Source organism: Podospora bellae-mahoneyi, chromosome 2 (genome assembly GCF_035222275.1).
Source record: "Podospora bellae-mahoneyi strain CBS 112042 chromosome 2, whole genome shotgun sequence".
Classification (NCBI taxonomy): domain Eukaryota; kingdom Fungi; phylum Ascomycota; class Sordariomycetes; order Sordariales; family Podosporaceae; genus Podospora; species Podospora bellae-mahoneyi.
In genome coordinates this window covers 2,133,215-3,139,869 of record NC_085881.1, presented here as the reverse complement: position 1 = coordinate 3,139,869, position 1,006,655 = coordinate 2,133,215, and the positions used below count along the sequence as shown (strand labels likewise).

Sequence of the window (1,006,655 nt, the reverse complement as noted above, 5' to 3'; positions counted from 1 at the left end):
AAGCTAAAACAGACTAGGGGGCGGTATTATCGGATGCACGACGGCCTACTTCCTAACACGCCATCCCAAGTTCAATCCGAACCTTCACACGATCACTCTACTCGAAGCAACGGCGATTGCTGCTGGCGCATCCGGAAAAGCTGGTGGGCTTCTGGCGCTATGGGCCTACCCGCAATCTCTGGTTCCATTATCATACCGACTACACAAAGCGTTGGCAGAGGAGCATAATGGCGCCGAGCGCTGGGGATATAGACGAGTAGGATGTGGGTCTATCACAGCGACTGTTACTCGAGACGACCTCCTCGCTAGAACCAAGACGAACCTAACACCCTCGTCACCTGTGAAAGGAGAGCAAAATGGAAATGGGGTGGCTACAAACAGTCAAAACAATGATGCTCTTCCGATACAGAGCTCAGTGGCCGGTGACCCTGCCCAGGGCGACAAAGAATCAGACTGGCAAAAGCTCCCGAAGCAAGACGAAGATGCCACTACCCTGCTCAAGCCTTCTGTTCTACCACAAGATCTCGACTGGTTCGACTCTACAGTCGTTCAACACTATCAAGAGATGGGTCAACCTGGAGCAACCGAAACAGCACAAGTTCATCCTTTTCATTTCACTACCTCAATTGCCGCCCTCGCTGAACAAAAGGGAGTTGATTTCCGAATAGGCGCAAAGGTCACTCGTCTCAAGTACAACAGCGAGAAAACACAGGTTATCGGGCTACAGTACGAAGACAGAAACAGCGGCGAAATTGTTGATCTGGACAATGTGACAGATGTAGTTGTTTCTGCCGGGCCATGGACAGGCAAGATCCTGCCTAGAACCAAGATTGAAGGATTGAGGGCGCATAGTGTGGTTTATGAGGTAGATGTGACGCCGTATGCTGTCTTTACCGACATTATGCTGCCAACAGATTTTGTGCCTGAGCATCGGGCGAGAAAGGGGCAGAAGAGGAAGCATAAGCGGAATGTTGATCCGGAGGTGTATGCTAGACCTTTTGGTGAGGTATATGCTTGTGGTAGGTTTCTTGAGTCGAGTTTCTGTCATTTATTCTAGTCACGTTTCCACAAAGATGAAGCTAACATGACTGAACCAAAAAGGCGAACCAGATCCTTCGATCCCTCTTCCAGAAACTGCAGACTTGGTGCAGTGCGACGAAGACCAATGTGATGACTTGACTGCATATATGGGAACCGTTTCGCCTATCTTGGGGAGTGCTCCCATCAAAGCGAAACAGGCATGCTATCTGCCAAGGCATATGAGGTTTGGCACGGAGCGTGACCCAGTCATTGGGCAGTCTTACGTGAAGGGGTTGTGGATCGCTTCCGGGCATACATGTTGGGGGATTCAGAACGGTCCCGGTACTGGGTGTTTGATGGCTGAACTGATCCTGGATGGTGAAGCAAGGAGCGCTGACATTACAGAGCTCGAACCGAAGAAGTATAAGGTCTAGATCTCGGATTACCTTCATTTCTGTACCCAGAATCTTGACAAATATTTGACATTACGCTCGCACTTAGCCGCTGTCAAGTTTGTGGCCGCATCCTTGGCGAGATGTTTGAGGCGAGGCATACATGGGCGCCTATTTGGCTCCCTCCATCTCTCCCTTTTGTACAACATATAGTGATTTTTGTTCTGTAAGAAGTATCTGGCTGCCCAATCTCATAGCCACGATCATGGAGGTTGCTGGTGCCATTGTTGGGGTTATTTCTCTGGGCATTCAAGTTACCCAATGCCTCGTCAAGTATTACACAACAGTGAAGGACCAGAAGACCGACACTTTGCGTACCATCAGCAAGCTGAATTCCCTTCTTTTGATTCTCAACTCTTTAGACTCAAATTTTAGAAACCGTAAGTTCCAACCTATTGAGCTAGCACTTCTCAAGACTACACAACATTCGATTCAAGAGTGTGAGGAATACATATACGAATTGAGCAATGAGTCCAAGATACTCACAGAAGCTCCTACTCCAAACCGACTCACGAGGACTGCTTCGTCCAATATCGAGGCTTTCGCACGGATTGCTGCTCGCCGGGCCACCTACCATTTCCACCGTAAGTAGAAGTTAAGCCTGCACGATTTCCCACTAACTAACCGTATATGTGTATGTAATAATAGAGGGTACGCTTCAGAAGCTTGACGAAACCATTGACGACATCCGCGCCGGCCTAAGGTTGGCTCTTCAAGTGGTCCAACAAAAGGACACAAAGACCATTCAGGATGATATACAAGACACCAAACTTGCGGTTCATCTCATCAGAGGTAGTCAAATTACTATTCAAGGTGGTATAAAAGACACAAAAGCCACTGTTAGTCTCATGAGGGACAGCCAAATGAAGATTGAGGATGATGTAGAGGATACGAAAGCGGTACTCAACCACATCCGAAACACTCAAGTATCCCATGAACTTCGATCCTGGTCCCGCTTAAAAGCGCCAGATGTGTCAGTCAACTACAAGGAGGCCTGTAAGAAGCGTCATCCAGGAACTGGTCACTGGTTTGTGAAAGGAACTGACTTCAACACTTGGCTATCCACGCCAAATTTCTTCCTCTGGTTGAATGGGTTTGCCGGCTGTGGTAAGTCGGTCCTGTCTTCAACAGCTACCCAGTTGGCATAGAGACACCGGCAGCAGCAGTCCCGCCCCGGAAAAGTCACCAGTGGCTTGGCTTACTTCTACTTCACTTTCAACGACGAATCGAAGCAAGATGCTACCGCTATGCTTCGATCAGCAATCCTTCAGCTCGCTGGTCAGATTAAGACAGGGGAAGAGCACCTCAAACGCCTCGAGGATAGTTTTGTTGACGCCACGCCACCCGATGACGAACTCTTGGAGACTCTAAACGCCATAATCCGGGAGTTCGAGGACGTCTACATCATTGTAGACGCCTTAGATGAGAGCCCAAAAGACAGACACCGAGATGATTTGCTCGATGCGGTACAAGTAATACGAGAGTGGTCAGAACCTCGGTTACATCTTTTGGTCACCAGCCGTGACGAACAAGATATTCGGGAGTGTCTATCACCATTTGAAGACGGAGACATCAAAATGAAAAACGCTTCTATTGACTTGGATATCGTGTCCTTCATTGCTGCTCGTTTACAAACGAATCGTCGCCTCCGAGGGTGGAAAAACTATCGACAGAAAATTCAGGATGCTCTAGCATCTCGTGCTAATGGCGTGTGAGTTTTTTCAGGTTATTTGGTGGTCATGAGACGCTTCGATGTCAACAAAAACATGTGGATGTGTACTGATACATCACAGCTTTCGATGGGTGGAATGCCAGTTCAAAGCCCTCCAATCTTGTCCAACAAGCAAGACCCATCTCAACAGCTTGCTCGCCTCGCTCCCTCGGAACCTGGAAGACACCTACGAACGAATACTCCGGAATATCGACAAAGCCTTAGCCGAAGATTCCAGGAGAGTCTTGACACTGCTCTGTACCGCTGCATGGCCGCTTACAACCCTCGAGCTCATCCATGCAACGGCAGTGGAGCTCGGAGATAATCCTCAGTTCAACAAAGACAGGATACTGGAGGGTGATGACGAAATCCTCAAAATCTGTCCTGGCCTCCTCGCGTTCGACCAAAACAGCAACGTGAGGATTGCTCACTATTCGGTCCAGGAATATCTCGAGTCAGATAGGATAACAGGCTCACTGGCATCACAGTTTCACGTCGAGAGATGAGCTGCCAATACAGAGGTTGCTCGCACCTGCTTGACATATATGACGGATCAAGAAGCCTCCGAGTTGGTCGAGCAGTTTGTTATTAGCCCGAAAGACAAACAACAGGGCGAGCTCATAGTCGCCACTTTTCCACTCGTGCAGTATGCTTCCAGCAACTGGAGGGGCCATTATAGGTTGGCAGACATGAGCCACCCGCACCTCCACAGCCTTGTTCTGCAGCTACATTACAACTCAAAGAATGTGTCCGATCCTTTGCTGTTTTTCCGATGGGGCCCTGGGGAGGCTCCCATTTTTAGATCAGTTAGAGACCCCATAAACGCAGTCGCAGTCAAGGGTTTAGAGTTGGTACGTTCAAGCCACGGTGGTGAGGTTGGCTATCGGATACTCTGACTAACACCCAACTACCTCAGATCCTCCGCGCCCTCTTTGAGGCCTGTCCTGAAGTCGACCGAACCAATTTTCCTGCGGCAAGCTACCATCAGAGACCAATATGGAGCTCTACATGAGCCGTTGACACATGGCGTTGATCCCGATGTCGAGCTTCAAGCCGAGTTTGGCACTACAGCGCTATTCTGGGCTTTGTACTGGTCGCATAATGACTCGGCCCGGATCCTTTTACAGTATGGCGCCTGACCCAAATCACATATTCCAGACGCCCCAGGATGGTATCGGGTTTCCCGTACGTGATTGGTTCATAGGAGATGGGTTTGATGTGGAGGTTGTGACACCTTTTGCTTGTCGCTGTATGGGCTGATAATGAGAGGGGAGTGGAATTACTTCTTGATAACGGTGCCAGATCCTACCGTTGGGCGTCTTTTAGAGGCAGCAGCACACTAAAACGACGAGAAGGGTTTACAGCCGCTCCATAAGAGGGGTATACGGGGCAGCCAGGTGTTGGCTTGATGGGGAGACACATGCAGTTATTCTTCATTGGTATGGTTTTGGGTAACGGAGGAAGAAATTGAGGAACTCAGGATATAGACTCCTGCCTCCAAATTGGGTATCACAAAATATATCGGTACAGATTCTCTCACACCTTTAACCCTTGAAATGCACCTCATGAAGCCTCCCATTTCCTCTCCAAATCCATCAACGCAGCCAACAGCCCAGCACCTCCCTTCTCCTCCAGGATCCCTCTAGCATGCCTTGGGATCTTGCTCAGCACATAATCCGAAACCGACGCCCTCTCCCTCTCCACCGGCCTCCCAATCCCGATCGAAACCCTAGCCCACTTCCCGTCTGGATCAGCCTTCAACGAGGCGTTCACGCTCTTAATGCCGTTATGCCCCCTATGACTCCGCGCCCAATCCCTAATCTTTACTACACCCAGCTCCTCCTCCAGGTCATCATGCACCAGTACAACTCCCAACTCAGCTGGACTGAGCCCATTGTCAATAAGGTGCTCCCTGTAAGCCCTTGCGAACCATGTCCCAGTCACATTCATAACACAGGGGCTTTGCAAAAACGAATATTTTGGCCCGATGGAGGCTTCTGTGCTCTTCTTTCCGTGCCGCGCTACCTTGAAGGAAGGCTGCGTATCAGCCATCTGGTTTCGTAGAGCGTTGAGGACGATGTTGCCGGCTGAGTGGTAGGTGTTGCGGTAGGCTTCGCCGGGGTTGCCGAGGCCGACGACGAGGATGCGCCGAACAGACATTTCTGGTGTTTGTGACTCGATGGATGCTGCTGGTACTGTTTCTGGATCCTGAACGGGTTTTTGTTTGGACCGGTGGGACTTTTGTTTGGTCGTTATGCTGGTTGGCTGCCTCTGGCAGACTTTGGTGTTGTTTCTAAGCGTCTTTGCTGTGGGTGGAAACTTTTTAAATGGGCTTTGAGCAGCCGGCTGGGGAATTGCTTGTTGGGTGTGTGGTCTTTGGATAGAATGCAAAAATCAGTGAATGAAGGAAAGGGGCAACATGAGAGTCTATTGCGAGATCTTATAAATAAACGTATGGTCTACATTTTTGACATGAACCGTAAGCCTCCTCGCCGCGGCGAGTGACTCAATGGCATTCTAACTTTGGAACACAAAGCCGTTGTTCTGAGTGAGTGAGATGGCTTGAAGTGAGATGAGGATGGAAGGCTTGGTTTGTCAGCTGGCAAACAGACGGCAGCCCAGAAGCTCGGAGATGGCCCACTTGGCGGGGGATCTGTGCCGGGATTGTGGCTGTTCCTGGGCTCTGACGTCGTCGGGGCGGGACGAACGGCACGCACGCGGGTTTGGTAGGCAGTCAAGCGGGGCTCAGCCACAGTCCAACATTCGTCACCTCTCTCCATCTCAGCGGTTCAGATTCAAACCGGCCACAACGAGCATCCTAGCCAGCCTTGAACCACGACACTACCTGCGGCTGACAGTCAATCAGCTTTGCCTTGAATATCGCTTCATTCAACAACGACGACCAATACAACCGACGACTGTGCATTGCCCTATTCGAACAGGGGACGAACGAGCGACGCCCTGGAAACCCCTGAATTTCGAGCCGTAATAGACCAGGAATCAACCAGTCAACAACCAGTTGCCCATCATGTCTTGGGCGGGTACGTGGACCGCACCGTAACTTGAGGATGTACCAGAGACATTTTGCGCTGACCTTTTTGTTGTACTGCAGGCTTCAAGAAGAATGTCAACCGCGCTACGACGCAGGTGATGATGAAGACTGGTTCGTCCGTTTCGTTAATGCACTGAGAGCACCAACATCAGCGCCACACCACTTCCATGGCCTCGCCCCCAACGATGCCAACCACTACACTATACTCTACCGCCCCGAAGACGAAATCTCTTCTGCTTCCAAAATGCTGACTGTTCTTGGTTTGATCAGGCCATGTCGAGAAGACAAATGACAGGGATTATGAAGTTGAAGAAAGGTACGGATATGGCGCCACGCATGCGCTGGTTGAAAGAGGCTGGAACAGGAAACTGATATTTTGGATAGACGTTTCAGAACCATGGAGGCGGCATCGCTGCGGTTACAGAAGGAGGCAAAGGGATATCTAGATTCTCTGCGAGGTATGAGGACACACGGTGCCAGAAGGAACAGGTCGAAGCGGTAATGTACTAACAGACAACAGCGATGACGGCCTCACAAATGCGTATTGCCGAGACAATCGATGCCTTCTACGGCGAAGCCGGCGCTAAGGACGGCGTGAGCAGGAGCTACAAGCAAGCAGTAGAGGATTTGGATGCCGAAACGATCAAGGCGCTCGACGGGCCATATCGGACGACAGTGCTAGAGCCCATCTCGAGATTTTGCGCCTACTTTCCTGATGTGAATGAGTGTATGTTCCTACTCCCTGCCCCCGGATCCGAGGCCTTCTAACACGGGTAATTTAGGTATCAAGAAGCGCAGCCACAAACTCCTCGACTACGACGCACTACGTGCCAAGGTTAAGAAGCTGGTCGAAAAGCCCGACAAGGATGTTACCAAGCTCCCAAGAGCGGAGAAGGAGATGGATATGGCCAAGGCAGCATACGAACAGCTCAACGAACAATTGTGCACGGAGCTGCCACAGCTCATCGATCTACGCGTTCCTTACCTTGATCCATCATTCGAGGCACTTGTCAAGATCCAATTGCGGTTTTGCGCAGAGGCTTACAGCAGAATGGCTCAGGTGCAGCAGTACCTAGATGCGGACACTAGAGATCAGTACGCCGAGGGCCACTTGGATACCAGAGTCGAACAGGTGCTACAGGAGATAAGAGAACTGAGCATCAGTGGGACTGTGTAAAGGGGGTTGAGAGGGTGATTACTGGAAACTTGGATGGGACTGGAAATTCTTATGTTGTTGTAATTGGCGTTTTGAGATGGGACATTGGCCGGTTGGAACAGAGCCTGTATGCATTCTTACATACCCTATGCATGCTATTTAGCCTTCTTTTGGTGTGAGGTCTTCTTTTAGAAGTTTGACCTGGCAGGTTTGCTGTATTGCCCTTGCTGATTAGAACACAGGAACAAGCAGGCGGTTCTTCTTATTGGACATTTTTAATCCTATGCATGCTTACATCGCCATCATAGTCATGTTCACCCATGTTACATACCTGGGCCTGCAGCATGTGGGGGCTATCTGGAAGTTATCAAAGTTCACATCACGGCCTTGAAATTACTCCCAATTTTACCACTTGTTTTGCCATGTGGTAGCTGGGAAGTATTGGAGGTCATAACCGAATGTAGAGTACACCGATGGCTTCTTTCATGTAGCTCGCCAGCATTTTTTGCCCTGGGAAATAGCGCCCGAGTGAGCGATGTTCTCTAGGCGCTGTCGACCAACTCATGTGGTGTATTTGAGAGCAGTCAGCGATGGATGAAGATGACCCCTTAAACGTCAATGGCTAGGCCAGGTATGGAAAGGGGGGTATTATATTTTGGTTTAAGGGGCCTCGCCATTGTTTACATCAGTATCACTGGGCACTGGGCATATATGACGGGTACTCCGAACCGCTCTGCTCGGCATCCGAAAAGTATGTACGGAGTCGGAGAGGAGGGTCACATGGTTACGGGGTTGACACTTTGGGACGGGAAACGGAGGCGGAGAGGCGGAGACGTCTTGGCTTTTCCGTTCCCACTGTTTTTCAAAGACACCAAGTGCATTGAAACGTCACCATGTATTTTGTGGAGTTGTCGCATTGAAGACAGATGACCCATCGGTTTGGATGAGAATGTGAGATCGACGGAAGCGAAATGGGAAGGGGAGGTTTGAATGGCTTGTGTTTGGCGCCAAGTGTGGGTTGTTTTGAAGTTGGGAAACTGGGAAAATGTTGGACTTCAAAAGAGGGAAAGTGAAGCAAAGAGCATTGGTGGAGGACAAATCCGAACTGCAGTCGCATGTCCAATGACTCCATCACTGAGCATTTGGTTTTCTCTAGCTTCCATGACTGTCCAAGCACGGTGACGGTGTTTTGCAGCGTCATTGTCATAGATGGTGTCATTTGGTCCAACAATAAACCCTGTTAGTCAACCACAGGTCAATCGAAACCCGCCGAGTAGTTGGTTGGCTTCTGATCGTCAGGGCGTCAAAGGGATCAAAGACAGCTTCAATTGGCTCTCAGAGACTGAGACTTCAAACTGAATGCATGAAAGTCGATTGGAGATTGACAAGGCAAGGCTGAAACAGCGCTGAAGAGACGGGGGGGGACCTTGCAACTGGCTTTCAAGTGCTGTTTCGGATCTGGCCAGGCGCTCTGAGGATTTTGGTAACAGCGGCTGGCGGATCTCTCCGGCGTTTAGTTTTTGGCGCTACGATTGCCCCGGATCTGCCATTCTGCTGGCCAATGGTTCCGATCGTGAAAGGATTCTTTTTCTGGAAGAAGACGATGATCACCTGCAAACACCCCGTCGCGGCGGCAGTCGGAAGGCGTAGAGAAACAACAGCAAGAGCATGAGCGACATGTTATCAGCACCACACCAATACGCCCGAGCTCGGGCCGACCATCCACCATGTTGGAATGTAGTGAGGGCCTAGACTTGATTGTGATGGTGGGTGGTCGCTGAATAGCATGCTGTAACGATTTCAGGCTATTCTGGCCCAAGCAGGTGGTTTTTGTGTCGGATGCAGGAAGAGCTTCCTCTCAATATCGACCTACAGGTTGCATGCTGGTGTGGGTGGCACCAGAACTAGCGTGTTGGCGGAAATGGTACCGGATCATCATCTCAAGTATATTCACTGGGTCCGGCTCTTATTCGGTGCGAATAGCTCGTATCTGGATGTGCTTGTGAACAGCACTCGACTCATTGATGGCCGGTAGATGGGGGAAGCAAGAAGAGTTGAACGCGACACACAAACTGCTGCGCCTCAACAAGTGGGTTGGTCGATTGGGAGCCAGACGCCCAGAAAGCAACGGGGACCTTGTCAATCGTGCAGATGTCTTCGGAGACATCCCAAGACATCCAGATCCAACAAGTGACAGGTCTCCATTCAAGGTGCCCACAGTCCACAGTCCCACAGCAGCAACAGCTGGTCAGGGGAATGGGCCTCTTGTGTGCTACCATAGCAAGCGTGCCAGCAAGCGTTTCGACGGGGCGAATCAGTCTAGGGAACGGGTGCCTTGATATTTTAGGACAGAAGCCTTTCTCACCAGTCGCGCGTCTAGATGCTGGTTCCATTTTACATGTGAGAATTGAAGGACGGTGAGGTAAGTGGAAGGTGTCTGGTGATTCCTGCTGTCGACGGTCCGCAAAGCCATTGCAGCTTCCATATCGAGGCGGCATGAGAGTGATTTCACGCTGCAGCTTCCACTTTCATCCGATATTGCGTCGACAAAGCTGTCCGAGATGTGGCCGTGTCTGGGCAACCAGCAGAATGGGAAACATCGATCATTCATGATTGAGAGATTCCGCACCCGCTGATAACAGACTGATACCCCAGGTCCGCAGGTCAGCTGTTGGTGGGCATGGATGATGGGCCCCCCCTGTAGTTGCATGTTTAGCGCTCTGCAGCCACCGCCCAGGGTGTGAGTGGCCCCTGGCCCGCTTGGGTTTGGCGGACCCCTGTTCCTAGCGACCAGCTACAGGATTCCAATTCACCCGTTTTGACGAGTTTCGCAATCAAGAGGGACGGTACGGTGCAAATCTTCTCGTGGCCATTGAATACATATCAGAGCCCTTACTCTCTTTTCCCAGACTCTACCTCTGGCCTCTCTTTTATTCGCCTTCCTCGACTGCATATGACCCTGCTCCCGTCCCGAAGCAGTGCTTCCCAACCTTTTGCCTTTCTTAATCGACTGCCGTCATTGTAACACGGAGGAACGTCACTCATTACGGATACCACACCCCAACCCAACCACCACGACTAATTCAAGAGGTTGGAGCAGCCGAGCTGTGCGCTGGCAATTTCCACCGGGAGACACCCATAAGGACACTATCCGCCATCTGTCCCACTGCTGATAGGACATTTCTCCTCTTTTTCCTCATCTGCACATACTCACCTATACCGCCATCTGCATCGTACACACCAGACCCTCATCATGAATATTGGCAAGAAGTTCGACCGCGCCTTCCAATGGGCCGGCGAGAAGATGGGCAGTGAAGCAAAGACTACCATGTCTGATGACTTCAAGCAGCTCGAAATGGAGATGGCTCTTCGTTTTGAGGGTGAGGTTTCCCATCACACTCCGAAGAGAGGTTCTCGTACTAACAGGACACAGGCATGGAACGCCTCCAAAGGTCAATGAATCAATACGTCAAATGGGTTGGCCGCCGTGTCGAGGCTGCGGAAGACAGAGAGAAGGGCCTCCCAGCTGCCTATCTGGGCCGCACAATGGTTGCACACGGCGAGGAGTTCCAACCAGACTCCGACTTTGGCAACTGCCTCATAACGATGGGTCGGGCCAACGAGAGGGTTTCCGCAATCCAGGAGGCTTATGTTGGGGAGGCCACAACAACCTGGCTGGAGTCGCTGGAGAGGTCGCTGGCTATGATGAAGGAGTATCAGGTTCGTACACAACTACCGCTTGCTTCCCCATGAACCTGTGTCTAACCAATTGTTTTTGCACAGGCTGCCCGCAAGAAGCTCGAGAACCGCCGCCTTGCGTATGACGCCAGCATCTCCAAGTCCCAGAAGGCCAAGCGAGATGACTTCAGAATCGACGACGAGCTTCGCGCCGCCAAGGCCAAATACGAGGAATCTTCCGAGGACGTTGGGCGCCGTATGCAGGACATTCGGGATGCTGAAGCTGACAGCGTACGGGATTTGACGCAGTTCTTGGACGCCGAGCTCGACTACCATGAGCGGTGTGCCGAGGAACTCAGACGTGTTCGCCAAAACTGGCCAGGAGCACCGGCACCCGGAGGCATGAGCACATATGGCAGTATCGAACGGCGCCCAACAACTGGCCGTGCCAGATCGAATACGGCGCAGAGCTTCTCTGAGCGTGCTCCTCGGGTGAGCAGCCAGAAGATCTACGAGTCCGACGAGACCGAATCGAGCGCACCACCTGTCCGCATGCCTGCGTCTCGTACTGGACGTATCGGCCTTGCAGTTCAACCTCAAAATCAGCAAGACGGTACGGTTCGCCCCACCATCAGCAAAGCTAGTACTTTCCAGGGCGGTGCGAGTCTGGAGCGGGAGCGTATCGGCGGAGGTCGGATATCCGGCGCCAGCACTCCAAGCTCGGTGTACGGCGTCAACCAAAACATCCCCAACGTCAGCAACTTGCGTGGCCAGTTGCGCCCTGTTAACAAGATCGTGACCACCAAGGACGATGTGTTTGGCGACCGGGATGACGACACGAGCGATACGGGAAGCCCGGATTGGGGCCGTAGCTCAAGTCCCGCCACCAGTGTAGGGAGCGCGAGTCTTACACGCACGTCTAGTTATCCTGCCGTGAAGAAGGCTCCACCGCCGCCTCCTCCGAGCAGATCCAAGAAGCCTGCTCCTCCAGTACCAGCGAGACGGGAGGTTGGTTACTAGATGTTCCGGGTAGGGTGACGCGACATGATGCGTGTGGTTATGAGGCGGTGAAAATGGGCTCTCTCAGCCCCGGGAACTTAATGATGCATTGTGGGATACGTGCTATGTGGATTTTATAGCGGCAGGAAATATCGGTCAAGGAACGAGTCTGGTTGGCGTCTGGTGTCGCATTCTTCTTGGTTGGTTTTTCGTGGGCTGGATCCGCAAAGTTGAGAAGGCGTTATCAGTTTAGGGATCCTAAAAGCTATTGTAGAAAGGCAGGCTCGGTACAATCCTGAAGGGCCTTCAGAGTATAGTTAGAGAGCTATAAAATGACATTGATGACACTGATGACATGGGTGATTGTGTTGTTGTTTTTGGGTGATGAAATCGGAGAGGTTGGAGTGAGGTTGGGGATGGACAGGGGTAACGGCCAGACCCGCCACAGCGTTGCGTTGGCCCCTGTACAGCCAAGATCTGATGTGGGGCATGTTCACCGAGGTGAGCGCCCCGCCAGAGCATTTGACCTCACCTTGATTTTTGCCAGCAGCAGGAACACCTGGACGTCAACGACAACGTTCGCGCCTTTGTGTCGTGGCAGCGGTCTCCCACGTTTCGCGAGTTTGTAAATGGGGCTCTACTAAGCAATCAGAGAGCTTCAACTTCCCACCTGAAAATCCCGAATCGAGCGATCGACCAACCAAACACTAAAACAGTCGAACATATCCACGAGCTTGCGATTGCGATCCGTCAAGACGGCTCTGACTGCCCATCATGGCAACCGAAGACGCGCGCTACCGCGACTCCTCGCAATACCGTCTCTGGTCCTTCTCCCCAACCCAGCTCAGCGCCCTCCGCGAAAAGACCAACGCCGCCGCGCGCGCGAGGATTTCCGAGCGTTTACTTTCCCACCCACTCCCCGTCTCGACATCAAAGCAGGACCTCTCGGCCCCAACCTCCAACGCCAACACCCCCGACCCAGACGGAAACAGCCCACCGGCCCTACCGGAGTTTTTGACTCCAGCAGAGGAGCTCACGCTGGTGGGGTACTACACCTCGGAAATCCTCCGCGCGTCGGAAGCCCTCCACTACGCGGACGAGATCAAAGCCACGGCCGCCATGTTCCTAAAGAGGTTCTACATCACAAACAGCATCATGACGTACCCGCCGGCGGAAATGTTTTTTGTCGCGCTGTTTTTTGCGTGCAAGGTCGACACGGGACATGTCAACCTGGCGGAGTATACGAAAATCTTCAATAAATCCGCCGAGGAGATCCTGGCGGGGGAGTTTCTTCTGTGTCAGGGGTTGAGGTTCGCGTTTGATGTTAAGCACCCTTATCGTGCGCTTCGGGGGGCGATGATGGAATTGGCGAGTCTGCCGGATATGCAGAAGGACTTGAAGAGGTTGGATGAGGCGGAGGCGAAGGCGAGGAAGGTGCTGCAGTTTAGTCCGTTGATGACGGATGCGTACTTTCATTACACGCCGAGCCAGATTATGCTTGCTGCGTTGAGTTTGGCGGATAGGGGGTTGGCGGAGAGGTTGATTCAGGAGACGTTTCATTTTGTGGCGGCGGAGGGGAATGATACCCCCGGGGGGGGAGGGGGTGATAACAACAAGGGAAATGAGGAAAAGGCGAGGGTGATTGGGAGTCAGATTAGGGATAAGGTGCTGGGGGCTATTGAGGGGTGTAGGGATATGTTGAGTAGGGAGTTGCCTGAGAGGAAGGATTACTGGCTTAATGTTTGTTTCTTTTTTCTTCTTTTCTTCCTTCTGTTGTGAAGGGAATGCTAACATTGTGTGATAGAAACAAGTCATCAAGACTCAGATCACGCCCCTGCGGAAGAAGCTTCTCAAGTGCAAGGACCCGGAACGGTGGAATTTGGTGGAGCTGCAGAGGGTGAGGAGGGAACAGGCGGCGAAGAAGATGGACTCGGATGATGAAGATGATCTTGGGGGTGGGAAGAAGGTGAAGAAGGAGGAGGATGGGGATATTTTTGGGGGTGATTTGGGGCATAGTGCCAAGAAGAGGAAGATGACGGTGAAGAAGGAGGAGGATCCGTTTGGGGGACCGATGGTGAAAAAGGAGGAGCCCTTTGGAGGGACGAAGGTGAAGAAGGAGGAGGATTTGTCCTTTGGAAGGTTTGGTGGGGCGTTGTGATCTGAGGCATGGTTATATTTAGGAGTTTGGTGCTGGGCATTGGAATGAGGAAAGGGATTTTGCATGGGCATTGGCGTTGGGCTATGACTTATGCACACAAGAGTAAAAGGGTTGCGGATCGGTGTGGGTTTGTAGATATGGGATCTCTAGACCAACACATTTTTGGGATATACACCACTAAAACGAGCATGACAGTGAATACTGGAGATGACTTTCTGGGATCGAGTTTTGAACTAGGTGGTGGTAATCTCTAATTCGACTGCTGCCCTCTTGCCTTTCAGGCCTCCTGCTGACTGAGAACACAGTCTTACCAACTCCCGGGGTTTTGAGAGCCAGGTTATTGCACCAGGGGGATGGCAAAGCGGGGAGGAGCGTCTTGAAGATGCAATTTAACTTCCTCTCGTGACATTGTGAAGCTTATAAGAACATCTCGTCAAAGAAAAGGAATGGCGTCTTCCTTGGAAGCAAGTTTCTGCCTGCTTGGTTGTCATGCTTGGTGGTGAGATTGACGACGATGGAGGCATGGCGGCAGCACCGTGGGCTGAAAAGCCTTGCTTGGTTCAAGGCACCATGTAAAATCCATACGATCTACGACGAACAATCTAGACAAGTGGAACAAGATGTCACTGACACTAGTATGCAGTCAGCAGAATAATGTGTCTCTGTCAGCCATTTCATCTGTCATCTCAATGCAAGTGTTCCGCATAAGATTGCTGCAGGTATAACGATCAAATACTACGTTCGATAAGTGAGAGCATCCCCAGACTCCACATAAACCTCTCGTGCTCAGTGGTTTCGTTGTAATCTGAACCAATAAGAACCTCACAGACCACAAAAACGTCAAAAAAGCTCACCAGTCAACTCACGACCCTCCTAACCCGGAGGGCTTAGACCCCAACCCGGTCTCATACCGGAAGACTGCGAGAGACTGTGGGAGGCCTCACACTGGGGGAAAGCCTCCACCAGGAGGAAGCGGAGGTGATTCTGGCTACGAAAAGCCCCTCAAAGGGGCTTCTTTACTTCGAGGGATCGAACACACAGTCTCTCGGTGGCATCAGAAATCTCGGATTTGGCTCCCTGACTGGCAACCGTGAAAGCTAGTGTAGCCTATAAACAATTAGTCACATATTGAGGCGATAATTCTGTGCTACTTGAGCTCTTTCCTGCTTCTAAAGATCATCACGTCATATGGGACGTCCTGAATACCCAAGAAGGTTTGTCCTTATCGTAAAAGGAGGCTCGTACTGGTGTTACATATTAAATCTCCCAATGGTAATAAGCAGTCAGTGGGCGACCCATGACCTGAATTTCCCAGGCAGGCACTGGTTCAAGTCAGAGGAAGGAGCGGTCCACTCACAATGAGGGAAGGAGCAGTCAACTGTGAAGGAACGAGCAGTCAACCTACTGGGAAGGAAGGAGCAACAGTGCCTTGGACCTATGTGCTGTCACTCCACCCCCAGTCCTTGGCTCTTCTCAATATTCCCTCGTATAACACGCTGTTTCTTCTGGTCCCAGTATTTTTACCCTATGAAGATGGAATTGGAAGACCCAAAATAAACTACCAATACCGAATACGACTTGGCTCAAGCGGCCCATTTACGAAAACCTCCACCACGTCGTCATCACCAGCCCCGTGCCAAGCACCTTACCTTTTACCATACTCCTCAACTATGGCCCCAGCTGGTGCACAAGCATCTTTGAGGATGCTTGAGGAGCTGAACGGAACCATGGGATGCTGCCACGGATTCCTTCAAATTTTATTTGAACCCGTTACTGTTACTTCGTTGAGGAGAGCCAAGGTTAGGGTCGCATTCACACCATGTCTCTCCTTACACTTGGCCCCTGCATGTGTGCATAGCCACACACTTGGAGAAAACAGTGACGGGTTGACTCGTATACAAAAGAACCAATTTCCTTGAGCGCCATGTCAATTTGCATCACCATCATTCACACATCTTCACTTCGATTGACGATCATTCACCTCCAAAATGTATCTCACCAAAGCTCTTCCCCTCGTCGGTGCCATCGCCTTCGCCCTGGCCCAGGACACCACTGAACCCATCACCACAACCGACACTCCAACACCCATCAGGACTCCCCTCCCCAGCAGCGTAGTCGACTCCACCACAGCCATCACCGCCAGCACCTGGGTTCCCTCCGACTTCTCTGACGCCCCCTGGGGCGACGCCTGCATCGACGAAGTCAAATCTATCCTCAACGCCCAACCCACCCCTCCCTACGGCCAGCCCCTGAGAGACTACTTTGAATCCTCCTTCTCCGTCTGGGTCACCGCCAACCTAGCCACATCCTCCCCCGCCGCGGGGCACACCCCCATCAACTCGGCCGACATCGTCACCCTCTGCTCGCAATGGCAGACATCCCGCTGGGTCGGACAGACAGTCCCTGCCTCTGTGACCGCTGATCACGAAGCGTACAAGCTGAACTGGTCCTCGTGGGCTCGACATGCGGGCAGTGCGTTGGAGTCCGCGGTGGAGGAGTGCAAGACTGTCGTTTACAACGGGGTGATGGGGCAGGCGGTTTTGGCTGTGGCTACCAATCAGCGACAGTGCAGTGAGGGGTTGTCGTTGATGCATAGTTTGAAGACTGCGCCTTCGGGGGCGGAGGTTACTAGTCTGGGACTTGGGGCTGTTCAGACTGGTGGTGGTGATGGTGGTGATGATGGTGTTACTAGCACGACGGTTTCTACTGCTGGTGCTGCCAGGGAGACTGGGTATGTCGTTGCTGTTGTGGTTGCTGCTGCTGGGGTTGCTGCTGCTCTCTAAAGGAGGTTGAAACATATGGTAGAATCATTCTACTAGAAGGTGCAATGAGGGGGGGAAGCTGTTCATATATCTGGGCATGTACATGAAAGCCGGCGTTTTGAAAAAAAAATCAATCGGGAGAGACTTGGTTGGAGGTGTACAGAAATCTAAGGTCTTCCTTACTGAATCGGCCTGTCAAAGGGCAGGCATTGTTAGTTATATCTCTTTCAAGATGGAGCTTGTTGTTCATCTGGACCATAGAGAAAGCCATATTTTCCTCCTGGAGATATTATGCACAAAGAGAAAGTCAAGCCGCGCTGCATGGTGATATGTATCGGGTATATTTCTCAAAGATTATAAACTTGGTATCTCCTTCGCTCGCTGAGTATATTCAAAAGAAAGAGGTATCATATTTCGGACAGTTTCCCACCAACAAACCAAGATACATCCCATATTTCACATCATCCTCATCATCATTCCTTCCATCACATCCCTCGCCCATCCCCTATGAAATTACAGGCCCCTCTTCCCATTGAGCCGCCACCTCACCACTATACACCCCCTTGTTGCACGATCCAGTCATGCCAATGTCTATTGAATTTGTCGCACTTGATTTTGATCACAAAAACGCTTAAGCCTTTTCGGTAGGGGCCTCGTTCGACTCCTTGACACTGCCCGCGGCACTGCCACCAACAAGAACGTCGTTGACGTGTCTGCTGAGCTCAACATAATCATACGCGAACTCGCCGAGCTCAGCATCGTCAAGACCGATCTCCTCAACCTCGGGGCTGACACGGAGAGACAGGCCAGGGATGAGGTTCAGGACGAAGCAGATGAGGCAGGTCATGACAAAGGAGTAGGCAAAACCAGCGACAGAATCGGCGAGTTGGTAGCCGAGCTGGATGTAGTTCTGGTTGACCCAGCCACCGTCAATGGCGGTGGCGCCGTCAAGAGCGGCGATGTAGTCACTGGAGGGGGGCGTTAGTTTATGTTGAAAATGAGGAGCGGGGGAAGGGACTTACGCGGCGAAGATACCAGTGAGGAGGTTGCCAACAATACCACCAACACCGTGCTCAGCGAACACATCAAGGGGCTCGTCAATACCGATCAGGAACTTGAGCTTGGTGGCAAAGTTGCAGATGATACCGCCGCAGACACCGAAGATGACAGCCGACCAGGGGGGAACATAACCAGCAGCGGGGGTGATGGCGACGAGACCGGCAATGACGCCAGAGCAGAAACCAACGGTTGACCACTTCTTCTCGAGGCGGTAATCAAGCAAGCACCAGGTGAAGCCACCAACGCAGGCAGAGATCTGAGTGACGAGGCAGGCCATAACAGCGCGGGTATTGGCAGCGAGGGCGGAACCACCGTTGAAGCCGAACCAGCCAACCCAGAGGAAAACTGTGCCGAGAACAACGTGGGTGACGTTGTGGGGGCGGTAAGGGAGGCCGTTGACCTTGTTGTAACCGGTACGCTTTCCGAGCATCAAAGAGTAGGCGAGAGCGGCAGCGCCGGAGCTGATGTGCACGGGGGTACCACCGGCGAAATCGAGACCGCCCATGACAAAGGACCAGCCGTTAGGGTTCCAGGTCCAATAGGCAATCGGGTCGTAGACGATGGTGGCCCAGATAAAGATGAAGACGATGGCCGGGAGCATGCGGCCACGGTCAGCAGCGGCACCGATAGCGAGGGCCGGACTGGAAACCAAGTTAGCAAGATCTGGACCTGGAGGATGACCAGGAAGGATACGAACGTGATAGCTGCGAACATGCCCTGGTAGAGGCAGAACAGGACATCGGGGATCTTGGAGCTGCCAACACTGGGCTGACCGAGGACCTTCATAAGACCAAAGTTGGAAAGATCGCCAATGAAGGGGCTGGCGTCGGTGTTGTGGGTGAAGGTCAGGGAGTAACCCCAGAAGAACCATTGGAATCCCACAACGGCGATGGACATCAAAGACAGCCAAATCAAAGCCAGAGCAGACTTGCGGCGGGCAAGACCACTGTAGAAAAAACCAACACCGGGGACCATGAGCAGCACAAGACCAGCGCAGGTCATGATCCAGGCGAAATCACCGGCCGAATAGGGGGCATTGATGTCTTCCAGGAGGGGGTTGACGCCCTCGTGGGCCATCTCCGTTGGGCCGGCGTACTCGGAAACTTTGTAGGACGACATGGTGAAAGACTTGTCGAGGAGTCGAAGTAGAGAGTCTGTCCCTCTGAGGCCAGGACCGGTGCTCCTGGTCTTTGTTGAAAGGCAGGCTGCAGAGTGAAGAGGAAAGATTCAGTCCTGGATCATGCGGGATGGCTAGGGTAATAAAATACCCTGCGACTCTCGAGTCGTAGGCACCACCCATCCATCACAGCCAAGCCGAGCTGGGGTTCCCGACTCAAAGAAGCCTTGCACGTCCCGCGATAAGACCATCCTCGTCATTATCACCCTCAGAAATGCCTCCATTCCCTTCCTGGAGGACTGCTCTGCTCGCCAAGGTGCTGCATGCTCAATGGATTGGTGGGTCTCACTGATAAGGAGCTGGGCGTTCTCAGCGGTTTGGTGGGGGGTCTGTCTTGTCCTCTGCATCCCTGCCGCTCCCGAGTCCCGTGTTGATCCGGGCGAGCAGTACGCTTCCCGCTGGGTAGGGCCTTGGCATCGTGTCTTTCACCCCCCCAAACCGTCAGGCCGGATCTGTCAAGTGGAGGAGTCGGGACGAAGGTGGAGAGACCGAGGATAAACTAGTATACCTTATCGATCATGATGGCATGAATCCAAGTGGTTGGGCTAGATTCGTCTCTTCGGCTCATGAAAGTGAAGGTGTTTACCGCATCGCGAGGTCGGACACTGGCAGGTTTGCCGGAAAGGTTGATGGAGGGGAAGAAGGAGGTTGCCAAATCGAGTGGGGCTGGGACACACGGGCCAATGATGTCTTCTCACTCCATTATTGTGGGTTTCACAGCGTCAACCTCACCTGATGAAACTCGGTGTGAGCCTGTCGTTTTGCAGCTGATCTTTACCATGATGATTTTTTGGCCTCTCTTGGGAAGGTGTATGAAGCTGAAAGAGAGGCGTCTACAAATTTCCATTTTGATATTGGATTACACACTTTTGGACGCCAGGCAGTCCTTGGGACCCTGTTGATCGTTGGTCGCTTCCCCAGGTTGTGCCTCTCGTTCCCGCCTGCAGTCACTCATGTCACTGCAAGGCATGGATCCGATGCAGGGTTGCATGCAGTGACTGGCTGGCTCTGCGTGTTTCCCTGTATATTCGACCGTGGAGGTGACATTTCTCGCCAACTCGATCGACTGAGTGGCTCGATCGTGTAGGCCAATTTTCGTGTGCATGGACTGGTACCAGACACATATTCTACCGTGAACCTCACCCAAGTCAGCCCAACGGAGAGCGCAGTCCGTGATGTATGTGCCTTCCTGGGGCAACGGGTAAGGGCAGAGGCTAAACTGGACGCCACAAACGCCCGAAACCGCCATTCCGACATCATTTGTACCGGCCTCTAGAACAAATCGAGAATAGAGAATGGATCGATGCGCTGTCTCTACCTCATTTGTTTGTTGTTTTGCAAGAAACCCATTCCAGAGATAAGATGCTAAACTATTGGCCTTTGAACTCATCCCGTAGAGCGGTGTATCTTGACCGTGTTGATATGGATTACAAAAGAATTTTCACACGACTAGAAAGAGAAACAGAAATTAGCCATCTCTTTGCTTATCCTTATCAGCTCCACCAGGAACCAAGCGCTATGATCAACCATGCGTCCACCTTTCTTTGGCTCCCTCGTGGCGCCCCGCAGGCGGATTCTCTCTTGATATTCTGCCCGTCTGGCAGACAAACAAGAAAGAGACAGAACCAAGACCTGCAGCCTTTCAATAGAAGCAGTGCCTGGGAGCCGAGGATCCGTGGCGACAAGTCATTCATGTGTTTTATTCTGGATGAAAACCCAACCGATGCAACCACTCTGAGGTCTGGTTTAGCGAGCAAGATGGGTTGGAGCAAGCAAGCCCGTGATTACACGGGGAAACGGTGTTGTGTGATTGGCCAGTTTCTTATCTCTTGGCAAATGTCCTGCTTCAAAGGCCCGCCTTGGCTGAGAAGATGGTAACCGCCCTATCGGGTTTGGCGCATCTCCTTCCTGAGATAGCATGCCCTGATCTGACAGGTTGCTTTGTGGACTTTGAAGTGCCTGGAGAGATGCGTTTCGAATGCTGGACGACTTTTGGCAACAGGTCCACCAGCAGATGGAAAACTGCGGTAAGACGGGATCACGAACAGCCTGCTTGTGTAACCTGCCAGGGCAATTGTTGCCCCGCTTGGCCAGTGTGTCTCTCAGTTGAGCGGCAACTTCATGAGCAGCACACTCCAGGCTCGATGATGGTCTTCATATGCAAGTTGAATCCTTCTTTTTATAACCACCACCCAGAACAGAATTTCTTATCTTGCCGGATACCCTTCCCTGCTTTGTTCAGTCTCGGCTTTCTCTGGGCAAGAAGAGATCACACTCGAGGCCCCCACAGGGCTGTTCCCAGCAAAGCCTAGCGCCCTCCACTCTGTCCGCCTTGGCAGAAGCTTATTTTCTGGGGCTCCAGACACGACAACTTGAACTGATAGCAATTTTCCCAACCTGATCAGCCATCCACCAGCCATATGGGATCATGTGCTTTGACTCTTCACCTCCGCTGCTGTGCCATTTCCTCCCGTAGCCTTAGCCTTCAACCATAGAGTCGGGACTATTCTTCAGCATGCACCGTGTCAAAATTTAATCTATCGTCCCCCAAGTTGCATACGAAGACGCCCCCAAAGAGGAAGGTGGTTCCAACACTGCGGTTCTCAGGGACCAGGACCTGAGGCTGTCTTGAAAAGGAAAAAGGCTTAAGACAGGCATATTCCCAAATACATATAGATCGTTTCGTTCCTGCGGCCTTGTGTCTCATCGCGCAATGCAATACCTCCTCAGGTTTGAGTTAGAACCAACACAGTGTGAGAGGGTGTGATGATGTGACTTCTTCATATGCCTGCGGTGCCACATCCCACATCTGATGTCTCTCACCCCGGCAAAGATTCAACCCCTCACAACATTATCTTGTCTCATATCCAAGAGACTCTTTTCATCACCAACTCAGATGAGAACCACCGCCCTTTAACTCCGCTCATCCACACCGTACAATAACCAGCCCTAGCTCCCCCGTGCCGATCCCCAGCTCCTGTTCCCGCACTGATAAACCCGAGTAATTCGATGCCGCAGGACATGAAATTCGATACCTCAACAATACCCTCATCATGATCTCCATATTGTATGAAAATCACCCCCTTATTCAAACTACCATCCACCTCCTGAAATACATTCAGAGCGCAGTTTCCTAGCAGCAGTAGCCCACAGCGGCAAACAACATCGTGATCTCTGTCGTCTTTTAGTTGCAGTAGTCTTCCTTGCCAACATCATGCGCATCGCACCATGAATGCAACATCCCCCAAAACATGAGTTTCACCACCTCCAACTCATGAGAACCCTTCTAGAAACCCACCACCCATGCAACACCACCCTCATCACCAGCGGCACCTAACCGCCTACACCCTCACAACAATTAATTGGCACAGCAAGACTACCAGGTAAGTTAGCCCCTTATTACATGGGGAACCATGCCACGAAAGAAAGTCAGTAGGCCTTGCAAATATCTTTAAAGGCCCATCAACTATCTTTAAAAGACTAGTGATTACCATCTGAAGACTATCGACTATTTATCTTGATGCGTAATTTGCCTGCTTTCACAGTGCCAGTTATCCTGTTCAGAACGTGCCACCCGCACCAAACCTTCCCCCAAGCTAACCCCCATGCCCGCCTTACCATACCCCTTATCTCGGACATAATTATACCTACCCTAGCCGCTCCATGCTAGGGTGGAACAACAACGCTTGGTTCCCTGACACGCAGCAATGCTACACCACTACTGTAGGTACCGCACCGTTCAAATCTCCTTGTTATGCAGGGCGACGGAGTCTCATCTCTGCGTCAGACTTGCATCTAAACCAACTCTTAACTGCATTGGTGTGCATCAACACAAATTGGCCCAGCTGAGAAATTTGAATGAAAGAATGTGTTTCCCCTGATTTTTGAAGCTACTGCACCTATAGATTCCACAACTACTGCTTATGTAACAATCACCTCCTTTTCTTTTCAATACCGTAATCCGCAACACACTCCTTACTATTCATGCGTTAGCACAAATCGACATTTGCTCGATACAAAACTTCACTCACCACTTCAACCCACCTCGCCATCCATTTTTCCACAGTAGCCTTTGCCTCGTCGACAAGCCCCAACTCTGTCACAAAATTAGTCAACTGTCGCCGCCATCTCTTCCTCAATATCAACTTACCCAGTAGAAGCTGAACACTCCCTCGAATACCCGACTCAAGAGCCGATGCAATCCAAGCATGTGTATAGCTGGTGTGCTCCCCAATGAAGATCATCTGTTCCTTCTCATCAGTATACGGCCATCAACATGCCTCATACTAGAATCTCACATTGTTGTGTGTCTTGAAATACTCAGGCAAGTAAAGCTGATGTTGCCCAACAGTAGGATCCGCCCAGCTGGCACCCTCAAGGGGGTCCAAAGCTTGACAAACCCGACTGGATCTGCCAGTGTATTGCTTTTGGGCAACACTGCCGTGAATTCCAACCATGGCATCCAGAACATACTGAACATGCTCGTTTTCATTCATCGCCATCCACTTCTCAGTCCATTCTGGATTCGAAATATAGGACCCGAGGAGGGCGCCTGGGCCAGTGCCGTTGATATTGTAGGATGGATAACAGACGGACCCGATGCCGGGGTAATCTGGTCCAGCAATATAGCATGACCCGTAGATCGGCTGGTCGAGGTGTTCCCAAAACCGAGTTTCAAACTCCAGCGCCACCTTGCATGCGGATGTGTATGGAAGATTCGAGATGGCTTCCATCATGATTTCGCTGAGCTCCGAGATCTCCTAGTGCCTCATGGCCGAAAAAGGAACCGCAAAGAGAACGTAGTCATGTGTCGTGCTGTCAATGTCTCCGGTGCCATTGTTTTTGGACTGCAAGGTAACCGTGCGCTGGGCCACAGATGGTTGTACCCGGTCGATCCGCCGATTCATGGTGATTGCGCCTTCAACAAGAGGCCCGAAAGATTGTGGAAGTCGTGATATGCCTGCAAGTGCCCAATATATCAGCGTTGGACTCAGAACCTCTGCAATCACCAGAGTCCGTACCTCCATCGATGGTCTTCCAAGTCGTTGAATTCAAATACAAATCCTCGCAAAGCTGCAACCAGGTCAGCAGGCTAATCAGGCTACAAAGATTTTGACCGGTATACCTTGTCCCAGAACGACGAAGCCCCTTTACCCCAGTATCCGAAATGAGTATTATTGATATTGTTGTTGAGGTACTCAGCTGTGAAGGCAAACTCGCTCCATTGGTTTCCGGCAAGGTCAAAAAGTCCCTTTTCTGCAACGTTGATTAATACAATAGCCACGGAAATGAAAAAGACGAGACATACCGAGCCACTTGCGATGAGCAGTAAACATGTTGTTGGCCATTTCCACACAAAAGTCCTCGCACGGCAAAGCTTTGTTGACCTTGTCAAAGATTTCCTCCACAGACATCCCCAGCTGGCCCACAGCACCTTGGTTGTCGGGTCTCCCTTGTTGCCCATCAACCTCACCCACACGGTTTGATCCACCATCACGAGGAAGTGTACGGCTACCAGCCTCGAGCCAGTCGATAAGGTCAATATGAAGGTCGTCGTCGTTGTCTTTATTGAGCATATTCATCTCCTCTACCAGCTGGAAAACGAGTTGGTGGTCCGACATGTTGTACGTCTGGTTGGCAACAGTAAGCGTCATGGGAACTCGCATGGGACCCATCTCTTGGTAACTGTAATCGAAAGGGCCACCGCTCAGGTACACCGTTTGAACCCGACCACCGAGACGATCCCCACCCTCAATAAGGCTGACACTGGTAAGTCCCTGTTGGGTCAAGCAAAGGTACGCCATCAGACCAGACATGCCAGCGCCGACAATGGCAATGCTTTTCTGCTTGGCTGCAGCTGAATCGATAGCGCTGCATTCGGCATTCTTGAGCACCTCAACACCATCAAACCATGGTCCCCAAACATTGACACCTGTAGAATTGTCCATCAAAATGCTGTTGGGGTCATTGCTGCGGCGGGCAAGGCGGGCATGTCGTCTTCGGGCCATCGTGTGAAGATCCAGGTGTTGCACCTCGCTTCTGCCCAGCAAGACATTTGTGGTGGTGCTCCATGCCGAAATGCATCCGCCGGAAAAGATGTCCTCGGGTAGCGTCCAAACGAGTCGGTCCTGGGAGGCATCTGTGCTGGTCGCGATAAAGTGGTGGGAGTCGTGTGGGGTTAGCTGCTGGCAGGAGCCATAGCTGAAGTCGACAGCACCTTTGACAGGCTGCACGTGTTCGACGTATACATTGCAGAGCCTTGAGTTTAAGGGAACTCGAGTTTCAATTCGTATGGAGGGGCTTGTGATATTCTGGGCTGCTGCGAGAGCCGATGGTGCGAGAACTGCGAGCCACCGCTTCATGGCCGGGCCGAAAGAAAATGTGTGCGCTGTGTACGGGTCTGTTGAGGTAGTGCTGCTTTGTACAAACAAAAGTATGATACTGGTGATGGTGTGTTCCAGGTTCTTTGGGGGGATGTACTCATCCTCTCGAGTGTTGGCATTGTTCCTTCTATGTTGGATGGCTGCTCTTTCATAAAATGCCGCCATTGGCTTGCTGTCCTGACCCGCTCAGGCCAACAAGGCACCTTCATTAATCGGTTGGTCAATGAGGTGGAACGGAAGTCAAGTCACGGGCAGGTGCTGCCTGTCGGTTGGCCCGGGCTCCGACAGCCACAGCTGGGAGCTTTGATAGGTGCAGTCACACAGGTTGCCTACCCATAGGAAGCCAACGGCTCTTCGGGCAAACTGCGGGCAGTGCAAAGCGGGCAGGTCAGATGCTGCACCCAGGACCTCGACGTCGCCGTCATCTGAGCTCACTATTTGCAACTTTGGTGTTTGCTTCCTCTGGATTTGGGGGCTATTGTCGACTTCCCCGGCGGCAGCGTCGCAACAAGTGATTAAAATCTGCTCTCCAGAGGGAATAAAAACAAGCTATTGTGATAGCAGCTATCTCACATTCATTCACTGACACCCGACAAACGCCCAAAACGCCTCAATATACTCACCCCAAGCCCTCAAGATTTGGATGCCCCACAATCCGTCAACACGGGTTTCACATTCCCTTGGATTAGCTTCTTTACGGAGCAACTCGCAAGCCATTAAATTCACCATCTGCCTGTCTGGGTGGATTTGAGCTTGCTGCTTACTGGATATCATCACAGTCACTTAAGCAGGCAACAAAAGAGAACAAGGTCACACTGGCAGAAACGAAATCATCAGTCTAGAGCGCCGTCGAACTTCTTTTTTAGATTTCGTTTGCGTTCTCCCCAAAGCACCGCCGGATCCCACTTCAACGCCTGACATTTGACTTCACCCTTTGTTGGGTACTGGATACCTAGGTAGCCCAGATCCCCACACTCGCGACACTGCGTTTCCACACGCGGGCAGCTCTCAACCATCTGCCATGCCGCCTTTTAAGGAGAGACTGGGAATGAGGATGCAGAAGGTTCAGAGCATTTTCCGGCCATCAAAAAGACGCATCGCAGAAGATGATGCATCAAGCCAACCCCCGAAGCAGCTCCGGACAATGCTAGGACCCACCCAAAAAGCCGTACAGTATCCCCCCTCTCTGTCAGCGCCGTCGACGTCACCAGCGGGCTCTTCGAAAGCAAACGAGCTTCCTAGCATATCTCCCAATGGGGTCAGCAATACTCTCGCCTACCCAACCATGCGTAAGTCAAACCTGCTTTCTCCGCCATGAATATCCCATCAGAACCACTTTGTAATGCACCCCCCTGCAATATCACTGGCATTATCATGAATGTCTTGATTGTTACGTTATCGCAAACATTGTGGTTTGTGCTAAGGGGGCGTTTGGAACGGATCCGGGATTCAAGATATCTTCGACCATTCTGGTTACTGACCGGGTTAACAGCTTTCATCATGTCGGCCGATCCACCAGGATCAAGGAGGGGCAATCCGATCGACCTGGACGCACCTCCATTGCAGTTTTCACGCAACAATTCCTCGAGCCAGTCAGACAGCAGCTCTAGAAGCCTGATATACGACGATGACGACCAGCGTCAAGTCTTGAACGACGAGGCCATAGCCCGCATTCTTCAAGAGGCGGAACACGAATACAAAAACCAGCCAGAGTCGAGCCCCCAGATCTTCTCGCCTGTGACAGAGGAAGAGACGCAGAGCCATCTGGCCGAGTTCAGGGAGAAATATCACAGGTGGAAGTGCTGCCAATGTGGCAAGAGCAATGAGATGACAGCAGACGTCCTTGTTCAGAAGACAAAGTCCATGCTCAAAGCAGGCAAGTCGTTTCGTCACTCAAGACTTTGACGCTTCAAATGCGGTACACTGACGATTCTAGTAGGGATGATCCACTCTTTTACAAAATGCAGATACTGTGGCTGTGAAGGTTGTTCGGCCTGTGGTACTCGAGGTACATCGTTGGCCCGACAGAGGGCCAACGCCGTCCGAGTAACTGATGCCATAGGAGCGTCCTGGTGTTGCCCCGAGGGGCGCGCCTTTATGATTTTCTCTTTACTATGCGGTTACGAGAGACCTACAGCCACGAAGATTTCTACGCCTGCATCGAAAGAACAGCCAAAGCAACAACAAAAGCTACAGCCGCCTCAACAACCCCCACAACAGCAGACAGCTTTTGCAAGGGGCACTGGCTATGCACACGACTCGTACAGTTTCAATCCTTTCAAAGGGCAGCCTCAGCAGTTCCACAATTCCAAGCCAACGCCAGAGTCCGCAGATGCAGTTTCATATTTCTTGACACTTGCAGAAGTGCTTCCATCCGTGGATAAGAAAGAGTTTGAGTCCACACCTGGCCTACGGGTCATGCTCCATACATCTCCCATGATGCGACTGGCTTGCGAGATTTTGCGATCAGCTGCTATTGGCGAGATGGATGCGAGGGCTGGCATTATCAAGGCAGCCCTTCTCTTTGTTCACAGGTTGGCGCGAAACTGGGACGCCGCCTCGTGCATATTCCACGAGCAGATCCACTTCCCACCCTCGCAACAGTTACTAATGGCTTCAATGGCTTCAAAGCCTCCCTCCAGGCAGGCTATATCAAGCAACCAAATTAAACCCGAAACTGCACAATCTGTTTATACGGTAGTGGAGAAACTATCTGTAGTTTGCCGAGTCTTCATGGATGGCTCCAAGAGCTTTGGGTCTGCGGATGACGGTGACGAAGCAATCTGCATTGCGCGACAAGTCTGCGACCTGCAAGACGTTCTTCATTATCTGAAACCCACAACGGAAGACGACAAGGCTCGCCCGGGTCCCTGTGCGTCTGCTTCTACAACGAGCACTGTCGTCACGCGGTCCAAAAACAAGGAACTCGAATCGATGGCAGCAGCGGCTAAGATGACCGACTACCACAAGTTACATGGTGTGATGGAAATCAAGGATGATCTTTTGTTGGCCAACTTTTACACGGGTTTTCAAAACCAAGTAGTGAACTCCAATGGCCAGCGGATGAGAAAGCTGTTTGCGCAGATCTCATCGCTACACGCGGACCTTCCCGACGGCATCTATGTCCGCTACGGCGAGTCACGACCAGACATGCTCAAAGTGCTCATCATCGGGCCTAAGAACACGCCTTATGAGCATGGCATCTTCCTCTTTGACATTCTTTGTGGCTCGGACTTTCCCACGGCGCCACCAAAGGTGCAGTTTCTGACGACAGGCGGTGGCAAGGTCAGATTCAACCCAAACTTGTATGCAAACGGAAAAGGTATGTTTTAGCCACGCGCTTTACAGCCAGTAAGTTGCTAACGTTTTCTGTGATCGATTAGTTTGCCTGTCACTGATCGGGACATGGAATGGACAGGGGTGGGTGCCAAACGTTTCGACAATCCTACAGGTTTTGGTTTCTATACAGTGTATGTAATTCCGCTCAACCTAGACAACCAAGCTCCAACTAACCACTCATTCTACCAGCCATGATCTTTGTCGAGCGGCCATACTATAACGAACCTGGTTATGAAATCGTACCCAACCACGCCGGCAGCGAAGCGTACGATCGCAACATAGAATGCAATACGGTCTATCATGCCATCATGCCTTGGCTCCAGGCTCTGGGCAATTCCCCTTCTACATCCCAATACTCTAATACTGCCAGCCCGGCCGATTGCCAAATCTGGGGTGACGTTGCCCTGAAGCACTTGCAGCTCCAGAAACCAGCAATACTGGCAAAGGTGAGGGAGTGGAGTAGGAAGAGCAGCTCAAAAGTGTCGGGTTCCATGGTGAGCATGCTTGAGAAAGCCCTCAGTGGTTCCCTGGCTGTCCCCGAAGTTCCAGCTGTCGTTAAGCATGCTGGTAATCCAGCTAAGACTGGACAAACTGGTACGGCACCGAATCAACTGGCCAAGTAAGGACGAATCACCAAGAAGGCCCTCTGCAGCGAACAGGGTGTTGGGAAGCCGGAGATTGGTGAGCTTTGCTGGCGGTGTCGCCTGGACAGGCGGAAGCCATTACTCGACTATTTTCGTTTCCTAGTTACCTGCGTCTTTCCCTTTTCTTTTTTTCGAGACATGCCGGAGGGTGAGGGTTGGGTCTTTGGGGGGTTGGATTACTTGGTCTTGCCTTTAGAGAGGAATGATTGCAATGGGAATGGTGGGTCAATGTGCTATCTGCTTTGGGGTCAGGGTGGTGCCAAAGCTAGTAGGTTATGGTTTCCTTGAATCTGATTTTATTTTCGGGTCAGTGTATCGCCAGGGTTTTTCGACCATGATTTTGATGTTTTGTGTAACTTTTTTGTTTGAAAGGGGAAAGGGTGGATTGGTTTTCTTCAGCTAGGTGTCAATGCAGTTCTAGAGACGTGATGGTGCCATGGTTGATGAAAGAATGGCTGTGTCTTTTTGAGTATGATCAGAGATAATTTGCTTATGAAGTTGGTTTTTTTCCTCCGTTGCAATCTTGTCATGTGCATAGGATCTACGGGAAGGGTTTGGTTGTTTTGAGAGAGGAGGCTCGGCGGATAAATACCAGGCCGATGATTATGGTGGTGAGTCGGTTCGCATTTTAGCGCAGGGTTGGAATGCTGGGGCTTGGGGGCCAATGAGTTTACGATTACTCGTAAAGTTAGGCCTTCTCTGGCCTTTTATTATTGTCACGTCGGTACCAAGCTGGTGTTGGGGGTGTTGCATTGGAGGATGGTCCTTGTTTTGGTTGGAGTTTGTTTTGTTTGAAACGCCGAGGGTGTAAGGGCTGGGGAATAAGGTGGTTTAATCTAGCCGCGATGACATGTTTGCTTGTGCATTATTGGGGTGTGGGTTGCTGAGCCACGATGTCAAAGGTTCTGGTAAGACAAGATCTTGGATCGGCAGGCGTTGGTCCGGGGAAATGGGGCGAGGACCCCAGATCTTACTTCTATTAATGGGGGTCGGCTGGCGCAGCCTTATGCAAGGGGTGAGCTAGATACAAGTCTTTGGGTGATGGGAGAGGGGACTGGAATGTCGGGTTCAGCTTGGTGGTGTGTTTTAGGAAGAGGAATTACGGCATCGGAATTCCACCGTTGACCGAGGAGATGGTGGATTGGCCGGTAGGATGATTTAGTATGGGAGGCGATTACAGGAAGGGGAGTAAGAACGGGGAGAAGAAGCCGAGGGGAGGGGAGTGATGAAGTTGAGAGCAGGTTGAACGTCAGGAGGAATGAGGTTCTATAAAGGATCAGGTTGGCCTCGAGTATCTGAGTCTTTTCTTTCCTCATCCTCACCCTCAGCAGCCACATCATCATCACACTACTACACTTCTCTATCACCAAAGACAAGAACAATCACTTTCCATACCAAACATCCACCACAATGAAGCTCTCCACCCTCATCCTCGCCCCCCTTTCCCTCGCTTCTGCCTGGAAACTCGAGCTCTTTGCTTCCGACGGCCGCAAGATGACCGCCTCTGGCCGTGATCCCAACTCGGGCTGCAAGAATATTGCTTTTACCCCTGTCCTGAACGTCAACAGGGCAAGGTTCAACAAGGATACTTCGTTGCTCCCTGATCCCAACACCTTTGAGCTGTTTGTCAACAAGAACTGCGATGGGTTGAGCTATCGCAATGGGAACGGAGACCACCGGTTGACTCCGGCGAGGAAGATTAGGAGCTATCGTGTTAAGAGGTAGATGGGGTGGAGTAGACTTGGAAATGGAGAAAAGGGAAAGGGGGAAGGAAATAGGGGTATGGAAGGTTAGGGTTGGATAAGGGAAGGTTTCCGGGATGGGGTGGAGCATTGAGCTTGTTTCTTTCTTCATTGTCGTTCTTTTAGGAGGTGATGTTGCACTGTTTTAGATTCTGACTTTCGTTATGCAAATGAAGTGTATTTTTCCAGTTGCCTTTGCTCCTTAGGTGTTCTGTGACTCCTTGCTTGCTTGCGGACTATGTCGGGTCACATAGAGAGTTTCCAAAGTGTAGACCATGCACAGCAAAGAAATAAAAATTACTCTTAACCTTTTAGGGTGTAGCAGGCAAACAAAACACCTTTGCTGTGGCAAGTGGCAGCAAAAGTAAGTGGGAACTGTGAGGCTCGAACTCACGACCTCAGGATAACTCTGGTGTTAGACATCCAGATCATACATTTGTATGAGACCTGCGCTCTTCCAACTGAGCCAAGCTCCCTGTCATGTGACTGCGATGTTGCAGGCAAAAATGACACTTATAATAAATTGAGCAGGGCTCTCAAATGCAATTCAGGGGCAAAAGGGACGAAAGTAAGTAATATACTTTGACAAAGGCGGGAGTCGGATTCATTATCATAGTGTATAAAAACAACCTGTTAGGACACTTGGAGGCAGGGTCCCGGCACGGCACTGGCAAGCAGGCATATATATAGCTCTCCTTTCGCACTAGATCTTCCACCAGAATTTATCATCATTGCACCCATTTTTCTGGACACCCACAGTGACCGCACCTATCACAACCCCTTAATATTTTACTTATATTATATGAAAATTATTACTTTTTCAATCATTCAACCTTGTTCTTTTAGTAATCTAAGCTTTTTGTGTCTCTTATCCAAGCTTCCTAGTATTTTACCCTACGCTTTTCATCAACTTGATCCAAACCCTTCTTACCTTCAATCTGAGCTTTAAAACTAAGGTACTCTATTTTGACACAGGTTTCAGAACATCGCCAGACCACTTCTTAATCCATCAAGATGATTCACTTCACTGCGATAGAACAGCCAACTTCACATACTCCTTGAATTGACCTAGCTTACTGAGAGTGTTTCGTTACATCATAAATAGAAATATGAATATGAAAGCTGCGAAAATGGTTCGAGTAAAGTTACCTACCGTCTGTAGCGCAGCAGAAACCAAGCCGACCGTTCATTCATTCATGACAAGAAAATCCCAAAACCGGCGCTGGTATTTCCCAGCTCAATCGCGCGAAGTATCCGAGTCAGATTCTAGAACCTTGTCGTCATCCTCGGAGCTGAGAGTGCCGATGCTCTGTTCCGACTCGCTGTCATTGTCATCATCAGAGACAAGTATGTTTCTGCGAACCTTCTTCTTTGACTCTCTGGGCGGGGATGTGTGAACGACAGTCCCGATTGGTCTAAGCGGGGGACCATGAACTCGTCCCCCCATTCCTGAAGGCACAGCCGGGCCACTACGTGGCCAGGCTATGCCGGCGGGAGGTGGCGGCGGTGGAGGCGGCCCACCGCCACCAGGAAGAGCAGTATCTCCCCTGAGCTTGACAATCATATCAAGGCTGATGGGTCGATGTAGCGACCTGTACCATGCCGCAGAGACATCAAGGAGGTTCTTGATGGCATAACCGTTCGTTGGATGAGCTGCCAACTGCTCAAGTTCACTTGAGGTCAGTTTCCCAACGTCGTTAGGGAGCTGGTCATTGAAGAGTTCCCAGAGACGCTTTCGCTCGAAGAAACTGGGATAGCGAAGGTCGATATGAAGCTGCGCACGGGAGGCTATGGCGGGGGATACAAATTGCTTGTCTGGCGATGTTACAATGACAATACCTACAAAATTGAAATCGTCATGTTAGATCTGACGAGCTTCCAAGCCTGGGGTGCTGGGTAAACTTACCATTAAAATTTTCGAGCTCTTTGACGAAGGCTTGAAGTTCCGGTCAAATCCATCAGTTTTTCGATTTTCCATGAGAAGCGCGTTGGGTAATGCGATGGGAGACGAAGGCTGCTTACCATTTGCATCAAACTGAGTTCGCCAAGGGCCCAATGATGGCTTCTCAACTAAGATACAGCCATCCCAATCTCTTGCCTCCTCAAATGTATCTCTCATGATGTCCCAGTGTTTCAAGAGTGGCTGCCCAGTAAACGCCGCCACTAGCCCCGGAGGTCTGGTTAGATCGATTGAAGAGAACTCAGCTCTGGGGGTACATACCAGATTCAGCCAGCAGAGTCTTGCCTGACCCGCTAGGTCCGGAAATCGAGATTACGAGGGCCCGGTTGCCTTCATTTTGCCCCTCGTGTTAGCCGCAAATCAAGGACTTATGAGGTGATTGTGGCTTACGACCATCCTGATTCTGGGCCGTCAGCTTCTGGTTCTCAACCAGAGTTTTGAGAATGGCCTTCTTGGTATCGTCGAATATAACCTTCTCCATCGCATTCCGGTCGCGTTCAATCGGCTTGAGCGCATCGAGCTCGAAGTCGGCTAGGGATGTTAGAAACCTCATGGCGGTGAACGGTTAGGAGCTGGTTCAACGTACCACAGGTTCTCTTGGAAAGAGAAAAGCCTGAAACATAAGGAGACATGATCAGAAAGTTGTCAGCAGACTTCATCACCACGCGTCTGCTGTGGTCCATCTCTTCAGGTGTTGCTCTGCGGAACTCTTTGGCTCCCATGCGAGTCCCGGTATTGTACCCAGGAAGAAGTTCATGGGCGGAGCGGTAGGGGACCCGCTTCCGCAGCAGGAAAAAGTCAACAACAACCTTTTCCTTCTCCTGCATTGTAAAAGCATAATTAGCAAAAGAGAAGAGTTGTGCCAGCATAACAATTGACGTACCAGTTTGTGGTCTGATCCCTTCCAAACCCACGGGCTAGCGACTGCATCGTCACGGCAAGCCTCCGGGTCATACTCCATGTACCTCGGGACCTGGAAGTCCAATGCCTTCCTTCCACGCTGAATCAGCCTATCACACAACCCCTTATTGCATTCCAGGTCGATATACGGTATGATTGGTATCTGAAGTCGGTCAATCTCGCCATCGAACCTCTCGATACCGACGTCCCAAAAGTATCGTCGGAAAGAGTAACCGCTGAACATGATTGTTTCGCATTTGATCTCTACCTTGTCCTTGGTAAGAGTGATCTTGTTGACCTTGTAGGCACGGGGGACTTCATCGGCAAGCTGGGTGCCGAAGATGCTCCCTTCTGGGTAGAGAGTCCACAAGAGTTCGAAAGTGATCTTCTCCTCCCTGTTGAGAGTCTCAATCTCTTCGAACTTGTCCTTGAAGATTTCCTGGATGATGCCGCTAAGCAAAGAGCAATGGGCGCGGGTCTCGTCGTCTTTGGACATCTTTGCAAGCTCGGCAACGTGATGGCGCACAAAGAAGAGGGCGCGATGCGGGGCGAGGGATTCAACCATGACACTGTCATCACGGTATACCAACCCATATCGCTCAAGAAGGCCTTTCAAGGCTTTCTTAAGCTGTGGGCTTTGCAGACGGACTTTGTGGATGTAGAGGTTGTCGCCCTGGTGACGCTTGTAAACCTGAACTGCGGCATCTTGCCACACCTTCTTCGGTTTGAACACGCGAGACAGAAAGGAGGGGGAACGAGCATTGTGTTCAACGTAGTCGGAGGAATCCGAATAAAAATCAGAAGTGTCGGGCTCGTAATGGAAGACTTGGACTCTGTTCGAGCCGTCAGCCTTCGATCGGCCACGAGAAGGTGCACACCTGGCCATCGTGATGGTTTCCCGGGCTTGTGTTTCTGGATGACCGAACCCAGGTGGAATCAGGTGCTTTTACAAGTCAACAGTGAGGGGTAGCTACCAACTTTATGTGCGGTCAGAATTCACGCAATGGAGTAACCTGAGCTCTTTCTGCCTGGTCTTGTCCCTCTCAGAGCCGCAGTTGGCCAATATCGCGGCGTCCAACCTGCATAAGCCCGCTTCGTGTGCAGCATTAGCATGGACTGGATTGGCCACATCGGGAGATCATTCTTGTCATTGACTCACCGTCTTCTCATTTCTGCTGCATGAAGCAGGCATATGTGACACCACAACATCAAGGCTTGGAGTTCGTCGGTCACAAGTCAAGGGTAAAGTACTTCTGACATGGGATCTCCATCTAAAAGAATTGTGTCTCGTCCCTATGAAGAGACACCGACATTGATGTCGTCAGAAAGTTTACACCGTAATCTTCAATCATTGACGCGCGGTAGAACCAAACAGGAACCAAAACACCTCTAGCTTCCCGGTTCTCAAGCAGGCGCAACCACAGATGACGAGGTGCCCGCATTGGAATGTCCTGGGGAACCCGTACCTCCATCAATGCTAGTATCCGAGTCAAAGCTGACATCAACCCCTTCCTCCCGCGGTAGCAGGTTATGGTAAGCAAAAGCCGGAATGGCAAGAACAAACGCTTCCGTGAGATCGCGTGCAATTCCGAGCCCTTATAAAAGTCAGTATAAAAAGTGAATCTGAACATTCAACGCGAACACACCTGCCAACAACTGCTTTGAGCTTTTTAACCCCACCGACACGGATGGCACTGACGATGATAGTCATGATTCCCAGAGGACCCATGGCAAGAAGGAAATTATCAGCCCACCCCAGACTCAGGCTGAGGAGCTGTTTTGTGACCTGCTCGCCAAAGAGGGTACGCAGGGGTGTGAGATCACTGAAGAGGTTGTTTGAGAACTCATCGCCGGCAAAATCGTCCGCAGGTGTGGTGAAGTTCATGATGACTCCGATCAGGTACCAAAAAACATCAAGGTTTGCATATTGGTCTCAGGAAGGGTTAATGGTTACTAGTGGGACGGATTTGGTAAATTGGTGAGCTCCAGGTCGCATCGTACAGGCCCAATCTCTGATCAGGCTTGTGTAATGGTCTGCAGGCAGAATAGATAGATACCTACCTGAGCTATGTTGAGCCGGTGGCTTGCAGGTTGCCAAGCCACACAGGGCAATACGCAAATGTGTTTATTCCCTTACATAGGTAGTCTGCAAAAAACTGTGATCAACATGGGAGCAATGCGCTGTTATAGGCGTCATTATATCCTGGTAAGAACTCTATGTGATTATGCAGAACACAATGCAGTGCACGTGCATAAGTGGCATATTGATATGCACAACCTCAACTGAAAGTCATTAATCCTTCAAACAACCAGCAATTCCATTCGCCAGAACCTCGAGGGCATGATTGGTGAAAGGACCGCAATGCCCCGGCAGGCACAAACACTGTCGGGTCAAAAGGTCCCGTGGCCCGCTGCTTAACACGGAATCAGGATGCTGAGATCTCTAAGTCTTGCAGTACTTGCTAGAAAAATGGTTTCTCTGAGCGGCTGGTCCTTCACGGCATTTCCGCCATTCCCCGCCACCTTCCTTCCCAACTATGCTGTTTGGAATGCCACCAATGAATCCAAAAACCTAACCTATCAGATTGGCGTGTCCTGGCCTTTTGAATGGCAGTCGCGGGATGTCACCAACAAGACTGCTCTCACCATGTACGTCACCGACGGGAATGCCCATGGCCTCACTGCAGCTGAGAACTTCAAGCGGCGCAAAGGAGTCGATTCAGCCCAGCCAGACAGCATCGTCGTGACCATTGGTTACCCGCTCAGCAACCACGTCTACGATCTCACCCGGCGTTTTGTCGACCTGCGTCCGCCACTACCTGACGACCCCGCGAGCGATCCGCCGTTGTCGGGTGCTGACGATTTCATCGCCTTCATCAACGGGACCCTCCGGCCGTGGGTGCAGCACACCATCTTCCCATCTGTCACATTTACACGCGACGCTCTCTACGGTCATTCCTTTGGCGGCATATTTGTCGTGTATGCACTGATTGCCTACCCGGGCTTGTTCGACACGTATATTGCCGCGACGCCGACGATGAGCTGGAACAATGGATTGTTGCTCGACGAAGTCACACGGCGCTGGGGAACAGGATGTGTCCAACAACCGGTGCTGTTGCCATGCGCGAACGAAACCGAGGCCATAGAAAAGAAGCCAGCTGTGTTTATCACCTATGGGTCGGCCGAACAGTTCCCCCCACGGCGGCGCACTGAGACGGAGGAAGCATTCCAGGGGAGGAAGACCCTCTGGCAATCGTTCAAGCAGACAGAGGTGACGCAGGAGTTGTTTTACCGCATTCAGGCCAGCCGAAGAGTGAGGGATGTGACCCTCAAGGAGTATATAGGCCAGGATCACGCAGGGGTGGCCTCGAGTACGATTGGGGACGGCATCGGATATTTTGTGGACTGGTGACCAAGGGATGCAGCTGGCTGCGTTGGGCAACTGGGTGGCAACACGATCGCCTTGCCGCTATTCTCGACGTCCAGTCCTCCGATAGTAGGCTTCCCATGATCATGAAAATGTTTCAAGTATGTCCATACCTAAAACAATAGGGCGTTACTTTGTGCGTCACAATATCAGATATACAGCCAAACCGCCCTTCAACTCATCATGATTCTGTTTCAATGGATCTCTGAGCTCATCGTCTCTATCCACCAGCCCCCGAGCCCCGCCTTCGTCAAGCTGTATCACTTGAAGTTCGACGACGTTCTGGAACCTGTGTCAAGATACTTCAGCTACGATCATGAAAAGTACCTCTGCGGCAGTTTAGTGGACCAGCAAAGTGTCTCGAGGCGTGGCCCAGATGTGGCATGTGAGAACCGTCCTGTTCCTTTCTGGATACCTATAAATTGCAGGAAGAGCCCAACATTCGTCAGGAAACTCTTACCACCCAACTACCTTACTCACGCCCTACCATCATCACACCCCTGGCCACCTCGCACAGCCCATCATCCTCCATTTATCTGCTCTCCACTTTGCAATCAGCATGTCTGGATATCTCGGTCAAGGGAGTTCGAGTCGCTACGATGACGAAGACTTCACGCGTGCGGAACTAAGTAACAGTTATGACGACGACTATAACCCTTAGCTACGGATCAGGCTCTTTCAGCACCGAACGTTACAACGAGCATCCTTATCTCACCCCGGGGAACAGCTCCAGGCGACAGAGACACTATGCTACGCCTGTCAGATTAACACAGCGAGTCCAGCAGATGTCCCCGCAAAGCTATGGCACCTCATTATCAAAGCCACAGCCGGCCTTGCAGGCGCCCGAGAGGATTGGGGATACCTCATCAGTACAACCAGTCCAGGAGGCGCCCAAGCAAACCTGGGAGACTTTCACAATGGGAGCGCCGATGATGACAGGAGGAAGAACTGAATGCCCCGTCCACTCAACTGTGGAACAAATATGCCACATATTACAAATTCAACACGGCGAATGACCAAACTTAGGACGTGGACTCTACAGGACAGAGGATACCGCCAAAGAGGGAACATATTGGATATAAGAAAGACAAATATCGCGCGAACACAACCTCACATATGACCGACTGGGCTCTCCCCTGGCCCACTCTACCGTCGGGATCGGCATTGTTATGGAGATCGCCACAGAACTGTCCCCTCCCAGCCGGAGTGGTATTACAGTGAAGACCCTTCTTCTGACAAGGGCAAGGGCAAAGCCAGAGCCGACACTCAGCCAGCGGGGGGTTCCTCCTCTGGCTCTCGATCACATGGAAAAAAGACCGCGGATTCGATGTACGGCACAACACCTGTGTCCACCGATGTCCGCGATCACTCTCGAGGCTGGGGCTGGTCGGTACCTCCGTCACACCGACCTCTCCAATATCGCCACAAGGGCCACGCACAGCCTGCATCGACCGAGAAGCAAACCAAGCTCAACCCCTACACTGACGCTAATGGAACGACCTGGTAACCTGCCCCTGATGGGACCGTCTATGATTCTGGTGGGAACCGGTACTACATCGCTGATGGGAACTTCTACCCGTGCAATCTGTCGCAACCTGCCGGTGGGAACAACATCGACTTGCAGCAGGCGCCAAATCATGGGCCTGGGGACTGGGACCAAAGCGTTGCAGGCTCCCAGCAGTATCGGTATTGGACCCGCGGATATGCTCAGTGATGGACTGAGGTGAACTTTGGGGTCCAAATAACATCGAGGCGGAAGTGAGTCCATGGCTACTACCATTGGCTTAGCAGTTCCATCTCTCAAGCTTCACCGTGGTCAAGCTGGCTTACCATGACGGGATCGCCTTTCTATTTTGGGTTTTGTTTTGGGTATATGGTTCTGGTGGCACCTATCAGATTTCTGCTTTCCTTACTTGATGTTTGGCTTTGTTGACCAAGGTCTGCCTTTTGCTTTCTTCTCTTTCCCCATTATCCAGACACAAAGGTTACAGAAGGGAAAACCAACGACAAACAACAAACTAACAAAACAAAAGAAAGATGTTCGATTCTGTTTTGTTGAGCGAGTATGAAGAATGACGAGAACCATTTGTTATAGGTCTTTTTGGCTAATCGTTAACATCAACTTGCTGGACAAGTGTACAACACACAGGCATCATCTTTCGCTAGGTAGCTTCATAACTTCATAGTGCAGGACGTTTGTTATCTCGATGCGGATGACCATATTCCGGCAACTCGTGTATCTCAACCCTATCACTACCCCCAGAAACAAGCACCACTCTCCTACAGACCTACTTCCCACCCCCCAGAACACCCCCCAATACTGGACTCAAAATCCCTCCCACCCCCTTTCCAACCTCCCCAACTGTCTCCCCCAACCCACCAACCAAACCCCCAACCACACCTCCCAAGTCTCCTCTCCCCAAAGCACCAGTAGTATTCCCAACCGTATTTCCCAATCCCCTCGTAACACCCCCAACCGTATCCCCCACCCCCCTCGTAACCCCCCCAACAGCACCCCCAACCCCTTTCGTCAACCCACCAACAGGTCCCCCGATCGCATTCCCTAGCCCGTCCGTAGTCTGATTGACAGTATCCCCCAACCCTCTCGTAACTCCCCCGACAGCACCACCAAGGTTCTTGGTAGTGTTCCCGACAGTATTCCCGACACCGCCTGCAACTCCCCCGACAGTGCCATAGAGATCACCCCGACCGAGCGAGTTGGTAGTGCGGTTCAGGGTGTCAAGTGCATCAGTGGTCAGGCCAGACGCTGTCTGCCCAACTCCTTGCGTGACTCCCCCGACAGTTCTCCCCACGCCTTGACCCACGCCGCCGACGGTTCTCCCTACACCCTGAGCCACACCTCCAACGGTGTTGGAGAGCTGTTTGGTGAAGTTTGAGGTTGGGATGTGAGCTTCAGGGGCGTACTTCTTCTTTCGGGGCGTGGGATTCTGGGTTTGAGTAACGGCAGGAGGTTGAGGAGAGGCCTTGACTGGAGCAGCAGAAACAGCAGGCTTTGTCTTGGTCTGGGAAGTCGCAGTCTTTGGCATGACTGGGGAGGCGGCTGGGACTCGCGCAGCAGTGGGAGCAGGCCGGGCAGGGACAGGAGATCGAACAGCGGCAGTGGTCTTGACCTGTCCGATGGGCACCGACTTATTGACGCTGGACGGGCTGGACACCCCAAGAGCCTTCTTCGTATGAGCTGTCATGGTGACTGGTCTGAAGTTAGGCTTTGGGGAGGACTGTGTTGCCGGCGTGGATGCGACAGCCGGTGCCAGCTTCTTAGCTGCGGACCTCGCCTGGGCTGGGCTTTTGCTGGTGGCATAAGAGGTCACATCTTTAGGCTTGGTTGACGATTTTGCGGTAGGCTTGGTGGACGATGTTGTGGTAGGCTTTGAAGACGACGATGTCGTTGTCTTGACAGCCTTGGAGACAGACGCAGCCGGTACCTTCTTCGACGTCGATGCTGATGTGAGATGAACGAATAAGTTTCCCCTTTCAGCAAATGTGGATCCAGTTCAGGGGCCACTTACACGCCACCGCAACCGGCTGTTGCTTAACCTTGGCTTGGGTAGTGCTCGGCATTGTGCCTTGATGGATGATTGTCAATTTCCCTGTCGATATTAAGTCTGATAAACTATCCAAAGAATGAAATATGGCTGAGACAAACGTTGAAATACTCAAGCAAGAGACGAGCGAGTGTTGGGATGACGCCCATGCATTGACAGAAATCCAGATTCCCTCGTACGACCCGTGACGTCAAGCCACAGTTCTCCGCACCGTTTCTCCGATGTGTCGCGTAAAGGTGTGGTTGTGAGCGACTATGAGTGGCTTGCCACAATAGGTGAAAAATGGACATCCTGGATCAAGACATCTGATTCGTTGGACAACTGCCCACAACGATGTCAGTGACCCCCTCGTTCGGACAGGTTGCCATCAGAGATTTGACATATCTCGACTTTGGCATGTGGCTAGAAGATTGTCAAAGTCACCGGTTTTGTAATGTTTTGCCTTTCTATCAGATGTAGACAAAAGGTCGATGCTGCCCCATGAATATAAGCAAGCATTGACGACCTATAAGTAGCAAAAAGCGGGAGGGTAAAAAAACAGCTCAGAATCAAACACCATGGTATCTTGACGAGAGAATGGAGATGCGGAAAAGCTGCAAAAGATTAGTCCCCTCGACCGGAATCGAGCCGGTGACCTTTCGGTATCAATAAATTCCTTTACAGCCGAACGTGATAGCCAACTACACCACAAGGGGTTTTGATTGGTGGAGATACTTTTGAGAAGTGGAGTACATAAGTATCTCCTTTTTAGCTGTTACCTTGCCCCTGAATCGCATGTGCGCTGCATCCATTATGAGGAAAAAGAGGGCTGATATTATAGCTAGTTACTGTCATTCTATGCCGAGCCTTCTAACCTTTGTTCTGAACCATTCAACCTGTCAGTCCTAGCTAAAGATAGACAGCATAAGTTTGGATAATACTCTATTCTGAGCCTTCTGGCATCTTAATCTAAGCATAAAGAATCCAACAAAAGCTAAGATTTGTTGATGAAAGAGATAGAAAAAGCTCGGATTAATAGAATTTATTTTGAATACCTCCTGCCACATCCGTTTTAAACACCCATCTTCGTCCACAAAACATGCACGCTTTAAACAATCAGACGGCTGCTTTGAAGGATGGGTTGAATGCGGCGATATTGTATGACAAAAGAGGCCTGTGAAAGCAACGGACCATGCCCATGTAAATACAAGAAGTAATCATTGAATATAACCCCATCCATCTGCTCAAGTTAGCCCTACCTTCCTTGATACCATCCCATTCACGAACCCTTAAGACCCGCCATCCAAAGCAACCAAGTCCAAAATATACTTCTTCCCCCAAGCAATCGCCACATCCAGCGCACTCCTCCCCTTCACATCCTCCTTCAATGGATCCGCCCCCATCTTCAAAAACGCTTCAAAAAGCTGTTTATCATGCGGCATGTGCTTCACATCCGACGGTCTCCCAGAATGTGTCGCCAGGAGTCTATCCCATCGTCTTCCCACACAGTGACCAGCAATTCTATGCAAGACCGTCTCCCCCTCCCGATTGGAAGCCCATATATCAACACCACTGTCTGCCGGGAAAAGCTGCTTGTACCGCTTCAAATGGCACGCCACAGGATCATACTCATCCTCATCCCCTGGGTATTTACGCGGTGTCCATGCGTCTGGAGACACTACAAAAACGTGCAACGGTGTGTTTCCATCTCGGTCGGTTGCGTTGATTGACGCTCCTTCCTTCAGACACCTTTTCCAGAGCGTCAGGTAATCATCAAAGTAGGTTGTTGAATGGGAGATTGGGTTCCAGTCCCATGCTCCATCCGTTGGGTCGGCAAATGATCGAGCCGTCTGAACACACTGTGCCGCAATGTGGTGAAGAGTAAAAGAACCACTCGGGTCCGGTTCAAAAATGTCGGCTCCTTTGTCGCAAAGAAACTCGCACACTCTCGGCCGGAGCAGCTTGAGGGCATAATGAAGAGGCGAAAACCCATCGTTATCCTTGGTCAAGAGAGTAGAAGCAACACCCTCGTCCCTCATAAAATGAAGAATCTCGTCCTCCGTGCTCACTTTATTTTGTAAAAGATGATGAAGAGACGTCTGGCCAGCATTGTCGACAGCGGTAGCATCAGGTTTGATCCCCAAGTTCAATCTCAGGGTTTGCAACGGTAGCCAAGCCGGCTTTGATCCATTCTTCAAGTCATGAGGCCTCCATTCGATAGCTCGTCTGCAGGCCGCCATCAAGATCGTTTGACCAGACTGACCGGGACGATTGAAGTCAATCCGTGAGACACAGGGTTCCTGCAACAATGCCTCCACAATCTCCCGTTTTGCGAACTCGAAGAGATAATGACACACCATCTCTTCGTCGTTTAAAGGGAGGTACAGATCCGCCCCATGTTCGACCATAATGCGCACCATTGACAAGGTTGCAGGTGACCTAGCAAGAGGCCAACGGGAAACGATGGCCATGAACCAAAGCAGACAACGTCGTCGAGGCTTTGTCTCATCAATCGGGTCGCCATTTTGGGGGAATATGATCGGTCCTTCATCATAGACCGTATTGACGTCAAGTCCATGCTCCAGCAATACTTCGAAGGCTGGAACGTTGTGGTACCGTACGGCTTCAAACAGAGGGCTTCTGACGCCAACCAGGGCACTTGCCCCCTTGGAAAGAAGCTCTTGGATAATGTCGCGACTTGTTGATTGATCGAAGTGCATGCATGCCTTATGAATCGCGGCAAGGCCCTTTTCATCCAAGAGATCAGGATCAGCTCCATGATCGAGAAGGATTCGGACAGCGTTGAGACTCCGGTTATCACTGAACCGGTCTGGCCCGTGCCGATGATAATCCTTAACTCCACCGCAGGCAGCAACGTGAAGAGGTGACTCGCCAGTCTCGTTAAGCGCATTGATGTCGGCACCGGTGGCGAGCAGGTAGCGGGTAGCATCCAGCTTCCACCGGAAGTCTACAACAGCAAGTCGATGAAGTGCTGTACCACCAGAAATTAACTTTCCCTTTTTCCGGTCAACCATGATGCACCGTGTGTTGGCATCCACCTGAAGCGTTCCCAGCAAGTATCTTAACAACACCATGCTAGGACGCTGTGCTTCACAGATGATCTGTAAAGGGGTAAGGGCTCGCGTGCCAAAGTAACGTCCCACCCAGGTCCACATCCAGGAATTTGTCGTTGACTGGGCTCGCACCGTTTGAAGATAAAGCCTGAGATTGTCAGGAGAGCTGTAATAATGAATCAGCCCGGACACCTGCCTTGCCAACAGTAGATACTCGGAAGATTGCATCATCTCCAGGAGCACCTGGTAATATCTGCCATCATGCCGGTTATTGCTGAATCCGTGGTTGATCAGACTTGCTGCATCGTCGGGTGTAAGAAGCCGCAAGTATCGGCTGGGATTGTCCAAAAGCAATTCGAGCACAGGCTTCCCTGATCCATCCAGATATTTGTCGAGACGCTGATTTAACAGTGCGGAGGCCACATCAGCTCTGGCAGTTTCGCTGCTGAGGCCATCGCTTGACAGAGTCCTCCCTGACTTGACCGACATGTCCTGCTGGGCATAGAATGCGTCAATGAACTCGGTACAGCCTATGTCAATAGCCATCTGCAAAGGGGTTGCTGTCTCACGTGAAGCACAACCTTTAGCGTCTGCACCAGCATCCAAAAGCATCTTGACAATGATGTTCATGGCTGGTAAATAGAAATCATCGACACCACCAAGATCAGGATCTCTTTTGTATCCAGACAAGTCCCAGAGCGCTGGTTCTGTCCTGAATTGAGCGCACAAATGCAGTGGCGTATGACCATGCAAATCTTCCACATTGACGTTGGCTCCAGATCTCAGAAGAATATCCACAGTTTCAACTTCTCCGCTAACGCAAGCATAATGTAAGGGGGCCCTCCCTCCGTTATCCTGTTTGTTGATCATGTTGAAAACACCATCCGTGTTGCTGCTCTCATCCCCAAGCAGCCCAAGTACACGGCTCACGACATCGGCCTTCCTGGCTCGGCATGCAAGGTGTAGGGCATTCTGCCCATCAGCAGTACGCGAAAATAAGCTTGCTCCAGCAGCGAGCAGTATGGCCAGGTCGCTTTCTGATTTTGTACAAGCCAAGTGAAGAGCATTGAAGCCATTCTTATCAGGAATTTCCAGATTGACCGAACCCACCGCGTCAAAAAAGAAAGAATTTGTGTGGATGAAGAGGTGGCCATCCTGCTGTCGATTTTTACCATGCTGTAGATGCACATGAAGAGGAGTCTGTCCAGAGGTATTGGTAGCATCCGCGGATATTCCGAGGCTAATCAGCCATTGTACAAGGTCAGGCTGGTCTCCCCAACCTCCGTACCACGTAGCGACAAGATGAAGCAAAGTATCACCCTCCAGAGTGGTAGCAAGAGGGTTGGCACCGCGTGCAATAAAGTGTTCCAGCTGAGACCGTTCCACCCAGCCAAGTTTGCACAAAAGATGCAAAATATTGTTTCCATTGGCATCCACCACGCTGGCCTTGGCTCCTGCCAGCTCAAGAGCTTGAAGCAAGTCATTGTACCTGTAAAAGTGTAGGTATAATGGCTGGCCACCTTCCGGTGTGATGTTCGGGTCCATGCCTTGCGCGACCATGATCTTGAGATACTGAATGCAGCTCTCCCTACTGGGCCATTTGCCTGCTAAAGCGAACCAACATCGCTGCTTAAGTGACTCGTCCTTGCAGAGGGAGAACAAGGTCTGGAACAGTCCGGGATTTTGATACATTGCCGCCTCCAACATAGTTTTGCCTTTGTAGAATTCGTAACCAGGATCAAGACCGCCTTGGACAAAGTACTCTATGAACCTGCACGATAGAGCTTCGCTGTCAGCCGAGTCGGACGACCCTACCTTGCCGAGACGGTGGAGTGAGTCCAGAGACCGCCTTTCTTGTTGGCCTTCTTCATGTTCCAAAAGAACTCTCATAGCCTCTAGGCTTTCTTGGTCTTGTCCCAAGGCATAATGCAATGCTTTGTTTCCGTTAGGGCAGGTTGCCTTGACATTTGCTCCCGAGGCCAGTAAAGCCCTCAAAGCAGGCACGCACGGTACTATCGATGAACTGAATGGAAAGCGACACGAGAATGACGCTGCCAAAAGTAACGCAGTTACTCCATCGTCGTTTAGCTGTTCCATATCAGCGCCGGCATCCAAAAGAATTCGAAGGATGACCTGACAAGCTGCATCATTGTTGTAGTTCCAACTTTGGACCAAGCGATGCAAAGGAGCTTGATTCGCATCCGGACACCAGCAGGACTCGAATACAAATTCCGTTCCTTCATCCATTTCTTCATAGCTGAGCTCTACCGCCGGCCCGCCGTAGCTTGCTGCAAGTGATGCCAATACTGATAGGGCCTTGGAATCGGCACCATGATCAATAAGGGCTTGGACCAAGTCGGTATTGGTATTCCCACACGCAAAGTAGAGTGCAGTTGCTCCACTGTATGAAGCATCCACTGGAATAGACAAGTGTGCCAAGACTGCAGCCGCAGCATCAGTACGATCGAAACGACAACATTCGCAGAGCATCTTCTCCAACGCAGACGGCGCGCAATAGGGAATCAGCGCCTCCAGTGTCTCCAGATGGCCATATCGACTTGCATAATAGATTGCACATTCGCCTGGCCTGTTTTCTCGCAAATCTCTTCCAGCGTCATAGTAGCCGGGGTTTTCATCATCCTCGTTCGTTGTTGGTGTGTCAGGCTCAACCCCGGCTTGAAGCAAAGTCGAGACCACATTAGAGTGGTTATAACGTGCTGCCAGGTGAATAGGCTTCAATCCGTATATATCTACGGGGTTCGGATCGCTGCTGTATTGGATTAGGAGTGAGGCAACCTTGCCGTGACCTTTTTCTGCCGCCCTGTGCAAGGGTGTTCGATGGTCGCTGGCGATTGACGAAGCAGACATCCTTTGTTCGTTTATGAGCCAAAGGCAAAACTCGTACATCCCAGCGTGTGCTGCGACATGTAAAGCAGTGGGAATCCCTTCAGAGGGGTTGCCGGTGTCCCAATACCACGGAGGCCCTGTCCACTGCCAAAAGGCCAGGTTATCGGGCGCCAGAAAGCACAAAATGGTGTGAAAAAAGCCGTGGTCTCTCGCATTATATCGGCTCGCGTGATACACCCAATTCTCCATAGCATAATCGAAGAATGGATGGAGTAAACAGACATTTCGGCGATCGTCAGATTGCTCGCGGTATGACCTGCGTTGTTTTACGGTCGGGAGTGGAAGCGATTGAACATACACCAAGCATCGAGAAGCCACGTTCTTGTGGGCAATTGTTGAGTTAATGACTGGAAAGCCCGAAGAAGGCTCAGTTCCACTTGGGCTATTTCGGCCGTCACCTCTCAGAAACTCGGTGAAGGAGTGGTGGATAACTTGGAGAGTCTCGCTTTCCAACACCTGAATAAGTGGCCCACAGCAGGTACTAATGAGATGTTTCCAGTGTGTCAAAGGTTCATTAATGGTGCTCAGACATCCGGCGAGGCTGGCGAGCTCAGTTAGTCGCAATGGACGGGACGCATGGGTGATAGTTTCCAAGAGAAAAACCTGGAACTCGAGGTCGACCTGGCTCTCCTGACGATGTTTCTGCAACAAGTTGGCGTATGTTTCCTCCAATCCAGTGGGGAGTGATGCTTCCAGAGCACAAATGTCGACTCGGTCCTGCCTAGACAAAGCCTCTTCCTGCTTGCACGTCAGTAAACTAGGTAGCAAGGTAATAATCGCCCTAGAAATGACTCACCATCTGGTCCATGGTCAACTTGGCATAAAGAAACAATCCTCCCGACCTTTTAGCCACCAAGTCAACAAGCTGGTTCTTTTCCACAGCATTGTTCAATGTGGAGAGCTTTTCAAGCCGACAATTGAGATATGAAACGATGTCAACATCCACCAGATGCCGTTGCAGACTAATGTGCACAATCGAGGTGTCTCGCAACGCGCTCTGGAGATACTGTTTAGGTCTACTGGTCAGGAGAAGCTTCAAGGAGCCTGGGCGGTGCGTGGCGAGGCGGTTGAACTTGTCGAGGAATGGTCTGCTGTCCGTGTTCATCTCATCCAGGGCATCAGCAACACAATAGAGTCTTGGGACACAGGATATTCCGCTGAGGAAATGGTCAAAAAGGTCATTGTTGGAGATGATTGCCAGGTCAGTATTCAGCTGTGATTGGAGTGCGAGCTGGAGCTTGGGAGAGAAGGGCAAAAGTTGCGCAAGCCAATCTTGGAGAAGAGCGCGAGGAGAATAGTTGGCAGCAACAATGTTTCGGAAAAAGAAGAAGAGTACCGGGCAGTTCTCTGTCGTCTCTAGATGCCCGATGATGCTCGCTGCCATGACAGATTTCCCTGCTCCCGGAACGCCCTTGATCCATAAGCTGCCATGATCTGGTGAGCCGTGCCATTTTTTATACTCGTCTGTTTGGCAAAGCCACAGGCCTGTGCCGGGTGCTTGAGACGACAGGTGACGATAATATTCGCCCGATTCGGCTGTGTAGTCGGTTGGCTGGAGCCAGTCGCGTATCCGAGCCACGACTTCAGGGCCCAATGCTGTGTCGCTGTGCTCGATAACATCGTAGTCCTCCATGTCGATTGTCAACGGCGTTCTGTGTTTGACGGAGGCGTCAAGTGTTGTCGGTGGGAAGCCCGAAGATTTTGCTGACCTCCACTGATGAGTCAAGGATGGCGAAAAGCGGTGCTATTAACTCCAGTACACGAATCATGTTGGTTGGGCGGTGGTGACCGAGGCGATGTAACAATTGACCAGGGTCTGAGGATAACAAATCTACGGGACGCGATGGTGTGGAAGGAAAATAGATCGCCATCATGAAAGCTCATGGCCGGCAAGGTGAAATTGTCCAAGAATTCTTAAAAGGGGCTGTAGAACCATCTTCCTAAGCAGGTGAGTAGGTACAGGACAGCCTCAGTGAGCGGCACATGGAACCTCTAGAGCTTCTGTGGTGCTACCAGTGGGGCAAGGGTCTCGATGTCCGGCACCCCGCCCGCCAGAGTCACTACACGATCTCATTACCTTGACACTTCCCGTCATCAAAGTTGACACCCTCCGTTGTCGCCATTTTGTATGCAATGCAATCGGCATTTGCTCGTCAATTCAGTCCAATCAAAATGCCATCGCTTGCGCCACCGATCTTGGTTGACTTTGGCGCCGCTCCAAATCGTCACAGACACCACAGTGGCCATGACGCAGGTGATTCAGCCACGACCAACATCTCAACAACTCCTTTTATCTTGCATGTTTTGAGACGAGATTTGCTCTTTTATAACGCTGACACAGGCGCCGTTGATGCCTTTTCAGAAAGTTCGTGATAGCTGCTGTCCGTTGCCATGTCCAAAGGCCCGAAAAAGAAGAGAGTCCTGGTTGTTGGGGCTGGTGCTGCAGGTACAGTAACACCAATCGAATCGACATGTTGTTTTGTTCTCCTTGATTTGACAACTTCTTAGGCATGTCCTGTGCCCATCACCTCGCCCAACACCCAGACAAGTTCGACGTTACTTTGATCGAAGCAACCAACTACTGCGGCGGCCAGGCCTTCTCGATCCCCATTGACAAAGACAAGCACGGTGCCTCATGGCTGAACCAAGGCGTTCAAGGTGGCTCTTACATCTTCCATCACACCATGACAATGTTTGCCCGCCAGGGTCATGTTGCCAATCCTGTCAAGCTGCAAGTGTCTTTCGGGAAAGGAGATCGGTTCTGGACCAATGTCTACCCCACCAAGCTGCTCGAGAAACACCAGAACGAGATTCGTCGTTTTGTCCAGATGCTTACTCTGACTCGTTGGTTTGAGATATTCTTTGCCCTGCTCCCCATCAAATATCTCATGAAGCTCTTCATGTTCAGCTACGAGTTCGCCAATGCCGTTGCTCTTCCCATGGTTGCCCTATTCCTCGGAACTGGAAACTACACACCCGAAGTGCCGACCATCATTCTCGAACGGCTGTGCACCAGCCCAACCTACGGCATGTGGTATCCTCCGGACAAGGAAAGTATAGCGAGCAACCTTCCTCCGATGGTCGTCTTTCCCAACTTCAGTCAATTCTACGAAGACTGGAGAAAAGACCTCATCAAGAATGGTGTGAAGGTCCGTCTGTCGACAGAGCTCACCGAGACCCTCTATCGGGACAAGAACGGCGTTGTGGTAAAGCTCATCAAGCGAAATCCAGCTCCTGACAACCGCAACCCATCCGGTGCTTGGACACCGGAGGATTACACTGCCAACGCCGACCCCAGTGCCGAGGAAACCAACGAGCACTACGATGAGGTCGTCTTCTGTTGCCTGTAAGCTCAACCTCCCCTCGCCATCCTCATCCTGTCACTAACATGTCTTCCCCTCCTCCAGCGCCGACACTGCAAACCGCCTCCTCTCCAAATCCCGCACCAAACGGGAACGCCTTATCCTTCCCCGCGCTATCTGGTCCAACGATCTAACCATCACCCACTCCGACACGTCCTACATGATCAAGCACTACGAAAACTTTTTCACCCCCGACCAAGCCGTCACCACTCTTTCCGGAACAGACCACTCCACTCGCGTGGCCATCGCCCGCGGTGACTACGGGGAAATGAACAGCTTCAAACCAATGTACTACATCAAGCCCTACCCTTCTGACATGTCCAAGCTGGAAATGTCGTTTGACTGCACCAACTACCAGGCTCAGTTCCCGTCCTCTGTCCCGTTCGAAAACCACGTCTTCCAGACCATTTTCCTCAACAAGGAACGTGATGGGCATCTCTGGACTGATAATGAGATTGACCAGACGAAAATTATCCGCAAGGACTGGTGGCATCAGCTGTGCCATTCGTGGACTCATTACCTGCTTGTTGTGCCGTGGTTGTGGTCGTTGCAGGGGAGAAGGCATGTCAGGTTTGCGGGTAGCTGGACGTTGATCAATGCGCATGAGGTTGCGGTGATGAGCGGGATAGCGGCTGCGGTTGATCTGGGGGCGGAGTACCCGAGGGATTTGGAGAGGGATGGATGGGCGTTGTTGTGTTTTAGGCTGTATTACTTGTTGGTGTATGGACGGTGGTATAGGAGGAGAAATAAGAGTATGACGTCGACTGGGGAGGGGAGTGGTTGGGCTGGGGGGTTGTATGGGAGTGTTTATAAGGGGCCGGGGGTGGTGGATGAGGAGAGGCAGATGTGGAGGAGGGAGAAGGAGGGGGAGGGGATGAATGGGGGGAAGTGATGGGGAAGGTTACGGGGGGATATGATATGTCGGATGAGAATGAGAGATTGTGAGATTGACATGTGTAAAAAGAAAGGATAATGCAGTTATGGGATCCTTTGTCTGTACCTAGTATGTAACAGACGAATGACGTATAAGGTTTTGGTGAACAGGATATCGTTGATGGGAAGAGCTCCCAGCCAAAAAGGTCTTGCTGAAAAATAATAATAGAAGCTACATATTACACACGAGCAACTGGTGCCCTTGTTTACACATCGAGCCATGATTAAGTCCATGTGAAGCTGGGATAAAATCTCTTTCATGCTAGAACGAAGTACGCCTTACGTTGGGATGAAGTCCATCGTAACCTCAGACAACAGGACAAAAATAAAAGCCAGAAGATGGTTTATGCTAATCAGGCGACATGATGAGACCAAAACCATGAAAAAAGAAATCGAACCACTACAAATGGTTCCAACTCAATCTCCTCCGGGAAGGCTCGAACTTCCAACCTCCTGATTAACAGTCAGACGCGCTAGCCAATTGCGCCACAGAGGATATTCCTGCTCGTTGTTTTCCCCATTCTAATTTTGCGCTTTTATCCGGGTGCTTGTGGAGTTTGTGGACATGTGTCTTTTTCTTTGTACTCCGCGGGCTCCACTTTTGACGGTTGCTCCCGACTACGTATCCACAATAGGGGTTTCAGGGGGAACAGCAACGAGGCACAAGTTGGAGAGGAAAAAGGTAGGTGGGTAGGTAGGTAGGTAAGGTGTGTTTTATGTACATGATTCCCCAGTTTGTTGTGGGTGCTTTATTCAATGGGAACCGGAGTCAAAATCGGCCCTCCTCGCAGCGGTGCCCAGGTAAGCCAGACGTACTTGCCCGTCTCCCTGTATGTGACAAAGTGAATCTCTTGGGGGCCTTCCTCTTTGAGAGGGGGGTTGTTGCCAAAGGTTGCCATGAGGCCGTACTGGCCTGCGCGGAGGGAGTCCACTCCGGGAATGGAGTTGGGCCAGGGCCAGAGCTGTGGATGGTGTCAGTTTATGCATCGGGGGTACGGAGCTTGGTGGTTGGTAGTATAGAGACTTACACCAAAGAGAAAGGGAGTCGCGTTCTTGTCGCAGTAGAATTTCGCACCGTAGATGGAGCAGGGTCCAGCCGAAGTGAATAGTTGGAATGTCTTCACGCTGTAGTCAGTTGTGAGCTCCTTGGAGACAAACGTGCCGCATTGGCTTTCGTTCGTTGTCCAGAGGCCGGTGTTGGTCAGGCACCCAAGGTTGGAGTGGTCACCCTGGTTCCAGAGAGTGCGGACCTGACCGGCTCCAAAGAATCCTTGGCCAGCCGGTGCAATTCCGAACTTTGGGGCTTCTGCTTCTGGAACAGGGGCCGCGGTGGCAAGACCTGCCAGGGAGAGGACGGTGGAGATGCGCATATTTAGTAGCAGTCGATCAGCCAGGCAAGGTAGTAGGCACCGGTAGTAGTGTTGCTAGCGAGCGGAGCAAGAGAAGTGACAGGTTGTGGAGCATGATGTCAGTCTCCGGGGCATGGGGCAAGCGTGATTTATATCTCTCGGACGAGCCTGCAAGATAAGTGACGCATCATTTACCCCGGACTTGGGTTGGTGAAAAGAATTGCGATGCCGTGATGCCGTCTGAACCCCGGACTGGACGTGCATTACCGGGAATTGACAGCTGTCTCCCTTCCTGGTTCATGGAACTCCAGGGTAACTCCTCATCTCTTGACTTCCTGCTCGTTGTAGCCGTCATGCATGGCAAGGCGGTGCCCAGATGGGTTGACGATCCATTCTGCCGTGCCGTCTCTTGGTACTGCGACGTTGAACCTGCCAGACTTTTTTCCGAGAGGCTTACCTACAGATTAGGTTATTGCGGAAGATGCGTCCCTTCGACTTAACCGACCGAATGGACTAGTACGCCGCATATATGTCAACTTTGGGTCATGCTACCCCGCCCGTTAGCACCACCATCCGCAATTGGGGAAGTGCCGGCGCTTTGATGAGAGGAATTCTGGTCAGAAGGGTCGCAGTAACGCGTGGCACTTTCTGAAATCTTGTTAACTTTGAAAATGACGCGCTTCAAGGACTCGTTTGTAAGAATTTGCAATCGTTCTTCTGTGGCTGCCAAGAACAAGGTGATAAAAGTTTTCCGTGGATCGCCTTCCTCTTCGGCCCAACCGTGCCTTAGCGAAGAGGTCCGCAACGTCGTACTCCGTTCCTGATCTTGCATAGTCGGTTTGTAAGGGTAGCGTAATCCATCACGAACTGGGTTTGCGCTTTCCTAACCTGACAACGACGTCTTGAACTTGAGGTTGTCTTTGCTGTCGTTTATGTTTCCGATGGCCGACTATCTGGATTCGGAAAGAAAACCCGCAACAGCAGAAACCGGTCGAAGCGAACGGCTATCTGGCTCCGCCATCATCGGACGAATTCCCGGTTCACCCTGGCGTGGCGCTCTGAGCCCAAAAGCCTCATGAAAATGAAGATCGTACCATGCCAACGAAACTCGATCTGCCTTGGGGAAGAACTGAAAGCTCCAGTTCAAAGAGAGGTCGTCCTAAAAACTCGACGGTCCGTATCCTGCATCGCACCTTTATTCGAGGGCTGTCGTGTTCGGCTCGGATGTCTGGCTTGGTGGCCAGCAAAGATACCCATGTCCACGAATACGTCGCATAAAGAAACTCGGCGGTAGTCCGCAAACGCAAATTTTCCAGATCAAAAAGCTCTAACTCCTTGCCATGTGCAGCTCTGACAACTTTGGCCCAGTCCATGATTGCAATAAAAGGCTCAGGAGATCGATCCTCAAGTTCAGGAGCACATGACTTTCCCCATGACAAGGCAACTGCACCCATGCCTTCAAAGTGAAGAAGAACAGTGCCGAAGAGCGCTAGGTAGTTCGTCATAGGTTTTTGATTGTCCAGAAACCGCTTGGGCCAACTATCGAGCGTGATAGATGGGGCGTAAACCCGATTCTTCGTGACCTGTAACATATGAGGATAGGCACCAGAAGAAAATCTCATTGTGTCTGGCATTTCAAGCTTGATCCTCATTCCTGGAGTAGAGAGAGAGCTTGAAGCTGGCTGTCCAACACCATACGAGATGCTAGACAGGATTTGAGGAGGCTCCAAGTAAAGACGGATCGTCTCGAAGTAGACTTTGTTGAGATCATAGCGCAATCGGTTTGACACTAGGCACTTTCTTGATAAGCTTTGTGGTTTCAAGGCCGTAGAAAAAAGTGCTTACCTCCATCAACAGCAGTTGACCATTCTATCAAACCTTGGTCGTTAATGGGAGTGATTCGGTGTAGCCCGGATTTGGGTGTTCGGTAAAATGTGCGGGACTTGCTGTCAATCTTGCGGAGGATTATGGCCGGATGGCTGGTGAAGTCGGACCGATAGATGCAGTTCAAGATCGCCAAGTAGCGCGTAGTGTCTTCCTTGCCCTGCCTGATCAGTGGGCAAAGAAGCAACCCGGCCTCGACGGCCTTTGGAGAAGGCGATAATTCGAAAAACGGAGTTGCGCCTGATAGGAGGGGACCATTGTTCAAACTCTGTATAATTTCCGACGAGGCATAGCATCGAGGCGAATCTGCTAGTAGCGAACTGCTATCCGAGTAAAACTGTCGTTCAAAGGCAAGGATAGACTGATCGTTGGACGTCTTTAGTATTTCCTGCTGAAGCCGGTGGAAGGCACTGCGCCCTTCTCCGTACAACATTGGCATGTTGACCCCAAAGAGACCCAGAAGAGAGTATGCTTCGTCCTCTTTTCTTGTGGTGAATCGGTAAGCAGCCCAAGACATGATTTGTCCTACGCTACAGGCCCTCAAAAGCTTGTCTAGGGCGTGTGTTGGTTCGTATTTGTCGAGCCCTGCCCTTTTACTCCGCCGTCTCACCAGTGGTGAGTCTGGCTTTGGTGAGAACCAACGAAGAATTTCGGCGGGAATTCCCGTTACCTTGCTGATTGTGTCGGCCAAATCTGTGAGCTCAGAGATGTCTGCGATGGGGGTGCCGCGAAGGAGCTGTCTGCTTCCCAAGAAACACCATTGGCTATCATAAAAGCGCACGTCTCGCGGCGCAATCAGCTCTTGAAGCGTCCAGCCCCGAGTAAACCAGCGGCTGTTCTCAAATTCCACCGATGGTTCTCCTGGAACATTGATGTCGGAGAGGTAGGCATAGCATCTGTCTGCCCTGTGATACCATCGGAACATGGAGTTGATTGCTTCCGAGAGCTCGGCACTACTGGTCTTATCGATGCAGCAGGTATCAATCCACATGTAGTTGTAGCCATCTTGGCGAGCACGCTCACAGCTCTGGCTGAACTTGCGAAATCCCTTCTTGTGGACAGGAAGCAGCTGTTGTGGGTCGCAGATATCGGCGAAGAGGACCTCATCCTCCCCCCAAGTGTGTGACAAAATAGCGTAAATGGGCGTGGACCATGGCGATTCCAGTCTCAGCGTCGTGGTGTTTATTAAACGCATTGTGGTCAAAACCTAACTCGGAATGCTGTCGTGGTCCTGTCGCCGTCGTTGGGTCGACCGTTGGGCACCTGGCTGATGTCAGTAAACGATCCGTCAACTGCCCGGTCGGCCATAATCTCTTGGCAGCCGAAGTGGCCGAGAAACGCGAAGAAGTGGGTCCATTTAACCCTGTTGTAGACTGCATAGGCTTTGTGATTGGTCGCTTCACAGACCTTCGGACTTTAACAAACATGCGGGTCTTTGACCAACAACTTCGCAAGTTCGTCTCATCCTCACACCAGCAGGACTCCAATTCATATTCGAATAGCGAATTTGACACAAGTAATCAAAATGTCGCGCTCTCTACCGCAAATACCGAGTCTCAATACGGGGTTAAGCGCCTCTCAACACCAAGAGGATCTTTCCTCACTCTTGGGCGACCTGTCCCAACCAGCACGTGTGAGAAGTTGCGTGACATGTCGGGCGAGGTACTGTTCAAATACTTTGCTGAATTCCTGAACTCTAATGTCCTTTTTGACAAAGCTAACTGCCGCCAGAAAAGTAAAGTGCGACAAAATGTCTCCATGTTCGAATTGCAAGCGTTATGGCATTGCTTGTGTTCTGGCTCCGTACCGCCCACCTCGATGGGCCCGGCGGGCCGCTCCTGGTGCCAGTAGCTGTATCACTAGTCCACCAAGCACAGCACCACCCCAGACACCAGTCATGAGTAGCCTACCAAACAAAAGTTCACAAAAGGCAGATGCAACTCATGTCATGCAACGGTTAGAAAAGCTCGAACAGCTCGTTAAAGACCTGGGTGGTGAAGCCGCTATTCGCAACGCCAACAACCTGTCCAAGTCACCTGTTGAGATGACACAGCAGTTATCATTGGATGATACAAACCAACAGGACCACGTGAGAAGTGGCATATTTTTGAGAATCTATGACGAGGTGAGATTGAGAGACCAGCTACGTCGAGACAAAGAATGCTGATAGCACCAGCTTGACCTCCTACGGTCTCAAACCGGAGCATTGCACCAAGAAGACCCAAATAGCTCCGACTCAGATCCCGAAGATGCATTTCGAAATGCCAATACTGCTGCTACTCAAGTCTCATCGCCGAGGCACACTGTTTTTCTAGGACAAAGTCTCGGGTCTAGCGGAGCATCCATCTATCACTTGTATCCAGCTCCAGCGCAGGTACCTTTTTTGCTTGGGGTATTTGGTGAGAATGTCAACAGCTTGATGCAAACTGTTCATATGCCTGCCGTCAAACAGCTTCTATTACCGAAGCATGATGGAGCCCCACCAGTACTTGGACCGGCGCAGGAAACCTTGATGTTTGCCATTTACTTTGCGGCTGTCACGTCAATGGAAGAATCAGATGTGAGCATGACCCTCTTTGATATTTTGAAAATATTTATGTTGATGCTTTTTACAGGTAGCAGGGAATCTCGGGTCTACCAAAGATGAGCTCACACGAAAGTTTCGTTCCGGTTTTGAGCATGCTCTTGCAAAAACGAACTTTCTCGGCTCGCCCAGCCTCATTGTGGTCCAGGCGCTTCTCATATTTCTTTTGTTGGTCCGCTGCAACGACAGCCCCAGGTTTGTCTGGATGATGACTGGAATTGTGATCCGGATGGCCCAATCTCTTGGCCTCAACCGGGATGACGCTAAGATGAAAGGCCTTTCACCGTACGAAGCTGAGATTCGTCGCCGAGTTTGGTGGGGTGTTTGTTTCCTTGATGCCAGGACATCGGAAGATCAAGGCACCGAGGTCACAATATCCCATGGTACTTTCGACACAAAGCTTCCCCTGAATGTGAACGACTCAGATATCAGCCCGGATATGACGGAACTTCCCGCGGAACGGGAGGGCATGACAGACATGAGCAATGCTCTGTACTGCTATGAGGTGTCTAACATGATGCGCCGAATGATGAATCCAACAGCCGATGGCATCCGAGATATGGACCGGATTCTGGACGAGCTCTACTCAAAATTCGACCAGCGTTATATCCGACATCATCAAGCTGGGGAGCCTGATATCAAGTACTGGATTGGAATTACCGTTGCACGTCTTGTTGTCGCAAAGGTCCGGCTCATACTTCACTTTCCCGCACTCCTCTCCTCGCCAAACAAGCAAGATATGCCCATGGAGGTCCGCGACAGGCTCCTGCTGTCAGCGATCGAAATCACGGAGCAGAATCATGCTATCAATACCCAGACAGAAATCAAGGGATGGAGCTGGGTATCGCATTCTTATACACATTGGCATGCTATCATCTTCATTCTTCTTGAAATCACGCAAAGGCCTTGGTCGCCGACCGTTGAGCGCGCATGGTTGGCTCTTCACAGCGAATATCTGGTCCCCAGCAAGTCGAGCCTAGAAAGGGGCCCGAGGTTTTGGACACCACTACGCCGGCTAATAGCCCAAGCACGAAAACATCGGGAAGCAGAGCTTGAACGTCTGCGGAAGGATCCGGTCAGAGCAAGGTTACTAGAAGAAGAAGATGCACGACGAACGCCCTTCGCAAGTGATGGGCCGTTTCCAGACTCACTGAGTGCCCAATTATTTCGGGAACGATGGCAAGGACTTGTGGCGGCCAAGCCCGTTGGTATGTCCTACAGCAGACCTGGAACATCTGGCATCGAGACCTCGTTCGGCGGAGCGAATTTGGGGGGATTTGGTCACACCAATAACAACCAAGCTCCAAGCGGCTTCAACTTTGGCTACCAGGGGATTGCATCAACACCGAGCCCTCTTACCAACCCATCAAATACTCCCAGTGTTTCCACAGCAGCCTTCGCTAATATACCGTCGTTCCCAATGCCGAACATGGCTATTGATCCTCAACCTTGGATGGGGGTCAGTCCAACCTTGGCAGGAGATATAACTGGCGAATTTCAGCCAGGCATGGATATTGATGACAACGTGGACTGGTGGGAATGGCTTGGAAAAGCCGGTGTCATGGACCCCCATGGAGATCCCGGCGGAGACGGGATATGACGCAGCTGAAAGGTTCATATGTGAATGTAACCACACAGCCGATAAGCCTATGTATGGCATCTAAACCGTTAAAGCCACAATATAAGGTACCATTGGTCATCTACGATATCCAACTTCTGAGGTGAGAGACAACGACCCATCCCTGAGCTCTTTGGGCTCATCAAAGTTGCGGCTCCCGAGGTCCTGTCAACTGGACCCCCACCTAATTCGTCATCAATGTATGTCATAGTGGAAACTCCCCAACATCCTCCACCACGGCTCGGCTCGCATAGCACGTTTTTAGCGACCTTCTGGGACCCCGCACCCCCAACTTGTTGGTGACAACACCACTGTTTCACAGCGTGGTGGAAGACATGTATTGCTGGCTCTCTTTCTGCAACTACGGCCGCCCGACCCGACAGCTTTGATGATCATCAGCTGTTTTCTCACGCCAGGAGTTCCTTGTGAACACGGCACAGAGGGCAAAATGCGGAGAGAATCGCCGACTGTCTGCTGAGAAACAGTGTTTCTGTGGTGGTCCGGGCCGTCGGCTAGAGGACAGGATGGACGATCCTATTGTCACCATCTGATCGGATGTCATCCGAACTAACGCTCACCTAACGCTCCCGGAATTTCCGGGTTTGGCACTCACTGTCAGGCTTATCGCAACAGAGCTAGCCGGGATTCCTGCATTGCCGCGCTGGCCCCCTTTTGCCAGCGTTGCACCATTGGTATTGCGAGCGCAAAGTAAAAGGTGTTGGGGGTCTGACTGCAGGATGAACTTGCCCAGTTCTTTTTCTCTCGTCAAACACCAAAAATTGGGCTGTGGTGCGGTGAACGAGCGGTCGAGACATCTTGTGTCGACAATGGCAGAGCCTACAAACACTCCCATGCCGGCAAGCACTCCGGTACCGGCATCAACCCCGCGGTCAAGCTCCCCGCTGCAACAGTACTCAATCCCTAGCTTGACACCCAATGCGACGACGGCCACGATCCCTCTCTGGCCGTCAACTACCTCCTCACCAGATACTGCGACTCGAAAACCACAACGACCGATAGTCCTCCACATTGGCGACCCGATCAAGTACAACCCGGACACCTACGCCGAGTTCAACGCTGCCTTTGAGATTATCCGGCCCCCCACCCCCGAGCGCGAAAGAAACGAGCTCATCCGCGCCCTGAAAGAGAAAAGATGGGGTCACTTCAGCGCCATATTCCGTCCATTCTGGGGCACAGGAGGAGAGATGGGACGGTGGGATGCTGAGCTCATTGACCTGTTGCCTTCGTCGGTCAAAGTTTTTGCGAGCGCGGGCGCCGGGTTCGACTGGGCGGATACCAAACTCCTGGGAGAAAGAGGTGCGCTTTCTGTTGGTGGGTAGAACTTTCCTAACCGCAAGCTGACTGGAAGAAAACAGGGATAATCTACTGCAACTCGGGCCTCGCCGCGGCAGAAGCAGTAGCGGACTTTGCCGTCGCCATGATCATCTCGACCTTTCGACACCTTCCGTGGTGCATGAACGCCGCTACGTTTCCCTACCTAACGTCCTCGAGCGATGCCAGGAGTACCTTTCGGGAATGCCACGCGAGAGCCACGGCTGCTAGTCACAACCCACGAGGGCATACGTTGGGGTTGATCGGGTTTGGGAATATAGGGCAGCAGATAGCTGCTAAGATGGGGAATCCGGCCTTTGGGATGAAGATTGCTTACTATGACGTTGAGAGGAAACCTGCTGCTGTCGAGTCTGAGCTCAGAGCTACATTCTACGAGAAGTTGGAAGGCCTGATGAAGGTATCGGACTGTGTGGTGTTATGCACGCCTGCTTCTGCGGACGGGAGACCGATCATCACTGCGGAGACGTTGGGCTACCTACGGCCAGGGACGAGGTTTGTGAATATTGCACGGGGGTCGCTTGTGGATGAGGAGGCGTTGGCGGATGCGTTGGACAGTGGAGTGGTAGGGGCTGCGGCGTTGGATGTTCACATGGATGAGCCCAGTGTGAACGAGAGACTGGTGAGGATGGTGACTGGCTTAGGGTTTGATGACAGAGGCCAGCATCCGGGGAGGGTAATGTTGACGTGTCACAACGCTGGCGGGACGGTGGAGACGCATGTTGGATTTGAGGAGTTGAGTATGAGGAATATCTTGAGGGTGGTGAGGGATGGTGGAGAGGCGGTCACGCCGGTTAATTTGCATTGGTTGAGGGAGAAGAAGGGGGTGTAAAGGCTGGTGGTCATCATGCGAAGTCAAGCAAGAAACAATGTAATCCCCTTATCTTATCTTGCCGTTTTTTTCAGGCGTGAGCTTGGCTACCTACTCTTGGCTCTGGTATGATGGGCGTCTCAGCTGGATTTGCACTCTGTCTCTCTGCGTCACACTCCTCCGGCATCTCAGCCCTGTTTCTGTTCTGCTGCTCCACGCAACTGCCCATCATCTCGGCTGGATTACCGCTCTGGCCTTTTGCTGCGTCATCACTGTCTAACTCGGAGAGCTGGGGCTGTTCTTGCTGCGGGGGGGTGTAGAGTTGGTAGGGCTCCTGCCCCTGAGCAGGACGGGTGGTATACTGCGATTCAAAATGGGAGTTCTGCGCGTTGGGGGTGCCGTGGGGGTACAACCCCACACCAGCATCACTGCTACCGGGTCCGTAGAAAAAGTAGCCTTGCTGCTGCTGCTGTGTTTCGGGTGGTTGTTGTTTGGAAGGGTCGTATTGGTGGGAAAAGTATGGGTCGCCGTCGGTTGGGGGGCTGATGTTGGAGAGGTAGGGGGTCGAGGAGGGGAGAGTTGAGCTACCTGGGAGGGAGAGGAAGTCTGGTCGTCGGGGGGGGGAGTAGGGTTGTTGATTGGGAGTAGGGTTGTTGTTGGGTGGGACGGGGGTGTAATTTTGGTTGGTGGGAGGAGGAGGGCTGGGAGGGGACTTTTTCTTACGGCGCTGGTGAAGGAAGAAGATCGCTGCTGCGATAAGGGACAGGAAGGCTACCCCGCCTATGACACCGCCGGTTATGGCGTCGGTGTTGGTTGCTGATGGCTCGGGAGGCGGGGGCGTGGGGTCAGGGGGAGGTGAGGTCGTAGTTGAAGGTGGCTCGGTTGAGGTGCTGCTGGTGGAGGCGTCGAGTACATTTCGCGGGACGTCCAGCATGGTGATGATTGTTGAGCTTGGATGGCAGAAGAACATGCTTTTGGGTTGGGGGCCTGGCCAGAGGTACATGACACATGCAGGGTTTGTTGACGATGCGCTGGTGTTCAAGAAGCGTTAGCTGCTGCTCTTCATTCGTGACGTAAAGGCGTCCGACTTACCAACACCCAGTTTCGGGGTTTTCTGCGCTCCTATCGTTGCATAGACCCTGCTTGTAGGCTGAGTAGTCGAAACAGACGCTGAAGAATGGCCCTGTCTCGCCTGAGGAAAGGCACGCAACGACGTTGTTGGTGTTGGTGGTGCATGTTTCTGAGTTGGGGCATACCCAGGGGTCAACTGAAATAGGGGCTTTGTTAGGGAGGCTCGGGGTGAAGGGTAGACAGAGGACAACTTGCATTCGTCTGAGAGAAAATAGCCGCACGTCTTCGAGTTCAGATACTGAGTTGTCTGCCGCTTGGCCTTTATCCAATGTTCGCTTCTTCTCATCAACTCGATGAAGCTGATGTCTGGTCCATGGTTCGGGAGGGGTGGCTCGGTTGGGTTTGGCGACCAACCTTTGGTGTCGTCTGGTGATGATGTTGCTGTGGCCTCGGGCAGGCCATAGTTGTTGTGGGGACCATCGGGCTTTTGGCCAAGCCAGTGAGCATATGCCAAACGGAAGAAAGTTATTTGGATGCAAAACAGGGCCTTCATGGCCATCATAATGGTGTTGGGGTGCCGCTTGTTGTCGTCGAAAGACCGTTGCGCCGAAGGGAAAATGGAGTTGGTGATCCAAGCCGCTAGCTGGCGGTCTGGCCCGTCTTCGGTGACAGTTATTAGAGACAAGAGGCAAAGGAATCTTTCCCAGGAAAGCAGCAGGGTTACAATAATGGGGGCGGAGAGCCGCAGAACATGACCTCCTTCGATGCATGGCCAAGCTGGGGCATTCCCAGAATGCTGGCGGCAAGCTGCGGATGATGTGTTGTACTCAGGTCTCCAGCTACAAGGGGGAAGCATGGCATCGGAAGCAGGTTGGCCTTGCACAAGTAGGTCGATCAGTTCGAGTTCTGGGTTTTAGAATCTGCCTCCCCGGGGGACACAAGTCATCAAGGGCTCACAGGTACAACCTGTCGACTGATGGGCAGTGGCCGTTGCCTCCGTGACCTGCTCTCGCCCGGTGGCACGGATGCAAGCAAATATTTCAAGACGGTTTAATTAGCATGGCACTTTAAAGCCCCACAAACCCTTGGTTGCTCTCCGAGCCCTTCCTTCCATTGGTATAACCATAACCACAGCCGTCCTGTTTTTCTGCGCCTCGTGCTTTAGCTCCCCCATGCACTCAACCTCGTAACAGCAGCAGGTTATGTAGTGAGATACTCAGCCCCATGTGTAATAAGAAGCCATTAAACCCTCGCGGCGACGGATGTTGAGCTCGACATTTGGGTTTAAGGATGAAAAGCTCCCGGTCACACTTCCACATCTCATCGTCCGCTGCCTGTCTGGAACCGCGTTTCTCAGGCTTCTCCAATGGTCGTTTGGAAACAAGTGTTAAAGATGGAAAGAGACAAGTTAGCAAATTATTGACTTCTTCGCGGACCAATGTCAGAAACATGGTGCTCTTAGGAAATGCATTCCCCCCATCTTCATCAATGTCGAGGTCGTCAAATGCCGAGTAGGGTCAGAGACAGGATCCACTGCCAAGATTCCTCAGCATCTGAAACACAGAGCACAGACATCATACGATTGGCCAGTTTGGAACAGTTCCAGCTGTTTGGGGACCACACGCACGTGATAGATCGTTGGTGGAACTGAATCGTTCATCCGTTGTTGATGCAGGAGTTGGGAACGACGTCATTGTTTCTTCTAACCATCAAATGCTCAAAATATTAATGGCAAAAGCACATTTTAGCATTGCCAAAGAAGAGAGGAAGAGTCTCGATTCTTGCCGAGGAAACTGAACATAATATTCAGCAATTTAGTTACAGCTTCCCTCCAACAAATCGAAGTGAAGTCATAATTCCCCTCTTTTTCCATCTCAGCTCAAAAACAAGATCTGGCGCCATGCATTGGGTGCACCTGCAGCAACACCAGCGTCAACATCAGCTCTCTACCACAACAACGAACGATGGCCAAAACCCCATACCCTTCCCCACCCCTCACAACATTGCCAGCTGAAAAATCGCAGCAACAAAACCAGGCGATATCCCCTTGATCAGCAACATCCATTTTTGTTCAACTATCAAGCAATCCAGTTGCCAAGATGCCCAACTCACTCAAAGTCTCACTCGTTAACAACGCCCCCCCGGGCACTACCGTCTACGCTTACATCACCGGCCTCGCGATCCAACACTCCTCCCGCCGTGTTTTTGTCAAGCAGGACAGCTCCCTTTACTTCCCTTCTAATCCCAGCCAGATTCTGCAGCCTCTTGAAGAGGACTGCGCCATTGTTCTCGGCAGCCACTCGAGTGTGGTGACGATCCCTCAAATAGCGGGCGGTAGAATCTGGTACAGCTATGACACGCCGTTGACCTTCTTGCGCAACCAAGGCGGGCCTGGCGGTGGAGCGGCGCTTGTTGAGCCCTCTGTTTTGAACCCGACTGATTTGAATAACCAAGTCAACTTTGGGTTCTGTGAGTTCACGCTTGATCCAGCGCAGCTGTTTGCCAATATCAGTTATGTGGATTTTGTGAGTGGGATTCCGGCTGGGTTGACGCTCAAGGAGAGGGGTGGGAAGGTGCAGCATGTCAGTGGGATGGCTGAGGATGGGTTGGAGAGAGTTTGTCAGGGGTTGAGGGAGCAGACGAAGAAGGATGGGTGGCCTTGGGAGAGGCTGATTGTTATGAAGAAGGGAGGCGGTGGTCAAGTGCTGAGGGTGCTGAGTCCGACTCATGCTGGGGCTGTGGGGGTGAAATTCGACGGGTTTTTTGAGCCGTTGGTGGAAAGAGCTTGGAGGAAGTATGCTCAGGGGGTGGAGGGGGGCCATACAAATGGGCATACGGAGGAGATCAAGGCTGAGAAAGATGGGAAGCGGAATAGGCTGTCGGCTCTGTTCATGGGGTTCAAAAATAAGGGTCAGAGTCAAAGTCAGCAAAGCCATGGGGCCGAAACAGGGTGTGAGATGCATGTCGACACGCAAACGCCAATGGGGGTTTTGAGTGGGTGCATTCCAAAGGGCAAGAACGAGCTCATCATAGGAGGAGAGGCGTTTTCGAAGCCTACCACGGCAGATATTCTGGGATGCAACAGTGGGCCGTTTACCACGGGCCCATCACCAAAACGAAACGCCATTATTCCAAGACTTGCGGCTGCGTTCCAGAGGAGCTGTATTGCGGATATCATGGAGCACCCTTCTTCGCCGGAGACGTTTTACTGCTGCGAGCCTACGAACCATTATTGCCGAATTGTACACGAGTGCAATCTTGATGGCAAGGGATATGCGTTCGCATATGACGATGTTCAGCCGGATGGGGGGGCTGACCAGAGCGGGAAGGTCAACGCAGGAGATCCGGAGGAGTTTATTGTTTTGATCGGCGGGCGTGGGGCATATGTGGGAGATAGGATGCCATGAGTATGGCAACCTTAACCTCAGCAGAACAGTTTATGTGTGGTTCATGGATGAATCTTGATCTTGGTACATTTATTATCGTCGCGCACGCACGAAGTCATTTTCATCCCATGTCTCCCATTCGTCGTCTCTTGTCTCCATGACCATCTCCATCAAATCATTCACGACCCAGAAGCACTCTTCCCTGCGGAAATTGTCTGGCCACCCATGCTCGCGATAGAGCTGCTTGATATAAGCCTTATCAAGATCTGTCCCCCACCCCTCGTTAGGATCCTGTCCCAAAAACTCTTCCTCTGTTACTGGCTCTTGTCTCTCTTTCATTTCACAAAACTCCCCCAATATCCTCCCGTCGCAGGGGACCCGCTCGAGGTTCCTGAACTTGCATCTCATCATGTCGAAGTACTCTTGTGCATCATACATCTTATTGTCGCATCTCAACTCCTCTTCGATGATTTTCCCTCTTTGAACGTCTAGGATCAAGACGATGCCGCCACTTTCCCATCCGACGGTCAAAGGGATGAGGGAGTCTCCTCGCGGCGGTTTTTGGCCCACAGGAAGATCGTAAGGCCACGCATGTTCCCACCAGTCATCCTTGGGATAATTTCCCAGGCCGTTTGGTTGGAACCACATGGATGTTCTGGGGTTTAGGGTGCTGTAGTCTATCATGATGGACTTGTACTCGTAGTGATGGTTGCCCCCGAGGTAGGGGAGGTGTCTCATGACTTCGACGGCGAAATCAGTCTTGTAATATCTGGGCATGCCGGCTTCACGGGTGAGATTAGGCCAGCCTTGAGGGGATGGAATCTTGAGGTCTGACGGGGAGTAGTGGAGGGTTGTGAGGAATTTGTAGTAGGAGAGGAACATGGCGGTGTATTCTTGGGTCGTGTAGGGGTACCATGTTGAGGGGCAGTCTTGGTTGGTGCAGCCGCCTGGACATTGGAAGCCGGTGCAGGGTTGGGGTGGTGAAGACATGATGTGAGATTAAACATATGGCAGATAAAAGGTTCGAGGATTGGAAGTGAAGAGAGATTTATTATCAGTGGTATTCGAGGACTGTGTAGTGATGTGATGATAGGCAGCAGTGGAGGGCCGGTGGATCAAGGAACTTGGCATTGGATGGGAGAAACAAGGGACTCCTAAAATACGGAACCCGATATAAATACAATCTTGACGTCAGGTTCATGGTAGTAACCTGAAGACTATAGATTACCCCTGACAACTGTATAAGACAATTAGACCTCAACTCATGATTTCATATCTGAGTGGTTTGTCAACTGAGCATCGAGAAGCTTGGTATCCAGTTTATTACCCCGGCTTGGAGTCTAATATGCTCCAAGATCCAAACAGTTATTCACAACTCTCTGTATACATTTCAATGGTCTGCGTGAAGACGTGATGTCTACACAGAGGACGGGACGCTAGACAAGCACCCCCGCAAGGGGGCGTCTACTGCCTAAACCGCCCCACTTATTCGCGCATTGCCCTTGCTCGCCCGGCACGTGGTTGGCAACGACAACCGACACTTATATTAATCAACCCTTTTTCCCAATGAACCGAAGACCGACCACACACTTCCATAGGTATACCTTCGATCATGGGCGCCATTAATCCTCAAGAGGACTCTTATCTTGCGCAGGTCCCTGTCGAGTTGCTCTTGCGCATCACTCGCTGGATCAGGACCAGTGACCTCGCCAACGTCCGATTGAGTTGCAAGTGTCTCGAGAGGAACCTCTTCAATTTCTTTGCACATGAGTTTTTCCGCAAGAGACAGTTCATGGTCTCTGTCCAAAGCTTGCAGACCCTCGTATCTATCTCCAAGCACAGCACACTTGCTCCCTTTCTCAAGCAGTAAGCACATGCGTACTAGAGAACACATCGACGCGAATACTTTACTCACAATTTCGGGATAGTGTCATCATTTGCACGGATCGGGTTGGAAACAGCTGGGAAGCAAGCAAACTCCCAGCTGAGAAGCATCGCATTTGGCTACGCGCAAAGGCGGAGCAAAATAATTTGTTCGCTACGGGCCTACTGCGAGAAATGCTTGCTGAAGCTTTTGCGGCGCTCCCACATCTCGGAACCGTTGACTTAAGGGACTTCAATTCCGAGACTCGGAATCGAGACAACGGATCTTGGCGGAGTTACGGTGCAGTAACCTTGGAAAAGTCAATAGGCCTGAGGCTGGAGACCGGTGTAGACAACGGGCAACTGATGTCAGACACATACCCCACAATGGTTTTCACCGCCATTATCTCTGCACTGGGAGCTTCTGGTGCTCAGCCTAATACTATCGAGGTCAACCTAAGGGACAAAAAGTGGGGCCTCCATGACAGCGCCTTTGCCATACCTCCGCCCTTGGAACCAAAGCTGGCGCCCATCCTCGCCAACCTCAAGACTCTTCATCTATGTTTCTGCATCAAGGACCATTTTTTCATGATCCACGACTTTTTGACCATGGCAAGAAATGTCACATGGCTCCGACTCAACTTCAATCATCAATCATCACCGCATGATCGGACAGAGCTGGGGCCCGTGTTGTTCAAATGGCTTGAGCAGCCAGAATCAGACACTCCTCTCAATGATATCGACAGAAAGCCGGTCTCCTTCCCGAATCTAGAAAGACTTGACATCGGATGGATAAGCGTGGCCCCTCAACCCCTCCTCACGCTTATCACCAAGTTCAGCCCAACACTCAAACACCTCTGCCTGCGGCGTGTGTCCCTTTGCCACTCAGAGCGTGACTCGCAAACCGAGACGAATCCGTGGATCGCCTTTTTCAATAGCTTGAAGAAAGTTCGAGGGATTAAGCTAAGGGTGCTGGAGCTGAGTGACATCTATCATGGGAAACCGAGAATTGCGCACTGGCAAGATCTCATCACATTCGAGGCTGATCAGGATGGTACCAAGAAACCCCTATGGGCCCGCAAGAACTGGAGAGGAACAACAGACCGAGTGAGTCTCGCGGCGATGATCAAATCTGTCAACAACAGCATGGTCTGCCCTTGGGAACATCGATACAGCGGTTCGGACGTGGATATGGATGGTGACTCGGAAGACGATGAGGATGATATCTCGGAAGACGATGGGTAGGATGAGATGGATGAGATGGAGGAGTAGGATCGGGATGATTATGAATCGTAAGATGGCTTTCAGGCTTTTCCAGATGCCAGATGTATGTTATGCTTTAGATGAAAATAGGTGGCGGGTTTGTTCTCTTGAGTGGGTTAATCTGACAGGTACCTTATGTCGAGGTGGAAGCCAAGTTTGCACTCGAAATGGTTTTGCCCAAGGGGAAGAGAAGAGAGAGACAGTTATGCAAGAGAACCTATTTGCCCAAATCTGGCCGTAAATTTATCACCTAGCTCAAGCCCATTGATCTGAATCCAGGGCCGAGATTTTCAAAACCCATGCTCGACGTGACAGTGAAGTGAGGTTGGCTCTGGGCGATTCCCTGCTTGAATCACCTCGCTTTCATGCGTTTCTCGGCACACAAAAGGCTACTAGTTTGTGATGGCAAATTTTTCTCAAAGAGCGTTCTGCCAAATAAAAAGTTTAACACTTGAGTCAACTCTGGTGAAGGGCAATGTCGCAAGCAAACAACCCCAATCCTCAACCGGGGCGCATTCTCTTCCCAAATATCGCCCCTCGAAATTTGCTCGAAGCAACCTGCACCCCCAAACCCCAAACACCCAACAACCTCACCACCTCCAAGGAACACCATTGGAAAACGTCTCTTTGCTCAACACCAGCATTAATACTTCCATCACTTGGAATTATGTCTTGATCCTGGGACATGAAGAGGCGTGGTAAAAGCATGGGATGTCTGGGCAGAATCAACGGCTCGAGCCTGTCGTCTTTTATTGTGTCTTGTTCTTCTTGTCCAAGATCTCACCTGCCACCTTGGCAGCGGCCTCAACGATCAGCTCATGCTCGTGAGAATGTATCCTCTGCTCCAGCTGCTCCAACTCCTCGCCCTCGCGGCACTCAATCTCCTTCACCAGAATAGGAGCCCCCCTGTCAACTTGGGCAATGACATAATGCACCATGATACCCGTCTTGTTGTCCTCCAATTTGCCGGCCTTAAAGTCCTCAAACGCCCGCCCAATAGCATTGGTGCCATCATACTTGCCTTTTGTTGTTACAAAAAAAAATAACCTGTCTTAGCCAAACTCTTTGTCACATGGAAACAAACAATAACCCTTACCTGGCAGCGCAGGATGCAAGTTAATAATCTTGATCCCCTCCGCCTCAAGCGGATCCAAGAAAGCCTTTCCAAAGACATACATCCACCCGGCCAAAATCACCAGGTCGGGCTTGTAATCCCCCTTGAGCACCTTCTCCGCGAGGGCGGCATCGTACTTGTCTCTTGACTCTTGGAGCTTGGCCGGGTCGGTCTCGCCCTTTTGGCGGAAGCCGTGGGAGATGAGGTTGAAGTACTCCCAGGGGATACCGGCGTTGTCAGCGCGGGTGGTGGCGTAGGCTTTGCTCTTGTTTACGATGAGGCGGATGATCTTGGAGTTGGGGATGGCGCCCGAGGAGACGGCGTCGATGAGGGCTTGGAAGTTGGAGCCGTTGCCTGAGGCGAAGACGAGGATTTTGCAGGGGTCTGACATTTTGGTGTGTGTGTGTGCGTGTGTGTGTGTGTGTGTGTGTGTGGTGATGTGAGTGAGTGCGGGGGAGGGGTTGATGGCGGGGTTGAGGGTGAGATTTCTTGAAGGTTTGCGCCTCCGAGTTCAGTGGTTTCTGACTGCAGACTTTGGTTCAACGGTGATACTGAGACAATCGGATGAGTGTTTACAGAGTATGGAGTCTGATCTCGTCAGGGGTCGTCATCATTCGTCAATTTGTGTATGTCGACATGAAGGTAAAAGTTTTAAACGGCGCACCTCCTGCAGGTGTGGATCAAGGCTCACTGACCAATCACAGGCGGCTCTTTTGGTTCTTGAAGGTAGCATCAGGGCAATCTGATGCATGATTTGACATGCAAAATGATCGGGATCTCGGATAGGTATACTTGTCTAGATCCAGCGTGGTATCGATATGTTCAAGAAACAGCTTAGTGAGGAATTTTATCGGTACAAGAACTAAATATCATGGACATGCGCTAGGGTTAGGGTCAAAAGTGATCTTCCGAAGTCGGCGCCGAAAGGTCGGGTGATGCCGCGGCAAAACAACGAGATTTTGAGATGATGGATGTAACTGAAGCATTTCTGGTTAGATTCGTCCTGAAGGAGTCAGAAATTGGGACATAGCAGCCGGCGGCGATCTATGGAAGATCCGCTTATACCTTATGGTTTATGGAAGTCGAGGCCCTTGAAGACCCGGTGGCGGAAACTTGCCAATTATGACCAAAAGGGAAGGAGCAAGACACAGACAGGTCTTGTGGAGTACTGAGTACATTTGGCACCTCCTGAGCTTTTTGGCTTGGGATTTTCTTGATTCCCAATTTGCTTGGAGTCGGCAATCCTCGGTTTCTTAGTGATCGAAGAGCATATCGAGCCACCAATTTCGCTTCCCCATGTTGGCCCCCGGGCTTTGGCGTCCCCAGTCCCTGATCCCCGGGTCCAGCACCGCGACATTCAGCAAATCAGCGCCGTGCCAGCGGAGGCTCTTACCTGTCAAGCATTTGCCAAGCTCGAATTGTTCCCGTCATGATTGTGCCGATCGTCAAGCATGGACCGGGGAGCCAGAAAAAGAAATGTCAGGACCAGTTCACCGGTTGTTCAAATTGCGAACAGCCCCGCCTCTGGACCTCAACTTGATTGGCGCAATTTCATCGACCAGAAAGCACGGTTGTTTGATCATCTATCCCATCTTCCTTCTCCAATTGCTCCTGGGTCTGTTTTCGCATTTGTTCTCATTTCATCCTACCATGGTGTAAACGCAACCACCGCAATCGAATCCAGCGCCTCAACGACCTCGATGGCACCCACCATCACCGAGAGGGCAGCGTTTTTGGCCCGCCTTTACTTCGGAGTCACCGTCCCACTCCTGGCACTTGCTTTGGTTCCCTTTTGTGCAAGAATATATGTGCGAATATGGCCGGTCTGGAGACTGGGATGGGATGATGCCTTCATTATCGCTGGGGTGGTGGGTTTAATCCTGCCGAACTCGAGCTTGCCTTTTCTATCCTGTCTGACTCGTTAATTCCAGGCCTGCTCCATTATCGACTGGGGCCTCCTCATCCCAGAGATGCATATACACCCGGGAGACATCAGCATGGACGAAGTTCGAGAAGCTGTCTTTGTGGCATATTTTGCCATTCCGATTTGGGCTATCAGCATGACTTTGATAAAGACGTCCATTGTCTTGACTTTGTTGCGATTACCTCTGAAAAAGCCATGGAGGATAGGCCTATACGTGATCGCTGCCGTTCAAGTCACCTACTGCGTGGCCGACATGCAGTATCTCTTCTTCAAATGTCGACCATTCCATGCTGCCTGGGATATCATGGTCCCTCTGCGCGAGCGAAAATGCCCCAGCCTCCATACAGACATTGTAGTCTCCAGCATCGGCTCCGCAATCAACATTACCACCGACCTGTTGCTTTCTGTTGCCCCGATGTTCATCCTTTGGAACCTACGCCGTCCGCTGAGGGAGAGGGTCGTGATATGCATCCTGACAGGGATGGGCTTATTCGCCAGCGTCGCGTCGATCATGAAGGCCGTGGTCGTTGCTGATTGGAGGAACGTGGATGATCAGTGGGAGATGGCCATGTCGATTGCTACCTGGACCATTCTCGAGCAGCTCATCTCGCTTTTTGCTGCATGCTGCCCTTCGCTGAAAGGCCCGATCCAGGCCTTGCTGAGCAAATGCGGTGTCAGTCTGACCAGACAGAATACAAATGTGTCTTTTGTGCACATTCCATCGAGGATGAGAGAGAACCAGCTGAGGAGGGAGGCCAGAGAGTGGTTGGGTGAGGAAGACTTACAACCTTCACGTCAAGGCCCATCTGAACTTATCGCTGTCGTCGACGAAGAAAGCGAACGGTCAAAGAACAACTCTTCGTTGGTGTTGCCTCCTCTTCCGGGTTCAAAGACCCTGATACCTCAGTTTTTGTTGCGCCGCCAGAAGCATGGAGCCTGAACAGATAGGAGATGATGAGAAATTCCGCGCTTATCTCGATGGGGGCTGAAAACCAGTATGCAGCAGCCAGACCTCGTGGGGGTTGGGAGGGTGGTCATCAACTCAGCCGTTCGGAGAACAGCAAGTGGCGTCGTACTATTACCAGCCTGCAGCATTGCGGCCAAGCGCACATCGCATCATGATGTCTTGATATTCTATGGATAACAAGCGTCACCAGAACCTCGTTCATGTCGAGCTTTCTTTCCAGCACCATCACCTGTGGCCATGTCAACAACATCATATCGCACTGCTACCGCGGGTAGTCAATGGCCGCCCTCCTACAACTCTACAACGGCCGCAATCGGGGCTAATACTGACCGATCAATTGGGCAACCGCCGGACTTTGACCCTCCGACACCTCCTACAAGTCGTCCTTGGAGTCCACCAGTTCCACGATCCGAGATCTCTACACAGCCATGGCCGTTCAGTGACGGAGGCGGGACTACTATTGTTGACCGAACTGTCAAGAAGAGATCATCGGCGACAAAGTGGTTCCTGGCTGGGATAGTCGTGGTGCTTCTTATCATCATTGCCATCCTTGGTGGTGTGTTTGGAAGTCGCTTGGCAACGCAAAACTCTTCTAGGTACTTGTTCCCAACCTTGTTTGTCTTGGTACCAGATGCTCACCCATCCGAGTAGCTCGAATGGCTCTTCTGCGGGTGACTCAGGTAATGAACCCGGAGGAACCGTCAGCCAGGGAAAACCAACTGCCTTTCCCGACCCTTCAGGCGGCCGTGGCAATTCAGGCGGAAACGCAACGCCTACTTCCCCAACCGGTAGCCCCCTTTCTTTCTCCCCAGCTTCACGGACCAGCACTGACCCTCGCCCATCAGACTCCTCGCCAACCTTCGAATCCAATTCCGTCTGTCAAGGCAATATCTGCCCCTCTGTCCTCTCCGTTGCGCAGTACGCTTCGCCTCCCACCGCCTTCCTCTTCGGCCTCGGGCAAGACAACGCGGTATGGTACCGCACCACCAACGGCGAGAAGTGGCTCTCTGACTGGGAGTCACTGGGCGGTGACATGATTTCCCAGCCTTCCGCCGCTTCGTTGGATAACAACCTGGTAGATGTGTTTGTTTATGCAAAGAATAACACTATCCAAACGAAAAGGTTTTACAACGGGAAATGGAACGACACTTGGACTGAGCTCGGGAAGGCAATTACCAGTCCGCCCTATGCAGTAGCGTGTGGTGACTCACAAATGGACGTGGCGATCAGAGGGACGGATGGGGGCTTGTATAGGATCTACTACAAGCCGTATGCTGGGTGGTCAGGATGGGAGAGTCATGGTGGTGGGCTGTCATCGTACCCGGTTATTGGATGTGGACCGGGACCGTGGAGAATGGCGGTACTTGGGTTTCGAGGCACATCCCAGCCGTTATTTACCACCACTTGGCTCGGTGCTTGGACAGGATGGGTGGAGGCAGGGGGGGACTTCAGGGGGCAGCTGGCCATCGCTTCGAGAACAGTCGAAGAGAGTTTTGTGTTTGGGATAACGGTAAACAGAACTATGAAATACTACAACTGGACCAAGACTGGGGATGCGGAAACGAACAACCTGGTGGATTTGGGAGGGAGTTTCCAGTCCACTCCGGTGGTGTATGTTAGTGGGCCGGATAGGTTGGATGTGTTGGCTGTGGGGAGGGATGATAGGTTGAAGCATAAGGCGTTGATTGGGCAGAAGTGGGCGGAAGAGTGGCAGGATTTGGGGGGCGCGTTTAATAGTACACCGGCTGTGGTGTCGTTGGTAAGGGGGAAGGTGTCGGTTTATGGGTTGGGGGTAAATGGCATGTTGTTTCATGGGACGTGGAAGGTTGGGAAGGAGTTTGAGTGGAGTGGGGGGCCGGAGTGGTTGGCTGACGGGGGGGAGTTGTCGTTGACGGGGATGAAGTTTAGTGGGGTTTAAGTGTTTACTAGGAGATACCTTAGGTACCTAGTTTTAGCCGATTCATGGTCCTTGGATTCAGATGGCAGCGACAAAGACCGGGGTGTCGTGTCGGCGGTTTGCCCTTCATACAATCCGAGGTTATTCCACATGTGTTCATATTTGTATTGTTGTGTAGAGGGAAATATTTTGCCGTTTTCGGACTCGCTTGCAGGGTGTGTGGTTAATGAGCCGCTGTGAAGTCATCGTGGGAATTGGCTCGTATGATAAAGAAGAAATACGACCAGCGCGTGCTGAAAGATCATGCAAATGATATCAACATCAACTTACGCAGAGCTTTACGAGAGGGCAGAATTTCTCAGCAAAATTACAGGTTCTGGAAGAAAAAGGTTATGATTGCTGTCTGGGAACAAGACCGTATGTTTACCTAATTTGCTGAAATATAAGTATATCTACTCACCGCCATTACGATCCGCACTTCTCGAAATCAAGTCTTATTTGTGCTGAGATTAGGTATCCAGAGGGTGTTGGACGCTGACTTAGTCCCTAAAGAGGAAGCTCGATGGATATTTATTGTTTGTTCTAGTTTGAATGGTATAACGTATATTATAAGCGAGCGACCAATATAAGCGAGCGACCACCTTTTTCACGCGACGCGTAACCTCAACCTCAACATCTCATTTTCTCAACATTCCAAAATGCCATCTACTTCAAAGGAAGCCCATATAATCTTAGCCCTTGAGGCTCTTCGAAATAATAAAAATCTAAGTGTATTAGCTGCAGCCAAGATGTATAACGTCGATCGCAGTACGCTTAGACACCGACGCGCCGGCCGGCCTGCACGACGCGATACTACGCCCAGATCGAAGAAGCTTACTCAATCCGAAGAGGAGGCTATTGTTCACTATATTATTGAGCTATCTACCCGAGCTTTTCCACCAAGGTTACGTGGTGTGGAAGATATGGCCAACTATTTGCTCAACGAACGCGGTGCGCCTCCTGGCAAGCTCTGGGCCCACAACTTGGTCAAACGCCAGCCAGATTTTCGCACGCGTTATACGCGTAGATACGACTACCAGAGGGCCAAATGCGAGGATCCGAGGGTTATTGGGCCATGGTTTGCACTTGTGTGGAATACTATGGCCAAGTATGGCATTGTGGTAGGTGATGTCTACAATTTCGATGAGGTTGGGTTTATAATGGGCATTATCTTTGCAGGTATGGTTGTAACAACCTCGGATGACCGTGGCAAGGCAAAACTGGCTCAGCCTGGTAACCGCGAGTGGGCAACGGTAATCCAGGGAGTTAATGCCCTGGGATGGGTCAACCCTCCATTCATCATCTTAGCCGCGCAGTACCACCTCGCCAACTGATACACTGAGTGCAACCTCCCGGCCGACTAGCGCATCACAACTACCGATAATGGCTGGACTACCAATGCAGTAGGCCTAGATTGGATCAAGCACTTCGACTACTATACAGTGTCCCGTACAAAAGGGCAAGTACCCGTTTTTGATCCTCGACGGCCACGAAAGCCACCACATCTTGCAGCTCACTCAAGCTGGAATGCATCGCACTGCACCACACCGCCCTCCATCCCGTCAAATCCTCAACACCACATCCATCCCATTGCTTAGAACAACGCAGTGCAAGGAAGTATAGGGCCTTCTTATTTCCCTGGAAATGTCAGCCTAGCTGTTTTGTTATATCTTTCTCGGAGCGGTCGTTTACGGAAATGACGATCGTCGTTGCATCGGCTCCATATCGCTTGCTCGTCGATTGTATGATATCGGTGATCTTGGGTGCCAACTCCTCATTCCAAAAGTCACTTGGAGCCACCACGAGGTTATCTTCGGTTGCTTCGCAGTTGTTCTCTTATTTAACGTCAACTTCCATTCCATAATGTAGTGCATGTAAAAGGGCAGATGTTCTTCGTATGGCTGGCCTGGAATCCAGTCAGCAAACGACACAAAGGGAAGCGTCTTTCAGGCAGGCCGCAACTGGCCCCGTTGCAGCACTGTAATCCGGCGGACGGGCCGACTCTCTAGACTCTGTCGCGGCAGGGCAGACCACTGCACCACCCACACTGCAATGATTGCTATCAAAAGCTCCAAGTGATCCAAGCTTACAGGCTTGGATCAACCCAGTGGTATATATATGGTGACGTGCATGCCAGTGCCGTAACAAATATATATAAAATAGTCTTACAATCCCTTATAGATGTTGCTGCCTCCATTTGGTGCAGATAACATTGTTAGCGGTGATAGAGTTGGCAATCCCGCCTAGGTTCAAGGAATCAGCGCATTTTTGATCCTGACATCCAGAGGCCGCCACGGTGAGACGCTAATTGAAGACAGCTTTCGACGCCACCTACAATGCTACTCTCAATTCACCGAACTATTGGTCGAGTCAGCTGTATCTGCCCAACCGGCTACCTCCGAAATTATACCCCGCAAAACCCTAACCTCGATCTTCCAACATCCTCTTTCCAACAACCTTCCTCCAGAGCGCTGTCTCATCAGCCCGCGTAACCCACTCGCTCACGCCTGACATCCGGACTATTTATTTAATCAATTTACCCTATCCCGGATTATAACATCATGGACGGAGTAAGCGCAGCAGCAAGCATCATCGCTGTGATCGAGCTGTCAGCGAAAGTCGCATGTCTTTGCGTCCAATACTCCTCCGATGTCAAGAATGCCAAAGCTGATATTGAGCGACTGCAAAGAGAGCTTCAAGGGCTGGGAACAACTCTACAAGGCGCGCGGGAGCTTCTTGAGAGTCCAAACGGCAAGAGCCTTAAAACGTCTCAGGGCTTGGTAGACGGGCTCACCAACTGCTCTTCCCAGCTGACACAGCTACAACTAAGGCTGGAGAAGAAACTTCATCATGGGCCTGCGCGTAAGGCCATGCGCCGGCTCGGATTTCGCGCTCTTAAGTGGCCCTTCGATAGCAAAGAGATCGATACTATCATTAAGAACTTAGAGCGGTATCGAGGCATACTATCTCTGGGTCTCGCCGTCGACCAAGTGTAAGCTACAACTTTTCTCTCGTTCAATATCATTAATGCTTACATAGATACAGTACTCAGATCTTTGATGTCGACCAGAGAGTCCTAGGTGTCGACCAGAAAGTCCTTGATGTCGGCCAGAAATTTGTCCTTTCCCAACTTCCGATTGCGAACGATGCAGCCTTCGACTCTCACGCAGACGAGCACGACGCGCGATGTCACCCCGAAACCCGGACCGACCTCCTCAAGGATATAAAAGAATGGGCTGGAAGTCCAAAAGGCGAAGGCATCTTCTGGCTAAACGGTATGGCTGGAACCGGGAAGTCCACCATATCACGAACGGTTGCACAATCTTTTGCAGACCAAGGACTTCTCGGTGCCAGCTTCTTCTTTAAGAGAGGCGAGCGAGACCGGAGCAACGCAGCTCGGCTATTTACAACCATTGCAACTCAGCTTACTGTCAAAGAACCTGGTTTGGCAGCGCACATTAGGGCTGCTATTGAGGCTGACCCTTCCATCATACGCAAGGTGTTAAAGGAGCAGTTTAAGCAGCTGATCCTGAAGCCATTGGAAAACTTAGGGGGTAATTTGGACGGCACCAAAACAATTGTCCTGGTGATTGATGCCCTTGATGAGTGCGAACGGGATGATGATATTAAGGTTATCATTTCCCTGTTGTCACAAGCAAAGAGTCTGGGTTCAATACGGCTAAAAGCTTTCCTCACAAGCCGGCCTGAGTTGCCAATCCGACTTGGCTTCAAAGAGATCAAGGACAAATACCAGGATCTGGTCCTGCATGAAATCCCAAAGCCAATTATCGAGCACGACATCGCTACATATCTGAACTTCGAGCTTGCAAAAATCCGTAACGACTATAATGCTCTGTCTCCTGGTGGGCGGCAGCTCCCGCACGATTGGCCTGGTTCCCAGATTATTAAGGATTTAGTCCAGATGGCTGTTCCGCTTTTTATCTTTGCAGCGACTGCCTGTCGTTTTATACGTGACCGGAAATACGGCGGACCGGATCGACAACTGGCAAAACTCCTTGCCTACCAGACAAGTCAGCAATCAAAACTCGACGCTACCTACCTCCCAGTTCTAGAACCCCTTTTTGTCGACCTTACCGATTTAGAGCACGACTTTTTGAACGAATTTCAACAGATTGTCGGCACGATTGTACTTCTAGCCGAGCCACTTTCAACAACGTCTCTCTCAAAGTTTATCCAGATCGATAGAGATATCGTTATCGACCGGTTAGATTCTCTCCACTCTGTACTCAACGTACCTACCTCCGCCGAATCTCCCGTCAGGATCTTCCACCTGTCATTCCGTGACTTTCTTGTCGATCCCGCTAAGGCCAAAGAGCAAAAGACGTATCCATTTTGGGTCGATGAGAAAGCGACGCATAGGAGGATTGCAACTAGATGCCTGGATCTCCTTTCCGATTACTTAAAAAAGGACATCTGCGATCTGAGAATGCCTGGAACAGCTCGTGCCGACATTGAGTCGTCAGTCATTGACTTACATTTGCCATCGGATGTCCGGTATGCGTGCCTATATTGGGTCTATCACGTCCAGCAAAGCAGCTCTCGTATAAGCGATGATCATCAAGTATACACCTTCCTCGAACGTCATTTCCTCCACTGGCTGGAAGCGTTAAGTCTCCTTGGGAAAATATCTGTAACTATTGGAATGATTAGGGATTTACAGGGTCTCCTCACTGTAAGATATACTAAAGCAGATTTATAAATATTCGCTAACACGAAACACATATAGCCCGGTATTAGTTCTACAGTCTCCGCTTTTTTACACGATGCAGCACGATTTATTCTTAGCTTCCACCAGATTATCGATCTTTATCCCCTTCAGACTTATACTTCTGCAATTATTTTTGCGCCAATGAAAAGCATAATTAGGGGAGTATTCCGTGGTTATATTTCTGAATAGATCCCACTATTGCCAAAGGTTGATTTAGAGTGGAACGCGTGTCTGCAGATCCTCGAGGGGCATGGCCTCTCGGTTACAGCGGTAGCGTTCTCGCCGGACGGTACCACACTGGCGTCAGCTTCAGACGATAAAACGGTACGGCTTTGGGATGTGGCGACCGGCGAGCACCAGCGGACCCTCGAGGGGCATGGCCTCTCGGTTAGAGCGGTAGCGTTCTCGCCGGATGGTACCACACTGGCGTCAGCTTCATACGATCAAACGGTACGGCTTTGGGATGTGGCGACCGGCGAGCACCAGCGGACCCTCGAGGGGCATGGCGACTGGGTTACAGCGGTAGCGTTCTCGCCGGACGGTACCACACTGGCGTCAGCTTCAGAAGATCAAACGGTACGGCTTTGGGATGTGGCGACCGGCGAGCACCAGCGGACCCTCGAGGGGGATGGCCACTTGGTTACAGCGGTAGCGTTCTCGCCGGATGGTACCACACTGGCGTCAGCTTCACGCGATCAAACGGTACGGCTTTGGGATGTGGCGACCGGCGAGCACCAGCGGACCCTCGAGGGGCATGGCCACTGGGTTACAGCGGTAGCGTTCTCGCCGGACGGTACCACACTGGCGTCAGCTTCATACGATCAAACGGTACGGCTTTGGGATGTGGCGACTGGTGAGCACCAGCGGACCCTCAAGGGGCATGGCCTCTCGGTTAGAGCGGTAGCATTCTCGCCGGACGGTACCACACTGGCGTCAACTTCACACGATAAAACGGTACGGCTTTGGGATGTGGCGACCGGCGAGCACCAGCGGACCCTCAAAGGGCATGGCGACTGGGTTAGAGCGGTAGCGTTCTCGCCGGACGGTACCACACTGGCGTCAGCTTCAGAAGATCAAACGGTACGGCTTTGGGATGTGGCGACCGGCGAGCACCAGCGGACCCTCGAGGGGCATGGCCTCTCGGTTACAGCGGTAGCGTTCTCGCCGGACGGTACCACGCTGGCGTCAGCTTCAAACGATCAAACGGTACGGCTTTGGGATGTGGCGACCGGCGAGCACCAGCGGACCCTCGAGGGGCATGGCCTCTCGGTTACAGCGGTAGCGTTCTCGCCGGACGGTACCACGCTGGCGTCAGCTTCAAACGATAAAACGGTACGGCTTTGGGATGTGGCAACCGGCGAGCACCAGCGGACCCTCGAGGGGCATGGCCTCTCGGTTAGAGAGGTAGCGTTCTCGCCGGACGGTACCACGCTGGCGTCAGCTTCAAACGATCAAACGGTACGGCTTTGGGATGTGGCGACCGGCGAGCACCGGCGGACCCTCAAAGGGCATGGCGACTGGGTTACAGCGGTAGCATTCTCGCCGGACGGTACCACGCTGGCGTCAGCTTCAGACGATAAAACGGTACGGCTTTGGGATGTGGCGACCGGCGAGCACCAGCGGACCCTCGAGGGGCATGGCCTCTCGGTTACAGCGGTAGCGTTCTCGCCGGACGGTACCACGCTGGCGTCAGCTTCACACGATAAAACGGTACGGCTTTGGGATGTGGCGACCGGCGAGCACCAGCGGACCCTCGAGGGGCATGGCCTCTCGGTTACAGCGGTAGCGTTCTCGCCGGACGGTACCACGCTGGCGTCAGCTTCAAACGATAAAACGGTACGGCTTTGGGATGTGGCGACCGGCGAGCACCGGCGGATCCTCGAAGTACAGGTCACTCCTAGACGTCTATCGTTTTTGGATAGTGACTGTCTTGAAACAGATCGAGGATTGCTGAGGATAGCCCCGAGTCCAGCAAATAACTTTACCGACCAAAAACCGGGCAGCTGTCTTCTCTTTGCCCGTGATAAGTGGATCACACAAGATGGGAAGGACCTTATCTGGCTTCCTCCTAACTATCGGCCAACAGATACAGCAGTATACAATTGTACCATCGCCTTAGGACATGATTCTGGCCAGGTTTCGCTCTTTCGATTTGCTTTCAATGGGAAGGGTGGACGTCATCATGTATAACAACATTATATGTTTCAGCGCTGTCAACAAGTCAAGTCAAGTCAAGTCTGGGGCTAGACTTGACTTGACTTGACGGATTTGAGCCAGACTTGACTTGACTCCCCCCCTCCCCGCCTTGACTTGACTTGATAGACTTGCCAAAAAAGCTCGGCCGAGGTTATTCCGAACCCGAGATAGATAAGTTACAATATAGGACTCCAAGACTGTCATGAGGCCACAACGCTCCCAAATAGTTCCCTACGCGTCCAATTTCGTACACATTGAAGCTCTGATAGAGTATTGTCGCCAAGGGAGTGTCGTTGTGACCCTATCGCGAGTTTTGCGAGGCTGAATGTCCGCTCACATTCCGTTGCGCAGGGAGGTATTGAAAGTATCTCGAGCGCCATTCTCGCGAGGCATGGGTATTCGTCTTTCCGGGCCAACCAGCATTGGATTGGGTCGTCAACGGGGTGCACAGGACCCCGTAAGTACTCCCAGCCTCATCCACAATACCGCCGGCAATCGGGGCATCGTAGAAGCTATCCCCAAAGCCAGGGACTTGCTCCGGGGTGCATCGGCGTGTCGGGAGGTCGACTGCTAGGTGGTACGTATCAAAGTAAGCCACAAACCGCCGCTGGATGTCTCATATCCTCTGGTCGTTGCCCTCGTAGAATAGCCTCACCCACTTCATCCTGCGGCCCGGGTGCAGAATAAGAGCTGCCCAATAAGCAGGGGTCTCGTCTATTATCTTAAGATACTTCTCGAGCTTGTCAATGGCGTATTGAAGGCTAGATTGAAGGATCGAGAAGGAAGGCACCCCGAGATCATCGTGAAGAGGATTCCCAAGCCCGATACAGAGGTCCTGCTGCCTAGGGACAGGAACTGGGCGGCGGAGCCCGATCCAGAGGAGATCGACTTCGTGCTCCTAGAAGCTTGCCATCCTTCGTAATACCGTGCTTTTGTCGGAGGTGTTTGGCTGGGGAAGTTGTTACCTCCGCGTCAAAGATGTCGTAGCACTCGTGGCAAGCCCAGAATTTACCGTCTGTAGAGCTCGAGTCACTTTCCGTGAGCAGTAGGAGCAGTGTGTTGTGGGCGTTTACCCAAGAAGGTCCATCCTTCAGCTTGAAGTGCGCGCGGAGATGGTAAAACCGTTTGTCGGGACCCTGGATCTTTGGGTATAGCTTCGGATCGAGGGGGAGGTCGATGATAGCTTTAGCATCGCGAATTTGCTCTTTAAGGCTCTTCTTAGTGGCCCCGGCACGGCCGAGCGCGTTGAACGCGTTCGACGCATTGGGAGGCGAGGGGATATCGTAATCGATATTCGGTGCAATGGAAATATCGTCAGAATTGGGAGCTGCGTGGGCGGTATTGTCGGTGACGGAGAAAGCCATTTCAGGAGGTGCAGGCGGGAAGAGTAGATTTCGAGCGTTGTAGCAGCGTAGAATTCCGTTAATTGGGTATGATGGTCTGTTGACTATGTAACAGAATAAATCCTGCAGAAAGGTCTATAAAAGAGAGCAGGAACAGAAAGAAAAACAAGCAATACAAGCACACAGTTGCAACCCCCATAATATTGACCCTCATAGAGTGCATCGTGTTATCTGACAAGACTTGACTTGGTGGACTTGACTTGTTGACAGCGCTGAGCACGTACTTAAGCAGGGGCTGGTCGGTACCTTCACTTGTCATTGCGCTGTGGGAAACATCACGTAAGCGCCGGGCTACCTTAGTTAGCATCTAGAATATGCTCCACTTACACCTCAGCTTCTCAGCCCCCTACCACCAGTATCCCAAAAGCCACCCAGATCTTACAGGATTATAGGATATCGCCTCGATATCAAAGATTCCAAGACCTGGGATTTGTAGCTGGGCTAGAGGGAGGAAACAACTATATACCTAAGGTGAGGGCCTGGGCTGTGCTGCAATAGTGAGCAAGTCCAGCGCAAACGCGCACCGACGTCCAAGCGTGATCCAGTCGTTCAGCTGAGTCCTCAGCCAAACGCATTCCTTGCGATGGCACAGATAATCATGATTTCGGCTTCAAAGATCGGAGTGGTAAGTGTCCAGATATGTAAAGAGCTATGCTTCATGATAATTCCGCCTGAGAGCCTGAAAATACGAGCTCGATGTACCGAAGTACCTATATTTTTTACCGCCCGTTTTAATTTCGATTTTTATTTTCTGTCGGCGCCTGTATGCTTCAGGTTCATTCAGATGAACAGCAAACTTTACTACGGCACTGCTAGTCTTTCCCGTGGCGTAAATGTAGTTCTGGGACACACTCAAACCCCACCACAGATAGGTCGATTTAATTCACTTGATCAAGCCCATTTTAACTGGGGTAACTTTCTCTTTTTAACGCAGATAATGGATTTTATAGGTGCTTGCTCTATGTGCATTATTAAATTCTATTTGTGTGTCTATTAGAACCATGTAGCGTTGTGTCAGGCAGGTGTGGCTTGCTGTCTGCATCCGATATTGTTCAGACTGAGCACATCACTCTTGTCTGACTTCGGCTTTTTTTTTAATTTGCCTTGAAAAGGGATGTTTCCCGAAGATCTGTTGTGCTAAAACTGGGTCATTGCATACTCCCTGAATTGGGTTTTCTAGAATACAAACGAGACCTGGAAGGTAGCTATAAGGTGTTGGAACATACGGACAACAGATATTCACAAAATGATGCTGACAGGCCCTTTCATTCATCCAAAATCATAAATCATACACATTGAAGTACATTTCCTCCCCGGGCACCTAACCCACCACCCTCAGCCAGCTTAAGCCTGAGCAGGAATCAACCCATCCGCCTCCGCCTGAGCAACCAGCGCGTTGTAAATCGCCAACTTCTCCTCATACTCCTTCACCAGCTCATCATGAGTCTCCCGCTTGCCCGGCGTAGCATCACCGCCACCGAAAGCCCTTACAGCAGCATAATACACATCCGCAAGACTCCTGCAAACGCCAGATAAAGACACAGTGCTGCACTGGTAGTACAAGCTAAACACGAACTCATTAGCAACATGTCCTACAAATTCAGTCTGCAAGGGCTCAACATACTCAGTCTTGAAGTTGTTGTCAATCCTGAGCTTGCCGCTCTCCGTGAAGCGGTTCTGAGCGCGGTAGTTGTGGTAGCCAAAGTCGTGTCTGTGGCAGGCGGGGACGAAGGGGAAGTTGAGCGGGTTGTCAGGGGAGGAAGTGCAGCCGTCAGAGGTCCAGTCCAGGGTAGGGGGGTTGCGGGCGTTGCGGCGGGCGGTGAACGCGGGGAGGCTGATGCCGTACATGAGCTCGTCGGTGACTTGGACCGCGGACTGTCTCTGCTCGAGGACGCCGGTGCTGGCTGGGAGGGCCAGAGCTGACCCCGCGAGGGCGAGGAGGGTGAAGGCCTTCATTTTGACGATTTATCAAGAGTGAAGAGACAACGGCGGCGACACGAGCAACTGAAGCGGAGGGGGTGGGTTGATGTAGAGTGACTGTTATGTTTCCAGACTCCAATCCTCGACTGGCTGAGACAATGAAAACACCAAGTAAGGGGGCCGTACCAGGTATTTTATACTCAAGACATCACCCTGTCCTTTCCGTCTGAGTAAAAGGAATCGGAGTAATTGTCGGTGCACCACATCGTCGTCCAACCCGCCATGCAAACCGCCCCAATGCTGCCGCATCATTGCTTCACCCAATCATCCAGGCACGCTGTTTCGGCGATACCACTCTTCAAGTTTGCGAAACCGTCCTAAACCCAGATTCGGCGGGTTCTTTCCACCACCATACTACACCAATAGCCGCCAAGGAGCCATTACACCAGCAAGATCTCCGGTCACGTAGTCAAACTGCCGGGCAAAAGGGCTCAGCAGCGGTACTCGCTCCGATGCAACCTTCCAGAACCGGAAGCCGATCCCGGGGAATGTGGGGAAGGGAAACTGGGAACGCGGGGCACAAGAAGAAGGTCTGACTTTCGGATGATCGTCAATGGCGGTCCAGGAAAGGCAATGATGGGAGCGAACGTGGTGTTGATTCGCTGCTTGAAGGAGTATCAAAAGAGCAAGGATGTGCAAGCTAGAAACAAGCGGCTCAGACCGCGTGGGAATTTTGTGAACCTCCTGCAAGTCAGATTGGTGATTGTGTAAGCTGAGTGGAGGAAAGCCTCAAAGCGCGCATGTGGTTAGCAAATGCCAAGAGGGTGGTGTGGGATTGGAGGAATGGCCACCTACTGTCAGTGACTGTCTGGCATGCTCACCTCCAAGATGCAAGTAAGACGGCCAGAATAAAGTGAGTGCCATGCAGGAACCCAAACTCGGGCATTCTGCCAGTCAGCATTCGTCCTCGCCTTGATTCGGCTGGTGTGCCTTGCCGTCGATCGTTGCTACGGGGGGGAAGAGAAGGCATCCAAAGCAGGTCTATCAATCGCCAAGACGGCATGTCCTGGGTCGCTGAGCTTGAGTGATTGAGAGGTATGTACGGCTGAAAAGATTTTCGGTCAGTGGACAGGTAGGTAGGAAGAGCCCAAGTATGTCTGTGGAAGAGTCGCTGGTGCGTCGGAAGGGTCGGTAGCGATTGGTGAGTTTACATCACACAAGGTCTGCCTGTGAGGCGAAGCACCGATTTGAGAGCACAACAGGGTCCGGAAATAGGTAGTCTGCAGCCTAGTGGTATGCCTGGAGAAAATCGTCAATGTTTCAACGGTCGAGTCAACGGTAGTATATGATGATGCATTTATTAGGAACGGCCCATATTGTAATGTGGTGCATGTGGTGGATGTTGATGTTGAACCTTCTTTAATTCAGTGTCATCCGTGAACCGCTCAATATGGCGAGCGCAAGCGTCTTCTCAAGTGGACAAACATCTTGGCTGGAATTTCCGGTAGAACCTTCTCAGGAACACCAATTCTCGAAGCAGGAGACCAGCACCAGAGTGAGGTTAGAGTGCTATACGAGAACCAGTGATGGGGAGGAGCCAGGGACGAAGGTAATCTCTTCGATCCAGTTGAGAAGATGGTTACCGGAAATACTGGCCCAGCTGGGCGGAATGCTGTGTCTTATCGGTAGGTAAAGAGACTCAGAATCTGTGTCAAGACTTCCATATCAGCTAACACTCGAGCAGCTATATTCGTCCTTTTGTGGCGTGCTGACAACCGACCCTCCGAGGAGATGTATCTGGGCGTCACTCTAAACACCATCCTAGCCTTCTTGACTTCCCTAGCCAAAGTGGCTTTTCTGGTGCCCATCGCGGAGGGTTTGGCACAACTGAAATGGATTTGGTTTCTGTCTCCTGTCGGTCGGCCAGCTAAACACCGACCGCTACTTGATTTCCAAGTGTTCGATGATGCGATGAGGGGTGGAATCGGCGGCGTGCGGCTGCTAGTCGGATTCAAGGGGTGAGTCATCCCCGTGATGAAAATCGTTCAGACTGCATGCTGATGTCAGAGAACATGCAGGATACTTGCTTCATTTGGTGCCTTGATTATGCTTAGCGGGCTCTTCACATCGACACTTACCCAGCAAGCCATAACGTACGATGTACGGAAAGCTCTGTCACTTCAGGCCAACGATACCGCCGCCGTGGACAGAGCGACCACGTTTTCAACCTATGATGGAAACATGTTGGCTCTGAGTAAGTTCAGAGCAAGCCGTAGCAACTAAAAGTGAACATGGGCTAACGAAAGGTGAACCTTGTAGCACCGTACGACACTCTGCGAGAGCAGCGAGCCATCTTCGAGGGGTTCTTTACCCCTTCCACCGAGAGAGTGACGGAACTGAGAGCTAATTGCTCATCCGGTGACTGCATCTGGCCAGCCTACGGCAGTCTTGCCGTTTGTGGTGGTGTGGCAAACCTGTCAACAGTCAACAACCCTGCGCTCCACGACCGTCTCAGAAAGACAACTGAAAAGCGTCTTCAACTCCTTCTTCAGACCAGCAACATCACAGCGGGCTCAGCCGGTTACGGGAACTTTTACACCGCCATCGACAAGGTGTTTCCCGTCATTATTGGATTGTTGGATGAGCCCACCAGGGCATTCAACCAATCGGTAACTGATTTGATCGTCAGCGACAGTTTCATTGCTTATACAGAAGAGATGGTTAGCACTTCCTCTGACGCTGACGCATTGACTGAGATGATGTCAAAGGTCAAGTACTTGGAATTGGCGTTCTGGTGGTGTACCAAAACATATGAGACAGAAGTCACCCAGGGTCAGTCTGTGACAAGAGAAGTTTCGACCTTATCGCAGGTCACCAGTGAACTAAACAACACACTGAATGTGGCATGGGACCCCAAGTTCTATCCTTGCTATTCCACGGGCCAGTGTAACGACACTTATGGGGGGGCCGAATTCACCTTGGAAAGGCCACCGAATGCGGAGGATTCTGTCGACTTTACGATAAATGTTTGGACTTCATTAACGGCGTCCATGTTACTAGCGTCGACAATGCTGGACTCGTTGCTGATGGATAGAACTCGAGGGGTGGTTGCTTCGAACGGTGGAGGGTCAGCTAAGGCATTTGCCTTTTCTCTGCTGGGAGACTTCTTGACGACCGAGTTACCTCCTCCCGAAAAGCGACTCGCCGATATCCAGACTGTGATGACCAATGCGGCGCGCTCGATGACAAACCTGTGAGTAACGTTATCTGCCCATAACTATGTTCGATATTCGCTAACCAAATACGCAGTGTGAGAGCGGGTACGACTCGACTGTCCAGGCCTGAAAGCGTTGTCCAGGGCAGTGTATACGCCCCTCAGGCGTTTGTCAGAATTCGATGGGAGTGGATGGGCATGCTTACTACGCAACTGGTGTTGACAACCCTGTTTCTCATTCTGACTGTCGCAGCGACGTACATGTCGCGTGTGCAGGTGATCAAGAGCTCAAGTCTGGCGACGCTTTGCGCACTGGATGACGAGACGCGACAGGATATCGGAGGTATCGGGGATGGCGTGGACAAGTTGGAGCAAAAGGCGAAGAAAGTGTCAGTGCGACTCGAAAGGAGCAGACATGGTGACATCGAGGATTCAGCAGGTAGACCTGGTCTTTGGCTGGGGACACCAAAGCAAGAGCGTTTTGAATCAAGGACTTGATGGTTGCTTTAAAACAGCAGAAGCGACCGAGCCAGCAGGTGTTGCCCCGCAGGACGGGCCCAACAGCAGCACCATGCACCTGCCTTGCAGAAAGCATAATGCACAGCTCTCTGTACAGCCTTCCAATCGAGCATAACTATTTATCTGCTGTTGACGATCAAAGATTTTGTCGTGCGTTTCCGTGCTTATTTGTCCTGCTAATTTTCTGCCGCCTCTAAACGGTCCTTCTCTGCTATCTCCATCTCTTCGGAGTTCATATTGCTACAGGCCAACCTAGTCTCAGATGAAACCAAGCCACCCTCAGTATCCCCGGGATCCCGCCCAAGTTGCATCTCTTCACGCAAAACGTCATGACAAATTAGAGTACAGTGAGTTCTCATATCTTCATAGACGCTGCAAGTTATTAGTAAGGCAACATAATCATAAAAACGACGGGAAAGTTCCAGACACTCACACTTGTCTCTGACTTGATTCAGGAACATAGATGACATTGCCTAGGTTGTACGGCAGTGAATACAGTTGGTTTCGAGCATCCCAATCCTCGACTAAACAATAGAAGTTAGCACAGGATGATCACCATGTTAGATGGTACCTACCTGGCTCTGAAACTGGAAAGTGGAGCTCGTAATTCTCAATGTGTGCTTTACCACTCAGATTATGCCGAGGGGCTCGCCAGTTGCCCGTATAGTGCTCATTGTGTCGGTGAAATGAGCATGCATCAAAAATGAAAGCCTCTCCCGACTTCCTGTCCACCGCGGTATTACCATCCCAGCAGTCCCCGTGAACCAGGCTGGGTTTCTGCACTCTACCGTCTGATTGAAGTGGCAGTAGAAGACGAGGAACCACTTTGCCGAGAACCACACGGGAAACAATGTCGAACTCGGGCCATTGAAAGACGGGCGATGCCAAGCTGGTAATGTGTCCTAGGTGACGGCGGAAAACGACACACCATGAATCATCCCACACGTCGATGACTTGAATGATTTTGGTGTGGCAGGTGGCAATATGAAAGCCGAATTTTCCAGTGGGTGAGACACAACGCAGGTGCATGTCAGCCAGGTGACTGGCCAACTTTGTCGGTTCAGCGGGCTTGAACAGGATCGCTTGTTAGCACAACTTGAAATCATCAACTCCACGAGCTAGTTGTAAGTAATACAGCAATATTACTTACCTGCCGCGCTATGTGGCGGAACTCCACAAGAAGAAAGTAACTCCCTTCTTTATTCGCAATCTTCCCCAGGCATATGGTTTTGGGACAAACCCAGGTGACGCACTATAGATCGCCTTCGGGGATTCAAACTCCTCGTGACACATCTGCTTTCCGATAGAGTCAAGGTTTGGTACCACCTAAACGTAGATTTCACGGCAATTAGTTCAACTATCAGAAGAAAGGTCCACGAGCAGGACAGAAAATTACCTTGAGAAAGTAGTCCTTCAATGTCGCATCAGGGAGCTTCACAGTCAGTTTGCCTGTTTTCTCCCAAAGAGACTTGCCGAACTGCTGAGATTCAACAAGGGCCGATCCGGAAATTGGGTGTGCTGCATTGAGATCAGTATTAACAAATGCTGCGAGCATGTTGTCGTTGCGAACAAACCTCTGAGGGCTTTTTCGTCGACTTCAGAGTTACCCTGAGCCATCGGGAGAGGAATAGTGTCAGGGGAAGTCTGCCCCATCATGGATCGAGTAACTTCAATCTTGATACTGGGAGTGCAATATACCAGCATCTCCGTCGATATATCGAGTAAGCGCTGATATCTTTCCGCCCTGCGAACTTCAATTGCTTGGAATGTTGTTGGCGGGGTAAGCTTTCACTGAACCTGAACTATGCCAGTTTGTTGGCCCAGATTGAGCCAAAAGAGAAAGAGCGCCCTTTGGTTCCCAGCTACTTAGGATATGGGGCGAAGGACTTAGCCGCACAGTCCACACCAAGATGATCCAGGGGCAAAGTAAACAGTTGCCATGGGCAATTCAGCATGTGGATCTCCAGCGGAGCAGGAGTTAAAAACATACAACACCAGGGATTCCCCAGTGGTCACCCACCTGAGTACTAGTCTGGCCGTCAGTTGTTTGACTAGGGGAGAGCGGACGGGATCCCGTATTTTCAACTGCGTATGGTCGTATGTGAAAGCAGGTCATGGAGATTACTATTATATTGCTCGCAAGTATTAAGACCAATATTTTGCACTTTAAGAGTATGGTGGGAAAGCAATGCATCGATTCCGGACCTAACAAAAGTCTCCCAGGGATGCCTATCTGCATGCCTGTTTTTTCATTCCGGGAATGAGCTTCGAGAACTAGAGCAGGAAGACACATCGGCCCCTCACACGTGGTCCACCTCCAATACACAAATTAACCCACGCTTCAGGATAAAGCATTTCCTGCAGCAGGACGTCGCGGAGGCCAGCCGGGCGTTGCGCATGCTTGTGCGACGTGGGTTTTCTTCCTACCCGATGTTGGTCAGACATAGACCTTTCCGTTTGGTCATCAATTGAACTGCCGACGTCGCCGCCTAAATACAATTAATCTACAAACAAAGTAACAACGTTGATCAAGATTACAGTTCCTTATCAGCAATAGGCCTTGGCCATGTGGGAAAGATATTGGCAGCATGAGGGGACAAAACATGTCCTCGTCAATAAAGCCCACATGCACCCGCATTCTCCGACACGTCTGAGAGGGCGAAGTGGTTCGAACTTTAAACTTTCCACCCTCTTTGACGACTCGGTTTTGTTTACATCACCTCTTCATCGACAAAGATGCTTCTTAGAGCAATCGCCCTGACCCTGGGCGCGACCCTAACGGGTCACCTCGCCTCCGCCCAGCCCCCCGGTATCGTCATCCCCCCCATGATGCGCTTCGCCTGCTCCCAGCTCGTCGTCGACCGAATCGACCCCCTTGTCAACCCCGGCTCTGTCCCCTCCCCCCATCTCCACCAAATTGTTGGTGGCAACTCCTTCCGCCCAGATATGACCCACCCTAACCACGATCTGGTCTCAAATTCAACCTGCACAAGCTGCACCTTCACCGAGGATCTCTCCAACTACTGGACTGCAGTGCTGTTCTTCCGTGCCCGAAACGGCACCTACAAACGTGTGCCACAACACCAAGAAGAAGGGCTCCGTGGCAATGGCGGTATTACAGTCTACTATATCCCGTCAACTACCATCACCACTCCGGGCACGGTCAAGGCTTTCAAGCCCGGCTTCAGAATGCTAGTGGGCGATGCCGCTAAGAAGGAGGGTCCAGACGCAGGGCCGGCGCCGGTCAAGGTGTGCCATAGGTGTATGCCCGAGTCTGGGGACAACAGAAACCTCAACTGCGCGTCGCCAGATACGGAGAAGCTTCCCAGCAAGCCCTGTGTGGGAGGGATCCGATCGGTGATTACTTTCCCAACATGCTGGGATGGCGTCAATCTCGATAGCCCGGATCATATGAGTCATGTTGCTTATGCAAAGGGTGCTGGGGCGTACGATGTTGGTCCGACTGGCAATTGTCCTGACACACATCCGGTGGTGATTCCTCAGGTTATGTATGAGGTTAGGTGGAGGGTATGTGTTCGATCCGGAATGCGGCATTTTCTGAATTACTGATTTGTTGCTTGCAGACCGACCTCTTCAGCGATCCTGACCTCTGGCCGGAGGACGGATCCCAGCCGTTTGTCTGGTCCACCGGAGACGAAAAGGGTTTCTCCCAGCATGGTGACTACGTGTTTGGATGGAAAGAAGACGCTTTACAGCGTGCTATGGATGCCCGATGTACCATGGATGTGTGTGACGTTTTGGAGACGCAGACTCCAGAGGAGGCGGTCAAGTGCACCGTGCCGCCGCGTGTTGATGAGGACTATGAGGGGTGTAAGTTTTCACCTGATCCAAGAGTTAGATTTGGTGACAAGTTGTGCTGACACAGAAATGTAGGGTTGACGAGTTTACCTGGGGAGGTGTTGTAGCAATGATGTTTTGGTCATCCGGAGAGCCACCTAGCAAGGTATCTGCAAGGTAGTTAGTAGCAAGTAGAAGTTGGTTCGAAATCATAATCGTCTCCTTAGTTGGATATATACTCAGATACCTATCTAAGCAGGTCCATATGTGATGACCAAGGTTTTCCAATGTAGCTAATCGGAATGACGGCACGTGTTTGGTGGATGAGCAACCGCTACGCCCGAGTAAAGTACCCTCCTTTTGAAGGCTGGTGAGATCAGAACACATGGAGAACCTAAAGATGCTGACCGAGGTTCACAGTCTAGGTACTTGCTTGTGAAAGACAAACTGAACTATCGGAGTGAAGATCGACAACGAGAAGAGGGCCTAGACCGCTGGCTGCATTACAGGCCAACAGTGGTGGCCTCCCAAACTGCTCCAACTATCATAGTAGAGTCGCCATAGGAGGCAGCTGTTAGAGCGTTATGCCCTTGAGCGTTAAATGACCCTCTACAGCCCAGCCTACTTTAAGCACTGCGCTACCATTTACAACCCTGTCCTGGGATCATGACTTTCTCCTCTCCCTGCCCTAGAGCCCAGAGTATACGCAACCGCAAGTTACCTATATAGTACTTCAAAGCGATAAAGAGGTCTCGATGTGATTCTTTACATGGAGAACCATCGTACACCTTGTGGAGTATCTGCGACTGAACACTGCTGTCTGCTTCTGCATTTTAATGCCAGTATTGCAAAGGTCTAATGCACAAATCTGTCAAAACAAGGAACAGGGTCGTATCACACACCCTCTCGTGGTCTAAAAAGGTAGTCTGAACCTGGCAAGTTAAGAAATAGGCATCATTATCGTTGGCACCTAAACAACCCTCGGGAATACCACCGACAGCATGTGATGAGACATCAGATCATGTACACCGCAACAAAACAAATAAGAGACTTACTTCATAAGAATTCTCCTGCAATTTGGAATGCTTTGTCTTCAAAGCTAGATATTTCTTTTTGGTTAGTTGAAAGGATAGGTAATGTTGCAATTTGACCAGGTGATTTTGTCATCAAGATATCAATGTCTAACCGGGTCCATGATGAGAACATAACAGAGGGAGAGCCGCTACAATAGCCCCCCAATAAACCTGCCTAATAGATGGATAGACTCCAGCTCTTGCTCTAATACCAAAAGTACTGCATTTGTTTGCGGGGGTTGTTACATCGTCATCTCTCTCCTCGTTTGCCAAGCTACAGACATGCATTGCATGTGTTATAGCAGGCTGTCATTAACCCGCCACAATGCTCTCTCATGGCCGAAAGGTTGGCTGATGAAGCACCCGGAGGCTTGGTCTGCGTGTTAAAGTTTCTCGAGTCACAATCACATAAAAAAGTGAGAACACATGTGTAGCACCCTACCAAGGTTGTCACTACTCTCCGCATTCACATGAAGACATCGCCAGATCAAATGAAAGCTTCGCCGTTGCATGCCTCGGCGGACATCTCTTCCTTTGACAAACGAGCTGTCGCGTATGGACCTCTCAATGTATTATCCCGGTGTCTGTCTGAGCCCCTGATTTGCTCAGCGTCAACTGCCCCGACCCGGATGTAACCCCTTCAACAGACATTCATGCGCGGCGCCACTTACAAACAGTTGGAAGCAGACCTGACCCCGGTTTGCTCTAGTTTCCCCGCAAAACGCTAGGGAAGCTTTGCGGGGAGGATCGTCACCTCGAAGGAAATCCGGGGTAAAGCACGCTGATCTGGGGACTGGTCCGTTAGATGCAACCATGCCTGATGGGTGTAGATCGAGCAACACCCGAAGCTAACAGGCGCATCTGAGTGAATGCAACGGACACAGCCGGCTTGCAGTAGTAATTCCTTGCCATCCGTCTCAACAGGGTAAGATGCGTCCAGCTAGTGTTCCTTGATTGGTGGCAGGGTCTTCATCGGTAGAATATGCGAGGCCTCATAGTCATCCCCGTGTACCGCCGAGCTCACTTTGAGAGAGAGATGAGGTACATGAAGGGTGGAAAACGGGAAGAATAGTCTAAAAGCAACATGGAAATGAAAACCAGAGAAGTATAAATAACAGCCTCTTCCCCTTGCTCTGGACAGACTTCTCTCTCATCATGAGCATCAGCCACTCAAGCATCCAACTCCACCTTCTCAAGAAATAAAACCACACAACCACTTCCAAACCACCAATCAACCGCCAAAATGCAGTTCTCCACACTCCTCGTCTATACCCTCGCCGCTGTTGCCACCGCAAGCCCATCCCTCCGCCGCCGCCAGGCTGACTGCCCCGAGGTCGACGCCGTCCCCGCCTGTGGTGTATGTTCTCACCCCAATATCCCTTTTCTCTCACCTCATAGCTAACAGCCCCTCCAGCTCCCATGCATCTACACCGCCGCCGCTGACCTCGGCTGCCCCGACAACACCGACTACGCCTGCATGTGTGGCCAGTGGGACGCCCTCCGCTCCAACGCCGCCGGCTGCGTCATCTCCAGCTGCGGTCTCCTCAACGCCATGACTGTCCTCAACGCCGTCCAGGCTGTCTGCGATGCCTGTGTTGCTTAGGTAATGGCAGTGATACCTGGTGGCTGATGACTGAGAAAGTCCAACGGGCGGGAACTGGGTGACGATCAATACTTTCAACAAGATGATGGGGTCACGGAGGATTTGGGATCAAGAAAGTTGTACATAGGGAATTCCAAGTTCTGCCAGTTCTGAGAGGTTGTTTGCCTTGAATGATGTTGTGATTTGTGATTGATGATGGTGATTAGTGGACCGTGCACTCACGGGGTCGAGATAGGGGTTTTCTCTTTGTTCTTGTCTACCTATCGATAACTCCTTTACCTCTGCCCAGACGCTCTAATTTCTTAGCACGGCATGTAAACGCCACCATAAGATCCTCCCTCCAAACAATCGTCGACCTCACACTCCCCCATCTCTTTGCAGTCTTGTCCATCATTCGCATGTCATACTTGCTGATCATCTGCGACATGACAACCTTCGCAGCAGCGGCAGCACAGAATCTTTCTGGGTTGTTCAAATCTATCAGCAAGGTATTTCTCTTCCACCAACAATAGGAGAAGGTCTTACCAAGCCTGCTTCCCGGTCCTAAATATAAGCCACTTGTGGTCTGTATCCACCAGCCTCGACGGAGTATCCTGTTTTGCTAGCCCTTCTTGGTCCATCTTCGAAAGGGACTCTAATACCTCTAGAGGAGCAAATCTGAAACCGCTGAATGGCTCTGGGTTGGGTAGTACTCTGGGATCTTGTTGATAGCGATCAGGGGTGTGCAAGCCCAGTCGCCGCGGTTGAGATGGGTGCCGTCTGAGAAGGTGTGAGATTGGACGGCGTAGCGGCGGGTACTTACTGTTTGGCGCGTAATGTTAGTTAGTCTTGTCACAAAAAGAACAAAAGAGAAATGGTAGCATACAGGCTTCAGTGGGGGTCAGACGGGCTGATTCCTTTATAAAGCTGTCTAGCAGTGGGAGTCCTTGGGCAGTGTGCTCAAAGTCGAGGTGGTGGTTGTCAATGTCCTGGCGGAGAGGCTCTAGATATTTCGGATGGAGGCAGAGATCTTGAGGGCGATTGTGGTGGCCTGGTCATGGACATCAGTTAAGATACTGCGGCGTGTGAGGTGAAAGGAAGAGAACCTACTCCGGCAACTGCATGAATGGAGCCGAACCAGATTGCCATAGTCTCGTGGACAAGCCGCTGCGGAGTGAGAACTCTCCCCTGAGGGAGGGATTCCATGATCCATTGCATGCAATCAGCCTATGGTGATGGTTAGCGTAAAGACTTTGCGATGTGAAAAAGGGCTTGGGGAGTCGATTAACATGTTGTGGTACAGGTATCCCTTTTTTGGCCAGCTCCTGCAGACGCTGTGCTGCGATTGGTGTCTAGATGTCGTAGACAACATGTTGAGCATTGAGCCAAGGACGAAGCGCTCTGCTTGCAAGTCTAGCCATGCAGGTTAGCGGGTATCTATATGGCTTGAAATAGAAGGTGTTCACCTACGGAGCCATCCATCCAGGCAAACGACGAATGAGTTCGGGAGTATGGTGTTGTGGCTATACAAGCACTTACCATGGTGAATCCATCTTGGATGATATCCCTTCCTCTCACCAGAAACCTCCATGCCTTCAGTCGCTTGTGGATAACCTTTCCAAGAGTGGTGAACACTCGTATGAAGAGACCAACCGCGATGATGGCTGGTATCAGCCTCTTTGTGGAATAAGCAAGGTTGTATTGGGATTCCCAGGATTCCGGTTGAGGTTTAGCGACGAGGCTAAGAAGAGAGACCTCGAACAAGGAGTCTTTGGCGACCATAGTGCAAATAAAGACAAAATGCAACTCCAAAGAAGTTCGAGATGACAAGCGAAGTGAAGTACCTCCCTTGGAGAAGGACAAGTTAAAAGGAGAGGATTGGAAAGGGTATCCGCTGGTGTTTCGCCTGTGAGGGCAAACCTTTTTTACCTTGGGAAGCTGAATCTGACGAGCTGCTGGGCTACGTATCTCTTGGCGCACTGCGCAGTCCTGCTAGGGCCAGAAACCTGATCTCGAAAAGGATAACTTCAATGATGCTAGCACTGCTACATCCCCTCAGATGTCACGCCATGCTGTGATTGATGCTTGAATCTGCTGGTGGCTACCGGGTGGGAAACCATGGTAGACCCACTGCCAGTCAATCTCGAGTACAGGCCTTTAGCTATTCATAGTGTGGACCCAGAGGTCGATAGTGCAATCTTCGAGGTAAGAAGCCTTCCAGTTGACAGCTTCCGGATACACGGATGTGCACGCCGTCGCAAGATTATGTAATACATGCCAAGCCGGCCCCCACCTTTCCTTGGCAGCGAGGTGCCTACCTAAAGTGGAGTTTGTCATATTTTGTAGCCGTAACAGATAGTTTTACTCTGGACACAAGGCTTATTTGGCTTTTGTCATGATACGTGATCAGCTGATAAATGGGCCTCATACGGTCCTGAGCTATTCTTGTCGTTCTTCGTGATGATGGGAGGTGCTTTGCGATGGTATGGAGCTGGACATTTCACATTCCATAAGAGAACTGGAACACGGCTCAAAGTATATTGCGACAGGCTTGCTGACTACATACACCCTTACCAACAAAGCCTGAACATGTCGCGCGAGCTACCTACTGGGATGCCGTTATTTTACCTGTTTCCAAGTAGAACAATCACATACGACCATATGCAGCTGAAAATACGGGATCCCGTCCGCTCTCCCCTAGTCAAGCAGCTGACAGCCAGACTAGTACTCAGGTGGGTGACCACTGGGGAATCCCTGGTGTTGTATGTTTTTGGACTCTGTTTTGCACCATAAGGCTGCGCTGAGCCCCTGAACCCTTTTTGTAGCTACAACCAGACTCTGCTTGCCAGAGAGACGCATCATAGGCCTGCATCTTTGGCCAGCCTGAGGCTTACAGGTGGCTTCGATAGAAGAAAGCCTAGTAAATTGAATGCTAAATTGGTAGTTTAGTTGTGGTGTAGTAACTCGAAGACTTGCAAAGCTCTGTACGAACCTGTCAACACGTTGCACATTGTGCTTCTGCGGCGGTTGTCCGGTGCCAAGGGTGGTCAGGGTTGGCCCCCATATAGCTATAACAGCTCCTACCATTCTGACACGCTCATTTACGAATCACTGGGTGAAGGCTACATTATGACCTTGTTGGTCTTGACGTTTCAGTCAGACTCGGCAGAAATGGGCTGTAGTGGTCCATTGGTCAGATCGGACTAACCCAACAAGACCAAGCAAAATGTTACACACACAGCCCCCGTCTGCGCCTTCAGAATGCATGAACAACTATTTTTGTGTTTGTACTTCCAAACTGTCGATTAAGCACATGTTGTGCCTGTAAATGGTGATCAAGAATCATTTTGTATTCGAATACTTTTCACCATTCTGACAAGCTTCTTTATCACACAAAACTGCCTAGTAACGTAATCTTTTGCCCTACTCATTACTTCACATCATGACTGCTATCTCCAGCTCCTGCAGGTCAGGATTAGTTCGAGCCGCCCTCCTCGGACTTGGAGTTTTTCAACTTCACGGCTTGGTAGAGGGCCAAGAAATATCCGACTCACCTCCACCAGACAAGTTTGTGCGCCGAGGATTTGCAAGAGGTGTGTGTTCCTTCATGCTTCATAACGCCCTTCGAATCCATACAGGAGCTCGCTAACGCTAAACAGTGGCACTCATCGGGGATTACCTCTACATTGAGGGCGGAGAAGTCTCCCAGCAGGTCGGTGACCAAAACCAGCAGGGATCCCGATCAAACTACATGAACTCAACCCTTTCCATCGACATGTCCAAGTCATGGGATGCCAAAACCGTTCCAATAAGGATCATTGATAACAAAATTTCCGGAAAACCTCCGGCCAGATCGCGGCCTGCATTCTGGACCAACCAACAGGATGGATCATTTTATGTCTGGGGTGGTATGGTCTCCTACAGAAAAGACCGCGTCATGCCAAAGTTTCCCGAGCTCTACAAGTTCGTGACAGATGGCTCCGGGGGAGGAAAATGGTCAATCGAGACACCGTCAAACCCAGACTTTCTCCGGACGGTGTGCCTGACAGAATTGGCAGCTTCTGCCGCGACGGATGAAACAGCTTTTATATTCGGCGGCCTGGCAGGCGAGTGGACCGACCTGACTGTCGGGGGGGGCAGGACAGAAATCGCCACAGGCGCCCTGGCGTTCAACATGAAGACCAAAACTTTTGAAAAACTTGGATACGAAGAAACATTGGTGGGCGCGGTAGCCGAGCACATCCCACAGTTCAACCTTGGCACCAAGAAGCAGGGTGTCATCTTGATCATGGGAGGGTACATTCCCGAGAAGCGGGTAGATGGAAACGGTGCAATTGATTACAGCTCGGTCTCGAGCCACTTGTTTGATAACATTACTATTTTCGATCCAGAGACAAGACAGATGCACTATCAGACCACCACAGGTCCTACACCCCCAGGTCCCAGGCGGGAGTTTTGCCTGGCAGGCTTTGCTACCAAAGAAGGTGGTTACGACATGTAAGTGACACTACACCACCAACACAAGAAGTCTTTCCTGACAAAACAACCTACATGTTAGTCTTCTCTTCGGAGGAGAAAGCAAAAGGGAGCCAGGACTCGACTTCCGTTACGAAGACGCATGGATCCTCAGCCTGCCAGGCTTCGTCTGGACCAAGGCCCCCAACATGCCCACCCAGCGAAGAGCAGACCATCACTGCACCCCAGCGGGAAAACGTCAAGTCATCAGTGTAGGCGGGACAGCCCCGGGGTGGCGAGAGCCAGATCCGGCCCCGCAAGGTCTCATGGTATTCGACATGCCGAGCATGACGTGGCGGTTCAATTACGATGCCGACGCGGGCGATTATGAGTCCCCTCAAGTCATCAAGGACTGGTACAAGAATGGGTTAGCTTTCCTCTTTCAGTCCGGCAACAAGGACGTATACTAATCCAGACCCAGATCCCTAAGCAACGTCAAGTGGTCCACTCCAATACTCCAACAAGTCTTCGCCCCAGGCTCCTTCGGCATCCCTAACCCAGACTCACCTGACCCCAACAGCCAATCTTCAGGACAAGGTCACTCTATCGGTGCCATAGTAGGGGGCGTACTAGGGGGACTCGCAGGCCTATTAGCTCTAATTGCCGTAGGCCTCTGGTACTTCTTCTATCGACCTCTGAAGCAAAAGCAAAAGCCGCCCCAGACAGGCTCACAAGAGGCTCTCGCCGCAGGCGACAAGTATCTGTACACCAGGACGCCTGTGAACATACCTCTCCAAGAGGCAGAGGCTGGGTGGAAACCAGCTGAGGTCGCTTCCAATCATGGGTATGCCGAGTTGTCAGTATTTTCGCCCGGCTTCGGACCTTCACCGAGCGTGAGCCCAGGTCCACCGCAATACAGCTTTCGACCGGCAGGGCCACAGTCGCCTATGGAGATGGATGGGTATAGTGAGAGACGGTGATTGTCCTGTTGCACAGTAATACCGGATGGAAGATTCTGAGCATAGACACACCAAGATAATGAAGAAGAGTTAGATGGATGGCTGGACTTTTGTCAGGCGCATATAACCCTTTTGGTGATCAGTGACAATTGCTCGATTCCTCTCTGTCCATCTCATGTCTATCATACAAGCGTCTTGCACCTCTCACACCACCCCAACTTAAGCACACTCCTTCCAGTCAACAAGAGCATCCTCTCCAACCTTCTCCTTGATAATCCTCTCCGACAAATCGAACAATGCAGTCCCCAACTTCTCATCCGAAGCCTGCGCCGACTCCTTCCCTGGCGTATCAGGATCATTAAAGTACCACCCATTCATATTCTCCTCCTCAATCTTAGGACTCGTCAACGCCCACAACGCACTATAAGAACCCTGCTCCACATCCCTCCCAAACGCCAACATCGCCCACGTCAGCAACTTGCCTGTAATCCCCGGATATGCATCCTTCCACTGCTGCTGCATCGAAGTATTGACCGCCCCAGGATGCACCGAAACAGCAATTATCCCATCTCCATTCTCCTTAATCACCTTCCCGGCAAGCCCATACTTTGCAAACAAAATCATGGCAAGCTTCGTCCTCGCATACAACTCCGTCGGCCCCAACTTCTCATCATTGATCTCCTCCAAACTGGCAAAATGCACATTCTTCGGCGCCCCCCTATGCATCTCGCTCGCCTCAAACACCACCCTCGGCTTTCCCCCAAGCACCTTGTCCGTCTTGCGCAGCAAAGGCCAAAGCTGATTCACCGCGTAAAAGTGCCCCAGAAAGTTCACCCCAAAGTGCCTGTCAATCCCATCGGCATCAAGCCCATACTGATTAGTGTTGATCCCCGCCGACAAAACCAAGTAATCCAACCGATCGAGCGAGTTTCGAAGGTCGGAGAAGACCTCTCTGACTTCCTTGAGCGAGCCGAGGTCGCAGCCCTTCCACTCGACTTGTGCATTCGGCGACTCCGACTTGATGGTGGAGATGGCGTCGTCGCCTTGCTCTTCTTTGCGGTTGACCATAATCACTCTGCAGCCGGCGTTGGCGAGGGCGCGGGAGACTTCGAAGCCGATTCCGAGGGCGCCGCCAGTGACGATGGCGACTTTGCCGTCCAGGTTGGAGGGGTGGACGGGGGTTGGGCCGAGGCCGGTGGTGGATTGGAGGAAGGATTGCATTTTTGTCTTTGTTTCTGTTTTCTGTTATTATGTCGTAGAGGTGATTGCTGTGGGGTGTTGTAAGATGTGTGATGTCGTTAGGGTCAACAAGGACAAGTGGTGTTGATGGTTAAGTTGAGATGAGATGAGATGAAAATGCAAGGAACCAAAACCGTTCAAGGAAGTCCCATATATCTCCTTCAGGCACCACCTCCACCAAAAAACCATTATCATCGTGACGTTATCAAGTCGTTCAAACAGTCAATTACGTTGGAGAGTTTGCCCCGGTCATGACATCACCACTTCCCGAAAAGGCAAGAGCCGTTGAACGTCAGATGTGGGGCCGGGAGTGGATATCGCCGTGCCGCTCCGCTCCGGGCCATGGTCCGGCTTACTTCCGTTGTTTCACTCCGGCTTCCGATGGCACTCGTTGTGTTCCAGTGAGAAGCGTGCATGGCTGCAAAACAAAAAATCAATTCACAACGCATCTATCACCAAAATCTATTCTTCGGCTTCTGCTCCTCAACCTCCTCCTCCTGCTGTGTCTCCCCCTCTGTCACAGCAGATTCACCCTCCTGTGCCTCTCCTTCTGCGGTCTGTCCCAACGTCAGCACACACCACTATCATCACATCGAGAAAACAAAAAAACCAACATACCTCACCCAGCTTCGTCTCCCCCTCGCTCGCAGTCTTATCCTCCTCCTCCTTCACGTCGGACTTAGCATCGGAGACGGCGGCATATTCGGGCTGCTCAACGGTCTCGGAACCGACTGGCTCCTGGGAGGCAGGTTCAGAAGATGCCATCTTGTCGAAGGTCTCGGCGTATTGTTGTTGCTCCGTGAAATCTGTCTTGCGAGTCTACCTGGCGGTGATAGTGGTTGTGATGGATTCGAGCTGGGATTGCTGGCGCCGAGGGGGCTATTTGAAGTTGAGGAATTTGTAGTTGCACCAGGAGGAGGGCCTCTCGATTGTGGCGCCGCCGCCGGTTGCGATGGTGCAGGTGCATGTTTCTCTGGAGTCGTCCAGTGGTGCAACATGTCGACGTGGTGCATTTTGAGCCTGTGTTTATCGTCGAACGTCAAGAATTATGGACGAGTTTCGGGTACCTGAGTTGTGGTAAGACGTCTGTCCTTCTCAAACACCATACTTGTGGATTATGGACATTCGTGTTCTTTTAAAGATGCACAGTGGAACGGCGAAGGCTTGGATGAAATCATGGCGGTCGATCTAGCTTCCCTCTCCCAACCGTTTCTCCAAGCCTTCTGGAGGATTGACGTTAAAAGCGGGGCACAACACAACCACATCGAACCATTCATCGATACGATTACTCGCCGTCGGAACCGAGCGATTACAGGTTTTTTTGTCCTATCTAGTGTGGCTGACCATTACCTTCCTCCTGTTGGCCGCGCGTTATTTCCATTCTGGTACCAATCTGTTCAACTCCAGGGGCCGCGTATCTCGTTACCCGATGTGACAGCCATGCACCCAACACAGCATAAGGCGTTTATGATCACACAAAGTTGGCGGCTGTCACTCTACTGACTCCCCTAGTTCCTGCAACTTCTTGCGATCCCGATCTTTGGCCTTTTCCGAGACATGAGGATTTGTAAGTGCCGCTTTGAGGCCCCGAACACTTCGTGATATCAGTGGCCAGCGTGCATCAAGCAGACGATGGGACTTACACGTTACCCCTGTCCTTGCCGTCGATGCTACTGTCATCAACCGTCGATGACATGCTGGCCGAAGGACCGCTGGTTTCAAGATCACCGCTGGACGAACTTCGTGTTTTCCTGCTGCCGTATGTTTGGGATGCTCGAAATGTCCTCGATGATGTGTCCGGATTTGATTCCTCGCTAGAGGCCTTCTTTTTGCCACTTGTTGTTGCGGAAGTTGGATCAGTTTCGAACGATTCACCAAATTCCTGTTCCAAGATCTCTCGGTCCCGTTGTTTGGCCCTCTCTGACACACGGGGATTGCTGATAGCAGCCCGAAGGCCGCGCTCACGGTTCCCAGGGTCAGTCATAATATTGGTGTTTGTGGTATGTTGGGACTCGAAACTGTTGGCAGAAGGTCTGCGTCAAATCCCTCCTCTTGCAATTTTATATGTGTACATGAGTGCTAGCTCATAATGACATCGTGTTGAGGACAAGCTTGCGCACGGACAACCAGATGACGTACGCCTCCTGCCGTGCAGCCCACGCCAAAACGCCAGTTTGCCCATGCATTCTTTGTCATCCAAACTTACAAACCGAATGGCCAGGTCTCATCAAATTCGACTGTCGTATGGGGCTGGTGCACCTCGAGTGCCCCGACATGCTTGGTCTCATCGAACCAGATAAAACCATCGAACTGTTCAGGCAAAACAGCATGGGAGTAATGCGACTGCCTCTCAGTGCCAGGAGCGTAAATGACTCCAACAAACCTCTCCAACCGTTTTTCCATGAGCGCCTTTATCAGCTCCTCGTTGCAATGACCAACTCGCAGGTCCAGAACAAAGTTCTTGACAGCTGTGGCGTGCATTAACTGTTCGTAGCTGTTTGGCAGACCAGGTCGTACCTTCATGACTTGCATGTCTCCATCCCACTTACGAGCAGCAGCGACTGTTCCGGTGTTGGTCAAACAACCTATGGTAAGGGCTTGATCTCCGTAGGCCTCTTTGCAGAGTTGCCCGATATTGAGTTCATCGTTCGACCAGCCCATACTGGTGGCACGCGCATCGCCAATGTGGCTGTTATGCGCCCAGACAATGGCCCTGGACGGCGTGCTCCTCGATCGGTGCTTGATGATTCGGTTCAACGTTTCAAACATGTGTTTATCTCTCAGATTCCATGACTCGTCGCGGCCGTAGAACATCGCTTTGTAATATTGTTCCGCATCTAATACTCCAGTTAGTTTCAGCGTGGCAGTCGTCTTGACGTTCCTCATACCTTTGACCAACCTCGCATTCTGCTCCCCAGAATGAAACTCCTCCCCATCCCAAATCATGCTCTCGTACTCAACCCTCTTCCTCAGCAAGCTATCCAAAATCTTCATCACATCCTTCTCACATCCCTTAAACCCAGCCGCAAGCGCCTCCAGCCCATACTCGTGCGGCTCCTCCGCCCACATCATCATTCTCTCGTACCTTTTTTGTGCCACCTTTGCCATCTCGGGATCAATTTTGTTAAGGTAATCCACCACAGCTTGCATTGACTTGCCCAGTGAATACAAATCCAACCCGTAAAACCCCACTGCCTCAGTCTTGCTGTCCTTCCCTTCATTCCACTCCTTCAACCATTTGGTAAAGTTCTGAAACTCGACGTTCCGCCACATCCAAGTGGGAAAGCGCTGAAAGGGCTTCTCGCTGTCTTGGGTGAGGGAGGGAGCGGATGGGGAGCGAGGGCGGACACGTTTGTCGATGGCTTCGGCGTCGGGCCAGTCGGCTTCTACGGCGACGATGTTGAAGCCGTGGTGTTGGATAAAGTACTTTGTGAGTTCGGCGCGGGCTTGGTAGAATTCCGAGGTGCCGTGGGTGGAGTCACCGATTAGGATTATTTTGGTATCGTTGTGGGCAAAGGGGGCGAAGAAGTTGGTGAGGGTTGAAGAGGATTGTGAGATGGGTGGGACGGGTGTGAGGTGCCGGCGGAGAAGCTCTACGGTGTGATTTTCAGGGGGGGGGGGGCGGGGTTGTGGCTTGGTGGTCATTTTGGACGAGTGTCTCGTGAAACGGGTTTGAGGAAACAGGTTACGAGCTTGAATACTCGCATACGAAGTAGAAGGCCTCAACATACAAGGTCCTCTGGACAACGGTTTCATGGTGCAGGATTGATGTTATTCAATTCGCAGTCCTCGGCATATTTCTTTTTATAACCCACATCGCCACCGAAGTGCTCACCGTGAAGCTCCCAATGAAATTAGCCATATTTCTTCCGTGAGCACATGATGACGGAGGGCAACAAGAGAGCAGGTGCAGATTACAGCACGAGGGTTAGGGTTGGCCTCTGATAGAAGTGACTTTACCTTTATGAAACGAGACCAATGAGATTTCAACTTTTCCCTTCAGGCGCACGTCCAAACACACCATACTTTGCTCAGTCTTGGTGGGGGCCATCCTTAAATCTGGACTCAGCTTCTCCTCAACTTCAACTTTTCTTCTCCTTGACCAACAACAGTAACCCATCAACGGTTCAAGTTATCAACACAAGTCACTTTTCGCCAATTCGCTTCTTATCACAAGTTCACTTTTCGCCATTCCAGTCGTTACAACCGACTGAGTTGGTGTCGGAATAGAACTATATAGATTGCATCAAGATGTTAGAGAATGTTTCTATAGCAAAAGCGTACTTTGCTTACCACAGTGAGTGGCCCGAACACCACGCTGGAAGAACTTGCTCATCATTGCGGCTGGGATTATTGAAGATGGGAAGAGGAGTTTGTAAACGACCGACACGGCTGTTCCCGTGCGAACTCTCCACTGTAACGCCTGCTCCTTTCGAAACCAAATTCCGTGCTGCTCATCTCATCGGCGTTTACAGTCGTGCAACAGCTAGTATAGCTAGCACGTACTTTGGTTTTTATGCATTTTTGGCCGATGCTGCTTGGAAGGAGACTTTGTCAGTGGATTGGAACGATTAGAAGATGTCCACCATCATATGGCGGTCACAGTTGGACATATCACTCCAGTCTAAACCGAACCCGGTCACCATTGTTTCCTTATTTTTAGCACTCCTCTACAAGGTCAGATTCGCCCTTTTTCCACCAATATTCAGTCTTGCATTAGCGTTATCTGAATGAAGGAGGCTGGCCTGCAGATTGTTTGAGCATGGGCTGGGGGGATGATCGGGGAGGATATTGCTATTAGCCTCATTCATGGTTTCAGGGAATGATGCTTAGGGAGTTTCTATGATTAGATATAGCGAAATACACAGCGCGGTGGCGGCTTGTCCATGATGCGGACATTGGCATTGTGTGCCTTGCTGTATGTGGTGCAAAATGGAAGGAGGATCACTGCACACCGCTAGGAAAGGCGGCCATCAGGTGTGACCTGGCGAAATGTCTCGCCCAAAAGTGGAGAAGGCAGTCAAAAGTCGAGTCTGAAGGTCGCCAACACCTACCCAATACCATGTGCCCAGCCTGACACTTAGACACGCACGAATTGCTTTTCCGGCCCACGCCAGCCGCCTTCCGAGCCCATGTCGCTGCTGCACGAAGGGGACGCCACCTTCGAACCCGTCGACGGTGCGTCGAGCCCCTCTGCCCTGCCAGTGGTCAGCCGGAAGCCCTAATCAATCCCGGCGGGGTTGAAGATGACGCTGGCTGCATGTTCAAGCAATAGGAGGCGTCGAAGGCGTGTGTGGGCGAGTGGGTGGCCATGAAATTTGCAATTATTTTGTTGCAAAAAGTCTTGGGAGGGGGGCGGATGTCTTCTCCATACGATTCTCGTTTCTCGGCCCCAGCCAGGTTTCCCCGCGTTTTAATCCTGCGTGGTCGTAGCTCGCGGTGTGTGTCTTCCCTCAGGAGATCTACCATGGCAGGTTTCTCCGTCTGACAAAAAACTTTATCGACTGTTGCCTTTTGTTTTACTCCATACTGACAAGTTCCAAGAATCTCTAAACCCCTAAACCCCGTTGATGTCCGCGGAGTCCACCGCTCTAGACATAAGCTGCCTAGCGACGTGCCCTAGACAGCCCCACTCCCAAGCACAAAACGCGCGATCCGACGGCCTTTGGTCAGTGATCCAAACAGCCACTCTCCGGAGATGGCCCCGCCACCGACGACCTACCAACCCATCCAGCCCGCTTCTGCCAAACGAGAGAGGGACGGAGTTTTCCCCGGCCCACGTTCAGGGCCGTCATCGATCTTCAGCGGGGGGAGCCGCCAGCAGACGAAACGCCTCAAGGCCGTCACCCAGGCCTGCCACACGTGTCGGCGTTTCAAAGCTAGAGTAAGCAACCTCCGTTATCACCGGGTACTTGAACAGCAGTGATCTGACCTTTGCTTCTTCTGCTGGCTCCAGTGTGATGGCGCGCGTCCGAGATGCGGAGGATGCGCTTCCAAGGACAAACCTTGCGGCTACGAGGGAGAGGAGGGCCAGTCCCTTCAGGCGGCTAAGCAAGCGCGCCTCGAAGCGCTTGAAAAGCTGATGAGCGCGCTGCAGTACAAGTCCAGCGAGGAGGCCGAAGAGCTACTACAGCGCATCCGTACCGGAGATGATCCCGCCGTCGTCCTCGGCGGTACCGATAGCGGCGGCGAATCTCAAAGCCCTCCGGCAGCCGTCGCTCCAAGCGTGACGGAATCCGGCTCTCGGACAGGTTCCGTGGATTCACGGGCGCCGACATCTTCCTCCTCGACGTTGGTGGCTTTATCCGTGTCAGCAAGGCTACACGACCCGGTGAACTTGTATCTCGCTGCCCTCCCCAGTGCAAAAACAATGTGGGCTGGTGTCCAGAGCTTCTACAGCTCTAGCGGCAAACTGTTTCATGTCTTCACAGTCGAACAGGTCAATCAGCATCATAGGGCAGTGTTCGGTTTGGACAACCGGCCCAAGCTTGACGAACGGGTCTCTATTGGCTGCCTCGCCATCGTCGCAGCCATCGGTGTCCAATACAACCCCAATGAGTTCGAAAAAGGGACAGATGAACTTCTCTATTCTGCTGCTCGCCTGTTGTACACGGATGTCCTCGAGTTTGGGCCCCTGCTGGCCATCAAAGTCTGCACCTTGCTTGCCATGTACAATATCAACAACAAGGGGACTGTTGCTCTGGCATACATCGAGACAGGACTTACCATGTGCCACCGACAAAGCGACACTGCTGGAGTCTGCAACGCCGACCAGTTGACCGAGCAGGAATGGGTCGAGTTCCGAAAAACTTGGAGGACTTTGATGTTCTTCAACAGCTGGCTTGCCTCTACCCTTGGCTACATCTCCGGCGCTGATGACTCGGCTTTTGAAAAGGTGGTGCCAGTAAGACCATGGTCCCGGTCCCCTATTTGCCGAATTCGCCATGCTGATGTAAAAAACAGCTTGCAGAGAACGAAGTCGACATTTACACAAAGGAACTTGGAGAGAGTAGGTCATCTATGCTTCCCACGACCATGATCCTGCCGCTTTACTGACAAGCCTCAGGGATTCAAACCGAAATGACCAAGATATCCTTACTCAAGGCAGGAATCTTGAAGAATCGTCTGGCTTACAAAGACATCACCACCGGCGGTATGGATGGTATCATCAAGCAGCTTGAGGACTGGCACGGAAAGCTCCCATCCGATATGCAACTGACAAACCTGGGAAACTTCAACGTCTCACCGCATGCCCGTTGGTCCATTTACCACATTCATCTACTCTACCTTGGTGCTTTCATACTGGTCTATCGCAGGCTAGCTGCCCAGACGATCCGGTCTATCAAGGCAGGGGATGAGAGTCTCCTAGACACCAATAATTCCACTGTTATCAAGCTGGTCAAATTGGGTGTGGAGGCAGGTAGGGACTCCGCTCGGATCCTTGGGCTCCTCTACGCTGATAGAGGCATCTTCAAGCGCTGCTGGCTGGTCATGTAAGTCATTAGCTGGTCGGCAATTATTTTCCTGCTTGTCATCATGCTGACCACCTGTCCGCACAGCTTCCAAACCCACACATCATGTGTCGTTATCCTGCACTCGGCCGCTCAGAAGATGCTTCATAAGCATCCCGAGTCATCGTGGACTGAGGACATGAACAGGGCCCGAGGCTGCCTCGATGTCCTTCGCTACTGCGGAACCATTGATCCCGTCGCCCTGCGCTTCCTTATCAGATTGTCTAGTATTTACGAAAAGCTCCTGGAATTCGGTGAAACATGCCGATCTAACAGACAACGGATTGAGGACTGGGTTCCTCCGCCACCCGACCTTGTGGAGGACCCGGCAGCCACCCCGGAGCCGGAGGTGTCTAGCAATACCTCTGAACACCCCAGCGCCCCGTCGGAAAAGTGGGAGTATCTGCTCCGCATCCCCAAGGACGCCGACCCTGAACTGGCCAAGCTATCCGTCTCACTTCTCTATGCGCTTTGCCGGCCCTGGGGAGACCCTAACGCGCGCGGTACCACCGAGCCCACCACCGTCACGCAGCCGTGCAAATCCGAGATGCTCGAGCGAGGTTTACCTTCGGAGAAACCCAATTTCTTCTCTAGCGATGTTGACTGGAGCCGCGAGGGGGCATCGCCTCCCTTCCGATGGGACACAAGAAGCATGGGTATTTGCGGCATCAGCAACAAGGTCACGTCCAAGATTGTTCCGCCCAAGATGGGGCCAGAGGTGATGTTTTTGGGAAGCGAGGAGCCGAACGGGTGGTCACCGGCACATGATGTGGAGATTTATGAGGATGAATGAGAGAGAAAGAAAGAGAGCATTCACAGCGCGCATTCTTTTTTTTTTTTTTTTGCATAACCAGGGGAGTTGGAGCAGACTTATTAGGGAAAAGCTTTGTTACAGACGAAGGGTTGCATGGTTTTGGAGCTCAGGAGTTTCATTTATCATTCCTCTAGTTTATGGCTGATTTTCGAACATGCGTAGACGACATCTGCGTTTTATTCAATTCATCATCAATAACACCCATTTTTGGTATCACTCATCAATCATCCACTGGCCTCTCCGAAGGCGTCACCCCAGCTTTGATGTTGAACCTCCTCCCTCCTGGGAACCTCCCGGCCTTTTGTCTGATATCCCTCAACATCTCGGCTTGTTTGTCGTAGGAACAAAACCCGGCGACGATCCAGCAGAATATTTTCCACCTCCATTCGCCGTACCAGCCCCATTCTGGCGGGTACTCGAGGTTTCTCATGCCGGCATATTCAAAGTATCGGGGGTAAAAGCCGCTTTCGTCCCAGTCCACCAGCCACAGTTTTGACGTCCCTGACTCGACGATGATGTTCCTCGGGGCGAGGTCGTGGTGTGTAAACACCAACTCCTGCCTTCTCGCGTCCTGCTCCACCATCTCACAACTCTCTCTGTGCTCAGCCAGTGTTTTTTTCCTCTCCCGGCCATAACTCTGAAACCCGCACCAGAAGTTGACGATTTGTCCCACCACCGCGGCAGAGGCATGCGATGGCACGCCGTAAAACTCCTCAAGCCAGAAACTCCTGCATATCCCTGTCCCCAACGAGCCAGCCGTTGGTCGGGTTATCCTTCTCATTCTTTGGACTATTGTTCGCAGTTGGATGGCTAGTCGGATGGTGGTGAAGAGGGATAAGTCCGGCCAGCAACTTTCTAATGTCACGCCTTGTATCCGTGTCATTATGCACTCATAGGTGCCATCCTTTGCTTTGATGACGCGCTTCAACTCCGGGGCTCGGATGCCCAGCGCCTGGGCTTGTAATATCGCTACTTCGACATCTTTCGCGTGTGATAGCGTGGTGTAGAACTTAGTGATGTATCGGGAAGTGAGAAGCAGTGTGTTATTCTCTATCGTGTCCGACTCGCGATGTTGGCGGGCTTTGGCGATGTATCGTGCCAGGTCCCTGTCGGACAAGATATCCACCGGGTCGTTTGAGTCGCATTCTTGTTCCGTTTCTGGTGGTGATGGCATCATTTTGTGTCTAATGCTGGTACGCAGGGGGTGTTGCTGACGTGGAGGAGGTAGCTAGGGTGGATTGTGGGCGGGTAGGGCGGATCGGATGAAAAAGGGAGAAACAGACGGTGAGGTTGGATTTGTGAGATTGAGTGAGTTTACTACCTACCTACAACGCAAGCGAGACGCTGTGAGCGTGGGATATGGACGATGGACCAGTGAGGTGTGAGTGTCACCACACCAAAAACCACCCACACCAACGATGCAGGGAGTGCTTTAATTGGACCCACATTGGTGGACTTGGCCAATCAAAGGGGGAAAGCTTGCTGCGGTTGAGAGGCTTGGCTTTGGGCTGCTGCGGGTTTGGGTGAGGTTTAGGACCTTCGCACGGGATTTATATGTGTATGAGGGGATGATGGTGATCATAGCCATACTGCTCCACATCACAGACAATTCCGGTTGGCTTTTGTAAGCGTCCTACAACATGGCGTTAACCTCATTACTTGCTCTCTCTCCCACCCATGATTGAATGCCACTCGCATTCTCGTTCTTATCACCGATATCAACGTCAATGCATCATACCTGATATGGGCTCGGTCCTATGTGGGAATTCAAGCTGTAATGAAGGATCGAATCGACTGATAGAGAGAAAATGAAAACAAGTCCGTTGGGTGGGAGCGGACTCCCCTAAATACACGTGGAAAGGGAAACCTTTACGGACAACCAGCCTCTGGAAAGGCCTCCGGGACAGCCACATCCCTAGACCCTTCGTATTACCCATGTCCATCAAACCTTCAAACTACCCAAGCCATAGGCCTATAACAATACCCAACTTGCCAACCTCACAACAATGTGTCTTGCGGTGAGGATTACGACTTGGGCGAATGTGTGTCACGAGGATGGAATGCGGCCAAGAGTACTTACCACTCTCTGTTCTGGAGAGCATGGTTACCGGCAGCTTTCAAGCTTTTTCTGAGCTTTCTGTGGCCCCAGGCTCGCCGTGACGACAACTCATAAACAGCCATTCTCAGGTCGTTGATTGCGAGCCCTACTGCGTGCGTGACTTGCAGGAAGTGGACCTACTGGACCAAGTCTCGAACTGAATCTTCGCACTGGGAAACTCTGTCACCTGGGGAACCTGTATAAAGAGATCACATACACCAGGTGCTGAAAGCTCTCTCCCCTCTTAGTCTTGCTCCCCGCCATCACCAACAAAACCAGTCCGCATCTAGGTATCATTCTTGATCTCCATTCCACCCTCCTCCCCCACCGTTCACAATGGAGACTCTCACTCCCGACAACTCCCTCAGTCAATCTGGCAAGCCTTCATTCTCTAAAAGCAGCTCTTTGCATACCTCTAACATCACCCTAGAAACAAACGAAAGTGACAGCCAGGTAGGAAGTCTCCAGAGAAACATTCTGTCAACTCAGCCTACTCGCCAAAACTTGGAATAAAAACACAACCCGGGGGCCGGGTTCGTCCATCACATCGGACAAACCGTCAACGAAGAAAGCAACTGGCCCACACCATGGATCCTCGAAACAAATGAACCAGAGCCCCAAGTTGGCCCACAATATGGGTGTCACCCAACAACTACCCACCCCGCCACCCCATCTTCCACCAGCGCCAATTGGCCATATCCAGGTCCTCTCATCCATTCCCTGGAGGAGGATGGAGACAGATTAATATCAGCGCCGAGTAGCCCTGGTGCTACGAGCAGGTCATCTAATGGAACAGCAGCGGCACCTAGCAGGCAACATGGTGCTGGAAGTCAAAGATATGATAGCTATGGAGCGGGAAACGAACCGGGTGCGCAAGGAAGGGAAACGCAAGGAGGGGGGACGCGGGGCGAAACACGCTCCTCAACGCACGAAGCATATGCACTTCTTGCCCAAACACTTGCCTCTCAGGCCTTCGGGACCACTGGGATGGCGACAATGATTGTGATCTTAAGCATCAATGGCCAGGATGACCCGATGGTATGGCTGGGAGGTCGTCAAGAAATGCTGAGGATTTGGAGGATTATGGGATACGTTGCCAGCTGCGGTCGCAAACAGGATAGGCAATGGGGAGGTCACTGACAGGAAAGGCATTTTCGGGGGACTGGTAGCTAAATTGATGGGTTGGGAAGTTACGCCGCTGGTGGGTTTGGGATCCCGACAGCTAGTTGAGGTGACGCCAGTATGCTATGTCCTCTCTCCAGACAGGGCCAAGTTTCTCGACCCCTTGGCCCCCGACAGAGCATCGAGGTACTTCCCAGCGACATCCTCAAACGTCGACCCACCGATAGTTTTGCCAATAATAGTTCCGATCAACTCAGCTTGCGTGACAACACCGAGCCGGACGGAATCGTGCAGGAGGCCGAAAAAGTTGTGTTGAGTGACGCCACGACGGATGCGTTCTCGGAACGAGTTAGCTTGTGGCAACAATGACGCCTGGGCTCTTACTCCGCATGACTACATCTCTCCCCTTTCTCAACTTGATGTCATACTTCTTGAGCGAAGAAGCGGGGTATTGGGTCGTAAGACCAACAGGATGCCCGAGGGTCGTGATGTTGTAGTCGAGGCCGCCCTTCTCACTGACGAATTTGAAGTACGTCGGTTCCTCTGAGGCTCAACAAGATTAGTCATGAGAAGTATCGATGGTAAGGATGGGCGATAATGACCGACCATTGTTCTCCTTGACTCGCTTGGGATTCAGCACCTCAAGTTCAAGACTCTCTGCGATGACATTGGCGGACTTCAACGTGTTTCGTATAATCTCGTCATCCTCTGGCCAGGTAAGTATCCTGTCACATACATGGGGTGTTGTTGGAGCTGACTGTAGATCAATAGACCATGCTCGAAGCGGGACACGCCCGAGTAACAGATCAGGAAGAACGAGTCCACGAAACCTATCAGCCGGACCTTTCCTGACCATCGTTCGCTATTGATGAGGATGTCCCAAGGGTGAATGTCGCTATGGTCTTGGTTAGTAAGTGTGTGGAAGACATGGAGAGACCTCACTAATCGCATTCGAGGGACTTCTGATCGATTGAGCGACCGAAGACCTCCAGGACACGGTGGTAAGAGGCCATTTTGGAAGACGGGCGTTGGCCGTGTTGCTCCAGCAGCGGCTGGCTTCAGGGCATCTGTTCCAATAAATCTGTCCCAGGCCCTCAGAACAACCCCTCACATTGGAGAGACTGAATGGAATCTATCATTGGCTTGGGAACACGCTTTGGGCAACAAGCCGCCCGTCCCAAGGTGCCCGATATGAAGAAGATACGACAAATGTGGCTGTCCGGACTGAGCTGAAAACGACGGAGCACCAACCAGACTAGAATGATCGCCAAAACTGCATTAGAGATAGGTGCCCGAACCCCGCAGAAAGCGCTGAGAAATGCTAAGGAACTGGGAGAAGCTCATCGTGGATTTGCTGCACGGCTGCCTTGGCACCCCAATCATAACTGAGGCAGGAGCACCTCTTAGGATGCCTTTGCAACTGCCCTCCAGCTAGGATACCCCTCTCTTTCTTTAGTGCAAGTCGGCCCGATGTGGGACAGATGATGCCCGACAGATTTATGGGGATGATGGGCTTCTTTCTTCATTTGTGGCCTGAGTTAAGGCGTTGAAGTGGCTCCACGACCACGAGAGCAGGCAATTCTGTCATTGCTGTGACAAGCTTGGAATACACACGTTGCCCAACCCACCGTTCTACACGCTTCATCGTCGCTGGAAACGAATCCAACCCGTCAAAAATGGCATCGACAACCACCTCCGCCGCCTTGGATGTCATCAGGGGGGCGATGCTGGATGCGGTCAAAGCAACCGACTTCACGCCGGAGGACCTCCAGAGAATTTTCAAGGAGCTGGGCGCCAGTCAAGAGAAGCTTAGAGCCATAATGAATGTGTGGTTCGGACCCAACGGCGGCTTCAGGCCTACCTTTGTTGAAGAAAAAGGTCACGCATTCTCTGGGCTTCAAGACGTGGAAATACTGACCACCTCGGACCCCCCTTCGGTTCAAACACCTGACCGCATGTTTGACCTTGAAACCGGCAATCTGGTCCATCGTCCAGCAATTGGGGAGCGAGGCCAGTACTGCATGCTCTCCCATCGGTGGAAGGGAGCAGAAGTCTCGCTCGGCGACATTACGCGGGCGCGTGGAAAGTACCTGGAGCGTGCTAAGGCCGGGCTACAAGCGATGGGAACCGCATCTCAGAGGAGTGACGTGCAGATGTTGCTAGAGCAGTGCCATCTCGACATCTCCGCGCAAGAGGCAGCAGTGAAGGAGCTGTATCTCGCCACACAGTCGTCGGGCACTTTAGAGACCTTCAGTCTGGCCAATCTGCTGGACCGGCGACTCAAGGGGAAAAGTGCCGAAAGCTACCTGAACTGGGCTAAGGGTGAGGAGCAAAAGAAAAGGGCCGAACTCAGGTTTGCCGAGATGGAGAGCAAGATCTTCAGCAACCTCATCAGCAGCACTCGCAGGGCCATAGATGATGCGGGCGGTGAACGCTTGCAGATGCCTCCTGTGGTTCAGGAGAAAAAACAAGCTTTCGACAAGGCAAAGAAGCAGGTGGAGATTGCCGAGAAGCATTACACGGCCGCTGTTGGGGAGATCGACTACTTTAAGAACCATTTCATGCTCCGAGATGCTGTTGACGGGATTGTACCGCTTTTAGAGAAGTGGAAATCCGCCATCAAGATTGACCGGAGTGTCAAGAAGGCAGGCGAAATCTTCAAGACAAAGCTCTTTCGGCGACGCGAGAAGTGCTACTTGTGGAACGACACCTGTTGCATCAACAAGATGGATTTTGGCGAGCTGTCGCAGTCGCTTTCTCTCATGGGCGATTGGTACGCAGATGCCGAATTTACTCTTGTCCAGCTGGATAACAAAGTGCTAGAGGATGACGAGTGGGATGCTTCAGGCACTGATGCTGCACAGGACTGGCGTGAGTTCCAGAAGGAGCATGGTGAAGAGCCAGAGCCGTATCTTAAGGATCTGCCCCTCCGGGAAAGGAGCACAGTTCAAGGATTCGAGCACATTGTGGATTGGAAACCAGAATGGTCAACCAGAGCATGGACTCTCCAAGAGCTGGTCATGAGCAAGACCACTTTCTACGTGAATGCAGACTGGGCCACTATCAGCCGCCCAGTTGAGAGCCTCGGTTACCTCTATCATCTCATTCCTTTCATTGCTCTATACACGCAACGAGACAAGCAGAACTTCTTCGCCTTTGGCGACGGCACTCTAACCGCTGAAGTTCTTCGAGACCTGCTGGCCGGCTACGTTCCTGATGAGATGAAGTACATTCATGAGTGCACCGAGAAAGAGCACACAAGTCCGCCGAACCGGGAAACGGGGGGTGCTGGTGACGTGATGAGCAAGGCAAAGATAGAGACTGCTCAGATCGAGAGGGCGCATCTCCTGATAATGCTGCTTCACAACCTGGGCGTCCAATTTCCAGGAGATCTGGCGATGGAGACAGCCACTTCACAGCTGGCGCATGTGGTATACAATGCAGCCGTGGACCTCGTCGAGGGCGGCGAGGATGATCCAAAAACTATCCTTCTCGCCCGTCTTACGCATCATGTGGTGAAGAAAAAGGTGGAGATTGGAGAAGAAGACGCTCTTAACGCCATCAACTTCGTGCTTCGATGTTTGGTTGACGAGACCCTACAGCTCGTCCTGGACGACAGGAAATACGTGGCCAAGTTCAGCAAACTTGAGAAGCTGGGCGACTGGCAGGACGGGAAGAAGAGGTGTGGCTTTTCTGCAGAAAACGTACTTGAGGCCTCTGGATGTCGAAGGGCAACAGTCGCCATTGACCGCGCTTATGCTCTGATGGGCGTCCTGGGCGTGCGGTTTCCTACCTTTCCTGCAGAAGGCTATGCCACGGCACTGGCACGGCTGCTGGATCAGGTTATCATCACCCACAATGATGTCTCAGTTTTCAACTGGACTGGAATGGCCGCGGGGAGTCCCGTCCGCGGTCGTTCTTTATACCCATCTTCACAACAAGCTTATGGCAACCAAAAGGACCATGGCAAACATTACAACCTCCAGCTCTCTCAGGTTACTCAGGGCAAGATGGAAGAGATCATGAAGACTTATGGCGAAACCATCTCCGTGCTGCGACGAGCTATTGATGCAGTCAAAGACAAGGATCAAAAGGACATTCCGTTTGACTGGATTGTTGGAGTTATTGGCGTGGTGCGGGGGTCCGACTTTCACCAGCTGAAGGAGCGTTTCATCAGTGTTGGAAAGGTCGTGGCTTATATTCTCCAGCATTGCGTGAAGAAGGTTTCTGAGAAGGGAGCGGTACCTGGAGAAGCCCCGGCCAGTGGCGGTGATGGTACCGTCCTTGAGCGCAGGGGCACAGGGCTAACAGGAGGGCTCACCAAAGGCTTCTCATTTTCATCTCTTCCTAGCCCAACAATGTCGCTGCCGAGCCCATCGCTGTCGCTCCCGAGTCCGTCGCTGTCGATGTCGGGATTCAAGATCGGCATAGGAGGTTCAAAAAAGGAGGGGCCGGTTGTGGAGTCGCCCAAGAAAGCCTCCAGGCTCTCTTCGTTCACGAAGAAGTCTTCTTCTTTTGGTATCGGCAGAGCGACACCGGACCCGGCTGCTGAGTCTGCCCCATCGCCAATTGTTGAAGCCCCTCCACCGGTACCACCAACACTTCAGGCCCTCACAAACGAGAATGTCTTGTCAGATGGCCCGTCAAGGCCAGAGTGGGTGCCCTATGACTCTGAGGTCAAGGGGCACCTCGAGTATCTCTCTGCGTCAGTGGAAGACATACAAGGACGAAATCTTCAACCAAAGGAATTGCCGAAGACCATTCTCGATGTTGACCACAAGTCAGTCCTTGCCCAGCTGGATCAGCACTCGAAGAAGGCCGATGTCAAGACTCGCCTGGGCTTCGGTTTCGACTTTGACGAGAGTAGCACGATTTGCCCGAACCCCATCATCGTCAACAACTCCGGAATACAAAGTCTATTCGATATTCAACGAGTCATTGTCACCTTCTTGGATTGCGATCGGCTGCGAGCCCGGATTGCCAAGGCTGTGACACCGAAGGACAGGATTTCGGGTTGGTGCTCGATCAGTACCGGATTTGCCAGAGTGATTTCGAGCTTCTCGTGTGAGAAGAGGCTGTTGGAGCAGGAGCTGAATGCAGTGGAGGGGATTGAAAGTCGGGTGTTGAAGGAGCAACACAAGAGCAAGGCGGAGAAGAGGTCGGCTCAGATAGGAGCTGAGGTGGTGGCATCTCCAATCAGCCCCGCAAATGGCGGGGAGACGTTGGAAAGGGGACAAGAGGAAAAGAAGGGCGACAGTTTCGTTGATATTGACAAGGAAACGGACGAGGAACGGTTGGTCAGTAGAATGATCGAGTTCATTCAGGAGCCGCAACTGGAGTTGGTGGCAGGAGAATGGTAAGTCACCCTACAAGGGGCCAACACAAGAAAAGCTAACAAATATGTCAGGGTGCTCGCTCGCTTCTCAGGAGTGCCGGGTGCCAAGTGGTTTCTTTGCCATCTCGAGCTGGGCTCCGCTCGCGGCAAATTCTATGGGCACCGCATCCCCACCGGTGAGATTGATTTTACCAACTCTACGCCAGAGCCCGGTTTAGTGAAAGCGTGGCAAGTCTACATGGAGCGCAAGAAGAGCAAGATGTGCCACCTTCTTGAGCGCTATCTTAAGAGCCGCGAGAACGCAAAACATGGAGAGGCCAAGCTCAAGCAGGCGAAGAAGACTCTCGCCGACGTAGCTGCTGGGGTTATGCCAGAGGGACACAGTATGGACGACGACGACGAAGAAGGGACTCTCGTTGACAAAGACAGCGAGTCTGAAGATGAGGAATCAACTCTCTTCGATGCTGATGAAAAGGACGAGGAAGGTGATTCGTCATGGAGAAAGTTCAAGGAACAGAGCAAGGAGGCCGCCAGGGAGCTGGGAGAGTTCACAGTGTTTTTGGCGCAAGAGAAGTTTTGGTTGTGGAGGGCAGAGAGGCTTGAGCGAAAATTGAGCACGGCGGTGTTGAAGAGAACACCGGCAATCCTAAGAACGGCTGTGGAGAATGTGAGTGACAACAAGGGGTTGTTGCCGGGGATGTATCATTCCGCTGTGGGGGTGCATATGTTTTAGTAGGGAATCAGGTCAAGGTGAAGAGGCAGGATTTTCTCTTGGATACTTGTCTAGCTTTATCTGGTGTACATTTCCTTTCAATTGTTTGGCAGAGCTACGAACAAATACACGTCCATAAGAAATACTTCTTCACCATTGCATCCTCCCACCACGCCAGCCTTTACGGATTCAGCCACCTTCTTCAACTGTCACTATACGGATCAAACTTCTCATTGTTCTTCGCATCAGCCGGCATAGCCTTGTTCAGAGCATCGCCAAACCGGTCCCTCTTCAAATCCATATGAGCACTCCCCCAATTATGATTCAGCAGCCTCCTATTGAACTCGCACGGCATCTTCTCGAGCGCAATCAGCGGCGCCTGCGACCACTTCTTGGTCTCATTTTCAGGAGGGTCATCCTTCTTCTCTGCCCTCCTCCACGAATGCGTAGTCCACGCACGGTGAGAAACAAACTTGGGGTGAGTCCCGTCAAACAGCACCCCCGATCGGTGAGCAGTAGTGTAGTTTCCATGGGCTGACCAGGACACAAAGAAGATTTCGTTGTGGAGAGCCCACACGATAATGTGCTCCCAGTCGTGCGTGTGTGAACCGCCGAGGAAGCCTTCGTCCTTTTCGAAGTAGTACCCGTAGAGGTAGGCGCACCAGTAGTGGTTGCAGCGGGTGCGGACGTAGGTTTGGGAGCGGGCGAGGCGGCCTTCGCGGCAGTTGCCATTCTTGAAGGGGACGAGGCCTTCGTTGAGGGTGTAGCCGTCTCTGTCGATGGCGGCGGTGGGGTCGCAGGCGTCGGTGTCGGCGTCGACGTAGGGTTGGAAGTCGATGGCGCGCTGGTCCGCGTTGGGTGGTAGGGGGTTGAGGAGGTTTGCGCCTGCGAGGGCGAAAGCTCCGAACAGGAGGCCGATGATGGAGGGCTTCATGTTGAGAGGATGTGTCTGAAGTTACAGAGACAATGAGAGGTGTGACGAGAAGGATACTAAGATTTGTGTGAGTGAAACTGATATCTTTTATACATCAGCTGGCTTTCACATGATTGTATACAATTTGCTGAGCTACCTTATCTTCGCATATCCCTTTCCCGTCGCCTATGTCCGTGTCAACATGCCATCTTGCATAGTGGAACCGATGCTTCAGCTGCTTAGCCACCCGAAGGATTTGCCCGACGATAACCGTGGGTGGTCGAGATCATAACTCAGAGCTCGCTTGTACTCAGCGCTGCAGTGTTGTCAGTTCATGATTGTTGCAGCAGCGAATGGGGGATTAGGGGCTGGGTTGACTTGCTGACATCGCCGAAAGCACGCATGCTTACCTCTGTTTACTCTGGACCTTCGTTGTCTTTTTGACAGCAGATATCGTCAAAAGAGATGTTTACACCCGAGAAAGAATAAGGCATGAGATATACCTATTCATACAGGCTGAAGGTGTATATATCAGGAACACCTCTTTCCGCTCAACAGCGTCAAGATAGTTGCGAGCCAACAAGTTTCCACACTCTTCCTACGACTCAACCCCAACAAGAACCTAGGACTCTCATCTACCCCATCACGCTTATTTCAAATCAAACACATTCACACAATCACAATGCACCTCACCCAAACCACCCTCCTCCTTCTCTCCCTCCCCCTGGCCCTTACCCAGCGCACCCCCGAAGAAAACCTCATCCTTGCCGACTGCGGCATCGGCCTGGGCCACAACGGCGGCTCCACCTCCCGAGAGATGATCTACTACTCCGGCCCCGTCTGGACCGGCAACGGACTCGAGACCTATCGCCCAAAGATGATGGTCAACGTCCCCTGGACCGGGGCCTACCCCTGGGGTCAAAAGGGAGGCGTCTCCGCCACCATGCCCAACGGGGATGTCTTCACAGTGCACATCAACCCCAACATCAAGGACCCAAATGCCGCGGGTGATGCGTGGCATAAATACGAGCTGGAAAAGCCCTTGAAGTGCTACTCGTATCACTATGACAAGGTTTATCGGCTGGATGATGGGAAATGGTGCTCAAGTGCGTATGTTTGTAATCATTTGGGGAGGCCGTATGTGCCTCCCAAGTGTGATGCGCTGTGAAGGGGGATTACTAAACTTATTTGGTGTGGAAAGGGCGTTGTTGTAAGGACAGTACCGAAGTACTTTGAGGAGAATGATAAACAAATAACAATTCTTTTTATTTCTTCGCAATACCGCTGCTGATCATACGTACGCTGCTGATCGTTACCTACGCAATTGAATATCTCACCTCTATCTCCTTCCTACATGAGGGTAATGCCACCTCAGAAAACGAGGTGATTCCTCCATCTCAGGCTCCTCTTCCTCCTTTCACACAGGTGGTGCATCTGCCATTTCCACCTCCGAGTCCTCCATTCCCACCTCTGGGTTCCCCCGCTTCACATTCCCCTCCTTCCTTTTCGCATCCCCTTCCTCCTTTTTCACAGGCTCTTCCGGTTCAGGAGAAAGGTTGCACAGGCTCTCCCAACCTGGTTCTAACAACTGTTTTGCCTCATGCGGGTCGTCTTTCGCGTCACGCAGGTCGTCTTTAGGCTTCACTTTGAGATTCCCACGCCGCTCCTCAAAACGTGCGACTGCATGCCATCCTTCCTCCTCTGAGTCCTCTCTCACATTCTTGTTGCCATACTGCTTCTCTAGACGACGGTTGAAAGCTCTGAACCTGCCCCTTGTATCCGCAATTATCTGCTCTTGTAGCGTTGGAACTCCGGCTGTAGGTGCGATCGCGTTGTTCTGTTGCGCTTGTGGTTGCGGTAGGGCTACCGGTCTGTGTTTGCACCTCTTCTCGTGATCATGTCGATATGAATCGGTGAAGAAGACTCCTGGACGAGTGGAATATTCGCAACCGCGCCAGCGGCAGGAAAAACGTTCACACATGTGCTCGTCAAGCGTGCGAGGTCCAATATGTTTGCTATAACGTGACAACTGCGATGAGTGGTACAGTAAGTTTGATGAAAGAGAGAGGTCCGTTTCGCATAAAAAGATGTACACAGATCTTTTGATGTAATGCTGCAAAACAAGCGATGAGACTATTGATAAGAAACTGCCATATGAATCCTCGACAAATCCCCAGAGTCGCAAGAAGAGAGGGTTGATGAAAACGGCATGTGCAAAGTCACGAGAAGGAAGGTGCTGCTAACAAGGCCTCCTGGACTTTCCCAGATTTTAACCAGAATCATATTTGGCGATGGGCTTCCCGGTTTCCCATGTGCAGCTGTGTGGAAATGAGGCCTCTCAAATAGGCCATACCACCACCTACACTTGGAGTTCTTGGGATTCGCAAGGCTGTCCCTGCCTGTGCACCAAACCGCCCACAGGGCCAATCCCCAGTCAACAGGTCAGGTAGTGTCAAACTCCAAACAAGTCGAACCTTCCTTCAACTATTCATCATCCAACTCCCGAACCCGACACTCGAACTCCTCCCACCTTGCTCTTTCCTCCCGACACTCCCTCTCCCTCTCTTCAAGAGCTGCCAGCCGCCTCCTGTGCTCTTCCTTCCAATCCTCCACTTTTGCCTTCTGCTTCGAAACGCTGCGGCTGACCACCTCACTTGAGCCTCCACGTGATATCAATGCTCCAAGTGACGCAGAAGAGGCACCTGACTTACTAGATGAGGCCCTTGCGGGGTGAAGCTTGCAGTTGAGAAGATGCCGTTCAAGCCCATCTTTACGATCAAATGCTGATTTTTTACCCACGCGCTTGCAATTTTGGTATGGGCACTCGAAACTCTTTGCTGTGGGAGAAGGCTTGTGTCTGTTTTCCATGTGCCTCTTCAGAGTCGACCGCCGAGTGAAGAGTTTGTTGGCTTGGGGGCACCCTGGGACAGGACACACGAGACTCTGTTCTTCGGTAGATCTAAAGTAACATGGTTAATGACGCGTTGATGGACGGTATATGGTAACTTACAATGTAGGTGCATTTGAAAGGATCTCGTTGCCTGCTCCAGTAGAAGCCAAGGTTGCAGGATGGGTCTTCCCTTAACTCTTCGATCTGGGACAACACAGACAACCAGGCCCTCGTGGCCTTCAAGCTGATCCGCTCCTGAAGGGTCAATACTTTGTGGAACGCTTCCTTGTGCAATTGCAGACATATTGGAGGGCTGCCTCTCGGAAAATACATGTTGAAAACCGAAGTTCTCTGTAATCCAGTCTATCGAGGGACTGACTCCAGAAGGTTGGACAGACATATTCATTATCTGCGTTTGTAGTGGATGAAGGCTGGGTTGCGCTTCGCAGCCACGACCAGGCTGTGATTCCCCCAAAAATTTGATAATGTCGAGTTCGTTTGAATCAAGTACTGTTGAGAATCATGATCAGCGTACCTTCGAGTTTGGGGTAATGATTACCCAGGTACTCACGCGAGCCATGATAGCACTCAGCCGAACACTGCGCATTGTAGTTGTTGTAGCCAAAGGGGTCGTCCAGCAACGGGGAGTAGATGAACATTCAGCATACCCCTCATAATACCACCAATGCTGGCCAAATTGTCCACGGCATTGTTGTGCAGAGATGTTGTATGCCTCTTGGAAAACTCAGAAACCCGAAAGGAATGTATCAAAATTACCACCCAGTTTTTTGCGAACCTTCCTCGAAGTCGATGAAGTTTTGCTTTCGCTCGTAACATCCATTTCCTCAATATCTCGCAGTCGTCCGCCCCTAACACAGGACCCGCAAACCTCGCTGTTTTTGATATCAAAGGATTGATCTCGGGATCTCGGTCGGTGGTGTGGAGTACATGTATCTTCCTTCCTAAGGGCCCTTTCGAGAGATTTGCTTGAGAGACCACCATCGGCATGCTGAGACAGGAGTGTCTCAAGTTCAACCACGCACTTTTCTAAGGCCAGTACTTGGGCTTCCAGTCGGTCTGCCTTGGTGCCTGTTGAGATAGAGAAATAGATCACCCGGTGTACCCTGTGGGTAGGATGTCCTTTTGGTTCCACATCTGTGTCATGTACACTCTCCAACACAGAGTCGTCCATGATTAAAAAGTGGTATAGTCGTGTTTCGCTGTTTCTGCGGGATGGTTGCTTCTTCAATGTCTGCTTAACTTAAACTTGTTGGGAGAAGTGAGGGGCTGAAAAGATGGTGAAGATTACCTAGGTACCTGGTATGAAGAAACGGGTCAGTCTGACGTGCAATTTGTACTGTTATTTGGGCGTAGCGCTGGGGTGCACGCACGTTTTGGGGTGCGCGTAGGTTTTGGGGCGCCCATCACGGGCTGACTGTCCACACCCTCTGCCAATAGTTGAGAGACTGAGCCACCAGGTTACGCAAAAAATAACTGTCATCGGCAACCGAAACTGGAAATTAGAAATTGAAGCACAACGCAATTTCACCACATCTGCTAGAACTGCTGAAAGATGTGGCTATGTAGGATGGATCGATGATTTGACTAGGTACCGTAGGTACCTTACCGGCGGGGTGGTAAGGGGTTAAGAGACACAAACAGGGTGGTGCGTAAATAAACATAAGCTTAATGACCTGCTGACAGGACTGATGACCTCTAAGATGGAGGTACCAGCACCTCGCTGTGATGCACCATGCATCGATTCTCCGCCAAAAGCCCTTCGTAGGTTTAACCTTGCAGACATAGGGACAACCTGCCTATCATTCATTGTAGATATTCTGGAGTGACAGGAAAGAGAGGGTCAGGCCGACGGAGGATAGGCTTATGGTGATGGGGTGCAGAATATCATTCAACTATCAAACATGAAGCTTGGGACATCGATAGGTACCATAGTGGTTGGTAAAACATTTAAAACACTGCGTCCTGCCAGAGAAGGAGTATTTCACAAATGTCGGTCATGAGAGCTTATTAGCAGTACCTATCTCTTTGGGTGTCTGTATGCCTGTACCATTGACCATTGATTGAACACATAGAAAGCTTTTACAGCATCGGCCACGATCAACGTCGACTTGAGCCCTTTAGTTACTGCGTAACTCAACGGTTCGGCCGACAAGTGCGTCATGCTCCAGGAGATGTGTTACCCGTTCAGTCAACTAAAACAAACAACCCCATAGTAGTACCAAAAGCCCACACAAGCCTAAGAGGCAAAGCGGGATGATGTCAGCGTTCATCTACGACACGCCAGGCCTGCCGGACCGTCTGATGCAGCTCGGATACAACTCTACGGCAGCGTCCCGAGAACAGGCTGACAGGGAGCCTGAAGCCAAGGGAAAACTTAATTCAACAAATGGTAGTTACAAGGGGCCAATTTTGATGTCGAGAAGAGATAGCGCAGAAGGTACCTTGAGAAATAAGAAGAAGGATACCTACCTTATAGCACACAATATTCATGCTCAAATTCAAATTATGAACTGTACAGTGCCTACTACTATAGAAGGACCCAGACAAAACCTACCCAGAATGCGCTCTGAGTTACGTAGTGGAAAGGGGGAGAGAGATCCTTGATGTAGTGCTATTCGCGATGAAGAGTGCGCTTGAGACATTCTGAAAAGCCTCCGAATATGGAGATAAATGAAGGAGATGCCTGAAGTTCATCCGCCTTTCATATCGTGACTGTCGTGAAGATGGCGAGTCGTCCCGCTCCTGTAAAACGGCTTATCTAACTCTAAGTAAGGTAGGTTAGGATGACACACGTTGGCGCAATTGATTTAGCAACATTTCCAGTTTGCTTCGAGATCAACACAATTTGCAAGTTTGTCTCTTCGGGACCACTTGCTCGCAAGAACAGGATTGGAGGGGCTCTTGCAGTCGTGCCTTGTGGGAAATGTGGCAGGATATATCAAACTGACGAAGAGTGAAGCATGTGGAAGGCTGAGAGAACTGATAAACTGCTGGGCAGTTCCGCTTCTGTGGTGCTGATGAGTTGTGTGGACACACAGCCCCTGTAACTGTGGACGGCGATGCTGATGATAGAAGGAGCGCTTCTGTTGCTGCGTGGGAGTTAGCTCATCACTTCTTCGGTATCTTGCGTGCTCTGACTTATGTGATTTAGTCAGCGCTCCGGTGCTAGATCTGCACGCCCCTTACATACTACCTACCTAATCTATACTGCAGGATTCGACCACCGGCACGCTTTTCATGATGATCGTGCCATTAACATGCACTGCGCCGCATAACAGGCGCGATACATGTAGGCCGTTGAAACTAGACTCGGTTTTCGCCATGTTTTTGGAGATGCAACGGAACGAAATGGTCATCAAGAAGTCGTTGTGGGTGTTGATTGCTTGAGGAGCAATGCCTTGATATGGGATCCCATCCCGCTCTGGTTCGGGAAGGAGGTGTGGTTTCTTGCAGGGACTTATCCCTTATTCGCTGCCAAAGTCAGCTTACCTACACCGGCTATTTGTTTCAAAGATACTTTCGAGATATGCGGGGTGTCTGTCAGCTGAGGACTTTAATGGCCCTCTGTAACCCCCGTCGGCCTTTCTGCCCCACAGAACCACAATCGTTGGACAGCCGGTAAGCTAGTTCCATCCGGCAACGGCTTCCTGCGATCCAACAAAAATGCTTGTTGCAACTTCGTCATGTGCGTTGGCGGCCTGTGCTCTGGGTGATGTGGGCTGTCGGAGAATGTCGCCCGGGCTACGGAACATGATTTACCCCTCCTCACTTGCCACCTGTATTTTCGACCTGCACACAATGTACAAAGTTTGGACCGCATATGTTACACAAATGGGCGCAAGATGGACGCCAACCAGTTTTCCACTTCAGCAGGAGGATTTTGTTTCCCTCTTCCACCCCTTCTCCGAGGGCAGAGGCATGACGTCGGCCTCGTTATTACTGGCTTTTCGTTTGGCCTGTAGCCCCGCTTGCGTGTTTCTGAGTCTGCATTAAACTGTAGCAACGTAGCGAGGCTGCAGATGACAAAGATCAGGGTATTATGCCCCACGTATATGAGTCCTGTAATCACGCCGGCTTATGTCCTCGCCACCCCACCCTGTCCCCCACAAGACTCTTCTTAAAAGACAACCCCCAGCGCAACCCACCCATCAACACCTCGCCAAGAAATCTATCGCGCAGCCACAGCCCTAAGACGGACGACAGTTATATCTCAAGTTTTGCTGCTGCTCTGTCTGTTTTCTTACTTCGGTCTGGCCTGCCATGTTCATCACGCTACGAAGTTCGGGCGGCGGCCAGGCAGAGGGAGGGGGGATGGAAGTTGTGCGACGCAACTCAGGGCCCGGCGTGGTCAAAGATCGCACTCGTCCTATGCGACGACCTGCCTGTGTTGCCTGCCAGACCAAAAAGGTACGTTCAATATCGGGGTAACTTCCTACTCAAGTAATCTGACAATGTTCTCACCCGTCTGGTAGCTGCGTTGCACTGGTAGTAACCCTCGCAATTGTGACCGATGCCGGGCCAGAATGGTCGAATGCGTCGTGCCGACAAGTAACGGCCGGGAGAAGCCTCGCACGAATTCGTCGCAATCGCCGCAACCCAACAACCCACCAGGGCGCCCATGGCAGGACAATGGCGATGCGTCTTCTCAACCGGGCGATCAACAAGGCGAGGGCTTGAACGGCGCAGGTTTGGGACCATCCAAGCCGTCGCAGCAGGCGGCCACCACAGCACCAAGAGTTCAGGTTGGTGGGGATCCGCTGTTAGATAACGACTTCTTTGACTGCGAGTTCGCATTGGTAGACTCGGCAGATCAGCCGTGGGCAGCGGGGCTGACGACTGCCGGTAACACGTCAGTGGATCTTATCGACGGGCTGGATATGGATATGGACTTTGGCCGGCACAGTGCCTCTGGGGAGGTTCGATCCAGCATAAGCAGCTCTACCAACAGTGGGAGCAATGACGCTCGGCAGTCCAATAAGCCACACCAGGACCCCTACAACAACCTTGATTTCTTCTTATCCAGCGAAGGCCCCATCTCGCAGCCCCAGCCCCAGCCCCGGCCAATTCCTCATACCACCACTCAAGAATTACCAAGCATGCTCGCACTGGATACGGCGCCGTTGTCTCCAGGCCAATCTTGGGCCCTCTCGGGCGTTCAGAACCCGCCAAACCCAAACCGACCCGGTTCACCGCCGTGCTCGTGTCTTACTGACCTCGTCCGTGTCGTGCAGCAACTCGACGACGACGAGTTTCACATCACGACCATGTCTCTCGACCAAGTCTTACGGCTTCAAAAATGGCTCGTCTTTCAATGCTGCAAACCTTTTGACTGCCCCAAGTGTCTGGACCTTTCCACTATTCACACCATGCGCCTCATTCTCTGCGATCGTCTCACCGAGATGTTTGAGTGCATTCATCTCCGCATCAAGCGGGCAGGCGCCATCCTGAGCAACAACGGCAGCGAGACTAGTAGCCAGGCAACGCCATCTTCGTTGACCGACTCCAGTTCTGCGCAGTCACATTCTTCTCTCGGTGGATCACAGCCACAGTTGACAGCTGCTGTCGGTTCAGGGCCTTTGCCAGCCCAACTGTTCTGCAGCTCATCGGGACGCGCGGCCAACACTGCCGCTTGCAACCCCTTGATGTTTTCGGACGAGTTCAGGAGTCAGTATTCAGACGAGGAGCAGGTTCACATGATTCGGGTGCTTTTGAGACTGCAGAGTCGCAATTTCCAGATGCTGCTCTCGCGAGTTGAGCGGACCAGCCAGGTTGCAGCTAGCTCGGCACGTCAGACCAAGGTGAAGTCCATGATGGTGCGTCTTGGAAAGGCGTCGGCTGATATTGAGGGGGCTTTGAGGGTTGTTTTTCAGGGGTTGTCGATTTGATGAGACAGTCATGCTGCATCTACATTTATCTACTTCAACATCACCATTACATTCATCAGGCATTTGGTTGGATACAAAAGAATAAGAATGTCGTCATATTTCCGCAAGCATACACCAACTGCCACCCACCCTGAATCCTGAGTCCACACAACTTGCGCGCGCAAGAGTAACCCCCTAGTTCTTCCTCGGCTTGAAAACCGCCTCAATATTACTCTGCGCCGTAAACCAAGTCCCGTTGACAGTCCACTCCTTGTCACTGGCCAAAGTTATGTCAAAGTGGCGGTACAGCTCAAACACGACCTTCCACATCTCCAGGATGGAGATATTCTTGCCAATGCAGCTTCTGGGGCCGTAGCCAAACTGTTTTGTCACGCCAGTATTAGCATCAAATGATGACTCCCATAGCACCAACAGGCAGGACTCACAGTAAACAAATTCCTCTTCATCTCCTTAATCTTCCCCTCATCCCCGTCCACCCACCTTTCCGGCCGGAAAGAGTGGACATCCTCCCCGAAAATATCCTTGTTTCGGTGTAGAACCCATGAGTTCACGCCCACGACTGTCCCGGCGGGGAGGTAGACCCCGTGAAGTGTCACGCCTCCCTTGGGGACAATGCGTTCAAGAATGAACCCTGTGGCGGGGTGGATCCTCATCGCTTCGTTGATAACAGCTGTAAGGTAGGGGAGTTTGACAGCTTCCGCATAGGTGATGATACCGTCTAGCTTTGCGGCTACGGAGTCAATCTCCTCGATGAGCCTAGCTTTGGCGGCGGGGTACTTGTGCAGATGGTAGATAACCGAGGACAACGAAACAGCGGTGGTGTCCGACCCGGCGATGACATTGGTCGTGGTAATAGCGACGATTTCCTCAAAAGACAAGGCGGACGGGTCGTTGCGATGGGTGTCGAGGAGTTGGGTGAGGATATCCTTCCTCGGAACGGGGTTCTTCTGCCGCTCTTGGATCTGCTGCAGCGAAAACTGGAGGACTTGGTTTGTCTTCTCCACGGCGGGTATCTTGGCGAGAAGGGGGTTGCCCAGCAGGAACTTGTGCACCTGCGGCACCTGTCCTATCAACGAGACGTAACCTAGAATCTGGCCAATGGCGGCAATGATGCCGTCTTTGTCGGCGCCAGCTTCGAGGAAACCGAGGTCTTTGGAGAAGTTGATCTCGCCTAAGACGTCGAAGGCGAAGTACTGCATCCAGGCTACGGGGTCGAGGGGCTTCTTGCCGTTGTGGGAGACGTCGCGGACGCGCTGGAGGAGGACGGAAATGCACTTGTTTACGTACTCTTCGAGGCCTATCACGACGTCCATGGAGAAGGCGCGGGCGGAGCCGCGTTTGAGCTTGGCGTGGTAGTCGTTGCTGGTGGTGGTGAAGAGGGTGGGGAGGAATTTTCCTTTGTAGACTGCTTCTGCTAGGGGGTAGAATCCGCTCTGTAGGCTGGTGTTAGCTAATAGACGCTGGGCGGCTATGGAGTCTGCGCATATACCTTGGGAAAGACATTCTTGACCCCGTAAATCGTCTGCATGCTCTCAGCATCTGACACCGAGACATGGTTAGGCCCAATCCGCACGATAGGCCCATAGTCTTCGTGCACTCGCACGTTTTCCCGGTGCATGTTCTGATTCCATGTTGCCCGTAGCTTCCACAAGTTGGAGAAGCTCGCCAGAAAGGGGCCCGGTATCTGTCGCAATCCGCTGCGGTATCTCGTCCAGACGAGGTTGGTGAGCAGCAGAATGAGTACTGTCGTCCAGGGGCGAAGCTGCACCCAGCTCCAACTCAACGCGAGAAGTCGTTGGTGCTCGTCGAGATGGGTATTGCTGACGGTGGCGTTATGCATTGTAAAGAGTTGTGATGTTGGTGTTGGTTCTGCTTAGCTACCTATGTTGATACCCTTTTTCGTCATGTAAGACATGAAGGCATAATCAATATTGATCAGCATGTCTTCGTTGCCATATGCAGCTGTATTTCTACCATCTCCAACATTGGGCCTTCCCGGCGTGCTACACCAGCTCTGTAGCATGTCGATAGCCGTGTCAGCCCCCAAGCCTTTCTTGCGATAGTCCGAGAAAGGGTCTCCCCGTGTTCTACTCGAGAGGCACTCGCCAGCCAAACGCACGGCTACCGCATGTAGTAGTCCTCGTAGCTGTACTTTGGAGTACAAGGCTTGTCAGGTGGCAGCACCTCGGCAGTTCACCACCAAGGGTCCAAGGCTCGTCGGACATAATTTGCACAAACCGGAGATAGAAAAATCGGTAAGGGCAGGATGGAATGGATCAGCCATAACGTGCTTGGGATTGGTAGGGTTCGGCCCGTGTCACGAGCGCAGGATGCGGCAAGCCTTGCCGAGCACGAGGCCGAATTAGGAAGTTAACCGTTGCACTGATGTAGTAAGCAGAAGAGTGGGGCTCCTGCAAATGATCTAAATAGTGGGGTTTCTTAAAAAGGCATTTTTGTCGGAGTTCCGATTGCGGGTTAGCGCATCGGTTCGTTTGAAATCATCGGATTGGTCACCTTCTGGTCTTCCAAAGAGGCAATTTTCTCGGGGGGCATCTCTGCAAAGGGCAGCGCTGGGATCGATCATCGGAGATAATGCATGATTTTGGATGAGGAAAAATGAAGGGTCTAAAAAGAGTTGTGGCAGGATTCCACATAGACCACACTACCCTACAGGGCGTATTGCATCGTACGGCACACTTGGGACACCGGGGCACGCCGCATGGTGTCATACTCGGAGTAGTTGTAGGACTTGTAGAACTGAGAACCAAGGTGACGGATACATAATGGTACAAAGTTTGTGCAGTAGAAGCCTCACGGTGCAAGGTGAACCATCAAATCAATCTGCCTATCATGTCTGCCCCTAGCAAGACTCAGAACTGCCTTGTCCCCTATGTTGATCTTCAAACCGCCCCTCCGGAGGTGGCAGCGGCGATAACCCATCTCCCGTATCGCCGCAACATCTTTCACCTCCTGGGACACTCACATGGATCTTTCCCAAGGCTCATGGGAGTCTACGCCAATTTCTTCGACGGCAACCGGCGCATTCTGCCGCTTCTCGACTGGCAGCTCGTTGTCCTGCGCATCTCGGCTGTGCTGGACGCAGAGTACGAGTGGGACGTCAACGCTCCAGTGGCACGCATCAACGGCATGCCTGAAGAGAAATTCGAGGCCCTCAAGCGCACCGCCGGCAAGGGTGTCGATGCATTGGCAAAAGAGACCGTCTTCACTGAGCGTGACCGGGCCATTTTGCAACTCGTGGACGAGCAGCTTGCCACATACAACAACACCGAGGAGACGGTTGAGAAGGCGAAGAAGCTGCTGACTGTGGAGGAGCTGGTCGAAGTCTACGTCGTGCTTGGTGTCTATGTCCTCATTGCGCGCATCACCAAGGGTTTGCGCATCGACCTGGATGGTGAGATTCCTGGATTGGAGGAGCACTTGAAGAAAGTTGTCACGGGAAAATGAGAGTGCTTGTCAGGCAGAGAATAGTTGTGGTAGAAAATGGAGCCTGTGTCTGATTACATGATACGCTGAGGGTGACATGAGACAATTTCCTCTTTGGGCAGTGTGGACCCCTGTTTTGAATGGGAGAGCAACTGCGACTTGCCGTCCCTCTTGCTCCCTTTCTTTTTGTTTGCTGCCAAACATGTGTCCAAAGACCCATTTCTAATCACTGGATTTGCAAAAGATTTGCATTCCTTGATTAGCGGATTTAATTTGGTGTTCATTTTTGTGTCGGCCCAATATCGACCGCGCTCCTTTTTATCGTCGACCCCCCCCGGCCACATGCAGCGCTCGCGAATCTGAAATCCGATATCTTGCATCTTTTAATCCAGACCAAGCTCTCTTCCTCTCAACAACTTTTCATCACATCATCAATCGTCCTGCTACAATCCCCAAGGTCGAACCTGATACCCACCAAGACCCCCGGGTCGCCTGTCCATAACATGTCTTCTGGAGCGACCTCCCTCAAGGAGAAGCCGCTTGATCCCGCCGTTGAGTTGCCGGCGGACAACGGCCACAGCTCCGATTCACAGCTCGAAGCCGGTGCACCGACTGCCGCGCCAGCAGAACCTGATCAGAATGCATCACCAAGAAACATTCACGGTGTTATTGTAAGGACTCATTGCCGGTTGAGATATGGTGTGATAAGAGGGATTCACTAACATTTCTTGCCTCCTACAGTGGGCCTTGGTTGTCGTTGCCATTCTATCCAGCATTTTCCTCTACTCCCTCGACAACACAGTCGTCGCCGACATCACACCGGCCGTGGTCAACAATTTTGGGGATGCGCTCAAGCTACCATGGCTGTCTGTTGGGTATGCTTACATCGACCTCCTTCTGCAAGAGTACAGTCTCTGACCATGGTTTGTGTCTAGTTTCCTCCTCGGTGGAGCAGCAGTCGTCCTCCCCTTCGGCCGCCTGTACGGCCTCTTCGACGCTAAATGGCTGTACATCCTCTCCTCCATCCTCTTCAACGTCGGCTCTGCCCTTTGCGGTGCAGCTCCCAACATGGACGCCCTCATCATCGGCCGTGTCCTTGCCGGCATGGGCGGCAATGGCATGTACCTCGGTGTCATGACCCTTCTCTCCGTCAATACCTCCGACCGCGAGCGCCCCGGGTATCTTAGTTTCGTCGGTCTGGTCTGGGGTATCGGCACGGTTTTGGGACCCGTGGTAGGCGGTGCGTTTGTTGAGTCACCGGCGACGTGGAGGTGGGCGTTTTACATCAACCTCTGTGTCGCTGGTCTATTCGCCCCGGTCTACCTCCTTTGGATCCCGAACTTCAAACCTCGTGCCGGGACCAAGACCTTGACGCTTGCCAAGGAGTTTGACTGGGTCGGAACTGTGCTTAGCATGGGAGCCATCACGGCCTTGATCATGGCTACCAACCTCGGTGGCGCGCTTTATGCTTGGGACAGCGGGCAGATCATCGCACTCTTTGTCGTGGCGTTCTCGCTCTTTATCCTTTTTGGGATCCAACAAACCTACACCATCCTGACCAACCTGACCTCGAGGATCTTTCCCATCCAGTTCATGAGGAACTGGAACGCGGTGCTGCTTTTCTGCTGCGCTGCGGCGGTGAACACGGCTGGCTTCGTGCCGATTTACTATGTCCCGCTGTATTTCCAGTTCACAAGGGGCGATAGTGCTATCACGGCGGCGGTGAGGTTGTTGCCGCTTATTTTTGTGCTGAGCGCTGCTATTCTTGCGAATGGACATTTGATGGCGAGGTTTAGTTACTTCCAGCCGTGGTATGTTTTTGGGAGTGTTTTGACATTGATTGGCGGGGTTTTGATGTGTAAGTCTTTGTCTTGTTCTGTTGCCAATGGAAGGGGAACTAACCGTGTCACAGCTCGCATCACGACCGAGACGCCTGAGGGTCAGATCTACGGCTTCGAGATTCTGCTTGGTATTGGTACCGGTTGCTTTATCCAGGCCGGGTATGCTGTTATCCAAGCTGTCACCCCGCCGGCGGACATGGCGTATGCGATCTCGTTCATGATGCTGGGTCAGTTGGGTGGTATCGCGTTGGGTCTTGCGATTGCTGGTGCCATCTTTGTCAATGACGCCATCAAGAATCTGATGGTTGTCCTGCCTGATGCGACACGGGAGCAGCTTCAGATGGCCATCTCGGGGACCAGTGGCGAGTTCTTCAGCTCTTTGGCCCCTGGGGTGCGTGCTGCGGCCACGGATGCGATTGTTGTCGCGCTGAGGCAGGTGTTTATTCCTGTTTATGTTGCGGCTGCTTTTAGTTTGGTGCTGTCGGTGTGCTTTACTGTGAGTATTCTTTCTCTCCTGATTGACTGTGAGGATGTGACTGACGGCTTTGTTAGCAACGGAAGATGTTTGGTAATATTCAGGCCATTGCGGCGTAAGAGTTTGATGGTTCGGGAATTGGATTGGAGGTGTTGGAAACAGTGACAGATTGGTGATCGCCTTTTGAATGTGGTATCTGGGCCATGTAATGTACATGTGATAAAGTTGGAATCATTCGCGTTTGGGCACACAGGGAAGTTGGTAAAATCAAAATGGACTGGATGTCGGCGGACTTTTTTTCAGTTCTCTGTGAATTCGAGCAAACTTGGGCGGTTTGGGAGAAACACCCACAGAGCTTTTTATTCTTATACTTGCGCTAATTGGAAATTCTACACCTCTAGGTAATCTGGTATCCAGTGCTCACTATGTCTTCAGTTCAAGTCAATTTCCAAACAGTCTTGACGTGTCCTGCCTCCCCCTTGGCAAGCTCAACCGCCTCTTCCAGCGCTTTTTCAACCTCACCCTCACCAGCGGTGGTCCAGTCCACAACCTTGACCCTGGGCCTTTTCAACGTCCCATCCACAAACATTCTCGCAATCTCACCGATCAAGCTTTCCGTCTGCTCGTCCCCCATTCTCTTGAGGTGTTCCGACCCCCTAAAGGGCAGGAAACTGAGCTGCCGGTTGAACAAATGCTGAGTCGTGAGCTGCATGCTCGCCTTTGGGCCAGCTAACAAGCCGACAAGCACGAACTTGCCGCCTGGTGCGAGGGAAGCTGCGAGGAGCTCGCCGATTTTGCCAAAGACGCTGTCGAGGGCGAGGATGATGGGCTGTTTGGGGAGAAGGAGTCCGGCCTCTACCTCGGACTCTGTCAGGACAGCTTCTGCACCGAGAGCAAGGAGCTCGGCCTTGACCGGTTCTGGATTGGGACGGTCGCGGATGACGAGGATGGGTTTTATGCCGCGGTGTTTGGCCAGTTGGATGAGGAACTGAGAGACTGTGCTTGTTCCTGCTGAGATGATGATGTGGTCGCCTGCTTTGAGGGGGGTGGAGGGGTTGGTGAGCAGGAGGTGGGCGATTAGGGCTCCGGAGCGGATGAGGGATGCGTCGATGGGGGAGATGGTGCTGACGCTGGGGGGGAGTTTGAGGAGGGAGGAGGCGGGGAGGATGGCGTGGGTGCGCCAGGTTCCGAGGCCGAGGTCACGAGGGAGTGTGAGGTCGCCGGGGGAAAAGAGGGGGGAGGTGGAGGATTCAACGAGGGCGATGCCGTCGAAGCCGGGGATGGGGGTGTTGGTGGTAGGGGAGGTGTATTTTGGTTTGAGGGGGTATTGGTTGTTTAGGACCATGAGGTCGACGCGATTGACCGGGGAGGCGAGGAAGCGGACGAGGACGGAGTCGGGGGGGGATTGGGCGGGCAGGGAGGGGATGGGGTGGGTGGTGAGTTGGCAGGTGGTGCCGGTTTGAGCGAGGGATTGCGCCATTGTGCTTTTGGGGGGGATATTCTGTACGAAGGAGTAGGGTAGGTGCTACAAGATGGGGTTGGAGAAGGCTGCGAGATCTACACGTCAATTAGATAGGTAGCTACTACCTGCCCCATCAGACTCATCCTGATATATAGCACATCTTTACATAAGTCAATCCACGTTACATGCACATCTATCCCCACAGGAAGAAGGAACTGCCATGGACTGATGGCTGCATATCTACCTTTCTGGAAGAAAGCCAAAGGGGACATAGATGTAACATACCAAATCTGGTCTTCCCCGAGAAGGATGCGGAAATTGTTCCGCCCATGCTCATCATTGGCAGCTTCGAGAAGGTCCCAACAAGGTGATACAGCAGAAATAACAGTTCGCTTATTCTTTATGCTTATCTTTGGTTGGATGGTTCAATCTGGCATTTTTTGTCTCTGATCAAGATCTGCAATCTGCAACGTGGCTGAACCCCCACGTGGTCTTGGCTCAACCTTCTCTTCACCACGCTCGGCTGTATCGTTCGGCACATGGCACGTCGTGGCAAAAAAATGATACCTGGGACACATCACAACTTGAAGGCAATAATCATCAAAGGATCAAGAGGTACGATGGGGGATGTTGTATGTATTGTGTCAAGAGCAAACTAATCAACATGAACCGAGCAACCGTGATGTTTTATGGCCCCAATAGGTGGCGGCATCAAGCCCGCTGAGCCCCGTCCTTCCACCGAATCTGAGTAACACCATCAAAGACGGGGAGAAGCAAGACATCGATGCGGGGGTCCTCCATGAGACCGGTGCTGAACTTGTCCAATGCCTGTCCGCAGCCATTCCAGTAAGGGCGGACGTGGTCGTTGAGCCAAGGTGCGCAGTCGGGGCCGATGGTGAGGCCACGGGCAAAGACTGTTTCAAATCAGCATTCGCTTTCGAGAATAACGTGAGGAAGGGCTTACCGTTGTCGCAGAGAATGATGCCGTTGGCAGAGAGCAGACCCTGATCCAGGATCGTCTTGACATATCCAGCATAGCCGTCCTTGTTGGCATCGACAAAAATAAGGTCAAACTCGCCCTCCAGGGTCTTGAGAGTGTTCTCGGCGGGACCCTCAATCAGCTTCACGCGGTCACCGACCCCGTACTTCTTGAAGGCCTCGCGAGAGGCGGCAATCATTTTGGGGCTGTATTCAAGCGTGACAATCTCGGCCTTGGTGTCACGGGTACCTTCGTACCAGGCCAAGGCACTGTAGCCAGAGTAGCAACCAATCTCGAGGACTAAAGCACCAGAGTTAGCTCTGGACTATGTGTGGGTGATGGATAATGATTGCTTACTTCTCTTGGGCTTGCGGTCACGAGCAGTGAAGATCATCCAGGAGCCCTGAAGACGACTAGACATCTTGTCGGCATCGGGGAAGCGAGTGCGAGTCCACTCCCAGTGCTCAACCAGGGCGTCAGGGATGCCATGAGAGTTCTTCTCACAGTAGGCGCTGACGCGATCCGCCGTCTCCTCGTTGAATGGAAGAATACTGCCCAACATCTTGACTAAAGTATGATGTGTCGAGGTGATTCAAAACTCGTAAGTGTGCTGATGAAATGTACTGTGAAAGTTGTGCGAACTGATGATATGATGATCTTGATAGAAAGGGAACGGGGTTTATATCCTTCTGTGAAACCGTCCTGATGCCAAACGTGTAGAGACATAAGGGGTTAACATTGCAGCTGCCATAGATTGTCGCCGGTTAGGCCACCTGCCCCTTGTGCGTTAGAAAAATGCAGCACATTGTGATGCAGAAGTCAAGATGCGCAAAGATTGAGTTAGGACGTTCCCTTCAGTCGTGCTCTAATTTCCGTTTAGGGACATTGAAGACACTATTCAGGCGATCAGATGAAGTGGACACCGCTCGGCCGAAGCTGACCACAGACTGTGAGGTCCAACTGCATTGCATGAACCGTGTGGCCAGTATACGCGGTGTACTGACGACATTAGGCGGAATACCCAATCCGGATCAAACTCCGGGGAAAAGACTGTGAGGCTCCCCGCAACTCCGCGAGATCCAAGATGGGTGTATGCAGTGTCACTCTTGTGGTTGGGGCTGCGCCACAGGGCAGCAGATTCCCCGTTGTAGTAAGTCAGCAAAACCCGGATCCCCGATGTGGTATGCAATATGTGCATGGACACGTAACCTCACGATACCAGGGCCGGAAAATTCGCCGGGAGGCTTGAAAAGACGAATCGGGAGTCTATGGGCAAGTAGATAGGTACTGTGAACTAAAGATACCTCCCTAACTCCATTCGGGTTGTTTCGGGCCGTACCTAGAGGATGACGGGTGATGCCGGTTTTTCCAAGATTCGATACTGGAAGCATGCTCGTCGCTTCACAGCGTACAGAAGAGCTTGATAGCTGTTCTTGCAGGTAGATTCGAGGCTAGAATACGTCTAAATGATGGATCTTAATTGTATGTCGACACAATGTGGTATCTGTGGGTTGCCAGATATCATTGTAGTCCGGTCGTACATGTCTGAATCCGAGTCTTATCCAGTTGAAATGTGTGGTAATAAGATTCGTTTTGGGTTCCTCAAAAGATACGGTGATTAGTTGGCCCTACGGGAAGAGTCTGAGGGATCTGTTCCTCGGTAAGGGGACCTGGGGCACCTGTAAGTCTCCAGGAGTATGGAAGGTGGCTAGCCCTAGATGAGAAATAAAATGCATATAAGCATATAAACTCAAGCATCTGGACTCTCATACCTCTTTTTGTTCCGCATCCACACCCAACCGTTCTTCTTTCTCCTGACTTCTTTCCATGGAGCTCATGTGATAACTCGCCCTGTTCAATCAGTATGCGCCATCACCGAGGAGAAACTCAACTTTCTTTTCAGGAGACCCCACCCTCGTCGACAACACCGTCCACCATGGGCGTGATCGATACTTCAGTCGAACATGGCTGGCTGGACATCCACAAACAGCCTCATGTGACGGCCAAGTCGATCAACCGAACCATGTCGCTCCACGTCACATACAAGCAAGTCGCCAGAGCTCTTTCCACTTTGCGTGGCATCGGTGCCGACAGTCAAGCTGGTGGTCACTGGGCGCCCGACAACGAGATTGAATCCGAGATCCCTTGCACTCCTGTTCAACAAGGACTGCTGCTGAAGGATCCGGAAGCGGCAAAGAGGGCTTCCATCATCCGTCTGGACCTCCCCACCGACATCGTCAAGAGCTTCGACCAGCTCCACGAGGCATGGCATGCGCTCGCCTTGCAGCACCACATGCTGCGGGCAACGATTGCGGAAGACAAGACCGGTGACGGCTTCGTGCTGCGCATCTTCAAGCAGCCGAGGAACATTCAGGGCTCCTCCGATGCCAACCTCCAACATATCCACTCCTTCGGTCTCCAAGGGCCCGCGATGCCGGTCGTCGAATGGGCCAGTGCCGGACCCTATGTCTCTCTCTGCCTGCCGCAACTGGTCGCTGATAGCACATCACTGGGACACCTCTGGAGAGATTTCTTATGCTTCTTGTCTGGTGGGGTCCCAGCACCCAGGCTGCTCTTTCCACATTATCTAAGGCTTGTCAGGGGAAGAGCAAGCCAAAAGTCGGCCGAGTTCTGGGCCGACACTCTCCAGTCCCTTCCCGACCTGGTCCTCCACTCCTTCCCCCTGGAGCGATCCGGCACCTTCCAGAACACTGCCGCGGCAAGCTCCGTTGCCATCAGCGGGTCGTCGCTCCGAAGATGTGCGAAACAACTGGGTGTTTCGGAACACGCCGTCGTGTATGCTGCTCTGGGTTTGGTGCTGGAGCGACATTGTAACCTGGGCAGCGAGGTTCACGATATTGCTTTTGTTGCCGAGGGGAGAGACAGAACTATCGAGGGCCATGGCTCTGTTATTGGGTATGCCGATCAGGAATATCCATTGAAGCTCCATGTGAAGCCTGAGCTCACTGCAGCTGCATTGATCAAGGAGGCCGACCGTCTCAACACGTTGTCGGCAACACATGCCTTCTTCGCCACTCCCGAACTCATGGATGCCGTTTCTGCAAGCAGTTTCAAGGTGTCTGTTGTTGTTGGAGATGACGAAGTCTTGACGCCCTACTCTGGCAACAGCCACCACCTTGTGACCATCGCGGTACAAATTAGCCATGCCGTATCCATTTCTGCACAACACGACGCATCCATCCCGCCAGAGAAGATGACGGTGGTTCTTGACCATCTCGTGATGGCTCTGTCAGAAATGGTCAGGCATCCCAACTTCAGCCTTGGTGAGATCGACATCATATCTCCAGAAGAACTGGATCTCATGCTTGAGATGGGCAAGCCCCTTACTCGGCCCGTATACGACAACGTCCACAAGCTCTTCGAACGGCAGGTGCGCCTGACACCAAATGCCCCAGCTCTCCAATTCGAAGGCGACCGTCCTCTGTCCTATGATGAGCTGAATCGCATCAGCAATCGGGTCGCCAGACAGCTGCCTGTGGGCAGGGGCTCCTTTGTTCCAGTTTGTCTGCAGAGATCAGCAAGCCTCATCATTTCCCTCGTGGCCATTCTCAAGACAGGAGCGGCCTATGTGACCATGGATCCTGACACACCTCAGGACAGGAATAACTTCATTGTGGAAGATGTCGGTGCCCAGGTTGTCATTGTTGACAGAAACACAGCTGGCCGGTTCCCAGGTCGTGAGGTAATAATCGATCAACTCATCGCGGAGTCGGCCCAAGCTGACGATACAAACCTGGACCGTGGTTGCGAACCTGACGACCCAGTTTACGTTATCTACACATCTGGGTCGACAGGGAAGCCAAAGGGCGTTCTTCATATTCATTCTTCAGCAACTTCCGGCCTTGCAGCCTTCCCAACACTGCCTGATCTTCGCCAACTCCTGTTCCACAACCCTGTCTTCTCGGCGGCCCAGCGTTCGGTATGGTCTACTCTGAAGCAGGGCGGCTGCCTGTGTCTGGCTAGCAAGGACAACCTCACCGTCCACATTGGGCGCACCATCAACCAGATGCAGATCAATGTGATAGATGTAACGCCTTCAACTGCCCTCCTCCTCACCCCCGGCACCGTCCCGTGTCTCAAGCGCATGACAGTTGCTGGCGAACTGATCAATCCGGCACTGATTCCAACTTGGGTTCACGAACTCGAGCTACTGAACGCTTATGGTCTGAGTGAAAATACCCAGGTGAACTGGAGGCGAGAGATGGTCCTTGGCCAAAACCCTCAAAATATCGGCCGGCCAAGCGATACCACCACCTCGTTCGTACTCGTCCCCGGCACAACACGCCTTAGCCCGCTCCTCGTCCCGGGAGAGCTCTGTCTAGGTGGCCACCAACTTGCACTTTACTATATCAACCGCCCAGAAAAGACGGCTGAGGCTTTCATCGACAATCCCTTTGGTCCCGGTCGTCTGTACCGGACAGGGGACATGGTAGTCGCCCACGAGGACGGGTCGATCGAGATGGTCGGCAGAATTGACTTTCAGGTGAAAATCAACGGACAGCGTGTCGAGCCTGGGGATTCCAACACAATCTTACAGACCCACCCGGATGTCACGAACTCCAGCGTGGTCGCCGCCGAGGTCGGCGGCCGCAAAGCACTCGTGGCTGCCATTGTTGCGAAGAGGCCAGCTTTGGAATGGCCGCGCTTGCGAACCGAACTCAAGGAGCTCCTGGCTCAGCATATTCCCAGTTACATGATGCCAACCTACTGGCTGTTGAGGCAGGAGCTCCCCCTCAACGTGAATGGAAAGGTCGACATCCCGCAGCTCACCAAGGACGTCCAGCGTCTTGAAAGGGCCACTCTTCTACGTTCCTCTACAGATCATCATCTGGACCATCACCATGACTCGAACGGCGCCCCTCCAGAAGACGAAACCCTTAGCCACCTCCCACCCCATACCCGCCGGCTTTGCGACATTTTTGCCGATATTCTGAAGCTTCCTGCATCACGCATCGCCAACAGTAACAACACCTTCCAAGAACTTGGAGGCTCATCTCTGGATGCTATCCATGTTTCAACCAAGGCCTATCATGACGACATCCAAATCTCAGTCGGCGACATACTTCGACTTCCTCTGCATGCGCTGCTCAACCACGCGAAGCAATCACACAACAACTCCCACTCGGACGTCCCGCGACTGTCACTGCTGCCACGAAACACCAGGATAAGCAAGATGGACGACGTAGAAGATGCTTACCCGACTACCTCGTTACAGGATACCTTCTTGGCCGACACACTGCAGGGCAAATCAACCTATGTTTATCGCCGTTACTATCGTCTGCAGGGCATATCGGTCCAGCAGGTCCGACTGACCTTGGAGGGTCTCATTCCACGCCTGCCTTTGCTCAGGACAACGTTTGTACCGCACAAGACATCCTTCCTCCAAGTCATCAGAAAGATGGCCGTCCCTTTATCGTGGGAAGACCTTCCTCTCACAACGGCCCATGAGTATTCAGAGCTCCAGAAGAAATCCATGCAACTGGGTGGCAACTTTGTGCAGTTCGCCAGCCTGAAGGATGACATCTTGGCTGTCACCATGCACCACGCCCTGTTTGATCACTGGTCCAACAACTTTCTGATCGACGACTTGTCAGCCGCGCTCAGTGGAAAGCAGCTTCCACAACGGCCAGGTTATGCCAACTTTGTGCGTGAGGTCTTGAAGCTGCAGCAAGAGGAGCACCAACAGCTCGCGGCGTTTTGGCAGAAGAGGCTGGATGGCGTTCCATCAACAATTCTCGGGCAGACGACCGGCCAGGCAGTCGCGGTAAACACAGTCATCGCCCATGATGTTCAGGCCACTGCAGCATCACACAAAGTGTCTGTTGGCTCCCTCATCTACGCGGCATGGGCTGTTGTGCTCTCCATGCACTCGTCAAAGAACGACATACTTTTTGGCGTCACGCTGTCAGGCCGTGACATGCCCGTAGAGGGAATTCTCGACATACCTGGGCCTACGATTGCGACAGTCCCCTTCCGTGTCCAGCTAGACTCCGAGACGTCTCTGATCGATCTCGCCAGGGCCATACAAGACGACATCTGGGACACCGCGCCAAAGGCTCAGTTCGGCTTGCGCAACATCCTGAGAGAGGCAAATCTAAGCTCCGATCACTACGATACCCTGGTTAATGTGCTTATCAAGGACAGCGAGGTCGCAGAGTCCTCGAGCCAAGACGGTCCCATTGTGCGCTCTGAGCCCTACGAGCCAAACTTTGTCGGCGACACGACGATGCTCGAAGCAGAGGCAACGACGGGCGGTCACCTGAGATTGCGTCTTCTTTCCCATTTGCCGGGCAACAAAGCCTCCTTCTTACTTGGCAATGTTGCCGAGACGATCAAGGCCTTTCTTGAACAGCCTCAAGTCCTTATCGGTCATATCATCGCCACCTCAACAGAAGAAGTCGAGTTCCTGGACTCTCTGTCTAGGGTCCGTCCCACAGAGCCTGGCCTAACCGCCTTGACTTTGGTCAATCGAATGATCGCGCAGTATCCTGAAAAGATGGCTCTGCAGGGCTTGTCTTCCGACCTGAAGTACAAGACGGCGATGTCCTACAGACAGTTCGACAACGCCGTGGTCAACTTGGCGCGGCATCTTGTAGCCAAAGGCGTCAGGACCGGCGATATTATTCCCATATGCATGCGCAAGTCTATCAACACTCTTGTTGCCGTTTTCGGTGTCCTCAAAGCCGGTGCTGCCTTCACCCCACTCGATCCCAAGAACCCCCGAGACAGAAATGAGTTCATTGCGCGGGACGTTGGTGCTACCATCGCCATCACCGATAGCGTGCACGCTGAGGTGTTTGACTCGTTTGCTGGCGACGTGATCAACCTTGACACAGTGGACACAACCCGCCATGTGAACAGGCCATCTGATCTGCCCGAGCCTTCTATGAACGATCTGGCCTATGTCATCTACACAAGCGGCTCGACTGGCCTGCCTAAGGGTGTGCAGGTGCACCACGGCGCCGTCGGGGCATCGACTGAAGGCATGATTGAGGCTTGTGGTATCGACAGCCGCTGGCATGTTCTCTGGTTCCTCAACTATGTTTTCGACGCATCCTACTTCGATGTCTTCACCGTCCTCGGTTCTGGCGGTATCATCTCCATTACGGACCAGGACACATTGATGCAGGATCTTGCAGCTTGTGTCAATGCTGTTGGGGCTGAGCAGTTGATGATCACGCCCACCATCTCCAAGCTTATCTCCCCTGAACGGGTGCCAACTCTGACGACATTGCTTGTTTGTGGTGAGCCCATCACACCCGAGATTGCGAGTGTCTGGGCGACTCGGATGGATGTGTACAATGGCTATGGTATGTTGCTTTCTCTTCACCACTGCAGGTAGCTCTTTATTCTAACAGCAAGTAGGCCCAACCGAAGCTACGATACTCATGACTGTTTCCAAAGTTTTGCCCAACGGCAATCTGAAGAGCATCGGTCGCCCGTTGAAAGCTGTGCACGCGTCTATCCTGCACCCAGAGTTGCTAGTTCCCGTCCCGCATGGGACTGTTGGTGAACTTTGCGTCAGCGGAGACCAGGTTGCAATTGGGTATCTGAACCGCCCCGACATCACGGCCAAGTCCTTTTTGACTGCAGAGGATGGTTCGGTTCTCTACCGCACCGGCGACTACGCTCGCTGGCTACCGAATGGGGAGATTGAGTGCTTGGGCCGGAGAGACAACCAAGTCAAGCTGAACGGCTTTCGCATCGAGCTCGGCGAGATCGAAAACACCATCTTGAGCCAGGCTGCCGATGTGGTGCAGCTGTGTGTTGTTGGAGTGGCGGAAGTTCAGCGCAAGAAGCAGATCGTGGTGTACTTTGTGCCCGTTGAGAAGCCAGACAAGGAAGCCGAGAGCAGTGGCATCTATTCGACTGCCGTCGTCGATCCCGCCGTGATCCTTGATCGACTCCAGTCTCTGGCTCACTACATGATGCCCAAGGTCTTGCTCCCCTTCAAGGGTTTCCCTCTCCTCCCGTCAGGCAAGATCAACAGAAAGCTGCTTGCTCAGCTTGCTGAAGGTTTGGACCCCAAGGCACTAGCCGGTTACTCGACGACAATGCCCACGACGAATGGGCAACTCATTGACGACTCAGAGTTGACCGAACAAGAGAAGACGCTCCGTGATGCTTGGGCGGAGTTATTCGACGTCGAACCAGAGAGTATCAGCCTGAGTGCACTCTTTTACAACTACGGTGGTGATTCCATCGCTGCTATCAATCTCGCCAGCATGCTCCGTCAGCAAGGCTTCTCTCTGTCCGTCAACGATGTTGTCACCTATCCTTCTCTTCAGGAGCAAGCTCAGCGCGTTAAGCCAATCATGGCGGACTTGGCACTCGATCAGGGGGTGGAGCTTGAGGTGAAGCAAGTGGTTCGAGACAGGCTGCGAGCTTCTGGCCTGTCGGATGATGATGTGGAAGACATCTACCACTGCGGCCCGGGTCAGGTGGAGTTCCTGACACAGGGTCACAGCGAAGAGCAGTTTTGGATGTTGATGACAGTGCGGCGTCTTCCAGTTGGTTTCAACCTTGAGCGGTGGATCAACCTGACAGAAAAGCTCACGCAAGCTAACCAGATTTTGCGCGCCATGTACATGAAGCAAGACGAATCAGACCCTCTCAGTTGGGTGCAGATTATCTTGAGGAAGCCCATCTTGGACTTGGAAGTGGTTGACTGTCCTACCCCTGATGGCGAGGAGAAGGAGAGACTCGTTCGCAGACACTGGGACCAACGATTCTCCGTCGGCCGCCCGTTTGTGCGCTACCTTGTACTCCGATACCCTGACGGCACGATGGACCTAGTCACCAAACTCGACCACGCCATGTATGACGGGACTTTGCTCCGCATCTTCGACGACCAATTCGCCGCCTTACGCGATGGTCATCCCATGCCCGTCTCGCCTACTTCGTTCAAGACATTTGTGGAGTATACCAACCTGCCGAGCCTTCGGGAGCCAATGCTCAACTTTTGGAAGTCGACCCTGTCCGGCAATAGGTTCTCCTTCCCCGCGCACATTTCCGACCCCAAGGTTAGTGGTGTCGTTGTCGCCAAGACCGGTCTCCCTGTCAATGCCTACGCGCAGTCTGCCGGCGTGACGGCCAGCATTGTCTTCCAGGCTGCTTACACTCTCCTCCTTGCTCGCCTCTCCAAGTCCTCCTCCCCAGATGTGACGTACGACTATCTCTTGACCGGTCGAAACGTTGACCTTGACGACCCCCAGCTTATCCCGGGGACATGCGCCAACTTTTTGCCCTTCCGCGCGCAGATGGACAACTCAACAGGCGTGCAAACACTGCTGAAGGAGACGCAATCTGGGTTCTGGGCCATGACGGAGAACGGGTCTGTTTCACTGGGGGACATCTACAAGCATGCCGAGGCGGAGCGAGCCAAGACGCTGTTTTTGTTCCAGCCGTTTGAACCCGCGCCGGGAGAGCAGGATCACATGAGGTGGATCGTCATGGCTATGAGCAAGGTGACGATGTATGTGAATTATGCGATCATGTTTGAGGTTTTTAGGGATGGGAATGGGGGGCATAGGCTCAAGATGGGGTATGATGGACGGTTGTTTGGGAAGGAAGAGGCGGAGCGGGTGCTGGAGGCGTATTTGGGGATTGTGGGGGATATCATTGAGGGGGGCAAGGGGGTGGTGGGGGAGTTTCTTGGTTAAGGATTAGGATGTTTTGCTGGTTGTAAGTTGGATTTGTATATCGTAGGTTTGGTTGGTCCTTGGATATTGATTTCGGTTTTCTGCTTTTACCTGTTGCAATGAATAGTGCATTCTTTTACGACGATCTTTTCTTGTTTGGCTGGTGGTGTGTGAAGTGTTGGCAGTCCGTCTTCAATGCAGACATATTTGATCTGCGATTGTGTCCTAGTTGTCGAGTGTGAAATCGCAGGAGAGCCCCGATGATCCTACCTCTAATGCGGAAGGCCAACTGACCGCTGATTGTTGAGCAATGCTGCGCCGGCTCGAGGAGTATCCCACCACAACCAACGACGTTAACAAAGAAGGAAGTTTTGAGAATCGCACCATACCGCCCCATTCTGATGCCAGTGGCAGAATACCTAATAGTGCCTGCTCTACTGTCAACGATCAATTCATGACAAAGAGTGATGCCGTCATGGTGCTGAACCAAGAGATACATTCTCCATATCCAGCTCTTTATCCCCTGAACCTCTTGTTATACATGTTAGAGAGAGGGGTTTCGTGGGGGTTTGTCCGAGACCGGCTGCGAGTCATTAATATTTACATGAGGTATGATCTCGATGAACACCCACACATTAAATGTAGGTAGCATCCAAATGCAGTTAGAATGCAGGTAACCCCCGGCGTGACTCAACTCAGCAGAAAGGGAGGTTGTTGTAATCGCTTTATCGCATGTATGCATATACCGAGACAACTCACCATACCCTTGCTCGCACACCATCGCCATGCTGCGTTTGAAAATCTTGGCTTCTCTTTGCTCTTTTTCATGATCACGGCGCCAGAATATTTTCTCTCCAAGGCGACAGAATTGTTCAGTCTCAGAAGCTGCTTCCCTCTTGACATCACGACAGCGAGAATGACGTCGTCAGATATAGAGAGGCACGACACGGACGACCATGAGCTCCTCCACAGCATCAGAGACGACCAACCCCTCCTTCGTGCCCCAGACGAGGAAACATGGTCGCCCCCTCGGGGGTTCCTCTGGATACAAGTCGCCATCATGTCGAATGTTTTCCTGTACGGATTCGACGGCACCATCACCGCAGCGACCTACGCCATCATCAGCTCCGAATTTGATGCGGCGAACAATGCCTCCTGGCTTACCACGTCGTATCTCCTGACCAGCACTGCGTTCCAGCCGTTGTACGGAAGGGTTTCTGACATCTTTGGCCGCCGCGTGTGCTTCTTCATCTCGACTGTGACTTTTGCATTGGGATGTCTTGGTTGTGGGGTTGCTGGGAATGTGGTGCTGCTTAATTGTATGAGGGCTTTGACTGGGTTTGGGGGTGGTGGGTTGATGACTATGGGTACGTGTGGATAATGTTGAGGGACGGAAGAAGTTGGACTGACGTGTAGAAAAGCCACCATTGTCAACTCGGATATGATCCCGTTCCGCAAACGGGGTATGTACCAGGCTCTTCAGAACGGCATGTTTGGATTTGGAGCTATTTGTGGTGCTTCTTTTGGTGGAACTATTGCCGACGGTATTGGTTGGAGATGGTGCTTCTTGCTGCAAGTGCCCATCTCTGCTTTTGCTCTTGTTGTTGGTGCCTTGGTAATCAAGAACCCCGAAGGAGGGTTTGACTTGGGTCAGGGGTTTCGAGATATCTGGACCAAGGTGGACTTTTCAGGCGCACTGCTGCTGGTTTTGGCCATCTCTATTCAGCTTGTTGGTCTGAGTCTTGGGGGGAATGAGCTGCCATGGGGGAGTCCGTGGGTCATTGCCTCCTTGGTGGGTAGTGCCGTTTTGTTCGTCTTGTTTCTGGTGGTGGAATCGAGGACTCAGGCCATACCCATCATTCCGCTGCGTCTGATCAAGGGCAAATTCCCTTTGCTGGTGGAATTTGCCAATATCTGTGTTGGGTTGTCAGCCTACGCGGTACGTTGATGACCACGAGACACACCTAGACCTAACGTTTTGCTAACATCGTCATCAACAGTACCTCTTCAACCTTCCACTATTCTTTCAAGTTGTGTTGCTGGACTCGGCTACGGCTGCCGGTGCTCGGCTCGCCATCCCATCCCTCGCCACGCCTATTGGCGGCTTGATAGCCGGCGTTGTCATGTCAAAATGGGGCAAGCTCCTCACTCTGGTACGCACTGGAGCGTTCCTCATGGTTATAGGAAACGCCTTGGTGACCTCACTCGGTTTTGAGGATTCAGCTTGGAAGTACTACGTGTACATCTTCCCGGCAAATTTGGGTCAAGGCATTGTTTACCCAGGCATTCTGTTTACCTCTTTAGCTACCTTCGATCATGCCGGTAAGTGTCGCCTCGCTGAAAGCTGTGAATTGGGTTACTTACTGCCAAATCACAGACCATGCCGTTTCAGCCTCGACGGTGTACTTGATCCGATCGCTAGGAACAGTCTATGGAGTGGCAGTGACATCTGCAATCCTCCAAACCACGCTCAGCATTCGATTACCCGATGCTTTGGGCGAGATACCAGATAAATGGAGAGTACTTTGCCCCTGTTTTGCGACCTTGAGGAGAGAAGGACTGTGGGGAATATTCAGAGAGCTGACATGTGATATTGCTAGATTGTCGAAGAGATCCGTCATTCGGTGTCGGCCATCCGAGACCTGCCGCCCGACATCCAACTCAAGGCACGACATGTCTACTTTGAAGGCCTTCGATACTCGTTTGCGACATCTACTGCGGTGGCAGTCGCGGCTGTGTGCGTTGCCCTCCTGGCCAAGGGATCGAATCTTAGGAGCACGACATAAGCAGCTTTGTTCGACGAGTTGGGGGCCGAAGTGGTGGTGGGGTGGTGAGCTTGGATGTTGTGTGCATGGCTACCATTTCCAGTCACAGAACGTTGCAGCTGCTGCAGTGCAGTGCATTATCCAATCAATCTTTTCGGAGCTGTTTGTGTGTGTGTAGCAGGAAAGAGCCAGGCAGTGCTCGTGAAGGTAGATTTGAACATGTGACATCACCATTCTTTCCCCACAACCATGTCCCGCCAGCATCGAGCTTCTCCAGAGCCTCACCTCGGTGCATCTAATGTCTGTCATTTGATCTTCATGCGCGCGTTGCAAGCCTCGACTTTTCGCGCGTCATTTAGCGTCATGTATTCCTTTACTCCTCTTGGGGGGCTCGGCTTGACACGTCGACAGCTCGACGTTCAATAAACGACCTGAAACACATCAACAGCGCTTCCCGACGGTTTGAATGGTGCTTGGGCTGACAGGTGCCTGCTTCAGGAGGTGTGCATCACCCACTGAGGTTCAACTGGTTGGTCAGGATGGTGCGGCGCAGCTCATGTTCCTGGCGGCTAATGCGCGTAGGGGAAGCACCGCAGCCAACCAAATATCACCACTGCCGCTCCACCTGGGACACGTCAATCGTCCGCTTGCATGGCACATTCCCTGGTGCTGCATATCGAACAGCTTCATTCCACACTGCCGGGTCGAACCGAAGCTCTCGGCATGTCGCGAGCCTCGTGGTTGGCTTGTCGGACACCATGGACGAACCCATACATAGCTATGCGCGTGCCACCGCCGGCTCTCATGCCCGCCTGCTTTTGGTCTCTCGTTCAATTTAACATGTCCAAACTGCTCACACCTCCAATACTAGCTGGCACCTGCCGTAGAAATGGCCGGTAGTGAGAACAAACAGGCAACTCAGCTCCTCCAGGCTCAGCGAGCCCAGATCCGTGACGAACAAACATTCGGCTGGCTCCGAAACCGATTTTCATCTCAGGCCGGCACAGAGTTCAGCCACCGCGAGATCAACAAGGTCTTGACCGAGGTGGTAGAGTCAGATGGGTCGCTAGGGGTTGTCAAGGCTTTACTCTCCCTTGGTGCCGACGTCAACTTTGTCCGCCGCCGAAACTCAACCACATGGACTAAGATTGCTCAACGACATCAGAACAATGAGCGGAGTGATATCCTTCTCCGCGCCACCATCAAATGCCGACCGGAAACAGTCCATGTTCTCGCAGCCCATGCCGACCAGCAGAATCTCGACAGTGTCCTCCATCACGCGATAGCCAGGGGCAACTTGGCAATTATCCGTACATTGTTGGATCACGGAGCAAGCCCTGTTTACCTACACGATGATTTTCAGGGCGCCGTTTTCCGCGACAACGTGGATCTCATCGAGGTTCTCCTCTCGGGACATCATCTGCCGTGCCTGGCCTGCCGGTCGACTGGACTTCGACTGGCGGTAGCAAATGGCTCGGTCGATGTCATACGTCTCTTGCTGAACCACTGGGCAGACGTCAACTATGGCGATGGTATCGCACTTATCCGCGCTGTGGAGGATTCTCGACCAGATCTCGTGGCGGCATTGATCTCTGGACCGGTGAAGGCCTCGCCACGAACTCTAGACACAGCTGTCAATAAGGCAACCAACAATCTCGACACCTTTGGCTATGAGATGGTAGGAATGTGCTTGGCAGCTGGTGCGGCTGGTCCAGCGACGACACACCTGATCACGGACGGCTTAATCGAGACCATAAGACGGCGGGATGTTCAGCTCCTGGAAACCATCATCCGACACAGACGAATCCCCGAAGAGTACGAAGGTTTTGCGTTGGTGGAAACAATCCGGACTGGTCAAGTGGACGTTTTGGCCATGCTTCTTGGGCTGGACCCCTCCTCGCAGAGTCTTACGATTGCGGTTTCGCAGGCCATGAAAGTCAACGACAACGATGAGCGATACGGGATTATTGAACGTCTGATCGATGGGGGAGCCCAAGGTCTCTGTGTGGCAGAAGCACTGATCAGCATTGTCCATTGTCTGGTTTCTGACTCTAAGCGTGGCGATAGCGCTGCGAGGGACAGGGACCTGTGTCTATTCAATCTGATCCTGTATGACGGAAAGGCCGATGTTAACCATCGAAAGGGCGAGGCTTTGCAAGTCGCTGTACGATCCTCGTGTGAGGACATCGCAGAACAAATTGTGGACCGAGAGCCATCACCGGAGGCACTTGGTGCCGCGCTTGGCTGGGCGATGGGTACTGAGGACAAGGATCAGAAACGCCGTCTGGTTGAACTACTGGTTCGCCACCCTATCGACGAAGTTGCCAGTGGGAAAGCATTGGTGGAAGTGTTCAAGAACGACTGTGGCAATACGTAAGTTGTGACAGCAGTTCCCTGTTGATGAAGCGTGACTAACATCAGCCCAGGGAATTGATACAACTACTTCTCACACGTGCATCGGTAAATTACAACAATGGAGAGGTCTTTATTTACGCAATCCGAAGCTTTCGCCCCGAGACCTTTCACTTGGTTCTAGGTCAAGGTATCAGTTACAAGGCCTTGTTCACGCTACTCATGGAGGCACTCCGCGCCCCAAGAACGGATAGGAGGGCGTTGTTGGGTGAGGTCATGAGTCGGCTTCAGCTTGATCATCTCAATATGGCGCTCAAACATGTGGTTTTGGAACCAAAACCGGATTTGGCACTCGCTAAAACGCTACTTGACTCTGGGGCAGAGCCAACTCATGAAAATGGCGTGTGTATCAAGAACGCGGCTTGTAATCTTGAACGTGACCTGTTGCATCTATTGGCAGGGTACGCTGGGAAGGTTCCGGAGCTTTTTACACAGGCATTTGCCGCTATTCTCAGCAGAGGCAAGCAGTGGATTGCGTTTGAACATGTCGACACTATCAGAATTATTTTGAAACATGGCGCTTCCCCCCAGATTGCCAGCAGGGCGATGATGGACGTGGTGGACCAGCTCGCTTGTAACAATGATCAAGCTACTTTGTCAAGGGCCTTTCTGGACAGTCTCTTTGCCGCGGGAGCCGACGTAAACTGCGAAAACGGAAAGGCTGTTGGCACGGCGGCATCAAGGGGCGACCCTCTCCTCCTCGATTACTTGTTGAAGCAAAAAGCCGATGCCAGTTCCGCAACACTGGCTCTTTCTGCCGCCATCATGGCTCACCACTCTGAGTCTGTTCTTCTCCAAATTCTCAACGTCATGGCTCAACCAGGTTTGCCTACCGACTTCAATCATTCCCTTCCCGGCATGCCGCACCCGCCGATCATTCTCATTCTCAAGTCTTATGGAGACTCGGTTGCGATTGTCCATCGTCTGGTGAGGGCTGGATGTCGTCTGGAGTCTACTGTTTGGGCCGTTTGTGACACAGAAAAGGATGCTCAGGCCGAGGTTGAGCCTGTCACTGTGCTGATGTGGGCACTGTTGCAAAAGGATGAGATGATTAGCAAAGATGTTATTGAAGCTCTCATCTGCCATGGATGTAAGTATCTCGCCTCTTGTGACAACAAAACATTCTAACGGAATTAGCCGATCTTTCATATACCACCCCGGTCTCGAAAACCACGCCCTTTCTCGTGGCTGTCAAATCTGGGAGAGTTGATGTTGTGGAGATGCTCCTCAGCTATGGGGCCAAGGTCAGCGTGAAGGATAACCTTGGTCGGTCGCCGCTCTTCTTCGCGTCTCGCGCAGGGGACATGGATATGATGAAGACGCTGCTTCAACATAACCCCTCTGTTAATGACGGCAGTCTCCATGAGGCGGCTCGCAACTTTCACCCTGAAGCGATGAAGTTGCTTCTCGATGCTGGTCACGACGCCAATTATCGTTCCACGAAGCATGGCGGCCGAACTGCACTGGGCGAGGTTGCTCTCAAGGCAACAATGCCGCATGACATTGCCCTTGCGGATGAAAGTCTCGACATTCTCGCCTCTGTCGATGCCAGCCCTCTACTCAAGGTGCGCGGCAAAACTGTCATATTCCTTGCCCTGGATAATCAGAACAACGAGGCCATCACGCGAGTTCTTCTCGATCGACTGCTTTACAAGACCCTCAATAGTCACGAGAATACTTTCCAGGAGGGCATCTATCACTATTCTCCGACGATGTACATCATGAAAGGGATCCTCCTTGGCCCGCGCTCGCCGGCCTTGGTACAAATGCTTCAGGACCACGGTGTTGAGGACAGGTTCTATGCCACCATCGAAGAGACGCAGCCAGCTGATGCTGTTGGCCTCCCAGAAGAGATTCGCGACTATGAGCGGGAGCGACGAGCCTGGGAGCAGCGCAATCGTCGTGTGGAGGAAAGTCACGGTAATGAGCTGAGACGGGTGACGGAAAAGGCGACGGTGCACGCCCAGATTGAGGAGCAAAAGCACAACCGCAGCGTGCGATACAAGGAGGAACACTCCCAACAGGGGCGCAAGGAACGCCGCTTGAACCACCAGCAGGCAACTTTCCTTAAGGCAGATCGACATCAGAACGACTCGCAGATCAAGATCAGTGAGGCGAATGTTCAATCGCGGGTCCGATGGCAGAAACATAACGATAATCTCGCCATGGCGGACCAGAAACGGAGTGCGTCTTTGGCTCATCGCCAACGGGCCCATGTGCAGCATATTGAAGAGCGCAGACAGAAGAACACTGTCGCGCTAGAGCACAAGGAGTTGAGACATGCAAAGAGTTTGACGCAGATGCAGGATTTGCATAGGCAGAGGTGGGAGGAGAAGGAAAACTTTAACTATCAACAGTTGCAGTTTCAGAGTCAGAGGAAGTTGCAGGAGGCGGAGTTTAGTCAGAGGCAGAGGGAGGCGGACTTGAATGCGTATGCGGTGAGGAATCATATTGATGGGGAGGGGGCCAGGGGGAGGCATGAGTTGAAGATGACTGAGTTGAGGACACAGAGGGGGAATATTATTGGGCAGGTTAACTTGGAGGAGTTGAGGAGGTGGAAGCAGGAGGGGGGGATGGCTGGGCAGGGACAGGGACAGGCACAGAGGTTGTTGGCGTAGTCTCCTGAAAGGATTATTGTCGCTGTTTATGGGAGCGTCTTATGATCTTGTGTTTTGCGGGCGCAAAGGGTACAGTCAGAAGGTGGAATGGGTCTTACGATTGTAACGTAGCGTTTGCATTTTATGATTATGAATTACGAATATATAGTTTAGTACAATTTTGAGAAAAGAATTGTTCATCTTTTTGAAATACCAATATTTATTACCACCAAACATCCCAAGTTTTGTGTTCTAACTACATATCCAATTTCGCTGGCCCTAACCTGATGTCCCACCAATATCTCCTCACCAAGTGACGGTGAATGTCCGCGTGAAGACCATTGTCCCCTCTGGCTTCGCCGTGACGGTTTTTGTGCCACAAGCAGAGGTAGTAGGTACCGCTAAGAAGATTTCGAAAGAGTGTTAGTCAATGTCTTAAACAGAGGAAAAGAAAAGATTACCCGATCAAAGCTTACATATGAAAGAGGGAAGAAAGCGTCAAAGCCATAAAGACTGAAGGAAAAGAGACTATGATAGACATCCCGGAGTTCTTGTTGAACCACTCTGGGAAATCCCTCCCTGGCTTCCAGTCGCCGATGGAGGGAACGTAGCTTGAGTCTGGATCATCTAGAAAGAAAAGAGAATAAGAAAGGGAGAGTTGGCTTCAACTCTTTTGACGGTAGGAAACAGAATCGGGGGGTGAAGAGAGATGTTGACTTACCTCCTGAGTTGGGCTGAGATGGCCTAGTCGGATCAGTTGTGCTAGAGCCAGGCGAATCCCCTGCTGGCGGCGAGTCTGGGTTCTGGTTAGCACCTCCGTTTCCACTATCGGTACCGCCGCGCCCTGGGTATTACCACTGCCTTCTCCCGCACCTGAGTCCGCCCCCCGGTTCACCGTCCCACAATCCCCCGCCGGGCTCGCAAAATTCCCTTCCCCACCCCTAGCAACATCATCCCCCGGGTTGGGAAACTCGACGTCGAATCTCTCGACCGTGGCACACCCGTTCCCAATATTTGCCTTGAACACCTCTGGCTTCTTGGCCCATCCGCCTTTTCCGCCTGACCCGGGTGTGATGTCGACAACGGCGCAGTTCATGTACATCTCCCTATTCCCAATCTGGTTGAACCAGGTCCACGCAAAGACCGCTTTCTTTGTTGCCGGAACGTCAGCTGGGATGCTGAACTGGTAGTTCCTTTTGAGTGGGCAGCCGCCTTCGTAGCTGCGAAGGACTTTGAACGATTTGCCACCGTCGATGGAGAGGGAGGCCTGGCAGGAACCGCCGTTGTGGGAGGCGCCGCCGTCCACAGTGAAGGATTGGCTGGAACCAGCCGCCCAAATTGCGACGGGGTTGCCTTGTGGGGAGAGGGAGTAGAGGTCGAAATTTGGGCCGCAGGGGTAGGTTAGGCCGGATGGGGAGAGGGGGTCCTTCAGGTTATAATCGATATCGGAAGAGCGGAGGTTAGGGTTGCTTAATGAGCCGAGGGGTGGTGGTGAGGAGATCATCATGTGGGCTGAGATCTGAAGGGCAAAGAGGAGGAAGAGGAGGCTGGTGAGGCCTGGGTAGAGGAGCTGGGGCATCATGGTGTTTGATGGTGAGGGTGGATGTTTGTTGGTGAAAGTGTGGAGAGGTGGGTTTGAGTATCTCCAGAGAATGTTTGTGAGTAGATTGCTGGTTAGGTTCGAAGTCGAGTCGTTAATATTGCTCGTATATCGACACTGGTAAGAGGAAGAGGAAGAGAAAAGGCCGTTGAAGATGAGAAATCGTTTATATAGTTGTGGCAGACAAACAGAGCCAAATTGTTGGAGTGAATCGGGATGTTGGTGGAACTGGAAATTCACTGCAAAGTTGCCGACACCCAAGAGACACAAACAACGTGAACGCTAGTGCTATTTACTGAAGTCGGTGTTACGGGGTGAATATATTCAGTTCAACGGAAGGTTCGATCGCATACAAGACTGGGTTGCCTTTATGCTCTGTCCTTTCACTCCAGTCGAAACAGAATGACAGCAATGCATATCACGGGAACCAACACGGTGACTGAAAGCTTGACTCCAGGTCTGTATTTGAAATTATTTGATTTTCGCCATCCTGCCAACTGGCATGTCCAAGTGAGGAGGCTGAGTTGAAGGAATGGCATGAAAGGGGTAAAGGGGGCAGGTTGCTCGGCAACACCTGGAATGCTCGTTCACACTGCTTGGTCTAGACTCTACCAGCTTTGTCAAGCAGGCAAGAAGTGAGTAGATCAAGATTCTCGTAAAAAGATCAAAAGACGATCCAGATGGTGAAGACAGCTGAGACATGAAAAACCTACTTGGACAGTACCTGAACAGCTGCCTGCTTGAATGGTCGATTGGTGCCAGAGTGTGGCTTTGCATGATCCAAAACAGCTGGTCATTTCAGTCACCCTTTTCATGGAGTACCTGACATTAGCTCAAAGAGCCAAATATGATACAGGCTCTGAGTTCGCTCCCATGAGACAAGTGAAAGCTGAAGAATCGCAACGTCGTGAGCTGAGCAAAAGTAAGCAGTGACGTATTTCGTCACGTGAGGCTAAGCTCCCGTTGCTCATCCATACCGCCAAACCCCTTACAGTTAGCTCAGTTGCACCGATGATCCCTGTCGGCCCGCTCCCCAGGTGGATCCTCAATCAGCTCCCGTACCTAGCCGCTCATCCATGCCTGCTCTCACCCACAACCACTTCACTCATCGCGACCGCTTCAATCATTCACATCATCTCAATTAGTCAGGGCTGGACTTGTTCAGCAACCCATACACCAATATCACACATGAGGTAGCACACCCAACAAACACAATGTCAGGCCTGGAGACGACAACAGGGAGCGGTGGCACCGCGGGGGTGACAGATGGCTCATCAGGGGGAGGGGGAATTCCAAAAACACAAACTCAGCTCAAAAAAGTCAAGAAGCAAAAGGTCCTCCTCATGGGCAAAAGCGGCTCCGGAAAATCCAGTATGAGAAGCATCATCTTCTCCAATTACCTCGCCCGCGATACCCGCCGATTGTATGTTCTCTTCCCCCCTGTCACTCTCACCCAAGACATGAATTACTGACCCAAAAATAGAGGCGCAACAATAGACATCGACCTCTCCCACGTCAAATTCCTCGGCAACCTCACCCTCAACCTCTGGGACTGCGGCGGACAAGAAGCCTTTATGGAAAACTACCTTTCCCAGCAGCGCGCCCACGTCTTCTCCAACGTCGGCGTCCTCATCTACATCTTCGACATTGAATCCCGAGACGTAGAGCGCGACCTCGCAACCTACGTCAACATCATCTCGGCACTGGTCCAATACTCCCGCGAAGCCCAAATCTTTGTCCTAATCCACAAAATGGACCTCATCCCCCCCCAAATGAGAGAAGAAGTCTTCGTCCAACGAGCCGCCCTCGTCCGGAAAAAAACCTCCGAGGCGGTCGCGATAATCAGAAAAGGCTCCCTCGCCCAACACTCCCCCTCCCCAACCGCCCTCACCCCTACCCACCCAGCCGACGACCTCGAACCAGAAATGCAGCTCTTTGCAACCTCCATCTGGGACCAGTCCCTCTACAAGGCCTGGGCGTCCATCATCCACGACCTCGTCCCGAACCTGGCCGTCATCGAAGCCCAGCTCGCCTCCCTCGGCGTCGCCATCGAAGCCGACGAGATCCTCCTGTTCGAGCGGACTTCGTTTCTTGTCGTGTCAAAGTGGGCCTCCCACGAGGGGGATAAGAACCCCTACGGCGACCGCTTCGAGCGCATGTCGAATATCCTCAAGTCGTGGAAGCACACCTGCAGCAAGTTCACGGGCACGCCGCGCAACGCCGAGCAGTTCTCCGAGTTTGAGTACAAGATGGGGTGCCACTTTAGCATGTTTGTCACCAAGTTTACCGCCAACACGTACATCTTGGTGTGCATGCCGCCGGGGGAGGCGAGGTTCAACAGCGCAAAGTTGAATGTGACGGCAGCAAGGTCGTGGTTCAGGTTTTTGGATGGGCCAAGCCCGGGGGCGGCTGTTCCCGCTGCTGCTGCTCCCGTTGCTGCTGTTCCAGACGAGGGGCCGGTACAACAGAGTCCGTATAGGGCTGTTGCGGGGAGTTATTACCCAGGAGCGTGAGAGCATGGGATGGGTCATCCAAACAGTTGAAGAAAAGGCATTTTAAGTGATGGAAAAACTATTTAGTGTTTTCTTTTTTTTTTTTTTTTTTGTGTTGCATTTCTGGTGGTGGAAAAAGAGAAAGCCCGTGCAAATATCACGGGTTGGGATAGTACCACAGCAGCGGCGTCAAAGGTGTTCAAAATGGTTGGGCAAATAAGCACAAGGCAGCATGTAATTATGAGCAGATTTTACTTTTTATTTCATCTTTCCCCTGCTGAAAAGACCAGCCGGTCTCAAAACTGGACACAGCTCTCGGGACGAAAAACCGACAGATACACTGTTGTCCATCGCTTGGTCTAGTGCCGCCATACCATCAAAACGCCGATACTATGAAGCCAAATTGTTCCTGGCGCTTGTCATCAATGCTGAAATAGGCTTATTTCCACTTGACGACAGCAGCACCACCCTTCTTAAACTCGGGCATGTCTCCCAACACCAAGCCCTTGTCTTCGTGGTCCTTGTTGGGGAATGTGGTGGAGAGAACCCACGGACGGGCTGAAAGCGAGGAAGACGAGCGTCCAATGAAGTTGTAGACATCGCCGACTGTCTGCGTGGGGTTAAATCGGGCTGGCATGCGGGTTCCGTCGGGAAGCTGAATGCGCAGCATCAAGGTCGGCTGCGACTCATCCACTCCGGTGCTCAGGGCCTGGCTGGCCTGAGGCTGTGTTGTAGTTGCGGCCGGAGGGGAGAGGGTTGGTGTTACCTCACCGGGCACAGGGCTACCCAATCGACGGCCCTCACCGCCGAAGGGTCGGTAGATCTTGGGCAGAGGGCGGTAGTTCTCGTCGTGTTGTTGGAGCTTGACATCGACCCGTTGGTCCATGCGGACATTCATGAGATGGATTGGCGCCCGTCCATTGCGGATCATATCCAAGTCGCTCCTGTTCTGAGGGTCGTCAAAACGACGAAGCTCCCCATCATCGATGCTAAAGCCGTCACGCCAGATATGGAGAATCCGCTCCTGCGCAGGCCCCTCGGGAACGGCCCCAGCAGCTCTGGAGCTAGGAATAGTGCGACTCTCTACGCCATCTCCGCCCAATGTCTGACCGGAGCCACTGAAGCGACTCGATGAAGGGCCTGCAGCGGGGGAAGATGCGGGATTACTCTCGGTGGCATTGCTGTTTGAGAAAGAAGTTAGCAATTAGATCTGGCGACCCAACGACAGAGAGTGGCAACACTTACGCTCTGGCTTTGGCAACGATATCGTTGATCAATTTTCTCGGATCGCTGGACCGCTGAGCAGGATCTTGAACTGCAAGTCCTGACTTCTCGCCGCCTGCGAATAAATCCCTGGGTCCCCGGCGGTTGTCGTCATCGCTCTCGTCATCGTCGTCATCGTCGTCTTCTTGATTGCGACCGCCGCCTATGGAGCTCAGAGTCGCGAGGCCGCGACGCTTGACGGGCTTCTTTGAAGTCGAAGAGGATGTACCAGCATACTCAGGTGCCGGTCGGCCATCCAATGTTCGTGGACCGGTGTACTCGGCGTCGGTAGTGGTGGCAGTGGCGGTGCCGGTGGAAGAGGGGCCTTGCTCGTTTTCGTCAAGATCGCCGTAGAAGGCGGCGGCGGCGGTGTTGACATCCCAATTGGTCGCTGTCAAGTATTCTGTGGCCTAGAAATCGTTGAACATTAGGATCTTGCTACGAGGTATGCCGTGTTGAGAATATCACATACTTGGTCGGCCGAGGCGCCTGTCAAGTCGCAGAAGTTGCTGATCAGCGTGTCATGGTCTTGATCCGCCATGATGAACGTGATTTGGTTGAATGCGTGATATGAATGAATTGAAATAAGCAGACAGCTATCGTCCCTTGGAAAGTCGGAGTCGATGGAATCAGAAGTTGTTGTGTCGTTGATACAGCTCGGAAAGCTTATTAGTTTGACAGTCTGGGGAAGTTGGAGAGTGGATGGCCATCAGGCAGCTCAAGGCCGACGTGACGAACGACGCACGGCCAGGCGTCTGATTGCCCCGCCATCCGCCATCCAGTTTGCTTGACCCCGCCGACGTCCAAGGTAGGTACTCAGCTGTCAACCACAGTGGCCTAGCTCCATGATGAAAAATGGGCCCTTAAACCGACCAAATGTCTGGTATAGAAGCGATTTACTTGCTTTATATTGCTTCTATAAGAAACTGTTTTCAAACTGAGCATCTTGCACTCGAGAAAGAAAGCTTGAACACCTACGGTCAACACCTCATACATCAGCCAAGCCGGATTATCTGGCCCCCGACCACCGATTCCCTAACCAAACGCAGCTAGCTCCGGCAGGCACTCCAGGCTCCCCTGTCGGCTGCCCGAGCGTTTTGCGACGTCCAGTGCTTCGCTGCATCTCCGGACGTCGGCATAGTGTTCCTGTCCCATCGTCACCGGCAACCCAAATCTCAGCCGGATTCACTCAACCCCAAATCCACACCAACATGGCTTCTGAAGAACCCCCAAACCCCATGGCCGAGTCCGGTGTCACGATCCGCTCCGACAGCGAGCAGTATTCCTCCCCAGAGGAGCTGTCTACGTCACCACCCTCGTCGTCGTCCCCCGCCGTCATCCTCTACCAGCCCCCCACCTTCTGGTCTATCCTCCGCGGTGCTGCCATTAACCTGTTTCTTCCTTTCGTTAATGGCATGATGCTTGGGTTTGGCGAGCTGTTTGCTCATGAGGCGGCTTTCAGGTTGGGATGGAGCAACACAAGGGTATGCTACATTTAAGCCTGATCCTGTGCTTGTTGGAAAGATATTGCTGACATGGTATTTTTTTTGATAGATATTTCCTCTTACTAGAAGACAAGCGCATCCGATTGGGCCAGGTATCGAAGCGGTCGAAAAGCCGAGGCGGAGGGAACTTGACGACCTGACGAGCTTGGAGTGATGTTGAGGGTTGTCGATTTGCTAGCAATAAAGTCATGATACACCAACACACGACAGAAATAGGTTACTATCAGCTTAGAGCGCCCACTGCCTCGGTGGATCTGATGGGCATGAACACTGGTGCTGGACAGCGTGAGAGATCCAAACTGGAATTATATGGTGACCAAACAACATATCACTCTCGACTCAGGGCAAAAGGCGAGGAGGGTGCGACCATTGAGCATTTTAAATACAGACATACGGGGACAGTCACTATAGCAGCTAGTCCAAAAATTCAACAATGAAGAGTCTCAGAATCCCCATCCAACATTTCTGGCTTGTTCCCTGGAAGGTTTGATGCCTTCCAGCTTCTGCAGGCTTTCTCTTAGGACATGCTCTGGCCTTGGCAGTGCGCCGTCTGGTGTTGATCAATTGTGGGGTCAGTGCGACCAGGGGGGGCACCAACCGAACCTTTGCCGCGTGCGCCAGCGAAACGTACCAAAAAAAAAAGTTACAGCGACTTTTAGAAGGCGATTCTGGAGTCTGCCTCGTTGCGGAAACCACCGAGACAAAATGCTCCCAAGTAGAGGTTTACTGAGGTCAAGCCCCTCGCTGGGCCTTGCCAGAAAGGTATGCATTTTTCCAATTTCTTTTTCCTTGTTTCTTAGCGACCTCTCGACTCAATTGAGCCGTTTCCGTTTTCCTCCTCCCATATCCAACGCTAACATTTGAAGCTTCCCCAGTCGTCGTCCTCCCGAATCTCAACACGACAGTTCGGCACCACTCTGCGCAGCAATGGATCCCTTCCTCAGACTCCTCGCACCGTCCTCTCTGGGAGCAGGATAGGTGGTCCCGCTGCCTTCACAGCCGTGCGGTATGCCTCGACTCAACCGGCCGTCGCCCCAACTCCCGCCCCCGCCGCTGCCGCTGCTCCAGTGGTAGATCCGATCGCGAGCCCTTCTGTCCTGTCGGATATCGACACCACCCCCGTATCCCTCTCCGGAAGCGACCTCCTCAACATGCCTGAGCAAATCGGCTTTCTCAAGAACTTGGGTCTAGACTACGGCTTCGGCCCGACAGCCCTCATGGAATGGATCCTCGAGCACACGTACATCTACACGGGCCTCCCGTGGTGGGCGTCGATCGGTCTTGTCTCGCTTGCTATCAGGGCGGTTCTTGTCAAGCCTATGTTTACGGCTGCGGAAATGGCGCAGAAGCTGCAGGATCTGAAGAGGGATCCCAAGTATGAGCAGCTGGAGAAGGAGGTCATGTCGGCTTTTCAGGGGGGCCAGGCGGATCAGTATGCCATGTTGGATAAGAGGAATAAGATGAAGGCGATGAGACGGGCGGTGGGGTACAAGATGCTGCCTGCGAGTATTCCGGCCTTGGTGCAGATTCCCGTGGGCTTTGGGATGTTTAGGTTGATCAGGGGAATGGCTGATTTGCCGGTGCCGTCGATGGAGACGGGGGGAGCGTTGTGGTTTAATGATTTGACCGTGTCGGATCCGTTGTTTATTTTGCCGATTGTGGGTGCTGGGTTGATGATTGCTAGTATGAGGGTATGTTGTTCCCACAGCTCTGGTTTTTTTTTTTTTTGGTCAGATGATATTGAGCTAATTGTTGTGATCTATCTAGGTACCACTCCCGTACATGGCCTCCTCGCAGCAAGGAACCATGAAGATCATGACCATGGTCGCAGCGCCAATCACCCTCGGTGTGAGCATTTTCTTGCCCGCCGGTCTCCAACTCTACTTTGCGATCTCTACTTTCCTGCAGTTTGGGCAGCAGTGGCTCACGTATCAGAACTGGTTCCGCAAGATGATCGGTTTGAGACCAGTGGTCTTTGGGGGCCACCATAGGACCCCTATTGGCGGAGCGTACCAGGCCCCGAGAACTCTGGATACCAAGGGGACCGTGGTGCCACAAAAGGAGACCCTTTTTGAGAGCTTGAAGTCGACCAAGGCGGCTGCGCAGCAGAAGCTTGAGCAATGGCAGGATAACTCTACTAACAAGGCTACGTTTGCCAAGGCGCAGGAGTATGAGGCGAAGAGGGCTCTGGAGGAGAAGGAAAGGCTGTTGGCGAGGAGGAATAGGAAAAGGGCGAGGGGCCAGGAGGAATGAGTCCTTCATTCTGACACGGTAACTTGTTAATACCTTTGTAAATATATCCAACGACAGCTTGTACTTTTATTGCGCCCTATCTATTGTATACTAACGGTGATATTGCTAACCTAACCAGAGGTGGGGGAAAGGGTATATGCAAAGCGCCGATCATCTTGATGGCGAGAGGTTGTGGCTGCTTGATGCAATGATCTACCAGGTGTTTCTGCACGAGTGATTGGGACGGAACCATGAGGAATCTCAAACATCGTGGGATTTGATCGATGGATTTGGGGGGTGCTGAGCACGTCATGGGGGTGATAGCTCCGCTGACACATGGCGGACAAAATAATGAACCAAGCTACACAAGATGAAGGCCTTTCACTATCTCATCAAGGCTCTTCTTTTATGTTTTGGCCTCCATTTATTTGTAGACGACATGGCTGACCTTGCCAGAAACAGCTCCAACTCCCACTTGGCGGAGGTGCCAAGGCTGCTTCAGCTTTGTCTTGGCGGGGATTCTCGCTTGAAGGGAGGTTGATGAGATGAGGGGGGAACTGTGTGACTTGAGATGTTATAATTTTGGTAGTTTCCCCGGTTTATTATTCCTGATCTGATGATTTGACACAAGTTCGCCGCCGCCATACAGCGAGGAAGGATTTCATAACCGTATTTTTGTTGTTGTTGGTGGTTTTAATCGACAGTGTGTTTTTGTTCGTCCGTGCCTAAATCCGGGATTGCCTTGGTATGTTATTTTTTCGAGTCAAGTATATAAGGGGGAGGGGAGAGAGTGCTGCTATTATTTCTAGTTTTTTTTCTTTTTCATTCTCTATCATATTGCAACGAGTAGTTTTTACTCTAGTTATTGTTGCTGTTGTGGTTTTGTCTTGATATTTTTGGTTTTCCAAGCCTGAGTTTGCTCACCTCGCTTCTTCCCACCTACAGATCTTTTCCCACCACAGATAGCGACCATGTCCGCCATCCAAAAGAACGTCGAGCAGACCTCCGAGTCGTACTCTGCCTCCTTTACCCAAGGGCACTTGGCTCTGCCCCCGGCGAAAAAATATCTTGTCTTGACTTGCATGGACGCGAGAATTGACCCTGCGAGGGCGTTTGGGATTGAGCTTGGTGATGCGCATGTTATCCGCAATGTGAGTTCACTCCCTCTTTGAGACTGAACATCAGACTAAGAAAATGAAAAGGCCGGCGCCAGCGCGGTCGACGCCCTCCGCTCCATCGTCATCTCGGAGCAGCTCCTCGGCACGAACGAGATCGTCCTTGTCAAGCACACTGGCTGTGGGATGCTGACATTCAAGAATGAGGATGCTTATGGGATTGTTGAGAAGAATCTTGGGTAGGTCTACGGATTTTAGGTGGCTGTGAGAGAGGCTAACATGTAAAACAGTGAGGAAGCCGTGGCTGAACTCAAGGCCAAGAACCTTGACTTTTTGCCTTTCCCCGAGCTGGAGAAGGCGGTTGAGGACGATGTGGCTTTTCTGAAGGCGAGCAAGCTTGTGCCTGATAGCGTGACGATTAGTGGGTGGGTTTATGAGGTTGAGAGTGGGAAGACGAGGAGGGTTGTTTAAACGGCGTTCTGTCGTGGGTGGTTGACGTTTGGAGTTGAGGCTTGGTAGGAATTTCGTGAGGGGTGGGAGTGAAAGCAAGTTCTGTTTGCGTTTGAATTTTATTTGAATTCTGTGTGAAGCGCCTGACTGTGGCTGCACCCAGCCACAGTCACCTACCTATCAACTAACACCGGGCAGGTCGTTTGAATCTAAGATAGGGTAAAGACTGACGAGAGTACTTTTAAACGGTGCAGATTCTTTGGGATTCCACCTTCAGCTTTGACCAGTATGCGATGCAGAACTTCCAGTGAAGGAAATTTGACGACAACAAGCGTGTCATCATGAGGATGGCAAGTCACCAAGTCCACCATATCTTTTACCATCCACTTACAGCATGTGTCACCACGAAGTAGAGCGTTATGCGTCCCTGTACGAGGACTGCCGGAAAATGCGGGTAGATAGCAGCATTCCAGGGGCTGACTTTAACCCAATCGCTGCGCCTGACCCATGGGAATCACTTAACCGGACATGGAATTTGATCTGCCTCAATCCGATGGTGGCCGCGTTGTGGAAAGAAGTCCGCTTTGTTCTGCGCTTTCTCCGTTTTGAGTCCCATCATACATGCGGGCTAGCCACCATCGTCACCCGGTTCAGTGGCTCCCAGAGGCAGTCAGTACGAAGAACATGCGCAGACAGCTAAGGGCTGATCCAAATACTCGGGAACGGCCAGTCCGTTTCCTGCGCGTTCGACTCGAGTCTGGTAACGGGGGGCCAATTCAGGAGCTTCTGGATTAGATGCCTGATTGCAAGGCCAGTGCCCCAGGTGGACCCCCTACCTCGGGTTCTCTGATCAAATTTCAGACCCTTATGGAAGATGCGCACAAGACGAGAGTTGCGCTGGAAGTGCAATGGGTGGTTCTTTGTGCTGCAGCACTGTGTGGTGCTGAGCGTGAAGTCTACAGGCCCTTTGAGAACATCGAGTGCTGCGCGCCGTCCTCTGAGGGGGAGGACAAGAAGAAGGATGAGATGGAGGACGACAAAGGTTGGGACGAAGATTCGGAAGATATCTATCTGTATGATTAGGACGATTCGGATTAGGTTCATAACGATGCTAAGGAAGATTATGGCGAGGGACATTCTGAGGGTCATGAAGAGGGATACCGTACGGGATGCGAAGATGGCAAGCGGGAGGCTGTCGACAAGCATCAAGATTAAGAACATGATCAGGAGTGCCAGAAACCAGCTGAGAACACTGGCAACGAGCACGAATGTTCTGGTCAGGGAGGGCTCACTGATGAGGAATACGACGGTTGCAGTGATTGTTGGATACCTGTCCTACCTTTGTGGTTCACCATCGACAAATTTGGTGTCATCTCACATTAGTTGGGTACCTTAAACTGGACAATACAGCTGGTATGTTTTTGTTTCCGTAGTCATTTCTGACACTACCCAGCCGCTGACAATCCTTGAGCATCGTTTCTCACATGTCCCACACTATCAAGCCCTTGCATCTTGGTCTCAGTTTTGAGATACTCCCCAAGACTCCCAAATTGTGCATCCCCATCCACTTCTACCCCCAATCAAAAAGAACTACCGCCATCTGTATCCCAAAACCATTAGAAACCCCCTCTGACATTTCAAACCAACTCAATAGGTAGTGGAACTCACCAATAACAATCGTCGACCCATTAGCATAATCCGCCCTCACAGCATAAAGATACGCCTCCGCAACATCTTCCGGACTAGCAACAAACCCCACACTCAACCTCCCGGCCGCCTGCTCATAAATCTCCCTCTGCTGCTCCTCACTATTCCCCAACTTCCCCAAAAGCGGTGTCTTGACTAACCCCGGGACAACAGTATTCACCCTGATCCTCTTCCCCGCAAGCTCATCAGCAAGAGAAATAGTAGCGGTAATCAACCCCCCATTCAGCGCCCCGCCAATCGTCGCTCCCTTCTTAGGACGTAGAGCAGCAGCGCCAGAGGTGAGGGTGAGTGAGCCGCCAGGGAGGATGATGTCGTGTTTTGCGATGGCTTCACCTCGATCAGCACATGGTTCATCTAGAAGAGGAAAAAGGTAGGTCAGCTCACCCTTTGCGACAACAAAGCTCCCCCAAAACTTCACCCCGAACAACCCCGCCGCGTCGGAGAGGTTAGCTTCGGCCAGGCTACCACGGATGATTTTATCGACGCTGGAGAAGATGACATGATCCAGGGGAGCAAGGGAGAGAAGCAGTTCAGTGAAGGCGGCTTCGTCGCGGACGTTGCCGACTCTGCCTTGGACGTTGCCCCCAGCGGTAGATGATAGTTGGGAAACGGCACGGTCGACTTTTTCTTGGGTGGAGGATATGATGGTTATGTGGGCGCCGGCGGAGAGGAGGATCTCTGCTGCTCCGTAGCCGATGCTGGTTGGGGGATTTGTTAGTGAGGGTAGACAAAGGGGGTGTGGTGAGAGGTAGGTAGGTACCTACCCGGATGAACCACCGATGACGGCAATCTTCTTGCCGGCGAGTTTGTCTGCTCTGGTCATGGTTAATCGTGATGTATCGGAATTATATCAGGCGTTTCACACAGGATACTCAGAACAGAAAAGGATTATTTGAAATTGTATATGTTCTTGTGGCCATCACTAGTCACTTATAAGTTGTCTGGCCACCCCCCAAATGGCGTTTTCGGCATGCACGATGGCGACTACCCAGCATCTTCGGTTGCGACTCGGCCAAGTCAACCACCATCATCAGCACCGAACAAAACTGTCCAAATGGCGAATAAATTGCGACTTTGCTTGGGAGAGTTGATGCCAATCGGAGATACCGGGCATTCGGCAACGAGTAGTCATCAGAGTCAAAGTTGTGAAGGCACTCACTCACTCACTCACTTACTCACTCAATCACCTACTCCCCAACACCCCGCAACGGCCCATCAAAAATTTGAACTTGAACATTTATTTCATGTCATCATATACTATTCACATTTCCCCCCTTTCAATAATCGTACACTCCCCCTTTCTTACCCCCCACCCCTTAAGCCAAAGGCGTGAACCCCTTCCTAAGCTTCAACGCAACCTCCAACCCCAGCGGCTTCCTCAAAAACCCCTCCTTCGTCTCCATCACCTCCTGCCTCAGCTCAACCTCATACCTCCTCGCCCAAGTAGCCACAATCAACTTCATCTCCATCTCGGCCACATTCCTCCCCACACACGCCCTCGGCCCATGACTAAAAGGAATAAAAGCATTCTTCTGCCGTTGTGTCAAGCTAAACCACCTATCCGGGTTGAACTGATCGGCGTCCTCGCCCCAAATCTCCTTTGAATGGTGAACCGAATACGTCGGCACCGACAAAACAGTGCCACCGGGGAAGAAGTGCCCGTTGAGGTGAATGCCAGGGGAGTCAAGCGGGATTTGACGAGGGAGGCCAATCCCAGAGGTCGAGTTATGCCTGAGGGTCTCGTTGACAACAGCGGAGAGGTAAGGCAGGTCGCGGACCATGTCAAACGTGGGGACGTCGATCGAGTGGGGGATAGCGGCGTCGAGCTCAGCTTGGAGCTTGGGGATCACGCCCGGGGTGCGGACGGCGTGGTACAGAAGCGCGCAGGAGGAGTTGGAGGTGGTGTCCGACCCGGCGATGAGCTGAGTCAAGGCCTCGGCGGTGAGTTCCTCCCTTCCAAGCGGTTCACCCTTTTCGTCTCTGGCATCGACAAGTCTCTGGAGGAGGTCCTTGCGGCCCTCGGGGGGTGGGTTCTCAAGTCTCATCTTCACACGGGCGATAGCGATACCAGCCAGGCTCTCCACCGCGGCGAGACCCTGGGTGAAGAACGGGTCGGGGAAGTACTTTGCGTAAGGCTTCAGGGATGGGAGGATACCCAGAGCGGCGGAGACCTCACCCCGGCGGTTGAGGATCTCGATGGCGGAGGCGTAGATCGGGGGGCTGTCTGGGGAAGAGCGGACTTCGGCCATGTCGGCGCCGGAGCTGAGCATGCCGAAGGGGGCACCAAAGGCGAGATCACCGATGACGTCAAAGGCGAGGTAGTTGAACCAGTTGAGGCAGTCGAGAACGGCAGTCTTCATCGGGGAGCGGGTGACGAGATTGTCGAGTTGCTTGACAAAGAGCTCGAGGTTGGAGTGAATGTAGGGCTCGAACTGGGCGACCGACTTGACCGAGAAGGTGTGGGAGACGATCTTGCGCTTGCGGGTGTGCTCGTGACGGTCGCGGGTGTTGAAGAGACCCCGGCGAATGGAGACGAAGGCGTCATAGAAGTCGCTGTGTGATAGATGTCAGTGATGTTCGGTCTCTGTGAGTGCAAGCAAGAGGACAAAAGACTTACGACTTGAGGAAACCATTGCCGTGACCGTAGATGATGTTGATGGCGGCGTCATCGTTGATGCTGACGTGGTTGGGTTGGATGCGGACAACAGTGCCGTGCTTCTTGTGAAGTTGATCAACGGTCAAGTACCGGTCGCCACGACGGGCAACAAGAAGTAACCACCAGTTGGTGAACTGGGCCGGGAATGGTGCTGGGATACGTCTGAGGTGACGGTATGTGAAGAAGTATGGGTAGAGATAATAGATGAAAAAGAAGGCAACCAGGCCTACTGGCGCCCAAGGCGACATGAGGAGGGTGACCACAGCCATCTCTCTTGTGTGTGTATGACAGGTGAGATGAAGACTGAGTTCTCTGCCCAAACAATCACCGAAAAGACTTCGCAATCATGGCTTATATCACTTTGAAAACCCAACATCTCGGAAACGCGAGCGATATCCAAGTTGAGCTAGCGGTTTGATATCTCCACTACATTCCCACGGCCTAGTCCCAGCTGTCAACCAAGAGCCGGCGCAGAGGGGCCGCAGAGCCTCCAGTCGGGCTTTCGGTGCCAAAGACCCAACATCCATGATGGCATCGATATCCTGGGGTCCTACCACATGCGAAGGGCGAGCCCCCAGGTGGGTGTGACCGGGTATCAGCTTCGGCTTTGGAAATCTTCAGGTTCTGATACGTAGCAGCCCCAGATGGCTAAAAGTCTGGGGTAGTGCTTGGCCGTCTTGGCTGACGGGGATCAACCACCCAAGAGTGCGGGGAGACGCCACTGCGTCCCCTGTAACGGGTGAACAGTGGTGGGGGGACCTGGGGGTGCTGGGGGGGGAGCAAGGCGGGGGAGAGGAGCTTGAAGAAGCCAAGTTGACCAACAGCCGGGGTTGTTCGCGCACTTCTCGCGACTCCGAACGCATTCTGGTAGGCTGGCCCTCTTCCAGCCAAGGGAACAGATTTCCGAGGGTGGATATCCATGCAAAAGATGCATGAAAAAGGGCGAATACGCGACGCTACCGCACAATAGGAAACTGCGATATTTCTCTGAGGAAAAGTATTCTAGCGCTTAGGATAGCAACTGCCCTGGTAAAAGTCATGAGCATGTGAAGATCAAGGATTTGAATTGCTATCAAAAACTCCATGCTCAGTATATATACTCCTGTCATCTCACCGGCCGGAAAATACCAGCTATTTCCGGGTGTTTTGCGCAGAATCCAAAACGCCAAAACCATGCATTATACTCATGAACAGAACCAGCCACGGTTGGCTTGATGCCTAGGTACATACATACATTATGATTTGCAAAGGAGTGCCGTCTTCTCGATGTATCATCGCAACATGTATGACAGGTCGGGGAGGTTTGCGATGATCTGTTTAGCCACCTCATCGTCACTCGTAGTCAGATCGTGGATGGGATCCTGGATGGGAGGAACAGGATCTGGTGGCACGGACATGTGCTCTGACAGCCGCGATGGCACTGATGGTGTAAAAGGTCGTGCGCTGAGAAGTACCTTTGGTGGAGGTGGTGAAGTTTGTGTTGGTGGCGTGAATGTCGGTGAAGGTGTGGGCGTTTCTGAAAGAGACAGCGGAAATGTCACAACTATGGGAGAGAAGGCGAGAGGTGTATCTGAAAGCGTCGGTAGAGCGGCTGGCACTTTGGACTGAGACAAAGCCGGAGCTGGAGCGTCAAACATCGAAAAGTCCATTGTTGACCATGGCTCGCTCGCAGAAGGTCTAGTTTCAGCAGCCGCTTCAGGGTCTGACAGTGTAGATGCTGAGGTAGTAGGAGCAATTGGGGCCGCAAAGGCATCATCCAAGCTCTGGAACCCAGCCGGCTTTGACTCAACTGGTGAAGAGACCATTTCACCCCAGTCTTCATCATCGTCTTCATCGTCATGGTTTGCTTCGGCTATTGGCGCAGGTGAAAATGCTCTTGGAGCACCGAACACTGCCGGCTGCGAGGCGGTTCGTGAATGACCTGCTGTTGATGGTAAGGCTGAGGGCGCGCTCCCGCCTGTTGATGGTCGTGGGGGTGGTGCAAGGGTTGTAGTTGGCGTGGGAGCACATGCAGGGCTCTCACTCCACCCGAAGGAAGCAACCGGCGGGCTTTGTACAGCTGGTGGGGGTGATGCGACACTGTGGGCTGATCTAGACGTCGTAGAAGTTGGTGGTTCAAGAAAAGACGCCAGGGAATCTGAGATCTGGATCGGCTGGGGTGGAGCTGCCCTAGATTCCTGTTTTCGCTTGCCAAAGACAGCATCCAGACCAACAGGCTCGGCAGAGGAATCCCAGCCGAACATATTCTTCTGAGTCTTGGATATGCCTCCGCCAAGAGCCACTCGGCCAGCAATGGAGTCTTCTTCCATCCACCGGCGGACGATTGTAATGACTTCCTGACGAACTGTGGACGTCGGCCAAGTGATCCGTCTGTAGCTGTCTTCATCTGCAGCATCGTGTCTCCTCGCCGATCCCAACCGAGACAAACGGTACCACAGCTTTCGTTCAGATATCTCGTTGAAGCTGTCGGTGATGACACGCTCCGGAATCTCACCATCAATACTAATGATGGGCAGTTTAACAGGAACTTTCATCGACTCGAAAAGTTCACCAACTTGGTCCAAATTGACTTCAAAGGTCGGACGGACGATTTTCGGTCTGATAGGAACTTCGGGGGAAGCAACGGCACTGGACTTTACCTGGGGAGATCGCTTTGTGGGAGTTTCGTCTTCACATTTTGACTTTGATGAAGGAGGAGTGAGTGGTGACTTTACGTCTTGCGATGAGGGAGGTGTGACAGGTCGTTCCGCGTCTTCCGAACTCTGAGGTGCCACGGGTTGTTCCACGGGATCTGGGGGTGGGTGGGATTTGACGTCCTCTGTATCCTCGAAGTCACCAAAATCACCATTGTCACTCGAGGCATCCCGTTTGCCCACACTGCCACTGCCGCTGCTCTTCGGCCGAGGGACACGCAAGCTCTCCTGGCTCTTAGCCTTGGCAAGACCGTCGAACTTGACGACCAGCTCCTGGACCTTACCAGCAGGCCGGGCCGGTTCTCGTTGACGGCCTCTGTGGTCTTCGTCAATGGACGTTATGGGTGAGTCTTGATGATCATCGTCGTGATCTGTTCCTTCGTTCGACGGAGTGTACGAGCGAAACTCGCCATTGTGCCGCGGAAGCTGTGCCGGATCCTCTGCTCGCTTTTCTTCATGATTCTGGGGATCCGTGACCTCCGTTGGTCCTTCTCTGTTCTCTTCCACCGAGGCACTATCCCATCCAGCATCCAGGCCAATCGCCCCCAAACCGGTTGTGGCTTTCAGCGTCTCAAAGTGCATCGCTCGAGGAGAGGCAAGATCGACGATTACTTGGGGTGCGTCGATTTCCGTTGGCGGTTTGTCGACCGACGACTCAGCTGCCCAGGGATCGGGCGAGGGTTGTCGAAAGGCGGAGCCGTTTGCTGGCTTTGGCGTCGCAATGTTGCCAGGCCACGCGATTGGGCTTAACCTGCCGGAATCATCGTCTCGTCGAACGGCCGCAAGATTCGGACTCGTTGCCCACCCACCGCCCCATCCCGAATGAACCGACGAGGCATCGGCCGCTGGTGTCGAAGCGCCGGCCCAGTCCCCGAGGCCATCCCCGTCATCGCCCCATGGCGAAGATTCGACTGCCGCCGAGAGTCGTGGAGAGCTGGTGCCCGAGAGAAGCGCGCGCGGTGGAGGAGCGAGGTCGGATTTGGAGAGAGAGGGAGAGGGAAGCTTGTGGTCTTTGTCGGGGTCGACGTCGGTCGCAGTCCATGGTGAGCGCCATGGATCGTCCATGCTGATTGGCGGCCACTGTCATGATCAGTCTGACATTCTGAGAACCGTTGATGGCCCAATTGTGAAGATACTGCAACAAGAATGCTCGAGGATAAACACTGGGAAAGAATGACACGTTATCTGACCCAGAAACCAGGTTCGCTTTGGGGTCGACCAAATGCGGCGCCGTCAAGTTTCTTGGGACAGCCCGGATCATGTTGGCACGTCGACACGGACCCTCCCTTGGGAGTGGGCCGCCCCCTGGCTTATACTTTTATAGTGGGGCCCCCTTAATCGTCACCACATTTACTGAGCATCACCACAGCATAGCAGACAAAGACAGAAGAACAATCCAGTAACCAGTGCCCATGTATTATCAGCCACATCCTCAACCTCAGACCACCTGCTCCAGCATCGTGAATCCCAACCAACCCATTCAGCAACTACTGACACTTCCGACAACCTCAACATGCCAGTTACTTCGTGAAGTACACCTTGCCCTTCACAGTCACCTCAGAAGTATCCCTGCATGTGCCGATGAGGAACAAAGCGGCATCGGCAATCTGAGGCCATTCGACTGCCTTGACGCGGTTCGTCTATGATAAACTCATATCAGCAACAGATCTCAACAACGTCAACCTGGCCATTCGCGACATGAACCTATATCATCATTGCAGAAAAAGATGGCCGACCCCCACTCGCAGCTGACGTGGTCGCAGTGTCTGCCCTCGCCAATCCTCGCTAGGCTGGGCTGCAGGTCATAGAGGTATTTGAGTCCGTGGCCAATCTTGTTGATCGGGGCTCCGTTGCCCTCCATTTTGCATGTATAATATCTGGAGCTCTTGGGATAGATATCCTTATTGCCAAAAGTCGGAGCCGATCTGTTGTATAAGGAAGTGCTGTTGTGGAGCGAGGTGATGTCGTGGAAAGATGGGACGCTGTAGGTCACGGCCAGCATGCTGGTGATAAGGGTGAGAACAGCCAATATGGTGTAAGCTGTGTGTCGGAAGCAACTGTAAGTCGGTTGGGTTGGGTGGCGTGTAGAGAAGGAGAACAGTTCGCCAACTTACCTGTGATTTAGGTATATATACAGAATACAAGGGTCAAGGTAGACAGTTGCTATCATTCACTGCCCTCCGTCAACTTCTGGCCCCACTTCTTGTGCTGTTCATGCTCTATACTGTCGTTGTGATTGCTCTTCCAAGGTGATAGACAACTGATCGTTTTCACTTGCATGATTTATGGCCGACTCCTAGATGTGGTATCTCACAGAGACCGTGTTCAAGTGAACCAAGGAAAGATGATGACCTGCTCCATGAGAAGACCTGAAGTGGGGGCCTGGCTTTGGAGATTATTTCGGGCGAAACTTCGACATTTTCTTCTACAATCGAGAGAAATTTATAGAAGGTGACGAGAAAGTTGAGCTAGTAACCCGACGTCTGTCACTCCATGAGCAGATAGCCGGATACTGGAATATATCCGGAGTCAGTATGAAACGCCGATTACGCCCGCTGCTCCCTGGACACCAGGCAAGTTGGTAATACTCGATGGGGAAGAAACCACGACACGAAATGGACAATCACAGTTCTTGTAATAAAATAAAACTCTGAAGAAACCGTGCTAAACCAGCGCATATGCATTCAGTCGCGGCTCCGCGCGAAACTACAACTCTATGCTCGTCCCTGTGTTGCTTAACACCCAACTACTTCACCCAGCCTCCCTTAGCAAGCTTCACCCTGAACCTCAGTATGCCAGTTAGGCCTGTCGAACACCCTGCCCTTCACCACGCTCTGATCACCACACTTGTCAAGAAGCAGTGAGGTGAATTCGGCGAGCCTCTCCCACTCGACCTCCTTCTCGTTATCATCCTTTCACAATCAGCGTCAGTTTTGAAGAGAAGCAATAAACCGAAAACAGCAGGATCACCCACGTCGTTGCAGTAGAAAATGGCCGAGTTATACGAGCAGCTGACGCGGTCGCAGTGCTTGCCTCCGGCGATTTTGGCCTTGCCCGGGAGCCCGTTTAGATAATCGCGGCCGATCTGGATGTTCTTGATTTCGGCCCACTTCAGGTTGGATGGGTTACACTCGTAGTATACAGTGTAGTCTGAGACCGTGGCGGTGCCATTGGAGGTGGCGAGTTCAGCGGGGGCGCTGTAGGCCACGCTTGAGAAGGCCAGCGCGCTGGCGACGATGGTGAGGATGGATATCATTGTGCAAATGGTGAGTGTGTGTTTGATGGTTTGGAAAAGAGGGGAAGGACCGAGAGCTGGGGGAAACCATGGATATAGATACTGGTTAGGGGCACGGCTGGCAGGAGCAGCCCGCTGCTGCCACCTTGGACAACTGCCGCTGATGAACCGCGGAGAAGACATCGGGCGGAAATCTTGTTGCTCCTTGACGTACAAACGTTCGATAAGCATGGGCCCTTCGGCCGAGAGAAGCAAGATATCAAAGCAAATGAAGACTACATCATTGTTCACGGAAGAGCAACAACTTGAACACAAATGTTGCGGCCGAGTTTCGGAGACAATAGCCGGAGGACGGGTTATTTTGGTTTGGGCCACAGCAACAGTAGAAAGGGCACTTTATTGCTCATCTCTCTTTACAACTACACGGCCGACATCTATATCACATCATTTGTTTGCCATACTCAAGAACGCAGCCCGGCAACCAGTACGGGTATATTGAGTCGCAAATTTACGACAAACCTTCTATCCTCCCTCGCTACGACTGACTTCAACAACCCGCCATCAACAGTCGTTGACCCAAACTTTCACAAACCAGTTTGTGCTATAACACGCCACTCCATTCACCCCGCGACCGTCGTTGTAAGAGCACTTGGTGAGCAGACTCTCGGCACCTGCGGCAATGTGCTCCCACGTAGTCTCGATTCCAGTGTTGAAGTTCTGTGGTGGTTGGATGTCAGTAGAATGTAGAAGGTCCCCGAGGATGACTCTCTGGCGGTTTGAACCTACCTCGTTACACCAAGTAATAGCGCTTCTCCAAGAGCAGCTTACGCGACCACAACCTTTGGCGTCGTCCGTGGTCTGGGTGTCTCTGGCAACGAACGTAGGTAATCAATTCCGTCCCGGATGGAGTTTTGGTGGGCTGGCGAGGTATCATGATTGCAGGTCCATTCCAGGATATACTCCGAGTCGTCATAAGCAGCGAGGAATGAGGTGTTGTGAAGGGAGAGTGAGTTGTCGACAACCGCGGGGGTGCTGTACACGGTGCTGATCAGTGCCAGCATGCTGACGAGGTAGGTGGCGATAGGCAACATTTTGTGAGTTTAGATTTGAATCTCCGCTGCAAAGTTCCTGGAGAGGAGCCAACCCAGCTTTGGGGGGTAGTGCACGACTATATACTTGTTCCAGAGGACTATGGACAGGGGCATGTTGGCACCATATTCCGCTGTGCTTCACGCTTGTGATAGTTATCGCACATGATCGAGGAGGATATCAGACGGAGATCCAGACCGCTTGTGTCATGAGTTTGTCTGAACAGCAGGAGCTCTTTACGCATGCAGCGGAGCGAGGGTTTGGCCACGAGGGAGAATGGTGGTGTCATGGCTATATGGCTCAGAGTCACAAACGACTCATCTCGAAGGGCTTTGGTTTACGTGCGAGGTATTTACTTGCACCCAGAAACCATACGTTTGTCGAGCGTGAGATAGATGCATGTATCCAGTGTCGTTGGAGCTTGCCGCCGGGCCGTGAGCACGGACCAGTCTCAGCGAATCTTGGGTCTAAGCTGGGTAAGGTGAGTTACCGTACGCCATGGCCGAGCCAAATGGTAGGTTTTTACATTGACGCGCATTCCAATCAAGAGAATTCTTACTCACCATGCCTGCAATACATATAAGTTAGAAGGATTGCCTTAAGCAAAGTCATTGAGCAGCTCATCCGTTGTGAGCAACTGACATGGGGGTAGCTGGCTGCTGATAAAGCAAGCGCCGATACAGGCCGCAAATCGGTGGGTGGAGGGGGCACCTCGATTTTTGGGAGGCAAACTAACCATTTCCCAAGAAGCCTTTCGACTTTCAAGATGGCGCTCTTTCAACCACCCTGACGGAGACTCATTTGGTCAAACTCTCAGTAAGCACTGGACCTCAATAACAAAGTTCGACTTTCGCACATATATCGAATGTCGCTATCCAAGATAAAACACATCGTCCTTGTCCGTTTGCCCCACCTTGGCACTCTGCCCCGCCATCGTCATGGCCATCATGACCAAACTCATGCTAACGAATCTGCAGGTCCTCTCGGGCAAGGGCGGTGTCGGAAAGTCATCCGTGACTACCCAGCTCGCATTGTCGCTCTCATTAGCTGGCCACTCGGTCGGTGTTCTCGATGTTGACCTCACGGGGCCATCGATACCGCGCATGTTTGCCATCGAGGATGCCAAAGTGACACAGGCACCCGGGGGCTGGCTACCCATCACTGTCCATGAAGCCGATCCAACTTCTGGACTTGGTTCGCTTCGGGTCATGAGTCTGGGGTTTTTACTCCCTGGGCGAGGCGATGCTGTGGTATGGCGCGGGCCGAAAAAGACAGCCATGGTGCGTCAGTTCTTGTCAGATGTCTTCTGGGAGGAGCTCGACTACCTTCTCATCGATACACCACCTGGCACGAGTGATGAGCACATCTCTCTTGCCGAGACACTGCTCCAAAAGGCACGGCCAGATCAGGTCGCCGGGGCGGTAATTGTGACGACCCCTCAGGCAGTGGCTACTGCCGACGTGAGGAAAGAACTCAACTTCTGCACCAAGACGGGGATCCGTATATTGGGCGTTGTCGAGAACATGTGCGGCTTTGTTTGCCCGAATTGCAGCGAGTGCACCAACATTTTTGGCAGCGGAGGAGGTGAAGTCATGGCCGATGACTTCAATGTCAAGTTCTTGGGGCGTGTTCCCATCGACCAGCAGTTTATTGTCTTAGTCGAGACGGGAAAGAGGCCGCGATATCCAGAGGGAACAGTTATTAATGGGCAAGATATCTCGGCAGCTGCCAAGGAGGCGGAGGCTGAGGAGGCTAAGAGAGATACCGCGCAACTGGTACTAAAGTACAAGGACTGCTCGTTGGCGCCGATATTCAAGACGATTACTGCTGATGTTGTTTCGGCAGTTGAGCAAGGGGGCGCGTGATATAGGAGGGTTAGACTCATAGGGGTCGTAGGTGATCAATTCATAACCCACCATGCCATCGCGATAACTTCAATGGCTTATCAGGGTTCACGTGTTGTAAGCTGTCAGGGCAATGAAGTAACGGGACTTTTTCAATGAAACGGTCTTATCGGCCCGTGGTCGAGAAAGCCAAAAATTCTCATCGTGGATGAAGCATTGTTAGGGTTGTGCTCAGGGTTGATAGAGGGACGAGTGTGGTCTACTAACAGTGGGACCGGCACACCCCCCTGAGCTTCCACGACCTGGGGAGCATTGGGCAACGGCTGACAGGGGTGAGCAAACCCCGCCATCCATGGAAAAAAAAACGCAGAGAAGAATCACATCCCACTTGAAGAACCAAATGCCAAAATTCTCTCAGCAACCGGATATTTTTATTTTTTTTTCCCTGTGCCATTGGCTCACAGCCAGGTAGACCTACTTGCTTACAAACAAAACAAGAAAACCACTGCCACTTGTTGCCGATCTTCCGACCGATTCGATTTTGTCGTGCCAAGGGGCAGCTTCGAGAGCATCCCACCACAGCTTTTGCACCTATCGCATTGCCGCGCAAACTTTCAACACCACCGACGACCATCCCATCTTGAGATGCGCACAGCCATTGGAAGGTCCTGGTATGCTAATCGTCCCTCCCGTTTCAACACACAATTTTCTTCACCATGACAAGCTTTGTTTAAATGCTTCTTCCAGCGCGACCTACATATACCCTGATTCCCAGCACCAGTCTAACTCTTCGAATCTAGATCCCGACGATATAGCTTCACTATCACCCCTTCCTTGGTCTACTCCACCATCATCTCCGATACTCGCGCCCAGGTATCGGTTTACCTGCAATACCAGCCTGTTTTAAGCGCAAGCCCAACATTCCGCTCTCAAAGCGCTATCGCGTCACCCTCCGTGCCCGCCCCCCCTAACGTCCGCTTGCGAGACGTTCAGATACCACCTCCCGAACACCTGCTGCTGGCGTCGCCAGCCTCTAAAGCGAGACCCCATTCCTGTGGGCCTACTCTCTCAAGCGACCTAAAGGTTCGTTTGAGCGGCAGCTAGTGTCCCGCGGACGTTTTCACCAGAGAACATAGCCGACACACCCCAAACCTCGCCAAACATGACTTCCACCAACGTCACCAACAGCGCCGCCGCTGAGGAGACCCAGCTCACCATCAACCACGAGATTACCGCTGACTTGGACTCCACCAACGCCTTTGAGGGACCCGAGAAACTTCTCGAGGTCTGGTTTGCGCCGAGTGCCAAGACTCTTCCTCCTGGGGTCAAAGAGAATGGCCTGAAGTCGGTCAGCCCCTCCATCTGGGAGGGCATGTTGGATATGGTCAACTGCAAGGTCCTGTCCATCGTCAACTCTGATCATGTGGACGCCTACCTCCTTTCCGAGTCTAGCATGTTTGTGTTCCCCCACAAGCTTATCCTCAAGACCTGCGGCACCACCACCCTGTTGCTCGGCCTGCGCCGTCTTCTTCGCATCGCTGCTATCAATGCCGGATTCCCTTTCCACAACGTCAAGACCCTGGAGGATGAACGCGTTGCCGCCACACCTCACCGTGTCTTTTACAGCCGCAAGAACTTCCTCTTCCCTGATCGCCAGCAGGGCCCCCACTCCAGCTGGAAGGAAGAGGTCAAGTTTCTGGACGAACTGTTCGAGAATGGTAGCGCCTATCTGGTCGGTCGCATGAATGCGGATCATTGGTATTTGTACATGACCTCACCTACCACTTCCACCTTGACCCCGCCTAGAACCCCTAGCTCTAGCACCGGCGGAAGCCCTACCCGCTCCGCCAAGATCCCCACAGGCATTGTGGCGCCTAGTGTGGGATCCCTCGACGACAACGATGACGAGACGCTCGAGATTTTGATGATGGATCTCGACCAGGACCTTGCCAAGCAGTGGTACCTGGAGGACTCTGACAAATCTGGTGAGGGCCATGCTCTCGGCACTGTCATTTCCAACAAGTGTGGTCTGGCTGAAGTTTATCCCACCTCGGTCTACCCCGAGGCTCGCATCGACTCCTATCTTTTCACCCCTTGCGGATATTCCGCCAACGGTGTCATTCCTGCACCCACCAAGTCCAGCGATGATGCTGCCAGTAGAGCTGCGCACTACTTCACTGTCCATGTCACCCCGGAGCCCATTTGCTCATACGCTTCGTTCGAGACCAACGTGCCGAGTGGCCAGAATGGACGCCAGACTTCCGAGGTCATTGACCACGTGATCAACATCTTCCGACCTGGTCGCTTCACTGTCACCCTATTCCAGACCAAGAATAAGCCCGCGACCCCTAGTGATGGCGCCGATGTCGAGGACAACCAGAGAAGCTTGGTCAAGCAGACGGTGGACCGGATTGATGGATACCGCCGCATCGATCGCATCATTCACGAGTTTGAGGATTATGACCTGGTTTTCCGCTACTACGAGCGCGATGGTTGGACTGGCACCAAGAAGGCCATGGTTGGCGAAGACTTTTAACTTTGCTCTATGCAGAAGATTGTGGACGCAAGGGGACAATGAATAACGACATATTTCTACAACATCCCTGCCTTTTTGTTTCTCTTTGTGATACTCCTTCTGTTTTCCTGGAGTAAAAATAGCCAGCTCAATTCAGGTCAGACTTACATTCCAGCTGTGGCTCCTCTGGATGTGTTTCTTGGTTAGGGCTTGTGGGAGCCCATCTGTTTTCCAGCTTCCAAATCCGTCGCATTCCAGCCAGATATCCAGCTCGAGGGGCGCCAGCCTCTTTGGCATACTCCTCCGCCGTCATCGAGAATGTGCTCTTTTTTTGGTGGCAGCTCTGGTGGCGGGGCATTCTTTTTGGTGGAAGGATTTGTAGGATGATTGATCACACTTTTTGCATGCTATCCCTCTCATCGTTCTAGTTCCTGTTTTCTTTCGCACCCCCAGCAAATACTTCATCTTTTTACATGCTCTCATTACTCTAACGGGCATTTTTTCTTCTTTTTTCCGCAGGGACTGGATCCCCTTCCGACGCCTGGCATCAGCGCAACCTTGCCGTCGACGCATCATCGCCGTATCATCGACCCAAAGTTTCACACTTTGTTCTAGGCAGCGAGAAGCTCACAAAGTCAAAGTAGACAGGCGTCAAAGCGAGGAAAGGATGCCGGCGTTATTGCCAGGAGGCGGGGCATCCTACACCGAGAGCCACAGCTACCACTCGAGAACAAAGGCGGAGACATGGCTCCCTCGGCTGATGCTAGGGGCGCTGGTGGCCATGGGAATAGGGAGTACCATCGGGGCGTCGCTATCAGGGGTTGTATTTGGGAGCGCGGGGGATCTGAAGAGGGAAGGGGTGGGTATTGCGCAGAGTTTTGTGCTGTTTGCTGTGAGTATTTCTTGACACTCTCCAGGAGACTGTAGCTGACAAGGTGGGACAAACAGTCGATATTATCCTTCTTTTACATCATCCTCCATTTCCTTGCCGCCAAGAAGGGCGACAGCCTCTACCTCAACTTTGACCCTCCCATCCCGAGCTTCAAGCACCAGCTTCATGCCTGGGCTGGGGTGGTGATACGGTTGGCGGTGGTGATGTGGAGCAGTGCTATTATTGCCGTTGCGGTGGGGATATACCATGGGGGAGGGGGGCATAGGACGGTGAGGTTGAACCTGGATATGTTTGCGTGTTCGTTGGGGGTGGTTTTTGGGAGTGTGGTTATGGTTGTGGTGCATGTGGCTAGTAGGCCGTTTGATATCCCGGGGATGTCGTCGAGGAATGAGGAGATTGACAGTGAGGAGGAGTACGATGAGAAGCAGGCGAGGGGATCATACAGCACTTCTGGTGATGGGAGGGATGGCATAACGGATGAAAGCACTATACGGGCGACGCCCCCGGGATTCAAGAGCCATCGGCCGAAAATGCCGTCAAAGTCTGCGTCTAATATCAGTGGGTCGAGCTTGCCAAGCAGGATGAGGTCTGGAAAGATGGGAAGGGTGAGGAGGTATATCCTTCAGGCACCTGCTCCGGCTGTTCTGGCGCTGGTGAAGAGTCCTGAGCTGAGTCGTCCGGGTCGTGTGCCGACACCGGAGAGTCCTATTGGGCCGCCGCAGAGGGATAGTCAGAGGTTGGAGGAGTTGTTGGTTCCGAGGGCGTCGGCTTCTGATTCATATTTTACGGCGAGCTCGCCTACTTTGATGCAGAGGGCGGATCCGATGCAGGAGATGCCTGGGGGGAAGGGCGAGAGGCCGGTTTCGCCGGACACGGTGATTTATGCTCCGAGGCCTGCGACGACGGTTAGGTTGAATCGGAGGAAGAATAACCTAAGCGCGGCAGAAGGGAGTGAGCTGCCTTTTCCGACTACACCATCTCCACCACCTCCGCCGCCCCCACCAGCGCCGGCGACGACAGCACCACCGCGTCCGAGTGTGCATACCATTCCAGGCTCGTGGGAAATACATCATGAACCTTGATGGGCATGGTGGACATGGCAACTTCATTTGATACAGGTTGCTTATTTCAGGCCTACCTAGCATTTCACCAAGCACACATATGATCAATTTTCATGACGACTTAGTATTCATCATTGATGCACAATGATACCTTCATTTCGCTCCCTCCCTTTTGCTGCCAAGATTCGGCCGCTCGCCAAGAAACAAGCACTAAGTTGATGGAGTTGCAATCCGATTCATTTGGGTTTCGGCATTTTTATCTGACGTTTTGTGGGGTTCTTTTATCTGTGGTGGTACCTTTTTCGTCCGAAAGTTTTTCAGGGCTGTCACCTGAACTATGATATATCGTTCATCTGATCATCACTGACAGACAACAACATTGAGCTACTTGCACTATGTGCGGTGTTCATCGAGGACCGTGTTTCAGCCCACGCATTTGTGTGTGGCAGTCGAGCTGACTCACAATGCCCTTTAAGGTTTTTAATCGATATTCCACAGCTATTTACTTATAGGCATCTTTGCTGTCTGTGAATGCCTTTGTCCAACGTAGCAGTCACCATTCTTCGGTCCACAACGTGCCCAGCAGCACTTTGGTTTAGGTTTTGAACATATATTCAAGGTATATAGTGGCGTTCAGTTTGTTAAGATCTTGTTTAAGAAGAGCCGCTTATGTCTAGTAGCTATAATGGCCTTCGGCAATGGCTTTGGCCTCTAGATATATCCCTTGTTCACCCAATTGCGAGTGCCATCTTATTGAATACCCCGAGCAATACTCACTCGACGTACTATTGTCTTTACTGACACTATGAAATTTGACGGACACTATTATCAAAGTCCTAAAACACCACAATCCGAATTCCCTTCATCAGCATGCTCCATCAATTAATTGAATGCCTCAATCCGAATTGTATTTATAATCCACAGGCTGCTCCCACAGTGAGCATGGGCGACTTCATCGGAAGTTTGATCTGATTCCTACAGGTGGAACGTATTATTGTTGACGCGTTGAATGAGAGCAAGTTGCTCTTGAGTTCGGACTGGGTCAGAGACTGAGGTATTCAACACCAAGGTGAATATCACAACCAGGACCCACTTTGGGAGTGAACATCTTCGAGTGGCACCGACAGATCTCGAGCTTCTAGGATATATATTTGATCACTAACTTGAATTCTATCTCCTCTTCTTCTTGAGAAATAGACTTCCAAACAGCCAGCGAGGTTTCTGACAGCAAAGCTTCGTCTGTTCACACCTTCACACCCAGTCTCTCAACACTACATAACCCATCTCATCTTCCACATCTCTTTCACACCCTCTCTCCGTCACATCATCCCTATCACATCGTCTCCTTCACGGCATCTCGTTCACATCTTGACGGCTCACTACCCATCCAACAGCTTCATTTAGGCTGCAGCCATAACACTGCACCTCCACAATATCGTTCAAGCAAAACCGAAAAGCCTTCAACATGATGAGCGGTCAAGGAAATCCGACCCGGCACATTCCGGTAGATTAATACACAAGTCTCATGGGACGCCATCCTCTTGTCAACTAACATCTTTATAGATACCCAGGTCAAGACTAACACCACTTGGGCAAGGAGAGAGTTCCTACAATGCTCAAGCTGCCAGTGGAAGGGCTGAAGCTCGCCAAACAGAGCAGAGGGCTGCCCAGTCCAGCAACTGGAGAGAGAGATACTTGTCTAGAAGCATCATGGCCCAAGTGTTGGATCAGAAAACCCTAGGCCCCCTCCCAATTCTAGTCCTCCCTATACGCTGATGTCACCAGCTTCCTCGGATGGTAGCGGTTTTGGAGGCGCCACGCCCCATGCGGTGATTCTGTCTTCGACCATCCCATCTCCAACCCTCACGAACCCCTAGAGCGAGATGTCACACCATTTTTCAACCGCCGAGCAGTCTTTCGTTTAGCAATTCTATCAGCACGACCAGCCCTTGGCCGATTATTTTTACCAGGCTTCACATCTTCCCAGCTACCAGCCTGACGAGCAGTCTCCCGGTTATGAATCCCACCTGTCGGCTCAGATCGCCGGTCTTCAACCTTACCAAGGCGCTAGGATTACCACAGGGCAGTCTATCGGTCATCAGTACTACCAGCCAGACTTGCTGGCCAACCCTCGGTCTTACCAGGCTGAACAGACCACCCCTTACCAACCAGCCGAGCCGAGATTGCCTTCGGTGAACTACCAAGGTGACTTCAGCAACCCCCATAACCACTCCGCCACGGATCGATCCGAATGAGTCTTCATCCCTATACTTGACCCATCTCCCGCCAGACATCACCGTGACCACTCTCCTCGATACCATCTGCCTCAGTGTTCCCGAGCTCGACGACCGCATCTTTACATGCAGTATTCGACCCCCTTCTCCGACTCAGGGGTATCACCACGCGGCCGCAACAATCATACACCTTTTTCCCGAGCCGGTGCCGAACGGCTTTGCGATCGCATCAACAACCCGCCATTCCGTAGCATCAAACGGAATCAGATACAATTGTATCTGGAACCGCACAGTCGCCGATCCGCCCGAGATGAGGGTTCCTGATCATCATTCCAGGGTGTTGCTCATCAGTCTCCGATCGGCCGATTTTGCTGGCTTTGTCAACAGGTTGGGTTCCCCTGTTGCAGAGGCAGCATGGTGTCTCTCCATTCAAAATCATGTTCCCTCTCCTTGACGTGTGATGCAATTGTAGTATAAATTGATCGCTTAGATACCTACGCAAATTAGTCATCTTTTCATTCTCCATTCTCTCATGAGAAAGAGTCCCTTCGAAGTCATAACGATGCGTCGTTTATAATACCTACCCCTCTTCTCATTGCCAACCAAGTCAACCGCCACTCACGCAACCAGCGCCTACAATTATCAAAGGACATATAATCCCACGATCCAACCACCTCTACCACATACGACCATAGATAGCTGAAAGCTCGGGATCCCGTCCGCTCTCCCCTAGATAAACAGCTAATCGCCAGATCAGTACTCAGGTGGGTGACCACTGGGGAATCCCTGGTGTTGTATGTTTTTGGCGATTACTTTTTTCCGTGATCCACTCTCAACTCCACCACGCTAGATATCTTGGCACCTCCTGAATAAATGTTTGTTTACTTACCCCTGAATACCACAATGATAACCTTCCACTGCACGTGCGTGATGAAAATGTCCAGTTCGCAACTCACCGTCCGTCTATCTGGATTTACAGGGGATGAGAACGGGAGAAATCGCAATCATCTTTTTCCAAGTCACAATACATACCTCAAATAGTCACCATCGCGCAAAGATACTAAATGCATTTTCCCCGCTAAACCCTATCAAAATACTAAACAAAAGAAACTGCGGCAAACACAAGAAAAAGTCCGAATAGCCCCAACCGGTTTTTTTCCCAAAAGACAAAATATCCAAACAAGCTAAACCAACAATCAATATCCTGCCATGTTTCCTTAAAGCTCCTCCGACTCAGAAGACCCCCCTTCCACAGTAGGCTTCGTCCTCTTGGGATTCTCCCTCCCCCCTTGATCCACCACCTCCCCAGTCTCATCGATCGACCTCTTCCTCCCCGCAATCTGCTGCGGCGCTGGAGCATCCTCCTCCTTCTCCTCCTCGTCACTAAACCTCTCGTATACCGGCGTGCTCGGGTCATCATCATACTCCATGACCGTCACCCCAGTCGCAAAATGGACCGTCCTATCCGGTGTGAGCCCCGACCGTCGCTCTTCCTGAACCATCCCCCCTATCCTCGGGCGAGGTTGGAAGGAGAGGTGCCGTAGAGACCCCGGCTGCGGCGGCATTGAGGGCGTGGTGGTGCCGACGGACTGCTGCGTCGTATCGATCTTGTTCCCCTCTTCCTCTTCCGAGACTTCGGTTGAGGAGCTCTGACCTGGGACGGCAGGTTTTACTCTTGGTGCCGTCGGGGTGAAACCCGCAAAAGGGTGAGGTGGCGTCGGGGCTTTTGTCGTGGCTGTGCCGACAGGTCGTCTTTGAGTAGGGCCCGGAGGGGTTACTGTAGGCTGGCGTACCGCTATGCGCCCGCCCACGGACCGCCCTTGAGGAGTGACTGTAGGTCGTCTTCCTGCCGTTATACGCCCGCCGACAGAGGGCCCTGGAGGAGTTACTGTAGGCTGTCGCCCTCCCGTTACACGTCCACCGACTTGTGGCCCTTGAGGAGTCACTGTAGCCTGTTGTCTCCCTCCCTGAGAAGGAGTAACTATGGTCCGTCGTCCTCCTCCCAGTGAAGTAGTCGCTGTGGCATGTGGTCCTCCCCCATGAGGAGGGGTCCTACTGCCCAGTCGACGACCCGCCGCAGTCTTGCCTAGCAGTGAATCGGTGTTATTGACTGACCCGCGCCGTGCCTTATCGCCCGAGACCCGGAACAAACCCTTGAACCTCTCATGGTACTCCGAGACGTAGGCCTTCAAGTTACCTTTGGTCTCCATGTCCAAGAGATCAAGGTAAAGATCCTCATCAACCTCATCCGGGAACCAGTCCGGTCTTTCGCCCACGCCGATGGGCGTACTCCTAAAGAGACTAGCTTGTCTTTCTCCTTCGAGCAAGGCATCGGATTTGTGCTTCCAACCGATCCAGCACATCTCCATATCTGCGCAATCTTCCTTTCTATCTCTCGCCCACGCAGCGCCTTTGTCATCGCCCTTTTCCGTGTCTTTCGCCTCCATTTCGCCATAAAACGTCCGAAGCGACTTTAATCGGCGGGCTCGCCAGTTGAGTTCGTAGTCGGCATCCATAACTTGCCCTAGCGGACGACCGCCCCTCAGCCGAGCACCTCCCCTCAGAACGGCACCTCCCCTTAGCAGCCACTCTTCAAAGTCTAAGATTTCGGCACGCTTTGCGCCACCCCCAGCCGTTGACGATCGTCGACCTTGCATTCTCAGCTGAGCTGCTGTCGTTGGGCTTTCATCGGCAGGGCCGGAAGAACTCTCCTCAATTGTCGGTAGACCTGGCCTCATGTTGGACCCGGGAATGGTGCGGGAGGTTATTGCTGTTGTTGGACGACTCGCTGTGCTAGTCGCTGCCGTCGCTCTATCAGTGGCATAATATGAGCCAGGTGGTGGCTTTTGGGGTTTGCTTTCCGGTTTGGCCGTTGGCTGGGCTCCGAATACATCCTCATCAGCAGCATTCGGTTGTTCTGCCTTGGTGACCTCGGCCCGGAACCTGCGCAGGGACGCCTTCAATTTATCATCGTCCAAGGCCAATAGCTTGTCCAGCACATCACCAAAGCCTTGCTCGAACAACAGGATGTACTCTTCGCCATTTTTCTTGGCTTTTCGGTTATCGGGACGGCCAAACTCCCTATCTCTCCACAGCTCAAAGGGCGTGACCTACTCTACCGCCTTTTTCCTCGTCTTCTTCAATATCTCCTTTTCCCAATCGGTCGCCCAGCCTGCATCCAGGACGTTTATATTCTCAGTCTCAAGCGCTACTTGCAGGACAACGACCTCTTTCTTCAACGCGTCGTTGATCACGTCCAATCGAGCGATCTCCTCCTCGTCAGCTGCGATCATTTGCAGAAGCCTGACATTTTCGGCCCGGAGCTTTGCGTTTTCCAGTTCAGACTCGGGTAGTGTCGTCATATTATCCTTTGAGCCATCAAACTGGCTCATCGCCACGGCATCCACCTCTTCCGCCCCCGATCTCGGCTGATTCCCATCCGGACCATGGCCCTCTCCTTCCCCAATCTCCCGAACAAGCGTGGCCGCTGTGTCTGTGGTCTTTTTGCGCTTCAGGTGTCTGGGATTCTGACCACGGTCTTTATACTGCGGTCGGTCTGGCTTTTTGGTTGAAGCAGTGGGCGGCCGTAGAAGGGCAATGGCATTGTCTCTCTCGTTTCTGCCGTCCCAGCGCTGGGTCGGATAGTAGGGGTGGGCAACAAAATCAAATCTCGGTTGAGTTGGCGACTTGTAGTTTCTGGTGGTATCAATGCCTTCGCTCATTTGGAGACCGACAAGGTTGTGGAGGGCCCTGATTTGACGGCGGCGGAGGGCGATACTGGTATGCTCCGGGTAGACTTGTAAGGGCAGCCCCTGCCAGCCATAACAGCGGTAGTGTACCCGACTGACCACGTTGAGGAGCGCGAAGAGGCCGCTGTCCCAGTGGCTCTCGGAAGCAGAAGGTCGAGTTTTGACAAGGTTAGGCCGGAGGCTCTTGCCGAACGCAATCCCGTTATGACTGAGCCACGCTTTCATGGCCTCATCGGCTTCCTCCAGCCGCGTCGAGAGCCGGTCGCCTTGAAATGTAACATCAGAGTCGTAGAGGGCATGTCCATGTACAGGATGTCGAAACATGACGGCCCAGTGCTTGGTCTTTTCCCAGTAAACAAAATGGATTGTTGATTCCGCCTTTTTGAATCTCGCCTCGTGTTCAGCACGGGAATAATAGAATCCGTCATTTCGATCTCTGGACTCTCCCAACCGTACCAAAGGGGGGGCGACCTTCCCAGGCTCGGGGACGACCAGCACATACGGGGTGGGAAGCACGAACCAAAGCCCTCGAGAGTAACTTTGGAGTCCGGTTCGCACATGGGCCTGCAGAGAAGCCAGCTGCCTCAGAGCCAACGGCACAATCCCTTCTTTTTGGACGGCCTGACCATTCCTTATATCTCTCAGCGCCTGCTCGTAATGTCGAAAGGCATTGAATGTGTCTTTTGTCATCCGTTCGTTCCCCGGATAGGTATGGGGGGGGAACTTGCTATGGATTTCGGTGGGAAACATTGCAACCTCAGGCAGGTCGAGAAGCCGATCGAAGAGTCTGTATATGCCATCTGAGCCCGGCGCCGTTGCAGGCACATCCTTGTCCACGACCAATACAGGCTGACGGGCGTCTCTCAGTTGCTTGATGATTCTGTCCCCTCCCAGATTCAGATAGTCAGTATTGTTGGGTCCCTGGTACTTGTGTTCCCTGCGCTTCCGTTTAGGCGCATCTCTCCGGCCACTTCCACCACTTCGTCCACCGCCTCCACCGCCTGGACTGTCCGAGTTGTCGTCTGAACTGTCTGGATTGTCCGAAGTCCAGCTCTCTCTGTTTGCATTCTCGGCCTTCTGCTTCTCGGCCACCTGCCTCTCGGCTGCCTGCTTCTCAGTTGCCTGCTTCTCAGTTGCCTGCTTCTCGGCCTCTTTCCTTGCGGCTTCCTTCCTTTTGGCATCCTTCCTCTTAACTTCCTCAGTTTCATTGCTATTACTTGTTACCGTCGTCTCGTTCCACTTTGCTCCCCACGCTTTTAACTTGTTCGGCCACTCGGCTACGACCTGGTTAGCCGGCGCTCTTTTCCTCTCGTCGGTTTCCGTCCGTAAAGTACTCTGCGCCTCATCGTATATACGCGTCATGTCATCCCACTCCTTCTTCTTCTGCTCCTCTTTGTCTCTCTCCGCTTGCTCCCCCCTCTTCCGCTCATCTTCCTTCTTCCTTTTTTCCTTCTCTGCCCTTTGCTTACACTCTTCATCTTCAGGGTCTACTCGGTTCAACAGGACCGGTGTCTGACGATAAGTTTTGCCTTTAGTGTTCTCGGTGTTGTAATCCGCTAAGTTGTTCTTGTGGACTTTGAGTGCCATAATGTTGTGGAGAATTTTCATCATAGTTTGTACCATCTCGCTGTTCGATTTACCTCTCAGATGCGGTATCATGTCCCAACCCCAACACCCATATCGGATAAAAGCCAAGATATTCAAGATACACTGGAGGGAACAGCTCCAGTTATCGCTTTGTGTCGAAATGTCCCTGTCGAGGAATATCAGGGCAGGGCCAGGAGATTTGGGCTTCTCTCCGTCATATGACACGTTTTTAACCCGCTGTGTGTCTTGTGGGCAGTTGATCTCGAGCCACTTCACAAACGCTTTTTTGGCATATTTTTGTCCTGGCTCCTGTAAATTCAAAGGTAGTGGTGACGAATCGAAGAAAAATGCGGTCCAGTTCTTCGTCGCATCTATTGGCTTGTGGAGGATGAAGGCCATCCAATGAGCCTTGTTTCGGTTGGCGAAGTGGGCTGTAAATTTGGCCTGTTTGAACCTCTCCACCACATCCTCATATTGGAAGCGCAAATCTGCGTCTATCAGCCTGTTCAAGTAGGGCTGCGCCTCGTCTATAGCCTGTTGAGCCTGAGCCTCTGAATGATCCACTGGGCTCGGAACCATCACACTCGCCTCATTGGGGCAAATATACCATGCTGCGGGTTTGCGGCTTGTCGGCTTCCCCGTTCCTGGACCTAGGCGGGCGTTTCTATCCCTCTGCGCCAAGTGCAACAGCCTGACTGTCAATGCATACAAGTGTTCGCCATGCAGATATTCTCCCCTTCGTCCCAGAACAAGACCGTCGTGGCACTTTTTTAGAATATCGGCGGTGAACAGTTCGTCCACATCATGGTAGAGGTCTCTGTTTGCTGCCGGAATTTCGTCGAGATCTGGGTCAAAAACGGTCCTGTATGCGTCAAACATGACATTGATGACGGCGGCGTCTTCGTTGCCATTGTTGGCGAAGATGTCATCGCTTTGCTCGTTGTAGACGCCTTGTGTTGCTTCGCGCAATTGCAAATTCGCATACGGATAATCCCGCCACTTCTTCGAGTCACCCGGCACCGGGTCCCCGAAATCGTCGAGGATATGCCGGGGAAGCTCCTTTGCTGCCATTTTGAACGCGACGCAGACGCAATATCGGCGCTGCAGCAACGAATGATGGACGACTGCTCAAGACTGGTCATCCACCTTGTACCTCGTCGCGGTGTTGCTTCTTTTTTTCCATGTTGGCCTTCTTTGCTCGAGGTCCAACACAAAGGGCGTTGTATCCTTTGTCTGTGGCCGTATCCCCTATTCCAGAACAGTTGTGTTCTTTGTCCTGGATGGCATGCCACTGGAGCTGCCGCATGCGGAACTGGCCATTCTCGCTCGCGGCGAGGGGGGGCTAAACAATGGCATCGAATCAGCATGGTGTTTTTTTGGGTGCAGACGGTTGCCATGACCTCATGTCGCGGCCCCCGTGTGCGGAAGAAGTGCGTGAAGGTGGTGGGGGGTTTTTTGGGGGGAACAGTCGGCACTTTGTCTGGCCAATCAAGCATGGCCGGTCGCGAGCCAGGCAATCAAGCTCCGAATTAGCCCACCTCCCTGGAGACAGTCCAGACTCCCGTCAGAGGCAGAGGTCGAGATAAGGTTGAAGCATGGGGGGATGGAGGGGGAGGACGGGATAAGCGGAGAAGTCTGGGTTGGGGTCTAGAACAGGGGACGGCACGTACCTGGGGCGCGGGAAGGATTTCCCTCCCGGCCGTAAGGCAGGCCAAGGCAGGCCAAGGCAGGGAGCACATCGCACATCATCACAACGGCGTCTATGCCAATTGGTTAGAACTGCATTGGCGGCGATCTGTGGACTGATGGTCTGTGTGGCCTGTGGACATGGCGGGGAACGGTGACAGCCGAAAGGCTTGTTCAAGGAGTGACAGGGCGCTACCGAAGCTTAGCTTGGACACTGGAGAATTTAGAATGGAGATTACGGATGGCCACAGTTTAGGGGGCACGGAGGATCTACTATCTCAACCGGCGCTCGCAAGAGAAAGGAGAAATGGGCAACGGCGGCAGCAATATCGGACGACCGGTTAATTTAGAGTTTGTCGCCATCCATGCCCCGACCGTGATACCGCAGAAATATGGCAGAGATACGGCAGAGATACGTATCTCTACGTCTCTACGCCGAGGAGATAGAGAAAGAGATTACGCGACCATATGAGTGAGTTTCCATTCCCCTATAGGTCCCTCTCGTCCCTTCTGTCTCCGACATTCTTCAGGTTCCAGGCGACAACTTGCTCTTGCTCTCCCTTGCTCCTGCCACAAGCACCTTCTTCCCCTGCTCTCTTCCTTCCTTCCTTCCTTCCCATCTTAGGTTGCGTTCTTGCTTCCTTCCGCGGCGCTCACGAGGTCTCTCTGGCCGACTCCGGTTACGGAACCCTCTCCTCATCCTCTCTCTGGCTCTCCACTCTCCCCTCTCCCTCTCCCCTCTAAGCTCCTTACCTCACTCATTCCCGTCAGTTCCACCTTTTCACCTCACCTCTACACGCCATCACAACCTACCCCGGCCCCCGTACCGACGACGGTTGTGCCTCGTCTCCTTCGACTACTCCTCCGTCCTAGACATCCTTACCTAGCCTCATCTTCTCGTCTTTGCCTGGTCCACCAATCTACTCAGCGTCGGGTATCTGCCTGCCATGACGGCCGCCAACGACATGTCCGAGGCCAAGGAGCCTGTCAGTTTCGCTACCACTGTTGAGGGCGAAAAGATCAAGCTCTCCGACACCAACTCTTCCGAACAGCTTCCCGCGAGCCTGAAGGAGACGGGGCGCGAGTTTGATGTGACCGAGTCAGATCTCCTTGAGGCTAAGCACCTGGCTGCCACCTTCACGCTGGACAAGACTATCGCTGTAAGTCGCAAGTCGCACGCCCACTCTCCAGTTCACGCCGTGGCTTGTACTGACCGCGTGCTCTCAGATGATGAAAAAGGTGCACAAGCAACACGCCAGCGACCCCAATTTCCCCATCGAGATCATCAACCACATTGACGAGTTCCTTGGTTCGTGACGGCCCCTTTCCTTACCTTACCTGGCCTGCCACTCAGCCACTGACCCCGGGACAGGGCACGAGGCCGACTTGGTCGCCAACCCCCAAAAGTATGAGCATCTGATTGAAGAGATGAAGATTGAGGCTGCTCTCATGACCAACAATTCACCCTATACCGAAGTGCGAGCAGTCGTGGACAACCATGATGACCCATCGCTACCCGTATCAACCATCCGTGCCTGGGGCATAGGTGTCTTGTTTGCTATCTGCATCTCCTCCATCAACTCCTTCTTCGACATTCGTCTCCCGGCTGTTAGTATCAGCGGAACCGTCGTCCAGCTGCTGGCCTACCCCTTTGGCACCTTCTTGGCACGCGTGCTCCCCGACAAGGGAATCACCCTCTTCGGCGTTCGTCACAGCCTGAATCCAGGACCTTTCAACAAGAAGGAGCACATGCTTATCACCATCATGGCCAGCGTCGCCAAGAGCGTTCCTTATACCAACTACATTGCTTGGATTCAGGTTCTCCCCCAATACTTCGGACAGGAATGGGCCCGCAGCATTGCCTACCAGCTCCTCATTGGCCTCTCGACCAACTTCATCGGGTACGGGCTGGCCGGAATCTGCCGCCGTTTTCTGGTCTACCCTGCTTTCTGCGTCTGGCCAACATCTTTGGTGACCATCGCGCTCAACTCTGCGTTCCACGACAAGGAGTTGGAGAAGACAACCATCGAGGGCCCGTTCAAGACTCGCTGGACCGTGTCCCGAATGAAGTATTTCTGTTGGCTTTGCGGGGCCATGTTTGCCTACTTCTGGCTTCCCAACTACCTTTGCGGCGCCCTGACTTACTTCAGCTGGATGACCTGGATCTCGCCACAAAACGTTCATCTGGCCAGCATCACGGGTGGCCAGACAGGCCTCGGGCTGAACCCGCTGCCAAGCTTGGACTGGAACGTCTTTGCGCTTGATCCTTTGATGGTGCCCTTCTTCTCTACCTTCAATTACTTCTTCGGGGCATTCCTGTCCATGTTCGTCATCATTGGCCTTTACTACACCAACACCTACTACACGGCCTACCTCCCCATCAACTCAAACCGGCCTTTCGACCACTTCGGCCACATTTACAAAGTCAGATCTATCGTGGATGACAATGGACTCTTTGACGCCAAGAAGTATGAAGCATACTCGCCTCCTTACCTGGCTGCAAGCAACGTGGTCGTGTACACGTTCTTTTTCGCCTTGTACGCTGCGACGGTGACTTATGCCGCTCTCTACCACCGCCTGGAGATAAAGCTCGGCCTGAATGAGTTGTGGCAAAGAGCCAAGTTCACCATGCGAAGGTTGAGGTCCAAAAATGCACGCGGCGAAGAGTCGACCGAAGAGGATGTGGACCTTCTTGATGTCCATAATCGGCTCATGCGCGCCTACCCCGAAGTCCCACAATGGTGGTATATGACGTGCTTGGCCTTTGCCATCGCCGTCGGTATGGTTGGCGTCTCCTTGTGGCCGACGAACACGACACCGTTTGTGGTGTTGTACGGCATCGCCCTATGTCTCGTCTTCGTCGTCCCTATTGGTATCATTGCGGGCATGACTGGTGTGGAGGTCACGCTGAACGTCATTGCGGAATTCATCGGTGGTGTCTGGATGGAGGGCAACGCGATTGGCATGTGCTTTTTCAAGTCGTACGGATATGTCACCTGCGCCCACGCTATAGCGTTCAGCAGTGATCTGAAGCTTGCCCACTACGTCAAGATTCCACCCCGGTTTACCTTTTGTGCCCAGATGGTCCCTACGCTGGTTTCGACTTTGATCAGCGTCGCGATTATGCAATACCAAACCCGCATCGAGAATGTGTGCACTCCGGATGCACCATTCCGTTTCCTCTGCCCAGGCGTCAACACGTTCTTCACGGCAGCTGTCTTCTGGGGCACGGTCGGTCCACGAAAGATTTGGGGTGTCGGTGGCCAGTATTCGATGACGTTGTTGGGATTCCCGTTTGGCTTCCTTGCGGTCATGTTGTTTTGGTACTTGAACAAGAAGTGGCCCAAGAGCGTCATACTCCGCAATGTCCACCCAGTGGTCATGATGAGCGGTGCCCTGAACTGGGCGCCGCTCAACTTGGCCTACATGTGGCCTGCTGTCCCGGTGGGTGCATTTTCGTGGTTGTTTGTGAAGAAGCGTTACTTGGCCTTCTGGTCAAAGGTATGTTGCCAAGAGCCCAAGGTATATTGAAAGTTGCAGGGTCGCTGACACTGAAGCGTGAACAGTACAATTATGTGACTTCTGCTGCGTTTGGGTGCGGCATTGCTATCAGCGGTGTCGTAACCTTCTTCGCAGTGCAGCTGTGGGGCTTCCAGGTGAACTGGTGGGGAAACGATGTGTTGAATACCGGTTGCGACGCCGAAGGGACTTGTACTCTGCTGAATTTGACCGACGGCGAGTACTTTGGTCCAAGATTGGGCGAGTTCAGCTGAGAGTCGAGAGAGCCAGATGCCGACAGGACGGGGCGGATTCGCCTCTCTCTTTTTGTTTTGTTCATGAACGCAATGCAATGGCTTACGGTTACAACAAGGCGGGACCTTTGAATTCTCTGGGTGCATATTTGCGGGTTGCGCGAAGCGGACATTCGAGTTGATGGCGAGCAGGGCAGTGTATGATGAGATGAACCCAAATCAAATAGCTTTTATCATATTCCTATCAGACTCATGTGGAGAAATGGACAAGGAAGCTTACGACATGCATGATGGGTGCAAAACTTGGCTTATTTACTGACGTGTGCCATCGTGTGGCAGTTGTTGTTTGCAATAAGAATTGAGGCGACACTGTGTCTGAGTAGTACAGCAACAGCTAATCTTGATGTCTAGACTACAAGTAACAAGACAAGCTTCACGACTGGGCACCACGCCTGGGCCGTTTCCTGCTCGGCTCCTCGGCGTTGGCACCCGTGCTCTCTCTCGGCCCCCTCCTGTTGCCGTCCAGCCTGCTCCCATTATTGCCTCCACTCGCCCCTTGCGGCCTGGGATCAGCCACCTTGCCCCTCTGCATCCTCCCCGGGCCACCCTGGGCCCTCCCCCCTCCCGTCCTTCCGCTCGGCACCGGAGCAGCTCTGCTCACTCCCCCCTTGCCCATGATCCTCAACCCGGGCACGCCCTTGAGCCCCATCTTGCCCACCATCTTGGCCTCCACCTCTGGGATCTCCTCGTACCCCATCGCATAGGCAAACTCGTTGGCCAAACCAACAATCTCTGGCGGCTGGAGGCCCAGCTGTCTCGCCACGGTGATGTTGAAGCCGAGGAAGGCGGTATAAGCTTGGAATTTCGTCAACTCCGGCACCTTGGCGAGAGCTTCCTCAATCTTGGTAACCGATTTTGGCAGGTCGGGGTGGTTGCTTTGAAGAAGTGTTTAGTAAAGAAAAAGGGGAAAGGGGAGATGGGGGCGAGAAACATACAATGGCTCAGTAACCTTGATGGGAAAGTCCTTATTCGCTCTCACAAACCTCATCTCCTGGGGCGTCAAAATCATGGTTGCTTCCCCCGACTTGCCTGCTCTTCCCGTTCTCCCAACACGATGGACGTATTGTGCTTTTTCGGGAGGGAAGCCCATCTGGATGACTAGGTCAATGTCAGGGAAGTCCATGCCACGTCCAATGACATCAGATGCAAACATGAGGCCTGATTCGGCGTTCTTGAACTCTTCGATTGTTCGTGTACGTGCTGGTTGGGAAAGACGGGAGTGCATCTGGAAGCAGGAGAGGCCTTTGGGGGCGGCGCCGCCGGTGGGACCAAAGATGTGGTAGAGCAAAGCGGCGTGGCGGGCGGTGCCGCAGAAGATGACGGCTTTGAGCTGGGGGTTGGTTTTCTTTTGTGTCATGAGGTAGGAGTGCAAGACGGGAAGGGCGTCGGCGATGGAGGGGATAGGGATGGCGGATTGGGGGATTCTGTCGACGGTAGGGGTCTCATTGGGGTCGATGGTGGAAATGCGGTCGTGCTTCTTGTCGAGGACCAAGGGCAGGAACTGCTGAATCTCGTCTGGGACGGTAGCAGAGAAGCACATGCCTTGCCAGCCAGCAGTTTGCTTCTTGGGGATTTGTTGCAAGATTCTCTTGATGGAGGGGGCAAACCCCTGGTCGAGCATGCGGTCTGCCTCGTCAAGGACCACGCAGCGGAGCTTGGTGAGTTTGTGTCTGGTTTCTTCTTCGGAGAGGTAGTCGATGAGGCGGCCGGGGGTGGCGACGAGGATGGTGGGTTTGCCATTGAGGAACCTCCGAAGGAGCGAGTTCTTGGAGGTGCCGCCTACGGCAATGTGGCACTCGAAAGACTTCCCGGTGAGCTTGTCACACTCATCGGCAATCTGCTGGGCCAGCTCGCGGGTGGGAGCGAGGACGAGGATTGCAACGAACTCGCGCTGCAGGTCTGGGGCGGTCATGATGTTTTGGAGGGCGGGGAGCAGGAAAGCGATCGTCTTGCCGGTTCCGGTCTTGGCTTGTACGAGGCAGTCGTTCTTGAGGCTGGACATCTGCAGGACCTTTTCTTGCACTGGGGACATGTGTGTGAGGCCCATCTTCTCGATATTTTGGAGGAGCTGGGGCGCAATGCGACCCTTGAGCTGTGAGAAAGGGACGCGCTCGCTGCCGGCAGTCACGGTGGGAATCTGGATCGAAGCCATCTCGGCGGATGCGGTCGCGGATGCGGTCGCGGATGCGGTGCGCAAGGGGGAGAATGTAGAGAACGAGACTCTAATACGACCAATATGTGTGGCGAAGGAAGAGAGTAGTATATTTTGCTGAGCAGTCTGGCGGAGCGTGAGGTTAAGAAGCCTGGGCAGCGCGTGTTGTGAGAGACGAGCTGTGGGAAAGAACATTTGCGGCTGGGAAGCACACAATGAGAAGCGACCGTTGGGTAGGTGGCTTTGTGGTGGTGGGTATGTGTGAAAGAAGGTAAACACACCAAACAATGGTAGGTGCAAGCGCAGTGAAGGACGGTGCTGCAAGAGACTGCCCTCAAATGCGACGGCCCAAACTTTCCACTTTCTTATCGGGCGTTTGGTTCGTCTGATTGGCTTTGGAGCACTGATGGTGGATCTCTTGGTAGCGATAAGAGTAAGGGTCCAGTGACGTCGAAACGACAGGGGTAATGGCTGACACTAACAGTTCTGCCTTTGACTTGGCGCAACCTCTGTTAGCGCCTTGGTCCAGGGACCGTTTGGCGTCTCCACCGGTCCCTGACACATGCAACATGGGATTTTCTTTTTTTTTTGTAAATCTCGATGCCTTCAAAATCCATTTTTGCCGAGACATGTCTTGGCCAAGGTCCACACACAGGATTACGTCTGCAAACATCATCGCCACTCAGTGCCTGTCACGATATTGATGAGGATTCTGGCAAAGCTTTTGACATTGTCAATATAATCCAGCCAGCTGAGGCACGTTCAGCTCCAGAGCCCGGACCCGTCCTAGGGCAGCGGCGGCTACCGTGGTTTCCGTCCCCCCGCCGTCAAGTATTGCCGTGTAAGTGTCAACGCTCTCCGTGATCAAAATAGCTCCTTGATCACCTAGAAGTAGTATCATGTCTCGCTGTCCAGCTAAGCAATTTTGGTTATTTGAATCCTTCCATGCTGTCGCAAACTGCAAACTATCATGTTTGAGTGCTCTCACCAAGGCTACATTGCAACAGCAGTCATCGTGTTATTAGAAGGTACGGTATAATATGGTGTATAGAAGTGTATAGATGACAACATGTTCCCTTCTTACCACCTCTATCTCCAGATCTACCACCATTGCAAAAGCTCGCTTTCTACACGGACCCCAAATTCGCCCCGCCACTCCCTTCGACGTATCCGCTTGTGGCACCAATTCTTCCCCCCCCCAAACAAACAAAGCCCATAAACCCCTATCCTCCCGCCCCCCGCCCCCTCGTTCATGCAAAAAGAACAACTCCATGATCGTCGCGCTCGGCAGCGCCTCCGCAGGACTGATTGCCACCCCTTGCACAAACCGTGCAAGCAATAAACTCTCAAAGATCGGACTTAACGCGCACCAGACACATGTCAGGAGAAAAATGAGGGAGCCAGCTAGGTAAACGGGACGTTTCCCGTAGAGTATCGCCGTGGGGGAGGCGAGGAGACAGCCGATACCGAGGCCGGTAGTGAGGGAGATGCGGTGGAGGGGGATGGAGAAGATTTGGGAGATGTTGGTGAAGCCTGCTGCGAGGAGGGGGGTTGTTCCGCCGCTGAGGAGCGAGTAGAGGCCTATTATGAGGAGGGCGAGGTTGCGGCGCCAGGGGGGCCAGCTGAGGAGGTCATGGGGGAGGGGTTGAGGGGCTAGGAGGATGCCAGTGGGGGTGGTATTTGGGGGTTCATCGTCACGTGGAGGAGAGGAGGTTTGGTTGGGTTTTTCGGGAGGGGAGGGGAGATTAAGGCCATCCGAGTGAGTGTCGGGTTTGGTTGGGGAGAGAGGCCGACGAGAAGGAGGACGGTGCCTAGATGGACGGTAGAGGGCGTCAGCATGCAACTGAGTAGACAAGAAGGATATCAAACCTGAAACGTCGACTGTGTCCTTTGGGTTGAGCACACCAAGGCTCTATCGTGGTATTCTTTCATTGCTTTCCGGTTCGGTTCTCTAGATCGCTTCCATGCATCGTTGAGTGGTGTAGTAGCGCTGCACCTAGTTGTCGCCTACGTCGAAAGGTCAAGAAAACCACTGTAACTATCCTTTGGGCAGGGTGGTGGTATGAATGACCTTGCTATTCCAAACATCACTCTCAGGTCAGTCTGAGCGCCGTGTTCCCGACCGAAGACGTAACAACACAACAGCCCAGGCAAAGACGCAAGCTTGGATCGATGGGCGTAGCGGCGCAGGGCGGGCGGTTATCAGTCATACGGTCGCATTAGTCCAACTGCAGAGGAACAGTCGGCATGTCAGTCGGTTCCATTTTCTCTTTTTCACATGGAAGGAACAGTGGTTCAATGGTGACGGTTGCTGGTGCAGCTACTACTGGCGTGCCTTCCTTCTGCGGCGAACCTGATTTGTGACGAAAGACGATGACAGGCTCACACCATGCCAATGACATCGACCTTTTAGTCACGGCGATTTCACGGAAACATTGCTTCAATGACACTATGGGTATCTCCAATTCTATCTATACAGTCCCTCTCCGACGTCCACTCAAGCCCAAGCATTGGCCACCACACCCAGCTCTTGCCTCGCAGGATGAATCGCCGTCCCCAAGCTCGCCGCATGGAGAGGCAGATGCGACTCGGAATCAGTCAACGCATGCGTGGCCTTGGTCTGAATAGTTGTCGTGATGCGAATCTGCGACTCCGGGCACGACTTCTTCCCACTCCGGTCGGGAGACCCAGACAGCGAAATATGCTCCGTCCTCCTAATACTGCTCGTCATAAACCAACCCGTCTGCCTGAACAAGTTGCTGAATAGTAGTCTTATACCCGGTAAGCAAGCACAGATAATCCCCACGTTGATCTCCAACGACGCCCACATCGACACCTGGGCAAAGGTAAACATTGGGTTGGGCTCCTCCACTGTGATGGCACCAGACCAGAACTTGAGGATGCTGAAGATGAGGATGCTCAGACCGGTGGCGAGCATGACCGAGATGCCGAATCGCTTCCTCACCGACAACTGCAGTTTGGCCACGTAGGGCAGTGGCAGGATGAGTGTCCAGGCGTCCAGTAACATGGTGAAGACGGAGGTGATCCATAGGGTCTGGAGGTTGTTCAGGCACTTGCCCTCCTGCGTCGAGTCCCATCGCGTCCAGAAGAAACTGACGGGCATGCACTGGAGCGCCATGATGAGACCGATGGCGGTGGAGAGGACAGCATTTGCTATCATGGTTCCTTTGATCATTGGCCTCGAGTTGCCCACCACGAAGATGCGAAGGAAGAAGAGGATTTGCGAGTGGCGCAGCAGCATGCGAGCTGCGTGGAAGACGAGCATGCTCGCGTATACGCCCTGTTAACCCTGGTAAGTGGAAGTAGTCGACGGCGATGTTTGGCAAGAATACTCACAGCGATAATATAGTTTATCTCCTCTGGCGACAGAGACCAAAACTCTCGTCCGAAACCGTGACCTATCGCCTCGTAATGAATCGAAGCGTAGGCAAAGGAGCCAGCCTTGAGCACAGTCAGTTACCTCATTTCTCTTGACAGCCTCTCCATAACATACCATCGACAACGACAAAAAGATATCGTCCCACCAATACGTCTTGGTCGTGTAAAGCCGGTTGGCCACCCGCAGCACGACGGCAATGAAGGCAAGGATCATAAACGTCGTCATCACAGGCAGCCACTGCCTCTCCATCCTAGGTTCAACACCGCAGGCTCGCAAGGTCGCATTCTGAGTAAAGAGTGCTTCTGGAGTTGAGCAGTTGCTTTTCATGCAACCCATCACCCAGTTGGTGGTCTCTAGAGGTTGAGGTGCGCAAAGATCAACATCTGTCGAGCCCTGGCCGGTGCTGGGTGCTCCCATCATGCAATCCATCTTGAGCAAGGTTATTAGCAAGGGACCAGTGAAGGATTGGATGTTGATGTATCATCATACAGCGCATTTCGGTAGCATTTCGAGCACCGCCAATGACTGCTCTGTGGTGAGGGAGACCATCTTGGCGGGCGTCGCTCAGCAAGAGCTGAGTGGCACGACAAAAGAAGTCGTTATCGTCAATGTCTTGGAAGGGTAGTGTAAACGTCGACTTTCTAGAATGTCGTCCTTTTCATCGTCCAGTTCCAAATATATCGCTCGGAATCTCAGTTGTCGCTATCCAGAAAGTAAGACAAGGCAAAAAACCCCGTTCTTTCTTTGGATTCTAAGTCTTTTTCTCCCCCAGAACTGGAACACCATGAAAATGTGGGCGCCAAAGGGGTTTTGGACTTGTGAAGGATTGCTTCGCCATCTCGACGCATACCGGATGGTCAGCAACAACCAACAGCGTCAAGTCTTCCAGCTTGATGTGTTTATGCAGTGTTCCAATGCGGCGTGGTTACTAATGCTCAGGTAGGTGTGGTGGGGCCTTTGCTATACGCCCATAAACCTGGCTAACCCCTTTTTGTATTTTTTGGCACATGATGATTGGATAAATCTCATGAGTTGCCTGGGGGTGTAGGAGTGCGGCACGGGCGGTATACCCGGACGTGGCGCGCCATAGGGGGATAAGGGGATAAGATGCTCAGCCCAGTGTGTGGGTTTGGGTGCGTGGCACAGCGTGGAGAGAGAATCTTTACCTTTTTGTTGAAAAGTGGTTCGCCTAAGGGGGTGAGATTTGGGAAAGCGGGTTGGATTTGGGTGGTGCTGTGCCACTTCAGCCGAAACTTGACCTTGGATGCCAAGTCAGATGGGAGGATGCGTTGGGGGGCGGTATGGGTGTTGATGGGCCGTTCCGGGGGCCGAAAAATGGAAGTTTGTTAGGTTTCGCCAAGCTGGTGGAGATGGGAAATGATCTTTGCTGTGGAGATATGATTCTAGCGTCACAAAGGTACATTTCATCTCCGGCAGTTCGGCCACCAAAACTGTCTTGAAGATGCAATAAACTTTTGGAGTAGGCGATCGCGCTCAGATATAGGGCTCATCCCAAGTTTCATGTTTTCCAATTCCCAGTCTGTAACAGCAGAACACATCACGAGTATCGGACCTCGAGCAGCCAAACCCAACACAACAGCTTCACGCTACGCTACAGGCAGGTCCATAGTGATATTCGCTGCAGAAAAGAGGCATATTCAGCACGTTGGTGCCTGCGCACGGCAAAGACAGGCTTCTGGATGATCCTTGCAGCGCGCGGCATCTGCCGTTCTGAAGACCTAGCTAGCTCCCTTTGTTGCTGTGCCTCAATCACGTTCTCTGCGTCCTGAACCACAGCCCATGCTTAACCCTCCGTTGGTGAGTTTCGATGCTGACACACACACACACACACACACACATACACCTGCCGATCGCAAAAATCAGGGACACAACCTCATTCGCCAAAGCAAAAAGTCTGAACATGGACACAAGAGCAAAGAATACATGCATTGGAAAGGCACCGGGTCATTACAGGGAAAGGACCAACAGATGCCTGTTGGTAAATGGATATGTTCAGTTGCAGACGGAATAGGTTCTGAACACTGCAACGTATCTACCCAAGACCACGAATTTGAACGGTAATGACTATCTAGCGTTGAACGATGGGCATCAGGCGCTGAAAAGATTCTCCTTAGCCCTCAGAATGTATTGAATAAGTGTTCAAAGTAGTAAAGAGCACCTTAAGGATAGCTGATAGGCCCATTGACTTGCTCTGGGGGCCCATGACCCAAGGATTATGCATACCGATATGCATCAGGCATTTCACAAATAGTTTCAAGGAGCCGTTGCTCTGGAAACAATACCCTCTTGGACTCCACAAAAGGGGCCTCCACGTACCACATGACCTAGAAGAATCACACAGCAGCAAGCTTCCCTATTCTTTTGGTGAAAACGTATGTACCATTCTATTATTATTTTATATCAAAAGACTCGCTCAGACAGAAAAGAAAAAAGACTACAACTTGACACACAACCTAGTGCCCGTCTCAATCTGCTCCCACCTCTCGGTGCCAGGAGTGGAGACAGCATAGAAGACTCCCTCGGGGTCGTACTTACGTCTGATCTGGAGCAGGCGCTGATAGTTGGTACCCCAGAAAGCGTTCTGCCAGTCGGGCTGGAAGGGATCGGCCTGTGTGGTGAGTATGTTAGCATATGCCTGCTTGGTTGGAGACCGAAAATCAATACATACCTCGTTGATGTAGGAAGCGCCGTTGGGGGCAGCGGCACGGAGAGAGCCGTCGACAACGTTGGTCAAGCGGTTCTGGGCCTCGGCCTTGGCGGCGAGAGGGGCATCGCCAGAGACAGGAACGATGGTGATAAGCTTGTCAACAACGTTGCGGAAGCGGGGGTTGATGGCAGACTTGGCCCACTCGCTCTGAGGGAGGCCATGGCCAGCAGACCACATGTGGCCGACGATGAAAGAGCCAGCGTTCATAACGGTCTGGAAAGCGTCAATGATGGCGGTGTGGTTGTTGATAACATCCTGGCGACCAATGGTCCAACCACCGGTGAGGGCAGAGTTGCCAGCCATTTCAATCTCAAACATGGCGTTGTACAAGTCGTAAAAGGTGCCGTAAGTCTCGCTGGAGGTGGTATACCCAACACCGAGGGCATCAAGGTCATCAAAGAGGGGCTGGACAACAGCCTGCAGCTGGGCGAGGGTCTTGTTGACGCCCACAATAGGATGCACGTGGAGAGTGTTGGGGACGGGGCCGATTTCGTAGTAAACATAAAGGCCGTTGTCAACAAAATGGGTGCTGTAGCTGTGGAACTTGCGGACGGCCTCCCAGTAAAGAGCGGGATCGGAGTTGGTGGCGGGGTTGATATCGAGGTTGATGCCGGCGCTTGGGGTGTCGGCAAAGGTCTTGTAGGTAGCCTCGGTGATGACAGCAAAGGCGGCGGGACCACCTCCCTTGAGGGCCCAGAACAGGTCCGAGTTGGTGTTGGCATTGGCAGTTTGGATCTTGCCATCGGCCGTGATGACCTTGAACTGAACAGCCGTGTCGGCAAGGAATCCGTAGAAGTTGGTCAAGGGTCCATGGCCACCGCCCTGCACAAGGCCTCCGGCGACACCAACAGTCTAATGATACCGGTTAGTCCATGAACATCAAACGCTAAGAATTGGTAGTTCTTACAGCGCACTCGCCCGTCACCATAATTCGAGGAGGGGAAAGCGAGTTCAGGCGGGCAAGAGCCTCAAAGGCTTGCACACCCGCTCCCACAGTGATGGCGGGGCCGTTGTAGCCAGGGCCATTCCACTTGTTGGTGGTGCTGATGCTCTTGAAGCTGTGAGTGTTGATAACAAGCGAGCCCCAGCCAACGCTGCGTCCAAGGAAGTCGTGTCCAGTGTTGCGAATGACGAGGCGCAAGTTGTTGTTTCTGGCGAAGTTGATACCTGCTTGGATGTGGGCAACGGTCTTGGCTGTGATGTACAGGACAGGATAGTAGCCCAGCGTGCAGCTGCCTGTGGGATCAGCGGTAGGGCGGCAGGTGTCATTGGTGAAGTAGGTCCAGAGGCCAGCGGTAGGCAGCTCGATTCTGTCACAGATGGTCAGTCAACATGCTCTCCTCATGCTTGGTGTGCAGAGATGACTTACTGGAACTGTTCATTGGGGAACCCGGCGGTCACGGCAGCACACTTGGCGGCATCGTACGTGTTGACGGTTCCGAGAGGGCCTTGGAAGGTGTTGTAGCAAGGAGCTCCTGGGGGCAGGTTGACGCGAAGGTTGCCGCCAACGGTGCGGTTGAGGTTATCCCAGTGGTTTTGCTTGGGCCAGCAGTAGTCGCCAGGATGACATTTGCAGGCGTAGTTGTTTCCCTCCCAGGTTCTGGCCACCCACTTGTTTGGCTTGAAGCCAGGTACCTTTGTGATGGCGTCCGAGTTGGGGGCGCATGCAGCCTCAACGGCAAGGAGGAGCGCGCTGCAAAGCACGCCAACGATCCCGCCCTTCATGGTGGTGGTGGTGGTGATCTGGGGATACGGAAGCTGGAACCAGAGACTTGTTCGCTCGGGAAACGAGCCATGTGGAGGGAGAAACGAGGGCCGCTAGAATGTTTTATAACTTCTCGTGCATTTTGCCAAGGGGCCATCTTGTGTGAATGTGACTGCAGGTCGTGGCTATAATGCGATGCATATTGGGGATATTACCGCAGCAAGCAAGGTAACTTGGCATTTCCGGGGCACCGGGGCTGTTACCTTCTCGCAAGCCCATCCCGGGCAGGGCTCCTAGCGCCGACCTATTTTGGCCTCCATCGCCGAACTCGTCGAAGCGCCTTGTCCGGATGGCAAGCCGGCGGTTGTGTCAGCCCATCGGCTCCACCACCCGGAAACTCTGGCGCAACAGGCGATGGTGCCGAGCGTTTCTCGATGAGATCCGGGTGGGTCTGGGGGATTTCCTTGACAAGTCCGACGGTGTTCTGTCTTTGCTGCTCTTTTTTGACCTAGAAAATTGGTGTGGGAAGATTCTCGAGATTGAAGCGTGGAATTAATGGTGCGTTAGCTGCGTGGGCTGCATGGCACCCTCGCTTGGCTGGCACGGCATTCGAGCCCCAACCAGGGGTTGTCGCATCACAGGCAGGCAAGCAGGCAGGGTGTATCGGGATCGGAGTGTTGTGGTTGGCGAATCGGCAACCGTTGGGGGAAGGAGGAAGGAGGATAGAACAGTCTGTGCGGGGTAGATTCCCACGCTCCGGCTCGCCCACCTTTCTCTCCTGCATTGTTCCTGGCATTCATCTCGGAGAAGCTGGCTGGTCGTGTACGCCGCCGTACTTTATGTGTAGATTGATCATTTGGAATGTCCAAACTGCCGGGTTCGCCTTCTTCCAATAGCCATTACTCCCCGGGCCGCTGTGCCGCTGCGCCACATGCCTCTCTCGTGGCAGCACGACTTGTGCTCTTTTGGTACCCTCATTTCGGCCGAGTCGACCTCGCAGTTCTTAGCTCTGCACTCCAATTTCACAACCAACACGAGTGTCGCTTTGGCACCTTGTTCGCCAAAAGGTAGCATCGTCCACCGTGTGGGGACAAAGGATCACAGTCCAACATCACACTAGTGGAAATATTCAACAACAGGGCAACTAGTTCCTGCTTGGCTGACCATCTCGTCATTGTATGGTTATGGGTGAAATGGGATGGCTGCTTGTGAGATATAGGCTGATGAATATTGCAGCAACGCGAGGCTATTCAACATCTTGAAGCTATTCGCATGTCTCTACACTGTATAGGATGCACATAATTCTGCATTTGTTGAGGGAGGGTTGGATTGGTTATCAGGATAGTCAACCACAACTCAGCCAGACACGGAAAACCAGTATGACCGGCCCGTCCCTTTGAGACTCTATCTTCGGCAGCATGCAACCTCGGTAGGGAAGGACAATGTCATACCAAAAACCTGGAGTCTGCTTGCAATGCCGGGCGCTTGCTGGTGTCATGGTACCATAAAAAGCAGGGAGTTCTGCTCCCCTCCCAATTCTCTGAGGCCAGCCATTTCCGTCTCTTCTCACCGGATAGTTCTCATCAACCTTGGGCTCCTTCGATTCTCACCATGGCAAAGGATACCACCGAACCAGTCCCAACATTTTCGAAGTCGACCAACTCCATGGCAGAGGTCATCATAGACCAGGAAACACTCGCACAGCAGCTTCTGGCTGAGCTTCAGCGACTCAATGAGATACTTGGAAACCAACAGCTATCGAGCGTGGCGAGTTTTCCCCAACACCCACCAGAACCAATACCATCAACACTCCGGCTACCGAGTCGCACTTGCTTGATATACATGTGCCGAGTAGTACCCAACTATCTCAGCTCATAGTTTCTTTGCGACAGTGGACGGCAATTCTCACCAGTAAACCAAGTGAGGAACATCTCGCCGCTATTAGGTCTGACCTGGGAAGTGCCACCCTCGAGGACTATCTACAGCTTTCCGCCCCAAACCACCCACCTTTTATCCCGTGCGCAACAAGCGGGCCCCTAGTATTTGGTTCGCCTTTCGCTCCTCTTTCAGGCATGCATTGGGCGTTTGACGATGCTTCATTCGTTCTGCCTGTCAAGGGCAGCACAACAGCTTCGCAGCAAAGAATGAGCTTCGGCCGAAATCTCGACCCTTCGATGGGGGGCATGGTCAGGAAATTGTTACACGAAGAGTGCCCAACAAGTGTGATGCTGGCAGCCTGGAGGCAAGAGCCAGGACGGTGACGAGAATCATTGCCGGAACAAACCATGTTCTGGCGTCTTGTTCACCCTGGCCTTGATCTTCGCTACGTGGTAACACATTTTGAGCTCAATGAGGCGTACTTCCTGTATCTTTGGCCGTGTGGCGACAAGCTTTCTCTTCAACCGGCCAGGTGGTCTGTAGGCAACATGGGGTTTCCAACATGGTCCTCCTGCCCCCAAATATTAGGTTCCGACCAACCGTACTCCAACCCGAGTTTGCAGAGCCAACTGATATCAATATTGGTCAAATCTGGTATGTTGCATTTTGTTCTAGCCTTGAAAATCGAGACTGCTGTGATGATTAATGAAAAGCAATCAGGACAGGTTTGTTACCACCTCAAGACGTCCAACTCTCATCCTCAACGCAGTTGCATTCATTTTCTCTTTGCTATCGCGACAACATTTCTCTAACCCATCGTCCGAGGAAGATAAGCGCGATATGTATCGGGATTCTTTATTTGTCGCCAGGTTTCTTGGGCAGTGGCCACGGCATCCTTTTACCTCCTCGCACCGTCTTGACACCTCCAGCCATTCGTGTAAAACCTCATTTCATAAATGGTGGCTCCAGGTATCGCCGTTTCATCCGGAAAATGGGCTCTGGCCCCCGGGCTTTCCTCCTTGAACGAGAGCGTGGGAAGCTGCCCCGCAAGCTTCCACACTCAACTGGGGGTGTTGAGGAAGCGCGAGCTGCTGTGAAATGGGTGTCAACCGTTGAGGGGGCTTCTTTGTTCTGCATTGTTGTTATTGAAGACCACGTCTTCACTTCGCGGCGCGAATATCAAGGTGTAAGGCTACGATCAAAAAGGATTGAGATGATTGCTCAAAGAGCTAGCATTTGTCATTTACAAATTGTGTTGGACAACGTCTTGGAAACAAGGTGGTATGGAGGGTGGGACCGTCTGTCGGATGCAATTGACAGATCTGTCACCGTTCAGGTAGGTGTATCTCTTCTTCACCATATGTCTTGTCACTGACTACATGAACTGTCTATAGGCAGAGGACATCTTCAATGAACGCAAGGCCCAGAAGATCATACTCGACGACTCCTTCAGTCAATCACGAATGTGCTTTTAGCTTCTCCATCTCCTACGAATTGCTCCTGAATGGATGAAAGAGACTCAAGAGGGCCTGCAAGACTTTTATAGAATCTTTGGAATTCATCTTCTACGGGGTTGGCATGAATCCACTTCCGAGACAGCCAAATTTGACAGGATAGTTGAAGAGAACTGGGACAGGGTCATGGCACAGTTTGACAGTCTCCAAGCTAAGCTCAAGAGACGCATCGAGGTCAAGGCAGACGAGATACGTGGGCTTCAAGATGGGGTATGTCTATGCGTGTTCACTGAAAGCTTTTGCGAACAGTCTTACTAGATCTTGAGCGCCACAAATCTACTGTAAGCCTCCACGTCAATATCGATGAATCGCCATATCATTATTTTTACTGTTGTCACTATATTCTACCTTCCACTCAGCTATGTGACTGTACGTACCCTTACTCAGTGCTGAACCATGGACTCCAACGCCTCACGCTGATCCATCTTCATCCACAAGCAGGCTGTTTACAGCATGTCCCTCATCCAGGAGACGAAGACCTGTCCCACCTCAAGTGGCCTCATGTCGGATCCAGGGTTGTAGTAGCATGTCTAACATACATGATGTCCGTTGCCGTCGTCTTCGTTGTCGACCGCAAGAAGATTATACCATTGGGTCCTTCGACGAGTCCCCGCCGGTATCAAAGACAAGCCGTGGTTCTGGAGTGCCTGTAACAAAATAGGCATCAAACCGCCTGGCGTCCACCCCCCACGTCCTGCCACGCCGACACTCAAACCAAAAGTCGGACCTAAAGAGAAACCACCTACGGCACCGAACGGGTGGAGAAACTTTTGGACAAAGGGAGGCTTGGATTTGCGTCTGCGGAAACATGTTGGCGACGCGGCTCCTGTGGAAGTGGTGTAAAAGTCGGCTAGTGGTCTGCGTCAAGTCCCGCCACGGCTGCTGTTTCGTCTGTTGAACCTGAGCTTGAGAGCAAGAAGTCCTTCATGTATCGCATTTTAACGTTTTTTATTACAGTTCGGTTGTTAGTGGGAACAGCAAGAATGTGTGTTCTCAAAGCAACAAATCCGTCTTTGTGCGGGCGGTTCAACCGTGGCCATAACCCAGTCGAAACAGGCGGGATATGTGTTCAGCATATATGGGAAGAGGCTCCTGTTGTCAATCGTCTGAAGGGGCAAGAGCAACAGACTCCGTTTGCGCACGCTGATCTCATGGCTTGAGTGGGGATTTACGGCCGCTTCCCACATTTCCATCAGCTGCTCTCAACCTCTTCGTGACTTATTAATACATCTCCTGGCCCTCTTAGCCTCCTCCCGAACTCTTTCTCCATCGCCAAGAGGCTTCAAGTACCAAAATCTCATCGCCAAGACTCTGCAAGCGACATCATCATGTGGTCCAGTACCATCTTCGCTGCCACCACCCTGGCCACCTTTCTGAAGGTATGGCCTCCTACCCACGTCAAAGACCGAGAAGAAGAAGCATCAACAGCTTACCAATGAAACAGGGTGTCTCCAGCGCTCCCTCCCCCTCCACCGACGAAGCCCCGAACGGAATTGCCGGCTACAACATAGTCGACGTTTCCTGGGACCTCCCCGTCAAGCTTGACGACCCCACCAGCGAGATCGTCACCGTGACCGGCACGATCGAGGAGGCCATTGCCCAAATGGAAGCCGCCTACCCCGGCTGGAACGAGACCTTCCAAGCCGGAATCCCTACCGATCCCATGCCCACCGGTGATGACAAGAGCTTCGTCTCCGCCGGCACCGCTGATGAACAGCCCGAGTCCATCAACTGCAAGGTGGACTACGACGGCGCGAGAACGAGCAAAATCTGGGACGGGATTTGTTACTTGAGGCGTTTGAACACTGACTCACCCAAGAACGGGCCGGGGCCGGGGAATTGTGGACGAGTTAGCTGTTCGTGGAAATCGGCTATCTATTGGTGCAACGATGTGAGTTCGCCTTGGCTTTGGGTGGGGAGTGAGTGAAGGAAAGTCGACTGACGATGAGATATATAGAACTTGGAAGAGAAGGAGCTCACGTGGAAGCAAATTGGCGATGGCGCGAATTCTGTGCTGCATGGTGGATGCATCACTGGTAGATCGACCTATCAAAGGGTCAAGGGCCAGGCGTTCTTCAAGGACAATTGGAATGTCCTTGTTCGTGGGGATGATTGCTGAGGCGAGAGGGCGGCCGTCGACGGAGCAAAGTAGGGAGGGAGGCGAGAGTTGGTTCGCGTCGTTAGTCTGTGACTAATGATACCTAAACTAATTGCAAGGTCAAGACTGCTTATTGAACAAATGAGTGATGCTTGGTCCGCCCTGCAACCGCCTGATATCTAGGGCTGAGGCGAAAGCTGCAGCGGCTGAATTGTCGTTCTGCTGGGTTCACTCTGTCTCCTTGGTTGCAGTTACACGTTCGGATGTAGTTACTTGCATACCGGCTGAACACCCTACATAATCTGGCATCCTACCTCTTATTGACCCTACCGATTGCAACGTTGCAGGACTCGGGAAAGCTTGATTTGACCTTGGGTATATTATCCTGTACCATCTCTTTACGTACTAACGTTGTCTTTATTCTCTCCAACGATTTGTCTCCACTAGCCCTTGGTATCCACTACCCCTGAATTTGTCATCGCAAAGTCAACAAACCCACCGACCACCTCGATGTTCTCCCTTTTTGGCCTTGCATTTATTTTTATTGTTGGGACAGGGGTTGGTGCGGTAAGAGAAAAAGAGTATGGCTACTGGAACTTGACGATTGTGGGAGGAGCGTCGGCCACCGGGTGGCGGTATCAGGACACGACGTCTGTGTTTTTTGGGAGGGGGGACCAGGAGGGGGGTGGGAGGGGGGAGGTCCAGTGTCATTGGGTTTATAACCCTGAGACGAGAGGGGAGACGATGGAGTGTACTGAGGGGGGATTTGGGTATCAGTGGGGGGATGAGGGTAGAACGGGTGAGTTGATTTCTGCTTTGATGACCAGGTGGATGGGAGATTGGGGGAAGGGTGTGTGTGGGTGAGATGGGTAACGGTGAAGAGAAAAAAAGGGCGGGAAAGGGTTAGGTATTCGGGAGAAAAGTATATATGGGGATGTGGGAATGTCGAAATGTGGAAATGTAGTAAAGGGGACGGCAAGGGTACAAAAGCGTGGGCATATAAAGCTGACAGAACCTTTCCGACAGATATCACTGTGCAACAGACCCTGGAGAACATCGATGGTGAAGTAGGAAGCATCACACTAGGTGGAACGGCCAACGTGACTTTGAGATATGGAACTTCAGCGAACGGGCGAGGATTCGAGGGCAGGGTCATCGTGTCTGCTAAGAGATGCTGTTTGGGCAGGATGAATGGGTAGTTGAATCTAACACACATGGAGAGAACAGAGAAATGTCAGCTACTTGCCCGTGACCCCCAGCAACAAGGAGGCAATGTGCTCCTGCTCCACATGCACCTGTCCTGATCCAGACTGGCTGCGATGCTGAACCGTCAAAGTATACCCATCAATCCAACTCCCATCCCCATCAAAGCACCGACGGCAGCAGCTCCAGTCTCTCTAGGTCCACCCGCTGTACTCGTCGTTGATGCCGGACCACCCACGCCATTCGACCCATCAGTCGGCCCAAGACCAACTGCAGCAGCCGTGAGGCATGCGTCAACATCGGTAGCCACCATCAGAAGCGCGTTCCCAGCAACACCCGTCGCTCCCTCGCCGGAGCAGCTCGTGGCAAAGGCCTTGACCAACTCCTTGCTTGCATCGACCCACGAGCTCACATTCTTTTGCCAGATGGCAAACTCTTGCAGTATACTCGTGGACCTTTGTGGAATGGCACCGGCTATCTTGGTCGGGAAGGCGACGACGGCCGAGCAGACGACTCTCCTGTCAGAGTGAGCGTTTGTTGGTTGGAGTTTGGGATCGCCTGTCACGAAGACGTGGTCATGGCCAAGCGAGTTGGAACTGACGATCTCGGCGATGGCGGCTGGTTGGGTGGGATACGAGGTATGTAATAGGTAAAAGTTCTCCACGCAAAGGTCGCTCGGTGCCAAAGTTGGCAGGCCTGTCAGTGTTGGGAGGGCGGTGGTGTCCTGGGCAACAGCAAAGGTTGACAGGAGTATGAACCACAAGGTGGTGGTGGAATCAGGGGCTCGCATGATGGTGGAGGTTGTCAAGATGGCGATTCTGGACTGTTGAAAGGGGCAAAGTCGTAAGTCGAGAGACAGAGAAAGAAATCCCCGAACGGGCTTGCAGTCCAGCTGTATGTATTTGTCTCCTCCTTGAATTCTTGCGCGGTGATGATCCGGTTAGGACTAGACGCCTTGACCCCTGCATACACTATGACCTAGCCAGGCATTGCCAAGCTCGTAGCGCAACGGGTCAGAATCTTCGATGGCGGGCGGGGAACAAGTTTCATCTAGTTTGGTGTTCAAAGTTGGGGATGTTGACATCGCGATGGGAAGTGCTTGGGAGACATCAACCGGCAACATCGCCACCACCACAGTTATGCTGCAACCACTGCATCGATGTGCCTCATGTACCCCCAGCTTGGCTGTAGTATGCCACCTTGTGGCCCTCTTGGCAACCCCCCGACCCCTGTTCAGCCTGCAGCTCGTCTATCGGCGCGGATTTCCCGATTATTCTCAAACCCCGGTCTGCTCGCATCCTTCCAGGAAGCCTGTGGAGCTATGCCCAGGCGGGTATACGAATCGTGCTGGCCTCTTGGTTGCTCGGTTGCTTCTCACTTTCGACAGGAACCACTGAACAACAGTTTCCCTTATCTGTGTCGGGTGGTTGTTGAGAAGATACTGATTCAGATGAGCATTGATGGCAAGTATAAAACCCGCATTGGGACTATTCCTTGTCGTCCCTTCCTTTTCACTTGCTCAAATCTGTCAGTCGAGTTTCGGTTGGGAAGTTGCAAAGAGCGTCCATGCCGGCGGCTCCTTCCGCCGAACATCTGCAATGCACTTTCTCATCGCGGAATCTGCAGTTGTGCCTTCCACTTTCAAGCTTAGATATGAGGTGAACCTGGAAGGTGCAACTGTATTACAGGCAGGTGGCGCACCCCCCACTCCTCATACATCTCCAATTGCACAAAACGTGCGGGTGCACAAAGTCCCGGCAGCATACGGTAGTTCATCAAGGCCATACCATCTTTTTCCACGCCGAGCTGTAAAAAGACGATCGCCCAGTCATTTACGAAAACACCCATGGGCTTATTTCCACCGCCATAGGTGATGTTGCTATGAAAGTTGTCTCTACACCAAACAAAAAAGGCTGCTGATGGTGATAGTCACATAAGGTTGATAAGAGTCTTGGAAGTTTTTGAGACTCGATACTAATGGTGGCCATCTGGCTTAACTGTTTCGGGATCACACCTGCCACCGATCGCCCAGGGCTGGTTGTAGGTGATAACTCGCTATCAGCTCTCCATTGATGTATCTTCCTACCCATGTGGGATACAAATCCTGCTCTATCTACCCGCCTTGGCTGACATTTCATTGTTGTCACCCTCCAAGTATGAAAGAAAGACAACTTTGGCTATGGCCCTTTGTTGTGGAGGGTGTTCAGACAAAGATTCCAAAGTACATGTAATGCTGCAGACAATGTAAACAGGAATACTACCAAAACTATACTAGATAGTTTTCTATATAAGGTTTGAACGATCTTTCGGACCAACCGTTTGATATTAATCTTCTTCGACCATCTTCCTGATGCATGCCGCACATTCATTACGCACCAGGTTGGCAGGTATTCGCTGAAGCAATATTCCGAGATAGTATCTCGGTGGACCACATGCAGGTCCCAACGGATGTGGTAACTGCCGCCAGTAAATTCCGGTGAGAGAACAAAGGCGGCTCTGTCTGGTAGCACAATGGAATGGTTCTGGCTCCATATACTTAGAAGACAAGGCGAATATTCGAATAAACATAGGTAGCTATCAGTTGGACAGCATGATTTAACTCACTTCAACTATATTGTAAATGAATCAGAGATTACAGCAAAGAAGACTATTAAAGCACGACCGCTCGTCTCTGCCATCATCATTCATCTTCATCGAACCATTCAGTTGACTCCAACGCAACAACTACCTTAACTTATTCTTCAGCTAGGTAACGTCTCAACTCAGACTACTACCCAACTAACGTCTTTTTCCAGAAACCCGATTTAGCATCAAAATGGCCTCTCAAAGAGCAGAGCTTCAGTACTGGCCTACACTCAAGGCTTGGATTCAGGAAAACCGTCTCGGAAACTACCCCGGTGCCACCACAACGCCTGTTGTGCACTGTGTCATCTGCCTCGACAAGGACGAGATCCTCACCCCTGCCACTCCTCCACAAAATATTGCCAATGCCCACCCGGGAGTAGCTCTTTTCTGCGGGCACATGATGTGCAAGGCTTGCTACGGGCGCTGGGAAAAACATCTGACAGAAGCCGGTAAGGCCGTCACTTGCCCCACCTGCCGACACAAATTGGTGTATACTACGAGCCAGGTTGCTTCCAACGGCTGCACACACCCTGCCTATGCCTGGGACCTCCCAGTGGAGACCTACTCCCCCATCAACATCCCCCCTACCAAAGACGATGAGGGGTCTATCCCCAACTTCTGCCACAACTGTCGGGTCGACAGAATGAACTACATTGCCCGACATATCACTGAGCTTCGGCAAGAGGGCTATGATGACTTTCAGGTCAGGAATATCTTGCTTCATTCCGCTGGCGGTGCTCTCGAGCTGACCGATTTTGAGCAGCGAGCGGCCTTCCCACCTAATGCTAATGGTACATATTTTGCACCCTGGGTTGCGCCCCCTCGTAATAATGAGCAGAATTATCTCCTCGACCAGCTTCGTCAGCAGCTCGTCAGGGAGGGGCACTCATGGCGTGGCCGTGTCCCGCAACCTCCTCCTGTTGGTTTCTTCGGTCTACAGTAGACACTGGCAAGGTAGGTTTTAGTTGCCAAAAATACCACTCCTGGAGATAATGAAGAGCTGGCCTCTAAAAATAGAATGTGAGCCTGAATCTGATCAATGATCTTAATCGTATTTTTTAAACAAATTATTGAACTTGTCCCAAAATCTTGAACTTTTGATCTGTGGTTATCCGCGAAACTTCCATAGTCTGTTGTATGCTTGGTGTTGTTTATTACCTACCTCTCACTCGCCCCTGAACCCCTGAATTCAGGTCGCATTTCCCCTCAATAACCCCTGCTAAACCGCCAATCGATCGACCGTTGGGCGCATATGCTTGGGCCTTATCGATAGGGACGATTGTTCGCAGCACACCGTGATTAGACGCTGCTATCGTCACGATCTCCGGGTCGTTTGAAGGCCGCTCCTCAAGAGCCGAATGGGAAGCTTCTTGATTGCTTGTTTATGAGATCAGCAAAAATCAGTAACACGCAGCAAACGAGTCTCTCCATTTTTTGTTGAGCCGTCCACCGGGGGTGGCCTGGCGGCGGCCTCCGCAAACAACGAACATCCCCACTCCTGACTCAGCTGGGAATACCCTCACTTTTCCGAATTCGGCATACTCCACCTTCAGCTCTTTTGCTCTTGCACTGCCCGACTTCCCCAGCTGCAACGTCAGCGTGCCTCCAAGCCCAACATTCCTACCTGAAACCATGAGACAAGATGACCGGATCTTGGCCCTTGTGCTTGTTTTGGCCTCAATGATTTGTTGAAATCAGTCCAAACAGAAAAAACCACTCGTCACCGTATGCATGGCAAGAGTTTGACGTCACTCGTATCACCCCACCGCCAAGCGATTGCTATCGAAAGTCCACAACTGATCGGATGCCAAGGCAGCGGGACCCAGGACCCCGCAGCCCCTCCTCCTGCTCCCTCTTCGCGTTGCTGTGCACAGCCAGACCCGGTTTGGGTATATATGATACGTTTGCCCAACTCGTTGCTGTGTTTCTGCCATATTTTAACTTCTTCACAGTTGACTCTGCTAGTTGCGGCCTATTCCCTAGTTACGGTCCCCTAGTCTCACACACATCACACACCATGGCGTCCCTAGTAGAGACTCTCACTGCCTCTGGCGGTCCCGAGTCAGCGGGTATGTCATGTTCCACCCACAAACAAGACTCGGGATTCAACTGACAAACATACAGGTTTCCTGAACGACCTCGTTGGTCACCTATGGCCCAACATCTGTGTTGCCGGTGGCGCCATGATCAAGCAGATTGCTGAGCCCATGTTCGCGCAGATGCTTCCTGCTCCCCTGAACACACTTCACTTCGCCAAGATTGACTTGGGCGTTCAGCCCATGACCTTCTCCAACGTGGATGTGCACAAGGTTGACAACGGTGGTATCAAGCTGGACTTGGATGTCAACTGGGATGGCAACTGCGATATCGAGATGGACGGGAAGATGATTCCTAAGGTGGGCGTTGAGCACGTCAAGCTCAGTGGCAGACTATCTATCCTGCTCTGCCCAATCACCAATGTGATCCCTCTTGTAAGTTGACCGAGGTTCTTTGGCGCAAGTCTAGGCATGCCTTACTAACAGACTCGCAGATTGGCGCCGCCCAAGTCTCCTTCATCAACCCCCCTTACCTCAAGTTTACCTACACAGATGGCGCCAACATTGCCAATCTTGGCTTCATCGACTCTTGCGTCCGCAAGGTCGTCCAGTCCATCATTGCCGGCATGGCCGTCCTTCCTAACCGCTTCCTCGTGAAGCTTGACCCATTCAACGATTACTTCAAGACCTACCAGCTCCCAGTCGGTGTCGTCCGTCTCACCATCGAGTCAGGAAGCAACTTTGGCGAGGAGCTCAAGTCCAAGAACATTTTCAAGAAGCTCGTCCACGATGTCCCAGACTGCTACGTCACCACCTCCCTCTCAGGCGAGACTCCCGGCTGGAAGACAGCCACGGTCAAGGACAACCACCACCCCGAGTGGAACGAGACCAGAGACTTTATCGTCTCCGATCACGATCAGTTGCTGGCGTTGGATGTCAAGGACTCAGACACCGCTTCCGACGATGACATTGGCCTCGCCACCATCACTGTCAGGAACCTCCTCCTGGCTCATGGTCAGAAGCAGGATCTTACCCTCATGCACAAGGGCGAGGAGACCGCGGGCAAGCTTACTGTCAGCGGCAAATACTACCAATTCATCCCCGATGCCACCAGCATCATCGGCGATGAGAACCCCGCAGAGATCAAGGGCTTGCTCGCCGTCCTTGTTGCTGCTGTCAAGAACCTCAAGGGTGCTCGCGAGCAGCTCAAGCCCAGCGTCGCCATCACCTGGGGCGCGCACAAGTTCCAGACCGTCGTCAAGTGTGATGTTCCGGGAGGCGCTGAGGATATCCAGAACCCTCACTTTGACAATACTTTCCGCATTCCTCTCTCTGGCAGCATCGAAGGTGCTGCTCCTGTAAGAATTGCCCTGATGGATGGCGAAAACGAGATTGGCGCTGTTGAGGTGCCTCTTGAGGAGGTCCTTGCGTCGGAGAACTTGGCTTTGCTCAAGGAGTTTGATGTTGGTAACGGCCAGATTGTCAAGGCTGGTGTTGTCATCAGGGGTACCAAGCTTGTTGAGTAAGGGAAGGATAAAATGAGGGATGGGGTAACAAAACCATAGCATTAGCGTTCATTATCAGAATTATAAAAAATAATTAATGACTTGATAGAAAGTCAAAAGTAAAATAAAAATGGTAAAAGAATGTGCCCAATAACAGGATTGAACTGTTGACCTTCGCATGACTTGATATGCCTCAAATATATGAGAGGAATATTAGTACGACGCTCTAACCAGCTGAGCTAATCGGGCTTCTGATTGGACGTATATAGTATCGTGACTACCATTTAAGAAGAGATGAATTGGCAACTCCAAGACAGAGTTGATCAGCAGAGGGATTTATGCGATGAATGGCATGCAAAATGCAAGAGAAACCAGAATTTGAAGAGCCAGGTGCAAATTAGGAAGAGGGTCTTCGACATGAGAGGTAGGAGGGATGATGAGTGAGACTGTGAGAGAAGTGGGATGTCGAAAGTACTCACTTCAACCAAGCAGCGAAATCATTGACGTCACAAAAGGACACCACCCACCACAGGCCCCCTATCCCACAAGCCACGCGACTTTGATCTCTCCAGCCATCAACAATCATCCATTTCTTTTCTTTCCCAGGAATTGGCAACTCATCAATGCGCACCTGCATCCTCTCCCCCCTTCGAATCAAGTCCACACTAGTCACCACTACCACCACCACTTACACCCCACGCTTACTACTCTTACCGACCACCACCACCACCACCACCACCAAGATTACCACTCACCACCCCATCAACTTCTACCCTCAAGCACGCACAATGTCCTCCTCTCACTCCAAGACCCAACTCAAAGGAGGCTGCACCTGCAAAACCGTCCAGTACACCCTCACCCTCAACTCGGTGGAAGATGCTCGGACAACACTTTGTCACTGCAAGTCCTGCAAGCGAGCCTTTGGGACAAATTACGGACTCACAGCCAAGGTTGCCTTGGATGCTTTCTCGTACAATGAAGGGACAGAGACGCTCAAGAAGTACACGCAGCAAAACGGAGTGACGAGGGAGTTTTGCGGGGAGTGTGGGGTTTTTATTTGCGAGTATGGTGTAAGTACCTTCTCGCCCTCTTGATTGCATCCCGTATTTGGGGGAGTGATGGGACAGCCAACTTGACTGTCAGGACTTCAGAGATGGTTTTTTGGATCACGATGTTTTGCGGGAGATATGATACTGAAGGATGGCTTTACGTACACAATGGACTAATCGAGAAATGGCAGAAAGAAGCAGCCGACAAGTTTCGGTATGTCATGTGGGGGTCTCTTGATGAGCCAGAAAATATCCCGCCAAAGGGGGAGTTCTTTTGCAAAGAGAGGGCTTCTTGGATGCCTGAGATCAATGGTAGGTGTGCTTTTTTTTCTTGCCAGGGGAATTTCGTCCGAGTGAGATTGGGAAGTTGTCACGAAGGATTCGATAGTGTGGAGGATTGTTGGTGGGAGAAGGTTTTGGGGTTTGTCAGGAAGGGAAATCCGAATGTTGGGTGCTTGGACTTTTGATTCCTGTTTGATGCTCATCAAGAATCCAGCTTTTGCTCAAGTTGCTGATTTCGTTCTTTTGCAGGTGTCTTTCACAAACGCGAGATCAAGGAGTAATCGGTCGATTTCGGTCTGGACCTCTGCACTCGACGTCCATTGCCGCCAGCTCAATGATATTTTAATGTCAGTTGCTGCTGCTGTTGCACACTGTTTGAGGCGGCAAGCGGAGGTCTCGGAAAGAAGGGTCTCGGATTGTCCACATGAGAAGCATGCGGGGATGTTTTTTTTGGGTATTATCTCTTAAAAGTGTACGCAAACAGATGAAGACTCTCGGCTTGCAGATAGGATGCTAATGAGGGTGTAGAATCCTCACTTCCTCCTGGCTTTGTTGGGTGTCGAAGGGTTCAGACTTCTTCACCTCCAAGCCCGAAATAACCGAGTTCATACACCAACTTCCTCTTGGTATGAAAGCCACATGTCCCAAGAACAAGAATAGGGATCGCGCCAAGAATGTGTGTCGTCCAATGTTTTATAGAACTCGATGGAAATTTTGTAGGGCCTGGCGAGACTGGGACTGGCAAGCGCTGAGCCGGAAGCTGGTTGGTGGTGAGTGACGGGACCTCGACTACTGATTTTGGCTGGCCTCACTTCCAGAAAAGAAGCAGCCTTCTGCAACACACCGCCGCTGCATGGATGAGGGCCCTCAACGTGCTTGCTTGTTTGTTGGTGCGGCGGCAAATTGCCGTGCTTCCGGCTTTTATCGTCGAATTCTGCCATATTTTGCTGACGAGGCCTAGAGCGGTTTTATGATGTATCTATTGGTGTAACTTGTATCTGATGGGCCATGATGGCGGCTGATCCCGACGGATTACCACCCCCCATGGGCCACGCTGCCGGCCGACTTCCTTCATCTGTTCGTGCCGAAGCGAGCCATTCTGTGCAAGCTGCCGCCGACCCCAGCCGAAGTGTCATTGTTTTCTTTTGCCCTGTCAGGCACCCCCCTATTCACAAGGTGGTTGCTCACCGAGTGTCTTGTTCCCTGCTATGCTGTCTATCACTACCAGATAGGGACAGTATATGCGTGAAGATAGATGGCCTTAACGAATCTGTAGGATTTTCTCAGAATTCTATTGGAAGTCAAGTTCAGGAAGTTGTCCTTGACAAAGATGCGTCCTGCAGGAGGGGTTGCTTTCGTCCACCACACAGTGTTGTCGACTTGCCGCTGTCGATAGTCCAGTTGAGGACCGCCTTGTGATTGTGCAGGCCTTGGAAACGAAGGCACCTCATGATGCGAGGTGGGGTTCAGAACCCCCTTGAGATGTGCGTTCCGACATCAACTCCAAAGGATGGTGGTAGTCGAAGAGAGCTGAACCAATGACCGAAGTCACGTTGCGCTCTGCTCCGTATCCGACTTCACCTCCATGGGAGGACAGGATCCGATGAGGGAGACCGATGATGGGAGACCGGAAAATACTATAAAAGAGCGCACGCCATCCCTGAACAACACGTCAACTCTTTTCTTTCCATCAAGCACTCAAGCCTTCAATTGTCTTTACCACCTTTCCAACAACATCATTACTAACAGTACCTACATCCTCTCAGTATCTATTACCACCGGCCTTGCTGCCCCCGCCCAGACGGACACTGCCCCCGTCCTTGTAGACCACCAGGTCATCCTTACTCCAGTGGACGTCAACACCTGCGTCAACAGCCTCGTCGGCATCCCTCTCTTCCAGGCTCTTTGCCTGCTTGGTGCCATTCCAACTTTGAGCCTCAGCAATATCGCAGCCTGCCTTGGCGGTGTCACCAACATCGCTCCTGTACGTGAAGCCCTTTCTTCGTTGGCCGATATTTAGCTCTTTTGTCTCTAACATTCAACAGCTTTGCGGCTGCGTCGAATCACTCCCTGCTCTGGGACCCGTTTTGGGCAGCTTTTGCTAAATGCTCCTCAAACCAAACGGGCCAAGGCTCCGAGCACTGAAGCGCACAAGCCACTGGGAGAACTGTGCATAAGGGGAACTGTGCATAAGGGGAACTGTGAATAAGGGGAACTGTGAATAGGGAATGTATGGGTTGATGATCACATCTTGAGACGAGCCTGAGACCGCTGGTTGGGATGGATGGATGGATATAGGATATGTCAGATTTACGGACACTCCTTCTTGAAATCTTCTTTATTTCATTTTGTCAGGATGATCATCACGAGCCACTCATTACATATCATTATCACATATAATAATTTTTGGAACAAACCTTGTTCCTATTGATATAGTGTGACGATGAACTACATCAACACTACAAAGAAAACCAGGGGTATCGCAAGAAACGTGGGAAAGACTCCGAAACTAACAAATAACCCTGCCAAACCACATGGTGTGTTGTATTGCTGAGGCTGAGCAGTTATATAAACCGAAGCACCACTGCACTAAGCCCAACTCCATCAACCCAAACCATCTCATCCAACCTCCACATCTAGACCAACTCGTACCATCCAACAATGAAGCCTGTCCAACAACCAAACCCCAGAATCCGCAAGTCACACCCTAACCGTCCACGCAATCTCACGCTAGCCTTGCCCTTTGGCAAAAACCTTTCCTCCACATTCTTCTTCCAGTCCCACCCACAGCTCAACGTCGAGCCTCAGGCTCAACCGGCGCGCAAACCGGCGCCACTAACAGCCTCAAACACAGAAACGTTCACCAGCTGGAACTTACACTACAACCGTGAGACTCCAAGCTTCCAAGGTTTCTCCTGGCCCTCGGGTGTTGATACAACCGAATCCCGCTCGCTGTCGACAGATCTCTTCTCTCCTCGCACTATCCCCCTGGACACCTCACTCGGGCGTGCCATTCAGTAAATACGCCGCCAGCTGTCCGCACATCCACTCATCCCACTCTACCGTCTCCTTATCCGGTTCTCCGCCAGGCGGGGTGGCAGGGGGGCGAGCATACTGGTGGTATCCCTGCCGGTCAGCAACAGCCTGCTGAGGCATAGGAGAGGGGTTGATCACACACCGACATTGCCGCTGCAGCTGGTAATTACCATTCCCCTCCGCCATTGGCGTCCCTCTGCCCTCCTAAGACAAAGACCCATCCCGACTAGCACGCGGTGTCTGCTCCCCCCCCATCGCCCCCACCTCCTTTTCCTCTTCCCTCCTCGCCATCCGCCACCTCCCGGCCCTCTCCGACCTCCCCCTCTGCTCCTCCCTGATCTCCGCCTCCGTGACGAAACTCTCCTCCTTCTGCCTTTTATACCTCTCCAGAATCGCCCCGAAACTGTAATCTGGCATGGCATACTCTGGATCGTAAGTCGGGGGGACAACCCTTTCTGGTGTTTTCGGACAGGGGGGTTCACCCATGATGTTGCGCCTTGCGCTTTCGGCTTTTATCTCTTCTTCCATGATGTAGGAATCTTGGGTTTGGCGGTAGAATTCGAGGAGGGAATCCCAGGTACATTCGGGTAGGTCGTACCTAAGGTCGGAGATGGGGTGTTTGTAACCCTGGGGGATGACGCCTGTAGCGGGGGTGCCTGAGAGGCGGGAGGTTATTGTGGCTGAATGTTGTTTTGGGGTGAGGTGGGAGAGGAGGGGGGTTGGGCGGCGGAGGGCGGGAGTGAGGGGTGGGTTGGTGGACTTGGTCGGCTTGGTGACGCGGTTGGGGTTGGGTTTGGGCATTGTTACGGTGGTGGAACAACGCAATATACCGGGATAGAATAGGTAGTGATGAATTGATTGCTGTTCTTCGAACGAATGTTGTCTTGACACTTGATGTTGTCGGTTGACGAACGTTACGGATGTTCTGCCGAGGTTGGTGATGGGATGGACGCTGCTTCCGACGAAGAAAAAAAGGAAGGAATCTCTTTTTTTTTTTTTTTTTAATGCGAGACATTTTTTTCTGGTGGCTGATGTAAAGTTTTCAGTGGCATGAATGAAGATAAGCCTTCCGAATCTACGGTTTCCAGACTTTGGATTGCTTAGATCCAGAAGCGCTGCCCGCCATGGCGCCTGTGGAAGAAATGGCCAAGATTGAATGAACAGGTCTCCACAGGTGAAAAGCCTCAGCCATTTTCACCTATTGCATTGGCTTTGACCATGATATGTGGCCTGTTATATGCCCCTGCGTGAAATAATAGATGGAAAGAAGCTGGGGGTATTCTAACCCGTCTGTGAAGGGATTTTGGAAGTGAGAGTCACTGCAAGCTAAATGGACCGAAAATCCAGAGAAGGATCTTTCATGATAGGCAGTGAGAAGACCTCCTAGGGTAGTCAACCTACTAGGGTAGTCAAGAAAGCTTCATGAACATCCCCTCTGCCCCCATCCCAACATACCAAATTACGCACCCCAAGATCAAAGCCGTGATACGGTCCAAAGTCCATAGACCTACACACGACATGCCAAACACCCCGGGACCATTTACCTCCGTGGCCTCCGGCGACAGAAATTGGATAGAGGCATCGAGACAAATGCATGACCTGGGAACTCGCCGCCGCCGCCTATAAGATGGCCAGCCAGAGGAGAATGAACTTCATTCACAGGGGTGACAGTCACTTGAACCAAGAAACTTTGTATTTAAAAGAGTCTACCCAGCCAGGGTTGCCTCGGACTGTTTACCCTCATCCAATACCTGCCTGACCTGATTTTGCCCTACCAAACCACGGCGTCATACACATAGCCTTCCCATACCAATTGATGATACATGCATGTTCCATATCCAATGCTTGTGCATCCACTTGTTAGTGACAATATTCCACATGTTCAACCGAGGGCGACGTACCATCATCTCAAATCATGTCGACATCATAAAGGGGTATACGCACTTCCTCCCCAGGGATTCCAGCCCTTACCCAACACACATCTTCTCCAATCCTCTTCACGGACCAGACGCCCCAACAGAAGCCAACATCTCCTTACAAATCTTCAACCGATCATGCGCCTCATGCAACAACTCCGAGTACGCCTCCGCAAAAATCGAATGCAGCGCCTCCAACAAATCCGACAAGCCATCCACCAACGTCCCCGCCGTAGCCTCCGTCAACTCGTTCATATTCGCAACATTCGACAAATAAGCCGACACTCTCCGATAATTAACCGGCAACACCTTCGGCGGCCGAAACGGCGAAGTAGGATGGCTGCTCATGTCGTGAACCGAGTCATGCTTGCTGATAGCACGCACAAACGACCAGATACACAGGGCAGCGTAGTACATGACCCATGGCCGGTGAGGGTCGGGCTCGCTGCGGCAGGAATAAGACTGGACCTCGATGGGGGGCAGGTGAACACCCCCGAGACCGATGCGGTCACGGTCGCTGCTGCTGATGCTCCCGCTGCTTCTCCGTGGGTCGACCAGCACACGGTGAAGAAGCTTGAAGGAATGAAGCACCGCGTGGCGGGTGGTAGGCAACGTTGCCCAGTGCTTCATGCGAGCAACAACGTTGGTGTAGTCCCGAACCGAAACCTTCCTACCCAAAAGACGCCTGGCTCCAGCATACACCTGACAGTCGACAATATCGACGTGCAAGCTCAGCTGAGCAAGATGGTATAGGACAGCGGCGCTGTGGATGGGGCCGTTGGCACCAGAGGGCTGGGAAACAGGAGTGGCAACTCCAGGACTCCCCGTCGTGCCCTGCGCCACGTCGAAACTGTACTTCCAGTCGTCGTATGCCTTGAGAAGAATCTTCTTCCATCCGTCCTGGGTCTCGCTCGGCGGGTTGGTGAAGTCCAGCCATTTGAGGTGTGTTTCCCTGTGGCTGAGATGCCAACCAACACTGAGAAGACCACACATGATGATCATCCGGCCGAACGAATGAGTCTTGACCTCCTTGCCATGAAGGGCACGCTTCAGGCCGTCCAGAAACGAAATGGTCTTTACACCATACATCCGGAGATTCTGATCGAGCTGCCGTACAGTATCCGGGTTCGAGGCGGTCCAGAGATTATCGTCACAGGGGAGTGGCAGCCGTATCTCATGCGGAGCCATCTGTGCAGCGTGGCCAAACATTGCTGCATGTATGATGTCCATCATGAAGGCTGCAAATACCACCCGGTGCATCGCTTCCGTTTCCGCCCATCGACACCACCACGTATGGGAGTCAAGGCTCACCCCGTGTGGATGATCGGCTGAGGTCACCTCCGGCGGGGACTCGCTTCCCGAACGCCCAATCAAGGGGCTTCCTCGACGGAGGAGTGTCAGTGCCACCGAATGGTAAATATGCGCCCGTTCGTGGAGCTTCCGAGAAGAATACATCTTCTCGTAAAACTCCAGCAAGAGCAAGGCCTGGGCGACCCAGAGCGCCACGGGTGGGGAGGCTTCCTCCGCCGTTACAATCTCCCATCTCACGCCGGTGATCATGACATCGGCAAAGCCACCATAATCTGGCAGGTTTCCATTTGTGTCCCGTCCACGCAGAGAAATAGCACCGAGCGATATCATGACCATGAGGAGGAATATTGAACAGCGGTTGCTCAAGAAGGTGGGCTGATGCACGATGGGTAATCGAGGAGATACATGATCCCAGTATTCCTGCAGACAATCGCGCATCATCTCCACACTCAGTGCAGGCATGTCACCGCTGCTGTTCTGCTGCGCCAGACTGGCAATCAGAGGCTCCGCCTTGGGCTGCTTCTGCCGGAAAGAATGGAACCAGCGCAATACTTCCTGTCTTCTGAACTCGGACAAAAGCTCGTCGTTCTCGAAGCGGGGAGGGGTTTCGAGCTGTGACCGGCCACCACTGGTCAGTGACTCGTAGTCGTAGTGAATGTTGTTGTTCAGAGTTGACTCGAGCCCACCATCCATGAACGGGAGGTGAGACACACTGAAGTCGCCATAAGGGGCGTGTGGATCGAACAGCCAGACAGCAAAATTCTCGTGGGAAATATCGTCGTGGGGAAACTCGACGTCGACGCCGCGGTACGACACGGGGTTCTGCGGCTGTGGCGGCCTCTCCTCACGAGGGTAATACCCTGGCTTAGGCCTGATTATGTTACACTCCATATCGGGCATTTGGGGATGCCAACCAGGCTGATGGGTAGATAGTCTCGGCGCGGGAGGATTTGGAAGTGTAGGAGGCTGGCGCGGTCTCGGCTCGGGGGCTAGCAAGATGGCGGCATCGTGAGGGGCATTCGGAACCGACGGTCGACTTTCGGCGCCAGGAGTAGGTGACAGAACGGCGCTCCCAGATGCGGCGGATGACTCGTCCTTGACGGCACTGAAGCTGGGCATTCGGTTTCGGGGTACGTACGACGACGAATGCCTCTTCCTGTGCCTAGCGAGAAGGTCGGCTCGTACAAACTTTTGTTCGCACTGTTGTTCCACAGCATCGTCAGTGTCCTGTGTGTCTTGCATCAATGGGTCAAACGTACACCCGATACATCGCAACGAAAGATCTCCTTGGGCTGATCTGAGGTCTTGGTCAGCTACAGGTGATGGCGCACACGCGCAGGAAATAGCAGATCGCACGGTTCAACTGGTGACGCTGGAGATGCTCGGCTCTCGAGTAGAGCTTGTCACAGCCCGGGTAGGGGCAGCTGAAGCGACGGGGCGCTCCCTTGCGGCTCGCGCGTTTGTATGTGGTCGTGGGAGTGCCGGCGCCATTTTCGATGCCATTTTGAGGCTGCTGCGGGGGAGAAGGTTGTTGGGTCGCCATCGTTGTCGTCTAGCTAGTACTGGAGACGGGGGCTCATTCTTGGGGTCGTGAAATTCGTGGACAAGGCCGCAGCGCGCGCCTCTCTCTATCTGCAGCGAAAGAAGGACATCTGAACGAGCTTTGCAAGAAAACTAAATGGCAGGCTCGAAGGTTTCGAGAGAACGATAAAGCATCGAATTCCATCAACAGGGGCCGATCTGGGCAGCTCCCAGCTCTGGGCCTGGGCGCCTCTGCGGCGCGGGGCAGTTTACCCCAGACTTTGGCGCACCCCCACGCCCAATCTCCACCGGCCCCCGTTCGAATTACCCCCTCCACGTGGAGGTACAAGTGGTACTATTACTTTTACATTTGACGACGATATCTGTAACCGAGGAGTCTCTGTTTCTTTTTTTCTCTTTCGTTGAGTTTGACAGCGAAAACTTCCCTTGACAGAGTCTTTTTTTCAGGAGTCATCTTGGGCGCTAACGGCGTGCAACCCCTTAGGTATCCAATGCCGCATAGGTGGTGGACCACGGGCGGGAGCTTGGGCACCCAATGCACTGAGGTGGGCAGCTTGGGCGACAGCTCGACGTGGGGGTTTGAGGGGGGTCCCCCCAACAGAAAGCCAAGCAGCATTTCACAAAAAAAAGGCTCTGACGAGAAAACTTTGACGAAGATCTCCCGGCCCGAGATAAGCGATGCCAAACTCTTTGTCTAGTGAATCTAGCTCAGCCCTGGAGCTCCGCGGAGCTAGTTTCAGACCAATACATTTCTTCCCCTGGAACAGTGGGTCCTAAGAGTTGAGTTAGAGGTTCTCACAGAACAATTGGAATTGCTGTGAAGATGGCAACAGTCGAAATATCTCAGTGTCCTCCATTGCCAGATAGCCGCGAATACCATCATCGGCATTTAGCAGTTTTCCCAGTCCTCCTTGACAGTGACACTGAACTTCTCCTTGAATGTCACCGTGCCCTTGGCATGGTAAACTCCCTTGTCATCTTGCTTCTCGCAGTTCCTACAAACGTCATATGCTCCATCAGCAATGGCGTTCCACTCGACCTCCTTGTCGACCGTATCCTGATCTACAGTTAGTAAACAGACATCAAAGCTTACAGCACAGGGTGACCAAAACGTACCGCATTGCACCAGTAGATGGCAGTGTGATAGGAGCAGCTGACACGTCCACACTTGCCCGGATTGTTGCTCGCTCTGCCCGACAAGCCACGCAAGTACGAGACCCCCTGGCCAATACGGTACTCGCTCTGCGCCTCCCCGGGAATATTGCAGTCAGTAGATACCACGTTGCCCAACTCCGGGTCGTCGTCCGCCCTAAAGCCGAAGCGCGAGGGCAGCTGGACGGCGGGCAGCTGAGCCACAAAAGATTCGTTCCAACCAGGGAAGTGGGCTTCCATCCTGGCGACTGCCTCTTCGATGGTACCGGTGACAGCAACCTTCTTGCCATTGGGGTCGTTAATGTTGATGGGGAGGTTCCACTGGACCGGAACAATCTCGCGGCCCTCCAAGCCAATGGAGACAGTGGCCTGGTCAGGGGAAGCGGGGGCACTGTGAACAGCCTGTGGCACGAATTAGCGACTTGTTCCGGAAGACTAGCTGACGATGTTCATACGCCAAAGAGAGCCAGAAAGCCGACGAGGCGGGTGATGGTGGGCACCATATTGATAGACTTGTTGGTCCTTGGTTGAGTTGTTGGTGTTGGTTCTGATCGAGTTGGTGAAGAAAGAGAGAAGCTTTTAGGCAACAAAGAGAGCAGCAGTTTGTTCAGAAGAGACGCTCAATATATACTAGCTCAGGAACAATAGCACGGCTCCGTCAGAGATCAATCGCTCCTGCCCAAGATACCGCCCGTAACTGAGAGACCCGCAGTGAATTTCGGCAGCAAGTGACTCGTAAGCGTCCTGCTTTGTTGAAAAACCAGGTTCCAGGATTGTCTTCGGCTTTCGTCCGTACAATCCACCGCCTTCCAGAGTATTTCGCCCTGTTACCTGTTATGATAGAGCGTCAAACCGTCCTTATCCGCTATTTGTTTGGTTGCACTCACAGGCAGTTGCTCTTGCGCGATTTGGCTCGGGTGAACGGTCATGGATCAGGAGGCTGATACAATACAGTATCTCCAGATCTGCTGGAGGCCTACTCACTAGAGTGAATAGACCGATCGAGTTGTCATAGCGCGATATCCTGCGCAAGAAATCTCTCCATTTTGTGCTGGTCCTTCATGCTTTCGATTCTCTGTTTCAGTTCCTGATATCGAACAACGAGCATCGTGTCGTACTAAGAGCTACGACGACGAGAGGGTGGCTGGAGATTGGACTTCAAATATATTAAGAAGTTGAGCATATAGGTCAATTGATAGTACGCTAACTCTTTGTTACCGAAGTTGCATTTCTGGCTGTCATAATTGAATGCGGAATTCTTCTAGTAATCTTGCCCGCGTGTCAGCTCCAGCTGGCAAACATTCGAGATTTTCTGTATATCTAATGGGGGCTGGACTGACCTTCCGCATGCTGAAATCTGGCTGGTGACATGCCCATGGCAATGTTGGCCATATCACGCACAAACAAAATCAGGATCACAAGACAAAACAAGTCACAACGAGTCCACCCCCAACGGCGACAACCTCCCAGCATCAACATCCCTTCCTAACCCTCCTTCTTTAGGCTCCTCCCTAGCCTCACCAAAATCCCCAATCCTCTCATTATAGGCCTCCTCCTCCTCCCCGGTCGAAACCCTCCCCATAATCACATTTAACCATGGATACCGACCAAACCGCGCAACAACAGGCTTTTGCCCATTCTATCGGACACGTCCCCTCGCCAAGAAGGCAAGCGTTGCGAGGAAGATCAGAAAGAAACAAGCTTTCCGGATTTTTCCGGAAATATGGCATATTGCAATGGAGGCTGAAGTTGGAGGTTTGGGAACAAATGAAGGTTGCACTTGCATATCTCGTGAGGTAGCAACTACCTTCCTTTCTTGGCAGCATAATTCGAGAAACGGGAAAGCACTGGACTTCGGACTGCAGCAGGAACCCCGCGTCCACCATATTGAACCGCGATATTGAGGCGCCTTTGCCGACACCGCCCTTCGAGTATTCTCTGTAGAGATTGCTCGAAACATGCTCTTGATCGGGAACCCACCTGAGGATATCATCATTCAGCATGGACTTCACAACCTGTACCGACGACGCGTCGTTTGGACCATCGGTCCAGGGCTGCCGAGGGGATTTCGACTTCACACTCAAATTTGAAAAGATATTTCTCGCCATTATTCCAGCTGCCATTTTCATTGCACTTTCTCTACCAAGAATCGTCCAGCTATACCGCAAGCCAGGTATTGTTGGAGGTGCTATTTTGCGTTACTCGAAGCTGGTGAGAAATCCGGCTGCCAAGTGTGCCCCTGTTTGATCATGGGCTGACAGTTCTTTCTTTGAACAGATATCTATAGCCATCTACGGCATCTTTGTGTTCTGCCAGCTAGTCTTGAGCATTGCAAAATCACGGAAATTGGGCATATACTTCATCCCTGCCGACGCCTTGGCTCTCGCATCTAGTATCTGTATGCTTCTACTCTCTTCCCTCGAACACACCAAATCACCACGTCCATCCATCTTCTTGAACGCCTATCTCTTTATCGCCACTCTCCTGGATATCTCGCAGACTAGAACCATATGGCTGGCATCCTCGAATCATGACGAGCTCAACTACGCTAGCATCTTCACTGTTGGCGTAGCTATCAGGGCTCTTCTTATTGTGCTCGAATCCCAATCCAAGTCAAGATGGATTCTACAATGGGAAAAAGGTGCCCACAGTCCCGAGGAAACAGCAGGTCTCTACGGTCTTGGTGCATACTTCTGGCTCAACAAGCTATTTTTGAAGGGATATCGAGGTGTCCTCACCATTGATGATCTCTTCCCCTTAGACCATAATATCGCTTCTGCCAAGCTATACGCTGAAGCTGGTCATAATCTCGAGGCTACAAAGCTGGGAAAGCGGCAGCACGGACTGGCAAAGGCAGTCATGAAAGCTTTGGCTGTGTCCTTTTTGTTGCCCGTCGGACCTCGTATTGCGTTCGGGGCCTTCCAGTTTTGCCAACCTTTCCTCATCGAAACACTCCTGGGATACCTTGAACAGCCCGTCGAAAAGAGTCCGAAGAACATTGGATACGGATTGATCGGCGCGGGACTCCTTATCTATGTCGGTATGGCAGTGTCATCAGCCTTTTACTGGTACTTTCAAGAACGCGCCATGTACATGACCCGCGGCCTACTTGCCGCTGCCGTGTACAGAAAGACAACCGAAGCCAGAATCTCAGCTGCCGACGATTCGGCCGCCCTCACCTTGATGAGTGCCGATATCGAACGCGTTCTGGTCGGATGCTTGGAGATGCACGAGTTTTGGGCCAACATGGTCGAGGTGGTCTTTGCCTGCTGGTTACTGTCCAGGAAAATCGGGGTTGCCTTCACCGCCCCTGTCATTATCGTGGGCGTTTGTGTTGTCTGCTCCTTCTTCCTTGCCAAGCTTACTGGCCCTAGGCAAAAGGCTTGGATGGAGAGGATACAAAAGCGAGTAGGACTCACCACGAACATGATCACACAAATGAAGCACCTCAAGATATCTGGCCTCTCGGCTCCAGTTGAGGAGTCGATTCAGGCCATGAGGGTGGACGAGCTCGGGGCTGGGGCAAGATTCCGGATCGTCCAGGTTTATGCAGCGGCAGTGGGTTACACTCCGTTGTGCCTTTCCCCTGTTGTAACCTTTGCCTTCGCCTCCAGGACATTAGATGTGACTACGATCTTCACGTCCATTTCCTACATTCTGCTGTTGGCCAACCCTCTGGGATCACTGTTCCAGCATATCCCAAGTTTCCTGGCGGCCTTGACGTGTCTGAATCGCATTCAGGCTTTTCTGGCACAAGATTATCGCACCGACTTTCGCGAGTCCGAGATCCTTATGGATCGCACTGCCAGCTCACCCACGTCAAAGCTGAGTTTGGAAAGTGTTGAGGTTCACGCCGACCCCGGCCTTGAGATCACAGATGGCAAGTTTGGTTGGGACAACGACAAGACTGCTCTTCATGATATCGATATCCGCATCCCACACTCCAGTTTGACCATCGTCATTGGGCCCGTAGCTTCTGGCAAGTCGACGCTCTGCAAAGCTTTACTGGGCGAAGTGCCTGTATTTGGAGGTAAACTTCATGTGGCAAGCCGCTTCCGCAAAATTGGGTATTGCGACCAGACCCCTTACCTCTCGAACGCAACAATCAGGGAGAACATCATTGGCTTCGACGCCTTCAATCAAGAACGATTTGACGAAGTCGTTGAAGCTACCGTGCTTCGCCAAGACCTCGAACTTCTGCCTCAAGGTGACGAGACCAATGTTGGAAGCAACGGGATATCCCTGAGTGGAGGACAGAAGCAAAGGGTGTCGATGGCCAGAGCTTTGTATACGGACTCGAAGTTGTTTGTTTTTGACGACATTCTCAGCGGCCTGGACGCGGACACGGAGGAACAAGTGTTTCGCCGTGTCTTCTCCCCGGATGGCTTGTTACGTCGGAGAGGTGCTACAGTTGTCCTTTGCACCCACTCCATCCGACACCTACCATCGGCAGACCACATCGTCGCACTGGGTTCAAATGGCAGGATTGTCGAGCAGGGGACCTTTCAGGAGCTGATGAAGAATGACATGTACGTCAACAGCTTGGGTGTCCAGGAGTGCGATGCCGCAAGCTCGAAGGAGGATTTGGCAGTACAGGAAAAACCAGGTCTGAGCACAGCTCTGAAGATGACCCCGAACAAGGTCACGGCCTTCAGCCCAGAAGCGGACAAGACGAGGGCAACGGGCGACTTCACGATATACCGGTATTATCTCGCTCGCCTCAACCTCTTTGGCGTTATTGTCTTGATCATGGCAGGCTTCGGCTGGGGTTTCTGCATCAACTTCTCCACAATCTGGCTGAAGTTCTGGTCAGAAGATGTCGCATCGCCTCAGCCACAGCGGTCCAATGCGTTCTACAATGTATTATACGCGCTGTTCCAGTTGGGTGCACTGATGTCTCTGTTCCTTTCGGCTTTGGTGGTCTTTACCTCCATGATCACAATATCAGGGGCTAGACTCCATCTCGAAACGCTCCGAACGGTCATCAACGCGCCTCTCAAGTTCTTTACGACAACCGATACTGGTATCGTGACCAACTTGTTCTCACAGGATATGACTTTGGTCGACGGGCAGCTTCCCATGGCGCTTGTCAATCTCATACTGTACATCTTCAACTGCCTCGGAATGGCGGCAGTGGTTGCTACGGCGTCCCCTTATCTGGCCGTTGCTTACCCGTTCCTGGCGGTGGTCTTGTACGGGATTCAAAAGTTTTATCTGCGGACGTCGAGACAGATCCGATTGCTGGATTTGGAGGCCAAGAGCCCGCTCTAGTAAGTACCCCCTCCTCCCCCCCACCGCGCGCGCGTTGAGGATGAAACCAATCTTGACTATGAATAACTGACATTGATGTTTAATAAGCTCCCACTTTATCGACACAATCAAAGGTCTCGCTACATACCGCGCCTTTGGCTGGGTGCCTGAGGCTGTCAAGAAGAATGACATCCTCCTCGACACTTCTCAGAGACCGGCGTATCTCCTAGCCATGATCCAGCGCTGGCTGGCTTTTACGCTGCAGATTGTTGTTGCTGTGCTGGCAGTGGCGGTGATCGCCCTGTCGACGCAGATGCGCTCGAATACTGCGTTTACTGGAGCCAGTTTGGTGACGCTGATGATCTTTGGGGAGGCGTTTTCGTACATTATCCGGTTTTACACCATGTTGGAAACGTCGATTGGTGCTGTCAGTCGGTTGAAGGCGTTTGGGGAGACGGTTAGGAGTGAGAATAGTGAGGGAGAGGATTTGCTGCCGGGGGAGGAGTGGCCGGCGAAGGGGGAGATTAAGATGACGGGGGTGTCGGCTTCGTATGGGTATGTCTTTTTGCGCCCCCGCCCCCACCCCCCCCTGACGCTTTTTTCCAGATCCAGCCTTGACAGTTGTTGTTACAGCGGGGACGAGGATGGCAAGCCGGGAGTAGAAGGCCAGAACTTCGCCCTCAAAGATCTGAACATTGATATCCTTCCAGGTCAGAAGGTGGCCATCTGCGGTAGAAGCGGCAGGTTCGTCCCCCTTCCCCCCTCTACTCGTCTCCAGTCTTGAAAATGAGCTAACATCACCAGCGGCAAATCCTCCCTCCTCCTCCTCCTCCTCCGCCTCCTCGACCCTATTTCTTCCCCCGCCTCCACCATAGAAATCGACTCCCTCCCCCTCACCAAAACCCACCGCTCCACCCTCCGCCAGCGCATCATCGCCGTCCCCCAAGACCCAGTCTTCCTCCCAGACGGAACCTCCTTCCAAGCCAACCTCGACCCGTTTGGGCTCGCCTCCGAAGAAGAATGTCGCTCCGTGTTGGGGATTGTCTCCCTCTGGCAGTCCTTTGTTTCGGAACGAGGCGGCCTGCAAGCGCCCATGTCATCAGACACGTTGTCTCAGGGACAAAAACAGCTTTTTAGCTTGGCGAGGGCAATTCTCAGAGGACGGATCCGTGCTAGAGGCAAGGGGAAGCAAAAAGAGGGAGGGGTGCTGCTTCTTGATGAGGTTAGTTCCAGTGTGGATAAGGATACTGACGAGGCGATGCAGAGGATGATTTTGGATGAGTTTGCTGGGTATACCATTGTGATGGTCAGCCATCGGCTGGGTATGGTGATGAATTTTGACAGGGTGGTTGTTATGGATGAGGGGAGGATTGTGGAGGATGGTAAGCCGAGAGAGCTTGTTGACCAGGAGGGTTCGAGGTTTAGGGATTTGTGGATGGTGGGGAGGAGGAAGAGGAATTGACGTTCTTGAGGCAAGGCAAACATGTGTGAAGGCGGGCACCAAAAGAGATACAAGATGATGAAACGAGCTTCAGATTTGGGACCCGAGGTCCATGCATAACTACTGCCTGCCTTTTTCCCATGCCATTCCGTGCTGCCATTTTGTTGTACAGAATCTAACCGGAAAATACCAACGCCGTCCCAATGCATTTATAGGTTATACAAAAAAAGATCATCATCTGTTGCGGTTGACGGAAAATCTCCTGACCATAACCTCCCGTATCTTGTACTTCTTGAGAGCAGCAGCAATGCCACCCTCCTTCATCGCCTCATCGAAAACAGGAGGAGGCGGCACGTCGACGTAAACAAGCACCAGACTCTTCAAGACGTGTGACAGCACACGGTTGACACCCATCAGCCAAGACCACGACTTCTTCGGCTTTTGATGTTCGTATTCCTCCCACCGAGCATCCGAGAAAGCAGGCATGACCATCAGGCCAAACTCACTGTGGTCAAACACCGGACCACGTTGGTACAAAATCCAATCGACACCAAACTTGATGCCATGACGTGGCACCCAGCCGAGGGAGCGGAAGTGATGATAAACGGCGTAGTGTACGAGAAACGGGTCGTCAGGGCGAAGACCAGCCGAGGGGGGGAAGTAGGAATAGGAGCGGAAAAGACTGAGCAGTCGCTCGTTGGAGATTGGTTCTTTGGTCTTGGGGTCGATGACCTTGAGAGCGCCAAGTGAGAAGGCGAGAAAGAAGGCTTCTTCGGGCGCAAGCTGGAAGTGTTCCTTATCCTGAATCTCCAGAGCGGTAGCAGGGACAGCAAAGCTATTCGACTTGGCAGCTGGCTCGGCTGGTGACACGAGACCGGGACTGGGCGGATCACCACGGTTGAAGGTGGTGGACTCGACTTGGGGAGAGAAACGGACGCTCTTTTGACGTTTGGCAACGGGCTGCGAGGGTTCTTCTTTATCCTGGACGGAAGAGCCGGTTGCTGACCGTTTGGTAGGGGTGCAGCAAGGTGTGGGTAGCAAGTCCTCGGGGAAGATGGGCTTGTGTGTTTCCTGAGCGTCACCTACCTTGTGAGCAAAGGCACTCGCCTTTCCTGTATGACCATTGAGGCCATCAATCGGGCTGACACCATTCACCTGTTCGCCAGAGACATTCACAGTGGATGCCAAGCCCGACTTCGTGACAAGGTCTGCTGCTGAGTTGGGCAGGGCCAGCAACTCTGCTGGGCCAGTGGGTGGTCTCAGCTCTGTAAGCATCATGTTGTTCAAGGTGCCATTGATCTTCGCCAACGAGTTAGGCAACGCAAGAATCTCTGCAGGTCCGACAGGGGGCTTTCCGTGCGCTACATGACCGTTGGACACTCCATTCTCCAGAGGCGGCGAGGGTAGTCCAGTAGGGACTGGGTTCTTCAGTTTCGGCACCGAGAAGGACTTGACCACAGGCTTAGGGAACTTCAACGGGGGGAGCTTGGCAGACACGGCCTCTTCCTCAGGGGCACTCTTGGTCTCAGGTCGGGGTTCGGTTGTTACCGGTGATGGCGTTTGGAGGGCAGCCTCGGCAAGCCTCTGGCGTTCAATAGCCTCCAGCTCTGCCTTTGCTCTTTCCCATTTGGCAAGGCGGCGTTCCTCACGACGCGACTCTGTGCGAACCTCGCTCACCGTCTTTCCTTCGGGCGAACCTCGCCGAGCGAGCTCCCTCTTCAGCCAATTAGGCTCACTACGACTCAGACTTCCTTTGCCAAAGAATCCCTGCTCCCAGAGAGCCCGGATGGACGCTGGGTCTGGAACATGAACAGAACATGTATCTGGATCCCATACTCCAATATGGATGACAGACGGTTCTTTGGATGGCGGGGACAGAACCTGTCTCAACCAGGCGTACACCAAGTGAAAAAGAGAAATTGGGTTGTTTGGATAGAACGCAGGTAAAGGAAAGGTCCGAATGGGTGCGGGCAGCGCATAGATTTGATTCAATGGCGTCCTCGGCGACCCAGCTGGGGCCCTTGTGGTTACTGTTTCGCTCGACTGGCCGGGAGGCGCAGTCACGGGACTGACTGTAGGTTCAACCGTCGCCATTGTCACTCATATCGACCTGAGCTAGGAAACGTCAGTATGCAGTCAAGATGGCAGCTGTGCATGATCCCCCCAAAAATTGTTTGACTCGACATTGCTCAGATACCGTTGTAGTCTAATACATGGGCATACATTGAGCATCCACTGAAGGATATTTGCTCTAAGCTCCAAAGTAGTCATCACCGCAATGTGTGCGATACCAATTGGCCTCACTCGAGGGCAATGGTATCGGTAGAAGTCGAAGAAAAGGGAATGATGTGGACTCACTCTTGCGAGGTACAAACAGATTGTGGCCCAATCAGCGGTCCAAAAGATATCTGCTGACAGCAAACAAAGATATCAAGTTGACATATCGCACACGGGGTGTTTTGTCACATGTGGTGGAAAGAATCGTTGCGATTGTGCGACTTGTTGTTGGAATGGAAGTGGAAAGTGGGATGCAGCTGACAAGAGCTTGTGGGAAGCTTTTGAAGCTCCCGAAATTTTCTGCACTTGGCCTGACTTGTCAGGCGAAAAGGCACTCACCATGCCCTGGAAGTGTGGGTCACTCCAAGGTTGCCGGCCGGCAGTTTATCGGAACATCTGGAACAAGCTTCCAGGTGCCCCCCGGCCGTTGCGCCAAAACCTAACGGGGCTCTCACTGGAGCTCTGAAGAAGCTCCGCCGAGCATCGTCATCAGAAATCCAACGGCCCAGCCGGAATCTTTGTTTTCGAACTTGTCATCTACCAGAAAATGTCTCCGGCGCCTCCGGAGATGCGCAAAATACCCTCATCCTACCGCGCCCATGCCTGCAATGACTGATCACATCGCGTGTCGTGCTTACTCTTCGCGGTGCGAGGGTCGATCAGAGAGGGCAGCGACGCCCCACATGGGGACTTAGCTTCTGACATGCGACTTGTTGCCAGCCAGCCATGCGCCTCTGTTTTTATTATATCCTGTGTTACCGAAATCTCCCGTCAGCAAAGCTGCTGATCACAGTCACGATCACGATCACGATCCTTTCCTTTTCTCCTAAGTTTCTGCGCGCGTTGCTATTCTATCTCGATGCCTGCTCACAATGACCAAATGCCGATGATCGTCCAGGGCGCGGCCTTGGTCAGCTTCGTTTGGACCTGCATCATCGTTTCCGTTCAAGGAATTGGTATCTGCAAAATGTACGACCTTGACGTCCCACCATGGTACTGTCTTCGGTGTTTACTAACGACCACCTCTTTGTGTCTTTAGCCTCCGAAACAACTCAGCTCCTCACCCAAAACCTTTCTCCCCAACCATCGAGAAAGATGAAGTACCGCACATCACCGTCATTCGACCGGTAAAGGGCGCCGAGGCTGGCCTCTACGAATGTCTCGCGTCAACCTTCCAGCTTGCCTACCCCAAGTCGAAGCTCACCGTCTACCTATGCGTTGATTCGACAAGAGATCCCGCCTACCCGGTTCTACAGAAAGTCGTCGCTGCCTATCCTGACTTTGACGCCAAGGTGTTCGTTGAGGAGCAAGATCCTGTTTTGCATGGCGATGGCGGGCACATTGACAAGCTTGGGCCAAATCCCAAAATCCGCAACATCAGCCGCGCATACCGAGAGGCTAAGGGCGATATTATTTGGATAGCAGACTGTAATGTTTGGCTTGGGGCCAACTCGGCAGGAAGAATGGTGGACAAGCTGGACGGTTTCTTGCCCGATGGAACTCGCACCAAGCCCTACAAGTTTGTCCACCAACTACCTCTCGTTATTGATCTCGAGACGCCAAAGACAGCGACAGAAGAGGAACAGGCACTTCTGTCGGGGCCTATCAACACCAGCGCGCCAAAGAGCCTCCTTGACTATGGCGGCAGGCTCGAAGAGATGTTCATGGCAACCACCCACGCAAAATTCTACAGCGCCATCAATACAGTTGGTATCGCCCCCTGTGTCGTTGGCAAGAGCAACATGTTTCGCAAGTCTCACTTGGAACGCCTGACCGACCCCGCTCGAAACCCCCTCATCCCCCCCGCCGATGCTGCTCGTGGGCGGGGTGTCGACTATTTCTCGTCCTACATCTGCGAGGACCACCTGATTGGCGATCTGATTTTCAAGTCGAAGATCCCAGGCTTCAAGAACCATGGGCTCGTCTACGGCGAGGTAGCTATTCAGCCCATGTCGGGCATGACTGTTGCCGCTTACATTGCTCGCCGTGTACGATGGCTTCGAGTACGGAAGTGGACCGTGTTAACGGCCACGCTTGTGGAGCCAGGTGTGGAATCTCTGATCGGGTGCCTCCACATGGCCTTTGCCTTCACGACATTGCCTTGGTTCCGCTCCTTTTTTGGAATACCTCCCACTTGGAAAGCGTTTGGTACCATTTGGATCTCGGCCGTCACTGTCTGGATGGTCGTGGACAGATTGCTGAGTGCCAAGCTGCATAAGCTGCAGAGTGTTGATGTGGATGAAAACACGCCGGCTTTTGCCCTGGGCTCGACGCGAACAGGAGGAATCAAGAAGAAGCCGTTTTTGACTTGGTTTGCCGCTTGGCTGGGGAGAGAGTTTCTGGCATTTCCCATCTGGACTTGGGCTGTCCTTCTTGGAGCCACGGTGAATTGGAGGGGTCAGACTTTCAGGGTACGTCCGGATATGAGCGTCACCCGGCTGGATGATGTGGAGGGGACAAGTTTGCGGCCGTCGACGCCGGTCGCGGCTGAGAGCACAAACAGCTGCCGATCGACAAGTAAGGATCGCGTTGATTAGACCATGAGCATGATGTATGAGCGGGCGAATACTTGATTATACCCCCTTTTTTTAGAACATAGAATTGTAATTAGCCTACCTAGATGATGAATATCTCACGACACGCCCAGGTTTGTTTCTTCTTGCAAAAGACTGAGCTCACTTGGTAAGATGGTGTCGAAGATATACCCAGATCTTGGTATCTTGGGACATTGTTCAAGTGTTCTACGCCTTCTCAACGTGCAACATCCCCCAATGAGCTACCCTCGAGGCCTATAAGTGGCCTCTTGACGCTCTTACCAAATCCAAGAGCCATCCTTCCTGTTGGGAATACCCCTCAAATGTATAAATATCCTGGTTCACATTCCAAAGAGCGTCCAAGACCGACTTGTCTCATTTCTGAACCGTCCCTTCACATCGCACGATCAAAGTAAAAATATTCCTCATTACTACCGGCCCAGTTTGCTTCGCTTTTGTAAACACTCCAACGCCAGCGCCTAACACAACGCCATCATCCCCTATCCACCACTCTAATAAAGCATGATACAAAAGTTCACGTCGCTATCACTGCCATTAACCATGCAACCGGTCCCACTTCTCAAGAGAATAAATCCCAACCTCGGGACCACCTTCAACTATTCCACTTCTTGACCTCGACACCCTCAGGCGGCACCGTCTCCACCTTCCTCCCCTTCACATCGCTCCAGTCCGTGCTGAGAGCTGTCCCATTACTCTCAGTAAAACTCTTCATCATGGCGCGTTGCTGCTCAGGGGAGGCGTCCTTGTAAAGCTTCTTGAAGAAGGCATTGACATCGCTCTCAGTGTCCTCGACCCCTTCCAGCTCCTCCAGCTTGTCCCAGTTCTTAGGTCCGGTCCGGCTGCTGGTGGGGTAGGCTGGAGCAGCGGCAGGCTTGACAGCAGGAGCCGAAGCCTGGTTGGATGAAGAAGGGGTGACCTCTTCAATATCCTCTTCTTGATCCGCATTCTCTACGATGCCGATTTCCTCCTTGCCCCACGAGCCCCACTTCCCTGGCGTAGCTTTCTGCAAAACGAGCTCAATCTTCGATGGGGTGGCGGTCCAACGAGAACCAGCGGGATTGATCTCGCCGCTCAGGTGCAAGGTCGAGGAAGCCTCGCGGTCGCCAGGCTTTACGTATGGGGCCGCGGCGCGAGCAATTGGTGATATTTGAACCTACAGCCCGTTAGTAGCCGATCAGCATGTGCCAAAGTTCGGATTGGCATACCTGGTGCTTCGAGAACTTGACGTTAAGCTCTTCCTTCTTCGTACCCTTGACAAACAGTGAAACTGTTACATTTTGGTTGGACTGGTAAAAGTCGGTACGAAGCTTGAGCTTCTCATCGGGTACACTTCCCGGCGCAGGCTCGCTGGGCTTCGCAACCGGCTTTTCATCCTCGCTGTCCAGCTCCACAACCAGAGGCTCGGCCTTCTTCTCGACCTTCTTCAGCTCTGGCTTTGGTGGTATCTTGGAAACATGGACTTTGCGCCCTGGGTCATTTTTCGGCAGCCTCTTCAGGATTCCCAAAACGACAGTTCTCCACGTATACGCTCGTTTCCACTGTGACTCAAACCCAGTCTTGATCGTCTTTGCATTTGGGTCTTTCACGCCTGGATCTTTCAAGCTCTCCCTCATAGAGTAATCCGGCTGGTTCGCGTTATCGGCAACCGCATCCTCGTATGTAACCGTGTAGTACCCGTCGGCATCAACGTTCTTCTCAACCCCGTCATCCTCACGAGCTGGGCGACCCTCTGCCAAGAGCATGCTCCATTTGGCACAGCAGTCCGAGTCGGCATACTGCTTGAGTCTGTGATAAATGGTAGCACGGCGATACTGGGCGTCGATCATTTGCTTTCTCCCAGATCCCCTCTCGGCAGCAACGTGGTACGCAAGTTCGGCATCGCGGAGGGCATCTTCATAGTTCTTAAGTTCGAGGTGGGCGTGCGAGCGGGCCAACAGCCAAAGAGGGGAGTTTGAACCCTCCAGCGCCTTGTCGAGAAGGGGAACGGCAGCGGCCCAATCTTTCTTTTCGACGGCCTCGAGGCCACGGTAGGCGTACGATGTAGCCGCCATCCTGGTGAGAAGTTGCCGGGAGGTCGGAACGGGTCGATCGGGTAGGTACCTATCTAGTTCGTCTTGGCGATGATGGCAGCTGGAGAGAAGGTGATGGATGGATGGGAAGATATCAACGGAGGCGGAGATAGGTTGTTATAGACAAGTAGTTGAAGGGATCTTTGTAAGTGACAGAAAAAGTGAAGCTGGAACTTCTGAATGAGAAGTGTAAAGCTGGTTGGCCCAAAGATACTTGTCGAATTGTAAAGAAGCAGCCCAAGAGAGCTGCTGACCAGGGGAAGCTTTGGCGGGGTACCACACCAACAAGCTTGGGACAGCCTGCAGCCAACCTAATTCTGCCACCTGCGGATGCCTGCAGAAGTGGGGGTCCATGACGAGCAATGGTTTCACCGCCTTCCTCAACAGTAACATCACTAAGTGGTGGCACTGAAAGGGGGAAATGAAATTGTATGAAGACTGAAAGGGGATTAAATGAATTAAGTATTACGTATAAAGTATTACCGAATGTCTCCAAACCATCATCATATGCTTTTGCCATCTTGCCTCATGTCATCATCTTTTTCTTTCTCTGACCCATCGTCCTCAAACCACAGTTTCGTTCGGGTACTTGCGAGCAAACATGCCCAGAGCCTTCAGGGTGAAGGTAAACTTGTAGTTGGGGTACGAAATCATGCAGCTCTTATTGAAGACACCCTCAATGGCTTCTTGAAGCCACTCGCCATTGCTTTGTTGGCGGTCCATGATCAGCTTGATACCTTTCTTGATGTGTTCAAGATTGGGGTAGTCTGCCTTCATGAGAGCAATTACCGCCCAGGCAGTCATGACAACTTGCGATCCTGAAGGATGCTCAATGTACTCGCCCGTCTCACATGCCTGCATCATGTTAGCATCCTGCAATTGTGACTAAATGTAAAAGCAGAACATACCCTGTAATGTTCAGACCAACCACCGTCCTCTCTCTGTTTGGAGATCAAAAAGTCACAGCCCCTTTTGGCATAATCGCTGTTCTTATATGTCTCACCAATGCTGGCCAAACTCTCAAGGGCAAACATGGTGGCATAAGTAAAGCAAATACCCCAGCTCCCATACCACCCACCATGTGGCTTCTGGGCAGTCTTGATCCACTTTACGGCGCGCTCGATGAAGCGCTCGATCTCTTTGGTTCTGTATTCCGGCCAGTGCTTGCGGAAGAGGGACAAAGCCGTGACCACCGCAGTTGTGCACTCGGGATACTCATACTCGACCATGATGTTGCCAAACACTTCAGCAGCGTTCAATACCTCCATCCAAGTACCCGCGCGAGGGGGCTCATATGACGAGCATCCGCCAGAAGGATTCTGGTATGTCAGAAGAGTGTCAATGGCGTCAAAGATTCTCCGATCATCAATGAGGGTTGGGAAACCTGGAGTCTTCTGGAGAATAATGACAGACTTGAGAGCTTCCGAAACACAGTCGCTGACAGCATAGCCTTGATCCTTGTTGCTAAAGGCCCATCCGCCTTTGCGTTGCTGGCGATAGCATTTGTCCTGGTCCTTGACATTTTCGCGAATCTGTTGATCATCCAAGAACTCGAGCGCCTTCATCAGCATTGGCCGCCAACGGGGATCCTCGGTTAGACCAGCATCCATCACAGCCTGAATGGCAAAGGCAGTATCCCAACACTGAACACCGTTGGTGCCATTGGCAAGCAAACCCTCGTCCTTCATCCAGAGGAACTCGTGGGCTCTCTCGCGATGCCTGCGCACAGCATAGGAATCGGGTCCCTCTTTGACATAAAGGCACACCGTGTTCATGGGCCCTGACACCGTGGCCAAATCAGCATGGTCGGTGTTCTCATTCTCCATCTCGATGAGCTTCATAGCCCACTCCTCGCCCTTCTTAGCAATCGCCTGTGTCCGCAAAACTGGGTTCCAGATATTGACAAGACACCAGTTTACCGTGTTGAGCACCCACGTCTTGGGATGGTAGTTGTCCCTGGGGTTGATGGTGTTGCGGTGCGAGGCCCAATTGATCTTGGCCCAGTCCTCCACAAACAACTCTTGCCGAAGGGAGCGGATCAGTTCCGTTTCCTCAGCCTGCCACCTCTTGGACCACAGATAACTCATGGGCAGAAACACTTGGCGAATGTGGATCCACCATCTCCAAGGGGCAATAGGGACCCAGTCTGGGAGAAGCCACAACTCGGGGGGTGTTGGGTTAACGATATCCCACTGGGCAACTCCCATCACGGCCAACCACCACTTGGCCCAGTGGGGAGCATGTGTCGCTCCTCCCATCTTGTGCAGAGTGGCGCGAGCCTTGACCATCACCGGGTGGTCCGCATCAACACCTACAATCCGCAGGACAGTGTAGTTGAGCGATGTTCCAAAGACTGATGTCTCGCCCTCGATATGCAGACCCCAGCCACCGTCTTCGGGATTGGCGCGCGCAAACAAATAATTCTTGATCTCGGTCGCGTAATACCAGGGAATTGGCGTCTTGGTGACATACCAAGCAATAACGATGCACGGTAGCAGGAACATGGGACCGCCATATTCGCAACCCCAGTGACCGCTGGGTAGCTGGAGCTTTTCGAAGAATTCGAGACCGTTTCGGACCGCATCGAGAGGGTTCGTCGGCTTTGGGAGATCGGGGGCATTCTTTAGGACATTGTTAGTAGTGTTTCGAGCTGTGTTTCGACCATGGTAAAACCCTGAAAAGCCTATAAGAACGTACCACAGGAAGGCCAAGAAAGTACTTGTCAGCAAAGCTCTGGGGCCAATCTTGAAGAGCTTGGTCGTCCTCGAGATACACCCATGATTGGCGTCCTTTGTCGTCGCGCATGCGCCATCGTGTATGGTCAGTTCGCTCTTCGATTCTCTGGCGTTTTGCGACATGATCGGTGAGGTCGAAGCTCAGGCGCTTCTTGGTGGAGGACTTCTCGAGGAGAGGTTGAGTGTCCGAGGACACTCCCGCAGCATCCTTCTTTCCCATCGTGACGAGCTATACGAAATTATGGTGCCGTACCACGAAAGAGCGGAGGAACAGTTGGTTTTAAGAGCCAGCAAACATTTTGGCCGTGGACTGAGCTGTCTTGGATTCGCCAATCGGGCCACAGCGATCACCCGTCGTCCGTTGAATTTCAGGGGTTGCAGCAACGGGATCCACCCGTCAACCTGGCAGTGACGCACGGGCCCACCAAAGTGCATGTGAGAGAGACCTCATCCATGTCGGAATCTTTCCGATGACATTGGGAAGGAGCACTGCCAGATCAGTGTGTGATCAGGTCAACTCGACGAGGAAGGAACACTGGGCTGGCAACAATTGCAGTACTACTGTAATTGCAAGTAAAAATGGGAAGGAGCTGGAAAGCCTGGGTATTTCCCCAGTGCAGAAGCAAGCGACTTGTGCATCATCTGTCAGATGTTGGTGCAAGTCGGCGCCAACCCGATCACCATGGACGAAATATCGACAAATTCAACTGAGGGGTATTCTCAAGGCACTGGTACTCACAGCCAAGATTCATCTGGTGCCTCTTCTGTCAACTACGACGCGGTCAATGTCGTCGCTGTCGCTGGCAATGGTGCCCTCGACCGAATCGAGTCGCTTCTCGAAGCAATTGTCGATGCTGTCACGACCGGAAACGAAATCCTTATTCCCTACAGAACTGTCCGAGCATCACGCCCTGGGCGCTCACAAGGCCCGCCAGCGGCGCGCCAAGCTGGTGTGGTGAGATTCCCAGGTCGTACCATCCAGGAAGCGAAGAAATTTGGTTAGTCAACCGGGGCGTATCGAGCGATTTCATCTAACTGGTTCTGTGGATAGAAGCCTTACTATGCATCATTGAGCTTTCCCATGAGGCTTTACTGTCGGGAATGTTGATCACCAAGAGGTCTGTTTGTGAGGACTTACCTCCAAGACTGGGATGTTGGCTCACTCACCTGAGTAATCAGAAACATATACTACCAAAGTCCAGATCTTTTCGGCTCACAAGCTGCAGTTGATGTCATGGTGGACAATCTTGCTTTCACCCTTGGTGTCGGCCGAGGCGATTTGAACATTGTAAATAGGCATCTGTTACTTCTCATGGAGTCAAATTTCTGACTGGAACGATCATAGGTTGCGACAGCCAAAGGCCTTATTTCAGGCCCCATCATGTTGATCAGTCGAGACGGTTCCGTCATTGACTGTGGGCTCTCTCATAGTACCGTGAGACATTACCTGAGACGATCAAACACAAGGGTTGTATGCTGATGGTCGTAGGGTATTCTTTTGCCATCCACAAGCGAGATCCGGAGCATTGGCTTTCATGAGGTCCAGTGGATTTTGGTGATTGAGAAAGAGGTCAGCTGAGACTATTGCGCTTAAATGGCCCCGGCTGACATGGGATCAAGGCAACTTTCCGAACTCTTGCTGCAGCTCAATATGCAAAGAACTCCCGAGCAGGTCACGGAATCCTCATCACGGTATGGCTTCAATGTTACAGATGATGTGTTCATAACTAAGTTCTCTGTCTGCCAGGCCAAAGGATTCCCTGACTTGGCCACCCGAAGGTTCTTGTCTGTTGTACATTCCATGCGGCCGAGTCTAGTGATTTTTGGTCTCGCAGACTTTGACCCTGACGGTATTTCCATTGTCCGAACATACCAGAATGGTAGTAGACGTCTAGAGCATGAGAACGAGGCAACTGTCCCCTCGCTCTGCTGGCTTGGAATTAAGAGTCGCGATCTCCTCTCTTCATGGCAAAGTCCAGCAGTTGACGATGAGGAGGACCAAGAATTACATGGAACCACAGGCGGGGAATCTCCTCAATTGGTGGAAAGTGAGCAGGTCCCCTTCTTTCTGTTTCGTGACAGTTATTAACCTACTTCTCGCGCCAGACTCCGATTACCAGCGGCCAGCCAAAAGACCCAGGCTGTCAGATTTTCGAAATCCAAGCGACAAAGTGTCCTCTCTCACTTTGAGGGACCGAAAGAAAGCTGGCGATATCCTGAGGGCCATTTCCTCTGTCGAGCTGCCCTCCGGCGGCGGGTTGGAACATGCACAGGAACTACAGCGCATGCTGATGTTGAACCTCAAAGCTGAGATACAGGCCGTGGACAGTTATGGGGATCTGAGTACCTGGCTGGATGACAATCTCTGCGCGAGAATGCACGCGGACTAGTGATACGGGAATCTGCAGCTGGCTTTCGCTGCCTCAAGTGCAAGTAGTGTTGTTGGTGTCTCTTGGAGATAAGTCAGTCAAGGGTGGTTGGTCCCCACATAGGTGCCACTTTGGCCTTCCCCATCAACAACCAGGAAACCCCTTGTGGTGTAGTTGGCTATCACGTTCGGCTGTAAAGGAATTTATTGATACCGAAAGGTCACCGGCTCGATTCCGGTCGAGGGGAATATCTTTTGCCCTTTTTGAACCGCGTGGTTGTGGTTTACCCAGCTTCATTTTTGACTTTCGGGGTGAATCACTTTGAGGCCATAGCCAAAGCCAAAGGAGTACGAGTCTAGCCAGTTTATGAGAGAAGAAATACCAAGGTCAGCAGGTTCAAATGACGACCAACAAACCTTGAATAACAGCGGCAAGCCACCGGAAAAGATTTCCGAACCATTCACTACCATTGCGTGTCTCTAATGTTTCTTATATTCCATGTCCTTCTCTTCTTTTTGTGCCCGATTCTTATTGTTCCTGACATCCAATGTTTGTACCCTAACCCTCTCTCCCCGAGTCTTTTCGTTCACTAGGCACGTGACACCGTACAAATTACGCGTAATATTTCACATTTGCCGTCTCATCGATGTAATTTTCATCACCACCTGCCCAACTGAAACTGCATCAGAGTAAACTTTTGACAACGACAACAAAAGTCTGAGAGACCCACCCTCATTATCTCTCAGTATCTCACGCTACTATTCAGGTACTCAGCAGAACTTTTAATAGATCAGGTTTGCTTCTTTTCGTCACCTCTTCTCGAACAGCTCGGACCCACCAAGATGTCGAATCAGGACCAACAACCAGCAGACGCCCTCATCAACACCACCGACGGCCTCGCCTATTGGGAGTCTATTGCCCCAGATGTGAACGGCATGTTGGGCGGGTTTCCCCACATCAGCAAAGTCGACATCCAAGGCTCAAAAAATTTCTTGGCTAAGCTTGGTGTTGGCGCGAAGAAGAGGAAGGTGGAAAGGGCGTTGGAGGGGGGCGCTGGGTTTGTTTTCACCTTGTCTCCCATCAATTCATACTCACTGACAACAGCCCGATAGAATAGGCCGTGTGACGACGGGGTTGCTCCTCGATGGCATCGCCCAGCAAGTCGACGTCATTGAGCCGATTCAGAAATTCACCGATGAGCTCAAGGGGAAGACGGGGGTGGGTAAAGTGTGGAATATGGGGTTGGAGCAGTGGGAGATGCAAGATGGAGGGGAGAGGTATGACTTGATATGGATCCAGTGGTGCGTGGGGCATTTGACAGATCACCAGCTGGTGAGCTTTCTGGAGCGGTGCAAAGCTGCGTTGGATGTGGAAAAGGGGGGGTTTATTGTTGTGAAGGAGAATAATAGTACAAGTGGGAAGGATGATTTTGATGAGGTGGATAGTAGTGTTACGAGGTATGTTTGTTTGTTTGTGTGTGTTTTTTTAAGGGGGGAGGGGGATGGATGTTGCTGCTAACAGAAGAACACCCCAGGGAGGACGCGACATTTAGACGCATCTTCAAGGAGGCCAAGTTGAAGCTCGTGCAGGTTGAGCTGCAGAAGGGGTTTCAGAGTAGTGGGTTGTTGCCAGTTAGGATGTATGCTCTGAAGCCAGAGTAAGACGGGTACATCACAACAATAACAAAACAAATCAAAGAGCAGTTCTCAGTTCATGTCATTTTTTTCTTCTTTTGGTATCATTCGTCGTTCCTCTCAACTTGACTCCTTCTCCTTTCCTTTCGAAGAGCCCTCATTCTCCTCACCGCCTTCTACCTTTACATCCGCCACAGCTTCCCCAAGACCCTCCTTTGCATTCTCAGCCTCCATCTCACGCACCTCCTTGAGGAAGTAATCCACCACATCGATCTTCTCGCTGAAGCTCGCCAGGTCAAGAGGGATGTAGTTCTTGTCATTTGCCAACGCAACAGACGCACCATTTTCAACGAGGAGCTTCACGATTGGGAGGTGGCCGTTGAGAGCTGCCCAGTGGAGGGCTGTGTTGCCGAACTCATTTGTGGCGTCGAGGAAGGCTTGTTTTTGATCTTTGTCGGCGGTTGGAAACTGGGAGAGGATGTACTCGACGATTTCTGACAAAAATTATTTTAGTTTCATGTAAGAAAATAGTGGATAGGATGAGAGAATTCAACTCACCAACATGACCGTTGGCGCTGGCCATGTGCAGGGTTGTATTCTTGCTGCTCTCGTCTACCGCCTGGGCGAGAACGTCGGCGGGAGTGGGTATCCTGTCGGTGGTCTGGCGGGCAATGATTTCTGAGAGGAGAGTGGAGAGCTCGTCTTTGTCACCGACGCGAGCGAGGTAGATGAGGTCGTCGATTTCTTCTTCTTGAAATTGGATCGAGGCCATTTTCGGTGTTCGAGGGGGCCTCAGAAGTGACGTAAAATCGAACCGAAAATGAGGGAAAATCACGAGATTGATTCTCACGACAATAGATAGGCAGCAGACTGGAATATGAGGGTTGAGATTGAATGTGAAAGTGAGAGCTGGGGTGTGTGTGACTTCATCACTGCGGGCAGCCAAAAGTTGTGAATTTTTTCTGGAGCGTTGTGGCCCAAACAGTGCGGGCACTGTGTGGCCTGAGTGGCCATACTGTGCACCCCTTATTCACCCCTTTTCAAAGGACAAATGTTCAAGGCATCTTCCTCGACTGAAAGAGTAGAGTACAAGTAGAGCTGCTATTAAATGAATTCCAAGTGATTTTCATATATCATGTCTCTTAGCGCTCGATCTCAATGTGACACAAGGAGATGCTACCATCTGTGTCCCAGACATGCAGAACTTCAACATTTTACCACTCCCCAATAACCAAGAAAAACGGGTCAGCAGAGCTAAGTCAACGTCAGTAGCTTGTACATAATTCTACGTTTACGCTCAACCAAACATGGAGGGCAACTCACTACACCCCAAGTAGATAATTCGGCTTAAGATCGATCTGGTCAGCGCGACAACCGATTGTCTTTTGCGAATAAATCTGACCGGGCTTCCAGTCACCGGTGACTGAAGATGCCCCAGTACACTGCGAGTATTCCAGTTCTACAAGGCCTCTTGCGCTGTATTGTATGCTGAACACACTTTGTGTCAACACCTTGTGGTATCCATGTCATCGTCAAATCAAAAGGAAAGGATGTACTCACTCGCCATTGCTTCTCTGCCCTGGCTCATTACACCTCCACCCATCATTAAGCAACAGCGTCTTCTCATGAAACCTCAGCTGAATCCGTGGACCACGGGCCCCAAGCAGCCCAGCCGTCCCAGCGTCGACTGAAAGCCACTTGTCGCACCAGAATACATGGGCCGCGTTTGGTATCGGCCCGGACATGGTGGTGTTGCAGCGAGCTAGGCCCCCGATGGCGGGGTTGGTGAGGTTGAAGCTGAAGTAAGTCGACTCGATGCTGGGCTTCTGTTCTTGTTCTTCCGTGGGTGACATGAATGTGGAAGAGGTGGTGTATTGGAGGCCTTTGATGGACCAGCGGAACTTGACATCGACAGTCTTGTTGCTGCAGGAGCTGATGAAGGGTTTGGTCCAGCCGAAGTCGTAGTGGTAAGGACCTTGGCCGAGTTCTGTTGAGTCGACGGTGGTTGTGGTGGGTGCCGCCCTGGAAAGGGTTGACATGGCGGAAAGAAGGGTTGTCACGAGCATGTTGGAAACCGCAATTCGACCTATATTTACTTTTGCATAGGGAGGATTCAAACGAGGTGGTTTAGAACTGGAGAGGCAGCGGTGGGACTAGCCGTCGCTTTATGAGTCCGTAAGAACATGAAGCTTGAGTACGGTCGGAAGCGATGATCTGCAATGTAACATGTGCTTGTGGTAGCATGTAGTAAGCTTCTCAAAGTGGAATTCTCGGCCTGGGATAACATGCAATACCGCTTGTATTAATATAAGGCTAATAACGATAGAGTAATATACTACATGAAATAGAAGAGGTCATAATATGTATCTATTTTTAAATCAGATTTCTTGGGCACCAGGCTGTGGATTATGTCTTGGCAAATAAGCAGTACAGGACAAGTGATGATACTAAGTTATGTCGCAGCGATTCTAGCATCTCCAATCACTGCCTCCTCACCCCGTGATTTCTCAACAAGGTCCGGGAAGTTATCCCACGATCCTTCCACACCGCACCAACGCACCCACCGCACCATTACCCTAACAATCTCCTCATCTTGTCGCATTTCTTCTGCCACAGTCTTTTTGATCTTATCAGGGACTTTGTACTGTCCTGGCTCCAGCATCCTCTCCACAGAGTCCAAAGCCAGATGCGCAATCTTGAAGAAATCCTTCTTCGCCAGGGGGAATCCTTCCACCGGCTCGGGTAGCTCCTGGGTGTTTAGCATAGCCCGGATGACCTTGGAAATGTGTCCATCGTCACCATAGACATTCGCCCGGTAACAGAGTTCTGGCCAGCCGTCCTGGGGGCGCTTAGGGGTGTACCCAGTAACCCTCTCAGGGTACAGCTTGGGACATCCGCACCCGGCATACATCACCGCGTCTCCCCAAGCCTTCCACTGCAGCATCCGCTTCTTGTTTTCGTTGGAGATCCAATCTTGTGCCATAAAGGTCGGGTAGAAGATTCCCAGCGTGGACATGTGAAGCATGACAAAGTCGATGGCTTCCACCTTGCCGGGATGCTGGGCTGCCCCGAGAATGTACGCGCAGGTGTGTATCATGGCGGTGGTCTTTTGTTGGAGGTCCTCTGGTGTTGCATCGACTTGGTATGAGGCCAGATATGGCACCAGCTCTTTGGCCACCTTTTTCAAGAGGCCGTCAGATATTTTGTTGAGGGGGTCGTCAGGTGTCACGGCGTTAGCAATGACGGGGTCGTTTTGAAGACCAGTGACGATTTCCAGCAGCGATTTTGACGGGACATCCGGGTTCGACTTGAGATATTCCTCCACTGGGAAGATGAACCACTCTGGCCATTCGTCATGAACACACCCCGCTGCGAGAGCCTCGGCGACGAGACAGGGTTGGCTAAACTCCAGGCCACAGCCGAGGTGGATCATGGGATGAAGAAAGCCAGAATGCATGCGCGCAAAAATATCGTCGGATAACTCATCCCCCTTGAACAGGTACTCGTTCACGACAGCCGGGACCCCCCTCACGGCAATCTCGTCTTGGAAAAACCGGACATAGTCCTGGTAGTAGTCCAGGTTTCCAATGCACTGCTTGAAGAATGCAGGTTCTTTCAGTTTAACCGCAGCTACTGACGCTGGATGGTATTGGATAAGGGCCTGGTACGGCTTGTTGAGATCGTACATGGCCTGCACCTCTGATGGAGTGGCGCCCAGCGCCCAAAGTGTGAGAAGATGGTGCACGGTGTGGTCTACAGAGCCATGTCAGAAGCCGTTTCATACAGTTTACAGTACAATGCGTTTGCGAACTTACTGTGGAAGCCCACGGCATCAAAGAGAGTGTGGTAGCGTACATGATTTACCATCAGCAGCTCAGAGACCTTGTCTGCGCTTTCTTGGGTCAAAACCTTGACGTGGGTATTGCCTGGAGTGTCTTCAGGCGAAAGTTGAATGTTATACGGGGAGATCTCTTTGGGGATGCATCTTTCTCTTGGGAAAGCCATTGCGGTTGTGAATTGGAAGCGGAAACTTGAGAGAGCACCTCACCTACTCGTTGATGCTGAGGAAAGAGTGTTAACTTGTACGCCAATCAGGTACTGTACCAGCCATGACAGCTGCATCGGGGAGGGGTATCGGTCACCGAGAACGCCTCGGACTTGGCGTTGCTGACAGGAACAGCCCTCCCAGCCAAGGTACTTAGGCATGTGTGATAATCGATTTTCCCTCATCTCATTCCACAAAGCGTTTGCCGTGCTGGCTCGGGATAGCTATCAACGATGCCTTCTTATGCAGTGCTTGGTGCCACAGGCAACACGGGCAAAGCTCTGATGCAAATCCTCCTGCAATCACCCGTCAACCGGGTCAACGCCTATTGTCGGTCCAAAGAGAAGCTCTTCCGTGTCTGCCCCGAAGCCGCCAAAAACAAGCAGGTGAAGGTGTTTGAAGGTCATCTCGACGATATCTCGCTCATTGCCGACTGCATCCGCGGTACCCGGGCCGTGTTCCTCGCGGTTGCAATAGTGGACAATATGCCAGGTTGCACCGTGGCTCGGGACACGGCATCGGTTGTCATCTCGGCTCTCGATCGGATTCGGCATGAGGCCGACCAGCACAACTCCCACCCACGGCTTCCGAGACTCATCCAGCTCTCCTCAGCCTCACTCGAGGAGTCCTTCTGCGGAGACGTTCCTGCCTTTGTTCACTCGATCCTCAGCACTGCCGTGTCATATCTCTACAAGGACCTCGCTGAAGCCGAGAAGTTCCTGCGAGCGCAGCAGGGCTGGGTGACTTCCGTCTTTGTCAAGCCCGGAGGGTTGGTTCATGACCAGCAGAGGGGCCACGAGATCAGCACGGAGACAGCCAAGACGCCGCTCTCCTTCTTGGACCTGGCGGCGGGAATGGTGGAGATAGCGGCCAGTGAGGAGGGAAAGTACAGTATGCGGAATGTCAGCGTGCTGCCAACGTCGGACCATGTCAAATTTCCGTGGGATGGCATTTACTTTGCCTTGACGGGGCTGTTGTATCATTACATGCCCTGGACATATCGCTATCTGGGTGAATACCCGCTTCCATAGATGTTCACAATCCGAATTGTGTTTTACCGATATCTCGGAGTAAATCAGTACACCCATCCCTTTCCCGGTTTAGACCCATACTACTTGAGGACATCTCTCGCAGCCCAAAGTTGTCAAACAGAATACCACGGTATTGCCTTCCACCACGCACTAGGTACTGTTTCACTACATACTGTCAATATGGAGTCCATCTTCAATCAGATCAAAGAGCTCTACACCAAGGCAGAGGATGCCGGGAAAAGAGAGATCCAGGGCTACATCCGTGAGCTGCAAGTTGGCTTCTATTCAGATTGGGATGTTGTTATGAGACTCACCAGCGGGGTATGTTTTCCTTTACGGCATCCACCTAGTCAGATATAGGGGGCTAACAGTGCTTGAAGCCTCTTCAACTGGCTCTGGCCAAGATTGGCATCGACCTCGACATTTTCACGACCCTCACAGAGAGTGATATTCCTATCACGCTGAGCCAGCTGACTGAGCAAACTGGGGCCTCGGCACAACTTTTGGGTACGGATCATGGATTCACGTTCAGCAACAGATGCTCGGAATACTGATACATAGCAGCGCGCCTCCTTCGTACCATGGCAGCATTTGGCCTCGTGAAAGAGACCGGGAAGTACGAATACACCGCCAGCGCCTTCACCAAAGTCTTTTCGAACCCCAATGCGGCGGGTGCTATTTGCCAACTGTCAGTCTCCCTCTCAACGACTCCAGAACGGCAGAAGCTAACTATTTCTGTAGCTTCGATATTCCCGGCCCGTGTACCCAGGCCATGCCCGACTTTCTCGCCGAGACCAAGTACCAAAACATCACCTCCAACAAGCAGACCGTCTTCCAGAAAGCCTTCAACACTGACCTGACGCTCTTTGAGTGGATGCCTCAACACCCAAAGCACATGAAGAGCCTAGGCCACCTGATGGCACTGGAACGCCCAGTTCATTGGGTAGACAAGTACCCCGTCGAGGAGAGGCTCGGTTCCCTTGCCACCAAGCCCGACGAGGCCGTCTTGGTAGACATAGGCGGCGGGTTTGGCCAGCAGGCCATCGCATTCAAGGCAAAGTTTCCCAACCTCCCCGGCCGCGTTATTGTCCAAGACATCCCGCAAACTCTGGCGGGTGCCAGGCCGGTTCCGGGCATTGAGTTTGTCGAGCACGACTTCTTCGGCCCACAGACTGTCAAGGGGGCCAAGCTGTATTATCTCCGTCATGTGCTCCACGACTGGCCCGACAAGGAATCTTTGCAGATCTTGAAGAACATCATTCCTGCCATGGGCCCGGACTCGCGTTTGATCATCGACGACGTGGTGCTTCCTGAAATGGGCGTGCCTTGGCAGTCGGCGTACATGGATTTGATTATGATGAACAGCTTGGGAGGCGTGGAGCGAACCAAGCCTGAGTGGGAGGCGCTGTTGAGCGAGGCTGAGTTGAAGATTGTGGAGATTCATCAGTATGACTCCAAGATGCAGTCTATTATTGTCACGGTTCCAAAGTAAGGGATTGGATGTACGCGTTGGTACTATTAGGTAGCATGGTACACGAATGCAGACCAAGGTGAATAGGAACGGGCGAATGCGACTTCTGCTACCCTTAACTTCTTGCATGGCTTCAAGGTTGTCTTGATGAACGATGACTCCTAATACATGTCCATAACGTCATTTGTGTTGACACCAAAGCAAAAAGTTGCTTAGTTGAGTCAGGTTAGCGACACAATTGTGCGGTACGACGAGCACTTGCCAACGAATTCGCTCCCCGAAATATCGTACACCGATATTGCAGTAGCTTCATCAACCAACAGCAAGCCAGATCGCCACCCATCACTCACCTACCTATTCCACGCATACATGTAGGCATCAGTACACCCGTGGTGAAAGAGACTGACTATCCATAGGTAAACGCCACCAAAAGAAGCTCACCCATCATCAACATGTCCACCTACGCCCTCCTCGGAGCTACCGGCGCAACCGGCACCAGCGTCCTCCGCCACCTCCTCCAAAACCCCCCTCAAGACCTAATCCAACTCAACATCCTCGTCCGCTCCAAACCCAAACTCCTCCAAACCTTCCCAACCCTCCTCTCATCCCGCCCTCCCCCCCCTTTCAAAATCCACATCTTCGAAGGCACCTCCACCTCTCCACACTCCCTAACCCCCTGCCTAACCTCAGCAACCACAATCCTCAACTGCGTCGGCACCAACGCCAGCAACCCCGGCACAACCCTCCACTCCACCACCGCATCAGCCATCATCTCCTCCCTCACCACCATCTCGCTCACCAACAAGAGCCACTACCAACCCCCCACAATCCTCCAACTCCGCACCGCAAGCCTCAACCCCGCCCTCTCCTCCCAAGTGCCCAAGCTAGTCCACTCCATTGTCAGTTTCTGTCTGCACAACAGCTACTCCGACCTAGAACAGGCGTGCAACCTCTACATTCCAGCTTCCAGAAACGGGTTGTTAAATTACATACTCATCGACCCGCCCACGCTTCACGAGTCCCCCCCGACGGGATATTCTCTCATCACCCGAGCAGACGAAAAGCAAGACGTCGCGCTTAGTTACGCCGATCTTGGGGCGGCGATGTGCGAGCTTGCCACGACGAAGGAACGGCTTCACGGAAAGGCAGTGGGCGTCTCGGCGAGGGGGAAGGTGAGAGAAAGATGGATGCCATTGATGGGGTTCCTAGCCAAGGGGGCGATGGGGAGAGTGGGGGAACGGTTGAGAGAGGGGGTGACATTTATGTATGGCCCAATGGCGCCTTTTTTCGCGATTGGTATGTATGCTGAGGCTCCCGGGTTGCCTGCTTATGCGACCGTGACGGTGAGAAGTAGTTAGTATATGAGCATGGGCTTATTTGTAGTTTGTGACTCTAGGGATAATGATGATGATGATGATGATGATAATTGTTTTGGTGGCGCGGGCAGTGGCATGCTGGTTTTGGAGTGGTTAGCGGAGGAGTGGGGGCGGGTGTAATCTTAGGGGCCGGGTGGGTTGATGTTGTACGTCCGCAGAGATGTGTAATAGTTGATGATATTCTTAGATACTCAAACAAACAGCTCCAGAGAGTAAAAACCTTTTCCTATCCTCTCACCAGTAAGTGGGCCTCAGGCCGAAGCCCTGGAGCAACCTGCTTGACCAATCCGCCGGGAGTAATACCTCCCACAGTTGAGGAATGAACAGTGGTGATGGGAGTGGAGCGAGCAATAAGACATGTAGGGGTTACGCCCATTAACGTGAATCGAATGAACCATTTCTCCAGAACGAACGAGGTGGCAATACGAAGGACAAGGGATTAGCAATAAACCCCAACTGGTCATAAGAGATCAGAGATACAAGTTCAAGCCTGACCATCCAGAAAACGCCAACGAACTCAAAATATCCCAACTCGCCTAGATGCAGTGAATAGAACTCATAACTTCGTCACAGTCGTAACCCTTCCCCCATATCTTCTCACCCAGTATAACTACTCATAACACGGTCAATCAGATCGCTGATCAACCCGACATGCTCCTTGCTCTGTTCTGTTCGTTAGCCAACATCCCATCTTCACATTCCTCACAACAAATCAGTCCACTCACCATAAGCGTAAAATGATTCGCCCCCTCCGCCTTCACAATATCAAACTCGGCCCCAGGCAGCACCCCATCCCACCCATCCGGTCCAAAATCAACCCTCTTCTTGACCATAAAATGCATCCCCTTCATCTTCGGCGCCTCGCTCTCTTTCAACACAGTCTCCGCAGCCCAAATCAGGCCCACCTTGGGCATCCTACCACTGATGGCTTTAAGCGGAGCAACCTTGTAATCCAACATGACATCTACCACCGCCTGAAAATGCGGAATCAAATACCCCGGCGGCTCAGCACTACCCCCCTGCCCCCCAGGTTGATTCGCAAACAACCCCACACTATTACAATGCTTGTAAAAGCTATCCGGCAACTTCTCCATCACCTGTGGCACCGGCGCGTCGATGATGATTATACTCCCGACCTCCTCCCCGGAATTCACCAGCGCCTCCGCCACGACGTAGGCGAACGCCCCACCCGAGGACCACCCGCCTAGGTGATATGGTCCGTGGGGTTGGCGGCGCCGGATTTCGGCACAAAAAGACTCGATCATGGCTGTGTGGGTGCAGTTCATGTTTTCGGGGTCGCGCGCGTAGGGGCAGTTGAGGCCGACGACGGCGACGTCGGATTTGAGGCGGGGGAGGGGGACGTAGGAGGATGCGGAGCCGCCGCCGTCGGGGAGGAGAAAGAGGGTTCTTTTTGCGACGCGGGGAAGGCTTTGGAGGATGACGGACGTGCAGGGACGGCAGTGTGGCACGCGCTTGATGGATGGGGGGGTATCGTTGTCGTCATCCTCGGGTTCGCTGGCGCTGCTGCTGCTGCTTTCGTGGATAGAGGAGCTATGGTCTAGGTCTGAGGTGGTGGAAGAGATGGAGGCGACTTCTTCCGGAGCAAGATTGCTGCTGCTGTTGTTGTTGTTGTTGTTGAGGAACGCGGAGAGTTTGGCCACGGTGGGGACGTCGTCGAAGAGGGAGAAGGCTGAGTTGAGGCCTAGGCCGAGTTCCTCTTTGAAACGACTGGAGATGACCATGGAGCTGAGGGAGTCTATGCCAATGTCGGAAAAGATTGTCTCGGTGGTGAGTTCTTCAATCGCGACGCCGCTTTCCTCAGAGATGATCTTCAGTGCGGCAGGAAACTGGCTGCTGTCGAAGGCTGCGCCAGACTCCGTGGTGGGTATTGCCAATACATCGGAAGCTCGGGTTGTAACATGTGCAAGGTATGGGTCTGGTGTCTGTTGACTTGCAACCGGCTCGGCGTCATGGTATTCGTCATCTTCATCATCTTCTACTTCTGCTGCGGTAGAAGAAGCACCCAAGTAGTTTCTCAAGGCACCAACAGTTGGGCAGTCAATGAAGAGGGAGAATTCCGAAGCCATGTCCATGCCCAAGTCTTCCCTCATTCTACTGCCAATTACCATGGAGCTCAGTGAGTCAATGCCCATGTCGACAAAGTTGCTCTCATCTGTGAGCTCCTCGAGAGCAACACCGCTCTCCTCGGAAACAACCCGGAGGACCGCGTGGAACTTCTCATCATTGGGTGTCTCGCAAGTCTTTGCCTTGGGTTTAGGGGCTGTCCTTTTCTTCACCAGGTCTGAGGTTGGCGCTGGCTGGTTTGCTTGCTTCGTCGTCATCGGAGCAGGCGTTGGTTTGACGTCAACAAATGATGGCTTGGACTTTGCAGGAGCTGTCGGGTTTCCGCCGCGTTGACGGATTCCTTTGTCAAGTGCTGACTTGAGCACAACATGCAATGCCTTTCGTGGCACAATACGCAGCTGTATCATCGAGTATCAGCATCTTACCCTTCATCAAACACACTAAAAAAAAAATAGACGTCACGACAACTTACCGACAGATTCCCAAAGAACGCCACCACTCTGTCCCCATGCAGAACAACTACATCACCGTGAGCAAGATCACCCCCCTTATCCCTGCTGAACTTGGTGTAAACCTCATACTCCTTCCCCTTCACTAGCGGCTCATAGATCTGCAATGACCCCCAGCCATGGTTGACATACACCTCCTTGGCAATATCCGTCTCGTCACTGGCGTTCATGGCAAACCCAGCCACCTGGGTGATGGCATCCACATACGCTGGATGGGCAGCAAAGTCCCCTTCGCTCTTGGCATCGGAAAAGTTCATCTTACAAGTTGCTTCATTTTCTGCCTCTTTGAGAATCAGATTGTCGAGGAGCTTGTAATCAGGGTGGAAAGTAGCCATGCTGCTCATGAGCTTGTACCCGCTCTTGCGGGTGTATCGGAGGCATCTTCCCTTCGCCATGCCATCGTGGAGCTGGTGGATCTTGGTCTTGTAGTCGGGTACTTTCTTTTGGAGGGACTTGTGCTGGGCATCTGTCGTGAAGCGGACTGTGCAGGTGGCGTGCTCCGTGTCAAGCTTTCCGTCGGGGAGATATGTTGCGAACTTGACGGTGGCTTTCCGGGTGGTGGCGGCAGCCTTGGGAGGCCAGCTCATTGTCAAAGTAGTGCGGAGGAGCTGGGGACCTTGTCCATGGGGAATAAGGGCTTTGTCGACAACAAGATCACACACGTCAACGAAGCCGTCCAGGGCTCCTGGGTGTCCGGCTCGGAGTCGGGCCATGGAGTATCTGCCGACTTGGAGGGCAATGTCGGCGTAGAATGAAGGCGTGGCGAGGGGGATGCCATCGACGAGGTGGCCTTGTGCGATAGGGTTGACATCGGCACGGGACATGTCTGTTTCGACGATAAAGGTGGCTCCCAACGGCTCTGTCTTCTCTTCGACCACACGGTGGACAGTGGTTGTAGTCTTGATTTCAGGGTAGGCTTCTTTCGTGGCATCCAGCTTTGATGGCTTGCGAAGGGGCGACTCGGTGGGCACCTGGTAGGCAGAAGTGTACACCTCTTTGCCGGCATCAGCGCAGTCGCATTTGATCTCGTGGCGGTGCAGGCACCAGTCGCCTTCGTAAGGGATGTAGTACTCCTTCAAGTCCCAGCCATAGTCGGGCAGAGGGATCACTTTCTTGGCCGAGTCAAAAGGAGCGTGATAGGCGACCCAGTTGACGTCGAGACCAGCAGTGTAGATGGTCGACAGGATGGTGGTGAGATTAGGCCAGACGTCTGTGTTCTGATGCAGAGTGGATAGCGTGGTCATGTTGTTTCCGAGTGTCATCTTCACCATGCCGCTGAGCAACGGTTTTGGCCCAAGCTCGACGATGATGGTCTTATCGTTGATGAGGCCCTTATCTCTGGCTGTCTCGAGAGCTTTGACCATATCGACCGCCTCGCGGCAATGTTTGGCAAGATAGTTGGCATCGATGGCACCTTCCTCGTTAATGATATTACCCAATAGTGGCGACAAGACAGGCACAACCGGTTTTGAGAAAGACACCCCACCTGCCAGTTTCTCAAGGTCTTCCAGAATCGGCTGCACCTGAGCCGAATGAAAGGCAAACGGAAGCTTCAATACTGTCGCCTTGATCCCCTTTCCAGCGAGGACACGTTGCGCCTCGGTGATATCCTCGATCGAGCCGCTCACGACAGTATCATGCGGGCCATTGATACACGCAACATCACAGCCCAACCCTTCCAACATCTCGGTAAGAGAGGCAGCTGAAGCTCTAGCGGCTAGCATAGAATGGGTACCGCGCTGACAGCGTTCCTGAAGAAGCTCGGCTCGCTTCCCGACGACATAAATCGCGTCAGACGCTGAAAGGACACCGGCCACATACAGCGCCGCGTACTCTCCAAGACTGTGTCCCACGACAACGCTAGGCCTGAGCCCAAAGGATCGGAGGAGGTCACCGAGGGCCATTTCAAGGCATGCCAGACCGACCTGCACCACTACGGGGAGCATGGCATCCATGTCGCCCTCAGCAGAGGTGATGATGTGCAGAAAAGAAGGGAAGCCATGGCTCTGCGCGAGACGGTCGAAGCGATCAACGGCGTCACGGAATTTCGGATATGCCTCGTACAACTGTCGACCCATACCAAGGTACTGTGAGCCTTGACCTGTGAAGGCAAAAACGACGTTGGGCTTGGTCTTGGGACGGTTGATACCGTCTCCATTGGCGATGGCCGTTATCAAGCTGCGCTCCACCTCGGTGATGGTGGACCCGGTGATGCTCACGCGGTGAAGGTGATGCCAGCGGCGAGCTGTGGTGGTATACGACAGCTGAGAGATCGAGAGATTCGGAGTACTCTGAATGTACTCGAGGAGTCGTTCCAGGTTGGTCTTGAGCGACTTTCCCACATGGCCAGAAGCGGTGACAATGTGGTTGGTTCTCGGGTCTGGTGCAGACAAGTCCTGGCGCTCGGGTGCATCTTCCACCAGCAGTGCCGTGTTGCCACCGGCGGCGCTGAAGTTGTTGATGAGAACGCGGCGAGGCCCGTTAGACCGAGGCCACGGCTTGGGCTCCAGGGCAATGTGGACGTTGCGCGCTCCAAGGTCAGGGTAATGTCGGTTGATCTTGCTTCCAGGCTTGATCCCGCAGTGAGGCACAATGGTGTTGTGCTGCATCATCAAGAGCACCTTGACAAGGCTGGTCACGCCCGAGACACCTTCACCATGGCCAACATTGGCTTTCGCAGAACCAACGTACAATGGGCGATTCTTGGGACGAGCCTCCTCGTCAGGGGCAAAGACGGAGAGCACAGACTCCATTTCGACCGCGTCCCCGACCTGGGTGCCGGTCCCGTGCATCTCGATGTAGCTCAGCTCGTTGGGCCCAACACAGGCACTACTAAGCACAGCAGTCATGTTCTCGATTTGAGCGCCGACGTGTGGTCTCGTCATCGAGTCTGACATGGCAGAGTGGTTCGTCTTGGCGTCGAGGATGGTGGCGAGGATGGGATCATTATCAGCCAAGGCATCCTCCAATCGCTTGATGAAAACAGTGCCAACACCCTCAGCACGGCAGTATCCATCCGCAGCGTCGTCAAACGGCTTGCAGTTTCCAGTGCGAGACAAAAAGAAGCCTTTGTCAAGACCGGTGTGGCCATCGGGCGTGAAGATCATGTTGGTACCACCAGCAACAGCCGTATCACAGTCACCGCGCCAGAGCGAGTTGCAGGCCAGGTGGATCGCTGCCAAACTGGACGAGCAAGCAGTGTCATTGCTGTAGCTTGGGCCCGAAAACTCGAAGCAAAAGTTGATACGGCCGGGGATGAAGCCTCTGTTGCCTCCCGTAATAAAGTGCGTGTCGATGTTCTGGGCGGTGTTGGTCTCCATCCAATCATTGCTAGTGACACCATGGAACACCCCAATACGGTTGCGCTGCGTGGATGGAGTTGTATCGGGGACGATGCCGGCACGCTCCATGGCCTCGTACGTCGACATCAACGACATTCGCTGGGCCGGATCCATCTGAGGCGCCTCCTTGGGCGAAATGCTAAAGAACCGCGGGTCAAACTCAGCTGTAAAGTCCAGCCAGCAGCCCCATCGTGTGGCGCCTTTGTTGCGAGCCTTGCCGGTGTCGTCTACATGGGTTCTGACGTCCCATCGTCGACGTGGCACCTCTTTGCACGTGTCGACGCCTTTGTAAAGGAGATCCCAGAAGGCATCAGTACTCTGAGCCTCGGGAAATCTTCCCGACATGGAAACAATGGCAAGCTTGCACCTGTTGCTTCCGGGGCGATGGGAAAACCTGTTGGTCCCACCGGTCACGGTCCCAATTTCATTGGCGATACCGCCTGTTGCTAGAGCTGACGATAGGCTCTTTTGAGCGGATGACCCCACGGGAGTGATGACAGCGCTGCTAACACCGCGAGACTTGAGTAGACGAGGCACTTCGGTCTCAACCTTGTCCCATCCGATGGGTACCAGGAGACACTGAGACAGTGCCAGCTCGATAAGAACTCTGAAGTTTGCCACCCACACTAACTTGCCGGACGCGCTTGACAGGAAAGGGATCTTGGCTGAGTAGCCCGACCATGGCGCAACAGCAGTAGTCTCCAAGATGAAATCGATGTCTTTGGACGTGAAGAGATGGTCGCCGTGCGATGGCACAAAGACTGGAATCTCAGTTGTTTTGTACCCGTTGAATGACTTGGCAGCAAGCAGCTGGTCCAGAACACGGGGGCTTCCAGTGATAGTTGTTGACTTGGCGGCAGTAGCTGTGATCCAGGGATATCGAGTCTTGGGCAGGGCATTCCCATCACAGAACTCCTTCACGAGTGCCTCGGCGACTTGTGGCATAAGACCTGAGACGACAGCAGACCATGAACGTGCACGATCGGGAGCCGATGTCTCGAGACGGTCTCGCATTTCGAGCGCACAGAGGCCAAGACGGAATGCTATCAAGGCTGTTTGGACGGCTATGGGTAGCAGTTCTGAGAGAGAGCTGCTGCAGCTGATGGCAGCGGCGGCAAGCGAGCCGGTACATACACCCAAAACGTAGCTATCATTGGCACGCGGGTAAGGCTTTGTGCTGTCTTCTTCGTATGTCCTTCGGATATGGTCAGTATGTCCGGTCATCTTATAAGAGATTGAGATGAGACTCACCGCATAAAGCTGCCCAGCTGGGATATACACGACAAGGCAGTCTGAAATGCTGGGTTTAACTTCCCGTCGGCATACTTTTGCAACATCTCAGCCAGGTTGGCCGTCCTGGAGAGTTTGTGCTCTTGCGGCGGCAGCGATCGGATCATCTGTGCCCGGACAACATAGTGAGCCTGGCCCAGGAAGGCTGCCAGGAGAGGACAGTCCTGAACAGTCAAGAGCTCGCGCAGCTTTGGCACAAAGTCAAATGTTTGGTCTCCGAAGAGAAATATGCTTGTATTGTTGGCCATGGCTGGTGTGTGAAAGGTGGTCAAAGGAGTATGATGATGGGAGGAAGGAGACCACATGGTTATAGGTACGGGGAAGCAAGAAAGAGAAAAAAAAGGCTCATCTATAATGCGGTGAAGAAAGGAGATACAAGGGATTATTACTCAAGTTTCTCAATGAGAATAGAAGCACAGCATCAGCTGGCACAAGCTCAAGCCGATGCCGAGGGGTGACGATAGGTAACGCTAGTCTATCGCTTTCCGTTTCAATATTGCTCCGCAGCGGTCATAGTCAGTAGGGGACCGATATCAAGCCTCTCGGGCTTGCAATTTCGCTTGGATGATGGTACATGGCACGAATCGGGTACCTGTAAGGAGAATAGGCTGAGCCGGCCGACGCGGAGTGAAGCCTCGTTATACAGATTTTACCAGTGGACTGGTTGGTGCTTTGTCGTCAGATACATGGTCTCTCCCAGAGCCAGAGGTACCCAATTTACAGGTAACACGCTGGGATTGTAAGTATATGAGTACATGTTTATTTATTAAAGTGCTTCAGGTATGAAGGTGATATACCCAGACTGGTAATGTCTGATCGACCTAGGCTTTCTCGGAGCCATTTGTGTTGGCTCAGACTCGAAAAGTAAACGATAGCCTACCTATCAAGCTACACAACTTGAAGTTCAGAAATTCATCTGGGATGTCAGAACTCTTCCAACAGCTGGTGGGATATTACAGCAATCTCATTACCGGACTGATTTCTACAGGTAATATCACGGCCCAGATCATGAAGGGTAGGTAGGTACTGATCTTTCCAACCATTTTGTGTAACATATGCACTACAAATAATGATATCCAGAATGTAAAATGGCTGACGGAGTGACGGTGACCTCCGTGCGTGTATCCGGGGTAAGCTAAATAGATGGAATATCATTCGGTGGCCGAGGCCTTGGCTGAGATCCATGGCGAACAATCTCGTCCTGATGGCAGAAACTCACAATTTTTGGGGTCCGTGTTACCTTAGCTAGGTATCGTACCATCAAAGGGCCAGTCTGTCAATTTTGCTCCGTCGCTCGGCTTGTGACGATTATTGGTATCTCTCCCTCTATTAATGAATTTTGTGCCCAGTTTGGGCCACTCACGGGGACCACAACAAAAACCTTCCGTTAAAGCACTACTCCTCTCCATTTAATGTCGAATACCCCAAGCAACTTGTGTCGCCTTTATGACAGCCCATCTGATGCATCATCAGCAGTTCCAAACTGTTCACAAACCTTTCCTGAGAGACTGCCGCATCAAACATGACGATTTACCAGTCGATCCTCGACGCCACAACAGGCGCGCCCCTTCCCTTTGTGGGTATTCTACTCGTACTAGCCTTTGTCACTGTCCAAGCCATCACCGTAAGTTTTTCTTTCATAATGCCACCATCCCTCGTCATACCTTTGCCCTATGTTCTCCTAACATCGAAATCACTCCCAGATAATCCACACAGCCTTCCTCTCCCCCCTCGGCAAAATCCCCGGCCCCTTCCACGCCCGCTTCACCTCCCTCCGGCTGACCTACTCCGTCTTCTCCAACAACCGAATCCACTACGTCCACTCCCTCCACCGCCGCTACGGCCCCATCGTCCGCATCAGCCCCCGCGAAATCGACATCGCCGAGCCCACCACCGCCCGCGAAATCCACAAGATGGGCTCCGGTTTCACAAAAGCCCCCTTTTACGCCCTCCTCTCCCCCGGGCCCGTGGATAACATTTTCAATTTTCGGGACCCCAAGCTACACTCTGCCCGGCGTCGGCTCTACGCAAAGGGGTTTACCCTTTCCAGCCTCCGCAGAGAATGGGAGCCCACCATCCGCGAGACTGTTGCCCTCGCGGTGGCGAAAATCAAGGCTGATGCACTGAGAGGAGAAAAGGGGGCGGAGGTGATGGGGTGGTTCACCCTCATGGCCAACGAGATCGTCTGTCGGCTCACGTTTGGTGGTGGGGAGGACACGGTGAAAAAGGGGGTGAAGGACCCGTTTGTGGTTATGCTGGAAAGGAGGATGGGGGATTTGGCGCATTTGCTCAAGTATTTTGTTCCGCCGGTTTATTACCTCGGGAGGATGCTTGCTTTGGTGGTGAGGCCGCTAAGGGATGTGTTTTACTCGCAGGAGAGGATGTTTGCTGCTGGGAATAGGGTTGTGGCGCAGGCAAGGAGGGGGGAGAAGGTTGTGGATGGTGGGGGGAGGAGGAATCTGTTTGCCAATGCGCTGGCGGAGGAAGAGCAAGGGGGGCCGCCTGGGTTGAGTGATACGGATATTGTCACCGATGCTGGTGCTTTGTTGCTTGCTGGGTCGGATCCGACGGCTATTTCGTTGACGTTTTTGCTTTGGTGCGTGCTCAGCCGGCCGGAGGTGCAGAGGGAGGTTGAGGCGGAGGTGGCGGGGATGGGGAGTGGGGAGATTACTGATGAGGTGTGCGAAGGGTTGCCGGTTTTGAATGCGGTTATTGACGAGAGCCTGCGGCTGTATGGCGCAGCGCCGGGGTCGATGCCGAGGAGTGTGCCGAAGGGGGGAGCCACGCTTGGTGGGTACTATGTCCCGGATGATACGGTGGTGGTTACGCAGAACTGGAGCCTGCACCGCGATCCGGTCGCGTGGGAGAATCCGGATGTGTTTGACCATACCCGCTGGCTGCCGGGTAAGCAGCTGTCGGAGCGGGCCAAGATGTCATTCAACCCGTTCGGGTACGGTGCCCGGCAGTGCTTGGGGGTGCATCTCGGCCGAATCGAAATGAGGCTGGCTGCGGCCATGTTTTTCCGGGAATGTGCGGGAGCCAAGCTTGCCGCTTCTGCTACGCCGGAGAGCATGGTGGTGGTGGATAGTTTTATTGCTGGTGTTCCGAAGTCTCGGAGGCTAGAAATCACAATGAAGGGGTAACAGACCGGACATAGTTGGGCAATGAGAGTAATTTGCGAGTCCTTTGTAATGTATTAAAGTAGATATATGGTACAGTCAAAAGGGAAACTAATGTGTCATGAACATGGTGTGTTGTTACAAGCTGTTAGATACCAAGGTAGCTGCGCCGTCTCTTGCAGTTTCCTTTACCCTTGCCCTTGCCCAAGCACTCATCGACGGGAAGTTTCTCAGGAGTGATCAAAGCCAGCTCCAAAACTTCGCTCGCGAGACTGAAGCCGCTGAGCTCATTGGTAGGGGGCCTCCAGCCCTCCTTGTAGGGAAGACGCTCTTGCTCTGAAGATGACATGTTAGCAGGGTGGGCTGAGAGACATGCATGGGGCTGACAGGCGGCAACTTACCAAAAAGGATCTTGATCCAGTCAACCGGGCACTTCCCTGTAGAGGGCTCGACAATGGTACGGAGGTACTTGATGGTTTCGCCGTAGCTGGTGATGCGGTGCGTGACATCGTAGGTGAAGTCGGGGTTTCTCTTGCGCGAGTCCTGGACCATGGCATAGCGGGCCTTAGCAGCGGCCTCGAAGGAGATGTACTTTTCTCCCTTGAAGTGATCCATGAACTTTTGGAACTGTCCTTTATGAAGAACAGACTGGTCACCGCCGAACTTGGCATCTTCGCGAGACAGGGAAGCATCGTGCTCAAAGACGTTGTGACGATCCGTGAGGTCTTGAAGAGTAAAGACACCTTTGGATGGGTCAAGGGCCGTAAAGAGGCCCAGCTGAGACACGGTGAAGGCGAGCTCGTGACTGAGATGGAAGACCTCCTTGAGGACAGGGGTGAGGCCCTCGACGGTGATATTCTTGCCATCACGCTGGATGAAGCCGTGGTTGGCAAGACTGTTCATGGCCGGACAGGGAGCGCGGAGCTCGCCGGGCTGGCGAGTCTTCCACTTGGAGAAGTCGAGTTCTGCGAGGGCTGAGCCAGTGAAGGCCAGCAGAGATACCAGGCGAATGCCCAACATTTTGAATAGGGGCAAGACCACTAGCTAGGTATCTGGGAAACAAACGTTCGGCTTAAGCATCCAGGAAGTGGCGGATCTTGCCAATGTAAAAACCTGAAGCTGTTGGTGATGGTGATGGTGATGGTGATGGTGATGGTGATGGTGATGGTGATGGTGATGGTGATGGTGATGGTGATGGTGATGGTGATGGTGATGGTGATGGGGGAGAATCGCTTGAGCTCCAGGCACCTTTAAATACTCGAGTCCGTCTCATCCCCTTCTCTAGTTGAGTCTTTGCCTCAAGTCCAAGCCATCGTGATCCATCCAAGCCATCGTGATCCATCCAAGTCATCGTGATCCAGGCCTGCTCCCATTGCTGGAATGTTCCCTCTTCGCCTCGAGGACGACGCCATCCTCCGTTAGTTCGGCCGCGCCTCATGGCAGGCTTATGCTCGGGGCAACCGAGTATGGTCTTGGATGGATGGGGGCCGTCATGCAGCGCCTCATGAACACAGAAAGCGATATTACACCACGTGGAGGCTGAAGGATTGCTGCTCTGTTGATTGGTTTGCCCCTGAGCGAAGGAGGGTGCCCCTGACAGAGGAAGCCTGATAGAAGACTCCCTACCGTTGCCTCGGGTCCTCAGCTGCGTGGTATATGCACAAGTGGTAATCTCCCGTCTTACTTTGCGTCATGCGAGATCTGGCCGTCTGTGTCTATGAAATATCCCCATCCGGATACAAAGGTTTATCCGTGTCACGATATGGTTTCCTGATATGGCAGGAAACGCCTGATGGCGGTTCAGAATGTCGTATATTTAGCTGTCATGGAGAGAGAAGTATTGAGACATGGTACTGCCTTGGACGGTGCTGAATTACTCCTTATGTGTGCCGTCCGCAGTCAGACACTACGCAGCAGTAGGTAGGCAATTAGCGCCGGCGGCTGGTGATACGCCCAGCAGGCGTTTGACAGGTAGGTGGCTTCCTAGACAAGCAGCCTTTGTCCCAAAATAGATGACAGTGACAGCTGTGTGCCAGCTCAGGCGTTCGCCAGAGCGCTACCCTCTGAGAGGCTGTGTGGCACAGAAATATGACCGGTCACCGAGTACCAGTGAGGGAGCTCGGGGTTGGGATTTTTCGCTGACCGATGAGTGTTGTTAAGACCCAGCACGTGAGTGCAGAGGCGGGCGCAGGAAGGGTAGCATGGTGCGGGAATCACCGATGGTGCCCGGATGCCCAAGGGTTAGGGCTGAAATGCTCACCACCAGACAAAGAGCCTGCTGTAAGAGGGTGGTTACACTGGCAGGCAGACGCTGCACCTTGCCGCTAAGGACGGGAAGTGAGTTTGCATGCCTTCCCAAAACGGCATTGGAGCTTTGTTGCTGCCTCCAAACTTTCAGCTGTAGCACTCTCCAACTGTATCCCCGCTTCTTCCTTTTCTCCCCCAAAACCTTCCTTCCATCTCGCACTGAGCACAGCAGCCCGAGTCATCACAAGAGTCACACCATCACACGTACGTAACTTGGGCAGAGAAGTTAAAAATGTCACTGGCAGGCATTTGCTAACCCGCAATCGCAGTCAAATCACAAGACGAACAATTGACAATGGCCCCTTCTCAGCTTTCCGCTCTGCAGTATGCTGCCCACGCCTTTGCCACCATCTTCACCGGCTTTGGCATCAACGCTATCCTCCGCCCGCAACATGCCCTCACCTTCTTCGAGTTCGCTCCCCCAGCGTCCGCTGCCGATGCCAAGATGGTGGACAGCTTGATGGCCGTGTATGGTGCGCGCGACATTTTTATGGGAGTGGCCATCTACGCTGCTGCCCTCTTCGGCACAAAGAAGTCGCTTGGCTGGACCCTCGTTGCCGCTAGTGGTGTTGCCGTGGTTGACGGCATTGTGTGCTGGAGTCACGGGCAGGGAGAGTGGAACCACTGGGGGTATGCGCCCATGATCACCGCCGTTGGTGCCGTACTACTGGGTATTTTGGACGGTGCCCCCGCGCCGAAGCGGAACTAAGCCATCGGTGCCTTTTGAGAGCAGGACATCAATGATATGAAAGAACATGTAATTAGATATTCACCTTTTGTCGTTCTTTGGCATACGCAACAAAATGAAACGTCCTGTTTCTCAAAATGCATAGCCCCGCATGTTGCGATGACAGATGCCAGTTGCCGGATGTAGTCCGGGGGAAGCTTGGTCGGATGCCGATGCTGTGGATTCGGGAATGAACTATCACCCGCGTTGGCTGTACAAAAACCTCCCAAGCATTTGGATACTCGGGTCAGACTTGAACGTAGACTTGCCAAGGGGGGCAGACAAACATGATGGCCGCCATCATGAACGGCATCAACGGCAAAGGAAGCTACAAACAGACCTATCTGATAACTGGCGCCAGCAGAGGTACTGCTGCTTCCCATTTTGGTTCATTTTGCATCTCTAATGATAACACAACCACAGGCATCGGCAGAGGCCTCGTAGCCGCCTACCTCCTCCGCCCCGACAGCATCGTCATCGCCTGCGTGCGTGATGTCGCGACTCAGTCAGCCGCCCTGGAGTCTCTCCCAAAGGCAGACACCTCGTCCCTCGTAGTCGTCAAGCTGGACTGCGCCTCGGAAAGCGACGCCTCGGCCGCCGCCTCACAGCTCCAGACCAATCACAGCATCACCCACCTGGACGTGGTCATCGCCAACGCCGCCATTGCGACAAACTACGGCCCCGCCTCGACGATGCAGCTCGAGCACCTGCAAAATCACATGATGGTCAACACGTACTCAGTGCTGCTCCTGTTCCAGGCCACGCGCCTCCTGCTCCAGGCGGCAAAGGCGGGAAACGCAAAGTTTGTGCTCGTCGGGGCACCGCTGAGCACCATCACGGGGATGGAAGAGTATGCGCGCGTCCCGCTGAGTGCGTACTGCGTGTCCAAGCTGGCGGCGAACTGGTTGGTGAGAAAGTTTCACTTTGAGAACAAGTGGCTGGTGGCTTTTATTGTGGATCCCGGGTAAGATATTTTTCCATGATGGCGTTTAACTTTTCCGAAGGCTGAACTGATCGGTTTGGGTAGCCATGTTCAAACCGACATGGGAGATCAGGGGGCGCGTCTCATGGGCCGAAGCAAAGCGCCTACCACGATCGAGGAGAGCATAACGGGAATTTCCGCGCGGGTATGTAACTATTTTCTTTGTATGGTGGGCAAAGGAAAAACACTTGCTGACGTGCCGGGCCTCTCTTGCGCGACAGATTGACGAAGCGACCAAGGAGAAGACGTCTGGCCAGTTTGTGCTGCATGAGGATGGATCAAAGTTGGCTTGGTAGAGGGGTTAGCATGCTGCAGGGTCCCCGATGTTACACATATGCATGAGAGAGCGAAAGCAGAAACGAGGCTGAAGATAGTAGCACACCCCGTAAGCAACGGTCGTAATAGCACGCCTAGAGCGGGCCAATTGTGAGAAATATGGAAGCGAGTACGCAGAGATCCTGCCAGGATGAGTACAATGCATACGAGCTGGTGGTGGTGGCCCTGGTGGGTGGTCAGCCTGCACGAAGAGGGTAGCATACAATAAGCGAGTGTGCTACAAATAATATTCTGCTCCTGAATCCTGGGTTCCTGGGTATGAGACAGGATCGCAAATGCAGGGATACTGACACTGGCTGCTTTGCCACACCGGTCTGTGACAATTTGAGCTGGACTGAAGTGACTGATCATGATCATGAGTGTCGTACAAATAAGATTTAGTGCCTACTAGCGCATCGTTACGACCCCACAGGAATCGACCCCAATTCCTTCTTGATTTAGCGTTGCGGGGGTCCCAAGGAACCGCGGTTACAAACAATTGCCAAGAGATCGTGCCATGGTTCAGGAATGGAAAAACAGTTCGGGGGCTAACAGGTTAGGCTTGGCATGGGACCTCTGGAAGTCGCACGACTTGAGGACTCGCACCCAAAAAGTCATTGATGAGACAATGACGATGATTTCTGCTGGTATTTATTATATCTTATCAGAGAACAACACTGAAACGGCGAGTTTGGAACAAAGACATCATAGGCCCCTGAAAACTCGCCAACGCCAACGCCAACGCCAAGTCATAACTCGTGACACCTGCAGTCGATAGGGAATAGAACCTCTAGGCGCGACGAAGGACGTTGATCGTTTCCGACGACAACACCCGGAATCGCTTTCTCAGGTCATCCTCAAGCTGGGTGAAGGTTGGAACTGAGAGGGGCCCGGCACGAGCACCGCCTAGTGGCTGCTCGCTTACATCGCCCACATTGCTCGACCCAGAGCTAGCCCCGGAACCGCCGTCCTGAGCTGCACGCAGGCGGATGCTTTCTAACCGCGATGACAGTCCGTTTACAATTTTCTGCACTCGGTGGAGCTCGCTCAGGACGAGCTGAGCTGCCATGCGATCCTGGTGCTGGCCAGCGACGCAGTAGTTGCCGACAATGGTAGGTAGCCGCAACACCTGCTCACCGAGGGAGCCCGAAGCCACAGAGCCCGACGAGACAGATGATCTGGAGCGGGACGAAGATTGGGAGCCCGGCCACTCAAAGGCGGCAGGGTGCGCCGAGGCAGCGTCGTCGGCCGCAGCAGCATACCAACCCATGACCTTGAGCGCAATGAGCGTCATGAGCGATATGAGGTACTGGTCTGTCGAGCAATCGCAATCCAGGAGCCTGGTGAGGGACTCTATGGTTTGCTTGTTCTCCGAGATGACCGATTCGATGGTGCGTGCCTTGGGTGTGTCAACCTGGCTCGCTGGTGGATGCTTGCACCCAGCTGGTGCCGGCGGAAACAGGCGGCTGAGGATGTCGATGGCGATGGAGAAGCAACACTGTGGTTTCTGAACCACGGACCAGTCGAACTCGGACGTCAGATGGTGAGAGGCAAAGACATCGCGATCGGTGACCGAGGCGTTGATCCTGCTGGTTAGATCCGATACCGGCCGGCCTTCACCGTCGCCTGCGTGGTCTGCCACCGGGTAATCGATAACCATGGGGGAATGAAAGTCCAAGTCGAACAGACTCCCGACATCGGTGCCGATGCTTGTCAAGGGGGGTGAGAGGCTGGCCGGGTCACACGTGATCAAGCCGCTGGGTGACATGATGGAACTCCACAGCTCGGGGTCGATAGCATCCAATTCGGGCCCGGGGCCTGGGGTGCTGTGGCGGGTCTGCTGGTCCCCGGCGGCGGAGGTGTTTGTTGTCGTCATTGTCATCGTCGTGGACTGTGTATTCAAGGGCGTTCCCACGCGCAGTACTGGCCTCGATGGTTCAATCCTTTCATTCCGGGCCGAGCCTGTGCCGCTGTTGACATCGATGGTAGCGCCGTTCGCATTGTTTTCGGCAGCAATTTTGGACGCGTTGGACGAGGTTCGTCCTGTCCTTCTTGACGCCATGTAGGTGCACTTGGCCCCCCGACGAACACACCGTGAGCATGTGGGTTTCTCCTTGCCGCACTTGACCTTGGAGCTCGCACACTCGGTGCAGCTATCCCGCAACTTCCGGGCATTCTGAGCGCTGGGTGGGCCGGCTGACGATGGACTCGGAGCTGTTTTGTCGAGCATTACCGCGAAAAAAGGTGCGTAAAATAAGATTTCACAGACCTGACGTCGAGCTTGTTATGCCACTCACGAAGGTGAGAGTGTCTGTCTATATAGAACGGCTTCACCAGTGAGGTACCTGTAGTTCTCAGATAAGCGAGCTCGAGCTTCAAGTCCATTACACATCTGTCTATGGTACATAATAACCCCGCTCTCACAAAGCCAACTGCAGACGCAATGCTACTTGGCCGTGCATCTGGTCTACAGCAGATACTCGGAGGCTTATGAGACATGCTGCTTGCATAATGCGGAGTGTGACACCATACCCTATGAGCAGCTGTCACAGTCTGTCAGACGGGCTTTTACAGCAGGTAGGTATCGGGACCCTTCATATCAGAGACCAACTGAGGGACTGGAAGGTCGAAATCCTCGACGGAGGGAAGTAGGTCCGACAGATTACTTAGTCTCTCACACTCGATTTGAATCACAACCCCCACCACCCCAACTTCCTCTACGTACCCTTTGCGTTTTCACCACCTTCCTGTTCCGGCCTAGTGAGCGCCACTGGGTCGAGCCGCTTTACACTGAACCATCGCTGTAAGTACCCCTTCGTTTGGTAAATGAACTGCACAGGATCGTGAAAAAACAATAATCGCAAGAACCGAGTTGACCAGCGAGCACAGAGCCCAGCCATGCGACTGACGGGTCCAGACCACTGATATCACCCATAGTAGCGGCCGGAAGATCCCTTCTCGTTCCTCTTAGGGGAAACTCCCTCCGATTAGTCCTCCACCAATTCCATTCCTTGATCCCCAGCTTCCTTCGGAAACCATATGTTTCACGTTTACCTAACCCGCACACGACTTCACCAGATCGACTTGAGACCCCACGGCTGTTCAGTCTAATGGCTTGTCAAACAACCGTTCTCTCTCCTCGTTGTTAGCCTCCCGAGGTCGCTGTCAGTGCGGAGCGGAATCCTACCTTCCTTCAATACCTACCTACCTAATTACTTTGCCGAGCACCTGATATCCTAAGAATTTGGTGCCACTGGCCCCCATACTTATCTCAAGACTTCCCAGTCACGGTCTGGGAACTCATTATCTCTGACCATCACCAAGCCTGTTGGAAACAGGTGATGCAGCGACAACCTAGGGATTTCCTTCGGGGCCTAGCCCTTCACGTGCGTATCGTTCTTTCCCTATCTCCCCGGTTTCGGCTTTTTTCTACCCGCTTGTCCCTCTAGTCCTACCCGTGCCGACTTTTTACCATGCCCGTGTTTCCTCAGATTCCTGTTACGAGCCTTGGAAGCCTAGGTATTTCGGAAAGCTGAGACTTCTCCTTGTTGGCAGACTCAACTGGTTGCCTGTCTCCAATGGCTGTGCGAATTCCAGGTGTTGGCATGTATCCCGCTCGACGATGCTGTTCCTTTCAAGGACGTGGCCGATATCTGTGGCGTGCCAGAGGGTCAGCTATTCCGAGTCAGCCGCCTGATGATCACTTCGGGATTCCTTCAGGAGCCCCAGCAGGGTCATGTCGCCCACAGCCCTTTATCGGCGCAGTTTGTGACCGAGCCGGCACTTCTCGACGCGGTCATGTTTCTTTCGGGCACCGCTGCCCCAGCCTCGTTGAAGATGGCAACTGCCACCAGGCAGTATGGAGCTTCAGATCGCACCGATCAGTCTGCCTACACAGTTGCCTTTGATACCGGCGTTCCTCTTGCCAGTGTCTTTGAGCTACAACCCAGACTCCAGCGCCAGTTTGGCACTTATCTCGAATCCGTTACAAACGGCGACCAAGCCGGCACCCGCGATGTGCTGATGCGGGTGGACTGGGGCAGCTTGGGAAATGCCACGGTGGTGGACGTAAGTTACCTTACCCCTGCTACACTCCTACACCCACCTAGCTGGTCACTCGAGATCTCCAACTAGCGAAACTACAATAACTCTGACCACCAATCGCAGGTTGGCGCTCACTCGTCCGCTACAGCGGCTGGCCTGGTGGCTTTGTTTCCGACACTCCAGTTCATCGTACAAATGTATGAAGCTCCTTCAACCACCACACCTTCCTCTTCTGATTTACCCCGTCTCCCCCACCTCCCTGCTGCCCTCCCACCGGTCCCCGGAATCGGGTTCTCGGATCACAATGCCAAGGTCACCCTTCAGAAACGGTTTCTAGGAACCTCGCAACCGGTACGGAACGCCGCCATCTACATTCTACACCTCCCGTCTCCAACCCCATCCCTCAAGTGGAGCGCTATCGCCATCCACGCCACTGCAGAGCTTACCGCACACATCGATGTGCTGCGGGCCAATCCAGGGTCCCGACTCATTCTGACGGCCCTGGTTCTCCCGCCTCCAGGTACGGTGGACGTTGAGGTTGAGGCGACGGCACGGCTGCGGGATATTTCCCTGCTGCAGCTCTCCAACGGCCGCCACGCGGAAAAGGTAGAGGTGGTGGACCTCCTAAACGGTATCCGCGACAGCTCGGGAGGGTTTGTGGTCACGGATGAGATCCGATGCGCAAGCAGCCCCTTTGTGGCGCTGGAGATTCGATATCAGTCCTATGATGATCTTAGGCGCTGATTCTCCAGTGGCCAATCTATATTTTTGATAGCATTGTATCAAATGGTGATGGTGAATCAGAACTCTACGCAGCATTAGAGGCATACTGGAAACCTACTGTATCGTCTGATCCTCATGCCAGCGGGCAAAACTGTGCTCGCTGACAGCAGGTCTAGAGTGCGGGGTATCACACCATGACATAACTGTAACGTCAACTCCAGGCCAATCATAACATCATTTTCCAATTGAACGAGCTGCGGATCGCTATCGTTTGAAGAAACAATAGCGCCTGTCGTACCACGCTCAGCTGAGTAAGTGGGCCACATACAACAAGACTTTATCCTTTGCCATCCTTAAATCCTTCCAGCTGCAGCATCACGGCACAGCACGGTGTATCTCCTCCTACCAGCAGCAGACGACTTACACCAAAAAAGCGGTGAAGGATATGAAGATGGTCGATTGGGTGGTAGGCCCTCACCAGGGATGCCTAACCGGTGGGTGGTAGATGGTGGCTCACTCATCCCATTGGCCGCTCAACTTTGCGAACGCCTCTCACCTGCATACCTATCTTGGAACAGGAAGGGACAGCAATCACATACCTAGATCTCATACCGAGGTAATCTTGTGGGACCATCAAACCAGCCAGCTGGACCACGTACTATGTAGATACCTCATGTATGTACGACAACCACTCTGCAGCACGACTGCTACGTTCCAAGCCTTAACCAGTCGATGGGGATTGACGTGATATTGCAAAGGGTAGTCATTACGCTACAAGCCCCGACAAGGGAATTCCTTGCAGGGAATCCCTTGCACTGACACGCATGGGCCTATCGATCCTACAAGACCCTCACAATTCACCCTCTGCTTTCTGAATAGGGGCTCAGGTGGGGGGGGGGTGCGGGAGTGGGCACTATCACATTACTACTGCACTACCACTCACACACTGAATCCTCCGCGGCACGCTCAAACAAGTCAGGAACGCGGCCTGGGACGCACCGTCACCCAGAGCGGTGGCTTATCCCACAGGATCCAAACCCCCTGGCCCCCCATCCAATCGCGGTCCTGCATCTTGGCGCAATCAAGCTCCAAGTCAAAGTGCCACAAGATCTTGGCCAGGATGAGCCGCATCTCGGCGTAGGCGAGCTGGCGGCCGATACAGTTGCGGGGACCGATGCTGAACGGCTGGGATACCTCACGCCGGTCATCGGCAAAGGCACCCCCGTCCTTTCCCCCGAGCCAGCGCTCAGGGAGAAATTCATTCGGCCGGTGGAAGTTACTGCTGGATCTACATGCCGCGTAGAGCTGGAGTGCCACTGAGGTCTTGTCTCAGGTCCTCTCAAATTAGCCTACCAGTTGCTTTGTCATGATTCCTTTGGGGAACAGGAACAAACTTACCCCTTCAGGAACCCATCCACCCGCAATGGAACCCCCCCCTTTGCCAGTCACCACGCGGTTACTCTGCATAGGAACAGGCGGGTACAGCCTCAGAGCCTCATCCAGCACAGCGAGCATGTAATCTAGCTTCCCCACACTAATCAGGTCAATCTCCGACTCATCCCCAAACGACCCCCGTACATGCTCCGTCAGTCTCCGCAGCACCTCGGGGTTCCGCAGCAGCAGCCACGTGCACCCGCTCAGCAGCGTGGCCGAGGTCTCGCTCCCCGCAAGGACAATGGCGCTGGCGTTGCTGATCATCTCGTCCCGAGACATGCCCGCCATCACACCATCCCACAAGTCACCCCGTGGCGTCGCTGTCCCGAGCCCTCTCCGGGCGTCCACCCTGTCCTCGGTGAACTTTGCGTTGCGAGCCCGCATGGCGAGGAGTTTCCTGGGGGCGATCAAAGGGATGATCCAGTCCAGCCTCAGCCGGCGGATGGCGTTGATGACGGGGATGGCCTTGACGTTTCCCTGGATGGACGCGATCCACTCGTGCGTGGCCGCGTTGGAGAGGCAGCCAAAGGATTCGCCAAAGGCGAGGTCGCCGATGATATCAAAGGTTGTCCAGTTGTACCATTGGCACATGTCTACCGAGTTGTTGTTGTTGTTGGTGGTGTTGTTGTCTTGTGACGCCGCCTGTTTGAGTTGTGAGACTAGCAGGTCGACGTGATGCTGGATCATGTTTTGCTGGGCGCGCATTCCCCGGTCGGAGAAGGCTCCCGAGAGGAGGCGGCGGTAGCGCCGGTGGTTTTGGTGGTTTGCAGCGAGGATGCCTGGTGTTCCGTTGTGAAAGGGGGGGAGGTGCATGGGGTCCTTTGGGAATTCCGGGTTGGACTGGTAGATTGGCTTTGCTGCGGCGGGGATGGTGTATGATAGCTCGTTGGGTGCTACTCGAACTACGGGGCCGTATTGTTCATGGAAGGCTTTGAGGTCCTGGATAATGGTGCCTTTGACTGTGCTGTAGAGCCAGGGGAGACGTGAGACGGCCCACAATCGTGGTCCTGGGTGGTTCCGGAGTGGGTGGAAGTATAGGCGATGGAATCCTATCGTCATGGGGATTAGGAGAAGGAGCCGTGGGTTGGTCAGTATCTGTTTGGCTCTTCATCTTTCACAAAGCGTGACTTACAGTAAGGATATACTGTGTGACGAGCTCCATCATGAAGGGCTTTTGTCCTTTCACAGTGAGAGGGGCAGACAAGAGATGGTAGAGGGCCCGATACTCGAGGTTGCCAGAGTTCAGTTTTGTCCCTCCGAACCTGTATCAACCCTCCTCCGGGCCCCGAGCTTCTACCAACCAGAAGAAGGCCGTCCCACGTGTTTGCATAGATTGCATGATCAAGGCACCGCTAGTTCTTACGAAAAGAATAACTTGAAGTCAACCAAACCTCATACGAACAAACCCCATCATCCCACCCACCACCACGCCCCCCAGCCTTTCCCGTCGAAATGGACCCCATCTCCACCACCGTCAACCTCTCCACCCTCCGCGGTAAATCAGCCCTCATCACCGGCGGCGCCTCCGGCCTCGGCCTCGCCACCGCCCTCGCCTGGGCATCCGCCGGAGCCCACGTCACAATCGCCGACATCCAACCCCCCCCTGACTCCCTACCTAACAACATCAAGTACGTCCAGTGCGACGTCACAAACTGGGACTCGCAAGTGCAAGCCTTCAAAACAGCAATCACCTCCTCCCCAACCCAAGCGCTCGACATCGTCGCCACCTTCGCCGGCACAGCCTTCATGCCAGGCAACCAAGTCGACCACGTCCTCGCCGCCGGCCAGCCCAGCCTCGACGCCGACCCTGCAAGGCCAAACATTAGGAATATAGAGGTGAATCTGATTGGGGTCTATTACAGCTCCTGGCTGGCGCTGTATTACCTCCGATTGTTGCCTCCTGCTGGTGGTTCGGAAGGTGCAAAGCCGGACAAGTCACTTATCCTGGTCGCCTCAATCGGTGCGTACATGGACAGTCCCAAGGCATCGACCTACCCTGCCAGCAAATTCGGCGTCCGGGGTTTGTTCAGGAGCACGCGCGCCCGGACGCTGGATATCGGCGTCAGGTGCAATTTGCTGGCGCCGTGGTTTGTGGACACGCCGCTTGTTGCGCCGATTAAGAATGCGATGGCGGCTAGGGGGGTTGATATGGCGAGGGTGTTGGATTTTGTGAGCGTGGAGGCTTGTGTGGAGGCTGCGAGTTATTGTGCGGTTGATGGTGGTGTGCATGGTATGTGTTTTGATTTCAAATCTGAGGGGAACTATGCTGACTTGGAAATGCAGGACGGGCACTGGCTATTCAGCCTGAGGGGACGTTTGATCTCAAGGATGACTATGAGGATGGGTGGGCGGGGGATCAACTGAGGCCGATTATGAAGAGGAGGAGGGAGGCTGGGTTTGATGCGTGACTTTAGCCACCTGGGCTGACACTGACGTGAGAGTTTGAAATATCATCGGATGTGCCTTATCTCTTTTCACACATATTGATTGGTTTCAACTCCGGTAGGTAGGTATGACACAGAGTGGTTTCACTGCACCTAGGTAGTCTCAATGTGTAGCGTCCCACTGGCAAGCAGCAAGTTCTCAAAACTAAAACTCAATGTCATATCCAATAGTGCTACCCATCTCACAAACATCTTTGTACAGTTCATTGACCCTGATTGACAGCTGGAATTAGAGGAGCCCTTTCTTGAAAAAAATACCTGATTATCAATGGAGTGGACACAAGAACAACTCACTCCTCATGACTGGGATGGGTAAAAAAGGTCGCCAGACTCTCGACGTAATCCAGGTGCACCACCACGCCCATGTCAAAGCCCTTTGCCATGGGTGCCGTCAAGGCAATGGGTGCGCCTGCCTGAAGACCTATAAGGCCTGGAAGACCTGTTAGCAATCCACCTCGGTGAGATGCATGGAGTGCTGGTGCTACCAGGTACTTGTCCGACCATTCCCTCAGCCAGTGCTTGCCACTGCTTCACCTTGTTGGGGTCAGCCTCTGGTTTGAGTTTGAAAAGAGCAACGTGGTAAACAGGCATCGTTGGTTGCTTGGCTGGCTTGCTGACAAGATTGCTTCGTAATCGTGTATTGACCTGCTAGGTGTGAAGGGTTGACTTTGGGAGAGGGCAATGAACATCTTGACCCGAATAACTGACATGTATAAAACCACGGTGGCCGAAGGTTGCTGGAGTTATTGACACCAAAAGACGCCGTACGCTATCCGCGCTTGGATGAACCCGTCGGCCACCGACCATAAAAGCACTTATTCCACTCAAAGTTGATCCTGGGTCATACAAGGCTGCCCCTTTTTCCTCACTCTGTCCCACTGTCTACCACCCGCTCTGCCCAAGATGAACGCCGAATCCCGCTTGGAAAAACCCTATCGCGAGGTAAGACTCACCCTTACAATGATCGGGAAAAGGCCCCCCATATTCACCCCCAATCCCGCCAGTTCATCGCCGACCTCGGCCAGGCACCCCATCTAACCGGCTCCACAGACGAAACCAAGCAGCAATGGAACATCCTCATCAGCAAAATGATGCAACGATACGGCTTCCCTCCCCTCGACCCGACCGTAATCACCGAGACAGTCCATCTCGGCGACTTCTCGGTCCGGACTTACAACCCCAACGACGCCGGTGACGCCAACCTCCCTCTCGGGATCTACTTCCACGGAGGCGGCTTCGTCATGGGCAGCGTCGAGCAAGAAGATGGCTTCGCCCGCGCCCTAAGCAAGAATGCCCAGATGAGGATCGTCAGCGTCGGGTATCGACTCGCGCCCGAGTTCAAGTTCCCGACTGGGTTGAACGACGGGGTGGCTGCTGCCGTTTGGGCCCTCGACCACTTTGGTGCTGACGAGATTACCTTGATGGGGACTTCTAGCGGTGGCAATCTTGCGTTTGGGGTCGGGCTGAAGCTCATTGAGATGATGGGTATGCGGGATAGGGTCAAGGGAGTGGTGGCGTTGGCTCCGGTGACGGTTCACCCTGATGCTGTGCCGCTGGACAAGAGGGAGGGTTATACCTCGTATGACGAGAATGACGACTACACGGTCAACAGCAAGTCGGCGATGCTATCCTGGTTGGACACGTATGGTGGCGCGCCGGAGGATCCATATCTGTCTGTTCTTCTTCACCCCCGCCTTGGGGATCTGAAGAAGGTATACGTGACCGAGTCTGGGGCGGATACGCTGCGAGATGACGCAAGGCTCATGAAGGATAGTCTTGAGGAAGCTGGCGTTGCGGTTCTGTACGATGCTTATCCTGGCTATCCGCACTACTCGTGGTTGTTCCCTTGCAAGAGTCTTGCGGAGCATCAAAAGATATTCTGGAGAAACATGTTCAAGGGAATTCATTGGGTGGCCAGTGACTAAACAGTTGGGTTAGAAGAATGGCAATCATCATTGAAGCAGAACCAATGCGTGAACAATTAAAGCTGGGTACCGATAATACGAAACTGGTGACAACTACTAAGAGACAGTGGCAAACTGGTACGCTCCCGTGATATCATTCTGCCCAACCCTCAACGACCGGTCCAAGTAGATACGGGACGCATCTCTTTTGGCATACAGAGGCTCCGTCTTCACCTTCACAACCTGATTTTCCATGACCGCTTTTGCAAACGCCCTATCAGCCTTTGCCTGCCTTGCTTTGGTCTTGCCGCAATATTCTGCAAAGCTGCTGGCAGGCAACGAGCCAAAGAAGAAGCGCGGTGCTACACCAACAACCTGCCCGCTTTTCTGTCCAAACCCAAATGACGTGAGCAGAAAGGCCTTGGGCCCTTCACCAGCCATCCTGACAGTCCTAGTGGGAAAACACAGATGGTGGTATGCCTTTAGGGCAGGATCGATGTTGTCGGCGTTGCGGTTTCCCGGAACAAGACCACTGTTGAGGACCTGCAGGCATCCGTTCATCATCCACGCGGCAGCAGGCGCTTTTGGGTGACCAGTGATGGACTTTTGGCAGATAGCCCAGAGGGGTCCACCCTCGGTGCGGCCCAGGTGGGTCATTTGCTTGTGTATCACCTCAGGCTCGTTGAGGTCGTTGGCTTTGGTAGAGGTGCCATGTAACGAGGCCACGTCGAGGTCATTGATCGTGAGGCCCCAAGCCCCCAAAGCCGCCCCTATGGAAGAAGATGTTGCTTTTGAGCCAGCCTTTTCGCTCACAGGGGTCCATAGCTCCGGCTCAGAAGATGAGCCAGAGGAAAAGCTATCGTTTCTGATGGACAGCTGAGTGTATAGTGGCATGTGCTGCTCTGCCTGGCCAGCAAAGGTCAGGATACCTTGGCCAGGTGCGGGCACCGAGCGACCAATGCCGTCGGCAGCCGTGGCCGATCCGGCAATGACACCGTAGATGGGGAGTCCCATTTCCAGTGCAACATCGGCACGACAGAGCAGCTGAACGCCACAACCGTGGGACTCGACAAACCCAGCCCGACTTTCTGCAGTCGGCCGTGACATCTCTGAGGGCAGGCGGCCCCGTGCCAGCTCCGCGGCCACATCGACTGTGGCTTTCACCTTGGCGAATCCGAGTGACTCCTCTTCTCCGAAATCGTCGTAGCCTCCCACAAGACACATCTTGGTTTTGCCTGCCATTATGGAGTCCATGGCGGAATCGATAGACTCTAGGCCAGTGGCACAGGCCCCCACTGGGGTCTTGATGGGTCCAGCTGCCCCCAGCAACAACATGTTGATCCAAGCGGGCGTGGTGTTCAGATACGTGTCTTGGAGCGTGTCTGCCTGAATATCTTGGTCCAGATAGGCGTCGCGGTAGAGATGACGGGTCTTGAGGACACCGCCCATGGATGAACCGATGAAGTTTCCCAGTTCGGATAGATGAATGTGCTGAAACACCTCGGTTGGATCTGGGACTCCGGCACTGTAAAAGGCCTCTGCGACACAGCACAAAGTGTACAACGTCACCGGGTCCACCTGCTGGATGATGTCTTTTGGAATGCCGTACCTGGCAGCATCCCATCCACTCGGCAGCAAGCCTGCCACTGAACCCCAAGGGAACGGAACGGCTTTGGGGACAAGGATGGTAGCACCGCGTTTGATCTGAACTTGATAACTATCAGAGTTCCCTTGCAGGCGCAATATGACTACTTTGTCTCCATGCTTCAGTCGCAGGGCCTCAGCCGTAGAGAGCGAAGTCTCAAAGGGAGGGAGGTCTTCCTCCACGGCGACCTCTTGTAAGAGCTCTTTGAAGGCTGGGTCATAGCCTGTAATCGTATCTGGCTCGACAAATCTGATCCCGGTGTGCGCCTTGATGAACTCGCCGTATTTGTGCCGCACGTCGTTGTCGTCGACCGGTTCCCCTGTTTTGGCATCGACCCACCCAACATAATGACCACCCTTGCAAGGTTCATTAACGTGTCGTATCAACCCCATCAGCCAAGCCATTTCGACGTACCCGTCAGGACTTAGCTGGCCAAAAGTTTCCATCTCCCAGCGTAGCCGGGCATTGCCCCATGGGCCCAGTTCCGAGAAGCCAACAACAACCACGGTGTTTGCGGGGTCCACCAAACGACCAATGTCATGGTCTGGTAACGTATCTGGGAGTTTCGGAAAGCCCACTCGAAGCATTGTCTTTTGCTTGAAAGGTCTCTTAATACTGGACTTGGTGCCCTTTAGGAGCGCTTGCTCGCGTTCATCCTCGGTCTTGACAGCTCGCGCAACATCAGCGGCAAGCCGAAATTCTTCTCGAGCCTTGGACAGAATGGCGTGACAACTACCCAGGGTCGAGAGGCCGCCGCCAAAATCAGCATAGATAGGCCCATCATCACAGAGATCGACAAATTTCGACGTCAATAACACGGCAATATTCAGCGCCATCTCCTGCGCCGAGAAGGTCAACACCCCATGATTCTCGATCGTCTCAGCGAGAACGTCATTAGCCGTCATCAGGCCCGTCGATCGAGTCCAACCAATCTCCACGCCGCATATCGACAGCTGGTCAGACCAAGACTCAGAGCGGGCTCGGTTGACCAGGCTTTCCAAGCCCAGTTTCGATTCGGAATAGAGACCATCACCGCCGAAGATACCATGGTTCGGTGACAATGGGAGCACAACCTGAGTGGGGTGACACGCGATTTCCAAACGACGCTTGTTCTTGACTATGCGGCCCAGAAGACGAAAGACATTGGTGAGCATCAATCGGTGTGCCAGCTCGTTGGTCGGGGATAGGGCATCCATCTCTGCACCTCCTTCGGGGGCTGCGGCAAAGGGAAGGATGGCGTCTAGGTCCCAGGATTGGCTGTACAGGTGGTCTATCAGCCTCTCGCAGTCCTGTGAACTGGCTTGATTGAACTGAAGCAGGTGAAGCTCCGAGCCCTTGGCACCGTGGTCCCTGTATATGGACTGAAAGTAACCAGCTACGGTGCTGGGCTCCCTGCTGGTGGTGACGATAACACGGGCGCCACCTGCGAGTAGAATGCGAATGACCTCGCTGCCAATTGAACCCTGACCTGCACCGGTGACGAGCATGGACTTTTCTGAGAATGAGACGCCGGTTGTGAGAGCGTCACATATTCCTTGGATGAACAGCTTGGTCCAATCTAATTCCCCATGACCGGCGTGAGCAGCGTTGACGCGAATAATAGGGGGATCGCCGGTCTCCCGAGGTTGAGCAAGTCGGTGAGAGAGGTAGTCTCCGTAGGCCGCAGGTCCAGAGAAGCCTGGACGAGGAATCTCTACATAGCTGATATCTCCGTCCTCGGTCACAATCGTTCGTGGCCCAGCTGTTGGCCACATGGGCCGAGCAACAGGAGGCTTTTTGACTCCTGCATTACCTGCACGCACTACCCGCTGAAATAGCTCTCGTAAGACCTCCGAGGGACATTCTTCTGCAAGATGAGATACGAGAATGGAAAGTTGTCCATTAGCTCGGCTTGCGAGACGGTTGATGAGGGTTTCCATTGTCATCTTGTCGTGAGGTTGACCACTGTGGTACAGTGTAAGCACTTCCTCCCGGGCGTAGTTCCACCAGGATGTGTACTGTCGCGCCTTTCCAGCATCAAAGGCGGGTGCAATTCCAGACAAGAACTCGTCAGAAAATTCCGCTGACCAGGTATCAAGCTGAAGCTGCAGGTCTGTGACGAGTTTCTTATCAGAGCTTGAAGGGTCCGAAGAACTGAAAAGTAGATACTCGGCAAGGGCGTGGTATTGCTTCGTGGCTAACCGCTTGTGAGCTTCCGAGGCTTGGTTGAACGCTGATGAGTCAACAAGAACTGTCCTGGCGCTGGCGGCGTCATTGGATGCTTGTTGATGTTGTTGGCTTCGAGGTTGGAGGTTGATGCCACAGAACGCACCATAGTCCTGTGCAATCTGATCCCAGTATCTCTCGGCTGCTTGGTTGTCTGGCAGTCGTGATGTTGGTTCAGCAGCGACAGCCCACAAGGTCACGGCGGTCTGTCGCTTAGGGCTGAGCCCCAACCTCTGCTCGAGGTAGTTGTGGATCGAGGCAATACCGAAACCGCCAGGCATTTTGGATGCTATTAGTCTGGCGACAAGGGCTGATGAAACCTTTCCCAGTGGCCGGCTTGGGTCAAGGACGATGCCAAGGTCCTTCAAGGGAATGTCTTCTGGTCTGTCCGGGAGAAGGCCAAATTCAGCATGAAGATCTCCTACTAGCTCATTTTGCAGTGTTGACTTTCCTTCAATGATGTCAGTACTGAAGTAACATGACTTGGTAGCACAACATACCACCACATAGATCCTTGATGGATTTGGAAGTTGGTACTTCCTCCATTGACTTCATGAGCTTCCGTGCGATCAAAATACGCACAACTTCGAGCCCTGACAAAGCGCAATCCTTGACAGGCGCCGTCCCTGGTGCTGGCTGGACTGGGAGTTGTGGGGTGAGCTGTGGGGGCTTGGGCGGTCGTGGTGATGATGGTGGTGGTGGTGGTAGTTTAGCTGGTGAGGGCTGTAGTGGAGGGTCATATTGGTACAGAAGCTCCCTCTGGTCATGGGCACTAGCCAAGAACTGATAAGAACGGCCGGCCGGTGCTTCTCCGGAATCGATCTTGCGTAGCATCGTCTTCTGTCCCATGTTCACCAACACCCTCGACGGTCCGAGCTCGACTAATCGAACGACGGCATCGTTACCAGATAGCAAGTTGTCCTGCGTGTCTGTCCTGTATACTGATATGAGTTTCCTAGGTGTTCACTGCCCTGGATTGATAGAGAAGGCATGAGCTTACCATCTTACCGGAAAGGCAAATTGGTGGCTGGGGATAAACATTAGTTGTTGCAATGAGGAGAAGGAGAGAAAGGAGGCTGTCTTACACTAGGAGCTCAACAAGCAGCTGGTGAGCAATGTCTCTGTCGTCCAATGCTTTTTGTTTCGTTGTTTCAAGTGTCATGGTGCAGATGCGGAAGTGGCGTGTGCCGCCCCAATGACAAGTTGAATCGAGGCAGTCGCGACTTATCTGGTAGGCACCTGCCTGACCACGGTGGCCGAGCAAGCATGAGCACAATGTTCGCACTCCGATTACGGCCGAATCAACAATGGAGTGAAAGACATGCACATTTCAGCTCGTTCCCCTGCATTGGATGTGCCTAAACCATTCGACACGATTACTTGCTGCCTCAATCTCTTTTGTTGATTGATTATTGTTGGCGTCGTCATGACTGCAATCTTGGCCCACGAAACCGACCCTTCCCCAGAGGGCGCAGCGAACTCGTCTGCTCTCCTCAAAACTGCAGAAACCGGCAAGGCTCGAATATGTGCCATCTTTGGTGGCCAGGGCCACAATAATCTGACTGCATTGAGTGACCTCAGGGACTTGGTCGAGCGTCATGGACCGAACCTCAGGACTCTAACGGAAAATGCATCGTCAACATTGTCCCAGCTGTCATCACAACCACACAAGAGCGACTTTCACAAGGAGTTAGGTTTCCATCTCCAAGACTGGCTCGACAATTCAGAGTTGGCACCCTCCGAAGATCGCCTTGCTCTTTCTCCCATCAGCTTCCCTCTCAACACCCTACTCAGTCTGGCACAATACTGCATCACATGCCAGGCTCTCGGCAAGCGTCCTGGCCAACTCAGGGATCTGCTTCATGCTGTAACCGGTCACTCACAAGGGCTTCTGGCAGCCGTGGTCGTTGCCAAAGCAAATAGTTGGTCGTCATTCTATCAAGCCTCCGATGAAGCTCTCCGCATCTCCTTTTGGATTGGTTTGGAGTCCCACTACGCTACTCCTCCTTGCGCCCTCCCTGCTGCGGCTATTGCAGATTGCGTCGAACATGAAGAGGGCTATCCGTCGGCCATGCTGGCCGTCTCAGGTCTGAGTCAAGACCAGCTCACACTACGTTTGGAAAGGACCAACAGAGGGCTCGGCAATGGCAACTCAGTACATATTGCTCTGGTAAACTCAAAGGAGAAGTTCGTTCTCGCAGGTCCACCTGGGTCACTTCGTAGCCTGTGCGTCCAACTTCGACAGATCAAGGCTCGCGACGGATTGGACCAGACCAGAGTTTTGTACTGTAGGCGCAAACCGACCATTGGCGTACAGTTCCTCCCGATATCCAGCCCCTATCACAGCCCATATCTGATTGATGTGGACGCCAGCGTGCGGTCCCATCTGCTGGAGTTGGCCCTCACCCGCGGTGACTTCGCTATACCGGTTTACCATACACATACGGCGCAGAATCTCCAGGAATCTCAGTCGGACGACTTACTCCGCACCATCATTCGTACCATAACGGTGGACACGGTCGACTGGGTCCAGGTCACGCACACTCTCAGCTCGACCGGCACCACACACGTGCTAGACTTTGGACCGGGCCAGATTGGCAGTCTGATAAACGAGCAAAGTGAAGGCACTGGCCTGCGAGTGATCCAAGTGTCAGACAGGTCTGTCTCGGGTGGACCGAGCGGCCGCGACGAGTTATTATCTCTAACATTGCCATGGGCGCCTCTCAGCTGGAAGGATCAGTTTGCCCCGAGTCTGGTTGTGGATGAGGACGGTGTGACCCGGCTAGAGACAAGAATGACCAAACTCTTTGGCGCCCCTCCTGTCATGGTCGCTGGTATGACACCAACGACCGTCGCCTGGGACTTTGTGGCCACGGTGATCAACTCCGGCTACCATATCGAGCTCGCTGGCGGTGGCTACCGGGACGAACAGGGGTTCGAACATGCCCTCCGTACCCTTGCTGCTGCCATTTCTCCGCAACGAGGTATCACTTGCAACCTGCTCTACGCCAATCCCAAAACAATTTCCTGGCAGATATCCGTATTGCGCAACTTAGCGGGTGATGGAGTTGCCATCAACGGTATCACCATTGGCGCAGGCATACCCTCAGCAGAGGTGGTCAAAGAATACATCGAATCCATCCCAGGCTTGCGGCATATTTCATTCAAGCCCGGCTCCGTCGGGGCAATTAAGGAGGTGATTGCTATTTCACAGCAGTACCCAGAGTTCTGTATCGGGTTGCAATGGACCGGTGGTCGAGCTGGCGGCCACCACTCTTGGGAGGACTTCCACCAACCACTCCTGACCATGTACGGCCAGATAAGGAGATCTCCTAACATTGTCTTAATAGTTGGCAGCGGTCTCGGCTGCGGCAATGACACATTGCCGCTGTTGACCGGCGAATGGGCTCACAAGTTTGGGCACCCGCCCATGCCAGTGGATGGCGTTCTCCTCGGCAGCCGCATGATGGTGGCCAAGGAAGCCCACACTTCGCCCCAAGCCAAAGAGCTAATAATTAGGGCGCGAGGAGTCGAAGACGATGAGTGGCACAAGTCTTTCGACAAACCTACGGGCGGCGTGATAACCGTCGAGTCGGAAATGGGCCAGCCCATTCATGTTCTCGCCACGCGTGGGATGATGCTGTGGAAGGAATTTGATCAGAGCATCTTTTCCATCAAGGACAAGACCAAGCGCCTTGAGTATCTCCGCCACCACAAGGATGAGATTGCGGATCGTCTGAACCAAGACTACTTCCGCCCATGGTTCGCTGTCGATTGCAGTGGCAAGAGCATTGAATTGGGAGATATGACCTATTCGAGCGTTTTACGTCGGCTGTGTCAGCTCATGTATGTTCACCACCAGGATCGATGGATTGATGAGTCTTATCGGGTTCTGGTACAAGAATTCATCCTTCTGGCACACGAAAGGTTTGGGCATGATTCGGATGTGGGTTCTACTGATTCACGGCCGGATGATATTGTTCAACTATTTGAGCAGACACTGGGAACTGGTGCCTCCGAAACACTGTATCCCGAGGACGTCTCTCTACTTCTGGCACTCTTTCGTCGCCGAGGCCAGAAGCCGGTGCCTTTTATCCCGGTGCTCGACGAACACTTTATCACTTGGTTCAAGAAGGATTCCCTGTGGCAGTCCGAGGACATTGATGCCGTCGTTGGCCAAGAGGCCGAGCGCGTCTGCGTGATTCAAGGGCCAGTTGCCGTTCGACACTGCACCGTCTTGGATGAGTCCGCCAAAGACATACTCGACTCCATTTGCCAGGCGCATGTTTGGATGATGCTGGAAAGGGGATACAAGCCCACACCCATGAGCTTGGTTACAAAAACTACAGCACCGATGACGCCTAACCTGCCCGTGATTGCTGGAGTCCTGTCGACAACTCATGGCGTAACATATCGGGTGGAACTGACTAAGGATTTCAAAATTTTGGAGACCGAGAGACTCATCAAGCACATAGTCAATGTTGCTGGGTCATGGGCAGAAAAGTGCCTGGAAGACGACTGGATTTTCAGGGGTACTTCTCGTTGCCAAAATCCGATCAAGACAGCATTCCTCCCCGTTGCTCGTGATACGATTGAGATGAGACGGGCGACTGAGGACTCATGTTTTAACGAGATTGTTCTCAGTCCGGGTTCTTCAACAGCGAACAACCCACGTACCAGTCTCAAAATTACCCACAACCGCATCGGAGATATCGTCGTCACACTCATCCTTTCTCCCTCTGCCGCCACGAAACGGGTGACCGAAGTAAAGTTCCCGCTCAAGGTTCACCAGGGGCTCAAGGGCTGCAGGCTCTACGAGAATGCTTCGACACACACCGCGACGGTAAAGTCTTTATACCACCGGCTGTGGATTCACGATGTTTTTCCAGGTCCTCCTCAAGTTGCGGGATTGAGCTCCGAGTTCACCGGAAACGAAATGATTCTCTGTGAGCAGAGTATCTATGATTACATCAATGTCATCCGAAGAAGCAGCGGAGCACAGCTTCGTTCGTGGAACCCCAGTGGTCTTCTTATTCCTCTCGACTACTGCATCGTTGTGGCGTGGACTGCTCTCACCAAGCCCCTTCTGATCCCAGGTTTGAACTGCAATCTACTGCGGCTTCTTCACCGGTCGATATCCTTTCGTTACGCTCCATCCGCCAGGCCGCTGCAGGTTGGGGATACGGTACAGGCATTTTCGCGCATCACGGCGGTGGTCACGACAGCGACGGGAAAGTTGGTCAAAATCTCTGCAGATATCCGAAGGCAAGGTGAGCGGGTGGTCACCATCGAGACAGAATTCTTCTTGCGGGGTGAACAAGGAGGCGCCGAGGAACAGTTCACCTCAGTGAGAGAGCCGGAGGCGGTGGTACATGTTGACTCGCCCGTCAAGAATGCCCTTCTGATAAGCCGGAAATGGTTGATATTTGACGAACAGCCGCCCGACCTGATTGGACAGCGACTCAGGTTCAAACTCACCACTCACACCATACACGACAACGAGAATGGGAATGCCTTGCTGCAGGTGTCCGGCGTCGTGACTCTGGCAGAGCCGAGCGACACTTCAGCCCCTATCCAACTCGGCCGAGTGTATTTTGAACAAGACTCTTGCCTCGGTAATCCAGTCATGGATTTTCTCCGCCGACATGGATCACCTCTCACTGCTCGACAACAGCTGGAGAATCCAGGATGGACGGGTGTCCCACCAATTCTTGTACATGCACCCGCCGAAAGCGCCCCTTACGCAGCTGTTTCGCATGACACAAACCCAATACACGTGTGCCCCTTGTTTGCTCGATATGCTGGTCTTCATGGGACAGTGGTTCATGGGATGCACACGTCAGCGATTGTCCGTCGAGCAGTCGAATGGGCTATAGGAGATACGGACCGGACCCGGTTCAAAGGCTGGCAGGCAAGCTTTGAGGCCATGGTACGACCAAAGGACAGGTTGAGAGTCGAGATACAACATGTTGCTGTGGAGGATGGCAGGATGATTCTCAATATACAGACCTTCAACGACGAAACGGGGGAAAGGGTGCTCGCTGCCGAAGCAGATGTTGAGCAGCCTGGCACCGCATATGTTTTTTGCGGCCAAGGAGGTCAGGAAAAAGGCATGGGCATGTCACTTTACGCCACGAGGCCCGAGGCAAAAGCGCTGTGGGATCGAGCAGAGGATCATCTGAGAATGCACTACGGGTTCTCGCTCAGGCATATCGTTCAAGACAATCCCAAGACGCTCACCGTCTACTTTGGAGGCAGCCGTGGACGACACATTCGAAATATGTATCTCGGAATGACCCGACGAGTTTTGACAGCTGGCGGGGACAGCAGAGAGGAGCCAATTCTGCGCGGCCTGACAATACGGTCGAAGTCGTACACATTCTCCCACTCGACTGGTCTTCTCATGTCAACACAGTTCGCACAACCAGCATTAGTTGTCATGGAGATGGCAGAATATGTACATTTGCGGACCAGAGGCGTTGTTCAGACAGGCGCACGCTTTGCAGGACATTCACTTGGCGAATATGCCGCTCTGGGGGCTTGCACGTCGTTCATGCAATTTGAGAGCCTGCTATCGCTCATATACTACCGCGGGTTGAAGATGCAGAATGCCTTGCCCCGTGAGGCAGGTGACAGGACGGATTACAGCATGGTTGCTGTTGATCCTTCACGAATCAGCCCAGGTATCTTGTCCCATTTCCCCAATTTGCAGCCTTGAATGAGTTCTCACTCGCCTTGCTTTGCCTAGTCTTCGGGGAGGATCACCTGCAAGCCCTGGTGCAAGTGATCGCAGAGGAAACAGGCCTCTTGTTAGAAACAGTAAACTACAACATTCGCTCCCAGCAGTATGTCTGCGCCGGTCATGTCAGTTCTTCTCATCTCTTCACCCTCCTCGCCATCACTTCTTGCTCATATACCCCTAGTTCCAACCGCTTTGGATCCTCGGCAAAGCCTGTGATGACCTCTCGACAAAACCTGAACCGGAAAGGCTTGACATAACCACACTCAGGGGCTTGGTGCGCGGTCTTATTCCCCGTGCTCAACTTTTCTCCAGCTCAGACGCTCTTAGACGTGGAAAGGCCACTATCCCTCTGACGGGTATCGACATCCCTTTCCACTCAAGGGCTCTACGGCCGCAGATTGATGACTATCGGGACTATTTGTCGCAGAGCATTCATGTTGCGGACATCAGGCCGGAGGAGTTGGTGGGCCGGTGGATCCCGAATGTGGTGGGTAGGCCTTTTTCGGTGGAGAGGGAGTATATCGAGATGGTTCAGAGGGTTACTGGGAGTGGGGTGCTGTTGAGGTTGTTGAAGCAGATGAAGGAATAGGTGCACCTAGCCTGCTGATCACTTTGAAGACGTCATCTCATTTCTTTTGTTTGGTGAAGTTCTACCTGGGACTATTTCTGTCAAGTTATCAATTCCTGACATATTTTTCAACAACAGGTTGCTTCAGCTTTGTTTGAGCCTCTTGTATTTAAAACCACAGAGTTCGCAATGATATAAGGGGTTCATGGTTGATTATCATTCAAGTTACTACCGCCCTAATCATGTCCACCAGTCCATCAGTCCTTGCGAGAGTACAGCTTGACATACAGCTCCCTCTTCGCCCAGATGGACCAGATCTTCTGGTCCAGAAAGTCTCCAGTCTTGGCCTCGTCCAGCACAAGGTCAAAATGCCACAGCAACTTGGCCAGTGTCAAGCGCAGCTCGGCGTAGGCAAGGTTGCGCCCGATGCAGTTGCGCACCCCGACAGACCACGGCTGGTAAGCGGCGTAATTGTCGTTGGCAAACATCGGATCATCCTTGTTGATGAAGCGTTCGGGGATGAATTCGTAAGGCTTGGTGAAGTTGTAGTCGGCGTAATACGTGCCGATGTGGCTTATACCGACGCGCATCTTTATGCCGCATAGTCACATCAGTTGATTGTGTTTCTGAGGTAGGTAGGTGGGCAGAGAGAAAGGAAGTACTTACGCCCTGAGGGATGAATTTGCCACAAACCATGGCTCCTCCCGCGGGCACGACGCGCGGTGGTTGGCCCGGAACGGCGGGGTACATGCGAAGGGTCTCGTCAATGACAGCAGTGAGGTAAGGCAGAGGGGAGACAGTCAACAGGGTGATATCCTCCGACCTCTTGAACGCCGAGCGGACCTCGTGCGCTGCCTTGTGGAACTTGACGTATTTGCACATGAGAAATGTGGCGCCGCAGAGGACGGAGGATGTCGTCTCTGACCCGGCAACGACCATCACGGCGGCATTGTTGAGCATCTCCCCCTGGCTCATCCCCTGGCCGGACTCGTTCCCGTCGCTGCTCTTGACGATAACGCGATCCCAAAAGTCACCCTGGTCGCCCGTCTTTTGGAGCCGGCGGTTGACCTTTTCGATGGCGTACTTGTAATTCTCGGCGCGCTTCCCCCGCAGTTCTTCGGGGAGGACGTAAGGGGTGAGGAACTCGACTCCCATGCTCCGCAAGACGTGCGAGATGGCCACGCTCTTGAGGTTTTTGTGGATCGCGTCGACCCAGGGGTGGAGGGTTCGATCGGCCAGGCTGTTGAAGGACTCGCCAAAGGAGAGGGCGCCGATCGAGTCGAAAATGCCCATGTTGTAGTACCGCACCATTTCGATGGCTGAGTCCGTGTCGGCGACTTCCCGGAGGACATCGACCAGGAGGTCGGCATAGCGGATGATGTTTGCCTCTTGGACGCGCAGGCCTTTGTCGCTGAAAGCGTGGCCGAACAAGCTGCGGAAGCGGGCGTGGTTTCTGGTGTCGGAGACGAGGATGCTCATGATGCCGTTGGGTGCCAGGGGGAGGCGAACGGGGTCTTTGAGAAATTCCGGACGGCCTGGGACGTGTGCGTGGATGTCTTTCCAGGCTTGGGCGTTTGCGTAGCTGATTTCATCGGGCTTGAGGCGGACGGTGTCGCCGTACTTTTGATGGAATCGCATCAGATCGTGATGCATGGTCCCGCGGAGGAGTGTGAGCTTCCACGGGAAGGAGCTTGCCCGCCAGAGAAGGGGGCCGGGGTAGGAGGCCAAGGGGTGGAAGAAGAGATTGTAGATGACATGGTAAAGGGGGTAAAGGAACACCAGTCCAACCAAGAGCAGCAGTGGACCCATGCTGTTCCACGTTATTACAAGATGTTCGATTTTAGCGTTTACGTGTAGAATGTTGACGGGACGCAACGAGGTATTGGAACCATCTTGTGTACCCTATATCTAGCCGTGGTGGACTACACAACGGCCCAAGATGCACATCGGGGAGCGAAACGGGGAGCCAAGAGGCCGGGTCTCTTGCTGGACAACGACCAATGCCAACAGAACAGCACGGTCTGGGGGCGGCACAAGCTGACCACATGCATTTCCTTATCGCGGGGTTACACCATATTCTCAGTTCTGATACCTGACACTCCTGCTAGGTACTCTAAAATGACAACACCTGGCAAGTGCCCAAAAGTCCAATGATCCCCCCGGCGAGAGGAATCAACGCCCGAATAGCATTAAGCCGGCCCCATCGAAGCACCAACGTCTCGGCATCGGCCCACGAGGGCTCAACTCCCTTGCCAGTCAGAGCATCGGCACGGAAAAGCGCATTGTTGATCCCTTGCATAAAAGTCAAGGTGTAAGGCACGATGGAAACCGTCGTCGCTCCGGCGAGGGCAAAAACACGCCACGGCTCGCCGGCTGCGTATTTGCTCCAGGCCGCATAGACGTAGACAAGACCCGTAGTGGTTGCTATGGCCGGTCCTTTGACGTGACCGCTGAGATACACACGTCTCCATTGGTTGACCAACTTCGTCGGCTCCTTTGTCGTTGCGATGAGCACCGGAATTGTGATCAGGAAGACGCTCATGATGGCTCCTGCGCGCGCAGATGCTTAGTTTGTCGCCTTGTAGCTTCAGGACGGGGTTGATCCTTACCCGAGAGGAAGCATCCTGTCACGACTGCGATTGCCTCGACTCCAATACCGGCCATGGTGTGCGATTATTCGTGTGAAGGTGTTTTGAGCAAGACGTCGTTGACCGAACGACATTGGGAGCGACATTGGGTTCAACTTTATACAGAGCTGCAAACGGCCACCGCGAAAGTCGGCACCATCGGTATGCGGCTCGCTCTGTCTCCGGAAAGCGAACCCTACTAGGGTATACACCCTCAAAGCTGGAGACCGATAGACGGAGGCACAATACGGTCCGACATATAGCAATTGAACAGATTGGAATCCGAGATGGGTAGGTACCTACATAGCCAAAAGAGACTCTCTTGGCTATATAGATTTACTTGATCTCACTAGTAGTGTTCAACTATATTCCAGCTTTGCCGAACTGTTAACATTACCTACCCACTTGACGCTCAAAATGAGATCCCTACCACTCTACCTCGTCGCCCTGTCGCGGACAATCAGCGTTGGCATTGCCACTGCAACACAGCAGCCGCTGTATCTCTCTGCCTTCAATGCTATTCCTCGAGTCTCGTCCCTGTTCACCACGACAAAAAACCATGATGAAGCTCGCATGGATGGTCGTATCCAGGCAAAAGACTTGCTTAGCTCGCACTTCGGGCCCTACGGTTGGCCAGGGCAATCATTCGACTACGTGATTGTTGGCGGCGGCACTGCTGGCTTAGCGATGGCCAAGCGACTTTCCGAAGACAACGCCAACTCGGTGGCTGTGATCGAAGCAGGCGGTTTCTACGAGATTGAGGGGGGAAATATGACCGAGGTGCCCATGTATCTGTTCAACTACTTCTTCGATAATGGCCACGTGAAGAACCCCTTATTTGACTGGTATCAGTACACTGTGCCACAGCCAGTATGTATACCCTCTCTATGGACACTCAGAGGAACAGGAGAGCTAACGCATCATTGTAGGGTCTCGCCAAAAGAGCCATGTTTTACATGCAGGGAAAGACACTAGGTGGCAGCACAGCCCGCGGCGCGATGCTCTATCACCGCGGCTCGAAAGGGGCCTACAAGAAATGGGCCGAGCAGGTCGGTGACGATGCATACACCTGGGACAACTGGCTGCCGTACTTCCAGAAAAGCGTAACGTTTTCCGGCCCCAACACAAACCCAAGACCTGCCAATGCCACTGCCGTCAACAACCTTTCTGCATTCTCCGAGTCCGGCGGGCCAGTCCACGTCGCCTACCCCTACTGGACTAACGCCATCTCGTCCTGGGTGGACAAGGCACTCGCCAAACTGGGCTTTCCCGAAGTGCAAGGCTTCTCCGACGGCAACCTGCTCGGCCGGTCCTACATCACGCACACCATCAACCCTTACACCCGGCGCCGCGAGACAGCATCCACCTCCTACCTCCACGACGCCCTCCTCGAGAGCAACAACCTCAACTTCTACACTCGCACCCTCGTCAAGAAGATCTTATTCGACGACAAGAAAAAGGCAACCGGCGTCAAGGTGAGCACCGACGGCTTCGAGTGGACCATTGGCGCCAAAAAAGAAGTCATCCTCTCCGCCGGCGTGATGCGCTCCCCCCAGCTCCTGATGGTCTCGGGCATCGGACCCCGGGACACCCTCGAGAAGCTCGACATCCCCGTCCTCTCCGACCGCCCCGGCGTCGGCAAGAACATGCAAGACACCATCATCCTCGGCCCGACCAGCCCGGTAAAAGTAGAAAGCCACAGCCAGCTGATGGGCAGCAAGGAGACCCTCCCCCGGTCCATCTACGAGTACAACAACTTCCGCACCGGGCTGCTGACCAACCCCGGGCAGGACTACTTTGCCTTTGAGAAGCACCAGCCCGGCATGCTCAAGGACTCGACGGCGGCAGATATCGAAAAAGAATTCCCTGAGGACTGGCCGACTTTTTCCTACATTGCCTTGGACGACACGTTTGTCCCGCAGTATGATGGGAAGAATTACTTTAGCATGTCGGCGGCGCTGATGACGACGTTCAGTCGGGGGTCGGTGACGATTAATAGTACTGATACGGCGCAGAATCCAATTGTTGATCCCCGTTGGTTGGACGATCCGAGGGATAAGGAGATGGCTGTTGCTGCGTTTCGCCGGTGCAGGGCTATTGTGGCGTCGGAGACGATGCAAGAGGTGATTGATGGGCCGGAGATTCTGCCTGGGGAGAGGTATCAGACTGATGAGGAGATTTACAATTATATTGCTGAGACGTCGGATGCGTATTACGCTGGTGTGGGGACTTGCGCTATGGGGAAGAGGGATGATCCGAATGCGGTGGTGGACTCGAATGCGAGGGTTTTGGGGGTGGATGGTGTTCGGGTGGTGGATGCGTCGGCGTTCCCGTTTGCGATTGATGGGCAGCCTATGGGGACGGTGTACGCATTGGCGGAGAAGATTGCTGCTGATATTTTGGCTGGAAAGTGAGGTAATGGCGCCTGTGTAATGTGTCGACCGGCTTTGATTGAGGAGGCTGGTGATCTTGTGGATAGTGGATCCTGGATTCAGGGGGTTAGCCAAGGGTTAGCCAGGGGCTGCTCAGGGGCAGTAGGTCATGGTAAGAAATAAACACGTTCATGGGCATTTGTCACCTGTTCGTTCCAAGTGAGAGGGAATAAGAAAGATGATTTGGTATTTCTGAATATATCGAGTGTTGACATGGGAAAGCTGAAGAATGGTGCATTACCCCTGAACGTCACCCTCTCTTACCATCCATGTCGCGAAGCATAACCCGACAAGGAAATCCATCAGCAGGATGCGCACCACCACCACCCTTCTCTGCCTGATAGGCCCTATTTCCATTCACCACCTTGACACCCGGCCTCGGATGCATCCTATCCCAATCCTCGTACGCCGGAGTGATATCAAACTCGGAGAGTGTCATCACCAGCGCAACTCGAAGTTCCATCAGCGCCAACGTCTGCCCAATGCAAGCCCTAGGGCCAAGCTCAAACGCCCTCCACGCCCCCTTGACGGGGTACATGGGATCCTCAGGTCCCACCAACCACCGCTCTGGCACAAAGGACTCGGCCTGCTTCCAATAAACGGCATTGTGATGCAGCGCCACTGTCAGCGTCCACACGTTGCATCCCTCGGTGGGATACCGCCTTCCTTTCTCATCCACAAGATCGACTCCAGCGCGGCCTTCGCGTAGAGACGCAGAGGGAGGAAACAGCCGAAGCGCTTCCTTGATCACCGCTGTCGTGTACGGCAGTTGGTTGAGCCGTTGAGGTTCCTTTGCAATGGCCTGATGGGCTTTTGACGCGTTCAGCCTGTCGCCAAAGACTTCACCGTGCTCGCTGCGGAGTCTTTTGAGCGCTTCGGGATGCGTAGCCAAGAGGTGAAAACAATAGAGAAGGGTGCTACTCGTCGTGTCTCGGCCAGCAAACAGGAATCCGCGCAGTTGGGGCGCAACTAGTTTCTTGAACTCGGATAGAGGGGGCGGGGCGCCTTTGACTTGGGCTTCTTCTAGGAACTGAGCCAGCACGAGCGACATGACGGATTTGGAGCGCCTTTCACCTGAGCCTTGATCCTGCAGATGCTCAGTGTATCTCTTGTCGATTTCCTGGCCAATGAGCCGATCCATGATGCGGTTGTTGTACCACAGCACCAAGGGGCGGATGGTGAGGTGGCGTTTGAATGGGTTAAAGGTGGTCCCGAATGATGTCCATTCGATTTGCCGCTGAAGTGCCAGAGCAAGTTGGCTATCCTTTGTCTGATGGTGTAGCCTTGTGTCTCTGTAGGGGGCACGCATGGCCGTTAGCAGACATTCGACGATCTGGTAATAACCTTTGCTAGACTCACAGAGCAACGGCTCCAATCGTGTCAACTGTTAGGCGTAATGTCAGATCTTCCAACTTTAGCACCTCCGCGTTCTTGTTCCCAGCCTGTTCCCTCAACAAACGGCAAAATACAGCCACTTCCTCCGCAATCATCGGAGCCAGCCCCACGAGATAGCTGGGGCTAAATCCTGGGTTGAATAGACTACGCCATTTCTTATGCGTCTCTCCATTCATGGTGATCAGGCTTGGCCCACCGCCGATGGTTTCCAGTGGTTTCGTGAGAATCAATGGCTTGATAAGATTCAAAGTTTGACATTGTGAAGCTCCCGAGGGCGTCGTCACCACAAGCCACGTGCCGCTAAAAGGCCACATGTTGATGTAGAACATTCCGGAGGGAAACTTCTTTGACAGTTGCATCATGACCGTGTGCAGGGTTGCGTTTTTCGGAAGAGTCTTGACAGTCTCCTTCAAAGCCAGGAAGTGACCAGACGTGAGCTTGAACTCTGGCATTGGCTGCCAAAACAGATTAGCTTACTGGGCAGGGCATGGTGTCAGGCCAGAACTCACGAGATTGGCGCTCTTCAGCTTCCATACTTGCTTGCGAGCGGCATAGAATCTCGTTACGAAGAGAAGTAGGGCACTTATGGCACCAAGCACAAAAACCTGTGATGCATACATCGTGATTACTATTGTTTGTGGGATGGTCGTTTCACCGGACAAATCAGGGAAGATTTCCCAGCCTATCGTGAAAAGTGATGCCCTCGCGATCTAGACGTTTCACCTTAGGTAGAACAAATGTAATCTCTGGGTGGTACAGGGTGGCTACCATTCGGTTCAAAGTCCGACTGCTGTGCGCATGTGGCGCAGGTCGGCTTCCGAAGACGTGCAGGCACTTACCTAGACTTCGGGACAAAACCAAGGAGACTGCGTTTTTTCTTCAACCAATTTTTATCTCCGCATCAGGCCCTTGAGCCCTAATCGCTTTCCACAGCCGCCGCCATGTCTTTCAGCTCGAAGCCATATACAATCATCATCTTCGTTACCCGCAAGTCAGACATATCACCCGAGCAGTTCAAGGACCACTGGGAAAATGTTCATGTCCCTCTGCTCCAGTCTCTCGCCGGCCCCCGATTTCCCTTGTCTCACACCCGTCACTATCTTGCTCGGGATTCGGCGAGCCCTACGTACCCCTTGAACATGTTGGTCGGAAAGCCAGAAAATATCAACTTTGATGGCTTCGCCATTATAAACTTTGCGAGCGAAGAGGCATTTAGAGATTTCGTACCCATTATGTCGCTGCCGGAGGTTGCTGAGGATGAGGATATATTCACGGACCGGGAGAGCTTGAGGGCCGTGGTTATGGGATGTCGGAACGAGACAGTCGGCATCTGATCCAGTCGGGGACCACTGCATCTACCGAGAGATATAGGAACAAGAATGTGCCCAGGCTACCTAGCTTAGCTATCAATCTCATACTTGATATCAAGTCTTGCTTAGGCATCCTCCGCAGCTAAGCCATTCACCCCGGAAGCGGTCTTGCCAGCACCTGACTTGCTAGCATTTCCAACCACACTTCTCCATCATGGCCTTCGGTATCCTGTACACGCGCCCTGTATGATGGTTCATCTCTTGCAATACCTTCAAACCACAACGCTGACACAGACCACAGTTCAACCCCCGTTCAACAGCCATCCTGGCAGTTGCCAAAGCTTCCAACCTCCCACTGGACCTCGTGACAATCACCTCATCCCAACAGGCGCCAGAAGAATACCTAAAGCTAAACCCCCTCGGCAAAATCCCCACATTCGTCGGCGCAAACGGTTTCATCCTGTCCGAGTGCATCGCAATTGCCATCTACAGTACATTCTCCCACCCAATCTATCTTCTCTCTCTCTCTCGCGTTACTAACCCTCATATGCAGTCACATCCCAAGACAAAACCACCCCCCTCCTCGGCTCCGGCAACACCGAAAACCACGCCAGCATCCTCCGCTGGATGTCCTTCGCCAACTCGGAGATCCTCCCCTCCCTCGGCGGGTGGTTCAACCCCTTGATCGGTCGCTCACCCTTTGTGCAGGAAGAAGTCGAGCTCAACAGGCAAGCAACACTCAAGAGACTTCAGATCATCGAGGACCACCTCGCTGCGAAGACGACTTCTTATCTCGTTGGGGAAACACTCTCCCTTGCTGATCTGTTTGTGGCGGGGATTATTGCTGGGGCATTTAGGTTCTTTTTGGACGGGGAGTGGCGGGGTGCACACCCGGCGTGTACGAAGTGGTTTTTACATGTTTATGAGCAGCCAATTTTTTCTGATGTGGCAGGGAGGCCGGTGTTGGCGGAGGAGGCTATGGCGAATGTTCCTCCTGGGAAGAGGGGGGAATAGGGGTTCAAGAGTGTTTCAGGGGGTTTAAGGTGGCTTGTGACATCATCCCCATGTGGAGATAAATGGCAAAGTATTGCGCCGCCTGTTTTTGGTAGGATTGATTATCTATAATGATCAAGCCGCTTTGTGAATAGTCTTGTCCAACGGCGGGTTTAGGGCACATTTGGGTCATAATCCGGTGCCGCTTTGTACGCATGTCATTGTAACCGATTTCTTGGATATTTCGAGCATATAGGTGCAGAAATGCAACATAACGAAGTTCCCGTTCTGAAAGTAAAAGGGAGAACACATTAAAAATGCGGGCACGAATGGTGTTCAAGCTTGGTGTGATCCCTGCTACTCGGGGATCATACGACCCTTCGGTGACCGAAATGCGCGCAGCACCCTTACTAATCTCTGAATCCGCGACCAACGATCGACTCGGTTACCTAAACGCACCACCATCAATGCCGATGATCTTGCCATTGACCCATTCGGCAGCGTCCGAGGCTAGAAAGCACACCGCGCGGGCAACATCGTCAGGCAGTCCCACCCGCTGAAGGGGCGACAGCCAAGCTGCACACTGTTTTGAGAGAGAAGAAATGGGATTAGTACAACTCAAGTTACAGAGAGCGAAAGGAATATCATACCTCATCAACCTGCTCGTCGGTAAAGTTCTCCCCACCAGGGATGTACTCGCGAGCCACAGCAGCATACATGTCCGTCTTGATCGCCCCAGGCGCGACAGCATTGACGGTGATCTTTTTGTCTCCGCAGTCGATGGCCTTGACAGACCCAGTTGTTAACATCATCTTTTTCCCATCCTTCTCCGTGAATTGTAATTTTTTTTTAAAAAAAAACAAAAAAAAAAAAAAAAACATACCAAACACCTCACAAAAGTCTCCACCGCCCCCTTAGAACCACTATAAACAGCATGCCTCGGCACCCCCTTCACACTCGCTGTATTCGAGCTAGTCAGTATAATCCGTCCCCCCACCTCCAAATGTCTATACGCCTCCCTCGCAACAAAAAACTGCCCCCTCGTGTTCACGCCAAAAACCCTGTCAAACTCCTCAGGGGTGACATCCTTCAAATGACCAAAGGACACAACACCGCTGTTGGAGGCGACGATGTCGAGCTTGCCAAAATGGGCGACGGCCTGGGACATGAGCGCCGTGATTTGGTCCACGTCAGAGACGTCGGCTTTGATGGCGATGGCGTCGGAGCCGGGGCCGAGGGCTTTGATTTCGGAGACGAGGGCTTCGGCTGGCGCGGATGAGTGCGCGTAGTTGATGATGAGCTTTGCGCCGCGGTGGGCGAGGGCGAGGGCTATTCCTGCGCCTATGCCGCGGCCGGAGCCGGTTACTAGGGCTACTTTGCCGTCGAGGCGGAAGGGGTCTTTTGGTGATGATGGTGGGGAGGAGGGGGTGGTGGTTGGGGTGGTTTGCGTCATTGTGGCGTGGTTGTGGTGGGAAAATATAAAGTGGCAGATAGAGTGATGAGTAAAGTGATAGGTGAGTGTACCAGGCAAGTTGATTAGAAGAAGTCAGAGAGTTATAGCCTTGCCTGAGTTACGACCCACAGCGTACATCCTCGGGCACCGGTGCCGGGAACCTGTGTGCCTTGGTGACCGGGCTGATTCATGACGACGGGGCTTTCGAGAGTTCCCTGGCTCAAGAAACCGCTCGGGGTGCTTCAGAGCCAAAGCCGACATCAGGATCTCGCTTGCAATCGACTTTTGTTGTCAGGCCCATCGTGCATGCAAGCCTATTATTTCTATAGACAGTCCGGACATGGAACTTGTTCATGAATTTACTCATGTCACAACTGCCACAACATGGCTTTGAGTGGACGTCACACTGCTCGCACCTAGTTTGCGTTCAGCTGGGAAGGAATACCATATTGCGTTTTCAATCATCGAAGTATCTAGGATCTGTGCTCCATCCTGTCCACGTTTCCCAATCCAAGTCTACAAATCAAACTGTTTCATCCCCTGCTTAGGTTCAATGGGCTATATCAACAGTCAGTAACTTCTCTTTAGTCGGCTGAGGAACGACATGAATAACTCACTCTTGGCTTTGAAACTGTCTCCAACCTGGTGTTGCATGTCAACTGCCAAATATGCCTCGCAGACATATCCAAACGGTATCTCTGCGCTGGGGTCTCGAACAAAAAGTTCAGCGGATAGCCAGGATCAAACGGCTCAGAGTTATCAATCTCTTGGATTTCCTCAGCGGTCAGCTCGATGCTAAGGGCCTCAATGTTGCTCTTGAGATGCTCAACCTTCCGACCACCAAGGACGGGGAAAACGTAGGGCACCTTGTGCATCACGTAAGCGAGGGCAATGCTAGTCGGAACCGTGTTCTTTCTCTCAGCAAGCTCGCTCAGCTTCGCAGTCATGCGGCGATGCGTCTCGTCCTGGGGGCCCATCTTGCGGCCCTCGCGAGCATACTCCTCGGATGACCTGAACTGCCCGCGACCGAGAACACCCCATGGCATGATGCCGAGACCTTCGGACTCGCACATGGGGATAATCTCGCGCTCCATATCGCGGAAGCTGCAGGACCAATGGCCTTGATAGACACTGAACCTTGTCAAGCCATGGTGGCGGGCATCTTTTCCATCTTGTTTAGCTCGGAGCTTGGCGTAGACCTTTGTGTCAGAGAAAGGAGGACCTACATTCGTTGCACTTCACCACAACCCACGCTGGAGCGCCACTGATTCCGAGATAAAACACCTTGCCGCTCGAAACAAGGTGATGCAGCCCCTGCATCATCTCCTCGACGCTGGTGGTGTAATCCCATATATGCACCAGCAGCACGTCGACGTAGTCAGTCTTGAGCTTCTTCAAGCTTGCCTCCAGAGACAGTCGCATGCTCTTGACCTGGTTGCCTTGGAAGTTGGACTTGATCTTCTCATGGCCGCGAAGGCGGTAGGGCATGGTGTACTTTGTGGCGATGACGAGCTCGTCGCGGTTCTGACGAGCCTCGATCCACTCTCCGAGCCACTTCTCGCTGTCCTCATCCTGGTAAAAGTTGGCCGTGTCGATAAAGTTGCCGCCGGCGTTGTAGAAGCAATCGAGGATCTCAAAGGCTGTGTCCTTGGTGCACTCGCCCAGACGGCCTTTCCACGCTTCGCCAAAGCTCATGGTGCCCAGGCAAAGCGGGGAGACGCGGACGCCGGCCAAGGGGGAGAGGATGCGGTGGTAGCCTAGGAGGCTGGGGGGCTTGGGAGCTGGGGGCACGGCCATGGTTGCTGATTGCGATGTTGAACGAGTAAGGTAGCGGTTAGATGTGTTGTGAAGTGAATAGTGGGCATGAGAATCCCTTGTTGCAAAGCCCCTCTTGTTGAATGCGCCAGCTACCTTATGTCAGCCGAAGCGGAGGCGCGGCGTTGCCATCTTTGTGTGACTACACCAAGATGCAGCCGAAGGTTCGGTGACCGGCTGATAGCTGAACTTTGCCCGTGGGCCGACACGGGCTGGCCCGCTTTCCGTTAGCAAGTGCGAGAAGGCAGGATCTCAAAATGTTAACAAAGCAGCTTGCCGGCCCAAGATGAACGCAACAATGCCCTTATACAGATTCGTCAAGAGACTTTTCGATGGCCCCTTACCTGAAAGAAGAAACCCCCGAGGGTCAACAGCCGAACCACTCGCCAGCGCCAGCAGCAGAGGCGCCGGTGTACAACATCCCCCAACACCTGACATGGAACGACCCTCAGAACCGGAAACTGCGAGTCTTGACTATTGGCGCCGGTATTTCTGGTATTTTGATGGCATATCGTATCCGGAAAGACTGCCAGAACGTGGAACATGTCATCTATGAGAAGAACCGAGACATTGGAGGTCAGACTCAGCTTCTCTACCCTATCCGGCCTCGGAACTAACCGATGTCCAGGAACATGGCTCACCAACAAGTACCCACGTGCCGGCTGTGATGTTCCAAGTCATGCGTATACGTACCAATTTGCATTGGTGAGAGGGTCCTTGCTTCCAAGCCCGTCTTGGTTGAAACTGACAACGTGGGTGCCTGCTTATAGTACCCGGACTGGCCGCGATATTTTGCCTTTTCCGATGATCTGTGGAAATATCTCGACATGGTCTGCAAGACTTTTGATCTCCGTAAATACATGTCTTTTTACACCGAGGTCGTAGGCTGCTACTGGCGTGAGGAGGAGGGAATCTGGACCGTCAAGCTACGGCAGCAGATACCGGGGCAAGAACCTCGTGAGTTTGAGGATCATTGCCATGTATTGTTGCATGCGACAGGTGTCTTGAGCACTCCAAAGGTAGGACAGCTCCATCTCTGTTACGTCGGGTTAGAGAGGAAATTAACCAAGTAGGAATGCAGTGGCCCGGTGTCCCCGGTCTGACAGACACGTTCAAAGGACGAGTAGTCCACACCGCACAGTGGCCCGAGGACTACCAGCAGGACAAATGGGCAAATGAACGCGTTGCTGTCATCGGCTCCGGCGCATCATCGGTTCAAACAGTTCCTGGGATGCAGCCTTACACAAAGCACCTCGACGTTTTTGTCCGGACGGGTATCTGGTTTGGAGTTCTGGCCGGCAACTCAGGCACGCCATCCAAGATCTACACGCAGCAGGAGCGTGACGAGTTCAGACGGAACCCCGGCCATCTTGTTGCCCATGCTAAGGCTATCGAGAGCGAAGTGAATGGCACCTGGGGCGCTTTCTACAGTGGTTCCATGGCGCAGAAGGGGGCGTCTGGCTTTTTTCGCAAGCGTATGGGGGAAATTATCAAGGATCAACGTTTGCTGCAGGGTTTCACCCCCACGTTTGGCTTTGGGTGCCGAAGGATCACGCCTGGTGATCCTTACATGGAAGCCATCCAGAAAGATAATGTCCATGTACACTTTACCGCTGTGGTCAGCTGCACAGAAGACGGTGTGGTGGGGGCCGATGGCGTTGAGCGCAAGGTTGACACGGTTGTCTGTGCCACTGGGTACGACAATACATATCGTCCTCTGTTCCCGGTTGTAGGCAAGAATGGCGTTGACCTGAAGGACAAGTGGGCAACTGCTCCCGAATCCTATCTTGGGCTGGCGGTACCCGACATGCCCAACTTCATGACCTTCATCGGACCAACTTGGCCTATCCAAAACGGGAGCGTCATGGCGCCATTGCATTCCGTGTCAGACTACGCGATCAGGCTGATCAAGAAGACGCAGAATGAGAACCTTCGCAGCTGGGTACCGAGGCAAGATATCACTGACAGCTTTAACGAGCATGTTCAGGAGTGGGTGAAACACACCGTGTGGGCGGATGAATGTCGCAGCTGTGAGTTTTCTTGGACATCTATACTCAATTAGTTACGGTACTGACAGTTCGTCACACGGCAGGGTACAAGAACAACGAAACTGGCCGTGTCAACGCCATCTGGCCCGGATCTTCGCTCCATTACCAGCAAGTCATTGAGCAACCTCGCTATGAGGACTTTGAGTTCCAGTACATGGACAAGAACCCCTGGGCACACCTGGGTATGGGCTGGACGATCCAGGACAGACAGGGACCGAAGAACGGTGCAGACGTCGCTCCGCATTTGAGCCTCGAGAATATCGATCCGGAATGGTTGGAGGCCAATAAAATCGGCAACAGCTCAGAGGCGGTTCAGCCGGAGGAGAAAAGTCAGGGGAGCCCCATGAGTTGGAGTTTGTTGAGCAGCTTTCGAGGTATCCATAGTGTGTAGCTAACTGATAGTGTGTGTCGAAGCACCTCGGTGGGGCTGGCTGAACAGTACCTTCCTTCCCAAAGACATCGAGATGCGGGGTTAAGCAAGTTGTCTGCCTAATATGTCGTTCCACTCGCAGAGCAATATTGATTCCTTCACCTTTGTTGGTTCACATTCGGGTAGCGCCAGTAGCCTCGGAGATCGCGGTTACCGTTACCCCTCCTTCACGTCGCGCAGGTATTTAACTGGCAAGCCCAAGGCTGTCGATAGATATCTCAGGAATTCACACAACACGCTTTCCTCCAACTATGACCATGCCGCTGACGAGTGATATCACCATCGACGCCTCCAAGTTCTCCTTGGAGAATGTGAGCGAGGAGACAATCGGCGTTAACAACTTCATAGAGAGGGCGACTTCTAGTGGCCCAACATGGCAAGAAGTCGGTCCTGTGAAGTGCCGTGAGATGCGTGAAAATGGCAAGACCGGATTCGCTGCCCCGGTTTACCTCCCGGCGGCGAAGGACGTGGTTGTCTCATCACGAGATGCAGGTCGAGATATCGCCTTACGCGTATACACCCCCGATAATGGCCAGCCCAGCAAGGGACTCTTCCTCCATATCCATGGCGGGGGCTTCGTACTGGGCACACACCAACAGTGAGCCTTTTCCACTTCCTCGCTACCATCCACACTTAACTAACACCGCGCAGCCAAGATGGAAAACTCAGAGAATACGCCAACACCTTCCAGCTTACAGCGCTTTCTGTCGACTACCGACTCGCTCCCGAAAACCCCTGGCCTGCCCAGGTCCATGATTGCATCGACGTAGCCGAATATCTTGTAGACAAGGGTGAACATATTTTTGGTGCCAGGCTCCTCTTCATCAGTGGCGAGTCGGCTGGAGGTAATCTGGCTGCAACAACCGCCTTTCACCTTTTACGCGCCCGCCCGAACCACAAGATTGCCGGCCTCATCCTTCCTTATGGTTGGTTTGATGTTACCCAAAACTTACCCATGGTGACCACCTTCGAACGACAGCTGCTTGTCAACAACGCAAAGATGTTGGGGTTCGCAATGGCTTACGCCCCGAACACGACGATTGAAGAGCGACGAAACCCACAGATATCGCCCATCTACGACGACATGAGGGGCTTGGCAAAGGGTGCACCGGGAGGCAAGCTCCCGCCGGCATTGTTCCTGTGCGGGACCGAGGACCCATTGCTGGATGATACTCTGCTGATGGCTATGAAATGGATGATAACTGGGAGCGAAGCTATCGTCAAGATCTACCCCGGTGCTTGCCATGCCTTCACGGCAGTGCCTGGATTCAAGGCGGCCGAGGAGGCTTGGGAGGCTACCGTGGAGTTTATGCGGGAGAAGATGAAGGGTATCTAGATTGAATTATGCAACATGATTGCACCCAACAAAGTTTGCTTTGGACTCGGGAGTTGGGCATTCTCTGGAATGTTATTTCCGTCCCCACGGCCAACTGCGGTGATAGCACAAGTTCTGTGCCGTAGCGGTGCCGTGGAGACGTCTTTGTAATGGTGTGCACCGGGCCCTGGATTACCAATGGAACTTGTCGTACAATCCTTATCCACCTTGACCCGCTGTAATCCTCGACAGAATTTGTAATCTCGATAGTTCCAAGGCCATATAGAATTTGTAATCTCGATAGTTCCGAGGCCATATAAATATTCCCAAGGTTCATCTCTCAACTTTTGAATGCAGCATCAACAACTTCACACTCCTCACTCTCGGTCCACTAAACTAGATCCCACTTGATCATCATCAATTGGGGCTCAACATTCCAAGCACACCATGTCACCACCCACCAACTTCCTCATCACTGGCGGCAACCGTGGTCTTGGTCTCGGCCTCGTCAAGAAATACCTCCAGCTCCCGAACCATGTACGCATTTCCCTCTTTATTTGTCTGCAGTCAGCCACTAACAACGACAACAGAATGTCATCGCCTTCGTCCGCAATCCCTCCTCCCCCAGCTCCCAAGCCTTGAAGACCCTGAAAAGGGACTCGTCCACCAACGTCATTCTCATCCCATACGACGCCTCGGTGTGGGACTCCGCCGCCGAGGCAGTCAAAATTCTCGTCAACGACCACAAAATAACCTACCTCAACACCGTCATCGCCAACGCCGGCATCGCGAAGATCTACCCCCTCATCAAGGACGTCAACCCCGCCGACATCAGGGAGCACTTTGAGGTTAACGTTCTCGGCCCTGTCTCCCTGTTCCAAGCCACTCGGGAGTTGCTCCTCGCTGCTAAGGAAACAACCCCGGAGAAGAAACCGATCTATGCGTTCATGGGGTCAGGAGCAGGGTTGTTGGAGGGTGGATTGGCTGTCCCGAGCGCGGCGTATGCGCCGACGAAGACGATGTTGAACTGGTACGGGATGAAACTTCATCAGGAGGAGGAGTGGTTGGTTACTTTTATTATTGACCCGGGGTGGGTAAGGACTGATATGGGGAATTTTGGTGCGCGTTCTTTTGGGCTGGAGCAGGCGAATTTGGAGATTGAGGAGTCGGTTGATGGGGTTTTTGGGGTGGTGAATGGGGCGACGAGGGAGAGGGAGGGGGGTAGGTTGGTGGAGTATACGGGGAGGATTGAGGGGTGGTAAAGGGAGAGGATATATTGATGGAATTGTCTCTATGAATGTCAAACTCATGACCCCATCACATGCTTGGTTTTCTTCTTTGTGCTGCTGAATGATTTGACCAAGCCATTGACGTGTTTCACCGCTCGGTGTCTGGATTGACGAGGTCCTGGAGTTATTGCGCCCTTTAAGTCGTCGGATTGGATGTCAGACTGGATGTCCGTAGTCGGCTGAGTCTTGGGAATGGTATCGGTTGGCAGCGAGTGGCTCTTTCTCTAACACTGATTCCACTCTCGTCTGGCCGGCCTCCTCTGCCTTTCGCGACTGCTCTTCTTTGCTGGCCTGTTCAGCCTTCTTGTTCTTTTCTTCTTAGACTCCGGTGCCCTCTCTGCCTCCATCTCGATGATCAGCGCTGAATGCTGAGGGGCGGAAAGAGCGTGTTTGGGTTCAGGACATGGTGACAAAAGCTATCAGAAAGGAGGATGGGACTTGGTTGGCGGGGGTGGGGGGTGGCGCGTACATGGCCAGAAAGGGGGCCGGAGGTCGTGGGGAGAGGATTCTGAGCAGTTCATCAACTAGGGATGTCGTGGACAGGATTCATGGTGCTGCAAGTCAGTTATAGGCATGATAAATATTAACTTATGTCATTTGGAAAAGCCAATAGGCATCTTCACTCTCTTTTCAGGGCCCCTAACTATGCTTTCAAACCTACCTACTATCTGAGGCCTTTCGGTTGTTGTTTGAGGCCGATTTAGGATTTTTGAGGCCTGCGAATTATTTTTTAAGGCCTGTTAATTATCTTTCGAGGTATACTTCATACTTTCTGGACTGCCAGTTACTCAGTTCACAGCTTGTTAGGTAAGATTCCAGTATTTGAACAGAGGATTGTCTTGGTCTGGGAAGTTTGTGGTTGGTATTGCACATTCGATAGCTCTGACCACACAGTTATGAAGCCAAGCGTTTGAATACCTACGTAATACCAGTATCTGTGGTCTGATAACCAGTTATTTCCACTATGGAGGTAAGAAACCTGTAAATCAAGAAACAGCAACCAATATCAGAAACAAAAAAGAACGAAAAGTCCCCATCAAAAAATCAAAAATCAAACAACAATCAACAGACGATCATCCCCTTCCAAGTCTTTCAACCTCTTCGAAAAAGCAGAAAAGCAACGACAGCCTAAACAGTCCTTCAAGCCTCCCACTTCTGCACCTTCCGACCCTTCACCCCCTCCGCCTCCTTCAAAGTAAACGGAACACTCCTCTTGGTACCCCAAGCAGCCTTGATCTGCGCAGCCGTAAACTCGGTCAAGCACCTAAACTTGCGCGTACCAGTAAACCCGCCAAGGAAAGGATCGCCGCACTCGTACTCAAACCCAGGAAAGGGGAAGCAGTTCCCATAGACATTCCCATCAAGACCGTACATGTCATAGTTGCGATCCTTGTAAATAGCTACCATCGTCATGTAAGCCTCTGTTTTTTATCACCGCTGCTACCTATGGGGCGAAGGGCCACACTTACTCCAGTGGTACACAGGGGGGTCACTGTGGAAGTTCATCTCGAGAACGTCAATGCCGTCAGCGGGGTAGTGCTGGACAGCGCAGTTGAAGGGATCGGAGGAAGATTCGCAGCGGACGCCGACTTTGTTGCCAGAGACGTCGTCGCTGCCGAGGTAGTTGGGGTTATCGGCAAGGTCGTCGCAGGTGGGATCGGTGTCGAAGATGTGCCACATCGGCCAGACCTGGGGCCCCCCGACGGTGGTCTTTTCTTCGGCCATGTAGATGTCGAAGTTGGCGGTGACGAGGGGGGTGAGGGTGGCGAGGGTGATGGCGCAGAGGGATTGGAGCTTCATGGCGAAGAGATGAATTGCTGAGATTGCAGACTTAGAGAAGAAGTGTTGTTAACGATGCGACGATGCTTTGCAGTGATAGAAAGTCTTGTTTGATGGTGAAGATGAAGATGGTTGATGGCGGGATGGTCTACTGATCTTTATACTTGACCAACGTGGGTTCGAGTCTCTTCACCGATGAAGAAGCCAAGAAGCTCTAGTCCATTTTGATGTATCAATGTGAGGCTATGACGATGATATCAGTGACCGTGATGCTCAGGCAGCCTCACCGACGTCTCTGGGGAAGCTGAGCATAGGGGAACAGCTTTCAGTTCCTGGTTGAACCAAAATCCTTCGAAAGTGCTAGTCTGGTTGTCTTGATGGTAGGCCACTTAGACGCTGTGTGAATACAACTCTGTTCACTTGGCGTTAGGCTTCACCTGCAAAACTGGGTTAGTTTTTTCTGCTTGCCTTGTTTTCTAACCCGAGCCCTCGGACTACACCACGACACCCATGCGATTTACACTTTCGGATCACGCATGCCGGCTTCAGCTTCGCAATCCATCGGGAAATTGCCAAACCAACAACATTCAGCAATGTTCGTTGTAGGGAGATTCAGATAACAACTCTATAGGTACCCAAAGCACTACTCCTCAATCTTGATAACAATCTTGCTAAAATGCTTCTGCTCCTCCATCCTCTTGTATGCCTCCTTAACGTCTTCTAACCCGAACACGACATCATCCATCACCGGCACAACCGCCTTCTCCTCCACAAACCGGACCAAATTCCTGTACTGCTTCCTGCTACCCAACAGCACACCCCGGACGATACAAGGCCTCCAGAGCGCAGACATCATCGGGATTGTACCAGCATCGAACTTGCCAAGCAATCCAACCAAGCAAATAATCCCATCTGTCCTCACAGCCGCCAGCGACTGCACCAAAGAAGAGTTTCCAGCAACATCCACCACCATATCCACGCCCTTCTCACCAGGAGTGTACTTCTTGGCCGCCTCACCCCAGTCTTCCGTCTCCTTATAGTTGATGACATGCCTCGCCCCCAACTCCTTCAGCCTCTCCGCCTTCTCTTCAGAAGAAGTAGTAGCGATGACATTCGCTCCAACAGCAACAGCAAACTGCAAAGCGGCGATGCTAACACCGCCAGTCCCCTGAACAAGAACCCAGTCACCCTTTTTGATCTCTCTCCCAGAGACTCCAAAGAGGGCGTTCCAGGCTGTCAAACCGCTGCAGGTCAGTGTAGCGGCTTGGACGGGCGTCAGGTTGGAAGGGCCCTTGATGACGCCATGCTGGGTGATGAGCATCTGGTTGGCGAGGGTACCGTCCACCCTCTGCCCAAGACCAGCGACAATTTCGGCGGCGCCTGGGAGAGCGGTTTCATCTGATGGTGGGACGGTTGGGGCGAGGTAAGTGATGACTCTGTCGCCTGGGCTGAGACCAGTCACGGAGGACCCAACGGCGACGACCATGCCCGCGCCGTCAGAGCCAGGGACGACGTTAGGGGTGATGGAGCCGGCTACTCCGCCCTGTCAAAAGTTAGTGTTGACCTTTACGCGGTGGTGTTTGGGAGCGAAAACCAACATCGCTTTTGGCAATGACCAAATCACGATAGTTGAGACTGGCAGCTTGAAGCTGGACTAGCACGTCATCCGGTCCCAGCTGGTCGGTCGAAATGTCCGAGTCGACCAGTTGAAGGGAGGTATCATAACCTTCCTGGCCTGTGAGAATCCATTTCTTGCCGGCAGTCATTTTGAACGATATTCTCTAATATTTCAAGCAGAACGCTGTTGATAAGTTGTTGTATGCAAATTTCCCAGTTGATGATATCAACAAACGTCACATCAACAGTACTGGAAAGAAGAAGAAAAGCGGGGGGAGCCAAGTATGTAGAACCGAGCAAGCGGGTGGATTCAGGTTCGATTGTGACAAATCAAAATCTCACGGCATCCTCATCGGCGTTAGAACATTTCGAGTGGAGTTAAAAAGAACTTTTCGACATCCAAAGACTGTAAACTTCTTTTTTGACAATTTGACAACGGCGAACGGAATAGTAGAGACAGACATCTCAAGACGAGCCTGACGTCATGTCATGGCTTGATGGCCCCACTTTTCAACCCCTGAAGCCACCCCCTGAATCCACGAAGAAAAAAGTCCTTCTCAATCCGAGCATTCTCTGATCGAATAACTCTTCCAAGATCTGCCCTGTTCGGCAGGAACGCAAACCCTCGGCCCGGGAATCGCAACGACGGCTTCACTGGCAAGATCGCAGTCCTTGCTGGAATACAGTGTTACTAAAAACCACATTAGCTACGGTACCTAGTGCGGCACCTTTCGCAGGTTGGAGATGCGAGCGACAGAAGAGAATAAAAATACCTTTGCAGTTCTCCACAACCTGACGCTCCACTTGAATGGCCGTCGCGTAGCCTCCCATTGGCTCAGATACATTCTGGCAGCCGCCAGTATGCTCCAGCAGAGCCTCGTACTGAGCGCCAGTAGGTAAAGTAGTAGTATGTGCCTGTATGGCTGCACGATGGGTTCTGGTAGAAGCCAAGCTGGACCACTGTTGGTGGAGAGGGGACTTGACCTGTTGGCGTTGGTGCCCGTGGCAGAGCTGGTGTTGCTATCGCGAGGGCTGCAAAGCCAGTGATTGCGAGGAGACACTTCATACTGAATGAGATGAATAACTTTGCGATTTGTGAATGCTGCCTGATTGTGAATATCATGGTATGGAAGGGGCAGAATTCTCTATTTATGATCGGCGCTTCCTCTGGTCATTGTTAGCATGGACATTGTGCAAAAACGCCGACGGGATGTTTGTGAGGGGCTTATGTTAAACATAGACAGCTCTCAGGATACTAGCTACAACACACTCCTCCATTTTAGGCTCTCCCTCCGTTACGGAATTGGTCATCAGCCATTTAGGGTAGTTGGGTGACATGGAGATGCTACCTACCTACATATCAGATTCAAGCTTCGTTCAGGTTAGAACGTGCTTGGGTCCCCTTGAAGGATTCAACCGGAAGAAAGTCTGGGCGAAACGAGTCGGTTAAAGGTTACATTCGCGGTCCGTATGTAGACCGAAAGCAGGACTTGTCTGCATCCATCAGTGGTGAATCATGAAGACCTGTGCGACTACGTTGGGGTCCTGGAACTTGTTTTCAATGTCGTTCTTGCCTATTCGACATCAGTTGTAATGCAGTTTCATACACTGTCTGTGTATAAACATTCTCTGAAGGCCGCCCTGGTAACCAAGCCACATGCTCCTCAATCCAAACAGCCTCTGATAGCGAAACTCTTCCAAGTCTTTTCCGGCTCGGGGGGAACACAAGTCTCCTCTGGAATAGGGATCCCGCTTCCGCTGGCAGGATTGCAATCGGGGTTGGTATACACCGTTACTGAAAACCGGGCATGTAAGCTACCTCTGTGCCGCACTTGAGATGACAGAGGCCGTAAATAGCGGCTTACCTTTGCACTTCCTATCTTGACGCTCCACTTTGATGACTCTCACATCGCCCCATACGTCCGGCACATTCTGGCAGCCTTCCGTCTCGTCCATTACGGCTAGGAACGTGCCGAGCCTGGTGGTCATGTACCAGTAAGGGTCTTCATGGCTGCATTCGGGATGTTGGTAGAAGCCCAGGATAGTCATCAAGTCTCCCCAGGGGTCCTTGATGCGGCCAGTTGGTGTGGAAGGCGAGGTTGGTGTTGCGGTGGAAAGGCCTGCGAGGCCGGTGATCGTGAGGAGGAGCTTCATGATGATCATCGAGGAAGGCTAACTGGCTAGCGAAATGTCAAGAGCAAGCTGTAGACCAATTTATGGAATCAACGGGATGATAGCGTCTCTTTATCGACAGCATTGTTTGGGGAGGCGTAGCAGACACATTCTGCTATTGCCGAACCTCGTGGCGGCTATATTAAATAATTGATTAATCCAACATACACTACAACGCAGCTTGACTCTGTGTCACTGCTGAGACAGCAATCACCGGTCATATTTCATCCTTGTGTAACATAGAAATCATCGTTGGAACCTTGTCCGTTCTAGAATTGCGTTAGGTCCACCTAAAGGATTGACCCGGAATCTGCTCTGAGTAACACGAGCTACCTAGGTAGGCGTTGCATTACGGGCCCATAAGCGTTTGTGGAACAGCGACAGTGACCTATGACCCCAATACAAGAGGAATATCAGAGAGTTCAAGAACAGATCTGAGGTCGATACGCTTACTGTACATGATTCTCTCAAATAATTCCTAAAGTAAAGAAAACAGTGGCTTTTTAACAACCTATGCACATTTCCAGCCCTCCAATCTATCCGTCAACCACCCGCTAGTCCTCTTTAACGCCGTCTTCCTCTCCGTCATAGCCGGCGCATACCCCTGCCCCATCATCAACTTATTATCCATCTTACACAAATCCTCCACCCAGCTCCACTGAACACAATCCCTCCACGACTTGCAAGCCTCCTCACAATCCCCCACCGACTCCCAAGCCTTCTTCCACTTCCCCTCATCATACCCCTTCCCCTCCGGCCCAGGAGGATCATTCTTATTCCCCGAACTAACCTGCCACATCCCCGACATATTGTCCCACCACTCCGCCCTATTATTCCGTGCCCTCAACTCAGGAAGGATGACCCGTTCCGCAAAGTCCCCATGCCTGATCGGCCCGTCTTTCTCAAAATCCCACTCCTGTTCCAACTGGTGATATCTCGCCACATCTCTTGAATGGACTTTATGCCAGCTCAGCAACGACTCGCACCAATTCCACTTCTCAAATCCAAATCGCCAGTGCACAACAGGGTTGAAGCCCCAGGTGAACCTTTCGTCTCCATTATTCTCCCCGAATTTGACCCCGTATTTGTTGAGCGCGTGACCGAGGACTTGATCACCGCAGCAGTGGGCGGCCGTGTATTCTTCGTAATCCGCGGCCATCTTGTCGTTTTGCCCAAAGGACCTCTCCCACGCTCCGCGGGAGATGACAAAGCCCGCACCGCCATGGGCGAAAATCACGTCCGACTTCCCGGCGAAGCTGCCCAGGTAATGCGACTTCCTCCAGTCATACTTGGACAGGTAGGCAAGGATGTTAGTGAGGAAGAGATAAGTGTCGTCTTCCATGTAGATATACCACTTCGCGTTGGGGTAGTTCCTCCCAGCGTGTTGCATCAACGGGACGAACTTGTACTTGTCGATGATCCAACCACCCGCGGGGCCAAAGTTGTCGCCTTCTATACCCGCTGCTTCGACGTAGGCGTTGTGGCTGTCGTAGAGCGGTTGTTGGCGATAGATTTCGAAGTCGGGATGGTTTGATTTGAGGGTGTGAGTGGTGTTTTCTAGGGCGTCTATGATGTTGAAGGTGCCGATGGTGGAGGGGGCGTCGGAGTAGATGGCCGAGTTGGATTGGGGGATGCGGTCTGGGGAGAGGGAGGTGGTGAGGTGGATTAGAAGACGTTTCCAAAGAGACGTGTAGCCCGTTTTCATGATCAAGAGGACGTCTTCTGGTGCCAGGGTACTGTCTTTGGGCTTGCCATTTGGGCTCTTTGTCGGTTCAGGGGTTTGAACTGCTGGTGGTGGTGGTGACCATGCCGTGGTGGTTGGATGTGAATGGGGATCAAGGTCGACATCATGACCGACTTGTGATGGTGGCGTTCTCCAGTCTGGAAGTATGACGGTATGATAGCTTTCGTTTGGAATTTTGACATCGACAAGATGATAGATACCCCAAAGGCACGCTGATATCACGATAGCTGGCACCAGCTGGTTATTCCTGTATGTCACAACCATGATACTGGTTCAGTAACGTAGGTTTGGATGTTGAAATTGGACAAACAGAAAAAACTGGGTTCTCATTAAAAGCCTCTAGGCGGTGAACTCAAGATCAGTCGAGGTAATATTTAGCTAAAGTCTTTGGACCAGGTCCAACCAAGGCATCCATGGCGCTCCCAAGCAGCTTCGAGTGAGCTGAATGTCCCCATACACCGACCTTTCTGTGGGGGCTGTGACCCCGATACGACGTGTTGCACAAAGACTCGAAGCGAACAGGCGGCGAGCGACTCTTGGCCGGGATTCCGAGGATCATGTTGAAATTGACTCTACGGCGCAGCCCGCATAAAGGCTCAGGACATGATCCGAATACAACCTTGAGATCTGATGATGGTTAGCTTGCCATATAAGCATAAAATTGAGACAAAGTTCTGACTCACCAGGATTCAAGATCAAGATCCCAACCGAATGACCGTGCTCATGGGCTGTTGGTTCTACAAGTTGAGTGCGCCGAGGGTTCGGCGTGCAACTGCGGCTAAATGTGCTGTGCTCCCCAATGTAACATGCCCTAAATGCCCTATGGGCTGAGCCGGGAGCACTGAGAGGTCGTCCTCGGTCCCACAATAATTGTGTGGCGCAAACTGGAACGCTCTTTTCCACCGGACACTGTCACGATGCTCTTCTGGAAAAATAGACCGCCATTCCACAATACTCTATTTGCCTCTTTGTTCAATGTCTCAATACCCGACAATTGGATACCGAGCAACCTTTGGACAGACTCCCACTCGTGCCCACAGCCTCCACAACGTACGAGACATACAGTAAAAGCTGTAGGTGCACAAAGCAGCCAGCTCTTGGATTCGTCGATTCCAAGAAGGGCTGGAAGCACACTCTTCGGAGGGCGGCTCATTGGAATAAGGCGCAGCAAAAGGCCTTACCGATAGGTTGATGGATACGACGCAAACCAGCCGCGTGAAGCCACATAGGAAATCTTGGCTGAATGGGACGTTGCAGCCTCCAGAGCCGCTACTTGCTCACACACCGGACAAGTCCTAATTTGACGACACGATGGCTTCCCGGGTCACCAGCTACGGGGTCTGTACAGATTCTGTCATCTGAAGAGGGGAAGCCGAAGTCAGATTCCAGGCAGGCATACGAGCTGGCCTCTACGGTGTGACACGGTAAGTCACAGCTTAGATGTGGACACATGCCTATGCTCTCTCCCTTTTGTACTGCTATCCCCTCCGTCTTCTGACCAGCCTGGTCTGTTCACGATACACACCTTCTTTCAGGAGTTCTTGTTGGCCAGCATCACTCGCTTTGACGATCCAATGATGTCACCAAAGGAGAAGAACGACGACTTCCGGGAGCCAGTGGTGCAAGGCCATCCCCCTTCAGCCTCTCGTTTACTTCTGAATTTTTTGGGTTGCCTATTATCCCTACCCATCTACTACTTCTCAACAGTCCACAGTCGCTACCCCGTAACGCTAGACATCGTCATCACTATCGCTCTCACAGAACTCAACCGTTATATCGTTGAAGGACGTCGACAACACTTTGCTCGTTCCCTACATACACCGAGCTTCGACCAACACTTGGACGAAAAGAAAGAATGGAGCGGTCTTCACTTGGAAGCTCAACCATGCCTCCCCAACGCGGACTGTATGGCGGCAGTTGTTGGCTGGCGAGAGGATCCATCGCTCTATGCCCGGGCACTTCAAAGCTACAAGTCAGCCAAGACATGTACCTTCTTCCTTGCAGGCATCGACGGCGACGAGGCAGAAGACCAAGACATGGTCAACGTCTTCTGCCGAGTCTTTCCCGAGAACTCCACCGTCATCCAGATCCCAGAGCCCTTGGGTGAGGTTGCTGAACGCATCCGCGCCAAAACCATGGCTCTCCAGCGTCAAAACGGAATTCCTGTCAACGAAGACGAAGCAAATGCCATTTCCATGCAAGCTTGTCTCGACCTAGCCCGATCGATCCTTCGACAACATGACCTGACCATTGGCGGTCCCAAGGGTATCAAACATCTCTGTCTGAAGCAACGCCATATGCACAAAAAGGGAATAATGTTCACAGCCTACGTCTTTGCACTTGTCATCTCAGACATCCTCGGCATCGAGTACCTCTGGTCCTCCGACTCAGACACCATCGTCTTTCCAGATTCCTTAGAGAAAACAATCAACACCATCGCTTCCGACCTCAAAGCAGGCGGTGCCTCCTCCGGGCTTGTCGTCCACAACAACAGAGAAACCGCAGTCACAAACCTCGCCTCAGCGGTCTACTGGGGCGAGCTCTACCTCACCCGCTCAACACCAGCTTGCACCGGCACAAGTGACTGCCAGTCTGGTCCCAGCACCGCATTTCGTCTGTCTGCCCTTCCGGCGATCCTGGTGCCGTGGTATACGCAAATCGCCTTTGGCAAGCGGATGATTGTCAACGAAGACAGACATCTCACCACTAATTTACTACTCAGAGGATGGAACGTCATCTTTGCCTCCGATGTCCTGGCTGCAACAGACACCCCTACCACAATGTCTCGATGGTTGAGACAACAAGTCCGCTGGGCGAGGGCAACACATATCGAGTCGCTTCTCAGGCCAAAGGTCTATCTCGTCAGTCATCCGCTTCTGTTCTACGGGATGGTGAAGCGGGAGTTTGGACCGGCGCTCGGAGCGTTGGCGGTGATGTGGTTCTTTTTCACTGGGCACCAGTTGATTGAGATATCGGTTATGGACTTTGTCTTTCGGATCTTGATTAGCACCATGTATAATTTTGTGAGGAACACGCACCGGTTGAGGCTCGGAGATGTGAGGTGGATCGTGCCGGGGGTGTTCTTTTACTACGTCCCGTTGCCGGCGGTGCAGATATACAGCATGCTGACCATGGCAGCTGATGGCTGGGGGACGTCGATGAGGGCGAGTGGGGATATGGAACGGGCAAAGAGGGAGGGCATGAGGAAGGCGTGGTTTGATCTTGGGTTCTTTGTTGTTTGGATGGGGATTGTGGCTGGGGTTGTGGCGAAGGTGTTGGCTATCCACTGGGGATTGGTGTGGTATGAGAAGATGGCGTGTATAATGGTGAGCATGGGGATGGCGATGTGGGGTGGTTGGAGGGTGACGATTGGTGCTTCTGGATGAGGGGACTGTGTAATTGTAGATGGATGTATATAACTACCTAGATTTTAGATATATATTTACAACGCATTTCAGTGTGATTAGAAGTAGGGATATGTATTGATCACATGCCTTGCAAGGGACTTTACACAAGTGAAGCATCTTCCTGGGCTTCATGAAGGGTCTTGAGTGTGATGTCGACAACCGTGTAGAAACTGATCTGCCCAATCCCAGGTCACAGAACCATGGTACAAGACGACGATATACCGAGGCAACGTCCGTATCTGGTTAATGGGCACAGGAATATCGTCCACGTAAAAGAAGATGATGACATGTTTTGCCATAACTGATACAAGACGAGCAATTTTGGGTCTGGTTGTAGGAGAATAAGCAATCATTTTCTTCTACGTTGACAATACACATTCACCAGCACGAAGCTGTGGAAGAATGTTGTGGTTGGCAGGCACGGTAATGCTGTTGTGTGAGAGTTGGTATTCTGTGAGGAATTCGAGGACTGATATCGAGCACATGCTGACATTTATATCCCGCCCTCATGCGGGTCCTTCGCCGTCTGGGCCGCCAGCCCCGAAGTCGCGTTTCTTGACTCACGGCTAGTCCGGGGGCGCTGGGACGTTGACGCGTTGGAAGCTCAAGCGTCTGAGCTCGATCAGAAGCCGCTCAGACACACGTTGGTCTACTTGGCTTCCCAGATCCCCGATCTTGACCAACCCTCAGATGTTCGAGTCGGGGAAGGGAAGAGGTTGAAAAATGGCTCGGACCCGCGACAGCCCATCGGTGATAACGGTGGTCTGTCATCCACCAAAAGCTTCGGCCCGCGATAATGGCCCTGATAAGAAACTCCAAAAGTTAATACTCCGAACATGTCTCATATCTTAAATGCGAGCCGTTCAACTACCGCACTGGCAAGGGCAACAAGGTTGCATATCAACGCGCCCCCTCTTGCGTGATCCCGCAGACCTCATCAAGGGCCATAGCTCCCCTGTGCCTCAAGCCCACCAGCAATCCCTTGAGATCCCTAGCCCTATCTAGGATCTTCCACCCCAACCCAGAACAACCTTTGTGGCTGAACTACAAAATCGCACAGTCGAAACCGTTTCATATCCATCGCTGGGTCTTGTGGGTACAGCACGCCAGCGGCGCAGCACCTTTATCTCTGCGTTGACATCCCGCAAAACGAAACAACCAAGAAAAGGGGCGCGGACGCAACAGATTACGCCACCCGCGACAGGGCCCTAATTTTAGCGGTGCTCTTCCTCCTCCTCTTTGCTTGGGAAACAGGTGAATGGGTCGTTGGCCGGTACTCCGATCCGCCAACAACAACACCACCACCACCACCACCACCACCACACTCACCACTTAAGACTCGACGACCTCCTCGTCTCTTGTCTTGGCGACCACCTCTGATCATGTCGATCATCAACTTTCAAAACTGAGAGCCAAAAAGTGGTCCAGCAGGAGCTGCCATATCCCCTCCTCTTCCTCATCTCTCCGGTGGAGACTCCATACCTCGCTGGCCGACCTATTCCTTTCAACCATATCTACAACAAAACCACCATGATGCAAGCCGTCCCCCTCAAGCGGAGCCTCTCCCGCTCTTTCATCAGAGTCATCCAGCGAGCGCTCCCCCTCGTCAAAAGCAGGAGAAGATCATGGACGACGAACGCCAAGATCAGGATGCCGATCGACTTGTGAGGATGAACGACAACCACCAGATAGACCGAAGATTATCTGAAGCTACCGCTGGAACGCTTGTGCTGGGGGTTGGTTCGGGAGATGAAGCGTGGCGGCCCAGTCAGATCAGCAGGGCCCAAACTGTCGGGCCGGACCCCCCACGATCGGTCCCAAAAGCTTCGACTTGTTAACAGCATCCTCCAAAAAATCATCTCAGTGGCGCAATGCCATTGTGGTGGACTTTTCCGGCGTTTTTTAAAATGGGGACTGCACGAGACTTACAGGGGGGGGCGTTTCGGGAGACGATCTTTTTTATGTCTTTGCATTTCCAACAAAAAACGGGGATGTTTGTCATGTCCGGGATGACTTAAATGCGAATCAGTATTAGGGAACGGCGTTTATCGGTTGTCTGCTTTTCAAGTTTGCATTGCAGCGCATTTTGATGTCGGAAATCGGGGCGGGAGGATCGAAGATGTGGTGACTTTTTGCATACATACCCCATCGTCCGGCGTGACGGCAGAGGCTCTCGAGTCTGATGGGCACACTCGCTCAGCATTGAACAAAACATAAACTTCTATCCGTCTAAACAGCTGACATCTGAACTGTGATGCTGAAGTATCCTTCTATCCGTATTCTTGGGTATCGTTTGTCTCTCCTATTCTTACACCAGTCCTACACATCAAGTCTCCACCAGACCAGTTCCTTACAAGGCACCTCCCACAAGCCGCACGATCAACATCGCAATGCGCACCTTGAGACCGACGCGGCGCTCAGTCTTGGCATAGTCCTCTCGGGTGACCACCGTGGTATTTTCTTGCAGCCAATTTTGCTCGTTGGCCAGTTGTTTCTTCAGACTCTCATTCTCCGTCACGATGAGAGCGTTGGCTTCCAGGTCCAGCGAGTAGCTTCTCTTAGTGTAGTTGGAGCTACCGATCAGACTTATGGATGGACCATTGTTGTCTGGTAGAGTCACCCACAAACCCTTTGCGTGGTACGTCCAAGCTCCAGGCTCGCCAACCGTGCCCTTCCTCCACTCTTTCATTACCGTAGATGAGTCCAGCTTCTTCTCATGAACTGCGCGCACAAAGCGCCGGGCAAGCAGTGTGTACGCATCTGGTAGCAGTCCTGAGACCCCGGGAGACTTGTAGAAGCCGTTGGCATACGGTGAAGCTGTAATAACAGTATTATTTTGCGATGCGGTTGACAGAAGGAGCTTGGTCAGCGATGGGGCAGGGTTAAAGTATCCTGCGGTAAATGTCCAAGATGACCTGGAGTATTGTGGGGCGGCAAGGGTGTTCAAAATATGCGTGATGGCCGGGAGTTCTGTCGATGTGTCTGGCGACAGTAATTGCGAGAACTGGGCGAGCATGTAAACAGATGTATCCCGCTTTTCCAATGGCGTGGAGTCATTGGCGGTCAGCGGCGCAGTCTTGGGTGAGATGAGACCTGCCAGCAATCCTGTTGATTCTCTGACAAACTGCTTGTGATCTTCCAGAGGGGATGGGGCGGCGTTGTTCTTGGGCCACACCATGTTGAAGCCGGAAGGGGCGTCGGATGGGTCGATGCGAAAGCTGAGTGACGATACGGCATCATGCAAATTGGAAAAGTATTCCGTGATGTCCCTGGACGAAAACAGGTGATAGCGATCTTGCCTGTCGGTGAAGTAGTCGTTGGACAGGTTGGCGCCGGTCATCATGATCTCGTCGTCAAAGCCGTACAGCTTCATGTGTTGTAGACCCCATCCTTCGTTTATTCTCTTCGGGATGTGCTTCTTTCTGAATCCTGTGAGATTCGGTGTGTGGTACATGCGGATCTCAACACGATCTGGGCCGAATTCCTCGACCAATGGGGCCAGAAGTGATGCGCATGATGGATCAGGGGCTTCGCGTGTGCCTCTCAGGGCGTCGGTAAGGATGCTGAGTTTGAGGTTCGGCTTGGAGCGCAGCGCCTCTTGGAGTGTAGTGATCTTGGACTTGTCAGATACTGACAGGGCAAAGCTCGATCCAAGCTACAAAGACATACCAGTTCCTTCTCAGACTTCCCAATGTACAGTGTCGACAGGAAGATGCGTCTTTCCGCATTGCGAATCTTGTCCTGTTTCCGAGTCAGAGCCCAACGACTGCTAGAGGGCGGCGGGGCTAGACAACCTTGAGGGTTTCGTAGAACTCGGTTGGCGATTGGAGAACCCGAATTTGCGATCCGTTGATCCTGAATGATGGGGCAATCTTATCAAGCTCGCTGACAAACGGGGACAGCATTCCGGCACTGGAAGTGGCAGCGGACTGCGCGCCGGGAGTGGCGTTTGCTGTGGGCATCGAGAATCGCCGGCATTGTGGTGGTTGTTTAGCAACCCGGAGGGATGGTTGTCGGAGGGCAGCCCGAAGCTTAGTCGAACATCGTGAGGCAGTCCTGGTCAGCATAGCCGAGAAGCGCTGGGGACTGGAGAGAAGAAAGGTGGTGATATCGGCGGCGGTTCGGAAGAGGGTGAAGATCAAAGAGCTGATAGCTTGGTAGTCCATAGGTTCATAGGGTGCAACCTGGAACCGTTGACAATCTCGAAAAAGAGCGCTGATGCAGGGAACGCGGGGCTTGGCGGCAGGGGTAATTGGAGCTCTCCCATTGGCTCGGGAGTCGCCGGTCCACAATCCCGCCCACTGGCGTCAGTTCGGCAGCGAGCTCCCATCTTGCCTGGGCTTGGCCGCAACGACCGCAATCCTCAACTGATACCATCACCACATCCAGCCACGGTCAATTGGCCCGCGCTCGCCTTTGCCCACCATGTCGTACCTCTCCAGAACCCTCGGCAATCTGCGCAAGATTGGCTTCAAGGTTTGTTCCTCCAATACCCGTGAGACACCTGAATACAGTAGCTAACCTCAGGCGCAACTCTAGGAATACTGGCATCAACTCAACGTTCGTCCCCTCCTCGAGTCCCCCGCCTACTCAGCCACAGCTAACATAGCCTCGACCCCCGACGAATAGTACATCGGTACGCCTCGAAGCACATGGACGAGGGAGGGCGGAAGATGGGAGAAGACTGACGTAGTCTGCAGGTGACACCAAGGCCGGTACTCTTGTGGGTGTCGACAAGTTCGGCAACAAGTTCTACGAGAACATGGATGAACTTCCCCGTATGTTCTAGGCTTCTATCTCCGGCTTATACATTGGTTGAAGTGCTGATCAAATTGAGCAGTCCGCTCCAGATGGGTTGACTATGCCAAGCACGACTACGATGCGTAGGTTTCGCTAATGGTCCCATCGCAACATCAGTCTAACTTGCTCTGCGACAGTGGCCAGATTGAGCCCTTGTGGCACGCCTGGATCTCCTACTCCGTCGACACTCCTCCCAACAAGGACCCCATCACCACCGCCACCGGCATTGCCAACCGCCCTTGGGCCAACACCGAGCACATCCCTAACAGGACCTTTACTAGAGCTGCGTTCAAGACATATAGCACGTAAGGAGCTTTCTTTGTTCATTATCATTTCCATTATATCGCAGAAAACTGATATTATCTCAGAACAAAGCCCAAGATTCAGTCATGGCAGCCCGTGGCCGCCCCTAGGTAAAGCAAGGCTGGCTGGGAGAAAGAGTCGCCACGAGCGCATGATAAATGTACATACAACTGTTTCCCTGGTGAATAGACCCCTGTCTAGGTTTGATATGCTCGACACCCTGTTTGTTCTTATGGTTCTACTCTGTTTGGGTATAGTCGATTCTTTGCTCCCAATTGGAAATTGTTCGGTGTGGGGCCTTTCTCCATCTCTTGCTTTGGTATCTGCCCCATTCTTTCTTTCTAGGCTATGCTCGTCACCTTGCTTGAAAGGGAGGATAGAGGGAAAGGGAAAGGAAGTGGTGCGGGAAAAGGAAAATGTCGTGAAAGAGCACAAAGTTTGGTTTCCTAATCGCATAATAATGCAAAAGGTAATTGAGAGCACATGGCATGCACAGTTGGGCAAATCAAGGGGCAGTAGGGATGCATTTTCTTAGATCAAGGCCTCTGAGAATTTCACACATTGATATTAAAAACCCGGACAATTGATGTGAAGCATGTATCTACACCACAAGCCTTTTGACCAATTAAAGAGCCCTCAAATGGGGCATCCCATAACCACTAACACACCCAAAGAGCACATAATTCAGCTTCCACCCTACCCAGCCTACCATAGGCCTGCTACTAACTTGACCAATATGCAGTCATTAAACAACGCCCTTGGTAGTCTGCTCAAGAAATACTACATCAATCCCTCGTTCCATAGTATACCTACTTTGATCCATCGCCGTAACCATCCATTCATGGCTGTTATGGAACAATATCCGGATCCAGGCTTGGTAGATCGATTATGATGCCATCTCATCACGGAGACGCTTAAAGACTGGAAAGTGTAATGTGTGACAGGAAGTCGAAAAGATTACTCCAGACGTCGAATTGGTGGAATGGCCCTCGACAGCATCCTGCTCCTCCTCAGTGCGCTTTCTCTTGGGCGGCATCGTGTCGTCAGTGGGTCTCGGTAAAATGGGGACATAGTGGTGAGGGAAAGGGAAAGTCAGGCAGAGAGAGAGAGAAACTGCGATGCCTTTTCAAAAGCCTGGCGGCTGAAGGGTCGATGAGCATGCTGCTAGCCGAAGAGTAAGAGAAGAAGAAAAAGCCTAAGCTGCTGACTTTGTAGTCGTTATTTTCTGTACTCCCGCTGGTTATTCCAGTGGGGGCACATCCTTGTCTCCGAGACCGAGTACTCCTTTCCTCCACAAGACCGACTGCTCCTTCCCCAACAAAGTCCTTTACACCCAGGTTGTGGTAGTCACGCAGCCTACCCAACTTATTGGGTCTAAGTCGCGCCTGGGAGGCACTTGTCCCCAGCCTTGTTTGTTTCTCTTTCAAATGTCGCATATCGAGCCATTCTGCTTTGTCAAAATAGCATTGATTAAAAAATCAGGTACGGACGTCTTCCTTGTCATCTCCTCTACTTCAGTCTCTCGCATACATGTCTAACAGACCAACGCATATGCATGCCAATGCAATACCTCAAAGAGATCGACAGCTCTCTTGCTCTGTCAGCAAAGCAAAATTCCCAATTCTGAAGACAAGGCAAAGGTGATAAGGAAAAAGGGCTGTTGCAGGACGTATATACGGGCAATGAAGGCGTATCTTTTCAGGCAAGAAAAAGTCAAAAGCAGCGCAGAAAACGACCTTCTTTCTTTCCCTCCTTTTATTTGAAGCGAGTTTCGATAGCTGCCTTGATGGCTAGATGTAGCAAGATTTTGTCAGCGATGGAATTATGGAGCAATAAGAGAGGGTCGTACCTTCAGTAGTCACACGAGCATCGCCAAACAGCATTCTCGTACCGGGCATGTAGAACATCGGGTTCGGGACATCAGCTAACAATGGTCAGTTATCGGGCCCAGCCACAGAAGAATCCCATCAAACTCACCGTATCCACTAGCCAACCCTCTCTTCATGACAATCACCTGCTTGCTCTTCCACGCATGCAAGACGGGCATTCCAGCAATCGGACTACCAGGCTCCAAGGCAATCGGGTTGACTGTATCATTGGCACCAATAACAAGGGTTACATCCGTCTCTCCAAAGTCGTCATTGATCTCATCCATTTCCAGCACGATATCGTACGGAACGCTGGCTTCAGCAAGCAAGACGTTGCACTGGCCCGGCATGCGACCAGCAACGGGGTGAATGGCGAAGCGGACCTTGATGCCCTTGGACCGAAGCATTTGGGTGATATCCGAGATAGCATATTGCGCCTTGGCAACAGCCATGCCATACCCAACAACAATGATGACGGACTCGGCATTGGTGAGGGCGTCAGCTGTCTCTTCGACATTGGTCTGTGTCACACTCCCTTCAATCTTGTAGTCGCTGGTGGTGGGCGCCGAGATTCCTCCGAACAGAACGTTGACAAGTGAACGGTTCATAGCAACACACATGACATAAGAAAGAATGGAACCGGAGACGCCAATGAGTGCTCCAACTGTAGTCAAGAGAGGGTTGTTCAGCATGAAGCCCTCGGCGACCAGCGCAAAGCCGCTGTATGCGTTGAGGACGGTAATGACCACAGGCATATCGGCACCACCAATGGCTGCAGTTGTGGTGTAACCCTTGATGAACGAGAGTACGGTGTTGGCAGCAAGGGCACCGGCGGCAATCAGAGGGGCGCCAGGAGCCATGGTGACAAACGTGCCCATGGTGACCACATTCGCACTGAGTAGACCGGCGTTGACGGCATGACGACCTGGCAGCCGAAGCGGCTTAGAGGACATCTTACCGGCAAGCTTCATGAAGGCAACAATCGATCCGGTGAAGGTGATACCGCCGATGAGGACGCCAAGATAGCCAGTTACCATGTGAAGCATCGAGAGGTCAGTGACATCAGCCATAACGCTTCCGATACTGGTCAAGACGGCAGCAAGGCCGACCACGGAATGCAGGGCAGCGACAGTCTGAGGAAGATCGGTAGGGGTGATGCGCTTGCCGATGAGGAAGCCCAAGATTGTTCCGATCGTAGCAAGACCACCAAACTGAGTGAGAACTTCAGGGGTGAAGCCGACTGCCAACAAGGAAGCGAGAACACCGGACACGACTCCCAAAATACCCAGCATATTTCCCATACGGGCAGTTGCTTGCGATGCAAGACCCGAAATAGAGGTGATGCAAAGGATCGAGCTCACAAGATAGCCAGCTTGAACAAGGCCTGCAGCTCCGCTCGAGGCCGCAGCGATGAAGCCACCTCCAAACACGAGGGCCGGGATTCCATAAAGCCACGGGTACTCGGGAGGATCAGTAGCACGGCGGAACATGTCGAGCATGCGCTTTGTGATGACGAACCCACCACCAATGTTGACGAAAGCGAGCAGGACAGAGGCGGCACCAAAGACTTGAGGGATCGTTTCAGGCAAGTATCCTCCACCGAGAATGAACAAACCACCAACACCGACCATTCCAGAGATGGCGTTGGTCACACTCATGAGAGGTGAATGCAAGGCAGGAGCGACGTTCCAGACAACACGGTATCCGATGAGAGAGGCCAAAGCAAAGGTAAAGGCGTTGCCCATAAACAAGGGAGTAGTGAACTTGCCCAATGCGACAGCCGAGCCCATACCACCAGTGATCAGAGAAACCTCACGAGTTGCCTTTTGCCATGGTGTAAGTGCTACGACTTCGGCTTCTTTTGCGGCAGTCGAGGCAGCGGCGGGAGCAGGGGGAGGTGCTGGTCGGGGTGCTGGCGGGAGAATATGGCCTTCTTGTGTCACAATAGCGCCGCGTACGACTTCGTCTTTCAGATCGATGCCAAATTCCTTATCCTTCGGTGCCATGGACAGGAAGAATTTGGTGATATTGTTCGAGTACAGAGTTGAAGATTGGGTCGGTAGCCTAGAGGGGAAGTCGGTGTAACCTGTCTTACTTTAGTCACGAGCAACCTCGGGTACTGCTCCCGTGCCACGACTTACCAATGATCTTGACATCCTTGTAGGTAATCAGCTTTCCGGGTTCGGTCTTTTCGCAGTTTCCACCAGCCTCAGCAGCAAGATCGACAATAACAGATCCAGGCTTCATGATCTCAATCATGGCTTTGGTGATGAGTTTGGGCGCAGGTCTTCCAGGAATCAGGGCGGTGGTGATGATGATGTCCACTTCACGGGCTTGTTCGGTAAAAAGCTTCATCTCGGCCTCGATGAACTCTTTCGACATCTCTTTGGCGTAACCGCCTGCACCAGAGCCATCTTCTTCGATCTCAACTTCGATGAACTCGGCGCCAAGCGACTGAACCTGTTCTCTTGCAGCAGGCCGAGTGTCGAATCCACGAACGATTGCACCGAGTCTCCTTGCAGTTGCAATTGCGCTCAAGCCAGCAACACCGGCACCAATGACGAGAACCTTACAGGGCGGGATTTTACCAGCAGCAGTGACCTGACCAGTTAAGAAACGACCAAAGTTGTTGGATGCTTCGAGCACCGCCTTGTACCCAGCAATGTTGGCCATGCTGCTGAGGGCGTCAAAGACCTGAGCTCGAGAAATACGGGGAATAAGATCCATAGCGAATGAGGTGGCTTTGCGAGCCGCGAGTTTCTCCACGAGTGCCTTGTTCTGGGCCGGTTGAAGGAAGCTGATAAGGGTCTGGTCTTCTCGTGTCAGATCCACCTCCTCCGCACTTGGCCCTCGGACCTTGAGCACAACGTCTGAACCTTTCCAGACAGCAGAAGCATCGTCAACCAAGGTAGCACCGGCGGCGGCATAGGCATCGTCCGGGAAATCTGCTTCGGCACCAGCACCTTTCTCAACAAGAACCTGGGAGAAGCCCTTCTTGAGCAGGAGAGCAACATTCTGAGGGGTGAGAGCCACACGGCGCTCGTTTGGGTATATTTCGCGGGGCACTCCCACAGTCAGCTTGGAGTACGGGGTGGTCGGCGGCAGAACTGCCGTTGCCTCGGTGGAGTACGCTGCCATTGGGCTCCTTGCCGACGGCTTAGCCGGGATGCCGGACAAAACGGAGGCATGGCGGACGAGCTGGAGCGGTTGAGCCTTCGGGAGAGCAAGACTCAACGAGGCCGAACTCGGCCGATCACTTCCGGCAGTTCTCGTGCTGTGCCACGCCTTTTGTGAGATCACGGCGGTGCTGCCATTGCCAGCGCGGACTGGGGCGAAGTCTGTCAGGTCGAATTAGATTCAATGGCTCACAAAAATGAAAAGGAACAAACTTCAACGGTTGGGCGTGGGGGTCTAGCGTGGCGGCTCACCGAAAACACGAGCTACTGCTGTCAATGGCGGCCTAGAGGCGCGTTCAACGGGGCGCGAGCGTTGGTAGGGACGAGGCATGCAAGACGCGGTGTTGCAAGCCAGCGCCGGCTGGAGCAAGGACCTCGACATTATGTCTGCGCGCGACCCGTTACGCTATCGAGGCAGATCGAGGATCTTTGGGTCATTTGTTCACATTCAGGGCAGGTTGGCTTCTGACAACAATGACACTAAAGGTAGGTAGCGAGGTCGGCGGAGCAGGCGCAACGAGGGGAGGACGACGTGGACGACTGGGTGTGGGACGGAGGCTTTGTTGGAGGAGTCTCACGGTCCTGTCTGTCGTGCTTGCGCAACATCAGCAGCACTTGGTCGTCTGCTGTCAAAACAATGAACTGAGCGGAAGGAAAAAGATTTCTCTTGTCCCACAGGGCAGTGGAGGGCAGGCAGAGGGGTCATTGGTATTAAACATCCCTTTCAGTTCCTCTCCACTCCATCTGTCCCTGCTTCCTGCACTGCACGGTGCCCCTTAGGGGGGGCGTGTGCTACCCCGCCCTTGATGAGGGGTCGAGTTGATGTCCCGATGCGTGTTCCGTGATTGCCATCAACCGTCTTATGGCTGGCAGAATACCCGGCGGCATCTCATGCTTCATCCTCGGGTCGGATGCGACGGGTTTACGAGGTGGGTTGCCGTGGGGTTCACTCCATCCATCCCGAGGAAGGATCACGGATGAGTCTCCATCACGAGCTCCATGTTGAAGATGCTTTGTGCGAGCTTGGCTGCATGTCGACGCCGCCCTCTGTTTGGTTCAAGACGAAAGATTGCGGGGATGGGGAAGGTGGAGACATGGCCCCACAGCACGTCAAGTGTGGATCAATGTGTCCGCCAACTTGAAGTCTTGGCGCCGTGCATCTTCAGCGTTCCACGAACCATCCACGCGCCAGTCTGGCATCAAGCCGGCCCGTTTTCCAATCTTCGAGAAGTTGAGAGGGGGGTGAAGGTGCATGTTTGGTACTTTTTTTTCGGGCCAACGACGAGTACCTATATGCGCGATTTGTAGCCATCATCTGGCGTAGCACAAGCTCGGGTTGACATCTCATGACAAGTTTGAACGCTGACCGGCGATTATAGTAGACGGTACAACGGCTTGCTAGCTCATTGTGTGTTTCATTATGGCCTTGACGGATTGTTGAAGACCTTGAGATGATGATATCACAAAGACTGATGGTTTTGACCGAAAGTGGTCTCAGCTAACGACCACCGTCCCGGCGTTCAATTTCATCAGCGTGCCAGGACAAGATATCTTCATCAGGATAACAATATTGCTCGGTGACTTCTTTTCTGAGTTTCGATATCGGTGGTCCTCTTATGACCAGAGCACCTCTTGACTACACATACCGCTCACCACCACATTCTTGCCAAGCGTATCATGGTATGGCCAAGGCCGCCACCAAGGGTGTGGCGGTTGCGGCTGGTGAAGGGAACGAGGCTACCCGGTATTCAAGAAATCCCTCCAATGACGGCCACCCAAGCGCCGCGTCCCAACATGTCAGGTGCTGGCCGTGAGCCGTTCAGACTCCTTGTCGGTGATTAACACAGCGTTGACGACCGCGGACAGAGCTACTCCGTTAGGAAGTGACTTGGCCAATCAACTCTCGCGAACTGTCTCAAAATATGGACTTGACCTGTTTTGATCTGTGATTGACACTGGGAATGACAGCAATACCTGGACATGGATCAACTTGGACTGAGGAAGATCCAAGTATAAGGAGGGCTGTCTCTCGATCAAGTTCTTCTGCTGAGGTTTTTCCTTGCTCAAGTTGAAGGACATCCCAGGTCTTGACGTTAACATCACAAAAATGACACCTCTTTCAACTGTGGCCCTGGTCGTTGGCCTTGCAAGCCTTGTATCAGGACATGGCTTCCTGAAGAGCATCACCGTGGACGGAAAGAACTATCTCGCGTGGCAGGTTGGACAGGACAACTACGTGAACCCTCCTCCTGTCCGCTATGCACGACAACTTGCCAACAATGGACCGGTGCCTGATTTTACGACGAATGATATCACGTATGTCCAAGCCATCTCCCACTTCTGACTTTGACTTTTAAGCCGCTGATGATACGCCAGGTGTGGTGCTGGTGGAAACATTCCAGCTCAGGGCATCATCGAGCTCAAGGCTGGTGACAAAGTGTAAGTGCTAATGTATTTCTTGTCTATTGTCAAAGTCCATCCCAACTTACCACAACTGTCTCAGAACTTTCAACTGGGATCAATGGGGATCTTCCCACAGTGGCCCCGTATTCACGTAAGCTTCCCCATTCCAACACTGATCCCATCTTCGCCTAACGGCTGTTTTCCCAGTTACCTCGCCAAATGTGCCAACAACGATTGCAAGACTTTCAAAGGCGACACCGGCAACGTCTGGGTCAAGATCGAGCAGCTCTCCTACAACCCGCAAGGTCATCCGCCCTGGGCCTCTGACCTCCTTCGCGAACAAGGCGCCAAGTGGTCCGTCACTATCCCACCGAAGCTAGCTCCGGGTGAATATCTTCTTCGTCACGAGATTCTGGGCCTGCACGTTGCAGGGACGAGGATGGGCGCGCAGTTCTATCCAAGCTGCACTCAGATTCGGGTGACGCAAGGTGGGACGACGCAATTGCCTGCAGGAATTGCTCTGCCGGGTGCTTACAAGCCTGAGGACCCTGGTGTAAGTTTATTGAGGACGATGTATGCTGGTGGCGGATTTGAGGCTGACAGGTATTCTAATAGATCTTGGCTGAGCTGTGGAGGATTCAGCAGGGGCAGACACAATATGTGGCTCCTGGTGGGCCGGTTTGGAGTGAGGCTGCGCCGAATGCCAATCGGGCTGGGCCTTGAAGTCTGTCGAAAGATCGGGTCTGGGTCTCTGCGAAAGGTCTGAGGCGCAATGCAGCTGTGGGAGATTGAAAGTCGACGACTGGGTTCAGTGTAGCCAGGTTCATAGAGATAAAACACAAAGGCAGTCAGGATCTTTGCCCGCAGCAACCTGCAATGAAAGCTGACCAGCGTTTGTGTTGCGAGTGGCGTGGAGGACATACGAGGGCGCAACAGTGTCTGACGGTATATGTATCAGTGCCCGCAACCTGGAAGTAGCTTTCAGCAATCACCTACGCACTCATCTGGTAACTGGAATGGTCAGATGGCTCAGCGGGTAAGACATAGGTGGCCCGGATTAGGCAACTAACAATGCCCGGTATGAAAGCACTGCTCCGTGAACGCCTAAGTTCGACTCCTGAGCGATGCCCTGTCTTTAAGATGGCCTTCAAGGAATCTGACCCCCCTTCGACCGCCCCCCCCATTATGAAAACCCTACCGAGGGTTTCGTAGCCGTCCACCTCTACGGAGTTGGCCGGTGAGCTTTTGTTATTTTTTTGTCCTGATTGACTCTATGTCTGGTGGTGGTGATGATGGTGACGATGATGTTTTCTGCCACTCTTTTCACGCGTCAACGGCAACGGCAGCAGATTTACCCACACCCGTAAAGGCTCCCTCCGCCCTCACGACTGCCCGCTTCATATTTCTCCGAGGGCAGAAGCCAAAATTGCCATTCCCAACTCGCCGTTATCACCACATCCTTGCCAAGCTTGCATTCCCATTGATTGTCCTCTGAAGATCACATCAATAAGCGGGCGTCCATTCGACAAGAACAGCCGCAATATGCCCCGAGTAGATGGGAGATCGGGGATCGACTTCGGCTCGCGGTCAAGCTTTCCAGAAAATAAATTGCACCCGCTCGTTCATCCCGCTTCGTTGCGGCTACTATTAAAATTATATGGTCGTGTGGCAAGCACGGTTGAAAATGTTTGAAAGTCGGACACCTTCCTCACTGATTGCTTCCTTCCCGGGACTCGTCAGTTTTCGGCAACAAGACATCTTTCTTGGTACTGATTGAAAATGAAGTTCTCGCCAACGTTTGCAGCACTTGCTGCTTTGCCAGCAACATCCGCAATGATCTACTCATTCCCAGCGAATACCCCGAACTGCCTAAGCATTCTTGTTGAGAGTTCAACTACAGCCACATTAGGTCCTGACACCGCTGCCGCCCCCGCCCCCCTGGTGATTGTTGTCACCATTACCATCCCTGTTGCCGCCGTGACCTCCCTTGCGCTTGTTGCCACCATTGCCGTCGTTATAACCAGGAAATTTCCAGGCCTCCTTATTGGTGGGGTCCGGAAGAGCGGTTTTCTTTCGATGAGTAGGGATGGCAGGCGCGTAACCGCCAGAGCTGCCGCCGCCCTGGCTGCCCTTGTAGGTATAGTTGTCGCCGCCGGAAGACATTGCTGCTTTAGTGATGGTGAAATTGCTGGTTGCGTTTGGTGAATCTCCTTGGAGAAAAAGTTGGTTTGATGTGAGTGTGGGTGTGAAGATGAGGAATGCTCTTGATATGAACTGTGTCGAGGCTCTGGGTATGTGCTTGTGTGGATGTGAATACTGTTGGAACGAGGAGAGTTCTAGCTGTAAGGGGTTGACTGGGAGAGTCTATATACTCACTCAAGAAGCTTGCCGACTTCATCGCTGGCCTGTGATGCCATGCTCACAAGGGGCCGGATGATTTGTGAGGGCGTCATTCATGGTGGCACGAGTTCTCTCACTAAGTCATGATGCCATTTTTAGTGGGGAGGCTTGTCAATCGTGAGAGCTCATGCCTCGAGATAATAAACAGATGAAGAGAGAGTGATATGAATCTGGGTCATTTTCTGTGTGGGGATCCTCGTTGGGCCCACAAGGCCGATTGCCGACAGACGAAATAGTATCCATCTCAAGCACAAACTCAACAGTGTAACGTGCTTAACTGAAGGTGCTGAGGAGGTTTCGGACCGTTTGCTTACCCATTTATAGTCAATACGCTGATAAGTCACGCGAACTGTACCAAGATGCCTTATCCATCATTGAGAACGCCTCACAAGGCCATTTGACCTTCAGACCACTGTCTTGCGAGTGTCATCTGCCTTGAGCTGCAGTACATATTGTGGTCAGTAAGTTCGCAATGCCCCTATTCCCGGTCACTCTAACAAACAGACCAACAGAGTGATGCTATGCCTCGCGTCTCTTGATAGCCACGTGAAAGAAGTATCCTCCAACCAAAGAACAGAGCCTGACATGCGGGACCCTAAAGACTTTGATATCTCGAAAGCCATGGATTCGGATGAGGGTGAGAACAGGATAGTGATAGTGAAATATTGGCGTATCAATGCCATGATGCCCGCCCATTAGAGTCAACACCTGGTTCAGCATGGTGGATTGACCACAGCCTTCGTCCGAACATGTTGGTGCGAGTCGGCTCCGGGATGTCACTCCGCTGGGATCTCCCGGGCTGTCTCTTGTTGGATAAAGATCTTAAAATAGCTAAACGACATCCACTAGACGAACTAGCAAACCTCTTGTCTTGTCGGTCCACCAAGTATCAGACTTGTGGCTAGTGTATGTTGAGCTGGGGAGAAGTGTTCGTGGTCGTTGAAGACAGTTGTCACCGGCTGCAGGACAGCTGCCAGACAGGAGGTGAGGGATCTGTAGCGTTCCTGAAACATTGCCCTCACACCTTCTGGAACAGATCGACAAAGAGGCGACAACTGGCGTGTAGCGCGAGGGTAACATATTGGAATTGCCCAAAATATCCTCTCTTGATGGATTGTTTTCCTCATCCCGTGGAAGAAACAGAGAATTTGATCTGCGCTGTCTTTTTTTGCCGTCCACAACGAAGAACGGATCTTGAGTTCGCCGGGCCGCTTGCAGCTGCGATGTAGCCAGGCAGCTCCAAGACTTCAGTGGCCCGTGCACCTCCCGCATCTTTGCATCTCCCACCTGCCCATCAACCTTGACCACGCATCTCAGTCTTGACTTCAACAACACCACCAAAGATTGACGACATGTCAAAAAGCGCTATTGTTTTCACCGAAACATGCCAAAGAATCGATATTTCATGATGCCGCCGAGAATCCCGCAGAAACACACCGGAACAAGGGCAAACAATGACCTCCAATTGGCGGGCTGACTTTTGGAGGGTCTTGCGGCGTGCGCCGGAACACTGAGCATCCGGGACGAAACACGGCCTACCCCCGAGGCCCAGGGACCTTTTCTTTTTGATCTCCTAGGCACGACACTGGGTGTTCCCGCCCTGCGTAACGCCCACTTTCCGTTTTCTCTCTCTTTCTGCCCATTTTAGGCCGCTATCCGCATCTCCCTCATGTTCCTCATGGCGTGCGGGCAGCAGGCTGTTGGTCGCCAGTTGTCGTCCACTATCGCTGTTAGCCTTCGGCAACGCTGATTTCCGCGCCTCCAAGTGTGTTGGTGCTCCCATCCAATTCGCTGTGCCAGTCGCCAGTCCCGTGGGCCATCTGAATGTTCCCAAACTGCCATTCTCGGGAGCGCACGTGGACAGGGGGGCACCCCAAGGGCACTTTGGAGATCTGGTCTTGGCCCACGCACTCCCGTCAGGGAAGAGCTGGTCTCGCATCCACCCCCTTCCGAAACGGATGTACTGGCCCGTCCGAAATGTCAAGGTTGGAGGCATGTAACAGATCCCGGATGGAGCTTGTCTTGCTTCCCCCGGGCCCAGCGCCCATCCGCCCAGGGGCAATGGGAGGGACAGGACAATGAAGTGCACTTCACTCAAAAGGTCTGGGTGACCGCATCTCATGAACCTACCCTCCTTTGGGTCTTCTTCTTTTCCTCTTGTTATGTCACTTGCGGTTGATTTTTGATATTGCTCTTTTTTCTACTCAACTTTGGTTGAGCTCTGTGTGGTGGTAAGCGGGTTCTGTCTGGATTCGCTACGTCCCCCCTCATACTTCCCTTGCACAGCCCTTGGAAATCATCGGCAAAGCAGCATTGATCGAACATGGCGTTCCCATTTTCTATCCTGCCAATCTCGGCCGCCTTTGTTCTGGTACTATCATCACTCTTCCTCAGCCTTGGGAAGTCAGCTCCGGCAAATGGCGGCGTATGCTATTCGCAAGACCTCCCAAACATACTCGCCGAATCATTTCCAAACAGTGCAACCGGAGTTCTCAATGCCACGCTGGCCATCATTCCTATCTCCCTCGAGTCAGCTCGCCGCCTGATCCCACCACAGTACCGGATCCTCGAGGGGGCTTATCGATCTTTGTTGCCAGACTTTCCAGAGGGCATGTACCCTGTCATGCTGCAAGCCGCCCACGATCACGATGTTCAGTTCAGGGCATATGGCATCACGATAGAGGACTTTTCGGTGTGTTTGTTTCAAATACAAAGACGATTGGTCCGGGTTAGCTAACTATTCTTAGCGTGTTGGGTTCGAGTTTCCGTTCCTCGACTTTATGGGTGATGGATATTCCTCCTTCAGATGGGCACCAGCGCAGCTTATCAGTTCTACCAACGACATTGCTTTGGATGGATCACGAGCCTATGGTACCATTGTCTCTCCAGCCGAGTACGAGCCTCTCTGCGACGCCTACGAGACACTACCCAACGGCGCCACACACTTTAAAGGCTCAAGCGTGAACTCGGCCGAGTTTATCGAGTTGGAAATGAAGCGCCTTCCGTTGAACCTCAGCCCGTACCCGATGGAGTTGTTCAAGAACATCACCAACCAGCCGACTTTTGCCAATGGTACGACATGCGACAACATGATCAGATTGTTCAACACGACCATGTCGAATGGGGAATATGCACCTAGGGCTGTGCTGGGTAGTGTCAAGGCGAGGACGAATGCCTTGTTCCAAGGAGCAGATAAGGAGTGGACAGAGATCTACGGGGTGCAAATCGCCACTCCGTTTATCGAGAACAACTATCTTGACTGCAAGACGATGCAGGGCTACGAGGGGACTGGTGGGCCAGGGGACTCGTTCGTCCCAGGGGGCGATAATGATGATGATGAGCTATGACGGCGTTCATTTGTTCAGTTCAGGGGAAATATTACACTTAACTAATGATACCCGGCGGACGCTGCACACCAGACTGGACTCGGTGCAGAGCGCCATACTCTTTTTTGTACATATATTGGGTATCTCTCGGGCTTGGGATCCGGTAAATATGGAGCGTTACTGTCGATACAACGAGCTAAAATACTTTTTAATACTTGGGTCACGTCCACGAGCACCATCTTCACGATAACCCAACTAACTAACGATCTTCCCCCTCCTCTTCATCCAACTTTTTAACAGCCTCATCCAACAACTCTTTCATCTTGTCCGACCTCGGCCTAAACGAAGCCCTAAACGGCATTACAATCCTGTTTCCTGTCAGCAATCATTCCACCTTTTCACATCAGGAAATACGTACGCCTGCCCCCTAAAACTCCACTCCTCACCCACCTCCCCCGTTTCCGGCTCGCCAATCTCCATCGTCGCGAGTATCGTGGCCAAAACAATCATCAGACTATTCTCCGCCAGATGCCGTCCTATACAGACCCTCCTCCCAAAACCGAAATTTCCCTGGGGCAGGGGCTCACCTCGGCCGCCTTGGTCAACGGGGAGGTACCGTTCGGGAATGAAATCGTCGGGGTCGGAGTAGATGGAGGGGTTGTGGTTCATGGCCCAGATGTTTTGGTAGATGATTGTGTTGGGTGGGATGTACATTCCTTTGTAGGTGTCCGGGTGGAGGGAGGAGTGGGGTATTCCGAGGGGGGAGAGGGGGTTCAGGCGGTAGGTTTCTTGGAGTAAGAGGTGGGTGAAGGGGAGGGAGGGGAGGGAGGAAAAAGTGGGGAGATTATGGGGGAGGGAGGAGATTTCGGAATGGGCGAGGGATTGGACGTGAGGGTTTTTGAGGAGGTATAATACCAGGAGCATCAATGTGGCGGCGGTCTGGAAAGGTTAGAATAGGGGGTGGGAAAAGAACGGGAGGGGAAAAGAACGGGAGGGGAAAATACCGTGTCGTTGCCTGCTATGACTATCGTTGCGGCGGCGCCTTTGATGTCTTCGATGGTGAAGTCGTTTGGGATAGACCGTTCGAGATTGGAGTTGTGGATGGCCATGCGGTGGTGGACAAAGCTTTTGGTGGGGGAGGTGGGCGAGGACATGGCTGCTTCGAAGGGGAGGCGGGTGATGTCTTCTATTGCGTGGCGCCAGGTTCGGGCGTAGCGGAGGCGTTCCATGAAGGGTAGCCATGTTGGTAGGTATCTTGCTGGAAATTTGATGAGTAGGTATCAACGGTCAACATGCCAGTGAAGGAAAAAAGCATACTGAGAGGAAATCGATCCATGATCGAACTTGCCGGTGGCCCCGATTTACCTATCGCTTCGGCTGACTCTTCCGCCAGTTTAATCCACTGGCTGTCCGGGCTATCGACGTTGAGCCCGTAGGATATCTTCAACACGATGGCCACTGCGAACCGTCTAACGGCTATAACCCAGTTTTCCGGGTCGTCGAGCATGCTTTTGCAGCATATCAGCGCCTCCCGTAGCTGGTAGTCTTGATACTGCCCTACTTTGGACTTGGCAAAAGGGGGCTGTAAGACTTTGCGGTGAAGGTGGTATTTTGGCCCCCAGCGAAGCCATGTGAGAGTTGGTGACCAGCCCATTCTGTGTGTTGGCCTCCATCAGTTGAAAGCTCGATTACCGATGTTGATTCTGTAAACCCTATTCGATCCAAGTATCCGCGCTTCTATATCAAGGTGGGTGTTGAAAAGGGGTACTCAGGGGTGGTTAGTTTTCAGAACTTACTCCTCAAACATCACAAATCGCGGACGATCCGCATAGTTTGATCCTCTCTTCTCAAGCAGCTCTGTTGCCGATTCCAAGCTGTTCAATACTATCCACTTCGTCCCAAAGCTCTCGAAAAAGAGCACATCGCTGTCTGCATACTGTCAGAAACCCCAACCGGGTATTGATCCCTTTGTGAGGGGTTGTAACGTAAAGTGGCAACGTACTATACTCTTTTGACCATTCTGCATACTTTTTGAAAGCGGCATCTTCAGGGACTAGCCGGTAGTGTCCAAGAAGAAACTCACCAGGCGGACTGGTTGGGAGTGGTGGTCTGTTTCTTGCTTGCAGAAAGTGTACAACTTGGTAGGTTGATATGCCGAGAAGTAGGAGAAGGATGGTGCTCTGTATGGTTAGGTAGTCTAAGAGCTGGTACGTGAAGTGTTGTTTGAAAGATAGCAGTAGCGTCATACTGGTGGGGTCAGGGTCAGTACCTGTCAAGCAAGGTAGATACAAGGGAAAAGGAAGACTGGTGAGAATAATGGTTTAATTGTGGGATATCCATAGGCATTTCAACTTGGAGAGCTCTATGATCTATCATAGAACAGCCACTTGTTGGCAACACGGTGAGCATGCAAATGCCCGCATACCGCGGGTGTTTGCGGGATACTTGTCCCCATTTCAGGGATGTGCTACCAACAATAGACATGGTCCTTCGTGTTAGCTATTGCGATTACCAATACCATGCCTGGGCGGAGGAAGTAGCCGATGGCGGAAGGTAAGCAGCGGGGCCGATGGTGCGGATTTCAGATCTAAATTGACACCGAGATCTCTTTCAGGCCGCATGCATTGTGGCTCTGGCAATGGAGCGCTTCATGATTTGACATATGTTCTTAGTGCGACCAGGGGATATCTGTCCGTCACTTGTGTAAGTCCACACTCCCGCACATCATCCAGAGATGACTGGCCAGGAAGCCCACGCTAATGTAGGACAGGGCTCCGCTTCCAGGTTTGGCATATCGATCCAGCAAGGTGTAGCTTGTAGCGGAGCTGTTGTGACCACCACCTTTACTATGAAGCACTCCAATCATCCCCGACTGAGACGGCACTGTCCAACTAAGACGTAAAGTTTGCCTCCTATTCGTGACCAAGAAGGTGCATTGTGAGCAATGATGCGTCCAACTTGCATGTTTCGAGCACACTCTAACTTGATGAGCGACTGGCGGTCTGTTGATCCCCGATATCTTGCAGAAGTCCAAGATCGTTGCTCCGCCTCAGGTCCCCGAGTCCAATAGACCAGGTATCGAGTCCATGCTATTTGAGAACAAAGCAGGCGGTCTGTCCTCTAAGCTCATAGTGTAAGTGTAGGTTACGCTACTGAAATCCCACTTGTTAGTGTAGTTTGCTGTTGGGTAAAGTAGCACCAAAATGGGCCGACGTTGTGCTGGTGCTTCCATGTGGTGTAGGCAGCGGAAGACCATGGAGGTTGCGTGTAGACGCTAACCGACAGCCCCGCCGCTAACAAATGCAGGTCATCCTCGCCAGACCATCGTGCCGATAAAAGATCGCATTGGCCTGCCTATCAACATCGAATTTGTTGAGCAGCTTTCCAGGTTCTGGGAACATCAACTGATCCAACGGATGCTAAAAAGGTCATGTACCTGATCGCCATCTTCAACTGTTCCATGGTCAGCGTCGGTATTGCAATAAACTCCCTTCATTAACGTCTTCAAACCGCTCTTCCCAAACACAGACACCATTGAGGGCTGACGCCTGAAGTAGGTAGGGAGAGCGATGGTTACGAAACGTCCCCGAGACGGGCGAGAGTCGGTCGCAGTCAACCAGAGAAAGAAGCACTCACTGGACGGCTCGTGAAGATAGATAATGTTCAGAGGGGGTGTTGGGGGTGGCGGCGATGAGAGAGCGTCACAAGATATGTTTCGAATGATGCGATGACGAACTGAATGGCACGTTCCATGCAGGTGGTTCAGGGGCACCACCTCATCGTTTGCCGTTCCTGGAGCACGGGCCCGCGTTCCACTGCCAGGGCGCTGGGATCCTGTGACGCTAGCGCACAGTGTCGCTATCAAAAAGCCCGCCAAAAAGCCCACTGAGTCCCTGCCAGAGTCTGCGGGGGGATCCACCGTCCTGAATTGGCGAATTGGCGTTGCAGCTGGCGCGTCTTGTCCCAATTTCTGGTCATTTTACGCTTCGGGACCATCCAAATTCAACCCTCGCCATGCCATGATGCTCTTCGTGAGCTCCCTTCGTTGTTGATATTCCCCTCTGCCTTTTTCTGTTACTTGTTTTTCCTTTTGGGCCTATCGCGCTCTATCCGCTCTTTATACCGCCTCATTCACTAATACGACAAACCACGTACATACTTCAAGATGCCGACACACGCGCGCACCGGATCGCGCTCGTCTATTGACCGAGTCTTCGAGCTGTTGGGCGATCTCGAAGAAGCCGACCTCTCGCTCTTGCTCGACGACCTCAACCATACCACTGAAAGCAACGTCCCCGTCTCCCAAGCTATTGCCTTGTTCGAGCAGGGGCCCAGCAGACCGAACAAGAAATATGAGCGCGCTTCGTCTCCTGTCAGAAACTTGCAGGCCGAGTTGGAGCGTCGACACAGCAAGAGGCTCTCCATGGCACCACAACCCAGGCCGCAGTCCATAATATCATCACCACTCAAAGACAAACCAGAACCGCTGGACTTCTCGTTCCCGTCCACTTCGCTCGATCTTTCTCTCGACTTTTCTTCTCCGACCAGTCCCTCGCTCTCTCCTCCCGCTCTTTCTCCTTCCAGTTCACCGAGTAGTCTCCCTTCGCTCGACGAGTCCCCTCGGCCTTCCTCCAGACCCGAGCTCCCATCTTTGATCACGCTTTCCTTACCCGAAAACGAAACGGCCACCCGGCCCCTCTCGGTCCATTCGGCACGTTCGGGAACCGGCTCCGCACTGGGGTCCCGACCTCGTTCCTACAAGCGAATCGACCGGCCAACAATTCTCTCCCCAACTGCGACGGCCGAGCTTCATGCTCTTCTACTGGCATACCTCAACGACTCGTCATCGTCCGAAACCTCAACGGCGACGCCCTCGCCCACAACACCCCTCCCCAGCTTGTCGAGCTCGATCTTTTCTTTCCGTCATCCAGACGACGAGCCGGAACCGATGATGCCAGGCCTGGACCTTCTCGAACCATCACCGACCAGAACACCGTACATGGGCTTTGGGTCTTTGTCAGGAGGTAACATGGGTATGGGCATGGGCATGGGTGGAAGCCTGAAACCCAAGGCTAGCATGTCGAGCATTTTCGAGATTATGGGTTCGCACTAAACCGCAATATCGGCAGCATTTCGAGCGTTTGCATTTTGCGTTTGCTGGCCTGAATTTGGGGGCTGGCTGGTCTGTTTGTTTTGTGTTCGAGGTCTTTTCTGTTTACCTTTTTTTTTAATACTGTACAATTGGGCTACTTACACACAGAATGATATCCGAGGTTGCGAAGCCTCTCTTTTCTTTAGCTGTCACTTGGCGTGCATGACTTTTTGTTCAAGGGCCACCCTTGTGTCCCTCGAGGAATGCCTCCACAAGGCAGAAACGCGGGGGCGTGAAGTTGTGTTGCAAGGCAAGGATGGGGTTTGCTTTTGGTGTGAAGGTCATTTTTCCGTTTGTACTACTCACTGCTACTCTTGAACCAGTCCATTCTCTGCCGCTTTTCTACATTTCCATGGTGACACAAATGCCCGGTTCCCCCACTCTTTTGGCACCGGACATTGCGCTTAAGTTTCCTGGGATCAGGCCCTGGAGTTGCACAACACCCAACGCAACTCGAACGTTCTCTTTTGGCTACCAACAGAAGCAACAATGGCATGGACAATCCAAGTTTTCCCACCTCAAACAGCTCTCAACGGCCCAGCGACGCATGCTCAGGCAGCACAGTATTACCGTCCGTGTTGGCGCTGCGGGGTCAAACAGCTCGGCCGAAATCGTGGGATATCGGCCCATCAAGTGGCGGGAGTTTTCTTTGATGACTGCAGTAGTGTAGTTCTCCAGTTGAGGTTCTTTCATATATGGACCACCGTTGATTGGCCCGGGGAGGAGGAATTCATGGCACCTTTGCACTATCGACACTGAACACCCTTCTGAGAGTTCGAAACCACTGACTTGATGTGATGCTGCAGAAGGGCCTTGCCAGTTCTGGTCTCTCGGATGGCAAGCGGACGATTGTGGTTGGGCGGAGGACTGGTGTGGCACAGCCCGGCAGTCTTACGCGGTTACACAAGGCTCAATGATAACCACCAACAACACCAAGTAGAACTGTATCCCGTCCTTGGCTTGTCGATGATTGAGCGATTTCAGACCAACCGCTCGTGTGCAGTGTCGAGCATCACGCAATATTGACTCCCGGTTGACCGTGAGGAGACACCAACTCGTCCAGCTGGCTGGCGATTATGTCGATGAAGATCAGCTTCCATTTCGACATGTGAGCTCTCATTGGGTTGCAACCCTCCGAACCTGACCAAGATTTTCTGCAGACGCGGGCCAAGACCTTTACAGGAGAGGGGAAAGATACCTGCAGGCGGAAGGTGGAGCGATAGACTGGTGATAGGGCCCTGCAGGATGCCCTCCGAACTGGGGGGTGTGTAAGATGGTTAGGGTTTGATCTTGGCGAGAGTGATGCCCGCTCATCAGTCCTCTTAACAAGAGGTTGAGCCCGCTGTTTTGGACGAGGCAGATGGGGCAAAGTTCCAGTTCTTCTGTTGATAATCTGACTTTGCTCGGAACACACTGACGGCAGTAATGGCAGTCATGTTGATATTACTAGGTGGTCTGGTCACCTGGTTCGTTGGGTGGATCATCTACTGTCGATGGTTACATCCCTACTCCAAATACCCGGGTCCTTTTCTCGCCTCTTTCTCGAGACTGTGGATCATCAAGGAGCTGTACTCGGGTCACTTAGAGGTCACGTTGAAAAAGTGGCACGCAAAACATGGTGAGTTGAGTGCCTTGTCCTTTGATTTGTTGATGTCAAGACACGGTATTAGCTAACAACTCAGGTCCCATCATTCGCATCGCCGAGAACGAGGTGTCTGTCTCAGACTCAACCGTTATCAAGGCCATCTATGGAGCCGGGACAACTTTTACCAAGGTGCGTTTGCCATACCTTTCAACCTGGAATGCTAGGGGTAAGAGGATTTTGCTAACAATAATGATTAGACTGAGTTTTACTCGGCTTTCTCAATGCCATGGTGTATGTAACAGAAATATCATGACAAACCGGCCAACGCTAACACTAAACAGCCCGATTCCCGGAGCACTTCTGTAACATAGACCCCAAGTCCCACGGCGAGCGCCGCAAGCTGGTCAACCATGTCTACACCATGACCAACGTCGGCCGCTACGAGCCAGCCATCGAAGAGTGTATCGAACTTCTTTATCAACGTGTCAAGGACGCCAGCGAGTCTGGCAGGCCAACTGACATGGCTCTTTGGCTTCGCTACTACGCCTTTGACGTGATTGGTATCCTTTTCTTCAGCCGTCCGTTTGGTTTTCTGGAGACCAAAAAGGATTACAGGGGCTGGATCAACGCGACCGACGTGCTGATCCTATTCATGGCAGCCTCTGCGTTTGTGCCCCGTTGGATGCGCAGTCTTGTTTTGATGACCTCTATTGTCGTTCCCGGTGCGATGGCAGCTGTCAAGGCGATGGACACGATGTCAGATGCGGGGTTTGAGGCTGTTGAGAAACGACAGAAGGAGCTGGAGGAGAGCGGTGGCGTGATGGAGAAGGATGATATGCTGGCTAGCTTCTTCCGAGTGATGGAGGAGCACGGGGATTTGGATAACTTTGGTCCGCCGGAGATTAGAGGGGAGATTTACACCGCTATGTGAGTTGATTTCGCTTTTGACTTGCGGTAATATACTGACATTTGTACAACAGCATCGCAGGATCCGACACCACGGCTAGTGCCATCACCTCAGTTCTTTATCACCTCACGAAAAACCCTAGAACCTACTGGAAGCTCAGAGACGAGATTGATACGGCCGTTGCCGAGGGTCGGATCAGCTCGTCTGGGAGAGTTAGGTATGCTAATGCAGTCAAGCTGCCTTATTTTGACGCCTGCTGCAAGGAGGGCATGAGGGTCCACGCCAGTCTTGGTCTGTCGTTCCCGCGGTACACCCCCAAGGAAGGGGTTGAGCTCCTGGGAGAGTTCTTCCCTCCTGGGGTGAAAGTCGGATGCAACCCTCAGATTGTACAGCGTGATAAAGGTGTGTTTGGAGAGGATGCAGATGAGTTTGTGCCGGAGAGGTGGTTAGGTCGTAATGCTGCTGATTTGGAGAGACACATGCTAAATGTGAGTCTTTGACCCAACTTACTCTTTATTAGCTCCTGTTACTGACTTTGTTGCAAATAGTTTGGTGGTGGACCCCATATGTGCTTGGGCAAGAATGTGAGCATACACCTCTTTTCCCACTGGGGCACAGTTGGCTAATGTAAACTACAGATCTCAATGATGGAAATTTACAAGGCCCTTCCAGAACTAATCCGCGATTACGATTTCGAGTTGGTGGACCCGAAGAAGGAATGGACTCTGATCAACCGGTGGTTCCATCAGCCCAAGAATGTTCAGACAATTGTTACCAAGAGGAAGAAATGAATATGAGAAAGCTGTGAAGGGTTCTGGCCAGGAAGTAAGTTCGGCATTGGGTTTGAGTTTGCAATACTATACACGGCACGAACTTAATTCCATACCTTAAGTCCGCATGCATTTGAAGTACCAACAAACTCGAGTGTGGATGGATTCGGGATATTTACCCCTGACATGCCACCATAATGCTCATGGTCTCGGTTCCGTTGTTCTTCCCCGTCAAGGGAATGTATTGCCGCTTTTGGACTTGGGTGGGGTGTTTAGTTAGGAGCAGCACTGCCTCTTCCTCCCTACCCCCCTGTCAATTTCAGCTTGGAAAACATGTGTTTGATTTCAAAAGGTCCAAATTAACCAGGTTAAGTTCGAAAACCAAATTTGCAAATCAAGGTAAAGACCTAGTTGAATCGTCATATAAACCAACATACCACTTGTCTTAACTATAGTTCCGTTCATATTTACATACCTGTCGCGGCCCTGGCTCATAACATATGGGTTTGTAGCGCAGGGGCCACGTGAGAGTCACGTGGGTACTTTCACAGGTCCAAGCTTGGCCATGTCTAGAGCCCTGCTTGCAGCCAGACTTTGTTTACTTTCCATTGTTCCCGCTTTAGCTTACTATTTAATTAAATTGGTCAGACTTATTGTAGCTTACCTCGACTATCTACCTCTCCCGTGATACTCAGATTATCGCTTAGCTGAAAACTACTGTTATTAACCTATCAACCTATCAACTAGTCCTATCCGTGACACTTTTAACTGCATAGCAAGTATAATTTCCCGAGGTTAAGGGCTATTTATTACCAGTTTAAGCGATATCCATTTCCGGCTCCAAAGCTGTCAAAATATCACGGACACCTGGCACGTCAAGCCAACTAACCCGATCTCGAGTTGTTCGGGTAGGCCCTAACTTTATGACGTCTCTACCAAGTGTTCTGGAGCCACCTGTCTTCATGACGAAACAGAGTACTCGAACTGATGAAAAAGGAGGGATCTAGAAGGATCTAGAGTATTGCAACGGGGTATAAATTAATGGAGACCCCCAGCCCCTCCTGTGTCACGCTATGATAGAAAAAAGAGAGAGAAAAAGAATGAAAGATCAGCTTAGCTGTCTGTGGTGAACGTCATAGTTAGGACGCGCCCCGAAGAACAGCCAAGAGCAACCGTTGATGCCGCTACAGCAGAACGGTATGGCTTATATTCCAGAGGCAGCCACAGCCAGTTTTCTGAGCCCCTCGTAATCCACCTATCGTTCAAGCTCATTCCATAGCTTTGGTAATGTGGAGGGTTGGCATCGTCAGATCCGGATGTAATCAGATTCGGGTTAAGGGAAGACGCTACCGATTTCACAGAATCGCGATGTCCCTCGAGCGCCTGCGTACATAACCCCGTAGCCGCCTCCCAGATCTTAATGGTGGTGTCGTCTGATCCTGACGCAACCCACTTCGAATCGGGCGAGAACGCTACCGAGTAGACGCAAGAGCCATGCCCCTCGAGCGTCTGCGTACATGACCCCGTAGCCGCCTCCCAGATCTTGATGGTGGTGTCGTCTGATGCTGACGCAACCCACTTCGAATCGGGCGAGAACGCTACCGAGTAGACGCAAGAGCCATGCCCCTCGAGCGTCTGCGTATATGACCCCGTAGCCGCCTCCCAGATCTTGATGGTGGTGTCGTCTGATGCTGACGCAACCCACTTCGAATCGGGCGAGAACGCTACCGACAAGACGGAACCGCCATGCCCCTCGAGCGTTTGCCGGCACGCATTCCAATTATCCTCTACAATTGGCCCCGAAGTAATCCACTTCCGTTCTTCCTGCGTAAACAGGCCTCTTGTTATACTTCGGGCGGGGCTGAACACAAGTGCTGAAGCGTATACCTGAAGAGGATAATTCTCAATAACCCATTTCGAGTATAAAACGAATCGGCGCATATCAGCGACAAGGCTTGGTAATTGAGGCGTAATCGACCTGTGCTAAATTCCTGTTAGAACCGCTTAATAATTGAATATTATTACTGGGTAGTGCCTACCTGAAGAATGCTTTCAAGCGTCGCCATTGACGTTATCCCCTGTGGTATGCTCCTGCAAAGCGAAAGAGCTTCGAGCCAGTGAAGATAGTGCTTCCTCAGAAAGTCATCGATGTCACCGCCATCTTGGAAAACATTTGTGTGCTTGATATTGTCGCTTGACTGCCAGGCATAGAGATGATCAACCCAGTAAACGCACGAGTACCGCACTGGCGCAAGAGGGTCCGGGTCCGGCACTCGAACTTGGTCGATAGAAAATCCCGGTGTACGTAAGCCGTACACATCGCGTTGTAACTTGCCTGAGAGAAGCTTTAATGACCGATCCGATATATCACGTTGAGTCATAGCCACACCACTGGGGAAAAGGAATGGGGAGGCTTGGTCGCCTAAGTAGTCCTTAGCTGATTGATGAACGAGGTAGATCTGGTTATCTCGAACCGTGAGAAAGGATCCGCACTTGGCCACGATCTTCTTAACATTCTCCGTCGACTTGACAATCTGTTTCGGTAATCCAGATAAGCCGCCTATTTCGTCCAAGTGAAGTGGGCGGTATGCTACCGTCACCACCGAGAGAATGCGCCGACAAGATTCCGAGTCCCGTTCATTCCGTTTGATCTCATCCAGCATGCGACCGTACATCCTATCCAGGCCCGGTGGTACTTCTTCGACAATCTGCAGAACATGCCAGTTCTCCACCTCATCCTTGCTGAGTTCCTGTACGACGAGGGCGACCCAGAGGAACGTGCCGTTTGCCTTCTTGCGTAATATATCTCGTACTTGATCCTTTAGAAGGGCGTCGTCCTGAAGTGCTTCCAAACCAGATAGCCTATCGTCGATGTATAAATCGACGGCATGAGACACCTCTATCGCATTTTCCTTCAGCTCAAGACTAAGCCTTGTTCGCGCATTGTTAGATTTCAATTTCTTCTCGATAATCGTGTCTTTCCGGCTTGTTAAGAGCCATTTTATCCGATCAGATGAGATGCAGACGATAAAGTCTAAAAGCTTCGGTAGGTCGACAACACATTCGTCTAAGGCATCGACGACGAGGTAGGTTCGCTTTAAGTTCGGATCTCCTAGCATCCCCTTTAAAATATCCGAGAGGGCGAACCACGCATTTGCATCAGAGAGCGATTTACCTGCGTCCGTGGAATTGCGTATGTGAGAGATAAGACGTGGCTGCTGGTTGACAAGAAGGTAGATCAAGCCACGGAGTACATTAGTGGCGTTGTTGATGCGCGAGTCGGTAGCCTGGCAGAAGAAATAGGCCAAATTACGACGATGCCCGCCTGCAACAATAGCTTTCTGTAGCTCGTCGATAATGCCGCAGAGCAACATGGTCTTGCCCTTGCCGGGATCTCCTTTAATCCAGAGAAGGCGGCTTTCTAACTGGTCATGCCAACGGCGGAAGTCAGGGGTGTTGAAAACCCAGCGGTAAGCGCCATCAAGCAACCCACCCTTCGCCTCCTCGATGCGTTTCTTATCAAGGCGCGGGTCGGTAGAATGCAGACTGGACAGATCGCGATCTTGCTTACGAATTTTCTTCCGCAGCCGCTCAAATGCTTTATCTTCTCCTTCGCCATACCGAAGCGTCATTGTCACATCAAGGATGCCGAATAGCGAGTACGCCTTATCTTCTTTTCGTTTTGTGTTACGCTTTCCGACCCACGACATACGCTCTTCGATGCTGAAGTCGGACAATGTACTGCCTTGGAGAGCTCGGAGGGGAATCTTGGTTACATCGTGGATTTGTTGTTCTAAAGAGTTCTTATCTCCTAGACTCTCGCACTCTTTAGAGAAGAATTCCACAATTGCTGGGGCAATGAGCTCTTGGAGGGTCCATCCACGAGTAAACCACCTAGATTTTCGAAAGGTCAATTCCCAACCGGGGTAGCCGTCGGCGTTCTGCTGGTAGGTTGAGACGTCTGTGAGATAGACATAGCATTTGGCTGCATTGCGGTACCACTGAAACATGGAGTTAAGGGCGTGTTGAAGTTCGGCGCTGTCGGATTTGTCGATGCAACATGTGTCGACCCAGAAGAATTTCAGCCCATCGCGCCCGGCTTGATCTCCGCAAAACCTAATCTTAGCGTAGCCTGCTTTACTTTTGTATGTGCCGTCGATTATATCCCTGAAGAGAACCTCTTCGTCGCCCCATGTGTGCGAAAGTATCGCATACGGTGGGACCTGGTCGTCGGGAATTTCATCCGTCAAACTGAAATCACCGGTATCATTGCGTTCCAGGAGGCGCATTGTTGAAAAACCGCGGAGCTCGGCTCTCGTAGCTACTCGTATGACTGTGGGCGAAACTAGTAGGCTCAACAAATTAATAGCTGAAACCAGTATAAGCTCTCATACATAGATAAGAATTACCTACCGCGAGTAATTCTTTAGATATGTAGCGCGAATCTCGGTGGGTTCGATTGGTGCAGGTCAAAGGTGGTTGTTGTTGCTGTCTCCAAGGGTCGAGGTGCTGTCCTGCCCAGATCGCCAACCCCGCACATCAGGCATTTTGCTGGTGTTGGTGCCCAAGCGGTTGGCGTCAACTGCGCTTACTGGAAGCCTCGTCATTGGCGGTGTTTCGCTGGCATGCATGAAGATGCCCCATTGCGGCGATGTCAGTCGCCCTTCTTTCCGCAGGGCCGTCGTTTTGGCGCGTCCGTATACGTCCATGAAGCCATCGTTTCGTTCTCTTACACCTCAGCTTCTCAGCCCCCTGCCGTCGGTATCCCAAAAGCCGTCCAGATATTACAGGATTATAGCATACCGCCCCGATATCAAAGATCCCAGGACCCGAGTTTGTGGCTAGGCCAGCACAAACGCGCACGGACATCCAAGCGTAATCGTAATCCAGTTGTTCTTCCCGCTTCCCCACAGATTTTCCACGATACAGAAAGGCCAACACAGCAGATCACCCGCATCACCCAAGCCCGCCACGGTATTCCCGCTGGGTAAATAACCACGATCTCAGCCCACTTACGCAGCCCGCACGAGGATCTGTTGAGCCCCGTACTACTCTGCCTCGTGGTTAAATTAGATAGCTTCTCCTTAGCACCGACAATTAAACCTCGGGGATTCATCATCCGCCGGCGGGACCAGCGGTCTGTATAAGAGCTTCAAAATGCTCATTTCAACAATCACCAGGTCTTGGAGGGACGAGTGTTCTTGGCTTCGACTAAATTAATAACTCAAGTGGTCACCATGCTTTCTTCGTGGGCGAGAATTGCCTCTTCGCTGCTGCTGGTGTCAGCACGATGGGCTACTGCTATTCCAACCGCCGAGTTGGACGAGAGAGAACTCAACTCTCGTCAGGAGGATAATCACTGGGTGGCAACATGGACTTCCATGCCTCAGCTGGTTGAGCCTAACAATATGCCACCTTCGCAATTCGTATGTTTCTCTTCAGTGTCGCAATCCGGCCCAAACTAACACAATCATTTCACAGACCAACGGAGGCGTCTTCCGCGATGCCACCATCAGACAAACCCTCCACCTCTCCATCGGCGCCGAGAGACTCCGCATCCAAATCAGCAACACCTTCGGCGGCAGCGACCTCCCCATCACCGCCGCCTCCATCGCCCTCGCCGCCGGAAACAAAGCCGGAGTAGCCGGCATCGACGCCGCAACACTCAAACCCCTCACCTTCCGCAACGGCTCCTCCTCCATCGTCGTCCCCCGCGGCCAGGTAGCGTACACGGACCCAATCGAGTTTTCCGTCGGCCCCCAGACCAACATCGCCGTCTCCCTCTACTCCCAGCAAGGCCAGTCAGGCAGCAGCATCACCGGCCACCCCGGCAGCCGCACAACCTCGCACATGCAGTCCGGCAACCGCGTCAGCACCGCCACCCTGTCCGGGGGAGCCAACACCAAGCACTGGTACTTCCTGTCCGCAGTCGAAGCCTGGAAGCCAAAGGATCACTCCGCGTTTGTGATCCTGGGGGATAGCATCACCGACGGGAGAGGCAGCACCGACGACGGAAACAACCGCTGGCCTGACCTGCTCATCGCGCGTATGCAGAAAGAGGGAATCAGCCACATCGGCGTCAACAACCAGGCTGCGGGGGGTAACACCGTTCTCTCTGGCGGTCTGGGACCGACCCTCCTCACCCGGTACAAACGCGACGCTTTGCAAGTAGCGGGCGTGAAATATGTCATGATCTTCATTGGGGTGAATGACATCGGCGGCGGTGGCACCGACTCTGGTTCTCAAAACTCCATTGCGACAAGGTTGCAAAGCGCGTTTCAGCAGATTGTTAGGGAGTGCAAAGCAGCGGGGATCAAGACGATAGGGGGGACGATTACTCAGTTTACCGGGAGCGGGCAGAGCTATAGCAACCCGACAAGGGAGCAGACGAGGGTCAAGGTGAATGAGTGGATTTTGAACAGCGGGGCGTTTGACGCAACTGTGGATTTTGCAAAGATTATTGGGGATCCGGGAAATCGGGCGCAGCTGGCGAGGCAGTTTGATGGGGGGGATCATTTGCATCCTAACGTGGCCGGGTTTCAGGCTATGGCGGATGGGTTTCCGCTGGGGTTTTTCAGAGCTTTTAATGGGACTTTGTGAGTGGTGGGGAGGGGGGGTAATAAAGTTGTTTGTCATGGAGCCAGGCACCGCCCAGTTTTTCTCTATCAACGGCATTGACCGCTCTTCTGGAGACTCTTCTGTTTGTGTCAGTCAATTCTGCCCCCAATTTCTAGATGAACGGGAACACTTTTCTTTGTGATAACCCTAGAAGAGGTACCGGTCAAAGCGGTTGATTGCTTACTTGCTCAGGTACATAAAGCACTATGTGATTTTGAAGTCATGTTAACGGTAACAACGCTCAGGAAGCAAAATTCACGTGGTGCGGCAATTCGATACAGCTGTCAACATTGACAAGCGGTCAAACACAGCGAAGATATTGTCAGTCTTGCCACGCCGTCAGAGGATGAACTTCAATCCATGGGGCGCAGCGAACGCCAGTGGTGGATCACCAGCATCAAATACGACAGAGTGGTTTGCCGAGAAAGGATGAGATTCATTGGCGGCAAGGGCACCTTGCTGCGCTGTGAAGCCTGTTTGCTGGTAAGGTTTTGCATGGACTATCTACAAGGACACACGTACTAACTATTTGTGCAACTCAGAGGGTAGTTGGGACGTACTACGCGTGCTATACTTGCAAAGACTATTGCATTTGCTTCAGTGCCATCACTCCGCACTCAATGGGCGCATACACCGGTATCCCACGCATGAATTGGATGTAGCGCTCGAAGATGAGGGAAACAATGAATCGACTGCATCTGGGGTAGATAATGATAATGACGACGACAACGACGACGAGGAAAGTGTTGAGAGAAGAATCTGTGAAGTTCACAGCTACCAAGATGCCACAAAGGACGAGTATCAAGAGGACAAGAGCAAAGAAGAGGACACAGGGACCGATGGTGATCAGTCATGGTCCTGCCAAATCAGACGGTTAGATGCTGGCATCTAACCCGCCATTCAGCCATGGGAAACTTTTATGGTTTCCATTGATGTAAACTACCTAACTATCAATAAATGATGTACTAATGGAACAAGTCAGGCAACTTCAGAACGAATCAGATGATGGTTGACAGTGTTGGATAGTCGCGAGATCAGGAGAAAAGCAAAGGGGATTCTTGTTGATTGTCCCTTTCGCCATAGAAATCCAAACGTGAACAGTCTGTAACCAGTGAAGACATTGTGTCAATTGGCGAAGAGTTATATACAAAAGTTGATTGACATGAATCAAAGCGGGCGAAATGCTACCATGGCTCAAGTCAAAGCAATGAAACCAAGGTATGTACCCAAAATTGTCTTCCACTAATCATCCTCATCCCGTGGACCTCATCAAACCGCTTAAGCAGAGAAGTCACGAGCCTTCTTGGAGGCACCGCGCCACACCGGAGGACCGGGGACAACATAGGTCTGGGGAATGTTGCGGTTGTTGATGGGGACCTATCATACTCATATTAGCCATTATCCCATTTCAACTTCCCTCGCAGACAACAACTTACCCTAATGTTAGAGTCACCATCCTTGCAGTACCCAGGAATAGCAGCCTTGTAAGAGCTATCCGGCTGAGCCGAGCCAGACCCGCCAACCACGAGCTGAGCGCACTCGGGGTAGAACTGAGGAGCATTGGCCTGGTGAAGGGCAATCAACTCGTGGCGAATGAGATAGTTTCCAGGAGCAAGCCCCGAAGGAATAGTGCTAGTCCACTGTTTGTTGCCACCGACAAGCTTGGCAATCTCCCACCCAGACGGGTTCTCCGAGTCGAGGAACACGCCGTTGCTAGCCTTGAAGCCACCCTCATCAATCTTGAACCAGCCGGAGCCAGACCCGTCGCAGGAGCTGAAGGCGCCCGGGCACTTGTACATCCAGACGATGACGGGGCCCTGGGAGTGGGTCCACTGCTGCCAGACGGCGCTGACCTTGGAGCCGGGCTGGACGGGGGCGGACTCGGTGGCCGAGGTGCCGCCGTTGCAGCGGAGCTGGGAGGCGCTGCAAGAGGTGATGGGGTTGTAGTCGGGCCATTGGCGCTGGATCACATTCTTGCTGTTGGCCGGGGAGAAGCCCTGGTAGCCGGGGTAGGTCTTGCCGTCGATGATGTAGCTGGTGACGGCACCGTGGGCGTTGACGCCGGCGGCGAGAAGGCCGAGGGTGCTGATGAGGGAGGTCAACATTTTGAATTTGGTTTTGGCTGGCTGGTGGCACAAGAGCAAAAAATGTGATGAGACAGGAAAAGAGAAGAGTGAGGGTGTGGAAGATGAGCCTGAGTCTTTAAAAGGTAGAGATAGTCGTGAGAAGGCTACATCGGTTGCCGTTTAGGGACGTTCCATTTACATGGTTGCGGCTTGCTCTGCCGTTGCATGGCGGGGCGGTTGGGATACACAAGCCGACATTCCCCCAGATTCTCCAGTTCATTTGTGATTGCCCCAGGTTTTCCAGTCTAGGCCCGCTGCTGGGTTCCCGCTCGACTGTCAGTGGTTGTGTGGTGTTGCCGCTCGCTTTGCGATTTGCCGGCTAATATGGGGTTGGGTCCCTGTCAAGACGGAGCTTGTAGTTGCGCTCTTTTGTGACTGAACCCACACATGATAAGCGGATCCTGCACCAACGACTGGTGGGAAGTGGTCGAATTAATATAAAAGGAGACCCGCGCGCAATATCAACAGCGGGAAGAATGGCCGAAGTGGACTGGGGCGCTTCCCTAGTTCATGGCAGGAAAAGGCAGTGAGCTATTATGAAGCCAGGCAGTCGTGACACGGGACAGCCGGCCGTCGAATGACGTATTGTACCGTGTGACTTGATTACTTACATGTCTAGAAGGAAGGTCGACCATCGCGGTAACGGATCGTGATATGCCGAAGCCACAACCGAGATTCAAGTCCACGGGACGGTTAGTCTGCGATTTACATCTTCACACACACGGCTTGACGCTCGGTGCTTTTCTGCTTTTGGACAGCCACGCAAACCAGGATGCTTGGGCAGATCTCGGAATCCCGTACCGAAAGATGCGCCACTGCTGACCACTCGACCAATCTGGCATGGATGATGAGTTGCATCGCCGTCCATTTGTATGCTTGACTATGAGTAGTGTTCGGTTGCTGGGGCGGCTCACCATGTTTCATGCCTCTCCAAGGCGGGATGAATCGTGATGACCATTGAGGAATGATGATGATGGATGCGGTGCAATCTAGCACTGCCATGCTGCAATGCGGCCTGACTGCTTGGCCAGAAAGAAAATAAATTGAGGGTGTGTGATGCAGACGGGAAGGAGGTGCTTACCTGGAAAGTGCCAACTCCATCAGGATTAATTATGGATTATGGTGGAACTTGATGGTGATAGAAGGATGGAATGCGACACGCTATTCCACGCAATGTCGGGGTGTCGGGGCGCTATCGCTGAAGCATGTCCCTCTCGTCAACACACAGAGCACGCGCAGAGTCGCCAGTCAGAGAAAGAAAGTTGAAATCTTTGTTGTGTTCCAATAGTTCTATCGCATTATCCCGTCCCATGCCCAAACGATGTTGAAAGTCCGTACCCCAGCCAATAATATAATGCTATGCCGTTGAAAGTAAACCCTGCGCCATATATATGCAAAGACAGTCCTTATCTCATGTCCCATTCATCGTCTCATTCATAATTCGTAAACGCTCATGTCCTCACGCCATCGTCACAGCGAACCATAACCGCTATGGAGACTGGCATTTCCGTCCCACAGGAGCGGTTGCGCCGTCGCCTCCCTGGGACCTGTTGTTGGAACCTTGTGATATCTCATCACTTCTTCGCCCGTCTCATCAATAACCATCTCCGCCACAATAGTGTAGCCACCAAGCTTTGGTAAAAGCTTGGTCCACACCCCCCAATACACCACGCCCAGCAGCAAAATGGCAATTCCCACGAGAGGGAATGCGTAGTATGGATAGCCATCGGCGTTCCAGTCGCTGTTTGGTGGGATGAAGGGTGTGATGGCAAGGAAAATGTTGAGTAGGAGGTACACAATGGTGACCGGAAGCCACGTGCGCCACGGCGACGACCAGTTCTCGGACTTTTTGAACTGCAGGTAAATAAGCCCACCAGCAACCATGGTGTTGATCCATGCTCCTGGGTATGTGTACAGATTGACAATGAAGTTGTAGGCCGGGCCGGGAGGGGGTGCAACGAGCACAATAACGGTGACGATCCAATGCAAAAACAGCTGTACAGGTGGTCAGTAAAGTTCGAGTGATATCAGTCAGAATAGTCAGACTTGGAAAGAACATACCGCTGCAGCAGGGGTCCGGAAGGGCTTGGTAGAAGCCCAAAAGTTGCTCCATGGTAGGATTCCCTCCTTTGCCAACTCCTGGTTGACACGGGAGTGGGCGAAGCTGACGGCGAGAACATTCCCGATATTGCTTAGGGCGACGAAAGCCGGCAAGCTCCTGGCGGCGACGCTCTCTCCAAACATGTTGCGGAAGAAGAGGCCAGCAACAATAACCTCGGACTTTGCCAGCTCGGCCTTTGGAATAGCCGCAAAATAAGCCACATTCGCCAACACATACAGGATGGTAACGCCAATGACCGCGAGAGGCGCCGCAATTTTCAGTGTTCTCTGGGGATTCTTGAGTTCTCCCATGACATAATTGGCGTTTTCCCACCCCTTGTAGCTGTAAACAACCTGCAGGAGAGCGGTAGCATACGCATAGGCCCCGCCACCGCCATACCCATCCCCCTTTTCGATGGCCCAAAAGTTGTCGAAGTTGTGAGGGTCCGGGATCAAGCGGTATCCTGCCAATGCCGCAAATCCAGCGAAGACAATGAGCAACAAAACCAGCACCTTGAAGACCCCGAGTGCGTTGGTAAGTCGCAGGCCCCATGTGGGTTTGATTGCGTGGAGGAGCACGACGAATGTCATACAGGCGACGGCGATTATCCGTGGAACCAAGCCATCAGGCATAGGGTGACCGCATGCTAGCAGCACATATCGACCGAATGCAAGAGAGTTGCCAGCAGAAAACCCGAGCAAGATCATCTGGACAGCAAAGACGCTTGTGATGAGAAATGGCGGTTTCCGGAATACACGTTCCAGGTAGTTCTTCTCGCCTCCAGAGCGTGGAATAGCAAGGCCAAATTCGAGGTAGACACTGAGACCGGACAGAGTGAGAAGTCCTGCTGTGCTTTGTTAGCAAACATGAGCTGAGTCACTCGGAACCGATCAACTCACCGACTGCCCACAAGAGAATACTGATGCCAACCGAACCGGTCGAAGCGAAAATACTGGACGGTGTGGAGAATATGCCGGTGCCGATCATCTTGTTGAGGATCAAGAAGACAGCACCTGTGACACCAATTTTTCTCGAGTCTGGGACTCCATATCCAAGGCTGCTCCCCGTCTTTCCGCTGAGTAGAGAACCGTTCTCATCGTAGACCTCGCTGGCGGCTTCACTGTCGACATGGTCGGAATACGTGTCGTTGTCGACGGGCGGCTTCTTGTAACTTGTGGCGTCCGCCATGGTGGAAGGCTCTGAGTGAGAATGGAGTTCCTCGGATGAAGGAACCCTAATGTGTTGTGCAGAGGCGGCGCTCCTGCAAGTTTGGTGAACCGGTGTCGACGTAACGATTAACGCAGGGTCCGGTGCACAAACCGCTTCAAAGCCAAAAACGCGCGGAGTGGGAGAGGTAGAAGAAAAGCGCCAGGTGCGAAAGGCAGATAGCCCAATATATTGGGTCTACAATACTGAGATATCGCCATTTTCGGAAGTCGTGATCTGAAGCCTCTTCAGAGTCATCTGTCTGCCATGCATCCTTAGTCGATTGCGTGCTTGTGAGACCTGATGGCGGTCATGTCATTGGTCTCCACCATTCCCAGCGCCGGGCTCGGATATCGGGCGGGTGTCGGTGCGCACGCGATTCGACGTTGAACTAACCAATCAAAATTGTCAACGGCGACCCCAGTAGCTTCTTCCAACGTCAACTCATCCACCTCAGCCCAGAGCATCGGTTTCTCAACCGTTTCTGATGTTCTTGCGGCGTGCTCCTGTTTCGCGATTTTCGGCGATTTGAGAAACTAGGCTTCACGCTGTCTCGTTTTCTTGGCTTTTTATCAGCATATCCAAACCTACCAACTACATCAACAGCCGGGCTGTGACTCGAGAATCAAACTTTCAAACATATCGGTGTCATCTTCAGATGTGACCTAGTCTCAAACTGCACTGCCAACATGGGTGCACTCTCGCTTTAATACTTCCTGTCTTCTCAAGCCCTTATCAACACCTATTCCTCCGTGGTACCCTCGCCCAAGATGAGTGCCCCACCTGACGACACCACGGGCAACACAACAAATGGTTCTCCAGAAGCAGGAGACAGTACGGTAGCGGACCCTTCAACTTCAATCGCATTCACGCCTCTTCAAAAACTTCCACTCGAACTTCGGTTCATGATTTACCGCCACACATGGGAGCCAAAAACCATCACAATTTCAAGCCCTGGCGTTGGCAGAATCCATGACTACCGCGAGCTGCCTGTAACCCTGCGCATCAACAGCGAAACCCGACAGGAGACATTGAGGCACTACTATGAGTGTAATGTCTGGTCAAGATATGTCAACCATACCACCAATGAGTTCGGCGAGAGATGCAGAAAGGCATATATCAATCCATCTTTGGATACGCTATACCTAGATCACTTCCCAACTATCACCAGGATCGATATCCCCATCCCCCCGGTCAAGAAGCCGTGCCTACGGATCATTTTAAGCGCATACATCGACCAGCCGGGTGCTCTTGAGCTATTGCACGCCAAATCGGGTCTCGGGCCGCTCATTCTTGAGATGGAGATCGAGCAACAAATCACAAGAAGGGAAGTAGGTCAAGTTCAGTGACAGCTGAATCTGACTAATTGACGGGCGTATCATTGTGAAAACTGAAGATCAGGGCGCTGACAATATTCAGGGTTATGGGGTGGCATTGTTACTGAGCGTGGAGGAAGATATACCTATTGCTTTGGCCCGTGCCCAAGGACGTCGTTTAACTTTTGGTTCGACCAAAGAATCAGAACAAGGAGAAGGGGGCTAAGCTTAGCTTGGTCCTATGCATCAGCAGAATAGATTGATTGCCGGGCATGTCAAAGGCCAAGGCGCTGACGATCTTCGACATTCGGGATCAGGAATGGGAGGGTTCAAGTGTGTGGATGTGCAGACTTTTAATAGGACAGAGGCCGTCGTTTTACTGACCTCTGATTTGTGAAAGAGATGAATTAGTAGTCATTGCTCATGTTGATTCAAGCAATGTAATTCAATATGTTGATGAATGCAAATGTTGTCGTGACGGTCTTGATGCGAGAGCCTCCACAAGAACTACTCGTTGGGCTTACAGAAGCTGGGTGGTCTCTGCCAAAGCGATGTTCATGCTCAGCAGATATCAATCTCAAAAGCTTGGCTCATTCAAGACTTCATCCATACTTGATGATTATCATCCAGGTGCCAAATAAAATCACAAGTATGCAGCGAACACGTTCTATCAAACGAACAGCAACGGCCCGTCAAGTATTAGAGCCAAGCGTTGAGGTGACCATGGTGTACCCATCACTCCACACATTGGCAACATGACAGCGACTGCCAAGCGATGACCAAAAGCGCCAAGCCAAACACAAACGTAAACACACCAACAAAAGAATGACATGTAGATCTCTTTTTGAAACAGCAACCAGACTGAGGAAACTGGAGACTGAGATTAACGACGGATCTCTTTCTTCTCTGGGCACCCGTAGACACCAAAGCGTCTGAGGTTACCACTATATTGCATCACCGACTCGCAAAACAGTGACGCTGTGGTTGAGCTCCCATACTATCTGAAGAAGAAAAAGAGGAAAAGGCAAGCAAAATTTTGGCGCGCAGATTTGCATTTTGATGTCGCAAAGTGGGGCCGGGCGTTGCAGCGTCACGTGCTCCCTATCAAAAAAGCCAAAAGAGAGCTGCACGGTCCACCTCATCCCGCATTCGAATCATCTGCTTTGTGATTGGTCGCATCAAGCCGAGGTGCCGACACCTGCCGGGTTCGAGGCGTCGGATTCCCGACTGCTTCTCAATTGCCAACCTCGCGACAGCATCATTGACCTTCTCTCTGCTCAAAACACATTGGGGTACCTGCTTCTGCCGCCAGTTCACTTTCACACACACAAACCACACAAAATGATTGCCCAACGGACAGGCACGACGGCTCTCCGCAGAGGTACGCAGCCCACTATCCTGCTGGACAAAGCGTTTTCTTTTTTGGATCGATATACACGGACAACCGGGAACTTGGGAGGAGAAGATATCGCATGGACATGAAAGGACGTCATCACCACCAAACCGATCGCTAACATCATCTCTCCGCAACCTTCACAGTCGCCGCCAACCCCAATGCCGTCTTCACATCCACCTTTGCCAAGGCTGCCATGTCCCAAATGCAAACGAGGTACTTCCCCTCCCCCTCCAACCCACGATGATACGAACCAACCAACCTAACCCCTCCGGAATCCAGACAAGCCACCACCCAGAAAATCTCCGCCACCGAAGCCCGCTCCATCCTAGACGCTCAACGCCTCAACCGCCCCGTCTCCCCCCACCTCGATATCTACGACAAGCAGCAGACCTTCTTCGGCGGCTCCATTTGGCAGCGCTTCACCGGCTCCGGCCTCTCGGGCGGCCTCTACGTCTTCGGCGCCGCCTACCTCGCCGCCCCCCTCCTCGGCTGGCACCTTGAGTCCGCCTCCCTCGTCTCCGCGTTCGGTGCCCTCCCCTTTGCCGTCAAGTCCGGCGTCAAGTTCCTCGTCGCCTGGCCTTTTGCCTTCCACGCCTTCAACGGCGTCCGCCACCTCGCCCTCGACCTGGGCATGTTCATGAAGAGGCAGCAGATTGTCAAGGGGGGGTGGTACATCTGGGGCGCTTCGTTTGTCAGCGGGCTGTACTTGGCTTTCTTCCTTTAAAATGTGTGTGAATAGCGGGCAAAAGTTCTATTTGGAAGGGAGGTCAAATCATGAAAACTGGGGGGGGGAGTGAAGTGGGGGAAGAGACCAGGAAAATACCAAGGGAAGGATAGGGGGTGAGTGTGTGAGTAGGAGAAGGCAGAGCGGGGGAGTCAAGTTGCAGAATGTGTAACACTGGCAAGGAGAGGGGGGAAGATTATAGACGGCCGAAGCCAGGACACCATTTGTATAGCCACAACAGAGCATTTTTTTTGTCGCTGTTTGTTTATTATGCAAAGATTACTTGTACTTGCATTGATCGCTATTTTTACAGAAACCAGGGCTTGGAGATGATTCAATGTTGGCCCCTTCTTCATGGATAGAAAGTTTCGTTGTGAATCGGCTCTTTTTGACCACCCCAAAAACACACCCGCAGAATCAAATATCAACGGTTTAGCAACCTTTCTTCTTTTTGCCGAAACCTCCATAAACACCAAACGCCGCGCTGTCCAAGCCAGAGAAGAACCCCTTCCCGAATGTGATGATGATTATGATGATCATGATGGAGTCAAAGCCAACCAAACAACCCCTCCTACTCCAAGTGCCGTACCTCCAAGATCGCCTTGTTGAGCGTGTGGTCCGCCAGCGCGAGCACCCTTCTCCCGATGGTCTCCCCCAGGAAATCGACAATCTGCTGCGCTTCCCGCTCGAGATCCACGCCGTTAACGCCATTGGCATTAGGCTTGACGCCACCCCCGACAGCACCCTTGATCGCCTTCATGATACCGCCTACCAACATCTCGTACTCGAGTTTATGGGCCTCACCCTTGTCGTGGAGGGGTTGGAGGACGGCCTGGTCGAAGCTCTTGACGTTGGGAAGCATAAGGATCCGGACTGCTTCCGGCCCTCCGGCGGCAGCGACCCCACTTATGGCGCCGAACAGCACGGCCGGGGGACGGTTGGGTTCCATAAAGTACTTGAGGCATGTCCTGGTGAGCTTGGGGCGGAGTTGGCGGTTGCTCTTGTTATACTTGGTTGCAAGAACACCAAGGAGACTGGCGGCTAACTCGCGGAGGCTGTACTGATCTTTGACTGTGTCGGTTCCGTGTTCGATACCGCCTAGTTTGTTGGACATGAGGCAGGTGAGGATCGGGGCGGCGAGGGAGCTGGCGTAAGGGTCGAGGAAGAAGTTGGGGTTTTGGATGATGGCTTCGGTGAGTTCCATCATTTGGCGCAGGACAAAGAGATCATCGAGGCGGAGCGTGACTTGATTCGCAATGAAGTTGACAAAGTAGGGGAGGAGCTGGTGGAGGCCTGGGTCGGAGCGGACGGACTCCAGGGCGGCCATGCGCAATCGGGTCTTTTCTTCATCGGGGTCATCGTCGAGGACGGCGGATTGGATCTTGTCGAAGTAGAGGATAAGCTCTTTGCTGATGACGTGCTTAACGGCTGGTCGGAAGGAGACATTGTCATTGCCGGCGAGGGCAGCCAGGGCCGGGTTGGCGCCTGGGCCCTTCGGTAGGAGGTCCTTTGAGGATGTTTCGGCGGTGGTTGGGTTCTGGGGGATTGAGGGTTGGACGCCTTCGAGGGCAAGCCAGTGTGCTAAAGCAAACAAAGGTCAGTTTTCTTGTGAATCACACAAGTCGCATACGATACTAACAGGTGAAACTTGTATCCCGAGGGACCTTCGGTAGCGGCGCGTTAATCAGCTTCTCGAAATCCACCTCCTCGTCTTCGATGTAGAACAGCGGCTGGCCGGGTCCCAGGCTCGCCTCTCCATAGCGCAAGGGTCGGGTTGATTCATAACCGTACAATGGTTCGACTTGTAGTACACGCATGGCATTGGAGACATCTTGGACAGTCAGGGTGGTGCGATTGGAGGCCTTCATGAAGCGAAGCGACTCGATGATGACCTGGCCGATCCGGTATTCAACATCCTGGGCCAGCACTCGCAGCGGTTCGTCACCAAGGGAAATTCCTATTGAATCGGCCACGTCTCTGACATTTTCTGGATTCCAGAGCAATTTTGGATTGGAATCGTTTGCAGCCATGTTTGCGACGCGGTGATGTTTGAATGTGGTGATCTGCCGCCGTTGGAAGTCTTGCGGTTGCAGCTTGCGGTGGCTCTGGGTCGCTGTGGTGAGCAAAAGCGGCCGCGGTGAAGGCGCGCTAGGCAAGGTGGGGCTGCTCTCGGTGGGTCGTTGATGTGGTCCGAGCACGAATTTTTGGCAGTTGGGAGCCTGCAGGTGGCACGTGATGGTGCTGGCAGTTACGGAGTATGCACGAACCAGAGCTCCACGACTTTATCGATACTTGGGAATCGAGATCTGCATGACCAGCCTGCGAAACACCACCAAGCCAGATCGAGAAAAATTAACAATAATTTACACGTGCGGTTCCTGCATGCCATCTACCGTTTTGCAACATGTTCGAAGAACTACGCTTCTTAACGCGTAGGGCGTAGGGTCAGTGAGCTAGCGGATGAGGCTTGGACTACCGTAACTCGCACCACTCCAGGTTCTTCCGATGCCAAATCAAACTCCTCCGGATAAGCGTTGTCACAACCTTCCTAACAACCAGCCAGAAGACTCGAGCGAATGGCCTTCGCATCCGTGTTCTGTGCACTGTTTTCTCTGCAGCGAGCTGTCAGATATGCATATTCATCTCGCTTGTCATTATGTTCGTCGTGACACAGCATGCTACTTCATGCTCCTGAGGCACTCCAATACCAAGCCGGTAGGAAATCGGGTGGCTAGCGGTCTTGGTCTGGCTTCTGCTATCAAACTAGGCGCAGTTGACCGGGATTCCTGCAGGTGCCGGTGGCAACTGCAGAGCATACTACCCAGGAACAGACACGTCGCTGGCCTTGATATCCACTGCTCCAGATCACACCAGTCAATGACGACTCATGCTGCACCAAGGTCAACAGAGCTGACATTCACGCTGAGAATGTCGGTAAATCTAACACCTGGGCTCGAGGATGTTGGTATCTGTGCACACCTTGACGGGAAGCCAAGCCGCTCTGTCGGCCGCCTTACAGCGAAGAGATTACATCGGCCCTCCGCGATGCGTCAAGACCTCATTTCATGTTCAATTAACCAATCAAGTTCCCGGAAGCCACCGAGAAACCAGCCTCATCATTAACCATGCCTATCAATGTATTGTCTCAGAGACACTGGCGCCTGTGGAGTAGTGGCAAAGGACAGAGCCTCAACCGGCGTACATTGTGTTGAGGCCGGGGGCCAAGAAGGATGGCAGTCATCCCCCATAGTGACAGCTCGAGAGAGCGGACGTCTTTCTTGTTCTTCCTATTTCTGCATCATTCTCTGCCCTCCATCAATCCATTGCTTGTACGCCAAAACCACTTATTAGCCCCGATATTTACGCCCTGAGATTTGCGCCCATCTACCACAGTTTCGACATTAAGCCAGTCATTCCCGCTCGAACGTGTTTTTTGGCTCTTCGTCGATGCCATCCTGGCCTAACATGGTCTCACTACCAGTTGACCAGACACCTTCACATCGAAGAACACCAGAACCTTCTCAAAATCCTACAAGCTGCCATGACGCGCCTTCCATTACTCAGAACTGCCGACATTCATGCCCCGATACTAGCACGAACGACAACATCAAGCGGCTTGATTTCTCAGTCGCTTTGGCCGGGGACTGGAAGGATAGGATTCCTCGTCGACTCCCAGAAACGCCATCATATGCAAAGACCAAGAGTCACGATTCAAAGCCCGTGGACGCCAATCAAAACTATCTGACATGCCTGTCATCGAAGATTTCCGCGTTAACTCTCAACCCTGACTCTTCACACCCGCCAGGCCATCGATCCGATATTGAGCTCTCAATTGCTATGGCCGTTCATGAGAAGGCATGCTTCACGACAGATCAGCTAGGCGACGCGGGTGGCACCGTAGACTCCTCACGTGCAGAACACGATAATCAGCCGTCGAACTCGATGACCAAGTCGGCCATCACAACACGAGCCACGAAGAGAATGAAACGCAAGCGTAACTCTACAGCCGATGATGACCAAGAAGAGGACGAAGAAGGTGACGGCGACGATCCGCGTCGCAGCGACGGGAAAGAAACGCCCCCATCAAACCGTCCGATGGCTTGTCCTTATCGTAAATGGGATAAAAGGAAATTCAACTACCACGAGTATCCCAAATGCACAAAGAGCTTCCGCAACCTCACCGATGTCAAGTACGTTACACTTTTCTGTTTTTGTTGCAAGTTTTCACTGACAGGATTGTGCAGGGAACATATCAAGAAGGAGCACGTTCTGGCTCCATCTGAACTACCAAGTCATCGTCGCCAGGGCTTTGAGAACGGTATCAATCAGTATGCGGTAGACCAACTCAGGGACAGAAAAGGTCCCACGAAGATACACGAATGGCCGAGGCTGTGGGTCTTTCTTTTCAGCGATGATACCAACATTCCCAGTTCTGGTAGGTAGTACTACGTTCTGCTTTTTGTTGTCCATGCTAATGTCTCTTTCATTCAGACTACGAACCTTGCCAGGTGTTCGAGTCAAACGAGGTGACGGATATGATGAATCAGCTTGCCGGCCACTTCGGACCCCCTAACCTAGGCACCGACACTGCCATAAGAAACATTCAGTCCGCATACCTTACAAATCGAAACACAGTAACCCATGTGACTGGAGCTCCGAAACGGAAGAAGGACGGGAAACAAAAGGCCAGACATCTCAACACAGGCGCGCAAGGAACTCAACAGGCCACCAGCCTCGCCAACGGCAGGTATCAGAAACTTGCATCCAGAGCCGCTGATGACAACACTCCTGCGCGCTCCGAGGACTTCACAACGGCCGAGGAGGATGGCTCACTACCTCCAACCTCAGCATGCATCCATGCTTTTCCCGACGAGCCACCCACAAATGGTGGTAGTTCCTTCATCATGAGCTCCCATGCCAGCCCAGTTAGACGCTCAGCTCGGCTTACTTCCCAGCCGGCTCACAGTGTCTACCCCCCCGTTCCTGAACTGTGGAATAGTCTTCAGCACTTCCCCGGATATGGCGCGGACTTTGGCTGGACATCCAACGCTCGTAGCATTGACCAAGACATGACCGAAAACGGTAACCAGGTCTAGATGTGTCCATTTGTGCTGGCATTGCTGCTCGCTCTTATGCATCAGGTCGCTGCTCAGAATCTCAACATTACTGATAAAACAAATTCCAATTTGTTCTTCTTGTGTTGCTCATCATGCATTTATTTATCACTTACACTCCAATTTTTGGTTTACCTGTTCTAATGTCTACTACCAGTACATAGATACTGAAAATGGTGTCGTGGTCGATTCAACATCGGCGTATCTAGTTAGAATCATGTACTTATCGTCTTTCCAGCAAAAATCTCCCCTTTTCCCCTGTTTTTTACAGATCTCAAAGGCCCTTCTCGTGGTTGCCAGTTGCCAAGGATGTTTGACCCCACCAACAATGAAGCCCCTGAGCCCCTGAATTGGGGTAAATAAAGAGTTGCAGATGTGCGAGGTCATGTGGCAGTCTCCCGCAAGCACATCGTAAGGGACAAAATTGCGAATGCTTACAGTGCCAAAATCGAGCAGTTTTGTTGCGTTAAGGGTAGGATTAGATGTTTGCACTCATACAAGGTTGAAGGTTGAAAGAACCTTGAAGAATACAGTGTTTGCGGCCGTTTGGTTGGCCATCCACACTATGAATGGCAGCCCACTGGGAAAAGTCGTCAGTCTGCCACAAAACAAACGCCGACTTGAGTTAAACCTCGGTGCATTGGTGGCTTGATCAAGGCAAAACGCCTCTTGAATGTTAAACACTCTTAAAAACATTAAAATTTGCTGTAGCCACCAAACAGTAAGAGCTTTTAGCGGAAACCTTGCGATGTCCTCGTACTGGAAGGTTTTGAGCACAAAATCAAGATTTTAATTGAAAGGTTATCACTTTTCACTTTTCCGCATACCTTATAAAACCGGACGCAACCTTTGGATTATTCTTCTCTCACCTCTTCCGTTTTTTTCCCCACTAAGAGTCTTCAATTGAATCTATCCAGTCAGATTACGAGCGAGCCCAACCACAACACAAACAACATTGGACAACATCAACCGCATTTCTTTGCGTGCTACCTTACTTATCAAAGCCCAAATTCCAAGACCATGTCGGTTTCACTACAACCATATGGGCCGGCCTTTCAGCGCCTTCAACAGCGACTGGCCCGCGCAGCAGCCTTGCTACAGGAAGTATCAGTACCCCCGCCATCCCTCGACCGTCAATCAAACGCGTCGACGCAAGATGACTCGGATAGAGCCTGGATGCGACCTGGTGACATGTACGATGACAATGACGACAACGACGACGACAGCGACGGCCCCAACCACATTCAGGAATATTACGATGGCTTCGATCAGTACCCTCCAGAGACAAGGTCCATGCTACAAGTTGCCATCAGCATCAAGCGCACACGCGCCGGCGATATCTTTCACATGCTTGTCACCGCCGGCCCTCTCATGGGTCTTCGACTCTTCGTCATCAACCGACCATCATGTGTCGGACCGACTCTTGGCATGCTGATGACAAAGTTCGCCGATCAACACGTCGGCTCAAGTACCCCGGATTGCCCAGAGAGATTTCTCACCTCGCCTTTCTATGCACCGGTCATCTCCCCCCGCATCGAAGCGCTCCATACCCAAACGACTCCACCATTCACTAGGGATCCAACCCGTCGGTACGGGCTGACCCAACCAACCATTTACACGGCCCTCGGTGGAAACAAAAATTTCATGACTTGGCAACACGCCATGCTGTACTACATCCTCTATCAAAACGTCGACCATCACCTCGACGGGTTGATCCCCAGCCCTACCGACATCCCTCAAGAGCAGATACCGGAAAACATGATGCAGATGGATGCGTACCTTGCCGGAAGACATTACATCCCGCCGTCGGACATTCCAGAAGCAATCACCAACGCCCTGGACACCAGAGAGATCAACCCCGAGGAAGAAGGAGTGTCTTGCATTATCTGCATGGAGAATGTCGAGGAAGGCGAGGAGGGAGCACAGATCAGAATCTGCTCTCACGATTCCTTCCACAAGGGCTGTCTCACCACCTGGTTGAGGATGAGGAACACGTGTCCCTATTGCAGAGCGAGGGTTTATAAGAGATCTGATTTGGTTGACAGTATGGCATGGCTGGGAAGAGCTCCCGCACGGTTGGGGTTTATTGATTGGCAGCGGTTCCACCCTGGAGAGATTCCTTGGTTTGCTTCCCCCGCGCCACCCGAGGCTCCTGCTCCATCAGGTGAAGAAGGAGTCAGGCTTGGAGAACCATTGTAAGAAGCTTCATAGTGGGAATTTATCGTTATGGGATGATATCCGGGTTAGGGTTGTTTGGTGGTTGCCGTGGCTTGCGATTGACTTGGGAGGCAGGAGGTTGAAGGAGATACGACGAGGTTCGGACAGTTTTGGTGGATATTTCGCACGCTTTGCAGGGGAATTCCGGAGGGTTTGGAAGGCATATGCAGGGTGGTCAACAAGTCAAGCTGCCAGGGCAAGTCAAGCTGGCCGGATTTTTGCGCAAGTCAAATCAAATCCAGGGTAGGCTTAACCTACCGGTTTGCCAAGGCCCGAAAAAGTCTTTTTTGAAATTATATATATTAATAACAGCTAGGTTTATAGTGGTAAATGTATTAAGTTGGCCCCTGTATTTTTGCCAAAAATCGGGGCCGGGAAGACTACCGGAAGGCTTACAAGTCGGCAAGTCAAATCAAGCCGGTGAGGACCTCAAGTCAAGTCAAGTCAGCCTTCGACTTTACTTGACTTGACTTGTTGACCGCCCTGGGTATATAAGGACGTCGTGGGCAGTGTATTTCATTTTTCTTTTCTTTTCTTCCTCATCCGACAATTCAATCTTTTATCTGTGACCTATACCCAGCCGTGGGCCCTAAGCATTTATTTGGGGTTTTGTCAGAGCAACAGCGATGGCAAGATGGCATTGAAGTTATGGCTCAGTGTTGTGGTGTGAAATACATAAATGGTCTCTATTCAGTCTTTGTCGGCTTTATCCTGTAGAAAACGTCGGAGATGGGGAGCTATCATGTGAGCAGAGAATAGAGACTTGTGATGAAACACTAGGATTAAATGATCGCTATCTTGTTCTAAGACTCAAGGCATAATTACTAGTTACTCTAAATGCCTGTCAACTATTTATAAAGACCCATCAACAATCCTTCGAAGAATCCCATCCTGAGTGGCAACCTCGGATTTATTTTGCATTGCGTTGCGAAGCCTCCACGAAGGCACCCCCAACAACCGCCAAAGACCATTCCTTTATGCCCACCACCATTTTGGCCCTAGTTCCATGCCCTGCAGCCACGCCCTCGCCAGAGTCAATGTGTCAAACCACTTGTTATAGAAGCTCCGCACCAGCTTTGGTTGTTGGCCTCCCGGATCTTGCCATCTGCTCGTCGGTGATGACCAGCTGCTTGAGATTCTTGAGTTCCTTGAGCACCGGAATGAAGTCCTGGACTGTGCATGCTCTTTGCTCGATATGTTGGACTTGGCCCTCTTCAGGTTCCTCCCACACCATATGGTCGGGTGTCTCCCCTGGCCCATGCCATGTCCACTTCACATCCCGGTTGCCATAAATCGATAGTTTTGAGATGTCGGAAAAGAGGGAATGAATAGCTGATAAGGGCCTGTGTGTTAGCGTCGCCGCACTTTTCACAATTGAACACATACCTGTCTTCCCGATTCCAGGAGTTTTTTGCTGGAAAAAGAGAAAAAACCTTGGTTTGGTCGTTCCACACTTGAAAGACCATATGTCAGGCCTTACCTTTTGATGTCGCTAGGGCTCCAGCCGCTCCTGCATCTCTTCACATGCAGCTTACTACATTGGAAGAATCCAAACCGGAACAATTCAAGAGCCTCAGCAGTGTTCGAGTTTTGGGAGACTGACAAGGTCTGGACTGATGACATCGTTGGCAAGTGGCGACTCAAGCCAGGAAAAGGAACAATGGGGCGTGAGCCGAAGGTGTATGCCCACGCGGGATTCGACATATAACCGTCCACCCTGAGTGTCGAAAGTTCAGGCACGTCGCTCAGTACACGCATTGCCAGCCAAGGATCGACAGCAGGTGGAGCATCGAGACGGGGCCTCCCATCTTTTTCCCCTTTCCGTTTTGGAGGGTGATACTTGACACGCCAAATACGATAATCAATCCACGTGCTATACAACAATGCTCGACTACTTGCCTGTGAGGTTCTGAAGGCACTTTCCAGAGTTTTATGGCAAACTTGCGTAATACCTCGAGATAGTTGTTTGTTCTTTCCTGCAAGATCAACCATCCATTCGCGGCCGGGTTCTTCTTCGCCGACGCCCAGGACCAATGTGTGAAAAATGTAGGACCTCAGAATTGTATGAAAGAGCTTGCAAACCAGTGAGACCATTTTGTAATCGTCGAAGGAGAGTGGTCCGGACTAAAAAACAAGGCGCAATATTTCGACTGGGAGCGTGTTCAGTGGTATGGATGGTTTGTCAGCGAGGCTGCTATCGTCGAACTTGCATTTCACTGCCTTTTTGCGCGTTCGAGGCTGCGCTGTCGCCTCGGCCTCTTCGCGCGTTTGCGACTGGGTTGTCACCATGGTAGTGGAAGGATGGGTATGAAAAGATTGGTCCGGAAAAGTTCTGCGACGTCGGAATGAATGTTAAGTGCAAGACAAGTAAGGGGCCAATATTCAGTTGATTGGGAGAATAAGTACTGGAGGTGCATGTGCCATGGTCTGCACGCTCTACCAAATAATAGAGACTGCAGGGTCTGATCGTACCTCTTTATTTTGGCCAAAGGACCAAAGTTGGGTGGGTTCAACATTGAAAGCAAAATATTAAAATTAGCCATATACTAAGCCTAGTAATTGCGAATATTTTCTTCGCCCCATTGCACTCAGTATTGGCTATGTGGTAAATGTTGCAAAAACTGGGAATAGCTTCAAGTGAGTGGGCTCCACAGCAAAGCCTCGGCCAAAAGTGGTGCATTTCCAAGCCAAAAAATTCCATTGAGAAAAGGGCATATTACCAAGGGTGCGGTCAGGCCTTGATACAGAAAGACGGATGTAACTGACGCCCTGCTACTGTAAGGTAGACGACTTGTCTACTCCCCAACTTCCTTCCCAGAGAAAAACTTCACAACCCAAACCAGTCAATCCAACATCCAAACAAGAAACCCCCTGTCCCCGACCCGCCAATCACACAAAAGTTATGTTTCCAACCAATAAACCAGCCTCCCAATCTCAAACCAACCCCCTTACTTCTCACTCAACCCCTTAGTCTGCACCGTCTCCAACTCACTAGTCTCCCCCTTCCCCTCATCATTACTCGCCGACCCAGACTCAAGATCATTCACCCTTGTCCCCTCCTGCATAATATTCATCCCCGCCGGCAACACCTTCTCGAACTCCCTCCCGCGCTTCTCCGGCCCAACCGCAACCCACGTCGCGATCCCAAAAGCGATAATCGCCGTCGCGATGCCCATCACGGGACCATACGCCTCCACCATCTTCCCAGAAGCACTCACAACAAACGTGCTCTCGGCTATAGCATTGACGATCTGCGCTGATGGGGAGGAGATCATATTGCCGAGTTGGTAGGTGATACCTGGGAAGGATGAGCGGAAGGCAGGTGGCGAGAGCTCATTCAAATGGATGGGAATCACGCCCCAGGCACCCTGGACAAAGAATTGCATGAAGAAGCCGCTTGCTGAAAGACCGCCTTCATCTGTGGGGAGAATCCACGCAGGGATGAGCGCCATGCTGATGAGCGACGCGACGATGATTGTTCTGCGGCGGCCGAACCACTGGGAGATGTACCCGATGATGGTCCCTCCGACGCAAGCGCCGGCCTTCATGATGATACTTGCCCGACTGGCTCCAGCGTTCTCGAGCTCCTTCTGCGTCAGCATAAAGGTCGTGTAGCTGTCTTGGGAGGTGTGGCTGTAGTCTATCAGGGCATGTGTCAGTACCAACCCAGCCAACGACTTGGGAAATAAAGCGTACAGTTGAACCACGTCATCAGAATAATGCAATAAACGCACATCTTCCACTCTTGCGCAAGCATCACCCGTGTTTCCTTCCAGAACGCAGAGGGGTTTGCCTGCGCCTTGCCAGCAGCGCGAGCTTCGATGAACTGCCTAGACTCGGGGAAGAGACAACGCACGAGGCCAACAAAGATCGAAATAGCGGCGGCAATCCAAAAGACTGTCTTCCAGCTCTCCGTCGCGCCACCAACACCCAGATTGGCACAAGCAGCGCACACATATCCGAGCGAGTATCCTTGCTGGAGGATTCCAGACATGAGACCGCGGGCGTCGACTGGGCTGTTCTCTAGGGCCATGGCGATAGCATTGCCGTAGCTATTACACGGTGGTCAGCACATGGTCAAAGTTTCGGGCAACGAGAGAAGAACCTACACTCCGCCCATGAACAAGCCAAACAGGGCTCTGACAGCCAAAAACTGCTGGAACGTGCTGCTGTAGATTGTGGCAATCTGCAACACACCCAATACAATCATGTTGAACACCATGGGCCATTTCCGTCCCCACTTGTCACCAGCGAGGCCGAACATCGCCGCGCCTATTGATCGAAGCAGCAGTGTGAGCGTGATGGCGGTAGATATTTCGGTCTTTGTCGTGCCATAGTAATCAGCCAGTTTCTTTTGCTGAATCGAAAGAGCGTGGAAGTCAAAGGCATCGGCTGTCCAGGCTGCGAAGCCGACGATGAAGAAGAGCCAATCGCGCGCTGATAACTGGGCTAACAGGCTGATGGGGTTCTTGAGAGGGATCGGACGCGCCCATTCTGTCCTTGTATGACCAAGGTGATCTGTGACGACGATTCGTTGCTTGAAGTTGAATAAATCCCTTATGCCTTGCTTTGCTGTAGGAACAATTCCCTTGGCGATGGGATCAGCTGGCTGATGCGTTGACTCCATGGATGTGGTTTATTCCCGTCAAGTAGCGGGGTGCGGTTAGGGAAGCGAAGAGAGAAATATGTGGGGGAAGGGAAAAAGACAGGACTATCGGACTGAGACCGACCGGTGTCCGTCTTATCTGGAATTCAGGGGACCGGGGAAGAGACCTGCATTCTTTTGTAGGGCGGTAGGTCAGACATGATTAGGGTAAGCGTGTTGCCGCTCACGCGGTGCCTGATGAAATCACGATTCTCGTAAACCATGAATGCCTCCCCCCTCCCCCCTCCCCCCCCCCCCCTTACTTGCCGACCGCACAATGGGTGGGCGCGTCGAGTGTGACCATGAGGAGGGGTCAAATGTGGGGAGTCCACAAAATCCGGCGAGAAGGCTGCATGTAGGGCGTGGAGGATCAACGGCGCCGGACTTTTTGACGGCGGCGCGAATGCTGTTGAAGTGTTGATGACAGGACGTCATGTGGAATTGGCTTGGCTGCCAAAAGAAGTTTGAGCCTGCCAAGCACGCCATTGTGGCTTGCCAGGCGCCTTGGCATATGCTTGATTGACGATGCCAAGTTCGACAAGACAGTTGACTGCCGGCTCCCGTCTCTTGAGCCAATGGGCGAAGATGCTGTCTCAGATGTCGGCGGAATGCGCGAGCCCATTGCGATTGTGAGCTTTCACCTCCATGGTCCCGTTGTCTACTTTGGCGTCTTCAAACGGATGTGAGCCATCAGCCATGGTCAACCATACGAGCCCATGGATCAACAGGGCGGAGGGGAGCAGGGCAGAGTCTACGCGAATAAGCTTTGCGGGGAAGTCATTCCCGGATGGTCAGCAGGGGACGACGGGCGACTCAGACTCCTCAACGGGGCTACCTAAGGATCTATTGTCCGGACATGTGGAAGTCGGAGCACCGATTATTTGGCCGAGAGAATGGGGTCGAGCCGGTGAAGTGTGCGGTATAGCGTGCTGAGACCAGTTAGTTTGACCTGCGGCTTTCCTCTTCCTCACATCCCACCTTCCTAATTTGCAGTTCACCGCTGATCCATCATTCGATCGCCACGATTCTGTGTTCTATCAGCGGTGGAACATTGTTCCAATGCGACTTGGAGAGAAATGTTTATCCTGTTGTGGTACGTGACATGCCTTTTGAACGAGGATATCAACAGCCAGCTGCCACCTTATCATATGATTGGAATCCTACCGGCGTTGTGCTGATGGGGAAAGAATTGAAGCTATCATCTGTCATCTTTGACCAAGCAAGCTGCAGCGTCAAGCCGAGGACTGAGCTGTGCAGAGGCTTGGGCTTGGTTTTTGCCAAATCCTGAGGGCGAAGAAACCTCAAATTCTTAACAGTGACGATGATATCATCATTGCCTTGGTATCTTACCACATTGGTCAAGATAAGCGCGGCATTGAGCCAACTGCCAAGATAATAGCCGCGTAGGACTCTGAGGACATGCCTCGTGTTTGGGCCACTCTCCCTACTTACTTCCACGAGTACCTCATTCCCACCCCCTTGATGAGGAAGTTCGCTGTCCAGCTCATACTCGTACTTCATTTTGCCCACGCAAGCAGTGTCACTTATACTGACTGGTAAGCCTCAGTTCAGTGATTAACAATTAATGAACACACCAAATTTTAACCCTCAAAAATCTACTAGATATCAGACAACCCAACATCATGATCAAATTCCAAGATATATCCCTCATCAAGTCTGAATTCCCCATCGACCACCCAACCCCAACACAAAACCGAACCAAGGCAAAATACACTCCGATCCTAAACCGTTCCGTAGTAGGATACTACACCACCGTCGACCCCAGAAGCGACCCAACGCTTATTCTCTGAATAGATACCACCTGTTGGGTATCATAAGCTCAGAGACCACCTAGCGAAAATTTTAAACCATTTTGGATGTTTTTCTAAAGAACTGCTTGCTCAAGGAGATGCCGAGACCGTGAATAGCATATTCGAAGGAGAGGGACGAATCAAGGGGGTCAAATCGACAGGTGTGCCACCATTAGAGCACGAAAATGGTGGTGCGGACTGCGGCGGAATGAGATAAATCTATTCCTTGATTTCCTGGGATGCATGATGAAAATCAGCCCGGCGGATCGTATGCCGGCTGTGAGCTTGTCCAGCATCCGTGGATGACCAAGAACATGGATCGGTAGGACGAGGGCCGTTTATATTATGCAGTTAAGTTGCTTTCTGCAGAATATCGATTTATGTGAGGATACTCGATGGTATCTGTGATGCTGGGCCCTAAGCCGGGCTGGCACGCATGTCATCGGATGTTTTGTCGAGCCGGATCATCGCTGGGATTTTCAATGCCAAACACGCACGGCTATCACGACTTTCATGCGGTAAAGGCTTCTTGTTTTCCGGCCTCAAAAGAGATAGACTACAGGGTGCTAGACTCGTTGCATCTGATTGCTGATCAAAATTGGGATACGGAGGTAAGGTCGCATTGGTGTCGAAAGTCGGCCATATCATGCTTCAAGCCGGAGAAATACTTGGCCAGCAACCAACTTGAGTGAAAGGACATGGAAACCAAAGTTGGCTGGAAATAACTCGAAAAAAGATCAGGAGAAAAGCTGCAAAAAGAAGTCACGAGATTGATCATTTCCCCCAGAGCAACAACCCTCCGCGGCCTCGTTACTCTGAGAACATAGTGGACTACGCCGCCAGAAAATCTTTTGTTGCAAAAGAGAGAGCGCCCACCTTGGGAGTTGAACCCGCAGTATTGCCCACCAAGTGATGGTTTCGTGTTGAAGGAGACCGCTGATCACTTGACCGACCATAGTACAATGTGACTGTTCTTGATGAAAGCAGGAGCGAACTTGTTGCTTATGAAGGGCAGGCGTGGCCGAGTGGTCGCTCTTTGCCCCTTTGCAACGGACGCGGCTGGCCCCGCATCCCACCAGCTCAGCGGGATCAAACCACACCCAGAGATCGACGGAACAATCAATACCGGGATGGTGCTCAAGCATTGATCTCCATATTCAACACATACGTGACACAAGCCATGGGCGATTACAACCAAAAGCTGAGCTCAGCCATCTTCTTGCTCATAACCACCCCCGTGTCTCGTCACAACCTGAACTCATCGTGTCAAGTGTTTCTCAGCCAAGAACAAACAGCCCGCCATTCTAGGAAGAGAATGTTCAACCATACCTGTTTTGAGATCATCAACAAACAGAGTCCAGACCAGACTTGAGGAATGTCTTCTCCCAGCAATATCACCTTTCCAAATCTCACCTCCAACCCCGATGAGTCTTACCAGGTCAACATCATCGCCTGTGCCGTGATCACATGGGTTATTGGAGCAACATTTGTAGGACTGCGGTTCTACACCCGAGGGATCTTACTTCACAACATCCTCGGAGCAGAAGACTGGCTTATACTACTGGCATTGGTCTTTGCGGCAGCAACATGTGCAGGCCTGATTGAGCGTAGGCATACCCCTTAGACACCCCAGCTAACTGATTGCTAACCAAATCGAGATCCAGAAGCGGTTTACGGCCTAGGAAAACACACACTAGATATCAACCCCGACCTCATCATCCCAATGGCGAGGGTGAGCACTCTCCGAACCCCATACCCACTCCCACTGCCCCTATTAGCCCCAGAGTTCAACCCACTAACACCCCCCCTTGCAGGCAGGCTGGTACACAATCCTCTATTACCTCCTAACCCTCCTCCTAACCAAACTCTCCCTCCTCCTCCTCTACCTCCGCCTCCTAACCTACCACCACGCCCGCTACTACGTCCACCTAATCCTCCTCATCGTCATCCTCACCAACGGCCTCTGGACCCTCACCACCGTTCTAACCGCCTGCCTCCCCCTCCCCGCCTTCTGGGACAAAGCAACTTACCCAAACGCCTACTGCCACCCACGCCCCTTCTGGCTAGGGAACACGGGCCTCCACATCGGCACCGATATCCTTTTATACATCCTCCCCCTCCCCGTAATCGCCAACCTGCAAATGAAGCCAAAACAAAAGGCCATGCTATACGGTGTTTTCGCTTTGGGTTTCTTGTACGCCACTTCCCCCTTTACCTAACACTGTGATTTGGCTAATGGGCATGTAGTGTCTGCACAATATCGGCAGTCCGCCTATGGGACTTGGTCGAGCAATACTCCCGCTCCGACTTCACCTTTGACAACGTCAGCATCGCCTACCTAACCTGCATCGAGATCAACGCCGCCATCGCCTGCGCGTGCTGCATGACGCTCAAGCCGTTGGTCAGCAAGCTGTTCCCGAGGTTCTTTTCCGGGTCCAATAGCGACAGCTTGGAAACGCTAGGGGATGAAGCTGGGCCTGATGACGCTGGCAGAGTCGCGGAGCAAAAGGGAAGGAATCCGCCTACTATTGGGTCGAAGCCTTCACGGAGGGTGGGCGAGCAGGATAGGGAGACGTGGATTTCAATGTACCAGAGTCAGAGGGATAGTGACAGTTTAGAGTTGCAGGGGAGGGACATCGTGGAGGCTGAGAAGGGGGCGTCGCAAGCAATAGCAGAGAAATAAGGGCACAGAGTTCTTGATGCACAATGTAATCGCTGACATTGGCCTGATAATGGACCGCCATCCCTTTTCACAAGAGTAACCACTGCGGTTTGACAGGTACATATCCAATATCCCAGTGCATCACCCCTTTCCGGAGTAAATAATTTGACACTATTGGTAGCGCTGTGGTATAATGATACGTAAATTTGCATTCTCGCATAGCTTAGATTCCGGCCGAGTCAGCCATGCCGTCGGAAAAAATAATGGCGAAAGGGAAGAGGTACGTTACCTTCATATTCTGAGGCCCCTTTCCTCCCAACCTTTTTTACCGGACCCTGTGTCGCGGGGCAAGCCAGCCCTTCCCTGACTTGCCGAAATGGTCTACTGTTGACAGTAGAAGTACATGGAAAACCGACCCATTCTTGACCATAATCAAGCAATGAGGTCGGCCACGTTCATGGGCATTTCGTCGATCTGAGTGGAGTAATACACTAGACACAGTTAGCTGACTGCGCCCCAAATGGGAATTGAAAAATACTCACACTCGATATCGCGGAGGATGCGCACATCCTCCGTCGTCACGAAGTTGATAGCGACACCCTTACGCCCGAATCTGCCCGAACGACCGATGCGGTGGATGTAGTTCTCACGATTGCTGGGAAGGTCGTAGTTGATGACCAGACTGACTTGTTGAACGTCGATACCACGAGCCCACACATCGGTCGAGATCAACACTCTGCTGTTGCCCTGTCTGAAATCCTGCATAATGCTGTCACGCTCCTTTTGTGGCATGTCACCGTGCATACTGCTGACAGTGAAGTTGGCCTCCCTCATCTTGTCTGTCAACCAGTCGACCTTTCTCCTTGTGTTGCAGAAAATTACGGCTTGGGTAATGGTAAGGGTATCGTAGAGATCGCACAGGGTGTCAAACTTCCAGTCCTCCTTTTCGACGGCAATGAAGTATTGCTTGAGGCCTTCGAGCGTCAACTCGTCACGCTTGACGAGAATACGAACCGGATCGGTCATGAACTTGGTCGTCATGGTAAGGACATCGTGGGGAAGAGTAGCGGACACAACCACAACCTGAGTGGCGGGTGGCAGGTAGCGGTACACATCGTAGATCTGCTCCCGGAAACCCTGGTTGAGCAGTTCGTCGGCTTCATCCAGAACCAACATCTTGATATGGCGGGTGCGCAAGTGGCGACGTCTGATCATGTCGGCAACACGGCCAGGGGTGCCGGATACGATGTGCTGGCCGTAGTCGAGCTTGCGAATATCCTCGCCCACGTTTGTTCCACCAATGCAGGCATGGCACTGCACGTTCATGTAATCACCCAACGCCATGACAACGCTCTGAATCTGTGTCGCAAGTTCGCGGGTTGGTGAAAGGACAAGAGCCTGGGTCTCGCGCACAGCGGTATCGATGACTTGGAGCATACTAATGGAGAAAGTTGCCGTTTTACCAGTACCGGATTGGGCTTGGGCAATGGTATCGCGACCTTTGCAAATCTGAACGATAGCTCTGGACTGGACGGCGGACGGCGACTCGTAGCCGTAGGCATAGATACCACGAAGGAGACTCTCTGTAAAGAAACAGTAGTCAGTCTTGACGATCAATGTAGCCTCGCAAGCTTGGAGATCCTACCCTTCAATGACATGGACTCGAAAGTTGGGTGGACCGTGACCTCCTTCGAGGTCGAGAACGTGAGCTTCTCATCGGCCTTGCGATCAATACCACCTTCAGCCATCTTGATTTTCGAGTTGGCGCAAACGGTGAGAGATGGGGTGCTGTGTATGGTTGATGGACGTATGTGGTTGAGGTGGGTTGAAGCAAGCTCAAACAAATGTTCCAGTGGAATGCGCTGCTGAAAGTTGAGGCGGCGCGACAACTTGGACTGTGGGGCGGCGCAAGAACAGCACGACCCACCCAAACTTTTTCCCCGGCCAAACTCCGGCAGAAAGTGAACAAGCTCGCGTGGACGCGCGCGTGCGTCCGTGCATCCGTGCTTTCATATGAATTGGCTGCGAATTGGTGGCGCCGAAAAGATATCGATAACAACCAACTTCGAGCTTTGGAGCTTTCGATATTCTGCAATCCATTTTCAGTGTTGCTCTATCTGACCATATAAAACCCCAGCGAGACACATATTGACGACCAAAATGTTGTTGGAGGAGCAAAGATACATCCATGAGGACCTGGAGCGCCTCGAGCAGGGAATTGCAGATCGCATGGGCGATGAACCAAAACAGGTATGTCGGGATGGCCTCCATCCAGCACCGTTGACCGCCTCACACTTGATACTAACATCTTTACAGATCCGCGATCGCTTGAACCGTGACCATGAAGTCTCCCAATTGCTCGACCAGATCCAAAAACAGTCGGCCATCCTCCTATCCCTCTACGAAGATAAAGCCGGCGAACGATCAAAAGAAATCTTGGACATCAGCTCCGGTGATCCATTCAAAGAGTTCAACGCCCAGTACAACAAGATCAAAGAGCACCACGGGAACTACCCCAGCGAGCAGGCCGAGAATTCAGAACAATGGTACAAGCCGCGGAAGGGGCCCGATCAGCCATACATTGTGGAGAGCATGTTCTCGGGCGAGGAAGCATATGGACGATATTTCGATTTGCACACCTGCCACGAGGCGTACCTGAACTTGCCAAACGCGAAGCGCTTGGCCTATCTGCAGTACCTCGAGGTGTTTGACGACTTTCAGCCAGGGAAGGGCGGAATCAAGCGGGCAGATAAGTTGACGGACGACTACTTCAAGTACCTGGGTGACCTTGCTTCATACTTGGAGTCTTTTATGCGACGGACTCGCCCACTAGAGAACCTCGACAAGGTGTATGAGGGCTGGGAGAAGGAGTTTGAGACGGCATGGGAGAAGGACGAGGTGCCGGGGTGGCAAAAGGAAGCAGCGGCAGCCAAGAAGAACGCGATGTCGCGCAACCTTTCGACATCTGAGGCGGTGTGGTGTGAGGCCTGCGAGAAGGAGTTCAAGAATGAGAACGTCTACAAGGGGCACTTGAATGGGCGGAAACATATCAAGGCCGCCGAGATCTTGGCCAAGTGGGAGGAAACAGCTGCTGTTGGAGACAGCCATGCGCCTGTTGCGCTGGCGCATCGTCTGAGGGAACGCGCTGTTGCCGAGAGAGAGTTTAGGGTCAGGAAGCTCACTAGTGCCATGAGTACCGAAAAGGACGATACTCGTGTGAACGTGGAGCGACGGCAGGGTATGACAGAGCGCGAACGCGCCCAAGAGTTGGAGAACTTTTACAACATGTCAAACACCCCACAGAATCAAGCGCCCGAAGAGGAGGAGAACAACGACGATGACGACAAGATCTACAACCCCCTCAAACTTCCGCTGGCCTGGGACGGTAAGCCGATCCCCTTCTGGCTGTACCGTCTCCACGGCTTGGGCCAGGAATTTCCCTGCGAGATTTGTGGCAACTTCGTGTACAGAGGCCGTCGCGCGTTCGACAAGCACTTCAACGAGACGAATCACATCACGAACTTGAAGCGTCTCGGCATCACGAATACCTATCTGTTTCGAGACATCACCTCGATTGCGGAGGCCATGAGGCTCTGGGAAAAGATCCAAAGGGAGGAGAAGAAGCATCATGTGGATGACGGGTCAGTTGTGCAGATGGAGGATGCTGAGGGCAATGTCATGCCTGAGAAGGTTTACCTTGATCTTCAGAAGCAGGGTCTGTTGTAGTCGCACGGCAGAGGGGTTGGGAAAATTGTTCACCGGAGTTTTTATCGCATGCAAGGTTTCAGGATTATGTAGACTTAGCTAATACCCAGCATTTCGCAATTGCTTGATTATCTTGTACTTTGTTTTGCCTGGCGAAGGGGTCTCTCCATGTTGAAGTCTGAACAGCTCTTGGCGCTGATATTCCGGGAATTGGACCCCTGTCAGTTTGAGACCCACTTCGGAGGGGCAAAATGGCCCTGCACGGAGCGACGTCACCCCAGGGACCGACGTCTGCCGGTGACCAAAGGTAAACAAAGGAATTCGAGATTGCGCTTCTCGAACAATTCCATCAACGACAATCTGTGATTTCTGCATCTCGTCTTATTATTATTATCCAGGGGTGGGAACTCTTAAGCCTGTTGATGAAATTTTCGCATTCCTTTCTTACACCTGCCCGGCGAGGTTGAGTTTGGCGCAAAACACATCCTTACTACCAGAATGCACTGATACCGCGCGGCATCATCAAACCATCAAAAATGACCCCCCAACCCAGACCGATCCCCGCTCTCTACTGCGTCTACATCCTCCGCTCCACCGTCCGCCACTCCTCCCTCTACATCGGCTCAACACCCAACCCACCCCGCCGCCTGAGCCAGCACAACGGGGTCGTCAAAGGCGGAGCAGTGCGCACATCACGAAGCTCCCTCCGGCCATGGGAGATGGTCGCTTTGGTCTCTGGTTTTGCCAGCTCAACTGCCGCTTTGAAGTTTGAGTAAGCTTTCCCCACGTAATCCCTTGGGTAAAGATACTGATTTTGTTTTTTTTGTATTGTAGATGGGCTCTAACAAACCCACACACATCATTGCACATACCCTCTGAATCTCGCCTTGCGTTTTCTACCCAGCGGAAGAGGAATGGGCAGCCGAAGAGACCGCCGAAGAGTTTGAGTTCGATTCTGTCAAACTTGCACTTGTTGTTGTCGGTGCCGAGTTTTGCGAGGTGGCCGTTGAGGGTACATTTTTTTAAGAGGGATGTGCATGCTGCGTGGGGGAGGTGGTGTGGGAAGGTGGAGAGGGAATTGAGAGGGAGTTTACCGGTTGTGACGGATTTTGGGGAGGATGAGGGGGCTGTGGTGGCGAGGGCGTCGGCTTCGGAACCGTTGGGTGTGGTAGGGGAGGGGTTGGATGGGGATGGGGGAGGGGAGGAGGTGCCGACTTGGGGGATATATGGCTTGCCGTTGGATTATACGCCGCTTAAGGAGTATGTGGCGAAGGGGCAGGATATCTTTGAGTTTGAGAGGCAGGGGAGTTGCGTGGTGTGCAAGGAGGAGATTGATCCTGAGGAGGGGGGACTATATGCTGTTTGCTCGAATGAGGGGTGTGAAGGGGTGGGACATTTGAGGTGTTGGGGAAGGTATTTGCTGAAAAGCGAGGAGGGAGGTGGAGAGGGGGCAATATTGCCGGTGGGAGGGAGGTGTCCGAGGTGTAAGGGTGAGGTACATTGGGGGACGATGATGAAGGAGTTGACGTTGAGGGTTAGGGGGCAGAAGGAGGTGGAAAATTTGCTGAAGGTGAAGAGAAAAAGGGCACCAAGGAAAAAGACGGCGAAGACGAAGGAAACTGGTGAAGAGGATGGTTGAAGAGGTCGGAGCATACAACTATTTACATGCCTGTTGGACATGGGGATGGCGTTTGGATGAGGGCAAGGCAGCACCTGACAATGAAATGATACCCGGATCTTGTATATATGGCTTGGATTTACACGGATGAATTCTTCACTAGGAATTAGCAGTTTGGCGTCGGATAGCAATGGGTTTGAAGACGGGATGTTTTAATAAGAGATCATGCACTTGAGTTCACACAGAGCGGACGATTACATAAATCCGGTGGCACCTGACGGCCCCCGTCTCCCAAGCGTGTGCCACCCCAGATGTCTTGGCACCTCTTGCTTGAACGTCAAGCCTTCGTTCATTGGCCAGCCATAGGATAGGATTGCTTTGGATCCGGTGCGATATCAGATCTCTGCCCACCTCTTCTTGTTTCTGTCCATCTTCATAAGACCGTCGCATTGCCGAGTACGGGACTGCTTCCAACAGCATGTCGACTTGCATACCCCGCCCTCTTCATCAGGGCTCGCGACCCTCCGAGTCTAGTGTACCTGCACTGCTTTTGTGATTCTGCAGCGTTTTGCTCGTTTTTATCAGCGGTTACTAGCCCCTCCAGCTAACTGTTTTTGACTGCCAAATATTGGGGGGCATAATGTATGATTCATGTGCCCACTTCAGCCATTGAAATGCTGACCACCTACCTACCACATGCGATCATGACTGTCAGTACCGTGGTGGCACACAAACTGTGGGTTGGATGCTGGAGAGAGCTCGGATATCGATATTTATTTCTCTGCGCCCGCTCAGACCGATATTTCAGGAGTTGCCGCCTTCCTGGTGTGATTTTATCCCATGTTGGAGACTGGTCTGTACGACCTTACCTGACCCTACCAGATTGTGGCCGCATGCATCGCAGCCACACTGTGCCAGCTTTTCTTTGTGCGCGCCCCCCCTATCACTGCAGTTTAGGACCCCGGATTAGGATTTGCAAAGCATATCAAGCTTGGAAATATGACAGCTGATCTCTTACTTGTTGTGCGAAGAGATGCGATTCAATTTTTGCAGGTCATTCAAATTGTGGCTTTTGTCAAAGTGGGACATGCAGCTTGGTGGGATGTTTGATCCTCCCGTTTTTTGGTGGAGCTGCAAGATGAGAACTGAGATCATTTTGGGATTTCGATGCCTCAGCCTCAACCTCACCTGGGTGCACTGGCTGTAGGGCATGAGAATTGCGTAGGGTGATGATTCTAGAAGAGCGTGCCACATGCAGATTCTTTTCTCGAGGCACGTATTCCGTAGATAGTTATGCATGGAGTCGAAGTGAGGCCCAGGATGACCAGTTGTGGGAAGGGACCCACTTGAAGGTTTGCGCCTGGGCGCCTCCCCAGCCAAAATCGTCCCGACAGCTGCCGCCCTACCTCGCCTTTTTGGAACGTCTCCCGTCCGCCGTCGTCCCCATCCATGCCCCATGTTCCCTCCACCACCCGCTTGTCCCCCGTCTCCGCCAGCTCTTTCCTTCCTCACATCACAGCCGGCTATCTTCAATATCCCTTCACCTCGTTGCCGCCTCCGCGTGTCGGCCCCAATTCCTCACCACAACCTGGAAACTGTCTGATTCACACGACCTCTCATTTCTTCCCGGCGCACGCTGCTCAAGCTCCCAGCACCTGTTGCGAAATACCTTGAAACAGATCATAGCCTCCACTGCTGGGCGAGAGTCGCTGGCATGATTGCAGCTGTTGCACGCAATTTTGAACCGACAAAACAGAGCAACAGCGCGTGTAGTTCTTACCATAACTTCACTTCCGGCGCCCCATGGTACGTGAGAGAAAGTTTATATAATCAAGCTGGCCTTCAAAAGCTTTGGGCCTTCCCTGCTCAAGCCATCCTCTCTTGCCTTGCAAGTCGGCGCGTGATGGTTTAACCTTTTGTCGCAACTCTCCAGATCCACGCCATACGATGCGTCGAAGCTACGACTCTGTTTGACTCACCAGTTCTAATACACAATCCCGCCACGATTAAATATACTTTCACATCCTTTCGCTCGATACAGCCCTCCGGCCTCGTTGGCATTTACACGCTCCACGACGGCGAATATCAAAGCAACCCACAGCGAGCATGGTATCGGTCCCCTCCGCCAGCGTGTCGAACGGATCCATCACCACGATCAGCACCAATGCACATGCCAAAGATTCTCCCGCCATGACCACGCCTTCAGCTTCCATCGCAAACGGGGCCAAGTCAAAAGCGGCGCAGGTCAACGGGAATGGCTATCACCCGCCAAAACCTCAAGTGCCGCTGAGCTCCATGAAGAGCGCGCCTCTCGACCTGTCGTCAGTTGAGCGCCGCGGGCAACCTACCATGTGCAAGGAGCCCCTCAAGAAGAAGAACAGGCCACACGGGCTGCAGGAAGCGCCGACGTACCAGCCAACGGAGGAGGAATGGAAAGAACCTTTCGAGTACATCAGGAAAATCTCAAAAGAGGCGAGAGAATACGGTCTCTGCAAAATAATTCCACCAGACTCTTGGAACCCCGAATTCGCCATCAATACAGAGGTGAGTGACCTTGTGAAGCGGTATCGCGATTTTTTGCTGGTTCGTGCCAGTTTTAGATCCTGCCTGCCACAACTTCGCCAGATAGCTTTTCCTCTGTAAACCCGCTAACACGACTGCCTCACTCAGAAATTTCATTTTCGAACGCGGAAACAGGAGCTCAATTCTGTTGAAGGCAGTAAGGCTCCCCATCTCAAGTTAAATCCCCCTTCTTCATTGGAGCGTCATACTGAGGGTGACTCGTCAGGTACCCGTGCGAATCTCACCTACCTGGACGCGCTCCAGAAATTCCACAAACAACAAGGTAACACGAACTTGACGAGATGGCCGTACGTCGACAAGAAACCACTGGACCTGTACCGGCTCAAAAAAGCCGTCGAGGCCCGCGGTGGGTTCGAGAAGGTGTGCAAGCTGAAGAAGTGGGCAGAGATTGGTCGTGACCTGGGGTACAGTGGCAAAATAATGTCGTCTCTGTCCACCTCACTCAAGAACTCGTATCAGAAGTGGCTCTGCCCCTATGAGGAATACTTACGGACCGCCAAACCTGGCGTCTACCAGCAGCTAGAGCTGGAGTATGGCGGCCCTCTAACTCCCAGCCCAGCCCAGAGCCCGATGAAGCGGTCAAATGTCAACACGCCCTTAAGTCTCCGTGCCGAGTCACCGGCCAGACATGCGACAGACGCGCTACAGGCGACCATGAACGGCCACAAGGAGACTGACCAAGACGTCCAAATGTCCGACACGCCCGCAGCTAGTACACCACAGGTCTCATCAGGCTTCACGGCGACCAACTCGGGAGGCTTCACTGCCATCAATTCCGGCTTTACGAGTATCAACCGACCCCAAAACGTGGCTTCGGAGAACAAGAGTCTCTCCACACCAAAACAGTACAGCACGCCGCTCGCGTCCTCGAAAAACACACCAGAATACCGACCTTCATCCCTTGGCCCTGCTGGATTCAAGCGACAACTTAGTTGCGACGATGTGGAGAAGGACTCGCCCTGTGACAAGGACGATGTTGATGGCAGCCGAAGAAGCAGCAAGCGGCTGAAGAAGGGTAAGTCATCTTTGATATTCAGCCTCACTCTTTTGCTTTTGAACAACCCCGACAACTTTGACGCTGGCCGCTTGCCAGACATGGTCGCTTGAAGACAGTCGAGGGGGTTACCCAGCCCATATGCAGTCGTCCGCCATCGTACCTCATTCGCTCCGTTCTTTTCTCGCCGCCCCACTCGGAAGCTGTTTCGCGGTGACTGGTCCGTGCTAACCTCGAATGACTCGCAGGTAATGTTCCCACTGTAGCGGGTTCGCACATGTCACTCTTTCGTCCATCGGCTCCTAGAATACCCCGAGATGAGGCTCTGGGCTCGGGTGAGGTATGTCAAGCACCGCGTAACCCCTTGTTTCGATGTCGACACAAGGCACTGACTCCCTCTTAGCGATGCGAGACCTGCGGCAAAGGTCAGGAGACTGACGGCTTCCTGCTCGTTTGCGAGTCCTGCGAGCATGCTTACCATGGCGCTTGCCTTGACCCGGCAGTTAAAGTCAAGCCGGAGACAGAGTGGAACTGCCCCCGCTGTCTTGTTGGCGATGGCCAGTTTGGCTTCGAGGAAGGTGGACTGTACTCGCTAAAACAGTTCCAAGAGAAGGCGGCCAACTTTAAGCAAGGTTACTTCGAGAAGAAGATGCCCTTTGACCCTGTCCTCAACTGCCATCGACCAGTTACCGAAGACGACGTCGAGCAGGAGTTCTGGCGCCTAGTTGCCGACTTGGAGGAGACGGTGGAAGTCGAATATGGTGCTGATATCCATTGCACAACCCACGGCTCTGGATTTCCGACCATCGAGAAGAACCCCACCGACCCCTATTCGACCGATCCCTGGAACCTGAACCTTTTACCCCTGCATCCAGAAAGTCTCTTCCGCCATATCAAGTCTGACATCTCCGGCATGACAGTTCCGTGGGTTTACGTCGGCATGATTTTCTCCACTTTCTGTTGGCATAACGAGGACCATTACGCGTATTCGGCCAACTATCAGCACTTCGGAGCCACCAAGACTTGGTACGGGATCCCCGGAGATGATGCCGAGAAGTTTGAGAATGCAATGAGGGAGGCCGTCCCGGAGCTTTTCGAGACGCAGCCAGACCTTCTGTTCCAGCTTGTTACTCTTTTGACCCCGGATCAGCTGAAGAAGGCCGGTGTTCGAGTCTATGCGCTTGATCAACGCGCAGGACAGCTGGTCATCACCTTCCCGCAAGCCTACCACGCCGGCTTCAACCATGGATTCAACTTCAATGAGGCTGTGAACTTTGCTCCCAGCGACTGGGAGCCCTATGGGCTAGCAGGTGTCGAAAGGTTGCAGGCCTTCCGTCGGCAACCGTGTTTCTCGCATGATGAGCTCCTGTGGACCGCGGCGGAAGGTATCACCAACGGGGGACTGACGATCCAGACCGCCAAGTGGCTGGCTCCTGCGTTGGCTAGAATACACGAACGGGAACTCGACCAAAGACAGGTATTCACAGGCAAGCATGAGTTCATCGCCAAACGGCTCGAATCAAAGCACCCGGTTGAGCATCATCGCTGTGTCTTCAAGGGAGAGAAGGACCCTGAATGCCCGCTGATCTTCAAGATCGAGGACGTTGATGTTCCCGAGGAAGAGTCCTCGTGCTTTTATTGCAAGGCTTTCACGTACTTGTCGAGATTTGTTTGCCAGAAAACCGGCAAGGTTTTGTGTCTCTTGCATGCTGGCAGCCACCCATGTTGCGATTACAGCGACTCTGAGCGCTACCTCGGCAAGGACCATGTCTTGTACTACCGCAAGACGGACGAACTCATGGCCGCGACGTACAAGAAGGTGGCCGACCGCGCCAATGTCCCAGAAGCATGGGAGGAGAAGTACGAGAAACTCCTGGACGAGGAAGCCAAACCTTCTTTGAAGTCTCTGCGGGCTGTGCTCAGCGAAGGTGAGAAGATCCCATACGAACTGCCTTCACTCCCAACCCTCCGAGCCTTTGTTGAGCGGTGCAATACTTGGGTTGAGGAGGCAACCAACTACACAGTTCGGAAGCAACAGAACCGGCGCAAGAATGAGAAGGCCTGGCAAATCGGGACAAGGAAGTCAATCGGCAGTTCTTACCAGGACTCGAAAGAGCGAGAGATGCGCAATGTTGCCAACATCTACCGTCTCCTAGACGAGGCTGAAAGGATTGGCTTCGACTGTCCGGAGATACTCCAATTGCAAGAACGCGCTGATGCGATCAAGACTTTCCAGCATGACGCAGTCCGTCTCCTCGAGTTTACCACAGACCATGATATTGAGCGGGTCGAGAAACTTCTTGAAGAGGGGCAGAGCTTTAACGTGGACATTCCCGAGGTGGAGAAGCTGTCGCGTCTTTTGGAGCGAGAGCAATGGAATGCCAGAGCCCGGGACAGCATTGGAACCAGCATGACACTGAACGATGTTCGTCTTCTTCTTGAGGAAGGTCAACGCCTTGAAATCCCGCCATATAACGACCAACTGAACCACTTTTCGGAGAAGCTTGCCGCCGGTCACCTGTGGGAGAAGACGGCACAGGACCTCATCAACGCCGAGGTGGTTCACTATCCCCAACTGCAAGCCCTTGCGGATCAAGTCCGTGAAAACGCCTTGCCCGTCACACCGGAGACCCTGGCTGCCGTGGAACAGAAGCTTCACAAGCAGCGCGAGGCTGCAAGACAGATAGAGGATCTGAACAGGCGCCTCAACAGCCCCGACTATCGACAACGACCAAAGTATGGCGAGATGGCTGACGTGATGAAGAAGATAGAGGAACTTCAAGCCAAGCCATCTGGCATCCATGAGCTCGAGAAGGAACAGAAGCGGCACGAGGACTGGATGAGAAAAGGCAAGAAGCTGTTTGGGAAGACTAACGCTCCTTTGCACATTCTCAAGTCGCACATGGAGTACGTTCTTGACCGTAACGTGGACTGTTTCGACTTTGTTCACGACAAGCCCCGTGTCCCCGCTGAGCCCCAATCGAGAGAGCCAAGTCCGTCAGAAAGGGAGAAGACAAATCGGTGGGACGATCCCAAATTCCGGGAGGTCTTTTGCATCTGCCGCCGTACCGAGGCTGGCATGATGATTGAATGCGAGCTCTGCCATGAATGGTATCACGGCAAGTGTCTCAAGATCGCTCGTGGCAAGGTCAAGGAAGATGACAAGTACACTTGTCCAATTTGCGACTGGCGTGTCAAGATTCCACGCGATGCCGCTCGTCCCAAACTTGAAGATTTGGTTCAGTGGTATGAGGAGATTATTAGCCTCCCATTCCGGCCAGACGAGGAAGAGGTCTTGAAGAAGATCATCGACAACGCCCAGAACTTCCGCAACCACATCGCTGGCTTTTGCAGCCCCGTGGTCTCGACAGCGTCCGAGGCAGAGACACAGCGCTTTTACCTACGCAAAATTGAGGGTGCCGAGATCCTCCTGGCGTACGAGACCAACTTCTTCCGACAAGAACTTCACAAGTGGTGCCCTGTTGCCCCGGAGCCTCCCCCGGTACTTGAGTCTTCTAAGAGCACACGCAAGCCCAGGCCAACCAAACTGATGAAACTTCTCCTTCAATACGGAGTGGATGATGCAGACGATTTACCCGAGAGCGTGAAAGGCAAGGCCAACAGCCTCAAGCGCAAGGCCCAGAATGCCGAAGCTGCTGCGGCTGCTGCCGCCGGCGGAGGTGCTTTGGCCGCAAGTCCCAGTTACAGAGCGCCTGGCCACCCATTCTATTCTCGCAACTCGTCCGCTCAACCGTCAACCCCTGGTCTCTCGATGCCGCCCAACCACCATCCTTCATCATCCCACAGCGCCGGCCTGGACTCGTCCTCTCATCCGAATCAGTCTTCCTACTTTCTCCCAACAGGGCCCCACCTCCTGTTGAGCGACAGCTCCACGCAGCACTTTGAGCAGCGTCTGATCGAGGGCAAGGTCGATGACCGGGAACTGAACGAGCATCTCTCCACCGATGAGGGGAGAACAAGGATTATGGAGATCTTGTCTCGGACGGAGACCGGCAAGCAACGTGCCAAGGACCTGTTTGGTCCCAAAATCTGGGGTCCTACGGCTGCTGCCAACGCTGGCTCGTCAGGTCCTCGGGATAACGATCCCCTTGGCATCGGCATGGGAGGAGACGGCGATGGGGACGACAGCATGTTTGTTGACCTGGTCAATGAGGATGACGACGAGGATAAGAAAGCCGCCATCGATCATGCCCACCATGATGCGGATATTCACATGGAGGACGACCATGGAGGCGAGGCTGCTTCACTCATAGAACTGGGGCAGTAGTGATCACCTAGTTCGGTGACGAGATTTGTTTTGCTTCTATTTTCCTGCTTTCTTTGGCCAGCGGAGAATCATGTACACACCAAAAAGGCTGTAGGAGTTTACTTTTTGGGTGGTGCATTGGTGACCTGAGCGGAGCGGGCTCAAATGGTGGCGTTGGTGGTGGTAGTGTTATTACATCTTGTCTTGTCCCTTTTACATTGTTCCCATCGGTTTTTATCTTGCTTTCAACTTGGTCTGCTCGGCTTGGAGCAAGCCTATTTTGCTTTTCCGGCTGATTTTTATGTACATATGTACTTGTACAGCATTACATGACTACCCTGGAGTGGGAAAAGGTGGGTGGCTTATACGTATGGAGGGAGCTAGATCTGGGCTTTAGCTATGGTATTGGTAAGGGGAGTTGTTGGGATGCGGGCGATGTGGTATACATAGATGATGGGGCGATGGGTAATGGGATCTTTAATTCATGTTGCTGTTGTGATTGCAGTGGTTTCCGTGTTTTCCTGGTCGACTGGATCGGTCACCCCTGGGAGATGGGCCATGTTCAACAAACCAGTAGATATTAAACTCGCCACCTTCGCAGAGCCTCCTTTGGGCCCCCAAACCCAACGTAGGTTTCCAGATACGGCCTGTACGTCGGAATAAATTGCTAATACAATTGGCAGATAATTCTCGTGCATTTTGCTTTGCCATCAGCCACCAGCCTGTGAGAGAAGCTGGGGAGCGCCTACAGAGCCTCGTATTCCCCCCCCTTTCTCCCGTGCAAAAAAAACTGTAGTAAGTAAGGTCCATCGACGCCCCAAACCCCCAAAAAACTCAGACTTTTGTACAGCCTACTTCATTCACTAGCTGGAACCAAGATCACAGAAACTAAAAGAAGACCCAGATGGATCCGCGGAAATACGGCCCTTTGCACACGATTGAGGAGACAAACCCAGAAAGTCGCCGCAATCGCCACGACATGTACCACCACCACAGCATCAAGAAATCGAGATGGGCAAAGCTCTCTCAGACGTGGATTTTCGAGTTCCTCGGGTTCTTGGCCTCTCTCTTATGTATAGGGGCCACTGCCACCCTTCTTCGTTGATACGATAACCAGCTGGCGCCCGACTGGCCGGTCACGCTCAACTTCGTGCTATCACTCCTCGGAAATGTGGGTTTTGCTGGAACCATCTTCGGCGTCCAGGCGACCATTGCACAGCTCAAGTGGATATGGTTTGCGAAGCGACCGCGGCCTTTGGCAGATCTCGTCGGTTTCCAGAAGGCGAGAGGAGGTGCGATAGGGGTTGCCCAACTTCTCTGGACTGCGGGCGCTGAGTAGGTTACCCCCTTGATGATGACAAGCTCAACACCCTGCCACTGATACCCAGATCCTGGTATCAGCGGAAAAGATTCGTCGTTATCACTGCGTCGCTAGCTCTCTTGTTCGGAATGTTCTGGGGTCCTTTAACACAGAATCTCGTTCGGTATGAGGCGGGCGATATCGCGGCGGACGGCGCGGTCGCCCTGCTCAGTCATAGCATCGTCTATGACGCCCACGGCCTGCGCCGCAACTATTCAAGTAAGTTCTCGCCCGGAGGCACATCGTGGGTACGAGCAAAAGATACGGTGCTAATACCAGAGACAACATTTCCAGCAAACTACCCCGACCCAGATCTGGAACTTAACATCATGCTGGCGCTGACCTCAGGTCTGACCCAAGACACAAACTCGCCTCAATTCCTTTGCAGCACAGGCAAATTGCACTTGGCCCCCGACAGCTACGCTGGGCTTCTGTTCACGGTATACCGATATCACGTGGAAGACCAATCTGACGTGCAAAGACGCCGGTGGAGGACAAGGCATCCCGAAGGGGGTATACTGTAGCGCCAAGTTATTTGATGGCTCAGCCACTCTACGTCAAGTTGGCAACCTCACGACCGTCGAAGACTTTATGACCATCACCTTCGTTGGCGGCAAAGATGGGCTGATGTACCATAGTATTCGATTACTCCCTCCATACGTCCTCAGCAGTGCCTACAGGCCTTCTGTCGACTTCTCGAACTTCAGTGTCACCGAGTGCTCGCTGCAACAGTGTGTGTTGAGCTTCGAGACGTCTGTCCAAAACGGTGTATATAAGGAGACCTTGCTAGACACATTCACGGAGCTACCCCCCAATGGTGCAGACTGGTTAGCCCACAAGCTGCGGCCGCCATGGGGTCTCGACCGCGGCATTGATCCCGCTGCTAACTTATCTTTCGGCTTGAGTGAGTCCTTACAGCGAGACTGGGCATGGCCTGATCCCCAGTTTCTGGTGACCGACGTCATTCCCGGCTCTGCTGCAACCAGCGACGGCCACACAGCCATTGAATTCTGTTCTGGATTCGCGAACGGCTCCTGTAAGCAGTCCAAGATGATGAATTATATCTTCAACGCGAATTATACCGCCAACGAATGCGGCAGCGTCAACGCCGATACCTTTTCCTGCGTCATGGACGGGATTGCCGCTGCCATGATGAAAACCATACGCAACTCGGGTGTTGTCGCCAACGGCACAGAAATTGGAGAAGCCTTTTTGGTCAAGGGCCAAGCAAGTACCGTCGCTACTTTCGTTAGAGTCCGGTGGTATTGGATTGCTCTCCCTGCCGCAGTCTGGACCCTTGGCTTTGTGGCGTGGGTTGTGGCGGTCATACGGACGAAGCGTCTACAACTGCCGACTTGGCGAGAGGACGTACTGCCGCTTTTGTTTCTATATGACAGATACGCTCAAGATTACCTTCATTCTTCTCTTCAAGGCGGTAGGAACGGGGGAGGCTACCGGGACTCGGTGTCAAGCGGTGCAATCAGCGCGTGAGAGCAGGATGAGTTCTTCAGAGCTGGCGAATACTCGAGTTGGTCCTACGAGACCGTGGCAGAGAACATTACTGTTCAACTCCGGAAGCCCTCGCTGGAAGGTGACGTTGATGAGGCGGCTGCAATGCGTTTGATCCAGGTGTGAGAGCAGACCCCCTCCTCCTTTGCATCGGTCTCGCTCTCTCCGCCTCGCTCCCTCTCCTCCCTCAACGGGAAGAACCAAGCAAAACTGGTCGAGGTCATGAATTTTAGTTGACTACTTGTGCTATGAAACGACCAAACGAGAGCAATAACAAGAGTCAAGATAACATCAACAACAATAATCACCAAGTAGCCACCGCTGTGTCCGTTCGTTGTCACACATCACTTGAGAATCTCACTCATATTCAACCCAACAGCAGCCAAACTCCCATCAACAACCCGATGTCCCACCGCCGAATAACCCGGCACCAACAGCTCCCCAAACGGCTGCATCCAAGTATCTACCGCCATGGAAGTTAGCACATTGTCCCACCCACTTACCGAAAAACAACAAGAAGGGAAGGCAAACTCACTATAAGTGCTCTCCGGCTTGTATTTACAATACCAAGCCACAAAAGCAAACACATTTCCCCTCCCCCCCTCCTCCAACGTCGGCCTGGGAAACTCCTGCAACACCCTCTCCCTCTCCTCAGCCGTCACCCCCTTCCTCTCGCCCCCTGGCCTCTCCCACGAGAATTCCAATTCATTACCCCAATATATCGCAAAAACATCCGCCTCTTTATACAACGCCAACCCGGGCTCGGCATGCAACGCAATCCCATCCCACACCCTCTGAACCCGCCACTCAGGCCATTTTTCCCCGTCGGGGTGTGAACGGATGAAATCTGCTGCTGCAATGGCAGAATCAACTTCGAAGCGCCGGTTGGGGGTGACGAAGGGGGCGGAGAGGGAGTGGTTGGTTGCCAGGTCGTGGAGGATCAGGCCGAGGGCGTGGACTTCGAGGTCGATTTTGGAGGCGAGGGCGGGGTCGTGGGAGAGGTGGAGGAGGCCGAGGAGCCAGGAGCGCATGATGTGGTTGTAGGTCGAGTCGGAGCAGTAGCGTCGGGCGTAGGCTTGGGCGTCGCGGACGATGGGGGTGTCGATCATGGTGATGCCGGCTAGGGTGCGGTTGGGATAGGGGGGGCGTGGTGTTGTTGCGGTCGCGGAGATAGGGAAGGAAAGGAGCAGAAGAAAGGAGGGGGAGATGAGATTCCGGATGTGCATGGTGATGGGTGTTTTCAGGTGTGGACTTTTCGATTGGGTTGGGGAAGAAAGTGTCTTGGTTGGATGCTGGAGACATGATCTTCCAGAATATCTTGCACGGAGTTTTCCTGGAGTATTTATCTTTGTAAATCGTCATGATGATGATGATGATGATGAGCGTGTATCAGATTGAGCATAGAAAACTACAGTTACACAAAAAGGGGGTGTAGAAAAGATGTAGTCGCACAAAAGCAAGTATGAGCAAGTTTGAGAGCTAAAGAGTGAGGCTCGCATCATGAAGCTGCGGGCGTGGAGGGAGTGCGAGATGATAAGTTCCGAGAGGGCAACGGAGCTTACTTGGACGTCGAGCACTGCGTCCAATGATGAGGAAACAACCAGATCTCACATTTATGTTTACAAGGACGGAATCCTACCCTCAGAAGGCATCAGGCCAGACCGGACGTCTGTGGCCCGACGTGAATCGGATTTCAGTATATCTGTGATACAATCGAACTCGTCATTTGAGCTCATTTTGAGTGCTTTGACAACCAGGTCTTGATAACATTATTGGCGATGACATGTGGGAAAATGTGGAGAGCAAGCTGTCAAGGTTGGTATCGTGGGACAAGATCGATGTCTTCCCACCAACGAAGCCTCTGAAGCTCTCCATCAATCGAACTATCCTCTCAGACCGGAGGCTATAGATGCCCAAAAGGCAAAGTAGTGCAGGAAAGGCACTTCGTATCGGCACCTTCAAGCCACACCGAACCCATGGCTTCATGATAGAGAGAACAACACTGTCTTTCTACTTCTCAACCACTAGAAAGATCCCAAATCTTCTTGATAAAAGCACATACGACCATAAGCAGTAGAAAACTCGGGATCCCGTCCGCTCTCCCCTAGATAAGCTACTGACTGCCAGACTAGTACTCAGGTGGGTGACCACTGGGGAATCCCTGGTGTTGTATGTTTTGTTGTTCTCTACACATCCCACAACTTTCTGTGAGTTAGATGGTTCCTGTCAGAGGCATGCTATGGGGTGCTGCAGCACGCATGAGTTTGTTCAACAATACTGAGCTCAACGCGGATTTGAAAATATATTTTGGGGACATCAACAAGCCCTTGCCCTTTGACTTCACAATGGGAAAGAGCTGCAAGCATTTCTTTAGCTCAACTCTCTAGCTCAGCGTGGAAGTGGTACATTCACTGAGCCTCCGTATGTCACAGCATAAACAACACTGACAGGCAGTGAAAAGGCAACTACAGCGTTCTGGATTGTGATGATCACAAAGCCAGGGTGAAGAAGCAGTACGATTGTCCATCATCTCAGATCTGCTGGATCTTGATAAGGGATGCCGACCTTCCTGCTTCTGGCCCGCTGACTACTGAAAATGGGAGAAAAAAAAAGAAAAGTTGATGTTGTCCTTATCTTGTGTGATCTCGATCAAAGGAAATGAGCATCTAGAAATGTGGGGAACTACTCCTCATGAAGGTAAGCCTGAAGAATCTTGTCAAGGGCAATATCGTCGGAGAGACTTGATGCCTTCTTCTGTTCCAACAAATCGGCGTAGGGATTGAGACAATCAACGAAGTCCGTGGACCTCTCATCAACCAATCGAGCTCTACCCTCAGACCGGAGGCTATGGAGGCTATGGATGCCCAACAGGGAAGTGAGAGCGAAGACCCAAACTGATAATCTAGGTGGAGCAGCTGAGCCCTGCGTCATCAAACTAATAACAATGATGCCATTGGGTACCGGGGTGAGAAAAAAACGTGGTGCCTCGTCAAGTGCCGACGAGGGAAAAAAAAAAAAGGTTTCAGGGGACAGTGAAGCCGTTTGAACACAAACACTTGTTTGAGCCTTCCTTTTTTGGGCAACAACGGGCAAGCAAAGATGCCCTATCAAGGACGCCAGTGTTGACATACGGCGCTAGAAAAAGCCCATTTGTTCGCGGACCGATTAGAAAGGACATCGTCGTTCGGGATTTCATAAAAAGAGGACCGTCAGAGGAAGGGGAGGCATCCACCACGACATCCACTGTCTAATGATTCCTCACAGCCTGCCGGAACGGTGCCGGGGCCCCGGCAACGGCGTCGGTCGGAACCACGTGTGGGAGATGCCGAGAGCCACGAGGCTTTGCACATCTTCGATGTGGAACCCAATCTCCGCACCAGGCACGCGCCAACGCCGGGAGCCTCGAGCGATATTTTGCACCTCGTGGCAGTGGCGGGGATGCTGGAGGCCCGACAGCGTGTTAGCGAGGACCCGACAAACACTGGGCTGGCTTGGCGAGAGGCCTGTAATGGAAAATCTGGGTGGTCTAAAGAATTTTGGGTAGCTGGTCCTTGAGAAGTGGAGGGGAGAATTGTGACTGTGACGGTGATGAGGTGGACGATGTGTCCGTTCCATCGAGAGGAGATTGGCAAGGAGTTTATTCTAGCCGAGGGGGCCGGTGGTGATGACCACGAGAGCGTCTGAGTTGGGCAGTTGACATGATATCGATCTGTCGAAATCTAGAGGACGGTTGAGGGTGAGAGACACAACTTGTGTATATCGATGAGACTGAGACACTGGTTCCAAGGAAGTAACTGACCATCAGTAGCAGTTGCAGTTGAAGTTGGTGATAGTGATCGGGTCCTGTGAGACCCTCGCAGTCTGCTCGTGACTGTACGCTTTTCTTGACAACCGAGGAACAAGAATGGCCCATTCCAATTTCTTTGGCCCCTCTTGGCTGGTCAACGAAGTCTTCCTTGATTGTTCTTCAGTGGTTCTTGTGCGTCTAAGCTAAAAGGCCCAGGGCCAGCGACAAGGAGCAACCAGACTGATGGGTCTGTTCTATTGTTCTCTTCGTTCGCCCGCTTGGTTGTGATTTTAGAGTTATGACAGAACTAGGTGATAGACGGCGCCAGCGGATGCCTTGTATTGAGTCGCCCCGGACTTGGTATTGCTTATTAGTTATCTCGTACGGTGGTTGGCTGCGGATGGTATATGTATGTTGATGGAGCTGCCAGTTGACTGGAGGGTGAGGGTGAGGGTGGGGGATCTGCTTCTGGTCCAGCTCGAGAGCTGCGAAGCTGCAGCTCATGCAACTTTCATGAAGCAGTGAAACCAGCAGGAGTCTAAGCCGGGGTTGGAAGTGATGTGCATGCATAGGTTTCGTCCATCAAGTACAATTGAGAGCTATCTCGATCCACGAAAAGAACCAAGACATGCTTGACGGGATTTCTCTCCGTCACGTCCGAACTGGCCAAATGAGATGTGGCCCAATATTGTCAATATTGTCCCGTTTCAGGAATTGGAAGCTGTGCCTCTCTGCCAGTTCTTGTTATCTTGCAGGCAATCCTTTCAACCAGCCGGTGGGAGATGCAGCCAAAGCGGGAAGCTGACCGTTGACATGGTGACATTTGTGGGCGGGTTGACGCTGTGCTCATCCGGGAGACCTTCGTCGCCGGTACCTTGCATTGGCAGCAGGGGGTCTGATCTTCCAGGGCCCACAGGTGGCAGCGCCATTTTTCGGAGAGCCCAACAGGAAGACGTCCCGGGGATGGTGAGTGGGTGGGACAGGGGAATCGCTAAATTGACCAGCGCCGTGGATGCAGTGGGGGCACAAGCTGGTCTCGAACATGGTGAAATCATTCGCGCCGTCGCTAATCGCCAGCTAACGAAAGCTAGCGGCAGCACGGGTCGGGTAGCCATGGCGAGATGGCTGCTGGTGGTGGTAGTGATGGAGGGCTCGGACGAGGTGACAACCTGCAGGAACAGCATGACGCTTGTTGAGAGACATGATGCTGCTGTCACTTGCTGCAGAATGTGCCTTTAAAGACCCGTCCCCTTGGAGCGGGCAGAACGCTCTGGTATTGCTGTTCTTTGGTGGTTTTTTCTTCTTTTTTTTTCTTTTTTTTTTTTTATAAAAAAAAAGGGTCGACTTGTCCCAAGCTCCCCTGACTCGGCACCCCTGCCTCGTCAATTGCACGTCCCGGCAGCTGTTTTTTTTCGATCAGCTCATCGCTCGTTCGATTGATGAAAAGTTCTTCTGCAGCATAGGCACCTTCTTTTGGCTGGGATTATTTTCAGCGAAATCTACATCTTTGGAGCCAGCAATCGTCGGCTGAGGTATCGGGTGCAGCAATATCCGGAAGCCAGGACCAAGAGAATAAAAAAGTCAGAATCACACTCTGGGCGGGTTCGGTACGGGTGATTTTCCCTTTCCTCCGTTGTTGGTTTTGAGAATCCCCCCTCCAATTTCCCGTGCAGTTGATGGTTTTTTGATGGATGCAAACCCCTCACTCGCTATCGGCAACCCCACAAAATGGCTGCAGCATGGCGGGATGGGTCTCACACGGAGCCCACCGCACGGGCTCTGGCGCTGCAGACGGCGGTCTCCCAGTCCCCTCGCAGGCTCTGAGCAACAGCCATCCATCACATGTTGGGGGGGGAGCTCTGGGATGGGAAGGGTCCTGGCCGCAATGCCATGAAAGTGCCTAGAATTTACTGACCCTAGCTGCAGAAGGCTATTGAGGTCCGCAATCCGTGTTCCCCCCGGCGAACAACAAAACAACGCCCCTCCCCGACTCCTGCTTCTTCAGAACCCAGTTGCTGTCTCTCTCACCGATAGTCATCGACCTGAAGAGATTCTGCACTGCTGACGATTACGGCCCTCCGACCCAATCACAACCACCAACAGCTGTCAGTAGGTTGCTGCGTGTCTCTGCCCCACTCCGTCACGAGCACAGCACACAGCTTCCCCGAGCCCCTCCATCGAATCGCGAATCAGGTCGTTCAGCAGACCGCCCCGTCACTGGCCGATTGCGCAACCCAACCGACCACTTAGAGGACGGCTACGTAAACAACAAAAGAGATGGGCCTGTTTTCAAGAAGAGACAAGGCGCCGAGGGCGGCCGCCGACGATCAGCCAGCGCTAGCCAGCTCCCAGTCTAAAACCTCCCTCACCTCGGCTTCCTCGAGCATTGTCACACCGATCAACACCAGCTCCCGCATCATCAACCGCACATCAGCTGGAACGACGAGCACCGCCGGCCCAGGAACCCCTTTGACCCCTTTTTCCCCAACAGGCATGAATCCCACAATTCCCAAAGTCGACATGCCGAGACCACCAGACCCCCAGCTCGACCCTGCCGGGTATCTTCGCAGCTTAAGCGCTGTGCGGGAGCGTTGCCAAATCTTGTGGTCCAAGGCCCTGAAGAACGACCTGCGACACTTTGATGTCGACATGCGCAAGTTTCCCGATGTAGTCTCTTTTGTAGCCAACATCATCAAGGTACGTTGTGGCTGTACTGGCTTGACGCCCGATGCGGGGTGGCTTTCTTACCATGTTGAACTTGCAGCTAACAGCAAGTAAACACAGAGAGATTACGATGCCCCTTTTACCACTATCCCACCACATGGCCGATACCAGCATTTTGGCGTTGGTGGCCGTGACAGAATTGCCCATCTTTTGGCGACTTGGCCCGAGGATATGGTGGACAACACGGAGAAATGCAAACGCATGATTGACCTTTTCCTCGTGAGCGTTCTGCTTGATGCAGGCGCTGGAACCAAGTGGAGCTACAAGAGCGTCGAGAATGGCCGGGTATACAGACGATCAGAGGGCATTGCTGTGGCGACCTTGGACATGTTCAAGACGGTATGTCGATTCCAAAGACGAAATCGCGGCGTTTTGCTAACTCATATCACAGGGCCTGTTCTCTGGCAGCCCAGCAAACAAGTACCAAGTGGATAAGGAGGGCCTCCGACAACTGACCGTCGAGAAGCTGGCTCAGGGACTTCAGTCGACGCCCGGCAACGAAATGGCTGGTCTTGAGGGCAGAGCCCAACTCCTTATTCGCCTGAGTGAGGCTCTTAACAACACGGAGTACTTTGGCGAGGATGGCCGGCCAGGCAACATGCTTGGTATGTTTTATGCGGTTGTTCCTGGACCCAAGTTGTGTGCTAACCATATGACCAGATCACATCCTCTCGCACCCGTCAACACAAGCATCTAGCGTGATCATTGTGCCTCTTACGGTGCTCTGGAACGTCCTGATGGATGGTTTGGCGCCAATTTGGCCGCCATCACGGACGGCTATCAATGGTGTTTCGCTCGGCGATGCTTGGCCATGCAGCTCTATGCCCCAACCGGCCCAATCTCCAACCAGCCCCACCTTTTCTCCTTTCCCCAACACCACGGGCCAGTCGAATGGCATTGCACCCTGGGAGAGCATCCTACCCTTCCACAAGCTCACCCAATGGCTTACGTATTCGCTCATGCAACCCATGCACAGCATTATGAAGATTCAGTTTGCTGGTCAGGAGCTCCTGACTGGGTTGCCAGAGTACCGAAACGGTGGGCTATTTATCGACATGGGTGTTATGACACTCAAGCCTGAGGACCAAGAGCGGGGTCTGCAACACTACGCCGAATACTGCCAGCGCACAGGCACCAAGGCCGTCGAGGTTGCGCCCATGTTTGAGCCTAGCGATGATGTTATCGTCGAATGGAGGGGTGTCACAGTGGGCTTCCTCGATATGCTGGCTTTGGAGGTTAACCGAGTCTTGAAGGCGGAGTTGGCTGGCGGGGAGTTGAGTCTCGCACAAGTTCTGGAAGCTGGTAGCTGGAAGGGTGGCCGGGAGATTGCCGAAGTCAGCAGGCCAAACACCAAAGAGCCACCGATCTTGATTGACAGTGATGGGACAGTATTCTAGGAACATGGTGTCCGCGGCTGGAGGGGTCGGTTCTAAGATGGCATTTGCTATTTTCTTCAGGTCGCTTCGGAGTCAGAGTCCCCGAGGCTGTAAAAGTTCCTTCGTCTTAGAGGTTATCATCGCCTCGAATTTGTTCATTATGTAGGCATGTGAAGCTCCAAGCTTCACTGTAGCATTGTTATGAGATATCCATGGTTGCTTGCCGTGCAAAAGAGTTCAGTCAAACCTTTCACCACTTGAATGCTTATTATATTGGTGCAATTCCCTGTAATGAAGAGCATGTGAACACCTGAATGTGAGTACATTGTCCGGATACCTTCTATGCCGGCAAGGATGATGCTGTCAATTCACTCACAGCAAAAAGAACATTGACTCCACCACACACGGGAGCAAAAGTGAATGACTAGAGTGAGATTCGAACTCACGCCCCTTACGAGACCACGGAACTCTTGGTGGAGTTGGAATCAAGGATCAATACCTTAACGTGGCGCCTTAGACCGCTCGGCCATCTAGCCTTGGATATCTTGTAGGATGTTGTGGTGTTGCTGAAGCGAGGATGAGATTTTACTTGCAGTGTGCACAGGCCCTGAGTGTAAGATAAATGTTAGATGAGGTTTCTACAATTTGCTTGGTGTGAACTTGAAGCTTGCCTTGCTGTGTCAAGGTGTGTTTCAATAACAGAGGCTCCTATCCGCGAGATGCAACGGCTTTGTTAGTACTCTGTGAATAACCTCACATTTTGGGCCGTCACATATATGCCATAAACCACCAAACATTCTCACTCAAATTGCCAGCGCCGTAGCATAGGAAGTCCTCACATGTGTACATATCCAGCTCCCAAATCACAACCTCGCATACGTAATTGCCCTTGCATTCATTCATCCTAATTTGAGGCACAAAGATAGAGCTAGACAGTGTGGCCTACTTCAACTGTCAATTAGGGATTCTGAATTTTGTCAACTCCTGACTAGATTTTACCTTCCAACCCACTTGTTTCAACTTCGTCTTTACCGGGAAGGCGCCTATGCATGCTGACAGGCGCTTCCTCCTTCCCCGTTCTTTACACATCTGATTCCGCTACCCCTCGTGGGTTCTATGTCATCCATTGGCCAATACCGCGAGCCGAAAGCTTTTCCCTTGAAAAACCTTTTCAGCTTGACCCAGAAGTCTTCAAAAAGCAAAGGAAAAGATCCAAGCTGGTTTCTTTCACTTGCAACCTGACCCAGTTCAATTCTCTTCCATCTGTTGCCCAGACTCTTCTCTCTTCCTCGGCAACAAACGATCGCAACCAGCGGTAGACGACACTCGAAAACCCTCCTTCGCTTACCCAAACCCGAAGAAAAAAAAATGGCTCGCGGAAACACCCCTGGCCCTCGCGGCGGCAGCTCTCGTGGTGGTCGCGGTGGCTCTCGTGGCCGTGGTGGTGGACGTGGCGGAAGCCGTGGCCGTGGCCGATACGTCGGCGCCGGATACGCCGCCTCCCTCACCGCCATCCGCGAGAACCCCAGAGGTGTCCTTTCGGACATCAACAATGTTTCGTCCTCACCTGCCTCTGGCGGGTTTAACCTCCGCCGCGACCCGCCCAGCTATCGTGCTGGTAGCAACTGGTTCGGGCCCGTCAGCGTCAGTGACCAGCCAGCTCCCTTGTCGCCACCTCCTTTCCTGTAGCTCAGCTAACGAGTTGGTTGTAGGGTTCGGTGTTGCTGAGATACTTCAAGTGCTCACCCGACTCCCCGGAGTCTTACCAGTTTCAGACCATTAACAGCGGCGAGGGCAACCCAGATGGTATTGCTTTTGCCATCGTCCATGAAGATGATCAGCCTTTGTGGAAGAGCCACGGCATTGTCTACACCAATTCCAGGCATTATTTGCTCCCCGGGTACGATGAGAAGAAAGCTGCCCTTCTTGCCCAGCATCAGGAGGCTACGGAGGAGGAAAAGGTCCATCGCAGTATTAATGCCACCACAGAGAACATAAAGTTTCGTCGCTATGGCCTTGAGGATGGTCCCGACATGGAAATCTTTGGCCTGCATGGGAATATCTCTCGCATTGTTGTCCCTGGCGAATGGTAAGTCGGTCTGATCTCTACACTACAACAGTCAATAACCATATATCAGGCAGAAGAAGAAACACGAGAACCCCATCCTCGTCGGTTGCAATAACACCCCCAGTGTTAAGCACACCCCTGGCCTCCACTCCCCCATCGCTGTATTCGAGACCCTTCCCGATGACGACCGCGTCCAGTACATCTCGTGGTTCCGGATTGAGGAGATTGAGTTGTTTGCCGCCAACTCTGCTGCGCTGGCGAAGAACTTGCACCAAGTCGGGATGAACGCTGGTGTGGATACCGAGTGGGCGACTTTGAAGTTGTCCAAAATTTTGCCGGGTGACGCCCAGTATAGGCGTTATCCGAGCTGCGGAAAGACTGAGAAGAGGCAGTTCAAGCTCGGACAAGAGATTGAGCACTTGCGAGCGGTGGAGAACAAGGGCTCGGACGAGGAAGGTCTCGTGGGGGAGCGCGAGATCAACGTGGCCGGGCAGCCGGTCGCGGACGAGCAAGTGCTCGTGAGCGAGGAGACTGGCGCGGTGGTCCCTGCTGAGACAAAGGAGGAGGAGGAGGATTTGGTGGAGTTGGTCCGTGTGCTTTCTGAGGACGAGCGGATGCAGGCCTTGGTCAAACAGGCCGAGGAGGTTTTGACGGCTCGTGAGAAGGAGCGTGTGGTGGAGGATGTGGTGGAGGAAAAGTAGGAGTAAATGTTTGGTATTGTATGATAGTTTTGTATGTTGACTTGATAATTGGTGTGCAAAGTCGCGTTGTGTTGTCTTCAATATGTGGCTTGTGGATTTGGTGATCGCTTCTTCTTGTTTATTGTTGACTCTATTATGGTTGTTCTTGTGCAAAGATGGCAGACCTAATCGCCAGCACTTGTAGCCAGGAAGATGCAAACACAAGTAGCCAGCAAGCGACATTTACACAAGTAGCCAACAGGAGACACATACAAGTAGCCAGAAAGGGGCATACACAAGCAGCCAGCAAAATGCCACAAGCGAAATGCCAAACAGCCCTGAAACTGGCTCTCGTGCTGCGGTCATATGGCCCCTGATCGCCGAGATCAAATACTACAAAATTACAGAGACATAAGAGTTGCGGCAAAAGAACTTGAACAGATCCTCGAACTGGCTCACCCGAGAACAGCGAGAAATCTCACACACGACGTGAATGGCTGAGATTGAGCAACTGCAGAACACTGCGGTTGCGGTGGAGGCTGCGTTGACGGGTGAGCTGGAGAGTTTGAAGAGGCGGCACCAGCGGGACAAGAGGGGAGCAGAGTCAGGAGAGGGAGGCGAGGCATCAGAGTGCGGAGAGGGAGTTGAACAAGATTTTTGGGGTGGATGGTCAGGGGGGCGGGGATGGGTGAGGCTGGGTTGGGTGGTGTTTGATTTTTGTCTCATTTCTGTGATCTCAACTCCCCACAACATTCGTTAGACATGGTTGTTTTGGAGCACCTATGCAGCTACACTGATATAACTCGCCCTCACTGGCGCGGCTGTCAACCCAACAGTGTCGACGAATGTGGTCAAGTTGAAGCCGAATGTCTGTCCTACTTGCTGCCTTGTCACGGTGAAGCCTTCTGGAGTCTCGTACAACAGGCTGACGTATTTGTGGGCGTAAGGGGGGTTTTCTGCCGGAGGAGAAGGACCGACGTAGGTGATGGGGCCGGTGGAGGAGGATGTCAGGGTGTAGATTGGGTTGCTGACGCCGGCAACAGAGACAGTCTGCCCGGAGAATTTGAAGCCCGTGATGAGGGCGTGGAGGTTGGTGCGGCGGGGGCCGGAGGAGGGGTTTTGGAAGTTGGAGGGGCTGTTGGGGGATCAGTAGGAGTCTGGGAGGGTGAAGGATGTTGGCCTTACACGTCAAGGTCTGGGAGAGGTCAGTATTGTCATGTACAAGGGAAATGGACACATACCAATGAGAAGCCAGACATATGTGCCGTTCAGCGCGACATCGCTGGTGCCAATGGTGGGTTGTCGTGCAGTCTCTGTTTTGGTGAATCTTGTTCCTGGTTCGATGGTCGCTTTTGTGCCGTATATGACTTCCAATTTGGCTTCCACAGCTGGAGTAAAGCCCACAGGGGTCTGGGCAGACACCAGACCCGCAAACAGGGTGGCTGCAAGGGCGAATGCGGTGGTGAAAAGCATGGTCAGTTTCCAAGTTTGTGTCAGTGGTGAAGGTGAGCCAGTGAAGGGGAATAAGGTGAGACTACTGGGTGTAATTATACATCAACACAAATGATGTTGAGATATCACGACAGTTTCACTGTAAATTGCTTTGCATCCAGGTACCCATCCGGGAGCCGGAATGGTTGGTGGTTAAATTGGTTGATGGAAAGCATCCGAAATGCCCAGCCAACGGGAGTGAGGTGATGCAGGAGAGTGATATTCAAAAGCAATCTATCTCTAAATCTTCCCCGCAGTAACCTCCGGCAGACAAGCAATGGAAGTGTACAGAATAGACCCATCACGGATGATCTCGGTCTCCAGTCAGGTTACGACATTGGTAAATGTAAACAAAATAGCAAAATATCAAGCCGACAAGAAGGATGAAGTGTCTGGCAGCGTTTCTCAATCATTGTCACGACCCATTGCTGGGACGTGTGGTCGAAAAAAAAGTATATGTGGTGGTTGAAGACCGATAAAAAGAGAAAATGTCAAAAAGTACTGGGCCTCGAACTCGCAGCTTCAGAGGGAGGTGGTTGGACTTACGCTCGACCCACGTTTGGTGGTGACTCTTCAGAAGGAGCCAGCCACCCATCGCGGTTAACCACTGCGCCACAGAGCTTTCTTACTGTGCAGGTTGTTTGTTTGATGAGAGTGATGGCGAGCGTGGGGTATATATAAGGTGCTGCTGGTCCAGTGTGGAAGGTGCGAAGTGGGTTGCTCCTGCCTGTGAACATGGGCTTGATTGACCACAGGGGATTTAGCATGGTGGGCGTCGAGAGTTTGCTCCAATTCCTGTTCCCTTTGAGCCTCAAGCAGGAGATAGTCCAAATACAGGGATGTAATGATGTGGTGGCACTTACTTCTTGTCCCTTAAGAGTCTCAATACTAAGTCAGTTGCCGGTGACATAGATTTGGCTTTGTGAGTAGTCGCACTGGAGAAAGCTTATGCATGTATAAATCTGTACTAAAGGCCCATACAATGTCGGGTAGCTTGCCGAAACTCGAAGGTCAATGGAAAGAAGAATAGCACCTGCACGCCAAGCAATATTCCCCAACGGCCTTGCATAATACGAGAACTGGGTTTTCGTGTTCTCCAACTTCTACAAGGTTTATTGACATCATCCTCCAGCCATCTGTAAGACGGAGAAACCGACTCCAGAATGGGTATCCAGTCCGATGCCACCTCTGGTGAGTCCCGAGACCGGAATTTGCCCTTTTCAGATGGCCAACTGCATGCTCTCTCGGAGACAACCGAAACCTGGAAGCGTTGAGCAAAAGGCACTGCCACCACCTTGAGCTCATCTGCATATTCGTGCGAGATGGCCCAAGATTGGGCGGGATCAGAGTTCGCAATTGCCATGCTGGTAAGAAATAGAGTTGCGCCGCCAACAGTCGTTAGCATGACTAAAAGGACTCTACAAAAGTATCCAAAGTGTTCTAATTCTGGCTCAGAAGCAGTGTCACCTGTCACCCCGCACTATTGTGTTACTCTGGATCGGAATCAGGGCTTGGTAACATGGAATATTGGTGTCACTTGACGCCCTGCTCACACCTGAGAGTCAACGACCGCCATGGGTAGCCTTCGATGGCTTGGAAATATGGGCCGCTACAGCTCGTATTCTACAAGGTTACCAAGAACGCCAATATCACTTACACAATAGGAACATGACTGGAATATCTGAGCACTTGTCAGTAGACTTGAGCATGGAAACACGAAAATAAAAACATCAAACTATTGAGTTGGCATCTGTTCACGAAGTCAACGCATCGCCATGAGAAGATCGCCAGGCCGGCTATAAAACCCCAGCACCCACTTATCCTCTCATCCCATCATCACCTCCCACCATCTTAGATCCCATTCTCTCAAATTTCAACAACCCAACCACCAAAATGCTCCTCACCAACCTCATCACCCCCCTTGCCTTCCTGGCAGCCACCGTCTCAGCCATCGGCTCAGCTCGGGTAAACAACAAGTGCACCTCCAACGTCTACGTTTGGCCCGGTACCTATCCCCCATCCCCCTCTCTCCTCCACGTTTTTCAACCAGCTAATTCCCCCCTCAGTCGGAACCAACATCACCGGGCCCTACGGCCTTTCCGGCACAGTAGGCTACTACGCCGAGTCCTTTCACGTAGACCCCAACACGGGCGGCCGCGCCCTCAAGATCTCCTCCCACCCCGACGGCCTCTACACCCCCGGCACACCCCAAACCATCTTTGCCTACAATCTCGACGTGGCCGCCAACCAAGTCTGGTTTGATCTGAGCAACGTCTTTGGCAACAACCCCGCCTTTGTAGGCAAGAAGATCACCGTCAAGAGCGCTGACCCGGCTTGCACGCAGGAGATTGTTTGGCCTGCTGGTGTGCCGCCCGCGGGCAGCCAGGTCAGGGTTTGCAGCGCCAGCAGCAATGTTGTGTTGACTCTTTGCGCCTGAGACTGGGATGTAGTCGGAGGAATGTTTAGAGCTGTGGGATTCTGGGGTGTCGAGAATGTCTGTTTCCTTTACAGGCTGTGAACTTGTGATTAGCCAAGGCTGTTTCAAAAGATGGCTGTACGCTTGATCTGAATCAACCATCAAAATCGTCACATTCTTAATCTAGTCGTACGAGTCTATCATATACCGGGTTCAGTACACCGTCACCTCATTCTGTTGAACCATGTCCATGTCCATAGTCCGCTTTCCAACCACCAGGTAGTTCGTCAAGCCCTGTTCAACGTTAGTGTCAATCAACAGCAATGGCTAAGGAACTTACACCCATCGATATCCTCATCCACCATACTAGGCTGTGTACACGCATTCATTTGCTCAATCGTCTGCAACGGGCTGTTCTGTATTCCCACATCATCAGTATCTCTTTCGTCTCCACAAAAGGGCTTCAGCTACCACCCCCAATACCAATCGACACTTACACTCTCCTTCGCACAGTTCGTGTTGAACCAACACGGCGCATCCAAAATCCTCTGCAACGCATCCCCCTTCCACCCAAACAAATAATCCCCATGCGTCCCGAAACCCGTCGCGTCCCCAAAACTCCACACAAACGGGCTGCTCCCATCCTCAGGCCACTCCTCATTGTTGAAAATCTTGGTATCCCAAACCACCTCGTAGAAAACCTGCGGCATTCTCACAGGGTGGCTCGCTGGGCAGGGACCACCGCTCTCGAAAGTTCCATACTCAGGGTAAGACATGTGCGCCATGTGATCGGGGGAGTCCAGATTCTTGCCATCCCAGCAAGTAGGAAATCGGACGGAGGTCATGATGCCTTCTGGGCATTTTCTTGTCGGGAAGGCCATCGTTTCTGGGGCGCGCGAGGTCCAAGTATCCATGCAGACGTATGTGAGTTGACGGAAGCGGGCAGCTTCCTCGATTGTCCGGGCATTGAGGTCACCGACGAACATGCGAAAGCCCTGTTTCACTGGTGATTAGCACAATTCAAGGCAGGCAGAAGAGATATTAACTGACTGGTTGGAAGGCCTGAACATTGCTCTTCTGATTCCTGTCATAGATGGCATCCTGCATGTAGTAGATGGTCAACCCTCCCTTGGCCTTTTCAAACTGGTTGTTCCCTAGTTGTGGCACCCTCTTGTATGTTCCATTTTTGGCCTTGAAGTAGAGCACGGCTGTCCAGTAGTTCGAAAAGTCCTCGGCAAACTGACAAGATGTGCAGGTGGATAGTTCGGGAAGGTCGAGCGAGGGATCCATGCTGGCGTTAAAGGCATCGCCGCCCACTATTTGATGGACGTGTGTTGAAGGTATCATCCCAGGGTTGACGAGAGGATCCAAGCGCTGTACTGTAAGCGCACTGCAATGAAAGCGAACGATTGCGTGGGCTCCTGTCGATAGCCACCCCAGGATGGGGAGCAACAACGAGAATGACGCACGCATTCTTGCCAGTTGGATGTAGAAGCTTTGAGTTATGATATGTTTGAGCGAAAACCTTTAACCCATAGGCCAGAAAAAACGGGGAACAAAACGAAGTGTCAAAGAAGTATGGGGCCTTTGTCGATGCCCGGGACCCAGGTATACATGCCGTCACTTTGAACCCGGTAACTGAGAGGGGATATTGATTACCGAAGCGCAATCTATCAACATCCTACATTAGCCGCAAGAAAACCATATCCTGCGCTGCAGGAGTGTTGATACATGTCTTGTCGGGGGTAATGGACGGGCGACATGAGGCTCTGATTGGTTGCCGTATTGACAGTACATATTGCTTCCATGCCGTGTAGATTGATGATGATTATCCTCTCTTGAGGGGTGGCAGTTCGCCAGTAGATTGAAGCAAAAAAAAAAAAAAACCTGATCCAATCTTCAGTGGCATGAAGCCTGCGGGGTAATTATAAAGAAGGCAGGTGCTGGTCTCGTTGAAGTTTGGGCTGCTTGGAGCTCAATGGTCACTCTTTCCGCCACTCAACATGCATTTCCTCACAATGCGGTGTTTAGCAATTCTTTTCTTCAGCACAATGGTGTCTGCTCAAGCGTCAAACACGCAGTGTCCCGACTCCGAATTAGCTTGTCATGATGTGATGAATTCCTCGCAGTGTATAGCGGCTTTGATACTCGACAATCCTCAACGGGCGACGAAAAATGCTTTGATCGAGTGTGTGGAACATGAGGGGACAGCGAGCAGTCTACCAGGAGCCCAGAAAGTGAGTGACATGAGGCGACATGACATTGATCAGTGAGACTGACTGGTACATCCTAAATGCAGTACTGTCGTTGTCTGGGTTGTCATGTCGCCGCCATTAATGCCAAGCTTGCTGAGCTATTCTGTTCATAAAACGAGTGATGGCTGGCTGGCAAGGAGGTTGGAATAAGGTTTTGACATGGAGACTGAACAGCTTCCCGGTTGCAGCTGGCGGCAAAGATTCGGTGGCTTTGAAACGCCACCCAGAAGATTGGCTCACATGAGTTTCTCGGTGTGAAACACGGCGTGAGCACTAGACTAGGATAATTTGGGCGTGCACTTGACCCAGTCAGATGTCACCTCAGACACACGGTGCTTAATGTGTGTGACTAAGGGCACGTGCATCTCACTCAGATCCCAAAACATGATCTCGCGAGGATTAAATCAAATCGTACTCCTTTAAAAGACTCGGACCTGTTCTGATCCTTTTGCTGATACAATTCCGAGCCCATCCATCCAACATCTTTTGTACCAAGTATCCAGCTACCCCCACCAACAGCAACCCTCACCAACAGCAACCCCTCCCGGCCTCCTAAGCAACCATCACTTCCCCAGTCATCATCACCCAAAGCCAAAATGTCGCTCGCCTTCAAAGTCATCACATCCTTCTCCTCCATATTCACCGCAACCTACAGCACGATCGAGTCCCTCATAACTTCCCCCAACCAGGTCACCAACCACCAACAGGACCATGCCTTCCAAGCCCCCTCCGCCACCGATAAACGCAGCCCATGTCCGATGGTCAACGCTCTCGCAAACCACGCCTACCTTCCCCGAGATGGGTCCAACGTCTCCCTCCTCAAGCTCATCCAAGCCGCCAAAGAGGGCATCAACCTCGCCCCCGACGCAACCCTCATCGTCGGCCTCAAAGCCCTCCAAACCTCCACCACTGGCAGCTGGTTAACCTTCAACCTGGACGACCTGAACAAACACGGCGGTGAGCTCCACCCCTGCCACCCCCATGAGTAAGCAGCGCTGACACATGTCCCCCACTTCTCCCTCAGTCATCGAACACGACGCCTCCCTCAGCAGAAAAGACGTCTTTTTCGGCGACAACCACTCCTTTTCCCCCGAGACGTGGGAAACAGTATTTAAACACTTTCGAGGACTGGAGAAAATCCCCCTCCAAGTTGCCGCAGCGGCCAGGAAGGAAAGAGTGGAGAGTGCAAGGGCTTCCAACCCGGAGTTTAGCCTGACCGAGGATCAGAACAGGTTCTCCATTTTGGAGACCAGTCTGTATCTCATGGTCTTTGGGGAGGGAACGCAGGGGAATGCGCGGACTGACTGGGTCAAGGTGCTGTTTGGTATGTTCTTTTTTATCGTATCAACAAAATGATGATTGGGCTTGCTGACATGAAGTGACAGAAGAGGAGAGGCTGCCGTTTCAGGAGGGGTTTACGCGGTCGCCTACGATGCTGACTCTTGGTCAGATTTTAGAGTTGCACAAGAAGGTGGAGGCCGTTTAAGCACCGGGCTGAGGGTCATGTAGGGGAGCTGAAGGTCATGTAGGGGGGCTGAAGGAAGAGGAGTAGCAACCCATATTTTGGCTTCAATGATACCTAATCATTTTGAATACTTCCAGATTTGCCCCATCATTTTGGCAATTTTGTAGAGCTTGGATCGGGCCATGAGATCCAGTGAGGCAACCAAATCGTCAACATGATGTGAATGTCTCGCCTTGAGATAGGGATCGCCGGCACCAAAGAGCTAGTTTCAACCACAGCAGAAGCTGCAAACATGCCTGCTGAATTGGCGCAAGAATCCAAGCCATACTTCCAAGAATGAAGGAAAAGTAAATTCCCTCAGCTGGTTTGGCACAGACTCGTTATGTCATCACCTTTTTGACTTGCACCCTCTTCTACCTAGACCCGTTATGGAAAAAATACTAAATATGCTGCCAACTGTGCAGGCAGGAAGGGAAGTGCAAACAAAGTTGTTATGCACTCAGGACCGTGACTCACCACGTTCAACTGGTTCTTTCCCGAAAATGCCACTGTTCCACCCGCTCTTCAATCTCATGCGCCGCCTTCTTCATGGGAGTGACGCTATCCCCGTGAGGATCTACCCAAAACCCGGCGTGTTCCAACGATCTCACCACCGCTCCAAGGCTATTCGGTTGCTTTATATGATTTTCAATCTTGGCAAGAGCCTTTCCAATTGCCTGCAGCCCGTACGTCGCCTTATCCAATGTCCTCTCGTTCTTCTCTGCAACTGGTGACCATGGGTTCAATTTGCTTAGGTTTCAACTTTTTGAATGACTCCCTGCCACTTGAGACTGTCACCGCAGGCGTACTCCATAGTTTCCATAGCCGGTCAAATTCATGCCGCGACATGTTTAATGTCGGAGGATGGATAAATCGTCCTCCGATTCGTGGTCGATAGTCAGCTTTTCCAAACAAAAAACAAAGTGCTGGCACTGTGGGCGTGGTTGTTGGTGAAGGTGGTAAGTAAGGGGGCCATGCTGGACTGTAAGAAGAACATCTTGCAAAGGATAGCCTGCCCATCGTCTTGGTTTAGAGTTGGGTGAATCGATAATGATGTATTCATGCTCTTCAGGCCTGGGATGGAACAAGATTCTGTTCGAGGCCTCATGGCCTAGCTTCCGCAAACCCTCCATGACTTGAAAGAGTAGAAGACTGTGAAAGCGTGCGGTACGAAAGATTCATTGTGCCTTAAATATGCAGCCGAGAGCTGTTGTGAGCCGTTCACTCTGCCTTACCCTGCAACACGTGGTCGCTCATTGGACATTATCGGCTTGGCTGGTCTCTCACAACCTTGCCATAACTTTACACATGAGAACAAATATGAACACAAAATAATCATTCTGATCAGCATCAATTATCCTAAACATATCCATGAACAAGAATTAGGTGTATACCACTATCATACACAACCACCACCACCACACCTCCCGCGCTCCAAGTCCCGCCCAGAGCCCGCACCACGTCTAAGCGCCCCAAAGCTGCACGCTCAAACCACATTCCCCTCCTTATCAACATACTCCCCGCTCCCACTCTCCTCCCTAGGCTTCGCCAAAAACGGCACCACCGCGGCAAATGAAAACCCAAACCCAAACGCGATCCACTGGAAAACCTGAATCGTCGTCCCAGTCTTGATCAAAACCGAAGCATTCTCCATCACCGCGCTCGTAATCTGGAGCGCACCCGCGCTTTGGCTCGTGGCAAGCGCAGAGGCAAATGTCATGGCAGCCGAGAGGAAAAGCGCACCATAAGTCCCGCGCTTGACAATCTTGCTCCACTTTCCTTGCTCATACCACTCAGTGGCATTCTTCTTCCTGTCTTGCTTGAAGAAAAAGAGCGCGACAAGGCCAACGATGAAGAGGACTGCAGCGCCGGCGAGGATGGAGATGAAGATCTCAGTCTGGAGGTCCTGAGCGGTGGTGATGAGATCGGTGATTTCGTTCTTGAGGAGGGTGTTGTTTGATGCGGTCGCGGCGGGGAACAGAGTCGAGGAGAGGTCCTCGACGGAGCGGCCCGAGACGGTGCCGCAGAGGGTGCCGTGCTCTTCGCTGATGCCGCACATGCCAAAGTAGCCGATCCGGACTTGGACGTCGAGGTCGGTGTTGTTTGTGTTTGCGAGCTCGGCGGAGCGGAGGGAGACAACATAGATGTTGGGGATGCCCGGGGAGGTGCTCACGCAGCCGGTCAAGGCGAGGGTGTGGAAGACGAGGACGGGGATGATGAAGAGGTAGGGGATATAACGGATGAGTCCGGTGCCCTTGGCTAAAAGGTCGTTAGCAAAAATGTCATGTCAAGGGGTGAAAGAGAAGGGGGACTTACGCAGGAGGAACATCTTTGCGAGCTTCAAGACGACCATTTTGATAGATGTCAAGGAAAATACTTTCGTGGAAATAAAGATAACGTATCGTGAATTGTCGAAAAGGAAAAAAAGACGTCAAGGAAAAGATCGTTGTCTCAGACACACGTTGCTGTACGCCGTTCGTTTGGTGATGTTGGTGGTTGTTCCGAGTCGAAGAAAAAATGACAGTTATATCCAGTTGATGAACAACAAAGGAGACAAGTGAAACAATAACCCTTGTGAACAACGCCTTTGATTCACCCGTTCCAACAATAGGAAAAAGAGAGAGAAAATAGGAGCACCTGACTGAATAGGAAAAATAGAAACAGAAAAGAAAGAAAACGGGGCAGCTTTTGTGAGTCTATCACAAAATAGAACAATGAAACTCATGTTGGATTGTCTGAGAGCCGTCACTTATATTCCATTTTTGCAGGACCAAGAATTGCAAGGTTTGTTTTGGATCATCACCATCCATACAGTGACATGCGACCGATCGATTCCGTGTTTCTGTGCTGGGGTATTCGCGTGTAACCGTTTGCCGCGACAGAGTCAACCGATTTGACGAGACGCCACCAAGATTGAGATTGGTAGTTTGAGCAGCCGCCGAAACATCCTAGGCGCGCCATGGTCCCGTTGTCAACACAGTGAATAGGGTGAAACTGCGAAAGACTGGATGTCAGTGAACGGGTCACTCTTCCCCACCAGAGCGCTAACAAAGGCTCCACCAGATCGCTCCAGAGGCCTATTTTTGAGGCGGGCTAGCCATTTTGTCAAACTTTCCTATCCGTAGTGGCGCTAACTATGTTCGGCAAATAGGTTCAAAATTGACCGAAGAGTAGCTATGCCCATGAAATTCGCCGTTTTGTATAGGAAAATAGTCGTTTTCAATGTCAGTCAGCTCTTCCTATTGCCAGCGCAAAGAGCCATTACACCGGGTGCGCAATTGAGAGTTCAAGTGATGGTTCAATTCAAGGCCTTCGAGCCAGGCGCACATGCCCAGGCGGCTCGAACCAGCTATTTTGAATGGAATTGCAGGTTGGCAATTGAGCCTGTGTCAGTTGAGGCTTTGAAAATTGAGCCTTTACAAAATGAGCCTTTCCTTGGAGCCTTTGGCAGTGGGAATAGTGGCATTACAGGTTGTTTAAACGTGGTTGTGGCAGCTGCGTTGAAAGAATTGCTGCATAGCTTGGCACGAAATGGGGGGTTGGTTTTGCCCTGGAAATAGGTTTTTTCATGCAGCGTTGTGTAAATTCCCAAGGCAGTTAGCGCCACTACGGATAGGGAAGTTAGACAATATGGCTAGCCCGCCTCCTATTTTTGGTGCAATGCACTTGCGCCAGTCAATCTTGGCAGGCCTCCTCAGTAGCCAATCGACGTCGAGGAAGGACGACAAGCCCATCAAGCACGAAACAACGCATTGGTCATAGGTAATGAAAGATATTTTGAGATGAGATCTATCTAGGAAAGAACAAAGATAATTTCGTAGTACAAAAGAGACGCATCCCGCCCCTCCCACAAAGCTTCGAAGGATGCTCAACTTCGAGCTGGCCCGATGATGGTACCTTGAAGTACCTCGCCAAGCTTCAACACCCCTGAGTCTCTCATGATGGTGAAATGGTCGCCCTCAACTACTTTGCACTGAATCTCAGCACCAGGGAGCAATATCTCCCACCCGTTCGGCCCAAAGTCTGATTTTGTGTCCAACATCCAGTCTCTTGCAGCATTCTTTTTGCCCAGTGCCTTAATATGCCTTGCTTTGACTTCCGGCCCAACCGTGTCCCAAACGCCATCTCGTGCCCACACCACTGTGACAGACTTAATCAGTGGAGTTGAACTATTTTGCATTGCAGCAGGCTTGTATCTTTCCAGTGCTTTAACCGATCCAGCAAAGTGAGCATGGACAGTTTCCCTCATGTATGTCTTGCCCGCCTTCTTCTTGTTCTTGAAACTGTCAAACGCTCCAATTTTGTCGAGTAATGAGATCGTTTCGATAGGCAGTGGCGGGAGGGAAGCCGGACATGGTGCATCAATGAGTGTCAGAGACTCAACCACCTCTCCATGGCTTAACAATTGTAGTGCAACCTCATATGCGTAGGTTCCTCCAATGGACCACCCGGCCAGTCGGTACGGTCCGTGAGCCTGTTTGTTTCGAATCTCTGCAGCAAATGAGGAAGCCAGTTCTTCCAGCGGAATGGTGAATGCCTCAGGATTGTTAAGAAATGGGCTGTCAAGTCCCCACACAGGGCCAGATAGTTTCAGGTTTGGCAGTCCAACATAGCTGCTGGCACTCCCAGAGCCATCAGGGAGCAGAAATAGGGCAGGTTCTCGTGAAGATGACGATCCCTGCAGCAAGACAGCTTCAGACTGTGGAATGCTCTTGTTGTTTTGCACCTTTTCCAGGGCTTTGAACAGCTGTTGGGCTGGCAGTGTTCGGCGAGGGCCGAGAGCAGCCTCGATTGCTGCTAAACTTGGATATTCCATCAAAAAGCTGGATGGGAATATCTGACCTGTCTGTGCTTTGATAGCAGCCATGATCGACAAAGATAGTAGACTGTCAACACCAAGGTCCGCCAAAGGTACGTCATTGTCGATTTCCTCGATGCTCATTCCCAACTCAGCGGCAATGATCTTTCTGATAGCTCCAGCTCGATCTTCTACTGGAGTGCCGATGGAAAGCCCTGTGTTGGTAAACGGAGTGTATGCCTGACTCTGAGGCTGGCTGAAAATGTCATTTCCACAAGTGCTTCCGCCATAGCTCGAGGCACGGTCGTCGTCGTCAGAATTATCAATGTTTTCAAGGTGATACCGGCGCAGTTCTGCAACAGTCAGAATCTCGGTGAAAAGACCCGCCGGTATGGCTTGGCCCCATAGTTGACCAAGCTTGGCGGTGATAGTGATGGACAGCAAACTATCAACGCCCAGATCTGCAAATACTGTGTCGTCTGCCAGGTCTTCAACGTCAACACCGACCTCGGAAGCTACCAATTGAAGGACCTGGTCAAAATCCGAAGACACGATATCATCGTCCACCAACTCAACCTTGATCGTCGGAATGTGCGAGTTCAAAGATTGCCTCTTGGCAGCGAGGCTCGGCATGGGTTGCGAAAGGGTGGAGGGCTTGTTTGGCGGTGGGAGGAGGTGGTCGAGAATCGAGCGTTGGATGCGCTGAAATCGCAGACCCTGACAAACAGCCACCACCACATCGCCTTCAAAGAGATACACATCGCCCTCCATTACTCCGCGTCTGCTTGTATCTTGCATGCGGACATAGCTCTGATACTCTTTACCAGCAGACAACTGACCAACAATCTTCATACTATCCCAACCATGGGAAATGTAAACAACATCGGCAGGGGTCCTCTCTCCGCCATTAAGCACAAAGCCTGAAAGATGGGAGAAACCATCGATCCAGTATGGACTATGGTTGAATGTGCCATCACTGTCAGAGGTGTTGAATTTCACATTGGCCGCTGCTTCAAACAGGTTGCTGTCCAAGAAGACCTCTTGCAACCCCTGGTATCGAGTGTCGTAATCCACCAATGCTGCAAACAACTTGTACACCATTGACCGGAGAATTCTGTGCGTTTGGCCTTTGTTGGAGGACTCTTTTAGACTTTCGATGCGTGCCTTGATTAGATATGCCGTCTTGGACCAGTCGTGTTGCCAACATTCTCCTCGTCCGCATACAACACTACACGTGGCGTGGTGTTCGTTTCTGCTTCCATCCTGAGAGGCAAATGTTACTTCGATTTGGTCGGAACCAATCTTTTTCGTTGCAAACACTCGAATAATTTGATTCGTATCCCCTGGTTGAATAACAAGCGGTTTGTCGACTTGCATGTCCCGGACATCCAAGGACATATTGAGCCCTGCGTCGCCCAGGATATACGATGCAGCAGTGAATGCCATGTCTGCGTAGATAGAACTAGGGCAGAGCCCTGCGCCATTGACGAGATGACCGCGGAGAGCGGTGTTCAACTTCGGCTCGGAAGCATCTGATGCGAAAATGACGGAGATACCAGCCTTGTCACGGACCTCGGACTCGATACGATGGAGGGTAGTTGACGGGAATTTTGTGAGGCGGTCTTCTGCCGCAGGAGACCTAGGGAGGCCATCTGCGTCGCCTTTACGCAGAGCCCAATCACCCTCATATTGAATCCAGTAGTTCTTGAGATCGAAAGCGTAATGAGGTAACGCAGCTAGACGCAGAGACAACTCATAGGGTCGATGGAATTCACGCCAATCGATGTTGAGCCCCGCAGAGAAAGCTTTGGCCACTGATGTGGTCAGCATCTTCCAGTCGTCCTCGCCCTTCTTCATTGAGGGAAGGAGCTGATCAGCAGCTGCTTCCATGGCCATGGACCTCACCATTCCGACACAAACCGGGCTTGGCCCAGTCTCAATCCAAACTGTTTGCTGATTTGGGGAGTTTTGCAGACTTTTAACCGCTTCGACCGCGTCCATGAACTGCACAGGGCCACGAGTACCCCGGAGCAGATATTCGGCACTGATGATTCCTGCACCTTCGACGATCGATCCCAGAACTGTCGACGCAACAGGGATGGTTGGTGCTGCGAAATTGACTCGACTTGCAACCGACGAGAAGTCTTCCAGAATGGCATCCATTTGAGAAGAGTGGAAAGCATACTGTACCTCGAGCACTGTTGTCTTCAGGCCCCTGGTAAGAGCCTTCTCCTGCAACTCCCGTATCTGATCCAATCCTCCACTGACGACGATTGACGTAGGCCCATTTCGACATGCAATCTCGATACCGGAATCGTCATCGACACTCTTCAGAAGTGCTTCCGTGTCACCTTGGTCTGCTTGAACAGCCAGCATCGAGTGCGTACCAGGCGAGCAATTGGATACCATTAAATCTGCCCTTTTCCCAACAAGATACAGGCAGTCGCTGAGAGAGAGGACACCAGCGACGCACAGTGCAGGATACTCCCCAAGGCTGTGACCAACAACGGCAGCCGGCATTACCCCAAGAGATTTCCAATATTCTGCCATGGCTAGCTCTATGGACACAATTGCCAACTGCACCTGAACCGGCGAGGCCATCGTCATATCGAAGTTCTTGTCCTCTACAAGGGGCAGGAAAGATCTGAAGCCATGAGAGACGCATATATCGTCATTGCCTTGAAGAAGCTCGCGGAACGGTGCGCTGGTCTTGAACAAGTTTGATGCCATGCCGCTATACGCAGAACCCTGGCCAGTGAAGAGGAACACGACTTGAGGAGGCGCGGCCGGGACCTTTGTCCACGTCTCTCTTGTGATGGCTTGCTGCAGACTGTCCCGAAGAGTCTTGATCGAAGAAGCAACATGGGCCTTGCGCAGATTATGATGCATCCGGCGTGCCGTGGTGGTGTAGGCAATGTCCTCTAGGCGAGCGTCAGGATTTTGGTCTAAGTGCTCAAGAAGACGCTTGCTGTTCCCCATGATGGAGTTTGGCGTCTTGCCAGACACGGCAATGGCATGATGATTGCGGGGATCCACACCCTCTTTTGGTAACATGGGAGGATCTTCGATGACCATGCTGGTATTTCCGCCGGCAGCGTCGAAGTTGTTGATGAGGATCTTTCTCTTTCCATCACCGCCAGGACGGGGCCGGAATGGAGTTTTACCGAATGATATCCGGGTGTTCATGTCAGCCAGCGGTGGTAGCTTCTCGTTGATCCGGCCTTTTATTCCAATATGGGGCGGAATCATGTTCTTACTCAACATCAAGATGGCTTTGATGAGAGAGGTGACACCGCTGGCGGCCTCACCGTGGCCGAGATTGGGCTTAACTGTGCCGATGAACAGGGGTTTGTCGGCCGGGCGGTTACGGGAAAGAACATTGGTCACAGATCGGCTCTCGGTTGCATCACCTGCTTGGGTACCAGTGCCGTGGAGCTCTGCGTAATCGATCTCGATAGGGTTGATGCCGGCTTTGCTTAGGACTGAATCGAACAGTCGCTCTTGTGTCTCGGCGTGAGGATGAGTGATGGAGGATGCTTCAGCGGAGTGGTTGGTTGCTGTTGCCCGAAGGACCGCGAGGATGTTGTCTCTGTCGGCCAATGCGTCGTCCAACCTCTTCAGAACGACGACACCTACTGCGTCTGCGCGAACATAGCCGTCCGCATCATGATCAAAGGTTTTGCAACCTCCAGTCTTTGACAAGAAGCTCCCCCGACTTAGCCCAGCAAACAAACCGGATGCAGTGAGCAGGTTAGCACCACCACCCACAGCCATGTCCACCTCGCTACTCAGCAGCGCAGAGCAGGCCAATTGGATACTAGCTGCGCTGGATGAACACGCTGTGTCAACGGAATAGCTCGGCCCTTCCCAACCGAAATGATAGTTCAGTCTACCTGGACCGAAGGCGCGAATGTTGCCAGTGATGAAGTACGTGTCGACGTTCTGACTCGCGTTTACCTCACGATAGTCGTCACCTGTTTGGCCCATGAAGGAGCCGATCCTTTTGGTATTGGTAGACGGCGTTGCATTGGGGGTGTACCCAGCCATCTCGAGAGCCTCGTACGTGGTCAGAAGGAGAAGTCGTTGCTGAGGGTCTGTTTGAGCAGCCTCACGGGGAGACATATTGAACAGTCTCGTATCGAAGTATCCAGGTCGATCGATGAACACACCATATGGTGTCAAGCTAGTGTTCTTGGCCTTGCCAGAAGGATCAACATGGGTGTTGATGTCGAAACGATCAGGACGAATCTTTTCGTAGAGATTGCGGCCGTCCTCAAGCACTTGCCAGAAATCTTCTAGGGTCTCACTTCCTGGAAGCCGGACTGACATGCCGATGATGGCTATGGCGTTGGGTATCAATGAAGTGTTGTTCAGCGTCGTTGCAGTACTGGGAGTCTCCAATTTGATACCATGGCCATGCAGAGCTTGCTGAATTGCCTTTTCACAGCTCACTGGTCCAAAGACCAGAAGGTTCGGTTGGGATGAGAGAATTTTGGCAAGCCCTTGAGTACATGCGTCGAACAATATAGGATGCCGGAAGATGTCACCCATAACCTCCACCAAAACATTACCGAATGATGACACTTGATAAGGTAAGCCTGAATGAGGAGACAGAAGAAAGGGATGTTGTACAGGTTTCGAGTGTAGAGAAGGGTTCATATTCTGGAGAAGCACAGTGGGCTGAATGGGCTGAAGATTATCGGCGTGAAAGGCCGCTGCAATGGGAAGTGGAATTCGTTTGCATTTTCCGAAGATTGAGGTGGAGCTGAAGAAAGCTTCGGTAGCGGAAGGCGGGCCGCTAATTGTCACTGAGTTTTGGCTCTCAGCACTGATGTATACCTGGTGTCTGGGCATCGAGTTGCGGTTGAAGATGCCAATGGCTTCCCTAGCGACAGAAATATCGACCTGGGAGACCAGAGTAGCCCAGCTGCCAGTGGATGGATCTACCTCGTGGGACCTTTTTGATGCCGCAAGACCGACTTGGAAAGCAAGATGAACAGTTTCATCTGCAAGTGCAATCACTTCGGTGAGGTTTCTGGAGCACGAGACAACCGCGGCGGGGAGAAGGCCAGTACATAACCCGACAATGGCAAGCCTGTCTTTAGAAGCCTCTAGGAGCCCTGGGTTGTTTTCGAGATATCTGAGCTGTCAGCATTCAGGAGTTGGGATTGTTTGACAGGACATCTTACACGATGACATCGCCAATTTGCGCGATACACAGAAGTGCGGCATATAAGGCAGGGGATGCGTGATCTTGTTTCGACACGGCGGCGGCGAGCTCGGAGAGAGAGGTGAAATTTGGAAAGGAGCGTCGATAGTGAGCAGGGGCTTGAAGTACTGCACTTCTGAGTCTATCTGTGGCCTTCCTCAGAAACGTTGCCAAGGTCTGATTTGATGAAGCATTTCTGGAGAGAGATTGTATTGAAGGTAGGACCTCCCCTGTCTGGTCCCCAAAGAGAAGCAAAGTGTTGGCTGTCATTTTCTTGGTGGTGGTTCAAAGACAGGCAATAGTCACAAATGAAAGGAAGCCGCAGTACAAGCGGTATTTGTTTGACAGAGATCTTGGTAAAGTGCACTGGTATCACGGCTCTTATACAATCACCACAACACTTACTGACGTTGGCCCTAGCTTTCCTCCCTGCTCCACATTTTTACTTTAACATCAACTACGGAAATAGCCATCAAAGCTGTCAAAGATGGGCTCGTATCAATGTCAGAACCTGCCTTCTGCCAGTGTCTGAACCAAAACATCAGTCATTGACATCGTCACCGCTCGGTAGGACCGGACATTTCCAGAAGGATTCCTATTCCGAGTCTAGATCCCACGCAATGTTTACTCGTTACCCCATCGGTGTGTCCAGCACCGGTAGCCTGGATTGCGCTAACGAATGACCCGTGGTTTTAACGGTGCGGCGGCGTGGCTTGGTGCATGTTGGCAGTTGTCATTGCCACTCCCGTGCACTATGTTTAAAGGTGACATGGGACTGGCACAGTCACTCATAGCTACTCAGCTCCGGGTCTTATTTTCCCAGAGAGGAAAGAAGCTAGCATTTTGTCGGTCTGACCGCAGAACAATCCCCCCCACGAAACGCCAAGACTCGAGTCCCGACAAGAAATATAGCATCAACGGAGCACCAGTACGCGGCATGCTTTAATATTGATCAACCGAGCATGGTCTTCAAGCACACGGCAGTCCTGATAACGCAGGTTTTCGTTTTGTGATACATTCAACATTTTGTTTCATATAAACGCCATGATCCTTCAACTTGCTGCATTGGTCTTTGGGGCGATATATGTGGTGGTGTTGACATATCGATCCTGGGCAAGACATCGGAAAGTTCCTGGACCCTTCTTCGCATCTATATCGAATCTCCCCAGGCTCAGATGGGCATGGTCTGGCGAAGCACATCATGTTCATATGCGGCTGCACGAACAATTTGGTAGACTTGTACGCCTCGGGCCGAACTGCATCAGTATTGCCGACCCAGAAGAGGTCCTAAAGATTTATGGTACTGGTGTCAATCTCAAAAAGGTAGGTAGCTCCGACGCTGTAACACAGAAGAGACGGCAGATCTGACAGATGTGTTTCACTAGTCCGATTTTTACAAGGTTATGCAGCCCATGTCATGCGGCAGGGTGATCCAAGGGCTGTTCAACACCCAGGATGACGCCCTCCACCGGGCTATGAAGAGACCGATTGCTAGTATATACTCGATGTCGAATCTAGTCGAGTTTGAGCCACATGTTGACACCACTATTCGTTTCTTTCTGACAAAGTTGGATGAAATTTCGGCCAAAGATGGGCAAACAGTGGATCTTGGGACATGGCTTCAGTGGTTTGCCTTTGACGTGATGGGCGAGATCACGTTCAGCAAACGTCTTGGTTTTCTTGATGAAGCAAAGGATGTCGACGGGATCATGGGCAGTATTCAGAAGGTCTTCAAGTACGCCTCGTGGGTAAGTGATATCCGGAACTTGGACCCTCCTCCCTGAACGCTAACGGTGTAAAAGGTTGGCCAGATCCCTTGGCTTGACAACCTCTTGGCGAAGAACCCTCTCGCGCGCTTCCTTCCCGAAGGCAGCTCCCCCATTGTTGCGTTTGCTCTCGCCAGAGCGCATGAAAGATCAAACATCAGCGAAGTAGAGAAAACAACCACGTACCATAATACCAAGGACTTCATGTCTCGCTTTCTGGAGGCCAAGGAGAAGGACCCGGATATCCTGGACTGGTTCCTCACTGCTTGGGCGACATCGAATGTCTTGGCTGGGAGCGATACGACTGCCATCATGATGAGAGCCGTCATTTACTTTCTGATCAAACATCCGGACTGTCTTGGTAAGCTGATGGAGGAACTTTCACAGGCGAATAGCGAGGGCCGACTATCGGATAATGTCACATGGAAGGAGTCTCAAAGTCTCCCGTACTTGGATGCGTGCGTTAAGGAGGCGGGCAGGTTACATCCTGTCATTGGGCTGCCGCTTGAGAGGGTGGTGGGTAAAGGCGGCGTGGAGCTTTGCGGCGTGCACTTTGAAGGGGGGACGGTTGTGGGAATGAATCCTTGGGTTGTTCACCGCAGCAAGGAGGTCTTTGGGGAAGATGCAGACAAGTTCAGGCCGGAGAGGTGGTTGTGTGAGAGGGAGAGAAGGGTCAAGATGGAGAGGTGTCTGTTGACGTTTGGAGCTGGACGGAGGACGTGCTTGGGGAAGAATATCTCATATTTGGAGATTTACAAGCTGATTCCAACTTTGTTTTGGCGGTATCGGGTAAGTCTACTCCCAAAAATTACATCAAACCGCATGCTAACATTGCTGATAGATGACGCTTGAGGGCGACTGGAAGGTGCAAAACCATTGGATGGTTGCTCAGACTGGGCTCAATGTCCGGATGACTCCAAGATGCGGTGGCAAGAAGGAGGTTTTGGTTTGATCCGATAGACACGACTTGTTAATCTTTGTACAGCATCAAACATAAACCGTAGATTTCTTTTGTCTTTCCTTGCATGTTGGGTGTTTGCGACATGGCAATGTTGAGGGTTAGGGTTCATGAGATGGCACTGTTTGTAGCACCACTCCATATATGACGATATTTAACAATACCATGGCACGTTACTTTTGCATTTTCTTCAAGTCAGCTGTCTACAGACCTTTCTGCACTGCCTCATCTTTGCCGGTTGACGTGCTTTGCTCTAGAATGCTCAATGCCAATGGAAATCCGATGAGTATTCCGTCGTTCGCCGACGTCGACGTCGGAGCAGCAGTCGCAATATCGACTGGCTTCTTGACCGCCCTTGAAGAGCTGCAGCTTCACTGAGGCTCAGCCCTACATGTGCATGCGAAGTTACGCATGGAAGGTCACGTGAGGGGGCCTTTCCGGACCAGGTCAGACCCCGCACTTTGCCGTGGGAAGTTGGGAAAAGCAGGGAAAAAGCTTAATCTGATCGATCCAATCGCAAGCTTTTGAGGGGAGGTGGTGTCAGGGGCTGTGTTTATGCAGTGGAACAAAAGGAAAGCTTCGTTGCATTTCTGCCCGAGGAGATGCAGAGAGGAATGTCGTGTTCCCAAGGGCGCTTGGGATGGCTACTGTTGAAAGAGCCGACACCAATGTATGGGCCGTGATTAATAATGCTGGTATTGCACTAGAAATCCCCCCAGCCACCTGAAGATGTCTTGATGCTTCTGCATGGTCTGCAATGCATGCAGGCCTCTGGTGGTGGTGGTAGTGGTGGTGGCGCGGGGTTACTTTCCGGCCATCTCTCGTGTCACTCCTTCTCCCAATGCAATCATGCAGGCACCGCCTCCTGCAAAAGGACTCGAGGTATTGACACTATTGACCGATGTCAACCCGGCGCTACATTCCCTTCCCGCCATTGGCTTCCATCCGGCTTCTGCCGGCCTTCTCGATGTCACTGCCTCAACTCTCTTCCGCTCCCGATTTCGTTCGGCATGGGTCCTGCCCGAGTGACTAATGACGCATCCCGGAGCTTGGATTTATCTTCACTTCTGTCCTCCTTCTTCGTAGGATCAAGATCTCGATCTCTCCTCCCTGAGGTTTCAATTTTGGGAAAGTCCAAGAACATATTTTGCTCGCAGGTTCCGACTGTTGGCACTTCGACATGACTCTAACATTCAGCCACATGAGCGCTGACTCGTTCATTGAGCAACAGCTGAAAGGAAGGAAACGACCCAGAGTTCGGGAAGCTGTGTCTTGCTGGCAGGTAAGATGAGTCCCCACTGAGACTGAAGCTGGATCACATTGGATGTTGACATGGGGAAGTGCCGGACGCGTAAAACACGATGCGATCGCGAATCTCCCTGTGGCCAATGCAAACATCGTGGTGTCGCCACCGAGTGTATTTACAGCACTCCCAAAGACCGCCAGGACGTTCCAAGATCGCGATCAAGACTGCGTGTTCCTTCATCGTCCTCAGCTCCCTCACCATCAGCACAACTATCCCCTGAGGGCCCGACACAAACACACACGCCACCAGACAGCTGCTCATCAAGAGGGGAAACACCAGAGTCCACACCAACAACGCCATCACCAGCCGAAAAGCAGAATGTTGCTCGGGCACCGAGAGGCAATGCCTACAAGGGCACTGCGTTCAAGACTCGCGTGATGGGTCTGAGCCATTGGTTGGCTCCATGTAACGAGATGACAGTGTTGAAGGCAATGTTGGATCACTCGCCTGAATTTCACACTAGTCGCAAGGCATTTGCCGAGCTCAAAGCTCAGCTAAGGACATACAACAATGTCTCCGAACCGTCAGTGGGAAGAGACAGCGCCAGCCTTCGATCGCTATTACCCGAACGACAGGAATGCGAGGCGTGGATCGCGAAATACTTCCAGACATATGGGCGCCTGTACGGAATCCTCGACCAGCCAGCTTTTAACAGGGATTTGGAACGCATTTATTCAGGTTCCCTCGATCATCCGGTGCACATATGCAAAATCCTGCTAGCCGTCAGCATCGCCATGCAGAGCAGCGAACAAGAGAGGCACCGTGGGAGGAGATTGGCGAGGGCTGTCGAGAATTGCATATATACACCAAAGTTCCAAAAGCCATGTTGTGGTGTGGTACAGGTTTTGCTGCTATTAGCAGTCATGAAGAGCATTTTGGCGTCAGAGACGGACAAGATGTACGATTTGCTTCCGCTTCATGGGCTGATCAGGGATATCACAACCAGCATGGGTCTTCATCGCGACCCAGCACTCTTCGTGGAGGTCACGCCGTATTTTGCCGAGCTCAGAAAGCGCCTCTGGTGGTGCTTCGTGCGGTTGAATTTGGAGTACTCGATACGAAGTGGAACACAGTTCAGTTTGCGCTTGGAGGAAAGCGACTGCCCATTACCACTGCCGATCAGTCTCCGTACGTTAGACCGGGAATCCGACGGAACGACAGACTCGGATCTTGAAAGGACAGCCGAAAATGACATCAAGTTTTCGGTCGCTGCAGCAAAGCTGGCCCAAGTCATTGGACCTTTACACCAAGCGCTTTATTCACCCCAACCTCCTTCTACCAACGAAATTCAGGCGCGTCTTCGAGCGGGATTCGGGAAGTTCCTGACAGAACTACCACCTGCACTGAGATCTGGCGCCAAACCCACAGACCCAATCGAGGAGCTTCAGCAATCTCTGATCTCGATCCCAATGACCAGCTTCCTCTCTATTACTGGACTGGGCAGCACATTAGGCACATCTCCAGATGCTTCGCAACGCAGTCAGCTGTTGGAACTATGGGACAATGCCGCTTCTATTTTGCACCAGTTCCGCAGTTTATGTCAGATTAGCTCTGACATGAGCAACACAGCCTGCCAGCTATTCTGGACCGATGCTGCTCGTTCGGCGATGGCATCTTGCTGGATTCTTGGCCGACTACGCCAGCTAGACAACATCCGCATTCTTTTCCACCCACAAAGGACAGGGTGTGTCTTCCGCGAGCTGTTGATCAAATCTCTGGTTTTTCTGCAAGATCTATGGCAGACGAGGTATCACCTAGGAGTGGTGGCAGCCAAGTTCAATTTGTTGCTAGCGGTCAGCATCAACGTCACATCAAACCTGTACGCCGATGACGTCAACACAGACACATCCAGGCAAAGACTCTTTGATGGGGCAGCAACGGCAGCACAAGGGCTGATTGCGAGTATGCTGCATGGCGTGCAGCTACGGCAGCAACAACAGTTCTCTGTGCCACTCATTACGCTCGATCCTCCAACTCTTATGTCTGCTTCTGTGGAATATCCCACGTGGGAGGTATCGGATACTGGCATAGAGCTGTTGGGTGTTCCGGACCCCTTGTCTCGGGCCAGCACACCTTTGCTGGGGCCTGATTTTCTGCCTTTCGATTATCCCACGAATGTGGACTTTGCTGGTGTTATGTACACGAACAACGACTTTGACTTTGCCATGGAGACTGGGGGGATGTTTCAGGATAATATGACGATGGGGTTGCCGCCGTTTGTGGAGCAACAGGGAATGGTGCCTTTGTGGTAGATTTATTGGGGGTGGAGTTTGGGGCAGGGAAATAGTTATTGATACCAAAAATGAATATGGAAATGTCTCCTTCCAGTCTTACACTCCACCCCTCCCCAAGAAAGAGCTTTACAGACCATTGAAGATAAACAGCTACTCATGCTTCATGCCAGATGCTTCAGGGCAACCATGTTTGAGAAACCAGTGCGCATGCCCTAGCCTTTATGCTTTCTTTCACTCTGTATTTCACCCAACATCCTTTAAGAATTTCGCAACCGCAAGTCAACCTCGCAACTTGCCTCTTTTATTTAGGCACAGTTGGTGGGCTGATTGAGATTCACGTAGGTGTGTAGTTGCCCCTTGAACCCCCCCTTGTCTGAGTGTCAGGGTTAGGGTCAATACATAGCGCAGCAAAGGTACGAGCAATGTACCGCGTACAAATAATCCGGTGTCTGGGAAAAGGAATGGCCTGTTTTGGAGATAGAGGTTGAAAGAGAAGAAGAAGGCAGTGCCTGCAAGACTAATCTGTGTTACGGGGTACAGCAGAAAAAAAGCCGGACTTTATCTCCTGTTTTTGGGTGTTTTGCGATTGGAGCGGATTCAGGGGGGAGTGGGGGTGCATAAAGGGGGCTGTGTTGCATGGCAACGGAATGGGCCGACCCTAACCCTGGGAGTTAAATTTCTTTTTTGGGGTTCTCCTTGGAGATGTTAGAGTGGGTGTTTGTTCGGAAGGGGTTGATGGCGAGAGGAGTTATTGGTACCAATAGAAGAGGGACAGCTGGTGGTGCGGCTGAAGAGCTAGTTGGATTGAGGAATACGGTGAGGATTGGGTTAGCATGGGCTCAGCTGGGTTGGGGTTGTAGGCTTGAAATCTTGGGCTCTGTGGTTTCCGTGAGAAGATAGTTGTGACGCTTTTGTCCATCATCGATCGGAAAATGGCTCCGGTATCCATCACTACTGCGCTTTTAGATCTTGTCGCCGTCGTCGGGGAAACGGCAGCGGCGGTTGCTACGTTTTGTCGGCGTTCCCGAGATGCAAGGTCTGACCTTTTGGCAGTGACGGGCGAGTTGGCGCAGCTTCAGCTCGTGCTCGAGTTGCTGAGAGAGGATACGGCTGTCATTGATGACGGAGCCATACCCGAGGATGTTCACAACCGAGCTCTTTCGACGATCGGGAACTGCTCGAATGTCACTGAGGAGATCAACAAAACCCTTGGCAGCTGCGAGCGCCCCAATCGGGGCCTGCAGTGGACGTTTGCGATTAAGGCTGAGGTTAATGGTCAGCGGGAATTGTTGAAGGCTCACCGAGATACACTGCACATGGCGCTGGATGCCGTTGCTCTTTTGGCTGTTAAAGGTCTTAAGAGTGCTAAAAGTCAGGCTTCGGTGACTGTGCACGACGTCGGTTCGGATTCGGAAGAGTTGATAGATGTCTGCACCGCGGTCACCATCCCCTCAACCACTGGAGATCAGGATCTGGGAAGAATTCAGAACACCGGAGTTGTCACAACATACACCGAGGAACCACCACATGATCTTAGATCCCAGTGGGATGACATCTTCGAAACTTTGGACCAGGACAGCAATGGGATTATAAACGGAGACGAAGCGGTGCCCTTCTTTCAACAGTTCAACCTACCAAGCCAAACCCTTGCTGAAATTTGGGACCAGGCAGACGAAGGCAGCCGAGGATATTTGACCAAAGGACAGTTCGCTCATGCAATGGAGCTCATTCAGCGCGCCCGCCACGACCAGCTCTTTAACGAGCTTGACACAGGAGGGAAAGGATACCTCCTTGGCACGGAAGCAAGCCCCTTTTTTGAACAGTCCTGTCTACCAGTCGAGACGCTGGGGAGGATCTGGCAGCAGGTGGATAAAGACAACAAGGGGTTCCTCAGCAGAGAGGAGTTTGGGATGGTGTTAGATCGTATTAGGGAGGAAAAATTGGTCGAGCCGGAGGATAAGGCGCGGTTTGATGAGGTCTTTGCAAGGCTTGATGTGGATGGGAAGGGTATGATCAGAGGGGAGGAAGCGTGTGTTTTCTTGAATAATTCCAAACTGCCGGATCTGGTGTTGGGACAGATATGGGAGCTGGCAGATGTGGATACGGATGGGTATCTTACCAAGGATGAGTTTGCCGTGGCGATGTATATGATAAAGCAGCAGAGGATGGGAGTTACGAGACTGCCGAAGGTTGTGATTAGGGGCGTGAGGTTCTTTGATTCATAGGCATCAGATAGTCTGATCATCAAGTAGGTAAATTACTGGGACTGCGACTGGCGGGACGGTCTAGGCACATCGCTCCGATACCTCAACTGTGAAGAAAGTTTATCATCATCCTGATCAAACCGCAGTCTCAAGGCTCCGGCTAACAGACCGGAAAGGCGCCTTTTCCACACAAGATGTGGTATGACGGCTGTACCTGCCTGCTCGGTTTGAGCAGGTGCATCCGCTGGCCATCTGTCTGAGTGAGGTCGCTCCGCTGGGTGCTCTGGCCAATCTGGGCATGTTTGTTTTCTAGCTCTTAACTTCTCGCAGTTGGCTTTCCATAGCTTTGAATTCAACTCTTACATTCCATCAAAAATGTCCATCACAATCCGCCCCGCCGTAAAAGGCGACCTCGACACCATCGTCAAAATCGCCCAACTCGTGGCGCCATACGCGGAAAACATACCCTACCTCTACCCAGAAGAATACCGTCAAGATCACTTGAAGAGACTCCGCAAAGGATACCGCTTTTGCCTCTTCTCTCCAGATTTTATCTTGATGGTTGCAAAAGTCCCCGACTCAGGAACACCAGGCGACATCGACATGCAGGGCAGCAAATCCATCACCGCCTGCGCCATCTGGACCAAAGTTCCCAAAGACGGCCTGAATGACGAGCCAGTGGATATCACCCAACACCACCTACGAGGAGCTCGCCAAGGAGCCGGAACAACCGCTAGAAAAGCCGTCCGACAAGCAGCCCCCCGATACGAGCGAAGAAAACATCAGCCAGTGCCGTATGAAGGCCTTCAACGCTGCCGTCGCGCGGGATTGGGAGTATTACCAGAATAGACTTGATTAGAGACGCATGGAATTGGCCGAGCTCTCTACCTCGCCAGGGTATCGACGCCGTGGTGCGGTAACAAAGTTGTTGGAGTGGGGGAAGGAGGACGCAAGGAAAAAAAGAAAAGGCTATTAATGTCATTTCGACACCAATGGGGGAGGCCTTGTATGTCAAGCATGGGTTCAAGGAACTAAGGAGAATGATTGTGCAGGTCAAGGGGGATGATCAGAGTTTAGCCTTTGCGTCCATGGTGTGGAATAAAAAAAAGGAGATGAATTAGGGGGGAAAGGCATGATTCAAAATATGGAGGTCGTTTGACGACTCAATAGTCATTGTTGGCCAGTCAATGATACTTTGTTTCATGTATTTTTCCAAGGCTTTTGTCCTGTCGTTTGACCCTGAACTGCACAATGGCACATGGTTGAGATCAAAGCTTCCCTGGAAAAGTGATTGCAATATGCAAAAGATGGAAAGGTTCGGCTTAGGGCTGAAGGTCCCGTTCCTTGCCCTGTGAGAACTCCCCCGGCTCTCTCTACCCATATCTTACCGCCCAAAGTTTGGCTTGAAGTTGCATGGTAATTGTCATAATCTTCTACAAGTCTTAGGCAGACACAATCTGTGAGCGGATATATCCCTTGCGTCGGCCTTTGGCTAAGGACGTCCTTTTGGTACGATACAATCACGAGGGGCCTTCATGAATCATGGATCCCATGACATGTCCAATACGGGACTTGGTCCTGTGTAGAATTTACAACATAATAAAAAGTTGAATTAACTACTAGGGAAAAGAAAAGATAATTGGCCCGCTAGGTAAGAGCGGACTCCCCTAAATATACGTGGAAAAGGTTACTTTGCCGCACTCCCTTCGGCCTTTCATAAAGCCTATTGGCAAGCTACCCTTATATTGCCCTGTCCTTCTAACCTTTTAATTCACCAAGGCCCTTGGCCCTATAACAATGTCTACGTAGGGGTTTTCTACACCGAGGTAAAGCGAGTCTGCTGACGATAAATAGAACCGCCAGGCTTGAGACAGAAAGCCTACGCGAAAGGTTCCCATGTCGCCATTGACTTGTGAGCCGTATTTATACCTAATGTGACTCACCGTCATCTGTGCCAGGTGAATGGTTTCCTCGTGGCCTTGAGGTCACCAATCTATTACGAAACCACGTGAAAAGCAGAAAGAAGTGCCGCATGAAGTTGTCACTCGTGCCAGCTCATGCAACCTACTGCTTAAGTCGGCTATCAACCGGCACGCAGAGCCCTCTGAGTGACATGAGCTTCTGCGGAAAAAAAGGAGCTGACAAGTTATCGTACCAAAAGGACGTCCTTGACCAAAGGCCGAGGTAATGTGTATATCCATTCACACAAGTCATGATATCAGTCCCTCCAAACCAGAGCTGCCCGCACAGGTGGCCTCTTGGCCAATCCAAAGCATCATCGTTGTTGTCTGTGGTCAGTTGTTCCTTGCCATATCCCGTAGATACACAGCTCTTGAACAAGATCCTCATCAGGACTGGACTCCTCGAGCCCGCCTAGCTGAGTGAATGGAGAGGGGCGCGCTTCCAAAGCCTCTATTCCCCCCTTGCCTTTCCTGCTTTCATCCCAGCTCCCCTCTGCCAAGAAAATACCAGACACACGAATTTTCTCCTCCAAGAAAATTTTCCAACCGTATCTAAGCCGCAACGACGCCGAGCAGAGCCGCAATGACGCGCGCAGAGCCGCACTCGGCCGGCCCAAACGGCATCACTGGCCGAGATTCTGTGACTTCCGATTTCCATCTGATCTTGTCACTTGTTCCCAAGTGGAGACCAAGCAGGCAACGAGATTATTGTTTACTCTTCTGTTCGCTCAAGATAACCAGATTTGCGAGCAGATAGCAAAATTCGCAAGGCCCCGCGCGTAGAGCGTGGGTCACAAATTCCCAGTATATATAGAGCACTTCCCATCCTCTTCTGCCCTCCCAATTCTCTTCTCTCCCGGGCTCAACAGGATCATCTTCTTCTTCTCTTGTTCTCAAGCATCCAACCTGCCCCACCACCCATTCGCCACTCCTTTACCTTTGCCCAAGCCTCTCATTACCGCCAAAATGGTCTCTGTTTCCTTCTTTGCCACTATCCTCTCCATGGGGCTTGCTGTCCTTGCAGCCCCGGCCAACTTCAACATTTCGGTGGTCGAGGCCCGCGACAGCTGTGACTCCACGAAGTCTTTCTGTCCCAAGGGTGACCGCGGTCAGTGCAACCCGGGAGTTGACGGGTGCATGCATATCTATTATTGCGAGCACATCTGGTCTCAGGGCGACTGTGCTCACAGTTACTCTTGGACCGGCGAGTGTCGTAAGTATTCCGATCCGCTTTTTCATATTTTTACTCTTGCTGACACCCCATTCTCAGGTAACATTCCCGCCAAATTTGACAATGCCATCAGCTCTATTGCCAACGAGAATGTCGACCAATCCGACTGCCACTGGTTTGAGTAAGTGCGCCCTCTTCGCTTCATGACATGGCCAGTGTGCTAACCATCATCAACTAAAATAGTGGTGCGGATTGCACCGGCGCCCAGTATTCGAACGAGAACGACCAAAACCTTGCCGATGGCAATGGTTGGTGGAACGACCGTATCAGCTCCTACCGCTGCGACTACCATGGCCCGGCTTCTTAAGCCCGCGGCATCAGCTTCCTTTCTCTCAATTCTTAGCTGGTTTTCCCCGCATCAATCGACATCTGTAAATGGGTCGGAATGGGTTGGGCGTATGGAAAAGGAAATGAGTAGACAAAGGGTTGGGTGAATGTTTCTCTGAATAACAAGGCGTTCCGGTTTCAGGGGATCTTTCTAGACTGACCAATCTACAATGAGGTTCATGGCAAAGCTTTTTCTTGCGACTGCCTTTTGTCAGTGACTTGTGGCTGACATTGTGCTAAGGGTTTTGGAAAGGTGACCAAGTGCCCCGCATGAGAATGCCACCTCGCTCGAGGCTTAGCACTCCCAGAGAGCATTGCGAGCTCCAAGGACAAAATCGCTTCCGCGGTCTAGTGTTGAAGTAGCTAGAGCTATCACCAATCACCACCCTCGCAGCCAGCATGACCCGCCAAGAATGAGTTGACATTGGCATCGATTTCTTTGACGGCAGCTCCTCGTTTTCTCCCGACAAAAACCACTCAGCCCAAACAACCACCAGCGTCAAGATGACCACATTATGGCTCTTCCTAGCCACCACACTGGCAGTTTACGTCGCCCATTGCTACAATTCCTACTCCCGCCTCCGTCACATCCCCGGCCCCACACTCGCAAGGTTCTCATCCGCCTGGATGATCGAAATGCTCACCAGCGGCAAGGTGCCGAAAGGTGGTGATAGTATTTGCGGGTTCCATGTTCCGGAGGGCACCCAAGTCTCCCATAACTACTCGGGAATAATGCGATTGAAGGAGGTATTTAGGAAGGGTGCTGACGTGTTTCGACCGGAGCGCTGGCTAGAGGAGGAGGCCGACGCAGAGCGGCTGAAGTTGATGAACTCTGTTGGAGCTTGCGTTCGGGAATGGAAAGTACCAGTGTCTGGGAAGCGAATCGCACTGATGGAGTTGAACAAGATCTTTTTTGAGGTAGGTGTTCTGTTGATGTGTCAGTTGAAGAATCTATACCTGTGCTGCTCAAAAAAAAATCCACAGCTATTGCAGCGGTATGATATGGCGTTGGTTGATCCTCAAAAACCGATCAGATCAAGCAGCGGGGTATTTTGGATTGGAAGCGATTTGATGTTGAGATTAACAAAGAGGTCGTAAATTTTGTCTAATGCAATAGACGAAGCGAGAGTGCCTTCCGACTCCAACAAGTTGCATGAGATGTGCTGGTGTACCGGGGGCCCCTCTTTTCTATTTTCTGCCCAACAGCCTGCCAACAGTGCCAACCCCGCACATCACCTTTCTGCAGCTTTGAAAAATGGCGAATGTCGATGACGATCTCAACGACATCAATGATATACTCGACAGCCTTCGTTCAAGACCACCAAGTCCGAATGAAATCTCCTCATGCCCCTCTTGTTCCAGGATTAGAGACAAATCCCTGCCAGGATACCGTTGCCTTCGGGTTGGGAGCTCACGAGGAATCTACCCAAGTACTTGCGCTCGCTGCGTGTTTACGTCCGCGGTTGGAGAAGCCTGTGTGGAGCAAGGGATTCTAAAATGTGCGGATGTTGACACAGACAACAAACCCCATCACTATATTGTTTGGCAAGCCGAGAACGACGGTTCACTCGTACTTCCGAGATGGTCTAACCTATTATCGTCTGCCGGAGGTTCCGCAAACTCCCTTCGGAAAGCCATATCATTTGAGATATTGACCGCTCCCGGGAAGCCATCTCCATTTCCGGACATACCTATATGGAGCCCAAGATTGGCCTGCCCTAGCAAGGATGATGGCGTGAGCTTTGACAAGATTCAGGCTTGGTTGAAGGTTTGCGAGGAAAGACACTCAATGTGTGGTAGGGTGTCTGGAGCTCCAAATTTACCGGCAAGGGTTCTTGATGTTCGCCAACTACCCGTCAAGTTGTATGAGCCACGTCCCGGTGAGTCGAAGCCATATCTGTGTCTTTCGCACTGCTGGGGTGGTTCGAGACCGAAATGCATGACTACATCATGGACACTCGAGACCAATCGCCAGGAGATTGTTTGGAACGATCTCCCCGCAACATTTCAACATGCCATTGATGTTACAAGGCGTCTAGGATTTGACTATCTGTGGATCGACTCTCTGTGCATTATACAAGACTCGGAAACGGACTGGCAGCACCAGTCGGCTGAAATGATCTTCATTTACGAGAATAGCCATCTTACTTTGGTTTGTTCCCTTTCCCTTTCTCTCTGGGGTCCTCACTGACAGCATCTCTTCTTCCACTATAGTGTGCCACTGCATCAGAGGATGACAATGGTGGATTCTATGGAGACGTACCTACCGAAAGAAGGCCAAAAGAAATTACAGTCAAAGGACCAGACGGAACAGATTACGAGCTGCTGATCAGAACGGACCTGTCGAATCGACATCTTCCATTGCCCTGGGGAGTTGACCACCACGGAAACCGAAGGAAGTATTTGCCGCTCCTGACACGAGCCTGGGTTTTTCAAGAGCGCCTTTTATCTCGCCGATTACTGCACTTCACCAAGGAAGAACTTCTCTTCGAATGCGCAGAACTCATAGCGTGCGAATGTCACCCTGGGGTTGGGCGATACGATTACCGGCCAAAGCACAGTGAGCCACTCGACAAACGTGTATTTTCTCTCTCCGAGGCTGCTTTGAAGGCACCCAAGAAGAAGCCAGAGAGTCTTGAAGAAGCCGCCAACCTCGAGGTTAATGCGACGCCCTGGGGAAGAGCAGTAGAGTGCTACACAGCGCTAAGTCTTTCATATCCACGAGACAAGCTACCAGCATTGTCAGGAGTGGCAAAACAAATCCAGAGACGTTTGCGGCCGGATGACGAATATCTTGCGGGACTATGGAGGAGCACGCTGCTACCTGATTTATGCTGGTGGTCTGTCGGCTATAAGCAGGCACCACAGCGGTGGCGTGGGCCAAGCTGGTCATGGGTATCAATCGACGGACCCATCGCCATGAACAAATTCCGACAACGGGCTAAGAACGATGCTTGCAGCGTTGTGGATGCAAGCGTACTCCTAGCTGGTCCAGACGTAATGGGAGAAGTCGAATCGGGGCACGTTATTTTGTCAGGAACTATTTGCGCCGGACGAATGAAAGAGGGATCTCATGTCGATCCCAAGATACTGCGCTACCCCAAATCTGCATCTGTTTACGACCTTCTACTGGCAGTCAATGGGGACGAGAGGCTGATGTTTGTAGACTGCTGGTATTACCTCTACGATGGCACGGTGACAGTTGGCCAAGAGGTATTTTGTCTCCGCATGGGCCTGTACAATGACGCTGACGAGTTCTGCTTGATCTTGAAACGGGCTGGCAAGGTGGAGACGTCAACTATCAATGAACCAGGATGCTATGAGAGAATTGGATACATGATGGGCTACTTTGGTGATCTCGATAGGTGGTGCGAAGGGAAAGCCAGGTCACTGATAAAGATTATCTAACATTACATCCAAATCATTGTTATGTGCCACTCTTTCAAGGCCATTACTTGGGTCTTCCCGATTACCAGCTGATTGTGCCAATGAACACCGCAAGTAGAGTCCCGACACTCATCATCGAGACAGAAGCATACGCGAGACCGGAAGCACCAGCAGTAACAGGCTCCTGAACACCCGCAGGTTAGCGATGAGGCACCAAGGCTTTCAGGGGAAGGCAACAACATACACTGGTGGAGGCCGAGGCGGGCGCGGTCGTCTCAGCTCCTGTCTGAAGAGGTTCGGTGATGGAGGCTTCAGCGGCGTCAGAGGTAGAAGACGAATCAGCATCCTCAGTGACAGTAGCCGGGGCCTCTGAGGTGACAAAAGAGCCGACGGGAGTGACTGTTGTGGTGGCCGCTGGCTCCTCTCCTCCGCCCGAGGATGAGGGGACAGCAGACAAGCCGCAAGCTTCAGCAGCGGCTGTCAAACCATTGCCGTAATGGCGCCAGATGTTGAACTGATTGGCACATTCGAGACAGTCCTCGAAGAGCTCGACCCAAGTGGAGTTGTCGCAATGTCTACCGGATCGCGAGCCACCAAGGGCACTTCCTGTAAGGGCAGGTGTTAGCTATTGTTAGAGGTGCCGGTGTGGGTGAGATATTGGTTGAGGTTGGTCAACGTACCACAGTCAGAATGGCACTCAAACTGGGGAGTGCCAGGGGCCTGGCGGGCTAAGAGGGCACCGACATCGACATTGTCTTGAGGAGAAACAGCGGCTTGAACAGCAGTCCCAGTGAAGGCGGAGAGCAGGACGAAAAACTGAAGACCACGCATTTTGAAGATGTTGCGAGAAATAACGACGAGGGCAAGAGATGGGGCCTGCACTGGGAGGGAAGGATGGGGTCAAATGAAGTTGGTAAATACGGGGAGGTTGTTGGATTGGCTACGAGAAAGGTAGAGGTGGGTGTATCTCAATATATCTGAATGTACCCTTGTCGAATGAGGATGGTCCTTGACCCCCTCGAGCGTCAACCCAATGTCGGGTCCGACGGTTCGGGGTGGCCAGGGAAGAGTGGGATGCATGGCGGCAGAGGGTGGATATTCCCTAACGAACTTGGCAGTTCAAAGTCGGCTGAAGGATTCAATCAAAAATTCCGGGTATCTTTTCACGACAAACTGGATTTGTGAGGCACATTCTGGCATTCTGCGATGTCGGCTCTTCATTTCTGTGGAATATCCTGGCTTACAGAAGTGGACCCAAGCACGCCGGATCTGACAACCACCAATCAGCTTCCGGCGATGCATCTGATAAGATGGGTGCCCACTGCGCCGAGCAAAGTTATCTGATCAAATTTATCTGATCATCTGATTGCCAAGTCTGCCAGATCCCATCACGACAAATCGGAGGGCTCGCAGGAGGGTACCATTGAATGCCACTGTTGGTCAATCCTGCTGGTGACTGAAAAGAATCAGATCATTAACTGCCTAAATGAGGGGCTCGGTGCGGTTCGCTGAAAACTCAGAGTCACTGGACTGACAGCCCAGCCTGGTCGACACTCTTCACTGTCATCACACCGCTGTCATGCCAAGTTATCGTTCGGCTTCAGGCGTCGTTATCTCACGCAGAACCCGGATTCCTGTCTTTGTCGAGACCCATACCTGTAGCATATCTTGGCTAGAGCGGAGCAGCCAGGAACAATTCTCACCCACCTCGCGGGGAAAGCAGAAAAAGAACGCAAGTTTTGGGCAAGTTGTTACTATGCCAAGGATACGATACCATACGGCATTGGTAACAACACGTGTCGGAGTCTTGGAGAGTGTGATGTGTGGTGGGGGTGGTGGTTGGGCAGGACTGACGAAAAGATAAAAGAGGAGGGGGACGGAACCAAAGTGGCCACTGGCATGTTCCTGTCTTTTCCTTCTCTGCACAAGTGGCATCCTCTATCTTAGCCGAATAGTGGTCACTCCCCCGCTTCTCATCCAGCTTGACACCATTGCACCCTTCTCAATCTTTCCTGGGATACCATCTTCAATCTTCTTTGCATAACTTCGTTGTTATCAGGTCACCCTATCCAAACAACACAATGGTTCGACGATTTCAGCAGGCTGTGGCCCTCGTTGCAGCCACTGCCACTGGTGTTTTGGCAGCCTCGGAGAACATGGGCCCTGCCTCGTTCATGTGGCCACCTGACAGAGCCTGGTCTGAGCACACTGACAACGAGGGGCCTTGTGGTTCTATCCACAGGGTTCTTGAACGGACGAAGTTTCCTTTGAGTATGTTTGACATCATTAGGTCTACATTCTAATGAGGAAACACTTGCTGATTGCTTGTAGGTGGCGGAAGAATAGCCTTGACAGCCCAAGATGACTCCTACCACGCCCAGATGAGCATCTCATTCCATAATGGTCCGTGCATCTTTGCATCCTTGCTCATTTCCTTTCATATCGACGCCTATACCAAAGTTCAAACTTCGGCTACTCCCATCGCCAAAGAGAGATGCTAATCATTAGGGCCGTTCATCAGACCCCCAAGAGCAAAAGGACTTTGGCTTCGTCCTAAACACAACGCCCATCACAGAGATCGATCCAGGGCACACCTGCCTGACCATTCCTGACCCTCCATCGACCATTGCCCCCGGAACCAATGCGACCATCCAGCTCATGTATATTGCCGACTTTGACCGGCCAGAGAATCAAACCTTCTATGCCTGTGCCGACATCCAGTGAGTCCTTCTTTCCATTTTACCATCACAGGTGTCTGTACTAACACCAAATCAAGGTATGTCCGCGCTGCCGACTTCCCACAAGACACAATCCCGTGCTTCAACGCAACCGACTCTGAGAACGACGTCCCGGCACCCACTGCCACTGGTCTCCCGACCAACCTCCCGGGTCACGGCGACAATGGGCCTCCTCTCAACACCGCTGACCCAGAGCCATCGAGCAGCTCTGTCCCATCGAACAACAACGGCAACAACAGCAGCAACAACAACAACAACACCCCCATCGAGTCTGTCAAGACCGGTCTCTCCAAGGGTGCTATCGCCGGTGCGGTGATCGGTTCCGTTCTTGGTGTCGCTGCCATCATTGGCTTGGCTTTCCTGTTTTATCGTGAGCGCCAGAGAAAGAACAGACTTATTGCCCAGCGTGATTCTGGGAGGGGTGTCCCTTGGGTTGAGGACCCTCCCAAGAAGTCGAATATTTCTGCTGATAGTGTAGTTTTGGGGACGAGGTTGTAGAGACATGGTGGGATGGAGAAGAGATGTGGTAATGACTGATATGACATGATGACACTCATTTGGAACATGGAGCAGAATCATAGTGTCTTGAACTCGCAATCCCGTGAAGACAAGCACATACGACCATAGGCAGTTGAATACACGGGATCCCGTCCGCTCTCCCCTAGTTAAGCAATTGACCGCCAGACCAGTACTCAGGTGGGTGACCACTGGGGAATCCCTGGTGTTGTATGTTTTTGGTGGTTTTGGCTTTTTGGAATTTGGCTTCTGGTATACCCCGAGGTAGATACTCTCTTTAATGCAGATGAAGAAATGAAGGTTCATTGTTACTATTGCTGAATGAATTGACCATCTATGCCACGACTAACCGCTCAAGGTTGATGCCTATTTTGTCGTAACTGCTCTAACGCTATTTAGAACTCGAACCCTCTTGAGATCACCACAGTTGCCATGAAGTTGAAAATGCTTGGAACGCCTTCAGGTTTACGAAGCCAAACGAACTCAGTATAGTTTCGCGGACATCATCACCTTTGAGAGGATTTGAGGGTCCCTCCTATCTCATAAGGACGGTGATCATGATGAGTGAATGAAGCAGGACAGTTCATAATGCCAAGACGCCTTGAAGTCCAAAGTGGGCCCAAGGTCTTGTGGGTCTTATTCCTGACCGCCTTTCGGCTCGTGTGGAATGGATTTTGGGAACGGAAATTCTGCCAGTTCAACCCCACATGAATTTTTGGGAAATTCATGCATCACAAGCCCAGGACGACCACGATATTGAGCGCCCCGGCCTAACGATCGAATCGCTAACATCTTTGGACTCCTCGATATTCTGTTCGACATCTTCAGGATCCAGCCAATCGAAAACATGGAACAACAACCAGAGCCCAGCGCTCAAGCGCCCAAGATCGAGGACCCCGCCCCCACCGAAGTCGTCGAGAATGCGCCCGTCGCAGAACAGCCAGCCCAGACCTCAACCAAGCAGGTCCACTCCTTGGTGATTGATGCCAACGCTATTATCAGAAACGATCCAACAGTATCAACGCTTCTTTCTCAGGCGGAGGAGCTGTACACCATTCCAGCGGTTGTGTCCGAGAGTGTGTGGCCCTGGGAATATTGACATCTTGGGACTGCCTCACTAAAACTTTTGTGTCTTTCAGTTCGCGATGAGGCCACCCGATCACGATACCAGACGACGCTTGCGCCATTCATCAAGCTTAGGACACCCAAGCCCGAGTCGATGGCGTTTGTTACTGGCTTTGCGCGGAGGACGGGTGATCTGCAGGTGTTGTCGAAGCCCGATTTGCAGCTCCTTGCCTTGACGTATGAGTTGGAGGTTGAGAGGAATGGTGGTGATGTACGGCGCCTTTCATGCGGCTTGGGATATTCGGGAAGGCTAATGGGTTTAACAGTGGCGCTTGAGGAAAGACCCAACGCAAAAGACCGTGAACGGAAAGCCACCGGCCAAGCAGGAGGAGACCAAAACTGAAGAGCAGGATGCTGCACCAGAAACAGTGACTGAAGCGGATGCGCCATTGACTGAGACAACACCAGAGGGGGTAGCGCAAGAATTGGAGAAGGTTGACCTGAACCAGACGCCAGTTAAGGCTGAGGTTGAACAGGCTGAGGCGGAGGAAGATGATGACGAGGAAGGGTGGATCAGTATGTGGCTTCATGAATTACCCTGAGAAGTTCTTGTTCACTAATACATACACCCGCAGCTCCCAGCAACATCAAGAAGTACCAAGCCAAGGAGAAGGGCGGCGCCGGAAAGCAACAAACCCAGCGGTTTCTTCAAGCAGCTCTTATTACGGCGGATATGGCCATGCGAAACGTTGCGCTCAGAATCAACTTGAAGTGAGTGACCTTCGCGCGAGAGCTCAAATGAGCAATAAGCTAACAATATCACAGCCTGCTTGACACCAGCCTTACCAAAATCACCTTCCTCAAGACCTGGGTTCTAAGATGCCACGGCTGCTGGAAGGTCTGCAAGGACACCACGAAGCAGTTCTGCCCGTCTTGCGGACAGGCTACCCTCACCCGTGTGTCATGCAGCACGGACGCGTCTGGCAACTTCACATTGCACCTCAAGAAGAACTTTCAGTTCAACAACCGTGGCAACGTCTACAGCATTCCCAAGCCAACACACGGCTCTTCCAACACCAAGCGCATTGTTGGAGGCGGCAAAAACGGCTGGGGCAATGAGCTAATCCTGGCTGAGGACCAAAAGGAGTACGTCAGGAAGACGGATGAGGAGCGCCGCACAAAGTACAAAGATCTGATGGATGAGGATTATCTTCCCAGTATTCTCACCGGGTCAAGGGGCCCTGGGAACGGGAGGATCAAGGTGGGTGCTGGTCGCAATATCAACGCCAAGAAGAAGAGGTAAACAGCACGTATAGACAAACAAAATAAAGTGTACATCCTGCGATGGTGCCACAAAAATGCAGATGTGGGTTTGTGTGTGTGTATTGTTCCTGAATGTCAATGACAACCTAGGGGATAATTCCACAAAGTATGAACTCCCTGAACACCTAGAGAAAAACAGAGCCCTTTTCCATTTTCCCCGTATGATTATGCGCTGGTAGCACAGTTTCGCTGCTATCGGCATTTATTGTCCACTCCTCCGCCTCCAATTCATGTTCTGCTCCAGTTTAACTGGCAACAAGTAGTGAGACCACTTGTCTTCCTTCCTCCTCTCAATCCTGCCAAAATGTCTTAATTGTGTTGATGGATAGAAAATGGAGCGCTGAATTGACCTTGAAATAGCGCTGTTGGGTATCTCCTTCTGTCGACCTATTTCCTACACTTCTCCTTCCTGCTCGGCGCTGTTTTATTTGCTGCTTTCGGTATCGTACTGGATGATGCGATCGCGAAGTCAATGTTTATTTTACTCTGTTACGCGCGCGCGGGTTAGCTTCTTTTTCGACAAAAACGTGACGGAACGCGGCATACTCTTCTCGGCGGCATCCAACAAGGCAGCATATCTCTTGCGCATCGCGAGCCGGTGGCGGGACCACTTGTCGTCGGGGGAGAAGCGCGCCGGGTGGGCAGAGCGGGTGACCTTGCCGTCGAGGACCTTTTTGAGGGTGTACTGGCGGCCGAGGCCGTCGGCGGTGGGGATGTACATGAGATGCATTTTTTTTTTTGGTTGGTTCGGTGGTGGAGGAGGTGGTGTTGTGGTTGCTGTTGGGTGATTTGGTGGTGGTGACGGGAAAGGCCGAGATTTCGAAAAGCAGCGGCGAAATCTTTGGGATTTTTTTTTTGCCAGCTTCGATGCTGGCCAAGGATTGATCGGGCGGTGAGCTAGCTGTCTGTCGTGTCGGCTGTTGCAAGTGAAATGTCGATATCACGTGCTTTATTGCGATGCTACTGGTTAATGGCACGGGCCACGTTTGGAGTTTTCGTTTGCAAATGAACGTGGTGTGGGTTCTGTGGGGCGACTGGTGGGGTGTTTTGGAACGCCAATGGCTGGTAAACCAGGCACCTTTTTGATGCGAAAGTGAGATGTGAACGTGAAACTTTCTCTTCATTTATTTTCACCTTCTTTTTATGCGCAGTGTGGCTTTCGGTACTTAAAGCATCAGGGTACTTTCCTTACAAAACAACAACAAACAGACAAGAAATGCGCCTGAAGGAACCATCAAATCCCACCAGTTTCCAGTCCCTCCTATCAACCATGACGACCAACCATGATGACAGCTACTTAGTAGTCCAGACCCTAAAATAGACCAACAAAACCGTCAAGGTACATATGAAAGAGCAAAGCCATATCATCGCATCATTATCGTAGCATGAGGCACCGATTCACCATGTCCACCTATACCTAGAAGCGCAACCGCTATTCCTCAGGCTTTAGGGCCGCCTTCCCTTCCTCAAGCTGTGGAACCTGACCATCATCACCATCTCGAGCCGAACGTGCATCCTCATCTGAAACCTCGGTCGAAGTAACACTAATCTCATCGGCATCCTGTACTCTGGCGGGCCTATATGGCCGACGTACCGGAGAGGAAGACCTAGACGACAATGATGACGAGGATGATGAAGATGAAGGCAGCGGCGGTAGCGAAGGGGGATCAAAGTCGTCCTTCAAGAACGAGTCAAAATCAAAATCGGACATAGCATCGCGAGCAATTTCTGTTCTACAATCGGAGCGAGGGAACTCTGATGTCCTCATCACCAGGTCCTGTCTTTGAGGTGGTGGTGGGGTTGCCATGAGCGCAGACGTACCGCACATCTCGCCAAGTTCGCTAGGTGGTACGATAGGTCTCGGTGGTGGCCACATACCCGGAGGTGGAGGGGGAGGCGGGCCCATTGGCATTGGGCCAGGGTAGTAAGATGGCATCGGAGGGGGAGGCGGGCCCATTGGCATTGGGCGAGGGTAGTAAGTTGGCATCGGAGGGGGAGGCGGAGGAGGGGCAAAAGACGGGCTCATGCCACCAAAGCAAAAGACGCAAGGCGGATGGGTAGGGATGTTGTTCACTGTGTTGATCAGTTGCCGATGGCATTGGTATCGGTGGGAGTTGGAGAAGTGCATGCATGGCGCAAGGGTTTGGCATGCTTTGCACGGCAACATTGACATTGGCGGAGGGGGTGGCGGAGGTGGCAGGTAACGAGGAATCATGGGAGGACCAAGAGGGAATTGTGTTGGCAAAGGAGGGGGGATCACAGATGGTCTGCTGTATACTGAGATTGCCGGCGGCGGTGTATATGTCTCTGGGGGTGTTGGAGCTCCATACGGATCGCGGCCGAACGGCGATGGCCAGCTATCTGACATGCTGTCCTCTGAGCGGTCACGCCTTTGGACGCGATGTCTGACCTGTTCTGACGAAAGGCTACGGCCGCGAGATCGATCTGGACGACTTGTGTATGAGGGCGGGGATGCGAAGCTCCGTCGCTCTCTGTGTGGTGATACCGAAGTCGATCGATATGATGGTGGCGATTCGGTGCGTTTGGGCCGCGATGCTTCCACTCTGAGACGTCTTTGACGGTGTCTCTCACGGGCCATTTCGCTCGTTTCGGCCTCGTCAGCACGCCCCCAGGGGTTGGAATCTTGGTGGCATCCCTCGAGGCCATCAGCCGTCTTGCTGACCCCGGTCTCCCCACCTCGAATAACAAGAGAGATCCTCAAGGCCTGGTTTCCAATGGCGGCTTTCTTCTTCCACCATCGACGACGAGGTTGTGGGACGTCCGCGTGATCCGCGCCGGAGAATCGCAGAAAGCTCTGTACACGGAGAGTTACAAGCGTCCAGGTTCGAGTGCGGTAACTGGTCGATGTCGCTCTCCCTCTGTCAAGAAGCAAATCTGTGATGGCGTGTTGGACTTCGTTTGGAAGGCTGCCACAGATCGTGTCAAGGTGTTCTTCATATGTCTTTTGCTTCCCACGGAGGATCCTGCCAGCCCATCCACGGCGATGCTTGTCTTGATACTGTTTGACGGCGTCGTAGAACATGTTGGCAAGGACGGACTGTTCGGATGGTTGAGCAACTGTTGACACCCTGGCTTCGGTTTGTTGGTATTCATGCACACCCACCCCGAGAGCCTTAAAACCACCCAATACCTCCCGTTGGCCGGGAAGATAGGTGATGTTCCAAGCCTCGTATACCTGCTTGCCCGCCTCGTTCTTCTCTACTTGACTAGGTGCTCAAATATTAGCACATGCCCTCCGGCAAACGAGACTGGGCACACTTACTGGAGAGGGCAATGTTCCTGGCTTATCCAATATCTGTCACTGTATACAGAGGAGACGACACTAGAGTCGTCGCTGCATATTGTCGACTCATCATCGCCATATGCGGCAGCATTGACAGGCGCTGAGTTTCTTCCTCTCTCAAGGAATGGGGATTGAGGAGAGTAGGGTACTGGACACATGACTGTGGTTGTGGAGGTGGGGTGAGCTGTATAACACGAACACCAGAGAGCAATGCTCTTGCTGCAAAGGTTCAAGGGGAAAGTGAGGGCGGGGTTCCGGGCTGATAGCTCTTATAAGCTGGGGGAGGATTGAGACCATGGAAGTGGGAGGGATCTGAGGCACAGGCGGCCGGGACGCCTTGGACTGGCTACTGCAGGAGAACACTTGCAGACAGCTGCCGTAGTTGCATGGACAGGACGACATCTCATAGGCTGGCTGACTGAGGATGTGAGAAATCGGGGCGTCTGCCTGCGCGCTGGCCCCTCTTGCTCCCCTCCAACTCTCAACTGAATGCCCGCTGATTGGCAAATTCCATTATCCAGGGCGGCCGCCAGTGGATGGGCAAAGACAATTGGATCAAATCAACATGCAGCTGCGCATTATCTGCGCCCCAACCCCTGGACGAAGGCTGTGCGGAGAGTTGTCTTGGCATATTTGATACAAAATAATGGAGAACCGAGATTGATTTTGACGCATGTCAATGGGCCAGGCCTAACAATTGACAACATTCTATGTCTGCATTGTCAAAAAAGACAGAAGTCCGAGTCTTTTTGTATGATGTGCTTGCGCAGGCTCCCAAGGCCTCCTTCTCACCCGCGACCTGAGTGCGGCTTATGTTTACCCCGCAGTGTTTCTACCCAGCGATAACAAAGAAAGAAGCTGACAAGCAGGCCTCACAATACAAACCCCAGCAGCAGCTGCGGGTTAGCATCGATCTCACCCAGGTTTCTGGTCAGTATCGCGTCCACATCATGCCGAACAATGGTCGATGGACGTGCCGCTGACCGTAGCCTTGCAACACCCCAATTGGAAAAGTGAAGCCCCCCCATTCTGCTGTTATCGTCCGAGTATCGGAGGCTGCTCGTACTTCGTGTGAGATGCTAACTGTCACCTGGTGTCCATTACTCAACCACGAGCTTATATAAGGGATCTATCATGAAATCGTGTTGAACTGGGTGATAGTGATATCCCCGATATCACCGTCCACTTCAACAGGTCATCTAGACACGAGCTTTGTATGGAATTAGTACACATAAGCTCTTCTATCATTGGCGTCTCAGACACTGAATCATCTGGCGGGCGAGAACTTTCCCTTTCTGCTTATCGCCTGGAAAGTGTGACTTGCCTCGCCTGATGCTGAGGAAAGGATATTCTTCCTTTCTTGCCTGCTCTGGCTTAGTGCATTGCCGTTGCCGGTCAAGATGGGCCAATCAACTGGCCCAATCTCTCCGGGTCTATTGTGATTTGCTCAAGCTTCATGGAGCGGGGTAAATCAACGTCGATGGATGCCATCGGGGAAACCATCTTTGAGTTGATCTTTAGGGCATCCTGTCATTTCATTGACATGCTCTCTACTTTTGAGGTCGACCTTGCCTAGCCCAACTGAACATCTGGCTCGCCCAAATGAGCGGTGCCTATCTGTTATCCAATGGCTTTCGTCGGTAACTACGCTCTCTCGAGCACCCCCTCCAGGCTCGGCTTGCCCAGCCTGCCTGAATTCCATGGCGTCGATCTAATATCGGCCGGAGCAATCACAAGGCCACTGAGCCACATACTCACTGCTGTTGTCTCTGCTGTTTCCTTGCAAACCTCAAATTCCTCACAAAATATGGGGGCCGCGGCGTATGGGGGCCCTTTTTCCATCCCAGACGAAGGCCATTTCGGCGGCCATGTCTTGGCTCGAAGAGGAGGCAAAGAAGGTGCTATATCTAGCCATCTTTCCTCTTCACTTTCGGAAGCATCCCTTCCTGACTCTCTGCCATGTTCCCATGTCCGGTCTTCAGATGCTGTCATCAGCCCGCCTTGATATTGGGATTACGTCCCACAAGAATGCCTTGGAGCCTCGCCCAGCCCCCTGCACCTATTCCACATGGCAACCCTCCGCAAAGTCTCTCTGCACGGGTAACAAACCGCGTATTAACGTCAGTATGGAGCCCCAAACCCTCAGACGCTATTATATTCTATCTTTAACATATGTTTCTCTGTCAGATACCTTGATCCTTCAAGACCTACAAGCCGCCTTTTTTCTCTCAGCTCCTTTCCATCCACATGTCGATATCGGACCTGCAAGATGTAGCCCTCTAGGTCTTGCTACGTTAGCGCCATGCTTGCTCCGGAATTCTTCGAAGGGACTGAGTGTTGATATCTGGATTCTGCCTCCTGCATGTGGTTAAAGGCAACCAATCTCAGTTGCCTCGGGCCAAGTCTGCGGTGCAGGTCCAAGTTGGTACAGGGGGTCGAATGGAACTTCACGTACAAATCCATTTGCCTCTTTTGGATTTCCAACGGCAGGATCCCTTACCCATCCGGTCCCCGGTTTAGTTCCCCAGACGGCACGCATATCGCAACCGATCTAGTTCCAATGGTCTGCCATACTCGCCTCCCTAGTGGTCTATAGTTATCAAGTACGGAAATTGGCCATCCTCTACTGGCCATGCTGAGGCCATCGATGCGGCATGCAGGAAGCCTGTCGTGGAATTACCTCCAGGACGTCCAAACTCTTGCTGCAAGTTCCGAAGCCAATTAACGACGAAGGGCCATGTCGTCTTCCGGACTGAAAGAAGAGTCGCTGCTGAAAGACAATTAATAAATGGCGAACTTCCCTGTCTTTGGCACCTTTACATTCTGCGGTCTGATATCATCTGTTCGCTCTACCAAGCACCTCACTACGCCAAAACTTAACACAATCATTCCGCATTCTCAGTTATCATGGAGTCTCCCAGCTCTGTCATTAGTGGCATATCTGAGCTACCATCTTCCGACACCATCTCACCTCAAACCTCGTCGCCACCAAGCCTGTCACCACGAAGCCCATCATCAAAACATATCCATGCAGGTTATAGGTTCGTCAGACGCCATCTCTTAGATGTTGTCTAGCTGACTGAGAAGTTACAGTTCAAAGGAAGAGAAGGATGTGGACTTCGAGTGCCGCATTCAAGTATTGGAGAGTACCGTGAAGCAACAGCAGAGTGTTCTGAAGAAACAGGAAGAGCAGATGAAAGCGTTTGAGGAACGACTGCAATTCCTTCGTCATAGGAGGTCATTCAAGAAGGCCCTAGCAGACTTGTTTCTTGGGTCCTCTTCCAGCTCCTCTCAGAAAAGCCGATCTCGGTCTCGAAGCTCTGTGGAGACGGACTCCGAAGAGGGTCAGCCCATCAACAATTGGAAAGATGCCCAAGTTTCACCGAGGTCTGATGGGAATCAGAAAACACACTCGCAGGGTTTACCATCTTCACCTGATCAACACGTTGTGGAGATCTACTCACATCCCACCAAACACAACACCTCGCCGCCAGAGCTCATGAACACTAAGGTGTCACCGGTGGAGATGATGGACACTGCTAGTCCAGTGGAGATGAGTGCTGAACGGAGGCGGACCTTGGCTCACCGGCCTCCTCTTGAGAAAATGCCAGAGCTTAGGTTTAGACCTCAAAGTCCCGTTATCGACGCCCGCCCACAATTTCTAGCCACCTCAAGCGTGTCCCCGAGCACCAGCTCTGGGTTCATCAACTCTCCTTTTGGGAGCAACAGCCACATCTCGCCAACATCAAGCTGCACTCCATTGGCCATTGTCCCTACCTGGTCATCCATGTGTGATAGTCTTCATCATTCCACCAGACAAGGAGCCTGTGAGTCTCCAGGAGACGGCGCGTGGCCCAGATCACAACCATCGCAAACCATCAATGCCAAAAACTTTTCTCCAGCTTTACCCCAGTATATTGAGCTCGATTCTTCACACATGGTCTCTTCTGGAGGACCGGCATCACAATCGACTTCGTACTTTGCCGCCTCGTCACCCAACTCTCAACAAGTGACTGCCCCCGAGTCTGCTCTCATGGTCCACTGCTCCTTTTCCGGTGCATATGGAAACAGTAACATTTGGCAAGAATCACCCATCTTGGGAGCCATGCCTTTCTTGAACCAGGGCGAACATATGTGGAACTCGCCTACAACTCATGGAGAGGCCAACACTATGAACTCATTTCCTGCAGTTTTCACTGATGCAGGAGGGGGTTATTCGACAGAGGAGAGCCGTAGCACCGACGGATCCCCCGTCGAAACTGTATATGGTCAGTCACCTGTGCTTAGCTGCGAACCATGCGGCTTTTATCCCATTGCTGGCCCAGACCAGCGTAAAAAAATGGAGAAGCACAAGAAGACCATCAAGCACAGCAGAAAAACTGGAAAGGGAATTGTGGACACGTTCCCCTGCGATCATTGTGCCGCCACATACACCAGGCGAGACAATCTCGTTCAGCACCAAAAGTCTCATTTCCAAGGCACACAGGCAGAGGTTGACTTTGCCTCTGCAACTGCATTTAATGAGGAGATGATTAATCTTGGGCATGGAATGGAATCTATGCCCTTAGGAGTGGAGAGGCCAAAGAAACGGAGACGGCGGTCATCGCTGATGAGCCCGAGGAGTGGAGAGTAGACCTGGGGCTTGCAGGGCTTCCGGCCTGCAATAAGGTATCAGAATGATGCAGCTTACACAGACGACGGAGGAAGTTTATTCCACACCCAACTTGGAGTTTTTTCTTTATTCTTTGAGGTCTTTGCTTGCTGGGTCTTCAGGTTTCCCATTTATACGACGGCTCTGTTTGATGAGCTGATGATATCATGTCCCATTGCTACGATAGCACGATTTATGAGATCACGAACTTCCTTGCCTCTCGCAGGTTTTTATCTCACCATTCGTGAAACCTCGGCGATATCGCCAGTAAGAGATGAGTGACCATGGCTTCCGCTGAGCAAACTTGTCAACGAAGCCGTGTTGACCGAGGTCGTAGCAGCCACCAAGTTCAATCTTTGCGGTTGGGCAGCATTGCAGCAACAACAAGTGTCCACGAGGCCCAAGTCTAGCCATGTATTGTACTTCTCGACACCATCAGACAGAGGACACAGAGGTGGTTATGGTTCGCGCACCACTGCAACTCCAGCTTCTCTTCACCGAACGCGGGTATTACCCCACGTTGTCTCACAGGTTGCCATGAAATACGACATCAATTCACACGTCGGCGTAAGGGACTGCATTTGACACTTATCAGTATGCTTGGAATCTAATACACATGACGGGATAAAGTGCAGGACGGACAAGTGGCATTGCTTTTGAACCGATGAGAAGCCATTGCCAGTTCACGGAACAACCAGAGAAACACCATCATGCATGAAGTGTACGCCAGCGTCAATTTCGGCGGCCAGCTGGATCGAACTTAAGATGGAACGTCCCATGGGAACCCAAGAGGTCCAGGTTCCATCCTCCCGCTTCACCCACATGCAGCGTCACGGTCCAGATGTAAAGCGGTCGCTAAATTGATGCGCGTGACAAGGTCCAGAAATAACTGTGCAGATCAAGTTCCCAATATCACAATGCATGGCATCGCGACACAGCAGAAGATAAGCTGGACCTCGGGCAGGATTGCGAACACCTGAAGGGTGATAGGCGAAACCGGGGTTATTCCTCCTGTATTGCTCCAATCCCACCTGCCCACGGGGAACGAGCGCGAGCAGAGCCTCATCAATGGCGGGGTTGCAATCACCTGACGCATGATGTCTCACTTCATGTGGTTGGGTTCGTCAGGATCTTTGGACGGCACCTTGTGGCCGCTTTAGCGAGGGAAAAGGAGGGTTAGGGTTGGTGATATCAACGAAGTTCGTCAGGGGTTAAGGGGCTCAGGGGTAACTGAAGGTCCGATTCGTCAATGGCTGGTCGTACCATTCACTCAATCACAGCATCGGATGACGGCACTAGCGCGCCAATGTACCTAACCAATTATTTTCCATTCTACCCTCGGGGAAGGTCGAGCTTTACTCTGCAGCGATGCAATGTGCCTGGTTCGTTACACCACAAGAACTAGTTGTCTTACACAAATGGACCTTTTCCAACGAATGATGCGCCCTGCCAATGATTTTCTTAATGTGCCAACAAACGCGTTCATGCTATGAAAATTACGAAAAATTACAGAATATACACCCGTTTTCCTGCCCAACCATTACCCATCCACAACCAAGCCATATTCCATCCTTTACCAGAAAATTAACGCCAACACGGCAGTCACTCTAAGCCTTCGTGACAACCAGTCCCTTGTGCGCCCATGGAATGCTCCCATCAATCCCATTCTTCTCCTCCAACCACTCCAACACCTGCTGCTTCGCCATCAACGGCCCCATCACCTTGCTACCATACAGCTTGTCCAACCCCAAGACCGGGTTAATCCACCGATCAAGCAAGTACTTCATGAATCCCGTATGTGTAACCGTTCTGATGACCCCTCTGGCCGCATCATCCACTTTTTCTGAAAACTCCTTCCTCTCAGCCTGATACTCCTTGAACAGTTTTCCCACCTTCTCCTCGGTGATCTCCTCCCCACTCTCATTCAACTTTTTGAGCAAGTTCCCAAGCACAATCACGTCCAAGACCCCGTTATTGTACCCCAACCCAACATTCGGCGTGATCTTATCGCACGCATCACCCACCAACCCAATCCGTTTCCAACTCCTATTCTTGACAGCACCTTCCTGAAGCTGTGTCAACCCAGCCTTGTTGACATTTTTGAAAACATCCCCAAAAGTCAGTGTATTTGTCACATGCATGTCCTTGACATCTTCCGCGAACTGTTTGATGTCCTCATCCGTGTAATCGATTCTTTCCCTCGTAGGACCGCCAGGGAGAGGTCGGTAGATGATAAACCAGCCTCTGTCCCTCCCGACGAAGAACTGGGAAGACACACCGCCGGAATGGCACTCCCAGTCGTGGCCTGGCTCGATTTCCGAGCCGGGGAGGGATAGCCGGGGGAAGTTACCGAAGAGGCCTTGAAAGGTTGTTTCAAAGGGGAGGGTTTCGGACTCTGGGGCGTTGGAGAGGGAGTTCATTATCTTGCGGGTTTTGGAGTGGACGCCGTCTGCGCCGATGACGAGGGTGCCGTTGTAGGAAGTGCCATCGGCGCAGGTGACAGTTACGCCTTCAGGGGTGAGGGTGATGTCGGAGAGGGATTTGTTGACGTGGATTTTGGCTTTGGCGGAATTCGGGAGGGTGCTGAATAAAGTGGTGACGAGGTCGAGACGGTGAAGGAAGGCCATTGCGCGGCCGTGGCAGGCGCGGAGGTGGAATTCGTACGAGTTGTAGACTTTGCCGTCGCGTTGGAGGACGTGCTTGTGGGGGATGGGGGTGGAGATGGCTTCCATTTGGGGAAGGAGGCCGAGCTGGTCGTAGAGGCGGAAGGAGGTGGGTCCGATGGCGATGCCGGCGCCTTCTTCGGGGGTGACGGTGGAGCGGCGTTCGAGGATGGTGAAGTCGACACCGGCGGAGGTGAGGATTTGGGCGAGGGTGAGGCCGATGGGGCCGCCGCCGATTATTATTACTTTTAGGGGGGTTGTGGCTGTCATGATGGATGGGAGTTGGAGAGGTAACGACTGGATGGTGGGTGTGAAGGGGTGGCGATGTGGGAGTGAAGCTGAAAATGAGCGTGATATTTTCACCACGAGGATAAGAGAGTTGTGAAAAACAAAAACAAGGATAAGGCTAGAAACATCTCTGTCTGACGAGGGATAACGCTGTCATTAAATATGTTCGAGGCTGAATCAGATTGGCGGGTGTCACAACCTTAACCTAACGGGTTGGTGCAGGGATAGACAGACGACCCATGCTTTTGTCCAGGAAATGCCCTGATAGGACTCAAGATGGCGTTGTCGAGCCGTCAGGCAGTCACAAAATGTGGTAGGTCAGCATTGCTTCTTGGGTCCCATCGCGTGTGTGGAGTCTTATCGTTGGCAGCATGTTGACAAGGACCATGCAGCATCGAGGCACCCTTGCGGATCAGCCCTGTCAGATTTGACCCTGATTTTGACAATGCAACACCGAACCATCTTTGACATGTGCCAGCGCAGGGGCCAGGCATGGTCCTACAGGAGCTAATAGGACCCCTGATGAGGCTCTGCTTTTCTCTAGCTACCGACAAATGCAGCTGTGCCACACTCTCTCATCAATCGGGCTCGAATGGAGATAAATTTGAGAAAAAAAGGAGAGGACGAAGGGTTAGGGTACAGGGTCTACAATGGAGCCCCTGATCTCCACTATGTTTTATCTTTTATGCCAAGCCAACAGCCAAGTGGATTTAACAGCGAAAAAAAACGTTGAGAAACAACGGCTTGAACCTCGGCTTCTTTTTGCCTTCTGTAAGATTCCCAACAGACTCTATCGCATGTTTTAGAATTGGAGTAACATCGTTCCATTCAATTATTGCGATTGGCTTAAGCGAAGCTGTGATGTTAGACTTGGACGGCCGACAGTCGGATGCAACGGAAAGACCGACCGATCGCGTCTGCAAGAGCCCCACTTGCCGGCTCCCGCTCCGGCGTCGCCAGTCCTTGATTTGACGGCATCCGGGTCCACTTCTTCACCACATCTCACATCTCCCATCTCAAATCGGACACGGCGAATGCTACACTCTTTCCATTTCGGGGTACTTGCTCGTCTCTAGTGCTCGACCAAACATGAATACTTGCTTCCGCGCCCAAGCACAAACCGCTCCCACTCATTCTCGTCCTTATCGGCGGCAGCGATGTCCCCACTGATCTTATCCTCGCGTTTGCACTCCTCAAAATGCTCCTGAATGGCCAGGGCAATCCGCTCAGCACCCGTCCGCGCTCCACCAAGATTTGGACCAGCAGCTCCCAGCCTCAGCGAAGCCAGTCTTCCTGTCACAAAAAGTGGCACGTCATCTTTCCACTTCAGTTGCTCAGTCAAGCACGGCAGCCCTCCCATCTCATCAATGGGGTGCGTTTCCCTCATCGTCTGCAGATACGGTAGCGCAGCAACGTCTGTCTCAATTCCCGTCGCAAAATATATGAAGTCGAATGACGGTATACCCTCAATCGCCGGCTCAGTTTCGACCTTCCACCGACCACCCGCCTCAGTGGTCACAAACTGCGCATTCACCAACTTTGTCTCCGTCCGCAACTCCAGCCTGCCACGAGAGATGTGATCCTTTAACTTTTTGTGGTATCTCGGTGGAATGCTCCCACCTCCCCTGGCAGCTCTCACCATCTGCAATCTCTCCTCGTCCGTGTCGGCAGAGTAAAAGTAGGCCTGTTCGAGGTTGCGGTATTTGCTCATCCAGCTGAGCTCGACGTCGAAGGTCTTGATGGCAATTGGACTGCGCATCAGGTGCCAAACTTTGGTGACGCCTTTGCGGATGGCGAGGTCAGAAAGTTGGGCTGAGGTGAGACCGCCGCCGATAACGAGGACCTTGGTTCTCTGGCCGTTGGTCATCCTGGTGCGAACGACGGTGTCGGGGAAGGTTTCGATTTGGGTGCTGTGGCAGACTTGAGGGAGGGATTCTGTTGCCGAGAAGGCTTTGAAGGCGTGACGTGGGATGGAAGGTTGATTTGCTGGTCCGACAGAGAGGACGACGGTTCGGGCATACTGAGGGCCCCGGTCTGTGGTGACTGTGAAGAGGGGTTCGTCGTTGACAGAGATGCCTTGGACCACGTCGAAGCTGATGTCTTGGACGGACTCTTTCTTGACGACACCATCGCAGAGATGGTACCTGCTAGCGACTGCACGGCAATGATCAGAGAAGAGGGCCTGAGAAGGGTTGAAGTAGTCGATGCGGTCCCGTTCGTTGATCTCAACTCTGGCGTTGCAAGCACTGTGGGCTGAGCACTTCTGCGTCCGGGTCCTCTTCCGCATGTGCTTGCTGACTTCTTTTCCGACACAGTGGTGAATCTCGAGCAACTCATTCTCTCGGTTCTGCGAATAGGCGTACCCAAGGAGAGCATCGCGGTCAACTGGGCTAACGTGCCAGAACATGGGACTTCGGAGATGTTCGATGTCGTAGCACTTGAACAGCTTGTTCCAGCGGCCACACCAGTCGTCATGGGTGGCATCGAGCACCGTGATATCGAGATCTTGTGTATCGCTTGCCGTTGGGCGGCCGCAGCATGTGACCCGACCGTTTCTCACTTGCTTCAGCGGCATGGATCGTCCATAGCGATGCAAAAACCGGTGTCTCCTGTGCTCTTCGTCTGTGAAAATAGCACCTGGAGCCTTTTCGCGGAGTCGTGCTGCTACTGCTAGACCACAAGGCCCGGCACCAATGATGATCACATCATGGACGTGTGGCAAAGTTTGACGAGAGGTGTCGGGCATTGTGAGGAGTATTGTCGGGTGAGATGATAGGCAGCTGGATTCTCAATCGCTTCGTCAGGATGAAAGGACTCGGATGGCTTTTCATTCACAGCAACAAAGCATCAAAAGGAGAACAAATGGTCTGTTGTCAATTGGGATGTCATATTGGATGACGTTGCAGAAGGACCTTGATATCTGGTATTGAGAACCTTGATGGCTGCCATCACTTCAGGGGTGGGACATCAAGGTCCTCAACGCACACTCCCACAACATCCTTTATTGAGCATTAACTATACAATCGATGGTCCGCAGATTCCCCCAGGCTATTACATCATCCCAAATACAAACGGTACCCCTGCAGCTAATACTAAAAAGTGACTCCCGACTCTGGTCTTGCCGTCTGCACCAGCCGTAACGACAGGCGCGTCGGATGCTGTGCGAGTGAATGAGGCCGATGCTGTCACTGAGCTGAACGGTGTCGGCGTAGGAGTTATGACGGGTGGGGGCGTCGTTGGCTCTGGCACGCCATCAGGACAATGCAAATGATCACCGTGCGCTTCGCACTCGTCCGAGCCAGGGGTGATGGGGACAGGAGTTGATGATGGAGCTGGGGGGGTAGTGGGCTCTGTAACTCCTGGAGGGCAGTGCCAGTGGTCATTGTGAGCCTCACACTCCCCGGAGCTAGGAGCCGAGTGAGTAGTATGGGGCTCCGGGGAAGGAGGCGTAATTGGCTCTGATACTCCTGGGGGACAGTGCCAGTGATCACCATGCGGCTCGCATTCGCCAACCGCCGAGCTGGTCGCTGTGGGAGCGCATGACACAGACAACTGGGTGCTGGTTGTGATGGTGTATCCCGCGCTGCGCAAGGCATTGATGTCGTACGTGTAGTAGCCTGTGAAGCTGCCACCGTCGAATGTTTCAAGAGACGTGTAGACAATCACACGTTCTGTCCCTGAGAACGAAACTCCTGAGGTCGACCAATGCTGGTCCATTGACGAGACGAATTCGGGGTAATTGGTGATGGTCGCGCCAATTCCAAGCTGGCTACGGGTTCTCGTCCTGAACGTCGTGTTGGTTTTCTGGAATCTCGAAAGCGGAAGGATGGCACTTACGAGCATGCTTGGCCAGTGGGGGCTGGGGTGACAGCCTGGGGCAAGGCCGCCACCAACTCGACAACGAATCCAAGAGCGAAGAGTGATTTCATCATTTTGATCACCAGTCTGTCTCATACAGGAAGGGTGTTAGACACCGAGATTCATCAATTCTTGAGACGCTTCTTGTCTTTAATACTAATCGACGAGAGCCGTTCGCGGCATGACCATCTTGACTTGATCTACTAATTTCTTTCTTCTCAGCCAACCTTCCGCCATGGCCGCCAGCTATCTTCCTGCAAATACGACTCTCTATCCAAAATTGGGACCTTGCAGTTACATCCCACTTCTGTGGCCTCAATATCACCCTCGGTTACCAATATCAAGCGACTCCAACAAGCTTTTGGATGATCTCCGTCATCCCGCGCGGGTTCTTTACGTGATGGAACGTACCACACCATGCTCATGAACCTCCATGGACAAAGGCAAGCCACAATAGGTTCAATATTCCATGGCTGCCACATGCCAAGCATCCTAGCTGATGTACCCATCAAGGTGCTCAAGGAGTGGATACGCAGCCAACCACAGATAAAACCTCCACGCCAAGACCCTCTGTTCATCAAGGTACATGGCTGCCCTCCAACGACTCGGACCGCTGGTGAAGCCGTCTCGGTGTCTACACTCATAGATGGTAGAGAACAGAGATGCTCTAGTAGGCACTTTAGAGCTTCGGAGCAGTCGACTCTCACGCGGCGGCAGGCACTTCATGTGGACAGAGTTGCAATGCATATCGAAAGAACTGGAGGGCTACTCGAAGTAAGCAGAGGTAAAGTCCGGATCAAGTAGGACAGTTCATGTATAAAGAGGACGAGATGTCGTGCGTTCATCCAGAAAATGCCATCATCAACCACCTCGCACTCGAGTCTCTTGATCAACGCTCTCCAAGCCCTCTACTACCTCATCAAAAGCCTTCCGCCAACAACCACTATCAAGATGGTCTCTTTCAAGCTCCTCATTGCGGCCTTTCATCTCGCGTCTGTGGCCTATGCTGCTCCCGAATTCAAGAGCGAACTTCTTGCTCGCGATTGCTTCCCCCCTACCGGGTGCACGCTCGTTGGAGCCTGCGAGTACTGCTGTGCCACCAATCCCGGAGGTGCTTGCCATCAGACCCATGGCACCACAACTTGCCCTGTCGCTGGCCAGAAGAGATATCACTGCGATGACCATTAGACCAGTTGCTCTCGGCGTTATCCCCGCCTAAGCTGGCCGCCAGCCCTCCGTCTTCACACCCCTATCGACGATCAAAAATCGACCGAGCTCTGCTACCTAGGAAGTATGGCTAGAGGAAGGACTTGGTGAAGGACGAAGGATGAAAATAGAACTGTGGATACTGCATGGAAAACGTCAAAAGTTCCGGAGGGTTGGACATATGTTCATGTACATAGTTTTCAGCAATCTGTGCAAATTCAACACTTCAATGTCAGCCCTGCTGAAATAAAAAGAAGCTTCTATTCACTTAAGTACACCGCGGCGTTGGCCCCAACCAGAAAATGGTGGCAAGGGATCCCACGTGTGGAAGCGAGACACGTCTTGGCTGAGAACCTTGATGGTCTCCATCACACCTAGCATGTTGGTTTCCTGCGAGAAACTTTCAGCTCACCCCCACGAACATCATCGAGGTGCAGAAAAAAACAAGATTACCCATGAAAACATCCTCGGATGACAGGAGAGGAAGTCGACTTTACCAAGGATGTAACCTGCTTCAGATGCAGGTACAGGAAGCGTGGAACTACTATTGACATGGGGCACATGGAGGGTCCCGCTCATCATCTATAAAAGGCCTTTCATCCCATGTTTTGCATATTGTGCTTGCCTCACTAGCTCAGTTCGATCGTCACACATTTCTTCTCTATATTGCACCCGGTGTCTCTCGCTTGTTCACGGCAATATGAAGACACCCTCTGCCGCCATCATCCTCGCCCTCAGCGCCTTTGCGGCAGCCCAGGAGTTGGCACCTTCGCCTACCGAGTCTGTCGGGTGTGAGCCTCATGGTGATCACTGGTGAGCACTTTCCCATTTCGTAAAAACATCTGAATAGTCATTGACTTTACCTTCCCAAAGGCATTGCGATGGACCCCGCGAGACCGCCCCCGCAACGACTGCGACTCCGGTGATCATCACCGCTTCCGAGGTCGTTGCTGTTCCTGCCACCACCACGGCTGCCGCCCATGATGACGACCATGACCACGAACAGGACCATGATCATGATGAAGAGGATCATGATCATGAGGACGAAGAGGGCCACGACCATGACGACCACAGCGCCGGTGTCCTGCCCCCCAGCCCAACCGCTTCCATCGGGTGCGAACCTCATGGCGACCACTGGCACTGCGATGGACCTGCTCCCACCACTATCGCTACCGTCACGACCAGCGGTGTCGCTTCTGGAACTGGCGCTCCTGTCATCACAAGCACTGGTCCTGTTGTCACTGCCGGTGCTGCGGCTGTTCATGGGGGTGTCGGCGCCGTTGCTGGCGTGTTGGGCTTGGTTGGCTTTATGATAGCTGGGATTTGATGTGTTTCACTTGGACTTCTTGCTTGAATATCAGGCAGCTCTGGCTGTCAACTTCATGTTTCCATCTCGGGAAAACAGATCTAATAGCGTTTGGCATTGATAATATCTATTGTTTTTCACCGAGCTTCATCATCACATTTCAAGAACACTACCTGCCAATGACCAGAAGTTGTAAAGTGTACCTAGACTAGTTGGAATGCATAACCATCGTACCTCCTCCCACCCCCCCACCCCCCCTTCTAACCCCAACCCTGCCAAGCAACAACAAATTGACCCCCAACTCGGGGGCTCAGAGGCATCATCCTCTTAGAAAAAGGCATTCGCACCCACATCATTCTGCGCCAAGTTCCCCAACCCCCAATTCACCTCCACCGTCTTCAGCACACTATAATGTCCATACGCCGTCCCATTCGTGGTCCCCCTCTTGTTCGTCGGGACAGCACTCCCCAACAAGACAGCATAAACCTGGTTATTTCTGCTGTACGACCCGTCATCAAAAGTCAACATGGCCAACGTCCGCGGGATGTTAAACTTGCTATCAGCCAGCAAAGGGGTGATGAAATTCCGTGCCCATCTCCCGGCGTAGGCAACAGAGGTGTCATGGCCAGAGTTGTCCATGTTGGGCGTGAGGAACATCCACTGGGGGAGCTTGTTGGATGCGAGATCTTTTTCGAACATTGTGAAGTTTCTTGCACTTGGCTGAGCGGCAAATGGAGCCGGTGACGGAGTCAAAACTGGCGAGGGGGTTTTGTTTGCGGACGTAGGAGCCCGAGGCGTAGGAGGGGGCCTTGGAAGCCGGAGTCTGGGGGGAGGTGTTAGTCCCAGTTCAAGGCGGAAAGGGAGGAATTGAACACACAAGGCATGTCTTCCTGGTAGATGGACCAGGAGATGCCGCCGGGTTCGAGGAAGTCAACAACAGACTTTGATGGAGGCGTCAAAGGCGGTGGACGTTGTTGTCGGAGATGCTGTGGCGGGTGTCGGCTGCGACGGCGATATAGTCCGGTTGAGAGGGGTGGGTGCGGGCGATGTAGTTTATTAGAGATATACTTTGGGTAGCGAGGTAAACGTGGTTAGCTGGGGGGAGGGAGGTTAGTGACTGGATAAGGGGGGAGGTTGGTAAAGGGGTACTTGCGGTTAGCGATAGCGTCGATATAATCGACATTTTCGAGCCAGATTTAGACGAATCGATCAAATATTCTTCCGGTAACGTTGCTAGTTAGGGAGAGGGTTATAGCCGTAGTACACGTAGTAGCTATCGCGGTAATATATATACTAGTGTACTGTATTTAAGTAGCAGCACTACCTAGGAGGCTAAAAGCAGCGACGGTGAAGGGGAGGTTAATTATTCTGGTGTGTGGTAAGAGCTTCTGTTCTCAGAGGTGTAATGATGTCCGAAATGCTATTACAATTTTCGACCAGCTCTGGAAGAGGTCATCGTAAATATAGATAAGATTTCGATAATGGTTTAACTATATGCCTAAAGCACATAGTAAAGTGGGTTCCCAGACTTTACTTCACTAGATAGTTATCTAAACTAGGAAGGAAGTATGAAGCCTGTTCTGAGCCTCCGAGCCACAGGTGGAGGGGTACCTGCAGGTCTAGGACGCTCCGTAGCTCACATATACAAAGCCTCGGTCTGGGACGCTCCTTTGAGAGCTCCCCAGCACTCTTTACCATAACACACGGATCGTATGCTTTGTGTTGGGTGTTCATCAATTTCTTTTCTTCATTTCGTATTTAATGAGGACTCTCAGTTAGAGGCCTCACCCTTGAGCTTCCAGCATCGTCGCCGGAAGCCACGACTCGGAGCTCGCCGAGGCCCTCTCAACGGGACATTCCTCTGGGAACTGTCATTGGGCCTCATGGAGCCTCCAAGGGGAGTCTCCCTGGGAGCCTCCCATCAGGGCCCTCCTACCGGAAGGTCACATCAACGATACTATTTGCAATTATCATACCTGTTCCACCGTTATCCAAAAGAGTAGTAACTTTGGCACGATACTAGCGTGCATGTCCTGCGGCTACATTTTTTGTTATACCTACTATCTTCTTCCTCACATATGTCGTTAGCAAACAATACATAAGGGAGAATAGGTGCGCGTCTATAGCACCGATTACCACGTCTATTTCGATAGAAGTATAACTGGGACAGAGAGGCTTACGTCAAAATATAGCAAGTGGCTTTCGAATAGATACCCTGTATTTCGTCAACGTACCTACATAAATAACAACGCCAATCGAAGGTCATGGGATGTGTGAAAACTGCCATGAAAGGTGGGTGAGGCATGAGGCAACCGGTGTCCAAATTGCAGCAAACAACGGATAATACAGCTTGTCAAAATTATTCTTTCTTTTAGAGGAGAAGAAGTTCTAGATCGAATACATCTTCGGAGTTTTATTTGGAATGCAATAAGGATGCAGTGGAAGCATACCTTTTCGAGAGGAACCCAGAGGAGGGAGACATCACGATACGAAGGGGTCCCGAAGGGCACCCGGCAGCCAGGATACGAGAATCACAAAGGGGCCCGGGGACGGCGAGAGTGCAGTACCTAGCGCCTTGACCAAATCAGGGAGGATTAATAGGGTAGTGAAGGCTCCATGGTTTGACGACGGCAAGGTTGTAGATAGCTTCATTTTTAGGAGGTTTTAGCAGCGTGGCAAGCCTGTTCTTTTTTTTTTTTGGGGGGGGGGAGAGGCGTAGACCTGCGCCCACTGCCTAGAGCTCTTCTTGCAAGCTGTCCAGGACCGACTGGGCGTTTGACACCCTATTATATGGTAGAGATGGGATTTGCAGTTCAACCTCCATTCGGACCGAGTGCGAATAAGGCCTCTCTAGCGGTCCGTGACTGTCATGACCTCAGGCATCTGCCAAGCTGGATGATCTTGTCAGACAGGAAGGAGTTCTGGTCAACCAAGCTGAATGGAGCTCAGGGGAGCTGAACTGACGTAACCATTTCAGCTGGATATGGTACCATTTGCCGCCAACTTTATCGCCATGTATAGATATAATGGAGGTTCTTCTCGTTTTGAAGGACAAGGAGGACAAGCAATACAATAACACAGTAGCAAACCCCATCATATTCACCTTCACAGAGTAGCATCCTACTTCTGAGAGATCCCGTCTAAATATGCATGAGCCATTAACACAGCTGTCTATGACGCCTGTGGGTTATTTGCTCGCTTCTCTTTCCGACTACTGACTCAGGACTTGCAGTTCGCTGCGTGGTTAATCGTTGACGTGTAACAGCCGCAACCCGCTCCGTTAGGACAGCTTCGCGCCAACAACTGGCTGACTTGTGGAACCTCGCGGCATCGTGGAAGTGGCGTTACGGCTCGTCGCCACTGGGCCAATTCTTTGCAGAATTGTCTGACTCGATTCGGAAGGGCGCTGAGGAATCCGATATGTGCGAGTAGCGATTCCAATCTACTGTGGAAAAGGTGAGTCATAGAGGACAGTTGCCCTCTTCCCGAAGCAATCACGTACTGAGATACCTGATTCCACGCTGTCGCGGAACCGAGCAGAGCTGAGCAGGACTAAAATGTTACCATCAATTTGCCTCTTGAAGGAACTAATATTAGCCTCATTGGATATGCTAGAATTCCGAAAATATCTATAAATTGACCCATCCTCCCAGGCCCTTCTCTTGTCAAGCTAGAGAAATGAATTAAAGAGAACGAAGGGAGAGAATTTGAAAATGTATTATTTGTCTCTTGAAAAGCCAATAGTAAAAACTCGCCCTGATGAACAACCAATAGCTACTATCCGCCCCTGGATTGCAGTGCAGGTTGGGCGGTATTCAGGTGGTAACCATAGCACATTCTGGCCGTTATAGATGACCCAGGTCGTGTCTGGCCGCAACACATACCCATGCGCCCCCTGATTATCCGCCGAAAAGACGACTGAGGAAACCCTGCCCCTATGGCCTTCGAGCGTCTGGAGGCATTGTCCCGAGGAGGGATCCCAGATCTTGACGGTACCGTCGTTTGCACCGGATGCGAGCCGCTGGCCATCCGCCGAAAAGGCGACCGAGGAAACCCTGCCCCTATGGCCTTCGATCGTCTGGAGGCATTGTCCCGAGGAGGGATCCCAGATCTTGACGGTACCGTCGTTTGCACCGGATGCGAGCTGCTGGCCATCCGCCGAAAAGGCAACTGAGGAAATCCTGCCCCTATGGCCTTCGAGCGTCTGGAGGCATTGTCCCGAAGGGGGATCCCAGATCTTGACGGTACCATCGACTGCACCGGATGCGAGCCGCTGGCCATCCGCCGAAAAGGTGACCGAGGAAACCGAGCCCCTATGGCCTTCGAGCGTCTGGAGGCATTGTCCCGAGGCGGGATCCCATATCCTGACGGTACCGTCAACTGCACCGGATGCGAGCTGCTGGCCATCCGCCGAAAAGGCAACTGAAAAAACCAAGCCCCTATGGCCTTCGAGCGTCTGGAGGCATTGTCCCGAGGCGGGATCCCAGATCTTGACGGTACCGTCGACTGCACCGGATGCGAGCCGCTGGCCATCCGCCGAAAAGGCGACCAAGGAAACCAAGCCCCTATGGCCTTCGAGCGTCTGGAGGCATTGTCCCGGGGCGGGATCCCAGATCTTGACGGTACCGTCGTCTGCACCGGATGCGAGCCGCTGGCCATCCGCCGAAAAGGCAACCGAGGAAACCGAGCCCCTATGGCCTTCGAGCGTCTGGAGGCATTGTCCCGGGGCGGGATCCCATATCTTGACGGTACCGTCGTCTGCACCGGATGCGAGCTGCTGCCCATCCGCCGAAAAGGCGACCGAGGAAACCGAGCCCCTATGGCCTTCGATCGTCTGGAGGCATTGTCCCGAGGAGGGATCCCAGATCTTGATGGTACCGTCGTTTGCACCGGATGCGAGCCGCTGGCCATCCGCCGAAAAGGCAACTGAGGAAACCCTGCCCCAATGGCCTTCGAGCGTCTGGAGGCATTGTCCCGAGGCGGGATCCCAGATCTTGACGGTACCGTCGTCTGCACCGGATGCAAGCCGCTGGCCATCCGCCGAAAAGGCAACTGAGGAAACCCTCCCCCAATGGCCTTCGAGCGTCTGGAGGCATTGTCCCGAGGCGGGATTCCAGATCTTGACGGTACCGTCGTCTGCACCGGATGCGAGCTGCTGGCCATCCGCCGAAAAGGCGACTGAGGTAACCCAGGCCCTATGGCCTTCGAGCGTCTGGAGGCATTGTCCCGAGGCGGGATCCCAGATCTTGACGGTACGGTCGTCTGCACCGGATGCGAGCCGCTGGCCATCCGCTGAAAAGGCAACTGAGGAAACCGAGCCCCAATGGCCTTCGAGCGTCTGGAGGCATTGTCCCGAGGAGGGATCCCAGATCTTGACGGTACCGTCGTTCGCACCGGATGCGAGCCGCTGGCCATCCGCTGAAAAGGCAACCGAGGAAACCGAGCCCCTATGGCCTTCGAGTGTCTGGAGGCATGCATTCCAGTCCGCTTCTACTACTGGCTTTGTACTGATCCAGCTAGGTTCTTCCGTCCTAAATCTCTTCTTTACTAGACTGCCAACCGGTGCAAATACGAGGGCTGATGTATACGCCTGAAGAGGGGCTTGCTCGATTATCCATCTGTAGGAGAGAACGAACCGGTGCGCATCCCGAATAAAGGTTGTTAGCTGCCTTTGATGAGTTCGCCCCTATATTTCTGTTAGTATGGCTGTCTCGTCTTAGTAAGCTATTCCTACCAGTAAGCCCTCAAGCTTTCTTATGGCAATGACACCCTCCGATATAGCTCGGAGTAGACTAAGAGCTTCGAGCCAGTAAAGATACTTCTGTTCAAGGAATGTCTGAACCGCATCCAGTGTGTTGCGTTGTGGCGTGTCTTTATCAGAAATCGAATCGCGGAGGTGGTCAACCCAGAAGACGCACGAATACCGTACTGTCGCAAGAGGGTCCGGTTCTGGCGTGCGGGCCTGGTCGATAGGAAATCCCGGGCTAACTAAGCCGTACATGTCGCGTCTTAACTTCTGAAACATAAGCTCTAGCGATCGAGTGCATATATACCGGTGGGCAATTGGTGCCCCATGGGGGAAGATCAAGGCGGATGCGCTTAAGTAGTCCTTGGCTGACTGATGGATAAGGTAGATCTTGTCTTCTCGGATGGTGAGAAACGATCCGCACTTAGCCACGACTTTCCTAATATTCTCTGTCAATCCCACAATTTGCTCCGGTAATTCAGATAAGCTGCCTATTTCGTCCAAGTAGAGTGGGCGATATGCAACCGTGGCCACCAAGAGTATGCGCCGGCAAAATTCCGAGTCCCTTTTGTGCCGACTGATTTCATTCAACATGCGATCATACATCCTATCTAGGCCTGGCGGCACTTCTTCGACGATTTGAAGAGCATGCCAGCTCTCAACATCATCCTCACTGAGCTCTTGTATAACGAGAGCAACCCAGAGGAACGTGCCGTTTGCCTTTTGGTGCAAAATATCCCGCACTTGATTTTTCAACGGCGTGTCGTCTTGAAGTGATGCGAGACCTGATAGCTTGCCGTCGATATACGCATCGATGGCGTGAGACACTTGCATCGCATTCGCTTTCAACTCGAGACTAAGTCTCGTCCGCCCAACATCTGGTTTCAGCTTCTCCTCAATAAGAACCTCGTTCCGACTTGATAAGAGCCACTTGACGCGTCCTGGTGAAATGACGACGAAATCCAAAAGTTTGGGTAGGTCGATAACGCATTCGTCAAGGGCATCAATGACCAGGTAGGTTTCCTTCAAGTCTGGATCTTCTAGCATACGCCGTAAAACCTTCGATAGAACGACCCATGCCATTGCGTCGTCGGAAGCGTACGTATTCTCGGGCAGATAAGAGAGAAGACGCGGTTGTCGGCGAGCAAGGAGGTAAATCAACCCCCGTAGCACGGCAATTGCGCTATTGATGCGCGAGTCGGTAGCTTGACAAAAGAAATACGCCAAGTTGCCACCACTAGCAGTGATGGGTTGCTCTAGCTCGTCGATGATGCCGCAGAGCAACATGGTCTTGCCTTTGCCAGGGTCGCCCTTGATCCAGAGAAGTCGACTCTCTGAGTTATGGCGCCATTGCAGAAATTCGGGGTTGTCAAGGACCCAGCGGTAAGCATCAGCCAGCAGACCACCCTTTGCTAGCTCGATGCGCTCCTTCTCGTGGTGCGGGTCTCGCGGGTCAGCGGACCACAGCTTTCCTAAACAGAGAAAATCCTCGCGGATCTTGTCTCGCAGCCGCTTCAATGCCTTCTGTTTTCCTTCGCCGTAAATAACCGGTATGTGCACGTCAAAGATACCGAATAGCGAGTAAACCTTATCTTCCTCAAGTTTTGTATCGCGCTTCTCTATCCACGCCATTCGTTCGGCAATACTGAAATCGGATAGAGGTCTTCCCTGAAGAGCTTTTAGAGGAATTCCGGTTATATCATGGATTTCTTGTTCCAAAGACTTTTTATCCCCCAAACGCTCGCACTCCTTAGAGAAGAATTCAACGATCGTTGGAGCAATAAGCTCCTGCAGAGTCCATCCTCGGGTAAACCATCTGCATGTCCGAAAAGCCAGTTCCCAACTAGAGTTGCCGTCGGCATCCTGCTTGCTGATTGAGACGTCTGTGAGATAGACATAGCATTTGATGGCGTTACGATACCACTGGAACATGGAGTTGAGAGCGTGCTGGAGCTCGACAGCGTCTGACTTGTCGATGCAGCATGTGTCGATCCAGAAGTATTTCAGCCCATCGCGCCAGGCTTGATCTCCGCAAAACTGAACCTTAGCATAGCCTGCATTTTTCCTGCCCGTACCATCCACCAGATCTTTGAAGAGGACCTCTTCATCGCCCCATGTGTGTGAGAGTATGGCGTAAGGCGGAATCGCGTTGCTGGGCAAGTCCTTCAGGTGGAAGTCGCCGGTATCGTCACGTTCAAGGAGCCGCATTACACAGGCAGCCAGGTTCAGCTCTCTCGGCAGCGATTCATACGAATTAAATGTTCGGCGGTGCGGCAACCAGTCGCGCGAGCGGCCGGCTAATGTTCGCGGGACTGGAGTCACAGTAAATCAGCAGGTGAAATGGGGTAGCTGCTAGACAGGCGAGAACTATCTACCGTAAGTAGCTGTCGAGTTCGTAGCGTGAATACCGGTCGGTCTGATTGAGGAGGTTGAAGGTGGTTATTGTAGTCGCCATTGTCAAGGTGTTGCGTTTGCATGGGTCACTCGCTGTGCATTTTGTCGCCTGGAGGGCAGGCCGCCACCGCGCATAATTCGAAGCATCGTGATTGGCGGCGTTCCCGTTGGTGTGTGTCAAATCGTATATGGGATCCAAAAAGGTGTCAATTCTGGTGTTGTCGAACCCAGTGGCTCAGGTCCCACTGCCAAGATATTAATTCCTTAACAGTGGGCCCAATTGACAGAGTGCATCCGATCATGTCCTGTAGCGTGTAGCCGCACAGCACTCAGAAACTACGGTAAGTGACAATGAGATTCACGCCTACAGTTCCTTGCGCTCGCTTATTCGGCAGCGGAGGCATTCGCTTTACTAGGTGTTGGTATAAAAGTGTTGATTGATATTAACTATGGAAAGGCAAACCGAGAAATCTTGCAGACCCAAACAAACCAGCCCAGGTTGGCCCAAGCTCCTTATGGAGCCAGTTGTGGCTACCCACACAACACTAGGTTTGTAGTTTCAGTTGACATCGAAAATAATCAGTACTTGACTCGCTGCCTATTTAGGTTGGATTTAAAATCGGTTTATAGCATTTAACTCTACGTAAGGGTCGGTAAGTACAAAACGCCCGCAGTTACCTCCATTCTGTCGCCGCACCAGACCAACCTTGAGGGATAGCGGCTTAGTCATACAGCAGAGCAGGTCTCTAGTTCGGAGAGCTTCGCTCCTCTCTCTCTCTCCTTCGTGCAATAACAAGAGACCTTACCTAGTCCTTGGTTGGCACTGTGACACATTCATTCCCGCTTTGCTTATCCACTCTACTCTCATTCAACTACCGGTACCTGTATCTCTATAGCTTCATACTTTACCCAGTTCTTGAGCGTCAGCTGCCGCTCTCGCGGGCTTAGCCACCGCGGTAAAGTCATCATGGGAGCTGCCTCATATGATAAAGAAGAAGCATAACTGTTGTGACCCTCCGAGCCACAGGTGGATGATCACACTGGGTCCCGGGACCCTCGATTCCGTAGTGTAAAAGGCCTTGCCTTGGGACGCTCTCACCATAGCTCCCCATCTATCTTTAATCTTTGAACACAAGTCATATCATTCTTTTGGCTTGCCTGTTCATTTCAGTGTCATTTCTTTCCTTCATTTCCTTATTTCCACGGCACCGGGGCATGTTGCGTGACCCTTCGAAGCTGCTTTTCCCATAAGAAAAACCGGTCATTTCGAGTCACTCCGCATCCTCCGTTGCCAGAGACTCTCACCAAGAGTCTCACTCCCGTGTGCCTCCGGTGTCTGCGCCGTTCGCCACGCTTGGAGCCTTCAGGTGAGCCTCCGGAAGAGCTTCCTGAAAGCCTCCTCCGGGACCCTCCTCACCGAGCATCCCCAGGAGCCTCTCCGGAAGCCTCCCAACTGGACCCTCCTACTGGAAGGTCACAACAATGACTTTACTGCAGTGATCAGGCCCGTAATGGTAGTGGCTAATGCAAAGGAATTGGGTAAGTACGAAGCCATTGAGAAAACGAATATACAATGGGAGTCTGGGAGTATAGTAGATGAAGCAAACGGATTAAATGGATATAGTTTAGAGCTTTTATAGCAACCCTCTCCCGATATTTCAGCACGGACGACAAATGACATTCCCAGCTTCGACGCACGTGTGAGGAGATCTTCTACTTCGACGCCATCTTTGAAGGCCTCGGGCCTAGTCTGAATACAACTATCTACACATTCGCAAGAACTTCCTATGCGGTGTTGATAGCACTCATTGTTGTATTTACGATGCGCCTCTCTCATCGCGCCATAACTCAATACCAATCATGTGGGCACCTGACAAAGGGCCTGTCATTCACCAGACCCACACCTGGGTTGCTTTTAAGGCCGGATTTCCTGTTTGTTTACTTTTAGACAGAACAACCAACAACCAATATTGTAATACCTATTTGGTCAACCAATCTCTGGCCTTTTGGCCTCTCTTTTCGCGGCCAGTGACTTTCCTAGGTGACTAGCCCAACAAATCTAGATCAACCAACTGATATCAATCACACTTTTACTACCAGCCTACCCCACACATAAAAACATATTCCTTATCATTTACAACGCCTGAACAAGCTTTTATTCCCCTCAAGCCCGTCTCTCGGTCATTGCTTTGGGGATAGACTAGGAACGCATCATAGAGAATCCGGCCAACGTGTGTATTATAAATGCCCGAAATCCTCACTGAATCCTACTATACGATTTCCTAGTGTACCAACAATAGCACTCTACACGTGTGTAGCTGCTGTCTTGACACTGGACTTGATGGCTTGAAGTTGCAGCGGCCCGTGGCGCTAGTAATGTTGTCTTGCTGCACATGGACGTGGGGGATGGCTGAACCGATGGCATTACATGCATTTTTAATGCCTTTGCAGGACAGCCGCGGATGAGATGGTAGTAGTTGGATGTCATGGCTTGGTGTCAGAGTCTTCTGATGGACAGGAAATGCTTCCAGCTACAGATGTGCTCTGGACAAGAGATTAGAAAGATGACGGGCTTCCCTCATTCCTCACCTCATCAGCCGTCCCTTGATACTTCCCGAATTTCACTCTTCCACACTGATATAAAACTTTCCTCCCCAACAACATGTCACAACCACAAGTATCCTTGTCCCAAAAGCTCAGCAGCATCATCAGAGGTGACTCTCCGCCCACCTCTGAGAACAGCATCCCAATCTACGAATCAATCCCCATCTCCTCCTCTTTCCACAAAAGATCCCTCTCCACGGAGCGGTTTTCAGACTCTTCCTCTTCCCAAATACAGTAACCCACCTCCCCGAGCTCATCACCTCCCCCTCAACCTTTACCATGCCCACCATAACACTCGCTTCCTTCCTCTCAAACTTCGCCTTCGGCTTCGCACATGGCCTCATCGTTCCCTTGCCCTCACAGCAGGCCTATCCTCACTGGGAATACCCGCACAGTAATCTACGCCGGCATGGCGGAGATCTGTGCAGATAGCATCAGCATGGGAATTGGCGGCTGTCTAGCTGCTCGCCCTTCTTCTACCTCTGTCAGGTCTTCGTCACCATTAGCGGAGGAGGCGGAAGAGGGAGAGAAAGAGGAGGTATCAAGCAGCGATGGGTTGCTTCCTTCTCGTCGCCGGTGTCAAGACTCCGAGGAGAAGGCCGCTGAGGAGGTGAAGGAGAGTCCCATTGTGGCAGGGGTTGGCTGTGTCTTTTGGTTATTTACTTGGGGGGATACTGCTCCTGTTTCCGTACTTCTTTTTCGGTATGGAGAATATACATGTGGGATTCGCGTGGAGCTTTGGGGTTTGTGTGGTCGCTTTGTTTCTCTTTGGCTTTTTGAAGGACTTTATTCTGACAAGGAATGACAAGGCCGTTGGTGAGGAAGACGTTGGCAACAGAAGGGTTGAGAAGAGCTGTGTGGGAGAGTGTGCAAATGGCTTTGCTGGGGAGTGTTGCTGCTGTGGGGGCGGTATTGTGTGTCAAGGCTTTTGAAGGGTCGGTATGAGACAACGGATCTTCAAGTGGAAGGCCAAAGAACATAGAATCTCTGTTGTAAGTGAGCATTATTACATTAAATCTATATTAAGTCTTCATAAGCCTCATCGTCATCTCACATACATGCATATCCCCATGTCCCATAATAATAGTTTCCGAGCTGAAGTATCGCTGTCGTGACTCACTCCACATACTTCTTGCTTCCAGGCAGTTAGCTCTTTACTTTGCCTGAAAGCTGGACCGAGTCTGGTAATTGCCTACCAACCCATCACACTCTGCGCTTAGGTGCAGTTAGTGCACGTCTGGCACCTCCAATAGGTCGCCTCACGCCCAGCAATATATTCTCCATTGTCCGTCAGAAGATCCGCCTGACCAGGGTGATATAAGATCGAGAGACCGGAGCCTGTGCAATCTGGCCGATCGGCGGCGAAAAGACGGCAGATGGCACCACGGTCTGGCTTGAATGACCCCACGTTGTTCTTGAACGGCTCCGGAATAGGCAGGCATTCGCCAGGATATTCGATATTAAACTGAACGGTTTGGCATTCTCCCATGTAATTTTCGCCAGTACAGACTAAGACGTTGCCGGGTACGTCGACTGCGGACGCTGTCGCGGGGATAGCTGTGGGCATGGCAAGGGCGAGCAGAGGCATGAGCGCCATGGTGAGAAGAGAGATAGGAGCCATGATAAAGATTTGTTGGAATAGGTAGGTATGTAGGTAGCTGGTAGTTGTTGAAGTGAGATGCTCAAGAGCGTTGTGGTGCGGAGTTAATTGCGAGTCACAGTGACTGTGATGACATTTTTATATTCGGCAGGCCCCCATAGTCTACACGCTTCATGATGTCAGCTAAGCCCCGAACAGGGTCTCTTGTTGTGCAGCGTCAAATCTAGGGACTTCCAACAAACAAATTTAGCAACACGATCAGCCACGCGGTGCTCCCGAATACGGAAAATTGTGAGGTGACCGAACTGTCGTGGAACTTGAAGTTCGTAAAGTGAAAGCTTGTTTCGGTCTCTCGCGGATGAGCGGCCGTAGAGTTTAGTGGGTGTAACATGATCAGTACGTCTGACAACAGTACAGAAGGAGTAAAGTGGAATGTGACTCTCAACTCCGCAGGATCTCGTATATCGATGAATATGCTGAGTAACACCGCTGAGCTTCTATTTTTCCTCTCATTTGATCTCGTGTAAAGTGCCTAGATTGGCGTGCGTTAAGTGGAGCTACAAACGAACGCAGCTGCAGAGTAACATCGGTTGATTACATGCACTATCCGGCCAACAAAGCCCGGGCATCATCCTTCGAAATATCACGAGGTTCATCTTTAACTAGAATACGATCTTCACATCTTGGCACTTGGTAGTCGTGCCTAACCGCAGCAAAGATACGCGCACATGAGTCTCAAATGCTTGAGATATACCAAGGCAGAGGAGGAATGAATGATTGATATTATCAAAGAGATAAGTTCATCTTTCTCCATCGCTAAACTATAAAAACAAAATAAAACGTAGCAATAAAACTATCTCCAATCCGCACAATACATCTTGATTCAATTTTCAAACAGTCAACAGTGATGATGAGCTTAGATACCTTCAGTTGAAGATAGCTACTCGACGTCATAGCTCACAACAGTCGATCTCCGGGCGGCCGTTACACGAAGTTCCATGCAGCCCGCTGCATCGACTTATTCCCGGAGCAACCTCGTATACAATATCCAAGGCCAACAACTCTTACAGTGCATAAGTCCTATGACAAGCTGTGGGGCGGTGGCCAAGGATAGTCACTGCCTGCGAAGATAAGGGCAAAAGTTATTACAGTAAGCTGTTAGTTGTTCAGTTCAAAAGTAAACAAATAGGAAAATCCACCTTAAGAGCAAATAGGTCTGGGTCTGGTGAAACCCTGGCCCTTTGTCAGGTGCCCCACACAAGCTTCTTATGCATACACCTCGAAGGCAACCGTGCTGAATACTTTGTCCCCAGGTCTCCACTTTTGCTTTCAGGGGTTCAGGGGCTATTTGGGCTGGGGTCCCCGTTGTCATGACAACCAATCTTGAAGGTTCATGAAGATGTCTTGAAGTTACATACCTATAGATAGTGAAATTATACTAGCGCATCCCCCCTCTGGCTATTTGAGCTTCGCTCCGCTGCAGCATTCCGCTGTTGTGCCCCCATCCATTTCTACCTCCCCTCCTTAATTAGACCCTTGGTGTCTCCAGACTAAAAGTTTTAATATGTCCCGTAGTTGATATCTTTGGGCTTCTATGCCCAATGCTCTTATCCCCCCACACCAAGTTCACCTGTGACTCTGCGGCAGAAGCAAAAGGTTTGGCGAGAAGGTGGCTGCGGGGTGATTGAAAGGTTCTTTTGAGAGTGGACAAGGCTTTCCGAAGATCCAACTATTTTTCTGTGTATGATGGGGCTCTATAGCAAAAGGAATCCAAAACAACGCCAACCACCAGAGTGCCTGCTTTAAAAGTCGGTAAAAATACCCCAAGTGCCATATGTGGCTCAAGTGAACAAGATGGAGGCGGCTTACCCATAAAAAGCACTGCCAGGGACGCGGTCATCTTCCCCGCTCCTGACCTTTCTGTCTCCGGGGATACCAGTCCCCACGCTCTAGGAGGATTTCTTTTCGAGAGCGACTGGTGGGTGTGCTCACTGGGTGCCCTTTCATCGATGAGCTTCAGCAACGTGCTCTTGTTGGGCGCATCGCTGCAGCGATCCATTCCCGCAAAGACCATTTTGCTCCTCTGTTAACTGGCAGATAACCCTGGCGACCCTCAACAACAGCGTGTACACACGCAGTCTCCTTCTGATTAGATATCGTCTCTAGCTGCACAACACGATCGGTGGGGTACTCTGGCGTCTCATCAAGAGAAGTTATCCAGCACAGAGAAGGGGCGCCTGCCAACAGAAATGCCTGCAAGATTTGCCCGAACTCCACGCTGTGTTATTCAGACCAGGTTGGAAAGCTTAGCACTTTAATGGCATGCAGCTCAAGAGAATAAATACTGTTGCCAAATGGTTGTCTTGTCCCGTGACCAAAAGTCACCGTACATCGTAGTCGGCCGAAACTGGGTCTTTGTGTCAATGTATTCCCATTTGGCTTTCAAGATTGTCGCAAAAGTTTCGACTGTGCCTGGAACGAACTGGCTGCCAGATCATATTCCATAGATTAATGCCCACACCATTGTTATGGCAATCAGTTCTGCATCGAGTTTGGATCCGAAACTGTGGTCAACATCATTCAATACTAAATCAGCCCGTGCAGGACTCGGGCACAACGCCAGTGCAGAGGCGGGCTACCGCTCAAATCAATACGTACATCCGCAAGTGGACCACGGGAGCTATTCAGACGTCCAATGAGTTCATAACCCCCGAAGACATCTGTGAAGATCCATTTTTGGTTGTCGGCTGCCAGTATAGTCAGAATTCTCAACAGAGGAAGCTCGAAGAAAGTCTGGAAACGCTTCAAGAACCTCTACGGGGCTTTGTCCGTCTCAGGCTCAGTGCGTAGTTTGATTAAGGGCGCAAACCATTGGGAACTCGAGTAATCTGGTATCGATCGATGGACACTGCCATTGACAGGGAATTCGGTCAGAAGAGTCTCGGAGATGGCTTCGATTAGCTGAGACCTTCCCACAACACTGAACAACCGCTGGTTTATCAGGGCTCGTTGAAGTAATCCAAGATGGATCGGTGAAAAAAACCTCAACCAACTGATTGGTGTAGCTCCAAATTGGCGCTCGCCAAAGCTATTGTGAAAAGATGACATTTGTACCAGTCCTTTGCGCCAACCATATAACTGCGCAGCTGCTCGTTCCATTCTCTCCCGGATACACGACTGGAGTCTCTCGTCTTCCGTCTCGATTTCGCGCCAGTCTGTAACAGCCATGGTGTAGGCAAATGACGGGTCCCGACAATAATCATCCAGGAACGAAGATTGAAGAGACGTAAACGTCATGTCGAGGTCCATCATGAGGGAAGCATCAGGAATGTTAGATAGGACCGTTGCGATACCGTTCAGGGATGGTCGCTACAGTGCGGTCCAGTAGAGGGCGTAGACCTTCCGGGAATCTGTCTAGAATTTCGACATTGACGTCGTGTGTGACCTCCCAATCTCTCGAAGAACAATCTGATGTGTCCACAAAAAGATTCCTTGTGCCTTTTCTGGGATATCTTTAGACAGCTGGTTCCGAACAACTTCATCGAGCTTTGACAATCTGCTACCAACAAAGCGTTGCGTATCGTACTGTGTAAGGTCATGGAGGTATAATGTACTTTCAACCGAGAACCTGTTCTGAAATACGTGTTCGGGCTGACTAGCAACGCATATTTGATGTCATCTTATCATAATGGAATGCCTCTACAATCCTGGCATGAGCATAGCCCGTAGCTTCTCATCTTGGATACTGATGAAGTTACTGGTTATCCTTTGAACCGATTCATCCAGTCAATCGGGCTCTATCTTGCGCATTTCTAGCTCGGATTTCAAGACCTCGAGGTAGCCTCGAAGTTGTTCAAGGGTGACATTACTCTTTTCTGTGACTTCAGCCACATTCTCAAGCATTAACCTTGCTTGCAGTTAGTCATATCAGGTACCTGAGTGTATTAACCGCGGACAAACGAACCTTGAAGACCAAGTGAGAACTGTGATCAAGTGAGTCTGGCAGCTGCTCAGTCTGGCCTCCAATTCTGCTTTTTCTTTTGCGGAAACAATGCTGTTCCACCATGTAGCCAAAGCCTTCCATTTGGCCCTCAACCCCTTCGAATCTGAGTGTTTCATGGATCGTAGCAGACGGATAAGTTCTGACGATATTTTGCGGCATTCATCAGCGAGGGTGCAAAGAGTTCTTTCTTCATCTAACAGGTTCTGTTGCATCGAAGTGGTCTGTTGTAAGTTGGCGTGGAAGAAGTGCATCCTGTCCATGACATCTTCAAGTTCTGCATGCTCGGTTAAACTTCCTTGTCGGTAGATCTCCACGCCGCCCTTTACGATCTTGGATGCAGAAGTACCAAAAGACAGAATGCAGGAAACAACTCCAATCGCCGTCGCGGGGTCCATGGCTGGCATCCAACTCTACGCAAATTCGATATTGAGGAGGAAGGCACCCTTCCCCTCATTAGTATCTGTGGTTCAAGGTGTCATTGGATCATGGATGCCTGTTTTCGGCACGGAAGGAGCCAATCATAAAGACGATGCTGACACCAACCTGGAATTTCTACACCTCCACTATCTGTACCAGCTAGTGATAGCCCATACAGCGGTACTGCCTCCTACTGATAACGGGAAGAGACAACATTGGCCTCTCTTCAATACCGCAAGACACCGACATTAGATGTTTTCCGACTTCTTTACAAGATTTGGACAGGTAGATAGATGATCCAAACTTCGAGTGTGGTGGCACTGTGCCGTATCTGCCAGAGCTTTTGCGGCCCAAACAGCGACGACCAACTGAGGGCCCTATCAGGCCGCAGACCACAGTGGACATAGCTTTGCAACAGCTTTCCGGTTGCAACATAGGCCGCCAAAACGGTCTGCGGACCCATAGAACCCAGAGGCCAACCCAACCTCAAAAAAAACTCTTTAATATTGACATGGCCTTGCAGTGGTCGACCAAGCGGTGAAACCACGCTCGCGGGTCAATCACAACATCTTCCAGCTTGTACTGCAACGATTACTCTTAGTAACGAGAGCACTTTCACATGTACCCCTGTCTCACTTTCATGACAGCGAAGTCTTATAAGTCCGGCAGTCTTCAATTCGAGATCCACTCGTCTGTCTATCTATAGAACTTCATCCGAACTTGCCTTCTCGACACAGTGAAGTGACATTCAAACGTTAGTATCGGAGCTCATCATTCCTGTTTACATCATCCGTTACATGAGCATCTTCATGTCAATCTCATCACCTCAGTGAGGTCCCCACCAAAATGTTCACCACCAAAACACACAAAACCACCAAACCACAACCCCAACCTCAACCACAGCAAGTCGCAATCCAAGATGGACAAGTAATCGGCACGTCTCCCCCTTCCCCTTTCCCTCCCTTTAAGCCCCCTACTAACCTCTCCCAAGGCGTCCTCATCCGCCGAACCTCCACCTGGAAAAAACTCAAAACTACCACCACCAAAGCCGTCAAAGTCGTCACCCCCAACAAACGCACCGCCGCTCCCCCTCCAGGCCGCGAGTCCCTCCGTCGCGCCAAACCCACAGGCGAAAACCAATCCTTCTACCGATCCTCCTACCTCGCCCTCAACCCCCAACGCCAATGGGACCTCTACATCGCCGGCCTCGCCCCGCAAGGCGTCCCCGCTCCCCGTGGTCCACCACCTCCCCAAAAGGGGGTGACGCCGAGACAGTTCAAAACAGTAAATGTGATGTACTTGACCAAACCCAGCCCTAGCGGGGTGCAAGCAGGCACGATAAGCTACCTACCTGACGCGTTTGAGGTTGCAAAGGGCAAGAAAAAGATCGTCAAGAATCCGAACCCGGATGCCTTGCCTGCTTTTCCCACGCCGGGGCAGGGGAAGGTTGTTGTGAAGCCTGTTAAACAGGGTCAGGGGCAGCAACAACAGCAGAAGGTGAGGGTTAGTACTCAGGCGCAGGGCAGGCCGGTGCAGCAGGCTGTTAGGGTTCAGCAACAGCCTCAGCTGCGGGTGAGGGTGCAGGTGCAGCAGCAGCAGCAGCAGTACGTCCAAGTTGCGGTGCCAGTTACCCACGTTCAGAGGCCGCAGACACAGCAGTTCGTTGCTGTGCCGGTTGGTCAAGTACAGCAGCAGGTTGTGAGGCCGGTTAGCCAGGTTGTTCAACGGCCTGTTCAGCAGCAGCAGAGGCAGCAGAGGCCGCAGACACAGTTTGTTACTGTGCCTGTTCAGCATGTGCAGAGGCCACAACAGCAGCAGCAGCAGTTTGTTGTTTTACAGACTGTAGCTCAGCCGCAGCCTCAACAGCAGGTTGTGATGATTCCGGCTGTTAATACTCAGCCGGTGAGACAGCAGGTGAGGACTGGTGGAATGAGAGTGCCTGGGCAGAGTGTAGTTACTGTGAGGGCTTGAGCTTGCTCAGGCGAGGTGAGGTGCTGGTTAGACGCTGGGCCTTATGATGTCTATGAAATTATGATTGACGTTTTCTTTGTCTTACTGGTCAGGATTTCTTTGCCAATAGTTCAAGACTAGAATTACATACAGCGATTGATTGCCAAATCTCAATCTTGTTGATCACCGGAGAAGTAACCATCATCTCACACACTGCGGTCAAGTTCAATCTGGCCCCCACTTTCATCAGGTCGATTCCTGATGGGTAAATTCGCTTTTCCCTCGCTCTGAGAGAGTGCCTCGCGCCCCAGTTGAAACATTCTTGTAGCTAAAATCGGGTTAGCCAGACAGATTACAATGAGAGGGGGATGGCACCTTCACCATTATTGTCATGAAACCTGAGCATTCGAAATCCCTTCGGGTAGTAAAATACCTGTTGATTTCCATCACTTTTCATCTGAACAAGCCATGTTGGGGCGCTGAAATTGGGACTTTTCCGAACCGCGGTGAAGCAATCATCAGGTACTGTAAAACCATGATTGTGAGACTCCAAACCCACGTAAGTTTGGACATTAAACAAACTTACGGGCTTGGTTGAGTATTGTGCACTTGTTCTCGCTGACAATAATCAGCCTTTGTTTTCTCTCTCCGTCTCGGGTGATCAAGAGCTCTGCGTTCTGTACCAAGACCACTTCAGTCTGAACCTGCGCAACTTGGCTGGGAAGAAACAAGAGTCAGTGCATCAACTCGGTAATAAGACACCGGATCCACTCACAGCCGTAGTGCTACAATCTCGTCTCGCCTAGGGGAGCTTAGAGACTGGATAAATAGTTCCCTTCTCATGTCTTCGATATTCTGGTAGAGTGCTTTGGCAGCTGTGTTTCGATTAGAACGCGTGCTCCGCTGTTTGCGTTTGCCTACATACCTTCGAAGGAAATCATTTGGAATGAAACCTCTGCTCTGGTCAGCTTGTTGACCTGGTTGTCATCAACAAAGCCATAGCAGTCAATTTCGTCCAACACAATCCTTGCATCTCCTTCGATCAATTTCATTACCGTGTCATGACGTACTATGTCTCGTTAGCAAAGTTAGATGCGATTCTGGCACCTCGAACTCTTACTTTTGAGAATGCTTTTCGTGATATCTTCACTTTTGTTGTAGTAGACCAGCAGCTCTGCATATTCCTCCCCTTGGCCTTCGTTGCTTTGACCAAGGCTTCGATATTGCAAGAGCGAAACCCCACTGATCCCATTCTTGACCAAGGATCTGTGGCCGACGCCAAAGGTAATATCGGCCATCAGTTTATAGAGATTCTTTGTATCACTAATAAGCTTAGGGCGTTAGCAAACAATATCTACTCTGGTGGCATGAATGACTTGAACTAACCTTTGCGTGTACAAAGTCCGAATCCCTGTGTTATCAGGTACTGGGTGAGCAAGCATATTGCTCATGCCTTGCTGCAGCATTGATCTCGCAGTGGCTTCAGCAAGACGATCGATGAATGATTCTTGAAACTCGTGGATATCTATCTCCGGGTTAGCGATAATGGCAATGAGTAAGCTTGGATTTTGCCGATTCACGTTCAACTGCAACATTACTGATATTTACAGATACCAGACGGTTCGTCGACCTTTCCAAAACTTTGTAGAGCACCCATGACCTATTCTTTCCACCATGTTTAAAGGGGAAAGTTATGGGTGACAGTCCAATGTCTCTGAGCTTGGGGTGGTCGGCAGCCTTATCACAGCCACACAATAACAGTTGAGATGTCCAATGGTTCATGTCCTCCTGGTAATATGATCGAGGACAGATGAGCTGTTGTGCGTTATCCACAGTAAGCGATACCTGAAATTTAATTGAGCCTATGGTCTTTGCTGAACTGTTCGATAGGGACTGGCTCTCAGCGGTAGAAGTGGTGGCATCTTTGAGATTTTGGGTCCACCAAGAATGAATTTCTGTGAGCATTTGTGTGTTTGTTGCGAGACTTCCCTCAATTCTGGAAGTACGGGAGCTATGATTGATTATGTTAGAACGAAATCTTTCATGAAATTGTGACATTGAAGATTCACTGACTTTACGATGGTCCCCAAAACCAAGTGCAAGCTGTTGGTATGGACCAAGAGCTGACTTCGTAGGGTTGCAATGTCGCCGGCCTCGGTTGTCCAAGCAATTTTCTTGTAGTTTCTGAGCAAGGTGTCACTCCATCGTCGAAAGCGTGGCTCTGGATTGTCCCGACCTGAGCCGGTTGCAAGAGCACTGTACTTGTCGATGAGCTTCTCGAGATGCCTCAGCGTCTCATTGCAGCTGCTCAGCAGCCAATCCACACTCTGCAGACCTTCGTGTTGTTCTTTGTCTTGAAATCGGTTGGGAAGTGATGAAGACTCGATGGAGACTGCAGCGATGTCATCGCCACATGCATCTTTGAAAGCTGATAGGGCCGAGCTGAGGGAGTAGAGCTGGTTCTCAACCTCGCGAAATTCGATGGGCGCAGACTTGCGTCCGCTGGTGAAGGCTTGGGCAATCTTCCAAGAGATCTTGGACATGGCGATGATATCGCCAATTGAAACTGGCGACCCCATCCTGTCTGGTGCCTAGCCTAAGAAGTGGAAGGAGATGAGCGGTAGCTAGACACGATGAGCTTGGATGTTATATGGGGTTAATAGAAGTAGATGATGACCTGCATGCACAGCCCGAGAGTGTTATGCCAATCATCTCCGGTGGGGGCCGGTGTTAAATTGTCTCTGCATAAGACGGGGGTAATCATGGCGCAGGTGAGAGGGTTAAACATGGCGCAGGTGAGGGGGTTAAACATGGCGCAGGTGAGGTGGTCTTACTGCGCCCCATAAGGCTCCGATGGATGCCTTGGGACAGACTGATAAAGTGAAGGCAACCCCTCTGGGCTCATGGTTTTTTCTCGTTGGGGTCTTATCATCAGAAAGTTCTGAACATGTTTGGATATCGACCAAATCGATTTGCGGGTATTGTCTCGAGATACGACCCTCGAGAGCCTCTTCCAGCAGAATTGAAAAATGCGTTTCACAGGTCAAATGTCCTGCAGACCAATTTGCACATGCCATATCCAAGACAGGCTTTTCACACACACCCCGCCTGTGCGCCACCATTGCTACATTCAAATATCCCAACCTACACAATTCAAGAACCATCTCTTGGTCGGAATGTGCTCCCGCCAGTCTCCATCTCGATTGAAGCCTCCGTCATTCAAGACACGGCCAGCATCACAGTTACGCAGCTCTTCTGGAACGACTCGGACAGCATCATCAAAGAGGCCGCCTACACGTTTCCTCTTTCATCTGGCTGCACCGTGACAGGCTTCCATTGTCGCATCGGTCATGGCAAAGTCTTGGCTGGCAATGTCAAGCCAAAGGAAGAAGCCCGCGCGGAATTCCAGCAGCATGTCCGCAACCGTACCACAGGAGCGGCGTTGCTCGAGCAAGATACCGAGGAGATATTCACCACCAGCCTTGGAAATCTCCCAGCAAGAACCAAGATCAGGGTCACTGTCACCTACATCACCCTTCTCAAACATCACTTTGCCCATCGTAAGGGGATCACGACACTGACGATTCCAACTTGCATCGCAAGCCGCTACGGTGACAAACCCCAAGACTACAACAATGCTGCCTCCACCTCCATTCCAGAAGGCCTCACGATACAGATTGAAGTAGTTGAAGCCGGCAAGATTGCCTCAATTGTCAGCCCAACACACAAGGTCACTGTCGAAAACCGGTTGGGAACACGTGCGGCCAGTTCCTTTGCCGACCTTGTTGGTGAAGACACCCGAAGTAGTGTCGAAACAGCCCTGGTGAAACTAGAAACAGGCTCTGCTTTTCTCGATCGCGACTTTGTCCTTGATATCACAACAGGAGGCCCGAATGATGAAACCGAAGCACCACAAGCATGGATCGAAAAGCATCCCACCCTACCCAATCAACAGGCACTCATGGTGACAATTCCGCCTGGCTTTACCACGCGCACATCCAATCCTACCGATCAGACCGAGATACTTCTCTTGGCGGATCTGTCAGGGTCCATGATCGACAAGTTAACCTCGCTCAGAGCTGCCATGCAATTCTTCCTGAAGGGTATTCCCAATGGCCGCAAGTTCAATGTGTGGTGTTTTGGCTCAAGTTACAAGTCGTGGCAGCCTCATTCGGTGGATTATGGCGAAGCATCGTATCAGTCCGCTTCTTCATGGGTTGACACCAACTTCCATGCCAACATGGGGGGTACTGAACTGCTTCCCGCAGTCCAGGCCATCCTGACTGCGCGTGACAAAAGACTGCCTACAGACATCATCATTTTGACTGACGGAGAGACATGGCGCCTGGACGAAACCCTCGAGTACATTCGGAAACAGAGGGACTTGACTGAAGGGGGTATACGGTTCTTTGCTTTAGGTATTGGTCCAGCAGTCTCCCATGCCTTGGTGGAGGGCATCGCCAAGGTTGGTGGAGGATATGCCGAAGTGGTTCGAGAGGTGGGCGAAGGGGATTGGGAGGATAGGATTGTCAGCATGGCAGAGGCAGCACTGATGACCGATCACTTGGGGCCTATGCATTTGGAGGTCAATATCATGAGGGGCGATGGCAGTAAGCAAGGTATTTACATAGCAGCTCGTCTCTCAGATACTTTGCACCATTTTACTGACCTTCCAACAGCTTCCAGTATCCTCAACGCCGAGCAATCTCCAGCAGACATATCCACGCTCAGCCCGTTCAACAGAAGCCGGATCTTTTTCCTCTTTGATTCCTTCAAATCATCCGAGAGTATCACCGACGTTACACTCAAAGCCGATACTGCCCACGGGACCAAGACCTTCCATGTTCCTGTGACGCTTCTCGAGAAGCCAAGCATAACAATTCATCGGCTTGCCGCCCGCTCACTGCTCAATGATCTGGAGCGAGGTCAGAGCCATATTCACCTGGGCTCTACTCGCCCCTATCCTGGTTCTTGGGACGAGAGAAATAGAGTACGAAAAGAGGCGGAGAAGATTGGCTGCAAATGGTCACTTGTTTCCAAATGGACGAGCTTCTTTCTGAAAGAGGAGCTCTGTCCTGCTGAGCCGGATGATATTTGGTGCGCAGAAGGCGGTGCTGAGGCTGTTGATGAGCCTGGAGATGACTTGTTGCAATCACACGGGCCAATTGCTGGGGTTACTATGGTCGATAGTGGCAAAACATCGGTGCCTGCCTCTGGCTTGCTTCTAGTAGGGGAGCTTGTCTCTACACCCAGGAACTCAGACGACTTGTCCGGAATTCCAGTCGGGCGACACTTGCAAAGGCCTGTGCCTCCTAGCTCTTCTGTACAGAGCAACCCTATGAGACCTCCAGGGCTGCAACTTCCAAGACGTCCTTCCTCGAACAGGAGAGAATTCCTACTGGTTGAAGACACAAACTGTTGCGCTTTACCTGGCAACCTAATCTTCCCCAAGATGCGGAAGTCCACTGGCGTTGCAGACCCTGAAGTTAATACTCTCAAGAAACAGAGCGATATTGCGCGAGGGGCGGGCGCTTCAAATGAGAGCCCCATCCTGGGATCTCTTTCTGGAGATCCTCCGAGGGATCCTGGCTCTATTTTCGAGTTCGACGACACCGATGCAGATGATTCAGAGACGAACAATACCAGTGTTCCTGACAACGGATCAGAAAGTAAATTTAAACGGAGAATGCCTTACGTCTCAGGTGACGTCTCAGGTGTAGTACCGCGGCACAGAACGGCCATACCCAGTGAAGATGAATGGGTGTTCGACCAAGTACTTGATCCGAAAAGTCAAGAGCACGAAAGTATACAAACTCAATCACAATGCTACTCGATTGCCGCTGAAGCCTTCTGCTGGAAGCCGGAAGAGGATGACGCGATCGAATTCCCGGCGTCTCTTCCTCCGTGGGCCCCTTCTTCTGATTTACCTCCGATGGACGCCATGCTCGAGAAGTTGAGATGTGGGCCGGCATCACCCCAGACAAGCAGTCCAACTTACGCACTTGTGAATATTGAAGAGATCCCAAATATACTAGCTAAACCGGCGCCCGGTCCGGATTATAACTTGGAGTCCGAAGACGATCAGGCGATCGATTTGTATACCGATGTCTATCTCTGCAAACCTTCTCCTGGTCCACTTCCAACGGACCCAATGTACGCGCGTGGGGCGTACGAGGAGGCTAAAGCGAAGATTGAGGAGAGCCCAGAAGAGAGCCCAGAGGAGACGGAGAAGCGGCCGAAGCGTCGCAGGGTGAGAGACGAGCACGAAAGAGTTACACAACCCAAGAGTGGCGACAATAAGCCATGGACAGACAACCGCATCATTTCTGAACTTCTCAGGTTTCAATCCGCCGAGGGGTATTTTGCCAGAGGGTACTCAGTCCAAACCGGCCAAATCAATGATCTTCACCCTTCTATCATCACCATTCCAGGGGAAGAAGAGGGCCAACACGGTGAACACGTCATTCTTCTGCGGGATTTCCTCGAGGAAGAAACCACCAAGGGCCCAGGCAATCTCTTGACTAAACACAACAAAGGCCAACACAACGAAGTTGTCGTCCTCCTCCGTGATTTACTGGGGAAAGAAATTACCAAGAGGCTACGTACTCTCCGGGATAAACACGACAAAGACCACATGTTTGGTAAGGACATGGCCCTGAAAGAAAGGATCCTCTTCACTATTGCCGTTTGGGTGCTTCTCGAGCGGGACTTTGCCTCCAAGCGGCGTCTGTGGGTTTTGATGATTAGGAAGGCAAAGTCGTATCTAGGGGGGCGTATCGATCGGCGGTATGACGCGTTTGACGAGATGAAGGCTGCTCTGGAAGGTGCCAAGATTCATGGGTATAAATCACGGCAGGATAGTCTGGCAGCTCCTCTCTATGTGAATGCGCGCAGTTTTGAGGTTCAATTTGCGGTGTCGAAGACCGTAGACACTGCGGCTAGGATGACTGCGGAGTCTGAAGTTCTTGAGGGAGAGCAAGATCGGGATGAGGTGGGTGTGGAGCTCGAGGTTGGCACAGGCGAGGCTCAAGGCAACAGTCAAGCGGCAGGAAAGGGCTCGGTCGTTTAATTGGGTGTACAAATGTTTGTAACAGAGGTAGCTTCTGATGATATTTGACTATGCTTCCTTATTCGATCCTTTTGCATATGTGGTTATGGCAACTGCATGCCCGCATCCACGTCGTGGATCGTAGAATCGGGATTGGGTCTGATTAAAGCAAAGAATCGAGAAGATAGATGACACTAAACTACCTATTGATCACATCTTGTTTAGCCTTGACTATATATCACAGTCTGTATAAGAGCGCCATATGACCAAATTCAATTTCAGACTTTTATAGGCAAACAATCTCGGTTTCATATCCGTGAGCTATTGAATCCCACATCCCTAACACCACAACGTAGTCCTCATAGGCCACGACACTCTCAGGCTTCACGGGCGCTAGGATTCGAGTTCAAATGGCCAGGACGTTCTGCCGTTTTGGATATAACCCGCGTTACAAACGTAGTGGTTGTGATCTGGGCTGGCTCTTTTGGGGCTTTCCTAAGTTAGCTGGGCTATCCGTTTAACAGGTTTCAAGTTCCTGAAAACGAGGCCACTTTTTCTTTGAAGGCTTCTCCTTTTGACAGTGACAAAGATGACAAGGTGTTGGATCTCTTGATTGATATCTCAACCGACCCCCACCTCCCCCACCCACTTCCTACGTATTTCGGCCCTGAATTTATAGCGGCAGAAAAGCAGGAAAAGAGGCTGCTGGAACGGAGGAAGAACTAGTCAAAGCTGGAGTGAGAAGAAGCAGTATCAGACCCATGCTGTGCGGGAAACAAGGCGGTTGGAATATGCCTCGGGCATGTACAGCTGGGACTATCCTCTGTTGGTTGGACAAGGCATCATAGAACAGCAGTGAACGTCAATCGACTTATTACCATTACTTTCTAGCAACACTTTCACACTAGCACTATCACCACCACCCCCTTCCATTCTGGTTGCTCTTCCCTTACGATATAACACTAGACTCCCTGCTCCTTTGCCCAAACGTTTCCACGTCCGCTCAAGCGTGAATAGCCTGCTGTACCTCAGGGTAAACCGCCACCATCCTGTGATACAAATCCGGATGATCCCGGATCATGACCTCGGGGTCCCAAGCGCTAGCCACGAAGATGGTGTCGATACCGCTGCTGAGCGGGGTGGTGAACACATTGCAGATCTGCAACCCGATCAAGAAGGCAAACGCAACCACCACCGGCGTGAAGCCCCCGCCAGAGTTGTACGAGGGGTTGGTGAAGACCATGTAGCAATAGGCCATCAGCGCGGTGGCGTACCCGACAAACATGGCACCCATGCCGAGGACAGGGCCGATGAGGCATTCATTGACGAGGGCGTCGATACCGCGGTCCTTGATCATCCTGTTTCATGGTCGTTAGTAAACTCCACAGAAGACAAAAGGGGCAAAGAGTGTACATACTTCCAGGTATCCTTCGCCGCCGGCACATACGCCTTCCCATAAAGCGCAATGTGCGCAAAAGCGTACCGATTCAAGAACTGAACCGCCCAGTCCAACAACCCAATAAGACACCCCACAATACACCACAAGATCATCCCCAAAATATCCCCATCCGATGACGCCTGAGCCCTCGCCACAGACGCCAACTGCCTCAGGAAATTGATAATAGCCACCACCAAGCTCCCCAAGCTGATACTCCCAAAGCTATACGTCAAGCACCTCTTCAACGCCCCCCTCGTCACCCCCGTTGGAAAGTTTCTCGAGTTGAAATACCACGACCCATAAACCCCCGCAATAGTAGTATGAATCGTGTTCTTCAACCACTCCGAAATCCAATACGCCGCAAAAGTAATAAACGCAATCAGCCCAATCACCTTTCCACTCGAACATCCCCCCGCGCCCTGCCTACAAGCCGGGTTATTCGGATCCGGCTGATACTTGACATAGACACTAACCAGCGTCACCGAAAACCACGCCGCAAACAACGTAGCCAACAGCCCGCCAATCGCGCTGACAAGATAAACATGCCCAAAATTCTTGGCCACATCAATGGCCGTCTGCAGCATCAACACGCTGAACGGAATCCGGGACCGCCAGCTGATAAAGCAGATCAGCTGAAAAATGGCAAATATCAAAAACACGATCCCGCCAGAGTAGTACTTTCTCGACAGCATGTACAAGGCCGTCGCAAAACCAAGCACAACGTTGAGAATCCCCGTAATCCAGATGAACTGCTTCGTAAACTTCCTCGCAACCCACATGTACCCGTAGCTGAGCACAATAGCCGTTATGAGCACCCAGCCAAACAGCCAAATCGTATGCGTCGTCAATCCGAATCTGTTCCGCTGCCCATTGAGGCCGCCCGAGTTGATATTACGAGTCGCAGCTACACCCCCAAAATGTCAGCCATAAAACCCCCAATCATCCATTATACCAATACATACCATATCCCTGAATCGAAATAGCACTAACAGCCACAAACCCAGCACAAGTCGCCAAAAACAACACCCCCGCCCACAAATCATTCCACTTTGGCTTCTGCACCGCAAAAACCTCGTCATAACTCGGGGGAGGTCCCATCTTCCCATCTGGTCCAGTCGGCGGCGGTGGAGGCGGTGGCGCCCCATACCCATTGTGATACCCCCCATCGTTCATCGGCACGTTACTATACCCCCCACCCCCAGCAGGAGGAGGAGGAGGCGGCGGCGGAGGTCGGTTGTAGTATCCATTCTGCGGTTGCTGCATTTCGTACGAGTTGTTCGGAGGGGGATACTGCGGCCCACCACCACCGCCATGAGGTGGGCTGTAGTAATTAGCGGCTTCACCGCCCTGATAGGCCATTTTGCGTTGCCAGTTTGGCGAGAGGTTTGTTGTGCTTGCTGTTGTTCCAATCAAGGTACCTTAGCTTCTAATAGCCATCAATAGCTAAGAGCTGGTTCGACCTGCGAGCGCAGTATGAGAGAGGCAGCCGTTGAGTCCTCGTTGAAGTTGCGGGAAGAAAAAGAAGACAGGAAGAAGTTGGAGAAATGGATAAAACTCCCAAGGTCGTGCAGATAAAATTGGGCTTGTTTGACAGCGTGACAGGGCTGCGGCCAGCCGTAGACTTGGTGGCATGTCTTGGATGTGGAGGATGACGTAAAGAGTGATTGGCGGGGCCAGGTGCCAAGCACTAACCTTGATCGACGATGGAGCATCGAGCTCTCGCTAATCTGGTGTAGTCGGGTGGATCCGAGATTTTCTCCAGCTATTTGCTCTAACAAAGCTCCCGAGCTCCCAAAGCTTCAAGGTCCAGGTGCAATGTCAAACCAGCTCAACAAGGACTTCAAGACAGTTTGTGAGAATTCGATGGATCAGACCTGGGTCAAACATGAGTTGCACCACCTTGCCCAAGACGAGTCTGAAAAAAACGGATGGCGTATCGCATTTTCGCCTACGAATCTGCCAAGTTGCCAAGACGGCCTTCGGCACACCAAGACGGTTTTCGGCACAGGGCGCATGCATCAAGCTCCAGCCCCTATCCGTTGCCCTGTCAGTTGTTTATTTTGCTCTCCAAAGTGATACTATTCACCACCACTTCAGCAGTTGCATCTTGACGCCAACACACAGGACAACCAAGTCTTGTAGGACACATCTAGTATTCTATCAAACTTTCCCATCACAAACCGACAGCAGAACATACCACCTTACTTGGATCCAGTCTTACCAGTCGGGATGTTGAAGAGGACAAGCCTCTTCTCCTCACCCTCCTTCCAGTCATCGAGACCCTTGTCCACACGGTAGTAACCACGCCTCTCCAGCTGGATGATGTCGTTCTTCTTGAGCTGGGCCGTAGCTTCATCACAGAACGCCTCCTCCATAGTAGAGGTGGTGGGGTTCAGGAAGTCCTCCATGTTGTCTTCCTCCTGCAGCGTGTCCTTGGTGATAAGGTAGTCAAAGTCCCAAAGCTCGGCAGGCACAAGAGTCTGGCTAGAAGCGAGCCAGGTAACCTTCTTCTCCGTCGTCTTGACATCGCCCTTCGCCACGTTGAGCTCGCACGTCAACGAGGTGATGGGGTCACCCTCAGCAATGTTGCGAACAAAGGCATTGCCCCAAGCCATGAGAGTGATCTCCTCGCCTTCCTTGAAGCTCTTGGCATCGGCTTGATCAAGCAGAATCTCGGGACCAAACGCCACCTTCTTGGTACCGATATCCTTGTTCTTGGGATGCTTGGGTCTGTCCTCCTGGAAGGGCTGAGCAGGAGCCTCGGCGCCTGTGACGGGCACCTTGACAACATCCTTCTTCAGGAGAGCAGTGTGGCGGGGAGCGATAGGATCAATGTGTTTCTTGTTGGTAGCCCAGAACTTGGTCCAGTCCATGGTAACAACGTTGCGGCTAGGTCCCTGTTTTGCTGTTAATTTTTGCGACGGCGGAGATAAAAGGCCAGAGAAATACCTGAGCAATAATGAATTCGCGCAGAGCCTCGATGCCCATTCCTCTTCTCCTGACACCACGAATGGTGGGCATGCGGGGGTCATCCCATCCCCAAACCTTTCCAGTATCGACGAGCTTGGCAAGCTTGCGCTTGGAGAGGAAAGTCTTGACGAAGTTCATGCGCGCAAAATCCCACATATGGACCTTGCGGATCTGCAGGGTCTTCTGGAACCAGGCGTACTGAGGGTTGCGGTCGGTGTACTCTGTGGACCTCAAGGCGTGGGTGACGCCCTCGTAGCTGTCGACAACTGCAGGTGCTGTCAATATCACGTCTTTCTCATCTCAACGGCCCCAACGACGAAAGGGAAGGTCAGAAGAGGTCAACAGAAAAATGACAAAACTCACCAGGGCAAGCGAAATCGTACATGGGGTACATCTTCCATTTGGTGCCGGTGCGGTGATGAGGCGTGTCCACATTGCAACGGTAGATCACAGGATCTCTCATGGCCTTGTTGGGGTTGTCGACCGAGAGCTTTGCGCGAAGGCAGTAGCGGACGCCTTCCTCGGAACCCTTCTTCATCTCCTCGAAGATGCGCAAGTTCTCTTCCACTGGCGTGTCGCGGCGCTTGGAAGCGATGCCGTTCCATCTCTCGTTGCGCATAGTTTCCTGGTCGGTATCATCGGCATAGGCATGTCCCTCCTTGATCATCTTGATCGCCATATCGTAAAGATAATCAAAGTAGTCACTGGTGTAGGTGAGGGTATCGCACTTGATGCCCATCATGGCAAGATCCTCGATGATGGCATCCTGGTATTCCTCCTTCTCTTTGTCGGGGTTTGTGTCATCGAGACGGAGGCGAAGCTGGCCCTTGTACTGCTGGGCAAAGTACCAGGAGAGGAGAGCTGCCTTGGCATGTCCAATATGGAGGTATCCCGAAGGCTCGGGCAAGAATCTGGTAACAACGCCCTGGTCTGTTCATGTCTGTTAGTACATTGAGTCGAATGCGCATTTGACAGTCTATATCAATCTACCTGTATTCTGCAGATTAAGAGCATAAGAACCACCGGCCTTGCTGGCAGCAGCGACCTTCGCCTTGGCAGCAGCATCCTTGGCCTTGATCTCGTCCTGGATCTCAGGGTGCATCACCTCGATGAACTCAAACCAGCGAGCGAGGTTGACAAGACTACCGCGCTTAATAAAGGAGAAAGCGGCGCGGTTGCCGCGGAGGGCCTGCCAGACCTTGGTGTCCAGCTCGCTAAGAGTGTAGCCATGGAGGTAGGTGCGGAGGATGAGATGTTTATCGAGGGACTGAAGACGAGGCTCGATTGAGCGGAAATCGGCCGTGAGGAGGGCCTCAATGGGATGGAGCTCTTCCAGCTTCATGGTGGACGGTGGGTAAGGGTGGTGAGTATAGGAATAGGGGACGTGATGAGAAAACAGTCACCGATGATAGTCTTGGTACCTGGGATTTTGGAGGGGCAGCAAAAAAGCCCCACATTCACCCGTCCCAGCGCGGGGTTTCTGCCGCGAGCGCCAACGGTTTTGGTAAGGCGGTGAAAACCGAAGCTCTCAGGACCTTGTCTGAACATTTGGTTTGAGCCTAACATTCAAGGCAACGAACCTCAACGGGCCGGGGTCCAACTTTTTTCTGAAGCAGCGCAACCGACAGCGACAGAGAGAGGCGGAGGCTCACGACGTCGCCGTTTGTGTCCTACAGCTCGCAATGGCTTCCACACATCATTGCCTTGCCTCTCTGGCAAGGCTCAGCCTGTCCACACCAGCCAGGCCAACGGTCGCCTCGACAATACCCAAATTCCTCGTGCCATCGGTTGCGATACCACAGGTCCGGCATGCGTCTGGTGGCGGTGGTGGAGGCATGCGCAAGAAGCCCGTGAAGAAGAAGAAGACCTATAAGACATTCCGCAGCTATGATCTCTCACCAATGGAGCAGTTCACACTCTGCGATGCCATGAGGTAAGCTTCCTTCCCAGTGTCACCCCATGCCGGCGTATTGTCGCTTACTGTCCATAAAGGTACCTCCGCGCTGCCGAAGTTGGACGTCCACCTACCACCGTCAAGTATGACCTCGCCGTCAAAGTCAAGACCCAGAAGAGCGGTCCCGTCCTCCGAAGTGCCATTCGTCTGCCCTTCCCAGTCAAGACCGATACCCGTATCGGTGTCATCTGCCCCGAAGGCAGCGCCCTAGCGACCGAGGCTCAACAACTTGGTGCCGTGGCGGTGGGTGAGGAGAGCTTATTCGAGGCCATCCGACGAGGAGAGATCGCCTTCAACAAATTGATCTGCCACACCGACAGCCAAGAAGCCCTGAAGAAAGCCCAGGTCGCCAGAATTCTCGGTCCCAAGAATCTGATGCCCAACCCAAAACGTGGAACCATTACCAGCGACATCAAGGAGACGATGCAGGAGTTGATTGGCGCGGATGAGTACAGAGAAAGAAGCGGTGTTGTGAGAATGGCCGTGGGCCAGCTCGGTTTCTCCCCCAAAATGCTTGCCGACAACATCAAGGCGTTCATGTCCAAGCTCAAAGACAACATCAACCAACTGGACGACAACATTCCCAAGGCTATTGATGAGGTTGTTTTGAGCACAACGCATGGCCCAGGGATCAGTTTGAACGGTAACTTTGCCCCAACAGACGACAAGGTCAAGCCAGAACACCTGGCTACTGTCATGTAGTTTTGTTGTTTTTCAATGTATATTAGATGTATGCCATGTATCATAATCCTTGTATGAAGTTAAAAAAAAATCCTGGAAAATTGGGTATCTTGATGCCAGTCGCTCTGCGCCTTTTATGCCCCCCTGGATTTTGAACTGAGACCATCATTTCTCTCTCAGGACCTTTACAGCCTCCGCCTGCGCATCCAAGGCCCCGTAAATCGCCAACAGTTTGATAACACGCCCCTGACCTTTGACTCCAGCTTTCCGTGCTTCTCTTACGGCTGTGCTCAAGTCGAGCAGTATCGTGTTCCGACACCGAAAAATCCTCTCGTCAGTCTTCTTCACAAACGGAAGATCCCTACCAATGGCCTCGGCCAGTCCATCCACATATACACACTCCCTCGCCAAAGCAGCTAGCTTCGCCGGCCTGCTACTGACAAACTCCACACCGTCTTCGTCCTGAGTCTGCTCATCATCGCTCCCAAAAATCTCGTCGTCATCATCCCAATTCTCCTCATCACTGCTATCTCCATCCCTTTTCTGCTGCTGCTGCTGCTGCCCCGTCCCTCCTACCGCCAATCGCTTCTCCAATCCGCTCACCCTCTCATCCAACTCGAGCATCTTCCTGCCCATCTCCACCGCCCCCTTGACATCCCTCAACTCCTGATTCAGCCCCCCTACTTCCACCCTCCGCTCCCTAACCCTAGACTGAACCTCCTCTACCGCTCTTCGGAAACCTAAGAGTGCTACTCTCACATCCTCGACGCGCTCCTCCCCGCCCTTGAGCTCATCCCCTAGCCCGAGAAAGGCCGTGTAATTCGAATTGACCAGTTCAAGCAGTTCGGCGCTGATAGCAGAGCTTCGATCGCGGAGTTCAGAGCGCAGGTCCTCGAGGGTTTGATGCCGAGAGGCTGGGCCACCGGTGTGAAGGGTGGAGAGGTAGCTTGCGGGGTCGAAGTCGGGAGCGAGAAAGTCGCGACGGGAGAGGGCGGCGGGGAAGGGAAGGGAGGAGGAGTTTTCTAAGTCGTCGGTGGCCGAGGAGGAGAGGGAGGAGCGGCGGCTGGGGAGTTGGGATTTGGGGGACGGGGGGGAGTAGAGGTTGAGGTTGGTTGAGTAGGAGGATGTTGGGCGGGAGTTTGGGGGGAGGCCAAGTTGGGCCATTTTTGTTGGTGTTATTGTTTGTGGTCGACGGTGGGAGTTGGCTGATTTTGGTTGCCAGAATGTTGATGGTACTTCGGACCGCGATGCTGGGCTTCTGGACATGTTCCATGTCTTGGCGGACGCTGGGCCCGTGCGTTGCAACTCTGGATGACGGCTTGGAGTTAACGGTCAGTCATATTGTGAATATGAGGATAATACCAGATGGCACGATGAGACACTCATGTTGGTAGCTAATACAGCTTTCTTTCAGTTGTGGTGGCAGCATTGACCCAAGCTCCTTTCTCTTACACAGATACGCAGAATTCGAGTTGACCTCAGTCAGGCACGCCTTCTTGAGGCCCGCCTGAATCACCTGGGCAAAGCTTGCTCCAAGAGCCCCCACATGATTTACGGGCAGCAATTAGCTCGAGGAGTGTCCTCTTCAGCCTTTCCTTCCGGGCGAGCCAGAACTTCAGGGCGATAGTTGCTGATGGTCTTCTAAAGACGTCGCAGTATGTCCGATATCGCTCGCCTACTGAACGGCTCGACAAATCGCCAAGGAAAATTACCATGTTGAATAGAAACTTCAGCAGAGAACCACAGAATCATCAAGCGATAGACCGAGCGGATTCCGGTGGTGACCGAAGTGATGACTGTGTGATTATCCGTGTTCCGGTTGGGATCTGCTGTCGAAGCGGTAACCCTCACTCGGCTTTCGACCATGGGGTTCCTTGACGCAAGCATGGCACCACCACCCCTCGCTAGGCCGCTTTGGATCTAGCGCAATCCTATAATCTTATCAATCAAATCAGTGGGCCGACTGACATCTCCATCTCTCAACCTTTACCGAATCAAAGCCCTCAGACTCCTTGGCCTGGGCGAAAACTCCGGCCTCGCTAGCCCACACTGAGCCCGGGCGTCTTCGGTTGACGCAAAAGAAGACCCTTTCCTCCGTCTGCTTCAATTTTTCAGCATCAAGACCCTCAAAATCCTCTTCCCACAACATCGGCGTCATCGTCATCGTCATCTCGATATTTGACCCTGTGCCGGCACACCGATTGAACAGTATCACGTGTCACTCACAACCTCCTTCTCAAACAAGACGCCGCCATCTAAAGTGATCCTGCGAACAACTTTGGAGTCACTCGTGTTAAAATTCTCCTTGACTGCGGAGCGACTCGTTACATACCAAAAGCGGCATTTACAGACAACCCATTCTCGCAGTTCGACACCATCAAACTTGGACTTCCTCATTGAATGCCATCCCCCTGCCTTTCGGATACCAAGGAGAACTTCCTAAACTGTCGGCCCTAGCCCGTTTTACTGGTGACATAAAATTCGGCTGCAACCTGCAGTCAGTTGCCACTAGTTCGGTACAGTCCTCGACCTCTGCACCACCAACCCTCGTGGTCCGTCAAATCATTCCGTTGCCAGTAATCATGGCTGCCGCTGCCGCTGCTTCCCCAGTCGGGCTTGGGAACACCGACAAAAGAACTCTTTCCATCACGACGACACTCGGCAGAGATTCCTCCAGCCCTGCCTCCACCCCCGCATCTGCGGCCTCTCCATCCAACGTCTCCACTCCCACATCGTCAACCTCCGTGTCAGCGCCTCCCATCGCCATCCGCCCAAACGCACCCAACAAGCCACCCTCCATCAAAGCCTCAACCCCTTTGAACATGGCGTCGCCTGGAGTTATGTCACCGGGCCCAGGGCAACAACCTATGGCCATGAGCATGACCAGCAAGGAGTGGGTCATTCCTCCCAGACCCAAGCCAGGTCGAAAACCTGCCACCGACACTCCACCAACCAAACGCAAAGCTCAAAACAGAGCTGCACAGAGGGCCTTTCGTGAGCGTAGGGCTGCTCGGGTTGGGGAGCTGGAGGAGCAATTGGATGAGCAGAAGGAAGAGCATGACCGGGTCGTCCAGGAATTTCAGGAGCGTATCAATCACCTGGAGACCGAGAGACAGACACTCCGATCTCGTTGCCAGTGGTTGCAGTCACAGCTTGACAAGGAGAGACAAGAACGCAACTCAATGTTATCAGCATGGGATTCTCAGTCACCTTCGTCCACTGGAAATCATGGACGTCTTCCGGCACCAATACAGCCTCAAACGAATCCGCTTGCCAATATCTCACAGCCCAGACGACCTTTGCAGCCTGCTCCGCCGAAGAGCTCGGGGCCAAGTGCTGTGCCCATTGCGGAACCCCGACCAACCACTCAACCATTTTCCATCTCCAACATCATCTCCCCTCCCGACGAAATGATGGCGCCTCTAGGGTGTGGTGGCTGTCAAGTATCTGGGTCATGTGCATGTGCTGAAGCTGTGCTTCAAGACACCGACACAGCGATGGGATGTGGAAAATGCACACTTGGGTCAAGCTGCGAATGTTTGGAGGAAGCCCTCAGAATGTCCGACCTCAAACGACCGCACTCACCAAGCTCACCACCCTCGGCACCCGAGGAGAAGCGGCATCGTTCGGATGCTGGAATACCTATGGAAACAGACTTTACCGCCATGTTTGCTAAGGACAACAGAATGTCACTTCCAATGGTCACCCAACCACCACCACAGTCTTTACAGCCCATGATGTCGCTTGAAGCTAGGGACTCGTGCGGCTTCTGCAAGGATGGAACATACTGCATGTGTGCTGAGGCTCTCATGAACCCCATGTCCTTCCAACAACCACTACCATCAGTTGCCGAGCAAACACAGACTCACACACCACCACCATCAGAGGACGATGTCGTCCCTATACCTATGGAAGTGACCGCCACTGGTGCTATCAAGCTTCCTGGTCCACGGGCAAACCAGAACCGCTCTTCTACCAACTCCAACGCCACCCAAGCTAAGCCCTCGGGGAATCGGTGCGGCCCCAACGGCCCGGGTACCTGCGCTCAGTGTCTTTCCGATCCCAAGTCAGGCCTCTTTTGTAGGTCCCTAGCAGCCAACTTTGAGAAGAACAACCCGGGAGCCAGCGGTGGTGGTGGATGCTGCGGTGGTGCTGGACCAGGAGGTGGATGTTGCAAGTCTGGCAACAGCGACGCTTCTCAATCTGCCGCACCGCAGCCGCTTCCTCCTATGCAGACTTCTGCGTCAGAGTCAGGTTTCCCTTTGGCGCTGTCTTGTGCTGAGGCGTATAAGACGCTGGCTAGTCACAGGCACTTTGATCAGGCGGCGGATGAGATTGGGACTTGGCTGCCCAAGTTGAAGGCGCTGCCGGTTCCCAGGCCGGGGAGCGGCGGACAAGGTGGGGGGGGGAATGGTGGGGGGCAGAGGTTGGCGCCTATTGAGGTTGAGGCGGCGAGTATTATGAGTGTTTTGAAGGATTTTGATATCAGGTTTGGGAGGGGGGATTAAGGGGGTTAGGTGTGGATGTAGGAAGAGATTTTGAGAAATGGAATGGATTTGCGTGTGTAGTATCATCTGGAAGGCGTTCTGGAGGGCTGGTGCATAGTTGTAAAGTCATCTTGATTTCATTTTGGGGTGTTTTGATGAGGTGTGATGTGCTGGTGGAGGGAGGATGAGGTAACAGAGACGGCATTGGGGACGGAGGGTTCCAGGAGCCGGTGCATGGCTGTGAACCTGAAGTCATATGGCTTGTTTTTTTTTCCTTTGTGAGATGGGATAATTCTTGGGCCAGCTCTGAAGGGTGAAGTGAGATATGGAGGGGGTGGGGTAGGGAAATGGAAATGGGTGGCAGATGGGACAATTGCTCATGCGGCCGGATATGCGACCTGCGCTGGCGGATATGGGGCGGGGGTGCGGGTGTCGAACCATGTGTGTGAGCTGGCGGGTTTTGTTTTCTTCTTGTTGACTTGACATGCTTTTTTGGGTTTATGTGTAGGTGAAAACGAATGAGATTTCACTTGCATGATGTATAATGTATGCCAGCGTTTAGTTGCTCCAGAGCGGCCACGTCTGGGGGGTGTTTTTTTGTGGGTGATTTTAACTGAGGGCGGTTGGCTGGTGGTTGTGGGTGGGGAAGGGGGTGGTGGAAAAGATCCATGGGTGCTTTGTACCTGAGTTATGTACTGTATGTATGTCATGTAGAGATATTCTCCTTCAGGGGGGATTTGATTGGGGTTTTTATTGGAAGAGTAGATGGTTCTGCGAAGTGTGCTGGGATATCGATAATTGCGACCCTGTTCTGGTGTGGTTGTCATATTGACCGGGTTTTGTGGAACTTGCTCAAGGACACGCATGTATCAGCTTCAGAAATATCTCGTTCTGAGAACGTGGGTAGGCAGCTTAATGAATGTCATAGTATTATATACCGACAGCTCACTTGTTCTGGAGAGATATCATCATGCAGCTCTGGCAGTCCTGCCATCTGATACACTCCCACAATCAAGATGTATTGGTGCAGAGGCTCCTCGCTTACACCAACTGGACAAAACACCGTCATGGAAAATTCCCCATCTCAAGCCTTACACTTGTACCCAGCTGATATCCTCGCACTGCACACTCATGGTCCAAAGTACCTATCACAGAGATACTCAACTCACATACACAGACACGACACTACACACACACACCGGCGACCCCTTTCTTTCTTGTTTCCTGTTGTGACGCTCTAGAAAAGACCAAACTGGGCGAGGTGCATGTCCAGCGCATCGGATACCTCGCATTTTTCTTCTTGTAAAGCTGTCTACGTTGCTGGCCGTGATGTCGAGGGATTCCTCGTCCTACGTTAAACCACCCACCCATCACCCGTCTGACGACCTCGTGGCCTGTTGTCTTACACATCCACAAGGGAACAAGCAGCAGTGATACCGGAATTACAGGTTCAGATGAAAATAAAACGACCAGAACAAATTCATGGGAAAGCTGAAAGGGGGTGTCGTTGTGACGCTTTGTGAGAATATGCACGACATAACAAGAGCTACAGTTGTGTCATTTACCACAGCCGCCCGAGAAAAGAAGACAAATCTGTCCACACAGGGCGATACGAGCTAAGATCCAGCTCAACCCAGTTGAAATGGTTGGATATGAAGCGATTTGAAACCCCTGATAGTCGGCAGCCGGCAGACCAATGGCGAGCTGCATCTTCTTAGAAAAGAAAACCAGCAGCCACTCGGCCTAGAGATGCAGAAAGACAATAAATGGATTGCTTTGCTTCCGGAAGCCGACAGAGGTGTGTGGTTATCTTACTTGGTACCTAGCATCAGGGACCTGCCTTAGATGGTGCGTTAAAGTATGAGGCCCCGCTGTGTTTTGCGCGGTGGGTTGGGGAACAACAGATCGTCCAGGTACGCGTGGTAAGTTGTCTCGCCCTAGGCCACTAGTTCATCTCATCGCCTTGTTGAGGTGATGTGGTTCCTGTGATCAGACCTCACCGTTCTCGCGCCTAGGGTTGGGTCCCTATCAGGGTAGGGGTTGGGCCATGGCTACGCATCCAAGAGATGGTCCAAGATGGGCACCTGAATGATCTCGTGACACCAGAAAAGCGAAGCCAATGGATGGGACTGGTCAGCCTGTCAAACCAGACCCTCAGGGGGTGGGCGGTTCTCGCCGTAGCAGTAGGTAGCATGTGCCGTATGTACAGCATGCGGCAGAGAGAGAGAGGGTTGATCTGGATCGCCCCTGAATCGCGGGATCCCAAGGAAACAGGTGGACGCATGCTTGAAATAGTGGCGGGGAATGATTGGTGATGTGACGATGGGAAGCTGAGTTGGCATCTTGAAGCAGACCAGGCGAATGCTGGGCTCACAATGCAGGCAGGTTCCGTCCGGGTGGTTTTTGGGTCGTGGAGGGCGGAGATTGGACGTTTGAACTGCGCCGGCCGCCAAAAATGGGTCCCTGAACAAAAGGGAAGGCGGGGCAAGCTGCAAGGCCAGCGCACCAGGCTGTGGCCATGGGAGTTGATGACTGACTGACTGACCTACCCTACTCCGTACCCCTCCTCCTGCATCAAGTGAAAAATCGAAGCAGGAAAAAAATTGCAACAGGACGGGAGGTGGGAGGCGTCAGCGAAGGGAGACAATAATAATTTCCCGCATAATATGTTTCGGGGAGGCGGCAACTGAGGTATACTTCGTATGGGTATGGTCAGGTCTCCATCGCCACCACTACGACGGGACTGTGAACGCGCGGTGGGATGGGGTTCCGCTCGTGAGCGCGTCTACTCTTTGCTGGCGGGTGTGTTGGCACTCACGATGACCGCTTTCGGCGAGAGTCGGTATGAGACGGTGAGAGGTGAGGTGGAGGCCCTCTTGAGCTTTCTTGAGTCTTATGACGCAGAAGGAAGAAGACGCGCAGGCGGCAGGCGGGAAAGCAGAGCTGAAGTAAGGGCCACGAGTCGGGCAGCAGCAGCAGCACCAGCAAGACCAAGAGGCCAGTGTCGCGGGGACGGGTGCAGTTGGAGATGCAGAGTGGATGGCGCAGTTGACCAGCCAGCTCACAGGGTATGGTTGACACAGGTCAAGTGGAGACAGCAAGTGATGGGGCAGATGGGCTGCGTAACCCAATTGGGCCAGCCCGCTACCCCACGCTTCGACGTCCACTGCATCGACATGTACACACCTGGAAGAAGGGCAGGGAAGCTGCATGGAGATGGGAGCGAAGCTCTCCTCTCGCTCTCTCTCTCATGAGACAGGACAGCCACAGACACACTCTCTCTCCCGACACCTACCTCCTACTTCGTCCCCTACCTAGCAGCGCCTCATCGCAACGTCACCCGTTCCATAGAGCTTCCCCAACGCTTCCACCACCTTTCCCGTCATCGTCGAGATCGCCCGCCAACACGCGCCCCTCCTTTAATTTGTTGACTGACGAGACCATGTTCTCGCGGCACTCTTGAAAGAGGCCACCCCGTTCCCAGTCGCAAGTCGACCGAGGCTCGAACTACCTATACATACATAACTGTCCTCGCAGCGGCTCTCGTCGTCGCCGTTGCTGCTGCTGTTGTTACCCACTATTTGTTACTGCCGATTGATTGATATTTTGTATTCGTCCAGCCTCGGCCCCTCCCCCGCCTGCTCTCTGTGTATACAACCTCCAGCCCAACCCGGCGCCCGATTTGTCCATAAACACCACGAGACCGCACTCCACCCGCCCTCGCGTTTCTTCCGAGTCGAGCGGTCCTTCCCACAGCTATCAGCACTCGGCTGGTAGTACATGGGCGATCGCAACCCTCGACTCGAGCCCCCTCATGGGCCCATTATGATATCCATGCAGCGTTCTCTTGAGTCGCCCGTCGCTATTCGCCCGACACCGTGTATGTTGGAAATGGGACTGGTCACCGGTCAAGAACAAGACAAGAGGAGGCCCACATGCTAACTGCCATGTCTGGGAATCCAGCTCGGTCGAATACTGCAACGCCTGCTTCACGCTCACCCACCCCGACCCCGTCCGACAACCATGTCGAGATCTCCCATTCGAGGCGCAATAGGTCCAGAAGCCCGTCCCGTTTGGCAAGAGATACCATGACGTCCTCTGTGCGGCGCTCCGATGACCTGTCCAGGCGCTCGTCTGTTCAGAAGCCCATCATCGACCAGGCCACCGCACCTGTGCCGATGCAGCCGCCCCACGACTCCTCCGACAGCTTCGACTCCGGACCGGACGACAAGCTTGGGAAGATGAACTTTTTACGGCCCTTGCTGAAGGATACATCTCTCTATACCACCCCCTCTCTGGCCCCGGTGGAGGACAGGACCACTTTGGAGGAGCTAGCTCACCTGGTGCGCCTATCCAAGTACCAAGAGCGCAAGCGCGCAAACACTCGCATCCGTCTTCAGAGAAGCTTGATTTCCACCGGCTTGTCTGCTCGTCTGATGAGATGTGGCGAGGCGGCCCACAGAACCTTGGTGGACAGCTTCCGCGGGGACGACAAGAAGGGCTTTGCTGCTCTTTTCAATGCCATCATCGATGTTCGGAAAAGCTGCGACGAAACCCGCCGCTATGCATTATTGGAGCCAGAGATGGAGCTTCTGCAGTCCCCTGGCTTGACTTCATCTGACAGCTTGGACACTCCTACAGGATCGGTCTCTGGTGCTAAACCTGCCTCTGGAACCTCCAGTCCGTTTTTGAGCGAGCTCTCTGCGTCCGCTAGAGAGACGTTTTTGACTTTCTTGAACCAGATCAGGACGAACCCCGACTACCTTGCAACGCGCATCTCATCGTTGAATAGCTCGGAGCTCACTGCGCTTACTAGCTTTCACCAAACCCTGGAGCCGATCGAATCCGTCCTCCCGTATCACGGCAGCCGCACGTCCACCCGTGTTGCCTCGGGTGGCTCAGGTACTCTGTCAGGTTCGGGATTTGGAGCATCCAACGGCCTGGGCAAGGAGCGCAGTGCCATAGAACGACTTCTTTCCTTCCAGCGACACGACCCCATCTCAGCTCTGATTTACACCTGTTTTGCTAATTCCGCAGGACCAGACAGCGCCGAAGACAAACGCCGAACCGAAACATGGGCCACCACGTGCGCTCGATTGATCTCAGGCCAGAAGACGGGGAGTGAACAGACCGTCACTGCCGTGCTCAATGTTTGGATCTCTTTGCGTGACTGGGCCGGAAAATCCAACATGGAATGGTACCTTATGAAAATCCTCGAGGATGGAGCCTTTTTGCTCGACCGCGCCGAAGACCAGCACGGAACCCGGTTCAACATCTCGGATTGGTCTTCCAAAGACCAGATTGCGGCCGAGGAATTCTATGCCAGAGCTGTCGAGGAGCTTTTCGAGGTTATTGATGACGAGGATACGACCGGCATTCCGGAGGGCCTGATCGAGCTCGGCACAGAAATGCTGAAGCGTCTGGACAAGAAGTATGTCGAAAGCACCCGCCGCTGGTTGATTACGAAATATCTCTTTACGAACTGGTTGCTCGGGGTCATTATTCACCCCGAAGCCTATGGCATGATGGCCGAATATCACATTACTGAATATGGCCGGCAAAAGATCTTGAAAACCGTGGCTATGCACGCCCAGAAGTTTGTCGTGGACATGCTGACGAGCAAAACCCCTGTTTCAACACCACCAAAAATTAAAAAACATATCGAAAACATTTACCTCCGGTTCAAGGACTCCTCCAAGTTCAAGAAGAAGCCACGCCTTTTGCCTGCCAGGTCCATCACCTCTCTAAGAGAGACAGCCGAAGTTCACCCCCATTTGGTTGTTAGTCCAGCTGACCTTACGACATTGATCAACGCCCTCTTCCCCGAACGCAGACCGCGGTCAGCGCATTCCGGTAGCTTGCGCTCAGGGGCACCTTCGGTCTCGGGCTTCTCAGCCATCTCACAGCCAATGTCGGTCAGGACGGCGCCAAGCACTAACTTTGACACCATGTCTGTCATCAGCACAAGTGCCGAGTCCTTCATCAGCGATGCCACGACTTCTCGAGAACCCCTTCTAGAAGATGGCAGCCCACCGCGCTATTCGCCCCCGATTCCAGATCTAGGCACCCCAAAGCAGCAGCCGCAGAACAGCAACTATGAAGAAGACGGATATCGGCTTCGCTTGGCCATACATGAGATGACCCAAGCCTTGGGCCAAGATGTTGTGTATGGCCTCTGCCACCCTTGCGCCGAACGGTGGGCGGTGCTGTTCATCTCAGGCGACGGAACACAGCTTTCTACCCAAATGACGTTTGATCCAGATGACGACCCGGAGGACGAGAACTCCTCAGAGACTAGCGACACCGAGGGTGAAGACACCGAAGATGACCGGCCAGAACTTGACAAGGACTATCACCAGCTCCGAGATTCGATTCTGAAGCTTGTACAGGAATATGAGATTCCTCAAAATCTTGAGAATGACGGTGCCAAGAAGCAAACATTCAGCAACCGTGCCTCATCCACTTTGAAGAAGTACCGGTCCAAGAACCGGGTCATCACAACAATGGGCAGCCGAAACCCCTATCGCCAGCGAGCAGCAAGTATCGCCAGTAGTGTCGCAGACAGCCCGCCGGAGAACAACAAAGGGAAAGGACTCGAAGACTCAGCTGATTCCTCGCCGCTCATTGCCATGTTGACAGCAGCCTGCTCGCAATCTCGCGCCCAGTCGGATTTCGTTTCTGCACACCTTTACTGGAGGACTTTGCAGCAACTCAACGCGCTGGGCTCCGACTCACTTCGTAAAGATGGATTTGCCACCTTGTTGAACATCTTTTCGAGGGGTCCTCGTGATTCAATCCGTCGGTCAGCGGCGGCAATCGAGATATATGACGCCTGGCTTGTATGGCTCAAGCAGAGCCAGGAGCGTGCAGAAGGTCTCATTGAGAGTATGATGCGCCGCTTGCGTGCTCTCCGGGATAAGATGTGGTACGTTACAGACGTGCGCAACTCGGCTCCGTACGAGGACTCACGGAACGTTGCCGTGGCGTTGAAAACGATGGGCGTGCCTCGCAGGTGGAACTCCTTCCAGCGCATCAAGAGTCTAATGCAACGCGGCCCTGCGTCCAACTACATCTTCCGCACCGAGTCGCAGATCCTCGACCTGCTGGCGGCACCAGAGGACCAAGGCGGCCCCAACAAGCTTCGCGATGAGCAAGCTGAGAAAACAAGCCGCTGGCTGCAGCAGTGTGGGGTGGAGAATTTCTGCCAGGGCGAGGAGCGTATACACCGCTTCACCTGCGAAGTGGATAACTGTGTGAGCAAGCTTGTCGGGGATAGCATCATCGATGGACCCGTTCTGTGGTCTAGCGAGCTCTACGCCCGAGATCGCCGTACCCACGAGACAAGCAAACCTGGTAGGGATCGGGATCGGGACAACATGTCAGTCTGGGATGATTCGGTCAGTGTCATCAGCGACCCGGAGAACAGGTTCCGATCCGCCAGCAGGCCTCCTTCCCTTTCTGACAGGGGATTACGAGCCGTGTCAGGTCAGAACATGAGCGTCTTATCCTTTGACACGTCCAGCCGTTTCAGCTTCTCGCGGGCTAGCACTGCCATGTCTGAGGTTCTAGACGGCCCGGAGTATTTTGGTGCTTCATCACCAGTTCACCAGATTGACCCCAACGCTACCTACTGGTCCCCATTCCAGCACCGTGCCACCTCTCCCAGCGCTGTGTCAAGAGCCCACTCGCCTACTACTAGCGTTACCAACCTGTCCGCTACGTTCCATCCACCAAACCATCAGCCGCTCCCTTCTCATCACTCAGCGGGTCGTCCAGGGACTTCCATTTCATCCAATGAGACAGTGTACCAACAGCGACTCTCTGAAGAAAAGTCCCGCTTCCTCACAGAGTTGAAGCAGACGTTGACCAGTCTCTTGCTTTCCGATTTGGGTAACCTTGTCTTTGCCCGTGGTTCAGAAACGGACGCGTGGTTTGAAGGCTTGGGGCAGGAGTGTATTGACAGGCGTGAAGCAATCCAGCGCCGTGCCCGCAAGGCGCAGGTCAAGGAAAAGAGGAGGTCGGCCAGATCTGGACTGGAACGCCGGGTGCTTGAAAGGAAGAGAAGTACAGGAGATCTTAGCGAGAAGGCCTTATCCGATACCCAGAGCGTTGGCAGCCATCACGGAAGTCATCATGGCGGTTCTCATCGTGGGAGCGTACACGGCGGCAGTGTCCACGGCAACGAGAGCTCAGCAACTAACGAGACCATTCGATCCCACCGAGAATCAAAGAAGGATTCCATGCCCGAGTTTCCCTTTACCAAGGCCTACAGGCGGCTCCTGAATATGTTTTGTGTTCATCCAAACCCGATGGTCAAGCTCAACGCGCTCTATGAGCTAGAACACCTCATCATCGCCTCCTTGAATTCAGGATCTCGACGTGCACGCCTGGCGTGGGCTCGATCAGACATGGGCTCAGCCTCCTCGGCGACCGACGAGCACGGCACCGGAGGCCGTCCCCAGCCATTAGAAGAGACACTTGACAATGTCAAAGAGCGTCGCTCCCACACCATGATGCAGGCGCCACCGTTTGACAGCGCACCAAGAGGACGAACCCCAGGTGGAGGGGGCAACATGGAAACGCGATCCATCGCCTCGGTCCACCCAGCCAACGAAAATGCGATTGCCAACATCCTCCAGATGCTCTTCCGTGACGCCAACATCCGACCCAAGACCCTCTTCCGCGACCTGCAGTTCATCGCTGCTTTTGTCCCGTCGTCCATCTTGGACAAGACAGAGCGTGGGAAGGCCTTTTGGGATGCCAGTATCGCGGCACTGAACCTCAAGCAAGATGTCTGCCGGACCATGGTGGAAGTGGCGGATGATATAGTCAAGAATTATACGCAGTCAAGGGGGGGTGGGTTGGGTGCTCCCTCCCGTCCTGGACCAGGCAGTACCGCGTCGGACAACTCTGGGATTTTGTCTGCCGGCGGGGAGCCACTTTCGCCACCGTCACCGCCCCCGAGCCCGCTGCCGCTGTCGACGCATTCGCTTGCTGATGCAGCGAGGATGTGGACTATTACTGCCAAGGAGGGCATCCCGACTGCGCAGAGAGAGCTTGCCATCTTTTACCTGTCCAATCCGGAGTTGGTAGAGAGGACGACGCTGCCGCTTAGCAAGCCTAGAGAGGTGTTCAAGCAGGCGGTTATTGAGAAGTATGGTGGCAGGTCTGGGGGTGGTGGCTCGGGGAGATATCACCCTGGGATTGCCCAGGCAAGGATGCAAGGCATGGGCGGTGTTGCGGGTGCAAACAAGGAAGAGGTGCCGGGAGCTGGTTCTGGCGGCGGCGGCGGGGTGGGGGATGTTAGGAGTGATCCGGCGCTGATGTGCCTGGCTATTCACTGGATGGAGGCGGCCGAGAGAGGAGGGGATGAGCTGGCGAGGACGTTTATGGCGCAGAATGAGATGGGGTTGATGGGCTGAGTCTTTTTTTTGGAGAGAATGGTATGTGGAGTGACTTGTTTTCTCCTCTTGGGTGATGGATGTTGTTCCTCTTATAACTTTTGTTTTTGTTATTTATTCCCCACCCCTTCAGTTGCAGTGCAGCTATTTTTTTTTTGTTTCTTTCCTTCTTCATTTTGGGATATCAAAGAAAGACATATTGCATACTGGGGCGAAAGTTCTATTGCATTTGTTTTAGAAGGAAAGCCTTTTGTTTCTTCCATCATTGCGTTCTCAACAGCGCGTGCGCCGGCGGGATGGACTGTTTCGAGTCGATGGATGTTATCTTGGGCTGGTTTGGTCGGTCGGTCGGTCGCTTTTGTTTCGAAAGCCATGGATGGATGGGCTTTATAGAGATGGGATATTTGTCTTGGTGAAGAATTGGGGATGGATGGTTTCTGCATTCTTCTTGTTGTTTTCTTAATTCTAAGTGGATTTTTGTTTTTCTTAAATCTGCGACAAGAGATACCATTACTTTTTCTTTTTCTGTTCTTTCGCTTTTTGCGGTTTTAGTTTTTTTGCGACCATATACCACGGTAGGAAGCAGATGTTATATAGAGAAGAGAGACTTTGACACAGGAGTGAGTGTTGTGTCTTGTGGTTGTGCTACGATACGATAGCTTGTTTGTTGACATGCAAGTTGCGACTTCAACGTCACGATGACATGATGTGATTGGGACATTTGAACGAGCGGCCTTCCAACACCCGAACCCATAACAGTTCCAGCTTTCCACATAAAAAAAACATCAAGACACTGATGACAATGCGAATGGGAATGAAATTTTCTTCCTCATGGCTCGACAGAATCAAGCGCACAATGAAAAAAAAGGTGTGGAAAACATCAAAAATTACAGCCATGACGATCCCGTAGGACAATCAATGACGAAGAACTCCTCGATGTGCAATGAAGGCTCTTCGCCATACCTCTAGGAATTCTTGATCTCCCGGAGGCCAGCCAAGGTAAGTATGAAGAAAAAAAAGAAGAAAAAGCAATCGAAAATATGAGAGGGGAGCGGGCAATATATACTGGAGGGTGGAGGGTCTGTGCACGCTTGCAAATTTGAGAGCAGGTGCAAATTGTCTGTGCGCTGTCGGTGGGGCACAGAAGGAGCGCGGTGAGTGGAAGGTGACCAAGGTGAGTGGGGGAACAACCCCTCCATCAGAAATTAAGCGGTGACGCCCGGCAGTAAACCCGTCCCGCATTTTGAGTCATCCCAGCCAAGTGCGGCCCCTCCAGGCCGGACTGGGGGCGTTGGATGAGTCGAGTTAGGCCTGTGTTGTCTGAATGTTCACGAACCTAGCCGCCTTGGAGTTTTAGAAAGACAACCGTTCCGGCGCAGAAGGCTTTTTACGTCGTTTCCAATTCCGCTCCGCTTGATCGGTTCGACGACAGAAAGGAAAAAGAAATTGATTGGCATTTTCTCCAATATGCCTACCATCAACGTCGACAAGTACCGGCTCTTTGAAGAGCTCGGCGAGCAGTAAGATTGCGCACTGCTTACCCCACCATGACCAGGAGGAGATTGACCGATTGTTGTTCTTGGGAAACAGGTTCACCGAGGAGAGCTTCCAGCAGCTTTGTTTCGACTTTGGCATTGAGCTCGACAAGGACACCGAGAATGACCCCTCGCGCCCCAAGGATCAGAAGCCCGAGTTGGCGATCGAGATTCCCGCCAACCGTTATGATATGTTGTGCTTCGAGGGTATGACGCCCCCCTTTTTGGTTGGAGGCTTAGGGAGGAGATTTGGAAAAGGGGAAAAGACATGCTGAGAGGAACTATTCAGGAATTGCGATGCACTTAAACATCTTCCGCGGGAAACACGGGACACCAAACTGGAAGCTGGCCGACATCCCAGAGGACAAGATGCAGACCCTCACCATCACCAAGGAAACAGAGCAGGTCCGCCCCTATGCTGCCGGCGCGATCCTTCGCAACATCAAGTTCACCCAGGACTCCTACGACTCCTTCATCAGCCTGCAGGACAAGCTCCACCAAAACCTTGCGAGACAACGAACACTGGTTGCGTACGTGTGGTGGCTCCGACTTCGGCATCGAGGCTGGCTTTGCGCAGAAGGAATAGAATGCTGACGGTTGGGATGTAGCATCGGTACCCACGATCTCGACACAATCCAGGGCCCCTTCACCTACGAGGCCCTCCCACCCAAGGACATCAACTTTGTCCCCCTGAACCAGACCAAGAAGATCAACGGTGAGGAGCTCATGAGCTTCTACGAGACCGACAGACATCTCGGTCGTTACCTCCACATCCTTCGCGACAAGCCCGTCTACCCGGTTATCCTTGACGCGAACAGAGAGATCTGCTCTCTTCCCCCCATCATCAACAGCGAGCGCTCCAAGATTACCCTCGATACCAAGAATGTCTTCATCGACATGACTGCAACCGATCAGACCAAGCTGGATATTGTCTGCAACATCATGGTCGCCATGTTCTCTCAGTACTGCGCCGAGCCCTTCACAATCGAGCCTGTCAAGGTGATTTCCGAGCACAACGGCACCACCCGGGTAACGCCAAGCTTGGCTGCCCGCACTATGGATGTCGAGGTTGACTACCTGAACCAGGTTACTGGCCTGAGCGAGTCCCCCGCGTCTATCTGCAAGTTGTTGAGCAAGATGGCGTACAAGGCTGAACCATCTTCGGATCCCAAGTTTGTGAAGGTTACTGTGCCACCAACCCGTGCCGATGTTTTGCACCCCTGCGATGTGGTAAGCTGTTCTCGTTTTCTCAAGGTTCGGTATGGGATATTGACAATTTGGTGTAGATGGAAGATGTTGCCATCGCCTACGGTTTCAACAGCCTCCCCCGCTCATCACCAAACAGGTCTGTAACCATCGGCAAGCCTCTCATGATCAACAAGCTCAGCGATATCGTCCGTACCGAATGCGCCATGGCCGGCTGGGTTGAGGTCATGCCTCTCATTCTCTGCTCGCACGAGGAGAACTTCGAGTGGCTTAACCGTGTCGATGATGGCAAAACCGCCGTCAAGCTCGCCAACCCAAGAACCGTCGAGTATCAAGTCGCGCGGACATCCCTCCTCCCAGGTCTCCTCAAGACGCTCAGCGAAAACAAAGCGATGAAGCTGCCTCTCCAGATCATCGAGTCGGCGGATGTCGTCTTCAAGGATGAGTCCCTTGAGCGCAAGGCGAGAAACGAGAGGCGGTGGGCGGCTGCTTACTATGGCAAGACGAGCGGTTTCGAAATCGTACACGGCTTGCTGGACCGCGTCATGACGATGCTGAAGGTTGCCTTTGTAACGCATGAGGAGGGCCTAGAGGGCAAGAGCATCGACTATGCGGTCAAGGAGAACCCAAGCAAGGCCGATGGGTATTTCATCCAGGAGATTGACGAGCCAACCTTCTTCAAGGGGAGGGCGGCTGCGATTTATGTGAGGTTGGGCGGTGAGCTGAAGAGGATTGGCGAGTTGGGTGTGTTGCACCCGACGGTGTTGGAGAAGTTTGATCTGAGATACCCGGTGAGCACTTTGGAGATTAACCTTGAGGTGTTCCTTTGAGGATGAGAGGGAGGGGGTATAAGGTTTAGAGATCAAAGGTCTGTCGATCTATTGTGGGCAAAAATAAAATCAAGTAGGGAATAGAAGAAATCCATTGAATTCTGGGAGTAGCCGCCATGAGCCTTGTATCCTCCTCACATGCAATTATTATAGTTTGAAGTTCGAGAGGTTTGCTCTTGCCATTGTTGTCTCAGGGGCTCCTTCCTTCAAGGGGGGTTGGTGATATGGTCCGAGCGTCTGCACTCAAGCAACACCACCCCTGCAGCAAAATCCAAGTCGCGACTGCTCAGCAGTGCCAAGGCGCAATGCGCGTTGCCTGAACTTGAGCTCTCTCACTTTTATTTTTGGGAGAATTGACCATCATCATCCAACATTAATTTCTTTTTTCTCGGTTGGACAAGGCAAGCAAGGCATTGAGCATACCTTTGTTGATTGTTATCTTTCCGCTTGCTTGGGGTTTTTTTTTTATCTCTTTCATTTGAGGTTTCTTCTTATGATGGGTATGGGGTTATGAAAGTACAGTGTTTAATTGCTTTTTTCATGAGAGGCTTCTTCATTCCACTGGATTTGTGTTCGGTCTCCGAGTCAACCAGCCGCAAGCAGAGAGAGGGGAGGTTTTCACCATGACACTGTCTGACTTTGTCCGTGGACTATTCGGTGGTATGTCCCCCCCATTCCCCTTTTTATCGTGTGGACTAACACACCTCTTTAGAACCCCCAATCGCCTCACCATCACATCCTCCACAATCCCATCCCCAAACCGCCAACCCCTACGCCAACATCGCCCAGGGCTCTGGGTGGACCCCCCGTCGTCGACGATCAACAAGGAGGTTCCTCCCCAGGCCCCTGAGGAGAGCGATCCGCTTCCTCAAGTCAAACTGGCTGTCTTTTCCCCTTTTTGCCATTGTCTGCTTTTTGCTCGGGGCGGCGGTGCTGCCGTATGATTCCACGCTGAGGTTGGGGGTGAGGTGGAACTGGAAGAGACTGGTGACCGGGGGAAGGCCAAGTGAGGAGTGGGTTTTGAGGGAGAGGCCAGAGTACGAGGTTGATTGGGGGAGGGATGTGGGGGTTGTGTTGAAGACGGGGTATGGGACTCGGGGGAGGGTTCCGGCTTGGTTTGAGAGTGTTAGGGGGTGGGGGGAGGTGGTTGTGATTGCCGATTATGAGGGGGAGATGGTTTTGGGTGATGGGGGGGAGAGGGTGGTCAAGGTGTATGATATGGTGGAGAGGGGGTTGGAGAATCCGATTTTGGGGGGTTTGTTGGGGCATAAGAGGGTGGGGAAGTATGAGAGGTTGACTGCTGCTGTTGGGGCGAAGGATGAGGAGCTGGCGGGGGGGTTGTCAAAGGAGTTTGGGTGGGAGTTGGACGCGTTGAAGTTTATACCTGGGCTGGAGTTTGCGTATCAGAGGTGGCCGGACAAGAAGTGGTATTTGCTGGTGGATGATGATACTTTTCTGGTGGAGACGAGTGTGAAGAGGTTTTTGGGACATTTTGATCCGGAGGAGAAGCACTATCTTGGTAATGCCGTGGGTGACTTTCGGGCGAGGTTTGCGCATGGGGGGTCGGCGGTTATCTTGTCGCAGGCGGCGATGAGGGCGTTGGTGAAGGAGAATCCGAAGGCGCTCAAGACGAGTTATTTGGAGAGCTTGGATGAGGTTTGGGGGGATCGGTTGTTGGCGAAGGCGCTGATTAGGGTGGGAATTTATTTGGATGAGAGGTATGCGTATTTGTTCAATGGGGAGCCGCCGAGGAGGAGTAAAATCAGAGGGGACAGGATGTGTTCTCCTATCTTAAGCTTTCACACGTTGCCTCAGCCGGAGATGATGAGGGACGTTGGGGAGCATTTTAGGAATGTGACGGAGCCGGTGTTTTGGTTGGATTTGTGGAAGATTTATGGGGTTCCTGCTCCTTGGAGGTGGGATCCTGAAATGACGAAGAAGACGATCAAGGATCCGAAGCAGAGGGAGGAGATGTCGAGGATTGTGCTGCGGGATGTCAAGAGTGAGTGGGAGTGCTTGGCCGAGTACAACCGGCGGTTTCGCGCTAGTACCGGGACCGGTTGGGCTTGGGGGAAGCCAGAGCCGGATGTGTGTGTTATTTTCCGGTCTGCGCCGCCGTTTGAGTCAGAGGTGGATGCTTGGACTTTAGACTGGGATTATGTTGGGCCGGTGGATGAGGCTGTTTACACGCATGAGAATGTTGCGTCGGCGCAGGATTGCATGGAGAAGTGCACGGAAAAGGCTTTCAAGAAGTGTATCGCTTGGACGTGGGAGTCATCCACGGGGAGGTGTCATGTCAGTCCGTGGATGATAGTGGGGGAAGAAGTGAAGGAGCAGGATAAGGTGTCGGGGTTTAATATTAGAAGGGTGAGGAAGCTGGAGAGGGAGTGTCCTACGTTTGATGGGTATGAAAGTAGGAGGGATTGATCACCAAACGAAGGATTACGAAAGCATAGAGTGGATGTGGAGTTGGAGTTGAGCTCAAGTGCTAGGCATAGCGATATTAAGTTGAGGCTGTATTGATAAGGTGAGATTGGACTCATTGGCCGCTGTTAGTTGGATGATGCTGACTGGTGTACAGCGATAGGGGCTGGTGGCATCACAGCCAGCGATTATACATCGTCAAATTAGACACTGAGACAGCAACACGGGAAGGATGCTCAGTGAGGCTTAAACCACCGGAGGGATTTGGGGAACTTTTCGGATAGATTAGAACATGACCATAGAGCTAATAATTGCAATAGCAGTCACCGCAACCTGTCAATTCTTTGTCCGGGCTAATGCCAAGACAAGCCCGGACACATGTCTGTCATTTGTCATTCTCAGGGCCGATCGTGATTCAGCGCCAGCCGAAGGGTGCTGCTGTGCTGCTCGTACAGTGCGCAAGCGCGCGTGGTGCAGGTTGCACAAACGATGTCCCCCATGTGTGTGGAAGGGGAGGAGGTACATGCGGTGCGAGCAATACACAGCCGCAGCCACGCAAACGGTCTTGCGTTTTTGTTCGTGGATCTGGGTGCCTGCCTTGAAAGTGTTGGAAGTTCGGGTTCGGGAATCCCGGGTGCTTCCAGCCCTCCCTTATCGGTAATAAGGGAGGTGCATGTCTCGGGAGCGGCAGGAACTCGGGAAGGGAGAGAGGCTGAACTTTAAACTTGGCCTGGGCTCGGGGGTTCTGTCTCTCCCTTTTTACTTTGACGTCGGATTTTGGGCGGGAAATTTAGGGCGGGGGTTTGCCTGGGAAGTTTTTGGGACTGACATCACTTTTTGTTTCGCTGCCTTTTTCTCCTTTTGGCAACATTGTTTTTGTTGTTGATGCAGAGAGAGCCATTTTGGATGTGACGCATTGATTTCGTGTGGGTATCTGCTTTTGGTGTTTGCTGCTTGCTATCCTTACATATATTACTTTTTTGCCCCCCCCGCGACGAGCCAGCCGACCGACCGAGCACAGTGGACGGGGAAAGACAAAAGATGCGAATCTCGATCAAGATATCCGTCATCCTTTGGGCGGTGGTGTTGTTGACTGGAACGGTGTACATTCTCGCGCGGTTGGTGGCGTTTGTGGGCCTCTTTTTCCAGCATGCCGGGATTCAGCTACGGCAGGCGGATGCGCTTGAGGCGTATAACCAGGATGGACATGGGTTGTTGGGGGGGGGAGGGAAGAGGGTTCAGCATATTCCAAAGATCGTGCATCAGGTTTTTCACAATTGGAAGGAACCGGGGAATGATAGTTTACCGGGGGATTGGGAGGGGGTTAGGGGAGGCTGTGTGGAGAGGCATCCGGGGTGGGAGTTTAAGGTAGGTTTGTGTGGTGGTACAGGTGGGGGTTGTGTAAATGACGGGGATGGGAATGCTGACTTTGGGTGGTGATGATAGTTGTGGACCGAACGAACCTCGAGAGAATTTATCGAAAGGGAATACCCTTGGTTTTTGAGGACGTATGATGGGTATCGGTACAAGGTGCAGAGGGTGGATGCCGTGAGGTACTTTTTGCTGTATCATCATGGGGGAATATACATGGATCTGGACAATGTCAGTGGTTTTCCCCATCCTTCAGCTGGACAAGATACTTATAATACTCTGCAACAGGGCTGCAAAACGGACTTGACACCTCTACTATACTATCCGTTTTGGATCACCGACGGCGGCCGCGGAGCTCTCTCGAACAACATCCTTGCGTCGAAGCCTCGTCACCCGTTCTGGAACCTCGTTACAATGTCACTGATGGAGTACGACTGGAATTATCTCTTTCCTTACATCACCATCAGTTTTGCGAGTGGGCAGTGGTTCGAAACGGCTGTGTGGGAAAAGTACCACTCGTTGCTGCCGAAGCCTGGGGCAGATCCCGAGATGGAACACAGAGGTTACCGGTTGATCATGGACGACAGGCCGGAGGCGGACGAGTGGATCTTTTTTACCCAGGAAAGAGGTGGGACTTGGGTGAACTGGGATAACAAGATGTTCTTGGCTATTGGTGAGCATCTGTTCTTGCTGTTTGCGTCCCTCGTGGGGTTAGCAGCGGCGGTGTTTTGGGGAGGCTCGAGATGTTTGAGGAGATACAACAGAGCTGGATATACGAGACTGAAGAACAGGAATGTCGTCGGGAGCTCTGTTTGAGTTGTGGAGTCGAGATTGCCGGCATGGTGGGGGCGGGATCGACCGTTGGCAGCAAGGGTGCGGATGAAGCAACCGGTTCTGATTCGAGCCCCGAGTCTGGGGATGCGGCACTGATCTGTGCCAAGACCTTGGACCAGTTGGACACCATGATGCGATTTGAGGGAACATATTGTACACACTTTGGTAGGGCGTTTGGAGTTGGGATGGTGTTTTTGCTGAGACTGGGGCTTCTGGGTCGGTAGGTTGATGAGATTAGCATTGATTCTACCAAATGCATTCTGTCGTCACCATGATACTTCTGTCAGGGTACTATCCTAGCCTGCAGCCAGACTCCTGAGCGTGACACGTACGATGGCGTAGCTTCGAGGTTGCTTATCTTGCTCCAGAAGCCGACCCTCAGGCGCCAATCTTCCTTGGAAAGTCTGCATGCTCTGTCAACCGACAGGGGAGAAACAGTCGGAAGTCTGAGGTATTGCTGCTCCACAACTACGTTTAGAGACCCGGTGATTCATTTGTAAGAAGATATACTGGCTATTTGGAAGGCCTGTTAGTAATTATAATGCCTGTTAATCATTCTTGCAGACATACATGGTTACTTTCTGTGAGAACGGCGGCCGCCCATCCCTGTGTCCAAGACGTCCCCTCTCTCACCGTCTTCCATAGGTCTGGTGACATTCTTCCCATTCCGGCCATCAGACCCCGGTGATAATGGCACGCTGCCAAACGCCCCCACAGACAATTGTGGAAAGTGTCCTTGAAGATTCTCTTCTCGCAACTTGTTTCTCTGCTCCCGTCGCTTGCTCACCCACCTCTGAAAAGACCCCTATCAAGCTAAAGTAGCGGCTCTCGACCCCAACTACAGTCGCTTGCTCCCAAACGAAATACAATGTTGGGACGAGTCTCTTGGTCGATTATGGCCCATTTTGCGTTTTAGGCCTGCTTTCCAGCAAAGATACGTGAACAGGTCTTGCTGGGCGGTTCCTTGCATTCGATATCAATGAGATCTTGGACATTGTCATGGTGATTTGTTTGACCGATGCCGACGCCTGATCTACGATGTTGGTTTTGATGATGTGGCTGATGTCACGAGAAAGACAGGGAGGCAGCGAGGTGTTTGAATTCGAAACCTGAGGACCTCAACCTCATAATGGTTGATATTCTATTCTTGAAATCCCCAACAAGAAAACCGGCCTGGGAAGAGATGACAGCGCAGTTTTTCGAGTTAGTCGGGTGCTAGCTGAATTAGCTTCAAGATAGGGTGATTTTGGCTTCTCATTGCAGCCCAGTTTCTCTCTCGCGATAGGAGTAGCATCATCACCACCAGCATGCATTTTACACCGGGCACGCATTCCACCAATGATAATTATGTCTCTCCACTTGAACGCGCACATATCCAACGCTCCATGAAGCGCTGTCGGATGTTTTACTTGCAAGCTAGAGATGATGGCCAGTTTTGTTTTGGACAACGAAGCCGAAACGGGGCAGTGGTGGGTAGACCTGCGTCCGAGAGGGTGTGCTGCTCGGGCAAACATGGCGCGATTCCACAGCTCTCACAATGGGAACTCCTTCAAAACTCAGAGTCACACATGAACCTCAGGGCCGGCCCTTCCAACTTCTCAAGTCGCCCACAGTGAGGGCATCATATCAACATCATCGCCATAGTCAACAACAACATCGACATGAATGAAAATCTTGAAAAGAAAGAGACTGTCAGCAGGACAAGAAAAATCAAAAACTAGAAGATTCGAGACAATAGAGGAGAATCGTTGTAGTCGATGTGGGCCTCTGTGGTGGATAGTAGCATCGGAGTGACGGGACGGTGGCGGTCGTGGAGGAGCCCGCGCCGGGAAGCCGCGCGTGAACTTGGCCATCTGATCTGAAATTCCTGCTGCCGAGCCTCTCGCGAGATGTGAAGCTCGAGCCTTTGCAAGCCAAGTGCAAGTTAAGCTGGAACAGATGATGGCGTTATGCACTACCAGAGTGAAGCCTTCTTGCCCCCTTTTTCAGACGAAGTCTTGGCTAAAGCGTTTAAGCGGCCGAGAACAGTGGCGGCAGGCACTATCGGCGACGATCTCCATGCGAACCGCAGAAGCTGGGGGAAGCTGTTTCGCCTTGTTCGTCCTCCAATTTGGTTGGAAGCAGGCCATCTTATACTTTTCCCATTGCCTTCCCCACGCCGTCAATGCAAAATGCCGTCCACCACGTTGTCTGCTGGGAGCGCTACTCTTTAGCCGAAACTGTCAACCACGAGCTCTCCCGTTCCCGTGCTGCGACTCGGTATTGAGCCCGTCGAACTAAAGCGACCTCGATATTGCGAGAACCTTGGAGTCGGGTTCAGCGCAGGCTGAGGGCATCCCCGACCTGTCTCTGGCGAGGTCGCTTGTGTCGACCTGGATTATCCGCTCCACTGCCAGGCTTGCCAACTTTTTGCCTGAATTCAGACTGCAACTCTACACCTCTCGGATGTCACCGAATTCATCCGTCCATGACCGTCCAATACCACCTCCCTACGGCGCGCTAAGTTGAAACGCCGTTACATTTTCCCCACAAACCAAGTGGGACCACCCCCCTGTTCCCCTGGATCGCTCGTCTTTCCCAAGACGGCACGGAAGAGCCTCTCCACGATCCAAGTAATCCTAATCCGGTTTGGTGCCTCAGAGCGTTGAACTCTCTGCCAGGAACCAGCATCGAGCTCTTGTCAGCCTTCGCCAATCACATCGTTTCTTGATCCCTCTTGAGGCTCTCTTCCCCGGGCTCCAAGGCGGGAAGGCAGTCCGATATCTCCTTCAGTCGACCTCGGATTCCAAGCAGCTTTGTCTTGTCACCGGCCTCCCTGCCGCCGTCTCCCCCATTTTGGTGGCGTCAACATGTGCAAACAGGGCACCCCAAATTGGACCAGACTCTTGGGAAGCTCGCTACCTGACCGCATGCTCCCCAGGTTGGGGTGCATGGTGCCTTGAGCCTCCATCACCACGGCCTCGCCTACCCCACACTGCCCTTGGTTGGTCGCCCCTTGTCATTCAACATCATTGCCGATGATCGATTCGGCCCCGGGATGCCCTCCTTCATGCTCCGCTAGCACCGCGCCCAGACCTCCTCCATGAACACCCAGAACGCCTTTGGTCCACCTCACTGGACGTGATATGTCGTGAATGCTGCGGTAACATGGACCGAGATGCCCAAAGCCATCGAGTATAAAGATCGCCGTTGCTGTCACCCTTGGTTCTGGTTCTTCATCCGTCGATCAGCACTCCCAGCCATCACCAGCCCACGGTCAAACATCCTCACCTATTCATTTCAGAGTGAGACTCAGCACACACATCTCTTCACCATGTCTAACAAGGCCGCTACCCTTCTCGCCGCCCTCTCGGGTGCTGCCCTCGTTGCCGCCCACGGCCACGTCTCCCACATCATCGTGAACGGTGTCTACTACCAGAACTATGACCCGACAACCCACTTCTACCAGCCCAACCCCCCTACCGTGATCGGCTGGTCTGCTCTTCAGCAGGACAACGGCTTCGTCGAGCCCAACAACTTCGGCACCACCGACATCATCTGCCACAAGTCTGCTGCTCCTGGCGGCGGCTCTGCCACTGTCAACGCCGGTGACAAGATCTCCATCGTCTGGACCCCCGAGTGGCCCGAGTCCCACGTCGGCCCCGTCATCGACTACCTCGCCAACTGCAACGGCCCCTGCGAGACCGTCGACAAGACCTCCCTCCGCTGGTTCAAGATCGGCGGTGCCGGCTACAACCCCAACACCCGCACGTGGGCCGCCGACGACCTCCGTGCCAACGGCAACAGCTGGCTCGTCCAGATCCCCGCCGACCTCAAGGCCGGCAACTACGTCCTCCGCCACGAGATCATCGCCCTCCACGGCGGCTCTTCCCCCAACGGCGCCCAGGCCTATCCCCAGTGCCTGAACCTCCGCATCGTCGGCAACGGCAACAACTCCCCCGCCGGTGTCGCTGGCACCTCCCTCTACCGCGCTAACGACGCCGGCATCCTCTTCAACCCCTTCGTCGCCAGCCCCAACTACCCCGTCCCCGGCCCTGCCCTCATCGCCGGCGCCGTCAGCTCCATCCCCCAGAGCAAGTCCACCGCCACCCGCACCGCCTCTGCCACCCTCCCCGGCGCTCCCGTCGTCACCCCCACCGCCGCCCCCGTCGTCACCACCTCCTCCGCCCCTGTCGTCCAGCCCCCCACCACTACCCTCGTCACTGTCACCTCCGCCCCTGCCACCTCTGCCGCTCCCGCTCCTACCGGCGGTGCTGGTGTTGCTCCCAAGTGGGGACAGTGCGGTGGCAACGGCTGGACTGGCCCTACCGTCTGCGCTTCCGGCTCTACTTGCACTGTTCTCAACCCTTACTACAGCCAGTGCATCTGAGTTTCTCTCTTTGAGAATTCTTGGAAGGGGGGGAGATGTAAGAAAAATTTGGGAGGAAAAGAAGGGTTTTTTTTTCTTTTTTTTTGGCATGGCATAGCATAGCATTGCGTTTTGGGGGGTGGGGGGGGGGGGGATAAATCATCAGCATCAGTTTGGATGGGATGGGATTTGAGGAGGATTCAGTTGTATATACTTTTTGTTTTAGAGTTTTGGCTCTACCTTATTCCGGGAAAGAATGGAAATGTGTTTATAAACCTACTTACAAAGGGATTGGTGGTTGTGATTTGTGAATTGTCCACTGCTGCTATTGTTAAAGGTTTTAAATTCTCCTTTGGCGGCGGAAGTATATGTTTTTTTCCCGTTAGTCATCCAAAGTCCTGGAGAGACGAGGGTTGTTAGATAGGTAAAGATGAGACAGGCATGCCAGGTACTTTGTGGACTCTGAATGACTACAGCCACACCCTGCAGGTGAGGAGGTGTACGAATCTATCTTCACGAGAACAAAATACCCGAACAATGACCCAAGATCTGCCCGAATCCCGTTCTAGTGAAAAGGTATACTAGCGGTACAGGAACATCTCCTTCCCTTCCGCCCATCAAGATATATGATAACATCAACAGGGCTGAGTCCCCCGCCTCCCTGGGTATCTACCAACATCTCCACCATGCAGGTCATCTGTCGGGGAACGTAACACAAGTCAACCATCATCCCTGCGAAGCTTCAAATTCGCTGCTTTACACCGTCCGGCCGTGCACAGAAAAGCAGAGACAGTGATGAAAGCATCCAGAGGCGCAAAAGATGGTCAACAGACCCCTCTGTTAATCCCCTGAGGCTTTCTCGGCGATCCCGTAATATATATCCAAAGCCGTCCTACTATACTCACTGGTCTGTGGGCTCTCTTGTCAGGACTACCAGTCTCTTCTTCAGGGTCCTCATCATCCCAAGTGGAAGGTCTTGCTTCCTTGTTCGTTAATAGGCCCCGGTCAAGCCGATATCGACCGACCCCCGTGACTGAACAACATGTGCGGGTGGGGGGAAAGGATCCTGGCATGATGCAGTTACCTGTCATCTATAAGGTGAACTTGATAGGTAGCTTCGCCCCATCCATCCCAGCGTTAAAATACCCTCCACCCTGTTAAGGGTCCGGTAAAGTTGCATTGTTGAGCTTCGTTGTGTCAGCCAGGGCGGTGGGAGTGCGTCAGTAATTGTCGGTAAGACGAGGTAGGTTAGTAAGTGACTGGTCAGATAAAATCATCAAGAATTCCCGGTTGGGCAGCAGCCAAGTTGGTTGAACCACATCCAGCAGGACCCCTTCTTACAGGTTGGCTGGCGGGAGAGGTAGGCATGCGGTCAGCAAAGCCCTCCATCTTCTGACCAGCATATCCGAAGCCCGACCCGGGAGTAATCGGAGTTACTTCCGCTTCTGATGACATATCAAAATAAGGCAGACTTCCCAAAGAATACAGCGCCTGCAGCAGATGGTGATCCAGACTGGCAGCTGAGTTCCCTTTTCGTTGTTATTGTTGGGGGGGGGGGGCGTTGTAAGAATAGTGTTGCATCTGGGTGATCCTATACAGTGACCCAACATCTCATGTGTACACAAAAGCAAACGACAGGATCATTGGAAAAAATACTTCAAATGTGATTCAGCCCTCCCGCTAACTTCACACCAACCCACCATGCTGCCCATCCCATGTCCAACACAAAAAAAAACCAAAAAGAAATAAAATATCGTCAAAGTCGTAAGAGTAGAGTTTTTACACACAAATCATGGACCAGTATGGAAACAAAAGCCCAATGATACCAACAAAGGTATCAACATTGCCAGCATGATCAACAAACAAAACAAATAAAAAGGTATCTAGACCACCTCCCAACTTTCCCCTAGGCTTCCCCCGGTCTTGGAGATAATAAGCCATGTATATGTAAAATTCCGCCATATATCAAGGTAAAAAGACAGCTAAACCAAAAAGATTATTTTGTCTTATCCACCAAAAATATTCCCCGCGAGCTCCATCCTTGTATCCCAAGAAAAAAGATCACCATTCTACCTGGGGGCCCATCCCAAAAGCGCCAAAAGATGAGCCTCCTGCCCCGCCATTTATCTGGTTCCCAAACATATCCCAGTCCAATGCACTAGCATCCAGGTACCCCAGGAATGAATCCAGATTGTTGTCCGGGATGCCTGTGTGTGCCCCCACTGCCAACGCCGCCGGTGTGTAAGGATCTGGTGGTGTAGGCTCCGATTTGTAGTCATCGTTTGGCATCGATGTCCTTAGCCTGTCCACGTAGAACGGTGTCTCTGGCCTGTGGCCTGTCCTTTGCGTGAGTGTTTCTTCTCTCTTCCTCCACGCCTTCAAGATAAACACTGCAAGCGCGGCATGGAGTTTGTTGTTGGTGTCGAATAGCTCAGGGTGGAACGTGTAAACCACCTCGACCTGTCTCCAAGCCCGTTCGACTAGTACACCTTCTGTGCGGTGGCAGAGTTGGCCGGCCATGTACATGAAGATATCGATCTGGAAGTGTGCGAGGGAAAACCACATAAAGCCTTTGTCCTTGGTGGAGATGTAGTTTGCTTCGTTGTGCTCTAATGTGCCGATGGCGATTTTGAAGGTGTTGTCTTTGAGTGTGCGGACCTCTCCGCCCCATTCTGGCTGGTGTTTGGCTGGGGTGATGAGTTCCATGATCTTATCGATGATGTGCGTCCGCATGTTGACGGCCATTTGGTGAACTGGGCCGGCGAGAGGATCGCAATACTTGTCGAGAATGCTGAGGAGGTTGTTGCCCAAGGTTTCTACCGTCCGCCGGTACTCGATCATTTCTTGTTCAGGAGGGCCTCCTCCATCACGTTCGGATACAAAGTCGCTTTGTGAGGTTAGCAAGAACATAGTATCGAAGCCCGGAGTTTCCACCAGGAATTTAGCAAAGGCGTATATTAGTAAGCAGAAAATCATCTCTGTTGGCCCTTCGCGGTCCTGGAATGGCTCTGTCGCTGATGGGAAGATGTCGGCGTCGTTGAGATTCTTGGGCGGTTTTGTGTCCCAGTTTCGTGGAAGGAGCGAATGGCTGAGGCCGGAGAAGATGGCATATTTGGAATCGACCATGATGATCTGCCACCATAACCGACGGCGCATTTCAGATTCGAATGGGGGGAGACCAAGAGTTTCGCCATCACGATGCATTCCCATTTTTTGGGCGATACGAATAACTACGCCGTTGAGAATCCACGCGGCATGGCGATTGTATCGACCTTGTAGAGAGATCTGTGCGCCGTGTTAGCAGCCGGAGCGCCTTCAAGACGATGCTGATGGACATACCAGGTAGATCACAAGGGCCTGCAAAATGGTCAAATCGTGGGTCTTAAGGAAGCCCAGCCTGAGCAAGGCCAACCGCACACCCGACGAGAACCTTTGAAGCGCTTCCTCTCTCGAGTAACCCAGCAGATTCTGACATTCATCTGCGTCTAGCGCGACAACAGCCATGAGAAAAATAGAGAAGAGAAGCGCTTCGACATTCTTCGGCAATGACTGCGACCCGCCGACCGCCTCGGCCAAGTACGGTTGCAAAGTCGGGACGTGTATAATCTTTGTCAGTGGGTTGACCCTGTCGAGATATATCTGCCACAGACGTATCACATGGGCGGCATCTGGCCAGAGTGTCTCGATTTTAATGTTGGGGGAGCCATCGCCAAGGAGGAGATCTGAGTTCTCATCAGGCGCAGTATCAGACGTGCTATCATCGTGGTCATCCGAGTCGACTATTTGCCTCATTGCTCGAAGCTGTATGGGACGCATCCTATGTGAGTGCATGTTTCTTCAACTGCGATACACAGGCGACAAGAATAACCCACCTCATCATAAACAGAGCTCAGCATTGGGTTGTCTATGAACCGCATGCTCCCTTCATCCCTAACCAGCTGGCCGGCTGGCTGCCATTTGAGATAGCTCTCATCGAAGGCAGGCTGTTGCGATGCTCTTGGCGTCGTCACACTGCCCTCGGGCTTCTCGGTCGCATACTCTTTGAGCAACTCTTCACAGCGAGCCAGCCTCTCCTGGAGGTCCTGGTTTGGTCGTCTTCGCTTGCGCGCAGGGGCGGGAGTGGATGGTGTACACTTGACATTGGCCTTGGTGCAGTTGGAGCATGGAAAATTTCTATCGCATTTGATCTTTCGGTGTTGGCATAGAACGCAGGCAAGAATGCGCGTGGGCTTGTTCGAGGGTGGCGGCGCGACGGAGGGGTTCGATACGGGGGCCGAAGTGGTTGAGCTTGGGGTGGATGAGGATGCCATGGCGACGGAAGAAAACAAGCCGTGGCACAACCTTTGCCTTTGCGCGCGTCGGAGAGAGCAGGAGAAACAAGACCAACAACGAAAGAGTCAGAAGAGGCGAATTGGGACTAATCAGCTAGCATGATGCTACGCTGAGTCTATTTTTCTCGAATCCGTATTCTTTCGAACCTAGTAGCTACCGCAAGGAGTGAGTAACATGGAACCTCGTCGGAACCTCAAGAACAAGGTCGAGGGCGAGGGCGTGTGGCGGGCGTTAAGAATAGAGGGGCAAAAGAGGTATGGGTATGGTGGGGGTTTAGTAGGTGCTGTACCGTGGGCGCGGTGTGTAGATGGCGGGAGAGATCTTCAACTCCACTCCCAGACCGTTTTCGTTTTCGAAAGAAGCTCTCCCTGAATAATAACACCCTGGATGCCTAAGCTCAGTCAGCGACACTGTGTGTGACCTGTGCCACCCACCTCGGCGTATAAGTACCCACGGTTAAAGTTTGAAGTGACGCTGCAGGAGCGGGGATATCTGATGTTTATTGGGAGATGCTCGTAAGTATCGAGTGAGGTGAGTTGAATCAGGCAGAGTCATCCAAAGTTTCTTCATAGAGGATGCCCAAAGAGCTCCTTGTGTACCGCCGGAATCTTTCCTGCCCTCGCTTTGGTCGACAGGGGCCAGGGGGACAGCCAGCACTCCGAGTGGAGATATCTTCAATTGGATTTTTCAGGACTGTGTCGATTTGGTCTTCTCTGGTCCACTGGCACCTCGCAAACACTGCGAAATGTGGCCGGGAAAGTGTGCGTGCCGGCTACGTAATGCAACTGGTGGAGTCTGGGCGACTTCTGTGCATCTCTTTGTTTGTCGGACATCGGTGTTGGTGTGTCCCCGATAGGAAATAGGACGGCTTTGTCAGCCTCTTATTAGCGCATAGCCGCTGTGATTGGGCCACGAATTCCCCGATTGGGCTGATTGGAGCGCTGCTAACCTTGTCCCCTTGATCGATAAGATTCTGAATACGCGGATCTTGGGACGGGAGCTCAAGATGCGAGGAATGCGAACACGAGCACGCCCGGGGTGGCCTAAATAAGCTCCCATAACCGTATCTACCAAGCATCTGCATCTTCCCTAAGCTCTGTGTTTCCTTCGGCTGTAACCGCAAGTTTGTTTACTTTAACCTCAACTTCGTGAGGCTCAACAAGTCTGCACACATGGAGATCACAGGCCACCCACAGTGTTGGATATGGAACTGTCAAGTTGGCCCCTTTTCCAGCTCTTACCTTACCAGCGCCTCTTGCCGTAACTCGAAACAATCATTCGACGACGACGGAAAACTCGGAAATTATCTACACATACCGCATACATATACCATAGTCGCCGCCTCACAGCTCATTTCTGGAGGCCTCTGGCGATACACAGGTCTGCGGAAGGTGTGCGATGTTGCCGGTACGGTTCCGTCGCATGTCCGGGCAGGATTTGCTCCGACATACAAACTGTCCGGAGCCCGCACTCCCCGTCCTGCGAATAAGAAGTACGGAGCACGGCACAGTATCCCGGGATCACATGCTTTTGAAGTTATGAAAGGTCCCGGCTGTGGGCTGGTTTATTGTGCGAATTGTGGCTTATAATGAAACCATGTACATCAATATGGCTCACCAGGGGTATCGACGCCCAAATTCCTCAGTGTTTTAGATGGTGCTGAGGTCATAGACGAGGTGGGTTCGGTATCATGGCACCGCGTTACTCCGTAAAGATGCCAAGGGCACGGTGAGCCCTCTGCCGGCGGGCACGTGAGCAGTCCGGTGAACGGTGAGGGCGAACGGCAATCTGGGGTTCAAACAACAGGGGTCTTTTGCCGGCCGGTGGCCACTCCCCACTAAAATTTCATGTCGCCCACCCACTCGAATTGGAGACATTTGCAATCGTCCCCTCCGATCCCGCAATCCACTCTCCATTTGTCTTGATATCGTGGTGTGTTTTTTGGAATTGGCGAGATTGTTGCTCTCTCAAGACAATCATGTTTGCGCCTGTGGTATGTCGCAATAAAAAACACCTCGTTTGGGACTCAATGGCTAACCATCCACCAGAGAAGAAGTCTAGCTCTGGCCGCAAGCCGGGGTGGCCGTCAGGTCCTCCTGTCAGCGAGGAGTCAGAGACCATTGTCGATTCCTCGAGTGCGCACCGCCGCCTATTCCACAACACCACGCCTTCATCAAGAAGCCTTCCACTCCCAGCTCGAGAACGCTGCCCCTCTTCCCTCCGCCAAGTCTGCCACCCAAACACCACAAACATTGACCGAAAAGATCGTCCAGAGATACTCGGTGGGCCTTGCGCCAGGCAAGACGGTCAAGTCTGGCGACTATGTGACCCTCGCACCACACCACTGCATGACGCACGACAACTCATGGCCAGTCGCCATGAAGTTCATGTCCATCGGCGCCTCCAAGATTCATGACAACAGGCAGGTCGTTATGACGCTGGATCACGACGTCCAGAACAAGAGCGAGGCCAACTTGAAAAAGTATCGTCAGATCGAGGAGTTTGCTGGCAAGCACGGCGTTGACTTTTACCCTGCTGGTCGGGGTATTGGTCACCAGATCATGGTGGAGGAGGGCTATGCGTGGCCAGGAACCGTCACTGTTGCCTCAGACTCCCACAGCAACATGTATGGTGGTGTGGGCTGCCTGGGTACACCCATGGTGCGCACCGATGCTGCCAGCATCTGGGCTACAGGGCGAACCTGGTGGCAGATTCCCCCAATTGCCAAGGTTACCCTCACTGGCATTCTCCCACCTGGAGTAACTGGCAAGGATGTGATCGTCGCTCTTTGCGGTCTGTTCAACAATGACGACGTTCTCAACCACGCCATCGAGTTTACCGGCTCTGAGGAGACCATGCGTAGCCTTTCCATCGATGACCGTCTGGCTATCGCCAACATGACCACCGAGTGGGGTGCTCTCAGTGGACTGTTCCCTATCGACTCTGTCTTGCAGCAATGGCTCAGAGCCAAGGCGACGACGGCGGCCATGTTCAACCCCGAGGCCGCCAAGGGCAAGTTCACACACGAGAAGATTGACGATTTGATCAACAACCAGCTTAGAGCCGACCCTGGTGCCACCTATGCCAAGTCACTCTATCTCAACCTGTCTACTCTCTCGCCATTTGTTGCTGGCCCCAACTCCGTCAAGGTTGCTACCCCACTTAAGGACCTCGAGGCCCAGGATATCAAGCTGAACAAGGCCTACCTTGTTTCTTGCACCAACTCCCGTGCCTCTGATATCGCCGCCGCCGCTAATGTGTTCAGGGAAGTCGCCAAGGACGGCGTTATTCCCAAGGTTGCTGAGGGTGTCAAGTTCTACATTGCTGCTGCTTCTACGCTGGAGCAAGCGGCTGCTGAGGAGGCGGGTGACTGGCAGGTGCTCCTTGCCGCTGGTGCCGAGCCCCTCCCCTCTGGCTGTGGCCCTTGTATTGGTCTCGGAACTGGTCTGCTCGAGCCCGGTGAGGTCGGTATCAGCGCCAGCAACCGCAACTTCAAGGGCAGAATGGGTTCCACCGATGCCAAGGCCTATCTTGCCAGCCCCGAAGTCGTTGCTGCCAGCGCCCTCAAGGGCAAGATTGCTGGTCCAGGCTGGTACCAGAAGCCAGAGGGTGTCGAGAAGGTCATCATTGGCGAGGGTAACGGAGATGTGGTGCAGGACAAGGCCATGAGCATTGAGGAGGCTCTCGACAAGCTGATCGCTCAGGCCGACAGCATGATTGCCAGTGCTGAGAAGGAGTTCTCTGGTGACGAGGCTGCTGCTGCTGAGTCCGCTGCCGAGGACGAGACCCTCACCGAGATCCTCCCTGGCTTCCCTGAGAAGATCGAGGGCGAGATTGTCTTTTGCGACGCCGACAACATCAACACTGATGGTATCTACCCCGGCAAGTACACCTATCAAGACAACGTCACCACCGAAAAGATGGCCGAGGTCTGCATGGAGAACTACGACAAGGAGTTTGGCCAGGTGGCCAAGGAGGGTGATATCCTTGTTTCTGGTTTCAACTTTGGTTGTGGTAGCTCGCGTGAGCAGGCTGCTACTGCTATCCTGGCCAAGAAGATTCCGCTTGTGGTCTCAGGCAGCTTTGGTAACATTTTTAGCAGGAACAGCATCAACAATGCGCTGATGGGCGTTGAGGTACCGAGGCTGGTGCAGAGGTTGAGGGAGACTTTCAAGGCTGATGGTGAGGGTAACAAGGTGCTTACCCGGAGGACGGGCTGGAAGTTGGTGTGGGATGTGAGGAGGAGCAAGGTCACTGTCACCGAGGGTGAGGGTGGCCAGCAGTGGAGCCAGAAGGTGGGTGAGCTCCCACCAAATGTGCAGGAGATCATTGCGAGGGGAGGGTTGGAGAAGTGGGTTAAGAGCCAGATTGAGGCTTGAGATACCTGGTCTTGTAAAGAAGACTGGGTTTGGTTTTTGGTTGTATATAGCATGCATGTATGGCCCTCTTCTTTGCAGGTGATACCATTGTTTCTGCGTTGGTGGGTGGGCTTTTGGAGGATTTTTCTTTTGCTTGGTTACACAAAATTTATGGTATATGAAAATTGGGGGTTCATGAGCAGACAGACGATGGAATGGAAAACTGAGATTTTTGATGAACAATATGTTTGAGTTTTTATTGTAAGCAGGGCCGTTGCCCTCTGTGTTTTGTCTTTTTTTTAACTCTCTTTATACTGTCACTATTACTGTTTTGAACTTCCCTCTCTTTTTTCTTCCTCTTCTTCCTGGCGGTAGTTGTCAAGGTCGAATGGCTTGGGGCCGATGACGGTTTTGGTGATGGTGAATGGGATGGTGTCGAGGGGCATGGGGGTGGTTTTGACGGGGCGGTTATCCAGTACGAAATCCAATATCTGATCCCGGCAGCCGGGAAAGTTGTTGAAGCCGTTGTATTTGTTATAGACCTTTTTGGGCTCACCGTAGAAGCAGGCGTCTATGGTGCCGAAAGGGCAGGGTAGGACATGAGTGTGGAGGTGGAGGGTGGTGCCGGGGTTGTAAGGGTGAGGTTGTGGGTTGGAGGTGATCATGGTTGCTGAGTTTACCTATTTAGATTGAGAGAGAGGAAAGAAGTCGAGAAGTCAAAGGTGAATTGGTTGCAAAAGCCTGAAATTAAGTTTGGTTGTGTAGCCCGCATCTAATTCTGCGGCATGGGTTCGAGGCCCGGATGTGTGGTAGATGGTTCATTTTTATTTGCCTTCCAAATTTTGTTCTTGTAGATTTTCGTCCTCGATCTTCTGTGTTTTTGTCTCTGGCTCCAAATTGCTATCATCATCATCAACCTTCGTAAGCGCCCTTGATGGAACGCGGTCGGCGGGTATCAACGCCCTCTTCCTCTTTGCTCTTACCACCTTGCTGTGTTTCGTGCTCTTGATGTGCTGTTGCCATAGTTCCTCGGTCAGCAAAGTCTTTTCGCACACCTCACAGTATTTTCGACATGGTGTATCCTTTCGGTTACTCCTCTCAAGCGCCTCGGCCAGCACCTCACGAGCGGCCTCTGAGATTGAGATAGGAGCAGGGAGCGACTCCTTGCTGGTAAGAAACTTCTCAGCGATGTAAACGCCCTTGTCCAAGACTTCCTGGTGCCAGGTGTCGAGATTGGAGCTATCAAGGAGATAGAGCTTGTCCATCAGGTTCTCTTCCTGGAGAGAAGTGAGGGTCTTGGTAGACATCCACCTTAGCTGGTACTTAGCATACTGGCGGGTCGCTGTCTTGGTATCCTCTATCCCGGCAGCCATCAACTTTGCTAGATTGGCCTCATCATCCGGGTTTTCCTTCCGGGCTTGGAGATAAGGCTCGAACTGGCGAAATCCGATAGACTGCCAGATTCCCTTGGAACGATCGACTGTTTCACCGGTGGCTAGACGAGATTGGAGGTACTCGTAGACTTCAGAAGTTTCATCTACCAGACCGTTCTTGACCATTTTGTCCACTCGTTTGTCGAGACGAGTGTTGAGGGGGTCGCGATGGGCATAGAGCCAAAAGATGAGAACATCACCAAGACTTGGGTCCTGATATGGCGATCTGGCTCGTTTCTTGGTTTTCTGTTCTGCATAGATTTCTGATGCTGTGCGGCCCGTAGCAAAGTAGATTTCAAGCGAGGTTCGAATCTTGCGGACGTCATTCGGGTGCCATTTGTCGGCCATGGCAGGATCTACTTCGCGAAGTTTTGCCCACATAGCTTCACCTGAGCTGTTGAGGATGGGATGCTGCGCTGCCAGTTCTTCGCGGTTTGAGGTCCAGCCCTCTTCGGAGGTCTTTTGGTTCTCCACAAGTCTCTGGTCAAATAGGAGGCCATCGATGTAGTAGGAGCTGCCACCAACTAGGATGGGAAGTTTGTCTCGGGAACGGATCTCAGAGATGATACGAGTGGCTTCCTGCTTGAAGCGGGTCACAAACCAGGGATCTTCGCCCAGCTCGATGTTACCAAGTAAGTGATGAGGAATCCCCTTCTGCTCTTTGAGGGTGATCTTGTTGGTGATGATGGGCAGGCCTTTATACATTTGCATGGCATCGGCGTTGATGACCTCGCCGTTGAAGCGGGTGGCCAGCTCAACGGCGAGCTATTATGGGACAGTGGTCAACAACGGACGCCAAGGCTAGATGAGATGCACTTACATCTGACTTGCCGGTGCCGGTTGACCCATAGATGATAATGAGAGGCTTCATTCTCTTGATAATGGGGATTTGTGGTGCTTTTGATACTGGTATCTGCACGCGGGATGCTGTGGAGAAGAGTCGCAGAGTTTGCAGAAAGAACTTCATGTGGGAGGTAGGAAGGGATGTTGTTGTGTGCGGCCAGCCAACTATGGATAGGTAAGCCAGCTCATAATTTTGATGAGATTCTCTTCTTTTTCCAGCTCCAAATTCACTTTGAAGTGAATGTGAGGCTCCCCATGTCTCTCCAACGGCCAATTGGAGAAGGGGACCCTTGGTGTTTGGCAAAAAGCTTGGTCTGGTCGGAGCTGGCCGCAGGCTGGTCGCTGCACAGGGAAAGGGGGACGTGCGCAGCGTTTTGGGTGGTCAGGGGTCACGTGTGGATCCATTCGAAATTGGACACATCACAGAATAACTTTTGAAGCCAGATCTCTACGCAGCCGCCTCCTCTGCTCCATATCCAGAGCTGAGCATCACCTTCTTCCTTTTTTTCTTCCCCCAATTGCGCCGACGACACTCGCCATCCCCAAGAGTCGTTGTCGCTCACTGACGCCCTTCCTTTTCTTCTGGATGGTTTACTAATTTATTTTTTTCTCTTTCCACATCCCACTGCCCACCATGAGTTCTTGTAAGTACCTGACCTGGCCTGACCTGTCTGCCCACTTCCCTGGCGCGTCATGACGACAGCTTCGCGCTGGCCATCAACCTCGCCCAACAACAGCTGTCCCGCCTCTTTTGAGCTTTGCGCCTTTGCAATTGGCATCTCCTTTTGCCGGTTCCGCCCTCTAGCATCGCCAGCTCCCACCTGAGAAGCTCCCGTTTGCGACAGTTGCGCTGACCAGTCTTCGCCATGCAGTACGATTTCTCGACCTGGTCAAGCCCTTTGTGCCGTTCCTCCCCGAGGTTCAGCAGCCAGAGACCAAGATTCCCTTCAACCAAAAGTTGATGTGGACTGGCTTGACACTGCTCATCTTCTTGGTGATGAGCCAGATGCCCCTCTACGGCATTGTCTCGTCAGACACATCCGATCCTCTATACTGGCTGCGCATGATGATGGCGAGTAACCGTGGTACACTGATGGAATTGGGTATCACTCCCATTATCTCGTCTGGCATGGTCTTCCAGCTTCTTGCCGGCACCCACATGATCGATGTCAACCTCGACCTCAAGTCCGACCGTGAGCTCTACCAAACCGCCCAGAAGCTCTTCGCCCTCATTCTCTCCGTTGGTACCGCCACTGTCTACGTCTTCACCGGTCTCTACGGCCCTCCCAGCGATCTCGGTGCCGGTATTGTCTTCCTCCTGATCCTTCAGCTGGTTCTTGCTGGCATGATCGTCATTCTCCTCGATGAGCTCCTCCAGAAGGGCTATGGTCTGGGCAGCGGTATCTCGCTCTTCATTGCCACCAACATCTGCGAGTCTATCATGTGGAAGGCTTTCTCCCCCACCTCGATCAACACCGGCCGTGGCCCCGAGTACGAGGGTGCCGTTATCGCTCTCTTCCACCTCCTCATGACCTGGCCCAACAAGCAGAGAGCTCTCCAGGAGGCTTTCTACAGACAAAACCTGCCCAACATCATGAACCTCCTCGCCACCCTCCTCGTCTTCGCCGCTGTCATCTACCTCCAGGGCTTCCGCGTCGAGATCCCTGTCAAGTCGTCCCGCCAGCGTGGTGCTCGTGGCTCGTACCCCATCCGCCTGTTTTACACCTCAAACATGCCCATCATGCTTCAGTCCGCCCTCTCCTCCAACATCTTCCTGATCAGCCAGATGCTCTACTCTCGCTTCTCCGAGAACCTTCTGGTCCGTCTTTTCGGTGTCTGGGAGGCCAAGGACGGCTCTTCGCAGCTCTCTGCCATCTCCGGTCTCGTCTACTACATGTCTCCTCCCCTCAACTTCAAGGACGCCATGCTTGACCCCATCCACACCTTCGTCTACATTGCCTACATGCTCACCGCCTGCGCGGTCTTCTCCAAGACCTGGATTGAGGTTTCTGGCTCCAGCCCCCGCGATGTTGCCAAGCAACTCAAGGACCAGGGTCTCGTTATGGCTGGCCACCGTGAGCAGAGCATGTACAAGGAGCTCAAGCGCATTATCCCCACTGCCGCTGCCTTCGGTGGCGCCTGCATTGGTGCTCTCTCTGTTGCCAGCGACCTCATGGGTGCGCTCGGCTCCGGTACCGGAACTCTTCTTGCTGTTACGTAAGTTTACCCACATCTCCACTCTTCAAGTTGTACATCATGCTAACCTGTGTATCCAGCATCATCTATGGGTACTTCGAGATCGCTGCCAAGGAGGGTGATCTGTCCGGCATGAAGGGGATGATCATGGGTTAAAAATAGCGGATAGCACGCTTGTGCTTCTGTTTTTTCCCATATAAATGAAGTTAGGTAGCCACGATGTCATGATCTCAGCGAGGTCGTCGATACGAAAGGACTACCGGAACATATACCATATACACATTTTTTGATTTATTGTTGTTTGTAATGGCCTGGGGGAGTTGATCATGGGCCGCCGTGTACTGTATTAAAAGCAAATGTCATAAAGGGAGGCTTCCTAAAAGTGGGCGGGGGGGCGTATTGCATCAGGAGGTTATTACCCAGGAAGTCAATTTGTTAGATGCTTGATAGCGTGGAATGGTCAGGGGCTCAGGCGCTCGGGATTGTTCTCCAGAAACAGGTTACGAATGGGTGACGATTTCCGATGAGGGTGCGATAGTGTACATTAACGTCTGGATGTTTGGGTAGCCTGTATATACGAAGCGGATATGGGTTCGGCAAGCTCAAAGGGCAGGTGACACGGCAACGTTTGTGTGCTGATGGATGGTGCAAGATGGACCAATCCTATATGCAGGACAGCGTGTACATGCAGCCAGAGGTGGCTCCCATGTGGGAGAGGCAGGATTTGTGTCTTCTAGTACCTTCACCGCAGTCGGATGTTGTGTAAGAGTTACTTGAGATAACGGTCGGTGTGCTGACCGTTTTTGTCGGCCGTTTTGAACTCAAAATCAGCTGTCTTGAAACAAATGTTATTGTGGGAGTTCCCTCTGATGTTCAGTTGAAAAAAAGATTCACACTCACTCGATGGTCAAGCAGTTTCTCAGGTCCTTGGCATGTGGTCATGGACAAAATAATAGACTGCAACTTGAAGCAAGGGCCCAAAGATAATAGGAACATCTTAGTTCAAAGCCCTTAACCAAAAGAGCAGCCTCCATTTCTTTTTTCTCTGATGTGGTTGGTTGGCTGAAGGTTGTTTAAAGCTTAAAATCTTAGCTCCTACCGAAAGCTACTTCAAAATCAATCAACCTTATTTAATTGTCCACTCCAACAGGAACTGCTATCCTCTGGTCCCTCTTCTTGCTGGCTCAGACTCGGGTTATTACTCAATTCTCGCAGGGCTCACCAAGCAAATTCAAGTCAATGTCCAGCAACATTCAGTCCGCGCATAGGTGTCTCGATCCCCATTTTTTTATTCAGCCAATCTCAGACAACAATGGAGATGCACCCATACAGGGAGGGTAACGTCCTTTCTATCAGAACACACGAACCTCCGCAGCCATTTGGATTCCAGCACGGGTTCTTCTACGGGGAGTCGCCCCGGGAATGGAACAACTACCAAGGCGATGATGGTTTTCCTTCTCACCTCGACGCTTAAATATCGTATGTCTTTGACAACCCCCCAGTTGAAACTGTTCCGCTAGGCTCTGGGGCTTTTGAGTTCACGATTACAAAAAACTGTCACTAGCCCCAAACAACAGTCTTTCGACGATCGCCATCACCACCCCCCAGCGCTTTTATACGAAGAAAGTGATGGCCGTCTCAAATATTACCCAGACTACGTCATCCGGGGGCCGTTACTGCCCTGAGGAACTCCCCGAGCTTAGGGGAAAGGATCGACATCTGCCACTAGGTGACGAGCCGTACAACGGTGCGGTTGTGGTTGTCGGAAAGGTTCAACTTCGTGGTGATCAAGCACCACGAGAGTATGTTGCCAGGATTTATGATGAGGCTTACTACCCGGTTAGCCTTGAGGCTGAAGTTTGGAGAGCGGTAAGATACCCAGATGATGGAGTCGCTCCAGACTGCGCAACTCGGACCGATTTCGACTATGCCGCTGAGGCCGCGGCATACCAACTGATTCGGAAGTCGCCACAGCTAGGACCGGCCGAGCTACGCTTGGGTTCCATGGCTCATGGACCTTTGCTCAACCTGGACCAGCGGGGCATCAATGGGTCCAAATGGTCCTGTTGGAGAAAGCGGACGCCAAACCCATGTCAAAGCTTCTCCGGGAGGCGAAACAGCACAAGGCAGGCCTTCCTCTACTTCCCGAATTCGACAGGCTCAACACCCTCAAGAGTCTGACCGACGCAAATGAGGAACTTTGGTGGTGGTGTGAGATCAATTGCTATGAGTTGCGCCCATACGATGTGTTGGTATGCAAGGACGGCACTGCTAAAATCATTAAGCTCAACCGAGCAATTCTCCATTCGTTCATTGGAGATATGAAATTTCTTCGGCATCCTCATACGGTGCACCCCGACATTTCAGAAGACGAGCTCAAAGCCATGGGCGAGCACACATCACCTGTGTGGCGGTATTGGCCCTTTGAAGCTGATTCCTACGGCGTACCATTGTGGAAGCTTGTGGAGGCAGAACATCCCGAGGATACGGAAACAGGTCCATGGGAGGAGTGGGTTCCGGAGTCCTGGTTGGAAAATCCAGAGGAGACAGGGATCTGGTTGTTGGGAACCTACCAGAATGACTCCCGGTTCAGCCCTTTGGACGAATCATTCCTTGGCAATGAACACCATAAGGAACTGGCTTCACAACTACTGCAACTGCTTGAGCAGTTAGGCCGTAAGTCAGAGGTGGAGCTTGAGGCTCTTCGACTCGCTGGGGAATTGGATAGTAAGTGTGTTAGCTTGAACACTTATTAATACGGTGAACAAAGAGAGAAAAATGATGAAGAGAATTTTGGTAACCGAGAGACTCATGTATACCCGAGACTTCCCGGCAAGACCCAATAGAACTTTGTTTTCTTCCGGCTTTCTTTCCGACCGTCAAGCTATCATCTTAGGACGCCGCATCTGAAAGGCGTTGAAAAAAGGCCGAGTCGGGATGCCGTTCGCAAGGAGCGGGAGGCGTTGCCCTTTTACTTAACCGAAACTTTCATTCTAGGGAAGCCTCCGTTTGAATTAAGTTTCAAACCCCGATTTTAAATTTTCACCAGACACTTTGGTTTGCTTGCGCTGCTGCCTCGCTTGCTCACGAAGATCAGTTCCATGTGTCGATGCCACACCTCGTACACATGGGCCCCTCGAACCAGTGACCTTCACAAGGCTACTCGGCAGCCTGGTTATCGAAGCATGTCGTCACGGTCTTGACTCATTCTAAGCTCCGGCTGCTCGCGCGACTACCACGAATGCATTTGCCCTCGATTACGCTGTGTGATGGGTAAGTAAAACTGCGGAGTCCAGTCGAAGCCACTCTGCAGCCATACGCCATCAAAGATTCCAGAGGGGATTTGAATGGAGGTTTAGAGTTTTGAGGTGCTCGTGGCTTCAGCCAGGTACCTGCAGCTGTGATTTTTCCTTTGCTCCCTGCTGCGTACATCCCAGCTTTGTTCCCCTTAATTCTATCAACATCTGAGCCTTTACAAGAAATTCAACATGGAGCAAAAGCAGGATCCAGAAGAACACCCTTACACCAAACGGCACGACTTTCGCATCAATTCACATGTACTTCCAAGTCCGTTTGGAGAGACGTATGGGTATGCCTACTGTGGAAAATGGGCCAGGGAGGTGAACAACTACGGTCGCCACTTTCCTCACACGAGAGGGGCTCAACTACAATTTGCTGCGGAAATCCCCCACTCGAGACGTGTCCTCCTGGTAGCGAGGAGTTGGTGTTCACGATTACCAAGACGATTCTGGGTCCAAGGACTGGCCTTACGATAAGGACTACGAAGAGGACTACTCTTATGCAGACCTTCCCAGTCTTCAACGCCGAAATCCCCATCTTCCCCTCGACGATGATGAGTATAATGGGCCCATCGTAGTTGCCGGCAGCGTCCAGCTTTCGGGCGAGGAAACGCCCCAAGAATATATCGCCAAGATCTCTGATAGTGCGTACTATCCAGTCAGTTGGGATATGGAGTGCCGAAAGCGGATGATGGTATAGAACCGGACTGCGTGATAGACGCATACAACGAGCTCTGGTAGTGGTGTCAAATCGACCATCGTGAACTTCAGCCTCACGGCGTTCCCATCAAAAAGGACGGCACTGCCGTTGTAATCAATTTTCAGGAAGCCATATTTCGAACGTATGACCGATGGTGCCGTGGTCATGGCTGGAGAATCCGGAGGGGGCGGGATTGTGGTTGCTTGAGAACTATTACAACGACTACCGGTGCCGTCCTCTTTCGAGGCATTTTGTTGACCTCGAGGATCACACGAACAGAAGCGAAGAAATTTTGTGGCTTCTTGAAAAGCTAGATCGAAAGTCTGTGGTTGAGCAGGAGGCCGGTCAGTTGCTTGAGCTGAATGACGTAGGGAGCTCTGATGAGGAGGGTGAATCATGCTTAGATCGTGACGGCAGGTAGGATGAAGCCATGGGTAGTGGGGATAAATGGGGGGGGATTTCTGGCAGCATACATAGCCTGAGAAACACCACAATCTTTTTCTCCTCAGTTTGTGACCCTATTTTGAACACAACAATGTGGAAAGAACCCACCGTGACGGCTGGCAATAGATACGTCGTGGATAAAATAATAGAGATTACAAATTGGAATCACGGCTTCAAAACAGAATTAATATGCCTTGAAAGATAGTGAATATGCCTCCGAATGGTATATGAAAACCTTGAAATATATACTATGTGTTGAAAAGATAGTCGAGAGGTATTGAAAGAAAGTCGAGAGGCGTAGTAATTATCTTTCAAAACCTTAACAGATGATTTATAGGTCTTGAAGGATAGTAGGTACCTACTCTATAGGCCTTTCAAAAGTTTTGAGAGGCCTGTGATCAGAGTGACGACGTCGTGAAAGTATGTCAATACGCCTTCTAGAACGGTCGAGAGGTGTTTCAGTGCAGTTGAAAGACTTTTCAAGATAGTAAGTAGGCACATTTAGCATAAGCTACAGTCCGGAGGGGTGTTGTGTGATTACGCCATGGTCTGCCTTAGTGTGTTTCAGCGTGGCGTCTCGTATTGAGGCTCTGAAAAGAGCTTCGAACATGACCTTCAACTGTTTTTAAAGTTTTTCAGGAAGGAAGGTTTAAATAGTTGTTCCTCGCACATATTCAAGGCACTCTTCGCTCTCACTTTCTCAATCACTTTCCATATCTTCTCACTTTCTCAACCTGAAATTCGAACTTGTTGAATTTCGAAGCAACGGACATCCACCACCCAGTCTCGAGCTCCCATCTGCAGCCATTTCTGTCGTCGGTTGCTGGTATTATCTATCCCTCTCCTTGTGGCTAGCTATCCAACAAGTACCCAAGCAAGTCACGTCAATAGCATGGGAGCGAGCAAGATGCAGCATGAGGCTCACCCATACATGGAAGGGTTCACACCTTCTCCATCCGAACACACGAACCCCCTGGAACATTTGGAGTGGTAAATTACCACCACTATGGAGAGGGAGAGCGAGAATACCACAATTATGGAGAGTTCGGCTGTGAGCCTCGGGTGCGAGCAGACCGGGTGGAATATGCCCTTGACAACCCGCCCATTAGCGGAAAGATTGGCGACGATACGTTTGAATTTACTATCAGAAAGGCTGTCATTAGTCCAAAGCCCATATATTATGACGAGGATTCGGGGCACGAGGACGATGATGACAAGAAGGACAACAAAGAAGACAACACGGAAGATGACGAATACGACCCCGACTATTACATCCCTGGCTGGAAGTGTAATTATCCGAACGAGACCCGTGCCAGCCTTGCACTGAAGGACCCCAAGCTCCCTCTTGATGATGACCGATACAACGGCCCAATCGCCGTGACGGAAAGAGTTCAACTACCTGGAGAAAGGGAACAAGCCCCCCGGGAATGTGTTGCCAAGATCTACGATGCAGCTTATTACCTCATCTCCTTGGACGATACCTTTGTCTGCAACCCAGCGGGGGATGGCCTGCCTCCGTCCGGATTGCGCCACCCCGGGCTGATATGGACTACGCGCTTGAATCAGAGGCCTACTCCTTGGTTCGCGAAGCAGCCCAAGAGCATCCAGATCTCACCAGAGGCACACTCAAATTCTACGGCTCGTGGACCATAGACCACCCTTGCCCCGAGTCCAAGGAAGGCTACCAACCAGTTCGCATGATGCTCCTCTAAAAGCTCGACGACGCCCAGCCCATGTCGAAACTCATCCGCAAATCTAAGAGAAAGACTGGCAAGCCCTTGCCTTCAGAACTTTTAAACATCTTATGGATGCCGACAACGAGCCTTTGGTGGTGGTGTGATATTATACACAGTAAGGTCAAGCCACACGACAATTCTAGTCAGAAAGGACGGGACCGTCGCGATCATCAACCTCCAACAAGCAATTCTGACAGCTCATGACAAATTTGGCGGAGACCGCTACTCCTCTATTCTTCGTCACTGGCCCTTGAAAGCTTGTATATATGGATATTCCTGGAACTTCATAGAAAATGACAGAAGGAGGGCATACTGCAATGAAACTTCCTGGAGAGAGTGGGTTCCCAAGGCGTGGTTAGACAAATCCTGACCTCGCTGCCCTCTGGCTGTTGCGGACATATTACGGCGATTTAAATTATGCTCCTCTCTCACAGCACTGGCTCGATGATAAAGACCTCGAGAAGCAAAGCAAAGAAATCCTGACTGTGCTGGAGGGCTGTGGCCGCAAGACATGAGAGCAGGTTGATGAAGAGCTGAGGGTAGTGAGAAGAAGGGAAAAGGTACGTAAGATGAAGAGCTTAGGAAAAGTGATGGCCTTGAGGAGGATTACTATGAGAAAAAGAAGTACGGCGGTGAGAAGGATCATGTCGGCGAACGAGATCCGTTTGAAAAAGAGGATGAGGTTGGTGAGAAGGATCATGATGAGATCGTTGAGGGGCTCATATGCAAGTACCTCGCGGTCAATTGGATGAGTATTCTTTTTGCACGGACGGGAGACGATGTTGCATGTACATTTGTTCGCATGATACCTCTGCACTGAGAAGCAAGAGTGACAGTACCGAGATAGTTTGATGTTATAGCTCATATATTATGTATCAGACCTTTCTCGAGTCTTGTGTGTAACGGAGGCTCTGGCAAAGTGCAAAACGCTGGCTGAACGGACGAAAAATCGGGCTTCTCGACGTTTGCGGCCCCACCAGCGGATGCAGGTGGCCTTCCTAGCGCAAAGCTTCGTGCTGCGACCACCAGGGGTTGCTGGTTGGCGGACGGAGTCGCATTAGGCAGGGTGTAAGCACCAAGCATCTATGTGCATGTATAAGCAGCTCCTAGGCCGAACAGTCATGTCACCGCCTAGCTAGTCGTATCTAGATGTTCAGACTCACAGAGCAGAGCACGAGATGTAGCACCAATGGTCGCACAATACTTTGTGTAATCCTAAAATTCTACGGCAAAGAAAAAAGACAAGGGCCTTGACTCGGCTCGGCGGGATACTCTGCTGGGTTGCAGGGAACATCTGACATCATCGATGGCCCTCATTTGGTAAGCTCCCCACCTGGCTCAGCTTCTGGACCATCGAAGAAGGCTGCAAGTGCGACAGAGAACGGTCTTAGACGCCACAGACCACCATGATATTGCTATCCTATTTATCGGCAGTCAGAGGGCACGGTGTGTTTTTTCTTTTGCTGAAACCCGTCGGGACTGTTGCTCGGGACCCCTCTCTCATCACTCAGTAGGTGGGCGTATAGATCTCCCGCCCATGAAATACATTCCCGGCCCGGCTACGAACCTATGACCCCTCCCGCCGTGGTGGATGGCTCAAGTTCCTTTGCGTGCTCCCGTGCGTCGTCGGCATATCTCTTCAAGATATAGCTATACTCGCGGAAGCGGACAGATACAGTACATGCGCTGTGTGTGGGAGATAGTGGAAGATAGGTAGTTTTGCTTACCATTGCAGCTGCCTTTTTCCAGGACCACCCTAGACCAACCCCACCAGACTAGTGCCAAATGACAACGAAGTTCCAGTTCCAGTTCCAGCGTTTAAACCGCCGCTGGACCCGTCCAGGATTCTCACTTTTCCCCATTGCTGGCGATCTCAGAGGGAAGCATTTCCCATTTTCTTGTTTTCTTCCCGTCCACCACCAATCAACGACGTTTTCCCAGACGTCTTCCCCCGCGCAACACCGACGTCTGGTTCCAATTGACGAACGACAGACACACGTATCCGAGACAGTCACCAACATTACGATTTCGTGGTTGCGCCACGACAACGCGGCCGAAATGGCTTTCGCCGCGTGCTCGTGGCCCATATGGCGGACCGACGATTTTACACAATGCTTCAAGCAGGAGTAGGTCCCTACTGTTGCACTCCGTCAAAAAAGAATAATCGCTGACAGTCTTGCTCGCTTCAACCTGTAGCTATCTTAGTGTCTTGCTGCCCTTAATCGTAATAGGAATCTCGTTTCTCCAGCTCGCTCTGCACAACACTTTCCGCGCCGTCAGGTTAAAACGAAGCCGAGGATACGACCCTCTCACCAATGGCATCACTCCGATTTCGCCTCCGAACCACACAGACCTCCCGGTCGATGAAGAGCCAACACTCGAAAGCGACGACGATGAGGGTCTGGTCATCAATGGCGGCCGGCTTGCGCTGGTCAAAACCACAACCAAGGGATCCATCGTGCAAGCTGATACACCACCCGGGCAGACTCTCTCTGTGGTCGTGGAGGAGCTTGCTATTGCAGGCCTGGTCGCTGTCAATGTGATCGGATTGTTGTACGACGTCGAGGTCAAGAACGGCCTGGCTGGTATTGCTGGCCTGACTGTCTGGGTCTATGTCCTGCTCCTTGCAACTCTCCGACTTTTCCTGGGAAATACCCAATGGCGGGTCCCGAGGTTGTGGAATCACACGGCCGCCATCTACAGCTGCCAGTGGCTCTTCGCCCTGGTTCTCTTCCGATCAGTCTTGATTCACACGGTCTCTCAGATGACGCAGGTTCTGGTGATGACCGAGTTTGCCTTGACCTCTGTTCTTTTTGGTATGGCTATCAGCACCCGGAAGGGCAACAAAACGGTGCTTCTGGAGTGGGAAGATGGCATTCCGCCCGGTCGTGAAAACCTGGCTTCGCTGTTCTCGCACTACACCTTCTCCTGGGTCGACTCGATCGTGTGGGATGGCTGGAGAGAACCACTAGAGCTCAAACGAGTCTGGAATCTGCTTCCTAGGGACAAGGCCGCTACTATTCTCGCTGCTTATCGCCAAGCCAAGAAGACCACCTCGCTGGCCTTCCATTTGGTCAAGTTCTTCAAGGGGATGCTTTTTGCCCAGGCTGCCTGGGCCATCGTGTCTGGTGTCTTCACGTTTGCGCCCACTCTCCTTCTCAAGGCCATTTTGGAATACGTCGAGAATCCAACCGAAGCACCCAGGAACGTCCTGTGGCTCTATGTTATTTTACTTCCTGTCACGGACATCATCCGGTCTGTTGGAGATGCGCAGGCCTTGTGGATTGGCCGCAAGATTTGCATCAACATTCGAGCTATCCTGGTCGGCGAGATTTATGCCAAGGCATTGCGGAGAAAGGCAGCTGCGGGCAAAGACTCCGCGCTTGGGGCTGACAAGAAGAAGGACGAGACCCCAAAGAAGGACGGCATCATCTCCAAGGCCAAGAGGCTGTTGGGGCTCGGGAAGAAGGAAAGCCAGGCTACCGCAAACGAGGAGGCTGATGCTTCCAAGAAGGACGCCAAGGCTGCCGACGCTGACGAGCAGGCCAACAACGGCACCATCATCAACTTGATGTCGGTTGACAGTTTCAAGGTGTCTGAGGTCACGGCCTACTTGCACTTCCTGGTCGCGTCTGCTCCTACTCAGCTGATCGTGTCCATTCTTCTTCTCTACCAGGTCATGGGTCTAAGTGCCATCCCGGGCTTCATTGTCATGGCTCTGCTTCTCCCAGTCAACATTGCCTTCGGCAAGGGCTTCAACAAGACCCAGAAGAAGATTATGAGCGCCACCGACAAGCGTATCCATACGACCAACGAGGTCCTACAAAATATCCGCATCATCAAGTACTTTGCCTGGGAGCATCGTTTCGCCAAGATCGTTGACGAGAAGAGGAAAGCTGAGCTACAGGCTTTGCGCAAGAGGTTCATGCTTTGGGCTGCTGCGGTGGCCGTCTGGAACACCGTTCCCATCTTGATCACTTTCTTCTCGTTCTTTGTCTACACCGTCATTGAGAAGAAGCCTTTGTATCCCTCCGTCGCCTTTACCGCCATTTCTCTGTTCATGCTTCTCCGGTACCCCCTCGATCAGCTTGGTGACATGATCGCCCACGTTCAGGAGTCCAAAGTCTCTATTGATCGTATTGAGGAGTTTCTCTCCGAGGAGGAGACTGAGAAGTTTGAGCAGCTGGGTGAAGACAACATTGACGAGAACGGAGAGAGAGCCATCGGCTTCAGAAACGCCACTTTCATCTGGGGTAGCAAGTCCACTGTACAAGACGATGGATCTATGGCGTTCCGCCTGCTCGACCTCGATGTTGACTTTAAGATTGGCAAGCTCAATGTCATCACCGGGCCTACGGGCTGTGGCAAGACTTCGCTGTTGATGGCCTTGCTTGGCGAGATGACCATCATGAATGGCCGTGTTCTTCTTCCCGGTGGTCGCAGCCGTGAAGACGTTCGTCCGGATCCCGAAACCGGTCTTGCTGAGACATGCGCCTACGTCGCCCAGCAGGCTTGGCTTGTGAACGCTAGCATCAAGGAGAACATTCTCTTCTCTGCCCCATTCGATGAGGAGAGATATCGCGACGTTATTGTGGCCTGTGCCTTGGAACACGACCTGGAGATCCTCGACAACGGCGATGAGACTTTGGTGGGCGAGAAGGGCATCACCCTTTCGGGCGGTCAGAAACAGCGTATCTCGCTTGCCCGTGCCGTCTACTCGAACTCGAAGCACCTGCTTTTGGATGACTGTCTGAGCGCTGTTGATTCTCATACTGCCCAGTGGATCTTTACCAACTGCATCATGGGACCTCTGATGGCACATCGCACCTGCATTCTTGTCTCACACAACATCCCTCTCTGCGTCCCGCCTGCCGACTTTGTCTTGACCATGAGCAACGGCCGTGTCACAGGCCAGGGTACCCCCAAGGAGCTGATCGAAGCGGGCAAGCTGGGAGAAGATGCTATTCCCAAGTCTACCGCAGGATCTGCCCACGTGTCTCGTGTTCCCTCTCGTGTCCCATCCAGTGTCGGAGAGGAGAGTGGCGATACCCTGCTTAACGAAGCTGACAGAAGCTCACAAAAGAGCAAGCCAAAGTCGCCCAAGAAGGAGCCCAAGAAGCAGGATGCCCTGGAAGAGACCAAGGCTGTTGGTGCGGTCAAGTGGCCTGTGATGAAGCTGTACCTTGGTTCCATGGGTGGCTGGGGTTTCTGGCTCTTGGCTGGCCTTGTCTTCTCGGCACAACAACTTTCCGGTGTTGCTTCCAACCTGTGGATCAAGGAATGGGCTAACCAGTACACCCTCAACGAGACCGCTTCCGCTAGGTTCAGCATGAACTCTTACAGCTACTCAGCCCAGACCTTGTCGCCGACGTATTTTGCTTCGATTGCTAACTACGTCAAGGGCGATAGCACGACGTTCTCGGCTACCGACAATAAGGATGTTAATGTCCTTTACTACTTAACTGTGCTGGCACTGATTGGAGGTGCTGGTGCTTGTGCGGCGCTTGTGAGGGATCTTTGGATCTTCTTTGGCTCTCTGACTGCCTCCTGGAAGCTTCATGATCGTTTGATGAAGGCGGTGACCGGAGCAAGGTTCAAGTTCTTTGATGTTACCCCTCTGGGTCAGATCATGAACCGATTCAGCAAGGATCTGGAAGCTGTGGATCAGGAAGTGGCTCCTATCGCTATTGGCGTCATGGCTTGTCTTCTCGGTATTACTGTCACTGTTGTTTTGATTGCCTACATCACCCCAGCGTTCTTGATTCCGGGAGTGTTTATCACGGCTGCCTACGTTTTCCTCGGCCAGTTCTACCTCCACTCATCGCGGGACCTGAAGCGTTTGGAATCCGTCGAAAGAAGCCCGCTGTTCCAGCAGTTTGGAGAGACACTGAGCGGTGTCACAACTATTCGGGCCTACGGTGACGAGCGCCGCTTCATCAGAGACAACCTTGCCAGAATCAACAAGCAGTTGCGTCCATTCATCTATCTTTGGGCCGCTAACAGATGGCTCGCCTTCAGAACTGATCTGTTGGGCGACTTTGTTGCATTCTTCGCCGGTGTATTTGTTATCATCAGCCTTGGCAAGGTCGATCCAGGGTCTGCTGGTATCTCGCTGAGCTATGCTATTGGTTTTGCTGACAATATCCTTTGGCTGGTGCGTCTTTATGCTATGAACGAGCAAAACATGAACTCAGTCGAGCGTATCAAGGAGTACCTGGATGTGGAGCAGGAAGCCGAGGCCATCGTGGAGAAGAACCGCCCAGACAAGAACTGGCCCGCTCAGGGGTCCGTCGAGTTCATCAACTATTCCACTCGGTACCGCAAGGAGCTGGATCCCGTTCTGCGCAACCTCACGTTCAAGATCGAAGCGCGTGAGAAGATTGGCATTGTCGGAAGAACCGGAGCTGGCAAGAGTTCACTCACACTGGCCATCTTCCGCGCCTTGGAAGCCGATGAGGGTAAAATCTTGATTGACGGTGTGGACATTGGTCAGGTTGGTTTGCGCGATCTGCGTGAGGGTATCACCATTGTGCCCCAGGAGCCCACACTCTTTATGGGAACCATTCGAACCAACTTGGATCCGTTTGACTCGTACACTGATACCGAGATCTTTGCTGCCCTCCGCCGTGTACAGCTCATCGGCCCTGACGAAATGGCTCTTGGTTCTGCACCTATCCCTCCCGCCACGACCGCCGTCGAGTCTATCGCTGCTTCTGAGGAGCCATCACGGCCGCCCACGGCCACGAACAAGAACATCTTCCTGGATCTCTCCTCTCCTGTCACCGAGTCGGGCAACAATCTTTCTCAGGGCCAGCGTCAGCTTCTCTGCCTGGCACGGGCGCTGCTCAAGAACCCCAGCGTGTTGGTCATGGACGAGGCCACTGCCTCGATCGACTATGCCACTGACGCCGCCATCCAAGGCACGATTCGTGAGCTTACCAGCACCATCATTACGATTGCCCATCGCCTGCAAACAATCGTTGATTATGACAAGGTCTTGGTTCTTGACAAGGGTCAGATCGTCGAATACGACCATCCATACAAGCTCCTGAAGAAGGCCAACGGTACCTTTAGGAGCATGTGTGAGATGAGCGGTGATTTCACCTCGCTGCAGGCTGCTGCCAAGAAGGCATTTAAGACCACCCAGCTGGTAGATGTCGATGATGATGAGGAGGAGGTTGTGGCATCATCGTCAGGATCCCAGGCCGGAAGCGGAACCACTGCTACGGCCAACTCAGAGCAACCGGGTGGGTCAACTGCCTAGAAAGCTACTCTGAGGATGATATATGAGGAAGGAAGAATAATTGGGGCGCAAAAGAGGAGGAACACGGCGTGAAAGGTTGGAAGCACAATAAAAGAAGGGTGTTGGTAACCATTATTGGACTGGGATTGTGTGCATGCTGTGGTTTTTGCTTTTTTTTCGGATTTAAGGGTACAAGGAACGTGAGGTGTCTGGAACTCTTGTACATAAAAGGGGATAATTGGTATTGTCTTGTCGAGCATCTGTGGACATGACTAGTCCAGAACAGCGGCAGCATAACGTTGCATGATAGGATTGGAGGGGGAAGGGATGGATGGTATTGGTATGGCTTTTTGCTTGCTGGCTGGTCTTGGGGTTGAGACTGTAGGACTAGAGCATAGCGAGCATGATAGATGTGTATTTTGCTGTTACAGTCAAGAGATGCCAGTTACGGTTTGTGCTTGTCCGTCTGTTCGAGTTGCTGAAGGTATCACGTCTCACTTTGATTCCACCAAGAGGCAGCAAAATATGCGAATGTCTGTGTGTTTGATATTCTTTCCGAACACTTGAAGAAATATTCTCATTGAACTGAGGAATTATACTACGTAAATACTATTCGTTGTCGTCTTTTTGTTTTGAGATCTTACATTGTATGAGCGGGCAGTGAGATGAGAATGGGCTTCCTACCCCGCCATTGTTGGGGCGAGCTCTCAGCTTGCCCCACCATGAGCCAAAGCTCCCTTTTGCAACTGCCACTCTCACTCACTCAGTAATCACCACTCACTCGCTCACTCGCTATTCTCATCACGGCTCAAATTGTTCTTACTCCAAGCATCATAGAGAAAACAGTTTGGTCTATACGCCGGCAAAATGAGCGCCCCAAACGAAAAGACCACCGCGAAGAAAGCCGGCAAGGAAATCCCACACCCTAGACGGATCCTCGCCGTGTCGTTGGCGCAGTCAGCTGGGGAGTTGAGTGCTGTTATCAAAGGTTAGTTCATTTTACATTTCCTTACTTTCTCAACCACATAGTTGCGGGGTGCTTTGGTGATATCTTTCCAATCCATGCTTTCCTGTTTATCAGATCTCACCCCCTCCTCCCTTCTCACTCCTCAATACAGTTAATAACATTTTATAGAACTCACCGGCTCCCACCCCCTCCCATCAGACTCAACCGATGATGAAAACACCCCCTCCCTCGCGGGAACAACCCACCTTTTACCCCTTTCCACACAATATTACACCGCCTCTGTCCCCATCTGGCTTGATCTTGTCTCTTCTCCGCAGGAATGGTCAAGCTCGTTTTTGTCGGAGGAGGCAAAGGAGGTGTTGCTGGTTTTGGGGGGGGTTATTATTGTTGTCGAGCTCTCTCCTTCTTTGTCTTCCAGCATATCAACATCAACGGTAACAGAGCATCAAAGATTGGTTAAAGAGGTTGGGAAGGTGGTCAGGGAAGGGTTGGGGGGGTGGGAGTGGGATGGTGTCGGGCTTGTTATTGGTGTTAGCCAGCAGGCCATAATGGGGGATGACGACGTGTTGGATGAGTGGGAGGATGTTGCTGCCGAGGCGGGGTTGGAGTTTGTGGTTTATGCCAAGGGCAGAGAGCAGGAGGAAGGGAAGAGGAATAAGTTTGGGGAGAGGATGGGGATTGCGAGGGTGAGGGAGGCGTTGGAGGCTAATGATTGGTCTGGGGGAGGGGCACCAGGGGAGGAAGGGGATGGTTTGGGTTTTGGGGAGGGGGATGAGGATGACGATAAAGAGTTCGACCCCAAGGGGTTGGGGTATGGCTATGACAGGGAGGATTTTGAGGGGTTGAAGAGGGCGATTTGGGAGCAGATTGGGGAGGAGATTGACACCACGGGGGAGGGGAAAGGGAAGGAGGAGGAAGGGGAGGAAGAGATTGGGGATGATGATATCAGGAGCCTGGAGCAGATGATGGTCAAGTTGCGGGCTGTGAGGGATATGAGTGCTGGTTTGCCGGAGCAGCAGAGGAAGAGGATGGCTAAGCAGGCTGTGGAGGAGGTTATGAGGGAGCTGTGAGCTGTGGTGGTGGATAGAGCTGCCTTGGGTTGGGTAGTAGAGGGTTGAACCTCGACCCTACTTCAGGACTGATAGCGACCCGGAATCTATACTGGACTTTGCTGAGGTCATACCGGTACCGGGATAATGTCTTTTCCAAAGAATATCCACACCTAAAGAAACACAGTATGATACTGTATACATCACCACTTATGATATATAAATCCCCATACATTGTCAGAGATATCCCCCGCCAAGACACATAAACATCCAACTGACCTTCCGATCCCAGGTAGGACCTCCCGTTACAGATTGATGGGGCAGACAACCCTGTGTAGAAGGCCAAGCCGAGACGGTGAACAATGCCACTCTCCTTCTGCTCGCCAGAAAGGCATTATTGCAGCATGTTCCCTTTTGTGGGGAAGAACGCTCTTCGGTTATGTCAGAGAGTTCCAAAAAATGGCAGGTCAAGGTAGCAATCAAATGGCAGTGTAGATCGGTGCATATCCGCCTTTTTGGTTACCTATGCTGTGGTTCTGTTACAGACTTATTTTTATCCTGCCGCTTGCATGATTCTGATGTTGACGTGGCAGGTGTTGAAGGGGTTGTAGGGTTCGGGAAGAGGATGGTGGCTTCAACCAGGTTGAAGTGACCCGGTGTTTTTTTTTTTTTTTTTTAATAATACATCGATCCAAAACAGCATCGAAGGGGAGCGTTATCTGGGGTAGGTCCATACATACACAACCTGTTCCCGATATTGACAGGGTAGGTAGGGTGGGTCGTCCAGTAGTTTACTTCAGATTCCGGAGTCAACCGCGATTTCAATGGGCGGTCCAAGCCGCCTTTCGGCACAGCCTGCCGTGCTGAGCAGGAAGTAGTCGTCGAAGAGGCTTGAATTCGGTGAACCAAGCGCCGGCTTCACAACCATGTTTGACTTACAAGTGGTCACCATCAACAGGGAAGAAGCTCTCACCGTCGGCAATGTACACCATCTCAACACCTTACCGGATTTCTGTAAGCGTCGTCTCTTGGCGTCCAATGACGGCGCAGAATCAGAGTGCTGTTCAACCTCAGGGCTGACACCGAGCGCCACTGTCTTGGACAACTCCAGCTCCCCCATGGCCGATTGGACTGCGGGGTTTCCAGAACTTTTTTCAGGTGATGCCTCCCCCCCCTTTTGGCTTCCTTCCTTGACTTTCAACGGCCAATACAAGGTGGTATCTTGTAGATGTTCTTCAAAGATCGGTACTTTTGGAAGCCTTGAAGGAAGAAACTGACTGACTTTGTCCAGTCATTTTTTTTGGGGGGGCCGCCATGCCTTTCTCACCACCTATGCATGAACAACACGTCGACCCTCTTCCAATCAGGCTGCCTCCGGTTCCAGCGCATGAACCTGTGCCTGCAGCCCCACGACTGCCCACCGATCTTGTTGTCAAGCGCGTTGCCGCGTGTGTTGAGCAAGAGATCCTGAGTTAGAAAAGCATGTCAACATGATGAAGAGCATGATATCTGTGTGTACATAGACATAAGTTGTGAGTTGACCACCCCGAAGAGCCCATGCTCCAGAGTTGCCGAGAAACCCCTCCGCAAAAACCGAAACGATGCTACCTACCATTGCCCTGTTCTCCTCGCCAAGCCCAAAGCCGGCAGCAGGTCTGGCGGCTTGGCTTGGGATAACGTTCTTTTCTCCCTCACGGGTAAAATCGCCACAACTGCTGAGAGAAGCATAAAAGGGGAAAGGCGCCGGCCTGGTTCTTGGACGCGCCGACCAATTGCGCGACCTTCGTCCGATGGGGGGAGGGAGGAGGACCTGACCCACACGTGTGTTCTGTCGGGAACCCTGGCCAGAGATCCTTGGTCATCTTCAGGGGTAAAGTGGGGCGAACCACACCGTCTGACTTGAGAGAAAAGGAGTGTGACAGTGTGAGCACAGTGCACTACCGTAGCGTAGGGATCTGCTTTGCTGCTGTCTGTGTGTCGCTGTCCAGATCTCCAAAGTCTCGGATCCAACAGCTATTCCCCAAGGCCGAGAATTGACGGGTAGATGATGTATATACGTATGTTGTTGTACACATGCCCCTGACTATCTATGCTGGTTGGAGCAAGAGGCTTGAAATGGTGTGGTGGGCGAATGCCGGAGTCGACAGGAATGGGGTTCCCTCTTTTCTTTTCTATTTCTGGGTCACTTCCTTGATCCTCCACAGGCAGCCCTGCGCAGCATGCATTCCGACAGCCAGCTGCTAACGCCGTTCCCCTCTTGAAAACCCCTCTTTGGGAGGGGAACTACTGTACCTACCTGTCATCCGTCGGATAAGACGCCAGACTGTCAGAATCTCAGACCTAGTACGCCGGTGGTTTGAGACGATTTGGTCAGATGTCCGTACCTACAGGTCGGTCCATAACTCGTGAGGCAGGTCGAACGGGACCGTCAGTACGGCTTGAGGGTGTTCTGCTGTGCGTTGTTTCTCAATGGTCCACACAATCCGATGCATCGCGACCGAAGGGAGACGCAAACCACACTCCTGCCGAATCGAGCGTCTACCTACTCGTGGGATTCTCCGTCCTACTGCACACAAAAAGGAGTGCTGCTGCTGACGCCGGCGCCGCAGGAACAGCAACACTAACGCAGGAACACGGCAGGTTGGCACACAGTGTCGAGGGAAACACTGCGCTTCTGCAGGAACAGCAGATGCATTGTGCCACAGGCGGTGGCGATGCTCTGCAAACATCAGGAAAAAAGCACCACCGGCCGAACCAAGTGGGGGGCAGTCGAAGTATGAAGCACAGGAGACTCTTGTACACGGCTGTTGCCATGGACTATCCGTCGAGCTCCTCCATAGATATTCGTATCAGAACTGTACCTAGTGGAGGTTATCAGATCCTTGTTTCCGTGGTTCTGATATGATCACCACCGGGGACTTTGGCCGTCCTTTCTAGGGCCAGTGCCGGATGGCCGGTCAGGCCCCGAAAAGCTCCACGATGCGCTGCTGCTCGCTGCCCGACAGACGCACTGTGTACGGGATCGCGACTTGGCGTGGTGCTGGTCACTGTTTCCCCTTTTCCTAACCCCCAACTGCAAGTGTGGAACAGAAAGGTTGTGATTGGTCCACCTGTTGCGCCGAACCTCTTGAAGTGAACACCGACAGATTTCCAGCAGGTTGTCTTGAAATGGGTCTCTCGGTCGGGAATGATGTTTCTGGGACCTCAAGAAGATATCGGCAACCAACAACGGCCCTGAGCCCGGTATTCCAGCGAAAGTTGTGTTTGTTCATTGAGTCGTGAACTCTTTGTCGGGTTGAGACCAAAGAGGACAAGCGTGGTGAGAGGTGGTCAGAGTGCGCCGTTGAGAAATGCTCTGGCCACGCACCAACACCCGCAGGACCCGCCAAACTGTGGGCAGCAGCAAGGGACTGGCGGGGTTGTGGTTCACGAGCTTCACATCGGGTTGCAGTGTTTGGTGACTCGAGTCGTGTCTGCGGATCGCTGTGTGACGAACGGCAGCAAGCACACACAGCTCTCGATGTGTCCCTTACGTGGGAGGCAGAGGTAGCTCATCGTAAATGTCCCGGCAGAGCGGCGATGTGCCTGGAGCGGCCCAGAGTGTAGAATATCGGAATCGAGGCTCGGGTTGCTGGGCACCTGGGGGGCAGAACGACCCCTATCAAGACCAGGCCACCATGCTGGCCATGCCTACTTGGGCACGTTGGGGTGCCAGAACGCCCTTTGCAGAGCCCAGACCAGGAAACCAGTGAGAATTGAGTGTGGTGAAAGGGGCTGATAAACGGAACCCTAGACACTGAGGCAAACACTCGGAGCTGGTCAGCTGTCGAGGCATCCGTAGTGCCTGGTGGGTGCCGCTGGCTTCGCGTCAGGTACGGATGGGGGGATGCGGAGAAGCTGGTCCAAGTCGTGTCGCACTTGTTTCACTGCTCTGCATACATACAACAGTAAAGGCCCTGGCACCGAGAAGCGAGCAGGCTTTTTCTTGCTGTGGACTGAACAGTTATCTTGGATTCAGAGAAACGAAAATAACGAAACATACCGGACCTAAGAAGTAGTACACTAGAATGCCCTGGCACTTGGATGCGGCGTGGGTGGGTGTTGTAGGTGTGGTCACCCTCATCAGGTCCGATGATGGGTGTGAGTGAGCTCTTGGTTTGTGGTGCGGTGGGTGCACAGTTGGCGCGCGCACTGTACGGCTGCAGCTGGTGTCCCGCGATTGGCTGGACAGTCGCTCTGGGGAGCGCTTGACGGGCGATGGGCCGCCAGACCCGCCCAGTGCGTGGGAGTGGGACGCTGGGCCTCTCTCTCTTCCCTCGCTTTTTTTGCTTTTCCTTCTTGAAGCCCCATGTCCCCGTGCTGCTGTTTTTTCCCCCAGTCTCTCTTTTTGTCAACCTCAATCGTCCACATCACCACGTCGCTCGCTCGGCAGCCCATCCTTTCCTCCTTCCCTCCTTCCCCCCCCACTTCTTGCTTTGCTTCTCACCACAGTCACTCTCTTTAGAATAAACTAATTCAATTGTATTGCGACCCGTTCACTCCTTCCGGGTCCCATTTTTGCCTACGCAGCCCCAACACCATAGCCCTAGCCCTCGCCCTCGCCCTCGCCGACGACGATCTCGATCATCGCCGCCGACTGACTAGTACTACTACTACCTACGACCTAACGCGATCGCATATTATTATTACCACCTTCTCCTGCTCCAGCTTCTTGGTTCGGGACCGACGCTCCTTTGCAAACTGCTTTTTTCCCATCATAGTTTTCCAGCATTTATTTGTCGAGTCGCGACAACAATCTACACTTACCTCCCTACCAGACAACCGAGCTACGATTTGAAAAACATCGCACCCATCTCGACACATCCGCCTAGGCGGAGTGATATCTGCGCAACAATCTAGGTGGAATTGAATCTGGACGACATCACCGCGACCGTTGCCTAATCGCGACATTTTATTTACCCTTATTAATTGGTGATACCCCTTGGACGATAAAACAACACAAAAAGAAGAATTCAGCAAGATCACCGGGCCCGAAATGGCTACCGACGTGGTCAAGCAAGAGGAGGGCCTGACCCTCCACACTCCTCAGCTCTCGACTTCGCCATGCTCCACCAAATCCTCATTGCCAGCATCTAATGCCACCACTCCCACCAAGGACATGAAGATGGAGACGAAGCCCGGGCAAAGCGCTTCGCGGCGCCCGCCCCGCAAGAGCACTCTCACCCAGCAGCAGAAGAACCAAAAACGACAGCGTGCCACTCAAGATCAATTAACCACGCTCGAGATTGAGTTCAACAAGAATCCCACACCCACAGCTACCGTTCGTGAGAGGATAGCGGAGGAAATCAACATGACCGAGAGGTCTGTTCAGATCTGGTTCCAGAACCGGTAAGTTTTGTGTGTGTTTTGTCGATAGTTCGAATCTTCGCTAACCACTCACAAAGACGTGCCAAAATCAAGATGCTCGCAAAGAAGAGCCTCGAAAGCGGCGAGGAGTTGGATACCATGATTCCTGAATCTATGCGCCAATATCTTGCCATGCAAGCCATGGAATCCGGAAAGAGCATCCCTGGCTTCTTCGGTCGCCCGGGTCCGTTCCCCTATGGACACCAGGGCATGATGGGCGCCGAGCAGGGTGGCCAGGGCAAAGTTTGTAAGTTGTTTTTCTAATTCGGCATAGCCAAGTACGTGAGCTGACTGATTGCTTTCAGTGATTCATCATCTCAACTGCCGCTCGCTCACCATCGGAAGATGGACCCGTGTTGGGCAGAATGCGATGGATCTCATCGTTTTCTACTCCCCTGACAAGTGCACCATGACCTACTACATCAACAACGAGCAGGCTGGCTACAAGATCGAGTACCCATTCTCCTACATCAAGAACATCTACCTCAACAACTCGGATGATCACCACGCTGGAATCACGATTGAGCTGCTCGAGGCTCCCTTCTTCTACATGGATTCGGCGACCACCTCGACCTTCATCCAGGTGAATGACTTCACTGAAGACCTGCAAGCTTCTCGCTGCATGACCCACCACCTCGGTGGTAACCCCAAGGCTTTGAGCGGTCAATTGGCCAAATTGGTCAGCCTGGAGTCGTTCATGCACCGTCATACCGCGCCGCCTCCTCCTCCCCCGATGTTTGACCAGCTCCACACGCTCTCCATGTCTGCCCCCGTGTCACCCCAAGCCAGACCCTCTTCTCAGCCAAACTTTGCTCAGCCGCATGTGGGCATGTTCCAGGAAACCCAGTGGGGAATTGCTGCTCAACATCACACCATGATGATGCGTGGGCCAGGCCACAAGAGACAGCGTAGTCGCAGTGTGCCAGGTCCCATCGACTTCCAGACCATGCAGCTTTTGCAAAACCCCCCGAGCTTCCACATCACTCAGCCAGAGGGCCAGCCACACACGCAGAATCCACACATCTTCAGCCCAATTCCCCAGCAGCCCAACATGCTTGGTCCGATCGGGCCAAATCTGCGGATCGACACCCGTGCTGGTTTCGGCAGTCTGGACATGCGCCAGTATCCTCTCTCCGCGACAACAGCCCCCTCGCCATCAGAGTTCTCGAGCCCCAACTACTTTGCCTCGCAAGCTCCAGAGCCCAACGGTCTTCCTGCTGGCAGCTTCACGCCATATAGCGGTACTTTCTCGCCCATGGTGAATCCTGCCAGCCTGGGTGTTCCTCCGCCTTCCATCTCGCCGCTCTCATTCAACCATCCCGACCCGGCCATTGTCGGCGAATCTCCTCCCATGTCGATGCCGCCAATGTGCGATGGTTCGGCCATTTCCGATGACGGCAGTATGAATGACATGTACCCAGGCAACAAGCACACCATGACGTTGCCGCTTCACCCACATTCGCCCTTCATGGAGCAGAGCCAGAGCGAGATAGAGCTGAACCAGTACATGGATCTCAAACATTACGACGTGGATCCGGCTTCTCTGTCGCCAGAAAGCGTCCAGGCCCAATAGGAAACGGTTTTCGGTTCGGCTTTTTCTGCGGCGTTTTGAGAGGATTTTCGTTGTACATACCAGGGAGCTTTCGTGGTTATCTTACCTAGCTTCCAACACACCAAAAGTTCACGACATATTTCACTCATCTCCGATCTACACTGCCAAACTCGACCCCCCACCATCGAAATCTATTTGAATTTCATTCTTGTCCCATTTCATCATTTAGCCACGACTTTGCATGACGATACCCACTCTTCGTGCTCGTCTGGCACAGCGGTTCCGGACTTTTTCACATTTCGTTTGGCATCCCACTTCGTTGCGTTTTCGTCATGTTGATTTGCGGATTATTTTCTTCGTCCATCAAATTTCGATACTCCGAGGACTTTTGCGTCTTGCGGCGGTCCTGGGAAAGGCTTTAATAACTATTCCCTTTTTCGTTATTTATTCCGATATTTTTCTTGTTTTCTTTGAGCTCGTGGTCTGCCAGGAAAACAACCTGGTGGGCTCCGAGAAAAGCGATGAATGGCGAGGCCCAGGAGGCTGATTTATCTGGTACCGAGGTTCTAATACTGGGGCTTTTTCTTGCGCTGCGTATAACTGGGAAGGCGGATTCGGGAACAGGGAGTTGATTTGGGAAGGCGCCGATAGCAAAATGGCGGGATCAAGAGAGGAAAAGAGACAGAGCAGGACCAGAGGCCGGGCCGGGGACTGAAGGGGAGAGGAGAGAAGGGGTGAAAGAAGTCTCGATGGATGGAGTAAGAGAGAGAATTTCCGGAGTGGTGTGCATACATATAGGAATGGACTCGCCACTTTGTTGCTATTCAGCTGCTATTTTGGTGCTGTGGGGTGTTAGGTTATGACTTCATGGCAGGATCCTAATTGAAAACACAATACCACTGACTTTGTGCTCTTTCCATGTGAATGGATCATAGGTCTAACAAGATCTCACGATTACAAGGTAGATAGGAACGGCATTACGTGATGAAGGCTACGCTTTGACAGCAGTGGATAGGGCTGATAAGTGTGGGGTTAGGTTGGGGAGGAGGGTAAGCTTCGTGAAGGCCCTACCACGGAAGCTCCCATCCCTCGAGTCCAAGCAGTGCTCGGAGGAGACGGGATGAGATGCAGATGACCTGCAGCGAGCCGCTCGGATGAGTTGCGCATGCGCTGGCTCTGGAACAACGGGAGAGGATGGAGGGGCCAAGAAATAAAATCGCGCCGTTGCATTCGCGTGTCGCCAGCCAGCTGGTGATGTCTTTTTGCCTGGTGGAAAGGCAGAGGGAAAGGGAAAAGATGGTGGTGATGAGTAAGGCTGGACAAGCTTTCTCGGGTTGCATAATTTGGGGCACAGCAGAGCTGTTGGAGCCCGGATGGAAAGGGGAGGGGAGACACAGTGCCCCCCTTTGCATGAAGTGAGAGATCTGATGTAAGGTCATTTTTTAGTTGTTTTTTGCCTGCCGCTGCTATGTAGGTAAGGTACTATATAGGGTTGGGTTCTAGGCCAGTCTCTGACAGGTTTGATGGATGTCAGGTTGGATTTAGCAACGGGTGCTAGATTGGGAGTGAATGCACAGCCGGGAGGTTTAAACTTGTTACTGTCAAACCTGTCCAAACTGTCATCTTTAAGGTTCCAGAGCCATGGACACGATTGCATGTCGTTGATATGACAGGTGGTGCCTGTCACTCGCTGCAGCTTCAGACTTGGAAAATAAGGATAGGGGTCCACACTACACACACCACACACCGCAATCCAAGATGTGGTGTGGCGTTGTTGGGGTCAGGTGGTGGTTTTATACGGGAGCTCAAACAGGCAACTCGAATGCGGTGAATGGATACCGGGGTTGGGGGTGGCATGGGGGGTGCCACTTTGTGTTGTGTGTACGGATCAGCCAAGAGGTTTAACCGGAGGTGTATTCCCAGAATGAGCGGTGGGAGTTGGAACCGTGTCGTAGACTTTCTTTGCATATGCTGGGTAGGAGAGACGGGGTTTTAGAAAAGGCCGGACGGGGTGGAACAGAGGAGAGCGATTGATAACAGAACGGGGCCGGACGATGATGGCGAGCTGGCCGGATGGTGGATATGAGTGTTGCGCGGACGATGATCTAGTGGGGTTTCTTGTTGCGGTGCGGACTTGGAAGAGGAGCTCGGCGGTGTCTGGACTTGCCAACTTTTTATTTTCTTGATTTGATGAATGGTGGTGTGTCGAGGACTTGTTTCCGGCCGGTTGCATTCCTATCCAATCACTTGCACAGGCCACCTGTTCTTGTAGACAGTGTTTTGCAACACTTTCTCAACATTATCACTACGACAGACGGCGAGAACGTCAGGCTGTGGATTCTAGGATCGGGCTTTGTCTTGTTCTGGGTTGACTTCTGGACCCATCTGATTATCACAGCCACAACACACAACTCGGCGCAGGGGGGGGTTGCGACAAACGTGGGACCGACAGAAGCAGCCGGGATCCTTGCATATCGGACTTCAAGCATTTCAGCCGCCAAGCATACATCGAGGTGTTCCCAGCTTTCTACCGAGCGTCACACTTGCTCTCTTTTCTCTTTTTGGCCTCACTGCTTGCAACACGTTTTTCCTTGCCATACCACAGCATCCTCCCACCTCCCTTTGTCCTAGACAAGCAAGGACACCACCAATCGGGTCATGCCAGCCGCACCTTGACACGCCGCCATCCCACCCACCTCATCCTCCCCCAATCCCTTTGTTCCACCGAGCCCTTTGTCTTTTGCGCGCGCAGGTCGTTCGTCAGCTCTAGCACTATTTCGGTGGCATGGCGCCAGGGAGCCACCATGACGCCGCAGAGGCGCTCAGGACGAGGCTTGAGCAAATCGAGTTACAGACCTCGCAACCCACGCCTACTTCGCCCAGTGTCCCGCAAATCTCCCTGCCTGAGCCTCGCGAGCCGTCTTCTCGCAGCGGTACAAACACGCCCACGAGACCATCCCTGAGCTCCCCCCCAACTCTCGCCAGTGGTCTTCCTCGAGCTCGTCACTCCTTGGACAGCAGCAGTTCACGACGACCGCCACCAGCGCTTAGAGTCAGAACAGGACTGTACAAAATCGAATCATCGCAACAACTCGGCCCGTCACCAACACAGCTCGCGCAGGAAAACAGCACCCTCTCCCCTCCGCTACCACCAGGGCGAATCTCCACCAGCTCTCAAAGTGCCTACCGAGCCCCTACCGTCTCGCGCATAGAAGAGTCAAGGATCTCCCTCACCCGCCCCCGCCAAACATTTGACGAAAGGCGCAACACCGACGTCCGGCAGCTGGCCTTGGACAACAGCAACAACAACGACAACAACAACAATAACACCTCGAACAATATGGCTCCCGCAACCTCAGCCACACCTGACGACGACGACGACGACGACGGAGAACCCCGAACAAGCTACACTTCCGTCCCTTTAAACTGGCTCTCCCGCCAAAAAGCCCGTCACCGACAAACAACCCGTAAACAATGGCACTCGTTAAAAAAGTTCGCAGCCCCTTATTACAAGAAATACGTCCTCGAAACCCTCCTCCGCCAGAAACCTATCCCTCCGAGCAAAGACGGTCGCCACATTTTGCTGTCCCCGGGAAGAGCAAGGAGGAAACCGTTCAAGGATGAGAGAACGGGGAAGCCATATGTGTCCAACGCGATTAGATCGAGCAGGTACACCATCTGGAGCTTCTTGCCGAAACAGTTGTTTTTCCAGTTTAAGAAGCTGGCGAACTTTTACTTTTTGGTGATTGGTATTCTGCAGATGGTGCCGGGTCTGTCGACGACGGGGACGTACACGACTATTGGGCCGTTGTTGGCTTTTGTCGCTTTGAGCATGGCGAAGGAAGGGTGGGATGATTATAGGAGGTACAAGCTTGACGTGAGGGAGAATAGGAGCGGGGCTTGGGTCTTGGATCCCGAGGCGGCGGCTGGGGGAGGACAAGGGAGGAAGGGGAGATTACCGGGCCGTTTGGTTAGGGGGGGCAAGAAGACGGAGGGGAAGGAGGGGGAGACGACTGTGCTTGAGCTGAAGGGGACGGAGAGTGAAGGGGGGGTGGTGGAGGAGAAGCCGAGTCAGTGGGTGAGGACGGAGTGGCAGGATATTAGGGTGGGAGATGTGATTCGGTTGGAGAGGGATGATGCGGTGCCGGCGGATATTGTGCTTTTGCATGCGACGAACGAGAACGGGATTGCGTATATTGAGACCATGGCGTTGGATGGGGAGACGAACTTGAAGAGCAAGCAGGCGAGCCCGTTGCTGGCGAAGCATTGCGCTTCGGTGGCGGGGATGGGCGCGGTGGAGGCCGAGGTCGTGTCGGAAGATCCGAACATTGATCTTTATAATTATGAGGGGAGGGTGACGGTGGGTGGGGAGACGAGGCCGTTGACGTTGAATGAGGTTGTGTATAGGGGTTCGACGCTCAGGAATACCAAGGAGGCGACGGGGCTGGTGATTAATACCGGGGAGGAGTGCAAGATTAGGATGAACGCCAACAAGAATGTTAGGGCGAAGGCGCCAAAGATGCAGCGGTCGTTGAATCGGATTGTGCTGCTTTTGGTGGTCTTTGTTTTTGTTCTTGCGGGCGGTCTGACGGCTGGGTATACCATGTGGAGGAGGGATGAGGAGTGGCGGGCTTTCTATCTCTCCGGAGAGACAGTTCAGCTGAGCCACGTCTTCATCTCAATGCTGATTGCGCTCAACACGTTGATTCCGCTGTCGATGTACGTCTCGCTGGAGTTGGTGAAGCTGGGTCAGCTTCTGCTGCTTCATGATGTTGAGATGTACGACGAGGTCAACGACACACCCGCGAAATTCAACACCACGACCATTTTGGAAGATCTGGGGTGTGTGGGCTATGTCTTTTCCGACAAGACGGGCACTCTGACTGAGAATCTGATGCAGTTCCGCAAGATGAGTGTGGCGGGCACAGCATGGCTGCACGACATGGACGTGTCCTATGTTGCTCCTGAAGGCGGCCGCCCTTCCATATCTGGACGACCCTCCATGTCCCAGCGGCCTTCCTTTTCTGGTTGGAAGTCGTCTGTTCGCCCGACAAATGCTCAGCCTGAGCTGAGGACGGACGAGATGATTGACTACATTCAGAAGAAGCCCAACACGCCCTTTTCCCAGCAGGCCCGGCAGTTCATCCTTTGTTTGGCTCTTTGCCACACTTGTCTTCCCGAGGAGGACGAGAACGGCAAGATCGATTATCAGGCTGCGTCTCCCGATGAGTTGGCTTTGGTGAGGGCTGCTGCACAGCTTGGATACATTGTCGTCAAAAGAACCACGGAATCTGTCACTGTTAGAATGGAGCACGGGACTGGCGCGGACACTGAACAGACTTGCCAGATCTTGGACGTGATTGAGTTCAGCAGCAAGCGGAAGCGCATGTCGATTGTTCTTCGCATGCCGGATGGCAGGATTTGTGTCTTTACCAAGGGTGCCGACAGTGTGATCCTGCCTCGGCTGAAGCAGAGGACTCTTGCTATGCAGACTGCTACTGCTGTTGAGCGCAGGGCCAGCATGCGCAAGAGTGTCGAGCAAGAGAAGGCTTTTCAGCGACGTGCTAGTTTGCAGACCCCGGTGGCGGCACAGCGTCGCAGCATGGATCTCATGCGGAGATCGCTTGCCTTGGACAGGAAGAGCAGTTGGCGGAAGTCGATGGTTTCTGAAGGTCTTGACAACTGGCTTGCTCGGCGTGAAGCTGATGGCTTGGATGCGCCGGGTAATGAAGAGGCCTATCAGACTCCGCGCCAGTCCATGGCGCGAAACAGGTCTTTGGAGCTTGCTCGGTTAGCTGCGTTTGATCCTTTGGATGGGATGGTCGACGAGCAACTTGCTGTGAACGAGGGTGCCGTTTTTGAGCGGTGCTTTCAGCATGTTGATGACTTTGCTACCGAAGGCCTGCGGACCCTGATGTACTCTTACCGCTACTTGGAAGAGGATGAGTACAAGGCGTGGAAAGAGATCTATCTCGAGGCTACCACCAGTCTTGTCAATCGCCAGGAACAGATCGAGAATGCCGCCGAGATTATCGAGCAGGATTACGAGCTGGCCGGTGCGACCGCGATTGAAGACAAGCTCCAGCAGGGTGTCCCCGAGACTATCGACAAGCTCCGCCGAGCCAACATCAAAGTCTGGATGTTGACTGGTGACAAGCGCGAGACTGCCATCAACATCGCCCACTCGGCCAGAATTTGCAAGCCCTTCTCTGAGGTTTACATTCTCGACGTCAGCCATGGCGATCTGCAGGACCGTATTAATGCTACTTTGACTGATGTCAGTCGAGGCATGGCTCCTCATTCAGTGGTGGTCATTGATGGACAGACCTTGACCATAGTCGACGACGACCCCCAACTTCGTCTGCTCTTCTTCGACCTTGTTGCCCGCGTCGACTCGGTCATCTGCTGCCGCGCCTCACCCTCTCAGAAAGCTAACCTGGTCAAATGCATTCGCCGCCAAGTTCCCTCAGCAGTGACCCTCGCCATCGGAGACGGCGCCAATGACGTGGCCATGCTTCAATGCGCCCATCTCGGCATCGGCATCAACGGCCGCGAAGGCACCCAAGCCGCCCGCATCTCTGACTACTCGATTGGCCAATTCCGCTTCTTGTCACGCCTGCTGTTTGTCCACGGCCGCTGGTGCTACGCCCGCACGGGAAAGTACATTTTGGCCACCTTTTGGAAAGAAATCGTCTTTTACCTCATCCAGGCTCAATACCAGCACTACAACGGCTATACCGGCACCTCCATCTTCGAGTCCACCTCCCTCGCCGTCTTCAACACACTGTTCACCTCTCTCTGCGTCATCCTCCCCGGCATTCTCGAAACGGACCTCTCGGCTGAAACCCTGTTGGCCGTTCCAGAACTCTACTCCTTTGGTCAGAAATCTCAGGGTTTTAATTTCAAGCTCTGGCTGTACTGGATGGTGTTGGGAATAACGGAATCAGTCATCATCTTCAACTGCGTTTACTACCTTTATACTCTCGCGCCCTACCCAGTCGAGACAGACCTCTACTCGGTCGGCACGCTGGCTTTCTCCCTGGCGGTGGTGTTTATCAACCTCAAGCTCTTTTTGCGAGTGAGGAACAGGAACGTAATCATCTTTGTCGGGTTGTTTCTCTCCATCTTTGGGTGGTGGCTGTGGAACATCTTGTTGGCGGTCATCTTTAAGCCGTCGCTCGGTCCTTACATTGTCGGTGATAACTTCTTGACGGGGTACGGAAAGGAGGGGTACTGGTGGATTGTTCACTTTCTTGCTCTGTCTGCGCTATGCGTTTTTGAGCTAGGGGTTGCGGCGGTGAAGAGGACATTTTGGCCGACGGATCAGGATCTGGCGCAGGAGATGGAGGCGATGGAGGGTGTGATGGAGGTGTTGGGGATGCACGCTAATCGGTTGGAGAAGGGGGAGAGTTGCACGGTTGTGGTTGGGGGGAACGCGGAGGAGGGGGATGATGAGAGGGGAGGGAGGAAGCCTGGGTTTGGGGATGTGGCGAGCTTGAAGACTGTGACGAGCGCGAGTTCGCCTGGGCCGGGGTTGGAGAGCGGTGGTGGTGGTGGGGGGGGGTTGACGCCTGGTTGGAGGGGGGGTAATGGGCAGCAGAGGCCGCCGGGGGTGAGGAAGATGGCTTCGGCGGAGTTTGGGAGGGCGAGCATGAGCCGGTTGAGTAGGCAGTTTACGCCGCCGGTGGAGGAGAGGGAGAATCCGATTGATGAGTTTATGAGTAAGCAGGAGCGGCAACAGGGGGTGAAGAAGTGAAAGGGGGAAATGATGAGTGATGAGGGGTGAGGGTGTATATATGGGGTATGAAAAGTAATGTTTGGTTGGTGTGTTGGGGGGCGGGGTGGTTGGTTAGAAAAATTCCCAACTGGGTCGTTTCTTTTTTTCTTTTTGTGGTGCTGCATTCTCAAGGGAAACATTTGGGTGTTTTTGGGCGTTCTATACCACCATTTTGATGCATGTTGGAAGCGCAAGCTTTTGTTCTTTTGGCAGAGACGTATAGAGAAGGAGGACATATTGCTGTATTTAAGGGGCCCCAAGGATGGGAGGCAAAAACTGGTGTAGTGTCGCATGTACACACACACTTTGCAACCGAATAAGCATCATTGTTATTATCAGATGTCAAGGCCTCTCATGCAGTTCCCGCACCAGCCGCAGTCCTTGTCGCAAGCACCGTACTCCATGTCTGACTCTGGAAACTGGAATCTGTAGCTCGATGTCTGTGGTGCGGCCCAGACTCGATCGCCGCTTCTTCTCTTTCTTGGAGCTTTCTTTGGGCTTCCACCGTGATGGTTTGGCGAGTCTGCTTGGTGTTGGAGCACGTCTTTTTTGGTCTTGAATTTTTTACCGCAGCATTGGAAGTTGGGCTTTTCAGTCTTGGCTTCAGTCAGAGGTTTGGGCTCGGCAGGGACTGTGGTGGTTTCTGCTAGGATGTTTGGGGTACTCTGAACAGAGGTCTTGTTGTTGTTGTTGTTGTTGTTGTTGTGTGGGCTCTGAGTTGTGCTTTGAGGATGGTCTTTCTGTGTGTGTAGCGGGGAATCTCGGAGGTGTTGATCGCGGGCTTCGGGTGTGACGAAGCGAGCACCGCATTCGCACGAAGTTGTGTTGTGTCTTGGGGAGTCGAGTTTGTGTTGTTTGAGGGCTTGGGCGTTGGCTACGCGCTTGCCGCAGTCACACAGGATGGTGTTCATGATGCTGGGTGGTGTGTAACTGAGGATAGTCTGTCTCAATACTTTATTCAAGAGGAGGGACGCGGTGAAGATGGAAGAATTCTGGAAAAAAGAAGCGTCGTGACATGAGAATAGAGGTTGTGTTGGAGAAGAGACATCGGGTACTGATGGCCTCGTTTGCAGCCTCGCAGAGGGGTGAGGGGGCCAATCACGATGCCGGTATCTGTTAATTGGTACCCAGGTAGCCAACAGGCCTCCCAGGATGGTAAGTAGGCCTCCAAAGATGGTCAACAGACCATGTGATATATACAAGAGACCCATTTCCCCTTTAAAGACATGTAGGTTTATGGCTCTGACACGTTTTACTGATTTAAAGTAGATATTATTTTGTCTACGACCTAGCCAGGTAGATACCTATCAGGGGCATATCTCAGCATGCGCTGAGGCCTACAGAACGGTTTGCAACTACATTCAAGGACCCGGAGTACTGCATCTATCTCACCTGACATCAAGTTTTGCACAGTCAAAATGAGGGAAGGGTTTGTTCATCACCATTATCCAGGTATGTCCTCCAAGAGCAGGGTATTTCAAGTATTTCCACTACACAAACTTACACACATCTTACACCACCACCCAACTCACTCCTCCCCCTCTCCCACCCTAATGACCACCTTCCCAGCCGCATGCCCCCCCATCAGCACATCAAACCCCTCCTTCACCTCCCCCCACCCCCAAACACTATCCCTCACCACCCTCACCCTCCCATCCCCAAGCATCCCCGCCAACAACTCCATCATCTCCAACCCCGGATCACCCAAACTACAAATCTTGAAACTCCTCCCCGTCCCCCCCAACCACTGCGCCCTCGGCCAGAGTATATTCAACCCAATCGTCACCACCGACCCCAACAAATCCCACAACCTATATGAAGCGTAGTGTATACTAGCCGCATCATAAACCCCCCCCTCCTTCAAAAACCCAGCACAAGATTTATACAACTCCTGATTCCCATACCCATCAATAACATGATCAAACCGCCTCCCCTCCCCACCAAACCTCTCTGTTAAATACCCAGGTAGGTCCTTGTGAAGCGTATAATCCACCACCTCATCCGCCCCCAGCGACCTAACCAACCCCTCATTCCGACCAGAGCAAACACCAGCGATATACCCCCCCAGCCCAACAACATCACGAACAATCTGCACCGCCGCGCTCCCGACCCCACCGCTAGCCCCAACAACAAGGATTCTATCCCCCTTTTTTACCCCCGCCTGACGGACTTGAAGCAAGGCGGTGCAACCGGCAAGCATCAACCCCGCCCCGTCGATGAGTTTCTTTCCATGGGGGAGTCTGACGCAGTATTTTGCCGGGATGGGGACAATCTTCTGGAGACCGCCGATTCCTGTCTTGAGCATGTGGGGGAGGGGTGGGAAGCAGATTACATTGTCCCCCGGGGAGAATTTTGCCTGGTTGTGGGACTGGAGGACGGTGCCGCAAAAGTCAAAGGCTGGGACGGCGGAGGGGGTGGAGTGCAGGAAGAAAGGCATGGCGGTTAGGCTGACTATGTCGCCTGGGTTGAGGGCTGCGTGGGAGACGGAGATGAGGAGGGTTTCTTCTGATGAGTTGGAGGGAGGGAAGGTGAGAGGGTGGGAGGTGGTGAGGGTGAGGGCTGTGCGGGGGGTTGAGGGGGAGGTGTAAGTCCAGGCTTCGGTTGTTTTTGGGGGTGATGTTGACATTGTGATGGCTGAGCTTTGGGATTTGAAGGGTGCTTATTTGAGTAGCGAATCCGGCCGCTGTGGCTTTCAAGCGTCGGCTGGTGGTCGAAGAATGTACGTAAATCGATGAGAGGCTGGTGTTGGCCATTGAGGGTATGCTGATGAATGACCACCGAGACGGGCTACACTGCCGATATATAGGTGAATAAAGTGTCGTCTTTGGTCTTATCTTTTCGAAAGTACTGACCAGATGGAAACCATGCAGACCAGTTGTGCTGTTGTATGTCTCCGAAGCCATGCGCTGCCAGCCGCGTAATCCTCCCGCTGCCCGCTAACCAGGCTCGTTTAACTGACCAATGCTGCCAACCAAACAAAGAATGTGGCGCCTTGCTCAGAGTCACCGAGCTGGACACCGGTATCAAAACATGTGAAAGGCCAAAAGAAGCATTAGACTACGTAAGGGTATTAAACTGCAGCTCCAGGAAGACACAAGAAGGGCTATACACGTGCTCTGACACCGCGCACCTAGTTTGCGGGCACAGCCGGGGCAGCTTCCGATGCTGTGATCTCGGCCGTCTTGCCCTCAACCGCAGGTGCAGTGGCAGTCTTTTCTGTCGCAGAGCCAACTGCAGCCGCAGTCGCACCAGCCAGGTAGTCCTCCGACTCGCCAATTTGCTTCCCACCAGCAACCCACTGTTGCCACCTAGCCTCCCGTCTTCTGTTGCAAAGTTCCTGCAGAGCTGGCCAGTATTGACTGTGATCGTACTCGAAAGCGAGCTTGCCGCTGCTGAACTCGGACCACATCTGCTCCGTCGGTACGTACTTGCTCATGTCTTCATTGAACGCGAGCTTCTCGCGTGTGTGAGGGTCGATGAACGGTGTGATGAGCTTGAAAAAGGCAGTCACTACCCAGGGCATGTTGATGATAAGCGCCTTGCCCAGTCTTTCGGGGTAGTGATTCTGAAGAATGTCGAGGACCTCGCGTGCCAGACCGATACCAGGTGATGTGTTGGACCGGGATTTGCTCTGCTTGAAGTTGATCAAGAGCGCCAAGGTTTCTTGCCCGGGTGGCATGATGTCGATAACGCGCTCCACCATAAAGACGAGATGTTGGACCTGACGAGGGGAGGCCTCGGTGTTCTGACGGCCTGGGTTGAGGTAGTGGCAGGGACGGCCTTCCTTGTCGTAGCCCAAGAGGATCTGCTTGCCGGTCTCGTTTTCGGGGGAAATATGGTCGGCCGTCAAGTCCTCCACTCCATACTCTCTCCTCCAGGTGAGGGTCTTGAGCAGACGCTTCTCGGCTTCCTGCTGATTCCACTTGGTAGCCCTCAGATAGCGAAGCAGGCATTCTTTAGTCAGCCAGAACTTCTCGTTATCGGTGGGAGGGCCAGCCTTGCTAGTGGAGGGGATCTCTGTCCAGCCCTTCACTCGCTCGAGAAGCCAGTCATACTTCTTTTGCTGCTCGGCGTCCAAGGAAGGGCGTGGTTTGGGCTGGCTGCCAGCAATGGGGAAGGGCAATGGTAGTTTGAGAACCTCAGCCATGTTGATGTCTTAGAAGGGTTGTTGAGATGATGCCCAAAGTCTCTGAAAAGAGGTTAGCAAGAGGTATAAGTAGTTGGCAAGGGGTGGGGCCCCAATTTAACAGACAATTACCTATCGGTCAACCAGGACGCCGTTACTCCGTGTGCCTCGTATGGGCAGCAAAGTTGGCAGGATAGGTCTATAAAGAGACAGACGAGATTGCAATAACTGGAGCTGCAGAAGAAAAGCCAGGCAAGTTCTGAAGAGCAAAGGAAAAGAAACAAGAGAGAGGGCAACGAAACAGTTGGTTGATAGGGAAACCCAGCCAGAAATCAATGTCCACCGCTCCCAAGACCCCGGTTCCAACAGTCTCAATTGCATCTCGGGCACCGTTTGAACGCTGCCATTGGCTCGGGAGCACCCAACAGCGGGTCGCAATTTTCAGCGCCGAGATCAGCACAACCCCTGTTCAATCTGCCCAGTTAAGGCGGCCTAGAATGCCCCGCAGCGCGTTAAGTGGTCCTGGACGCGTCGAACGCGTCCCACTTTGACATCTCCAACCAAATAATTATTGATCAAGTAACTGCCCTCGGTCGAGATAACCAAAAGCAAGCAACGTCGCCAGCACAGCGCCGACACCACATTATAACAAATCGAATCCACGGAATTGGAACTGTCGAAAAGATTACAACATGTCGGAAACAGAAATAGTCGCAGAGCTGAACGAGCAGTTCGGTTCAGGGAACAAGGAGCTCGAAGCCGATGTCGTCGCCGAACTGCGGTCCATCATGCGCCTCCATCAGCTGTCAGTCGAGGACCTGTTCTTCAAATGGGAGTCATATTGCATCAAGATGGACATAGACGCAGCACAAACAGCTCTCGAGACACTGCGACACTTCAAGCAAGACTTGCATGACACCCTCGAAAGAAACAGTCGGTCGCATGTAAAGATCAAGACCGAGAAGGGCATCTCATCAACACCACGGGCCCCCAGAGTCAGCGGCGGCGATGTTTTTGGAATGTTGGATAGCCTCACTACACCAGGCCCTTCCAGGGCCTCCAAGGTTGCCCCAAAGAGGACGCCAGCAGTCAGCCGTGTCAAGGCTGAGCCAGCCAGTTCGCCAGTCAAGTTGGCCGACCAGCTCGACGCTACGGGTGCTATTCCGTGAGCTTCAATTCCAACATGTGTGCGGGACTACGCAGGAGCTGACTGTGATAGACCATCATTCTTCAACGACCGAGCCAATGCCGGCGAGACAGTCGAGATCCTCAACGACCAGCTCCCAGCGCCTGAGCCCCCTATCGCCCCCTTCAGCGAATCCCGAATCAAGCTCACCGCAGCCTCTGACCAGAAGAAATTGGCCTACAAACCCCTTGCCCTGAAGGTATCCGAGTCCTCCGAAATCCTCGACGACCGGATAGACGACTTTGTCTCCCTCGTTATGCAACACCACAAGCTCGAAGAGTCCGCCTTTGGCAGCGCCGCCAGCCAAAGCACGTCCGAGATCGTTGCCGTTGGCCGGATCGCCTCCGACTCCTCAGAAGGCAAACTCAACGCCGCTTCCCTACTCCTCGAAACCTCGCGCCGAATGGGTGGCGGTCTCCGCGTCCCTCTCAACGTCTCCAGGCTCAGAGGATACCAATTCTTCCCTGGCCAAATCGTCGCTCTGAAAGGCGTAAACAGCAACGGACACGAATTCACCGTCCACCAAATCCTCGACCTCCCCCTCCTCCCCAATGCCGCCTCCACCCCCGACACCCTCGGCGCTCATATCCAGCGTCTCCGCGGCGGCCCGGACGCAATGGACTCCGACTCCGACCCCGCCCCTCTGAACGTAATCTTCGCCTCTGGCCCGTACACAGCAGACGACAACCTCGATTTCGAACCCCTCAAAGCCCTCTGCAACGAAGCAGCCGACATCTACGTCGACGCGCTCGTTCTCACCGGCCCCTTCATCGACATGGAACACCCTCTCATTGCGTCAGGAGACTTTGACCTCCCAGAAGAATACCTCTCGTCCATCGACCCCGACACAGCAACAATGTCCACCGTGTTCAAATACCTCATCTCCCCCTCCCTCAATCGCCTCGCTTCCGCCAACCCGAGTATCACCATCCTCCTCATCCCTTCGGTGCGTGACGTACTAGATAAACACGTGTCCTGGCCTCAAGACGCCTTCCCCCGCAAAGAACTCGGTTTGCCAAAAGCGGCAAAGGTAATAGGCAACCCCATGACGCTGAGCATGAACGAGATTGTCCTTGGTATTAGCAGCCAGGATGTCCTCTTTGAGCTCAGACACGAGGAGTTGATTGGGGGGAGACCGCAGGAGCCGAGGTTGTTGGAACGGGCGTGCAGGTATCTGGTTGAGCAGAGACATTACTTCCCGCTGTTCCCGCCGACGGATAGGAAGAAGCTGCCCAAGACGGGGAGGGGGGATGGGGTTGGGCCCGGGGCGGTGTTGGATGTGGGGTATTTGAAGTTGGGGGAGATGGTGAATGTGAGGCCGGATGTGTTGGTGGTGCCGAGTAGTTTGCCGCCTTTTGCAAAGGTATGTTATGTTGTAAGCCCTGAACTTTTTGACAAGGTGGAGTGTGCTGACAGATGATGAATAGGTTGTTGAGAGTGTGCTGGTTATCAACCCGGGGTATCTTTCCAAGAGGAGAGGAGCGGGGACGTATGCAAAGATGACGGTTTACCCTCCTGATCTGGCGAAGCAAGAGCAGATGGGAGGGATGTTGGCGCACAAGATCTTTGAAAGGGCGAGGGTGGAGATTACGAGGATTTGAGGAGGGCTTGGGTTAGAGAGCAGTTGAACAAGAGTAATGTTGGCCCTCAAAAATGCCCTGAACATGTGAAAAGATCTGGCCTTGTTTGTCATGTCATGTACTGCTTCCTATAAACAACTTAAGCGATGCTTCTACCGGCCATCTATCTTCCTCCGCTTGTCACTATCATACCGATCCCTCCCCCGTTCCCGTGAAGGCGAGCGTTTCCGTCTCGGAGATCGTGACCGTGACCTCGACCGCCTCCGATCACGACTGTCATCCCGCCTCCGATGCCTCTCCCGATCATCATCATCATCATTCCCCCTCCTATCCCTGTCCCGATCTCTGTACCTGTCCTCATCCCTCGCTCTCTCCCTCCTCTCCCCCAACGGAACAGCATTCGACCCCCTGGGCCCCTCCCCCCCTCCCTCCCTCTCCCTCCACCCCCCCCGACCATCACTCTGAAACCTCTCATCCAACCCCCTATCATCCAACCTCCCAGGTCCCCCCCTCCTCTCCCCACTAATCCCCCCCCAAGACCCCGTATCCTCACTCCTCATATCCCTATACTTCGTCGCCCCCTTCTTCCCGACCTTAGTCATATCCCTCATCTGCAAAGCCTTAGGCAACAACTCCCGATTCCTAACCTCATCCGCAAACCTCGCCCCCATCACATCCCTCCCCACCAACCCCGCCTCAGCCCCCTGATCGTTATAAAACGCCCCCTTATGGAAATACTTTTGCATAAACCCCACCTTCCCCTTACCCTCCCTTTCCTCTTTCTGTTTCCGCAAGTGCTCCTCATCCTCCTTTTTCCTCTCCTCTTCAGTCAACCCCCTCCTCCTCTCCACCTCAGCCAGCTCCCTCTCCTTTGCCTCAATCGCCTCCCTCTCCCGTTTCAGTCTTTTTAACTCCCTCAGCTTCCAAGCAGCATACTCCGCCTCGGGATCAAGATCGTCAGTGTCGTCCACCTCGAGTTTATTCTCTTCATCGTCGTCGTCGTCCCAGGCTTTTTTTCCTGATTTCCGAGCCAGGAGGTCCTTGGCGATTTGTTCTTCTACCAAAGCGTCAGCGGCGGCTTTGCGCGCGGCTTCCTCGGCGGCGGCCAGAGCCGATTCTTGCTCTTGGGCGAGCTGGGCGGGCGTCTTGTTGCGTTGGGATTTGGGGATGAATTTTGGGCGGGCCATTAGGGGTCTGCGTGGGGCCGAGTCTTCGCTGCTGCTGGAGGATTCCGACCCGGAGCCGGATTCGGAGCCGGACTCGGAGGGGGAAGGGGCGCGTCGGGGCGGGAGGCCCATTTTTGGTTGTTTTGTTGGTGGTTGTGATGGTGGTGGTGGTGTTGTCGCAAAAGGTCGAGAATTTGGCAAGCTTTGGGAGACGCGACTTTGCGACTTGACTGCGGCGGGTTTTGGAGAAGTGGAGCAGAACTTAAATTGATGGCGCTAACCGGATTGGGTATATCAGACGTCAGAAATTTGGGCTGATCAATTCTTGATATGACGGACAGGAGGGTGGATGCGCAGATTTAGAGAAAATTGATGCTGAGAATATTTTGAAGCAACTTTTGGGTATCTGATCTGTCCAACAGAGAGGCGGCAATGCCAAGTTGTGGGCTTTCTGGGGTAGCTCCACCACCGCTGCCAGGGTTAGGGTAGAGCCTTGAACCCTCCCTCGCATCATCACGCTGCGTATCCAAGCAATATCATGTATCATAACAAGCCAACATCACTTCGGGCCCCCCATTCCAAGCTTCCCAAAAGCCCTATCCAGCTCCTCCCCCTCATCTGGCACCGCCATCTCACTCGCCCCTCCCGGCCCATGCCCTTGCTGCTGTTGACTAGTATTTTCCTCCCCATGACCCCCTTCCCCAAGACTCAACTGCCCAAAGCCCTCTATACCAGACCCATCAGGCGCAACACTCTTTCTCTCCGGTTGAAGAACCCTTACATCACTATCCAGCCAACCAGGTGCTAGCCTCCTCTTCTCAGCCAGCTCAGCAGCCTTTATCCTCTCATCTATCGCTTTGATCTCCGCCTCGGCATCAGCCGTGAGTTTGGCAATGTGATCTCGCAGTGCTCGACAAGAGGCGATAATATCGTTTGGATGCGCCGCGTGCCCAGACGGTGAGACGACATATTTCGGTTCTGGGCCCCCAGCAGCCGAGTCTGATGTGATGCCCGAGGCTGATGGGGGAAGGGCGGAAGGCATGGGCTTGTATGTGTATGGGAGCGTGGTTGCCGTAGGGAGGTTGACAAAGGGGGAGACGGTGAGGGGGACTTGTTGGAGGAAGGGGTGGGAGCCTTGGATGATGGTGTTAGTCAGCGCGTTTCCGTAGAGTTGAGGACGGAGGACGACGTACGGTTGTCGTGCATGGTGATGATTCGCCGCGTTTATTTGATCATTTGATGGCAATTTCTGTTTGCTGTTTACAAAAACTCGAGGTGATCAATTGACACGATTCTCGTATGAAGTGCCACGCGTTTGCTCCAAAGTTTCTGTTGGCCACGCGAGAACCCTCCTGGCCACACAAGCCGCATGACGAAAGAGGGACGTCTCGATAAGGTTATCGATAACGCAAGCTTGACCCCACCAAAATTTGACAGCTCCAGCAGCTTAAACCAGCTAGCTCCCCACCTTGCCAGCGGGCGTTCCCCAAAGTCAACATTCGCGACTTTGACCAGCGCAAACCAAACAACACCAAAACCACCCCTCACCAATACCACGACGACAACCGCCAAAATGTCCCTCACTACCATCCGCTCCCCCCCCTCCCTATCCGACTACACCCCCCTCCCAGACCACCAATCCCACACCCCAACCTCCTTCTTCTCGCCAACCAAACCCATCCTCCACCACCACTCCCCCTCCACCAAAGCCTGGCTCACCTCCCCCACCCAACTCGGCAAACTCCCCTTCTTCCCCCTCGACCTCACCACCCGACCAACCCCCCCCGAATCCCTCGCCCTCTCCCCCGAATCCCTCCCAACAACCTATGAACAAGCGCTCGACGTCTTCGTCACATCCCAAAACCTCGTCCTCTTCTCTCCACAGGCAGAAGTCGGACTGACAATCCCCTACCACCAAATCAGCATCCACGCCGTGCAGAAAATAGGCGAGTTCAGCAGTGTCTACCTCCAGCTTGAGCTCGCAGAGGGCGGGTCGGGGGATGATGAGTGGGATGCGGTCGAGCTGACGCTTATTCCCGCTTCCCAGAAACGGGAGGAAGAAGTGACGGTTGGGGGGAGGAGGCCAAAGACGGAGACGGAGAGGTTGTTTGAGGCTATTTCCGACTGTTCTAACCTTAACCCTGACCCCAAGGGGGAAGGGGATGAGGATGAGGAGGAGGAGGAAGATGGGGCGCGGATTATTTTCGAGGGGGAGGCGGTGGAGGGGTTTAGCGGGGTTTTTGCCGGTGCGAGGGATGGGGGGTTGCCGGCTGCTATGCCGGGGAGTTCGGGGTGGATTACGGCGGAGAATGTGCACGAGTTTTTTGATGAGGAGGGGAACTGGATTGGTGGAGGGGAGGGGGATGGTGATGCTGGGGGGGAGGGTGGTGGGTGGGTGTTGAGTGAGTCGATGTTGGGTGGTGGGGCGGGGACGGTTCATAGGATGGATGAGGATGGGGCTGGGGAGGGGGATAGTAAGAGGCCGAAGAAGGAGTAGGCTTTTGGCGTAAAGAAAGATAAGAAGTTTTCTAGGAGGGCAAGTTGTTTGTGGAATGGTGGGGGAATGGGTAGAGAAAAGTTGGTGTTGTCGGTCATGTTAGCAGCGTGGCGTTGGGGATGGGAGAGGATTCAGTCCTCATTGTTGATATTGTCAGTGTAGCAGAAAGTCCAAAAGATTGGGAATTTACACAATAACTTCACTTTGCAACTCGAAACAAAGAATATTACTTACCTTGGATCAAATAACTTAACAATAATTATAGGGGATAGGCAACTGGGCCGCGAACATGGCCGATATTTACCACTCTCCGGTTTCATTAGTGTTCGATATTCACGAGCCGACATGGGTCGATCTACATCAGACCATTAGAACTCCCCGTCGGTAAATTTCTTTTTGACGTACAAACATTTGGTCATAGTTGAAGAAAAACGTAGTAGTGAGGCGATGCTAAGTCAAGACTGACCCCTCTATGTGGCCTACTACTGCCGGGATTTACATTCAGATCTAGACGACCACAACTAGTGCATTATGCACCTAGGAGGCAAACATGGATGACTTGAGACTTTTACCATAGACCTTGAATTCTCCTGTCAACTGCATGATGAATCGCGTCAAATGTTTGCCGTTGATTTTCCCGTCTGGCCAGTTTTGACTCCCAAGACAGACAAAGTAACCATCGGGAAGGTTGAATTCCGGAACTGTTGCCTACTGTCATGTAGAAAAGATTTCGAGCGATCATTGTATTTGAAAATGTATATAAGGCTATGTTCCAACAAGTGAAGTGTCAATATCAAACTGAACAGCATCTTCATCCGACCAATCAAACACTCTACACAAAAACTTCACTACTTCAGGCCGGCCTGAGATTCCAATCCCTATTACCTGCTATCCATTGTCTGATCTACTTCCACTTGATCTTTCAACCCTCCGAAAACATGAAGCTCACCATCTCCAACTGCATCCTCCTCCTCGCCGCGCTCGACGTCCACGCTGCCCAGGCACGAGCCCTACCGGCAGAGCCTGGCCTGGCTCCCACCCAGCTTTCTGAGAGAGCCTACCGTGGTGGCAACGGTATTCCAAGCCAGAACGGCGTCTCTCGCGGTAGATTCGGCGCTAGTCCTGCGAAGAGGGATGACTCGCCCTTGGACACTAGGACCTACCGTGTAGGTGGTGGTACAATCCCCGGACCGAATGATGTGTCTCGTGGGAGATTCGATTCCAGCCCTGCCAAAAGACAAACATATGAGTTGGGAGACCTCATCGACATTATCGACGGCCTCCAACAGCGCCAAGTTGAACGTCGTCAGGCTGAGAGCACCGCCTTTCCCGTCGACGAGGCGCCTCAGCCTGTTGATACCGCCATTCCCATTCCCGAAGCGCCCCCAGTGCCAATTAGCACCGCTATCCTCGATGCTCCTCCAGCACCAGTTCCTACCGCTATCTTCGATGCTCCTCCGGCACCAATCAGTACCGCTATTCCCGACGCTCCTCCGGCACCGATCGATACCGCCATTCCGAATGTCCCCTCTGTGGTAATTGGTACCCAGATTCCGGTTACTCCGGTTTCGGCGCCGGTTATGACCGAGGTGCCTCTTTTCCAGGTAGCTGATGGGTTTATCACTGCTATTCGGGCGAGACAGAACACGGCCGTGAACGGTGACAATGTTGTAAAAGTCGAACAGGCGACTGCCGTTGTTGGGGAGCCGACTGCTGTTGTTGGGCAGGCGACTGCTGTTGTTGGTGAGCCGAGTCGGCCGATCAGGACTGAGTTCGCCATTGTGGCTAATGTGATCTATGAGTGAGGTGTGGGTGGTGGGGGGTGGATGGTTTCTGATAAGAGCTTAGTCAGTGAAATTATTCGGGTGGAAGAGACTTGATGAGTGGAAGAACACAAAGCTGGGATGGAATAGAGTGATCGATGGGTGCACGTAATTTGGTTAGATTGAATTTATTGTGTTTGATTTCCACCTCAGATTTTCGACACGCTCATGTGGGTTCTCTTCAGAAGAAGACGTGTGATCAATTATCAGTTGACATCTTGAGATGAACATGAAGACCAGTTTTGTAAGGAGTTGACTGCAGCGGTGTGAATGCCGATATTCGGGTTGATGGTGAGATGCTGGATAAGATGGATGAAAATAGGAACACTTGAACATGAAGGAAACTGATGAAAGAAAAGTTGCATGAGGGGTTCCTCATTGATCACATGAGCTGAGTAATTAGTACAAGTAGCTAGGTTGCAGAGATGGAAGGTGCATGTCTTTGAATAGGAAAGGGAAGGTGCAGGTCTCTATCTTCCAGGCAAATGCATCCACCTTCTAATGTTGCCACAAATATTTTCAAGAAAGTATGTGTGGCCTCGGCAACGCCGCAGCGCATCACCAATCCGAACCGGTGAGAATGTTGCAGCAAAAGACAACAACACCAATTGCAAGGTGAGATACTCTGCACTTTCTTGTGGTGTCTGGGTTATACTCGCACTAAAATAGCGGTGTTCTGCAGACAAACCGCACCCCGATTTAATGTCCGGCGCCTACTCCTGCACCAGGGTTGAGTCCCTGATGAAACCCGACCCGAATACATCTCGTCATCGGCTGCGAAATCTTCCAAGTAGAGATGAAGCAGGTAGCTGCTGGTATGCGCATCGAAAATGCACCTCTCGGCAGATGTGGTGCGCGTTTCTGCACCTGGGAACCATCCTCTCTTCGCGCGGCACTGTAGCCGCAGTGGACGAGGTAATCCCTGAGATGTTGCCGCCGAGAACGCCTTCCCGGAGAATCGCTGCCACGGAATCGGTGTCTTGCATGTACATGCAGTGTGGATTCCCATCTTGGACATCATGAACATAAAGGATTCCCAAGCCCTTTCGTCTTACCACTCGGTATTCGCCATCACTTGCTCCTCGCCAAGTCTTGTCACCTTGCCTTGTCTTTCGCTCTCTCCTAGCCACCTGTGGTGAATTGTCCAGTCTTTTAGGAATCCTCCCCTCATTTTGGCTGTCTGTCGCTCGTTCAAACACCACTATGGCACCTTATAGTGCCTACACACACGCACATGGGCCACTGGCATCGCAAAACTCGACATCATCCCTCTTCGATCTCGAAACTCCAGCTACCCCAAGAAATCGCTATCACGCTTACCTCAGCAGTGGTTCCACACCAAACTCATCCACCAACCTGGGACGTCTGTCAGAGAAATACAGGAGCCGAGGAAAATCATTACATGTGCCGCCAACAGAGTATCCAACAGGATGGACGTTTGCTTGTATCATCATCGCCTTGGTTCTCAGCGTCTTTCTGGTTTCTCTCGACATGGTCAGTTTTCGATCCACACACTGTGCCTTTCTCAGTGATGCTAACTCGTCAAACAGACAATAGTAGCAACCGCCATTCCAAAGATCACCGACGAGTTTAACGGCCTCGAAGACGTAGCCTGGTACGGCGCAGCTTTCTTCATGACTGTCGGCGGTTTCCAATCCTCGTGGGGCAAGGTGTTCAAGTATTTTCCGCTCAAGATCTCTTACCTCATCTCCATCTTCATCTTTGAGCTTGGGTCATTGATCTGTGGCGTGGCACCCAATTCACCTACTCTGATCATTGGCCGTGCTGTTGCCGGGGTGGGAGCGGCTGGTATCGGCTCCGGAGCATACACCCTCATCGCCTTTTCCGCCGAGCCGAAAAAGCGACCAGTCTTCACCGGCATTATTGGCACGGCCTATGGTGTTGCTGCCGTTGTTGGACCGCTGATTGGAGGCGCATTTGCGGATAGGGTGACGTGGAGATGGTGCTTCTACATCAACTTGCCCATTGGCGGACTGTCGGCGCTGATCATCATCTTCTTGTTCCGGACCCCAGAGGGATGCAAGCCGGCGGAGGCGACTCTCAAGGAGAAGCTTTTGCAGATGGACCCCGTTGGCACGGCACTCATCATGGCCGGTGTCATCACATACATTCTTGCGCTGCAATATGGCGGGCAGACACTTGCATGGCATCACCGGAAGGTCGTTGGACTGTTGGTTGGATTCGTCATGATTTCCATCGCGTTTGGTGTCTGGGAGTGGTATAATGGGGAGAGGTCCATGATCGTACCAAGGCTATTCGTGCAGAGGCAGGTGTGGGTTTGCAGCATGTTTTCGTTACTGTTTGCCGGGAGTTATTTCATCATCATTTATTACCTGCCGATTTACTTCCAAAGTATCGGCAATGCTACACCGACGGAATCAGGGGTGAAAAACCTGCCGCTGATTCTGTCGGTCACAGTAGCGACGATCGTGGGAGGAGGGGTGGTTTCGGCGACGGGCTATGCTACACCTTTAGCGGTGGGAGGGGCAGCGCTGGCTACCGTGGCGGCTGGTCTGTTGTACACACTTGACATTAGGTCATCGGCGAGCATGTGGATTGGATATCAAATCCTGGGAGGTATTGCGTGGGGCAGTGCGTTCCAAATTCCCATCATCGTCAGCCAGGCGACGGCCGAGATTGACGATTTGAGCAGTGTCACTGCTATCGTTCTTTGTGAATATACCCCTTTTTGTCTCTGTTTCTCACGCTAACACTTTTGGTGCAGTCTTCCAAACAGTTGGTGGTGCCTTCTGGGTCTCGGCTGGTCAATCCGCCTTTGTCAACGAGCTCATGAAGGAACTGGCCATCTCAGCGCCTGATGTCAACGCACTTGCAGTCTTGGGCACAGGCGCCACCGCGATCACGACCGTTTTCCCCGCGGAGCAAGTACCGGGGATTTTGATCGCCTACATGGCAGGAATCAAAACAGCGTTAGCGATTGCCATTGGAGCCGTTGGACTTTCCTTTGTTTTGAGTTTTTTCTTCAGCTGGAAAAGACTAAACCCAGAGACCTTGAGGGCTGCTGGGGCGGTGGCATAGGGGTGAGGATGATTTTCCTTATTTACGATTTCGATTTTTGATTTTCAGATATGCCAGAACAGTCGGGCTGGCGTTTTACTTCGGATTAATTGGGCTATCGGACACGAGGTTTTAGAAAGGTGTTTTAATCAGGGTGGATAATGGGTGGGCTTTACGATTCGAAAAGGGGGTTTCATGTGTGTGCTTTGGCAAATAATTGGTGATCATGATACGACATTCTTAGCAAAATGATAGAACAATCAATGAATTCAAACAACAAAAAGAAGAAGGATAATTTGTTTTTATATGGGAATCTCAAGGGATTCAGGGGTAAAGCGTTGCCACGGCAACAGCTCTCAGGGCCAAATATCTGGGCAAAGAATTCTATCTCGAAGGATAACTTCTATGACGACAGTCTTGGAATAAAATTCTAGATAACCAAATCCTGATGTCGCGAAACCTCATCTACGGGAATAAACCGATCCAGAGCACCGGAGGCTCCTGCCCGCTGTGCCGCATATTTGCTTATGCTGTCGTTGCTGACCGACCAGTAGGATGCCAACCACCCAGGGGGTTGATTACGAATGCTGAAGACACCGCCGTTTTGGACCGCCGACACGGCGGAAGAAAATTACCAACTGCTCTTTTACACCTCCGCCGTTGCGGTCTTCTTGCACTTGCACACTTGAGAACGCCGACCACCACGGTTCCTGCACCTCCTTCCAGCACAACCACATCCCATTACAACACCCATAGAGCTCTCAGCTCGAAAGTGCGAGAAGATGGAAACCGAAACGGCTCGCTCACCTGTCGGCGCCCTGATGCCACAGACCATATACACACAGAAAGCACTCAAACTGCAGGCCCGCAGAATTCGGAAAGGGACACACAGCTGCTGGGAATGCAAGCGGAGAAAGATCCGATGCACCTTTGCTGCTCCGGGTGATGCTATCTGCATCGGATGTTATCGTAGGGGCACCGACTGCAGAAGCCAGGATCTTCCTGAGGAACTTTCAACCCCAGCGGATCGAACACGTCAGATGGGAGACCGAATCATTCGGGTTGAGACGTTGATTGAGCAGCTGGTCAAGAAGGTTGGAGGTGATCCATCCGCTGTGCAGGCACTGTTGAAACCCGCGGAGGCTTCTGTGGTAGTCAAAGATGATGGATCAACTGGCTCGGAATCAAGTCACCAGTTTGGTATTCTTGATGCTCCTCAGGTATGGCGCATCATGCAACTGACTGGCATGACAAGCTATTGATACCCTTCTACAGGAAGGGCTGGATGATCTCGAAGATGAGAGTCTCGGTGTTCAACGCCCAAATCCTGCCGAGTGTCTCGTCAAGCTACGACCTGACGATGGCAAGCACGGCCGACTCTCCGAAGCACTGCATTCGGCGTACCCATCTCGACAGGACCTTGATACTATCTACGAGCTCGGCGGAAACAAAGCTGGCTTGTTTGCCTTGGCATTGACCAGCGCCGACCCTGCGTCAGGCCTCGGCGGTAACAGTGACCCAAAAGTCGTGTTTGGAATTCCGCCCCGAGATCTCCATCCGGTCCTGGTAGCTCGACACATGCTTGTTCTTTGCCTGTCTCTACAGTACACCCACAGGAATGCATACACAGATCTCCCACCTGACTGCGAAACTCCACGGACCATCATGCGGAGGCTCGCGGACACGGCAATCCGGCTCGTTACCACCAACGATGAAATGCTTAGTTCCATTGAGTCGTTGCATTGTATCCTGCTAGAGGGCCTATTTCAGATGAACTGCGGGAACCTACGCCGAGCCTGGTTGGCCTTCCGCCGCGCTATAACGGTCGGCCAGTTGATGGGTATTCATCGAAGCTACCAGCACCGGCCTCTGAGAATTCTCGACGCTTCGATGCCAGTGGCTCCCCAACACCTCTTTCATCGTCTTGTATGTGCAGATGCTGTTGTGTCCCTCATGCTTGGCCTTCCGCAAGGCGCAATGGAAGCAGCAGTGGCTTCACGTGTCCACCTGCCGGGTGACGACGCCCCCGTCAATAAACTCGAACGTCTTCAGATGGGTGTCGCAGCTCGGATTCTGGAGCGGAATGAATCTGATCCAAGCTTCCACGAGTATGCATCCACCAAAGCCCTTGATCTGGAGTTGCAGAAGATGGCAGGGGAACTGCCGGGAAGATGGTGGTTGCCGCCCAGTCTCATTGGTGCCGGCAATGACGTGAGGGAGATGCTCGGGAGAATGTGGCAACTGATGAGGCAAGTATTCCACTACAACCTTTTGAACCAGCTTCATCTTCCATACATGTTGCTGCGATCCAGTAAGCAGTCTCTCGACCCGAGCAACTCTTCTTACAGCCGCGATGTCTGCGTCACCGCCTCGAGAGAGCTACTCACCCGCTTTGTCCTCTTCCGGGCCCAAGACAACGTCGCCTTCTGCTGCCGCGCTGTGGACTTCTACGCCCTCATGGCTGCCATGACGCTCCTTTTGGCACACCTGCAAGGTCATTGCCCACCCACAGATCACAGCATTCTCGCCCACCAAAGGCTTGGAGATTTAGGCTTGGTGGAGGGGTATCTCGAGAACATGGACGCGTTCAACAAAGTCAATGCGGATGCGCTAAGCGAGAAGAGCGCCGGTCTGATACGCAGGCTCATGGCCATCGAGGCTGACGCAGCCAACGGGCGGCGAAAGTACGACACCCAGGCCGTTCACCGGTCTAGCTCCGAGTCCGTCACCACGCCGAGCCGTCAAAACGTCCTCCGTGTGTTTATTCCGTACTATGGGGTGGTCAAGATTGTGGCTACCGATGAAGTCATTTCCAAGGAGGCGGTCACATCTGACGCCGCTGGTTCCGCCACCGCGGTGACTGGACCTGACGCTCCGTCGTCTGCGACGTTGGTGCCGCAGTCAGCGTTCGAGCGGCAACCCTCTCAGACACCTAACCAGGAGCAACAATTGTACGGCAACATGGTGCAAAGTCAACAAAGTTCTCAGAATCTTTTTGTTGGAGGTCCTGACTTTTCTTCACTCCCAGCCCGACATGGTTCTGGCCACTTGCAGCCTGAACACGACTCGTATCTTTACCCTGCTCTCACGGCAGGAGCGGACGACTGGGCCTTTCAAGGGGTTGACATGGCCTTCTTTGACTCTTTGATGAGGAGTAGGGACAATACGGGAGCTGGATTGGGGCCGGGGTATATCAGGGATCCGCCGGCTGGGTACTGTGACTGGGAGACGCAATGAGGATACCATTGGAGCTCTCATTGCAGCTGCGCCGAAGTCCAACGAAAAATGCTACACTTCCTCACCGGCGAGGGGTCGTGATCGCTGAACAGGTCAGAGGAAACTGAGCAACCGTCGGGCGTATTGATCGAGAAGCCAAGCAGCTCGAGCGAGGAAAGGATGTTGGCTTCTTGCAAGAAGCCTGGGACCCTCGGAAGGCCGACAAGAACGAAATCAAGAAGCTATATGTACAAGCCGGGGATGACGGGGTGGTCGACAGGCGACAATCCAGTGCGAATACGCACCCTGTTGCAGCTGCTGTCTTCTAGGCCACCATAATGTCACTGGTCCACGTCGCAGCGCATATCAGGTAGGTCAACACAAACAGGCCTGCAGGTCACCAAAAGTGGCAAGGCAGATTGGCGATGATAGGTTATGGATGGCAGGGAACTGTTGCCACAGCGGTTGCAAGCGTTTCGATCTTGGAAATATTGGCTCAATCGGCTGGCCTAGAAATATTATCAAGCAACCTGCATTTCTCACCGGTTGATGGGATTTAAAGGATAGGCACACACAACAGCAAAGGACAGTGCACAACAGTAGGAAAAGCCCAGATTTTGTCGCTGGTATATATATATATATATATATCTGAACTCACCTCGCCATACTCTCGCAACAGGTTGTTCGTTACGCTCTGCCTTACCCTTAATCTGCGCGAATCACACCACCGGCGACAATGGATGCCGATAATGACGAATGTTTGCTATTTGTGGACGATTCCAACGTGTGGATCGAGGCTCAGAAGTTCGCCGCCTCGGGCAATTCACATATGCCCAAGCTCACAGACGGTGATCAGGACCCACGTCTCCGGATCAATATAGGAAGGTTAGTCAACACACTCTGCGATGGCCGAATTCAGCGCCAATCTTACATCCACGGCTCTCGGCCACCGCCTAATGATTTGGTATGGGACCAATACAAGAAGTGCAGCTTCAAAACCAAGATATACGATCGCGGCGCCAATGGGAGGGAGAAGGAGGTGGACAACTCCATGTCGGCAGATATGACCGAGGAGGCTGTTGATCTTAGGGCCGTGGCGAAATTTGATCAAGCCGTCGAAGAGCGGAAAAAAAGAACAGTCTTTATCGTTATCACGGGAGATCGCGATATGCTCCCCGCGATCAGAAAGGTGTTGGGATGTGGCATCCGAGTGGAACTCTGGGGGTGGAACTCCGGGATGGCCAGGGAATACTTGAGGGAAAGAAATACCAATGGCCGACTATCGGTCAAGTTCTTGGACAACATATTCAACCAAGTGTCGTTCACCAACTTCCGCTCCACCCGAAACACCAGGGTCGTTCCCGCCTACACGATTGTGATTTTGGAGCCAGAGGATCTCGCTGAGGAAACATGGAACGACTCTTACGTGGCGAAAGTCCTCCTCGAGTTGGGACGTTTGTTCTACACCACGCGTTCAAAGAATGGATCAGAAATATTCGTCGAGTTCCCCACGGTGAAGAACATCGAGGGCCATCATCGTAAAAGCACGGGAACTGTTTGGCGAGAAGACCACCATCATGTCATGGCCCGTCTATGCCAGTAGGTTCAACAAGGATGTGTCGGAGATTGTCGAGACGAGCAACATGTTTTTACCGCTGGAAAATGACAACCGAGCCTCCAGCTCCCCTCTCAGTACGAAGCACGACGCGCAAAGCTCCCTGGAAAACAGTGTTGATCTTGGAAGTGGCCCACCCGAAACCGGGGACGAAAAGGCAGAAGTCCACGAGGCCAAGGCTGAGGGGGGCGGAGATCCCGATGATGAGGAGGGCTGGGAGCAGGTGAAGTCTCGATCTCGGCCAGGGAGAGCTCACGGACGTGCTCAGCGTGGGACTCAAGGGTGTCCCAAAGGCCAGCATTGCGGGGATAGGGGTGAATGTGGTTATAAGCATACAAGCAAGGAAATGGCTCGCTTTCGGGAAAATCCGACCAAGGACTTTAGGTTGTGGAAAACAAAGAGATGCACGGCTGTTGGGTGTCGCGGGGGCGAACGCTGTGCATTTGCTCACTCGACGGAGGAGACGTGGTGTCTTTCGTGCAATGACTACGGTCAGGGAAGGAAAAGACACTTCTGGTAATCTGTCGTTCTCTCAGGGTCGGAAATCTTTTGATATATGTTTTCAAAAACATCCCAGCACATCTCACCCTTTGAAAAAAAGAAGCAGTTTTATTCGCCTCGTTACTAGTGACCTGGTGATTCAGTACACAGCTCCCATCCCAAATTCTAGCGTCCTCGTCAGCACTGTCGCCCCCAGGAACATGAATAAACTTCCACCATGGCCCGGGCCTTGCACAAGCGCCTTCGCGTCCCTGCTTCTCTCCATAAGCCCAACCCTCCCAGCATATTCTCGGACGGGGGTTTCATCTTTATTTCGGGTCCTCGGGAACCAACTAAACACCACACACCTCGCATAAGACTTTGCCCTTCCCTAACCATGTTATCGCCCAAAAATGCTCTCTGCTCGTCGAAAGCCGTTGCCCCCTCGTCGCTCGTTTCCCCCTTTCCCCCCTCCTCCCCCTTTCTTACCATCTCATCACTTGCCACCTTTTCATCCCCACCACACAGGTTGAGATAGGATGCCCGGCTGGAAATATGCCTTCTCCCTCAGCAGAGAAGCCGTCAAGGCCGCCACACCCCCGGGAACGGTCCGGCTGATCGAGCCCATAACCGCGGTCGTCATCCCAGAGGGAGGCGTGACAACAACGGATCGGTTCTCGAAGTACCCCCTCCCAACCCCAGACCCGGCAGACCCCCTGAACTGGGCCCCGTGGAGGAAGCTGGCGTGCATTAGCACCGTCTCGCTGTACGCCTTTGTGAGCAATTTCATCTCGGCTTGCATCGCGCCTGCGTTGCCGGTATGGAATCTGGAGTTTCCCGAGGATCAAAGGAAGATTGAGGAGTTGATGCAGTTTGTTGCGGTAAGCCCTTTCCCTCATAAAAAGGGTGAAGGGTAATGATCGAGCTGACAGAAAAGATAGTACAACATTCTCCTGTTGGGGTTTGGAAATGTATTTCTCGTGCCGGTGGCGAATATCTTTGGGAGGAGGGCCATTGTCCTTATTTCGGCGCTCATTCTGTTCATCTCCACGGCTGTCGGCGCGACAACCTCCAACTTTGTTGGCATCTTGGTTGTGAGATGCTTTCAGGGGTTTGGGAGTAGTGCGTCCGAGACGGTGGTGCCGGCGGTGGTGGGGGAGATGTATTTTGTGCATGAGAGGGGGAGGTGGATGGTATGTTTCTCTCGTTCTTCTCCAACATCGAACTCTCGCTGACGCGGCTGCTCAGGCGTTTTACACAGCAGCCCTAGCAAGCGGCTCCGTCGTGGGCGGTATATCAGGCGGCTACATCGCTGTCAGGCTGGGTTGGTTCCAAGTCTTTTGGGTCAGCGCTGTTCTGGCGGGCATCACGTTCTTGTGTTCGGTCTTATTTGTCCCGGAAACGATATACGAACGTGGAGCCCACTGCTTGCCAATCCAGAGGAATCTTCCCCGACCATCGAGGTACTGGCCCCGGACACCTGCGCCGTACCTCAGTCTGGTTACTTTGCCATCGATGAGGATGACGCTGCCGTCGAGGTTTCGGTATACGGGGGAGTTGGACCCGACGTATACATGGTATCAGCCGTCATCTTCTGGGGACCTCAGCAGCTCCACTGCCATGACACCCACTAGATTGTCAAAGCAGGTCAGGTCGTCGAGAGCAACGGGCCCGGGGAACTTCTCCTACCACCCTTATACCTTTTCTGATTCGCTCAAGTTTGGGATGTACAGAGGTAGAATCAAGTACCAGTTTATGAAGCCGTGGTATACCCTCCGGCTGCCAGCCACGTGGATTGCCATGCTGCAGTATGGTGGCTTGGTCGGTGCTGTGGCCGTCATCTCCACCATCGGACCTCAGCTGCTCATTCTTCCGCCCTATGACTGGGGCGCGGACACGGGGCTTTTGTTCATAGGCGCGTTGATTGGTATAGTCTTTGGCGCTATCACCACTGTCCTCCTAGCAGACCGCCGGTTGAAGGCTTTTGCGAAGAAGCAAGACCACGGTTATGCCGAGCCGGAGACGAGACTGCCGATTATGTTGCCTGCTCTGGCGTTGGGGACGGGTGGGCTGTTGGTGTTTGGGTTCTGCGCGCAGTATCCGGGGGAGTACCAGTGGATTGGGCTTCAGGTGGCGTACGGGATGGTGGCTTTTGCGTTGACGCAGGTGCCAAGTTTGTGGTTCAGTTATGTGAGTGACCCCCACACACCTTCCATGATATCAATGAGATTGAAGTTAACTGGTCATTTTCCAGCTCATTGACGCGTACAACCAGCTCGCCAGTGACTGCTTTGCCATGATCTGTATCTTGAGAGGAATGGTGCCATTCATTTGGTTGCTGTTTGTTATTCAGTGGATTGAGAGGGACGGGTATTTGGTTCCGTTTGGAGGTTTTACGGTGATTATGGGGGTATTTTCGTTGTTGATTGTGCCGATATTGTGGGCGGGGAAGAGGATGAGGATTGCTACGGCGAGGTATGTGGTTGGGAATCAGTGAGTGGGAGGTGGGGTTTGGATATTGTGATACCATTTATGCGTAATACTCTCTTTGTGTTTTTGGCCTTGATAGAGGAGGTTGACCAGTGATGCCCCATCCATTACATCTTCTCTGCATCGTGCCTGCCCTTTTCATCATTTCTCGGAGGCTTGTGTCCGGCGAACCGGACCAGGCAGGTTGGTGTTCCTTCCATCAATCCGGGCAGGAAGGTACTCTTGAAACGAGTTGATTCAGGGTAAGAATTGCCTTGACTGCAGACGCATTGCTCCCATTGTCCAAGATTTAATGAGAAGTTTACCTCACAACCCGTGTCTTCCATTATCACCATCCAGCATCAGTATACCCCCGCCCAACCACCTCCAGGACACCAAAATCATCGTCTATCTGCTTCCGACAAGCACTTACGCCCGTCAACACAACAACCTCACGCCCAGCATCACACCACCGCCCACCCAGCCTCAACCGCCAACCAAACCCCATCCACAGCCCAGCATGTCTAACCCCGCCCCCACCACAGTCCCCATCCCCATCGACATCACCATCGTCGAAGACGCCGTCACAAAGCCAGCATGTCTCATCAAAGTATTCCCCTCCCCTTTCCCTTCCCCTTCCCCTTCCCATTTCCCTCCCCTTTGCTAACCCCCTATGCAATAGATGACCTGGAACTGGAACACCATAGACTCCTGCTTTCTCTCAGAGACGTAGCAAGTCAGAAGCGACGGCCACATGGCAGCAGCCTGCATCGCCGTCCTCCTCCTCGCCCTTATGCTAGAAGGTCTCCGGCGCCTGACTCGGGAATACGACCGCCACCTCCTCCGTCATCACGCCCACAAATGCCCCCATCACCAACATCACGGCCATCCCGGTGAGATAATCTTGATAGATACGGAACCTGTCCCTCCGCATCCTGTAGGAAGGAGGATGACACCCTCGTCGTCTCTGAGGCCTCTGACGGCGGAGCAGTCGAGGGTGGCAAGTGCGGTTAATCTGAATGCGGCACATGGGGAGGGGATAGGACAAGTGGACGGGCAGTGTGCGAGCAGGCCGCGGCGGCAGAAGGAGGAGAGTCATCATACTGGGGGTGAACACGAGAGAAAGGAAGGGTGCGAGTGTTATAGGCCGGGGTTTTGTGAGCAGTTTTTGAGGGCGATGTTGCATTTGGTTAATTTTGTGGTGGCTTATTTGTTGATGCTGTGAGTACATTTCAGGGTGGGGAGGGGGTTGAAGGGATACTGACGAGATTATAGGATGGGGATGTACTATAATGGGTTTGTGCTGTTCTCGATTTTCTTTGGGGTGTTTTTGGGGTATTTGTTGTTTCACTGGACGAGGGTGGGGAAGTAAGTGTTTCTGGAAAAAGAAGGGAAGAAAGATGAAGCTGACGTGTGTGTTGACGAGACAGACATGACAGTAAACGGTGTGGCGAGTTGGAGGATGTGACTGTTTGTTGTGGGTGATGGCGAGGTCGAGGTAGGAAAAGACTGTCGAGTGTTGGGCATGGGCGATTCTCTCCTAGGTAATTGGTAATACGCTGTAGAGCAGGGTTTGAGGGAGCAGGAGTTAATGAATATCCGTTGGGATAGCTACTTTTTCTGCCTGTCCATGACGTGTGTAATGCTGTAGCCATGACATGATTGGGCAATGCCCTTGCTGTGATATTAACACATTAAATCATGAATTGTGAAGAATGGGACTGAATTCTTTTCGATGCCCACTGTTGCCGCACAAGGTGTTTCTTGGAACTGTGAAGGCTCAAAATAAGCCCACATCAACATAACCTCCATCGTAATTACATCATCCATCATATACACACTGGGTATCATCATATCCCATATCACACTCCCATACACACATCTTCAAGCACCCAACCCCATAACTACCGTCACCACAGTCACCAAAGTGATGATAATACTCCCTGACCGTCCCATTTGCTCAGCAGCACCAGCTGTCGAGCTGGTAGACACCACCTCCTCCCCCTTCCCTCCCTCACCATCACCATTATCACCACCATTGTCTCCAGTAGACGACGACCCATCAGAAGTACTCGTCGAAGTCGTCGTCGTTGGCGGGCTCCAAGTCTTGTACGTATTTGGCACGACATCCCTGAAGGACTTGTAAAAGTACTCGTCGCAGTTGGTGTAGCACGTGTACTGATCGCGAAAGACAGTGTAGCTGAGATGAATCGCCTGTGCATACAGGGTATTATCCATGTTCCACGCATCGGTGATGGTAGCTTCCGCGTCGTGGTTAGCCTGTCGCTCCCCCAAGTCTCGCTTCTTGTCGTAGACTGCTGTGTTGTACCACTCCTTCATTGCTATCCCCTTCCCCGAGAGAGCCGAGACGCGGGTGGCGATGCAGGAGGGCATGATGTAGAGGGAGACGGTCTCGCGCCTGCCGTTGTGGGAGGTGATGGAGGTTTCGACGCGGCGGTACTCGAAGTGGTATTTACCCGAGGGGCAGCAGGCTAGGCCCGTGGAGGTTACGTCGTAGGTTTTGGTGGGGGAGGGCTCGCTGAAGACGTAGGTTGGGAGGTCGAAGCGGCCCGAGGTGAAGGTTTTTGCGACGGAGTAGCCTACCGGGCATTCCGAGTACCAGGTTTGGATGTCGGGGTTCTCGGCGGATTGGGGAGCTACGGTGGCGGAGGGGAAGCATTCTGGGTGGAGGTAGGTGTTTGGTTCGCCGAAGCCGGTGTGGGTGCAGCGTAGCCAGTCGGGGGAGGGGTTGGGCCAGGACATCCAGCAGTAGGTTGAGACTTGCCAGAAGTTGGACTCGGCGAGGCAGGACGGGTCGGGGGTGAATTGGGTTGCTGGGAAGGGGGGAGGGGGTGTGTAGGTGAAGGTGGAGGGAGGGGGGGTTTTCTCGGGGGGTTGTGGGAAGGGGTTGCTTGGGTTGCAAGCAATGCCATAGCATGTTGATGTCGTCTCAGCACCGGGGTAGATGTATTTCCAGATGGCTAGCAAAGGGTCAGCATAACGGATGTAAGAGGGAGCATCAGCACAAGCTCAACACTCACTCGCTGCTTGGGCAAAAATCTTGTCTTGGTCATAGTCGTATGCCGCGGTCGTGGTCGTGGCACGAATGGTGATGGTGGATCTCCCAGACGTCTCTACCCGATATGTATCCTGGTTCAGAGTGAGCGTTTGACCCGAAAGCCGCTCAATCGACTCGGCAATGCAATTAGCTCGCAAGGTCCCTGAGCCTGGCCATGAGGTGGTTGAGACAGAAAAGTCAAAACCGGTCGGGCAGCAGTAGCTGGTGGCGAGGGAAACATCTTGCAACTCTGTTCCAGTGAACGACCAGGCTGGGGTCATGCCAACCGGGCAGTCACTGAAAGCAATTCTTTCATCAAAGCCGGTGGCGCCAGCAGCCCTCATGGAGCAGCCCTCGCCCATGCCTAGATTGTAACGAGTGCATCGTCCATCACCATAAGCGGGACGTGTGCAAAGTTCATCCACCCATAGGTTGGTCGTCGCGAGACAGGATGGGTTGAGGGTAAGGACACCCGTTGTGGTGGGCGCAAGAGTTTCCATTCTGACTGGTATCAGAAGATTGCGCGCTCATAGATTGAGCAGAAGGCTGTTGTGATGAGACACGGGATGTGGAGGAGTATTTGAACTGCCATTTTAAACGCGCTTGACTGGATGTCTCCGTAAACTAAACTAAGCCAATAGTTCCTCAAAGAGTCAGGCTTACCACCTTGGCACAGGGCTGTTTTGGTGTTGATGGACCCATATCTAGAAGGCAACCGGTCAGCACGGCAACATCACCTCCAGGAAGGATCAGAAACCTAGTTGAGATACCGGCGACCGGGCCGCGGGTTACGACAAACACAATGGCATTTGGGTGGGCCTGTTGTTGCGTGAGAAGTCATCTGCTTGGACAAGGTGAACGCCATGTTGTGAGACCAGTGTACAATGGAAGAAACTGGCAATTGCTGGGATAATTATACTGCTCCAATTAAAAGAGGTGAGAAGATCTAAAATAAACATCTATACAGTTGGTAGTCATGTAGATTGAGTTTTCCTAGATGCCAGACGAAGCTTCACATGCCCACCTTGAGCGCCACAAAATGAAGCTTGAAAGCTCGAGTGGAGCAAGAAGCTTGGGGCATCAGCTCCACTCTTCACCAGCGGGGCACATTCCTGCCGCTATTCACCGCCAAAAATTTCTGGGGAACTCGCTCGAACAACGAGTGCGCTGGACTGACTGTCAATCATCCGCATCAACTCCAGACTCATCACAAGTCTTTGCAGCAATTGACTTGCAACAGCACCCCACACCATGGCAGGATCATCATTAAAGAAGCGCTCCTTCAGCGACGGCCCCAAGGGCAAGGCACAAAGACCAACCAAGAAGCAGAGACAAGTCGCCGCATACCACAGCAGCTCCGAGGAAGAAGACTCCGAGAATGACGAAGGCGGTGCCATTCCCTCCAACCTGCTCGATTCGGACGAAGAGGATCTAGACAACCTCGAGGCCGACGACGGCGCCTCCACCGAAGCCGAAGACTCAGATTCCCAGTCCGACAGCGATTCGGCGCCAAATTCCAAGTCCAAATCCCAACAACCAAAATCAGAGACAAAACAGAAGAAATTTGTCGCCAAAGATGCGCCAGCTTCAGATAACTCCTCCGGCGACGAGGATGGCGATGGCGATGACGGATCTTCAGACGAGGACGACGACGCCCACAGCGGCAGCGACGATGGGCTTGGCACAGGCGCGAACCGCATGAAGTCGAAGCGCAACGACCCAGAAGCCTTCGCGACGTCCATCTCCAAGATGCTTTCCAGTAAACTCCCTACCTCCAAGCGCGCCGATCCAATTGTAGCGCGCAGCGCGGTAGCGGCGGAGAATGCGAAGCAGCTGGTGGACACTGCGCTCGAGGCCAAGGCACGCAAGAGATTGCGCGAGCAGAAGCGGTTGGCGATGGAGAAGGGCCGCGTGAGAGATGTGTTGGTACCTAGCACCAAGCGCACACTGAACCTGCAAACGGGTGAGATTGAGGAGGAACTTGAGGATGGTGCTGAGACAACTGGCCAGCTTTTGGCGACGGAGAGGAGGTTGAGAAAGGTTGCGCAACGTGGTGTGGTCAAACTTTTCAATGCCGTGCGCGCAGCTCAGGTCAAGGCTTCGGAGGCGGAAAGGGTGGTCAGAAAGGAGGGTATGGTGGGTGTTAAGAGGAAGGAGGAGAAGATTACCGAGATGAGCAGGAAAGGCTTCCTGGACCTCATTGCGAATGGGGGTGGAGGGTTGAAGAAGGGTGGCTTGGAGGAGGCATAGAGTGATCTCTACATTACAGATGTTGGGGAGACAGAGGGGTGTTCTACTGCTTATAGAGCAGAGGTTACATCTTATTTACACATGGCCCCAGTATAGGATGCCTTACTACTATTTTACATGTACACATGCTCGATCAGAGCAAGAGATTCCCAGACCATCCCGGAGCCGCAAGATTTGTCATCAGTTACATCGTGAGCTATTGCGCGGAAAACGCACTAGCCAACCCCCTATGCTTTTGGTATCTATCTTTAACAACTATGCCCGTGTATCGCTGCCGCAACGCCGACCAAGAAACGATAATCCGGAGAATGCAATATATATTGGCAGGCCTTAGTTGAAGTCGCTCGACTGAAGGTTCCTTGTCATGGAGGGGAGCTTGACCCGGAGGCCATCCAGCTCGGGAGTCATGATGACCTGGCAGCCCAGCCGACTGGTCTCAGTAAGACCGAACGCAAGATCGAGCATGTCGTTCTCATCATCATCCGGCTCGGGCATCTTGTCGTAGTAGTCAGGGTCCTCAACAATGACGTGGCATGTCGAGCAGGCGCAGGAACCGCCACAGGCACCCTCCATCTCCAAATCATGAGCCTGGGCAATATCCAAGAGGTTGTCGCCCTTGCAAACGGCAATCTTAGTCTCAACACCCTCCTTGTCGATGAAGGTTACCCAAAGCCTTTGATGTGTTAGTTCAGGGATGTCGAAAAGGGGGGTTTTTGCACATACTCTTCACCTGGCTTTGGGGTGTCGACATGACCATGGAAAAGTGAGGCTGAGGTGGACAAGGTGCGAGGTTGAGTGGAGGATGTGGCCGGTACACATACACGGCGAGGGTCGGAGGCAGCGGCGGAGGAGAGCACCGAGGACCGGGCCGGACCGGAAGGTCTCAAGGTGGCGGTCGGCCTGCTGTAGCACCGGAGCTGTTGTGCCTGTTGTGCAAGGGAAGTTGTCGCATTCTTGCTGGAGGCAACCCTTAGTCTCGGGAGGACGCTGGTAAAAACTCTTTGGGTCGACATCTTGACTGTTTGGCGTGTGCTTATATCTCCAGGAAGACTTGAGAGGGAAACAAGCGTGGGAAGCCGGAGAGAAAAAGCAAACAGCCTAGAAGGCTCCGAAACCCGGGGAAAGCTGCGAGTGACAAACAACCTAATGGCCGAGAAACCCCTCCCGAGAGGTACAATATATACAATACGCAAACTGAGGGCTCCTCTGTGTCTATTCACTGCCTCATGCAAAAAGGGCACACGGTGGAGCAGGTATGGTTATTTGAGACGAGGGAGGCAACTGAATAATGAATTATCATTATCTGATCTAACATTCGTCCATTCAACATCCCGATAAACGATATGAAAATTTACCCGCAAAAGATGACAGTAGCCAAGCATTGAGGTGAGCGGGCGGCGCTTATCGGCGGCCCCGATAATGCAATATGGGGATGGCGCTTGGGCTCTTTTGGGGTAGCTCTTGCATGCTTAGCTTATCGCCAAATGATTTCACCACACCTCATTGTGTCCCAGCACATGCGAAATATCAGCGGGGCAATTCGCCAGAGAGCCCAGCCCAAAATTCACCACCATAACATGCTCCTGCGCCTACAGAAGTACCAGTAACCAGCATGGCTCACCACAGTGACAACGGGGTCAATCCCCTGAGACCCTACTACATTCCCCCTTCGATCGGCGAACCTCCCGAGTCCCTCCCCACACCACCCGGCCCAAAAGCCTTCGCCCAAGCCGGCAACTCAACCGGCCAGTATGCTACTAAGGCACGCGACCTCTTTTCCGACATCGACTACAAGAACTACATAGCCGAGCCTTCGCCATCAGTTGTACAGACAGTCAAGGAGGTGCTGGACGAGCTGCTATGGAAGTACTCGTCGGTGCTGATGGCCCAACCCTTCGATGTGGCCAAGACCATCATGCAAGTCAGGAAACAGGATGATTTGGGAGGACTAGCAGCTGCCGCTGAGGAAGCGGAGGAGGCAAGGCGACAGCAAGCACAAGCAGCGGTTGCTGCTGCTGCGAATCCGTGGAATACTCAGTTTGACGACGAGGTATGCTGCCGTTGAGTATCGTGGGCAACACCATCGAACCACGCCCCACTTCCATACCCAAGCAGACGACTAACACGCAACTTACAGGAACAAGCCAACGATTCAGACTCGGATGCCGATGAAATGGCATATTTCACCTCAAACCAACCACGAACTCCCTCTCCAACAGCTACCCGCGGGAGACCGAACCCGATGACCCCACTTGATACCCCACGAACGCCTGGAAAGCCAGCCCCTGTACCGGCACATCAACTGGCCATTCGAACCCCCGACTCTGTGTTGGAAGTTATCGCACAGCTATGGCAGAAGGAAGGTGCGTGGGGTGTTTGGAAGGGTTCAAACGTGACCTTTATCTACTCGGTACTCCACTCGTTACTGGAGAACTGGTCCAGGAGTCTACTCAGCGCCCTTCTCAACGTACCAGACCTCGGCGTCAAGAACGATGCGGACCGGTTGATTGATATCGCCGCACCATATCCATGGGCCTCTCTTTGTGTGGCTGCCGCCGCGGCGGTTGTTACTGGCCTGATCCTCTCTCCCCTGGATCTGATCCGCACACGGTATGCCTCCTTGAAGCTGTCTAATTCTACCATGTACTAAAAACGTTTAGCATGATTATCACATCCACCTCTCGCGCTTCCAGGCGCACCTTGACCGCCCTCCGCAGCCTTCCCTCTTACTTCTGCCCCTCCGCCGTCTTTTTCCCAACGGTCCTCCACTCCCTCGTCCACCCTCTCCTTACCCTTTCAACACCCCTTGTTCTCCGAACACAATTCATGATCGACAGGGAGATTGCTCCCGCGAGCTTCTCCATCGCCAAATTCTGCTCCTCGGCTGTAGCGCTGTGCATCAAGCTCCCACTCGAGACGGTCCTCCGCAGAGGTCAGGTCGCGGTCCTCAACACACCAGAGTACCTCCAAGCTCTCGAGGCGCCTCCTCCTGTCAAGGGCAAGAAGAGTGCTGTGGCACCACCAGAAACTCTGGAGACTATTGTCCCTGTTGGGAAATACAATGGTGTGTTCGGGACGATGTACAGTATTGTCAATGAGGAGGGGTCGCATGCTGTTGTTAAGCCTTCGAAGGTGGTGGAGACAGTGAGGGGAAGGAAGAAGGGGGGAAAGCAGGCAAAGGAGCAGCAGTCGATTTCGGAGACGGTGTATAGACGGGGTCAGGGGTTGAATGGTTTGGCGAGGGGTTGGAATGTGAATTGGTGGGGGCTGGTTGGGCTTTGGGTTGCGGGGGGTGATGGGGGCTGGTGGGGATGGGGAGTTTTAAGGGGGAAGTTGGGGGGGCGGTTGGATATGAGGTGGGGAAAAAAAAGACGTATATACACGTCTTTTGGTCAGGATGGGTGGTATGATATGGGAAAAGAAGAGTGTGAAAGGGGTTTTATTTTCTAGAAGATGACTTTTATGAAAGAGGCAGGCGTTTTTTTTTGTGGCTTTTCTTTTTGTTTTGTTCAAAGAGATGGATGGGTTGGGTTGGGTTGGGAGGAGGGGTTTGGTATTTTTGTGACTTTATTATGAGGTTTTTGAGAAAGAGGATATATATGATTCCCCGCTCATGAAAAGAAAACGGAGAGAATGTTGATAGACATTTGGTTGGGATTTGTGTCTGGTTGTTGTGAGATGTGCTAGGTATTAGAGCCTGGGTGTTGATCGTGGAGGTCTGTAGGGAGGTACTTTGTTGCTGGGTAGTGTGCATCTTCTTTATGGTCACAATTGCTGAGTCATGTGTGTGTTGTAGGTGATTTCGGTGTTCACCTATTTGAGCACGTTGTAGACGGAGGCCTTTTTTTTCTCTCTTGTTGTGTGTGTTTTGCGCAGGTGAATATAGGTGCTTAGTATGTTCGTAGTTCAAGTTTTCGGGTTTTTATTTTTCATAAGTGTGGCAGGTGACGAAGGTGACATTGTCCTTGGCCAACCCCTTCATGTGTATTTTGACTTTTTGAAAGGCTAAAAATGAAAAAGGGTTCTCAGGAGGAAAGACGAAATATTTATCTGGACCAACGGTTCAATAAAAATTGAATGAGTTCTCGAGAGGTTGTATATCTCATGTTGATCAGCAGTACGCTGACGACGTAGATACTTGCGACGGTCATCTGCAGTGTAACAAGAATGGTGGCCCGGTCGATACTTCGCATGAAACATCTGGGTGAAGACGGAAGAATGGCAGTAATGTGTCGTCAGATGAAAGAGTACAAGAACAATCGGCTGTAAATTGTCACGCCTCACACTTTTCATTCAAAGGATTGGACGTCCAAGCAACACGGTGAAAAATCAAGACTCACTTGACGGTGTGGATTAATGACCACGGTGAGGTCCCAAAAAGTTCCTTTGGTGAGACGAAAGCTCAGCCTACTAACCACTATTTGAGCTATGTTAAACCCGTCCAAGCCTACCTTCAGTGTGGGCAATGAGCTGAGCCAGACTTGACTTGGCTCAGTTGAGCTGAGCTGAGCCAAGTCAAGTCATCCCTATATTGGCCTGAGCCAAGTCAAATCTTCCTATTATCTCAGCTCAGAAGATCAGTGATCTCTCTAGCCCCACAAAAAGTGGTGATACCCGGTATAGTAGTGAGGTGGCCGGCAGGGCACCCTCTGAACCTACCCACCGGTGCCCTTCGCGGAACTAGTGCTCCGGCCCACCCGGCCCGGAAAAACCACTGCCGGTAGATTTAATAATCTTCCTAAGCCAAGTTAAGTTATAATACCTTCAAGTTAAGTTTGATGTGGCCGGCCTGACCCAAATCAAGTCAAGGGCCTGCTCAGCTCAGATCAGCTCATTGCCCACACTGCCTGCCTTTCAGTACCCGCCATGACATCAATCAGAGAATGCTTGGCTCTCATTCTGGTTGAACACTTGGCTCTCGCTCTTGTTGAACACTTGGCTCTCGCTCTTGTTGAACACTTGGCTCTTGCTCTTGTTAAACACGAGATATGGCGGGTAATCCCACGGATCCGCCGGGTCTTTTAACCATTCAGGAAAGGTCCATCTAACAGCGGGAAAGAACTCTTTGGGTAGGAACCATGCCAGTACGCCCCTGTTCTTGAAGTCCAGATACAGCCCCGTATTATTCTTTTGCCAACCTCCATACCAACCGTTAGAGACGCAAGGGTCAATGATTTGATGCTGGACTTGGTCGGCAACGTCGGTCAGGCTCAGGTATGCAGTATAATCGTCATTGTTATACATCACAAACTGGCAAGTGGAGCTGTCGTTGGAAAAGCTAAGAAAACCAGACTCCCATGTCATGTTTTCGTGATTCGGAAAGAAGGCTTTGGTTCCAGTAGTCCATACTGGTGATCAGTTAGTGTCTGCTATATCTAGGCATTGTTTTGGCGGGCCTGGGTAGGCTCGGAAAGTCAGAGGGGAACACTAACAATCAAACGATGCCTGACAGTCTGCCTGGACGAGTGGTGGAAATTCTGTCATGTTGAAACAAGTTGCGTCGGGGTCGACAGAATTGGCAGATGTATTGGCCCCGTTTTGGTCATCGGTGGAATACTTCAGGATCTTGACGTATGCTATTTTTGATTCGCTATTCGACTGGTTTTCCGAGATGTTGAATGTCGCCTCCCAGTCATTTTTGATATTCGGTTGGTAGTAAAGATATTTCGCTAGGCTGGGCAAGATCTGCTTCAAGCTAATGTACGTGTACCAGGGCTCGATATCGAGTTGGCTGAGTATGATGCTGCAGCCTTTGTAGAGCATTTCTTTGGGCTCTTCATACTTCGTCTCGATGACTTGATTTGCATCAGCGCTTTCTATGTAAGGCAGTCGTAGTTAGCAAGAGGATAGACAGCCTTGTAGTAGAGAGAGGCTATACATGGCGACTTACCGTTGAATTGATCCAAGACGTGGTAGCAATCCAGTTCATTCATCATACTGTCGAAAATCCAGCCGTGTTTTGCAGGATCAGCCTGCCCCTCAAGAGCGAGTCCGGCGAGCCAAAGCACAGAGAGGATTGTAAAGCCCAGCATCGTGCTGATCGGGTGTTGGGCCGCTGGGTGTGGAGGTGTGTGTCTGAGACTGAGATCGTGGATCTGTGACAACTTTGGGCAGGGTGTTCTATACTTGAATATCAATCAAGGAAGGAACATTGTGACAGAGAAGCCCGCCACTTTCCCTCTGACGTCCACTGACTTGTGACAGTATGGCGGGGTAACCATCAAGGGAGTTTTGTGCAGAGAGAGATTTGATCTTGACCGCAACGCATAACACTTCTTTGATTTCAGAAAACACTTATTTTCGACCTGTGCACCAAAATATTTCTACATTCTATGTAGATGATTACTGAGCGGTGCATCCGGACGACTTCTCAGAACATCATACAATTAGTATCCTCCTCTCATCACGATCAAAGTTCTTCCAAGATAATCCCCCCCAGCCGCTTACTCTATGAGATACGACCGTCAACGTCCCCTACATACCGGCCAATTTCCCCGGATTATCCTGCCACAGCTGCTCAAGGCTGTGAGATACTACCATCCACCTCGGCTGGTATGTTTCCTCCCAGAAACTGTCTTACATCTTCGATTCTGATCTTGTTGTGCCATGGGATTGTGGGTGGCGTTGGTATGATAGGCATGTGCACCAATCCAACCTCATACCATACGTTGGCCCACTGGCCATACTGGTCGTTTCAAACGCAAGGGTCGTAGACATAGGCAGTCATTTCGATGGCGGCGATGGGTAGGTTGAGTTGATACGGTAAGTTTGTTGTAGTTGCAAACGAAGCCAGCACAACTGTTGACACCGATGGTCACGCACATTCGAGGATCGAGGTCCAGTTTTCCTGTTCCGGATGATGCTTTTCATTTTATGTTCAGAGAAATGCAGGTGGAGAGGTAGACAGTGTGTTGATTTTAGAGAATTCCAGCTTACTGCCTATATTGTTGATTACGCTGTGGCAATCATTGACAACAGGATGTGCGCTGAGGGTGGTGAGGCGCCAAGGGGCGAGCTTTTCTGTTGTTGTGTGGAGGCGGGCTCAACCGGGCCGGCTACGGCTAGCTGAATGACCATGGAGAGGAAGACCAACTTCATAGAGGCGATCATTCTACTTTGGAGCTTTGTAGTTTCTGGGTAGGTCTGAGGATTCTGCTATTGTTCGAAGAAGCAGGACCATTTCACCACTGAGGAAGAAGATCTAGGGCTTTTTATAGAAGTCCTACTAACACCACGACCTATATTCCTGTCTAGTGACAGTCGAGCAAACGGCCGCTGACCACAGCACTGTCTGTTTTATCTCAACTTTTCAAATGGGACGCGTGTCCTATTCACCAGGCGGAGAATGTGGAAGATAGGATGGGAAGGATGGTGATGGCCCCGCGATACCCATCTGATCTTTGGGAGCGACGAAGCGTCACATTATCAACCGCGCGCGTAGCTGCCATATTGACCGTCTTGCTCCCAGTTCTGTAATACCACTGGTAGGACCTGTCCTGTGGGGAGGGCAATTGGCCAACAAAGTGAAGTGTAGAGCTTTCAAAGTGAATAAACAATATGATACACGAAAAGCACGGTTGCATGGGAAGTTACTCCTCTGCCGAGTATAAATTCCCAGTAATTTTGAGATCGTACCTGCATTTGACCCTCAAACATTGAGGAGCCTCTTCGTTCGATCACCTTGCGTCTGGTGGCCCATCACCTACCTACCTACCTGCCTGCCTAGCCAACTATCTGTTTACTGTCAAACAAAACAATCACAATGGCTAAGAAGTGGACAAACAAGAAGGTGGCTGACAAGAGGATGACAAACAAGAGACCCTCAGCCGAAGCCTTTAAGGACTCGGATTCCGGAGGTATGGACTTTCCTTCAACCCCTTAGAGCTCTTTGTTTACATCAGACCATACACTGACCTACTTCTCTCCAGATAAACTAAACACTCTAATAATCCCTGTTTCCCTCATCAAGAAACAGTACTCGAACAGGTCACATGGTATGTTCTTTTATTCTCACCTTGCTCTTCCCGATTCTTGATCCCAAATCTTCCAAGATCACCTTGCTAACTTGTTTCACCTACCCCAGGACATGCCACGTCTGCGGCACCAGCGGCAACAAAGCGCCGTTCCCTTGCGAACCCTAGGATGGGGTTGGGGGACACTGATTTCTTTTGAGCACCGGGCTCACTTGCAACGAAAGACGCCAAGGGAATGGTGTTCTTGCGACTAAAGACGCCGAGAGGAAAATAGGGGAATGATAATTTGGGATGGGAGGACTTTGAGAATTTTGGGGTATTTGCCTCCAGCAGGTGGCTGATAGCTAGAGCCTTGGTTCCAAATCCCACGTTTCGTTGTTTTCACTTGTGGAAATTACTATTTTGTGGCTTTCCCGTAGTTTGATTATTTTCGTCTGAATTATTATCGAGATCAACAAAAATCTGCATCTTCCAGCGGAATTTCAAGAAAAAGAAGAACTAGGCTGGTTACACAAATCTCACGAACGCCACGGCCACGCGCGCGGGCTTTTTCTTCATGAACGCTCCCACACGCGCCCTCAGGCGTAATCTCGACGTTTACACTCGCACGCCCTCAACGCCGAATTAGCCACCCGGACCAATTCACTTGCTCGGCTCGCGTTTACGGTCTAGCGGAAGAATGGAACGAGGAAGGTGTGTGTGATTTGTCGGTTACCCTAGCCTTATGGCCCCCGGTTTTGCATGCGATGGGATGGAGGTTGTAAGTATACTGCATATTGAATTGGTCGAAATAGTTTTATCTATAGTTAACATAACAGTGATGGGCGCTAAAAGTATAAGAGAGAATGGTATTACTATCCATCACTCCTCAGAAAAGAGAGTCTCATTATTGGCCAACAAGCCCTTTCCTCTGGGGTTAGATTGCTATTATCACAAAATCACCACCAAAACCCTCCTGTTCCCAACAAGTATGATATACGCGCTAACCTCCATCAGAGTCACAAAGCCATTGTGATGTAGGATCCAGGCCCGGTTGTAACGAACGCTGTTGTTGTTGTTGCGCAGCGTTGCTTGGGCTTATTGCGCCATCTCATGAGGTAGATTCTCCACAGGATAATGAACAATGGTGGAGGACCTGCTTTGACACCGTCAATCATCCGTCCCATCACTGTCAATCATCTCATATAGCGGGAGGTTGGCTACGCGCCAATGCGAGCACTTTTGAGCTTGATGCCTGTGCTGTGCCTTGCATGCTGACAATGCATGAGATGAAGCTCACTTGATGCAAGAGCAAGCAATCATCCGAGCTTTTCTTCAATGATGGCTCCGAGCATGTGATGAAAGCAAGGGAGTGTATACCTCCCGACTGTTTTGAGAGAGTCACCTTCTCAGGGGTATTTAACCATGCTAAAAAGACTTCTTTACAACTACAATCAATGAGCTGTGCAACTTTTCAGGTAGCAGCCCCCATCTTTTTGTCCACAACATGCGTGGCGTGTGTAACAAGGCTCATCAACTACGTTACGCGTATCCCCTGGACCTTACCTGTGTATCCACGAACCGCATGTTCTCGTATTCTAGAAAAGTAGCTCATCAAAGACAAAAAGGCAATCAATTTTGAGGCGGAGTCGGAGGTCAAAGTTTCAGTCCGCGTATTGTGAGACTGCAAGTGTCGGGTTCAAGGTTTAGGACGTAATAGCAGATAAGGGGTAAATACGGGCTTTTGATATCGGATTTTCGTGTGGGCAGTGCAGTTTGATGACTCGCGTAGACTTGACAAACAAATATCCTTTCCCGCCACTTGTGAGAATGAGAGAAACGTAGCAAAGACTTCGGATGAAGAAGACTAGAGAAAACTCACGACCATAAAGAAGTAAACAACAAGTGAGGTTTGTATCCGCGGAAACCATCGCTCTGGAATGAAGGCTGTTTGGTCTGTATCTTCTCGGTGTCTTCAATGGACAGGCAACTCGTTCTACCCTCCCCACCCACACCTTCTCATGGTCTGGAACCCCAAACCGTTGCCCACGAGATCCATCCAGATCCCCAGATCCCAGATCTCCTACTCCAAAATTCCACACAGATTTTCGGAGTTCCAGAACAGCAGCCAACGAATCAATGGTGAATGCACTCAGCCCAACCGAACCGCCGCTTGTGGTTTTCCACACAGGTGCCCCGCCCGCTCCAACAGAGAGAAGGAGCAAGGATTCCAACTCTGACAGGGTTCTAGGCTTGAACGGGAAAACGACCCCGCAGTGTCACATTCAAAACTCCTGAGGCCACACGCTAGTCCCAGAATAGCATAATGGGCAGCGACCCAATTTTTAAGATCAGGGAAGATGCAACATTCTGGATGATGGCCCAAAAGCTGCTTGTGCCGCACGCACTAGCGGAAAGTCAAAAAGCCAAAAAGGAGAACAGCCAGTCCAGCTGTCTCCTTTTTTTTGACAGTGGGCTTGCATCCGGTGTTGAAGCAGGAAAGGTCGATTCCTCGCGCCGCAAGCCCACACAACACGTTTATGTGCTGTATGTATAGCGGGTGGGGGGGTTGGAAGAAGCAATATTGGAAAAGGAATTGTGTAAAAGTAGGAAAAAGAACGTGCTTTTCCCCCTCACCTTCTTCAACTGCCCAGTCCAGCTAGAGGACAGGGAAGACACGTGCGTTGGATATTAACTTAACTCCTCTACCTAGTCCCCTAGTGTGTTGACGGCATCAATAGCCCACAAACTTGCAAAGAGGTCAAAAGGGATGAGAACCAAGCAGGCCCCAAAACCGCCGGCTGTGCGGCATTTCAAAAGAGGGAAGTCCGTTGGAGCATGATTTGAGAAAGACGAGGAGGCCCGAAACATGAAGCTTGGCGCCTTCACCATGTCATGCTGGTACATCGCTTGGAGGCACCATCCAATTTATCTTTGGCAAGTTTGCGCGTTTAGAAAAATAAGCGGGACACACACGCACGGGATCCCTACGCGAAGAAGAAGCGGGGGAGAAGAAGAGGAAGACGATAACATGTTTATGAAGGTGGAACTTTGGCTGGCAAGCTGTTTCTGTATGAGCCGTATCTTATCCAAACGGTCCAGAGGCGTCGATCGGTTGTGAGACTGCATCAAAGATTCGAGACTCTTACGTCGGCAGTTAATTACCTGCTGCGCAGCGCAAACATACCTCACATGCGTGGTCTTGCTGTTGTGCTATGCTCCAGCTGGCCCATTGCCCTTTGCCTCATTGCCTCAAGCAGAAGTCCAAGTTCGTGATGGGCACCGGCGTGGCTTGCAGCAGTGGGGGAATGGATGGATGGTTGGGATGGATGCGTGGCAAGGCGAGCCGGGACCGCGTCCGAACCATTCTCTGCTCTGTCAAGCCTCCAAAAGCCAAGTACATAGTGGCTGCACGCACGGAAGGATAAAATGAAAAGAGCGGAAGAAATGCGTCAAAATGCCGGGCGTCGCTGCTACTTTTGCAGTGTACTACCGTGCGGGCGAACTGCATTTGCGCACCCAGCGCACCCAGCGCACCCAACGCACTTGTGATGGTGTGGTGAGGTGGGATGGTCGGTTCTTTGCTCGGTGGAAGTTCGCGCGGCGTCTGGGCAGCACCAGCCTTTTGGGTCGTTGAGGCTGATGACAAGATATTGCTTGCCGTTTCTTATCTACACTTTCCCATCGTAGTAGGTGGCATCACACAGTATACGATCCTAATCCTATAATCCAACCACAGAATCGAAGGCGACACCTAGCAAAAGAACCGGTCAAGACTTTTAGTCCCTGCCCAGGTCCTAGGACTGGCCATTGCCAGCCCAGGTCTTTGGCAATGGCCCCCGTCGTTCCACCATCTGACCAAAAAACTGGTGGTCTTGGTGTCTTCGTCTGATTGCCGGAGCGGCCACGGCCAACAGTTGACCGACATATCTGCCGTGTCTGTCCCTGGAGTCCCGTCATCGTCGTCTTAAACAACACACCTCTGACCATGGCGGCGACCCGACACGGCGGCCTGCCTTCATAAAACGCGTCGCAACCTGGTCCAGAAATATTGTGGTCATCCCTTCTGGAGCACCTTATGCAGCACGTCAGAGGCCTCGTTCATGTGGATTAGCTCTTCAGCGCTGTTCCCTGTATTGTGTTCAGGAAGTCCCTGTGCCTGTTCAGGTTCAGGCTGTTCCGCTCCACATGCAGCATGCGGGAGATGGAGTTTGCAGGTTTGCAACCCCAGAAGCTAGCGCCAGCCGGCCGGCCAATCACAGTGGGGCTGTATGACCGAGAATGGAAGTGGAGCTCGAGCTATCCACAGCTTAGCAGGTGCCAGCGAATGGCAGCCCCGGTCAGGCCAGACCCCCAGGTTCAAGTGCTGCCAAGTGCTGCCGCTGACCGCCCCTTTCCCATTGGTGCATTCGCCAGGAGGTACCTGGGTACCTGTTGTCTTTGCAGCTTGGTCCGGGGGAGGTGCTGCTCTCATTTCCCATTTCTCTGCCCAGTCGCCCATCTTCTCATTCCTCTCGAACGAACCTCACAGCCTCTCCCTCCGTCATCAACAGCCCCAATTGCCCTCAAAACACCGCTGACAAGGCGAGTGGAACGGCCCCCGAGGACGTTTTTGAGAGGAAGGCGACGGATGCCACAACACACCGTTCGACACCATCTGCCAGACATTTCTCCAACCGAGCCCGCTCAATCTCCTGCTGGGAAGGGGTCACGGGTCCTTTTTGCTTCAACACCAAGCTCTATTCACCTCGGTATTCACAAGCATCGTCAGTCGACCATTCTAATCGTAAGAGCACCTGAAAACCTGAGACCTGTCACAGCCCTCGTCATGCTTTCCCAGCGGCCTGTGAGCTGTAACTGTCTGTGTCCCCCGAGACTGACACCTTCCAGGCAAACGACTTCTCCTGGCTTTGCCTTTTGTCCGTCCGACTCCCGGAACTTCGAACACGAACATCAATCGACTCTGTCATACAGATCCAGAACGGCCACTGCCGCGATATAATTACAGCTCCCAGCCATTAAACAACGCTCACAGAACCAGCACACATCATGGCTTCTCTAACAGATAACAACAACAACAAGCCAGGCTTGACCGTCGAGACGACGTCAATGTCCCGGCTGTCTACCAAGACTTCTCAAGAGACACTCACACCCGAACCATTCCCAACACTGACCGAGAAGGACACGTCAGCGTCGCGACTCTCGGACTTATCTACACCAGCTACCACTCACCGATTAAACCCCTTCGACACCGATATCGAGGCCATGATCACCAACGAGAACAGCCACAAGAGATCAGCCGAGTGCACAAAGGGAGGAACCGATTGCCAAGTTTGGCCCGGGCAAGATCACTGGAAGCGAAAAGCCAAGGCCGCCAAAAAGAATCGGCGCGCCTGCAACTGCCTCGCCGGCCTCAGCAAACGGAACCGAATTCTCGTCAAGATCCTACTCATCTTCCTCATTGTCGGCATTGCAGTCGGTGTAGGATTTGGAGTCAGCAAGCCTCTCGGCGCGGGCATCTGGCGCAGCGAGACCCAGAATAGCTAAGCACTGTCAGCACTATCTCTTTCTCACGGCTCTTTCTATCGACGGCTCGACCCGTTTCTTGCGGCACAGCCCGAACCGACCCCCGAATTATCTTTTATCGTCTCCTTTGTCACGGCATATCGATCTCCTTCTGGGGAACCGCGACAACGTCTGAGCAGCGTGTGGCGACCTCTACATCTTGATGCATTACGCAGTTTTCCGGGTTCCAGTAAATTTGTTCCTCTGTGGGAAAGTGCGGCCACCGAGAGCGACAACGGTTTTTTCACCCCTCCGCCCCATATGATACCCCCCGCGCATCTGCTGGTTTTTTGTTAGTCTCTGTATAATCATTTTTGGCCAAAAGGGGATACTTTGGTCCATGACCCACCGCGGTCCCGGCGTTATTGTTATTTCTTTTCCCTCGTTGTCTACTGGGGTTTCATTGGTGGTTTTAGACATGTTATGCGACGGCGTTGTGGAGTTGCATCACTTTTGTCAGTTGAGGGGGTTTTCCTCTGTGGATATGGGCTGGCGGGCTGCTACAAGCGACAAGTATAAATCGGGCCAAAGGGGTACCAAGGTGTCTTTCTGATAGCATCAGGGGTGTGGTGGTGGTGGACTGGGATAGAGGAAGCCTCCGACTTGTGGGTGTGTGTGGTTGGCTTTGGGAACTTAATCATCATCATATCAACATATCACGATATTAAGCGACGGGATAACGCGCTCTCATCAGGATGGGTGATAGGTAGCCAGCCCCGAGAGGGAACGAACAAATGAAATCGGAGCTCGATGCTGAGGCATGAGCGTTATCCCACTCTTTTTGGTCTACTGTCGTGACTTGAGTCAATATGCTGTCTCTGGAGTGGTGTTTGTTATTGTCAGGTTTCACAAGCCGTGTTGTAAGATTCTGTGTGCATAGCATGGCGTACGATCGAGAAGAAAATGGCAGGCACAGTGCTCGCCACTTGACACACAGAATCTATCATGGGTCATGTCATTTTTCCGTGGTTGCCAGACGAAGGATGATGACGAATGGGTGAGGAGTCAGAAGAGAGAGCGGGATTATTCACTACCAATCGAGGGGGGTTGGTACGGGAACTCGCGTGTGACTGATGCACGGATTGCCACGGTGGTGGTGGTGGTGGTTGCCAGTTGCCACGCTGAAGAGATAGGGGGTGTTGTATCATGTATGCCACGACATTTCCCGTGGTTTTGTGTTGGGCCGATAGGGAGCCGATGGTCCGGAGGAGCGATGTCGGCTTTGTTGGTGGCCAGCAAGGTCACCGTGGAACAAACAGAATGGTTATGGTTCAGAGGATTGGGTTTACCGGGTGGACTTGTGTTTTGTTTGTTATCACTGTTTTACCCAGGTTTCTATGCAGCAATGTATTTGTCTTTGGTAGGTAGTCAGAAGGGATCTGTTCATATTTCGGTTACATCTTGTAGTAGAATTGTTTTTGTGTATGAGTTCTGCAACATAATAATCCCCAGATTGGTCCCTCAAAATGGCTCTACCGACGGTGGTGAAGACCCCCTTTTTTACCCCTGGATGCCAAGCCATTCATCTCCACTCTCCCCTATTTCACCGCCGCCGCTGATGCCGTCGCTGTCGGTGGCTTTGAAGACGATGCTTCATAGAATCTCTCAGGTTCTTTTCCCTTTTCTTCGATTGATGAGGAAGAGACGGGTCTTGGTAGGGTAGGAGAGTCGCGGTTGTAAGAGCGCGGTCTAGCAGTACGGAGAGGAGGAGGCCATGGAGTTGAAGGCCGATGAGGGCGTGCTGGAGGTGGTTTGGTCAAGGTTTCAGTGCGGTATTGGGGGTGTAGCTCTATGTCCTCGGGGTGAAGGCGGTCTAGGCTGTAGCTGTTTGTTTGTTTACGTCTCTTGAATGAGGAAAGGGAAGGAGGCTGTAGTACCGGTGTGGTGAAGCGGAATTTGCTGGTGTGCCTTGCTTTTGCACCTTTTGTTGCAGTGTTCAGTGGTGAGCCAGATAAGGACGACGAGGATGACGTCGACGAGAAAGGCGACGATGATGCCGAGGGCTGTTTCGGCGTTTGTGGGCATTTTGAATGTTCGCTTTTGTAGGTAGACAGTGGCTGAAAAGAAGAGATAGGTATCGAGATGTAGCGGGTGATAGTTAGCTGTAAGTGGGTGATATGTAATGATCGTGGGTATGGAAAACAACCTAGGAAACATGATACCAGGCACGTAGGGCAAATATTAGCAATGTGTGTGGCAAATACCATCAGTAGCTATCTGGCTTCACCAAAGTACATTTAACAGCAGACCTGCCATTTGATACAACACGGGAATTTGAGACTGCTTTTGAAACATCCCGGTCAGGAACTGGAAAAAGAGCCATCAAGGTACTTGAATATCAGGATGGAAGAAAGGCAGGATAAATACTTATTGAGCTAGGCGAGCAAACAGAGGTCGTTTAGAAGTGTAGATAAGACAAGAGTCAGCCTGCAGAAATGGCACAGTTAGGTAGAAACAAAGAGTACAACACATCACGATAGTGAGTATGTGAGCCTTAGTAAAAGTGATAGTGGTACATTCTCAAAGGTTGGTCGGCTTTATCATACATATCCATACACTCTCGAAAGAAATCCCAGCTTCAAAATTCAACGCACCAACCAGTCAATAATTCCCTTTCGTTCCCAGGTATCAAAAGCAGCGCGTCCATCCACCAAAATCACCCCATCTACACCTCATGCTTCTCCTTGATCCCATCCGGCTCCCTGATCTCCCCACTCTCGTTATCCTCCTTGATATCCTCTGTCTCTTTGTTATCTTCCTTGATATCCCCTTCCTCTTTGATTTTCTCCACCTCCCCAACCTTCTTCCCCTCCACCGACTCCCCAACCTCCCCAGACTCTCTTCCCGTAGCGTCCATAGACAGCGCCCCTGTCAGAGCATCCCCCACACCCACAAGCGTCGACTCACTCGGCTTATCATGCAGCGTCCTAGTCGTCCTAACATACACCGGCCCCGTCGGAGTCGGCTCCTTAAACCCCGTCAGCCACAGCCCGAGTATCTGCGACAAGGCTAGCGAGACGGCCACGCAGCCGATGATCACATAGACGTGAGCCGGGATGTCCGGGATGGGAATGTCATCGTCAGCGCCGCCCATTTTGAAGTGGGGCTCCGGGTTTGGACGTCTGACTCGGGTGGCCTGAAGGTCTTGTAAGAGCGATCGGAAACAATGGGGGACTTGGGCGTAAGAGTGAGTGCTTGTTGATGAAGCAGATCAGGAAAGTCGCAGGATTGCCATGCTCAAGACAGGTCGTAGTGTTGAATGGGTGGTCAGCTACTGTCACACGCACGGCTTCCGATTGCGATCTGACCACCAAATTGAATGACCAAAACATTTCAGATCGAACGGTCTCCGCTGTCCCGCTAGTTTCTGACGTGACTCTGCAGTTCGCGTCTCGACGGACTGTATTGCCTCCTGGGCTAGGCGAGCAGTTTGAGTCGGCACCAGCTCACCGGCTGGACCAAAGCCGGGCGGTTTGCAACGCGGTGGAGGCAGGAAGTAGCGTCCTCCTTCGGTTTGGTTCCGATTCGGAGCCGGCGAGCGGGCCTGAAACTGGTCCGTCGGTGTTGAGGGCAGCATCGAGGTTTCGGAGGTGAGTGAATTTTGCTGGAGTCCGATGAGAACTTGATCAATGAATTTTGATTGCAGTTCTCATTTCTTGTGATTTCATGGCCTTACATGAATGATGGAGAAGTGTTTCATTACCAGGCAGCAATTGCGTGATCACATCACCAGCGCCTCCGGGGGGGCAGGCGTGACAGTCGCGCTTTCCCCGTCAACGCATGTCCAGTGAATAGGTGTGCCTTCTGCTTGGTAACTCTCTGCCATGCCTTATAGGTAGGTATGCCGTTTAGTGCCCACAACGCCTCTGAATGCCAAACAATGCTCATTAGCCCCTTTCATGTCGCCCTGCTGATTGAAAACTCGGGAATATCCTTGAACTTGTGCCGCTGCTCTTCCTCCACAGGCGATGCGATTTCTGTCCTCCCCGACAGCGCCGGACTGATTGATGGAGTGTACATTCCCGGGATTTCAAGCGTGTTTTTGGCCTTGAGTTGTGGTGTAGAGGGTAGAGCCAAGAGAGCCGTCCGAACGTTGGCCACCTCAGTAACTTCATAGTCCATACTAACAACCAAAGACATTGTGCGGGTTTGCTTCTGCCTCCATACTGCCCAGACTGCTGCGATGGTCATGAGGATGCAGGGTATCGCGAATAGAGTAACCATAAAACCGGTCCATTCGCTTATTGGGGGTGGTCTTGTGGCATCGACGGGAGACGAATTGATGGGAGCCATTGTGAGGTATTAGTTGACCGGCCAAAATTCCTCGTGAGGATCTGCTAAGGGCGTTAGCTGGCTTTATGTTGGTGACATTCCTGGTGGTGAAAACTTCTACTGACCTTGGGATGTTTTGCGCAGAGTTATCGAGTTAATTTAAAGCCTTTGATATGTATTTCAAGGTTGATGCTTGTTTCGAGGTGATATCTCTAGCCAGGCCGTTCCACTCTCTGTCAATGAAATGAACAACCATTTCCAACATCCCCCTTTTCCACTCACTTTTTTTTTTCGTATCACAAACCCAAAAACGGAACACACAGATTCTTATGTGCCATCGGCGATCGAAGTTGGTTGTTGCTGCGCCTTCTCAATCAAGTCTCGGAATCCCTCTTCATTCAAAGCTCTCTCGGCCGCACAATTCAATCCGTCAACCCGAACACAAGACAAAAAAAAAGTCACCAGCAGCGAGAAAGAATTGACAGGGTGAAAAAAGGAAAAAAGAAAGAAAAAAAGCCGCAGCGGAACACACAGATGATCAAGCATTTTAGGTTTCATGGTCCTACCTACTACCTGCCCCTAAACAGCGCCGGAGCCGGGGCTCAACTTTGGTGACGTGTTGGACCCGCCCGGTCGCACCCGTTCGGGCTGGGTCGTTGAAGGCGCAGTTGAGGCTATGAAGCCCAAAAACCCACGCCCAAGGAAATCAACTGTTCCATAACACATGCCTTGGTGTAACTTTCACGAGGGAGGGAGGCTGAACCGACGGGTCTGGAATTATGTGGAATTTTTTGGCAACCCCGACCCACGCGGCGCATGTGCATGATGACTGATTGCGAGGCCCGATGGAAATCTGATAAACAAATTGGTACTATTCCTCAACGCCTCGCTGATGGAGATTATACAAACTCCAGCCCTCAAAATCCAGATCAACCCCATCCATCACCGCCGAAAATGCCTCACGAAATCCCCAGCCAGGAGAAAAGGCACCAGCTGCGGAATTGCATAACCCAATGCCCCCATCTTCGTGGTCGTCGTCATCGCCAACCGGGAGCCAGGCTGAGCAGCAGCTCCCGGCCCCCTTGACCGTCATATACCAGCCGGCTGACTACCGCTCCCATCGTCGACAATCTGTTGCTGATGCGGCTGTTGTTGTCCAATCCCTATCCCACCAAGCCCAACGCCCATCACCCCAAGTCCAGCCTCCAAATCACCATTCTTCCCTTCAGCATCCCCTCCCTCACCACCCTGTTTACCATGCTTTCTCCTTATAAAGTACTTGACCAGAAAAAAAATCGCTACGAGCGTCAACCCGCCCCCTAAGACTGAGCTGCCGCCTATCTTGAGTAGATTAGCGACGTCGAAAGGTTTTTGAGCTTCGGGACCAGGGTTATTGTTGTTGTTGTTGTCTGTTATTCCGGGGATGGAAGGGAGCTGAAGATCTGGACCAGCAGGAGTTGGGGTGGGGGTTGGTTGAGGGCTGGTGGTTGATGGTTGGGAAGAAGGGGGAGGAGGTGGTGTAGAAGGTTTGATTAGGGGTGCAGGTGGTTGATCATCTGTGCCATGATTTTCCGAGGTTGTGCTGCTATTATCAAGTGGGTGAGTAGACTCTTCCGAGTTTGTGACTGAAGATTTGTGCACAGGGGGATCCAACGCCGCTGTAGGAGGCTGTTGTCTTTGTGAGGGGGGTGATATTGATGATCGAGAGGAGGAAGATGCGGCTGATGAGAATGGGGGATAAGAAGTATCCGGGATTGATTGTTGTCCCTGGGGAGCGTGGGTTCTGGTGTTACTGCTTGATCGCGAAGAGCTTTCGTAGCCAGTGTAAGTTGGTCTCGAGGATGAGGAAGGGGTATCGTTGTCGTCATAATCGGGGCTGTATCCATACGATTGTTGAGGGCTGCGTGGTGTGATTCTACGGGAATGTGATCGTGCTTTGTTTTTTATTGACCGGTTTCGAGCAGCGATATGAGGTGTCCCCTCAGTTGAGATCCTGTGGCTGCTCAATGTTGGAGCTAAACGAGCCGTGGAAGAGACTGGGCATATAACAATGGTTTTTGTGCCCGCGGAGTCTGTGATCACCACGAACTGGTATGGGTGAGTTGGCTTGTCCCACACGTCAGCTGCCTCGAGGGTGTTGCAATGGTGCCACCCTGTATCAACGAATGCATCTGGCATTGATGTTGATATTAGATTGGTTTGGATTGATGGTTTATTAGACTGTGTGTAGTGTCGTGTTCGTTACGTCGTCCTTTTTCCAAAGAAAAAAAAATCATTCATGATAAATTGAACGGCGAAATAAAACAGCCTGGGAGGACCGCGGGACATCGGGAGTTTTAAAGAGACAACAAAAAAGTACCGAACATCGTGGTTTGGTCTTGCGGCTTTGAGAAAAGGTCTGCTGAGTTTTGCCTCGATCGGATGGCAAAAATGGGGTGAAATTCCCTCTCCTCACATACCAGCGGCCAAGTGCTGACCCTCCGAATGGGTGCAATAGTATCAACACTTTTCAATGCAGGCCCACGTTGACCTTATGGTGGCCGTACAAGTCTCCGATGAGGGCCATAATTTGTTTGGAATACAAAACAAGTTTAGGGTCTGAAAGCATCCTCATTTTTAGGCCTCTTTATCCGAAGAAATTCTAGCTTGATAGTGGAAGATTTAGCCACTTACCTTACTATATCAGCTGCACTATATCTTACTCTTCATGAGCTTGCTTCATCACATTCAAAACAAATAAATGCGAGGTCCGTAACATCAGGCGGTATGCCTACTATCCCATGCCGCCTTAGAAAGTGCAAACGACTCTTCCCGGTCCATCGCCGCATCACACATCCCCTGAAGACGCCGTTCTTCTGCTGAAGCAACTCCCACGAATGGTCGCACTCCTTCATGCACCCGGTGTCCAGACTCAGGATGCGATCATAGTCGATGACAGTACGTAGACGATGTGCAATCGTAATGACAGTGGCCTCCATGCTCCGGATACACGCCTGAATCTTGATATCCGACTCATGGTCAATCGACGCTGTCGCTTCGTCCAGGACGACTACCTTGTAGCCTTTCAGCACAGAACTTGCAATGCACACGAGTTGCCTCTGTCCCTGGGATATGTTTGAGCCCCTTTCTGCAAGAGTGAAGGATAAATCCGTAAACTTCCCTCTTCCTTCACTTGAATCGAACAAGCCAACTCGTTTCAAGGCATCGAGAACCTCCTCGTCTGTGTGTTCGTTGTATGGGTCGAGATTCAGACGCAACGTCCCAGCAAAGAGCGTCGGGTCTTGCGGTACGTAGGATAGCCGGCTGCGCAGCGTGTGCAAATCGATCGTTTTGGTGTCCAAACCGTCGATCAGAATCTGCCCGCTCTCGATCTCGAGGCCGCGCAGCAGAGTGAGTGCCAGACGAGATTTTCCAGCACTAGTACGGCCAACGATGCCCACCCTCTCCAGAGGCCAGACTTGGAAAGAAAGATTCCTAAGTACGGGGTCTAGATGGGCTGCGTAGCGAGCAGAGACTGTGCGGTATTCTACGAAGCCTGACGAAGGCCATTCTTTGCTTGGTTCCCTGATGGATTTTGCCTCTTGTGCCCCGGTACTTACATCCAAGCAGCCACAAACGCGCTGGAGACTAGAAGGCATGGAGTTAGCTTGTTGATTCACTGCTTTGAAGAGTGTAGACGACTTACGCAGTCATGTTCTGGATAGTCACCGTGTAATATCGAATCAACCACAGTACCTGTTCCGAGAAAACAATGGCATATGACATGCTGAGCCCAATAGTGCCGGCATCCCGTTAATCCTGATGGAAAAGGAGCCCGCAAATAGGGAAACAAAGGCACTTGTAAGACTGAGTCGGAGAACCAACCACCTTTCTGTGGCCCACAGAAAGAATGAAGGCTGGTTTAGCTTCCGAAGAAGAGCTGAACTTTGAGTCAGAAATTCCCTCTCTGCGCCGTAGGTACGGATGGTGACGGTTCCCGAGAGCGTCTCATGAAAATGCTGGAGAACCCGAGACTGGCGCGTCGATTCAAGAGCTTTGAGGTCGCTCGATGAGGAGATGTAGACCTTGGCAATAAAGTAGTAGACAAGAGAGATGAGAATCGCTGGGAGGGAGAACTGCGGAGTAATGAAGACGATGAGAATGGTGGTAGCAATAAGTGACCCTACGAAATGTAGGGTGGCAATGGCGAGCATGGCCAAGTCTTGATCAACAGTCCGCATGTCCCCAGAGAACACTTCGATCAGCTGACCAAATAATTTATCATCGAAAAACTTGAGAGCCGCACTCAGAACAGACTTGAGAAGACTATCGTGGATGCGTACCGAGGCCGTCAGCGAGCCGATGGACAACATGTACAGTCTCATGAAGCCGACTGCAAAATAGACAGCAAGGAGAAGACCGTAGATCGCAAAGTAGTGCTTCAATCTCCATGAGTGAGACTCTTCGATTGTATTATCTTCTCGGCGTTGCACTTCTACCGTCGCGTTGGAGAGTCGTTGGACCCACCAGTTCACGGTGATGGAACCAACTTGTTGCGCCACGAAGAAGACGACCAGGGAGATCCAGTATTTCCGTCCGCCCATGGAAGCGAGATATTTGATGATGGTCTGTCTCGTGTTCGGCCCAGCAGGTTCAGTGGCATGCGAGTCAGACTCTTCCCCTTCCCTGCCCTTCTTTTCGTCCACGGGCTTCTGATCCGCTTCCTGATCGCCCGGTACCTCCTCAGGCGTGGCATGGTTGCCCGGCCCATTTTGCAAGTTCCGGAAGTTGACCTTGAGCTGCCAAGTCCTGTTGCGAACCTGCGCCAACCGCGGTACCATTGTCGATGCGGAGAATGTAATCCGCGCCAGGCGCTGTAAGCGCTACATTGTGTGTAACCAGAATACACGAACTTCCTTGCATCAAGCGTCCTGTAATGCACCTTTCGAAGACCCAGGAAGCGGTGTGAGCATCAACAGCACTCAAGCAGTCATCAAGAAGCAGATGGCGCGCATTGGAATAAACAGCGCGTGCGAGGGAGACGCGCTATTTCTGTCCACCAGAGAGAGAAACGCCTCCCTCTCCAACGGAGGTTAGATCACCTTGAGGCAGTATTTTCAGGTCAGGCTTAAGAGCGCAGCCCTGTGGGACAGCCCTGTAGCGCTCTTCAATAAGCGGTTGATCGAAGAGGATGTTGTTGCGCACCGTGTTGTTGGTTAGCCAAGCCTCCTGAACACAAAACGCTACACCCTCGACCAAATCTGTCTTGTCGTCCTTAGGTAGAGTTTCGCGAGAAGCTGCGGTAGGCATCCCTCACATTTCCCGATACAAGCGGCATCTCTCCCAATAGCGCGTGTAGGAGTGAAGACTTGCCGCTTCCGGTAGCTCCAATGACGATATTGAGCTTTCCGACCTTGAATTTGAAGTCAAGATTTTCAGAGAGAAGAATTTGGGATTTTCTGTTGCCTTGCCGTCCTTTGATGAGAGATCTGCCGCCTTGTTCTGTCCTGGCCAGGAGAATGTCGCGTGCTCGAAGCCAATTTCCACTTGGTCACCAGTGTGAGAACCAAGAACGTGATGTTTCTCTGTTTCCTCCTCATCCAAGAAACCCTCCACCCGCCTGGCGGCTACAAGGAAATTCTGGACACGTCCAATAATGCTGATCAAGTCGTCAAGTGGCGACTTCAAGAGGTTGAAGAGAGATAGTGACGTGAGGGTAAGTGAAGGTGTCAATGAATTTCCCCCGATTATTGTGTAACAAAAGAAAGAAGAAAAGGTAATCAGCAACGGCAGACCGTACCAGATTGTTGCAGAGATCGTCCAGAGCATATAACGGTATCAAGTACCTTGAGTTCGGCGGCCCGTTGGTCACCTATCTTTCGCTGAAAAAAGGAGTCCCAAGCAATGAGCTTGATCACTCAAATACTTCGCATCATCTCGGTAGTGCTCTGAATTCTGGCATCTGATGCAGCCATGACTTGCATATGGATGGCACCCAAACTTCGGGCGATGCGTGAGTTGACAGGCACCATCAGGCCCATCACCACAGTTCCTGCAAACGCGCTGAGTCCCAGAGTCCAGTAGAGCAGCGTGACAGCCATGAATATTTGAACGGGGACTGAGGCCCAGACCTGATGTATGTTTGCCCCAAATCAGCAAGTTGGTTGATATCGCCGGTGAAGAGGTTCATGATGGTGCCAATATCAGCCGTTTGCCCTTCAGGCCCACCGCTCGAGGATCCAACGGCCATCGGCCGCCTCAGGGCTTTGTGATAGACCTCGCCGATCAGGATTGTCTTCAGCCGGAGCCCAATCTTCTGGCCAAGCCAGATGGTTCGAGCCTCAGCAGCGGATGCCAAAACACTGGTGACAAATACGAGCACCACATAACCCTGAGCTTCCTCGATGGAGGACTCTGTTGGCCCCTCGACAAATTGAAGGATTGGCCTTAACAAAAAAGTGGGCATGAAAATCAGGACTGCCCGAGCAACCGCTACAACGCCCTGAACTGCCAGCTGGGGTCCGAAGTATCGTAGGAGGCTATGAACAAGGGACCCACTGGGTCTCAGGTGGGAAATGTCAGCACAATACATGTTACACGTGGTAATAACAGTAGATGTGCGACTCACTCCTCAGCTTGGTTCGAATCACAAGCTTGTCGGCAGCGCTGAGCAAAGCCGGCTCCGGTACGTCTCGAGACTGGAGACTCCCAGTGCGCCAGGCCTTGAAGAGCATGTCGTCTAGCCAGGCAAACGACCAAAGACCAAAATGCTGGACTGAGATTCACCCGTCGCGTCCAACTCAGGAGGGCCATCCTTCTGGTGCGGGCGCGGCGAAAGCAACGCAGTGATGAGCAGAGATAATGATACATTGGTAGCGATGGAATCAGCACCACTGGTTACGGCGGACAAGAGCAAGAAAATAGCATAGAGTGCAGCCGAATGATAGCGAGTAACCTTTCCGGCATGCTCAAGGCCGGTGGACGGCAGCAGAGACAAGACATACAATCCGCCTAGGTAGGATCTGAAGGTGATGCCGAACCGGGAACTAGCAGACGCACTCGCAGCGAGGCCCTCCCAGTTTAGCGACAGGGTCGTCGCCAGGAGTAAGCCTTCCAGGGCAGTCAGGAATGCACCGCGGACAGATTTGGCGGGGTGTTGAGCGGTACGTTGTTGGGCGGGTGATGTTTTTCACAATTGCCATGTGAGCAAGATGCAAGACGCTGAAAGAATGACAAGAGGGAGGTGTAATTGAGAACAGCTAAGCAATCAATGAAAATTGGTCAGCCGTTACTGTTGACACAATGCTGGGAGGTTGGAATGGAAGGTGGTTTGCTTACCGCTCGACAAAGTCTGTCACAACTGCAGCAGGCGCTACATCCCATTCCTGAGACATGGCTCAATCTAACCACACGCCACGCACTAGCTTGACGATTGACTACCACAGCCGAATGATGGAAATTCGAAAAGATTTTCAAATTTGATGGAAATGTGGCACGTTTGGCTTGAAAAGTGGCATATGCTGGCCTTTATGAATTAAAGCGCGATTACGAATCAAATTCGCCAAACAGGCAACAAACCCTTGTTGACACCCAACATGAGGTTGTCAGCGAGCCCAACGAGGAGTCACTGGGAACAGCGAGATTGTCCCACATCCGGAGCTTAATTGGCGATATGGAACTAGAGATTGATATAGTAAGTGTTGATTTCCTGTCACATATGCCCGAGATTTTCGCTACAATTCTCATCCAATAAAGACAAGGAATCATGAATGGTAGCTACAATACGCACGTATGTTTCTTTGCTTGCAAAGCAAACACATCTGTCAGACGGGAGATAAAAACAGTAGATGAAACGAATCAATTGTAACGGAACCGGCGGATGTAACAGTTTCCGACATTTCTAAAATTGTCTCTCCTTATTGTTGGCTATATAACAGGGAGATCTTTGATAAGTGTACAGCTAATTTCTTAAACATCATCATCATCCACATCTCCGAGAGACCAAGGAAAACATCAACATCATCATGATTGTTCTCACCCCCATTTTCTGTTTCAACCTTTTGAAGTCGGTTGTTGCCGCATCATCTGAAGTCCAGGCCATGCAGCGTGGCCCTATCTTCAAAGCAATTGAGAGCGCAGTCGACTGCTATCAAGTCCTCAAACAATTCGACGAATACGCCGCAGAGCACGCCGACCCGGAAGGTACCATAAGTTTTGACGCATATAATGTCCAATATAACTGTAAAATATACCCAAAGATCGCACATGTCAATCTGACCTAGATTCTGCTGGACGTTACCGCATTCCTCTACCAGCAGGGCCATATCACAAACGGCATTTCCGAGACATGGAACGCTACCAATAAGGTCATCGATTTCGCCTGGCAGAAGGACCCGGATGTTGCTGTTGGTCCTCCCCCGAACGAGGATGACCTGCCCAGCAAATCAAAGAATCCCACAACGGGATGTTTCCTGTCAAACAAGACATCGACACCGGTAAAGGAGGACTGCCAGACAGCAATAGAGCAGCTTTAGAGTAAGTGTTCCCTATAAGAATACACGACATTGCTACATGCCTACTACCTATAGAGGGCCGGTAGTTTCGGTTTCACATGGTTGTTAACAAGAACTGGAAATCGGAAACCGAGACGACAAAGTGGAATTATTCGAGCCCAAGGCCTAAGCCCACTGCACTGGCAACAACGGCAGTTGCAGTGTCCTCGTTTACAACTGCCCGTCAAGGGCGGGAGTCATCATGACTGACCTGGCCAATACGGCCCAGCAAAACATATTCAAGCCGTGTATCGCCCACAACTGGTGGGGTGGGTGGCCTTACGGAGAGGATGATATCCGGGACGTTAATGATCCTTACTTTATGGTGTGGAGTTTGCCTACCGCCCTCGGCGACGCTATTCGACGTACGATCAACCTGTGGGATGCCTCAGCCTCTTGAACAACAAGATGGGGCGGTAGGAGGACGGGAGGAGGGCGTGACCTGTTTTTGCCAGAAGCAAAGGGTAAAATGCCGCAGCTGATGCCATTGTTGGCGGAGAATTCGAGCCTTTCGAGGTGGATGGTCCGCACCCGAGAATGTTAGTCACACAAGTAAAATGGCAGGTGCGGTCAACCGATCTCGCAAAACATACGAGCGGGACTTGGTGACATCAGTGATTTGTGACTTCCCTACTTGCCTCTCAAGTATATATTTTGGTCCTTCTCTGGAGAAAAAGGCAGCCTGATTCCAGAAACCAATCGCAAATTTCCCAAAATCAAACACACACCACACTCGAGACTCACAACACAACTCGACATGATGCTGTGGATTCTCTTATTCCCTACTCTCCTCCTTGGGTTGGCATTCGCCCAGCCTTCGTTGAAGGAGAGATCTTGCTCAGAACAGGCATACCTCCACTCAGCAGACTGCACAGAACTCATTGCTGAGTATGCTGGTATGTCGACATAGTTCCACAAGATGCCCGTGTCAGACAACAACACAGCCGGCCCATGTTTCTCTAACACGAACAATGTACAGACAACTACACCTCGGAGTATGTGACCCTCGAGCCTGGACACTGCGATATCAAAATGCCCAAACTGTGCGAGGGGTTTTTCTGCAACGTCAGTCCCACCAAAGTATCCATCATCAAAAAGGACAAGCTCATCGACAGCTTGTTGAATTTCACATGTCATGTGGAGAGTGCGCTCGCGGCGACTTGGGTCAACGAAGACAAGGAGAACCCTCTGAATTTTACCTTCATGTACTGGGACCCGGATTTCACCCCCCCTGCTGTCCTCCATCCTAGGGACGATCCGCCAAAACTTCCGCCAAACGTTTTGTGTTTTGAATTGGGTTTCAAGCCTGCCTTTGCTCAGTGGACCGAAGACTGCCAAAGTGTCTTTGACACGCTTGCCAGTAGGTCAATGTCCCTACCAGTCGGAAGGTCTTATCTGGGTAGCTAACAACGATCAGGCCAGTACACCACCAACTACACATTCAACAGCCCAAAGGACTACATCTGGATCATGAACGAGAAGTGCAGCGCCATCCTCTACCAGTCCGCCTTCAACAAGTCAATTCCGATCCCGGATGTACCGATGCAAACAGTTGTGTCGTGGACCAAGGACTACATTTTTGATCATTGTATCAACACCAACAAGTCTGGAGCGGTTTGGGGAGTTGGCGATAACACTACCTTCCCCTTTGGTGGGCTGAAGACGGAGTTTTTACCGTCCAGCATAGCTGTCAGAACGTGGTGGGAGATCATGGGCTGGCATTCGCACGCGGAGCTGCCCTCTGGGGCAAATGACTCTATTATTGCGGCTAACCTCTCGTCGAGATCCAGCTCGGAGTCCAAAGTTCCCCGCAGATCAGTCTCAAGTGGTTGTTTCAACGCGACCGAACTCATAAAGAATATCTTTGACAGCGTGACGGGGTTCACCCCTTCCTTTCTTGGCAATATCACCTTTCCAACTGCACCAATTATGCAGGATGACTGTCAAGAGGCTATCAACATGCTTCAAGGTACGTCCAACTTTGCGAGGGAAAACTCCATCGCCACGTTAATGACTCGGGCGCGAACTTGTTAACTAATCTTGATAGATGGCTACATCAATGAAGATGGCGGGAGGGTATACAATTTTACCGATTTGACGCCGTCGATGCGTTTTCTGTACAACAGCTGTGTTTTGGCGATATGGAATACCTCGCCAAATACCACTGTCCCCAACGTTGATATGGCAACGGTCTCAAAATACGCCCAAGATCATATTTTCAACGAGTGCATCTCCAAGGACCTCTCCGGGCTTTGGAATGGCATTGGCGAGGATGCCGGATCCTCTTTAAGGACACTGCTTATGCCCATGAGGTACTTTGAACTCATGCGGGGTATTAATCAGGAGGGGGGCTTCTTACCACTGATAACAATAAGTGACCCTCAAATCCGTGAAATACTGGAGGGTTTTGAAGATTAGACACTGGGCTTAGATCGGGTGCAGATTTCGGGGCGTCCATGGCAAGGAAAACGTGGTGGTCACCACTGGTCTTTTATAGATGAAGCTGACCGATAAAGGAGAAATTGAGTTGGCTGGATCTAAGTCTCTTAGTGAAGAAGTTTTGGTAGCATAGTTTTCGCTCACAAATAAGAAAGATCTGGCATTCATCTCATTATATGTTCTTGTTCCTCGACGTGTAGCCAACACAAATCGTGACCATGTTGTTACTCCCTTTCTTTACACACAGTTTGGCCCTGTACCCAAATCTACTTACAGACCAAGACTAACCACATAAAATGAGACCCATCCTACCTGTAAGTCTGTCGAGAATTAAGAAGGGCCAGCAGTAACTTGTTCGAGCGCGGATCGCTACATCATTTTGCTCGTTTAAGGTCCAAGTTGCAGTAAATCGATCACAAACCTCGAATACTGTGATGATTTCCTGAACACAACCTCTTTTAGAAGTGCAAACCTTGCTGAACTTGTATGCTTCAAGCCGTCGTGAACTTGCTCTGACCATCAAGGTTCTCAAGCACAGACCACCCAGCAACAGAAGTCTCGCTACTTCTGCAGCTCCACAACGCACGTCCCTCTTCTCTCTCTTCCACCACGCTAACGAAGCGCCACATCAACGCACGGACCATACCAAGCCCACAGGCTTCACAGTGCGAAGATGAATCAAGGCGGCCGGGACCTCGAGACCATTTGGGAAGACACAGAGGACGAAGTTGATCTCCATGTCGACCCTGCCAACCTCGACCGACCTTCCAACCCAATCGCTGCCGGATCTTCTTCTCCCCCGCTCCCCCCCCCCTCTCACATCCAGCACCCGAATCTTCCCTCTTACGAGGACGAACACAGCAATCAACCTGCCCTGCCTGCCCAGACCGATCACACTGATCAAATCCTCGACGACAACGTCTCCGTCGGCGACTCTGACGGTCTCGGTCTAGACAGCACTCCTGAGGCAGAGGGTGATTTTTTGCTCAACTGGATCCGCAATCACGCCGAAGCCCGTGACGCCGATCGCAACCACGACAATAACGAAGCGGATATAACCTCTGAGCTCGAGGGCCCGGATACCGACCGCGACGCCTCGTACGCGACGAGCACCAGTTCCTGGGAGCTCGACGGCCGCACATCCAGCCAGATAGTTTCTTTGCCGGATATCACGGAGGTGCCCGAGGTGAAGAACCTTGAGGTTGAGGCCACCGTGACTAGTCGGGCGATTGCTAGACTCTGGATTGGACACGCCAGCATGGTATTTACCCCCCCACCTTCCCCTTCTATTATAACTCATAACTGATGTTTTTGGTGGTTCAGAATAAAGACGCCCACTACTCCTACGTCCACTTCCACCACTCCTTCCACGCCGACCTTCTCGAAGAGTTCCGCAAGGACTCCAAACTCCCCAACGACGACATTTACGTCCCGCCTCACCTCCAGCCTGTCAATCCCGAGGACGAGGACGATGTCGTCCCCGATCAGCACGCCGCCTTCGGGATTCAAAAGGCGACTCAGAAGGTGAAGGAGCCGGCTTGGAGGGACTTGGGGTTGGAGGAGCTCATGTCGAGGGGCCCTGGGGGTGGGAATGCTCACCAGGGTCCGTGGGCTAACAACAGCCGGCCTGGGACTTCGTCTGGTGCTGGGGCTGCTGCGGCTGGGGGTGCTGCTGGCCGTGGCAATGCTGCCCCGCGCAGACGCCCTGGTCATCGCGCTCCGGGGTCGGGGTACCGCGGCTTGCCGCGCTGATTGTTGGTCTGAGCTAGCTCTGGTTGCGCTCGCTCGCGCGTGTGGTCACTGATGGCTGGGATGGTAACGACATTCGGCATTCGGGGGCAATTTCAGACTGAAGAGCATTGCTTTGGCGTTTGGCTTGGTTCACAGGGTCATCAGGTTGCATCAGCTCGGACAAAATGGGGTTTCCTGTGGATTATCGGATAGGTGTTTGGGGTGCATATCGGAGCAGGAAATTATACCCATCAGGTTTCAGATTGATACACATAGTCCATAACCAATTGATACAGCCCTCTTTATGAGCGCTCGTTTACTCTATCTTGTTTTTTTTTTTTTTTTGATCCTCAACTGCTCAATATTAACCAAATGCAATAGCTGCTATTCTGGTCAAACCCATAACATCTGTAAACAAATCGCTTGCCTTACCATTAGAAACACTTTGCTTCTCAACTCCATAAACGCCATAATATATGCAAACCCACTCCATTCCACCACCTTTAGACCACCCCAACCGCAGCAATTCTTCTCATTCCTAACCCTTCCCACCAATCAACGCCTCCCGCTCCAAAACCTCGGGCTGGAACTTGACCAAAAACACCGTCTTCCCCGGCCACATCTCCCCCTCCTCCTTACTCCCCACGCTATGGGCCGTGACTCTCGCAGGAAAAACCGCCCCGTCACACACCCCCTCGATGATGCCGGCCACAAACGCCGCGCAGTTGAGCTGTGACATTTCCTTTGGGACAGAGACGTAAGCGTTGACGAGGGGTTCGTTGTCGATAATCATGTACTCGTCTGGCGCGTCGGGATCGGAGGATTTTTCGAGGCGGTCGGCTTGCCGGCCAAAGAGGTGCTGCCAGAGGTTGATCTTGATGAAGTGGAGGAGAGTGATGATGTTGAGGGGGCGGGATTGGGAGCGGGGGGGTTCGCGGATGAGGAGGAGGTCGAGGAGTTTTAGGCCTAGAGGGTGGCCTTGGGTGTTGAGGCTGGGGTAATGAAAAGGTTAGTATGGAGGAGGGGAAAAGGGAGGAAAGGGGGAATGGTACCGTTTCTCGAGGTCTTGGATCCCGGTTACTCGCCTTTGGGCGTAGGTGACCATTTCGGAGAAGAGGTAGGCGAAGGAGGCTTGGGAGAGCTCGGCGGTTCGGCTGCGGGAGAGGTGGCGGTGGTAGATGGTTTTACCGTTGGAGGGGTAGCGGAGGCCAGTGGCGTGGGAGGAGGAGGGTTCTTTTTGGGGAGGGGCGGATGGGTTGCCTGATGATGTGGGAGGGGGTCGTGGTTGGGACATTGTTGTGGTTTTTTGTTGCTGATGCCCCAAGCGATGTGTATGATTCAAGTAGGTATGGATGGATATGCGCGTGGATAATGGCGGGTGTGGTTATGGCTGGGGATGTTGTTGATATGGAGCTGTCAAGGAGCTTGAGAATTGGCGATGCATGTTCAGGGACAACGACGGCTTGCGCAGTGGAGTCGATTTGCTTGATTGAACTTCGGGACCCGCTGCCTGTGGCTTGAGCTCTGGGCTGAAGGGTGTGGAGTAAGTACCGGTACTTTGGGGCACCCACGGTTGGTGTCGTTGACCCTGCAGCCATGACTCTTGGTTTTCTCTATGCAACAATGTTACCAAAAGATGGTCAGAAACACCTATTCCGCAATTCAATGACTAGGATGATATTTCATGGGAAAGTTTATTGTCACATCTTGTCTTCTCATCTCAAGAATGGCGTGTGAGTATTAAAGTACTGCCCAAATAGGAAAGTCTCCTTCACTGATAAGCACTTACACACGGACCACCCTCTATTAAAGACGGGAATTTGTTGGAGGGTCACCCCTCCAAGCTGCAGAGTGGGGGAGCGTGTTACCGATCTCGCCCCTCCATCGAGTGGAAAATTTTATTTTTTTGCCCTGGTTGTTGTGAATCATAGGTTAATAAAACGGCAGTCCTTCACAATCGCTTGCTCCATCGGATTTCAGCAAGCAAGATATACCCCCTTTTGATTATTCAGACACAATGGCTGCTGCTACTTCCGCCGAGGCCGAGGCCCCCAACCAGACCTTCGATGTGAGTTGAAGCGTTTTGATCTTTTCAGAAAATTACCCCTCCATGCGCTGGGCGCATCGCAAACTTCTTATCAGCTCACCACCACCATGATGAACCACTCACTCACTCATGACCTTTTTTTTTTCGTAGACCATCCTCCTGTTGGACTTTGGCTCCCAGACCAGCCACTTGATCCTAAGATGTCTCAGATCTCTTAACATCTATGCTGAGATGCTCCCATGCACCACCAAGATTGCCGATTTGACATGGAAGCCAAAAGGTGTCATCCTCAGTGGTGGTATGTTATCATACTCCTTATCATAGGCTGATCTTGAGTTTGAGGTTGAAACATAATCGCTAACCACCATTTCCAACTCCAGGTCCCGCCTCAGTCTATGATGAGGCTGCTCCTCGTGAGTTTACTCATCCCAAATTCAGGGGGTGATCAAGGCGCAGGATGTCATGAACTGACTTGAGTATCAAAGACGCCGACCCTGCCGTCTTCGACCTGGGTGTCCCCATTCTTGGCATCTGCTATGGTTGCCAGGAGATCGCTTGGCGGGCCAACTCGGCCAACGTTGCCGCTGGTGAGGCTAGGGAATACGGCCATGCGGTAGGTTTAGACTTGGTTGACTCTGTTTTTCAAAAATAAGCGTGCTGACTTGGTGATTCAAAGGATGTCACCATCAAGAAGGTTGAGGGTGCTGACCACGTCAATAAGCTCTTCCAAGGCCTTGGTGAGGAGATGCATGGTACGTACTACCCTTCCAAATATACTCGGTTCGTTTTCATTGACATCGAATTCAAACAGTCTATATGAGCCACTTCGACAAGCTGGTCAAGCTTCCCGAGGGCTTCACCATCCTTGCCAGCACTCCTAACTCTGAGTTTGCCGGCATTGCCCACGAGACCAAGCCCGTCTTCGGCGTCCAGTTCCACCCCGAGGTCGAGCACACTCCCCGCGGTGTTGAGCTTTTCAAGAACTTCGCCGTCGATATCTGCGGTGCCAGACAACACTGGGTCATGAGTGACTTCATCCAGCACGAGATTCAGCGCATTCGCAAGCTCGTTGGCCCCAAGGCCCAGGTTATTGGTGCCGTTTCCGGTGGTGTCGACAGTACAGTCGCTGCCCGTCTCATGACTGAGGCTATTGGTAAGTTGTTTGATTTTCAAAGTTGACCTGCATAGTCCACTGACACATTACATAGGTGACAGATTCCACGCCGTCCTTGTCGACAACGGTGTCATGCGTCTTAACGAGTGCCAGCAAGTAAAGGAGACACTCGAGAAGCACCTCGGCATCAACCTCACCGTCATCGACGGCGCCGACCTCTTTCTCAGCCGCCTCAAGGGCCTCACCGAGCCCGAGGCCAAGCGCAAGGTCATCGGCAGCACCTTCATCGACCTCTTTGAAGAGGAGGCCATCAGAATCGAAAAGGCCGCCGAGAACACCCCCAACGCCGGCAAGGTCGAGTACTTCCTCCAGGGCACCCTCTACCCCGACGTCATCGAGTCCCTCAGCTTCAAGGGTCCCTCCGCCACCATCAAGACCCACCACAACGTCGGCGGTCTCCCCGCCCGCATGATGAACGGCCAAGGCCTCAAGCTCATCGAACCCTTGCGCGAGCTGTTCAAGGACGAAGTCCGTGAGTTTGGCCGTCAACTCGGCATCCACGAGGATCTCGTCATGCGCCACCCTTTCCCCGGTCCCGGTATCGCCATCAGAATCATTGGCGAGGTCACCCCCGAGCGTGTGGCTATCGCCCGCAAGGCTGATCACATCTTTATCAGCATGATCCGTGAGGCGGGTATCTACAATGAGATGTCCCAGGCTTACGCTGGTCTTGACACCAACAGGGCGGTTGGTGTGATGGGTGACGCTCGTGTGTATGGGTACATCATCATCCTCCGTGCAGTTACCACCACAAATTTCATGACGGCTGAGCCGTATGAGTTCAAGTTTGATCTCCTCAAGAAGATTGCGAGGAGGATTGTCAACGAGGTGGATGGTGTTGCTAGGGTTACGTATGATATTACTAGCAAGCCTCCTGGGACTATTGAGCTGGAGTGAATTCTCGGGCTTGGGGGTTCAAATAAAGGAAAAAAAAAGAAAAAAAGAAGGGAATTTCTTATGGGTCAAAGCAGAACCAAAGTTAGAGTTAGCAGAATAGACTACCATTAGATTTCCATCATGGTTATGACCAACTCCAGTTTTGTCGTGTGGATCATGGTCAGAACATTTCAGGAACCGAGGACAATGCTAGAAGCATGGTTAAACAATGGCAGCATGCCTTGAATAACCAACCGGCAGGCAGTGCCACTTTTAAGTTCACGGCATGTCAACCACCAGTACACGCAATCGCTCTTTCTTAATTCCTATCAACAATATCCATGCACACTCACAAAACTCTACAATGACTAGCCCCCCACCCGCCCCCAAAGTGACGATACACAAAACCACCAAAACAGACATCTCAAAGCCTCCCCAATAATCGCTTAAAAACACCCATACAAACCGCTCACCACTCTATTTTCCTCCTTTCCAACCCCATCCCCCTCAACCTCTCAACAAACCTTCCTCCTCCACTCCTCATCCACCCTCTTCATGTTTCTCCACGTTGCCCCTGGGTTCCTTTTTACTTGCCCCTCTGCTCGCTCCTCTGTTCTCAACGGCTTCTCCGCCCGCTCCCGTCCTCTCAGCTCCTTTAGTCTCCATCTCAATGGATAAACCTCAAAGTCCATCTTGTTGGCGGCTCTAGTTCCCGTGTCATTATCTCCCTTGCTACCTCACATTGCTTCACAAGATGTCGTCACCTCCCCTAGTGCCTCTCTCACCGGCTCCACCGCCACCACCTCCTCTCCCGACCAAGCCGAAATCCAAGCCCCAGTCCCCCTACACGCTCCACCTAAGACGAAGCACTAATAGTATTCCAAGACAAACTCTTAATCTCCTCCCTCACAGCCTTGAGCTGCTCATTGAAGTCCTTGTTGACCCAATCCCAATAGCTAGTCCACACCTCATGCCCGCCAGTCGCCGCACCGCCCGCCGTCGCCAGCTCCGACTTGAGCTTGTCACCAAGCAGCAAAGTCACGCGGAGCACCGCCCGGTTGGCCTCGGCCTGCTTCTCAATCTCCTGCTTGACCGCCGTGTTCTTGAGCTTAGTCGAGAGTGTAGCCCTAAAGGCCGCGGCAATAGGATCCAACCGGCGGATCGTCTCAGCCGAGTCGAGATAAACAAGCTTGGACACTATGAGGTTGCAGAGCGCACGGATATCGTGCTCGTCAGAGAGACCGGCAATGATGCGGTCGTAGAGATCAATGATAGAAATCCGTGAGAAGGCCGTCTCCATGAGCGCATACAACGTCTCGTATGCTACCTTGCGGACCTCCAAGCCGTCGTCGATCTTGTGCTTGTAAGGGCCCAGGGTCACCTCCCTGATGAGGTCAGGGTTGATGACCGTCTCCTTCATGACATAAGGAATCAACTGGTTGAAACGGCCCATGATCAGCTCGGGCTTGTTGTGGGCGGCAGAGTTGAGGGTAGACAGGGCATGACGGCGAATCTCCAACTCGGGATCTTCGAGGACAGTCTTGAGCATGTCAAAGAGCGACGATCTAAGGACCGCGTCAAAGGCCTCATTATCGTCTGGCAGTGTGTATCTCAAAGCCTGGACGGCAGTGGCCCTCAGCACAGGCGACTTGTCCTTGAGTAGAGCCTAGTTTCGAAATGTTAGCATGATCAACTGATATGTGACAAACAAACAAGAGAGCTCTGACGAACCTCAAGCTTCGGCATATACGTCTTGGGGTCAATGATGACCATGCGACCCGCGCATTCGGCGCAGACTGCCTTGTTGTCCTCGGCATCCGTCAAGGCCAAAATATGGTCCCAAATGGTGCCGGAGTACCGGCTGATATCCGTTGAGGACAGCGCCGCTTGCTGCAGGATTTCCTTGATAGATTGAAGCAGTAGGTACTGAGTGTTGCCCTTCTTGCCCATCGCCTGCAGGATGACGGGAAGATACACAGAGACGTTCCCAGCACCAGCTCGTCCAAGTGCGACAGCGGCAGCCAACGAGACCTTGTCATACTCGTTGCTGAACTGGTTCAGGAAAAGTTCCGGCGGCACCGGGAAGCTCGCACCAAGTCTCAATCCTGCCTCACCGATCACAGCAAGAGCCAAGCTGGCCCTGGCTTGGTCCTGGGTGTTATTCTTCACCTCGCTCACAAAGTTATCGAGCTGGACACCGGCTGAGTCCCCGCTGGCCACGAGCAAAGTGCCAATGACCTTGCCGACCACAGAAGGGTCACCAGCGACACCAACGTCCCTAAGCAGCCCTTGCATCAAGGACTTGCCTTGGCCAGCCTGACCAGCGTTGGTCACCAGTATCAACAAGGAGTCGAGCACCGTGCCTGGGACTGTTGTCTTGACCAGGCCGCAGATGACGGTCACAAGCTGTGGGGTGATAACAACCTGGGGCATCTCTTGGGTCAGGTGCGCGAGGATGAGAAGACCAGGGGCCAGAAGCTGAGCATCGTTGCTGGTAATGACAGGTATAAGCGCATTAACGATGGCCTGAGCGGAATCTGGGTCAAGAGTGCCCTTGGTCGAGGGGGAAAGGATGAGATGCTTCAGAGCGACGATGCTCGAGCCACGCAGGGCCCGGTTCGCTTTTCTTAACTGGGCAGCAAGTTCATGGGCGACCTGACGGATCCATTCCGGCTCAAGCTGAATAGAACCAAGCGAGTACGCGGCCACAGTATCGATGGCTCGGACCGCAGCTATCCTGGTGGTCTCATTTCTCAAGCGCTCAAGCAAGAATCCCAAGGCAGCCTTGCGCTTGTCCTCCGATAGCAAACCAGAGCCTTCGTTCCCTGTGGTTCTAGCCAAAAGAGTACCGAGGGCGTGGATGGCCTTTTGACGAACCTCGGCATCAGCGTCATTGTCTCTGATCCGGTCGATGATGACGTCGTACAGCTTTTGAAGTTCACCCTTGAACTTTTGCGCGGTCAGTCGGGAGCGAGGGGGTGTAATGGCTTTCACCACTTCCTCGGCCGTCTGGATAGCCTCACTGGAGATCTTGTAGAAGCGGTCGTGGGCCACAGACACCAGGCCCGTGACTAGGCTGGGGAGATGGGGCTGAAGCACAGCCGACGAGTGATTCTTCACAATATCGCTGGTGAGACGCAAAGCAGCGATTCGCAGTGTGGTTGCAGTGGCGGAAGCACTTCCTCCAGCAGAAGTGAGCGACGCCGAAGTAGAGGCAACGCTGGAGGGCTTTATAGCCTCAATGATAGGACCAAAGATTTGGTCGAAATACTGCCCAAGGCCACCTCTCTGCACAGTGATGATATCGTCGAGGAGGTTGATAGACGCCTGTTTGGTGGGGATAAGCTTTCCTTTGAGCAGCTTGGCGAGTGACTTGATGATGGAAGGGGTGAGAGCAGCAAGATCGGCACGAGGTCCTGTTGCTGGCACCTTCTCCAATGTTGGCGAGGCAAGCCCGGTTCCGGCGAGGCTTGCGGGTGCGATCATATTAGCCAACGCTGAAGCCCCGCCTGCACTGCTTTGCCGTCTCCGTTTCCTGCTCGGAGGCTGCTGATGAACGAATTCGCTGGGGCTTTCAAGGGAGAACTCAGGGATGACGCCCTCCCCGGTCTTGCGAATGAGCAGAGCCATGGCGGAGAGGACTTCCAGTCGTACATTCTCTTCGCGCTCGTCGAATCTCTTCACTAGAGCTGGCGCCACCTTGGTGTAGAGCACTCCGCTGTCAAGCAGATCGCCGCTGCTACGAGTTGAGATCAACGTATGCAACGCCTTTGCAGCACACCTTCTAGTCTTCCAACTGGCATCGTCGTCATCGTCGAAACCGCCATCGGCCTCGATCTCGTCATCGTCATCGAACCCATCGTCCTCCTCTTCTTCATCCTCCATATCTTCGTCATCGTCTAGCGCATAGTTGGGGTCGAATCTGAGATAGCGGAGGCAAGCCTCAATGGATTCGTCGGTATAGGGGCGCATCTGGTTGGGACAACTGGCGAGAAAGGCTTCTAGAGCTACCAACGCAGCCTCGCGAACTTCGCTGAACTCCAAGCTCGCTTCCCCGCCCTCGCTGATCTCCTCAAGTTGCGCCTCCAATTCTTCCTCACTCAAAGCACGAAGAAGGATTGGTGCCAGTTCTGGAAGGTGTTTCCCGAGCCGCTGAGGTACTGAGCGAGCCATGGAGCCGAGAACCGTGATGTAGAGACGACGGGTGACTCCCGTCAGGCTAGGATGGTTGAGAACATGAATGGCACGCTTGATAAATTGCGCTAGATGGTCGTCCGCTAGGTAGTGGGCGAGCATAGAAATGGCCACCACCGCCCGCTTCTTAAGCACAGAATTGCCCTTTTCATTCTCCATGAGGGTAACGATCGAGTTGTGAATAACTTCAATTTCGTAAATTTGAAGCATGGGTCCGAAAGACTTGACAACCTCGATCAGAACGTCAACGTAGTCGGAAGATTCGTTTTCGGTGGCCAACAGCCCCGGCGTAGAACCACTGCGGCCAATGAGCCTTGGGATCAAAGCCTTACTGATAGCCGAATAGGCTTCGAGCACCTGGCTGTTGGACACGCCAGGTACTGGGCGGGGGAGGGCGGCCACCATGGCCCGCATGGCAAGAGATGGGATCGAGGTATCCTGTGAGTTTTTGAGCTTCAGGGTTGCCAGCTTCTCCATCATGGGAATGTAGAGCTGGTCTGTGATTTTCTGCACCATAGGGCCGATACATTTGATGGCCTGGCCCTGGACTTCCCCATTGGTATCATCCAGTGCTTTCACGATAGCATCGACTGTCCGCGCCGATGTGTTATAGTCGTGGGTCAAAAAGTCGGTCCGCGCAATGTTGAAAACGGTCAGGATGTCGTTCAGTGCCATGAACCGGAAATCTGGGTCGGGATCACCGATCTTCTGGAGAAGAATATTGAGCGTCTGAGGGCTCGGGTTCGTGGGGATTGTGCTCGCCATGGTGACTTGCTATAGTATGGCGGTTGTGATGCAGTATTGATGCGAAATGACTTCTCGGAGTTAGCTGTGGTGGGAGGAGGAAGAAGAGAGAAAGGCCAGGAACTGACAAATCTGTGAGGAAAAAAGACGAAGGCGAGCTTTATGACAAAACTGAGGCGGTCACGATCAAGGTTAAATTTTAGAGCGCCACTTCCATGCAATGGAAGCTTTACAGACAGGAAGCTTGGGAAAGTCTTGATTAGGCAGCTTCGATGTTATGGAGGAGGAGGCGTCATGCTTGATTGGTGGTGGGGTCAAGTTACTTATCGCGGGGTTCAGAGAGCCCCACCCAACCATGCTGCTTGGCAGGCCTTTAAAGGAAAACAACGACAAGCTATAACAAGCAAGCCTCTCCAGATGTGGCTGTTGGGAACTTGGGGCTCAAGACCTGATGATGGATTTCATAGGATAGATAGTTGAAGGGTTTCAAAGCTTGTCACCGAGCAAGTGTAGCAGGTCAGAAACATAAAACCTCAGCTAGTACACATAAAATCACGGCTATTAGACAAGGAAAGTTACTTGGCCGTCTATCAGGCACATCGCCTCGCAGACCAATTAGCTATCTACCAACAATGAGCTTCTCTTGAGTAGATGCCAAGTACCTATTATCGAGAACCTCAATTGCCAGCTCCACCATCGCCAGCAATGAACCCCCCTGTATAAAGACGTCAAACAGTGCCGGGATCCACTGTCCCCGCTTGGAGCTTTCCCCGAGACGGCCTTAGGGTCTTGGCTGGTTCGTCGTTCAATGTCAAGCCTCCATGAACACTATTCCTGAGGTGCGGTTGGGAAATAGTCGTAGATCAGAATCCATTGGAAGGCTTGGGCCACCGCAGATGATTGCAAGAGAGGGTTGAAGGCGACCCTCCGGTTGGGCATTCAATTGGTCACTCAATTGGCGAGCTGCTGGCGTGGGGAGACGCTGCTTTTGCTCTGGCATAGCTTTCATCTGAAGTTTCCCAACATGATGTGGACACAAGCTTCTGTCGCTCGCTCGCGCTGGTACATGGCTTGCAGGCGGCCCATCCCAGCTCAACTGTCTCATCTTTTTGTTCAGAGAAGATGTGCTCATGGATCCCCTAGTGCCGAAGATGGCGATATGTCGTGTGTGCCCGAACGATTCTTCAAGCCGGTGAGATCCCAATGCTTACCCTGACGGACCCGCTCGCTCCTCGTCCAGGCGGCTTGGAGAACTTGCAATACTCCTGCCTGTCACTTTGGTCCTTTTGAAGCCAGACGACTATGCGGATGAAGTATTGGCGGGGTACGCCCGGGAGAGTGAATTGAAGAAGGCCTCGGGCAAACTCAACAGTGAGAGCAGTGGTGAGAGATGATGACTCGACCTGAAGTGTAAGTTGGATCATTTTGGGATATTGGACTTGGGCTGATGGTGAGAATAGCAAGCTCAGAAGCTTAATGACAAGCTGCCTTCTCAAGGCAGCTCAAACTTTCAATAGCATGGCCAGCGTTCAATATCAGACCCCTGCTTCCTTATACCTTGATCTACCCGCAACTTCCCTGACAACTTTGAAGTTACCGCCAGTCTGGAAGCAACCAATCGGTCCCTGCAGGTGCTGAGGATACTATCAAAAAGAAAGACGTCAGAACAAGGTAGGAGGCTCTTGCAAGGCGGAGCCATCACTTGGACAAGCACCTGCCACATCCGCATTGACCTCACCGTCGGCACCATGGAACTCACAGACCGACAGATATCATCAGCAAGAGCCCTTCATCATCTTACCCACTCTTTCCCAGCTAGGTAGCTAGGAAGGAACCCAGCACAATCCAACAGACAACCAAAATTCCCCAGCAATGGATGCCATCTCCTCTCTTCTTGTTCTCCCAAAACCACCACAGTCGTCTCACCACCATCACCAGCATCATCATCATCATCATCATCATCATCATCATCACATCCACCCCTAACCTCCCCATCCCACGGTATCATTACAGAGATTAACCCCCCACAGTTCTTTACGACCAAATCTTTCTTTTTCTAATTCCCAAGACAAACATTTCCTTTAATAATCAGTCTTAACCACCATGGCTCACCACTGCCACACCCCCATCCACCGCCACCCAACCAACGCCTGGCAAGCCGGCCTCTGCGAACCAGGCAAAGGCGGCCTCTGCCCCCGCTCCTGCTTCATCGGCTTTGACCAGTTCGGCAGAAACAACTACCGCCTCAACCGCGCAGCCCACAATGACGACCCCCTCGACATGAAGAAATACAAAGGCTGCAACGAGAAATGCTGGAACTGCTGCCTCCTCTGCACCTTCACCCTCAGTGAGCCCCCCCCATCTCAACCAGTCATTTTTTCCACTAATGAATGAACAAAAGGCATCGGCAGCGGAGTCTACGTAGGCAAACAAACCCACCACATCCGCAAAACCTACGGCATCCAAGGCAAATACTCTGACGACATTGCCCAAGGCATCTTTTGCCAGCCGTGCTCGCTGATCAGGAACGAGTTGGAGGTCAAGAAGAGGGAGGAGCTGAGGGATAGGGTTATTATGATGCAGCAGACTGGGCCGGTGCCGATAGGGGAGGGGCCGGAGGGGTTTAGAGCTTTGTATACCATGGCACCGGTTATGCAAGGGTATAGGGCTGAGCCGAGGATGAGTGCTTCTCATTCTCATGTTGATGAAGAGAGGGGGGAGAACGGGCAGAGGGAGGTGGCGCTTTTTCCAAGGGAGCAGTTGCCTGAGATTCCGAATGTGGGGAGTCCATTGGATCCGTTTGCGAGGAGGAATGAGGCTTTGACGCCGATAACTGAGAGGGATAGTACGGAGGAGGGTGGGAGATGTAGAGGGGGGGAGAATGAGGAGGGGGAGTTGAGGTTTTGGTTGCAGAAGGGGAGGGATGAGAAGGGGGAGAGGTTTTGTGCTTGTGAGTCGAAGAAGGGGAGGAAGGGAAAGAGGGGGAAGAGGGGGGGGTCGACGCTGCCTGGGAAGGGTCATGCTGTCTGTGGTAATTGTGGGGAGAAGAAAAAGGTGATTGTTTTGCCGGTGGAAGAGGGGCTCGAGCAGGCGACACAGCTGGTTCAAGAGGCTACGAATATTTTGGCGGGGATGGACAGGAACTCACCTAACCGGGGGGTGTTGCAGATTCAGCCCGGGGAAGTGTTTGTTTCTGAACCGGAGACGCCGGCGAGGTTGAGGAGGGCTACTGTGACGGATCATGGCATCAGTGCTGATGTTGAGGTTCCTCATAGTAATCACTCGTCGAGGAATCACAGTCTTAGTATTGACATTCGGGTGCCGGATCGGAGGGAGAGTGTCCAGAGGCATTCTCTTGGGCAGGATCCGAAGGTTGTGCAGTTGGTTATTGATCCGAGGGATCATCTCATTGAGGCTGATATCAGGGTTCAGGAGATTGCTGCTCGGGCTCGGGAGCACAGTTTTAGTCTTGATCCTAATGTTGGGGTACGAGAGGAGAGACCGAGAGGGCATAGTTTGAGGGAGGATGAGATTGTTGATGTTGATTTGGAGGAGGCGGCCGAGGTTGAGAGGGTAGAGGGAGAGCATGGTTTGAAGGAGGATGTCAAGGTTGGTGATAAGGGGTTGGATCTGAAGGAGCATGGGCTTGGAGGGGACCAGAGGGTGGATTCACCGGTTCACAAGGCCAGGGAGCACACCATTTCCAGAGACAGCTGGGTGCCGACTCCGACTTCGAGGGCTTTTGCTCATGGGATTCATCTTGACGAGAAGGTGCCTGTGCCGGAACTGCAGAGGCTGAATGTCGAGCATGATCTGAGTCAGGATCGGAAGGTTTTGACACCGAGCCCGGGGCGGGAGTATCAACAGCATGATTTACGTGCCGATCTTCAGGTCAAGAGTCCTGCGCCTTCTCCAGTGAAGGGGCACGAGATGGGGCATGATGTGCGGGTTATGGAGAGTTGGGCTGATCAGTTGAGGGTGAAGGAGCATACGATTGGGGAGGATGAGAGGGTTGCTTCTCCTGCCCCTGGGAAGAGGAGGGCGCCGGAGCATTTGCTGGCGGAGGATGCCAAAGTGGGCCAGAGGGCGCATCAGTTGTTGGAGCACTTTTTGGAGGATGATAGGAAGACTATTCGGGGGAGCAGTCGGGGGAGTAATCGGAAGGAGAATGGAAATGGGAAGTAAAGTCGTGGAAAAAAGGGGAATGGGGGAGGAAAGAGGTTGGATGATGATGATGAATCCTAGAGACAAGCTTTGGCTGGATGAGACGGATGATGTGGTAATCGCTAATGAAATCCTAGCAATGGACGAGTAGGGATAGAATTGTAGTGTTTGTGATTACAGATATATTTTGCTTCTGGGTTTGGGTGACGCCTTTTGTGATGCTTGTCTGGGTGAGAGGAAGGTGTCTTGCTTGGTGTTGAGGGGGCACTATGAGGCAAGGACCCCACCCCCGCAGCGGTTTCAAACAGCGGACTCCTGTCAACAATTGACAAATCTACCCCGCTGTAGCGACTCCAAAACTTCCTGCAATTCAACTTGTCCCTCGGCCGAAGCGGGGTGTGATTCATCGGACGCTTCTTCTCCTGCTGCTGGTTAATTTGCTTGCATCTGCATTCACCCATTGCGCCGGTTTTGTCGAGAAAGTACAACTGTCGTCTTTGAGCGGGACTGAAACACAAGAAAAATCCCGGGTCCTCGAAAGTCAAATTCCTTTTTCGAATTTCACAAAGCCAGCAGCAACACGATAGTAACAAGAAACGATACAACAATGACCGAAGAATACACCGTCAAGATCGGCACCCGCCGCTCGGCCCTCGCGCTGGCCCAGACCGACCTCGTCATCGCCGCGCTCTCAAAGTCGGCCGGTCCGTCGGTCAAGTTTGAGGTTCACTCCATGGCTACCATGGGGGACAGGGACAAGACTACCCCTTTGCCGTCGCTGGGGAAGGGGTTGTGGACTAGTGAATTGGAGGCGAAGCTGGTGAACAAGGAGGTGGATGTTATTGTGCACTCGCTCAAGGACATGCCGACGAGCCTGCCGGACGGGTGTGTTCTCGGGGCGGTTACGCAGAGGGAGGATGCGAGGGATGTGGTTGTTTTTCCGAGGCGTCAGGGGGGGAAATATAAGGCGCTGAAGGACCTGCCTGAGGGGTCGGTGGTGGGGACTAGCAGTGTGAGGAGGGCGGCGCAGCTCAAGAGGAGCTATAAGGGGTTAATTTTTAAGGATGTGAGGGGGAACATTGATACTAGGTTGGCAAAGTGTGATGATGAGAATGGGGGGTATAATGCTATTATTTTGGCGGCGGCGGGGTTGTTGAGGTTGGGGTATGATGAAAGGATTGGGCAGTATCTGGAAAGCTCGACGGAGGGAGGGGGGTTGTTGCATGCTGTGGGCCAGGGGGCGTTGGGGTTGGAGATTAGGGAGGGGGATGAGAAGATTGCCGAGTTGATCAAAGCTGCGGTGGATGAGGATACTATGATGGCGGCTTTTGCGGAGAGAAGTGTGATGAGGACGTTGGAGGGCGGGTGCTCGGTGCCGATTGGGGTTGAGACGAAGTGGGTGGAGGATGAGGGGGAGAAGAAGCTGAGGTTGAAGGTTGCGGTTGTCAGCCTGGATGGCAAAAAGGCTGTGGATGGGGAGAGGACAGAGAAGATTGCGAATTTGGAGGAGGCCGAGGCTCTTGGGAAGAGCTTGGCTGAGAAGCTGGCCAGGGAGGGTGCTCAGGAGATTCTTGATGCTATCAACAAGCTTCGTGAATCGGCGCCGGGTGCGCTCAAGGTCAGCGATGCTTAGGTGCTCGTCGTGATGGGTTGTGTTTTTGGGCGGATCAAAAAATAGAATAGCGACAGGGCTTGCTCATGCTTCACAATGATAAATCTGACGGTGTTTCCACTCCAACTGTCGGATCATGCTTGGTTTCTATAATCAGCCGTTGAGTGCTCTCTGCCTGGCCCTCGACGGGTATCTGAAATGGCACAATGTTTGCGCCATTGCAATGGTGACTCTTCTCTGTCGTGAATCCTCTTGTCATCAAAGTCGAGATGCGCACCCATGAAAATCAAAACACCCTTTTGCCCTGGTATTTCCCATGTCCCGTATGGTACAGATCCTTTCTTTGGGCCCCTTGTGTATCTATCAGGTTGAACTGTCCGGAATTTGAAAAAAAACCAATTTACCGTACACCCCTGAGAGGGCTCCTCGCTGCCAGGCCTCCCGCCCCTCTCAGCGTGTCTCTCTCCCCTTCTTCAGCTCATGTCTCTGCTTAGTGGTCCTCGTTGGCAGTAAACTCGTTGTACTGCTCAGAGTCCATGAGGGTCTCAAAATCCTGGAGGCCCTGCTCGTCAACCTGGACCTTGGCGATCCAGCCGCCGCCGTGGGAGTCATCCTCAGGGACCTGGTTGAGGTTGCCAGGCTTCTCCTCGAGCACGAGGTTGATCTGGGTAATCTTGCAGCTCACGGGGGCGTTGATGTCGGCGGCACTCTTGACCGACTCGACGGCACCGATAGCGTCGCCCTTGTTGACGGTCCTGCCCTCCTCTGGGAGCTCGACGTAGACGAGGTCACCGAGGGCCTTGGCGGCGTACTCGCTGATGCCGATGACGCCGGTCTTCTTGTCGGCGGCGAGGTCAATCCATTCGTGCTCCTTTGTGTATTTCCTGATCTCGTCTAGAGGGGGTCTGGTGGTTAGCAAGGCCCGTCGCAAACTCAGGGCCGAGGTTTTGGAGGGGTTCTCTCACTGGATGCGGTCGCGGAAAATGGGCGGGCAGCAACGGTGCGGGAAGCAGAGCTCCTCACGGCAGCGAAGGCTGATGGGCGGGCAGCCCTTAGGCACCGGGCAATGGAGGCCATTTTGAGTTGTACAGCTGGAATGAAGCGAAGGGTGAGTGAGGTTGTCGAGAACCCAGAGATAAATCGAATGACGCTACCTACCGATAAAGAGACGGAACGGAGTACCACTGCGATTGTCGGAAGCCAGTCCCGGTGATTGGACCGGTGGTTGCCGGCCAGCTGCCGGGCGGCCAGTCAAACGCAGCAGCAGGGAACCGAGCTACCGAGATTGTCTTACATAATAAGCGCGGAGTTCTGTCTACTGTGCCTGCTGATGGTGGAATTGGAATCACCAGATGAGGTCATCTTCAACACGCGACTTGATGCTTCTTGGTTTTTTGAATTGAATGTGACAAGGTCAAGGTCAGGTAAATTGGAGTGAAAGGTTTCAGTCTTGAAGTATGTTTTGGTTGAAGGTCATGCCATTCAGGGAGTAGGCCTCTGTTCAGGTGCGCTTATGCCGGCGCTTATTTTAGAGCAAATGGCGGTTGAGGTCAAGAGATGATGGAATCGGAGCCTCATTTATACCTTTCTAGACCTGCCTACCTCATGCCAAAGTTAAGGTAGCTGTGTTGAAAGGCACTTGGCAGGCAGATATGCAGCAAGAAGGCGTGTGGCTGGATCCTCCATCCAATGCTCTGGGCCGATGAGGGGAACCAAACAAACTGAACCATGACCCCGCGTTTAAGGAGGCGGCCTGGAGATTTGATAACAAAGCAAGGCAAAGCGTTCCAATGGTTGCTGCTCTATGGGAGTGGTTTTGTTGATTGTTTACATTGGGGACATCTCCCCTGAAAAGGCAATCATGATCATCACTACATAGGACTCTCTAAGAGAGAAAGAAAAGAAAGAAAGCGTCAACTCGCGTCGCGTGTCGAGCAGCGCGTCCTGGTCCTGGCCAGAAGCAGTGACGTGTGCTGGGCTCAATTAATTGAAAACGCTAGCTGAGTGGACAGTCGAGTCGGGGATCGGGAGTCGGAACAGGGCCGTGGTGGGTAACCGTCAGTTCGCGCGCTTGGCCTTTTGCACCACAGTGGGTGAGTGGCTTCGATTTGGTTCCCCTTTGAACCTCCCCTTGCTCTGTCCTGCAGCAGTCAAGGCAGTTAAGGTACCGGCTACTGCACTCACTCCCACATTTCCCCACGATCCAGCAACCTCCATTTACATCAGTGGGCATCTATCTGTTCCTCCTCCTCCAGGTTGACTTTCTGCCTGTCGTCTGCTTCCTTGGCCAGGCACGCCGGCAGCCTGGGTTCCACGATACCTAGCCTGACGATCCGATCCGGCTCCGCACTGCAGCACCGCACCGTCTGCCCGCCCACACGTACTTGCGACCTGCATCCTGCCCTGGTTGCTTCGCTGCGAACGCCCATCTTCCCACTCTTCCACCACCGACTGTGACTGCTGTTTGAGAGTTGAGACGAACACGGTCCCTGGCTTCTTTGGTTTTGGTTCTATAGCATCCTCGACCAAGCTAGTCTACCCAGTTTACCTCTACCACGCTTCCCTCAGCTCTCTGTTTTTTGCGTCTCCATGAACTCGTCGCTGGCCTAGCATTGGACTACCAACTGCCGACCAGCGACCGCCACATTTTGTCTTCATCAACGACATCCGCCCCGATCGACTGCTATACTCTAGGGCTTGTCCGTCTAGTCTAAGCGCTCGACCGACTACCGACCGCCACAACGCGACTAATCATGAATCCCCCTACCGCCTTCTACCAGGAACCCTCCAACCAGCCCGAGGGATCCCCAGCTCAATTCCCCATCGCCGACCCCAACACCATGGAGCAAGATCATGCTGCCGCTCACCCTTACTCAGACTCTGCTCTGACTCCCACCCCTACCTACAACCAAGCCCCAGTCGAGCTGCAGGATGACTCTATGGCCGGAATGGAGGACACAGTTCAGCCTACAAACGACTATGGCGCCTCAGATCTCAATGGCTTCCACGATCGACACCATGCTCAGTCATCCTCTGGCGAACAACATGGTCTCGGAATTGCCAACTCGCCCCATGTGAATGACAACACCGATCCCGACTCGACCGCTCGGTACGGAAACCAGCCATTGCAGCAACCTTCCCTTTCTCGACCCCCATCCGGCCTCTCGGGACAAGCGCCAACTGCCAGCAGCAGCAATGCACAAGGGGTGGCCGGTGATGTGCAGAATAATGGCCGCAACCACGTGGTCATCAAGGTTGGCATGGTTGGCGATGCCCAGATTGGCAAGACAAGTCTCATGGTCAAATACGTCGAGGGGTCCTGGGACGAGGACTACATCCAGACTCTGGGTGTCAACTTTATGGAAAAGACAATCAGCATCCGAAACACCGAGATTACCTTCAGCATCTGGGATTTGGGTGGTCAGCGCGAATTTGTCAACATGCTGCCACTGGTGTGCAATGATGCCGTGGCCATCCTGTTCATGTTTGATTTGACTCGCAAGAGCACGTTGAACAGCATCAAGGAGTGGTATCGCCAGGGACGCGGCTTCAACAAGACAGCCATCCCTGTTCTCGTGGGCACAAAGTACGACCACTTCGTGAACTTGTCACGCGAGGAGCAGGAGGAGATATCGACTCAGGTATGACCTGCTTCTGGTAAATTACATATCGTTGCTCCCGACTGACCAACGTGTGCTAGGCCCGTCGTTTTGCAAAGGCCATGCGTGCTGCATTGATCTTTAGCAGCACAAGTCACAGTATCAACGTTCAAAAGGTATACCCGTCCCTTGTGCTCTTTGGCCTTTTTGAGTTGTATCATGTCTGACCTTCTTCGTTTGCAGATCTTCAAGATTGTGCTCTCCAAAGCTTTTGATCTGAAGTGCACCATTCCTGAAATCAGCAATGTCGGGGAGCCATTGCTGCTCTACCAGTCCGTCTAAACACATGAACAGGCATGTATTGTACACTATCTGCTCCTTTGAGTGCTCTCCAGGCGATCATCAGCAGAAACAAAGCTGAAAACGCCAAATGACCAACGCCACGATGCAAGACCAGCCATCATTGAAGAAGAAGAAACAATACCCTTTTTTATATCGACTCGAATCGGCATTTTCACATTTCACATCACACACATTTATCACATAGGTCTGGCTTTTTCGACCAGACCTTTTCAGCGGCGTCATTGTCAGCAATCCGAGCCTTGGTCAAAGGCCTTTTATTTTTTTTATTTTTTTTTAGAGAAATGCATTTCTGGGGGTAGGCTTTTATTTTTCGGTTTGATTCCCTGTGGTTTTGGTCAGAGAAGAGCCGAGAGTGTGGAACACGTGTTGGAAAAGGGGAGCAAATTGATGGGGTTTTCATTTGTGCCAATGAGGGCCAGTCAGGGGAGGAAGTATGGACCGGGAGATGCATTTTTTGAGGTTACAATGTTCGGTAGACTTCGGGTAAGGTAAAGAATGGACTGGGGGCTGGGGGAGCGCAAATCATCGGGAAAGGAGCAATTGGGGCTTTTTTACTTACTATTTATACTATTACTATTACTTATTGTATTGTATTGTCATTTGTTTGGTCCTTCGTGGTGGTATAGCACTCTTCAGCCTTGGCAAAGAGATACTCTGGCTTCCATCCGATATTGTATCAGACAGAGCAAAACATAAAACATGGTCATAATCCAATCACAAAAGTGTTCATCGGTTATTCAAGGTTCCAACAGACAAAGTGCCAAACAACAACATATCGAGACGGCTTGCCTTCACCGAGTGCCGATGAGCCATCACATATCACTCCATCTAGCTCAGCCCAAGGGGGATACAGCTCACAAAACCGGAGCTACAGGTGAGACGGATTGGACTCGAGGGCCTGCCTGTCCAACTTGTCTGCACGTCTGTGACAGGTTACCTGACTCGGTCCCCTCATTGGTACTTGTCCAGCTCAGATGCTATCCCCTGTGTGTATTGTTACCAAGTTACACCACTCGAGTCCTTGTCTTACTTATTCTCCGTTATCATTGTTCTTCTCAGGTGAGTGATTGGATAAGGCCGACTCAGGTACCCTTTGCGAGAAGAATTTGTCGGATTCAATCTCGAGGCTGATGTTTGTACACTCAGGGGGGACTTTGTAGACTCTCACCGGGGCTCCCGAGGGGGATGTTGCTATCACGCTATCACAGTGGCTGAGAGGGGGGTTGCTTGCGTAGGGGGGAGCACGCCAAGCGTATACTGCGACAGGATACTACGTAATAACACTTTACATCTCTCGCAATGCGGAGGATTCGAGTAGATGTGCTGGGGGAAAAGGGGGGGGGTTGATGGTGGCGAAGTGTTGGGTTAAGGTCAACTTGCAAATATGCTTGCCGGTGTTGGACTGTTGAGGGGAGACACGCCTGCACGATGATACAAGATCGAAGAGGCCATCGACCTTTTTCAAGATCGATTACGGGTGACAAGTTGATCAAGAGTTACGAACCCAGTATAAACACCTCAAATCACGCGAGGACTTGTCGATTTTTCATTTTCGGTTCTTAGGGTTACTGCCTGTTCATGAACCACCCCCACTGTCTCTTTCATCTTTACCATCATCACCCCATTCAACAAGGCCAACCACCATGACCAAGATGTTGTCACTCGTCTTACTGCTGTTCGCTTCTTTGTCTGGGGCACAGGATAACACTCCTCTTCCTTTGCCCTCGCCGACTTCGACGACGTCTGTTACGGTGCCGTGGTCAAGCATCCCCGTGCCTCCGGCGGCGACAGGAACGGTGTGGTCTTCTACTTCGGCACCTACATCTGCTCCTGCGGTCTCCGGCGGCAGCGGTGCCGCCACTGGTCAGGGGGCGGTTTGTGGGAAGGGGTTTACGTATTGTGGGTATATCTTGAGGGATCATCAAGGTAGGTCTCTTTCCTTCTCTCAAAACTTAGGCCAGCCCAGTCAGGGAAAACAAAGACGCATGATTTCCCCCTCGACTTCTTTAAACATTCTCACTCCTCCATCCACCCCGCCCACTTTCCACCCTCTGTCCCTGCTCCCTCACTAACACCCCATCTCCCAGGCTTCGCCGAAGCAGACATAGTAAAATCCTACTGCTCCGCCTCCAAAGAAAACTGCCTCGACGGCAAGACCAAAACCGACCCCATCCAAGCCCTCTACGTCTGCGTCCCCCCCGACAACTCCACCACCACCTTGTCCCTCACCTCCAACATCTCCCCAAACTCCAACCCCTACGCTAACTCCGACGACGGCTCCTCCTCCCATTCTTCCTTTCTCAGATCACTCTTTTCCGGTTTTGGTAGCAACAACAACAAGCTCCACCCCCGCGGCTTCAACAACAAAAAGAGACAAGCCCCCGTCGCCGGCGCAGGCGGCGGCAGCTCCTGCAGCCTGACCGACACCCCGGGCAACAAGATCGAGCTGCTCTGCAGTTGCGGAGGGACTTGTCTGAATCCCGACAAGGATCATATCGGGAGGTGTGATGCTCCGTGTAACTGATTGACCTGCAAAAAAAAGGACTGGATAGCAGAAAAAAAGTGAGAGACAGGTTGGACTAACTAGAGACGTTCGTTAACTTACTTTTCGGTGGAGGAGGAGTTATTTCCTTTGTCAATGGGTTGGGATTTGTATCGCAAGGAAAGTGTAGGATAAAAGTTTTGTAATATGAATTCACGACGTTCATTTTTCCCTCTTGACTAACTCCCTGTTCAAAACGCAGTGATCTGCTATAAAATATACGCTGTATCCTCACATTATCCTGTATAAAATCCATCCCTCCCCCTTCCATTCTCCGTCTAATCCCGATCTGATAAATTCTCTTGTCCTATACCCATCATCCCGTTCCTACAAAACTACAGGCGTGATATCTCACATCCCCCCCAACTCCCATCGCCATGCCCGCTAATCATACATAGCAGATAAAAACCAAATAAAAAAACCAAAAGTAAACTGGATATCCCCCCCCCCCCCACACACACACACTCACTGTTCCATTTCCCCCTCCTCAATCAACCTCCCCAAAATCAAACTCTGAATCACCAACTCATCATCCAACGTCCTAATCCTCTTCAACGGCGGCTCACCACCATCCCCCGTCACCACATCCGGCGCCGCCATCGACCCCCTCTTCCTCTTCCTCTTCTGCCCCGTCGAACAAGGAGCAGAAAACAGCGCCTGCTCGACCGACTTCCCATCAACATAAACCCAGTCAAACACCTGCCCCGCCTCCTCCGCAGCCTTCACCGCCACCCTGGCCTCGTCAACAGTATACACCCTCGTCAGCGAAACCCCCAGCACCTGCGCCAGAAACACATACGGCATCTTCTTCGACTGGACCGACTTCTTCACCACGGCCAGCATCCTGCTCCCCTGCAGCAGCTTCGGGCGCTGAGCAACCACATCCGTCAACCTAGCCGTCGCGGCGTCATAAGGAGCCAAACTCCTCGACCTGATGGCATTATCCAAAAAAGCCGACTGTCCAGCGCACAAGAGAAAAGGCGACCAGTCCACCAGCTCCCCCCTGTCTAGACACATCGTCACCCAACGCGGAGCAATACACGGCAGTCCCAACGCCAAAGCCTGCATGTACTTCACCTTGCGAGAGTGCCCATCAGCAATCAACGCCGTAAATCCGGTGGCATACCCAGCAGGAGTGAGTTGGATCTCAGCCGACGTCTGGCCCTTCCCAGGACTAGCGACCGGGGTCGACGTGAGTGATCTCCCGGGTGAAACCTCAAAGAGCTCATCGAATCCATTTGGAAGCACCCTGCCCCCAGCTTGCGCAATACGCTTCTGAAGGTTGGTTGAATCGTCCATGCGCTTCTTGTACTGATCATTGGTTTCACCTGGCTTCTTCGATTGAAAAGAAATGGCAAAAGCCATATTGCTGAACAATCCCGAAGTAGGCTGGACGAAGGGCGATTGGATGCTCGCGCAGGCAGCTCGAAAAGTAGACCGAGATGCCGAAGCAATATTGAGACGGGAGACGCCCAAGCTATCCTCAAAAGCCGGCGTTGTCGGCAGGGGCAGAGCGAGCTCGTCTGTTGAACCTGAGCCCCTCCTACTCTGCAACCTTACAGATTGCCTCAGACTCTCTCTTGAGCCTTTCGGCTTTGCAACTCTGTCACGGGCTTGTCTCCGGTTCAGTCTCGTAGAAACCGCTGAGAAGTTGCCAGCCATTGAAGCCTCGAGAGGCGAGCGCTCAGACACAGATGCTCTCGTAGAGTCTGTGTAGATGCTGGGGGTTGAGGCGATGGAGGTGAGGTCTGAGCTTGAAGGGTGACGAGGCTCAGGAATTGCCCTTCTGGATCTTGTATTGGGCGCCGGGGGGGTCGAGTGAGGCAAGGCCGGCTCCAGTTCTGGGGCAGCCGGCTGATGGGTTGGCTCCTCTACCACACCGGCTTCCATTCTAACTCGTGTAGGACTCGTTTCCGGAATTATGGATGTAGCTGGAGCTAGACCTGGGGGCTCAACAGGATGGCCTGAACGAGCTGACCGCCTTGAACGCACTGCTGGAAGTTCGGGCTCTGCTACTGGCGTCAAGTCTACCACTGGCTCTGCCATATCCCCGTTGTCAGACTGGGTTGCATCGTCGTCAACAATAGCGGGCTGTTTCGGTCCAGATGGCAAGTTCTTAGCTTGGGAGTCCTTGATGGTCTCTTCATCCGGTGAAGAATCTTGAGCCTCGGTGCCGTGGCACTGGGCAAGATATGCCTCCGCCTTTGTCGTTTGTTTCTCACTGCTCGTCAATGGCACTTCGACTTCTGCCATCTTCGTCTTCGCTGAACGCGGTACACTGATGGCGGTTAGTGACTTGAGCGCAGCATTCTTTTTGCTCTGTGCCCTTCGACTTCGAAGCAGCTCCTGGTCATCATCGTCCTTTTCGAATAGAGGAGGGTCTGACCGCACTTCCGAGGAGCCACGTCTTTCTTGGGACTTGTGAATAGGCTCATAAGCGGCCATTGGCTCCGGGGCTGCTCTTCGCCTTGGGAGCAACTCAGATTGCGGCGCTTCAGTAGCAGCTTTGTTTCCATTCGAGGCGCTAGGAATGGGACTGCTGGGTCGATTTTCCAGGTTGGATGACTTTCTCCCTGGAAGAATCTGTGGGCTTGATGGCGGGTTCGGGACAGAAGACGACCGAAGACCCCGATCCTTAAGTGGGGATGACAGAGCTGGGCCGGTAAGTGATCCTGGGTGAGGGAACTCTGCCGGCGATGGTCGTGAGGAAGTTGGGCTGGCCACTTTGACGGCCGATGAAAACTGGGTCGACTGAAACATTTGGGACGGGGGAAGTAACTGAGAGAGTCCTTGTCGAAACGGGTTATGTGGAGCAGCCGGTGTCTCTGGCGGGCGAGGCGACGATAAGATGGGCTGGTGAGATGCATGTTTGGGAAGACGACTTGTACCATAGTCAACGAAGCCCGAGTCGTGTGGTAGATTGGAACCATGATAGGGCGTTTCCTGGGGAATTTTATCAAGATCAAACTGCACCGTCCCTGCATTCTCTTCCTCCACAATCGCTTGTTCTCGAGTCCGAGTGCTCATGCTGGGAGATGGCGAACGACAGTACTGGTCATAGCTTCGACCATTGTTGGACTGTGTCGACTTTTGCGAGTCCATCTTGTCTCGGCGCGCAACGTTGATCTGGTTTGGGGTAGGGATGTCTGTTAACTGAGTGTCTGGGCCATCGCTGCCAGGAGCCTGGCGGGTTTGTGACCCCTGCGATGGTGCCCTTTCCACGCCGGAACGATGTTGACGACGAGATTGTGAGTTGTTGTTGCCTGCACGCGTCGTCCCCCGCGTCTGTGAAGCTGGTCAGTGCAATCCACGAACGGACAAACAGGGGCGTTGAACGTTTGCTTTGCGGGGAAATTCAACGGCCTTGGAACCGTGCGAAAAATACTCACGTTGAAGGATGGTGGCTTTTTGAAGCGGCCAACGTCTAAGTGCATGTGTATCCGTCAGTCCTCAGGATTCGTCACAAAAAATTACAAAAAAAAAAAAAAAAAAAAAGAGCAAAGCACTGACGCACCTTTCTGAACACCAGGCTTGCTTGGAGGCGGCGTGGTGCTGAGGTCTGGTGTTGAAGGTGAGCTGCTTGCCTACACAGTGTCTCGATGTTAGCCAATCCTGAGATGCTGGAAGCCTAGAGAAGGTGAGGGGTCCCCTATTCAGCGCCACCAAGAACTTACAATGCCAACACCGTAGCCTTGCACCAAGCGGTTAAAAACCTCCAGAGTGTCCTGAGACTCATTTTCCCCTTCCAGCGCCTTTTTCTCGGCTCCTCGCAGTGTCTTGGATGGCATGTCGCTGGCCACACCTAAACCCAGCCAATACCCGGCGGCGAACTGGCGGATAGTAAGAGAAAGGCTTTCTGGAAATCCGCAGGTTCTGGATCCTAGTGAATTGATTAAAAAGAACCAGAAATTAATTCGCCCATGATTTCTCTCAATGGCAAAAGAAATCGTAAGCTGCTCGTCGCCGCAACGTTGCCATGGCTTTGATAAGAAAACAACGGTTGCATCCCTTTGCCCAAGCCGTACCGTTCTAAGAAGCGCAAGCGCGTCGAGGACGCGGGATCACGTGAGTACAATCAGAGATTCTTTGTCAAGTGGTCCGTGCATCATTGCCTCCAAGAATTCCAGATCCCAAAATCCGGGGCGTCCCACTTTCCAATGCAGGGGAAATTGAGATTTGCAGTCAGTTGGCAGCGCCTGGAAACCGAGTTTGCGGCCTTGTTCGAGAAGGCTTGTGATTTCTATGTGGTATACGATGCAACGGTTTCCAAGCCATTGCTGGTGAGGTTTTCATCCCAGCTTATATCAAATAATTGCTGGGTATAAAATCCCCGTTTAATATCCGGGCCATAGGTGATACCTCGGGCGCCTCATTCATGCGTTTCTGCTTCTCGAATCATTCGAATGTTTTGTTTATCTCGTTAAGGTCATTGGGATCTCATGCTCCTTTCCCCGTGATGTGTGTAGTGCTGGGTAGGGTGTGAGGTTGTCTGGTTGCCGCGGAATGGCTTGCATTCGATTCCCTGAATTCCCACTCACACCACCTCGTCCATCTTAGCCAACAAGTCCCTCGTCTTCGCCATCGGTCCATCCAGTCATCGTCCAGATCCTCGCGTGCGGTTGTGGCACTGGAAGAGACTGCGGAGCAACACGGCATGCAGGTAATCGAAATGAATTTTGAGAATCCTTAAAATAATCGAAGCCCCTCTCCGACCTCCTGGAATCTCCCTGCGACTTGCTGCGACTTGCAACACCTCCACTGGCCAACGGTCAACCTTACCTTGTTATTCCCTGTCGGCCCCACGAGCCAGACCACAGTCTCCAGTGCTTAGGTGAGCGATCAAGTCCGACGGGGGAGAGGATTCGATCGCAGCCGCCAGGCTACCCCAACAGTTTGTGCCACCACGGCTGCTATCCGTCCGGCGGGTATATCTCGTCCATATCTTGTCCGAGTTCAACACAGAGAGACCGCAACACCACACATACCCGCCCCCGTGTTCCAACCGAACGTTCGAATACATTAGTCTTGAGAGCTTCAGAACAAACGATCTGGAGCGGGGCCCTGTCAGTTACAGCTGCTAGGACCGGGCTGTGCAGTCGCACCGACGAACCCATACAACCCCCGGACGAGACCCCCCAGCATTGGTTGGCGGTCAAGGTCTGCTCACCAATAAGAAAAAAGGGTCGCATGAATCGGGCGAGATGAGGTTTCCACACACTGTCGTCCCCTTCTGAAAGCGCTGCTCTCTTCTTTTTTTTCCATGACCTCCATCCCCATCCTCCGAACTTGCTTCGTTTCGGCTTGCGCCTACACTCTTTTATACCAACGCGACAGCCGCCTGCTGAACGCTCACAAGGCCGTCGTCGTCGCCAGAAGAACGACTCGCTACACCGCTCCCCGCCACCGCCTTCTTCGACGCCGCAGAGCTGCTTGGTCGGCCTTTGATCCTGAATTCCCCTCCTTGCGCAAGCCGTCACAACAACACTCGTTTATCGCCCCCGACCCGCTTATCATTGAAAACAAACAACCACCACCACCACCACCACCACCAGCACAGAAGACCGAACCACCCCGCCCAAGAACACCCGTCACGCCAAAGAACCAACAGCACCCTTACTACATGGATCAGATGATTTCACCTAGAAGAAGCCTGGACGATACAATGGCAGGACAAGGAACACCAAACAATCTACGGCGGCACGTCGCTAATCGAGGAATTGGAAGCCGAGGAAGCAGTCAAGACGACATACGACCTCGAACAATCCCCGATGATCTTCTCAGCTCGCCCAGTTCCCCCTTTGGTGGGTTCAGCGGGGGTCGCTCCTCACGATCCACCTCCTCAGCCTCCAGAACCACCAACAGATTATCCCTGACCCTACCCATCGCACCACCAAGTGCCTTCCCCTCCCGACCCGTCCCAGCATCCACCACCGCAGCGACCTTTCCCCCAACACCATTAGACACCCCCTCCTCCATCATGTCCCCGGTGGAGGGAATCGACTTCATCACCGCGATAGCAGCGCAGGAGAGGCGAGTAATGGAGCTGAGGGAAGAGCTGGACCGTGCCGAGGCCGAGCTGGCGAGGTTAAAAGACGAGTTTACCCTACACGAGGGATACAAGAAAAGACCAACTAACAGGCGAAACCACGAAGCGTTGCGATCGTTAAACTCGCCGGCGGATTGTCACGACGAGGTTGCCATCCGGAGGAGCATTGAGCTGGACAGGAGGAAGACGTTGCTGGGGCAGCAGCACCAACAACAGCAACCTACACCGGAAAAGAGCCGGCGACGGGTATTCACTGGTGGTCACGCGAGGAAACTCTCGCTGCTATCACCGACAAAACCGGGCGAGGGCTTCTCCATACATGAAGACGGGCCGAACCATCTGAAACTGGACTACGATCCACATGGTGTTCATAACTATGCTCCTGTTACTCCGAGCTACCTCGCCAAACGCGCCTCCTGGGCACCGAGGACTACACCCCAGCCTACAAGCGTTAAGCAGATTGCCCAGGACCTCAAATCAGGTATCTGGACCTTCATGGAAGACATCCGCCAAGCGACGGTGGGCGACGAACCCATCACCGGACAGGGCGTCTACCTCCGCGACAACACGGGCAACATGCGCCAGACGAAAGTGGAGAGGATGCTCCTTTTTGACAGCAGCGACCAGCAAGACACCATCCGGCCCGCACACAATCCTCGACCAAAGGTTTCGTCGGCATTTGATGATTTGGCGACAATGAACCCTATCCCTACTACTGCCCAGGAAGAGGAGTTTAAACCACCACCACTCCCCCTCAGGAGATCAAAAACGGAAGCGACAAAACCAACAAAGAGGTTCTCGTGGACGCCGCTGACGGCCGACTCGGTGGATGATAATGACTGGTCGAATTGGAATAGCAGCCCGCCGACGGGTGGTGGTGTGTCGAGTCCGCGGTGGAGCGGGACGACGGTGAATGGGGATATTATGCCTAGTGATCCGACCTCGCCGAAGAGGGGAGGGGAGGAGGAAGAGGAAGAGGAAGAGACGCCATTGTATGAGTCCCATTTTTTTCGTTTTTTTGTTTGATGTGATACCCGGGTTTTCTATTTATTCAACAACGGTCTTTCCTTTTTCTTTTCCTTTGTTTGAAGAGATACCCAGCCCAGCCAGCGGGCAAAATATACACCTTAATGTCTTTTTCTTTTTTCTTTTCTCGTTTAAAAGAAGAGGTTCTGATGATATCTTGTGTGCAGGAAGAACAAAAGCTCGAAATCGAGACTGAACAGCGGCGGCAACAACAAGAGGAACGGCTCATCCCCCAACGGCACCGGGAAATTGGAGGAGTTGCTCCCGCCTGTACTCAACAAGCTCACCCCGTCCAATATCAAGAAGATGGGGAGTGAGTTTATGAAGGAATGGGAACGGAGTTTGAGCCCGCCCGAGCAGCAGCGGTAGCAGGGGAGAAAGGAGAAGGGGATTTAAAGGGTTCATCCCTCTTCTATTGGCTGCCTTCTCGTTTCGGGGGATGAGTTGACTTGTGGAGCTATTTGAGAAAGAAGATGAGGGATCAGAAGAGTTGGAAGAGGGGGATACCCCAGTGTCTGTTTTGGAGTTGAATGGTTTGTTGGAAATCGTGTTGGAAGAGAGAACGTGTTGGAATACTTTCAAACAGAGAGATGTGGGGGAAAAAAAAGGTAGCGAGAGGGCTGGGATATTATGCGTTTTCGCTTCTTTGGCGGCGCATTGATCGAGATATATTTGGGTCATGGTTTGATTCTAGTTCGGATGGTTATTAGCTGGCTGGCTGGTTTGGCTTCTCAAAGTTTGTTGGAAATATTTGGTTGGCAAAGGCTTATATGGATGGTTGGTATGGGGTTCTATCTGGATGGCTATGGATAGGCAGGCAGGCGGGTTGTTATCTGGTTTGAGAAGGAGAGAGAGGGTGAGAAAGAGTCACTTGCTGCTGTTGATGTTTTTGTTGCTTGTTTATAACGATAACGACCCATCCCAACTGGATATGATGTATGGTATATAATGACGGTTGAAATACAGAAAAGTCTCGAACTATTCTGCTTCATCAATAATCTTCACATGTTATGCCGAGGTGCCATGTGACTTTCTCATGACAACATCATGATCCGAATTACCGAAGCATCAAGTGTTTGCAGAACCAATCAATACACTATCTACCCCATTGAACCCCCAAGAATGTGTATGTCAGAAAGAGGGACAGAGGAACAGAGACTGACAGAACAGAGAAATCTATGAAAGCCAGGGTAATAATCCACCACCCATCCCCTTTCCCCCACCCTTCAACAATCATCACATGTCAAACGCAATTGTAGTGCCTACAAACAGCAACAACCTGTCACGATGACCGCGCTTTGCAAAAAGAACCCAGAATGAGTTCGCTTAGAATATGCCAACAACCGTGACGCCCCTTGCTGTCAACAATACATCATTTTTTACTCGTCAATCACGGAAGCAAACTTGTCAAGCATGGCTTGTTGTATCGCCTCGTACTATTTCATTGTCAGTTCATGATTCTCTCTCCCAGGGGATGATAGTAAAGGGACTAACCTTCTTGCAAATCTTCTCCTGTCCCTCATCTGGAATCTCAAACTTGAGTCTGCGCAGCTCGCCCTGGAGGTCCTGGGTGGCATCGCGCACCTTGGCCCAGCTCTGGCCAGAGGCGATCGCCTTTTGCGCCTCATCGTGGAATCCCATCATGAGCTTCATCATCCACTCCGTCTTCCAGATGGGGCAGAACTGGTCATACTTGGAGTAACCGTTCTGCTGGAGGAAATCCTCCTTGATGAGGGTAGCCATATCCAAGGTGATCTTGTCAGGGTCAGACAGCGCAGACTTGCCGACCAGCTGGACGACCTGGTCGAGCTCTTCACTGTCGGAAAGAAGCTGCTTGATACGGTCGCGCAGGCGAGGAAAGTCGGGGTACTCCTTCTCGTACCACTTGTCGAGCGTCATGGTGTACTTGCTATAACTGAGCGAGGTGTTGATCGAAGGGAAATGCTTGCGCTGCGCAAGCTTCTTGTCCAAACCCCAGAAGACCTGCACGATACCGAGCGTGGCAGATGTAACAGGATCGGAGAAATCACCACCGGGTGGTGACACAGCACCGACAATGCTGACACTGCCATCGCGGTCGGGGCTGCCCAGCGCCTGGACCTTTCCGGCACGTTCGTAGAACGAGGCCAACTTGGCAGAGAGGTAGGCGGGGAAACCTTGATCAGCGGGCATCTCACCGAGACGGCCGGAAATTTCTCTCAGAGCCTCAGCCCAGCGGGAAGACGAGTCAGCCATCATGGCAACGTCCATGCCTTGATCTCTGAAGTACTCGGCCACTGTGATGCCGGTGTAGATGGACGCTTCACGGGCAGCGACGGGCATGTTGGACGTGTTGGCAATAAGAGTTGTGCGCTTCATGATAGGCTCCATGCGGCCATCGACTTCAATCTTGAGCGATGGGAAATCCTTCAAGACTTCGGCCATCTCGTTACCACGCTCACCACAGCCGACGTACACAATGACATCGCTGTTGGAGAACTTGGAGACGGACTGGGAAATGACAGTCTTGCCACAGCCGAAAGCACCGGGAATGGCGACGGTACCACCCTGGACCGAAGGGAAGAGAGCGTCGAGCACACGCTGACCGACCAGGAAGGGCTGATTGGCAGAGTGCTTCTCCGTGGTTGGGCGCGGCACACGTACTGGCCAGGTCTGCATCATGGGGTACTCAGTCTTCTTGCCGTCGAACTCGACCTCGAGGATCTTCTCTTCAACTGTGTAGCTGCCCTTCTCGGCGATCCTCGTGATGGTACCGCGAGCCCTGGGAGGCAAGAGAATCTTGTGGACGGTAATGAACGAGTTTTCGTAAACGGTACCCCATACGTCACCACCGGCGATGTGGTCGCCGACCTTCTTGGTTGGGGTAAACTCCCACTTCTTCTCGCGGTCGAGGGCAGGAGCGGCAATGCCTCTGGGAATATAAATGCTCTGGGAGACCTGCGAGATCTTTTCAAGTGGGCGCTGGATACCATCGTAGATATTGTTCAAGAGACCGGGGCCGAGTTCGACGGAGAGGGGCTTGCCGGTTCGGAGCACGGGGTCGCCAACCATGACACCGGCTGTGAGACACTCGAGGTTAGCTTCGGCAAGCTTGCGCCGGGCAGGGTGGAGAGCCGCATCGTACCTGTTTCCTCGTACACCTGGATGGTCGCTTGGTCGCCATTGATACGAATGACTTCACCAACGAGCTGATCGTGACCAACTTTGACCTGTTTCCATAGCTTAGCCAGAGCGTCTTTTATGCCATCGCACCGAACCAGAACCATACCAACTCATACATAGCAACACCAATCATGTCCTCGGCGACAACGACGGGGCTGGGGGCTGCATGTTAGCCATCGAGGATCTTTCGGTATGTGTTATCGGGGTATGTATCGGTTCGAACTAACCCAGACACCGAGTAGATTTTGCCTGTACGTCCATCAGTTAGCAACTAGAGATACACCACCAATGTGGTGGTTGGGATGAGGGGTTGGCGCATACCGCTGTGCACTCCATCCTGGCCATCTGCTTTGGACTGCAAGGCACCATCATGTCAGTGACCATAGCCCATTGTAACAAAAAGGGGGGTGCATCGGATTCGTGGTGGTAATGGTGAAGGTGCGCCGGCGTGGTGGTTAGGCAGATGTCCAAAGACGCACGCCATGGACAGCTTGCTTGCATTGTTTCGAGAGAGTTGGAGGCGGGGGGGGGCTAGCTTACGGGGGCCATGCTGGGCTTCGGGGGAGGAGCAACAATTGCTGTAGGTGCGGGGAGGGGAGATGACGGAGGGGATTCAGAAGTAATGACGAGCGTAGGTATATTCGAAATAGAGGCCGACGATGGCGGGACGGATGCGGGCGTGTTGATGCGTGGTGTTTCTGGCGAGCTAGGAAGTGGGAGGTTCGCAGCTTGGTCGAGAATCAGCAGCGCCGCTGCAGTTGCAGTTGGAGCTCCCGGTCGGAGGAGCTCCTCTTGGCGGGACCCGGGGCCTGAGGGAGCGTCGTTGCCAGCCGGCGGTGGAGGCGATGACGCTTGCTGCTGTGTGCTAGCAGCTCTAACCAACAAGTCAACCAGCGACGGCCGCGCCTTCAACCGCGGGCGCAGTCCCAGTCCCAGTCCCGCCTGCATCCAAGACACTCAGAGACCTTCCGCTCGCAGTCGATGATGTCCAGTGTCGCGGGATGTCGGTAGAGTAGTTTCAAGAATGACAGACAACTTCCAGCGCCTTTACAATGTAGTTAGTGTAAGAGGAAAGTGACCCAGACACCATCTTAATTTCCACGCTGTCATTAATAACAATAACTAAACCGCGTAATTACCAGCTGGGCAGGCTCACCGAGGCGGAAGGAACCAACACTTCCATGTTTGATCTGAAACTACGATCCCTCTTGCCAGCTGAGCGGCCCAGCAACTCTGTTCTGTTAAATATGCCGTAGATACTCCGTCTGTATTTCAAAAAGATTGGAGAGACGTCAACTTCAACAACTGCCTGTAGCATCTCCCACTGTTTTGTTTACATGCGAATACTCGACATCTCCAAAAACAAGTTCGATGCGCTGCATTTACTTCGCTACCAAATCAATACCGAGGCACCACGCGCTTCTGCCCGTCTATAACTCTCTTAGAACACCAAACACCACCCTCCCATTCTTCCAAAATCCCAATTCCCTTAATCAGCAAACTCCATAAACCCAATGCGAATCCCAAGCCTAGATACCCCCCCACAATCTCCCTCACCAGACTCCTTAAATCTTACAATTATGTACATGTATGCCACGATATCAAAGCAAAAGGGATTTTTGCGGTAGCAAGCATCATTTCCCATTGCTTGCCTGCTCCCCTTCCTGTTTCGTCTTCTTCTCCAACGTTGACTTTTTATCATATCCGTGCACCGCCTTATCACAAGTAAGCCCAATCAATAAGCTCCAGAAAAGGGAAAGGAGGAGAAAAACAAATCAAGTACCCAAGTCATGATGAAACGGGCATAAAGTGAGAGTTGAAATCGCTTGTCAAATGCTTGGTGAATAAGCCTCAGAAGTGAGAGGGCAAACCTGCTCAGAAGCCTGCCTGCCCGCTTTCGCCTGCCCCGAAATAAGCCCTATCCGCGCGCCCTGAGTATATGGACTCCAGTTTTTCCTCCTTGGACAAAGAATAGCCGTGCGCCTGCCATAAGTGTGGCCAAACCCAGACCCATGGTGAATTTTTTTTTTTTTTTTGAAAAAGAAAGATGCCTGAGAAAAGGGCAAGGGTGAAAAGACATTAAAGGCATTAGTTGAGGAAGCCCTTGCAAGCCGCTGTTCCGCATAGGCAGGGAATGCGGTCCGTAGCTCCTATCTCACGCTCAAATTTGTAGTCGTATGTTAGCTCCTCGTCTGGAGCACACGGTTAGCCAATGATCACATCATGGAAAACTAGTCGCTTATTAGATGTAAACTTACTCTGAGCAATGTCCCGGAGGGCATAAATGACAATCCTTTTGCTACCCTCCACCTTGATGATCTTGGCCGTGCAGTTGGGCATGCAGCTGTGGTTGATGAACCGCGCGATGCCGCCCTTCTTGGTCGCGTCGATGACCGTGTTGTCATCAATTCGGAAGAGATAACTGCTACCTATGCCGCTCTTGAGATATCTCGCCTCTCGGAGCTCTGCAATCACCTGCCGGACTTCTTCGCCCACATATTCGATGATCATGTCGTCCTTGGGAATGTTCTCCATAGTGTACAGTCCCCAGTTGTGGATGGCCGACCGAGCAAACTTGACGGGCTTCTTCCGTTTTTTGAGCTGGTTGAACCTGAAGGCGTCCGAATCCTGGCCGAGACCCCTTATCTGGTCATGCAGACCAGCCACAAAACGACGGTTGTTCGCCCGATTGGCACGCGAGGTGCCTCTAGCAACCTGGCTCTCCGCCGCCAACTTTGCGGCTTCTGCGGCAGCCAGGACCGAGTCCTTGCCCGCCTTCCCGTTTTGCGCCTGCCTCTCCTCCCGGGCCTTCTGGACCTTGATGTGGTGAGGCAGGTACTTGGACTTCTCCGAGTTGAGAATCTTTTTGACACCTTCGGTCCTGGCACAGCCGGTTGTATTGGGGACATAGTAGCCGCCAATGCTGCATGGAGTATCCTTTGAAGCATCGGGTGAGTTTAGCTCACGAACACGGTCCCGCATCCACGCCCAGACCTGAGGTTGTTCCAGATATCCACTCCCCTGCCTCTGTTTCAATCTTTCCAGATTCGGCAGATCAGCGTGGGAAAGTGCAGGCAGAACCGAAGCCCGAAGCGAAGTTTCGTTAAGAATGAAGTTCGAAGGAAGCTCAAATGCGCGAACCTTCTCAGACGGATACATCTTCTCATCAAGGTCCAGTTTCCGAGGTTTCTCTCCTTTCTCAACATCTGGCTCCTCGTCAAGAGCAGCTTCCTTGATGCCCGGTTCAGGCTCAGCATCGGGTGTGGGCTCGACCTCATCCGCAGCCAGAGAGGCCTCCTTCTCAAAGATCTCTTCCTGCTGACGCTTGAGGGCTTCACGTTCCTCGAAAATCTGTTTCTTGGACTTCTTTTTGGTTTTCGTGGCCTTCTTTTTGGATTTGCCCCCCTGAGGAACAGGTGTCGGCATCCGCGAACTATCAGTGTCCCTCTCCTCCAAGGGTTCGGCATCGGGGAGCACAATATCCTCCGGCGAAAGCTCTCTCGAGGGGTAACCTGGGTCGACGCGGTTGATGGTAACTCCGAAAAGCTCCTCGTCCGTTTTCTTCTGCCGCTTGATAGCCGTCTCCATCTGCAAGTCCAGCTTTCTTTTTCGGGGAAGAGCCGGCCCGTCGGTCAACGCAAAGCTGGCTTCCGTCATCGAATCTTCCTCAGCCGGGCCCCATGACGCATAGTCTTCCTTGGTAGCCTCGTCATCCGTGGACGAGCGGCTACGAGGTCGAGATTCAGGTTCATCGGTATTCCGAACATTCAAATACCTGTGATCCACCTCGTCATCCGAGTCATCATCGCTATCGCTTTGCAGGCGGTCATGAAGAGATCGAAACGTCGAGCGTTGGGTGGGAGGTCGGTGGCGCGCAAAGGGGTCGTTGAAGGCATGCTTGCGGGCGTTGAGAGCAGCATTTTTCGCTTTGCGAATTCGGGGAAGCGCAGACACGTCCAGTCGACCAGTTCGCCTCTCGATTGGATCCGCTCTGGAATTCGGTGTGCCAACCGGTGATTTGGTATCGGAGTCGTCAAAAGTGATCGAGAGCTTGGAGGAATGCGGGTCTTCAATGTTGTGCTTCCGTCGGCTGGCCACCTGGTTGGCAGGATCAAGAAAGTTCAACAAGGCCGGCGCCGCAATCTTGGTTCGAATGTGCCTGATGAGCTGCTCCTTCATCTGTTGAATTACCACATTGGTAGCTTCGATTACAGGATCGAAGTTCTTGGCTCTTTGATCCTTCTCTTCCTTTAGCAGTGACTCCTCTTCACGCTTTCGTCGGTCTTGTTCCTCCCGTTTCTGTCGATCCTCATCACGTCGGCCTCGGTCGTGGTCACGGTGTGATCGATGGTCGTCTACTCGCCTGCGCTCAGGACTTCGACTGTGTCTTCGAGGCTCTCGAGATGTCCTTGAGCCCCTGCCCTCCGACCCGTAGGTGTTGAGTTCCATGACCATAAGGTAATTGAAGAAAGGTGTCCGATTGCATGCCCTGTAGCAACGTTCAACATCGTGGCGACCCCGGTCGCTGTTGTGAAAAATCACGTAATAGCCACTCTTATCGGCACGAATAGTCTCGATGGCGTACACTTTAAGGCGCTTCCTCATGTGCATAACCGTTGACGGCTGGACTGGAACGTACTCGTGGGCGACGAAGATGTAGGGCGCTTCCCGGATCGTGTCCTTGACGCTCTCAGTCTCGATCACGTACACGGGCCTGGTTGATGGCGGTCCTGGCACTGGCACTGGTCCCGCTCCCGCTCCCCGACCGGCAATAGCAGGCGGAGGTGGTGGTGCTCTGTGGGCAGCTGGACCTCGCGGCGCAGTAGGAGGAGGTCCTGGGACACAAGCCCGTGGACCTGTAGGAATAGGTCTCGCCGTCGATGGGACACTGTTGTGCCTTTCTAAGTCTTTTCGGATGGCCTGAACGAGCATTTCGGAGCTCTTCTTTCCGTCAGGGTCGAATTCGACTCGAACAAGGCGCCCTGCAATCTGCTTGTTATTCATGGCACGGACCGCATTTCTTGCTGCGTCGGCGGCACTAATGACTTGAGGCCGCGACCTATTCGGCTTCGTATCTTTGTACCTAAAGGTTGCAAAACCAAGGTAACTACCATTGTCGGGATGTAGCTTGTTGCTGCTCTCAGCAATGTCTCCAAAAGCAGCAAAACAGGTGGTAACCGTTGAGAAAGGGGTGATAGGATTGAACCCTGTAACCACAATTTGTGTCGGAGGGCCGGGCCCGCAAGACGTTTTGGGGTCGTATTTGTACTGCTTGAGACTGTAGGGGGTCTGGCGCAGGCGCGCCTTCGCATGGTGGAAGTCGACATTGATGTAACCGAGGCGGCCACCCTTTGCAAGGCGGGGATCTTGGGGGGGAGCGTCATCTTGACCGTCCTGTGCGCGGTATTAGCCAGTCAATATCACACAGCAAGACGACGCCCCCCCCCCGCACCCCCCACCTCTCTCCAGTATATATGAGTATCGGGCGTACATACCAATCCAAACTCCTTATATTTCGGTTTTGTTTTCATTCTTTCACCGCTCGGCAGCTTCTTATCCATGAGAGGATCATATGTGCACACGACGGTTTGAATCGGGCGTGAGGGGTCTCGGGCATAGGTGCGTTCGGGAACGCTGGGCAGAACACTCGACGTGCCATTCTGGAGCGGTTCGTTCTGTATTGGGACATGACCGTGATACCCGTTGGTGTTTCGCACGGTCGTCGACGGCTGCTGGGCAGCTGATGAGAGATGGGATGAGGGGGAGTCGTTGGAAGCTGGAGGGGTGAGCTGGCTGCTCGAAAATCTCGTGCCAGCCATAGCGCTCGGGGGGATGTGCCCGTCCTGCTGAGGTGGACAGGATTCCGCGGGGCCTAGCGAGGTGAGGTGGCCGTTGGTGGTATCATCTGGCAAAGGCGACGAATCGAGGGTGTTTCCCTTGGGACCTTCGCGATCTTCCCGATCCCTTGTCCGGTCCCTGGCAACGACCCGGGGGGCAGCAGGAAAGAACTGAGCGTAACTCGCGCCAGGAGCTCGAGTCATTGCGAGAGAGAATACCTGTTATCGCTCCCTCCGTCCTCCAACCATCATATCTCGAAGCGACGGCGCGGAAGGATACCATTCATGGATGAGGGTGGACTTGGAGGAGGTGCGATATGGCCGGAAATGACGCGCACGGGGGCCCTCAACGCGACAGAAGTTTTGCCGACAAAGGGAGGGAGGATCTCGGAGACCGCGCCGCAAAAAAAAGGATGGGCGGTGTTGGATGCTTGGCGAAGACGAGTAAATGAACTCTGGCGCCGGCAGAGATGGATGTCGACAATCCGCTGTTGTTGGCGACCGAGAAGACGCTGTGGTGATTGAGCTCAACGGCACGATTCTTTGTCAAAGGCAGAAGTGAAGTTCAGACATTGCAATGTTCAGGAGGATGAAGTCGCGAGCCATTGTCTCGCTAAACCTAAAACGGTTGGCATTCAGCGCCAATGCCCGTGCCTGGATGGCCCAAGCGTAAGTAGCTGGTGGAAGGGGTGGCCGTGGTGGCGCAGCTGTCCTGCCCTGATTTCCAGCTGTGGCGGCCTGGCGAGGAGCACGTGACAGCTCTGGAAGATTGGTGAAAAGGGGTTGATGGGGCATCCATTGAGAGTCCACAAAAGGGGTCATCAGGGTCATTGACCAGGCTGCCTCCAGGTCACGACTTTCCGTTACGCGGAGATGTGGCTGCCACGCAACGAGCCGGGTAGTTGTACACAGTTAAGTTGACTTGGAAAAGGAATCACAGAGTTAAACCAAGAGAAGTCACGATGACATCATCTTATGTTTATTTTATTCGTATAGCAATGCTTTTGTTTGGAAAGAGCCTTCCTGCAAATGTCTTGTTGGACCCTATCAATTACAAAGTAAGAGAGACATAAATTGGATAACGTCCAAATTCCGAAGTGCTGATTCCCTACCCTTTCCCACATCCGTAATCTCCAACATAAACCCGAAAACAAATACCCCTACAACCAAAAACCCAGCAAGCCCAGTTGATGCTAGAAACCGTGCAACTAGCTTCCAACGCCATATCCGAACACAACCAACCTTACTCCAATGAATATGCCTGTATCAAGTTGCTGTCTAAAAGTCTGTGGACATTTGGAATTCCTCCTCATCATCAACTTGGGGCACTGCTGTGCTCGCAGCGCTGTCATCGTCCTCCACATCAAATATCGAGAGAAAGTCGGGTCTCTTCCAGTCTTGCGAAGACTGGGCAAAACGAGCCGGCGTTATCGTCGCATCGGAACCAGAAGAAGCTGTGCTCAGACAGCGGCTCAAAGGGCGAGGTTTTGGGGCAACCTCTGGCATTCGGGTGACCGACTCTTTTTTCCCATGAATTGCTGAAGAGGCAGAACGGCCCTTGCTGTAACCGAGTGTATTGCGCGAGGCTATTATTGAAGATGCCGTATCCCGCGTGAATGTACCAGGTTGGAGAATGTTGTCGGCTGGCTTTCTCTTGGGCAACAGCAAGCCTCGTGGCTGCGGCTTAGGAGCCAATATCGCGGTCTTCCCAGGCGCACCGCGGATGGAGTTGATTGGTGCAGCAAGAGCCGAGGCTGCTCTACGGGAGGCAATCGTGGACGGCGGTCTTGACCCCAACCCAGTGACTTTCTTGACAACCGGGATAGCTTCCACCTTGATGGTCTCCTGCCGTTTCTGAAATACATCACGGCTCTCTGGGGCATCCCCCACGCTCCAGTCAAACCCCTCCATGTCCAAGCGAATCTGCTCATCACCACGCGCAAACTTTCGCTGTTGCCGCTCTTCCATTTCCCTTTCCAAGGCCGATTTTCCCTGGCCATCCACACGATTGAAGTAGTACCGATAGTAGTCGTTGAAGAGGTTCTCAGGCTTCAACCCCTGGAATGTTAATACGCCATCGGGCAGCACATCGGATTCGTAAGGCAAGTCCCTGGGCTTTGGTGGACAGTACTCGACCTCGTCATCGGCCTTAATGGGAGGCTGAACATCGGCACGGACCTCGACTTTGGCTGGCCCAGTTTGGGGCGCAGCCTGCTTTGGTCGTTGAGCAGTTGTCGGCCTCTGTCCCGGTGTCTTGAGAGCAGTTCCCTTCCCGCCCTGGGTATTCTGAGTTGCCCGAGCCTTGCCATTGGTGGTTTTGTTCCCGAGAGGGGCTCGACCAGTTTGGGGTGCTGCATGTTTGTTAGCGAAGAACTCTGCACAATTGGCAAAAGCAAGAAAATAAGCTCACCCGCTGGCGTCACCAAGACCTGCTTGCCCGACTTTACCAATACATTGTTTCCTTTGGTCTGCAATAGCCCTCCTTTGCCTCCTCCGAGTCCGTGGTTGGCATTCTCGTCGTTGAGTGGGATTTTCAGGGGGGTTTTCGGATAGCGGGCGCCAGGGGTTTTGGCTCCCAGCTGTTTATTAGAGGCGCCGGCCTGGTGCACGTACACATTCTCCTGGTCGTGGTGGGCTGCCAGCATTGTCCCAGCGGGTTGAATCTGGGAATAGCCTCCCAGCTGGCGATTGTCGAGTGTCGAGTGTGCGTCGTGGTTGCTGTTGCTGTTGTCCGAAGTCTAGAGGTCGTTTGGCATGTCCCGTTTCACAAGGAGGGTGGAATGATTTCTATTTGCAGTGGTTGGTCGCGGCGTCTGGCCGTGTTGGTCGCGTCTCACTCTGTCCCCCGGCATCCGTAAAAAGAACAAGTTGGTTGGCAGAGCAACGGCGCAGCAGCCGAATGCTCTTGGTGCAGCTCGACAACAGTGCCCCACCTTTTAGGCTGGGGGTGGTGATCAGACAAGTGACTGCCACCCGTCGGCAGCAAATGGAAACGCGGCCGCTGGCCAGGAGGAGGGAGTGGAGGGGGGTGGAGGGTGAGCCAGGTGAGGGGCACTTCCTTGTCTTCATTTCCTACCTAATCCACCAACATTTGCCAGCTCTCATCCACCCACTTACTTCTCCTTTTATTACCCAACACATCCGACTTTCAACTTGAACATCTGCAAACCCGCGACTTCTTTCTCGAACACTAACAACTCGTCCTCCTCTCTACAACCAAACCGACCTTTTCCACACACCCAACACCACCATGGATCGCATCAAGGAGGTGAGTTGAGTGTCTTGGAACATTCGAGAGATGGACCCTTGTTTGGCGCCCCACCATCAGGTTCCCCCCTACTACAACCCACCACCATCACGAGAGACCGCCATTTGGTGTTTCGGTGTTGCTGGTGCCGGTGCCAGTGTCGTTGCTGTGGTTTGCCCACGGATGTTGTTGTTGCAACGGCTCTGTTTTGCTCCAGCGAGCTAACATGCGCCATGTGAACTCATAGAAAATGACCCAGCTCCGTTTGGAGTCTGAGGAATCTGCTGCCAAGGTCGAAGAGCTCCAGGCCAAGGTCAAGGCGCTCGAGCAGGAGAACCTCCAGAAGGAGCAGGAGATCATCTCCCTTACGCACAAGAACAGCGTTCTAGAGTCCGAGGTAGAGAAATACGAAACTCAGGTCAAGGACCTCAAGAGCGCTGCCAGCGAAGGCGCGCAGCACGGAACCCAGAACGAAACGCTGACTCGGAGACTCCAACTTCTCGAGGAAGAGGCTGAGCAAGCAGATAAGACTTTGCGCGAGGCCAACGAGAAGTATGCCGCCTCTTGTCTACACCTATTCGGCGTCATGACCAATGCTAACCTCATCTACCTCACCATAGGTTGCGACAGACCGACGTCAAGGCCGGACACTTCGAGCGGAAAGTCCAGGCTCTCGAGCAGGAGCGCGATCAGTGGGAGTCCAAGTACGAGGAGATGGCCAAGAAGTACGCCACCGTCCAGAAGGAGCTGGAGGACTTCCAAAACGAGATTGGCAACATCTAAGCGGCGCTCATCCAGCTTGCTGTTGTTGGGTACGGGACAGGTCTCGTCGGCGGCATCTTTTCGTCACAAACATGCTCGGGCTGTGGTTCTCGGGTGTGAGGTTTTCAACGCCGTATGTCGATTGATGGAGACAGAAGGAGGATGTTTGGACTGGTTTTCCCACTGCCTACAGTATTTAGTTTTTGCGGCTTTTTACAACACAAACACACACAATTACCCCAAGCACATGGTGGTCATGGTACCGCAATCCCCTGAAGATGTTTATTGCTGCCGTGTCTGTATTATTCCACCCCTCTTGCCTTCCTCTTTTTGGCCTTTTGCTTTCTCTCTGTGAGCTGTCTGTCGAACTTGGTTTCATATCGAAACTTCTTTTTTTTCTTTTGCTCTTTGGGACGCTTCGCGCCCTTGGTCGCTTGTTTGTCTTCGTCTTCTGGCTTCTCTGTTTTGGACTCCTCGTCGTCGTCGGAAGAGACAGCTTTTGGTTTGTGCAGACCGTCCCGGTCCACACTAACAGCCTCGACGGTAACGGTGGTGTATTTGTCTTCATCAATGTACTCCTCCTCCATGTCAATGGGCGCCTCCACCACCTCGTCGTCAGACAGGCCGCCCCATTCCTCGTCCTCTTCCCCGTCTTTGCCTGCTGTACCTGTCCCGGCTGCCTCGGCTTCGCGGAGAATTTGCTGAATGGTCTGGACGTGCTCTTCAAGGGCTTGTTTACGCTCTTCCCTAATCTGTTACCATAGTAGACACACACATGTCAGAATAAGGCTGTTTTAGATATTCCCATGGAAAACCAAAAGTCTGCTGCTCCTCCTCACCTGCTTCCTCGTCTCAATTCTTTCTTCCCGGGCCTTTTGCTCGGCAATTTGCTGCGCGTGTCTCTTCCGCTCTAGCTTGCGCTTGTGGAACCCGGTCAGGTATTCTTCGCGGGCTGTACGGTCGAATGTGACTTCTTCGACGGCGTGCTGGACTTTGCGCTTCTTGGGGGGTGGAGGGGCTGTTTTGCGGACTCGGGGCTGGATGAACATGCCCGGTTGGGCGAACATGGCGGCGGTTCCGTCCATTTTGGGGAGCAATTGGGAGGTGGTTGTGACGGGATGGAGGTGGGATGTTGAGAAGGTTGAGTTGATGGCCCAGCAACTGTAATTTTGGCGATATTGATCCCCTGTAACTTTTCGCTAACGGCGCGGGCTGGTGTTATCGGGATTCTTGCCGCCCCACACCGCCTGGTTTGCAGCAGCGGGTGGCAGGCAGGGGCCCCGTTGGTGGTGGCGCCTGTCTTGGCTTGGGTTTGGTGGATACGACGGGAGCGAGACCGAGCTGCATCATCCATCCCAGCCAGCTGCATACCTTACTTGTCGCAGACAGCTTCCTCCATCCGCGACATTTGTGTTGAATACCTTCCTGACCATACAACATCGAACACCCCTCGCGATTCAAGCAACGACAGAGAGGCCAAGTTCACCTCACTTCTCTCCCGGTTGAAGCCAATCTGTTCACCTACACCAACAACACGATGCGTATCAGCCAAGCAGCCACCCTGCTGGCCTGCACAGCAGCAACCAGCGTCAACGCCTTTACCGATTCCGCACCCTTTATCCTCTTCTCCTCCGCCGAGTACGTTTCCCATTCCCCCCTTTCCATATCCCTCAAAATATTAACTCCCCCTCTCCCTCTACAGCCTCCCCACCCCGAACTCCAACCCCCAACTCCAAACATCCTCTTCAGTCCTCTCCACAACCAAGTCCCTCCTCTCCGGCTGCCCAACAGACAAGTACATCCTCATCTCCCAACCCAACCTCCACGCGGCAGACATTCGCACCTCGGAACACTGCCTCCACACGCCCAACCTCTGCAAGGCCACCCGCGCCCAAAACACAAAGTCCGCCTTTAGCGTAGCAGAGGTTATCGGACAGATTTCCGCCACCGAGCTAAAGGAGCTGGTCGCCCAGTCCTGCAAACATGTCAAGGGGGGAGCGATGCAGCTTTTGGAGGTGAGGATGAGGGGTCTTCCTCCTGTTGTTGGGGGGGGAGATGAGAAGGAGAGGGTGGAGATTCTGGAGGATAATGGTATGTTCTTTCATGGCAAACTGTGAAGGGTGGTGCTGACATTGGTTGGTGTAGATCACAGACTTGGGGAGAGGATGTCTGCCCTTGATGAGGAGGGGGAGGGGTACACTGTTATGGTTTTCTCGGACCCGGCTGAGTTGCCGCCTTATAGGTCTGAGTTTGACGGGGTGGCTACGGGGCATATGGATTTGAAGAGGGGGTTGAATGATGAGTTTGAGGGGGCGGTGGTGAATAGGAGGGGGAATGAGACGGAGAGGGATACGAGGGGGTTGTTTGAGAAGTATCAGTTTTTTACTCCTGGTAAGTCTTTACAAGTGGAAAGTGAAAAGGGGAGGAGTGGGTTGCTGACATGACAAAAAATAGGCATCTTTATGGCGCTGATCACGCTGGTGATTGTGCTGGCTATTTTGACGGTTGGGCTGAAGGCGCTGGCTAGTTTGGAGGTGTCGTATGGGGCGTTTGATAAGGAGATGGGACCGGCTGCGCAGAAGAAGCAGCAGTAAACATACTGGGCGTAAGTGCGGGTGTGTGTGTATGGGTATGACTGTGAATGAAGAAGGGAGGATGGATGGATGGATGGATGGGCTGTATTGGAAGAACTGTGTAACTCTTGTAGCATAGATATGTTTCGTCGTTTTCCTTTTTTGGTCTTGTTTATTACTTTAGGGCCTACATTTTGTTGGTCTGGACGGAGTTATGATAGTTGGGAATGGCTTGGGCGAGGGCATAGTTGTGGCATTTTCATACTAGGTTCTTGTCTGAATATGGTTGGTGTCAGTGACAACCAAGAATGAGAGTGGGAATTGCACATTGACTTTTGAAGTAACGAGTCTTTCCCAGTATTCAATGATAAAATCAGGAAAAGGTTGTGTTTCAGAACCTTTTGCAATTTTTTTTTTGGTATCAACAAGATGAACAACCTAACCACCATCCCATATGCCATCACATTCCCATAAGCAAACAGCTATTTTCTCTACCATATGCACCGATTTTCCCGGGCCCAATCGTGATTTTTTGCCTTTCCCTCCCAATATCGATCCCGCTCTTCCTCAAACTGTCCGTCCACCCAAAAGAAGAAACTTCAAACCAAATGACTCGGCAGCAAAAAGTTGGGAATCCCCTCCCGAACGGCATACTCATGCCCGCACACCCCGCAGACGAGCTTGCCCTCCATCAGGTTCGTCTCCATGAGCAGCGAGTGCAGGTCTTTCAACAACTTGTCGTCTGATTGGAGTTGTTCGATGGTTGGTGGGGAGTCTGGGAGTTGGGGGAAGCCGAGCTATACACACTCACTGTCAGTATGGTTGAAGTTTTGTCTTATACCGGATAGATGCATGAGGGGAGAAATACCTCTGCGGACGTCGTCTTGAGCGCCTTCCAGTCCAGCCTCGGAAGCAAGTTGACCAACAGCTCCGGGTTGACCTCGACGTCGTCCGAGGCGAGCTCGGCGTCCTTTGGGTGGAGGGGGAACGAGTCCGAGGAGGACTTGCAGGTTTTTACGGCGCAGGTGAGGAAGTTGAGGGTGAGGAGTTTCATTTTGGCTGTTTTCTTTTCCAAATGACCCGGTGGTGAAAAGGGGTAATGTTCGGCGAAGAAAACGGGTTTCTGTATCTATCAAACGTGGTCGTTAGATGTGGTCGTGGAGAATTAAGTTGTGAGTGTGAGTGTGTATGTATGAGTGAGTGCTTTGGTTGATAGACAAGCCCAAAAATTTAAGATGCTTGAAACGGGGGTGCCCACGTGATGCATGTAAACCGAAATCATGAAGTGAATAAGAACAAGCAGCACCATGCTGAGACTACAACCAGAGCAATTGTTGCTCTCGGCCCATAAAGTTTACCAAGTTTATTCTACAGCTTGTCATGTCTCCCACGAAGGAATACCTATTCAGGCCCAGCTCCCCACTAATCCTACGATCCTCTCTACGCCAAGCTCTTCTCATAACGAGCCTTCTTAGACTTTTGCGTGTGGCGTTGGCGAAGATAGCCAACAACAGAAGCCACCACAGCGGCAAAGACAAAAAACTTGCCACAGATGGCCCAACCGCTACTCTCGATCGGGGCGGTCGGATAAACGTCGTCGGTGACCTCTGCAGAGTCATCATCCAAGTCTGCAAGAACGCAATGGAACAAAAGCCCATAAATCAGCACTCGTGTTTTTCATCAATTTCATGTCTTTTTGCTTCGTGTGTGTGTGTGTAATCTCATGACGAAATATCCTTCATATCGGCCTTGTGAACTCCAAAGGTGATAGTTTCTCGATTTTCATCTTGGTCGTCGTGGCCTGGGTACGCAAACACATCCCCGGTCAGCAAACAAGGTGCGGATGAGGAGCACAGCAAAACCTGGGCACACGGACGGCACTAAGAATGAAAGTAAAAAAGGGTATATGTAAAGAATAACGCTGTGTTTAGAGTTCCACGTGGATACCTTCTTCGGGGACCTCCAGCTCGCCAGACTTGGCGATCTTGACCGTCTTCTCGGGCTTGTCACCAGGCTGGGTCTTGACGTTCTCGATCTTCTCGACGATATCGTAGCCCTCGAGGACCTCGCCGAAGACGACGTGGCGGCCATCGAGCCAGCTGCAGGGGACTTGTTAGCCAAAGCTCCTTCCAAAGTATTTTCGGACAGGTTCAACGTACGAAGTAACAACAGTGGTGATGAAGAACTGGGAGCCGTTGGTGTCCTTTCCGGCGTTGGCCATGGAGAGAATGCCCTTCTTGGTGTGCTTGAGCTTGAAGTTCTCATCGGCAAACTTTTCGCCGTAGACTGCGATTCTAGTCAGTACACCATGTCTCATTCTCAAGAAAACCCTCGGAAAACACTTACTGGACTTGCCGCCAGTGCCATCACCCTTGGTGAAGTCACCACCCTGGATCATAAACTGCTTGATAACACGGTGGAAGGTAGACCCCTCATAACCGAAGCCCTTCTCGCCAGTGGCAAGAGCGCGGAAGTTCTCAGCGGTCTTGGGGACGGTCTTGCCGTAGAGACCCATGACGATGCGGCCGAGGGGCTCATCACCGTGGGTGATGTCGAAGTAGACCTTGTGGGTGATCTTGGGGCCCTTGGCAGCCTCAGCAACCTGGGAGAAAGCAACCATCGACACACCCAGGAGGGCGGTGGCGGTCAGGACGACCCGCTTGAGGCTGAACATTGTGTCTTGCTTCTGTGAGGTGTGTTTCTGTGAGGGAGAGAGAAGTGGAAGAATGAATCAATTGAAGACTAGAATGCGGGGGAAGGGGAAAAAAGAGAAAATAAATGAGAAGTCCAGAACTCGGACTGTTGTTGCTGCCACCTCGATCAGTTGAAGCTACGTTTCTGTTTCAACTTGGGCGTGCGGCAGGTGAGAGCCGAGCTTGGGGGGGCGGGTTTACAGGGGGTGTCTTCAGGCGGGTTTGAGGCGGGACAGCGAGGTGAGTGGTTGAGAGTGCGGGGCAATGGATGGGGGCGAGGGGACCAACTCATCGAGCCCGGCTACGCGACGGCATGATTTTCTCCTATATACTAGCACGCTAACCAGACCTGGCCAAAAGGTCCACGAGAGATTCCTGACATCGGTTTGAACCAAAAACACTGCACAAAAGTAGGTCTCAATATGTAAGTCTACCCTTCCTAAATTTGAATGTTGATTTCTTCAAAACAAATCACTACCACTACTACCACTACCCACGTAGGCTGAAGCCATCGCTAACCTCACAGCCATAGCCCTGACGGCCCTGACGGCTTTGACAGTTTTGACGGTTTTGAGGCTTTAACGGCTGGCCCTGGCGGCTCTGATGGCTCGATGGCTCTGATAGCCCTGTGAATTTTGACACGACTATCTATACGTGGGCCTTCCAGAGTTTTCCGGGACGTGTGGAAGAGATAAAGTGCACGGTAAGGACCTGTTTTTACCTGTGTTTTGCAGGCCTTTTTATGTTGGAAAACTCAAGCCCTGGGGACCTATTCTGGATGCGGTTAGCATGCCAGTATATCGGAGAAAACCATGCCGTTGCGCAGCCAAGGCTCCAATCCATCCAGTCCCGTGACGCAAAGGGGATAGCGTTGAATTGGAATCTGGGTCTCCGATCCGGCAGCTGGACACCAGGCGTGAATGTAGAGACGCGCGTGCAGGGAACTGGAGATGTGAACAGGCACCTCTTTGGCGCAGAACAGAGCAGAGAGCAGAGCAAACGTCATCCTTCAAGGTTTACCAGCAAACACATCTCGACTTTTCTTTTATAACAAGTCCACAACTCGTCGCAAAACTTCAAGGCAACCTATATAAAAATCCTATCCCTCTCTAAAATCAAATGCCACCAATCCCATAACCTCCGGCGCAGTCCCAATCCCAACCATTCAAAATGATGTCCTCGACTAGTGAAGAGGACCCTTTCCTCCAAGTCCAACAGTATGCCTCCCTCCCCTTACACATACCACGCTGCCTTTCATCTGACAACATACACACAGAGATGTCCTCACCCAACTCCAAACCACCCGCCCTCTCTTCACCTCCTACCTCCGCATCCGCTCCCTCTCCTCCTCCACCACCACCACCCCATCCCCAGAACTCATCTCCGCCCGCGCCGAACTCCAGTCCTCCCTCGAATCCCTCTCCGAAGACCTATCCGACCTCCTCGCCTCCATCCGCGCAATCGAAACCAACCCCTCCCACTTTAACCTCTCCTCAACAGAAATCACCCGCCGCAAACGCCTCGTGCAGGAAGTAGGCAATGAAATCGACGACATGCGCGAGGAGCTCTCCAAGACCTCCAGCAGTCTCCCAGACCCATCCTCCTTTGCCGATCTTGACAATCCCGAAAGGGGGGAGGACTACGCCGCTCAGTTCGAGCAAGAGCAGCAGGTCATGATGATGCGGGAGCAGGATCAGCATCTGGACGGAGTCTTCCAAACAGTGGGCAATCTGCGGCGGCAGGCGGATAGTATGGGGCGGGAGCTGGAGGAGCAGGCCGAGATGTTGGAGGTGGTGGATGGTTTGGCGGATAGGGTAGGGGGGAGGTTGCAGACGGGGATGGACAAGATGAAGTATGTCCTGAAGAGGAATGAGGATACGCTGAGTAGTTGTTGTATCGGGGTGCTGATATTGGTTTTGGTGATTTTGTTGGTGATACTGTTGATTCTATAGGGTGTTTTGATGGAGGTGGGTAGGGCACTTGGTTTTTTGGGAAGACAGGGAGTTCTTGCACATGATCAGCGTAGATATACGGGACTTGACTACGGTTCTTGTCACAGCGATGCTTATACGGCGTTGGGGACGGTATTTGTTATTTAGGAGTTGTGTTATACACTTGTAGGGTATTTAGACAACACACACGCTGTTACAGAATGGTTCGACCTGAGCCAATCCAAACCGCTAACCAAACATTTTTCCCCCAACACAACTTCCCACCCAGCAATATCATGATAGATTTGTATGCTGACCCTTTCCCATTCCCTGAGTTATATCCTTTTCAGCCGCTGGGTATTAATACACGCCAAAACTCACTCAGCCCCCACTCTAAAGAACCCTCTGGTTCCACCGCAGTTTCTATCCCAATGTCAACCCGGTGTTCTTCGTAAGTAGTGTAGCCAACACTTCAAGCGAGTGGACCGCCGCACCCTTTGTCGGCGCTCTAGCAGGGAACTCGACGAGGGCCGTCCGCAGAGCGACAACCGCGGCGCTGCCGTACGCGTCGATGAATTTCCCTTCGTAGTTCTCAATCATGGCTTTCAGGACGATACACTGCGTGTTGCTGATCTCAACCGCCGGCGTGTTCACTATACGCGCCATGGCGGTCCAGTAATGCCGAGCCGGATACGGGTTTTGCTTCTTGGACGCGGCAAACTTGCGGAGGGAGATGGCGGCGAACCCGGCACCGAGACCCGTCATCCGGTCCATGTGTTGTTGCTCACCAATCCATCGCCCGCTGTCTTTCCACCACCCAAGTCTTGCTCGCCCTTGCTCGGTCTTTTCGCTTCCTCGGTAGCCGAACAGGACTGGGCAGACTATCCTGAACTTGGCCAGCAAAATGTCAATCATTGATTTTCCTCGCCAGAGAAAGTCCGGTTCTGAGATTGTAGCGGCTACACAGACGCCTACCGGGTCAGCTGTCTCTGGTCGCGCTGAGGCTTCGTTGATGAACTGCGAGATGGCGCCTTTGCTGAAGATGTTGAGGAGGTAGATGAACAGCGAAGGCAGTGCTGGCTCGTTGCGTGCTGCTCCTTCGACGGGTCGTCTTGGCTCAAAGACATAGTCTGATGGGTCAATGAGCTGTGACTGAACCTGGTTCGCCAGTGCCTCGCGCAATAAATTAGTAATTTTTGTTTGCTGTTTACACGGTTAGCATAAAACGAATTTTGAGACAAGGTCCCCGCCTTGGTGTACGTGCCTGTGACCGGTTTACACCAGGAGCTCCCGCAGAAAGCTGGCCTATACACTTTCTGAGTTCTCTCCTCATATCTCCCATTCTCTCTTTCAGGGCCCGGTTGGTCTTGGCCTGTTCTGCCATCATCTTCCGCAGGCCTTTCAGGTTCTTGTGGATCACGGTATATCTGTCGATGGTTGGTACCGCTGGAGCCGGTGGAGCTACTGGAGGTGCTGCCGGTACTTCCCCTGTTGTCCCAGCCGCACCATTGGTCTGGCTGGTCCCATTAAGCAACCCTCCGATGCCGAGGACTGAATTTGATGGCTTAGCAGCTGGTGCTACTACGGGTACTGGTGGTGATGGTGTTGGTGTCGGGGCTGGAGGCGCCTTGGCAGAAAACAAGCCTGACGATGGCTGTGCTGTGGGTGCTGTTGACCCGAACGGACCGGCTCCATTGAGTACGGAAGTCGGCTTTGGTTCATCGACTTTGTTGGCTGAAGGAACAGCTGCTGGTGGAGTGGGCTTTGCGGCTGGCTTTGGTGGTTCAGGATCTGGTAGTAACGGGGGAATCTCGATCTTTTTCGCCTTGAGTTCGTTTAATCTGACGCGCTCGGCAGCTAATTCCTGCTCGGTTTTGATCCTCTCTTCCTCTTTTCTTCTCTGTTCGAGGACTCGGTCTCTTTCCTCCTTCAGACGAGCCTCTTGCAGCACCCTTTCGGCCTCCTCTCGAATTCTGGTATGTTCTTGTCTTGAGGTCTCGAGGATTTGCCTGTGACGCGCCGGCGAGTTCCTGTCTTGGTTGAAGATTTCTGCGAGATCGGCTCGGTGAGGGCTGGCGACATCGTAGCTCCGCGCTGGCGAGGGAGATGCTCGCTGCATCGTGCCGTTTTGTTGCTGGGACGCGCCCGGCTTATGGCTTGTAAGGCGTCGATCAACAGATCCGGCAGGGTGGATGTGTTGCGCGGGAAAACAGGTGGTCAATGTCGCGACGTTGATTGTTCTTTTGCTGAACCGTGAACCGCGAATGAAGAAAGTCGCGGGGTTAGATGCACCCTCCTGGTGTCTAACTTTTTCCTGCTCCAAGATGATCCCTGCAGCAGATGATCTGCTTTGAGTTGCCAAACAAAGCAACGTCGACAACCCTAACCCTTCTTTGCTACCTTGCTCCTTGACAGCTACCTCTTGCTCTTGCTCTTGCCCCGGTTGGACATTGAGACATGGCCGCATCTCAATCGGGGCATTGGATGTAACTAGGCTAGCGATCAGCGGGGACAAGAAAGACATCGGGTGTTGTGGATAATTCCGAACGACGGGTACAAGTCTCCAGGCTTCAACGTCGCCCAAGTTTTGGAGCTTCCAGCTGTGCAGCGTCTCCAAGAGCTGGGCCGGGACCCCAATGGAACAAACAGTTGGAGCCACATATCGGAGCTTATCAAAACAGTTTCACAGAGCTAGAACTCAAAGGCTCCATCAAGATAAATTGCAATCCACCCTGTAGTCTGGTATCAGCAAAAAGATGTGATCAAAGCCATCGTATATATCTCTTTATTTAGCAGTAGCAGGGCAAATGACTATCCGGATGTAATGTTTTAGCTATTCCTGTCCATCTCTTCCAACACTGCCGAAAATGTTGGTTTCGTGCCGCAACAAGTTGACAGTCAGAGCTCTGGACTGGACGCATCATCAAGGGCTAGCCCGACAGTTCTGACAGCTCCAACCAAACACCGTGCCGCCTCAGCCTGGTTCATCAGAACAGGTCTTGCCAGTCAATGATTGTCCCCGAGCTGTCAGTTGGGAGGAGGTTGTAGACGAAAAGCCAGTCCCACAAAACAGCCGTGCGTGCGTCTCGCCCCCCGCAATGCCCAGATTAGAAGAAAAAGCCAGGTTCCCCTCTTTGCTCACCTACCTGTAACCTGATATCTTGAAGCTCGGAGAGGGTTGAAACAGAGATGGCTTCACCACAGCCACAGGACAATTTATATTCTTCCAGGTTGTTCAGATCATTAGGAAGAAAGTGTCGGTCAGAGTGGTGAGGTGGTAGAAAGAGAAGTGAAGCTCCCCATCGGCTGCAGGAGAATGGAGCCCATTGGCCTCTGGCTGCATCCGTCTTTGCTTGAGCAGGGGTTGAATAGTGGGACGGTAGCTTGGGGACGCCGCTGGTGCGTCACGCCTTCAATTCGGATTTGCTGGCCGTGGCACTGGGCAACCCCACTTTCCTTACCCTTTCGGTAGCTGCCACAGCACACCCTCCCCCCTCGAAGCCACCCAAAAGCACTGTGCCATCACCCTGGAGCATCCTTCCTGTTCCTTTCCGCTGTCTCTTCCAGCAGGTTGTCTGTCTCTTGTCTCGCTTCATCGTCATCAACGACCTCCGGGTTCCCGTCTTCCCAATCGTACCCTCCTTGCCCCGACCTCCCCTCTACCTCTCTCTCTTCCCCCGTCCCCTCTTCAGGCTTCGCTCGAACAGCTATCGCAGCTCTCACACACCAAGCCCTCTCTACCTCTCCCACTCCCACACTCCCTCCCCCAAAGCTCGACGCATTTTTCAATCTTTCATTAACCCATTTGGACTCGAAATTCAAAAAACTGTTTCTGCCTCTGCCAACCGCAGCGTCCGTGGGCGACATCTCCACATTCACAAACCAAACCCCCAAAAAGAACAGCGCACAGCTCAGCAACAGCAACAACAACGCAACGCAGCAACGCAACAAACCAAAACGACACGACGACACCCGACCATTATCGACTACTCCTGTCTGCATCCGCCTCCCGCTGTCCGTTTGCTTATATCGCACCAACATACACTTGCACCGCACTCGACGTGCATCCATACCTTGTCCGTCTGTCCACTGTCTGCCCACCATCCACACGCACCTCAGCCCCTGAGTAGTCGCAATGGATCAACAGCAGCAGCAGCAGCAGCAATCACAGCAACCCCAGGCCCAGCCTGGAGGTGTGCCTGGCCCTACCGGCCGCCGTCTGCATATCGCCCATCGCCGTAGCCCTTCGGAGTTGACCCCGTTGATGAGCATGTATGCGAATCCCGGCAGTAAGTGCTACCCCTGAATTCGCCCCTTTTCTGCCATCCATCAATCACCACCCTCACCAACCATCACCTCAAGCGACAAACAGCCAAGCTAACATGTGTTTTTCTTCGCAGTGGAACAACTGGCCATTGCGCAGCAAATCGAGCTGCTGCAACAGCAGCAGCAGCAGCTCCAAGCTACTTATCAGCACATGGGCATGTTGCAGAACGCTCAGGCTCTGGGCCAAGGCGGCTTCAACCCTCTCCAGCAGGCCATGCCCAACCTTTCGCCGCAGACCGGCTTCCAATTCCCGAACCAGCTTCAACAGCAAAATGTGTCCTTGGCCCCTCCCACACAGCCACTCTCACATCGCCGTAATCAGTCGGCTATTCCCAACATGGGTATGGGGGGCCCCCCTCCCGCCCCTTCCGCTGGAGCCTCGGGATCTGCCTTTGGCAACTTTGAAAACCTCCAACCCGCCCAGAGAGGAGAAAACGCTGGCGGCCGTGGTGGTAGAGGTGGCGGCGCCGGGGGTGGTCATCAGAGACGTCACTCCCTAGCCCTCGCTGACGCCAAGAAGGCCGCCGAAATCGCCCAGCAGAAGCGCACCACCTCCGGCTTCCAGTTCCCCGCCCCTGGTGCTTCGGGCTCTGCTGAAAAGACAGAAACCGACGCAAAGGGTGCTAGTGCCGCCCCGGCGCCCGCTCCGGTTGCTGCCCCAGCCGACAGCCAGATCGCACAAGGTTCCTCCTTCCGTGGCGGTCGCGGCGGCGGTCATGGCCGCAGCCAGAGCATGGCTGTCGGCGCCGGTGGTCGTGGAGGACGTGGTGGTGGTATGAACTTTTCTGGCGACGACCTCCAACGCCGCGGTGGTGGTGCTGGTGGAGGTCACGCCCGCACTGGATCTCGGAACTTTGATGGCAACTGGCGCAACCAGAGCCAGAACCAAAATCAGGGCCAGGACCAGTCTGCCGGCGCCGGTCAGAACCAGGTGTTCCAGCCGGGCCATCGCAGCCGCGGGTCCATCAACCACCAGTCCATCTCTGGTCTAGGCGCTTTCCAGTATGCTGGCCAGCCTCAGTTGATGCAGCTCCCTGGGCAGATGATGGTCCCCGGCATGTTCCCTGGTCAACAGCTCAACCCTATGCAGCTCAACCAGTTGCAGGCTCTCCAGATTGCTCAGATGAGCGGCCAGCACATGGCTGGTCTTGGCGCCAGCCAACACGCTCCTCAAATGGCTGCCCAGCAGCCCCAACAGCAACAGCGCAAGACGCTTTTCACTCCTTACCTCCCCCAGGCTACCCTTCCTGCTCTCCTCGGCGACGGGCAGCTGGTTTCGGGTATCCTCCGGGTCAACAAGAAGAACCGTAGTGACGCTTATGTGTCGACTCAAGATGGTCTGCTCGATGCCGATATCTTTATTTGCGGCAGCAAGGATCGCAACCGCGCTCTTGAGGGTGACCTGGTGGCTGTCGAGCTCCTTGATGTCGACGAGGTGTGGTCTCAGAAGCGCGAGAAGGAGGAGAAGAAGAAGCGCAAGGATATCACCGACACTCGGTCTGGGTCCACCGCCGGAACAAACCAGGGCAGCACTAATGACGACAATGGCGCCGAAGGTGGCCTCCGCCGCCGTGGCAGTTTGAGACAGCGCCCTACCCAAAAGAAGAATGACGACGTTGAAGTGGAGGGTCAGAGCCTCCTTCTCGTCGAGGAGGAGGAGATCAACGACGAGTCCAAGCCTCTTTATGCCGGCCATATTGTTGCTGTCATTGAGCGTGTTGCTGGTCAGATGTTCTCCGGCACCCTGGGTCTCCTCCGTCCCAGCAGCCAGGCTACCAAGGAGAAGCAGGAGGCCGAGCGCGCCGCTCGTGATGGGTCCAACTCTCGCCATCACGACAACCGCGCTCAGGAGAAGCCCAAGATTGTGTGGTTCAAGCCTACTGACAAGCGTGTTCCCTTGATTGCCATTCCCACTGAACAGGCTCCTCGTGACTTTGTTGAGAAGCACCAGGACTACGCCGACCAGATCTTCGTTGCCTGCATCAAGCGCTGGCCCATCACCTCGCTCCATCCTTTCGGTACTTTGGTCGAAAAGCTCGGAAAGATGGGTGATCTTAAGGTTGAAACGGATGCTCTTTTGCGTGACAACAACTTCTCTTCGGATGAGTTCTCCGATGCTGTTCTGCGCAGTGTGAACCCTCCGGACTGGACTATCGCAAAGGAAGATGAGGCGGCCCTCGGCTCCCGCAGAGACTTCCGTGGCGAGAAGGTCTTCACCCTCGACCTCGAAAGCACTGCCGAGCTTGGAAACGGTGTCCACGTCAAGACACTGCCTGATGGCAAGGTCGAGATAGGTGTTCACGTTCCCGATGTCACTCACTTCGTGAAGCCAGCTTCGCTCGTCGACAGAGAGGCCAAGAAGCGCGGCACCGCCGTTCAGCTCATGAACCGTTTCTGCGCTCTTCTCCCACCCAGGCTGTCCGGCGAGTACTGTGCCCTGACTCCCGAGGAGGATCGCTTGACCGTCAGCGTTGTCTTCCACGTCAACCCACACACTGGCGCTGTTGCCGAAGGCGACACCTGGATTGGAAAGGGCATTGTCAAGAGCGGCGGCAAGTTGTCGCTGTCTCAGATTGACGAGGCTCTCTCTAACCAGGCCGGCTTCAGCCACCCCGTTGCTGGCGCTAAGGATATCCAGCTTCTCAGCCTCCTTGCCCAGAAGTTCCACGAGGCACGCCTCGGTGCTGGCGGTGAGCCTATCGCCCCTCTTCGTCTGCTCCAGCAGCTTGACGATGAGAACATCCCGGTCAAGCACAATGTCTTTGATAGCAGCTTGGCCACCGAGCTCGTTGAAGAGCTCATGCACAAGACCAACACCTACGTCGCTCAGCGCTTGGCCGCTGCTCTTCCCGAGAAGGCCCTTCTGCGCCGCCACGCCCCTCCCAACTCTCGCCGTCTGCAGACTTTTGTGGAGCGCATGTCCGCTCTGGGCTATGAGATTGACTCGACCAGTAGCGGGTCTCTCCAGAACAGCCTGTTCAGAGTGGACGATTCTGACATCAGAAAGGGCATGGAAACACTGCTCCTGAAGTCGATGCAACGCGCCAAGTACTTTATTGCTGGCAAGACTGCCCAGCACCTTTGGTCTCATTATGCTCTTAATGTGCCGCTCTACACTCATTTCACTGCCCCAACCCGGCGCTACGCCGACATTTTGGTTCACCGTCAGCTTGAAGCTGTTCTTACCGAGACCGAGTACACCGAAGACTTGGAAAATCTCATCAAGACGGTCGAGTCTTGCAACACCAAGAAGGACTCTGCTCAGAATGCTCAGGAGCAGAGCGTCCACATCGAGGCCTGCCGTACCATGGACAAGGTCCGCCAGGAGACCAACGGCGATCTCATCAGCGAGGGTATCGTCGTCTGTGTCTACGAGTCGGCGTTTGATGTGCTCATCCCCGACTGGGGCTTCGAGAAGCGCGTCCACTGCGACCAGCTCCCTCTCAAGAAGGCCGAGTTCAGAAAGGAGAAGCGTGTTCTTGAGCTCTACTGGGAGAAGGGTGTCCCCAGCTCGGCTTACGTCCCCGAGGACGAGAGGCCCAGGGCTGGCGGTGCCTCGCAGAGGGTTTCCAACGCCGTGGCCGCTGCCCGCCAGGCCGAGGAGGCTGAACGTGTCAAGAAGGAGCGCGAGGAGGCTGCTCGCAAGCAGACCGAGACTGGCACCATTGCGCCAGAGTCGGCCGATGCTCTCTTTGACGATGATGAGGACAATGCTTCTGACATCACCGAGGCCATGGCTGGTGCTTCTCTCGCCGAGCGCCCCACTCAGAGCGTGCCCGGCTCTCCTACTCGCTCTTCGTCGACTCTACACCGCACTCGGTCGGATTCCAAGGTGCCGGTTACCGAGGCGCCCGAGACTCGCCTTACCAACAAGGAGAAGTATCTCAAGCTTTTCAAGCTGAGAGAGGAGGGCGGGGAGTACATCCAGGATGTTACCGAGATGACGCGCGTGCCGGTCATTCTCAAGACGGATCTCAGCAAGAGCCCACCGTGAGTTTTTTCTTGTTGCTGTTTAATGAGTATCATGATGACTAACAAGTATTGCAGGTGCTTGACTATCCGCTCTCTTAACCCTTATGCTTTGTAATCTGTTAGCCATTACAATACTTGTTTTTTTTTGTAATATTGATTGCAATGCTACTACGGAGGTTATGAAATGGAGATGAGGTCTGGTGGGAAGATTAAGTGGATAGTATGTAAAGAATTATGGAAGATGGAGAAGAGGAGAAGGAACAATTTGGTCCGGTGTGGGGGGATATCAGTGCAATGAGTTGTGAAGGGAAGAAGTTGATGGGGGTGGTTTAGAGCCGAGGGACATCATTGCTGGAAAGCTGAGGAGGTAGGCTGGGATGAAAAGGGGAGATGGTATGGAAAGGGAGTAGTATTAGGATGATGGAAAGAGGGAGGGGGGGGCAAGCATTGAGATGAGCACAAGTAGGGAAGTTGTTTAATGAACGCGATATTAACGTTATATTTGGTGCATGTGAATTGTCGAGATGTGGAAGGAGGTTTTTGTGTGTTGTGTTGGGCGGCTTGGTGTAGGTAGGTTAGTGGACTGTAAAGCCGATTTCCGGTTTCAAGATGGCTGTGTGTATCACACCTTTATTTTTTTTTTCTTGGTATACAGGCTGAAAATAATGTGTGCGGGATGTTTAAGGGAGAAGAAAAATGGAAGACTGAAGTGCCGGCTGGGCTGGGCTGGGGGCTGGGGGGTTGAGGTTTATGCGAATGTTCGGATTTCGGGATTTTGTCTACAGTAGTAGTAGGTGGTTCGAAACATGAGTTGGGGGTTGTGCAGTGGGTGGGATTTTGATGCGACCTTGGTTTAGGGGGGGAGGGTGTTCGATTGTTCGATGAAGGGTTCTCGGGATTGTAGATTTCAGAGTTGGGGTGGTGGGTTCTGAGGGAGATAACTCCGAGATCATCATTCTTGGAAGAGGGTGGGTTCTGAGAGATGGGGGGACGGTGTTTGGAATGGAAACAAGCTGGCCTGTTGGGGGTGGACGTGAGAGATGTTTTTTAGTTTAGCTCGAGGTTGGTGGTTGAGGTTTGTCTGAGTCTACGGTACCAGCTACCTGTAGCTAATAGCTAGCAGTGGCGTGGTTTAGGTAGGGTAGGTAGGGAGGGAATGGAATGCTCCGTGGAGAAAGGAAGCTGTTTGCCAGATTCATTCTACGAAGGAGGACCTTGTGCTTGGCTTTGGGCAGCGAGTCAAGAGCTTGAGGCTTGATTCAATGTCCACTCACACACACATGAGTAGGTAGGTGCTTGTGGTGTTGCAGTTCTAGGCCGTAGGCTGGCCTGAGAGAAGCTTAAACATTTACTTTGCAGTACGGTACCTGGCCGTGATCTCGACGTCAGATGGGCCACTTGGAAACAACTGTGGCAATCTTTTGACAGGATTCGAATCGTGATGGGTTGTGGTGGGCGGGTGTGGACGGGATCACGGATGCAATGGGGATCCCCTTGAATATCACGGAAGAAGAACACGGCGTCGGGATGATTTTCTTGTTGTTTCTACTGGGTTGCATGTCAGGAACCGATGCGACGCTATCGCTCAGTCACGAGAAAGGAGCGGCCTACTGTATGTCGCAATAAGGTTATGGAGATGGCGATAAACTTCGAGCAATACCTAGAGGTATCCACCCATGAAGATGGCAGCTCGCTCGGATGAACAAGAGGCTTGATAGGGGGCAGAAGACAGAAGGAAAAGATGTCGGTTCTGCTGCGGTCCGTCTGAATTGAAACGTTCCTGAGACGAGCATCGCGTACGCCACTGTCGCAGATCACCCCAGCGCGGCTACCCCAAGCTTCTGTGCAACCCCCTGGCACACTCTTGGCACGTGCTCTCAGTGGTTGGGGCTGTTCGCCCCCACACAGGGCGTTGCGTGCGAGCTGGGTCCCGAGCAGGGGGGTGAGGAGCCTCCATCTTAACTTTAAAGATGAAGATGGCGATGTGATTGGCGGTAGCTGCGGCAGGGGGTTCCAAAGACTCGAGGGAAACGAAACACCAAGACGTCGACGTCCTCAGTCCTGCCATCTGAAGTGCTGCTCTTGGGTTGCCGTCTGACGGGAAGCCGAACTCGATGAAGCAGAAGCCCCGGGGCGCGCGCCCTGAGCGCTGGAAACGACCCTGCGCATTGCCTGAACGAGATTTCTTTCGAAGCAAGCAGTGATTACTGCGGGACCCGGAAGGGCCAGCAGCCGCCGGGCCACCAGGACGACAAGGGGAATCCTCCTTGGCTGGCCATCTTTATCCATGGCCGTTTCCCATCTCATGACGTTTTTCTTTCCCCTCCCCTCCTTCTTCTCTTTCTCCTCCTCATCCCACGCCTCCTTGTGTTTTGTCTATTCGTTACCCAAAGCACTGGTCTGCTTTTGACTCTCCTTTTTTTCCAAAAAAAAACAAAAACAAAAGCAGCCTCAGTCTGTCCTTGTCTCTCACTCTTTAGTCCATTCATTGGATCTATTCAGCTTTTACAGCTTTAATATTTTTTAATCTTTTTATACACAACCTACCTCAGGCAGGTCTTGTCTTATTCTTCTTTTATACAAGCAGCCGGACTGGTCTTTGCTCGAACTCGACAGCTTTGGAACGATAACCGAAAGGACATTTGGAAAGAAACGGGAATCTCTCTCTCTCGCTCGCGCGCGCACACACACACACACACAACCGACATAATGCCTTCATTCACAAAGACACTTGGGGTGGTTGTTGCGGGACTTGCGGCTGTTGCTTCGGCCCTCCCATCAATTCCCAAGCTCAACAAGGCCCAGCTGAAGATGTACCAACACGCGAAGCGTCAAAACGCTGCTGCTCAGGCTCTTGGTATCAACGATCTTGACATTCTTCAGTTGTGAGTTGACCTCAATCAAACCAGTTCCATGTAGCCAACTTTGACACTAACCTACCCTCCAGCGCCCTCACCCTCGAATGGCTCGAAGCAGCCTTCTACCAGCAAGGCTTCGCCCGCTTCCCTGTCACCGACTTCCAAGCCCTCGGCCTTAACGAGCGCCAAATCGAGGACCTGACCAAGATCGGCAAGACCGAAGAGGAGCACGTCGTGCTTCTCCAATCCGCCCTCGCCCAGGCCGGCGTCCAGCCCGTCCAGCCTTGCACATACAACTTCGGCTTCACCGACGCCGCCGGCATGGTCGCCACCGCCGCCGTCCTCGAGAACGTGGGTGTATCCGCCTACCTCGGCGCCGCCGCCCTCATCTCCGACGGCTCCATCCTCACCACCGCCGGCTCCATCCTCACCATCGAGGCCCGCCACCAGACCTTTGTCCGCGCCGCCAGCGGGGTGGTTGCCGTCCCCCAGGCGTTCGACACCCCTCTCACGCCGAAGCAAGTCTTTTCGCTCGCTGCGCCTTTTATCGAGAGCTGCCCTGAGGGGTCGAACTTGATCTTGACTGCGTTCCCATCCTTGGCCTTGGGCGCGGGGATTGACGCGGCGACTGTTACTGCTGGTACTGTCATCCGGCTGGAGAGCGAGGCTGCTGCCGGGGCTACGCACTGCGGCTTCACTACTGGTGGCAACCCCGGCGGTACTGTCTTCACTACCTTCACGCAGGAGGCCGGGTGCGAGGTGCCCCAGAACTTGGCCGGTGTCACCTATGTCAGCTTGACCAGCGCGGGTCCTTTGACGGGTGTGATTACCGATGAGATTACCGTTGCCGGGCCTATGGTTATGCAGGTGTCATAAGCGGCTGGTTAGCTGAGCTGGCTGCGGGTTGACGAGTCGAGACTTCTCTTTTTCTTTTTCTCTTTTCCCTCCTGGGCTTCTGATGATTGTTGGTAAAAGGGGGAATAGGGGTTGGGAGTCAATTGGGGGGAAAGGGGGGGATGGAAAAGCGGAAGAGCTTAGACCGAGACGCCTTTTGTTTAAAAGAAAACAAAAAACAAAACAAAACACGACTTTCGATTCTTTCATTTCTCTTCTAACTATTACCTAACTCTCTCCGCCGTATACCACCGACATTACCATGTTACGACTGTTACATACTTCCTTTTTTATTTTTATTTTTTTTATCTTTTGAAATTATAAACTTTTTTTACTGGGACGTTTTGTCTTTTTTATCGTTTGCGCGTTTTGAGTTTTGCCTTCTGATGTTGGTCTGTTTGTATATCTTCTCGTCCGTTCTGTCCTTGAAGTTGTGATGGGTGATGGTATGCTGTGTGCTTTTGGTTATTCAACTGTTTGAGCTGTCTGTTGGGAGTGAAGACTGGAAAAGAGAAGGAGATACCCGCCTTTGGTTTTGTCTGTGTTGTTGTATTTTTCGAAGCTGCAAATTGGTTTTGGTCAGTTGTATATGAGATGATGGACAGCCAAGTGAGACTGGGCAAATGGAAGTTGGGTGATGAATGAGATAAGACACATGCTGGGATATAGCCCAAGGAATGTAAGGAGCTGCTGGAAGATGTAGTAGGTAGGGAAAATAAAAAAGCTAGTTTGCAATGTGGAGTCATAGACTGTTGGGATGCAAGGTGCACTGTCGGCTCACGTGCATGGCGATATGAATTCGGCCCACGGCCTGGTAGTGATACGATGTGAAAATAATGGAGAGCTTGACCTGAAAGGTAGGTTACTGGCATTCGAGTGTTGGTGATCATACACTGTCCAAGGTTGTCGTCTTATGATTTGACGAGGTGGTGTGTCACGCTGCCCCTGCATCCCTGAATCGGATGAAATGCGTCTGTGTCTGTTGCTCGTAGACGTAGGACAGGTACGTAGTTGTGAGCGTGTGGTTCTCAGCTTCCTTTCACCTGTTTCGTTCCTGAATAGGAGACAACCAATCCCGTCAAAGGCTAGACAAGAACCACATTCTTCTCCTTGTCACGGGGAAGGGAGGGTTGTATGTTTAGTCCAGACTTGATCAATGGTTTTAAACTAGTAGTTTGCAAACACCTTGAAGCATGTGAAATTTGAGGAAACCAAGAAAGCTATGTCTAGCTTGGTTACCAAGGTCCCTTGGGTATCTAAGTAAGCTGTAGGGGACTTACCATGGAAGACATTTGTGAGATTTTACGGTCTGAAGATTCATGCAACTCTAGGCCAGCAGTGCGTTTAAAATCAGAAAGAGACGAGAGAAACTGTGCAAAGATGATAAAAGGTGGCGTGGGAGCAATGGTGTAAGAGCAGTGGTTTAAGTGCAGTTATGTAAGAGCAACAGATACACAGTAGCCATAAGAATAGTAGTATAAGAGCAACTGTGGAAGAAAAATCGTGAGAATAGTCGTGTGAGAGATTTTGTGGAAAAGTAGGTCTGCAAGCGCTGCCCTGTAAGTGCTTGGAGTTCTGTACCCACCGAGATAAATTCTATCGAAGAGGTATTAGATGGGATGCCGAATGAGACTGAAGGGATGAGAGACGATAAGTTCTATACGAAAATGAGAGCATAGAAGTGAGAGCATATGAGTGAGAGCACATGAATGAGAGCATGTAAACCAGAGCCTGCTAAAAGAACCAACCAACGAAACCCCACGACAACCTTTGATGACAGGATACATGTAATCAAGGCTTACACAGGATAGCTCAGCCTGAATATACTCATGCCGCATATACCTGCCTGGCGTATATAAGTAAACCGAAAACAAGACAAAAGCACACGATGAGAGGTCCCACGTCACCATAAGCAAATCTCACTCCATCCATCTTCATCACCCCCAATATCACAAATAACATGAAGAAACACCGCCAACATTTCAACTCACCCGCAACAGACAACCCCCTTCTTATATCACCACCCCAACAAAAGAACATCAGACCTCCCACCAGCCCAAAGTACACCAACAGGCCATACCACCCCCTAAATAATCTTATCAGATCAGTTTCCTCCGACAGACATGCCGACACTCACCCAACTTCACCATCACCCTGATTATCTTATCAATCTCGTCTCCCTCAGCCAAGCGCACAGAGTCCGACATCCCCCTACTAGTCACATCACCCCAACAGGTACAGATTATCTTATCAGATGATCTTGCACACGCGCCGCCGTTTCCCCCAAGCCAAAATAGACTCATTCTTGGCTTTTGCTCTTTCACATGTTATTTTTAGTGGTAGTAGGGGATCACAGCAGCAGCGGCAGCAAAGAGGTACGTAGATACGTACCTATCCAGGGTACGTACCCACGTGCTAGACTACCTACCTACCTTATACGCAGGGGCCGTCTTCTCTTTTGGGGAATGTATGGCCTCTTGTCATGGACAGATCTGGCCTAGATGGGTTGCAGGAGGCTTGTTTGTGCGACTGCAGATTGACGGTGTCATTGTGAAGCTTAAATTGTCGGAAATAGCAGGACTGGCATGAAGAAAACGGTGGAAGTGAAGAAGAGGAGAAGGAGGACGAGGAGGAGGAACAAGAAGAGGGTTTGGAAAGATGAGACGATGAATATTCTCGACCTGGTCTGGTCTGGTCTCTAGACAACCTGAGACGAGACGAGACCAACGGGACGGAGGCGCTCGCAACAGCGAGGAATTCGCCGACGAAAAAGGGCTCGCCGAGCTGAGTGTTCCCCTTCAACATACCCAACCCCCACGTCCCATGTTGATGTCCCTCTCGGCCGAGGTCGTTGTCGTCGTCCTCCGTTACACACAACCACCAGGTACCCGTTGCCATTCTTGCTGCTCACTCAGTCCTGCCGCTCCGGTCCTTCCGACACCATCAAAACCACACAGCATGCATTCATGTAATGCAACCTCCCCTTACTGGCTCTCATCCTCAAACAAGATCCTGGTGTTTTCTTATCTGATCACCGTCCCGCGCGCGTGTCATGCCCACACCTACATTAAATCTAGAATACATCGAAAAGAGCCGCGTCAAGCCGTTTCCTTCCGAGATCCCTCTCTCCCCCGGTCCCCAGTCATCTAGTTCTAGTCCCCGTACCCTCTTCATCATCGGGCCTGGCTCCGAAACTCCGCCCACTACACTACCCAAGCGCCGTTCGCACTTACGCCGGCCGGGGGATCTCGGGGCTCGGGGCGAAGAAACAGAACAAATCAACACAACACCCCAAAGCTCGTCGTCAGGCATCATCATTTGACTTCTGCCCAGCAGTTCGAGAAAAGCATAGGTGCTGCTGGGTTGGTCCACACCCTGGTTGCTAGAAAAGATGAAAGTTCCAAAGAACAATTCTCCCCCCATATTTGTTTCTCACCAGCTAGAGTATACCAAGGATAAACCCCAAACCTACCCGTCTCGGCCTCCGTCATATTCAAGATGAGGAGGTCGTTCGGTAGTTTTTTTCCCTGGTGGTGAGAACAAACAGACAAAGAACCCAACACCTAGATCGTATTTTCCGTCGGCCGTTTTTTCCCAACTCATCGTCAAAGTCGGGATATCCTTGACCCCATTGGGGTAGGGCTCCCCATGAGGAAGGGGTGTCCTGGTTGAATTTAAGAGGTTACGATTTGTCGGATTTTCCCGTGTGGATACAAAACAGATCTTGGGAAAGTCTTGGTTACCCACTGGTCGAGACCAAGAGCCATGGCGCAGCTTGAGGGATATCACGCCCTAGTGCGTCATCGAAAGGAGACAGAAAGTGAAATGCAAGGAAATGCAGGCTGCAAGACATCATGACGACGAGATGCCGAATGGTGGTGTCCTGCCTGCCTTATTTTCAACTCGACTACTAGACACATTCAATCACCAACAACAGCTTGCTCTGCCCGATCTCGAAACATGTCCTTCCATGTTGGTCTTCCGTTTATGTTTGAGCGATATTTGTGACTTTGACAGCTGAATGGGGGTTGGCAGTGTTGGTTAGGTAACAAGGGCTCGACGTCCAAGATGGCCGGGAGAGGCCAGCTTCAAATAAATGCCTATCAGTGGTCAGTTGGGAATTGGTTACCAGTTCACATTACAACTGCACAGATAGCAGCAAATATTACCTGCTGCAAGACCGGAGGCTGATCAGCCAAACCGCAACCCTCAACCCTGCCGTCGTCGTGTCGAGGAGCTCGTCTGCCTTTTCAATGACTAAACGCGGGATGCGCCGGAGGGAAGCGGACATGAGGGACATGAGTAGCGTAGGACGGCCACTAGGACTCCAGCGACGTCGGAGTCGCACGAAAAAGAGCCGGGTGATTCTGCGTCGTTTTTGGCGCCGCTTCCCTGCCCTGCGCCGATGTCCTCGCAGAATGCTAGCTCCCGTCGACCCCGCAGCCCTTCGTGAGCACCATCCCACCGGCTTTACCCAGAAAAGGGCGGCCAATCATTGTCATCGGATAAGAATGAGGCCTGTCCCAGTGGCGCCGCGGCGGCATCTTTGATCCTAGCCTGTCGTCAGCGAGGCCGGGGCCCCTGCCAGATGCCATGCCAGGGTCCAGGACAAGCACGCGAGCTTTACCACCCGTACCCTCCAGTGGCCCCCCCGAGCCCCCCCATATGGACCCCCAAACTGCCCCCCCATTCGACTGCAACCTCCACGCACCACCACGCCCCGAGATGGGCAGCGAGCAGCACCGCCTAGCCCTTTCCAAGCTGCCGGGCAGCCAATCAGTAATGCTATGTGACGACAGTATGTGTAGACCAACGCGGGGCATTGCCTATTGCAGGAAAATATCTCATCCCACGGCCGATATCGTCTGGTTTTCCAAAGGGGAAATAGGCATCATGATATGTATGGCAAAAAAGCAAATACGACCCGACTGGCGCGGACGTCGTTCCACATGTCAAGACGCTGGAACTGTGCGCCGTGCTTCTAACGCACGAGCGATAACCGGCGCTCCCTGAGTAAATCCTCGCCAAAACGTGGCCACTCAACCCAGCACAGGGACTCCCCCGCGCTGCCTGTTGACGACCATCCCAGGAGAAAAACGCAAGGCTCTGGATAATAGTGTGAAACGGAGCTACACTATTGTGCTCCTGTCGGTAGAGAGAACTGTGTAGCTAGGAGCAGGGGACCAGGAAAAGGCTTGGTTCTGTCGTCCCATGAAAAAAAAGAGACCGTCGCTATTCGGGCTTTCAAACGTTGCCCCCCCCCCTCCCCCCCACCACCGGCCTTTCCTGCGGGTGTCTATATTATACTCGTCCCTGCCCTTCGTCCCATTGTGCTCGATTGTCCTCTTCTCTTCCCATTCATTCTTCGTTCGACAGCGTACGAGTTCAACAGTTGATACCCCCGACACATTTCCGCACTCCAACAACAACAACAAGAACATATACCCCTAGATACCCATTCAACACTCGTCACAATGTCCAACCTTCCTTCTGAGCCCGAGTTCGAGCAGGCCTACAAGGGTGAGTTTCCATGAGAGCCAAGCCTTGGGACACTGGTCCGTCAACGGCTCATGCTGACTCGTGAACCCGACAGAGCTCTACTACACCCTCGAGAACAGCACCCTCTTCAAGAAGAACCCCGAGTACCGCACCGCCCTCAAGGTCATCTCCATCCCCGAGCGTGTCATCCAGTTCCGCGTCATCTGGGAGGACGACAATGGCGACCTCCAGGTGAACCGTGGTTATCGTGTCCAGTTCAACTCGGCCCTCGGCCCGTACAAGGGTGGTCTCAGACTTCACCCCTCCGTCAACCTTTCCATCCTCAAGTTCCTCGGCTTCGAGCAGATCTTCAAGAATGCCCTCACTGGCCGTAAGTGACAGGCAACTTTGCCTCCTGTATGGCGAGCACTCGCTAACCAACTCGCAACAGTGATGATGGGTGGTGGCAAGGGTGGTTCCGACTTCGACCCCAAGGGCAAGAGTGACAACGAGATTCGCCGCTTCTGCGTTTCCTTCATGCGCGAGCTCGCCAGATACATTGGTGCCGATACCGATGTTCCCGCTGGTGATATCGGTGTTGGTGGCCGCGAGATCGGTTACATGTTCGGTGCCTACCGCCGTGAGCGCAACAAGTTCACTGGTGTCCTTACCGGCAAGGGTCTCCACTGGGGTGGCTCTCTCATCCGTCCCGAGGCCACTGGTTTCGGCCTCGTCTACTATGTCGGCCACATGCTCGAGTATGCTGGTGTGACCGATGGCTGGAAGAACAAGCGCGTCTCCATCTCGGGCTCCGGCAACGTCGCCCAGTATGCTGCCCTCAAGGTCATCGAGCTCGGCGGCAAGGTCGTCTCTCTTTCCGACTCCAAGGGCTCTCTCATCGCCACTGGCGAGCAGGGCGTCACCCCCGAAGATATCGCCGCCATTGCTGAGCTCAAGCTCAACCGCGGCTCTCTCTCCGACTACAGCCACAAGGACAACCTCAAGTACCTTGACGGTGTCCGCCCCTGGGTCCACGTCGGCAAGGTCGACATTGCTCTCCCTTCGGCCACCCAGAACGAGGTCAGCAAGGAGGAGGCCGAGGCTCTTGTCGCCGCCGGCTGCAAGTTCATTGCTGAGGGTTCCAACATGGGCTGCACTCTCGAGGCCATCGAGGTCTTTGAGAACGAGCGCCGTGAGAAGAAGGGCGAGGCCATCTGGTATGCCCCTGGCAAGGCTGCCAACTGTGGTGGTGTCGCCGTCTCCGGTCTCGAGATGTCCCAGAACAGCCAGCGTCTCGCCTGGACCAAGGAGGAGGTTGACAGCAAGCTCAAGGAGATCATGAAGTGCGCCTTCTTCCAGGGTCTCAACACGGCCAAGGAGTACGTCGAGGCCACCGAGGGCGAGTATCCCAGCTTGGTTGCTGGTTCCAATATTGCCGGTTTCGTCAAGGTCGCCCGTGCCATGAAGGAGACCGGTGACTGGTGGGACAACCAGCTCAACAAGGAGGCTGCCGATGCCGAGGTCACCTCCGACTCTGGCTTCGCCGCTTAAATCGATGATCCAGTGGTTGCAGTTCAGCCCAAGGCAGAGTAGCTGTATGTGTTGCTGGATCGGCATCCGACGCTACCCGGGCTAGAACCAGGGCTGCAGAGGCACCACCACACATCCGTATGTGGGTGACCAAGTGCCGAGCCATTCCCATCAGGATGGCGATGTGGCCGCCACCTCGATGATGACGCCGCCGCTCTTTGCGGCACGCCCATCGGTGTGGGATTTGTGATTTTTCTCATTGGGCGTTTTCTGGTCCCATTGGCGTCATGGGGGTTCTTGGGTGCTGGGTATGGAGTTTGAAGGGATCGGACGGGATGGCCGGGACGAGGTTATGACTTTCATCTTCTTCATCTTCATCTTCCACCCCCATCTTCCCATTGGCAGCTCGGTGAGTAACAACCACGCCTGTGCCTCCTGCACAGTCGGGGAGAGAATTGAACCGAGCGGGCCTTACCGACAACGTCATTGCTGTTCTGCTCCTGCGGGAGGCAGAATAAGCTTGTAAGCTTGTTGGAGTTGGGCATGGATGATGGTGTGTGTGTGTGTGTACCTGTTCGTGTTCTTGTTATGGTTTTTAAGGTTCTCACACCAAGGGGCATAGACGGCATTTGGGAGGGATAGCGTGTCGTGCATGGCGCAGGGAAGGAATCTGTAGAATAGAGTTGGGGAAGCCCCAAGCATATAGAGAATATAACCACAATAAAAATATATAAAAAAAAAAGAACAGAAACTGCAAGTGAAGTCGATGTTCGGAATGAAGTGAATTGAGAAGCAAAGCACGCCATTAAGGAGACACCATGCCCCTTCCGTGTTATCAAGTGTTATCAAATGGGCAGCTGACCAGCACAAATTGACCCGGGACCTCGGAAGGGACAAGTCGTGGCTCCTTCCCAGAATCAACTTCCCCATGGGGTAGAGAGCGTAAAAGCCAATCAGAGAAGGTCTGATTGCTGGATATCAGCGATAAGGCCCGGAGCGATATCAAGCGATATCTCCAGCTGTCTTTCTCCAAAGAAGGTTACGTCGGGACAATCGGCGTTTTCGTGACAAATTTCCATGAATAACACCTGTCGTGGACTTGACGTTGTGCAACACTCTTCCAGGACATCGCAAGCGAAGCAAGCGAAGAATACGTTGAACCCAAAACACCGAACTGAAAGCCACAGCGACACAAAGAGCCACACCTGTCGCCGACCGCCCACCCACCCCCTCGACGCCGCACCCTCGCAACGCTGTTGGGCAGTTTTCCACGTCGTTGTCGTGTGGTCCAGATGAAGACAGAACCGCCTGAACTAATTTGGGCGAATTGGCCAATCGGCTGACAGATATCAATATAGCCAGGACAAGGTGGTGGCATCGAAAGGCTGTGCAACGGCCTTGAAACAGTTACCTTCTCACCGGAATCCAATCGTCGTCTCGCCCAGCTCAAAGGCTGAGATTCCCGAAATATGTCGAGTCACTCGAGTTTTGCGAATCAAGAACAGCAGTCTATCTACTACACCTGATTATACGGGCAATGCGACGACGACGCCCTCCTGATATCCTCAGGATGAAGATCCAGTCATGATAAGAGTCATTGATGGACCGATCAGTTATCAGCCTTGTGGCTTTGCCTTGACCGTGTGTGTGGGTGTCAATCAGGCATCAAACTGCATGGGTGTGATTTGGGGCCTGAGGCCGTCAGCTCGTTGACGTCGTTTTTGACGTCGGTCACACGTTGCCCATACGGACGGGCTCTGCAGTTTATACAGTATTTCCAAACAGTGTCCGGTGAGCCCAAGGGCCAGACTGTTGGGCCTCGCTCGCATTGCGACATCTCGATCTCCAACACGGAAACCATCGACTGCCGAGCACAGCGGGCCGGCCCCCCGACCTTTAAGGAGGCCAGGGGTAAAGTCTTGGTTTGACAGCGCCCCTGCCTTTATTGGAAGGATTGAGTTATCAAACATCTGGTCATGATCAGAGCGCTAACTCTTCGCAAAGCAATGAAGGAGGGCATTGAGATGAAAGGTACTGATACAAATAACGATTGCTCGAGATCCGAGTAGAAACTGCAACATGATGAAATGGAAAAGCTGCGAGTTGCGCTCCCGAGTAAATCGGCTACGACGGCTTGCAACATCGCCGACTTCTTTTTGCTGTAGCCTATCACGACCCGCTCGTTTCCCGTCCAATGAACGCAGCATCAGCACTATCAACCCTGGCCACCACGAAAAGGGCTCTACCTCCGCTGCCGTCCCGAAGGCAGCAATGAGGGATGGCTACGGTGATCTCTGCTACAAGCTGCCAGTCAGAGCCCCTAAATGATTGCGTATAGATTGCCCGTGCAGTCGGGATTCGTCGATCTGTCTGAGACACCATCTATCTTATGGGCTGAGTTTGCATACAGCCAATCGACATCCTTTTGCGTCCGTCATAGATTCCATCTTGTGGAGGAGGGGAACAGAAAGAAGGGGGGGAGGCGCTCCAAAAAAAGACGTCTTTCTACATGACATCGTCGCCGTTGCGAGCCTTGTTCCTCAGCCACAAGGCAGCATTTGAAAGATGGTTACCATTCGCGACTCCAAGACTGACATGCCTCTTTCGGAGATGGCTCCCAGGTGTCTCCCATGTCTGGTTCACCCGTCGCGGTGGACCGCCCTACCCTGGACCCCTTGTCCACCCTCCATCGCCTGGTCGGGTGGAAGGATGCCAGCCAATGACAGCCTCCTGTCAGCAATGGTTGAAGATTTTACTCAGCCCAGCCCAGCCCAGGAGTAGTCCAACAAATGAACTCGGGCTGACGAGCTGCGCCCTGACCGAATATTCTTGGGGTCAGCAAAGGGTAGGGGCCGAGGCTTGTAATTTGGTATTCCCCCACATGGAGACTGCATACAGTCTGCAAACTGGTAGGGATGGCGTGACATTGTATGCTCAATACACATCTAGCGCCCTTCTACCGACGGTATCGAAGATGTTTGGCCCAGACAAAGCCACACCAGTCTGGGATCGCGCCTCTATCATGCCGGTAGCCCCCTCGGACGAGTCGCCCAGAAACTGGGAACCTTTATCAAGATCTCACAGCCTGCTTCAAATCCTCAAGGCTTTTTTCCTGCATCTTCTCACCCTACCTACCTACCTACCTACCTACCTACCTACCTACCTACCTACCTACCTACCTACCTACCCCCTTTTCTTGTGTTCCCATCTCATACAGCCAACATACTCTCTTACTTGAACTATTATTCCTTTGTGTGACACAGATTGGCTTTTCCTTCCCAGCCAACTTCCCTGATAGTGGACACGACCGTATTGGTATCCGGGCAGGCCAGCTCACCGACCACAATGGACAAATCCGAGAGACAAAACCCTTCGGAGATGTTGGGAGCCCATCCCAACGGACCGAACGGGCCCTACACACCTCCTCTCACCCCAGCCCTTCACATTGATAGCCCTGGCACCACCGACACCAGAGGCCAGCTCTCCATCGACCATCTTCACATCGTCCACAGTCCAGCCGATTTGACGCATGACAGCGTAAGGAACCAGACAGAGACAGAGCCCAACCTGCGACACAGAAGAGTCCGAACCGCCGACTCGGAATCCTCTTCCTCAACCGAAGCAGCCATGTCCAGCTCCTCCTCCAGCCCCAACCCCCGAGCAGCGTCTGTCTTTAGCACCCAAACCCTCATCAGCGAGGAAACCGCCCCTCCTCCCAGAGCCACAACCCCCTCCCGCCAGGACTCCCACCCCATCGAAACCTACGAGGGCCACCAGCAAGACCCCTCCCCTCACAGCACCTCCCGGGCCAAGATCAGGGGGTACACCGACGGGAGAGACGACAAGGCTTTTCCTCGCATCTCCAAGCCGCTTGAGCTGCTGAGGGGATCGTACGACGTGGTTGTGATCGGATCTGGGTATGGCGGCGGTGTTGCTGCCTCCCGCATGGCGAGGACGGGGCAGTCGGTCTGTGTGCTTGAGAGGGGGAGGGAGAAGTGGCCGGGGGAGTATCCTACCGGCGCGGTGGAGGCGTTCAAGGAGCTGCACTACTCGGGGCAGCTGGCCCCGGCGTTTTTAAAGGGGAAGCTGGTGGAGGGTGGGAACCCTACCGGCATGTATCATATGATTTTTGGGAAGGGACAGAATGCGGTTGTTTGTAACGGTGAGTCCTGATCTGAAGTCCGGGTTAGGGGTTTCTTTTGTGCTGACGTTGAACAGGTCTCGGTGGCACTAGTCTGATCAATGCGAATGTGTTTATGGAGGCGGATAAGCAGACGCTGTCTATGAAGCCTTGGCCTAAGGAGATTAGGGAAAACCCAAAGGGTTTGGATAAGTGTGAGAACCCCCATTGCATCTAGGATACGATGGAAACGTGTGTGCTGACAGTGATGGCTTAGACTACAAGAAGGTGGAACAGGTCCTTGAACCTACCGAGTACCCCAGCGAGTGGCCCGAACTCCCCAAGACCAAAGTCTTCAAGGAACAAGCCGAAAACCTGGGCATGGGTCACAAGTTCAAGAAGGTCAAGCAGACAACACGCTTCCGCAATGGTCCCAACAGCTGCGGCGTTGAGATGTCCCCATCCAGCCTCACAGGCCAGGACGCCACGGGGGTCAACGACGGCTCCAAAACCACCACCCTCGTCACCTACCTAGCCGACGCCTGGAACTGGGGCGCCGAAATGTTCTGCGAGTGCGAGGTGCGGTATATCCAAAAGGACGAGAAAGAAGGCTACCGTGTCTTCTTCGCCTGGCACGGCAGGAACCGCGGGCTCTTCAAAGGCTATCTTCACAACGACCTTATGTGGGTCCATGCGAAAAAGGCCGTCTTCCTCGGTGCCGGCGCCATTGCTTCGACCGAGATCCTACTCAGGAGCAAGGCTATGGGCCTTTCCATGAGTGACAGTGTCGGACAGAACATGAGCGGGAACGGCGACATGTTGGCGTTTGGATACAACACCGACAGACACGTCAACGGGATGGGCAAGCCGGTCCCGTCGCCGTATAACCCCATCGGGCCAACGATTACGAGTGTGATTGATAACCGGGAGGGACACGAGAACCCGTTGGATGGGTATGTGATCGAGGAGGGGGCTATTCCCCATGCTCTGTCGCATCTTTTCCAGGTCATGTTGGACTTCATGCCGGGAAAGAAGGACCCGAGGGATGATACTATCATCGAGAAGACGCAGGCTGCTCTGGCGAGATGGGGTTCTAGACTTTTGGGACCCTACTTCAAGAATGGCGCTACGGAACGGACGCAGGTGTATCTGGTCATGTCGCATGACAGCAATCAGGCCATGCTGTCGCTGAAGGACGACAAGCCCGTTCTAGAATTCCTCGGCGTCGCTCGCAGCCACCACGTCAAGAAGCTCAACAACATCTTGGAGCGGGCCACAGAGTATGTTGGAGGTACCTTGGTACACAGCCCCTTTTACGGGATCATGGGCCAGCAAATCACAGTTCATCCCATTGGGTAAGTTTCTTTTTCGTCTTTTCCTCCGAATGTACCACGTTGCACCGACGGAAGTTTTCTTCTTTTTTCTGACCCAAATTTAGTGGTGCCTGCATGGCTCGAGACAATACGGGGAGGACTGGTGTTACCAACCATGTCGGTCAGCTCTTTAGCGGAAACGGAGCGGAAGTCCATGACGGGTTTGTGGTTACAGATGCCTCTGTGATTCCGACTGCGCTGGGTGCCAACCCTTTTGCCACTATCGCTGCTTTGGCGGAACGATCGGTGGAGGCGTACTGCGAGTCCAAGGAGCTCAAGATTAGCGAGGAGAAGAATGGCATTCTCAACTTGCTCGGGGAGCCGGCGCATGCTCCCAAGCGGTGCAGGCCCAAGCAGAGGCGGGAGCAGTTGAAGGCTGAGGAAGAGCTGATCAGCATTCAGACGGCAAAGAAGGTCATGGACAAGGCTCGGATTGTCAAGGCTAGCGGCATTGGCTTTACCGAGGTCATGTCTGGCTTTCTTCATGCTGATACCAAGATGACCGAGGATAACCGGGCGACGTATGAGCTTGCTCATCGCATTGGTAAGTCGCTCTGTGAGAGCGCGAGGTTCTTCCTCAGCGTGCAGTCTTTCAACACCAAGGAGATGATCAGCCATGTGCAGCATCGTGGGATGCTGACCGGCACTTTTGTCTGCCCGGCCATTCGTGGGTCCCCGTTCATGGTGCAGAGAGGAGAGTTTAATCTGTTCATCCTCAACTCCAAAGCTCCGGGGACTCGCAACCTGACCTACGACTTTGACATGACTGGTGTCGATGGCAGGAGGCTGCACTTCCACGGCTACAAGGTGGTTGACTCGTCGGTTGCCCTGGCCCCTATCCAGTTCTGGAAGGCAACCAGCACCCTCTACGTGACCATCAGCGAGCACGTCCCAGGCATGTGCCGCGATCTCGACGACGAGGACGCCTGGCGCAGAGGCGCCCCCATCGCAAAGGGCATCATGCAAATCCAACCTAGCGACTTCCTCTCCCAGATCAACACCATGACCACCACCGGCAGCAGCTTCATCCGCAAAGCCGTCAGCGCCGCCAGTTTCCTGACTTACTTCACCCGCCGCTCCATGTCCCTCTTCCTCGCCCCTCTCACCCCCCTCCAATACCCAACCCAAACGTTTACCGGCTTCACAAACGACACCAACCCCGACAGCTCCTACGCCATCGTCGCCTCGGACGGCGTAACAACCCGCATGCACAAATGGGAGCCCACCCACGTCCCAGAAGGCCACCAGGTAAAAGACCTCTTCATGATCCCCGGCGCGAGCGTCGACCACCAAATCTTTGCCCTCCCTACCATCCCCTTCAACGCAGTCAACTACTTCCGTCGAGCAGGCTACCGCGTCTGGGTGTCCGTCCACCGCATCGGCCAGCTCATGATCGCAGGCAACAACTGGACAACGTTTGACGCCCGCCTCGACCTCCGCGCCTGCCTGGAATACATCCGCAAATCCCAGACCACCACCCTCACCCCCAAACTCGCCTCCCCGGAAAAAGTCTACTGCGTCGCCCACTGCATGGGCTCGGTAGCCTTCTCCTCCGGCCTCCTAGACGGGACAATCCCCCCCTCCTGGATCTTGGGGATAAACTGCTCACAGGTATTCATGAACCCCATCTGGGGACCCGCCAATATGGCCAAAGTCATGGCTGGCGGTCCTTTGCCTCTTGACAAGTTATACAACGCCGTCTGCGGCTCTTGGTTCAGCTGCTCGACGAGCAAAGACGAGGGATGGGCTCAGTATCTCCTTAACCAAGCCCTGAGGCTATACCCCCAATCCCGCAAAGAAATGTGCAACAATGCCGCCTGCCACCGAACTTCGTTGGTGTTTGGTCGGTGCTGGAACCACCACAACCTCAACGAGGCTACACACCGGCAGATCGACCGGTTTTTCGGGGGGGTGAACATGCGGTTGCTGAATTTGCTCATGAAGATGGGCTACGAGGGTCATGTCATGACCAATGCGCCAATGTATGAACCTCTGGACACGAGGGAGAATGTCCAACGACTAAAAGGGATACCTATCATGCTCTGGGTGGGCAGGGATAACGCTGTCTTGTCACCCGAGGCTACCGAGCGGACGTACGAGGTGTTGTGCAGCCAGTTTGAGGACGGGGATTACAAGCGCAAGGTTGTGCCGGGGTATGGGCATCTGGATGGGTGGATGGGGAGAAACGCGTGGAGGGATGTGTACCCGTTTGTGAGGGAGGAGGTGGACAGGGTGGTGAGGGGGGAGGGGTACAGGTTTGAGGAGCCGGATGATGAGTTCAAGGCGATGGTGCACGGGAATGAGATTTATTATTAGGGGGCGTGTTTTCTTGTGTCTTATTTTTTTTTTTTTTTGGGGGGTTTCTTCTCTATATATACAGACTGAAAGGGATTTCAGTGTTTCTCTTTTTCCATCTCAGTTGGATACCCATTATTATATATGGAACACCAAATACGTCCGACATATCAGCGTTTGGTTTTCCCTTTTTCTCTCCACACTATGTATCACCTCTACGGCAGTCGGGTCATTGGAACAAACAACTAGGTAGATAGATAGCAATGGCAGGACCATCTCGAAACGAGCTTTTGCTCAACCATCAAAGCCGTTTTTGTATTTCTCGTCATCCCTTCCTTGCCCTTATATCTCTTCCTCTCATGTCCATGTCCCAAGTTGTCTACATAACACAACACTCCAAACCATACATGGCCCTCTCCACCTCCCTCTTCACCTGGTACCAATCCGCCCTCCTCTCCGCATACTCATACACCTCCTCCGCCCTAAAGATCCCCCCAAACCTGTCCCCATCAGCAATAATCGTCGCCATCTCCTTGGCATGCTTCGCATCAATCAGATAAATCTGGCTCAGCTCCCTTAACGCCTTGAAATACGCGAGCAAGTCCTTGTTCTTGAGCGTGCGGATGTACTCAAAGTAGAGATTCATATCCGCAATCAGCTTGATCGCCCCCTCGGTGCTGATCCGCTGTCTCTTCAGATGCTTGCACACCGCCGTAAAGAGCCGGAGCCCAACCTCGCCATTGAACACATCAAGCATCGACTTGTCTGTGCTGCCCACCAACATCGAGGTGTGCGACGCTACCAGATCCTTGATCCTCTGCGCTGTTTTTGAAGGGCCAATGTCCATATCTATCGCCCCCGCCGGTGGCTTCGGAGCAGGCGCCTTCTCCATCCCAGGGATCGTCCCTGACAGAATGGAATCAGGAGCAGAGATACCCCCCGGGTTATAGTCCGTCGGCAACTGAGTAGTGGCGCAAATGTATTCCACCTCGTCCATGAGCACGTCGATGCCCTTATTAAGGCCGGCGGCGACGCTCTCGTCGAGCATTTGCTCAAACTTTTTCTTTGCCATGCCCGCAGGATCCAAAAAGTCGTTTCTGTCGGCAATTTTTGGCTGGGCGAGCTGTTGCTCGTAAAAGACGTCGATCATCTGGGAGATGAGGTCGCCCACGTTGACCAGCTCGATAAATGTGACCAAGGGGGCCACGCCTCCCTTTTCGTGTTCGCTGACCTCGCGGGGGTTGTATTGGGATAGATGGGTGACGGCCTTGTCGAAACCAGGCTTGACGTGGCCGTTGCCGAGGATGCGGAGGAGCGTGACGAAGATGGTTTCGCACATCTCTCGCGCCTCGCCGCCGACTTGGCCTCCAAGCTGGATGAAGACAGCGACACGACCTAGGCTGGCTTTAGCTCCGTGAACCAGGCTGAGCGCTACCTCGATGCTGAAGAGGGATTTGATGCCCTCCAGCCGAGACGTCATCAGCGCCGCCTTGGCTGCCAATTCATCCGCAAATGCTTTGCCTGGTAATGGACTGCTGGCGCGATCGCCAGGAGTGCCCGCTGGCGCAGGAGACCCTGCCCGACTCGGAGTCGACGGTCCACCATTAGCAGCCGCCGTCACAGCAGGTTTACTACTTGCAAACGGCGACCCTATGGGTAACCCCAGACTCGTAGGCAATACCGTAACAGGCATCATAACCACCTTCTTGAACGACGTCAAGAAGTCCTTCTTGTCCGCCTGCCGGTTCGCAAAGCTGCCCATATAAAACGACTCGGCACTCGCCTCCTGCTCCGACAACTTCTTCTCCCACTCCCCCACCTCCCTCTCCGCCTGCGCCGTGAACGTATCGATTTCGTCCTGAAAATACAAATCAATATGCGGCTCAAAAATCCTCAACGCTATCTCCTTCGCCTTCGCCTCCTGATCCACCTCCCCTCCCTCCGGCGGCGTCAGCGTCCTCAAGAACAACATCGTCTGCTCAAAAATCCCCGACACCGCCCTCAAATAACTCGGTATACTCCTCTGATGCGCATCATCAAACAAAGGCGTGATATACTCGACCATAATCTCTTCCCTGACCTTATCCACAAACCCCCAAAACACCCTCTGTGGCCTCGGGAATATCCTCCCAATGATCTCACCCTGCTCATTTACCTTCCTCCCCAACACCTCAAAAAACCTCCTCGACGGCTCCAGCGTGATACTATCCGCCATGGCCTGATTCACACAATCCATCGCATTCGCCAGCACCTCCCTATCCGCAAAAATCGGATGCTTCTGTATAAACAGCTCTACCCCCGCACTACTCCCCGGATTCAACACCTCCAACACATGCGCATACTTTTTCATCCTCCCATCCACATCCCAAAACTCATACCCCTGCTCAAACTCCCTCAGCACCGCGCTCTCAAAAATCACCGTCATCCCCTCCAACTTCTCCCTCCTCCCCTCCGCCCCATCCGCCCAGTCACTCCTCGCAAAACTCCTCAAATTAGCCAGCATCCTAGCCTGCCGATCCGGATCCCTAAAAACCTTGAAAACCAACGGATCCGTATGCGTCCTCGCCCTGACCAAATCGAAATAAAACGGCGCCAACGCCCCGTATATCCTCCCATACTCCTGCCTCGCATGACCCCTTATACTCCTCGCGTTCTTCACCACCAGCAACAACCCCTCCACATCCCTCGGCGGCTCCCCCCTTGACCCTCCTCCAGAAACTTTCATCGTCTCAAACCCATCCCTCAAATCAGAAATCTGCTGTTTCTGCAGCTGTATCTGCAGCAACTCGTGCTGTCTCCTCTCCTGTTCTAAATCCGCATCAAAGAATAAACTCTCTCTTTTTGTTGTTCCGGTTGGTGATGGGGGTGGTATCGGCTGCCCCCTCCCAACCCCACTGCTAATAGGTTGTTGTCGTCTCCTCTGCACCGCCTCCTCGAATCTTCTTCTCGCTTCCGCCTCGTCCCAGACACCCATGCTCTTTAACCGCGCCACCCAGCGTGTGTCGTCGTAGACCATCTCCTTGTACCGGCGGGACGTTCGGGCGAAGCGGAGGAGCTCCGGGACGGGGAGGTAGTCGAGTATGGTGGCGATGATTTCTACAAGCACATATCCATCAGTTTATGTTCCTGAGGGCCGGGGAGGTGGGGGGGGATTAGAAAGAGGGGTGGTGCGTACCAGCCGGCAAAACAGGCTTCGTGTCCAACATCTCGGTCGCCTGCAACGTCTTCAATATACTCGTCGAGTGCTGATGGTATTTTTGCCCCGCCGTCGTCGTCGTCGCGGCAGTCATTTTTCCCGTTCCAACCCCGCCCGTGGTGGGCGCTCGTCGGAGGGGGGTGATGTTCGACATTGCCAAGGTCTTTTGGATCACTGCCAATGAATCGTCTGATGGGATTACAAAGTTAAGAAAAGATAAGGGATCATAAAAAAAGCATCAGGTCATGTCATCGTGGAGCTTGAAAATGAAACCAAGCAAAAGGCGCTGAAGACTGGTTGGTTACAGTGTTGGGCGTTCTGGCGACGTCGAGCTTGATGTAAGCTTCAGATATTATGGTTGGGCGAGGCCGCATATTACGATTCCGATTTCAGGGGATGAGACACAAGCCCCAGCCCGCTACGGGGAGGCTGACCGCTAAAGCGGCCGTCGGGATGACGGGTTACGGAATGGGGCCGCGTATTGCTTCGGTGGCAGGTGGGGCAACTGGTGACAGCTGTCGGGCTGGATATATAAGTCCCCTAAACCACCACTAGCAATGATAAAATCCACCGACCAAAACCGTATATATTTCGCTCTTTCGCCCTCAACTCCTCGCTGTTACTGTACATAACTACATAAACCCAACACATACATAGACTCGCCCACTACAGTTCGTCATGACCGTGCTCACTCCCCGTGGCCTTGGCACCACCCTCCAAGTCCTCCATGGTCATAATCTTGACCACCAGGCTGGTCCAGCCAGTGAAATGCTGTGTTCTCTGACCCTTTCCAGTGTCGGGGTTGTACTGCTCCCAGGCAAACCCAGTCTCCTCCCAGGCATTGTAAATCGTCTCAACCAGGTTCTTGCGCAGGCGCGAGTACAAGTCTCTGGCGACCTCCTTGTGCGGCCCATCTTGTGTCGCAACGTACTATGAAACCCGAGTCAGCTTGTCATACCTGAAAAGTTTCAAGACCAAAAGACTTACGTGAAGCTGCTTCACAGCCATGTAGTTGATGTTGATCCAGATGGGACTCCGCCAGTAGTTCTCGGCCGTCTCATAGAGAGCATCCTTCTTGCTGAGACTGCGCAATCCATAGGGCGTCCAGAGCTCCTCCTCATCGCCAATCAAGGCCAGAATCCTGCCAACCTTGGGGTCGTCAGGCTTCATCAAGCCGGTCAAGAATGGGAAGAGAGAGATGTAGCCCTTGTGGCAGACGAGCTTGTTCTCCTCAAAGTCGTCGATCGTGGCATCACAGAAGCACCCGTCCGTCTCGGACCAGTGCAGGTCGACAAGGTTGTGCTCAATAGCGTCCAAAATGGTCCTGTACTCACTGACATCCTCCGCAAAGCCGAGAGCATCGCCAATGTTGGAGAGTGACTTGGCCATGAGACCAACCCAGGACATCAAGTCAACGTGCAGCTCCCCAGGATGCGGAGGTTGAGGGCGCGGGTAGTCATCCAGACCGCTGGTCAAGCAGTGAGTAGTGGTGCGGCCGCGCCATCTGTAAGCTTCCTTGGTGGAGTATGCTTCTCTGTCGTAAGACTTGATATCGCCCTTTTGTGTCTTTCTAAACCATTGGAACTGGCGGCGGAGCAGCGGGTAGATCTTGCGTAGATAGTCGAGGCCAACCTCGGGGTTCTCGAGCGAAGCGTTGGCCAAAGACTCACTCTGAGACAGGCGTTCCTTGTGGACAGCCGCGGTGCCGTTGGTGTTCAGCAGTCTTTCGACAAACTGCTCAACAACGAGGAAGAGAGTAGGCGGGTTGGCATAGTGCGGGTATTGAGTCTGGAACTCCTGAGGGACTTTGCTGCGTGCCTCGGCGCCCAAGATCTGCTCGCGCCCGATCCAACCGTCTTCATCAATGAGGTTAAACCAGCTTTTGATGACCTCCAGAGCAAGATCAGTGTCCCAATCCGCAATAGGCAGCAGGTGAAAACCCTCATCCCACAAGAACCCGCGAGGGAAGAATGGACGTGAAGGAACACTGGTGAAAAGCTCATGCGGCCCCTCCAAAGCTTCCGCATGTCTAGCCCTAGCCTCGGCAGCCTCCTCCCAGAAGCCCTCATCAACTTCATCATACTCTGGCGCATAAGACCGGTCCACCACTGCCTGCCCATAGAAATACCCAATCCCACCAATCAAGTTCGAAAACATGCTCCGGCCAAACTTCTTGTACTTGTCCGCATTAAACGGTGCCTTCAGCGCAAACACCCCCCCAAACCTCTCCCCAAACTCCTCCGAGCCAGCCTTGATCTCCCTCGTCAGATCCTCACTCTTGAGCTCCGTACCCGCACTCTCGCTAGAGAAGAGTACATCAAACTCAAAGTCCCCCTCGAAGACCTTTTGCACAATGTGCACATTCCCCTTCCCCGGCCTATTCTGCAGTGTGAAAACCTGCCAGACCGGCGGCGCATGCTCGGCATTATCATACTTGTTCTCCACCAACCAATCCACCTGCTCCTTCAACTGCCTAAACACAATCGGCTTCGCCTGCCAAATCTGCTCGTCCGGATACTGCAAACTCTGCACCGTCGTCCTCCCCCCCTCCCCCCACGCCTCCAACTCACTAATCTCATGCGTACTAGTCGGCCTCTCCCCCTCCCCCTTTGTAACCACAAGCTTATACCCCCCCAACCCTTCACTCTCCCCGCTAAGCACCACGTCCCCCTCATACCCCCTCTTCTCCTCGCCCCTCTCCGCCTCCAGCCTCCCACCGCCCTCCTGCGTCACATACAAAATCACCGTCGTCCTCTGCTCCGGATCCCCCAAACCCCTTCACCCTCGCTCCCCAACTCCCCCCATTCCTCCCCCCCGGAACCTTCACAAAGCTCGTCGTGAGCGTCAGCCCATTCCCCCTATCGTGAATCGTCTGCACCCCTCCGTTCCTCGCATCGTACTCATCCCACCCGTACCCTTTCATCCCCTCGTTCTGCTCACAGGTATACCGCATCGTGTTCTGAAAGTCCTGGAAACTCTCCACCTTCCCCCACATCAGGCCCGTCATCAACGATTTAGGAATCCTAGGGCGCACCCCAAAGTAAAGATTTGGGCGGTAGGGACCCCATAGCAGTGATGAGTTCTGCTGTGAGGCGAGTTCGCTGTGGAGGATGGATTCATCGTTGTTGGAGGGGGCCGCAGCATCGATGGTGGCGGTGACGGTGGTGGTAGAAGTGAGAAGGGCGGTGGCTGCCAGGAGGCACCTCCAGTTGGGGATCATTGTGCGTCAATTGATCGGTTCGAGAATATATGTGTGATTATACCATCATCATCATCATCATCATCATCATCATCATCGCCGTCGTCGTCTTCGGCAGTATCGCGATTGTTCGTGGTGGTCAGGCACCTGTCTGCTATCACCAAACCCAATTCGGACAGCTTGCAAGTTGGAGCTCTCTCCCGCCCAAAGTCTTGGCCCCTGGCCTATGTAGGTTGTCCCTGGCAGTGGCTCTCAGCTGTGGCTGCCCCACCCCCCGATTGGGCGGGCCCCGGAGTTATCCATCGGCCCGCGCCCCCCGCCGAAGATCCCCAACAAAACCCCACCTTTTTTCGCTTCTGGGGGGTCTTCAAAGCAACTGTGCTCCCACCTGTTCTTCTCTCCAACTCTCGCTCAGTACCTACTGTACATACAAGTAGATCTGGAGAGACAGTGACACCTTCCGAATTGGTAGGTTATATCCGTATCAAGCGAGCCATCATAGCATCTGCATCCACAGAGCCGCTAGGCAATTTTGACTTCATCTGATGATTAGTGAGTGTGTGTGAGTGTGTGTGTGTGTGTGTGTGTGTGTGTGTACACTCATGGTTTACGTACTGAATCTTTTGCAAAGTTTCAATAACGGTGTTGACATGGTTGACGCCATCTGTGGGATATCTGCAAGCCACCGGTTTCAATTTACCTGCAGAGGGCCCAGAATGGCACTAATGGATATACTTGCACCACAAGTATCTCGACAAGGGGTGGACATCTGCAAACATCAAGCTACAAACATCTTCAGACGACTTCACGTGAAGAGCCGTTCCTCTTGTCCTTATCGCCGCCTCAGACGTCACCCGCCAGAGTTCCCGGCGTCCGTGTTATTTCCACCTCGAAAGTTCAGTCCATATCTCCATCGTCCACCGTCCGAGTGCCTCGAATGCCGGCCCTGATTGGGGCGGAAGGAAAATTCAAGATAGGATGTCATGTGCCAAGTCAATAAAGGCATCGAAACATGATCTGCAAGTGGATAGGTACAGGCCCCTCCCAGATCTAGGTTGAAAACATCGACGTGCCGAGTAGAAAAAGGAAGTAAAGAAATTAGAAAAGGCCACTTAACCCCATTTGAACACCACCATCGCTGGTGTTGCCTCCACAGACGTGCCACTCGGCGCTAATTCCATGATCCAGTGACCCCCCGTCTTGAATCGAAACATGATGAGGCCCTCCGCAGAGAGCCCGGAGATGATGTAGTTGTGATGGGACGAAGATGGCACAAACCAAGTCCCTAGTTCAGCATCAAGCAGCTCTCGATGAGCTGTCAGTCCTGTTGAGGCAGGAGTTTTCGGATCGACCCCCACACCCCAAGCCACGAGCAGATTACCATATCGATGCTCCCTCGGCCCTACCTCACACTCGAGATAGCTTCCATCTCTCCGAGATGCACCGTCAAAGCGGCCGTGTACTTCCATAACCTCGGTCACCGATGCGGCCTCGGGGTCTCACGAGCTTCATCGACACTCCGTGGAAGCGATGCTTGGTCTTCCGGATCTGATGAGCACAGATCATCTCGAGAAACCACGGCATAGACGCACCTCGGACGCCACTTCAACGGCGCTCCAAAGACGGAACTGACAAGTCTGGCATAGCGGCGGGTCAAGCTCTCGAGAGATCGATCACGCTAGGACTTGATTCTCCGGCACCCAGCAAGCCCGCTCCCTTGGCGTCGCCTCTTGTCGTCCCCTTTTCAGCTTTTCTCAATCACCGCAACAACTGCCGAAGATCAAAGACATGGGACGCCAAACCTTTCCAACACGAAAGCCTGCAGCAGGCGTGGGTTACAGAAGGATCGCATGCTGCACCTGTCTTGATTCTCTCGACCGAGGTCGAGACACCTGCATACGGTGCCAATCGCTTGCACCACGAGATCACGGAATGATCCCCAGTGGCCTGCTTCTGTCCCAACCTCCATCAACAAACGTAGCGGGGACCCATGGGTCGGCCTGTTGTGGCGTGAGGTGCTTGAGCTCCCTCCCCACCCACACTCCCTTCCTCGGCGCGGAAGCCCCCCGCAATACCGCATGCCATGGCTTGCCGATGGTACCTCTCCACGCCGTTCCTGGTCATGAGAAAAGAAGCTAGTGGCCGACGGGTCCGGAGTTGTAATTCAAGAGACGGGGAGAAATAAGCGGCACGCGGGTGGCCATATGATCCTCATCCTATAGGTTCTTGTTTCTCAAGACAGGACCGAACGATGTTCCCCTGGCCAACTTGGCCCGCCCTCAGAGCTACTACGCTAGAAGCACGACGGCAAAATAGGAAATAAACGCTCAACACCGCTGTGCCGCACCTTACCGGCTTCGCTGAGCGGAAAGCACTCGCAGAAAGAATAAGCCGATGGCGTAAAAAAAATGCAGGAACCAGCGCCCACTAGGGGAGTTCCCGTCGAGATGTATGATGGAGAGCAGATGATCGACGCTGTGCCATGTTAATCATGACAGAATATCCAGAAAAAAAGAAGAAGCGAGGTGGTCACTGGTCGTGCTGATGAAGCAGCAGCGGGAAGGTAATCAACGTAAGGTGAGAGAGGTGAGGGGGAGAAATCGATGATCTTGCCGCATAGAGACGTCGAGGGAACGCTGGGTGCGTCTTTCATGTCTGGGGAGCCGAGGGACCGGTGTTCGCCGAAGCTTCCATGCGTCTTCCATATATTGAGACGGGATGTGATGGGAGAGGTGTGGTTTCAGCTGCTCAAAAGAACCGCAGACGCGAGATAAGTCGGCCTCGCGGACTGCATCAAATGGAACGCAAGACGTTGCACTTTGTCTTTTGTCGAAAAGCACGGGGGGGTGCGAGAATAGAGTTTCTTGGCATCGCTCATCAGGGCACCTGCCGGGCGGTGAGAGAACTGCCTCTCCACAGCGCTCCACAGAGAGAGGTACCCGTCGGAGCCGCATTCGGTTAGCTCCCCCTGACAGACCAGGATCACCTTGTAGCTCTCTTCTCGTGCCCCTCACTCACTAACAACCATCTTCAGCCACACTTTGAAGGAAGCAAGCAGCACATGTGTAAAACAACACCGAAGAGAGATATCACAAGCCCAAACTATGCTCGACTTTGGTATTCGGCAATCACAACGACTTGTGAACTGCTCTGCTCTCTCACTCCATCAGATACCCTACCTACCTTGTTCCTTACCTCCGCAACAATTCACCACCACCACCACCACCCTAAACCCCACAGCCACCTCAACCACCCCAAAGTTCACCCGTCCCCGTCCCTCTCCCCCCGGGCATCTCCCGTATCATTTCCTCCTATCCCTATCTCCTCCATCCCACCCTCAACCCTCACTGCCGCCGCCCCAATCCCCGAGCAGCCGGGTGAAGACCAGACCCAGTACATCCTCAAGCTCAAACAGCTTCCCCTGTGGCTGTGCTCCCCATTCCCGGCTCTTCGGTGAATCTACACAAATGCTATTCCTAACAGCTGAAAAGTCTATCCCTCTCCAAAGTGGTGGTGGCTGTGCAGTAGCTTTTCCAATCTACCTGTGATCTCAACAACGAAAACCGGACTTGATCCCGGCCGTAGACACGGGCAAACCACAAATTACCATGCAATATGGCATTCTCCATAGTATCTCGTCATATCATTCTCCTTTCTATGAGGTAAGTTGGTTGCTCATGGTTGCACACACTTTCCCAACCAACACCAAAGGTACACCGCAGACAGCAACCAGCAAAAGGAGCAATACCATATCCTGATGAAACACCACCCACCACCACCACCTGCATACCACCCCTCCTTTATTCCCTCTCTCCCATCAAACCAACCCAACCAACCCTTCCAGAACATTTACTCTTGGCCCTGCAGTCCACAGAGTTACCTACCCATCTGCCCATGTTTTTTTTGCGCCGTAACATCATCATCTTCGTCCACCACCACCTGCAGCCAGCACTCCATACATCCCACCCCCAAACCCGACCACCCACCTCTGCAGAAGTACCCGTCCGTCCCCGTCCCTGGGGCAACTTAAACCCACAAAAAGGTACAAAGATAAATTAATCGCCGACCACTTTGGTCCCCATTCACTCACAAATCCCACGTTTTTGGTCCCCGAAAAAAAAAAGAAAAAAAAAAACCTAACTGTACCTTTCCTAGATGTAACCACGCGAAAGCAACTCACTCACCTAGGTGTATTGCATCTAACGTCTGTTACTCTCCAACCACCAACTGGACGAAGAAGTTGATTGCTCTCGTAAACATCACTCTTGAGTAATGACTTATACGGTCAATCCGAAGATGACCTTTCAACAATTTTCAATTGCGTTCACAAACCATGAATTACGTGGTGTGGCTGAAAGCTATTCCATCTTGAGGCATCAAATCCCGATTTTCCTAGGCAGCCACCACCTTTTAACATCGTCAACAAACGCCAAGAATGTCAAGGAAAAAGCCACAAAATCATAATCTCAATCTGAATGACCGACATGTTGCCCATAAGGCGCGCTCTTGCGTAACTCTTCAAAGATCTCGACTCACAGTGGCCTTGCATATGGCTTCACAAGGTGGTTCAAAGTTGAGTAAAGTAGCAACAGGCAGCAATCCTCATCTATTCCGCTTCACCGCAAAGTATACTTAAAACAGTCCTCGTAAAAGTCAAGGCGAAAAAACGAAAAAAATAAAAAAAATAAAAAAATCTATTCGTAAACCCATCAATCATGAGAAAAACAGAAACAGAGCAGTGTGTAAACCAAAAAGTCATGACTAATTCCCCCGTCCCCCATTCCCATTCATCCATCCCCATATACCCAAACCAACCTGTGACCTTGGAGAAAAAATAACCAATGAGTTGAATCTGAACAACCGTCCAACCAAAAGGGCCCAGGAAGGGGGTATACCTAAACGTTAAACCATCGGTGAGAAAAAACAAACAAGAAGTGAATATCAAAAAAAACCTGTCCCATATAGAAGCAAACAAATCCCAAAATGATCAAGAGAAATGAAGAACCCTTACAAAACAGGAAACTGACCACCAAAAAGGTCAAAATGTTTCTATCGCCGTGACCAAAAACAGAAAGAAAACCAAGCTGAAAAGAAACCTCCTTGCATGACCCTGACCAAAGAGAAGGAAGTGTCTCGCAGTCTCTCCATCGACTGGGGGAAAGTTTACCGTTGAAGAGCATATCATTTCCTCTCCAAGCTCAACACTGTCTTGCTTCCCCACTTCACCTTCCTATTTGAACCCTGTCAGCTTCTCTTCAACATTCCCATCCTCTGTCAAACTCACCACTTTTTATAGCCTCTCCATGTGTCTGTCTCTCAACGGTGTTCCGCGCCATCATAGTACCCACCATACGGCGAATCATAGTACCCAACATCACCCCCTCCGCTGCTTGCCCCGTCCCCGCCCCAGCTGGCACCCCCCCCCATGGTATAGCCCGAGGTCGTCGGGATGCCCATTGATGTCGGTGGGTAAGGGCTCATGCTGTGGCTGCTATACATGGCCTGATCCATCACGAGGTCAGACTCCCTTCTGCTCCCGCCACTGTGAGTCCGTTGCCCCGCACTGGCAGCTTCATGCCCTCGAGAGAGCATGTGGCTCATGCTGAAGCTTCCCCATGCCAGATCCCCTTCGTCCACCAACTCATCGGCACTGCGGATGCGGTAGCTACTGTCGGCATATTGCTCATTAAGGGCATCGCGTTGGTCGCGCTCCTTTTGCTCACGGGCCTTGTCCCCTGTATCACCATGTAAGTATATGCCAAGAGTAACAAAACGGGGTAAGACGTACTGAACTTGCGCTGAGCAATTCTATTTTGAATCCGGCGTCTCATCTCCGGGTCAGTCACGGCACTCCAGTCATCAGACTCCTTTGATCTCGGTGACGAAGACTTCTCCTTCTTGGAGCTGGTGGAACCCGAATACTTGGATGATCGTGAAGACATCTTGGCTTCTTCTGTTTCGGTGTCTGAGCCCGAGTAACTCGTGAGTTTGCTTGACTTGGACCGTCTGCTGCTGCGGCTCTTCTTCAAACTGCTGCTGGGTGCCGGTGTGTAGACGGTGCTGCCTTGAGCTCCGTCCCAGTCTACCAAGGACTCGTCAGGGTAGCTTCCCGTGTAGTCTGGGTCGATGCCCGAGTAATCTGTATCATGAGAGTATTGGTATGGGAACATTCTAAAGACTTGAAAGAAAATAAGGAAGAAAAAAAACGAGTCTCACAGGTCAAACGACTGCGCTCAGAATCTCAAGATATTGGCTCAGGATCTACAAGATGATGCTTCTGGAACGATGCTCGAGCGTGTATCTTCTGTTGCGATTCTGTGGCGTCCAGTCGGGAGATTCAAGATCTCTTATATACCAAGTTCCGTCAAGGATGATGACGATGAAGAGCCCCGTAAGGCTGTCGAGGAGGTGAGTGCCTTGAGGCCTTGATCACAAACGGTCACCAAACTCGGAATAGTAGGCCAGGGTCTCTAGGGCTTAGCGTTGACGTTGAAGGAACGAGCAAGACGATGATGACGGTATTTGCGGCGTCGGCCGTAGTACGAGGACAGCGAATGGAGGTGGGTGTAAGTCGAGGGGTGCAAGAAGGATGACACGCAAAGGGCCTGCGAAGACCGTATAAGACGGGCAATCCGAAGGGTTTAAACTGTCTTAAACCGGCACCGGTGACCAGGCCAAGAGAGCGGGTTGAAGGTCAGTAGTGGAGCGGGCTGATGATCTGGGTGTGTCTAGAGTCAAACCCTCCCGTCCTACTCCCCCTGGCACCCGTTGTGGGTTCAAGACCAAGACTCATGGCGAACGGGAGGCAGGGATGGGTAGGCGAGTGGATGGGCAAGGGTAAGGGTGGCTGCAAGTGCCAGTCAAGCAGCAGCCGTCGTTTGAGAGAGTCGAGATGCGTGTGGACACAGGCTACTGGGAGGGGGAGAGGAAGCTTGAGCCAGTGGGCTGGAGTGGAGGGGGGGCGTGTCCGGCGAGACAGACAGAGTGGTGTCTGGTCGTCGGTACCTGGTCAACGGTGAGTGGATGGGACAAGAGGAAAAAGTGACTTTGGTTGTGTTCCGCTCCCCACTCGCCTTCCCCTCCCGCTTTCACCTTGACATGGTACCTTGCCTCAAGGTAGAGCAGAGGGCGGTACGTATCTGAGCTCCCCCCTGACCCATCGGCAGAGTGACGGCACTGCACCCACCCACCAAGACAACCTACCAGATGGTCCCGCTCGAGGCGAACCCAGCCTCATTCCAATGTGTGCTGTCCCTGGAGCGCTCAGACAGCTGATTAGGTAACCAGTCAAGCTGAGCGAAGACGTATTCCGCAGACACGACACTGCCCAGCAACAAGAAACGAGAAATACGATAGATAAATTGACCCGAACACCGGGCAATCGTCTATGCGCTGAATGGGAAATCTGGCGTTCCCACCTCGGCACGGGGGTCAGGTAAGACAAGCATGGGAAACGATGGAAAAAGGAACAAATAGAAAGCAGAGAAGAAGTATTTTTAGGGAATTCCAGACCAATCATTGGCCCTCATGGCAGAGAACAATAAAAGAGGAGGGCATTGAGGGATCTCGCTGCCAGATCAGGGCAAAGCAGAAGCGGGCATTGAGAAGGGCGAGCAAACTCAAGAGGGTCGGCGGTGGGTTGCCGATCAGTGACCAGCATCTGATAATGTGGAGAAAAGACCCCTCAGAACGTCCCGAGGAGGCAGGGTTTGTTGGGCGAGAGAGCGGGAGGCAGTTCCTTCCCCCACACATGCATTCGGTCACCAAACCCGGAGAAAGCTCGTTCACGGCAGGGGCAGCCTCCCGGTGAGGCATCCAGGTTCTCTCATGGCAGCCTGGCTAGCATGCGTAAGAAGATGAAGACTCTCTCGGCGGAGAAGGAAGAAGAGCCTGTGTGGGTTTTGCTTTTGGTCGCGTGCAGATTCTCAGGAACAAGATGGATCACTCGCAGCTGAGGTGTGCTGTGCTCCTTCTCTTCTGCCGGATGGAAGAGTTGTTGAAAGTGGGAGGACTGTTGCAGATGTGGTAATTGTATCGGTCAGCCAATCACAGGCCCCAAAACGTAGTCAATTTGGCGGGGCTTAGTACAGATAGAGTTTAGTGGGTAACGCAAGGGCAACCCTGCTCGAGGGTTTTTCGCTGCGGGACCTGCAGTGGGGTCCCTGACATCGTTGTTTGAACGACACCACAGTCAGCTCTCTCTCGCTCTCTCTCTGGTTCGCGAGGATTAACCGCATTAAGCATCAACTACATGTCTTTCTCTTTGCCCAGAGACATTTTTCCCCTCCTAGAGGATGGGCATTCTTCCAAAACGGCACGGCATCTTGCGGAAGAAGCCCCATCGCATCTCGGGCCAACCTTGCGACCGATCGATGCGATGACCCAAGATGATGCATTCTACAATGCATCTGGTGAGGTGTTCTTCCCACAGCCTCGTCTAGGAAGGATTCAATAAACTGTGGGGTCTCTCACTCATCAACCATTCTTCGATTGTGACTCTGACTGTTTCGGCAGCTGAGTTTCTGCTGGGGGACCAAGATATGCCTGTGCCGTCGAGTACGACGTCGAAATTATTAACGCAATTGAAGCAACCAGGCTGTGGGATCACCTGGGCGCAAGGCGTGGTGGTATCACAAAGAATGAACCACCCCAGGTCTGCCAACCCCTTGCGGCTCATATATTTTCCATCTGATCTTGGGTGAACCTTTGCCCCTTCCCCCCAACACCGCTTGCTTTTGTGCCACAGAAGATGCATAGATGCGATACCATACCGATGGGGTTCATGAGGAATCTCCTGTTTGCGGGTGGTTGGGGGCTCTTTTTACCAACGATGAACCATGACACCGTTGAACCAAAAGCACTGTGCAGCAGGCAGACAGATCTCTCTGTTAAGAGATATATCTTGGCAGTAAACTATGTGTAACTCTTTTTTTGCGGGCGGGAACACGGAGCATCCAGTCAACTTCCAACCCTATACGTGGATCAACATATACCGTCGTGGTGCTTAGCTTCGCTTCAGTTTCGGCAACTTGGCAGTTAGTCACCATGATCATAGAGCCTCTTCTTCTGTCTTGTTGTTCCCTTGCAACCCTATTGCGTCGTTCGGTGTGTACAAGTTACTCCGGGAGAAATATAAGCTTAAACAGTCAAGAACAGCACTGCCACGAACAAGCGAACTTTCAAGGGGACAATGGTCAATCATTGACAGCGTATCTATCTACGGATTGCCGGAGAAACCCCGCCGTGACATCCAAATGATCGCCATCGTGGCCAAGCAGTTGGTGGGTGGGTAGCATAGGATAGGATAGCTCGGGTCTCGCAAGAAAAAAAAGAAGACCAATCTGTTTTATTGAGAGAGATGGAATCATCGACAGATGGTTTCTAAATCCAGAATAAATTCATGCTAGATGCGTCCGAGGCCGGTTGAATGGGCCCGAGAAAGAAAATAAAAAATGAGCCACCGTCCCTCCCGCGAGACACACAAGAGACCCATTGCCGCGACCATGTAGAAACAATGTTTGACTTTCGGGAAGCGGACCGCTCAGGTTGTATCTTTCAGCAGGAAGTCTTTCCCGTCCAATCGAACTTGGCAAACAACTGGTGACAGCGTGGCCGAGATGCCGCCGACGTCGTGATGTTTCCTGAATTAGATCTTTTTTTTTGTTTTGTTTTTTTTGTTTTTACGTTACAGTGGCCACTTGGAGAGGGTTTCTACGGTTTTTTTAGTGAAGCAGTGTTCAACTTGGATGCGATTTTTGGTCTCTTCTTGAAGCTAGTACGATGTCGCGGCAGTCTTCGATCCCACTCATCCCAACGATTGACTCCCAGGTAGGTACCAGTTCCATCCAATATCAATACAATATCTGCACGGGGGGTTGACACAATCCCATCCCTCCCAGCAGGCGCTACCCTGCCACTCCCCCAGGTGATACGAGAATTGGTGCGTTTTCAATTGGTAGCAACCTACCTCTTAGACACGCCATTGGTCCGCTGGTCTCGTGTGAATAACTTCTCTTCTTCGCGTGGGCTCACGTGGAGGCATGTTTTTTGACCGCTCTTCAATCACCACGCATGGAAATGATTCAGAAGCGAATAACACTTTACCCGTGAGCTGTCAGAGACATGAGATTTCTGTCTCAACTGACATGTTCGGTCGGGGAAAGGAATTAAAAAGGTGAAACGGAGCAACACTAAACCGATTCAGCTGGAACTTATCTAAATTTATCTGCGCGCCAAGGGCTCCCTTGTCTTGTGCACGACACCCCGCACTCACACCATGTTCACAAGCAAGCAAGATGATGAGAATGGCGGCGTTGTAAAGAGTATCTGATTGGATGCTATATTGGAGATAATGATATTGATAGTAGGCCGGATGCTCGACGTAACGTGCCATGAGAAGTTGCTTGCTACCAGCACTTGCATGCGGTATACCGTCAATACCGATCTTGAATATGCCCGGCTACCTTCCAAGCACACCAAGACTGAAGAGACCAGAACAGCTGAACCATTGCTCCGTGTCTTGGTCTTCTTCAAACTTCCCGTCTCCCGTCCGAGGAGAACGGGCAGCCGAAGCGGCGTAGCGACAGCCGGTAAGTGCCAAGACCTGGGGCGGCGCAGGAGGGTGAATGCAACTTTCAACGGTTGTGGCGGCAGTTTTCCGCAGATGCCCAACAAAGCCACCCGAAGCAAGGCCGTCCGTTCCCCGATTCACCCGCTCTCTTGCTCCCCGTGTGGAGTTTCTGCTCTTTGGGGCTTAGACTTCTCAATCCCGAGACTTTTGACGATGCTCGATTTTCAGCCGCACATACAAGTTTAGCAGCAAAAGAGTCAACTTTCTCCGAAAGAATATCCCCGCCGTGTCCCCGCGTCAAAGTCGAGCCTGGGCTGTGTTTTGTGTACAACCTGCTAGTCGACGGCCCGGATGGTGATGTGCTGGACAAATGATGGTCCGCCGTTGAGTAGCCTTCAGGGGTGTGTTGATCCGTTCGAATCACGATCCCGCTTCTTCGCAGGCTTGCCCACACCCTCCGTGAACAACAACGCCTGTTTTCAGATCAAGTACCGGTGCACCCACAGCCTCAACAGGCATGGTCCTGCCCCAAGCCTCGAGCGATAGCACCAAACTCGCCGTCTCTGTAGTATTCGCTGTAATGTAACCACTTCATCAACTCGAGATGAATAATAGCTCACTCGGATGGATTGTACCCCGAAGCAAGTTTCTTCCGCATGGTCTGGATAGCTTAGCAGACACCCTCAAGAGTGATATACCATACCTTTCTGGTCACCGAAAAGCTCTGATCTCATAGGTGTCTTGGAAGTGGGCATCCTGCGGCGAAAGAATTGGCGATGACCGAGGTTCCGTGGGTAGACCTAACACCTCCATATGCAGGTACATGGGGGAAAGAAAGTCCATGGCCAGAACAGGTGGTGTTGGCGTTCGCCCCAAGGCCGGTTCGAACAGATTCAAGGTCTCCGTTTGGTCCTCCTCTCGAAGCCCAGAGGAAACAATGCAATCTCCTCGACCGGCTATTCCGTCCTTCCCGATCGGTGCGTGTCGATGTATTGGCATGTCTGGTCGTATCGTAGGGGCAAATCGTTGCCTCGTTGCCGTGTGTGGCACTTTCCATGATCCGACTATGACCTCGCCAAAAACCTCAGTCCATCCTGCTCTCTTTCTCCTGGCCCGTTCTGAAGCTCGATACCACTTTGTGTTGCAGTGACGAGAAGGCGTGCAGATGTTTCCGGAAGAGGTTTAGCCCGCGGCGTTCGAAATGATGGCAACCAGGTTTCCAACCCAGTTGGTCAAAGTTCCTTCTGGCCGACCAAACTCTCTTCTACACCCCCCCCTCTCGTAAGAGGAACCCAACTGATGGTTCATTCATTTGCTTTGCTGATCCAGAGTGAGCGCGAGCGGTTGCGAGATCGGTCGAGGGACTGAGTGCTGCTGCTGCCTGTCTGCTGCTGGCAACCCTCGGGGTTCATTCTTCCCCCCACGACTCAACAAGTTACGTCAGTGTAAATGACTGACATGGCGAGCAAAAGAAGGTAGCGACGGTGACGATGGTGGACGACGAAGCAAAGTCGGAAAGCGAAGACTGGCCGCGTAAGTGTGCTTGCCGTTGGGGTCGGGTCGAGCCCTTCTCTTATGTAAGGTGCATTTTCTCGTTGCCTGGTGTTGGCGTAAGTCGCAGGTCGCAAAAGCTCTGCTCAGCCCTGCTGGTGCGGCCGCTAGGATTTAAGTATTCTCATCCCCCTCATGGATGTTCTACCAGTCATTTCGTGTTCGGCCTCATCACGGCGTCTTTTTTTGATTCTGAAGCCTGGAAGACTGGTGAATTGGGCGTGTTTTTGGACCTAAGGTTGCAGTGTGCTTCCTGTTTGAGTTAATTGGGGTCCCAAGGCCCCTCCATGACCCATTAGTAAAGGCTGACAATGCAGTGGAAAGTCGGACACCGACCACCAAGCATTCGCGTCCCCCGTGGTTCGAATGCGGAAGGTGCTGTCGAAAGCCCTTTTGCCAAAATGCTGGAATGGAATATCGCACTCCTGTTCCCATATCCTGTTGCATTCACAACCCTTACCCAGATTGCGATACTCGTACCCGTTCCCATCATCAGTCACCAGCTGCTAGACCAATATATCAAGCTCCGTCAGGATCCGAGTTGACGGTGGAGATATCCTACAGAGACAGGCCGCTGGCGGTTGGGTATAGAATGTCTAATTCTATTAATGTACAAGTTTTACAATTGTGACGAGATCGTCTCTCAGGCCACCCATCCAGATGCGCCATCAAGAGAGCGATACTCTTAATAGAGACCCTGAGCCTCTCTCCGGGCCTTCCGCTCGGCAACACCCCGCTTGAAGCGGACCTCGGCCCGTCTTCTCTCACCGCCATCCACCTTGTGTCCTCTCTTGTCTTCCCACATGCCCTCCGTCACCTTGAGCACAGCTGCCCTACCGCCCTTCAGTGGTAGAACATATGGACCTGTGATCTTGTCGACACCCCTGACTTTGAAACCCTTCGCCCTGACCTGTTGGCTGAGCGGGAGATCTTCCACCTCTTTGCCCTCAGGCACGTTGACCACATATCGTAACCTCAACTCTGGGCTCTTGACCTTCTCCACCAGCTTCAAAATAGCTTTGCCGCCCTTGACATACTTCAAGTCACCACCAATGCCGTACTCTCCCCTCGCAAACTTGTCCCGCCACCTTAGCAGATACCGCCGTGAGCGTGGTGATTCCACACCGAGCTCCCTCAGTTGTTCAGAACTTAAGCTGAAAAGTGAATCCCATGAGGGAAATTTGGAGGCGTGTGATTTAAGATCGCGGCCGATCAGGGTGAGGAAGGTCTGGACATTGGGGACGAATGGTGTAGGATTCGGGATCCATGTCTTGGGTTTTGGGACAGATGAAGGGGCGGCTTCGGCGGATTGTGAGGATGTCGTCGCAGAGAAGGCTCTGAGTCCGTGGACAGCTGTCGAAACACCAACCGGGGCAGCGGCGGCAGGTCGGAGCAGGAGCCCGAAGGCAGAATGGAGTCGTAGCGAATTCATGTGCGCTGTTGAGAGAATTAGGAGGCCGGACTGGTTGGTTTATAGTACCAGGGAGGTGCTGTGGCGGCGGGGGAACTAACCTATGGAACAACTCCTCCTGACATTCGGTTCTAGTATGTGGTCTCGCCCGGTCGAGATAGCCTCAAGGGTCCTTTGGCGGCAGTCAATCGCTTCCTCTTGTCGGTCGAATGCGCTCCATGGAGTCAAAAGTTTTTCCGTTCAACTGCCATGCAAGGTCCCAGCGCACAGACCACAATCTGGTCTTGGCAGCGGCACTGGTTGGAGGGATTAAAGCATGAGCCAATCACCGAGCTCCAATCTCAACTTATGGTGGGGTCTTCCACTTGCAAGGCTGCACTGGGACTGATATGGCACTTATAAGCTACCGCCCCCCCTCGACCTGCCTTGCTCTCCTCGTTTGACCCAACACTCCTCCAGATCCTGCATGAACCTTTCATCCCAGCGACCTGGCCAGTCCGCGATTCGATCCTTTCAGCCATCACATCGTGAACGCTGCTCCAGCCAGCTACATGTCCATCCCAGCTAGAAGGCGACACCAGCCTGGTAATCGGTTTTATATCACCCTTGACCTTTTGCTCTCGCATAGGCAACCAACGTGGCTCACATACCTGGACATATTCTCGAGACTACCCAGTCGGCCACAAACAGTTGTCTACACGTGAGCTTGACAATGCACCGTTTTATACTCCTCATGTCACTAACCTGCCGTAGATCTGATATTCCATGGAAATTTACCGGGTGGCAGCAACCTTTTCATTAAAAGCTGCCCCCTCCTTATGTAGGGGTGGGAAGTAACTTATCTCTCGTTACTCATCTTGGAAGAATGCGCCCCAAGGCCAGCCGAAGGGCGCAAAGCTTGGCTGCGAGAAGGTCAAGGAAATCATCCCCCGCGGAAGATGCTGCCAACGAAGGCGAAAATGTTACAGCGTTTTTGACGCAGCTTCGGTCCGCCCCTATGTCGGTCTCCAAGGATCAGCAGGGCTCAGAACATCCTGCGAAACGGGCCAAGACATCACGCCATGGTGTGATAACAGTAGCACGGGAATCTCTGTCGCTTCTCATTACCGACGCACCAGATTTCGACTACAATGGACTGAGCACATCCCGAGATGTCAGCAATATCATCGCCTTGCAGGTCTTCACTGCCCAATCGGCTCAGATATTCGTCCCTTCGTCCGATTTGCAACTGATAATTGGACCTCGGACAAAGTCCCGAAACTCAAACTTTCATCTCTCGTTCCGGCTACAAGGTGATGAAATATCCCCAACCTTGAGACCAGCGTTGGAGGTAGCTCAGACTCAAGGTGTCGATCCCGGCGATGAAGGATGTCTGTGGACCGCTGTGGCCATGTCCATCCAGCAGAGCGGTCCAGGCCTCCGTCTTGAGGTCTCAATTGAGATTAGATGGAATGAACAAGTTACAGTTTGGAGCAGCAAAAGGGCTGCCACATCGCCACAGGAGACGCTTCGAAATATCGTGTTTTCGACATGGTACCCGGAGCTGGCCCTGCCCAAGGATAAATTATCCTCGCTTTCATGGTCGCCTCAAGACTTTTACGAGGCTGCATGTGTCCCAGACAAGCAAAGCTTCGATGCAGAGGTCTCAAAAATGGAGGTCCCACGGTTAGAGGCAAAACTGTACCCATTCCAGCGGAGAGCCGTCCAGTGGTTGCTAAAGCGGGAGGGTGTACGGTGGTCTCAAGATGCACACAACGGGGTGGGCGGTGTCGTGCCAAATCCGCCGTCAGATTCGACCGAGTTACCAATTTCTTGGTCGAAGGCTCATGATGTTGATGGCAACACGATCTATTTGAGCCCGCTGATCGGTGCGGTCACAACAGATACCGGTTTATTTGAGGTTCTGGAGGGCCCTCCCGGCGGGATTCTCGCTGAAGAAATGGGTCTCGGGAAGACGCTGGAAGTCATAAGCCTGATGCTTTTGCATCCTCGCCCGGAAACCAATGTCATGGTCTACGACCACTTTCTAGGGAGGGAGCTACTTGCATCATCGGCAACACTGATCGTCACGCCTACTACGCTGCTTGATCAATGGCTTTCGGAGATTCAACGTCACGCACCATCTCTCAACGTACTGTTCTATCCTGGAATCAGAAAAGCATCCAAAGAAGGCCAAGAACTCTCAGCAGAGTACCTTGCTCAGCAGGATGTTGTAGTCACAACGTACGAGGTGCTAAAAACTGAAATATGGGCAGCTTCTGACGAGCCTGTGCGATCGATGCGGAACGCGAAACAATATGAATCGGTCAAGTCCCCTCTTGTACAGGTCTCTTGGTGGCGAGTGTGCATCGACGAGGCCCAGATGGTGGAAAACCGGAGCACCAACGCAGCGCAACTGGCTCGTCGAATTCCAAGGATTAATGCTTGGGGGGTAACTGGTACGCCAGTGAAGGACGATATCCAGAAGGATCTCCGTGGTCTTCTTCTGTTCCTCCGTTACGACCTCTTTGCAGTCCCTGGCAAGGTATGGAATCTCATCTCAAGGCGAGACAAGCAGTCATTCCGAGAGCTATTTCGACTTCTATCTATGCGCCACACAAAATCCATGGTCAAGAGCGAGATCAAGATCCCGCCTCAGAAGCGTTATGTCATCACGATGCCTTTTACTGCTGTCGAGGAACAGCATTATCAGAGTCTTTTCGAGGAACTGACAGCTAGTTGCGGTCTTGATAGGCAAGGCAACCCGCTGAGTGATGATTGGGACCCTGAAGATCCCGCTGTCCAGAGTGCTATGCGTGTAGCTCTCGATCGACTTCGTCAGACAGCTTTGCATCCCGAGGTGGGGAGTCGGAATCGTCGAGCGTTGGGCCAAAAGTCTGCGCCTATGCGGACGGTCATGGAGGTTCTGGAAGCCATGCTGGAACAGAGTGAGGCAACCATGAGGACCGACCAACGTAACCTGCTTCAGTGGCAGCTCGCACGTGGACAAATCCTAGCATGTCAGAAGCGGGTGAGAGATGCGTTGGCTTTGTGGAAGGAGGTGCTGAATAAGGCCAATGGCTGGGTTGCAGAATGTCATCAACAGTTTCGACAAGCTCAGGAGGAGGCACGCAAAGCACGAAAGCCTCGCAACCCGACATCAGAGAGTGATGACGATGAAGAGACTGATGAGGGGGAGCGTGAGGAGTTTTGGTCTGCTCAGGTCGGTGAGGCTCGACGCAGGTTGCGTTCTGCTTTAGAGGTACAGCATGCTGCTGTGTTCTTCTGTGGAAATGCATACTTTACGATCAAGACAGATGAGACGTCGACTGTGAAGGACTCGGATGAGTTCAAAGAGCTGGAGAAGCTCGAGGTGGAAAGCTATGACCGCGCCAAAGAGATCAGAAAGGAGATTCTTCAAGAGGTGTGTCATCACAACTCTGCTTTTTCCGGAAAAAGTGGGATTTGACTAACACAACCTTCAGAGCCACAAGAAGGCTACCAAGCTAATGGAGCACTTGGCTCATCGGGCTGCCGAGCAAAATTTTGCCGAGATCCCTGAATTCAAGCCTCCCAGTCAATCGGGACTCGAGACGAGCAGAATCGTTGATGCCTTGACAGACATCGGCGGGGCTTTGGACGAACAAGCAAACCAGATAGATGAATGGCGAGAGCACGTTATTCAGCTTCTTCTCAAACCGCTGGTCGACGAAGATAACGACGAGGTCACTGGTGAAGAGTACGAGCAATCGACCAAGCTCCAAGACGAGATTCTTGTCTATCTTCAAGTCCTCCGCACCGCTATTGCTGACCGGTCAGCCGCGGTAACTGGACAGAAGAACTTTTTGGTGGAACATGAGACCAAAGTTGCTGCTCGGATGGCGGCTGAGGGAGACGGACCTTTTCCCGAAAAGCTCCTCCAGCTTCTTGCTGAGAGCCAGGCTATCAAGCCTCCTTTTGTTGAGGGACAGGCACTCAGTTCATTGAGAGGGGTGGTATCAGAGCTGCGAGGTTTGACTCTGAAGCTGAGACAAGACACGGCTTCAGGAAGTGCAAGGGCTGCTGCCGAGCTTGAGATTGCCGATGCACTGCTCAAGTCGACAACTAGTCACCAGAATGACCAGGCGAAGGCTGTTGTGTCCATGGAGAAAGAGACAGAAAAGTGCATGGATACGCTCAATGCTCGGTTGGCCTTTTATCGTCAGCTTCAAGAGGTTTCCGATATGGTCGGTGATTATGAGGGCTCTAGAGAGGAGGGACCTCTTCAGACGGCGCTTCGGACGGCGGACAAGCAAGTGCAGACTTTGCAAGGGAAGCTTGCAGCTGCTGAAGCCAAGCACAGATACTGTAAGTCCCTTCATCATGACTATATGTCGAATCACTAGCTAACACTGTTCGTAGTGATCCACCTGAAAGACAGCGAATCAGGCTCCGAAGAGTCTAAGACGTGCATCATCTGCCAATCTACCTTCTCGATCGGAGTTTTGACGGTATGCGGCCACCAATTCTGCAAAGAATGCATAACTCTCTGGTGGAAAGCCCACAGAAAGTGCCCCGTCTGCAAGAGGCAGCTCAACTCCAACAACCTCCACGACATCAGTCTCAAACCTCAGGAACTCAAACTCCATCCCGAGTCAACAACAGCAGCCCCTGCTCCTTCGTCCAGTCCCAACGATCAGCCATCATCCTCCTCCTCCCCCACCAGTCCATCCCAACCCACAACAACAATCTACAGCACCTTCAACCCAGAAAAGCTTTCCCAAATCAAATCCATCGACCTCCCTTCCTCCGGGCCCTCGTACACAACCAAAGTCGACACCCTCCTCCGCCATCTCCTCTGGCTCCGGAGTTCGGACCCCGGAGCGAAATCAATCATCTTTTCCCAATACAAGGAATTCCTCGAAGTCCTCGCTCTTGCTTTCAAGAGGTATCACATAGGGTACACCTCCTTCGACAAACCCAACGGCACCACCTCCTTCAAATCCGACCCTTCCGTTGAAGTCTTTTTATTATCCGCGCGAGCACACTCTTCAGGGTTGAATCTAGTCAATGCAAGCCATGTTTTCATCTGTGAACCAATGCTCAACACTGCGCTTGAACTGCAGGCGATAGCAAGGGTGGACAGGATCGGGCAGGAGCAGGAGACGACGGTGTGGTTGTATCTGGTGGAGGGGACGGTCGAGGAGGGGATATATGATTTGAGTGTGAGGAAGAGGTTGAAGCATATTGGGGGTGGGGGGGGACAACAGCAGCAGGATGATGATAATGGCAAGAAGGGCAAAGGGAAGGGAAAGAGGGCCGGGACAGTGGTGGCAGTGGTGGATTTGGAAGAGGCGGATAGGTTGGAGATGCAGCAGGCTAAGCTGGGGAGATTGATGGGGAGGGACGGGGTTATTGCGGGGGAGGTGGTGGAGGGGGAGGATTTGTGGAGCTGTTTGTTTGGGCATTTGAAGAGGGGGCAGCAGCAGGGGACTGATAGACAGTTGGTGGAGGATCCGGTGACGAGGGGGTTTTTGGCTGCCGAGGCGGCGGAGGGGAGGATGGTTATTAGGAACGGCGAGGGGAGGGCGTAAGTAAGCGGTAAAAGACTAGCGTGATGTTTATGATTGATGAGTACGAGGAACGTTTCTCCACGGCAATATATGGGTTTACAGATTTCGAAAATAAAACGAAGGGATAACTTCCGGCCACACCAAGCGTTTGTTCTGAAGAAGCGCTCTTGGCTATGCAATTTACCGACAGACACGACCAGACAAAAAACCAGAACCGTATCTACATCTACCATATCCAGCCCCCGCTCTTCTCCCTAAACAGACCAGACCAGAGAACCCCAACTAAAACTCCCTTTCAAACATAGCTAAAACCCAGAAAATTAGAAGTTACCGGCCAACCCTCTCTCCCTCGTCACCGGCCTGCTACTGTGATCCGTCAACCCCATCACCGGCCCACCGCCCACTGCATTCCCATACCCCTGAATGGGCAAATGACTCCCGCTACTCTCCCCCCCGCCCTCCTCCATCTCGCTCGCCCCAACATACCTCATGTCCCCCGTCCCATTCCCATACCCATTCCCATACCCATTCCCATACCCATTCCCATTCACCACCTGCCCCCCATTCCCCTCAAACCCCATCCCTTTTTCTCTTGGGTTGTGCAAATTCAAGTTTGGTTGCGTCTTGATCGCAGGCCAGAGATCAACCACAAAGCTAAACACGTACGCCGAAAAGATAAAAGCAATAACCCACTCCAACACCGCGCCGGCGTTGTAGTGCTGGGTGAATGTGCATGACACAAAAGCGATCGCCAGCAAGATTTCCAGAATGACAAATGTTAGTTTGATCCAGAAGGATGTGGAGAGTTGGTGGTGGTGTTTATAGTCTATCACATCACACAAGGTCAGTAACCTGAAAGTGGGGGAAAGGAAGGGGCAAAGAAAGGGGAGGAGGGGGGCGTACGTTGACCTAACCGTTGATACTCCCAACAAATAAAAATCGCCGACAGCACATACCCCCCAATAAACAGCAGCAAAAAAATATTGTGCAGCTTCGGGTACCTCGCCGTGTCGAACACCGAGAGCAAAATCAACCCGACAGTTCCAATGATTGCGAACCCGATGGTGAGAAAGGCGAGGACTGTCTCCGTCCGGGTTTGGTTGGGGACCAACCGGCCTTTGTGGCGGAGGTAATAATCTGCCGCGAAGGAGATGTCGAGGAAAACAGTGGTGAGGACGCAGCCGGTGATGAAGAGGGGCTTTAGTGTTGAGGCGCCGACGTCGGAGATGTAGGCTATTTGTTGGGAGGCTGCCATGGAGGGGTAGTGCGCTCGGGAGACGGGGGGGACGAGCCAGTGGATGAGGAGGGCGAGGAGGGTGGCTAGCCAGATGAGGCCTGCGAGGATGGGGTAGAGGTAGTAGGAGAGATAGGGGAGGTGGCGCATTTTGGGCGGTTGTGAGTGGTGAGCGGTCTAGTGCTATGAGACAGTGGTAGTGTGTGTGTGTGTGTGTGTGTTGTTTGTTTGTTTGATATGTGGTGCCTCCAAGTGCTGGTTGGTGTTGACGACCTCGCCTCAACAACAAACGAGGGTGACACTCTGAATAGTGAGTGGGAAAAAAAGCTGGGATGAAAAATCAAGAGGTGGGAACCAAGGCGATTCAATATGGGACCAGAGAGAAAAGCAAAAAAAAAAAAAAAAACCCGAGGAGACACAACGTGGCTATGGGAGCATCATCGTCTTCTTACCTGTATTATAAGCCGTGTTCCCATCATCGGCATTGCTTGCTTGCGTGTTCAAAAAAGGCCGGAGTTAAGGGTCAGACAAGAGAGAGACGTGCTGCCAGCCTGTGTTTTCTTCTCCTATCTCTCGAAACCTCTTCTGTCGGGAACACGGGAAGCTGCAAGTCCGAACTGGCTATCAAAGTGGTGGTGCAACAGGGACATGAGTTGACAGGAGCATGACCAGATGGTTCGTTTGCCGGTTTGCGTGACGTCAGGAAGGGCCATGCTGGTGACGTGACGCAGTGACTCCAGCGGCGCTGCAGTGTGGACCCTTCCAACGGGCGGGGGAAGGAAGGGGCTCTGCCGATTTATAGTGGGCTTGGCGGATCGAAAAGATACAGCTGACCCCTGTCAACGCTTTGTCATCGGTCTTTCACCGCCCTAATGGAATCAAAACCTTCTCCACACACGGACGGCCACTGCAAGGCTGAACTCCAGATTGACTTTCCAGATTGACTTTCCAACAACCCACGATACATACTGACCACAACCTCACCTCACCACCGCCACCGCGACCATGGCCGTCTCCCCCCTAGTCTACCCCCCCCAACCATCCCTCAGCTCCCCTCACAAACGCCAACCCCCCTCCTCTCAACAAACCTCCAGCAATGGCACCCCAAGCGGTGCTCTCCTCTCAGCAGCCAAACCAATCCTCCCCCTCCCCCGACAAGACCCCTCCTCCTCCACCACCCCCCCTCCCTCCCTCACCCTCGACCCAATCGAACAAATGAACGAGCTCGAAAAGCGCAAATACGTCAAAGGCCGCAAACTAGGCGAAGGCACCTACGCCAACGTCTACTTGGGGCACTCCCGCTCCGACCCAACCTCCCTCGTCGCCATCAAAAAGATAAAAGTCCAAGCCCAATACAACGACGGCCTCGCCCCCGATGCCGTCCGAGAGCTGAAACACCTCCAAGAACTCCGCGGCCACCCAAACATCATCCAGCTCTACTCCGTCTTCTCCTCCAAAGACCAAAATTTGAATCTAGTACTCGAGTACCTCCCCCTCGGGGACCTGGAAATGCTCATCAAGGACGTCGACAGGGTCCGGTACGGCGCGGGGGATATAAAAGCCTGGATGGGCATGCTCACGAGGGCGGTCTGGTTCTGCCACGAGAATTACGTCTTGCACAGGGATATCAAACCAAACAATTTACTTATCGCCGCTGATGGGGAGGTCAAGCTCGCTGATTTCGGTCTGGCGAGGGGGTTCTCCGATCCGGGGTGGAGGATGACGGCCACGGTCATCACCCGCTGGTACCGCCCTCCTGAGCTCCTCTTTGGCGCAAGGCACTACTCGGGCGCGGTGGATATATGGTCTGTAGGCATGGTGTTCGCCGAGCTGATCATTCGAACCGCGTATCTCCCGGGCAACACAGAGGTGGAACAGATCGCGCTGATCTGCAAGCAGATTGGGACGCCGACGGAAGATAACTGGCCGGGCGTGACGCAGTTGAGCCAGTATACCGTCCCCAGCGAGGTGACGCCTGTGTGGGGAAAAGAGGCGTACATGGGACGGTTCGGGGCGGTGGGATCGGAGGGGGTGGATTTGTTGGTCAAGACGTTGGCGTTGGATCCGAAGAAGAGGATCACGGCCAGGGAGATGCTGGAGCACAGGTGGTGGAGGACGGAGCCGAAGCCGACGAGAAAGGAAGATTTGCCGAGGAAGAGCGGGGGGGGGGAAGAAAAGATGGGGGCGGATTTGAAGAGGAGGAATGGGGTTTTGGAGGGGGAGGATAGGGGGAGCAAAGTGGCGAGGAAGCTGGATTTTGGGGCTATGAAATAAGGAGACAGGATGAATACGGAAATATCGCATTGGTCGGCGTTTGGGACATTTGGGAAAGGGCCTCAAGAGGGAAGCACAGCACAGGGTATATGAATGGTCGTATAAACGAAACAAAAGTGAACTACAAGACAGAATGACGGCGCATTCTGTTATTGCTAGGACACCGTTGCCCAACATTACAAACTTGACGCTATTCCCCAAACCAGTGACAAAGTTGCTTACTTCCAGCCACAACACCATTACTAAGACGCCACCCGTACCTGTATTTCACCCCCTCCTCCAGAACCACCCCATCAACCACCCCGTCAGCGTCTCAGTCGTCTCCTACTCCGACAAATTCTCCGAAAACCTCGACTCCCTCCTCCCCCACGGACTCGACCTCCCATTGCTCCCCGCAACAGGAACCCCCAACCTCCCACCCAGCGTCCTCGGCGGCGTCAGCGGACTCCCCAGCTGACTCCTAGCCTCGACAAACTTATCCACCGTATGCCCGTCATCACTACTACTCAAACTGCTCACCGTCCTCTCCGAGACATCCGAGACAGGCACGCTAACTTGCGATATCGTCCTCGCTGGCGTAACCGGACGGACAATCGCAGGTGGAGGAGGGTTCAACCCACTTGCCTCCCCGGGCTCGTCGTGGGGTTGTGGTCTGCCTGCCATCGCGACTTCGTGCAAGGAGGAGCTAGTTCCAAGGTTGTCTGCTCCCGAGGTGGAAGGGCGGTTAATCGCTGCCTGGGGTCGGGAGCCGGCTACGGATGGGGAGCTGGAGTTGTTGTGTGCCAAGCGAGCAAGGGCTGCTCCGCCTATGAAGGCCCCTTTTTTGGCTGTGCTTGGGTCGTTGGGGCCTTCTGCTGCGCTGGAGGATTTGGCGCGAGGACGGGGGAGCCGGGATAGAAGCCAGGTGCGGACTTTGCCGTGGGATTCTCCTTCTGATTTGGGGGATTTTTCAGGTGAGGAGGGTGTTTCTTTGGTGATCTTTTTCCGGCGGGGGAAGTTGATGGAGAGGGCGTGCCGGTGCGCGGTGGTGGGTTGCTTGTCCTCTGTCTCCGGTGATGGCTCGGCGACGGGCTCGACGGCTGTCTCTTCGGTGTCAACTGCTGGTGGGGGGCCAATCACCTCCTTCTCCTTCTGTTTACCCTCCATCGCCGCCAGCTTATGCTCCTGTTTGATGGCTTTGATTTCCTCCTTGCGTCTCTTGTTTTCTTCCTTGAGCTCAGCTTTGCGAGCCTTTTCGTCTTCCTTCTGTTGGTCTTGAAAATGTTAGCAGCTGAGACGCCACTGGAAGAGAGGAGTAACATACCTTTGAGTTTCTTATGTATATCTTGTACCTCTTTCTCTCTCAGCCTTTCCCTCTCAGCCTCTTCCCGCCGTCTCTCTTCTTCCAGACGCTCCTCTTGTAATCTCGCCTGTTCACGTTCAGCCCTCTCGTTAATTTCGTCCAGCAAAGGTTGAACCTTTCTGGCGGCAATCGCGTCCACCTCAGACTGGTCCATAAACTTTCCACCACCGATATCAATCTTTCCAGAGTGATACGAAGTATTGTTCTCGTCGAACCTCGTCTGAGCAGCTATCAAGGCTTTTCGTTCCCAGTCACCCATGGGTTTCGCCTTGATTCCGCCCTTTTCTGCCAGCACCTTCTCGTCCATGTCGTGAAGTTGAGCCCGTACGTTGCGTTGAGCAGCGGCAAGTAAAGCTTGCCGGTCCTTGGCTCGTTTTTCTTCATCGACCTCGGACAGCTTGCTATTCAGTATGGACATTTGCTTCCGGATGTGCTGGGAACGTCGTTGGTCCTCAAGGAGATCTCCGTCACTAGAGGAGCGTTTCCTAGTGAGCCTCCCTCTGATCGTTCCGAACTTGGTGCGGCTTGGCCCTCCCGGTGTTCCATAATAGTCCGACATGTCCCGATTCTTCTGATGCTCCTCCTGCAGTTTAGCAAGGCGTTCCTGCGCCAATCGATATGCTGCCTCCTGCAGGTTATTATACATGACGGGAGGTTCTTCATCGGCATCTAGCGGGCGATTTGGATCGTGTCGGGGGAATGATGAGGATCGGGCATGTGCTTTCGTGCTCTCCTCTGTCCGACGTTGCTGTTGGTTATACATTCTCTTGGCCATGGCCACTGCTGAAGCATGAAGCACATCGGCTCTCTGCTTTTCCTCCACTTCAAGCCTGACAGGTGGGTTCGAAGTAAACATCCTCCTGTCCATGGTGGTGAATGGAACGGTTCCTCCCGTTTCGGATAGCGTTGGTCGGTGTGCTATTGTGGCAGCGCTCAGGGCGTTCGAAGTGGAGTTCGCTTGGTCAGGATATGTCTCTTGCACCACAGGTTGAGGAGTCGACTTTGCTCGTGGTCTCAAACCTGCCATGGCCCCCTTGGCAGCGCGCAGAGAGTTCTGCCTCCCAAGAGTAGCTGGTTCCGGGGTCGCCCCAGCTGCATTTGATACGGTGATGGTTGGCGGCGGCAGCGGTTTGTTAGCACTAAAAGCCAGGTTTGCCGCTGACGACACCCACTGCGATGGCGGTGATGATGGTGCTCTCGGTTGCCGTTGTGCTGAACTAGCAGCCACAGCGGCTTGAGATCCGGCGGTGCCAACGGGCTGGTTCTCACGGCCGATTGGTGATGTCTTGTTACCGGCAGCCAAGAGCGCGGCGGTTGAGGCGGATGTACTGGTGATGTTGGAGTTGGGCTTCCAGACTTCTGTCGGTTTTCTGTTTGCCCAGCCTAGTGTGGCAGCAGCACTCGCAGCAGCAGCGCTCTCGGTCAGTCCAGCAGATGGGTAGCTGGGAAGGTCTTCGGCGTTTGCATATCTCAGACGGCCCGTATTATCTGCAGAGTTGTAAGTTGACGTAAACAATGGGGCAAGTCAGAGGAAGGAACCTCCGCAAGGAACTTACTCGGAGCTATGGGACGAGGTGCGACCCCGTGTGTGGTTAGTGACGCCGACACCATTGCGCTATGTATGTTGTGAATGTTTAGGTATGAAGGTTGCGCAATTGATTGAGATTCGTGAGTGGGAAAACGAAGTTGCACAAGAAAAGCCCAAAGTCCCAGTTCAGGCAGATGGCGGAGATGATTTGCGACTTTACGTAGGCAGTGAGTTGTGCTGTAGCCAAAATTCAATATTCCAGACACAACAAAAGATGCAGGTGATCGGTGAGATGGGGTAGCCAGCTCGGTGGTGAGAATAGGTAGGCAATAGATTGATAGACAGCCTGGTCGGATAGGTCGGTCTCAGCGTTTGTATTGGATTGTCTGATGAGCGCAATCATAAGGGCCGGCAGAGCTGGTCTGATGTTGGGCAAAAGGAAATGGAGCTGGACCCAGTTCTAGGCTATGAGGGCTTGTGTTCCAAGAGATAAGACGGCGTTCATCTCCAGACTGTTGGCCGTCCGGCGGCTTACTGGACAAAGCATCGTCATCTAGCCTGGCCGACGTCATCGCCCTCATCAGCAGCTCGCCCTCTCACACCGTCGACAGCTGCAGTGCAACCCTGCAGTTGACCCGCTGCGAGTGCCAAAAGCAGCTGAGTTCAGGTGGCTTGGGATCCCGGCCCAGCGCCGCCACAGCAACCATCAGCTGCTGCACAGGCCATGGGTGGCTTGGCATTGAGAAAGCCACACATCGTTCAAATACCTGTAGGTCCCCTCTGTTTCATCTATCGACATCAGCCTGTTCTATGTACTTTGAGATGTCTGAAGAACCGAACAACCACTGGTGCAGGCGGTAGTACTGGGAGACATAATACCACATAGCATTTCCGGTGACACCCATTCTCGCCTATCCCAAAGTTGCCTACCTCCCTCCCCGGAAATAAGGAAATACGAAGTAGCAAATGCCACAATGACAAGTACACTTTCAAAATCTCTCTGCCTCTCTTCTGTCTTCCAAAAACCCGTGATGTGTGTCGTGATGCACTCACATCCTCAACCCCGCCCTACGCCAAAACCCCGCTGAAATTCACCCCTGCTATCCACTCCGCCGGGCTCACTCACCATTGGCGATCACGAAACGTCGTCTGTGCGCCGCCTCGAAACCCTTGACTCGTGATCGAGCAAAACAGCTCACCACTTGTCCACCACAAGCTCCAAGCCATCAAGCAGCCTTCACATGACCGCCCAGAGCATCGACTCCCCACCTAGCCAATCGCGTGTTAAGCTTTGCCTCCTCCAAGCCCTGGGCATATCACCATGCTTGATACATGGTCCGAACTCGAGGACACCGAGTACAATGAGTTTGACGGCATTATCAACTTTCGTGATGTCGGCAAGACGGTGAATGCATTTCTGGGGAAGAAGTAGAGATGTCCACATTCTTACAAGTCGTGTAGATGCAGTGTGATTAACATTGATTCCATAGAGTACTCAAAGAAGGCATTCTTTTCCGGTCGGCAAAATTGGACGATGCTTCGTACAAAGACAGGATCCGTCTCACAGAGGTCTATGGTATCAAATCGGTGATTGATCTCCGGTCAAAGTACTGCCCCTATTTACTATCATTTCTTCTGATCATGAACTCTGAATGTACTTTTTGTTCATGTTACACTGGTCACATTGCCAATGTCTTGGGTCATGTATACCTAGACAGACTGCTTTCCACATAATGCTGTTGTATGTCTCTCCTCTAATCTCATACTAACCTCCCCACAGAACCGAGCACCTCAACGCCCAAGAAAAGCACAAATTCCTCCAAAAGAACCTCCCCCTCAAAATCCCCGGCATCACCTACACCCGCATCATCCTCCCCTCCCGCCGCTTCGAGCTCTTCCTCCTCTCGCAACTATCCTGGTTCAACATCTTGTAAGACACCCTTTCTATTACCCCAACCTATTCCACCATCAAGACCTCAAAACCAGCCTCATCTTCACGTTTCATCCATCCTATCATTTCAACCTCTCTATACCGCCCCCCCGGTAACTGACAAGAGAACCCAGTAAATTCCTCCTCCTCTACCCCCTCTCCCGCCCCCACGCCATCTCCCTAATCTCAACCCACGCCCTCGGCCCGCTAGGCCTCCCCTCCCTCTCCCTCAACACCCTCTCCCACTCCTCCCCCTCCATCTCCCTCTGCCTCTCCTCCTGTCTCTCCGGCCATCCCAAAATAATCCATTGCACCCAAGGAAAAGACCGCACCGGCCTCCTGACCCTCCTCATCCTCCTCATCCTCCGCACCCCAGTCCAAGCCATAAGCCACGACTACCACCTCACAAACTCTACCTCCCCCCGCATCCGCTCCATCCGCCTCGCCGAGGTCCGCGAGGTCGGCCTCCCCGACTCGTTCGCCGAGACAGACCAAGCCATGGTATCGTCGGTGATCTCCTGGCTGGACGCAACCTACGGGGGCGTGGACGGGTACCTGGATGCCATCGGGTTCGGGGAGCAGAAGCGGGAGCGGTTGAGGGAGATCCTACTCTGCCGGGGGGAGGATGATAATGATGCAAAAGAAAAGGACGTGGGGATATCACCAGTTTCACCCTCGGCGTCGTCGTCGGATTTGGAGGAGGGGGACGTGATGGTGGTTCAGATGGGGAAGGAGGTGGGGATTTGAAATGGAAAAAACAAAGGCTGGGAAACGGGAAGGGGGTTCAAGAAACGTATATATATTCTTCGAGCGATACACAAACATACCTTACACATGGAGACAAGGTACATACAGTCAGGGTATACGATATCTAGCGTAGACAAGGAACGGACATAATCAAGCACATATAACCTCGAAACGGATATCAAAGTACCTGCCTGGTAATTGTTCATTACTGGATTTGGCTCCTTTTGAGGGCATTTTGACGGCTGTCGGATGAACTGGATATTTGCAAAATCCCCAAAGACGTACAACACAAAATAACAATCAAAACTCTGGACAGGCATATCGTGAGGCTCAGACAAAGTCTTATTGCTACGCTGAAAATCATCATGCATGGTCACACGTCACTAATCACAACAGCCACCTGGCCAAAATCTGGTATCAGAATTCATTGATGTGACGCGTAGATGCCATTATCCGTTACGCCGATAAAAGTACCCACAACCAGTCGCTCTTTTCCCTTTTCCACTCCACCAGCAGCTTACTCCTTGAGCTGACCGAGGAAGTCAGCCTTGACGCGAACAGGCTTGCCCTCCTCCTTGACCTCGCCGAGCTTCTCCCTGGCAAAGGTGGCGGCATAGGGGTTAAGGCGGAGCTGAACCTGCTTGTTGCGCAGAGGGTTCTTCTTGAGGACGTGGCCACGCTTGGTCTTGGCCTCACCCTTGGGGGCGCGGAGGACTGACTGGATTTCGGAAGAGTTGATGAGACGGGTAAGGTCGGCGTTGGCGACAACATTGGAGGGGAGGAAGAAGCCCTTCTTGGACTCGTAGACGGCATCAAGCTCCTTGATGGCGGCGGAAGTCCAGATGACGAAGCGGCCGAGGTGGCCACCGGGGGCGAGCTGGAGGAGGTTGAGGGCATCGACGGGGCTGGTCTCGACACCGGGGATGTTGCGGAAGCCCTGGACGAGCTCCTTGCCGTCGGTGCTGGGAGAGTAGACGACAAGAGGACCACGGCGCTGGCGGTGGCGGCGGCCTCTGAGCTTACCCTTACCGGCACGGAGCTTCTTGGAAGCCTTGACCTTCTCGAGCTCGGGACCGGCACCGACAGCCTTGAGGAGACCGACGGCAGCGGCAGTCTTGGAGGCAACACCGAAAGCGGCGGAGTCGATGACGAGGGGAACCTCGGGAACGGTAGAGACCTGGTGGCCACGGGCCATCAGGAGAGGAGCGACGGCAGAGGCAGCAAGAGCGGAAGCGGTAGCGAAACGCCTGTCAAAACCTGTTAGAAACCCAACGTCCCATATCTCCCCGGAATTTCGACATCACATACTTCTGGCCCTGGTTGACCTTGACGTGCCACTTGCGCCAGATCTTGGTAGGGGCGAACATGCGGCCGGAACGGCACATGTTACCGAAGGCGGCCTGACCGGCACGGTGAGTACCACCGCCGGAGACACGGGGGATACGGGCGACAGCGCGACCTAGATTTCATCCTCAATCAGCATTCCACACCAAACTTTTTGACGATATTCCCCCTCCCCCCCCTCCCTCTCGTTTTCGTCTCGCATGGTGTTCCTCGTTTTCTCGTCTCCATCGACCGCCCAACCCCATATTTCCTTCCCCCCTCTCTCTCGTGCTCCCCCGATTCCCACAACCCATAAAGAATTCGACTCACCAGTGCCCCAAGACTCGGCAGAGGTCTGGTGACCAGCCTTCTCGGAGACGGAGTAGGGCTGTCTCTTGTTCTTGGCCATGCCGGTGTGGACGTGCTTGACGATATCCGGGCGGATAGGGGCGCTGAAGACCTTGGGGAGGACCTCAGTGGCGCCGGTGGCCTTGCCATCGGCGCCGAGAACGGTGACAGTCGGTCTGGAGGCCATCTTGTCCGGTGCTGGGACAAGTGTCGAAAGAGGCTGTTAGTTTTGGGTTCGAATCAGTTGGATGTTGATTTTGGGAGAGCTTCCGCAATTTCTCGTCGGGCTGGACAGGAGGAAGGGCGTTTGCTTACCTGGTCGGTGGGCTGGTTGTTGAAGTTCGAAAAAGTCGGGACCAAGCTGCAGCTCCAATTGAAATTTTGCAATATTTCGCAGAGCGTGTGCCCGTGGGGTCGCCAGTGCACAACCCACTGGCCCTAATCTGCGCTAGGCCGAAAGGGTGGTGGGGTCCACCTGAGCCCAGCTGGCAACTCGGCTGGCAGACAGCCGGCAGCACCGTCCTCACTTTCATCATCATCAAACTTCCTAAATCAGCATCAACCGCCATCAATTCACCATCGATGAAAAACATTGGCAGCGTTAGGGGTGGTCTCTCTTCTGTCTTTCTCCTAACTCTGTAAACTATCTCTCAAACGTAAACATATCTGGTATCTTGCCTGCTCTATGTCTTCGAACAAAATATTCACAAAAGAAACCATTCCTCTACTCTACAACCTTCAACTTCCTAATCAACTCCTGCACCTCCCCCTCCACCATCTCCTCATCCGCCCCCTCCCTCTTCATCTCCATCAACACCTTGTACCTCTTTTCAATCTCCACAATCGCCCTCATCCTCTCCAACACCTCCTTCTCCAAAAACCTCCAATCCGCACGCTCCGCCGCCAGCCTAAACACATTCCTCATCCTCTCACTATACAACTGACAACTCGCCAGCCCCTCCACCCTCTGCATGTGCTTGTAAAAGTTCCTCGGGATCTCCCCCTTCACATCCCCTCCATCCTGTCTGTCCAGCTCCAGCAACGGCACCACCACCTCCCAAAAACACTCCCCACAAACCGTCATCTCCGGCAGTCTCTCCATCATGAACCATTTCTTATTTCTCAACGGCGTGTTCCTCTTGCACTCCTCATAGTGAACCGTATCCCGTACCTTGTCCGCCAACAGCACCAAGTCCGGCGCCATCATCATCTTGACAGCCTGATCGCTCACCCCCTCCAGATGGTCCCACAGATCCATGAACCGTTTTCTATCGGGAGAGTAATGCATTTCACATGTGCCCTTCATCGGCTCATTGTTATCCAATGGGACAAACACCCCTGCCAAGTTGGGCAGCAAGGCCTCGCAGGTTTTGGCGCACGAAGAGCAGACTTCGAACCCCGGGATGGGGCGCGGATGTCGCGAGTTGGGCGACAGAATGCCGTACCAGATTCTCGTGGCTCGTACACCTCCAGCGCAGGGCTGATGCCGAGCAGCGACCAGGGAGGCAGCTTGCAACAGGCGAAGGTCCGTATGGCTGTGTTTCAACGAGAGGATAAAGGCGATACGGTACCAGAAGTGACTACCAAAGTCGCACGATACAGGCTGCTGGGGTGGCGGGGCAGGGAGGAACAGATGTTGGTATGTAGAATTGGCAAAGACATCTTTGTAGCAGTCGGGACAGATGATAAAGTTCTCTGCGCGTTGGAGCGTCATCCACTGCCCGGCTTCGGATGCTTTGTACGGCGAGGTGGGGTTCTGGAAGTGGCAGGTTGGTAACTGAGGAAGTAACCCCTTGCCTGCGTCCTCCAGATACCGGCGAACGGAAATGACCTGGGCGGCCGGGCTGGAAGTCTCATCAAGAGGATCAAAACGGCCCTTTTGCCAATACATCACTGGTGATTTGGGATCAAGAGACGATTCTTGTCGCAGAATACCGATTGCTGGGTTCTTGGCCTGCGGTCTTCTGCTATCCAACCCGTTGGTCCTTCCAAGAGAGCCTGCCATCGATCCGGGCTGGGAAGAGGTGCTCATGCTGGCATCTCGGCCATGCCCCGTACCTCTCCGTCTGGGCGGCGAGGGCGAGTTTGAGCGGTAATCCGACCTGCCTCGGGTGTGTCTTGGGAAAGTTGCGTGTTGCGGACTAGGGTCTGGTGAATCATCAGTGGGGAAAGGCAAGGGCGAGCCGGTCCTTGGCTTCGGTGCTCTGGCTTGCTCAGGTGAAACCATCTCTGGAGGATACTCCGGCTCCATCGACGAATGTGTTGGATATGGCCGTTCTCCCCGGGGTTGCCGACGTCCACGGTGGCTATCATCACTAGAATAGTCATTCCTCTCGCGAGTGTTGGAACGGCCATGGCGTGCAACATAAGCTTGAGGGATTGGCATGCCTTCCCCGGCACGGTGGTTGCGATGTTGAGAACTTTGAGGCCCTCTTTGGGGTGAGGTCTCGGGTTTCTTCCGTGATGGATCAAAGTTGATACCGGGCGCCATGAACGACATGATGTCATCAGCACCGCCGTCATCAAAGCCTTCAAAATTTCCAATAGGGTAGACCATCGACCGCGGCCTGTCTCGAGTTCGGTCATCACGGGGGGGTCCGCTGACAGTGGAGGATGCTCTCTTATGACCTCCGGCGCTAGGGAGATAACCAGGATCTAGTCGAGTTGATGATCCTCGGTTGCCAGATGTAGTTCTCGGATCGACCCGGTCACCTCTGGTAGAGGGACTTCGGGCAGATGCTGGGCTTTTTCCAGTGTCATAAGCCCGATATTCCCGGTCCCGCCTTGCACTGTTGGAATACTTGACGGCAGGCGTCAGGAGCTCATCATCCCGTGGTGGCCCGGGTCTCGCGCTTCGTTCGTCTCGGTCGCTGGGGCGGTCCCGAGAGTCCTGGTCAATAACTGGTTTCTCCCTATCATGTCTACTGTTTGACCGGCGAACTCGAGCGGTCGGATCATGGTCACGCTCGTCGAGGTGAGTATCCAGACGGGGCAGATCTTGGTGGCTCTTTCGTCTGGGTAGCTCGGCAGGTTTCCTGTCCCCCTTGTCATCTTTGCTTTCCTTCTTGTCCTTTCCCTCTTCGTTTGGTGGAACGATGACATATTTCCGACAAGTGTTGGCCTCATAGTGCTCATCTTCGGCTGCGGACCCATCTTCCCCGGCTCCAGGAATAATCACAAATCGTCTCTCGGGGTTGTGCTCGTGAACCGGGAGCAAGAGAGGCTGTTGATCAACTTCACCGCGGTATGGGGGTTCCTCCTCAGACACTACGCCGGCCAGAGACTCTGCTGACTCCTTCGCTAGTGACTCATGCTCCTCTTCGACAAGTGGGCGGGGTGCTCTTTTGCTCTTGGGGACGCTGATATTTGATTGCGGTCGTACATCGCTGTAGTAAGACGGTGTCTCTCGGTATCTCGCGGGGATATCGTTGTATGATCGAGTTGGACCATCGTTGTATGTTTTGGGCGGTTCATCGTGGTAAGGCTTGGCTGGTCTATCGCTGTACTCTCTGGTCGGCCTATCGCTGTACTCTCTGGTCGGCCTATCGCTGTAATCTCTAGACGATGAATAGTTGTTTGACCTCGACGACTGATCGTCTTCATAGGGACGACGGTCACTGTTCTCGTTAGAGACATGAGCTTCCAAGGTCTCCTGATATACATACGGATGCGGGCTTCTTGAGCGCGAAGGGATGGTCCATGACCCGGTCTTGAGGAGAGTTTCGATGTTCCTATCGCCCATGCTTGCGTTTTGTTCAGAGTGTATCGGTGCTATGGTCCAGCGGGGTGGTTCGGGCTTGACCCTAGTGTAAATGCATCGTAAGGCGGGGTAGATGGAGTGGTGGGTTTGGTTGTGCGTGTACAAGGGGCGCTTGACAGACTCAAGCTGGACAAAGTGAGGTTGGGGTGTGTTTGGGCAAGCTATGAGCAAGTAGACAAGAGTAGAAGCTATTGAGAATCGGGACGGGGAGGAAATAGCGGAAGAGAAACAAACAGCTACGGCAAAGACCAAGTGGGGGGGCCTCTGGTGGTGGTTGGTAGGTGCTGCAGTCCAGCTGCAGTATTCCTTGGTTGCAGCGTGTGGCCGCCAGTAAGGGAGATGGATTTGGGCAGGGGCGGCCTGCGCAATGGGGACCCGGAGGCCGGAATCACGATATTTATTGGTTCTGAGAGACCGTTTTACAAGCGTTTACATTACCTTACAGGCGCCTGATGATGTGGACTTTCCCAGAGCCCATCAAGCCCAAGAGGCTACAAACAAGTGTCTGCGGCACCGTCGAAAGACAACATCAGACTGTCTAACGGCCGGTTGAAAGGGGCGTTCGAATGTTCTGCGAGATGACATCGTTTATCACATCACCCCTCCGCCGCACAGCTTCTGGGCTCTGCCCCTCAGTGCCCCTGCACGGACCCCTAGGGATCTCTTGACATAATGGTAACCCCACTTGGCGCTTCTCGCGCTCATGTTCTGGCCCGACCGACGACAATGACAACGATGGGTGAATCTCATGAGAAGATGCCTCACGATCCTCTCATGTGTGGTCAGCGAATGATCTTACACGACTTTGTCTATCGTGTTCCTGCCGTGGTTATGCATCGAGATGCTTGCCTGATGCATGCAACTGCACATCCGTCATCTCACAGGACCAATCACCACGGATCGGCTGGTTGCCATGTTCCAGCCACATCCAACATGACGGTCGTTTCAACGCTCCAAACCAGGCCTCCTTCGTCAACCGCCCCCAACACCTTGATAGAGAACAACTCCAGGGAAGCCATGGCTCCAGCACCATCTCAAACTTCATCTTTCTGGGACTTTGGTCTATCCTAGATCCTAGCAAGATATTGAGCTCATTAACCGCCAAGTCTCGCCTTCACCAACTCAGGTCATTTTCACGAGGGTCCCACGACCAGCTAAGCCCTACGACACTAAGCCTCTTTGGGAATCACATATCGTTCTCTTACACTTCCAGAAAACATCGGCAGCGACAGAAGCCACGCCAAACCACCATAATGTGCAGGTGCGGAGGTGGCTGATAGTGTAGGCTTTCTGTGAGGCTCTACGGACTTTATATTTTCTCCCAGAGCTTTCCCCATATGGATACCAGCAGATGTTGACCTGCGCGGTCGTTGATGGCATAGCAACCTGGCCACATCGGAATCCCACGACAGGTCGGTCGGTCGGTCGACTCCGGGCCGAAATGTAACGGATACCTCAGACAGTCTTACATAGCCTCGCATACTGCTCGCAGAAAGTCGAGATACCCAAAAGGATAGATGAATATGAAGCCCACGACTCACCCCCAACATGTTAAGAACCTCATTCGATACATCCTGCCTATACTCTGGTCATGTATGGATCACAAATCATCGTATCGATATCTCCGATCTCAATGTCAGAAAACACCATAGGTTTGCGCAAAACCAACCTGTTACCCAGCACCTATGAAAAGGAGGCTGTGGGAACGTCGTGCATGACACTGCCCTCGACCAGACCCGAGATCCATGTTGGCGGGAGAAGAAACGACCTCCAAAAGGGCCAGACCATTCAGGTGCCTCTCGAGTACAATATTCGCCAAGTGCCATTTCTTAGCTAACGCAAAGCTGTCCAAAATCTCACCCTTTTCCAGGAATGTTATGCCTGGATATTGACGAGGCTGCATGGCTTGGTCTGTGAGGGACTCTTTGCATGAGGCGGAGCCTTCAAAATGTCCCCTGACTGCCACAATCCAGCAATACTGCAGCCAATTGTTGGATCACTTTGTTCGAGGCACAACCTGCGCAACACACTGTTCTTTTGGATGAAGGCATATACGAGTGCTTCAGACTGGACACCAGCGGGGGCCTCCTGTAAAAAGGCAAAAACATGCCACCATTTCTCAGCCTATCCAGGCCGAGTAGAGAGAAGTGGAAAAAGTAAGTGACTGGAGCGCGATTCGAACGCGCGCCTCTTTCGAGACTAGAATGCACCCTTCTATAGAAGAGAAGATACTGTGATCTTGAGTCTAGCGCCTTAGACCGCTCGGCCATCCAGCCTTGTTATTTGATGAAATATGAAGGTGGGAATAGCCACCATGAAGAGAATGTCAATTCCGAGGAGCAAGATCTGAAATATGCGGATCTGATCAAGTGAGACGAACTCAAGGACGAACCATGAAAGACAGTTCTGGACTTGAAAAGCTGGACTGCTCGAGCAGTCAAAAAGTTTGTGCTTAACCCCGCATTAGTGCGGGGTCGCAAAAAGTGAAGCTCTCAGCAAATTACACCATTCATGTCCAACCCTAACCCCCTCCCCGCTTACTTCCGTCTCGGTACCTCTTATCGCGAGCTCTTATCGAAATATTTCCCCAATCGCAACCCCAAGCTCACCTTGACGACGACGACGACAGCTGCCCCCGACTCCCACCCTCCCGACCGATCCCACAACGCAGGGGAATGGACCAATTGGTCAAGTCACCACCATGGAGTTCCTAAAAGCCGCCTCCCTTCGGCGCCTACCGACCTCAAAATGGTCACTCACCACCCGCCGCCAGACCTGGACATGTACCTCCTGCCTCTCCTCCTCCTCCTCCTCTCCTCGAAGATTCACCACCTCCCTCCCCCGACTCTCCTCTACCACCGACTTGCCCACCAAACCCTACTATGTTACCACCCCCATCTTCTACGTCAACGCCGCCCCCCACATCGGCCACATGTACTCCATGACCCTCGCCGACGTCCTTAAACGCTACCAATCCGTCCTCCACTCCCGTCCCGCGATCCTCCTCACAGGAACAGACGAACACGGCATGAAAATCCAGCAAGCGGCCTCCAACAAAGACATGCACCCCAAGCAATTCTGCGACGAAACCGCCGAACAGTTCAAAGAGCTGGCCTCTACAGCCCAGATATCGTACAACCGCTTCATCCGCACCACCGACACCGACCACATCCAAGCGGTGGAACATTTCTGGTTTTTGCTGCAAGAAAAGGGGTTGATATACGAGAGTAAACACGAGGGATGGTATTCCGTTAGTGACGAGGCGTTTTATCCAGAAAGTCAGATCGAGAAGAAGATGGATGCTTTCACGGGGGAGGTTTTCATGGCCAGTGTCGAGAGCGGGAGTAAGGTTGAGTGGGTGGAGGAGAGGAATTACCACTTCAGGATGACGGCTTTACGGGAGAGGTTGCTGGGGTTTTATCGGGAGAATCCGGAGTGGGTGGTGCCTGCGAAGAGGATGGGGGATGTGGTGGATTGGGTTAGGAATCATTTGACGGATTTGTCGATTTCGAGACCAGCGAGTAGGTTGAGCTGGGGGGTGAGGGTGCCGGGGGATGCGAGCCAGACGATATACGTCTGGGTGGATGCTTTGATTAATTACATCACTGCGGCGGGGTTCCCGAACTGGCAGCCAGGAAGGAGGGAGGTGGGTGGGTGGCCGGCGGATGTACATGTCATTGGGAAAGATATTGTTAGGTTTCACTGTGTGTATTGGCCGGCGTTGTTGTTGGCGTTGGATTTGCCGATGCCGAAGAAGGTGCTCACGCACGCGCACTGGACGATGAACAGGACGAAGATGAGTAAGAGTTTGGGGAATGTGGTCAATCCGATGTATGTTATGAATGTGCACGGGGCGGATGTGTTGAGGTTTTACCTCATGTTCGAGGGGGGGATTGGGAATGATGCGGATTATAACAATGATAACTTGCTGGTGAAGCACAAGAAGTATTTGCAGGGAGGGGTGGGGAATTTGGTCTCGAGGATAACGAGGTCGAAGCTTTGGGATCTGAAGGAGATTATTTCGAGATCGCCGAGGGGTAGGATAGAGTTCCCGGAGGACAACTTGGCGACGCTCCCGGCGATTGTGGACAAGCACATGGAGAATCTGGATCCTGTCTCTGCTCTGCGGGCCATCATGGAGGTCACAACTCAGGTATGTCTTTTTCTTTTCCCTTTCTGAGAGCCCGTTCTAACCATGATAACCCTAGGCCAACGCCCTTCTCTCAGAAATAGAACCCTGGAGGTTAAAAAAGAGCACCACCCAAGAAGATCATGATCTCGCCGACGAAATGGTCTGCCTCGCAGCAGAGAGCCTGCGGGTTTGCGGTATTCTCCTACAGCCCTTCCTCCCTACCAAAGCAGACCAACTCCTCGACATGCTCGGGGTGTTGCCCGAAAACAGGACATTCAAAAACACCGAGCTCTTCTCAGACACTAGCTACGGAGTGCCAATAGCCAACCCCGGCAAGGGAAGGGAAGACAGTCTATTCCCTGCGTTATACCAAGGCCTACAAGCAGCCGAGGAGAAGCTAAGGACTGTCAAGAAGGAGAGAAAGGAAGCAAAGAAGCGGCAGAGGAAGGCACAGAGAGGGAAAGAGGTCGACGAGTGGTGGAAACCGGAGGCTAGTGGTGAGCAGTCATGAGCGAGAGAGGATGTATGATATTTGTATGATAAAAGATACCATGGGATGTTGGAGCTTTTATGCTCGAAGGAAACTCTTGAAAATAACAAGCTTTTGACACACAAACCATTGCTACGGTAGTTATTGTTGCATAAGAAAAGAGTTTCTGATGAGCGCTGTGTGTGTTTCACTTTGACGTCTTCAGACAACATCTAAGCATACAAGCGTGTGATGTCCTTGAGTGTTCCATCTCAAATGTTACAGGCTATCAAAATCTGGGAAAACTCCATGCTTCAATATCGCCAAAAAAAAAATGCCAGTTGCCAAAAAGTATAAACCAAGTCAGCTGCCAGCATAAACTTTCTCCCCAACCCCATGACCCTCTCTCTCACCACCCCTCTCAAGCCTCCCCGTCCCCCCCCTTCTGATATCTCACCACCCTTCCCCCCTGCCCTCCCCCCTCGACCCACCCCTTGATATCCCTCAGCACAAACTTCACCTCCCCAAAATAATCCCTCCCCCCCTCCTGCACCCACCCAAGCTTATCCCTAAACAGCTTTATACTGCTCTCATTCCCCTCCCCAATCTTAACCATCAGCATCCCCAACCTCGGCACCTCCACCCCTTCCTGTCCCTCCTCAACCTTGTCACTAACATACTCCCTCATCACCTCCCCCCTATGTTCCCAAATCCAATCAACAAAAGCCCTCACCACCCGTTCCCCCAACCCCTTCCCCCTATTTTTCGCGTCCGCGATCATGATGTCCACCTCCCCTACCACCTCTTTCGGTATTGCTGGTGCGGGTGAGGAGGTGTACTCTTCTTCGGAGGGGTATAAAAACAGGTTGACGTCGCCGAGCATTTTGGGGGGAGTGTCGGCGTCATTAGGGATCGTGTTGGGATGGGAGGGGGAGGGGACCAAGGGGGAGCAGATGATGAAGGTGAGTTTGTCGGTTGATGTTCGCCAGGAGAGTTGGTTGGAGTATTCTTCTTCTAGGGATAAAGGTTCGCTGGCGGTGGCGAGTTGGATTTCCTAAAGGGCAGGGGCGGGGCGGGGGAGGGGGTTAATAAAGAATGGGAGATGTAGGGGGATGTATCTGGGGGGAGTAAATATACCGGGTCTTGCATCCATTGGTGGTAGGTTGGGACGTGGTGGGATTCGTAGGGGACGAGGAGGAGGGTGGGGGTGGAGATTGCTTTGGGCAGTGGGTGTTAGCAGTGAGAAAATGAGAGGGCGGGGGGAAAGCTTGCCTATGTGTTCATTTAGCTTCATTTTGGCGGTTGGAAAGTGACAGGTGATGGTGTGTTGTGAGGGCTTGTGTGAGAAGGTGATCAAGTGAGTGAGCGGCAGAAACAGTTTTTTGTGGGGATCAACGAATTTGTGAGCGAGTGGCTGCGTGAGGCACCGCCAGTTCCACACACTTCATATCTCAAAAGAAACAAGCCATGATACTCTCGATTCAACGGCTATATTATTTTGCTCTCGTAAAACAGACCCAAGAAGAAAACCCAGTCATTTTTTTCCCATCCCAAACCCATTACTACCGTCATTTTGTGTCAAATCAAAACCCAAAAGTCTTCTTATACCCCTCCAAAATCTCCCAACTCACGTTACTCCCCCCACAAACAACAACAACCACGTTCTTCCCCTTCCACTCTTCATCCGACACCCCCTTCCCAACCTGCTCCCTCAACCACCTCCCCTGATCCTTATACACCCCCGCCAGCGTCGCCCCACAGCTCAACTCCACCATCACCCGTCCCTCATCCAAAAACCTAACACACGCCTCCGCAGCCTCCTTATCCGTCACGACCCCCGAGACAAACCCCCCCTTCATCTGCCGATACCACTCCCACGTCCTTTCACTGACCGTCCTAGCGCCCAAGCTCGTGGCCAAACTCGTAATCCCCTCCAGCGTGACCAACTCCCCCTTGAGCGTGCTCTGAAACAACGAATCCGCCCCCTCGGTCTCAAGCGCCACAACCTTGACCCCTTCCTCCAACCCATGCTTGTAAACGCCCTCGCAGACACCGTTCGCCAACCCGCCCCCTCCAACATTACAAACCACCGCATCCATTTTTTGTCCTTCTGGCATTTGCCTAACCACCTCATCAATCAAGGTAGAAGCCCCACGCCAGATGGCAGGGTGATCAAACGGGGGGACGTAAACATTCTCCACACCGGGGGTGTCGTTGGCGAGAAGTTCCTCGCGGAGAAAAGTGTCGGCTTCGATCCAGGACTGACCTTTCTGTACGACTTGGGCGCCGGCGTCTTTGAGCTTTTGGACCATGAAGGGGGAGGTGGAGAGCGGGACGACGATGGTGGCGGTGCTGTTGGGGAGGGAGAGGGAGGTGGTTGCGCAGGCCAGGCCGGCGTTGCCGCCGGAGGAGCAGAGGAAGTGGGTTTTTGTTGTTGGGGGGGTGGACTGGGAGGCTTCGAGCATCATGTTGCCAATTCCGCTGGGGAGGAGGGTTAGCGATATGAACAAGGCAAGGGGGGGATAAGGGAAGGGGGAAACATACCGGGACTTGAACGACCCAGAGGGTTGGACGTTCTCTAGCTTGAGGTAGATATTGCACCCGGCGTTGCGGGACATTTGGGCCGAGTAGATGAGGGGGGTTTCGATCCATGGCTGGAGGGTGTCTTGGGCTGTGGTGGTGGTGGTGTTGGTGGTGGTGGTGTTGGTGGTGGTGGTGGTGGTGGCTGTCCCCTTGGTGGATGGGGGAGGAGAGGGCGCAGGTGTGGGAATGGAGGCCATGGTGACGATGGGAGTGGTCTTGGTGGTGTTTGTCGGATAGGGGAAGGGAGCATGAATGGAAAGGGGGCGTGGGAAATCCATCTTGATTGAGTAACGTAGGTATAAGTAGGCGGGCAACTGATAAGATTGATATGATAAGAAGGTGTGATAAGGAGGTAAGCTTTCAACCAGGTCAAAACTTCAGATATCCTGAGTCAAGACAGCGAGTCGGCTGTGATCATGAATCTTTGTTCCCTTCCTCTCCCGAGTCCGCTCCCGGGCCATTGGTCCTTTTATAAGTTTCTCAAAGCCTTCAATCGCCATCAAGGTGCCCTGTACATTACTCTGTACACATCTCACCGTTTTTCTCTCGTCGATTCCGTGCATGTTTCGGCATTGCGAAAACGACACAATTAGCCAACCGCTTGTTTCACCCAGGCTAGAAGCGTGATCTTGTGATCTAGAAGCTTTTTCCAGCTTTTCCCGCTATTACCTGATGGATTCCAGAGGGGTGACATCCCGTGACAGGTTGGCTGCTACACAGGATGCTCACAGACCCTCCGCCGTTTTCGGGAAGGTCCCCTAGTCGGCAGGGCGTGATCAATTTTTAGGACCGCTGCCGTCAACCGTTGTTTTGTCGGGCGGTGTCAAACACGGGAAGAGTGGACCAGTCCGCTTATTACCGGGGTTTGTTTCTCCAAGAGTCCAAACTCCCTTTTTTTTGGTCCACCTTCTCCAACTTTTCTTCCTTCCCCTGTCTCCAATCTCCAATCTCCAACCTGTCATCGGTGGCCGTTGTGGCAGGTGTTGGATTTGTTGGTTTGGGAACAGAAATGTTGCAATCGGCATGTACTCTTCCTGCACAGCATGTACAGTCCGCGCCCTATGCCGTTGGTCTTGTCTTGTCACGTCAGCAAGCTGCAAACTGCCCTTGCATGAGATACTACCGTGGCCTCAGCATGAGCCTCGACAACGACACGATTGCGAATTTTGGTGTCTGGTTGGCCACAATGTCACCATGACCAAACACCAGTTTTGCTGACACACGCCAAGTCCAGGTGTTCGATCCAGCTGTTCAACATTCTCATCCCCCTCACTCATCAATGAACCCGCACTTTGCCCTCCTCTCCCGGTCATACTCCTCATAGAACCCCCTCCAGACCAGCTTGTCCGGGCAGTCGGCCTCCCCCCTTCCCCTTCTTTTTCTCCTCCTCTCCTCCTCCTTCTCCGCCCTCTCACAGCTCGGCAGCGCATCCCTCCACTGCCGATCAGTATGGAACATCCAGGGCTTTGGCAACGGCCAGTCGCTAAAATGGACCAGAAAGCTTCTTTTGACCTCCGCAACCGCATCCCACTGCTCCCCATCCTCCCCATCCTCCCCTTCACCGACCAGGTACCTCGAATGGTCCTTTGATCTGAACTCCCCCGTCAGCAACGCCAGTCCCCGGTGCGGCAGGATCATCGCCGAGCCCTTAAACAGCCTGTTCACCACCTCCATGTCAAACTCCCCCGAGTCCATGGCTTCCTTGACGATCCTGTCATGGCGCCTGGTGTTCGGCTCCAACAACATGACATGCGATCCCAGAATCTGCTCGTTGATGGGGAAAGAAGTATTCCTCAGATCCCCCAACCAATACGCCCTCGGCACGGCAAGAACCGCCCTCGGCGCCTCGAAGTAGTGGTCCATGTTGTTCAGCACTAGCGTGTCTGAGTCAAATGCCAATACGCGAGTGTAGCCGACCAGGGAGAAGGCGTGGAACTTTGTGATGGAAGCTCCCCAGGTGGCATCACCGTTTGGGAGCTGCAGCACGGGGGAGGGGTGCAGGTTGATGTGCGGGTATTCGGTTCTGATCTTGTTCATGATGCGGAATCGCCTCGCGGAGACGGCTGATTTGCCCTCGGAGTTCCATGTGTCGGGGTAGATCAGTGCGAGCTGGTGTTTTGTGTTGAATTCTTTTAGTCGGGAGAAGTTGATCATCTTTTCCTTTCAGTCAGCACACCCACTTTCCCTATGTTCCTGAGGACAGGGGAAAAAAAAAGAGAGAAAAAACGAGAGAAAAAAAGAGAAAAAAAAAAGAGAGAAAAAAAGAGAGAAAAAAAGAAAAGGAAAAAGAAAAGAAAAGGAAAAAGAAAAGAAAAAGAAAAAAAAAGAAAAAGAAAAACTTACGGCATTGCAGAGGTAATCCAGATCGGTGGTGTACTGCACATAGGCAAACTTGGCCTCCTCTTGCACTCTTGTCCGGTTGTAGACCACGTTCTGTATCGTTGAAAACGCAGGTTTCTTTTCCTGCCCCGTCAGCGACCTTGCCGCTGCTTCCAGGGCGACATGGCCGTCGTATTTGACTGTAAAGAACGAGACAACGATGATGAAGCCGAGGACGGCTGTGAGGGTGATGATTCGGCGGGAGAGGAGCATCGCGACTAGTTGTCGGTGGGCACAGAGTCGGGCCTGAGAAATGGCCAGACAACCGGGAACAACGTGCTGTCGATGGAAAAGCCGCTCCTACGTTATCTTATGTGTCCAGCGACCAAGATGCAAAAGTCGCGTGCATACACCTGCTCATTTTGCTTTTGTGCCAACCCCCAAAGCACAAGACCCCTGCTCCATGGCAACTTTTTTATTCCCCATCGTATCTAAAGCTATATCTCTTGGCAGGAGTCGAAATATGGTTGCCTGGAAAGGCTTCTTCTTGTACAAATGTCACGCAAAAAAGCCATGATGGGTGGATTCATCGTGAGATTTTTGAGCAGTTTGGTGTTGAGGTGCCGGGGGAGTGGTTCACGCGTGGGAGGGTGACGCGTAAAGATGCTGTGTAGGGGTCTTGGCGGGAGTTTGGGGGGCAGGGGTTGGATACGGATGCCAAGAGGGGGTTGGAGGTTTGGGTTCGTGTTGGTGGTTGAGGTGGTTGAGGGTGAAGAGGTGATATCGATAGGGCTGTTGTTCTGGTCGATATCGAGGTGGGTTGGGGGGTTATGGTGTGGGTAGTTGGGAGGTTTGCCCTGGCAACGGGGTTTGCTAGTAAGGTGGTGTTTACCCCTGAGCCCCTGAGTGGATGGAAAGACATATGTCAGTTTTCTAGTGGCAGACTGCGAGAATTGTGATTGCCCGCGTTAAAGAGAAGCTCCGAGCCTGTGTGCTACTGGTGTTGATGGATGCTGAAGAATGAGAGTCGGGAAATGGACACATGTAGTTTGCTTCGTGACAAAAAGAGTCAAAACATGTCGACATGTCGACAAAGATAGCCCTGCCGAAATGCCTGGATACCTAATCCATCGACTTTCAGAGATCCATCTCCTTCTTCTGTTCTGTGTATGCAGAGATCAAACACGAAAAACGGTGGCCGTCATGGAGAATGCCGCCGCCGAACTGGCCCGGAGCAAAGGCGCTCAAGCGGGCCGCCTGGAGTGAGCACATGGTGAGCTCTGGCGGGGCTCGGGAAACCTCCGCACTTCAGATCATATCTCCGTTTCTTTGTGGTCAAAACAAGATTTGATACGGCCTTTGCTATCAGTGGCTGGCTGACTTGGCTCGCTCCTTCCCCAGAGCCATATCTGGCAAGAGCAATTTGAAGGCAAGTTTGAGGCTCCTTTCCTGAGCTACAAAGTTGGGATGGATTTCTGGATTCAACGTCGCCCAGAGTCCAGCACACCTCAACTCAACCCGATTCTGCAGAGGACGTGGTGGCTCCTACTCCATTCCTGGTCCAGCCCTGGCCTACATTTGACACTCATACAGCCCAAGCTTCCCTTCATCACCCCTTTTTTGTCCACCCCCCTCCCCCCCCCCCTTTACAAGCAATCACCATCGAAGCTATTTTCCGCCTGCCAACCAAGCTTTTTCACAGCACAGCTATCATATGTGGCTCCTTGATCCAGGAACACCTTTCAAGGTCAAGATGGCAGGCACATGCTTTATCTTTATCTACTAGCTTTGACCCTGAGCTGGCGAACTGTTCTTTTCTTACTTTCGTTGACTGTGACCTATCCATCCTTTTCATCTCAACCTTGGCCCAACAAACCAACTCTTCCACAGCACCCATCACCAAGGGAAGGCCTCTTGCCTTGGTCTGAGTGGTCTGCGGCCGAACCTTCTCACCTTCCCACTCACACTACCTCTATTTGTTTCCATGTTCTATGGTCCTGGGTCTCTTCCCATCACCACTCTTCCCTTTTCTTTTAACCATCAATACACACTCCAGGTGCTTTCTTGTGCTCTGGTCAGGACATACCACTCCATTCCTGACTGTCAGCATTCATAACAGCACCTCGTATCATCATCGTCTTCCAATACACACGTCGAGTGTCACCGATCAAACAACCCCTTTTACACAATAACCCCCTTACCTGGGTACACAGCTCCACACCACCAGCCACCTTCCAGAAAACAGCAGGCAAAAACCCCCTTTTCCCCTGGAAGATTGTCTTTGACCTGATTAAAAGGGGCTCGGCGACACGAATTCACATCAGTCAGGATTCAAGTCTGCACAACACGGCGAAACTCACCCCAGTGCGGGTCTCGCGGAGCAAGCTGATAGCCCGCATTTTAATCTACGGGTTTTCACTCGCTCCCTTGATCTTCTTCACATATCACTTCAGCAGAGATTTTTTCTCTCTGGACTCAATTCATTTTTTCCCGTCTTTTTTCACAGCAGGCTTTTCTACTAGCGAGACATCAAGGGGTTATCCTGGGCAATTGATATTGGCGGCAGGACATACTCAACGGCTTAACAAGATATTATAATTGTTATCAACGAAGAGGTATGTAGGATGTGTGCAAGTGTTTGGTAGCAGTCTTACTGATCTTTCTGGGCAGCTCAGTGTCAAGAAGTGGCCCAGTCTATTTGACAAGCCTGGCACCAGCCCACTGCCATCTCTCCCGGCAGACTAAACACCATAGTGGTCTTCACCACGAAGCTATCAGCATCATATTAATCGGATTGATACCAAGAAGAGAGGTCACACAGCTTGTCCTATGACATCTGGCGGTTCTCATATCAACACACATTGATCCCACCCCGAAGGACATAGCAACAACACAGCAAGTTCAGCCCCCAAGCACAAGCCGACATGTCATTTCGATTTATCGCCTCCCACAGGCAGGGAGGCACCAACAACACTCCGGGCGGGAGAAATATGCCCCCCTCCTCCTCCGGGGCTGGGGCTAGGATCACGGGCGGCAGCAATGTTGGCTCCAGCAGCAGCAGCAGCTTTAGAAACAACCCCCCTGGTCACTCCGCTGCTGCACCGAATCTCCAGAGCATAGAGTTTGCCAGATGGATCTTTGAGCAGCAGCGGACTGTGGAGATGGGGGCCAGGAATGACCATTCGTCGTTGTTCTCGTCGTCGCCGCCCGTTATTGTTATTAGCGATGACGAAGAGGGTGGCGGTGGTGGTGGTGGTCGGCGGTCCAGTCGGTCGATTCGGTCTGTCAGGAGAAGCGGCATGGCTGTCAAACGGCGAATCGACCTTGTTGATGGTGCTGATGGTGATACCATCGTTGCCCGCCCCCCCGGCGTTGGTGTTAACAGGGGCTCTGAAATCATCGACCTCACCAGCCCCTCCCCCCCCCCTCCCCCTCGTGCCCCAAAAAGGCAGCGCACCACCACCACCCGGTATCAGAGTCGAAACGAGCCAGAGGAAGATACGGGTGATGATTTGAGGTGGGAGATTCATGCCCTGCTGGGGGAGCGATATTCCCATCCCCGTCGTCCCCAACCTCGTCCCCCTGTTCCGGTGGTTGAACCCTCTCCCTCCCCGAGTCCCAAACCGCAGAAACCAAAGCACCTCCAAACCCTCCCCCTAGAAATCCTAACCAAAATCTACCGCCACCTCCTCGTCTCCCCCAAACCCATCCCCGTCAAAGACCTCTTCCAAGAAGTCATCCGCGCCCCCCCCCGCCGCACCCGCACTCGCAATCCTCCCAACCCCCGACGCGCCGTACTGGCGATGGGGAAGGAGCCTGAACGGGAGTTCTCAATCGAAATCGGAATCCTCCTAGTCAACAAACAAAGCTTTGCCCAGGGCATACAAATCCTCTACGGGGAGAACACCTTCAGCTATCTCCTCCGCGACCCAAGCGCTGCCCGCACAGGTGGAGCGGCAAGAAGCAGAAGAGACGGGCAGAGAAACAGGATTGACTGGTCCCGTTACGGGGGCTTGGTGAGACAGGTGGAGATTGAGATGGAGCGGAACCGGACGGGGGGGGAGTATGCTAATCTTTTGAGGCGTGCGCTCGAGAAACTGAGGGGGGTGAGGTTGAGGGAGTTGGTTTTGAAGCTTAGTCCTTTGTATGAAAGGGAGGGGGAAGGGAGGCATCTGAGTGTGGTGAGTTTGTTTGGACGGAACGCGCCGGTTATGAGGGCGTTGAGGGGGGTGGAGGTGGATTTTTTGAGGGTGGGGGTTAATGTGAACAGTCATTTGATTGACGGGGAGGAGGAGGATAAGACCGAGGGTGAGGAAGAGGAAGGGGAGGAGGAGGATGCGGTCAGGCCCAGGCGGTGGGCACTGGAGATGGGGATTGATCTTAGGTGGGTGGGGAGGGAGATGGAGAGGCTGAGACGGGAGGGGGTGGTGGGGGAGGGGTGGGAGAATGATGAGATCATCAAACAGGCGAGGGTGGAGAGGGGGAGGAGGGCGGAGGAGAATTTGGGGAGGCTGAGGAGGTTGATTGAGGAGGCTTGTGAGATGCCTGAATATGTGGTCAAGTTGGGGATGAGGGGGGGGTTGTGGAAGACGGTGGAGGAGGCCGAGAGATTAAGACAAGAGGAGAGGAAGAGGATGGAGAAAAAGTTTGATGTGGATGGGTATGATGATTTGGATCCGACCCGGAAGGATGTTGTTGAGTTGAGGAAGAAGGTTAGGGAGGAGGAGGAGGAGGAGAAGGAGGAGGAGGAGGAGAAGGAGGAGGAGGAGGAGAAGGAGGAGGAGGAGAAGAAGGAGGAGGAGGAGTATAGTGACGAGGAGAGTGATGAAGAGGAGGACAGTGATGACAACACGGACGGCGATGAAGAGACCGACAGTGATGATGATGATGATGATGATGATGATGATGATGATGATGATGATGATGATGATGATGATGAGGTAGAGGAGGAGGATGAGGAGGAGGACTGGGTTGAGATCAAGGACATTCCCCTTTCCAGAAGGCTGAGGAGCTTGGTCATCAGCATTGACAAGGTCGGGGGCGGGTGGAAGTGTTTCCGGATCTGAAGGGGGGCTAACGGGCATAAGTTTATTATTTTTAGGCTTCGGCTTATCATCTCTACGTGTTGAGGTTTTGTTTCGACGCATTGTTTCTACAATATCAGGCATAAAAATGGGACATGAGGCGTTGATTTTATCAAACGAGACATCCGGTTCGGGAAAACAGGGCGTTCGCTCACGGAGCTTCATGCATCACTTTGGTTGCTTCGTGGGTTATCAGTTGCTCAACAGGCCCCCTGAATGGTCAAGGCATGGCAATTGCTAGGCAACCATGATTTGAGGATATCAAGACCTCACGACGTTGATGGGGATGGCAAGAATTGATAATAACAATGAAAATTGCCTTGATTTAACTTGGTATTTCCCGTGAGTGTTTGTCACGAGATTGGGACGAACGGGACGTGATTAGACCCCAGGAACAAGATGAATCAACATCCTCAAATTCTGGTGAGGTTGCCATATTTAGATTCCCAAGTCTCATCCTCCGGCTATGCTAACAATGCTAATATAAAATATCTTCCTCTAGTCTCACGATGCGGCCGAAAGTCTGACCAAACTTACGTCCAACGTCTCGGTATCAACCAAGACCACCTCTTTCGTCTCACTAAACTTTGGCACCAAAATCAACCTGACCATCTGCCCGTCCCGGCCCTCAATGACCTTGCTGCCAAATTTTGGCTGCGAACCCACAAAGTACAAGTGTGGGCACTCCTTCATGACGAATGGCTCGTCATCCTGGAATGGATATGACCAGAGTGTATCTGGGGCGGTAGGGGCAGAACACCTCCACCTGCACATGGCCTCCATCAGGCCGAGGCGATCTGGGTCCTCCATGTACTTGCAGATGTCATCCAGGTTCTGACCAGAAGTGCCCAGCACGCGCCAGCCTTCAATTTCTGATTCGAATGGGTTGGTTGTTGCGTCTAGCCACCCTGCCTGATCAGGATGGGTAGGTGCTGGACCATAATACCTGGACTCGGGGAACATGGCAGAGTGGATTGGTTGTTGAGGATAAGAGACGTTGGCGGGGTCGTTGGCGCCAGGGAGCAGGGTTATTGGTAAGCTAGGGAGAAGCTCGTTGAGGAAGGAGTCGAGGAGTTGCGACGGGGCGGGATTGTATGAGGAGGCGTCGTAGCCGTATTTCTTGGCGTGTGTTTTGGTGTTGGGGTTGTTGGAGTGAGGGTCTGAGGAACTGGCTTCGGCGATGGAGTTGCCTGCTATTATCAGGCGAGAGATCTTGGATTGTTCGTTGGATTGTGTCTCTGGGTCGAGGGCTTGGGCAGCAAGGAATTCTCTCAGGACTTTCAATTCGGCACTGTAGGCTGTAGAAAATCCCGAGAACTCAAGGCCTGATATGATGGCGATCTTTTTGGAGGGAGAACCAACATCAACCATGGAGACATCTTCAGATTTGGGTTTCTTGTCGGACAGGGCCCACCGTGGTGGTTGTGGTGGAAGGTCGGCAAACTTGAGATCAATCACTTCGAATTCACCGTTGGCATTCTCCGTGCCCATGACGGCGATGATGCAGCCAGTCACCAGGAAGTAGTTCTTGAGGGGTTCGCCAACGAGTCTGATGCGACCGGAGTCGTCTTCGAGCATGACTTGGTCCTTGCCATCTTCCGAGTAGTAGTGGCCGACAGAGGTCGGGGCTGAAATCCAGCGCTGAGTATCATGTTAGCCTGAAGTCAACATGAATCCCACAGAGACAGAGGGCGGCTTGCGTCTTTGGACACGTCCTCGAGAATACTTGGCTTCAGGGGCATGTCCATGTAGACCGTCCCTGCCACCCAGCACAGCTCTCCCTGGCGCACATCGAGAACCCGCTCGACCTTCTTTGCAGTTTCACCTCCCAGCACTGCATCATCCCATGCTTCATGAGCGATCTGTTCCACAGCAGGTTTGATCTTGGTCAGGCGTAGGAAATATATATCGGCAAACTGTTGTTGATATTGTCGGGCTTTGGGCAGCGCAAATGTATTGAGTGACTTGTAGTTGGAAGGGGCTCTCTCCAGGTCGGTGTTTTTGGAGTCGGTTCTAGGGCGCACCAGTTAGTGATGTTTTTCATTGGAATTGATGAGAGACTTGCTCCTACTTTGGTGGTGCCTGTAGCAGACCGAGACCGGCAATATCTTCGAGCTTCACCATGATGGGCTGTTCCTGATGCACTTCCAGGTTACTGTCTGGTGTTTCTGGGTCGCCGAGAACCTGCACTGGAGATTCAAAGCCCAACTTAGCAAGACGCGCAGACGCGGTAGACGCGTCCTGATGGCCTGTAATTAATTGAGTTCTGGCCCAAAAAGGTGCCCCGCTAAATAAGGCTTGCGATAAGATAAGCCTGCCGTGGGGTTCCAAATCGCTGAACTCGAGCTGCAGGGACAAAAAAAAAAAAAAAATCCCGAGACTGAATGCGATCCCTGCAACAGTAGCTTGATTTTTGCACCAGAGGACCATAACTCGACATCTTTCATTATTAGCCCTCTGCTTTGACCCGACCTTCTCCAATACCTCTAGAGCAGGTCCAATTGATTCCCTCTTCAACCATCCACACCCTCAGATAACCACAATGGACGAGCCAATGAACGATGCGCCCGGCGCCCAGGTCAAGGTGACCTTCACCACCAACGAAGCCGATCTCCAGCTCCCAGAAGAGAAGAGACAACTCCTCGTTCCCGCCGATATCCGCCGCTATGGCCTCTCTCGTATTCTCAACTCGGATCTGATGCTCGATTCAGGCTCCATCCCCTTCGACTTCCTCGTCAATGGCAGCTTCCTCCGGTCCAGCCTCGAAGACTACCTCAACTCCGAGGGCCTGTCCCTCGAAACGAACCTCACACTCCAATACGTCCGCTCCTTAATACCCCCCGTATTCGAAGCCTCGTTCGAGCATGACGATTGGGTTTCATCTGTTGATGCCCTCACTGCCACCTCCCCCGCCGGCCGCTGGTCAGGCGAGAACTTCTCCCGGGGCCAAGAAAGGATCCTCTCGGCCAGCTACGACGGTCTCCTCAGAATATGGAATACCTCGGGTGAGGTCCTCGTTACCGCCCCCTCGGCCAGCCACGGCGGTCACTCCGCCAGCATCAAAGCCGCCAAGTTCATCTCCTCCACTCAGATCGCCTCGACCGGCATGGACAGATCAGTCCGTGTGTGGAAGTACACCGACCCGGGCGCCTCAGGCCAAGCAGAACTCAAGCCCACCCTCGAGCTCTACGGCCATCGCGCCAGCGTCGACTCCCTCGAAGTACACGGCCCCTCCAAGCGCATCCTCACCGCATCCGCCGACGGCTCCGTCGCTCTCTGGTCCGCCTCCAAGTCCTCCTCCCCTGAGGCCGACGCCTCCCTCCTCCCTAACGCGCACACTTCCAAGCGGAGGAAGGTTGCCTCTTCTGTCACCACCCCCCAGCGTGGCCCTCTCTTCCTCATGCAAATCCACAACGCCCCCGCCACAGCTGCCGTCTTTGACCCAAGAGACCACACAGTAGGCTACTCCGTCTCGCAAGACCACACGGTCAAGACGCTCGATTTGACCACTGGCTCTGTCGTTGCCAACCTCACCCTTTCTCACTCTCTGCTGTCGTTGTGCGCTATTCCAAGATCGAACGGCGCACCATTGCTTGCTGTCGGCACGTCGGCAAGACACATCACGCTCGTCGACCCCCGCGCCTCTGCTGCTACGACGAGCGTGATGACGCTGAGAGGGCACACGAACAAGGTTGTCGCTTTGGCGGCCAATCCGGAAAACGAATACTCGCTTGTGAGCGGGAGCCACGACGGGACGTGCAGGATTTGGGACTTGAGGAGCGTGAGGCCTGCTAGTGGGGGGGAGAGCGAAGGGGGGGTGGGGGGTAATGTGAGCGAGCCGGTGTATGTTTTTGAGAGGGAGAGCAGGCAGGGGAAGAAGAAGAGTGTTGCTGGGGAGGGGGCGAAGGTGTTTGGGGTTGTGTGGGATAGGGAGTTGGGGATTTTGAGCGGGGGGGAGGATAAGAAGGTGCAGGTTAATCGGGGGAGGGATGTGGTTAGGGAGTAGGGGGAGGGAGCAAGGAGGTGATGGGGCGGGGGGGGAGAGAGAGAGATAGTAAGAGGGAGGTTATACCCATAGTAGGTGGTTGATTATTTGAAATGTATACCAAGTTTGAATTGTGGGTTGTTTTTGCATCTGGTTTGATGTGATTTGTTATTATCGTGATCGAGGTCAATGGTGTCTCCATAGTGATGTTATGCCTATGTTCTAGGGCCCCCCGAGGCGAAACGTTCTGTTTCCCCATTCATATCATAGACTTGTTTCTCAGTTTTACACTTTCTTTTCCAAACAGGCTTTTCCTTCTCTGCCAACCTTTTGTTGTATTGTGTAGCCCATTTTACACAACAACACTATCCTCCCTCCTCGTCTCCTCCATCACCGTCTCCTCCATCACCGTCTCCTCCATCACCGTCTCCTCCATCGCCGCCGCCTCCTCCTCCTTCAACTTGCTTAGAAACTCGGACTCGAAAAACTTCGCCCCCGGTGCCGCAGCCTGCCTTTTCGCTTCCAGCATCTCGATCACCCTCGCCTTGTCATACTGCACACCAGCCCGCTTGATAGCCTTGAAGATGTAATTCTCCACCGTCGCCACCTGCAGCGGCGGGTCGCGGAGCAGGGCGCATATGTCTTGTATGCTCTGCTCTGGGTTGTGATGCCAGATGTAATACGCCCTCAGGTGCGAGGGCATGACGGCCGTGGCGCTGGTGGCGTTTGCCGGTTGGGGGTGGGAGACAAAGTATTGTGCTAGCCACATGTCGGCTTCGCGGACGAGGGGGTGCTTTTCCTTTTTGAAGGTGGAGGATCCCCGTGGCTTTTTGGTGGTGGTGGTGGTGGTGGTGAGTTTTGGATCGGATACGGCTTCGGCGGGCGTCATTTCTATTTCATCCGTTTCTGTCGAGGGGGGTAGGACGGTGTGATCGGGGAGTTCAATAGGGAGTTTGAGTTCGGCGGGGTGGGGGAGGGGAGGGCAGGGGGAGAGTTGGAGGCGTTGGTGGTTAAGCATGGAGTAGATTTGGACGCCGGCGTAGGCGTCTGATGCTGAGTCTGCCGGGAGGTGTTAGTTTTGGAAAAGTAGAGCAAAAGGAGGCGGGGGGGGGGGGGGGCTTACATATGATTTGATCGAGCCGCAGCGACTGTAACCAGTTGCTTGTTCGAACATCAAGCTCCTTGTATAATGGCAGCTTTAACACCTCCTCGGCTTGCTTCCCAAGACTGACCAGCTTCTTGTTGATGAGGCTGTGCTCCCCGCTCTCGCAATATTTGACCAGCTTGTACAAGTGGCTCAGTTCGAACAGTCCCCTCGGGGTGATCTTGAGATACCTTTGCACTTTACCGGCGTCGCCCATGACCCAAACGCCGACTTTGGTGATTTTTGGATCCTCCAATATCTTCTTCAAAAGAGGCGTGGCGAGGGGTTTACTTTTAGGATAGAGGGCCACATGTAAAAGGGCAATCCGGGTTGGTGACGCGATTTGTATAAGCGAGACGTTTTTTCTCGCCCCATGCCATGGCAGAGCGTCTGCCATCCATTCAAGGTCGAATCCTAGCAGTGGCTCGTTGAGGAAATATCTCTCGATGACGCGCTCGGCGACGGTCTGGGTGGTGCAGTAATGGACCTTTGGCCTTAGATTTTGAGGCCCCCGGTACATTTGGTAGCTCCAGTAGGATTTAGGTGAGCCCTCGGGGGCTTTCTTGGCTGCGAGGAAGATGTCATCGGGGATCTTGTAGTCGAGGGGTGTGTGTGGTGGTGTGAGGACTTCTTCCTCGCGCTTTTCTTCCTTCTCCCCACCTTCAACCTTCTTCTCCCCATCTTCAGCCTTTTCCTGTCCCTCCTCGCCCGTAACACCGACAGTCTCGACCTTTTCAACCTTCACCTCCACCCTCTCCTCAGCAGCCTCCCCTCCCTCCTCAACACTCTTCTCAAAAGTCTCGCTCTCCACCGTTGTCCGCTCCCCAGCCTCAGTTGGTCTCATCAGAGAAGTCGTAAACCCCCTGCTCTGCCCAGCAAAAACAACCCCCCTGCTAGAATCCCATACTTGCTGGTTTCTCCCACCCATCCTGCCCCTTCCAGCAGCACATCTCACAGTGGTATAGCTGCAACCTGAGTCAGGCCCAAAATCCTTGACCCAGCGATCAAAAGACTTACAAAAACCTATTCCCAACCAAACGTCTCACAGCGTTAGACGAGGAGGACTTGATCGAAGAAAACATGATAAGAGAAGTCGCGTCATGTGCGCCAGTGCCATGGTCCGCAATCTAGGCAACACTGCAGCACGACAAACGCGCTATCCATACAGGTAAAGAGTTAAAAAGGAGGGGCAGTTCTTCCCAAAAGGTAGCGATTGGAGAAATGCTCGCCGGGAGCCGAAGTTTGGGCGGGTTGGGGTTGAATTTGGGGTAGGTTGTTCAGTTTGGAGAAGGATGGATCGAACAATATGCAACTACCGAAGCACGAGGGTGAGTGCTTTACGCGATATCACGGGACTTGCATACTGTAACCGAAATACGGTAATTACGATGTTGCCAAGACAGCAACTACAGCTCAAGCTCGCCCACCTCACACAACTGCTTATTGCTTCGACTCAAACTCATGTCCAACCCACTCACATTGAACCAGCAAACATCAAACGAGACCAAGATACAGAAACAAGAAATGGCCTCCCAACTCCTCCCCCTCGGTGTTACCTTCCCCCCCTTTCCTCCCACCAATCCCAAAAACACTTGCTAATGTTGGTTGTTGTGAGGCAGAACTCATCGACAAGTGCGTCGGCTCCCGCATCTGGGTCATCATGAAAGGCGACAAGGGTACCTCTCTCTCTCTCCCCCTTACCACCACCTCCCACACCCTACCAACTCACATAACTAACAAGACTTAGAATTCTCCGGCACCCTCGTCGGCTTTGATGATTACGTCAGTACGTAAACCCACCTTTCCATCCTCCTTCCCGTTCCATACAGGAAGCGGATTCTGATAAAAGACAGACATGGTCCTCGAAGACGTGACAGAATTCGACTACTCTGGCAACAACACCCAACTCAAGAAGATCCTCCTCAACGGCAACAACATCTGCATGGTTTGTCCCCCTGATATGATTACCATCCCGGCAGGTGCTGATGAGAGAAAAATGACAGTTGATTCCAGGAGGAGAAGGGCCCGGCGGAGCGGGTGGTTCGCCATGATGACAATCAAACACACAAACCATAACCGGGTGACAGAACAAGGCTTTTTAAGAAGAGAAGGGCCAGAATAGTTGAACCATGAGATGGAAAAGTTCGCACCAACATTGATACCACCTTCAACCACACCCAGCATCAACGCCTTGGCAATGATTACCGCTGCATCTACTTATGCTAATAAGCATGGAGAGAAAACCCCCTCCCCTAAATTATATTTTTTCCTTTCATCCCCCCCTCTCCTCCACCAAGACTTTCTTCTCCCAACCAAAGGAAACACCATTTCTCCCCCCCTTTCATTCCAACCCATCTGCACCTTGTTGAACCACTCAAATCCCCCCAGGCCCCTCCCCCTGATCCGCATACTGCCTCAGCGCCAACTCCTTCTGAAACTCCCTGCCCAACTGCCCATACGCAGCAACAAGCTGTTTGAGGATCTTGACGAGCGCCTCGCGGGGGTTGATGTCGCCGTTGGTCTGGATGCGAAGCAGCACCTCGGGGACGTTAGGATGTCCAACTAATTGCCATCAGTATTGGCCCTTATACCCCCGTTGAGGAAGGGAAACATACTTTTGTAAGCAGCAAACATGACCTGCGGATCCTTCTTCAGATGCTCCGCGAGCAGGTTCCCGATCGTGTGGTCCTCCTTTTTCATGAGAAAGTCGGAGCAATTGGGGATGCCTGTTTTCTGTAAGCAAAAAGTGGTAACAGCAGACCAAAAAGAGCAAACATACTGTTCACCACCGTCTCGGCGATCTTCTTCTCGCCTTCTCCCAAGAGGAAAAGTTCGAATCTGTGTGTGTGAGAGAGAGAAAAAACTATTAGTAAACTTGGGTTGACAGGATGATGGTGAGATTGGCGAGGAAAGTGAAGGCCTGGATGAAAATCGATACGTTCATACCGGTTGGGTATGTTGTCGGAGCTGGCGGGGTTGGACATCTTTTGATGGTTGGTGGCATGGATGGATGGAAGGGGATATGTAGATGGAGGTGGTGGATGTTGCGATGGTGATAATTGGGCATTTGTAAATTTGTTGCCTTATTGTTGTGTTGTTGTGATTTGTGTCGCAGTGGCAGTGTCCGTTGATCCACCCCGACATCTTGCCAATCTTGACAATGGGAAGGAGCAACTGTCCTGCCCTCTCCAAAATCGCTCCTTCCTCATGTTGTCGATATGGCCCCCCTGAAATGGCCAAGTTGGGTCCCCCTGAGGTTGAACGTCCAAGTCGAAACACCATCCCATCACCCCTAACATCAACACCGCCGCCGTTTTCCACCCATTCTCCATCATGTCCCATTTCCAATCAAACGCGCCGAACTACTCCCCTCCCCATCCCCATCCCCATCCCCATCCCCATCCTCATCCCCATCCCCATCCTCATCCCCATCCCCCTCCCCATCCTCATCCCCATCCCCACCCTCATCCTCATCCTCATCCTCATCCCCCAAAAGGTAGTGTGTTTGTGCAACAAAACAAAAGTGAATTCATCAAACCCAAAAGGCTTACCTGTCTGGGGCGTTCATCGTAACTGGTGATTAACAACCCGCTGAGAAAAGATCCCGTTGATCAAAAGAAGTGTGTGTGCCGCAAAGAAAACCGATGTGAAACTCTCTTTAAAGTGTACGGTATATCCCTTTCAAAGCAAACCAAGATAGCAAAAAAAGAAGCGATGGCGAATGTAATGTGAATGATGTTTTGATGAAGTTGTAAACCAAAGACTGATTCACTTCCACTCAAGGTTCACAAGAAAGAGGCAAACGCGTGGCCCGTGCACTCAACACGCCCCATTGTTCCAGATCCATGGATCCTTCCTTTTTCTACCTGTATATTCACTCACTTGCACCAAGCAGCTCAGATTAAATCATGGTTATTTGAAGACCAATCAATGTAGTAACATCCCTCGCCCGCCGCAATTCAGTCTGGTTCCTCAGCAAATCACATTACAACCCTCCCAACCCAACCCCCCCCAAAGTCTGATGTATGTGGTCTACTGCCTAACTACCTACATGTCTTACACGCTGCTCTAGTTGAAGCAAATAGAATCTACCAAGTAATACCAATGATGCAACCCTAAAAGATAAAACAAAATAAAAATAAAACACCCTTCTCCAAAACGACCTGCCCTCCCACTCCATAACCCTCCTACCCTGCATAGTGCTATGATTCAACCATGACGATTGACGCTAAACAGTTATTCAAAACAGAGAAAGCAAGGCTGTTCGTGTATGTGTGTGGTGTGTGTGTCTCGTGTGTATGTCATGTCGTATGTGCACTAGTCTGTGTTTGTGTGGTCATTCACAAGGCGTGCCCCTTCGAGTCACAGTAACCCGGAGCACCGCCTCCTTCGGATCCCGAGGCCCAGCTCATGACCGTCAAGCTGGTGGTGTAGGCCATGGCCACGAATCCAAAGATGCAGAGCAGGATATCCGACCACTTGCGGAACGCCGTCTTGGCCACTGCCTTGTAGTGCAACATCGGCTGTATATCTCGTCAGCCAGAGTTTTAAGAAGATGAAGAATCATCAGAACTTACAGGATAGATGTACACCAGCGGGATGCAGGCAAAGTTACCAACGAGCGCCACAAACTTGTCCAGACTGTCGGCTCCTCCCCAGGCGATCAGGGCGCAGAACGCCACCACGAAGAAGCGGAACACGTTCTTCTGCCACTTGATATACGGGTTGTACTTGCCGCTCTTGGTGAAGAGCGCATTCTCCGTGATTCTGATGGCCGGGAAGATCTGGAGGGGAGTCGAAAGCAGAATAGCCAATGAATACAAGAACTGTACACCGTTGACCATCTTGTCGTCCTGCGGAAGGTTGAGCAACACCACCGTCTCAGTCTTGGATCCGTAGGCGGCATACGAAACCGCGCCCATGACGACAAAGAGAGTGGTGATGATAATCATCACAATACCCATGACCTTGGGGAACTTGGTAGGGTTGCGCATGGATTCCTGGATGGGAATGATAAGACCAATGCCCTCAAAGGTGAAAATGGCCGTGCCGATGAAGAGGGTCCAGTCTTTCTGGTTGAACATGACAATGTCTGCCAAACCTTGGGTGTTGAGTGTCAGAATGTCGTAGTAAAACAGATAGGCCAGACCGATGAGGATGAAGGCGTCGGCGATGAGAGCCGTGAAGCCCAGCTTTCCAATATCGCGAAGCAGAGAGAATGGCAAAAAGATCACCATCTGCATGACAATCAGCCAGGTGATCGGAATGTGCGTCTTGCAATCCGTCACAGCCAAGATGAATGCCTGCAAGTTCTCTGAGGTGAAGACGATGTAAGCAGCAACGAAGCCGATCTGGCTCAAAACGATTGAGAAGAGGATGAGATTTCTCATCCATTTGCCGTAGAGAATGCCACCAATATCACCAAACGAGCCCTCGACCCTTAATCTCGTATTGACGAGCAAAACAAAGCAGTAGTAGCTCAGAGCGGCTACAAACAGCAGAACCAAGTTACTGAAGAGCATGCCACCATTGAGGTAGGCACGAGGCAGGAATAGAACACCAGTTCCCACAAAGGACTTGAGAAGCAGCAGCGCCGCGCCCATGGGACTGTTTGTCCCGCTGCCACCTCGCTCCTTTCTCCTTCTCTTCCGCCGGGATGGTGGCAGCAAAGCGCTGTCTTCCATTGGCTCATGCTCGTCCTCTGTATCGTCATCGAACAGGTTACTTTCGCTGCCCGACGTGAAGTACTCGCCAGGTTTGAGCACCTCGTCATCCTCCTCGAGTTCTTCACCGGCGAAGTGGCCATAGAGAGAGAGAAACTCGAGGAAGCTGTTGGTAAAGAGTTTTGGCGGCTGCTGTCGGTCGCTCGGTCCTGCGCCGTACTCGGTGTCATCCGGGTTGACTGGTCCATCCCCGGCCGCCCGCCTCAGGAAGTTGCGTCTGAAGCCTCCGGGAACCTTGATGGTGTTGATATCAAGCGTCTCGTTTTCAGGATCCGGCCGCGGTGTGCTGAAACTCTTGCTGCGCTGCATCTTGTTTCGCTGTTCCACCTCTTCGGTCCATTTGTATATTGGCCGAGTGATGTCACCGCCCTGCAGTTTCAGACTGGAAAACTCGTCGTCAAAGTCATCTTCTGCCGGCTGTTTTCCCTTGGAGCCATCGCTGAGTTTCCTCGACCCGTCATCGGACCCAGCATCGCCTGGCTGAACCAAGTGCCTCTTGACAATTTCGGGGTCCTCATACGCGCCGGAATAATTCCGCCTTGCGTCAAAGGAGCCGTGATATGGCGAAGTACCCGACGCTGGGAATGGCGCTGCCCCAGGAGCAGGAGAGAGGGAGCGGTTCGGGACGGGCGAAAGGGCTCGAACAGGAGGCGTGCCGAAACGCGGTGGTGAAGTGCCTATCGACTGGGACAATGCCGCAGCCAGCGCCGAGATACCTGGGCCAGCAGCGTGCGAGCCAGGCCCAGGCAGAGGCGCCAAACTGTCTGAATCTCCCTTATCACCTAGTGGCGGTGAGGTTTGTGCGGCAGGAGGTGTGCCATAGCCATTGTATGGGCGAGCCGGTGAGGCAAGTCGAGCAGTGGATGATGCGCGTGGGATCGAGCCAACGAAAGACCTGGCACGAAACGAGCCGGGTGAAGTCGAGACTTGAGGTATAGGAGCCGGAGCCGGAGAATCCCTTCCGGTATTTGACATGATGATCTATGATGATGTGTGACCACTTTCTATCTCATGTCTTGAAGCAAAAAAAGGTTGGGGATCTGGTGTTGGTGACCTGACCTCGTCGGTGAACTGAGCGAACGCCGCAAACGCCGCTTCGTGGGACTTGAGACAAACAACGGTTCGAGACTTGATAGGATGGTTCGAGGTAGCAATTGATTTTTGCCGTCAACGTTTGGGAAGAGGACAACGGTCCGGGGGAAAAGAGGGGATGGTACGGATAGGCTGGGCGGTTGATGAGTCTCTCTCTCGCTCTCGACGGCGTGGGATGGACTTGTGACCTCAACACCAGCGATAAGGAACGAATTGGGGGCAAGACAATCAGCGGCAGTGGGCGGCCTGCTGACAGCAGTTGGAGCTTGACGCTGTTGAGCGTTGAGCGGCTTCCGCCGGGCCCACCAGCAAGGCCCCCACACTCCGCTGCGTGAAACAGCCTGGACCCTGAACCATAGTCACCTGCCCGCACAATTCCAACCTGTCCAAGTTTGGCTCGCTGTGACGCATCATATGGATATGGCTACTTACATATGAATATGGGTTATTTACCTGTTTCTCGATTGGAGTATGTCAGTTGTTGAGGACTACTATCTGCCCCAAGGCTTTGTTGACATACAACTTCAGCAGGGAACACCCGTTGACACCTTGATAACCAGGGCCGTTCCTGAGCACAGACTGGACTGAGCCACCATGGATACCGATGTCAACCAGCCTCTCCAACATTTCTTCAACTGTTGCATACCTACTCTGTCTCTCTCTCTTTGAATCTGTAAAGGGGCTGTCCAAACCGAGCCACAAGAGAGAGGAGTGCGGAGAAAGTCTATGGACCTTGACCAGACACCAGATATGCAGCAGTCTCAACATCTCTGTCCGCATCCGATGCTTTAAAAGGCCGGATGTTGAGGGAGCCAACCAACCCTTACCCATCAGGTAGACCGATGCAACGGCTACACGTAAAAGACGACAGGGAGCAATAGGAATCGTAACGTCTCTGTATCAAACCCCTCTTTCAAAGAGAGGTTGGGGTGGATCTTGAATTTGGGTCTAGGCTGTTGATGGTGGTGCGCTAACAAATTTACCAACATCTTAGTCCTGTCCGAGATAGCACCCTATCAACCACCCCGCCATCGTTGGTGTTTACTGCCAAGTGCCAAGTCTCTCGAGCTCAAAGTCGCGGCCGACCATGAACAGCGCCAGCTCAAAGGCATTCGTCAATGGCTCCAAAGCTGCCTGTTGTTGGGTACATCGCTTGTATCGAATGACGTCGCCGTCCTCCAATTAATAGCCAGCGATTGTCGGACAAGAACCACTCCTAACACGAGCCTCGAGCCTCTTCCGGCGCGGGGATCTTTCCAGCGGATATCGCGACATTCGAGGGCCAACCTTGAACAGCACTTATCTTGCGACAACCTCAGACCATCGTCTCCATTTCCTGCACTTCTGTCCACTTTCCCCACCGCATGATCTGCGCCATTGCAACCGTTTGCCGATGACCTTTCAAGCAATGCGGGCTGTGGGGTACTTCTTACATCTAGGCTATCGGCGCTGGACAGGACCCTGACCTCTTCCTCCCTCTTCGCTTCTTCTTCAACTCTCACGGCGGGGACGGAGAGCGTGACATGAGTGGCATGTTCTGATGATCTTTATGACCTCTTCTTTCTACCTTTTCTTTGAACGATCTCATCCCCTCAGCTCACACATGATATCTACCTAACACCGCCATCATGGAACCCGAAGCCCTCAACAAGAGGACCAAGCTCGGCGTCACGTCCGGCGTCTACATCCCGGTGTGCCTCAACATTCTCAGCATTCTCATGTTCTTGAGATTCGGTCTCATTCTTGGACAAATCGGCCTACTGGGCATGCTTGGTGCGTACATCTTATGGACATGGTATGGACGGCCGCCAGGAAGCTAATCTGCCTCGCAGGCCTGCTTCTCGTTGCCTATCTCGTAGACTTTGTGACCACTCTTTCGCTCTCCGCTATTGCTTCCAATGGAGAGGTCAAGGGCGGTGGTGCCTACTACCTCATCTCAAGATCTCTCGGTCCCGAGTTCGGCGGCTCTATCGGCCTGCTCTTCTACCTCGCTCAGGTCTTGAACACGGCCCTCAACGTTGTCGGTCTTATTGACTGCATTAAACTCAACTTTTACGATGTCATGCCCCATGGATACTGGTGGGACTATCTCTTTGAGACGGTTGCTCTGGTGGTGTGCACTGGGCTTTGCCTTGCTGGAAGCTCCATCTTTGCCAAAGCTAGCAACGCGCTTCTGGTGGTGCTTGTCGTCGCCATCCTCAGCATCCCCTTCTCAGCCGTGTTCAACCCAGCCTTCATTGATGCGGACAGGGGGATCGAGTTCACGGGCGTGAGTCTCGCAACCCTGAAGGCAAACCTCTTTCCACACACTACCGGCATGGAGTATGCCGGTTTTGATACTTTTAGAAGTCTCTTCGGTGTCTTGTTTCCGGCAACTTCGGGTATCTTTGCCGGTGCGTCCATGTCGGGAGACCTCCGAAACCCCAGCAAATCCATTCCTCGTGGAACACTATGGGCCATGTTCTCGACCCTCATTGCCTACTTGCTGGTGATCTTTTCTTTGGCGTCTAGCACAACTCACAGCTCGTTTCTCCGGAACGGCAACGTTATTCAGGAAACAAATGTCTACCCTCCCATCATCTTTGCTGGAGAGTTCGCCACGACCTTCTTCTCGGCCCTCATGGGAGTGATTGGCTCTGCAAAGCTCATGCAAGCTCTCGCCAGAGACAAGTTATTCCCGGGTCTGTCAGTATTCGGCAAGGGGACGAAAAAGGCGGACGAGCCTATCGTTGCCATCTTTTTGACCTACATATGTGCCCAGATGGCCATGTTTGCCAACCTTAACCAGATCGCCACCTTGATCTCCATGGGATATCAGGTGAGAACAGGCTGCCGTCATTGAGTGAGGGAAGAATTCTGACTGTGAGCAGATGACCTTCTTCGTCATGAATCTTGCGTGTTTCCTTCTCAAGATTGGCTCGGCGCCAAACTTCAGACCGGGCTTCAAGTTCTTCAATTGGCAAACGGCCTTCATTGGCAGCATCCTGTCGGCCGCTGCCATGTTCTTCATTGATGAGACCTATGCCACCACGGCCGTCTGCCTCTTGGTCTTTTTGTTCCTGCTGATTCACTATCTGAGTCCCCCCAAGCACTGGGGTGACGTTTCGCAAAACTTGATCTATCATCAAGTGCGCAAGTACCTGCTACGTCTCAAGCCCGAGCACATCAAGTTCTGGAGACCCCAGATCATCCTGCTCATCAATAACCCGAGACGGCAAACCCGCCTTATTCAGTTCTGCAACTCGATGAAAAAGGGCTCCCTCTACATCCTCGGCCATGTCATCGTCACTGACGACTTCACCATGGGCGTCAACGAGGCCAAGATGCAACAAACGGCTTGGTCCAAGTACATCTCCGAATACTCAAGGATCAAGGCCTTTGTGCAGCTCGCCATGTCTCCATCCATCACCTGGGGTGTCAGAAACCTGATCTTGTCTGCAGGCCTAGGGGGCATGAGGCCCAACATCGCAGTGCTTGGATTTTATAACATGGATGACTTGCGCCGCTCCCAATCCTCCCTCCAGGTTCCTGAGGCGCCCATCTCTCCCGCAACGGCTGCCCGGATAGACGACAAGACGGAGACTCCGGTCCGCAGGAGGAAGAGAGGAGACACATCGGCGCGCTTGATGGAAGGGTCGTTGCCCACCGATGCGATCAAGACTGAAGACATGATGTCTGCCACGAGTTACATGACCATCCTGGAAGACTTGGCTCTGAGGTACCGTCTGAACGTTGCGATTGGTAAAGGATTTGATACGCTTGAAACGCCTCGGAAGGATAAGACGAATACCAAGAAGTACATCGACTTGTGGCCTATCCAGATGTCTGCTGCGATTAGTGCTGATGGCCAGAGCGTTTTGACCACCAATTTTGACACATGTAAGTCACACACCACCTCTGACACGTGGAGACAGATCCTTTCTGACCGGCACAGACACATTGATTCTTCAGCTTGGGTTTATCCTTCACACCGTACCCGCTTGGAAAGCAGCACACAAGCTTCGAGTGCTCGTCTTTGTCGAATACGAAAGCGAGGTCGCCGAAGAAAAGGTCAGACTCAAGACGCTGCTCAACAAGCTCAGAATCGACGCCGAAATCTTGGTCTTTTGGCTCGCCTCTGGTGACCTCTCGACTTACGAGACCATCATCCACGGCCATTACAAGAGTCCAGAGACGGATAATGTGGTTAACGAGTGTCTCAAGAACCAAGAATGGTGGGAGGATTTGCAAAACTACCGCAGCAGCCGGTCGATGACGGGCTCACAAGAATTTGCCTCGATATCACACGTCGTTGAATCTACGTCGGGACGGCCGGGACTCTACAATCCCCATGCCCCGCCGCAGGAAGGACTCGAAAGGCGGCGCCATAGTTTGGCGCAGCTGACGGAACTTCCCAAGAAGCCGACAGTGTCGCAGCTGGTCAAGATGGGCATCAGCATGGGCATTCACACACAAAACCTGCCCTTTAACGTCTTTGACAGCTCGGACACGGATATTGGCATTGATAGCGATAGCGACAGCGACTCCTCCGAAACGGCTGGCGCAGACGGGACGTTCAATGACGCGGACAGTGTGGCAAGCGAGGGTGAAGATGGCACAAGGCGTCCCCTCCTCGCGACAATCCGCCGGCGAAGAAGCTACGGAGATGTACTCGCCCCGGCACCAAGAAGCCCAAGGAAAGAGAGGAGGCCAAAGGGTTCGCACTCATCGACACCGCGGTCTTATGGGTCAATAACACCGGTTGCACGGACTGCGAGTGACCTAAGCGTCAACCGACCCAGCAACGGTGGGGAGCGGTCAACATCGCCCCAAGCCAAGCGTGGGATCTTGAAGCCCGAAAGGCCCCCTTTGGCGCGCCAAGGATCGACGGCAATGAGATTCTCCAGCAACCTCGTCCCTCAGACCACAATCACCAACGAGGAAGGCACCGGCCCAAGAATCATGTTTGCCGAAGATTCTGGGACACGCAGCCCTGCCTTTTCCCGACAAGGTTCAGTTATCGGTTTGTCAGCCAGAATGGCCGAGGATGCACCGCTTCTCGGAAGCGATGATAACGTGGCCGATAAAAAGGTTGCGTTTGCAGAGGGTATCAAGTCCCCGGCAAGGTCGCGTCGGAACTCGGCATCAAAGGGACAGGATAATGGTGGGGACGCTTCACTCAACATTGCCAGCTTGCTTGACTCTTACCAGCTTCCTGACGACGACGCCAGCAACAATAACGGCTCCAGCTACTCTACTCAGGGGTTGGCTTTGTCATTCAACGATCTTCCGAGCCGCGCGCAGCATTTGATTCTCAACGAGCTGATGCATAAGCAAAGCAAGGACACGGCTGTCTTGTTCACCACACTTCCTATTCCCGAAGAGAACACCTGTCAAAGTGAGGAGGCGAGTCTGGCATATCTGTCTGATGTCGAGGTGTTGTGCAACGGCCTGCCGCCCACCTTGCTGGTTCTGAGCAACAACATGACAGTGACCGTCAGTCTTTAGACGATAGCATTGTCCTTCTGACTTGTCGGGATGGAGCAACATGGCGGGCCCGGAGGTAGCATGACGCAAATGGAGTTGCGTACGCAGCATGGCAAAAGCGGGAGTTCTTTGTTTTTGATCTGAAGCAGAAGGGGGGACAATCACGAGTCGAGGCTTTGCACAAAGAAAACTGTACTTGGTATCATGGCTGCTACAAAGAGAATCTAGGCACATCTCGAGTTCAGCTCCGCCACTGCATGAACTTGATCAAAATGCTCGGACGTCAACCTGGAACTGAGATCTTTCAACTCATATGTGGTCACCCCTGAATGGTTGTCGTAATGCCCAACGAACCACCGAGCCCTCGACCGATCGGCCTCTCTCAAAAGCTTCGCGACTTGAGCCGGTTGCGTTCCAAAGGGATTGAGGACAAAGGAGAAGCTGAACAGTTTCGCATGGTACACGCGCCGGACCGCCCACACAGGATCATCACGCCTGTTGAAGCGCCGTCGGAGGAGGAGTGCGGCGACACGATCTCGAGCTGGCACAAGGCCGTCAAAGAGAATAGTGATAGCGAAGGGGAAGAAGAAAAGGTCAGGCCGGCGAGGTGGTACTGGAAATATCCTGACTACACTGGAGGTCACCCGGGCCGGTTTCAGCAGTCTCAACATCACGAACCTTACGCACGAGGGCATTCGCATATCTATACTCCGAGCGGGTTGAGTCAGGAGGTGCACGTCGACTCGTTTCAAAAAGGCTCACGGGGTGCTCGGAGGAGTGTCAGTGAGCATAACGACAGGACGTATTTGGAATCACCTGTCCCTCGTCCGCTGGTGCCGAACAAGAGCAAGGAGAGGCAGAGGTATTTGCAGCAGGTCACTCCGCCATCGGTGAAAGAGGGCGTGGTGGAAAGAGATATCTCGCGCGGAAGGGGAAGGGAAAAGGCCGAGCCTCCTCGGGTACCAGCAGCGGCAACACATTCCTTGCCTAGAGAATGGAAAATCCAGACCACGGAAGCTGTGCGTCGGGGCCAGTGCCCGTATTGCAGATGTCAGCTTGGTAACAGGACTTACCTGACCTGCCCGAACCCACCCTGCGGAAAAGGTTTGACTACCTTTGAAGGGAGTTGGATGGCGCCGCCCAAGCTGAAGGATAGGAGGCCAGCCTCGCCGTCGATATTTGGTGTCATCGGCAGACAGCTTCTCGGGCGCCGCCCGTTGAAGTCATCGCCATATAGTCCAAGTTCCTCGCCCAGCCAGCAGAAACGCTCAGGAACTAACACCCCAGAAGCACTGGCTACCCTACCAGAGTCAATAGCCTCTGTAGGGAGTCAACGATATATAACCCCCCCGCCGCCGCCAACAGGGACATCTAGACAAGGAGTGAGGACGTCCTCCCCAGCGAATCCGACCTGGCCACAAAAACCCTCCAGCCACGAACGAGACAGAAAACGTATCCCACCTCCAGTCCACATCCACCAACACCCCCGCTTCGACCACCTAAATCGGGATTACTCCTCCGACTCATCAGGAGCATCAACCCCCAAAAGCCACTCCCCAGCTCCCGCCCCCCCACCGCAGATAACCCTCCCCCTCCGCCCAGCACCCACCCCTTCCCAACCCCCGAGATCAGCTCCCCTCCGAGCCCCTGCCTCGTTAAACAACCCCCAACAACAACAACAACAACAACCCCCTACCAAGCCATCCCTCGTATCCAAATTCTCCACCGCCCACCAACCTCCGCAACAATACCCCCCTTCCCACATCGCCTCAGCGTTATCCTCCTCCCTCCCCCAATCAACCGCACCCTCGTTAGGTTGGATCCCCCCCTCTGAACGCTCCCTTTTTTATCCATACTCCTGCTCCAACCCCCCTTCCCCGCCTATAAAGTCTTCTTCTCGGAGACGCTCCCAGTCTCAACACAGTTATCCCTCCCAACCGCCTCTGCAATCCCGGTTTGGGGTCCAGCAACAACAGTCCAGCACACAATCTGACGGGCAGGGTGATTACCTTGACGATATCTACGACCACTACGGTGGTGGTGATGGCGGTGGTGAAAAAGAGGCATACGACACCAACGTCACCACCAAGGGCCCCGAGAAGGTTGCCACAAAGCAAAAGAGCTGGAGTTCGTCGAAATATTCGACTGGCAGGAGAAGTGAGGACACAGACGATGATGATGATGATGATGATGGGTGGAATCAACTAGATGACGTCGAGCCGCCTATTCAACTAAAACCAACACCGGCTTTTGGGGTTGGGGGGGTAACAACTGAGGGGAAGGGGAGGAGGGAGGGAGGGAAAAGGGGGGTATAAATCCCAAGCGGAGAAAAAAGGGTTGAGTGTTATCACGGGGGAAAAGGGAGGGTCAGAGGAGAGGTTGGCCAAGGAGTTGGAGTTGAGGAGGATGAAGTGGCTTTAAGAATAGGTGTGTCAAGTAGGTAGAGGTACAGATTTGTCAACGCCAGAAAAACACACAATTCAAACCAGCATCACAACCTCGCTCTCCATTCCTCACCGTGCGGCGTGAGATGGGTCATCTACCAGAAGCTTTGCTTGCTCCTATCAATGCTCCCGAACCATATCTCTTGAAAAATCAAAAGAAAAACCACAGGAAACCCCGGGCAACGCAAGGTACGCTTGAAACCCACATGTCTTTGAGCCCCCCTACTCGTAACCCCTCGTCCGCCTCGTCCCCGTGATATCACAATAAACCGACAACTCCCCCGCCATCACCGGGTTCGTCCAAACACCGCCCTCCTCCACAGCATCCGGAACCTTCGCCTGCCACTTCTGATCGTTCAGCCGCTGCGCCCACGCCCAGTCAAGAGTGTAGCCCGCGCACTCACCCCCAGCAGCAGCGATCCCACCAAGCGAAGGCGTCAGATCAGCGCGAGCGAAGCCATGAGTCCCAATAATGCTGAGTATTCACAAGTCAGCAAACGGCCAGCTTCCCCTACCCCCAAACTCAACCCACTCAACATACCATACGACTCCGCATTCCTCAAAGCCGACTGCATATCCAGCCTCATGGCATTCTGCCAACCCGCCGTGTGCTCATTGTCAGGATAGGGATAATCAATGCTAAAATACCTAAACGCATGCATCCACTCGTGAAACAGGGCAAAGACGGGCAGGACGGCATCCCTGTTGATTTTGATATATCTGGCCACGGGTTAGAAAGATGGGAAGGATGGAAGGATGGTTGGTAAGATTAGAAAAAAAACATACCACATATTGCACGGGTCTCGTGTGTCCTCGTAACGGTCCTGGTCGTCGCGGTCTAATAGTGTTAACAGAGCCATATGTAATAGAAAGACCAAAGTGAAAGGAGGATGGATTCGTCCGTACAGATGTGCACTTTGGCTTGGTTGCGGTTGGTGGTGTTCTTCTATTCATTGCCCAAACTGTTTAGGTTTTCCATAACGATGGCGCTTGCTGCCATTTTCGTTTCGCCATAGACGGCCTCGAAAAGCTGCGGATAGTGGTACCCCCTCTGGTCGGAGACCTCGGTCTTGAAAATAGCCCAGAATACGTTGTGGAAGTAAGTGTCGGTGGGATTGGCCAGCCGTTCAGCTGCACTGCGGGCCATGTAGAAGGCCTCTTGGGGGTACTTTGCGAAGTCTGGATCCGGATCGTAGCATTCTGAAGATATCCAGTAAAGGTACTCGTTGGGGGGTAGCGCGGTTGCGAGACAGGCAAGACCCAAGGCCCAGAGGAAGAGGAAGGCCCAAATTGCTGTCTCTTGTTGATGGCAAGTGATGCGAAAAGATGATGATGCTGTGGGAAGAAATATCTGGTGTATTTATACTGAGACTAACTCGGATGACGACGACTGTCCCGACGACAAGCCCAGATGCCCTGAGCCCGACTGCGAAGGCAATTACCTCGGCCTTTGCACCAAGGAGCCCATCATCAACTGCCCTTGCGACGTGTGCCTCAAAGTCGAAGACGTCGTTTGCGAAGATGAGGCTTGTATGGGAGTGGGCGAGGATAAAAATCTCCAGGGAACGTGCCTCGTCGACAACAGTCTCGAAAACTGCCCATGCCCGTGGCCTCCCTGCCCAGTCTCAAAAGTGGACTTGAACGATGGAAGCAAAGAAGAACGGCCGCTCCCCTTGTTATGCGATACCTGCGACGGTTCCCTCGGTGTAGGCACTCTCGATGCCTTCCTCTGCAAAGGGCATCAAGATACCCGGTTCCGACAAGCTCAGGAATGAAAAGTGGCCCTGCCAGTTTCTCGAACCCGAGCCCAACATTTCCAACACCACCGACATAGAAGTTCAAGCCCGGCATTGGCCACGTCAGGCGATCATGACTTTTACTTCGATCTCGACACAACTGCCCAGCTCGCCAACGCCTCCTGTCCTCTCAAGTCACCGGGCGCACGGAGGACTGGTCCAGACGCTCCGGGTGATAACTACTACACTCCCGGTTCCGTGGAATCAGCCATTGAGTACTTTTGCAATGAATACGCAAACAAGGACGACATAGTGCGCATATCCGATCTCTTCTTAGTGGCCACCCCCCACGACGACTATCCAGAACACCGAGTCCCAACCTGGATCAGCGCGCGGAACTGGACAGACCACCCAAATAGGCATGAGTGCGACAAGACAAGCCTGATGGCCAACCACACTCTCCAAGCCAGCGAGTGTAATCTGGCCTTGAAGCAGGCCAACTTTGCATGCTCTGGTGACAACGCGGACCTCACCCGTGGAGGAGCCGGCCAGGGTACTGCCTTGCCTACGAGATCGTCTCTTCGGAGAGTTATAACCGGGACTACAGGCTGTTGGAGGCGGAGAATACTGGTGGTTTCTTGGAGGCGTGGTCGGGCGGGAGCAACGCCAAGCGGAACGGAGCTGCTCCTCGAGTCTTCAAAGGGAAACAGGACGTCGCCGTCGGCTGTGGGCAAGCAGAAACCACAGGAGACAAAGGAGCCCAAGGGCGAGAAGAAGCCTCAGGGGAAGCCAAGGCTTTTCGAATAACTGGGGATGGCAGTGGAACTCGAGACTTGGTTCGGTACCAATAGGAATGCTAGGTAGTTGAGTTATCCATGAGATCTTGGTCGATATACTCGTGTGAACGGCTGTTGGCCGCCACCGCCCACCAACGCGAACTACATGGCGCTGAACATGATTCCAAAGATGGTGTTGTATCGGATTGAAGAATGTAAGCATTGAAAAGTTGCATGGTGAAAATCAGGCATCGTCCGAAGAAGAAGCCGAGAGTCAAGTAAGTACCTTCCGCCTAAATTGAGGTGGTCAGCTGTTGCCTGCTCGGGCATCTGCAGGAAGGAGCTGAGGCAGGGCAGTCAGGGAAAGAGCAACTCTTGAAGTCGAAGGGTTGAGGTTGAATAATTGGCACGTGAACGAGGGATGACCTGCGCCCCAAGCCCCAGCCCAGCCCCACATGGAACGCCCTCCGACAAAGCGACCAATGTCATCATGTCTTGTCGTGTCGTCCATCATGTCTTTTTAGTCCCAGCCTTCTTTTGATTTTGTTCTTGCTATTTCATTCCCATTTGATCTCGGATCACGTCCACCATTGTTGTTGCCTAGTCAATCAAACAACTTCACAATGGTCCTCGAACAAGAAGGCACCTTTACCGTCTCGGGAGCAGAGCTCTACACCAAGTCATGGCTTGTCCGTTGTTCCCTTCTCCTACTCGCATTGCTCCCTCGCTAACCACCTCATAGCCCGATGGACCCATCAAAGCCAGGCTAGTCTTCATCCACGGCTTCTCAGACCACATCAACCGCTACCCAGCCTTCTTCTCCCACCTCGCCTCCAAAGGAATCGCTGTGTACGGCTTTGACCAGCGAGGATGGGGCCGGTCAGTCAAGAAACCTGCCGAAAGGGGTCTCACGGGCCCAACAGCGCAAGTTCTCTCAGACATTGCTGCCTTCCTCTCACAGCCCCATCTTCTCGGCACACCCGGGAGCCAAGAACCGGTCTTCGTAATGGGACACAGCATGGGTGGAGGACAAGTTCTCACCTTTGCTGCTGACCCAAAGTATGAGTCCTTGGTGGAGAAGGTTCGGGGTCTCCTCCTTGAAGCACCGTTTATCGGGTTCTCTCCAGAGGAAAGACCGTCTTGGTTGAAGATTACCGTTGGAAGACTGGCGGGGAGGTTGATGCCGCACTTTCAGCTTGCGCACAAGATTGCTGTCGAGCATCTGACGAGGGATCAACATGTGCAAGTGAGTATCAAGGAGGATGAGCTGATGCATGATACGGGCACGCTGGAGGGTTTTGCCGGGTTGTTGGACAGGACGAATGATTTGCAGCAGGGGAGGACGAAGCTGGGGAAGGAGGGGGTGGTGAAGAGCTTGTGGGTTGGGCATGGGACGGCGGATAAGACGACCTGGTTTGAGGCTACAAAGCAGTGGTTTGAGGGGTGTGCGGGTGGGGTGAAGGATAGGACGCTGAGGGCGTATGAGGGGTGGTATCATCAGCTGCATTGTGATGGGGAGTGTAGTGGCGAGTTTTTTGAGGATGTTGCTGGTTGGATATTGGAACGGGCTGGGGGAGGGGAGGAGGTGTTGAAGAAGGCTGGGGAGACACCGAAGGCTCAGCAAACACAGGAGGCTGTGGTGCCCGTTGAGGCGGAGGGGAGCCAGAAGACGGAGGCCAAGCTTTGACGATCAGATTGGGTAATGAAGTTGAATGATGTGGTGATGGGTTTGGGTAGTCCTGCCGGGAGAGGTTGGTTTAAGCGCGGGACTGCGTCAGGTCACGAGCATATGTCTCTTGTATTTCCTGGATATTTCTACCTCGTAATGATAAGTGATGTTCTACAGAGGGTTGCCCGAGTGTACACCCGGACACACAGTGAGTAGTGGGTCTTGGCATGGCGGGAATGGCTTCGGCAGTCACCCGCGAAGTGCCCTGTTGCTTCCGAGCTGTCCCGACTCATGTCCGGGGCCCCGCAAAACCATGTGCATGAACGGTTTATAAGTGGGAGACGCCCTCCGCAAGGAATTGCTTGACATCTAAGCTTCGATTTGAATGCCATCTCGACGATTTCAAGAGGCCTCCTCACCAAGCTGCGAATGAAGACATCGGCCCCTCATCAACACCGTTCACCGACCCCGCTGTTGCCTCCTTAAACCCACTGAAGAAACACCCATGGTCAATCGAAACGATCGAACCATGTCGTCCATCACCGGGTGCTCTTCAGCCTCAACATCGACTTTATCGTCACCTGGATGAAGATATGGAAGAGAGATTTCCAAATATATATATGATACTTTCAACCGCTCCCCCGCGTTTGATGCGTCTCGCAGCACTTGTTAGGCTTGACGCTCACTCATCACAATGAATGACCCCGGACAGTCGTTGGAGAAAGCTCCCCGCCGGCACCGACAGCGGAGTTCTTTTTCCTATTCCCCAGGCCATCATCCCGCAGCGCGCCCGACTCAAGCGTCGCATCGCCCATTTCGTTTGCAGCAGCTGTCGACGGCCTTTGCCAAATCACATCTGCACGGTGGACACCGTGCGGGCAGGATCAACCATCCGAGAAGCTGGAGTCCAGACGCAAACCCCATCTTGCTAAACACGTTTCGAAGCTGAGGTAGGGGTTCGCACGGTTCTAACAACACGCCCCCCCTGATACAAGACCGTCTGTCTGCGACATCCCCAGTTCTGTCTGTCTCTCTCTCTCTCTCTCTTTCCCTTTCCCTTTAGCCATCGAAAAAGGTTGGGGATGTTCATCCCGTCTCTTTGAGCTCGGCCCACGACAGTTTCTCCACGCGTTCATCTTATCAGATCATCGCGATACCCATCTGTTGACGCATCGCGAGTGGAACCTACCATCTGCGACCGACCCCGGCCCCTCATCTCTACATCAGGAAGGAAATACCGCAGCTTTTTCCATCGAGCTTTTCCCAACTTTGGCACCGGGGATCGAGATTTCGTCAAACAGGGCGCAATGGAGCCGGATCTATCAGCTAGCATCTCCTTCCACCCGCACGCGTTCAGGACCCAGTCCGAGACGGCTAACACCCCTCGACTGTCCCGATCGCGCGCAACCTCCCCCGCCGCTCCCATGAACAGAATGACTATAGACGGCGCCAACAGCACCGCCATCGAAGCCACCGACGGCGCTGATGACACCACCGTCGCCCGCCATCCCCACCGCCCTGACGATGTCGAGATAGAATCTCAACGGGCAGGCCGCTTCCCCCTTGTCGGCGCCGGCAACGACCCCTACGGCCTTTCGCAAAGATACAAGACCGAGTCCGAACTTGCCGAGATCAAGGCGAACACGTCCAGGAAGCGAGACGCCCCGTCCAGCTCCGGCTCGGGCTCCAACAAAAGCAGCAAGTTCTCTGGATACATCAAGCCCTTTGGGCGCAACGCCACCCAAGCCCGCCAGCTCCGCGGGTTTTATGAAGCGCAAAACGAAACGATCGAGCGAATGCTCAAGACGGTCGAGGAACACCGCGCTGAAGCCAAACAGGAGCACGGTGAAGATCACCTCAAGTTCCAGATCGCCGTCTGGGGCTCTTTGGCTGCCAACGTGGTTCTTACCGTCCTCCAACTCTACGCCGCCATCTCGTCTGGGTCGCTGTCTCTTTTCACCACCATGGCAGACGCCATCTTCGACCCAATGAGCAACGTCACGCTTATTCTCACCAACAGGGCAGTCAAGAGAGTTGACCCGAACCGATTTCCTGCCGGGAGAGCAAGACTGGAAACGGTGGGCAATATCGTCTTTTGCTTTTTGATGACGGCCGTGTCGATGATTATCATTTCTTTTGCCGCGAGAGACTTGGCGGAGCACAACGGGGAGGACCAACTTAAGGATTTCCACCTCCCGTCCATCATCGCCGTCGGCGCGGCCTTTGCGACAAAGTTCACCTTGTTCCTCTACACCTGGGGCATCAAGGACAAGTACTCCCAAGTGCGCATCCTCTGGCAAGACCACAGGAACGACCTTCTTGTCAACGGGTTTGGCATCCTGACTTCAGTTGGCGGTTCCAAGCTGATCTGGTGGTTGGACCCGGCTGGTGCGATTTTCTTGTCGGTCGTCATCTCTGGTCTCTGGCTTAGGACTGCTTTTACGGAATTTTTGCTGTTGGTGGGCGTTGTGGCTAGTGTGGAGGTTCAGCAGCTGATCACGTATGTGTGTGTGACGCATAGCCCGCTGATTAGGCAGATTGATACCGTGAGGGCGTATCACAGCGGGCCGAGGCTGATTGCGGAGGTGGATGTGGTGATGGATGCCGAGGCGAGCTTGAGTGAGACGCATGATGTGGCGGAGGCGCTGCAGATGAAGCTGGAGGAGCTGCCGGATGTGGAACGGGCGTATGTGCATGTTGATTATGAGACTACGCATAAGCCGGAGCATGGGTTGAAGAAGGATATGTAGGTTTAAGGGGGGAGAGGGCATGTGTACGATATCATTTTGTATGGGAAGGGTTTTTCAGGAGGAAAATGCCATGTTCTTGTTGAGGTTATAATGATGAAATTTACAGCTGTTATGATGCAATGGTCCGGGGGGTTTTTTTTGGCAGTAAAGTAGGTTTCTCATCATGGGATTGGTTACGTTGAAATGGGGGGTGCCGTGCTTGCTTAGTATGGTAAGGAAAGTCGGCGTGAGTGAGGAACTGGTGAGAGGTGGTGAGCTTGGATGATGAGAAGCGGTTGAGCAAAATGGATATGGCTAAAAACCAAGCCGCGTTCGGAAATTGTGTCACTTAAAGATGTAGGTCATGGATGAGTGTGGTGAGGACGGTGGGGAAAGTGAGACAACAGTTAACTGGGGTCCGGGAAGTTTGCGAGCAAGAAATATGGAGTAACTTGGAACAGACAGGGGCAAGTGGTGAATTATGAAGTGAGAAAGTCGAAAGTGAGGTGTCCAGTATCTGGGCAGGGAGCAAATACCTCTTTATGGCAGATCATCGTTGACTTGCGTGTGCAGCCAACTAACTGCCTCGGTGTCATAAACTAGCGTGACCAGACACATGAGACGGATCGGTGGAGAAAACGATGACAGAGAGGCAGTAGCTGCAGTGACGCAAGGTCGCAAAGGCTGATCTGTTGATATCACCAAGTCGTAGAGTCACCAGTTATGAAGATCAGTGTCGGTGAGTTTGTTTTGCCCGTGAGAAGACTCGACCGGCCGAAACTCTCTTGGGTTCCAACCGACTGCCGGGTCCGAGTCCGTGGCTGGTCGTCCGCCGGTAAGTGGGGCCGGTGCCGGTCCAGTATGTATCAAAGACGCATTCAGGTCTCTTCGTCGGGCACCGCACACATCAACCCAGACAATACCCTACGACCTCTGTCTTCTCCAGAGCTGCTCAACCTTCCAGAGCAGATCCAGCCCACCAAGTCTGGTCTTCTAATCCAGGAAGCAGTTGCCCAACCCCAAAAGACCTCACAAACGTTTCCACTATCAGGGCGCTCCTGTGCTCAGGGGCTCAGGGGTCATTGTTCATCGTCTCACATCCATCCATCCACAAACCGCGCGTCCAGCGTTTGGGCTCAACCGCAAAACACCATCGCCATTGCCTCCCCCCACGTGTGACTGGAGCCTGTCTAGACTGATGTTTCGACATCTTTCCAAATCTCTAGTGGGCCGGCTGAGAGGAGAGAGATATGGGTGAGTGGAGTTCCTCACTCGAGAGCAGCTGCGAGTGTGAGCTGGCTGTAACTGCGGAGGGTGGGATGGATCGAGGGGGCTAACTAGCATTAGAATACGGCCGAGCCGAAGGGTGATAGTTGGGTAGCTATGCTATGTGAGTGAGTCTTTCTTTCTGATATCGCTCATGGTATGTTGTTAGAGAGATTGCAGCCCAAGCGGCTGAGGGGTGAGTTCCCAAGTGGAGGTTTGGTTTGATAAAAAACACCACAACCACTTGGCGGTGAGATGCGATGGAATGCGGGGCATTTGGCCGAGGGGTAGGATTGAGCGAGAATTTGATGATGCAATTGGCTCCGCTTTTTGATGGTGAAGGGGCCCCACTGGATCTCTTTGCCCAACGCCATGGTGGAGCCCTGGGCGCCTGTCAAGTGCTTGCTTTCTTGATCCCGGCAGGCAAGGAAAGTGTTAGCGATACCGCTGGGCTGGGAAGGGGAGCTGGGACTGGGAGGGGTTGGTGTTGAAGGTTTTGGTAGAGAAGGAGGGCTGAGGTAGGAAAGAATGCAAAGAGTTCTCGCTGACAGCTACAGACATACCCTAGACTGAGAAACAAAACTTTCCCGGTAGCCAACGTTATCGTCGTTATAGCACTCACGCCACCAGTGGCGGCATGCTGCAGACGCGCAGAAGGGACGCTCTGCAAGCCACCACCCATGAGGTGTCTCGCAAATGTAACATCAAAAACGGTGTTGACGTCCAAATCTTGGCAGGTGAGATCTCCCACTGGGCTCTTGGTTACAACGTCTCTTGATACCCAAAGACGCTGGAAAAAGCCATACAGAGTGCCCAAGGTTGATGTCCACTCTCTTGAGGGCCGTAACACAGGAAGGAGAACCAAACAGATCATCGCGACAAGAAGACCTGCGGTAGCCCCGCTGCTCTGCACCGGGCCCTGCTGCTTCAATGCAAGAGCTGCCGCATGCTGCAGGCTGCAAGAAGGAATTATCAAAAGGTGCCGTTGGGTTGCACATCGCCATGGGCCGGTCAGGCAAAAAGATGATTTGATGGTGGTGGTGGTGGTGGTAGTGGTAGGGTACCCAAGGTAATAACCGATGGGGCAGACGTCAGGGGTGTCAATTATTAGCGCTTGCGGCACAACAAGCTAGGGAAGCTGCTTAGCTCCATTTCCATCCTCTTCAGTCGCCTTCGTCCAGTCTTCCTGCCACATCCTGCCTGCATCTTTAAACATCTCCCAGTTCGGGCCCGACAAACTTCGTCCGTTCTTATTTTTGGTCTTCAAGTCTTTGTTGTCTGTGGCTCTTCTGCTTTGCTATCTTCCACTTGCCTTGTTCTGTACCATTATCGCTCAACACATATCACGTACCACGCACATACGCTCCCCCAAGGTTCGACATCTAATACACCGCCGCCATGGTCACGGGCACGAAGAAGGAGGACGTGTACGCAAGTGTAAGTGATGTCGTTCACCACGGTTGGATGGGCTATCATCACTTGTTGCGCCTGGTATTGGTGTATCAGAAGCAGACGACAGTGTTGGGTGGAAGACCACATGGGACAACCCCGCAGCTTGCGAATAGATGCTAAAACAGCCATTGTGAATAGCTCCTCCTGACGGACACATATCTCCCCGGTGGGTTTGCTCCTACATGCTTCTGATTTGAATGCTTGTGCTAACATTGGCCTTGCCAGGTGCTCTTGTCCTTGCCCACTCATTGCGCGATGCCGGCACCACCAAGAAGCTCGCCATCCTTGTCACACCAGACACCGTCTCGACCGAGGTTATCGCTACGCTCAAGGCAAGCTCCTTCAGAAACCAATTCTCACGAAACTAGCGGTCTAACAGGTGCGCAGACTGTATACGACTATGTCATCTATGTCGACCGCATCCGCAATGGCAAGCCCGCCAACCTCTTCTTGATGAACCGCCCGGATCTCCACTCGGCCTTTACCAAGATCAACCTGTGGAAACAGACCCAGTTCCGCAAGATTGTCTACATTGATGCCGACGTTGTTGCTTACAGAGCCGTGGATGAGCTCTTCGATCTCCCACATGCCTTCTCGGCGGCTCCCGATATCGGATGGCCCGACTTGTTCAACACCGGTGTCATGGCCCTGACCCCCAACATGGGCGACTACTATGCCATGATGGCTATGGCCGAACGCGGCATCTCGTTTGACGGCGCCGATCAGGGCCTCTTGAACATGCACTTTGGAAACACATATAACCGCCTCAGCTTCACCTACAACGTCACGCCTTCAGCTCACTACCAATATGTTCCCGCCTACCGCCACTTCCAGGGCAGCATCAACATGGTGCACTTCATTGGAGCCGACAAGCCGTGGAGACAGGGACGCGAAAGCACCACGGACGCCGGACCCTTCGATGAGATGACCGGAAGGTGGTGGGCTGTTTACGACAGACACTACCACAAAGAGGTAGGTCCGGACCGCAGCGGCCGAAAGAAATCACTAATTCCGGGGCAGGCCGGACACGCGCCCAGCATTGTTCAGCACTTTGTCAAGGGAGAATACAACCCAACGACCCGTTATGTCGTGCCCACTGGCGAACCCAACGGTCAGCAATCCCCTACCCCCTCGCAAGAGGAACACCAGGGGAACCAGGATCATGTTGCCCACTCTGGAGACCATCATGTCCATCATGAGAGTCAGGATCACATCCACCAGGAGGAACACACTTCCGCGGAACCCAAGGTGACGAATGAATCTGGAGGTGCATATACTGAGACGTTGCCGCAAACAGGATGGGATGCCCAGAGGAGCTCACCCCCGACCGATTCCGGGCCCGAGGCCGCAAACTTCCCCCGCACACACTACGAGATGTCAAGAGACACTTCGCAGTTCCAGGCACCCGACCGCTACCCCAGCCCTCCCAGCAACATGTGGTACTCGGTACCGAACGAGCGCGATCAGCCCAAGTCTGTTTTCCCGTGGGAAAACAATGCGCCTCGCCCCACCCGCGTGTTTGCTGAGAACCCCTTGGCCCCCGTGACTCCGGCCCCGAAATCTCCTGGTGAGCAAAGACGACACGTTGTGGGAAGAAGAAACCTATTGTTTACGCCTATAGGTCCAGCCATCCGAACCGCCCCCTCTCCCGGCGGAGCCGCCTGGAACTCGTTGAACCAAAGCAACGCGTGGGATGAGATCCCCCAGATTAACCGCTATGTTGACTCGATGCAGAGACACCGCAGGTCTAGGAGCCAGATTCTGGCGGCGAGCCCAGGCAGATCGACATCCGGTGAACGCCAGGAGGAGCCAAGCGAGGAGCGCAGAGGATCCATCAAGGTAACCGACTTCCCTACCGAGGACGACCGTCCGAGCCTTCCGGTCACGCCCGCACCGGTCAGGAGGCGACAGTTCTGGGCCAACGCTGATGATAATGGCCAACAGCTGCCTGCTGCCGAGGGCGTTCCCGCCCAAGACGAATGGGTATGTATTTGATGATCGGGGTATGCTGGCGCTGCAAGACGAGCTTGACTAACCGAGACACAAAAAGGACCCGGCTGCTCAACTCCAAAAGTTGGCCAAGCAACAATCCGAGGTCTTGTTGGAGAAGTTGGGTGCCAGCGGAACCGGCCAGAGCCAGGAGAGCATTAGTGTGGATGGAAAGGAGATTCCCCACCGTCCGTTGCCGTTCGGATCCGAAGATGTGAGGTCGCCTACTTATGTTGCCCCCTCGCCTCCAGTGGTGAGCCCGAGACCGATCAAGCCTAACCCGGCAGAGAAGATTCTAGCAGAGGCCCCCGAGCTGGTGACGGGACAGACGACGCCCAGGACGGTGGAGTCGCGCTCCCCCAGCATTAGCACGACGGCGACGATTGCCGTGCCATCCTACCAAGGACCCGGAGCCATGTTTGAGAAGGGCGAGGACTATCTGACACAGGACACCCCCGCGCAGCCGACCGAGGAGGACCTTGACGTTTTGCAGACCTAGAGGGCTTGAGGATGAGACGGGATGAAAAGGGGTCTGGTGAGGTCAAGGGTGGTCTTTTTTTTTGGTTTTGTTGCTTGGGTGGGATGGCATGGCAAGCATGCGTCGAGTGGCTTTTTGTTTTAGACTGGTATTTTTCTTTTTTTCGTCTGCTCCTGCATTCAACACATCAAAATTTTCACGGCACATGAAGCATTTGGAATTCTTTTGGCAGAGTTCGAGGGAAGTTGAGCAAAGTTTCAATGTTTTTATTTCAATGATCTTTTGAGCACGGTGGATGACGTCACTTGGTGGTTGAGATGGGATGAGTGCGTTTGCGTGGGTTGTAGGTATGAACTAGTGTTTGTGAATATGAGACCATGAATCGGGGCCAGTAGTGTTTACGTGACATGACGCTGTAAAGGGGAGTGTTTTAGGCAATGTAAACAATGCAAGGAACACGAAGGATGAGGATGGTAGGTAGTTCGTGATGGAGGGGCAAAGCTGCCAAGCTCTTATCGCTTATCACCCCGCCACCATCAAGCTTGGGTGTGTGTGTCTTGTCCGACGTCGCCGCTTGTTACTCGAGTCGTTTTCTTGACTTGGATAACTACTCGCTCATAAACTCATCTCTCACTTTTCACTCAGACAATTACACATCTTACCATCATCACCACATCTCATATCAACTCTCAGCCAACGATGGGCGACCTACACCCTTCCACCACCCCCAACGGTGACAATGAACAAAAACCAATCCCCATCACCATCCTCACCGGCTTTTTGGGAGCGGGCAAAACAACCCTCATCCTCAACCTCCTCCCCCAACTGCGGGCCCTGAATCCAAACTACACTTTGGCGCTCCTAAAAAACGAGTTTGGCGACCTCGCAGTCGACAGCCAGCTTGCCTCGTCTTCTTCCATCTCCTCGGTTAAGGAACTGCTGAACGGGTGTATCTGTTGTAACTTGGTAGGCAGCTTATCCTCTGCCTTGAAAGAACTGAGGGAAACGGCGAGACCGGACAGGGTCATCATCGAGACGAGCGGGAGTGCGTTCCCTGCAACGTTGGCTATGGAGGTTAATAGACTGGTGAGGGAGACGGGGGGTAGGGAGTGGGTGTTGGATGGGGTGGTTAGCGTGATTGATGTTGAGAATTGGGGGGGGTATGAGGATGTTAGCTTCACGGCTAGGCTGCAGGCTAGGTATACTGATTTGGTGGTGTTGAATAAGTGGGAGGGTGTTGGGGAGAGGAGGGTGGAGGAGGTGGTGGATCGGTTGGGGGATTTGGAGGTTGAGACTGCTAGGGTGAGGAGTGATAGGGGGAGGGTCGAGGTTGGGGTTTTGCTGGGGTTGGATTCGAGTCTCGCTGCTGGCCTGGTGGAAGGGGAGGGGGGAAATGGGGAGGGGGAACACGAACATGATCATGGGCATCGGAATGAGGTGGAGGTTCTTAGTGTTGAGTTGAAGGGGACGCAAAAAGGAAAAGGGGTGGATGCGGGGAAGCTGATGGGGTTGCTTGGGAAGGCGCCGAAGGATGAGGTTTATAGGATTAAGGCTGTGCTGACTGTGGGTGGGGAGGGGGAGGTGAAGAATTCGGATGAGGATGTTCCTGTGACCAAGAGCCAGAGCGGGAGGTATATTCTGAATTGGGCGTTTGGGAGGTGGACGTTTACGGCTATGGGGGGGGGGGTGAAGGAGCACGAGAGCAGCGGGGAGTCGGTGTTGAGGATGACGGTTGTGTTGGCGAGGTATGAGAGCACAAAGTGGAAGAGGAAGTTGGAGGCGGGTGGGTTGCTGGAGTTGGAGGGGGATGAGAGGGGGGAGTTGGTGGTGAGGAAGATTAATTAGAGAGGGTGACTGGAGCGACAAGAGGATAGATCTGTGGATACGGGTTAGATCGGTGTGACTATTCGAGCCAAACTGTCAGTTTACACAGCCTTGTGGAACATTTTGTTTTTATTTTCGACGCTTTTCATCTTGCATGTTCTGAGTGTATGTTCCTCCTCAGAACGGGGCAGCGGATATGTCCCATCACTAAGAATACAACTAGCAAGCCAAAAGTCACGGTAAACCAACACGTGTAATTTATATTTCCAGCTATGGCCTCTTCCCCATCAATCGATCGGTTACGGACTGCAATGCTGCGTGAGTGCCGAGACTCTTGGGAGGTGGCAGATGCAATTCAGCCGGATTGGACATATATCGCCCAACGGCCTCCAAGACTGGTTCAAACGCATAAATGCAGCAATGTGTGTAGCCTGGATATTGGGAAGTGTTCCTGGGCATGTCAGTGTGTCGGGTAGTCGGCATGGTGGGATCGAGATGGTAATGGTATAAGTGTCTGCCACTTGGACATGATTCAACAATGGCAATCAATTTCCTCATCCTGGATACCTAAAAGAAAGAAACACATCTTCTTTTATATGTTTGTTAAAGTGATGTCAACCATGAAACTATCATCACCAGCCCTGATTCTCGCAACCACCCTCCTCCTGACAACATCAGCCCTCCCAACCCCAACACCACACCGCTACACCCACTCGAATGAACTCGTTCCCCCTCCCCCTCCCCTTCCCCCATTGGCCACCCCTCAAACAATAGAAGATCAGATCTTCAAAACAATGACCACGCCTCACATCCCTACACAGGAAGAAGGGCTGGGAGGACGGAAAGGTACACCACCACCACCACCAAACAAATCCATCGACACAGTCCCCCCTTCACTAAGGGACACACCCCTCAACACTCCCCCTGAACCTCCGGCAGACCCAAACGCTGACAGCAATGGCGCCTTCAACCCAAAAGACATCTGGGGCGAAGGCGAAGAGAACCCCTACGACTGGCCCCGGCGCGAGCCCGAGTTTGGTTCCCTGCGGCGGTATCCCCGACCAGAGCCAAACTCATCAAACAGAATTGGGAAAAGGGGCAGAGGAAAACATCCCAGGAGGAGGAGGGATGGGAAGCACTGGGTGGTTTGGTGACATCCCGACAAACGCAAACACAAACACCTATAACAAAACACGAGCAGCAGTCAAGCAAATGATTGGAGGAAGGATAAACAGGATATCTTTGCACTCATCAGACCACAGAATATACAAATATCCATTCATTTCCCATCCACCCTCCCCCTTCTCACAACCGCAACTTGTTCCGTCATTTGTATATGTAAACCACCCGGAAATCCATCCTCCCATCATTTTTAGATTCCCAGCAGCAACGACAGGTAAACCCTCCTACCCCTCCCTCCCGTATGCAAAACCAACCAAACCCTCCCAAGCCCACGTAACCACCAGAAACATTAAACAACAAGCAAGTACCACTCCAACAAGTAAAACACCACCACCCCATCTCAAGAAAAAAAAACAAAGAAAAAAAGAAAAATTGACACACATTAACCCCCAAATCCATACGCTAAACCCCATATCATAGTTCATAACACACATAACCAGCACAATCACTGGTACAAAAAACAAACCCTCCGCAAACTCCCCTTTATCGTACTGCTACCCCTTCCCCTGCTACAAATCCAACCCCCCCTCCCCAAATAAATCCCCCCTCCCCCAACCGGACTCCCAAACTTCTCCCCCGGCAAGTCCTCATCCGGCGTCCTAATCCCAATCCCACTATCATCCGGATTCTGCTGCCCTCCCTGGCCCCCTCCTCCTGTCCCGGGACCACTAGGAAAAACAGCCCTATCCGGCTGCCCCCCACCCAACAACCCATCATGCTCCCCCCCACCATTCCTCCCCCCCAAATGATGAAAATCATCACTTCCACTGCTATACCTCGACCCTCCTCCTCCAATATTCTGCTGTTGTCCCCGTTTAGCCACACTCAGCGTCCCACGCCCATCCCCAACCAAACCAACCCCCAACCCCCCCGACCCCCTCTGCTGCATAAACCCCCCTTGCTCAGCCATAAACTCCACCATCTCATCCAGCCAGCATTTCGTCACCCACCAGCTCCCGAAGCTCTTCCCCTGCCCAATCGTCAAATCCCTCATCAGCGCCGTCCCCAACCGCTGCGCACACCAAACAACATCCGTCGCCGACGCATACGGAAACCTCGCCGGCAAAGACCTCAGGAAGTTAACCCACCGATCCAACACATTAGAAGCGCTCGTGTCATCCTGAACAGCTTCCTGCGACTGCCTCGATTGCGGAGGCACATCCCCGTGAACCGTCAGACACTCAATATCCCAGGGGACATTCACCGGATCCAGCAGGTGCCTCATCTCCGTCAGCAACACATTCACCACGTCGTCCATGCCCCGCGACGGTATGCTCTCGGAAATCTTGCGAACGTTAATCATCGAGATGAACTCCGCGTACATCAGGTCTCGGTTTGCCGGGTTCGACAGCATGTTTGCCGCCGCGTGGGCCGTGAGGTTGACTCGCAAGGCTCGGTCGAGAAGGCCGGCAAAGAGGGCGGCGGGCGCCTCCTTGGCTCGTAATACATGGGCCGGTTGGCCGTGGAACGACTCTCTAATGTGACGAACAAGCCTCTCGGATATGCTCCTCAGCGTGTCGAGGACGGGCTTGGGAACCACTTGTAGCGTGAGGCCTGAGACTATTCGCATCATGCGCTGGTACAAGATAAAGTCGCATTCCTCGATCCATGGCGCGATGGCCGGGTGTGAAAAAAGCTTCTGGACGGGCATGGTGAGGGTGCCCTGAAACGAAGTAAAAAGATGGAAAAACGTCTTTTCCTTGCAGTAGCGGATACATTCGACAAGAGATGTGCAGTGTGATCGATACAGGGCCGTGAGAGACTTGGCGGCGTCCGCATCGGTGCCGCTTGGTAAAAATGGTTCGATCCTAGGAAGTATGAGCGGATCTGATTGTTTAAAGGCCTCGCCCGTGTCGGTGGAGAATTTGAGCCGTTTCGCCGTCTTGTCCATCGTCCGTTGCAGTTGGTCGAAGCTGGACACCTGCGGTTGGTTGTAGAGACTGTGCTGGAACTCGCGAGACCGAGGAGCCTTGAGTCCTGGTTGACTTCCGAGATCTGGCGTGGGAAACGCTGTTCGTTCTGATCTCGTCGACACGTCGTTGTTGGGCAGCGTGCTGTGGATTTGGTTAGGTGGACGGCCGCCTTGTGAAAGTGAAAGGGGGGGTGAAAACTGACTTGAAGTTTTGCGTGAAAGACATATTGTCACCTAGAGGTACCGTTTGTTGTGTGTTATTAGCCTCTGGCTCGGGAAGCTCTTCTTTGAGGCTAAAGCCAACATAGTGATATTTTGACTCTCCGCGCACCCCCAATCGCCTTGTCTTCAGCCCAGGAAAGAGAACTCTGACCAGCTTCCCAAAGCTGGCAGGGTTCAAGACCGTGATCCTCTCTGTGGCACAACGCGACGCGTAGTTGGCATACACGCGCCCCCTTGGTACCGAGCCCTTCCCCTTGGAGCACACCGAGTTGATCCTACCGCTGTCAGTCGTCGAGTATCATCAATGCTAAAGCCCAGTGCGTGCATACCAAAGCATCGCGAACACCTGTCTTGTCCGCTCCGAGTTTGGGCCCCTCTCGTTTCCATGCAGCTCCAGGGCGACGTCCTGCAAGGTGCGGTGCTTGCTGGCATTGAACAGCTGCCTCATCTCCATCTCGTTGTTTGCGCTCGACCTCGACCCTGGTTTGGCAGGTGGCTGCAAGCCGCTGAACGAGTCCCCGTCGTCGTTCCCGTCACGGTCCAACATCTGGCTGTCGTCGAAGCTGGTGTTGCCGGCAAAGGAGTCGGCAGAGATGGACTGGCGGCTCATGCTGTGGCTGTGGTGGAAGGCGACGCTCTGCATCGAGGCGTTGAGTGGTGGCTCGTTGGCGTAGTCACGGCCGGTCTGGAGCTGTGACGCCAGCAGCAGGTCCTCGGGGGTCAGCTGTGGCAGGCCGTGGGTGTGCTGGTGGTCGCTGGCCGGCATCCACTGCGAGGAACCGTAGACATCTTGACTGTCGGAAAAAGAATGCTCGATATTGGGCTGTGTTGTGTGACTATGCATGGATGCTGTTGAGCCTCGCGACCGTGGCCGCTTTCTCGCCTTGGCAAGCGACAGAGGATCTGGATATAGAAGAAGGGATTTAATTTGCGAGTCCCAGAACAGAACGAATTTTGACTTTGACGATTGAACAAAATAGAATAAACAAATACAAATAATAAATGGGTCCCTTACCGTGGGTCGAGTCCATTGCCACCGCTTTCGTCGACAGGCAATGCTTTGCTTTGCTTTGGTCTGTCGGCTAGCTAGCTCAAAACACCAAGATGGACACCCTGCCTGGTTGCGACAATGGAGATATGATGGACGCAAAGGCGACCTGGATACGCGATACTCGATCTATTCGATATGGAGGTTGTCTGTTCGGCGCGGTGCAGGTGCAGGTGGAGCGGAACGTGCAGCGCGGTAAGCGGCGTTGGTGCTCAGCAAGTCTTGCGCATTTTCCACGGGATGAGGAGAGAAAGAAATCAACAAACACAGGCGCTGCTCGGGGCAATGCGCTCCAGCCTCCTTGTGGTCATCCTCCCCGCACGTACCACCACCCATCATCCACCCCCCACATTGCTGGCTGACGCTGTGCCATTGGCTCGCTTCACGACGTCGACAGAAACAACAACGTCTTTGAGATGAAAACAATGGCAGACAGACATGCTGCTGATATCATGAGTTGTATACCGTCTCGTAGTGTATCTCTTCTGATCTGTGATATCTGTCATCGGTGGCCTGAACAGTGTTTCTCAATCTCTATCGGGTAGCTGTGCACATCAAGAAGCGAGCAAGTATGCAGCTGTATACTTCAGAAGACCAATGCCTGGAATTTTAGACTTGGTAGACACGGTTCGCGTTGAGCTGATAATAACCTCGATTAGGCACATATTGTCTCTTTCCATACACCAGTCAATCACTGTCACCTGCTGTCTGTGTCAACGGGCCGTGTGTGCAGACGCGCATCACAGCGTGGTCATGGGAAAGGTCAGATCCAAATGTCTGAGCAAGATAAAAAGATAAGATCTGAACTGGAAATGACTGAACCAAAATGTCAAAAAAGATATCAGATTGATTTCGTCCAGGCTCGAACTGGAGACCTTCAGTGTGTTAGACTGACGTGATAACCAACTACACCACGAAACCAGAGAATTGGATGTCTGCAGCGGTGGAGATAGCCTATACGACTGTAATTTTGATGGAAGAGAGCACGTGACTACCCCTCCTTCGGACTCGAGTTTGAAAACAAGAGAAGAGAGCTGCCAAGTGCACACGTATCAGTCGTCATTGCTCACCTTGCATCCACCCTCCCACCGTCGTTCGGCTCCATTCTGATAACAAACCGGCTCCTCTCACCTCCTGAGCTCCCAACCTCCCGACACACAGTTACAGAAAAACACACTTTTGCTCTTGCAACATAGCCCATCACTAGCACCTCACTCAACTTTTTTTCGCAACAAAAGTACCAGGTAAGCCCCTCATTCTTCCTCCCTGCCCTCCCCGGCCTTGTCAAGATCCAAAAGGGTATTTTTAGGCGTGCGACGAGCTCGTGGCCCAGCCAGAGCTTCCCCGCCGAAATTGCCGGGCCCTCTCCTGTTCTTACTCTCCTGAAGCACCTCCCCACTCGGGCAGTGCCCAACCTCAGACCTGCGAGTCTGGCCCCTTAAAATTTCGAGCGTCCTTCTTCCGAATATCTTCTGACAATCCACACCGGCTAGCAGCATCTTCAACGATCGCATTATACCAACTCGCAACAATGTCTTCCCCCCAGGATAAGGCCCAGGTCTACGTTGGCCAGCTCGACAAGGAGGTGCGTTTCCGTCTTTGCCCGAATCCGAATCCCCTCCCACTGTTGTTGCCTTGCGCCTCGTGCTTGTACTCACACCACCGTCTCGCAGCTCTCCAAGTACCCCGTTCTCATCAACCTCGAGAAGCAAACCGGTGTCCCCAAGGCCTACGCCGTCCTTGGCTCCGTCGCCCTCTACTTCTTCCTCATCCTCCTCAACCTCGGCGGTCAGCTCCTGACCAACATCGCCGGCTTTGTCATCCCCGGCTACTACTCCCTTGGCGCCTTGTTCTCTGCCAACAAGCACGATGATACCCAATGGTTGACCGTAAGTGTCTATGGTGTGCTGAAAGTTTTGGTATCAATGACTGACATCTTGTGCAGTACTGGGTTGTCTTCTCTTTCTTCACGTAAGGCCTTTCGTTTGATGCCCAAGAAGTCGGGCTCCGAAGAACACATTGATACTAACCAATTCCAGCGTCCTGGAGAGCTTCATCAGCGTCGTCTACTGGGTTCCTTTCTATTATACCTTCAAGTTCATCTTCCTTCTCTGGCTCTCTCTCCCTTCCTTCAAGTAAGCTGCTGCCTCCCCTTGCTTCCGCATCTACCCAAAACTAACCAAAACATCAGGGGTGCCGAGATCATCTTCCGCTCCTTCCTCGCCCCTACCCTCTCCCGCCACTTCCAGACCTCTGGCTCCACCGCCAGCGGCCTCCGCGCGAAGGCCGATCTCCACACCGAGTAAATGGGTCTTATCGGTTGCTGGACCTCTCCTGTGAAAGTGCAAAGCAGATATCTACTTGGCTTTGCGTGGGGGTCTAGCTAGCTTTGAGGAGATAAGTGAAACAACAAAAAGCATTCAGATGCCCGTTTCCTTCTTGACGTTGGACATGATTTACCACGCAGGCCATGCGGATCGGCGGCAAGGTTGGAAACTCCAAACGACATGGTAGACACATGCATGGTGGCTTGGGATGGGAGGGTATCTTCTAGGGTTCAAGGGAGGGGTTAGGTACACTGGTGCTCACGGATTCAACCTTTATGTGGGATTTTCCTTTCGGGATTGGTCAATTTTTCCGGAATAGATTCGTGCGCGCTGTTTGGATTCTACTGTGTATGTACGCTGAATAGGAGGGGGGATGGAACAGGGAGGAGTGATGAGAAGAGAGAGGAGCTACACTACGGCCGCCTTTTCTTCTTTTTTTTTTTTTAAAAAAAAAAAGAAAAGAAAAGAGGGGGGAATTTATTGGAGTGTATCGTGTATGGCATCATCCTTTGGATAGATCGACATGGTGAGCATGGACCTTTTTAGGTTCAGTATTTCATGTGAAAGGATACGTAATTCTGTGTGATCGCCCCCTGTCCCAATTCCCATCGGGTTCTTGGCAGCCCGTTCCTTGGCGCCACTGCAAGGGCCCGGGCTGCCGAGGCGGCAACCATCAATCAACCCTTTGGACGCGGCTGCTGATGCTCCAGATTGTCTATCTGCACTTACACCACCACAGACACATCCGAACCCTTTTTTCCACGACGAACGACCCCACGATTGACGAAAAGTACGAGCGATTTCTTCTCCCCCACAAACACGCCGCGCATTTTCGAATCTATACGGTCCCTTTTGCAGAGTAGTAGCATGTTACGATAAACCGGGCGGCCTCCCTCGGTCACCTACCTACAGGGGTCTGTCTACTCTGCTCTGGGTGCGCATTTGAAGATCAACCACCACGCCGGAGACGGGGAATATTTTCACAACAACAGCCCAAACAAACAATGAACTTTTGCCAATCATCGAGGGGATACTTTTGCTGCGCGATGCACCTGAGCCCGTTGCAGTCACGGTTGGCAGCTTCGGTTGCTGCGTCTTGCTTGTTGGTTTTGTTGTATTTGAGCCTCTTTTCGCCGCACTTTGCCGTTGCCGAGCTCGACCGGCCGCCGCGGCTGTTACCGATTGTATTTGATGACGACCTCGATTTTACGCCCAACCTCCCGGCGGGCGGGCCGATGTATGAGCCGGATTTCATAGGGTTCGACAGGAGCATCATTGGACGGGCAGCGGACGGGTTGTTGAAGCTGGAGAACACGGACCCTACGCCTATGGACTTGGAGGAGGGGAGCACGACGAGGTTTTGGTTTCCTTTGGCGGTTCTTGCTGGGCGGGAAGGGGGGGGGGTGTTGGAGTTGAGAGGTGAGGGTGAAGGTGAACAAGAAGAGGAGGGGCTGTTGGGGGAGAGGCAGGCTTCCAGCAGGACGATCTACATCTCGGTCAACACTTGCAAACAACCGACTGCTATCGAACCGGACAAGACGAAAGAGATGGAACCGCCGCAGTTGACGCTTTTTGTGTCGAAATCGGCCGAGTATCAGGCTCCCGGACCGTTGGCGGACATGTCGACTCAGCATATGTTGCCGTTTGTGGAGGGGGCTGTCAATTTCAACTTCACGGCCACGGAGGATGTTTACATTGCGGTTCACGCGCCGAACGTGTCGGATGTTTTTGAGGGGAAATACAACTTTGAGATTGCTGTCTCGGGGGAGGGGTATTACTTTGTGTATAACGATCAGGATGACGCGGATCTCATCTGGGTGGATAGTGACTCCCAGGGGGCCCTGCTGATCACGCACAACTTGACGACGGAGAGGGATCCGGAGGTGCAGGAGAAGATTATGAGCATGGAGCCGTATCCGTATGTGCTCTTTGCACATAATAAGACGGATAGGGGGTTGGATGGATTGAAGCGTTCGTGGTGTGGGCTGAAGCTGAATGCGATGATTGCGGGGGTGAAGGGGGGGAGGGAGGAGGGGAAGGTGAGGAGTAGTATGACGAGACGGGGGATGGGGGGGTTGCCGAAGCAGCAGTTTTTCTTTAATGGGTTGTGGGCCGATACGAACTATACGGCTTTTTTGGCGAGGGAGAGGAGGGGGGTGGGTTTGGGTTTGGGGAAGAGGCAGGAAGGGGGGGAGGACAAGGGGGGGGGCGGTGGGGTGGAGGTGTTCAAGCCGGTTGATTTTACGACCAAGTCGGGTGGGTTTGTTTGTTTGGTCTTTTTGTTGAAGTGGTGAGGCTAACATAAGAGATTATGATAGATCACGGCAACTGCGCCCTCATCACCGACCTCAAATTCTGCAACGAGGTAGCTTACTCCGTCCCTTCCAACCCGTCGTTTGGCAACTCGACCCAGCTCGCCAGATTCTACGACGACCACGCGGCCAAGCTCTACGTCAACTTTAACCTCACCCTCCAGCAGATCCAGTGCGAAGCTGGGCCCACACAGCGGTACTCCCTCGTCAGGACCTGCGACGACTGCGCCAATGCCTACAAGAACTGGCTCTGCTCCGTCACCATCCCTCGCTGCGAAGACTTTGGCAACAGCGCCCCTTATCTGCAAGCCAGGGCGATATCCCAGCCGTTCCCGGACGGGGAGATGCTGAGCAAGGAGGAGTTGGGGAGCATGCCGAACATTACACGGTTCAATTCGAGTCGGAACACGAGGATAGACGAGGAGATTAAGCCGGGACCGTATAAGGAGTTGCTGCCGTGTGAGGACTTGTGTTATGATTTGGTGAGGAGCTGTCCGGCGAGTATGGGGTTTGGGTGTCCCCAGCCTGGGGGGCTGGGGTTTGAGGGGAATTATGGGCAGAGGAGGGAGAATGGGGAGTTGGTTTGTAATTTCCAGGGGAGTGCGCATATTCCTTCTGGGGAGGGTAAGGTGCTTGTACGTTGGGGGGTGTTGGCTGCGGTGGTGGGGATGGGGGTGGCTTGGGGGTTTTGATGGGTTATGGGTTATGAGGTTTTTTACTTTTTTCTTCTTTTTTTCTTCTTTTTTTTTCTTTTTCTTTTCTTTTTTTTTTTTAGTTTATTTATTTATTTTTTCTTAGCAATGGCGTTATTAGGGAACATGGATGAGGGTTTTGGGCAGGTAAACGAGCGATTGTTTTTTGGCTTTTTCTTTTTGTCTAGTACATCATCTGTAAGGACCGGTGCGTGGATACCATGTTATTGTGGTATTGTAGAGGGATGGCGTTTGGTGGTTGTTTGAATGGAACGGAGGTGGTTATTGTGAGCATATACAGAGAGATGTAGATCGCCGAGGTTTTTGGGCTTCATTACTAAACAAGGTGCTACAAGTAAAGGGTTTGGTTGTGTATATTCTACAGATTTCATGCCTCATTTCTCCTCTCTCCTCTTCTCATCCTGCAGTTTCTTGACCTGGGCTTCCAGCCTGGTGATCTCGGCTGTTGGATTTGCTCAGTCTTCATGTTAGTTGTCAGTTATTTCTCTTGATGGTTTTTTGGGTGAAGTGTACAATACCTTTTTTTTGCTCCTTGATGTCATCCACCTCTAGCTTTGACCAACCCCAGTAGGCCAGCTGGTATACAAATACTGCGAGGAGGGCTGTCTTGGCGACTGGTCTGGTCCAGGCTTTGTAGAAGACTCCTGTCTGGGAGGTGGGTTTTTGAGAGGAGGAGGAGTATTGTCTGAGTTGTGAGAGGGTGAATATTGAGCGTCTGAAGACTGGGACGCGGGGGAGGGTTGTTCTGAGGGGTGACATCTTGTTTGTTGTTGGCCTGCTCCTGCGATATAATGGTAAGAGGTGTGAGAAGCACTCGCTTCACATGAAGTTATCACTGGTGCTGATGGATCAGCACCAGTGATTGGCCCCACCCCTGCCCTGCCAGCCCCGCTGAGGTCCCACAGGGGCGGTCCATGCTCCTCCCGCGTGGCGTGTGGATAGCGCGCTGGCTGCTTGCTGCTGTGCTCAACGACAGATGGCCTGAACTTCGCGACCCTTGAACGGGTGGTCTCCGTATGAGATATGTGCTGGGGTGTGTGCAATCTGGCCAGTCTTTAACCATTCTGTCTCTTTCGTATTCATATCCCCCATTCCCACCTCCTTCCCTTTTTACGAACCCCCCTAACGACTTGATACCCACCCGCCGATAAGTCAATTCAGTTTCCTTGCTGGGTTTATTCCGCCACGAACCACAACTTCGACCATACCTACACCACAGAAGGATAGCTGTCCTCGTTCTCGAGCTTCACCACCACCACCACAGCAAATAACACACCACATCTCCTACAATGGTACGCCCTCTACCACCACCACGAACCACATCAATTACCATGCGGTAACTAACACCACCTGCTAAACAGGCCCAAACACCCACCCAAAGGCGAGCCAACCAAAAGTTCGCCAAGGAGAACGAGGCGCGCATGGGCAAGAACATCGAGCAGATCAAGAAGAAGGTCCCCAAGGAGCAGCTCAAGTCGCCAATCAGCCCCGTGTGGTTGGGTACGTCCTCTCTCCTCCCCCAACACCATATATCCCAGCAATTGCTGACAATAAACCCCCCAAAAAAACAGGCGTCCTAGGCTTCATCATCTTTGGCGGTCTCGTCTTTGAGGCGCTGAGCCGTATCTTTGGCCGGTAAATAGCCCACCAACTACTACCAGAAAACGTCAATTTGTACACCGAACCGGGAAATTTGAGAGGAGCGGTGGAGAGGAAATATACACCCCCCCCCGAGCTTTTGAAAGCCATGCTGCCAGAGGGGGCATACACACCAAAAACACCGGGTCGCGGAGGTGGGATGGGACACCCATCAAGGAAGGGTAGCGGGCGCTGGCTGGGGGTTGCCAAACCATTTTGTTTGCGCATCTTGTTGTACCATGTCTTTATTTTTTGTGTGTTTATTTTGTTTTGTCATATTGGCCAAGAAGAAAAAAGCCATTGATTTGCCTTTTGGAGTTCTTGTTCTTCTCTGTATACATATATCATATACCGTGCTGGTGTTCCGGCGCCGAAATGGACCCAAGTTTGCAGCATTGTATCTACAGCTAATCCCCGGACTTTTCATTCCCTGCGGTCATCATTCTCCCTCCTCTCTCTGTGCTCCCTCCGACTCCCATAATCTCTCCGGCTCTCATAATCCCTAACCTTGTGTTCCCTCCTCCCCTCAAACTCCCTCCTGCCCGCATACACCCTACTCTCCCTCAACGCCTTCCGGTAATCATGCTCCTTATCCTCCACCACCTCTTCCACCTTTCTCCCACCCCAAAACCCCCTTTGCCCTTCATACCCCATCTGGAAATGCCTCTGTTCCTTCCGGTTCCTGTACCCGTTCTTCTTGTTCTTGTTGATCTCCAGCCCAAACCTCGCCCAGTTGGCCCACCCAACCACCCCCCACAACACCACCCTCCCCGTCATCATCTTGTTGTCCCAAAAGTACAAGCCCAAATCCCTCACCCTCACCCAGTAGTACAACTGCTGGTGAGTCGTCACAGCCCACTCCCACTTCGCACGCACTTCAAACGCTAACAAGGCAAGCACCGGCAGCCAACAGACCAAGAACAATACGAGCACAAGAACCAGCACTAGTCACGCGCCCAGGCCACGTTTTTGCCCCCCAGTCTCGAATTTCTGGCGGATGCCGGCGCTGAACTGCTGTTCGAGTTCTGCCGAGACGTGGTTGATGTCCAGACGGGGACGGGCAGACCCGGGAGTGGTGGTGGTGGGCTTTTTGCCCCCGCCGAGCAGACGCATGAACTTGGACTGGCGCGATTCTCCGCCAGAGAGGGCATCAACGCGCCAGTTGTCGGCTGCAGGGGCGGTTTCGGTAGTGGTGGGGGGTTTCTCCTCCCTTTCCCTCTTCTCCTTCTTCTCCTTCTTAGGTTTCTCCTCCCCCTCCTCTTCTGTCTCCCCACCCTTGGCTTTCTTCCTCTCTCTCCTCACCCTCCTCCGTCTCTCCTTCTCCTCCTCCTCCTCCCTCTCCCTCCTCTTCCGCCTCGACTCCTTGCTCTTGATCGTCTCCCCCCCATCCGACCCCTCCTCATCCTCCTCCTCCTCCTCCTCCTCCTCCTCCTCCTCCTCCTCCTTCCTCTTCTTGACCCTCTTCACCTCATCATCATCATCCCTCTTGTTTTTCTTCTTCTTGGGCCTCTCGTCCTCCGCGGTGAGAAGGTTGTCAGTCACCTCTTCGGTAGCAGTTACATCCTCGCCCTCCGCCTCCGCAGCAGCAGCCTTGCGCTTCTTCTCCTTCTTCTCCTTTTTACGCTTCTTGTGTTGTTCGCCTTCATAAACCGACTCGGCTACATCCTCCAGTCTGGAGGAAGACGACTTCTTAGACGATCTCTTCTCCCGCTTCTCGCTCTTGATGGAGGGGGCGGGGGCGCTGAGGACGGATTCCGCGCGGTCTTTTTTGGAGGAGGAGCCCATTTTGAAATGAGGGAGAGGATTGCGAAATCGGGGTGAGAGTGTATTGATGGTGAAGAGAAAAGGTGAGAAATGGGTGAGAGGGGGTGTGAGGTGAGAAGGTCAAGTGGGTGGCTGGTGAGAGGAGGTGGTGCAAGCAACGCCATCAAGGTGCTCCGCTTATTTGGGCTTTAATGCATGAAAAAAAAATTGGAGACTAGCGTATCATAACCCTAACCCTTAGGCATCATGCAAGGGTGAGTAAGAAGCGGTCAAGATCATAACAACAACAACAACAACAACAACAACAACAACAACAGCAACAACAGCAGGGTAACAGCGATAATGATAATTTTCTACAGAAAATCCAACCATACGTGTACATATGGGATAATGGCTCGCGCGAAGCTGGCATTACATCGTGTCGGGGACCCTCGTCAAAATGTCTTGTCAGCGCTGCTCTCTCTTCACAAACGGGATCAATTCCAACGACACAGATTGTAAATTGGTACTTCCCACTTGTGCCCTCCCAGTCGCCCTACAGTCGCCTTTAACGAGGGGGACTCAGTGGCCTGTTGAAACCACCAACCCGGTTCATGTACTGGCGATACTCCGTCTTCTTCTCCTTCTTGACCGCTCCCACATTGTTTCCAGTAACCTTCTTTCCCTTCGTCGTGCCAAACCCGCCAAAGCCCATCATAGCAGCCATGTCGTCCAGCCCGTCGTCCTCGACGACAACATCGTCTTCCTCGTCCTCATCCATAGGGTCGGCATCGAACCGCCCTCTTGACTGGTGGTACTCGTCGTGTTCCTCGCTACGGCCTCGAGAGTATGTCCCCTCATGATCGTCCCGTGGCTTAACCTTGAAAGAAACAGGTGCTGCGACAGGGGTCGATGCGTTGGTGCTGGTTGGTTTGGAGCGGGTGGGGAGTGTTTCCGTGGGTTTGTTGCCACCAAATTCGCGGTCGAAGCCTCTATCGGGACTTTCTGAGCGACGGGGGGAGCCGACTGGTGGGGGGCGGCGCTGGGGAGGTTGAAGTTCTTTGGTGAGTGGTTTCTCTGAGAGTTTGTTAGCAATGTGGCAGCGAGAATGGGAAGCAGAAGGTGACTTACCGCTGCCCCAAGTCTCAGCATTACCTGGGGTGTTATTTCCTCGATCCTTCTCCCTGTCTCCTCTCGGCTCATCCCGTTGACGATACCCTTTGCCCCTGTCATCTCGCCTGTTGTCGCCTCGGGGAGAACGTGATCGCCTGCGGTCATTTCTGTCTCTTGATCCAGAGCGGTATCTTCTGCTATCTCTGTCTCTATCTCTGTCTCTGTCTCTGTCTCTGTCTCTGTCTCTATCTCTATCCCTATCCCTCCCGTAATGATCGCGCGATGACCGATCGTGGTGGTGATGTCTGCTCTTATCGTCGTCGCGGTCTCTGCGCCTGTCTTGGTCGCGACGGCGATCTCTGTCTCTGTCTCTGTCTCTGTCTCTGTTATCATAGTGTGATCTATCGCCTCCGCGACGGGAGCTGCCGTGGTTTCTGTCCGCCATCTTCGTTTAGTGGGTTTGTTGATTTGCGATGCGATTTCAACGGGAGTGACGTCGGCAGGCAGTTTGGAAATTTCCAGACCGCGCTGCTGGAAACGATGTGGGAGCGGGCACCACGTGGATTGTTCAGTAGGCCAGACCCCCCTGTATTTGTAGCGTCACTGGCAGATGGTCCGAGCGTCTCGAGATCTTGTCAATTTGGCGGGGTTGAGCTTGATATCGGGGAGCATTTTGGAGGTTGTAGGAACTGTAGCCAGATGTGGAATATGGATACTTTAACGAGTTGCCCTGAGTTGAAATAGCTGAAAATATAGGGTTGAATCTCCTTTGACTTTCATAGTAGCCCACCGTTGGACCTAGTTTACCACCCATTGTGAGCTCTGATTTCTGCCCCCACTTTAACTCACCTTCACTTTCAACTCTCATCGTCAGTCAGTCATACACACCTACCTTCACAAGTCCACAGAAAACCTTTCTGTCTCGCAGCTTGATATATCAAAAGCCATCATGCCGCCCTCAGCAGCCTCCCATCACCGCTCGCACTCGCTCCTCCTACTCCAAAAGCTTCTGAATCTTCGCGACAAAGCCTCACCACTCACACTCATTCTTGACAACCTCGAACAGCCAGCTCACCCAGTCCTCAATGAGTTCATGACCCGAGCCAAGGTGTGTCTCCTTTGACCCCCTTATTCCACCTTCATCACTAACCTCTTGTTCAGATCTCTAAAGCGAAAATAATCTTCATCGCCCTCTCTACCCTCAAGAAGCCACCCCTCGCCGACGTCTTCATCCGCGGCCGTCACAAATCTCTTCAACAACTCGCCTCCGAAATAATCCCCCACGTCACACCCTCCCCCTCCTCCCCAAACCAGAGTATGTCTTCCCTCCCATACCCCTTCATATCTCACTAACCCCCTCGTTAGAAAACATCTTACTCTTCGACACAATCCACCCCCTCCTCTCGACCCCCTCCCACCTCCCCTCCTTCCTCCAATCCATCATCCCCCCCCTAACCACCTCTTGTCTACTAGTCTACCACACCGACATCCCCCTTCTCCCCCAATCCACCCCGTACACCCCAACCCCTCTATCAGTCTTAACCCACCTCTCCACCTCGATCCTCACCCTCACCCCCCTCTCCCACGTCCTAGCCACCAAAGCCGCAGAGAATAAATCCCTCCCCGCCCCCGTCTTCGGCCTCCACTCATCCCGCGAAGGCGTCCTCCTCTCCCTCCGCCCCCCATCCTCCCCCCAAGGGGTGGTGATAACGATGGAACTCCGCCGCAAATCAGGCCGCGTCGTCCAAGAGAAGTTCGTCCTCTTCCCGTCACCCCCAACAACAGCCGCTCAACACCGACAACAAACAAAGGGTGTCGGCGGAGTGATCCTCCTGTCTGACCACCCCGCTTTTTCCACAGCAACAACGGAAGAGGAGGGGGAAGGAATCCAAGCTACCTTCAACCTCGGCCTCACCGAAAAACAACGCTGCGACCGCGAAGGCGTTGTTCTCCCCTACTTTGACGCCCAGACCGAGGTGGGTGGGGGGGAGGGGGGCAGGATATTGTATGACATGGGGAGGGAGGACGATTTTGATGAGGAGGAGGATGAGATTTAGTTTGGTGGTTTCTATACCCCCTTTCAGCCATCTCAATACGCCCAAGAGCATTCTTGTCACCACGCCTTACAAGACAACCACACCACCCTCGCCGCAAAATACTTGGCACAGCAAAAAGAAAGCTGACCTGTACCATACTATAAACCATACCTCAATAGTAGTGGAACCCTTTCAAATATCTCCAAAGCCCTATCGACAAGCCATGGTTCACAATATAATATGGGTTAACCTCCTTCCCATGTTAATTATTTTGTGGCAAGGGTGACAATCCAGCCCGTTTCAACAATGGTTTAGTTTCTTCGAATCAGAGTATATATGTAGCATGAGACATATCATCTGCACCAAAAAAAAAATAAAAAGGCAGTCGCATCATCAAATTTTCGTTATTGTTCTACTTCTCGCCCAAAAAAGCTTCCTATCGCTGCCCAATAAGGGGTATCTCTTGGCAAAACAACTCCCCGACACCAAAAAAAAAAGAAAAAAAAAAAAAAAACACAATTCCCAACTCGCTCTGCTCAGAACATCCTTCCCCCTCTCCAGCGCTCAACACCATTACTGCACAGACGAACCCTCACCACCTGTGCTCTCACCCTCATCCAAATCCCCTTCAACACTACCAATCTCATCCCTTGGACCCATGATACTCAGCCTGGACATAGGCTCATCACCTGAACTCTCATCCCCGTCCAAATCCATTTCAGCACTACCAAGTTCACCCTCTTCCTCATCTCGTCCAGCCATCTCATTCAGATTCTCATATACAGTCTCCGAAACACCCGGCGGGGCCGGCAGCAGCTCAGCCCGGGGCGAAACACGAGTAAGCGGACTCACAAGACCCGGCAACAAAGTGCCACACCCATAAGACCTTCTAAACGGTCGAAGTTCACCCCCGGGCGAAAAGCGGGCATTGGAAGGTGGAACGGCGAAAATGGACTGCGATTCGCGGTGGACAACAACCAGTGATGGTCCCGGCGAGGCTACCTGAAAGATTCTTCCCCCCGGGGAATTGATCGCGCAAATTGGGCCACCGGGAGGAAAAAATAACAATGGGTACATGTCTCGTTCGTCGGGAAGCGGGCTGTCGGGGAGATATCGGTTAGTGTCAGAAGAGTCCAAGTCACCCTCAGGCGGAGGACTTCCAGAACGCGAACCCTCAGCGTCAGGGCGAGGGGGCACCGCGGGAGCGGGCGACAGCGGAGAAGGCGTCACGCGACGGGGCCGGGGAGGGTCCGGTGGAAGTTCGTTACCGGTTATACCATCGAAGACCGAGTATCCCCCCCTCGCAGGTGTGTTGAATGTCGGCGAAGCTGCCAGGTTGAGGCTTGGTGAAGTCGACGAGGACGTTTCGGAAAATGAGGCTATGGTCTGCAAAAGGGGTGAAGGCGCATAATCCTGCGTAATAACCCACTCCGATACCCGTCTCATTACGTCACGTGGCGACCTTCTGTCAGGTATCAACAGTAGGTTGCGAGGGAACAGAGAATTCAGACTGTCGTGCTCTTCTGGGTCAGACTGCTCTACGGACTGCTCTACAGACTGCTCTACAGACTGCTCTACTGGGCCAGGCTGATATGTTGCGGGCTGATATGTTGCGGGCTGGTGTGTTACCGACCATTGCATCGTGGCCCCGTTACTCAAGTTCAGCCAACTCGCCTCCATCGGATCCCATCTGGATTGTACCAATCGAGGGTCACCCAAATCCGTTGAAGATCCACGTCCACGGTACGTGGCGAGCATTTGGTAATCTCTTTGGTTGGGTCTGCGGGCTCTTCGACCGTCCCGCGTTTGGCGAGGCCTGGGCGTTTCTCCTCCGGCCAAAGAAGAAGATGATGGTTGGGATCCTCCTTGAGGCCTGGGACGAGGGGTTTGTCCATGGGCCAAAGGTGTCAAAAATGGTGGGGATGATTCTCGAGTTCTAGATCGAGGCGAAAAGCCAAGTCTGGGTGATTGTCCACCGGCCGAGGATGAAGATAATGGTCGGAATCTTTTTCGACTCCTAGATGCAGGCTGAAAGCCGGAAGAGCCAGGCCTGGGGGCTTCTTCATCCGGTGTATCTTCAAGACCGGTCTGTCCGCTGGCCTGATCGTTGTCATCCTTCTTTTCCTCATCCTTCCCTTCCTCATCCTTCTCTTCCTCATCATCTTTTTCCACATCCTCCTCATCTTCATTGCCCTTCTTCTTGTCACCTGGCCCATCTCCATCGCCCTTCTTGCCATCATCATTCTTGTCACCGTCGCTGTTCCCGCCATGACCCCCTCCGCAACCATCATCTCTGCCATTGTCATCACGCCCTTTATCCTTTCCCTCGTCACGAGATTTCTGAACATCAGCAGGCCCCGACTTGGAAGACTCTCCTGCTGCATCACGAGCAGCTTCAGAATCTTCAGGGTCGCCTTGAAATTCCTCAGTCTTCCCAACAAATCTCGTCTCTGAAATGCGATATAAAGACCAGCCTCCGGAACCACCTTTCCTTTTTCCACGCCCTGAATGAGTCTGGGACCGTGTGATCCTCTTGTCTGACGTGGGATTCTCGTCCACCGCTTTCCCCTTGGCCTTCGGTTCCTGCGGCCTCTTCTCAACTGACCCCGCATTCATCTCGTCTCGTGTGCGCTTCACGGCGCGAGGCGGGTTTCGCTTCGGCCCCTTATTCTAGTCAGTGGCCTTGGGCGAAGGAGCTTTGCCAGTGGCATCTTGTGTTTTGTTGTCACCAGCCAGCGCCAGTTCGTCATCAGCCTTCTTGCTGGCCTCAGCCTCGGTCTCCTTGCTAGACTCCGTATCTGCTTTCTTGTTTGAGTCTGCGTCCGGCTGCTTGCTGGTCTCGGTGTCCGTCTTCTTGCTGGAATCTGTGTCCGTCTTCATGCTGGAATCTGTGTCCGTCTCCTTGCTAGACTCTGTGTCTGCTTTCTTGTTCGACTCTGCGTCCGGCTTCTTGCTGGTCTCGGTGTCGGCCTCGTTGCTAAACTCTGCGTCCATCTTCTTGCTGGCCTCGGTGTCCGTCTTCTTGCTGGTCTCCCTTTCCGTCTTCTTGCTGGATTCAGTTCCCAATTTGTTGCCCGTTCCCTTGTCGGCCCTCTTGGGCTTCTCAGAAGCATCCTCCATGAAGTTATCCATGAACGCATTGAAAAGATGCTTCTTGAAATCGCCGCGCACATCTTTGTAGTGGGCTTTCCATGCCTTGGTAAGCCAATTCTCAGTTAGATGGCCGTCCCGGATGCTGTTGTAGTATTGCGAGCAGTCGTCGCGAAAGTTGTTGTCGTTTGTCAGAGATGCAACATCGGGTTTCCCGTCAAGCTGGTATCCGTTGGGCAATTTGGCCAAGATGGTCTCGCGATCGGCCTCGCCCAAACGGTTCCATGATCCAGGAGCCAACAACAAATCCTTTGGCAAAATAGGGTCAGCCTCAGCGCGGAATTCGTGGTGTCAAGGTATACGTACGCGAAGGGCATTTCCGTTGCGCAGCTGCAAGAGACCTGAATTCTTTCCCCAAACTTGCGGGTGTTGGAATTTACGGGCTCTCTTAAGCCCCGCCCTGGACTGAGCAGTAGTCTTGGCCTTCTTAGACCTTGAAACCAGAGGCTCGTCACAGCTTCTACGCTTATTGGAGCCTCTTGTGGCTCGAGAGTAGTCAGCGTAACCGCCGTCGTCATCATCCTCTTGAGAATCCGGGATTTCGCGATCGAAGTCTCGATAAGGCGTGTTTTCAGGACCCTTGGGCGCGGCCCCGGGGCTTTGGACATCAGGACTCTTCGACAGAGCCCTTAGCGCACCAGAGCTAGAGTCACCCATCGTTGCTGATAGCTCCAAATAAATACTGGAATGATGGTTTAGGTTTCTCTGGCGGCTTTTGGTCGCCGGATCCGGTCGTGACTGGGATCAAAAGTAATTAAAAAAAGATTGGAGGATGGTGGGTGGTCCACGATGCGATGTTTGTTACATAACAAGCGAGTAAGAGACTGATGGATACTCGGTACTGTATGTGCTGCTGTAATATGACCTGGGCTGGCAACATTGTCTGGTGTTTGTGTGAGAAGAGGGAAAGCCAACGGGCAAAGTCGAAAGGCGGAGAAACACGCCGTTCCCACTGACAGAGTAAACGGAAGGTGAACGTGGATGTATTACAAGGCTGTGGCATCAGGCAGGTGCAGTATTCAAAGTGGAGCAGATTGCCGATTACCACAGCAACTTCTTTTTTATGATTGGTCAGCCTTGCACACATGCGGCAGCTCCTCCCCTACAGCTAGCTGCCCCTGTCTCTGCAAGACATTTGCATCATTGACAACTTACCGTAGCACGTCAGCAACAGGGCTTGGGATGACACTTGCTCCATCTCTTCTTTCAGTCAATTCAGATACCCGCCCGTGCCTCCCTAGTGTATTGCTCTTACCGACCCGCTGCAACAAGGCCCGGAGCCGAAGCTGAAGGACGACACCTCTCCAACCAAAAAAGCCACGTACACTTGCCCAAAGGTAACCTGGCTGGTCTTTGACACCTTTGCGACCAGCATCAGCAGCAGCCGCAATACCAAGCCAAACATCTTCACCACCCGCACCACCACCACCACCACCACCACCACCACCTCCTCCTCCTCCCCCCCCTCCTCCTCCTCCTCCTCCTCCTCCTCCTCAAATCAAAATGATCCGCTCAACCCAAATCGCCCGCATAGACGGTCCGTTCCCCCTTTTCCCCCCTTCCTTCCCCCCCACCCCCCTTCATCAACTAACCTTCCCCTCTCCCCTCCCCCCCAAATAGGAGTAATGCTCTGCGCCTCAACAGACACCTCCCCCTCCGACCCCCCCGACCTAGCCGAAGTAAAATCCCAAATCAAGCTCATCCTCCGCCGCCTAACCCGCACTTCCAACCCCCAAGCCAGCATCTCGTCAGGCGCCTACACAATCCACTACCTCCTCCAGTCCGACATCGTCTACCTCACCATCACCGACGCTTCCTACCCCCGCAAGCTCGCCTTCACCTACCTCTCCGACCTCGCCACCGAGTTCTCCACCACCTACCCCCAGCAGCAGCTCATGTCCACCATCCTCCGCCCCTACGCCTTTATGGAGTTTGACACCTTCATCAGCCGGACAAAAGCTACCTATTCTGACGCGAGGGCGACGCAGAACCTGGACAAGCTCAATGATGAGCTGAGGGACGTGACAAAGGTCATGACCAAGAATATTGAGGATTTGCTGTATCGGGGGGACAGCCTGGAGAGGATGGGCGAGTTGAGCAGTAGGTTGAGGGATGATAGCGCAAAGTATCGCAAGGCGGCCGTGAGGATCAATTGGGATTTGATGCTCAAGCAGTATGGGCCTTTTGCCGGGTTGGGGTTGTTTATATTGATTTTTGTCTGGTGGAGGTTTTTCTAGGGGGTAAGCACTGCGGGAAGGGGGAGATGTATTGGAACTAATGAGGCGGATGGACGTGAGCATTTGGAGTTATTGGGAAAGCGACATGTTTGAATATGTATAAAGATGAGCAAAGGCATGCGAGCAACTGGTTAGGCAAGCAGAGCTTGGGGGCTAACATGTGAATACCAAGGGTTTACAATGGTCATGAGATCACCTCGGTTCTCCCTGTTTTGCCCATGTTTTGACATGAATTCATGTAATGCTAAAATCTACGTAATTACACACCAGCAGCCTCCCACTCCCATGGCAACAACCTCATTTCCTCTTGGTCGCCTTCCCCTTCTTCTCAGCCCCCGTCACTTTAACCGCCTCCTCCTTCTCCTCCTTCGACTCCTCCACACCCTCCCCTTCCTTCTTCTCCTCCTCATCATCATCATCACCCCCCTGACCAAACTCGTTGACCCTGGTATAATCAACCTTGTACACCCACCTCTGATAAATATAAATAAAGAAAATCACATCATCCCTCAAGGTCGCCAACCGATGCAGAAACGGCATCTTGATCGTAAACGCAAACAAGTCATCAATAAACGTGTTCAAAAACTTGTACATCATCGCCTTGCCCGGCATGTGCGCCACGCTTTTCAGTCTGTAGTTGATATACAAGCTCGGCAGCATCATCAAGAACCCATAGGCGTAGACCGAACCGACAAGCGTGGCGATGATGTAGCTGTACCACGACTTGTGGGTTTCATACACCAGGGAATAAACCGCGTAGGCGAGGAGGAGAGGCACGCCGGCCATGTACATGTACTTGAAGGCGATCTCGTCGTACTCTTTAGTCTTTTGCTCCGTGGTGCTGAGCTTGTGCTTGTCTTCAAAGGAGATGTGGTAAGGGATGAGGGAGTTGGGGGAGGCGCGGATGCGGACGTTGACGACGGTGGTGATTTTCCAGAGTTCGATCAGGATGCCAACGCCTTGGCCGCCGAGGATCATCCAGGAGGTGTTTTGGGATTGGTCGATCAAGTAGAGGAAAATGACGGTTTGCATGAAGACGTTGGCGAGGATGGATCTGACGGAAATACCAACATTGTCCTTCTTCTTGCGGTAATGGGCGATATCAGAGCCGAAAGCCAAAGTCTCGAGGATCATGTGCGCGATGCTGACGATGATGGTGACGCAGAGGAGGATGGGGTTGGTGTCCATGAAGATCTCCTTGACCATCTCGATCTCGCTGCCGTCGCCACCACCGGCTGACATGCCGCCTCCCCAGGCCGCCTGGCGAGCTTGTTCCTTGCTGTTCGTCTCAATGGGGGCCATGAGCTTGAACTTCCAGTCGGCCAGGTTATTGAGGTCAATGCGGATGGGCAAAGTGGTCACGGTCTCGTTCACGATGGTCATCTTGGACTTGAGCTGCCAGAAGGTGTTGACGAAGAGGATGGGGTAGTACCATCCATTCTGGCCAGTTCCGTCACGGGCACCTGTTGCCTCGAGACGGACATACTGGCGAATAGCTGGATGAGCCTGAGGAAACGAAAACGTGCCGCTACCCGGGATGAAGGACAGCGACACGTTGGGGTGGTAGTAGTTGGCGACAATCGGGCCAGCCTGCTCGGGTTCATCCTCCACCACGACTTCCTCCACCTCGGCATTGTCGGATAGCAAGTTCCTCGTCTTGGACTCCTTCTTCTTGGGGATGTACTGCGTCAGAGGGTGAACAAAGTGATAAGCAGCACCAGGATCGTAATTGCGCCGAGTCGGATCGAGAGGGGCGCCGGGCAATCCAATGTAAAAGTGTCCCCAGAGAGTGCCATTTTTCTGAACAGGAACTGGCACATTGATAGTTCCCTCGGCAACTCTTGTGTCGCTCCAGTTTCCAATCCTGAACCCCTTCTCCTGAAAGACAATGGTGTCCTTGGGTAGCTTGTCGAGAGGCTCAGCAACGAATGACGGGGAAACGGTAACGATGATATCGACGGCGCTGTTATCTGGCCAGATTGGGGCGATGGATTGGGGAATATGGCTGTAGACAGCTCCATCATTCAGCTGTCGTGGGCGCTCATGGTATGGTGGTATGGCACCAGTTGCGACTTGGACTACCTGTCCGTCGGCGTTGGTGACAGACGTGGTCTTTCGGCCGCCTCCTGTGAACTGCTTCATAACAAACTGCATGGCCATCCACATCGCAAGACCTTGGAATATTTTCATGAGCATCGATTGCTGGAGCCATTGTTAGTGAACATGGTCAAAGACAGCCAGCCGTTGGGTAGCATATCAACCTACGCCTTGCTCCTCCTGGCGAGCAGGCTCAGCGCCTGCTGCCGCGACGGGTTCCGGCATCTTGGGCGATTTTATTGATTCCCGAGTTGACTTTAGTTCATATGGGAAGACGTTTGGAAATAAGGACAAGAAAAATCACAAAAAAAACAAAAAACCTCGTCTTTGCAAAGGGCACGTTTTCCGAGACGGACGTTGCGCTTTCTGTCTAGCGTCGTGGCGTAATTCCAGGCCCTGGATCACTGAAGTGGCCGGCCGGCCGGCACTGCAAATCAAAGTCGGGGACGAGGCCACGGTTCCACGGCAGCTCCCGAGGCTGGGTGGGGGTCCATGCACCCCACATAATCCAACAAGGTGCTGTTTTGTTTGTTTCACTGGAGGCACATATCAAGAATAAGACAGGGCATTTTGAAGTTCATCTTTTATTAGGGGCTATGGTAAAGCTATCGGATACCAAGACAGTCAAAAGTCCATGATGTGACGGATATCCTCATCAGCCTCAGCTGCGAGGCTTGACGCTCCCTTATACAGGAGCTCGTCGGGTCCCAAATCCTGGTCATATGATGCCAACAGCATCGAGTTTCGTTAGTAGTATTCCGAACATCGAGGATAGAAACAACTGCTTACCTGAAGAAAAAAAAAGGTGGTGAAGCCTCGTCCTCAACAGAGTAATCGGAATCGAAGGATGAGGCTGCCCGTCCGAAGAGAGACAGCCACACGCCGCGTATTGCACTCAAGTGATTTTCTCACAAGCTTCGTAATGACTCTCCCAGAGGGACACCAGCAAGAAAACCGCCGAAGCAGCCTCTCCTGGGCCCTGCTTTTCTGATGCCAATTACAGACGCAGAGTTGCGTCAAGCCGTCACCGGCAGAGCTCGCAACCCATCGACACAACCCTCCGAGGAAGGCTGTGGGACGGACGAACTGGTGTGAAGCAGATTCTCCGAATTTCTCATATGCGTAAAGGATCCTCCGAAGAGGTCGAAAGTAGTGTGTGAACAAGACTTTCCGTTTGTCGCATAGAAACGCAGCGTTGAAGAGGACGAGGCTTCACGCAGAAGAAAAAAAGAAAGAGAGTGAGAGTTCGCTGCAATTGAGTCAACCACAATTTGTATCGCCAAAATAAAGTGGGGCCATCAACTGCCTGTCCAGAAAGCTTATGCACAGACCAAGGGGAGCCCTCACCGCCCGAATCTTGCCCCACGGCACCGCCCGCCCCTCCACCGGCCATTGAACCCCTCCATTCATCGATGAAGACTTGTGAAGACAAGTAAGTTGAGTAGTCTGGGACCCGACGAATCACTGTACAACGACCAAACTAGCATCAAGTTTGATAGGACAACAGTGCCATCTCGTGACTGCCACGTTTGGCCATTTTATCTCTATATTGGGGGATTCCCAATCCCATGATTTGGCCTTGTGAAGCTCGTGTGGTATTCGGCGCCGTTCGATTCGTCAAAGACGAGCCGCCGTTATGTCATACATCTGGCCCACATCTGGCTTCATCAGAGGTCCACGTTCACGGCCAACAGGTCGTTCAATCCCGCGAGTCGCCTTTCAGGTCCATGTCGACCGAGTTGTGTCTCTCATGTTCAAACATATATAAGTATCATCCCAGTCTCGCTGTTCATTTCTTCCTGGTTTCCAAGAACGGTGCTTTGCTCGAGTCTATTATCTACACCTCGACGAAAATCTCACTGAGCCTCCCTTTGACTGCCACCTTCTACATCTTGTCTTGCGATTCCAATTCGTTTAAATAAGAACCAACTCCACTACTCTCACCAGCAGCCGCCCTTGTTTAGAGGTTTGCCGAGCGTCATCAACCAGGGGATCCTCGGACTCTTTCCCAGAAGCGCATAATAAATCCTCCAGGTTGCTTCCAGTCAACTTGCTTATCCCGAGTGACTCAGACGACAGCTCACAGTTGGACTTGTATACACCACCCCTTCCATACCAGCCCGCCGTCCCATCTAATCTTCTTTGCGCCTTACCACCAAACAATCCCCTCGTAAACACCACAACTTGCCCATCATGGAATCAGGCGGCGCCAACAACAACAACAACAACAACAACAACAACGAAACCACCCCCAAGCGCACAAAAATCTGCGTCTACTGCGGCGCCTCCCCAGGTTTCAACCCCATCTACGTCGAAGCCGCCCGCTCACTCGCAAGAGAAATGGCCAAAAACAACATCCAACTAGGTACCTCCCCCGCCTCCCTTTGACTCTCTCCAGTCCTAACAACAAATCTCCAGTCTACGGAGGCGGCACAGTAGGCCTAATGGGCGAAGTAGCCCGTACCCTCGTCTCCCTCTCCGGACCGGACTCGGTCCACGGCATAATCCCCGAAGCCCTCGTCCGCTACGAGCGCGACGCAAACTACTCCTCCACCATCCCCGACCCGTCCAACCCTTCCTCCCGGCCCCATACCTCCTCCACCTCCCTGACAGTCCCGGAAGAGACAGTCTTCGGCCGGACAACCATCGTCCCCGACATGCACACCCGAAAACGCCTCATGGCCCAAGAGGTCCTCGACGGTGGCCCAGGCTCCGGTTTCGTCGCCCTGGCAGGCGGGTACGGTACCTTGGAGGAGCTGTTTGAGACCATGACGTGGAACCAGCTGGGCATTCACAACAAGGGGATCGTCATTCTCAACATCAACGGTTTCTACGATGGCATTAGGCAGTGGATCAACAAGAGCGTAGAAGAGGGGTTTATCCACGGTGGGAACAAGAACATCCTTGTCGAGGCCAAGACAGCAGAGGAGGCGATCAGGGCGTTGGAAGAGTACAAGGTGTCAGACGCGGCGCTCAAGTTGAACTGGAGCTCGCAATAGGGAATGTGATAGATGGACGGAGAAACTAGATGGAATAGCCAGAAAACAAACACATCATCAATCAAGACTCCTTTCGCTCAGGCGAAATTAGTGGCCCATCTCAGACTCTGATGTAGCTTTTCATGCTCAAAAGTGCTTTCTCTATCTCTTCCAAAGCGCTGGGCCTGCATAATAATCACAAAGCCCGACCCACAAAGGGTCATCAATTTCCATCTGCGCAATCAACTGCAACAACTGCATTTGCATCTGCACCAACAACCGAGTAAAGAACTCCGGACTGACCTCCCTCAGTGCGCCAGAATTCCTCCATACAATAACTCGGCCATTATTGCTCTCTACGCATCAACATCCATCGCCGTGCTCTCATCCTCCACCGTCGCCGCCTGAGGCCCCCCCTCCTTCTTATCATCCGCCACCAGCTCCAAATACCTCTGCACCTCGTGCCCATCAAACACCTGAAACGGCTCCGTCTTCTTCGTCTCCTTGACATAGCCCACCACACCCACACTGGTATTCTCCACCGTCAACTCCCTATCCTGCACCAAACTCTCCTTCAGCGCCCTCAACCCATGTTCAATCAGCTCCTCCCGTGTGCTGGTCTTGAACTTGTCCAGGTTTCTCTCGAGATACGTCCTCGCCATCTGGGACCTGGCACCAATGGCAAAGGCAATCATCTCCTCCGTCATGCCCGACGGCTGAAATTCAAAGAGGTGAGGGCCAGAATCGTCCACGCCGGCGACGAGGAGACCAACGCCGTAGGGGCGCTTTCCGTAGTGCTGCGTGTTGATCTGGGCTTTGGAGCCGATCATGTCGACGAGGGAGCGGATGGGCATGTTGCGGGAGTAGGTGAGGCGGTGGCCGAGGCATTGCTGCTTCATAAAGTTGGAGAGGACGCGGGCGTCCGAGGTGAGGCCGGCGATGGCGATGCCGACGTGCTCGTCGATGGGGAAGAGTTTCTTTTGGTACGAGGAGAGTTCTTCTGCGTTGCGCTGGGGGGGGGGAGAGGCGGAGGACATGAAGTGTTAGATGTGATAAGTGTTAGTTAAAAGGTGGGGGGGGGGACGCACCTTGATCGCTACGAGGACGGCGTGTGTTTTGCTGGCGATTCCTACTACGACTGAACCCTGCTTAACTGCTTCGGCTGCATACTCGACCTGGAATATCCGCCCCTGTGGGGAGCTGGGTTGGTGATAGAGTGTGTCAGTCAGCGATGCTGACCAAACAGGTGGGATGCCCCGAGTCGCAGCAGCAATAGCAAGCAAGCAACTTACAATGTGACCGAGTCGTTGTCGTAGTTGTTCCTGAACATGGTGGCGGCCTGTTCGACTGTGCTGTTTGTGTGATCCGAGGTGCAGTTCAAGTCTCGATGATCAACCCTGACGGTTCGATTTGGTATCAAGGTGGTAGAGAAAGTGGTTGTGGTCTGGTCGTCAAGTTGCAGTGTGGTAAGGCGGTGTTTGTGGTTGATGGTCGAGCTCCCACCCAGCTACCTCAGCAACTCCCCCAGGCAGCTCCTAGCTTCGTCGTCGCCTGCCGCAGAGGTACGTTATCCGCTTTTGGGGAAAGCACGGGCCTCGGTTTATACTGAACTAGTCTTATTCAGGGTTAGCGCCTGCCAGCCGCACAGGGGAGCCCGCCAAGGCTGACCTACCCAGCCGTCCGCGGCGTCGGCGTCACAGGTCACAGGCAAGAACGCAAGCAAGCTCCAACACACGTAGACAGCTTCCAACTCTGACGCCACCGTCATCGCACACGACCGCACCCAGGGATACCGACTCGAGATACGGCCTGTTGGTATCAGCCAGGTCATAATCAGTCATCCCATCGCAACGACATACACTCGCTCAACACACCCCAACCCCCAGCCCCCCCGCCTCACATCTCAGCCAACCAACCGTCACAATGCCCACCGCCGGCCTAAAAACAATCATAGCCCTCTCCTTCGTCCTCGCCCTCGGCTTCCTCCTCGTCATCCTCTCCTGCGCCCTCTACTCCAAATACCACCCCCTCCTCGTCGTCGCCACCTACGTCCTCGCCCCGGTGCCCAACTGGATATGCTCCCACTGCGCCAACCCCGACGACTTTGTCGAGAGCTCGGGCGCCGCCATCCTCGACCTGGGCCGGTTCTGCACCGGGTTCTTGGTCGTGATGGGCATCGCGCTCCCGGTGGTGCTGGCGCATAGCGGGATTATCGCCACGGCGGCGGCGGTGATGAGCATTGTGGGTGGGTTGTTGATTTATGGGACGATTATAAGTTTTGGGCAGTTTTTTCAGGAGGAGCAGGAGTTTTAGGGGGAAGGGGGTGATTCTTGAATGAGTGATGGGGAGATGGATACCCATGAGCGGATGGAGGGTTCGGGAGATTGACGATGATGGGGGTAGCTTTATGATGAGGAATAGGGAAAGGCGATGGTGTTGGAGCTTTGTTTTATCCATTATTTTGATTTTTGTACAATTACCGGTGTTCGACGAAAGGTATGCAATCATGTCATGGGAGGATGGGGCAGGTAGCGAAGGTGGGAACGACAGAATGGTGTGTGGGATTTGTTTTTTTCGGTTGATAGTCTTTGGAAAGTTGGGACTGAGGTTAGGAGGGGATAAATCAAGGTATTTTCTCTCAATATTCTTGGTGTTTTGATATGTTTCAAGGAAGCAATGCTGGCGAGTCTTTTTGCCTTGTTTGGAAACCCATGGCCTGGATAGAGCCATCCATATTCTACCAAGGCTGGGTGGGACCTTACCAGGATGATTACCAACAGCTCGCTCGTACATTGCCCAGCCTCGCGTTCACATCTTGAAATACTTGGGCAGCCCAGCTTCCCCGCTTCAAACACTACAAACATGTTCAAATAAGTTTCAAAATCTCGAGCAACATATCCCTGGTCATGGACTTGACCGTGGAGGAAAAAGGTATTCTTTGATAGAATTGAGAAGGAATTCCTTGACTATGTCCCAAATGGTATCCCCATCCGTTTCATATTGTCAAAGAGATGCGGCTCATTGATCGAGCTTTCGTGCAGCAACATTACCTTTCCCGTGTCAGGAGGTTGAGAACAAATCCCGTCACCCTGGAATTCATGGAATATACCTCCTCAACCAAGCCGCGCATGCAGGTTTACCTGCAGACGGTGGTGAAATATGACATGCTCTCCCACAGGTGGCTGCTCGAAGGGGAGCCCAGCTTCAAGGACATGACGGACGGAACAGCCGCCAGTACGGCAGGCTACCAATAACTTCGGAGCTTTTGCGAGGTTACTCGCAGTGAGTTTGTCTGGTCCGACACCTGCTGCATAGACAAGAGAAGCTCTTCCGAGCTCCACGAGCTCATCCAGTCCATGTTCAAGTGGTACCGGAACGCGACAGTGTGTTGTGTGCATCTTGCTTAGAGTGTCGAGCTGGAGAAGATCGACGAAGACGAGTGGTTCGGCGAGGATGGACGCTTCAAGAGCTGCTCGCGCCGACTGCGATCAAGTTTCACGACAGCAATTGGCAGCCCTTGTACGGTGAAGGAGGCGACAGAGCCTTCTGTCACCTTGTCGAGGCCATCATGCTGGCCAGCGGCGACTCGTCGGTCTTGAACTGGTGCGGTGGCGCGGCAGACTTACATAATTCCAATGCCATGCCGCACTCGCCCATTGCCTACCTCTGTGGCTTCCCACACGACGATTATCTCTGGTCAACGGGAGGATTGGACATGGCAATGACAAGCCGCGGACTGCAAGTCCAGCTTCTCATACTTCCCATGAAACTACGAAAACACACCCGCGTTACCGGCTCAGGCGCTACCTCGTACGACCCCGTCCTCTCATGCTGCCAGCCGCAGCTCCATAAGAACATCGGTCACGTTTGCTGCCCAACTGATGCCAACGATGGATCCGTCGGAAATGGAGTGGGCACTCGGTGTATCCAACTACATACCCGCAAACGAGCTAGGCCAACCAGCACTTCGACACAAGTCGGGCGCATACCTCTTGTGCAAGAAAAAGCCAGCTGTGGACCAGAGCCGGATGTTGGGTTCAGAAGGTCAGGTTGTGACAGTGCAGACTACTAGGTTGACGGATTATAGTTGGAACAAAATGTCGACAGCAAGACCAATCCACTTGACTCTCAAAGGCGTGAGTTCTGAAAAGGAAGCAATGGTGGTTGATAAAAGCCGTTGAGAGGTTGTGTATCTCTGACCATATCTATCCTCTCTGCCCGCACACCACACCGAAACAGTGCGTTAAAGCATTGCTTCTTTACCTTCAAAGTTTTGCATCGTTGAGTCTACCATATACATCATTGGATAATACTACAAAAAAAATGAAAACGCCCGCGCCGACATGCCCATGTTGAAAACCAGATGCCCTGTTTTTTCCGAACCTGCCAAACCACCAGACACACGTTGAGTGTGCTCTGCATTTGCACATCTATCCCATCCTTCAACCTACCACCCCCTTAACAAACCTCCCCAAAAACCCTCAACGGCCCCGCCAACTTAGTAAACATCTCCTCCCTCTCCCCCACCTCCGTGCTCAGTATCGTAACCGCACCCCCGGCCCCAATCCTCCAAACCTCCTCCTCCCCCCCCTCCCTCCCCACCTCATCATCCCACCTAAACAAGCTCCTGATCGTAACACTCCAATCCCCCCGTCCGCTGACACAATGATATCCCACAACCCCCGAATACAACCCCCTTTCCTTCCCCCCTTCCACCCCCCTGAGTATCTCACAACTCCTCTTCTTCGGCGCCCCCGTCATACTCCCCGGCGGCAGCGCCCCCGCCAGCGCATCCAACCCACCATACCCCCCCTGTCTAGGTAACTGCCCCTCAACAACAGTGATCATCTGAAACACAGATTGATACTCCTCCACCTTTAGCAGATCCCGCACAGTCACATTCCCCGCTCCACAGATAGAGTGCAAGTCGTGACGAACTAAATCAACAATCATGAGGTTTTCCGCCTCCTCTTTGGGAACGTGGAGGATGTTCTCTGCTTGGGAGAGGGTGGAGCAATTGTCCGACTTGCGGACTGTGCCTTTCATCGGACGCATGGAACATTTCCCTTGACGGTCGTAGGTTAGGAAACGCTCGGGGGAGGCGGAGACGAGGGTTGCCGGGTGGAGGCGGAGGTAGGACGCGAAGGGGGCGGGTTGGCGGGTGCGGAGGTGTTTGAACAAGGACCAGGAGTTGGGCCGGGTGGCGGGGGAGGAGGAGAGGCGGGGGTGTTTGGGTTGTGTAGGTGATAGGAGTGGTTGGACATCGCTGAGGGGACGGGTGATGGTTGTTTGGTCTGTCAGGCAGAGTTCATACGACTCCCCCGCGGCGATGTGTTCTTGGCAGAGCCGGACCTTGTCCTCGTACTCTTTTGTCAAGGGGGTTTGGATGGAGGTGGTGCTGCGGGATGGGCGGCGTTTGGTGGGGGATTGGGGGAGTTGGGTGTTGTCTTTTTTGGAGTTGAAGGACGGTCGGCGTTGGGTGTTTTGGAGGGTGAGGAGTTTACCGGTTGTTTTCTCTAGCCAGGTGTCTTCCTCTGAGCCGCTAGAGCGGAGGTGTTGCACGTGGACGACGCCGGCGAGGTGGTCAATGACGATGCTCTTGGTGATCCAGCTCAGGCAGACATCTGGTCGATGGTGGGGGCGAGGGTGGTCGAGATTGATGCCAATGTCCATGAGCCCCTGCTCGTAGGTAACGTATCCCATAAAACCTCCCAGAAAAGGGGTCGTCTCGGGCCCTTCGACGTCGATATGTCTTGCATCTTGGAAGGCTGCAATCAGAGCCCAGATGCTGCCATATCTGGCAATCGGAACCTGCTGTGACAAGTTGACTGACATTCCCCCAACAGCCTTGAGCTTGGTAGTGGCATAGTCATCGCCGGCGTGGTATTCAAGACGCAGGGCTTCGTCCAGACCAGCCGCAATAATGCTGTATCGGCCGCGGACATCAGCACTCGATTTAGCAGGTGCCGCGTTGGCCGAGTCCAGGATGATCCGCTCAGAGGCATCGGGATCAACTGCCTCTACGATATCCGGGACCGGTATGCCGCGAGGCAAGGGCACCGTGACAGAGCGCAAAACTGGGTCAGACTCAAACTTCTCCCACCACTGCCCCGAAGCCCTAGGCTCTCCTGACGGTGTGAGCTGAGAGAGCAGGCTCGGCTTGATGGCAGCCTCTGCCAGGTTGTGTCCCTCCACCAGGGTCGTCCTCTTGTGTTTTTGATTCCACGCGAGCGCTTCCTCGAACCAGTTGACAATGATCTTGTTGCCCTCCTCCTCTGTGCACACCGACTCGGGATGATATTGCACACCCCAGAACGGCTTGGTCCTGTGCTTGACAGCCATGAGGATTCTTTCCGTTCCAGCTTCGAAACCCTCGCCCTCTTCACGCTGCTCCTCCACCCAGGCCAGCGGCAACAACTCAGGGCAGCCGTCCTGAGGCTGCCACCGAGCTTCCTCCCATTCTTGTTGGTCGATGCCCTCCTGTCCAACATGGCCGCACAAGCTGTGATACAGCGTTGCCTTGAACCCGTTCACCCCGGCAAAAATGTCACCCTCCACCGGCGCAACTGAGTCCATACGGTGGATGATTGTTCTGACCATACCATGCAACCCCCTTCTCAGTCTCTTGACCTGACCTCCCTGGCAAGAATTGACGAGGCTCTGAAAGCCCAAGCAGATTCCAAGCACTGGCAGGACATTCCCCTCCTCCAATTCCCAAACAAACCTCATAACGCCAACATCCCGTTGGTTGCCCGGATTGCCCGGACCTGGTCCACAAACAACGGCATCATATCTGGCAAGCTCCTTGACAAATCTCGACTTGGCCTCCTCATCCGGTGTTGAATCAATGCCCAAAGGGAAAAGCGATGGCGAGTCGATATGCAAGACCGAAACCTCGACATCCAAGAGGGTCTGCAGCAACGACGTGATGTTGTTGGAGAACGAGTCGTAGGCATCCAGGAAAAGGATCCGCTTTCGTGGAGGCTGCTGCTGTCCTGGCTGCATCTTCCTTTATTTCCGCTTACCCTATCCTCCCTCTTCCTCTTTTCCTGCCTCAAGATTTGTGTGTCTTTTGAAGCTATTCCCTCCAATGAGCGACTGATACCGAATGGCCGGGTTTAACCGCTCATAAACCGCCGAAGAATCGAATAATAAGCGAGTGAAACCGAGCCGAGAAAATCGTGGGACCGACTCTGAAGTATATCGCCCAGCAGATGCACGAAGAGAAGAAACAAACTGAAATTATGAAGTCATACTGCAGGGACCGGCAAGGAAAACTGATTTAGAAAAAGAAAAAAAAGATCAAGATAATTTGACAGGTGGCAAAGATGTATGAGATGCCGAAAAGTTTCAACCCATCAATGGGACCTTTTCTTTTTTTTTTTTTTCCTCTTTTGTTTGTCACAAGGACTTCTGAATACTCCGGTCTGGGCCCGGGTCTTACGCGCCCGCAACCCTAACCCACACATGTCTCCGACCGTCTTCTTACCTCCGCTTTCGCTACGACATGACACACTCGAATACATGGCTGAGATGTCGCGACAGGGCCCGACAGGGCCGGAGCTATTTTGGGTGCCAGGAACTAATGTACAAATACTCCGTTAGTTCTTGATCCGCAGTGCTGTCACGGATATACACATCTTGAGCCTCGTCTCGTAGGGCTGAGGTTGCTGATCGGCCTCAGGTACGGCACAGCGAGGGGGGGTAAAGGTGGGTTGAGAATTAATTGGACAATGCTAGTGGCAAAAATACGCATGGCATTCCCCTTTTAAACCCATGCCGCAGTAAGCTACGCACTACTTACTATGCACCTGTCTCTACATAGCATGCGGTCCAACGATAGGTGCAGTTGGGTCTGTGATGGCGTTTACTGTCTGCATGGAGCTACAGTCAGCTGTTCAACTCGCTTCTTCAACTTTAACTCCCTACTAAAGACCATCATCTCTTGTTCCTGACCAAAGTAGAAACACTTTAACTCGCGACACGAGAAAACACGACCCCCGCCATCAGCATCACGAAATCTTATCGCTTATCTTAGCGTCCGAGGCCGCCGAACTAGACTGCTGCTTCCCTGCCGGTGCCCACTGCCAAGCCAACCTTAAGCAACCCCCCCCCCCCTAGAGAGGACCCTCTACAAGGGACTCCATAAATCGACATCATTCCCGGCACCCGGCACCCGGCACCCGGCGCGTTGGACAAGACCTCGACAAGACCCCGACAAGACTCGGTGGAAGAGAGTAGAAGAAGGAAAGGTGTTTGTTTGTTTCGGACGAACCAGTCTTACTTAAACAATATATCACGGGCCCAAGTCCCGTTCGGCAAACTACTGACAGGTACCTGGTGCAACCAGCACAAAGTCCCGGCTTGTGACGACGAACCGAACCTCCTTCAACACCTCCAATAGTTGACCGGCGCAAAGATTGAAAAGTCGAACTGGCCAGACATTGGCGGGCGAGCAAGAGATGAGTAACGCTGCCGGTGGCAGCAGCCGCAAGAACAGCGTTGTCAGTGGCTTTCACGGGGAGCGCGCAGGAGGGGCAAGTTCAGACACAGTCGGCTCTCTTCTGGCCGCCATTGGGACATGTCTGACAGATGCGCTGCGACTATTCATGTTTGCCGACAAGCGTCACTGGGGACCCGACGAGTTCGAACAAACGCGCGCGTTGGAGGACGCACTCGACGAGGCAAAGAAGGACTTTCAGGAAATGGGACAGCTGGTGCGCGGCCAGTTCTACTACGAGAACGACAGGATACGTATGTTCTTGTGTCTCTTCTTCCCCACATCTCTTCCCCTGAGATATCCTAACTAGCCATGCCCTCCTTTCACAGCCGAATCCCTCAACGAACTCCGCCTTCTCCTCGCCCAGTTCCAAGAACACTACGAAAACCTCAAATCCTGGGCCCGTCAAGGCGGCCCGATAAACCCCATCTGGGCGCGCGACACCTCCTCCCTCCGAAAAGACCTCCACCGCGCCCAATGCCGCGCCGCCCGACGAATCTCCCTGATAGCAGAACAGCCCACCCCACGCTGCCTCGGTGCAATACAAGTATACCGTCTCCAGAAACGAAACGAAGCAGAAAGGTTACGCCTCCAAAAGCAGAGAGAAGCCCTGCCGCCCTGGCAGCAGCAGCAGCAACAATCTTATCATCACCAACGCCCAGATCACAACATCCAATCCCCCACCTCCCCGGACAGTACCATGCCCCAAATCACCACCAAACACCACCCCCTCCGCCGCCCCCCCTCCCTCGAATCCCTCGTCCCAAAATGCAACCAAATCGGCCGGTTCCAACGCCTCAACAGCGGCAACCCCTCCGAGTCCCCCTTCAACGACGCAGCCTTCATCTGCGACTTTTGCAACGGCTACCTCGTCTGGCCCGACCTCCGCACCATGCCCTCTGTCAGATCTACCCTCCCCCAACAACCCCCACCAGACCCATTATCACCAGCATACGACTCCAGAACGGTCAACAATGGCTACCCCCACTGGCAAGCCTCCGGACTGTCATGTACAGCCAACGAGCCAAAGACACTGGTGTTTGCGCCGTTGGCGATAGCGAACCACATGCCCCCCGAGCCGGGGGAGTGGCAGGCGGGGATTGTATGTCCCTACTGTGAAGAGGACACTTATTTGGACTCGGGGGAGGACTCGGGGGAGATGAAGTATGTGATGGACGACAAGGGGTTTGGGAGCGTGGAGGAGTTTAGGGAGCATTTGGAGTGGTATCATACTGCGATGGCGGTGCCGAAGCTGGAGGATGTGGTGCCTGAGGTGGTGAGGGGGAGTTGTGGGGTTATGTAAGGACATTGGGTTGTTGGTTAATAATATTTGGTGTTTTTGGGAAAATTGAATTAGCATGGCGTTTTTTTTTTTTTTGGTTGGGATAATAGGGTGGGATGAACAAGAGTAGGATAGAACCTGGACTGCTGTGGAAATAGCATGATGCTCTCTTTCGGAGGCGGGGGCAACAACAATAGTGAAATCATACAAGCTAATGCCTCACTTTTTCATTCCTCATGACCACAAACGTGGTACTTGTCGATACTGAATATTATTATCTATCTATAAATATATATATATACACACCACCCAACCTCTGTTTACACCCCTTTTACTCCTCAGGCCGATCCCTCACAACAACTCTACACCCCCTCCTAGCATGCCAAACCCTCCTCTCCCTCCTCCTCCCGCCGGCAACCATCAACCCAAAATCCTCCACCTCCTTCTTCCCCTCCCCGTTTTCCTCCTCCACATACGGCACAACCTCCTCGACAGTCCCCCCAATCTCAAACACCCCCCTGCACAAAACCGTAACCCCCATGCTCACCTCCCTCACCCCGCCATCCCCCTCCACCCGTCCAATCGGAAACTGCAAGTTCCCATTCCACGCAAACTTTGCCATCTTCCTCGTAAAATCCAAAGAGACATTAAACGGCCGATGGCAAAGCACAGGCATGAGCCTCAACAACCCCAACACCGGCCTTTTCCCCCGGTTGACAACCCTTACTTTGAGCTCGAGAAACTCGTCGACGTATGCCTTCCCCTCCTTCCCACCCTCCCTTTCCCCCGATCCAGAGAGGGAGATATCAATGTCAACCTCATCAACCCTGATCACATCGACCATCTTGCTGTTGAACCTCATCCCCCTAAAGCTAATCTCCCCCTCTCTCGTCTTGCCCGTAAAAGTCTTCCACGTCCCCCGGAGTGAATCAAGGACTTTTTCCCGATACCAAAACGCTTCGCGGCTTGCTTTTTCGGCTTCGGGGGAAATCTTGGTCGAAACCACAAACTGCCTCTGGCGAGAGGGGTTGAGCGCCGGGATGAAAGCGTGGGGGTCTTCGAGATAAACCCTCCTGATGGGCAGGACAAGACGGGTGGTGTTACCCGGCAGTATATGTTCTTCTATGCCGATCGGCCTGTCATTCTCCCCGCCGCCCGATGATAGCGACACCGTCATCTGGCTCGGCCAGGAGTTCCTCAGATCCAGGAGCAAGAGGCAGTGCGTTTCCGGGGTGAGGAGTTGGGTTGTTTTCTCCAGGGATTTGGTCCAAAGCGACTCGGGGATGGAGCTATTCAACGGTATGACGTCCACCCGGCTGATGTCAACACTGGCGTTGACCGTCACAGTCAGCTCCATCGAGACTTGGCGGGTGTAGAACTGCTCGGCGATCTCATCCGGGGGCACACCCAAATGCGCGTAGTCGACCTGGATTAGACCGTGCGTCAGACCAGGTTTGCCCAAGATTTCAAAGTCAAATGTGGCTGTTTGGCCGGGAGCGATAAACCGGTCGTTGCGGGCACGGTTGCGGAGACGGAGCGCCTGTTTCTTGGCCAGGATGAGCTCATACTCGTAGAGCTCCGTGGCCGTGGCATCGCGGCTGTTGAGTGCTGTTTGAAGGGGTTCCTGTGTCGAATCTTTGAAAGAAAACAAAAGAAAATCAACAGGAGTGTCAGGTGACAGGTTTTGCAAGGTGACTGAAAACCGCTGCCTTTCCCCTTCCAAGATCATCACCGAGGACTGAGGGAGGGTAGACGACTTGACTACCACAGTAGGCTGTGGAGAGATGACCTTGAGGTCAAAGTTGTAGGGCTTCAAACGCTCGACAGCCGGTGACACGACAACCATGTTCGCCTCAAGGGCAGTGATCCCAGAAGCTTTTGTTCTGGCTTCATTGTCAGGGGCCCAAGGCTCAACAAAAATGGGAAACCGCCTCTCCCGGCAGCCTCTCACTTTGATCACCGCGCCCGTAACCTTGACGGTCCCGCCAGCTTTTGGTGTGCCGGATATTCTCAAGATTTGCGTCCGATAGGGTCCAATAACAGTGTGCTCGACACCTGATTCAAAATCGGCCCCTTCCGTGTCGAGACGAACACTTTCAATGTCCACCTCCATTTCAAAAGGGTTCTGGAGTGTCAGCCGAAAGGTGGCTGGCTCACCAGCAACCAACGTCGACTCAACCATGGCAGTGTCCGGTCGCTTCAAAAAGGGATTGTAAATAAATGGGTCCACATCCTGCGAAGCCCGAGCAGTCGCCGCTCCAGGCAAGACCGTTTTGGCGTGCGCAACCGGCGTTCTTGTGACAGGCAAAGGTTCCAGCCTTATGCCTCTGAGCAGAAACTCGTCCCAGTACTCAGCCGCCAGCTCGCCAATGCCCATCCTCTTGGACAAGTTCGACGTCTTGAGAATATTGGTCATCAGACGAACCTGTTCCTCCCTCGATATCGCAGGATAAGCATCCTCCCTCCTCGGACCAGGCGCAATCCCACTTCCCGCCGTCCTCAAAAGATCGCTCGAGTATTTCAACACTCCCGCAAAGTCAGGCAAGGCCTCGCTGAAGTTGATGCACGACCTCAGGATATTCAACTTGACAGTCTGCATGCCGAAAAACCTCGCGGCCGACTGCCTCTGAATCCTCGCCACAACCTCCGAGTCGGTATCCCTCATGTCCCTCGTCGTCATAGTCTTCTCATCATCATCCGTCACGGCAACCTGCATGCTCTCCCTCGCCTTCTCAGCCTGTCCCACATCCCCCACAGCCCCATACGTCCTCAGCAACACCCCCAAAAACTCGTCAATCCCCCTCTCAACATCCCCCTCTGCCAAATCCAACGCACCCGCACCACTCCCACCACCACCCCCCGTCCCCCCATTCATCCCATTCAACCCAACCAGCCCAGCCGCCGGATGGATCCCCACGTCCGCCGCCCCCCTTGTCCTAGCCTCCACCAGCCCCCCAATCAGCACACTGACCAACTCCCTCACCACCATCGCCTTCTTCCTCTGAAACCCCAACATCCCAAGCACACTCGCAATCCCGCTTAGAATCGTCACCCGATCCACAGTCATCAGCAACTCGCTCGCCGCACTGGCAGGAAAAGCCCTGAAAACCATCTGCACAATCACCGTCCTCGTCGGGTTCACCGTAAACCTCGGACTCGTGGTCAGCAACCTCTTCCCCTTTCCCTTCCCCTCTCCCTCCCCCTCTTCCACCCCCAAAACCATCATCCCCAAGCTCTCCCCCCCCAACCTCCCCCCAGCCACGTGCAGCGCAGTCAACATTCTCGCAAACCTCACCACCGCCTCGCTCCACGGCACAGGCGGCAAACACTCAGCCGTCAGCCTCGAGTACAACCCCAGTATCCGCTCCACCACCTCGGGCATGTAACACTGTAGATGCCTCAGCCACTTCTCCTGCCTCGGGTCTTTTGCCTCCGCCTCGTTGATCTGCTGCGCTATCCCGCTCGCTTTGTCACCCGGCGGGAGCAGCACGCTAGGGATCGCAAACTCTATGCCCGCCCATCCAAGCAACAGCAGACAGACTAGACACAACTCCAGCGCTTTCCCGTGCCAGATATGATCGTTGATCGACTTGGCCACCGTGGCTGCTTCGGTCAGCTCCTTCAGCGCGTTGGACCAGAGGCCGGATTGAAGGTACAAGCTCCCAATGACAACCTGGATACGACACCGAGACTTGGACCTCATCCTCGCGTCCATACCCCCCGAGCCAAAACCTTGGACAGAAACTTTGTCATGACTGCTAAAGCTATCGGTTGGGTCGGATCGTGCTGGTGGTTGGTCCGAAGAGGCGGGACCAATGATATTGTCAAACGTGTAGAGCGGTGGGTTGGGAAGTGGTTTGTTCCCGCTTATAGGAGTAGTAGGCCTCACCGACGGCGTAGAACTACTCGACCCGCCGCCGCCGCCAAAAGACGCCGTTTTGGAGGACGAAACAGGAGGCATCGACATGCGCGCGTGGTGGCTGCGATCTGCCAGAGCGGTCGCAGAGACGGACCGGCTGCCGCCGGGGAGGGCAAACTGCGAGTTTCTCCTGGCCATCCCATCTTGTCCCACCAAACCGTTCATCCTGTCGTGGACAGCCGAAGAGTGAACACCGGGTGAGTCGATGTGGGATAGCCCCTCAAAAGACTTGGCCAGGGTGGTCATCTCGGCGAGGATGATGGAGGACACGTCGCACATGACCGTCTTTATGGTTGTGCGCTTGAGCTTGTCGGGTGGGGGGATGGTGATTATCCCTTCTGGGATGGGGATCGGGTTCTCCCCGGCGGGGAGGTAGTCAAAGATGAGGACCTGGTGGGCGAGCATCTTTGGGTATTGGTCTCGGAGGTTTTCGAGGTCTTGGTAGAGGGTCCGGATGTTGGTTTCTTCTACCGTTCGGCCGCCGGCGCCGGAGTGGCGTTTGTTGAAGACTGAGGCGCCTAGCTCTGTGCCGTCGGCAATGGCGATCACGGCTAGCTGTTCGCGCCAGAGGTCGAAGGGGGAGAGGGCGAGGTGGGAAGGGGAGGGCTGGTGGGTCATGAGCTCGTAGAACATCGCGCCTCCCGGGAAGGCCAGGGGGGAGAACATGTCTGAATAGGGAAAACATCACGTTAGTTGGTTGTGCCATGGCGCGGAGAGAGTATGGAGAGTGCGCCTACTTCTGTGAGGCCGACTGTCGGGCGTGACGTCCCGGAGGTGGACAATGTGCTCTTCATTGAGGCGGCTGACGAAGGCGGTGAAGCGCTCCCGTTTGATGTGGCCGATGGGCAGCACCAGCACTTTTATCCTAGCCGGGGCGATGGGTATGAAGGGATCGAGAGTCATGATGAAGGGGGCAGGGACATGTCGAGGAGCTCCTGTTTGCCGAGAGGTGTGTTTTGGAGCTGTAGGGGTCGGTCGTGTCGAGTACAGTGCGTTCGTCGTGATAGATAGGTATGTCCGTTGCCGTGAACACAGCTGACCGACCTCAAAGTTGACGTAAGGAAAAGAGAGCTCCTGATTTTGGGCCTTGTCGATGCCTGCCCGGGATGGACTTGTTTTAATGACATGCAATACGATGCCAGCCCATGCCAATGGGGGGGGTGTCGGCCGCTAGGTTCGTGCCACGGTGGGGAAGTGTGACCTTGGTGGAGCAATGGTCGCTATAATTGGCCCACTATTTTCAGCCACGGGGGACTTGTACCCAACGGGTGCCCCCTGAATCCTCAAGGGCATCGAAAAGGGGTCCAATTTTTGAGCTGTCGAGATGTTTGATAAAAAAATAAAACAAAAAACGTTTTGTTGGCTGATCGCTGCAGACCACCAGACCATCTTCATGACCACGTATATAGCTATTCCATCATCCTATATACCGAGCTCTAGACAGCCGTGGAATAAAAAACAAAAAAAAAATTAAAAAAAAAAAATCAAAAATAAAGAAAAATAAATAAAAAATAAATAAAAAATAAATAAAAAAAAATAAATAAAAAATAAATAAATAAATAAAAATAAATAAAAAATAAAAAAAAATAAAAATAAAAATATAATAATAAAAAATAAAAATAAATAAAAAAAATACAAAAAATCAACAAACAGTACTTAGTTATCTGCCATAACCTCGTTTTTCCTTATCTATTTTGATATCAAACACCCAACCATATACACACCATTCCCTTTTCAAGCACTGTTATCACTCACATCATCCCAATCTGCACATCCTCGCTCATATACCTCCCCTGCCCACCCCCTCCCCCCTCCCTATTTTCCCCCCCCTGCCTCGCCTCCTTCTTCAGCTCACTATCAAAAATATCCACCGCCACGCTCGCCTCCACAAAATCCTCCAACTCCTCCGTCACCGTCTTTAACTTCTCCTTCACAGCAATCGCCCCGTCAAACCCAACAATATGCCTCGCCGGCGGGTTCTCATGCCCCCCAATGGCCGTCAAGGCATGCACCGTCTCCATTACCAGCTTGTCATACGCCGCCGCCGGCAGTTTAGGATACCGATATTGTATATCATCCGGCCTCTCCTCCGCTCCCACGAGGTGATCAATCGCCGTCTCTGGGTTGGCGTTCAGCATATTCCCGTAAATCTCCCTCACCGACGGTGCTGGGTTCACATCAGAGTCATAGTACGGTAGCTGAGGCGCGAAGACGATCTTGTTGGTGAGGGATTGGATCTCCTTGTTGGGTTGAACAACAGTGACCTTGATGTTGAAGGGGGCGATTTCGTAGGCCAAGGAGTCGCAGTAGCCTTCGAGGGCCCAGGTGGCGGCGGTGTAGATCGACATGCCCGGGGTACCGATATGCCCGCCGATGCTAGTGAGAATGATGATGTGACCTGTGTGCTGAGCGCGGAACTGGGGGAGGGCGGCTTTGATAAAGTTGACTTGGGAGAAGAAGATGGTTTCAAACTGGTCGCGGACAAGGTTGCGGGTCCGGGGGGTGGTGGAGAGTTCTTCTACCGTGCCGATGACAGCTTTGGGAAATGTGAGCGAGGGCATGGGAGAGGTGAGATGGGGAATGTGAGATACCTTCAAACTTGCAACATAGCAAGATATCAATTCGGCCAAAGACTTGGACGGCTTCCGCTATGGCAGCACCACTCTGCCCCATTACCCGGCCGTCGCACCGGATACCCCTGATTCGATCTTTCCATCCTTCGCGGTCTTTGCGGTTGCTCTTGCATTCGTTGATGAGCTCACGGAACTCGGCACTTCTGTCGTCGTTTTCGATTTCTGCCGGTGGTAGACAGGCCACCACGTAGTCACCGTGTGCTAGTAATAACCGGATCAACCGTATACATAGCGGTGATAGCGAGGATGTGAGAAACCACGTCCGTGGCGAGTTGTGGGTTGCTGTGTGATCCATTAGACGATGAAATTCAAACCGTGAGATGAGCGATGAGTGGGGGTCAGGACGAAGCTCGTGTTCGGGAACGGGATAACGGGGCAGAAAGACAAGCGACAGAGGGGTAGAGCTAATTCCAAAACAAGGTGGGCACACGCACGGAACGAAGCTGATGGTGCGCCGTGAGAGTGTCTTGCCGGGCCTGCTTCGGCTGGCTTTCGAGTGTCGGCCATGGTAGGCGATCAGTGGCTGGAGTGGAATAAGCGACAGGAACAAGGCGGGAGGGAGTGTTGGCGGATAAGTCTAGCGCTCCACTCTCATGGGTATTGTAGACTGGTGACGGTGTGATAGGTAACTGGACGAGACAAGTTAAAGGCCAACGACTTGGGGGAATATTTCTCATCCAAGGTCGGGAGAGGGACCCGAACACTTATACCCCTGACCAAGCACCACCCAGCAGGTTGGTGGTGGTGGTGGTGGTGGTGGTGGTGGTGATAGCTAGCATCCCTGCCAGTCAACGGTGCCTAAGCTTCGGCTGGTGGATCACGGCAGATGTCTGGGCCCGAGAGAACGATGAGGCTCAAGCGGGTGTCATCGACAGGGGTGACATATCAACGGTGACTTGGAGATCCAATGCCTTTGGAGGAGTGTAGCTTGTACGTTGCGGATTAAGTATGTCCCTTACCAATTCTTTGACAATGGATCTTCCTCCAATGACACTCTTTCGGTCAACGACACACCTCTACCGCATATGCTTTGTTTATGCCGTCGACCAAGGTGAGCAAACCCTCGGATGTCAGATCAAACTCCGGCTGTTTACCGCCAAGTGTCTTCCGCTCTTTACACCTCTACCTCACATATAACAGCCAACTCACCAAGGTTTGAGCTCATCTTTCATCCTATTCATGCGGATATATGTCTGGAGAAACATGAACAGAGAGCAACCCCACCATCAAACGGGTCTCGGCGCTGCAAGACCCCCACTTCCACTCAACCCCCTCTGGAAAGGTTCTCTTCCGGCAGGCAATGATTCCCCTGGTGCCCTGTGAACAACCCCACGCCCCACGGGAAGCCACTGCGACTGACATTAACCCCCTGTAAAACACTTGCGTAAAAGTCTGGGGAAAAGGCACGAGTCGCGTCATTTCTGGCAGCTTTCCATTGACAAGAAAGCCCCGGTTTCGGATCGCCTACTGTCATGTTGCATTGCTGGCTGGCTTGGGGTCCAGACAGGACAGGGGAGTGGGTGAACGAGGTGGGCGATGCGGGGTCCACATTCATAAAAGAAAGATGCCCCGCCATCCACTGAAGACGAGAGAACTCTTGGAAAGAGTCATTGTAATAAATCTCTGGTGCTACAAGACACACAACAAAATGCCTTCTCGCGCCGATATCACATACTTTGGCGCCGGCCCTGCCGCCCTTCCCACCGACGTCCTGGAAGCTGCCTCCAAGGCCCTCCTCGACTACAATGGCACTGGTCTCGGCATCGCCGAGCACAGTCATCGCTCTGAGCTGGCCACCAACATCATCAACGAGGCCAAGGCCGACCTGGCTAACTACCTCGAGTTCTCTCCCGAGAACTATGAGGTCATCTTCATGCAAGCCGGTGGTACCGGAGAGTTCGCCGCCTCAGTCTACAACCTTGTTGGCGCCTGGGTGAGCAGACAACACGCCGCTCTCGAGAAGGAGCTCGGTGATGATGAAGAGGCTATCCTGGCTGCTCTCCGCAAGAAGGTCGAGACAGAGCTCAAGGTCGATTACATCGTCACCGGTGGCTGGTCCCTCAAGGCTTACCAAGAAGCTCAAAGACTCTTGGGCCCCGAGTATGTCAACCTCGTTGCTGACGCCCGCACCATCAACGATGGCAAGTTTGGCAAGATTCCCGATGAGTCGACATGGAAGCTCAGCAAGGACGCCGCCTATGTCTACTTCTGCGACAACGAGACAGTCGACGGCGTCGAGTTCCCGGTCTTCCCTTCGGTCCTCACCCCTGATGCCAACGGAAACGGTCCTATCGTGGTGGCCGACATGTCCTCCAACATTCTGTCCCGCCGCATCCCAGTCAACAACTACTCTCTCATCTTCTTTGGTGCCCAAAAAAACCTCGGCTCTACTGGTGTCACTGTTGCCATCCTCAAGAAGAGCTTCCTCCCCCCTCACGTGGTCCAGCCCAGCGCTCCCCTTCTCAGGAAGCTCGGCTTGCCAATTCCCCCCATCATCTTGCAGTACGAGATTGTTGCCAAAAACAACAGCTTGTACAACACTCTGAGCATCTTTGAGTGAGTATGCCTGTTACCCAGCCATCCCGAGAGTGTACTGACGGAGGACAGCGTCTACATTGCCGGTCAGGTTCTCAAGAAGCTCCTCAACACCTACCCCGACAAGGTCGACGGCCAACAGGCTGTTGCTGAGAAGAAGGCTTCTCTCATCTACGGCGCTCTTGAGGCCCACCCAGATGTGTACCGCATTATTCCTGACAAGACCGTCAGGTCAAAGATGAACATTTGCTTTAGGGTGACAAAGGTGAGTTTTAGCTTCCCATAAGTTGACCAAGAAGCTTGATGCTAACTCTGAACCCCAGAACGGAGACACAGACGAGACCGAAAAGAGCTTCCTCAAGGCTGCCACCGTCTTGGGCTTGACTGGTCTCAAGGGCCACCGCAGCGTCGGCGGCATCCGTGCCTCCAACTACAACTCCATCCCTCTGGAAGGCGCCGAGAAGCTGGCCAAGTTTATCCATGACTTTGCAAAGGCTTCCTGAGTGGAATTTTGGTCTCGAAAACTGAAAAGGGGGCACATGAGCATTCAACAAGGGGATTCACACGTATCTCTTGCATATTTGCATAATCTGGTTCATTCAACCACCTAGCGTTCTTGTTACTTTTCAAATCATAATTTCATTACCCAACTCGGACCTCAAGATGCCTTTTCAATCTCCTCCTTCAGCCATCCCGGCAGCTCGGGAATCTTGTCCCACCCGCTCAGAAATTCCTCTGGCTTCCCGCCCGGGCGGGCATAAATCCCACCGACATACCAAACCTTTTCCCCCTTCTTCACCGTCCCCTGCAACGTCGGGATAGCAGTCCTGCTCTCGACCAGGTTGCTGTTGGGGTCGGCATTCACCAAGTTCGCCTTCCTTATACTCCCGCCCTCCAAAGCCCTGATCCCGACCGCACCCTTGGTCTTATGAACCGCAAACGCCCCCTTTTGGCCGTCTGCCCACGCCTCAGGAGTAGCAAGATCATAATTCCCAATCAGCTTTGGACTCGTCCCCTCCCCCTTGGACTCATCCCACAAATCCAAATACCGCCCCTTTGACTCCCGCAGCATCGACTCATTGCAGATGGCAAAACTCCCATCAGCCGTCATGACCTCCCTTCCCTCGGCCCAGATGTGATGAACCCGGAAATGGTAGTTCTCCGTCGCTCCTGGAACAGGCGGAAGGAGATACGTCTTGACGTGGACATCCACAAAAGGCTTCCACTCTGAGATGAGGAACGGGGTCCCATCTGGTGCTGTTTTGAGCTGGGAGGCTGACAGCCGTCTGGTTTTCCAGTACTCGCCCCCGTCGTCGGAAAGGCCGAGTTGGGAGGCTAGGGCGTATTGCTCCAGTGTGAAGAGCCCGGGGGGGACGGAGTAGGCGTAGGAGGACGAGTAGGCGAAGCCGCCGTATTTGGCGTGGGTGCCTTTCATGGGGTAGGAGCAGGCTTGGCCGGAGGAGAGGAGGAAGGTGTGGGTTCCGAGGCTGACCATGATGTGGCCCGGCTGAGGCAGGGCCTTCACCGGGGGCAGCACACCCCAGTGGTCTTGTTCTTCCGAAGTCCAAAAGGGGTGCGTCTCAGGGACGGCGAGACAGATAAACGCCAGACAAGCCCAGTACTGTTCCCCATATTATCAACCTTTTTGGTCTCTTGTCAAAAAAAATGAAGAAAAAAGAAAAAAACCAAAAAAAAAAAACCAAAAAAAAAAAGACAAAAAACGGAGGGGGGGAAACAGGACTCACCGGCGACCCAGGACTGTTGTAATTCTCAGCCATGTACATATTCGGATAACTATACCCAATCGTCAACGTCCCGCTGCTGCTCCACATGTCAGCCTGCGTCTGCCACCACCGGAGATGTCTCATCACAATCCCCTTCACCATCCCCCACGTCAGCGGTTTCGGGAGTTCAACATCGGCGTAGGCAATCGCTCCCCAGAAGGAGACCATGGCAAAGCGGTAGCCTACCGACCGGCCAAAGGGGATGGACCGGCCTTCTGTGTCGTAATAGTGAGCTAGGTCGAGGGCGGCCATTTGCGCCCGCTTCTTGAACTCGGCCGCGCGGGCGGGCTCGTCGTGGCCGGCGAGTTTGGCGTAGAGGAGTTGGAGGAAGTGGATGGCGAAGGAGGAGGAGTAGTAGTCCATTTCTGTTTTCAACATCCGTCAGTCATGTTTGCCGGGTTTGAGCGAGGGAGGGAAAACAAACGATGAATCCCCTCTGGCCCGTCATTACTCCATCCATCCCCTCTGTAAAAAGTTTCCAGATGCTCAACATCACTATCCAACCTCTCTTGGCTATACTTTCCCCCATTCTTCTTCAGCCCAAGATTCGCAAAAACCCTAAACCACAACCAGTTCGTGTCCGGCATGCTGTAGGTACCCTAGGCGTCAGCCCCCCCCCCTCCCCCTTCTCCCTACCTTCCCATCCTAGAGCAGGCAAGACTTACTTCTTCTCATTGATACTATTCCCCAACCAACTCTCCAGATCCCTCCTCCCCTTATCTCCCAACCCCTCCCATATCCCTGGCACCACGGCAAGCGCAAACCCCAAAGGGCACATCTCCACCATCCTCTGGTCATTATCCCTCGGATACCCCCAATACTCCTCCCCCTCGGGATCAACCCCGTTTCTTATCCCCTCCACCCAGTACTCTGCCGCATGATACCCCCCCCCTCCCGCCAGCAAGCACGCAAGCCCCCACAGCGGGCGGCATATGCCCTCCACTTCCGAGGCCGACTGATCAAACCTCACCGCGGTGGCGCCCGGGCACTTGATACGGGATTTCAGCGGTGAGAAAAATGGCAACAAGGGGTCGAGGAGGGAGGCCAGCAACGCTTGGACGGAGGAGCGGGTGGAAAGTGAAATGAGGGAGAAGGGGTGGGGGTGGGAGTAGCCTAGGTTCAGGCCTTGGGGGCTGGGGGGGGTGGAGGTCATGATGCTGATGTTGTTGAAAGAAATGGACGGCAAGGAGGAGAGCAAAGAGAATGGAGGGTGATAACAGGTGGTTGAGGAGAGGGTTATCAATTGGGGGTATATATTCCCTGTCTAGACCATCCCCCCACGTGGAGAACCATTTGCGACTGTCCATCTACCCGCTATCCGGCTACGGACGACAACTCAATCAGACGGTCTGGAAGAATACATCATCGTCGTCGACCGGCTTGGGGGTGAGTGAGGGGTCAACTGTCACTGTCACTGCCTGCATGCAAGGGGACAAAGCCATGAGGGGAACGAAAAGAGGCTCGCGGCTAAATACTCTCAAGCAGCAAAAACGATGCTGTTCTTCCGCCAATCGTTGCCCTCAAACACAAATGCCGTTACATCGGTCCCTCTTTCCATCAAGCAGGTCCCCAATTGCTGTACAGCCAGACTGTCACCGACCTGGAGATACCTATGTAAAAGGTAGCAGCACAGTTGGCGATAAGTCCTGCCTGCCCACCTGGTAGGTAATCAAGGGTGCAATGCTCTCCTTTCACACCACCCCCGTACCACATTGCCCATCAAGCCCCCTCTACCACACTCAGCAAACCACCCACCCCTTTCAACATTACCCATCACCCCTTACCAAACCCCACCCCTTTCCACATCTCAACATCTCACCATGTCACCAACTTTTGCCTGGGGGCACCACCACAACAAACATGCATGCATACACTTGACACCACAGAACAAACAAATCAAGACACAGTACACATTAATCTTCATATTCTTTCCTCTTTGCTCGCCCGCTATGCTTCCAGGTTCCAACTCATCATCCCTCCCTCCCAACTACAACATCACCACCAACACCAATATATAGCTAAACTAGTTTCTTTCCCCTCTCATCTCCCATTATTTCTTGCGTTCAGCCATCTCTTTTTTTATAGTAGGTAGCATACCATACCATCATTCTTCCATCCCAAACCAAAAAAAAAAAAAAACCAAAAAGATGGTTACGATAGTATGGTATGATGATGTTATATGTACAACGCGAAAAAACCTTGCAACCCAGCAGCAGTCAAAACACCTACGCACTTCCATTCCCATTCGCCGTATTCCCTCCCCCCATACTAGTCAACTCCACCCCCGCCGCCGCAGCAGCAGCAGCAAACTCCTCGGCGCTCGGCGTAGGCGGTACATCCCCCCCAATAACCTCCCCATCCCCAACCGTGCTGGCAGCAGAATCACCCCCGTTGCTGACCGTGCTATGCGCCTTTTCCCTCCTCATTCTCCTCGCCCGCCTTTCATCATCGGCCGTTTTCCTTCTCGACCTCCTCAAATTCTCCCTCTTTTCCGCATCGTCCCCATCATTAACCCCATCACCCCCCCCTCTGAAACCCTGCAGCAACAACGCCGCCCGCTGAGCAACATCGTCTTCTCCTGCGTCGTTTTCCGCCGTGACTTCCTTCGTCGGCACCAAAACATCAGGTTTGCTGCCTCTCCTCCCAGCACCACCCTCAGCCTCACCACCACCCCCCTCGGCCGTCTCATTACTCCTCACCCGTTCCAACCCTCCCTCCCCACCATCTCCATTCACCTCCCCAGCACCACCCCCCCCCTCCCCCCCGCTAACCCCGCTCCCCAGCTCAGGCAGCTTCTGCCCACTGGCAACCCTCACCTGATGCCTATCCTTCAACCTCGCCCTCCTCCGTCTATCCCTCTGATCCCTAGCCTGCGGCGCCGCAGCCCTCAACTTCTCCATCAAACTATCCATCGCCCCCGTGCTGGTAGGACTAGCCAACCCGCCACCACCCCCTCCCCCTCCCCCCTCTCTATCCTGCAGCGCCTTCATCGCCGCATTCTTCCTCTTCAGCTGCTGCTCATTCAACTTCCTCTGCCTCTCCAAAGCCTCATTCTTCTCATGACTCCTCCTCCACTCATTAATAAACCCCGCCAGCTTGCTGAAAAAATCCCGTCTGGCATTCTCATCCGTCGGATCCTCCCCATAAAACACCATAATGTCATTGTACGTCTTGACCATCTCCTCCAGATAAACCTCCATCTGCTCCGCCTTCCTCCTCGCATCCTTCATGCACCGTCCCACCACCTGCGCGACCCGATCCTGGGGGTGAAACTTCTTCGGATCCGACAAGTTCCCACTGTCCAAGCTCCTCTGAACGCTGGCGATGGTGTCAATATACTTCTTCGCGTCCTGCTGCAGCTGCTCAATGTTGATCTTCTGCGCCACCAACACCCCGTTGATATCCCCCGTAAAGTTCTCCCACTCGGGGTACTGGTTCCGGACAATCCTCTCCACCAGGTCCGCCAGCGTCGACTCGTTCTTGTCGTCCTTCACCATCGCCAACCGCGACAAGGATGAGAGCTTGAACCCCCTCGCCTGCTTGTTCGCGTCGTTCATGTAATTGCCGATATCAAGAATCAGTCCCAAAACATTCATCAACGCGACCGAGTCCCTAAGCGACTCCGAGACCCCAACCACAGTCCTCATCTTTTCCGTGATCTCGTCATACTCCGACTCGAAATTGCGCGTCAGCGACAGGGCGCGCATCCGGCTGCGCCAATAGTGATGCAGCTCAAAGGCAGTCATGAGATAAATCTGATCCTGCCTCGTCAGCTCGGCCGGATCCTGCTCGCGCGTCTCCTTGTCCGCCTCGGGCCCCGTCCAGTCCTTGCTGTACGGCGCCAACAGCTTGGCCGTGCTGTCCGGAATGTTGCACAGGTCCTCCTTTTGCAAAAAGTCCATCACGACCGGGTTGTCGAGAACCTCGGGATCGCAGTGGATAATCATCTGCACCACCTTCTCCACAGACAGCTGAGAAAACTTGGCGAGGGCAATTTCGTAAGCCTTGCGCAAGTCGTTAGAGATGATCTGCTTCTTGTCGTCCTTCTTGGCCTGCCCTCCTCCTAGAGCCTTGATTTCTCGCGCCATGAACAGCTTCTCGACTTCGTCCAGAATGCCCTTGCGACTAAGCTCCAGGTACTTCTCTTCTCTGTCTTCGGCCGAGGGGGTGTGAGCGGCCCAGTGGGTGGTGAGCGGTGAGTCGACCTTCTCCCAGTGGAGAGCCTTGAGCTTCTTCTTAGGCCGAACAATCGACAAGCCGAGAGAGGGTCCGGCGGGAGCAAGGTTCTGGTTTCGGGACAGAAAGTGGCCTGACATTCCACCAGGCATGGGCGGTGGTGGAGGTGCCGGCATACCCTTCATACCAGGCATAGGCGGGGGCGGTGGCGGCGGAGGAGGCACGCCGCCCGTGCCGGGCATGGGAGGAGGGGGAGGTGGCGGAGGAGGAGGTGGTGGCCCACCAGCACCCGGCACCGGAGGGGGAGCACCGGGCAGTTTGCCAGGCATGGGGGGAGGCGGCGGTGGAGGCGGCGGAGGAGGGCCGCCGGCTGCTGGAGGAGCAGCACCTGGAATTGGTGGAGGAGCTCCCGGAAGTCTCCCGGGCATGGGCGGGGGGGGAGGAGGAGGCGGTGGTGGAGGACCGCCAGCAGCCGGGCCGGGAGGGGCAGGAGCCGCTGGTGTGGTGTCCGTGATCCGAATCTTGGGCGGCTCATTGTCGCTGGGAGTAGCAGGAGCCTGTGCCTCCAAGCTTGGATGGGAAGGACCGGTAGTGATGCCATCGTTGTCTTCGGAGTCACTGGCATCGTATCGCTGCACCTTGCCCTGGAGCTCGTTGAACATGCCAGCAGCCTTCTTGGGATCTAATACAGGCCGCTTGTACTCAACCAGGCGAGGCTTCTCGATAATGATGGCATCATCTTCCTCATCGATATCCTCTTCCAGTACGTCACCCTCTGTCGCTTGCCGCTCACCACGAGGTCCAAGAGGTTTCCGCGGTATCCTGGTTGACCTCTTGACACTGCCGAGCATGCTATTGGTGAAGTCTCTGGGAGCGGGACCGTCAGGATGATCAGCCGCACCGCCAAAGCCATCCATCTCCTCACGCAGAGCACGTAGTCTGTCTGATGGACCCACAGACTCTCCCCAGACTCTGCCTTCCAGCTTATACACCGTCTTTTGTCGCTCAAGCTGCATCTGAAGACGGCTCATGAGCCTCTCGCGATCCAAAATGCCCTTCATGGCAGCTGGATCCTCCTCCCCGAGCTTGTTACCCTTGGCAGCGTTGGAAGCAGCAACATCCTGGGCATCGCGAAGCATGAGATACAGCTCGCGTGTTTCCAACTCGTAACGCTGGGCCTCCTTCGCTCTGAGCGTCTGGAGGTTATCCATCTCAGACTTGAGACCCTCGGCCTGTCGTCTTTGAGCATCGATAAACCTGGCCTGTTCATCAATCTGCTTCTGAAGCTTGGCCACGAGGCCATCGGCGCCCATCGCTATCCTTTCTCTAAGCTCATCGCGCTCTGCCAGGGCAGCCTCGGCAATGCGCCGTTGCTCAGTAGCTTCATCGAAAGCCTGTCGAGCTTCCGAGTCGGTATGCAGCTTGTCGAGAAGGTTTTGCACAGTAAAATTCAGGCTTTGCTTCAGGTCCATATCCGGCAAACGCCGATCCATAGCCACATAACTCAACATGGCATCCACCAGCTGGAACATGCGCAACCGTTCCTCGCCATCATTCTCCCTGATTAAAAGTAAATGCTGCAAAGCCGAGATGAAGTAATCCTGCGTTTTACTCCCCTTCAGCCGCTGCTGAATAGCGTCAACAATCTGTACTGGGTCATTGAGGTCCCTGACTTCCCCCTCCACGCTGTCCTTGATACTGCTGTTCTCCCTCTCAAACATATCCTCATAGTCAATGGCCTCGTTGGTTCGGAACCTCTCGATCTGCTTGTCGATGAGGTCGTACTGAAACGCCTCCATCTTGTTCAGCATCCGCTTGATGCCGCATGCCGTAAACTGCGCACGAATATGCACACGCATCTGGAGGTCCTTTTCAGGGGCGTCGATGAACATGTTGATCAAGATGAGCGTGGCCACGGCGTATTCCATCAGCAGGTTCTCCATGCCGATGCCACCGCTGCGTACCTCCTCGCTCGCGCCGACCAAGCTGCCCATCTTGCCCCGCCCATCAATGGTGACCTCCACAAGGCGCATCCAGGCATCAAACCTCCCGTTTTCTCCTTGCTGATTCTTGACCACGTCCATCGCCTCAATCACCTTGAGCTGCCCCTTGCCCTCGTTCCAATGGCACAAAAAGGTCAACACTTCGCTGACCAGCTTCCGGGTCGTCAGCCGAGGCGATATCAAAGACACAACCAAGGCCACAAGGACCTGCTGGTGGGCCAGCGCATCTTCCGCTCCAAACTTGTTGTTCATCAACGCCTTGAGGCACTTGACAATGTCGTACTCCTTATCGAGGTTCTTGTCGCCCTTTCCAGAGTCCTGAGTCGGGCCGTTGACCGTCCTCCGGTTGATCTTGAGCAGCACGTTCGTCAAAGCAACCTGACCCTGGCACTCGATAAACCGCTTCACCCAGCCGATCTGCTGCGTCCGCAGGTTGACCTCCAAACTGCCCAAGCCCTTCGAGTCGAGCGCATTTTCCATAACCTTGCGCACGTACCATTCGGGGCTTCCCTCTTCGTCTGGCAGCTGGGTCAGATCAACATTGCTGTACTGACCTGTCCTGGCGGTCTGTCTCCGTTTCTGGTCGCCCTGCCACTCGGCAAGCCGGTCCTGGTAGATGAGGGTCCATTTCTTGTCGGCTGGGTATGCCACCATCTGTCGTTTGGCCTGGTCCGGAAGATTGTGCCATCCTCTTTTTTGCATGAGCGCAAGGAACATTTGCTCGATGATCGATTCGTCGGTGGGCCTTGGAAACTGGAAACCGTCGCTGTTCGGGAATCCGGACGGGAACTTGGTATTGCGGGCGTCCCTGGGAGCGGGGGAGTGCGGCGACAAAAAGGAAGACTGCGAAGAGGCGCTTGGCAAAGCTGTTCTTGATAAGCGATTGTGTCCTTGGGCCTGGGCCTGGTCATGGTAGGATCCTGTATTACCTGACATGATGCTTGCGTTGTCTCCAGAGCTCCTGGTTGTGGTCGTCATGTATGAATTGTAGCGGGAATTGTTGGAACTTCCGCCCTCTCGCGGCGGTCCCCATTGTTGAAATTGGGCCTGGCGGCCTGTGGTAGCCATTGTGATATTAGATATGCTCGGAGAGGCGTGTGCGGGCACGCGCGGTGTGCTGAGGTTAGGACTAGAAGCATGCTGAGGGGTATCAAAAGTTGGGTACTGATGAAAATCGCTGGTGGCCTTGTTTAAGTGGTGCGGTTGAAGTCGAATGGGCATCTGATCGCCTTGTGGGAGATATTCCACGGGAACGGGCGAGCGGCGGCCGCTCGGGACGGCATCGTATGGGATTGTGGTCATGACTCCGGCCATGTTATTGATGCCGGAGCCGGATGAGTCTGGGCGATCGAGAGAGATGACCGAGGACTCTCGTTGGTGGCGCGAGCTGCGCGAGTGTACAGAGCTGGCACCGTCGTTGTCGGTGGCCAAGTATTGGGCATCGTTGGCCGTGGTTCGCTTGTCGACCTTGTTCTTGGATCGGTGGAAGAAGGACGAGGCCTTCCCGCTGGAAGCCCTCGCCTTGTCGTGGGATGACATGGTGTGGTCGTCGTCGTCGTTCGCCGGATGGATGGTACGGCGTGAAACAGCCGTTCGGTTGCGGCTAGAGGCTTAAGCTCAAGCAAGCTAGATGTGGAAACTGGGAAAAGGGAAGCTCTTGGAGCAATTCGATCAATGCTGAGGCAGCAGTGGGTCGGCTCGGGAGAAGATAGAAGGCGTCGTCAATGGACTCGGTGTCTCAAACCAAGAGCGCATCGCATCATTCATGTTCTTGTGGGAAGCGGCCGGGGTTGTATTCCGCGATTCGCAGAGCCGGGGGTGGTAGGTTGTCTTTCTGTGTGGCATAAACCGGCACTGTTTAGCATTAAGCTTTTTCCAACAGCAGCAGCAGCAGCGAACCTCAAGCAGCGGACATACAGAAGAGAAACATTGATAGGTGTCTCTTTTGAAAAAGGAAAGAATGATGCAAGGCCTGCGAAAACACAAAACACCTCCGGGATGCTCTCTGTCGGGCTGGATAACAAAATGAACGCGAAGCTGGGGACCACCCTGGATCTCTCAGAATCGATAAGGAATGGAGGAGTGTGCGATGAGCCGATGAGCCTCTGGACGGGTCGACAAAGGGGGTTCGCTGGTCTGAAACTGGCCTAGCCCAAATCAGCCCCTGGATATTTTCAGACAGGGGCCATGTGGTGGTCTGTGCGGCTGGGTGGTGAACCCTGTTCTTCAACCCCGCGCTTTTTCCTTCCTCTTCTTCAACCAACTCCCTCCTTAGGTTGCGTGGTTGCGAGGGATAAATGTTGTTTCAACTTGATGCTCTGTGTTTCCGAGCCTGTTCTCATCACTCTGTCCCCAAAGGAGCAAGCAGCAACAGCAGACCGGAGGTGTCAGTTGAGGTTGAGTAAGGTAAGTACTGGGTAGGTAACCCCGCCAGGCGTCTATTTTTGTTGGCAATTTCCTGGTCCCCGTTTGTCACGAGGGGTGCTCATTTCCAACGGTGGTCTTAGAGTCGCTATCCCGCTTTCTAGTGGATAACTAGAACACCAAAGATGCCCAAAGACGGGCGCGGTAATAAACCACGACGTGTCCGTGGTAGATCAGCCTGATAAGTTGTCCACGGCCACCGGTACGTTTGCTCCTGAGCCTCCGATGGGCATGGGGATCATTGCCGCCACCATTGTCTTCAAGGCAGCTGAAATGGTGCTAGTTGGAGACATATTAGGAGTAGTTTGCACAACCTCAGCATGTGCAGAGACATCCATACCGGATCTCATCAACCGCCAGAACAGACAGACCCTCGCTGCTTAAAAGCGGGCGCCGCCGCTGACGGGTAGGGTCCACTGTGGGTTGGGTGGGCACGGTGGGTTGCGGGTGATTGTCCGTGGCCCCACAATAATCGGAGTGCCAAGCTGGAGCTCGTTGACGTGCAGCAAGCAAGGCTTCGCGTTTCCGTCCTGCTTCTGACATGTGGATTGATTGATTGACAGAGCCTCGCTGCCTCTTGCGGGCACATTCTATGTATGCAACTGGAGTGGTTCTCATTAGCATCCTCACACTCAGACTTTGCGACGCAGCTCACCCTCCGAAGAATCTCAACTGTTGCTTCTGGAACACCTCCACACCATGGGAGCCACATTCTCAGCCGTCAAGGTATCCAGATATCCGTCAGCTTCTGAGAACAAGTTCGCAGTGAACATGTACTAACATGATTTTTTTCTCCCAGACGCTGGTTGTCCCCGCCATAATATCTCTGATACTCTTCCTCCTGTCGACGTTTGTCCTCTACCCCTTGTGGCAACGCTATCGAAACCGTTACAGCCAGTACCTCCCAATAGATACTTTATCCGAACAGACATCTTCGCTCAGGGCCAGGATAACAGGCGGCCTTAGTAGCCTGATATTGACCTCTAGGTGGAGCACAGGCTTTGCTGATCGGCTCGTTGTTGGTGGTCGGCCGTCGTTTGATTCAGAAGACGGGGAAGAGCTGGAGGATGTGGATGAGTCTACCGGAAGAGGTGGAAACATTGGTGACAGTATTGACAGCTCGAGGAGGTTAAGCAGAGAGTAAGCGGGAATGGCCCTTTGATGTCTTGGGATGGTATGCTAACACCTCGTAGCTTGGAGGAAGGTTTCATCGATGATAGCGACGAGTCCTCATCAGACGACTCGTCGAGGTGACAGGGAACATATTAATATTCCGTTCCTTCATGCATAGGGCGCGGCGTTTTTATATCGAATCCTTTCAAAAACCGGACGGAGTTGTCAACGGTCCTTGGGTTGGAGATATCTGGTCTTGGAGAATTTCACCAGGGAGTACAGACAATGCAATTATTAGACCCGACAGACAATGGTATGGTGCGCCAACCGGCCAGCTAAGGAGGCTCCAGGCCACCGCATGGGAGCCCGTCCTGTCACTTTCATGGTCAAGACCAGGCCACAACTGGACCGGCCTAGCCGTTGACCGGCACGTGGCTCCCCAGACAAACCAGACTGCCGGGTCCTTTGACTCCTTGCCATCGTACTCGACTGTCGGCGCCAAGGCTAGTGGCCAGAATCAAAATGTTTATCGCATAATGACAAAAGGGCAAATGCATGATTGCCGAGACGTCCCCTGGTGCACCTTGATAGATATTCAGCTATCCCTGTCATTTGATTTGCAACCTGGGTCGACCAGGGGAGCATTACTGTAACGGGGCGAAGCTCGTGGACGTATAGTCAACATCTTGAAAGTCGGAGAGAGCAGCACAAAGTACAACAAAAAAAGATGGCGGAGTCGGGAAGATGGGTCTGGAATATGATGCTCCTACAAGGAAGAAACCGCTAGAGCATGCCAGATACATTGAACTCCGCCTATCGATACCCATCAGATAAGATGATACGCTAGTACCGTTTAAAAGCAAATACTGTGGGGTCCTGCAGTTCTCGCCCAGGTCTCAACCGCACGCAGCGACCCGTTCCAGGCACCTCCGATTCATTGCTATTTGCGCTTCCCGCAAGACAGAAGAAACTATCGTTTCAGCAAGCTTGCCACCGTGGATTTATTCTCTCTTTCCGAAAAGCACCAGCGGCCGGTTTAGATATACATCTATCTTTCCCAAACAAAACCTCCGGCCCTGTCACCCATTCGTCCCAACCCCGCGCATGTTCCTGTGGTCAAGAAAAGCGCAGCCCGAACCGGAAAAGGAGGACGGCGAGATGGCTACACCAGAGGAGCAGGCCGTGGCCTTGAAGAACCAGGGAAACAAGGCCTTTGCCGCCCATGACTGGCCAACCGCCATTGACTTTTACTCCCAGGCCATCGAGCTGAACGACAAGGAGCCAACATTCTGGTCAAACAGAGCTCAGGTGGGTAGCTTTCAGGAACCCGACGTCACCACTTTTTTTGTTTTACTAACCTATGCATATTGGTATGTGAAATAGGCATACATGAAGACAGAAGCCTACGGCTATGCGATCAGGGACGCGACGAAAGCCATCGAGCTGAACCCAGGGATGATCAAGGCCTACTACCGCCGAGCCACCGCCTACGTAGCCATCCTCAAGCCCAAGGAGGCCGTCAAGGACTTTCAGACCTGTGTCAAGATCGACCCTGGTAATAAGGATGCCAAGCTCAAGCTTGTCGAGTGCCAAAAGGCCGTCAGGCAACTTGCCTTCTTCGAGGCGATCGAGGTTGGGGATGAGCCATCGGTTGCTGACGGACTCGATGTCGACTCGATGCATGTGGAAGACTCGTATGATGGTGTGAGGTTAGGGAGTGAAATGACACAAGAGTTTATCGATGACATGACGGAGAGGTTCAAGAACGGCAAGACCATACACAAGAAATATGTGTACCAAATTGTCATTGCGGTCAAGAAGCTGGTGTATGACGAGCCTACGATGGTGGAGGTGGAGATTCCTGAGGATGTCGAGCTCACAGTTTGCGGTGATACACACGGTAGGTTTTCTTCTTTGGTATCGTATCAAGGGTACAGGCACTGACCAAACACAGGTCAATACTTTGATCTTATGGAACTCTTCCGGATAAACGGCACTCCCAGCGACAAGCACTGGTATCTCTTCAACGGCGACTTTGTCGACAGAGGCTCGTGGTCCACCGAAATCGCCCTTCTTCTCTACGCCAACAAGTGGCTCCGCCCCAAGAACTTCTTCATCAACCGTGGCAACCACGAAACAGACGACATGAACAGAGTGTACGGCTTCGAGGGCGAGTGCAAGGCCAAGTACAACGAGAGGATCTTCAAGCTGTTCTCTGAGAGCTTCTCTGCCCTGCCCCTGGCAACACTTGTTGGCAAGAAATACTTTGTTCTGCACGGCGGTTTGTTCTCAGACGACAACGTAACGCTGGATGATATCAGGAAGCTCGACAGGCATAAGCAGAGGCAGCCCGGCCAGGCCGGTTTGATGATGGAGATGTTGTGGACAGATCCTCAGTCGGAGCCCGGTCGTGGACCAAGCAAGCGTGGTGTGGGTATGCAGTTCGGTCCGGACGTTACCAGGAGGTTCTGTGAGAAGAACGGGTTGGAGGCGGTTATTAGATCGCACGAGGTCAGGATGGCGGGTTATGAGGAGGAGCATGATGGAAAGTGCATCACTGGTATGTTTCAACTCAACCCTTCTCTTTACCGACATTATGTTAACACTGAATCCAGTCTTCTCCGCGCCCAAGTACTGCGACATGACGGAGAACAAGGGCGCCTTCATCAATATCGGCCCTGATCTCAAGCTTAGATTCACACAGTTTGATGCCGTGCCTCATCCAAATATCCGGCCGATGGTAAGGTTTCCTTTCCCCCAACCCTACGACACACCAAAGCTGACGTTTTATCTCGCAGGCCTACGCCAACTCGAGCATGATGTCCTCGCTCATGTAAGCGACAGGTTGCAGTCGAGAATAAATGCATGTACGAAGAAGACAAGACTGGCTCCGCTCACGCAAGGGAAATTGGGGAGCATCATTAGCATGGCGTTTTGAGGGCGGTAGGGGTTCATGGCTGGTTGCTTGGTGGTGACCGGCTGGTATGATATCCAATGTATGATGATGGTGGACAAAACCAACACTGGCAAGAAGATATTCTCGCTATATAGCATCATAAACATGGCCGAACAGAAAGAATGAAAAAAAAAAATCGAATTCAGATCTTTTGGAACGAGAACAGTTTTCTGTTTTCTCCCTGGTAAACATCCCGCCCTGTTTTCCGCCTCTATAACTTGGGTGTCAACTCCAACAACAACCTGTGCCATCCCTTTTCCGCAAAAATGTTTCCTTCCTCTCTGTCTCCTCTTTCCATATGCTGTCCCACTTTTTTGTGAACAAAACAAACATGTCCAAAAAGAGAAATCACTTTCCCCAAATCTCACGTTCCTCCCCTCTGTCGACAAGAGCCCCGAGGAAATCCCCGGCTGCCTCTACTCTGAGCACCAGTTTTTCTTTCCCGTTGTTTAGACCGCTGAATGAGGCGATTGCTGCGGTGAATGCGGCGAGGTCGGGGCGGGGGAGGCGGACCCAGGAGGAGGCAGGGCCGACTTGGAGGATGTCGATTGGGATGGCGGCGCCGGTTTGGCCGAGGAATTGAGATAAAGCGGAGGTTAGGTAGGATTTCAGGAGGAGGGGGTCGAGCTGTTGTTGGGTTGTGGAGGGGGAGGGGGTTAGAAGGGTGAGGTTGGCGTAGGAGAAGGGGGGTGTGGGGAGGGTTAGGGTGGTGAGGAGAAGTTTGGAGGTTTTGAGTTTGGGGAGGGAGGTGGTGCTGGTGGGGGGAGGGGGGTCGAGATCCATTGCTTCGGTCATGGTGGTTATAGGTGGTGGTTGGTTGAGTTGAGTGGTGATGTTGCTGGTGGTTGTGAGTGTGGGTTGAGTCGCTGGTGAGAAGAGTTGATATATCTCAATTTGCTGAGAAGATTAAGCTACTGAGAGTGAAATGTCAGATGAATTTCCTGCTTCGAATAAGTAGGTTTCAGAATAGTTCTGTCGTTGTGAGAATAAGAATTCAAGGTTTCACTTCATAAACCTTGATGTGAAGCTCAAATCGATATGCTAATACCGGGGTCTCAAAAGTTACCTTGGCCCTGCACCACAATTCATTCTCACTCCCCTGCATCACTGCCCAGGAGCCCCCCTGTCCCGTCACTGCCGGTCTTGCATCATCACCCATGATTACATACATTCCAAGGAAGGAGGCTCTGGACATCACACTTACACATGAAACCCATCGTGCCTGCACTTTCGGATGGCATTTGCATCCGCTGTCGCTGTTGAGAAGGCACCAGCAATGGACCCCAAGAAGTAGTCGCTCTTGCCTCAACACTTTGCAGCCGCTTACACTGCATCTCCCGTCACCTCCACTGTCAAGATGCCCCCGCGAAGTATCCAGTAGCATTTCACCCACCACCCACCACCCCCACCCCACCACCACCACCACCACCACCACCACAACAACAACAACAACAACAACAACAACAACAACAACAACAACAACAACTCCGACACTCGTTTATATCTGCGGTAGCTCGACTATGGATCCTCTCACTGTTCTCGTCAACAGCACCACCGCCCCCGTTTCCGAGAGAACCAGTCTCACGCTGCTCAGGACCATCTTCGGTACCTTGTATTGGCCTTGGTTGATTACCAAGACTGTCACCATTTGGAGTTTGCAGACAATCTGGAGTGTGATTTCATTCTTCATCATCTCTCCTACTAGAGCCGTCTTCAACTTGGCGACAGCCCCGTTCGGGATTGTAATCCATATCTTTCTGGAGCTTAAGCCGTTGCCCATCTTGGTACGTGATCCTTATGCATCTCTGACGGTTCCTACTGACTTTATCGTTAGCTCCTCTACGCAGCAGTAATAGGCTTCACAACCGGCGCCCTCATAGTGTTCATCACAGAACAATTTCTAGCCCTCACCAGCACCAGCACCAGCATCAGCACCAGCACTTCTAAGCGGACTGCCACCCCCAACAAACCTCCAGGCGCCATGACATACAAACAGCAAAAAATGGACCTCCCCGTTACTCCCGGCTCGGTCGACAGCACTAGCTCCCTATCCTTTGGAACCGACGACGACCCCTGGGACAGCAGCGCCACAACAGCCGTCATGTCATCCTCCAACCAAGCCAACTTTTTGATCCCCGCCGCCTCCATCAAGCAACGCCCTCAGAAACCTCGGCTTCAGGGGTTACTGACAGAGACGATCCACGAGGAATCCTCGTCCAACCTCGTCTCCCCTTCTTCCTCGTCCGAATCATCAGCGTAGCACAAGATTGTTGGACTGATTGCACTCCTCCTCGTCATATACTAGGTGATTTCCTACCTCTTCGGCGTCTTTTTCCTTGTTGGCTCCATCCTGAGGTATCTTCGGCTTTTGCTCTTTGTCGCCACGCCGTTTTTACTTGTCTTGAGGGTGCTGTACTATTTTGTGGCGATCGGCTACAGGCATTTTGCCCAAGCGTTGATTTGGGATGTTATCTGCTTTCTGGCGCCGCATCGGACGGTGCTGCTGGATACGGAGCAGGCTTTTTGTCGTCGGACGGGGGTGGATTGGAGGTGGTTGAGGAGGAGGATACAGTTGACGGTGGGGGAGGACGAGAGGAGGTGGGATGGGTGGTGGGAGGAGTGGGAGTTTGAAAGGAGGAAGGGTATGCCGTTTGTGGTGGGGACGATGTATGGCGATACGAGACGAGGGATGGGGTGGAAGGAGAGAGTTGACGAGGCTGGGTTGGCGATGTTGGATTTGGGGGTTATTGAGGAGGTTGAGGGGGAGGGGGGTGGGAAGGAGAGGGGGGATTGGGATGAGAGGGAGAGTGATATTGCTGGGACCGAAGCTGGTGGGGGGAAGGGGGAAGGGGTGAGGAACAAGAAGAAGCAGAAGAGGAAGAAGATCAAGGGGAAGAACGAGTTTCAGAGTGGGGGGTTTGGGGGTGATGATTTGAAGTATTTAATGGGGGAGGATGTTGCTGTGGAGAGTGAGACTACTGCCACGAAGAAGTTGGGGAGTAGCGCGAGGAAGAGGTTGAAGAAGGGGAGGGAAGAGATTATTGTCAAGAATGACGAGGAAGCGGAGCCGGAACTGACAAGTATATTAAACAAGATAAAGGAAGCTGAGGAGATTAAAGCGTATGAGGGGGATGTGGATAAGACGAACAAGAAGAAGCGGGGGTATAGTCGGGATAAGCCCTTTTCAATGTTGGAACAGAAATGGAGGGTAAGTAAGGAGATTGAGAAGGAGAAGGAGTATGAAGCGGATGAGGAGGAGGGGGCTGGGGGTGAGAGTCAAAGAGGAGGAGGTGCGTGAGAGGGTGGAGGAGACGGAAGGGTGGTTTGGTTGGTTGTTTTGATGATGGGGTGAGGGACTAGAAGGAGGGGTGGTTGATACAGCGGTTCGGTTTAAACGCGTAGTAGTAATTTGATTCTGACTTGGATGGAGGAAGATGAGTTTTTGTTGTGACGTGATGGGGCTGGGGATGGTCATTCAGAGACGTAATTACTTGCGAGAGAATTCACTATAACATCAACAACACCAGTATCACACAAGGTTACATTCACAACTGAACGCGATGTTGAAATGGCTGCACAACCTGAAAACAAGTATGCAATTCTCCTCCGTTCTTTCGAACCTTACTCTGAAGAAAACCACAAGCAGACACTTTCAGAATGCATCTAAGACCCTCTCCAAACATGACTTTTACACATTACTAATACTCCTCGCTTGTTGACCAAATTCCAGAAGCCAGCTGCAAGCCACACCAAAATTCACGCTTTTCTGGGTGTCTATATCCTAATCACCCGAATCTCCCGCGCCAGTGATTATTTTTACTACTGTTCTTACGCCCAGTGCTCGTGTTTACCTCAGCATAGAAATCGGGCTCCCGTGCGGTACTGCTCCTTGTTGATCGTCTCGTGACAGGGCTTGGTTGAGGGGGAGGTTGAGGTGGAGGAGGGGGTTGAGCTTGAGGAGGGGCTTGTGGTTGAGCAGGGGATTCATCATCAGTTTGCTCGTCATCCATTTCAACCTCGGCCTGCTCCTCAGCCGGTTCATCATCAACTTCCTCATCATGCATTTCGACATCAGACCGCTCCTCTGGTGCTTCAGCAGACGGATTATCATTCAAGCCAACCTTACTCCTCAGACACTTCAGCAGACGGTGGTTTGGACCCCCTCCTTCTCTTCTTGCCTTGCCTCTCAGACCCGCCAGGAGACCTCGACCTCTTTCTCTTCTTATCATCACCACCCTTTTCTCCTTGCTCGCCACCATCCTCTTCACCACTCCCCTCTTGCTCACCACCCCCCTCCTCACCACCCTCACCCTCACAAAACCCAACCCTTGGCGGTGTGCTCGGCCGTTCCTCAGACCCACCGACCAGGCAATTTCCTCCTCCGACCTCTCTCCCGACCCCTTCCGCAACTCATCATCCGCCTCCCAACCATCACCTGGCCTCCGACTTCTTCTCTGCCCACTTCTCCGCGGCGGCACCACCGACGGTCGTGTACTCTCCACCTCTCCCGAACTCGACGTAGAGCACCTCTCCCACCCACCATCAGTCGGAAGAACCCTCCCTCTACTGCGGCCCTTGACCCCGGCACCGGCACCGGCACACCCAACACCCTAGCCGCCCGCTCAATCTCTTCTTGATTATGCCGGCATCTCCAACCCCCCCCCCTAAACATCCCCCGATTCCGCCTCCCGGATGATGCTGATGCGAACGAAAGCGAGTCACCCACTTCGGACGAGCCGTCCTCATCAGCCAGCACCCTCGACCTGGCTATGCCAGCCCGAGCCCTGCTTGTTCCTAGACTCAGATGCAAGGAATCACTGGCTGTTCTCAGCCCAAGAAGTCTTTCGACCGACGATCCGAGCGGTGATGGCAAAGGCGGTAATTTAACACGCTGCCGTGGTCTCTCCGCTGCGTCCTCGGATGGTTGCTCAGCTGTCTCCTCGGGTGCTTGCTCAACTACGTCCTCAGGCTGAACGACCCGAAAAAAAAGAGATTGTCTACGTGGTGGGTCTGCAGGCAGCTCCGGATCCGAAGAATCACCAGAAGCAAAAGATCGGCTTCGGCCGCTTGCTTGGACGAGCAATTGTCGATTGCATGAGTTGAGTGACAACGAGCGTGACGGCGAGCATGACGGGCGCAATCGTGAGGGTGCTAGCGGCTCTGCTTCAATCGACGGAATAGGTCTATCAGGACTGTACAATGGGACTGGCCTCCTGTTTGCTACTGGTGCCGGATTGCTTTGACGTCCATCCCGTGATGTAGAGCCACCCAACTCCCCCCCCGCCCCCGTCAGGCCTCTGCTCATGACCACCAGACCCCGGTCTGGGTTGCTCATCCTCCCCCGAGCGCCTGGAGCCCCGTTTGGTATTCCCGCCTCCTTACCGACGGGGATTACGTCCGTATTCCTGCTCGTGGCCTCTGCGACCCTGAACCTATCTAGGATGCGGTGGACCATCGCGAGGTGGCCGATCTCTGTCCCTGTCCCTGTCCCTGTCCCTATCGCGGTCTCTTGGCGGCAGAGGTGACCGACTTCTGCTGCGCGTGCGATTGCTCCTTGTGCGGTCATCATAATCCCCCCTCCTCCTGTCCCCTGGGCCTCCGCGGTCTCGCCTGTCGTCCCTCCGCCGATCGTCTCGTCTTGGAGCGTCCCTATCATAACTGGGAATATACGTATCGACGTCCTGACGATTTCCTCCGCCACCTCCACGAGGAGCTCGATCACGGCCGTTGCCATAGTCCGCAGGTGGAGGTGGGCGCGGTGGAAGCCTGGTGTCTCTGTGCCAAGCGGGCACTCGCTCGTCTGGTGCCGGGGCCGGACCACCAAAATTGCGGTTGTTGTTGTTCCGAGGATAGCCTCTTCCGCCGGGGCCACCGCTGTTCCTGTAGCCATCGCCGTCATTGTTGGGACCGCGGCCCACGGTACCGCCCCTGGGCGCTGGAGGCAACACGGTTCTTTTCTCATGGTACTTCTTACGATCATATTCGTGACTTTCTTCGAAAGACGGCAGTTCTTCTGGCTTGGCGGGGTATGGGGGGTTGCGGAAGTAAGGGTGCTGCAGGGCGTCATGAGCGTTGATTCTGCTCCTCCAGTCCAGCTTGAGAAGCTCTCGAAGTAACGAGATGGCACCCGAGCCGTATTCTCTGAACCTTTGCCCCAGGTTACCTTGTCGCGGCTTGGGTGACATCGCTTCGGCTCCAGGCAAGTCTTTCAACCCAGGCATTGTCTCGATGGTGGGCGTACCGCAGAGGTCCCATATCAACTCCAACTGGTGCCCATCAGATTCGCCGGTGAGAATGGGCTTGCCAACTAGCATCTCGCCAAAAACACACCTAGGGACATTGTCAGCATGATCCCTTGCAACAAAGAATCGACCACAGGCTGCCTACCCAACTCCCCACAAGTCAATCGATGTGGTGTATCGTTTGAGATGCATCAACAACTCGGGCGGGCGGTACCAGCGCGTGACCACCAAAGCAGTGTAGTCACGCGTTCCTTCCCCACCGCCGTGACCAGGCTGTGGTGTCTTGCCCTCGTAGTGTCTCGCAAGACCGAAATCAGCAATCTGAAGAATGCCCCTGTTGTTGATCAACAGGTTGGCAGCCTTCATATCTCTGTGCAAAATGCGATTGGCGTGTAGATACTCCAGGCCCTGGAGCAGTTGCTGCATGTAGCACTTAATTTGCGGCTCGGTCAATGTCACCGAGGGGTTGTCGAGCAAGCCCGACAGGTCATGGTCCATGTAGGGCGTGACCATGTACATGATGGGTCGCTTTCGTTTGTCCGCTGGCAAAGGGCGCCTGTTAATCATGCATGTCCTGGAACCTCCTCGACAGATAGCATCAACTCACCACTCCTAGGCGGGTGTTCCACTGCCATATCCTCCAGTCGGAGGATGTTGGGATGCGACAGTAGCTTGAGCAGCTTGATTTCTCTCAATGCCGTAATCGGAAAGCCATCCTTTTCGTTATGCATGATGATCTTCTTGAGCGCAACCAAAGCACCCGTCTTTCTCGATCTCGCGCGGTAAACCTCTCTGTGTAGGGCAACAATGTCAGCTTCGGACACGGCCAAGATGGGAAGGCAAAAGAACCACCACCTACCCAAAGGTACCCTCGCCCAGTTTCCCCAACACCTCGTAGTCGGCAATCTTGGAGCACCCGACAAAGCTGCTTCTCGGCCTCTGGTGCGCAATGGCAAAGCTGCGGGGAGATTGCGGCCTCCCCGCAGCCTCCTGCGACTCGGAGGCGCTCATCGCGCCGTTGTAACTGTTTTGTTCGTCTTTGATGGCGGTTGTTGGACGAAGAATATCTTATCGGCTGTTTCTGGATAAGGCTTTCGTCTGTTGAACTGACAGTGGAACAGTTGACTGCCGCTGATGGAATTGCTGACGTCTGGATTGCTTCGCAAGGCCGTTTGTCAATCCAGAATGGTACGTTTGATCCAGTTTCTGCAAGCTTGCTGCCGAAATACCCTTATCCTCTCAATTCGCTGCTTTCTAAAAGTGTGACGAAGAAGAGAAGGTTGTAAGAAAGCAAAGAACGGGCAAGAGACCAAGATTAAGCCGAGAGCGCGCGCTGCCGATGCCTGCCAAGAAATGACAGACGCACCTTGCTGGGCTGGAACCCTTTCTTGGCTGTTTCTGCCTTGTTCTTCAGGCACCCACACCCAATGACGGCAGATACAGAGTACGTACCCCAACCCTGGTCACTGAGAGGGCGAGCAATCGGCGCAACGACGACACAGCCAGCTCGAGAAGCTCCAATCGCGACACACCTACCAACCCACCCATTTCTTTCCCCGTCTGCCACCAGCCAGCGTGAGTTTGTCCCTCTCTATTCAATTGCTTTGTCTCCTTCAGTACCTGATCTCCTCCATCCAGCAGAGAAAGAGAAAAAACCAAAAATGTTCGCCCGCTTCTCCCGAGCCCTCCCCCGCTCCCAACTCGCCGGCCCCATCCGGCCCCTCTACCGCTATACCGCCACCGGCCTGGGAGCTTCCATGTGGTTCTGGATCTTTTACAAGGCGAAGGAGGACGGTATGTCTTTCTCAGCTCTACCCCTCGAGCCAGAACAGTGTTACTCACAAGAAGAACAGGACCTGTCCTTCTCGGCTGGAAGCACCCCTGGGATCACTAAACGACTCGCATCGAGGATATGAAAACGACGAGGTGGTGAAGAGAAATAAATGTACATACCTGGTCAGGCGCCAAAGTAGCAATAACGCTGACCCAACTAGACGGACGGACAACAGGCCTAGGAGGAAGCCAAGAGCAAGAGAGGGAGGAGATACCAAATTAAATCAGTTTAACAGTCACATTGTTTGCTGTTCAGTTGATATTATACGTTAATCTCTAAGTAGCAGGATTATACAGCCCACTGGTTCTCGATACTTTCAGAGAAACCCGCCATGTCAAAACGAGACACATCTTCCCTACTTGTCAAACACACACATCACACCCACCTACCCAACCCAATCACAACCCAAACATATTTCAACTTTCGCTCAAAACCTTGACTACAAGTCTGTATATACTTTATCTCTTGCCACACGTTTCCGCCCAGTCCTTACCAACGCCAGCTGACCCAGTCCTTACCAACGCCAGCCAGCCCAGCCCAAAAAGACTCATGTCTATCCATCCATAACCTACATATCCACGTATAGTCATACCCATCCCCTACCTAGCTCTCCCCATTCTCCAATGTCCAACCAGCCCAACCCATTCCATCCCTTACACCCATCAAAACCTCATCCTCTCCAAAATAACCTTGTACTCCTTCCTCTTCTTACCCCCCTTCTCCCCCCCCCTCAGCCACCCCTTGACCCGCCCAACCCACCCCGCCAACCTCTGAAAAACATAATGCTCTCCCACCCACGCCAACCCCAAATACACCCCCGCCCCCAACCCAAAAACAAACACAACTTTGTACTCCCAACTCGTCCTAGTCAACCTCATAAACCCAATCCACTCCGGCGGCGCAACAGCCATAAACCCATTCAACCCCAACGCAGTCGCCATCGTGACCAAAAAAGGCCCTATCATTATTGTCAGCCATCATCACCACCCCCTTTCATCTCCCCCGGGAATGTATAATACTCACAATTCTTCCCCACCCCCTCCCTAAACGGCCTCCCAGCATTCAACACCCACCCCGCAAGCACATACTGCCAGCAACTAACCAGAAACAACCCCGTCACCTCGCTATTCTCCACATCCGGCTTCTCCCCCGGTTTTGGCGTCGTTGGCGCAATAAACCCCTCCATCCCCCTCACCCCCACAAACGCCACCGTTTGGATACCGACACAAACCGCCATGTGGCACATCAACGGCGTCAGCACCTTCCTGGACACCAAATCCGCAATCGGCTTCTTCTTGCACAGCACCGGGTACGGTTTCGACCACCCCATAAACACCGCTATCGGCAGGATCAACGCCAGGTCAATATACAGAAACTGAAAATCCCCCAGGTTGGAAGCAGACGCGTAGAGGAACGAGACTGTCGTGAACTGGATCGCCGAGTAGAGACTCATGTACTTGAAACAGGCAAACGACGTCACCAACGCGGCCCGGCCTTCTCTTATCACTTTGGGGACGCACGTGATGTCAAAGACGCGCGAGGTGAAAGGGGCTGCGACAGAGGCTTCCGCTTCCGAGAGGGAGATCCCAACGTCGGCTGCCTTGAGCGCGCCGCAGTCATTGGCGCCGTCGCCGCAGAAGCCGCACGAGTAGTCGATGCTCTGAAGCTTGTCGACCAGCTCGTGCTTCTCATCTGGCGACATGCGCGCAAAGACCTTGCCGGTGACGAGCATGCGCTGCATTACTTCTGCTGGGGCGTAGTCGACTACCCAGCGGAAGACATCGCCTGAGACTGCGATGGAGTAATTCCTCATGTTAGAGATGTCGTATGGTAGCGAGGCGTCGCCTTCCGGAGGAGCCGGTAGTGGGAGTAGGGTTCGGGGATCGAGACGGTAGATGGGGTTGTCAATACTCTCCCACTGTAACTCGGCGTTGGGGTCTTTGGTGTGCCCTGTTGCGAACCGAGCGTAGAAACAATGTGCCGTCTCGCTGATCATGCCAGATTCCCTCGCCACACTGATGGCGGTCAAGATGTTGTCGCCGGTAACCATGACAGTTCCGATATTAGAATCTCCAAGTTCCTTGAGTACCGCCGCCGTGGTAGGCTTGAGCTTGTTCTCAAAAATGATGAAGCCGACAAACTCGAGGTTCGACTCGACATCATGCCTGTGCATCTTCTGAGCCTTGACCCAGCTGAGCTTCTTGATATGTCTCGAGGCACAAGCGATGACTCTGTACCCCTTGCGAGTATACTGCCCCAAGACCTCGTCATAATCCTCAGGGAATGTCTCTGGCTTGCAAATCTCCCTCATACACTCAGGCGAACCCTTGACATAAATGTCTCCGCTTGGCTTACCAAAGTCTTTGACAATGACACTGGCCCGGCGAAGATGAGACACAAACTCAAACGACTTGAGCACACCCAGTTCGATAGAAGATGCTTCCCCAGTGCCATCAGCTTTTGCGTCCGGAGGCGGCCTAGCGATTGAAGGCTTCAGAGTTCCTTGCTCCTCGTCATCCCCTTTTCCACCACCCAGGTCACCCTCTTCGAAAGACCACTTTGTAAACTCAAACATCTTTAGCTCAAGAGGCTCCCCGAGCATCTCGCCATCGATCTTCCTCAGCGCATGGCAAGTGGCCATGGTATAAAGCGCCGTCGACCTGGTGTCAGGCTTACCCCCCACAGCAGGGGGCTGGTCATGACCAACCGCCAAATCATCAGGATTTTCAATCAAATCAATAAACTTGTTGGTGTCCCTAGAAACGAGATGCACACCAAGGATGTCAAGGCCCTCCTCTGTCAAAGTCCCAGTCTTGTCAAAGCACATAATGTCAAGTTTTCCTCCAACCTGAACCCTCTGCGGGCTCGTGCAAAAGATGTTCTGTCTCTTGAGCCGGCGCACCGCAAACGTGGTGCCAATAGTCAAGGTGGCCGGCAACGCCGGTGGAACCACAATCGTGATCAGATCCAGGGCGCGAATGATGATTTCATGCCACGCCAAGCCAAGGTGAATGAAGTTGACGATACTGGCCAAGAAACCAACAGCTGCCACAATGGCCATCACACCAATGTACCGGAAGGAATCTCTGTAGAACTTGAAGCCAGACGGCTTCGGGAAGAGCATTGACCGAACCAAGGCACCCTTTGTTGTGTTGAAGCCTGTCTTGATAACCATGGCAAGAGCAACAGCTTGTTCATCTTCATTCTGAGGCCTTCGAGCGCGGATGATCTTGGTTCCGCAAAACAGAGTGTGTTTGGCCACCTCGGCTACTGGTGTTGGAGCATTCAAATCAAGCTTCCGAAGCGTGTCGTTTGAAGCTGGGGTTTTGGTTATAGGTATCGATTCTCCTGTGAGCATGCTCTCGTTGACAATGCAGTCACCGCTTAGAAGGATGCTATCGGCAGGAAACTGCGTCAACCTGGGGTCGCTGACTTCGTAGACGTCACCGGGTACTAGTTCGCTTGAGAGGATTGTGTTCCCTGGGGTTGTATTAGCGGCTATCACGGACTAGAAATGGTCTGTGGTCATGTGGCAAAGAGGATGCTGCGCTAGAATACCGCAAAAAGTGCCCACTGACCTCAAAAGAGGAGAGAAACTTACAGAAGCCGTGTCGACAGATTCTGACATCACACTCAAACCGAGAAATGTCCCGAAGTCTCCTCTCAGTCTGCCGTGTTTCTATCAAAGTCTGTATGATAGAAATGGCCGAGATCAAGAAGATGGCGCAAGCGTAGTAGTAGTATTCGTCCAGAGACCATAGGACAAGACTGGCGACTTGAAATACGTAGAATGGGTGAAAGACCTGAACTTTGTCAGCAACCGGGCTTTCTTCGAATTCACATATGTGGGGGGAAACTTACTTCCTTCACGAGGAGCTGGCCAGTAGTCTTCTTTTCGATATTGATATCGTTTTTCCCAAAGACAGTGCGACGGCTGACCTGCTCGTCGCTGTCGATACCATTGCGAACGTCTTGAACATCTGTCCAGAGGGGATCCTTCCAGCCATTGCAGATGAGAAACTTGTCGCGCACAGGGTGGAAGAAGAAGCGAATGTGGCGATAGTCTATGTACCTCAGTTCCGGAAGAATTGGATCTGGATCGTCATCCAGGAGGTACGAAGTGAACTTGGAAGGCGACCCAAAAACTGTCGAAAGCGTCCTCCCATACTCCTTCGATACCACATCCACCGCGGTCATCTCGTTCCACGAGTTTTCCACCACCACCCACTCGCACTCCCTGAGGAGCGCGGACCTCCCAACCAGCTTGACTCGCCACTTTGGCGACCAGTAGAAGATTAGCCACCCTACCCCCAACGTGAATACACATATCAAAAGGTACAGAGCATAGCCGATTTTACTGGTTCTGAACCCCGCGATCGCAATGTAGAGGTCCTCATTCTGAATATGCGCCTTTTGACTGTGTCGATTCGACCCATATCCACTCCCTGCCGATGTGCCACTGTCCCTACGTAGCAACATACTGTGCACAGAGTCCCCTCGTGATTGCGTGGATGCGCGCCGATGGAGGACGTAATCGTTTTCCTCGGCGGTTCGTTCGAGGTCGGTAGAGTCCTGTTCCTCGTCGAGTTCGTCGTCGAACGGGAGCTCGTCCAGATCCCCGATGCGCCGCTCCTCTATCGCAAGAGGGTCATTCAGTTCATCTTCTTCCTGCCAGAATGAGAAGCTTGCTGTGGAATCGGCTCGTGAGCGGCGGTGATGAAAGGCAGAGACACTCGTGGGTAACGATTCAGCCATCGGCCCCGAGTAGAGCTATGTGTGTGGTTAGTACCACTGCCGCAGGCTTAGATTGTGCACGGTTCCACTCACTTCATCGTGCGCCATCTCAACATCCTCGAAAACGCTGACGCTGCTGTGGTTTCCTTGGAGACTATAAAAGCCATTTCGGTTGCTCGCCACCGGCGGCAGATCGTGATCTCGGTCGTTTTCCATGTTGGTTTGGGGTATAAATCGGAAGGCAGCTGATAGATCCTCAGCAAGGTTCTGGAGAGAGAGAAATTGATCGCATGCGCATTGTCAACAGCAGCTGCCAATGGATTGGCCGTGGTATAGCTGAGCGCGTGGGTGAAATGGATGAACCGAAGCTAGAATTCAGGTACGGAGAACAGAGCGGTTGTGGAGCTGGTTCCGATAAGCACCATGACGTCGGACTCGATTGGATCTACTCGGATAGCTGCATGGTGCGTCTTGGCAGGCCAGCAACACTCTTGATGACCTAGAATGCCATTCATACAAGATGCGGAGGATGTAGTTATTCCTAAAGATTAATAGACGTCAAGTAAGTAGTCAGATGGAGTACTGGATATATAGCTTGTATATTGGATGACACGGAACATTGTGTGTCTAGTTGCAGAATCATACTACATTTCATGTGGGTCATGGGGTGCATGTCTGCTCAATGCACATGCCTCAAGGTGCCACTAGACGTGTCCCTGCATTTTATTCAGGCTTCAAAGTCAATATTTGGGACCTTTGGCACTCTGGATACCGATTCGCCGATCAGTTCTTGGGTAACTAGGTAAATGTGTGGGAGTGTGTTCCAATGTGGTGCTCATACACTATTCTCCGTACCGCTTACAAGAATCTTTCCTCTTTTGGTTGTGTAAGTGGGGGTCCACAGACAAAACTACAATGGTTCTTGGCTCAAAGATTACTTAGGAGGCTTAAAAATATGCCAGCCAGCAGCGTAGGGAATCTTGAGGCTCACATGTGTAGCTGGCATCGTGAGATGAACAATGGTCTGGCAGACTTGGGGCTACCTTGCACGAATCCTGCAAAAGGTGGCGAGCAACGGGATCCTCGGTAGACATTGGACTTCCGTGATGCTCCGTAGCCGACATCCATCTGTCATCCCTCAACACCATTTGTTCAGGTAAATGTTGAGTGTTGGCTGGCTACCGGCCTCTTGGCGTTATATCTGCAAGTATGCAGTCATCTGAAGGATGCCCACACGGGTAAGTAAGTTGAAATTCCGGAGATCCCGTGATCATTGATATCGCCCGATCGATTTAGAAGACATATGTACTTTGTGACAATACACTTACTTTGCCCGTCAAAAGTCCATATGCAGCAGAGACAAGACCTGTCTGTGATGGCGTGTGTTCATTGTGCCTACTGTGCTGTGTAATCATCGGCTTCGGATGAGGAGTCAAAGGGTCCCTCCCAAAAGTAAAAAGCGAGTTTGACAGGTGGGGACGGAAAGTCGGTGGGCTGGAAGTGGGAGGTGGGAGGTGGGAGGCGAAAGAAAATTTAGATGCCATCCCTGGAAACTTTGACGGGGCCGGATGGATGGCGAAGCCCTAGATAGGCTGGTGATATGCCATGACATGCCATGCTCTCTGACAAGAGCAAGATGAGAGAGTGACAGTAGGGCCGCAGAGAGCGGTGAAGGTGAAGAAACCAGAGCAAATTCTGCTACCTAGCATTAGCAAGAGCCGGAAGAGGCTGCCACGGCTGCCACGTCAACCAGGAGGGCCCTTGGTGATGGCTGTGGTCCGGTGTGGAGATTCGAGATGCGACTCATGGGTGAGGCATGCTAAGCTTCGGTTCACGGATTGGAGAAAGCAACGGTTGGGAACATTGCCATCGCGATCCAGACCACGCCCAGTAAAAAAGAGGGAAAAAAGACGCGTAGAGCCACTGTGAGTGTTGGGTGCAGGCAGTGAACGCCCAGTGACCGCACAGGCCGGTGGGAGGCAGAGGCGTAAGGTTGCCCCGCAAATTTTTTAGTGACCCATTGATAGCTTTTCCTTCCCCTCCCTCAACATTTCCTCCGGCTCTGAGCAATCTGTCGACGCTTCACCACCCGCTGTTTCCGTGCAGTTCTTTCTCCTCGTTCTGCCCTCACAAATCGTCTGTTTGGTGCCGCTGTTTTCACGATCCCATCCTCGTCCATCATCACAATCAGTCAATCAAAATGGCCGAACCGATTAAGAACAAGCGGCCCGACCCCGCCGTTGCCCCGTAAGTTTTCTCGGCATTCTGTCTGCTTGCCAGTCGGTCGACTGCCCCCGGCCGACTGGCGATAAGCTGTCTGCCCTGCCCGTACTGTACTGACTGCGACTCGTCGACAACAGCACTCCTCAGAACACACCTTTGAACGCAGCTCCCATCTCATCGCACGCCCAGCAGCCCGGAGTTGCTAGCATCAATGAAGGTTCGTATCCATCTCCCCCATCTACCCCGCCGTTGTTACGGCCCAACAAGATTTGGCTTGTGATCATGAACTGACCATTTTGCATGACGCAGAGGATCTGGGTGGTGGTGTCACTGCCGCTTCCATCTTTGCTCACGACCCCCGCCTCGTGTCTCTGATCCAGGGCCGTCTCGGTTCCCTCGTTGGCAAGTCTTCCGGCTACATCGAGTCGCTCCCTGCCGAGGTCAAGCGCCGTGTCTCCGGTCTCAAGGGCATCCAGAAAGAGCACTCCAAGCTCGAGGCCGAGTTCCAGGAGGAGGTCCTTCAGCTCGAGAAGAAATTCTTCGCCAAGTTCACCCCTCTCTATGAGCAGCGTGCTGCCATCGTCAACGGCAAGACCGAGCCCACCGAGGACCTCGTCAAGGCCGGCGAGGAGGATGAGGACAAGGCGGAGGGCGCCGCTGTCGAGAACAAGGGCGCCACCGACGGCGGTAAGGTCAGCGGTATTCCCGAGTTCTGGCTCTCTGCCATGAAGAACCAGATCTCCCTTGCCGAGATGATCACCGACCGCGATGAGGGCGCTCTCAAGTCCCTGATCGACATCCGCATGGAGTACCTCGACAAGCCCGGTTTCCGCCTGATCTTCGAGTTCGCTGAGAACGAGTTTTTCACCAACAAGATCATCACCAAGACCTACTACTACCAGAACGAGAGCGGGTATGGCGGTGACTTCATTTATGACCATGCCGAAGGTGACAAGATCGACTGGAAGGCCGGTCAGGATCTTACCGTTCGCATCGAACAGAAGAAGCAACGTAACAAGAGTAAGTTGAAGGCGAAAACTCGTGTAAAATTGGGGTTTTTTCTAACACAAACCAGCCACGAAGCAGACTCGCATCGTTAAGAAGACTGTCCCAACCGAGTCCTTCTTCAACTTCTTCTCGCCCCCCAAGCCGCCCACCGACGACGACGACGAGGCGGCCGAGGATATTGAGGAGCGTCTCGAGCTCGACTACCAGCTCGGTGAGGACATCAAGGAGAAGCTTATTCCCCGCGCCATCGACTGGTTCACCGGCGAGGCCCTCGCTTTCGAGGAGTTGGACGAGGAGGACTATGCCGATTTCGACGACGATGATGAGGATGACGAGGACGATGACAGCGAGGACCACGATGATGAGGACGAGTCCGAGGAGGACGAGGTAAGAATCAATTTTGTCCACCAGACAAAGGTCAAAGACTGACAGCTTTCCAGGAGGATGGCAGCAAGCCCAAGCAGGAGCCCTCGGAGTGCAAGCAAAGCTAAATGGTGTAGACTTCTCGCCAACATGGCCTAGCATACTTCATTGATCGGGCAATCGCCCCTCCGCCCTCTACCCGGGCCTTTTTTTCACTGGTGTCCCAATTACACTGCTCATCAGCAGGCTCCATTAGGGAGCAATACGGCGAATGATGGACATGCAGGAGTGCCGAAATTGAGCTCTGATTTGTACTTGTTTTTGAGGACATTTCCGGGTAATATGTCTTGTCTTTGCATGCCCTTTGCGTTTGATGGCTTCTCCTCGTCTCAGTTTGTTTATGGGTTTTCAATTTTCATTTGTGCGGGTGGGAAGCGATTGTCTTTTCCCGAGATGTGAGGGCATACTAGAAGGCAGACAAAAAGGGGGGCTCACAACTGGGGGCAGGACGAGTCTCGAGCACTGTATGGGAACACTTGGTATTAGGTTTATGGCACCTGAGCCCAGCAGTCAGTAGGCAGTGAATTCACATTATGTAGCAAACTCATCAACATCGTGATCATCATGAGGTGTCTTTTATTTTGTCCATGTCTGATCTGAGGGCCTCCGTAGTCGCTGCTGAGCAGGCCCAGGATGTCGGATCGAAGTCGACTCATTGCGACCCCGGCACACGGTGTGCAGCTGAGCCGTACATATGCGGCGATTATGCGGGGTGAAATGTTCGTTGGTATGGGGGCCTCTTGACCCGGAAAATTAGGTGATACATTGAGGCGATTGTTCCATTTTTGGTGTTTCGACAGATCCAGGAATGTCCCGGTATCCGGACCGGAATAGACGACCATTGGTGGTAGACCCTGGATGTAAGTGCTATGCTATACTTTTGGTACCTGGACAAGAGACAAAGAGTCGAGGTAGTATCTATGGATGTGTTGGATAACATAGTTCCATCTTGTCAAAGAGGTATGCTACGTGAAGGGCCTGGGAACCGGAAATAAACTAAAAGAGAGCCATTGGGTATTGGGTGTTCTATAGAACGTATAGTATAGTCTAGAGTGAGTAGGTACGTAGTCAGGGCGAGCACGCCTTGATCGGAGGCGCAGGTGTGGGCTTGTCGAATGAAGAACTCGCATTCCGTCATGGATGGCCCAAAAAGTTTTCTTTTTAGCCAGCGTGAACCCACCACACAGTGAGTCAACCCCGCCATCCCCAAGAAACCCCACCATGGAACCATCCCACCGTGGATCGACCTTGAACCACGGGCTGAGTATTCAAAGAGGTGACACATCCCACGCCTTGTTTGTTCGGGGGACCTTTTTCTTCTTCAATCTCGACTCAAAACTTTACCCAACTTTTTCTGACCGCGAAGAAGCTTTATTAGCCCATGTTACAAAGCTTGTTCCCTGTTGCCGCCACCTTTTGAGTCAATATCTTTTTTCTTGATTCCGCCAGTTGAAAAGGAAAACTGCCACAATGACAACCCCAAAACCAATCTCACAGTCTTCGTTGGCTAGACCTGCCGTGTCCAACAGCCTCAGTGTTTCCCCTACCGCTACTTTCCACTCACCACCCGCGTCGAGCAGCTTCATGGCCAGCCTTGCGTTGCGCGCTGCTGCTAAGCAGCTCAAGCCGTTCAGCACGGAGGACATCAAGATTCTGCTGCTGGAGAATGTGAACCAGACTGGGAGGGATATTCTGTCTGGTCAGGGGTACCAGGTTGAGTTTCACAAGGCTTCGTTGCCAGAGGATCAGTTGATTGAGAAGATTAGGTGAGTTCACTATTATTACTACTACTACTACTACTATTACTACTACTACTACTACTACTACTACTACTACTACTACCACCTCACAAATCCTTATTCCGGCTTCAAATTTGCTGACATTTACACTTCAGAGATGTCCACGTCATTGGCATCCGCTCAAAGACAAAGTTGACGGCCAAGGTGCTCCAGGAGGCCAAGAACCTTCTCGTCATCGGCTGCTTCTGCATCGGCACTAACCAGGTTGATCTGGATTATGCTGCCAAGCAGGGTATCGCTGTTTTCAACTCTCCCTTTGCCAACTCGCGCAGTGTGGCCGAGTTGGTGATTGCTGAGATTATCTCTCTTGCCCGCCAGCTGGGCGATCGCTCGAATGAGCTTCACCGGGGCACTTGGAACAAGGTCAGCGCCAAGTGCTGGGAGGTGCGTGGCAAGACGCTGGGTATTGTTGGGTATGGGCATATTGGCTCGCAGCTGTCTGTGTTGGCGGAGGCGATGGGGATGAATGTCATTTACTATGACGTGGTCAGCTTGATGGCGATTGGTACCGCGAGGCAGGTGCCTACGCTGGAGGCGCTGCTTGGGGAGGCGGATTTTGTCACGCTGCATGTGCCCGAGACTCCGGAGACGAAGAACATGCTGGGGGCGAAGCAGTTTGAGCAGATGAAGAATGGGTCTTATCTTATCAATGCCAGCCGTGGGACGGTGGTTGATATCCCGGCGCTGATCAAGGCTATGAGGGCGGGCAAGGTTGCTGGTGCGGCGCTGGATGTCTATCCTAATGAGCCGGCTGGGAATGGGGATTACTTCACCACCGACCTGAACCCGTGGGCGGAGGAGCTCCGCGGTCTCAACAACATTATTTTGACTCCTCATATCGGTGGTAGCACGGAGGAGGCGCAGAGGGCGATTGGTATTGAGGTTGCGGATGCGCTCGTGAGGTACATCAACCAGGGTGTCACCCTTGGGAGCGTCAACCTGCCCGAGGTCAACATGCGCCAGCTTACCCTCGACGAGAGCAACCACGCGCGCATCATCTACATCCATCGCAACGTGCCCGGTGTGCTGCGCAGAGTGAACGAGATCTTGGGCGACCACAACGTCGACAAGCAGATTTCGGACTCCAAGGGCGACATTGCTTACCTCATGGCCGATGTTAGCGACGTCCGGCCGGAGGATATCAAGGACATTCGGGACAGCTTGGACGGACTCAGCTCACGCATTCTTACCCGGGTTCTGTATTAGATATATAGATAGGGTGTGTGTGTGTTTTCTGAGGGAATGGGTTTATCTGGTTTGTTTATAATGGGTGGATATTTTGGTGTTTTGTATGTGTGTGATGTGATATTTTTTTGGACATTTTCTTTTGTTTGCTTTGTTGACGGAGTCAGTGATGGGAGAGCAAGAACAAAAAGCATTTCAACATGGAGCAAGGAAAAATTATATCATCATATGAGGGGATAGGGGGGGTGGCGGTTTGGTATATCAAAATGATGGGTTCAACAAAATAGGGGATCAGAGATCAAGAATAACATGACTTTTGATATTCACAACGATGATGGCTTTATGTACTGAGCCTGTGAGAATGAGAGTGCATAAATGCCATGTATAAATTCCACAGGGCTAGGTGAACAAGACGGCCAGCAGCGAAAAAGGAAACGAGAAAGCGGTGAGGACTGTGGATAGTGGGTGCTTGGTGAGGTGGTGGAGGGTACCCCTGAAAAATGACGGGATCGAGTGTACACAGCGTGCTTTGGTAAGGTGCGTCCACCCCACGCCGAACAGGCCAAGTCCAGTTGGCCTACCGGAGAATTTTGGAGGGCGTTTCGCATGGGATGAGACATGTCCACTTTGTTTATGGGAGGGGGTTGGAAGGGGTTTTTATGTGATTATGAACCATATTGAAAGTGTTGTTGAAAGTGATGGGAGAAATATGACCAGACCACGGATGGACGACGTCAGTAGGTGGGTTCCATATGCAAGACCGGGTGGTTTTCCGAGACCGCGTCTGAGCCAAAACCAACTCAATATCTCGCGGTTGTTGGATATTTTGATGATGCTGTATAACAAACAACAACCTTGAGCGGTTGGAAATGGAAGAGGTTGAAACACAGAGGCGGGTTAGGGCTCACTTGACAAAAGCATGGTTTTCTATCAAACTGCCCAGAGAGAGAAAGAAAAGGGGATGTCCCCGCTTTTGTTAGTGATGTGGAGGGGGGGGGGGAACTACTTTGTAACCCCTGCATATGGGATATGCATCAGCTTTTTTGCTCCACGGAATTCAATGCTGAACAAACGAGCCCCCTTTTTGAAGATGGGGTCGGGTTGGTTGGTTGTGAAAAGGGGGGGCATCTATAACGCGGGTGGTAGGCGGTAACGAAGAGTATAAAGGATTTCCCTTGTGAAAGGCATGAGGATGGCAAATGCAAGACAGGCATCTCCAAGCTGGGCTGTTTGGGGATTTGTTGGGGGTTAGGTTTGGGGCTGGGATGGTTGAGGGGTGAGGTGAGGTTGGATGGTTTGAGGGGGCCATAGGTGGAAGGTAGTTGATAGGATGGAGAGAATGTTTATTCATGTTTAGCTTCTTCTTTTTGTGCGTCCTTTCTCCCAAGTATTAACAAGAACAAAAAAATAGGGGGTCATGGGACAAGAACATGGAGAGAGAGGCGTGCCCCAGAATCGCTGGAGAGTCCGTGCCCGCCCTGTCCAACCCCCCCATATCCAATCGTACCGACGCGATACCACTGTCTTTCTCCTCTTTACCTATCAACGAGCATTCTACAGTGCGCCAGCCCATGCACGCTGTCTCTTGTTTTCAGCCCCCTAAACTCTAACGACGGGTTTCCCTTTTCGTTTTGTCTTCCTTAACCTTTTCTCAAGCTTCACTTCTTGAGCCCGGAACGACGACGACGACGAAGAAGAGTTGCAGCAAGAGACAAACGACACTCTGCAGCGGCCATCCAACTCCACCACAACCCAAGGGCCATCGTCTAGTACCTAGGCTTGTTGCTGTCAGTGCCAGGCAAGAGAAGGGAAAGCGGAGATTCCTCGACCGCCGAAACCTAGTGACCGCTAATTAACAATTAACGGCCCCGTTAATTCCTCCCTTCCCACCTACTCATGAATGCCTTCAAGTTCAAAGGCAGACGCTCCGCCTCCAACTTGATTCGCATCACCCGCTAGTTGCCAGCGCCCTTTTTTTATTTTATTTTTTGGCAGCCAGCCAGTGCTTCTCAGCCAGCCCCTCCCAGCACAGCTCAGCACAGTGCCTTCCGCCAGTTGCGTGTTCGCCCCGGCTTCCCTAGCCCACGACGACGACGAATACCTACCTACCAAATAACACAGCCAGCCAACAATCTCCCAGCACACGGTACCCGCCTCCAGCTGCGAATACTCGCCATCCTTTCTTCTTCAGGCGACAGCTTCCAGTAATAACTGGATTCTTTTCCCAACATACTTCTTCTTTTAATACCACATACAAAGCTAGGGAGAGCTCAAGACCAGAAAACAACCACATCCAATGTCTGAGAGTTATGATGTTGGCACGCGAGCGTGGCAGCCCGACGCAACCGAGGGCTGGGTTGCGTCTGAGGTTGTCAAAAAGACGGTAGATGGGGACAAAGTCAAGCTCATCTTCCGGTTAGAAAATGACGAGGTAGGCAGCTTTGATACTCGCTGGAAGCTCATCCAAAACGCTGACTTCTGTTGTGTTTGCAGACCAAGGAACTGGAGGTCTCGCTGGAGGCCCTCCAGTCCGGCAACGACCCGTCCTTACCTCCTCTGATGAACCCTACCATGCTCGAAGCCAGCGATGATTTGACAAATCTTTCCCATCTCAACGAGCCTGCCGGTAAATAGCCCAAAGATGATATGGGGGTGGAGGATGGAGAAATGGCACGAGGCAACAGCATGCTGACGATATTTGCCGGAATACAGTTCTGCAGGCCATTCGCCTTCGATACCTCCAAAAAGAGATCTACACATACTCCGGTATTGTGCTGATAGCAACCAACCCCTTTGCTCGCGTCGATTCCCTCTACGTACCTGGCATGGTGCAAGTATATGCCGGGAAGCAGAGAGCCACACAAGCTCCTCACCTGTTTGCCATTGCTGAGGAAGCTTTCATGTAGGGACCCGCGGTGGATGCGAGGTTTGGGACACAGGCGGTTGGCTGACGCTGGGAATAGGGACATGCTGCGCGACAACAAGAACCAGACCATCGTCGTGTCTGGTGAGTCCGGTGCTGGTAAAACTGTCAGCGCCAAGTACATCATGCGATACTTCGCGACAAGACATCCATCAGACAGCCCGGGATCGAGGGCAAAGAAGGGCCCAGAGGCGATGAGCAAGACCGAAGAGGCTATTCTGGCCACCAACCCCATCATGGAAGCCTTCGGTAACGCCAAGACGACGAGAAACGACAACTCCTCGCGGTTCGGAAAGTACATTGAAATCATGTTCGACAAGGAAACAAATATTATCGGAGCTAAGATCAGGACATATTTGCTGGAACGGTCGAGATTGGTCTTCCAGCCGCTCAAGGAGAGGAATTATCACATTTTCTACCAGCTCGTGGCCGGTGTGACAGACAAGGAGCGCCAGGAGCTAGGTCTGCTGCCTATTGAGCAGTTTGACTACCTCAACCAGGGCAACACCCCGACGATTGACGGCGTGGACGACAAGGCGGAATTCAAGGCGACGAAGCAGTCGCTGACGACGATTGGTGTGAGCGAGGGCGAGCAGGCCGAGATCTTTAAGCTGCTTGCTGGTTTGCTCCACCTCGGCAACGTCAAGATCGGGGCGTCCAGGACGGAAAGCGTGCTCGCTGCGACGGAGCCATCGTTGGTCAAGGCTTGCGAGATTCTCGGTATTGATGCCCCCGAGTTTGCCAAGTGGATTGTCAAGAAGCAGCTTGTCACTCGTGGCGAGAAGATCACTTCGAACCTGTCGCAAGCTCAGGCTATCGTTGTCAGGGATTCCGTGGCCAAGTTCATCTACTCTAGCTTGTTCGACTGGCTGGTGGAGATTATCAACAGGAGCTTGGCGACCGAGGAGGTTCTCAGCAGGGTCAAGTCGTTTATCGGTGTGCTCGATATTTACGGTTTCGAACATTTTGCCAAGAACTCGTTTGAGCAGTTCTGCATCAACTACGCCAACGAGAAGCTGCAGCAAGAGTTCAACCAGCACGTCTTCAAGCTTGAGCAGGAGGAGTATCTTAGGGAGAAGATCGACTGGACCTTTATTGATTTCGCGGATAACCAGCCCTGCATCGATTTGATTGAGGGCAAGCTCGGTATTCTTTCTCTCCTTGATGAAGAATCCAGGCTGCCTATGGGATCTGATGAGCAGTTTGTCACCAAGCTCCACCACAACTATGCTGCCGACAAGCACAAGTTCTACAAGAAGCCAAGGTTCGGCAAGTCGTCTTTTACCGTCTGCCACTATGCCATCGACGTCACGTATGAGTCGGACGGTTTCATAGAAAAGAACCGTGACACGGTTCCCGACGAACACATGGCGGTACTGCGCGCGTCGACTAATGCGTTCCTCGGCCAGGTGTTGGATGCCGCGTCGGCGGTGCGGGAGAAGGACCTCGCCCAGGCAAGCTCTAATGCGGTGAAGCCGGCGGCCGGTAGGAGAATTGGCGTCGCCGTCAACCGCAAGCCCACTCTGGGAGGCATCTTCAAGTCCTCGCTGATCGAGCTCATGACCACCATCAACAGCACTGATGTGCACTACATCAGATGTATCAAGCCCAACGAGGCCAAGGAGGCGTGGAAGTTTGAGGGCCCCATGGTTCTCAGCCAGCTCCGTGCCTGCGGTGTTCTCGAAACAGTCCGTATTAGTTGTGCGGGTTACCCCACGAGGTGGACGTATGAGGAGTTTGCGCTGCGGTACTACATGTTGGTGCCGTCGCAGCAATGGACCTCGGAAATTAGGCAGATGGCCGATGCCATCCTGACCAAGGCCCTCGGCGCCAACAAGGTGGCCCCGGGTATGGACAAATATCAGATGGGTCTGACCAAGATCTTCTTCAGGGCGGGTATGCTTGCCTTTTTGGAGAACCTGAGGACGACCCGTCTCAACGACTGCGCCATTCTCATTCAAAAGAACCTCAAGGCCAAGTACTACCGCAAGAAGTATCTTGCTGCCAGGGGTGCCATTGTCAGCTTCCAGGCTCTCTTCCGGGGCTACAGGGCCCGCAAGGAGGCTCAGGAGCTGCGGACGATCAAGGCTGCGGTTACCATCCAAAAGAACTGGCGTGGTTTTAAGCAGAGGAGAGAGTTCCTCGTTATCCGCAACGATGTCATTCGCGCTCAGGCCGCTATCAAGGGTTATCTGCGCCGCAAGGAGATCATGGAGACCCGGGTTGGCAACGCGGTTCTTATCATTCAGCGCAACTGGCGCTCGAGACAACAGCTTCGTGCCTGGAGAGACTACCGCCGCAAGATTGTCATTGTGCAGAGCTTGTGGCGTGGCAAGACTGCTCGGAAGGAGTACAAGGTTGTCCGTGCCGAGGCTCGTGACTTGAAGCAGATCTCTTACAAGCTGGAGAACAAGGTCGTTGAGTTGACGCAGTCTTTGGGTACCATGAAGGCGCAGAACAAGGAGTTGAAGGTGCAGGTGGAGAACTATGAAGGGCAGGTTGCCATTTGGAGAAATAGGCACAATGCTCTGGAGGCTAGGACGAAGGAGCTGCAGACTGAGGCCAACCAGGCTGGTATTGCGGCTGCTCGTCTGGAGGCTATGGAGGCGGAGATGAAGAAGCTGCAGACTAGCTTTGAGGAGTCGACGGCGAATGTGAAGAGGATGCAAGAGGAGGAGCGACAACTTCGGGAGAGCCTCCGCGCTACCAACGAGGAGCTTGAGGCTGCGCGCCAGCAGAGCGAGCAGTCCGAGGTTGAGAAGAACTCGCTCAGGCAACAGATTGCTGAGCTTCAAGAGGCACTGGAGCAGGCTAGAAGAGCTGCTCCCGTCAACGGCGAGCTTGTCAACGGGAACGGACCGGCGTCTACTGCGCCGGCCGGTCTCATCAATCTGGTGTCGTCCAAGAAGCCCAAGAGACGGAGTGCGGGTGCAGAGCCTCGCGAGATGGATAGGTACAGCATGGCCTACAACCCCCGCCCTGTCTCCATGGCTGTTCCTGGCATGAACCGCCAGACTACTCTTTCCGGTTCGACATTTATTCCCGGTATTGATAGCATTGAGATGGAGTTGGAAGGTCTCCTTGCCGATGAGGAGGGCCTGAACCAGGAGGTCACCATTGGCCTTATTCGCAACCTCAAGATCCCTTCGCCATCCAGCAACCCTGCCCCTACCGACAAGGAGGTCCTTTTCCCTTCGTATCTCATCAACTTGGTGACGTCCGAGATGTGGAACAACGGCTTCGTCAAGGAGTCGGAGCGGTTCCTTGCCAACGTCATGCAGTCGATTCAGCAGGAGGTGATGAACCACGACGACGAGGAGGCTATTAACCCCGGTGCGTTCTGGCTCTCCAACGTCCACGAGATGCTGTCTTTTGTCTTCCTCGCCGAGGACTGGTACGAGGCCCAAAAGACGGACAACTACGAGTATGACCGCCTGTTGGAGATTGTCAAGCACGATCTCGAGAGTCTCGAGTTCAACATTTACCACACCTGGATGAAGGTGCTCAAGAAGAAACTTAACAAGATGATTGTGCCCGCCATCATCGAGTCGCAGTCGCTGCCGGGCTTCGTCACGAATGAAAACAACAGGTTCCTTGGCAAGCTTTTGCAGGGCAACTCTGCTCCCGCGTACAGCATGGATAACTTGCTGTCGCTTCTCAACAGCGTCTTCCGCGCCATGAAGGCTTACTACCTTGAGGATTCCATCATTACCCAGACCATCACCGAGCTGCTCAGGCTTGTTGGCGTGACGGCGTTCAACGATCTGCTCATGCGCCGCAACTTCCTCTCTTGGAAGCGTGGTCTGCAGATCAACTACAACATCACCCGTATCGAGGAGTGGTGCAAGAGCCACGACATGCCCGAGGGGACGCTCCAGCTGGAGCACTTGATGCAGGCGACCAAGCTGTTGCAGCTCAAGAAGGCGACGCTCAACGACATCGAGATCATTCAGGACATTTGCTGGATGCTGTCGCCCAACCAGATCCAGAAGCTGCTGAATCAGTACCTGGTGGCGGATTACGAGCAGCCGATCAATGGCGAGATTATGAAGGCGGTGGCGTCGAGGGTGACGGAGAAGAGCGATGTGTTGCTGCTGCAGGCTGTCGATATGGACGACAGCGGGCCATATGAGATTGCGGAGCCGAGAGTGATTACTGCTTTGGAGACTTATACACCGTCTTGTGAGTAGTTTTTTTTTTTTTTTTTCTTTTTTTTTTTTTTTTTCCGTGAGGGTACAAGTGAGAATGTCTGCTAACTAATGATGAATAGGGCTCCAAACCCCACGGTTGAAGCGCCTAGCCGAGATTGTCTCCCAGCAGGCTATTGCCCAGCAGGAGAAGCTCGAGTTTGGGTCGCAGGCGGGCGACTTTGACACGCACAGCATGAATGATCTTCAGGAGATGGAGGAGGGCCCGGGATCGATACAGGCGAGCGCCTAGGTGGCTCCTCGCTCGTTTCTGGGTTTCCAACAACAACAGCAGCCATCTCCGGGGGGGTCGAGCCATCATCATCATCAGAGGCCGGTGAGTGTGCTGTTGAGTTCGTGGAGGAATGGGAGTGGGAATAATGGACCGGTGCCACCCGCCGCCAGGAATGTCATGCTGAAGTCTAGGAGTAACAGCGGATGAAGGGGGGGGTGGGAGGGGGGGTTGTTCTTGCGCAGGAACGGGGGGTGAGGTGGTTTGGTTAGTAGTTGAGAGAAGTAGGGGTGGTTGGGGTGAGTGTGAAAATTTATGCCACGGATACACTACATATGGGGTGTGTTGTTATAGTGGTGGGTTCATGAGGATAAAATTACAATACATACCTTTTTACAAAGTTGAGTCGACAGTTGGGGGATGGGGGTTGGCGTTGGAAGATGGATGGATTGATGGGTTGATTGGTTTGGTAAAGGGAGGAAAAATGTTAAATAGATATGATAATTGTTGTTGGGTGTTAGACTTGTTGGAGGAGGGAAGGAGGAAGAAGAGGCTTGCTTTACTGCTGGCTGGCCCGGTTGGGGCATTGGTTCTGTTTTTTTTTTTTTTTTTTTCTGTTTGGCCAAACAGAGGAGGGGAAGGGTGTTGTTTCTTGTAGCTAGCTGTGTGGTGTTTAGTTGTTGTGTAGGTAGTAGAAGCAAGAAGAGCATGAAAGATGATTGATGGTTTCGTGGTTTTATTCTTGATTTTCAATTGAAGTGTTTGGGTGAGTGCATGTAGAGAGAGTAGGGGTTGTATAAGGTGCATAGATAATCCTCTTATATAAGGAGAGGATTTAGGATTTTGAATATTCTATGATTGATGTTGTTAATATCATCGTCTGTTGTCATTGATAGGTTCTGGACGAGCTGAGTGGCTGTAACTTTGGTAATTGCCGTGTATCATTACGCCATATAAAATCTTACTAAAAACCTCGTTTAATGCATTCTGATATGAGATGAACGGTATGATGCCCGACGACTCACTCACTCGCTGCAGCCATCTTGATGTTGATACTTCACACAGTTTAAGTCAGGGAGAATGTGTGTCTCATGGTTTTGAAAATTTTACTTTCCTTAGCTAAGGTACTGAAAACCAATCGTCATGTGAAAAATGTGACCCATCAAATTTCCCCATGCCATCCCAACTCCAATTTTGATAAGGAAAAGACAAGTTAGTTTTGGTTATTATCCTTCTTCCACTGCTCCAGCCAAGCCTCAATCCTCTCGACATTTGCCTCTAGCTCGTCGGCGTCGCCGGACTGGAGCTCGACGACGATCTCCTCGTCGTAGCTGTCGCGGGCTTCTTGGAGGAGGACGTCCATGATTTCGCTGTCGAGGTTTTCTTGGAGTTTGTGGTCGGGGTAGTTTCTATTCTTCCCGTCAGCGATCAATTCAACTTCCTCCTGCCCTGTCCCACACCACTCTTTCCCCCCTCCCTTTCCAGACATGTACCCTCCAAATCCAGAGGAAGGGGGGGAGGGGGAGGGGATAACCTACCGTTTACTCAGCCGATCAAACAACACCTCCGTCCCGGCGCGCAACACAACCACCAAGTCAACCCAGCTCTTGGGGAAGAGGTCGCAGGCATGCCAGTCGATGATCCACCCCCCTTCCTTGACCTGCTCCTCGATCGCGTCGAGGAGCTTGTCCTCGTCTACGATCCAGGACTGGTATTCTTCGTCGAAGCCCTCGTGGCAGCCCTTGTCTTTTACGACGTCGTTGATGGAGAGGTGCCGGAGGGGGGTGCGCTCGGCTAGGAGGGAGGCGTGGGTTGTTTTGCCTGTGCCTGGGGTGCCGGTTAGGATTATGTTTGGGAGGGTTCTTGTCATGTTTGCGGGAGTGAAATATTGGGGATGAAAGGGGGGTAGAATTTAGGAGGTATGGATGGTGAGAGTGAGTGGTGAGTGAGATTAATATGAGCAGTGGGGTGAGTGAGAGGAGAGCGGGTGGTGAGAAAAAATGTATAAGTGAAAGTGTGCCCCCGCTAAAATTTGATTTCGGCGTAACGGGTTGAAACGTAAAGTTGCGTAAACAAACGATTTTTACTGTGTGCGCCAAGTTGTAGAACACGGATAATTGCAAAAGGTTTATATCTATTCATCTCGTCTGATATGCCACACTTCATGTCTCTCTTCTTCTTGTCAGCTTCGAACCCCGTCTCTCTTACAGTCATACTTTAAGATGGCTCGATCTCGGGATTCCGATTCCCCTCCCATCCCATCCCATCCCATCCCATCCCATCCCATCCCATCCCACCTTTCTCAACTCCTCCTCAACCTCCCTGGTATCTTGACCTCTCGGATGCCCCCGCTGCGTGTACTCGAGTTTCGAAGGCAACTGGTGGAACTGGTTTCCCTTCTGCGCCTGGCTGGTGGTCTTGATCGGTGCTCTCGGGTAGTTCAACAGCGGATCATGTCATGCAACGGGAAAACATTGCTTTCACCAACGTGAAAGAGGGGCGGCTACCATTTCTCCCTCGGTTTCCGTGTCGCTGTTATCCGCAATGTGTCCCTTCTCGCTGCAGTAGGCGGTAAAAATGCTGCAAGCTCTGGTCTGAGCACACGGGGTGGTCGTCTCCCATGGCTGAGCCCTCATCAGAGCATCATGGCATGAGCTGGCTGGTACCAAAGTTATACCTTCTCCATGACTGGAGCCCCTCTGGACCATGTTGACTTTCAAGAAAAAACTGGCTATGCCAAGTGGTAAGGCTGTGGTCTATCGACTTGTTAGCCAGATTGCATCACCACCAACAAGGCCAAACGAATCCATAGCCTCTTCAAAACTCACCTGTGATACGACCACCCACCCCCCTCCCCCTCACCCTCCTTCTCAACAACCTTCTTACTCCTCTTCCTCCGTTTAGGAACCCACTCCTTCGTCCCTTCCTGCCCCCCCGGAAGAAAAACACCACCACCACCACCACCACCAGCAAAGTCACTCTCCGACGATACCACCACCAACCCAGGCATCTGCGCCGAAGTAGCAAACCCCGGCGGCAGCAGCAGTCCAGGCATCAAATCCCCGTACCCCATCGTGCTGCTGCTGTTCACCATCCCCGTCGAAACCCCATTGTTGAATCCATTCCCAAAACCGGGGTCAAGGCTGGGATCTACACACGCAAAGTCAAAGCTGCTGTTCCAGTTGTACAGCCCGTTGTCGAAACTAGGGATCGAAACCGCTGCTGGAGAGGTGGTGGTGGTATACTGTGGTGGGACTTGAACGGCCAATCCACCACCCTGACCCTGCCCATAACCCGCTGTCGGTGGTGGTGGGGGTGGTGGTGGTGGTGGTTGAGACAGGGAAAACGACGAAAAGTGAGGTCCGAACGTGATGGAGGGATAGGTCTCGTTTTGTTGGTGTTGGTGGGTGTGGTCAAACGCTGGTGCTGGTGCTGCCGCCGGGGGTTGCGGTAAACAACGGCGAGGTCCCCGGATAGGGGGGGCAGGCCTGTTGTCCACCAGTTTTTGTCCTGTGGGCGTTGACACCCTGATGCGGAGGTTGGTCTCGAAGGAGGAGTGGCAGGTGATGTTCATGCGGGAGCAGTTTTGGCAGGAGGGGGAGCCGCCGAGGCAGCGGACTTTGCGTTTGCGACAGGTTAGGCAGCCTGTGGCGGAAAAGGGTGGTGGTTAGCTGATGTCAGGAAAGTGTATGCATGTATACTGCTTTCCCGTCCCACCGAATGGGAGGGAAAGATACAATGGTGATGATGATGATGACGGGTGTGAGCGAGGTAAGGCAGGTTGGGGTTGATGACAAAGTCTTGGCAGGGGGGTTTACTCACCATGGAATGTCCTCTTTAGAGTATCTGCCATTTTTGGTTGGAAGTAAATGGTGATTGGTATCTGGTTTGGGTAACTCGTAAGAAAAAAGGGTAAGATGTAGTAAGTGGTAGAGTATGTCCCAGTATTCAACACACAACTTTAATGTTTTTATAGCTATACCAAAACCTTGTTTGCTGAATCTCTCTCGAGCTGAATCCGAACTTCCATGTGGGGGAGGGAGCTTCAAGTTATATTCCTCCATACTGTAACCCAGTTTCTTCCGCCCCCTCATCACAACCACCCCCAAGTTTATACCCGCTTCTTAATTCCGAGGTTCCTTTCTACGTACATGGAGTGGCTGGAAGTAACACACACAATCACCCCTCGTTTCTCCTCCTCCCTTCTCCATGATGACATACCAGCCAAGTAGTTTGTGTAGGTAAAGCAGCAGCCAGGTAGCCAGGTGTGGGAAGAACATTACGCCCAGGATGACAGCTTCGGGAGGCGGATGTCCTTTGCTTGCAGCCACCGCCGTACGCTAGAATGCCGCCCCGTGCGATTGTCTGGGGTTTACTCTAGGTAGCCAAGTAAAAAGAAGGGTGTGTCTCCGCAACGTGGAAAATGGTGATTAACTCAGCAACCGTTACACCCACTTCCGAGATCCCTGCCTAGCCCGGGGTCAAATGGTGGAAAGTTGACCCTATCTTTGTTTTCACAGGTACCAAAGTATTACCTAACAAAAGACTGGAGGGAAAATCGAGTAAGATCGGTTCCAGGGGCCTTGCAGCATGTGCGGGAATGAAATAGTAGAGCCAGTGGGTTGAGTAATCCGGTCAACTAAACACAGCCAGAGCATGCACTGTTCTGCCAATCACTGCTGATTTAGTGATCTTTGCAGGTGAGACGGCAACCTCCTTTCACCTATGCCCTCTCTGGACGTCCTCAAACCCACTCCTGTTCTCCTGATGGTTATGTGAATATGTACTATCATGTAGCCAAGGCTTACCTGCTTCAGCCTCAATTGCTGATCTGGCGCCCAATCACAGCCGATTCCGCCCCCCGAAGACTGTCACGGGAGAACCCTTGCGATATGCAAGATATCAAGTCTGTGACTCTTCTGTGTTGTGGTGTCGCCTTCCCAATCTAGAGATCAAGTCCACTGATATTGGTTACTTCCTCATATCTAGATGTGCGTGTGGTATTTCCCTCACTGTTTTGTGAATCCGATCAGCATTCACAGCCACTAACATTGTCGCTTACCTCATCTCTAACATCAAAGTTGGAAGCTTTTGGCTTCTCCGCGGCCACTAGAATGTCCATGCCCGCGATGTTGTTGTGCCACAGCCTCCAAAGCCAGGCCATAATGAAGCCGGAAGCTTGTTTCGATCGTGTTGACCGATCCCTGATTTACAATGTGCACAGCATGCTCTGTCGCCGCCACATTTCGGCTCTGGAAACGTCCTTGCATGAACAATTACACAGCTGATCTGTAAGTGTTTATTTGTTTGGGGGCGAAACCTTTTATCGAAGACAGGCAATGAATACCTGCCTGGAAGCTAACGGAATACTCGCCTCAGGGGAACATGGGCCTAGTCGATGAGCTCTACAGGGCTCTTCTGCCGTGCCCTAGCATTATTTAGACCATACCTTGATTCGCCTGTGTCACGCTAGAGGTGCTAGTTTGACGTGACACCCCGATATTAGCCATGCGTAGGGCTTAGTGAGGATACTGCGCGTGGCACCAACCTACTCGGCAGGGTGCAATTGACTACCGGTGTTGAGAAAAGGGAGGGAGTGGCTTGTTGGCCGAACGGCGGGTCCCAAGTCTGGTAACGGACTGGGGGAAAGCTTGTCGTGGTTAAGAATGGAAAGCCAAGACTTTTCGACTCGGAGATCTCCCGCTTGCGCCAAGACCGGATGTAAGTGAGTTGCTGACGATATCGTCCCTAAAGCTGTTAGCTCCGAAGTATTCTTCAAGCTTCACATTGAGTTTCTTCAACATTGAGAACAATATTCGCGTGCTTCCCCTCGGCCTGTTTGGAGGGATTCTATCAGTGACAAGAAAGACCTTTCAATAGCCTGACGACATGACCAAAAGCTCGTATCGATGCAATGTTACCTCGGCATCCGGTTTTCCTGGGCGATCTGGGTATGCGCAGTGGGCTCTTCGTTTGATTCCATGAGGGCCAGATGTCGGTGACGGCACTGTCTCGCTCTTCGGCCTTGACGTCTTCACTGTGGTGAAGATATTGCATCTCCTTTGACAGCATATTGTTGCCTGGGGCCATGTGGGAGAGGCAGTTCGACCCAGACATGAACAAGATTCCTGTTTAGGCATCATGGGCTTCGTTAGCGAAGTCCCTGGCGTCCACTGGGCGGATCTCCCGGGCTCGAATGGTCCCATGAACAGGAGGGTTCAACGCCGACACGTCATAGCTGCCGACAACAAGAGCTTGGGCCGTAAGATGGAAAACAAAACTAGCTAGTTCCATGTCCTGGTAGAGAATAGTCAGCTGCGCCCCAATGGGTAATCTTTTAGTGCGGAAAACATATCGGCTGGGAGTCACAGGCAGCGACGGGATCGCAACTAGGATTTGACTTCATCGTGACAGCATGCACAACAGGTTGATGATCGGATTTCGGTGTTGCAAAGATCGGTGTTCGGGTTCTGAATCCGCTGGCGACAATTGCGATAGAGGTCATCTACTACAACGTCGATGGTACAGCTGACAAAGGCGGCATCCGACGGTTTCTTCGGCTGTATGTACGAAGATGTGGCATAGGTGCGCTTCCGACGAGATCGAAACACTAATCCGAGGCAGCGTCGGTTAATAGTTCGCAATGCTTCCCCCCGCGCCGCGCCCTTTTGCTGCAGAGCTGCTGACCACATGCGCTGGTACCAAACTTGGATGACGGCGATCTTGCAATCGGCTTGTTTGTGCCTCCGCCATTTGGAATAAACGACGGCAAAGTCGTAGAGGTGTTTCATAGGGGATGTAGCGTGAAGGTGGCCCTGTGATGCATCGGAATTAAGCCAGATCAGGGACTCCAAGTTGCGGTCACAGGCAGTTGATGTGTTGCCGCGAATACGCGATGTATCGCCATGACTTCCGGATTGGGAACCGACTCCAGCTGAATACGCTCCGGCCAATTGATGGAGATGAAACATGAAGCTCTCACGAGATATATTGCTGCATCGGTAACCCCGTGAAAGTGGAAGTACAACAAGATCAAAAAATCGATGTTGGAAAGCGAAAAGAAAAGAAGTCAAGATTCCAACTCCAAACGGTTGAAGGGTGGCAGTAAAACCAACAGTCTAACCGCATTGGGCCGACTCTCCGCGGCGGTTTTGCGGGGCAAACCTTTCAATACCAGCTTAAATACCAGGGCTGACCAGGCGAGCTCGTAACGAAAGTGACCCAGAGCGTTGGGTCACCATAGTTGTTGATGATCAGCTGAGTTGGAATAACCTCAAGTTGCCTTGGTAGGGACATCAAGGACAACTTCTATCAAGATGGGCACCCTGAAGGTTTGTCGCGGTATAGCACCCTTGCATATCCAACGACATACCCTAAGCCGAACAAGGCATGGCATAACTTGCCACTCTGCCAACGGTGGTTCGGCACTATCCAGTATCAACCATTGGCCAACAGGCCTTCTCTCGAGGCAAGTTTCACGCAACTCTGGGAACGTGCCGCCTTCTCTCGTCATGGCAAAGTATCATTACGCTCTTTTTGCGGATATCATGTATCCTCGGGTTCCTACAGCAAAGTCACATCGCCCTCTTTGATGGATACCATTATCCTTGCCCTCCACGCGACGACCCTGCAGCTGGACTTGAACAGACAAAGCCCCTCTGGAGCTCCATCCAGCCATGACAGACGCAATGGAGTGCCCCTTTTGTGGCTGGAAGACCAAAGAGGGCGAGTATCAAATGCTGCTTGTAAGTCCCTTCCGTTTGCAGAACACAATGATATTGTCGCCGGCTTCCCATCTTTGAAGTGACCCCGACCCCAACCCCTGTAGAGCCTGCCTGCTAATTCAGGTGCGCAACGTGACAAAGCACATGGAAACGCTGCACGCTGAAGGAGAACCGCCCTTTCTTGCTGCTGCTGATCAAGACCGCACCTCCCCTTCTCCAAATAGTAATGGCACTGCCAACACGGGCAATGATGACGATCCAGGATACGTCGAGTGCCCGGTTGAAGGGTGTGGAGAATTTCTTCTTCTTAGCCAGGTGGAATATCACTTAGAACTCCATACCACAGAGGAGACCGACGTCCATGATCATCACCCTCCTCCACCAGACCCTATCACAGCCGTGTCAGAATCTACTGCATCATCATCACCCTTATCAAACGCTCCTGAATCAGTATCAAAATCATCTCACAAGGCCTCGGAGCCAAGTACACGCCACTCCAAGGCGATATCAGCGTGGAAAAGACTCCTGAGAATGCCTAGTTCCTCTTCATATTCACATCGTATTCTATGGCGTCGCCATAATTCCAAGACGTCTGGCGATTCCGAGAGTAAAACGCGCGGGACGCGGTTGGGTGTAAGTTCATGTCTGCATTTTAAGTAAAAAAGGAGCTCTTGTTAACATTGAAACCGAACAGAGGAAGCATCTCGGTAGATATGCGCACGAAGACCGAATGCCAGACTGGCTTGCGGACCTTTTACGGAAAAAGGGACAAGTCCAAACAGCTGGTAAGCAGTCTCAAAGCGCTCAAATTCACGCAAAACACTTAACAAAACCCCCCAGGCGTAGTCCCGGTCCTAGCCCAACTCCTCGAATCCTCCCCCTCGACCCACCGCGCCTACCTCTGCCACCCCTGCGTCCACCACATCTCCAAGCTCAAGCGCGAAGGCGGCTTCTGCGGCTACCGCAACATCCAAATGCTCTGCTCCTACCTAACCCAACCCCCCCAATCAACCACCATCCCCAACGCCCACAAGCTCGCCTCCCAAATCCCAACAATCTTCCAAATCCAAGACTACATCGAGGCGGCCTGGGACAACAACATCTCCGCCACGGGCCGCGCCGAAACAGGCGGGATACGCAACACGAGAAAGTACATTGGTACCCCCGAGGCAGTGGCCATGTTTAGGTACTTGGGCGTCCCGTTTGCTGCCCAGTCGATCAAGGACAAGTCCCCCGCCAAGGCGGTCGAGATGCTGCTGAGGACGGTGGAGGAGTATTTTAGGTCAGATGACAAGGCGATAGTGAGGGGGGAGGGGGGCAAGGTGAGGTTGACGGGGTTGCCGCCGTTGTATTTTCAGCATTTGGGGCATTCGATGACTATTGTTGGGTTTGAGAGGGGAACGGGGACGGGGGAGGGGAGGTTGTTGGTTTTCGATCCGCATTTTAAGGATTGTTATCAGGTTTTGGGGATGGTGGGGATGAACAATAACAGTAATAATGGTGGCGATGGGAAGAGGGGGGCGGGGGTGGTGCCGGTGAGGTATCCTTATCCGGATGGGGCGCTGAAGGGGTATAGGAGGGGTGGGGGGTATTTGGGGGATTTTAAAGAGTTTGAGCTTTTGAAGTGGGTTGGACCAAATTGTTGATGATGTTGTTGATGATGATGGGCGCTGACGAGAAATAGGCTTCTTCCTGGGGCGGTACCTGTGGGGGGGTAGGGAAGTACACAGGGCGAGTAAGACTTCTATTCTGGGAAGATGTGTGCGGATTGCTAATGATCTGTAGGATGCTCCATGGTTACGAGACGACAGAGGAGGATACAGCGGTGGTGTGGGCAGGGTTCCGCGGTAGAAAAAAGGTGGCGGACAAGGTCGAAAAGACGCTTGAGACTCTTTTTGGTGAGATGCCGACGTGTCCGGTTCACCACCAGCGGCCATGTGGAGGAGGAAGAGGAGGTAGGAGAGGAAGGAGAGGACGAGGGCATGGAGCGTACTGATGGTTATCAGTGGGACAAGCGTGTAGTCATACTGCTGTGGTATTCTTGGCTATATTTCAGGGATATCCTTTCCATGAGCCAGTTTAGCCCAGTTAGGTAGCGAACGTGGTTCAGTAACACTAGTTTATCACATTGCGCTTGAAACAAGAGTGCTATGCTAGGCGGTATTAGGAGGGAAAGGGGGAGATAGAAATAGAGATGGTCCAAGAGATCGAGATGGCAGCCGGGTCTTCTCGGATGCTAGAGGGCCTTATCAGGCATGTAGAGCTTTTGTAAAACACTTCAACCACTGATCGTTTGGTCCGCAATGTGATTATTTTTATTTCTCAGATTTTGACTCACGCGGTCATCTCCTTGGCGAACCACTCTTGGAGCTTCGCCAAAGCTCTGCTTCGGTGTGAGATCTTGTTCTTCTCGGCCTTGTCCATCTCGGCGTATCTGTTGTCCTGTCAGCTTCTTCTCACTTCCTCGTCCTCTGAAAATAAACCTACGTCTTCCCCTCATACTCAAAAATAGGGTCCCAGCCAAAGTTGCTTGGCCCCCTTGCGGGCACAATCTTTCCGTGTGTGATGCCCTGGAAAAGGATGGGCTCATGTCCAGGTCCGGCAGAGTATCCGAATGTGCAAACAGCTTTGGCACCCTTGTCTTTATAGGCAAGCAACATGTTGTTGAGACCTTCGTGGCCGATAGACCCCAGGAACCATTTGATGTATGGTCCTGGGAGATCCTGCAGAGCATCGAAACAGAGGCAGGTGTCTTCTACCAAGACGGGACCGCCGACGAGTTCGGCGGCACGGCGGCATTTGTCAATGGTTACTTCCTCGAGGGTGCCTTGGATCTCGACAAGGTCGAGGGACTGGTTTGTGACGGAGATGGCGGGCTCGAGGATGGCCTTTACCTCGGAGAGCTTGTTGGCGTTGCCGGTGATGAAGTTGACTTGGTGGCGGGCTTCGGTCATTTTGGCGGTTTGTGGGAGTCCTTGAGAGTGGAAGTGGGAAGAGAAAGAGTTTGTATGAGTGACAGGATCGGGCTGTGAGGTTGAACTGTGAGATAAATCGTTACTCATACGCTGTAGTCTTAACCTGTAAATACAGTTCTCATTCTTTTATATGCATCTACACCGAATGACAGTATCCCTTCTTGGCCTGAGTCACAGGGATGATTGGGTGGATATCGCTATAAAAAAGGAGGACCCCTGCCTGGCCCCTGGTCTCATCTTTGAACTTGGAAGCAGATCGAGGCCCCACCTTCCCCTCCACCCCGCCGCCGAAATAATTATCTGCCCCGCCATACCGTTGCGACTGTCCTCGAGAGCGAGTCCCGTCCTTCTATCAGTCCATCCGTCCACTGTGTGTGCAAGTCAAGTTGCGACGTTGTGTTTGTGACTGTGTGTACTTTGCCATCTTTCCATATCTTTTTGCCGTGACATCCTCTCTTCCTCTACACCACATCACCTACCAGTACCAGTCACCACCATGCTCGACATCAACGACTTCATTGCCGAGCGCGGCGGCAACCCCGAGAAGATCAGGGAGTCCCAGCGCAAGCGCCATGCTCCCGAGGAGGCTGTCGACGAGGTGATTGCCCTGTTCGAGGACCACCGCAAGAGTGAGTCAACTTCTAGTCTGTCCCGAATTGTACAACATGCCACGGTAGACTGATTGATCTCTTTGATCACCCATAACAGCTCAGTACGCGGCCACACAATTCAACGCCAAGATCAACGAGGTCCAGAAGCAGATAGGCCCTAAGAAGAAGGTACCATAAACCTTGAACCTCATCCAGCATCATGTTTGCGACGGCTATCTGACATGCGCGCGCACTCGCAAACAGGCCAAGGAAGATGTCACCGAACTCCTCGCGAAGAAGGCCGAGCTCGAAAAGGAAAAGAAGGACATGCTCGCCCAGGCTGCTGAGAAGCAGCAGATCTTGAACGCTAAGCTCAAGACCATCGGAAATCTTGTTCACGAGTCGGTTCCTGTGTCTAACAACGAGGACAACAACGAGGTCGTACGGACGTGGGCTCCCGAGGGCGTCACGTTTGAGAAGAAGAATGTCCTTTCTCGTGAGAAACACCGCAGGTCTATGGTTGGAAAGAAGCAATGGCTAAGACATGACGTTGGACAGACCACGAAGTTCTCGAGAAGCTCGACGGATACGACCCAGTCAGAGGTGTCAAGGTTGTTGGCCATCGTGGTTACTTCCTCAAGAAGTGGGGCCTCTTCTTGAACCAGTACGTATTCGACACTCTTTTCGAAACTGCAGAGAGGATACTGACGGGAGACAAACAGGGCTATCATCAACTATGGTCTCGAGTTCTTGGACCAGAAGGACTACATCGCTCTTGGCACTCCTATGCTCATGCTTAAGGAGCAAATGGCCAAGACCGCTCAGCTCTCACAGTTAGTTCACCTTCTGGACTGACGATAGAGGTTAAATGCTAACGTTGGTTCAGATTCGACGAGGAGCTGTACAAGGTCACTGGCGACCAAGCTGACAAGTACCTGATCGCTGTGAGTAGCCCCTTTTTACCCCTATTTGCACTTGTGTCACCGTGACATTCGATGAGAATACCTTGGCATGCTTCTGATACCGACATCCAACAGACCTCGGAACAGCCCATCTCCGCGTTCCACAGCGACGAGTGGCTTCAATCCAAGGACCTCCCTCTCAAGTATGCCGGTTACTCGACATGCTTCCGCAAAGAGGCTGGTGCTGTATGTCCTTTGCCCCCGTCTATCCTGCAAAAACATTTGCTCACACCCCTCTAGCACGGCAGAGATGTCTGGGGCATTTTCCGCGTCCACGAATTTACCAAGGTGGAGCAGTTCTGCCTCACGGATCCCGAGAAGTCGTGGGAGATGTTTGACCAGATGATTGCCAACTCGGAGGAGTTTTACAAGTCGCTCGGCATCCCCTACCGCGTCGTGGCCATCGTTTCCGGCGCGCTCAATAACGCCGCCTCCAAGAAGCTCGATCTCGAGGCTTGGTTCCCCCACCAAGGAGAGTTCAAGGAGCTGGTCTCGTGCTCCAACTGCACCGATTACCAGAGCAGAGACCTCGAGATCCGCTTCGGCGTCAAGAAACAGACCGAGATCAAGAAGACCTATGTCCACGCCCTCAACTCTACGCTTACCGCCACCACGAGAACTATTTGCGCCATTTTGGAAAATTTCCAGACTGAGGATGTAAGTTTTTGACCTGGGGGGAGTGTGTTGAGTGATGTGATGTGCTGACAATGTGATTTAGGGCGTCAAAATCCCAGAGCCACTGCGCAAGTACCTTCCTGGCGCCCCTGACTTTATCCCTTTCCCTGGCAAGGCCAAGAAGGCGGAGGAGACAAAGGAGATTCCGATTCGTTAAGTGCTTTTTGGTAGAAATATAAAAAAGAGTTTGATGATGCATGGGAAGCAGGGAGTTTTGTGAGTGTGTAATGATTTGAACTGAAAAAGTATTGTTATTTGTTTTTGTGTTGAAGTGAGGTGTTGACTCTTGCTTCGAGCCGGTCACTTCGAACGGCTCATCTATACATGCGTGTCACCTGTATTTCCATCTGTGACTTATCAAGCAGTCAGCCTTGATCCTTCTATACTCATCCACCAGTCGATCATGCCCAGCATCCAGTGTCAATTTTCAGGAGGGAGAAAATATGTTCATATCAGATCCACGACACCCTTCACAGTTATTGTTTTCCTTTCTTGTCTCCTCGAGCAAACGCAGTGGGTTGAAGCAAAACCTTCAGCCCATCGCATCTAGTCGAAGAAATAAAAAAGATAAACAACAACCGTAAAGGGTGTCGTAGATTTATTTACTTTGTTTGAAAGATATATGCATGGTAGGATCGATCCCCTGTGACTTATGCCGCCCGCTTCATCATACACAACATGACACAAAATAGACATCAACAAACAACCGCAAAACCCGTTCGACGCCCCCTGGTTTCTCGTTTCCCCATCCCTTTCCCGAAACATATAACCGTTGCCGACCTCGGCCGAGAAAAAGAAAACAGATGATGAAAAAGAAAAGACAAGAAAAGGTAAACCTCCCCCGGTTCATACATCGCATATCAAATCGTGAACAAAAAAAAAGACAAAAAAACGTAGAGAACATGCCCCTGTTGAAAACGAGGGCACTTCACAACTGTGACAACCAACCCAGCGGCAAACCAGCAAAGTAACAAGACACTTTCACCATGCCCTACTTTACTCGCTAGCCTCGCAACCAATCACCAAAAAAAAAAAAAAAAAACGTTGTGGTGTCCCATTCCAGGTCCATTACCCCCTCTCTTTACTTCTCTCTCTTGGGTATCTCCGATCCATTACCCCCCACCTCTTCTCCCCTCTTCCCATCCTTCACATCAAAACACACTTACTCCCCCCCACCTCCTCCCCAGGATTCTGCGTCTTCTCAATCTGCCCAATCAACAGCTCAAACGCCTTGGCCACATTCTCATCATACCTCGCGCTCGCCTCGGTCCATGCGCAATTGAACTTTTCGCAAAGCGCCTTCCCCTCTTCCGGCGTGACCTGTCGCTGCTCAGGACGAAGATCAGACTTGTTGCCCACGATGCAGATGGGGACCGAGTCCGTTCCCTATTTTTTTTTTCGTCACAAGTCAGCCTAATATCCCACATTTACCCTCCAATTCTCGCAAAAAGCGATGGTATAGCCCTCGCTAACGCTCGCGCAACTCACCAAATGGTTCAAAATCTTATCCCTAATCACCTGCACCATCTCAAAGCTCGGCAGGCTGCTGACCGAGTACACCAGCATGTACCCGTGAATCCCAATAAAGTGCTTGCTGTTCAGGATGCTGTACTCATCCTGGCCCGCAGTGTCGACAATTTCCGTCGAATAGTCCTGCCCCTTGTACCGAATCTCTTTGCTAAAGGTGTTTTCGATGGTGGGGTAGTACGACTCGACAAAGTGCCCGTCAACGTAGCGGACCGCGAGCGAGGATTTACCTGTGGGAGAGGTGTGTTAGGGAGGGGAGAGAGAGAGAGAGAGAGAGAGAGAGAGAGAGAGAGAGAGAGAGAGAGAGAGAGAAGAAAACTGACCGACGGAGCGGGAGCCGACAATGGCGATTTTACGCTGTTTTGTTGGGGTGTTGGCGGGCATTTTTGCGGCTTTGAGGGAGGAGAGGGGATGGGTGGTGGTGAGAGGGGGGATTAGATATTAGATTTTGTCAAAAACGTCAAGAAAATCAAAATACGCTGGCTGTGGTGTAGTGCGATGTGTGAAAGTGTGGTGGTGTTGTCGTAGTTGGGAGGAAATGTCAATGGTAAACTTCCTATCAACAAGATCAGAAGCAGCAGCGGCGGCGGGAACGCGCAAGGTATAGGTATAGGTGACGTTTCCCGGTCCGGTCTCGTCTTTCCCTAAAGTGTCGCCACACTCGCGTTTCGCTTCTGGGTTTGTGGACAAATGGAAACGGATAAAGGGTGGGATGAGGAGTGCGTCCCCCTGGTTGGGAGTTTTAGGTAAAAAAAGTTCGAGAATCTCTGGGGCCCTGGCTGTGATATCCACCCTTCTATCCTTGGAGAGGCGAAAGGAAAGCTGAAGACGGCCGGGTTATCCTCTAAACGATTGGCTTTCCAAGCGGGCCGTTTGGGAGATCTGAAAAAGGCTGGCGCTGGGCGGGGATATCTTGATCTCGTATATAGATAATGGTTCGGACGGATCAGCCCAAGACAAGCGGAAAGAACTGTCCGTGAAAAGGAGCAAAAGGAGGACGTTGTCTGACTTTTAGAGATGTTCTCATTGGTCCCCAACAGAGAGAAAAGTGTGAGAGAAGACCTTACACAAGGGAAGGGAAGGGACACTGGCAGTGACAGCTTCCCAATGCTGCGGGAAGCGAACTAGTCTAAGGGAGGGGAAAGACCACCGCAACCCACTGACACTTGCGACTGGGGGCGGGGTTCAGCGTGACTGGCATTGGTGGGGTCGTTGTGGAAGGTGATGCTTGGTGGGGCTACCGGCGTGGAGCCCTGTGACGGTCGGCAGACCGGCCCAGATGCCCCGTTGCGGCTCAAGTGTCCCGCTGCCAAGATCGGGGCCGTTGAATGGGATGCCTCTTTCTGACATGTGCCTCCAATTGCTGTTCACCATGACGATATGCGAGCACACCGCCAAGTGTTGCGAGGTTATCATTGCTTCGTTACAATCTCTGAAAGCTGACACATTACCATAACATCTAGACGACCAGTTTTGGAAACGTGGCCTCCTCGAACGGCGCATCCTTGAGCTCCGGTTTGAGTTTTACCAGGAGCTAAACAACCCGTTCCTTGAGAGCCGCGCTTTCAGCCTCTCTTCCATTCTCCCCCTGTATCTGAGAAAGCTTGAATAGAGCACGAGCTTGCTGTCCTTGTCCCTGGACCGGAGTCTCCGAAATCCCAACAACCTCCTCCAGCAGGTTACTAATGCCATGATGTTAGCAGAGGGTGACGGTAGTAAGCAGAAAGTTGGCACTTACACAGCTGAGCTAACGTGGCCGTCCCGGTACAGCATCGAGGCTATATCGTACTGAGAGTCGCAAGTTTTGAGCCGGTTTCCCAATAAATCCGCGGCGAAAGGCCAGTGCTTTTGATGCCAGCTGCAAGGCTTCGCTCGTCCGCCCCTGAGCAAGACGAATACGCGACAATAAGACCATGTCCCCTGAGAAGCGAGTATTTCCAGTGCTGAGAAAGATCTCATCAGTGAAGTCCTTCAGGGAGGGACATCTTGCGAGCATCTCCTCCGCTTCATCCGGACGGCCCATGCGGAGAAGTAGACTCGACATGTTGCTGTATGAATTGCCGATTCTGTCACTATTCACCTTCAGTCGGAGTCTAATGGCCTCCTGATGAGTCTCACAGGCCAGATCCTGTGCGTTCACCTCAGTATATGCCAGCGTGATGTTGTTAAGACTATAGGCAATGAAGGGATCCTCAGGTCCAAGCTCTTCCGAAGCATCACCTAGGCTGACCGAAAATTGGTCTCTTTTTTCAACATTGCTAAATGGGAAGCTGTAACACTAACTCAAGCTCATCTGATAGGAATGCAAAACTTTCGCTGAGGCCCTCAGAGCCATGGATCAAGATGTCTTCTGAGATACCATTCGGGTCGAAGTAAGATAGTAAGTAGAGAAGCCGAGTGGGGTTTGCTGATAACTTTTGGTATGAGACATCCCACACAGTGCTCAGGGTATGTGCGTAGTCGCTTCTAGGAGCCTTCCGGGCGTCGATTTTGGCGGCGTAACGCTCATATAGCGGGAGGACCTCTTGCAAAGACAACTTGCGTTGAGTGACAAAACCGCCAATCTGAGCTAGCGCCAGGGGTAACCCCCCAAGGCTCCGACTGATGTTTGAAGCATTCTGAAGATCGGCCTGTGATGCAGCGCCGATGTCGATAGCCTTGAGAAGCATCTGGGCCCCTCATCATCGCCTAATGCATTGACCTGTATATGCTGGGCTGTCGAGGCTGTTGCAACAGAGAGATCCCTTGTGGCGACAAGAATCGAGGCACTAATCGAGCCAGGCCAGGCTGTCTTCAAGGATGTGGGATCATCCACGTTGTCGAATATGGTAAGGCAAGTTGTATCTGAGCACGTCAGGGTTTCGATCCTCAGGAGAAAAGAGACATGCCAAAGTCATGCTTTGCCACAAGACTAGAACCTCCCGCCGGGCCTATCGACTCCCAATGACGGATGACTTGCTTGTTGTGAGCAGCCAGCTCTTCACCTTCCACGATGCTGCAGCGGCGTCTTTGGTCTCGTCATCGGTCCCCAGCAAGCCAAGCCCAGCAGCAACTGTACGAAAGCTTTGACCGATGGCAATTGCATTATCACTTGCCATACACAGAACAGCATCAAACTTGTCCAGGTTCTAGTACGCATACTGGGTTGCGATCTGAGTTTTGCCAACACCACCCATCCCCGAACAAGGCCAAGGAGTTCAATGGTGGCACGGCGGCTCCAGGCTTCAGAACCTCGTCAAGCCTGCCTTGAATATCACCGCGCCCACTGAACTTGGTGTTGGCCGTGTAGGGGATGTTATTGTACCGGATACGATCACTACTGAGAGTCTGTATTTTGGTGGCTTTCATCGCGTTCAGAAGCTCGAGCGCTTCCTTGTATCGGCCTTCGTCTTTTTGCATCCGCAACACATCAGCCTCGCTCTCTACAGCACAAGACATGCGCTTGATGCGCATCATAGTGCGCGAGAAGTCATTGCGAAAGGCCCGCCAGGAGTTCTTCCTCAGGACAAGGTGGGGATTGCTTCGAAGGAAGTAAATCGTTCGCGCGTAGAAGCAGATAACCTCACAATACACATCGACGAGGGTGCTCTGCAGTCGACGGTCGAGTGGGAGGGTCTCTTCCCAGATTTGGGAACGAGGAAGAGTAAGGCTGAGTTCCTCCAACATGTCAAGGACGTCTTGGAGAGTCTCGGAGGCCGAGGACGCATGCGCAAGAATCATCCTGATGCTGCCCCAAACGGCAGCGGTTAGGGCGGGCATCGGCGCCAGAGCACAAGGCTATGACTGTTGCAAAGTCATCGACAAAAATAGGCCTTGGTGCCAGTCGGCCGACCGAGCTGAGCCCAGTGTAGCTCCCAGGGGCGGTGATTTGCAACGAGGAGAGCGAATCGATAACCTCCTTGAGTGAGTGGGCATCCTGGATCACCTCAAAGTCTTCGGTGCCTTGCAGTTCGTCGCGATATTTTTCCAGCGCTTGGTGCCAGAGTGGGGAGGCTGTGCCCCTGGTATCTGGTCTGAAAACATGGTCACTACCCTATCTTTACTCCCCAGCTTCAATTACACGAGCTGGAATGGACGGCACTCATGTTGGTGTTGTTGTCATCTTCATTGATGAGAACACAGCGCGGCTCTTTGAGAAAGAAGCGGAGGGGCTCTGACGAGGGGCTAGGGGCTACAGGAAATGATGAAGAGAGTTATCAGCTCTGTGATGAAAAGAGGGGAGGTCAACCACACTTCCCACCCTTGTCACAAATCACCTTTTAACGTGGCTTGAACTTTGTTTCACACGCGCCCTCTGGTCGCCGTCTAACAAAAAACTCCCCGTTGGTTGCAACAAACCGTGTTTCCTGAAGTCATGGCCGGGTCAGACTCAGCTGAAGGTTGCATTCAAACTGTGGTTCCAGGACGTTCAGCACAGAGACAATACATGATGGTATGTTTTGAGTACACGGTGCGACATTACAGCTGTCCGCTATTATATAGCACATGCTGTAATATCAATTGACAAAATAATAACTTCAACTTGATGTCTATCTTGCTCCAGAGATAATCTACCTCACACCATGCCCCAAAGCCTAAGAAACTCCACGGTATTGAGTACGCGTTTCCCCCTCCATATATATCTCTAAGTGTCAACACTGACCCCAGTCTTGTGATGAAATAGAACCATCGTCACGTTCCATCACCGTGACCTTGACCGAAAAGCTCCCATCCTCCTCTGATCGCGTCTTTGATGAACTGCCATGGTACCGTTCCTGGGTGATCGAGCAGGTCCGTAGTCAGCCACGACGAATCTTCCTATGTCTGCCAGAGATTGATTTCGATGGAGGTCCCGACTAGACGGGCTTCTTTCTCCTTTGGGACCAGATACGAGAACTCATCCTCCGCCCAGGGCCTAAAAGCATCAGCAGCATCACGGACACACTCATAAGTTCTGGCACCATATCAATCCAAGACAACGACGAAGGTCCTCAGTCCGCCAAAGACCTCGTATTTTCTGTCCTCGGACGGCAAAGTGTCTGCCGCGTGGAGGTTCAATGGGTCGACTGCCTACCCTGCCACCTCGAGCTCGACAGACCTTCAGGGTGGCTTTTCGTCTACCGATACCCATCATTTTGCGTCGAGAGTCTCCAGCAACACCGAGGGGTGGACGGGAATGAAGGGTGCAACAGTGTGGTATATCGCTGCGCATTCGACAGACCGGATTTGGTCCCGTGGGCAACCGAGGAGGGTATCACGGGTCTGCTGGAGGAGGTGTTGCTTTCGTACCGTTTGATCTTTGGGCAAGGTAAAAGATCAAAATCTGGCATTTCGCCGGCTGCAACCTACATCTGCCACGCCTCAGGGTCAAGGTCAGCTTCTCGTCGAGCTCTGCGGTCGGAAGAGATTTCAGTGTCCTGTGCCGTTGACTGGGCGGGATGAGTACAATCTTGCTGGTGACTTCCCCCATCTTCGCAGCAGGATTGTCCGGTTGAACAGTTATGCAGCAGGCAAGAAACCACGCTCTCTTCGCCAGCTATGGCAGGACAGGCGGGACTCGACCGCATGGCTGGCGTTCTGGAGCGTCCTGATCTTTGACACATCAAGCATTCTGATCGGTCTTGCGCAGATGGTCTTTCAAATCTTGCAGTATGTTGACTCTATGAAGAAAGTCGGGGACTGAATTAGTTGGAAACCTCATGAATGAAGATTTGGAAATAGGAGATCGTTGGGCCGTGGAAGATGTTGCTGCAGAATGGGATGGTAAGGGGGCGAGAGAAGGAAAACAGGAGACTGTGCTCGAAAGGATCATACACTCCGTTCTGCCCAATTCTGGATAACACCCTCGGCTGTGGGCTCATACTCCCTCAACACTACCTTCTCGCCATCCAAGAAAGTGTTGGCATGGACAAACACAAATGGCGGAGGCTTGTTCGCCAACACCGTCTCCCGCCACTCAAGGTACTCGCCATCCACAGCTGAGAGCTCTTCATAATATGCGCGGCAGGCACTCGCGTCGGCTGTACAGCGATACATGTGCAGCCTCGGGAGCATGCTGCCAAGAGCAACCTTGCCGTGCGTGAGGATCTTGGATCGGTCCACTCGAACTCTGACGGCCTTTGCCAAGCCGTCATGGACTACCGTCACCGGCCCATTGCCATCAAGCAACAGACATTTGAGAATAGCGAAATGGGCCTATCGTATTGTTAGAAGACATACATGCGCAATTGTTTTGGAACGCCTACCCTGCTATGGGCTTGACCCATTTCTGTGTTGTAGTTAACACATAGTTATCGTTCACTGTTCGTCGCATAGATGCTCACACCAGTGTTAACATTGAAGTTTGAGAGGCCTTGGAGCCCATCAACATCAAGTTGCTGGTATACGTTGAAGGTGACTAATGTCCAACAATATCAGTACCCTCAAGCCGTCTGAGAGCAGTGAGAACTCACGGTCTTCAGCGCTAATTCTGAGCTGGCCGTAAACCCAAATAACTCCAACGGCTCCGGATCGTCCATCAGATATGCTCCAAGGAGCTCGGCCCTGCATTCGTCAACCGTCGTGGCGAGATCAGCAAACTGGCCAGTCCAAGTCTGACCCGGCTTATACCAGGTAGTGATCGGCTTTCCAGTAAGCGGGCTGATAGGCGGATTGTCGATGTCAACATTATGCTTCCCTTCCTCGGTTTCGACCATCATTTGTCCTGTACCATGGCCCAGCAGCTCATGGAGCACAACACACCAATGGTATGCGGGGAACTTGTGCTTGGTAAACGTCTCTGCCTCCGAGGGGTCGATGAAAGGGTATTGTAGCGCCCTGCTCTCCGTTGCCATCCTGTTGGAAATAATGACATTCTTGAAGCCATCCTCCTGACGGATATCATTGTAATAAGACCATGCTAGCATAACATTCAGTGAGAAAAATGGACAGCCTCAACCCTCTTAACATACATTGGGCAAGTTGATCCCCGGAAAGATGATACTAGCACAGTATGCAAGAGCTATTACTATGGTCAGCAACACACAACCCACAAGCCTTGGTTTCAATACAACTCACTGTGGATGCTCGAGAAGTCAACTCGCGGTGCCTCGTCCCGGTCCCAAATCCATTGGGACTCCCGGTACGTGTTCAGACTGCCTGTCTGGAAGCTTTCTTCATACTTCCGGAGGAATTCGACCTGGGAGTCGTTGGCGGCGAACTTCGCAGCCTGGGTGAGTTCGTTGCAGATATTTTCCAACGCAGAGGAGTGGTCTCCTCGAATCAGTCGTATCACACCCTTTAGGCCTGGGGTGGGAAAGGTACGGATGCGGCTTACGTCGTCGTCACGCTGGACCGAAGCGACAAGGACCTCAGAGTCATCTGTACTGTTGTTTGCCCTTCGAATCCGGGTATTCTCGGGGAGAATAGAGTTCTGCTCAAGGATCCTCGACACCATGGCTATCTCCTCTTCTGAAACCGGGTCGCCAGGGTAGTAGCTGCTCTGCGTAGTGTCGCTCGGGAAACCGAGGCTGTAAGGGGGGAACAGCGTTGATCGATCTCCAAGGTAAACTTCTGATCCCCCGAGCCATAGTGATTGCCGACATTTGAAAGGAATGTCGCGGCGTAGGTGAGAAATTGCTGCAGCTGGTCCCTCTCCATGCCTACATGACCAACAATTGCATCCCAGTTCCCAGAACAGGCCCGGTGAAGCTCAAGAATGAAATCGAAAATCGGGCAAGACTCTGGAGAGACTTGTTCTAGAATGATACGAGCTCCATACCAAGTGGCACTAAACAAGTCATCAGCAGGATGGAATGGCCAAAGCAGAGTGGTGGCAGACTGGGCCCTACCGTGCCATGTTGTGCGTATATCTTTGCTCCCTTTCCGTTACACCATTGAATTGGTCCCGGATACCCAATTGGAAAATCTGAACATTGTTGACTGCCATTGCACACAGCAGAGGACTTTGATCGCGATGATGATCCCGTCTGAAGCCGGGGGGATGACACTTCCAAAGTATTTCAGATTAACTCACCCCCATACAGGATTCGCTATCAGTAATACATGGACGTCTGTATCCTTTCCACCAAGTTCCTTCCTCTACCCTCGAGGCTTTGATGATCCAGCCTTCAGCTTTCGAGGCTTATCGCATTTGTTCCGTGTGGCTTGCATAAGGTATGCCTAAATGTTTCACGTAAGCCGCCGTTTATTTGTTCGCCTGCTCGATGTAATCCTACAGCTCCCATTGGTGTATTCGACATCTAAGCCTTGTACGTAAACTTGCAGTCCAGAAGCTTTTGTCTGCTTAGCTTTACACCAACGATGCTTGATTCCTTCATCAAAGTGCCAATCCAATATGGTGACCATATGTCATTAATCATTGATCTAATGGGTGCATGCAATGCCGCCTTTCATACCACACCCGCTCATTTCTTCCCCTTCTTCTTCTTCTTGTTCGCTCCACCACCACCCCCGCCGGCCTTTTCTACCTTGACAGAGCCAGCACCGCCCGCCAGCTCCAGCGTCTCCTCCTCCTTCACTACACCGCCCTGAGTGGCCTCCTGAGCCCTTTTCTTGCCCTTTTTGCCTTTGGGCCTATAAGTGCTCCTGTCACGCAGTGGCAACCACCTCTCAGGGTCAGGCTTCTTGGTTGGGTCGTAGTTCTTGGGCAGCTTCCTCTTCCTTGGCTTCTTGGCCGGCTGTTGCTTCTCCTTTTCAGGGGCCGCGCCCTCTCCATCAAACTTCCTCTTCTTGGATTGCTGAGAAGCAGGAGGTGTGAGAAGAGCAACACCGGCGTCAATGAGCGCGCTAACATCCACACCTTGAGTGAGCTTCTCAACCGAGGGCAGTGATTCCAGGTAGGGTTCCACCTTGGCAAAATCAGTCGTGGCATAGCTGGCAACTAGACCTGCAGTGGCAGTGCGGTCCCCTGGCTGGGCCGAGAGAATCTGCTCAAAGGCCTTGCCAGCAGCTGCCAAGTCGGAAGGGTGCGAGGAGCGAAGTAACTCAATCCCAGCTTCTCTGGCGATGGATGAGCCTGCTCCTGCGGCTTCAGTCTTGCTTCTCCAGTGCGCGGCAGCCTTGGAGAGCTCGTTGCGGACATCCCTTTGCCGGTTCTGAGACCGGTAGAGAGATACAGCAAGAGCAACAAGGCCAGGCGCAAACCGGACATCAATGTGCTCGGGGGTGTTCGCCTCCTCGAGGCGTGTGAAGAATTTCTCGAGCAACAAGATTGCCGGAGGGAGTGTGTTGATTTGAATGTAGAGTTGGATAATCGTGAGGAGGAGACCAATGTCGTTTGGACGCTTCTCCAGAAGAGGCAAAAGCTGGCGCACAGTCGGTTTGCCATCCCCACACTTGGTAGCAGCTGCTGCGCCGGCAACACCAAGGTCGACCTTGGAAACTGAGAGATCGGGAACTTGGGCTCCAGCAAGAAGTTTGTGCGCTCTGATCTCTTTGCCCTCAAACTTTTGGGCCTGAAGATCAATGACATTCTTGTTCCGCTGAAGGGCAGCGGTTTGGAACCCAAACAACCGGTCGTTTCCTTCGATTTTTGGTAAAGCACGGGCCAAACGCTCTGCAATAAAGGGGTTCGCGGTAGCCTTGGGGAGCAGTTTATTTCCCTGCGCAATGACCTTGGTAGATGTCTCGGATACCCTGCAGTGCTAGGTTAGATAGTATGACCAGGTCGCAATAACGAGAGACTCACTCGAAGAGGTTGATGGCATTCTGCAGGCTCAAGGCCTCGTCTAGCTTCCCAAGCTTGGTAAAGACAAAGGCCTGCTGCACAAGGATTGGCACCAACTCGGCCTTCTTTTCCTCCTCGTTCAAGTCCTCGGTTGCCTCGCACAAATCCCTGGACCGTTTCAGTAGAACCGAGGCCTTGGTGTAGTCTCCCCTCGAGATGCAGATGCAAGCAGCATTGTACGCCGTCTCGAAGGCTTCCAAATCCTCCCTCGCTGGCTGCTTCTCCTCCTCTGGAACGGCCCACTCCATTCCTTGCCATTGCAGCTGCGCATCGGCTGCGGTCAAGTTGATTCGCAGATCGTTCTCCTCGCCGTAGTTTGCTCCCTCGGTATCGTCCTTGAGATCCCGATATATCGCGGCGGCGCGTTCAAACTTTTCGTTGCGGTATGCCACTTGGCCAGCAACGTGCTTCAGGCCACGCTGGCTCTTCCCGGTGTCGACTCCAGTCTTTTGCAGCACCGCCTCGGCGCCCTCCAAGTCTCCCGTCTTATAGAGCGCATATGCTTTTTCGAAAGAGCAGTCCTTCTCGAGAGCGTCACCGCCCTCGGCAATGACTCGGAGGGCATCGTCGTAGCGGTCGAGCTTCAAGAGTGCGACCACGCGTGTGTGTTGGGCGCTGGCCAGGTCGGGGCCTTGGATCTTGTTAGAGCGAACGGCGGCAGTTGCGAGCTCGAGAGCTTCGGCATGGTCGTCGATAGACGCCTCACGGAGGAGGGAATTAAGAGCCGCGACGGCGGGGTCTGCCATGATGTCGCTGGGATGGGGTTCGTAAGGCTGTGTGACCGTTTAGCCTGCATCCAAAAGCTCGTCCAGGGTCCTCCACGGGGAGAACCGGTGTTCTCTGGCGGGTGTGCGTAATCTGGGCGGATGATACCGTGGGCAGCGGCAATTGGGATAGTCCGGCCTTGGCTGGGGGATCTGACTGCGATACGGAGATACTGGTGCAGGGAAGACAGTGTTGGAAGCGTCGAGTGGTGCTGTCAGCTGCGGTGAGAGTGACTGTGGATGCGGGGCAGCTTCTGGTTGATTTTGGATTATTTTTGTGGGGTAGATGCTACCAAAGTGGGGGTCATCCAGGGGAAGCTTCCCCTGACCCCCAACTTTCACTCTCACCTTCACTCTCACCCTTTCAGCCAGTCTCGACATTGCCATTGGGTCGGTTAAGTCCAGGCAACAGTCACTTTGTATTAATTGTCCTCGTTGCCACACTCCGCAGTCTCTCTATGAAGCCATTTTAAGGCAATGAAGCTCAAGTTCGTGGCTTCATAAAATTCCACCAATCACTGGTTCTCGTTTCAACCGCACTCGATATTCAGACGCAGACATGCCCAAGACCCAGCAACCCGGAAGTTCTCACGTAGGCAAATAGCTGTCAGGATGGTTTCCGGAACGGCACTTTTTTATTTTTCAGTCGTCTTCATCTATCTCTAGCTGTCAAGCGGACACGTTATATTGAGCAGCCCTCTCAGGTTCTTTCACTGCTTTACCCGCTTATATCCTACTGATGGGATGTGTAAACCATTTGGAAATCATAGGATTCTGTTTAGACTATATCTACGGCGAGACCCATCTCACGAGTGTGCCATGGATGAAGCAAGTGCTCATCGTTGTGGTGGTGTAGTTCACCACAGGACTTCACAATGGCTCCCTTTCTCGAACTCGCCGCTCTAGCGCTTACATTATTTACGCCAGCAATTGCATACACGGAAAAGCCTTCCATCTTCAGCTTCTCCGCGGCTGGTACCGGTTTGCAGCTTGGCGGAGCAAACCTAGCTCCCGAGATCAGAGTCGCCCCCAATGACCTACCCGGTGTGAAGCGAGTTGCCAATGATCTGGCCCTGGATTTTGGACGGGTGTTGGGTGTCAACGGAACAGTGGTGGTGGCAGATTGGAACTCGACTATTTCCCAGAAAGGGACGAAACCAATCATCTTGGTGGGAACTGTCGGGCAGTCGAGTCTCATCGACAATCTGGGGAGCACCAAGAAATTCGACACAGTCTCCATTGCCAACAAGTGGGAAACATTCGCCTACCAAGTCGTTCAGTCACCATGGGAAGGGAGCAGCTCTGTACTTGCCATTGCCGGCTCGGATTTGCGCGGTACCGCATACGGTGTGTACGACGTCTCGGGGAAAATAGGGGTATCGCCTTGGCACTACTGGGCTGATGTTCCGGCCAAGAAGAAGCAATACATTTGGGCCAACAGCGACACTTACACTGAAGGACCGCCCTCTGTCAGATATCGAGGCATCTTCCTCAACGATGAATCGCCAGGCTTGACAGGCTGGGGCAGGACCAAGTTCACTCCAAGCCAATATGGAAGCCCCTTCGTCCTCGACTTTTACAAGCTCATCTTCGAACTGATCCTCCGGATGAAAGGCAATTATCTTTGGCCAGCGATGTGGTCCAGCATGTTCTACCTCGATGACACCAGGAACGGACCAACGGCAACTGAGTATGGCATCTTCGTGGGAACAAGTCACCACGAGCCGATGGCCCGGGCTGACAAAGAGCAAGGGAGATTTCTGAGGGGCTCTTGGGATTGGAGAAGCAACAAGGCTGGCGTCCAAGCTTTTATGCAGGAAGGTCCGACAAGGGCAAAGAACTGGAGCACGATCTACACTGTGGGTATGAGAGGTTCGGGAGATGCTGCGTCGCCTTCACTCAACTCTCAGGCCCTGGAGGAGGTCATCGCCTGGCAGCAACAAACACTGACTAAAACCATTGGGAAACCATTATCCGAGATTCCACATGCTTGGATGATGTACAAGGTTCGTTGACCCGTTCCATTATCTGTTTTCTGTTCAAAACTATGTCTGACATCACACAGGAAGTACCTGGTTATTGGCAAAAAGGCATGAAAGTTTCAGACGACGTGACAATTGTGTGGAGTGATGATAATAGAGGAAACATTCGTCGGGTCCCGATCGGTAACGAAGGAAACAGGGTGGGAGGTACTGGCATGTACTATCACTTCGACTATGTCGGTGATCCACGAAACTACAAGTGGATCAACACTATCCAACTTCAAAAGACGTGGGAGCAAATGACACTTGCTTACGACAGCGGCGTTGACAAGCTATGGATTGCCAATGTTGGAGATCTCAAAGGATTGGTATGGTGCTCTTGAGTTATCCGAATTCCGGCCTGAGATACTAATCTTGTCTCTAGGAGTTGCCAACTGCCCACTTTATGGCTATGGCTTGGGATCGAAAAGCGTTCACTGACCTCGACAGTACCAAGAAGTGGCTCGGTGTGTGGGGTGCGCGGCAATGGGGTGAACTTGCTGGAGATACCACTGCTTCCATCATGACAAGATACGGCAAGCTCACAGCACGGATGAAGTATGAGGATCTCAGCAGGACACCCTTTGCCTTCGATACCATCAGCTACGATGAAGCCGAGCTGAATTTCAACGAATGGACTTCTCTGCTCAAGAATGCGCAAGCCGTCCATGATGCCCTGCCAAGTGACGTTAAGACGTCGTTCTGGGAAGTGGTCCTGCATCCCATCATGGCTGGCAGAGGCGTCTATGAAATTTACACCAAGGTTGCTCTTGCTGGCACGTACAGAGGTCAGCATCGCGTCAGCGCGAACAAATTGCTCAGGGACGTGCAGGCTGCATTTTCTGCCGACCAGGCCATCACCAGGCAGTACCACAGCATCCTGAGCGGCAAATGGAACAATGTCATGGCTCAGACTCACATCGGTTACAACAACTGGCAGGAACCAGCCTCGAATTCTCTTCCGGGATTGACTTGGCTCACGACACAAGCAAAGAATGCGCTCATGGGTGTTGCGGTGCAAGGCAGCTCGGGCGCATTCCCAGGCTCTGCATCGCTCACGCTGCCTGCAGCCAGTCCATACATGGCACCTTCAGATCAACGCTGGCTTGATGTCTTTGCCCGTGACAACGGGACGTTCAGCTACCGGATCACATCCAACACTTCTTTTGTCAGTGTGACAAACGCTCAGAATACCATCTCGACGACCTCGGGAGCAACGGACATTGGTTCCCTCATCTCGGTCGATTGGTCAAAGGCCCCAGTTGGAAACACTGCAGCTTCTTTGAGCATCGCGAATCTCAACGCCCCCGGCACAACGGCCACAGTTATCCTGCCCATCCAGAACAACAATGTGCCAGATGACTTCAAAGGCCACGTCGAAGCCAACAATGTCGTGTCTATCGAAGCCGAGCACTTTGCCCCTCCGCCCGCATCATCATCGGCTTACCTCGTCATCCCCGATTACGGCCGTACCCTCTCAGGCGTTAAGCTCCCGCCCAAGACTCCTTCGCAACAAGCAGGCAAGGGACATGTCCTTTCTTACCCCTTTTACACCTTCAGCACTGCTACTGCTGCGACGTTGACAGTATACCTTGCCCCATCTGAGAACGCGAATCCCAACAGCCCAAACAAGTATACCTTTGGCATTGACGGCGGCAGCCAGACGACAGTTCAAACTGTGGGAATGACAGACGGGAGCACTCAACCCCAGGGATGGTCAGACGCCGTGGTGAAGGGGTCCTATGTCAAGACGAACAACATCGGTAGATTGAACCCTGGGAAGCACGAGTTGAAGGTCTGGCTTCTGGAGCCGACCATGGTGATTACCAAGGTGGTGATTGACGTGGGTGGGTTGAAGTCGAGTTTGATGGGCCCTCCGGAGAGTGCTCAAGTCTGAGTCGTAGCTATTCGAACTCTAAAGTAACATATCGGGAGCCAATCTCTACATAGCAATAAGATATTGTTCCCTTCCCCTACACCCTATCTACCACTTACACGAACCGATAAGATGACGTATGTGGCCCGTGCGCTTCACAGAGTGGAATTTTGTCTGTATGCAGCTTCACCGGAACTCTCGCTGTCACTTTGGCGGGGACTCACCGTGCATATCTCAACATTGTACATAATCAGGGTTCAGGTCCCTGCATGTTTCACTCTTTACCTGCGATATAACCGACACTCATTCAACTCACGAAGAAGAAAAAGAGAAAAAGATTACGATGGTCCCAAGAGTGACAGCCCTTCGGCTCATTGCCAAAAGGACGCTCACACCTTCATTATGCCAAACGATGAAGATGAGATATTCCACCGTCCCTCTGGCGTATGATCTTCACGAGCCGGCCAAGCCGTCGGTTGGCAACCCCAACAAGAACTCGCCTATTGTTTTCATGCACGGGTTGTTTGGGTCGAAGAAGAATAACAGAACGATAAGTAAGTACGTATCTCCCTCTATCCCTCTCTTACTCACCTACGTATCATACTAACAATATGACAAGAGTCCTCGCCCGTGACCTAGGCCGCTCCGTCTACGCCATTGTACCTGCACCTAAACCCCATATCAACAACCATCGCTGACACCCAAAAAGGACCTCCGCAACCACGGGGACTCCCCCCACGACCCCCACCACAACTACACCGCCATGGCCGCCGACGTAGGCGACTTTATCAAGCAGCACGGCCTCAAAGACCCTTGCCTGATCGGCCACTCCATGTTTGTCCCCCTCCCCCTCCTTCCCCCATTAGCTTACCAACCCCCTCTCCTCTCAGGGGCGCCAAAGCAGCAATGACCCTCTCTCTCACCTCCCCCGCCCTAATCTCCTCCCTCATCTCCGTCGACAACGCCCCCGTCGACGCCCGCCTCGAGTCCGACTTTGCCCGCTACATCCGCGGCATGAAAGAGATCGAATCCTCCGAGGTCACCAAACAATCCCAAGCAGACTCCATCCTCCAGTCCTATGAACCCTCCGTCACAATCCGCCAGTTCCTCCTCGGCAACCTCCACCGTCCCCGCCACCCCGAGTCTCAGGTCCAAAAGTTCAAGGTTCCGCTGAGCATCATCGGGAAGGCGCTCGATCACCTGGGTGACTTTCCCTTTAAAGATCCCAGAGAGGTCAGGTTTGAGAAACCGGCGCTGTTTGTCAGGGGGACAAAGTCGAAATATGTCCCTGACGAGGTCATCCCGCTGATAGGCCAGTTTTTCCCCAGGTTTGAGCTGGTTGATGTCGAGGCGGGCCATTGGTTGATTAGTGAGAATCCCGAGGCGTTTAGGAGGGCGGTGGTGGAGTTTTTGAGTCCGAAGGAATAGATGGCCGGAGAGAGGTTGATTTGTATACTCATTGTCCATCGTCTATCAAATGCCAATATTGCATGAGAGGGGGAGGAGTATGCGTCAACAGCACACACCACTTAGACATAGACAGAAATTATAGACCAAACACAACAAGTACTTAAACACAAGGACACTTGATAAGCAAAAGAAAAGGTGTACAATGTACTTCCATCCATAATCCAAAAAAGCCTGGGGGTATCAAAACTCTCTGTGCTGTCTCAACAGTCTGAAGTGTATCCCAACTCCCCTCACCACCCATCCATCCATCGCCATGCCTTGCTCTCTTCTAATTTACCGAACCAACCCTCAAACTCCAAACATCTTCATGATCAACGCCCTTTTCCCCTCTAACCCCCTTGCTCAACAAGAACAACCCCCCGGCAAATAAGCCCCATACCCATCACCACCACCACTCCCACTACTCCCACCATTCCCCAACGCTACCGCTCCCGCCGCCCTTCCCAGTCTAGCATTCTGTATCAACCCCGGAGTCTGCACAATCCTATCCACAATATCGACAAACGCCAACCTCACATTCTCCCTAGTCTTTGCGCTCGCCTCGCAAAACTTTGCCCCGTGCGCCTCGGCGAGCGCCTGCCCCTCCTCCGTGGTGACCTCCCTTGCGTCGGCCTTGTCCAACTTTGCCCCGACCTATTCTTATGTTAGCCTCAGCATAGCGGTGGAAAAGTTGAAGGTACATGTGATGTGATACAAGGGGGGGCGGGGGGGCTTACCAGATAAAGCGCAACCCCCTCCACCGTGTTCGCCTCCGCCTCGTTGAACCACCTCTCCATGCTCAAAAAGCTCGCCCGCGTCGAGATGTCGTACACGAGCAACACCCCGTGCGCGCCGCGGTAGAACGAGGTGGAGAGGGTGCGGAACCGTTCCTGGCCTGCGGTGTCGAAGAGGGTGAGACGGTAGGGTTTGCCGCGGACGTTGAGGACTTTGATCTAGGGGGGGGGGGAGGGGGGGAGGGGTTGTCAGTGACGGGTAAGGAGGAAAAGGGGGGAGAGGAATACCTTGAAATCAATCCCTATCGTTGCGGCCGAGGTCTCGGGGTCGAATTCATCGTCGCAGTAGCGGGTTAGTACTGAGCAAGAATGGGTGAGTGAGTGTTAGTGAGATCAAGCTGTGAGGTGGTAGTTGTGAGTGTTGTGAAGATGAGGGAGTGATGAAGGGATCATCACCTCCAAGTCATGAAGAAACATCCCAGGCCATATCATGCGAAGCCAGGGGTTGATCACGACCCGTTGAGGCCACCGACCGGTCATATACGGTGACCACCTCACCACCAGAACAGAATAAAAACATGTGACAACAACTCTCACAACATAAACATAAAGAAGAAAGAAAAACAAAAACTCACAAGCACTCTTCCCCGCCCCCGACGGCCCAATAAGCAACACCTTGAGCGTCGGGAGGGTATCATCCGAAGCCATCTTTCCCTTTCAGTTAAATCCCCAAGTTCTTCCCTTGCAGTAGCTGCCAAACAAGAGATATATCAACCAACCCAACCCAAACTATCCGCCACTGTTTTTGTTATTCCCGCCAGCCAGAAAAAAAAACCACAGCAACAACAGGCAACAACAATAAAAGTCCGGTAGGAATAGTGCAAGTAAGGTAGGTAGGTCGGTGCGTAAAAGATAAGAAGGTAGTTGTGTCTCGAATGATGCGAGTTTAAGGTTTTGGGCGGGTTGACAGAATCGATCGGGTTTTGCCTCGGTCCAAAACACAAAGACTGGGTGGTGCTGCTCAATGATGACGACGACACCCTCCCTTCTGAGCTGTTCTTCTTTCTCGTCTTATCTTTCAGCAGCGGCTTAAAAACTGATTGGAATGTGGAATTTCCCTGGCGTTCGCCTCAAAAGACCAAAAAAAAAGAGGATGCGGCTTGGATAGGTAGGTAATAAGCAAGGCAGCAACACAGACGGAAACACAAGAAAAGTGATATCTGGACGAATATGTCTTGTTGCCCAACTGGTAGTGAGGCGGCCAGTGAACATTAGTAGTCCCCGCCTGCTGTTGGCCACTAATAAAATAGCTGGCGGGCTTGGACAGCACCCGTGATGACGTTATGAAACAAGCTGTCAAGCTGGGCTGCCCTGTCACGCGCTCCAATTTCAACACAATGGGACTACTTCGTACGATTTACTCCAGGAACAAAAAGACGGCGTCGTTTGGGGAAAAATGTCAGGAAACGGTCCTGGGAGCACACGTCAAACTCATGTTCGCTGATACGGTATCTGGGCGCACTACCACTTCTGCCACGTCCCCCTCGAATTGCCTGTCACCGAGACGGGCCAATTTCACAGGCCATTCTCCCTAGGCAGTCCATACTGACAACCTCACATCGGAGGGGGTGCCAGCTCTGGGGGAAATGCTTTGTTTGGTCGTGTCACAGTCATTTATGATCCTTTTGATTCCCGCTCGGTCCGTCGTATGGGACCAACATTCGTTACCCTTGACTACTGTTCCATAATACGCGCCAAATGCAACGAAAGCAATCCCAGTGCCCCAGAGGTATTGCTGATGAAAACCCTGCCCTTTGCGTTCCCAAAAACAACCAACCCTTTATACGGACTCAAGGACCGTCTCCTTGAACTCGCGCTCAACCTTCTGGCCAGCATCATCGGTGCTGGACTCGCCGTGGAGAGCCATGAGGGCACCGAGGTCGAACTTGGGAGCCTTGAGGAGCTTGACCTTGCGGATGTGGACCTGAAAGTGACATGTTAGCTACCCCGCCGTGCTTCTGTTCCCCGTCGCTTAAAATTCCACATACGTTCTGGAGAGGGTAGATGCCCTGGGTGGCCTTCTCGATCTCGCGGCCGATAACCTCGGGGATAAGCTTCGAGGTGAGCTGCTGGAGGGTGCAGCTGGAAGCCTCGCGCTGGATGATCTCGGTCATCTTCTTGCGGATGGCACGGATTTGGGAAGAAGCGGCATAGGTGGTCTTCTTGATCTGGTTGGGGCGGCGCTTGGTGAAAGCGATGGCGAAGAGGCGGAGGAGGTAGTGGTCGGTGGTCTGGACGGTGACGTTGGCCTCGATCAGAGTCTGCCACTTGCGGACGAGCGAGCGGAGCTTGTCGGAGGTGAAGTCAAGGCCGTGGAAGTTGGTGAGGCAGTTCTTGCCCTGGACCTCATCGACACGGAGCTTGACCTTGCGGAAAGCGTGGTCCTCATCCTTCTGGAGATCGGCCAGAGAAACCTCGACGATGCGGCCCTTCAGAGCATCGTTGGCATTCTTGAGACCAGTGGTTCTGTTGACGAGGGTCTTGCCGACGCTGAAATCGCTTGTTAGAATCGCTGCTCGGGTTCCTGCCTGCTCGTCTCGCGGCGATTTGTGGTGTTCGGGATTTCAAAGCTTACTCTCTGATGGCGAAAGGCGCGGGGGCCTGTGATTTGATTATTTGTTAGCCTCGCTGCCTCGACCGAAACTCGATTATGTCGCGACGTACCTTGATGCCGTACCAGTCCTTGCGGGCGAAGGGGTCCTGGGCCTTCTTCTTAAGGCCCTTCTTGCCCTTGGACAGTCTCTTGTTCCTGTGGACGATGGTCAGCCATCATCAAGTCCAGAATCCACCACCAGGCGGCCGAATTGTATCGCGAAGTCGAGGAAAATCGTGGGTATCGCAGAGAAAATCGGTTTTCGAGGGGTTCAACGTACTTGCCAACAGCCATCTTGACGCAGCAATGTCTTCGGTGACGGGAAGTGCTGCTTGGTTAGTGATGGAGACCGTGCAATCGAGGACACGAGTTTGGGTTTCTCTGCTTCGGAATCAAAATTGAAATTCGTTGTGTGGGCTGCAGCGCACCTCCCATCAGCGGAAAAACTAGACCTGTGGGGCACTCATTGCGGGGCATGATTGGCTGCACGGACCTTAGGGCTCGGAGGGCCGTGCGTTTTTGCCTGCTCCTGCCATTCACTTTTGGCTTGCTGCTCTGCTATCGATAAGGTGAGTGCTGGGCGATAAGATAAGCACCACAACTCCCAGCTCCAACCCCTCCCCATCACCTTTGCCTTTGGTTACCACAGCCTCAAACATGCTCTCGCGTACTATTTCCCTTAAAAGTCACAACTATCGGTGTTGCACTATGCCCATAACACCACACCTTTTCGGTCTCACATCACACTAGTCAAAGGGGAGCACTGGCTATTGTAATAGTTTCTTGATTTTTTTTTGGTGTCTTATGACTAGATTATTTTTGATCATTCTCCCGCTTGTCCCCCTCGAAATCAAGATCTCAGTGACAGCCCCCCAAAGATTCAGCAAAACGAAAAGTTTTGAAGAGAGCGACGTAAATTCATTCCATCGACCTTTTTCCGGCCAATGATCACCTTCGCTTCCAATTAATCCCCATCCATCCATCCATCCATTCATCCTCCTCGGGGTGCATTTACCCTGGCAGCATATAGGCTCAGGGTCACCCGACGTGTCATGACGACATAAAGCTACACAAAATGTTTTGGTACAAGGGCGGTGAGTGCGCATAGATAGGTGGGTGTGTTACCCTATTTCCTCCTTTTTCAACGTCTTTGTTGGCGGGGTGAATGACTCCGACCGTTTGAGACGTGCATCCCATTTGTGGGACGCTGTCGACCTTTCGTTTGGGGATCATATCGTGATCCACGTCACCAAAATGAGTGTTGTATCGTACAAAATGCTCTCTGCGCCGTCGATCCTCCAGTGGAAACTCCCTCTCCATCCCGTCGTCGGGAGTGCCTCAATCTGAGGCATGTGAGAGGGGTGGACTGGCTCGGGGAATACACAAAATAAACAGTCATGGCTGCAAGTGCTTCTCAATCCGAGGGGAAGTAGGGCGTGGGCGTTTCGATGATGGGTTGGTTTGGGGGTTCCGGTTTCTCCTGGCGAAGTTCCGCTCCAAAGGCATAGTAGCCAGATGCGTGGCAGTATTCAGCGGAACTGCCCTCCAAAAGAGATCAGGGCGACCTCTCAAGGGGACTTGATCTCGGACTCCTTGTCGTCTTGCTGGCTACCCTCATAGTCATCGAAGCTAGGGAAGCTGAAGTACCGTCCCGAGACTGGGTTTCAAAGTCAGCACATAGTCCGGGACACAAGTGAAAGATGGCAAGACATACAAGGACGCTCATCATACGAGTCGGGCTGACTGACAGGCGAGACGGATAGCTCTTGCTGACGGTCGACACTGTCAAACATGGATGGCCGGACAGAGATTGGTGAAGAAGATCCCGGAGGAGAGCCAGAAACGAAGGCACGGGTCAGGAGGTCGGTCGCTCGGTTTGACTGGCTGCAAAGAGCATTTCGGCTGGCGTTGGAGGTGGTGATGGAGGGTTCGGTAGCAGTGGCGCGGAGCAGTCTTGGTCTTCTCTTGCTGGCGCTTCGGTCTGATGAATCTCTTCGCTGCATGCGAGAGTCGGGTGTGAGTATGAGTGAGGCCATCATGATGACTAAGGTGGATGTTTGATGTCGATGTTGATCTTGATGCTTGATCTTCGGTGTTGGTTGTTGATCCTTTGGCTTGGCTTGACTTGACTTTGGAGTTATTAAAGGTCGAGTCGAGGGTGGAGGTTCACATTGATATTTAGCTGAGGCTGAGAACCAAAAGTTGGAAAGTGGAGGAAAAGGTTGGGAAGGGGGGTCTATTATTATCGTGGGAGTGGAGGTGCTCCAGTGCTCCAGAAGAGTTTATGGGAGCCGCCCACTTGGGCTGAAATGCGATCCGCTCAATGCCGCAAAATGTCTCCAGGTTTCAATGACGGCACTTTCGGGCTACATTGCCACTTGTCAGTCCATGGGTGACTTGGGACAGGTTGGCATGGCAAGGAGGGGCGGGTTACGGGTTGGCTTAGTCGAGTTCGACCAAGGCACCAAGGCGAAGCGCGGAGTGTGACGGTGCCTGGCTGGGCTTGGTTTCTCGGATGGCTGGCCCAGGCCATCGATGGGTTGACCACCCACCCATTACCCATCCGTCCCACCAGTCAACATTGATCAGATTCACTCACACTCACTACCCGTTCGGACTCCCGGCCATCGGCGTGTGTGCAATAACTGCAGAACTGCCAGACTGCAACCCGCAACTGTGGACAGCTCACCCCCCGACACAACCCACACTCTACCTCTAGAGAGAGTCAATATCTGACGGGCGCGGGCCGTTGCCAGACAGACATTGGACAGATATCAAGCACGCACAATTGGGCATCCTACCATCCTCCGACTCAACATCACGAACCAAGTGCGGTTATAGCCTGCAGACCGGTGCGTCTGGATAGAGTGCTCCAAGATGCCAAGCCTGTCGAATGGCACCCCATGGCACCCCCGTCGACCCCCCGTCAGGCTCCCAGAACAAGACCAAGGTGGGGTGCGGAAAGCACCGATAGCCACTCAAGTCGTGACACTTCAACAACGCTGAAGCTGCACTCTGCAGGTGCTGCATGGTGTTTGACGGCCATTGGTGATGCCAGCTCCAGCGACCCAGAATAACAAAGCCGAGCCATCAGAGACTTTTTGTTGGAGCCGATTCCAGCCTAGACACCGGACGCCCAGGCACGACGAGCACGAGGCACTCAAGGGTATACGAACACACCTTCAGAGCGATCATCGAGATGGAAGGAGATTTACTCGGCACACAGAGCAACATGGCAACAGAGCAAAAGAGCTACAGAGACAGTCACGGTAGTACAGCCAGTGTCTTAAGATGGCCGGACGCCGTTCCGTTGATGCTTCAGTGAAAGGCGCCAAGTTGGAGCTACACCTGTCAGCATCAACTTTGATACACACATTTGAGCAACAAACACCAAGGAGTCAGTCATCCAGTAGTCAGTCCGCCATCACCATGACCCCACACCACACTACCACCATCTGCAAGCCCAAACCAGACCGGTAGGCAGCTAGCAGTCTGTCCTTCTCACTGGTGCTCTCGTGACAGTCGAGATCTCTCTCAATCGTTACAATCGCCTTCCTGTTCGTATAGTAGTTGCCCCTCCAATCGCCCTTACCGGTGCTGCAACGCAACCGCACCTTTTGGCTGTAGAGTGCCACACAATCGACCGCAACTGGCGAGAGAGATAGGGAATTGCAAACGGGCAACCTGGATTCTCGCTCTTTGTGCTGATGGTCATCTGGGCAGCCTCCTGCAGCACACAACACACAGCACACAGCAGCGCGGGCATCTCGGACAACCAGTCCGGATTTGATATCATTGATTTGCGAATTGATTCTTCCAAGGTTCGTTACCCGCCCGCACCGCACGGCATTTCTGGCCTCTCCCACGTTGACTTTGCACAGGGGACCGGCGACCCGACGGCGGTGCGGTGCAGCAAAGACGTGGGGAAGCCCTGTCTTTCCCGCATCAAACACCAACACTAGAAGACCATATCTGCACCCCCTACTCCGTCCCCCATGGGATGAGAAAAGAGCAAGACATTGAGCAGCAAAACCCCCAACAAGGACAACTGCGCGATTTTCCCCTTCTTGGGGGTTTATGTCTTTGCCATAAGCCAATAATGTCTGACAAGGGGTCGAGGGCCGATGACATGGTCCAATCCAAGATGACCTCCAACAGCCGAACAGCCCATAATCAGTCCAATAACCAAGCCCAATTCTACGCCTCTCATCTTTCGTCATTGGAAATTGGATCCCCGGGGAAGAAGGAAAGAATCCCTTGCTGCGCCACAAGAGAGTCACCAGACAAACAACATTTCACGGCCTCTGCTTCCACATCCTGCCAGCCAGCTGTCCTTGGCTTATCCCCATTAACTCCAAACCCCGGACCGGTGTGCAGTCATCGTGTCACCATCAGCCTACAAAAACTCCCGGGGGAAAAATTGTATCATGGCAATCATGATGATGTATAACTAGACAGGGGTGATACAGAAACCAACACGCAACACATCCCGTAACCGAGCCGGATGACAGAAAACGAACATGGTCCAAAGCAAGGAAAATAAGGTGAACCAAGAATCTGGTTCCTTCCCATTCCCCCTGACCGCACTTCGGCACGGTTACGTGCCTCTCCCCGCTGCCGGAACGGAAAACTCTAGTCCAGGTACCAAACGGGAATTGCGGATGAGCAACGCATAGACTAAAAGTCTTGGAAGAATACCCATGTCTATTCTGTTGTAGTAGTAGCAGTAATACTTTGTGTACATACTGTGTACACACGCACACACACGCACACACACACAAGAGCAAGATCCGAATCTGTGTTCCTCGCAAATCATCAAGATTCCAGACACCAACAGCTTACAACAACAACAACAACAACAACAACAAGCTGAGAAATCGGATGCTTGTTCATGCTCGGTGACGTGACATCCCATTGTCGCGCCCTTTTCCCTCTCCTATGGGTGTAGGCATGTAGATCACCAACCTCATTCGTCGTACAGACCTCACCACCGTCCGCGTGACAGTCCAAAAATCTTAACATCTTTTCTTTTCTACACCCCATCTTCCTATTTGCTCTTCCTAATTTCCTCCTCGTGGGGGTGTTATCTAAAAAACAGCGTGATTTTTCTGGTTGGAGGATAATGTTGCGATATCTTACGCACTACTAATAAACAAACATCAGACCGAGAAGCAGCCTAACTTGAGCACAAACGGCTCTCTCTTTTGGACAAAAACACTAAAACCCAAGTCCTCGTGCCTCAAGACTCAAACGGTATTGGTTCAATAAATCACATTACTCATATTCCATCTCCTCCCCCCCCGCAACCTCAAGGAAAAATCGAGGTACATGGTCTAGCGTGATCTTTTCCCAAAAGGCTCTTTTCTGTCTGACAACCACCTCTCCCTACCATTGGAACATCTCCCCCAAGCTTCCTTCCCAAAACCAAGAAGAGGCGGGCGCACCGCATTGCTCTTCTTCTTCTAGTGGTCAATACTGTTGTATCTTTGTGTCAGCCACACCTCTCACAGCGACAAACGGCCCGGGGAATGCCATCATTCGCGACTTACTCTTCCCATATCCGGCCTTGAACAGCCTTCAGCTCGTCATCAGTCATTCGGTGACCTGTCGTGAAATATCCTAACCAGCAAGTTAGCTTTCTGCCGGGCCACACACACACACACACACACAACACTACGTTACTGTCTCACAGCAACACCAGATGATGATAGGGAATGTCTCATACCAGCAGTAATCTTCGCATCAATCTCAACCCTCGAATCGGCCGGGATCAACTCTTCAGGAAGCTCAACCCGTTCATGAATAGGTATACTAAAATACACAAGATCATGATCTCACGATTAGCAACCAGTCACCAGATTCCCGGAGTGTCCGTTTTTTCCGATAACCTCAGACATTCTTTGTGTCCAAGTGAATCCCATGGAAAGAGAGAGAAAAAGAAAAAGAACTCTGTAAAACTCACCCTTGACCAACAATCGCATCGTGTTTCATGCTGCAAATCGAAAAGAATTCATATCAACCTTCCATTCTTCCCCCAGGATCTTGGCAAACGTAAGGGAAAAGGGGGGAAAGGGAGACTCACTTGCTCATGCTGAGCATCCTGTCAATCTTGGTGATCCCAAGCCAGTGCAGAATATCCGGCATCAACGCCTGGAACCGCATGTCCTTCACACCAGCAATGTTCTCCGTCCTCTTGAAGTAATCCGATGCCCGATCCTCCCCGCGTTTGCGCGCATTGTACACCACTACCGGCATTTGCAGATCAGGTTAGACCAATACACTCTCTCACTGACACAAAGAGGATCTTCTCTCCGAGAAAAGGAGGCAACCGGTACACCACCAAAGCAGGATTTCACTGGGAAAGATGCAAAACTTACGGTACTACATTTCCGTTCCATGTCAGCTCTAAAACCCCCTTTCTTGTTGAACGGTAACAAAACAAAACGACATCGGAGAGAAAAAATGCAGTCTTTTTTTTTTTTTTTTTTTTTTTTTTTGCAACATGACATACCTTTGTAACCTCACCCAGCGCTCTGCCCTCCTTGCGAAAGTAAATCACCACACCACTGCCACCATTCTGTGCCTCCTTGACGGCTTCCTCGATGCCAAAGATCAGGTAGGGCCTGCAGGTGCAAATGTCGGAGCCGAAGACGTCGCTGCCATTGCACTGTGAGATGAGGGGGACAGGGTGTCAGCACGGCAATAACAAATATCATACCGACAACAACAACAACAACAACAACAACAACAACTGATGACCGGCCGTGGATAGCCGGTTGGGTTGGGTTGTTTTGTGGTTGTCATACCTCGTCATGGATCCGCAAAGCCAACCTCTTGGACGGGTCAGACATATTCGCCGGGTCGCCAAAGACATACACCGTCAAGCCACCTGTAAACCGGCAACCGTCACCTGTCAGTGCTTGTCCCACCATCTCTCTCCGTTGGAGCAAAACTCACCAATAGGCGGCAAAAACACCTTGATATCCGACCTAGTGATCAACTTCACAACCCCACCCCCCCTTTTTGTCAGCCTTTCTCGCCCCTTTTTACTCCCCTCTTTTCACATACCTCAGGATACATCCCCCCCGTCTCCTCAAACAAACTCCTCCTCAGCACCCCCTCCTCAATCCCAAACCTCTCCGCAACCCCGGGCAAGTACCAAACCGGCTCCACCGCAAACTTGGTCACAGCCAACTCCCCCCGTCCATTCAAACAAACCTTGCCATCCGGCCTCAACCTCCCACTCCTTACGCTCTCCTCCAGCTCCGGAAGCGTCATATGCGCCTTTGTAACCGCAATCGTAGGCCGCAGGTCAACACCTTCCCTTTCCATCAACTCCTTGTGCGTCCAGGGCACTAAATGCCCCCACGGATCCATAGCCACAATCTTCTTCTTGTCGCCCCACTGGGGGAACGGTCCGATGGACACGGCGGGTTCGGTGTTGGTGTAATCGGGCTTGTGGTTGTGGGGGAGCTCGCCCGAGGCGAGGGCGAGGGCGTAGTAGATGGAGTAGGAGCCTCCGTGGGCGCCGATTGCGTTTCGGCGGCCGATGGTGGAGGGGGAGCGGGAGACTGTTACTGGGCCTCGGGACAGGGGGTCGGGAGCGCCCCAGTTGAGGGGGAGGGGTGAGATGCCGATTTGGTGGGGGTACTTTTTTGGTTTCTTGTTAGTTAAGGGGGGTGGTTAGAGGGGGGAAAGGGGGGGGGACGTACGGTTGTGAGGATTACACGCGAGGTGAATTGCTTCGAGGCGGTGGCCACCGGGGAGGTAGGGGCGGTGGCGGTGGGGGTTTGAGTGCCTGCTTCGGCGGGGAGTTCGCTGGTTGGGGTTTGGGTGAAGCCTGTTTTTAAGGGGGTTGCGGACCGGTCGAGGGCTTGGGCGGAGGGCGGGGAAGAAGAGGAAGTGTCTTTCTTCTCGAGGGTGTTGACTCGGTCGGCGATGGATTGGACGGCGGTGAGGAGGGCGGTTTGGGTTTGGGAGATGGACTGGAGGGCTTCCTTTAGGTCGTCCATGTTTGTTGATGTTGAGCCCATCGTGAAAGTAGTTTTGCGGAACGTAGGTAGGGAGATGGAGCTACAGCTGAGGTTAAGTGCTACCAATCTAGAAGCCGAGGATGGAACGGAACACAAAAAAACAACAAAGCCCTGGTGGAGGGAGCGAGATCTTCGGGATCAAAAAAGATAGGTAGGGTTCTGTAGCGGTTTGGTCACGATACACACAGGCCCCTAGACAGACAGGAGACAGAGAACACTGAGTAGGCAAGTGAAACCCGGTGCGGGCAACTAGTATTCTAGTATATAAAACGGTTGGTAATGAGACAAACACATCGGAATGTGGCAGGTTCCGGAGCTCGGGTGAGACCCCGTGATAAGAAACCGGCGTCATTGGACGGGGCTTGGGCCGCTTCGACCCCCAGAACCTGGTATCACCGGGCGGTCGGGGAGAATGGCAGGTGATCGATAATAGTGCAAGCTGGCTGGCCGTGTGTTGGGCGTTCCGGTAGTGCTTGCGTCGACCCCTGTAATCGCTGTCGTTGTGCTTGTGCTTCCACGTCTTGCTCCACTCCGGGAGGCCGGCGGAGGCGGGGCACCGCAATCGGATCGTCTGCCGCTGTGGATATCACGGAACTGGGTTTGGAAGGCGGACACGTCTCTGGAGATGATAGAGACCGATAACGGGAACGGGAGGTAAAGCCACAGGAAGGTCAGCTGACGGCGAAGGGAAGAAGACCGGTGTCTTGTTGGCTTCTGTTGCTGAGACAGACAGCTTCTGTTGGATTAGATAAGAGAAGCATAACCTCTTCACAACATGCTTCACAACAGCATCCTGGGACGAACACTGCAAGGTCGCTGATCACCCCAAGTTAGAGGAAGGTCAAGAGCTCCCCTCTCGCCGAGACGGGTGGTGTGGACCCGACAACCGCGGAGGTTTATCGAGGGCACGGGCCACAGATTAGAAGTCCGACCCTTCTTGGCCCCGCTTGGCATACGCGGTGGAGATCAGGGGAGCCTTGTCAAAGTGAAGCCTTCACCTTGAACCTTCTTCTTTCACCTTGCCACACCTTACTTCACTTCACCGCACACCGTAACTCGCATGTAGCAGCACGCTCCACTTTGAGATTAGCGGGGCAATTTAATCCGACGCGTCTCCAGCGCATGAGAACATGGAGCTTGATTGTTAGGCGATGGCCGAATCCTGTTGAGAATCCAAATCAATCCATATATCCCCTTATCACATCACCTTTTCTGCATCAAACTCTTTCCAAATAACACAGCCATAAAACCCCCGGCGCATCCTCGCACAAACCCAGCGAAACCATCAATTCAATCGCGCAACCTACCTCCCTCTTCAACCCCCCGGATAACCACCAGAAACAATGGGCAAGCGCAAAAAGGCCACCAGAAAGCCAACCGGCCCTCGCAGGGTACGCATCCATCTCTCTCTAATCCAACCTTGCGCATGATACCTAACAACCGCCCCCTTTATAGAACGAACCCCTCCCCTCAGTCTTCACCTGCCTCTTCTGCAACCACGAAAAGGCCGTCTCCGTCAAGGTCGACAAGAAAGCCGGCGTCGGCTCCCTCGACTGCAAGATCTGCGGCCAGCACTTCCAGTGCGGCATCAACTACCTCTCCGCCCCCGTCGACGTCTACGCCGAATGGGTCGACGCAGCCGACGCCGTCGCCCAAGAAAACAGCGAGAAGGCAAAGGCCGCCGCCGCCGGCGGGCGATCAAGTAATAGCGGGGGGCGGGCAGCCCGACGAGTCGAGGCCGATGACGACGAGGATGGTTATGGGGATGTGATACCGGATGATGATGACTACGAGTGAAATGTCTCTTCCTGGGTTTTGTTTGTTTTGCTACGACAAGATTTGGTGGTCTTTTTTTTTATTTTTATTTTGGGGGGCGAGGGAGGAATGGGAATTGGGAAACAGGGAAATAAATGTATGGTTGGGGTGGCAATCAATCGATGAATCTATCATATCATGGCGACAAGTATTTGAGGCAGAGGAGGCATAAAATCAGTCGGCGGGTGTGGAAAATATTAATATCTACGATGCTTTTCCTTTTCAAGACAAGCAAAAAGATAATGATTTGCTTTGGCCTTGTATATATCGGCTTTTTCTTTGTGTGAGCATGTTTTATTTGTTGGTGATTTTTGCTACATTGAGTTCTTCACCGGGTATAATATCTGTCGCCAAAGTCACCAAGGCCTGGGATGATGTAGCTGTTAGGGTGTCATAGGGTTAGCTCTTACTCACCCATATCTGAAAATCCGAAAAGGAAATAAACTTACTTCTTCTCATCCAACCCCTCATCCACAAAAGCAGTCACCACCCTCGACGCAGGGAACTTTTCCGCAAAGCTCTTCATCCCCTCCGGGCTAGCAAGCACGTTCAAGAATAGAATCCTCTCCTCAGGAACACCACGCGACTTGAGAACATCCACAGCCATGATGGCAGAGCCGCCTATATTTCTGATCAGCAACCCCCCACCTTTCTGACACTTGACATGAAAAAAACTCACCAGTAGCAAGCATAGGATCCAACAACAGCACCCATCTATCCGCAATATCCTCGGGCAGCTTGTCATAAAACAGCTTCGGCTGGGCAGTCTCCTCGTCGCGCTGGATCAGGATCTTGCCGATCCTCACCGAGCGGCAGCAGTCGCGGAGCCCTTGCTCCATGGCCTCGCCGGCGCGCATGATGGAGACGCCGGCGATTTTTCCCTGGAAGGAGAGGCCATCGTAGGGGCGGCCGACGGGGGTGGTGACAGTGTGGGAGATGGTGGGGAGGTGGTTGAGGCCTTCCTCGACAAGGAGGCGGATGATGCGGTTGGAGTAGAAGACGAAGTCGCCGCGGGCGGTGGAGTGGTTGCGGATGATGCTGGGGTTTTTAGAAACAAATTAATTATAGAGGAGGGAAGAAGGGAACGGCTCACGAGAGGAGGGCGATTAGCTGGGGGGTTTGGGGGAGGACGGTGACATTGTCAAAGTGGACGACGGTTGAGACGGTGGCGGTGGGCTTTTGGTCTTCGGCGCGGTATTCGGGGCCGACGCACTTGACGGGGGCGACTTCTTCGGTCATTGAGTGTGTGGGATTGAGGTATATGGGAGGTAGGTGTGATGTTTAGAAAAAAAAAAAAAAGCGTATGTCTACAATAAGGGATATGAGAACGGGAAAGTAAGTTGAGTAGAGTTCGATAGTAAACAGGTGTGCGGAGATAAGGTGAACTCCACCCTGAGCAAAAGTATTTTGCAGGTAGGATATGCCGGGAATCACCCTTGAAATGTAAGGTGCTTCCGAGGAGGAGGAGAGGGAAGCGAGGGGCCCTTGTATCAAACGGATGAGGTTAATTGGGATCGTGTCTCTCTCTCTCTCTCTCTCTCTCTCTCTCTCTCTCTGTCTGTCTCTCTCTCTCTGTGTGTGTGTGTGTGTGTGTGTGTGTGTGTGTGTGTGTGTGTGTGTGGACAAAGGGGACCCGGAGCTTATGGATTGGGAAGCTGAGCACACGAGGATTTAAGGTAGGTAACCTTGATCCTAAATACTCGGTGGATTGGAACTACGAACGGTTTTTTGCCCCTCTCTCAAGGCAAGCTTCTTCCTATACCATGACACCAGATGGCAGAAAACCCCTGGCTGCAGTTGTCTCCAGACCCCACCTGACCGTTGGAAGACAACGTGGATAGGGTTGATCAAGCAGGTGGACGCCACATGACAGTGATAGCTGCAAAGAGCTTTTAGTCATGGATAGCTGTGGAGGGTTGAGACATTGGAGTTTGTTGTGTGCTCTTTTGGTTCGGGGTCTTTTCGTGACAGAGATAACTGCGGGGTTGAGAATCCTACCATGTGCTTGGAGGGGCTATGCTTGGATAAGATAAGATGAACGGTATGATATGCAGACTTGGACTTGATGGTTACTTGCTCTTGCTTCATGTCCTCGTTCTCAGTAATCAAAATAAAATCTTGAAACCTGGTTCTTTGTTTGCAAAGCTAGTGCTACAGATTCTTCCAGGCACAAAATTAGGCCAATTTTCCCGACAATTGAGACGAAAGATCCCCTCCATGTTGATGGAGGCGCAAGAGAGCTGGAGAGGTCTCGACCTTCCTTTGAAAGGCTGGGTGCCAAGAAAGGGGGGCACGGGCTACAATGCAGGGAGGCGCTGGGGCCGGCAACGGGAGACTGGGAGTTCAAGAGACAAGATGTGGGGTTGGTGCTTGTTTCCAAAAACAATGAAGCCTCATGAACGACCAAGCCGTGAACGCGTCTGCTGCTGCCCATGAGCAATTGCAGTTATCCCATCTCCCAATTTTCCACTCTCAACGGCTTTTGCTCCCGGCCAAATCACAGCCGGCCACTACCTACGTCACCCAGGAGCAGTTGTCTTTGTTTGAAAATCTCAGTCTTCGCACACACCGTGGCAGTTGAGTCTTGGGGCTGTTCGCATTGAGTTCATTGCCAGGACGCGGACCGAACCCAAACAGTTCACACAGCCTCTGAGCTCTCTCGCCCAGCGGCGTTGACACCGCATCGCAAGACCAACTTGGAATGTCCCACTGACACTTTTGATTTTCCCGGCATCACTTTCATTTTCTTTTTCTTTTTTTGAATCGCAGCCTCCAGCGACGCCTCCTTCTCTAGCGTCCTTCACTATGGCCAGCACCAGTGAGACCGACTTTGGCTATGCGCCCCAGAAAAAGGTCACCACTTATGGCAAACTTGCACGAAGAAGACCCAAAGCTTCCGCCGTTGGCACCCTCAGGCATGCCGAGTCTGCGCCCATCGTTCCCAGCGTGTCCTCTCTCAACAAGTCACCCACAACCTCACCTGAGCCTTCGCCTGCGCCTGCCTCTGCCTCTGCCTCTGCCTCTGCCTCCCGCACCCTCGTTTCCAGCAAGGGGAAATTACAAAACATACGTAAAGCTGGCCGTGACGCATCTTCGAAACCTTCCGATGTCTCTCACAGTCAGCCCCTACCTGATCCTTACGATATCTACGCCATTGAAGATGAACCTGAAGAGGACACTCGGCCCAAGAAGAGGAGGCTAGCTCGTGTGCAGTCAGAAAGGACGAGCAAGACCTCGCTTCCCTACTCAACACCAGAATTATCCCCTGAAAAGGCACCCTCTCCTGAACCTGTCGCTCGGCGATCGGACCCGAAAGAGAGATCCTTGGTGGTCCCCAGATCTCGACAGACACCTGAGCGAGATGTCCATATGCAGGATGCCCCACCGCCCGCTGGGCCTCTCTTCTCAGTGAAGACCACCAAGATCTTGAAGAACCTAAGCGTTGATACAAAAACTAAATCCTCCAAAAAGCCCGAGCCCGAGAAGACGCAGATTCCAATACGCCTTTCCGGTTTACGGTCATCCTCCTCGAAGCCTTCGCCTCCGATCGAAACTGAACCTACATCTCTGCCCACCTCAGCACCCGAATCGATCCCGCAAAGTCAGCCAGGAAAGGCTCCGAAGAAGAGGCGGTTAATTGACACCTTGGTCGAACAGGCAGATGAAGAAAGTGAATCAGAAGAGGACGCATTCTCGTCGCAAGACTCCCACATCACCGAAACCAGACGTTCTTCAGCCCTGCGGGACTCTAGTCCAGAACCCGCAGACAAGGTAAGAACTATGGCGCGTCCGGTATTGACAGCCAGGAAGTCGGGACCCAAGTTTACCTACAGCCAGCAGAGGTCCATGCTGGCGGAAGAGGACCCGTTGTTTGGCAGCGGCGGTTTGGGCGGTGGTCTGGACGACATGTCGTCCAAGGGCGCATTATTCAACATTGGGCGGCTCACCAAAAGCGCCGCCCTCAGCAAGTTTGCTTACCTCGACGAAGAAGAAGAGTTGGGGAACAGCGGCGCTGTTCAGAGTATCCACGAATTGCGACAGGCAGGCGCAAATAGTCGATTTGCTGATGAGATGGGTGATATCGTTGATCGCATCGGCGTTCCGTCACCAAAGGCTTCATCTTTGCGCAAAGGCGCGTTGCTGGAGCTGGCGCAGAAGATGAAGACCAAGGAGTTTCGGCGCCAGTTTCGGGATCACAGCGGGGATGAGGCTCTGTTCCGGTCGCTCGGGGAGGAGACCGACCTTGTGTGTGGGTATTCTATCCTGGCCATCGTCGCTACACTTCTGGCGGCGTCGCCTTCGGCGCATCTTATTCAGCAGTTACGATCGCAGGGTTTTGCTGCGCTTCTCAAGCGGCTGCTTGATCAGGAAGAAGATATTAGTCGGCTGGTGAGGGACAGGAAGCACAACGTTTCGAAAAATATGCAAACTACTGTGGGGACGGTGAAAGCTTCTGTTCTTGAGCTTCCGGCGTGGAAACCAGCGCCGCCGGGCTCGTTGTCGCCGCGGACACTGGCGCTGAAGTGTCTGGAGCTTTTGCTTAGGCAGTCGACGCGGGTGTCGGAGGATGAGTTTTTTTCGCCTGCTATCACGGATCTTTTATTCGGTTACCTTAAGGACGGGACGTCTAACCCGGACAGCTGGGGTTTTCCTGGCCACGAAAACTCGTGGGATTTTGCGCTCTCTCTCCACGTAGTAGAAGGGCTCTCTCTCGACGCGATGCAGTCTTCCCGTCTCAGTGCGAGGTGGACGAGGAAATACGCGCCGATCGTGGCGGACTTGCTGGACGGGGCGCTGAGCAGGCCGGTGGAGGGGTTTGGCGACGAGCTGGAGGGGTTGGTGCTGAGGACGTCGATTAACGTCACGAATCACAACCCTGACGCGTGCCGGTTGTTTGTCGAGAGGGGGCTGCTGGGGAGGTTGGCGGGGGGGGCGTGGGGCGCGTTTGGGATGGTGATGAAGGTGGAGGTGAAGGTGAAGGAGGAGGGGGGGTTTAGGGGACGGGGGCTGCTGGATGGGCTGATTATCATGCTGGGGGTGATGATTAATTTCTGTGTTTACTACCCCCCTGCGGGTGAGACGCTGGCTGGGGAAGGAGGGTTGGAGGGGTTGATTGGGGTTTTTGCTGATAATCATTTGAAGATGGCGGATGTAAGTTTTGTTTTTTGTCACAGGGACTGACAAGGTTGCTAACAATGAGGGATGTAGGCCGATTCAATGGAGAAGACGCAGTTGAATGTGGCGCTGGGGTATTTGAGCATACTATTGGGGTATCTGTGTCTGCACGAGCCGATCAAGGAGAGGTTTGTGAGGGTGCACCCCAAGAAGAGCTTGCAGCCGCTGCTGGATTCGGTCAATGAGTTTATTGCGCTGCATATCAAGGCGGCGGGGGTGAATGGGGAGGGGGAGGAAGGGGGGGGTTCGATTGAGAGGTTGAAGGGGTTGAGTGAGCAGTTGGCTGCGAGGAATTATTGACACGGGGGAGGGGAGGGTAGCTGTTATCGAAGTTGGCTTGGTTGGGCATGCATGTCTTTTGATAGAGGTTTTGTTGAAAATGGCGGGGAGGGGGGTTGTGATATCAGGGTTTGCATATGTTGGGCGTTTTGTATCGCCATTGAATTGACGAAAAGGGGGGGGTATTTGGGAGGAGGGGGAGGGGTTTTGATATGGTGGGCATGAAGTGGAATGGATAGTTGTATGTTTTTGAGGAAAACATGGAATCATGAGCAAAGTTTTGGCTTCGAGGACACATACACACACACACATGAGCGAGCATGTGGAGCTGTGATGTTAGGGGGTGGGGGTAGTGAGGATGGCAGGGGGGTTGTAAGATGTATTGTATGAGGCTCTTGGAGTGGGAAACATTAGACAGCAATGGGGATAGGTTAGGTTGGGGAGTAAGGTAGGGATTGAATAAGCGATGATTTTTACACTTCATGATTATTGTCCCATGGCTGCTGTGACTCGAGCCGAAACCGTTGAACATGTTTGTTGTGTGACCTCTTATAAATTCCAAAGAATATTAGGGGGGTCTTGATGTTTTTTTTTTCAGGGCAGGCTGAGCATGAACTTGGATAATGTAGACCCTTTTATCAATCCTAGCAATAGGAAAAAGATGAGTACCTTGACGACATGTGTCTGATGGGTGATAGGGATGTGCTCGTTTGGCAGCCGCCCCTGAATGATTACCCCTGAAATATAATCAAGTAAACAAACCCTGGAGTGTTGTGATAGCTGTGGTGAATGGAAATCAGCTTGTTGCCCTCTGTGTATCTTTTACATATCACCCCTTCCCATCACTCTACAACAATAACATACATCTCTCCCCGCCCAGAGACTCTATGCACAAGAAGTCCATCTTGTATACGAAGTACCCGAACCTTCAATGCTCCTCGCCTGCTAACCTACATTGAACAACACCACCATAGAGAGCACAATCAGCCCGTCACCAAAATATACAAAATCCGCAACAATCTTTTCTAACTCGTCACAGTCCATCGCAATAGACTCATCCGCGGTCTGATATTAACATACAGAACAAACCACCACCAAATCACCACCAATAAACACCACAGTACAAAACTCACATCAAATAATTTTTTTATTTCACCCCCCCCCCCTCCGCATAAACAACGCTTCTTTTATGTTGTTAAACTAGGTAAACGGTAGACAGCAATGCAAGCTCCTCCAAACCACAAACCCCCAAAACTCCTCAAACACCACCACCACCAACCCCCCCAAAAAAACCAAGAGAGCCATTGGCAACCTCCACAACCCCCAAGACAGAAACCTGCAAAAAGAAAACCATTCCCAACAATCTTTTTACACACTATCTCTTTCCACTCACACACACGCCATCATTTTTTATCTTAGAGCCCCCCCCCCCCACCCTTCTCCATCTTTCCTCATGCCTGCCATGAAAATACAACCGAAAAGGAAAAAAAGCCGTGTTTGCTGTACATTATACAAGTGCTATACTCAAAGTAAAAAAAGCGTATCGAAACGAAAAAAATATTAAACCACAGAAAGAAGCCATCGTAGGGTACCTAGGCAATGCTTTTTTCCCCCGAGCAGAAAAAAGGAAAAATAATGTCTGTTGAAAGGAGTGGTGGTGTAGGTAGGCTAGATCGATCGGTTGTTCGAAAGATTGTGTAAGGTCGATAAGTAAACAAGGCAGGTAGGTACCTAGGTGTATTCTCTCCGTTTGTATCAAGCCACAAAAAAAAAAAAAGGGGTATCTCAAGCACCAACACACTGCAACGGCGGTGGACTCGCCATCCTCTCCCCCCCGTCCTTCTGCAGCACCACCCCATCATCTCCCTCCCCATCCCCATCATCCTCCTCCTTCACCGGACTGCCCGGCGGCGGAGTAAAATAAACCGTGTTCCTCTCCTCCCTCGCGGTAGGAAAATCATCATCGTCATCATCCTCCTCCTCCTCCACAACCGCATTCTCCAACGCTGTCGTCAGCGCATTCGTCGAAATGGCATTCTCCTCCTCCTCCCCATCAATAGGCGGAAGGGGCGTGTGCCGACCGTCAGAAAAGCTGATAGCCGCATCGCTATCCTCATCAGACGGCAGCGCGAGGCTGCCAATGGTCTTGTGGGCCGCTTGAGCCGACGAGTACTTCCTGTGCAGCTCCCGGAAACTTCGGGCCGTGGCCGTGCTCGCGCTGGCGGCAGATCCCCGGTGTTCGCGCTCGGATACAGACCGAGCAGTGAGGATGGATTGAAAGTCCGTGCCGTCGCTCGGGCCGGTCCGAACACTGCCTGCGTCGTCGCCACGGTGCATTCGTTGCCGGATGCGCTCTTCAGCCGTCAGACCTTGGATCTGGAGGTCGTTGTTGAAGTTGATCACCGAAGCCTTCTTGCCGTGTACGACAAAGGAGCCCGTGCTGCGAGGGAAGCTATCCGGTGAATCGCGGCTGCCCTCGTCGGCATTGGTGGCACTGGACGTCGAATCCTTGCCCTTCCGGTGGCGGTGGTGCGAGAGGTGACCGGCGCCCTCTCTAAGGGTGCGCTGGAGACTGCGCCGGATATTCGTCTTTTCGAGCCGATCGGCCGAGGTGCTGTTGGAGTGGCGGCCACGCCTCTCGGGCGTATCAAATGGCTCATCGCCAGCCGTCGAGGACTTGGTCTCCGAGCTAGCGGCTTCCAAAAGTCCAGCCTTGGCAAGCAGGTCACGCTCGTCCGCATCCACATCTTCACCTGGTTCCTCAAACTTGGGCTTTTCAACAGTCGTGCTGGACTCGGCCCTCTTTCGAGATGGCGTAGCTGGGGTAGAGCTGACTGAGATGGCCGTCGAGACCGAGGCCTTGCGATTATCGTTTTGATCAAGAACTGCGGCCGGCGACTCCCATGTCCGTTCCTGCTTAAGGAAGCTCGTAGAGGTCGCACTGGTCGGCGGCGTCTGGAAGACCTCGGTGACTGGCGATGAGCCTTCAGATTTCGATGTGACGGTTGAGGTTCTGGTGAGGGAGAGCGGAGCGGGCGACCGAGGACTCTTCTGGGCTGTAAGGCTGCTTCCCCTCGAGTCTTCCCTAGTGATAGGCACCTGCAACTGCGAGTCCGCAGGAGTATCGAGAAGCTGGCGCTCCTCTTCCAAATCCAAAGAGAGAATATCACGGTGACACTTCAGTTTCCATATTTCCATCCGCGTCCACTTCAGCTGCGCAGCAATCCTCGCACCCGCCAAAAGCAACGAGTCGCGGGTCTTTTGCGAAATGGGGGTCAGAAGCGAAAGATGTCGGGCATTCCGGTGCTGGTCGGCAAGTGTCTTTTCGACTTCCTTGAGCTTCTCGTCAGCATCAGTAATCTTCTGCATCATGATCTCCCTCCGCGCGGCCAAAATATCCTGTGCCATCTTGTGGTCAATGCGGCTGCGCGAAACCGTCACCTCTCCGGTCGGTGTCTGGATCACCTGCACATTATCGCCATCCAGTCTCCTGAGCGCTCTGCGCCCCTGACCATCGATATTCCCTCCTATCACACCTCGCATGCGCACACCAGAGGTCCTAAAAGCAGCAGCATAATTGAGCTTGGCCAGCCAGTCATTCATCTCATCCTCGTCTTCCGCCAGCAAAACCTCCTCAAGCCCGCCATTCTTGACATACACGAATGCGTGCTTGTGTTTGTTATAGCTCTTGTCCATCAAAGCCACGGCGCCGTCTGTTGACATCAGTGCGTCGGGCTTGAAGGCCTCAAGGGGCGGTTTGAAGATGCAGGGATCCCCATCGCAACCCTTTCGGAGATGGTCCTTTTGCTGATGCATCAACGACTTGACCCAGGTGGTGTTCCGGAAGAAGTAGAGCTGGGCACCTGTGAGGATGGCACCCCACTCTTGCCAGGGAGACCTCGTCTTCTTCTTTTTGGCATCTTTCCTCCACAACAGCCCGACCTTTGTGACCTTGATATCCACGATACCAGGATGGGCCTCCTCCGGATTCGAAACTGTCTTTTCCGTCATGAAGGCATCGGGTCGGGATCTTGCCGAAACGATCTGTAAGACACCGGTCTTGAAGAAGGTCTTCTGGAGCTCCTTCATGTTCAGCGTCTTTGCCGTTCCGAGGTAGCTGTACGGGTCCTCCAGGTGCATCACATCTCTAAAGTTCGGCCGTAGCAAATCCAGTTTTCCCTCGAGAATAACAGCGTATGGATCGACGGGCTCCTTTATCGTCCGTCGCGCTGGATCGGGCGCTGCATTCAACAGGAACGGCTTCTTCTTCACCTTGTGTGGGACGATCCGCTCTCCGTTGATGTCGAAATCATCCTCGACGTGAATAAAAGGGGTATATGTGATGTTGTCGTAAAAGACCTCCAAGACCTCCTCATAAATGCCCTCTCCTCGAGTGTTTTTGAGGTAATCCGCTTTCTGCATCTTGTGCTTGTTGTTCTTATTGAAGACATCGGTGTGTAGGATCAAGAGGGAAAAGGCAATAAAATAGGCCTGGTCTGGTGAAGCGTAGACGCCGGGGTTGCACTCGTGATACCGGTTGGCAAATGCCTGGACAAAACGGTCGATCTGCTGCGTCTCCTTAGGAAGTTCGGCTTCCATCAGCAGTTTTCTCAGAGCCATGTCCATTGGGTCACCAAAAAACATAAATCCACGCATATAACTTCGAAGCACGGCCTGTGCAAAGGGCTCGGTGTTCTTGGAGAGAGCAGCCGCCACCACACTACGGCTGACAACTTCCAACAACCGCTCGAGATATCTGGCGGGAGTATCATCATCCCGACGCTCCGGGAGGATGATGGACTCACGCGATATCTGGAGCGAGTTATTCTTGGATGCGCTCGAGGCAGGGGTGGCCGGGGTAAGGGTCCCATGCCGGGAGGATATGGAATCGGTATTGTGTCGTAATCTGCTAAGACCGAGAAGGTCACCAAAGCTCTTGCGGCTGGTCGACATGGATGTCCTTGATGGAATAGTCAAATGTTCCTCCACGGACTCCCTAGGCGTATTGTTGCCGAGGGAGCTCATGGTCGACGAACGGCCCCTCCGGTGGATGTAAGTTCTCGTAGGTGAAGAGTGACCAGAGTGCCTTGAATTCGGCCGAAACAGGGCAGTTGCTGGTGAGGCATTCCCTTTGCCAAATAATGTGACAGTTTGGCTGGGTGAGACTGACCCGCCACTCCGAGATGGTGTCCTAGAAGGAGTCGGCGTGAGCTGGGAGCCCTTGGGGGATGTTTTGCTGGCAGTCGACCTATCCGTGCTGACTCTGTTCGGTACGGATAGTGATGAGCTGGAGAGGTTGGAGTTGTGCGTCATCGAAGACTTGTTCTTGGGCTGTAGGTGGGCAATGGGGAAAAGAGAGTCCGTCTGTTTCTTCCGCCGCCCCAGCTTGAAAAAGGTGGTAGTAGTATGTATAGTTTGAGTTGTTACTGTGGTGCTCCCATACACCCTGTCCCCTGAGCTGGCATCTGATCTCGAGGATTCTGATAACCTGGTGGCAGGCAGTGCAAGCGTCGATGAATGATCATCCCCATAAGCCGGTGGCGCATGAGAAAAGGATGCCTGAGATGGTTCGTCAAAAGTGACACTCTGCTTCCCGTTTGCATTCGCGCTGCTATCGGCACTGTTGCTTTCCTCTGGAACAAGTGACACTCTCCTGTCCCCCATTGTACCCAGGCCCAATCTCTCGTTCGAATTATCGGCTAGCTCGGTCCTGGAAATCTCTCCAGAGCGGCGTAATCGCATTGAAAAGTTCATTCGGGATGGCTTCTTTCGAGGGGCGGTTCCGTCAAACGTGGTGGTCGGGGCCGTGGTGATGATCTCGGGAGCTGTCTCATTGTGTGTAAGCAATTTGAAATGGAGACTTTGTCTGGCAGAGCGCTCGCGCAATGCAACGGAATGGCACGTACGGCGGGGCATGGGAGGAGCTTTCTCGGCCGCCGCGTGCAATTTCGCCTTGGCTGCTAGCTGGGAGTCGGAAGCATTACGGAATCTCAGCATGGAGAAGCGCCGGTGCTTGTTGGAGTCGTCGGGCAGGGCAAGGGAGACGGAGGCGCGAGGCTGTTCCTGGGCGTGGGTCGAAGCCACCGAGATGCTATCGCGGGGCAGCTCCATGGGCGAGGTAGGCGAGGCAGGAGAGGGAGGAACAGGAGAGGGCGGTGCGGGAGCATCTTCTGCAACCGACGTCAGGGCGGCGGGCAAGTCCGAGGTCGATGATTCGGCACGGATGGGCGGCTCCTTCAACGGGGGAACACCGGGCAGGGCGTCAAACAGCGAGTGCCGTCTCATATCCGTCTCACTGCCAACATTGCCGCGACGTCGTAAAAACGGCATGGTGGGTTGTAGGCGTGTGTGCGCTCGTCATAGTTTTCCCATTCGTGATGCAAGAAGTCGTCGCCGGGCCCACGTCGCTGCCGTGAGCCTTGGTGTTGGGGTGGTGATGAGAATCGCAACCGGGTATCCGTATCGTTAAATTAAGATTCGGCGGGTCCGTCAGTCGTCGTCATTCAATCGCGGTAGAGTAAGTGCTGTGAACGAGAGCTGTGCGAGCTTGAAAGTAAGGAAGGAAAGGTGCTGGCTTCGCTTCTATCAGCGGAGAGATTGATTGAGCTGAGTGAGAATGAGAATAGGGAACAAAACGTTTGAGTGGTTGAGTCCTAGGGGCAGATGAGAAGGACGGTGTTTGGGTTGTTCCTTCGCCAAGGGCAGCATGTCCCGGGGGGAGCGTCTGGGGGCTTCCTGGGCTTCCAAGACCGCACCAAAAGCGGCGCCAGGCCCAAAAAGGGAGACCCAGAGAAAGCGTGGGAGGTGGGCTGCGGTGGGCTGGGCAGGTCTCTGCAAGACGACGCAACCCGACGCCGGCTCAGCTCCTTCCAAGCTGAGCGCTTGGCCCCCACCTGTAGCCCCCTCCAGCCAATCAGCCACCTGCAGACCATCCCTGCCCTGCTCTAAAATGATAATTTGCAGATCGCGGGGCAGACACGCAACACCCCTGAAGCTATCCAGACCTTATTTTCGCCCTATCTTGAAGCTTCACAGGGCAAGTCATATGGAGATAGCTCTTTGATGCCCTGATGATTCTCTCTTTTCTATTCTCGGGCTCAGCTGTATGCTCGGCTTATGCAAGAAATCCAGCCAATTCAAACCCCCAAAAAACATGCGACACGCCCACGACGATGAGACAACTCCCTGGTGAGCTGTTCAAACCCCCCGGTGATAAGATATGGAACCAGGCGGGTACCACCTCGTGCGCTACCAGCCTCTTATTTCGCAGGACTCCATCCAATATACCCAATGACCAGCTTCACGAGAAAGCTTCATTTTCCCAATTTTCTATTTTTGGGCCCAACGTCGAGAACTCCGTCGCCTTGTCCGATACATGCAAAAGCTAAATCTAGAATCAGTGGACTGACCGCAAGTGATGTGGGGGAAAAAAGCATAAAGTTATCCAATGCATCGCTGTATCACTCTGTAGCTGCTATGCAAATACACATCAAGACGCTTTGCCAAAAGGAACCTAAAAAACCACTGATACAAAATGCCAGTGCCCATGCCGATGCCGATGCCCATACCCATCCATAACGCCGCTCCTGTGCAATCCTCAAGTCTCTATCTCCGCCTCTTCAGATCACTCCATTGATCGGCCGGCGGGTTCTGGACATGCTCACTTCCCTCAAACTCCCCCTTCTCAATGCCATTGTTGCCGAGGAGAAAGTCCCCGAAATACTTGAGGGCATTGAGCACTTCTTCGCCTGTTGGCACGATATGGTCAGCCGGTAGCAAAAAGCCGTAGCTACCAGTATCGCGGAGCTTGATTTGGTAGCTGTATTTGGCTCCAATTTCATGGTAGAACCAATCAATAGCCGAGCCACCGCCGCCTTCCACGCGGGTATCGTCTGTTCCTCGGTATGCCGTAGCACTCTCACAGGCAGAGGTCACTGTGTATGCCTCCCCGCTCGACAGCCGTATGGCCTTTGCCAGTCCAACACCAAGTTCCATCAAGTTTTCGAGGTTGGGCGGCTGAGCAGCGCAGGTATAAGAGTAAGGGAACAGGACCTGCTGCGAGTACGAGTGCATATCGAGGAAACCCACAAACTTGACCCCTTGCGCTGTTTGATTCTTGGCCCAGTTTGCCAGCTCCGACGCTTCCACGGCATGAAAGGGGGAATCGCCTCCGTAGTTCTCTGAGCATGGACCCGCCTTGTTATTCGTGGCCCATTCATAGCCAAATGCGTGGTCAAGATCCATGCCAAAGCAAAAGCTTGTACCGGTGTCCTGTCTCGATTTGCGCCAAAGCCGGTCTTCCTGCCATGTGTATTCGTAGCCATCGGGGTTCAGGATAGGGATGAAGATGATGTCGAATTTATCGAGCAGCTTGGTGACCATTGGGTCCTTGTCGTAGGCGGTGACCATGGACCACATCAGATATGTAACCGTGCTGGTTGATATCCATTCACGGCCATGAAGACCTCCAGTGACAAGTATGGTTTTCCTCGAACCACCCTCTTCTTCCTCTTCGCTGCGTGCGCCGACACGGAGGGCATGAATATCCCTCCCCTCGAATGACTTCCCAATGCTCGTCATCTCTGTGAGCGATGGGAACATGGCTTCCAGCAGCCGCATCCAGCTTGTGACGACCTGAAGAGTGTGAGTATTATTGATCAAGTGGGAATCGCCCGGACACCAAGACTTACCGACAGCCTCTGATAATCCTTGAAGAATAGGTTACCCATTCCTTCCCTGGATGTCAGTACATCGAGGGAACTCGAGCTGAATCCCCCGGTCGTCTTCTTGGGGTACGTGGCCCAGATGGCGGCGGGCAGATCGTAAATCATAATTTCTGGTTTCTTCATCGAATCTGGCAATTGGTCGACAATCTTCTTGAGATATATCTTGGCATTATATATTCTTGCGTCGACGTGATCGTGTGAGATGGACCAGATATCGAAAGCTTGAAGTGTCCGGGTTATGTCAGTGAGGAGGCGCTTCTGCTCCAAGGTGGTTGCGTTGAACCGAACTACGATGCCACCCTCATGCCTCGTAGCAACAGCCGGGTTGATTTCGTAGGTGTCGAGGTCGTCATCTCTCAACTGCTTGCCGAAGAAGGCCTCGACGACGGTATCACGCAGCCATGTTAGAATAGGGTAGCCGTTGCTGCGCTGAAGGCGGCCGGCTTGGTGGTCCCGGTGCGAAGGTTCGATCCAAGCAGCAGCGGCATCGACGGGCAGCGCGAGGCTAAAAGCGAAAACTAGTGGTTGTAATCGCATTTTTGGTTGTAGTTGGCGGCTAGGGTAGAGGTGCGCCTGGAGGAGGGAAGATTTGGGGTCGAGGTTCTGAAGAGATAAAGTAATGGATGGCGTTATCGCCACCGGCCTGGAACAATGGCCTGCATGGTGTGCGTGGGGTAGCAGTCATGGCTGCCTTGGCGAGGCCTTCGAGTGGAAAGCGTGGGTAAGTGCAGACGCGTAGCCTCTTTTAATTCCGAAGCCCGACACGTCCGTACCTACGGTATTTGGTTGACAGGCGTCAAAAGTAATTCATATGCGCCAAACTCTAGGTGATCGAGAACTGTTCAGTAGGTACCTACCTTGGGCAACACGAGGAACTACACAACCAGCATTTCTTGGCGTGCCAAGATATCTTTCTGAAAATCTCAAAACACTCAACACCGTTTTCTTGGGTGAGTAGAAACTGAACATCTATCTCATTGCGATCAAGCAAACATGATAGCGCTCTCTCATAAGATCCCATCAGCGCATCCCACCAGCGCATCCCCGCCTCCGCGAGGCTGTGGAGGTGACCGTTAGTAGCGACCACGTAGGTTGCCCCTCTCTGACTACGCGGCCGTCGGCGCCATGGGCTTAATTGAGGTCGACATCTATTCAACCCAGTCATCCCCTCAATGGGTTTCGTTCAGGCAATCGAACTGGCTATCACGGGCAGAAATCAAAGAAAGAGCGTTGACTAACTGGAGAATATTGATCTAACGAATGCCCGTCCCCCGTTAGCAAATGATTGGCTGTCGTTGAATCTCAACTGACGCAAGCTGCAGGTTCTGTTCCCTCGGCGGTTACAGGAGTAGTTAAAACACCCGATCCAAGGTAGGGCAAGAGACACGAAGTTTGGTACCTGAAAATTGCTGTCCAACTGCTGGTATATCTGGTGTAGCCCCGCTTTCCAGCCTCATTTTTGACCCCAGGAACCATATTTGACTGTTATACTGCCGCCCAGCTGGTAGAGCTTGGATCATCAACTTACATCATTGTACTACCATCTTATGATCTTCAAACCACCATCAAAACATCTTAGTTGACGCCATGGCGGCGTTTGGCAAGAGCATCCACGCCTTGCTGGACACTTACTCAAACTGCATTTCCTTGCTCAAAGCCTTCAGGCATCGGGGCGATGAGCCAAATTCAACCACCCCAACACCAGAGACAACGATTTGTTCTCAGGACAAACAAGCCGTTCTGCGAGAGTCTTTAAAGGCGGATCGTGACTTGGTTGAGAAGGCCTATTCGTCAAGAGTTCGCCAGTCTGGGAACCGCTTCAGAAAAGGAGATGGTATGTCGCCACTTGGTCTTGGCATTGTGGCATGACTGACCTTAGTGATAGCCCGCGCCATCTCATCAGTAGACGGTGTCTTGAGGAAGCTCAAAGAAGCTATCAAGAACCTGCTGCGAATCTCTAGCCACAAGCAGAATCTTGACCTGGACTTTGAGTCACTCATGTGTCTCTCCAATGCTTCCAGACTTGAGACAATCAAGACCATAGATGGCCTGTCCCGACGGCTTGGTAGCCCATCTCGTTCTTCACTGGCCTCCCATTCTTCAAGGGCTTCATCAAAGGCCTCGAAGACATCATCCAAGTCATCGTTGTCGAAGTCATCCAAAACTTCTCCGGGTTCTTTGTCGACGTCACCATCACACCGGCACAAACTATCACCCAAGACGCCCGAGGCGCCCAAACCGAAGAGAGAGTCTGCCCAACAAGAAAAGAGCTCCTCAAGCAAGAAAGCATTGCCCCAGCCCAAGAAGGAAATCAAGGATGGCAAATCAAAGAGATCGTCCAGCAGCGAGCTAAAATCTGCAACTCCAAAAGACCCACAACCAGCAGCACCGTCACCAAAGTTGACTTCGCCATCACCAGAGCCAACGCCAAAATCACCAAAATTGACACCAGCCTCGCCAAAGCCAACACCGGCCTCACCAAAAAACTCTAAAGCATTACCAAAGCTACCGAGGAAGGGCTCAGTAAAACACGCGGAAAAACATTCATCAAGAAGTTCAACGGCATCACCTAAGTCAGCGAGTTCGCAAAAACCTCCATCCTCACCAAAGCTACCATCTTCACCAAAATTACAACCCGCACCATCACCACCGGCTTCTCCAAACTCTATCGAAGCAATCACTGCAGATGCTCACTTCGCCATGGCCGCGATTCCAAGACTCAGCCCCTCGTCCTCCCTCCACCCCAGGACATCCCCCAACCGGATATCCATCATGTCCTTCTCCTCCGACAGCACCAAGCTTGGTGAGATTCCTCAGCGGAAATGGCAGCCAAGTCACAGATCCCTGTACATCACCACCACTGGCTCGCCAAGCGAGGAAGAAGAAGACGAGTACAACATCAAGCCTGTTTTCCCGCTGAAGCCATATACGGTCGAGGTCAAGGAAAAGGGCAGATTCTGGGGGTTGTTTGCGAGGAGGGGATCTCAGTCTTAATGATGTTTTTATTTTTGTTTATTTTATGATTTTATGACGCTTCATGACAACATACGATGATATATACTGATTCACGACCGTTTTACCGATTTACGACAACTTATACCAAATTTTAACGACTTTTACCGACTTACGACTTATGATTAACATGCCATGGTTTTCCTGTTTCTAGAAGCTGTCATTACGAAACTGGGGTTCTAAGCGCCAAGAGGCGGGATACTTTACAGTGATAGCATGGGGATATGTGCGCCACGGGGTTAACGTTCTGAAACTGTACAGTTGCGGAATCTTCTGCTGTTCCTAACCTCGTTCACAACTCGGCGCTGGCGTCGTCATGTTAGAGATATTGGGTACCATTTTATGTAGGATTCGCTCACGTACTCACAGGTGCAAGACGTATTTAAATTGTTTTACACCTTTACACTCAACACTTACAGATTCCAAAATTCATCATATCAACATGGTGGTGCTCGAAGCTGGTGACCTTAGAGGCTCTGTGTAAGCCGCATTTGCCATGGACTATGATCTCCTCAGATCCATAGATTTAGTGGTATCCTATTGTCGTTTTTCCAACCCCCCCCGGAAGAACCCCCGTCCTCCTTGATTCGCGAATTTCATGCATATTCTCTCCAGCATTGCCGAACGGGACAACAACCGTTTCAGGCTGTCGTCATCGCACCAGTGTGCCAACGACGATCCTAGGGGGTGGGGGGGGTGCTGAGGAGTGCGGCGGGGATGTTGAGGGTGTTGGGGGGGAGGAGGGTGGTGAATTCAGCGGGGATGGCGACGACGAGTTAATGAGGGGGGGATGGTGCCGAAGGGGACGGGGAGTGGGAGTGGGAGTACGGGGGTTGTGGTTAGTGGTGGGGAGGTGTTGGGAGGGAGTGTGTTTTGGGGGATGATGGTTGGATTGGTGATGCTGGGGATTTGAGGATGGGTTCTGGGGATGAGGTGGTGTATACCTCATTTGCTAGAAGATTGAAATGACCGTTGAGGTTGCTCTTCTCTAACCGAATGCTCTCCCTGTTTTTTTCCAACTTATACAGAGTAGCTCCAACTCGTTGAGCAGTCTTATTTGAGCCACCACGGCCACCACATAGCAGTCAAGTCATACACGACACCACGCCAACGCATGCACGCAGGCCTACGGACCATCGGGACTGGCACGCCGGGATGCGTGTGCACTTGCCCCTAAATAGTCAAGGGTTGCATGATGAGGGCACGGTGTTACCGCCTTTTCGGCGTGTTTTTTTTTTTTTTTTGGCAGTTCAGGGATGGAATTTTGTGGTTGCCACAGCTTTTGTGTTTTTGTTTTGCCCGATTGAGCGGCGATGAAAGGGGAATGGGGACATGATGGGTGGTCTGTGTTATCAGCGATAAGAAATCAATTAAACAGGCGTCAAGTTCGCGTTGTGAGGTGTGAGGTGTGTTCGATCGGGGTGGGGCTGCTGCCTTGTGGCCGGCGGTGGTGGGCGGTGACGGGGGAGGGAGCTGCGGGGAGTATAAAAGGGCAGCCGGGATCCCCTCGAGGCCAAAAGCTCAGCTAAAAGTTAATCGTTTTTCCATCTTTTTCGGGTGCCCGGTTGGGAGCCTTTGGAACCGCGGAGTTGAGCGCTAAAGTCCGATCGATTTGGGTGCGGCAGACGGCCTGTGTTCAATTCTGGCTGTTCTGCCTGCCCAAGAGATGTAGGGTGGACCGTGCTTCCCTTTCAAACCTCAAACGCGCGCTGCCCGAGGCTTCGAAGGCAGCGCAAGGCAAGGCAAGGCAAGGCAAGGCACGGAAAGGCCCACTTCGCGTCATTGTGCCCCCCCATGTTTGGATGCAACCACGCTCCGCCAACAATTATTCGAGTTGTGAACGCGAGCATTGATAACTGCCCTGCCGTTCGGAAAAAGCAACTAGCGATTGACCGAGCCCACGACGACAGCTATACTCCTATACAAACACCCACTCCCAGTAAAGTGCTCTCAGTTTCCATCTCTTCCTGAAGCTTATCTGGTGTTTGGCGGGGCATTCGCTGCAAGACAAACGGTTCGAGCGCAGGGGTCGTTGACGGTTGGACCCACCGACGCGACTGGGTGCGCCTCGCCAGGACGCGCTCTGGAGAATGAAACCAGCCTCTCAAATTCGGCCCACCCTACTTCGAGATCTCAATTAACGAACCTCTCCTCCGTCTCTCCACCCAAACTCGCCTCCCACCACCCGACACCCCCAGCCGACCACCGTCGAGTCGGCGCCCGCACCTATTCCTGTCGCCAATTGCTTGCAGAGCGAGCGACGCGGTGTCGTGGGATCTATATGTGACCATGGCCACTCCAACAAACTCGTGGCAGCAGCAGGCGCCCTCGCACCATATGGTTGCCCAGCCAGCCGGAGTCGAAGATTTTGGTGTCCAGACGAGGCCGATGGGATGTGAGTTTGCCATGCCCTGACCTTGATCCAGCCACACAGATCTAATGTCATGAAGTGAAGGTGCAGTATACCTTCGATCGAGATAGCCAGGTCAACTGCTTGGCTCGTTGGCCTCACCTGCTCCACATCCAGACAATTCCACTCGACGAAAGAACCACAATCGGCGTGGTGGACCTCCGAACATGTCTTCAGGCTGTCGCCCAGTCCAGCCCTGAGATCGTCAACCAGGAAGAGAACGACTACAGTGTGTATGCATATGACTTTTCAGAACCCGATGTGCCCCTGGTAGGGCAAGGGATGCTATCACGGGGGCTGGATCCGAACAACGAGGCGGCACAACAACAATTGGTCCCAGGGCGAGTAACCCGCAATCTGCTCGCCCTTCTCAGCAGCGGAAGCCGGGAAACACTCGAGGTGAAACTCAAGTTGACAATGGTTGCAAAGGCGCCACCACGACCAGATTTTTCAGCCCTCGAGGGCTTTAACCTGTCAAACTCTTCTCAGATGCCCGTCGACGACAACTCGGAGTGGAACTCGTTTGTTCAGTCCAGCCAAATGTTTGGTCAGAATTCGAATGTGGCCCAGGAGGTACCATCACCAGCGCTTCCTCCTGCTCCGGTTCAAAATCACGGCTATCACCACAATCAACACAACCCTCACAGTCAGCCCAAGCAGCACACTCAGCATAATCACCACTTCAGCCACCCGATGCATGAACCTCGGCCGATGGAGATGAGAAGTGATAGTGCGCCTCCATATATGAATCGGCCATCGAGTATACCACCACCTGAGCCCCAGCCAGCGGCTCTGACGCCACCTGCTTCCCACGGCCTTCCTGGCGTCGCCACAGTCCCTGACCCCCCGAGGACGCACACCCCGATCCATAGCGCTCCCTCACCTGCACCTCAACAGCAGCCGACAGAAAATGTAGTCGAGATGCAACCACAAGCGCGTCCTTCCCGGCCGTCCTCACGAACCTCAACGAGAAGTAGAAGGCAACGACCGCCAACCGGCAGACCACGAGGCCGTCCGCGCAAATCGGCTGCAGAGGGCAACACGTCGGCGGCAGAGGAAGCCACTGACGGTGATGAAGGCCCACGGAAGAAAAGGGCAAAGGTTATCCGGGCAGACTATGCGGCCGTTGTGCCGTTTGGTTCTGCACCAGACTCACTCAGAGTAGCTGCCAGTACCTCAGGGTCGTTGCGCACCATGAGACCCATTGGTTCGGGAAACGACGCCCCGACGCCTAACCATCTTCAAGATGTCCCTCGTGCGCCAACACCAGTACCTGATGGGGCTCTTTTGCAGCAGCAGCAAAGGAGAAGAATGGTAGGCCACAAGGCTCGGTCCGAGTCCGTTGGAATGGAGAATATCCCCGTCTTTCAACACAGACAGCCCCAACTACCCATGCACGAGATGAGCCAGGGCGCCCGCTCACCCGTCGAATCATTTGGTCAATCACCAGACCAAGGTTATTCGCCCGAAGACAGCGTTGGTGACCTGGGCTCCTCACCCCCAGTCCCGCGCACGACCCCCTACCTCCGGTCTAGTCCACCAGCGTCGAGTCCGATTCTTCCTCCGATGCCCATGCGGAATGTCGACTCCGGCTTTATGAGCGGCGGTCTTGACGACTTTTTCGACGAGGATGATATGATGCCGGACCTACCCCCACCACGGATGCAGGAGCTTTCTGGACCCATGCCTGCGCAGATACAGATCGCCCAGCCCGTACCTGTGCCCATGACCAGCAAACCCAACAGCCGCAAGAATAGTCGAGTTCGTACTGCGTCGCAGCAACAGGAGGTGACATTCCAAGAAGTGAACCCTGGCCCGCCAGAACTGCTCCCAACCAAAAGCCTCTTCAACCCCGCTGGGCGTGTTAAGACCTTGAACCGACCAACACCCCCACCTACCACACACCGGCCATCACCACCTCCTGCTTCCCATCAAGCCGTGGAACGGCCGACAGCTTCCATCCCGTCCGATCAGCCAGCGCCAAAGAAACGAAACGCCCGGTCCCTGAAACGATCACACACTGCCCCGAACCCGGTGGTTTCGGAGCAAGAGGCGCCGGTACAACCAGCACAGGCGCAACCGACAACCCAACATTATGGCCTGACCCAGGAATCGGCTCTTTCTCCACATTTCGAGCAGCCGCCTGGGAGCATGAACGGTTCCGTGCGGCCCACCGCGGACTTGGACAACCACCATGTCGGAAACGGTTTCGCCAGGGCCTCTGAGCCTGCTCAGTCGCCTCGAGAGGTGTCAGTTCCTGCAGCGCCGCTGCCGGTGATGGAGAGCCGCGAGGTTGTCGAACCTTGCTTCCACCAGCAGCAGCCTCTTCCGCCAACATCTAGACCGCCTTCGCGCCCAGCCTCGCAAGACCCTGGAGTCCCGACCGTCCCAGCCAGCGATGTCGGGCACGAGCCAATCTTGACTTTGCCGCAGCCATTCATGTCCGAGGCCCCGTGCCCGCCGAGCGATTTTGATGCGCCTCGCTACAGCAAGAACCTGGTCAAGAAACAGACTATCAAGGAGCGGTTGGAGTCTGCCATCATGAGAGGGGAATCCCCCCCATTCTGTAACAACTGCGGCGCAATTGAGACGCCTACTTGGCGTAAGATATGGATCCAAGAGCACAAGGGAATCCCACCGTTCTATGAGTTTTCGGATAAGCCAGGTTTCGTTACCATGATTGACATTCTCGAGCGGGATGCGGAGGGCCAGCCAGCGGCGTATCGGTTGGTCAAGAAGAATCTTGGTACCAAGGACGACAAGAAGGTGTGGGTTGAAACGCTCTTGTGTAATCGTAAGTTTTGTCTCGGCGGACTTTAGGCCTTTCACAATCAAACTAACCTAGTGGCTAGCTTGTGGCATATGGCTTGCCAAGTTCAGAAATCACCGCCCGCCTGACCGGTGGGAGAAGGATGCCGCCCGCCTCAACCAAAGCCGTAAGAGGCGCGAAGGCAAGGGCAAGAAGAAGTCACGGGCCAAAAGCGATGGGCCGGTGAATCCCACCTCGGAAGCCTACTTCACGACGGACCCTGCTGGCCCATTGGACCATGAGTCACCAGAAGAAAACATTCCTGAGAGCATCCCTGAGAACGGGACGCTACCAGAAAGCCACAACACAATCGCGACCGATGACAAGCTTTTAAACTTGCGGAGCTCCCCAAAACAGCGCTTGCCGGGATCAACTCACTCGACGGGTAGTGGAACAGCGGACAGCCCCATAGCAGTTGAAGATGATCTCGGCAGCACAAGAAGGCTGCTCTTCCCGTCACCTAGGAAGGATGCAATGCCCCGGGTTCTTGGGGAGCTTTCGGCAAATGCCACACAAACAGTCACTCACGGTCAGGTGGCCAAGTCCGCTACATCGGGCAAGGAGAACCACAACACTCTTCCAGCGCGCACTGGTACGCCAGCCAACGGCGGCGACCAACTCGATCAAGAGTTGTTTGGTACACCTCCCCGATGCCCATCCACTCCACCTCCCAGTTCCACTGCCGCCGGTGTGTTCAGGACACCAACCAGGCCGACGCCCAGTCATCGCCCCATAACAAGGAGTGTCTCTAGGTCGATGCGGTCCCATCGAAGCATTGTCAAATCGCCGATCGATGTCTACATGACCACCCGCAGGATTACCACTCCCCGATCGGGATCCAACCACGGCCTGCTGGCCCCCCCCAGCTCTTCCGGCAGACGACGAAGTCCCCGACACGCCCCTACCCAGGCACATTTTGTGCATGACGATGATGCACAGCACTTCGAATCACCCTTCACCGCGAACCTTGCCCAGCTCCTGAGCGAAGCCAACAACTTCACCACCGGATCACCTTCCCATAGGCTGCCTGAGATTGATCTCGGGAGCCTTCAGGATCTGGACGAGGCCGCACTCGCCCAACAGCTCCTCGAAAGCACCAATGCAATCGATTTCGACAACCTTCTCGGTACCGAGTTGGCCATGCAGCCTAGCTCGCCGCCCTCTACTAGGCGGAAACGTCAAGGTGGTGACGAATTCGGAGCGCCACTGGGCGAGAACACATGGACGGAACCACATGGTGCTGGAAAGGGATACTAATTAGGAAGATAGCCTTCCCACCAAGCAACCTTGTCCTGATTCGCCTGCAGTCGAATACGATTTTTTCGCTCACGATAACTTTTCCGATTTTACGACAAGCAACACAGGCACGCCCCACGAGCGCCGTCTTGATGCGCGACAAAACGACACATTCCACTTTCGATGATGTCGAGTAGATACCCACTTTTGTTCCAACTTTTTATGTTTTATGCGACTACAACAACAACAAATCAGCAACAATGTTGTTGTTTTTTTCGGTTTCTTTCTGTCTTGCTTTTAATTTTTTGTTTTTATATGTTTGATGCAAGAATAGGAGTGGTTCGGTGGTTTTGGAAAAGGGATAGGGGAATAACAAGTGGTTTTTTTTTTTTTCGTTTTGAACCGCATAGCCTGGATGGATGGATTGGGTGGGGGGGTGTTCTGGAAAAGGGGGAACAGGATATCTGGTTCTGGGTTGGAAGAAGGGACTGAGCGCGTTTGGGGGGTGGTGATGGCATTACATCACTATGATTTGGGGAGGGGAAGGGGAAGGGAGTTTTTGCAGCGATGGGGGAGGTGTGAGTTACTTTAGCTTTAGTGTTAGTCAAATGTCAAAGCAAAGAGTATTGATATTGAGTGTATGAGGGGGGGAGTTGTCTGTGTGTTCGTGTTGTGTGTGAAGGCGGGACAGGAGGGGGGACGGGAGGGGGGTCTGCATATTGCGGCTGTCGCTTGTTTACATCTCATTAAGGATGAATTTTGTTTTGCCAAGTGTCTTTATGAATCTTACACCACTCACTGTCACTAGATGTGTTAGCACTGTTCTCAGAGGAGGAGATACTCATTACTGTACTCCCCCAGTCTGGCTCTCCTGGTGATCGTAGGACGGACACCGAGTGACAGTGGGTATATCTGTCTTTTGGAAAGAACTAATAATCGCGCATTCCCAGGTATCCTTGAGTGTAAGAGCTGGACAAGCCCGTTTGACTGAGATGACATGAAGATTTCTTGGCTGTAATAGTGGTGCTTGTGTGATGAGGGTAAGAGATTCACGAAATGTGCTCTCCGGATTTTGGTGTGTGTGTGGGGGGGAGGGTTCTGGTTTAGGATCCTTCAAAGGTCTCTCTGACCAGAGTAACGGACGGGTATTTGAAGCGGTTTTTCTGTAACTGGTGATGGTGTGAGGATCCCGGGCTGTTGTACAACAGTCAAAGACAACGACACTTTATTCACGAAAGCCATATCTTGTCCTGTCATTCATGATATAGGCCGCGAAGAAGGGGCACATTTTATGAGTCACATTATAAACATATTGCCCTTGTGTGTATGGACCCGCAAGCTTGAAAAAAGCCAGGTCTATACGTACTGTGAATACAAAGGCCACTCACCTATTCAGTAGGCAACGAAATAACCGCTTTCAGGCCTCGCACTCGCTGATCAATCAATGTAGGTTCTCCTAACCCCATCACATGCCATCGTCGGATCCTTTCGCTGAGGGGCTAGACCACAGGTTTCCGCGGGTAGAATCGGCGAGGGGAGCACCAGCAGCAGGGAGCTTGGGGCAGAAAAAACAGGGTCAGGGCGACAAGAGGTGAGGGGAAAGGAGGTGCGGCGAGGGACGACAAGAAGAACCTCAAGGGCAGAGCAGATGGTCAGTGTGGAGGCGAGAAAGAGACTGAGATGGGATGAGGCCTCGTATCTAACATCTGTGTGTTCCCAACAGTTTGAGAGAATGTATAGATTTATCAGCAAGCCAATAGCTCTATTTGCCATTATCTATGAGCCACACCAAAAAAAAATAGTCGAGTCATGCTTCCATGAAAGGATCTCCGATCTCGAGTTGCTAGAAAAGAAAAGAAAAAAAGAGAAAAAAAAGAAAAAAAATAGGTATATGCTCTATTAAGTTCAGTATGACGTCTACTCGTTGGTAAACAAGTTCTTGTGCTGATGTGTTATCTCCACCACTGTGTTGGCAAGGTTGTAGTCTGTTGTTGAAAACCAAACCTGTCAGTGTTATCTGTGGCAAGGGGGAGGACATGCAAGCAAAAAACACTCACCAACGCCCGTGCCCAGGTCAAGGGAGCTGAGGACTTTGACTGACAGGTCTGGGTTTACTTTGCCAATGACTTGGACACCGTTGCCCGGGACCAGGTGGGCATCCTACAGAGGGTAACAACATGTTAGCCTTGCTTGCTCGGAAAGCTTGTTGTTTGTCTGCGTGTGGTTGTGGATAATGCGGGGAGCTGCAGAGGTGATATGTCTGTGTGGTTATGTGTTCTGATCGGATCTTGTGCATGTTGTGGTCGATTAGGTTGGATTGGTTGTGTGGGGAAGCTTGAGGGAGAGACAAGATGGATGAGGGGGAGAGGCTTACGCGATTCAGCTTGCAAGAGATGTTGCCGTCGGCGTCGATGATGGCGTCTTCACCGCGGATTTGGGCAACTTTGCCCACGACCATAACATTCCTGCCGACGTATGAGTTGAGGTAGGCGCAGGTAACTCGGGGCGTTGAGGTCTCCATGGCGTGTGTTTTTATGTATCCGCTGTTATGAAGATGGTATGCCGGTGGTCGTTTCTTTCCACTCTTCTTGAAAGTAAGTACCTGCAGAAAATTTGGCGGATGTTTTGATCGGTCCCTGAAGTAGATGTCTGAGGCTGGCGAGGTGGTCCCTGGCACGCCTACCTATGAGCGGCGACCAAATAGAGTTTGGCCCGTGCTTGCAGGCAGGCAGGCAGGCAGTGGAGCGCTAGCCCAAAGTGTGAATTGGCGTCTTGTGGGACCGTCTTGACTTTCTTGGCACAGCATCCTGTTTCAACCTCACCTGGTAGCTGGACGTAGACAGCATTGTCCCCAGGAGAGATCTTGATGCTGCCGTTCTTTTTTACAAGATCATGTGTAAATTTTTCTTACTTGGCCGCCACAATGGATCTTTCAAATCAAAATCCATATCTAGGAAGCTAGACGTCCTTCTCCAGAACCAGGGCTCCTTGTTAGTGGAACTGGAAAATGCGGAGGTGGCGTCCGTCTTCCACTTCCTTGGGAGATCGCTTGGTTTGTCAGATGGGGATTTGGGGATGAGGGCCTTCGAGGATAGCTAATGACCCTGAAACATCGTGAAGATTGTTGAGAGAGTTGATTATCGGGTTGGCAGATCAAAAGACGCACTCTCTCGAGCAGGTTTCAGCGTGGGAGTTTCATAATCCACATATCCTGTCTTCTATGCAGAGCATCGAGCACCGCACTCAACCGAGTCGTATGATAGTCGCATCCTAAGCAAGAAAGCGCGCGGAGCATCTGCATGATGGCTGCCGAGCTAGGTCGATAGGGTAATTCTCCCTGGTACATGGCCCTTTGTTTTGTTTTCACGTACTTGTACCTGTCGGTGTTGATCAGGAAGGTGTTCGGGAAGGTCTAAGCTAAGGTGAGCCCAGTGAAGCTCTAATGTCTGGCACTGGCAGCAAGCCGACCCCTGTCAGCCAGCGGGCTGGTTCCGGTGCCAAGTGGGCCCTACTGCCGACCAACCTGGAAAGCAGGAATGCTATCTCCGAGTCGAGCAAAAAACCAACCTTGAACGAAAGCATCCTCATGAATTTGATGGGCCTTGAATTTGATTGTATCAAGGACAGCGGTGTGGTCCCCAGTGCGCCCATGTTACTGATCAATTGAATAACTTTTCAGCAATGGTCTTCAATGAAGATAAGAAAAAGACTCGCAGAGGAATAAATACTTTTGATTTTGGGTCTGGTATGGCATTCCAACAAATCCCATTCTCATGCTGCGGGGCATATTTGCCAGAACCACCAAAGGCCGCAACTTCCTCTCCACCCTCACCTCGATACGCAGGCCGTGTTACACGACAGACTAGGTAGGTAGAGCGCAGACCTACTTCTCCGCTCCCGTCGAAGCACAGCACACACACACACCATGTAGCCCCAAGCACCCTCCCCGCCCCGCGCAACCTGGAAGCCATCAGTCTGTCTGCTGGGGCACGATGGCGGATCTTGTCCCATGGACAAGATCGAGCTCGGCCCAGGACGGTTGGGGTTGATGCCACCCGGACCACCTGACATTTGATCAAGGCACCGAACAGGCGACTTCCACCTCTGCTGCAGCTCCTTGGGTCTTTCGCCTCCCCGTTCCGTCCAGCTAGCATAACCCCGTCCGGCCCCAGGCACGGCTGGTGCAGCTCAGCGGCTGGACGGGGACGAAGCTGCATGAAGCTCAGCAAGCTCATCGGACATGCAGCTGGTAGCTCGGCTTCGAGACCTGTCTTTGTTCTGGCCTCTCTCCATTAGGGCTGCTTGGGGTTTCCCCGCAGCTGTCGGATCTATGCCCGCTCAGAATCAGGATTCCTTGACCACGACCACAACCAAAACCCTATACCCCGCTATCCCATCCATCGGCTTATAGCGATTGCCTGACAGTAACAGACAGACAGACTCCTTTGCTTCTTCCCACCTACCAATTCAAGTTCCCGCAAAACGCAACAAAGGAATGCGCCTACTTCCAGGGCGGGGGTGAGAGACAGACCAAACGCGGTCACACAACATTCCCGTAGCGAGCCGTGAACCGAAGAGACCGTTTTTCGAGAAGCCACACCACCACACAGCCCACCCCACAAACCGCCAACTTGGGATCACAGTATGTCTGACGGCCAGTTTTTCAAATTTTGATGCTTCGCTCCTGCCTTCATCCTTTAGCTCCCCCGGCCAACATAGAGACTGAAGCTTTACTTCCATATAGAAGCGTTCAACCGCGGCCAGGACAACCCGTACCTGGTGCCTGCCCAACGAAGATAGGCTAGCCGGAGGTTATCTCCGCACCGGCTCCAGTCTTCCTTCCAGAGCAAGAAGCCCTGTCGAGCTTTATCAACCTTGTTTTGTTTGAGGACTTCAAAAATCAAACCCGAACTCTGCTGCAGAGATCGAGTTCCCCTTATTTTCATTAACAACCACTTGGTATTTCGTTAACGACCACTTGGTATTTCATTATCAACCACTTGGTTGTAGCTGGCAGTCCATTGCATTGTGGGTGAATCCAGCAGACCATCACAGCAGCGAGATGGATGAGCCCACCCACTACTTTGATCAATGCCTGGACGAGTTAGAAGAGAGGCCTGCCTATCAAACACCAGACCACAACGTCGGTGAGCAACCCATGGAGCTCAACTTTGCATCATACGACGACAAGCTAGGCTTCGGGCCCTCTCCATCCCAAGATGACCCCCATCCAGATATCGACCTGGGCGGTCCATCATTCGACTGGCCAGTCGGCACCACCATGGATCCCAACGCTGGTCAAAAACTCTTCGTCGACCCAGGTCTCTACCATCCAGACCCCGACGGCGAAGACATCAAAGCCGACATGCAGATTCTCTCCATGGAGATGTCCCGCCCATCCACCCAACGAAGCTCATCCAGCAAATCGCAGTCGAACCGAGCCTCCAAGTCGGGGAGCACTTCCACCGACATCACCCTCCCAGAAGACGCCCTTCAAAGTCATGCACCAAATAAGAAGCGAAAGACTCGAAAAAATAAGAAGGAGGCCAATATGGAGCAAGACGAACACAAACGCAACAAGTTTCTCGAACGGAACCGCATCGCGGCTAGCAAGTGCCGAGAAAAGAAAAAGGTCTTTGTCTCGGAACTCGAAGAGGCCAAGGTTGGGCTTGAAACCCAGCATGCGGCCCTCCAGATGGAATTCAATGGCTTGGTACACGAGGTCGGCCAGCTAAAGCATCACTTGCTGACACACTCCAAATGCAACGATCCGAACATTGACCGGTGGCTGAACAACGAGGCGCGGAGGTATGTGCAGACCAGCAACGAGTTATTCGGAGCCGGGTTCACCTTCGGGCAGCCAACAACAGGGGTGAGCCAACCTCCGGTTCTGACACCGGCATCACCACGGAGCAGGAATCCGAGCATCGCTTCGAGTCAGTACCAACTCCAGGCGGGGATGACAGGGTTTGAGGGATTGACGGGAGGGCCGGGGAGCACGTCGGGGAGTGACCGGCAGGGGAGCATTGCTTATCCTCCTGGTGAGTCTCTGTTTTGGGCAGCGGCCACGCCGACGGGTGGTGGTTGCTGCGGCGACGGGGGAGGTGGGTTCTTGTTACCGGCCTAGTTTGAGACTTACACTCCTTTCCCAGGTCCGGCTGCTCTGTATGCGTCCCCGACCGATACTGCGTTTCCGGTTTCGTATTTGGATGACCCGGCGACCGGTGCGGGCCATGTTCATTTGAATGGTGGGGGATTGCTTAAGAGGGAGTCGCCGACGGGGTTCAATTATGATCATATGCCGGACTCGATGTTTAGTCCTGGGGTGGAGGATGGGGGGGAGGGTTTTGGGGCGTGATGAGAGGGGTGAAGGAGTGGTTGAGTTGAAGAAGGAAGCGAAATATCGTTTTTGAAAGAAGAAGGATGCTGGTGTCCACGAGGGTATGGACAAGATGACAATCATCGACCCCTGAAGCTGGGCGTTTGTTGTTGACTGGTTGATGTGTCGTCCATACACAAACCTTGGTGGCCCAGAGGTCGGGTACTGCTTCCGATGAGCAGAAGCATCGTCTCTTCCAAGAGTTGGGAAAGAACCCACAACAAGAAGATTTTTTTTTAAAAAAAAAAACAATAAGGGGATACTGAGGAACACTCTAGCGACCCACAAAGTCTAATAATACAGAGGAGGAAAGGAAAGAGAAAGAAAGCATATGTTCATACCGGAAGTTTTATATGTTTTTGCTGGGGTCGTTGGAGTTTGACGTTACTTTTGGGTGGATCATGATGGTTATGGAAGGAAAATGATATTTTTTGGGAGTGTTGAATAATCCGTTCGTTCGTTGTGTCGTGTGTTGCCTGCCTGGCCCCTTGTTCGTCGGGATTAAATACGTCATATGGTGTTGCCGATCAGGGGGGGTTTGATTCATGGGGACGTGATTGGGGTTGCTTGGGTTGTATGAGAAGCTGCTACTTGGGGGTGTGTGATAGTTGAGCAAAGTAGAATAATTGAAGAAGGAATTTTGTTCTTCTGGGACAGACATGTGAGATGTGGAAGATTTAAGATTCTTTTTCTTTTTTAAAAAAAACTGACAAGAAAAGGTGAAAGGTGGGAGGGGAGGGGGGCTTTGACAAGACACTGTGCGGCTGATTGGAGAGGGTGTTGGTCTTGTAAGCTGTGGCGTCATAGGGGGGATTTTTTTGGGGGGTGGGTGGTGATTGGTTGGTGATGTGTGTGAAAAGGTCGCTTGTTGATTGATAAGCCGGGACAACAGGAAGGGTCATGATAGTAGGAGGAGGAGGAGGAGGAGGAGGGAGGGAGGTTGTTACATGGAATCAAAAGAATGATAAAGTTTAAAAGAGAAGAAAAAAGTGGTTTTCTGTAAGTGCGGTTTGTGTGGATCGAACACACGACCTTCAGATTATCCTGGTGGTGGATATTTGGATTTGAGTTGAAGTGGACTTCAGTCTGACGCTCTCCCAACTGAGCTAAACCCGCGGCTTGGTTGATAGTGGAGGGTGGAGGGTGGAGGGTGGGTATATAAGGAGCGTGATTGCGATGGAAAAGGTCCAAAAAATGGGAGAAAATCTTAATGAAAAGTATTGAATGGTGTAAGAGAGATCTCAAATACAAGAGCAGGAAGGAGAATTTTCATTCAAGATAGTGCAATGCATATCTGACGTCGAAGAAACCATCTCATCTTTTTGGGTATCAAAACTATGTCAACGACCGGTTTGTCCTGCTGGCTTTTTGAGTTCATACAACTCGAGGCCCTCATATATACTCTCGTTTATAACCTGTTAGCCTCGACCATGCCCTTTTAAAACACACTCCTTTTCTTCCACATCTCAGAGATTTTAGAAGCCCGAAGATCCACAAATGATTGATGTAATGTCCGTAACGCCTCACCATCCCAATCCGTTGCTTTTGCTTTTTCTGACCCTACAAAACCTCCTCCACCTCCTCCACCTCCTCCATAACCTGCACCGGCGTTGGCACCCCCTCACCCTCACCCTCACTCGCCGCACCCTCCATCTCCACATTCCCATCCTCATCCTTCTCTGCCGCCCCCTCGTCAAAGAATTTCCTCACAATCTCATCCTCCCTCTGCTTCTCCAGCTGCTTCTTGGTCAGCTTCTTCGCCTTTTCGCTCTCGCCAAAGACGTCGTTGTTGATTTCTTCCCATGGTTTCCTCCTCGTGTTGATCACCTTGGCGTGGCCCTTGCTCTTTTCGATCTTGGTGATGGTGCGCTCCATGACGGCTTCGGCCATGTCCATGCTTCTTTCCTGGCGCTTCCGGGCTTTGGAGCTGAGCTGGGCTTTGCGGCCGGTTTTGCGGGTGGGTTTGGAGACGGAGGAGGCGAGCTGGGCGGCGAGAACGGCGGGGCGGTGGTGGTCGGTGGAGATGGGGGGTGGGAGGGCGGATTTGAGGGATTTGTCCGTGTTAATGTCTATGGGCTCTTCGCGGCGGGAGGCGCGGGAGTGTTTTGATGGGCCTGGAGGGGAGGGGGGTTAGTACATTCTGCGACTGCTGTTGGGATGGGTGGAGAATTACCTTTTTTGCCCTTGGAAATTGTTGGTTTGGCCATTGTGGAGTTTGTTGTAAACAGACCGAACTTTGCAGCGTATCGAGCAGAATGGCGCAGCAAAGGTTGAGGTCTGAGGGTTTGGTGATGATGGTGTTTGGTGTTTATCGGCGGGCGGAAATTCCTTATCGATGTGTATTTTCTTGCCAAGCCTGGTTTTTTGGGTGGGGTTGTTGTGCTTGACGTTGCAGCGATGCAGCATTTGGCGTTTGCTAGCATCCCTGCTCCCCAGAAAATGGGGCTGGAGAGCTTCAATTTTTTGCCTTTTGCTGCCTGCAGTGCGTTGGGAAACTGGTCGCTTTGCAGCAAATAGGGACAAAGTGAACTCAATGTCTTCCGAATCGTCAACAAACACACCCTCCAGGCAGCCCAATCAAGCCAGACGAAAACAATAACCGTCACAAAACAGCCAGAATGATAGAAGGGCTGACCCTGGCCCCACCGCCGGCTGGGGTGTTCGTCCATTCAACTGCCAGGCGGCCAATTGCTGGCGTCAGATCCATCCCCTCCCCTGTCGCTTTGCTCTTTTCCACATGCTGACTTGTGACTTTCTGGCTTTTCCATTTGAACGCCCACAGCTTTTTCAACCTCAACAGGTTACGGAGTGCATTCCCATCGACAAACTCAAAAGAGGTCATGGAAGTAATTATATTCGCTCGTTAACCCTCACTTCCATCCGCTGCTGCTGCTGCTTCGTGATTGCGCAGCTTCCGTCCGCTCTGCAACGCCGCCACCAGCACCGACACCAGCTGCTCGCTCGCAGATCACAAACACAGCAACACCGCACCGACAATGAATACCGAAGCGTACCGGCGCATACTGGGCCAAGTGGAAACCCGCGTTGGCCTCGATTCACAACAGCATTCTACTTTGCGACAGCTCAAAGACCGCGCCGTTGGCCCGATAGGCATTATCGTAACCCTCATCGTCGTCCTCGTCAGCTGGATCTATCAGATTGCTAAACGGCAAGGGAGGGTCCCTGATTTGTCACAGCTTATCTGGAAAATACTCGTGGCTTTCACTCCGGCCAGGCTGCTTTACGCCATGGACGACTTTCTCAACCCCTCCCTTTTTCCGCGGCCCCCGTCGGCCGATAGACCTACGACTCATGAAGCTAAGAGCGATGTTCTTAAGAAGATGTTGGGCTTGGAGACGGCGGCAGGAATTTTGAACTCGGGCATTGAAGCGGGGCGCAAGAGCTTGACTACCCTGTCCACTGCAGCGTTGAATGTGGCACGTAAAAGCTCGCCAGACCAGCCTCCGGGACTTTTGAACATGGACAACTCTTGCTTTCAGAACAGCATCCTTCAGGGACTCGCGTCTTTGAGGCCCTTTCCAGGATATCTCTCAGCAGTCTCTTCAGCCATGACTTCAGCCGACAGCTTCACGATCAGCAAGCTTCATAAGCTGGTTCTGGATCTTAACAACCTGTCAAACAACGGGAGAACGCTGGGCACGCCGGCCGTTTTGAAGAAGATGAATACCTGGCAACAACAGGATGCTCAGGAATACTACTCCAAGCTTCTCGATCAGATCAGCAAGGAGGTCGCAAAAAGCTTGAAGAATCCTCAGAATTCCCCGGCATTAGAGCTTGATTGGTCGCGCGACGACTCGGACTCGAGCCAGCACAGCGATGACAGCGGGTACCATAGCATGGAGAGTCAGTCCAAGTATGGGCAAGATATCCGCGTGACTCGAAACCCCCTGGAAGGCCTCATCGCCCAGCGTGTAGCATGTGTCTCATGCGGCTACTGCAGTGGCCTGGACATGATTCCCTTCAACTGTTTGACCCTCAACCTTGGAAAGCGGATGGAGCATGATCTTTATGAGAGACTGGATGCCTATACCAGCCTTGAGGCGATCCAGGACGTCGAGTGTACCAAGTGCACCTTGCTTAACTCCCGCAGTGGTCTCCAGGCTCTCGCGGAGCGAGCCAACATTCCTGGCTTGGCGGAAAGAATCCAGATTATTGAGGAGGCGTTGGAGGAGGAGGATTTCAAAGATGATACGCTGAAGAAGTGCAACATCCCTCGGACACAGCGGAAGAGTTCTACCAAGACTAAGCAAACGTCTATCGCCCGGCCACCGCAAAGCTTGGTTTTCCACATCAACAGGTCGGTGTTTGACGAACGTACTGGTCGGTTATACAAAAACGGAGCAAATGTTCGGTTCCCGATGGAGCTTGACCTGGGCCCTTGGTGTGTTGGGAGCGCGGCAGGCCTGACGGGTCGGGATCTGAGTTCGGATGGGGAGGAGTGGATTACAGACCCTCGCTCGTCGATGGTGGCGGGAGGAGAAAGGATGTCCCGGATTACCGGTCCGATATACACATTACGGGCGGTGGTTGCTCACTATGGTAGACATGAGAATGGGCACTATGTCTGCTTTCGGAAACACCCCAAGTCATCATCACCGCCAGCGGCGGCACCAGAAGTGGGAGGAGCGACGGATGAGCCGCCTAAGCTTGCGTCGGAGAAGGACATGTCTGCGGATGCACCCTCGACACCGGTGACTCGTGGGACTCTGGAGGAGGATCTGGAGGAGGAGCAGTGGTGGTCACTGAGTGATGAGGATGTCGCCAGGGTGGATGAGGATACGGTGCTGGCGCAGGGCGGGGTGTTTATGCTGTTTTATGACTGTGTTGATCCTGAGCAGACTTTGATGACTGCTGAGCTTGCGAGTTGTGATGAGATGCAAGAGGGGGGGGTTCAAGGGCCGGTGTCGTCATTTTTGAAGGTCGATGGTCCAGAAGAGGAAATCCAGGGGCCGATGTCGTTTTTGAAGGTTGATGGTCCGGAAACGCCAGCGATATCAACGGAGGGTGATGCGTCGTTGTCAGAAGCTGCGGCGATACCGTTACCTGACGGCAATGATAGTGACTACTGATTGTTCATGGTGGATAACTGGGTGTATTTTGCATTTTTCTTTCTACACAGCGATGGTGTTGGGGCGTTTTTTTGGGGGATATACCATGGGCTTTTATTACACGAGCCAAGACAAGATTTTTGCTTTTTTTTATATCATTCTTGAACTTGGATCAGATCAGGACATAAATGGACAACAACACAGCGCTGAAGCGTTTCAACATTATTAGCCGGTGGGTGGGGAAATGGGACAGATGGATGGGGGATGTTATATGTACTTATTAGCTTTGCTTCATCAGCGAGTTCAACAACTATTAAAATGAATGAGAGGCAGCGATGAAGATGATTATTAGACAAATGTTGTGTGTTGTGCGACGTTGCAAATCAAGATGTGTATCTCTCTCTGTGTGTGTGTGTGTGTGTGTGTGTGTGTGTGTGTGTGTGTGTGTGTGTGTGTGTGTGTGCCTGGTTCCAAGATGCTACAGTTGTACGAGCTGCATACACTGCCGCACATGGAGATTACTTACACCTGGCACAGCACATGGAGATTATACCTTACACCTGGGCTCTGCCTGGTTTTGGGTCGGCTCGGTATTTCCAAGGTGTCGGATTTTCCGAGGGGTAGGTAGGTGGTTTAACGTTTGGTCGTGTGTCCAAACATGAGGGGATTGCGAGTTGAACATGGCTGCTTATCGTGAGTTTTTGGCGTAGGTATAACGGTACTAAACCTAAATTACCTTACATTAGCTTTTATAATCTTAAATTTCCGATCACAGCTTAGTCTGCTTATTTACATTTTATTTTACTACCTTACCTTTACTTTTATTCTATATTTGTGACGAACCCCTATGCAGAACCTCTGAAAGGGACTTTTTGTAGGGCATGAACCAACAGACGGGAGGTGGTGGTGATGCTGACAGTACTTTGTGGGATTGGTATTTTTGTGTGACGAGGCGGGGAGAGTCAGAGGAGATGACTCCTAGACAGGTGTTTCTCACAATGATAACATCTTTCAATGCAAGCAGAAGTCGTTGATATCAAGACCTGGGATAGACCCGCTGATCTGCGGATGTTAAGAGTCCGCTTCTTTTTCTCGCCTATCAGGGTGTCATTTTTTCAGGGAGGGGGACCCCGCTGGGCTATCCATGATGCTATGTTTGGAGGGGAAAAGGGCGGAATTTCGAGAGAAAGATGCCCGGAACCGGTGATAATAAATGCAAAAAGATGTCTCTGGGAAAGGGATAAATTCAGATGAACCTGAAGGGGTGCAGGTGAGAAGGGATAATAAGCCTCCTAGACATTTTTTGCTATCATGACCCCTATTTCATGTGCCCCCTGGTTGCATGCGGTCCAGATTTCTCTACAACTTCTCAATGCGACATTGGTTGCACCATTCGTCCGTCCGCGCTGACGAATTAAAGGGTCCGATTTGAGAGTGTGCAGGGGGAAAAAACATCTCTCCCCGCCGTTGGATTTGGTGCTGGTGACACCTGGGGTCTGCTGGTTTTGTACCGTAAGCAGGGGTGGGTTTTGTTAGCGAGCGAGCGGCTCAGCCCAGTCACAGTCGCAAGCGCCCCCCATGTCCCCATCGTGGGTAGGTTGGTGCCTGTCCCCAGTTATTTTGTTGTTGGTCCTTTTGCACTTTTGGCGAACACGACAACCTCGTTTCTTCCCTCTTTTGCCTTCTCTCCCTCTTTCGCGGGATCTCTGGGTCGTTGAGTATTTTTTACTTTTTCCGCTCTGCTGCCGATAGGAGAGCAAACGCGCAACGCGGAGAGAGCAATTTGGGAAAACACTCGTTAAATTATTTTCTGGCTGCCTCCTCCCCACTATCAATCACCACCGCCGCCGACCAGACGAGTATTACACCCTCCCTTACGTTCAACGCGCTTCGCATCGCAAAAGTTGTCTCTCGCTTCCCCTGCGCAAAAGGTTAAACTTTAACGACTACCCGGAACCCGAAAGCCGATCTCTTTTTTGCGCCCGCGCGCGCGCCCGGTACCGATTCCGCCCGAATAGACATACAGCACCCCCGGATCCCCGGACTCGATGGCTGCGGCCAACAACGATGATGATGTCGAGAGGCAGCAGTTGCACCCTGAGCCTCAGGCGGCAGAGGCCGAGAAGCCGCGCCCGACGACGGTTCAGCGGGGAGGATTACACCCCATCTTTTACATCTTGTATGCATTCCCCAGAGAGACGTCATAGCAGGCGGCGCATGTCGTGAGGGAACAGGAGGACTGATACTGGGATAGAGCGTGGATTTTCTTTTCCAACTTGACGATTCTGTTCAACAAGTGGATGATTGATGGGAGGGGGTTCAGTGCGTATTTCTGTTCTACATCTCTTCCTATACTGTGAACGATGCTAACCTACTCGCAGAATATCGTACGTACAACCCGCACTGACACACTGAATGAATATTAACCCCCCAAATCCAGCCGTGATCCTCACCTGCTGGCACCTCGTCTTCGCAACCGTAGCAACCCAAATCCTAGCCCGCACCACCCACCTCCTCGACGGCCGCAAGAACATCAAAATGACCGGCCGCATCTACCTCCGCGCCATCGTCCCCATCGGCCTCCTCTACTCGGCCAGCCTGGTCTGCTCCAACATGGTCTACCTCTACCTCTCAGTCGCCTTCATCCAGATGCTCAAAGCCGCCGCCCCCGTCGCGGTCCTGCTCACGGCCTGGGCCTGGGGGGTCGAGGAGCCCTCGCTCAAGCGCTTCCTCAACATCCTCTTCATCGTCGCCGGCGTCGGTCTCGCTTCCCTAGGCGAGATCAACTTTTCCATGGCTGGTTTCCTGTTCCAGGTTGGGGGGATCGTGTTTGAGGCTATGAGGTTGATCATGATTCAGGTTTTGCTGAGCGGGGAGGACATGAAGATGGACCCGCTGGTGAGCTTGTATTACTACGCTCCCGTCTGCGCGGTGATGAATGTGATTGTGGCTATTGGGAGCGAGGCGAACAGGTTTGACTTTGGGGATGTGGGGAGGGCGGGGGCGGGGTTGTTGGTGCTGAATGCGATGGTGGCGTTTATGTTGAATGTTTCGAGTGTTTTCCTCGTAAGTCAATATCCCCCCTTAACTGTCCAGCACAAAGATACTAACAACCACGTAAAGATCGGAAAGACCTCGGGGCTGGTAATGACCCTGACGGGCATCCTCAAAAACATTTTGCTGGTCATCATCTCGGTCATGATCTGGAAGACAAACATCACGGCGATCCAGTTTGTGGGTTACGCCATCGCCACGGCAGGGTTGGCGTATTACTCCCTCGGGTGGGAGCAGACGGTTGCCATCTCGGTCGGTGTCTGGGTGTACGCCAAGAGCTTGTGGGAGAGGGTGGCAGGGAGTTACTCGCCGCTCAGCCAGGGGGAGGGAGGAGGAAGTCAAGAAGGAACGGGGAGGTTACCTGCGGCTGTGAAGAGGGCGTTGATCATGGGGTTGGTTGTTGTGACGGTGGTGGTGCTGGTGGCTGGGTTCCTTTATGGGAGCGGGGGGCCGGCTACGGGGCCGGTGTCGAAGGAGGTTGAGGAGATTGGGCAGGGGGCATAAGTGATTTATTAGATTTAATGGGGTGGTTGTTTTCGGTTTTGGGTTTGTTTGTCTCTCTCTCTCTCTCTCTCTCTCTCTCTCTCTTTTTTTTTTGAATAGGGAGGGGTTTGAATATTGTAATGATGTATGAAAATTGGGGTAAACTGGGCTCTTTTTTTTTTGCGTTTATGTTTTTATGTTTATGTTTTTTTGTTTTGTGTACAAGACCCAGGGAGCTGGATAAGGGATCAAGCCTTGACATTTCAGAATCAGCGTTTACGTTGTTTTTTCACGTTACTGCGTTGACACGATTTCATTGTACATATTCTATCCCATTGCCAAAGGCATATATGATGCTGTGAATCATTTTGGTTCCTTTCAATTTATGTCCATAGTTTCACACATCTCAGAAATACAAGTACATACAAAACATCTATTACTCTACAGGGTATATCTGTATTCTATCCAGTCCCTCCCCCTCACTTCCCATTCGCCATCCGTCCGCCTAGAGAAAGATAAACAGGCCTATACTCATCCCTCGCCCTCCCCCAAAGATCATCACCGCGAACGTTCGTTTTCTGAACCAGTTTTCCCACCACCAGTTCTTGCGGCTTTGCCGGCAGACTTTAACCCCGGCTTCTGCTCCGTCGCCTGTCACGATCCCTGCGAGTCCGGCTCCTGTCCCTATCCCTATCCCGATCACGACTCCTCTCGCGATGTCGGCTGTGATCACGGTCTCTGTCCCGACTTCTGTCTCTGCTCCTATCCCTATCCCGTCTGAAATCCCGATCTCTGTCCCTGTCTCTGTCGCGGTTCCTGCTTCTGTCCCTGTCCCGGTCTCTCTGCCGGCTCCGATTCCGCGACCTGCTCCTCCTCCTGTCACCCCTGCTATCATCTCTTCTCCTGTCACGGTCACGGTCACGATCCCTATCCCTCGGCCTGTCCCGATCACCATCATACCTATCCCCCCCCCTGTAATCCATCCTGTCCCTCTCTCTATCTTTGTCCCTCCTGTCTCTGTCTCTATCCCTATCCCGATCTCTCTCCCGATCCCTCTCCCCGGGTTGATACCGATCGCTATTCTCCACCCGCCTCTTCACAACCTCCGGACTCCTCTCCCCCGTCCTCCTCCCCTCCTCCAGCCCCTTCTCCCTCGCCTCCTTCTGCGCCGCAAGATAGGCCTTAGCTTCCTGCTCCCTCTTCTTGACCTCGGCTTGTTTCCAAGCCTCCTTTTCCGTCTGGTTGAGGCGGGAGGGCGGGCGGGCGACCATGGAAGCCGGGGAGCGGGACCGGTCTCGGGGGTGGAGTTTGCTGCCGTCTTTATCGGTGGCAGTATCCTTCTTTTCGCGCTCTCGGCTACGGTTGCGAGAGCGCGATCTGTCTCGTCTATCTCTGTCTCTGTCGCGGTCTCTATCCCGGCGATCACGAGAACGGGAACGGGTTCTGTCACGACGGTTGAAACGTAAGCGAGAGCGAGAACGATCGCGGCGGTCGGGTCTAGAGCGGGGAGAGCGGGTTCTGTCGCGATCTCGGTGGCGGGAACGGCTGCGGTCCCGCCTGTCGTCTGTTCTGGCTGTCCGAGGCCGGGAGCGGCTGCGCTCGCGGGCTTCTGATTTGGTCGGTGTTTCTTTTGGAATGGCCGCCTCGTCCTTTCTCTTGGTGGGGGTCTCCTCGACCTTTCGGTCGTCTCTCCTGTCATCACGCCGGTCGTCACGGCGATCATCCCTCCTATCATCCCTTCTGCGTGAACGACTTCTGTCCCTCCTGTCATCTCTCCTATCGCGCACTCTAGACCGACTCCTTCTCCTGGAACGACTACGGTCGTCATGCCTTGGTCGCGGTGACCGGGTGCGAGGTCGCCGACGGTCATCGTCCCGCTCCCTGCTTCGTTCCCTACGAGCGGGCCTCGAAGGACTCCTACTCCTCCGACGCTCCTTTTCGGCTCTCGGCTCGGCAGGTTTAGCATCTGTTGACTCCTTGACGGCAGGAGCCGCCTTGGTCTCCACCGTTTCCTTCACAACCGGCTCTTCTGGCTTTTTAACCTCGGCGGCAACCTTTGGCGAATCTCTCCGAATAGGATCGATGGCCGAAACCGGCTTTGACTTTCTAGGCGGTGGGACCAGTACAGGGTCGATCTCCAACTCGGGCTGCTTCGGCGCAACACGCTTGCTTTCCCTGAGAAGATCCGCAAGAGCCTCCTGTTCCAGGCGCTCTTGCTCCTCCTTCGTAAGCGGCTTCTTGACCTCTTCGGTTTTCCTCTCAGCAGAACGCTTCCTAGACCGGTCTCGATCACGATCTCTGTCTCGGTCCCTATCCCTCCCCTTGTCACGGGATCGATCACGGTTCCGACTCCTGTCACGGTCCCGGTTGGACCGATCACCCGACCCTCGATAGCTGTCATATCCAACCTGGATCCGATCCCGTCGTCGGTCCCTATCCCGACTGTCATCACGCCCCCGGTCCTTATCCCTTTCCTCTCTTTCTCTTTCTCTTTCCCTCTCGCGCTCTTTCCGTCTCTGTTCCCTCTCCTCCTCCCTCTCCCTCTCCCGCTGCTCCCTTCTTTCCCTCCTCTCCTTTTCCCTCCGCTCATCCTCCTCCTTCTCCTTCTTCCTCCTCGCCTCCCTGGCAGCCCTTTCCTCCTCTCTTCGCTTCGCATCCTCCTTCTCCTTGATCGCCCTCTCCAACTTCCTCTTGTTCTCCTCTATCGCCTGAAGCTCCATCCGGACACGCTCATTATGCGCACGGCGCGCGGCTGTCTCGGCGGCATACTCCTCGTCAGTCTTTGCGCCCAAGAGCCGTTCCTTCTCCGCCTCCTCATCTCCTATCTCAGCACGGCGGAGCTCGCGAAGTTGGGCTTCAATAGCGCCCCGGTTGATCAGCTTGCTGATCATCTCCTCGGCTCTCTGATAAACGCCCGATCGATCAAGTGCGCCATCGATAAGAGCGGCGGCTTTGGTTCGCTCGAGGGTTAGTAGCTGGGCGGGGTTCTTTTCGATTTCTCGTTCAGCGACTTCAAGTATTTCTTTGGTGATCTCAGCTTCTTGACCCTGTGAGGTTGGGTTAGTCGGAGAGCACCCCAGGGGTGGTGGGAGAGGTTGTGAGGGATAGTACGTACTTCGAATTCTTGCCATACTTCCTTGCGCACGGCATCATAACCGCCCTTCTTCTTGAAGCTGTGGGCTAGGCTGTCGATGGTGGCCCGCTTGACTTGTGACAAGGGGAGATCGGAGGCTTTGAACTTCCTCACGACTGGCGGCGCGGGCGCTGGAGGGGGGGTGGGAGCTGGCGCATCGGCCATTGATGCGGTCGCCATGATTGCGATGTAGGTTTGATTATCGTTTAACGCGCGCTCGGTTTCTGTTTCGTTGTCGCAGCACAGAGAGGAAGGAAGGGGACACCGTTCACCCAGTCGGTTGAATGGGCACCGAGATTTTTGCTCAGGGCATTTCCAAAGTCGGGTGGAAAAAAGAAGTCGCTTTTCGAGAGTTGGCTGGAGCAATTGAACAAGTAAAAAAGACGCAATAGCGCAAGGCAGTTAGTTGTACAACAAACAAACTTTTGACAAATGCAACGATTGGGACGTTCAAGAAATCCAGTCGCGTCCAATTGCTGCGAGTGACGGGGAACCTTCAACACACGCCAGAAAGATTCTAGTGGGGCGCCTGATATCTTGGCGTTGGCAAGGGTTGAATGCAAGGGAAAGAATGCAACGACAGGCATTCCACAAGCCACGAGAGCACGAGCCACTTCCAGCCTTGCAGTTGCTTGCCAGGTGGGACCGAGCTGGCACCTGGCAAGCAGCAAGCAACGTCAGTCGTGATCCCGCAGTGGGTGTGCGCAGCAGCAGCCAGAGTCAATTGGAAAAGCTTCAGGTTTGAGGGCAAGCTACCCAGCAACACATCCCATCCTCCTCCAAGAATACCAGCGTCGCGGGCCGGGAGCCACTCACCTTCACACACCTCCTCACCCACCATTACTCCGACATAAATCAACCAAAAATGGTCTCTAGACTCGTCTTCTGGACCGGCTTCGGTATGGCCCGATCCCAAGCTCCCAATTTCTCAGCTATACGCAACAACAAACTAACATGAGATTTCCCCTCCAGGCCTGGCGACGCGCTTCTGGCAGCTCGGCATCGAGATGCGCCCATTTTTCCACAGAAAGACGCTCTGGGCCTACCCCGTCTTCGGCGCCGTCGGTGCGAGCTTTGGATACTGGCTGGAGGGTGTGGATCAGAGACAGACACAGCTCCTGGAAGAGCGCAAGAACGCCATTCTGGAGAAGAGAGCGAGGAGGGCAGAGAGGGAGGCTGCGGCTGCTGCTGCCAGCCCTTCGGTTATCCAGGCTTAAAAAGGAAGGATAGGAGGGGGTGATGGGAGTCTGAACAGACAGGCAGTATGATAGAGGCAGGAACGGCGAACAAAACAAGTACATTTTCACTTGAATGGTTCACAAACGAGCGGAAACGAATTGGGAGCTAGGAGGTGAGCTCAGCGTATAAATTGGTTCAGTTCCCACTCTGGATATCATTCACTCTTCCACACATGAGTGGTTTCCATCTATTCCCAAGCTACAGCATTCAAACCCTCGAACAAATGCACCAGGCTACACTATCGTCAATGCTTTTCGTCCGCCGCCGGATTCCCTTGCGCCTGTCCTCCAGTTTGCCCTCCAGGTAGTGCCAACTAAGCAATCTGGGGATCTTCCCGCATCCGCAAGAGCGCCAGGATAGCCTGGGCTGGAGAATTACCACCCCCGCTCTCAAACTCTGTTACAACACCGCTGATATACTTATCTTGGGTGTTGTCATATAGCAACCGGAAACACTCGGCGGTGTTCCTTTCGGGATCGATCTCATTGTAAGTGAGCGCGTCCACCGACACACGCTCTCTGTCAAAGTTGATCGTCTCGCAGAGCACCGTAACCTTGGCACCGGCATTCTGACCCGCCATAGCAACATCCGCTGTGCCAGAGGCAGCATTAAGTGACCCGTTAGCAAAGATGGCCTCTCCGCCGAGAATGACGTTCGTAGCTCCCGCAACCTTTGGCCGTAACCCGCCCAGATTTGGCGAGTAGAGCACGTTGATCCCCGCCTGACGAAGAGTCTTGGCCAACGTCTGGCCTCCACGCTCATACGGGTCGTCAATGATGGTAACATCAAACGTTTTCCCAATTTCCTTGGCCTTCAACAGCGTCTTCTCGACCAGCCTGTGCCGGCCATATGTGAGAACCTTCTCCCCCTCCTCAATCAACCCGGCAGCATTCCTCGCGATCAAGTACTCGGCCAGCTTGATGCGCTCGTTGATCATGGTGTCGATCCACTCCAAAAGCTCCTCCTTTGTCTCGTCCTCGGGGTCGTTGATATCAAAACTGTTGATCTTGGTCTTGAGCAGTCTGATGGCATTGCCCATAGCAAAACACATCGGTCTGCACTCGGTAAGATACTCGATTTGTGGGTTGAGGACATGCGGCACAAGATGGCGAGATAACGAGTTCCCCTTGGGAGTCTCGTAGGATTCAATCACCTTTCATCTCGGTCAGCAAGCTGGCTCCAGCAGCAAATTATCCATAAAAGACAAACCTTCTTGAAAGCCAACAACGTCGCCTCAAGACGAGAGATACTATCCTTGATAGCAAAAGCAGCCATCTGCTGTCCCGCCACCAACACAGCGGGGTCCACGTCCTTGTGCGTCTGCGACAACTGCAGCCGCTTCGCCATGGGAACATGGCTGAAGCACTCGGGAATTCCGCTCCTAGCATCTTTCTCCTTCTCGATTAGAGGGCCCCCAATGGACGGCCGCCGCCCGCTCATGGAGCCCCGGTGTTGCTTGCTCTGTGGTGGTTGCCCGTCCTGCTTGCCCTTGCCTTTCCCCGCCTCCTTTGCTGGAGTCGCCGCCGCTACCGCCGCCTTGGTCTCAATGACCTTTGCCCGTCTGGCGGCCTTCTCAGCCTTCGCCTTGGCCTTTAGTTGCGCTGGGGTAAGCTTCTCTGGGTTGGCGGCCGCGGCGGGGGCAGCAGCCGGGGTTTTGGCGGGTGCTGAGGCAGACGATGTCTTTGCGTCCTGGGGGGCCGGAGCCCCAGCTGGAGCCCCGTTGCTCTCGGTGGCCATTTTTGGGTGTGGGTGGTTTTGGTTGTTTGGTGAATGAAAGCAAGCGGGGGACTTGACGATGGTGGGGGCGGGTTGCGCCGCGATGTAGAAAAGTTGAAGAAGCCGGATCTGACGTCGTGCGAGTTCTCTTTTCGGTAGATGAGAAAAACCTGAATTTTAATTGGGCTTTGGGGATAGAATCTGTCTTTGATTTTTGTGTCTCTGGGTTTTGGGCGCAAGTTGCAGTCAACCTTAAGCTTTCGTCAACCACAAATTTGTGTCCTGTGAGATTGAGTCACAGGCGATGGAAAATGGCTGCGCGATTGACATGAGCCTGGCAGAGCACCCCGCGCCCCGCATTCTGCGGGTTATCTCTCCAATCAACAGCCAGAACCCCTGCTCTCTTAGCTCAGAGCTTAAATGCCCGTTCCCTCCCGTCTTTATGGTGCCTGAATGCATCCGGCCTTTGTCTTGATCATTAGTGAGTGGTCATGGCCTCATTAAATGTTTCTACATGTCTACTATTGTACATTTGTGCCAAAATTATACATACTGTCGACCGCTATGATTAGCTTCCAGCAGTATCCGACCTTTCCTGACTTTCAGCCTCCTTTTCTTCCCCAGCACTCTCATCAGCCGTCTCTGGCGAGCTCTCCATCCCAGCAGCGGCAGGTTGAGCCTTGGGAATCTTCCCCTGCAAAAACAACAACTGCGTCTTTCCAACCTGCCCCTGTCTCGACTTGTATTCTGTCGTCCCAGGCACCTCCTCCAGCACTTTAATCACCTCACCAAAAACCTGCTTCGCCTCCTCATCATTCGCCTTCCTCTTGCTCTTCTTCTTGGGATGCATCATCGTAACCTCAACCCTATACCCCTTCTCCAAGAACCCCTTCAGCCTCCTAATCTTCGTGGCCAAGTCATGCGGCGCCATCGCCCAGTTCATCTCAACCTCCTTTGTGACAATCTTGACCCCATTCTGCAGCTTCTTCTTCTCCGCCTTCATCTGTGTATACGCCTTCTTTTGCTCGTCCCCTTGAAGAATAATCCTGCAAATGGGGAACGGGCGGCCAGAATGCGGCTCTGCAATCTGTTCGAGCGCGCTCTTGTTCAAGTCTAGATTCCGCAAGACTTCGATCTTGTCTTGGGGTTCGCTGAGGGTGCCATCTTTGGTGCGGATGACGACCATATTGCCTCTGATGTTGTAGTTTAGAATCCTGCCATCGGTGGCTTTTGGCTCTCTTCTGTCCAAGGTGGGAGATCTTCGAAATGTTCCAACTGGGAATCTCGCGGTTTCTGGGCTTGCTCGCCCGAAAAAGGAACGTTGCCGCGATGGTGTTGCTAATGAGGGCAACAAAAGTCGCTGAAGGTGCGCGGGGCCGGCGATGGGGGCTGCATTGTTGAGAAATACGCTTCGGATGGCTGCGGCCGAGCTGAAAACACACGGTGAGCCCTTCATTTTGTCGGCTGTTTAAGGTTGAGGTTGGAAAAGTTGAAAAGCCCAAGATGAGGTTCAACATTTCCGCCGTTGCTGGTTTCCCATCGGAGAATATTAGCCAATCATGAAGCTGCATTGGAGCTCTCACCTGCAGCTACCACGGCTAGCAACATGGGGGGGGGCTTGGCATGACCTCTTCGTTCATGAATGCTCAACTTCCAATTAGACGGCTTCACTTCTGGTCCCTAACCCGGTGTGAGAAGAGGACGATATCGCACTTGTTGTCAGTCAAAGTTCAGCGATTGAAGGAGTTTCAAACGATCAACAACTAATGTCGAGTCTCTACCGGTTACGAGCCATTACCCGGCCACACAACCTCTCACCTCACAGACCACTCAACCGGCTCTCACTCACACAACCACACCCATTCAGACACTCACCCACCTCACCAGCACAGCCCAACCTCTCACCACCCCAAAAGTCTTACAGCACCACCATTACAAGTCCCGAAAATACCCAACCCCAACATCAACACCGCCAGCAAAACAATCACCATGACCAAAACCAGCAGTCACAAAACGAACCAACCCCCCCCTCCCCCCCCCTCCACCCCCTCCGCCTCCTCCTCTCCTACCTCAAACTCCTTGCCCTCGCCCACCTAATCTGGAACAACCTCCTCTCCCTCGCCCCAGCCCAAGGCCCCTCAATGCTAGCCACCTACCCCATCACAGGAACCTGGCACCTCACCTCCCGCCTCTCCCGCCTCGGCCGCAACCTCTCCATAGGCGACATAGTAACCTTCACCCTCCCCGACCGCCCATCCGCCATCGGCGTAAAGCGCGTCATCGGCCTCCCAGGCGACTACGTCCTCATCGGCACCCCCGGCCCAGCAGCAGACGACGCTCTCATGTTACAAGTAAGCCCCAATCCCTTCAACTCCAACCCCTTTTTTTTTTTTTTTTTTTTTCCCCGTCACACATACCACAAACCTCCCCTCTCAATCACAATATCGACATCACTCTAGTCGAGTATAATTTACCAACACAAACAACAGGTCCCAGAAGGCCACGTCTACCTAGTAGGCGACAACCTCCCAGCCTCAAACGACTCCCGCATCTTCGGCCCCGTCCCCTTAGGCCTCATAAGAGGCAAGGTCATCGCCTCAATGGAACCCTCCTTCACAAGAGGCCCTTTTGCCAATTTCGAGTGGGTCAGGAACCCAATGAAAAAGACTGAGCCGCCTACTAGAGAGGAGGTTTTGGCGGCGAGGGACTTGGAATGATGAATGTATTTTTGCTATTAATTCCCCCCCCCGGCCCCCCCAAAAAAATACTACTCACCTTCTCTACTGTTTACATGAACTATCTGCCAAGAACCTACTTATTGTCTCTGCAATATTCATGTCATCAATCCCACAATGAACAGAGGTCAAAACAACAATCAAGGCATAGTATTAATGCTGCCGGAATAGAAGTTGGAATTCACAATAATAAAAGGTGGTATGGATCAAAAATAAATAGCAACAAACAATCACCGCCCCCCCACCCCCCCTTCTTCCCTCACCCAACAACAACCATCATAAACCCGTGTATAAAACATAGTGAAAAAGACGCCCCAAAGAGGCCAAAACACTGTCAAAGCCCGAAGAAAAAAAAACACAAAAACTCTTTCTCTCTCTGTGTGTGTCATAGTGGTAATGTGTAGTAGTACAAAGGAAAAAAGAGGTCCCAAAAGAAGCCCCGGCGGTCTTTTTGAAAAGAGGAGAAAAAAACATGTAGTAAGTGTTCCATGTCCTGGCTTCCCTTCTTTTTGTCCTGTTCCATAACCCGACCACCGCCACGACCCCTTCCATATGCTCGACCGGTTCAGGTTCAAGATACAAGGTCTTCCGAACCCCCCCCTTTTCCTCCATACTTCCTTCCTTCCCGTTCCGTGCATGGTAATTTATACAGACGCCGCCAACTCCACGCCGAGTACTATGCCGAATGAATATTTTAAGCCAGAATGAACCAATAAAACAATGCCAACAAGCGCAGAACAAAAGCTCAACCTCCTATTGAAGAGCCGTGCCGGTCTCAACCCTCAATATGACTCTTCGACGCACCCTGACCCAACAACTCCAAGCAGCGCTGAGCGAGACTGACAACCTCGCCTTCATCGTCGTCTTCGAGCTCGTTGTCCGACTCGACCTGTCGGTTGGCAATCTGCTTCATCATTTCCATGATATCCGTGGACTTTCCAATGAGCCCAATAAGCTTCTTATCCTCGGATTCAACAAGCTGAAGCAGCGTCCAGATCGCGATGTGCTGAAAGGTGGCATCTCCGCTGGCGAGAAACATGCTGAGGTAGCCGTGAATGCCGTCGCAAGGATCTGTCCAGCTCTGGATGAATATCGAATAATCGCCGACTAGAAATGGTTAGCACACACACAATACACTGTAAAAAACACCACTGACCTTTGGATGACAGGTTGCCCAGGGCGGCAGCACTGTTTCCTTGAACCTCAATGCTGGGTGACTTCGTGAGTGGAATCAAAACCTCAAAGACGCCAAGCTCCAGCAGATGTGTCTTGAGCTCGTCACTCAGGGCGAGAACAGCAATAGCAGCCGTCATCTCGGATTGAACCGTTACAGGAACCTCGAGTACAAGCTGCTTGCACTTCTGTACGGCGCCCGCCTCGAGCACGAGCGACTTGTTACGGTCAGAGCTTGCGGCAAGATTTCGAAGCGTTGAGATCGCATGGCACTGGATCTCCTCGTTATCAGTAGAACCGAGGAGCTCAACCAGTGGCTTGAGAAATCCGGCTTCGATGATTGGCGACTCGTTTGAAGGATGGATGGAGATATTGCGTATGCATGCGACTGCGGACAAGATTAAAGGCAGGTAAGAAGATTGAAGTAGACGGAGGAGAGCCCCAAGACCGTTGGTGCGGACGATTTCGAGCTGGTACTTTTCGTCCGAGGCGAGATTTCGAAGTGCCAGGGCGGCTTGGCATTGTACCTTTGGCGATGATGAATCCATTAAGTGTACCAAGGACTGCACAAGCCTGGTCTCGGACTGCGCCAACTTCCGCCTGTTGGCAGCATCGACAGCAATATTGCTCAAGGCTGTCGTGCAATAATATTGGACGTCCACGTCGGCCGAGGAAAGAAGCTGGACGAGGACGGGGATGGCACCAGCATTCACTAGTTGTTGTCGGTTTTCGTCTACAAAACTTGTTAGCCGCGATTTGCCGAGCACAGAAGTCGTGACAACTAACATACCGGAATGTGTCATATTGAGCAAAGCCCCGGTGGCATTCCTCTGTACCCTCATATCCTTCGATTTGGCGAGGCGTGTCAATGGACCAAGGGCACCAGACCGTGCGATCTTGGCCTTGTTATCCTCATGGGTAGCCAAATTGGTGATACACCCGACGGCGTTGCACTGAACCTCGACGTTTGGCGACATCATTTGCCGGATAAGGGGTTGGAGACCACCAAGCTGAACAATCAGAACCTTGTTATCCGCTGCACGTTTGTATTAGCATCCGATGGCGTTGCTCCGCGAAAGGTTGCCGGCGGTGTCCTTACAGTTGACGGCAAGATTTCCCAGCGCGGCACTAGCCGCTCGTTGTACCTCGATGTCCGAGTTCTCCAGAAGGAAGAGAATAGGCCCGAGGGTGTCGCGGTCGACGGCTCGTACGTCTGTAGAAGATCACATGTTAGCGATTTGCACACGGCGACGGCCTGGTCTCGCCCGTGCTTGGACAGCATGGCGGAAAGTAGGCCGCACACGCGGGTCATTGCCCACGCACCTCGTTCTGTGATCTCGGCGAATGTCAAACTCGCGCTTCGTTGCAGGTCGATGTTGTCTGAGAAGACGAGTGTGCTCAGAGCTCGAAGAGGTTCACCGGAGAAGAAATCGGTCTCTCCACGCTATCAGCATGTCAGCAACGGGTAGACGGCCAATAACCGTGGCAGCGTACGTTTTCAAGGTAATGAAGAAGGTCGGCTACGGCCTCCCTTTCGTTGTCGGCGAGGACATTGTCGTATAGCCCATCGCGGGATTTGCCTGCGGAATCTAACATCAGCGCAACGGCCCTATCGAACATCGGACACGGAAAAGACGTACCTCCACAGCAAGTAGAATTACAGACACCCATGGCGGCTGATGGAAGAGCGCCAAGGGGTCCGAGTTTGAAGGCTCGGGGTGAGATGATGTCGGGGTTTGTCTGGTGTGGTGTAGGTATTGAAAAGCAAGCTCGGTCGGTTGGCGGCTGTCGCTGGCTTGCAGCGGAAGGGAGCGGGATGTGCAACAAGAGAAAAGATATCAAAGAAACATGGCCCTCGAATGGGGAGTTTGATGGGGTTCACAGTGGCGGCCAGTACCTAGCGGTCAGGTTGAGGTGGCAGGCGTTGGGCTGCCGAGGCCGATGTTGTTTGTTGTTTGGGGGACCTGGATCACCAGGGAATCGCACGGCACACGCACACACGCACAATGGGAGGCGCTCTGCTTCCAGTGTCATCGAATCGACGCTGCCTTGTCCAACACAGCTTCTGGGCTTGCTGTGGCCTGTGCGCTGCTTGATGTTGTACCTTTGTACCCTGCAGCTCGGCAACGGCAACCCACTCACCCAACATGAGTTGGCGACAGAGCCCTGGAAGCTGTGACAGCTCAAGAACGACAACGTGTTGCCGGTCAGGCACGTCAGGCTCACCACCTTCACCGACCACCACCTCCCCGCCACCCGCCTCCCGCCTCCCGCCCTTCCAGACGAACATGTCTGCCCTCTCCTGACAGCCTCACTCCGAGGCGACCGTTGGGAATGGATTACCTACGTCAACATCTGAACATTGGCTTATCAGGCCTTGTTCCACTTGGCAAGTGTGGAGAGTTCGGCTCGCTTCCCCAGAGATGAAATCGACTCCATATCAAAAATTGGACTGTCTAGCCAATAGCCAAGCAGATACTGTAGGACATAGAAGGCTGCTACTCTAGGAGCACAAGAGTGGCATATGGCTCAGGGAGCATCAATTACAAGACACAATTTACAGCGGTTGTGGCGCATATCTATCCATGGAGCACCTGCAATCTATGTATGCATCTGTGAACGGCCCCGATCTTCGGCTTCGGCATACCTGTTTCAGAGCATCCTGCGGTGATCTTTGATGGCCATCCAGAAAACTCTACGCGCATAAAATAGAATCCAATATTTTGGACGCTGTTGTGGGATGAGTACACCATGAAACCTGCAAATACTCCAAGCTTCATCCCATAAGGCACCGCAATCCTCCAAGAAGGCTATATGTTGCCGTGCCCAAGGTGGGAAGGATGAAGGCCACAGGCAATGAAGTCGTGCTTGGGAATGGCGGGGCAAAAGTTCCATTCTAATCCCGAGACTCATCACCATCACATTTTGAACATTTTCACATTTGGAGTCTGTGACAGTGTATTGAAATCGACCAAGACGGATGGATTAACTAGCACATATAGCTTTTGACGACTTATAACCTGCTTGATTTTGTATCACAATCCTCCAGACGTTTGGACCAGCCCCTCTACCCTCGGTGTGCCCCACCTTGTGCATCTCGAGATAGGGAGCTGTCAGTGGTTGAACCAGAGGAGCTTCATCCAGACCATGGAATTAGATCACTTGACAACACTGTGTAGACATGAAAATATGACATCTCACTCTGGTAATCAGCAGCGCAGTGCCGTGAGGTTGTGGCTCTTTGAACCAAGCCATGACATATCGAAATGGCGTCCCGGAGCCACAGCCCCAAGCCACAGGACGGATCGGCATCCACATGCACTAATCGCAGGTATCCAGCGGTATAGCGTCGCACCTTATTATTTCTTATCGGGCAAAGCAGAGCCAAGCAGCTCTGGAACTGTTGCCCGATAAAACTCTCCAAGTGCCCGCCCCGTTGTATCACAGGTTTCCAGACAAGAGAGGTCTTGTTCCTGGCCTAGCGAGCATCTGGACAGAGAGTGGCTGAAGCTCCCTTTGTTCTTCTCTTTCTCCCTCACTCCTGGTCTGCCCCTCCTCGACTACCTCCGGTCCTCGGTCCCGCTGGGCGGCAACACAACAACTTTCCACCGCGAAGGAGGCTTGCTCTGGCTGGAACTTGGACCCCAGAGACAAGTTTCCTTTTTTTTGCGCCTGGCGAAGCGCACCGGCCGCGGAACAGCAGAGTCCCTCCCTATGTGCGGCCACGTTCCACCATCACGATAATGGAAGACGACACTCGTACGCCCGCCGAAAAGGCACATCCTGGACCTGCCACCGAGAGCAGTGCTCCTGTTGCCTCCTCTCCCACCACAACCTCTGCGGCTGGAACCAATTCCAGTGGCCCGCTGCCGCTGCGACATGGTCACGAGCTCCCCTTTGTCGCGGCCCCGTCCTCCTACTTGCGTCCAAAGCCCATCAGTCGTACAATGTCGGATAATAGAGCCTCAGGTCCGCTGGACAAGGAGCAGATGCAGGGTCTGGTGAGCATTTATCTATCTAACACCCATCGTGCCCCCCCCCCCCTCCCCCCCTTGCCCAGCCTGTCAACCCCCGCGCCCTTCCCATCCACGCGCACCCAGACACACACATGATACACACATGATATACATGTATATACATACATAGACAGCCCGGCCTGCCTGGCACACATGTTCAAACATACATCGACCCATCCTCCCCACGTTCCGAATGGCCACGCGCCCAACCCGCCTGGCTGGGAACGAACCCCGCTGTCTCCCTGCGCTCCCGACCTCGCAATGCAACTGCTGCTGATGCGGGGTTCCGGCCATGGGCTGCAGCAGACCCTGATGGCCTCGACATGGAAGCTAACGCGTGGTTTTGGACAAACAGAGAGGGGTGCGCGAGTTCCTCAAGGTCCGGACGAGTTACGATGTCTTGCCTCTATCCTTCCGTTTGGTTGTGCTCGATAACAACCTGCTCATCAAGAAGAGCCTGAACATTCTTATACAAAACGGTTCGCGGACCCCTCCTTGACGCCCTCTGCTACCCCATGACCTACTGACTCCGGGTTGAACATGCAGGCATCGTGTCAGCGCCGCTCTGGGATTCGCAGAACTCAGCCTTTGCTGGCCTGCTGACGAGCACCGACTTTATCAATGTCATTCAGTACTACTGCCAGTTCCCTGACGAGATTGCGCACATCGATCAGTTCCGCCTGAGCAGTCTTCGAGGTAGGTGGCCACCGCAAAGGAGGTTTTCTAGGAGAGACGGGGGCTAAAATAAAGGCGGCAGACATTGAAAGAGCGATTGGCGTGCTGCCGCTCGAAACGGTGTCGGTCCATCCTATGCGCCCCTTGTATGAGGCATGTCGGCGCATGCTCAAAACGAGAGCCAGGAGGATCCCATTGGTAGATCGGGACGACGAGACGGGAAGGGAGATGGTTGTCAGCGTCATCACGCAGTACCGCATCCTCAAGTTCATCGCCGTCAACAACGAACAGTACACCATGTTGCTGAAAAAGCCCGTCCGAGAGCTTGGGCTGGGCACCTACAAGGACCTGGCGACGGCCACCATGGGCAGTTCGGTTCTTGACGTTATTCACCTCATGGTCAAGTACAACATCTCGGCGGTGCCCATCATCGACAAGGACAACAGGGTTCTGAACCTGTTTGAGGCGGTCGATGTGATACCCTGCATCAAGGGTGGCGCCTACGACGAGCTGAGCGCCACGGTGGGCGAGGCGCTGTCCAGACGGGCCGAAGAATTCGGTGGCATCTACACGTGCAATGAGGATGACCGGCTGGATGCCATCTTTGACACAATTCGGAAGTCACGGGTGCATCGGTTGATTGTAGTGGATGACGATAACCGTCTCAAGGGCATCATTTCACTATCGGACATTCTAAAGTATGTTTTGCTCTATGGCGAGGAGGACGACGACATTCGGGGGAACTAGGTCGGGGGGTGGCATGGACATGATAATATTTGGAACGGGGACCAGTATCTACCCTGTGTCCCTCACCAGGCCTCTTGGGTTATGCTTGACTCCGATTTATTTTGATTTGCATTTGCATGGCGTCACGGGCCGGATGTGGACAAGGAATACCATGGTTGCATCTTCTGTTCTATTTTTTACCCCACGGTATAGACTTTTTGTTTCTCTCTGACTCTGACTCTCTCCCCTCCCTCCCTCTGTCTCTCTCTCTCTCTGTCTCTGTCTCTCTCTCTCTCTCTCTCTCTCACTCACTCTCAGTTTCTTAATTGAAGAGATTTGTGACATGTTTTATGTGGTGTCTGTTCCCCTTGACCCTTTGAAGCTTTCCCACCAGCCACACTTTACTCGCCCACGGTCCCTCCTTCTTCCGTTTGTTGGAAGGGGCATCCAATTCCTCCTGCTTGAACTGAACAACCTGGAAGTCAAACATGCAAAATGGGAAGCAGCAGAGGGGGGAAGCCTAAGGTAACTGACACACTAGCGTTGCTAGGTACCTGCCTGCCTGCCTCTTTGTTGTTGCAGCAGCTTGCAGATGCACCTACCTGCCTGCACAAGGAGATGATGCACACCGTCAGGTCTTCTTTCTAGTTTTGACGTTGACGCAATCTCTTTCTTTCCTTTGGTTGGAAGCATGGGGGGAAAGACAGACCGTTTGCTGAAGACAATCCTGTTCTTGGGGTCTGTTCATCTTTCTCGTGTATGTGTGTGTGTGTGTGAGTGTGTGTGAGAGTGTGTGTGTGTGTGTGTTGAATAATACTTTTATCCTGCGCTCTTCCTCCCTTCGATTCGATTGTTTGCTATTTCCCTTGTCGTTTACTGGATACAACAAACGAGATGATGCAGCAACAGCAGCAGCGGCAGCAGCAGCATCAACAAACCCTCCGGTTCGGCGGTTCTTCTCCGCCTCCTCGCCATGGGGACGAAGGTCGACGCGCTCGGATGGAAAGGACCTGGTCGAGCGAGTCGCTTGATCAGGAGGAGGAGGATGACAACAACACCCACGAGCCTTTATCAGATATTGACGAGGCGGGGCCGTCACTGTCGTCGTCGAGGTATGCCTCCCTCGAAACCCACCAGCCATCCAATCTCACGGGAGGACGGTCGTTCAGCAGTGGGGGGAACCTTCAGAGTTCACCGGTTGGCGGTGGGTTTGGACCTGGGATAGGACCTAGAAGGTTACAGCTACCGCTTCCGCACTCGGCGACTTTTGGTGGTGGAAGGGGAGGAGGGAATGATAGCAGTGCGACGTGGACGAGCTCGAGCGGGGATTTGGGGGGTTTGAGCGATACGGATGAGGTGGGGGATAGGAGCGAGTTTGTGGGGGAGTATAACCGGTTGGCGGCGAAGTATGGGGTTAGGGGGATTGTGGTGGTTGAGGGTGGGGGGGGAGGGCAAGAGTCGGTAGGTTTGTTTCTCGGTGATTGTTGTTGTTGTTGGGTGAGGAGGGGGGCTGACAAGGGCAACAGCCGGATAGGTCGCCTTTGCAGCAGCAGGAGAATAATCGCCATTGTTCAAAGAGGAGTTGGTTTTCGAGGACGTTTCTGGGGAGGCAGGTCTCGGGTGGGAGTGGGGTTGTGAGTTTGAGTGGGCGGTCGATGACTACGACGGGGGCGGAAGGGGGAGAGGATCAAAAGGGGAAGAAGATGGTGAGGCATAAGAGGAGCGTGAGTGATTTGGCCATGCATTTGGTGAATGGGGTGATGATGAGGAGGGATTCGCTCAAGGATGAGGACCTGCAGAGCTTGGTGAGGCTGTGCGGGAAGAGCTTCTTGTATCTGCCGAGCGAGTATGCGGCGGGATCACTGGTGCTGCCGACGTGCTTTCGGGCGACGGCGCAATATCTGGTTCAGCATGCGGCGGATACTCAGGGGGTGTTTCGCATTCCGGGATCGGTGAGGGTGGTGAATGCGCTGTATGAGTATTATTGCTGTGCCGAGGGGGACAAGGACGAGATTGCGAGTACGATTCGGTGTCCGAATCTGCCGAGTCATATCAAGGTTGGGACGCACGATGTGGCCTCGACGTTTAAACGGTTGCTGGCGGGACTGCCGGGGGGGGTATTGGGGAGTTTGGCCTTGTTTGATGCCTTGGTGGCTATTCACAGTCAGCTGAAGGGGGATCCCGAGTTTCCGAGGACGAAGCAGACGAAGTTGAGGGCGAGGTTGATTGCGCTTGCTATTGGCACGGTCAAGTCGCAGTTTCGGAGGGAGTTGATTTGTGCCGTGTTTGGGTTGCTGTGTTTGATTGGGAGGACGGCGGAGAAAACTCCCAGGGAGGATGAACTGGGACGGCCGCTGCCTACAGCGGATTTGATGGGGTATAATGCTTTGGGGATTGTGTTTGGGCCGTTGCTGGTGGGGGATTTGATTCATGGATATACGATGAGGATTGCGAATCCAAATCAGGGGCTGGTGTTGTTTCCTGTTACGCCACCTGCTGCCAGACGAGAGAGGAGGAAGTGTAAAACGTCCACGGATACGGAGGCTAGTCATTCGCGGCGAGGGGCGTTGTCTGTTGACAAGATACATGTTGCGAACAGCATTGCTGAGATGCTGATTGTGCACTGGCGGGAGGTTGTCAAGCATATGAAGAACCTGGACGTGCTCAAGTCCAGCCCGACGGCAATCTCGGAGCAGCATGCTCGGCATCACTACCGGCAGCAGGAGTCTCTGCAGGACAAGGCTGGTGGGCTCAGACCTTCTGCGTCTGAGTCGTTTGTGGTGAGAAAGCCTGCGGAATGGGGGAGCGGGTTGAGAAATCGTCACTCGAGGCAATCCGAAGAAGGAGGATCACCTATTCCGCCTAGTCCTACTCCTGACGCTAGTAAGTCTACTTCCTCCGGATGGCTGCTAGACTTGGGACGGTTGGCTAACTAGGCGGAAGGACGAGCATCCGGTGGAGGGCCGGGACGACTCGGGATGAGCCGGTCTTCACTTTCGGTGCAGCGGCAACGGCCAAGGACTGGGAATGCTCGCTCTTCGTCCCAACATCGAGTTGGCGCGATGGCCTCCATGCCGTTGTTGTCGCCCACTGCTGAGGAGCCATCGCTCGCGGACCCGGAAGCAACATCACCGACGGGCCATCACCATAATCAGAATTACCACGATGCCGCTGGTGAGCAGATGTATGGATACCCTCCCGCTCCTTTGGAAACCGTTCAATATGCGGCCATGGAGGAGCCCCTCTCTCTTCGCCAACGACCCCCACCTTGGGCTCCAGGAGAATCAGTACTGACGAGCTCGTCAACCGGCGCCGGAACAGCAGGTACTCGTTCTCCCACTCCAGACAACATCAGCATGAACGTCCCCGAGATGCCGAGAGGGCCCTCTCCTGCCTCTCCGACTCCGACGGCCAGACGTCGACTCGTGATCTCCGCAGATTCCATCCGATTTAAGAACGACGTGATGGGAAGTATGAGAGCGGAGAAGAAGCGGTTGAGTCAGCTGAGTTTGAACAAACGAGCAGACAATGATGAACAGTTTAAGGATACGGCAGAGATGAATACAGGAAATACAGGAGGACCTCAACGTACCAAAAATAAGGGTTGTCGAGTAAATAGACCACCTGGTTCCTTCAGCAGTGCTCGGAGCAGGGACCGGAGTTCTGAGGACCACCGAAGAGGATCATCTCAAGATACTGCAAGACCGATAGTCGTTCCGGGGTCCTTTACTGTGTCTTCGCCAGCTCGGGTGGAAAATAAGGGTCTGCGAGATGATTTACCGCGGAGCGATGTCTCTGGACAGAAACGGTCCAGGCTTGCTGCCTGGCGATCAAGGCACCGGGGTGCTTCAACGGATACTGAGAGTCCTTCTGCTCAGCCGACAAGTCCACGATTCATACCCTTTCGCTCGCGCAAGTCTCTTGGGTCGTCAGAGCAGCCCGGAGGATCTCCCACCGCCGGGGAGAGAAGGCAGCAGATCGGAAAGGAGAGGAGGTCGTCGCAAACTAGGACATCCATGAGCACCACTTCGCATGATGATGATAAGGTCATCAGCACGACGAGTAGTGGTGATATTAGGGAGAAGAGACTCTCGAGGCTGGACAATGCACGCAAGAAGAAGTCGTCTCCTCTACCCAAGACACCGCAGCAGAGTCCTGACAAGCGGGCAGCGACGATCGCCGAGTCTACTACTCCTGTCGCTGCTACCCCTGGTACCACGGTGCAGCATTACCTGAGACCGGTCACGTCAGTCGGCAGCGCGGTCAAGGCCATGGCGGCGATGTTTGAGAGCGCGAGCAAAGAGGAGGCGTTTGTGCCGTCGCCTATGCAGAAGGTTGGGGGGGGAAGCCTTGATTTGAAGCCGAGTGGGGTGTTGGCTCAGTATACGGTTAACCCTTCGCCGAGGAAGGGGGTTTCGCCGTCGAAGTCAATGTCGCCGTTGAAGCCGCCGCCGCCAGCTTGTCCGGTTAAGCAGATTGAGATGAGGAAGTCTGAGAGTATGCCAGGGGAGGTGGTAGAGAGGGGACGGACGTTGGTGCCGCCTGTTGGGCCGGTGAGGAGGTCGAAGGGGAGTGTGGAGGCTGCGGCTGTTTGGGGGGCGAGTCCGGGGAGGTTGAGGAGTCCGGTTGAGGTTGAGAAGATGCCGGGGGTTGTGGGGGAGGGTAGCGATGAGCTTGAGGCTCCGATGGAGAAGGCGAAGGCTACTGGGGTTGTTGCGGGTGCGGAAAAGGGGGTGGATGAGGAGATGGTGGTGACACCGGCTCCTCCTGAGGGGGAGGCACCTCGTAGGCCGAGTTCAGAGGTTACTACACCGAAGCACCGTGTCAGCTTTTCCCGGACTACGAGAAACGATGACGACTCACACTTCACGGTCAAGGAGAAGTGGTCTGCATCTTCTAGAGCTTCGAGTTTTGGTGACCATCCAGGGTTTCCTGAGCAACAGCAGGAAGAAGAGGAGCGGAGTGCCGGCCGGCAGAAATCGCAGACGATTGCTCTGGAGGCTCAGATTCGCAGTTTGCAGATGCAGTTGGTGGAAAAGTCGGGGCAGATTACGCAGTTGACGAGGGAGTTGGTTGTCAAGACGGATGTCGGGGAGGAGTGCGAGAGGTTGAGGGAGAGGTTGAGGGAGGTGGAAATGGAGAGGGATATGTGGAAGGGGAGGGCGGAGAAGGCGGAGGAGAGGGTTGGGATGTTTGAGAGGGTTAAGGAACGGGCGAGGAGGGCCAGGGAGGTGGGAGGTGAGGGGGAGGGAGTAGGGGTGTTGGATGGGGTGGATGATTTTATGGAGGAGTGTTATACTGGGGGGTATGATGAGGTTGGGGGTTGGGAACAGAAGGGGGAGGTGGTGAGTGGGTATAACAAGCCGGCGGTTGTAATTGAGGCGCCGGAGCAACAGCGTCAGTATCTACAACCGGAACAAAACACCCTGTCTCTTCACCCCAGTTGGAACGGACAGAAGAAACCCGTCCACAGTCCTTCTCTCAGCCCGATGCCATCTTTAGAACTGCAGCAAGTTGAGCAAAGGCAAGCAGGAGAGGAAAGTTTTACGGAAAGGATGAAGAGAAGGTTTAGAGGTTTGCCGAGGGAGGCGAGCAGTGCTATTGCTAGTATTGAGAACAGTAGGAGTAGTGCGGGGAGTCCGTATGATATGGATGAGGAGTATCCTGCGGAGATCTTGCCTTTTCCGCCTCCGCCTGTACCACCCAGGCATAGGGATAGGGACCGTGGGGATGGGGCTGATGGGAATGGAGATACGAGTAATATGTGGAGGGTGGCGGAGGAGATGTTTAGTGGGGTTAAGAGGCAGTGTTAGACGGGGTGGTGATGGATATCACGACGGTTAGAGTAGGGGAGGTGGATATTATTCAGGGGAGTGGGATAGGTTTTATTCTGATGAAAGAGACAGGGGGGAGTTGTATAGGTAGAGGAAACGTTTGTATAGCAAGCTAGTTGAGATAGGATGGAGTGGGGGGGAGGTGTGATACATGATGTTTGTTTCTTTTATCTGTGCTTTGGTTGAGGTGACTTGTGTGACGACTGGACCTTGTCTAAGCTTTGATTTTCAAGTGTTGTTTTGTATCTTTTTTTTGGGTCCGTATTTTGAGAGTTGTAGAGTTGATTTTGCGGCAGGATAATGGTTACATGTCACGGCTGGGATTTGGAAGCTCGTCAAGCACGTTTTCCAACATCTTGCAAGAAACTGTCTTGGTAGAAAATAAGCTGCCAGGTAGAACAAAGTTACACCTCTGGCAGGTTGAGAATAGGTATGATATTGGTTTTATCTATCTGAGAACAACGATGGGTGTTTGCACTACAGATACCTATTGGAAGGGCAAGTCTTGGCCAGTTTCAAGACTCAAGCGCCGGCCTTGCTTGTCTGTTTGAAGCTAGAAACTTGAATTGCGATTGTCCAAGTTGCAATTGTATACGTTTCCACAAGCGTGGCAGTGTTGAGGAAGTGTACGTAAGTAAGCTCAATCCCCAGATAGACATAAGACACCACAAGTAAACACATTCAACATCTACATTCAAATAACATGCCAAAATAAAAAAGGCCCCAATATATACAACAAAAAAGTTTTCCACTCACACACACACATAAAAGAAACCCCCCCCCCCTCCTGTGCGCATCCGCTTGCTCTCCTTCTTCGATCTCTTTTATAACCCTCCAAGTCCAAAAATCTTCTGTTCCGCGCGACTAGTTGATTTCCATCTTCCCAGTCGAGCCAAACAAAAGCAACCAATACATTTCCAAAACCAGCACCTCACAGCCCCCCAAGACCTCGCATCCCAAATAATGTATAACCATGTAAAAAGAGGTCCTGCGGCTGTATGTGTCTGACCGGAAAATTGCAAAAAATAGTTTCTGGTATATCCAAAGAGATGACAAGCAAAAAGGTATCGAAAAATGGGGCTAGACCAACAAGCCAAATATAACTCGCTCTTCTAGAAAGAAAAAAAAATATGAATATTGTCTCTCAAACCCTCTGACGCCAGTGGTAAACCCAGACATTATTGCATAGGTGTAGGTGTGTGCGAGCATGTACAAGTGTTACGCTGTAGATGAGCGCAGGTGCTTTCAGACGCTATGCTTTCAGGCGCTATTGTTTTCAGACGCTATGAATCTTCGGTGAATCGGGATTGTGAGACGCGAGATCCGGCGTGTTGTACGTTGATACTTCGACCGACGGGATCCTGGACCTGGAGCAGATTGGGAAATGCGGAACGACGTTGACCGCCCGGCATAGGCGAGTGCTCCTCAATCGGCGTTCGTGCTGGGCCGTCGTGGTAAACGATAACACCACTTTCGGGTCGCATCGGTGAGCCTAGTTGCAAAGGAGGGAGGTTCGAACTTTCGAGGAAGGCCTGTGAGTCCCTGTAGTAAGACGTGCCGACACTGTTGCGTGGATCCGGATCGGACCATCCATCCCCCCCCGACTCCAAGACGGATACCAACTTCCTCCCAGAAACGCGATAGAATCCCTTTTCTTGTGGTTCGGCCGGTGGCGCCTCGATGGCTCGGTGTCCGTTTAGCTTGGCAAGTGCGGATGGAACGGCGAATGGGAACCTGATCTGCGACATTCTTCCTGCGCCTCCGCTGGGCCCAGATGATGGACCGGATCCGAGACCTCTGCCGCGAATTGTGCTGTCTCCATCCCCAAGCAGCATGATTCCTCGCCCCTGCTGTTTCCTCCACTTGAGGAAAAACATCAAGACCAAAGCCACAATGGCGATACCAGCAACACTGCCCACCACTCCACCGACCACGGCGTTTCTGGCCTCAGGGGTCAGTCCAGGGCCAGGATCAGACCCAGTGTCGTCGGCCGTAGGTTGCGGTGCCGGGATGCCTCTTACGCCGCCGGCATCCTCGCCGAACCCGTTGATCACTACTGTTGGGGCAGACGAGGTCGTGGTCGAAGTCAGTCGAGTGCGCGAGCTGGTGCTGCTCTTGGTAAAAGAAGAAGATGAAGTTGTTGAACGAAAGAAGGACGTCGAGGTCCTGGTGGAGTTTGAAAAGAGAGCTGGTAGTGTGCTGTTTGTAAAGATTGTGGGCGGTAGGCGCGCTGGTCATAGTGTTAGTTGAGGTCAACATGGACAGGAGCAAAGATCCAAGACGCACTAGACGAGGAGTTGAAGTTCCCCGAGGACAATATGGGAAACGGTGGCGTTATGCCAGAAGGAGTGGACGTCAGCGTCTCGACGGACGTTGACTGGAAGGAAGATGAGAACTCGGGCTCGGTCACGGCCGGAGGCGTGGGCGTCGGCGTGCCATCCTGGCTGGGATCGAGCGTCGGGTCGGGGAGAGACACGCTGGGCAATAGGTCGTCGGGCGTGGTGAGGCCAGCAGTGACAGCTGCCGGGAGGGTGTCTATGGGCGACGGTGCGACGGGATCCGAGCGAAGGGTCGAAAGGCTAACGAGTGCGCCTGTAGCATCGACGTATTGGACGACAGAAACAGTTTGGACGACAACGACCTGGCGCGGCTGCAGTTTTGCATCGGAGGGGGAACGAGCGTGGTGGTTTGGTTGTGGTTGTTGGGGGTTCTCGAGCGATTGAGAGAACTCCCGGTGCAGGTGTCGGTGCTGGTTGTGATGGTTGAGGAGGATGGGAGAGTGGTTGCTGTGAGCGTGATCGTGGCGGGTGCGGCGGGCCTGAAAGAGTGAAGACCCGGGGCCACCAGCGGCTTGGTTGTGGTTAGTCATGGCGCTTGCGTAGGCAGCGCAACTGGGAAAAAAGTGGGAAAAAACGAGTGACGGCAGCTATTCGTTGCCCAAAAAGGAGTGTTGGGGGTGTCTCGGTGATCGGTAGTCGGTACGGGACCCGTATTGGTGTTCGCCTGGCAGGGCCCTAGCAGGAGGAATCCCGTATTCGATGGGTTGGCGGTGCTGCGTTGGATTGCCGCAGCTCGTAATGGATGTGGTGCTGCGTGATTCGGTGCAGTTGACTTGTCATAGTCATGGTCGCTATCATTCCATCGTGAGTTTGTGTCGACACCTTTTCTTAGGATCGTTGTCCTCTCCTGGCAATCTCCTCCATGGGGGGCTTCCGCGCTGCGTTGTATTGGGTGTGTCGCTGTCCTGTGTTTGGGGCGGGATCTGGTGCTCCTGGGACTGTACTGGACTGCAAAGAGGGGGGGGAAAAAAGAAGAAAACAAGAAAAAGAGAGAGATCGGAAAGGGCAAGAAACACCAAGCAAGGGCGCCGACGTGGATATAGGATCCTCCCTCCCGTCAGTAATTAAAATTGCTGCTGGCCGTTGAAGAAACAGCCCAGGGCTGGTGGTGGGCATCAAGCCTGAGCCTGTTCTGCAATCTCGCTTCCCACAGAGGGTTGGCTCTTCTTCAGCACCCCCGACGCCCATTGGCCAATCACAGATGGCTCTGCCCTGCGGGATTGCGCGTGTCCACCCCCCCATTGGCCCACTCTTTCGATATGCATTCTTGGGGCCAGAATTGCCCTCTGCCTATCGACACCAAAAGAACACGAGCTTCATTTGGGGAACGGCCAAGTCAAGACGTTACACCAACCGGGAACAGGGCCTGCCATGTCTCTCGTGTCGGCGGTGACCATATGGGGACGAGAACTGTCTCCGATACTCTGTATCATGAACAGATATCGGCGCTTCCACGACTCCATAGTTGACACTCGTTGGCTCCATCGATCGTTTCAAAATAAACCTGCGTTCCCTACCCTTCCCTGCCCTCCCCTTCGATATTGGGTAGACACGGTAGGGTAGGGCAACCCGAGCCGACTCGGAGGAATCACGGGTACCGGAAGATACGCAGCGTAGCGCAACATCGGACGAAGAAGAGGGGGCTTTGGGTAACCTGCGTTAGCTCCAACTGCTCTGCTTTCAACTTCAACTCCTGGGCACTCACACTGCACTGCACTGCACTCCACCTGCCACCCAACCACCACCACATACATCTTTTGAAGCTCCAGTCAGGAACACAGCCTCATTTTGGCATGTTTGTAGAGCCACGTTTTTGCTGTCGTTGAACAGAGACATCTTGTTCTGTCTTACCCGAGATTTTGTGTAGTTTATCAGATCTTAACATATCGTCAAATTCACCTAGTCTAGCGTTTCTGACGTCATGCCATCAACCACAAGCTCGAACCTATCACCACCACCGTCTGTGCACTCAACCCTCCAGCTGCCAGGTGCGTCTGATCCCTACAGGTTGCCAACATGGTCATCTGGTCCGGGTCTGGTCCGCGATCCCCGCATGTCTTCGACACAGTCATTGGTGTCCTCGACGGCGGGGTTGAGTATGGAGGAGCATGGCCAACCAAGGAGGCGCAAGTTGCTGGTCATCTACATCCACGGCTTCATGGGCAACGATTCGTCATTCCGCTCGTTTCCCGCACACGTGCATGCTTTTCTCAAGGAGGCACTGGCCGAGACTCATGTCATTCACACCAAGATCTACCCCCGGTACAAGACATACAAGTCTATCGAGGTGGCCTGCGAGAACTTCAGCAAGTGGCTGATGCCTCATGAATCGTCCACCACCGACGTGGTATTGGTAGGGCATTCCATGGGAGGGCTTCTGGCTGCCGATATTGTCTTGTTGGTAAGTTTGTCTATAACAAAATAAGCAGCCACGGCGGTCTGTATTGGGGGCGGCCGCTGTTGTGAATATGTTCCACTGAGGCAAGGTCTTGAGCTAACATCAACCCCCATTAGCCAAGACATGACGCACCACCAAGCGGAGGACCTCCTTTCCGTCACCGGATCCTAGGGAGCATTTCTCTCGACGCTCCCTTACTTGGTCTTCACCCTGGTATCGTTGTATCCGGCATCGCCAGTCTCTTCAGGCCCTCACCTCCACCCCCTACAGCACTAGATAAGACATCTTCAGACTCAGTGATACCCAGGGATATTGCACCATCACCATCAGGTCGTCTATCTCCCGATGCCTCAATCTACGAGCAAATCCGGCCTCCCTCAGGGGCACCTTCCCCTACACTCGGACAATATCCCTTCCCATCTCCACCTGCAGCCCCAGAACCGGACCCAACCTACAACCCAACCTTCTTCAACGACGTCGCCTTCATCGATCGCGGCTGGATCAAGAACATAGCCCACTTTGCCCAAAAACACAAGCAAGAGAACCTCTTTGAAGCAGCAGCCAGCCACATCGTCTCTCATCTTGAATTCGGCGGCTGCCTCGCCGATTGGAACGGCCTGAAGACCAGATACAAAAGACTCCGTCAACTAGAAGACATTGATGACATAGCCCACCCCGAACTCGGCCCCAGAGTCAGATTCGTAAACTACTACACCGTCTCCACCGGCATCCCAAAGAAGCCACGAAAACCCGGCACCCCCGACAATGGCCTTCTCAGGCCGTCAACCTCGTCACCAATACAATCAGGGGTGTCCACCCCCAGGATTTCGATAGAAGACCACAGCGAGGCAGGCAGAGCTGCAGAGATTCTTCAGGTCTTGGACCCAACACCAATACCTGAAGAAGAACCCCTGGAGGAAGAACCGCAAAAGGAGGAATCTTTCTCCCCGACACCATCAGAACCAACCCAGCCACCACCACCTCCACCAGAAGATGACACCCTCCCCCCCATCCCAGATGAACCAACCCCACCTACCCCCCCGGATCTTGATTCCCTCCCCGACAAAACCCGCAAACAAGCAGAAAAGGCTTACAAGCAGACCAAAAAGACATACGAAGAAGCGGTCAAATCCCGGTCCAGAGCCATAAAAGCCCGGGAGAAGGCCATTGCTCAAAAAGCCAAAGAAGAAGAAAAGCTCCGAGCCCAAAAAGCCAAAGAGGCGGAAAAGCAAGCCAAAGCCGAGGCGAAAGCCCGAGAAAAGGAAGAGAGACTACGCCAAAAGGAGCAGGACCGTCAGCAGAGGAATAAACTCCACAAAACCTCCTCTTTGGATCAACAAGAAGAAGATGATGAAGAAGCAGGTGGGAAGAAACGGCTCGGGAAATTCTGCCTTTTGCCTAGGGAACGGGACGACAAGTGCTGGGTTCAGGTCTACATGCGGGATGTGGACGAGGTGGGAGCTCATTGTGGACTGTTTTTTGACACGGCGCCGCATTATGAGCTGCTGGTGGGGGATGTGGGGGAGATGGTGGCTGGTTGGGTGAGGGAGGATGGGACGAGGAGGGTTGTTTTGGGGGAGGAGGGCGAGGATTTGGATTAGATTTTGTTGTAATGTGTAATCTTTGGTTGGTACCTAGAAAAGACAGAGAACGAGTGATGGTAATCTTACCTGCAAGACTACGCCCTCCCCCCCCCCTTAATAGGGACTTGTTGGCTCCCGACCCTAGACATGGGTTGTGGTAACCTTTGGTGTGGCTGAATGAAGGCGTGACTAAAACCATGGTCGTCTGAGTTGTGCTCAACTGGTACTCGGCAAGAACACGAGCAGATGGCGTAAACGCCTATCGCTCAACAACTGATGACTCGGATGGTGTCAATCACCACCGGCCTGGCCAGCAGGAAATATAAATATCTCTCCCGATGCGCATGCAACTGGGTAGACCACAACCGTCATCACCAAGGACTACCTATCAACTGCAGCCGCGGAAGGAAAAAGGGACATCCTGACGGACATTCGTAAGACCACCCATCCAATTGCACCAAATGTGGTTCCCTAGACAATACCTGGTTGCAACAAAAAGGTTCATCAAACTGAACAGCCCATCTGGAGGGAGGAACAACGCACATCACAATCACATCACGGCACACAGGATATAAGATAGCAAACGCTGCTTTATTATCGCTTTTCCACTCCCTCCTTCTCACCCCCCATCATCACCTAACCTCACCACCATCTCTCCCTACTCCCCACCACATCATCTTTGGCCCCCCCCGGAAGACAAAAGCAGCAACCTCACCAACCCCAAAACCACAGACCATATAGACCAGGAAACTCACCCACCACCCCTTGCGATATCAAAACTCCTCTCATAAAAAAAGAAGCCAGCCGGTCAACCCTCTCTAAACCCCCTTTTCATAAACCCGTTTCCTAATGATCCCGGCCTCGGTCCTCGGTTGGTCATGTAGGTCCCCTGTCCTGCTGCCTCTCAGCAAAGAAAAACAATAATACAGAACCTCGCGCGCGTCAGAATAATCAAAGCCCGCCAATATGCCCTCTCATCATGTTTCTCATGTCCTTGGTATGATCTTTGTGAACGTTTCCCCCGCCCCCACCTCGCCAAATGTCAAGAACGATGAAATGCCTCAAGTAACCCTGGTCCCCCAAAAGGTATAAAGCTTGTTTGTTTGTTGTTTTGTGTTGTTCCCCCCCCCGGGGAATATCAAATTAAATGTAAAATAAAAAGACAGAACCTTAAACCCCAACGCCTTGCTGAAAAATCAAATTTGCAAAATGCAAAACATCAGTGTTTCTTGTGTCCCCCGATGATGCCCTCGATGTTAGCCCACGATTGTGGTGAACCCACAAAGCCAATGCCCTCTGCTCGAAAACGAAAGCCACCCAACAAACGCGAAAGGATCGGTTGATTGCGTTTGAGACAAGGCCGTATAGATTGACGGATACCGGTAATTCAAGTTGATGGGTATGTTTTGATCAAATCGATGCCGTACTCATCAACTATGCAGCTAGCGTCTCAAGTTCGCGGGTCGATACCAATCGCTGTTGCTGCCGACCACATTCGTTGCAAAGAAAAGGCTCCAAAAGCTGTGACCGTCTTTTCGTCTCGGTTGTCAACTCTCCGCGCAAAGAGGCAAGACAAGGCAAAACATTGTATGATGCGTCGCGGGCGAGCCAAGGTCATCGTCAACCGGTACACCAGGTATCACCCTGAACACTGGTAGGTGTGGCTTTTCTAATCGGCACGTGGCCGGCGTCCTCGTCCCTGTGCTTTGGCACCACCGTTTGCAGTTTGCTTTTTGATAGCAGTCTGCGACTTGGTGACACGCTCGGGCGGCGGCTGGCTGGACTCAGCAGCTGGAGACTCCTAAGTTCCAGCGCCATAGACCGGTTGCCGGGCTTGAGGATGGGCCTGTGAGACTCCATGGGTCTGTTCACGTGTCAGTAAAAGATGTCCCCGATGCTCGAGATCAGCCATGAAGAAGCACCTTTTTTCTGCGCTTGTTCCCAGACGCCATATCACCCTCTCCAGTAGAGTAGCCTGACGCAGCGCCTGTGTCATCGTCTGGAAAGCCTTCGCCGTAGCCTTCGAAGCTGCTGTCACCGTAGCTTCTCTTCTTGACGGCACGCTTGGCCCTATCCTGGGCAGCGACCGGAGTGCCAACCTTGATACGAGGCTGTTGAGACCCAAGGTTGAGCGGGGTGTTGGGTGCGGTAGGTCTGGCAGAAGACATGGCTCTGTCGCCCTTGCCCGGGCCAATCTCGCCCAAGACCGAGCTGTCCCAGACACTCTTGGGAACGACACCCTTGCTCATAGTCGTAGCACGCATCAGCTTGCTCTTGACCTCGGGGTTGAATCCGTGGTGAATATCCTTGCCCCTGACGTATCTTGCATCCCAAACATCCTCGGGCACCTGCATCAACCAAAGCATGCTATCCTCGCGGTGGGGATCTTGCTTGACCGAGTCGAAGTGGCCTTGAACGCCGAGCTTCTTGATGAAACCCTTGTACGTCTTCCTGATCGCATTCTTCTCACCGTTCGGAAGCACGCGGGCTACCGAGTCGGCAAGAGGTCCCAAACCGTAGAGCTCAAAGAGATCTTCCGACACATGCGGGCGCGGCGTAGGATGGGCTAGAAAGAGCACGTGTTAACCAAGTCTTTGAACAAAAAGCAGTAGTCACCAAGAAACCACCGCATTCATCACTGAGTTTCAAGGGAGCCTTACGAGTTCTGCAAAGGAGGTATTTCTCGCCCACATCAAGGTGCAGGTCATCAATACCAAGTTTGCGGCCCTCGCTGTGCACCTTCTTCTGCTGTCTATCGCCAAGATCGTCAAAGGCTCGCTTGCGCTTGTGGGGGGAGTCTCCGCCCATGACAACGTCCTGGGAGGCGTCGGTGGGTAGTGTGCTTCCGTTTACGCTGTGGGCCGGAGTCGGCAGAGCGGTCGTGATGGAGGTCATGGAGCTGCTCATGCTCATATTCTGGTCGCTCGTGCCAGGAGAGAATTGCGAGGGGCTTTGCGGAGTCTGAGGGTGGAAGGACATGATGGACCGACCGACAATGGCGAGATGATGCGATGTGGTCGGGACGGTAAGGGTGACCAAGAGAAAATCCTTGGCGCGACCGTCACCCGAGCGGAGTGGCGACACGGACAAAGAAAAAAAATTGAACCACAAACAAGCGGTCGGTATCGGATTCGCAAAGAAGATGGCGGCCTGGGGATGGTAGACCGCTTCGCTCGATGGAAAAGTCGGAGATGTGATGCGGGAAGGGCCTGGGGCGGGGGAGGAGGTTGTTGTGGGCGAGTCGCGCGAAAGCGCCGACGACGGCTTCGCAGAACCTCAATCCAGCAACATGCACTCCTCCTGCTGCAGCGGCGGACTCGAAAAATCGGATTTCGGGGCGGTGAATGCTTTCAGACCGTTCTCTATGACGGGAATCGGTGGTTTTCGGCGGTCGCGGGCCTCTTCTGGGGCTCTGGGCGATTGAATGAGGCGGTTGGGCGATGGGCGGTGGTGAGGTTTGATGGATGATGATGGAGGAGAGGAGGTGCTGCAGTGCTCGCCTTCCTTGGTAGAAGCCGTTCGGTCACTTGGCCGCTCCCAGAACTGGACAGTGCGGAAGTCTCTTTCTGCCACGCGCCCCACTATAACCCACACGAACCCACTCTCCCTGAACTGGTCGCGCAACCCTCGCGCGCCAGCCAATCGGGTGCCTGCTTTCCATCCAGCCTTTTGACGATTTGATCTCGACGGCCCGCAGCCCGCCGGATGTCCATTATCAATTTGCATCTTCGATGAATTGAGGAGATACCATTGCCATTATCCATTCAGTTATCATATCATTATAAGACGCTATTCAGTTCTCTCTCTGACTCCGAGAATTCCGTGTGATTGATAAAGAGTCACACCAAGGAGCCGGCGTTTCTGTTGATCGTTGGTCTATCGGACGTTGTCCTCCACACCACCCACCCAGGCAACAAGCGGCGGCCGCCCTGGACCGCCCTGAAGAAATCGGGCTGATGTGCCGCAAACCTACGAACCTAAAACTTCACTGTCCAGACCGCTGGGCTGAAGCGATCGCCGTTGCATATCCTCAGCATGTAGTACGACGTCATTTGGCTATATTGCATTCATGTCATTGCCAAGATGCTCATTATCACTACTATTCTCGATGATTTACAGCAGGGTTGTTGGAATAGAGAGAGTCACGAATATGGGGGGTTACACAGTGCGTGAGATGGGCTGACAAATCTGGAGAGCAGTGCTGGCGGGTGATGATAACCAGCCCACGAGCGACAACTCATGGCGCGGCCAAATTTCGATATTATCAAACGCCAGCAATCCACAACTCCACCACCCATATCAAACTTTGTTGAACACGCTCAAAACTCAAAAGCACTGTTGCATCACGAGCCGGCCCAACTCTGACTCGTCGTGCGACTCTTCCCTCTCACTCAGTGACCGCCCGGGCGACCGCGTCAGAGACCAATGTTTCGAAGTTGTCCAAGCACAGCCCCTCTCAATCAAAGTCGTGACCATCACAGACTGGTCAACCCAAAAGACGACCCTCCCATCGCAGCGCCAAAATCAAAAAGTCGCTGTTAGACAAGTCGTGTTCGATTCGTTGTAATCCTCGTCCCACAATCCAATCGCCGCTCTTCCTTGCCACGCTCGAACCAAGCAAGCGTTGGCAATGAAAAACAAGACCAGAATTTCTCTCCAAAGCTGAAGAAGTTGGTAATTCCAAAAATTCCCTGCCAGGAACGAGTCCCAACAAGAGCGGTCAGGTATGTAGTTTTCAACTAGCAAAAACGCGATCTCGGACGAATCCTCACTGATACGCGTAAAACCCCTGCACTTGGATGGAGAAGAAAAAAGAAGAAGGGGAGGAAGTTGACGGGAGGGCGGGCGAAATTATATACACAAGGGGATTGGTCTGTGCACGCCTGCAAATTCGCACATGAAAAAGCGGGGCGCTCTGCCTGCTCCTAACTGCTGCTCCACAGCTGGCACTGTGTAAATCGGCGATGACATTGATTGTGGCTTGTCAACACGCACTCACCACCCACACAAGGCAGTTGTTGGGCACTGGCAGCAATCCTCATGGCAGGAGTCATCGGACAGTGCCACAAAGTCCTTGAGCACCCTCTGCAGCGTCTATCTGAGGTTATACAAGCAGGAGCCCAAAAGAAGCACTAACGGCAAACCAAATAGTACATGGCTTCCAAAATAGTAACAATTTACATACAACAACTGCCCCTAATCCAGCAGTGTTTCTTTTAGTGTATAATACAAACCAGGGCCTCCATCAACTCTGAACTAGGCATATGAAACCTTGCTAGACGGGTAAACAACAGTGCCCATTGTTGTCTCCTTGGTGTTCTTCTGGCCAGGCAGGAAAATGCTCGTCACCAGATCACTCCTATGCCGCTTGATCATCTCCTTCAGGGCCGACCTCTCCACGACAATCCTGCCTGTCTCAAGCAAATCCTTGACATCCACATCCTCCAGCTCCAAAGCCCTGCCGTTCTCACCCGCCACCTCCATCGCGGTGAACAGGTTCATCCGCTCCTCCCCCGTGATGAATGTCGTCCTGCCATGAGCCTTGCCCCACTGCATCGCTCCGAGCATCTCGCCAACGTATTTTTCAATAAAGGCATCCTCAAGCTCGCGGGTCAAGAGGCCGTCCTGGGCTTGCTGGAGGAAGTCCTCAGGGAGAGGGAGATCGAGCCCGTCTTCGGTAACGATGAGCTCGCCACGGCGATACCGGTAAGAAAGAGCTGTGCGCCAGGCCAGATCGTAGACCTTGCGGTTGAGCTTGGTGCCGAAATCGCGGTTTCGGGGACCGTGGGATTTACCACCACCGCGCTGTAGCGGTGACTGCTTGTTGCCAACACGAGCTCTGCCCGAGCCCTTTTGTGGGCGAACCTTTCTGTGGGAACCGGCGACCTCCCAGCGAGTCTTGGCTTGGGCCGTACCCTGTCGTGTGTTGTCACCTTCGTAGACGACCGCAAGGTGAAGAATGTCACGGCGGAGGGGGAGGTAGAGGTGCTTGGCTGAGTATGTTTCGAGGGAGCGGGGGGCAAGGTCGGGGAAGGAGTGGACGGTAACAGGGACAGTGGTGACTATTGCTCTGTTAGCAAGAAGATCACTGTTGTATGGTCATCCGTAGACCGAGTGAGGCTATCGCATACTGGGAGTCCATTTCTCATCTACTGATCGTGTGATTTTAGAAACGGGCGCCTCGGTGGCCATGGACCGCCTTGATATTAACGGAGCTGTGCGGACCTGGTCATGGGCACAGCATATCAGCAAGACTGTCCAAATCTAACCCAGAACCAAGGCCGGACAGAAAATACACACTGGGACTGTTCTGCATGTTTGCGCACCGAGGCTCAAGCCCCTCATCGCCTCGCTGAGGCACCTCATCCCCTTGCCGGCCATTGCGGGGGGTCTGTCGTCAGCAATCGGTGCTCGACCAGAAAAGCGGCGGGTTGTAGAAAAAGGCCGCGTGAAGGCGCCCGCTATCGTCCCTCCCAAGATTGACCTTATATCCGCTCTGTCGGGCAATTCGCGAATATCTTGGCTGTCGCTGGCTGCTGCTCTTGAAGCTCTGAAAAAAGATCTGGAGTCGTTGGCGCACAGACGCTTGCTAGGCCGGACGTTTACTGGACCCCTGGGCGTGCGAGAAGCTGACTGGATGAACCGCCGTGCATGGGTCCACGAATTTTCTCTATCGGCGCCGGCTCAAGAGACAAGCGAAAGGCCGACCAGATCCTCAACAGCTCAGGGCATAGGTGGAATTGGGAGCCCAAGACAGCTCCAAAATATTCAGAAATCATGTCGGGGACTCAGCAGGTTGCCCGGCCCCTTGTGCGGTCTCTCAGGCAAGCTACCAGCACCACGGCAACATGTCAGTCCAGGCCAATCGTCGCCGCTATTCGCCAATTTTCGTCGACCCCCAGTCGCAGCGATGAGCCCACGACGACAACCCCCGCAGGATCTGATGCGCAGAAGCTCGCCGCTGATGCTGCCGTTCTTGTCCAGAAGAAGGCCTCAGAGATCACAGCAATCAAGCAGGGATCAGAGGAGGAGCTGGCCAAGCTGCTGTCACCAGAACTTGGTTCTAGGAGAAGGAGAGCTGCTATTGCTACCACAGGCGACATTCCTTTCGAGCAGCTGCCATACCAGTGCTTCCAGGAGGCCCGCAAGGTTTTGGCCAAGGACAGAGAGGAGAAGATCGCCAAGATCAAGGCAGAGCTGGCGAGAATCAAGCGGATAGAGCAGACAGACGCCAGCACTTACAGAGGAGGCGAGGTGTTTAAGCAGAAGCGGTTGGAGAGTTTGAGGAAACATGTCGAGGAGCTCAAGATTCAGGCCGATATCAACGACCCCATGGTCAAGAGGCGGTTCGAGGACGGGCACGGTGCGTTGATGTCCTTTTTATACCGCCGCCAGCTTTCACTAACATGCACCCAGGTGACATGAACAAGCCCATCTACCGCTACCTTGCCGAAAACAAGTGGCGCTCCATGGACTACAAGATCATCACCCAGCGTATCCACCAGTTCAACATCGTCCCCGACATCCTCCCCAAGTTCGACCCAACCATGGACGTCAAGATGACCTTCCGCGGCTACAAAGCACCCCCCGGAAGCATCCTCGACTCGCTCATCACCGAAAGCCCCCCCAACCTCCGCATGCAAGTCTTCAACTCTGGCGAGCGTCTCCTCTCGGTCGTGGTAATGGACTCGGACGTTCCCAACCCGGAGACGGACTCGTACGGCCGCCGGCTGCACTTCATGGTCACCAACATTCCCTGGTCTCCCACTTCGACTTCCCTCAACCTCCACCGTCTCAACTCCAAAGCCAGCTCTGAATCCCCCCAGGGCGGCCTCCCCGAAGACGGCACCCTCGCCATCCCTTGGCTGCCCCCCACTGCCCAAAAGGGCTCGCCTTATCACCGCCTGAGCGTGTTTGTTCTTGAGCACAACAACAACCAGACTCTTGATCTTGCCAAGCTCAAGGAGATGTACGGTGGGAGAGAAGGGTTCTCGCTCAAGTCGTTCAGGGACAAGTTTGATCTTAATCCGGTCGGGTTCACGCTTTTCAGGAGCGTGTGGGATGAGCATACGGCTGAGGTGATGGCTAGGCATGGTATTCCGGGGGCGGATGTTGAGTTTAAGCAGCCGCGGGTGCACTCGCTCAAGCCGCCTAGGAAGGCGAGGGGTTGGGAGGCGAAGAGGCAGAAGCCCAAGTACAAGAGCTTGTGGAAGTACTCCAAGAGGATCAAGGGGCTCAAGTATTAGGGGGGGGAGAATGAAAATGGGGTGGAATTGTACTATAAGTGTGTATTGGGTGTGTTTAAATGCCATGCCACGGGCTGTATATTAGACATGTTGAATACCATGTGGGCGTTGACCCTTGTTCATGCGTTGTGTGCAATATATACGAGCAAAGACTGGGGCTCGAAGCTGAGGCTTTTGGTCAGTCTTTGCACGCCTGCCGGCCACCGTGAAGACATAGATCTTGGAGCTATACCTCTTTACTTGACACCGACGTTGCTAAGAAGAGATGGACGTTATATTACATGATATAAAGTTGCCATTTTGGGAACTCAAGGCCAAGACACAGCCTAGCTGAGCCTCGACCACCAAGGCTATGATCGGATAGCCTTCAAAGACACTGGTGGCGCATTCAAGGTGACCACAAAACTCCTTTGTGTTGCCGATCAGCTTGATCAGGCCTGCAGCAATCTTCCTGGCCACTCAGATATCACTTGACTACTCGAACTAGGAAACAGTTCTGATCCGAGACCATCTATGCGAAGTGGTTGTGTCATCCGCTGTAAGCGTTAAGCCTCGTCTTATCTCTGATGCTTCCGAGATGGGACGACGTTGAAAGTTCCACGTATAGGTTGCTTGGCAAACCCGACAACCAGTCTCCAGCAACGACTCGGAGGAAATGAATTAAAAAGAATTTCAAGAGTTTAGAAAGCCGTTGGATTTGTCATGACTGACCATGGTGACATCAACGTCCAAGCGGCGGGGTTTCTGGTTGACGACCCCTCCACGGCAACACATGCCCGTTTCATCACTGTCTCACAACCGGCGGCTTCTGGGAACCCCTTGCCCGCAAAAGAACCGATTGAGCTCGAATCCAGATTCCAGAAGAGGCCGCCCTCTGACGGGATTGGCAGTTTATGATCGACCTCGACAACCACGGGTCTCGAGGACAGTGGAAACCTTGGAGAAGAGCCCAGAAGCTCTCGGTGAGGCATGGCATGATATTGAGTCCCTGAACATCATCATCATGGGAAAAGTTCTGCAATGCCTGGAATTTTGTGAGTTTTGCGTAACCGCCATCATACTTGCTGGTCAATATCATCAGTCCATTTTGGAGGCCTTGAGACGGGTGATCGTGATGGGCAAGGCACCTTGTTTGATAGATACCTGACTGAAGAGTTGTTGTCTCTGATAGGTACTGCAAGATACCACCTTTGATAACGCCCGCCCTCCTTTCCACCCCCTAAAAGGTAGCTAGCTATAGTGTTAGCCCTCAACCCACTTCCAACGCCGGACTACGGGTCTGGGGTGCGGTGAATGCCACCCAAAGTGTTGAGCTATCAGTGTTCGGATCCGGTCTGGGGTAGGTCGTACTCCTGCAGTTTGACAATCAGAGAACGGGCTCGGCATAGTGGGCAGTGCGTGTAGATGATGTCTGGGGATAGGGGAATATTCCCCCCGGGCCCTCTGTGCCGCTTCATATGCCCCCATCTGGACGATTCGAACTGAAGAGAGCGGACTTTGTAAGATCAATAAACCCCGAGGGGAAAACGGTCGGCGTCGTCATCGGCTTGATTGTGGAGGTGAAGCTTACCAAGCAGCAGCAGCAGCCCTCTGACCTGAGGTGGAACAGTGAAGCAGAACACCCTGAATTTCGGCCGCCAGCCCGTGCGCTCAGTCACCCAACCCCAGCCCCCACATGCCACATGCCTGTCCTGCCTAACGTCGTCAGGTCTTGGTGATCGCTCGCGCGCGTCCCCCGCTAACGCAGCCCGCTGGGGACACACTGAACTGGGGCCCTGACACCCGACACACCTTAATATGGGCACTTTGCCGCAGCTCTTCTTTCTTCGTGACTGTCTTGCCTCCCTTTTGCTGGTTTCGAATCTTTTCGACTGTATATAACGAACAATCAATCCACTCTCACACCGTCGGCTTGGTCGACGACGACTATAACGAAGAATCGCAGTTGCAATTCCACATCGATATCCTGCCGTCGCTTCCCCGGTTTCCCGACAGCCTCTGCTTCAATCCGCGGCGTGGCTTGCCATTCGTGCGACTCCTCCCGCTCCAAGACATTGGATCCCAGCGAGCTGGCTACAGATTTTGGAGGAACCTGAACCTCCACTGACCCGAGCTTTGTGCTGTGTCACAACCGAAGCTGTCGAACCCACACGAATGACCCCGCGACCGAAGAAGTGCTGAGGTGATATTCGGATGTCTTTTGTCGGCATAGCAGTCGAATTGTATCCAGCAGCAGCTCAGCCCCCCTATACCCGGACCATCCGGCACACTTTTCCCCTGATTCGACGACAGCCCGCACAGAAAGGCTAAGGAGTGGACGGTAATAATAGCAACCCTTTTTCTGCCCGGCGCCTACGATAGTGATACTCGATACACCCTCCTACCGCCCCCTCCACACTTCATCGTCCCGCTCGGCCCCGCCTAATATCTATATTATCGATCGGTGCTCGCAACGGTTTTCGACCGATCTGACATACCTTCTCGCTACCTCACATTGCGCTTTTGCCATCTTGATATCGAGTTTGCGACGAACGAACGCCGGTTAGGCGATAAAACTATTCACAATGGACCACATGCACGGGGGCTTTCAGATGCCCATACAACCACCACCGCTTATGAATCCACCACCCCAGATCTTCGGCGGCTATGCTGAACATGGCATGCCTATGCCGCAACTACCACCCGACCTTATGGCTGCGCAAATGTTTGGAGACCATGGGCTACTTGAAGACACAAACGAAGCAAAGAGGAGGAGGATCGCAAGGGTGAGTTGAAGAAATACTTGGTCTCGACGACGGGATGTGGCGTTTTGCTGACCCGCTGGGCAATCTGCAGGCATGCGATATGTGTAGGAAGAAGAAGATCAAATGCGACGGAAAGTTACCAGCATGCACACACTGCATCAACTACAAGACCGACTGCGTCTTCACACAGGTGGAAAAGAAGAGGAATCCGCCCAAGGGGTGCGTATTTAGGACAAGCTCGGGTTTGTTGTTGAACCATTGAGCTGACAAATCGACCACAGGGCCAAATACATCGAAGGTCTCGAGAACAGATTAGGTCGTATGGAACACCTGTTGAGGCTGTCAGGTACGCATAGCTTTTCCCCAACCTTGGCTTCCTTAAATAGCAGCTTAACTTGAGGGCGTGGTCCACTAACGGCCTTGGCGCAGGTCTGCTTGGGGAAGATGACAATGGCGCTACTGATCTGGGGACGTTGGAGAAGAAGCTTGCGGAGAAGCAGCAGCGGTCGAGACAGGCTTCTCAGGCTGCGTCGAACCCAACGTCGCCATCACAGGCCACGTCGGGGCATGATGGCAATGTCTCCACTCCTCAGAGCTCCTTGGCTTCGCCGGAGCCAGCAAAGGATAGTAAGGATAAGAGGAAGTCTATCACGCCAGAAAAGGATGGAGAGGGAGAGGAGCAGGAGGAGGTTGCTGAGCTGAGTGAGATGATGTGCTCGCTGGTCACCAATAACATTGGTGAGACGAGATATATTGGTAAGTCTTTAGTCGATGATCAGCTTGCCACTTGTTACTGACACGGGAAAGGCTCCTCGTCCGGTTTCTCCATCTTCTCACCCAAGGGTATCCAGTGGGTGAATGAGAAGATGGGCGATTCTTCGTTCCAGCAGATGATCTCTGATGTCTCGATCGACGACCACAAGTGGACTGCATGGAAGCCTGATGTGTTTGGTGACCTCTTCCGCCGAGTCATCTTCCGTGACCTGCCACCAAAGAACGAGGCCCTTTCGCTGCTCAAGGACTATTTCGAGAACTTCAACTGCATGTTCCCGCTCTTCCACCAACCGACGTTTATGCATCTGGTAGAGCGACAATATTCCAGCGACCCATATACTGGATCTGGATGGTGGGCGAGTTTGAACGTGGCTCTGGCTATCGCTCATCGGCTGCGGGTGATGAGCAACCTTGTACCACAGGAAGAGGACGACAAGGCTTGGGCATACATGAAGAACGCCATGGCTTGCTTTTCGGAGATTGTGATGCGCTGCACGGATCTGCTCAGTGTGCAGGCTCTGCTGGGTATGGCTATGTTTATGCAAGGCACTCCTAACCCGCAGCCATCGTCACTTATCATTGCGACTGCCATCCGACTGGCGCACACCATCGGCCTTCACAAGAAGGGCACCAACTTCAATTTGAACCCGATCGAAATCGAGCAGCGCAAGAGAGTGTTTTGGATTGCCTACATGCTGGACAAGGATCTCTGCCTCCGATCAGGAAGACCACCGGCACAGGATGATAGCGACATGAACGTCGAGCTGCCTGACGCTGACCCGGCGGATGGCATCGGAAACATTCCGCTGGCGGACGGAAAGGGGAAGATGAACCTGTTTAGGGTTATGTGCGAGCTATCCATTGTTGAGAGCAGGGTTTACAACAGGTTGTACTCGACAGAGGCGACAAAGCAGTCTGATGGCGAGCTCTTAAACACCATTGGCGAACTCGACCAGGAGCTTGAGGACTGGAAGGACAGGATTCCCATCGACTTCCGACCGGAACACGAAATCAAGGCATCGCACACGCCGCTGATACTGCACATCGTCATGCTGCACTTTAACTATTACAACTGCTTGACGACAATTCACCGGATGTCGATTCATCATGGGTATTGGACCAGCAGGTTGTCCAACTATGCTATTCAGGGGCTTAATGCTAGGCCATTGAACCCTCGCATTTTCTCATCGGCGGCGTTGTGCACTTCGGCTGCTAGGGCGTCCATTTCTCTGCTCAAGTACATCCCTCAGGGGGATTTCTCTTGTGTTTGGTAAGTTACTCCCGTCCGATTCTCGCCTGCGTAATTGCTTGCTAATTATTATGTAGGATGGTCCTCTACTTCCCAGTATCAGCCCTCGTTACCCTCTTCGGCAACGTGCTGCAAAATCCACTGGACCCAAGAGCCCGGTCAGACGCGAAGCTTATGAACGTGGTGGTCAACTTCTTGTCTATGCTCGGCGTAGAAGCCGAGACTGGTGGTGTCCACCGTATGCTGGGAGTTTGTTCAGAGTTTGAGCGGATTGCAAAGGTGGTGGTGGAAAAGGCGGAGAAGGAACACGCCAACAGGCGGAAGAGGAAGAATACCGAGCAACCAACTGCCAAAACAACTGCTACCGGAGACTCCCCATCCTTCAACCCCAACCCAGCAGCCGCCGCCCCGACACCCCGGCCGACAACAGCCGGCTCTGCCACACCACAAGCATCCCATTCCATGAACAACCAGCATCAGCCCCCGAACAACAACCTTTCCCCACCACCAAACGACCACCGCTCACCACCAAACATTGGATTCGGCCCGATGAACGGCGCCGCCAACGGCCAAGGGACAATGAGCTCGAGTTCGTCGCCTGGTATGGCGCCAACGGGGTGGCATGGGGATTTTGCAGCTGCGCCTCCGAATGGTGGAGGCGGTGTTCCGGGTGGTGGTGGTGATTACGGGGGGTATGATATGGGAGGATTTGATCCGATGAATTCAGTTACGATGGGAGGGACAGGGGGACTGACGAGCCCGCCGCTGGGAGGAGGGTTCTTTCAGCAGCCTATGTTGCCGCAGGACTTGTTTAGCTTGCCGATGACGTTGGATTGGGATTGGGCCGAGATGAGCGGGGGGGCGTATCCTAGTGTGGAGAATGGGAATTTTGGGGGGGAGGTGCCTGGGAGGATGTAGAGGTGGGAAATGGGGGGGGGGGCTGTGGAAAGGTAAAAAGGGGATTGGGCATCTTTGGAAAGGGAAAAGGGTAGATGGAATGATATGGGAATGGAAATTCATGGGTGGGCGTGCTGGATTGGCATTGGGGTTTTTTGGGATTTTGTTTTCTTGTTGTTGTTGTTGTTGTTGTTGTTTTGAGCGGATTCCCCCTTTTGTTTAGTTCAGTTGATGATTTTCTTTGGGAAGCATTGTTGTGTTGGGTGGTTGCATGGGAATGTGTAACTTGCTATGGGTGAGTAATGTAGGAGGGTATATAGGGGCTTGAATTAGAAGGACGTCTCTGCTCAGGTGCATCTTCTGTCCTGTTTTGCTGCTAAACATCAGATGAATGGATTGGTTATTCAGAGGTATCTGCAGTAGCATCAGGATCGTGAGCTTCAAGCTAAAGCTCGTCATGGTCGCAGTGACCAAGCTAAGCATGCTCACCTGCCTTCTTGTGGACTCCATACGTCAGCACCACACTGCCTACGGAGGAGCCTGTCCGGGCACTTTTGGGGGCTATGGAGCTTCTGTATTTTGTATAGACTTTAGGCCAGGAGTCCGATAATTCCATAGCTTTGTACCCCCACTTCCCTCGCCCCCTCCCCACGTGACTCGGCGCTAGGACTTTTCGGGATAAGGTCGGATGAGCTTTAGGTAGGTGTTTCTCGCCGCACAGCATCATCATCGAATGGGATTTTGCAGAGCTTTCGTACAGGGAGGAAATCCTTTTTGCTGTCAACACTGCGGCTCACTTGAACCACAACAACAGAAAGTTGGGCTTGTTCAAAAGACCGCCCGCTTCCTGTAGGCAAGTTCAACGAGTTTTTCCTACAAGTTGCCGCTAGTGGTTAGTGGTGAGAGCGCAGGCGGTGGGCCGCTGCTTATCAAGCTGATAGAAAAGGTCACGGTTCGTTTTAAACTGCTGCTTGCTGGTTCGGGTTGCCAAGAAATCCACCACACCTGCTGCTGGTGGTCGGTCCTTTCGCAATCCCGCATCGCATCACCACATCCCACCATCTTTCTCGACTGCGTTCTTGTGGTTGTACGCCACAACAAAACCGGACGCAGCTTTTACAACGAAGGGGAAAAGGGGGTCGAATTGATTTACACAAGGGGACATAAGACACAACAAAAGCAATGTTCCGATCCCCAGCCTGCCGACTGGCTGCCCTCGGCGGCGGCGGCAGCGGCGGCGCAAGGAGGAGTCTACCCCTCCGAGCGATCACAAGCCCAGCCATTCGAGCAGCTCGACACCCCCGGATTATTTCGTCCTCCCCAGCCGGTTCAGTTTTTGTTCTCTCGAGAAGATTCCAATCGACCAACCCCCCCCCTCCTCCTCCTGCCGGGCCACCCGGAAACAACAACAATGACCACCACCGAGACGTCACGACACCACCAGGAACTGAAGAAGAGAAGCCAATACCCCGCGGCTGGGTCCGCCTGTCGGAGGAGGAGCTGAAAAAGGTGGAGAAGCTCCTGGGTGTGATACAGATGCCGCCGGAGCTGAGGGCGATCTTCGACGTGAACAAAGTGCCGGGTTTGCCAAAGGAGTTTCATGACATTATGGTCAAGAACTGGACGGGGGATTTCCCGAAGCTGGGGATGATGGATGCGTTGAGGGCGATGAGGTACTTTCCGAAGATGCTGGAGGATATTCAGGAGTTTCAGGCGCAGCAGGAGGAGGTCGAGGAGGAGAGGAGGAAGAGGGCGGAGAGGGAGGCGAGGAGGGTGAGTTTTGAGAGTAGGAAGCCTGGGGAGAAGGAGGAGGGGGAGAAGCAGGATGGGGAGGGGAAGCAGGATGGGGAGGGGAAGCAGGATGGGGAGGGGAAGCAGAATGGGGAGGGGAAGCAGACGGGACAGCAAAGGAAGAGGGGGACGCCACCGCCTAGACCAGGATTCCAGCTGTCGGACACCATGAGCTGGGTGGTGGGTGCTATTTTGCTGTATCCCCTGCTGTCGCTATTTATGGGTGGGGATAACTCTAGGGAGATCACCTGGCAGGAGCTGCGGAGGACGTTTTTGGACAAGGGCTTGGTCAAGAAGCTGATTGTTGATCACGACCGGGTCAAGGTTGAGCTGGATAGGGAGGCGGTTAACTCTGTTTACCCTGGGTCTACTGCTGGCAAGCCTGGGTTCCATTACTACTTCACCATTGGCTCTATTGATGCCTTTGAGAGGAGACTGGACGAGGCGCAGCAGGAACTGGGGATCCCGACCTCGGACAGGATACCGGTCTCGTATGCCTCTGAGAGCAACTTTGGCAACTTGTTGATTGCTTTTGGGCCGACGTTGATGATCATGGGTCTGTTGATCTGGTCGGCGAGACGGGCTGGTGCTGGTATGGGTGGTGGTGGCAGCGGCGTCTTTGGTTTCGGCAAGAGCAAGGCCAAGGAGTTCAACCATGATGCGGCTGTCAAGGTCAAGTTTGCGGATGTGGCGGGTATGGATGAGGCCAAGACGGAGATTATGGAGTTTGTGAGCTTCTTGAAGTCGCCGGAGCGGTTCCAGAGGCTGGGTGCCAAGATCCCGAGGGGCGCGATCTTGTCTGGTCCGCCCGGTACTGGCAAGACGCTTTTGGCCAAAGCCACGGCTGGCGAATCTCAGGTGCCGTTTTATTCTGTCAGTGGCTCCGAGTTCGTCGAGATGTTTGTCGGTGTGGGTGCCTCGAGGGTTCGGGATCTGTTTTCGACCGCGAGAAAGAACGCTCCCTGCATCGTCTTTATCGATGAGATTGATGCGGTTGGAAAGTCCCGGTCGGAGGGCGGCGGCTTCAGGGGCGGTGGCAACGACGAACGGGAGTCGACGCTGAACCAGATCTTGACCGAGATGGACGGCTTCAACACCTCGGAGCAGGTTGTTGTGTTGGCCGGCACGAACAGACCTGACATTCTCGACAAGGCTCTGATGCGTCCTGGCCGTTTTGACAGACATATCCACATTGATCGGCCGACGATGAAAGGTCGTCAGGAGATTTTCAAGGTGCATCTTAAGAAGATTCTGACGAATGAGGATTTGACCTACTTGACTGGTCGGTTGGCCGCGTTGACTCCTGGGTTTGCCGGAGCTGACATTGCCAATGCGGTCAACGAGGCTGCTCTTATTGGTATGTTTCTTCTCACTTTTTCGTTTCATTGTAAAGTCTAGTGCTGACTATTCTCATAGCTGCTCGTGCCAACGCTTCCAGTGTTACCATGACCCACTTCGAGCAGGCCATCGAGCGTGTCATTGGTGGTCTCGAGCGCAAGTCTCTCGTCCTCGACCCCGAAGAGAAGAGGACAGTTGCCTATCACGAAGCTGGTCACGCTGTTTGCGGCTGGTACTTCCGGTGGGCTGACCCTCTCCTCAAGGTGTCCATCATCCCCCGTGGCCAGGGCGCCCTCGGCTACGCCCAGTACCTCCCCGCCACCGACGCTTACCTCATGTCGACCAACCAGCTCATGGACCGCATGGCCATGACCCTCGGCGGTCGCGTCTCTGAGGAGCTTCACTTCCCCACCGTCACCACCGGTGCTTCTGACGACTTCAAGAAGGTCACCCACATGGCCACCACCATGGTCACCCAATGGGGCATGTCCAAGAAGCTCGGACCGCTCCACTTCAACAACGACGAGAACCAGCTCAAGAAGCCGTTTGCCGAGTCGACCGCCCAGATGATTGACGCCGAGGTCCGGAGAATCGTGGACGAGGCGTACAAGCAGTGCAAGGACCTGCTGACGGCGAGGAAGAAGGAGGTTGGGATTGTGGCCGAGGAGCTGCTGAAGAAGGAGGTGCTGAGCAGAGATGACCTGGTCAGGCTGCTGGGACCGAGGGAGTGGCCGGAGAAGGAGGAGTTTTCCAAGTACTTTGACGGAAAGGGGGGCAAGGGGACGGCCGCACCGCCTTTTCCCACCGAGAGCACGGATACACCTGGGGGTCCGGAGCCTGCTATGAAGGAGCATGAGGACGGAGAGGAGAAGAGGTGAATGAATGTCGGTGTGTGATGAGGTAGATTTTTACAAAAACTCAACTCGTGTGTGTTCTTTTCATGTGGTTACGCTATTATACTCTGGGAAGAAAGAAAAAGGACAGCATCATGGGGTGGGTTTAAGTGGTCAAATCAGGTCGAATGCTGCTTTTTAGGTGCATTGTTTGGGATTGTATGGAGGGGGGGAGGAGGAGGGGAGTGGAGGGGAAGGGGGAGGAAGCGGCATGTATCTATGTACTACTATAAACTCTTTTTTCCTTTGTATATGAAATGTAAAAGTATTATGATAGATTGATGGTGTGTGGTGTGGTGGAGGTTGGTGGTGTAAGTGGGAGAATTGTGGTATTAGGTTTTTGAGATACCCTTCCTCTACTATGATTACGTTGCTGTTGAGGCTTTGAATCTGCACGGTTACATTATGAATGAGGTCTTTGGGGCGATGATTTTCAGGGACTTAGGGAAAAACGTGAAAGAACAACTGAAGGGTGGCATCAGACGTTGTTAGTCGGGGGCGGGGGGAGGGGGGGGACAAACCGGGGATTAGCGGGTTTGTGGGGCCGGTTTCTTGCCTCCTTTTCTTCTTTTTTTTAGTTGGCTTTGCTCATTAGCGACGTCGTTTTTTGGGGGGGAAGTCGCCGCCACGGTGCCGAACGCAGCTTTCTCTCGGGGTGTTCTACTTTATCAATTTCTGACGTTGTTGACGGATGATACGCTCATGGCATCAATTGCGCTGCGTCAATAACTCACAGCAATTGAAGAGGATTTTGCTCTCTGGATTGAGAGAGGCTCAGTCTGGGGTTGGTTTTCATCTCATCTCACTCAGCGGTCTCAACTTACAGCCTCGCTGACCGTTGAGGTTCCGCCACCCCCATATTTTTGAACGCCTCACTCGGTCCCTCAAAAAGTGAAAGCAACAAACCACAAAATGCCATCAGAGAAACCCCCATTACCACCCGGAGGAGGAGGAGGAGGAGGAGGAGGAGGTGAACAGCTCCTCCCAACTCACACCGCCGCCGCCGTCTCATTACCTCAACCCCCCGCCCCATCATCACCATCACCATCATCAAACGGCAAACCAGAAGAACCATGGCACAGAATCCACCTCGGCCGAGGCATGTACCTCGACATCAAACGCCGCCTGCCCTACTACTGGTCCGACTGGACCGACGCCTGGGATTACCGTGTCGTGCCGGCGACGGTGTACATGTTTTTTGCCAACATCCTGCCCGCGTTGGCGTTCAGTCTGGACATGCTGCACAAGACGAACGGGGAGTACGGAGTGAACGAGACGCTGTTGGCTAGTGTGCTGGGGGCGGTGGTGTTTAGTGTGGGAGCGTGCCAGCCGATTGTGATTGTGGGGGTTACGGGGCCGATTACGGTTTTTAATTAGTGAGTTCTCTCTTTGGTTTCTGTGTTGTTGGTGGTGATGGGGGGAGGGGGGCCACTGATGAGATGGGGTTGGTGTTAAGAAGTGAGAGGGATGGCTAACGTGGGATGGCAGTACGGTGTATAATATCATGAAGGACTCTGGGACATACTACCTTGGGTTCATGTGTTGGATTGGACTGTGGAGTTTGGTGTTTCATTGGGTTTTGGCGGTGACGAATTCTTGTAATTGGTATGTCTTCACCTCCGCCGTTTTTTTTCCCTTTTTTTTCTTTTTTTTTTTTTTTTTTTCTTTTTTTTTTTTTTTTTTTTTGGATTATCATGATATCCAGCTGATGAAAACAAATAGGCTTAGCTATGTCACTCGCTTTCCCTGTGACATCTTTGGCTTCTACGTCGCGCTTATTTATCTCCAAAAGGGCGTTCAAATCCTCGAGACGCTCGGTGACGGCTCGCCGTTTTGGCTGTCGGTTGTTGTGTCGCTGCTTGTCTTTTGCATTGCTTATATATGTGGAGAGATTGGCACAAAATCCACGCTGTTCAAGCACTGGATTAGGGTGTTTATCAAAGACTACGGCACCCCGTTGACGGTGATTTTTTTTACGGGTTTTGCCCACATGGGCAGGATGAAGAATGTGCCTTTGGAGACGCTTCCGACGGGTGTAGCGTTTATGCCGACGGTGGAGTCGAGGGGGTGGTTTGTTCACTTTTGGGACTTGCCGATAGGGCACGTGTTTCTGGCGATTCCGTTTGCGGTTTTGTTGACGGTGTTGTTTTGGTTTGATCACAATGGTATTTAACCCTTCTCCCCCTCTCCCTTCTCTCCCTCATCACCGTCCACTGACAGTAACCTAGTATCCTCCCTCATAGCCCAAGGCTCAGAGTACCCCCTCCGCAAACCAGCCGGCTTTCACTGGGACCTCTTTCTGCTAGGCCTCACAACGGGAATCTCGGGGCTGTTGGGCCTGCCGTTTCCTAACGGTCTGATACCGCAAGCCCCTTTTCACACCGCTTCCCTCTGCGTAACAGAAGTCGTCACCTCTTCCCCTTCCTCGTCCTCTTCCTCGTCCTCTTCCTCTTTCGAGCATGGCGGCAAACCCCAACTAAAAACAACCCACGTAGTGGAACAACGCGTCTCCAACCTCGCCCAGGGGCTGATAACACTCGTCGCTATGACGGGCCCGCTTCTGTCGGTGCTGCATCTCATCCCGCAGGGGGTCCTGGCGGGGTTGTTTTTTATTATGGGGTTCCAGGCGCTGGAGGGGAATGGGATCACGCTGAAGTTGGTGTATTTGCTTCAGGAGAGGAGGCTCCGGCCAAGGGACAGTCCGTTGAGGGGGTGTCCTGACAAGAAGATCTGGTTGTTTGTTGGGTTGGAGTTGCTTGGGTTTGCGGCGACGTTTGCGATTACGCAGACGGTGGCGGCGGTGGGTTTTCCGGTTTTTATCATTTTATTGATTCCGGTCAGGGCGGTGGTGCTACCTAGGTGGTTGGGAGAGGGGGAGTTGGGGGTGCTGGATAGGCCGACTGCGAGTGAGTTTACGATGATTAACTGTGGGGGGAATAGCTTTGGGGGAAGGGCTGGGGGGAGTGGGAACGGGCAGAGGGATCAAGGGGGGGTTTTGGAGGGGGAGGGGGCTGGGGAGGAGACGGATGGGGATGGGTCGGGGGGGAGGAGGAAGAGGAGGGGCGATGAGGAGATGGGGGAGAGCAGGGGGCTAGAGGTTGGTGGGGAGGGGGGGGTTACCAGGAGGAGGTTGAGCAGGGGGCAGAGTACGGGGGATGAGATCAATAGGGCTTGATATGTAGGGAGAGGCTTGGAGTGATTTTGTGTGTGTATAAATCGTCAGTAGATAGTGTTTAGAGAGAGGGATATAAGGCAGGTATAGTAAAGCCCACCAGCAGAGCGGGTTTAGAGTGCGTAATGGCTGGATGTAAAGGTGCTTAGATGGGGGATAGTTTGACGGACATGGCAATGGTGGACAGGCAGTTCACACTTAGGACAAGGCACACATAATACGATCTTTATTTCCATTGATTCTCTTGGACAATCAGTATTGAAACCAAATAGCTAAAGTTTGTACTTCATTAGAGATTCCCATCCTAGGAACATCACATCACCTTGGTTAGCTAGCCTCTTCATAATCTTTTAGAATGCTCTTTTGTGTTTCGCAGCACTTGGCCTTTTTTTCTTCTTTTTCTTTCTGTTCCATGTCCCCCCCGGGCCCTTTGTATTGTGTGTCTGGTCTGTATCATCCCTACCTGAGAATGCCTGCCCCCGTTGATCACACACACAAAATACCCACCTACTCTTACTGTGTCCACCTTTCCCTCAAAAGCAAATGTTGATTGCGTTCTTGTCCAGCTCGTCTTCCGCCTATCCAGGTAAGCCCCGCGATACAGGCAGGCAGCTGAGCAGTGAAGGCTACCTAGCATTGTGTGTTGTGTTGGGAAGGGTAGCTTCGGGGCGAGGTCTTTCGAGTCGGTGGCGTAATCGAGAGGTTTCTTTTTTGGGTTGGCGGTCAGGCGCTGGATTAATGCTGTGCTGGTCTGCTCTGCTCCGTCTAGCCGGCTCGTGGCTTCGGGACGGTTTTACGGTTCTGGTGTAGTTATTCAGGTAGAAGATTTCGCGTTTGCTCGCCCGTAGAATTT

The 1,006,655-nt window shown here is 52.7% G+C and overlaps 379 protein-coding genes and 9 non-coding genes across 388 annotated transcripts in view; 196 read left to right on the top strand and 192 right to left on the bottom strand.

Moving 5' to 3' along the window:
- The window catches only part of QC761_208450 (uncharacterized protein), a gene marked incomplete at its 5' end in the record, with an annotated part of 1,635 nt that extends 69 nt beyond the window's left edge, over positions 1-1,566 (top strand). The window contains 2 exons of the mRNA XM_062876583.1: positions 18-1,019; positions 1,102-1,566. Of these exons, the coding sequence (XP_062735186.1) occupies positions 18-1,019; positions 1,102-1,454 (1,355 nt within the window). The 3' untranslated portion in view covers positions 1,455-1,566. The remainder of the gene's footprint in view (positions 1-17; positions 1,020-1,101) is intronic.
- A 3,180-nt stretch (positions 1,567-4,746) lies between these two features.
- On the bottom strand, positions 4,747-5,343 carry QC761_208440 (uncharacterized protein; the record flags this gene model as incomplete). Its single annotated transcript, XM_062876582.1, has 1 exon — positions 4,747-5,343. One exon carries the CDS (start codon positions 5,341-5,343, stop codon positions 4,747-4,749), a length of 597 nt encoding a protein of 198 aa, XP_062735185.1.
- Positions 5,344-5,949: 606 nt separating this feature from the next.
- Positions 5,950-7,727, top strand: hob3 (BAR adaptor protein Hob3). Its single transcript, XM_062876581.1, has 6 exons — positions 5,950-6,224; positions 6,296-6,346; positions 6,506-6,551; positions 6,620-6,693; positions 6,756-6,962; positions 7,018-7,727. Exons 1-6 carry the CDS (start codon positions 6,212-6,214, stop codon positions 7,410-7,412), a joined length of 786 nt encoding a protein of 261 aa, XP_062735184.1. The 5' UTR covers positions 5,950-6,211; the 3' UTR covers positions 7,413-7,727.
- Positions 7,728-9,955: 2,228 nt separating this feature from the next.
- Positions 9,956-12,089, top strand: QC761_208420 (uncharacterized protein; the record flags this gene model as incomplete). Its single annotated transcript, XM_062876580.1, has 3 exons — positions 9,956-10,771; positions 10,825-11,111; positions 11,175-12,089. Exons 1-3 carry the CDS (start codon positions 10,645-10,647, stop codon positions 12,087-12,089), a joined length of 1,329 nt encoding a protein of 442 aa, XP_062735183.1. The 5' UTR covers positions 9,956-10,644.
- Positions 12,090-12,400: 311 nt separating this feature from the next.
- Positions 12,401-12,779, top strand: QC761_0040410 (uncharacterized protein; the record flags this gene model as incomplete). Its single annotated transcript, XM_062872350.1, has 2 exons — positions 12,401-12,569; positions 12,721-12,779. The coding sequence occupies 2 exons, from the start codon at positions 12,401-12,403 to the stop codon at positions 12,777-12,779; spliced, it is 228 nt and encodes a 75-aa protein (XP_062735182.1).
- A 63-nt stretch (positions 12,780-12,842) lies between these two features.
- Positions 12,843-14,506, top strand: QC761_208410 (uncharacterized protein; the record flags this gene model as incomplete). Its single annotated transcript, XM_062876579.1, has 2 exons — positions 12,843-13,808; positions 13,873-14,506. The coding sequence occupies 2 exons, from the start codon at positions 12,843-12,845 to the stop codon at positions 14,224-14,226; spliced, it is 1,320 nt and encodes a 439-aa protein (XP_062735181.1). The 3' UTR covers positions 14,227-14,506.
- Positions 14,507-16,214: 1,708 nt separating this feature from the next.
- On the top strand, positions 16,215-17,009 carry QC761_208405 (uncharacterized protein; the record flags this gene model as incomplete). The annotated part of the gene is made up of 1 exon (XM_062876578.1): positions 16,215-17,009. The coding sequence occupies one exon, from the start codon at positions 16,215-16,217 to the stop codon at positions 17,007-17,009; it is 795 nt and encodes a 264-aa protein (XP_062735180.1).
- A 223-nt stretch (positions 17,010-17,232) lies between these two features.
- On the bottom strand, positions 17,233-20,247 carry QC761_208400 (uncharacterized protein). The gene is made up of 3 exons (XM_062876577.1): positions 18,745-20,247; positions 18,011-18,688; positions 17,233-17,956 (listed from the first exon to the last, which is right to left on the bottom strand). The coding sequence occupies exons 1-3, from the start codon at positions 19,164-19,166 to the stop codon at positions 17,620-17,622; spliced, it is 1,437 nt and encodes a 478-aa protein (XP_062735179.1). The 5' UTR covers positions 19,167-20,247; the 3' UTR covers positions 17,233-17,619.
- A 2,599-nt stretch (positions 20,248-22,846) lies between these two features.
- Positions 22,847-23,960, bottom strand: QC761_0040370 (uncharacterized protein; the record flags this gene model as incomplete). Its single annotated transcript, XM_062872349.1, is given in 5 exon segments — positions 22,847-23,179; positions 23,192-23,202; positions 23,256-23,320; positions 23,375-23,468; positions 23,523-23,960. 4 exon segments carry the CDS (start codon positions 23,958-23,960, stop codon positions 23,200-23,202), a joined length of 600 nt encoding a protein of 199 aa, XP_062735178.1. The 3' UTR covers positions 22,847-23,179; positions 23,192-23,199.
- Positions 23,961-24,325: 365 nt separating this feature from the next.
- QC761_0040360 (uncharacterized protein) lies at positions 24,326-25,715 on the bottom strand (the record flags this gene model as incomplete). Its single annotated transcript, XM_062872348.1, has 2 exons — positions 24,533-25,715; positions 24,326-24,480 (listed from the first exon to the last, which is right to left on the bottom strand). Exons 1-2 carry the CDS (start codon positions 25,584-25,586, stop codon positions 24,326-24,328), a joined length of 1,209 nt encoding a protein of 402 aa, XP_062735177.1. The 5' UTR covers positions 25,587-25,715.
- Positions 25,716-26,051: 336 nt separating this feature from the next.
- QC761_208380 (uncharacterized protein) lies at positions 26,052-29,569 on the top strand (the record flags this gene model as incomplete). Its single annotated transcript, XM_062876576.1, has 5 exons — positions 26,052-26,896; positions 27,100-27,495; positions 27,544-28,929; positions 28,991-29,077; positions 29,136-29,569. The coding sequence occupies exons 1-5, from the start codon at positions 26,629-26,631 to the stop codon at positions 29,567-29,569; spliced, it is 2,571 nt and encodes an 856-aa protein (XP_062735176.1). The 5' UTR covers positions 26,052-26,628.
- A 1,431-nt stretch (positions 29,570-31,000) lies between these two features.
- On the top strand, positions 31,001-31,315 carry QC761_208370 (uncharacterized protein; the record flags this gene model as incomplete). Its single annotated transcript, XM_062876575.1, has 1 exon — positions 31,001-31,315. One exon carries the CDS (start codon positions 31,001-31,003, stop codon positions 31,313-31,315), a length of 315 nt encoding a protein of 104 aa, XP_062735175.1.
- A 386-nt stretch (positions 31,316-31,701) lies between these two features.
- Positions 31,702-31,808, bottom strand: QC761_0040330. Its single transcript has one exon. It is a non-coding gene; the product is annotated as a tRNA-Met (tRNA).
- Positions 31,809-32,379: 571 nt separating this feature from the next.
- Positions 32,380-35,170, bottom strand: QC761_208360 (uncharacterized protein). Its single transcript, XM_062876574.1, has 7 exons — positions 34,176-35,170; positions 33,879-34,113; positions 33,683-33,823; positions 33,554-33,622; positions 33,355-33,495; positions 33,239-33,268; positions 32,380-33,171 (listed from the first exon to the last, which is right to left on the bottom strand). Exons 1-7 carry the CDS (start codon positions 35,076-35,078, stop codon positions 32,570-32,572), a joined length of 2,121 nt encoding a protein of 706 aa, XP_062735174.1. The 5' UTR covers positions 35,079-35,170; the 3' UTR covers positions 32,380-32,569.
- Positions 35,171-36,623: 1,453 nt separating this feature from the next.
- QC761_208330 (uncharacterized protein) lies at positions 36,624-37,604 on the top strand (the record flags this gene model as incomplete). Its single annotated transcript, XM_062876573.1, has 1 exon — positions 36,624-37,604. The coding sequence occupies one exon, from the start codon at positions 36,624-36,626 to the stop codon at positions 37,602-37,604; it is 981 nt and encodes a 326-aa protein (XP_062735173.1).
- A 1,184-nt stretch (positions 37,605-38,788) lies between these two features.
- Positions 38,789-39,346, top strand: QC761_208322 (uncharacterized protein; the record flags this gene model as incomplete). The annotated part of the gene is made up of 1 exon (XM_062876572.1): positions 38,789-39,346. The coding sequence occupies one exon, from the start codon at positions 38,789-38,791 to the stop codon at positions 39,344-39,346; it is 558 nt and encodes a 185-aa protein (XP_062735172.1).
- A 561-nt stretch (positions 39,347-39,907) lies between these two features.
- On the bottom strand, positions 39,908-41,305 carry QC761_208320 (uncharacterized protein; the record flags this gene model as incomplete). The annotated part of the gene is made up of 2 exons (XM_062876571.1): positions 41,150-41,305; positions 39,908-41,082 (listed from the first exon to the last, which is right to left on the bottom strand). The coding sequence occupies exons 1-2, from the start codon at positions 41,199-41,201 to the stop codon at positions 39,908-39,910; spliced, it is 1,227 nt and encodes a 408-aa protein (XP_062735171.1). The 5' UTR covers positions 41,202-41,305.
- A 487-nt stretch (positions 41,306-41,792) lies between these two features.
- QC761_0040280 lies at positions 41,793-41,880 on the bottom strand. The gene has a single exon. It is a non-coding gene; the product is annotated as a tRNA-Tyr (tRNA).
- Positions 41,881-42,004: 124 nt separating this feature from the next.
- QC761_208310 (uncharacterized protein) lies at positions 42,005-49,202 on the bottom strand. The gene is made up of 2 exons (XM_062876570.1): positions 47,942-49,202; positions 42,005-47,883 (listed from the first exon to the last, which is right to left on the bottom strand). Exons 1-2 carry the CDS (start codon positions 48,776-48,778, stop codon positions 42,454-42,456), a joined length of 6,267 nt encoding a protein of 2,088 aa, XP_062735170.1. The 5' UTR covers positions 48,779-49,202; the 3' UTR covers positions 42,005-42,453.
- Positions 49,195-51,399, top strand: QC761_208300 (uncharacterized protein; the record flags this gene model as incomplete). Its single annotated transcript, XM_062876569.1, has 3 exons — positions 49,195-49,591; positions 49,654-50,491; positions 50,553-51,399. Exons 1-3 carry the CDS (start codon positions 49,537-49,539, stop codon positions 51,397-51,399), a joined length of 1,740 nt encoding a protein of 579 aa, XP_062735169.1. The 5' UTR covers positions 49,195-49,536.
- Positions 51,400-51,862: 463 nt separating this feature from the next.
- On the bottom strand, positions 51,863-51,936 carry QC761_0040250. Its single transcript has one exon. It is a non-coding gene; the product is annotated as a tRNA-Asn (tRNA).
- Positions 51,937-52,094: 158 nt separating this feature from the next.
- Positions 52,095-52,810, bottom strand: QC761_208290 (uncharacterized protein; the record flags this gene model as incomplete). Its single annotated transcript, XM_062876568.1, has 2 exons — positions 52,095-52,402; positions 52,469-52,810. 2 exons carry the CDS (start codon positions 52,808-52,810, stop codon positions 52,190-52,192), a joined length of 555 nt encoding a protein of 184 aa, XP_062735168.1. The 3' UTR covers positions 52,095-52,189.
- A 1,052-nt stretch (positions 52,811-53,862) lies between these two features.
- Positions 53,863-55,911, bottom strand: QC761_208280 (uncharacterized protein; the record flags this gene model as incomplete). The annotated part of the gene is made up of 2 exons (XM_062876567.1): positions 54,635-55,911; positions 53,863-54,578 (listed from the first exon to the last, which is right to left on the bottom strand). Exons 1-2 carry the CDS (start codon positions 55,866-55,868, stop codon positions 53,863-53,865), a joined length of 1,950 nt encoding a protein of 649 aa, XP_062735167.1. The 5' UTR covers positions 55,869-55,911.
- A 227-nt stretch (positions 55,912-56,138) lies between these two features.
- Positions 56,139-58,857, top strand: QC761_208270 (uncharacterized protein; the record flags this gene model as incomplete). The annotated part of the gene is made up of 4 exons (XM_062876566.1): positions 56,139-56,335; positions 56,405-56,798; positions 56,850-57,233; positions 57,289-58,857. The coding sequence occupies exons 1-4, from the start codon at positions 56,199-56,201 to the stop codon at positions 58,855-58,857; spliced, it is 2,484 nt and encodes an 827-aa protein (XP_062735166.1). The 5' UTR covers positions 56,139-56,198.
- A 755-nt stretch (positions 58,858-59,612) lies between these two features.
- On the top strand, positions 59,613-61,579 carry QC761_208260 (uncharacterized protein; the record flags this gene model as incomplete). The annotated part of the gene is made up of 2 exons (XM_062876565.1): positions 59,613-60,192; positions 60,252-61,579. 2 exons carry the CDS (start codon positions 59,613-59,615, stop codon positions 61,055-61,057), a joined length of 1,386 nt encoding a protein of 461 aa, XP_062735165.1. The 3' UTR covers positions 61,058-61,579.
- QC761_208255 (uncharacterized protein) lies at positions 61,128-62,963 on the bottom strand (the record flags this gene model as incomplete). Its single annotated transcript, XM_062876564.1, has 3 exons — positions 61,128-62,067; positions 62,129-62,303; positions 62,363-62,963. The coding sequence occupies 3 exons, from the start codon at positions 62,961-62,963 to the stop codon at positions 61,128-61,130; spliced, it is 1,716 nt and encodes a 571-aa protein (XP_062735164.1).
- A 1,243-nt stretch (positions 62,964-64,206) lies between these two features.
- Positions 64,207-65,514, top strand: QC761_208250 (uncharacterized protein; the record flags this gene model as incomplete). Its single annotated transcript, XM_062876563.1, has 1 exon — positions 64,207-65,514. One exon carries the CDS (start codon positions 64,207-64,209, stop codon positions 65,512-65,514), a length of 1,308 nt encoding a protein of 435 aa, XP_062735163.1.
- A 72-nt stretch (positions 65,515-65,586) lies between these two features.
- Positions 65,587-66,483, bottom strand: QC761_208240 (uncharacterized protein; the record flags this gene model as incomplete). The annotated part of the gene is made up of 1 exon (XM_062876562.1): positions 65,587-66,483. The coding sequence occupies one exon, from the start codon at positions 66,481-66,483 to the stop codon at positions 65,587-65,589; it is 897 nt and encodes a 298-aa protein (XP_062735162.1).
- Positions 66,484-67,021: 538 nt separating this feature from the next.
- QC761_208230 (uncharacterized protein) lies at positions 67,022-68,856 on the top strand. The gene is made up of 2 exons (XM_062876561.1): positions 67,022-67,359; positions 67,422-68,856. The coding sequence occupies exons 1-2, from the start codon at positions 67,106-67,108 to the stop codon at positions 68,599-68,601; spliced, it is 1,434 nt and encodes a 477-aa protein (XP_062735161.1). The 5' UTR covers positions 67,022-67,105; the 3' UTR covers positions 68,602-68,856.
- A 435-nt stretch (positions 68,857-69,291) lies between these two features.
- ade5 (Bifunctional purine biosynthetic protein ADE5,7) lies at positions 69,292-70,401 on the bottom strand. Its single transcript, XM_062876560.1, has 2 exons — positions 69,716-70,401; positions 69,292-69,640 (listed from the first exon to the last, which is right to left on the bottom strand). Exons 1-2 carry the CDS (start codon positions 70,122-70,124, stop codon positions 69,369-69,371), a joined length of 681 nt encoding a protein of 226 aa, XP_062735160.1. The 5' UTR covers positions 70,125-70,401; the 3' UTR covers positions 69,292-69,368.
- A 484-nt stretch (positions 70,402-70,885) lies between these two features.
- QC761_208210 (uncharacterized protein) lies at positions 70,886-72,597 on the top strand (the record flags this gene model as incomplete). The annotated part of the gene is made up of 2 exons (XM_062876559.1): positions 70,886-71,601; positions 71,665-72,597. The coding sequence occupies exons 1-2, from the start codon at positions 71,185-71,187 to the stop codon at positions 72,595-72,597; spliced, it is 1,350 nt and encodes a 449-aa protein (XP_062735159.1). The 5' UTR covers positions 70,886-71,184.
- Positions 72,598-72,861: 264 nt separating this feature from the next.
- QC761_208200 (uncharacterized protein) lies at positions 72,862-74,610 on the top strand (the record flags this gene model as incomplete). The annotated part of the gene is made up of 3 exons (XM_062876558.1): positions 72,862-73,220; positions 73,273-73,412; positions 73,470-74,610. 3 exons carry the CDS (start codon positions 72,862-72,864, stop codon positions 74,540-74,542), a joined length of 1,572 nt encoding a protein of 523 aa, XP_062735158.1. The 3' UTR covers positions 74,543-74,610.
- Positions 74,611-77,121: 2,511 nt separating this feature from the next.
- QC761_0040130 (uncharacterized protein) lies at positions 77,122-81,268 on the top strand (the record flags this gene model as incomplete). The annotated part of the gene is made up of 4 exons (XM_062872347.1): positions 77,122-77,552; positions 77,606-79,253; positions 79,479-81,199; positions 81,229-81,268. 4 exons carry the CDS (start codon positions 77,122-77,124, stop codon positions 81,266-81,268), a joined length of 3,840 nt encoding a protein of 1,279 aa, XP_062735157.1.
- Positions 81,269-83,967: 2,699 nt separating this feature from the next.
- On the bottom strand, positions 83,968-84,844 carry QC761_208170 (uncharacterized protein; the record flags this gene model as incomplete). Its single annotated transcript, XM_062876556.1, has 2 exons — positions 83,968-84,452; positions 84,513-84,844. 2 exons carry the CDS (start codon positions 84,842-84,844, stop codon positions 84,233-84,235), a joined length of 552 nt encoding a protein of 183 aa, XP_062735156.1. The 3' UTR covers positions 83,968-84,232.
- A 1,324-nt stretch (positions 84,845-86,168) lies between these two features.
- QC761_0040090 (uncharacterized protein) lies at positions 86,169-88,702 on the top strand. The gene is made up of 5 exons (XM_062872345.1): positions 86,169-86,493; positions 86,553-86,826; positions 86,887-87,062; positions 87,128-88,061; positions 88,118-88,702. The coding sequence occupies exons 1-5, from the start codon at positions 86,259-86,261 to the stop codon at positions 88,518-88,520; spliced, it is 2,022 nt and encodes a 673-aa protein (XP_062735153.1). The 5' UTR covers positions 86,169-86,258; the 3' UTR covers positions 88,521-88,702.
- Positions 86,378-86,676, bottom strand: QC761_208165 (uncharacterized protein; the record flags this gene model as incomplete). The annotated part of the gene is made up of 2 exons (XM_062876555.1): positions 86,378-86,514; positions 86,589-86,676. 2 exons carry the CDS (start codon positions 86,674-86,676, stop codon positions 86,378-86,380), a joined length of 225 nt encoding a protein of 74 aa, XP_062735155.1.
- QC761_0040100 (uncharacterized protein) lies at positions 87,765-88,447 on the bottom strand (the record flags this gene model as incomplete). Its single annotated transcript, XM_062872346.1, has 2 exons — positions 87,765-88,085; positions 88,229-88,447. 2 exons carry the CDS (start codon positions 88,445-88,447, stop codon positions 87,765-87,767), a joined length of 540 nt encoding a protein of 179 aa, XP_062735154.1.
- Positions 88,703-88,868: 166 nt separating the features above from the next.
- On the bottom strand, positions 88,869-90,372 carry QC761_0040080 (uncharacterized protein; the record flags this gene model as incomplete). Its single annotated transcript, XM_062872344.1, has 6 exons — positions 90,116-90,372; positions 89,938-90,059; positions 89,692-89,793; positions 89,117-89,609; positions 88,975-89,065; positions 88,869-88,902 (listed from the first exon to the last, which is right to left on the bottom strand). Exons 1-6 carry the CDS (start codon positions 90,243-90,245, stop codon positions 88,869-88,871), a joined length of 972 nt encoding a protein of 323 aa, XP_062735152.1. The 5' UTR covers positions 90,246-90,372.
- A 484-nt stretch (positions 90,373-90,856) lies between these two features.
- QC761_208150 (uncharacterized protein) lies at positions 90,857-92,573 on the top strand. Its single transcript, XM_062876554.1, has 3 exons — positions 90,857-92,069; positions 92,126-92,372; positions 92,436-92,573. Exons 1-3 carry the CDS (start codon positions 91,278-91,280, stop codon positions 92,465-92,467), a joined length of 1,071 nt encoding a protein of 356 aa, XP_062735151.1. The 5' UTR covers positions 90,857-91,277; the 3' UTR covers positions 92,468-92,573.
- A 1,778-nt stretch (positions 92,574-94,351) lies between these two features.
- QC761_208145 (uncharacterized protein) lies at positions 94,352-95,220 on the top strand. Its single transcript, XM_062876553.1, has 2 exons — positions 94,352-94,769; positions 94,827-95,220. Exons 1-2 carry the CDS (start codon positions 94,656-94,658, stop codon positions 95,013-95,015), a joined length of 303 nt encoding a protein of 100 aa, XP_062735150.1. The 5' UTR covers positions 94,352-94,655; the 3' UTR covers positions 95,016-95,220.
- A 438-nt stretch (positions 95,221-95,658) lies between these two features.
- On the bottom strand, positions 95,659-96,776 carry QC761_0040050 (uncharacterized protein; the record flags this gene model as incomplete). The annotated part of the gene is made up of 4 exons (XM_062872343.1): positions 95,659-95,816; positions 95,881-96,045; positions 96,101-96,221; positions 96,534-96,776. The coding sequence occupies 4 exons, from the start codon at positions 96,774-96,776 to the stop codon at positions 95,659-95,661; spliced, it is 687 nt and encodes a 228-aa protein (XP_062735149.1).
- Positions 96,777-98,385: 1,609 nt separating this feature from the next.
- Positions 98,386-100,505, top strand: QC761_208130 (uncharacterized protein). Its single transcript, XM_062876552.1, has 4 exons — positions 98,386-98,587; positions 98,654-99,491; positions 99,553-99,876; positions 99,931-100,505. Exons 1-4 carry the CDS (start codon positions 98,437-98,439, stop codon positions 100,427-100,429), a joined length of 1,812 nt encoding a protein of 603 aa, XP_062735148.1. The 5' UTR covers positions 98,386-98,436; the 3' UTR covers positions 100,430-100,505.
- Positions 100,506-100,627: 122 nt separating this feature from the next.
- On the bottom strand, positions 100,628-101,629 carry QC761_208120 (uncharacterized protein; the record flags this gene model as incomplete). The annotated part of the gene is made up of 1 exon (XM_062876551.1): positions 100,628-101,629. The coding sequence occupies one exon, from the start codon at positions 101,627-101,629 to the stop codon at positions 100,628-100,630; it is 1,002 nt and encodes a 333-aa protein (XP_062735147.1).
- A 431-nt stretch (positions 101,630-102,060) lies between these two features.
- Positions 102,061-102,412, bottom strand: QC761_208115 (uncharacterized protein; the record flags this gene model as incomplete). Its single annotated transcript, XM_062876550.1, has 2 exons — positions 102,061-102,204; positions 102,266-102,412. 2 exons carry the CDS (start codon positions 102,410-102,412, stop codon positions 102,100-102,102), a joined length of 252 nt encoding a protein of 83 aa, XP_062735146.1. The 3' UTR covers positions 102,061-102,099.
- Positions 102,413-103,138: 726 nt separating this feature from the next.
- QC761_208110 (uncharacterized protein) lies at positions 103,139-103,631 on the bottom strand (the record flags this gene model as incomplete). The annotated part of the gene is made up of 2 exons (XM_062876549.1): positions 103,139-103,241; positions 103,291-103,631. 2 exons carry the CDS (start codon positions 103,629-103,631, stop codon positions 103,139-103,141), a joined length of 444 nt encoding a protein of 147 aa, XP_062735145.1.
- A 218-nt stretch (positions 103,632-103,849) lies between these two features.
- QC761_208100 (uncharacterized protein) lies at positions 103,850-105,404 on the bottom strand (the record flags this gene model as incomplete). The annotated part of the gene is made up of 2 exons (XM_062876548.1): positions 104,536-105,404; positions 103,850-104,484 (listed from the first exon to the last, which is right to left on the bottom strand). The coding sequence occupies exons 1-2, from the start codon at positions 105,401-105,403 to the stop codon at positions 103,850-103,852; spliced, it is 1,503 nt and encodes a 500-aa protein (XP_062735144.1). The 5' UTR covers position 105,404.
- A 625-nt stretch (positions 105,405-106,029) lies between these two features.
- Positions 106,030-109,982, top strand: QC761_208090 (uncharacterized protein). Its single transcript, XM_062876547.1, has 5 exons — positions 106,030-107,559; positions 107,597-108,551; positions 108,611-108,656; positions 108,714-109,140; positions 109,207-109,982. Exons 2-5 carry the CDS (start codon positions 107,730-107,732, stop codon positions 109,949-109,951), a joined length of 2,040 nt encoding a protein of 679 aa, XP_062735143.1. The 5' UTR covers positions 106,030-107,559; positions 107,597-107,729; the 3' UTR covers positions 109,952-109,982.
- A 210-nt stretch (positions 109,983-110,192) lies between these two features.
- QC761_208080 (uncharacterized protein) lies at positions 110,193-111,149 on the bottom strand (the record flags this gene model as incomplete). Its single annotated transcript, XM_062876546.1, has 1 exon — positions 110,193-111,149. One exon carries the CDS (start codon positions 111,147-111,149, stop codon positions 110,193-110,195), a length of 957 nt encoding a protein of 318 aa, XP_062735142.1.
- Positions 111,150-113,227: 2,078 nt separating this feature from the next.
- On the bottom strand, positions 113,228-114,502 carry QC761_208070 (uncharacterized protein). The gene is made up of 5 exons (XM_062876545.1): positions 114,135-114,502; positions 113,951-114,087; positions 113,799-113,900; positions 113,577-113,735; positions 113,228-113,530 (listed from the first exon to the last, which is right to left on the bottom strand). The coding sequence occupies exons 1-5, from the start codon at positions 114,203-114,205 to the stop codon at positions 113,316-113,318; spliced, it is 684 nt and encodes a 227-aa protein (XP_062735141.1). The 5' UTR covers positions 114,206-114,502; the 3' UTR covers positions 113,228-113,315.
- Positions 114,503-114,729: 227 nt separating this feature from the next.
- On the top strand, positions 114,730-119,388 carry QC761_208060 (uncharacterized protein). Its single transcript, XM_062876544.1, has 2 exons — positions 114,730-118,548; positions 118,600-119,388. The coding sequence occupies exons 1-2, from the start codon at positions 114,869-114,871 to the stop codon at positions 119,258-119,260; spliced, it is 4,341 nt and encodes a 1,446-aa protein (XP_062735140.1). The 5' UTR covers positions 114,730-114,868; the 3' UTR covers positions 119,261-119,388.
- A 53-nt stretch (positions 119,389-119,441) lies between these two features.
- On the bottom strand, positions 119,442-120,173 carry QC761_208010 (uncharacterized protein; the record flags this gene model as incomplete). Its single annotated transcript, XM_062876542.1, has 1 exon — positions 119,442-120,173. The coding sequence occupies one exon, from the start codon at positions 120,171-120,173 to the stop codon at positions 119,442-119,444; it is 732 nt and encodes a 243-aa protein (XP_062735139.1).
- A 661-nt stretch (positions 120,174-120,834) lies between these two features.
- Positions 120,835-121,320, top strand: QC761_208020 (uncharacterized protein; the record flags this gene model as incomplete). The annotated part of the gene is made up of 1 exon (XM_062876543.1): positions 120,835-121,320. The coding sequence occupies one exon, from the start codon at positions 120,835-120,837 to the stop codon at positions 121,318-121,320; it is 486 nt and encodes a 161-aa protein (XP_062735138.1).
- Positions 121,321-126,839: 5,519 nt separating this feature from the next.
- Positions 126,840-129,017, top strand: QC761_207930 (uncharacterized protein). Its single transcript, XM_062876539.1, has 2 exons — positions 126,840-127,470; positions 127,536-129,017. The coding sequence occupies exons 1-2, from the start codon at positions 127,324-127,326 to the stop codon at positions 128,946-128,948; spliced, it is 1,560 nt and encodes a 519-aa protein (XP_062735137.1). The 5' UTR covers positions 126,840-127,323; the 3' UTR covers positions 128,949-129,017.
- Positions 129,018-129,037: 20 nt separating this feature from the next.
- QC761_207920 (uncharacterized protein) lies at positions 129,038-131,370 on the bottom strand. The gene is made up of 3 exons (XM_062876538.1): positions 130,438-131,370; positions 129,374-130,381; positions 129,038-129,308 (listed from the first exon to the last, which is right to left on the bottom strand). The coding sequence occupies exons 1-3, from the start codon at positions 130,786-130,788 to the stop codon at positions 129,123-129,125; spliced, it is 1,545 nt and encodes a 514-aa protein (XP_062735136.1). The 5' UTR covers positions 130,789-131,370; the 3' UTR covers positions 129,038-129,122.
- A 428-nt stretch (positions 131,371-131,798) lies between these two features.
- Positions 131,799-132,413, top strand: QC761_207910 (uncharacterized protein; the record flags this gene model as incomplete). The annotated part of the gene is made up of 1 exon (XM_062876537.1): positions 131,799-132,413. The coding sequence occupies one exon, from the start codon at positions 131,799-131,801 to the stop codon at positions 132,411-132,413; it is 615 nt and encodes a 204-aa protein (XP_062735135.1).
- A 169-nt stretch (positions 132,414-132,582) lies between these two features.
- Positions 132,583-135,041, top strand: QC761_207900 (uncharacterized protein). The gene is made up of 5 exons (XM_062876536.1): positions 132,583-133,063; positions 133,134-133,267; positions 133,328-134,250; positions 134,305-134,729; positions 134,786-135,041. The coding sequence occupies exons 1-5, from the start codon at positions 132,896-132,898 to the stop codon at positions 134,825-134,827; spliced, it is 1,692 nt and encodes a 563-aa protein (XP_062735134.1). The 5' UTR covers positions 132,583-132,895; the 3' UTR covers positions 134,828-135,041.
- Positions 135,042-135,144: 103 nt separating this feature from the next.
- On the bottom strand, positions 135,145-136,188 carry QC761_207890 (putative secondary metabolism biosynthetic enzyme; the record flags this gene model as incomplete). Its single annotated transcript, XM_062876535.1, has 1 exon — positions 135,145-136,188. The coding sequence occupies one exon, from the start codon at positions 136,186-136,188 to the stop codon at positions 135,145-135,147; it is 1,044 nt and encodes a 347-aa protein (XP_062735133.1).
- Positions 136,189-136,696: 508 nt separating this feature from the next.
- On the bottom strand, positions 136,697-138,456 carry QC761_207880 (uncharacterized protein). The gene is made up of 3 exons (XM_062876534.1): positions 137,507-138,456; positions 137,135-137,449; positions 136,697-137,084 (listed from the first exon to the last, which is right to left on the bottom strand). Exons 1-3 carry the CDS (start codon positions 137,709-137,711, stop codon positions 136,882-136,884), a joined length of 723 nt encoding a protein of 240 aa, XP_062735132.1. The 5' UTR covers positions 137,712-138,456; the 3' UTR covers positions 136,697-136,881.
- Positions 138,457-138,860: 404 nt separating this feature from the next.
- QC761_207870 (NRPS protein) lies at positions 138,861-147,129 on the top strand. The gene is made up of 2 exons (XM_062876533.1): positions 138,861-144,480; positions 144,536-147,129. Exons 1-2 carry the CDS (start codon positions 139,014-139,016, stop codon positions 146,830-146,832), a joined length of 7,764 nt encoding a protein of 2,587 aa, XP_062735131.1. The 5' UTR covers positions 138,861-139,013; the 3' UTR covers positions 146,833-147,129.
- A 340-nt stretch (positions 147,130-147,469) lies between these two features.
- Positions 147,470-150,095, top strand: QC761_207860 (uncharacterized protein; the record flags this gene model as incomplete). Its single annotated transcript, XM_062876532.1, has 6 exons — positions 147,470-148,178; positions 148,233-148,750; positions 148,812-149,133; positions 149,189-149,331; positions 149,412-149,546; positions 150,075-150,095. The coding sequence occupies exons 1-6, from the start codon at positions 147,479-147,481 to the stop codon at positions 150,093-150,095; spliced, it is 1,839 nt and encodes a 612-aa protein (XP_062735130.1). The 5' UTR covers positions 147,470-147,478.
- A 370-nt stretch (positions 150,096-150,465) lies between these two features.
- Positions 150,466-154,818, top strand: QC761_207850 (uncharacterized protein; the record flags this gene model as incomplete). Its single annotated transcript, XM_062876531.1, has 3 exons — positions 150,466-151,949; positions 152,003-153,078; positions 153,126-154,818. The coding sequence occupies 3 exons, from the start codon at positions 150,466-150,468 to the stop codon at positions 154,604-154,606; spliced, it is 4,041 nt and encodes a 1,346-aa protein (XP_062735129.1). The 3' UTR covers positions 154,607-154,818.
- Positions 154,791-157,169, bottom strand: QC761_207840 (uncharacterized protein). Its single transcript, XM_062876530.1, has 3 exons — positions 155,441-157,169; positions 155,307-155,381; positions 154,791-154,986 (listed from the first exon to the last, which is right to left on the bottom strand). Exons 1-3 carry the CDS (start codon positions 156,165-156,167, stop codon positions 154,892-154,894), a joined length of 897 nt encoding a protein of 298 aa, XP_062735128.1. The 5' UTR covers positions 156,168-157,169; the 3' UTR covers positions 154,791-154,891.
- GTR1 (GTP-binding protein gtr1) lies at positions 157,031-158,698 on the top strand (the record flags this gene model as incomplete). The annotated part of the gene is made up of 2 exons (XM_062876529.1): positions 157,031-157,608; positions 157,669-158,698. The coding sequence occupies exons 1-2, from the start codon at positions 157,400-157,402 to the stop codon at positions 158,696-158,698; spliced, it is 1,239 nt and encodes a 412-aa protein (XP_062735127.1). The 5' UTR covers positions 157,031-157,399.
- Positions 158,699-158,793: 95 nt separating this feature from the next.
- On the bottom strand, positions 158,794-161,646 carry SHP1 (protein phosphatase regulator). Its single transcript, XM_062876528.1, has 3 exons — positions 160,413-161,646; positions 159,923-160,350; positions 158,794-159,858 (listed from the first exon to the last, which is right to left on the bottom strand). The coding sequence occupies exons 1-3, from the start codon at positions 160,479-160,481 to the stop codon at positions 159,117-159,119; spliced, it is 1,239 nt and encodes a 412-aa protein (XP_062735125.1). The 5' UTR covers positions 160,482-161,646; the 3' UTR covers positions 158,794-159,116.
- On the top strand, positions 161,152-161,599 carry QC761_207810 (uncharacterized protein; the record flags this gene model as incomplete). The annotated part of the gene is made up of 2 exons (XM_062876527.1): positions 161,152-161,424; positions 161,495-161,599. The coding sequence occupies 2 exons, from the start codon at positions 161,152-161,154 to the stop codon at positions 161,597-161,599; spliced, it is 378 nt and encodes a 125-aa protein (XP_062735126.1).
- Positions 161,647-161,934: 288 nt separating the features above from the next.
- Positions 161,935-163,698, top strand: QC761_207800 (uncharacterized protein; the record flags this gene model as incomplete). Its single annotated transcript, XM_062876526.1, has 3 exons — positions 161,935-162,207; positions 162,321-163,136; positions 163,213-163,698. The coding sequence occupies 3 exons, from the start codon at positions 161,935-161,937 to the stop codon at positions 163,696-163,698; spliced, it is 1,575 nt and encodes a 524-aa protein (XP_062735124.1).
- A 950-nt stretch (positions 163,699-164,648) lies between these two features.
- On the top strand, positions 164,649-166,329 carry QC761_207790 (uncharacterized protein; the record flags this gene model as incomplete). Its single annotated transcript, XM_062876525.1, has 4 exons — positions 164,649-164,828; positions 164,880-165,031; positions 165,083-165,629; positions 165,682-166,329. The coding sequence occupies 3 exons, from the start codon at positions 164,649-164,651 to the stop codon at positions 165,261-165,263; spliced, it is 513 nt and encodes a 170-aa protein (XP_062735123.1). The 3' UTR covers positions 165,264-165,629; positions 165,682-166,329.
- Positions 166,330-166,674: 345 nt separating this feature from the next.
- On the bottom strand, positions 166,675-167,826 carry QC761_207785 (uncharacterized protein). The gene is made up of 3 exons (XM_062876524.1): positions 167,714-167,826; positions 167,334-167,647; positions 166,675-167,276 (listed from the first exon to the last, which is right to left on the bottom strand). The coding sequence occupies exons 1-3, from the start codon at positions 167,770-167,772 to the stop codon at positions 166,813-166,815; spliced, it is 837 nt and encodes a 278-aa protein (XP_062735122.1). The 5' UTR covers positions 167,773-167,826; the 3' UTR covers positions 166,675-166,812.
- Positions 167,827-168,187: 361 nt separating this feature from the next.
- QC761_207780 (uncharacterized protein) lies at positions 168,188-169,874 on the bottom strand (the record flags this gene model as incomplete). Its single annotated transcript, XM_062876523.1, has 2 exons — positions 168,188-169,502; positions 169,567-169,874. 2 exons carry the CDS (start codon positions 169,872-169,874, stop codon positions 168,266-168,268), a joined length of 1,545 nt encoding a protein of 514 aa, XP_062735121.1. The 3' UTR covers positions 168,188-168,265.
- Positions 169,875-170,561: 687 nt separating this feature from the next.
- QC761_207770 (uncharacterized protein) lies at positions 170,562-173,363 on the bottom strand (the record flags this gene model as incomplete). The annotated part of the gene is made up of 2 exons (XM_062876522.1): positions 170,562-170,631; positions 170,896-173,363. The coding sequence occupies 2 exons, from the start codon at positions 173,361-173,363 to the stop codon at positions 170,562-170,564; spliced, it is 2,538 nt and encodes an 845-aa protein (XP_062735120.1).
- A 269-nt stretch (positions 173,364-173,632) lies between these two features.
- Positions 173,633-174,300, bottom strand: QC761_207766 (uncharacterized protein; the record flags this gene model as incomplete). The annotated part of the gene is made up of 2 exons (XM_062876521.1): positions 173,633-173,758; positions 174,199-174,300. The coding sequence occupies 2 exons, from the start codon at positions 174,298-174,300 to the stop codon at positions 173,633-173,635; spliced, it is 228 nt and encodes a 75-aa protein (XP_062735119.1).
- Positions 174,301-174,902: 602 nt separating this feature from the next.
- QC761_207765 (uncharacterized protein) lies at positions 174,903-175,764 on the bottom strand (the record flags this gene model as incomplete). The annotated part of the gene is made up of 2 exons (XM_062876520.1): positions 174,903-175,210; positions 175,273-175,764. 2 exons carry the CDS (start codon positions 175,762-175,764, stop codon positions 175,064-175,066), a joined length of 639 nt encoding a protein of 212 aa, XP_062735118.1. The 3' UTR covers positions 174,903-175,063.
- A 330-nt stretch (positions 175,765-176,094) lies between these two features.
- On the bottom strand, positions 176,095-176,624 carry QC761_207763 (uncharacterized protein; the record flags this gene model as incomplete). The annotated part of the gene is made up of 3 exons (XM_062876519.1): positions 176,095-176,250; positions 176,320-176,341; positions 176,362-176,624. The coding sequence occupies 3 exons, from the start codon at positions 176,622-176,624 to the stop codon at positions 176,095-176,097; spliced, it is 441 nt and encodes a 146-aa protein (XP_062735117.1).
- Positions 176,625-177,120: 496 nt separating this feature from the next.
- CFD1 (cytosolic Fe-S cluster assembly factor cfd1) lies at positions 177,121-178,487 on the top strand (the record flags this gene model as incomplete). The annotated part of the gene is made up of 3 exons (XM_062876518.1): positions 177,121-177,201; positions 177,370-177,520; positions 177,600-178,487. Exons 2-3 carry the CDS (start codon positions 177,488-177,490, stop codon positions 178,485-178,487), a joined length of 921 nt encoding a protein of 306 aa, XP_062735116.1. The 5' UTR covers positions 177,121-177,201; positions 177,370-177,487.
- Positions 178,488-179,628: 1,141 nt separating this feature from the next.
- SPE2 (spermidine resistance protein) lies at positions 179,629-181,002 on the top strand (the record flags this gene model as incomplete). Its single annotated transcript, XM_062876517.1, has 1 exon — positions 179,629-181,002. The coding sequence occupies one exon, from the start codon at positions 179,629-179,631 to the stop codon at positions 181,000-181,002; it is 1,374 nt and encodes a 457-aa protein (XP_062735115.1).
- A 646-nt stretch (positions 181,003-181,648) lies between these two features.
- QC761_207740 (uncharacterized protein) lies at positions 181,649-183,855 on the top strand (the record flags this gene model as incomplete). Its single annotated transcript, XM_062876516.1, has 3 exons — positions 181,649-181,873; positions 181,930-183,553; positions 183,769-183,855. The coding sequence occupies 2 exons, from the start codon at positions 181,649-181,651 to the stop codon at positions 182,953-182,955; spliced, it is 1,251 nt and encodes a 416-aa protein (XP_062735114.1). The 3' UTR covers positions 182,956-183,553; positions 183,769-183,855.
- A 2,530-nt stretch (positions 183,856-186,385) lies between these two features.
- QC761_207680 (uncharacterized protein) lies at positions 186,386-191,575 on the bottom strand (the record flags this gene model as incomplete). Its single annotated transcript, XM_062876515.1, has 2 exons — positions 186,386-188,249; positions 188,283-191,575. 2 exons carry the CDS (start codon positions 191,573-191,575, stop codon positions 186,386-186,388), a joined length of 5,157 nt encoding a protein of 1,718 aa, XP_062735113.1.
- Positions 191,576-192,015: 440 nt separating this feature from the next.
- QC761_207670 (uncharacterized protein) lies at positions 192,016-196,223 on the top strand. The gene is given in 5 exon segments (XM_062876514.1): positions 192,016-192,917; positions 192,931-193,350; positions 193,418-193,499; positions 193,563-195,691; positions 195,757-196,223. The coding sequence occupies 4 exon segments, from the start codon at positions 193,138-193,140 to the stop codon at positions 195,961-195,963; spliced, it is 2,631 nt and encodes an 876-aa protein (XP_062735112.1). The 5' UTR covers positions 192,016-192,917; positions 192,931-193,137; the 3' UTR covers positions 195,964-196,223.
- A 152-nt stretch (positions 196,224-196,375) lies between these two features.
- On the bottom strand, positions 196,376-198,349 carry QC761_207660 (uncharacterized protein; the record flags this gene model as incomplete). Its single annotated transcript, XM_062876513.1, has 2 exons — positions 196,376-196,877; positions 196,938-198,349. 2 exons carry the CDS (start codon positions 198,347-198,349, stop codon positions 196,376-196,378), a joined length of 1,914 nt encoding a protein of 637 aa, XP_062735111.1.
- A 2,113-nt stretch (positions 198,350-200,462) lies between these two features.
- QC761_207630 (uncharacterized protein) lies at positions 200,463-202,582 on the bottom strand. The gene is made up of 4 exons (XM_062876512.1): positions 202,044-202,582; positions 201,669-201,983; positions 201,512-201,616; positions 200,463-201,455 (listed from the first exon to the last, which is right to left on the bottom strand). Exons 1-4 carry the CDS (start codon positions 202,101-202,103, stop codon positions 200,652-200,654), a joined length of 1,284 nt encoding a protein of 427 aa, XP_062735110.1. The 5' UTR covers positions 202,104-202,582; the 3' UTR covers positions 200,463-200,651.
- Positions 202,583-203,931: 1,349 nt separating this feature from the next.
- On the bottom strand, positions 203,932-206,818 carry QC761_207620 (uncharacterized protein). The gene is made up of 4 exons (XM_062876511.1): positions 205,652-206,818; positions 205,190-205,592; positions 204,244-205,134; positions 203,932-204,183 (listed from the first exon to the last, which is right to left on the bottom strand). The coding sequence occupies exons 1-4, from the start codon at positions 206,005-206,007 to the stop codon at positions 204,010-204,012; spliced, it is 1,824 nt and encodes a 607-aa protein (XP_062735109.1). The 5' UTR covers positions 206,008-206,818; the 3' UTR covers positions 203,932-204,009.
- A 30-nt stretch (positions 206,819-206,848) lies between these two features.
- QC761_0039640 (uncharacterized protein) lies at positions 206,849-207,278 on the top strand (the record flags this gene model as incomplete). The annotated part of the gene is made up of 2 exons (XM_062872342.1): positions 206,849-207,054; positions 207,224-207,278. The coding sequence occupies 2 exons, from the start codon at positions 206,849-206,851 to the stop codon at positions 207,276-207,278; spliced, it is 261 nt and encodes an 86-aa protein (XP_062735108.1).
- Positions 207,279-208,427: 1,149 nt separating this feature from the next.
- On the top strand, positions 208,428-209,901 carry QC761_207614 (uncharacterized protein; the record flags this gene model as incomplete). The annotated part of the gene is made up of 4 exons (XM_062876510.1): positions 208,428-208,519; positions 208,591-208,633; positions 209,341-209,589; positions 209,821-209,901. 4 exons carry the CDS (start codon positions 208,428-208,430, stop codon positions 209,899-209,901), a joined length of 465 nt encoding a protein of 154 aa, XP_062735107.1.
- An 806-nt stretch (positions 209,902-210,707) lies between these two features.
- Positions 210,708-211,498, top strand: QC761_207610 (uncharacterized protein; the record flags this gene model as incomplete). Its single annotated transcript, XM_062876509.1, has 3 exons — positions 210,708-210,758; positions 210,824-211,270; positions 211,337-211,498. The coding sequence occupies 3 exons, from the start codon at positions 210,708-210,710 to the stop codon at positions 211,496-211,498; spliced, it is 660 nt and encodes a 219-aa protein (XP_062735106.1).
- Positions 211,499-211,987: 489 nt separating this feature from the next.
- QC761_207605 (uncharacterized protein) lies at positions 211,988-213,719 on the top strand (the record flags this gene model as incomplete). The annotated part of the gene is made up of 2 exons (XM_062876508.1): positions 211,988-212,276; positions 212,504-213,719. The coding sequence occupies 2 exons, from the start codon at positions 211,988-211,990 to the stop codon at positions 212,674-212,676; spliced, it is 462 nt and encodes a 153-aa protein (XP_062735104.1). The 3' UTR covers positions 212,677-213,719.
- QC761_207600 (uncharacterized protein) lies at positions 212,808-213,470 on the bottom strand (the record flags this gene model as incomplete). The annotated part of the gene is made up of 1 exon (XM_062876507.1): positions 212,808-213,470. The coding sequence occupies one exon, from the start codon at positions 213,468-213,470 to the stop codon at positions 212,808-212,810; it is 663 nt and encodes a 220-aa protein (XP_062735105.1).
- Positions 213,720-215,495: 1,776 nt separating the features above from the next.
- QC761_207590 (uncharacterized protein) lies at positions 215,496-216,248 on the top strand (the record flags this gene model as incomplete). Its single annotated transcript, XM_062876506.1, has 1 exon — positions 215,496-216,248. The coding sequence occupies one exon, from the start codon at positions 215,496-215,498 to the stop codon at positions 216,246-216,248; it is 753 nt and encodes a 250-aa protein (XP_062735103.1).
- A 757-nt stretch (positions 216,249-217,005) lies between these two features.
- Positions 217,006-218,984, top strand: QC761_207580 (uncharacterized protein). Its single transcript, XM_062876505.1, has 3 exons — positions 217,006-217,374; positions 217,430-217,776; positions 217,836-218,984. Exons 1-3 carry the CDS (start codon positions 217,110-217,112, stop codon positions 218,865-218,867), a joined length of 1,644 nt encoding a protein of 547 aa, XP_062735102.1. The 5' UTR covers positions 217,006-217,109; the 3' UTR covers positions 218,868-218,984.
- Positions 218,985-218,990: 6 nt separating this feature from the next.
- QC761_0039570 lies at positions 218,991-219,095 on the bottom strand. The gene has a single exon. It is a non-coding gene; the product is annotated as a tRNA-Ile (tRNA).
- A 125-nt stretch (positions 219,096-219,220) lies between these two features.
- Positions 219,221-222,590, top strand: QC761_207570 (uncharacterized protein). Its single transcript, XM_062876504.1, has 5 exons — positions 219,221-219,916; positions 220,087-220,207; positions 220,427-221,661; positions 221,726-222,355; positions 222,388-222,590. Exons 1-3 carry the CDS (start codon positions 219,470-219,472, stop codon positions 220,456-220,458), a joined length of 600 nt encoding a protein of 199 aa, XP_062735100.1. The 5' UTR covers positions 219,221-219,469; the 3' UTR covers positions 220,459-221,661; positions 221,726-222,355; positions 222,388-222,590.
- QC761_207565 (uncharacterized protein) lies at positions 221,940-222,215 on the bottom strand (the record flags this gene model as incomplete). Its single annotated transcript, XM_062876503.1, has 1 exon — positions 221,940-222,215. The coding sequence occupies one exon, from the start codon at positions 222,213-222,215 to the stop codon at positions 221,940-221,942; it is 276 nt and encodes a 91-aa protein (XP_062735101.1).
- Positions 222,591-223,417: 827 nt separating the features above from the next.
- On the bottom strand, positions 223,418-224,014 carry QC761_207562 (uncharacterized protein; the record flags this gene model as incomplete). Its single annotated transcript, XM_062876502.1, has 1 exon — positions 223,418-224,014. One exon carries the CDS (start codon positions 224,012-224,014, stop codon positions 223,418-223,420), a length of 597 nt encoding a protein of 198 aa, XP_062735099.1.
- A 1,196-nt stretch (positions 224,015-225,210) lies between these two features.
- QC761_207560 (uncharacterized protein) lies at positions 225,211-227,983 on the bottom strand (the record flags this gene model as incomplete). Its single annotated transcript, XM_062876501.1, has 3 exons — positions 225,211-227,640; positions 227,700-227,737; positions 227,797-227,983. 3 exons carry the CDS (start codon positions 227,981-227,983, stop codon positions 225,211-225,213), a joined length of 2,655 nt encoding a protein of 884 aa, XP_062735098.1.
- An 888-nt stretch (positions 227,984-228,871) lies between these two features.
- QC761_207555 (uncharacterized protein) lies at positions 228,872-229,637 on the bottom strand (the record flags this gene model as incomplete). Its single annotated transcript, XM_062876500.1, has 3 exons — positions 228,872-229,039; positions 229,099-229,536; positions 229,590-229,637. 3 exons carry the CDS (start codon positions 229,635-229,637, stop codon positions 228,872-228,874), a joined length of 654 nt encoding a protein of 217 aa, XP_062735097.1.
- A 127-nt stretch (positions 229,638-229,764) lies between these two features.
- Positions 229,765-230,843, bottom strand: QC761_0039510 (uncharacterized protein; the record flags this gene model as incomplete). Its single annotated transcript, XM_062872341.1, has 2 exons — positions 230,475-230,843; positions 229,765-229,958 (listed from the first exon to the last, which is right to left on the bottom strand). The coding sequence occupies exons 1-2, from the start codon at positions 230,611-230,613 to the stop codon at positions 229,765-229,767; spliced, it is 333 nt and encodes a 110-aa protein (XP_062735096.1). The 5' UTR covers positions 230,614-230,843.
- A 164-nt stretch (positions 230,844-231,007) lies between these two features.
- Positions 231,008-236,023, top strand: QC761_207550 (uncharacterized protein). The gene is made up of 4 exons (XM_062876499.1): positions 231,008-231,345; positions 231,412-234,404; positions 234,496-235,128; positions 235,189-236,023. Exons 1-4 carry the CDS (start codon positions 231,136-231,138, stop codon positions 235,844-235,846), a joined length of 4,494 nt encoding a protein of 1,497 aa, XP_062735095.1. The 5' UTR covers positions 231,008-231,135; the 3' UTR covers positions 235,847-236,023.
- A 36-nt stretch (positions 236,024-236,059) lies between these two features.
- Positions 236,060-237,919, bottom strand: SEN2 (tRNA splicing endonuclease subunit sen2; the record flags this gene model as incomplete). Its single annotated transcript, XM_062876498.1, has 1 exon — positions 236,060-237,919. One exon carries the CDS (start codon positions 237,917-237,919, stop codon positions 236,060-236,062), a length of 1,860 nt encoding a protein of 619 aa, XP_062735094.1.
- Positions 237,920-238,568: 649 nt separating this feature from the next.
- On the top strand, positions 238,569-240,719 carry HSX11 (Ceramide glucosyltransferase). The gene is made up of 2 exons (XM_062876497.1): positions 238,569-239,071; positions 239,142-240,719. Exons 1-2 carry the CDS (start codon positions 238,962-238,964, stop codon positions 240,637-240,639), a joined length of 1,608 nt encoding a protein of 535 aa, XP_062735093.1. The 5' UTR covers positions 238,569-238,961; the 3' UTR covers positions 240,640-240,719.
- Positions 240,720-240,999: 280 nt separating this feature from the next.
- SGT1 (Cochaperone protein) lies at positions 241,000-242,989 on the bottom strand. Its single transcript, XM_062876496.1, has 2 exons — positions 241,863-242,989; positions 241,000-241,810 (listed from the first exon to the last, which is right to left on the bottom strand). The coding sequence occupies exons 1-2, from the start codon at positions 242,706-242,708 to the stop codon at positions 241,250-241,252; spliced, it is 1,407 nt and encodes a 468-aa protein (XP_062735092.1). The 5' UTR covers positions 242,709-242,989; the 3' UTR covers positions 241,000-241,249.
- Positions 242,990-243,158: 169 nt separating this feature from the next.
- ERG7 (Lanosterol synthase (Oxidosqualene--lanosterol cyclase)) lies at positions 243,159-245,803 on the bottom strand. Its single transcript, XM_062876495.1, has 3 exons — positions 245,424-245,803; positions 243,635-245,347; positions 243,159-243,581 (listed from the first exon to the last, which is right to left on the bottom strand). The coding sequence occupies exons 1-3, from the start codon at positions 245,679-245,681 to the stop codon at positions 243,291-243,293; spliced, it is 2,262 nt and encodes a 753-aa protein (XP_062735091.1). The 5' UTR covers positions 245,682-245,803; the 3' UTR covers positions 243,159-243,290.
- A 141-nt stretch (positions 245,804-245,944) lies between these two features.
- Positions 245,945-247,851, top strand: SPO11 (endodeoxyribonuclease; the record flags this gene model as incomplete). The annotated part of the gene is made up of 8 exons (XM_062876494.1): positions 245,945-246,459; positions 246,513-246,579; positions 246,641-246,749; positions 246,807-246,896; positions 246,951-247,031; positions 247,082-247,153; positions 247,209-247,509; positions 247,568-247,851. Exons 1-8 carry the CDS (start codon positions 246,111-246,113, stop codon positions 247,849-247,851), a joined length of 1,353 nt encoding a protein of 450 aa, XP_062735090.1. The 5' UTR covers positions 245,945-246,110.
- Positions 247,852-247,989: 138 nt separating this feature from the next.
- Positions 247,990-248,077, bottom strand: QC761_0039440. Its single transcript has one exon. It is a non-coding gene; the product is annotated as a tRNA-Tyr (tRNA).
- A 595-nt stretch (positions 248,078-248,672) lies between these two features.
- Positions 248,673-249,954, top strand: QC761_207470 (uncharacterized protein; the record flags this gene model as incomplete). Its single annotated transcript, XM_062876493.1, has 3 exons — positions 248,673-248,887; positions 248,943-249,287; positions 249,365-249,954. 3 exons carry the CDS (start codon positions 248,673-248,675, stop codon positions 249,489-249,491), a joined length of 687 nt encoding a protein of 228 aa, XP_062735089.1. The 3' UTR covers positions 249,492-249,954.
- YAR1 (ankyrin repeat-containing protein) lies at positions 249,529-250,236 on the bottom strand (the record flags this gene model as incomplete). Its single annotated transcript, XM_062876492.1, has 2 exons — positions 249,529-249,958; positions 250,023-250,236. 2 exons carry the CDS (start codon positions 250,234-250,236, stop codon positions 249,585-249,587), a joined length of 588 nt encoding a protein of 195 aa, XP_062735088.1. The 3' UTR covers positions 249,529-249,584.
- Positions 250,237-250,678: 442 nt separating this feature from the next.
- Positions 250,679-251,647, bottom strand: QC761_207455 (uncharacterized protein; the record flags this gene model as incomplete). The annotated part of the gene is made up of 3 exons (XM_062876491.1): positions 251,025-251,647; positions 250,788-250,952; positions 250,679-250,718 (listed from the first exon to the last, which is right to left on the bottom strand). The coding sequence occupies exons 1-3, from the start codon at positions 251,528-251,530 to the stop codon at positions 250,679-250,681; spliced, it is 711 nt and encodes a 236-aa protein (XP_062735087.1). The 5' UTR covers positions 251,531-251,647.
- Positions 251,648-251,742: 95 nt separating this feature from the next.
- On the bottom strand, positions 251,743-254,113 carry QC761_207450 (uncharacterized protein). Its single transcript, XM_062876490.1, has 2 exons — positions 253,280-254,113; positions 251,743-253,217 (listed from the first exon to the last, which is right to left on the bottom strand). The coding sequence occupies exons 1-2, from the start codon at positions 253,467-253,469 to the stop codon at positions 251,917-251,919; spliced, it is 1,491 nt and encodes a 496-aa protein (XP_062735086.1). The 5' UTR covers positions 253,470-254,113; the 3' UTR covers positions 251,743-251,916.
- Positions 253,743-254,540, top strand: QC761_207440 (uncharacterized protein; the record flags this gene model as incomplete). Its single annotated transcript, XM_062876489.1, has 1 exon — positions 253,743-254,540. One exon carries the CDS (start codon positions 253,743-253,745, stop codon positions 254,538-254,540), a length of 798 nt encoding a protein of 265 aa, XP_062735085.1.
- QC761_207430 (uncharacterized protein) lies at positions 254,541-256,205 on the top strand (the record flags this gene model as incomplete). Its single annotated transcript, XM_062876488.1, has 4 exons — positions 254,541-254,861; positions 254,921-255,047; positions 255,105-255,228; positions 255,282-256,205. 4 exons carry the CDS (start codon positions 254,541-254,543, stop codon positions 256,030-256,032), a joined length of 1,323 nt encoding a protein of 440 aa, XP_062735084.1. The 3' UTR covers positions 256,033-256,205.
- A 258-nt stretch (positions 256,206-256,463) lies between these two features.
- QC761_207420 (uncharacterized protein) lies at positions 256,464-257,369 on the top strand (the record flags this gene model as incomplete). Its single annotated transcript, XM_062876487.1, has 1 exon — positions 256,464-257,369. One exon carries the CDS (start codon positions 256,464-256,466, stop codon positions 257,367-257,369), a length of 906 nt encoding a protein of 301 aa, XP_062735083.1.
- A 362-nt stretch (positions 257,370-257,731) lies between these two features.
- On the bottom strand, positions 257,732-265,710 carry QC761_207410 (Type I Iterative PKS). The gene is made up of 6 exons (XM_062876486.1): positions 265,584-265,710; positions 265,410-265,508; positions 264,574-265,343; positions 259,945-264,517; positions 258,113-259,870; positions 257,732-258,050 (listed from the first exon to the last, which is right to left on the bottom strand). The coding sequence occupies exons 3-6, from the start codon at positions 264,915-264,917 to the stop codon at positions 257,985-257,987; spliced, it is 6,741 nt and encodes a 2,246-aa protein (XP_062735082.1). The 5' UTR covers positions 264,918-265,343; positions 265,410-265,508; positions 265,584-265,710; the 3' UTR covers positions 257,732-257,984.
- A 94-nt stretch (positions 265,711-265,804) lies between these two features.
- On the top strand, positions 265,805-267,841 carry QC761_207400 (uncharacterized protein). The gene is made up of 2 exons (XM_062876485.1): positions 265,805-266,236; positions 266,316-267,841. The coding sequence occupies exons 1-2, from the start codon at positions 266,135-266,137 to the stop codon at positions 267,753-267,755; spliced, it is 1,542 nt and encodes a 513-aa protein (XP_062735081.1). The 5' UTR covers positions 265,805-266,134; the 3' UTR covers positions 267,756-267,841.
- Positions 267,773-268,872, bottom strand: QC761_207390 (uncharacterized protein). Its single transcript, XM_062876484.1, has 2 exons — positions 268,133-268,872; positions 267,773-268,067 (listed from the first exon to the last, which is right to left on the bottom strand). The coding sequence occupies exons 1-2, from the start codon at positions 268,749-268,751 to the stop codon at positions 267,880-267,882; spliced, it is 807 nt and encodes a 268-aa protein (XP_062735080.1). The 5' UTR covers positions 268,752-268,872; the 3' UTR covers positions 267,773-267,879.
- A 1,065-nt stretch (positions 268,873-269,937) lies between these two features.
- QC761_207380 (uncharacterized protein) lies at positions 269,938-270,747 on the top strand (the record flags this gene model as incomplete). Its single annotated transcript, XM_062876483.1, has 2 exons — positions 269,938-270,242; positions 270,308-270,747. The coding sequence occupies exons 1-2, from the start codon at positions 269,951-269,953 to the stop codon at positions 270,745-270,747; spliced, it is 732 nt and encodes a 243-aa protein (XP_062735079.1). The 5' UTR covers positions 269,938-269,950.
- Positions 270,748-271,052: 305 nt separating this feature from the next.
- On the top strand, positions 271,053-271,993 carry NOR1 (NADP-dependent oxidoreductases 1; the record flags this gene model as incomplete). The annotated part of the gene is made up of 3 exons (XM_062876482.1): positions 271,053-271,131; positions 271,189-271,892; positions 271,969-271,993. The coding sequence occupies 2 exons, from the start codon at positions 271,053-271,055 to the stop codon at positions 271,731-271,733; spliced, it is 624 nt and encodes a 207-aa protein (XP_062735078.1). The 3' UTR covers positions 271,734-271,892; positions 271,969-271,993.
- Positions 271,994-272,852: 859 nt separating this feature from the next.
- On the bottom strand, positions 272,853-274,292 carry QC761_207360 (uncharacterized protein; the record flags this gene model as incomplete). The annotated part of the gene is made up of 1 exon (XM_062876481.1): positions 272,853-274,292. The coding sequence occupies one exon, from the start codon at positions 274,290-274,292 to the stop codon at positions 272,853-272,855; it is 1,440 nt and encodes a 479-aa protein (XP_062735077.1).
- A 1,466-nt stretch (positions 274,293-275,758) lies between these two features.
- QC761_207350 (uncharacterized protein) lies at positions 275,759-276,850 on the top strand (the record flags this gene model as incomplete). The annotated part of the gene is made up of 2 exons (XM_062876480.1): positions 275,759-276,130; positions 276,230-276,850. 2 exons carry the CDS (start codon positions 275,759-275,761, stop codon positions 276,848-276,850), a joined length of 993 nt encoding a protein of 330 aa, XP_062735076.1.
- A 954-nt stretch (positions 276,851-277,804) lies between these two features.
- QC761_207340 (uncharacterized protein) lies at positions 277,805-279,428 on the bottom strand (the record flags this gene model as incomplete). The annotated part of the gene is made up of 3 exons (XM_062876479.1): positions 277,805-278,152; positions 278,228-279,340; positions 279,396-279,428. The coding sequence occupies 3 exons, from the start codon at positions 279,426-279,428 to the stop codon at positions 277,805-277,807; spliced, it is 1,494 nt and encodes a 497-aa protein (XP_062735075.1).
- A 287-nt stretch (positions 279,429-279,715) lies between these two features.
- QC761_207330 (uncharacterized protein) lies at positions 279,716-280,769 on the top strand (the record flags this gene model as incomplete). Its single annotated transcript, XM_062876478.1, has 2 exons — positions 279,716-280,493; positions 280,547-280,769. 2 exons carry the CDS (start codon positions 279,716-279,718, stop codon positions 280,669-280,671), a joined length of 903 nt encoding a protein of 300 aa, XP_062735074.1. The 3' UTR covers positions 280,672-280,769.
- QC761_207325 (uncharacterized protein) lies at positions 280,727-281,298 on the bottom strand (the record flags this gene model as incomplete). Its single annotated transcript, XM_062876477.1, has 3 exons — positions 280,727-280,919; positions 281,002-281,137; positions 281,193-281,298. 3 exons carry the CDS (start codon positions 281,296-281,298, stop codon positions 280,853-280,855), a joined length of 309 nt encoding a protein of 102 aa, XP_062735073.1. The 3' UTR covers positions 280,727-280,852.
- Positions 281,299-281,471: 173 nt separating this feature from the next.
- On the top strand, positions 281,472-282,719 carry QC761_207320 (uncharacterized protein). Its single transcript, XM_062876476.1, has 2 exons — positions 281,472-281,649; positions 281,712-282,719. Exons 1-2 carry the CDS (start codon positions 281,611-281,613, stop codon positions 282,630-282,632), a joined length of 960 nt encoding a protein of 319 aa, XP_062735072.1. The 5' UTR covers positions 281,472-281,610; the 3' UTR covers positions 282,633-282,719.
- A 9-nt stretch (positions 282,720-282,728) lies between these two features.
- Positions 282,729-287,644, bottom strand: QC761_207310 (uncharacterized protein; the record flags this gene model as incomplete). The annotated part of the gene is made up of 4 exons (XM_062876475.1): positions 287,547-287,644; positions 287,462-287,488; positions 286,962-287,395; positions 282,729-286,912 (listed from the first exon to the last, which is right to left on the bottom strand). Exons 1-4 carry the CDS (start codon positions 287,621-287,623, stop codon positions 282,729-282,731), a joined length of 4,722 nt encoding a protein of 1,573 aa, XP_062735071.1. The 5' UTR covers positions 287,624-287,644.
- A 173-nt stretch (positions 287,645-287,817) lies between these two features.
- Positions 287,818-293,984, top strand: QC761_207300 (uncharacterized protein). The gene is made up of 3 exons (XM_062876474.1): positions 287,818-293,144; positions 293,210-293,325; positions 293,385-293,984. Exons 1-3 carry the CDS (start codon positions 287,888-287,890, stop codon positions 293,790-293,792), a joined length of 5,781 nt encoding a protein of 1,926 aa, XP_062735070.1. The 5' UTR covers positions 287,818-287,887; the 3' UTR covers positions 293,793-293,984.
- A 19-nt stretch (positions 293,985-294,003) lies between these two features.
- QC761_207290 (uncharacterized protein) lies at positions 294,004-295,580 on the bottom strand (the record flags this gene model as incomplete). Its single annotated transcript, XM_062876473.1, has 2 exons — positions 294,004-294,361; positions 294,438-295,580. The coding sequence occupies 2 exons, from the start codon at positions 295,578-295,580 to the stop codon at positions 294,029-294,031; spliced, it is 1,476 nt and encodes a 491-aa protein (XP_062735069.1). The 3' UTR covers positions 294,004-294,028.
- Positions 295,581-295,807: 227 nt separating this feature from the next.
- On the top strand, positions 295,808-299,048 carry QC761_207270 (uncharacterized protein). Its single transcript, XM_062876471.1, has 2 exons — positions 295,808-297,268; positions 297,328-299,048. The coding sequence occupies exons 1-2, from the start codon at positions 296,816-296,818 to the stop codon at positions 298,810-298,812; spliced, it is 1,938 nt and encodes a 645-aa protein (XP_062735067.1). The 5' UTR covers positions 295,808-296,815; the 3' UTR covers positions 298,813-299,048.
- QC761_207280 (uncharacterized protein) lies at positions 295,885-296,665 on the bottom strand (the record flags this gene model as incomplete). The annotated part of the gene is made up of 2 exons (XM_062876472.1): positions 296,381-296,665; positions 295,885-296,321 (listed from the first exon to the last, which is right to left on the bottom strand). Exons 1-2 carry the CDS (start codon positions 296,433-296,435, stop codon positions 295,885-295,887), a joined length of 492 nt encoding a protein of 163 aa, XP_062735068.1. The 5' UTR covers positions 296,436-296,665.
- QC761_207260 (uncharacterized protein) lies at positions 299,034-300,964 on the bottom strand. Its single transcript, XM_062876470.1, has 3 exons — positions 300,735-300,964; positions 300,190-300,680; positions 299,034-300,122 (listed from the first exon to the last, which is right to left on the bottom strand). Exons 1-3 carry the CDS (start codon positions 300,843-300,845, stop codon positions 299,081-299,083), a joined length of 1,644 nt encoding a protein of 547 aa, XP_062735066.1. The 5' UTR covers positions 300,846-300,964; the 3' UTR covers positions 299,034-299,080.
- A 202-nt stretch (positions 300,965-301,166) lies between these two features.
- Positions 301,167-301,559, top strand: QC761_207255 (uncharacterized protein; the record flags this gene model as incomplete). The annotated part of the gene is made up of 1 exon (XM_062876469.1): positions 301,167-301,559. One exon carries the CDS (start codon positions 301,167-301,169, stop codon positions 301,557-301,559), a length of 393 nt encoding a protein of 130 aa, XP_062735065.1.
- A 190-nt stretch (positions 301,560-301,749) lies between these two features.
- TEF4_1 (elongation factor EF-1 gamma subunit) lies at positions 301,750-302,549 on the top strand (the record flags this gene model as incomplete). The annotated part of the gene is made up of 3 exons (XM_062876468.1): positions 301,750-301,779; positions 301,837-302,026; positions 302,089-302,549. The coding sequence occupies 3 exons, from the start codon at positions 301,750-301,752 to the stop codon at positions 302,547-302,549; spliced, it is 681 nt and encodes a 226-aa protein (XP_062735064.1).
- A 282-nt stretch (positions 302,550-302,831) lies between these two features.
- Positions 302,832-304,238, bottom strand: QC761_207240 (uncharacterized protein). The gene is made up of 3 exons (XM_062876467.1): positions 303,412-304,238; positions 303,179-303,313; positions 302,832-303,111 (listed from the first exon to the last, which is right to left on the bottom strand). Exons 1-3 carry the CDS (start codon positions 303,979-303,981, stop codon positions 302,974-302,976), a joined length of 843 nt encoding a protein of 280 aa, XP_062735063.1. The 5' UTR covers positions 303,982-304,238; the 3' UTR covers positions 302,832-302,973.
- Positions 304,239-304,268: 30 nt separating this feature from the next.
- Positions 304,269-305,778, bottom strand: QC761_207230 (uncharacterized protein; the record flags this gene model as incomplete). Its single annotated transcript, XM_062876466.1, has 3 exons — positions 304,269-304,539; positions 304,599-305,143; positions 305,208-305,778. The coding sequence occupies 3 exons, from the start codon at positions 305,776-305,778 to the stop codon at positions 304,498-304,500; spliced, it is 1,158 nt and encodes a 385-aa protein (XP_062735062.1). The 3' UTR covers positions 304,269-304,497.
- Positions 305,779-306,032: 254 nt separating this feature from the next.
- QC761_207220 (uncharacterized protein) lies at positions 306,033-308,235 on the top strand (the record flags this gene model as incomplete). Its single annotated transcript, XM_062876465.1, has 4 exons — positions 306,033-306,372; positions 306,425-306,815; positions 306,878-307,826; positions 307,889-308,235. Exons 2-4 carry the CDS (start codon positions 306,624-306,626, stop codon positions 308,233-308,235), a joined length of 1,488 nt encoding a protein of 495 aa, XP_062735061.1. The 5' UTR covers positions 306,033-306,372; positions 306,425-306,623.
- A 290-nt stretch (positions 308,236-308,525) lies between these two features.
- On the top strand, positions 308,526-309,610 carry QC761_207210 (uncharacterized protein; the record flags this gene model as incomplete). Its single annotated transcript, XM_062876464.1, has 2 exons — positions 308,526-308,872; positions 308,926-309,610. The coding sequence occupies 2 exons, from the start codon at positions 308,526-308,528 to the stop codon at positions 309,608-309,610; spliced, it is 1,032 nt and encodes a 343-aa protein (XP_062735060.1).
- A 426-nt stretch (positions 309,611-310,036) lies between these two features.
- QC761_207200 (uncharacterized protein) lies at positions 310,037-311,522 on the top strand (the record flags this gene model as incomplete). Its single annotated transcript, XM_062876463.1, has 2 exons — positions 310,037-310,126; positions 310,180-311,522. 2 exons carry the CDS (start codon positions 310,037-310,039, stop codon positions 310,849-310,851), a joined length of 762 nt encoding a protein of 253 aa, XP_062735059.1. The 3' UTR covers positions 310,852-311,522.
- A 247-nt stretch (positions 311,523-311,769) lies between these two features.
- On the bottom strand, positions 311,770-313,180 carry QC761_207195 (uncharacterized protein). The gene is made up of 2 exons (XM_062876462.1): positions 312,348-313,180; positions 311,770-312,299 (listed from the first exon to the last, which is right to left on the bottom strand). Exons 1-2 carry the CDS (start codon positions 312,676-312,678, stop codon positions 312,019-312,021), a joined length of 612 nt encoding a protein of 203 aa, XP_062735058.1. The 5' UTR covers positions 312,679-313,180; the 3' UTR covers positions 311,770-312,018.
- Positions 313,181-313,195: 15 nt separating this feature from the next.
- QC761_207190 (uncharacterized protein) lies at positions 313,196-314,723 on the bottom strand. Its single transcript, XM_062876461.1, has 2 exons — positions 314,256-314,723; positions 313,196-314,200 (listed from the first exon to the last, which is right to left on the bottom strand). Exons 1-2 carry the CDS (start codon positions 314,421-314,423, stop codon positions 313,301-313,303), a joined length of 1,068 nt encoding a protein of 355 aa, XP_062735057.1. The 5' UTR covers positions 314,424-314,723; the 3' UTR covers positions 313,196-313,300.
- Positions 314,724-314,810: 87 nt separating this feature from the next.
- QC761_207186 (uncharacterized protein) lies at positions 314,811-315,397 on the bottom strand (the record flags this gene model as incomplete). Its single annotated transcript, XM_062876460.1, has 3 exons — positions 314,811-314,965; positions 315,048-315,156; positions 315,236-315,397. 3 exons carry the CDS (start codon positions 315,395-315,397, stop codon positions 314,832-314,834), a joined length of 405 nt encoding a protein of 134 aa, XP_062735056.1. The 3' UTR covers positions 314,811-314,831.
- A 424-nt stretch (positions 315,398-315,821) lies between these two features.
- QC761_207185 (uncharacterized protein) lies at positions 315,822-316,462 on the bottom strand. Its single transcript, XM_062876459.1, has 2 exons — positions 316,140-316,462; positions 315,822-316,069 (listed from the first exon to the last, which is right to left on the bottom strand). Exons 1-2 carry the CDS (start codon positions 316,435-316,437, stop codon positions 315,939-315,941), a joined length of 429 nt encoding a protein of 142 aa, XP_062735055.1. The 5' UTR covers positions 316,438-316,462; the 3' UTR covers positions 315,822-315,938.
- A 495-nt stretch (positions 316,463-316,957) lies between these two features.
- Positions 316,958-318,454, bottom strand: QC761_207180 (uncharacterized protein; the record flags this gene model as incomplete). Its single annotated transcript, XM_062876458.1, has 1 exon — positions 316,958-318,454. One exon carries the CDS (start codon positions 318,452-318,454, stop codon positions 316,958-316,960), a length of 1,497 nt encoding a protein of 498 aa, XP_062735054.1.
- A 1,310-nt stretch (positions 318,455-319,764) lies between these two features.
- On the top strand, positions 319,765-321,576 carry QC761_207170 (uncharacterized protein; the record flags this gene model as incomplete). Its single annotated transcript, XM_062876457.1, has 1 exon — positions 319,765-321,576. One exon carries the CDS (start codon positions 319,765-319,767, stop codon positions 321,574-321,576), a length of 1,812 nt encoding a protein of 603 aa, XP_062735053.1.
- Positions 321,577-323,127: 1,551 nt separating this feature from the next.
- On the top strand, positions 323,128-323,265 carry QC761_207160 (uncharacterized protein; the record flags this gene model as incomplete). The annotated part of the gene is made up of 1 exon (XM_062876456.1): positions 323,128-323,265. The coding sequence occupies one exon, from the start codon at positions 323,128-323,130 to the stop codon at positions 323,263-323,265; it is 138 nt and encodes a 45-aa protein (XP_062735052.1).
- A 123-nt stretch (positions 323,266-323,388) lies between these two features.
- Positions 323,389-325,780, bottom strand: PGS1 (CDP-diacylglycerol--glycerol-3-phosphate 3-phosphatidyltransferase). The gene is made up of 3 exons (XM_062876455.1): positions 325,392-325,780; positions 325,267-325,338; positions 323,389-325,210 (listed from the first exon to the last, which is right to left on the bottom strand). Exons 1-3 carry the CDS (start codon positions 325,761-325,763, stop codon positions 323,948-323,950), a joined length of 1,707 nt encoding a protein of 568 aa, XP_062735051.1. The 5' UTR covers positions 325,764-325,780; the 3' UTR covers positions 323,389-323,947.
- A 135-nt stretch (positions 325,781-325,915) lies between these two features.
- Positions 325,916-326,915, top strand: QC761_207140 (uncharacterized protein). Its single transcript, XM_062876454.1, has 7 exons — positions 325,916-326,073; positions 326,137-326,157; positions 326,227-326,233; positions 326,298-326,375; positions 326,438-326,480; positions 326,535-326,702; positions 326,766-326,915. Exons 1-7 carry the CDS (start codon positions 326,023-326,025, stop codon positions 326,812-326,814), a joined length of 417 nt encoding a protein of 138 aa, XP_062735050.1. The 5' UTR covers positions 325,916-326,022; the 3' UTR covers positions 326,815-326,915.
- Positions 326,916-328,096: 1,181 nt separating this feature from the next.
- On the bottom strand, positions 328,097-332,993 carry QC761_207130 (uncharacterized protein). Its single transcript, XM_062876453.1, has 5 exons — positions 331,997-332,993; positions 330,710-331,906; positions 328,678-330,654; positions 328,550-328,624; positions 328,097-328,490 (listed from the first exon to the last, which is right to left on the bottom strand). Exons 1-5 carry the CDS (start codon positions 332,124-332,126, stop codon positions 328,456-328,458), a joined length of 3,414 nt encoding a protein of 1,137 aa, XP_062735049.1. The 5' UTR covers positions 332,127-332,993; the 3' UTR covers positions 328,097-328,455.
- A 750-nt stretch (positions 332,994-333,743) lies between these two features.
- Positions 333,744-335,110, top strand: QC761_207120 (uncharacterized protein). Its single transcript, XM_062876452.1, has 5 exons — positions 333,744-334,060; positions 334,121-334,183; positions 334,248-334,298; positions 334,355-334,700; positions 334,763-335,110. Exons 1-5 carry the CDS (start codon positions 333,852-333,854, stop codon positions 334,868-334,870), a joined length of 777 nt encoding a protein of 258 aa, XP_062735048.1. The 5' UTR covers positions 333,744-333,851; the 3' UTR covers positions 334,871-335,110.
- Positions 335,111-337,861: 2,751 nt separating this feature from the next.
- QC761_207090 (uncharacterized protein) lies at positions 337,862-339,950 on the top strand. Its single transcript, XM_062876451.1, has 2 exons — positions 337,862-339,239; positions 339,295-339,950. The coding sequence occupies exons 1-2, from the start codon at positions 338,871-338,873 to the stop codon at positions 339,892-339,894; spliced, it is 969 nt and encodes a 322-aa protein (XP_062735047.1). The 5' UTR covers positions 337,862-338,870; the 3' UTR covers positions 339,895-339,950.
- Positions 339,951-339,969: 19 nt separating this feature from the next.
- Positions 339,970-341,527, bottom strand: QC761_0039000 (uncharacterized protein; the record flags this gene model as incomplete). Its single annotated transcript, XM_062872340.1, has 4 exons — positions 339,970-340,241; positions 340,292-340,812; positions 340,878-341,131; positions 341,191-341,527. 4 exons carry the CDS (start codon positions 341,525-341,527, stop codon positions 340,133-340,135), a joined length of 1,221 nt encoding a protein of 406 aa, XP_062735046.1. The 3' UTR covers positions 339,970-340,132.
- Positions 341,528-341,665: 138 nt separating this feature from the next.
- QC761_0038990 (uncharacterized protein) lies at positions 341,666-342,357 on the bottom strand (the record flags this gene model as incomplete). Its single annotated transcript, XM_062872339.1, has 3 exons — positions 341,666-341,802; positions 341,876-342,120; positions 342,143-342,357. The coding sequence occupies 3 exons, from the start codon at positions 342,355-342,357 to the stop codon at positions 341,666-341,668; spliced, it is 597 nt and encodes a 198-aa protein (XP_062735045.1).
- Positions 342,358-343,855: 1,498 nt separating this feature from the next.
- On the top strand, positions 343,856-344,986 carry QC761_207070 (uncharacterized protein; the record flags this gene model as incomplete). Its single annotated transcript, XM_062876450.1, has 1 exon — positions 343,856-344,986. The coding sequence occupies exon 1, from the start codon at positions 344,039-344,041 to the stop codon at positions 344,984-344,986; it is 948 nt and encodes a 315-aa protein (XP_062735044.1). The 5' UTR covers positions 343,856-344,038.
- A 500-nt stretch (positions 344,987-345,486) lies between these two features.
- QC761_207060 (uncharacterized protein) lies at positions 345,487-348,480 on the top strand. Its single transcript, XM_062876449.1, has 7 exons — positions 345,487-346,643; positions 346,708-346,799; positions 346,868-346,901; positions 346,952-347,537; positions 347,591-348,005; positions 348,066-348,101; positions 348,156-348,480. Exons 1-7 carry the CDS (start codon positions 346,451-346,453, stop codon positions 348,306-348,308), a joined length of 1,509 nt encoding a protein of 502 aa, XP_062735043.1. The 5' UTR covers positions 345,487-346,450; the 3' UTR covers positions 348,309-348,480.
- Positions 348,481-349,400: 920 nt separating this feature from the next.
- Positions 349,401-352,576, bottom strand: HNWD-bm2 (HNWD NOD-like receptor bm2; the record flags this gene model as incomplete). The annotated part of the gene is made up of 2 exons (XM_062872338.1): positions 349,401-350,270; positions 350,327-352,576. 2 exons carry the CDS (start codon positions 352,574-352,576, stop codon positions 349,401-349,403), a joined length of 3,120 nt encoding a protein of 1,039 aa, XP_062735042.1.
- Positions 352,577-353,524: 948 nt separating this feature from the next.
- Positions 353,525-354,887, top strand: QC761_207050 (uncharacterized protein; the record flags this gene model as incomplete). Its single annotated transcript, XM_062876448.1, has 2 exons — positions 353,525-353,713; positions 353,769-354,887. The coding sequence occupies 2 exons, from the start codon at positions 353,525-353,527 to the stop codon at positions 354,885-354,887; spliced, it is 1,308 nt and encodes a 435-aa protein (XP_062735041.1).
- Positions 354,888-356,035: 1,148 nt separating this feature from the next.
- On the bottom strand, positions 356,036-358,055 carry QC761_207040 (uncharacterized protein). Its single transcript, XM_062876447.1, has 2 exons — positions 356,342-358,055; positions 356,036-356,282 (listed from the first exon to the last, which is right to left on the bottom strand). Exons 1-2 carry the CDS (start codon positions 357,008-357,010, stop codon positions 356,184-356,186), a joined length of 768 nt encoding a protein of 255 aa, XP_062735040.1. The 5' UTR covers positions 357,011-358,055; the 3' UTR covers positions 356,036-356,183.
- A 224-nt stretch (positions 358,056-358,279) lies between these two features.
- QC761_207030 (uncharacterized protein) lies at positions 358,280-361,843 on the bottom strand. Its single transcript, XM_062876446.1, has 3 exons — positions 360,032-361,843; positions 359,093-359,979; positions 358,280-359,026 (listed from the first exon to the last, which is right to left on the bottom strand). Exons 1-3 carry the CDS (start codon positions 360,318-360,320, stop codon positions 358,502-358,504), a joined length of 1,701 nt encoding a protein of 566 aa, XP_062735039.1. The 5' UTR covers positions 360,321-361,843; the 3' UTR covers positions 358,280-358,501.
- Positions 360,799-362,145, top strand: QC761_207020 (uncharacterized protein). Its single transcript, XM_062876445.1, has 2 exons — positions 360,799-361,669; positions 361,758-362,145. The coding sequence occupies exons 1-2, from the start codon at positions 361,109-361,111 to the stop codon at positions 361,878-361,880; spliced, it is 684 nt and encodes a 227-aa protein (XP_062735038.1). The 5' UTR covers positions 360,799-361,108; the 3' UTR covers positions 361,881-362,145.
- Positions 362,146-362,830: 685 nt separating this feature from the next.
- On the top strand, positions 362,831-364,046 carry SDH3 (cytochrome b subunit of succinate dehydrogenase, Sdh3p). Its single transcript, XM_062876444.1, has 3 exons — positions 362,831-363,035; positions 363,194-363,263; positions 363,330-364,046. The coding sequence occupies exons 1-3, from the start codon at positions 362,996-362,998 to the stop codon at positions 363,772-363,774; spliced, it is 555 nt and encodes a 184-aa protein (XP_062735037.1). The 5' UTR covers positions 362,831-362,995; the 3' UTR covers positions 363,775-364,046.
- Positions 363,865-366,095, bottom strand: taf6 (histone H4-like TAF Taf6, SAGA complex subunit). Its single transcript, XM_062876443.1, has 2 exons — positions 365,414-366,095; positions 363,865-365,355 (listed from the first exon to the last, which is right to left on the bottom strand). Exons 1-2 carry the CDS (start codon positions 365,802-365,804, stop codon positions 364,346-364,348), a joined length of 1,401 nt encoding a protein of 466 aa, XP_062735036.1. The 5' UTR covers positions 365,805-366,095; the 3' UTR covers positions 363,865-364,345.
- Positions 366,096-366,112: 17 nt separating this feature from the next.
- QC761_206995 (uncharacterized protein) lies at positions 366,113-369,167 on the top strand. The gene is made up of 3 exons (XM_062876442.1): positions 366,113-367,964; positions 368,019-368,209; positions 368,266-369,167. The coding sequence occupies exons 1-3, from the start codon at positions 367,222-367,224 to the stop codon at positions 368,868-368,870; spliced, it is 1,539 nt and encodes a 512-aa protein (XP_062735035.1). The 5' UTR covers positions 366,113-367,221; the 3' UTR covers positions 368,871-369,167.
- Positions 369,168-370,079: 912 nt separating this feature from the next.
- Positions 370,080-371,087, top strand: QC761_206990 (uncharacterized protein; the record flags this gene model as incomplete). Its single annotated transcript, XM_062876441.1, has 1 exon — positions 370,080-371,087. One exon carries the CDS (start codon positions 370,080-370,082, stop codon positions 371,085-371,087), a length of 1,008 nt encoding a protein of 335 aa, XP_062735034.1.
- Positions 371,088-372,159: 1,072 nt separating this feature from the next.
- On the bottom strand, positions 372,160-372,571 carry QC761_206985 (uncharacterized protein; the record flags this gene model as incomplete). Its single annotated transcript, XM_062876440.1, has 2 exons — positions 372,160-372,448; positions 372,492-372,571. The coding sequence occupies 2 exons, from the start codon at positions 372,569-372,571 to the stop codon at positions 372,160-372,162; spliced, it is 369 nt and encodes a 122-aa protein (XP_062735033.1).
- Positions 372,572-373,620: 1,049 nt separating this feature from the next.
- Positions 373,621-376,714, bottom strand: QC761_206980 (uncharacterized protein). The gene is made up of 3 exons (XM_062876439.1): positions 375,215-376,714; positions 374,802-375,157; positions 373,621-374,745 (listed from the first exon to the last, which is right to left on the bottom strand). The coding sequence occupies exons 1-3, from the start codon at positions 375,730-375,732 to the stop codon at positions 374,054-374,056; spliced, it is 1,566 nt and encodes a 521-aa protein (XP_062735032.1). The 5' UTR covers positions 375,733-376,714; the 3' UTR covers positions 373,621-374,053.
- Positions 376,715-377,169: 455 nt separating this feature from the next.
- On the top strand, positions 377,170-377,778 carry QC761_206977 (uncharacterized protein; the record flags this gene model as incomplete). The annotated part of the gene is made up of 3 exons (XM_062876438.1): positions 377,170-377,287; positions 377,374-377,507; positions 377,566-377,778. The coding sequence occupies 3 exons, from the start codon at positions 377,170-377,172 to the stop codon at positions 377,776-377,778; spliced, it is 465 nt and encodes a 154-aa protein (XP_062735031.1).
- Positions 377,779-378,936: 1,158 nt separating this feature from the next.
- QC761_206975 (uncharacterized protein) lies at positions 378,937-380,244 on the top strand (the record flags this gene model as incomplete). Its single annotated transcript, XM_062876437.1, has 4 exons — positions 378,937-379,168; positions 379,226-379,293; positions 379,376-379,755; positions 379,809-380,244. 4 exons carry the CDS (start codon positions 378,937-378,939, stop codon positions 380,242-380,244), a joined length of 1,116 nt encoding a protein of 371 aa, XP_062735030.1.
- On the bottom strand, positions 379,892-382,100 carry FAL1 (RNA helicase). The gene is made up of 5 exons (XM_062876436.1): positions 381,869-382,100; positions 380,766-381,806; positions 380,513-380,714; positions 380,152-380,445; positions 379,892-379,940 (listed from the first exon to the last, which is right to left on the bottom strand). Exons 1-3 carry the CDS (start codon positions 381,969-381,971, stop codon positions 380,656-380,658), a joined length of 1,203 nt encoding a protein of 400 aa, XP_062735029.1. The 5' UTR covers positions 381,972-382,100; the 3' UTR covers positions 379,892-379,940; positions 380,152-380,445; positions 380,513-380,655.
- A 147-nt stretch (positions 382,101-382,247) lies between these two features.
- On the top strand, positions 382,248-384,070 carry sap61 (Pre-mRNA-splicing factor sap61). The gene is made up of 2 exons (XM_062876435.1): positions 382,248-382,473; positions 382,540-384,070. The coding sequence occupies exons 1-2, from the start codon at positions 382,384-382,386 to the stop codon at positions 383,947-383,949; spliced, it is 1,500 nt and encodes a 499-aa protein (XP_062735028.1). The 5' UTR covers positions 382,248-382,383; the 3' UTR covers positions 383,950-384,070.
- Positions 384,071-384,230: 160 nt separating this feature from the next.
- Positions 384,231-385,753, top strand: SLX1 (Slx4p interacting protein). The gene is made up of 2 exons (XM_062876434.1): positions 384,231-384,700; positions 384,763-385,753. Exons 1-2 carry the CDS (start codon positions 384,465-384,467, stop codon positions 385,565-385,567), a joined length of 1,041 nt encoding a protein of 346 aa, XP_062735027.1. The 5' UTR covers positions 384,231-384,464; the 3' UTR covers positions 385,568-385,753.
- Positions 385,754-386,757: 1,004 nt separating this feature from the next.
- QC761_206940 (uncharacterized protein) lies at positions 386,758-393,411 on the top strand (the record flags this gene model as incomplete). Its single annotated transcript, XM_062876433.1, has 5 exons — positions 386,758-387,352; positions 387,480-388,090; positions 388,217-389,144; positions 389,372-389,463; positions 389,527-393,411. The coding sequence occupies exons 2-5, from the start codon at positions 387,653-387,655 to the stop codon at positions 393,409-393,411; spliced, it is 5,343 nt and encodes a 1,780-aa protein (XP_062735026.1). The 5' UTR covers positions 386,758-387,352; positions 387,480-387,652.
- Positions 393,412-394,839: 1,428 nt separating this feature from the next.
- On the top strand, positions 394,840-396,241 carry QC761_206930 (uncharacterized protein; the record flags this gene model as incomplete). The annotated part of the gene is made up of 2 exons (XM_062876432.1): positions 394,840-394,969; positions 395,169-396,241. 2 exons carry the CDS (start codon positions 394,840-394,842, stop codon positions 396,239-396,241), a joined length of 1,203 nt encoding a protein of 400 aa, XP_062735025.1.
- A 234-nt stretch (positions 396,242-396,475) lies between these two features.
- Positions 396,476-397,685, bottom strand: QC761_206920 (uncharacterized protein). Its single transcript, XM_062876431.1, has 2 exons — positions 396,795-397,685; positions 396,476-396,722 (listed from the first exon to the last, which is right to left on the bottom strand). The coding sequence occupies exons 1-2, from the start codon at positions 397,483-397,485 to the stop codon at positions 396,604-396,606; spliced, it is 810 nt and encodes a 269-aa protein (XP_062735024.1). The 5' UTR covers positions 397,486-397,685; the 3' UTR covers positions 396,476-396,603.
- Positions 397,686-401,422: 3,737 nt separating this feature from the next.
- On the top strand, positions 401,423-404,410 carry QC761_206910 (uncharacterized protein). The gene is made up of 4 exons (XM_062876430.1): positions 401,423-402,743; positions 402,831-403,109; positions 403,162-403,375; positions 403,431-404,410. The coding sequence occupies exons 1-4, from the start codon at positions 402,324-402,326 to the stop codon at positions 404,165-404,167; spliced, it is 1,650 nt and encodes a 549-aa protein (XP_062735023.1). The 5' UTR covers positions 401,423-402,323; the 3' UTR covers positions 404,168-404,410.
- A 157-nt stretch (positions 404,411-404,567) lies between these two features.
- QC761_0038760 lies at positions 404,568-404,682 on the bottom strand. The gene has a single exon. It is a non-coding gene; the product is annotated as a tRNA-Leu (tRNA).
- Positions 404,683-405,213: 531 nt separating this feature from the next.
- QC761_206900 (uncharacterized protein) lies at positions 405,214-406,915 on the top strand (the record flags this gene model as incomplete). Its single annotated transcript, XM_062876429.1, has 3 exons — positions 405,214-405,790; positions 405,859-406,235; positions 406,285-406,915. The coding sequence occupies exons 1-3, from the start codon at positions 405,515-405,517 to the stop codon at positions 406,913-406,915; spliced, it is 1,284 nt and encodes a 427-aa protein (XP_062735022.1). The 5' UTR covers positions 405,214-405,514.
- Positions 406,916-407,674: 759 nt separating this feature from the next.
- On the bottom strand, positions 407,675-408,367 carry QC761_206895 (uncharacterized protein; the record flags this gene model as incomplete). The annotated part of the gene is made up of 2 exons (XM_062876428.1): positions 407,675-408,039; positions 408,136-408,367. 2 exons carry the CDS (start codon positions 408,365-408,367, stop codon positions 407,675-407,677), a joined length of 597 nt encoding a protein of 198 aa, XP_062735021.1.
- A 1,162-nt stretch (positions 408,368-409,529) lies between these two features.
- Positions 409,530-411,029, top strand: QC761_206890 (uncharacterized protein). The gene is made up of 3 exons (XM_062876427.1): positions 409,530-409,752; positions 409,800-410,390; positions 410,452-411,029. The coding sequence occupies exons 2-3, from the start codon at positions 410,279-410,281 to the stop codon at positions 410,820-410,822; spliced, it is 483 nt and encodes a 160-aa protein (XP_062735020.1). The 5' UTR covers positions 409,530-409,752; positions 409,800-410,278; the 3' UTR covers positions 410,823-411,029.
- Positions 410,838-412,391, bottom strand: QC761_206880 (uncharacterized protein). The gene is made up of 4 exons (XM_062876426.1): positions 411,852-412,391; positions 411,299-411,796; positions 411,142-411,217; positions 410,838-411,095 (listed from the first exon to the last, which is right to left on the bottom strand). Exons 1-4 carry the CDS (start codon positions 412,272-412,274, stop codon positions 411,031-411,033), a joined length of 1,062 nt encoding a protein of 353 aa, XP_062735019.1. The 5' UTR covers positions 412,275-412,391; the 3' UTR covers positions 410,838-411,030.
- A 421-nt stretch (positions 412,392-412,812) lies between these two features.
- On the top strand, positions 412,813-414,572 carry QC761_206870 (uncharacterized protein). The gene is given in 5 exon segments (XM_062876425.1): positions 412,813-413,038; positions 413,101-413,575; positions 413,592-414,013; positions 414,081-414,380; positions 414,442-414,572. 3 exon segments carry the CDS (start codon positions 413,653-413,655, stop codon positions 414,540-414,542), a joined length of 762 nt encoding a protein of 253 aa, XP_062735018.1. The 5' UTR covers positions 412,813-413,038; positions 413,101-413,575; positions 413,592-413,652; the 3' UTR covers positions 414,543-414,572.
- A 1,458-nt stretch (positions 414,573-416,030) lies between these two features.
- QC761_206860 (uncharacterized protein) lies at positions 416,031-417,648 on the bottom strand. Its single transcript, XM_062876424.1, has 2 exons — positions 416,877-417,648; positions 416,031-416,819 (listed from the first exon to the last, which is right to left on the bottom strand). Exons 1-2 carry the CDS (start codon positions 416,911-416,913, stop codon positions 416,047-416,049), a joined length of 810 nt encoding a protein of 269 aa, XP_062735017.1. The 5' UTR covers positions 416,914-417,648; the 3' UTR covers positions 416,031-416,046.
- A 780-nt stretch (positions 417,649-418,428) lies between these two features.
- QC761_206850 (Type I Iterative PKS) lies at positions 418,429-424,837 on the bottom strand (the record flags this gene model as incomplete). Its single annotated transcript, XM_062876423.1, has 2 exons — positions 418,429-424,498; positions 424,548-424,837. 2 exons carry the CDS (start codon positions 424,835-424,837, stop codon positions 418,429-418,431), a joined length of 6,360 nt encoding a protein of 2,119 aa, XP_062735016.1.
- On the top strand, positions 421,254-427,475 carry QC761_206840 (uncharacterized protein). The gene is made up of 4 exons (XM_062876422.1): positions 421,254-425,890; positions 425,953-426,315; positions 426,370-427,122; positions 427,175-427,475. Exons 1-4 carry the CDS (start codon positions 425,612-425,614, stop codon positions 427,283-427,285), a joined length of 1,506 nt encoding a protein of 501 aa, XP_062735015.1. The 5' UTR covers positions 421,254-425,611; the 3' UTR covers positions 427,286-427,475.
- Positions 427,476-427,734: 259 nt separating this feature from the next.
- On the top strand, positions 427,735-431,006 carry QC761_206830 (uncharacterized protein). Its single transcript, XM_062876421.1, has 2 exons — positions 427,735-428,573; positions 428,633-431,006. Exons 1-2 carry the CDS (start codon positions 428,472-428,474, stop codon positions 430,847-430,849), a joined length of 2,319 nt encoding a protein of 772 aa, XP_062735014.1. The 5' UTR covers positions 427,735-428,471; the 3' UTR covers positions 430,850-431,006.
- A 757-nt stretch (positions 431,007-431,763) lies between these two features.
- Positions 431,764-433,056, top strand: QC761_206820 (uncharacterized protein; the record flags this gene model as incomplete). The annotated part of the gene is made up of 1 exon (XM_062876420.1): positions 431,764-433,056. One exon carries the CDS (start codon positions 431,764-431,766, stop codon positions 433,054-433,056), a length of 1,293 nt encoding a protein of 430 aa, XP_062735013.1.
- Positions 433,057-433,410: 354 nt separating this feature from the next.
- On the top strand, positions 433,411-433,884 carry QC761_206815 (uncharacterized protein; the record flags this gene model as incomplete). The annotated part of the gene is made up of 1 exon (XM_062876419.1): positions 433,411-433,884. One exon carries the CDS (start codon positions 433,411-433,413, stop codon positions 433,882-433,884), a length of 474 nt encoding a protein of 157 aa, XP_062735012.1.
- Positions 433,885-435,823: 1,939 nt separating this feature from the next.
- On the top strand, positions 435,824-436,698 carry QC761_206810 (uncharacterized protein). Its single transcript, XM_062876418.1, has 3 exons — positions 435,824-436,209; positions 436,267-436,348; positions 436,411-436,698. Exons 1-3 carry the CDS (start codon positions 435,963-435,965, stop codon positions 436,532-436,534), a joined length of 453 nt encoding a protein of 150 aa, XP_062735011.1. The 5' UTR covers positions 435,824-435,962; the 3' UTR covers positions 436,535-436,698.
- Positions 436,699-437,058: 360 nt separating this feature from the next.
- Positions 437,059-437,652, top strand: QC761_206800 (uncharacterized protein; the record flags this gene model as incomplete). The annotated part of the gene is made up of 2 exons (XM_062876417.1): positions 437,059-437,472; positions 437,539-437,652. The coding sequence occupies 2 exons, from the start codon at positions 437,059-437,061 to the stop codon at positions 437,650-437,652; spliced, it is 528 nt and encodes a 175-aa protein (XP_062735010.1).
- A 157-nt stretch (positions 437,653-437,809) lies between these two features.
- On the top strand, positions 437,810-439,962 carry QC761_206790 (uncharacterized protein; the record flags this gene model as incomplete). The annotated part of the gene is made up of 2 exons (XM_062876416.1): positions 437,810-438,706; positions 438,769-439,962. 2 exons carry the CDS (start codon positions 437,810-437,812, stop codon positions 439,960-439,962), a joined length of 2,091 nt encoding a protein of 696 aa, XP_062735009.1.
- Positions 439,841-441,330, bottom strand: QC761_206785 (uncharacterized protein). The gene is made up of 3 exons (XM_062876415.1): positions 440,622-441,330; positions 440,186-440,547; positions 439,841-440,125 (listed from the first exon to the last, which is right to left on the bottom strand). The coding sequence occupies exons 1-3, from the start codon at positions 440,770-440,772 to the stop codon at positions 440,024-440,026; spliced, it is 615 nt and encodes a 204-aa protein (XP_062735008.1). The 5' UTR covers positions 440,773-441,330; the 3' UTR covers positions 439,841-440,023.
- A 692-nt stretch (positions 441,331-442,022) lies between these two features.
- QC761_206780 (uncharacterized protein) lies at positions 442,023-443,525 on the top strand (the record flags this gene model as incomplete). The annotated part of the gene is made up of 4 exons (XM_062876414.1): positions 442,023-442,212; positions 442,273-442,344; positions 442,463-442,661; positions 442,718-443,525. 4 exons carry the CDS (start codon positions 442,023-442,025, stop codon positions 443,175-443,177), a joined length of 921 nt encoding a protein of 306 aa, XP_062735007.1. The 3' UTR covers positions 443,178-443,525.
- A 319-nt stretch (positions 443,526-443,844) lies between these two features.
- On the top strand, positions 443,845-445,601 carry nob1 (20S-pre-rRNA D-site endonuclease nob1). Its single transcript, XM_062876413.1, has 5 exons — positions 443,845-444,271; positions 444,335-444,531; positions 444,587-444,836; positions 444,896-445,031; positions 445,086-445,601. Exons 1-5 carry the CDS (start codon positions 444,043-444,045, stop codon positions 445,561-445,563), a joined length of 1,290 nt encoding a protein of 429 aa, XP_062735006.1. The 5' UTR covers positions 443,845-444,042; the 3' UTR covers positions 445,564-445,601.
- Positions 445,602-445,637: 36 nt separating this feature from the next.
- NOP10 (snoRNP complex protein) lies at positions 445,638-446,452 on the bottom strand. Its single transcript, XM_062876412.1, has 2 exons — positions 446,130-446,452; positions 445,638-446,069 (listed from the first exon to the last, which is right to left on the bottom strand). The coding sequence occupies exons 1-2, from the start codon at positions 446,311-446,313 to the stop codon at positions 446,065-446,067; spliced, it is 189 nt and encodes a 62-aa protein (XP_062735005.1). The 5' UTR covers positions 446,314-446,452; the 3' UTR covers positions 445,638-446,064.
- Positions 446,453-447,015: 563 nt separating this feature from the next.
- On the bottom strand, positions 447,016-449,045 carry QC761_206750 (uncharacterized protein; the record flags this gene model as incomplete). Its single annotated transcript, XM_062876411.1, has 3 exons — positions 447,016-447,519; positions 447,571-448,810; positions 448,867-449,045. The coding sequence occupies 3 exons, from the start codon at positions 449,043-449,045 to the stop codon at positions 447,016-447,018; spliced, it is 1,923 nt and encodes a 640-aa protein (XP_062735004.1).
- Positions 449,046-450,710: 1,665 nt separating this feature from the next.
- On the top strand, positions 450,711-451,259 carry QC761_206740 (uncharacterized protein; the record flags this gene model as incomplete). The annotated part of the gene is made up of 2 exons (XM_062876410.1): positions 450,711-451,011; positions 451,075-451,259. 2 exons carry the CDS (start codon positions 450,711-450,713, stop codon positions 451,257-451,259), a joined length of 486 nt encoding a protein of 161 aa, XP_062735003.1.
- Positions 451,260-451,794: 535 nt separating this feature from the next.
- QC761_206730 (uncharacterized protein) lies at positions 451,795-453,520 on the top strand (the record flags this gene model as incomplete). Its single annotated transcript, XM_062876409.1, has 2 exons — positions 451,795-451,928; positions 451,981-453,520. The coding sequence occupies 2 exons, from the start codon at positions 451,795-451,797 to the stop codon at positions 453,518-453,520; spliced, it is 1,674 nt and encodes a 557-aa protein (XP_062735002.1).
- A 1,625-nt stretch (positions 453,521-455,145) lies between these two features.
- QC761_206720 (uncharacterized protein) lies at positions 455,146-456,471 on the bottom strand (the record flags this gene model as incomplete). The annotated part of the gene is made up of 1 exon (XM_062876408.1): positions 455,146-456,471. The coding sequence occupies one exon, from the start codon at positions 456,469-456,471 to the stop codon at positions 455,146-455,148; it is 1,326 nt and encodes a 441-aa protein (XP_062735001.1).
- A 1,090-nt stretch (positions 456,472-457,561) lies between these two features.
- QC761_206710 (uncharacterized protein) lies at positions 457,562-459,235 on the bottom strand (the record flags this gene model as incomplete). Its single annotated transcript, XM_062876407.1, has 1 exon — positions 457,562-459,235. The coding sequence occupies one exon, from the start codon at positions 459,233-459,235 to the stop codon at positions 457,562-457,564; it is 1,674 nt and encodes a 557-aa protein (XP_062735000.1).
- Positions 459,236-459,540: 305 nt separating this feature from the next.
- Positions 459,541-460,443, bottom strand: QC761_206700 (uncharacterized protein; the record flags this gene model as incomplete). Its single annotated transcript, XM_062876406.1, has 1 exon — positions 459,541-460,443. The coding sequence occupies one exon, from the start codon at positions 460,441-460,443 to the stop codon at positions 459,541-459,543; it is 903 nt and encodes a 300-aa protein (XP_062734999.1).
- A 1,536-nt stretch (positions 460,444-461,979) lies between these two features.
- QC761_206695 (uncharacterized protein) lies at positions 461,980-463,033 on the top strand. The gene is made up of 2 exons (XM_062876405.1): positions 461,980-462,366; positions 462,427-463,033. Exons 1-2 carry the CDS (start codon positions 462,254-462,256, stop codon positions 462,878-462,880), a joined length of 567 nt encoding a protein of 188 aa, XP_062734998.1. The 5' UTR covers positions 461,980-462,253; the 3' UTR covers positions 462,881-463,033.
- A 153-nt stretch (positions 463,034-463,186) lies between these two features.
- On the bottom strand, positions 463,187-463,558 carry QC761_0038500 (uncharacterized protein; the record flags this gene model as incomplete). The annotated part of the gene is made up of 1 exon (XM_062872337.1): positions 463,187-463,558. The coding sequence occupies one exon, from the start codon at positions 463,556-463,558 to the stop codon at positions 463,187-463,189; it is 372 nt and encodes a 123-aa protein (XP_062734997.1).
- Positions 463,559-466,577: 3,019 nt separating this feature from the next.
- On the bottom strand, positions 466,578-470,813 carry HET-R (Heterokaryon incompatibility NOD-like receptor R; the record flags this gene model as incomplete). The annotated part of the gene is made up of 2 exons (XM_062876404.1): positions 466,578-468,545; positions 468,594-470,813. The coding sequence occupies 2 exons, from the start codon at positions 470,811-470,813 to the stop codon at positions 466,578-466,580; spliced, it is 4,188 nt and encodes a 1,395-aa protein (XP_062734996.1).
- Positions 470,814-474,819: 4,006 nt separating this feature from the next.
- QC761_206660 (uncharacterized protein) lies at positions 474,820-475,224 on the bottom strand (the record flags this gene model as incomplete). The annotated part of the gene is made up of 1 exon (XM_062876403.1): positions 474,820-475,224. One exon carries the CDS (start codon positions 475,222-475,224, stop codon positions 474,820-474,822), a length of 405 nt encoding a protein of 134 aa, XP_062734995.1.
- A 3,765-nt stretch (positions 475,225-478,989) lies between these two features.
- On the bottom strand, positions 478,990-479,322 carry QC761_206657 (uncharacterized protein; the record flags this gene model as incomplete). Its single annotated transcript, XM_062876402.1, has 2 exons — positions 478,990-479,110; positions 479,168-479,322. 2 exons carry the CDS (start codon positions 479,320-479,322, stop codon positions 478,990-478,992), a joined length of 276 nt encoding a protein of 91 aa, XP_062734994.1.
- Positions 479,323-480,469: 1,147 nt separating this feature from the next.
- Positions 480,470-481,594, top strand: QC761_206655 (uncharacterized protein; the record flags this gene model as incomplete). The annotated part of the gene is made up of 2 exons (XM_062876401.1): positions 480,470-480,557; positions 480,615-481,594. 2 exons carry the CDS (start codon positions 480,470-480,472, stop codon positions 481,592-481,594), a joined length of 1,068 nt encoding a protein of 355 aa, XP_062734993.1.
- Positions 480,796-484,545, bottom strand: QC761_206640 (uncharacterized protein). Its single transcript, XM_062876400.1, has 10 exons — positions 484,393-484,545; positions 483,647-484,344; positions 483,154-483,584; positions 482,960-483,098; positions 482,694-482,896; positions 482,499-482,642; positions 482,349-482,448; positions 482,160-482,290; positions 481,955-482,098; positions 480,796-481,901 (listed from the first exon to the last, which is right to left on the bottom strand). Exons 2-10 carry the CDS (start codon positions 484,150-484,152, stop codon positions 481,780-481,782), a joined length of 1,920 nt encoding a protein of 639 aa, XP_062734992.1. The 5' UTR covers positions 484,153-484,344; positions 484,393-484,545; the 3' UTR covers positions 480,796-481,779.
- Positions 484,521-488,642, top strand: QC761_206630 (uncharacterized protein; the record flags this gene model as incomplete). Its single annotated transcript, XM_062876399.1, is given in 3 exon segments — positions 484,521-486,192; positions 486,253-487,275; positions 487,288-488,642. 3 exon segments carry the CDS (start codon positions 484,521-484,523, stop codon positions 488,640-488,642), a joined length of 4,050 nt encoding a protein of 1,349 aa, XP_062734991.1.
- Positions 488,643-489,402: 760 nt separating this feature from the next.
- On the bottom strand, positions 489,403-491,418 carry PNS1 (pH nine-sensitive protein 1; the record flags this gene model as incomplete). Its single annotated transcript, XM_062876398.1, has 3 exons — positions 489,403-489,979; positions 490,039-490,963; positions 491,022-491,418. 3 exons carry the CDS (start codon positions 491,416-491,418, stop codon positions 489,625-489,627), a joined length of 1,677 nt encoding a protein of 558 aa, XP_062734990.1. The 3' UTR covers positions 489,403-489,624.
- An 842-nt stretch (positions 491,419-492,260) lies between these two features.
- On the bottom strand, positions 492,261-494,951 carry QC761_206610 (uncharacterized protein; the record flags this gene model as incomplete). The annotated part of the gene is given in 5 exon segments (XM_062876397.1): positions 492,261-492,956; positions 493,009-493,295; positions 493,393-493,959; positions 494,020-494,442; positions 494,451-494,951. Coding segments are annotated over 4 exon segments (1,902 nt in total). The 5' UTR covers positions 494,372-494,442; positions 494,451-494,951.
- QC761_206600 (uncharacterized protein) lies at positions 494,598-495,762 on the top strand. The gene is made up of 2 exons (XM_062876396.1): positions 494,598-494,962; positions 495,022-495,762. Exons 1-2 carry the CDS (start codon positions 494,712-494,714, stop codon positions 495,683-495,685), a joined length of 915 nt encoding a protein of 304 aa, XP_062734988.1. The 5' UTR covers positions 494,598-494,711; the 3' UTR covers positions 495,686-495,762.
- Positions 495,763-495,829: 67 nt separating this feature from the next.
- QC761_206590 (uncharacterized protein) lies at positions 495,830-496,930 on the bottom strand (the record flags this gene model as incomplete). The annotated part of the gene is made up of 1 exon (XM_062876395.1): positions 495,830-496,930. One exon carries the CDS (start codon positions 496,928-496,930, stop codon positions 495,830-495,832), a length of 1,101 nt encoding a protein of 366 aa, XP_062734987.1.
- A 1,316-nt stretch (positions 496,931-498,246) lies between these two features.
- QC761_206580 (uncharacterized protein) lies at positions 498,247-500,172 on the top strand (the record flags this gene model as incomplete). Its single annotated transcript, XM_062876394.1, has 1 exon — positions 498,247-500,172. One exon carries the CDS (start codon positions 498,247-498,249, stop codon positions 500,170-500,172), a length of 1,926 nt encoding a protein of 641 aa, XP_062734986.1.
- Positions 500,173-503,430: 3,258 nt separating this feature from the next.
- On the top strand, positions 503,431-510,200 carry QC761_206570 (uncharacterized protein). The gene is made up of 2 exons (XM_062876393.1): positions 503,431-504,031; positions 504,115-510,200. The coding sequence occupies exons 1-2, from the start codon at positions 503,932-503,934 to the stop codon at positions 509,571-509,573; spliced, it is 5,559 nt and encodes a 1,852-aa protein (XP_062734985.1). The 5' UTR covers positions 503,431-503,931; the 3' UTR covers positions 509,574-510,200.
- Positions 510,201-511,019: 819 nt separating this feature from the next.
- FRS1 (phenylalanine--tRNA ligase subunit beta) lies at positions 511,020-513,123 on the top strand (the record flags this gene model as incomplete). Its single annotated transcript, XM_062876392.1, has 5 exons — positions 511,020-511,072; positions 511,143-511,294; positions 511,377-511,617; positions 511,696-512,317; positions 512,374-513,123. The coding sequence occupies 5 exons, from the start codon at positions 511,020-511,022 to the stop codon at positions 513,121-513,123; spliced, it is 1,818 nt and encodes a 605-aa protein (XP_062734984.1).
- A 623-nt stretch (positions 513,124-513,746) lies between these two features.
- QC761_206550 (uncharacterized protein) lies at positions 513,747-515,953 on the top strand (the record flags this gene model as incomplete). Its single annotated transcript, XM_062876391.1, has 3 exons — positions 513,747-513,783; positions 513,836-515,536; positions 515,705-515,953. 3 exons carry the CDS (start codon positions 513,747-513,749, stop codon positions 515,752-515,754), a joined length of 1,788 nt encoding a protein of 595 aa, XP_062734983.1. The 3' UTR covers positions 515,755-515,953.
- Positions 515,954-516,134: 181 nt separating this feature from the next.
- Positions 516,135-518,025, top strand: QC761_206540 (uncharacterized protein). The gene is made up of 3 exons (XM_062876390.1): positions 516,135-516,915; positions 516,994-517,149; positions 517,207-518,025. The coding sequence occupies exons 1-3, from the start codon at positions 516,589-516,591 to the stop codon at positions 517,732-517,734; spliced, it is 1,011 nt and encodes a 336-aa protein (XP_062734982.1). The 5' UTR covers positions 516,135-516,588; the 3' UTR covers positions 517,735-518,025.
- A 3,040-nt stretch (positions 518,026-521,065) lies between these two features.
- Positions 521,066-522,121, top strand: CEL61A (glycoside hydrolase 61; the record flags this gene model as incomplete). The annotated part of the gene is made up of 1 exon (XM_062876389.1): positions 521,066-522,121. One exon carries the CDS (start codon positions 521,066-521,068, stop codon positions 522,119-522,121), a length of 1,056 nt encoding a protein of 351 aa, XP_062734981.1.
- A 1,823-nt stretch (positions 522,122-523,944) lies between these two features.
- Positions 523,945-527,146, bottom strand: QC761_206520 (uncharacterized protein). The gene is made up of 4 exons (XM_062876388.1): positions 526,887-527,146; positions 525,973-526,823; positions 525,440-525,901; positions 523,945-525,385 (listed from the first exon to the last, which is right to left on the bottom strand). Exons 2-4 carry the CDS (start codon positions 526,408-526,410, stop codon positions 524,162-524,164), a joined length of 2,124 nt encoding a protein of 707 aa, XP_062734980.1. The 5' UTR covers positions 526,411-526,823; positions 526,887-527,146; the 3' UTR covers positions 523,945-524,161.
- A 302-nt stretch (positions 527,147-527,448) lies between these two features.
- Positions 527,449-531,033, top strand: LYS4 (mitochondrial Homoaconitase). Its single transcript, XM_062876387.1, has 2 exons — positions 527,449-528,425; positions 528,481-531,033. Exons 1-2 carry the CDS (start codon positions 528,411-528,413, stop codon positions 530,809-530,811), a joined length of 2,346 nt encoding a protein of 781 aa, XP_062734979.1. The 5' UTR covers positions 527,449-528,410; the 3' UTR covers positions 530,812-531,033.
- An 80-nt stretch (positions 531,034-531,113) lies between these two features.
- Positions 531,114-531,455, bottom strand: QC761_206505 (uncharacterized protein; the record flags this gene model as incomplete). The annotated part of the gene is made up of 1 exon (XM_062876386.1): positions 531,114-531,455. One exon carries the CDS (start codon positions 531,453-531,455, stop codon positions 531,114-531,116), a length of 342 nt encoding a protein of 113 aa, XP_062734978.1.
- Positions 531,456-531,614: 159 nt separating this feature from the next.
- tit1 (tRNA dimethylallyltransferase, mitochondrial) lies at positions 531,615-533,395 on the bottom strand (the record flags this gene model as incomplete). Its single annotated transcript, XM_062876385.1, has 2 exons — positions 533,044-533,395; positions 531,615-532,988 (listed from the first exon to the last, which is right to left on the bottom strand). The coding sequence occupies exons 1-2, from the start codon at positions 533,188-533,190 to the stop codon at positions 531,615-531,617; spliced, it is 1,521 nt and encodes a 506-aa protein (XP_062734977.1). The 5' UTR covers positions 533,191-533,395.
- A 126-nt stretch (positions 533,396-533,521) lies between these two features.
- Positions 533,522-535,862, top strand: SEC61 (translocon subunit). The gene is made up of 3 exons (XM_062876384.1): positions 533,522-533,710; positions 533,939-535,283; positions 535,343-535,862. Exons 1-3 carry the CDS (start codon positions 533,701-533,703, stop codon positions 535,416-535,418), a joined length of 1,431 nt encoding a protein of 476 aa, XP_062734976.1. The 5' UTR covers positions 533,522-533,700; the 3' UTR covers positions 535,419-535,862.
- Positions 535,863-536,891: 1,029 nt separating this feature from the next.
- QC761_206485 (uncharacterized protein) lies at positions 536,892-538,018 on the top strand (the record flags this gene model as incomplete). Its single annotated transcript, XM_062876383.1, is given in 2 exon segments — positions 536,892-537,327; positions 537,339-538,018. 2 exon segments carry the CDS (start codon positions 536,892-536,894, stop codon positions 538,016-538,018), a joined length of 1,116 nt encoding a protein of 371 aa, XP_062734975.1.
- A 732-nt stretch (positions 538,019-538,750) lies between these two features.
- Positions 538,751-539,261, top strand: QC761_206484 (uncharacterized protein; the record flags this gene model as incomplete). Its single annotated transcript, XM_062876382.1, has 2 exons — positions 538,751-538,882; positions 538,977-539,261. The coding sequence occupies 2 exons, from the start codon at positions 538,751-538,753 to the stop codon at positions 539,259-539,261; spliced, it is 417 nt and encodes a 138-aa protein (XP_062734974.1).
- Positions 539,262-542,644: 3,383 nt separating this feature from the next.
- Positions 542,645-549,200, top strand: YBT1 (Transporter of the ATP-binding cassette (ABC)). Its single transcript, XM_062876381.1, has 2 exons — positions 542,645-543,567; positions 543,638-549,200. The coding sequence occupies exons 1-2, from the start codon at positions 543,227-543,229 to the stop codon at positions 548,703-548,705; spliced, it is 5,409 nt and encodes a 1,802-aa protein (XP_062734973.1). The 5' UTR covers positions 542,645-543,226; the 3' UTR covers positions 548,706-549,200.
- Positions 549,201-549,411: 211 nt separating this feature from the next.
- Positions 549,412-551,356, top strand: QC761_206470 (uncharacterized protein). Its single transcript, XM_062876380.1, has 3 exons — positions 549,412-549,672; positions 549,820-550,936; positions 550,993-551,356. The coding sequence occupies exons 1-2, from the start codon at positions 549,552-549,554 to the stop codon at positions 550,719-550,721; spliced, it is 1,023 nt and encodes a 340-aa protein (XP_062734972.1). The 5' UTR covers positions 549,412-549,551; the 3' UTR covers positions 550,722-550,936; positions 550,993-551,356.
- Positions 551,357-554,764: 3,408 nt separating this feature from the next.
- Positions 554,765-558,560, top strand: TRF2 (Transcription elongation factor SPT4). The gene is made up of 3 exons (XM_062876379.1): positions 554,765-556,088; positions 556,145-556,353; positions 556,412-558,560. Exons 1-3 carry the CDS (start codon positions 555,736-555,738, stop codon positions 557,677-557,679), a joined length of 1,830 nt encoding a protein of 609 aa, XP_062734971.1. The 5' UTR covers positions 554,765-555,735; the 3' UTR covers positions 557,680-558,560.
- Positions 558,561-560,443: 1,883 nt separating this feature from the next.
- DNF3 (drs2 neo1 protein) lies at positions 560,444-565,414 on the top strand (the record flags this gene model as incomplete). The annotated part of the gene is made up of 1 exon (XM_062876378.1): positions 560,444-565,414. The coding sequence occupies one exon, from the start codon at positions 560,444-560,446 to the stop codon at positions 565,412-565,414; it is 4,971 nt and encodes a 1,656-aa protein (XP_062734970.1).
- A 1,549-nt stretch (positions 565,415-566,963) lies between these two features.
- On the bottom strand, positions 566,964-568,061 carry QC761_206440 (uncharacterized protein; the record flags this gene model as incomplete). Its single annotated transcript, XM_062876377.1, has 1 exon — positions 566,964-568,061. One exon carries the CDS (start codon positions 568,059-568,061, stop codon positions 566,964-566,966), a length of 1,098 nt encoding a protein of 365 aa, XP_062734969.1.
- A 504-nt stretch (positions 568,062-568,565) lies between these two features.
- PDR16 (Phosphatidylinositol transfer protein (PITP)) lies at positions 568,566-569,582 on the bottom strand (the record flags this gene model as incomplete). Its single annotated transcript, XM_062876376.1, has 1 exon — positions 568,566-569,582. The coding sequence occupies one exon, from the start codon at positions 569,580-569,582 to the stop codon at positions 568,566-568,568; it is 1,017 nt and encodes a 338-aa protein (XP_062734968.1).
- Positions 569,583-569,988: 406 nt separating this feature from the next.
- Positions 569,989-572,541, top strand: POL12 (DNA-directed DNA polymerase alpha subunit pol12). The gene is made up of 3 exons (XM_062876375.1): positions 569,989-570,726; positions 570,781-572,110; positions 572,175-572,541. Exons 1-3 carry the CDS (start codon positions 570,254-570,256, stop codon positions 572,346-572,348), a joined length of 1,977 nt encoding a protein of 658 aa, XP_062734967.1. The 5' UTR covers positions 569,989-570,253; the 3' UTR covers positions 572,349-572,541.
- QC761_206410 (uncharacterized protein) lies at positions 572,480-573,625 on the bottom strand (the record flags this gene model as incomplete). The annotated part of the gene is made up of 1 exon (XM_062876374.1): positions 572,480-573,625. The coding sequence occupies one exon, from the start codon at positions 573,623-573,625 to the stop codon at positions 572,480-572,482; it is 1,146 nt and encodes a 381-aa protein (XP_062734966.1).
- A 155-nt stretch (positions 573,626-573,780) lies between these two features.
- QC761_206400 (uncharacterized protein) lies at positions 573,781-574,949 on the bottom strand. Its single transcript, XM_062876373.1, has 2 exons — positions 574,687-574,949; positions 573,781-574,627 (listed from the first exon to the last, which is right to left on the bottom strand). Exons 1-2 carry the CDS (start codon positions 574,697-574,699, stop codon positions 574,053-574,055), a joined length of 588 nt encoding a protein of 195 aa, XP_062734965.1. The 5' UTR covers positions 574,700-574,949; the 3' UTR covers positions 573,781-574,052.
- A 117-nt stretch (positions 574,950-575,066) lies between these two features.
- Positions 575,067-575,990, top strand: QC761_206390 (uncharacterized protein; the record flags this gene model as incomplete). The annotated part of the gene is made up of 1 exon (XM_062876372.1): positions 575,067-575,990. The coding sequence occupies one exon, from the start codon at positions 575,067-575,069 to the stop codon at positions 575,988-575,990; it is 924 nt and encodes a 307-aa protein (XP_062734964.1).
- Positions 575,991-576,928: 938 nt separating this feature from the next.
- QC761_206380 (uncharacterized protein) lies at positions 576,929-577,795 on the top strand (the record flags this gene model as incomplete). Its single annotated transcript, XM_062876371.1, has 1 exon — positions 576,929-577,795. One exon carries the CDS (start codon positions 576,929-576,931, stop codon positions 577,793-577,795), a length of 867 nt encoding a protein of 288 aa, XP_062734963.1.
- Positions 577,796-578,300: 505 nt separating this feature from the next.
- On the top strand, positions 578,301-581,135 carry QC761_206370 (uncharacterized protein). Its single transcript, XM_062876370.1, has 3 exons — positions 578,301-579,307; positions 579,364-580,507; positions 580,560-581,135. Exons 1-3 carry the CDS (start codon positions 579,017-579,019, stop codon positions 580,871-580,873), a joined length of 1,749 nt encoding a protein of 582 aa, XP_062734962.1. The 5' UTR covers positions 578,301-579,016; the 3' UTR covers positions 580,874-581,135.
- Positions 581,136-581,634: 499 nt separating this feature from the next.
- Positions 581,635-584,089, top strand: QC761_206360 (uncharacterized protein; the record flags this gene model as incomplete). Its single annotated transcript, XM_062876369.1, has 2 exons — positions 581,635-582,072; positions 582,128-584,089. The coding sequence occupies 2 exons, from the start codon at positions 581,635-581,637 to the stop codon at positions 584,087-584,089; spliced, it is 2,400 nt and encodes a 799-aa protein (XP_062734961.1).
- Positions 584,090-586,702: 2,613 nt separating this feature from the next.
- Positions 586,703-588,660, top strand: QC761_206340 (uncharacterized protein; the record flags this gene model as incomplete). Its single annotated transcript, XM_062876368.1, has 4 exons — positions 586,703-587,044; positions 587,105-587,356; positions 587,412-588,353; positions 588,418-588,660. The coding sequence occupies 4 exons, from the start codon at positions 586,703-586,705 to the stop codon at positions 588,658-588,660; spliced, it is 1,779 nt and encodes a 592-aa protein (XP_062734960.1).
- A 221-nt stretch (positions 588,661-588,881) lies between these two features.
- On the top strand, positions 588,882-590,244 carry CTR3_1 (Copper Transporter integral membrane protein that functions in high affinity copper transport). Its single transcript, XM_062876367.1, has 4 exons — positions 588,882-589,242; positions 589,315-589,853; positions 589,908-590,000; positions 590,063-590,244. Exons 2-4 carry the CDS (start codon positions 589,387-589,389, stop codon positions 590,115-590,117), a joined length of 615 nt encoding a protein of 204 aa, XP_062734959.1. The 5' UTR covers positions 588,882-589,242; positions 589,315-589,386; the 3' UTR covers positions 590,118-590,244.
- A 94-nt stretch (positions 590,245-590,338) lies between these two features.
- Positions 590,339-592,703, bottom strand: QC761_206320 (uncharacterized protein). Its single transcript, XM_062876366.1, has 2 exons — positions 591,674-592,703; positions 590,339-591,613 (listed from the first exon to the last, which is right to left on the bottom strand). The coding sequence occupies exons 1-2, from the start codon at positions 592,188-592,190 to the stop codon at positions 590,517-590,519; spliced, it is 1,614 nt and encodes a 537-aa protein (XP_062734958.1). The 5' UTR covers positions 592,191-592,703; the 3' UTR covers positions 590,339-590,516.
- Positions 592,704-592,941: 238 nt separating this feature from the next.
- On the top strand, positions 592,942-593,940 carry RRP15 (pre-60S ribosomal particles component; the record flags this gene model as incomplete). Its single annotated transcript, XM_062876365.1, has 1 exon — positions 592,942-593,940. One exon carries the CDS (start codon positions 592,942-592,944, stop codon positions 593,938-593,940), a length of 999 nt encoding a protein of 332 aa, XP_062734957.1.
- A 3-nt stretch (positions 593,941-593,943) lies between these two features.
- Positions 593,944-595,273, bottom strand: YAH1 (mitochondrial matrix iron-sulfur protein). Its single transcript, XM_062876364.1, has 2 exons — positions 594,664-595,273; positions 593,944-594,613 (listed from the first exon to the last, which is right to left on the bottom strand). Exons 1-2 carry the CDS (start codon positions 594,951-594,953, stop codon positions 594,271-594,273), a joined length of 633 nt encoding a protein of 210 aa, XP_062734956.1. The 5' UTR covers positions 594,954-595,273; the 3' UTR covers positions 593,944-594,270.
- QC761_206290 (uncharacterized protein) lies at positions 594,751-597,265 on the top strand (the record flags this gene model as incomplete). The annotated part of the gene is made up of 4 exons (XM_062876363.1): positions 594,751-595,990; positions 596,078-596,550; positions 596,601-597,192; positions 597,260-597,265. Exons 1-4 carry the CDS (start codon positions 595,553-595,555, stop codon positions 597,263-597,265), a joined length of 1,509 nt encoding a protein of 502 aa, XP_062734955.1. The 5' UTR covers positions 594,751-595,552.
- Positions 597,266-598,313: 1,048 nt separating this feature from the next.
- QC761_206285 (uncharacterized protein) lies at positions 598,314-600,054 on the bottom strand. Its single transcript, XM_062876362.1, has 3 exons — positions 599,831-600,054; positions 599,373-599,756; positions 598,314-599,288 (listed from the first exon to the last, which is right to left on the bottom strand). Exons 1-3 carry the CDS (start codon positions 599,970-599,972, stop codon positions 598,813-598,815), a joined length of 1,002 nt encoding a protein of 333 aa, XP_062734954.1. The 5' UTR covers positions 599,973-600,054; the 3' UTR covers positions 598,314-598,812.
- Positions 600,055-606,087: 6,033 nt separating this feature from the next.
- Positions 606,088-607,439, top strand: QC761_206280 (uncharacterized protein; the record flags this gene model as incomplete). The annotated part of the gene is made up of 3 exons (XM_062876361.1): positions 606,088-606,311; positions 606,446-606,678; positions 606,928-607,439. 3 exons carry the CDS (start codon positions 606,088-606,090, stop codon positions 607,437-607,439), a joined length of 969 nt encoding a protein of 322 aa, XP_062734953.1.
- Positions 607,440-610,122: 2,683 nt separating this feature from the next.
- Positions 610,123-610,551, bottom strand: QC761_206278 (uncharacterized protein; the record flags this gene model as incomplete). Its single annotated transcript, XM_062876360.1, has 1 exon — positions 610,123-610,551. One exon carries the CDS (start codon positions 610,549-610,551, stop codon positions 610,123-610,125), a length of 429 nt encoding a protein of 142 aa, XP_062734952.1.
- An 803-nt stretch (positions 610,552-611,354) lies between these two features.
- On the bottom strand, positions 611,355-611,750 carry QC761_206276 (uncharacterized protein; the record flags this gene model as incomplete). Its single annotated transcript, XM_062876359.1, has 1 exon — positions 611,355-611,750. One exon carries the CDS (start codon positions 611,748-611,750, stop codon positions 611,355-611,357), a length of 396 nt encoding a protein of 131 aa, XP_062734951.1.
- Positions 611,751-612,818: 1,068 nt separating this feature from the next.
- QC761_206275 (uncharacterized protein) lies at positions 612,819-613,907 on the bottom strand (the record flags this gene model as incomplete). The annotated part of the gene is made up of 1 exon (XM_062876358.1): positions 612,819-613,907. The coding sequence occupies one exon, from the start codon at positions 613,905-613,907 to the stop codon at positions 612,819-612,821; it is 1,089 nt and encodes a 362-aa protein (XP_062734950.1).
- Positions 613,908-614,434: 527 nt separating this feature from the next.
- Positions 614,435-615,494, bottom strand: QC761_0038020 (uncharacterized protein; the record flags this gene model as incomplete). Its single annotated transcript, XM_062872336.1, has 2 exons — positions 614,435-615,356; positions 615,415-615,494. 2 exons carry the CDS (start codon positions 615,492-615,494, stop codon positions 614,435-614,437), a joined length of 1,002 nt encoding a protein of 333 aa, XP_062734949.1.
- Positions 615,495-617,748: 2,254 nt separating this feature from the next.
- QC761_0038010 (uncharacterized protein) lies at positions 617,749-618,442 on the bottom strand (the record flags this gene model as incomplete). The annotated part of the gene is made up of 2 exons (XM_062872335.1): positions 617,749-618,215; positions 618,337-618,442. The coding sequence occupies 2 exons, from the start codon at positions 618,440-618,442 to the stop codon at positions 617,749-617,751; spliced, it is 573 nt and encodes a 190-aa protein (XP_062734948.1).
- Positions 618,443-618,447: 5 nt separating this feature from the next.
- Positions 618,448-619,355, bottom strand: QC761_0038000 (uncharacterized protein; the record flags this gene model as incomplete). The annotated part of the gene is given in 3 exon segments (XM_062872334.1): positions 618,448-618,754; positions 618,768-618,929; positions 619,047-619,355. The coding sequence occupies 3 exon segments, from the start codon at positions 619,100-619,102 to the stop codon at positions 618,448-618,450; spliced, it is 525 nt and encodes a 174-aa protein (XP_062734947.1). The 5' UTR covers positions 619,103-619,355.
- A 1,537-nt stretch (positions 619,356-620,892) lies between these two features.
- Positions 620,893-622,867, top strand: QC761_206265 (uncharacterized protein). Its single transcript, XM_062876357.1, has 4 exons — positions 620,893-621,156; positions 621,240-621,620; positions 621,678-622,229; positions 622,308-622,867. Exons 1-4 carry the CDS (start codon positions 621,018-621,020, stop codon positions 622,676-622,678), a joined length of 1,443 nt encoding a protein of 480 aa, XP_062734946.1. The 5' UTR covers positions 620,893-621,017; the 3' UTR covers positions 622,679-622,867.
- A 327-nt stretch (positions 622,868-623,194) lies between these two features.
- QC761_206260 (uncharacterized protein) lies at positions 623,195-624,754 on the top strand. The gene is made up of 2 exons (XM_062876356.1): positions 623,195-623,960; positions 624,023-624,754. The coding sequence occupies exons 1-2, from the start codon at positions 623,373-623,375 to the stop codon at positions 624,449-624,451; spliced, it is 1,017 nt and encodes a 338-aa protein (XP_062734945.1). The 5' UTR covers positions 623,195-623,372; the 3' UTR covers positions 624,452-624,754.
- On the bottom strand, positions 624,740-626,155 carry trs31 (Trafficking protein particle complex subunit 31). The gene is made up of 2 exons (XM_062876355.1): positions 625,483-626,155; positions 624,740-625,422 (listed from the first exon to the last, which is right to left on the bottom strand). The coding sequence occupies exons 1-2, from the start codon at positions 625,722-625,724 to the stop codon at positions 624,969-624,971; spliced, it is 696 nt and encodes a 231-aa protein (XP_062734944.1). The 5' UTR covers positions 625,725-626,155; the 3' UTR covers positions 624,740-624,968.
- Positions 626,156-626,285: 130 nt separating this feature from the next.
- Positions 626,286-628,611, top strand: GUA1 (GMP synthase (glutamine-hydrolyzing)). The gene is made up of 7 exons (XM_062876354.1): positions 626,286-626,498; positions 626,628-626,775; positions 626,858-626,890; positions 626,963-627,090; positions 627,154-627,229; positions 627,289-627,630; positions 627,686-628,611. Exons 1-7 carry the CDS (start codon positions 626,448-626,450, stop codon positions 628,546-628,548), a joined length of 1,641 nt encoding a protein of 546 aa, XP_062734943.1. The 5' UTR covers positions 626,286-626,447; the 3' UTR covers positions 628,549-628,611.
- A 219-nt stretch (positions 628,612-628,830) lies between these two features.
- On the bottom strand, positions 628,831-633,731 carry QC761_206230 (uncharacterized protein). The gene is made up of 3 exons (XM_062876353.1): positions 633,594-633,731; positions 630,259-633,536; positions 628,831-630,193 (listed from the first exon to the last, which is right to left on the bottom strand). The coding sequence occupies exons 2-3, from the start codon at positions 633,484-633,486 to the stop codon at positions 629,384-629,386; spliced, it is 4,038 nt and encodes a 1,345-aa protein (XP_062734942.1). The 5' UTR covers positions 633,487-633,536; positions 633,594-633,731; the 3' UTR covers positions 628,831-629,383.
- Positions 633,732-635,568: 1,837 nt separating this feature from the next.
- Positions 635,569-637,845, top strand: HEM3_2 (porphobilinogen deaminase; the record flags this gene model as incomplete). Its single annotated transcript, XM_062876352.1, has 2 exons — positions 635,569-635,812; positions 635,867-637,845. 2 exons carry the CDS (start codon positions 635,569-635,571, stop codon positions 637,648-637,650), a joined length of 2,028 nt encoding a protein of 675 aa, XP_062734941.1. The 3' UTR covers positions 637,651-637,845.
- Positions 637,846-638,236: 391 nt separating this feature from the next.
- HEM3_1 (porphobilinogen deaminase) lies at positions 638,237-639,262 on the top strand (the record flags this gene model as incomplete). The annotated part of the gene is made up of 1 exon (XM_062876351.1): positions 638,237-639,262. The coding sequence occupies one exon, from the start codon at positions 638,237-638,239 to the stop codon at positions 639,260-639,262; it is 1,026 nt and encodes a 341-aa protein (XP_062734940.1).
- Positions 639,263-639,364: 102 nt separating this feature from the next.
- GCV3 (glycine cleavage system H-protein subunit) lies at positions 639,365-640,773 on the bottom strand. Its single transcript, XM_062876350.1, has 2 exons — positions 640,207-640,773; positions 639,365-640,135 (listed from the first exon to the last, which is right to left on the bottom strand). The coding sequence occupies exons 1-2, from the start codon at positions 640,316-640,318 to the stop codon at positions 639,732-639,734; spliced, it is 516 nt and encodes a 171-aa protein (XP_062734939.1). The 5' UTR covers positions 640,319-640,773; the 3' UTR covers positions 639,365-639,731.
- A 629-nt stretch (positions 640,774-641,402) lies between these two features.
- On the top strand, positions 641,403-643,182 carry TEM1 (Ras GTPase tem1; the record flags this gene model as incomplete). The annotated part of the gene is made up of 3 exons (XM_062876349.1): positions 641,403-642,882; positions 642,942-643,016; positions 643,084-643,182. Exons 1-3 carry the CDS (start codon positions 641,995-641,997, stop codon positions 643,180-643,182), a joined length of 1,062 nt encoding a protein of 353 aa, XP_062734938.1. The 5' UTR covers positions 641,403-641,994.
- Positions 643,183-644,846: 1,664 nt separating this feature from the next.
- QC761_206180 (uncharacterized protein) lies at positions 644,847-645,965 on the top strand (the record flags this gene model as incomplete). Its single annotated transcript, XM_062876348.1, has 2 exons — positions 644,847-645,129; positions 645,291-645,965. The coding sequence occupies 2 exons, from the start codon at positions 644,847-644,849 to the stop codon at positions 645,725-645,727; spliced, it is 720 nt and encodes a 239-aa protein (XP_062734937.1). The 3' UTR covers positions 645,728-645,965.
- Positions 645,776-649,797, bottom strand: RAD9 (radiation sensitive protein rad9). Its single transcript, XM_062876347.1, has 4 exons — positions 649,420-649,797; positions 649,260-649,329; positions 649,135-649,169; positions 645,776-649,030 (listed from the first exon to the last, which is right to left on the bottom strand). Exons 1-4 carry the CDS (start codon positions 649,531-649,533, stop codon positions 646,211-646,213), a joined length of 3,039 nt encoding a protein of 1,012 aa, XP_062734936.1. The 5' UTR covers positions 649,534-649,797; the 3' UTR covers positions 645,776-646,210.
- A 222-nt stretch (positions 649,798-650,019) lies between these two features.
- QC761_206160 (uncharacterized protein) lies at positions 650,020-653,804 on the top strand. Its single transcript, XM_062876346.1, has 2 exons — positions 650,020-652,783; positions 652,985-653,804. Exons 1-2 carry the CDS (start codon positions 651,006-651,008, stop codon positions 653,184-653,186), a joined length of 1,980 nt encoding a protein of 659 aa, XP_062734935.1. The 5' UTR covers positions 650,020-651,005; the 3' UTR covers positions 653,187-653,804.
- A 250-nt stretch (positions 653,805-654,054) lies between these two features.
- On the bottom strand, positions 654,055-657,151 carry VMA1 (H(+)-transporting V1 sector ATPase subunit A). The gene is made up of 8 exons (XM_062876345.1): positions 657,136-657,151; positions 656,520-657,069; positions 656,301-656,334; positions 656,207-656,228; positions 656,086-656,134; positions 655,942-656,026; positions 654,312-655,876; positions 654,055-654,253 (listed from the first exon to the last, which is right to left on the bottom strand). The coding sequence occupies exons 2-8, from the start codon at positions 656,925-656,927 to the stop codon at positions 654,197-654,199; spliced, it is 2,220 nt and encodes a 739-aa protein (XP_062734934.1). The 5' UTR covers positions 656,928-657,069; positions 657,136-657,151; the 3' UTR covers positions 654,055-654,196.
- Positions 657,152-657,572: 421 nt separating this feature from the next.
- SET1 (histone methyltransferase set1) lies at positions 657,573-662,579 on the bottom strand. The gene is made up of 3 exons (XM_062876344.1): positions 661,475-662,579; positions 658,238-661,373; positions 657,573-658,171 (listed from the first exon to the last, which is right to left on the bottom strand). The coding sequence occupies exons 1-3, from the start codon at positions 662,018-662,020 to the stop codon at positions 658,068-658,070; spliced, it is 3,786 nt and encodes a 1,261-aa protein (XP_062734933.1). The 5' UTR covers positions 662,021-662,579; the 3' UTR covers positions 657,573-658,067.
- Positions 662,580-662,784: 205 nt separating this feature from the next.
- On the bottom strand, positions 662,785-664,728 carry QC761_206120 (uncharacterized protein). The gene is made up of 2 exons (XM_062876343.1): positions 664,227-664,728; positions 662,785-664,167 (listed from the first exon to the last, which is right to left on the bottom strand). Exons 1-2 carry the CDS (start codon positions 664,459-664,461, stop codon positions 663,095-663,097), a joined length of 1,308 nt encoding a protein of 435 aa, XP_062734932.1. The 5' UTR covers positions 664,462-664,728; the 3' UTR covers positions 662,785-663,094.
- On the top strand, positions 664,367-666,068 carry TPM2 (tropomyosin-2). The gene is made up of 3 exons (XM_062876342.1): positions 664,367-665,084; positions 665,311-665,615; positions 665,684-666,068. The coding sequence occupies exons 1-3, from the start codon at positions 665,067-665,069 to the stop codon at positions 665,844-665,846; spliced, it is 486 nt and encodes a 161-aa protein (XP_062734931.1). The 5' UTR covers positions 664,367-665,066; the 3' UTR covers positions 665,847-666,068.
- A 25-nt stretch (positions 666,069-666,093) lies between these two features.
- Positions 666,094-667,461, bottom strand: QC761_206100 (uncharacterized protein). The gene is made up of 2 exons (XM_062876341.1): positions 666,665-667,461; positions 666,094-666,577 (listed from the first exon to the last, which is right to left on the bottom strand). Exons 1-2 carry the CDS (start codon positions 666,908-666,910, stop codon positions 666,128-666,130), a joined length of 696 nt encoding a protein of 231 aa, XP_062734930.1. The 5' UTR covers positions 666,911-667,461; the 3' UTR covers positions 666,094-666,127.
- QC761_206090 (uncharacterized protein) lies at positions 667,033-668,713 on the top strand. Its single transcript, XM_062876340.1, has 4 exons — positions 667,033-667,463; positions 667,528-667,916; positions 667,971-668,216; positions 668,280-668,713. Exons 1-4 carry the CDS (start codon positions 667,363-667,365, stop codon positions 668,417-668,419), a joined length of 876 nt encoding a protein of 291 aa, XP_062734929.1. The 5' UTR covers positions 667,033-667,362; the 3' UTR covers positions 668,420-668,713.
- A 200-nt stretch (positions 668,714-668,913) lies between these two features.
- Positions 668,914-669,707, bottom strand: RMT1 (type I protein arginine N-methyltransferase Rmt1; the record flags this gene model as incomplete). Its single annotated transcript, XM_062876339.1, has 3 exons — positions 668,914-669,195; positions 669,267-669,527; positions 669,657-669,707. 3 exons carry the CDS (start codon positions 669,705-669,707, stop codon positions 668,998-669,000), a joined length of 510 nt encoding a protein of 169 aa, XP_062734928.1. The 3' UTR covers positions 668,914-668,997.
- A 131-nt stretch (positions 669,708-669,838) lies between these two features.
- Positions 669,839-670,088, bottom strand: QC761_0037800 (uncharacterized protein; the record flags this gene model as incomplete). Its single annotated transcript, XM_062872333.1, has 2 exons — positions 669,839-670,026; positions 670,067-670,088. 2 exons carry the CDS (start codon positions 670,086-670,088, stop codon positions 669,839-669,841), a joined length of 210 nt encoding a protein of 69 aa, XP_062734927.1.
- Positions 670,089-670,325: 237 nt separating this feature from the next.
- On the bottom strand, positions 670,326-671,359 carry CPR2 (Peptidyl-prolyl cis-trans isomerase B; the record flags this gene model as incomplete). Its single annotated transcript, XM_062872332.1, has 3 exons — positions 670,745-671,359; positions 670,558-670,684; positions 670,326-670,497 (listed from the first exon to the last, which is right to left on the bottom strand). Exons 1-3 carry the CDS (start codon positions 671,070-671,072, stop codon positions 670,326-670,328), a joined length of 627 nt encoding a protein of 208 aa, XP_062734926.1. The 5' UTR covers positions 671,073-671,359.
- Positions 671,360-671,472: 113 nt separating this feature from the next.
- QC761_206060 (uncharacterized protein) lies at positions 671,473-673,282 on the top strand. The gene is made up of 5 exons (XM_062876338.1): positions 671,473-671,515; positions 671,624-671,650; positions 671,677-671,794; positions 671,880-672,308; positions 672,368-673,282. Exons 4-5 carry the CDS (start codon positions 672,262-672,264, stop codon positions 673,041-673,043), a joined length of 723 nt encoding a protein of 240 aa, XP_062734925.1. The 5' UTR covers positions 671,473-671,515; positions 671,624-671,650; positions 671,677-671,794; positions 671,880-672,261; the 3' UTR covers positions 673,044-673,282.
- A 163-nt stretch (positions 673,283-673,445) lies between these two features.
- Positions 673,446-675,489, bottom strand: QC761_206050 (uncharacterized protein; the record flags this gene model as incomplete). The annotated part of the gene is made up of 2 exons (XM_062876337.1): positions 673,446-674,225; positions 674,287-675,489. 2 exons carry the CDS (start codon positions 675,487-675,489, stop codon positions 673,446-673,448), a joined length of 1,983 nt encoding a protein of 660 aa, XP_062734924.1.
- Positions 675,490-676,175: 686 nt separating this feature from the next.
- SSD1 (Translational repressor) lies at positions 676,176-681,787 on the top strand. Its single transcript, XM_062876336.1, has 3 exons — positions 676,176-677,311; positions 677,423-681,338; positions 681,396-681,787. The coding sequence occupies exons 1-3, from the start codon at positions 677,158-677,160 to the stop codon at positions 681,433-681,435; spliced, it is 4,110 nt and encodes a 1,369-aa protein (XP_062734923.1). The 5' UTR covers positions 676,176-677,157; the 3' UTR covers positions 681,436-681,787.
- Positions 681,788-684,029: 2,242 nt separating this feature from the next.
- Positions 684,030-685,054, top strand: QC761_206030 (uncharacterized protein; the record flags this gene model as incomplete). Its single annotated transcript, XM_062876335.1, has 2 exons — positions 684,030-684,205; positions 684,268-685,054. 2 exons carry the CDS (start codon positions 684,030-684,032, stop codon positions 685,052-685,054), a joined length of 963 nt encoding a protein of 320 aa, XP_062734922.1.
- Positions 685,055-687,586: 2,532 nt separating this feature from the next.
- GDH3 (NADP-dependent glutamate dehydrogenase) lies at positions 687,587-692,848 on the top strand. The gene is made up of 3 exons (XM_062876334.1): positions 687,587-690,592; positions 690,666-690,941; positions 691,002-692,848. The coding sequence occupies exons 1-3, from the start codon at positions 690,547-690,549 to the stop codon at positions 692,099-692,101; spliced, it is 1,422 nt and encodes a 473-aa protein (XP_062734921.1). The 5' UTR covers positions 687,587-690,546; the 3' UTR covers positions 692,102-692,848.
- Positions 692,849-693,135: 287 nt separating this feature from the next.
- On the top strand, positions 693,136-700,179 carry QC761_206010 (uncharacterized protein). The gene is made up of 4 exons (XM_062876333.1): positions 693,136-696,242; positions 696,299-696,403; positions 696,478-697,555; positions 697,639-700,179. The coding sequence occupies exons 1-4, from the start codon at positions 695,426-695,428 to the stop codon at positions 699,887-699,889; spliced, it is 4,251 nt and encodes a 1,416-aa protein (XP_062734920.1). The 5' UTR covers positions 693,136-695,425; the 3' UTR covers positions 699,890-700,179.
- RCY1 (F-box protein: endocytic membrane traffic, recycling ReCYcling 1) lies at positions 699,998-703,218 on the bottom strand (the record flags this gene model as incomplete). Its single annotated transcript, XM_062876332.1, has 2 exons — positions 699,998-702,964; positions 703,044-703,218. The coding sequence occupies 2 exons, from the start codon at positions 703,216-703,218 to the stop codon at positions 700,248-700,250; spliced, it is 2,892 nt and encodes a 963-aa protein (XP_062734919.1). The 3' UTR covers positions 699,998-700,247.
- A 512-nt stretch (positions 703,219-703,730) lies between these two features.
- On the bottom strand, positions 703,731-706,284 carry CWH41 (Processing alpha glucosidase I; the record flags this gene model as incomplete). Its single annotated transcript, XM_062876331.1, has 3 exons — positions 703,731-703,994; positions 704,052-705,788; positions 705,847-706,284. The coding sequence occupies 3 exons, from the start codon at positions 706,282-706,284 to the stop codon at positions 703,731-703,733; spliced, it is 2,439 nt and encodes an 812-aa protein (XP_062734918.1).
- Positions 706,285-711,000: 4,716 nt separating this feature from the next.
- Positions 711,001-714,247, bottom strand: QC761_205977 (uncharacterized protein). Its single transcript, XM_062876330.1, has 4 exons — positions 713,467-714,247; positions 712,052-712,402; positions 711,612-711,998; positions 711,001-711,493 (listed from the first exon to the last, which is right to left on the bottom strand). The coding sequence occupies exons 1-4, from the start codon at positions 713,780-713,782 to the stop codon at positions 711,486-711,488; spliced, it is 1,062 nt and encodes a 353-aa protein (XP_062734917.1). The 5' UTR covers positions 713,783-714,247; the 3' UTR covers positions 711,001-711,485.
- Positions 714,248-719,069: 4,822 nt separating this feature from the next.
- Positions 719,070-719,816, bottom strand: FYV4 (telomere length regulation protein; the record flags this gene model as incomplete). Its single annotated transcript, XM_062876329.1, has 1 exon — positions 719,070-719,816. One exon carries the CDS (start codon positions 719,814-719,816, stop codon positions 719,070-719,072), a length of 747 nt encoding a protein of 248 aa, XP_062734916.1.
- A 345-nt stretch (positions 719,817-720,161) lies between these two features.
- QC761_205960 (uncharacterized protein) lies at positions 720,162-725,347 on the top strand (the record flags this gene model as incomplete). The annotated part of the gene is made up of 4 exons (XM_062876328.1): positions 720,162-720,495; positions 720,549-723,198; positions 723,260-724,121; positions 724,176-725,347. The coding sequence occupies exons 2-4, from the start codon at positions 720,661-720,663 to the stop codon at positions 725,345-725,347; spliced, it is 4,572 nt and encodes a 1,523-aa protein (XP_062734915.1). The 5' UTR covers positions 720,162-720,495; positions 720,549-720,660.
- A 299-nt stretch (positions 725,348-725,646) lies between these two features.
- Positions 725,647-727,305, bottom strand: QC761_205950 (uncharacterized protein; the record flags this gene model as incomplete). The annotated part of the gene is given in 3 exon segments (XM_062876327.1): positions 725,647-725,851; positions 725,864-726,152; positions 726,230-727,305. 3 exon segments carry the CDS (start codon positions 726,708-726,710, stop codon positions 725,647-725,649), a joined length of 975 nt encoding a protein of 324 aa, XP_062734914.1. The 5' UTR covers positions 726,711-727,305.
- A 260-nt stretch (positions 727,306-727,565) lies between these two features.
- On the top strand, positions 727,566-728,834 carry KIN28 (TFIIH complex serine/threonine-protein kinase subunit kin28; the record flags this gene model as incomplete). Its single annotated transcript, XM_062876326.1, has 1 exon — positions 727,566-728,834. The coding sequence occupies one exon, from the start codon at positions 727,566-727,568 to the stop codon at positions 728,832-728,834; it is 1,269 nt and encodes a 422-aa protein (XP_062734913.1).
- Positions 728,835-728,894: 60 nt separating this feature from the next.
- On the bottom strand, positions 728,895-732,233 carry EIS1 (Eisosome assembly protein). Its single transcript, XM_062876325.1, has 3 exons — positions 731,733-732,233; positions 730,138-731,664; positions 728,895-730,087 (listed from the first exon to the last, which is right to left on the bottom strand). Exons 1-3 carry the CDS (start codon positions 731,785-731,787, stop codon positions 729,159-729,161), a joined length of 2,511 nt encoding a protein of 836 aa, XP_062734912.1. The 5' UTR covers positions 731,788-732,233; the 3' UTR covers positions 728,895-729,158.
- Positions 732,234-732,508: 275 nt separating this feature from the next.
- Positions 732,509-734,557, top strand: QC761_205925 (uncharacterized protein). Its single transcript, XM_062876324.1, has 4 exons — positions 732,509-733,132; positions 733,195-733,311; positions 733,485-733,634; positions 733,769-734,557. Exons 1-4 carry the CDS (start codon positions 733,026-733,028, stop codon positions 734,379-734,381), a joined length of 987 nt encoding a protein of 328 aa, XP_062734911.1. The 5' UTR covers positions 732,509-733,025; the 3' UTR covers positions 734,382-734,557.
- Positions 734,558-734,702: 145 nt separating this feature from the next.
- RPL4B (60S ribosomal protein L4B) lies at positions 734,703-736,436 on the bottom strand. Its single transcript, XM_062876323.1, has 3 exons — positions 736,035-736,436; positions 735,690-735,840; positions 734,703-735,628 (listed from the first exon to the last, which is right to left on the bottom strand). Exons 1-3 carry the CDS (start codon positions 736,237-736,239, stop codon positions 734,899-734,901), a joined length of 1,086 nt encoding a protein of 361 aa, XP_062734910.1. The 5' UTR covers positions 736,240-736,436; the 3' UTR covers positions 734,703-734,898.
- Positions 736,437-736,776: 340 nt separating this feature from the next.
- QC761_205910 (uncharacterized protein) lies at positions 736,777-739,794 on the bottom strand (the record flags this gene model as incomplete). Its single annotated transcript, XM_062876322.1, has 1 exon — positions 736,777-739,794. One exon carries the CDS (start codon positions 739,792-739,794, stop codon positions 736,777-736,779), a length of 3,018 nt encoding a protein of 1,005 aa, XP_062734909.1.
- Positions 739,795-741,973: 2,179 nt separating this feature from the next.
- On the bottom strand, positions 741,974-742,088 carry QC761_0037610. The gene has a single exon. It is a non-coding gene; the product is annotated as a tRNA-Leu (tRNA).
- A 311-nt stretch (positions 742,089-742,399) lies between these two features.
- Positions 742,400-744,575, top strand: MSM1 (methionyl-tRNA synthetase). The gene is made up of 2 exons (XM_062876321.1): positions 742,400-743,965; positions 744,021-744,575. The coding sequence occupies exons 1-2, from the start codon at positions 742,514-742,516 to the stop codon at positions 744,453-744,455; spliced, it is 1,887 nt and encodes a 628-aa protein (XP_062734908.1). The 5' UTR covers positions 742,400-742,513; the 3' UTR covers positions 744,456-744,575.
- A 152-nt stretch (positions 744,576-744,727) lies between these two features.
- On the bottom strand, positions 744,728-745,707 carry QC761_205890 (uncharacterized protein; the record flags this gene model as incomplete). Its single annotated transcript, XM_062876320.1, has 4 exons — positions 744,728-744,858; positions 744,933-745,467; positions 745,551-745,630; positions 745,686-745,707. 4 exons carry the CDS (start codon positions 745,705-745,707, stop codon positions 744,728-744,730), a joined length of 768 nt encoding a protein of 255 aa, XP_062734907.1.
- Positions 745,708-745,996: 289 nt separating this feature from the next.
- On the bottom strand, positions 745,997-747,274 carry CHA1 (catabolic L-serine/threonine dehydratase; the record flags this gene model as incomplete). Its single annotated transcript, XM_062876319.1, has 3 exons — positions 745,997-746,894; positions 746,958-747,122; positions 747,144-747,274. 3 exons carry the CDS (start codon positions 747,272-747,274, stop codon positions 745,997-745,999), a joined length of 1,194 nt encoding a protein of 397 aa, XP_062734906.1.
- Positions 747,275-748,265: 991 nt separating this feature from the next.
- On the bottom strand, positions 748,266-749,150 carry GNT1 (N-acetylglucosaminyltransferase; the record flags this gene model as incomplete). Its single annotated transcript, XM_062876318.1, has 1 exon — positions 748,266-749,150. One exon carries the CDS (start codon positions 749,148-749,150, stop codon positions 748,266-748,268), a length of 885 nt encoding a protein of 294 aa, XP_062734905.1.
- Positions 749,151-752,239: 3,089 nt separating this feature from the next.
- Positions 752,240-754,381, top strand: QC761_205860 (uncharacterized protein; the record flags this gene model as incomplete). Its single annotated transcript, XM_062876317.1, has 1 exon — positions 752,240-754,381. The coding sequence occupies one exon, from the start codon at positions 752,240-752,242 to the stop codon at positions 754,379-754,381; it is 2,142 nt and encodes a 713-aa protein (XP_062734904.1).
- A 522-nt stretch (positions 754,382-754,903) lies between these two features.
- Positions 754,904-756,523, bottom strand: cdc1 (DNA polymerase delta small subunit Cdc1; the record flags this gene model as incomplete). The annotated part of the gene is made up of 3 exons (XM_062876316.1): positions 754,904-756,040; positions 756,100-756,412; positions 756,471-756,523. The coding sequence occupies 3 exons, from the start codon at positions 756,521-756,523 to the stop codon at positions 754,904-754,906; spliced, it is 1,503 nt and encodes a 500-aa protein (XP_062734903.1).
- Positions 756,524-756,941: 418 nt separating this feature from the next.
- YTM1_2 (ribosome biogenesis protein ytm1) lies at positions 756,942-758,405 on the top strand (the record flags this gene model as incomplete). Its single annotated transcript, XM_062876315.1, has 1 exon — positions 756,942-758,405. The coding sequence occupies one exon, from the start codon at positions 756,942-756,944 to the stop codon at positions 758,403-758,405; it is 1,464 nt and encodes a 487-aa protein (XP_062734902.1).
- Positions 758,406-758,736: 331 nt separating this feature from the next.
- Positions 758,737-760,610, bottom strand: QC761_205830 (uncharacterized protein; the record flags this gene model as incomplete). Its single annotated transcript, XM_062876314.1, has 3 exons — positions 758,737-759,443; positions 759,508-760,493; positions 760,546-760,610. The coding sequence occupies 3 exons, from the start codon at positions 760,608-760,610 to the stop codon at positions 758,737-758,739; spliced, it is 1,758 nt and encodes a 585-aa protein (XP_062734901.1).
- A 209-nt stretch (positions 760,611-760,819) lies between these two features.
- LSM5 (RNA-binding protein lsm5) lies at positions 760,820-761,803 on the top strand. Its single transcript, XM_062876313.1, has 6 exons — positions 760,820-760,856; positions 760,932-761,077; positions 761,148-761,204; positions 761,276-761,314; positions 761,382-761,473; positions 761,532-761,803. The coding sequence occupies exons 2-6, from the start codon at positions 760,990-760,992 to the stop codon at positions 761,577-761,579; spliced, it is 324 nt and encodes a 107-aa protein (XP_062734900.1). The 5' UTR covers positions 760,820-760,856; positions 760,932-760,989; the 3' UTR covers positions 761,580-761,803.
- Positions 761,804-761,902: 99 nt separating this feature from the next.
- On the bottom strand, positions 761,903-763,096 carry RPB11 (DNA-directed RNA polymerase II core subunit; the record flags this gene model as incomplete). Its single annotated transcript, XM_062876312.1, has 4 exons — positions 761,903-762,090; positions 762,144-762,254; positions 762,308-762,366; positions 763,080-763,096. The coding sequence occupies 4 exons, from the start codon at positions 763,094-763,096 to the stop codon at positions 761,903-761,905; spliced, it is 375 nt and encodes a 124-aa protein (XP_062734899.1).
- A 772-nt stretch (positions 763,097-763,868) lies between these two features.
- QC761_205820 (uncharacterized protein) lies at positions 763,869-766,728 on the bottom strand (the record flags this gene model as incomplete). The annotated part of the gene is made up of 2 exons (XM_062876311.1): positions 764,106-766,728; positions 763,869-764,051 (listed from the first exon to the last, which is right to left on the bottom strand). Exons 1-2 carry the CDS (start codon positions 766,224-766,226, stop codon positions 763,869-763,871), a joined length of 2,304 nt encoding a protein of 767 aa, XP_062734898.1. The 5' UTR covers positions 766,227-766,728.
- Positions 766,729-766,732: 4 nt separating this feature from the next.
- QC761_205810 (uncharacterized protein) lies at positions 766,733-771,830 on the top strand (the record flags this gene model as incomplete). The annotated part of the gene is made up of 5 exons (XM_062876310.1): positions 766,733-766,816; positions 766,872-768,116; positions 768,176-769,161; positions 769,214-770,222; positions 770,278-771,830. The coding sequence occupies exons 2-5, from the start codon at positions 767,972-767,974 to the stop codon at positions 771,828-771,830; spliced, it is 3,693 nt and encodes a 1,230-aa protein (XP_062734897.1). The 5' UTR covers positions 766,733-766,816; positions 766,872-767,971.
- Positions 771,831-772,150: 320 nt separating this feature from the next.
- On the top strand, positions 772,151-774,124 carry QC761_205800 (uncharacterized protein; the record flags this gene model as incomplete). Its single annotated transcript, XM_062876309.1, has 1 exon — positions 772,151-774,124. The coding sequence occupies one exon, from the start codon at positions 772,151-772,153 to the stop codon at positions 774,122-774,124; it is 1,974 nt and encodes a 657-aa protein (XP_062734896.1).
- Positions 774,125-774,475: 351 nt separating this feature from the next.
- Positions 774,476-775,113, bottom strand: QC761_0037470 (uncharacterized protein; the record flags this gene model as incomplete). Its single annotated transcript, XM_062872331.1, has 3 exons — positions 774,476-774,728; positions 774,800-774,955; positions 775,040-775,113. 3 exons carry the CDS (start codon positions 775,111-775,113, stop codon positions 774,476-774,478), a joined length of 483 nt encoding a protein of 160 aa, XP_062734895.1.
- On the top strand, positions 774,509-776,796 carry QC761_205795 (uncharacterized protein; the record flags this gene model as incomplete). Its single annotated transcript, XM_062876308.1, has 2 exons — positions 774,509-775,957; positions 776,045-776,796. Exons 1-2 carry the CDS (start codon positions 775,570-775,572, stop codon positions 776,794-776,796), a joined length of 1,140 nt encoding a protein of 379 aa, XP_062734894.1. The 5' UTR covers positions 774,509-775,569.
- Positions 776,797-777,388: 592 nt separating this feature from the next.
- Positions 777,389-778,613, top strand: QC761_205790 (uncharacterized protein; the record flags this gene model as incomplete). The annotated part of the gene is made up of 2 exons (XM_062876307.1): positions 777,389-777,454; positions 777,508-778,613. The coding sequence occupies 2 exons, from the start codon at positions 777,389-777,391 to the stop codon at positions 778,450-778,452; spliced, it is 1,011 nt and encodes a 336-aa protein (XP_062734893.1). The 3' UTR covers positions 778,453-778,613.
- A 1,128-nt stretch (positions 778,614-779,741) lies between these two features.
- QC761_205780 (uncharacterized protein) lies at positions 779,742-781,184 on the top strand (the record flags this gene model as incomplete). Its single annotated transcript, XM_062876306.1, has 1 exon — positions 779,742-781,184. The coding sequence occupies one exon, from the start codon at positions 779,742-779,744 to the stop codon at positions 781,182-781,184; it is 1,443 nt and encodes a 480-aa protein (XP_062734892.1).
- A 1,325-nt stretch (positions 781,185-782,509) lies between these two features.
- GLG2 (glycogenin glucosyltransferase) lies at positions 782,510-786,771 on the top strand. Its single transcript, XM_062876305.1, has 7 exons — positions 782,510-782,553; positions 782,987-783,866; positions 784,020-784,047; positions 784,107-784,195; positions 784,269-785,864; positions 785,932-786,084; positions 786,163-786,771. The coding sequence occupies exons 2-7, from the start codon at positions 783,828-783,830 to the stop codon at positions 786,367-786,369; spliced, it is 2,112 nt and encodes a 703-aa protein (XP_062734891.1). The 5' UTR covers positions 782,510-782,553; positions 782,987-783,827; the 3' UTR covers positions 786,370-786,771.
- Positions 786,772-787,047: 276 nt separating this feature from the next.
- QC761_205760 (uncharacterized protein) lies at positions 787,048-788,193 on the top strand (the record flags this gene model as incomplete). The annotated part of the gene is made up of 1 exon (XM_062876304.1): positions 787,048-788,193. The coding sequence occupies one exon, from the start codon at positions 787,048-787,050 to the stop codon at positions 788,191-788,193; it is 1,146 nt and encodes a 381-aa protein (XP_062734890.1).
- A 599-nt stretch (positions 788,194-788,792) lies between these two features.
- Positions 788,793-789,326, top strand: QC761_0037410 (uncharacterized protein; the record flags this gene model as incomplete). Its single annotated transcript, XM_062872330.1, has 1 exon — positions 788,793-789,326. The coding sequence occupies one exon, from the start codon at positions 788,793-788,795 to the stop codon at positions 789,324-789,326; it is 534 nt and encodes a 177-aa protein (XP_062734889.1).
- Positions 789,327-789,799: 473 nt separating this feature from the next.
- On the bottom strand, positions 789,800-793,357 carry QC761_205740 (uncharacterized protein; the record flags this gene model as incomplete). Its single annotated transcript, XM_062876303.1, has 4 exons — positions 792,504-793,357; positions 791,818-792,391; positions 791,470-791,763; positions 789,800-791,408 (listed from the first exon to the last, which is right to left on the bottom strand). The coding sequence occupies exons 1-4, from the start codon at positions 792,517-792,519 to the stop codon at positions 789,800-789,802; spliced, it is 2,493 nt and encodes an 830-aa protein (XP_062734888.1). The 5' UTR covers positions 792,520-793,357.
- Positions 793,358-793,383: 26 nt separating this feature from the next.
- Positions 793,384-793,457, bottom strand: QC761_0037390. Its single transcript has one exon. It is a non-coding gene; the product is annotated as a tRNA-Val (tRNA).
- A 139-nt stretch (positions 793,458-793,596) lies between these two features.
- Positions 793,597-795,044, top strand: YOP1 (ER membrane protein DP1/Yop1). The gene is made up of 5 exons (XM_062876302.1): positions 793,597-794,121; positions 794,210-794,425; positions 794,482-794,507; positions 794,576-794,671; positions 794,728-795,044. The coding sequence occupies exons 1-5, from the start codon at positions 794,068-794,070 to the stop codon at positions 794,840-794,842; spliced, it is 507 nt and encodes a 168-aa protein (XP_062734887.1). The 5' UTR covers positions 793,597-794,067; the 3' UTR covers positions 794,843-795,044.
- Positions 795,045-795,867: 823 nt separating this feature from the next.
- On the top strand, positions 795,868-797,867 carry QC761_205720 (uncharacterized protein; the record flags this gene model as incomplete). The annotated part of the gene is made up of 2 exons (XM_062876301.1): positions 795,868-797,119; positions 797,182-797,867. 2 exons carry the CDS (start codon positions 795,868-795,870, stop codon positions 797,865-797,867), a joined length of 1,938 nt encoding a protein of 645 aa, XP_062734886.1.
- A 313-nt stretch (positions 797,868-798,180) lies between these two features.
- QC761_205713 (uncharacterized protein) lies at positions 798,181-798,692 on the bottom strand. Its single transcript, XM_062876300.1, has 2 exons — positions 798,407-798,692; positions 798,181-798,330 (listed from the first exon to the last, which is right to left on the bottom strand). The coding sequence occupies exons 1-2, from the start codon at positions 798,645-798,647 to the stop codon at positions 798,263-798,265; spliced, it is 309 nt and encodes a 102-aa protein (XP_062734885.1). The 5' UTR covers positions 798,648-798,692; the 3' UTR covers positions 798,181-798,262.
- A 153-nt stretch (positions 798,693-798,845) lies between these two features.
- Positions 798,846-800,129, top strand: QC761_205710 (uncharacterized protein). Its single transcript, XM_062876299.1, has 3 exons — positions 798,846-799,180; positions 799,250-799,388; positions 799,460-800,129. Exons 1-3 carry the CDS (start codon positions 799,178-799,180, stop codon positions 799,525-799,527), a joined length of 210 nt encoding a protein of 69 aa, XP_062734884.1. The 5' UTR covers positions 798,846-799,177; the 3' UTR covers positions 799,528-800,129.
- A 245-nt stretch (positions 800,130-800,374) lies between these two features.
- On the bottom strand, positions 800,375-801,311 carry QC761_205705 (uncharacterized protein; the record flags this gene model as incomplete). The annotated part of the gene is given in 4 exon segments (XM_062876298.1): positions 800,375-800,410; positions 800,492-800,736; positions 800,829-800,924; positions 800,942-801,311. The coding sequence occupies 4 exon segments, from the start codon at positions 801,309-801,311 to the stop codon at positions 800,375-800,377; spliced, it is 747 nt and encodes a 248-aa protein (XP_062734883.1).
- Positions 801,312-801,837: 526 nt separating this feature from the next.
- Positions 801,838-802,827, bottom strand: QC761_205700 (uncharacterized protein; the record flags this gene model as incomplete). Its single annotated transcript, XM_062876297.1, is given in 3 exon segments — positions 801,838-802,346; positions 802,401-802,631; positions 802,644-802,827. 3 exon segments carry the CDS (start codon positions 802,825-802,827, stop codon positions 801,838-801,840), a joined length of 924 nt encoding a protein of 307 aa, XP_062734882.1.
- Positions 802,828-803,082: 255 nt separating this feature from the next.
- Positions 803,083-804,806, top strand: QC761_205690 (uncharacterized protein). Its single transcript, XM_062876296.1, has 3 exons — positions 803,083-803,490; positions 803,544-803,697; positions 803,748-804,806. Exons 1-3 carry the CDS (start codon positions 803,332-803,334, stop codon positions 804,437-804,439), a joined length of 1,005 nt encoding a protein of 334 aa, XP_062734881.1. The 5' UTR covers positions 803,083-803,331; the 3' UTR covers positions 804,440-804,806.
- A 185-nt stretch (positions 804,807-804,991) lies between these two features.
- QC761_205680 (uncharacterized protein) lies at positions 804,992-807,034 on the bottom strand (the record flags this gene model as incomplete). The annotated part of the gene is made up of 1 exon (XM_062876295.1): positions 804,992-807,034. One exon carries the CDS (start codon positions 807,032-807,034, stop codon positions 804,992-804,994), a length of 2,043 nt encoding a protein of 680 aa, XP_062734880.1.
- A 54-nt stretch (positions 807,035-807,088) lies between these two features.
- QC761_205675 (uncharacterized protein) lies at positions 807,089-808,225 on the bottom strand (the record flags this gene model as incomplete). The annotated part of the gene is made up of 2 exons (XM_062876294.1): positions 807,089-807,817; positions 807,875-808,225. The coding sequence occupies 2 exons, from the start codon at positions 808,223-808,225 to the stop codon at positions 807,089-807,091; spliced, it is 1,080 nt and encodes a 359-aa protein (XP_062734879.1).
- A 486-nt stretch (positions 808,226-808,711) lies between these two features.
- On the top strand, positions 808,712-809,954 carry SEC22 (SNAP receptor). The gene is made up of 2 exons (XM_062876293.1): positions 808,712-809,105; positions 809,189-809,954. The coding sequence occupies exons 1-2, from the start codon at positions 809,072-809,074 to the stop codon at positions 809,803-809,805; spliced, it is 651 nt and encodes a 216-aa protein (XP_062734878.1). The 5' UTR covers positions 808,712-809,071; the 3' UTR covers positions 809,806-809,954.
- Positions 809,955-810,018: 64 nt separating this feature from the next.
- On the bottom strand, positions 810,019-812,348 carry QC761_205660 (uncharacterized protein). Its single transcript, XM_062876292.1, has 2 exons — positions 812,071-812,348; positions 810,019-812,007 (listed from the first exon to the last, which is right to left on the bottom strand). The coding sequence occupies exons 1-2, from the start codon at positions 812,125-812,127 to the stop codon at positions 810,103-810,105; spliced, it is 1,962 nt and encodes a 653-aa protein (XP_062734877.1). The 5' UTR covers positions 812,128-812,348; the 3' UTR covers positions 810,019-810,102.
- An 808-nt stretch (positions 812,349-813,156) lies between these two features.
- Positions 813,157-815,091, top strand: QC761_205650 (uncharacterized protein). Its single transcript, XM_062876291.1, has 2 exons — positions 813,157-814,267; positions 814,321-815,091. Exons 1-2 carry the CDS (start codon positions 814,096-814,098, stop codon positions 814,899-814,901), a joined length of 753 nt encoding a protein of 250 aa, XP_062734876.1. The 5' UTR covers positions 813,157-814,095; the 3' UTR covers positions 814,902-815,091.
- Positions 814,915-816,469, bottom strand: PRE5 (Proteasome subunit alpha type-6). The gene is made up of 3 exons (XM_062876290.1): positions 816,173-816,469; positions 815,969-816,080; positions 814,915-815,890 (listed from the first exon to the last, which is right to left on the bottom strand). The coding sequence occupies exons 1-3, from the start codon at positions 816,208-816,210 to the stop codon at positions 815,237-815,239; spliced, it is 804 nt and encodes a 267-aa protein (XP_062734875.1). The 5' UTR covers positions 816,211-816,469; the 3' UTR covers positions 814,915-815,236.
- On the top strand, positions 816,058-816,636 carry QC761_0037250 (uncharacterized protein; the record flags this gene model as incomplete). The annotated part of the gene is made up of 2 exons (XM_062872329.1): positions 816,058-816,442; positions 816,557-816,636. The coding sequence occupies exons 1-2, from the start codon at positions 816,268-816,270 to the stop codon at positions 816,634-816,636; spliced, it is 255 nt and encodes an 84-aa protein (XP_062734874.1). The 5' UTR covers positions 816,058-816,267.
- Positions 816,637-816,803: 167 nt separating this feature from the next.
- Positions 816,804-817,193, top strand: VPS55 (Vacuolar protein sorting-associated protein 55; the record flags this gene model as incomplete). The annotated part of the gene is made up of 1 exon (XM_062876289.1): positions 816,804-817,193. The coding sequence occupies one exon, from the start codon at positions 816,804-816,806 to the stop codon at positions 817,191-817,193; it is 390 nt and encodes a 129-aa protein (XP_062734873.1).
- Positions 817,194-817,891: 698 nt separating this feature from the next.
- Positions 817,892-818,134, top strand: QC761_205625 (uncharacterized protein; the record flags this gene model as incomplete). Its single annotated transcript, XM_062876288.1, has 1 exon — positions 817,892-818,134. One exon carries the CDS (start codon positions 817,892-817,894, stop codon positions 818,132-818,134), a length of 243 nt encoding a protein of 80 aa, XP_062734872.1.
- Positions 818,135-819,338: 1,204 nt separating this feature from the next.
- On the bottom strand, positions 819,339-821,885 carry QC761_205620 (uncharacterized protein; the record flags this gene model as incomplete). The annotated part of the gene is made up of 1 exon (XM_062876287.1): positions 819,339-821,885. One exon carries the CDS (start codon positions 821,883-821,885, stop codon positions 819,339-819,341), a length of 2,547 nt encoding a protein of 848 aa, XP_062734871.1.
- A 1,163-nt stretch (positions 821,886-823,048) lies between these two features.
- Positions 823,049-824,840, top strand: QC761_205610 (uncharacterized protein). Its single transcript, XM_062876286.1, has 2 exons — positions 823,049-823,634; positions 823,710-824,840. Exons 1-2 carry the CDS (start codon positions 823,343-823,345, stop codon positions 824,681-824,683), a joined length of 1,266 nt encoding a protein of 421 aa, XP_062734870.1. The 5' UTR covers positions 823,049-823,342; the 3' UTR covers positions 824,684-824,840.
- A 153-nt stretch (positions 824,841-824,993) lies between these two features.
- QC761_205600 (uncharacterized protein) lies at positions 824,994-829,934 on the bottom strand (the record flags this gene model as incomplete). The annotated part of the gene is made up of 2 exons (XM_062876285.1): positions 829,319-829,934; positions 824,994-829,249 (listed from the first exon to the last, which is right to left on the bottom strand). Exons 1-2 carry the CDS (start codon positions 829,482-829,484, stop codon positions 824,994-824,996), a joined length of 4,422 nt encoding a protein of 1,473 aa, XP_062734869.1. The 5' UTR covers positions 829,485-829,934.
- A 398-nt stretch (positions 829,935-830,332) lies between these two features.
- On the bottom strand, positions 830,333-832,338 carry QC761_205590 (uncharacterized protein; the record flags this gene model as incomplete). Its single annotated transcript, XM_062876284.1, has 3 exons — positions 831,649-832,338; positions 831,173-831,496; positions 830,333-831,117 (listed from the first exon to the last, which is right to left on the bottom strand). Exons 1-3 carry the CDS (start codon positions 831,719-831,721, stop codon positions 830,333-830,335), a joined length of 1,182 nt encoding a protein of 393 aa, XP_062734868.1. The 5' UTR covers positions 831,722-832,338.
- A 181-nt stretch (positions 832,339-832,519) lies between these two features.
- On the top strand, positions 832,520-836,451 carry SER1 (Phosphoserine transaminase). Its single transcript, XM_062876283.1, has 3 exons — positions 832,520-833,770; positions 833,822-834,014; positions 834,073-836,451. The coding sequence occupies exons 1-3, from the start codon at positions 832,779-832,781 to the stop codon at positions 834,250-834,252; spliced, it is 1,365 nt and encodes a 454-aa protein (XP_062734867.1). The 5' UTR covers positions 832,520-832,778; the 3' UTR covers positions 834,253-836,451.
- QC761_205570 (uncharacterized protein) lies at positions 834,305-836,942 on the bottom strand. The gene is made up of 4 exons (XM_062876282.1): positions 836,199-836,942; positions 835,958-836,121; positions 835,495-835,898; positions 834,305-835,370 (listed from the first exon to the last, which is right to left on the bottom strand). The coding sequence occupies exons 1-4, from the start codon at positions 836,684-836,686 to the stop codon at positions 834,408-834,410; spliced, it is 2,019 nt and encodes a 672-aa protein (XP_062734866.1). The 5' UTR covers positions 836,687-836,942; the 3' UTR covers positions 834,305-834,407.
- An 816-nt stretch (positions 836,943-837,758) lies between these two features.
- QC761_205560 (uncharacterized protein) lies at positions 837,759-843,251 on the bottom strand (the record flags this gene model as incomplete). Its single annotated transcript, XM_062876281.1, has 1 exon — positions 837,759-843,251. One exon carries the CDS (start codon positions 843,249-843,251, stop codon positions 837,759-837,761), a length of 5,493 nt encoding a protein of 1,830 aa, XP_062734865.1.
- A 759-nt stretch (positions 843,252-844,010) lies between these two features.
- On the top strand, positions 844,011-844,520 carry QC761_0037150 (uncharacterized protein; the record flags this gene model as incomplete). The annotated part of the gene is made up of 3 exons (XM_062872328.1): positions 844,011-844,118; positions 844,272-844,338; positions 844,465-844,520. The coding sequence occupies exons 1-3, from the start codon at positions 844,026-844,028 to the stop codon at positions 844,518-844,520; spliced, it is 216 nt and encodes a 71-aa protein (XP_062734864.1). The 5' UTR covers positions 844,011-844,025.
- A 315-nt stretch (positions 844,521-844,835) lies between these two features.
- Positions 844,836-845,390, top strand: QC761_205550 (uncharacterized protein; the record flags this gene model as incomplete). The annotated part of the gene is made up of 3 exons (XM_062876280.1): positions 844,836-844,862; positions 844,936-845,276; positions 845,330-845,390. 3 exons carry the CDS (start codon positions 844,836-844,838, stop codon positions 845,388-845,390), a joined length of 429 nt encoding a protein of 142 aa, XP_062734863.1.
- Positions 845,391-845,662: 272 nt separating this feature from the next.
- QC761_0037130 (uncharacterized protein) lies at positions 845,663-845,968 on the bottom strand (the record flags this gene model as incomplete). The annotated part of the gene is made up of 2 exons (XM_062872327.1): positions 845,898-845,968; positions 845,663-845,823 (listed from the first exon to the last, which is right to left on the bottom strand). Exons 1-2 carry the CDS (start codon positions 845,932-845,934, stop codon positions 845,663-845,665), a joined length of 198 nt encoding a protein of 65 aa, XP_062734862.1. The 5' UTR covers positions 845,935-845,968.
- Positions 845,969-846,353: 385 nt separating this feature from the next.
- PPT1 (Palmitoyl-protein thioesterase 1) lies at positions 846,354-848,180 on the top strand (the record flags this gene model as incomplete). Its single annotated transcript, XM_062876279.1, has 5 exons — positions 846,354-846,557; positions 846,633-847,149; positions 847,204-847,809; positions 847,865-847,989; positions 848,048-848,180. The coding sequence occupies 5 exons, from the start codon at positions 846,354-846,356 to the stop codon at positions 848,084-848,086; spliced, it is 1,491 nt and encodes a 496-aa protein (XP_062734861.1). The 3' UTR covers positions 848,087-848,180.
- Positions 848,181-848,553: 373 nt separating this feature from the next.
- On the bottom strand, positions 848,554-849,000 carry QC761_205530 (uncharacterized protein; the record flags this gene model as incomplete). The annotated part of the gene is made up of 1 exon (XM_062876278.1): positions 848,554-849,000. One exon carries the CDS (start codon positions 848,998-849,000, stop codon positions 848,554-848,556), a length of 447 nt encoding a protein of 148 aa, XP_062734860.1.
- Positions 849,001-849,725: 725 nt separating this feature from the next.
- On the top strand, positions 849,726-851,503 carry QC761_205526 (uncharacterized protein; the record flags this gene model as incomplete). The annotated part of the gene is made up of 3 exons (XM_062876277.1): positions 849,726-849,989; positions 850,040-850,429; positions 850,511-851,503. The coding sequence occupies 3 exons, from the start codon at positions 849,726-849,728 to the stop codon at positions 851,501-851,503; spliced, it is 1,647 nt and encodes a 548-aa protein (XP_062734859.1).
- A 487-nt stretch (positions 851,504-851,990) lies between these two features.
- Positions 851,991-852,464, bottom strand: QC761_205525 (uncharacterized protein; the record flags this gene model as incomplete). The annotated part of the gene is made up of 1 exon (XM_062876276.1): positions 851,991-852,464. One exon carries the CDS (start codon positions 852,462-852,464, stop codon positions 851,991-851,993), a length of 474 nt encoding a protein of 157 aa, XP_062734858.1.
- Positions 852,465-853,637: 1,173 nt separating this feature from the next.
- On the bottom strand, positions 853,638-855,784 carry BUR1 (serine/threonine protein kinase, CMGC, CDC2/CDK subfamily; the record flags this gene model as incomplete). Its single annotated transcript, XM_062876275.1, has 4 exons — positions 855,307-855,784; positions 855,055-855,239; positions 854,593-854,989; positions 853,638-854,535 (listed from the first exon to the last, which is right to left on the bottom strand). The coding sequence occupies exons 1-4, from the start codon at positions 855,456-855,458 to the stop codon at positions 853,638-853,640; spliced, it is 1,632 nt and encodes a 543-aa protein (XP_062734857.1). The 5' UTR covers positions 855,459-855,784.
- Positions 855,785-855,906: 122 nt separating this feature from the next.
- On the top strand, positions 855,907-856,566 carry QC761_205510 (uncharacterized protein). Its single transcript, XM_062876274.1, has 3 exons — positions 855,907-856,022; positions 856,086-856,241; positions 856,301-856,566. Exons 2-3 carry the CDS (start codon positions 856,109-856,111, stop codon positions 856,339-856,341), a joined length of 174 nt encoding a protein of 57 aa, XP_062734856.1. The 5' UTR covers positions 855,907-856,022; positions 856,086-856,108; the 3' UTR covers positions 856,342-856,566.
- QC761_205500 (uncharacterized protein) lies at positions 856,351-861,627 on the bottom strand. Its single transcript, XM_062876273.1, has 5 exons — positions 861,109-861,627; positions 860,143-861,051; positions 859,883-860,084; positions 857,305-859,761; positions 856,351-857,239 (listed from the first exon to the last, which is right to left on the bottom strand). Exons 1-5 carry the CDS (start codon positions 861,229-861,231, stop codon positions 856,944-856,946), a joined length of 3,987 nt encoding a protein of 1,328 aa, XP_062734855.1. The 5' UTR covers positions 861,232-861,627; the 3' UTR covers positions 856,351-856,943.
- Positions 861,628-862,903: 1,276 nt separating this feature from the next.
- NAP1 (histone chaperone) lies at positions 862,904-865,237 on the top strand. Its single transcript, XM_062876272.1, has 4 exons — positions 862,904-863,262; positions 863,456-864,258; positions 864,314-864,633; positions 864,687-865,237. Exons 1-4 carry the CDS (start codon positions 863,216-863,218, stop codon positions 864,735-864,737), a joined length of 1,221 nt encoding a protein of 406 aa, XP_062734854.1. The 5' UTR covers positions 862,904-863,215; the 3' UTR covers positions 864,738-865,237.
- Positions 865,238-865,874: 637 nt separating this feature from the next.
- On the top strand, positions 865,875-867,980 carry SER33 (D-3-phosphoglycerate dehydrogenase 2). The gene is made up of 2 exons (XM_062876271.1): positions 865,875-866,435; positions 866,564-867,980. Exons 1-2 carry the CDS (start codon positions 866,140-866,142, stop codon positions 867,672-867,674), a joined length of 1,407 nt encoding a protein of 468 aa, XP_062734853.1. The 5' UTR covers positions 865,875-866,139; the 3' UTR covers positions 867,675-867,980.
- Positions 867,981-868,721: 741 nt separating this feature from the next.
- Positions 868,722-875,769, top strand: MYO2 (Myosin type-2 heavy chain 1). Its single transcript, XM_062876270.1, has 5 exons — positions 868,722-870,084; positions 870,147-870,279; positions 870,366-870,555; positions 870,617-874,758; positions 874,847-875,769. The coding sequence occupies exons 1-5, from the start codon at positions 869,950-869,952 to the stop codon at positions 875,014-875,016; spliced, it is 4,770 nt and encodes a 1,589-aa protein (XP_062734852.1). The 5' UTR covers positions 868,722-869,949; the 3' UTR covers positions 875,017-875,769.
- Positions 875,770-876,066: 297 nt separating this feature from the next.
- On the bottom strand, positions 876,067-877,048 carry FAP7 (factor activating pos9). Its single transcript, XM_062876269.1, has 2 exons — positions 876,534-877,048; positions 876,067-876,404 (listed from the first exon to the last, which is right to left on the bottom strand). Exons 1-2 carry the CDS (start codon positions 876,863-876,865, stop codon positions 876,209-876,211), a joined length of 528 nt encoding a protein of 175 aa, XP_062734851.1. The 5' UTR covers positions 876,866-877,048; the 3' UTR covers positions 876,067-876,208.
- Positions 877,049-877,726: 678 nt separating this feature from the next.
- On the bottom strand, positions 877,727-878,848 carry QC761_205450 (uncharacterized protein; the record flags this gene model as incomplete). The annotated part of the gene is made up of 3 exons (XM_062876268.1): positions 877,727-877,751; positions 877,824-878,640; positions 878,818-878,848. The coding sequence occupies 3 exons, from the start codon at positions 878,846-878,848 to the stop codon at positions 877,727-877,729; spliced, it is 873 nt and encodes a 290-aa protein (XP_062734850.1).
- A 3,223-nt stretch (positions 878,849-882,071) lies between these two features.
- On the top strand, positions 882,072-884,983 carry QC761_205440 (uncharacterized protein). The gene is made up of 5 exons (XM_062876267.1): positions 882,072-882,740; positions 882,861-883,352; positions 883,414-883,504; positions 883,560-884,454; positions 884,505-884,983. The coding sequence occupies exons 1-4, from the start codon at positions 882,672-882,674 to the stop codon at positions 884,363-884,365; spliced, it is 1,458 nt and encodes a 485-aa protein (XP_062734849.1). The 5' UTR covers positions 882,072-882,671; the 3' UTR covers positions 884,366-884,454; positions 884,505-884,983.
- Positions 884,852-886,142, bottom strand: HAM1 (nucleoside triphosphate pyrophosphohydrolase ham1). Its single transcript, XM_062876266.1, has 2 exons — positions 885,207-886,142; positions 884,852-885,153 (listed from the first exon to the last, which is right to left on the bottom strand). The coding sequence occupies exons 1-2, from the start codon at positions 885,779-885,781 to the stop codon at positions 885,054-885,056; spliced, it is 675 nt and encodes a 224-aa protein (XP_062734848.1). The 5' UTR covers positions 885,782-886,142; the 3' UTR covers positions 884,852-885,053.
- Positions 885,845-888,112, top strand: SES1 (Cytosolic seryl-tRNA synthetase). The gene is made up of 9 exons (XM_062876265.1): positions 885,845-886,323; positions 886,403-886,473; positions 886,549-886,780; positions 886,843-886,948; positions 887,007-887,117; positions 887,171-887,228; positions 887,322-887,432; positions 887,487-887,903; positions 887,965-888,112. Exons 1-9 carry the CDS (start codon positions 886,191-886,193, stop codon positions 888,076-888,078), a joined length of 1,353 nt encoding a protein of 450 aa, XP_062734847.1. The 5' UTR covers positions 885,845-886,190; the 3' UTR covers positions 888,079-888,112.
- Positions 888,113-888,470: 358 nt separating this feature from the next.
- On the bottom strand, positions 888,471-890,593 carry RHB1 (GTP-binding protein). The gene is made up of 3 exons (XM_062876264.1): positions 889,772-890,593; positions 889,410-889,678; positions 888,471-889,307 (listed from the first exon to the last, which is right to left on the bottom strand). The coding sequence occupies exons 1-3, from the start codon at positions 889,830-889,832 to the stop codon at positions 889,068-889,070; spliced, it is 570 nt and encodes a 189-aa protein (XP_062734846.1). The 5' UTR covers positions 889,833-890,593; the 3' UTR covers positions 888,471-889,067.
- A 389-nt stretch (positions 890,594-890,982) lies between these two features.
- On the bottom strand, positions 890,983-892,117 carry QC761_0036960 (uncharacterized protein; the record flags this gene model as incomplete). The annotated part of the gene is made up of 4 exons (XM_062872326.1): positions 890,983-891,130; positions 891,187-891,293; positions 891,361-891,673; positions 891,732-892,117. 4 exons carry the CDS (start codon positions 892,115-892,117, stop codon positions 890,983-890,985), a joined length of 954 nt encoding a protein of 317 aa, XP_062734845.1.
- Positions 892,118-894,252: 2,135 nt separating this feature from the next.
- On the bottom strand, positions 894,253-896,862 carry QC761_205370 (uncharacterized protein; the record flags this gene model as incomplete). Its single annotated transcript, XM_062876263.1, has 6 exons — positions 894,253-895,622; positions 895,673-895,695; positions 895,753-895,804; positions 895,880-896,296; positions 896,378-896,427; positions 896,484-896,862. The coding sequence occupies 6 exons, from the start codon at positions 896,860-896,862 to the stop codon at positions 895,236-895,238; spliced, it is 1,308 nt and encodes a 435-aa protein (XP_062734844.1). The 3' UTR covers positions 894,253-895,235.
- Positions 896,863-897,832: 970 nt separating this feature from the next.
- srp72 (Signal recognition particle subunit SRP72) lies at positions 897,833-900,180 on the bottom strand (the record flags this gene model as incomplete). The annotated part of the gene is made up of 2 exons (XM_062876262.1): positions 899,116-900,180; positions 897,833-899,063 (listed from the first exon to the last, which is right to left on the bottom strand). Exons 1-2 carry the CDS (start codon positions 899,898-899,900, stop codon positions 897,833-897,835), a joined length of 2,016 nt encoding a protein of 671 aa, XP_062734843.1. The 5' UTR covers positions 899,901-900,180.
- Positions 900,181-900,253: 73 nt separating this feature from the next.
- QC761_205350 (uncharacterized protein) lies at positions 900,254-903,836 on the top strand (the record flags this gene model as incomplete). The annotated part of the gene is made up of 3 exons (XM_062876261.1): positions 900,254-901,924; positions 901,984-902,268; positions 902,325-903,836. Exons 1-3 carry the CDS (start codon positions 900,794-900,796, stop codon positions 903,834-903,836), a joined length of 2,928 nt encoding a protein of 975 aa, XP_062734842.1. The 5' UTR covers positions 900,254-900,793.
- A 322-nt stretch (positions 903,837-904,158) lies between these two features.
- Positions 904,159-905,413, top strand: QC761_205340 (uncharacterized protein; the record flags this gene model as incomplete). Its single annotated transcript, XM_062876260.1, has 4 exons — positions 904,159-904,373; positions 904,435-904,474; positions 904,525-904,649; positions 904,706-905,413. The coding sequence occupies 4 exons, from the start codon at positions 904,159-904,161 to the stop codon at positions 905,241-905,243; spliced, it is 918 nt and encodes a 305-aa protein (XP_062734841.1). The 3' UTR covers positions 905,244-905,413.
- A 214-nt stretch (positions 905,414-905,627) lies between these two features.
- QC761_205320 (uncharacterized protein) lies at positions 905,628-906,706 on the bottom strand (the record flags this gene model as incomplete). Its single annotated transcript, XM_062876259.1, has 4 exons — positions 905,628-905,918; positions 906,002-906,217; positions 906,287-906,357; positions 906,634-906,706. 4 exons carry the CDS (start codon positions 906,704-906,706, stop codon positions 905,628-905,630), a joined length of 651 nt encoding a protein of 216 aa, XP_062734840.1.
- A 1,132-nt stretch (positions 906,707-907,838) lies between these two features.
- On the bottom strand, positions 907,839-908,945 carry RPS1 (ribosomal 40S subunit protein S1B; the record flags this gene model as incomplete). The annotated part of the gene is made up of 5 exons (XM_062876258.1): positions 907,839-907,982; positions 908,047-908,548; positions 908,634-908,659; positions 908,723-908,807; positions 908,932-908,945. The coding sequence occupies 5 exons, from the start codon at positions 908,943-908,945 to the stop codon at positions 907,839-907,841; spliced, it is 771 nt and encodes a 256-aa protein (XP_062734839.1).
- A 1,274-nt stretch (positions 908,946-910,219) lies between these two features.
- On the bottom strand, positions 910,220-911,144 carry QC761_205300 (uncharacterized protein; the record flags this gene model as incomplete). The annotated part of the gene is made up of 3 exons (XM_062876257.1): positions 911,086-911,144; positions 910,366-911,017; positions 910,220-910,308 (listed from the first exon to the last, which is right to left on the bottom strand). Exons 2-3 carry the CDS (start codon positions 910,688-910,690, stop codon positions 910,220-910,222), a joined length of 414 nt encoding a protein of 137 aa, XP_062734838.1. The 5' UTR covers positions 910,691-911,017; positions 911,086-911,144.
- A 2,775-nt stretch (positions 911,145-913,919) lies between these two features.
- Positions 913,920-917,503, bottom strand: URG1 (Uracil-regulated protein 1). The gene is given in 11 exon segments (XM_062876256.1): positions 913,920-914,023; positions 914,041-914,126; positions 914,201-914,270; positions 914,377-914,462; positions 914,614-914,643; positions 914,734-914,900; positions 915,163-915,318; positions 915,458-915,540; positions 915,609-915,651; positions 915,720-916,301; positions 916,364-917,503. The coding sequence occupies 10 exon segments, from the start codon at positions 916,682-916,684 to the stop codon at positions 914,114-914,116; spliced, it is 1,551 nt and encodes a 516-aa protein (XP_062734837.1). The 5' UTR covers positions 916,685-917,503; the 3' UTR covers positions 913,920-914,023; positions 914,041-914,113.
- A 218-nt stretch (positions 917,504-917,721) lies between these two features.
- Positions 917,722-918,696, top strand: QC761_205280 (uncharacterized protein). The gene is made up of 2 exons (XM_062876255.1): positions 917,722-918,075; positions 918,140-918,696. The coding sequence occupies exons 1-2, from the start codon at positions 918,028-918,030 to the stop codon at positions 918,479-918,481; spliced, it is 390 nt and encodes a 129-aa protein (XP_062734836.1). The 5' UTR covers positions 917,722-918,027; the 3' UTR covers positions 918,482-918,696.
- FUR1 (Uracil phosphoribosyltransferase, synthesizes UMP from uracil) lies at positions 918,564-920,395 on the bottom strand. Its single transcript, XM_062876254.1, has 5 exons — positions 920,100-920,395; positions 919,593-920,073; positions 919,179-919,537; positions 918,949-919,120; positions 918,564-918,879 (listed from the first exon to the last, which is right to left on the bottom strand). Exons 2-5 carry the CDS (start codon positions 919,736-919,738, stop codon positions 918,828-918,830), a joined length of 729 nt encoding a protein of 242 aa, XP_062734835.1. The 5' UTR covers positions 919,739-920,073; positions 920,100-920,395; the 3' UTR covers positions 918,564-918,827.
- Positions 920,396-921,304: 909 nt separating this feature from the next.
- On the top strand, positions 921,305-924,406 carry QC761_205260 (uncharacterized protein; the record flags this gene model as incomplete). Its single annotated transcript, XM_062876253.1, has 2 exons — positions 921,305-923,650; positions 923,708-924,406. The coding sequence occupies 2 exons, from the start codon at positions 921,305-921,307 to the stop codon at positions 923,972-923,974; spliced, it is 2,613 nt and encodes an 870-aa protein (XP_062734834.1). The 3' UTR covers positions 923,975-924,406.
- A 368-nt stretch (positions 924,407-924,774) lies between these two features.
- QC761_205250 (uncharacterized protein) lies at positions 924,775-930,781 on the bottom strand. The gene is made up of 2 exons (XM_062876252.1): positions 929,860-930,781; positions 924,775-929,778 (listed from the first exon to the last, which is right to left on the bottom strand). The coding sequence occupies exons 1-2, from the start codon at positions 930,281-930,283 to the stop codon at positions 925,739-925,741; spliced, it is 4,464 nt and encodes a 1,487-aa protein (XP_062734833.1). The 5' UTR covers positions 930,284-930,781; the 3' UTR covers positions 924,775-925,738.
- A 134-nt stretch (positions 930,782-930,915) lies between these two features.
- On the bottom strand, positions 930,916-933,464 carry ECM14 (putative metallocarboxypeptidase ecm14). Its single transcript, XM_062876251.1, has 2 exons — positions 932,644-933,464; positions 930,916-932,587 (listed from the first exon to the last, which is right to left on the bottom strand). The coding sequence occupies exons 1-2, from the start codon at positions 933,214-933,216 to the stop codon at positions 931,559-931,561; spliced, it is 1,602 nt and encodes a 533-aa protein (XP_062734832.1). The 5' UTR covers positions 933,217-933,464; the 3' UTR covers positions 930,916-931,558.
- Positions 933,465-933,619: 155 nt separating this feature from the next.
- QC761_205230 (uncharacterized protein) lies at positions 933,620-936,048 on the top strand. Its single transcript, XM_062876250.1, has 2 exons — positions 933,620-934,513; positions 934,565-936,048. The coding sequence occupies exons 1-2, from the start codon at positions 934,267-934,269 to the stop codon at positions 935,671-935,673; spliced, it is 1,356 nt and encodes a 451-aa protein (XP_062734831.1). The 5' UTR covers positions 933,620-934,266; the 3' UTR covers positions 935,674-936,048.
- A 1,179-nt stretch (positions 936,049-937,227) lies between these two features.
- On the top strand, positions 937,228-942,642 carry QC761_205220 (uncharacterized protein). Its single transcript, XM_062876249.1, has 3 exons — positions 937,228-938,086; positions 938,142-940,895; positions 940,954-942,642. The coding sequence occupies exons 1-3, from the start codon at positions 937,981-937,983 to the stop codon at positions 942,165-942,167; spliced, it is 4,074 nt and encodes a 1,357-aa protein (XP_062734830.1). The 5' UTR covers positions 937,228-937,980; the 3' UTR covers positions 942,168-942,642.
- Positions 942,643-943,851: 1,209 nt separating this feature from the next.
- QC761_205210 (uncharacterized protein) lies at positions 943,852-945,284 on the bottom strand. The gene is made up of 3 exons (XM_062876248.1): positions 944,521-945,284; positions 944,204-944,306; positions 943,852-944,131 (listed from the first exon to the last, which is right to left on the bottom strand). Exons 1-3 carry the CDS (start codon positions 944,665-944,667, stop codon positions 944,064-944,066), a joined length of 318 nt encoding a protein of 105 aa, XP_062734829.1. The 5' UTR covers positions 944,668-945,284; the 3' UTR covers positions 943,852-944,063.
- Positions 945,285-946,066: 782 nt separating this feature from the next.
- Positions 946,067-949,161, top strand: QC761_205200 (uncharacterized protein). Its single transcript, XM_062876247.1, has 3 exons — positions 946,067-946,788; positions 946,891-948,187; positions 948,299-949,161. Exons 2-3 carry the CDS (start codon positions 947,209-947,211, stop codon positions 948,502-948,504), a joined length of 1,185 nt encoding a protein of 394 aa, XP_062734828.1. The 5' UTR covers positions 946,067-946,788; positions 946,891-947,208; the 3' UTR covers positions 948,505-949,161.
- Positions 949,162-949,529: 368 nt separating this feature from the next.
- QC761_0036780 lies at positions 949,530-949,641 on the bottom strand. The gene has a single exon. It is a non-coding gene; the product is annotated as a tRNA-Phe (tRNA).
- A 182-nt stretch (positions 949,642-949,823) lies between these two features.
- QC761_205190 (uncharacterized protein) lies at positions 949,824-951,236 on the bottom strand. The gene is given in 3 exon segments (XM_062876246.1): positions 949,824-950,094; positions 950,104-950,639; positions 950,699-951,236. Coding segments are annotated over 3 exon segments (1,041 nt in total). The 5' UTR covers positions 951,195-951,236; the 3' UTR covers positions 949,824-950,085.
- Positions 951,237-951,521: 285 nt separating this feature from the next.
- UBP1 (ubiquitin-specific protease ubp1) lies at positions 951,522-953,615 on the top strand (the record flags this gene model as incomplete). The annotated part of the gene is made up of 1 exon (XM_062876245.1): positions 951,522-953,615. The coding sequence occupies one exon, from the start codon at positions 951,522-951,524 to the stop codon at positions 953,613-953,615; it is 2,094 nt and encodes a 697-aa protein (XP_062734826.1).
- Positions 953,616-955,275: 1,660 nt separating this feature from the next.
- QC761_205170 (uncharacterized protein) lies at positions 955,276-957,152 on the top strand (the record flags this gene model as incomplete). Its single annotated transcript, XM_062876244.1, has 5 exons — positions 955,276-955,773; positions 955,849-955,916; positions 955,976-955,981; positions 956,035-956,660; positions 956,718-957,152. Exons 1-5 carry the CDS (start codon positions 955,643-955,645, stop codon positions 957,150-957,152), a joined length of 1,266 nt encoding a protein of 421 aa, XP_062734825.1. The 5' UTR covers positions 955,276-955,642.
- Positions 957,153-957,195: 43 nt separating this feature from the next.
- Positions 957,196-960,444, bottom strand: QC761_205160 (uncharacterized protein; the record flags this gene model as incomplete). The annotated part of the gene is made up of 2 exons (XM_062876243.1): positions 957,196-960,178; positions 960,247-960,444. The coding sequence occupies 2 exons, from the start codon at positions 960,442-960,444 to the stop codon at positions 957,758-957,760; spliced, it is 2,619 nt and encodes an 872-aa protein (XP_062734824.1). The 3' UTR covers positions 957,196-957,757.
- A 685-nt stretch (positions 960,445-961,129) lies between these two features.
- Positions 961,130-961,734, top strand: QC761_205150 (uncharacterized protein; the record flags this gene model as incomplete). Its single annotated transcript, XM_062876242.1, has 2 exons — positions 961,130-961,163; positions 961,237-961,734. The coding sequence occupies 2 exons, from the start codon at positions 961,130-961,132 to the stop codon at positions 961,479-961,481; spliced, it is 279 nt and encodes a 92-aa protein (XP_062734823.1). The 3' UTR covers positions 961,482-961,734.
- An 82-nt stretch (positions 961,735-961,816) lies between these two features.
- Positions 961,817-963,570, bottom strand: QC761_205140 (uncharacterized protein; the record flags this gene model as incomplete). Its single annotated transcript, XM_062876241.1, has 2 exons — positions 962,713-963,570; positions 961,817-962,656 (listed from the first exon to the last, which is right to left on the bottom strand). Exons 1-2 carry the CDS (start codon positions 963,238-963,240, stop codon positions 961,817-961,819), a joined length of 1,368 nt encoding a protein of 455 aa, XP_062734822.1. The 5' UTR covers positions 963,241-963,570.
- Positions 963,571-963,745: 175 nt separating this feature from the next.
- QC761_205125 (uncharacterized protein) lies at positions 963,746-966,015 on the top strand. Its single transcript, XM_062876239.1, has 2 exons — positions 963,746-965,570; positions 965,709-966,015. Exons 1-2 carry the CDS (start codon positions 964,986-964,988, stop codon positions 965,934-965,936), a joined length of 813 nt encoding a protein of 270 aa, XP_062734820.1. The 5' UTR covers positions 963,746-964,985; the 3' UTR covers positions 965,937-966,015.
- QC761_205130 (uncharacterized protein) lies at positions 963,788-965,952 on the bottom strand (the record flags this gene model as incomplete). The annotated part of the gene is made up of 2 exons (XM_062876240.1): positions 964,803-965,952; positions 963,788-964,683 (listed from the first exon to the last, which is right to left on the bottom strand). The coding sequence occupies exons 1-2, from the start codon at positions 964,825-964,827 to the stop codon at positions 963,788-963,790; spliced, it is 921 nt and encodes a 306-aa protein (XP_062734821.1). The 5' UTR covers positions 964,828-965,952.
- A 186-nt stretch (positions 966,016-966,201) lies between the features above and the next one.
- Positions 966,202-969,345, bottom strand: VAC8 (Vacuolar protein 8). Its single transcript, XM_062876238.1, is given in 8 exon segments — positions 966,202-967,061; positions 967,111-967,860; positions 967,918-968,163; positions 968,227-968,340; positions 968,451-968,571; positions 968,622-968,707; positions 968,768-969,130; positions 969,145-969,345. 7 exon segments carry the CDS (start codon positions 968,796-968,798, stop codon positions 966,730-966,732), a joined length of 1,680 nt encoding a protein of 559 aa, XP_062734819.1. The 5' UTR covers positions 968,799-969,130; positions 969,145-969,345; the 3' UTR covers positions 966,202-966,729.
- Positions 969,346-970,334: 989 nt separating this feature from the next.
- On the top strand, positions 970,335-972,812 carry SNF4 (AMP-activated serine/threonine-protein kinase regulatory subunit). Its single transcript, XM_062876237.1, has 4 exons — positions 970,335-971,128; positions 971,499-971,622; positions 971,690-971,839; positions 971,901-972,812. The coding sequence occupies exons 1-4, from the start codon at positions 970,871-970,873 to the stop codon at positions 972,563-972,565; spliced, it is 1,197 nt and encodes a 398-aa protein (XP_062734818.1). The 5' UTR covers positions 970,335-970,870; the 3' UTR covers positions 972,566-972,812.
- Positions 972,813-973,039: 227 nt separating this feature from the next.
- On the top strand, positions 973,040-978,357 carry QC761_205090 (uncharacterized protein; the record flags this gene model as incomplete). The annotated part of the gene is made up of 4 exons (XM_062876236.1): positions 973,040-973,069; positions 973,580-974,005; positions 974,071-975,427; positions 975,488-978,357. The coding sequence occupies 4 exons, from the start codon at positions 973,040-973,042 to the stop codon at positions 978,355-978,357; spliced, it is 4,683 nt and encodes a 1,560-aa protein (XP_062734817.1).
- A 724-nt stretch (positions 978,358-979,081) lies between these two features.
- QC761_205070 (uncharacterized protein) lies at positions 979,082-982,354 on the bottom strand. The gene is made up of 2 exons (XM_062876235.1): positions 980,665-982,354; positions 979,082-980,608 (listed from the first exon to the last, which is right to left on the bottom strand). Exons 1-2 carry the CDS (start codon positions 981,245-981,247, stop codon positions 979,662-979,664), a joined length of 1,530 nt encoding a protein of 509 aa, XP_062734816.1. The 5' UTR covers positions 981,248-982,354; the 3' UTR covers positions 979,082-979,661.
- On the top strand, positions 980,708-984,716 carry QC761_205060 (uncharacterized protein; the record flags this gene model as incomplete). Its single annotated transcript, XM_062876234.1, has 2 exons — positions 980,708-983,118; positions 983,232-984,716. Exons 1-2 carry the CDS (start codon positions 982,639-982,641, stop codon positions 984,714-984,716), a joined length of 1,965 nt encoding a protein of 654 aa, XP_062734815.1. The 5' UTR covers positions 980,708-982,638.
- Positions 984,717-985,275: 559 nt separating this feature from the next.
- On the bottom strand, positions 985,276-987,677 carry ROX3 (RNA polymerase II holoenzyme/mediator subunit; the record flags this gene model as incomplete). The annotated part of the gene is made up of 3 exons (XM_062876233.1): positions 985,276-986,562; positions 986,621-987,264; positions 987,359-987,677. 3 exons carry the CDS (start codon positions 987,675-987,677, stop codon positions 986,500-986,502), a joined length of 1,026 nt encoding a protein of 341 aa, XP_062734814.1. The 3' UTR covers positions 985,276-986,499.
- Positions 987,678-987,974: 297 nt separating this feature from the next.
- QC761_0036630 (uncharacterized protein) lies at positions 987,975-988,424 on the bottom strand (the record flags this gene model as incomplete). The annotated part of the gene is made up of 1 exon (XM_062872325.1): positions 987,975-988,424. The coding sequence occupies one exon, from the start codon at positions 988,422-988,424 to the stop codon at positions 987,975-987,977; it is 450 nt and encodes a 149-aa protein (XP_062734813.1).
- Positions 988,425-989,847: 1,423 nt separating this feature from the next.
- Positions 989,848-991,650, bottom strand: yml6 (54S ribosomal protein yml6, mitochondrial). The gene is made up of 3 exons (XM_062876232.1): positions 990,999-991,650; positions 990,830-990,923; positions 989,848-990,760 (listed from the first exon to the last, which is right to left on the bottom strand). Exons 1-3 carry the CDS (start codon positions 991,077-991,079, stop codon positions 989,955-989,957), a joined length of 981 nt encoding a protein of 326 aa, XP_062734812.1. The 5' UTR covers positions 991,080-991,650; the 3' UTR covers positions 989,848-989,954.
- Positions 991,298-993,053, top strand: MRPL35 (mitochondrial 54S ribosomal protein YmL35). The gene is made up of 2 exons (XM_062876231.1): positions 991,298-992,061; positions 992,115-993,053. Exons 1-2 carry the CDS (start codon positions 991,350-991,352, stop codon positions 992,942-992,944), a joined length of 1,542 nt encoding a protein of 513 aa, XP_062734811.1. The 5' UTR covers positions 991,298-991,349; the 3' UTR covers positions 992,945-993,053.
- Positions 993,054-993,742: 689 nt separating this feature from the next.
- Positions 993,743-998,629, top strand: QC761_205020 (uncharacterized protein; the record flags this gene model as incomplete). Its single annotated transcript, XM_062876230.1, has 6 exons — positions 993,743-995,709; positions 995,780-995,907; positions 995,970-996,034; positions 996,118-996,444; positions 996,496-997,732; positions 997,789-998,629. Exons 1-6 carry the CDS (start codon positions 995,509-995,511, stop codon positions 998,627-998,629), a joined length of 2,799 nt encoding a protein of 932 aa, XP_062734810.1. The 5' UTR covers positions 993,743-995,508.
- Positions 998,630-1,000,294: 1,665 nt separating this feature from the next.
- Positions 1,000,295-1,002,615, top strand: AFG3 (AAA ATPase afg3; the record flags this gene model as incomplete). Its single annotated transcript, XM_062876229.1, has 2 exons — positions 1,000,295-1,001,756; positions 1,001,816-1,002,615. 2 exons carry the CDS (start codon positions 1,000,295-1,000,297, stop codon positions 1,002,613-1,002,615), a joined length of 2,262 nt encoding a protein of 753 aa, XP_062734809.1.
- Positions 1,002,616-1,003,542: 927 nt separating this feature from the next.
- Positions 1,003,543-1,005,805, top strand: QC761_205000 (uncharacterized protein; the record flags this gene model as incomplete). Its single annotated transcript, XM_062876228.1, has 4 exons — positions 1,003,543-1,004,006; positions 1,004,119-1,004,235; positions 1,004,353-1,004,795; positions 1,004,859-1,005,805. The coding sequence occupies 4 exons, from the start codon at positions 1,003,543-1,003,545 to the stop codon at positions 1,005,803-1,005,805; spliced, it is 1,971 nt and encodes a 656-aa protein (XP_062734808.1).
- Between the last annotated feature and the right edge of the window lie 850 nt (positions 1,005,806-1,006,655).

Coding starts and splice junctions, on each gene's coding strand:
- hob3 (XM_062876581.1), top strand. Junction 6,552..6,619: donor GATTATGAAGTTGAAGAAAG/GTACGGATATGG, acceptor TATTTTGGATAG/ACGTTTCAGAACCATGGAGG. Junction 6,694..6,755: donor ATATCTAGATTCTCTGCGAG/GTATGAGGACAC, acceptor AACAGACAACAG/CGATGACGGCCTCACAAATG.
- QC761_208400 (XM_062876577.1), bottom strand. CDS start 19,166: ATGTCGTCCTACAAAGTTTCCGAGTACGCCGGCCCAACGGAGATGGCC. Junction 18,689..18,744: donor GGCATGTTCGCAGCTATCAC/GTTCGTATCCTT, acceptor CTTGGTTTCCAG/TCCGGCCCTCGCTATCGGTG. Junction 17,957..18,010: donor CTCACTGGTATCTTCGCCGC/GTAAGTCCCTTC, acceptor GCCCCCCTCCAG/TGACTACATCGCCGCTCTTG.
- QC761_208360 (XM_062876574.1), bottom strand. CDS start 35,078: ATGGCCAGGTGTGCACCTTCTCGTGGCCGATCGAAGGCTGACGGCTCG. Junction 33,269..33,354: donor AACTCAGTTTGATGCAAATG/GTAAGCAGCCTT, acceptor CGGAACTTCAAG/CCTTCGTCAAAGAGCTCGAA. Junction 33,172..33,238: donor AGAGCTCGAAAATTTTAATG/GTAAGTTTACCC, acceptor TCAATTTTGTAG/GTATTGTCATTGTAACATCG.
- QC761_208310 (XM_062876570.1), bottom strand. CDS start 48,778: ATGGAGGACTACGATGTTATCGAGCACAGCGACACAGCATTGGGCCCT. Junction 47,884..47,941: donor AGTTGACCATGGACCAGATG/GTGAGTCATTTC, acceptor ACGTGCAAGCAG/GAAGAGGCTTTGTCTAGGCA.
- QC761_208230 (XM_062876561.1), top strand. CDS start 67,106: ATGGGCGCCATTAATCCTCAAGAGGACTCTTATCTTGCGCAGGTCCCT. Junction 67,360..67,421: donor CTTGCTCCCTTTCTCAAGCA/GTAAGCACATGC, acceptor ATTTCGGGATAG/TGTCATCATTTGCACGGATC.
- ade5 (XM_062876560.1), bottom strand. CDS start 70,124: ATGTCAGACCCCTGCAAAATCCTCGTCTTCGCCTCAGGCAACGGCTCC. Junction 69,641..69,715: donor CTTGCATCCTGCGCTGCCAG/GTAAGGGTTATT, acceptor TAACAACAAAAG/GCAAGTATGATGGCACCAAT.
- QC761_0040090 (XM_062872345.1), top strand. CDS start 86,259: ATGGCGAGCGCAAGCGTCTTCTCAAGTGGACAAACATCTTGGCTGGAA. Junction 87,063..87,127: donor TGGAAACATGTTGGCTCTGA/GTAAGTTCAGAG, acceptor TGAACCTTGTAG/CACCGTACGACACTCTGCGA. Junction 88,062..88,117: donor GCGCGCTCGATGACAAACCT/GTGAGTAACGTT, acceptor CCAAATACGCAG/TGTGAGAGCGGGTACGACTC.
- QC761_208150 (XM_062876554.1), top strand. CDS start 91,278: ATGCTTCTTAGAGCAATCGCCCTGACCCTGGGCGCGACCCTAACGGGT. Junction 92,070..92,125: donor TGTATGAGGTTAGGTGGAGG/GTATGTGTTCGA, acceptor TGTTGCTTGCAG/ACCGACCTCTTCAGCGATCC. Junction 92,373..92,435: donor TGATGAGGACTATGAGGGGT/GTAAGTTTTCAC, acceptor ACAGAAATGTAG/GGTTGACGAGTTTACCTGGG.
- QC761_208145 (XM_062876553.1), top strand. CDS start 94,656: ATGCAGTTCTCCACACTCCTCGTCTATACCCTCGCCGCTGTTGCCACC. Junction 94,770..94,826: donor ACGCCGTCCCCGCCTGTGGT/GTATGTTCTCAC, acceptor CAGCCCCTCCAG/CTCCCATGCATCTACACCGC.
- QC761_208130 (XM_062876552.1), top strand. CDS start 98,437: ATGACTGCTATCTCCAGCTCCTGCAGGTCAGGATTAGTTCGAGCCGCC. Junction 98,588..98,653: donor GCGCCGAGGATTTGCAAGAG/GTGTGTGTTCCT, acceptor AACGCTAAACAG/TGGCACTCATCGGGGATTAC. Junction 99,877..99,930: donor AAGGACTGGTACAAGAATGG/GTTAGCTTTCCT, acceptor ATCCAGACCCAG/ATCCCTAAGCAACGTCAAGT.
- QC761_208090 (XM_062876547.1), top strand. CDS start 107,730: ATGAGCGCGCTGCAGTACAAGTCCAGCGAGGAGGCCGAAGAGCTACTA. Junction 108,552..108,610: donor CTTTTGAAAAGGTGGTGCCA/GTAAGACCATGG, acceptor TGTAAAAAACAG/CTTGCAGAGAACGAAGTCGA. Junction 109,141..109,206: donor AAGCGCTGCTGGCTGGTCAT/GTAAGTCATTAG, acceptor CTGTCCGCACAG/CTTCCAAACCCACACATCAT.
- QC761_208070 (XM_062876545.1), bottom strand. CDS start 114,205: ATGGCCTCTTACCACCGTGTCCTGGAGGTCTTCGGTCGCTCAATCGAT. Junction 113,736..113,798: donor GCGAGTCAAGGAGAACAATG/GTCGGTCATTAT, acceptor GTTGAGCCTCAG/AGGAACCGACGTACTTCAAA. Junction 113,531..113,576: donor GAGAGATGTAGTCATGCGGA/GTAAGAGCCCAG, acceptor ACTCGTTCCGAG/AACGCATCCGTCGTGGCGTC.
- QC761_208060 (XM_062876544.1), top strand. CDS start 114,869: ATGGCATCGACAACCACCTCCGCCGCCTTGGATGTCATCAGGGGGGCG. Junction 118,549..118,599: donor GAGTTGGTGGCAGGAGAATG/GTAAGTCACCCT, acceptor CAAATATGTCAG/GGTGCTCGCTCGCTTCTCAG.
- QC761_207930 (XM_062876539.1), top strand. CDS start 127,324: ATGTTCATCACGCTACGAAGTTCGGGCGGCGGCCAGGCAGAGGGAGGG. Junction 127,471..127,535: donor TTGCCTGCCAGACCAAAAAG/GTACGTTCAATA, acceptor CCCGTCTGGTAG/CTGCGTTGCACTGGTAGTAA.
- QC761_207920 (XM_062876538.1), bottom strand. CDS start 130,788: ATGCATAACGCCACCGTCAGCAATACCCATCTCGACGAGCACCAACGA. Junction 130,382..130,437: donor TCAAGAATGTCTTTCCCAAG/GTATATGCGCAG, acceptor ACCAGCCTACAG/AGCGGATTCTACCCCCTAGC. Junction 129,309..129,373: donor TGAAGAGGAATTTGTTTACT/GTGAGTCCTGCC, acceptor GTGACAAAACAG/TTTGGCTACGGCCCCAGAAG.
- QC761_207900 (XM_062876536.1), top strand. CDS start 132,896: ATGTCTTCTGGAGCGACCTCCCTCAAGGAGAAGCCGCTTGATCCCGCC. Junction 134,251..134,304: donor GATTGGCGGGGTTTTGATGT/GTAAGTCTTTGT, acceptor ACCGTGTCACAG/CTCGCATCACGACCGAGACG. Junction 134,730..134,785: donor TGCTGTCGGTGTGCTTTACT/GTGAGTATTCTT, acceptor CGGCTTTGTTAG/CAACGGAAGATGTTTGGTAA.
- QC761_207880 (XM_062876534.1), bottom strand. CDS start 137,711: ATGTTGGGCAGTATTCTTCCATTCAACGAGGAGACGGCGGATCGCGTC. Junction 137,450..137,506: donor TGACCGCAAGCCCAAGAGAA/GTAAGCAATCAT, acceptor CTGGTGCTTTAG/TCCTCGAGATTGGTTGCTAC. Junction 137,085..137,134: donor CATCATTCTCTGCGACAACG/GTAAGCCCTTCC, acceptor GATTTGAAACAG/TCTTTGCCCGTGGCCTCACC.
- QC761_207870 (XM_062876533.1), top strand. CDS start 139,014: ATGCGCCATCACCGAGGAGAAACTCAACTTTCTTTTCAGGAGACCCCA. Junction 144,481..144,535: donor GGATGTGTACAATGGCTATG/GTATGTTGCTTT, acceptor AACAGCAAGTAG/GCCCAACCGAAGCTACGATA.
- QC761_207840 (XM_062876530.1), bottom strand. CDS start 156,167: ATGATGCCCCAGCTCCTCTACCCAGGCCTCACCAGCCTCCTCTTCCTC. Junction 155,382..155,440: donor AGGTGCGGGAGAAGGCAGTG/GTAATACCCAGG, acceptor ACCAGAACCCAG/ACTCGCCGCCAGCAGGGGAT. Junction 154,987..155,306: donor ATCTCAGCCCAACTCAGGAG/GTAAGTCAACAT, acceptor AAATCTTCTTAG/CGGTACCTACTACCTCTGCT.
- SHP1 (XM_062876528.1), bottom strand. CDS start 160,481: ATGGCGGATCAAGACCATGACACGCTGATCAGCAACTTCTGCGACTTG. Junction 160,351..160,412: donor CAGGCGCCTCGGCCGACCAA/GTATGTGATATT, acceptor AACGATTTCTAG/GCCACAGAATACTTGACAGC. Junction 159,859..159,922: donor ATCGTTGCCAAAGCCAGAGC/GTAAGTGTTGCC, acceptor TTTCTCAAACAG/CAATGCCACCGAGAGTAATC.
- QC761_207785 (XM_062876524.1), bottom strand. CDS start 167,772: ATGACCAGAGCAGACAAACTCGCCGGCAAGAAGATTGCCGTCATCGGT. Junction 167,648..167,713: donor GTCATCGGTGGTTCATCCGG/GTAGGTACCTAC, acceptor TCCCCCAACCAG/CATCGGCTACGGAGCAGCAG. Junction 167,277..167,333: donor GAGCTTTGTTGTCGCAAAGG/GTGAGCTGACCT, acceptor ATCGAGGTGAAG/CCATCGCAAAACACGACATC.
- QC761_207670 (XM_062876514.1), top strand. CDS start 193,138: ATGACGGCCGCCAACGACATGTCCGAGGCCAAGGAGCCTGTCAGTTTC. Junction 193,500..193,562: donor CCACATTGACGAGTTCCTTG/GTTCGTGACGGC, acceptor ACCCCGGGACAG/GGCACGAGGCCGACTTGGTC. Junction 195,692..195,756: donor ACTTGGCCTTCTGGTCAAAG/GTATGTTGCCAA, acceptor AAGCGTGAACAG/TACAATTATGTGACTTCTGC.
- QC761_207630 (XM_062876512.1), bottom strand. CDS start 202,103: ATGGTCTCCCTCACCACAGAGCAGTCATTGGCGGTGCTCGAAATGCTA. Junction 201,984..202,043: donor AAATGCTACCGAAATGCGCT/GTATGATGATAC, acceptor ACCTTGCTCAAG/ATGGATTGCATGATGGGAGC. Junction 201,617..201,668: donor TCTTTTTGTCGTTGTCGATG/GTATGTTATGGA, acceptor ACTGTGCTCAAG/GCTGGCTCCTTTGCCTACGC.
- QC761_207620 (XM_062876511.1), bottom strand. CDS start 206,007: ATGAAGGGCGGGATCGTTGGCGTGCTTTGCAGCGCGCTCCTCCTTGCC. Junction 205,593..205,651: donor TTCCCCAATGAACAGTTCCA/GTAAGTCATCTC, acceptor CATCTGTGACAG/AATCGAGCTGCCTACCGCTG. Junction 204,184..204,243: donor GCGCTTCCTACATCAACGAG/GTATGTATTGAT, acceptor CTCACCACACAG/GCCGATCCCTTCCAGCCCGA.
- QC761_207580 (XM_062876505.1), top strand. CDS start 217,110: ATGCCAAGGCAGCGGGACCCAGGACCCCGCAGCCCCTCCTCCTGCTCC. Junction 217,375..217,429: donor TGGCGGTCCCGAGTCAGCGG/GTATGTCATGTT, acceptor ACAAACATACAG/GTTTCCTGAACGACCTCGTT. Junction 217,777..217,835: donor TCACCAATGTGATCCCTCTT/GTAAGTTGACCG, acceptor ACAGACTCGCAG/ATTGGCGCCGCCCAAGTCTC.
- QC761_207570 (XM_062876504.1), top strand. CDS start 219,470: ATGCGCACCTGCATCCTCTCCCCCCTTCGAATCAAGTCCACACTAGTC. Junction 219,917..220,086: donor TTTTTATTTGCGAGTATGGT/GTAAGTACCTTC, acceptor GAGAAATGGCAG/AAAGAAGCAGCCGACAAGTT. Junction 220,208..220,426: donor TTGGATGCCTGAGATCAATG/GTAGGTGTGCTT, acceptor GTTCTTTTGCAG/GTGTCTTTCACAAACGCGAG.
- QC761_207550 (XM_062876499.1), top strand. CDS start 231,136: ATGGACTTCACAACCTGTACCGACGACGCGTCGTTTGGACCATCGGTC. Junction 234,405..234,495: donor GAGGCCAAGAGCCCGCTCTA/GTAAGTACCCCC, acceptor TTTAATAAGCTC/CCACTTTATCGACACAATCA. Junction 235,129..235,188: donor ATCTGCGGTAGAAGCGGCAG/GTTCGTCCCCCT, acceptor TAACATCACCAG/CGGCAAATCCTCCCTCCTCC.
- HSX11 (XM_062876497.1), top strand. CDS start 238,962: ATGCCTGCTCACAATGACCAAATGCCGATGATCGTCCAGGGCGCGGCC. Junction 239,072..239,141: donor GGAATTGGTATCTGCAAAAT/GTACGACCTTGA, acceptor TTGTGTCTTTAG/CCTCCGAAACAACTCAGCTC.
- SGT1 (XM_062876496.1), bottom strand. CDS start 242,708: ATGGCGGCTACATCGTACGCCTACCGTGGCCTCGAGGCCGTCGAAAAG. Junction 241,811..241,862: donor TCAAGTTCTCGAAGCACCAG/GTATGCCAATCC, acceptor AACGGGCTGTAG/GTTCAAATATCACCAATTGC.
- ERG7 (XM_062876495.1), bottom strand. CDS start 245,681: ATGGGAAAGAAGGATGCTGCGGGAGTGTCCTCGGACACTCAACCTCTC. Junction 245,348..245,423: donor ACTTTCTTGGCCTTCCTGTG/GTACGTTCTTAT, acceptor AATGTCCTAAAG/AATGCCCCCGATCTCCCAAA. Junction 243,582..243,634: donor GTTGGTCTGAACATTACAGG/GTATGTTCTGCT, acceptor AACATGATGCAG/GCATGTGAGACGGGCGAGTA.
- QC761_207450 (XM_062876490.1), bottom strand. CDS start 253,469: ATGGCTTTCCCAAGAGAAAGATGCATCCCCAAAGAGATCTCCCCGTAT. Junction 253,218..253,279: donor TGATGCCGTGGGCTTCCACA/GTAAGTTCGCAA, acceptor ATGGCTCTGTAG/ACCACACCGTGCACCATCTT.
- QC761_207410 (XM_062876486.1), bottom strand. CDS start 264,917: ATGTGGTCTCCTTCCTCCCATCATCATACTCCTTTGACCACCTTTCAC. Junction 259,871..259,944: donor CGTTCTTTGGGAATCTGTCG/GTAAGTTGTCGT, acceptor TCGATGATACAG/CTGCGTATTGTGCCACGAAA. Junction 258,051..258,112: donor CGAATCATTTTACGCTTATG/GTGAGTGGACTG, acceptor CGAACAGAACAG/AGCAAGGAGCATGTCGGGTT.
- QC761_207400 (XM_062876485.1), top strand. CDS start 266,135: ATGACGATTTACCAGTCGATCCTCGACGCCACAACAGGCGCGCCCCTT. Junction 266,237..266,315: donor TCACTGTCCAAGCCATCACC/GTAAGTTTTTCT, acceptor AATCACTCCCAG/ATAATCCACACAGCCTTCCT.
- QC761_207390 (XM_062876484.1), bottom strand. CDS start 268,751: ATGTTGGGCATTCGCCTGGTATCTCTGCTGGCCTTCACTGGCTCAGCC. Junction 268,068..268,132: donor CTGGATCAAGATCCTTTTTG/GTAAGTTGCCGC, acceptor TGTCATCTTCAG/AGCAAGAGCGTCTTCCCTAC.
- QC761_207320 (XM_062876476.1), top strand. CDS start 281,611: ATGAACGCCGAATCCCGCTTGGAAAAACCCTATCGCGAG. Junction 281,650..281,711: donor TGGAAAAACCCTATCGCGAG/GTAAGACTCACC, acceptor CAATCCCGCCAG/TTCATCGCCGACCTCGGCCA.
- QC761_207300 (XM_062876474.1), top strand. CDS start 287,888: ATGACTGCAATCTTGGCCCACGAAACCGACCCTTCCCCAGAGGGCGCA. Junction 293,145..293,209: donor TCCTTCACGAATCAGCCCAG/GTATCTTGTCCC, acceptor TGCTTTGCCTAG/TCTTCGGGGAGGATCACCTG. Junction 293,326..293,384: donor AGTATGTCTGCGCCGGTCAT/GTCAGTTCTTCT, acceptor ATATACCCCTAG/TTCCAACCGCTTTGGATCCT.
- QC761_207270 (XM_062876471.1), top strand. CDS start 296,816: ATGAGATCCCTACCACTCTACCTCGTCGCCCTGTCGCGGACAATCAGC. Junction 297,269..297,327: donor AGTACACTGTGCCACAGCCA/GTATGTATACCC, acceptor GCATCATTGTAG/GGTCTCGCCAAAAGAGCCAT.
- QC761_207260 (XM_062876470.1), bottom strand. CDS start 300,845: ATGTATGCATCACAGGTTTTTGTGCTTGGTGCCATAAGTGCCCTACTT. Junction 300,681..300,734: donor AGCTGAAGAGCGCCAATCTC/GTGAGTTCTGGC, acceptor CTGTTTTGGCAG/CCAATGCCAGAGTTCAAGCT. Junction 300,123..300,189: donor ACGATTGGAGCCGTTGCTCT/GTGAGTCTAGCA, acceptor TGCCCCCTACAG/AGACACAAGGCTACACCATC.
- QC761_207240 (XM_062876467.1), bottom strand. CDS start 303,981: ATGACGCAAACCACCCCAACCACCACCCCCTCCTCCCCACCATCATCA. Junction 303,314..303,411: donor AGACTTTTGTGAGGTGTTTG/GTATGTTTTTTT, acceptor GGGTCTGTCAAG/GCCATCGACTGCGGAGACAA. Junction 303,112..303,178: donor CCGACGAGCAGGTTGATGAG/GTATGATATTCC, acceptor CTCTCAAAACAG/TGTGCAGCTTGGCTGTCGCC.
- QC761_207195 (XM_062876462.1), bottom strand. CDS start 312,678: ATGAAGCTCCAATCCCTCTGCGCCATCACCCTCGCCACCCTCACCCCC. Junction 312,300..312,347: donor CCCCCCTGTGTACCACTGGA/GTAAGTGTGGCC, acceptor GATAAAAAACAG/AGGCTTACATGACGATGGTA.
- QC761_207190 (XM_062876461.1), bottom strand. CDS start 314,423: ATGACTGCCGGCAAGAAATGGATTCTCACAGGCCAGGAAGGTTATGAT. Junction 314,201..314,255: donor TGGTCATTGCCAAAAGCGAT/GTTGGTTTTCGC, acceptor AACTTTTGACAG/GGCGGAGTAGCCGGCTCCAT.
- QC761_207185 (XM_062876459.1), bottom strand. CDS start 316,437: ATGATCATCATGAAGCTCCTCCTCACGATCACCGGCCTCGCAGGCCTT. Junction 316,070..316,139: donor TCAAGATAGGAAGTGCAAAG/GTAAGCCGCTAT, acceptor CCCGGTTTTCAG/TAACGGTGTATACCAACCCC.
- PGS1 (XM_062876455.1), bottom strand. CDS start 325,763: ATGGACTACCAAGCTATCAGCTCTTTGATCTTCACCCTCTTCCGAACC. Junction 325,339..325,391: donor AGTTCTACGAAACCCTCAAG/GTTGTCTAGCCC, acceptor ACTCGGAAACAG/GACAAGATTCGCAATGCGGA. Junction 325,211..325,266: donor GGAAGTCTGAGAAGGAACTG/GTATGTCTTTGT, acceptor GACAAGTCCAAG/ATCACTACACTCCAAGAGGC.
- QC761_207140 (XM_062876454.1), top strand. CDS start 326,023: ATGTCGTACCTCTCCAGAACCCTCGGCAATCTGCGCAAGATTGGCTTC. Junction 326,074..326,136: donor TGCGCAAGATTGGCTTCAAG/GTTTGTTCCTCC, acceptor GCGCAACTCTAG/GAATACTGGCATCAACTCAA. Junction 326,481..326,534: donor GCCAAGCACGACTACGATGC/GTAGGTTTCGCT, acceptor GCTCTGCGACAG/TGGCCAGATTGAGCCCTTGT.
- QC761_207130 (XM_062876453.1), bottom strand. CDS start 332,126: ATGTCGAGGTCCTTGCTCCAGCCGGCGCTGGCTTGCAACACCGCGTCT. Junction 330,655..330,709: donor CAAGGATGTCAAGATCATTG/GTAAGTCGTGGC, acceptor AAAGTAAGACAG/GTTACACCGACTTCCCCTCT. Junction 328,625..328,677: donor AGGGTTGGCTAGTGGATACG/GTGAGTTTGATG, acceptor GACCATTGTTAG/CTGATGTCCCGAACCCGATG.
- QC761_207120 (XM_062876452.1), top strand. CDS start 333,852: ATGACACCTCTTTCAACTGTGGCCCTGGTCGTTGGCCTTGCAAGCCTT. Junction 334,061..334,120: donor TTTACGACGAATGATATCAC/GTATGTCCAAGC, acceptor ATGATACGCCAG/GTGTGGTGCTGGTGGAAACA. Junction 334,184..334,247: donor CTCAAGGCTGGTGACAAAGT/GTAAGTGCTAAT, acceptor CAACTGTCTCAG/AACTTTCAACTGGGATCAAT.
- QC761_207090 (XM_062876451.1), top strand. CDS start 338,871: ATGGCGTTCCCATTTTCTATCCTGCCAATCTCGGCCGCCTTTGTTCTG. Junction 339,240..339,294: donor TCACGATAGAGGACTTTTCG/GTGTGTTTGTTT, acceptor AACTATTCTTAG/CGTGTTGGGTTCGAGTTTCC.
- QC761_207060 (XM_062876449.1), top strand. CDS start 346,451: ATGGCAGTCATGTTGATATTACTAGGTGGTCTGGTCACCTGGTTCGTT. Junction 346,800..346,867: donor CCGGGACAACTTTTACCAAG/GTGCGTTTGCCA, acceptor AATAATGATTAG/ACTGAGTTTTACTCGGCTTT. Junction 348,006..348,065: donor TGGAGAGACACATGCTAAAT/GTGAGTCTTTGA, acceptor TGTTGCAAATAG/TTTGGTGGTGGACCCCATAT.
- QC761_207040 (XM_062876447.1), bottom strand. CDS start 357,010: ATGTTGACCTCCCTCATCAGCACCCTCGGCCTTCTCGCCGCCGGCGTC. Junction 356,283..356,341: donor ATGGTGACTCTAACATTAGG/GTAAGTTGTTGT, acceptor TGAGTATGATAG/GTCCCCATCAACAACCGCAA.
- QC761_207030 (XM_062876446.1), bottom strand. CDS start 360,320: ATGGCGGACGCCACAAGTTACAAGAAGCCGCCCGTCGACAACGACACG. Junction 359,980..360,031: donor TATTCTCTTGTGGGCAGTCG/GTGAGTTGATCG, acceptor AACAAAGCACAG/CAGGACTTCTCACTCTGTCC. Junction 359,027..359,092: donor TCCGGACCCCTGCTGCAGCG/GTATGTTCTTTC, acceptor CCACCTGTACAG/CTGTTTTTGCATTGGATCGT.
- QC761_207020 (XM_062876445.1), top strand. CDS start 361,109: ATGAGTGCCCCACCTGACGACACCACGGGCAACACAACAAATGGTTCT. Junction 361,670..361,757: donor AACAAATCACAAGAAGGGAA/GTAGGTCAAGTT, acceptor GACAATATTCAG/GGTTATGGGGTGGCATTGTT.
- SDH3 (XM_062876444.1), top strand. CDS start 362,996: ATGATTGCCCAACGGACAGGCACGACGGCTCTCCGCAGAG. Junction 363,036..363,193: donor CACGACGGCTCTCCGCAGAG/GTACGCAGCCCA, acceptor CAACCTTCACAG/TCGCCGCCAACCCCAATGCC. Junction 363,264..363,329: donor ATGTCCCAAATGCAAACGAG/GTACTTCCCCTC, acceptor TCCGGAATCCAG/ACAAGCCACCACCCAGAAAA.
- taf6 (XM_062876443.1), bottom strand. CDS start 365,804: ATGGCTGCAAACGATTCCAATCCAAAATTGCTCTGGAATCCAGAAAAT. Junction 365,356..365,413: donor TCGGGATACAAGTTTCACCT/GTTAGTATCGTA, acceptor TGTTTGCTTTAG/CACACTGGCTTGCCCTCGAA.
- QC761_206995 (XM_062876442.1), top strand. CDS start 367,222: ATGCCATCCTGGCCTAACATGGTCTCACTACCAGTTGACCAGACACCT. Junction 367,965..368,018: donor CGCAACCTCACCGATGTCAA/GTACGTTACACT, acceptor AGGATTGTGCAG/GGAACATATCAAGAAGGAGC. Junction 368,210..368,265: donor TACCAACATTCCCAGTTCTG/GTAGGTAGTACT, acceptor TCTTTCATTCAG/ACTACGAACCTTGCCAGGTG.
- QC761_206980 (XM_062876439.1), bottom strand. CDS start 375,732: ATGGAGTCAACGCATCAGCCAGCTGATCCCATCGCCAAGGGAATTGTT. Junction 375,158..375,214: donor GGCTTGTTCATGGGCGGAGT/GTAGGTTCTTCT, acceptor ACCGTGTAATAG/CTACGGCAATGCTATCGCCA. Junction 374,746..374,801: donor TCTGATGACGTGGTTCAACT/GTACGCTTTATT, acceptor ATGCCCTGATAG/ACTACAGCCACACCTCCCAA.
- FAL1 (XM_062876436.1), bottom strand. CDS start 381,971: ATGGCTGAAGGTGGTATTGATCGCAAGGCCGATGAGAAGCTCACGTTC. Junction 381,807..381,868: donor CGAGTCCATGTCATTGAAGG/GTAGGATCTCCA, acceptor GTTTCTTTACAG/AGAGTCTCCTTCGTGGTATC. Junction 380,715..380,765: donor CATCCTCCGCGATATCGAGT/GTGAGTATTTTT, acceptor AACTGTGTCTAG/TGTATTACTCCACTCAGATC.
- sap61 (XM_062876435.1), top strand. CDS start 382,384: ATGTTGTTGGAGGAGCAAAGATACATCCATGAGGACCTGGAGCGCCTC. Junction 382,474..382,539: donor TGGGCGATGAACCAAAACAG/GTATGTCGGGAT, acceptor ACATCTTTACAG/ATCCGCGATCGCTTGAACCG.
- SLX1 (XM_062876434.1), top strand. CDS start 384,465: ATGACCCCCCAACCCAGACCGATCCCCGCTCTCTACTGCGTCTACATC. Junction 384,701..384,762: donor ACTGCCGCTTTGAAGTTTGA/GTAAGCTTTCCC, acceptor TTTGTATTGTAG/ATGGGCTCTAACAAACCCAC.
- QC761_206920 (XM_062876431.1), bottom strand. CDS start 397,485: ATGCACATCCGGAATCTCATCTCCCCCTCCTTTCTTCTGCTCCTTTCC. Junction 396,723..396,794: donor CAAGCCGGAGAGCACTTATA/GTGAGTTTGCCT, acceptor CCATGGCGGTAG/ATACTTGGATGCAGCCGTTT.
- QC761_206910 (XM_062876430.1), top strand. CDS start 402,324: ATGGGCCTGTTTTCAAGAAGAGACAAGGCGCCGAGGGCGGCCGCCGAC. Junction 402,744..402,830: donor TTGTAGCCAACATCATCAAG/GTACGTTGTGGC, acceptor AAGTAAACACAG/AGAGATTACGATGCCCCTTT. Junction 403,110..403,161: donor CCTTGGACATGTTCAAGACG/GTATGTCGATTC, acceptor CTCATATCACAG/GGCCTGTTCTCTGGCAGCCC.
- QC761_206890 (XM_062876427.1), top strand. CDS start 410,279: ATGCTCCTCACCAACCTCATCACCCCCCTTGCCTTCCTGGCAGCCACC. Junction 410,391..410,451: donor CAACGTCTACGTTTGGCCCG/GTACCTATCCCC, acceptor TTCCCCCCTCAG/TCGGAACCAACATCACCGGG.
- QC761_206880 (XM_062876426.1), bottom strand. CDS start 412,274: ATGCGTGCGTCATTCTCGTTGTTGCTCCCCATCCTGGGGTGGCTATCG. Junction 411,797..411,851: donor ATGTTCAGGCCTTCCAACCA/GTCAGTTAATAT, acceptor CCAGTGAAACAG/GGCTTTCGCATGTTCGTCGG. Junction 411,218..411,298: donor CGAACTGTGCGAAGGAGAGT/GTAAGTGTCGAT, acceptor GTGGGAATACAG/AACAGCCCGTTGCAGACGAT.
- QC761_206870 (XM_062876425.1), top strand. CDS start 413,653: ATGTCGCTCGCCTTCAAAGTCATCACATCCTTCTCCTCCATATTCACC. Junction 414,014..414,080: donor CGACCTGAACAAACACGGCG/GTGAGCTCCACC, acceptor CTTCTCCCTCAG/TCATCGAACACGACGCCTCC. Junction 414,381..414,441: donor CTGGGTCAAGGTGCTGTTTG/GTATGTTCTTTT, acceptor ATGAAGTGACAG/AAGAGGAGAGGCTGCCGTTT.
- QC761_206860 (XM_062876424.1), bottom strand. CDS start 416,913: ATGGTCGTCTTGAAGCTCGCAAAGATGTTCCTCCTGC. Junction 416,820..416,876: donor CGCAAAGATGTTCCTCCTGC/GTAAGTCCCCCT, acceptor ACGACCTTTTAG/CCAAGGGCACCGGACTCATC.
- QC761_206840 (XM_062876422.1), top strand. CDS start 425,612: ATGATCCTTCAACTTGCTGCATTGGTCTTTGGGGCGATATATGTGGTG. Junction 425,891..425,952: donor CTGGTGTCAATCTCAAAAAG/GTAGGTAGCTCC, acceptor GTGTTTCACTAG/TCCGATTTTTACAAGGTTAT. Junction 426,316..426,369: donor TCTTCAAGTACGCCTCGTGG/GTAAGTGATATC, acceptor ACGGTGTAAAAG/GTTGGCCAGATCCCTTGGCT.
- QC761_206830 (XM_062876421.1), top strand. CDS start 428,472: ATGACTCTAACATTCAGCCACATGAGCGCTGACTCGTTCATTGAGCAA. Junction 428,574..428,632: donor AAGCTGTGTCTTGCTGGCAG/GTAAGATGAGTC, acceptor GACATGGGGAAG/TGCCGGACGCGTAAAACACG.
- QC761_206810 (XM_062876418.1), top strand. CDS start 435,963: ATGGTCTCTGTTTCCTTCTTTGCCACTATCCTCTCCATGGGGCTTGCT. Junction 436,210..436,266: donor CTCTTGGACCGGCGAGTGTC/GTAAGTATTCCG, acceptor CCCCATTCTCAG/GTAACATTCCCGCCAAATTT. Junction 436,349..436,410: donor TCCGACTGCCACTGGTTTGA/GTAAGTGCGCCC, acceptor CAACTAAAATAG/TGGTGCGGATTGCACCGGCG.
- QC761_206785 (XM_062876415.1), bottom strand. CDS start 440,772: ATGCGTGGTCTTCAGTTTTTCGTCCTGCTCTCCGCCTTCACTGGGACT. Junction 440,548..440,621: donor TGAGTGCCATTCTGACTGTG/GTACGTTGACCA, acceptor CTGCCCTTACAG/GAAGTGCCCTTGGTGGCTCG. Junction 440,126..440,185: donor CCGCCTCGGCCTCCACCAGT/GTATGTTGTTGC, acceptor GCGGGTGTTCAG/GAGCCTGTTACTGCTGGTGC.
- nob1 (XM_062876413.1), top strand. CDS start 444,043: ATGGAACAACAACCAGAGCCCAGCGCTCAAGCGCCCAAGATCGAGGAC. Junction 444,272..444,334: donor TCCAGCGGTTGTGTCCGAGA/GTGTGTGGCCCT, acceptor TGTGTCTTTCAG/TTCGCGATGAGGCCACCCGA. Junction 445,032..445,085: donor GCGCTCAGAATCAACTTGAA/GTGAGTGACCTT, acceptor ACAATATCACAG/CCTGCTTGACACCAGCCTTA.
- NOP10 (XM_062876412.1), bottom strand. CDS start 446,313: ATGCATCTCATGTACATCCCCACCGCCGACGGCCTCGGCCGCCAGTAC.
- QC761_206695 (XM_062876405.1), top strand. CDS start 462,254: ATGAAGACACCCTCTGCCGCCATCATCCTCGCCCTCAGCGCCTTTGCG. Junction 462,367..462,426: donor GAGCCTCATGGTGATCACTG/GTGAGCACTTTC, acceptor ACCTTCCCAAAG/GCATTGCGATGGACCCCGCG.
- QC761_206640 (XM_062876400.1), bottom strand. CDS start 484,152: ATGGGGTCGCCAGTTTCAATTGGCGATATCATCGCCATGTCCAAGATC. Junction 483,099..483,153: donor CAGTAATGTTGCAGTTGAAC/GTGAATCGGCAA, acceptor ACCCGGAGATAG/ATATCCACGAGTTTCAAGAA. Junction 482,449..482,498: donor CCAAATGATTTCCTTCGAAG/GTATGTAGGCAA, acceptor ATCGAAACACAG/CTGCCAAAGCACTCTACCAG.
- QC761_206600 (XM_062876396.1), top strand. CDS start 494,712: ATGGCTTCCACACATCATTGCCTTGCCTCTCTGGCAAGGCTCAGCCTG. Junction 494,963..495,021: donor ACACTCTGCGATGCCATGAG/GTAAGCTTCCTT, acceptor CTGTCCATAAAG/GTACCTCCGCGCTGCCGAAG.
- QC761_206570 (XM_062876393.1), top strand. CDS start 503,932: ATGGGCGATCGCAACCCTCGACTCGAGCCCCCTCATGGGCCCATTATG. Junction 504,032..504,114: donor CGCTATTCGCCCGACACCGT/GTATGTTGGAAA, acceptor CTGGGAATCCAG/CTCGGTCGAATACTGCAACG.
- QC761_206540 (XM_062876390.1), top strand. CDS start 516,589: ATGCGAATCTCGATCAAGATATCCGTCATCCTTTGGGCGGTGGTGTTG. Junction 516,916..516,993: donor ATCCGGGGTGGGAGTTTAAG/GTAGGTTTGTGT, acceptor TGGTGATGATAG/TTGTGGACCGAACGAACCTC. Junction 517,150..517,206: donor TATACATGGATCTGGACAAT/GTCAGTGGTTTT, acceptor ACTCTGCAACAG/GGCTGCAAAACGGACTTGAC.
- QC761_206520 (XM_062876388.1), bottom strand. CDS start 526,410: ATGGCATCCTCATCCACCCCAAGCTCAACCACTTCGGCCCCCGTATCG. Junction 525,902..525,972: donor TGAGCTCTGTTTATGATGAG/GTGGGTTATTCT, acceptor CGTCCCATACAG/CTTCGAGCAATGAGGCAAAT. Junction 525,386..525,439: donor AGGCCCTTGTGATCTACCTG/GTATGTCCATCA, acceptor CACGGCGCACAG/ATCTCTCTACAAGGTCGATA.
- SEC61 (XM_062876384.1), top strand. Junction 535,284..535,342: donor GGAACTCTTCTTGCTGTTAC/GTAAGTTTACCC, acceptor CTGTGTATCCAG/CATCATCTATGGGTACTTCG.
- YBT1 (XM_062876381.1), top strand. CDS start 543,227: ATGACAACGAAGTTCCAGTTCCAGTTCCAGCGTTTAAACCGCCGCTGG. Junction 543,568..543,637: donor ACACAATGCTTCAAGCAGGA/GTAGGTCCCTAC, acceptor TTCAACCTGTAG/CTATCTTAGTGTCTTGCTGC.
- QC761_206470 (XM_062876380.1), top strand. CDS start 549,552: ATGAGCGCCCCAAACGAAAAGACCACCGCGAAGAAAGCCGGCAAGGAA. Junction 549,673..549,819: donor GTTGAGTGCTGTTATCAAAG/GTTAGTTCATTT, acceptor AACATTTTATAG/AACTCACCGGCTCCCACCCC.
- TRF2 (XM_062876379.1), top strand. CDS start 555,736: ATGGCTACCGACGTGGTCAAGCAAGAGGAGGGCCTGACCCTCCACACT. Junction 556,089..556,144: donor CAGATCTGGTTCCAGAACCG/GTAAGTTTTGTG, acceptor CCACTCACAAAG/ACGTGCCAAAATCAAGATGC. Junction 556,354..556,411: donor GGGTGGCCAGGGCAAAGTTT/GTAAGTTGTTTT, acceptor GATTGCTTTCAG/TGATTCATCATCTCAACTGC.
- POL12 (XM_062876375.1), top strand. CDS start 570,254: ATGTCGGAAACAGAAATAGTCGCAGAGCTGAACGAGCAGTTCGGTTCA. Junction 570,727..570,780: donor GACGCTACGGGTGCTATTCC/GTGAGCTTCAAT, acceptor TGACTGTGATAG/ACCATCATTCTTCAACGACC. Junction 572,111..572,174: donor GTTTGCCGCCTTTTGCAAAG/GTATGTTATGTT, acceptor GATGATGAATAG/GTTGTTGAGAGTGTGCTGGT.
- QC761_206370 (XM_062876370.1), top strand. CDS start 579,017: ATGGCACCTTATAGTGCCTACACACACGCACATGGGCCACTGGCATCG. Junction 579,308..579,363: donor TTCTGGTTTCTCTCGACATG/GTCAGTTTTCGA, acceptor CTCGTCAAACAG/ACAATAGTAGCAACCGCCAT. Junction 580,508..580,559: donor TGTCACTGCTATCGTTCTTT/GTGAATATACCC, acceptor CTTTTGGTGCAG/TCTTCCAAACAGTTGGTGGT.
- CTR3_1 (XM_062876367.1), top strand. CDS start 589,387: ATGGCAGCAGCCTGCATCGCCGTCCTCCTCCTCGCCCTTATGCTAGAA. Junction 589,854..589,907: donor GTGGCTTATTTGTTGATGCT/GTGAGTACATTT, acceptor ACGAGATTATAG/GATGGGGATGTACTATAATG. Junction 590,001..590,062: donor CACTGGACGAGGGTGGGGAA/GTAAGTGTTTCT, acceptor TTGACGAGACAG/ACATGACAGTAAACGGTGTG.
- QC761_206320 (XM_062876366.1), bottom strand. CDS start 592,190: ATGGAAACTCTTGCGCCCACCACAACGGGTGTCCTTACCCTCAACCCA. Junction 591,614..591,673: donor GATTTTTGCCCAAGCAGCGA/GTGAGTGTTGAG, acceptor ACCCTTTGCTAG/CCATCTGGAAATACATCTAC.
- YAH1 (XM_062876364.1), bottom strand. CDS start 594,953: ATGTCGACCCAAAGAGTTTTTACCAGCGTCCTCCCGAGACTAAGGGTT. Junction 594,614..594,663: donor ACCCCAAAGCCAGGTGAAGA/GTATGTGCAAAA, acceptor AACACATCAAAG/GCTTTGGGTAACCTTCATCG.
- QC761_206285 (XM_062876362.1), bottom strand. CDS start 599,972: ATGCTGGGCTTTACAATCCTCTCTGTGCTTTGGCTCGCCGGACTCGCT. Junction 599,757..599,830: donor CGTCTTGGATCAATTCAACG/GTAAGTCGCCAT, acceptor TGCCTTACATAG/AAAGCGCTGATGCAAATCAA. Junction 599,289..599,372: donor CTGTCAGGCATCGTTTGATT/GTTAGTGTTCCC, acceptor ACTGATCACCAG/TATGGACTACTGGAACCAAA.
- QC761_206265 (XM_062876357.1), top strand. CDS start 621,018: ATGATGCTGTGGATTCTCTTATTCCCTACTCTCCTCCTTGGGTTGGCA. Junction 621,157..621,239: donor ACTCATTGCTGAGTATGCTG/GTATGTCGACAT, acceptor AACAATGTACAG/ACAACTACACCTCGGAGTAT. Junction 622,230..622,307: donor GGCTATCAACATGCTTCAAG/GTACGTCCAACT, acceptor TAATCTTGATAG/ATGGCTACATCAATGAAGAT.
- QC761_206260 (XM_062876356.1), top strand. CDS start 623,373: ATGAATCAAGGCGGCCGGGACCTCGAGACCATTTGGGAAGACACAGAG. Junction 623,961..624,022: donor GGATTGGACACGCCAGCATG/GTATTTACCCCC, acceptor TTGGTGGTTCAG/AATAAAGACGCCCACTACTC.
- trs31 (XM_062876355.1), bottom strand. CDS start 625,724: ATGTCCCAACCACGACCCCCTCCCACATCATCAGGCAACCCATCCGCC. Junction 625,423..625,482: donor ATCCAAGACCTCGAGAAACG/GTACCATTCCCC, acceptor TCATTACCCCAG/CCTCAACACCCAAGGCCACC.
- GUA1 (XM_062876354.1), top strand. CDS start 626,448: ATGGCTGCTGCTACTTCCGCCGAGGCCGAGGCCCCCAACCAGACCTTC. Junction 626,776..626,857: donor AGGTGTCATCCTCAGTGGTG/GTATGTTATCAT, acceptor TTCCAACTCCAG/GTCCCGCCTCAGTCTATGAT. Junction 626,891..626,962: donor CTATGATGAGGCTGCTCCTC/GTGAGTTTACTC, acceptor TGAGTATCAAAG/ACGCCGACCCTGCCGTCTTC.
- QC761_206230 (XM_062876353.1), bottom strand. CDS start 633,486: ATGGCGAGCACAATCCCCACGAACCCGAGCCCTCAGACGCTCAATATT. Junction 630,194..630,258: donor CGTATATGCCGAAGCTTGAG/GTTCGTCAGAGC, acceptor TTTCGAAACTAG/GCTCTACTCAAGGACAAGTC.
- GCV3 (XM_062876350.1), bottom strand. CDS start 640,318: ATGGCCTCCATTGCCCGGTGCCTAAGGGCTGCCCGCCCATCAGCCTTC. Junction 640,136..640,206: donor ATTTTCCGCGACCGCATCCA/GTGAGAGAACCC, acceptor GACCCCCTCTAG/ACGAGATCAGGAAATACACA.
- RAD9 (XM_062876347.1), bottom strand. CDS start 649,533: ATGCCATCCAAGACACTGCGAGGAGCCGAGAAAAAGGCGCTGGAAGGG. Junction 649,330..649,419: donor AAGGCTACGGTGTTGGCATT/GTAAGTTCTTGG, acceptor GACACTGTGTAG/GCAAGCAGCTCACCTTCAAC. Junction 649,031..649,134: donor AAAAGCCACCATCCTTCAAC/GTGAGTATTTTT, acceptor CCAGCTTCACAG/ACGCGGGGGACGACGCGTGC.
- QC761_206160 (XM_062876346.1), top strand. CDS start 651,006: ATGACCTCCATCCCCATCCTCCGAACTTGCTTCGTTTCGGCTTGCGCC. Junction 652,784..652,984: donor GAAGAGGAAGAGACGCCATT/GTATGAGTCCCA, acceptor TCTTGTGTGCAG/GAAGAACAAAAGCTCGAAAT.
- VMA1 (XM_062876345.1), bottom strand. CDS start 656,927: ATGCAGGCGGGACTGGGACTGGGACTGCGCCCGCGGTTGAAGGCGCGG. Junction 656,335..656,519: donor CGAAGCCCAGCATGGCCCCC/GTAAGCTAGCCC, acceptor GGTGCCTTGCAG/TCCAAAGCAGATGGCCAGGA. Junction 656,027..656,085: donor GTGTTGCTATGTATGAGTTG/GTATGGTTCTGG, acceptor CTATGGAAACAG/GTCAAAGTTGGTCACGATCA.
- SET1 (XM_062876344.1), bottom strand. CDS start 662,020: ATGACTCGAGCTCCTGGCGCGAGTTACGCTCAGTTCTTTCCTGCTGCC. Junction 661,374..661,474: donor AATATAAGGAGTTTGGATTG/GTATGTACGCCC, acceptor TACCGCGCACAG/GACGGTCAAGATGACGCTCC. Junction 658,172..658,237: donor CCTCCGGGACATTGCTCAGA/GTAAGTTTACAT, acceptor CGTGTGCTCCAG/ACGAGGAGCTAACATACGAC.
- QC761_206120 (XM_062876343.1), bottom strand. CDS start 664,461: ATGCTGGCAGCCCACCACGACCAGGAGAATGTGTACGTGCACCAGGCC. Junction 664,168..664,226: donor GGTCTTGGTGACGCCAGCGG/GTGAGCTTATTT, acceptor ACAAACATGCAG/CACCCCAAACTGGTCGAGCC.
- TPM2 (XM_062876342.1), top strand. Junction 665,616..665,683: donor TTGCGCGAGGCCAACGAGAA/GTATGCCGCCTC, acceptor ACCTCACCATAG/GTTGCGACAGACCGACGTCA.
- QC761_206100 (XM_062876341.1), bottom strand. CDS start 666,910: ATGGACGGAACCGCCGCCATGTTCGCCCAACCGGGCATGTTCATCCAG. Junction 666,578..666,664: donor GAATTGAGACGAGGAAGCAG/GTGAGGAGGAGC, acceptor CTATGGTAACAG/ATTAGGGAAGAGCGTAAACA.
- QC761_206090 (XM_062876340.1), top strand. CDS start 667,363: ATGCGTATCAGCCAAGCAGCCACCCTGCTGGCCTGCACAGCAGCAACC. Junction 667,464..667,527: donor ATCCTCTTCTCCTCCGCCGA/GTACGTTTCCCA, acceptor CTCCCTCTACAG/CCTCCCCACCCCGAACTCCA. Junction 667,917..667,970: donor GGAGATTCTGGAGGATAATG/GTATGTTCTTTC, acceptor TGGTTGGTGTAG/ATCACAGACTTGGGGAGAGG.
- QC761_206060 (XM_062876338.1), top strand. CDS start 672,262: ATGATGTCCTCGACTAGTGAAGAGGACCCTTTCCTCCAAGTCCAACA. Junction 672,309..672,367: donor CCTTTCCTCCAAGTCCAACA/GTATGCCTCCCT, acceptor ACATACACACAG/AGATGTCCTCACCCAACTCC.
- SSD1 (XM_062876336.1), top strand. CDS start 677,158: ATGGATCAACAGCAGCAGCAGCAGCAGCAATCACAGCAACCCCAGGCC. Junction 677,312..677,422: donor CATGTATGCGAATCCCGGCA/GTAAGTGCTACC, acceptor TTTTCTTCGCAG/TGGAACAACTGGCCATTGCG. Junction 681,339..681,395: donor GATCTCAGCAAGAGCCCACC/GTGAGTTTTTTC, acceptor CAAGTATTGCAG/GTGCTTGACTATCCGCTCTC.
- GDH3 (XM_062876334.1), top strand. CDS start 690,547: ATGTCCAACCTTCCTTCTGAGCCCGAGTTCGAGCAGGCCTACAAGG. Junction 690,593..690,665: donor GTTCGAGCAGGCCTACAAGG/GTGAGTTTCCAT, acceptor TGAACCCGACAG/AGCTCTACTACACCCTCGAG. Junction 690,942..691,001: donor CAAGAATGCCCTCACTGGCC/GTAAGTGACAGG, acceptor AACTCGCAACAG/TGATGATGGGTGGTGGCAAG.
- QC761_206010 (XM_062876333.1), top strand. CDS start 695,426: ATGGACAAATCCGAGAGACAAAACCCTTCGGAGATGTTGGGAGCCCAT. Junction 696,404..696,477: donor GATTAGGGAAAACCCAAAGG/GTTTGGATAAGT, acceptor GTGATGGCTTAG/ACTACAAGAAGGTGGAACAG. Junction 697,556..697,638: donor ATCACAGTTCATCCCATTGG/GTAAGTTTCTTT, acceptor ACCCAAATTTAG/TGGTGCCTGCATGGCTCGAG.
- QC761_205977 (XM_062876330.1), bottom strand. CDS start 713,782: ATGATTGGTCTGGAATTCCCTAAAAATACTTCTTCTCTGCTTTCTATT. Junction 712,403..713,466: donor GCCTCGAGCGGGACCATCTG/GTAGGTTGTCTT, acceptor CTCATGATACAG/ATTACTCGGGCATCGACCCA. Junction 711,999..712,051: donor AATTGCTCAGCGCAAGTTCA/GTACGTCTTACC, acceptor ATGGTGATACAG/GGGACAAGGCCCGTGAGCAA.
- EIS1 (XM_062876325.1), bottom strand. CDS start 731,787: ATGGTGTCGGCGTCACTAACCACACACGGGGTCGCACCTCGTCCCATA. Junction 731,665..731,732: donor ACCTCGTCCCATAGCTCCGA/GTAAGTTCCTTG, acceptor ACAACTCTGCAG/ATAATACGGGCCGTCTGAGA. Junction 730,088..730,137: donor TATACATAAGAAACTCAAAG/GTATGTTACTCC, acceptor AACATTTTCAAG/ACCAACAGAAGGAAGACGAA.
- QC761_205925 (XM_062876324.1), top strand. CDS start 733,026: ATGCTTGATACATGGTCCGAACTCGAGGACACCGAGTACAATGAGTTT. Junction 733,133..733,194: donor AATGCATTTCTGGGGAAGAA/GTAGAGATGTCC, acceptor TTGATTCCATAG/AGTACTCAAAGAAGGCATTC. Junction 733,312..733,484: donor GTGATTGATCTCCGGTCAAA/GTACTGCCCCTA, acceptor ACCTCCCCACAG/AACCGAGCACCTCAACGCCC.
- RPL4B (XM_062876323.1), bottom strand. CDS start 736,239: ATGGCCTCCAGACCGACTGTCACCGTTCTCGGCGCCGATGGCAAGGCC. Junction 735,841..736,034: donor TGCCGAGTCTTGGGGCACTG/GTGAGTCGAATT, acceptor GATGAAATCTAG/GTCGCGCTGTCGCCCGTATC. Junction 735,629..735,689: donor AAGGTCAACCAGGGCCAGAA/GTATGTGATGTC, acceptor AGGTTTTGACAG/GCGTTTCGCTACCGCTTCCG.
- MSM1 (XM_062876321.1), top strand. CDS start 742,514: ATGGAGTTCCTAAAAGCCGCCTCCCTTCGGCGCCTACCGACCTCAAAA. Junction 743,966..744,020: donor TCATGGAGGTCACAACTCAG/GTATGTCTTTTT, acceptor TGATAACCCTAG/GCCAACGCCCTTCTCTCAGA.
- LSM5 (XM_062876313.1), top strand. CDS start 760,990: ATGTCCAACCCACTCACATTGAACCAGCAAACATCAAACGAGACCAAG. Junction 761,315..761,381: donor CGGCTTTGATGATTACGTCA/GTACGTAAACCC, acceptor GATAAAAGACAG/ACATGGTCCTCGAAGACGTG. Junction 761,474..761,531: donor ACGGCAACAACATCTGCATG/GTTTGTCCCCCT, acceptor GAAAAATGACAG/TTGATTCCAGGAGGAGAAGG.
- GLG2 (XM_062876305.1), top strand. CDS start 783,828: ATGGTCACGGGCACGAAGAAGGAGGACGTGTACGCAAGT. Junction 783,867..784,019: donor AGGAGGACGTGTACGCAAGT/GTAAGTGATGTC, acceptor CATTGTGAATAG/CTCCTCCTGACGGACACATA. Junction 784,196..784,268: donor CAGACACCGTCTCGACCGAG/GTTATCGCTACG, acceptor ACAGGTGCGCAG/ACTGTATACGACTATGTCAT.
- YOP1 (XM_062876302.1), top strand. CDS start 794,068: ATGTCTTCCCCCCAGGATAAGGCCCAGGTCTACGTTGGCCAGCTCGAC. Junction 794,426..794,481: donor ATGATACCCAATGGTTGACC/GTAAGTGTCTAT, acceptor CATCTTGTGCAG/TACTGGGTTGTCTTCTCTTT. Junction 794,508..794,575: donor GTTGTCTTCTCTTTCTTCAC/GTAAGGCCTTTC, acceptor AACCAATTCCAG/CGTCCTGGAGAGCTTCATCA.
- QC761_205713 (XM_062876300.1), bottom strand. CDS start 798,647: ATGTCACCCCTCAGAACAACCCTCCCCCGCGTCCCAGTCTTCAGACGC. Junction 798,331..798,406: donor CATCAAGGAGCAAAAAAAAG/GTATTGTACACT, acceptor CAAATCCAACAG/CCGAGATCACCAGGCTGGAA.
- QC761_205710 (XM_062876299.1), top strand. Junction 799,389..799,459: donor AATCAGCCCCGTGTGGTTGG/GTACGTCCTCTC, acceptor CCAAAAAAACAG/GCGTCCTAGGCTTCATCATC.
- QC761_205690 (XM_062876296.1), top strand. CDS start 803,332: ATGCCGCCCTCAGCAGCCTCCCATCACCGCTCGCACTCGCTCCTCCTA. Junction 803,491..803,543: donor AGTTCATGACCCGAGCCAAG/GTGTGTCTCCTT, acceptor CCTCTTGTTCAG/ATCTCTAAAGCGAAAATAAT. Junction 803,698..803,747: donor CCCCTCCTCCCCAAACCAGA/GTATGTCTTCCC, acceptor CCCCCTCGTTAG/AAAACATCTTACTCTTCGAC.
- SEC22 (XM_062876293.1), top strand. CDS start 809,072: ATGATCCGCTCAACCCAAATCGCCCGCATAGACG. Junction 809,106..809,188: donor CCAAATCGCCCGCATAGACG/GTCCGTTCCCCC, acceptor CCCCCCAAATAG/GAGTAATGCTCTGCGCCTCA.
- QC761_205660 (XM_062876292.1), bottom strand. CDS start 812,127: ATGCCGGAACCCGTCGCGGCAGCAGGCGCTGAGCCTGCTCGCCAGGAG. Junction 812,008..812,070: donor CTCGCCAGGAGGAGCAAGGC/GTAGGTTGATAT, acceptor CAATGGCTCCAG/CAATCGATGCTCATGAAAAT.
- QC761_205650 (XM_062876291.1), top strand. CDS start 814,096: ATGGAATCAGGCGGCGCCAACAACAACAACAACAACAACAACAACAAC. Junction 814,268..814,320: donor CAAAAACAACATCCAACTAG/GTACCTCCCCCG, acceptor ACAAATCTCCAG/TCTACGGAGGCGGCACAGTA.
- PRE5 (XM_062876290.1), bottom strand. CDS start 816,210: ATGTTCAGGAACAACTACGACAACGACTCGGTCACATT. Junction 816,081..816,172: donor GACAACGACTCGGTCACATT/GTAAGTTGCTTG, acceptor TCACCAACCCAG/CTCCCCACAGGGGCGGATAT. Junction 815,891..815,968: donor CCGTCCTCGTAGCGATCAAG/GTGCGTCCCCCC, acceptor CCCCCCCCCCAG/CGCAACGCAGAAGAACTCTC.
- QC761_205610 (XM_062876286.1), top strand. CDS start 823,343: ATGAGTAACGCTGCCGGTGGCAGCAGCCGCAAGAACAGCGTTGTCAGT. Junction 823,635..823,709: donor CTACGAGAACGACAGGATAC/GTATGTTCTTGT, acceptor CTCCTTTCACAG/CCGAATCCCTCAACGAACTC.
- SER1 (XM_062876283.1), top strand. CDS start 832,779: ATGCCCCGCCATCCACTGAAGACGAGAGAACTCTTGGAAAGAGTCATT. Junction 833,771..833,821: donor AACACTCTGAGCATCTTTGA/GTGAGTATGCCT, acceptor GACGGAGGACAG/CGTCTACATTGCCGGTCAGG. Junction 834,015..834,072: donor TTTGCTTTAGGGTGACAAAG/GTGAGTTTTAGC, acceptor TCTGAACCCCAG/AACGGAGACACAGACGAGAC.
- QC761_205570 (XM_062876282.1), bottom strand. CDS start 836,686: ATGACCTCCACCCCCCCCAGCCCCCAAGGCCTGAACCTAGGCTACTCC. Junction 835,899..835,957: donor CGGGCCAGAGGGGATTCATC/GTTTGTTTTCCC, acceptor TGTTGAAAACAG/AAATGGACTACTACTCCTCC. Junction 835,371..835,494: donor ACAACAGTCCTGGGTCGCCG/GTGAGTCCTGTT, acceptor TATGGGGAACAG/TACTGGGCTTGTCTGGCGTT.
- QC761_205510 (XM_062876274.1), top strand. CDS start 856,109: ATGTTCGCCCGCTTCTCCCGAGCCCTCCCCCGCTCCCAACTCGCCGGC. Junction 856,242..856,300: donor TTACAAGGCGAAGGAGGACG/GTATGTCTTTCT, acceptor CAAGAAGAACAG/GACCTGTCCTTCTCGGCTGG.
- QC761_205500 (XM_062876273.1), bottom strand. CDS start 861,231: ATGGAAAACGACCGAGATCACGATCTGCCGCCGGTGGCGAGCAACCGA. Junction 861,052..861,108: donor TTGAGATGGCGCACGATGAA/GTGAGTGGAACC, acceptor CCACACACATAG/CTCTACTCGGGGCCGATGGC. Junction 859,762..859,882: donor AATCTGTCGACACGGCTTCT/GTAAGTTTCTCT, acceptor ATACAACCCCAG/GGAACACAATCCTCTCAAGC.
- NAP1 (XM_062876272.1), top strand. CDS start 863,216: ATGGCCGAACCGATTAAGAACAAGCGGCCCGACCCCGCCGTTGCCCC. Junction 863,263..863,455: donor CCCGACCCCGCCGTTGCCCC/GTAAGTTTTCTC, acceptor GCATCAATGAAG/GTTCGTATCCATCTCCCCCA. Junction 864,259..864,313: donor GAAGAAGCAACGTAACAAGA/GTAAGTTGAAGG, acceptor AACACAAACCAG/CCACGAAGCAGACTCGCATC.
- SER33 (XM_062876271.1), top strand. CDS start 866,140: ATGACAACCCCAAAACCAATCTCACAGTCTTCGTTGGCTAGACCTGCC. Junction 866,436..866,563: donor CAGTTGATTGAGAAGATTAG/GTGAGTTCACTA, acceptor TTTACACTTCAG/AGATGTCCACGTCATTGGCA.
- MYO2 (XM_062876270.1), top strand. CDS start 869,950: ATGTCTGAGAGTTATGATGTTGGCACGCGAGCGTGGCAGCCCGACGCA. Junction 870,085..870,146: donor TCCGGTTAGAAAATGACGAG/GTAGGCAGCTTT, acceptor TTGTGTTTGCAG/ACCAAGGAACTGGAGGTCTC. Junction 870,280..870,365: donor CCATCTCAACGAGCCTGCCG/GTAAATAGCCCA, acceptor GCCGGAATACAG/TTCTGCAGGCCATTCGCCTT.
- FAP7 (XM_062876269.1), bottom strand. CDS start 876,865: ATGACAAGAACCCTCCCAAACATAATCCTAACCGGCACCCCAGGCACA. Junction 876,405..876,533: donor TTTGATCGGCTGAGTAAACG/GTAGGTTATCCC, acceptor CGGGAAGAATAG/AAACTACCCCGACCACAAAC.
- QC761_205440 (XM_062876267.1), top strand. CDS start 882,672: ATGACAGACGCAATGGAGTGCCCCTTTTGTGGCTGGAAGACCAAAGAG. Junction 882,741..882,860: donor GCGAGTATCAAATGCTGCTT/GTAAGTCCCTTC, acceptor AACGTGACAAAG/CACATGGAAACGCTGCACGC. Junction 883,353..883,413: donor CGCGCGGGACGCGGTTGGGT/GTAAGTTCATGT, acceptor GAAACCGAACAG/AGGAAGCATCTCGGTAGATA.
- HAM1 (XM_062876266.1), bottom strand. CDS start 885,781: ATGAGTAACGATTTATCTCACAGTTCAACCTCACAGCCCGATCCTGTC. Junction 885,154..885,206: donor TTTGAGTATGAGGGGAAGAC/GTAGGTTTATTT, acceptor ACAGGACAACAG/ATACGCCGAGATGGACAAGG.
- SES1 (XM_062876265.1), top strand. CDS start 886,191: ATGCTCGACATCAACGACTTCATTGCCGAGCGCGGCGGCAACCCCGAG. Junction 886,949..887,006: donor TGGGGCCTCTTCTTGAACCA/GTACGTATTCGA, acceptor GGAGACAAACAG/GGCTATCATCAACTATGGTC. Junction 887,229..887,321: donor CTGACAAGTACCTGATCGCT/GTGAGTAGCCCC, acceptor GACATCCAACAG/ACCTCGGAACAGCCCATCTC.
- RHB1 (XM_062876264.1), bottom strand. CDS start 889,832: ATGCCCGCCAACACCCCAACAAAACAGCGTAAAATCGCCATTGTCGGC. Junction 889,679..889,771: donor TGTCGGCTCCCGCTCCGTCG/GTCAGTTTTCTT, acceptor CCTCTCCCACAG/GTAAATCCTCGCTCGCGGTC. Junction 889,308..889,409: donor ATAAGATTTTGAACCATTTG/GTGAGTTGCGCG, acceptor AAAAAAAAATAG/GGAACGGACTCGGTCCCCAT.
- URG1 (XM_062876256.1), bottom strand. CDS start 916,684: ATGGGCTCAACATCAACAAACATGGACGACCTAAAGGAAGCCCTCCAG. Junction 915,319..915,457: donor CTTTGCGGATCCATGACGAG/GTATGACAACCA, acceptor CTCATCTCACAG/TGCAATGGCAGCGACGTCTT. Junction 914,644..914,733: donor AGGATGCTCAGCATGAGCAA/GTGAGTCTCCCT, acceptor TTCGATTTGCAG/CATGAAACACGATGCGATTG.
- QC761_205280 (XM_062876255.1), top strand. CDS start 918,028: ATGGGCAAGCGCAAAAAGGCCACCAGAAAGCCAACCGGCCCTCGCAGG. Junction 918,076..918,139: donor AGCCAACCGGCCCTCGCAGG/GTACGCATCCAT, acceptor CCCCCTTTATAG/AACGAACCCCTCCCCTCAGT.
- FUR1 (XM_062876254.1), bottom strand. CDS start 919,738: ATGACCGAAGAAGTCGCCCCCGTCAAGTGCGTCGGCCCCGAATACCGC. Junction 919,538..919,592: donor CAGCTAATCGCCCTCCTCTC/GTGAGCCGTTCC, acceptor TAAAAACCCCAG/CATCATCCGCAACCACTCCA. Junction 918,880..918,948: donor GAGGGGTTGGATGAGAAGAA/GTAAGTTTATTT, acceptor ACACCCTAACAG/CTACATCATCCCAGGCCTTG.
- QC761_205250 (XM_062876252.1), bottom strand. CDS start 930,283: ATGCCGTTTTTACGACGTCGCGGCAATGTTGGCAGTGAGACGGATATG. Junction 929,779..929,859: donor AGCTCCTCCCATGCCCCGCC/GTACGTGCCATT, acceptor ACAATGAGACAG/CTCCCGAGATCATCACCACG.
- ECM14 (XM_062876251.1), bottom strand. CDS start 933,216: ATGCGATTACAACCACTAGTTTTCGCTTTTAGCCTCGCGCTGCCCGTC. Junction 932,588..932,643: donor AGGATTATCAGAGGCTGTCG/GTAAGTCTTGGT, acceptor CACACTCTTCAG/GTCGTCACAAGCTGGATGCG.
- QC761_205230 (XM_062876250.1), top strand. CDS start 934,267: ATGGCGGCGTTTGGCAAGAGCATCCACGCCTTGCTGGACACTTACTCA. Junction 934,514..934,564: donor CCGCTTCAGAAAAGGAGATG/GTATGTCGCCAC, acceptor CCTTAGTGATAG/CCCGCGCCATCTCATCAGTA.
- QC761_205220 (XM_062876249.1), top strand. CDS start 937,981: ATGGCCACTCCAACAAACTCGTGGCAGCAGCAGGCGCCCTCGCACCAT. Junction 938,087..938,141: donor CCAGACGAGGCCGATGGGAT/GTGAGTTTGCCA, acceptor AATGTCATGAAG/TGAAGGTGCAGTATACCTTC. Junction 940,896..940,953: donor TGAAACGCTCTTGTGTAATC/GTAAGTTTTGTC, acceptor CCTAGTGGCTAG/CTTGTGGCATATGGCTTGCC.
- QC761_205210 (XM_062876248.1), bottom strand. CDS start 944,667: ATGGAGACCTCAACGCCCCGAGTTACCTGCGCCTACCTCAACTCATAC. Junction 944,307..944,520: donor TCTCTTGCAAGCTGAATCGC/GTAAGCCTCTCC, acceptor TACCCTCTGTAG/GATGCCCACCTGGTCCCGGG. Junction 944,132..944,203: donor TGACCTGGGCACGGGCGTTG/GTGAGTGTTTTT, acceptor TTTCAACAACAG/ACTACAACCTTGCCAACACA.
- QC761_205200 (XM_062876247.1), top strand. CDS start 947,209: ATGGATGAGCCCACCCACTACTTTGATCAATGCCTGGACGAGTTAGAA. Junction 948,188..948,298: donor GAGCATTGCTTATCCTCCTG/GTGAGTCTCTGT, acceptor CTCCTTTCCCAG/GTCCGGCTGCTCTGTATGCG.
- QC761_205125 (XM_062876239.1), top strand. CDS start 964,986: ATGTCGAGTCTCTACCGGTTACGAGCCATTACCCGGCCACACAACCTC. Junction 965,571..965,708: donor ACGACGCTCTCATGTTACAA/GTAAGCCCCAAT, acceptor CACAAACAACAG/GTCCCAGAAGGCCACGTCTA.
- VAC8 (XM_062876238.1), bottom strand. CDS start 968,798: ATGGGTGTCTGTAATTCTACTTGCTGTGGAG. Junction 968,708..968,767: donor TAATTCTACTTGCTGTGGAG/GTACGTCTTTTC, acceptor TAGATTCCGCAG/GCAAATCCCGCGATGGGCTA. Junction 968,341..968,450: donor CGCCGAGATCACAGAACGAG/GTGCGTGGGCAA, acceptor GATCTTCTACAG/ACGTACGAGCCGTCGACCGC.
- SNF4 (XM_062876237.1), top strand. CDS start 970,871: ATGGAAGACGACACTCGTACGCCCGCCGAAAAGGCACATCCTGGACCT. Junction 971,129..971,498: donor AGGAGCAGATGCAGGGTCTG/GTGAGCATTTAT, acceptor TTGGACAAACAG/AGAGGGGTGCGCGAGTTCCT. Junction 971,623..971,689: donor GAACATTCTTATACAAAACG/GTTCGCGGACCC, acceptor TTGAACATGCAG/GCATCGTGTCAGCGCCGCTC.
- QC761_205070 (XM_062876235.1), bottom strand. CDS start 981,247: ATGACTAACCACAACCAAGCCGCTGGTGGCCCCGGGTCTTCACTCTTT. Junction 980,609..980,664: donor GAACTTCAACTCCTCGTCTA/GTGCGTCTTGGA, acceptor CACTATGACCAG/CGCGCCTACCGCCCACAATC.
- yml6 (XM_062876232.1), bottom strand. CDS start 991,079: ATGGCCGGCAAGGGGATGAGGTGCCTCAGCGAGGCGATGAGGGGCTTG. Junction 990,924..990,998: donor AAACATGCAGAACAGTCCCA/GTGTGTATTTTC, acceptor GCCCATGACCAG/GTCCGCACAGCTCCGTTAAT. Junction 990,761..990,829: donor AGATGAGAAATGGACTCCCA/GTATGCGATAGC, acceptor ACAGAGCAATAG/TCACCACTGTCCCTGTTACC.
- MRPL35 (XM_062876231.1), top strand. CDS start 991,350: ATGGGTCCACGAATTTTCTCTATCGGCGCCGGCTCAAGAGACAAGCGA. Junction 992,062..992,114: donor GCGGTTCGAGGACGGGCACG/GTGCGTTGATGT, acceptor ACATGCACCCAG/GTGACATGAACAAGCCCATC.